Source organism: Bubalus kerabau, chromosome 3, assembly GCF_029407905.1.
Source record: "Bubalus kerabau isolate K-KA32 ecotype Philippines breed swamp buffalo chromosome 3, PCC_UOA_SB_1v2, whole genome shotgun sequence".
NCBI classification, from domain to species: domain Eukaryota; kingdom Metazoa; phylum Chordata; class Mammalia; order Artiodactyla; family Bovidae; genus Bubalus; species Bubalus kerabau.
Genome location: NC_073626.1, coordinates 104,582,371 through 105,541,992, shown reverse-complemented (window position 1 = coordinate 105,541,992; position 959,622 = coordinate 104,582,371). Strand labels below are relative to the sequence as shown.

Here is a 959,622-nt window from a genome sequence, read left to right as displayed (position 1 = left end):
TGAAACAGCTGCTGTGTGACTGTTATTGGCAGTCCAGAAGAGATGAATGGGAGGGTTTCTGAGCAGCAGAGAGTATCCAAGTGAGGTTTCAGAATGGTGTTCAGTTGGTGGAATCAGTTGGTGGTACAATGTCATTGAACTAATCGCATGTTGACCACATAGCTAGGGGATAATATGAAATATGAAGTGTCTCATTTTATACAACCCTGCTTCTAGCAACCTATACTTTGTCACATTTTAAGCACTGGGTATTTCTCTATTTTTTAGCACTAAGACAAATCTCCTGAATATACCTTACATACATACATACAAACAAATGTACATAGATATTTAACCTATATTTTATAACCTACCTTTCATATTTTACCCTTCTCAGGAAAATATAATCTACAATCTTTCTTTATGGTCAGCATGATAGCTGAATCATTAGGTAGTTATCTTTTCTTTTCACTTGGGTGTCAATCATTACTTAACATCTCTTTCAGTTATTTGGTTTAGATTATAGTTCAGTAAACATGAAAAACATGTTGAAATTAAAGAGTAGTATAAAATTTTGCTAGTAATAGTTTACATTTTTATGGCAGTGATAGTATAAAATACCTAATATCTTATCATTAGTATAAATGTATATCTAGCTTCTTATTCAGTCTCTTCACAAACACACATTCATATGATTTTACTTTTTAAAATGTTATTCTGTACCAGAAATAATAATAGCAACCTCAAATTAATAAAGGTCAGGGAAAAATGACTTCATTTTATGGAGCATCCCAACATAGACCACTGAAAGAACAGAAGCTACATGCCCAAAGATACCACATGGCAAGATAAAGAACTAGGGACCAGGCAATATGAACACTGAGAATGTACGTCACATATTTGATAGAGCAGAGCATAGTGAAACTCCGGGAATGTGTTAATTAAATGTTAACCATTTATTCCATCTTCTCATTCCATGTATGCCTAGAAAAGATGGCTTAGAAACTGTCAGCATGATGACTAACCAACAGTCAATGAGTAAACTATCATGAAATTGCAGTTGAGAAATCTACCAATTAACTCTTTCTTGTTTCAGGAGGTAGAAAGTGTCAATCAAGGAATGTGACCAAGGGTTCCTATACATGTGTTTTGCTATTATTTTCAGTCCTTAATTAAGAAAAGATATAATTTGCTTCTTAGTTTTGCTGGAATGTTGCATGTACACTCACTTCTAATACATGTTATACAAAACATGCATATTTTAAGTATTTTTTTAATGTAACTAGTGCTCTGTTTTACAACAGTCTTTCTATAAAACATTCATTAATACTGCCAAAAAAGGCATGTTGAAGATATGATACTTGTATTAGAGGGATTTAATTGATTCCCCAGCTCCTCAGAAAAAAGCCCCAGCTGTTTAACTCAGGCAGAATCAGACCCAGTTTACGAATTATTGCATCGTTTAAACCAAACCATTTTTGGTGCCTTTCGCTTGGTCAAACAAAATATTTTTGTTTTCTTGACTTTTTCTCCTCAGCACTAATTCCTTCAGGCTGTTGTTAGTTCACCAAGAAAGAAAGCAACATGATTTAGCAGAGATTTCAGTGAAGAATTAGCAGATACTTTAATGTCTAATAATGAAAAAGCTCAAGTATTTTATAATATTATACATTATTAAGATCATTTGAAAAAACCCTATATATACCTATATAATGAAGCATTTAAAACTTTTAAATGGGCTGAAGCATTAAGTCTTGGAAACTAATTTGATATTTGTATCACTTATTCTGTAAGATTTACATTTAAATTCATTTTTTTCACAAAACATTATGGCTATATTTTAATAAAATATGGACACCTTGTTATTTTAGTTTCATGCTCAGAAATTATAAACTTTTACTATTTCCTTTGAGACTACATTATACTTCCACTTAGAAACATTATAAATTATCAAATATTTGGAAGTAATAATTTCAAGAATGGCTTTTTTATCACATTACAGTCAGCTAAGTAAAAATGTGTTACCTTTGTTTTGGATAATATTAAATGGACTTGAATTTTTTGTATTTGGTGCTTATTCTAATATGTCAACATTTATATATTGATAACACATTTCATGATGATAATCTTCCCTATCTTTGAAAATGTGTTGTTACATTTTAGTTATATTAGAATTTTATTATGCTGAAATGAGAGAAAAGTAACTCCTTTAATTACTTTTAAGATAATATGGGATTTTGTCAGTTTGGATTATATAAAGCAAAAGAAGAAAAAAAGGGGGAGGAGAATTTCTTTGACCTTGAATTTAAAAATAAATAGGGTAACACCTGACAAAAGATAAACTCTTGGTGTTTCAAAATATATCTCAAATTTTTACTGTGACATGTTTGTGGACTTTAGCATTTGGATATAATGTGTGCTCTGGCTGGCTCTGCAGCCTGTTTTTACTTTTGGCTTTTACATTCCACAGAACTTCTAAAAAGTCAGCAGGGACAGTGCTAATTAATTTATAATGTTGTTTTGTGTTTCTGAACAAGGTACCTCGGTAATTAAGTGAAATATTTATGATGAATATAAAACAATGCAAATTCATTTGTTTGCCTGAAAGCTAACTTGTTATTTATTTAGACTGATCTTTGGAAACAGTCTTTAAATTGAATCATAGTATGAGGAGGAGTGATATTTAGAACAGAGACCAGGAAGATACTATCGAGTGATGTGTTTGAATATATTATGTTACATTATAAGTCAGACAAAGGGTAGTCATAAAAACTTTGACCAAATTGATAAAGAAGTTCTTAGTTTCCCCTGAGGAAGAAAATAAACTACAGTGAGAGCAGATCAATAATAAATTGTGAAAGGAAGATGTATAACTCACCTCTTCTCTATGGTACTTGACTGAGTTCTGATTTAAAATCATGTGTGTGTGTGAGAGAGACAGGGAGCGAGAGAAAGAGAGTGAGAGACATGATAGAAAAATAAAACAGAGTTATGTGTGCTGTTTTTATAATAAGTATTGTAACCATGTTTTTTTATATAATACTTAATCAGAATTTATCTCAGTCTATATTAAATGAAAAATTTGTTTTATTTTCAATGCCAGCAACTAAACTTTACTTATTCCCCCAGAGGAAACTAATAAAGTTCATGGTATTACCTGTGCAAATAAAATACAGTATCTTCATACTTACAGGTAGGGGATTGAAACATTTACTTTTGTTGGAAACAAGGCCATATTTTTCTCATCTTTCAAAGAACAATAACTTCAAATGAACACTTGCAAACTTTACAAATTTAGTTAAGGCCACTTTCCTGGTTTTTCTCATGATGATGATCATCAAAGTTATGACTGATATATTGCAAAAACCGCCACAAAACTTTGATGTCAAACTAAGGAAAGAAAAAGATATTTCGGCTAATGTTTTGTCTATTTTCAAAGAAATAAAACCCTCCTCTGAAGTTGCTATACTTGCTACATTGTTCTTAATAAAGGATTGTGAAGATTCATTTTATGCACTTATTCCCATTAAACTAAGTAATATCTGGCATTGGAGAAATATGCTCAGAAAGAGTTACATGGTATTAGAGACTGTAATCATATTTACCACAATTACTATGTGTCTGGTGGTAATCCATCCCACAATCCTATAGGAGTAAGTACTTTTATTTTGCTGATAGGGGAAACTGAGGCAAAGAGAGTGAAGTACAATTTCCAAGTTCAAATCACTTGTAAATGAAGAATCTAAGTTGGAATCCAGGTACTTTGCCCCTAGAACTTGATAATTTGCTAAGACATCACTGTAAACTCTGTTTCAGGTCTATGTCAAAACCAAGTAAAAGAGTAAACGTTAGTCAAGACCTGCCTGAGCGGTCCAGTGTGATAGCTGTCAGCCACATGTAGCTCTTTATATTTAAATTTGAATTAATTAAATTAAATAAAATATAATAAGTCTAGTTCCTCAGTCACATTGCATGTGCTTGATAGTTCCATGTGTCTAGTGGCTATCTTTTGGATCAAACAAATACAAAACACTTCTTTTCCTTTTCAAATTGAAGTGCAGTTGATTGACAATGTTGTGTTAGTTTCAGGTGTACAACAAAGTGATTCATTTATATATATATATATATATATATATATATATATATATATATATATGCCCTTATATGGGCTTCCCTGGTGGCTCAGTGGTAAAGAATCTGTCTGCCAATGTAGGAGATCAGGTTTGATCCCTGGGCCAGGAAGATCCCCTGGAGAAGGAAATAGCAACTGACTTAAATATTCTTGCCTGGAAAATCCCATGCATGGACAGAGGAGCCTGGTGTGCTACAGTCCCTGGACTTGCAAAAGAGTCAGACATGACTTGTAACTAAACACTAATATATATATGTGTGTGTGTGTGTGTGTGTGTGTGTATAAATATATATAAATCTAAAAAACGACAGAATGATCTCTGTTCATTTCCAAGGCAAACCATTCAATATCATAGTAATCCAAGTCTATGCCCCAACCAGCAATGCTGAAGAAGCTGAAGTTGAACAGTTCTATGAAGACCTACAAGACCTTTTAGAACTAACACCCAAAAAAGATGTCCTTTTCATTATAGGGGACTAGAACGCAAAAGTAGGAAGTCAAGAAACACCTGGAGTAACAGGAAAATTTGGCCTTGGAATATGAAATGAAGCAGGGCAAAGGCTAATAGAATTTTGCCAAGAGAATGCACTGGTCATAGCAAACATTCTCTTCCAAAAACACAAGAGAAGACTCTACACGTGGACATCACCAGATGGTCAACACCAAAATCAGATTGATTATATTCTTTGCATCCAAAGATGGAGACGCTCTATACAGTCAGCAAAAACAAGACCGGGAGCTGACTGTGGCTCAGATCATGAGCTCCTTATTGCCAAATTCAGACTTAAATTGAAGAAAGTAGGGAAAACCACTAGACCATTCAGTATGACCTAAATCAAATCCCTTATGATTATACAGTAGAAGTCAGAAATAGATTTAAGGGCCTAGATCTGATAGATAGAGTGCCTGATGAACTATGGACTGAGGTTTGTGACATTGTACAAGAGACAGGGATCAAGACCATCCCCATGGAAAAGAAATGCAAGAAAGCAAAATGGCTGTGTGGGGAGGCCTTACAAATAGCTGTGAAAAGAAGAGAAGCAAAAAGCAAAGGAGAAAAGGAAAGATATAAACATCTGAATGCAGAGTTCCAAAGAATAGCAAGAAGAGATAAGAAAGCCTTCCTTAGTGATCAATGCAAAGAAATAGAGGAAAACAACAGAATGGGAAAGACTAGAGATCTCTTCAAGAAAATTAGAGATACCAAGGGAACATTTCATGCAAAGATGGGCTCGATAAAGGACAGAAATGGTATGGACCTAACAGAAGCGGAAGATATTAAGAAGAGGTGGCAAGAATACATGGAATAACTATACAAAAAATATCTTCACAACCAAGATAATCATGATGGTGTGATCACTTACCTAGAGCCAGACATCCTGGAATGTGAAGTCAAGTAGGCCTTAGAAAACATCACTATGAACAAAGCTAGTGGAGGTGATGGAATTCCAGTGGAGCTATTTCAAATCCTGAAAGATGATGCTGTCAAAGTGGTGCACTCAATATGCCAGCAAATTTGGAAAACTCAGCCGTGGCCACAGGCCTGGAAAAGGTCAGTTTTTATTCTAATCCCAAAGAAAGGTAATGCCAAAGAATGCTCAAACTACCGCACAACTGCACTCATCTCACATGCTAGTAAAGTAATGCTCAAAATTCTCCAAGCCAGGCTTCAGCAGTACGTGAACCATGAAATTCCAGATGTTCAAGCTGGTTTTAGAAAAGGCAGAGGAACCAGAGATCAAATTGCCAACAACCGCTGGATCATGGAAAAAGCAAGAGAGTTCCAGAAAAGCATCTATTTCTGCTTTATTGACTATGCCAAAGCCTTTGACTGTGTGGATCACAATAAACTGTGGAAAATTCTGAAAGAGATGGGAATACCAGAGCACCTGACCTGCCTCTTGAGAAACCTGTATGCAGGTCAGGAAGCAACAGTTAGAACTGGACATGGAACAACAGACTGGTTCCAAATAGGAAAAGGAGTATGTCAAGGCTGTATATTGTCACCCTGCTGATACAAGCTGGAATCAAGATTGCCAGGAGAAATATCAATAACCTGAGATATGCAGATGACACCACCCTTATGGCAGAAAGTGAAGAGGAACTAAAAAGCCTCTTGATGAGAGTGAAAGAGGAGAGTAAAATATCATGTATGAAATGAGTTGCCAGTCCAGGTTCGATGCACGATACTGGATGCTTGGGGCTGGTGCACTGGGACGACCCAGAGGGATGGTATGGGGAGGGAGGAGGGAGGAGGGTTCAGGATGGGGAACACATGTATACCTGTGGCGGATTCATTTTGATATTTGGCAAAACTAATACAATTATGTAAAGTTTAAAAATAAAATAAAATTTAAAAAAAAAAGTTGACTTAGAGCTCAACATTCAGAAAACGAAGATTATGGCATCTGGTCCCATCACTTCATGGGGAAACAATGGAAACAGTGTCAGACTTTATTTTTTTGGGCTCCAAAATCACTGCAGATGGTGACTGCAGCTATGAAATTAAAAGACGCTTACTCCTTGGAAGGAAAGTTATGACCAACTTAGACAGCATATTGAAAAGGAGAGACATTACTTTGCCAACAAAGGCCTGTTTAGTCAAGGCTATGGTTTTCCTAGTGGTCATGTATGGATGCGAGAGTTGGACTGTGAAGAAAGCTGAGTGCCGAAGAATTGATGCTTTTGAACTGTGGTGTTGGAGAAGACTCTTGAGAGTCCCTTGGACTACAAGGAGATCCAACCAGTCCATTCTAAAGGAGATCAGTCCTGGGTGTTCTTTGGAAGGAATGATGTTAAAGCTGAAACTCCAGTACTTTGGCCACCTCATGCAAAGAGTTGACTCATTTAAAAGACTCTGATGCTGGGAAGGATTGGGGGCAGGAGAAAAAGGGGATGACAGAGGATGAGATGGGTAGATGGCATCACCCACTCAATGGACGTGAGTTTGAGTGAACTCCGGGAGATAGTGATGGACAGGGAGGCCTGGCGTGCTGGGATTCATGGGGTCGCAAAGAGTCGGAGACGACTGAGTGACTGAATTGAACTAAACTGATATAAATATATATATATATTCTTTCCAGATTCTTTTCCCTTGTAGATTGTTACAAAATATTAAGTATAGTCCTCTGTGCTACACAGTAGGTGTTTGCTGGTTATCTATTTCATGTACAGTAGTGTTTTTGTATATGTTAATCATTTCTACTGGTGTAGAAAGTTCTAAAGGACAGAACTAGTCCAGGACTTTGAAATTAACTTAAAAAATGTTTTCTTTGTGCTGTGGTGTGCTTAGATGCTCAGTCATGTCTGACTCTTTGCTACCTTATGGACTGTAGTCTGCCAGGTTCCACTGTCCATGGGGATTCTCCAGGCAAGAATACTAGAGTGGGTTGCCATGCCCTCCTCCAGGGGCTCTTCCCAGCCCAGGGATCAAACCTAGGTCTCCCGCATTGCAGGCGGATTCTTTACTAGCTGAACCACCATGTTTTCTTTGGTGAGATATAAAAAAAAGAAATACACCCCACTCATCAGTGATACTGATAGTTGGACAATTTACCACTCATCTTGAGACTTTCTGCTTATTAAATAATGAGATAATCCAAGTCATTGATTAGTTCCTATTACATTTTAAAAGTTATTGCAAAATATGATCTTGATCAAACATAAAGAATATCAAGCTAATATTAGTCTTCCATTGAGTCAGTGATTGAATAGACCCTTTCTTACTGCATAATTTGGAGGTACCTATGGCACCCCACTCCAGTACTCTTGCCTGGAAAATCCCATGGATGGAGGAGCCTGGTGGGCTGCAGTCCATGGGGTCTCGAAGAGTTGGACACGACTGAGCAACTTCACTTTCACTTTTCACTTTCATGCATTGGAGAAGGAAATGGCAACCCACTCCAGTGTTCTTGCCTGGAGAATCCCAGGGATGGGGGAGCCTGGTGGGCTGCCGTCTATGGGGTCGCACAGAGTCGGACACGACTGAATCGACTTAGCAGCAGCAGCAGCAGCAGCATGGTAGTTTCCAATACGGCCCAATGAGTCTCTCTTCTGGCATACATGCTTTTGTGCAGTCCCTTCTCACAGTATACCAGAATTGGTCTGTGTGACAAATACCATGGAAGTGGTGATATTAAGATTAATTTTTGAGATTAAGTTATAAAAGACATGCCACTTCAGCCTTGATCTTTTTCTCATTCTCTTTTCTTCTCTTGGATTGATCACCCTGGGGGAAGTAATTCTCTATGTCATAAGCAGCCCTAAGAAGAGGCCCATGTGGCAAATAACCAAGGCCTCCAGCCAACATCTAGTGAGAAGCTCAAACGTCTGCCAGCAGCCATCTGAGTGAACTTTGATGCAGATCCTCCTGCTCTCATTATGCCTTCAGATGACTCTAGTCCTACTAACAATCCTCATGAGAGACCCTGCCTCAGAACCACCAGCTCAGTCACTCCCCCAATTCAAATTCTCAGAAATTGTGTGAGATACTAAATGTTTGTGATTTTAAACCTCTAAGTTTTTGGAGTGATTTGTTACATATTAGTAGATATCTAATATAATGTCTGATCAGAAGTTATTGAATTTAATAAATTGTTATTATTTATCAAATAAATCATTGGTAAATTTCCAGAGGATATAGTAATGAGGGAAAAAGGGCCCCTGCCATCAAGTTACTCACTGTGATTATAATACATGTATAGTAAACTAAGTTGAGTGAAGGGCAAAGTTCTCTGAGCAATTTCAATGTGAGTGTAGGGAAGGAGGTTACATCCAGATGGGTGGATAAGCAAGTCATCCACAGGTGGGTGGTAGCTAAGCCTTGAAGGACGGGTAGGGATTTTACTGGCAAAGAAACCGTAGAAGATGCAAGCATTCCTTATTTTGAGGGCAGTGTGTAAGAAAGGTATGAGGCTGAGAAATCTTGAGTGTGTTAGGTTACAGTACATGGTCCAGAGGAATAAATAAAAGGGAAAATGTCCAAAGAAGATAGCTGAGACATTTTGGAGAAGACTTAGATTATTTGCTAAGAAGTTCTTTTTTTCCAAGGTCTATTAGGAATTCCAGATTCCTCTGGTAGGATTCTGGGCTTCTGGCCTTAGCTGTAGGCAGTTTCTTTTTTCCACTTAATATTCTTTGTGGGCAGCACATAATTGGAATGTCTTCCCGAATGTATGTGCTTTTTTTTGTTTGTTTATTTGGATAAGTATGTCAGTCAGTTTGTCATGACTATCAAAAAGTTTCAATCTAAGGACAGGGGAGTCATAGAAGTTTGAACTTTTCCTGGCACCTGAGCAAAGACTGGATTCAAGAAAGAGAGGTGAGAGGTCAAGTGATCTGTTAGAGGGTTGTGTTAGACATCCAGAGATGGTGCAGGCCTGAACTGGTGCCAGTGATAGCAAGAGAAATAAAGACATCCAATATTAAGGACATTGCAGAGGAAAGGTAAGACTTGACACCATGATTAAATGTCAAGGTTTTGGGAGAAAAACCAAAAAGTTAAGTCATAGATATGGGCTTATCAACTTTTTACTTAAACAGTTATTACCTTTAACATTTTTAAAATTCCTTCACATTTCCTGCAGGAACTTTCATCTCTACACCTGTATTTTGGGTCTTATCGCCATTCTCCATCTGCTCTGAGTATACCAGGATATTTAACCATTCTGGAAATTGTCTACATTTCTCCGGTTTTGCCTTTGATTCTTCCACTTTGAATTCTTTTCCCTCTTTGTCTTCTTGGCAAAGTCCTCCTCTGCTTGAACGCTCACCTTGAGTATGACCTCCCTTCAGAGCCAAATTAACTGCATCTTCATGTGTTTCACACTTTATTCATACCTCCCTCGTCAAGTTTTGCATTACTTTGCAGTAATTTTCAGAGAAGGCAATGGCACCCCACTCCAGTACTCTTGCCTGGAAAATCCCATGGGTGGAGGAGCTTGGTAGGCTGCAGTCCATGGGGTCGCTAAGAGTCGGACACGACTGAGCGACTTCACTTTCCCTTTCACTTTCATGCATTGGAGAAGGAAATGGCAACCTACTCCAGTGTTCTTGCCTGGAGAATCCCAGGGATGGGGGAGCCTGGTGGGCTGCCGTCTGTGGGGTCGCACAGAGTCGGACACGACTGAAGCGACTTAGCAGCAGCAGCAGCAGTAATTCTATTAAAACTTACATGACTCCCCAGCAAAGCTCAGAGACCTTAATGCTTAGCACAAAAAGGCACCAGTTATTTTTCTATTGCATAGGAATAGAAAATCGTTAACAGAGACTTTGAACCTGTAGATTGAAGATAAAGGTTGCTGATGAATTCTGTGGCTGATGTTTCCTGGTGCTGGCTACCTCTTTCATTGCCTTTCATTGAAATTACTTGCTCTGGGAGTCTTGTTCTTAATTTCTCTCTGTGTTTTGTTCTCAAGTGCCATACAAGATAACCGAGGGACCGCAGGCTTGTCTGAGTTCAAAGTCAGTGTTTGTAACCACCAACTTCACTGCCCTATCTACAGCTGCCACCACTTGATTGCCTTGGTTGGAACTGACCTATTCTGGGTCTTCTTGCCAACCTATCAGCTATGCACACTGAGGGGTGAATACATGTGATACAAATGAGGTTACGCTGTGGTCCTGTAGCTCCTGCTCGTTTGTCTTCTGCTTTCCCCTCTTAGCTCGTGTGTTGCCAATGCCATTTGCTGTAACTTGACAGTAGTCCATAGTCATCAAAGTGACATCCTGCATCTAAAGTACTGTCTCACGTAGGTGAGACCATGAGATACTAAGAAAAGGAAAATTAGATAAAATATTGAAAAAAATCTACAAATAAATCATCTTTAAAAGACTATAGTTCATTTAGAAGACACCGCAAAGAGGAATTTCTGGAAAGATTTTACAGTGTCAGGAGAGGACAATTAGGAAGGCTTATTTTGGATGAGAGGTATAGATAAATTCAAATACCTCATCTATTCAGTAGTCTGCATTTGGTAGTGGAGTAGAGGTCTTTGATTTTATTTTTTTGTTTGTTTGTTTTCTTATTTTTGTTCTGTCATGTATAGCTAAAAAGAAAATTGAGCATCTTGATGCAAAGTTGAGAGTAACTGCAATGTAGCAGCTTCACTGAGCACAGCTAAGCACCAATCTTTAGTCCAAGTGCAAGTGGGAGGGGGCTACAAAGATGAATAAAATTTGGTTTCTGCTCTGGCTAACTTATAGCCTGTGGGGGGAGCAGTTCTTCCCCGGAATCTTAAATAATAAAAAATCGTGAGAGCACGCATACAACTCAAATAAGAATCAATATTTATTCTTTACTTTAGTCCTTACCATATGCTAAAATTTTAAAGAGAACGCACTGCAGGGGTGTGGCTAAAATAATTAGAAACAGGGCTCACTACTTGTAAGGGCACTTGCCAGAGAAGTGAATGTTGACTTGGAATGCCACAGAATATCCCTGTCTTTTTTTGAGGTTGTTGACTTAGAATTACTTGCCAGTGCCCTACAGGTTTAGATTTAGGAAACAGGTATGAAGATGACTGTGAATCTGGGGATGGCAGTTTTGTATGTGCATTGCTCCAAAAAAGCTTTTATTTACTTGCTCTATACTTATGGATAGGAACGTCTGTCAGTTTTCAATTAGTCAATGTGCAACTCTTGCCAAGTAGACCAAAGTTCAGTGTGCTCTGACGTAGTCTTATTAGGCAGCCTGAATTCTGCCCACTGTAGGCAGAAGTACCTAGCATCACAGGAACCAGAACAGCAGAGCAACACTGTGTGTTCTGGGAGAGGCTTCAGCCTGCTTTGCATTCAGGAAATGAAGATTTCCACTTGAGGTTTAAAGGAAAAAAGGGAAGTGAAGGAAACAAACAGAATGAAATGGAAGGAAAGTGTCTGCAAAACTCAAATTGCATTGGATTTATACTTACTGGATTTTTGAAGTAAGCTGACAAGAAAAATTACCTTCATTGCAAATCACTGAAGGGCTTTTCTATAGAATAAACACACTCACAGAGAAGAGCTAATTCAAAGAAAGCTTCAATATGTTAATATATTTAAGCCATGCAGCACAACAGGCAGCCCATTTTCCAGGAGCTAGGCATGCCTCAGCTGGGGTATGAGGTACAGGGCTGATGGCGGAACAACTTTAGCCACCTGAGATTGGCTATAATCATTTAAAATATGATATGAAGTGAATATTTCCCTCATTGGAAGTTCTGTATTCATGCAAGTAAGGAGAAAGAACCAAATTCTCTGTATTTTGTGGGCAGTCTTTAAGAGTCGAATTATTGAAATCAGCCTCAAAACTTGGAAACTTCAGTACTTCTAATTGGAGCCTGTATTTTCCCATGTTCTTGGTGGTCTTTTTCCTTTTCTAACTGTCTCATCTTCTCATCATTTTATTTGAACTCTCCTTGAGCCAAATTATTTGTTTGGAAAACTCATGTACTTCATTTGGTTTATTAGTAATGTGTGTTTAAGGTGGTTTTGTGAAAGTAGCTAATTAGCCTGGTACCTTCATCTCCCTTGAAGCCGATTAAAATAGTGTTTCTCAAACTCTACCTTACAGAGTCATCTTGGTTCTTATGAAAATATAGATTCTGATTGAATAGGTTTGGGGTAGGGCCTGAGATTCTGTAGATTTCCCTTATGGCTCAGTCAGTGAAGAATCCGCCTGTAATGCAGGAGACTCGGGTCCAATTCCTGGGTCGGGAAGATCCCCTGGAGAAAGAAATGGCAACCTACTCCAGTATTCTTGCCTGGAAAATCCCATGGACAGAGGAGCCTGATGGGCTACAGTCCATGGGGTTGCAAGAGTCAGACACAACTGAGTAACTTTCAGTGAGATTCTGCATTTCTGAAAATCTCCCATTAGATTACAATATAAGCAGCAAAATCTATTAGGTCTTTTAAATATCAGAAAGACATTGTGATGGTAGGAAAATAAAGAAGGTATAAATACCATTGTTTCATGTAGTTGATTCTTTTTTTTTCTGATTGTTAATAATGACCTGATAATGAAGAAATAGCAGACTAAGAACCACGGACTTACTGGGCCTATCAATAAATAGATTTATTTTGAGTCTGGGTGATATAGCTAAAGCCAAGAGAATTCCTTTTGATATAATTGACACAGAAAATCTCAAGTCAATGACTTGAGTAAAAGTTTAGTTTAGGGCTCCTCTAGTGATTCCATGCTAAAGAATCAGCATGCCAAGGCAGGAAATGCGGGTAGGACCCCTGGGTTAGGAAGATCCCCTGGAGAAAGAAATGGCAATTCTTGCCTGGGAAATCCTATGGACAGAGGAGCAGGCTACAGTCCATGGTGTCGCAAACAATTGGAAATGACTTAGCAACTAAACAACAACATCAAAGTTTAGCTTAGGTAAACGGTGTTTAGAAATAGATTAAGACCAGGTGAAGACTCTGGTTTTAACTGAACTGGCAGAATGATTTTTGTGCAAAGTTAGTATTTACAGACACTTGATACTTTCTTCCCCTGTTTTGGCATTCTTGTATAATTGTGGATTTCTTGTGCCCTAAAGGTAATGTGAACATGAATTCCATAAATCTGTAGTAAATGAAACTGGTGAGAAAAATAAGACAAATGCAATTTTCCTGAACTCTCTGTAAATGGAAACAAATGATGTTTTTGTTCATCTGTTTATTTTGTCTTATTTTGTTTTTCCAAACAAGAAGCGCCTGGGCAGGGAAGTGTTCCTAAGTGTTCTGAAAAGTCAGTGCTAAGCACCCTGACTTTCCAGCTTCTCACTTGCTGCAATGTTTCATTCTGAACATTTATCTATCAGTAATGATGGGTTGGTCAACATGGACCCCTAAGAAGAAATGAATCTTTCCCCAAGTGCTGTTAAGGTTGTATTGGCTTGTATTTTCAAGTTTGCCCCAAGTTTCCTTAATGCATCAACAACTGTATGAGAAACCGAAGAGAAGTATGGTGTCCCATACACACTAATTGTCTCTCAGAAGTGTGACTGTTTCTTGGTGCTGTTACCTGGTCTTCATCCTCTTGCATCTGCTTGGTTAAGTTCTTCATGATCCCTCATTGTCCATGTAAAAAGTTCTAAGGAGCGTTGCTCTCACTGTAGTCTATGTGAATGACATGCTCGTGGAGTTGTGCAGTGTGCAGCCTCTGCAGCCTTACATACACAAGGGCACTTTCCCTAACAGTAGCTTTTACCCCTCTAAAAGTGACCCTTGCACAACTTCCCTGAGGCTGTTATTATAAAGCTCATTAAAAAAAAAAAAAAAAAAAAAAGATCAGTGCTGGATTAACTCCCCATTTCCATCAGGCCAAATACTTGACTCTGGCAGACAATTCCATCCCAAACTACTGCTGCAGTTTCATCTCCTGTCGTCCTACTTAACTCCAGAGTACTACCTGCGTGTCTCACTTGGCCCACTCCTGTTCCTACACATCTTCCTTGCATGTCATTGCTCCTATTTAGAATTTTACTCAGCCATCTCTTCCTTTAGAAGTCTTCTCTAATGTTTCCGGAGGCAATTAATGGTCTACTTTTATTTTGTTGTATTACTATAATTGTTTATTTATGTATGTGTTTTGCTGATTATACTGTATTGTAAATATATTTGTGGTTATTACTACAAAATGGTTCTGTCGTTGATTTTTCATTTTTATAACACCAGAAGACAATATAGCTTTGACATCTGACTTTCCCAGGTCCACCCTACTAATCAGGCCAGTAGGGCTGTGGTCCCTTTCTTTACTTGATACTTTTGCATATGAAAACTTTCCCTACTCTGTGCTGGGCTACGATGGCCAGGTTTCTCAGAAAGAGGAGAAAGCAAAGAATGTAAGAAAACTTTGATTCATCACCACAGCCTTCCTCCAAACCTCTTACATCCTCAAGTGTCCTCACTTGGTACCTGCTCGATCATCATGATTATTAACCACTTTGACACTGATAATAATAATGATAACATTTGCAGAAGATAAGTTCTTATTATCAGGCATTAACTATTTCTATGCATAACCTTCTTCAATCCTCATCCAGCCCCAGATGCTACTGAAGTTTACATTTCCAGGGTTATTCACTTAGAATAGCTCCTTCCAAAGTCCTTTTTTAAAATTTCTCGTTAAAAAGACTCTAATTTTCTTCCACATTCTGAACAAACATTTTCTCTGATACCCAGTATTATATTAATGATTTTGTATCAGCTCAATTTAGTTCAGTCACTCAGTCATGTCCAACTCTTTGCAACCCATTGGACTGTACCATGCCAGGCCTCCCTGTCCATCACCAACTCCAGGAGTTTACTCAAGCTCATGTCCATTGATTTGGTGATGTCATCCAATCATCTCATCTCTGTCGTCCCCTTCTCCTCCTGCCTTCAATCTTTTGCAGCATCAGGATCTTTTCAAATGAGTCAATTCTTCGCATCAGGTGGCCAAAGTATTGGAGTTTCAACTTCAACATCAGTCCTTCCAATGAATATTCAGGACTGATTTCCTTTGGGATGGAGTAGTTGGATCACCTTGCAGTCCAAGGGATTCTCAAGAGTCTTCTCCAACACCACAGTTCAAATGCATCAATTCTTTGGTGCTCAGCTTTATTCATAGTCCAACTCTCACAACCATACATGACCACTGGAAAAACCATAGCCTAAACTAGATGGACCTTTGTTGGCAAAGTAATGTCTCTGCTTTTCAATATGCTATCTAGGTTGGTCATAACTTTTATTCCAAGGAGTAAGTGCCTTTTAATTTCATGGCTGCAGTCACCATCTGCAGTGATTTTGGAGCCCAAGAAAATAAAGCCTGCCACTGTTTCCACTGTTTCCCCATTTATTTGCCATGAAGTAATGGGACCGGATGCCATGATCTTAGTTTTCTGAATGTTGAGCTTTAAGCCAACTTTTTCACTCTCCTCTTTCACTTTCAAGAGGCTCTTTAGTTCTTCACTTTCTGCCATAAGGGTGATGTCATCTGCATATCTGAGGTTATTGATATTCCTCCCGGCAATCTTGATTCCAGCTTGTGCTTCATCCAGCCCAGCATTTCTCATGATGTACTCTGCATATAAGTCAAATAAGCAGGGTGACAATATACAGCCTTGACGTACTTCTTTCCTGATTTGGAACCAGTCCATTGTTCCATGTCCAGTTATAACTGTTGCTTCCTGACCTGCATACAGATTTCTCAAGAGGCAGGTCAGATGGTTTGGTATTCCCATCTCTTTCAGAATTTTCCACAATTTATTGTGATCCACACAGTCAAAGGCTTTGGCATAGTCAATAAAGCAGAAATAGATGTTTTTCTGGAACTCTTGCTTTTTTGATGATCCAGTGGATGTTGGCAATTTAATCTCTGGTTCCTCTGCCTTTTCTAAATCTAGCTTGAAGATCTGGAGGTTTACGGTTCACATATCATTGAAGCCTGGCTTGGAGAATTTTGAGCATTACTTTACTAGTCTGTGAGATGAGTGGAATTGTGCGGTAGTTTGAGCATTCTTTGGCATTGCCTTTCTTAGGGATTGGAATGAAAACTGACCTTTTCCAGTCCTGTGGCCACTGCTGAGTTTTCCAAATTTGCTGAGATATTGAGTGCAGCACTTTCACAGCATCATCTTTTAGGATTTGAAATAGCTCAACTGGAATTCCATCACCTCCACTAGCTTATTCGTAGTGATGCTTCCTAAGGCCAACTTGACTTCACATTCCAGGATATCTGACTCTAGGTGAGTGATCACAGCATCATGATTATCTGGGTCATGATGATCTTTTTTGTACAGTTTTTCTGTGTATTCTTGCTACCTCTTCTTAATATCTTCTGCTTAAGTTAGGTCCATACCATTTCTGTCCTTTATTGAGCCCATCTTTGTTTATGATTTTGTACATTTTTTCTTGAAAAAGGCTTACAAAATTGTATTAATGTAAGACCCCACAGGACCTAGACCTGCTTTGTCCTGCCTTATTAAGTAGATACTGTAAAATGTCACCATGACTCCAAAAGGGTATTCAGGAAATTTAATCACAGAAATTACGTATTTGTACTATTGAAAAGTTACTAAGAAACAATACTTTTTAGATGGTGTGTTCTATGACAAAAAGTACAAAACTGAAGAAAATGAGACGTGTTCTGTGCACAAGTGACAACACACTAACTTGAGTTCGTCCCAAAGGACCACAAGTAATCACTGATGAAATTCCAGTCCTGTGTGGCCCGCCTGCATTTGAGAATGGAGACCAAGTGAAGACTGGCAGCCAGTCACCGGTAGTGTGATGGAATGGGAATGTTCATATCATCAGAATGTTACTTAGTCTATATGTTTATTTAATATATGAGAACTAAGGCCCAGAGAAGTTCACTAGTTGCTCACAATTATATAACTAGTAAGTGACTGAGCTGGGTTCCAAACTGAAGTCTATCTCTGTGAATGGTTACTAATTTGTTTTAATGTCTAAAATACAAGTGAACAGAGAACATAGTCATTGACTCCCTTCCAATCCCTTTGACAGCTTTTTCTGGACGCCTCTTATCCCACCCCTCTCCTCCTGGTTCCAGGGAGGCCTGAGGTCCACAGACATCATGATGGAAAGGTTGACACCCATTCTAATTCTTTTCTTACTCCTGTATTCCTATTTCAGACTGCCACTCAAACTTTAGAATTGGGCTTACTCATTTATTTGTTTACTCTAGTGGGTAAGTAAAATTTCTAAAATTTCTCCAAAATAAGACTTTGTTCTATACACACCCATCTGGTCTCTAACTCTTGCCACACTATTTTGCTTGGGGGTAGTGAGCACCTTTGTTTTTTTCTCTGCTGTTCTTCCTCCTACTTTGAATCCTGACTTTGTTTTACAGGCTCTCTTCATATCAAGTTTTGTGATGGTTAATTACTTTGCCAACAAAGGTCTGTCTAGTCAAGGCTATGGTTTTTCCAGTGGTCATGTATGGATGTGAGGGTTGGACTGTGAAGAAAGCTGAGCGCCGAAGAATTGATGCTTTTGAACTGTGGTGTTGGAGAAGACTCTTGAGAGTCCCTTGGACTTCAAGGAGATCCAACCAGTCCATTCTGAAGGAGATCAGCCCTGGGATTTCTTTGGAGGGAATGATGCTAAAGCTGAAACTCCAGTACTTTGGCCACCTCATGCGAAGAGTTGACTCATTGGAAAAGACTCTGATGCTGGGAGGGATTGTGGGCAGGAGGAGAAGGGGACGACAGAGGATGCGATGGCTGGATGGCATCATCGACTCAATGGACGTGAATCTGAGTGAACTCCAGGAGTTGGTGATGGACAGGGAGGCCTGGCGTGCTGCGATTCATGAGGTCGCAAAGTGTCGGACACGACTGAGTGACTGAACTGAACTGAACTGAATGTTATGTTTCAGCCTGACTGGACCACAGGGTTTCTGGTTAAACATTAGTCTGGGTGTGTCTATGAGGAAGTTTCTGGATGAGATTAACATCTGAATTTGTAGACTGAGTAAAGAGGATTACCCTCCCCAACCTGGGTGAGCCTCATCCAAGGTGGCAAAGGCCTGAGGAGGGCAAAAGTCTGAGTAAGAATTCACCCTCAGTCTGTCTGACTGTCTTAGAGCCAGGACATGGGTCCCTCCTGCCTTTACTGGGACTTAGACTGGTGTAGGACTGGAACCTACACCATCAGTTCTCTGTCTGTAGGGCCTTTGACTGCATATCTTCAGATTTCTCAGCTTCCATTATCATGAAGGCAATTCCTTATAGTAAATCTCTTTTCCTGTTTCTGTATATGTATGCATGTGTGTGTGCCCAATTGCTTCAGTCGTGTCTGACTCTTTGTGACCCTATGGACTACAGCCTGCCAGAATCCTCTGTCCATGGGATTCTTTAGGCAAGAATACTGGAGTGGGTTGCCATGCCCTCCTCCAGGTGATCTTCCTGACCCTGGGATTGAACCTGTGTCTCTTATGTCTCCTGCATTGGCAGGCAGGTTCTTAACCACAAGCACCACCTCGGAAGCCCCTTTATATGTATACACACTTATATATGTGTATTCTGTTTCCCTGAAGAACACAGTCTGATAAAGGTTTCGTTGAGCTGGGCTTTGGAAACTGACAGAGTCTTTCTAGTTTAACACACCTCTCTCTAGCATTTACACAGGCATCTCTAACCAGGTGGGAGCTGCAGGATTCATCTTTGATTAGACCTGTGAGCTGAATTAGGCACACATTATAATTGTAAGATTTTATCAAGGGATAAGGTGTCCCCTTTATGGGTGATGTCTCTTTTCTGAATCACCATTAAAGAATGGCTACAAAAAAAAAAAAAAAAAATTCCAAATCAACATTGTTTTGTAAAATCTAAAATACGTATCAACACAAAATTTTTTCCCCCAATTAACATCAAAAGGCCCGAATTTAGGAAAGTTCAGTTTTTTTGATGGAAATCTCCCTCAGATGTGTTATATTTTCTTTTACTTTCTTTGATGGAATACATGGAGGAAACTCTTAACAATTCTTGATTTGGGATCGCTGTAGTGAACATAATTTATATTAATCAGCACCAACTTAGGATGCTGTCACTGTAGGGTATCTCTATATTAATGCAGAATAAAATAATTGCGATTTATATTTATTGTAGTGTTGGTCATACTTACAGGGTTTCCCTGATGGCTCAGAAGGTAAAGATTCCTCCTGCAGTGCAGGAGACACAGGTTTGACCCCAGGGTTGGGAAGATCCCCTGGTGAAGGAAATGGCAGCCCACTCCAGTATTCTTGCCTGGAGAATTCCATGGACAGGGGAGCATGGCAAGCTACAAAGAGTTGGACATGACTGAGCGACTAACACTCTCACTCTCCGGTCATACTTAGTGTATGTAGTAAATGAAGTTCCTTCACAAGTGATCCAAGATTGCTATGCAGAATTGTTATCATTTTGTCTCATTCCTGTCTTTTCCTTCCTTATAAAGCTGTCAGGTATTACTCTCTGCTTTCCGACATGAGCCAGTCTTTAAGAAAGGTTATTCCCCACCCTTTAGAACATCAGGTCCAACAGAAGCAAATTTACTCCCAAGGGACATTTGGCAAAGTATGATGACATTTTTTATTGTTACAATTTGGAAGGGATACTGGTATCTAGTGGGTAGAGGTCATGTTACTAAATCTCTTACAATGTACAGGATGGACTTTCAGAACAAAGAATTGTCTGGATTAAAAAGTCAATAGTGCCCAGGCTTAGAAACACTGTTCTAGAACTGTGGGAAAGTGAGTAGGCTCTAAAGGAGGATCCAGAAGCTTTGTCTAAGATTAAAAAATACGATCTGTGTTTGTTCATGGTTATTGGTAAGGTCAGGGGCCAGTTTTAAGAACGTCAGTTTGCTTTGTTTCTCTCTTGGTTCTTATTTTGTCACAATGAAATTTGAAATGACAGACTAAAGGGTTTAACACAACAGAGAAGTTACAGCTCAGACAAGCAGATCTTTATTTAAACAGACACTCCCAAGACATGGGAGCAAGCTAACCCCAAAAGAGTCATCTCTAGTCTCTTTTGTCTTCCCCCCTTTTTATACTTGCTGCATCTTCCTTTTGATTGTGCCCTGTACAAAATAGGGCTTGTACCTACCACCAATCAAGAAAGGAAATGCAAACGGGCATACGCTCAAGGCCTATTGACAGTTGCAAGTTATATACCAGTGGGTTCTGCTGTGTATGTCTTCCCATAATTCAGTCTATTATAATCAGATGTATATATGTGTAGAATATTTATGAACTATGGTTTTTCCTGTGGTCATGTATGGATGTGAGAGTTGGACTGTGAAGAAGGCTGAACGCTGAAAAATTGATGCTTTTGAACTGTGGTGTTGGAGAAGACTCTTGAGAGTCCCTTGGACTGCAAGGAGATCCAACCAGTCCATTCTGAGGAAGATCAGCCCTGGGATTTCTTTGGAAGGAATGATGCTGAAGCTGAAACTCCAGTACTTTGGCCACCTCATGTGAAGAGTTGACTCATTGGAAAAGACTCTGATGCTGGGAGGGATTGGGGGCAGGAGGAGAAGGGGACGACAAAGGATGAGATGGCTGGATGGTGTCACTGACTCGATGGATGTGAGTCTGAGTGAACTCCGGGAGTTGGTGATGGACAGGGAGGCCTAGCGTGCTGCAATTCATGGGGTCGCAAAGAGTCGGACACGACTGAGGGACTGAACTGAACTGAACTAAACTAAACTGAATGTTCTCCTAGATGCCTAAGGTTCTTTGAGGAAGTCCCTGTGTTCAGTTTGTATCCACTGTGTGCCTAGGGTGCATGTGTAGAAGTTAGAAAGTCTCTGTGGTTATTTTGTAGCATATCTGTGAACTCTCCTCGGTGTCTGGGATGGCATTTAGAGATCAGCTTGCATCCTTTTGGGCTAGGACACCCCTCATTGCTCATGCCTAACTTCCTACCTAATAAGAACTAAAGTATTCTCATGGACTGAGGTTCTTTGACCTCAATTTGAGTAAGCCATTAGTATTTGCCCTTGAATTAAGGTATTTAACACTTCTGTGCACACGCAAACCATTTTCATTTAAGAAATATTCGCTCACAGTTTTTTTCTCTTCCATAGTTATTTGGCTCAAACACTATTGCTATCTAAAAAAATTATCACTGTGGTATCAATATTGTAGTATGTAGTATTTTTAAGACTTTCACGTTTCTATTCCAGATCTATTTTTTGGTAATAGTGACCTTATTGTTTAAATCATCAGACATGATTTTCTGCTGTGATTTGATAGAATTAGAAAAATTGGTGGCCAACTGATCCCCTCCCCCTACTTTTAGAAACAACATTCTTTGGGGATACGTGATTTTGGCCAGAAAGAGGGTAAAATGTCGATAGTGGATTTTGGCCAGAAAAAGGGTAAAATGTCGATAGTGGCATAGTTCTCTTTTAAAAGGAGATTCTGTTGAAAGTCAATTGATTTATTCCGATCTTAGCCTTCTTCAGCCCTTCTCTTAGATTTTCCAGTAGTTAGAGGTCACTGACCCTGAAGAAGATCTCATTGCCTAAGATTTGGGGCTGCAAATCTCAAAAGTTTTGACTTTCTCACTTAATGGTCTCTATGTAGGAAATAATTTCTTTCATTTAGAATAAAGACAAATCCTGTTTTCTGAACTCTAAGCCCAATGAAAGTTTATTCTGTTTTTACTACATTAGGGAGAATATTTACTTAAAATGTAATTTTACATAAATACATAAATCATTTTTCTATAACAGGGTATATCTTTCTATACATTTTCATATATAGCTATGCCTAAGATAGGGAAATGCTTTCTCTTTTACAATGCATATTTAGCTGATTTGACTTAATTCCCATGCATTTTACCAATTATGTACATTTATTTAGTGCATAAAAAGTGTAACAATTAATATTGAAGTGTAAATGAGTATGCATGTTCTACCACTGTTTTATTCAAATGTGATGTGTCAAAATCAATTTGATATGAAATGCAGAGTGATAGATGAGAGTGAGAGATCAAGGTATGTACAGTACAATATGGGATTCTGTCAATCTCCAAGCAGCATTTCAAAAGAAAAATATAATATTATCTTTAGTATAGAGTTTCTTGATGCACATTGAATTGACCAGATACTATTAATTGAGGGAATACATACTTTTAGAGTGGAAAACTGACCTATATAATTTGTGCATATAATTATATCACTTTTCTTATTTGCATGAAAATTATACAAATCCTAAAATAAAAATAATGCTATAAAACTTCAGAAAATTTCAGAAACTTTCAGAAAACTTTCAGCACACTTGCTACTATATTTAATTTGATATTCTCCAATCATGTTTTCTAGTTTATAGTTTTCTTTGGAAAGTTACTATTTAATTTTACTCAAGTTTAAGGTTTTCAAAGGCTGTCCTTGGTGTTTTTATATATTAATTATTGTCATTTTAAAATAAAAAAGTATTCTTTATATGTCTGTGGTGACATTGCAATTTTAGACTAAGAAAAAAATTATTTTTGATTGTCCAGGTCTCAGAAATCATACTGTTTAATGATTTTATTGTTGAGTTCTCTAAGAAATAAGCAAAAGTAAGTGGAGAAAGAGTGAAAGGTTTTTTTGTGCGTTAGATCAGATTATGATTGCATATAAATAGAGTATTTTTTAACTTAGAAACTTTAAATTTTGGAAGAATTTCCAAAAGTGAACATGCAGGAAACCATCAAAGGACAATGGAAATAATTGATGGTCTTTTTGTAAGTCTTATTTTGTAAGGTTTTAGAGAGAAAAACAGAGATATTGCATTATGGAAAAGTTTTTCTTAGAAAATTGCACTTATTATATCTGAAAAAATTATCATCCTAGGAAAGCATTAATCCTACTGAAGTATTCAGCTACATATATATCAGTTATATATATATATATGTATACATATATATACAATTTTCCTGTAGTTGGAGAAATCTACTTTAAATGCATTTTTTTTAACACTCATATCATCTTTATATACATTTCCTGAGAAGTCATAAATGAAGCAGTTTTTTTTTTTCTGGAACAAAGCTCTACCAGAACTAATAGTAAAGCTTTGTTTTGTGAATTAAATCTCTTTCTAAAGCGTCAAAATACAAAGTGCTGATATTCTAATGTGAGAATCAAAACTTTTAGTAATCATTTTGCTTTTGTATTTCATTTCCTAATATGTATCTTTTTAACTACATTTTTTACATAGAAACAAGCAGTCACTTTTATTAACTCTCCACTCTTAGCAAGTAAGATATACTTAACATTTAACATAGCTGGAAAGTATTTAACATAGCTGGAAAGTATTTATATGAAATTAAAATGTTGTGTTTCTATGACTGAATCCCTTCTATTTATTCAAATGATTTAGAACTTTCTTCTTTTCTTGTTCCACTTAGATTTCACATCAGACACATAGTGGGAAAAAGCCAATCTCTTTTAATGTTCCCCCTCAGTACTATGAGACACATTCTCTGTGACAAATCCTGAGCCTGGATTTCCAGGCAGGGCTTATCAAAAGTTTAAGATTCACTCTAAAGAGTACGAATTTAGATGTCCCTATTCACATTAGCTGCAAACTTCAGAAAAATCTGCTCTGAGCTTCTCTAAGACGATGCTGAAATGCTGCATTATGAATTCCAAAATGAATTAATGAAGACCAACACTGGAGAGGAAATGTATATGTGTGTATATCACAGCTAACATGGCAACTGGAATACAAAGACTTTTTTTTTTTCACATTTTGCCAGCCATAGCATAACCTTCCCACAGAGGAGGGGATTAACAGCCTGTCTCCTTTGGGGTAGGGGGGAGTATGAGACAAATAAAATGTAGAATCTGCAAATGGAGCTCTGAAATGATGTAGTTAACGTTACATATGTAGTCTATTACGGTAACTGGGAACATGTGTGTCATAACGTTGGGCAAACTAATTCTAAAAATGGCAGAGAAGAACAAAAACTGACCCCCAAATTCTGCTCAAATTGCGTGATCCAAACAATATGTACTGTGGAGAAAGATCTGATAGAATACTATTCTCTCCTGTCTGCCACACCCACCTCTACCCTTTGCTCTCAGTTCACACTTCCCATCTTCTTATTTTTTTAGATCTATTTTTCATCTTTCCTTTTGGATGACTAATTTTCCCTATCATGCTGAAGTGCCTGTACATCTTTCAGACTTTGCTAGGTTTTTCTGACTCTGTGACCAGCTTTAAGCTTTCATAAACTTTAAATATTTCCTCAGAAAAAATAGTCAAGAAAATCCTCTGACTTTAGAACCTGAAAGAATACAGGAGACTGGAAGATATCAAAACTATTAGTTCTGAGGCGATACTGACCATGCATTTGGCACCTTGATCCCTTACATCACTGGTTAAAGCTGCTGATGCTGTTTGTGCTCAGGTTGTAGCTGTTCAATTGCTCAGTCGTATCTGACTCCTTGTGATGCCATGGACTGCAACATGCCAGGCTTTCCCGTCCTTCACTATTTCCTGGAGTTTGCTCAAACTTGTGTCCATTGAGTCTGTGATGCCATCCAGCCATCTCATCCTCTGTCGCCCCTTTCTCCTCCTGAACTAAATTTTCCCCAGCATCAGGGTCTTTTCCAATGAGTCAGCTGTTTGATTCAGGTAACCAGAGTATTGGAGCTTCAGTTTCAGCATCAGTCCCTCCAATGAATATTCAGGGTTGATTTCCTTTAGAAATGATTGGTTTGATTTCCTTGCACTCCAAGGGACTCTCAAGAATCTTCTCTGTCATCACAGTCTGAAAGCATCAGTTCTTTGGTGCTTTCTTTATGGTCCAACTTTCACATCTGTACATGACTACTGGAAAGCTTTGATTACAAGGGCCTTTGTCAGCCAAGTGATGTGCTCAGGCATTCAGAGCTGTGCCTAGAATGAGTCATTCAAGAGGGAATATAATAGAGAAAGAGGAATAAGTATAAATGTGAAAATGCTAGTTCAATCCCAGGTGAAGGAATTAGTAAGTTCAGAGCGAGAAATAAGTGATAGAAAGTTGGAACACAGAAAAGAATTAGACCAAGTTGCAAGAGAAAGATAGAATCAAGAGTTTTAAAATGCAAATTGGAGAAAACATAGCAGATGGCAAACATTTAGGGCATGGAGGCACTGATGGAATGAAGTTCTTTTGAAATTTATCCAAATTTATTGACTTTTTTGGGTTTCATATTTTTATTTTCATCTTGTTGATTTTTTGTTGTTGTTGTTTAATCTTTCATTTTCTTCAGCTCATTATTCAGCTTAGGATGTGAACGTGTCTCGATACAATACACTTCAAAAAATTATCATTTAAATCATTATTGGTGCCATTGCAACCTACTGCTGTTTTAACCTCAGCTTGTGGGGACTCCACTTCTATTTCCTGGGATTCTAGAGCATCAGCACATAAACGGAGATGTTTTTAAATCAAGGTTAGGGTTGGGGGAGAATATAGGTTGTAGTCTATTTATAGCTGAAAAATTAAATGGATAGTGAGCACTTGGTATTACAGAATTGTTTACCTTATCAAATGTTTCTCAGAAAGATGGAGAAGAATAGGGAAATCACCATCCTTCTTTCTTTCCTCGTTCTACTTCTACCCCAATAGCTTTTGCAGATACGGAAATGTACAGGATAAATGCCAGATAATACTTGCCAAAGAGGGAAAAAATAGAATTTCTAATTCTAAATCCAAATGGTTACTACTGCTTGCCAATCGTCTCTTTAAAACGTCTTTATGACATTCTTTCTCTTGCTCATTCTTGTAGCTAAGTGCAGGCCTCCTTAATTTCCCACTTGCCAGTTACATTGCATCTTGCTGCTACAATAGGTCCCATTACTCTCTTCTTTAGCTTTTCCTCATTTTAATTCCTTTTATGAATGTTTGACAGTTTAATATTCCTATGAAACTTCTAAAATGTAACATGTCAGGTACTATATTGGCATAAAATGTCTCTAAAGTTTAAAAAAATTACCAGATATTAATGAAATATTCTTAACTTGATGCTCAATGCTCTCTTATAATATGGCTCTACCATATTTACAAACTTATCTCCACATATTTACTTATAGGTTCTCTTACTCTAGTAAAGTGGTTTCACTGCTATCTGAATTCAATTGATAGTTTCCCATGCTGTGTCTTTACTTTCATCGTTCTAGGTCTAACAAAACATTATTCCCTATTATTATGTTCAGTGGCACCATGCTCTTCCAAGACCCTATGTTCTAAGATGTTTTCTCCAATCTTTCCACTTAGGTCATCACTCCTGAAATGTTTATATTTATACATATTGTGTGTCACACCAATTTTTATATTGTGGTACAATTCTCATACACAGCTTTATTTGAATCCATATTTTTATCTGCATCTATATCTAATGTGTCTTTCTCAACTCTATTATTTGGTGCATAATCCTTATATACACGATCTCGGTAAGATTTATCACCATAATCCTACTGCTTGTTGTTTGATGCGTCAAACCCCTCAAATATCTGTTGCGTGAGTTAATAATATGCTTAAGAGTTTAACATTTGTGCATCTTATATGCATTCTCAGTATTTTCCCAGATGATTCTAATTGCTTGCTCTTTATCAACACTGTCATTAGTTCTCGATCATCTAAATCTCCTTTTCAGAAAGACATTATCTGGAAGATCACTTCGAAGTTCTATATTTTAATTATTCTCAAGGTTGAGTCAGCTTTGTTGTATCTACAATAAACTTTATTTAAAAAAAAAAAAAGAAACTGATGAGAGCTTTGGAGAGGATTTCACAACTCTGTTTAGTAATCTAGAAGAGTATGCTAGAGGGGAAATTAACTTATTATTCTTAGCTGTGTGTAATAAAAGAAACTGATCATTTTGATATCATATAGATAAAAGAAAATTGAAAAAGGTTAAGAAAATATCCGTACCATTGTGGTCATACAGGATATTTGCACCAGTAGGTACTCATATTTGGACTGATGAATATTGGCTTGAATTAGCTGGATCAAAGCCACTCTACTTATATGAACTGTAACTATAAATATTGTTAATAAGTTTTATAAATTGTAACCATTTTGTCTTATTAAAAATATATTTGGGTTTTTGCTTGCCAAAATGGATGTTTAAAAAATGTTTAAAAAAATTAGGCAGTGTTGTATTTCATGTAAATTGATGACAAACTACTATTTTGGCCAATTTTGTTATTTATTTCACAGTTTACAAAATATTATAACTATTTATTTTCCAAACAACCTTATGAGATGGGTGGAATTAATTTATTTTACATGTGAGAAAACCAAATTATGATAAAGAATTTAGGTTTTCAGTACTCATAGCTAGCTGGGTTGCAGAGATATAAGATTTTGGACATTGGATTCTAAGCCAGTATCTTTCAAAATACCATTCACATTATAGCATGACACCATATATACTCAGTAAATATTCATTAATCAATGAATATTATTAAAAGCTATCTTTTATAATATGATATATCTATCACAAAATTATATTATTGAGTGAATATTAGTGGATTAGTGTTAGTTGCTTAGTCTTGTCTGACTCTTCGTTACCGCATGGGCTGCAGCTCGCCAGGCTTCTCTGCCCATGGAATTCTCCAGGCAAGAATACTGGAGTAGGTAGCCATCCCCTTTTCAGGTGATCTTCCTGACACAGGATCAAACCCAGGTCTCCTGCATTGCAGGTAGATTCTTTACTATTTGAGCCACCTGGGAAGCCCATTCATGGGTTGCTGCTGCTGCTACTGCTAAGTCGCTTCAGTCGTGTCCGACTCTGTGCAACCCCATAGACGGCAGCCCACCAGGCTCCCGCATCCCTGTGATTCTCCAGGCAAAAACACTGGAGTGGGTTGCCATTTCCTTCTCCAATGCATGAAAGTGAAAAGGGAAAGTGAAGTTGCTCAGTCGTGTATGACTCTTAGCGACCCCATGGACTGCAGCCCACCAGGCTCCTCCGTCCACGGGATTTTCCAGGCAAGAGTACTGGAGTGGGGTGCCATTGCCTTCTCCGATTCATGGGTTAGATTTATGCAATAATAATTCTACATTTTGAGAATCACAGTCTATGATTCTCAAAATGTAGAATTACCTCTTTTACCTCTATATACATTTTATATGCTATATGACATACCTTTGAATGAGTCAGATACAGACCCTCTTTGGATTCAGTGATCTCTCTAGAGTTTTCACTGCTAATATTGAAAATACACAGTCTAGACAATGAGTAGCATTTTTACATGTGTATGAGGCATAGATTCATAGATTTTCTAAGATGTGATTTTGAATTTGTTTTTGAATGTTAGGTAACACGACTAATAAGTAATTCCTTATTTACTGTTCATTTTGTAGCAATAATTTATTTAATGGTCATCTCTGAATGCTTTCTTTACTTTTATATGCGTGTTTCATTTTGTAAAAGCAATGAAAACACTCTGGGCCATGCTTTTCAGCATGATTATTACACCTCACAGGTGGCTAAATCCATTTTAACTGCCTTTATCTCTGGATTCTGTAGCTCACCCACAGTTTTGACCATGATAACTTTTAAACTGAGGGGTTTTATTGAATTTTAATTAAAGACAATGCTAAGATTGCTGCTTTAAATTTAGCAACCCTAAACATGGTCTAGGGTAGCACAGAATGAGGGTCACAAATTGCGCATTTAAGACATTGGTTAAATTCCTAGTATGTTATAGGAGCTGGACTCTAAGTGAATAGTTAAGATGTAGTTATTTGTTATGATAATGATTCTTTATTTCTGTTAACACCAAGAAAATTAATCTTTTAGTATTGTAGATTCCATATTTATAAAATGGAAACGAGATTTTCAAGCACATGTATTTTATAGTTTTTTCATAACATTTTTACAGTTAATGGGCATGAAATTAAAAGATGCTTACTCCTTGGAAGCAAAGTTATGACCAACCTAGACAGCATATTCAAAAGCAGAGACATTACTTTGCCAACACAGGTCCATCTAGTCAAGGCTATGGTTTTTCCTGTGGTCATGTATGGATGTGAGAGTTGGACTGTGAAGAAGGCTGAGCACCGAAGAATTGATGCTTTTGAACTGTGGTGTTGGAGAAGACTCTTGAGAGTCCCTTGGACTGCAAGGAGATCCAATCAGTCCATTCTGAAGGAGATCAGCCCTGGGATTTCTTTGGAAGGAATGATGCTAAAGCTGAAACTCCAGTACTTTGGCCACCTCATGTGAAGAGTTGACTCATTGGAAAAGACTCTGATGCTGGGAGGGTTTGGGGCAGGAGGAGAAGGGGACGACAGAGGATGAGATGGCTGGATGGCATCATTGACTCGATGGATGTGAGTCTGAGTGAACTCCGGGAGTTGATGATGGACAGGGAGGCCTGGCGTGCTGCGATTCATGGGGTCGCACAGAGTCAGACACAACTGAGCGACTGAACTGAACTGAACTGATAGTTGCTTTATCTATGCTTAGAAGTACATTTTATTCATTAAGGCTATGAAAACTCTTTAGTTCTTATAGGTGTTATCATTTTCAGATACGAAGTTCCCCCTTCCAAAATAATTTTCCAGATGTTAATATATTGATAGTTGTATTTTCATTATATGTTGATTGAAATATTACATAGTCATAATAAGGCTAGTGTAATTTAGCAGTAATGAACTTGCATTTTATCAAGCATGAGATATTCTACATATTTAAAAAAGTTACTAGGTGTGAGAGACATACTCTTTTGTTAATCCACAGACAGTGTTTGTTTTGTTGTCAGTGACCCACTGAAATAACATGCTTTTCAATGAGGAGTAGAGATGCTGAGAATTGCAGCTGTAGAAAATATATTACAGAACCGTCTCCTTTTTTAGTGCTCAAAACCTTTTTTGTTAGCAGCGTGGCCTAGAGGTTACACAGGAATCAGATAAACCTGGGTTCTAGTTTTGGCCCAGTATTGCTTGCTGCATAACAAAAGATGAGTGAGTAATTTAACTTCCCAAGATCAGTATTCTCATCTCTAAACAGGAGAGAGTAATGGCACCCACTCTAGTGGGTACCTGTGAAGATGAACTTATTGGTAAAACAATTAGCATATTTACTGGCACATACTGTGCATGTACGGATGTTATTGTTATATCATTATTATTATTGCTTTTCTTGTGCCATTAACCCCCTTAACCTCAGTATATGATAGTGTATTTCACTACAGTGAAGGGTGGCATATATCCTCCTTATTCACTGAGATTGTCTGCTGCTGCTGCTAAGCCGCTTCAGTCATGTCTGACTCTTCATGACCCCATGGACTGCAGCCTACCAGGCTCCTTCGTCCATGGGATTTTCCAGGCAAGAGTACTGGAGTGGGTTGCCATTGCCTTCTCCCTGAGATTGTCTATTGTATGCTAAAAACATGAAAAAGTGAACAATTTAATTAATTAAATAAATTGACCTTCATTAGTGTTTACCTTATTATATCCTATTCAAGGTTGTTTTGGAGGATTCCCTTGTGGCACAGACAGTAAAGAATCTGCCTGCAATGCGGGGGATCCAGGTTCAATCCCTGGGTTAGGAGGATCCCCTAGAGAAAGGATGGCAATCTGCTCCAGTGTTCTTGACTAGAGAATTCCATGGACAGAGGAGTCTGGCAGGCTACAATCCTGGGGTTTGCAAAGAGTCAGACTCAACTGAGCAACTACAATTTCAAGGTTGTTTTGGATATAGTGAAACAAGCTGCAACCTTTACATAATCCAGTAAATTATAACTCATTCAAAATTTTAAGGCATGTGCCATATGATAATCTTAGGAAAGAGCAATAGTGTGTTTAAAATTATTCTAGCAGTGAAAGAATGGAGTCTCTTCTGAGAACAAGGAAGGGTACTTATTTAAGAATCTAAACAATCTATAGGATCATCTTCCCTCACTGGACTGATACATTGCCCACATGGCTATTGCTTAAACAGTTTCAAGGTTTGTGTTTGCAAAATATTCTAAGTTGATCTAAAATACCATCTGTGCTTGCTCCTTACGTACCTAGTTTGCTCATGGAGCTGGCGTGTGTGTGTGTGTGTGTGAGTGCTAAATCTCTCAGTTGTGTCTGGCTGTTTACGACCCTATGGCTTGTGGCCTGCCAGGTTCCTCTGCCCACAGTATTCTCCAGGCAAGAATACTGGAGTGGATTGCCATGCCCTGCTCCAGGGAATCTTCCTGACCCAGGAACTGAACCTGCCTTTCTTATGTCTACTGCATTGGCAGGCGGGTTCTTTACCACTAGCACCACCTGGGAAGCCCCATGGAGCTGGAGGTGCCACCAGATGGGTTTAAAACAGAAACAGTTCTACAAACAAGGTAGAAGTGGGCTGGTTCACTCTAGAACAAGCTCCCTCATTTTACAGTTGGTAAAACTCAGTGTAGACAGTGTTCTTAGGGCAGCTTGAAAGGTGTGCTTGAAGGAGGGCTGGTATTTCTGGGTCTACAGTATGCTGTGGCAAGGCATACAAGAGCAGTAATCAGGGCTCACATCCCATCTGTTATGGTTATGCTCACATGCATCCGTCAGAAGGACACAGGAGGGCACATAATCCAGAATCTAGGAAATGCATTGATTTGATGAATTAGGAGGAATGATCATTGACATCAAAGTGAGTGACCCACAGAGAAGTAGGAATCCTCATACACTACTGGTAAGAAGGTAAAATAGGCAGCCACCATGGAAAAACATTGTGGTAGTTTCTCAAAAGCTTAAACATAGAATTACCACATGGCCAGCCATTGGTTATATACCACTCCTAGGTATATACCAAAAGAAATGAAAACTGATGTCCACACAAACTTGTTATTCAGACGTTCATGGCAACACTGCTTATGATAGTCAAAAAGAGGAAACAACCCAAATGTCCTTCAACTGCTGAATAGATAAATAAAATGTGATATATCCATATAGTGGAATATTATTCAGCAATAAAAAGAAATGAAGTGCATGACACCCCATAGATAATCCTTAAAAACAGTATTCCAAGTGAAAGAAGCCTGTCACAAAAGGCCTCAATATTGTTTGTTTGTGTTTATATGAAATGTTCAGAAGAGGAAAATCCATAGAGACACAATATAGATTAGAGGTTGCCTGGGGGAGGTGGTTGGGAGACGATGGGGAATGAGTTCTGATGGGTTCAAGGCTTCTGTGTGGGGTGATGAAAATGTCTTAAAATTAATTGTAGAGCTAGTTGCACAACTCTGTGAATACACTAAAAAATTCAATTGTATGCCTTAGGTAGGTGAATTGTATATATGAATTAGACCTTAATAAAGGTGCTATGTAAAAAAAGGGTGAGAGGCACATCGTGTCTGTGTATCCCACAAATATTCGTGATTAGTTTCATAAACCAGATTATTATGAGAATTTTCAGGTTTCAAGTTTCAAGTAGTTGAAATAGGCATTTTCAAGAACAATATTCATTGAAATGCATCAAAGCATAAGAGTACTCCCTGAAGAAACACTTTACCTCATAAGCTTAAATAATAAGCAAATTTAATTCATTCCAGGTACTTTCGCATTAAAGAAACTTCTAGCCAAAATGTTTAAAAAAAACATTTAGCTACTAAGTGAACAAATTAAACTCCTTTATGATTTAATTGCACCAGTGAGTATTTCTTTCTGGAATGTGTTTCTGCTTTGATATATTTCAATACACATCATGAATTATGTTGAATGATGGCATTTCAGTATGTGTGTGAGTATGTATATACATATGTATTTTCAAACTGCATTTAAAATGTTATTTAAAATATGTATGCATGTGTACATGTGAACATTCCAATTTCTATGTTTATGTGTATGTGTATAATACAGAAATACATATTCCCATAAGTCCCATGCGATGTAGTCATACTGTGGGGTATATATTTGCCAACTAGTTATGAGCATTAACAGAAATATTCCCTCCATCTCTTCTTTCCTTTCCACTCCATATATATACATGTGTGAATGTACAAATATTTGATAATGTGTATTTATCACGTGATAGATCTACAGTTATTTGTGTCTATTTTGATCCTCATGCATATTTTGAACCACTGGAGCTATTTTGAGTGCTTTGAAAATATATAGCATTTCACTTTTTGATGCATATAGATTCATAGGAGTGATTATTGAAAAGGAATGACTATAAAAAATAAAAGGAAACAGAATTCAGCCCAAATCTTTTCATAGTCTTTCAAATCTCAGTGCAGTGCTTTTCAGTTAGCTGTTTTTTTCTCACTGAATTCTTTTGCAGTGTTAATGTAAAAATTAAAATTTATTCCTCTTATCCTATTTATAATTAATGAGAAATGAGAATGCTCTCTCAGAAAGAGAAATTATTTTTAAAATCTCTGAAACTTAAAAATTTATTTTCTTTGTGAACTCACACACACACAAAACACATACCTCTACTTTGTACCTAATTTGTGTTCCAGTTAGCGCTGGTTGTGTGTTTGTTAAAAGTAATATGACTGCTCTCTCTCTTTATTTTTTGACTTCCTTGGTGGCTCAGTTGGTTAAACAAATAACATTGTTTATTATAAACAATGTTTGTAATACTCACAAATCCACTTGTAATGCAGGAGACTGCCTGCAGTGCAGGAGATGTGGGTTTGATCCCTGGGTTGGGAATATCCTCTGGAGAAGGAAATGGCAACCCACTCCAGTATTCTTGCCTGGGAAATCCCATGGCTATCAGAGGGAAATGGTAAATTCTACTACCGAAATGTAGCAGCTAGGTAGGATTTTTAATAGTATTCAATCAGAAATGAGGAGGCAGCCCTTTGTCTGACTAATGGGAGATTTGTTTTCAGTTTAGGAACTCACTGTCACATAAAGTGCAAAGGAACAAAGTGCAGATTGGAAGGAATAGAGTTTGCCTTCACCAGAGGGGTACAGAATACTGGCCTGAGTAAATAGATGTAAAACACAGACTCAGAGCTGAGCAGCCACAGCTGTCCATAAGGGAGGATACCGTCCTTGGGGCCAAATCATTTATGGAATGTCTTCAGTTCAGGTCAGTCTCTCAGTCACGTCCAACTCTTTGTGACCCCATGAACTGCAGCACACCACGCCTCCCTGTCCATCACCAACTCCAGGAGTTTACTCAAACTCATGTCCATTGAGTCAGTGATGCCATCCAACCATCTCATCCTGTCGTCCCCCTTCTCCTGCCCTCAATTTTTCCCAGCATCAGGCTCTTTTCCAATGAGTCAGTTCTTTGCATCAGGTGGCCAAAGTATTGGAGTTTCAGCTTCAACATCAGCCCTTCCAATGAACACCCAGGACTGATCTCTTTTAGGATGGACTGGTTGGATCTCCTTGCAGTCCAAGGGATTCTCAAGAGTCTTCTCCAATACCACAGTTCAAAAGCATCAATTCTTTGGCGCTCAGCTTTCTTTATAGTCCAACTCTTGCATCCATACATGACTACTGGAAAAACCATAGCCTTCACTAGATGGACCTTTGTTGGCAAAGTAATGTCTCTGCTTTTTAATATGCTGTCTAGGTTGGTTATAACTTTCCTTCCAAGGAGTAAGCGCCTTTTAATTTCATGGCTGCAATCACCATCTGCAGTGATTTTGGAGCCCAAGAAAATAAAAGTGTTTTATTAAAAATAAAACCCTGTTTCCACTGTTTCTCCATCTATTTCCCATGAAGTGATGGGACCATAGTTTTCTGAATATTGAGCTTTCAGCCAACTTTTTCCACTGTTTCTCCATCTATTTGGCATGAAGTGATGGGATCTTAGTTTTCTGAATGTTGAGCTTTAAGGCAACTTTTTCACTCTCCTCTTTCACTTTCATCAAGAGGCTTTTTAGTTCTTCTTCACTTTCTGCCATAAGGGTGGTGTCATCTGCATATCTGAGGTTATTGATATTCCTCCCGGCAATCTTGATTCCAGCTTGTGCTTCATCCAGCCCAGCATTTCTCCTGAGGTACTCTGCATTTCAGTTAAATAAGCATGGTGACAATATACAACCTTGGCATACTCTTTTTCCTATTTGGAACCAGCCTGCTGTTCCATGTCTAGTTCTAACTGTTGCTTCCTGACCTGCATACAGATTTCTTAAGAGGCGTGTCAGGTGGTCTGGAATTCCCATCTTTTTCAGAATTTTCCATAGTTTATTATGATCTACACAGTCAAAGGCTTTGGCATAGTCAATAAAGCAGAAATAGATGTTTTTCTGGAACTCTCTTGCTTTTTCGATGATCCATCGGATGTTGGCAATTTGATCTCTGGTTCCTCTGCCTTTTCTAAAACCAGCTTGAACATTTGAAGTTTACATTTCACGTATTGCTAAAGCCTGGCTTGGAGAATTTTGAACATTACTTTGCTAGCATGTGAGATGCTTGTCTTAGAGGAAACCTAATCTTCTTAAATAGACTATGGCAGATGTGGCACTTGGTAAAATGTGGGCATCATGAAGAATAAGATTTTTTTACCAATAACAACAAATGATATACAAGACCGGTGCATATTAGTGAGGGTCAAGGAGAGTGGAAGACTCAGCAGTAGTTGAACAGGTGGAAGCAGAGATGTCCAGTTTGGAATGGGAATAAGTCCCTTAGCATTCATCCCCAAACATTTAGGCTCTCACTTAGATTGCTGCAGAGAATTATGATTTAGACAACTGCATGTATTTTTCTACTTCCAGGAATTTGTTCCAATCATTTTCATCTACACTTTGTAAAGTGGGTTGATATCTGGCCTTAAGTGAGCCAGACTTAATTTTTCCTCATCAAGTACCTGGTTCCCAGAGTGAACAAAACAACAACAACAAAAAACCATGATATAGTCCAATGCTGTTTCTGCTGCCCCTTTGACACAGAATGCCCTCTACTTTCTCTAGTTTGTGAACTCCTACTCATTTTTGAAGACTCAAGTGAAATTCTATTTCCTTCCTGAAGTCTTCCTTGATTGTTCAGCTGATTTATAATATCTTCCATTAGGAACCCATAATTCTGATTATATATATTCTCTTTTAGCTGCTGCTAAATCACTTCAGTCGTGTCCGACTCTGTGCGACCCCATAGACGGCAGCCCATCAGGCTCCCCTGTCCCTGGGATTCTCCAGGCAAGAACACTGGAGTGGGTTGCCATTTCCTTCTCCAACGCATGAGATTGAAAGTGAAAGTGAAGTCGCTCGGTCACGTCCAACCCTCAGTGACCCCATGGACTGCAGCCTACCAGGCTCCTCCGTCCATGGGATTTTCCAGGCAAGAGTACTGGAGTGGGGTGCCACTGCCTTCTCTCTTTTAGCAGTTAACATTATTTCATAGATATGTATTTGGACATGAGATTCTTTAGGGAAGCAGGCCTCATATTAAAATAACACCTGCAGTCATTAGCTCTATGTCTAAACATGCCACATAAAGGTGGGACCGATAAATGAGATCTGTTGATTGTCTAGTTTGAGTTTCGCATAAAATTCTCCTTCAGAATTTCCCCAGATTTACCTAATGCTATTTGTTTAGTCTTTAATAATATTTGTTTCTCCATCCTTTCTGAGCTTCATTTAGAACAGAATAGGAGATGAGGACAACAATGTCTAGTAATTCATCCAGCAACAACTTTTGATATCTTACAGTGAATTTACAATATCAGAACTCTCCTTCACTTTGAATGTGGATTGAAGAGAATTACTCTTCTGTCCCTTGTGATCCTTCCTGTTTCCTTTTCTTGTCTGTTCACAGGAGATTTTGGAGGCATATTTAACTCATCATTTTTACCCTTTTGTAGTACACTCTTCATGAGATTGTAGCCCCTGCCCTGACACATTTTCTGGAAATTTTACTCTACTTACCCACTCTCTTCCACATGGCTACAGCTCAGTCTAGGTATAAGCACTCAGATTAAGAAATATCTTTATGAAAATTTTGGTTTATAACCTCAAGTGGTTGGACCAGGTTCTCTACTGTCATAAAAACAGGCCATATAGCTTAAGAAGCTGAAGAAACCAGAAAAATAGAGAAGAATTAAACACTTGCAGAGAAGAGAGATGAAAGAGAAAGATAAGATAGCCAGTATGTGTGAGTCCTTGAGTGTACCTTTTCTTTGAGGTTGAGCCATATTCCTAGCCTTTGGTTTCACAAAGCAGACTAGTAAACCTTTATAATAAATTTTCTTTTTATATAGGTAGCTAAATTTGGGTGTCTGACAGTTGACTATAAGCATCCTAACTAGTTTGCCTTTGCATAACATAATCATTTGGTTGGCAAATAATAATATTTCCCTTTATAATCTTTCTTGTATTCATATCCCTATACCTCCATCTGTGGAAAATTCTTAAAGAGAGGGGAATACCAGACCACCTTACCTGCTTCCTGAGAAATCTGTATGCATGTCAAGAAGCAACAGTTAGAATTGGACATGGAACAACAGACCAGTTCCAAATTGGGAAAGGACTATGTCAAAGCTGTATATTGTCACCTTGTTTATTTAACTTATATGCAGAGTACATCATGAGAAATGCTGGGCTGGATGAAGCACAAACTGGAATCAAGATTGCCGGGAGAAATAACAATAAGCTCAGATATGCAGATGACACTACCCTTATGGCAGAAAGCAAAGAGGAACTAAAGAGCCTCTTGATGAAAGTGAAAGAGGAGAGTGAGAAAGCTGGCTTAAAACTCAACATTCAAAAAACAAAGATCATGGCATCCGGCCCCATCACTTCATGGCAAATAGGTGGGGAAACAGTGGAAACAGTGGAAACAGTGAGAGACTTTATTTTTGTGTGCTCCAAAATCACTGCAGTTGGTGAGTGCAGCCATGAAATTGAAAGACCCTTGCTCCTTGGAAGAAAAGCTATGACCAACCTAGACAGCATATTAAAAGCAGAGACATTACTTTGCTGATAAAGGTCTGTCTAGTGAAAGCTATGGTTTTTCCAGTAGTCATGTATGGATGTGAGAGTTGGACTGAGTGCCGAGGAATTGATGCTTTTGAACTGTGGTGTTGGGAAAAACTCTTGAGAGTCTCTTGGATAGAAAGGAGATACAACCAGTCCATCCTAAAGGAAATCAGTCCTGAATTAAATTGGAAGGACTGATGCTGAAGCTGAAACTCCAATAATTTGGCCACCTGATGTAAAGAACTGACTCTTTGGAAAAGACCCTGATGCTGGGAAAGATTGAAGGCAGGAGCAGAAAGCAATGACAGTAGATGACATCACCTACTTGATGGACATGAGTTTGAGCAAGCTCCGGGAGTTGGTGATGGACAGGGAAGCCTGGCATGCTGCAGTCCATGAGGTCCAAAGAGTCAGACACGACTGAGTGACTGAACTGAACTGATACCTCTAAGGCTGCTGAGTGTAGGCACTTGTAAGTTCCTTGGAATGTGGTCACCACTTCGCATTATTCCTGATTACAGGAGACTGATACTTCATGACAGGCTTCCCAGGTGGCTTAGTGATGAAGAATCCAGGATGAAGTGATGAAGAATGCAGGAGACACAGGAGATATGGTTCAATCCCTGGGTCAGGAAGATCCCTTGGAGGAGGAATGGCAACCCACTCCAGTATTCTTGCCTGGAGAATCCCATTGACAGAGGATCCTGGTGGGCTATAGTCCATGGAGCCACAGAAGAGTTGAACACGACTTAGTGACTGAGCACGCACGCACACGTTGTATGCTGCTGACAGTGTCCAGAAGCAGATAGACGTAGACATGAACCATGACGTGACAGCATTATTTCAGCATTAAAGCAAGTGATAAAGATAGGTAGATCAATGGAACGATAGATAGATGTAGGTATATAGATATAGATGTCATTCTCTTTATTTACTCTAAGAAGTGGCAGCTAGGAAACTGCTACTGTCCTCACTAATTCCACAAACCATGGATGTGTCATCTCAGAGAGCAGGATTATTTCGGCCTACGAAGGTAATGGAAGTTCCTGAAGACAGAGATGAGAAAAGAAAAAAAGAAAAAGGCAGTGAGTAATATGGTAAGGAAAGTAATAATACTATAGTAAGGAAAGTAAAATATAAGATGGATGAAGCAGAGGGTCAGAATCACATGAAGCTGAAGCTGACACATATTGGATATTATATGAGTGCTGGATATTATAAAAGTAGATCTTGAATTAAAGCAGAGACATGTCATTGTCTGACTTGGCACTGTGGTAAAGTGAACTGGAAATGTCTGCTATTTACTGTTATAAGTAAATAAATAACCATGATTATTTGTCAACTAACTTTTGATCACTTTAATAATTTATTTAATACATTTTAATTGAGTACTGGTTGTATACCAGGCTCTGTTTTACACCATTGTAAAAGCATAGTCCTTACTCCAATGGGGCTCACCACTAGGAGGGTAACAATGAATAAGTACTGCAGCAAATAAGTTTATGGTCACATATTATGATGACTGCTGCAAGCACTCTTGAATCCCCTACTGATTTCCTCTATATCATAATACTCTCCACCATTTCCTTTTGAAGTCAAGTATTTCAGGCCAGAGATCAAATATCATATTTGTAAACAGTCAGATACCAGTTCATAAAGTTCAAAGAACAACTTCTAAAGTAAGGCACATCATTTTTCCTAATTAATAAACCAAGTAACTCTTCATGCATTCTCTTGCTTTGAGTGATTTGCGTTGTAGAGGAGAAGTGATGACATGTGAGCATGTGGGATTATTGGCTGGCTTGTCTAATAGAGAGAAGGCAGGGAGTTGTCTGTATCCTAGAAGTCAGGCATCTTAGTAATGGAAGGAAGTGTATTGTGTCTTTTAAGAAACCTATACTATAAAGTGGTGGAATCCATTAATGTAAAGTCTTACTGCATTATATTCTCAGCAGGGACTCGTGGGACTGACATAAATTGTTCCTCTGAGTTTAGGGATTTCAGGAGGCAGGCAAGGACAAGGTATGCCCACTTCTACCATTGCCTCAGGTCTCATCTTCATCTTTGTCATTTGCCCAGGCCTACAAGCACCATCCTAAATCTGCCTGGATGGTGTATGTCCTGTAAGATGTTTTCCCAAACTAAATACACAAAATGCCAGGGCACAGTAATGCAGTTTGTCTGTGAAAAACTTCAGATTTGCTCCATGAATAAACATTGAGTTTTCAAATCAAGGCAACTGTGGTCAAATAAATAATTAATATGAGCCTTGAAGAGGATCAGAGTGAGAGTGAGATGTGGAAACAGGTGTCCATGGTCCACAGGATGTTGAACAAGAGGTCAGAGAAGCAACTAAAAGTCTTTATCTGTTGATGAGGATGGCCTACTATAGTTTTTTTTGTTGTTGTTGAGTCAGTCTACATGTGACCTGGATTTTTCCAGAAATCTTTAGTTTGATATTAATTATGTGGCCCTGCCTCATTTTGGGCTTCCCTGGTGGCTCACTTCCCAGGTGGCCCACTTGCCAATGTAGGAGACGTAGGTTAGATCTCTGGAATGGGAAAATCCCCTGGAGGAGGAAAGGGCAACCCACTCCAGCTTTCTTGCCTGGAGAATTCCATGGACAGAGGAACCTGGCAGGCTACAGTCCCTGTGGTCATAAATGAGTCAGACATGACTTAGTGACTAAACAACAACAACTGCATCCTTTTGGCCTTGCCTATTAAGTACTATCTTAGGAGTTCTTTTCTTGTCCTTTATTTCTAAAGCAGAAATTGAAAGTCAGAAACTAGGCTTTCCTTTATCATATGCATCATCTCATCATGTGTTCAGCCCAAGCAGAGACTAATTTCTCACAACTACCTTGCCATGCAACCAGTCAACAAATAAGTATTGGTTGCCTAGTGTAGGGGTCAGCAAACTATTGCTCACTAGTCAGATTTGGCCCTCTGACTGTTATTTGTATGGGCTTCTCAGTTTGCTCAGCAGTAAGAATCCGCCTGTCAATGCAGGAGGCACAGGAGACAGGGCTTTAATCCCTGGGTTGGGAAGATCCCCTGGAATAGGAAATGGCAACCCATTCTAGCATTCTTTCCTGGAGATCCCATGGACAGAGGAGCCTGGCAGGCTACAGTCCATGGGGTCACAAAAAGTCGGACACGATTTAGTGACTGAGCATGCATGCAAGCCAAAAATAATTTTTACATTTTAAAATTATTGAAAATCATCCAAACTAGAATAGTACTTTGTATCACATAAAAACTGAAAGCAAAATATCAGTGTCCATGAAGAAAGCTTAATTGGAACACAACCATACCTGTTGACTTATATATTGTGTATCCCCATTTTTGCATTCCAGTAGCAGAGATGAATAGTTGCCACAGATATGATATAATCTTAAAGGCCTAAAATATGTATTATCTTGTCCTTTACATTAAAAAAAAAATTGTTGACCATGTCCAGAATTAGGCCCATAACAATAGAATAACCAATGAGGACCTACTGTATTAGCATGGGGAACCATACTCAATATTTTGTAATGAACTGTAGGGAAAGTAATCTGAAAAAGAATATATCTATAAACTGAGTCACTTTGCTGTAAACCTGAAAGTAATGCAATACTGTGAATCAGCTACACTTCAATAAAAACAATTAAATAAAACAAAGCAAAACCAATACAGCTCCCTCAGGGGATTGAAGGACAAACATTAGAAGCCCTGCACCTCAAGGGTTCACAGGCTAGTGTTCCAGTAGGAGTAAATCCAGAGTACTGGGAGAAACCATGGAGGGACTTATAATCCAAAATGGAAAATCATGGGAAACACTCAGGATCAAAGGTCATCTCTCAACAATGAACAATGGTTTGGTATCCTTTTGGAAATAAATTTGTGGGTCCCAGAAACATAATCTTTTTAACTTTCCTGCCAATATCTTTGCTATATCTTGTTAGTTTCATGCAGTCATGGATTAGTAAATTAGTAGGTGGCAATTATACATGGATTGCACATTTTATATAATTTGTTTCCCATTCAGCTACTATTTAAAACTTTTAATATTGATATTTATAGAAAATGGCACCAAGGGAAAACTTGTGCTGATACAACTCAATCATCTTTGGTAGTTCAATGTGAATCAAAATTGAATCAGATCAATAATGGTAATAATGAGCAAATGTCAATAGTTTGGATCACATCAGTACTAAGTATTAATTGATTCTTAACTTGAGCAGTCAACAGGAAAAGGCTTTCAAAACACTTATGGTCGTGTTTGTTGCTTGAGTCTCCTAGTATAATACAGTGGTTAGGAAATTGACCTTTAGAGTCACACAGAAATGGTTTACACTTTTTACTTGTTTATTACTTGCTTTGTGACTATAGTAAATTGCTCCCTAACAAATAATCCCCTCATCCCTACAGAGGAGAGAATGGTTATCTGTGTTATAGAACTGTTGGGTTACAAGCATACATGGTGGTTAGCACAGGGCCTGGCATATAGTAGTGCTCTGTATATGTTCATCATTGTTTTCAATAAATATGGTCAACTTAAAACAAAAGTGAGTGATGTAAATAAAATATAAAGAATACTTATTTGTCTTAATCTCTATTTAACCCAGAAAGGACTTCCTGCGTAATGTCCACTAATTTGCAGTTTTCCTAAAAAATCTGGCTGATCATAGGAACCATCTAGACATTTTTAAAAAATGTGGATTCTTTATCTTCATTCTGATCTTTTGAATAAGAAATCTTGGCTGTAGCTCTGGAAATTTGCATTTAAAACAACAATAAACAAGTACCTACCTCCTCAGGTGTAGAAGCCACTGAAATCCTTGGAGATGTTCATGTCGTGAAACCTCTCAATAAATATATAGAACTGTTATCCTTCAGCATAGAACATAATTTTGAAAATGTGGGATGTGTGTAACCTGAACAGAAATAAGTCAAAGTATTCATGGTAAACCAACATTTCAAAAAATAGAAGTTTTGTGGTTCATATATGTAATTTATGTAAGACAAGCCTCCCAGTGTATATTTTATATTGTCTTTCTTCTGATTAAAACCAGAATTAGCCTTTTAGTATATTACAGTACTATTTCTTTTCAGTTAAAATTATCATTTCTTTTTACTTTTCTCACGTGTTATGTTTTTCCCTCATCAAAGCATCCACTTTTATTTTACTTTAAACACAAGCCCCAATGTTTCATAGACATGAACTAAGAACAGTCTTATTGAGACGAGAGAAACATTTAGAATAATAGGAGTTGTTACACGCACAGTAACAAATGAAATACATCTTTTGTAAATAACTCCCACCAGAAATCTTATATTTCCAGGCATCTATGCATATACCTTCATATAACAACTTTTGCGTTCGTAAAACATTCATTGAAGGCAGCTCTGCAGTTTTATAGAAAAACAACATGCCAGGGATGCAAGAATCTTGCCAGTTCTGTGAAAAATGACACCAATTAAAGCTTAAATTGCTTGTTTTCTCATAAGGTACATATTTTCATAACTTTGAAATCAAATAATTGCTGCTTTTATATTAAATACAATAAAACAAAAAGGATGCTAGTTTAGAGGAACTGCTACAAGCATTTTAATATAATTTTCCCACCATTTAAAGTCACAAAATATGGAAAACAAGTCAAGTATGCAAAGTTCCAAGGAGATAGAGAAACTCCTTCAGATTATTACATCATTTGTCTTTTGTGTCAGGAAATGTGTATATGATTTCATTGTTTGATTAAATGCCAAAAAAAGGCACATTGCTCTTATCTAACTGATTACAGATTTTATTCATATGAAAAAGTATTTGTTAATGCTTTACCATTAGGAGAATGTTTTCTTTTTTTTTTTTTAAAGTTCTAAACATGCATTTCCAAAAAAAATAATCTTCTAACTTCCCAGGCTTTATTTCTTTATTTTACATTAACAATACATGGTGCTCAAATTTCCCAAAGTAAAACTCAGTCCCTAATGATTTCATATCTGCAAATTGAGCAAACAATTCCTTTCTGACTGGGTAGAGTGAGTGTGTGTGTGTGTGTGTGTGCACATGCATGTGTGTGTAAGTCCTGAAATATGTCATATCAATTTTCAAAGACTTTGGGGAATATAGTTTTCACATGTTGAGATATCTAAAATAAAAGATGTTTGATATGTGCCTCTGGGACCTTTCAAATTAAAGATGAAAATACAATCTAAAATCTGATTCAAATATTGTAAGACAATACATTTTATTAAGATACCTTTATCTGATAATTCTTATACATAAAGCTTCTATATACATATTTGATTAGACTTTATCTGCTTATTCCATTTTTTAGGCAACATAAAATACTGATTAACAAATTTGTGATATTTATAAAAAAAAACACATAAAAGTGCTGTCACACGGATGCTTGTATTTGTATATGGGGGTGCCTCAGTGATAGCTCTGGTTTCAGAGAGAGATACCATGTGCTTTTCATGGTATACACTAGCTGTCTGCATTAATAATAAGCTTGTGCTGAAGCCAATTTGAGGCTACATCGAGGGATTTCAAGGTCATTTGCCAATGGCCTGGCCTCCATTAACTTCTTCGGTAAAAGTCCCAGTGATCCTTATTTTGGCCTTGAGTGTGGGTTATCAAAATCATCCCTCTTAATATTTCCACATAAATAGCTTGTTTCCTTAAATAGTCATTATATTCAGTGGGGACAGTTTCTGAAAGCTTCTCAGTTCAATAGAAAAATGCATTTGGAAAAGTTTGTTATTTTAAAATATATCTATATTTGGAAAAAGAAGACTTTAAGAATGCTTTGAGTATTTAATTAGAAGACATTAAAGACAGCTAAATGTTCCCCTTGTCACGGGGAACATGAAGTGATATAAAACAGTGCAATTTCTAAAATATTGGGACTGTCAGTTTGCAGACAAGAAAGTGGGGCAAGTAAATATGCTACGTTCACATACATATGCTGACTTAAAAAAAGAATCTTTTAACTGCTTAACAATTTAAATAAAAAAAATTTGATATTACCCTCTCGAGGGCTTCCTTCACCATGTTCTTTTGGAAAAGTACCCCCTCCCACCTTGATAATTTGTTATTTACATTAAAATGTGTAAACAATGAAGCACTTTAACAAAGGGGGCTTGGAAGTGATTGGTGAGAAAACTAAAGAGAAATAGATCTTATTTATTGTGTTATTTAAACCTGAGTTACATTACACCATCTTACATTTAAGAGGCAGCCTGCTAATGCAAGCAAGGGTGTCTCCTGCAACGAGACAAAGATTAATGCCATGTGTACTGATGATGCTCCACCACAATTCAGAATTCTGTGGCGCCATGACGCCCCTGTTTTATATGGTGGTTTGCCAAGAGAAAATTACTTAAACCAATTGTGAATGCATTCCTTTTTTACTTTTTATACAACCACATTTATGTAAGTAAATAGTATAATGAATATTTTTGAAATGATCCATCATTTTGAATTCACCTAGTTTGTATAAAATGCAGCGTACAGTTTTTTTCTCTTGTGAAAAAGACTTTCACATGGGAATGTTCAATTTTTTTCCCCATGAAAAAGATTTCTCATAGACAACCAACCACAACTGGAATAGATTCTTTTAAACATATTGTAATGTGAGAATTTTCTTCAGCTGGAGGGTGTTTTCTTCTTTAAATTGAAAGCCGTTGTTCTTCAAAAACTAGTATGATATTGTAATGCATGATGTGCTAGTCATTCTTTATATGCAGAAATTGATATGCTTAAAATGCATATTAAATATTGAAATGTTATGTGATATTTGAAGGACGCTCTTTCAGTGTCTCAAGTTTGTGACTTGATAACTGGGGTTACCTGTTGCAGTTACATGTGGTCATTGCAAAGAATTCAGGGGACTCCATATTGAGAATCATATCTCTTCTAGATGCAGCGTCACTCGTTGGTTAAAGATGACGAATTTAGCAACCAAAATTTTGGGGGCAGTAATACATACCATAAAACCATCACTTCTCACATCCAACAATTAGTCCAATTTATTCATGAACAGCACAAAAAGACAGTGAATGTTGAAACTAAAACTTAGTTCATTTCTCCTTAGAGAGCAGTTTCTTCCAAAACAGAACTGAGGTCATTTATAGGAGTTTTTTTGGTAAAACGGTTTTCTGGATTTGTTCATTATATTTTTCCAAGGGGTACTTTAGCTTTATCATCCAATGGAAATGTGCATGTTTGTGCAAACATACTCATACATTTTAAAGTAAGCATTTTGCCTATTGTTCTTTTTAGTAAAAGTATTAAATTAACATGTCAACATTTTGAAGGATAATTTAATTTCTGATGTTTTATATTTCTGACTTAACAAAACTGTTTCACTTTCCCCTATTTCTCTTGAATTAGTGATAATTACACTTATTATTCAGTTTAAAAAAAATTTATAGAATGAATAATAGTATCTAATTTATAGGAATGTTTAAGAATTAAATAAGACTTATTGTAAAAAGACTTAACACATAATATGTCCTCCATGAATTGTATTCTTTTCTCTCATTTGCTTCCCCTCATCACTCATTTTATTGTAGATATGTGAATAACGGCTAGAATGATTTCATATTATTATTTTGAACCAAATAGATCATGTGATTCTTCTCATGGGACATGGCCAACCTGCTATCTCAGATCCTTTGAGCTCAATTTTTTGTCCCAGAGAGAGAGTAATAATTATTTCATTTATTCATTGAATAAATATTGAAAGAGGGCCACTCTTCAAGGAGCTGGGGGACTCAGTGATATATACATAGGCATAGTTCAGGATCTTGGCTTTTCTGTTTCTTAATTTTTAGTCAATCTTCCCTTCCATGTTCATTAAACTTCTTTTGATTTCAGCACTTTTTCCTGCTTTCATCTTATATAGAGATTGTATTGGTGAACGTAAGTTTCAAAATGAGAGTCCAACACTGTGGAAAAGGATTCTGAGCATCCAGTCTGCTTTATTTTTGGTGCTAAGCACTCTAAACCCATAAGTATAAATCTCAGACTTTTGTCTTCTAAGAAGTTATAATATAGTTGGGGCTATAACTCAAAGGAGAAAGAAATTCTAAATGCCATGTCATAATAGCAGTTGACAAGGTTGCCTAGGTGTGTTATTTGCTATAAAATTTCAATTATATTTTATTTCCCTCAGAAATGGTGTGCTTTATACCTCATAGAGATCCAAGTTGGTCCTTGTTGGAATTTCATTTGGATAAGGATAAAAATTGTGCCCTTACTAAAGGGTCAAGGATATGTGAACAATCAATAAAGAGTTAAAAACTTAATCAAGTTAAAACAACAATCTGTTAAGTTTGTACTATCTTTCATAAGCTTAAGATAGGGGGTTTCAGTATACAAATCCATTGTTTTCACTCAGCTTTAAAACTTGGTAATTCCTTACATGTTAATCCTAATGTTTCCCATTCACTCAGTATTAATTTATATTGCTGTGACTGGGCTAGAGTCTATTGCATGGTGAATTTCTTATTCTACTTGGTATCTCTCCTCTTCTAGGAAAATGTTTTGTACATAGTAGTAAATAAAACTGAACCAGGGAACTGAGGGAAACAGCTGAAGTATCGTGCATTTCAGAGTAAAATAGGGGATGGACTGAGGCTTAGACCTCAAGGCTGTTGGATTCCAGACCGTTGCTGTAGTCATTAACTGTGCATGTATTATTTATCTTCATCAATCTAGTCCTGCAAAATGAGGTTTTTATTGACCAAGTAATAATATTTGAGACTATGCAAGATTATCTCAGAGCTTCCAGAGGAGTCATACTGATAGGATGGTCTCAGCCGTTCCCAACCAGACCTCCTAAACGCAGGACAGTTTATTGGGTGTGAGAGACTTTGGAGTGAGCTCATAATCAGTGTTCACTCTCTCTGTCCTTCACGAACAGTAAACATCCCACAGCAGTCAGAAGTGGCTATGCTAGGTCACTTCAGTCGTGTCCGACTCTGTGCGACCCCATAGACGGCAGCACACCAGGCTCCCCCGTCCCTGGGATTCTCCAGGCAAGAATACTGGAGTGGGGTGCCATTTCCTTCTCCAGTGCATGAAAGTGAAAAGTGAAAGTGAAGTCACTCAGTCGAGTCCGACTCCTAGCGACCCCATGGACTGCAGCCTACCAGGCTCCTCCATCCGTGGGATTTTCCAGGCAAGAGTACTGGAGTGGGGTGCCATTGCCTTCTCCATCAGAAGTGGCATGGACCCTCAAAACACGAGTCAAATCTCTCTTAGCTTTAGTTCTGTGCTTTGTTCTTGGTGTTTGTCTTTATCTTTCAGCTGTCTGGCGGTTTGGCTACATTTGTGCATAGAAAAGGTATGCACAGATGATTCACAACAAGGATTTCTCTATAACTGAAATGTGCATTTATAAGCTTGTTTGCTTTCAAAGTCTTTGAAACATTAACATTTTATTCATTGTTATATACAATGTAGCAATTTGGAATATATGACTGTTTGGAGAATGCCTTTAGAAGTTTCGTGATTGTGCCATGTATTTTGTAAACATGCATTTCCCAAGATTTTCAGGAAGGTCATGGATTTGATCTATGACCTTGATGTCATGATAATTTTGGCAACTTTTCCATGCCCATTCCTTGGATCTTTCCCTCTGCTCATGTATAACCACTTCAGTGTTGGCTCATCAAATGTGCACAGCCTTGCCTCTTTCCTGTGAGAGTAAACATTTCGTCAAATAAAAACAGTTTCATGACTAGGGTTTCTTGGCCAGAGTTAAAATAAAAGCTTTCCCCTTATGTAATTAAGGCAGAGACAACTGTAGACATGTTCTAAATCCTTAAAATGTTCAAACCTTCTACAGTCCCCATGTGCCCCATTGGAGCCAAAGTCATCTTAATTATGTATTCTAGGTGGAAGGCAAAAGACCAAATCCCTCCTCATGTGGACTTCAAAGTCTTTCAAATCTCATCCACATCTCCTTGGTTTTTCTTTCATTTAATATTAAGTGTTCCATCATTATCCTTAAACTTTCTATTGATGTACCACTTTTTATTTAAGGAAATAGAAATTGGCCGAATGAATCAATGATTGAGACTATTTCTCCCCTGGTGTCCAAGTCCCTCCCTGGGAGTAAAAATCTCTCCATCTTATTAATAATTTATTGCCTTCTTGCCTAAGTCAAAGCATATTTCTAGGGAGATTGACAACCTTAGGTTTAGGGCAATCTGATGGTATACCCAGTGGCTCTGTTCCTCAACAATTCTTATCTATGTAATTTAATTAAAATAGCATCTAAAGTAGCTTGTAGGAATTATCTATTTAAAATGTGAATAATCTTAAAGGTATATGTGCATGGTGGAGAGACTATGTGTATGTGAGTGTATTCATGTGGGTGAAGAGAAGGGAGTGGAGCGTGACTGATAAGTGATGTATAGAATTATTGAGAGCCTGCTATTTCTCAGACACAGTTGTGCGCCCTAGAGGTGTAGTAACACAGCCAAGATCCCTAATCTCTTGGAGGCTGTAGAAGTGGGTGATAGAAACTGTATAAAGAGAGATTCAGATGTTGATAAACACTAGAAGGAAATGAAGCAGAGCAATCACAAGGGAAGAGAGGGACCTCTTTTATACAGACAGGGACTCTGAAAAGGAAACTGAAATTATGAGATGGAACCAATCATCGAAAGAAAAATGGAGAGAGTCTTCAAAAGAAAAAACACTAAGCACAAAAACCTTAAGGTGGGAACATATTAGAATGTAGTTATTTGGCTGGGCGTGCAGAGGCATTTGTGTGTGTGTGTGTGTGTGTGTGTCTGATGGCTCAGCTACACTTTGACTCTCACTGGTTCTTGTACCTGTCAGAGCTCTGGCAAAAGAATAAAAAGATGGTTCACTCAAACTGACTAATTCAGGATGGTTTACAAAGCTGTTTGCGCAATGTTTAGGGAAACATGCAAGGACTGGGCAGTACTCAATCACCAGAAAGAAAAGGAAGACTTTAAAATGTAGGCCTAAAAAAAATGTAGAAAGAGAGGTACTGGAACTCAGAGAGTGTATTTAAATGGTGAAGGCTGTTGACTGGGCCTGTGAATGGCAATAGAATAGCACAATCAATCCCCAAGGATCTGGAAGGTGGAGGGGACAGCCAATGGAACGAATGCCATAGCCCCAATCTCCTCTATCTGTGGATATGCTGCTGGTAAATACATACCAGAAGTTGCAAGACAAAGGTACTCTGTTGATGCCATCCATTTTGGTCACTTCCCAAAGTACAGAGCAGGATTAAAAAGGATGGAGGTTAAGCATGGAAAGATAGGCAGTACAGATCTATTTTCACTTTCCTCTGCAGTGCCAGGCACTGAGTCAGTTGGGGGTCTTCCAGAGTGCAGAGCCTGAGGGGCATCGCAGGAACTCATCACGCATTTGGGTGACTCTGACATTGGTAGACCACATGACAACCTAGTGGTCAGGAAGTGTTCATGCTTCCTCCTAAATAACTGTTGCTAGGTGACTTAAGTGAGGAATTATGCCCATGAGTAGAATAGGTAGCCTCTTTTTGGGTCACTGTCTACCAGTAACTAAATATCTCTCTAATTTGCCTCTAATTTTAGGAATGAAGCCTTTAGAAGCCCCAAACCATAGGGTAGTAAAGTAGTGTATGTAACTTTTGTCTTACTTGCTTCTTATTTGAAGTACACTTGAAGTTTGGGGAAAAAGAACTGGCATTATTTCTTCTCAGATTCCATTTTGGATTTAGCCTCACAGGTAATTACATCATTTAATAATGCAGCAGTAAAACTTACAAAGAAAGGTACTGATACAAAGATACCAGGATACTATGATTCTTTCTTTGTTGTTAAAATACTTATTTACTTGGCTGTGCTGGGTATTCATTGCCATGTGCAGGAACTTTGATGTGGCTTGTGGGATCTTTAGTTGCATCACGCAGGATCTTAGTTCCCTGACCAGAGATAGAACTTAGGCCCCCTGCATTGGGAGTGTGGAGTCTTAACCACTGTTATTGGTCTGCTTGGGCTGCCATAACCAAATACCACATACTGGTGGCTTAAATAACAGAAATTTATGTTCTTAAATTTCTGGAGACTGGAAGTCCAAGATCAAGGTGCTGGCAAGATGCTGGTGAGGCCACTCTTCCAAACTTGTGGACAATTCCTCCTTGCTGTGTCCTCATGTAGCTTTTCCTCTGTGTAGGTGTAGAAAGAGGGAAATTTCTGGTGTTTATTTTTTGTCTTATGGTATCAGTTCTTTCAGATTAAGATCTTATCCCTATGGTTTCATTTAAGCTTAGTTATCTCTGTAAAGGTCCTATCTCCAAATATATTCACATTGGGGGTTAAAGTTTCAACATATGAATTTGATTGTCATTGTTCAGTCCCTCATTGTTTCTGACTCTTTTTGGCCCCAGGGACTGCAGCTCGCCAGGCTTCCCTGTCCTTTACTATCTCCCAGAGTTTGCTCAAACTCATGTCCATTGAGTTTGTGATGCCATCCTATCATGAATTTGGAGGAAGTGCAAAATTCAGTTCATAATAATGAGGAATGCTGTATTAGATTACTAGGGTTAATGTAACAAAGTACCACGGACTGGGTGGCTTAAACTAGAAAAGCATATTTTCTCACAGTTCTAGAGGCTATAAGACCAAGATCAAGGTGTCAGCAAGGTTGTTAATTTGGAAGCCGGTCTCCTTGGCTGCCTTCTGTTGTCTTTCACCTGGTGCCTCTGTGTGTTGTCTTTATCTTAATCCACTCTTATAAGGAGACCAGTCATATTGGATTAGGGCTCACATGGACAACATTTTACCATAATTATGTCTTTAAAGGTCCTCTTTTCAAATAGTCACATTCTGAGGAGCTACTGGTGTCTTAAGGTTTCCATGTAAGAATTTTGTGGGGGGGATGCAATTCATCTCACAACAAATGCTATAGGTCATGTTTTGAAGAAGATTTCAAATTATCTGTTATCTGGGAGAAAAGTGTTTTGGACCATCCCACAACCGTATTCGCTGAAAGCAGAGAAAGGAAGCTAGGAATGAGAATCCTCTTTGTATCCATGTTCCCCCTATACTATTGCCCCAAAGCAATTGTTCCTAATCATGAGTTGATGCAGCTCTCCCTCCGCTTTACTTCTCCATTCTGCGCACTCTGTCTTGCGACTTATTTGAATTTTTGGTTTGCTGCAAATAGTGGAGCATGGAAAATAGTCACACTATGATACCTTCTGATAGGTGGTTGTACTCATCCAGACAACTGGCTTCAGCCTCAGTAAATTGCCTCTGAATTCTGGTGATCTTAGTGCACTTAAAGAAATTTTTAAAAAATGAACCACTCACTACAAAATAGTCTGAAATCAATTCCTGCCAGCAAGAAATATGAATGGCTTTCAAGAATAGGTTCCCAATAGTGCCATTAAGTGATTATATACTTAACAGCTTAAGATCCTGCTTCTGGAGGATGTCAAATGGTTTTACACCTGACTCAATATGGTTTCTATGTTTTGGTATGAGTAGGCACTCACCTTCAGTTTGTATTGCAAGTAGGATGCAAATCATCCTTTCAAAATATTTAAGGTGTCTCTTTCATCACACCAGTCAGAGAACAGTGGTCGGCAAGAAAGAACATAGCTGTGGTATGCTGGAAAATGACTAACAACTGACTTTTGAGTGGGGCAAGTTGGTTTTTAGTTTTTGGCAATTTCCATAGTTAAATTTATCTGTGCCATGGCCAATTTCCAGCTACAATCATTATCAACTCTGGCAAGTGATGCATGCTGACTCCAGCATGCCCCTGGGCAGTAGGTGGAACCAACAGGCGGAATCCTCCGGTTAGAGCTACACCTAATCAGTCTGGGTGGAAATAGGCACAAACAATCTACAAAGCACATTTAGGGAAGCTTAGTCCAGTATAGAATTTTGCTGATGATTACTCAAATAATGCAACTGATAGAAGCCATCCTTTGGGCAAATAAATAAACAAACATTGAAGAAGAATTTTTGAAAATTAGTAATGTGAAACTTAAGAACAAATTCTGTGGAATGAAAACTGAGCAACATAATGAAAGGATTTAGACTAGTTTCATGAAAAAGTTTTTCTTGATCACAAAAGATTTTCTTCTTTTTTCACAGGGCAGGGGAGGCAATAGGGGAAGGGAAGTGTTTGCGTTTTAATTTATTTTGTTCTTGAGAACAGACAGGGATCAGAAGATAATATCTGTCATTTAAAGCACAGAAGTATATACAGTAAACTCTATATTAGTATATTTTCCATCTCAGATGGTGGGACTAATGATAGTCAGCAAGTCATTTCTTTTCCAAAAATAAAGAGTCCACCTGGATATAGGGCTTCTTGAATTGAACTGGCCCTACCTGCCTATTTAAAGTTAAGATTCCAGACCCAAACCAAAGCCACTTCCTCTTCCCAGCATCCTTATTTGAAAATTTTTTTTCTTGTCAGGACGCAAAAACACATTGTGTCTGAGAGCTTTATCCTCTGTGTTACAAAAACCCAGATGGGGAAAGAGGCTGTTGTTTTCTGTTTGCCGTTAGTATGACCTTTTGCAAGCTCCTGAAGGAGAGGCTTGCACACAGGGGTGATGGTTCAGAATGAGGAGAGAGATGCCTTCCTTCTTTGCTTCTTCTGTAGCTCAGGTGCTCCTGCCAAGACTCTCTATCGTGTGCCTGTCTATGAAGACTGGCTTCAGTGGATGGCCATTAGGGGTTTGGCTTTGTTTCAATACCTCATGGTACCTGTTGACCTGCTGACGCTTCTATCCACCAGTATGCCATTTGGAATAGTAATTTTTGCACATATCATCTAGTATGATTTTAAATTATGATGTTCAAATCAATAAAGTGGAGTTGCATAGACAGTAATAAACTTATTTTAACTTCTACTCTGTAAACCCCAAGACTGCTAGGATGTTGTATAGAATATCTTTGTATGCAAGTTAAAAAATAAAATAAAATAAATGGAAAAAAATTAATCTGAATTTCTTATTTTGAAATAAATATATATCTGTTTGCTTAAATATATAACATATTAAGTAACAGTGAACATGTATATAGTTTTTACAGATTATGAAGTAGTTTTTATAGACTCTGAAGTGTTTTCAGAATAGATTATTTGATCAAAACAGTGACTTGGTGACTTTGACAAGAATTTTACCATTAATTTCATTTGTTAATTAGAAAACTAAATTTCAGAAAAATTAAGAAATTTCCCTAAAGACAAGGTTGGTAAGAGAAAAGGAACTCAAACCTGTGTCTTCTAGCTATAAATCATTATAATCCATGTTCTTTTAAAAAATATACAAGGGCTTAACATACTTAACTTGAAAGATTGCTCAGAATTTAAAAAAATATATATTTCAATCAGAGGCCTTTTAAAATCCCATTCCCTCTCTGTGTTTATAGTTCTCTGATATTCTCATGCATATCATTTTGCTTTAAAGAGAAGAGATTACTCATTTTTTTCTCAAAAATCTCTGCTTGAGGTTTGACACAGACTGTTATTTGTTATCCAAGAAAAAATTTGCAAGATTTTAAAATTATACAAACATAAAAAATACTAAAAAATATATTTGCCTTATAGTTAGAAGTTTGCCTTATTTCAGGTTTCACCTATAGTGCAATTTAGGGCTTTAGTCCTGCTTCCCTCCTTCTTTCCCTTCCTTTCTCCGTTCCTTCCTTTCTCTCTTTTCTTTCCTTTTTCCTTGCTTCTCTCTCTTTTCTAATATTGATTCATTTTGAATACATGGTGCTTGAAATATATGAAATATGGATCCAGCATTTTGTTTTAGATGATTATCCAGGCATCCCAGAAGCATTAATGGAGTAATTCATCTTTACCTATTGACTTGAGATACCATCATAAACTACATTTCTTTATATATTGAATCAACTTTTGGATTTTTTATAATTTTCTATCAGTCTCTGGTGATACTAACATACTAATTTAATTAGTGAGAATTTATGATATATTTTAATATATTCTAGAACTAATTTACCTTTATTGCTCTTCTGAATCAGGGTTCTCCTGGATATTCTTATGTATTTGTTTTTTTATTTGGATTTTATATTTATTTTGGCTAGTTTTTAAAGCAAAACTAGAAAACAAAACAAACACACAGAAAAACCCAGTCACTTATTTTGGGGAGGATTGTATATAAAATGAACGCGTGCCACCTCATGCAAAGAGTTGACTCTTTGGAAAAGACTCTGATGCTGGGAGGGATTGGGGGCAGGAGGAGAAGAGGACGACAGAGGATGAGATGGCTGGATGGCATCACTGACCCGATGGACGTGAGTCTGAGTGAACTCTGGGAGTTAGTGATGGACAGGGAGGCCTGGCGTGCCGCGATTCATGGGGTCGCAAAGAGTCGGACACGACTGAGCGACTGAACTGAACTGACCTGAACTGGACCTATAGGAAATTGATGTTTTTATGATGTTGGGTCTTCTAGTCCAAGGTAATGTATGTTTTTCATTAGCTTAAGAATTCCCTTTTGTTCTTCAGTAGCATTTATAAGATTTCTTCATATGAGTCCTGCAAAATTTGGGGGTTGTATCTAGGTATGTTTTTGCCTCAAGTTTTATTTTCTTTTTCATTGCTGTGTGTCAGTACCATTCAGAAAAAATTAGACATAATGTTGATATTAAATATTCCTATTTTGCTCCTACATCTGGTATATTCCAAATAATTATGATGCTAGGTTGGGGAAAGAGAGATATATTTTTATCATGTTGAGATACCAGTATGTTTTATATTTTTAATAATATAGAAGCCAAATACAGATGAATAAATTAACACATAAACATTTAAAAATTGTGCACGGCCAAGAACAATATGTGAAAGTCAAATGATAAACACAACACTTGGAAAAGTACTCACAAACTCACATTGTAGGAAAGGGACTAGTGTCATAAAGTTATTCTAGTTATTGATGATTAAAAAATAGCAACAACTTAAAATAAATATACATAAATATTGTGAAAAGGAAACACATCTTTGGCCTTTTAACTATATGACAAGATGCTCAATAACACCCACAATAAGAGAAAAATTAATTAAACTATATTGAGAACCATAGATTTTTATTTAGGTTTTGGCAAAATTTAAAAGTTGTTGAAAGTACCTGCTAGTAAGGCTGTGGGAAAGTGGGTATGACACTGTGGCAGGCTATTTAGTAGTATCCATTAAAATTAATAAAGCAAATATCTCCTAATTGATCAAATTCAATTCTGGCAATTTGTCCTATGGATGTGCTTGCATATATTCAAAATGATATATAAATAGATTATTGTTGTTAAGCTGCCAAGTCATGTCTGGCTCTGCAATCTCATAATCTGCAGCACTTCAGGCTTCCCCGTCCTTCATTATCTCCCTGAGTTTGCTCAAACTCATGTCCATATAGATTATTTATCACTATGTTGTAATAGTAAAGGAATGACCTAAGTGTCTATGTAAACAGTTTTGAACAAAAGACTGGTTAAAGAATCTAAAAGACATCTTATAACAGAATGCTTTACAATTCAGAAATGAGAAATATCTGTACATACTTATATGAAAAAAAGCAAAGTTAAGAGCAATATGGTGCTATGTTTTGCTTAGGAAAGGAAGAAATGGGAACATATATATTTGTACAAAGTTCTGAAGGGATAGCAAAAAAGTTAATGACAACAATCACCTTTGTGGGCAGTGGTGTGCAACCGAAATACAGGAGGGACTGATCTGGGAAAGAAAGCTTCACTGTATACTTTTTAAATGCACTTTTAAAATTATTGATTCATATGATGTATTATCAATTCAAAATTATATTTAAAAAGACAAATATATTTTCTACATTTCTAAGAATACAGGTTTAGTAAAAGTTTAGTTATTTATTTTTCTCTTAACCTGGGTGGATATTAGGGTGTTTTGCTTCCATCAAAATCGAAAAGGAGAAAAGAAAATAATCTAGGGGTTATGACTGAAGTTCCATAAGAGAGGATGAGTGAAGGAGGATCTATCATAGGATGTCATAAGAAAGAATTAAAAATAGAAATTGGAATTTTCTGTTTTTAAGGTTCTTTGATAAAAATTCAATTGAATTTGGAATCATTGCATTTTTTTTCCTCATTGATTTTAATTTAAGGTAAAAAATGAATGTTTACATTCAGGGGGATTAATAGATTTCATAAATAATACTCAAAGTTGATTTTTAAAAAATAACCTCACCTGTCTTAAAAGAAAGTGCAGAATGTGGTTAAGATATGTTATCGAGTAGTGCTGTCCAAAGCAAAGTTCCCATAAAAGCAGGGGAACTCTCAGTTGCCCTTTCCCACCTCTTGCTTTCCTTTGAGAGTGCCAGTGTGTGGAGAGAATGCCTCCAAAGGACACAGGGCCTAAGGGAGGACTATGGGTTCAACAGCAGTTCTGGGGCTTGTTCTAATGTGCTAATCCTGTGACTGCTTCTTGGCTCTGCCCATGGCCTTGGCTCTGACTCTTGGCTTGGATATTGGGCCTTGGCTTGGTTAACTCTGTGACTTCTGGTTCTGAACACTGGCTGTGACCCCAGAATAAATACTTGCAGCAACCTCATTAGAACTCCTGGTCTGTGGTTCTATCCTGGTTTCCTGGCCCTAGGCTGCTTCTCTAATGCCAGCTCACAGACTTGAGACTGTCCAGAGTTGTATGGGGCAGAACTGCAGCAAACTGTGAAGGACCACACAAATGTAAGAGATTAATCAAATATTTTAATTTGATCTTTTGACAAAGACACGAATAAGGAACACAAGTGTACAGTGATAAGACAAAATTGTCCAAAGCCTTTGATGATACGTATCAAGGACTGGATGAGAGGTTCTTTACTTCTTCATCTATATTGCTACTGCTACTGCTAAGTCACTTCAGTCGTGTCTGACTCTGTGCGACCCCACAGACGGCAGCCCACCAGGCTCCCCCGTCCCTGGGATTCTCCAGGCAAGAACACTGGAGTGGGTTGCCATTTCCTTCTCCAATGCAAGAAAGTGAAAAGGGAAACTGAAGTCACTCAGTCATGTCCGACTCTTTGCGACCCCATGGACTGCAGCCCACCAGGCTCCTCTGTCCATGGGATTCTCCAGGCAAGAGTACTGGAGTGGGGTGCCATTGCCTTCTCCTCATCTATATTGGAAGGAATTAATTTAATATATGTATAATTATTCATTCATTAACAAAAAAAGAATCTCACCTCCAAAGTCTAACTATTGTACTTGATTCTTCATTATGTTTCAGACTAATGTAGCCAACTTCTCCCCTGGTCCCTCCATGAGGATGTCTGCTAGGTAACTTATATAGAATGTGGTTTAAATTGAACTTATCCTATTTTTTTTTTAAATCCTGCCCCTCAACCATCTTCTCTACTCTCCAGCTCAAGGAATGGCATCATCGTTTCCTAACTGACCAGGTCAGAGCCATGGCATCAGCCGTAGTTCTCCTATCCTCATCTCTAGCTGACAATAATCTTTCAATTTTTTCTGTCTCTCTTCTACTGCAAGCCAACTTCACCTCTTGAAGAGACATTTGCAATAATCTCCTGACTGGTCTCTTTGCTTACAATCTTGTTTCCACTGTAGTATTGTATGAAAAAGTGAGTGATATTTTAAAAATACACATCTGATCATGTCACTATTTGGCTGCTGTTTCTACCACTTGGAATAGCTAGTGGTAGAAAAAAAAAATTCTTCTTTTACTGCCCAGAAAGGTAATTTAGGTCAATTCCTCTTATTTAAGTCTAGATTTCAAAACCTTTGGCATGTTTTCCTCAAGTCTCAACCCCTTTAAGACTGATTTAGTTGCCTCTTCTACATGTTCTGGTAGAACTCCACTTCTGCTCTCAAGAATTTATCATATGAAATACCATTGCCAGGTTACTTATCTATCTTCTCCAAAGACTCTAAAGTATAGTGAGGGTATGGAAAATCTATTTTTTTTTAATTGTCATATTCCTAATGCCAAAGTAAACCAGGAATACAATAGATATTTAATAATTATATGTTAAATGATTAAGTGGATGAATACATGGACATTTTAAATGAAATGTAAAATAATTCAATTACTAAAATAAGGAAAACATCTGTTTCACTTTTAAAAATGGTCAATTGAGTGAAAGAGACATAGCTATACAACAACAACAAAAAGACTCATGGTAAAATGCAATAAGCGGATTAACAAATATAGAGACAGAGATAAGGAGTTTGCCAATTCTACTGTAGGTAAGGTATAAAAGAAAAAGATATAAGTAGAAGAATATACCTTACATCTCCAAGACATGCACACATGAGCACACACACACAGACACATACACACACACAAAGAAGACAGAGACAGACAGAAATGGACACTAACATACACAGATCAGTAGGTTTCTTAGGAGCTTTCATGTGGGTAATGGGTGTGACGAGTGTATTTAATACTTTTTACTATTCTAATTCTTTGAAGGTCTGATGGGCATAGAGAGTTAACACTTTATTGAAGTTTTGCAATAATAGAAATGAAGGGGCATTGCTTTTTAACAGTTTCACAGTTGGGTTAGATACAATTAGGTCACGCCCAGTTGGTTCCCCAACTCTGGGCCATCCCTCTAATAGTGAAGATTTTACTGTTAAACAAATGAAAATTTGCATTAAGTGATTCAACACAGCTTTTTGAAATTGACCTTTGGAGTACTAGCAAGAAAGTTCGGTTTCAAAATTTAAATGGTTCTGCACTATTATGATTCGTCTTTTTTTTTTTTTAATTTTATTTTATTTTTAAACTTTACATAATTGTATTAGTTTTGCCAAATATCAAAATGAATCCGCCACAGGTCTTAATCTGATTAAAAAATCCTGCTGGGCATACACACCTGCTGGGCATACACACCAAGGAAACCAGAATTCAAAGAGACATGTGTACCCCAATGTTCATCTCAGCACTGTTTATAATACCCAGAACATGGAAGCAACCTAGATGTCCATCAGCAGATGAATGGATAAGAAAGCTGTAGTACATATACACAATGGAGTATTACTCAGCCTTTAAAAAGAATACATTTGAATCCATTCTAATGAGATGGATGAAACTGGAGCCTATTATACAGAGTGAAGTAAGCCAGAAAGAAAAACACCAATACAGTATACTAATGCATATATATGGAATTTAGAAAGATGGTAACGATAACCCTGTATGTGAGACAGCAAAGGAGACACAGATGTATAGAACAGTCTTTTGGACTCTGTGGGAGAGGGAGAGGGTGGGATGATTTGGGGGAATGTCATGGAAACATGTATAATATCATATAAGAAACGAATCACCAGTCCAGGTTCAATACAGGATCCTTGGGGCTGGTGCACTGGGATGACCCGGAGGGATGGTACCGGGAGGGAGGTTGGGGGTGGTTCAGGATGGGGAACATGTGTACGCCCGTGGCGGATTCATGTTGATGTGTGGCAGAACCAATACAATATTGTAAAGTAATTAGCCTCCAATTAAAATAAATAAATTTAAATTAAAAAAAAATCCTTGTATATTAAGTGGAAATTTCTCATTTACTTGAAATTTTATTATTGTATTACATATGTATTATCACATAAGAAATAATTAGACATTATTTTTCTACTCAAAACCCTTGAATAAAAAGAATTTGAGTCTTAGGTAATCTTAACTAGCTAGATCTCAAGCTGTAGAGTAGCCCCTGTAGTTATCAGGGTTTCAGAAATATGGAGCATAAGTATAGATTTTCTAAACTTAACCTTATCTACTATTATCTTCTTTATTTCTGTTAATGAGGAAAATGCTACTTCTACTCTAAGAAAATAAAGGAAGCAACTGTTTATATCTTCATCTACTAAAGTCTTCTTGATAAAAAATATTAGTAATTCCTTTATATAGATTTTGTCATGTGTCAGCATCTAAAGCTAACATCATTATCAATGTTACATTGTTTAATGAGATGCAAATATTGAAATCATCCTCCTTGAGAATAGTGGGGGTAAAAAGACATAATCATTAGCAAGTTTGTATTAAAATTGTTTTTCATTCTCTGAAAAGCATTACACTATACATTACCCATTAAACAATAAGGCAGGATCTCAACTTGGGCAAATTGCCATTTGGGGCTGGATAATTCTTTATTGGGGAGTCTGTCCTTTGCATTATAAAATGTTTAGCAGCATTCTTCACCTCTGCCCTCCACATTATCAGCAACACGCCTGCCTCAATTGTGACAATCGAAACAATATCCAGACATTGCCAACTATCCCCTAGGAGGCAAAATTGACCCTGATTGAGAACTACTGCTATGAGGTTTGTAGTTTGTTTTCAGTTGTTTACCCACATTTTATAAAGTCCAGGCTGTGTGGTAACTGTTCAAAAACAGGTTTTTTTGAGTGAAGTAATGAAGAAATATAAGTCCTCTGTCTTCCCTGCATTTTAAATAGATGTCACCAGGAAAAAGAAGATCCAGGGGACTATGTGCTCAGTACTACATTAGATATGGTGGTTGGTGCAAAGCAAGTGCACAGCTTGGTCTCTGGGCTAAAGAGGTTTTTAATCAAGTTCAAGTGAAAAGATCAATATTCCAAGAATAGTAGACTAATGGAAGGCAGGATATATTGGCAATGAACCAAAAGGCAAAGTGGTCGTACTCCAAAATGCATGGCACAAACTATGGTGATATTACTGATCTTTTGATTTGATGTTCCCTTGAAGGTTCTATGACCTATTTTGACATGTGGGCAGTGGTGAAATGCTGGTTTATTAACTCAAAACTCTCTGCTATGATATATAATAACAGAGAGAACAGTAAGAAAATATTCTGTTTAAACAAACCAGATCACTTTTTCATGGGACAGCCAAGCCATGCTGGGGAGGAGGTGCTGAGCCTGGTTATGTTAGTAACTGAGTGGTAACTGAAGGAGACAAATCTAACCAGGCGTGGCAAGTCCATGGCTGACATGTGAGCTTGTACATTTAGAATGAGGACACGGTAATGGAGATCATACAGCGTTTTTCTGTTAGCATCAGACCTTAGCTATTTAATGACTATAAAACTTTCCTAACATTTGCAAGTTTTTAAACATATTTATTTTCTTTTATTCTGCACAATTCCTATGACCACTAAAATAATTTAGGTCATGTGTTTTTGTGTTATCTAAATAGCATTCAACACCAAAACAAGAAAAATCCTTTCTTCACTTTGAACCATTAAAATCCTGGTTGGATAGTTTATGTCAGGTTTTAATCTCTTGAAATTTTTACTGTGATTAATAATAGATCTTTGAAGGATAAGATATAGTCATTTCTACTATCTATTTCATATTATAAATATTTCCAAATTAAATAAGCTAATTTCAAAAATCTCATATATTATGTGCAAAGAGCTCTTTTTAAAATAACCATACTGGATGCTTGGGGCTGGTGCACTGGGACGACCCAGAGGGATGGAATGGGGAGGGAGGAGGGAGAAGGGTTCAGGACGGGGAACACATGTATACCTGTGGCGGATTTATTTTGATATTTGGCAAAACTAATACAATTATGTAAAGTTTAAAAATAAAAAAAAAATAACCATAGAATTTAATAAAGACAAAGGACTTTGGAGAACATTAAGTTTATAAATGTTACTATGACTTTGCCAAATAATTTAGCATTCTTGCATTCACAGCCCACAGCAGAAGAGTAAATTCCCTTCCAACTTGGAACTAGGGTGTCCATGTGATCTGTTTTCACCAATGAAATGTTAGCGGACAAGTGTTGTTCCTGGGCAAAAACTTTAAGAGGCATGACTTTACTTTGTCATTGTGACCAGCAATGTTCCAGATAGTGGACAGAAATTTGTTGTTTAAGCAACAGCTACATATAGCCAACAAATATCAATACAGGAACTAAGATTTGATTTGGTAATTAAACAGTTAACCAAAATAGATACTATAAAAAGAGGAGCAGATTTTGAAACAGTATACTTACTGGGTGTAGTTTTGAAAGGTGATTCACATATTGGTGGTATTCAATATAACAGTTAATTCTTGTGTAGTCCTCTGCTGATCTGTCCTTAAATAGTCAAAATAACCAATGAAACTCTATAAAAACCTATATTCCATTTAACTTGTAGCCAGCAGAAAAGCAAAAATATTGGGCAGAATTAGTTTTCAAAAGAAATTCAAAATTATAATTTAGTAAGTTTCAATATTATGTAGGATCATAGAAATTTAACATCACCTATTTTATTGGATGAGTGTAGCTGTGGTATAATTTATTAGATGCATATGGGAGCATATCACTTTTTGCGGTCTCAAGTGCCAAACTCCATTTAAAACCACAATGACCTTACATTTTCTTTTTCTTATCCTGCAATTTCTACCCTTTATCCCTTCTATCTAAGCAGTTAAAGACTACATACTTGGAGCAGTATAATATTGTAATGATTCTTCTGTTTTTTTACCAAACAATATTTATTGAATCCTATTATATTAAAAGCAGCAGGAGAAAGAACTACTGGATATGCTATTAAATATCTGATGCTCTTAAGAAGTTTAAAATGTAGATAAAGCAACATTTATTTAGAGTGCAAGAGTCAAAGGCAAACTGTGCTAGCATGGTCCTGTGTTGACTAGACTGAGATTTATGTTGTAGTTTCTTTCATTCTGTTGGAAGATGATAGAAGGATTTCTGCTATAACACTCATTTTGAAAACATGAATTTGTTCCAACGTGATTAATATATTAGAGAACAATTTGTATAATGCAAATTTTGAACTTCCTTATGCACACTTTTGTCTACGAGAAACACAAGGTGAATGAACATTGAAAACTGCACACTGTAGAATTGCGATGCTTGGAGATAAAATACACGCATGCACACATCTCAAATGTTCACCAGCTACCATGTTCCTGTCTCATATGTTATGAGCCACACCCTTCCACACCTCACACTACAACTATCTAATTTCTTGTAGCTCTCCTTTCCCCACTTCATAGTAAGACATGAGCTAAACTCTTCTGAGGTCACCAGCATAAGCAATGTTCAGGTCTTTTTCAAGATAAAGTGACATTTACTGAAATACTTCCGTATTTTTACCCATTTATCATACGTAAAACTATGCTACCATTTTTATCAGATTCCTTTTTTTTAATGAATCACTGACAAAGTTTTTGAGTGTTATACCCCCAAATCATTTCCTGCATAAGTCCTGGTGCTTTTTATTGCATGATTTTTGCATATAACGCTTTACAGCAAAACTGATTATACATATGTCTGCTTACTTTGGTTCAATATCAATGGCAATAATACTTCTAGTGCTGAATCTGCAGGGGGATTTAACACTGGGGGCTGTATGAAAGCTTAAGGATGCAGACTAGTCAGTATTTCACTCCAGTACAGAAATATTTAGAATTTTTGAAACATTGCACTTATCTCTTATAAAAAGAATTCAGACATGTCTGTAACTATGATAGTATATTTTGCAAGGAGCAATTGTTTCCCAGATATTTAGTCAACTATCTCATCTGGGAAGGATAAGGTCTTCTTGGACAATCAGCAAGTTCTCAGTTTAACTGGGTCAATTATTGTCACTTTGTATATTTCCTTTTTAGCAATAGGAATAGAGAATGCGGTCCAGTTTTCCAACTCATTCACTTATTCATGATTTTGGCAAATATTTATTGAGTAACTGCTGTGTATCATGAACAGTTCTAGATTTGTTAGACACTGTGGTAAGAGAGACCAAATTCTTGCCCTTGTAGAGCTTTTTATATTAACCATGAAAATTATTAAAAAAAAATTATAAGTCTGCAATAACATGAGTTATCAAAGAGAATTAGTGGTAGATTCTTCTATGTCTCTAGTTTTGGACTGAGTTTGTGGGTGGCAATCCTTCAGGGATAACTTCTAGTTTCAATTGTCCCTGACAAAACTAGATTGAAGTAGTTATTCTCTTACAAGGGAATGCCAAAGACAAGTGTTCTGCAGAAAAATGTTTTCAAAAAATTGTTTGCTGATGGAATAATCAACAGGTCAACTAGGCGAGGTTGTAGATGTGTGGCCTGGTGCTGTGTACCCTGGGTGTGTGGTAGAAAACTGTAAGAAAGACTTGTTTGCTACTAGTGGTTTCTAAATTGAATTAATTAAACAAACATTTCAACATTCACCAGTAGGAAATGTTAACTATTCACATTAAACTATTAAAAATTTTGATGATGTTTTAGTTCCCAATACAAATTTAGCCAAACTCATTTAGTCTTAGAGAAACAGGGTTAACTTCTTTTATTTCTTCTAAATATAAACTTGCTTTCTTAGCTGAATTATCCAAGATCTTTCCCAGTCCTCCTGGCTCCCTTTTTTTCTTCCTGATTTCCTTTTGTTCTGCAGAGGGCTCCATGCCTTGGGTGAGGTTCTGAACTACAACAGAGGAAGAGGGAGCCTCTGTGGTCTGCTTTGAGCACTACGAAAATGTATTGAACAAGTTTTACTTTCTTAGAGTGCTATATAGCTGGATTTTTTTTTTTAATGTGTCTAAGAAATGGAAACATTTTGTCTCATATAAAAAAGAAATATTTTTATACTGTGCTCCACTCACAGACCACATCAGAGGTATTCTAAGAATAGAATAGATCAAATATATTTTATGGAAATATAATGAGAAAAGGATGTGTTCCCAAAACTCACTCTGAACAAAGGAATGCAGCATAGTCAGAAATACTTTAATGCTCCTAACAATTTTCTCATGTGAAAGGCTGAGGAACAGCCCTGGTTTGAAGAAATCTCCCACTTCTCCCCAGGCTCCCTGAACTTGAGATCAGAACTAGGAAATCTATACATTGTGAAAAAGAAAATGTATGGAAAAAGTGACTTGGGGCATTAACCAAAAAGGCATTTTTTTGAAAGAAGAAAACATCAATATGAAACATTTTGTCATATTTCATTTCATTGATCATATATTTATTTTATGTATTCCAGAATACTGAAGCTTAGAAGTAACTGAATTTCTGGGGATTCATATTAGACTTGTCAGTCTGTGTTTGAGAGAACTTACTGGGAAACCAAATATGTTACAATCATTTGCTTTTATCATCCTGTTCTACCACATATACAAAGAATAGTAAGACTAAATACACTGAACATATACCTTCTCTGAAAAACAAAGTACATCAAGGGCTGAATTTATATTTAAATAATAACATTCTTTTCATAATAATAACCCACAGGTGTTTAAGAAACTAAACTTACTGGTTTTATTAAAGTCACCTGATCAGCAGTTATATTTTCCTAATCATACTACATAATGCATTTTAAGAATATGTTAGTTTGCTTTTTAAATTTTTCTAGCTGTTACACTAATGCATAAGTATGATTTTCTTGCTTTCTCAAGATTCTGTGTTCCAGTTTATATATTCATATTGATTCTTCTGCTGGAGTCAGTGTTACCACCAAATGTCTGTATTGTCTTGCTGAGTTTATTTTGCTTCATAATTTTTCACTTCTGAGATATTCTAAATTGGGCAATAATACTCAGCCCCTTTTCACCCCTACCTTGTGTTTTCTCAAAAAATATATGCATTCTCAATGGATTACTGTTTATTTACCATACATGCTATAGAACAGTCTGAAGGGACTACATAGTCCCGTGAAAGAGAAGTCATCATAATATTTATGCATTAAACACACATATTCATGTACATATATCTATTTTTTTAAAACCAAAATGCATATGCTATCATGGCCCCCAAGGTAGCAATAACATATGCAGAGAAAATTTATGCAGTTCCAGGCTGTGAACAGGATTTCTAAGAGCTACTTCCAGAAAACATTACCCCCCTCCTTGTTCTTCAATCTGTCCACTTACTTCACTCTGAAGACCTCCATTCGCTTCCTAAATTGACTAGTGAGCTGGAGGAGTTAGCCTAATCATTTAGGTTTGCTATTTGGTGACGTCTGAGGAGTAATGGAAATATTTTTAGGAAGGGGTGGTGTGTGTGTATGTTTCTTTGTATATTGTTTCCCTCATAAAGGATTTGCAGGATGGATGCACTTCTTAAATAAACAGAGTCATTTTATTTTTTAAAAGCATCAATAGAATAGTGTACAGAAGTATAATTTTTGTCAACTTAAGTTCCTCTGCTGCTAAGTCGCTTCAGTCCTATCCGACTCTGTGCGACCCCATAGATGGCAGCCCACCAGGCTCCCCCGTCCCTGGGATTCTCCAGGCAAGAACACTGGAGTGGGTTGCCATTTCCTTCTCCAGTGCATGAAAATGAAAAGTGAAAGTGAAGTTGCTCAGTTGTGTCCAACTCTTAGCGACCTCATGGACTGCAGCCTACCAGGCTCCTCCATCCATGGGATTTTCCAGGCAAGAGTACTGGAGTGGGTCGCCAGTGCCTTCAGGTATTTTCAAATTAAAAAAAAAAAAAACAAAAAACAACCCAAGTTCTGTAGCACTTAAAAATAATTTAACACATTTTTTAAAAGGTACGTTTTTTAGATCTCATTTTTTTTAAATCCCCTGAATGAGGAAGGAATATATGCCCTGGAAATCTAACTATTTTCTTATGTAACAGGAAATGCTATAGGATGATAAAAATGAAGAGAAGTAAACTGTGTTGTTTTGAAAGATATACATTCACAATGTTTGTAATAGAATGTTTGAAATATTACATTATATATTAATGATTCTTTACAGTATTGAATATTTATATATTTATATTTTATAGGTACATATATACTTTATATATGCTTATGTGTTATAAGCCTATGATATGTATTTTAATATTATATTTTAAAACATCATTACATATTATTTAAATCATGAGAGATGCACTAAAATTATTTAATCTGGGGGCTTTCCCCTAAGTTCTGGTGAACTATGAGAGACCATCTGCATTAGAATGTGACAAAATGAAAATGGAAATAGGATTTATGAGATCTTGAACTCTCCTATCACTTCTGTATTTTGTCTTCTGCCTCAATTTTTCCATCAATAGAATGGACATGAATTAAAACATATACATTCACAATACATTTTGAGTTATGAACTAAAAAAATAATTTGTCCATGATAAAATAGTCCATTCTATTTTTTTATGATTCTTAGTAATAACATTAAAACAGAGTTAAATTTTGTCAATTTCTACAATTTGGTTCATTTTAACATACAGTTTTCTGTCCAGACTCATTTGGCTCCTTGTGTTAAAGTAAACACCATGTCCTTCAGGTCCTTCCATGATCTGGCTTCCTGCTACTTCTCAGGCAGCCTTTCCTGTACTCTTGACTGACTCCCTCTGTGTTAGCCACACTGATGTTGGGATTGCCCCTCCAACAAGCCAGGTAATCTTCATCTTAAGGGAAGGCATTCACTTGAGTGTTTTCTCTGCCTCAAATATTTTCCCCCAGGTATTCATTTGGTTGGTTCCCTTATTTCCTTCCATTCTTTGGTCAAATATAATTTCTCAACAAGGCTAACTCTCATCAAAGTATTAATGTTCCTATTACTCACTTTCTTTCCACCATAGCAGCCCAGATCGTCTTTAATCATTTAATGTTTTCCCTCAGAGTGCTTATCACCCTCTAATATACTAAGATCATGGTATCCAGTCCCATCACTTCATGGCAAATAGATGGGGAAACAATGGAAACAGTGACAGACTTTATTTTGGGGGGCTCCGAAGTCACTGCAGATGGTGACTGCAGCCAAGAAATTAAAAGACTTTTGCTCCTTGGAAGAAAAGCTATGACCAACCCAGACAGCATATTAAAAAGCAGAGACATTACTTTGCTGACAAAGTCCCTCTAGTCAAAGCTATGGTTTTTCCAGTAGTCATGTATGGATGTGAGAATTGGACTATAAAGAAAGCTGAGTGCTGAAGAATTGATGCTTTTGAATTGTGGTGTTGGATAAGACTCTTGAGAGTCCCTTGGACTGCAAGGAGATCAAACCAGTCAATCTTAAGGGAAATCAGTCCTGAATATTCATTGGAAGGACTGATGCTGAAGCTGAAACGCCAATACTTTGGCCACCTGATGCGAAGAACTGACTCATCTGAAAAGACCCTGATGCTGGGAAAGATTGAGGGTAGGAGGAAAAGGGGATGACAGAGGATGAGATGGTTGGATGGCATCATCTACTTGATGGACATGAGTTTGAGAAAACTATAGGAATTGGTGATTGGACAGGGAAGCCTGGCATGCTGCAGTCCATGGGATCAAAAAGAGTCAGACACAACTGAGAGACTGAACTGAACTGAACTGAATATACTAGATAACTTACTTCTTTATTATATTTATTTATTATCTATCATTCCTTAAAGAATGTAAGATACATGAGGCAGGGATCATTGTCTACTTTGCTTGCTGACGCACTCAACTGCCCGGATATTCATGCGCTGTGTGTGCGTTAGTTGCCCGGTCGTGTCTGACTGTTTGCGACCCCATGGACTGTAGCCTTTTTCCTTCATGGAATTCTCCAGGCAGGAATATTGGAGTGGGTTGCTGTTCCCTTCTCCAGGGGATCTTCCTGATCCAGAGATCGAACCAGGGTCTCCTGCATTAGCAGGCAGATTCTTTACCATCTGAGCCACCAGGGAAGCCCCTATAGATTCATTGAATGAATTAAATGAGTGAATGAATGAATAAACAAATGCAAAACGTCTCTTTTCAGACATTGAAATGGCTTCCCAGCTCTCATCATGGCAATTTCTTTTCTCTGAATATGCTCCAGTTTATTTGCATTCCTATAAAAATAGTATTCTACAGTTTTCTTGATACAGTCTAATCAGTTTGAAGTATAAAAGGAAAATCTCTTCTATCATTTTGGGGACTATCTTCCGAGTGATTCTATTTTGAGGGAAACATGTCATACTGTTGATTCATAGGGAAATTATAATTAAGTAAGATACTGAAATATACTTTTGTATCATCTGCCCTTAAGTTTCATGCACCTCATTCCATACTTTTGTGGTTGATTTTATGGATATAAATGATAGAATTTTCATTTATTCACTTTATATTAGATTTTGTGATAGTAGATTCTATTATTACAGGTTATGAAATGTTCACCTCTTTCATTTACTGTTTGTGTTTTCAGTCACTCAGTATTGTCCAACTCCTAATGATTCCATGGACTACAGCATGCCAAAGTATTGGAGTTTCAGCTTCAGCATCAGTCCTTCCAATGAATATTCAGGATTGATTTCCTTTAGGATCACCTGGTTTGATCTCCTTGCTGTCCAAGGGATTCTCAAGAGTCTTCTTCAACACCAGTTCAAAAGCATCAATTCTTCCGTGCTCAACCTTCTTTATGGTCCAACTCTCACATCCATACATGACTATTGGAAAAACCACAGCTTTGACTAGACAGACCTTTGTTGGCAAAGCAATGTTTCTGCTTTTTAAAATGCTGTCTAGGTTTGTCATAGCTTTTCCTCCAAGGAGCATACGTCTTTTAATTTCATGGCTGAAGTCACCATCTGCAGTGATTTTGGAGCCCCAAAATATAAAGTCTGTCACTTTTTCCATTGTTTCCCCATCTACATATATAGAGTCATCTCTTGTGTTGTTGGAAGAGGATGTTTTCTATGATCAGTGTGTTCTCTTGGCAAAATTCTGTTAGCCTTGAACCTGCTTCATTTTGTCCTTGAAGGCTAAACTTACCTGTTACTCCAGATATCTCTTAACTTCCTACTTTTGTGTTCCAGTCCCCTATGATGAAAAGGACATCTTTTTGGTGTTAGTTCTAAAGGGCTTGTTGGTCTCATAAAGCCATTCAATTTCAGCTTCTTCAGCATTAATGGCTGGGGCATAGACTTGGATTACTGTGATATTGAATGGTTTGCCTTGGAAATGAACAGAGATCATTCTGTCATTTTTTGGTTTGCATCCAAGTACTGCATTTCAGACTCTTTTGTTGACTATGAGGGCCACTCTATTTCTTCTAAGGGATTCTTGCCTGCAATAGTAGATATAATGGTCATCTGAATTAAATTTGCCCATTTTGGCCCATTTTAGTTTACTTATTCCTAAAATGTCAACGTTTACTCTTGCTATCTCCTCTTTGACCACTTCCAATTTATCTTGATTCATGAACCTAACATTCCAGGTTCATATGTGATATTGTTTACAGCATCAGACTTTACTTTCACCACCAGACACATCCACAACTGTGTGTTGTTTCTGCTTTGGGTCAACTTCTTCATTCCTTCTGAAGCTATTTCTCTGCTCTTCTCCAATAGCATATTGGGCACCTACCTACGTGGGCAGTTCATCTTTCAGTGTCATATCTTTTTGCCTTTTCATACTGTTCATGGGGTTCTTGAGGCAAGAAAGCTGAAGTTGTTTGCCATTCCCTTCTCCCGTGAGTTATCATTACATTAAAAAAAGTAAGAAAACTGGGCTATTAGCAGCTCTCTTGGAATTTACAATCTTGGGGGAGGGGCAGGCATTAGAATGGATACATGTATATATCTGACTGAGTCACTTTTCTGGGCACCTGAAGGTATCACAACATTGTTAATCAGCTATACTTCCATGTAAAATAGAAAGTTAAAAAAATTACTACTCATGCAGTAAATCCTTATTACAGCCTGTGATGTCTCAGCTTTTATATACTGTTAAATATTATTGACATTCCATGTTATACTCAGTCTTATATGTTGTTATGTAATATTCTGCTATTATTCTATTCTTTTCTAATATGTGGGACATAAAATCACAACACAAAGTAGAAATTGTAACAGGAGGTTCTTCCACCATGATACATGAAATAGGGGGTTGACTGTAGAAGTGACAGTTGAGTTGAGATCTGAAATGAGTTAAGTATGAAAGGAGAAGGAAGATGTTTTCTTGCAGAGGTGATAAAGTCGAGAATGTTTTTGGAGCATAAAACAGCATGATGTATATAAAGGTCTGAACGAAGTCCAAAGTACTTAAAGTCAGAGCTGTGCAGGGGAGTAGAGTGAGATGGGGTGCAGATGGGACCTGATCCTGCAGGGTCACAAAAACTGGTCTAAAGAGTCTGTTATCTTAGATGGTCTTACCTGTCTGACATTAGGAGATTCTCAGAAGCAACAATTTTGTCCACTCTGTGAAAGTGGTGTGGTTGTGTTTAAACTTCCTTATAGAATGTAGATATTCCTTATAAGATTCATTTCAGTTAAGACACAATCACAGCCTTCAAGTACGTGGATCGAAGGGAATAAGAAGATGGAGGCTGGGAAAAGTCTGATAGTAAACAGGTCTCCTTTATCACCTCTGAGGATAGCATGGTGGGGAGTAACTGTAAAATGTAGCAGAAAGTCAAATAGAGCCTAGAAGAAGCACATACTTTATTTTGTTTTTGCTTGTTTTTATTTTTTGGTCTTGGTTTATATTTACAGGGTCAAAGAGAAGAACTGTTATAAACCTCCTTCCATTTAAAATCAGACATTCCCTTGCAACTTTAGAGTTTAAGTATTTGTTGTTGTTGTTCTTGTTTAAATTTTCTCGTCCTGAATGTTAAGGGCAAATATAATTGACAAATATAATTATATATTAATTTTATTCAACCTGAGTGTACTATTTCAGTATCCTCGAGTATAAGTCTGGTAATTATTTTCCTTTTTCAGTACACCACTCCACACATGCTTATTAGCAGGAAGTCTACTGTATGGAGAGGTCTCCTCCTACCTCCTGAATTGTACAAGAACCTCAGAGTCTTGGCTGATGTAAAAGTGACATGGTTTGGATATCTTGCTTCCCAAGATTTGTTACTGAGAAAACTTCAAAGTCTGAGGCTTCTACCTCGGCTCACAGAGGTGCCACATACTAAGGTTCCAGAGCTATAGTTGTCTTACTTCACATGCCTGTATATACTCAGAGATTGTTTCCCAAGGTAAAGCTTCATACTTTAGGGGCCAGAACATGATGAACTTTTACTCTTCTCCCTACACTATTAGAATCAGTCCTTCCTGAACTCTCTGAGGCTATCGCATAGAGGTAGACCCATCGGCTCACATTTCTACTTTGTTCCTGGAGACATCTCCTTTGTAGTTATTGGCAACAGTTTCTACCCATGGTCTTTGTTCCCAGCCACCTTGTTCTCTGCTGCCAAATTACCTCAACTCTGAGTCTTCAGTAATGGGTCAGCATCCCCGAGTTCTTTTTACCATTCATCGCACTCATACTAGGAGTCTGCTGTCTCTAAGCCAAATAAACCAAATGTTTTCTTAAATCTATCTTTTGTGCTAAGTCACTTCAGTTGTGTCCGACTCTGTGTGACCTTGTGGACTGTAGCCCACTGGGCTCCTCTGTCCATGGGATTTTCCAAGCGAGAATACTAGAGTGGGTTGCCATGCCCTTCTCCAGGGGATCTTCCTGACTCAGGGATTGAACCCACGTCTCTTATGTCTTCTGCATTGGCAGGCATGTTCTTTACTACAAGCACCACCTGGGAAGCCCCATAACCAGTCCTATATATTTTCAAAATGAATAGAAGCCCCTAAAATGACTTTGAGGAGGTTAATATCTTCTTTATTTTGATCCATATGTTTAGGTCCAGCCTGGTAACTGGGAATGAAGATTCAGGTTTGGCTTTCTTATTTCACCAACTAAAAGGGAACAATTGCAATTAGAGATCAAAATTCAAGACAGCCAAGATTTTTATGTTTGATACACTATTCTATCTCCCGAACCTGGAACAAAGTCTGATATAAAGCAGGTATACTTTTATTTGTGGAGTTAATAACAGAAAGGGTGATCATTCTGGATAAATAGAATTTACAACAGAATTGTAGTCAGAAAGTACCTTACTAAGAACACGGTTGTGATTGGCTCAAAGATTACATTTAAAGCTATTTGATGCAGTTTTGGAACAAGAAATAAATAGATAAGGTATGATGATGAGAGGGTTTCCATGGTGGCTCAGACAGTGAAGAATCTGCCTGCGATGCAGGAGCAAACCCAGGGTTGGGAATATCTGCTGGAGAAGGGAATGGCAACTCACTCCAGTATTCTTGCCTGGAGAATTCTATGGACAGAGGAGTCTGGTAGGCTGTAGTCCATGGGGTTTAAGAGTCTGACAAGACTGAGAGACTAACACACACACACACACACACACACACACACAATGAGGAAAGTGGGGATAAGAGCCTGAAATAAAACTAGACTGTTTCTCAGAAGTATATTAAAGTAAAAGTTTAACTTACAAAATATCTAATTCTCTTTCAAATAAATGATGCAAAAAGTTCCCATGTTAACATAAAGTAAGTCCATAAAATATTCTTAAAATATCCTAATCTCCGTATACATATATATGTATATATATATAATGAGTATGTCTTTCACATTAAGGTATGTATTTTTAAAGTAAATTAGATTACAATAAAGGAATAAAAGCATAATTTTATAGAATAACAGATAAACACCACTGAATTGCTATTTCTATAAAAAACAAAGCAATGGAATATTCAGGATAACACTCTATATATTGCATAGATTTCATATATTTGATTTTATTACACAGAGTATAATGCTTAATTAGGTTATACTAATAATGCCTCCAAAGAAGGCATTCTGGCCTAATGGGTACACAAAAAAGGATTTAAAAAATCTCTACCTAATCATGTACTTAATGATATGCCAGACCAACATATTGGGAACCTAACATAAGCCAATAGGCTTTTTATTTAAAAGATTGTATCCTTCAATGTTGAGTTAAGTACTTTTGTTTTCTTCAGATGAAAGCCATATTCACTTATGGAACAAAGTAGAAGGCACAAGAATGTGAATTTTCTTATGTCTGTCACAGAAATTTAAATTTCATCATGCAATTAAAGTTGGTTCAGATTAAACAAGAGGGCATTGTTTGTTTTTAAATTCAAAATACAAAGATATCTCTTTATCTCAGATCATTGGCTTTTCTTTTAATCCTGAAGTAATATTTAATGTTCGCCTTAACTTTGAATTTCTTATTTGTCCTCATAGAAATATGATATATATTTAAATTAATTATCATTTTGCCAACATAGGACTGTATAGTCAAAGCGATGATTTTTCCAGTAGTCATGTACGGATGTGAGAATTGGACTTTAAAGAAGGCTGAGCACTGAAGAGTTGATGCTTTCCAACTGTGGTGCTGGAGAAGACTCTTGCGAGTCTCTTGGGCAGCAAGGAGATCAAACCAGTCAATCCTACAGGAAATTAACCCTTAATATTCATTGGATGGACTGATGCTGAGGCTAAAGCTCCAATACTTTGGCCATGATGCAAAAAGCCAACTCACTGGAAAAGACCCTGGTGGTGGGAAAGATTGAGGGCAGGATGAGACGGAGGCGACAGAAGATGAGATTGTTGGATGGCATAATCAACTCAATGGACATGAATTTGGGTGGACTCAGGGAGATAGTGAAGGACAGGGAAGCCTGGCATCCTGCAGTCCATTGGATCACAAAGAGTCAGGCATGACTGGGTGATTGAACAATAACAATAATTTGTAAGTCTGTCCAGAGAGAAATTCTTGATTTAATTCCCAATTAAACTTTCTAATTTTCCCTTGTTTGACAATATCAACTCTAACGTCACTGCTGCATAATTCTTAGAGATTTCCTCTCAACTAGATAATTCCCAAGAATAAACTGTGATATATTTTAGTAAGAGAAGAAACACAATTGTGATGTTTGTCTTGAGAGCTTCATAATGTAGAAACACTACAATTGACTGGCTCGCAATTTAGGACTACTTCAAAATGAAATTCTGAGCATCATAGTCATTTAGCCCAGAACAGCAGAGGAAATTAAAAATTATGTTACACTATATACAGTACTTCCTTGTGGGCATTTGGGGGAAAAAAAGTATTCTAAATCTAGTGAGATATTTATTAAAAGACCACCATACAGCCAAGAAAATAAGGTAGATTTTATTTAAAGATCTGGAGAGTGTTTTTTAGGAGTAGTCATGAATACTTTTTGGATTGCACGTACATGGTTCACCAAACTAACCAGTCTACTTGGCTTACTTATTGCTACTCAGCACACTGTCAATTTGGAGTTCCTTTTCTCTAAAGATGGTCAGACTCATTACACTTGATTGAAAATACTTGCTGAACTTGGAATGTGAGGCAATCAACATGTTTGTCTCACGTATCTTTCTATTTTTTATTTTGGAAAATGAAATTTGAAACTCAAATCTGAACCATTTTGGATTATCTTTTAAAGAATATTTGCTTAATCTGCCCAAATAATTTGTGAGCATTGTGGTGGTGGTGGGGTTTTATACATTGTACACCTTTGGATCCCTTGATAGCAGTAAATACTTTTGCCGAGAACTAAAAGTAGATTTATTAAAGTAGACGTAAGCAGACTTAACCTCTGATCTTTTTCTTCCTAGCTGTGGGACTATGGACAAGTTACTCAACCTCTCTAAGCCTCTAAGCCTGTACAATGGGAATGCTCATAATATTGGGCTATAGGTAGGATTAAGTGAGATTATAAACTGAAAACAGTGCCTGGAATTTTGTCAGTAGGAGATATTGGTAAAAATCGCAGGTATTGTTATCACTACTATTGTTTCCATTAATACTATACAATATATTTTATTGCTGATTCTCCATAAATGTGCCATTAAATTATAATGCTGCTGCTGCTGCTAAGCCACTTCAGTCATGTCTAAATCTGCGACCTCATGGACTGTCCATGGGATTCTCCAGGCAAGAATACTGGAGTGGGTTGCCATTTCCTTCTCCATGGGATCTTCCCAACCCAGGGATCAAACCCAGGTCTCCCACATTGCAGGCAGACTCTTTACTGTCTGAGCCACCAGGGAAGCTAAATCATATTGATACTTAGGTAAATGCAGGGTTTGGTGCATAAAGTAAGAAAAGGATGAGATCATGGTCATCATTCACTAATTTATTATGTCCCCATATCCTGGAAACACAGGAAATTTACAGAAATATTACATAAATATAATCCAGATATGGTTGACCCATTCAGTTCTTGTCCAGTGTCCATTTTGAAGGAGACCTCAGTCCATTGACTAATTTATCTCAAACTAGTTTGAACTTTACAGAGCTTTAGAGGCAACACAGCATTTTATGGAAAATTTCATATATGGGGGGAGGCATGTTTGTTGAAAATTTATATTGACATCACTAAGCAGGTGAAAAAATGCCCTTCAGGCATCTTTGTTCTTCCCAGAAACAGCTTCCTCATCTCCTCTCAGTTTGCAACCCTCTTTTCCTCAAATCTACTCTCTTGCCATAAGAAATTCAGCTCTTTTTAAAGTGCATACGCCCATCCCAGTGCACCAGCCCCGAGCATCCTGTATCCTGCATCAAACCTGGAATGGCGATTCATTTCATATATGATATTATACATGTTTCGATGCCATTCTTCCAAATCATCCCACCCTCGCCCTCTCCCACAGAGTCTAAAAGACTGTTCTATACATCTGTGTCTCTTTTGCTGTCTCGCATACAGGGTTATCGTTACCATCTTTCTAAATTCCATATATATGCGTTAGTATACTGTATTGGTGAGAGAATTGGGAGGGGGGTTCAGGATGGGGAACACATGTACACCTGTGCCGGATTCATGTTGATGTATGGCAAAACCAATACAATATTGTAAAGTAATTAGCCTCCAATTAAAATAAAAAATTTATATTAAAAAAAGTGCATACGCCCAAATCATTCACAAAGTCTGCAATTAACTGATTTAACTCTCTTTAGAAAATGTTTATAGATCAACTGTGGTTTTCCAAATACAGATGTGTGGGTCTCACACCTCTCTTACAGGTGCTATGTAAGAGAGAGGGCAGCCAAGTATTCCTTCCACAAAGACTAGATTAGATCTTCTTGGGAGGATATTCTGATATTAAGAAAGTTGAAATTCCCTACTTGTCATGACTTACAGAGAGTATTGTCTGACAATATTTATGTAATATGTATCAAGAATTTATTCTTTACAAACCACTGGATAGGTAAAGCGAGACGACTAAACATGTCTGTCCTCTTGTCTGAGGAGAGACAGACACATAATTAAAAAATACCAAAAAGGGCTGATTTCAGCAAATAGTTTTAGGCTGGGATATGGATACAAGAGAAAGAAATTAATCTTAACAGGATGATTCTAGGAAATAATAGTTTTGTTTGAAAGTTTCTCTATCCTAAAGGACTGGTTTGAATTTTGATTTGTGAATGTTGGGGTCAAAATGTATTACATGGAGACAGTTACTTATGCAAAGGCAGAGATAATTATTCAAAGGTCATTTCAGAGAAACTGCAGGGACTTTATGGAATGGAGAAACAGGAGACAGAAAGAAGATCTGGAGAAGGCTTGGGATAAAATCATGGAAGCTTAGGGGAGCTGAGTCATGAAAAGAAACTGTGCTGTTTTTGCATCACTTTATGACAAGTGGGTTAGAGAAAAATCTGCAGTCAACAATTCAGGTTAGTAATTAAATAAAAGCTAATTTTTTCTGAATTGTTATTCTGTTTTTGAGCTATGCCTATGATTTGGTTTAATCCTCACAACACTGTATTATTTCCATCTTACTGAAAGGAAAACTGAGACATAGAAAGGTGATTTTTTTTCACTAGCACACAGTAAATGCCCAAATTGGGGTTCAAATTTAGGATTTCCTGATTCAAAATTTTTGGTTTATATTTTTCCCTTATCAGAAAGGAATTGCAATTCATCATACAGAAGTAATGTGATTCTTCACATGAACAACTAGAAGTGAAAAGAGAGGAGACTGATTTTAAAAATAGCATAAAGGGAGATACTGTAGATTTGTAACATTGACTAAATGAGAAGAATGAGAGAAAGCAAGAGACTTGTGGGCAAGAAGAGAGAAGAAGGGCACCATTGCCACATGTGCCCAAGTCAGGAGGAATGCCTTGGCCAGAAATCTGAATCTCGAATTCATTCTTAGAAGGGGATGATTGAAATGGTTTGAGGGCATAATGTGTTGCAGAGGGTGAGACTATTAATACATATGAAGGATGCACGGAAGAGGAACATAAAAGAAGGAAAATGAAGCAATGTCTTCTAGAGCCAGAAGAGAAATCAGTTAGGACAGGGCAAGAGATGGAAGCACATCAATAAAGAAATGATGGGTTGTTAATAAGCATGGAAAATATAGAAAATGCTGCAAAGTGGCCAAGTGCTTCTGAACTGGTCAACCTAGGGGAAATCAAGTCATTTCTTGAAGCTGAAATTTCCCCAAGTAGCTGTTAAAAAATCTTGTTAAAGAAAAGATGGTTGTGAGGATAAATGTGCCAACAGACACATGCAAAATGCTCAGTGCAGTGCCAGACACAAAGTTCGTGATCGGTGAACTCAGCTATCAGTATCACCGTCATCAACATGTTAATAAAAGTTAAAAGAGGCACTTAGATTTGATGACTCATAGGTTTTTGGTGATAGTTTAAGTAAATGGTTTCCATACTTTGTGGGGCAGAAACAGATTACAAGAGTTTGAGAAGAGTAGAAGTAGAGAAAGAAACCCTAAATTATTTTTTAAAAGCTTGGCGGCAAATGTGAGGGTAGAAGGCAATGACTCAATGGGGGTTTGTGTTGAGGATGTGTTTTTCTAGGATTTGAGTATGTTTTTACTCTGAGAGGAAGGAGGCAGTGGAAAGGGAGGAGATGAGAATAACTGAGAAGAATAAGCTTTCAAATAGAAATGCAGGAAGTGGTCCATTGGAAGGGATGTCAACTTTAGCAACCTCATAACAGAATTATTTGACAATACATGTTTTACATGCACAGGTGGGATGAGTTTCAGAGTATTATGATGGACTGTAGCCTCATTCAGTGATTCATTTGTACAACTCAGTTTCCGATGTGGAAATCACTTGGGAGTAAATTTCATAACTAAAGCAGTGACTGAGGTTTTTTTTTTTTTTTTTTTTTTTTTTTTTTTTAGTTCTTTAAATATCAGTGATGCTGAGAAGAGGTCTCAACATATTAAAGATAGACTCCTGATGGATCTTGCAAGAACATCACTGATTTGACTATTGAGAGAGAGATTAAGAGAGAGAGAGAGAGAGAAATATTTCATTTCTTCCCTTGTGCCAAAGGACATGAGAGTGAGTAAATCTTCACAGGGTATGAGATTGCAATAAAGATATGTGCAAATTTAGATGGAAATTAGGCATGTTCCCAGGGCTCCTGGAAAATTGCCAGCATAGTGCTCAAGACATTGCCTTTATAGACTATGTATATATTTATTTCTTTGTAAATCCAGTCTATAGAGTTTTCTGTTTATGATTGTTCCCAAGGACATTCTTTCTCCAAGCATTTCTCTAAGCATATACTCACTCAAAGCCAGTTTTCAAACCATATCAAATATAATCAGTGTTTTCTGTGAATTTCTCTCTCACTGATATTACTATTTTGTTTATTACAATTTCTGTTGTGCAATAATCATAGTAAAGACTTATCAAAGATGCATAGGCATGTGTATGTGTAGGGGGTTAATTCCAAATATGGGAAATTAACAATATTAATTACTATTTCTCCTGTCTATCAAACATGCTTTAAATTTACTCTCAAAACATTTTCTGCTTTATGTTACAGTTTAATTCCTCAATGTTCTTTACATCCTAAGTATTTAGAGCTTAAGTAGTTTCTGGAAAGCACATTATGATAGTATAAATTGAAATGCAGGCTATTAATTACTGAAAAGATCAATGCTATAACTTTCAAAATACTTAATCATATAAATCTATTTTTCTTATGTTTTCATTTTACAAATTTCAAAATCATATGCTGAAGTTAAGAATCTTATACAGTTCTGAATTAAAGAGGTTACAATGAATTATAGTTTTCCTGAAAGATACAAATATGCTTAAATCAGTGACTTGTGATTTTTTTTGGTGATTTTCTATCTTTATGCATTATTCTAAGTTTCTTTAAAGTAATGCAAGTTCTGAATATAAAGACTTATTATCTGGAAAAAAATAAGTCATTTTGAGACTCAGTAATCATAAAACTTAAGAATAGTTTTGGATATATTTAAACTCTTATGAATTTACTAAATACATGAAGTAAATAATTGGGCCAACTTAATATATGTTTTTTGTCTTTGTAATTCTACCATATTCCTCAGAATGAAATAACTTTGGGTGCAACAGTTATTTTTAATTTATATTTTATGTCAATTTTATTAAATATTTATATTTCATGCTGAGTCATTTCAGTCGTGTCTGACTCTGCAACCCTGTGGAACGTAGTCCCCCAGGCTCGTCTGTGCATGGGATTCTTCAGGTAAAATACTAGAGTGGGTTGCCTTGCCTGTCTCCAGGGGATCTTCCCAACCCAGGTTTCAAACCTGCATCTCTCATGTCTTTATGTTTCCTGCATTGGCAGGGGGTTCTTTACCACTAGTGCCAGCTGGGAAGCTACCCAATTAATATTATAAGTTTTTCATAAAATAAATTGGGTGCTCTCCACATGGATTTTATGTTCCTAATTTCTGAACTGATGGCATATTTTAGAGAATAAAGAAAGCAAGCCAGTTGGAGAATTGGTAAAAAGGTTATTTTTAAACCAGAGTATCAACCCTGGGCTGGAAGTCCACTGGTTCTTTTGGTTCCCATAATCAGCCAAGGACTTCAGGCAAGAGTGGGAACTTATTCCTAAATGGGCAGAGGAACATCTGTCTTGGATCCTCTATCTCAGAGGTTTTCGCTCAGAATCCAGCAAGAGTTTGTAAAAGTATTTTGAGTAACATTAAGAACATGCATTTTTAACTCAAATTAATAAGATTTTATTATATCTTTCTAATTTCTCTATCGAAATAATGTTTTTACTCTCAATTTTCTAGAATGTTTTAAAGGCTAGGTACTCATACTGATTCTATCTTCTGAGACATTGGAGATATTTTGTCCCCTCAAGATTTTGGTTTAATGATTATATAAATTGAAATGGTAATAAACTGTACTTATATTTAGTTTACTGGTGCTATTAGTTTAGCCCAAGCAATTAGTCATCCATCTTATGTAGTTTCAATGCAAGAAATTCAATGAGAAGTTTAAAAACAGACTTTTTGAATGGGTGTGTTAGAACCTATTCTCAGTTCCCATTTTTAGGTCAAGGTGCTTCACTGAGATGATGTCTGGTGGTAAAGTTATGTTGTTTAGTGATTTGGAAGGTGACTTGGCAATAAATTTGGGTCAGGTATAAGCCTAAAACAGAAAAATAAGGATCACTGGGCAACAACAGCATAACAAACCCGAAGACTAGATATCAACAAAGTACTTGGAGTAGCATGTTGGCAGTTGCATTGGTGCACTTCTGCTACTATGGCCTTCTTTCTTCCATTTCTCGGTTCTCATCTCTCCCTTCCTGGAACATGCAAGTGAGCACCATTCTTCCTGAGAGAGGCTTTCCATTTCTAGATCTCTTCCTCTCCAGTTTTTATTTGTATTAGTGGTAGATTGGTGTATATAGTTTAAAGCATCAAATAGTTCCAGTTTGTTAAGGGTGCTCTGATCCACTGTCTCATTTTTGTCTCCTAGAAGCAGTGAATTTCCACTCTATTATAATCTCTGTATTTTAAATAATATACTCATTTATTGCTCAAATGTTCAGCTCTAGACACTTGCTTCTCAATTTTCCTTGAAAATGAGATGTGGCTCTCTTTTTTCCTTACCATTCTCCCCTTTCCACATGAAAATCTTGGTTCTTCCTATCCTATATTCAAATTTTATTTTATTTTAAATATTTTTGGCCTTGCTGTATGGCATGTGAGTTCTTAGGTCCCTGACCAGTATCAAACCAATGCCTCCTGCATTGGAAGAGTAGACTCTTAACTATGTACTGTTTATATTATTTCAGTTACATAAATGCTACTCACATCTGAACAATATATACATAATATTTATATATATATGAATGTTTCCTCCCCCCTTTTTTCCTTGTGTTTAGTTTTCCATGATTAAATAATTATCACTATTTCTATTTCAAACTCATCTCCTGAAATCTCCTCCTAGTATGTTAAGAGTATCAGGAATGTTCTTAGTGCCATCTCCTCTAACCTCTTCCTATCTGGGTAGGTTACCTGGTACTCAGTGCATAGGAGTTACCCTTTACCGATCTGATTGTGTTGCCCATCTCAAGTGTGTTTTCAGTTCCACATTTTTCCCTGCCAATATATTCCTGCATTTTGTTGAAGCATATCCTCTAAGAGTTAAGAAAAAAAAAAATGCATGGGAGAAAATGGTGTCTGAGAGTATTCATGTATGAAAATGTCTTTATGTAAGCAATATTTTGATATAAATTCTAGGTTAGATAAATCATTTTATTTTAGAATTTTGACAGTTTTGTTCTGCTTTCATTTTTCAGCTTTGCAATTTATCCAAAGTTATTTAAATTGCTTCTTTGTTTCTTCTTCTTAGAAGTATGTAAGAGTTCCCTTTTGCTCTCCGTATTCTGATATTTCATGGTGGTTTGCTGCTGCTGCTGCTAACTCGCTTCAGTTGTGTCTGACTCTGTGCAACCCCATAGACGGCAGCCCACCAGGCTCCTCCGTCCGTGGGATTCTCCAGGCAAGGGTACTGGAGGGGGTCACCAGTGCCTTCTCCGTCATGGTGGTTTACACACTGTGTATTTCATGACATCTTTTATCATGAGCTTTTAGTATGTTCCTTCAATCTAGAAACTCATGGATTCCCTAAATTAATATTTTCTTGAATTATTTTTTGGATTCTTTTTCTCCTTTGTTCTCTCTTTCTCTCAACTCCAATTATTTGGTCTATGCAGTGTGGATCATCCATACTGACTTTCTGTTTTTTAAAAATTTTTCTCGATTATTTTTTTGTCCTTTTCTTTATTTTCTGAGAGGTTTCCTTAACTTTGTCTTCTATACCTCTTTAAGTTTTAATTTGGGCTTTCATATTTTTAATTTTATAAACTACTTTTTCTATGAATGCTCCTTTTTAGTTGATACATATTCTTCTTTCAGAAATGTAGCTTATAGCTTTTATAGTTTATAAAGTATTAATTGAAGCTTTTGTAGGGGTATTTTTTTTTCTCTTGCATAAGATATGTTTCTTCAGATGACTCTGTCTCCCTTCTCTGGGTTGTTTCTATCTTTCTCTTGTTTGCATATTTCCTAAGGTGCCAAGATATTCTTACTGCTGCTGCTGCTAAGTCGCATCAGTCGTGTCTGATTCTGTGCGACTCCATAGACGGCAGCCCACCAGGCTCCCCCGTCCCTGATATTCTCCAGGCAAGAACACTGGAGTGGGTTACCATTTCCTTCTCCAATGCATGAAAGTGAAGTCGCTCAGTCATCTATTAATATTTAAGAATAGGTCACTAAAAAGTTTCTAGGAGGCTTTGAGTATGTGAATGGGTCTGTTGACTGTATTTCCCTCTGTAAGGTTATCTAATTAGGGAATTTCATTGGGAAACATTTGATGTCAGAATCTTTGGGTCTTCTCTTGGGTTGGTATATTTCCCAGAGAGAGAACTCCTAGTCTCTTGCCTAGAAAATAGAGGAGTGATTGCCAGCATTTGGGGAAGCAGAGGACCATCCCCTAATGACAATATACTTGTCTCAGTCATCCAGGCTTAAAATTTTAAAACTCTTCGAAATTATTATTCTTCCTTAATTCATCAGATCAGATCAGATCAGATCAGTCGCTCAGTCGTGTCCGACTCTTTGCGATCCCATGAATCGCAGCACGCCAGGCCTCCCTTCCATCACCAACTCCTGGAGTTCACTGAGACTCATGTCCATCGAGTCAGTGATGCCATCCAGCCATCTCTTCCTCTGTCGTCCCCTTCTCCTCCTGCCCCCAATCCCTCCCAGCATCAGAGTCTTTTCCAATGGGTCAACTCTTCGCATGAGGTGGCCAAAGTACTGGAGTTTCAGCTTCAGCCTCATTCCTTCCAAAGAAATCCCAGGGCTGATCTCCTTCAGAATGGACTGGCTGGATCCCCTTGCAGTCCAAGGGACTCTCAAGAGTCTTCTCCAACACCACAGTTCAAAAACATCAATTCTTTGGCGCTCAGCTTTCTTCTCAGTCCAACTCTCACATCCATACATGACCACAGGAAAAACCATAGCCTTGACTAGACGAACCTTTGTTGGCAAAGTAATGTCTCTGCTTTTGAATATGCTATCTAGGTTGGTCATAACTTTGCTTCCAAGGAGTAAATGTCCTTTAATTTCATGGCTGCAGTCACCATCTGCAGTGATTTTGGAGCCCAGAAAAATAAAGTCAGACACTGTTTCCACTGTTTCCCTATCTATTTCCCATGAAGTGGTGGGACCAGATGCCATGATCTTCGTTTTCTGAATGTTGAGCTTTAAGCCAACTTTTTCACTCTCCTCTTTCACTTTCATCAAGAGGCTTTTTAGTTCCTCTTCACTTTCTGCCATAAGGGTGGTGTCATCTGCATATCTGAGGTTATTGATATTTCTCCCAGCAATCTTGATTCCAGCTTGTGTTTCTTCCAGTCCAGCGTTTCTCATGATGTACTCTGCATATAAGTTAAATAAACAGGGTGACAATATACAGCCTTGACGAACTCCTTTTCCTATTTGGAACCAGTCTGTTGTTCCTTAATTCATAATTCCAAAATAAAAGTCATATCTTATCTTCCCACTATATTGCATGATATTTGTTAGCAGGACCCCAAAATTAGAGCAACATTGCAGAGTGGTTAAAAGCACAGAATGCAGAGCTGGGCTTGAATCGTTGTTCTGTCATTTGTTAGCTGTGTGACATCTTTAATACTTTTATCATTTCCAAATCTCAGTTTTCAGCACCTCCTGGGTTTTCTTCAACTTAAAAACTAACATTATACAGCGTTTTTTTCTGAACAAGGAAATTTTCTTCATATAGTTTACAATTTCAAAGTTTTAGATTCCTGTATTTTAAAAATTAAGCACTTTTGGAAATTCGCTGGTGGTCCAGTGGTTAGGACTCAGAGCTTTGAATGCCAAGGCTTAGGTTTAATCCCTAGTCTGGGAACTAAGATTTTGCAAGTCATGTGGCATGGGAAAAAAATTAGACTCAAAATTCATCTTCCGTTTTGATGTAGCACAAATCATTTTTCCCTTAATACTTGTGGTAACCATATTTTAAAAAATTTAGAATGTACAGATTTTCTCACTCTGTGAATAAATCAACTTTTGCTTTTAAATATTCTAATCATTTATGGATATTTCTTTGAATTTCCAAGGTTGTTATGAACTACTTAGAAAATGTTTTTCTTTGGATTACATTTATCTCCTATAACATTGCTTTTAATAATGTTAGTGACCTACATAATGGAGTTTTTCACATGGTCAATAGTTATTCACTTTACTCTTTCTTAACAACTCTGAAAACCTTTCTGATGAATTAAATTATAGGAACTGGTGTCTAGTATGCATATAAACTTCAGCTGTTCCATTCATCAGCACTTAGAAGTAACAGAAATTAGAGTGAAATTGCAGTCTATGGGCAAGTGGTAGGTGTGGCTCATCATTAATGGAAGAAGTATGTATGGAGTAGTGTCAACTGTAAGGGAAGTTTGTGCAGAGAGAATGTTTTGTCTTCAAAAAAGATTCAGAAATTGGTTATCACGCTCTGTTTCTTTTGTAAATAGGCCATATTGAAAGAAGGTATCGTTATGTAAAAGCATTTAAGAGCAGACGGTTCAAGAGTGAATTGTGGCTGAGGGATTGCATTCACAATAGCACCAGTAAAAAGGCCCTTTTCATTTGAGTCAATAGGAGTTTGAAATGTGTGATGAAAGAATTGTTATTATTTTTTTTAATGGCAAGTAGGATACTATATATTATTTGTTTCTTTGTGTTTCACAGCATTGTGAGAATTGGTGGTTTTAAAAGCCTCTCTGCAAAGAGAGCTAAGATGATCTGAATTTGACTGTGGTCAGGGAAAGTTTTCTGAGGTTAGACTGCTATTTAGAAATAGACTTTCACCTTTATTTATTAATTTTTAAAACTCTCACATGCTTTGTAAATAAATTTTTTTGAGATTATACTTTCAGTGCTTCAAAATTCATTTGCTAATTGATACACATGGAAACACAAGACTTTAGCTCTTATTTTATTTGTGGTTAGAATGGGAAGAGCTGTGCTCTGCAGTGAAGATAGTACTGGTTCCTCTTACCTGTGATGTAAAAGCACTTTATTTTTCTGGAGAAGAAGCAGCAATTACATATTTGAAAGACTTTCCTTTTGTATTATCTTTCTTGTTTGCTTAGCAAAGTAGTATATTTTCCAGTTCTAATAATTTTCCTAATATAAAGTGTGATTTATTCTAAAGACCATAAATATATAAAATGACAAAGACTATCAGCTCATAAGCCAAAATACACTGGAGTTGATTTAGCATAAATGAATGTATGAAATTGTAGAGAACAATTGTCTGGCAAAGGGTAATATGCTCAGATCTGTGCAGCAGGTCTTTGACCCGTATTACTTCGAGGTGATTCTCCCACTCAATAAGTACTAGTTTTGATGGCAGGTCTGTGTCCCTGTGTGATTTATACCTTGAACTCTCTTGCTTAAGATGGCTACTCACCTGGGCTTCCTAGGTGGCTCAGTGGTGAAGAATCTGCCTGCTAATATAGGATTTAGGAGATGTGGGTTCAGTCCCTGGGTTGGGAAGAACCTCTGGAGAAGGAAATGGCAACCCACTCCAGTATTCTTGCCTGGAAAGTTCCATGAACAGAGGAGCCTGGTGGACTATAGTTCATGCGGTGGCAAAGAGTCGGACTCCACTGAGTGACTGAGCTCGCAAAAAGGAAAAGCCTCCTTAAAGAGAGTGTGGTAGAAGTAACAACATTTTTGTTTGCTTCTTTTTATGTTTTAAGGCTCTTGTAAGAGTGAAAAATTCTTCATTTACTGGTGGCTCAGTTGGTAAAGACTATGCCTGCAATGTGGGAGAACGGGTCTGATCCCTGGGTTGGGTAGATCCCCTGAAGAAGGAAATGGTAATCCACTCCAATATTCTTGCTTGGAGAATTCCATGGGTAGGGCTTCTCTGTGGTCACAAAGAGTCAGACATGACTGAGCAACTAACACTTTTATTTTCATGCACATTCACACACTCAAATATATGTATAGATAGATGCATAGATGTCTATCTGTTCATGCATTGGTATCTATTTATGTATCTAGGTATGTATCCATCTACTGACATATATATATGTAAACATAAGTTTATATTTAATAACCATTTCTCTATATATCTTTGTGTGGATTTTTTTTTTTTTTTTGGTTTAAAAATAACCTGGTATATACTTCTCAATGTATTTCTTTTTCTCCACATGTCTTTTTTTCTTTCTCATAAAATTATATATATATGATGTATATACAGTATAATTATATAACTGATCAATCAATCAGTTCAGTTCAGTTCAGTCGCTCAGTCGTGTCCAACTCTTTGCGACCCCATGAACTGCAGCACACCAGGCCTCCCTGTCCATCACCAACTCCCGGAGTTCACTCAGACTCACGTCCATCAAGTCAGTGATGCCATCCAGCCATCTCATCCTCTGTCGTCCCCTTCTCCTCCTGCCCCCAATCCCTCCCAACATCAGGGTCTTTTCCAATGAGTCAACTCTTCGCATGAGGTGGCCAAAGTACTGGAGTTTCAGCTTTAGCATCATTCCTTCCAAAGAACACCCAGGACTGATCTCCTTTAGAATGGACTGGTTGGATCTCCTTGCAGTCCAAGGGATTCTCAAGAGTCTTCTCAAACACCACAGTTCAAAAGCGTCAATTCTTCGGCACTCAGCTTTCTTCACAGTCCAACTCTCACATCCATAAATGACTACTGGAAAAACCATAGCCTTGACTAGACAGAACTTTGTTGGCAAAGTAATGTCTCTGCTTTTCAATAGGCTATCTAGGTAACTTTCCTTCCAAGGAGTAAGCGTCTTTTGATTTCATGGCTGCAATCACCATCTGCAGTGATTTTGGAGCCCAATAAATAAACTCTGACACTGTTTCCACTGTTTCCCCATCTATTTCCCATGAAGTGATGGGACCAGATGCCATGATCTTTGTTTTCTGAATGTTGAGCTTTAAGCCAAGTTTTTCACTCTCCTCTTTCACTCTCATCAAGAGGCTTTTTAGTTCCTCTTCACTTTCTGCCGTAAGGGTGGTGTTATCTGCACATCTGAGGTTATTGATATTTCTCCCAGCAATCTTGATTCCAGCTTGTGTTTCTTCCAGCCCAGCGTTTCTCATGATGTACTCTGCATATAAGTTAAATAAGCAGGGTGACAATATACAGCCTTGACGTACTCCTTTTCCTATCTGGAAGCAGTCTGTCAATAGATACTATTTTTATTTTATAACAATGAAATCATGTTTATTTCTTTGCATAACATTTTACCAAAATCCCTGTAAGATAACCAGTATAGCTCTAACTAGTTATTTTAAAAAGTTGCATATTGTTCTATGGTAAAAGTGAACCACAATTTATTTCGCCATCACTCTTAATCATAGTCATTCATCTGACTCCCAAGCAACCCTTGTTTCAGCTGTTACAAATAATGTCTTGTCACACATACTTCAAAATATTGTTGATTTTATTTCTACAGGACAGATTGGAAAGATTGGAATTCCTAGTTGAAGTATATATGTATATTTTAATTTTAAGCATAAAAATTAAAATTTCTAGAGGGATTACACTTACTTTTTTTAGGGTTTGCCATTCTATTGGGTACAAAGTGATATCTCATTACTAAAGACTTTAATATGCATTTCCTTAATTGTCAGTTTGAAAAATAATACATATATACACATATATAGGTCATGAGTCAGGGATTTTGACAATGGAAATGTATTTCCATAGTAGGGGTAGGAGTATCCTCTACGATATCGTCAATAATATCTGACTCACGACATTTATCCCCTTGTGTCAACTTTTCACCTCGTGCATTGGATTTAGTTATCAGTTAGTTATCAGCTTCTAACAGGTATAATACAGAAGAGGTAATGGGACATCACTTCTGAGATAAGGTTAAAAAAAATGCTGGCAGATTTTCTTCTTGAGTACTCTCTCTTGCTCACTCCATGCTGTTCACGATGTGGGAAGTCATCTGCAATGTCATGAGGCAGCACTATAAAGAGGTCCAAGTGTCGAGGGAAGGAAGCCTGCTGAAAACCATGTAAGGACATTTGAAAACAGCTCTTCTGCTGCTGCTGCTGCTAAGTCGCTTCAGTCATGTCCGACTCTGTGCGACCCCAGAGACGGCAGCCCACCAGGCTCCCCCGTCCCTGGGATTCTCCAGGCAAGAACACTGGAGTGGGTTGCCATTTCCTTCTCCAATGCATGAAAGTGAAAAGTGAAAGTGAAGTCGTTCAGTCGTGTCCGACTCCAGCGACCCCATGGAGTGCAGCCCACCAGGCTCCTCCGTCCATGGGATTTTCCAGGCAAGAGTACTGGAGTGGGGTGCCATTGCCTTCTCCTGAAAGCAGCTCTCCTCTGACTAATTCAGACTTCATGAGTCTATAGTGGCCCAGCTTAACTGCAACTTTAGGAGAGATTTAGAGTAAAAGAGCCAAGCTAAGATGCTCCCTAATCACTGACTCATAGAAACTGTGAAGAAATAAATATTTGCTAAATTCCTAACTTTGGGAGACAATTTGTTATGCAACAATAGATAACTACTACACATAAGGTTCTTATACTTTTCTCATCAGTTTATAACTGCTACATTCTGATTGTATACCTACAACCTTTTATAATCTTTGTAGACGTTTCTTCCCTGTTCTAACATGTGCACGTTGCTTTATGCTATCTTTTGCTACAGAACTTAAGTCTGCATAGCAAATGTTTTCTCTTTCCCCCTTTTTGATCTTTTGGCCTAACGCTAGGTAAAATACATGACATTCTAAATTTTTTCTATGATTATTGTTTTATATTTTACTCAAATCTTTAATTCATGTGAAATTTATTTTATAAAACATGACTGACATGTTATATCTCCTGAGGAGTTCCTCTAAGTTGGTTAAGTTTTTTTTTATGATTTCTGGGTTTTTGTATCCCTTTTCTATATTTTGAGATATTTCCTGTACTTGATTTTTCAGGAAACTTAGTCAAGTCTCATCAGTAACATATTCATCTTCAATTTATATATTATATTTTAAAATTTTATAACCATGTTTTCTGTTTGGGTTGGTTTTTCCTAATGTTGTGATTGAATCATTTTATGTATTTGAATCATTTTACAATTTGTTTTGTGTCAATTAAATCTATTGATTTCTATCTGCAGTTCTTTTTTACTAGGGACTGTCTAGTCTGGATCTTCTGCTTCTTCACCCCCTTTAGTTGCTGGTCCCTGAGGAACACTGCAGTTTTTCCTTGCCAGCTTATTGTACTTCATACTCTGTGGTGCCAGCTTAATTTTTGGCAGCCTTGTGCAGTAGCAATCCCCCACATGATGGAAAAATTTGTAGTCCACATCTGCAAGTATGTGGTGTTCTGCTGGTGAATGCTGTTCTCCTTTAGGGTATCAAAGAGAAGCCTCTTCATTCCTAGTATCTCAGAAGTTTGGACTCATAGACTCAGTGGTAGGAAGAACTCAGTTTAGCAACTCTTGATTTCTTTTCATTCGGGGAACCAGCCTGCTATAATCATTTTTTTTCTCCCTGAGATACACAGATCTTTTATACCTGGAGAAGTGACATGCCTGCTGGGCCTGGCAGCTGCTCAGTTCTGGAATACTAGTTGATGTTTTGATTAGAGTAGGGGAGATTACATCAATAATGTATGTCAGATGTCGTCTTCCCAGATTTTCTCACTGCAGTCCTAACTCACCATGATATGATTTTCATGTAGTTCATATTACCAAGAAGTTCAAAATAATAAAATTGAAATTGTTCACATTAAGCATAAGAACAAATCAAGATATGTGATTTGTGACTCCTGAATCTGGAAAATTATAAATGCCAAGTGTGTATTCCACTGAAATGGAGAAGGGAATCCAGAATTAGAACTGAAAAACTTAGGTTTCCTTTTTCAAATTTAAATTATAGTATTTTCTAAAGAAGTGTGCCTTTGGGACGGGGCTGGATTTTATTGTTTTAATCATCTACAAGAGATTTTAAAGAGTATGCTTAAAGAAAAGAAATAATAAAAAATATAAAATGACCTAAGAAGTTTGAGGAAACTGTGATATAATTTCTATGGATCTATTACAAAATGACAAGCAACAATAAAGCGAAGTTCAAACTTTAAGTGAAAGTGAACTTCACTGCAAGTAATTTTATTCAGTTATTCTTTAAACTGACAATTCAATTGAGATGATATATTTCATCAACAACTTAATTATGTCCTCTATTATATATATGTGTGTGTGTGTACACACACACACATATATATATATATATATATGTTTCAGATTAATCCTCTTGTGAGTATTCTACTAATAAATATAAATGACTTACTAGATGAATAATATTAAAACATGTATGTAGGTTAGGACTTCCCAGGTGGTTCAGTGGTAAAGAATCTGCCTGCAAATGCAGGAGACGAAAGAGATCATGGGTTCAATTCCTGGGTTGGGGAGATCCGCTGGAGGAGAGAGCCTGGCAATCCATTCTAGTATTCTTGCCTAGAGAATCCCCATGGACAGAGGAGCCTGGTGGACTATAGTCCGTGGGGTCACAAAGAGTCAGACATGACTAAAGTGAATTAGTACACATGGCACACACAGGTTAGTCCTATGGTTATTAATGCAGTGTAAGTGTACAAAGATCACAATTAGTAATTATGATGAATACCGTGGTATATTTCACCATTAGAGTAATTTCAAAATAATCACAGAATCATGAATAAAGGAAAACCCAGATTGTCAAAATCAGCCTGTTCTTTTAGGTGAATTACCAGCCCAGAAGACAATCCTCTAGGCTAGAGGATTATGTGGGGCCAGGTGATGACTGCTCATGGAGTAAATTGGGACTTGAGAAACAAAACAAAACAAAGAAATGCTGTTTCTATAAGCAGCATTTTTGGAGATAAAAAATAGGAAATATTTTAAAGTGATTTAAGTTGGCAATTTAGGTGCTACAATCAGGGAAATGGTAGCTAATGTATTTTAAATAGAGAAATATGGGTCTCATAAATTTTGCTGTGTCTTAGAAATGTTTACAGTTGTTTTATCTTCTTGATATATTGGCATTTGTATAAATATGTAGTGTGCTTCTTTGTCTCTTATAAAAATCTTTGACTTAAAGTCTTCTTTTTGATGTTAGTATGGATACTCCTGCTCTCTTTTGGGTACTACTTGTATGTACTATCTTTCTCTATCCTTTCATTTTCAACATATTTTTTTGTCTTTGGATTTAAAGTGAGTTACTTGTAAATAGCAGATATTTGGATCAAGCTTTTATTTTTATGAATTCATTACTCCAATTCCTGTATTTTAATTGGTGAATTAATTCCATGTACATTTAAAGTGATGACTTAAAATGAAAGACTTACTTCTGACAATTTTAAATTTATTTTTTTACATGTTTTATATGTTTTTTGTTCCTCAATACCTCTATTCTGAATGGTCTAGTGGTTTTCCCTACTTTGTTCAATTTTAGTCTGATTTGGCAATAAGGAGTTCATGATCTGGGCCACAGTCAGCTCCCAGTCTTATTTTTTCTGACTGTATAGAGCTTCTCCATCTTTGGCTGCAAAGAATATAATCAATCTGATTTCTATATTGATCATTTGGTGATGTCCATGTGTAGAGTCTCTTCTTGTATTGTTGAAAAAGGGTGTTTGCTATGTCCAGTGCATTCTCTTGGCAAAACTCTATAAGCCTTTGCCCTGCTAAATTCTGTACTCCAAGGCCAAATTTGCCTGTTACTCCAGGTATTTCTTGACTTCCTACTTTTGCATTCCAGCCCCCTATAATTAAAAGGACATTTTTTTTGGGTGTTAGTTCTAAAAGGTCTTGTAGGTCTTCATAGAACCGTTCAACTTCAGCTTCTTCAGCATTACTGGTCAGGGCATAGACAAAGACTAAGATCATGGCATCCAGTCCCATCACTTCATGGCAAATAGATGGGGAAATAATGGAAACAGTGACAGACTATATTTTGGGGAGGCTCCAAAAATCACTGCAAATGGTGACTGCAGCCATGAAATTAAAAGATGCTTGCTCCTTGAAAGAAAAGTTATGACCAACTTAGACAGCATATTAAAAGGCAGAGACATTACTTTGCTGACAAAGTCCCTCTAGTCAAAGCTATGGTTTTTCCAGTAGTCATGTATGGATGTGAGAGTTGGACTATAAAGAATACTGAGCACCAAAGAATTGATGCTTTTGAACTGTGGTGTTGGAAAAGACTCTTGAGAGTCCCTTGGACTGCAAGGAGATCCAACTGGTCCATCCTAACAGAAATCAGTCCTGAATATTCATTGGAAGGGCTGATATTGAAGCTGAAACTCCCATACTCTGGCCACCTGATGCAAAGAACTGACTCATTTGAAAAGACCCTGATGCTGGAAAAGATTGAAGGCAGGAGGAGAAGGGGATGACAGAGGGTGAGATGGTTGGATGGCATCACCAACTCAATGGACATGAATTTGAGTAACCTCCAGGAGTTAGTGATGGACAGGGAAGCCTGGCATGCTGCAGTCCATGGGGTCTCAAAGAGTCAGTCATGAATGAGTGACTGAACTGAACTGAACTGAACCTCTATTCTGCCTTCTCTGTTTAGTTGGTTTAATCCTAGTGTTCTAATTCCCTCCTTACTTCCTTTTCTGTGTTTCTTTTTGTTATTTTCTTAGTGGCTACTTCTGATAATAATATTAACCTTCTAAATGTCTAGCAATTTAATTTGAATCAATGCCAATGTAGCTTTGTAGTAAAGAAAAACTTCTCCTTTGCAGTTCTTTCTCCAACCATTTCAGTTTGTTGTTGTCCCAGATGACTTCTTTTTAAATCATGTGCCATTAACTTAGATTTCTAATTACTTTTCTATGCATTTATGTTTTACATCACATTTTTTTTAAAAAAGGAGCTGCAAACCAAAAATAAGATAATGCTGACTTTTATATTTTCCTATGAAGTTACCTTTACTAAAGTTATCTCTTTGTATGGTTTTGAGCTACAGAAGAACTATACAAAAAAGATCTTCATGACCCAGATAATCATGATGGTGTGATCACTAACCTAGAGTCAGACATCCTGGAAAGTGAAGTCAAATGGGCTTTAGGAAGCATCTCTACAAACAAAGCTAGTGGAGGTGATGGAATTCCAGTTGAGCTATTTCAAATCCTAACGATGATGTTGTGAAAGTGCTGCACTCAGTATGTCAGCAAATTTGGGAAACTCAGCAGTGGCCACAGGACTGGAAAAGGTCAGTTTTCATTCCAATCCCAAAGAAAGGCAATTCCAAAGAATGCTCAAACTACTGCACAATTGCACTCATCTCATATACTAGTAAAGTAATACTCAAAATTCTCCAAGTGGAGCTTCAACAGCATGTGAACTGTGAACTTCCAGATGTTCAAGCTAGATTTAGAAAAGGCAGAGGAACCAGAGATCAAATTGTCAACATCTGTTGGATCATCAAAAAAGCAAGAGAGTTCCAGAGAAACATCTATTTCTGTTTTATTGACTATGCCAAAGCCTTTGACTGTGTGGATCACAATAAACTGTGGAAAATTCTGAAAGAGATGGGAACACCAGACCACCTGACCTGCCTCTTGAGAAATCTGTATGCAGGTCAGGAAGCAACAGTTAGAAATGGACATGGAACAACAGACTGGTTCCAAATAGGAAAAGGGGTACATAAAGGCTGTATACTGTCACCCTGCTTATTTAACTTTTATGCAGAGTACATCATGAGAAACGCTAGACTGGATTAAGTACAAGCTGGAATCAAGATTGCTGGAAGAAATATCAATAACCTCAGATATGCAGATGACTCCAGCCTTATGGCAGAAAGTGAAGAAGAACTAAAGAGCCTCTTGATGAGAGTGAAAGAGGAGAGTGAAAAAGTTGACTTGAAGCTCAACATTCAGAAAACTAAGATCATGGAGTCTGGTCCCATCACTTCATGCAAATAGATGGGGAAACAGTGGAAACAGTGCCTGACTTTATTTTTCTGGGCTCCAAAATCACTGCAGATGGTGACTGCAGCCATGAAATTAAAAGGTGCTTACTCCTTGGAAGAAAAGTTATGACCAATTTAGACAGCATATTAAAAAGCAGAGACATTACTTTGCCAACAAAGTTCTGTCTAGTAAGGCTATGGTTTTTCCAAAAGTCATGTATGAATGTGAGAGTTAGACTATAAAGAAAGCTGAGCACTGAAGAATTGATGTTTTTGAACTGTGTTGTTGGAGGACTCTTGAGAGTCCCCTGAACTTCCAGGAGATCCAACCAGTCCATCCTAAAGGAAATCGGTCCTGAATATTCATTGGAAGGACTGATGTTGAAGTGAAATTCCAATATTTTGGCCACTTGATGAGGAGAGCTGACTCATTTGAAAAGACCCTGATGCTGGGAAAGATTGAGGGCAGGAGGAGAAGGGGACAACAGAGAATGAGATGGTTGGATGGCATGAGTTTGAGTTGGTGATGGCCAGGGAGGCCTGGCGTGCTGCAGGCCCTGGGATCGCAAAGAGTTGGACACAACTGAGCGACTGAACTGAACAGATGGCTTTGAGCTGCTGTCTAATGTCTTTTAATTTCAGCCTGAAAAGTTCACTTTGACATTTCTTGTAACTTCTGTGACCCCCAACTTCTGTTTATTTGGAAATGTCTTGATTTCTCCTTCATTTTTAAAGAATAGTTTTGCTAGACACAGAATTATTGGTTGATAGGGTTTTCTTTTTTCCCTTTAATCACTTTAATGTGTCATCCCCCTGCATTCTGGCCTCCATGGTTTCTGATGAGAAATTACTGTTAAACTTACTGAAGATGCATTATATAAGAGGAGTTCTATCTCTGTCTTGATGCTTTCAAGAGTCTTTCTTTGTCTTTCAACATTTTGATTATGTGTGTGTGGATATCTGTGTGTTTCTTCTGGTTAGAGTTGGTAGAGCTTTTCAGATGTGTAGATCCAACACCAAATTGGTTATTTGTTGTTGTTTTGTTTTTAGCCATTGTTTCTTTAAATATTGTCTCTGTCCCTTTCTCCTTTTGTTCTGGACTATCATATTGTTTATATTGATGTACTTGAGGGTACTTCACTGGTATTGTAGGATCTGATCTTGTCCCTTCATTTATTTCTCCTCTGTTCATCAGACTAGATAAATTCAAATGGCATATATTCAAGTTTAGTGAATCTTCTGCCTGCGCAAATGTATGTTGAAGCACTCTAGAGAATTTTACATTTCAGCTATTGTAGTTTGTAGCCTCAGAATTTCTATTTGAATCCTATTGGTGTTCATTTCTGGTTGATATTCTCTATTTGTTGAGCTATCATTTTCTCTTTAATTATTTGATCTTTTTTTTTTTTTTTAAACTCTTTGAGCATATTAAAGACAGCTGATTTAAAGTCCCTGGTTGGATGCTTAGTCTCCGGGGTTCCCAGGTATCAGTTCAGTTCAGTCACTCAGTCATTTCTGACTCTGCAACCCCATGAACCGCAGCATGCCAGGCCTCCCTGTCCATCACTAACTCCCGGAGTCCACCCAAACCCATGTCCATTGTGTTGGTGGTGCCATCCAACCATCTCATCCCCTGTCATCCCCTTCTCCTCCTGCCCTCAATCTTTCCCAGCATCAGGGTCTTTTCAAATGAGTCAGCTCTCTGCATCAAGTGGCCAGAGTATTGGAGTATCAGCTTTGACATCAGTCCCTCCAATGAACACCCAGGACTGACCCTTCGTATGGACTGGTTGGATCTCCTTTCAGTCCAAGGGACTCTCAAGAGTCTTCTCAAACACCACAGTTCAAAAGCATCGATTCTTCGGCACTCAGCTTTCTTTATAGTCCAACTCTCACATTCATACATGACTACTGGAAAAACCATAGCCTTGACTAGACAGACCTTTGTTGGCAAAGTAATGTCTCTGCTTTTAATATGCTGTCTAGGTTGGTCATAACTTTCCTTCCAAGGAGCAAGCATCTTTTAATTTCATGGCTGCAGTCACCATCTGCAGTGATTTTGGAGCCCAGAAAAATAAAGTAAGCCACTGTTGGCACTTTTTCCCCATCTATTTGCATGAAGTGATTGGACCAGATGCCATGATCTTAGTTTTCTGAATGTTGAGCTTTAAGCCAACTTTTTCACTTTCCTCTTTCACTGTCATCAAGAGGCTTTTCAGTTCTTCTTCACTTTCTGCCATAAGGCTGGAGTCATCTGCATATCTGAGGTTATTGATATTTCTCCCTGCAATCTTGATTCCAGTATGTGCTTCCTCCAGCCCAGCATTTCTCATGATGTACTCTGCATATAAGTTAAATAAGCAGGGTGACAATATACAGCCTTGACATACTCCTTTTCCTATTTGGAACCAGTCTGTTGTTCCATGTTCAGTTCTAACTGTTGCTTTCTGACCTGCATGCAGATTTCTCAAGAGGCAGGTCAGGTGGTCTGGTGTTCTCATCTCTTTCAGAATTTTCCACAGTTTATTGTGATCCACACAGTCAAAGGCTTTGGTTTCTACTAAATTCTTTCCATCCTGAAAATAAGTCATACTTTCCTATTTCTTTGCATGTCGCATAATGTTTACTTGAAAACTGGGCATTTTGCATATCATGAGGCAGTAACTGTGGGAATCAGAAATTAATCCCTCCCCAGAGTTTGCTGTTGTGACTTGTGGACCGCAGTTGTCTATTTGTTTTGTAATATTTCCAAACTACTCTTGCAAAGATTCTATCCTTTATTATGTGTGGTCATGTAAGTCTCTGTTACATTATTTCAGCAGTTATTAGTAACCTGATTGGAATATCCTAAATGCCAAAATGTAGTAGCTTCTTTGTTCATTAATCACTCCTCAATTATTGTAAAATTTCCTATTAGTATCCAGAGTTTCAAAGAGTTAATTCTGTAAATTTTTGCCAGCCTAATGATTGCTTCTATATGGGAATGGATCTATGGAACTTCTTTCTTTGCTACTACTAGTGATATTACTCTGTAGCAGCATTATTTTGTTGTCTTTGGGGGAAAATGAATTAGGTGCTACAACTTTATTTACTCATATTCTTCTTTGTTATTACTATGTAAGTTTTTAGAAAATTTTCTCTTATGATTTCAAAGATACATAGGCTCAAGATGAACATGTAGATGTAAAATAAAAGTCACTCTTTGGACTCTGTAAACTATTGTTCTTTCCATAGGTGTAATATTTATGTTAATTAAAAAAAATTTAAAGGAAATTGTCATCTTAAAATTAAGTTTAGTGATTTCCTTTCTTATACTAACAAAAACATGATTTGGAATCATCGTAGGAATAGCCTTTTGCTTAATTTCTTTTCCTGCTTGTTTTGGGAATGGTACTCACTAGTCTTAAAAAAAATTTTAGAATGAAGCTTCAACTCTTCATTCATCTATCAAATGCACTCATTTCTAATAATTGAGTTTAGTAATATGAATTATTGTATTTGTTGCTGATATTCCAATAGTTTTTAATGATTATGGAGTTAAAAACTACTTTCTCTCTATAAACTGTAGTTTTATTATAATATCTATGTAACTAAAGAAATAGACTAGTATATTTGTCAAAACTAAAGAAATAGACTAGTATATTTTTCAAAATTAAAGAAAGGGTTTTGCAAAATACCTCACATAAGTTATGAATCTTATAAAAGTTCTGTTTCTAAAGAAAAATGTTCAAGCTCAATCCATGATATATATAAATATCCTGCTTCACAAAAAATATATAATATTTTTAAAAAGTGAGATAAATCTTTATAAAAAACAATTAAATTTTTGTTTCTCTCTACCCTAAAAATGCCTTAGGGAGAGCCAACTTAATTTTAAATAGTTGACTTATTTTATTTTTATACACATTAATTATATTATATTTATATGTGAAAATATGATAATGATTAATAAACTGCCATGAAATATTCTGTTGGTGCTTTTGAATAGTGTATCTTTAATGTGGCAGCTCTTAACAGTTAAAGGAACTTTGACAGTTAAGTAATCCCTTCACCACTTAAGTAAAACAGGATTTTATTATTAAGTACATTGCCTGGAAATGGTGTGCCTTTTTCATTCACACTATAAACAGTTTTGTTAGATTGGTAATCCTGCTTGTCAGATTTGTTCACTGTTTGATATTAATCAGTAGGTTTATAAAAGGTACAGCACTGGACTGCAATGAACAGAAAATGCATTATAAATAATGTTTCCATAAATCACAGAGAGTCAGACACCTCTAAGTCTGAGGTATACAGAATATTTTGACATTTTGTGGGTGGTTTGATAGTTTGCTACTAAACTAAAAGTTTAATAGCAAAGCTACTGTCCATTTCATTACAAAAAGTTCATGGGATATCATTTTTTGGAATATTTAATATTAACTTTTTCAAGTTTGTATTCTTCTAAAATATGCACAATAAAATGCAGTAATTACATCATAAATTATATACTTTAGATCATAAACAGTTATATCACATATCTGATTCTTCTTTAAATTTCTTTCTATAGTTCAGAAAGCTTTCGACATCACTTACCTAAATAGTCCATTGTGTAGTTTGAAGTTTTATTCACAAAATCAGAGAAATGCAAATCAAAACCCACTATGAGGTACCATTTCACGCCAGTCAGAATGGCTGCGATCCAAAAGTCTACAAGCAATAAATGCTGGAGAGGGTGTGGAGAAAAGGGAACCCTCTTACACTGTTGGTGGGAATGCAAACTAGTACGCCACTATGGAGAACAGTGTGGAGGTTCCTTAAAAAACTGGAAATAGAACTGCCTTATGATCCAGCAATCCCACTGCTGGGCATACACACTGAGGAAACCAGAAGCGAAAGAGACACGTGTACCCCAATGTTCATTGCAGCACTGTTTATAATAGCCAGGACATGGAAGCAACCTAGACGCCCATCAACAGATGAATGGATAAGAAAGCTGTGGTACATATACACAATGGAGTATTACTCAGCCATTAAAAAGAATACATTTGAATCAGCTCTAATGAGGCGGATGAAACTGGAGCCTATTATACAGAGTGAAGTAAGCCAGAAAGAAAAACACCATTACAGTATACTAACGCATATATATGGAATTTAGAAAGGTGGTAACAATAACCCTGTGTATGAGACAGCAAAAGAGACACTGATGTATAGATCAGTCTTATGGACTCTGTGGGAGAGGGAGAGGGTGGGGAGATTTGGGAGAATGGCATTGAAACATGTATAATATCATGTATGAAACGAGTCACCAGTCCAGGTTTGATGCAAGATACTGGATGCTTGGGGCTGGTGCACTGGGACGACTCAGAGGGAGGGTTTGGGGAGGGAGGAGGGAAGAGGGTTCAGGATGGGGAACACAGGTATACCTGTGGTGGATTCATTTCGATATTTGGCAAAACTAATACAATATTGTAAAGTTTAAAGATAAAATAAAATTAAACTAGAAAAAAAATGTAATTTTTTAAACTTTCAAATGTTGGGGCTGATTTGGAAGTGGTTTTACAATTTTTTAGGAACTCAAGTCTTTGAATATATACTATTCAGGGGTTTGTTATGAGGAATCATTAAATTAACAGCTGCTGCTGCTGCTGCTAAGTTGCTTCAGTTGTGTCCGACTCTGTGCAACCCCAGAGATGGCAGCCCACCAGGCTCCCCTGTCCCTGAGATTCTCCAGGCAAGAACACTGGAGTGGGTTGCCATTTCCTTCTCCAATGCATAAAAGTGAAAAGTGAAAGTGAAGTCGCTCAGTCGTGTCTGACTCTTAGCGACCCCATGGACTGCGGCCTACCAGGCTCCTCCGTCCATGGGATTTTCCAGGCAAGAGTACTGGAGTGGGGTGCCATTGCCTTCTCTGAAATTAACAGCTAGTTAGGATAAAATGATGGAAAATGACTCATGATAATCCTGTATAATTCCTGGGTGAACATATAAGTATTTTGCTGGTTTGGCAAATAGATCTTTATTTCCAAAATATGTAGATTACAGAAATTAATATATACATATTGACCAGAAGCAATTTGGCCTAAAATGTTCTTTGACGTCTCAGTGTTTCCTGGCTCCTTCCAAGCCTTCCAGCTTTCCCTGTGGCTATCTGCTCCTCATGCTCACAGTTTTAAGGGGCTGGCAAGTTTGAAATATTCTCCATGCTTAGCTAGTGTTTCCAAGTTGCACAAGACTATTATTTGAATTATTATCTGAATTCTGCTCTCCTTGCCACTCTCTTGTTTCTGTCTTTGAGCCCTGAATCTTAATATTTCCCTCCCAGATCAGAGTTTGCTCTGCTGTGGCATTGGCAGATTTCAGCAAATGTTGGAGGGCAGTGGGGAGCTCAGAGAGACAAAGAGAAGAAATCATGTCCATTTTTAACAGGAGTCAAAACTACTTAGTCCTGAGTCTACAGTAGGAACAGAGTCTCAAATCTGTTATTTAAGGTCTGTTTACAATTGTAGTCATGTATGGATGTGAGAGTTGGACTATAAAGAAAACTGATCACTGAAGAATTGATGCTTTTTAACTGTGGTGTTGGAGAAGACTCCTGAGAGTCCCTTGGACTGAAAGGAGATCCAACCAGTCCATACGAAAGGAGATCAGTCCTGGGTGTTCATTGGAGGGACTGATGTTGAAGCTGAAACTCCAGTACTTTGGCCACTTGATGCAGAGAGCTGACTCATTTGAAAAGACCTTGATGCTGGGAAAGATTGAGGGCAGGAGGAGAAGGGGATGACAGAGGATGAGATGGTTGGATGGCATCACCGACACAATGGACATGGGCTTGGGTGGACTGTGGGAATTGGTGATGGACAGGGAGGCCTGGCGTGCTGCAGTTCATGGGGTCACAAAGAGTCGGACACGACTGAGCAACTGAACTGGACTGAACTGACAATCCTTAAATTACTAGCATATACATATAAATGATAAGTAGGCTTTTAAGGCTTCTATACCATCAACCCTTTCACTATTCAGTGATAGAGAACTGAAGAATTATTCTTAACAGACCTGATTCACAGTGTAATTTCTTTGGTTTTTCTTTTTATGAGTACAGGATTGCCGATAAAAATGCAGCCAAGCAACAGGCATTTTGGAGTCTGTTCAGGTGTGGCAGCTGCGTGAATGTGTGAACTCACAGTCAGGAGTCAGAGACCTGCATTGCAGGATGTGTTTAGACCATGGCAGACAAATATATCTCAGATACATTAGGGAGTTGATCATATATACTATGAGTTGTGAGCCAGAAAATCTGGCTTCTGGTCAAGTATTTACCATTACCTCTACATTCTTCATTAGTCTCTAAAACTTGTGTGCTACAATTTTTATAATTAAAAAAGGGTTGCAGTCTATGGTTTCTCAAGCTCCTTAATTCTTTAATAGCTATATGATGATACTGAATGTTATATGTCTTCACAGTAAATGCTAATAAAAGGAGAAGATAAACTATGAAATAGGGGAGAAGAGGCAAGAAGCAACTACTTTTTTATTGAAAAAAACGTATTACATATTATGCATAATGATAGAAAGGGGAATAAAGGAAATAATAGACCAATTACTTTTCTTAGTGAGCAAATATTTGCAGTTTTTAAGTTTATGTCTAAGTTACAGGTCTTCCTTCATAAGCTTTATGTATGACATGAAACTCCTAAGAAATACAGTTTGCCTTTCTTTTGTTATTATTTTTATAAGATCAAGAATATTTATTATTAATATTAATACATTAGTGGACATTTTTATTCAAAGGTTTAAAAAGTACACTAAAGTATTATCTGGGCTAGATTCATTTTAGGAGAAATCATAAACACAGAGAAACCATAATCCTGGTGTAATGTAGGAATCTAATTAAGACTAATGAGGCAACATTAAATTTAATGTATGATGCATTTTATATGTCTCACCATTAGAGCTGCAGCAAGCTGTTCATCAGAGTCGATCTTTGGTGACTATCCCCCTACAGGCATCCTTCAGAAACCTAGGTTTAGGCTGGCATTGCTGCAAAGAAGTCAACACAAAAGCAACCATGAAGTCAGTGGACACTTTGAATCATCTGCTGGTGGACTCAGCTGGCCAATAAATGCAGATAGGTTTATGCTGTTGAAGAAGTTCTCCTAGGTTTCAAAGCCTGAATGTTGAATTTAGGAACACCAAGACTCACAGTCAATGACCAAAGACATTAGCCCAATAGAGAAGGGAAACAGGACAGAGCAGGCAGCAGAGAAGAAGAGGAGATAGTTTAACTGGTTTCCTAAGATTTAGAGCTATTACTGATGTGGAGGAATTGAGGAGGATCTGAGGAGTGGAATCTTTTGTGGTAAAATTTGTACAGAGATTATCTGATGTGCATTTAGGCAAAAGAGAAGGGAAACTGGTTCCCAGGAATCTGAGTCTCACATAAAATGATAAACATCTACATAATATCTAGCACAAATTATAATAGCTGATTTTTTTATGGTTTGTTTGTGTATTAGGCCGTGTTTTAAGTGCTTAATATGTATTTTCTCATTTAGTTTTTACAATAACCCCATGAGATAGCCATGATTATTGTCCCATTTTACATGAAGGAACACTGAAGTATAGAGAGAGATTTAATGTGGACTTACATAGTTAGTGGCCAAGTAGAATTAGAACACGTGAATCAGTCTAGAAAAATGAGCTTATATTTTTACATTAGCCCATATGTACTTAGATCCAGCCTGTACCCTCTGTTGCAAAATGACAATCCCTTCACTTATGTTAAATTTTAAAATTGAAATATCTATTGTAATTTGTCTTCTTAAATAGAAACCTGAAGTTCTCTGAGCTTGGGTCATGTTGCCCTGAAACTTTTATAAATGGTTTATAAAATTGTAATCTTTCTAGATGTGGGATGATTCTGTTTTTAAGAGCAATGGTTTATCCTTCCTAATTGTTTCTGCTTGTTGACATACAGGCTTTGTACAAAGTTTCTGAAAGTTTGAATTCATAGCCTCCTGGATCCTATTGGTCTCAGGGGATAGTGATTCAGATTTGTTGTTTGATGGTTCAGGCAGAGAACAAACCATGTGTATCCATAGAAGACCAAGCCAAAATTCACTAACTGTCTAACAACATTAAGTTCTGCATTGTGGGGACTATAAGATCGCTGCTCAGAAGGGAAGTAAAAACCACTTGTTTGCTGCTTTCAGTCTTCCTTGTCTATCTTAACTCTCTATGCTCTTTCTTTTTCTGCTGGCCCAGCACTGCTACAGAAGTTACCACGTTAGGATTAGTAAATAGCGGAGCTGAGAGTTAAACCCAGGGATTGTGGCTCCTCACCCACATGCTTTACTGCTCACTACAATGCTTCTTGTTGTTTAGTTGCAAAGTTGTGTCTGACTCACTTGCAACCCCATGAACTATAGCCCACCAGGCTCCTCTGTCAATGGGGTTTTCCAGACAGAGATATTGGAGTGGGTTGCCATTTCCTTCTCCATGGGATCTTTCTGACTCAGGGATTGAACTCACATCTCCTGTATCGGCAGGCAGCTCTTTACCACTGAGTCAACTGAGAGTTAGTTTCCCTTGGTGAACTTGAAGATTTTCCCTCTCAGTTGCTTTGGTAGCTATTGGGTTGGCCAAAAAATTTGTTTGGATCAGCTCAATATTAAGCTAGAACCTTTTACACTTGCACAGGAAACTGAAAAACTTGGTTAGCATGAAGGTGAACAAATCCTTTCTGGACAGAACTACATGTGGATAGAGTTCTAGGTCACAGTTTTCAATGAAATATATTATACAGAATAAGACCAATGCTTGAGTGGCTGTGAATTATAGATTAGCTTAAACATGTACAATTTGATTTAGAACCTGTAAAAAAGGATCTTTTCTTTATGACTAACGCAGCTTATAGACATTTGTGCAGTATGGTGACAAAGTGTAAAACTCTAAATCAGTTGGTTAATTAATTTTCTACATGCTAAGGTGAAACTAGAAAGATGGAAAGCCCAAATACTTTCTAAAATATCTCCTCATAATTAGGGATGAAGAAGGCAATGGCGACCCACTCCAGCACTCTTGTCTGGAAAATCGCATGGATGGAGGAGCCTGGTAGGCTACAGTCCATGGGGTCGCTAAGAGCTGGACATGACTGAGAGACTTCACTTTCACTTTTCACTTTCATGCATTGGAGAAGGAAATGGCAACCCACTCCAGTGTTCTTGCCTGGAGAATCCCAGGGACAGGGGAGCCTGGTGGGCTGCAGTCTATGGGGTTGCACAGAGTCGGACATGACTGAAGCGACTTAGCAGCAGCATAATTAGGAATGGGTTACCTGCCTGTTCTTTAGAACATGCTTAAGTAAGAGACTATCTAGTGGTTCTATAAAGGTTTCTCAAATAACATTGTCCCCCCACCCCCTCCTTTTTTGGATTGATGATTTCGTTAAAAGCTATTCTCCAATTGTCATTTTGCTTTCTCTGCTTTAATGTGGTCTATGGGGTTCATTAGATCCAGCCTGTTAATGGCATCAGCTGGGTTTAGGTTTCATTGCAGCTGAACCTCACCATTGCTAATCACTTAGCTAACATATGCCAATATCATGGTACCTAATGACTCCTTCTGCAGTGACTACTTTATATTCCCATGTCTCCTCCTCTGAAAGGCTAAAGTAACATTGATTATCAGTATGAGCTGAAGATGGTGGGAGCACTGATGACTTCCTCTCTCTTAGACGACAACATATGTACTTGGTTCAGGATCTTTAAGCTTTGTTGAGCATTTTTAGTGATCCATTTGCATCCCCTCCTCATCCCTATCCAGGCCATATGGTTGTCACATGAGGCAAAAATCAGGTGCTTCCATTTCCAAAATAGTGTAGACTTTTTCCATTTGTTACTCAATTTTTGCATCCAACATTGTCTAGGCTTTAAAGTGGCACAGCTAGTCATCTTAATTTACTTTCTGCAATCTCATTGCTCCCTGGAGACATTGAGTGAGTAGGAAAACACTGCAGATGTGTAGGGACAGCATATTGCTCTTCAGAATTTTTGGTATTCTGAGATAATTTTGATCTGTTTATCTTTTTTTGGTTTATTTGATATTTGAGACCAGAATAAAAGGTGCTATCAAATCTTTTTCTCTCTCTCTTTTCTCCTAATGTCATTACAAAGGGAAAGATGAGAATCTATCATTGAGGGGCTTCTGACTTTGCAGGAAGTGGGTGGGCAGCAACACAGTGTGATGGCAGAGAGTAATTCTGCTTCAAGGAAGATACTGCCCAACAATTTTTAAAACTTAATAGGATTAGTCATGGGAACTATTTTTAGCAGAAGTTCAACTTTATCCATGTATTTTAATGTGGGAAAATTGTGTCCTTTTCCCTCTGCTAATGTTTGATGTATTCCAGCCCTCCTGTGAGCATGTTGGAGTATCTTATGGGACCTGGAGTGGAGGAGAACTTCCTCTTGGATTCTCTCTGTTTTCTTTCGTGAAAATGACATTCCAAAGCTGTTTCACTTTCTGACAGGAAATGGAGCCTTGCCAAAAATGATTAAAGTCCGAGAAAGCATAACAGTTCCAAAGCTGCAGCCGTGCTTTAGGAGTCCTGAGTTTGACATGGTGTCAAACAAACGTGAGATATTGTTTAATAAATTTGAATAATACAGAGATAGGAAAAAATCATTCCTGGCTTATTGCAGTAGTGATTTGAATTAAGTATGTAAAAGACTATCTACATCTAATTAAATTGAAACAAATACCTAAATACACTTGTGTAAGGTTAGCCTAGCCTATGACTTTATTCTGTTATACTAGTTTTATGTGTGAGACAAAAGTATTATTTTAAACTCATGTACATTTAAAACGGTATACATTTCTGCAGTTTGTCAGGGAAATGACTTCTGTTTATGTGACCAAACCTGTGCATAGTGGATAATTTTAAAAAATATAATTAATTAAACTAAATTCATCAATAAAATCACTTAGAATGAAATAGTTTTGCTTAAATAGGTTAAATAGTAATTGAAAACTTTAGTCAATATTTGGAATCATAAGCCCAAAGGCTTTTTATATAATAGCAGCCTCAATTATTTCACTGACAATCTTAGTTAAATTATTTTCTCTTTCCACCAGAGAATTATGCATTTGTGTATAATTATATACTACCCCTTCTTCCACATAAAACTGACCAAGAAAAAAAAATGCAGCTCTCTCAAATCAATAAAAAGTAATACTTAAGGGAAAAAATCCTTAAGAAAAACCTTATAAAACATGGTATTTTTTTTTTTAGCTCCTTTGAAAGACTATTATTTAAATAAACTAATTTTATTATTTCTTTCTTTCACTCTTTGGGTGTATACTTAGAATATGTTTTTAGTGCAAAAAGTTGAAAGTTTTCTGTACCTATTGACATTTGACGAGCACTACGATTCATGACCACTTTTTAGACAAGCTAAATTGATTAGAGAAGTCATTCAATGTCATTGAGTACCATTTGTCACTTCATAAACAGCTACAACCTGCTGCCTACAAATGCAGAAGGACTGCCAAATAAATCACATCAAAGGGTGGGAGTAGACAGTATCCCTTCATCTATAATTGGTACAGCCTCTCCTGTCACGTTTGTTCATACTTGTGATTCTGGTGTGGATTGACACTGACATGGAAAGGGCAGCCACTATCAAAGACGTTAGAGAGTCTATGTTTTGGTGATGTATGTGCTAATAGATATCCATCATAATATTACATTAATGTCACCCATGTATCAAATGTACAACTTAACCATCTAGCTATCTGAAGATATGCCCATGTGGTTCTGTTCTAAGAGGAGATAAGCTCTTTGGCTTTGAAGGGAAATTGATAGATGAAAGAGGAAATAACATGGTTAACAGATCTATAAGAGAATATTACAAATGTAGCTTGCATGTGCCATTTCACTATACATAATTGTAAAGCTCTATCTTTTAATTTCAAAATAAATATAAATATACTTTTTTTTTTGCTAATTTCAAAGCAGCTTCATTTTAAGAATTTTGTTTCCTTGTCAAGAAAAAAAAAAAGGCCCCTATTATAATTAATGCTTTGTACTATGTCCCAGGTTTAGGCTTTCTTAGGGTCAAAAGTCTTTTTCCCTGAAGTATCTGTGTGTATGCAATGTGCAATAAGTATATACACACACACACACAGGCTTTTGCATATATTATACCATAATACCACACTAACATTAAAAATTAACATAAATTAATGAAGACAATATACTTCCATAATGTCAAGTCTTTAAACACTGTAGACTCCAGGGAAATGGAAATGGACTTGAGTTGTTGCTAAAACATCTCTAATATATTGTATTCCACTCTGCAGAGATAATGGCCGTGTCCACATGATAAACTGAAAATTCAGTATTACATTAGAACAGCTTTGTTTTATTGGACTTTTACTCTTTGCAAGGAGCTTTGCATATGTTATCTCATTCCATTTCACAGTAAGCAGGAGAGGTGGCTGTTTATATTCCCATTTCCTAGATGAGGAAATGGAGGAACCAAGAAAATAAATGAGGTACACAGTATCATCCATGCAGGATAAAAACTAGGATCCTGGACTGTCTGGATCCTACCCTTTTACACTGTGATATAGCCTCAATCAAGCTTTTAGAGCTCAAAAATAAATCCTTGAGAGATGTGCTTAGTCACTCAGTCATGTCTGACTCTTTGCGGCCCCTTGGACTACAGACTGCCAGGCTCCTCTGTCCATGGGATTCTCCAGGCAAGAATACTGGAGTGGGTTGCCATTCCCTTTCCCAGGGGATCTTCCCAACGTAAGGATAGAACTCAGGTCTCCCGCATTGCAGGCGGATTCTTTACTGTCTGAGCTGTACCAGGGAAGCCTGAATATGTTGAGAGATGAACATATAGTAATAATACCAACAGAGAAAGGAGGCCAATTCAAAATCTCTGAAAAATTTCCCTTTCTGAAGTACCATATTAGTTGATCCTGGGAGCAGAGGTGTCTGCAGAAATGAAACATTCTCTATGAAAACTCAGGCTTGGGCTTGAAATACTCTTAGCCCCCCCTCACCATGGCTCCCAAATAAGAAGCCTGTCCAGAAGAAAGTGGGTCAATGTGGAGCTGTTGGAAGAGGGTCATGAAGATGCTATTTGCTATGCATATTAAAATAAGCCAATCATTCAAACTAAAGATTCTAACTTTACTATTTAATTAGTTAGAATATTCCACAATATTTTATTACCTTCTATGAAGAAAATAGCCCTTGGATAAATGCAGGAACATTCTGCTTACTAATGAATGGAATTTACAAATAACTGTTTGAAGGATCTGCTTCACTTTCCCAGAGGATCTTATTCCCTAGAAAAAGTTGGATTCAACTGGGAACCTGGAGAGGTGTATATCATGAAAAAAAGTTACTGCAACTTTTGTCAAAATATCCATAACTAGAAAACATGATTTTTCTATAGGTTAATTCAGTTAAAGTCTATTAGATGTACTTACTGACATAGAATTTGTTTTAAAAAGGTATAGTGAACCTATTCTTCTTTTCTAATACAGATAGTCAAAAGGAAACAGACATGAATTCATTTGAAAATAGGTTTGGACAAATAAATGGCAAATGTAATTCTGGTTATTTAAGTTATGAAAAATGGAAGGCTCCTATTGATAAACAATGAAGAATTGACCAATATCCAAAGCAGGCAGCTTTCATGGGACTGTGCTCATTGTCAACAAATGTTGGGAAAAGGTCAATGGTTAATTAAATAATCCATCACCTCAGGATAGAGAGTAGTTCTCAACTCTGACAATCAGTGACAGAAATATTAAAAGGTCAAGAAATGAGTTACAATATATTCTGTTTTGTTATTATGTATTATAAAGATGTGACTTTCTTAAAGATGTAAAGGATACAAAAGGCTCTTATCCTACTAGAAGCATGTTTCCTAAACAAATATATTTTGGATTATTTACTGATATGAATACTGAGAATTCTCCTGAAGCTAGAGACTTCTTTGAAATTTTGTACTTTTTGAAAAAGAATCTGTTTTTGATATTGAGTATTTTGTCTCGATACTTGAAAAAGTATGTGATGGAGATGGAGTTAGGGGTGGGGGAGAGGCTTCTTTTTTGAGAATCACTTTCACTGGGGCTTGGTGATTTCAAACCATTATTTGCTTTGTAAATAAACATCACTGCAAACATGGTAGCTTTCAGCTGCTGATTGTACTTTCTTGTGATGGTGGATAACTCAATTGCTCTCAGAGAATAGTAACATCTCCAATTTCCTTATGTCAAGTACAGAATAACCCTTCTGTAAATTAAAAGTATTACACAAACTTGATATATTGATTTGACCTAATTTTCTTTTGCCTGGATTTGTTTCCTTACTACCCTTTCCAAATAAAACGTTATTATTATTTTTCAGTGGGTATTGGTATTTAATTTGGGCTGCCTTATCTGGGCTTCCCAGGTGTCGCTAGTGGTAAAGAACCTGCCTGCCGAGACATAAGAGACACAGGTTCAATCCCTGGTTCAGGAAGATCCCTTGGAGAAGGGAATGGCAACCCACTCCAGTATTCTTGCCTGGAGAATCTTATGGACAGAGGAGCCTGGTGGGTTACAGTTCATGGGATCACAAAGAGTCAGACATGACTGAAGGGATTTAGCAGGCATGCATGCCTTATCTAGCAAAATTTTTCTCCATCATCCTCCCTTATTCCATCTTCCTGCCCCAGAGTGCCATTGATTCATTCCTAGTTTTCAAGTTTCAAGTGTAAGCATTCCTTTTTTTCTGTACTGGATGTTGACTAAATGAAAACCTACTCATTTTTGTCTTTCCACCCACCTTTCTCCTTTACCTCTGTGGCCAAAATATGGAAAACAGACAATGAAAAGAGGTGCCCCAGAATAACTGCTTTCCAGGAAGCCATAAATCATATGTGATTAAAGTAATTGGCAACAAAAGAAGGAAAATATGTTCTTGTGCTTTAGCTCTTTAGTTTTGCATGTGAGAGGAAACTGGTCACTAGTTGAGATCCCACAGGTTAAGGAGAGATTATGCTTTATTTGAATAGAAAAATGAAGCCTCTTACTTGTCCCTTGAGAAAGCAAGGCTTGGAGAGTAATGGTCTATGGCCACGTCACTGCTGAAATGTTCTTTTATATGGCTTCTAAATGAGGGGTGCTTCACCAGGGACTTTGACCCATGACTGTGCATGGCTTTACCCCCTTGCTGTCTGGGTGAATGCTGCTGTTTCGAATATGGGCAAGTGTTATATGATTATTTTATCTCTTACTGTAAAGTGTTTTGAGAGACTTTGTATGAGAAGCAATATAAAAATAAATTGAATTGAACTGTGGCTTCACCTCCCCACTTTTTAGTGCTGAAACCTTTAGAGCAAAAAGTGCAGTGCTGTGACAAAGGACAAGATTAAGATGATGTCAGGAAAATGGTCAGCTCTGGAGAGCCCTGACCCTCCAGGAGGTTGTGTGTGTGTGTGTGTGTGTGTGTGTGTGTGTGTATGTTAGTTGTCACATTTGCCTACGTGTTAGACTAAAGCCTTTCCACAACTGGGATAAATCATATTTGTGTTCTTAAGTTAGTCATTCTGAGGAGTCATAGGATATCCAGAATCTACTTCCAGTTAATGCATTTCTGTGAAGACAAGAAGACTTGTTAATTACACAAATATCTCTTTTACATAACATATCACTGTGCATTAAAAGCCCCTGGTTAGCCTCTAAAAGGCCAGGGTCTGAACCACATCATATTACTTTCAGAATCCACAACTGCAATAATTTTTCTTTTAAAGTAAAATAATCTTGGCTTAGGGTAATAGGTTTTTCCTGCAGAAATGTGATTTTATGTTTTATGACACCGCATCAATACATTATTTTAATAAATGGCTCTTGGTTCACCAGAAGTGCTGTATTTTGACAATATCAGCCAACCTTTTCATTTGTTTAAGCAGGAAAAGTAGGGTGCCAAAATAAAGCTACTCTAGTAGAACATCTCAAGAATGTTTATGAAAACTCAGTTATAGCTACATTTATTAGAGTTAAAGCATAGTACTAATTTGTCATGCAGAATTCCAGAGAAGTGAGTAATTTCTGCATTTCTCTAAATGCCAGGGTTTCATATTTTGAGGTAACCATTTGCTTGTAAATATGAAACTAGCAACATGGACTATAATGTGACAAAAGGTATCAGAGATTTGTCATTATCTGACAATAGTTATTGGATATATTTGCTACCATGCTATGGCATTTCTCATAAAAGTAAATTGGGGAATGAAAAGATTTATCACATCAGGCTCTCTGACAATGGTCCAAAATTTTAAAAAATTTGAATTAGATGATTTACTAGAGGTTAGAAATGGCTCCCCACTCTCTGTCCTCACAACACAGAAATTTTCTTACGTACATCATGCTTATCTTCATCAAGTCTCTCTGAGATCCTCTGATTATGGATAAGCATTTTCAGTCCATAGAAGATCAGTCTTATTACAAAGTTGTGACCACACTAACTATTTAATTATCAAAATACAAAGAGAAAAATCTCTTTCAGGACCCAGAAACTTTCTTGTTTATGAGGTTGCAGAGAGCTCCCCTCACAGATTTGTTGTTTATGACTCCTTTTTATCTAAAGCTCTCAACAATATTTTTACATAATTAGTCAGATTATCCAAGGTATCCTGGGTATAAGTAGGAATATGATTGTTCCTTGGCGGTAAATGGTGACTTTGGGCCTGAAAAAATGAATATCCATTCAAAGGTGCTTATTATCTTAGGATGGCACAGAGACACTCATAGTCATTTATTTTTGTGTTTAATCTTTGTGGGACAGTATGCTCTTGTTCCGAAGTGACACTCTCCTAACCCTAAGATATCTCCTAAGATAACAGAATAATATATATAACATATGCACACATTAATGCATATATTAGGATTTCTCATTCAAATGGTTCATTTCATAGAAAATACAGTTGTACCTAGCAATTTATATGCAGAAGTATGAATAGATCTCAGAAACAGATGGGGGCTGGGGTGGGGGGAGAGATATATTTTGCAATTCATCAAGTTACAGGTCCAAATGCCTCATTTTTACTTCTTCCCTGCAGTAGACTGAATGTTTATATCCCCCTAGAATCATTTGTTGAAATCCCAATCCCCAATGTGATGACACTGGGAGGTGGGGCCTTTGAGAGTTAATTAGGTCATGAGGGTGGAGCCCTAATGACTGGGATTAATGGCCTTATAAGGAGAGACATGAGTGAGATAATGTCTCTCTCCATTGTGTGAAGACATAGTGAGAAGGCAATCATTTACAAATCAGGAAGAGGGCACTCACCATAACCTGATTGTGTTGTCACTCTGGTCTTATACTTCCAGCTTCCATACTGTGAGAAATAAATGCTTGTTGCTTAAACAGCCCAGTTTATGGTATGTCATAGTAGCTGAACTGATTGCTTCCCTCCACCCCACGATTATACTTATTTTCCATTTAGACCATAATTCCATTTATTTTTTAAAAATTAAAAAAAAATTAAAGTCTATTTGATTTATAATGTTGTGTTAGTTTCAGGTGCACAGCAAAGCAATTCAGATACACACATTCACATATATATTTCACATGTATATATTCCTAATATATATACATATTTTTGTTTTTCCTTTTCCATTATGGGTTATTATAAGATATTGATTAAAGTTCCCTGTGCTATATAAAATAGGTCCTCATTTATCTACTTTATATATAGTAACATATATCTGTCAATCCTAAGATCCTAATTTATCCCTCCCTCCCTTTTCCCCTTTGGTAATTGTAAGATTTTTTATTTTTTCTTTAATATGTGTGAGTCTGTGTCTGTTTTATAAATAAGTTCATATTTATCATATGTTTTGATTCTATATATGAGTGAGATTTGTGATGCTTTTGAACTGTGGTGTTGGAGAAGACCCTTGAGAGTCCCTTGGACTGCAAGGAGATCTAACCAGTACATCCTAAAGGAGATCAGTCCTGGGTGTTCATTGGAAGGACTGATGCTGAAGCTGAAACTCCAATACTGTGGCCACCTTATGCGAAGAGTTGACTTACTGGAAAAGACCCTGGTGCTGGGAGGGATTGGGGGCAGGAGGAGAAGGGGACGACAGAAGTTGAGATGGCTGGATGGCATTACCGACTCAATGGAGCATGAGTTTGGGTAAACTCCGGGAGCTGGTAATGGATATGGAGGCCTGGCATGCTGCGATTCATGGGGTCGCCAAGAGTCATATACGACTAAGCAACTGAACTGAACTGAACTTACTTTATTTAGTAAAATATTCTCTAGGTCCATCCATGTTGCTGCAAATGGCATTATTTCATTCTTTCTTATGGTTGTGTAATATTCCACTGTATATATGTACCACATCAACTTAATCCATTGAAGGGCATTTAGATTGCTTGGCTACTGTAATCAAAGCCACTATGAACATTGGAGTGCATGTATCTTTTCAAATTAGAGTTTTGTCTTTTCTGGGCATACACCTAGGAGTGAGTTTGCTGGAAGATGACTCCATTTCTAAATGAGTCAATCAATAGCTAACATTATATATAACCTGGGACTTTACTGCATCATCTTTGTTCTCTTTTCTCCTCTGCTGTACTTATGTGACTTTACAGCTATTGTGCACACATTTGCTGTGTTCCGGGACACAGGATCATTCACTTTTGTTCAAATATGCCAAGTGTTTTCATGACTGTGGGCCTCTATTCATGATGATTTCTAAGACTAAAATCACTTTCATCATCTCTACATATTGAAAACCCATTCATCTTCAGTTCTTTCCTAGTTTAAGTGGCAGAAAAGAGCCTCAGTTTTCCATCTGCAAACTGAGGATATGTAGCATTCTCTTTCAGTGTGATTTTAGCAATCTAGTGAAAATATGAGTTTGATCCTTTAGTAAAATGCCCTGGTGTTCTTCAATTAATCACTTCTCTGCAAACCAGGAACATATTGTACTTAAAATATTCAGCCTCTTATTATGCATGCATATGGAAATATCTTTTTCTATGCCTTGTAAGACCTAAGGAAATGCTAAACATTATTTACGCCTATATAAATACCTAATATTTATAATAAACTGGGGGATCTAGACTTAGTGGGAACTTAATAAATATTTTTTAAAATGGACTGTTCCATATGTTCAGTGTCCCAAATGTTCCAATATACATCTTGAACTATTTTGGACCAGTAACAAATTGAAGTTGGAATTAGTTCAATTCATCAAGTTTATTTTTACTGCAATGTACCCAACACAGTAAGTGCTTCTAGTTGCTACCTTTGGACAGACTGCCAAAGAGATATGATATATGAAATACATCAATGTCACTTTTTAGTTCTGCATGACTTTCTTACAATAACACAATCCAATTGGCAAGTTGATGAAAGCCTAGAAATGGAACTTCGTTTAAAGGCTCTCAGTGGTGCTTATAGATCCTATATTTCCTGCTTCATATTTAGCAGTGTTGGTTCTGGTTTTTCTATATTTCAGATAGCATTGCCATGGCAAAAGGTTCATACTCCATAGTGTGAGGGACACTACTTCAAGTTACTTCTCTTATGCCAGATGTACCAATTATGGCACAGAGGATGAGGGAAGCAACTGAAACAGGTCATTTGGTATTGTCATGTGACACCTGAAGTGGCATAATGTAACACACACACACACAAATTGTAAAATGCAAGACTTCTGAAGGTGTGATGGGCTCCTTTATCAGAATTCAATGACTGGCTAAGATTAACTGTCTTTGCTCGTTAATAGAGAGATTTGACACATTCTAAAAGGTGAACTCTCAAGTCTCACATTCTTCTCCGTATCATTTAATCATCCTCTTTGATAGCAACTGAACAGCTAGTGGACTGGGGAACAACTTTGCCTTTTCAAAACTCTATATAAAAATGTCTCTTAAATTTTTTGGGGGGTATATTTATTTATCCACAATCTATTCTCCCCGTCAGAGGAAGCTGGCCTCTTCAAAATTTGTGTGGAGAGCTAAACTTCTATATTGGCAGCTTAGTGTCCAGTTCAAAACCACATCCCACAAGGCATTGAGTAAGAGACCAGAGAATCTTCACGACGCCATCTTTAGATTGAGATCACATGGCTCTGAATATGCCTACTGTAGAGCTAGTAATTTTAGGTTTAAACGTTTGCCAAATTGACTTTCCTCAAACTGCATGTACCTTTTACCTCTGCCAGTCAAACCCACAAGTTTAAACTATATGGAAGGAAAAGAGCACCGAATCCCTTCAAATATCCATTTTGCTTATATTTTTGAAGCAAGAAATGGAAAAAAAAAAACAAAAAACAAAAAAACTCTCTATTAAACAAAGAGGTAACATTTGCCCTCAGCCAGGGGCTTTCAAGTTCTCATATGTCTCAATGAAAGCCAACCTAATTAGTATAAATCAGAATTTTGTATTATAGACAGTCAAGAATAATGAGTTCTATTATGAAAGATTTCAGTAGGTAAGATATATGCTATTCAACAGAAAAAAAATAAACAAGCTTCATTTCTTCATTAGAGGATGCTTATTTATAGTGCAATATATATCTACCTCGACTTTGACATTAAAGTTGTGACTGCTTTTTAGCTATAAAATTTGATATTGTCGTGGCGGCTGCACTATTCGAATGATAGCTACAGCACAGCTGCTATCAGTGAGGGGGATTTATTGCTTCCCTACATGGATAAGGGTGTGTGCATGTTTACTTTTAGTTTTATTGCTGATGTCCTATATTTTAATGACACAAGGTGAGATAAAAGAACATTATAACATTATAATCAAGAAGCCCTACAAATACAAATGGCTTACATCTTATGAAACTTTGTTTTAACTGTATGCAAATTCCGTGTCTTTTCTTGCAGTGAAACAGTCTAAATTGGTAGAGAAGTTACACTCCTGCACATGCCCTTATGCTTGTTTTTGGCATTTCTTTCACCAAAGGCACTGGATAGGAGAAGGAAGGGAGGAGAGTAAACAAGACTGGAAAAAAGAGAAGAGAGATGAGTGAGGATCACTAAGTAGTTCAGATAATTTTTTTGTGTGTGGTAACTAATTTCTGAGAGAAATTGGTTGATTTGAAACTTGGGATTCAGCTTCAAGCCAATTTGGAAGCATGTAACTTTGCTGTTTGAAAGACAATAAAGAAAAGGGATAGAAAGTTGAAAAGTTTTTTTTTTTTTTTCCCCCACTGATTTTGTCTCCTGTTCTTTTTCTTAATATTGTCTTGAACCAATAACCTAGTGACAGATGGGGAGAATTCAGTGTGCTTGGCAGTTTGGATTAGGTTTGATAAGCATTCAGGTCTATTTGGTATTGAAACAGAGTTGGAAATCACATGAAGACAGCCTTTTCAGAAGAGTCCCATTACTTGGTGGTTTCTGAAAGTTAGTTCATAGTACCGCTGGAAGAGTCTTTGGCGTACTGAGGGATTTCATGATTGATACCAGGCAGCACAGATGTGCCTGATGTGCCTTCAAGGGTCTTAATGACGTTGTTTAATAGAGAAAAAAGTTTTGCTTTACTATGAAACAAATGAAAACTGTTCTTTCATTATCCTAGATCCTTGAACTTTCCCATATTCTCACACCCTCTTCTTGATATATTTTCCTGTTTGTTCGTTTAGACTTGTGGGTTTAGAATGCTATGTTAATCATTTCTGTTTAAATACTAACAAATCTGTGGAATTAACAAGTATATGCCCTGCAGCATATGAGATTTAAGAAGACTGGTTTTGATCTTTCAGTTACCAGAGAAGTATTTTACATCTCTCAAAATTTCCTCACAAACATATTTGAAAATAAATTGGCCATTCAAAAGTTGTTGAGTAAGCAATCAGGTCATTTTACCTGGACTTATAGAAAATGAAAAGACAGATTCCTGCTGTCGTTATCCTTTTTTGCTCAGTAATCTGGTAGCCTTATTGGTATTATAAGTTAATTTGATGTTTTAGGTACTTATGTTTGCCTAAGAGTCTTATGTAGGGAGTTTTCTTTACTTTTTAGCCATATGTAAACCACATTTTTGTTAAGTATTTATCAAACTGCAGCTCCTAAAAAATTCATAGGTGTCTTTTTAACAAAGTCCAAATTGCTGCTTTTCTGAATTGAAGACAGTTTTAGTATATGAATTATTATTCCTGTAATAATTGCTTGCAACTGAACACTTGGAGACCATCTTTGATAAATATAGAAATGACTGAGTTTGCTAAATAGTCTTTTCATTATAATAAAGCTATGCCAGTCAATTAACTCATTTCTCAAGCATGTGAGCACATTGTACACCAAGTACTGAAATGAGAACATTAGATATTACAGCCTTGAATAGATTTGATACCTGTTTTGTTGTGGGGAGAGGGAGAAGTAGGAGGGAGGTATTCATTTACCTTCTTATTTCCTCATGCAGAAATGCCTTGGTTTAAAGTGAAAGTTGCTCAGTCGTGTCCTACTCTTTGTGACCCTATGGACTATATAGTCCATGCAATTCTCCAGGCCAGAATACCGGAGTGGGTAGTCTTTCCCTTCTCCAGGGGAATCTTCCCAACCCAGGGATTGAACCCAGGTCTCCCACATTGCAGGCAGATTCTTTACCAGCTGAGCCACAAAGGAAGCCCAAAGATACTGGAGTAGATAGCCTAACCCTTCTCCAGCGGATCTTCCTGACCCAGGAATCAAACTGGGATCTCCTGCATTGCAGGTGGATTCTTTACCAACTGAGAAATACTTATTAAAAACATGAGTAAAACTTCCAGATAACTATTTTTATTAGCCCTGGTCCCCCTACCCTGCATCATTAGCCTCTACTTCCCACCTGGCAACCAGTGACAAAATTTACTCCTAATGGGTATTTTACCCAGGCCTATTTAAAGATTATGCACATACGGATTCTATTTTTCAAGTGTTCTCTAAATAAACCTTTAGCATGTATATGTGTCCTTTTGGTAATTCAATTTTCTTACTGATGTGAAAAAATCTATAAAAATGAAGAATTTGGATTTTAATATTAAATGCTATAAGTGACAGCACTTATCAAAAGTATGAAATTTTACTTTGAGTAATACACATGAGAAAACTTCTGGTGAAGAGAAAATTTTCACATGGATAAGATTACAAATAAATTCAAATTATTCTAGTCAGGCACTTAACTGTGTTTTGGAGAAGGCAGTGGCACCCCACTCCAGTACTCTTGCCTGGAAAATTCCATGGACAAGGAGCCTGGTGGGCTGCAGTCCATGGGGTCGCTGAGGCTCAGACAGGACTAAGCGACTTCACTTTCACTTTTCACTTTCATGCATTGGAGAAGGAAACGGCAACCCACTCCAGTGTTCTTGCCTGGAAAGTCCCAGGGACGGGGGAGCCTGGTGGGCTGCCGTCTATGGGGTCGCACAGACTTGGACACGACTGAAGTGACTTAGCAGTAACTGTATTTTATCCTAAAATTAGTGCCCTGCTTGATTAATAGTAATAACATCTTTGTTTCAGTAAACGTAACATGAAACACTATACAATGGAGAAAGTTTATTTAGAATTTGAGTTTAATCAATATTGTAAAGTAATTAGCCTCTAATTAAAATAAATAAATTTAAATTAAAAAAATAAAATAAAGCAGAAAAAAATAATTTTAGAGTGATAATTTGCTTTTATTTATTTATTTCAAATCCTATAGCCTAAAGATGCTGCAGATAACTTAATTGACTGATGGGTTGATTTCAGTTTAATATATGCTTCCTCACCACATTTGGTTTGATCATTTTTGACTGGATCAGCTGATGACTGGTTATTTAGTAACTGGAAATTTTAGTAAACTGTCATATATCCAATTTTTAACTTTGAAGAAGTTAGTGAAGAGTCCCTCTGTAGAGTGAGCAAGAAAAATTGAAGGATTAAAATGATGCAAACGCATTTACATTGTGGGTGTCCCTTTTGTCATGGAGAAGAATGGCTGCATCATCCTTTGCAAACTTCCAAGTGGTGTCAGCACTTGGGGTTGATGAGTGAGAATGTGGCGGTTTGAAAAGATCATGGAGAAACCAGCTTCTGAACTGGGAATTTGAAAGCACCCTAGCACGTCATTCCTACAGCAAACCTAGAAAATAGCATGACTGGAAATGTTAAGTAACAGAGGAATAGAGGCATTTAGATGGTTTGTATAAGGTCTCCCAACTATATGAACCACAGTCAAAATGCAGGAACTGCCAGAAGAATCATTGAGACTATAGACAAATGTGCTCCAGGAGATATATGTGAACCACAGGTGAAACTCTCATACGTAATTTTAAGTTTTCTAGTTACAAAGAATAAAAGGAAACTGGTGGAATTAATTTCAATAATATAGTTTACCAAATATATCCATTTTTATTTCAAGATGTGATAAAATTTACCAATAATGTTATATCTTTCTCAAAGATGTAACGTATTAATGTACAAAATTCCATGCACATTTTTGATAACAACATGTTTCATTTTGAGCTAGTCACATGTCAGGGGCTCAATAACTGGGTGGCTGGTGCATACCATATTGAACAACATAGCATTAGAGTACTTGAGAAACCAAAAATGGCCCACACAGTATTGTATCTGATTAGTCAGAGACTCCAGATAAAATGATCCTCCTGACATAGATATTAATTTTAGGTCATACAGGAGTGGTTTTCTTAGGGGAAAAAAATACATGTTCTAAGGGAACATATTACTTAAATTAGAGCACAGAATAGCTCAGAAAGGACATATAAGTCAGCTGGTTGGTGAAGCTCAAGAGACATGGCTTTCTGGCTTCAAAATCTTATTTTTATTATAATTGGATCAACAAAGATTGTTAAGTGCTACTATTACTGAGGAAGGGGTCACTGCTTGAGGTGCATAGAAGCCAATACTATGGCACTGATTTTAGAGAGAGAGAAAAAAAAAAAAGACCTTTATTGCCAGGTCTACTGGCAAGGAGCCCAGGAGCCCAGGGCTCAAATCTGTCTTTCTTACCTGGGATTCAGGGTGAAATTTAAGGGGTTAGGAGAATTTCAAACTCTGAAGCTGACTGGCTGCTCCTGAATCGATCATCAAGCTACTTGGGCTCCTGGAAGCCAGGTTTTTCTTATTGAAGGACTTGCTCTGTAAAGAGCTCTGCTGGCAACATTTCTGTTCTTTGAGTTCTGTAGACTGATAATTCTTGTTCTGGGGTCATCCTCTCTTGCATATGCACAATGATGTCTCTGTAAAATAGCTCCAGGTTTGAGTAATCAACAGCCTGTTTTAAGGAAGCAAAACTGATTTAAAGCGGTGTAGGGAAAAAGCAAATTAGCCAAAATGGTGGAGGTCAGGCTCTCAGCCCATGGCCTCTCGCTCTCACCCCATGTTTTGTAAATATATGGTTATGTAACAACTGAGATCACTTATAGCATTGTGCATGCCTGTCATGATGTACCGCTTGGCCACGGGTCACTTTTGTTCTGTAAGCATATATAAACTCCACCTGAAAAATCCCTTGTGGCCATGTTATGGCTGTGTCTGCTGGTCAGCTATGAGAGAGTACAACATGTCTGTGGCTGCTGCACCAGCCAGGAGAAAATAAACATGTCTGTAGTTCTTCGAGTTTTCTTCCAGCTTCCCTGCTTGCACCTTGCCCACCCTGGGTTCAGCAAACAGTGAGATACAGCAAGACAAGTGGTCAGTGTTTTATGTACAATCTCACTGTCTTTGAACTCTGCACTATATATTGGAAAATAAAAACATACATATGGTGTCTAATCCATTATTCCCAGAGGTCTTCCTCCTAGCCCATGATATGCCAACATATACATTCAAAGAGAGAGAACAAGTTCTTCTGAAATTGGATGTTACCAAATATTCAAAGAGACTGAAAGACCATACCAGCTATAGTGGCTAGCTCAATGCCAGAATCATCATTTGTATGTACAAAAGACAACCCATTTTGTAAACAAAAGCAATACAAAAAATGCGTCTAGAGCAGTAAAAAAAAAAGGTCCAACTCTTAACACTTGGTCTTCATGGCTGAGAAGACTTTAGAATCTCAAAAAAGGAATTGGAGATGAAATAAGTTCACTTTTTTAAAAAAAGGGTACAGGTGTTTAATGGCTAGCTTAGTTAATTAGTACTGGGCTTCCCTGGTGGCTCAGTGGTAAAGAATCCAGCTGCCAATTCAGATGATGCAGATTTGATCCCTGGGTCAGGAAGATCCCTAAAAGAAGGAAATGGCAACTCACTCTAGTACTCTTGTCTGGGAAAGCCCATGGGCAGTGGAGCCTGGTGGGCTACAATCCATGGGGTCTCAAAAGTCAGACATGACTTAACAACTAAACAACAGACAAAATGATAATTAGTAGCTCTGCTTATAATTTATCTATATTGGTTTTCAATTCTTTTTAAATGTTTTCCATATGGATTTCCTCACCCAATAAAATGATAATTATGTGCACCTACCTCATAAGGTTGCTATAAAAAAATAAGAACATGCCTCTGATATACCATGGCCTGGGTTCAAACCATGGATCTGCCTCTTACTGTCTGTGTGATGTAAGATGAGTTACTTATCTTCCCTGTTCCACAGTTTTTTTTCACTATGAAGGCCTTACTGAAAGGTTGGCCTCTCTGCACACTGGTGCTGAATCAAATCCCAGACACAGAGTTTGGGGTGAAGTAGAAAAGGATAGCTTTATTGCTTTTCTAGGCAAAGGGAGACACAGGCTTCTGCCTCAAAAAAACTGTGTCCCAACAGTGATAAGGATTTTTTACAACAGTGGATCAAAGATGGGGTCTCTGACAAGATTAGGGTGTGAGCAGGATTTCCACTTCCTAATCTCCTCTCAAGTCTCCTCCTCTTGATGAGCTTCTCTGGCTCCTTAAATCTTGCCTCAGGTGATTTATTGGCTGCTCCACCCTATGGACTGTAGCCTACCAGGCTCCTCTGTCCATAGGGTTCTCCAGGCAAGAATATTGGAGTGCGTTGCCATGCCCTCCTCCCAGGGAGTGGGTGGGGGGGGGGGGGCGGTCTTCACCACCCAGAAATCAAACCTTTTACATCTCTTGTATTAGCAGGTAGGTTCTTTACCACTAGTGCCAACTGGGAAGTCTTGGAACTTGGGAAAGGTCATGAAAGCTGAAGTCTTGCCTACAAGCAATGGGGGACAGGAAGCCTCCACGCCCAGGATCCCCATAGACATAGCACCATAGCCCCACTCAGTTTCAAAAGGAGACTGATAACCCTTCTACTCATTGGCTTTAATGAAGATTAAATTAATTAATATAGGCAGAAGGATTAGAATACTGCATAGCACAAAATTGCTTAGTGGATACTAATTATTAAAATTACCTGGGGAATTTTTAAATACTTTCCTTGTTTCTATTTCTTAGATGCTGATTTGGCTACTTGGGGATCTAGTTTGTGAAGTTTCTCAGGATCTGAGGACCACAGTGTTTGGAAACCACAGGCGTGGATAGAGGAAAAGTATTCAGAAAAGCCAAAGAATTGATGTTTTTGAACAGTGGTTCTGGAAAAGACTCTGGAGAGTCTCTTGGACTGCAAGAAGATTCTATCAGTCCATCCTAAAGGAAATCAGTCCTAAATATTCATTGGAAGGACTGATGCTGAAGCTGAAACTCCCATACTTTGGCCACCTGATGCAAAGAACTGACTCATTGGAAAAGACCCTGATGCTGGGAAACACTGAAGGCAGGAGGAGAAGGAGACGACAGAGGATGAGATGGTTGGATGGCATCACTGACTCAATGGATATCAGTTTGAGTCAACTCTGGTGGTTGGTGATGGACAGGGAGGCCAGGTGTGCTGGAGTCCATGGGGTTGCAAAGAGTTGGACACAACTGAGTGACCGAACTGATGCAGATGAAGTCAATCATCATCAAGATGAGTAATCTAATCACAACAGTGGTGATTTTGCTTGGGCCACACCCTAGCATTACCAGGACATTTTAAACACCTGGACAGCACCCAAACCAATTAAATCAGAATCTGGAGGTGGTCCCAAGTGTCAGTATTTCAAAAGCTCTGGAAATGGTGCAGTGCGTAAATAAGGCTGAGCACCCATGAACTAAGGTAGGTTTAAATTCCACATTTTAATTTTTTTTTTTTAGAAAAATGCTTCTAAGGTTTTAGATGATGGCAAATTGACATAAAAATAGCACATTAAGAAGAACATTGTGAAAAGTGTGCTTAACTGACCCAGCGTTATCTTTCGCTGCCCTTTTTTATATGGATGAATAAAGACAGATAGGAGTTAATTGCTCTTCAGTTAGATCGAGGTCAGTCTTTTGTTCTGAAGTCTTAGAAGTAGGTTAAACAAGATGGTATTACTTGCACTACTGTACTTAACCTTGACTTAGGTCATTTAATGCAGTGTTTCCTAAACTTTGTTGAGCATCAGAATCACCTAGGAAGCAATTTCAAATTTAGATATCTCAGCCTCACCTCAAAAGATTTTTATTTGATGGTTTTAAGATAGGACCTGGGAATTTGAGTTCTTTGAAAGCTTCCCAGATAATTCTAATATTATTGTCATTAGCTGTATGTAGTGAATCAAGGTACTAATGGTGGTAAAACTGTTGGTAATCAGAAAATTTTGGCTTTATAAAAGAAAACCAGTAGTTGTTTTCTCCCTGGCATACAGTTAGCTAAATAGACCTGCCCTGAACATGACTTATCTAGAAAATGACTGTTTCCTATCCCCTGTTTGGTAACTGGTATCCAATAGTATTAAATATGAACAACTTGTTAATGACAGAGTAATTTCTAGGCATTTTGTTATATAATTCTTACCACAGTCCTTTGGGTAAGAAATATTGGCTCCATTTTATAAATTGGGAAGCCAAAGCCTCAGATGGTTAAATAACATAGTTGCAATCATATAACAGGTAAAAGTAATGGAACCTGAATTAGAAGTCAGGTCTATGTAACTTCAAACCTATTCTGACAAAATTAGTGAGTATCAGTATCTGACAAATGTGGCTCCTAACAAGAATCAGTAGCAGACAAAAATAACCAACCCCAAATGCAAGTATTTTGATATGTATTCATTTTAAGACATAAAGAATCATTTTCCTGTTATATATGAAATCCAAGTGGTAAGAAAATAAAGATTGTTTAAAGAAATTTTTTTCTAAGCCATTGGGTTCAAGAGGCTCTATTTACTCGTGGCCCTAATTTTCATGTGTTTACAATGAATGAGATCACAGTTGATCAAGACAGACCTCTGTGATGAAGAATGACTGACTTCTTTAATTGTTGTTGTTCAGTTGCTGACTTGTGTCCTACTCTTTTCGACCATATGAATTGCAGCATGCCAGGCCTCCCTGTACTCCACTATCTTCTGGAGTTTGCTCAAGTTCATGTCCAATGAGTCAGTGATGCTATCCAACCATCTCATCCTCTGCTGCCCTGTTCTTTTGCTTTTGATCTTTCCCAGCATCAGGGTCTTTTTCTTTTCACAACAAGTGGCCAAAGTATTGGAACTTCCCCATTAGTACTTCCAATGAATATTCAGGTTGATTCTTTAATAAAATGTTTCAAATAACTATTGAGGAGCAGCAATTTAAACCCTCGAGAAACTCTGGAGTCAGATTTAGGAAAAAATAGGAGAAAGTTCTCTAAAAGACCCATAATATTTCCATAACATTAAGGCAATATAGACTGACATTGCTTTAACAACGAAATTCAAAGGGCAAAAGATGCTCCAAGTGCTAATGAGGAGGAGTGATATTACAAGTTTTGTTATCTGAAAATATCTTTTTACTTACCAGTAAATAGTGGACATTTTGAGCCTGTTTAGGTACAGACTTGGAGGTTAATCTTCCTAGAGTGCATCAGATGTCTTTCCTTTGCCCCAACAGGAACTTATGCATTGCTTGATTGTTGCACTTTTTATGTTTTAATATCATTGCCAGCCTAATAGTTCATCTACTATATAGCCTTTGGTCAGTGTTGGCTCTCAGTCTGTTGGAAGAACTAGTTGATGGGATTAGTGGAGTGAAGAGCTTGGGAATTTGGAAATGAGCCATGACTTTTCTAATCAGATTCTTTACTCAGTGTAGAGTTCTTTGAGCCTTGTTTCCAATCATCTAGTAGCTCAGGGAATCCTATCAAAATTTTTTTAATCCTTCCAAGGAGCATTTGGTTGGACTGCTGCTGCTGCTAAGTCGCTTCAGTCGTGTCCGACTCTGTGTGACCCCATAGACAGCAGCCCCGTCCCTGGGATTCTCCAGGCAAGAACACTGGAGTGGGTTGCCATTTCCTTCTCCAATGCATGAAAGTGAAAAGTGAAAGTGAAGTTGTTCAGTATTGCCCAACTCTTAGCAACCCCATGGACTGCAGCCTACTAGGCTCCTCCATCCATGGGATTTTCCAGGCAAGAGTACTGGAGTGGGGTGCCATCGCTGTCTCTAAGGTATCTATAAATTGTGAGTAGGCCTGAAAACACTTTCAATTTAAAAAAGAAAAGTATCTATTATTCTGACTTTTGATAAGAAGTTAAAAAAATTACCTGAAAATGACACTGCAGTTGGAGCAGCTATAAAGAGTTAAATAGGGGTATACATGGCTTCGTATTAGAGCACAGCCCTTCTAATTGATAGGTTAAAAAATGAAGAACAAGTAGCAACAGTGGCATATGCTATATTCAGAAAGATTTAAAAGATATTCTTTTACCAAATGGTGCAAATGAAAGTAAGCTGTCAAACTGACAGCACAATAATGCCATCTTCACAATAGCACATCCTGTACTACAGTGGAAATTATTTCAGTTTTACAGAGAAATTAAAGATAAGTTCTGAGGACAAATAGCTGAAATGTTTTTTTTTGTTGTTGTTGTTGCAATTTTAGAATCATCATTGCTTTCTAGAATCCACTCCAAACATAGCCAGAAGAATAACCATAATAAATCATGATAATTTATATCAGCTTATTTTGGGGAAGTAGCATCAGATACACTTCATACTACTTACTTAAACTATAATTATTTTCATTAAACTATAAAATTGCTTACAGCAGATTTACTCTAAACACATAAAATCATATCCTTAACAATGAGCACTTCTAGACCCTAAGTGTTCAAAATAACTGAAATCAAGTGTAAAATAGCAGTCCTTGATTTATACTTTTTAATTATATATCTTTGTAGACATAATCAATGTACTTTTGTGGGCTTATAATATATTCCTTTTTATTTTGTTGAAACATACGACAGGCTTATTCATTCTCCATCCTGTTAATTAAAAGGTAGTGTAAAAAGAAACTTATGAAAATGATGTCAGGTGCCTATTACCACAAACTCCCAAGTAGTTTGTGTCTGTCAAGAGTACAGATTAATTCAGAAATGAAGGGTCTGGGGAAAAAGCTGATAGGTTTTGTGCTTTGCAAAATGGGGAGGTGATAAGAAAGGTGGTTGAATAACAGAAAATTGAGGAGATCTAAATATTACTCTACTGTGAGTAATATAGTATTTCATACAAAATGAGGGCAAACTAAGATATTGAAAACAATATATCTGAAATTGTATGCCTTCCAATATTCTAGTTACCAAAATATATATTTATCAGCTGTCTCTATGGTTTTATTTTTATTGCTATCTTTGGAAACTTTGTCCCCTGGTATGATATATGGGAATTTCACTTAATACTTGTGGTATGTTTTTTAACTAGAAAAGAATATGACATCTAAAGGAAGGGAAAATGGTATTTTGTAGAGAAAAGCTTATCTGTTGGTTCTTTTTGCTGGGAGCCCTAGTCACTGCTGTGTGTGTGTGTGTGTGTGTGTGTGTGTGTATACACAGTCGCTTGAGTCATGTCCGACTCTGCGATCCCATGGACTGTACCCTGCCAGGCTCCTCTGTCCATGAGATTCTCTAGGCAAGCATATTGAAGTGGGTTGCCATATCCTCCTCCAGGGGACCTTCCCAACCCTGAGATTGAATCTGTGTCTGTTATGTCCCCTGCATTAGCAGGCGCGTTCTTTACCACTAGTGCCACCTGGGAAGCCTATACACACCCACACACATATATACACACACACACATATACATACACACACACATATATACACACATATATATTGCACACAGATACACACACACATACACATATATACATATACACATATACACATATATATTATACACACATATATACACACACACATATACACACACACATGTGTATATATATATATATGTACCTGCAATGTGGGAGATCTGGGTTTGATCCCTGAGTGAGGAAGAAGATCCTGTAAAGAAGGGAATAGTTACCCACTCCAGTACTCTTGCCTGGAGAATCCCTTGAACAGACGAGCCTGAGCTGGCTATAGTCCATGGGGTCACAAAGAGTTGAATACTACTGACTAACACTTTCACTTTCACATATATATACACACACATTTATTTATTCAACACAAAGAGTTGAATACTACTGACTAACACTTTCACTTTCACATATATATACACACACATTTATATATATAAATAATTTGAAGTCGTTCATAATAAATAAATTTGTTCCTTGTTCAAATTGTTTTTTCTATTTGAAAACTACTGTCTTGAACACAGTTGTTTTAAAGGAATAGAAACAAAATTCAAGAAAAAAACTGTTGATGTAACTCAAGAGAATGTGAATAGTAAATTTAATGAAGCTTAAATATCACAGGGCACTGCAATTTTCATCACTAGAGGTGGTGGTTAAGAAATCTACAAAATTTGAATAAGAAGCAACAATATATTTAAATAAATTTGGTGTTTTGGGGGGCAGCAATTGGATGATATACCTAGTATTGAAGAGATATTGGCTATTTTGACATTATATATTATAGTTCGTATAATATAATAATGCTAGCTTATTATATATTATTTTATTTGCCTTATTTGATTTGGATTTGTTTCACTTTAGAATGACTGGTTGTATGTAATTTTGTCTTGCAAGATACAAAGATTCAGCCTCAGTCATGACAGACTTTCAAATCATAGTCATAAAATCAAATTAAAATGTTTAACTTTGTCAGATTCTCCAGATAAACTGACCTTCAAAATCAATGATTTAGTGATATTTGAATATTTTACTTATAACTCTCACTTTTAAATTTAAAAATAATTTACAAAATTCATTGGTCTTGTATCCTTCTATACAAGATTAGTTTATTAAGTGTATAATTTATAAAATGTATATGAATAAGATGTTTTCCTCTCTTTTTCCAGCCCTTCAGTCTCACCCTCTTAGAATAAAGATGATGCTAATTGGGCATGGCTCTGAGATTAAACTTACTCAAGTCAGGTATTTTCAGTCATTCGAATAAAAACAGAATGCTTTGGTCTAAAACTTTTCCAGAAGTCCATTATTAAAGACTTACACTAAATCTATAGTGTGCATGTAGATACTGTGGTCACCAAGTGCCTAGACTAAGGACCCTACTTCTCTGTGTTTTAGTTTCGTATTCAGGTTCCATTTTGTGAGCAAGCTGGCTCTCCAGCCACAATTTTCCTGCCTCACAACTCCAGGTTCGGAGTAGTTGCCAGAGTACTGAAACTGAGTGACTCTGAGTAGACCAAGCTTCATTTGTGTGTTCACCTCTGAAACAAATACATGACCATTGAATAGGTGCTCCCCTCACTTAATGCTGGGTCAAATGCTCATTGTTGGATTCCAGCAAAAAGAATCACTAAGATCACGTAAAGTGTAATGTCTCCAAAGAAACTAGGGAATGTTACTGGAAGAAGAAGCAGAAAATGCTAAGAAAAACGTGCTTATGGTAATGTCTGTTTAGGCATTTATGGGATGCCAACTTTACTCAAGATGTTTCTGGAACTCTTGTCTTTGTATGGAAAGCATATGAACCACTCCTCCAAAAATAGTATTATTATTCTATATTCCTAGTACATCTTCTACTGAGCAAGGATTTATGAAATTTAATTAGCCATCTCACTTGTTAGCCCCACTGTGACTGACTTTTGACTAGTTCCCAAACAGAAATAGTCTATGCAGAAAGAGTTTGCTCTTGTTGAGAGTATTCACAAGAGCATAGCTGATATTCTCATGTCAATTCCAGAAGCTCAAGTCTGAAAATATTCTGGGAAAATATCAGCACCATTGGCAAAAATGTGTAATATTCTATGTTGACTGCCCTGAAAGAGTCTACCCTAATTTGGAGACAGACAGACAGACAGATCAGAGAAGGCAATCGCACCCCACTCCAGTACTCTTGCCTGGAAAATCCCATGGATGGAGGAGCCTGGTAGGCTGCAGTCCATGGGGTTGCTAAGAATCGGACACGACTGAGTGACTTCACTTTCACTTTCATGCATTGGAGAAGGAAATGGCAACCCACTCCAGTGTTCTTGCCTGGAGAATCCCAGGGATGGGGGAGCCTGGTGGGCTGCCATCTATGGGGTCGCACAGAGTCAGACACGATTGAAGCGACTTAGCAGCAGCAGCAGCAGCAGACAGATAGATAGATAGCCTTGTTTATTTGGGTACAAAATATCCCTCTAGAGCAGTATGGTTATAAGTATAGGCTTTGGAGCTTGATTACCTGGGCTTGAATCCCAGCTTAGCTACTGTGTGATACTCTCTACCTCAAAATTTTCATATGTAAAATAATAAAAATAATAATTATAATAACACATATTTCATTGGATAGTTTGGGAGCAAATGTGTTAACATACACTTCCTAATAAATGATATTTCTTAGTATTATTTTTAAAAATTTATCTAAAATTACTACATTCTATGTGAGAAGAAAGACTATACTTTATAAATCAACTTAAGAAAAAGACCAAGCCTACAATCAATCAAGAGTACAAAATTACAGCATAGGTAGTTTGGAAACAAATGGAGAACCAGGGAACCTAGTTTTTAACCCTGACTTTCTCCTAAATAACTCTGGTCTTGGGCAAACCTCTGCACATCTCTTGACTTTAGTTTCTTCACCTCTAACGTGTTTTCTTGTAGCAATGAAACTGATTTATTTTGTAGGTAATGATGCAATCTAGAATAAAACAGTGGCTAGAATTGGCTTAGAGTTAATTTAGCAAGATATCCCAGTAGACACATGTTTGGAACATAGCTTTTAAGTATATTAGGGAGAAAGATTAGTGGAGGAAAAATAAATAAGATGGTTTTCCCAGGTGAGGTGAAGTGAAGGACAGCAGCAGTTGATGTATAGAGGTGGTGGTTGTTTATTCGCTAAATCATGTCTGACTCTTGCAACCCCATGGATTGTAACCCTCCAGGCTTTTCTGTCCATAGGATTTCCCAGGGAAGAACACGAGTGGGTAGCCATTTTCTTGTCCATGAGGTATAGAGGTAGAATCCATTAAATAATTTGCTTGGGATGGCTACATTTGTTTTGGTCAGTGTATCAAAGCATATTGTGAAATTGTGTTGACCCTTCAACATCACAGATCCAGTTATATGCACATCTTTCTTTTCAGTGGTAAGTGCCATGGTAGTATATGATTGGTGATTTGTGGAATCTGAGATGCAGAGTCATGTATACAGAGGAATCTTGGCTACTGAGGGTGGAGTCTAAGCTATCATGGGATTGGGCAGCTCTAAACACCATGTTGTTCATAGATCAACTATAGCAGAATAGAGAGAGGCATGAAAGCTTCTTTTATTATAGGGTATTGAAGGCTAGGTTTAAGATTTTTAGCTATAGAAAGTTTCTCTAAATCTGTGAGTGGGGAAATACATGGTATTTATATGGTAACAAAACTTTTGAAACAACAATTTACACATAGCAGCTTTTCAAGAAATATGTGTTGCTTTGAAGTTCACTGAGCTTAAAAATAGGTACTCCTGGTTGGATTACTAAGACATCTTGGTTCTCACGTCATTCTTTTGATAAAAATATCTTTTAATCATAGAGACTTGCCTTTACTTTCGAAAAATTGTCTGTCTTCCATAGTGAAACAGAATTTTAGGAGGCAAGTGCACTTCTTTTGCAGTATTTATTATATTCTCTTTTAGAAGATTATCCTACCTATCAAAGTAGAACTGACTTAGACATAATTTAATATTCAATAGGCCCTGGTGTGATAATTAAGGATAACTTTTACTATACTTTGCCCCCATCTAGGACTCTTAAGAGATGAAGTTACTTCTAATTCAATTTAGGTTGTTCCCTGAATACTAACTTTCCTACAGTACATGTGTCTTTTTTTTTCAGACTCCTTTTGTTTGTTGTTGTTCATCCTTTCTCAAAAAAGGTGAACATTACCCCTTCTAATATTAATTTCTATTAGGCTTGCTCCCTGTTCCTATCATGTGTGATATCTATGAACTTGCACTCCAACTTTTGCCCTCTTTACCATAACTAGTCTCTTAAAGATATCTCTCTTAAGGTAAACCAAACACTTATATATGGCCTTAATTGATATTAAACATAATGGTAAATACGATTAAGATCATAATATAATTGAAAATGGAGACTACTTGATAGCTAAATTTTAAACAGTTGATAGGATATAAAATAGGAAAGCTATTTCCTTTGAGTCGGGCTGGAGATAATGTGGAGAAGTTTAAGAAATTTGGAGGATTTAGCCACATTATACTACTTGGCAATATAGCATAAAATATTTATGTACTCATTACATCAGTAAGGAGAGGTAGATGTTACTTCAATAACAAATCGACCCCAAATTTCAGTAGCTTAAAACAACAAGTTTTCTTATCCATGCTGAAGATGAATTACAGGGTGGGTGGAGTCTCTAGTTTATGTGGTCCTCACTCTGGTTTTAGTGAGTTTGGTCTGCTGTAACAAAAACACCATAGACTGGGTAGCTTAAACAACAAACGTTTGCTTTTCCCAGTTCTGGAGACTGAGAAGTCCATGATCAAGATTTTGATAGATTCAATGCCCAGTGAGAACCAGAATTCTAGTTCATGGACCAGTGTCTTATTGCTGTATCCTAACATGGTATGGGAGCTCTCTGGGGTCTCTTTTATAAGGCTGCTAATATCATTCATGGGCAGAAATGGTATGGACCTAACAGAAGCAGAAGATATTAAGAAGAGGTGGCAAGAATACACAGAAGAACTGTACAAAAAAGATCTTAACGACCAAGATATCACAATGGTGTGATCACTCACCTAGAGCCAGACATCCTGGAATGCGAAGTCAAGTGGGCCTTAGAAAGCATCACTACGAACAAAGCTAGTGGAGGTGATGGAATTCCAGTGGAGCTATTTCAAGTCCTGAAAGATGATGCTGTGAGAGTGTTGCACTCAATATGCCAGCAAATTTGGAAAACTCAGCAGTGGCCACAGGACTAGAAAAGGTCAGTTTTCATTCCAATCCCAAAGAAAGGCAATGCCAAAGAATGTTCAAACTACTGCACAGTTGCACTCATCTCACATGCTAGTAAAATAATGCTTAAAATTCTCCAAGCCAGGCTTCAGCAATATGTGAACCGTAAACTTCCAGATGTTCAAGCTGGTTTTAGAAAAGGCAGAGGAATCAGAGATCAAATTGCCAACATCTGCTGGATCATGGAAAAAGCAAGAGAGTTCCAGAAAAACATCTATTTCTGCTTTGTTGACTATGCCAAAGCCTTTGACTGTGTGGATCACAAAAAAACTGGAAAATTCTTCAAGAGATGGGACTACCAGACCACCTGACCTGCCTCTTGAGAAATCTGTATGCAGGTCAGGAAGCAACAGTTAGAACTGGACATGGAACAACAGACTGGTTCAAAATAGGAAAAGGAGTACATCAAGGCTGTATATCATCACCCTGCTTATTTAACTTATATGCAGAGTACATCATGAGAAATGCTGGGCTGGAAGAAACATGGGCTGGAATCAAGATTGCCGGGAGAAATATCAATAACCTCAGATGTGCAGATGACACCACCCTTATGGCAGAAAGTGAAGAACTAGAGAGCTTCTTGATGAAAGTGAAAGAGGAGAGTGAAAAAGTTGGCTTAAAGCTCAACATTCAGAAAATGAAGATCATGGTATCTGGTCCCATCACTTCATGGGAAATAGATGGGGAAACAGTGGAAACAGTGTCAGACTTTATTTTTTGGGGCTCCAAAATCACTGCAGATGGTGACTGCAGCCAGGAAATTAAAAGACGCTTACTCCTTGGAAGGAAAGTTATGACCAACCTAGATAGCATATTGAAAAGCAGAGACATTACTTTGCCAACAAAGCTTCATTTAGTCAAGGCTATGATTTTTCCAGTGGTCATGTATGGATGTGCAAGTTGGACTGTGGAGAAAGCTGAGCGCCAAAGTAATTGATGCTTTTGAACTGTGGTGTTGGAGAAGACTCTTGAGAGTCCGTTGGACTGCAAGGAGATCCAACCAGTCCATTCTGAAGGAGATCAGCCCTGGGATATCTTTGGAAGGAATGATGCTTAAGCTGAAACTGCAGTACTTTGGCCACCTCATACAAAGAGTTGACTCATTGGCAAAGACCCTGATGCTGGGAGGGATTGGGGGCAGGAGGAGAAGGGGATGACAGAGGATGAGATGGCTGGATGGAATCACCAACTCAATGGACAGGAGTTTGGGTAAACTCTGGAAGTTGGTGATGGACAGGGAGGCCTGGCATGCTGCGATTCATGGGGTTGCAAAGAGTTGGACACGACTGAGTGACTAAACTGAACTGAACTAATCTCATTCATGAGGGCTATACCTTCATAACCCCATCACCACCCTAGAAACCCACCTCCAAATATCACATTGTGGATTAGGTTTCAAAATATGAATGTTTGAGGTATACAGACATTCAGTCTGCAGCACTAGGATAAGAAGTCTCTGTGGAACACTCCAGTTATTGTAGCAGAGAGAGAGGACATTATACATTATGCACTGGTTCTTAAAGCTTCCACATATCAGTTCCATTTACATTTTTAACTTGATTTTTTTCGTTAAGGCTATTTTTAGAGCAGTTTTAGGTTCCCAGCAAAATTGACAGGAAGGTACAGAGCTTTACCAGAGATAGTTCCTGCCCCACACATGAATAACCTCCTCCATTACCAGCATCCTCCAACAGATTGTAACATATGTTGCAATTGATAAACTTATACTGGTATATCATAATCACCCAAAGTCCATAGTTTACACTACAATTCACCCTTGGCGTTATATATTTTAGGAATTTGAACAAATGTATAATGACATGTATCTATTATTATAGTGCTCAGTTGTTTCTGACTTGTTGCGACCCCATGGATTGTAGCCTACCAGGCTCCGCTTTCCATGGAATTTTCCAGGCAAGAATACTGGAGTGGGTTGCCATTTCCTTCTCTAGGGGATCATTATAGTATCTCACAGAATATTTTCACTTCCCTGAAAATCTTCTGTGTTCCACCTATTTAGCCTTCCTCCTCTAACTCCTGCCAACTACTAGTCTTTTTACTCTTTTTACTGTCTCTCTCTCTCTTTTTTTTTTTTAACAGAATGTCATATACAGTTGGAAGCTTATGGTATGTGTCCTTTTCAGACTGGCTTCTGTCACTTAACCATATGCATTTAAGCTTCCTCCTTGTTTTTTCATGGCTTGATAGCTCTTTTTTGAGCACTGCATAATATTCTGTTGTCTGGATGTACCATAGTTTATAAGTCAATTCACACTGCTGAAGGACATCTTGGTTTCTTCTAAGCTTTGATGGTAATGAATAATACTTCTATAAACACCCATGTGCATGTTTTTTGGTGGGCAAAAATTTTCAACTCCTTTGGGTAAGTACAAAGGAGTTCACTTGCTGGACCTTAAGAGAATGTTTAGCTTTATAAGAAACTGCCAAGTGGTCTTTCAAAGTGGCTGCACAATTTTGCATTCCCAACAGCAAAGAATGAGAGTTCCTCTGACTCCCTGTCTTTGATGGCATTTGATATTCTCAGTATTCTACATTTGCTATGCTATGCTAAGTCGCTTCAGTCGTGTCCGACTCTGTGTGACCCCATAGATGGCAGCCCACCAGGCTCCCCCGTCCCTGGGATTCTCCAGGCAAGAACACTGGAGTGGGTTGCCATTTCCTTCTCCAAATTCTACATTTAGGCCATTCTAATTGGTATGTAGTTGAATCTTATTGATGTTTTAATGTCTATTTCTCTGACATGTGGTATCTCTTAGTAAAGCATGGAAGGCTCAATTTTGTAACACAAGTATTAGCATTACCTTGATCTGAAAATTTTGTTTCTGTCCCCTATCATCTTAAATACAATTCCATCTCTGCAGAAACTGACACCTTCCTGCAGACTTTTTATCACTACCCTCTTATACAAGTATTACTTTTGCTGCTGCTGAGTCACTTCAGTCGTGTCTGACTCTGTGCGACTCCATAGACGGCCTCCTACCAGGCTCCTCTGTCCCTGGGATTCTCCAGGCAAGAACACTGGACTGGGTTGCCATTTCCTTCTCCAATGCATGAAAGTGAAAAGTGAAAGTGAAGTCGCTCAGTCGTGTCCGACCCTCAGCGACCTCATGGACTGCAGCCTACCAGGCTCCTCCATCCATGTAAACAGTGTTAAATGGAATGTGTCCTGCTTAGAATTTTGCACAAGGAGCTAAAGCTGAGAGGAATAGGTGGCAACGAGAGGCCTGCCTCATTATCCAAAACAACAACAACAACAACAACAACAAAACAGAGGCAGCTCTCTATCTTCATCCAGCCCATGTAAACAGATGACTAGATATTGAAATATATTGAATGAGAGGTAAGCTGTAGGCATAGAAGGAGACTGTTCTGATTTTTCCTCTCCCTTTCCTTCTAAACCTACTGAGAAGGACTATAAGAAAATTGCTTATAGGCATTCGAGTATCTATCAAGAAGGGAGACTCACATTTTTCTCCTAATGAAAGCTTGCTGAGTCCTAGAAATTCATGAGGTTCGTGCTCAGAGCACACAAACATTCTTAAGAGAACTTCACATGTATATTATGGAATTTGCTTAACATTATGCAAGCACAGAATCTGATCGAGAAATACTCCAAGAATCCACAACAGCAAGCAAGAGATGGCAGCCGCAAGGCAGCCTGCTCCATCCATGTTTTACATGACAAGGACGTGCAGATATTCCATGGATCAAGCGGAGGTCTCAGAGGCCTCCTGTGTCATGGGAACTGCACCCGTAAGACAGTGTCAGGCAGTCAGCCAGGAGCAAGAGAAGTGAGAGAAAAATGTCAGCCATAGAATGCTTGTCTATCTTAGGAAACCTCTGGGAGATGGGGTTCTGAAGAATGCACAAAAAGTACAGAGATCAGCATTTGGGCAGCTGTCCCTCACACTTTCACCTCACCCCTGTCCCCTTGGAGAGCCCAACAACATTGAGAGGCGAGGGAAACCCAGAAATAGAAAAATAGCAGAGAGAAAGGCAGAGGCGGCTGTGAGAGTGCCAAAAAAGTAAACAGAGCTAACTAGCTGTCTTTCCCTATTTCAGAACCCAAGCCACAAACTAAGATTCCGATAAGAGGAAAGAGATACTTTAATTTGGATATGAAATTAATATTTTGATCTAGACTAAATTCTAAATACTGGAAAGGATCAGAGTTTTCTGGGATTTGTCTCTAAAGTATAGAGAAAGGAAAGATTACAGACTATGGTGAGATGGAGTGGTCAAGGGAAAAAATGTTCTCACTGAGACCATTCTTGAATATATGTATCTATTTCTCATGTCATTCTCTCTCCCACAATATTTGAAGAACATAGTGCTAGGCTGAAGGACTGAAGGATTTGGTCTTGCCATAAATGGGTACTGGCTGGTCTACAGGCAGAGAAACCCAGACTCAAGGTGATCAGACAGACCTTGTCTATGTGTGGAACTAAAATTGAAAGCCTGGCAAGCAGCCCAGTTGTTGTTCAGTTGCTAAGTTGTGTCCACCTGTTTTTGACCCCATTGACAGCAACATGCCAAGGTTCCCTGTCCTTCACCATTTCCCGGAGTTTGCTCAAACTCATGTCTATTGGAGTCAGTGATGTTATCTAACCATCTCATCCTCTGCTGCCCCACTCTCCTCCTGCCCTCAATCTTTCCTAGCATCAGTGTCTTTTCCAATGAGTCAGATCTTTGCATCAGGTATCCAAAGTATTGGAGCTTCAGCTTTAGCATCAGTCCTTCCAGTGAATATTCAGGGTTGATTTCCTTTAGGGTTGACTGGTTTGATCTCCTTGATGTCTAAGGGACTCTCAAGTGTCTTCTTCAGTACCACAGTTGAAAAGCATCAGTTCTTCAGCACTCAGCCTTCTTTATGGTCCGACTCTCACACCCTTACATGACTGCTGAAAAAACCATAGCTTTGTTGGCAACCTTTGTTGGCAAGGGATGTCTCTGCTTTTTAATATACTGTCTAGGTTTATCATAGTTTTCTTTCCAAGGAGCAAGTGTCTTTTAATTTCATGGCTGTGGTCACTGTCCGTGGTGATTTTGGAGCCAAAAAATCTAAAATCTGTCATTGTTTCCACTTTTCCCCTTCTATTTGCCATGAAGTGATGGGACTGGGTGCCATAATCTTAGTTTTCTTGATTCTAGATGAAGTGTCAAACTAAAAGGGAGATCGCCAGACAGAGCCTAAGCAGAGATCAATGGAATGAAAAATGGGAACCACCAGATCTGGCAAAGGTTTCAAATTGAAGATGGGAGATGAGACATCGAGAAGATTTTAGATACTAGCACATTGTTGTAGGGATACTTGACACTGAGCCTAATAGCCTTAGCTGTCAAGCCTGGTCAAACAGCTTGCATACCACCTAGAAAACCCTCTTTCTACTTCTGACATTGAAATTCTACCCATTCCTCTGGGACAGCTATAAAGCTGCCACCTCCACAAATATGCTTGCTTGGTTCTTCCCATATTTCCTGGCTGAAAATTATCTCTTTTCCCTTGAACTTCAATAGCATGTTGATATTTGCACTTACATAATTGTGTCCCTATGTTTCCCATGTTCCATAGACAATCATGATGGTTAGCAGTTATTTATGCACAGGAAGTATTTAGGAAATATATGTTGGATAGATATTATCGTGAAAATAAAATTCACAAGTTAGGGTAATTTTGAGTCTGATTTTTAAGTTGCAAAGGAAGTTGCAGATGAAGTCAACATCAATAAGTGGTATTTATTAAGCAATCACATTTACATATTGATGTGATAAGCAGCATGCCAAATACATTAAATAAATTGTTACTAATTCTCTGACAACAACTTGCAAGCTTATAATTTTGTGAGTCCAGAAATGGATTGACTGGAAATACATGCAGAATGCTGTGAAGTCAAGAAAATAATTTACAAGCAGAGAAAGAACATTTGACACTATCCAACAATTAGAGAAAGATAAGATGATCGGTAGTAATCCAATTTAGTTGTGGGGTTAAACATAATAAGAAATTATCATTTTTTTCTTTGAACTACCACAAAACAGGCATCATTGAAATTGCAGGCAGAAGACGTACCAAATCTTTCTCATGTTCTAAATTTGTTCTTGCTGGTAAGTGTTGAACATGGGCAAATCACTTACATCTTTGAGGGTTTTGTTGTTGTTGTTTCACTGTAAGATAAGAATACCAAATTAAATGAGTTCAAACTTTTTAAGCAGTAAACTTCTTTTTCCCCAATCAAATTTATGGTCAGAATTTCAATGTTAAAAGTAGATAAAAGAGTGAATCTGCTATGACCAAATGAAGTGTTGAGTCTAGGGAACACTGGGTTGCAATTTCTGCTTCCCCGTGGCACCTGTAATGGATTCTAGACCTTTACAGATTCACACAGTACAAGTAGGAGACCTCTGGTGCAGACTCCCTCTTCCATTTGTTTCTGCCATCAGAGTATATATTTTGCAACGAATATTTCCTTATCTACAGGGGGTAAAAAACGTACTTTCCAATCAATTTTCTCAGTTAATATTAAAAAAGCAAGAATGAGATTAAGGAAAGTTTAATTCCTAAGCTGAAGATATAGAACCTGAAGCACAGAAAGGTCGTGGACACAAGTTGGCATACTCACTGTCCAGGATCTGCAATGCATTTGTTCTTTAGGGCTTGTTTTGCTTGCTGGAACTTCCTGAAAATTTTGTGAACTCTTCTTTCCATTTAGTTATGTACTTTATATAAGGGTGAAATCTTGGGACTTTATTAATGTTCTAAATGGAAATGTAAGTACATTTGCATACTCAAGGGGTCATATAAGCTACAAGAACAACAACCAACAACTCTCTGTAGATCTACACTGCAGAGGAGAATATGAGTTCTTGTATCAAATATTCTTTACTATTAATATGCTGAATTTAACACTTGAGAAATTGCACTGACATACTAGCTTGGCAAGAATACACATAAGAACTATACTAAAGACCTTCATGACCTTTAATGAAGGTGTGATCATGATGGTGTGATCACTCACCTAGAGCCAGACATCCTGGAATATGAAGTCAAGTAGGCCTTAGAAAGCATCACTATGAACAAAGTTAGTGGAGGTGATGGAATTCCAGTTGAGCTATTCCAAATCCTAAAAGATGATGCTGTGAAAGTATTGCACTCAATAGGCCAACAAATTTGGAAAACTCAGCAGTGGCCACAGGACTGGAAAAGGTCAGTTTTCATTCCAATCCCAAAGAAAAGCAATGCCAAAGAATGCTCAAACTACTGCAGAATTGCACTCATCTCACATGCTAGTAAAGTAATGCTCAAAATTCTCGAAGTCAGGCTTCAGCAATACGTGAACCATGAACTTCCAGACATTCAAGCTGGATTTAGAAAAGGCAGAGGAACCAGAGATCAAATTGCCAACATATGCTGGATCATCAAAAAAGCAAGAGAGTTCCATAAAAACATCTATTTCTACTTTATTGACTATGCCAAAGCCTTTGACTGTGTGGATCACAAGAAACTGGAAAATTCTGAAAGAGATGGAAATACCAGACCACCTGACCTACCTCTTGAGAAACCTATATGCAGGTCAGGAAGCAACAGTTAGAAATGGACATGGAACAACAGACTGGTTCCAAATAGGAAAAGGAGTACATCAAGATCAAGACTGTATATTGTCACCCTGTTTGTTTAACTTATATGCAGAGTACATCATGAGAAACGCTAGGCTGGAAGAAGCACAAGCTGGAATCAAGATTGCCGGGAGAAATATCAATAACCTCAGATATGCAGATGACACCACCCTTATGGCAGGAAGTGAAGAAGACCTAAAGAGCCTCTTGATGAAAGTGAAAGAGGAGAGTGAGAAAGTTGGCTTAAAGCTCAACATTCAGAAGCTAAGATCATGGCATCCAGTCCCATCACTTCATGGCAAATAGAAGTGGAAACAGTGGCTGACTTTATTTTTCTGGGCTCCAAAATCACTGCAGATGGTGATTGCAGCCATGAAATTAAAAGATGCTTACTCCTTGGAAGGAAAGTTATGACCAACCTAGACAGCATATTAAAAAGCAGAGACATTGCTTTGCTAACAAATGTCTGTCTAGTCAAGGCTATGGTTTCTCCAGTGGTCATGTATGGATGTGAGAGTTGGACCATAAAGAAAGCTAAGCACAGAAGAATTGATGCTTTTGAACTGTGGTGTTGGAAAAGACTCTTGATAATCCCTTGGACTGCAAGGAGATCCAGCCAGTCCATCCTAAAGGAGATCAGTCTTGAGTGTTCATTGGAAGGACTGATGTTTAAATTGAAACTCCAGTACTTTGGCCACCTGATGCAAAGAGCTGACTCATTTGAAAAGACCCTGATGCTGGGAAAGATTGAGGGCAAGAGGAGAAGGGGATGACAGAGGATGAGATGGTTAGATGGCATCACCAACTCAATGGACATGAGTTTGGGTGAATTCCGGGAGATGGTGATGGACAGGGAGGCCTGGCATGCTGCAGTTCTTGGGGTCGCAAAGTCAGACATGCCTGAGCGACTGAACTGAACTGGACTAGCTTTCTGTATGTCAGAAAACTAGTATGTAGTAGTAGAAGGTACTGGACAGTGAAAGATAATAAAATTTGTACCGCTGTAACTTTCATGCCCGTGAATGTTTATTCCACTGCAAAACATGTATGAAAGAAAGGAAGAGATGTTAAGTAGTCTCACTTGAAAATATGGTCTTAGAACTGCATTTGCTCAGGCTCTCAGCCTGAAGAATTTGAGAGTAGGAGAGGGATTATGGGCATTAATGTGCTTCCCCTAAAACAACATTTGAAAAGTTTTACCTTTGATTGACTATCACCAAAAACTGTGCTCCTTCCTGCACATTCTTTTTGAAATGCGACATACCCCAGCTTTGTTAAACTATGCACAGAAGAATAATGCTTGTTCTCAAGCCAGTTGGAGGAGGGCGGTGTTTAAGTCATCACAAATATTGTTATAAACAGAACAACGACACTGGCAACATCACTGATCTTTGTGCCAAGGGTGAAATTAATATCGCATGCTTACTTCGATGGATGACTGGAAATAAGTTTCCATCAAGTTCACTTAAAAGCAGTGGTGTCCTCCCTCACTTCCATTTTCCTTTCTGATAAGTCAAATGATTCTCATACACATTACGGGCTTCTTGAGGACTGGAAATAGCCGAGGAGGTTCAGAAGTTAAATTAGCTAGGAGATACTTTGCTCCTCCTTGAAAAACAAAGAGACAAATACATAAACAAAAGCTTCCAATCAATATCTTCAGTAGGCAAAAACTGCCTTCAATCTCTCCCAATGTCATGCTCCTTCCATGATTGAATAAGTTTTTTCACATGCTGGGAAAATATAATATGTATGGTTCCTTGGAGGTTGGTCAGATCCAGTTCTGGAAGATACTGACCATTCCCAATCTGGGTTAATCAGCATTCAGTATTTTCTTCATGAAACTTCTCTACTTGTGGCTTGTTGCTCTGATAAAGAGGTTAGTACCAAACAAATGTGGATAAGTTCCCAGGTTATATATTTTCACTTTTAACTTGTACCTCTCCAGATAGCCCCACAACAAATAAATGAGATGTGGCAGACTCTCAGGTGGATCGGCAAAGGCACACGTATATCTGTGCATTGTTTGCACATGCCAACTTTTGTTTTTGTGTTTGCTTCTTGTCCAGGCAGAAGCCAGGTTTGGATGAGGAATCACTCAAACTTGTTCTCAAGAAAGGATGAGAAACAGAGACAGTACTTTCATATTTCCACCCTCCTGTCTCAAGGTAGGAACTTTCAAACTGAAAATACACACCTGGGAATTTGTAAGAACAGATGTTGATCAATAAGCAAGGCTTGGCAGTGATTATCACTGAATTGGATAGAAATAGTGTTCTTCCAAGAGGCTTTGGATAGATACCTATTCATTAGAAAATCAATTCAATCTGAATTTGAAAACCCAGGGTCACTTTTATTTTTGGCTGTAGTGGCTGTAGGTGGATAAGTGAAATGACTGAGGTTGCATTTTCTTAAAACGTGCATTAAGATGAGATTTTTCCTTTATCGAGGTAGTTTTTTTAATCTTATTCTAAAATTGGAATAAAATATTGATGTCATAAATTTTGATTTTTTTTGAACGGTTTAATTGGTCACATTATTACACAGGTAGTCTTGGGGGTAAAAAGAAAACACATCTCCTACCACCTTAGCAGTCAGCAACAACCTGAACTGATAACCAAGCTTCTTTAATATGGCTCCTCACAAACACTGGTAGAGATTAAGGAAGTTGTTGGAGTTGGAGAGAGATCACTGGAGGCTCTGGGAGTTTCTTCTGAAGTCATCCTGAGTTAGTAGCTAATGGGGAGCTTTCTTTGATAGCACTATTATAATTAAATGCAGCTGGATGAAAATCAACCACAAAGGAAGCTCGTTTGTTTACCATTACTTCTGACTCTGTGAGCAGATGTTTTCCAAGTTCCATAGTAGCCAGCTTAATTTTTCTCTGCGTAATGTGAAGCAGGTAAACTTTGAATAATAAACTGAGAAGTACATTCCTTAATTTCTTTTCTGAAGTTTTCTTCTGTGACTCTTATATAGCACATATGTCAAATCCGGAAAGCACACGGATAAACATTCAATTTCTTTTTATATATGTCAGGCCAGCTGAAATGGAGGTGTCAGTCGGCGGTGAGCTGGCTTGTCAAATGTTCATCTTGAAAGCTGCTGTAGTATTATCGCATGTAAGTAGGCTAGTGAGAAAGATAAATACATATGGCATATATGTACCAGGCTATAGAACGACAGCTCTCTCAGTTGTAATCACTACTGGCTTTCCATAAGGGACTCAATAATTTTCAGTAAATTGGATCCTTTATGGGTTTAAACATTAATTCATCTATTTAAAAAGGGTAATTTTGACATATCCTTTGCTTATAATAAATGCCTCCCCCACTTCTTAACAGGCAGACTTCCTCACCACCCACTTTGTCTGTTCACAACACACTCTAACTCGAGCATCTTTATTCAGAATGCACTTTCTACCTGACTCCCATACCAATTTTCCACAGTGCCTCTCTCCCACCATTTAAAGAACTCTTAAAAATTATACCCACCCTTTAGATCTTTCCTACATACCTGAAAAGAATGTGTTGTATTTTTTAATTGGCTCAACAAAGCTTAAATATACAGCATCCATGATGTATATTGCATTCATTACTAATACAACAAAATCCATGTGTCCTGTGATTTTACACTTTCTTTAAAATTAATAGTTTCTCAAGACAATGTTCTAATATGTGTCTGCATGTCCTTTGATTTTTGTGGCCATGTCAGTGTTATCAGTCTCACATTCTGCTGTCTACGTCTCTTTTAAATTGCCGATATACCTGGCACACTACCAAGTATTTAATATATACTTGAAAATGACATTTTTTAATGCTAGTGCTATACCACTAGCTATTTATTCAGTTATTTATTGCTTCTAAAGCTTATTTCTAGGGATATGTGTGTGAGTGTGCGTGTTTATATATATGAATGTGTTCTCACCAGTTTGCTACAAAGAATTCATGTGGACTTAAGTTGGCAAAAAAAAAGGGAAAAAAAAACTATGTCTAACTCTAAAGTTCTCTGTAGATAAGCATAGGGAAATGTAATCTTTGGCACCATCCTACTTCCTTTCTCTAAAGCCATTATTGAGTTTTTTAAATGTTCTTTATATAGGCAGAGGAGAGTAGCAGGAGGAGCACAAGATGAGACTTGACAGAGCTGAGACTGAATATGGACAGTGGACTCTACTAGTCTTCTTAGCCTCAACTTCCTCATCTTTAAAACTCAGAACAATAATATCACCTCATAAAGACTAAGAAACGTTTATCTAAAGATCCTGGCACATACTAGGCTCTCGGTTAATATTATCCAACGTTATTAGATATTAGAAATAAGTAATATACTATTTCAATAGAAGAGAAAAAAAGTTAAAAATGATCACTTTTATATGATACAGCCTTAAGAGTGGTCCTCTATACTGGCCTTCACAAATAATGTTCACAATATGTGTTAGCACATCAATCTAGATGTGATTTCATGCAAAACTAACTTAAGCATTAAGTTATAACTAAAATGAAACTGAGATTCATTAATGCTTATGGAGTATTTATTGTAAAAAGATGACATCTCTCCATGACCAGCTGAATGCTGACTGTACATTCAGCTCCCAACCACCAATTGTCATTTGATTAAAACTAATCCGTCGTTAGCAGGTGCTCTTCTAATTGAGGGACTTTTCAAAGAAACTTCATTAAATTCCTATTCTCTACAAACATTTTTGAAATAACTGTCTATATTAGAAATGTCAGGATAATTAGTTAAATCACAATCTTAGGTTGTTATGTAGTGAGGACCAAATGTGTGTTGGTCGGTACCTTTATATCAGTTTGGAACGTTTGAGCATTTTGTCTAGATTTTTTAGCCTTTCAAGCATTTTCTCTAATGGGATTCTGTCTTTACTTTCCTTCTTTTGGGGTGAGGAGAGCAGGGCTAGAGTCACATTGTTTTAATAGAACTGCAGATTAGCTAATTTTGAAGAAAAAATTTCTTGTTAAGATGATTGCCCTTGAGGAAAATCCTTCATGTGTGAGTAACTAGCTTTATTTTTTCATCTACTTTGCTAGAAAGTAGAATTATTTGACAACATTTTGAAGGAGGATCATATGCTATCTGTGAAGAAGTGTGGCTTACAAACAGTATGACATGTGCTTTCTGGAAAAGTCTGCATGATGACAGGTCAGAGAATTAAGTACGGGGATCATTCCACATGATTCTGATTCTTTGCTATGTACTTTGCATTCTCTCTTAAGATGTCCAAATTTATACACTAGATTTAAAAATAAGATGTCTAGCATAATCTTTACATCTGTTAGGATGAGGAAGAGGGGATCTGTTGGGTGCTTCCCTTCACTGGAAAATATCTGAAATTAAATCACATGTGTCTTTCTCAAAACGGGAGTCATGGGTATCTATTGGCCAGGGTGTGGATTTACTCTGAGATCTAGGGAAATTGTAGCCCATCTCGAAAATCATCCCCAGTGGTTGCAATGTTCATTAAGCTGGTGTGAGTGGATGTTAGTATTCGGTTGTCAGATACTTTGAGTAGTTGACAATAAAATAGCATTATTTAAGTAGGATGACTGTATCACTGTTGCTGGATTATGCAACTTGATGAGTTGTGAGAGTCGGAATAGACATTGTAGTTTCAGACCATGTCATTTTTGTGGTATTATTGAGTCCTTTAAAGTAATTGTACTTAGAATGTGGTCAGGGAGGCATTTTTAAGTAAAAAAAAAAAAAAGAAGGATATCTAAAACTCTTGGTATAAGGAGAGCTGAGGCCAGGTATACAATAGATCTCAAGGAACTTGGGGAAAGTTGCACACTTTTTGCAATAAGGAAGGTCTTATACCAGGTGTTACTGAAAATGGATTTATAATGTCCATGATTTTTATTGTGATGTCTGCAATATAAGGGATTTGTTGAGTGTGAAGCAGGGAGAGCCAGGGGAAGATGGGTGTCAAAGCTAGAAGCCAGGAGACTGAAAAGGTGACAGGGATTCTATAAACGGTGTCTGTATAAATCAGGCAAATCTGGCTACAGGAAGCTGCTGGAATGTGCAACTTGTTCCTTGTGTTCAAGAGAAAAAATGTGTCCAGACATAAGGAGACCAATATGAGAACATCAGTGAGCTGTGCTAATGCTGATACTTCTGGTGATATGTGTCTGCTTTTAAGTTTCCAGAAGCCCTGACCCTGACTTTAGTCCTGGCAGCTTATCTCATAAACTGTTTCTGGGCCTTCATTCTTTTGCTCTCAGCCTGTAGTACTCCAGGAGACTGGAATGAACTTGGCAGTGACCTTGTTGATGCCTAGGATTCCCATGTCTCTGCCTCTGAATGATCTGTCAAAGAAGGAACACTTCTAAGAACTGCACCTCTTCTTGAAATTAAAGGGAGAGGGGGAGCTAATTTGAAAAATTGCTTCCTAGACTTTTATCTATTTCTGATTTTCTCCCAGCATCTTTTTTGAAAAGTTCCGTTGCAAAAGTCTGCAAAAGAAAATAGAACAGATGATGGAAACTGATGACTAGAATCAGCTGTTCCCTAAAAGCAGCAATAATGTCAGAGTGGTAACTGGATAATCCATTCTGTTTTGGGCTTTGTCTATTTTTCTTGTATCTGAATTGTCACTTGGTTGTCTCTTATTTATACTTCAGTGAATGGTTTACAGTGTGTGTGTGTGTGTGTGTGTGTGTGTGTGGAGACATATGTGAAAAGTAGCTGTATTGTAATATTTATCATGAAAGAGCTGCCTTGGTTTCATTTTACAAGCATCATATTGATGATTTGAATAATAAAGCTGACTCGCTTACTCACTGAAGGTTGCTTCCATAATGGAGCAAATTTATGTGCAGAGGTTCTTGTTTTCTTTATTAGATAATTGGACAAAATGCTGAGAAACTGCTACTAATTGAGTACTCATTCCAGCTTTTGTCTGTATTGAGACCAGACAGGTTTTCTGATGTTTGCAAAAGGATTAAATATCCACCAACCTCTGCAACAGCTTCTCTCATCCCAATATGTTTTCATTAACTTTAACTGAGTCCCTGGGCTTAAATGTGGTTTATCCTAGAATTTTAACACTCACCTTTTATAAGAATCACATATTGGAGGATGTTTTCATTTTAGAAAAAAAGTGTGATCAAAGACAGGTCATATGTTTCCTTCTTTGAGGCAGCAAGGGCAAATGGGCAAGGTTCAGATCAAATGCTTTTGCTTGCATGACAGTCAATAGGCAACAGTTGCCCTGAAGCAGGGCATGAAAGAGTTAGGGGAAAGAATAATAGAAACTGAAAAACCTTTGAAAATCCATATAATATTAAATATTTTGAGAATCAGAAGTTGAAAAAATTCAACTATAAGGAAATGCACATTAAAGCATAGGTATGCTATTTTATTAGAAGCCCTACTTCCCCTCCTACTGCTGCTTTTAAAAATTTGGGTCCTAAGATTGCTCTTTGTCTTTTAGAGCAGCTTCCTTTAAGCACTCTTTGCCTCCACATAGTGTCTTACACTTCAAGTACGTCTTTCACAAGACATCCAGGTTAATGATCTTGAGGCACTTCTGATCTTGTTACTGTTATGTTAACAAAACAAAACAATTCCTAGAATCTAAAATAATAAAGCTCTAACTTGTTAGCATAATATTAGTTAACCTTGATCTACTTTGAAGACTTATTTTCTAATATTCCTCATGCATCCAGTTTCCCACAAACTGGATTAACTACCTGTTCTTCTCAAAACCTGAAGTGATCTCATCTTGGCATATATGCTCATTCTCTTCCTGCAACCTGCAGTCCTTGACTTTGCATTTCTACCAGTTGAAATTCTATCTGTCCTTCAAGGCTGCATACTCTGGTATGCAACCTCCAAGATGGCCCTGGTGATCTTGCCTTTTAAAATTCATGCCTGTGCGATTCCCTCCCCTCGAGTGTGGACTGGACTTAGTGACTCATTTCTGATAAATATAGTATAGCTAATGGATGAGATGTCACTCCTGGGATTAGATTACACAAATATCATGATTTAGATCATTCTGCACTCTACTATGAGGGAGGCCAGCTGCCACCTTGGGAGCCATCCAATGGAAAGGCCCAGATGACAAGGATCTGAAGGGGGCCTTCAGCCAGTAGCCAATGAGAACGTGAGATTCTCAGTTCAACAGCTCAGAGCAACTGAATCCTGCTATCCACCATGTAAATGACTTAGTGGCAGACCTTTCCTCAGTAGAGCCTTCAGAAGAAAGTGCATCTCAAATGGCACTTCAATGACCATCTGATGTGAGATCTCAAGGCAGAGACATCCAGCCAAGCTGTACCAGGATGTGGGGCAGAAACTGTTGAGATGATGAAGGTTGTTTAAGACATGAAATCCAGGGGCTTTTTGTTATATAGTAATAGATAGGTTTTGGTACCAGCAGTTGGGTTTAAACTCTTGTAACCTTCTATAGTTCTTCCAGTAAGAACGACTATCTCTCTTTCATACTTTCCTAGAATGCATTGTGTGTGCTGGTGTTTTGGGACCTTTCAACTTCTGCTTTCTTTTGTTTTCATATATATATGACTTTTCTCCTACATCAAACTACAGAGGTCCTTGAGGTCAGGGGCTGTGTGCATGTGTGCTCAGTCGCACAGTTGTGTCTGACTCTTTGCGACTCCATGGACAGTAACCCTCCAGGCTCATCTGTCCATGGGATTCTCTGGGCAAGAATATTTGAGTGGGTTGCCATGCCCTCCTCCAGGGAATCTTCCCAAACCAGGGATCAAACCCATGTCTCCTGCATCTTTTATATTGCAGGCAGATTTTTTACCCACTGAGCCACCTGGGAAGCCCTATGCCATATTAATCTTTGAACTCCTTTTGCCCAGGGTTTTGGCAACAGGTCATGTTGCTGCTGCTGCTGCTGCTAAGTCGCTTCAGTAGTGTCCGACTGTAGTAAGTGCTTAATAAGTATGCTGCTGCTGCTGCTAAGTCGCTTCAGTCGTGTCCGACTCTGTGTGACCCCATAGATGGTAGCCCACTAGGCTCTGCCATCCCTGGGATTCTCCAGGAAAGAACACTGGGGTGGGTTGCCATTTCCTTCTCCAATGCATCAAAGTGAAAAGTGAAAGTGAAATCACTCAGTCATGTCTGACTCTTTGGGACCCCATGGACTGCAGCCTACCAGGCTCCATTGTCCATGGGATTTTCCAGGCAAGAGTACTGGAGTTGGTTGCCGTTGCCTTCTCCACTCAATAAGTATAGTTGAGTTGAATTGAGTGAATATATTTAGTTATACTTCAGTGCTAAGGTTAGTGGAAAAGAACAATTGACCAATTCATGTCTAAAGATTTTATGGCCCTTGAATTTTGTCAAGAGTTAGTGGATTAAACTCTAGTGGTTTGTTTAGGTACATCTTCCCAAATATTTCACTTAACAGTATTCTTTATTTTGAATTATATTGTAAGAATTGAATTGTTAGAAAACATGATGAGCTTTCTACACATTTCATTAATATTTTTCTAGATGGAAATATAAGGAATCAGATTGTGTTATATTACAGCTTCTCCTGAACTATCAGGATTGTGAGTATGTTTTGGACTTAAAAATGACCTGCATAACTTCACAGCATCAATTTCTCGTTAGGTATTCTGTATTCTTTACTAAGTGGTTCATTGTAGGTGTTGGTTTGCTACCCTATGTACTAATTGAGAACTCACAAATTACTTTTGAGTTTTGGTACGCTGTACAGTAGAAAGAGTGTTGGTTTTGGAGTAAGATAGTTCTGGTTTGAAGTTTGGCTGAACAACTTATTTGCTGTTTGACTGGGAAAGTTACTAAGTCTCTCTGATGTTCCACATTTGATGGTACGTTAAACTGTAAACCATGGGTTTTGAGAAATGATTGAGACTGTATAGATATAGAGAGAAACTAAAAAATTTATTACACTGTATGAAAAATAGAAATTATCAAGTAAATAGTAGCTGGATACCAGACAATGTAGACTGTCTAGTTCACAACATCAAACCATTCCTTTCGTTTCCAGTTTATGTTATCATATAGTTTGTGGCTTTACTTCTTTTTGTTTAAGCTGACCCGTGGACTTAGGGATATCTCCCTCATCCTATCTATGATTTTACAGTCTACAATTGCTATGTGTGCATTTAAGCCTTCCTTTCATGTAGCAATCCATTCAACAAGTAATCCATTCAAAAAGTAAAATTGGGACCACATCAGAAATAAGGGACTCAGTACTATGGCTTCTTTGACTTCTTGGTGCATTTTATTATTTGAAGTAAACACTTAATGTGTGCCATCCACTAACCTATACTGTTAGATATCACTTAATGTGGAGAAGGATTTGCTTTCAGCAGTCACTTTGTAGTTATTCAGCCTCGATTCAGTTTATTCCTATTTCTCTTGACAGTTATATGAGTTTGGGTGAATCACTTAATTTGATTGTCAGTTTCCTCAACTGCAAAATGGGTGGGACAATGGCACCTCATAGGGCTGCTATGTTGATTGAATGTGACATTCATTGTAACATCCTGGGCATATTACAGCATAAAGTATTCATCAAAATTTAGCTATCCTAGGAGTATCATGTCTACATATCTTATTTCATGTATTCAAAATAATGCAGATGGGCATTAAAAACTGCAAAGCTTCTTACAAGTGTGGGTGGTCATTTTTAATAGTATCTAGATGGGGACTATTTCTAATATCTCATTAAATTCACAGGTCTAGGGGAAAACCTGTGTAGTTGGTAGGTGATCAATAAAGGTTTGCTGTTGCATATGATAATATGTCAATGAGACACCATACAGGCCCCATTTAGTGCTGAACAAACTGAGTCCTTAAGGTGTGGGTCAGCCAGTAAAGTGCTCAATCACACCCTTGGCAAGTGTGCACTAGCATCTCATAGAGTTTGTTTTCCTTTGTTTATTTCTTCACAGTCTTTTATATGCCAATAACATCCTACTCTGCCACTAAAGATCTTTTGATTCCCAGCAAAGAGTTTGATTCTTTTCCAAAGGACAAACAAACACAGGGTTCTTTTCATGGTTTGAACACATGCTGGATATTATAGCAAGTTGCAAGGGTTAGGCCCAGATGGATGGGAGGGTCATGTACTGAGTTGATTCACCTCTGTTAAGTAGAACTGTGGAGTATGCTGGGATACTAAAGACATCATTCTGTAGACTCTTGTTGCATGCTGATTTTAGAGGTGGCAGCCATGGAGATGCACAGCTTAGAGCTTCAAAAGAGCCTATTGCCTGGAGCAGAGCTGACTGGAAGTCCTAGCTGTCCTTCCATGAGAACGCTGAGGCCATGCTCCTCTGGCTGCTTCCTCAAAGGCTGGTATGGCCAGTGTTGACCTATTTCCTAAGACTCAAGACATCTTCCTTTGACCTGGCTGAAAGTTCCTCAGAACTGTCCTGTGGTCTGAGGGCCTTACTACTCAAACCTTCCTTTCCTCTCTTTCACAGGTATTAGACCAGACTTGTGATCTGAAATCTCTTCCCATCTACTCCTGTTCCCTTCCCTTTTATTCACAAGAAAAGTTTAACTCCTCCTCCATCAAATTTTGCATGTCACATCCTGTCCTAGCTTTCTAGAAACAGTGACACAGTTGGTGATATGCTACCATATTGGAAATACAGCCCCATTCTGTATGAGTGCCATACTGGCCCAGTGAGAAGCTTTCCTATTCTGTGTCAGTCTCACAATCTGTGCCCTTGCACTGAACAGAATATGGCCTGTAGTCTCTATCATGAAGGAACCTGTACATTTATTTACATAGGATTCAGATTTACAATTTGTGTCCAGGCAGGCTACAGTCCACGGGGTTGCCAAGAGTAGGACACAACTGAGTGACTAACACTACTACTACTATTTATCTGATAGGACTACATGTTTATACACATTAACTCTCCAATTAGCCTATCATCTCCTTGAAGGCAGTTGTGTATCCAATTTATATCAATCTGTGCTTTCACATCTGACATTAAGTGCTTTTGATACATGATAAGAAATATGCAAATACAAAATGAATAATTCCATAATGGATCCAAGAATAACCTGTGAATATTCTGACCAAGCTTCAAATCTCAACTCTACTTCTTCCCATTTGTGTAGTTTTGGTCATGTTACTTTCGCCCTCTTTGATCCTCAGTTTTCTAATCTATAAAGTGAGTTCTGTGAGGGTGAAATGAGAAAATGTAATGAACATACAGTCTCTGGTACAGTCATTTACATATAGTATTAAGAATTAATAAACTTAAGGGAAAATTAATGGTAAATATTATTGTACACTGCAGATTTCCCCATAAGCATATTTAATAGCAACATACATTTTAACGTATACAAATGAATTTTACATAACTTTTAAGGATCAAAACTTCAAAGAAAATTCAGCTAACCTTTATAGTGGACTCTACCTCTTGGTCAAGTAGCACCTCTTGGTGCTTACTTAATATTTGTTATCTTGACAAAATAATATTATGTATTAATATTAATGTAATTTTAGTTAATTAAGAATTATAAAATTATAGTTTTATTTAAAATTATTATACAATATAGTTGAATAGAATTAGAGTGTTCCTGAATTATTTAAAAATACAAACAGCATATAAGAAAGCCAATTTCTCAGTTAAGTTTCTACCCTACGAAACATGCATCTTCACATAGTCTTGCGTGTCTTAAATTTTTTGTAGGCTTAGAATATCACAAGCAAAGAGCTTGCAATGATTTGCTCAAGGCCTATTCTGGTGACGTTAAGAAATGGGAGAGAGAGATTTTCCTTAGCTTACCTATTCCCCATATCTTATCTTCTCAAGGCTGGGCTCTATGTCTGCCAAGGTTACAACTGGCTGATCAGAATGAGTTACCATGTTGATATAAAGGACAGTCCTCAAGGCCTTTCTTTTCTTTCAGGGTAAAGTACAGTTTAATGGTGACCTCCAAAAGATGAAGATCTTGGTTTTCTTTTTCTAACCTAAATATACTAGGTCTTGAGAATTTTAGAATGTGTAAGAGCAAACCACTGGAGAATGTATTTTGGGTGTGTGACTACTTTTGTTAGCCCTGAGTCATAGCAGAGGCAGTCACATCTACTAATCACATTGGGGTGAGCCTGTGGTTTTCCCTCTGATGATATCAGAGCATTTACTATTGCTTGGAAACACATCCTAATTCCTACAGAAACTGGAGTTTTTGATAACTGGATCAAAAGACATGTGTGATTTCTGCAAAATGTCTAGTCCTCTATTCTGTGGTAGTGAAATATGTTCTTCCTAAGTATCTATAATCTTTTATTTATGGTATATAAGCCTGAATTATCAAAGAATTAATTAAGATGTTCATGAGTAATAAGCTACAGTAAGGAAGATTCTGATTTAGGGAGTATTAACCCACCATGTAAACTTTTTGGCAGCTGAGAAAAATGCTGAACCAGGAAAAGATGTTTTGCTGTGTTCTCTGCATGGACACAGGGAAAATCTTTAAACCAGAGTAAATAGAAGTGAAAACTTTCTGTGTTCAGACATAGCTTTTTTAACAATGACTATTGACAAAGTTCTGTTTGCTAGCCCAGATATTTTGTGCTGCATCTCAGGAATATTTTTCATGTTTCCATATTTTTTCAAGTCTTTTTGATTTATAGGAGAAAGAATTTTCATATAGTCTTTTGGCATCTGCTTTTAATTTGCTACTAGAATACCTTGGCCTTGCACTGATCTACTTCCTCTTTGATGGAGCTGCATTACTATGCCTCACCTAGTAACCTTAAATTCAATTCTGGCTTTGCTGTCTGACTAGCATACAGGAGTGTTCACATGAATATATGTGATAATGTATATATCATTATGTTCAAACAGCTTTAAAACCCTGATGATATTAGCTTCTAAACTTGCAAAATTCTATTTGAATTTCTCCATCAGAAAAATCAACAACTTAAAACACTTTGATGACTCTTATCCAGAATGATGGGGTCTCCAAACTTCTGTTTTCCTGTACCACCACTGATAAACACTTTTGAGCCTCCATCTCCAGTTTTCTTCATTTAAAAATGAACTGTTATACTAATATGTATGTTATAAAATGCATGCTAAAAGTTGAACATTTTTGAATGAGAAAATAAAAATAATTAGATATATAATTTCAATCCCTTGTCTCTCCAAATGACATGCTTTCCTTGAGGGAAATTTATTCTATGCACCTCTTTTTGGACACTCTTGTTCCCAGATGTGGCAGGAACATTTTAACTTGTATTCTTGCCTTTTAATTTAATCCATTAAATTCGTCTCCACTTAGCTACCATGGTGATTCATATGAAGTGTATAGTTGGCCCTGTGACTCCACTGTGGAAAGTGGTTCAGGGGCAACCTCTCTTGGGATGAAGTCTAAGCCCTCTTGAATAATGCTTTTCACACCCTCTTTCCTAGCTGCCTTCCCATCTTAATCTCTCATTCCTTGGTGAAGACTTCCCATCTTAGTAACATGAAATAAGAGGTACTTTAGGTATACACATCTTTTAACATCACTCAGTGCCTTTTGCTCATTTTATTCTTTTCACCTAGAATAAGGTTCATATTCTTCTTGACTCACCATTAAACTCATTCTTCAAAATTCATCCCAAGCACATCCATTTCTAAGCATTTTACCCAGGATTATTTTAACCACTAGATATTAGAAGCATAGAGAAAAGGCCTATTGGGGACTACAGAGGATGAGATGGCTGGATGGCATCACTGACTCGATGGACGTGAGTCTCAGTGAACTCCGGGAGTTGGTGATGGACAGGGAGGCCTGGCATGCTGCGATTCATGGGGTCGCAAAGAGTCGGACATGACTGAGCAACTTACCTGATCTGATCTGAAGGCCCATTATAAATGTAAGCAAACAGAGGGAGAACAAAAAGTCTGCAAAATTGAAATGAATAAATGTTTAATTAAATACTTAATATAACATGTCATTATATCAACCAATCAATTGCTACTACTAAATATTTTATAGTATATAAAAATTATATTCATTTGTGATGTGGGCAGCATTTTAATCGGTTTGTTGACATGGGCTGGAACCTGGAAACTAGTAGTGCATTAAGACTACTGAAATAATAAAACGTCCTTCCTTTTTGGTGTTAGCATATGGTTTGAGCAAACCTCTGTTAGATCACTAAGTCTTTATATTGAAACAGTCTCAAATGTCTGTCTCTTTTACTTTTTCCAGAAAATAGTAATCATCATTTTAGAGTGAAAAGACTGCATATCAGGATTTAATTTGTTCCTTAGCGTTTTATAAAACAAAATGCTGAACATTCAACATTTTAATTTTTGGCTGTGATGTACAGCATGTGGGATCTTAGTTCCAAAACCAGGGATCAAACCCATGCCCCCTGCATTGGAAGTACAGTGTGTTTAACTACTGGACTACCAGGGAAGTCCCTCAAAGTTTTAAATATGAAAATAATATTAAATATTTAATTCATCTCAAGTCAGTTAAGTATAAATATATATAAACATACTATAAAGCACTAAAATTCAAGTTTATGAAACTGTAAGTATTATACATATATCTTTATTCCAATATAGTAAATTAAAGTGATAAAGGATTATTTAAAAATAACAAAACATATGAAAGAAGACATACGTAAGATATAAAATTATGAAAAATATTTGATCTTTTAAAAATAAGCAATCATATAGGATATGTCAATTCTTTTTAAGTATTTTTTTTATTTTATTTTTTAACTTTACAATATTGTATTGGTTTTGCCATATATCAACATGAATCCGCCTCAGGTATACATGTGTTCCCCATCCTGAACCCTCCTCCCTCCTCCCTCCCCATACCATCCCTCTGGGTCATCCCAGTGCACCAGCCCCAAGCATCCAGTATCATGCATCGAACCTGGACTGGCAACTTGTTTCATATATGATATTATACATGTTTCAATGCCATTATCCCAAATCATCCCACACTCTCCCTCTCCCACAGAGTCCAAAAGACTGTTCTATACATCTGTGTCTCTTTTGCTGTTTCATATACAGGGTTATTGTTACCATCTTTCTAAATTCCATATATATGTGTTAGTATACTGTATTGGTGTTTCCTTTCTGGCTTACTTCACTCTGTATAATAGGCTCCAGTTTCATCCACCTCATTAGAACTGATTCAAATGTATTCTTTTTAATGGCTGCATAATATTCCATTGTGTATATGTACCACAGCTTTCTTATCCATTCATCTGCTGATGGACATCTAGGTTGCTTCCATGTCCTGGCTATTATAAACAGTGCTGCGATGAACATTGGGGTACATGTGTCTCTTTCCCTTCTGGTTTCCTCAGTGTGTATGCCCAGCAGTGGGATTGCTGGATCATAAGGCAGTTCTATTTCCAGTTTTTTAAGGAATCTCCACACTGTTCTCCATAGTGGCTGTACTAGTTTGCATTCCCACCAACAGTGTAAGAGGGTTCCCTTTTCTCCACACCCTCTCCAGCATTTATTACTTGTAGACTTTTGGATCGCAGCCATTCTGACTGGCGTGAAATGGTACCTCATAGTGGTTCTGATTTGCATTTCTCTGATAATGAGTGATGTTGAGCATCTTTTCATGTGTTTGTTAGCCATCTGTATGTCTTCTTTGGAGAAATGTCTATTTAGTTCTTTGGCCCATTTTTTGATTGGGTCATTTATTTTTCTGGAGTTGAGCTGTAGGAGTTGCTTGTATATTTTTGAGATTAGTTGTTTGTCAGTCGCTTCATTTGCTATTATTTTCTCCCATTCTGAAGGCTGTCTTTTCACCTTGCTTATAGTTTCCTTTGTTGTGCAGAAGCTTTTAATTTTAATTAGGTCCCATTTGTTTATTTTTGCTTTTATTTCCAATATTCTGGGAGGTGGGTCATAGAGGATCCTGCTGTGATGTATGTCGGAGAGTGTTTTGCCTATGTTCTCCTCTAGGAGTTTTATAGTCAATTCTTGATTTGGAAATGGGTTTTAAAAAATTTTTTCCAGTGGGTTAATTATTTCTAAATCTATACCACTTGAAGAAATATCAAGGAAATAAATATAAAGCCAAATATATTCCTCTAATTACCTTATCTTTAAATAAAATCATTTTTGTTTGTTAATTTTAGAAAAGCATTGTAGGGAATTCCCTGATGGTCCAGTGGTTAGGACTCAGGCTTTCATTGTCATGGCCCAGGTTCAATCCATTGTCTGGGAGATAAGACCCCAGAAATCATGTAACTCAGCCAAAACAAACAAACAACAACAACAACAAAACAGAGCTTTGTAAACTTTTCTGAAACTTCATCTAATCCTTCATTAGTAGCCACATGTATTTTTGTTTCAAAGAAAGCACCCCTAGTTCATCTTTGTTTCCTTTGTTTTCATTGCATGTAGATGGAAAGTTCAATGCAAGATTACTTTATCAATATCAATACTGGCACATTTGAGTTCCATTTGCTCAGGAATTCTTTGTGCTAGAGTAAGAATTATTTTTGCAGCCTCAAATTGGCTTTGTCAACTCTCATTTTCTAAGTCCTATAGAACTTAATGAAATTTTAGAAGAATAATTTTAAGTGAGAGCTACTTTTTAGCATTTGTGATTTTCATGCTGTATGTATCTCCTGGGTAGAGAGACTATTCATTCAACAAGTGATTTTATTTTAAATTGATAAGTTTTCATTGATGCTGATCTCAAGAGATCCTTATATTTATTCATATTTACATTTGACAAAGAACTTGATGTTTTCAAATGGATTTGAATTACGTCTAACATCCTTTCACTGCAATCTGAATGACTCTGTCTAGACACAACTGAGCAACTTCGCTTTCACTTTTCACTTTCATGCATTGGAGAAGGAAATGGCAACCCACTCCAGTATTCTTGCCTGGAGAATCTCAGGGACAGGGGCGCCTGGTGGGCTGCTGTCTATGGGGTCGCACAGAGTCGGACATGACTGAAACGACTTAGCAGCAGCAGCAGCAGTATTTCCTGCAGGGAAATTCTGGTAGTAACAAACTGTTTCAGCAATTGTTTATCTGGCAATGTCTAAATTTATTGGTCATTTTTGAAGGAATGTTTTGCTATATATAGAACTCTTGGTTGACATTTTTTCTTTCAATATTTTAAATATGCAATCCCGCAGCCTCTGGCCTACAGGTTTTGTCCTGAGAACTCTGACAACTTTAGTGAAGATCCCTTGTATGTGATGAGTCACTTTGCTGCTTTTTAATCATTTGTCTTTATGTGCACAGTCTTTATGAATTTATTTTACTTGAAGTTTATTAAAGTCTTTATATTTGTATATCCGTACCTTTTGTCAAATTTGGGAAAGTGGGGTTATTTCTTTAAATCAACTTGCTGTATGTTTTCCTCTCTATTCTCCTTCTGCTGTTACTGCTGCTGCTAAGTCACTTCAGTTGTGTCCGACTCTATGCGACCCCATAGACAGCAGCCCACTAGGCTCTTCTGTCCCTAGGATTCTCCAGACAAGAATACCGGAGTGGGTTGCCATTTCCTTCTTCAATGCATGAAAGTGAAAAGTGAAAGTGAAGTTGCTCAGTCATGCCCGACTCTTAGCAAACCCATGGACTGCAGCCTACCAGGCTCCTCCATCCATGGGATTTTCCAGGCAAGAGTACTGGAGTGGGGTGCTATTGCCTTCTCCAATTCTCCTTCTAGGACTCCCATAATGTGTATATTGCTGTGTTTGATAGGTCCCATAAGTCCTTTAGGCTCCGTTCATTTTTATTCTTATTTTCTCCTCAGATTCAATCATTTCAAATGACTTGTCTTCATGTTCACTGCTGTTCTTGATTAACTTAATATTGAACTTCTCTTGTGCATCTTTCAATTCAGTTATTACAGGCATACCTTGAAGATATGGGTTTGGTTTCAGACTAGAGCAATAAAGCAAATATTGTAATAAAATAAGTCACTTTTTTTGGTTTCCCCGTGCATTTAAATTTTATATTTACACTATACTATAGTCTATTAGGTATGCAATAGCATTATGTTGAAAAGAAACAATGCAATACCTTAATTAGAAAATACTTCCTTACTAAAAATACTAACCATAGTCTGAACCTTCAGCAAGTTATAATCATTTTTTTGGTGTAGAGTCTTGCCTTAATGACTGCTGGTTGATCAGGGCAGTGGTTTCTGAAGGTTGGATTGGCTGTAGCAATTTCTTAAAATAAGAACAATGAAGTTTGCAGTGTAGATTGACTTTTCCTTTTACAAATGATTTCTCTGTAGCATGCAATGCTGTTTGATAGCATTTTACCCATAGCAGAATGTCTTTAACGATTGGAGTAAAAATTATCAAATTTTGTTTCTGATTTATCAATGAAGTTAAAGTAATAGTCTAAATCTTTTTTTGTAATTTCAACAATCTTATAGCATCTTCATGAGAAGTAGACCCTATCTCAAGAAGCTTCAGTCATTCATAAGAAACACCTCCTCATGCATTCAAGATTTATCAGGAGATTGAAGCAATTCAGTCATTTCTTTAGGCTCTACTTCTAATTCTGTCAAAATTATCAATATGTGATACAGAGACACAAAGTGAACAAATGCTGCTGGAAAAAAATATGGCACTTATACACTTGCTTAATATAGGGTTGCTACAAAACTTCAATCTGTAAAAATATGCAATATCTTCTAAGTGCAATATTGTGGAGCACAGTAAAACAAGGGATGCTTGTATGTTTTTCAGACTCAGAATTTTAGTTTCCTTTGCTCTTAATCTCTTGTCCTCAAGTGTCTGTGAGTCTAGAGTCTCCTTATGGTTTTCACAAGACATAACTCTTGCTTCCTTCAGCTTTTACTAGCATTAAATCTGTGCCACTTCTGTCCTTCTGTGCTTCAAACCGGGCAAAACATAGACCCTTAGGCCACTTGGAGACAGGTTATGAAGTTGCAAGTTTGGTCCACTCTGTTCTTTCCAGGTCACTGAATAGGACCAGCGACTTACTAGACTGCTACTTTCCCCAAACTAAGTGGGGCAATGGTAAGTTAAAACATCATGAATCTCCTACCGTTTGTATATGACCTTTTCTTGATTGGATGCTTGCTTGGTTGCTGTACAACTTTAATTTCCAGAGTGTCTCTAGTTATTGTGAAAGTGAAAGTGAATTCGCTCAGTTGTGTCCAACTCTTTGCAACGCCATGGAGTGTAGCCCACCAGGATTTTATGTCCATGGGGTTTTCCAAGCAAGAGTACTGGAGTGGGTTGCCATTTCCTTCTCTGGGGGATCTTCCCGACCCGGGGATGGAACCCGGGTCTCCCGCACTGTAGGCAGACGCTTTTACCATCTGAGCCACCACAGGAGTTCAAAGTTATTTTAGTTAGGTTCAATTTTTTATTTAGTGTTTCTACAAGAGAATGATATTCTGAATCATCCTGGCCTACAATCTTGTTGATGTCACCAATTTCAGAATTTTTAAAATATATAATAGAGATTTCATTTGGAATAGCCCTGGTCTGCATTATTTGGCCTCTACTAGTGTAGTTGCTTCCTTACAACTCAAGTTTTCTCCTCTTTGGCTCATTTTCTGCATGGAATTTGATGTAGTTCATCCAGTGGGGCTTCAATATTGTTCTGTCAGCTTTGATTCCTCTAAAAGAAACTTTCAGAACCATTAACTCTGGGCAGCAGTTCTCCTCTGACCAGAAAGTATTTTAAAGAGGTTTTATGCCAACTGAAGAAAGAAGAACCTTGTGAAGGCAGAGATAAAAACCTATTTCAGAGGATTCTTCTCATTATTTTGCTTTTGGAGGTAGGAGTTGCAAGCCATTTCCTGCTCAGAGGCTGATGGAGTTTCAGGAACACACAAAGAAAAGGGCCTAAGTGGACTTCAGGTGAAAGTTTCAGGGATGGGGATTGGGAAGGTCTGATACCGGAGAACAGTGAGAAAAGTTACTAGCATGTTCAAAATAATGTTGTATTCTCTATTCCCCCTTCCCATTCTTAATATCTCCAAGTAATATGATCTATCAAAAATATTGTATGACAATCTGATTCATCTTTGTATTCCTAGTGTCAGATAGGGTATATCATGCACTCAATTGATGTTCAATACATGTTGAACAGAAATGACAATTATCTAGTCTTAAAAAATGGTTCTTATTGCCAGCCTTTAATATATACCTTTCTTACAAGAAAGTTTTTATTCCCAAATAGTGTTACATGAACCAGCCCTTCCATAAAAATATGACAAATATTTAAGGTTAAAATACATATAAAACATTGAAAAAATGCATATTACTTTTATTTCTGTGAAGTATGAAGGAGATTATGGGGGTGATAAATACTAATTTTATTTGACATAAAATTTTCTAACTCTTAATTTTATCTCTTAACAAACCCATCAATCAATCAGTGAAATAGTTGTATTCAGGATGTTTTTGTACAGGGTTTTACAAGGTGCTATTAGACATATTAAAAATGTTATAATTCTGGACTCAGGAGAACAATATATTATGGCTGTTCTTATTTCATTAGGGAATGCATTTATTTTTTCCAAATGGGACTCTATTATCTTAAACTTATTTTAACTTTTGGTAAGTGAAATATGAAAGAAGGTGGAAGATAATAAAACTTAATTTTATTTTGAAAGCTAGCCTTGTGTGTAGAAATGAGCCTTCCACTTGACAGAAGATCTAAGTTCTACTACAATCCATTAATGTGTCATTGTTCAAGAAAATTTGACTCTCCATTTCCTTTTCTATAAAATAAGGATAGTCACAGTTCCCTTAAATACCTAACTGAGTTTTTACAGGGTCCAAGTGAGAACATGTTGTAAGAAGATACTATAAAATGTGAATTCTTGCAATGGTCTTTTCTTTGGCCATTCCTTTTTGTTCTGGTGTCTCTGTTGTAAGAAACAGACACTTAATAGATTGGGGGACAGAAATTGTCACAATGAATGCCCAAGGTCATATCCCATGGAGAGGATGGATTGCCAACCAATCTTTATGCATTGGAAAAAGGACTGTTTGGAGAGAGAGAGAGAGAGAGAGAGAGAGAGAGAGAGAGTGTGTGTGTGTGTGTGTGTGTGTGTGTGTGTGTGTGTGATATTACATCGTATCTTACTCTGCTCATAATTCTCCAAGGGCTTTTCAACCTCAGTTCAGTTCAGTTCAGTCGCTCAGTCATGTCCAACTCTTTGTGACCCCATGAGCTGCAGCATACTAGGCTTTCCTGTCCAACACCAACACCCAGAGTCTATCCAAACTCATGTCCATTGAGTTAGTGATGCCATCCAACCATCTCATCCTCTGTCGTCTCCTTCTCCTCCTGCCCTCAATCTTTCCCAGCATCAGGGTCTTTTCAAATGAGTCAGCTCTTCGCATCAGGTGCCAAAGTATTGGAATTTCGGCTTCCACATCAGTCCTTCCAATGAACACCCAGGACTGATCTCCTTTAGGATGAACTGGTTGGATCTCCTTGCATTCCAAGGGACTCTCAAGAGTCTTCTCCAAAACCACAATTCAAAAGCATCAATTCTTTGGTGCTCAGCTTTCTTTATAGTCCAACTTCACATCCATACATGACTACTGGAAAAGCCATAGCCTTGACTAAATGGACCTTTGTTGGCAAAGTAATGTCTCTGCTTTTTAATATGCTGTCTAGGTTGGTCATAACTTTCCTTCCAAGAAGGAAGCGTCTTTTAATTTCATGGCTGCAGTCACCATCTGCAGTGATTTTGGAGCCTCCCAAAATAAAGTCTCTTACTGTTTCTACTGTTTCCCCATCTATTTCCCATGAAGTGATGGGACCAGATGCCATGAGCTTAGTTTTCTGAATGTTGAGTTTTATGCCAACTTTTTCACTCTCCTCTTTCACTTTCATCAAGAGGCTCTCTAGTTCTTCTTCACTTTCTGCCATAAGGGTGGTGTCACCTGCATATCTGAGGTTATTGGCATTTCTCCTGGCAATCTTGATTCCAGCTTGTGCTTCATCCAGCCCAGCGTTTCTCATGATGTACTCTGCATAGAAGTTAAATAAGCTGGATGACAATATACAGCCTTGATGTACTCCTTTTCCTATTTGGAACCAGTCTGTTGTTGCATGTCCAGTTCTAACTGTTTTCAACTAGTTAGCATAAAATCCTTTTCAACCTAATTAGCATAAAATCCAATGTCCTTTCTGTGGCCTTCAAGACCATTTCTCTTACTTCAAAAATTATTTTCCCTCACTCCCCTCCACTCCTATATCTTTTCTGTTTCACAAACACCCCAAGCCCATTTTCCTCTCAGGGGTTGTGTATTTCTATTCTTCTTTCTGTAAGGCTCTCAATCTGAGAGTTACTTGACACAGACTTTCTTTATTCAGGTTTCTACTCAAAGATAACTTCTTCCAAAAGGACTTGACTGATCAAATATGTGAAATAGTATCCTCCCCTGTCTCTCAAGTCCCATGATCTCACTTTATTTCTGTTCATAGCACTTAATGCTGCCTCTCTTTGCTTTATATATACATTTTTATTATTTGTATCTCCTACAAGGAAGGAGGGGCTTCCTTCCTTACACTCCAGGAAGGCAGGGGCTTATCTCTTATTTTTCCAGGTCTACATTCAATACCGAGCACATTGTAGATGCACAATGAGTAATTATTTAATGAATAAATGATTGGCTGCCAGGAGATCAAACCAGTCAGCCCTAAGGAAATCAGTCCTGAATATTCATTGTAAGGACTGATGCTGAAGGTGAAACTCCAATACTTTGGCCACCTGATGCAAAGAACTGATTCATTGGAAAAGACCCTGATGCTGAGAAAAACTGAAAGCAGGAGGAGAAGGGAATGACAGAGGATGAGATGGTTGGGTGGCATCACCAACTTGATGGACATGAGTTTGAGTAGGCTCTGGGAGTTGGTGGTAGACAGGGAAGGCTGGCATGCTGCCGTCCATGGGGTTGCAAAGAGTCAGACATGACTGAGCGACTGAACTGAACTGATTTGCTGAATTAATGAACAAATATCAGTGTATATCTCATGAACTCTACATAAGATTTGTAGCAAAGTATATTTTTATAAATGTTATCTCTTGATGTTAATTAAACACCTGATCACAGATAATAGAACTTAGCTTTCCCACTTTTCAAAATAGTCTACTCTTTTGCTCTTACCTCAAAAGCCTGGTTGAATTCTTTTAAGCCATTGCTTTGAAGTCATTTGTATCTTTTTCTAAAGCCATTTAATGAGATGGAAATAACCATGCATGAAGCACTTTTAGCATAGCCTTTACAAAGTTAGCTTTTGCAATTTAGAATTCTTGTTAGATAACTCACTGGAGAAAAATGTATTCATTTATATCAGGTTTTTCTATCACAGGTGATTTTTGAAGATATTTTTCAAGTAAGTTAAAATATTAGGTTATAGCAAAGTAATAAGACACAGATCCCTGAAAGATTGAAATTCAAACTGGGCTCATGTGGAACTCAGTGAACAGTTTTGCTGGCAGCATCACCATGTAGGCAGTTAGAGGCAACTCTATGCATGACAGTGGCTTAACTGCTGGCACAGCTGCCAAGGTTGAGGAAAACAAAATTAATTGTAATTAAAGAAATTCTGCATGTTGGTGCCCTAAACACTTATGAGAGGTTACTGCCCTGTGAGCTGAGGAAAAATTAGAAAAAATGGGAAACTGTAGAGACCTTAGCCCAGTTGTGTTGGCTCTGACTTGACTACCACAGTAATACTGAGTTTTGTATTACTGCAGTAATTTTTTTAGCTACGGAATATGGTGAAGTGGACTGAGATACAGGTGGGAAGCCTATAATTCTCTATTACATAGAGACTTGGAGAATTTTAAGCATTACTTTATTAGTGTGTGAGATGAGTGCAATTGTGCAGTAGTTTGAGCATTCTTTGGCATTGCCTTTCTTTGGGATTGGAATGAAAACTGACCTTTTCCAGTGCTGTGGCCACTGCTGAGTTTTCCAAATTTGCTGGCATATTGAGTGCAACACTTTCACAGCATCATATTTCAGGATTTGAAATAGCTCAACTGGAATAGTTGAGCTCAACTGGAATAGTCCATCACCTCCACTAGCTTTCTGAGCACAGAAGAATTGATGCTTTTGAACTGTGGTGTTGGAGAAGACTCTTGAGAGTCCCTTGGACTGCAAGGAGATCCAACCAGTCCATCCTAAAGGAGTTCAGTCCTGGGTGTTCATTGGAAGGACTGAGGCTGAAGCTGAAACTCCAATACTTTGACCACTTGATGTGAAGAGCTGACTCATTGGAAGAGACCCTGATGCTGGGAGGGACTGGGGGCAGGAGGAGAAGGGGACGACAGAGGATGAGATGGTTGGATGGCATCACTGACTCAATGGGCATGGGTTTGGGTGGACTCTGGGAGTTGTTGATGGACAGGGAGGCCTGGTGTGCTGTGGTTCATGGGATCCCAAAGAGTCGGACACGACTGAGTGACTGAAATGAACTGAACTGAACATAGAGACTGAATGTTCGTAAAATATGTAGCCAAACAGATGCAACTGTGTTTTTTCCTTAGTTAAAAGTAAAACTATAGCAATGGCATCTGCAGATTTTATAAAGGGAAGAAGTCACCTTCAAAACTTATTTTAGAATTGTGTAGAATGAAAGGAGAGATATCATGCAAATATATTTATTTTTAGTCTGTTTTACTATCTTTAAGAACAGTTTAATCCCAGATTTGACTAGGAAAGTATTTACCCTAATTTTCTTTGTTTGATCCCTTCTTTTAAAAAAGGATAAACAACTTTGAAAGAAACATTAACCTGATATGCTAGGAATTTACTTGCTGAGCTCAGATATGACAATGGAGAGCATTGCTGTGAGCCAATCAGGTGCTGCCTGTGGAGATGTTTTTGTTTGCAGCGTTTTCACACATACTTATTCAATAAAGCTTTTGTTTTACTGACATTGGAAAATAGCATACTGCATTATGCTGTGATTTTGAAGTGACAGTGTCAGTGGGACTAGGGTAAAAGATGTGAAGTGAATTGAGGCTGAAAACTAAAGCTTTGTTTTTGCTTATTTAGAAAGGAAAGTTAAATTTTAGATTTTTTTACACTTTGGCTCCAACCACTGGAAAAACAAACAGTAAAAGCAACAACAGAAACACAGCAAAACCAAACTTGTGTCTTCCTTACAATATTTTCAGTTAGAGAATGTCATTCCAAGCATATTTCTGTATTTCTTGGGGAAATAATAAAATTGTCACAACTTCTTTTGCCATAACTTAGGCAATACATATTTAGTACTCAATAAATAAAATAGCTTAATCGAGTTACAACGTGATATTATAAAAAGTGTAGTATCTATTGAAACAGGATAAAGTGATACCTACCACTTAAAACAGTGTCTGTTATAAAAGTTATTGTGATAAATTCAAATAACAAAAAATTTTCTTATTCACAGATAATTTTATACTTAAAGCTTAGAGGGTAAGGCAACAAGGAATGATAATAAATCTGTGTGTGTATGTGTGTGTATGTGTTCAATTACAAAGATCTTGTCTTGACTCTTTTGCTACTCCATAGGCTGTAGCCCAGCAGGTTCCTCTGTAGGGTTTCCCAGACAAGAATACTAGAGCAGGTTGTCATTTCCTTCTCTAGGGGATCATCCTGATCCAGGGATCGAACCCATGTCTCCTTCATGGCAGGCAGATTCTTTACCACTGAGCCACTCGGGAAGTCCCAATAATAAACCTACAGTTATACAAACTGGCACTTATTCTACCCCTGGTGTTATGATTTGGTGTGCCAGGGAACCTGTGCTGGGCTTCATGGATGGTGGTGGTTTAGTCACTAAGTCCTGTCTGACTCTTACGACTCCATGGACTGTAGCCCGCCAGTCTCTTTTGTCCATGGGATTTCCCAGGCAAAATTACTGCAGTGGGTTGCTATTTCCTTCTGCAGGGGATCTTCCCCACCCAGGGACTGAACCTGTGTCTCCTGTGTTGCAGGATGTCTCTTGCATTGAAGGTGGATTCTTTACTGCTCAGCCTCCAGGAAAGGCTGGGCTTCATATTCTTCATCTATAAGAACAGAATGAGGGGATTAATAGCAGAATTTCTGATGTCTTTCTGTTCTACCACTTTGTGAATCACATTGTTTCAGAAAATAGGTAGTTCAAACATCGTGGTTGGTCTTTCAATAATATGTCAATAGAATCTTGTTCTTCATGTTTGTGTCTTTGCTTGTGCATGTGTGCATAGGCAAATGAACTGTAACCTGAAAGTTATTACTCAGTACATTTAGAGTTAAAATGATATTGACTTTTGCATTCATGGAAAGGTAGATAAATGTAGTTCTAACCATGCTCCCACAGTCATTTTTTTCTTCTAGTGTAACATTCATGTTACTTGGTAATTACTTTATATGTCTTTGTTCTTCATTAAATTTTGCTGATTCCTTCCTTTCATGACATGCTACAATTTCTCCTGCTAAAAAACAAAATTCAACTGAGTAAATTTAAAGATCAATTAGCTTTATTCAGTGATTCATGAATCAAACAGGTTCCCATCTTTAGCAAACAGAAGAGAGCTGCAAAGTGCGACAGAAAGAACAGTTTTTAAAGGCAAAAAGTAAGGGGGATAAGGAAAAGGATTACTTTAGGCAAGGTCCCCTTCCTTTGGGGATGAAAAGGAGCTATCTGGCAGATTACGTTAATAGTGCTGACCAGGAAATTTCAGACTGACTGGTTAAGATTACATTCCTAGGGAAGATTGAAATTGCAGTTAAGCCACGTATTAATTCTGACACTGGGATGAGGGGCCAGCACAAGTGGTTCCATTTTGGGCCTATTGTCTCTTTTTTAACACTCTCACATTAAAAATCAATCGACCCATGGTGATTATCATTTAGCATTCTTTCTCTTTAAATCCAAGAGTAATATTTCATACTGTTTCATTACTTACCTTCCTTATTTTTCTAATTACTGATTGACAGTCACTAATCATTCAAAGAGTTGGACACGACTGAGCGAATGAACTGAACTGAACTGAACTGAATCATTCAAAAACAATAACAACAACAACCAAAAACCTTTCTCAATGGAACTTATCCCTGTCAATTACACCCTACCTTGCTGAACTTGGGCTTCCCTGGTGGCTAGCTGGTAAAGAATTTTCCTGCAATGCAGGAGACCTGGGTTCAATCCCTGGGTTGGGAAGATCCCCTGGAGAAGGGAATGCCAACTCACACCAGCATTCTTGCCTGGAGAACTCAATGGACAAAGGGTCTACAGTCCAGAGGGTCTCAAAGAGTTGGATATGACTAAGCAACTAAAGTTTTCTTGTTGTTGTTGAACTTAGTTCCAAGCCATTCTTGATATTCTTTGCAGGCTTCTCAACTTGCAGTGAACACGAGACTGTTGCTTTCTGGGAAATGAGTTCTTGGCCTCTTCTCTAACATTTTCTTTCAGGCTCCTAATTCATACTTGAGTTCCATAATCATTAGTTAACTTCTATGTTCCAGAGTATTCTCTGTAGTAAGGTCATTGATCCCAAACTCTACCTGCCTTCTGGTCAGCTCTACTCAGATACCTCACAGTCACTTGTCTCAACAGGGTAGAATAGAACCAACGGGTTTTCTTCCCCAACATCTCACGTCAGATATCTGTAAGCTTCCCAGATTCTTTTCCCCATGTTACCCTTCTAGCCTAGTCACCAGGGCCTAATCAATTCTAAATCTCAGAGTCTACCCCACCCCTGACCCCAAACCCACTGGCAGTGCTTTAGTTTAGACACTTATCACATCACACTAGAGCTAGTATATTGGCGTTTTGTCAGTTTTGTCCATTCAATTTTTTTTTTCCTTCCCATTCAGCTCCCACAGTACAGTCATATAAATTATTTAAAACTAGAGATATTATCAAGTATTCTACCACATTTTACTTATTCAAAGCCTTTCAATGTTTTTGTTGCCTTATAGACAAGTCCAAATATCAGAACATGAAAGTCGATGTTCTTTTCTGTACATTTTCAAATTCATCTGTTGGACAGTCCCCACCAGTTCTTAGAAACTGCTCAATACATATATATTCTACTTCAGTTCAGTTCAATTCAGTCTCTCAGTCATGTCCGACTCTTTGCGACTCCATGAATCACAGCACGCCAGGCCTCCCTGTCCATCACCAACTCCCGGATTTCACCCAGATTCACGTCCGTCGAATCAGTGGTGCCATCCAGCCATCTCATCCTCTGTTGTCCCCTTCTCCTCCTGCCCCCAATCCCTCCCAGCATCAGAGTCTTTTCCAATGAGTCAACTCTTTGCACGAGGTGGCCAAAGTACTGGAGTTTCAGCTTTAGCATCATTCCTTCCAAAGAAATCCCAGGGCTGATCTCCTTCAGAATGGACTGGTTGGATCTCCTTGCAGTCCAAGGGACTCTGAAAAGTCTTCTCCAACACCACAGTTCAAAAGCATCAATTCTTCGGCGCTCAGCCTTCTTCACAGTCCAACTCTCACATCCATACATGACCACAGGAAAAACCATAGCCTTGACTAGATGAACCTTTGTTGGCAAAGTAATGTCTCTGCTTTTGAATATGCTATCTAGGTTGGACATAACTTTCCTTCCAAGGAGTAAGCATCTTTTAATTTCATGGCTGCAGTCACCATCTGCAGTGACTTTGGAGCCCAGAAAAATAAAGTCTGACACTATTTCCACTGTTTCCCCATCTATTTCCCATGAAGTGATGGGACCAGATGCCATGATCTTCGTTTTCTGAATGTTGAGCTTTAAGCCAACTTTTTCACTCTCCACTTTCACTTTCATCAAGAGGCTTTTGAGTTCCTCTTCACTTTCTGCCATAAGGGTGATGTCATCTGCATATCTGAGGTTATTGGTATTTCTCCCGGCAATCTTGATTCCAGCCTGTGTTTCTTCCAGTCCAGCGTTTCTCATGATGTACTCTGCATAGAAGTTATATAAGAGGGTGACAATATACAGCCTTGACATACTCCTTTTCCTATTTGGAACCAGCCTGTTGTTCCGTGTCCAGTTCTAACTGTTGCTTCCTGACCCGAATACAAATTTCTCAAGAGGCAGATCAGGTGGTCTGGTATTCCCATCTCTTTCAGAATTTTCCACAGTTTATTGTGATCCACACAGTCAAAGGCTTTGGCATAGTCAATAAAGCAGAAATAGATGTTTTCCTGGAATTCTCTTGCTTTTTCCATGATCCAGCGGATGTTGGTAATTTGATCTCTGGTTCCTCTGCCTTTTCTAAAACCAGCTTGAACATCAGGAAGTTCATGGTTCATATATTGCTGAAGCCTGGCTTGGAGAATTTTGAGCATTACTTTACTAGCGTGTGAGATGAGTGCAATTGTGTGGTAGTTTGAGCATTCTTTGGCATTGCCTTTCTTTGGGATTGGAATGAAAACTGACCTTTTCTAGTCCTGTGGCCACTGCTGAGTTTTCCAAATTTGCTGGCATATTGAGTGCAGCACTTTCACAGCATCATCTTTCAGGATTTGAAATAGTTCAACTGGAATTCCATCACCTCCACTAGCTTTGTTCGTAGTGATGCTTCATAAGGCCCACTTGACTTCACGCTTCAGGATGTCTGGCTCTAGGTGAGTGATCACACCATCGTGATTATCTTGGTCATTAAGATCTTTTTTGTACAGTTCTTCTGTGTATTCTTGCCATCTCTTCTTAATATCATCTGCTTCTGTTAGGTCCATACCATTTCTGTCCTTTATGGAGCCCATCTTTGCATGAAATGTTCTACTTAATGTTCTCCACAAGGGGCATGCTATTTTATGTCTATCCTTACACTGTTTTTTGCCTGTAGTGCCTTTTGTGTGTACATGCATGTGCTCAGTCACGTCTGACTCTTTGCCACCCCATGGACTATAGCCCACCAGGCTCCTCTGTCCATGGGATTTCCCAGCAAGAATAATGGAGTAGGTTGCCATTTCCTCCTCCAGAGAATCTTCCTGATCCAGAAATCAAGCCCACATCTCCTGTGCCTCTTACATTGGCAGGCACATTCTTTACCATTGTGCCATTTGGGAAGCCCCAGAGAGCCCTTCACCCATTATCAACTTGGTGAACTCCTGTTTATCCTGCAATACCCAATTACGTGAACCCTCTTGTGATACACCCAATGAACAAAATTGATGGTTATCTCCTTGAGTTTCCTGTGCTTGTTTCCCCACACCTTGTCCAGGCCTCATTTATCTTCTTTCATTAACAATTTTTAATGTGTATCTGAATCCCCTGTACCTAATAGTCTTCATTAAAAATAATAGTTACATACTGGATTAAACACTGCACCAAATAAACATCCCAGCAAATAGTAGAGAGGTATGAGTAATAATGCAGCAATAAATGCTGAGGATTTTGTGGTGTTTTCTTGAGGCCCTTTTCTCACCATAAATTAATCTGTGAATAAAGAATAAAGCAGGGGATAGTTGGTATTAAAATCTTGAGGAATAACGTGGCTGTCGGTGGGAAAAGATCAAGAGGAGGAAGCTGGAGTATTTTGGGCACTTCTGAAGGGGAGATGGAGACCATCTGTTGAGGAGGATGCTGCAGGAATGAGTGCCAGGACAGAGATAAAAGTGAATGGAAAGGAAATGGTGGCTGAACAACATCAAAGAGGCAACTCTGCTGCAGAATTGAACAAGTAACTGCATATTCTCTCTGGCAGGGATACAAGTGGGTGGCATTGGACAATGTATCCTGATGGCTATGACAAGGACTAAGAAATGGGGACATGATTTGGCTTATGACAGCTTACTTCAGTGTGGCTGGGGTTATGTGCTTAGTACAAAATAATAAAACAACAGGTTATGTTCTGACGTTTTCAGTTTCTCTTTACGCAAAAGTGTATCTAAATGTGTGTTTCCTACTTTAAATAACACTAACTTAATCTACTAATTTAAAGTAGCCATTGTAATATGTTTAACTCTTTTTTTCTTTTAAAAGATAATTGTCCAACTATTATAAGTATAATAAGAGTATTAAAGATGATATTTCAACTTTCTGAAAGCAATCATTTGCGTGTTCTGCTATGCATTTTTCTTAGCCGAGCTCAGGTAGACCTGTGTGTGGACAGGAAATTCATTCATGACTAAAACAAGATATTTTATTTGTTTGACATAGGAGAAAAATCATAAATGAAAACATCTTCAACCATTTGTTTACAATTATGTGCTAATGATAGAAAGCTTTGAGATCAACAGGAAGTATAAATAATATAGAAAGAAAAAAGAGAAAAGAATAGTGTTAATAATAACAGTTACAGATGGTTAGCGTTTTCCCTGGAAAGTATTGTTTTAAATTTCTGTTAAATCTTGCCAGATTTTGGGAGATTGTTTGATCTTAAGTAGAACATGTTGCCACTACTTCAGTGATAGTAAATGTTGCTGAAACATTTGCAAAATAAAGATCAATACAATGGAAATGCATGAACTTATATGTTCAGGTGATAAATCCTTAAGTGTCATAAAGCAGTTACTTTTTGTGCCATTACATTTCCAGAAAATCATATTGGAGCCTTCAAAGTATTCACACTACATCCATGATCTGAGTTGTGACTTTTCTTGGATGGAATATGAATGACCAAGAAATACATTCAAAATTCATGTGTACAGGCATATTTTCCTTTATATACTTGCAGCTAATGCCTTCCTTGTTTTTTAAACAATGAAAACATAACCCAATAGTATAAGTCAGAAATTAATATTGGTGGTGATCTAGATACCGAGAGACTTTAATCATATAGTTGAAAAGGAAAAATTTAAATACGTTCTGTAGATGCTTGGCTGACTTGTTTCACACAGTGGTGAAATGGTAGTAGATTTACTGTTGTTACAATCAGATATATTTGGCTTTTTATCTCAAGAATTTTAGGAAAATATGTGATAGCTCTCCATCTCCTACCTGAGCAGTTGTTAATCAATGAGAATATGGTACCAAAAACTAAGTAGTGTTCCTGTGTGAACAGTAAAAAATAGCAAAAAATGGAAAAGGAAAAACACAAAGTCAGCTACAAGAAAACACTGCCCAGTAATGTTTTGGCTACTGGTATAGTGCTTTCTGGACTTCCCTTGTGGCTCAGATGGCAAAGCGTCTGTCTACAATGCGGGAGACCTGGGTTCAATCCCTGGGTCAGGAAGATTCCCTGGAGAAGGAAATGATAACCCGCTCCAGTACTCTTGCCTGGAAAATCCTACGGACAGAGGAGCCTGGTGTCCATGGGGTTGCAAAGAGTCGGACACGACTGAGTGAGTTCACTTCACTTCACTGTGGTGCTTTCTATTGATAGGAGTAGAGGGTGGGTATTTTAAGTCACCTTTCACTTTAAGATCAATTCTATTTTGGTCTATTTGCAAATCCAAATAAAAACAATAAGTAAGTACTCAGTATGGTTTTGGACACTGATTTATTAGAGAGTCTAAGGAAGAATCTAAAGCAACTTTAAAAGCTATTTTAGAGTAAAAGGGGTTATTCTACAGAAATTCTTTGGAAGTTGTCCCTCTTGAATTTACAGTCACAAATTTATATTCCCTTTGTGATCTAAGTGGAAATGATCCATCTTCTGTTCAAATTACTGGTCAATATGTCAGTCAGATCAAATGCCACTTCTAAAATGCTAAAAAGTGCTTCTGAGGAACGGGGGATTTCTTTAACAAGACACAAAGTGCTTTTTAATCCATTTCTTACTTGTTAAAAGCATTATGATTCTTACAGATTGTTCTATCATGATGTGGTTTTAATCCTTTATGAGAAGGGAAAACAGCATGGAATTCTGAAAAAAGTTTAGAACTGAGTCCAAGTAGCCTCCTTAATCGCAGCACTACCCCAAATCTGGGGTAATAACATAGTCCTTATGAAAATACTGTGACCAATGAAATGGGGAAGATTTTTAAGAAAGACTATAAAAATATTTGGGAATTTTTTTTTTTTTTTATGAATTAAGTTCTTAAAACTTGCTTTTGACTTCTAAAGAATTTGGTTTCTCATGTTCTGAATCAAGTCCACCAACTCCAAAATACCAAACCAATGATAGCCTTTGGAACCCCATGAAAAAGCAAAGATAATATTGCCTCATGGAAGAGAATGTTTTGTTTTTCATGTGAAAGTTAGTTACTTCTGGGAGTAAGAGTGAAATTACTATTTTTTCCATGTTTCCAGTTGCCTCTTGTATTCCAATATTTGTTTACCAGTTTTTCTTCCCATTTGTGTATGTAACCATATCTTTGATTAAACTGAATTAAATTCCATTCCTAGCTAAATATTAGTAGTACTACAAAGAGCAAAATCCTAATAGTAATGGGAAGAGATAGAGACTAGGGTTGAAGGTAGTGCCAACATTATATGCATCTGCCTGCTGCCTGGGGCGGAGAAGGCAATGGCACCCCACTCCAGTACTCTTGCCTGGAAAATCCCATGGACGGAGGAGCCTGGTGGGCTGCAGTCCATGGGGTCGCGAAGAGTCAGACACAACTGAGCGACTTCACTTTCACTTTTCACTTTCATGCATTGAGAAAGAAATGGCAACCCACTCCAGTGTTCTTGCCTGGAGAATCCCAGGGACAGGGGAGCCTGGTGCGCTGCCGTCTCTGGGGTCGCACAGAGTCGGACACGACTGAAGCGACTTAGCAGCAGCAGCAGCTGCCTGGGGAATGAAATGAAGAAGGGTAAGTGGATCAGACAGCATACTATTGTAGCATACTAGCATACTATCAGCATACTATTGTAGCATACTAGCATACTATCATACATATGGCTTGATGATAGCTTGGATTAAGGTGGTAGTTTGTTGATGGAATTTGAATTGTAAAATATTTCATGAATAAAGTTGTAAGAGATTGTGTTGAGTTGGATATGGGGGAGAAGGAGAGGGTATGATGCTTTGTATTACTTAGTAGTTGGAAAAGAATATTGAAAGTGGATCAGGCTCAGGGTAGAGAAAATGGGAATGAGAATAGTAATTTACCTTGGGGCATTTGGGACATGTTAAAGAAAACTTGTTTTTTAAAATTTATATTAAGATTCCATTCATATAGTCCCATATCAGTTAAAGATAAATAAATCAGTCAATTAGTGAGGATATGACCCACGTTTACATGACATCATGATGGGGAAAAAAACAAAGCAACATTCTGTATTTCTCAACATGTCATCACTCCTATTTAAAATCATAGAGATATTTCATCATGGAGCTTTTCTCAGTCAGAATTTGTATATGATCCTCTCAACAAAGTGAAGAAACTAAGTTCTCTTTGCTTCTTATCTTTTAAAAAATAGTTTGTTTACTGTCATTTGACTAATGGTCCAAATATATGGATATTGGTGGTTCAGTGGTAAAGAATCCACCTGCCAATGCAGGAGACTTGTGTTTGATCCCTGGGTTGGGAAGATCCCCTGGAGAAGGAAATGGCAACCCACTCCAGTATTCTTGCCTGGAGAATTCCATGGACAGAGGAGCCTGCAGGCTATAGTTCGTGGGGTCACAAAGAGTCAGACAGAACTGAGTATCTGAGCATGCACATACACCATATATGGAGCTTGCTGCTGCTGCTGCTGCTAAGTCGCTTCAGTCGTGTCCGACTCTGTGTGACACCATAGACGGCAGTCCACCGGGCTCCCCTGTCCCTGGGATTCTCCAGGCAAGAACACTGGAGTGGGTTGCCATCTCCTTCTCCAATGCATGAAAGTGAAAAGTGAAAGTGAAGTCGCTCAGTCGTGTCCGACTCCTAGCGACCCCATGGACTGCAGCCTATCAGGCTCCTCCATCCATGGGATTTTCCAGTCAAGAGTACTGGAGTGGGGTGCCATTGCCTTCTCCATATGGAGCTTACTTTTTACAATTACTAATAGTCTAATAGAGCACGATAAGCACATAATTTTGAGAATCTGGGTGCAGGAAGTTCCAAGCATGAGTAGAAAAACTCATATTTTTTTTTAGAATTTCCTTTTTTCTGCCAGGGAATATTTGGTTTTGCTTCATCAACATTAAAAAAGCCTTCTCTGGTTTATCTCCAAGTAACTAATCTAAGGATCAAGAAACTTGACAGGATCCTTCCATTCCATGTCCCCACCCTCATTCATGAATTCTTTTTTTTTTAAATGAATCTTAGAAACTACACCAAATATATTTGACCAAGTTTAGAAAAGAATGTTAATTCTTTGATTCTGCCCATGCTGGCAAAGTGACTGAAAGTAATTATTTGAATACTATATTAAAAAGACCTGATTTGAAGATCCAGGTTGTCATTTCCTACTGAATTATGTACAAGTTCCCTGGCATTGCATTTGAAGCGTTCCACAGCATGCCGCCGAGCAACTTTTCTCTCTTTATCCTTGTCTAATCCTCTCTGTTAAGCCTCTGCTCCAGACAAACTAGACTGCTTGTCATTCCCTACTTTTCCTAATACCGTTCTCTAGACCTAAAATCTTTTGCTCTCTTACCAGATCACTTCCCTTCTTGTTTTTCATTTCCTGCCCATATCCTATTCAAAACTCTCAAAGTGTTGATTATTTTTTCTTTTAAGGCCTATCTCAAATGCTAGCTCAAGCATAGCAATGCTTTTAAATTTTATCTTAAGTCATTTTTAGTAATTGGCAGGCTTATCTTTTATTTCAACCCTATAAAGTGCCTTCTCCTCCTAGTCTTTCTTATTGTGGTTATTGTAGTGACTAGTGTGCATCATGTAACCAATAAATTTTTTTTTTGAATTAAGCAGAATCCTCTCCACTGACAGCCCCATTTTACATTAGTTAGGCACTGGGAAATTATTCAAATCACGGAATCATCTTGTCTGCATAGACAAAGGTACTGTACCAGGCTCTCCCCATTATATTGCCTCATTAGGCCTCATTCACCAAACATGAGTTGAACACCTACTAATTGCAGTATTCTGTGTTACTCTGTCCTGGAAACAGGACCAAATATAATTACATAATCATGTGTCAGGAAAAATATATAATTACTTGCATCTTACATATTCAAAATAAATTTCTAAAATAAAATAATTAGACTAACTTGATATCAATTAAATCTTGTCCAAATAAAGACTGAATATTCAGCTTTGTTCACTCTCATGTAAATGCTGATAAAGAGAGTTAATCTTTCCACTTGAGAAAAACAATTAACACATATCTAACCCAGGAACTCATTTATTCAACAACTTTCTCAACCAAATTTATAAGTGAAGAAAAAATTTTCTACTCAGTTTCTTGTTTTTTTTTTCAAAGACACTTCCAATAATTTGGTTTTAGGGTCCCTGACTTTAGGTATCTTTCTCAGGATTGGTTATAAACAGGGCAGAAGTACAGCTGAAGTCTGGAGGCAGCAAACAATTGTGGAAAATCTGTGAAGTAATGTTGTTCTTGCAACATTTTCCGGCCTATTTTTCAGGACCCACGGGCTGCAGATAAGCATTAGGTATGTGTCCAAAACAAACCAGTGTTTTTAAGACACTGTCCATCCTTGGTGTAACTTTCTCACAAATAACTAACTTAATAAAAATTGACTCCTTTTTCATCATTCAAAAGGTTGGGAGTAGGGGAACAACCTGGGTATGTGTGATGTGATAGTTTACTGTTTTAGGTTAAAATTTCCACCCAGTATTTCATTTATAAAATGACTGCATGATAATATGTAAGCCAAAAAGTATTAGAAATGCATCATGGGTAGAGAGTTTATTTTTGTTATTCTTTTGAAATATTCAGCTGGTATTAAAAACAGATCTTTTGAGCTAGAACAACAGTGGTACAGGTAGACTTCTTACTTTTGGAAAAGATCTGGTCTTTAGCTTATGGGAACCAAGCCGAAGCAGATGTGAAAAGTTCAACTAAAGGAAGAACAGATTAAACTCACTTTTGTGGTTGAAAAACCAAAACAGATGTCATTATTAAGCCACAAAAACCTGAATGCATTTAAGAAACACTAGGTGTCTGAATTTTAAATATATATATTTGAAATAATTAAGGCATTTAAAGCTACACAGACTGTTGTGTGCCATGAAAGTCTTAATCTTCAAATCCAAGAGTTTGCATTTTAGGGAAAAAAACCTTTCAGGAACATTGAGTCTCTGTTATTGTGCTTTTCATCTAAAAGTGAGAAAGCAAGCCTCTGACAATGAAAAACAAAGTCTTTGGGTGATTTTAAAATTATTTTTTTCAAAGGATTTTGAAAATGTTTATTTATAGAATTTTTCAATGCCTTTACAGAACAACTCTGAAATATCTAGTTTACTGTTGTTCCAGTTATTTCTTAGAGCAATGATGTCACAGAGCAAAACTGAGATGATACCAATCTATACATTCACAGACCATTGGTCAACTAACTGAAATACTTCCCTCACACATTATGGTCTCTACCATGGGATACAAAATGGTGTGAGAAGGAAAATTTAGGTCAGAATTGTCCCACAGTGGCATGACTACACTCTGATGGCTAATTTTGGATTTCTTAATAATGTTATGTTCTAATATGCCACCTCATCCTTTTTAGCTCAAAGAGACTAAAAGTCTGAGTCAAAAGGACGCAAAGACTAAGTGTTATCCTGTGTAAAATCCTCTACTAGACAAAAGCCAGCAGTGTGCAGGTATGTGTGTGTGCTCAGTCGTGTCTGACTCTTTGTGACCCCATGGACTGTGGAGCCTGCTAGGCTTTTCTGTCCATGGAATTCTCCAGGCAAGAATACTGGAGTTGGCTGCCGTTTTCTCCTCCAGGGGATCTTCTCAACCCAGGGACTGAACCTGCGTCTTTTGTATCTTCTGCATTGGCAGTCAAATTCTTTACTACTGTGCTACTTGAGAAGCACATTTGATTTGGTTCATAGTTTAATCATTCATAAAATTTCATAGCCTTGATCATTAATTTAGATGTGTTTTACACATTAGGCCAAAAGGGATGTATTTAGCTAACATGAACATTAGGGATGTAATATTTCACCTGTTTGGAAAAATGAGTGTTACATGACGTGGGATGATTTAGGAGAGAGCTACGAGAATTCCAAGCTTCTATATAATGTAATCATCAAGTGTTGGAAGTGGAAATCTCTATTAATTATCCATTCCCTCTGGAAGAATTCTCTTTTCCACTCTGGGTCTCAAGTTGGGAGAAGAAATGAGGTGACTTTTAAATTGTCTGGGGCATCTTTTCACACATATGCTTTTTTCTTTGTTTTCTCTACATGAACATTTCAAAATGTATTTGTTAGGATTCCAGTTCCCACCCCTCATTCCCTCACTCTGCACCAATGGCCTGACCTGTGTCCTCTACCTTGCCTGATTCTCTTCCCCTCTGCCACTCTGGCACCTTGAGAACCATCCATAGTTTTTTTAACATTCTATGTTGGAATGACCACTGCTGTAGTTGAATGCCCTAAAAGTTTCATGATACGTCCATTGCATGGTTTGTGCAAGAATTTGTATCATCATATCGATTGCATGTTGGGCTCATAATGTTTGCATCTATTGGGTTAATTAAAATAAAATATACTATCACAGTCAATTTCCCTGTTTCTTTTCTATTTTTATATGTGACTATAGGAAATTTAAATAATTTATCTGGTTTGCATTTGTGACTTAAATTTCTATTGGACAGTTCTGTTCTATCTGGTAATGAAATAGAGAGAAAAGAGAAAAAAAGAGGAAGAAATGCCTGACTGCTCAGGGAAAATGATATAATACATTTCCTTACTTTCAGCCATACTCTATCCTAGAAGAAATAGTTTTGACTATGTGTGAATTCCACTCAAAAACAGGTTAAGCAGTTAGCAATCAAAAAGGTAAGTGACTGGAAAAGACCCAAGAGCAATCACCTTTTGGGTGGCTGGGCCAGTAAAGATGGAGAGGAGAAATGGCATTTCAGCAGGATTCATATGAGAGGATGTCCCTGTCTGGCCTGAGGACCATATGTAGGGAATAGTCAGCTCTGAAGAGTTTGACAATCTCCACGAAGGTACAGTCCAGGTAATATCCAGATGTACATAATATATGAAGTTCTTCTGAAAAACTGAAAAAAGATAACATGGATAAGGAAATAAGAATACATGTGAAAGTCACTCATTTGTGTCTGACTCTTTGTGACCCCAAGGACTATACAGTCCATGGAATTTTCTAGGCCAGAATACTGGAGTGGGTAGCCTTTCCATTCTCCAGGGGATCTTCCCAACCCAGGGACTGAACCTAGGTCTCCTGCTTTGCAGGCAGATTCTTACCAGCTGAGCCACAAGGGAAGCCTGAGAATACATGCTGCTGCCGTTGCTTTAGTCGTGTCCGACTCTGTGTGACCACATAGACGGCAGCCCACCAGGTTCCCCCGTCCCTGGGATTCTCCAGGCAACAACACTGGAGTGGGTTGCCATTTCCTTCTCCAGTGCATGAAAGTGAAAAGTGAAAGTGAAGTCACTCAGTCGTGTCCGACTCTTAGCGACCCCATGGATTGCAGCCTACCAGGCTCCTCCGCCCATGGGATTTTACAGGTAAGAGTACTGGAGTGGGTTGCCATTGCCTTCTCCGCGAGAATACAAGAGAGGGATGTAATTACCTAACAATTAGAAATCATTTATTAATTTATTATTTAATTCCATAAATATCCACTGAGCTTCTCTTGAGGTCTATTGAAGCCTTTTTCAAGACAGTGAGGAAGGAACCAAAGAGGCAACTTCTCTATGTCCATGGTGTTTGCATATAAAGGGGGATATTCTTCAGTTGCTGAGCCATATCCAACTCTTTGCAACCCATGGACTGCAGCAAACCAGGCTTTCCTGTCCTTTACTATCTCCCAGAGTTTGCATTTCACTAGAGATGAATTCAACTTACATTAATTGAATTGTATTCTACATAATACAAATAAGAATGGGGAGGATTCAGAGAGGTATAGAGAGAGGCCTCTGTACATAATAGAGGTATTATGAAGAAGTTCTTCTCCCCTCCATTCTGCTCAATTCATGTATTCAAAGATTTGGGGGGATATACAATATGTTTTGAAAACATGAGCCAAGTAACTTCATATAATGCTCAATCATAGAAAAATGATTAGTTCCATAGCTGGAGGAAAAACTGGTTGTGTTTTACTAAGACACATTAAAAACTATTTCAATTTTGACTACACCATTATCCTACAGATAAAATATGAAAGCATCAACAAGATACAACTCCCCTTAACTATTCCATGATTTAATTCAAAATCTCCATCTTATCAATGAGGATATCACATATAAATTTTGATGGGAATAAAGAAATATATTTTTGGCTTTCCTCTAATCTCCCAAACTGGAAACATTCATGTAATATGAAATTAAGCTATTGAAATATTATATTTGCTAGCTCCTAGCTTTTCCTTTCTTTTCTTTGTGAATGTGAATTATTTTTTGTGTACATTTAGCTTTCAATATTTTCTAGAATTTCTTTAAAACTTGGTAGTTTTTTATTTTTTTCCATAGATTGAAATATTCTGGCATGAGCATAAAGGGAAGTAGTAGATATTTTTTAACTGAAATTTTAGTTCTTTCATCCCACAAAATGCTTAGCACTAGCCTTTTCCATGTCTGCTCATGCATGTCTTCTCCACAAGTCACAGTTTATTCTGCCATCAAGGCCCTGGCACAGATTCACCATTTTCTTAAAGTTTTCTCTGACCAATAATGCCCTATGCCAAAAATGTCTACTTATAATGTTTTCATCACATAAAATAATCATTCACTTAAAAATTGCCCTTTAATCATTCATTCAATTATTATTACTATTTATAAATATGCATTGAGCTTACTTTAATTCAGGTATAATTTTAGGTACTGTGACTAGAGCAGTAGCAAAATAAACTTTCTTATAGTCTTAAAAAGTTATAAAGATCCTACATTCAAAAATGTATCCACAATCAAGTAGAATGAAGTTTAAGACAGAGAATTCCTAGGTGCCATAAGAACATGCAAGTGGATCTCTTCCCTGGCTGCACATTGAAATCACCCAGGGACTTAATGAAAAAAAAAAAAAAAGGCACTCATGCTCATGGTCTGATATACTTGGTGTGGGGTTGACCTGAAGCATGAGTGAGTGGAGAGTTCCCCAGGTGATTCTAATGGAAATCCAGCGTTGAGAACCATTGGTGCCCTAGCTGAATGCCTTCTGGGAGGGCCTTAGTTTATAGGGTCCTGACACATGTCCCTCTGGTCAACCATCAGTACCTCACTGGACTCTTCAACTTTTCACAAAGGATAGCAATAGTGAGATAAATTTGAAGAAAGAATGGGTACACTTTTAGCATCCATTTTCTTGTGAGATCTTTGGTAGCAGTAAGTGATAAACCTGTGGATTCTCTGCTATGCAGCTGCCAGGAAGAGCAGCCTTGGACTTTTTTTTTTTTAAATTATCTATAATTCATTTAATAAAGTGAAGACCAGGCATCAGTGATCTTCATCCTCATATTCATAAACTGAATAGCATCAGTATTATTTTTTTCACTTGTCCCACATAGAAATGTGATGTCCTTTAGGTTCTATCTCCAGGTTTTCTTCAGTTTTAAAGATGTTTTTCTGGTCCCAGGCCCAGGCACTTTAATTTCTTAAATCAAAAATGAATAGGTTCTGTGTCTACTGTTTTTAAAAAAGACAAATAATTTTACTTGGCAGTCAAGTCTACACTTCCCCCCCCCCAAAAAAAAAAAAGAAAATAGAGAAATTTATTGTTTTAGTTCAGGCTAAAAATATTATTTAAGGTACACAGGTAATTGAAGAAAGCACATTTTCCCTCCACTCACCATTTTTCTGGATAGTTGCCTAATTTTCCCACCCTTCATCATCCTGTCCTGTTAATTTTGCTACATATATAACCAAACCTTACTTTTTGTGGTGTTTGCTTTTTTAAAGTATGGAAGTGAAGTGAAAGTCACTCAGTCATGTCTGACTCTTTGCAACCCCATGGAATTCTTCCATGGACTATATAGTATGTACCCTTCAAATGTTTAAAAAAAAGAGGGAGACTATACAGCTTGCATCACGACTAAAAACTATTAGAAGATAGCAATTCAGTAGTTGGGACAATACACTTCAAAACACCAAAAGACAACAGGTTTAGAGAAATTGGCATATGTTAGTGATTATGCAATCACTCATTTCCCACAGATTTCTTTTTATAGGAAACTTTGGAAAATCCCAGAAGAACTGACCGAGTCATTTAAACCACAACAGGTTTCTTTCAACATCAAAATCATGGGTAGGAGTGGGTGAGAGGGTCTTTTTTTTTTTTTTTTTTCCTAAGGCATGGACAGCCTAGTTCTGAGTGTGCGAAGCTGTGGCTTCCCCTCCTATAGATGCCTTCTGAACAGCCAATCTGACTTCCTCCCCAAACCAAGGCATCCTGAAAACATCCAAGCAGAGGAAGCATTTTTTCACCATGACATGGGAAAGGGCCACAGAGATCCAAATGGAAACGGACATTTCATGCGAGTGACTGTTTCTATCCCACCTTGGCTTCTTGCCTGATTCAACAGACACTTAGGTGGCTGAAGAAGGAAATTTTTGTTAAAGTGAATCCAGCTCTGAGTTGGACACAGAGACTTTTGACTGGCAGCCGAGTTCCTTGTGCTAGCTGGCAAAATTAGCAATTTTTTCTTTTAGTTGTTGTTGTTGGGTTTTGAAAATACACTTCATTTCCTGGCAACAGTTTTCCTTCTCTAGTAGATAAAGGGAAAGATATCTTCCATTTACACTCCTATCATCTTAGAAACTATTTTCTCAACCACACAGGATCCCCTGAAGTCTCACTCTCATTCCATGGCCTCTTGACAGCTGGCTTATAACCAAGTGGTCTCAGAAAAGTCCTCCCTTCCCTGATTGTGTGTGTCAGTGGGAGTCTGTTCGCTGTCATCAGAGGCTCATCTTACATGTATGGCCATGATAGCCGTGTGTGTGTGTGTGTGTGTGTTGTGTGTTTGTAAGAGGTAGGCGCAGTGCCTAGTCTTAAGTTTTTAAGATTACTCAAAGACTATAATTAACAAAATTAGAGATTGAGGTGGCATTTCTTCCCCTGTTGCTCTCCATGAAGCTATTAAAAAAATCTCATGGTTATGGCCACATACCATATTGATGTAATACACACCACTGTGTTCATCAAAAATAGTCTTCCACACTGGCGGAAGAGCGAATTGACACAATCTTTTTGGATGGCGCTTTAGTGCAAGTCAGCAGCTTTAAAAATGGCACATCCATACTTAGGAATTGATCTCACAGAAATGTTCATAAGTGTGCAATAAGATTTATTAGCAATGAATTATATGCTAAATGGTGAGAACAATTTAAATGTTTAACATTTGGGGAAGGTTAATCAACTATAATATGCCTGTCTAACAGATTTTGTAGTTATGTTTTTAAAGAATATCCACTGATATAAAGTAAGGTTTTGACATACTATAGATTAAAAGAAGAATAAGATATTAATACAGTTCAGTGACAACTTTATATAAGTATGTATTTATAATTGCTTAAACAACTAGCAGGAAATACACCAAATTGTAATAGTGATTTATTTTGTAGCTTGGCATTTTAGATAGAATGGTCAAATGGATACATAGATAGATAGATATAGATGTAGATATAGATAGAAGAAAGAAAAAGCATTTTATTAGATATTAAAAATGTTTCTCAATCTGTAAATATTACAACTTATTAACATATCCATATCAAACTACATTTAGGAAAATATCATCTTTGCTTCATAAGTCTAATCACCATAGAATAGAAATAAGTTTAAAAAAGATAAGAAATTCTAGACAGAGAGCTAAGAGGCCACCTACTTCCTCTGTCTACTTTCTCAAGGAGAAAAGATAAGTACAGAGAGGTTTTTAATCAGAGTTTTTTATTCCTTTTATCAAGATTGGAGTTAACTTTGTGATAAAGCCAAAATAAGTCCTAGCCCCAAACTTTTTCTGATATGCAACAGATGACATTTTATTGTTAATGTTGTTCTTTCTTTGTTTATGTGTAGGTAACTGATTTTGAGTAGCATTAGAATTATTTGGTTGGCATATTTGCCTCCCAAATGGTCTTGATTCTTCTATCATGAGTGTTTGACATTCTGAATTCAAAATGGTTGTCATGATATTAACAGCAATCTTGCACATTTCATTGATGATATCTAATAAATGTTGATATTCAGCAAGACCTTCTGTCTTAGAACCTATTGTTATATATGTATTTGACTTTTAACATGGGTGATTTTGAATTAGAGACTATCCAATGAAAAACATAAGGAAAAGAAACCAAAATTAATGATTTCCAATTCAGTAACTTTGAGTAAGATATAATTTTTTTCCTGCACCAGGTACAGAACCCTCTAAGAATTCAATAAATACTCATTGATGGAGTTAGTAAGTGCATGTTTCAGAAACATTTACCTGATAGTATAGAATTATATGTAGTTAGAATTGGCAGCAATATTTAAATAATTCATGCAAGTCCTAACTTAAATGTTATGATCAAATATTTTCTGAAGCACAAGAGTAGATTTATTTTGGTTTAAACTTTTCCTTTTCCCAGTGTATAGCTCTTGTGTTGCAGAAATTAACTGTGAAAATGTCATATAATACTTACCTTCTTAAAATTCAGTCAGTGAATTTTTAGTTGGCATATTTGCCTCCCAAATGGTCTTGATTCTTCTATCATGAGTGTTTGACATTCTGAATTCAAAATGGTTGTCATGATATTAACTTAAAATTCAGTATTCATAATTTCTAAGTACAGAATGTTTAAAGAATTCTGAATAATATTTATTAACTATATTTTAATGACTTATCCTTTTATTGAAACTATTAAAATGTTTTAGAACTCACTTCATAAATGTGATTTTAATTCTTTTTCCATATTCATAGGCCACTGCTTTCTAAAAAAAGAAGATTAAATGATTCAGGTTTTGGGGAAACAAATCACTGTGCCAGTCTTCAGGTATTTCTCTTCCTGATATGGCTGCTAATGTCTAATTGTAGAAGCACAGGCCCCATCAGAGCACTGTTTTCATTAGTGCACCATTGAATTATTTGTCAGGGATTGGAAATCTTGTGTAAGAAACATACCAAGCTTCAGCACTTTCCGAAATGGAGTGGCCTTTTCTAAAATAGTTCTCAGAATTGGCTTCATGGAAAGAGGGAATACCATCTTACAGAAGGAATTCAAGTGTAATGTAGGAGCTTCTGGAAGCATGAATAGTCTTATCTTCAAGATTTTTAGAATGAAAAATTCTGGCTTCTCTTTGACATGGACTATTGAAAACCCCAGAGCAGGATTGGTAGACCTGTCCCAAGTGTGAAAGGTGTATAGTTTGACTATAAGTCTCTTTAACATTTTGGGAAATATTAATTAAAAGCCAGATTTTCAGCTTCCTTTGATAAACAGAATGATCTAAGATTGAGTTCTCTTCCTCTCGAGGCACTAGTCAGCTTGTCCTGGGGAGAGGCTGCCTGTTTCTATGGGAAGGGTGCCCTTTACTGGCTGCATTTCACCTCTAACCTAGTCTGTTTCACTCATATTGTAATATATTTCCTGCTTGATCAGTACAGAAATTTGATTTTTTAACTCCTGTCAAAGAAATAAAGCATTGCTAGTGCTTCCTTCTGTTCCAGGTATGTTTTGTAACTTAATTCAACATTAAAGCCCATATTGTGTTGAAAAGGACACTGAAATTTCAATAGGCAAGTATATTTTATATCCTTTTATATAGACTGTCTTTATTCATTTTATCTCTTCTTTTTATGATGCAAGGCTTCTTAACCAGTTTTTCATGGCTACTGCAGTTTTCGGAGAAGGCAATGGCACCCCACTCCAGTACTCTTGCCTGGAAAATCCCATGGATGGAGGAGCCTGGAAGGCTGCAGTCCATGGGGTCGCTGAGGGTCGGACACAACTGAGCAACTTCACTTTCACTTTTCACTTTCATGCATTGGAGAAGGAAATGGCAACCCACTCCAGTGTTCTTGCCTGGAGAATCCCAGGGATGGGGGAGCCTGGTGGGCTGCCGTCTCTGGGGTCGCACAGAGTCGGACACGACTGAAGTGACTTAGCATACTGCAGTTTTTGCTTTTCTCCCTTTTTTTCTAACTCTTAAAACATTTTTTATCTCTAGGAATTTAGCTCAAAAGGTTGGCACTATTACATTACTCTAGAATTCAGTTCAATACAGTGTTAAACACTTTTTCCATGAAGGGAAAGGATAATGCCTTTTACTAATATTATACATATTAGTAACATTTTTACTATTATTACTGATGGTATATGTACTAATATTAATTCACTATTGTTCTAATATTATAGAACCTACTGTATATGCTAAGTGCATAGCAGATCTGCAAGTGTATCCATTGACCAAATCAGTATTTCCACATCTCTACTATTTAACCTAAAACATTAACTTTCTTCAGCATGAAAGTAATATATTGGACGGTAACATATCACCAATAATACATAGCAAGTCAAATAATATCAATTCCTCTTTCATGTTCTTGGGAAGGAGTGTTTCTAACAAATGCATAGTACAAAAATATAAGTTCCTGCCCTTAATTTCTATTGCCTTATAAGTTTCTTCTTACTACTACTGAGCCAATGTTTTTCTCTTTTAATTTCTCTATTAACTTTAATTAGGCTCATGAGTTTGCTGGCCAGGTGGGTTTTCCCTAAACACTCACAACTCTGTTTTCCAGGCTAGCAGTAGAATTAAGTTAAGCTGCAGATTTGAGGCAGATTCTAACATTATAAGCTATAGAAGTTTCCAATGCCACAACTCATTTCATCCACTGAGGATTTCAGCAGGCAGCACTTTTAATAAGCCAGGCTCGACATTTTTCAAGGAATACTTTGGGATCCATTTTTGAAAGCAATATTGGTTATGATTCCACAGCTGGAAGATTTCCGAGGAAATAATGTTTGTCCTCTTGAAAACATGTTTAGTCCATACGGCATAAAGAACATAACAGTTCTGAGCCACCATTCTAAATTTTGCCGTAACATATTTCTAATATGTAATTTTCCAACAACATTGTCATGGGCCCATGATAGAATAGGAGGCTTAGTTCCAATTCAGGCTTTCATTTTCTTGCATTTTACTTTGTCTTCTAGGAAATATAAACTTGCCTACATTATTTATGTATTTTAGTGAATTAAACTAGATTTCATTTGTAATTTTCTCATGAAAAGTCTTAAGGAAGGAACGGAACAGAGCTGAAAATCTTCCCTCGATCCTACAGGGCATTAGATCGACTCAGGTACTGGCTGCTGGTTTAATAAAAAGATAGGATTTCCATTTACTCCAGGCAGGCTTAATGTATTGTTCTCAGAGTGAGACAGTCAGAATGAGTCAGGAGCCAAAGAATACACTTTATAGACACAAATAATCGTAAATTCAGAATGTCACCTTTAGGCAGAGGCATTTTTATTATTGTTAGTGGAGCTGCTGAGTAGGTTTGATGTTTTATTCTCTTGAGGACTCAATGTTCCCAAGTCCTGGAGCCCTGTCTTTATCAGGCTCACAAGGAGGGAGCCCAGCCAAACTTGCTTCCTATACTTCTCTATGATTGATAGCAGATGGCATGCTTTAAAATAAACCTATCCATTAGCAGTCCTCAGTGTTTTTACTCAAGGCATTTACAACTGTCTCAAGCAGAAAACACATTCACTCCATGAGCTAGTTTCAGTCCGCAACAGCTGTACAGGTGCAAATCTCTCATTAACTCTTAAATAGTGGTGAAATAAACAATGGCTTTTTCTCTGACTTTATTTAAGGGAGGATACTTCAAAGCTGCTGTGGAATTACTCTCCTCCACAACAGACCTTCAAAGAATAGTTATATTAAAACTTAACAATATTATGCAATGATATGCTAGTCCAAGGAATGTACATATCATGTGGTGAATATTATAGTTTAAGTTTGTTTCTATTCACACGGATTTAGTGGTAAATTACCAGGCTTGCAGGAGTGTTTGTGAAGAGGGAGAAGAGAGTGAAGATCTCATCAAGGGTCCCTGGAAGTACTCAGGTTCTTGGTTACAGGTACCTCTACTCAGGCACAAAATATCCATTCCCTCCCAGCCCCTTTTCATTGCAGAGGGAGGGTAGGGCTGAGCACTCATCAGTAAACTGAGTTAACGGTTTGTTTTCAGGCAGCCATTTGAATTTCCTTGCATGTGGGTAGTTAAACAATAGCAACACCATTTTAAAAGTTATCCATATTGAACACCAGTGAGATGATTAGCCTCAGGATTTTGATTTATGCTCAAGAAGATAAATAAAGCTTTCTAGTTTAAAAAGTCTTGTTGTTAACATTGGCAGACACCTAATGGCACTTATCTTATGCCAAGTATGGGTTTTGAATCTTAGAAAAATGAACTTCTTAAATCTTATCAACAACTTGAAAAACTACTATCACTATTCCTAATGTTACAGATAAGGAAGCCACTCTGCTCTGAGACCTTAACCAGAATATCTCCTGAAAGGAGGGCTTAAGAGAATGTGTTCTAAACCAGACTGCCTGGGTTCAACTTTTTGCTCCAGTCTTTACTCTCTGTATGACAGTGGGTGTGTCATTTGATGGGCCTCTGTCTCCCTTTTTTCACTTCTTATCCTATAACCCTTTGTTGTTTTTGAGTCGCTTTGTCGTGTCTGACTCCTTTGCGACCCCATGGACTGTAGCCCGTCAGGCTTCTGTCCATGGGATTTCTCAGGCAAGAATACTGGAATGGGTTGTCATTTCCTTCTCCAGGGGATCTTCACAACCAAGGGATCAAACCTGCATCTTGGCACTGGCAGGCAGATACTTTACCGCTGATCCACCATTCCTACTTTGGGCTAATAATTGTCCTTAACTTTTATGGTTGTTTTGATGATAGAATAATGTATGCGTAATGCTTAGAACAACTCCTGGCACTTAGGAAATGCCAGGTAAGTTTTAGCTATTGTGTTGTCATTACCATCATTACTAAAGTTACTAGAGTGACATTAAGCCATTAATATGAAATAATTATGAGTTTTCTTTGATATCTTCTACATCTGGGACTCTGTTCTGAAAAAATTTAATGTCCAAACAAAACAAGTCATTTGTTTTTATTTCACACTTTATTAATCAAACATATACATGGTTGCCAATCAGAGGCTCTGATCAGCATGAGGTAATAAGAGTTTTCATATGAAATTGATAAGATTTTGCCCCAAAGCAATTTGACACTCTAGTTTTAGCAGCCTTATTATTGGTGCGTATGTTATTCCCTTGCTGCTGCTGCTGCTAAGTTGCTTCAGTCGTGTCCGACTCTGTGTGACCCCATAGACGGCAGCCCACCAGGCTCTCCCGTCCCTGGGATTCTCCAGGCAAGAACACTGGAGTGGGTTGCCATTCCCTTAGGCCTTCTGAAATAATGAAATTGGTTAATGGAGCCCCTCATTACCTTCCATGGGTCCCCATGGGCCCATGCTGCCATTGTAGGTAAACCTGAGCCAAAATTTCTCTTCAATGGGCAGCTGGAGAGGCAAGCAATGAAAGTCATGAGATGAACCCTATCCCTTGCTATTTTAAAAAAAGTATTGTCTTCATTAAAGGATTTTTGGAGAAGGCTCACATAATAAGACACTTGCCACTGATTTTCCAATGCACACATAATACAGAGAGTTCTGAAAAATATGGTGGAAGAATCCAAGTGTGCATGAGGCATATGTTACAACTCATCTTCATGGCATCTGCATGTGTCCTCTTCAGGAGGCTTTTGTAGACATTTGCTCTCTCATCTTTGTGAGTGCACTCAAGTAAGTTTTAAAATAAATATGTCTGTATACAAGGTGAAAAAAAACTAAGTTATGTGGGGAAATTTAAGTGAAGAGCAACACCTATCAGTGCTGTGTTACTTTATGGATACAACTGCAACAACTATTTGCTTACCTGAAATATTTCATTTGGATTTCTAAAAAGTAATTCTATATTGGGTTATAGAAGGTAAATGCTGGGCCAATGGATATGCCATACTGCTTGCTCTAAGTTTGGAGAGAATATGGCTAGTAATTTGAGATTACTCAAGGGCACCTTGGTGTGCATTTTAGAGGAAGTTGGTATATTAATGGTTCCTCTACACTTCATTACTAGTTTTAGTATCACACTGAATGGGATTAAGTCGGTTAGATTTATAAACTCTCTAAACAGAGAGAAAGAAGGCTAAAGAATGAAGCCTAGGACAAAAGGACACTTATTGGATTTAATGTTTTAAAAGAAATTGTTTTAGTAGGAAAATTTTTTTCCCAGAAAAATAGATATTAGGAGCTTAAGAAGATTTAAGAATATATTTAAGCATTATGATTTTTTTTTTTGGTAGAACAAACTAAGACTATATTCTTATAGAAGTATAACTCTGTGTGAGTTATATTTTTGTTGAGTTCCAAACAATTAGAATTTAGAATGCAATGGCAGAAAGAAAGGGCAGGGGACTTGACATCAGGATACCTGCGTTCTGCAAAAATAATACTGACCTACTCTCAGAGCAATCACTGCAGCTCTTTATTCCTAAATATAACACCCCTATGCCTCAGATTTCTCAGCTGTAAGTGAAAAGGGTTGCCCTGAGTCAGCAAATCAAATAAATGGCAAGTGGACTTGGAAGTTCCTCTCCCACAGCCAGGACAGTCAGCAATAATTGATTACAGACTCTTCCCGCTGAGCCAGGTGAAAGTGAAAGTGAAAGTTGCTCAGTCGTGTCCGACTCTTTGACACCCCATGGACTATACAGTCCATGGAATTCTCCAGGCCAGAACACTGGAGTGGGTAGCCATTCCCTTCTCCAGGGGATCTTTCCAACCCAGAGATTGAACCCAGTTCTCCTGCATTGCAGGTGGATTCTTTACCTGAGCCACAAATGAAGCCCAAGAACACTGGAGTAGGCTCAGCCAGGTGAGGCCTCTGAATTCTCAAAAGCAGTGATCCTAGCAGCCTTCCTAAGGTTTTCATCCCTCAAAGTGAACTTGAAATGAGACTTGTTAGCTATGTCTGTTAGTCCCAAAAATGCAAAAATTCTAGATTAATAATGTTTTTTTTACAATGAGGTAGTGTCTGTGTTTAAGGGGCAGATGTATTAGACAGAAAAATAGATATCTTGCTGAATATGGCATAAATGCTGGTGTTTTTATATTGCTTTCAGTGACTGCATTTCTATGCAGAATGCTTACTTTTAGGGAAATTTTGACATGCTTGCACATTGATTCATTCATTTACTGTTAAGGTTTTAAAACTGCTGAGCCTGCTGTATTCTTTTCGTCCTCTTGACCTCATATTCAGTACAACTTTAAGATACTTTCTGTTAGTTTAAACCCAGTCTATGTCCTCCTAAACTGATCCAAAAATTGTGTTCTCAGGGCTCTCTTCAATAGCTGTTTATCTTTTGGAGCCCTTTTTTGTTTTTTTTTTTTGAGAATTTGTTCCAGTTTTGCTAAAAACTTAACATTGAAATCTCTCAGAGGTGTGTATCTGTCTTTATCCTTCTCTGGGTTTTGTTTCACTGAAAATTTTGGAAGTTGAGGTTCATTGCAACTACGGCCTCCAACTGGGTTCCTTTGCATTATTATTCCTGTGTCAGATACACAGCAGTTATCTAGAGTTTTCCAATGGGAATAGCAGCCTTTGTGAAATCAGGAAATTAGTTTACGAAAGTTGATAAAATGGAACTATTATCTTAAATAATAGCAATTTCTTAATAATATGTTGAGTTTAGCACCACTCCTTATAATAATTCTTCTTTTTCATATAGTTTCAGATGGAGAGAATAAACTATCCCAGTTCGGAACATTATGCCTATTATACATTTTAATAGCATTTTACATTTTGTGGAGTACTTTGTAGTTCCTCTTTCTGGTGATTCATTAAGAAAATGTAGTCGTTTGGAAATGAAGATGTGTTAGAACTTAGGAGACAGATTTTGGGGCTTCCCTGATTCTGTCAGTACAACTTGGGTAACAATGACCAGTGGCCTTGTTTCTCTACAATCTAGCTTTCATCTCTTAAAATTGGTGCACTAATGCTAATTTTGTGTGTGGTCATAAATATTATCCTGGGTTAATTTCCTTAAGCTCATCAGGAGAAGAAAGCCCTAAGTAGAGCATGTGAAGTGCTACTTACTATGTCATCTAGGTATGTCTCCCACCTTCATGTTCCTTTTCTAACAGAGAAATAATGAAATTGTCTATGAACCAGAGGGGTGACTGGAGAGTGGCCAAGGATTTGGGTTGAATCCTCAGTGGTGGTTGACATTTGTGTTAATCAGTTGGCTTTCTTGTCACCTGGAGTAATGCTAAGTTGGATTTGTATGTTCAGTGCAATGAAACAAGCAAACATATTTTTAAAATGTTGAATGTTCAGCAAATTAACAATTATAAGACTTCATATCCAAGAGCAATAAAACATTGTTAAATGATTAAAAATAAACAGAATTTACATTGACAATAAACATATACTTTAACTTGAGGAAAACGTGAGCAAATGTATTAGCAGTAATTAACATGTAATACTTTAAATAATACTTTAATTGTTTTCAAAGCTATTTTTTTAGTTGTATATTTGCAACAGGGCAATCAGGACTTTAATCAGCTAGGTTCTTAGTGGCTGGCTATCAGATTTGATAAAAATCAGGTCAAAGGGGCTTGCTGGTACAATTGCTTCTTTGAGAAATCTTCTTGTGACTATTCCCAGGAAGATTAACAGAAACAACAACAACAAACCACTTTATAATAAACAAAATAGCAATATAACTTTATATGGAACCTTTATTTTCAAAGGATCCCAGAGTGCTTATAAACTGCTATTCAAACCATATCCAGGAATCACTAAAGCACAGCCACATTTTGGAGCCAAAAGGAGAGCTGAACTGTTAGTGGGAGAGGATGTTCCTGCTCTAGAAGGGGTGTAGCTTGCATGACCTAATAGGGGTTTTCTGGCTCTAACTTCTGCAGTGCTGCGTGGGTGGAATTCCTGTGCTTTGGAGATGCACAAGGCGAGGCTGTATGGCTGCAGAAAGTGGGAAGTGAAAGAGAATATGGTAGTGGAAAGAGGAGGCATGGGAAGTGGCCTGTTTCTGTTTCTGTGGCCGAGTGGCAGTGACTAGAGCAGTCACCAGTCGTTAGGGCTCCCTGACCCTGGGGCAAAACAACTCTGTCCCAGGTGCCATGTGAACCAAGTTACTTCAGCTGCCAAATGAAAAACTCTTCTATGGGAACTTTTTCAGGAAAAAAAAAGTAAGAAGAGTCAGCTGACTCACATCTAGAATTGTAGAATATTAGACTAGGACAGACCCTAGAGATGATCTAGTCAACGTTTATCTTTGAGAAAACTAGCAGAGAGGAAGTAGTAAGAGCGTAACCCTAGATCAATATCAGCATCTTCCAGTCGGAAGAAATCTTAGTGATTAACTAGCTACATCCCCCACACTATTATTTAATGACTTCCTAAACAAATCTTTCTAGAAGTTCTTTCAGCAATTTTGTTTACTGACAGGGATATATGACTTCTAAGAGCGACAACGCACACTGTTGGAAGTGTCCCTTTAGAAACATTCTTTAGAACATTCATTCTTTCATTTTTTAATACACATTTATTGACTGTCAATCAGGTACCAGGCATTAAGCTAGGCTTTGAAACACAAAGGAAAATAATACTGAAATATAGCTCCTAATAGTTACTGGGAGAACAATGCATGTTAGTTACCATGGGCTTTACATGTTTTCACTCATTTACTCCTTGCAACAAGCCTGTGAAGTGGAAACTGTTATTTTCTCCACTAACAGGTAAAGGAGAAAGTACAAGTAATTTGCCAAAGAGAAGCAGCTAATAAGTGGCAGAGCAGGAATTTAAGCCAGAGGTGATGGTTTTAGAGCCCATGCTCTTAACCCTAACACCACACTACTCTTTAGGGAGCAGGTGAAACCATAAATGAACAATGCAATAGTTGATTCTTGTTAGAGTTAAATAAAGACGGTTCTGTAAGAGGCTTAACAGGGGATCCCTATTAGCCAGAGTGGTCAGAGAGGACACCTCTGAAGGGAAGGAATATTCCTAGGAACCAGTCATGAAAAGGGCCCTTGTCAAGGGAGGAACAAGCTCAAAAGCTTCCCCAGCAAGGTTGGGGAAGAACCTGATGGATTTTGGAGCCCAAACTTTCTTCCTCTAAAATTCTCTAATTTAGTTGTACTCTTTAACCAACACAGAGTAGATCAAACCCCTTTACCATTTACAATTTTGGTGGTGGTTGGGGGGTAAATTAGGATCTCTTCCTTGAAGAACAGTATATAAGCCACTGATCACATATAAGGTAACTGGTAGTACCCTAGCGCCCACAGTTACAAACCTTGTAAAGGGACCATACTCCAGACTCTTGATTAATACATTATCCCATCTCCTAGTAGAACAGTGAAAAATCATTTTTTTTTCTACTACACATATCAAAGATGGGCCAACTTATTAAACAGATTCAAATGAAAATATGTCCTGCATTATACCTAGAAAACACTCTAAAACTTAGAATATGGTATAAGAAAAACCACATGCTATCACTATTGATTATGATTTTAGCACAAAATTGTATCCTTTCAAATAGTAATATTGATTTGGTCTTCTACAAATAGGCTTCAGGGACAGTGGTTAAGATGATAGTCACTTCAGAACACATGATGTGTTCATTTTTCAAGCTAGGTTTCCCTCATATTGTATTCCTTTTCCTGAGGACTGGGACTGGTAGTCTATCAAGTAAGGATACCTAGACAGGCACAGAAAAAGTAAGTCAAAACTCTCCGTTATCTTAGGATATGAACAAAGGAGAAAAAACTACTTGGGGAAGAGTTTAAGAATTTCCCAGTAGAGGAGTATTTTTGAAATTAAATATTTCTCTATGTGAGTTGACATTTAAAATGTGTGACTTAAGAGAGATAAGAAGAAAATTGTGAGAAACATAACCTTAAATATTTTGGATCACATTTTCGTGAATTATGCAGCATTTGGCACAACTTTAAGGAAACAGAAACACTCTGGAGTAATGATGAGTATTTGTATGTACTTTATGTGAACATATATGCACACTCACACAGCTATATTTGTGACATAATGTACTAGTTATATGGAATATGTCTATGCAAAATTATTTTATATGTAATATTTCCATCCCTGGGACTAAATGTTGGCAGTTTAGAATTTGTTTTTGTGAATGCTTTCATGCTGAACTTATGGAACATAGCTGTTGGAAAGCACACATGTTGTTGTAATTCTTATGGGCAGTCAAATGTCCTTTGAAAAGTCACCCTAGATCCATCCGTAGAAATGGCATGTTGTAGACTGGACAGAACAAAGCAGCAAAAGAAATAAAGTGAAACCATGTTATCATTGGCTTCCCTTGAAACATATTAAAAACTCTCAGAAGAGATAATCTACAGTAGGGAATAGCACTGTGCTGGCCCAGGGTGTACAGGATGACCTAATGGGTCTTTTCCATCTCTAATTCCTGTGATACTGCAGATCTAAGAGATGGAGCCAGTAATTGCTTACAACATAGCAGATTCCTCTCTCTCCCTCCTCTTTCCCCCCCTTCCCTGGAGTTCAGCAGAGAATCTCTTAAAATAAACAAAAACTGTGAGAAACTAAGAGAAGTCAGGGACTGGCCCACTTTTGAGATGCAGAATGTGGAAAGTATGAAGCGCTGATTTGACTATGAAGGCTGGAAAGCAGAGGGGCCAGAGCCATTTACACTGCAGGCAGTAGTTAAAAAAGGAAAAAAAAAAAAAAAAAAAAAAAAACTTGAAAAAAATGGGTGTAACCCTGGGCTTTGATACAACTGGCCTTTCAGCCCCCACTTGAGATTTGCACATCCTCAAGGGAAGCTGTGGTTTGGAATACGATCGTGCATTTAATTTCACTCAGAGAACTTATTGGACTTGGCACCAAAAGAAAGAATTTGCAGTATATTTTTTGTCATGATTAGTGGCCCCCTCGCCACAACATTTGATTATTTTGGAAAGGGAAAAGTTAAATCCTTGTAAAGTTGTGATTTACAATTTTCGAGCATCCAGGTAGGGAGCATGACTTCTGCCAGCTTGATCATGGGATCCACATTTTATTCTAGCTCATTGATGTGAGAAAACAAAACAGTTCTGTGGGGGAAAATAGACTTGAAAATATATCCCTTGATTATCCTGGGAGATTTTTCTCTCCAAACTACATCTCCTCTCAGTCACATTGATTTTGGTATCCACTGGAACTTGTAGCAAGAAACTGGCATGTGGCTGGTTTACTTTTCATTTCTAATCTGTAGTATCTGGTATTTTATTTTATCATTTGATTTCCTTGCCCTCGCAGTTATGTAAATCTTGAGGCAAAGGAGTTAAAAAGAGGTTCTTATTTTATACCTGGACATTTCACTGGACATTTTTTCTCAAGCTTTATAATTAAGATTGGAGAACTTGTGGGTATTTTAAATATATACTAAAATTTGTCCAAATAGCCAAAGGCAAAGGGAATGACCAACTGGGTAGCTGATGAATATTTTCCTGGTAGATGTACAACAACGTTCCCCACAACTGGGATGCTTTATCCTTTGACATTAAGAATGCTGTTTGCAGAAGTAACATTCCTTTGAACACTCAGCGTTCTGAAATCGTGTCCCGCCGCAAGGACTCAAGTAGGGTAAGTCTGAGCCTCGACACTGAGTAACGGCCAGGCTTAATTAGATTCTGCCCTGGTGTCCAGCACTTATATACAGTCAGTCGGGTCTTAAAATAAATCTTGAAGGGGAATTAATAATAAATTCCACTTCTTATACTACTTTTGAATTTTTTTGGTCTATTTCTAGTTGGATTTGTACTTGTTTATAATGTTTAGGCAGGGAGTTCTCACCATGCTTACTAAGTGAAAGCGATTTGCTGAATAATGTCAATGTAGCAATGTCAGTGGTATTGTTGGCAGAGAGAAAACACTTTTTCTCTCATTCTAGACTTGGACAGGAGATAAAGATAAATACATGAATTCCACTGGTATTTGGGAAGTACTATACTTGTCCCAAGTTGAGTGTGGTGGTTAAGGGAACAGATGAGTAAGGGCAAAGAGCCTGGGTTCTAATCCAAGCTGGCTGCGCGACCTGGGCAAACTGTTTGTCTTCTGTAAGCCTCAGTTTTTTCATCTGTACAACCGAGTAGAACTACTTACTTTGGTTATTGAGGGGGTGGAAAGAGTTAACATGTCATTAATAGCATAATGATTGGCACATGATAGGAATTCAACAAGAGTTCGCTATAATGGCTGTTTGTTTGATATTGACTTCATTAGCCGGATATTTTCTGGTTGTGTATTGTGGTAATTTAGATTCAGCTTCTCTGTGAAAGCAAGATAGGAGATCTACTTTCTCTCCACTTGCAATGATTTAATGACAGTGAGTCAGTAACAGTTTTCTTATTTGACCCCACCTTTACAAAGCTATTGTGAAATTTGAAACAAGACAATTTATTCTGTGCTAATGAGGCATCTTTCAATTGACAGTAATACCAACTTTTTCTTCCATAATTTCTCATGTTTCTAGGGATTCTGATCTCCTTTTTTCCACTTCTCTCCTTTCCTCTCCCCTCCCTTCTCAAGAGTACGTGTGCGTGTATACACACACACACACAGTTTTTTTTTTTTACTCTCTCACACCCTTCTCCAGGATTTACTTTCTTCTCTGATGGGTTCATTCTAGGTGATCTATCTCCACATGATGGAAGAGCATAGGTGATTTTACAGCTAGCAATCCTGGAGAATATATATCAAAATAATGCAGCACAGAGACAGTTCCCATAGCAAAAGCTAAGTTTTCCCTCAAGTATCAATAATAGGTATAAACGCAAGTTACAACTTGTGGTCCATTTTTCTCTACATAAGATCATTATATATGAACAATTTTTTAATGCCTTTGCCTAAAGTAATGCAACTCTCCTATGTATTATATACACATTTACCCCTTCCAAAATATACATAAACTCTAGGCTCACTCTCTTACTGCATCCCAGGTCCAAGCTGAGTCTTTAGGGGATGTGTATTTGCTTTGAGTATAATACAGCAGTAATAATTTCATGGTTCACTCACTAAATGCTAAATGGTGATTTCAATTACCTTCTCAACAGACAAGAGACAACAGACAAGAAAAAGGGGGATAAATTCATTAAGACTAACATTTTGAAAAGAGGAGGAGAAACAACTTACAGTGGTCAAGAGTTGTTGTATATACTGTATTCTGTCAGACTAGAGTAGCAGGATCTCTTCCTTCTGGTGAGGAACACAGATTCCTCTCCACCAATCTGGCTACTCTTATATCTGCTCTCAGTGGCTCTTGTCCATTGTCTATCATAGCTTCATCTAAGAAGGCAAAAGTTCTCCTGCTGTGACACAGTGACTCTAACCAGCTCATGGCATCCTCACATGGTATCAGCACCCTGAGGAATGACTTGGGGATGGACCATTCCCTCAGACCATTATTTGTTAAACTTTGAATTTCTTTGGTAAACATCTTTACAACCTCGGGCTTCCTGGTAGCTCAGATGGTAAAGAATCTGCCTGCAATGTGAGAGACAGGGGTTTGATCCAGTTGGGAAGATCCCCTGGAGAAGGGAATGGCAACCCACTCCAGTATTCTTGCCTGGAAAATTCCATGGACAGAGGAACCTGGAAGACTGTAGTCCATGGGGTTGCAAAGAGTCAGATATGACTGAGTGACAAATGCACACACTTTACAAACTCAAAACGCTGTCTATTTGTTGTTTTAGTTTTTTTTCTATAAGACTTTCACATATTATGATTCTATGATGCCCATTTTTTCACCTTTTAACAATTCAGAAATCAGGAAGTGTGTTGCAATCAGTAGTAGCTTAGATTTTATAAAATCAGGGAGCTTCTAAAATCAGTGAGTGCCTGTAATCAAAGGCTGGATTCTAGACCCTGTTATGGGTATGTATTTTTTTAGTAAGAGTCTTGGTGTGTGTTGTCCACGGTTGCCCTGCTGTCCTGCTAAGAAACACAATGAAAAATGCAAAAATTTCTACACAATTCACTCGTTAGAGTGGTGGAATATGGAGGGACATGATGGACAAAGTCAAACACATTACCATGCCCATTTGTTATCTTTATGATTTTAAAAATTTGACTATTTATTCTTATAAATGGGCTTTCCTGGTGGCTCAGATGGTAAAGAATCTGCCTTCAATGCAGGAGATCCAGGTTCTATCCCTGGGTTGGGAAGATCCCCTGGAGGAGGAAATGGCAACCTACTCCAGTATTCTTGCCTGGAAAAGTCTATGGACAGAGAACCCTGGCGGGCTATAGTCCATGGGGTTGCAAGAGCTGGACACAGCTGAGCACCTAACACTTACAACGCTCTTACAAATACCTCTGATGTTCATCAGTGCTGTTTACCTTAGCACTGTCATCTAGAATACTACTCCGTTCTCTTCCAAAACATCTCTTGATACCACTTGCAGAGACACAATTGAGGTTGGAATTGACTCACATGGTTGGGATCAAATCTGGCATTTTCACCATGTGCTCATGAATTTTGTCTCCATAGTTTCTGTGAAGTATTGTCGTTTGCATTTAAAAAAAGTAACATCACTATGATCCTCATAGTCTTTTGCAGATTAAGTCTATCCTTAGACAACTATTAGATTTAGTATATTTCCAAGCAACAGAGGTCAGGCGTATTTGTGACATAGATAATTTATCTGTTTTGTCTCCATCTAGCCCTCTCAGTTCTGTGTCCATTTGTTGTACCCAGTTCCTTTTCAAACTGCACTTGAGTAACTCAGACTTTCCTGTTCCTTAAAACACACCTCTTTCAAAACCTCCATCAAGAAACAGGGCTGGTATTAATTAGTTTTACTCTAGTATGACTTAAAGTCAGTCTTAGTTGTGCTTTCCTTTTACACTGAAACAGGAACAGTGAGGGTATTTCTCACTGAGCAGCCTCTCAAGTATGGCTAGTGAAGATACTGCCCACACTGACTAAAAAGAAAGGTCTGCTTGGAGGATGGGTTAGATGAAGGTCTAGAACCATATTTGCCAAACATAATCATAAAAATTTATCTGGAGCATTAAAAAAAAAAATTTCCTGGGCCCTGTTCCAGACTTATCGGGTCAGACTCTCTGGAATAAGGTCTTGAGAATCATGTTTAATGAATTCCCCAGGCAGTTACTGTGTCCAGACAAATTGGCCTAAAATAAGCCAATAATGGGAGAGGATACAAACGTAAATGGGAGAGCACAGTGGACGCCATAAGGCACCACATGGCATGCAAAAGGTTGAAACTGATGAATCTTCAAGTATACTCACAGTTGCCATAATCACTGAAATGATTTTGTTCCTCTTAGAGTTCATTTCTTCCTTTTTATTGCAAACTTTAATACATCCAAAAGGTAGGAGGCTATATGCAGTTTGAAACCAGAGAGAGCAAATAAGACTAAATTTCACATGATGGGATGGTGAAGGTTGTGCGGAAGCAGGACATACTGCTATTTTGTGCACATAAACAGTCCCTTGGTCTCATCTCATTTAGTTTTTGCTGAGTAACTTTACTCCAAATTTATCATTTTGTGGGCTTTCATTTCTTCATTCTTTAGTCTCTTAAACATTTTATTTATAATTTTCTCCAACTTTATTGAGGACTGATTGACACATAAAATGATCTATATTAAAAGTGTATAAAATAATGATTTGATATACATTGTAGAATGATTACCAAAATGAATATAATTAATACATCCATCCCCTTGCTGTAATATTTTTTTGTGTGTATAATGAGAATGCTTAAATTTACTTGCAGCAACTTTTAAGCATACAATACTATATTAATAACTATAGTCACCATGCTGTTTATTAGATCCTCAGGACTTCTTTTAACTGAACATTTGTGCACTTTACATACATCTCCCCCTTTTCCCTGCCCCCAGCCTCTGGTAACCACCACTCTGAGAGCATTATTCTAAGTGAAATAAGCGAGACAGAGAAAGACAAATACTATGTAGTATCACTAACATATAAAATCTTTAAAAAAAATAGTCAAATTTCATAGAAACAGAATAGAATGGTGGGTACTTTAATTTTTTAATATGAGATGATTTTGAAGGTATTTTTATTACTTTAGTAAACGGCAAATTTACAGGTGAAAAAATGATGAATACCATGATATATATTATGTTTTATAACTCTGTACTATTTAATAATATTTTTATAGAAACATAAAGTTTGTGTGTTCTGTACAGTTAAAACTATTCTAACATAAACTTCTGAATTAAGTCACTGTATACATAGGTAATACTGAAATGGTTAAAATATATTCCTTCATGTAATTTGAATACTGCTTTGTTGCAAAGATGTTGGCAGAGGGATAAAGCAACAATAATAAAAGAATTTGACAAGAGATATTCTGAAGTATGATAGTCCATTATTTAACCAGACCCTTCTATAAGAATTATTCAAACTAGTAGTAGTTCATTAAAATTTTCAAATGATATTTATTTAATTCATCCCCTTTAGATGGGCTGTAAATTGGCTTAGATACAAAAATCCTATGTTCCATTTTAGTCTCTGCTTTGTAAATATGTTGTCATTAATAGTGGCATTTCTGTTGGCCTAAAAAAGAGACCAAACTGCTCCAGGTTTGAGATCATCAGTCCTATGTCTTTCCAGATCTCTTCATGTAAGAATTTGTGAATCCAGAAAAGAGAAAGAGTTAAACCTATTCTCCTAGTTGGCAGAAACTTTGTAGTTTAAAATTACATACTGACTCTGGTGTAGAGACACAAGAAATTATAGAGCAGACACTGTCCAGGACAACGTATAATTTAAAATGTACTAAAGAATGTATACCGCATGGCAAAGTAAGTGAAGTGCTTCTTCAAATATAAGTGTTTTGCATAGAAAGGCAGTAATTATCCACTCCTAGGGAAATGTTTGCATTCATTCTAAATCAATATTTACTATTCATTTCTTGTGTTCAACAAAACAGAGATTTAACTTTTTTTTAATTTTAATGAAGCCCTAAGACTATAATAATTCTACAATGTAATTGTCTTGATATGAAATATTGCTAAATGGTGTTGCTATTTCGAGAAGGAGCAGTGTGAAACGGAAGGGTATCCCTATTTGTGAAATGTTTCTTTGGGAACATTCAATTCATACTCAGCCAAGCAGGGAGGCTCTCCAGTTTTCAAAGATAACTTAAGCTATCTCTTTGGTAAGGCCCTTAACTAGGATCATTCAGATGAGTCCTTGCCTATATATTTTTTCTTCTTGTTCCTAAGACACACTTTCTGATAATGATTCTGTTTCAGCTCGACTATTGCCTTTTTGAGGGTGTGTGTGTGTGTGTGTATGAATATATGTAAAAAAAAACTCTTTTATACAACATTTTTTTTTTTTTTTTTCGGGAGAAAAGGATTTCTTTCTCTGTTTTCCCTCCCAATTTCTCCTGATTATTTAGTTCAAAAGAACCTCAGGGAAAATGGTAAAGGGAAAAAGATAAGAAAATAGGACATATGAATACTGTATTCTGAGACAAGACCGAAAGTCTCTGGGATATTTTTATTTATAGAGCCGTGATCTGATCATTCTATGAATTTTCTTTGAAAAATGACTATAATTTTTTATTACAGAGTCTAAAAAAGAACTGGGCAGTATAACAATATGTTATAATTACAATATGAATACCCTTTTTCTTGGCAACAGAAATAATAATGCCTCTGCCCCTGACTTTCAGGTCAAAGTGGAGTCCTTTCATTCCCACCATTATGTTTCCAAATGCTACATAAGCGCCCAAGTTTCCTTATATTTCTGTCTTCCACTTTTGTATATATTGTAAGACCTAAGGCATTTTGTTGTTCTTAATTTGCTTTTTTGTTGTTGTTGTTATTATTTAGTAGCCAAGGGGACATATTTTTGAAGCCTCCACCATTCCCATGAGATTTTTCAGATTATTATATTGATTAGCTTACTTGATATTAAAATTTAATCACTATTTTATTTTCAGATGCACAGCTTCTATAATGTCTCTGTATTATTTAAAACAAGATTTAGAGCTGGAGGGGAGTCAAACGTAAATTATATACCTTTGCAATCTCATCACATAGTTCATGTGGCATCTCTGCCTTTAAAATATCCATGTAACAGCAGCGTGGGGTGGGTCTGTACTGAGTTTCCTCTCTGTGTCTTCCTGCCATTCATAATTCATGCAAGCTCTTTGAGCAAGTTACTATTTGGTATGAACTCTGGGGACAAATAATATCATTTATGCATTGTGATTGCTACTCTACTCTATCTTCCTCTTTATTGACAAGAAACAAGGGTGTTGCTTGTAGTTTTGAAACTAAATGGGGTGCAGAACTTGTCCTTCTCTTTCTGAGAAAGGCACCTTCTTTCTGCAGGAAATGTTATTGTAAACTGTACTGTTATAAATGGTGTGTTAGTTCTCAAGATATCCCTTTCTCAATGACTGAAGTATCAAAGTGTTCCTTTAGCATTCAGTGGAAAGAGCCATTGGAAAAGCAGGCGGTTAAGGACACGTTCCTAAAGTCTGGAAAATCAATGGGACGCTAAAAAGGGAACTGAAGTGGACTGGAAGGAACCTCTTGAGGGTCATTTAAAAAAACCAGAAACTGATTATGAACAGAGCTTTTACCCAAGGAACTGGAGGGGGCCAGCAAACGCATTCTACTGCACTCGAGTTAAATGTCTAATAGTTGAGATGTTTTCTGCACAGCCCATAAAGGATAATGAGGAAGGCTTTGATAGCTCTAAAGAAAGTTGCTCTGTGGCCTCTCACAAAACCATGATCTGAGTGTAGGTGGCAAATACTTGCATACCCCAAAATGAAAAGGGACAATGCCAGTTAGGTAAGGCAGTTACCTTGCTAATGGTGCAGGAAACGGATCCTGATGTGAGTTTGTACTGGAGGGAAAAATAAAAGTAGGTGATGTCAGAGTGTAAAATCTAAGACCTCATTTCCTTAAACTGCAGTTTTCTGGAGACCTTGAAATTATCTATGATTTTACCTCTACATGATAATTATTTAATGTAGGTTAAATTAAGGATTAACCTGCATTCTTAATTTTATTGTATTGTGTTTTTTTTTTTACAGATTATGAATTGTTCCTTATATTAGTTGCAATTAAGAATATTGTGTTCTCTTCTGTTGCAATAATTTCTGTTACTTCTCTTTTGTTGCAATAATTATTCTTTTATATCACCATCCCCCAACTCCAGTAAAGATAGACCCCATTAATAATTTAAAAAACAAAAAATAAGAACATACATGTTGAAGTATTTATATTAAGTTTGGTAATGAAGAAAGCAAGTTTCATTAACTGTTCTTTTTATGGTGCCTTTGCTACTCTCAGGGAAAGTCTATTAAAAAGAGAAACCTTAAAATCCTCTCCCAAGGCACTGAAGACACTTACAATGACCTTGTATTCACTCTTCCAGAGTATGAGATGGTTACATTGAATAAGAGAATAGTTGAATACTTTTGTCGATAGTAGTAATTTGCTACATGGTTGATAGGTTAGTCCACCAAGAATAAAGTGATGCTTTCTTTTGGCTTTAGCCAAGAATTGATCAATTGATTAGTTTACAAACATCGATGGCACATCTTCTTGTCCTAATACCCAAATACCTGTTGAGAATTAGCTGAGACATGGCACGTAATAAACACAAAGAAGAAAGAGAAGTACTCAAAAGATTCTCCTTAATTACCCAGATGTAAATAAAAATTTAATGCCCAGTAAAGATATGTTCAATAAAATGGACTTCCATAAGCATTAAGTAACAATATTCTTTGAATTGATATGAGAGAATGGGCAATGTAGTATTCTACAACGGAGAAGGCAATGGCACCCCACTCCAGTACTCTTGCCTGGAAAATCCCATGGACGGAGGAGCCTGGTGGGCTGCAGCCCATGGGGTAGTGAAGAGTTGGACACTACTGAGCGACTTCACTTTCACTTCTCAGTTTCATGCACTGGAGAAGGAAGTGGCAACCCACTCCAGTGTTCTTGCCTGGAGAATCTCAGGGACCGGGGAGCCTGGTGGGCTGCCGTCTATGGGGTCGCACAGAGTCAGACACGACTGAAATGACTTAGCAGCAGCAGCAGCAGTTTCTACAAAGAATGCCCTCAGCCACTTACTGCTGACATTTACATGGATGTGCTGGTTATGATTTTCTCTTGATCCCAGCACTGCAGCCCTGGAAGACAGACTAGGAGATGGCAAGATGGGGCACTGCATCAAAATAGGTCATCAGTCACACTTGGACTCATTTCAGCTGCAGTGAGGTTCAGTGTGGGAAATCAATAATGGCTAGATGTTTCTTACTTTTATTCTACTGACTATGTCAGCAATTCTTAAACTTTTTGGTCTCAATAACCCTGTTATACTAAAAAAATATTGAGGACATTAAGTAATAGGATATTATATCTGTCAATATTTACCCTAAGATAAATTTAAAGCTGATCTTTAAAAAAGTATTTATTGTTCAACCAACAATAAATTCACTTCATTAGCAAACTGTTTTTCATGAAAAGTAACATTTTCTAAAACAAAAGTATTTACTGAAAAGAGTGGCACTGTTTTAGCATATCTCTTCAATGTCTGAGTTCTCATATCTGCTTATTCATTCCATTTGCTGTCACATCAAATAGTATGTAGCCATTGGAAAACTCCACTGTATACACATGAGAAAATGAGGGTTAAAAAGGCAAAAAATATTATTCTGCACATAGTTTTGATTCTGTAGAATCCCTGGAAGTGTCTCAGGACCCCTCAGGTACCCTCATGTATCACACTGTTCGTCTATACTGTGTTGAAGACATGCCTATCTACCTGTCCTGTGTGCGTTCAGTGTAACACCTGGCACATACAATGTGCTTAATACTATTTATTTTCTAATTATTATTCTTCAGCTTAAAATAAATCTTTCAAACTTATGCTTTAGGGCTCAGATAGCTTCAGATCTTGATGATCATTTATGTAGACCTAAATGACCTAGGGGAACATTCTCTTACCCTAGATCTCTTCTCAGGACCCCTTTTCTTTACCTTTGAAGAAAGTTAATAAAGAAAAGGATAAGAAAATGGGAATGGAAAACAGTAGGTTCTTAGGATCCTTAAGAAGGACATAATTACGTATTTGGGACACTAGATGTCTGTAATCCTTAAGTAGCCAATCCTAGTGGATTCTAAAATATTTTCAGAAACATTACTAATTTCAAAGCAAATAGGGTGTTGATAGTGTGGTATGGCTGAAGTATGATTAGAGGGGACTTCTAGGACTTGTTGCTGTTTTATCATCTGATAACTGATGCAACAGAGCACAGCTTATAAACAAGAGTACCATACTGTTTAGATACATAAAACTCTCTGTTAATGATCAGATCAATCTATCCAGTGTATTTAAAGCCTGGACAAAACAAAGGCATTTTTATGGTTTGATATTGAATTTTTGATAAGGCAAATGTTAAGATTCATTTGTTTTGACTAATTATGGATCACCTGCTATGTGCTATGGGTAAAGCAATGTAAAAAAAAAGTGTGATTTCTGCCTTCAAATGCTTTGCATTATAGTGAAATTTACCCATAAAACATGGAAATTAATGATACAGAGTAATGAATATTAGGATGTAAAGAAAGCAAGGTGTTTTAAGAATTCATAGAAAGGGACATAATTGAGTCTTGTAGGAAGAGTAAACCTTCAGGGGAAAGATAAGTTACCTAAACAATGAATGGAACTGGCCTGGTTGGAATTTCATATGGAACTGAGAAGATATGCCATGCAAGAGAGTTGAGAGAGAGCATAATTCATTTGCTGCTGTGAGAGAATTTCAGTAGCTTTGAAGTACAAACTTCTAAAGAAGTTTGTAGAGTAGTGAGTGAGAAGTTGGACATGTAACAGGGAGAAGGAGGAGATTTGAAAAGGGGTTACATTTAATTTTGAGATAATTATGGAGTCTTTGAAGGCTTTTAACCAAAACATAATTACAAGTAGGCTTGAATTTTGTCAAGTTTACTCTGGTTGCAACCCCAAACCAAGACTAGTGTTGTGTTGATGTAAAAAAAAAAGGGGGGGGGGGGAATGGAGACCTATATAGATAAAACAGCAGCAAAATTGATGGCAGACAGTGGACACATTCTAGAGATTCAGAGAACGTTGAACAGACTGGATTCAATAATGGCGCAGAGGTTGAGATGGAGTGAAGAGGGAAAGTTAGTGTAGTGCTCAGGTTCCTGGCATATGCAGTTGAATGTTTTCATTGAAATAGGAGCCCAATAGCAGAAATACTTCAATACAAATGTCAGGGAAAGCTGATGAATCCACTGTTTTTGAAATATCCAAGTAGGGATGTTAAATATCACATGACATCTATGGAATCCACTAAACTATGACATCCATTAGGTTAAAGTTTATGGAATCATGTATTTCACCAAATCATGAAGTCCACTAGACTAACCATCATTAAATGGATAACTACATTGCTTTATTTCTCCATTGCCTATCATATAGCTACCTAATAGTAGAAATTCACCAAATATTTGTAGAATAAATGAAAAAACAAATAGTGTGATTAAAGAAATATGAGGAGAGATTTGGAATGGCTAGTTAGATTTAGAAGTCATGAGTATATAGGTCAGAGAAGGCAATGGCACCCCACTCCAGTACTCTTGCCTGGAAAATCCCATGGATGGAGGAGCCTGGTAGGCTGCAGTCCATGGGATCGCTAAGAGTCGGACATAACTGAGTGACTTCACTTTCATGCATTGGAGAAGGAAATGGCAACCCACTCCAGTGTGCTTGCCTGGAGAATCCCAGGGACGGGGGAGCCTGGTGTGCTGCCGTCTATGGGGTCGCACAGAGTCAGACACGACTGAAGTGACTTAGCAGCAGTATATAGGTGATGGCTGAAGTCAATGGAGTAAGTAAAATAACCCATGTAGGTAATAGACAGTGAAATGAGAAGGGATGTTTAAAAGTATCCAGAAGAATTGCAACATATAAGAAATAGAGAGTAGAAAATGAAAGCTCTAAAGAAGAAGAGCTGAAGAATTAGAAATTATATCAATTAACATTTTTTTATAAGCAGCAAAGGTTGTTTTTCAGTCACTCTATGTCCGACTCTTTGCAGCCCCATGGTCTGCAGCTCACCAGGCTTCCCTGTCCTTCACCATCTCCCAGAGCTTGCTCAAACTCATGTCCATTGAGTCGGTGATGCCATACAACCATCTTGTCCTCTGTCATCCCCATTCTGCTCCTGCCCTCAACCTTTCCCAGCATCAGGGTCTTTTTCAGTGAGTCAGCTCCTCACATCAGGTGGCCAAAGTATTGGAGCTTCAGCATCAGCAAAGTTTCACTTTCTTTTATTTTTAGCAAAACTTAAATTTACTGAAGAATATCTGGAGATAACAGAAATGAATGTGGAGAACTAGATTTGGAAAATGAGCATAAACAGATGAGCTCTGGAGAAATGCATCACATGAACTATAACAAGTGTGATGCAGCAAGAATTGTAGGGTCTTCTGTCCCTGCCAGTATGTGAATATGATGTCTAACCCTCCCTACACCCTGACTTGATCAGGTGTTAAAGTCCCTGGAGAAAGTGTGCAGTTGCCTAAGTCCTGCCTACAAACACTACATCCTGAACTGGGGAAAAGAGAAGACGGTTCTGTCCCTTCAGCTTCCTTAATGGAATGTAGCCACAATATCCCACCAGAACTTCACAGCAGTGGGGCATCTCTGAGAGGAAAGAGAGGTGCCTATAGCAAAGTGAGGGGAGTAGATGGGTAGAACAAAAAAATGACAAAGATTACTATGAGACAAAAGCTAGAAAACCGTGTCCATCTTCTAAATCAAGATAAATTTAAGTGAAAGAGAAAAGCCAAGTCTTCTTATCTGGCAGCAGCCACAAGGAGGTCATTGGTCATTTGGCAAAAGCAGTATGAACTGTGTAGTGCTGCTGGACACCAGACTGGAATAGCTTGGGAACCGAGAGTTGGGTGACAGAGTGAAAATAGCTGGTGTAGAGGACCTTTTCAAGAAGTTTCACTTGAATTAATGCAAAAGGAAATTTGCTTTTATGATTTGGAAGCATTCAGAATGGCAGAGAAAACAACTTTGCTTTTTGGTAGAGATTTTTGAATTCTCATCGTCAGGGCAAGAGTTCTTAATACTGCATGACCCTAGATGGGTAAATTTCCACATCTGGGCAATTACCATACATTGGAATTTCTTGTTCTTTTTGCAGGGCACCAGTAAGTGGTACAACTCTGTAAATGACTTTGCTTTTACCTCAAATTCTAGGTCACATGATTTTTCACTTAGATACTTCCATGTATGTTTGCTGTTATACTGAATATTGCTGTCTTTGTATTTCTCTTTAGCTAGAATTTCAAACACATTGAGGACAGGGAGGTCTTTCATTTCTTATAGTACCTATCACAACAGGGACATGAAATAGTGCCCATACTCAGGGAGTTTTGATTGATTAGCTTATTGATGTTGAAGAACACTGACTGGAATGACATTCACCCACAAATCTTCACACACCGAAAAAAGATTTTTAAATGGTTTTCCTCCTTGAAGTGTTATTCAGTATCCCCCCTGGCTTCCTTTTACCATCAAAGTTGTTATGAAGATGCAGGAAAGAAAAGCACACATTTTTGCATTTTAAGATAGAATAAACTTTTAGATTGGAAACTTCCAAAACAAACTAGAACCAATGAAAAGTGTGTTTTACTGCTTTATATCTAAAAATGGCTCTACCCAATTTAAGCTATTTTTAAAACCTGTGTATTCATGCAGCTTGCATACCAAAATGAAAATTGGTGAGCTATAAACCCTTGAAAAACAGGGTTTATAATGGAAACAGTAATTGACCCTTAAGTACAACATCAAAAATACAATACTATATAATACAAAGCCCAGGGCTTGGGATCCCATCTCTGCTCTAACCTCAGATTGGCACACTAACCCAACACCACAAAGCCAACTAATAGTTATACTCTGAGATGTTTTCTTCTTACATGGCAGAAAAATAGATACGTGATCCAATAGCCACATGCAGTTAAGCTTTGGAAAACCAGTACTCTGAATATCTTTAATGAACTCACCACTCTAGAGCTATATCACTATTAACTAATTAGACTTGCTTGGATAAACCATTCAATTAAAAAAAGAAAACGGAAAAGAAAAGAAAAAAAAAAAACAAAACAAAAAACCTTCTACTATCCCTGAAGTTGTTCCCTTGTTCATAGACTTTGAGTATGTAATATCATATCACAGGATTCAGTGAGGATGGACTGACCAATTGTCAGGAAAGCTCACAGAATTACTCAAAATATTTTGAAATATTTAGAGTTGTCTTCAACTTTGCTCTAGTTCAGAGATGGCCCAGTTTCCTATTTCCAAGCCACAGCTATCCATTTTTAATCATGAAAATGCAATCTAAAGGGGAAAATAATAGTACTAAACTTGACTAATGAGGTATGAAGGATAAACTCAGATTCCATGTTATATCTGGCTCTAGGCAAAAAGGGGGATACGTATACTAACAATCATAGCCTATAAGGATCATAACCTATTCTGTTTTGTTTTCTTTATAGGAGTGGGGCAAGGGGTTAAGGGAGTTTGTTGCTAAAGAAGGAAAGTTCAGAGATTCCTTTCATTTTAAAGTTGAAATGTGAGAGCATTGCCAGCTTATTCCTTTAAGAAGCTTCCAAAGAATTTGTCAACTAAGAATAGAGAAGATTTTGCCTTTTAAAATGTCATCTATTCACAAAAATTTTCAGTGAGTTATGTTTATCAAGGGATGGTTGGCAGGACTTTCTCATGTTTTCTTGTTGGACCTTCTGTTTCTTTTGCTACCTTAAAAACTAGTGAACTTGGTAAGATGAAAGTGAGTAAAACATTGTTAGCTCTGTTCATTATATCTCTTCATCTGTACCCTGTGACCAAAATACTAAGTGAGCTTTAGAGAGAGGTCCGTGGGAGAAAGTTGGGATTGGGACAGAGGAGATATTTTTCTCTGTGGGAGTTTTTAGAAGATCTTACAAGTGACAGTGCCTGTTTTGGGATTCAGCAATTTTGCTAAATGCAATTAAAACATAGGTTTTTTTATAGTCATGTGCAAAACTGATGTGCATCTTAAAATTTTGGTGCTTAAAAGTTTATTTGCTTATTATAATTGTTTTATTTAATAATCTGATGTCACAACAGAGCACTCCTAAGATTTTTTTCATGTCTTTCTTCAAACACTAAGATTTATCTTAGATAACATCATGGTATATACTTCCAATTCTATTTACTCAGTGTCATACCAAAGCCTGCAAACCTCACCAACACACGTATTTGAACGCAAATACACACTCTCTTTTCTATTTTCTTTTTCTTTTCCTATTTCTTTCCTTACAGTTCTTTCATTTACTGAATTTGCTTCACCCAATTTTATGCTTTCCATTAATTCTGCAATTTTATTCATGGCTTATAACACTGTGCATAAATAATTGAGGAGAGTTAAAGTTTTGAAATATTAACAGATACTCTCTCTTTTCTTTGAACCTCTTGGTCCTTTCCAGAAAATTCAGGGAAGAGATGACACATCAAAATACAAAGTAAAAATGAATAAAGTCTTAGCTTTTGAGTTTCAAGAGCCCACTCTTCAAGGAAGTCAAAGAACTCACGAAATGGGCAAAGTATTTGGAAAACTACCTAATAAGTAAAAAATCAAGGTATCTTCTTGCTCGTTAGATAAAACTTTCTTGGGCTAAAGGCATGAAGAAAGTTCCGAAATAAATATTGAGAGTTTAGAATGGGTGGGTCCCCAAGAAAAGAAAAGGGCTCATGTCCCAGTATCAACAGCTGACTAGGTGGATGGGAGAAGGGTGCAAGGGGGAGGCTATGTGAAGCAACAATAATTTTTAGCAGGATTGCCTCTAAGTCTGAAGGGACTTACAGAGAGCCATGGCTTCAGACAAAGGCCCCGAGGATCAGGGTCACAACCAGGAGGAGAACCTCTGAGTTATCTGGTGTCCTGGGCTACACCACCCAGTTCACATAGACAGTTTGAGTCCTGCCTGCTGAACCCATTCAGGTCTTTCTCTGTTTCCCTTCTTTCCCAAGCTGTTCTTGGATTCCTTTGCATAAGATTCCTACTCCTGTGTCCACTGGCTTCAACCAACGTTTAGTAAGACTTTTCTTTCCTCCCTTTTTTTGCAAAATTGCTACATTTTTCATGCAAAATTATGTGAGATCCAGACATGTACAGTTTTTTTTTTTTTTAAACCGCTTGATCTGAGTGTGATTTGAATATATTTATTGAGAGAAAGTAGTTTCCTAGATTAATGGAGAATTTCTGGCAAACTGGTTGGCCTAGAACCCGCCTACCAATGCAGGAAACATAAGAGATGTGGGTTCAATCCCTGGGTTAGGAAGATCCCCTGGAGGGGAGAGTATGGCAACCCACTCCAGTATTCTTGCCTGGGGAAATCCCATGGACAGAGGATCCTGATGGGCTACAGTCAATGGGGTCACAAAGAGTCCAACACGACTGAAGCAACTTTGCAAGCATGCATAAGTATTTATTAACTTTTTAATTTTTTCTTGAGTGAAACTATACAAAGTTCACTGGGTTGAAATGAGAAACAAGAGGACTCAAGGAAACTTATTTTGTTCTGAGTATTATAAAGTCAGGTTTTTTGAAACAATGCTTTAGGTTTTAGGTTATTCTTGGCTAAAAGCAAAGATTTAAGGTGAATTCTCTTCTGATTCTTCTGTGAAGTGCTCTCTAAACTCTGTTGCAATAACAGTTACCTGCTAAAAATTCCTACTCCCCAGGCCCTTGTACCTGCCTGTAGTTCTCGTTGACCTAAATGGAGGTTAAATGCATGTTGCTGGAGGGAGAATTCCAGGCTCCAGAAGAGTATCTCTCTTGTAAGTGACAGAAGCTTGTGTATGTTTGGTGTGTATGCGTCCAGAAGCCACTAAGCCATGAATTTTTACCCTTGCAAGGAAAATAATTCAATTCTGGGAAATGAAAACTAGAATAGATGTTTAATTCCAACTATATAGGACATGTAGATTCACAGAAGAAAATATTTCCACTCTAGTCATTGCTTCCTTTAAGGTATCTGTAAGTTTCCTAAAACTGTGTGCCTGTGTGATTACTAATTTATGGAAAATGTGTGTAATTAGAATCAAAAGAGGAAAACTATTTCCCATAAATCACATGGCATCAGTGATGCTATTTACTCTCCTTTACTGTGGGTCTAATTTGGGCATTCCTCTTAAGGTAAATATCAGTTTAGTCATCCAGGTATAGCTTCATTAAATAATGTAAAATGCAACTTTGAAAAAACGTTAAATGTTTATTGAACACACATTAAATAAAACTACAGCTAGTCAATCTGTATTAAGTACTTACTAAGTGTCATGGTCTGGGCATAGGTTGGAAAAGAATTTCCAGACAGGAGACAGAATAAGAGGGAAATAAAGTTTATTAGAGTGGGAGATGCTGTTAGAACAGCGGGCCAGCTCAAGGGAGAACTGACGTTGAATGGGGGTCTTTAGTCCACTTTTGGAGAAGGCAATGGCACCCCACTCCAGCACTCTTGCCTGGAAAATCCCATGGACGGAGGAGCCTGGTAGGCTGCAGGCCATGAGGTCGCTAAGAGTCAGACACGACTGAGCGACTTCACTTTCACTTTTCACTTTCATGCATTGGAGGAGGAAATGGCAATCCACTCCAGTATTCTTGCCTGGAGAATCCCAGGGACGGGGGGAGCCTGGTGGGCTGCTGTCTGTGGGGTCGCACAGAGTCGGACACGACTGAAGTGACTTAGCAGCAGCAGCAGTCCACTTTTATACTCAAGGTACAAGGATTGGGATAGAGGTCTTGCGGGTCATTTGCTGATTGGATGAGGCACATATACTGGGTGCGGGGAAGAATAAGGCAAATACTTCCTCCTTATGGGCTAGGAGGGGAGACAGGTTATACTGTTCCATTAATAGTTACAACATGGGAGAGGGAAGGATGATAAGGGTTTGGTTTTTCCATTCCCGCATTCCAAGACCCTCCTCGGTTAGCTGCTCTTTCGCCCTTGAGTCACCTCAGTAAGTACTGCTGTATCTATACCTTTCTTTTTAATAGTTCCTTGATTTTCTAGGCATCAAATCTCATGTCCTAGAAAAAATAGGGTGGGATATTGTTGTTCAGTTGCTAGTGTCCAACTCTTTGCGACACCATGTACTGCAGCACGCCAGGCTTCCCTGTCCTTCACTATCTCCCTGAGTTTGCTCAGACTCATGTCCATTGAGTCAATGGTGCCATCCAACCATCTCATCCTCTGTCATCCTCTACTCCTCTGGCCCTCAACCTTTACCAGTGTCAGGGTCTTTTTTAATGAGTTAGCTCTTTGCATCAGATGGCCAAAGTATTGGAGCTTCTGCTTCATCATCAGTCCTTCCAATGAATATTCAGAGTTGATTTCCTTTAGGATGGACTGGTTTGATCTCCTTGCTGTACAAGGAACTCTCAAGAGTCTTCTCTCGCACCACAGTTTTAAAGGAGTGAAAGTCATTCAGTTGTGTCCGACTCTTTGCGACCCCAGGGACTGTAGCCCACGAGACTTCTCTGTCTATGGAATTCTCTGGGCAAGAATACTACAGTGGGTTGTCATTTCCCCCTCCAGGGGATCTTCCAGATCCAGGGATCAAACCCAGGTCTGCTTCATTGCAGGTGGATTCTTACTGTCTGAACCACCAGGGAAGCCCAGTTCAAAGGAGCAATCAGCTAATAAATTGAATTTGTAGAGGAAGTCAATCAACAAGATTTGGTATTTTTAAAATAATTATATACCAAATATTTTCACTTCAGCTTCAGTAGAAAAAGAGAAGTACCTTTCCTAGATGTTCCTCAGTTCAGTTCAGTCACTCAGTCATGTCCGACTCTTTGCGATCCCATGAATCACAGCAAGCCAGGCCTCCTTGTCCATCACCAACTCCCGGAGTTTACCCAAACTCATGTCTATTGAGTCGGTGATGCCATCTAACCATCTCATCCTCTGTCATCCCCTTCTCCTCCTGCCTTCAATCTTTCCCAACATCAGCATCTTTTGAAAAGAGTCAGCTCTTCACATCAGGCGACCAAAATATTGGAGTTTCAGCTTCAACATCAGTCCTTCCAATGAACACCCAAGACTGATTTCCTTTAGGATGGACTGGTTGGATCTCCTTGCAGTCCAAGGGACTCTCAAGAGTCTTCTCCAACACCACGGTTCAAAAGCATCAATTCTTTTGCACTTAGCTTTCTTTAAACCACTCCAGTGTTCTTCCCTGGAGAATCCCAGGGACGGGGGAGCCTGGTGGGCTGCTGTCTATGTGGTTGCACAGAGTCAGACATGACTGAAGTGACTTAGCAGTAGCAGCTTTCTTTATAGTCCAACTCTCACATCCATACATGACTACTGGAAAAACCATAGCCTTGACTAATCACCTCCACCAGCTTTGTTCATAGTGATACTTCCTAAGGCCCTCTTGACTTCACATTCCAGGATGTCTGGCTCTAGGTGAGTGATCACACCATCGTGATTATCTGGGTCATGAAGATCTTTTTGTATAGTTCTTCTGTGTATTCTTGCCACCTCTTCTTAATATCTTCTGCTTCTGTTAGGTCCATACCATTACTGTCCTTTATTGAGCCCATCTTTGCATGAAATGTTCCCTTGGTATCTCTAATTTTCTTGAAGAGATCTCTAGTCTTTCTTATTCTATTCTTTTCCTCTCTTTCTTTTCATTAATTGCTGAGGAAGGCTTTCTTATCTCTCCTTGCTATTCTTTGGAACTCTGCATTCAGATGCTTATATCTTTCCTTTTCTCCTTTGCTTTTCACTTCTCTTCTTTTCACAGCTATTTGTAAGGCCTCCTCAGACAGCCATTTTGCTTTTTTGCATTTGTTTTTCTTGGTGATGGTCTTGATCCCTGCCTCCTGTACAATAGCATGAACCTCTGTCCATAGTTCATCAGGCACTCTTGTCTATCAGATTTAGTCCCTTAAATCTATTTCTCACTTGCACTGTATAATCATAAGAGATTGGATTTAGATCATACCTGAATGGTCTAGTGGTTTTCCCCACTTTCTTCAATTTAAGTCTGAATTTGGCAATAAGGAGTTCATGATCTGAGCCTTAGTCAGCTTCTGGTCTTGTTTTTGCTGACTGTATAGAGCTTCTCCATCTTTGGCCGCAAGGAATATAATCAATCTGATTTCGGTGTTGACCATCTGGAGATGTCCATGTGTAGAGTCTTCTCTTGTGTTGTTGGAAGAGGTTGTTTGCTATGACCAGTGCGTTCTTGGCAAAACTCGGTTGATATTTATATGTTCAGGATAATTCCAGAGGCTTCTTCTCAGGGTTGGGAAAAGGCCATTTATTTGTTTTAAATTCTTGCATATCTTTTTGCACTGATTACTCAAAAGGGAAAAGTGTACTAAATATTCATTCATATTTGGAATTCTTTAAATTGTAGAGGCAATCAATAATAGTTTATTAAAAGAAATAAAAACAGTTACATAAATGCTACATCAGTCTTGGGGAATAGATCAAATTATGAAAAGTTTGAGTTTGTTGTGGTATTGACATTTCTAAAGCAGTCACCATGAAATATAACTTCAAAAGCAGGTTTTAGCAAAGACCACAAAATACATATTTATATTATAGTTTTTCTTAGTGTTTCCTATTGTTAAGGGCATTTGTCCCGCCTTTGAAATTTTGGAAAAGAAAATCGAGGACAAAAGCTCTATTTTTTGAAGTATATTTTTAGGTGTATGTGGATTTTTCTTTTAAATAAGGCTCGTTTCCCGTCTTCCTCTATTTCTTTTCATTTGATGCTTACAGGAGCATTACCATTCTAGAAGCACCACTTCAGTCATTGTCATAAACTGAAGGGAAGTGTCACTTGTGGTCTGACTCTGTGAAAAAGAAATATTCTCAATTCCTGAGGGTGCTCATATTCCTTCTCTTCCTTGGGAGATAGGTCTTAATCTTTGGAGTGGAGCCTTGTCAAACATTATTATCAAGATGCTGCTAATGGATTAAAATCTATTCTGACTTGTTCATTACCTCCTTTTTTTTTTTCTTTTTCTTTTTCTTTTTTTCATGTTCAATCTGGTACCTTTATTCAATTACTCCTCCATGTATTCAAGCAATAATTTTTTTTAATTTTATTTTATTTTTAAACTTTACATAATTGTATTAGTTTTGCCAAATATCAAAATGAATCCACCACAGGTATACATGTGTTCCCCATCCTGAACCCTCCTCCCTCCTCCCTCCCCATTTAAAAGTTCCTTTCCTCTTCCTCTCTCCTCCCCCACACTTACTCCTCCAGTTCTCTAAGTGTGCAAAAGCCAGAGCTTCAGACTTCAGTAGTCATGGCTCCCAGCATATAGGGACCATTGTACTGTACATTTAAATGGGATTTAAATAATATCGCTAACCCCACTCCAGTACTCTTGCCTGGAAAATCCCATGGATGGAGGAGCCTGGTGGGCTGCAGTCCATGGGGTTACTGAGGGTCGGACATGACTGAGCGACTTCACTTTCACTTTTCACTTTCATGCATTGGAGAAGGAAATGGCAAGCCACTCCAGTGTTCTTCCTGGAGAATCCCAGGGACGGGGGAACCTGGTGGGCTGCTGTCTATGGGGTTGCACAGAGTCGGATACGACTGAAGCGACTTAGCAGTAGTAGCAGCAGCAGCAGCAAGCCTTCCAAACATGTGGCTGCCTTTCTTGCTCTTATGAAGGGGTGAAGACAGTTGAAGCCAGAAGCTGTTAGAGAGATTTGACCTTTTTCCCAAAATATGAAGTTCAGGTATTCATATTGATAATTGTGATGAATTTCTAAGATGCATGTGTTATGTCTTCTATGCTATGAAAGGAGAAAACATTTGTTTTGGCTGGACTATAACCAAATCTCATTAAATAAAGTTAAGTATATTCTTAGTCTCAACATGTGGTACTGGAAATATCTGCATTTGTGATGGAAATTTTAAAATATAACTATAAAGTATTAAGACTAGAAAAGAAAAAATTGGTTTTTGATTTATGTCAGGAAATATTTATTTTTTTGTCTGAATTTAATGTATATACCACCATCTTGGAGAAGGCAATGGCAACCCACTCCAGTACTCTTGCCTGGAAAATCCCATGGATGGAGTCATATGCACTATCTGTATATACTTTGAAGAAAATCTAGTTCATATAATCTTAAGGAAAACAAACTGATATAAATTTCACATTTGAACTCAGTCTGGATACTATTCATTAATTCATTTGAGACTCTATTCTCAGCCTGTCACTGTGCTAGAATCTGAGGCTCTAAAGATAAGAAAAGTGCCTGTGAGCGGTGTGAGTGTATGTGAGTGTGTGTGTATGACAGTGAGAGACAGTCCTGCATATAGAGCCTACATTCCAGAGAGTACAGCATTCTTCAAAGTAGTACAAAGATATCTAGGAAAATGTGAAGAAAAAGGTGCAGTGATAGTATTGCCTACTTAGGAAGGTCAGGAACTACTTCCTGTCTGAAGTCAGGACTGAAGCCGAATGGAGATCTAGAAGAACAGTAGGGGTTCTTACATGAGGGAATCTTTAGCAGAAGAGTAAGGAAAGTGGAGGAGCCCTCCAGGGAGCAAAGACCCCGTGTGGGAATGAGGAGGGTGGGATGCGCTGTATTCAATATCCTGTGATAAACCATAATGGAAAAGAGTATAAAAAAGAAATGTGTGTATGTGTATTACTGAGTCACTTTGCTGTACAGCAGAGTTGGCACGGCATTGTAAATAAACTCTACTTAAAAAAAAATTGCCTAAAAAAAGAAAAGCAGGCCAAGATCAGAGTATGTATTAATATTTTGGCTTTCACACCAAAGGCATTGGGAAGCCATTAATATTTTCCTCAGGAAAGGCAGAAAGGGGCACAATATAATCAGAATTTGCATTTTGAAAGGAATATTCTGGCCGTAGTATGGAAAACCATATGTATCTTTGATGGGAGGTTCTTGCAATAATTCAGAAAGAGTGGATGAGAGCTTGGATTGTGATGATGGTGGGAGAAAAGAAGAGAGTAGAAAGCAGTAAGGTGTTACAAAAAAAATCTGAATGAACTTTTTGGCTGACCCAATATATATTTATTATGTAATGGACATGGAGACTTTGGAGAGAGGGCATTTTACAAACTGCCCCTGGGTTACTGGCTGTGCCATTCATGTTCAATGGGGCCAGTGGAGAGGTGCTGAGGAAGAGAGCCAGAATTCAAGGAAAACCACATGTTTGATTTTGACCTGTTGCCCTTGAAATATCCAAGTGAAAAAATCCAAGGGACAGAGCATTACAGGTCTGAAGCTCAGAGGAAAGGTGTAGATCATTGTACAACAGTACAATTTTCATGTGCTTTTGTGTGTACAACCATAATTGGTATATAAACCTATGCACTATGAATAAAGTTGTCTAAGGAGAGGAAAGAGGGAGAAAATAAGAGGGATATAACAGGCTCAGGAATCTGCACTGTTTAAGTTATGAGAAAAAGTTAACATCAAAAAAAAAAAAAAAAGACTCCCCACAATCCAATGGTAAGGAAGATGGGAAGAAAAGAATAGAGTCCCATGTTATGAAAGCTGAGCAAACAGAATGATTCAAGATGGAGGAAAATAAAAACAAAACTGTTCTCTATGTATCCTGAGGCATGACTGAATTAACATTCCTTTATTGAATCTGTTAATAGGTGTGTAAATAACAACAAGAACAAAATCTAATGACACCATTTTGATTTGAGACAGATAAACAGAAACAGGAATGCGATGTGTGGCATCAGGTGAGGCTTTTTGGGGTCACAAATTAGCAGCACAGGGTTTTATCTTCAGGGCACTTAATGTGGTTTTTAATTATAAGTTTGCCTGCCCTCCTCTCTCTCTCTCCCTGTACATTTCACTTTCATTGTGGGGACCATGTCTAGTTTCTAACCACTGAGCCTCAGCCTCTAGCATAGTGCCTCCATGTACTCAGAAGGCATTCCATATTTGTTGAGGAATAAATGAGTGAATTTCAGTTACACAATAAAGAACAGAAAGCTCTGAATTAGAAAAGAAAAGACTTCGGTCTCCTGCTACTCTGGGTCCTATTTTGTAAAAACATTTACGTGCCTCTCTTTCTTAGTATAGAAAAGCATATGCCTTGACTGGAAGACTTCCAAGATAACGTCTGATCTAAAGTTCAGTGAATTTACTTACCTAACTCCATTGAAAATTTTGGAGCAGATCTCCCTTGAGGGGAAAAAAAAATAGCCTTTTGTAAAAACCTATTGCCATCCAGATTGAGTTTCACCTGCGCCAGTGAAATCTGAAGAAGGCAAACACCTTAAAGATGCTGTGCCCTATTTCACATTCTCTAGAGGCACACCTCAGAGAAGACAATGGCAACCCACTCCAGTGTTCTTGCCTGGAGAATCCCATGGACGGAGGAGCCTGGTGGGCTGCAGTCCATGGGGTCGTGAAGAGTCTGACGTGACGGAGCGACTTCACTTTTACTTTTCGCTTTCATGCATTGGAGAAGGAAATGGCAACCCACTCCAGTGTCCTTGCCTGGAGAATCCCAGGGATGGGGGAGCTTGGTGGGCTGCCGTCTATGGGGTTGCACAGAGTCGGACACGACTGAAGCGACTTAGCAGCAGCAGCAGCAGCAGAGGCACACCCATGAGCCATCGCTGTGGCATCCATCAGAGTTCATGGGGGCCTGTTGGTGTCTGGTCTCAGCTGCATCCTGTTTCTCTTGCTTTCTGCCCTGGGCTTCTTTCTTTGCAGCCTCTGAGTAAAAGGCTGCACATGTGTACATCTGAAGGGTACGGAATTCACAACCTCAAGAAACCTTTGGCCAATGAAGGGTGAGAGCCACGAAGAAATACTTTCCTCCACTCTTGTCTCAGGTGGAAAATTCTGGGGTGCATTCCATATGGTTTTGGCAGGTCCCCCAAAACACTGAGACCCAATTCCCACCATGATAGTTAGTTCAACCACACTTTTCCTTCTCCTCTCCTGTTTTGCTCTCTGCATCCCCAAGAAAATTCTCTTGGAAGGCTGTTTTCCAGGAAGAACCCAAGTTAAGGGAACTTTCTATTGGATCAGTATAGGCACACAAAGTTCACTTTACCCAATTAAGATATTTCTGAAATTTTTTTAGTATAATTTGAATTTTTCTAAAGCAATATTTTGCTCTTGATTTACATTTCAATTTTAGAAGCACTCTATTGCTATTCTGTTATGAAACTTTAATAGGCATGGGCTTGTATGTCTTTTAGTAGTTTGACTAGGATAACTTCCAGCTTTTATAATGAACAAATTATCAAATATTTAAATATACTAGTAATGTAGTTACTTAATAAACTATTATGGATAAATAGAGCTTTGCCGGTAAAAGCACAATTACTTACTTGCTAACATGTGTATTTTCATAAATTTTATCTTGGACTATATTTTGTTATGTCAGGTTTGCAAAGATTTGAGTCCTTATTGCTGGTGCCCTTCACTTGAACTTGGAATTCCCCCCCTCCCATTTTCATTGTAATGATAATGCTTTTCTCTGATCCACAAATATGTTAAAGTCAATGGTATATACACATAGATGTTTCTCTTTTTATTGGAAATAAGGAAAATATTTTTCTTCCGCTGTTCCCTGAGCCCATTAATCACAGTACAATATATGCTATTAATTATGCTTAAATGTAGCTTGCTTATATAATTTGTGAACCTCAAATAACTCAAGACTTTCAAATTATTTGTCTTCCATGTAGACATTTTGATTACTAAAACATTCCTAAAGCTAGTAGAAGGAATAATAGTATAGGATTAAAACTATGAATCAGCTTTTGACTAGACACTCAGCAGTCTTTGTTGCTAAATGTTCACTTAGAAGATAACTCTAAGTCTCATTTGAACTTGTAGATTTTAATTCCATATTGATCACCATAACCTGGTGAGGGCAATACATATTTGCTCTAATCATAGTTTGAATTTAAACCAGGATATTAATGCTTTGTTATAACAACAGTGGCCTCTAATTGTGCAACTCTAATGGAGAAGACTGAAGGAACAAAGTGGGCAGCATAAAGTGGACAGTTGTATTTGGTGACACTCTCCATTCAGTGTTGAATTTGATATGCTTTTAAGTTGACCTGTTCACTCAACACCGTGGAATAACCTAGATTTCTGTTCATAAAGGCTTGATTGTAGTAATAGCAATAACAGATACATATATAAATAGAAGAAGGTAGGGAAAACCACTAGAACATTCAGGTATGACCTAACAAATCCCTTATGCTTATAGACTGGAGATGGCAAATACATTCAAGGGATTAGATCTGATAGACAGAGTGCCTGAAGAACTATGGATGGAGGTTAATGACATTGTACATGAGCCAGTGATCAAGATCATCCCCAGGAAAAAGAAATGCAAAAAGGCAAAATGGTTGTCTGAGGAGGCCTTACAAATAGCTGAGAAAAGAAGAGAAGTGAAAGGCAAAGGAGAAATGGAAAGATATACCCATTTGAATGCAGAATTCCAAAGAATACCAATGACAGAAAAGAAAGCCTTCCTCAGTGATCAATGCAAAGAAATAGAGGAAAACAAAAAATGGGAAAGACTAGAGATCTCTTCAAGAAAATTAGAGATACCAAGGGAATATTTCATGCAAAGATGGGCTCAATAAAGGACAGAAATGGTATGGACCTAACTGAAGCAGAAGATATTAAGAAGAGGTGGCAAGAATACAGAGAAGAACTATACAAAAAGATCTTCATGACCCACATAATCATGATGGTGTGATCATTCACCTAGAGCCGGACATCCTGGAATGCAAAGTTAAGTGGGCCTTAGGAAGCATTGCTATGAACAAAGCTAGTGGAGGTGATGGAATTTCAGTTGAGCTGTTTCCAACCCTAAAAGATGATGCTGTGAAAGTGCACTCAATATGCCAGCAAATTTGGAAAACTCGGCAGTGGCCACAGGACTGGAAAAGGTCAGTTTTCATTCCAATCCCAAAGAAAGACAATGCCAAAGAATGCTCAAACTATGGCACAATCACACTCATTTCACATGCTAGCAAAGTAATGCTCAAAATTCTCCAAGTGAGGCTTCAACAGTTACATGGACCATGTACTTCCAGATGTTCAAGCTGGATTTAGAAAAGGCAGAGGAACCAGAGATCAAATTGCCAACCTTCATTGGATCATAGAAAAAGCAAAAGAATTCCGGAAAAACATGTGCTTCTGCTTTATTGATTACACCAAAGCCTTTGACAGTGTAGTGTAGATCACAGCAAACTGTGGAATATTCTTCAAGAGATGGGAATATCAGACCACCTTACTTGCCTCCTGAGAAGTCTTATGCAGGTCAAGAAACAACAGTAAGATCTGGACATGGAACAACAGTCTGGTTCCAAATTGGGAAAGGAGTACATCAAGGCTGTATAGTGTCACCCTGCTTATTTAACTTATCAGAGTACATCATGAGAAAAGCTGAACTGGAGGAAGCACAAGCTGGAATCAAGATTGCTGGGAGAAATATCAATAACCTCAGATATACAGATGACACTACCCTTATGGCAGAAAGTGAAGAAGAACAAAAGAGCCTCTTGATGAAGGTGAAAGAGGAGAGTAAAAAGGCTGGCTTAAAGCTCAACATTCAAAAAACTAAGATCATGGCATCTGCTCCCATCACTTAATGGCAAATAGATGGGAAAACAATGGAAAGAGTGACAGGCTTTATTTTCTTGGGCTCCAAAATCACTGCAGATGGTGACTGCAGCCTTGAAATTAAAAGATGCTTGCTCCCTGGAAGAAAATCTATGACAAACCTAGACAGCATATTCAAAAGCAGAGACATTACTTTGCCAAAAAAGGTCCATCTAGTCAAAGCTATGGTTTTTCCAGTAGTCATATATGGATGTGAGATTTGGACTATAAAGAAAGCTGAGTGCTGAAAAATTGATGCTTTTGAACTGTGGTGTTGGAGAAGATTCTTGAGAGTCCCCTGGACTGCAAGGAGCTCAAACCAGTCAATCCTAAAGGAAATCAGTCCTGAATATTCATTGGAAGGACTGTTGTAGCTGAAACTCCAGTACTTTGGCCACCTGATGCGAAGTATTGACTCACTGGAAAATCCTGATATTTTGAAAGACTGAAGGCAGGAGGAGAAGGGGACGACAGAGGATTAGATGGTTGGATGGTATCACCGATGGGATGGACATGAGTTGGAGCAAGGTTCAGGAGTTGGTGATAGACGGGGAAGCCTGGCATGCTGCCATCCTTGGGGGTCACAAACAGTCAGACAGGACTGAGCAACTGAACTGAAGTGATAAATGGATACATAAATCTTTCACATACATTATCTCATTTGACTTGAAAAAAATATTTTTTGATGTCAGTGGAACAGGTAAAATTATTTCCACTTAGGCTCAGATAAATGGTGTTACTTATGACCAAACTGGACTTCCCAGGTAGCGCTAGTGGTGAAGAAACCACCTGCCGATCCAGGAGACGTAAAAGACATGGGTTCAATCTCTGGGTCCGGAAGGTCCCCTGAAGGAGGGCATGGCAATCCACTCCAGTGTTCTTGCCTGGAGAATCCCACGGAGAGAGGAGCCTGGCAGGCTGCAGTCCATAGGGTCGCACAGAGTTGGACACGACTGAAGTGACTTAGCACACATGTGCGTGACCAAATTAAAAGGACTAATAAATGGGAACCAGGCCTTCTGGCCCCTGGTCCAGTGATCCCAGCATGTGCCTTTGCCCAGCATTCACTAACACTAGACTACTGTCTTCTCAGCTAGTGCCTTTCCCCATCTGCTGCTCCCATAGTCTTCTCTACCTCCTCTTACCATTTGCTGTATTTTCTCAATAAATGGTAAGATACATACAGGGAGTTACTTAGGACTAGCTGTGTCCTTTGTCTTATTATTCAGTCTGAACACTGTATATATTCTTGCTGTGATGGTTAATTTTATGTTCCTACTTGGTGAGGCTATAATACCCAGTTACTTAATAGAACCTAAATCTCAGTGTTAATAGATTATGGTTCACATCTACAGTCAGTTGACTTCAAGTAAAGCAGATAATCCTTGATAATATGAATGGACCTCATTCAGTCAGTTTAAGAAGCAGCAGCTCCTGTGTGAGTTTCTAGCCTTCCAGTTTGCCCTCTAAATTTCAGACTTGCCAGTTACCACACTCCTGTGAGCTAATTCCTTAAAATAAAGCCCTTTGACATAAGATATATATAAAACTTCACATATATGTGTGTATGTATACCCTATGAGTGTGTTGTTCCTATTGCTTCTGTTTCTCTGGTAAACCACGACTGACATACTTGCCTTATATTTTTTCCTGAGGACATCAATCATCATACAGTTGTGCTCCAGTTATGTTTTCTATTCCTTGGATCTCTTTCTATTGTCCTTCTTCCTCATTAAAATTTAAATTTTCATTTATACTCTTATTCCATAGTTCTCTTCTGATTCATCAGTCTTTTCTCTCTTGTAACTCCAATCTTTTCTCTCTTGTAACTCCAGTCTCAGTTAGTGAACATAATCCTAATTTATAAAACAAAATAATTGCCATTAGCTCACTCCCTTCAATCTTCCTATCAGTAAAATTAGGAGCATTTCACATCATATTCCAAATAACTTACTATTAGCTAGTCAAATGGATGCATACATATTAATATATAGACACGCTGAGTTCTAAAGAATATGTTATATTTATTTTGGGTTTCAAAATATATACCAACCTATTTATAATTTCAAAATAGAAGGTTAAGTAGCAAGGAATCAACTATGAACTCGATCACAATGTTGACTTTCATAATTAGGTGTTGAAGGCTTTGGTCCTTATGCTTTTGCATACGAGGGATTCTTAAGTAGGAAGTCATTTTCGGTAGCCTACTGGAATTCACATGGATGTTCCACATGCGACTCAAACCTACTCAAAATTTAACTCCAACTCTTTCCCCCAAACCCTCTTTCTCTTTTCCTACTTCCCTGTTTGGTTGTTGGCAATCTCATTCACAGTTCTTGACTCTTGACTCCATTTGCAATTTACAAATAGTAACTCATTTAATCCTAACACACATTTCTGAGTAGAGCCTTATTTCTATTTCTCAGAAAAGATGACTGAGACCTACAGACAGAATAACCTAGGATCCAGCCGGAGAATACTCTTGGCTCTTGACTCCATTTTCTCCACTAGTATATTTCCCTTTGGTCCCAAGTTCTGTCAATTCCTTTCCATTACTAAGTGTATCATACTCTGTTCAGTTTTTATGATGCCTTTTCACACTGATTCATTGATTAAAGAAATATTTACTGTCTATGTAATCTATGTCAGGCACAGTTGTAGATGCCCAGGATACATCAGGGAATAAAACAGAGAGGTACACCTTGTGGAACTTACATTCCAGAAGGGTTTGACCAGTAATAAACAATTAATATAACTAATAAATATGTATGTTAGGAGATGATATTTTTCCCTGGGGAAAAAAAAAAAAGAAAAGAGGACGTGCCCCATGGGAATTGGCTAACTCAATACATATTAAATAAACATTTACATGTGGATGGATGATTGAATGACTAGTGCTTCAACCTCTAGTATGTCTTATGTTCGATGTCCTGGAAGAAATTTATGTTTAAATAAGGACTTAGTTCATCTCTTTGTTTGCTTTGGTCGTGTGAAGATTTGTTTTGTTATCTGTTTGTTTGTTTCTTTGTCTTTGGTAGAATAAATGGCAGAATAAATAAATGTCACATCCTGTCAGAGGATGCTGACAGATTAAAATACCAAATGAATTGCTTAAAAAAAAGAGATGTATTTCTAATTTGCCTTCCCTTCCTCTCTCATACCATTTCTTCTTTTCTTCCTTCTTTTCTTTCTTGCATTTAATTTAGCAGTAACTATGTAATTTCTCCTGGAGGAGGGCATGGCAACCCACTCCAGTGTTCTTGCCTGAAGGATCCCATGGACAGAGGAGCCTGGAGGGCTATAGTCCATAGGGTCGCACAGAATCGGACACAACTGAAATGACTTAGCATGCAAGCAAGCATGTAATTTCTACTATGATTCAGGAGCTATGTCTGGCATTGGAGACACAAGGCTTACTAATAAAGAGCCCCTGAACTTAAAGCTCTCACAGTCAGGTGTTGGATATACAGTCATACAGGTCAAGGGAAGGCACTCTAGTGGGTGAAAGCCAGGTTTCTAAAGCTGTATTCTCCGGCTGGATCCTAGGTTATTCTGTCTGTAGGTCTCAGTCATCTTTTCTGAGAAATAGAAATAAGGCTCTACTCAGAAATGTGTGTTAGGATTAAATGAGTTACTATTTGTAAATTGCATAGAAAAGTCCTTGGCACACAATAGTAATTTTTCACTTTTTTTTTTTATTATAAGTATAATATGCTCTAATAAGTTCAAGGTGAGAAGCATGCCTGGAGATTTTGGAAGTGTATATACATGATAGACTGAAAATAGAGGGACAGTTCTTTCTTGCCTGTAAGTTGAAATGAGGGTTCCATAATTGGGATGAGGATCGGGTTAGTTATGGGGTTCAAGGAGACAGTGAGTTTGGGAATAGTTTTCAATGAAGAATGAAAGCAAGATATTATGAAGGACAAGGATTTTCAGACAAAACATAACCATATATAATATGGCTCACTATAGAGTCATAAAAAAAATACTGAAGTTTTACTTTAGTATTTAATCTAGGACATTAACATTGACAGATTATTTATCATAAAAGTTATTGTTATCTCTTTAAATTGTAATAATTAACTTTGAAGTGCTAATTGTTTGGGATTTGAGAAACTTGGAATTTATAATTTAAAAAATTATAGCATTTTTGTTGATTTTAGATTTTTAATCTATTCTACAAAATCTTAGGTTTTTTTACCTGTAAAATGGACTTAGTCTGTGAAATCAGGTATATTATCATTTTAATCTTATTTCTAGTTAAAAGTTAAAGCTATAAAATATCTTGTGTTATAATTTCTGCTGGGCATAATTCCTTAGGGGATATAGTTGAGTTCAGGCACACTTTCATATAATGTGTAATGATAACATTAATTTTAATAAATTAGATAATACATTGCATTGCTGAATTTAATTTGTTGATGTAAAACTAGAAAATAATATATCTTTTCCTAAAAATATAAGAAATAGTGATTTATTCCCTGACACAAAGTAATCCTAACACACACACACAAATCTATGAAAGCGTGTATTTGTTCTCAAAGAGCACACACACACGCACAAAAAGATTTGGAAAAGAGGGCAAACTTGCTAGGATTTTAAATCAATATTTGTGTGACACCTTTTTATCTACTGCCTGAAAGAAATAAAAACACATTAAACTTTTTAATAAAAGTAAGTTAGAGTAACTGAGAGCATTTTCAATCACATCATAAAGATTTGTTTCAGACATAAACAGTGACTTTCTGTGAGCTCTACCCTGACATCTAAAGAATTCAGAATGACATTCGCTATCCAACAGGGATTTTCCTTCTGAAAACATCACCCACTAAGAATCCCCAAACTACTCCGCCTCCTGCGTTGCTATGTAAAAAACACCAGGCAAGCATGAGAAAATGAAACTGGTTGGCTGAGGTTTGGCAAAGGAGCCTTCACAATGGGGAGGCTTAGGAGAATTTTCCTGGATCCCCATAACTGGCAAATCAGGACTTCAGATCCTGGCCTTTTTCTAGCCAGGGATGGGAAGGGGAGAGGAAGGAGAAGGGAGAAGGTAGTGGCAGGGGAAGGGGAAGGGAGAAAAGCCATGGGAAAGTAGACCACATCCCCCAGGTCTGTGCAGCAGCCTATCAACATTCATTTGTTCATTAATTTGATAAATCTTTGCATGCTGGGCATTGTTCTTGGTGTTAAGATAGGTTAGTGAATAAAGCAAAGTTCCTCCTCTCAGTCTAGTTCAGGAGACAGATAAGAAACAAAACTATATGTGATAAATCACATGGCAATATATACTATGGAGAAAACTAAAATAGAAGGAGAAAGAGGGTATTAAGGTGGGTTTAGACTGGTCAGATAAAATACAAGACAGTAAAAAGAGAATTTCAGAGAAACAACAAATAATTTTTAGTCTAAGTATGTCCTATGCAATATTTGGGAATAATTTTTAGTATAAGTATGCCCTCTGTTATATTTAGGTCAATATACTAAAAATTGAACTATTTACTGTTCATTTGAGGTTAAAATATAGCTGAATGCCACCCATCCCCAATCTCCACTGCAAATCTAGTAATTCTGTTTGAATTAGAAAAAGGAGAGTGATTCTATTTTATATTGAGTAGTCAAGGAAGCCTCTGATGTTATAAGAGAACAGAGACCTAAAGGAAGAGAGTGAACCAGGCAGATGTTTAGAGAAGTGTCCATGACAGAGTAGAACATGTGAGTGGCAAGGCCCCAAGTTAGACATGTTCCTGGGAGACTAGTGTAGATGATGAGCAGGGAGAAATCAAGTTGAAGGTTGAAAGGAAATGGACTTGGAGAGTTGGATGTTGAGCCAGATAATGTCAAGTTTTATAGGATATCATAAGAACTTTGGCTTTTACTCCAAATGAGATTAGACATCACCAGAAAATTTAGGTCAGGAAATGCTATGATCTACATTGAATTTTAAAAATATATGCCTGCCAAATGGGGACTAAAAGAAAGAGTAAAAACTGGAAAACCATTTAGGGGTCAATTGCAAAACTTAAAAAAAAATGACTATTTTTTTTGAGAGTGTAGTGGCAATGAGGATAGTGAGAAGTGGACATTTTAAACGCATAGGATTTATGACATACTGGACGTTGTGAGATATGTGAGAGAGGCAAGGATATTGGGAATTTTCTCCCAGTTTTAAGACCTGAACAATTAGAAGAATGAAAGAATGGAGCTGACAGGGGCTGAAGAGAAGGCTGTAGGGGTACCAGTCTGAGAGGGTGGTCTGGAGTGGTTTCTTTAAGGAGTTAGGGTACTGGGGGCTTATTTCTACAAATGGAGATGGCTTGCAGGCAATTATACATCTGGAGCTGAAGAGAAAGATTGGAAATGCAGATATGTTTGTGAGTTGTTAGCGTACAGGTATTAAATAAAGTTATAAAACCAGATGAAGTCCCCTAGAGAAGAGAGATGGATCTTGGGTACTACATGTAGAGGTGTAATAAATAAACAATTGAGGAGTATTGAGAGATGTTAAAGGAAAGCTGAGGGAGAGTGGTGTCAAAGAAAGCAAGGAAATACTACGGTTTTAAGGAGGAAAGATAGTTATGCTAAACAATAATTGATATTTTGAACAATAATAGTAACAGTAACTCCAAGGTCTTTTAAACTGTATTATTTTAATGAACAAAATGCAATAAAGGCTGAGGGACATGACATGTAACATGGGGTTTGTATCTCCATATTTCTTCCTTTACCTTCATCTTTCTGGATTGGAAGCACTTTGGTAAATAATTGACAATACAAGACGACAAGTATGAGCTGACATTTGACAATTCCTGGCTCCTGGTTCACTCACTGTTTCACTTTCACCTCATCTTGGACTCTCTAGTCCCCTGCAATTATGGCCACTCATTATCTGAATCTCCATTTTGGATCTACTGTTATTTTCTTTTTTCTGTGCACACCACAAAGACTTACAGTCTTAAATCAATATATGAATGCAGGGGCAAACTAAAGTTTGACTTTCTTGGCAGTGCCTCCATTTATTATAGTTAATATCCACCTTGGTCGGAAAAACATCTGAGTCTTTATTTTCTTTAAATAAAAACTCATCTGTGATCCCTCAGTGTTCAGCTAACTAATCTGAAAACCAAATTATGTGTTAAACAATTAATAGCATAATAGCTTCCCTTTCAAAACGTCACATTTCAAAAGAAATCTTCATAGCAGCACATGGTACCAGTTGAAAAAATAATGTTGAATAATTTTTCTAGTGAGGTATGGCCCAACATAATTGATAGGGAGAGGGTTTGAGTAGTTCCCTAGTGGCTCAGATAGTAAAGAATCTGCCTGCAATGTGGGATCCCTGGGTGGGGAGATTTCCTGGAGAAGGACATGCCTACCCACTCCAGTATTCTGGCCTGGAGAATTCCATGGACAGAGGAGCCTGTCAGGATAGTCTATGGGATTGCAAAGAATCGGACACAACTGAGCAACTAACATATATACACTGAAAAGTAATCCTCAGCTCAACTGAAAGTGGGCAGTTGTTCACATTCCAACATGATGGTTCACTTGTTATGTATGAGACAATGACCTTATTTTTTCCCTCAGTTCAGGCTAAATTCATAATTTGTAAAATATTTAGAGATTATTTTTAATCAGTGAGTTTCTGCTTTAGAAAAGTCCTGTAAAATATTTCTCTACACATTCCTGTATACTTCCCTCTTACTTTGTTTCTTGGAGTGGTATGCAACAAGAATATACTTCTTTAATAAAAAGAAAAGTTATATTTAGAAGTTGTGTTCACAGTTACATTTACAAACAAAGCTGTTGTAGAGTAGGATTGTCAAACATCCTATGTGGCGTCTAGTTTTGACCAGTGCATCGGTTACTAGACTCATCAAGCCACTAGAAAATCCTGTTCTGGTTCTGTGGTGAGTCTGTCCCCTAATGTGGGGATTCTGCCCCGCCTGCAAGTTCTCCTCGGACTAGTCTATGGAGTTAGGCAATAGGGCTATGTGAGTTGTAAAAATGTCACCTCTGTTGAACCCAAAGACCTTTAGTGTCTAGCTTCTAGTTATAATAATAAAATCTGTTGCTGAGTTGCTTATCTGTTTCTTTTTAAATGCTTAGAATCTCACAAGTTAGTTAGTCTGCAAAATTGGGTTGAAAATTTGGCCAGATTTCTAGAACATCCACCCCTGGCATTTGCCAAAAATATCAAAAGAGCAGCCTTTCTTGTGGTACTCAGCTCCTCTGATTTCAGGCCCAGTTAAATACCAGGCACTTTCTTCTTCCTTTCTGGGTGGGAAAATAGGGTATGAGAAAACTAGGCAGAAGACAGAATATTTAGACATTTAAAAATTAATCTTTTCATATTTTCAAATCTTTGATTGAAAGTAACATAAATTAATGAGTTTGAATGTTTTTTGTTTGAAGTGAAAAGCTCAGCATAGAAAAAAAGAAAAAAAAATTGAGGCATCTCTGTGCCAAGACCAAAGGGTAATTTTGTGTCCTGGCAATTCAAGTTGTGGGTTACTTCTCCACAACTGTGCTTCCACTGCTATTAGTCTGCTTGGAGTTCTACCCTGACTACTGTCACATAATCTAATAATGAGCAGATGCTCCTGCTGTGCCATGGCTCGTAGATGGTGATTTGGGAGGAGGTTTAACTCTTTCATGATACCAAGAGACAATGGAATGAAAAAATGATGAGTAACCTAATAATTAATGCAACTTTCAAATTTACCTAATGTACAAGAAAGACCTAGGTCAACAATAATAGAAAACCAAGAGAGAGCTGTGTCTTAGGAAACTTTCTCTTTTGTTTTCTGTAATGTTTAAGATATGGGTAAGTACATTCAAACTATCCAGTTTTATTAGGGACCATGAATTAAATATAGACACACTGCACAGCTTGTCAGAGGTATGATATTTCCATGTTGTGTATAATTGAGTAATATATGTTCAAAGTTCAGTGTCTAGCAGTAAATGTTAACTGGCTAGATGGTGGCCCCTAGAAGCAAGGTTTGGCATTTATTTTTGAGAAAACAAAAATGCATGTAGACTGGTTACATAGCTAGAGAATTCCCCCTTTAACCAGAGATCCATGGGCACCTCGGGAACAATAGATATTCCAGAAAATCCAGGGAATAAATTATACTTAAGAATTTTGATCCAAACATGTCTCCACAAGGTATAAATTGTAAATTTTAGTTGTGCTGGTTCAACCATCACCTCTCCTAGACTTTACCTCATAACTGTAGAAGAGAGCATAGATAGCTTCCTCTGTGGAAGATGGCAGATCCTTAGTTTGAGGATGTAATTATTTAATAATTTAAATATTTTTTATAATTTTAACATAATGAATGGAAATACAAGAGGGTATCCCCAAGATAATAATAAAATTTTCTTCCTACAACCTCATAGGTGAACAGTATGGAATTTGTTTTTGTCTTTCAGTTTTTCACAAAACTATATATTAAATTTTTTGTTTTCCTATAAAATATCATCATATACTACAGTTTTGTTTTCTGCTCTTTTGCACTAGCATTTCATCTAGAGGGGCTTTTATGCTATTAAATATTCTTAAGAACATGCTTTTCAGTGATTTCATATTAATTTGTTACATGCTAAACCACAAGTTATTAAGTCATATCCCACTTGGAGTAGTAATGATGAATGACTCCAAATTTCTACTATTATAAATGAATCACCTTTACATATAATTTTAGAAACATTTCTCATGATTTATTTTGCAAGATTATTTTTTTCTGTGTAAACAGTTTAAAATATATAGTAAATTTTAAGATTTGTGATGTATATTGACAAATTGCTTCCTAGAAACATACACCCTTTGCAAAATCCCATAGTGTGTATGTCTGTGTGCATTTTAAGTCTTTCACAATGCTGTGTTTTCTTTGCTTTTTCCTCACTGAGGCTTTGATCTTTCATAAGGTTTGTATTTGTTTTCCAGTGGCTAGTTTTATAACGAGACCTCATTCAGTTCAGTTCAGTTCAGTCGCTCAGTCGTGTCCGACTCTTTGCGACCCCATGAATTACAGCACACCAGGCCTCCCTGTCCATCACCAACTCCCGGAGTTCACTCAAACTCACATCCATCGGGTCGGTGATGCCATCCAGCCATCTCATCCTCTGTTGTCCCCTTTTCCTCCTGCCTCCAATCCCTCCCAGCATCAGAGTCTTTTCCAATGAGTCAACTCTTCGCATGAGGTGGCCAAAGTACTGGAGTTTCAGCTTTAGCAGACCTCATTATAAGACCCTTATTCCCGTATTTTCCCAGACAGTGTAACATTTTTTTCTACTAGGAAAGTTCTCCTATTTATTGTTGCCTAACAAACCATCCTAGCATAAAACAACATTTTATTATATATTATAATTTTGTGGATAAAAATTCAGCCAAGGCTCAGCTGGCAATTCTTCTACTCCATATTTCATCAAGTGAAATTACTTGCTGGTGTTCAGCTGATAGCTTGGCTGGTCTGAAGGTTTTAAAATGGTGTAACTTACACATTGATGACTTGGAAGAGATAGAAAGAAGTCTGGGCTCATTCGGGACCCTCTGTCCCTTCCCATGTACTTGTAGGGCCTTTCCAAGTGTTACCTCTATCATGGTAGTCAAACTTATATGGTAGCTCATGGCACAAATAGTATTACATGAAGCCTGGGTAGAAGCTAGAGGGCTTCTTATAACCTAGTGTCAACTTCAGAAGTAGTTGAATGATTCTTCAACTGTCTTCTATTGAGAAAACAAGTCACTAGATTCAGCTCTGATTTACGGGGAAGGGAATTAGAGTCAAACTCTCAGTGAGAAAAGTAGATGATTATTTGTAGTTATCTTTAATCTACACCATTCATCCTCTGGTTACAGATTATTGACTTTCTACCATATCTGAAAGACTTTAATCTCCTCCCAAGATTTGCAAAAATCTTACCCTCTTACTGTATCAATGTGAACTCCAGGATTTCATCATCTAAATTAGGACAATGTGAGAATTTGTATCCTACTGTTGTGTGAAAATTGTATAAATCTTAATTATGTTGAATTGCTTCATGGTGCTTTTCAGGTCTACTATGTCTTTCTACTTCTCTGTATATTCATTCCATTAATTTTTGAGAGTTTGATATTGAAACTCCAATTAAAATCTTAATTTATCTACTTAAAAAATTGTCATATATAGTGGAACTATATGTAACTTTGTTGTGTATTTTCCAAGTTTCCTGTAAATGTGTTATCATATTTTCATAATTTAAAAAATGAAAAAAAAGTGATAACAATTTTTTAAGGTAAATAAATAGTTCTATGTGCTCTCTAATCCCACCCTCATCCATACCCCCACAGACATTGACAAGCTCAAGATAGAATCAGTAGATACTCTAACTGAAAACGAAGAACAGGAGGCACGTAAAAGTCAATGGCTCACAGAAATTCTGAAATTCATCAGTGTTCATGGTCTAATTCAACTCCCTAATAATGATTCTTTGACAGCTTTGGCTATACTCTCTGAGGTCCTGGTTTTTCCCTCTGAATCATTTTTCCTTTTCCATTAGAAATTGCCAATATTTGAATCTACATAGTTTTCCCAGCATGCTTTATATCTGTAGAAATTTTGAGTTTTGAAGCTCAAATATCTTTTTATTTTGTGCGGTTTCTGTCCATTTTGATTCAGCTTAATATAATTAAACTTTTTGATTTCTTATTTATCAATTAATAGTCTACTCCATTAGACAAATGGAGTGTACAAATCTCTTTGACATTAGTCCTTTTTTATCTTAAGTTCCCTGTGAGATTGTAGAGGGATAACATCCTCTAGTTTTACAAATATCATTGTCTATGGATAAAAGCTTTCTTAATAAGTACCCTTTTTGTGGTCCATGTCTTCTCCTCCTCAGAACCTAACCCATTCCCTCAATGTTTCTGGAGTCATTTCTGTGCTTCTTCAGTGTGTTCATGGCCACTATCATCAATAGGCATAGTCAGTGTATAGAAGATGCTTTTATCTGTCACTTTCTGACATCTGCCACCACTAACTTTCTCACACTCTTGTTTTTCATTTTTCACTATCACTCCTATTGCCTCTTTCTGGAAGGATAACTGAAAGGCTTTGTCAATCTCAGCTGTCTAGTTAGCATATACACAATCTGAAACTTATTTTCTAATTTCCCTGGAATGGGATTCATGAATTTTGCAGTTGTTGTTTTCTTTCTAGTATAGTCTTCAAGACAGGTGGGATCTCGGATCTAATCTTTTGCCATGTTTTTACTAGAATTAGAATCGAATTATTTGTTATAGTCTTAAATATTTTTTCAAATGGTCACTATTAGAGATGAATGACAGTCTGGTAAGGGGTAAAATAGAGTATTTTGAAACAGTCAATTTGATTTTACCTTAATTTATGTGGACATAGTTGATTGAGGCTATTTCTGATGTCACAATTTTTATTAACAAGTAATATCTCAAATAATTTACCCCATCCTTCATTTCATGAATGAATTCAGATGGCAGTGAGAGCCAGAGATAAGATGAAGGAAAAAAAAAGGATGAGGAGATAGTTTGAGGAGGAAGGCAATATTTAACATTTCATAAGAAGTGTCAAAATGAAGTCAAAGCAGCTAAATTCAGAAGGCTAAGTCCAAATGGATATTTTAATAAATATGACATTAATATTGGAGAGGGGAGAATCCCACATTACATTTACATTAAAATAAGCATGCACATCGGAGAAGGCAATGGCACCCCACTCCAGTACTCTTGCTTGGAAAATCCCATGGACGGAGGAGCCTGGTGGGTTGCAGTCCATGGGGTTGCTGAGAGTTGGACACGACTGAGGGACTTCACTTTCACTTTTCACTTCTATGCATTGGAGAAGGAAATGGCAACCCACTCCAGTGTTCTTGCCTGGAGAGTCCCAGGGACGGGGGAGCCTGGTGGGCTGCCATCGATGGGGTCTCACAGAATTGGACACGACTGAAGCGACTTAGCAGCAGCAGCAGCAGCAGCAAGCATGCACATATTATAAAATCCAATGTAAAGGTTAAATTAAGTTTTAAGTTAAAATATGAGATCGTTTCTGAAGTTCTTTTCAATCTGATCTTTATGTATCTTGCCTACATCATTCAAATCTCAACTTAAATATCACCTGCTGAGGAAAGTTAGCCCATGAGTCTGCAGCCTGTTGGTCCGTTTTATTCCTTATATCACTTTTACTCTCAGATGTTTCCTTGTGTATTTTTTTAAAATCAAGACTTGCTCCACTCACCACAATAAATGATAAAATTTATAAGAATGGAAACTTGTAGGTCTTTTCCAGTGCTATTTTCTCTGCATCTGGACAGACCCTAATGCCTAGTTGGAATACAATAATACTTTTGCTTATGAATGATAGAAATATTACCAAAATTTCATATTGATAGCAGTATGTTGAAAAGGCTTTAAATTCCAGGAATCTAGTCATTCTTTTCTGCTCTTAGACATACTGAGATGCAAATAGGACACTGTTCCAATAAATTGACTGTTTCTAATATTCAAGAAGCTAAAAACGTTATCATTTTTCTGTTGCATCTGATCACCTTAACAACATTCACTTTTGCTTTAAGGAGTAACTGAATTGACATACAAAACTTTACGGATAGCATCTGCTACAGAGAAGCATACAGTATATCATAGCTGTTTATTGTTATAATTATCATCATGATCATTTCCCTCTTGGTTTTATTTGCAGAAGTTTTTCTGTTTTTTATATTTATTTAATATTTCTATTATCTTTCTCTTTAATAATTTCTGCTTTTATCTTTACGATTATTTTTCTTCTATTTCGCTTAAGAATGTTTCACCAATTTCTTGAATTGAATGCTTGGTTATTTTTTTTTCTCATGTAATTATAAAAATATTCCAAGGCTGTGATTTTGTTTCTGAGCATCGCCTTGGCTGCATTTCATAAGCATTAAACTGTAGTGTACTAATTTCAGTATTTTCTAAACTATTAATTTTTATTTCTTCTTGGCCCAAACAAAATTATTTAGCAAAACTATTGTAAATTTCTCATAGTTAAAATTTTTGTTTGTTTTGTTTCTTTAGTGTTTTATTATTATTTCTTCTTTTATAGCAGTCAGAGAATGTGCCCTGCATAATTTCTGCTTTGCAAAATGTTTTGAATTATTTGTGAAATTATAGATAACATTTTTCTACACGTTTCATGAATAGTATATATATCACATGTTGTAAAATGTATATTTAAATATATTATTTAATCATATTAATTACTTTTTTCAAATGATTTGTATTTTTTTTCTTGATCTATGGGAGGCATCAAAGACAGAGAACAATATTATGTTTCTATTCACAGAGGTTATGTTTCTATTTTTTACATAGTGTTCTTTAGTGCTATTCATTTAGCATATAAAGATTTGTGATATTTTTACAATTTTATTATTATTGTAAAGTGCACTTTTTCTGTATAAATGACCCTTTGTAATCTGATTACTTTTTCAAATACATTTTGGTTTTACACTAATATTTTCATCCATGCAATTTAACTTATGGACAACTTTTCTGTGTAAAAGTCCTTTGATGAGAACTGAAAAGATCAAAGTCTATAATGATCTCTTTAGAGCAAAGTAAGTGTCCTTATTCTTTTCAAGAAGGACCATCTTTGCTTGAAAATTTTTCTCCTGACATGCAGGTGATAACGTGCAACATTAGCATGAAAACATATGAGAAGGAAGGATTTGCTCTTGACTAGTTAAGAAATAGGCTTAACAATTCACAAATTTCTTATGGGATTAGACTTTAATACCTAGTAATCACCTTTGTCAAGGAAAATGTATTCGACACTGTGGGAAGTAATTGCAATTTATGGAAATGTTTTGAACCAAGAAAGAAAAACCCGATGTCACTATCAGGGGTGATAAGATGGAGTTGGCTCCCTGTGTTAAAAGGAAGAAGTTTCTCTAGCAGCTCATTCTTCTGCTCTTCTTCTTAGACAAGACTTCATGTCTGGGAGACCTTCCCAGCTTTGGTTCAATAAACTCATACCTTATCATCACAATTAAAATCCCTTTGCTACAAAACCTTAAAGAGAGATTGCAATTAATTCCTCAGGTGTCCTTTCCCATTAATCCTTTTTTTCACAACTATCAGTTTCATTTTGTTTTGTTTTACATCTAACTACTTATAGAAATGATTGCTTAATGCTTTTTCATTTGTTCATTTGTTCTATTTTTTCCATACAGAGATCATAAGCTTCTAGAGGACATAAATCTTCTTGAGTTTAGTTTGCTCTGTACTAGGCTGAGCACAGATACATGTTTACAAATCTATCAAGTTGTGCCAGCTATCTCTTTTAAACAATTATCAATCTCCACCTTTCCCTACTCTCCCCCTGCCCCCTCCCCCAAAAAAGAACATAATAATTGATGCTAATCCAAGTGATAGTAAAAAGGTGAGGTATAAAGATGAAAGAAGTTTTAATTTTCCTTTTTTACATTGTCAATCCTTGACCACAGTTATTTAAAAACTGCATTTGACCAGTCATACAATATAAATATGGTTTGAAATGTTTTCACAAAAGTTGCAATTGCCTAGTTATTTGGGTGCAAGGGAGTAGCAGACAGTTAGGTTAGATGTAAGCTGATGCATCTTCTCATCAAAGGAATCTAAGTAGCCTCTTGTCTCAAACTATCTATTAATTTTCATCTATATTTTAACCACTTCATAATCTACTGATTACTGAATGAGCTATTATCTATGTAGTCTCATATTTGGGGGCCTTAAAAAGAAAATTGTCTGGAACATGCAGTACCTGTTAGAGGTTAGAATAAAAAAATGCCAAAATACACTGGCTCAATCTCAGGATAGCTAGGATTGCTGAATAGTCTGTAATTGAGGAGCTGAGGAGGAGTGGTACTTGTATTATGTAAAGGAGGGATACATAATTGAATTAAGCAGTGGGGGAAGGGGAAGAAAACAAAGATCAAAGCTCGAATAACATCAGTTCCTGTTCTTGGCGATGACATTAATGACAAAAGATTTCTTTGTTCTTTCCCATATGATACCACCCTACTTAAAGTGAACACACTATTGCAAAATTTGCAGTTTGCACAAAGACCCTGACCATTTTGAATGCTAAGAAAAAGCTTTAACAGATTTAGTATTAGTAGTTTTAGAAATCTCCTCCTAATACTTCCTATGCAGAACTTTAAGGTTGAACATGAAAGTGGCTAACAATGTTAAGGGGGGAAAAAAAAACCCTTAAGAGAGAACACTGTTATTGGTATCTGACATATAAACTGTGCAGTTGGGAATAGCCTCAGGGGGCCATTTCCAGGGAAAGCCTCACCTGGTGAGGTCAGAACCTCTGGAGTTTAAAGCAAGGGGCATACTTTATTACAATGTGGACTGGAGGTGAACATACACATCCCATCAGTCTTTAGAGAAGCTATTTCAAAGCTCACCCAAGAGCTCAGGCATAAATACATAAGCAGGAGGCCCTTTAGAAGGGGTTCAGACAAGTTATAATACTACCTGAACGTGAGCCAGGCCAAACGGCTAGGGCCCGAATTAAAAGGAAACAGTTTATAGGCTGTGGGACCTCTTACCAATACATCTTTTTCACTAGGGAGAAAAAAAATCCCTTTTGCAGAGGTGATGAAAACCTGTATTAAAAGGTGACACAGCAGAAAAAAAAAAAAAGTAGGCTAAGCCAATTGATTGAGTATTTTAAAAAACAAGGGGAAAAGAGCCAGCAAGATTTTAAAATAAGCAAGGAGGGGAGAGAGGGAGGAAAAAATATCATGGTATATTCTATGATTAACCCAGGACAAATGATGTTTACAGCAAAGAACACTTAGAAAATTCAAGAATTATATTCCGTTAAACCTGTGCTTTTTTAATAGTTACATCTATGAAAGTGTTGAAGAACTTTTTTCAATGATGTGAGATGTAAGATTTGTAAAATTCAAACACAATGACATAGGCCCATAAGTAAATGTAGTGTTCTTGATAAGTCTAGAAGGAGAAGTCCAGCCAAAGTATAATTCATAAAATTGATAACTGTTCTTATCTGTTACAGATATTAACCTACAGACAACCATTGCACACTTCAAACTCTCCTTCTTATCTCCTCAAGCCCATGGCCACTTGGAGATATGTGTATGTGCATGCTTAGTTGATCAGTCATGTCCATCTCTTTGTGACCCCATGGACTGTAGCCCACCAGGCTCCTCTGTCCATGGATTTCTCCAAGCAAGAATACTGGAGTGGGTTGCCATTTCCTTCTCCATGTGATCTTTCCAACTCAGGGATCAAACCCCAGTCTCCTGCTCTGTAGGCAGATTCTTTACTGTCTGAGCCTCCATGGAAGCCCAAGATATGGTATCAGTTCAGTTCAGTCACTCAGTCGTGTCCGACTCTTTGTGACCCCCTGAATCGCAGCACACCAGGCCTCCCTGTCCATCTTCAACTCCTGGAGTTCACTCAGACTCACGTCCATCGAGTCAGTGATGCCATCCAGTGATCTCATCCTCTGTCATCCCCTTCTCCTCCTGCCCCCAATCCCTCCCAGCATCAGAATCTTTTCCAATGAGTCAACTCTTCGCATGAGGTGGCCAAAGTACTGGAGTTTCAGCTTTAGCATCAATCCTTCCAAAGAAATCCCAGTGTTGATTTCCTTCAGAATGGACTGGTTGGATCTCCTTGCAGTCCAAGGGACTCTCACGAGTCTTCTCCAACACCACAGTTCAAAAGCATCAATTCTTTGGTGCTCAGCTTTCTTCACAGTCCAACTCTCACATCCATACATGACCACTGGAAAAACCATAGCCTTGACTAGACAGACTTTTGTTGGCAAAGTAATGTCTCTGCTTTTGAATATGCTATCTAGGTTGATCATAACTTTTCTTCCAAGGAGTAAGCGTCTTTTAATTTCCTGGCTGCAGTCACCATCTGCAGAGATTTTTGAGCCCCCCAAAATAAAGTCTGACACTGTTTCCACTGTTTCCCCATCTATTTCCCATGGAGTGATGGGACCCAGATGCCATGATCTTCGTTTTCTGAATGTTGAGTTTTAAGCCAACTTTTTCACTCTCCTCTTTCACTTTCATCAAGAGGCTTTTTAGTTCCCCTTCACTTTCTGCCATAAGGGTGGTGTCATCTGCATATCTGAGGTTATTGATATTTCTCCTGGCAGTCTTGATTCCAGCTTATGCTTCTTCTAGCCCAGCGTTTCTCATGATGTACTCTGCATAGAAGTTAAATAAGCAGGGTGACAATATACAGCATTGACGTACTCCTTTTCCTCTTTGAAACCAGTCTGTTGTTCCATGTCCAGTTCTAACTGTTGCTTCCTGACCTGCATACAAATTTCTCAAGAGGCAGGTCAGGTGGTATGGTATTCCCATCTCTTTCAGAATTTTCCACAGTTTATTGTGATCCACACAGTCAAAGGCTTTGGCATAGTCAATAAAGCAGAAATAGATGTTTTTCTGGAACTCTCTTGCTTTTTTGATGATCCAGCGGATGTTGGCAATTTGGTCTCTGGTTCCTCTGCCTTTTCTAAAACCAGCTTGAACATCTGGAAGTTCACGGTTCACGTACTGCTGAAGCCTGGCTTGGAGAATTTTGAGCATTACTTTACTAGCGTGTGAGATGAGTGCAATTGTGTGGTAGTTTGAGCATTCTTTGGTATTACCTTTATTTGGGATGGGAATAAAAACTGACCTTTTCCAGGCCTGTGGCCACTGCTGAGTTTTCCAAATTTGCTGGCATATTGAGTGCAGCACTTTCACAGCATCATCTTTCAGGATTTGAAATAGCTCCACTGGAATTCCATCACCTCCACTAGCTTTGTTCATAGTGATGCTTTCCAAGGCCTACTTGACTTTACATTCTAGGATGTCTGGCTCTAGGTGAGTGATCACACCATCGTGATTATCTGGGTCATGAAGATCTTTTTTGTACAGTTCTTCTGTGTATTCTTCCCATCTCTTTTTAATATCTTCTGCTTCTGTTAGATCCATACCATTTCTGTCCTTTATCGAGCCTATCTTTGCATGAAATGTTCCCTTGGTATCTCTAATTTTCTTGAAGAGATCTCTAGTCTTTCCCATTCTGTTGTTTTCCTCTATTTCTTTGCATTGATCGCTGAGGAAGGCTTTCTTATCTCTTCTTGCTATTCTTTGGAATTCTGCATTCAGATGCTTATATTTTTCCTGTTCTCCTTTGCTTTTCACGTCTCTTCTTTTCACAGCTATTTGTAAGGCCTCCCTAGACAGCCATTTTGCTTTTTTGCATTTCTTTTCCATGGGGGTGGTCTTGATCCCTGTCTCCTGTAGAATGTCACAAACATCAGTCCATAATTCATCAGGCACTCTATCTATCAGATCTAGTCTCTTAAATCTATTTCTCACTCCCACTGTATAATCATAAGGGATTTGATTTAGGTCATACCTCAATGGTCTAGTGGTTTTCCCTACTTTCTTCAATTTCAGTCTGAACTTGGCAATACGGAGTTCATGATCTGAGCCACAGTCAGCTCCTGGTCTTGTTTTTGCTGACTGTATAGAGCTTCTCCATCTTTGGCTGCAAAGAATATACTCAATCTGATTTCGGTGTTGACCATCTGGTGATGTCCATATGTAGAGTCTTCTCTTGTGTTTTTGGAATAGGGTGTTTGCTATGACCAGTGCATTTTCTTGGCAAAACTCTATTAGTCTTTGCCCTGCCTCATTCCGTATTCCAAGGCCAAATTTGCCTGTTATTCCAGGTGTTTCTTGACTTCCTACTTTTGCATTTCAGTCTTTTATAATGAAACAGACATCTTTTTTGGGTGTCAGTTCTAAAAGGTCTTGTAGGTCTTCATAGAACGGTTCAACTTCAGCTTCTTCAGCGTTTCTGGTTGGGGCATAGACTTGGATTACTGTGATATTGAGTGGTTTGCCTTGGAAACGAACAGAGATCATTCTGTTGTTTTTGAGATTGCATCCAAGTACTGCATTTTGAACTCTTTTGTTGACCATGATGGCTACTCCATTTCTTCTGAGGGATTCCTGTCTGCAGTAGTAGATATAATGGTCATCTGAGTTAAATTCACCCTTTCCAGTCCATTTTAGTTCGCTTATTCCTAGAATGTCGACATTCACTCTTTTTTTTTTTTTTTTTTAATTTTTAAACTTTACAAAATTGTATTAGTTTTGCCAAATATCAAAATGAATCCGCCACAGGTATACATGTGTTCCCCATCCTGAACCCTCCTCCCTCCTCCCTCCCCATACCATCCCTCTGAGTCGTCCCAGTGCACTAGCCCCAAGCATCTGGTATCGTGCACTGAACCTGGACATTCACTCTTGACATCTCTTGTTTGACCACTTCCAATTTGCCTTGATTCATGGACCGGACATTCTAGGTTCCTATGCAATATTGCTGTTTACAGTATCGGACCTTGCTTCTATCACCAGTCACATCCACCACTGGGTATTGTTTTTGCTTTGGCTCCATCCCTTCTTTCTTTCTGGAGTTATTTCTCCACTGATCTCCAGTAGCATATTGGGGACCTACTGACCTGGGGAGTTTCTCTTTCAGTATCCTATCATTTTGCCTTTTAATACTGTTCATGGGGTTCTCAAGGCAAGAATACTGAAGTGGTTTGCCATTCCCTTCTCCAGTGGACCACATTCTGTCACACCTCTCCACCATGACCCGCCCGTCTTGGGTGGCCCCACAGTAATGGCTTAGTTTCATTGAGTTAGACAAGGCTGTGGTCCTAGTGTGATTAGATTGACTAGTTTTCTGTGATTATGGTTTCCGTGTGTCTGCCCTCTGATACCCTCTTGCAATACCTACCGTCTTACTTGGGTTTCTCTTACCTTGGACGTGGGGTATCTCTTCATGGCTGCTCCAGCAAAGCGGAGCTGCTGCTCCTTATCTTGGACGAGGGGTATCTCCTCACCGGTGCCCCTTCTGACGTTGAATGTGGAATAGCTCCTCTAGGCCCTCCTGTGCCCGAGCAGCCACTGCTCCTTGGAGGTGGGGTTGCTCCTCCCGGCCGCTGCCCTTGGCCTCGGATGTGGGTAGCTCCTCTAGGCCGCCGCCCCAACCTCGGACATGGAGTAGCTTCTCTTGGCAGTTCCTGCGCCTTCGCAGTCTGGCACTCTCGGCCACTGCCCCTGTCCTCGGACGTGGGGTAACTCCTCTTGGCCACCTCCTCTCGGGCATGGGGTCCTCCTGGCTTCTGCCCCTGACCTTGGACATGGGGTAGCCCCACGCTAAATGCGCCGGTCTATTACAGATTGAAACTTGAATGTACATTAATACTTATACCTGTTGATCATCTTTGGTAAAGTGCCCATGTAGGATAGATCTTATTCTTTGCTGTTTATGTAAAAGGTATAAGATGATTTGCTAGATGGTTGTATAACTGGAAAAAATGGAAATGTGTCAGATCCCTCTACAAGAAGGGACTTATTGCCCCAAATGCCAGCTGACAGTCTCCATCTATCAGCTCTTTCATGGTTTGCCAAAGTTTCTATGGGTTTTCTCCAAGACATGCTCTTCCTCCTCCCCACCCCAACTCCATCCCTATCTAAAGACTGACTGAGCAGATATTAGCATCCATCCATTTCTTCCCAAGACAGGCCAACTCTGAAGTATATGCCCCAGAGCTCTCCTGAGCTTGTGACCAAAGCATTATTGAACTTCCATGGCCATGCTGTTTCTCCTGCCCAACCTTGCTTCTCTTCTAATATATTCTGCTTGGCAAATTCCCTTTCAGTGCCTGCTTCCAGAAAATCTAATCTATGAATATGACCATATTTGTTAAGAGGCTTTCTAGTAAGTGATCTGTGCATTCACCTTATTTTATAGTTTAGGAAATGAAAATACAAACAAAAAGAACTTACTTGGGATGAACAGTGAATTACATATTAGATATCAGTGCTATAACTTTTAGAATCTTCTGATTGGCCTCTCATTCTTCTCATTGTGAGTTGGCCAACTGATTGTGTTACCAGGGACATTCAATAAGAATGCCAAACCTGGAAAGTTGTAGCTCCATTGGAAAGTGAATATCTAGGCTGTCAAGTGACTTTAATTGCATATTAAAATTATGTGTAGGGAAGCTAATGAAATAAACCTATGGGATACTAGATAATTTAAAATTACCATTAAGTTTTTATCTTTTTCTAAAATATTTTGGTTAAATATCTTAAATGTAAAATTATGTAATTTGAGGGGAACTTGAAAATTAGGGAGTTTACCCTTTCTATTGGTAGATAAGTTGAACCTGAAACTATGATCTTGGAGCTAAACATGAAAAGTAGATAACACGCTCTGACTGAGCCATAAGTAGATAAAACCCCCGAAACAGTCAATGCATATGTAGTATTGAGGGTAGATATGAGCCATGAAAGCTGTGGCAATCAAGGTGTAACTATTTATGCTAATTAGCAAGTTTTGTTAACCATTTACTAATATACATTTACTTATTTTAATATATAAAATGGGTAATGAAACTATATGGCATATCTTACCTCTTATTTTCATATATTATAAAACTTCAAATTGAAAAAAAAATGCTCATTTAGACCATTAATGTGTATTTAGTTTCTGCTATGTGCTAGGCAATGTTTTAGATGCTGGGATGATAGTGATAAGCAAACACATGAAGTCTCTGACCACTGGGAGCTTAGAATTCTGGTGGAGGAGATAACAATAATTAAGAAAGTAATTAGGTAAATAAATAACTAATCTATAAGTTTATATTATAATGTCAAGTAAATTATAAAAATAAAGATTAAGTTATGGTAGAGGATAATGCCATTAGAGGCTGCTCTAGAACTGTAAATATTGTACTCTGGGAAGTTAATTTCTCATAGACAGGTGGAAGAAGTGAGAGAGTGGGCCAGGCAAATATCTGGGATACAAGTATTCCAAGCAGAGTATAATAGACTTTATGGAAAAGGCTTTGGGGTGTAAAAAAAAAATCATCAAAGGAAATGCTGTAGGAATGCAGTGAATAAGCTGAGAGATATGTAGGAAATTAAGTCAGAGAGGTTGATCAGAGGCTACATCTTGTGTGGATGTAGGAGGTATAATAGTAATTTTAAATCTTATTCTAGGCATATCAGAAAGGCATTGGAAGATTGAGGATATGGGCATCATATAATCTGCTTTATCTTTTAAAAGGATTACTGGCTACTGTCTCGAGGTGAAACAGTAGAAGCAAATAGTTTGAGGAGTAGTGAGGAGACTCCAGGAGATGGTGATGGACAGGGAGGCTTGGCGTGCTGCAATTCATGGGGTCGCAGAGAGCTGGACAAGGAGATCCAACCAGTCCATTCTGAAGGAGATCAGCCCTGGGATTTCTCTGGAAGGATTGATGCTAAAGCTGAAACTCCAGTACTTTGGCCACCTCATGAGAAGAGTTGACTCATTGGAAAAGATTCTGATGCTGGGAGGGATTGGGGGCAGGAGGAGAAGGGGACGACAGAGGATGAGATGGTTGGATGGCATCACTGACTCGGTGGATGTGAGTCTGAGTGAACTCTGGGAGTCGGTGATGGACAGGGAGGCCTGGTGTGCTGCGATTCATGGGGTTGCAAAGAGTCGGACACGACTGAGTGACTAAAGTGAACTGAACTGAACTTTGCAACTGAACTGAACTGAACTGAGGAGACTATTGCAATAATATAGATAAATTGTCATAATGGCTTGGCTTATGGTGATAGCCCTCGGGATGATGAAAAGTTGTTGGATTTGCTAATGATTTGGATATTGGATGTGAGAGAAGGAGAGTAGTCAACAGTGACTCTCAGGGTTCGGAGCAACTATGTGGATGATGGTAACATTTACTGAGGCCACTATTTCAAGAAATAAAATGGTGTCATAAGCAGCACTGACCTCTTGCCAGTGTCTCATGCATGACATAATGGAGTTTTCTAGTCTCATCATACCCAATTATAGCTAGCTTTTAGTTCTTAGTCCTTCGTCATTTAGTTGAGATTAAAATAAGTACAAAATAAGAGTGTGACATGCCAGAATGCCAAATGAGGAGAGATGAGAACTGGAAAGCATACAATTGCAGAGAAAGAGAAGCATGTTAGTGGCAGAGCAATTTTTTTCTTGGAATGGTTACAACAAAGCAAAAGATATATTCTGTTCTTCTATCAGGAACATGAAAGACAACACAAGGGCTCTTTAAAATTCTGTAATGTCCCTGTTTTTTTTAAAAGATGACCTTTCTGATTACAGTTTTCATTTTTATTAAAGTACAGCGCTTCACCCACAGCTATGTGTTTAGTTGCAAAATAGACAAGTGACAGTCAATCTTCTAATAATCCTCTTTGCTGTCAGCTCTTCCTTGCTGGCTTGGGTGGAGGACCATTTTAACTGTGACTTCATGTATGATTGTGAAAGGAACATTGGTTGCAGGTATTCAAAGATATATTTTTATTTAGGTTTCCCTTTAAATTCCGTTCAGTGCTTAAATTCAGTTTGTTTCAAGAAAAAGATTGTAAGGTCATAGCTATGGTCCCAGCTAGAATCCCTTGAGAATTTTAAGACACACGGGGCTGCAGTGCCAAGAGAGTAACATTTTAAAGAGTACCTGTTGATTAATTCTACCAGCTACCATACAACTTTCATCCAACCAAAAACACTAGTATTAGTCAGTCAGACATGTCTGACCCTTTGCAACACCAGGCTCCTCTGTCCATGGAATTCTCCAGGCAAGAATACTGGAGTGGGTTGCCATGCCCTTCTTCAGGGGATCTTCCCAATCCAGGAATTGAACCCAGGTCCTGCATTGCAGGTAGATTCTTTACCATATGAGCCACCTGGGAAGCCCAACCAGTAACAGATGCCTACAAAATAAATTCTTTGTTAGTTCTACTGAGACAAATATGCATTTGGCTTGGGAAGGGTTTGTCAAAAGTAGAACATGTTGGTGAGGAGCACTTACCAATATCAACTTCTAATCATTATATCACTGTTATAATCATCATTATTTTGGGGTGGGAGGGAAAGAAAATTTGTGATAAGGTGATACAGTTCTTGGACACTGGGACAATTTTCTAATTTCTTTTATACTTGTCTTATGTCTTGAAATCTTTTAAAATGCAAGTTCAGACACTAGTAATCATTATAATAAAGCTAAACTTAATTGATGTCCTGCAGTAATATGTAGCTTCAACTAACTCTTATAAAGTGGCAACCAACCTATAGAGAAAAATTCCAATTCTTAATTAATATTACTATAGCTACCTATGTGATTTATCTCTAAAGACGTTTCAAAGAGCATTGAATTTTCAATATAGGTCAATTAATGTCTTATTAATTGCTGTTATTATGTTGCCCCAATTGACCTATTTCATATTTGTGAGACTCCAGTGAGAAGGAAGAAGAGGCAGAATAATAAACCTTTCCTTTTTAGCTGCTGTAATGTCCCATCTTTCTGCAATTGCATTCAGAGTAAAGCTTTTGCATGAAAGGGCTTCAGGAAGTTACAAAACTCCTTTACATGGCTTGTTGGATCTGTGTACAATTTCCAGCATTACCCAGAATAAATACCAGGAGACTGGTGTGGTTTATACAAGAGTTTATAGAGAAAAAAAATCCACCCACTAGCTCCCATGCTGAGGATTACAACCAGGTCCCTGCTGCCAAGTTCTGTGTTTAGGTAAAGCATGAGAAAATCTGCCATTTTTTTTTTTTTTTTTTAAAGTCACACAAGGGTTTCTATAGTAAGGAGTGGTAAGAAGCTGACAGCTTTTTATGCATAAAAGGCAGCTGTTCCTTCTCAGGTAATATTATTAATAAACCCTAAGGTAATGTTTGCTCTGAAATATGTCTAATTGAAATAATTTACTCTGACCCTTGGAGAATTATGAAACTGTTTTCATCATGTTCACACACAGCAAAATAATTATGAGATGCCATATGGAAAAGCCATCATGTGGTAGATGTCTTTCTGAATCTATATTTTTGAAATGTTTCCCACAGATAAATCATATACCTAATTTACAAAGTAGAGGTGAACAGCCCCTTTTCCACATGGAGATTTGATGTGAAATGTTTGCAGTTCGAGAATATTAACAGGGGTGTTGACATCAATAATTACTGCAGTTATGAGACATTTTTCATAAAATATTATGAGAGCAATACTTGATCATATAGGGAGGAAAAAGGTAGGGGACTTTATACTTAGCATATAAAATTGCGAGGTACCGTCAGTCTCAGAAAACAGTGTGGGTACGTTGGTGACTGAGGTACTTTTTGCCTTTAGAATAAAATCTGTCTGGAAAGTTCCAGCAGTTTCCACTGAGATAGCACATTTGGCAAGATGAGGCTGAGCGTGGTGGTATGTAAGGACTTTCGGGAAAACTTGTCAGCTTTCACAGGGAAAGGTCCAAGTGTTTATGGGAACTATGAAGTGGGTTGGGTGGCTCTCAAAGGGATCTGTGGGGTCATTTGGGACAAGGATTTGAAAGCTTTTTTGATTGAAGCTCTTCTGAACTTATCAAAATGGTTAAAAGTCTGGCTGTGAGTCTCATGAGAGCTGATTTCTTGTGAAATTTCTGGTATGGTACTTTCCTGCTGGGGTGAGAAAATCTTAGTAGGACAGACTTTCTCACCGTATTTTAATTCTTGGGATCCATGTCCCTGTTAAACCCAGGAAATGGAGAATCACAGGAAACTGAGCTTTACTTTCAACCTCTGGGAAGTTAGATTCAGATTTCTCTAGAGTTTCAATTGTTTAATTATGTCAACTGGCCCAATTTCCTGACCATAACCCCCACTCCCAACCCGACCTAAAAAGGTGGGGTACAAGAAAAAAAGAAAAAAAAAAGACTTTTTAAAAAGCATAATTCACGTTTCCATAAGCTTCCAGTTTTTCCCGACTTGTATTAAATTAAAAAAGAATTAAAATGTAAATAAACTATATAGCCTGTTAATCCTGCATTCCCTACCTCTCCAAGAGTGGTGCCAGAAGCTTCTTTGACCCTTCACATTGTCACAGTCATTTGAGGGACCTCCATTTCCAATGCACATATCTGGATTTCAGAGTTCTTGGTCACATTTGCAAGAAATGAGCATTCTCTTCTTAAAACAGCTCTTTTGAGGCGGACGCTGGGATGTGGATTGTGAGTCTGGCCAGAACCGTGTCATCCTCATAATTAGCTAATAGTCGGCATTTTGAAATCCTAGTTCCAGCCCCCTTGGGTCCTTTGTAGGAGCCTCCCATTTGTTTGCCTCATCTTGCTTCAATTCTCAGCAGTCAGTTATCCTTGGATGTTCAAAGAATGTCAAATTTACATAAAAGCTCATGTATGTATATATAATTTCCAAATATTTACAGAGTTTCTTTGAGAAACACGTGACAGAAAAGTTTTTCACCTTTTTAAAGTTGTAGTCCTACCTTTAACAAAAAAAAAGACATGGAATTTTTAAGAAAAATGATGAAATGTAAAACTGGAACCTTGACAAAATGATGAAACTGCTCTTTTCTGATATATTTCAGGTCAGATCCTTGTATTTCCCATTTTTAAACAACTGCCAAGCATTTGTTTTTATATCTACTAGACATCTGTGCTATTGGTGAGCACTTTTTCTAGCTATTGACTCTCCTAAAATAAAGGTAACATTTTTGTGTGTGATTTATAGCCTATCATTATTATAGTGCAGCCTCTGAGCCCATGAACTAGAGATTTATTGCACACTCGTGTCTTCTCCCTGACTCATGTAATACTGAAAAGGTAAAATGTCTTGGCTTGTTGAAGGCTTCCTTCTTTAAGCAGCTGTCTTTCTTGGTGTGGTGCTTTTGCAGCTTGATTAAACTATATCGAGAAGGTCAGTGACCAAACTTTGCCTTTAACAGTTTCTCATAACATGTATTCCTCATAGGGAGCTTTTCTCAGCTCAGGTTATTTCCAGCAATGTTCTCAAACCAAAAGAATGATCTTCGCAGTAAACCAATACATTCCCACTTTTTATCCTTATCTCCCATGTAAGTGATGACAGTATTTCTATTTCTTCTGCTGACTGGGCCAAGAATAACTAGATTAATGATGAGCCTGTGTCTTTTTCCTAAGTGTATTATATTCTTTCTTTGACCTTTCAAGACATGGGAATCTTCAATTTCATAAGACAGCTTAAAAAGGGAAATTCCCCACCCCCATTCCTTTCTCTACTTCTCATCACTGTTTCCCCCTACTTGGCTGGCTATCAGTGGGAATAATGCACTCAGAACACACACACACACACACTCACACCAGTCCCAACACATTTTCTGGAAATTCCGAGTATATTGCATAATTATAAAGAAAAACTTGGCTGTAAGATTGGATTCCCACCTTAATCCCACCACAAAACTTTTTGGAAGATACTGTCACAAAAAGATTATATAAACTGCAGGAATGTTGAAGGCAAACAAAGTAGCCCACATAAATGAATGAAACTTAGGACAGTTTCATTTTCTAATTTCCTTTTCTGAAATACATGATATTTTATGTTTTGTTCCACATTTTTATTTATTAATAGTTCCTGATTTCTGATTATGTTTTATATGTGAATGACTTATAACTATTTGGAATAGAAACATAAGAGTATGACTAAATTCATAAAGTTAAATCTTAACTACTACTTCTTTTCTATCCTTCAATCAAGCACCAAAGTGCTTATAATTTTTTACTTTAGATTCCAGAATCTCTTTTTAGGTCATGCAGACCTCCTATTTTTCCTCATATTTCCCTCCAGTCTTTAATCTGAAACTTAGCTGAGACTAAGGCAGAAAATTGGTTATGTCCTAAAAGAGAGTGTTGACTGAGGGCAGTTTCTTAAGAGCCTGCTAAATGCAATTGTCTGTTGACTAATTAGGTCTCTCACTGCTCTCAGAACATCCAAACGAGCACCTGAGTATCGCCTCAAGTTTCCCTGTTTAGATCTTCACATATATTTGTTATCCCAGAATCAGATAAAATACTTTTTAGTAAGCTGAAGCAGTCAGTCAAATTATTTTACTCTATAGGAGCACAGTGGTTTAAATGGAATTATTCCTAGAAATTCCATTTCTCCCCCTGTGAGATAAAAGCCACAAAAAGAGTTGGGATCTAACCACTCAGGAGTTAATTATAAGTGAAAAAGAGAGTTTTTCAGGATAAAGATCAGGAGGCTAGGTCTTTCCACAAATCTCTAGATTCCATTAACCATCTGTCAATTAAAGAAATCCACTTTGCTGTCCTTTAGGGATCTCACCATGAACCCATCTCAATAAATGGCACTATTATGATTCAGTTTCCCAAAATAGAAAAGCAAGCATGTTCCTTGATTCCTCCCTTTTCTCAACATCTACAAGTTATTTATCAATAAGTCCTCAACTCTGTCTAAGTCTGTTGATCAATACTGCCAGCACCCTAGTACCCTGAATTAAGCCACCATCATTTCTCACCTGAACTACTGAAATAGCCTCATGATCAGGGTCAAGTCAATGTCTGGTCACTGAACTTTAGGGACATAAAATGTATTACAAAGTTATTAGAAAAGCTGAAAAGCCAAATATGAATGGTATCTCAGCCACAGTATTAAGTATATCAGCAAGGCACATCCTTTCTTAGTTATGAAGAGCCAAAGAATCAGGGCCACCAGGCAGGAAAGGAAATCACAGTGGAAGGGTCTGTTTATACTCTTGATTAGAGTTAGAACCATGGGAAGATGAGGTGGTATCAGACATTCTGCTGAAGCAGTGGGAGGGTTGGAATGGTGGGCTTGATTTCTCCCTTTTTTTAGCCTGAAACTCATATCACAGCTTCCCATTTGCCCTACCTGGCTAGAGGGTGGTGGACAAAAGTAGCCTGGAAATGTTTGCAAAATGCCATTTCCTGGACAGCAGAGTAAGTATAAGGAAAGAATCTGTGAATAAAATTGCGACTGTCACAATCCACCCCTTTTACTATGTAGTATGCATTCTCTCTAACCATACAAAATGTATTCTCATGTAATAAAAGCTTCATGCTTCCACCTAAGAAAATACAAACCAAACACAAATTAAAACCAGCACACCTCCTCACAAAAAGGGCACATGAAGTCTCATCATCACGCACCATTCACTCGCAAAGTTGAATGTCTCTAGGTAATGTTAATACCTCCTTCATTGATCTACATGTGATTTCTCAATGTATGGCAGCCTGTGAATGAAAATGTAAATTTAAGTATCATCAACAGTTTTCATATATAGAGTGAAGAAAGGGTAAAACATGAATAATTTGTTAATATATAAATGACAAAAATATGCAGAGCTGATATAACCCTCATTTTTGACTCTAATCATGAGGGCACTTCTTTGATTCGCCCTTTTATATTCTTGCCCTCAGCCAGAACCTCAGTTGATTTGATCAGGGTTCTATATCTGATGGTGATCCAAGCCTTCTTTCTCAAAGGATCTGAATACTTCATGGTTCTAGCTCTATCAGTTAATTGTTGTAGATTTTACTACTGGGTTTGGAATTATTAAGGGAGGGAGGTCCCAAGTAGCAGAATCAATATTCACATTTCTTTTCTGCCTGATGGTTCAATGGCAAGAGAAACCCAAAAAATCCAAATAGTGGTTTCAATTTATAATTCAATGGGACAATTGTTGTGTCATTAATGAAAGTATTTCTCTTTTGGGAACTAAGACTTCTGAACTTCAGAATGTAAAGGTATAAGAACAGGAAGCAAAAATGATTCAGGCATAGATATTTTGGTATAATAATGAAAACGGTAACTCCTATTTCTATTTCTTTGTTCCTAAACACTTATATATTGCCCATGGGAGAAGTTGAGCTTATACTGGTCCACTTTTCAAAGCAGTCAACACTACCAGGATGTGGTCTTCCACAAGTGAATCATCAGTAAGCACTCCCTACTCTATTAAGTCAGTTCCATTTAAGCAACAGGGTACATTGCAATACAAGTGAATCTCATGGGTGGAAAGCTGCACTTTTTGCTGTGAAATAAGCTTCAATGTCTTACAGGATTCTATGATGAATGATGGTTTTTTTCATAAATTCATGGATGATAGTGCTGGCAGATCAAAGCAAATCTATTTATAGAATAGGTATATATTTAAGTCAGAACTTGATGCCCCTTTAGAATTATAGAGGGTTACAGTCTTCAACCTGCTATCAGGAAGTTACTGATCTCTGAAAATATTGCAGTGTGAGGGGTAAAGCATTGGTCACTGAGGTTACGCATTGGACTCAGTACTGTGGGGGTAAAGTTGAACCCTTGTGAATTTCTATTTCTGGCATGATGGTACCTTTGTACATGGATCCCTTGAATAAGTACTGAAGTATCTGGGGAAGGATGCTTCCTGATATCCATTGTATAAATTATTTGCCCATCTGATTTGAGAGCTTTCTCAAATGTGGATGTCTTTCAGTGAGCGTTTAATTTAGGATGCAAACGCCTTCATGCTTTGTGCCTGTTCTTAGTACATTAATCTAACTTTTTCCCAGAAAATGTCCACCAATCTTCTAATGCTCTTCTTCCAATTTCTGGCCAACTAGCCAGAAAGCTAGTGGTGGTTAATGAATCAGGTTTGCCCTCAGGCCACTTATTATCCTGGGTAAAGTAGATAACCAGATTTATTATCTGAAATTTTGCCCATGAGAGAGGATATTCCTTCATCATGTTCTTTGAGTGGGGGTTCGTATTCTTTAAGTCAACTATAGAGCTGTAGCAGAACAGAAATCCATGGCTGGCTGGTTCCACTACATCATGCCACCTGGTAATGAGGTAACCTTGGTAATGAGGTCTGAGCTTTTCTTTCTCAGTCCAGTAGTCATAGGATCTCCCTAATAGGTCACATGTGTGGATTGAAAAAAAAAAAAAAAAAGGGATAGTGTAGCATACCTAATCTAAATGTTATTTGACTCTAAAATGATCTTTTCACTGTTCTGGTTCTCTGGGGTTATTTAAATATCTATTTTTCTCAGTCATCACATCTTTGGAGGATTAGGAAAACCTGTGTAGAATTAGCTTTATACTTCACATGGGTGCTGGTTTCAAGGCCTGAGAATTGTCTGAGTCAAGTATCCCTGGTGAAACCCTCAGAGGTTCTGTGTTGTTTTGTCTGTGTAGGTTTGTGCCTTGTAGCATCTTATTTCTTGAATCTGGACCCTGACCTTGATATTGAATTGCTCTGAGGAACTCTATGGCAGAAAGTGAAGAAGGACTAAAGAGCCTCTTGATGAAAGTGAAAGAGGAGAGTGAAAGAGTTGGCTTAAGCTCAACATTCAGAAACTAAGACCATGGCATCTTGTCCCATCACTTCATGGCAAATAGATGGGGAAACAGTGGCTGACTTTATTTTGAGGGGCTACAAAATCACTGCAGATGGTGATTGCAGCCATGAAATTAAGAGAGGCTTACTCCTTGGAAGGAAAGTTATGACCAACCTAGATAGCATATTAAAAAGCAGAGACATTACTTTGCCAACAAAGATCCGTCTAGTCAAGGCTATGGTTTTTCCAGTAGTCATGTATGGATGTGAGAATTAGACTATAAAGTAAGCTGAGTGCCAAAGAATTGATGCTTTTGAACTGTGGTATTGGAGAAGACTCTTGAGAGTCCCTTGGACTCCAAGGAGATCCAACCAGTCCATCCTAAAGGAGATCAGTCCTGGGTGTTCATTGGAAGGACTGATGTTGAAGCTGAAACTCCAATACTTTGGCCACCTGATGCAAAGAGCTGACTCATTTGAAAAGACCCAGATGCTGGGAAAGATTGAGGGCAGGAGGAGAAGGAGACGACAGAGGATGAGATGGTTGGATGGCATCACCGAATCAATGGACATGAGTTTGGGTAAACTCCTGGAGTTGGTGATGGACAGGGAGGCCTGGCGTGCTGCAATTCATGGGGTTGCAAAGAGTCGGACACGACTGAGTGACTGAACTGAACTGAACTGAGGAACTCTTTCAGTAGGAATAATTGTTACATTTATTAGTCAAAGTGTATGTGGATAATGTACAAATAGTCTAAGTGTGCATTAGGTGGTGTCTGGGGAATCTAGCTTCTAGCAGTCCCCTTATTTTTTCCTTAGTTTCAGTTTATCTCAGTAATTTTCCAGTGTCTACCATTGCTCAAAATTTTATCTTGGGTCAGACAGTTTGTATTTTATAATTCTATAAATCATAAGAATAATTTATTCTGGTCATTTTTAACAGATGACCTGAACCTCTTCCCCCATATGCTCCCAGAAGTCTGGCATGGAGAAAAACTTTGTCTCCCATAGGACTTTAGTAGAGGTGCCGAAGGACGTATATCTGTCAGGATCCTTGATCCAAGCCACAGAAATGAGATCTGGAAACATCAAGCAGAATATGGAATGTCTAAAGAATATTTTGGAGTTTAATAACGACCAGAGAGCAGGCTCCACCATCTAGAATGTCCACAGTCACACCAGAGTTCTGTTCATGAGGACACTGAGTCGCTGCCATTCCCCCCACACCACTGATGCTTTTGGAGCTGGATGCTGGGCACAGCTGAACATGCCACACGCTACCATTTCAGTGTGTGTGTGTTTTTTAGACTCTTCCCAAAATACATATACATTTTTTATTCTATCCAAACTACAATGTATTTTTTAATGTTAACAATACATTTTAAACATTCTTCCTGTGCTCAGAAGCTTTTTATTTCTATTATATATATTACAGTAGAGCAAATAGATTATCACATAGGTCTATCATAGATTATCACTTAGGTCTATCATAGTTTATTTAACAAATCTCATATTGCTTGTGCTGTTTCCAAATCTTTATCATCTTCTTTAATGTTTCAATGAACATCCTTGCCTTTGTATTTTATACTCATTTCAGAATACTTTTTTAGGATAAAATTTATAGAGTTTGAATTTCTGGTTCTGGCAGGCTTCAAGTCTTTTCACTGATATTGCCAAATTGCAGTTCTGAGTTATCTTGAGAAATGGAGTGCAGAGACAAGGTCATTTTTTGAGAAATGATTTGTTATAGAAAATAGAATAGTCTAAAATGTTCTTTATTCTCTTATTCCCACTATCATTCTCTAACATTTAACTTATCTGGATTGCAATCTAATTCTGACTTTCCTCTTTTTTTAATAAGATTTTGATAAAGATTAAATTATATAAAGAATAAAATTGTTGTTTACAACATATGTTGCATAAACTAAAACTTTGCAGCAGTCAGCTATTATAATAATGTTGTTATTAATTTGTTTTTTTCTCACTTTCCTTATTGATGGTCAACTTTTTATTTTCTGTTTTTTTAAGGACTTTCAATATTCACAATGTATGCATTAGGAATTCTACCCTCTGCAAACACTGAGATACAGGTTCAAAATGATATTGTTAAGGTGAAATAATTATAGTTATAAAACAGCATTTTTTTCTTTATTAAATCTCATATAATCCTTAAAGCCTCTATAGAAAGTAATAAAGTGATCTCTCATAAATAGGAAAATATTATTTTCACATATTTTTAAGAAATATTTAGACTAAAAATATATTTTTAATTCATTTTGACAGAAGCAATTTGTTGCAATTACATCACCGACACATTTAGATATTGTATATATGTCACCTTGACTTCATAGTGACCTGAGGAGGAAATTTGTAGGTTTAGCAAATCTCTTCTGGTAACACCCACAGAACTGAAAATTTATCCCACTTCTTGGTGGTCTTCTGCCCATCCAAAGCTCCTGAGGATCATAAAAAATATCGTTTTCTCTCCTAAATTGCTGTAAAATTATCCTGAGAGACCCACGGGAAAATCTTTCTCAGGTTGGGCTTTCCATGGAGACTTAATATTCTATATTTTGAAATGTGGCTAGAAGTGGAAATGGATTTACTTCTCATGATCTCTTTTTTTTTATAATTGGGGATATAAAAAATAAAGTTTAAAATGTGAATACAATATAATTGAAAAGAAAAGCCTTGATTTTTGCATACAGAATTTCTTTACCAAATGGGTGAGCTGGTGTAACTTAAGATGGCAGTTAAAATTAAATACCCATGAATAAAACTATGAAATACAAAACTTCTGACACCATGAGCTAGTTCCTAAAAAGAAGGTGCATACATTTAACAAATATTGTATTCACTACATATAAGGTATAAGAACTTACACATAATTCAGTGATAAAATTAATTGTAATTTAGTAATCATTAGTTATTACTCAATACTCAGTAATAGAGTTAGCAACCACATTGCAGGTTAGTTTCCCCACCCCACCCACCCCCACCGTTCTCTCCTATTTCTATTGACTTTCTTAATTTAGCTTAATCTCTCATTTAAATATAACCTATCTTGTTCCAAAAAATATTTGTGACAAACATTTTATTATATTCATTAATAACCTGAGTATTATCTTAGCAGCCTTGTCTTTCATTTTTGGCTCCATTAGTTGAGACTAAATGCTGCGATTTCTCTCTTTCTCTTCTTTAAAACCATGATTTAGAGATACATACTCCCTTGTGTGTGAATTGATATGGAATTCACTTTCTTTGATAACCCTTAGTTTGGCTTGAGTCACAGTGATTCAGACTTAGTCAACACATTGAAACTTGGTTAATTAGAACATTCTAGATGATTGGAAACCCTGGCCAGTTGGGTTCTTAGAACTATTTTAGCAGAGACACCACATCCTTTCATTATGAGCTGGAGACATCATGCTCTTTAGTTCTCATAGCAGTTTTCTAATATATTATTTTCTCCATTTTAAAGAGAAGTAAAGAAGGTTTAGCACTAAAGGTAAATCCAGGGTTTAAATTCAAGTTTACCTTTGCTTATTCTAACAATGAGTGTGTATTATGTGCCTCATTATGTTTTACGCATTGGTGTAATTGAAGTTGCTAGAAATTATGAAGGTGTTATGGTGGTGGAAATGATTCCAAAGTTACTTTGTATTCTACTATACTGTTCCTGAAAATATTTAGGTACTTCCTTGGTGTTTCCTGAAGATTAGAATCCTAATATGGGAAGTCAAATTTAATTTACAATTGAATCACACATAAACTAAACACCAGTAGCCGAATGTACTGGTTGTGTCTACTCTGGCTTTGTCATCAACAGTGACAATGTCCTAACATGGTCTGCTTTAGTCTAAGAATCTGTAGGGTCTGGAATATTCAGTGTGGACTTAAGGCAAGCACTCAACCAGTATGCTTCAGTGTGTCCATAGCTAGAGGTGGATTTTTATAAAATTAATCATGATTAAGTTTCAGAGGTCCTAGGAGAGACTTTAGTAATGATAATTTTCTTTTTCTTTTTTTAATTTGTGAAAGGCAATTTGTATTCACTTCCTTCTTGAATATATTCCAAATTATATAAATTTTTAGACAGAAAAAATTCTTTATCCACTTCTAGTTGTATCAGTATTTAAAATATTGATCTACTCACAAAACTGATTAATTACTAGCCCAAACCCAAGTCCTTAGGAATCACCCCTTCCACTCTAGCTCAGTGACTTCTTGGAAATCACCCGGCTCGCATATCTATGAGCTGGCAACTGAAAGGCTGAGCTAGTACAGCAGGAAGGTTGTAGAACTCTACTCTTGGGCCATGGCTAGGATCTGTTTGGATTGGTTGTTTCTTGTACTAGCATCACTGGTTAAATGTTTTGAATATTATCTCTTGCAAACCTGAAGATCCAGCTGAACTTCAAACCTCCCAAAGCTATTGAAGGATAGCTACAAAGCAATGCCAACTATTTTATCAGGATTCCATTACTTTGGCTTAATAAATGGGTAGAACTTGAACCCAGCTCAATTCCTGATTTTCCTAAGTAATTAAGTCAACCTGAGTCAGGGTTAGAATCAAATTATCATTTGATTCATTATATTTGTTACATTGTGATCTTTGACTCTCAGATTTCAGGATCTAGGGAGAGCAGGAGATTGAGCAGGACTGGATAGTGGCTAAATCTTTGCCCTTTCATCTCTTTTCCTGAATGAAGACTTTTTTTTCATCCTTCTCAGCCATACATTCAAAGATTAATTTTAAGGCCTGCACTAGTAAATAACCAATATTTAAAATTTTAAAAAATAAAAATATTTAAAACCAACACATTATTTATGTTTGGACCTCAGATGGTCCCCCAAAAGAATTGATGGTCATAAATCATAAATCAACAGTCATAAATCCTTGGTTCATAATACATTAAAATCATTGGTCATGAATGGACCTCTACTTATGAACACACCAATCTAAGAAATGATTCAGTTCTTATCAGTAACTTGTTGTTAGTCGCTAAGTTGTGTCTGATTCTTTTATCACCCTATGGACCGGCAGGCTCTGCCCATGGGATTTCCCAGGTAAGAATACTGGAATGGGTTGTCATTTCCTTCTCCAGGGGATTATTCTGATCTAAGGATCGAATCCACATCTCCTGCATTGGCAGATGGATTCTTTATCACTGAGCCATGAGGTAAGCCCTCAATAGCTTAATACCCTTATCAATAACTAGGGTGACTCTATGTCCAGTTTTCCTGGGACAGTCCCTGTTTACTGTGACCATCCCTATTTATGAACACTGCCCCCACTTAACTCTCAAAATTGTCCTAGTCTTGATGATATATTATATTGTAACTCACCCCTGGTTTTATTTCTGTCCCATCCCTCTGTCTCATTTCAGAGGAAAACACTATCCTTAATGTTGTGTTTATTGTTTCGTATTTATTTGCTTGGTTTTTTTTCAGTCATATATGTGACTAAATATTATATTGTTCATTTAAAAACTTTATAAAGAGGATGTCATACAATTCTACTCTTTTGGAACTGTTTTTTCCCAGTCAGTATTATGTTTACCAATGTTATTGTGCTTAGAGGTAGTTAGTTCATGTTAATTTTCTCTGCTGTATTATATTCCATTGTGTAATTATGCTATAACTTACTATTTCAGGGTTATTGTTTTATGTTTTTTTTTTGCAAGTTTAAGCTATAACAGCCAGTTTTGTTCTGAACACTCTAGTTTGCATTATGTATACATATATATGATACACATATATGAGTAGAATTGCTGTATATATGTGGGTTTGTGTGTGTGAGTAGAATTAATATAGGGTTAATGAGTATTCATTAACCCTTCAAGTGATAGAATAGGGTTAATGAGTATTCATTAACCTTTCTGGTGATAGAAGCAAGGTGCGATGCTGTAAAGAGCAATAGTGCATAGGAACCTAGAATGTCAGGTCCATGAATCAAGGCAAATTGGAAGTGGTCAAACAGGAGATGGCAAGACTGAACATTGACATTCTAGGAATAAGCGAACTAAAATGGACTGGAATGGGTAAATTTAACTCATATGACCATTATATCTAACTACTGCGGGCAGGAATCCCTCAGAAGAAATGGAGTAGCCATCAATGTCAACAAAAGAGTTCAAAATGCAGTATTTGGATGCAATCTCAAAAATGACAGAATGATCTCTGTTTGTTTCCAAGGCAAACCATTCAATATCACAGTAATCCAAGTCTATGCCCCAACCAGTAATGCTGAAGAAGCTGAAGTTGAACGGTTCTATGAAGACCTACAAGACCGTTTAGAACTAACACCCAAAAAAGATGTCCTTTTCATTATAGGGGACTGGAATGCAAAAGTAGGAAGTCAAGAAACACCTGGAGTAACAGGCAAATTTGGCCTTGGAATACGGAATGAAGCAGGGCAAAGACTAATAGAGTTTTGCCAAGAAAATGCACTGGTCATAGCAAATACCCTCTTCCAACAACACAAGAGAAGACTCTACACATGGACATCACCAGATGGTCAACACCAAAATCAGATTGAGTATATTCTTTGCAGCCAAAGATGGAGAAGCTCTATACAGTCAACAAAAACAAGACCGGGAGCTGACTGTGGCTCAGATCATGAACTCTGTATTGCCAAGTTCAGACTGAAATTGAAGAAAGTAGGGAAAACCACTAGACCATTGAGGTATGACCTAAATCAAATCCCTTATGATTATACAGTGGAAGTGAGAAGTAGATTTAAGGGACTAGATCTGATAGAGTGCCTGATGAACTATGGACAGAGGTTCATGACATTGTACAGGAGACAGGGATCAAGACCATCCCCATGGAAAAGAAATGCAAAAAAGCAAAATGACTGTCTGGGGAGGCCTTACGAATAGCTGTGAAAAGAAGAGAAGTGAAAAGCAAAGGAGAAAAGGAAAGATATAAGCATCTGAATGCAGAGTTCCAAAGAATAGCAAGAAGAGATAAGAAAGCCTTCCTCAACGATCAATGCAAAGAAATAGAGGAAAACAACAGAATGGGAAAGACTAGAGATCTCTTCAAGAAACTTAGAGATACCAAGGGAACATTTCATGCAAAGATGGGCTCGATAAAGGACAGAAATGGTATGGACCTAACACAAGCGGAAGATATTAAGAAGAATTGGCAAGAATACACAGAAGAACTGTACAAAAAAGATCTTCACGACCCAGATAATCACAATGGTGTGATCATTGACATAGAGCCAGACATCCTGGAATGTAAAGTCAAGTGGGCCTTAGAAAGCATCACTATGAACAAAGCTAGTGGAGGTGATGGAATTCCAGTTGAGCTATTTCCAATCCTAAAAGATGATGCTGTGAAAGTGCTGCACTCAATATCCAGCAAATTTGGAAACCTCAGAAGTGGCCACAGGCCTGGAAAAGGTCAGTTTTTATTCCCATCCCAAAGAAAGGCAATGCCAAAGAATGCTCAAACTACCACACAATTGCACTCATCTCACACACTAGTAAAGTAATGCTCAAAATTCTCCAAGCCAGGCTTTAGCAATACGTGAACCGTGAACTTCCAGATGTTCAAGCTGGTTTTAGAAAAGGCAGAGGAACCAGAGACCAAATTGCCAACATCTGCTGGATCATCAAAAAAGCAAGAGACTTCCAGAAAAACATCTATTTCTGCTTTACTGACTATGCCAAAGCCTTTGACTGTGTGGAACACAATAAACTGTGGAAAATTCTGAAAGAGATGGGAATACCAGACCACCTGACCTGCCTCTTGAGAAATCTGTATGCAGGGTAGGAAGCAACAGTTAGAAGCGGACATGGAACAACAGACTGGTTCCAAATAGGAAAAGGAGTACGTCAATGCTGTATATTGTCACCCTGCTTATTTAACTTATATGCAGAGTACATCATGAGAAATGCTGGACTGGAAGAAACACAGGGTGGAATCAAGATTGCCAGGAGAAATATCAATAACCTCAGATATGCAGATGACACAACCCTTATGGCAGAAAGTGAAGAGGAACTAAAAAGCCTCTTGATGAAGGTGAAAGAGGAGAGTGTAAAAGTTGGATTAAAACTCAACATTCAGAAAACGAAGATCATGGCATCTGGTCCCATCACTTCATGGGAAATAGATGGGGAAACAGTGTCAGATTTTATTTTTTGGGGCTCCAAAATCACTGCAGATGGTGACTGCAGCCATGAAATTAAAAGACGCTTACCTCTTGGAAGAAAAGTTAAGACCAACCTAGATAGCATATTGAAAAGCAGAGACATTACTTTGCCAACAAACGTCCGTCTAGTCAAGGCTATGGTTTTTCCAGTGGTCATATATGGATGTTAGAGTTGGACTGTGAAGAAAGCTGAGTGCCGAAGAATTGATGCTTTTGAACTGTGGTGTTGGAGAAGACTCTAGAAAGTCCCTTGGACTGCAAGGAGATCCAACCAGTCCATTCTGAAGGAGATCAGCCCTGGGTGTTCTTAGGAAGGAATGATGCTAAAGCTGAAACCCTAGTACTTTGGCCACCTCATGTGAAGAGTTGACTCACTGGAAAAGACCCTGATGCTGGGAGGGATTGGGGGCAGGAGGAGAAGGGGATGACAGAGGATGAGATGGCTGGATGGCATCACTGACTTGATGGACATTAGTCTGAGTGAACTCCGGGAGTTGGTAATGGACAGGGAGGCCTGGCATCCTGCGATTCATGGGGTCGCAAAGAGTTGGACACGACTAAGCGACTGAACTGAACTGAACTAAACTAATGAGTATTCAACTTAAAAACCATAACATCAAAGCATTTTGGTGGTACTGGTATTTTCTGTTTCCCAAAAGTACTTTGATTTAATATTTGTCTACAAAGAATATTTACTGACTGAATATTTAAATTTTACCTAGTTGCTAATAGTATCATATGAAAGTTGCTAGATACACTTTCACCAAATTTGGAGTCCCTATTTAAAATAGTCTGATCTAACAAAATATAGTTTACCTGAAATACAAGAATTCCTTTTGTAAGTCATGCAGTTTCACAAAGATATAGAAATATTTTTCAGAGTAGCTTATGCAATGCCTTTTGAGAGAAAAATGGTATATAAATACATATATTAGTGACAGAGAAAACAACCTGTATTTTAAGCACAGACTCCAACTGGAATGACCCAAAGAAGACAGTTGAATGGAAGACTTTGATTGACTGAGCATCTTCTCATGACAGGCAGGCAACACTAGGATACCTGGACTCTTCTTGAACTCCTTCATATTCCCCACCCTGCTTTCTTCCTATTTCCTCTTTGGTGGTCTGTTTTTCTGTCTCCTTCTTATCTTGTTTGAAGTTATTCCTGGTTCTGTCCAGGCCTCTCTTCTCTTTCTTCTCCCTACTCTCCCGAAGTGACCTCAACATTCTTGTTTTCCAAATGTTCTCTGCAGATTGGTGACTCCCAACCTGTATTCTTTCAGCAAAATTCTCTCTTCTGGGCTCCAGATTTTCTATCTGTGTGCTTATTCAGCACTCCCACTTTTTTTTACCTCAGGGCAGGTGAAACTTTATATCTGAAGGTCAGGAGCAGTGGCGGTGAGGAGATACCCCAAGTCCAAGGTCAAAGAAACCCCAGTAATTTGGTAGGTGCTGAGAGAGGGCATCAGAGGGCAGACAGACTGAAACCACAATCGCAGAAAAATAACCGATCTAATAACATGGACCACAGCCTTGTCTAACTCGATGAATCTATGAGCCATGCCATGTAGGGGCACCCAAGATGGACGGGTCATGGTGGAGAGTTATGAAAACGTGGTCCACTGGAAAAGGGAATGGCAAACCACTTCAGTATTCTGGCCTAGAGAACCCCATAAACAGTATGAAAAGGCCAAAAGATAGGACGCTGAAAGATGAACTCCCCAGGTAGGTAGGTGCCAAATATGCTACTGGAGATCAGAGGAGAAATAACTCCAGAAAGAATGAAGAGACAGAGCCAAAGCAAAAACAACACTCAATTGTGGATATGACTGGTGATGGAATAAAGTCCATTGCTCTAAAGAGAAATATTGCATAGGAACCTGGATGTTAGATCCATGAATCAAGGCAAATTGGGTGGTCAAACAGGAGATGGCAAGAGTGAACATCAACATTTTAGGAATCAGTGAACTAAAATGGACTGGAATGGGTGAATTTAACTCAGATAACCATTATATCTACTACTGTGGGCAATAATCCCTTAGGAGAAATGGAGTAGCCATCATAATCCACAAAAGAGTCTGAAACACAGTATTTGGATGCAATCTCAAAAATGACAGAATGGTCTCTGTTCATTTCCAAGAAAATCATTCAGTATCAAGGTAATCCAAGTCTGTGCCCCAACCAGTAATGCTGAAGAAGCTGAGCTGAATTGTTCTATGAAGACCTACAAGACCTTCTAGAACTAACACCAAAAAAGATGTCATTTTTATTATAGGGGATTGGAAAGCAAAAGTAGGAAGTCAAGAAACGCCTGGAGTAACAGGCAAATTTGGCCTTGGAGTACAGAATGAAGCAGGGCAAAAACTAATAGAGTTTTGCCAAGAGAATGCATTGGTTATAGCAAACACCCTCTTCCAACAACACAAGTAAAGACTCTACACATGGACATCACCAGATGGTCAACACCAAAATCAGATTGATTACATTCTTTGCAGCCAAAGATGGAGAAGCTCTACACAGTCAGCAAAAACAAGACCGGGAGCTGACTGTGGCTCAGACCATGAACTCCTTATTGCCAAATTCAGACTTAAATTGAAGAAAGTAGGGAAAATCACTAGAATATTCAGGTATGACCTAAATCAAATCCCTTATGATTATTCAGTGAAAGTGAGAAATAGATTTAAGGGACTAGATCTAATAGACAAAGTACCTGATGAACTATGGACAGAGGTTCGTGACATTGTACAAGAGACAGGGGTCAAGACCATTTCCAAGGAAAGAAATGCAAAAAAGCAAAATGGATGTCTGAGGAGGCCATACAAATAGCTGTGAAAAGAAGAGAAGCCAAAAGCAAAGGAGAAAAGGAAAGCGATACCCATTTGAATGCAGAGTTCCAAAGAACAATAAGGAGAGATAAGAAAGCCTTCCTCATTGATCAGTGCAAAGAAATAGAGGAAAATGATAGAATGGGAAAGACTAGAGATCTCTTCAAGAAACTTAGAGATACCAAGGGAACATTTCATGCAAAGATAGGCTTGATAAAGGACAGAAATTTTATAGACCTAACAGAAGCAGAAGATATTAAGAAGAAGTGGCAAGAATACACAGAACTGTACAAAAAAGATCTTCACAACCCAGATAATCACGATGGTGTGATCACTCACCTAGAGCCCGACATCCTGGAATGTGAAGTCAGGTGGGCCTTCAGAAGCATCACTATGAACAAAGCTAGTGGAGGTGATGGAATTCCAGTTGAGCTATTTCAAATCCTAAAAGATGATACTGTGAAAGTGCTGCACTCAATGTGCTAGCAAGTTTGGAAAACTCAGCAGTGGCCATGGAGCTAGAAAAGGTCAGTTTTTATTCCAATCCCAAAGAAAGGCAATTCCAAAGAATGCTCAAACTTGCACAATTGCACACATCTCACATGCTAGTAAAGTAATGCTCAAAATTCTCCAAGCCAGGCTTCAACAATATATGAACCGTGAACTTCCAGATGTTCAAGCTGGTTTTAAAAAAGGCAGAGGGACCAGAGATCAAATTGCCAACATCCAATGGATCATGGAAAAAGCAAGAGAGTTCCAGAAAAACATGTATTTCTGCTTTATTGACTATGCCAAAGCATTTGACTGTGTGGATCACAACAAACTGTAGAAAATTCTTCAAGAGATGGGATTATCAGACCACTTGACCTGCCTCTTGAGAAATCTGTATGCAGGGCAAGAAGCATCAGTTAGAACTGGACATGGAACAACAGACTGGTTCCAAATAGGAAAAGGAGTACATCAAGGCTGTATATTGTCACTCTGCTTATTTAACTTATATCAGAGTACATCATGAGAAACGCTGGGCTGGATGAAGCACAAACTGGAATCAAGAAATGCCAGGAGAAATATCAATAACCTCAGATATACAGATGACATCACCCTTATGGCAGAAGCGAAGAACTAAAGAGCCTCTTGATGAAAGTGAAAGAGGAGAGTGAAAAAGTTGGCTTAAAACTCAACATTCAGAAAACATGGCATCTGGTCCCATCACTTCATGGGAAATAGATGGGGAAAAAGTGGAAACAGTGGCTGACTTTTTTTTTTTTTTTTGGTCTCCAAAGTCCCTGCAGATGGTAATTGCAGCCATGAAATTAAAAGACACTTCCTCCTTGGAAGGAAAGCTATGGCCAACCTAGTCAGCATATTAAAAAGCAGAGACTTCACTTTGACAACAAACATCTGTCTAGTCAAGGGTATGGTTTTTCCAAAAGTCATGCATAGTTGTGAGAGTTGCAGTATAAAGAAAGCTGAGTGCTGAAGAATTGATGCTTTTGAACTGTGGTGTTGGAGAAGACTCTTGAGAGTCCCTTGGACCGCAAGGGGATCCAACCAGTCCATCCTAAAGGAGATCAGTCCTGGGTGTTCATTGGAAGGACTGATGTTAAAGCTGAAACTCCAGTACTTTGGCCACCTAATGCAAAGGGTTGACTCATTGGAAAAGACCCTGCTGCTGGGAAAGATTGATGGCAGGAGGAGAAGGGGACATCAGAGGATGAGATGGTTGAATGGCATCACTGACTCAATGAACATGAGTTTGAGTAAACTCCGGGAATTGGTGATGGACAGGGAGGCCTGGTGTGCTGCGATTCATGGGGTTGCAAAGTCGGACATGACTGAGGGACTGAACTGAACTGAACTATTGATTCTCACTCTTCAATCTATTCCCATGCTTTTTAATTTTCACATCTTGGTTGATAGTGCCTAGTTGTTCAGGCTGGCTGCCTGCATATTATTTTTGATCCCTTTGTCTCTGAACTTTGTCTCCTTGTTTCCATGTCGACTCTCATCATTTGTGCTAGTTGAAACTGCATCATTTTCCACCTGGAATAATGAAATATTTTCCTGCTAGGTCTCCCTATCGGAGATGGCAATGGCACCCCACTCCAGTACTCTTGCCTGGAAAATCCCACGGAGGGAGGAGCCTGGTAGGCTGCAGTCCATGGGGTCGCTGAGGGTCAGAGACGACTGAGTGACTTCACTTTCACTTTTCACTTTCATGCACTGGAGAAGGAAATGGCAACCCACTCCAGTGTTCTTGCCTGGAGAATCCCAGGGACGGCGGAGCCTGGTGGCCTGCCATCTATGGGGTTGCACAGAGTCAGACATGACTGAAATGACTTAGCAGCAGCAGGTCTCCCTATCTTGACACTTTGTTCTTTCTAATCCATTATTCACTGTGCAGGCAGAATCATCTTCTGAAAAAGTGCATCTTATGATACCTCTTGCTGCTCAAAATCTTCAATAGCCTCACAGTAAAAATTAAAATCCTCACCATAGACCATAAGATCTACATAATCCAGCCTCTGATAACCTTTCCAGAATTTTTTTCCATCCCCCCATCTTTATTACTCTCCTATCACACTGGTTTTACTTCAGTTCTTCAGCATAGCCTATACTTTCTTTTTTTCCCAAAACGTTTTTATTCACTCTTCTTTTGGTAATTTGTAATTACCCTTTGGGTTTAAAGAAGGTGTCAGTTCCTCTGAAAACTTTTCCTCATCTCATAGTCTGTGAACATTAGATCTCTTCACTTAGAATATCTGCTGTTCTTCCTCCACAGCACTGATCACCAGTTGTAATTTTCCTTGTGGTTCTGTGATTTTTGGCTTACTGTTTTTTCTATCCTGAAAATATATATGCTACCCAGGGCAAGGAGCTATGCCAGTTTAGTACTTGGTCCATAGAAGGTGCTTAATACATTTTGTTGAATGAATTAATAAATAAAATATTTATTGAGTATCTTCTGTTCAGCACAGTAATTATCTTGAAGGAGGAAGAATACACATTAATTCAAAATAAGTAAAAACTCCTAAACCACTAAACCTTTAATTAGAGGACAAAGGAAGACAGTATGCAATTAAGTGTGAAAATATGTGGTACAGCATGAAACTGCTAGAGGAATGCAAGGAAGGAAGAGAGATCTGGGGCTTCAACAACTGGGGGTGTCTTCTTGGGAGTGGGTAGCATTTCCATGGATATAGGATTTGGTCACTTTAAACAACAGATATAAATTTGTAATCTCCCGTAGTCCAGCCTTAATTATAGTAATTATTAGTATGTTTTCTACAGCAATTTTTTGGCTGTTGTAAAGGAGCTCATAAATATGTTATTATTTAAAATTCCTTTCTTCATGTTGACATAGTCATATGTTTCTCTGCTTTTCATACCACCCGTTTGAGTGACATCAAGCAGTGCTGCGTTTGCTCTAGAGGACTGTCCCAAATCAGAGTCTTCAGAAAGAATGGTGTTCATGGCACCAGAGTGGCACTCCCCTCACCCCTAGCAGCAGATGAAATATTTCAAAGGGGACATCTGCCACCACCACTGAGATTTTATGGAGTACCCACACATGTAGACTCACTAACGTGGGCATGACAGCTGAAAAATATTAAAAGTGTATGTGTTTTTAAAAACAACTTATGGTTAGGAATTAAGAAATGACTTTTAAATAAGAACAGAATTTTTTTTTCTTTTGCAAGCGTGTAGTTTTTTCTTTTTCCTTTTTTTTTGAAGACCCCACACTTGCAAAATCTTTTAGGTCATGTGTTTGCTTTACAAAACATTTGGCAAGTAATAGGTGCCATGGGAATATATCCACTCCATCTGGAGTCAGCAGATCCTCCTGGTTCCACTGTACCTGTGTTACCACCAGTCCCCACGGCTCACAAATGTTTTTGTTTTCTTTCTTTAATAAATTTTGGATGCAATAATTAAACTGAGGAACCTTACTGAAGTGAGTTCCTCCCTCAATTTTGTAAGGCAAATCTAAAGGGAGAAAGGAAATGTATATTTGCCAATTTGATGTTTACAAAAATTAAACCTGCATAGCATGTAATTACTTCTTTTCCTGGTAGAGCATTTCCTTTCACAAAACAAGGCCCAGTGAACACACATTATTTCCGACCTAGTTTTTTTTTTAATCCCTCCAGTGGAAAACTTTTTAGAAGCTTTTAATTTTATTTCGATAAAGCAAGTTATGGGTCATGTTGTCCTAACTTTCATCTTCCTTTTAAAAATTGAGCAGATATTAAAACTGGAAAATGATTGGGTTAATCTCATTCATTTATTGTCAAAATAAGATTGTTTCTTGCTATATCCTGTATTATTTTCAGTTTTCGTCATCAGTTGAGAATAGTTATATTATTTGACAAAGATCCTTCTGGATTTCCCATTTCTCCCATCATTTTATTTTGCTTTATTTATGTTTTATTTTATTTTAAAGGGGAGGTCATGTAGAAAATCAGGCTTATAATCTCACAAATACAGCATCCCTTGTTTGATATTTGGATCTTTCTTCTTTCACTTTGGCAAGAAATACTGTGGGAATAAGTTTTTCTGCCAAGTATCAGTTATTTAAATATTTCATTACCTCACAAAATAAAAAAGAAGATGGAAAAAATTAGCTTCCCAAGACAATTGGACAAAGACAAATTCCTGATTTATCAGAAGACTGTTTTTTAGAACAACACTAGAATTTTTAAATACTTTTTAAAAAATTTCTAGAGGTATTTATACTACTAAATTAATTCAAATGTTGACAACTGAAAACATAGTTTTCTAAGTAGGAAACATTTGGTATCAAAAAAGAACTTTTTCCCACAAAAGCAAAAACAAAACAGAATAACAGCAAAGCATCAGTCTAAATATGTTATTAGAAGAAAGGAAAACATGCATACATACCCACCCACACACACACAGTTTTCTGTGATCTTAGTGCCTCCTGCCATTTTCTTGTTACCCTTATATTTCTAATTAAAAATTTGCAGTGACAGTAGTTACAAGAAGAGCTTGGTGTGTGTGTGTGTGTCTATGAAAGCAAAACCTGAGCAAAACTAGAGATACTATATAAAATTAACTGCTTTTCATGTGCTCAATTTTTTGTTTTAACTTTTATAAAATACAACTTTGTGTTTGGTGGAGAGCCATAAACCTAAAGATTTTGGTCTTTAAACTTAGAATTATAAGTTAACTAAGAAGATCTAAATTTACTCCTCCAAATATATTATCTGATTGATCTGGCAAGAAACAGTCAAACCATTTCAAGTGAAACACACACTGACAGTTTCATGGTGATTTTACCACCACTTTATAAATGGGGCCTCGATGTCTTTATTGACAAGCCTACTAAAAACGTGACTTAAAAAAAAAAAAGAATAAAAGAGAAATAAAAGACTAATGTATTTTGCAAAAGGAATCTTATTAGGACATTTCCCACAATGATGGGGTATTTAAGATTGTTTCTTTTGGACCTAGATCAAGGTTCTTTATTACTGATAGTTTCAGAATATCTTTGCTTTAAATCCATGTCAGCCATCTGACAAACCCATAGCAAGGAAACATATTGTCAAGTTTCAGTATATTATTATTTAATTATATTTTAATTTCCTAATGACAGATGGAATCTCCTTTATGCCAAATTGCTTTATGCCTGATTTTAAATTTCTATGTTGAAATAAATTCCTCCATTTTAATCTAGAATAACCAATTTCTGAATGAAAAGCATGACGCCTCTGAGAAACTGGAGGTAGTGATAACTCTAGCATGCACTTCTCCTTGTGCAACTGAATATAATTTGAACACTTGTAGGTTTAGGTTACACACTGGTTCTTTGTCAGATTTAAATATCTGACTTTAATGGGTAGAAAGATCATACTTTTAGACATTATCGAAAAGAAAAACCTTTTGATATCTTATCAACTACAATGTAAAAAAAATTTTTATTGCAAGATGTTTGCTTTATAATATGTGCTGGTTTCTGCCACACATCAACATCAATCAGCAGCAGATATACATATGTCCCCTCCTTCTTGAATCTCCCTCCCATCTCCCACCCTATCCCACCTCTCTAGGTTGTCACAGAGCACTGGGTTGAGCTCCCTGCATCATACAGCAAATTCCCACTGGCTATCTATTTTACATATGGTAATGTATATGTTGGGGCTTCCATCTTAGCTCAGTCGGTAAAGAATCTGCCTGCAATGCAGGAGACCTGAGTTCGATTCCTGGGTCAGGAAGATCCCCTGAAGAAGTAAATGGCAACCCACTCCAGTATTCTTGCCTGGAGAATCCCATGGACAAGGGAGCCTGGCAGGCTACAGTCCATGGTGTTGCAAGAGTCAGACACTACTTAGCGACTAAACCACCACCACCACCACCAATGTATATGTCTCCGTGCTACTCTCTCAATTCGTCCCACCCTCCCCATTCACACTGTATCCACAAACTGCTCTCTGTTGTTCTTTATGTCTGCATGTCCATTGCTGTCCTGAAAATAGTTCTTCCCATCAGGTGGCCAAAGTATTGGAGCTTCAGCTTCAGCATCATTCCTTCCAATTAATATGCAGGGTTGATTTCTTTTAGGATTGACAGGTTTGATCTCCTTGCAGTCCAAGGGACTCTCAAGAGTCTTCTCCAACACCACAGTTCAAAAGCATCAATTCTTCAGCACTCAGCTTTCGTTATAGTCCAACTCTCACATCCATACATAATTAATAGAAAAACCATAGTTTTGACTAGATGAACCTTTGTTGGCAAAGTAATGTCTCTGTTTTTTAATATGCTGTCTAGGTTGGTCTATGTCCTATCTATTGTAAAAAAGTACTGGAATGAACACTGGGCTACATGCATCTCTTTCAGGTATGGTTTTCTCAGGGTATATGCCTAGTAGTGGGATTGCTGAATCTTATGGTAGTCATAGTCTTAGTTTTTAAAGGAATTCCCACACTGCTCTCCACAGTGGTTGTATCAATTACATTCCCACCAGCAGTGCACATCCTTGCCAGCATTTGTTGTTTGTAGATTTTTAAATGAACGCCATTCTGACTAGCATGACGTGATAGCTCATTGTAGTTTTGATTTGCAGAATGGGAGAAAATAATTGCAAATGAAGCATATGACAAAGAATTAATCTCCAAAATATACAAGCAGCTCATGCAGCTCAGTACCAGAAAAACTAACAACCCAAAATCAAAAAGTGGGCAGGATACCTAAACAGACGTTTCTCCAAAGAAGACAAACATGTGAAAAAATGCTCAATATCACTCATTATTAGAGAAATGCAAATCAAAACTACAGTTTTATGTAAGATGATACTATAAAGATAAAAAGAATAGACAATTATATTCGAGGTTAAAGAACAGACCCTAAGCATAACATAACAGTGACTTTAGCTGAAAGTTATAGGGTTTCTTCTCTAATAATTATTTTTGGGACTATCCTCTGAAGGCTAGTTAATATAAAATTCTAAACATTTTCCTATACTAAAGATCAGGGAAATTGTGAATCAGATTAATTGCTATGCTATGCTAAGTCACTTCAGTCGTGTCCGACTCTGTGCAACCCCATAGACTGCAGCCCACCAGGCTCCCCCATCCCTGCGATTCTCCAGAGAAGAACACTGGAGTGGGTTGCCATTTCCTTCTCCAATGCATGAAAGTGAAAAGTGAAAGTGAAGTCGCTCAGTCATGTCCGACTCTTAGCGACCCCATGGACTGCAGCCTAACAGGCTCCTCCGTCCATGGGATTTTCCAGGCAAGAGTACTGGAGTGGGGTACCGTTGCCTTCTCTGTCAGATTAATTTCTAAAATCGTTCCTTTTATAAAATTTGGTTTTAGTGACTATTGGATTATCTCCTTTTCTTGAACGACTTGGTTTAGTCACAGACACAGACACACATACACACACAAACTTGTCACCTTATCAAATACATATATTTTTAATTTTGTTTCTTTGATAAATTTGGTCAGTGTATTCACAGTCTGGGACATGGGCAGAGGTAGATGCATGTTTTTGAGGCTGAAACATATACAATGGGAGGGGGACCTCCTCCTTGAGAAAAAGAATGCAAAACAACAACAAAAAATAGGCTCAGGATCTTGAAAGGCACTCTTGCTAGTGAGATGCCAGAATCTTATGCTTTATTGGCCTTTCAGAAATATTTCACTTAATATAGGCCATAGATTGGGGCCTGTATGTGAAATTTCAGTTCCCTGTCTAATCTCCCTGTTCTATTCTGCACTTGATTCCCAAAAGGAAAGGTTAATGTTGACAGTCAGACATTTATGAGATTAACATGCTAATGTGCTAATCTCTGTTTTTGTTTTTGTCTCAGTCCTTCTATTCCTCATTTTCTCTCTCTTTCTCTCTCTCTCCTCAAACTCTTCTTTAGTCTTTCTAGAAACTCTCTGCTATCGCTTCTTCTTTGTGTGTTCTTAGATTGAGACAAGTCTTGAGAAAGTCTATAGGGAGCAATCATTTTGTTTTTATTGAGTAAGAAACTCTTACTTTTCCCCTTGTCTCTTGAAGTATTTTTTTCTCTGAACTCCTTCTCCCTTGTCATTGATGTTCTCAGGTAGAGAAGGCCAAGACTTACGTAGAGAGTTTAGGTCAAATGTATCAAATCCATAGCCAATTAGGTGATGAAAATGGGCAAAGAAGACCTTTTGGGTATGGGTATGAGAGCAGTGAGTGAGTGACAGAGATTGGAAGTTTTGCCTCATAGAGCAGCAAAGCTTCAGCTCTGTAAAAATGTTGCAGATTTGCCTATATTTCCTGGGGTCTAAATCTTTTTCTTTCTTCCCCGGAAAAAAATAACAGTATGGTTTTGAAATATAAAGTCTTCTGATTTTTAAATGTCTGCAAATCCACATTTAAGAACACAGGCATGCTAAGTCTTTTCAGTCATGTCCGACTCTTTCAGACCCCATGGACTATATAGCCTGCCAGGATCCTCTGTCCATGGAATTCTCCAGGAAAGAATCCTGGAGTCCGTTTCCATGCCCTCCTCCGGGGGATCTTCCCAACCCAGGGATCAAACCTGTGTCTCTTGTGTCTCCTGCATTGGCAGGCAGGTTCTTTATCTCTAGCGCCACCTGGGAAGCCCTTTAAGAATACATTGAGGGCCAAAATGTATATTAACCATGAGTCTGTTCCAACTCATAGTCACTGAGTTCATAATTTCAGGTCTATAGGATATGGGTTAACAGGGCTGGCATTCCAATTAGGCTGGAGGCTACTTAAGTCTGTATATAGCTTAGGGAAGAGGAGCTTTGTTCTAGTCCAGCCTAGGTTTTCAGGGAATTTCCTACTGCATTGGAGGAATAAAGAACATTTATTTGTTTAGCCATAGCCACTGAATGTATATCTCTCCTCCAAGACTTCATATTGTGTGAATATCCAGTTAGAAACTGATAGATAGTGGTTGATGGCCAATGTTCAGAAATTCATGATCCTGGATTTCTAATAAAATACATTTCAATTTTACCCTTAAGATTATAACATGGCATGTGCTTTTCCTTTCACAAGATTTCTGTAACTTCCTCTTGGACTTTAGTTTTTTAACTCTGTAGCTGTGGCATTTTGTGGTTTCAAATCCATCCAGGAATGCCGTGCTATTGAGGATTTTCCTATTCCCACATTAAACACGAGAGCAGCATGATTATACAGAATGCATTTCCTGTCATTTGGCCTCTTGACATTTCCAGTATGCTCTATAACTGAGCCTGGAAGGGGTTTTTATGTAGTTGAAATCTCTTGCACACACACACACACAAAAGCAGGTCTGGAATCTCATTTCTTTTTTCTCTAGGGAATATCCATGCTCTCAATTGACATCAACACATGATAGAAATTGGTCATTCCCTGATACAGTCATTCAGGAATTTTTGCTATTTTAAGGCCTATTATTATTTCCAGCAGTTGCTACTTCATCATTCAGCAAAATACAGCCATCCAGAACTTCCTGACATATCAGTAGTCCTGTTCAGAGCTTTAACTCCCCAGTAGTCAGGATTGTCACTGAATGCAGACATGCTAGGGGCAAGAGCTCATGGGCTTGGCTCTCACACAAAATGTGGTCCACTGGGCCTCAGCCCTTGCTCTTTACTTTCCAGAGGAGTCTAGGTTTCAGCAGCCTTATCTAAGTAAAATCAAGCAGACTTTGAGACTACCCTGTTTCTGCTACTCCAGCTGCATCTGCAACTTCTTTTTGTGCAAAAAAAAAAAAAAAAAAAAAAAAAAAAAAGAAGGATACAAACAATGTTGAAAACAGAGCCAGAAAAATAAACATGTAGAGTTAGCTGCAAAATACATGGGAGCAGAGAACAGAAAAGATGAGGAAGAGAAAAATAGCAGACTCAGAATGAGTCAAAGGAGGGAAGGAAGACATGCTCAGTTTCTAGCTGCTTTTTCTGCTTTGACTTTTAGAGAGTATTTGAGTGGCTCATAGAACTTCTTCAGTTTTACAGGAAGAAACTCAATGGGATGATTTTTTTAAATTACAGGTTTTTTTTTTTTTTCCCTATTATGCTGTTTTACTATAGATTTTACAACCATCTAGTTGCTAAATTAATGCTTCATAGGATGTAATGCTTGCTGATAGCCTGATCTTCCATTCTTCCTATAAATGCCTTTGATGTTTGAGGTTTTGGAATCTTTATGATTTTAAAGTATGGGTAACTAAAGATTCCTTAACTTAAGCACTATTAAGTTTCTAGACATAGTTTTGTATGGATGTAGCTTTATATACATAAAAGTTTAACCAACTTCAGATAATAAAATGTTTTAAATCAACTGAGCATAGCTGGAAAGAGTATATGAATTCTCTGCAGCTGTGAGTTTTTTTTTTTTTTTTTAAGTAATTGAAAAGAGGTCATTTTCAACATAGTTTGGTGCATTATCAGTTTGTAGTAGGCAATACAGACTGATTCTGAGCTGTTGTTTTCTTTGATGACTAAGTTGTCATTTTTAATTAGCTTTTGTTTTTCTTAAAGGCTAATTGCTTTTTTGAAAAAATTCAAGGTTACTTGATTGCCAGTGACAAGAGTATTATGGTTGCATTAAAAAAAAAAATTCCCAAACCTAATTGTACAGAACTATATTACTGTTGATTTGTTTTACAATAAAGTATATATATATTTAAAACCAGAAAAACACATGTTTACTAATGATATTAGTAAAGTAAAATGCCTTGTTTCTGGCAAGAGGATCACTGCTAATGTGTTTAATGAAACATAAACAAATATTCATGGTTCTCTCAATTTAAAATATGTTTTATACCTCCTTTTCTTATGACTATCATAACTTTCTGGACAAATGCACTCTAGCAATTAAATGCTTTTACTGATACCTGCTGCTGGTGGGTATATGCTATGAGGATTTTCCCCTTTCCAGATCATACCATGAAGGGTGGGCACTGTGTGATCCACATTTTCTTATTGTTGTAAACACTGTATATAGTGTTTAGTGGAGGGATACCAATATGGTGTTGTCACTGGCTATAGAAAAGAAATTATTTTTTCTACAGAGTAAGCTGGGTCAAAGATTAAATAGCTAGTTAGGCTTGTTCCTGTTCTCGGAAGCAGTTAGTGAAATTAAGTACCTCAGAGCCTTAATCAAAATCTCCTGGACTGCTTGCTGGGGGCATGTGTTCTGCGCACCTACTGCATGCCAGGCACTGTTTGCCACCATGAACAAAACAGATTAAAAAGCGTTGTCCCCAGGGGGTGCAGATTCTGGTGGGAGAAGATAGATTATAACTAAGACAAATAAGTAAATTAAGTAGAATATTAGAAAGCTGTTGTGTGCTATGAGGAAAAAGTGAAACTGCAAGGGTAAGGGTGCAGGCAGGTGTAGAAGAAGCACGATTTTAAGTAGATAGGCAGGAGATGGTGTGACTACAAAGATGATATTTAACAAAAACTTGAAGAGAGTGAAGAAATGAGCCCTAAGGATGCTTGGGAAAAGCATGTAGATAAAGACAATTATTGGTGTCTTCCTGGACTATCAAGGCCACTGGAGTGTAAGAAGACTGAGCCAAGGAAGGGACATAGGCAGTTAGGTGAGAGTGATGCAAAGTGCGGTGGACCTTAGAGGGCTTGTAAAGTCAGGGAGAGATCATGCTTTCAACTCCAAAGAAAATGGGAAGAGGGGCTGCTAAGGAGGAGGATGGCAGAAGCTCACTTAGGATCCACTAAGAACACTCCATTTAGCAGTTAATGGATGGAGGAAGAAGGAGCTGGGGGCACGGGGGATCATATAGGAGGGTATACGGCAATGGCCGAGGCACAAAGAGAGAATCTCATCAGTTACCTTTAACCTGTCTTCAGTTATCACAGTTGAGAACTTTAGCTACCTACCCTCACAGAGAACACTGTAGTCAAGCATTGAGAAGTTACTTGAAGCTCTCCACATGGCTCCACTCTTCACATTCTCCCCATCACAGAAATGGCCACAAGGAGAGCCTCCCATCAAACTCTGTGACATTCTGGTAAATATGTACTTATACATGCAACATCTTCATATGTTCTTTCAGCAACCAATTAATATAAAGCAGATGTGCGTGAGCCAGAATCTGCTCTGGAGGCTGTCTGGGGAAAGGAAGGACGTATTGATTTAGATTGCACACCTGCACCTCTTGTTGCCATGTGCTGCTCCTGCTGTAGCTTTGACATCAGCTGCTGAAGGAAAGCCTCAGCTTCCAAAATCCCCTCTTGTTGGTTAAGTAGAGGAACTCTGGGTCAACAAGGTCATCTAATGACCTCACTGCAAAGCACAGAGCATCAGGGTATAGCATCTTCCTATAAGAAGTCCCTAACCCCCCCGTGTTTAACATGATCTGCTCTAGAGTGAGCTTGAAGCAATCACTTCTTGTTATTTGTAAAAATAAAGACTCAGAAAAAAAATGTAAGAACAGGTAGGGAATATTTGAAAGGTTATGAGTAAAAATGTAACCTTGCTCCGTTCTCCCAATAAGTCAAGAAATACGAGTTTTTGGTTTAAGCTAGATCATGTATGAAAGAAAGATGAAGAAAAATGACTTTATTAAGTCAACAAATTGTCAGAAGAAAAGGATGAAAATCTTGGGATTTAAATTATTTATGAGAATAATCCAAAACCATAGCCAAGCAAAGCAATAAACATAGCTTAGATAAAAAGTGTTTATGTTGTTTTTTAAATTTCCCAGTTTAAGTCTGAGTGGAACTTTATAACTGGTGAAATATGCATAGTTAGAACATTCTTCTTAAATATTAAAAGTCCAATACTTATTGAGGATATCAGGGATAATTCCATCTCTCGAGCTTTGATTTTTTTCCAGATGTTATTTATGTTCACCAGAATGATTAATATGAAATCTTTACTTCTAATGTTATTTTATTAATATTTTGTTAACCTATCACTCATATTTTATTATTATTGGCTCTTCCCCTGTATAAAGAAATTCCAATTTTACATAAACCATACAATGTCCAAGGTGGAGTAATTTATACCTGCAGAGTACATCATGAGAAACGCTGGACTGGAAGAAACACAAGCTGGAATCAAGATTGCCAGGATAAATATCAATAACCTTAGATATGCAGATGATACCACCCTTATGGCAGAAAGTGAAGAGGAACTAAAAAGCCTCTTGATGAAAGTGAAAGTGGAGAGTGAAAAAGTTGGCTTAAAGCTCAACATTCAGAAAACGAAGATCATGGCATCTGGTCCCATCACTTCATGAGAAATAGATGGGGAAACAGTGGAAACAGTGTCAGACTTTATTTCTCTGGGCTCTGAAATCACTGCAGATGGTGACTGCAGCCATGAAATTAAAAGACGCTTACTCCTCGGAAGGAAAGTTATGACCAACCTAGATAGCGTATTCAAAAGAAGACTTTACTTTGACAACAAAGGTGCATCTAGTCAAGGCTATGGTTTTTCCAGTCATCATGTATGGATGTGAGAGTTGGACTGTGAAGAAGGCTGAGCGCCGAAGAATTAATGCTTTTGAACTGTGGTGTTGGAGAAGACTCGTGAGAGTCCCTTGGACTGCAAGGAGATCCAACCAGTCCATTCTGAAGGAGATCAGCCCTGGGATTTCTTTGGAAGGAATGATGCTAAAACTGAAACTCCAGTACTTTGGCCACCTCAGGCGAAGGTGAATTTTCCAATTCACCTCATTGGAAAAGACTCTGATGCTGGGAGGGATTGGGGGTGGGAGGAGAAGGGGACAGCAGAGGATGGGATGGCTGGATGGCATCACTGACTCGAAGGACGTGAGTCTCAGTGAAGTCTTGGAGTTGGTGATGGACAGGGAGGCCTGGTGTGCTGCGATTCATGGGGTTGCAAAGAGTCGGACACGACTGAGCGACTGAACTGAACTGAACTGAGTAAGGCAAGCAATTTGAGTTACTTTTCCTCTTGGTCAGGATGAACTGGTCTTCCCTCCTTTTAATCAATAGACCAAGAATATTGGCAATGGAAGTGATAGGCTCAAAAAAGACCTTAGTTTTAGGTGATGGAGGAATCATACTCATAGAGATGAATTGTAAATGGGATTGTGGACTACTCACTTCCTTTGGAAAGTCAGAGTTCTTTTCTGTGCTATCCACTCCTCTTGACATAGCTATGGGTCCTGAAAAGAATGCTCAGCATGCTGAACTTCTCTTCTTCCCTTAGTGGAAATCCCTTGGACCCTGTGTTTTTCCATTTCCTCTTTTAGTAGAATAAAGACATCTTCTTCCACAAATATTAAGGGTGATAAAATGATACTGCTTTATTTTTTAAATCTCTGGACAAGATATATGACTTGAGGGCAAGGATATGCCTGCTTTTTCTTTCTTTCCTTATTCCTTTTTTTTTTTTTTCTTATTAAAGAAAAAGGAATGAACTAATTTCATTTGAAGTAACCCAGATGTCTTCAAGATAGAACCTGTCTGCCAAAAGAGTTCTTTAGAAATTCTCTGATGAGTCAAAATTCCAGGATTCTTTCCCATGTTGGCTTATGCAGTTCCCTAATACTGCTTTGAGTTAGGTCAGAGTGATAAAGTGTCTCTCACTAAACTGTTCCTATAATCCTCTCAGTAGTCACTTGATTCTGTGAATCCAGAATTTCTCCAGAATCTTATCCCAAGAAGTCACTTTTCATTTCCCACTATGTCTGTGCAGATCCATAAACTAGACAATGAAGAAAATAATATTTGTATTTGATCCAACTAATTGGTAATACCTGTGTGCAGTTGTTTCCTTCAATATAATTTATATTATACTTAACTAGTCGCCTGTCTAAGATATCAGCTGTTATGCATTAGGACAATATTTGTTATACTTTGTTTAATTATCTTTTATAGATTATCAATAGAGCATTAAAAAAAAATGAATGAAGTGTTTGCAGAGTGCACTCCATAGCTGAATGGATGTGTTTAATTTTCTCCTTGGTAAAATTACCCAGATACCCTTCTCTGGAGTAGTCATTTAAATGATAGTGATCTTTGGATGATGCTGTTAAGATTAGATAAAAAGAGTATGACTCATAAACATGTCATTTAAACTTGGGAACAAGTAACTAGAATCCACTCTCTCTAGCCAAAAACCTCTCATTTTTATGGCTTTTCCACCCCCACATGAATGGCATACACCTCCAACCTCTAAACTGGCAGGTTTTCTTAGAAAAATGACCCATTCTATGATGAAGAATACCTAAATCCCACAAGAAAAAGAAACAGCCTGTTATTACTCTTCCTGTTCAGCTCATGAAAAGCAGAAAGTACGTGAGAACCAGACCCAACCTGTAATTTGGTAGCCAAACAACTGATCTGTGCTGTAACAGGAAAAATAAAAATACAGCTCCATTTTGGTATTCTTGGCTGGTCTACTCTGGAGGAGTGAAACCTTGATTTCCTCATTTCCAGAACAATGTTCTTGTCTGTCATTAGATTCCAAATAGAGACGCTTGTGCACATGGGAGTTCAGTGTTTGCTTCCATTCAAGGACTGAGATTGAGAGTATATAGTTTGGGTTTCTCTTTTACAACTACAGTCTTCCTCTATTGCACTTTCTTTCCTTCCTTCTTGCTTTTGTCTTTCTTTTTTTTTTTAATTAAAAAAGAATGAACTAATTTCATCTGAAGTAACCCAGATATCCTCAAGATAGGTTCTGTCTGCACTTAGGAGAAAGAAAGTGCATTTTAAGGTTGAACTGTTTTAGGCCTTTTTTTGTTTTGTTTTTCCTTTAAGCAAGTGATAAAAGTTAAACTGAAATATATTACAATTTTCAGGAGTTTACTTGTGCATATATGGATTTGAATTTGGCAGTGCCAAACCAGAGGTGGTTAGGAGTACTCCACCCATAGGAGCAAAGGGGTAGGTTTTTATACAGAAGGAGAAAAGCAAAGGAAGAACATTATTTGACTGGCTATAGTTTAAGCAGTTGCCTTATTTAGGAAAGCTTATTTGGCTGTTTGTGATTGTTTGTTTATAAGTGTCATCTTTGTGGATTTGAGTTCATTGGCTCTGGCTTAGATTTCAGTTTGTTTTCATAGGCTTCCAAGGCATTAGAGACCTCAATTTGATGGCCTTTTGTTTAATTACTTTAACACAAGGAACACAGTTACCTCACTACTGAAGTAATCAGAGTTCCTCACATCCTTGACTTGTGAGAGTGTTTAGTGAGAGAAAGGACAACTCTTCCTAGTTCAGTCTATAATGCAATAAAATGGAGATTGATGAGAGTTCTTGTTTTATCAATACCACTAATACATAATAAATACACACATAAATATATGCACACCATATATACATATATGAATACATACATATGTGTGTATAATTTAACTGGGAATATTCATATTTTTCTTGGCCACTATAACAACAGCAACAAAAGTAATGAAGACAGTGTTATTCTATAACTGTCATTGAAGACAAGATTTTGTCACAGATAAGTGAGGAAAGGGGAATTTGACACTGTTGTAAGAGAAATAGCTTTTAATTGACAGAGTCCCCAAAGCACAAATCATTCCATCAAGATGCTGGGAATCTGAAGCTCAAAAGAGAGGCTTGGTCACTTATCCAGTAAGTGATCTGGAGTCAAACCAGAGATTTGATTCTTAGGCCAGTGAGTTCCTCTTTTTCCAGGTTGCCTTGTAACCTGAGCTATTTAGATCCCAAGTGTTACTGGTTTTATTTCCCTAGCTTTTTACTCCTACTGCCCTTTTTATTGAGTATTGTGTATACTAATAGGACCCTAGCATTCTAAAAAGTATGCAGAATTGTTTTCATCATTAAATAGCACATACCAACATCATTCTAGAAATTTGAGTGTAGTATGTATTCATAAGACAATATTACAACATAGATATAATATTTTCCTGTGAGATGTTTAATTTAAATAATCCTTTTGGTGGATACATTTGTTATGGGAAGAATGTCACTAATTTCATCCAGTCTCTGTATTGAAAATATGTTAGCAGGCTAAGACAAAAACTAGCTTTGTCTATTCTTTCCCTAGCCTTACCCTAATTTGGTGTTGTTGATGTCTGTGTTAATGGCTTAGTTGCTGTTACTTTCCCATTCACCTCTGGGATAAGGAAAGGGGAGTATGAAGAAGTGAAAGACTCGTATTTCAGGACCATTGGAGAGGATTAATGAGAGCACCAGAACTCAGCGTGTGCTTTGAGCTGATGAGGTTGTATGACAAGGAGGCATGGAGAAAAAAGGTGTTTTCAGGATATTGGAAGTCTTCTCAAGGCTGGAAAGTAGACTTCTTATCTCCTCAGCCCTAAGGTGATCTACACCCCCAGCCCTGTGAGATGCCTGTATCCCTCAAGAGGTGGTTTAGGGCTTGTAAAGGTGGGGGCTATTCAGGAATGACTATGTCCATGAGGATCACAGGAAAAAGTGCTTGTGCCCAGCAGAGAAGGCTCCTAATGGTCTCCTATGATGAATGTAACAGCAATGTCCAGTATTCACTGGTGACCAGCATGCCCTGCTCTAAATGATCCCAGAAAACATCATGACTAAATCACAGCTTCCTTCCAGAAAAACAGGAGGAAATTCCAAGCAGAATGTTTGATGAGTAAGAATTTCTTTTTAAAGTTGAGGACCAAATTTCATTCACATGACAGAAAGTCTAACACACTCAGATGGGTTCTCTTCCCCTTTTTTGTCTAGGTGCGTACCCTTCATCCAAACTTCGAGGTGAGAAAGACGAGTTGGGAAAAAAAAAAAACAAAACAAAACATGAAAGTTATTTCCTGGCATCTTACCCAGGAATGAGTGATGAATAGACCCTAGAAACAGCTTTAAAAGCCATTTTCTTTGCTCATGTGAGGTCATGAGGTTTCTCTGTGCAACTCTCTGGGCACTAGAATGAATGAAAATGGCCCAAAACACACTCAAGGTCTATCATTGATTTAAAGTGATTGATGGCTGGTCTTGTCTGATTGTACTATATTGTCAAACCATCCATCATTCCAAAAAACCCTGTACTCCTTAGTCCAATATACGGTTACTTGTGGCCAAAGAGTTAAGGATTTATTTATTTATTTTTCCCGGAGAGCTGTTGGTGGTGGGATGAGGGAAAAGAGGACATATCACTTCCTATTGCAAAACTACAAAGTAGTTGTCTGTTAGGAAGAAAGTACTCTGATGACACATGCTACATTTTTGTTAAGTTTATGTAGGAGTGTGTTCATTTCCATTGAGCAACCCACATTTCCTTCATTTCCCACACTTTCTTCAGGTTGTGTCTTCCCCAAGTTTTTTCACAAGACTTAATATTTGTCCTACTTAGAAAACCAGCCTTTTCTGAATCCTAGCCAATCCTGCTTTGAGACAGGAAATTCACTTTTTAAGATTACCTAAAACGATTGTAAAAATATTTCATCTGTATTATCTAAAACATAGAAGATAGAAATTATGAAGAAAGAAAGAAACTTCAGACATGACTCCCTCTTATCCCACATCCTAGAGGATCTCTGTTCTTTTCTTCCAATGCGTTTCCTAGGTTATGTGTCCTTTTCCCCTATGCAATGTTATATCTTGAGTGTTTCAGCTAAGGTCATTGCAAAACCTTCCCAGGCATGATTCTTGGGGCAGACAGGGAGTGTTAGCCTCTCCTGACTCACTCTGCTGGGTTAACAGGACTGCGTAGGGCTAAGCCCACCCGTTCTGAATCACCATCACTGCTTATCTCACCCATGACATGGCATCTCCTTCTCACCTCTGGGCTTCAGAGTTGAGGCCAGAATCTAGCTTGCCATTCAAATTCTGCAGTACTTCCAGTCTCATGAAATCTCAGGTCCAATCCTGCTAGAGGTGCCGTGGTTCCTAGAACTTGGTTTTTTCTTCAGTCATCACTGAGGCTTCTATCTTTATATAGTAATGAGAAGCTGGCTTTGCTCTTGCCAGATATAACACCTCCCTCCATCTCTTTTCTGTGCACCTATCCTTCTAGAACCTAGAGAAGAGGGTTGTTTTGCCTTGACATCTGAGTACCAGTAGCTTAGACCCCATCCCATCCCTCCTTGCTTCCTTGATGCTATATTATGACTGTCTCTCAGCAAATTCCACTGTGTCTTGGTCGCTTGTCCTAAGAATGCCTTATAAATGTGTGACTGTATTCAGTGGAAGTAATTCCTTTTCCTAGTTGTTAACCTCAGCCAGGCCTTCTACAATCATTAGCTCCTAAGTCCAAAAGAAACAGATTTTCTGTGGCTTCAATAGCCGAAATCTAGCTGGGGAAAGGAATTGCTCTGGGCTTCTCTTTCTCCTATTCTCTTCAACACTTCTTCTCTAATGAGTTTCTTTGATACCTGAATTTTCCTTCTTTGGGAAGCTCCTTTAACGTGACATTTAATCTGGATTTTACATGAATTTTAGGATGCAAATCTTCTGAGTTTCTTGTCTTGGCTCACTGCCTTAAACCAGTTGTTCTTTATTGGGGATAATTTTGCCTTACTGGGGACATTTAGCAATATCTGGAGATATTTTTGATTGTTCTAAGGGAGGAATGCTACTGGGATGTGGTAAGTAGCGGCCAGGGATGCTGTTAAACATCCTACAAAGGATAAGACTGCCCACACGAGAAAGAATGAACTGGCCTAGAATGTAAATAGTGCCACGTTTGAGAAAACCTACCTTAGGCTGTCCACATAAATTCTAACAAACATACACCCAGCTTTGGTGGAAGGCATGCTGGCCTTCCTTTTTCTGTGATCTTGGAGAGACACTCAACACCCATCCACCAACCTAACTTGACTGTAGTGGTCAAATTATACCAGGCTCTAAGTTCTCTATGTTGAAAATAAACTGCCAAAGAATCCTGAACTCTGCACCAGTATAGAAAAGGCATCAAACTAGGTATTGTGGATCGGACACACTCTCCATACTCCAGCACTTTTAGGCCAACATGGAAAATACAATGTGTCCACAGATGACCACATAACATACATCAGTATATTCCAACATGCATCTCTCCAAATAATTAAGTATATGGAATATGATTACTGCTAGTCTCTTCCTACCCTTCTGATTCCAAGAAATATCTTCAATTCTAGATAGGCACTCTGACACAAAATATTCTGAATAAAGCTCAAATAACGTCCAAAAATAATGTATAAAAAATGCTTCAGTTCAGTTCAGTTGCTCAGTCGTATCCAACTCTTGGCGACCTCATGGACTGCAGCATGCCAGGCCTCCCTGTCCATCACCAACTCCTGGAGTTTGCTCAAACACATGTCCATTGAGTTGGTGAGGCCATCCTACCATCTCATCCTCTGTTGTCCCCTTCTCCTCCAACCTTCAATCTGACCCAAATCAGGGTCTTTTCAAATGAGTCAAGTGGCCAAAGTATGGGAATTTCAGCTTCAGTATCAAGCCTTCCAATGAATATTCAGGACTAATTTCCTTTAGGATGCCCTGGTTGGATCACCTTGCAGTCCAAGGGCCTCTCAAGAGTCTTTCCAATACCACAGTTCAAAAGCATCAATTCTTCAGTGGTCAGCTTTCTTTGTAGTCCAACTCTCACATCCATGCATGACTATTGAAAAAACCATAGCTTTAACTAAATGGACCTTGGTCAGCAAAGTAATGTCTCTGCTTTTTAATATGCTGTCTAGGTTGGTCATAACTTTTCTTCCAAGGAGCAAGCATCTTTCAATTTCATGGCTGCTGTTGCCATCTGCAGTGATTTTGGAGCCCCCCAAAATAAAGTCTGTCACTGTTTTCATTGTTTCCCCATCTCTTTGCTATTAAGTGATGGGACCAGATGCCATGATCTTCATTTTTTGAATGTTGAGTTTTAAGCCAACTTTTTCACCCTCCTCTTTCACTTTCATCAAGAGGCTCTTTCGTTCTTCTTTGCTTTCTGCGATAAGGGTGGTTTCATCTGCATATCTAAGGTTATTGATATTTCTCCCGGCAATCTTGATTCCAGCTTGTGCTTCCTCCAGCCCAGCATTTCTCATGATGTACACTGCATAGAAGTTAAATAAGCAGGATAACAATATACAGCCTTGACCTACTCCATTCCTGATTTGGAACCAGTATGCTTTTCCATGTCTAGTTCTAACTGTTGCTTCCTGACCTGAATACAGATTTCTCAGGAGGCAGGTCAGGTGGTCTGATAGTCCTATCTCTTTAAGAATTTTCCACAGTTTATTGTGATCTACACAGTCAAAGGCTTTAGCATTGTCAATAAAGCAGAAATACATGTTTTTCTGGAACTCTCTTGCTTTTTCAATGATCTAATGGATGTTGGCAATTTGATCTCTGGTTCCTCTGCCTTTTCTAAATCCAGCTTGAACATCTGAAAGTTCACCGTTCATGTACTGTTGAAGCCTGGCTTGGAGAATTTTGAGCATTACTTTGCTAGCGTGTGAGATGAGTACAATTGTGCAGTAGTTTGAGCATTTTTTGGCATTGCCTTTCTTTGGGATTGGAATGAAAACTGACCTTTTCCAGTCCTGTGGCCACTGCTGAGTTTTCCAAATTTGCTGACATATTGAGTGCAGCACTTTCACAGCACCATCTTTCAGGATTTGAAATAGCTCAACTGGAATTCAATCATCTCCACTAGCTTTGTCCGTAGTGATGCTTCCTAAGGCCCACTTGACTTCACATTCCAGGATGTCTGGCTCTAGGTGAGTGATCACACCATCGTGTTTATCTGGGTTGTGAAGATCTTTTTTGTATAGTTCTTTTGTGTATGCCTGCTACCTCTTCTTAATATATTCTCCTTCTGTTAGGTCTGTACAATTTTTGTCCTTTATTGAGCCCATCTTTGCATGAAATGTTTCCTTGGTATCTCTAATTTTGTTGAAGAGATCTCTAGTCTTTCCCATTCTATTTTTTTCCTCTATTTTTTTGTATTGGTCACTGAGGAAGTCTTTCTTATCTGTCCTTGCAATTCTTTGGAACTCTGCATTCAAGGGTATATCTTTCCTTTTCTCCTTTGCCTTTTGCTTCTCTTCTTTTCACAGCTGTTTGTATGGCCTCCTCAGAAAATCATTTTGCCTTTTTGCATTTCTTTTTCTTGGGAATGGGCTTGTCACTGCCTCCTGTACAATGTCACAAATCTCCGTCCATAGTTCTTCAGGCACTCTGTCTATCAGATCTAATCCCTTGAATCTATTTCTCACTTCCATTGTATAATTGTAAGGGATTTGGTTTAGGTCAAGCCTGATTGGTCTAGTGGTTTTTCCTACTTTCTTCAATTTAAGTCTGAATTTGGCAATAAGGGGTTCATGATTTGACCCATAGTCACTTCCCAGTCTTGTTTTTGCTGACTGTATAGAGTTTCTCCATCTTTGGCTGCCAAGAATGTAATCAATCTGATTTCGGTGTTGACCATCTGGTGATGTCCATGTGTAGAGTCTTCTCTTGTCTTGTTGGAAGAGGGTGTTTGTGGTGTTTGTGTGTTCTCTTGGCAAAACTCTATTAGCTTTTGTCCTGCTTCATTCCATACTCCAAGGCCAAATTTGACTTTTACTGCAGGTATCTCTTGATTTCCTACTTTTGCATTCCAGTCCCCTATAATGAAAAGGAGTTTTTGGGGTGTTAGTTATAGAAGGTCTTGTAGGTCTTCACTGAACCATTCAACTTCAGCTTCTTCAGTATTACTGGTCAGGGCATAAACTTGGATTACTGTGATATTGAATGGTTTGCCTTGGAAACAAACAGATCATTCTGTCATTTTTGAGACTGTATCCAAATACTGCATTTCAGAGTCTTTTGTTGATTATGATGGTACTCTATTTCTTCTAAGGGATTCTTGCCCACAGTAGTAGATATAATGATCATCTGAGTTAAATTCACCCATTCCAGTGCATTTTAGTTTGCTGGTTCCTAAAATGTTGATGTTCATTCTTGCCATCTCCTGTTTGACCACTTCCAATTTGCCTTGATTCATGGACCTAACATTCCTGGTTCCTATGCAATGTTGCTCTTTGCATCACTGGACTTTACTTCCATCACCAGTCACATCCACAACTGGGTATTGTTTTTGCTTTGTCCCCGTCTCGTCATTCTTTCTGGAGTCATTTCTCCACTCTTCTCCAGTAGCATCTACCAACATTGGGCATCTACCAACCTTTGGAGTTCATCATTCATTGTCCTATCTTTTTGCCTTTTCATACTATTCATGAGGCTCTCAAGGCAACAATAATGAAGTGCTTTGCCATTTCCTTTTTCAGTGGACCACATTTTGTCAGAACTCTCCACCATGACCCATCCATCTTGGGTGGCCCTACATGGCATGGCTCACAGTTTCACTGAGTTAAACAAGGCTGTGGTCCATGTGATCAGATTGGTTAGTTTTCTGTGATTATGGTTTTCAGTCTGTCTTCCCTCTGATGGATAAGAGGCTTATCTTATCTTATCTGAAGGATAAGAGGCTTATGGGAGCTTCCTGATGGGAGAGACTGACTGTGGGGGAAACTGGGTCTTGTTCTGATGGGCATGGCCATGCTCAGTAAATCTTTAACCCAATTTTCAGTTTATGGGCAGGGCTGGCTTCCCTTCCTGTTATTTGATCTGAGGCCAAACTATGGTGGAGGTAATGTAGATAATGCTGACTTCCTTCAAAAGGTCCCATGCATGCACTGCTATACTCAGTGCCCCCAACCCTGCAGCAGGCCACCACTGGCCCAGGACTCTGCCAGAGAGTCCTGGACACTCACGGGCAAGTCTGTGTCAGTCTTGTGGGGTCACTACTCCTTTCTCCTGAGTCCTGGTGCCCAGAAGTTTGTGTTTGTGCCCTCCAAGAGTCTGTTTCCCCAGTCCTGCATAAGTTCTGGTGGCTTTATGGTGGGGTTAGTGGTGACTTCCTCCAAAAGTGTTATACCATACCACCAATCCAGGAATTTTCATATGGAAGCCATACTCCTTATGCTGCCAAAATTCTTATCTGTCAATGTCCTTTACCTTGCCTAGTAATTCGTATGTTCTAATGAATGGGAAAATGAATCAGATTGGTTCCTATCTTGGTGCAATGTATTTTTATTCTCTGTTACCATTGTCCTCCTTGGTTTTTCCTTTACTTGTGTACTTCAGCTGAATCCAGAGAGGCTTATCTGAGTCAAATCTCAGCTTTTCCCTCAAATTCTTTTCCCCTGATATCCTTTCAATCTAACCTCTCCCTGGTATTTACTACTTTTTCTTTATTATTTTTTGTCTCCTCAACAGTTTACTATAAGATTTTTCTAACATAAAGATAAGTTTAAAGGACTATAGAGTGAACAGCTGTGTAATCACCACCTAGACTGTATAATAATGCTTTGTTTTTATAACATAACTATTTATCCATCTATCCTCCTTGAGTTTTGATGCACTTCAAGGAATGTTCCAGTTATCAGTGTACTTTATCTTTAAACTCTTCAGTCTGCATAGCCTTACTAGAATTTATATCTAGTATATTTTTTCACACATATTTTGGTAAAATTTATATACAGTGAAATGCACACACCTTAAGTGTACCATTTGATGAGTTTTGACAAATGCATACACCTGTGTCACCCAAACCAGAAAGACATTTTTTTTTCTTTAAACAACAAAGCTGATCTCATTATTCATTTAGTTGGACCTTAGTTCCATGTTTGAGTAAATTCAGCACAACATAATCTGCTGCAGTGATTCACATATCTGGAACTATCTGAGGAATTGTTTTAAAAACAAAGATTCCTGTCTTTAGACCATGATTCAAGAAGCCCCAGATAGGGCCCAGAAATCTATGAGTCTTAAAGTCTCTCTAGGTTAATTATGATAATTAGTTAAGTTTGAAACTTCTCTGCAAAGGTAGTATGCCCCAAACTTGTGTGATAACACTCATCCAGGGTGTGCTTGTTAAATGTACAGATCACTATTCCCCTCCCTTGAAAATTTTGACTCAGTAGGTGTGGTCAGGACTCAGAATTTGTGTTGTCATTTGCTTTGTTGTTTTCTTACTAGCTATTCATTCACTTTCTCATTTATTAAACACATATGTTCTGAGTGCCTATTATGTGTCAGGCATCTGGACAGTTATGAACTTTGGGCAAGTGTGGAAATCAGTCTATAAAACATCAAAATGATGTCATGGTTAGAGATAAAATATGACTTGGAAGTATTGAGTGGTAACATTAATCACCACCACCCTCGTAGCCCTTCCTCTCCCTCCTGCAAATGCTGCTGCAGTCAAATGAGTGCTGTAGAAAGTGCATCTGAGAAGTGAAGTCTTATCCTGAATTGTCCATCACCCAGCCGCTAGCCAGGAGACTGAGTTAGAAGAAAGACATTCTATTGTCAGGTTACAGAAGCATAATCCTGGAAGTTCTTGGCTTCATCTACAGCCTCAATATCTACCGACTTTTTGAAGGGTCTGGGGTCCAAAATAAATTCATGAGCTGTACAATCTCCTGAAATGTTGAAAAAAGTCTGTAGTATTTTTCTAATTACTTGGCCATTCCATTGGTATTTAATACAGCAGATTCCATATCTATTTAAGGCCCTTGCCTCCCATCATCTTAATGTAAACCTGTGAAATGGGCAGGATGGAACTAGGGCCCCAAAGAACTGAACTGATGGTACCTACAGGCCAGGCACTGTGATTCAGGTTAATTGAAATGATAGATAATTGTGCAGAAAAGTAAGAAGATACTTCTTACTTGATTGGCTTCATGTCAGGGCTGCCTCCTCTGTGGGGAATGCAAAAGGCTGTGCCCAGCCTCCCAGCACCTCTATGCGTTTACCAACTCAGACACTCAGGTATTGTCCCCAGTTAAAGCAGAATGATGGGAATTATAAGGTGGCTATCTCCAAACTACTATGGAGGTACAGATGGGGATGTTATACAATTATCTGAGATTGAAAGCACCTATGGTGGAAGTGATACTGGGTAGAAGAATGATCTAGCAGAAGGGACAGGCATGGGCAAAGGCAGCCTTGCAGGGAAGTATATGACATGTTTAGAAATGAAAAGTTATATGTTTTGATTGGAGTGTAGTGGGTGTGAGAAGGATCAATGAGAGGAGAGGCTGGAAATGTAGATTTGGGCCAGATTATAGTAGGCTTTGAATTTTAAGGCTAAGGGTTTAGGCTTTATTTTATGGGCAATAAGGACCCATTGAGTTGAGTGTTATAATCAAAGCTGCACTATAGCTAAATTACTTTGGCAGCAGCTTGAAGGATAAGAGGCAATATGGACTTAAAACTCAGAAGAAGACTAAAGCTATGTGTGAGACATGCCATGTAACAGCTGAGTGAACTAGAGTAGGTCACCAAGCTTTTCTTCACCAGTTTCCTCATTTCTAAAATGTGTGTAGCAGTAGTTATCTTGCAGGGGCTCTGACATGGGTTTAAGATAATGGCTTTAAAATACCAGTACCAAACTTGACAAATATAGACAACCAGTAAGTGCTCACTGAAAAGGCGATGACACTGAAGAGGGTTTCTCTACAGTTTGACTGAAAAATATAAGAAAAAGGAGAGGGAATGGATAAAAAGAAAGGAATATGAGATGATATAAAAAAATAATCTCTAGATCTTTTAAGAATGTGGAAAAGAATAAAAGATGACTGATATATTGACAACTGGTAACAGCAAGGATGATGTCATGCCAGAAGTCAGAGTAATAAAGGAAGGTATTTAGTAATTCCAGTAAGAATCACAAATGACAATGAATTTAGTTACTCAAGTAGTTATTTTTGGAAATAATATCAATTGTAATAGTAGCTAAGGAATAAATAACAATTGTCACATAACTCTCCATGGCAGGTATTATATTAGATATCATAGATTTTTCCTATTTTAAAAATTAAAAAACTGAGGTACAGAGAGACTAAATAAATTGTATGAGGTTCTACAACTATTAAGTATCTGAACCAAGCATTAATTATAGGCATTCTGACTCCAGAATTAGGGAGCATCTCTCAGTTCAGTTCAGTTCAGTCGCTCAGTCGTGTCCGACTCTTTGCGACCCCATGAACTGCAGCACGCCAGGCCTCCCTGTCCATCACCAACTCCCGGAGTTCACTCAGACTCATGTCCATCGAGTCAGTGATGCCATCCAGCCATCTCATCCTCTGCCGTCCCCTTCTCCTCCTGCCCCCAATCCCTCCCAGCATCAGAGTCTTTTCCAATGAGTCAACTCTTCGTGTGAGGTAGAGCATCTCTATGTTATATCAAAGGATAATCTCTATGTTATACCCAAGGGAATTAACATCCTAGGATAATTTCTAGACAACTCAGCTTTGGTGAAGGACTGGTCAGACCTGGCTGGTCTGTTGTGGAGAACTATGAAGATATAGTGTGCCAATGACTTCCTGTTCAAACAGATACAAATTTTAGTCAGCAAATTGAGATGCTTATTTTTATTTTATTTAAATCAGTTAAAATCCAACAAAGTCCCTTATTCAACCGTGGGTTTTAGGTAAAACCAAAATTTGTGGGGATTTCTCCAACCCTAAGTCATTATATTACATGTTGCTGAGTCTATGTACAATGTATACTGTTGTATACATTGTATAGCAGTGTCCAACTCTTTGTGATCTCATGGACTGTGGCCCACCAGACTCCTCTGTCCATGGGGATTCTCCAGGCAAGAATACTGGAGGGGTTGCCATGCCCTCCCCCAGGGGATCCTCCCAACCCAGGGATCCAGCTCAGGCCTGTCGCATTGCAGGTAGATTCTTTACTGCCTGAGCCGCCAGGGAAGCCCCTATACTGTTGAAGTTCCATGTATACCAGCTTACATAGGCACCCTCGAATCTAGTGTGTCTCCAGCTCCCAAGATCCTTAAAGACAGGGAAAGCTGGAGAGATTCTGGGAGTTCAGACTTCATGTCCAGTGTCTGCTCCTCCATGGGACTATGCTACAGTGCCTGATACTCCTAATCCCTAGTTGAGGAAAGTATCTTCTCTTCCTTGCTTGCTGCTTCATTTGGAAAAATTCTCCTCCTTAGCTTCCCACATAAAGATACCCACATAAAGAAAAAAAGATTATTTTTCAATGAGTTTGGGTTTTACAAATAAAGCAATAATGCCTCCACTTTAGATCTGCTAAAATATAGTTTTTGTCATACAGGGGCTACATATAATAAGTAAAGAGACTGAATCAGTAATTTAGAGCTTTCCTACAAAGAAATCCCCAAACCCAGATGGCTTCACTGATGAATTATACAAATATTTAATAAGAAGTAGTATCAATCTTCATGAACTCTTCAATAAATTAGTATAGAAGAGAAGATTTCCCAATTTATTCTGAGGCCTGTATACTCTGACACCAAAGCTAGACAAAGACATCACAAGTAAACTACAGACTAATAGAGATGAAAAACTCATCAATAAAATGCTAGCAAGCCATATTCAATAACATATAAAAAAGATTATATACCAGGAATACGTGGGATTTATATCAGGAATACAAAGTTGGCTTAATATCTAAAAATCAATAATGGAATACACAATGCCAATAGAACAAAGGGCAAAAATATATGATCATCTCAACAGATGCAGAAAAAAGCATTTGACAAAAAATTCAACAGTTTATCATGATAAAAGCACTTAATAAAGTGGAATCTAAAGGGTCTTCTCTAACTTGATAATGGACATTGATGAAAAACTCATCACTATCTCCATATATAATGGTGAAAGACTAAATGCTTTCTCCATAAGATCAAGAACAAGACAAAGATGTTACTCTTGCCACTTACATTTAGCTTTTTACTGAAAGTTCTAGCAAGGATAATTAAGAAATAAAAATAAATGCACCCTGATTGGAAAAGAAAAAGTATAAAACTATCTGTATTTGCATAAGCAATGATCTTCAATATAGAAAGTCCTAAAGAATATAGTATAATATTAAGACCAAAAAGTCAGACACAACTGAAAATGCACACATAAATAAATGAGACCAAAAATAAATAAATAAATAAATAAATAAATGAGACAAACTAGGGTTCAGGGTACAAGATCAAAATATAGAATTCTACTGTATTTTTATATACTATTAATAAAAAATATGAAACAAAAGTAAGAAAAAACTTCGATGAAAAATACTTAGAAATAAAGTTAGCAAATGCAGTACAAAATCTATACTCTTAAAACTGAATACATTTATTTAAAGAATTTAAGAATGGTTTGGGCTTCCATGGTGGCTCAGATGGTAAAGAATCTGCCTGCAATTCGGGAGACCTTAGTTGGGAAGATCCCCTGGAAGAGGGCATGGCAATCCACTCCAGTATTCTTGCCTAGAGAATTCCATGGACAGAGGAACCTGGCAGGCTACAGTCCATGGGGTTACAAAGAGGCAGACAAGCACACAGCACACACACACAAGAATGGTTTATGTAAATGGGAAAACATCTGACATTCATGGATTAGAAAATTTCCTATTGTAAAGATGGTAATACTCCCAAAATTGATCTACAAATTCAATACAATCTTTATCAAAATTCCAATTGTTTTTTTAACAAACTGGTCCTAAAATTCATTCAAGGGACCTAGAATAGTCAAATCAGTCTTGAAAAAGAGGAACAAAGTTGAAAAATCCACACATCCTATTTTAAAGCTTACTACAAAGCTACATTAATCTAAACAGTTTGTAGTGGCATAAGGACAAACATATAGATAAATGGAATAGAATTGAAATCCCATATATTATTCTGACAGGAAAAGGCAGGGGTGGGGGACACAAAGCAAAACCTAAATTTCTATCCTGAAAGAAATAATTCTATACATTATCTATCATGCCATGATTTTTTTTTTCATGATTCTCTATGGAATCATTTGGAATGAGTATAATCAATGAGAATAAATATTTTCCATTTGGCAATTGAATAATTTTGTTGCTGCAAAGAAAATAATCAGTATTTCTATTCTTCACTACATTATTCCCTACCCACCTCATTCACCCCTGGCCCCATGGTCAGTCACCTGGTGAACTCTCTGGAAAGGATGAACTTTGGCTGATTTAAATACACATTGAGGTATAAACTTTGCCAACAAAGGTCCATCTAGTCAAGGCTATGGTTTTTCCAGTAGTCATGTATAGATGTGAGAGTTGGACTGTGAAGAAAGCTGAGCACCAAAGAATTGATGCTTTTGAACTGTGGTGTTGGAGAAGACTCTTGAGAGGCCCTTGGATTGCAAGGAGATCCAACCAGTCCATTCTAAAGGAGATCAGTGCTGGGTGTTCTTTGGAAGGAATGATGCGAAAGCTGAAACTCCAGGACTTTGGCCACCTCATGCGAAGAGTTGACTCATTGGGAAAGACTCTGCTGCTGGGAGGGACTGGGGGCAGGAGGAGAAGGGGACGACAGAGGATGAGATGGCTGGATGGCATGACCAACTTGATGGACGTGAGTTTGAGTGAACTCTGGGAGTTGGTGATGGACAGGGAGGCCTGGCATGCTGCAATTCATGTGGTCACAAAGAGTCGGACATGACTGAGTGACTCAACTGAACTGAGGTATAAAGTATTCATATCCCAAATTTGCCTGAAGCTCACAAGTCCTTGGAGGTTTAGTGAGCCAGAGTATCCCACAAGAAATTCTGCAGCCTCTGAAGTCTGCAGACAGACCCAGGCGAATCACCATGATATCTAGGACTAGAATTTAGAGCATTTTAGGTGATTTGGTAAGAGAAATTACCTAAACTCCATTAAAGTTAGTATAAAGTAGCAAGTGTTATAAAAATTGTGTCTTGAACCAGAACCAGAGGTTAATATTTTAGGAGAGTTGGGAGGATTTTAGAAAGAAGTGAGGGAAATTCTAAGGTATCAACTTTGAGAAAGTATTAATAAAGGAAAAATGTTCTTTTTAAGAAATTAAGAGTAGGAAAATAAGGTGGATTTCTCTTGTTTCAGAAGGGGCAGTGAGGGGACAAAACAAAACCAATAATTAATCTTACAATATATGAGACTGAAGGAAATTAAAGTAAAATGAATACGAGTGACTTGAGTTTGTTTTGGAATAGAGACCCTATTTAATAATGAGGCAACTGCCCAGACTGAAGTGAAATGTTTTGGGAGGGATGAAGAAAAGTTTATAAAGGCCAAATTTATTGAGCTGTTAAAATATGATCATGTTGGAGTGATTTTCAGAAGTTGTGATTATTAAAACTACTTACTATTTCTCTTCATTTTTACCCTGCCAAATACTAGCAGTTAAATAGCACACAAGTTAAAGCTATTGTAACAGAGTTGACAGAATCTGTAAAACTTCATTTAATTCCCCCCAAAACACACTAAATCTACAAAAATCAATTCTGCCTACCTCTCAAACATTACTTTCATCTTGAAGTGTCTGTAAACAGTGTCTGTAAACACTGACACTCTATATATAATAGAGTTGTAATGAAAAGAAAAACTGTTAAGTTGCAGTTGTTCTGAAGATACTGTGATATTCATCTCCAATAAGAAAATATTTCCCATCAGTGCCCCTCCTTCCACCCAGTATTCTAGCAAATACAGATGATATGTGCTACATGGCTAGAAAATCATAATCTGAATACCTAAACATAATTCTTAAAAAAAACAAACAAACAAACCAGAAATGTTTCTTCCTCTAAATTAAAAATAAAGCAGATGAACTTAAAGAGAAAATACAAACTTGGTGGTAAGAGTTGGGGAAAGAAAGATGGAAAGTCAGGACAGAGGCACAGTACTGCTGTAAATACACTGATGGACTAACAATTAAAAAAATTAAATGGCAGTATATTTAGTGCAATTGCCTGCATACTTTTACAGGAGAAGGTTAATCTAAAATGACACCAGTCCTGAAAATGTTAACTCTCACACTCAATAGCAGGGACATACCAGTGGTCCGTGGCTACCTAAGGGGAGAAGTTGGTAAATCAATTTCTCCAATTCATGTACTTTCCAGAAAGACCAGCTCTTTGGTGTCTTTGGCTGGCCTGCATTAGGAAGGCTTCCTCTCCCATGGAAGGTTTTGTTAACCTAGCTAGCAGCAGGTCCTGATTGGTCATGGGAGAATCTGGGCTAAATGGTATACATTTCCGATGATGTAAAAGTAAATTAGAGAACAGGGCAAGTTATTACACCAGAGAACGTGGGGCAATGGGGAATAATAAAAATCAGGCTACTCTAATTTCCTTTGAACAACTAAATATATACAGGTCATTATTTCCTGTAATCCGCAGGCCTCCCAGTGCAAGTCCTGGCCCTGCCTTAAAGCCTCCGAGACAAAAACAACAAAACGCAGCATGGAGAGAAATGAAAAAGGCTGTAATGCTATTTAAAGAATGGATTAAGTACAGTTTTCAGACGCTGAATTTCTTCTCCTATTGGAATGTTTGATTAGACAACCGAGAAGGAAAACTCACCTTGCTTGAAAAATTCAGATGTTTCCCTAGTAATTTCCATTTATATTCCCTGAGGTCTGTTCCTGTACATCACTGATGTGACTGAGCCACATTTAAACTTTTCTTTGCCAAGGCTAGATCATAAAGGGAATCACAGTTTCTTCTTGATTGGGGTTTAGGCTATACTTAACATTATTTTTCTGGAGACTAAGCTTAGTTCTTAATTTCAAGTCTATGCCAAAACTGGTCTATTTTCTCAGGACACACACCATGCCACTTTTATACGAATGAGGGAGTCTCTTTCTCAGTCTTAGGTAGGTCTACACATCCCTGCCAATATAGGAGGCCTCCAAGGCAACCAGAAGAGGCTACTATAGGCTCTTGGCCTCCTGTGTATTGGTAAGAGAATGACTGAGAAAGATGAAGCCTTCACCAGTTCTTCCGTTTGTAGGAACCATTTATATACAAACTGCCTGCGAGGTTTATTAAGTATGTTGATTTTGGGGCATCTAATTGATGGACGTGAGTTTGAGTGAACTCTGGGAGTTGGTGATGGACAAGGAGGCCTGGCGTGCTGCAATTCATGGGGTCTTAAAGAGTTGGACATGACTGAGCGACTGAACTGAATCAAACCTGCTGAGGGGGTGGAAGCTAGGAACCATTTAAAGTAAGGCTCCCAGGTGGTTCTTAAAATAAATACTAAAGCTCGAAACCCACTCACTGCCAGTGATTCTTTACATTTTCACAAAACTTATATAAAGGAACTGCTATGAACCTTCTCTATCACAGTTGTAACTGGAGACAGCTACAATCAAATTCATCATGGCTATGCCAAGTTTTTACACTGTAATATCGTGGAGAATAGCATTTTTTCCCCATGCTACTAAATTCTTGTTTCTACTAAGTCAGCTTCTAATAGAGTCTTACTGCATTTTCACATGTCCTTATTGTTTTTACCCATGGAACAGAATAATCCATGAAGTTTCCTAATGTGGATATTCTTGGCTCCCAGCCAACTAGACTGGGACAGAGCGGATACTGAATGATGGTAGAGAGTTCTCACTCTGGCCTGCAGACACCAAAGTTTCACTTGGTCCCAGTTAGTCTATCTGGACAGACTGAAGAATATTTGGTGATAGCAAAGGTTGAGTTGAGAACCTAGGAAGCTAGCAGTGTTGATCCAGGAGTTCAGCTTAAATGAATGGGGGCGGTAAATGAAAAAGGCAAATGGAGTAGCCTGGCCAAGAAAAGAAAAGATCCAGTCATCTAATGTCCAGTATAGTCCTTTATGCAAGGTTTTGCTTTCTGTCATGTTAGTTACCCAGTTTGAAAATATTAAATGGGGAATTTCAGAAATAACCCACTTGTAGGTTTTAAATTGTATGATTTTCTGAGTAGCATGATGAAATCCTCAGCCCTCCTGTTCTGTCCACTCAGGAGGTGAATCATCCCTTTTTCTAACATATTCTGCATTAGTCACTTAGTAGACATCTCCGTTATCAGGTCGACCTCTGTGAAATCACAGGGATTGTGTTCAAGTCACCATTGTTTAACTTAATATTGGTCTCAGAGTGCAAAGTCATGGTGCTGGCAACAAGGATATGCCAATGAGAAGCCTTAAAATGTTTCCTGTAAGTGAAAAGGTGAAAGTTATTGACCTAATAAAAAAAGAAAAAAGAATGATATGCTGATGTTGCTAAGATCTGTGGAATGAACAGATTTTCTATTCATGAACTTATGAGGAGGGAAAAATACATTTGTACTAGTGTTACTGTTGCACCTCAAAATGAAAAAGCTATGGCTATACAGTGAGTTAATTGCTTAGTTGAAATGGAAAAGGCACTAAATTTGTACACGAATATATTTTGAGAGACATCATATTCACGTAACTTTTATTACAGTATGTTTTAATAAATTGTTTTATTATTAGTTATGGTTAATCTCTTACTGGGTCTAATTCATAAATTAACTTTATCATAAGGATGTATATATAGGAAAAAACATAGTATAAATAAGATTTGGTGCTATCCGTGAACTCGTGACATAAGAGTTGCAGGTTTGATCCCTAGGTTGGGAAGATTCCCTGGAGAAGGGCATGACTACCCACTCCAGTATTCCTGCCTGGAAAATTCCCTGGAGAAAGGAGTCTGGTGGGCTATAGCTATAGTCCACGGGGTTGCCAAGAGTTGGACTTGACTGAAGTGACTTAGCATGCACTGCATGCATGTGGTTTCAGGAATCCAATGGGGGTGTTGGAATATAAAGGGGTGCTGCTGCTGCTCCTAAGTCACTTCAGTCGTGTCCGACTCTGTGCGACCCCATAGACGGCAGCCCACCAGGCTCCCCCGTCCCTGGGATTCTCCAGGCAAGAACACTGGAGTGGGTTGCCATTTCCTCCTCCAATGCATGAAAGTGAAAAGTGAAAGTGAAGTCGCTCAGTCGAGTCCGACCCTCAGCGACTCCATGGACTGCAGCCTTCCAGGCTCCTCCATCCATGGGATTTTCCAGGCAAGAGTACTGGAGTGGGGTGCCATATATCTAAACATGAATTTCTTTACTATCAAACATTTAGATAAATACATAATGTGTCTCGTTTTACCTGGAATAGTTCTGGCTTAGGCCTCTTGTCCCAGTTCAATCAGTTGTTCCATTTTTACTCTGAAAGGTGTTCAGTTTGCATAAAAATGGTATATATGTGTGGCAATATCTAATCCTCACATTACCTTTGCTGGTCTCAAAAGGAGGACATATATTCATATTAGATTACCATCCCTTTAGAGTTTTAGGTTTTAGCATTACATAGCCTCAGAGCAAGTTTTAGTGAGATAAAAGAAATCATGGGTCCATTGTTACTAGATGTTGAGTGAAGGGTAGAATCTAAGAGACTGGTGTTATGAAGAAGATTGAGCATAAGTTAGTGTCTGATTCTACTGAAGACTCCATTACTTCTGAGAGTAATTATTATTTTTTTTTCTAAAAATGTTGTCTTCATAATTCAGAGCACATAAAATGGAATTCTCCAGGCAAGAATACTGGAGTGGGTTGCCATTCCCTTCTCCAAGGAATCTTCCCAACCCAGGGATCAAAACTGTGTCTCCCACACTGCAGATTCTTTACCATCTGAGCCACATGGCTCACATAAAATTTAGAAATTTTCTTTTTATCAAACCATTAAATATACTTATTTTTCTAACTTTTCTTGATTATTAATAATACTGAATATTAAATAATAACATTTTAAAACCTCACTTTTACTCCGATTTATCTAGTATTAATATTTCTAGTAACATTTTCCAACTTTTCTCTCCTTACCATCTTTGGTAATAGCCTAAATATTATTAAAGACATAGTAGAGAAAAAAGTCCTTTCCAGAAGATGGAATTATTCTAAAAATCACAGAAAATTGGACATTATTGTTTAAAGAAAGATATGGGTTCTATTAGATGTAAGAGGCATAGAAGTTAAGCAAAATAGAGGGCTAATATTTAGTATTTTGAAATCAGGTGGTGGGTGGGAGAACAGAACTCATAGAACTGAGTTCTGCTGTCACTACCAGAAAGTCTCTCTGAGAAAATAAACATATACACCCCCACCAAACAGAAAAGTGAGAGCAGGATATTTTTCCCTCTCTTAATTTGCCATTTGTTTCTAAAAAATAATCCACCCCCAGATAGATCAGTTGGAATTCATTTTGTCTACATCCTGGACAGCACGTAGGGAGACAAAAAAAAAAAAAAAAAAAAAACGCCTGGGATCTGAAAGAGGAATGTGGTAGGGCATGGGAATTGCAATGTCGTGGTGGTCACCAGAGCATATTTTGGCTTGTGTTAAAACAAGCAAGCACCGTTGGGCCTTTGGAATAGAAGCAAATTAGTCCCGCTATCAGGCTACCTATCAGAAGCTGGCTGCCTGAGAAAAGCTGTGTGGGTCTGGAGCTGCAGCCCAAGGCGCTGGCAGGCCCTCTGTCAGCCCTGCCTGCCTTCTGACTTGCAGCACTGTTCAGCGACCTCTGCCCCTATCCGGTGTACTGTTACAGTTCATTTCAATAATTAAACAGTTCGGGGATGGCCAGACTTTTATGTTGTCAAGAGAAAATCAGGGCAGTGGCTTTTTCTTAATACTGAAATCAGGAGTGTTTGGGTTTAATTATATTAGCTAGGGCCTGTTCATTAATTTTCCCAATCATAGGAAGACATGTTCGCAGAAAGATTGGCAATGGGTTAAAGTGGTTATTAAGGCAGGGCATTTCAAAGGAGAGGGATCCGAACTCTGACAAAATCAGATGTCTGAAATTTCAATCAAACTCCCTGGGTTCTGATGGCAGCTTTACTCCTTGAAATAAGACAGCTTCTCTCCCATCTGGAATCCCAAGTCTCTCAGCGCACTGGACTCAGTCATTGGATGCCAGCCCCAAATATGCTGAGTTCTCAACGCCAGAAATATAAATGGCTCCATTCAAACTCCCAAGTCATTGGTTCACGGTACCACTTTGGAAAAGTCTCTTACATCCTCACTATTACTCACTGAAGCTTTCCCACATCCCCATGTCAAGCAAGAGAAAAAAAAAAAAGGCAATATAATGTGCTTTAGTGAAACCAGCAAATTTACCATTTTTGCTACTTTAGCAGAAGTGTTAATACTTCAACTTTTTGTTGGGGATGTCTTGGAAATTTTGCTTATTTTTTTCTCTCTGGAGAGTTTAATGTGTACCTTTATGCCCCCTTTCATTATTGGCCTGGCCTTCTTCCCAGCGCTTCCCTGCTGACTCCAGACCTATCTTGGTTATTTTGCCGCGGTAGCTGGCTCCTGGTCATTCAGACATGTTTGTGGCTTATAAGTGTATCAAATTAGATGCTACAGTTTCCTAGGTCTCCTCCCTATGCTCTGAGAAAATTTGTGTTGCTCACAAATCTTCACTTGCCTCCCTATACTTTTTTTTTTCATCATCTATTTCCTTTATGAGCTTGAGAAATGCCCCAGCTTGCCTCTATTCACAATGAAAATGGGCAAATTATAATAAATTCAAAGGTGTCCTACTAACCCTTTTTAATCCTTGAGGATACAGTTCATCAGTGAATAGCTTTGGTGTTAAAGCTTGCAGCCAGTTGTGTTGATTATACGAAGGCTCTAGAGAATGAATTGATGGCTATAATAACCCTATGTTTCTTTTGTGACTAGCTGAAAATTCCTATAGCGATAACCATTAGGATCTGTGCAATATTTCTCATATTTAGTTCGGCTGGGTTTTATTTTAGTTTGGCTCTAACTCCTATAGGCTCTTGAGAGCTATGCAACAGAGTGTTAAGAATATGGATTTTGGAGCTAGATAACCTAGGCTCAAATCCTAATCTTGTTTTTTTTTTTTTTTTTTAAATTTAATTTTATTTTTTAAACTTTACATAACTGTATTAGTTTTGCCAAATATCAAAATGAATCCGCCACAGGTATACATGTGTTCCCCCTGTAAGACTCTGGGCAAGTTACTTAAGGTCTATCACCATTTTCTCATCTGTTAAATGGCCTTTATAATAGCATCTATTTTAGAGCATTGTTGAAATTATTAAATAATACATTTATAGAACTGAGTCTGTCACAAGGTAATGCATTTCAGTTCTTAGCACCACCAGCCTAAATCTATTAGGGCATCTAAGATTCTGACTTGTAAATTTTATTTATATGCCTTTGTTCCTTTGTAAACTCTAAGAATAAAGACTTGAGTTCTTTTCATGGTTGCGTCCTTAGTGTAGCAACACAGTGCCCTATGCAAAGTTACTGAACACTGTCAGATGAATGGACAGATGGAAATATGGACATCTAGCATTGGGGTTGGTCCTAAGCCATCATTTTAAGGAATGAGAGGTGTCTCTAATGATATCTTCTTTCTATCATTTTCTTTATCTGTTCAGATCGTGCTGCCTTTCCAAGCTTGGACACACTCCAAGCCTTGTTTCTCCTCCACTTTCCTATCAGTTTTCCTCCCTTTAGTCTTTTTAAGTGACTGATTATCTAGTTTGATCAGTAAGTGAAAGGAGCTTTATGTGCCATGACTTAAGATAGCTTGTATATTTTATCAGATAATTTTTTTTTCTCACTGCTTCATTCCAAGGAAGTGACTAATATGGGAATTTCAATAAGGCTGTTAGAAAAAGTATTTTTGTAGGACGTTTTTGCACTTTTAAAAATCATACCCTATAAATATCTGCCTTCTTTACCTGGGGCTAATGCTGACACTGAACAGTGCTTTGTTCCAATATAGGAACGGCTAATAAATTCATATTGGATGAAAAAGTAGGGGGTGGATATTGAAAGACAGAGGCCACCAAGAAGCCCCTGTGGCATAAGCTGAATTATAGTTTAGCAAGAGGTTTAACATGTGTAGTTTAGCTTCCCCCCCAAACCCCAAGGGAAGAGGCTGGAGTGTCAACATGAAATATTCAAGCCTCATATTTTCCAGGTGTACACAAGCCAAATCTTGCAACGATATTGGCGATGTCTCAGAGTTGCAAAATAATGGAGATACTTTCAATCGAATGATTCTCTGGCTTTTTTAAGAATATCTTTTATTTCTACTTGTTCTTTCAAACTTAATATTTCAACACTGGTGAAAGGTCAAAGTGGAACTCAGACAAGTGTCACACATGTTGCTGTGGCAACAAGTATAAAAGCTAAATATATAATGCATGAAACAAGAGTTGAAAAAAACTTTGAAATTTAATATTTACACTATTGAGGCATTTATTAGCCAGGTTGGGAATATGCCATTATCAGTTTTCCAAATGCCTGAATAATGGTTACAAAAATGTTGAAAACACTGTTGGGAGGGGCCTCAAACTACAAGGGGAAGTACAAACTGCTGGTATCACCTTTTCATTATAAGCTATATCCACTCTGTGGATGCCCTGAAAGAAGTTTGTAAAAGAAGATGCAGAGGGGAAAAGGGCAGGGTGTCTTGAGTTCACTCATGATGAAAGGGTAAGGACGGAAGGGGACCAGTATAAGAGGTGAAAAAGGAGCAAAGAGGAGAGGGGAAGACTGATGAATTTAATCCTGCAGATACAAGGGAGAGAAATAATGATCACTGAAAAGTATTACCTGAAGAAAGATCAAACAGTGTGAAAAATGAGGAACAGAGAGAAGATATATTTATTATTTACCTAATACATTCTGAGCAGAGTTGACCGTGTTCTATTACACAATTAATCCTCTAATGTAGATACTTTTGGTCCTCAATTCATAAAATAATAAGTTGGGGCTCATTGAAGTAAAGTCACATGATTCATGTCAGTGCTAAATAAAATCTTAGATTCTAAGACTCCAATTCATATTGTCTGGTCACATCTAAATTTTTTTTTTTTTAATTTGTGCACTTTTCCCTGGACTTTCTGCCTCAGGGAGGGCCTATAATTTGTTCCTTAACTTCCTAGGTAAAGGTGGAAACTCTAGAGTGAGTAGCGTGATATGGTGAAGAGAAAGCTGTTATGGGAGTGATAGTTCCCTTGGTTCTAGTACAAGTTTTGTTGCTAACTAGCCATGTCCTGTTAACCAACTGTCTAGGTTTCTTTCCTCCTCATCTGTGACATGGGGGGCTAGGGACTCTGTGTTGTCTTAAGGTAGCTCTGGTTTCGATAATCTGTGGTTCAATTAAGTTAAATGGAAGTGAACATAACTAGACAAGGGCTGGGCTTCTAAAAATAGTACATTAGGGTACTCCTTAGCAAGTCAATGTTGTTAAGGTCATTTAAAAAATACTGCAAATTTAAATTCCATTTAGAATAACATATTAGTAGATGCAAAATAAATTACATGAGAATACTGAACAAATATGAAATTCAAAAGACAGATATTTCAAAACTTTTTGGAAAGCATTTGAAGGGAAGAAAGAAGGGAAGTCGGTAGGAGAAAGGTTGATTCAAATATTTCCCCCCTTTGGGGAAACAGCTGCACCACCAATGTTCTCTCCTCATTCCAGAATCGTGTATTTATTTCAGAGTATGGAACCACTTGTAGAATTTTTTCCCTATGCTTAATAGTTTAAGCAAGTAGATTATAACCCTCACTAGGTAATCCTGTATTCTTTGTTTATTTTATAATTTTCTCTAAGCGCCTTAAATATTGATTAATCTTTCTATTCCATTCAGAGACAACTAAACTAAATTAATACAAGTTATAATCTTACTCTGGCTAATCATCAGACCTTAAATCTCTAATATATTTAAACATTTCTAAGCTATTTTCTGTATAACAAGACCTCTATAGATCTTTTATGCAGTAAGAGTGGTATGAATAAATAGATTAAATTATAACTACATTATGAAATTTGATTTTCACACAGTCTTATGAAGGGGATAAAGCAGATTTATTATTTGCAGTTATAGATGATAAATCTGAAGCACATAGAGGTTAACACACTTGCCTGAGTTTCTTCAGTTTATTAGTGGAAAGATGAGTCTAGAACCCAGGTACTGTAATTCCTATTCACACTTTACTCCCTTGATGATGGCCTGCGTAATACTCTGTTTTACACTCTAGTCTTGGGGACATCATAAAACAGAAACGTCAGACATGGGAGAAATAGAATAGAAGACAGAAAATAGGATGAAAACAGCTTGCTCTGGTGCCAATGTGAACCACCACTTAGGAGCTGTTTGGCTTTGGGCAAACTTACTCAACTTCTCTGAACTTTTTCTACATTTGTAGCATGTAAATGATTACACATACTTGAAAGGCTGTTGTCAGAAAGAAGTAAAGATTATCTCTTTGAATATAATTTTAATAATACTTTTATTATTAATAAAAATGTCAAATCTAATGTAATAATTTTATACTTAATATACATTACTTATAGTCCTGTAACTGTAAAGCCAAATCTTTACTTATCCTTGTTTCTGTCATATAATAGAACATATATAATTTAAGTAATTCCAAGTTTATTCACTTTTAGTTTTAATATAATTTGTTTTTTGTAATTAGGTGTATAACATGGTCATATTATCAGAAGGAAAACAAACATTTTAAAATAAATATGGTCTTTCTATTCCTAGATCTTTCATTTCTCCTTGTGCCTGCAGAAAACAGCACACTTCTCTGGTCAATGGTTCATTTTTCTGCTTAGAGTATAATTGCTTTACAACGTTGTGTTAGTTGTACAATGAAGTGAGTCAGCAATGAGTGTGCATAAATCTCCTGCCTCTAAAGTCTTCCTCCCAAACCTCATTCCTCCAGGTCATTACAGAACACCAAGGAGCTGAGTTCCCTGTGCTATACAGCAGCTTCCCACTAGCTGCCTATTTTACCCACTGTAGTGTATAATGTCAGTGCTGCTCTCTCAATTTGTCCCACCCTCTCCTTCCCCTGCTGCTGTGCCCACAAGTCCATTCTCTATGTCTGCATCTCTATCCCTGCCCTGCAAATAGGTTCATCAGTAATTTTTCTGAATCCCATACGTGTGTGTGTGTGTGTGTGTGCGCGCGCGCGCGCGCGCATCACTCAGTCATGCCCGACTCTTGTAACCCCATAAACTGTAGCCTGCCAGGCTCCTCTGTCCATGGGATTCTCCAGGCAAGGATACTGGAGTGCATTGCCATTTCCTGCTCTAGGGGATCTTCCCGACCCAGGAATCGAACCCGGGTCTCCTGCATTGCAGTCAGACTCTGTACCAACTGAGATACGAGGGAAGCCCATTCCATATATATACATTAATATATGATATTTGTCTTTCTCTTTCTGACTTACTTCACTCTGTATGACAAACTCTAGATTCATTAAAAATCTGTAAACAATAATTGCTGGAGAGAATGTGGAGAAAATGGAACCCTCTTATATGGTTGGTGGGAATATAAATTGATACAATCAGTATGGAGAACAGTATGGAGGTTGCTTAAAAAATTAAAAATAGGACCACCATTTGACCCAACAATCCCACTACTGGGCATATACCTTGAGAAAATCATCATTCAAAAAGACACATGTACCTCAGTGTTTATTGCAGCACTATTTACAATAGATAGGACACACAAGCAACCTAAATGCTCATCAACAGATGAATGGATAAGAAAGACATAGTACCTATATACAATGGAATATTACTCAGCCATAAAAAGGAATGAAATTGGGTCATTTGTAGTGATGTGGATGAACCTAGATTCTGTGATCAGTGGTTTTTGAAGTGTGGTCCCCAACCAACAGAATCAGCACCACCTGGGAATTTGAAAGAGAAGATGAAGTTTCTAGGATCTCTTACCAGACCTACTAAATCAGAAATTCTGGGGTTGAGGTCTAGTTATCTGTGTTTTAAAAAGGTTTCCAGGTGGTTCTGATTCATGTTAAGATTGGAGAACCAATGCTTTTGATTAGTGTAACTACTATATTTAAGTTCAGTTCAGTCACTCAGTCATGTCTGACACTTGGCAACACCACAGACTGCAGCACGCCAGGCTTCACTTTCCATCACCAACTCCTGGTGCTTGCTCAAACTCATGTCCATCAAATTGGTAATGTCATCCAACCATCTCATCCTCTGTCGTCCCCTTCTCCTCCTGCCTTCAATCTTTCTCAGCATCAGGGTCTTTTCCAGCGAGTCAGTTCTTCACATCAGATGGCCAAATTATTGGAGTTTCAGCTTCAGTATCAGTCCTTCCAATGAACACCCAGGACTGATCTCCTTTAGGATGTACTGGTTAGATCTCCTTGCAGTCCAAGGGACTCTAGAGTCTTCTCCAACATCAATTTTTCTTTTTTTTTTTAATTTAATTTAATTTTTTAAACTTTACATAATTGTATTAGTTTTGCCAAATATCAAAATGAATCCGCCACAGGTATACATGTCAGTTCTTCAGTGCTCAGCCTTATGGTTCAACTCTCACATGCATGCATGACTACTGGGAAAACCATAGCTTTGACTAGACAGACATTTGTTGGCAAAGTAATGTCTCTGCGTTTTAACATGTGGTCTATGTTGTTCATAGCTTTTCTTCCAAGGAGCAAGTGTCTTTTAATTTCATGGCTGCAGTCACCATCAGCAGCAATTTTGGAGCCCAAGAAAATAAAGTCTGTAATATTTAAAATCAGTTCAGTTGCTCAGTTGTGTCCGACTCTTTGTGACCCCATGAATCGCAGCACGCCAGGCCTCCCTGTCCATCACCAACTCCCGGAGTTCACTCAAACTCATGTCCATCGAGTCGGTGATGCCATCCAGCCATCTTATCCTCTGTCATCCCCTTCTTCTCCTGCCCTCAATCCTTACCAGCATCAGGGTCTTTTCCAATGAGTCAACTCTTCTCATGAGGTGGCCAAAGTATTGGAGTTTCAGCCTTAGCATCAGTCCTTCCAATGAAAACCCAGGACTGATCTGCTTTAGGATGGACTGGTTGGACCTCCTTGTAGTCCAAGAGACTCTCAAGAGTCTTCTCCAACACCACAGTTCAAAAGCATCAATTCTTCTGTGCTCAGCTTTCTTCACAGTCCAACTCTCACATCCATACATAACCACTGGAAAAACCATGGCCTTAACTAGATGGACCTTTGTTGGCAAAGTAATGTCTCTGCTTTTTAATATGCTATCTAGGTTGGTCATAACTCCTTCCAAGGAGGAAGCGTCTTTTAATTTCATGGCTGCAGTCACCATCTGCAGTGATTTTGGAGCCCCCTAAAATAAAGTCTGACACTGGTTCCACTGTTTCCCCATCTATTTCCCATGAAGCAATGGGACCAGATACCATGATCTTAGTTTTCTGAATGTTGAGCTTTAAGTCAACGTTTTCCACTCTCCTCTTTCACTTTCATCAAGAGGCTCTTTAGTTCTTCTTCACTTTCTGCCATAAGGGTGGTGTCATCTGCATATCTGAGGTTATTGATATTTCTCCCAGCAATCTTGACTCCATCTTGTGCTTCTTCCAGCCCAGCGTTTCTCATAATGTATTCTGCATATAAGTTAAATAAGCAGGGTGACCATATGCAGCCTTGACATATTCCTTTTCCTATTTGGAACCAGTCTGTTGTTCCATGTCCAGTTCTAACTGTTGCTTCTTGACCTGCATATAGGTTTCTCAAGAGGCAGGTCAGGTGGTATGGTATTCCCATCTCTTTCAGAATTTTCCACAGTTTATTGTGATCCACACAGTCAAAGACTTTGGCATAGTCAATAAAGCAGAAATAGATGTTTTTCTGGAACTTTCTTGCTTTTTCAGTGATCCAGCAGATGTTGGCAATTTGATCTCTGGTTCCTCTGCCTTTTCTAAAACCAGCTTGAACATCTGGAAGTTCATGGTTCACGTATTGCTGAAGCCTGGCTTGGAGAATTTTGAGCATTACTTTACTAGCGAGTGAGATGAGTGCAATTGTGTGGTAGTTTGAGCATTCTCTTTGCCTTTCTTTGGGATTAGAATGAAAAATAAGTCCTGCCAAACCCACAAATATTCAGTGAAGGGCTACTAAAGGTAAGGTACTGGGCACTCAAGTAAAGAATTCAAATATAAAGCAGATCTCGTGACTCCTCATTCTGATTTTTTAGTCTAGAAACAAATAGGGGAGGGGAACAGACTGTGTAAAGTACACAAACATTCAGTTTAAAGCCCACATCATCCACCAAGTCAGAAATGGCAATTCACTTCAGGATCCAAGGATGTCCCTGCTCTGTAACAATGGAGACTTATCCCACATGCCCGAGAACTGGGCCTTGACAGGATGTTTCTCTCCTGCTAGCATCATGGATCAGGAACATACCTCAGAACAGTCAGGAGAGGGAGAGGGAACACAGTATTTGTTCAGTCAAAAGACATGTCTCAGGAGAGAAGGTGATACCTTTTGTGCTTAGCTCCTTGAGCAAACATACACATTAGGGGAGGGATGGTAAAGGAAAGGGACAGGCCAAAAAAAGGATGTGGAAGTGGTGGTTCCACGTAGATAAGGTGAAAAGCTCCATCTGAAGGCACCCCAGCCCATTGGCAATCCTGTGGGGGGGGGGGGTGGGTCTCAGTAAGTGGGGGAGAAGCTGCCACTACCCAGAGGACATTCCCTGAGTATGTGTCATCAGAAAGCGGTTCAGGAACAGAGACTTCCCATTATTTTGAAGTCATAAAAAGTTGGGGTTACACTCTCACAATGTATATTTGTTTGGGTATTTATTTTTGTAACTTTTATAAATATGCACTCAGGAAGACACAGAAAATAGCATTTAAAGGATAAGCGCATGCCAATAAAATGGCTAATATTGTCTTTACACAGCCCATTGCTCTGCCCTGCTCACTTCACTGTGGAAGTTCCTGTTTCTGACTAAAGTGAAAAGAAGTTGGGTTTGCAGTGGGAAAGGAAAGATAGGTTTGCTCACTGTATTCTCAAGCAGCGGTGATCCAAATAGGTGTATAAATATTGCAGTTAATACGTATATGAATATGCTTGGTCCTCTACACACTAATAGTATAAAATAAACTTTCCCCCATCCTGGTGCTTTCTCACCAGGTTCCTTGAGAATCCAGCACAGCTTTGTCTAGTGGCAGGGTGATCACCATGGCATGTGAGGACAGGAATGTCTCTAAAGGGCCTTAAACATATTTGGCTGACACATTACCCCTTACCCCATGACTCACAAACCCACAGTTCCATAAACAAGACAAAACAAAATGATATAAAATTAGCCCTGTGTTTGTGGGTGCTTTGGAAAGGTGGGAGGGTGTTAAGTTACTTGGAGAAACCCAAGGAAGGTTTAAAGGTAGATTTTTAAATAGCAGTTCAGTAAAGAATTCAGGGAACACCAGGAATTGTAGCCAGATATGACTCATAATCATTTGAAGAAATCTTGAGTAGGTTTTGGAATAATTTCTGTTTCTGTTAAGTGTGTGTGTGTGTGTGTGTGTGTCATTTATGTGCAGCAAGGTCAGATACATGAAGAAGGTGGTTTTGTTGGAGGGAAAACAGCAGGAGAAATAAGTCAGTTTGATCTAGAAATAAGAGCCAGGCAGTTCAGAAGGAGCTATGAGGTTCTTTAAGATGGGGATTTAACCTATCACAGAGAGAATATCCATATTATTTATAATCATGAAACCCAAGTCAGAAAATCAAGAGGCTTCCCATGGTATCTATTTTTGGGCTGAATATCCTCTCTGTATAATGAACTGCCTAATACTATCTTACTTTATGGACAGGATCAAGACATTCAAATCCTTCTCCCCATGTCTTTTCACATGTACCTTGTGAGTACTCACCTTAATATGGCAAGCATTGTCATATTTGCTGTGACTACATGGTCAAGATCAGGATGACTAAATCCTTGCACACAGTCATTTATCTCCACTACATGAATTGTAGAAGTTTATGTAGAAAAGAGAATATGCTCAAAATATATATGCTTATTAGTAATTTCAGATGGAAACCAATGATGTATGTAGTCTATTTGTTGTGAACCAAACTTGACTATGTGTGAGCCTCAAGGATTCCTTTGATTTGTTATTAATTAGAAGGAAGAAGACCCCAGACCCCACTAGTACTGTGAGAGGGAAAAGTGAGATGGGAGGTGGACCAGTAGACAAGCTACCCCAAAGAGAGCTTTCTATATAGAAGTAACAGCTTCTAACACTGTTTCTGTCCTCTCACAAGTGAAAATCTCTTGTGAGACACTAATATAGGTCTTGGGGATGAAATGTGAGCGGGGGAAGGGGGACAGGGCCTATATCGCTTTTCACAATTTACAATAGTTTACTTTTTTGTTTGTATGAAAATTATCACTTTCAAAAATCATTGGGAATCCTCAAATACTCAGTTCAGTTCAGTCTCTCAGTCATGTTCAACTCTTTGCGATCTCATGAACTGCAGCACACCAGGCCTCCTTGTCCATCACCAACTCCTGGAGTTCATCCAAACCCTTGTCCATTGAGTTGGTGATGCCATCCAACCATCTAATCTTCTGTCATCCCCTTCTCCTCCTGCCCTCAATCTTTCCCAGCGTCAGGGCCTTTTCAAATGAGTCAGCTCTTTGCATCAGGTGGCCAAAGTATTGGAGTTTCAGCTTCAACAGTCCTTCCAATGAACACCCAGGACTGATCTGCTTTAGGATGGACTGGTTGGATCTCCTTGCAGTCCAAGGGACTCTCAAGAGTCTTCTCCAACACCACACTTCAAACGCATCAATTCTTCTGCACTCAGCTTTCTTGATAGTCAAACTCTCACATCCATACATGACCACTGGAAAAACCATAGCCTTGACTAGATGGACCTTTGTTGGCAAAGTAATGTCTCTGCTCAAATACTAGATCACTATATTTGAGGAGTAAATATGAACCAAACTGAAGATACAATATCATCTTCTAAAATAATCTTGATTTGACAATCAGCTTTACTATCATTATTGGAGCAAGTATATAAATATGTTCTCCACACAATTCAGAGAAGCATTTTGGAAGGCTTCTGGATTCTTAAGTTTTCACATTCCTAAGCAAGGATGCAAAAATCCATTTCATCTCGCTTCTCAATTCTGCTTTTTAGTGGTGACTTCTTGGAATACATGTGGAAAATAATTCCTATACCATAAAATTTCCATAATTAATTTGCAATGTCTTCCACTGGAGTAGAAAATGGGAATGTGAAGGATGTATTCATGTATTTGACATTCAAGAAGAATGGGAGTAGGAAGTGAAAAGAGTAAAGAAGAATAACAAAGGGTAGTGGATATTTATAGTGTAAACAGAAAGTGAAATAGGCAGAAATATCATATGAAGAAAAGGAAATTCTCAAGGAAAGGACAAGGTTTATGCTTCAAGATCACACAGCAAGCAAGTACCAGATAACTGATATAAAACAGTTTCATTATGTTATTATCAAAAAACCTCAAATCTATCCTTAAAATATACTAAAAACAGGCTCTAATGAGAACAACTTTGTGACTCTTTGATGTAAGACAAATTCAGGAAAGAGCCATTGGAGCCCTGCAAGTGAATTTTCCCAAAGCATTATAAAAGACTGCAGTCCTGGGACAGTGCACATTCCTTCTCACGGTCTCTACCTTTTCCCTGCTTCCTTTCTGCTGCTGCTGCTTGTTTATGGCTGATCATTTAAGGCTTCTTCCTTTTAATGAATTCTTTAGCTTTTGACTTGCCTGTCACCACTGAGTTTTATGTCTTTGTTATAAGGCAGTGAGCTTGCTCCACACACAGTCTAAATTGAGCAAAACCCCCTTCAAAAGCCCCCCAAATGATAGTATTGTCCTTTTTAACATACACTTAGAGAATGAAACAATCTGTTTCATCCCTTGTGTTAGAACAGCTGGAATGAAATGAATAGAGGGGATTGAGCAGTTCTGCAAAATCTTTGATAATAGAGAAGTACGAGTGTTCCCCATCAGCAGTTGAATGATAATTTCTCTGGTATGAGTGATGTAACCAAGTGGTTGTATATTACTGCCCCATTCTTTCTTGTCCCAAGACACCCTTGGAAATGTGATGCCACATCTCAATGGGATTTTCCAGTACAAAAATTCTTTTCAAATAACATAATTGTGGATACACACCACTCCTACAGAGGTAAGTATACTGAGGATGTGCCAAAACATTAGGGCAGAAATTCAGTTCCCATGGCACACAAACAGGAATCTAACCATTTGCTGCAATAAATACATTTTTGTGGACTCAGAGATTATAAAGTATACACTCTTTATATGACGCAAATTGCTTGTTCATTTATTTTGGAGTAAAACAACCTGAAGATGAAGCAGGAGAGAAAAATATACAGGAATACAGTTTTTTTTTTGCTTCACAGCTGAAATTAGTATATTTATATTTCTTTCTACCATAGGAAACCTCTAGGTGTGAGTAGTGATGTAAAGAAATAATTTGTTGCTACACATTGAAAGTCAAGTTCTTCCTTGATTTGCAGAGACTATGTAAATTAAACAAAATAAATATCAGCAAAAAAAAAATCTTCCAATATGAGGTTCAACCAAAATGTTGTTCAGGGAAAAACAGTGGTAAAATAGTTGGAGAAAAAATGAACATAAGTAAATAGTTGGATGTAAAATTTCTAGAAAGAATGTTATATACATAGCAGTTGCATAAACCTGCCTTTAGACATGTGAAGATCTATTATGTGCAGCACAAAATAAACATAACCTGGATGGGTTTAGAAGGAAAAATTAGAACCAGTGGGTAACGCATAGAGGGACAGATACCAACTTAAGAAAGTACATTTTAACTACATCTACTCAACAGTAATGATGGTCAGCATCACTGGGAGTTCTTCAGCAGAGATAGTAGTAAGGAAAGCCAAAAGACTTCCTGCCATCATTCCTAAATTTCCTAGATGTGAAAATGAATCTACAATGGTACAATTTATACTTGAGGAAGCTGATTCACTTAGGAACAACATGAAGAATGAAATATAAATATTTCTTCTTTCTTCTGTTAAGAAGTGGGAAGTGGGAGGTAAGGAGGGTTGGACCATGGATTACTCTCCAGAGCTATAGGCGTCACTGAATACTTGTTTTGATCTAGCACTCATTCCTCCCCTCTTTTGGGGGCAAAAGTAAGACTGATTTTTTTTAGGAAAAAATCTCTCATTCCTTCCCTCTCTTGGGTAAAAGTCACCCTGGTTTTTAGAAGGAAAAAAAAGCCCAGTCTCTCTCTTACTCTTACATCATTCAATTGAGGTTCACATCCCTCAGTTCTAGAAGAAATCTTGACATGGTTTCCTCATTAAAATAATGACTTTCATGGCCACAGTGATTGGTTAAGCAATGAATGTGCAATTCATAACCTGGCCAATAGAGTTAAATGAGGAGTCTCTATGCTACAGTTGTTGAGAGGTTACAGCAAAAGCCTAGTACTTCTGGAAGCCATCTTGGTATCATGACTGAAGAGCCTATATTAAAGTCAACTCAGGCTAAAACAGCTGATATGGAGGCAAAGTAAAAAAGGGTTAAATTACATGTAAGCTTTTGAAAGTGGCAATGTTAAAACTAACTCTACCCCTAGAACATTTATTCTTTGAATTCTTCTCCCCCTAAATGACTGTTGTTCTTAAGGTTATGTGAGTGGGTTTTCTGTTGTGTGTGTGCTGTGATTAGTTGCTCAGTCATGTCCGACATTTGTGACCCCATGGACTGTAGTCCACCAGGCTTCTCTGCCCATGGCCATTCTCCAGGCAAGAAAACTAGAGTAGGTTGCCACCCCCTCATCCAGGGGACCTTCCCAACCCAGGGATTAAACCCAGGTCTGGTGCATTACAGGTGGAATCTTTACCATCTGAGCCACCAGGGAAGCCTAAGAGTACTGGGTGGGTAGCCTATCCCTTCTCCGGGGGATCTTCCTGACCCAGGAATTGAACTGGGGTCACCTACATTGCAGGTGGATTTTTTTAAAAGCTGAGCTACCAGGGAATGCTACCAAAGTGTTTTGATTACTACAGCAATGTCCAACGAGAAGCATAGTGTCAAGTCCTTGAACAGCCACCAGTCACCAAGGGCCAGGAAAAAAGCAATAACAAATTTGGTCTCACAGTTTCTTTAGCACCTGGTGCTGAATAATATCAGAGAAGGCAATGGCACCCCACTCCAGTACTCTTGCCTGGAAAATCCCATGGATGGAGGAGCCTGGTAGGCTGCAGTCCATGGGGTCTTTAAGAGTCAGACATGACTGAGTGACTTCACTTTGACTTTTCACTTTCATGCATTGGAGAAGGAAATGGCAACCCACTCCAGTGTTCTTGCCTTGAGAATCCCAGGGACGGGGGAGTCTGGTGGGCTGCCATCTTTGGGTCGCACAGGGTCGGACATGACTGAAGCGAGTTAGCAGCAGCTGAATAACATACACTACTGATCTAACCAGATTCTCTCTTCACATTATTGATTAAATTTTAATTTTTTTCTCTCAACCTCTGCTAAATAATTTAGTTTTCTTATACTTTTCCCAAACTAATCACATCTGATTTCCTTTATTCCAGATTTCAGTCCATCTTACGTTTTTATAGGCCCAGATATGCAGATGTAATTTGGTGCAATGAAAAAAGTTGATAATTAAATTGATTGAAAATATTTACCTGTTATTGTCTTACTGTATTCCACCCTCTCCATTTCCTTATTCTTGTATTATTTATTATTATTATTGAGTTTTGTATTATCTTTGTGTTTCATTTGCATACTCTAGAAAGAGGGAATTGTTATGAATGCTTACAATGATGTAGTATTTATACAAACACTTTATGTGTATTTTGATATTTGTAAATTTTAAATTCTCCTTAAAATACTTTGGTCAAGCCCCTGGTAAATATTGTTTTTATTTGCAGTGGAACTTAATTCAATCTGATTAGACACAATTTCTAATACATAATGAATCCTTAGGCAGATGTATTTTCTTTCTATTTTGTTTCTGATAGAGCGTGCCTTACATTGAAGAAGACAGCATGATGAGGAAGCTCAAGAAGTAGGAAAATGAAAATTTAGGATGTCAGGGTCATGAGGTAGGTAAATGCTATGAGTTTTTTAATTTCTAACCTTTTTAAGATTTATTTTTTACTGAAGCATAGTTGATTTAAAATATTGTGTTAGTTTCGTATATAGCAAATTGATTCAGTTATACATATATATGTATATTCTTTTTATATTCTTTTCCATTATGGTTTGTCCTATACAGTAGGACCTTGTTGTTTATCCATTCTTTCTATAATAGTTTACATCTGTTAATCCCAAACTCACAATCCATCCACCCCTCACCCCCTCCTCTGTCTTGGTAACCACAAGTCTATTCTGTATATCTGTGAGTATATTCCTATTTCATAAGCAAATTTGTTTGTGTCATAATTTAGATTCCATACATAAGTGTTATCATATGGTATTTGTCTTTCTCTTTCTGAATTCTCTTAGTATGATCATCTCTATGTCCATCCTTTTTGCTGCAAATAGCATTATTTCATTCTTTTGTTTAATTGCTGAGTAGTATTCCACTGTGTATATATAACACATCTTTAGCTATTATTCATTTATCCATGGACATTTAGGTTGCTTCCATGTCTTGTCTATTGTAAATAGTGTTGCTGTGAACATAATGGGTGCATGTATATTTTTGAATTATAGTTTTTTATGGATGTATGCCCAGGAGTGGATTTGCTGTTCATATGGAGACTCCATTTTTATTTTTTTTGAGGAACTTCCAAACTTTTCCATAGTAGTTATACCACAACTTTTCACTGTTGACTGTTGGGATAAAAAATCTAAGAACTCATCTCTTATGAAATAGAGAAGAAAGGAAATTAGTACCTTTTTATGATTGCAGTGCTTCTTAATTTTTCAATAGTAATATGTGTATGGAAAACAATAATACTTATTCTGAATACTAAAGTTAAAAGACAAGATTGCTGTCACTGGGGGGACTGGCCCAGGTTCCAGCTCATCTAGTCTTATCCGACTAGTCTTAGGGCAGAAGAAAGCAACAGTTTGTGTTTACTTTTAACTTAAAATAATCACCAAAATTAATTACTCTGAAGTTTTGTTGCTTTTAGTGACCAAATGATTCCAAGAAGAGCAGAACTCCTGTTTATTTTCCTACTCAATTCCATTTCAAACCTTTTCAGTAAAGAGAGAGTGAGAAGATCATTTTAGTATTGCAAATGCTTGCTGAGATAAGAATAATTTGTTCATATGGAATTATCCCACATAGGCATCTTTTTCTTTTAAGAAGAGCTACCCATGTACTTCAATGGTTTAGAACCTTGTTTATAGAAGGCTTTAAACATGTGTCTCTTCTTGCCTTCATTTAATCATTTGTCAAATATAAATATAACAGCTAGGACCTCTGACTTTGTATAAGAATGCACTAAATCTAGAAAGTTATGGTTGAAGGTTATACCTGCAAGAATGTAAAAGTGTTCCTTTAGTCTGAGGAATAGTATAGATAACATATGTAAAAGCTATTAAGTAAAAAGCACACACATTTTTTTTTTCTTTATGGTCTCCCTAAACACTTTATTAATACAAAACCAAAGGGCCAACATAAAGATCAACTTGAGGTTTAGAAAAAAGAAATATTATATTTGCATAGTTGAGAGAAGTCTGATTTAGAATTCAGGGACCATGGGATTTAGCCTGGCTTTGACTCTGTACTCTATCCTCTGCCAGGAGGCAGTTTAGACCAAAAGTTCTCAGCTTAAATGATTGTGGGAATCACTGGTCAGGCTCGTTAGAAATACAGATTCCTGAGTGGACCCTGACCTTAGAGATCCTGACTCAGCCAGTCTGGTAGGAGGGCAGGGTGGGTGAGAGGCATGTATTCACATTCCCAGTGAAGCTAATATGCTGACTCTTGAAAATTCACTGTTCTAGACCTCAGTTGTCCTCGTCTTTATAATGTAGAGATCTCATTAGGCCTATTGATTATAGATCCCAAAATTAAAGGAGGCAACAATTTCTACTTTTGAAAGGGAAAACAATATCTGATTATAAGTTCCATATGTTAAAATAATTATAAAATTTTAATTTATATTAATAATATAACTATATTTCTCACAAATGTCTTGTAAGAAAATACAGGATGAATATTGGTACTGGGGTCCAGAAATGGTGATAAAAGCTTTGAATGTCTAAATTTATCTAGCTGGATGGCAGGAAAGTTAGGACTAATCTTGTCTTACAACTTAAAGGCCTATTTTCTTTCATTTATACCTCACAGCTTTTTATAAGTGAACCATATTGTCTTAAACAGCCTGTTATTATTCATGTATTTAGAAGAAGGATTCTGTTTTGCATGGGTCAACATGACCCTTGAACATAGCTCTGTAGCAGAGACAGGTGATAGTTGAAGAAGAAGGAGGAAAAGAAGAAGGAGCAGAAGGGGAAGCAGAAGCAAAGCAAAGCAAAATTAATAATAATAGCATTTTCTGGAACAAGATACTTGTCATCTTTGAAGGTATCAACAGTGCTAAGAAGAGAGCCCCCATCTGCACTCTTAAACAAGACTCCTCAAATCAATTCCTATGGCTTTGTATGTGGTGGGATATGTATATGTGTGTATATACATATATAAATAATATACATGTATGTATATATACACACACTAATTGAGATGAGACACCAGACACGAACAGTGTTAGCTAAGGTTGCAGTTCTGTACCTTCTGCCTAAACCTTAATTACTGTCCCACACCAACAAGTGTTTGCTCTGACCTCACCTTTAATATTTCAGCTGCTGGAAAATAAATCCCAAAACATTCCTTAAGTTCTTGTTTCATGCTTGTAAGTTAATAATGAGATGCTAAGCCACAAGGTGAGGCCATTGTTAGTGACAACTAAAATGAAAAACAAAGTGGGAACTGATTGTTTCTATAGGTGTCAATGGGGACCTCTCTGAAGGATGTAACTCCAGTTGCTATGTTGTGCTAGGGATTACATCAGCTGCTGTATCTCTAATAAACACCAGACATTTGGTGCATAATGACAATTTAGGCTATCCAATAGGTTGGGTCTCATGAGGCTTTGTTTTATTTCTTTGTTTCAGACATATTTTTATAGACACTTTTCACACAACAGCTTTGCTACTCTTAAATATGAAAACAATTTGCAAATGATATTATTTGACTTCCATTCTTTTAGTTGTTATACCTTTAGCCCATTCTTTTTAATCTTGATTTTGGAAAATTAATTTTGAAATGTATTTCTGAATTGTGTACAAGGTAAAAGGAATGATAATACTTATTTTGTAATGGGACTCCCTGACTTATATTTTATAGACCAGTAAAATTAAATAAAAATAAGTACTTACATTGAATTGGCAATTTTCTACTTAATGAAAAGAGCAATGAAAACATAACACCTCTTATTATTATAATTCTCTAATTTATCAACAAACGTTTTTTAGAATAAGTAGAAAAGTATGGCAAACATTTTAAATTAGCTTTATGAAAAATACAAGATAATGTCCTTATTCTTTTTTGTTCAAGATGCACCCCTGAAAACTTGGTTGAGCACCTATTAATGCCAAGAACCCTGTTTTATTTTTTTATCTTTTTATTTTATATTCAGGTATAGCCAATTATGGAGAAGGCAATGGCAACCCACTCCAGTACTCTTGCCTGGAAAATCCCATGGACAGTGGAGCTTGGTAGGCTGCAGTCCATGGGGTCCCGGAGAGTCGGACATGACTGAGCGACTTCACTTTCACTTTCCACTTTCATGCACTGGAGAAGGAAATGGCAACCCACTCCAGTGTTCTTGCTTGGAGAACCCCAGGAATGGGGGAGCCTGGTGGGCTGCCGTCTATGGGGTCGCATAGAGTAGGACATGATTGAAGCTACTTAGTAGTAGCAGCAGCAGCATAGCCAGTTAACAATACTGTGATAGTTTCAGGTAAATGGTGAAGGGACTCAGTCATACATATACATATACATATACATATACATATACATGTATCCATTCTCCCCCAAACTCCCCTCCCGAACAGGCTACCACATAACATTTAGCAGAGTTCTTGCTTGTTGGAAGATTCACCTGTTTTAGAGAGAGAGTCAATTATCTGCTCAGTTGAGGATGAAGTCATGTGATAGGCATACTTAAATGATGATTTTATATCCAAAGCAGCAGTATTTCAGGGTACTTGGGAAAAAATGATGTGCTTAGTGACTAAGGCTCTTAGAAATCTCAACACTTCCCTCAATATTGACTAACTAGTATGCATGGGTCTGTCCAATAGCTCAATCTTTTTTCATCAAATCTTTAAAGGCTTATTAAGTATTCTATCACATTTTGAGAATTTTATGCTCCATGAATTATCATAATATTAGTAGGAAAATGAGATTTGTCTTTAAAAACTTCACTTTGCTGTAAATAATTTGCTTGCATTCTGTCATATGATATGAGTGCTTTTCATGTCAGAAGAAAAAGTGGCATGTATTCAGACTGTATATAGATTTTGGCCCATGAAGTTGCATAATCTGGTAGAACCCTGTGTGTTCAGTAAAGCACAGGCTGGTAGGCCCCTACTTGGTCAGGACCAGAATAGCTAGACATCATGGCCTATTGCCTGTAGGCTGTATATCTTGGCCTTAAACACCCTGCCAGGCTGGGTCTGATAGTGAAAGCCTGCAGATGGTCAGCAAGAGAGTAAGGACTGGGATCTGCTCCTTTGCTGTGGTTCTCTAGGCTCAGCAGCAAAGGTAGGACACAATCACTTCACGGGCCGGGTGCAGAGCTTACTGTGTCCATCTTGAATAAAGACCTTTTGGAATTTATTTCAGGTTTCCAAGGAAGAAGCTATGTAGCCCCATTTGGAGTAGGAACTCTGCTGGTTGACTGGCAGTGAACTGCAGTCAGAGTTGAGGGGTTGGCATTACATTGTTGTTTTACATGTATTGAATTCATCCATCTTATTGTGGATTAATTGTGCCCTAAAAGGCTAGCATGTTGTTCATGCCAGCTGTATGACAGCTGCACTAATCATACGTATGTTTATAAACTGATGGGAACAATTCTGTTGGATTCAAAATTATTAAAAGAAATTTCAGCATTTATGAATGACCTTTATCAATAAAGGTTACCAATGTCAATAATCTTTCAGATTCACTAATCCTAATTTTTTAACTGTTTTAATTTTTAAATGATTTTAAATGTTGATTTTAAAGTTGTAACATCTGTCAGTGACATATATATATATATATATATATTTTTTTTTACTAGTGATGACTATTAGTGGTTTGAAGATGCTATTCATTGAAGTGTCTAAGGCTGGGATGTGCTTATATCATTTTAGGTATGGATGTGATATAAAGTTTTAGACATGCACCCTAGTACTCCTGGGCAGAGGTGGAAGTTCTGGCTACCTTCTGGTTTTCTACTGATACCACTTAGACACCATGTGATTTCAAAACCCTGTGAGTGTGAATGGAGGCTAAGCCAGGGAACTGGACCTACTTTCTCAAGCTGGTTAGTGATGCAGTGTGCCCCATATTCTCTTGCTGGAGTGGGTATGAGAGGAAGTTGTCAGAAATAAAATATTTAAATAATATCCAGAGTTTCATAACTTGATAACCCAAAATCCAAGTTCAATAAAAACCTAGTCCTATCAAGGTCCAGGTGAATCTTAGAATGAAAAAATACAACCAATAAATGCCAGTTCCAAGAAGACAGAGATGTTAGAATTATTCGATAAAGATTTTAAAGCAGCCATCATAAAATACTTAAATGACCAGTTGATCTTTGACCAATAATACACAGATAAATGAATTTGAAAATCCTAGGAAAGAGAAAGAAAATTTCAGCGTATAAATAGAACACAAAAGAAAAACCAAACGGAAATTTAGAATTGAAAAATTAAAAAAGTGAATGGGTTCAACAGTAGGAAAGAGGGAATAGAAGAAAGAATGTAGACAATAAAATGTTCCCAATTTGAAAAATGAAGAGAAAATAGATTGGGAGGAAAAATCAAAGAGACTTAATCCCTTTAGGACTATATCTAAAGATCTAACAGTCATTTATGGAGTGTTAGAAGGATAAGGAGAATAGGGCAGGGCAGAAAAGTAAATTGTATGCTGGGCTAAAAAACAATCTTGATAACGTTAAAACAATTGAAATTATACAAAATTTGTTCTCTGACCAAATGAAATCAAGCTAGAAGTCAAAACCAGAAAATAACAGGAAATTCTCAAGAGGGAGGTGATATATGTATAATTATGGCTGATTTCGGAGAAGACAATGGCACCCCACTCCAGTACTCTTGCCTGGAGAATCCCATGGACAGAGGAGCCTGGTAGGCTACAGTCCATGGGGTCGCTAGGAGTCGGGCACGACTAAGTGACTTCACTTTCACTTTTCACTTTCATGCATTGGAGAAGGAAATGGTAACCCACTCCAGTGTTCTTGCCTGGACAATCCCAGGGACAGGGGAGCCTGGTGGGCTGCCGTCTATGGGGTCGCACAGAGTCGGACACGACTGAAGAGACTTAGCAGCAGCAGCAGCAGCAGCATGGTTGATTTGCATTGTTGTACAGCAGAAATCAACACAACATTGTAAAGCAATTTTTATCTAGTTAAAAAAAGAAAAACAGGAAGTTCTCAAATAACTAGAAACTAAACAGTAGACCTTTAAATAATTTATGGGTCAGAAAGAAAGCCTCAAAATTAAAAACATATCAAACTGAATAAAAATGAAAATATAATATGCCAAGCATTTACGTGACACGGCTAAACCAGTAATGAGAGGGAAATTTCTAGCACTAAATACTTACATGAGAAAAGAAGTAAAGTTTCAAATCAATAATTTCATCTCCTACTTAAGAAAAAGATCAAACATAATTATAGCAACCAGATAGAAGGAAATAATAAAAATAAGAGCAGAAATAAATGAACAGAAAGGAGAAAAACAATGAAGTAAAAACTTTTTTTTTTTGCAAAGATCAATAAAATTTACCAACTGACAAAGAAAAAAGACAAAATTTACCAATATCTTTAATGAACAAGGGATTTCACTACAGACCCTACAGACATCAAAAGAAAAAATAGTACAATGTTTATAACAAATCTACTCAGATAAATTTGGCAGTTTAGATGAAACAGACCAATTTCTTGAAAGCACAAACTACCACAAATTACCAAATGTGAAATAGATAATTTGGGTAGTCCTACATGGCATCTGGTCCCATCACTTCATGGGAAATAGATGGGGAAACAGTGTCAGACTTTATTTTTGGGGGCTCCAAAATCACTGCAGATGGTGACTGCAGCCATGAAATTAAAAGACGCTTACTCCTTGGAAGAAAAGTTATGACCAACCTAGATAGCATATTCAAAAGCAGAGACATCACTTTGCCAACAAAGGTCCATCTAGTCAAGGCTATGGTTTTTCTAGTGGTCATGTATGGATGTGAGAGTTGGACTGTTGTTAGAGAAGACTCTTGAGAGTGCCTTGGACTGCAAGGAGATCCAACCAGTCCATTCTGAAGGAGATCAGGCCTGGGATTTCTTTGGAAGGAATGATGCTAAAGCTGAAACTCCAGTCCTTTGGCCACCTCATGTGAAGAGTTGACTCATTGGAAAAGACTCTGATGCTGGGAGGGATTGGGTGCAGGAGGAGAAGGGGACAACAGAGGATGAGATGGCTGGATGGCATTGCTGACTCGATGGACGTGAGTCTGAGTGAACTCCAGGAGTTGGTGATGGTCAGGGAGGCCTGGCGTGATGCGATTCATGGGGTTGCAAAGAGTCGGATACGACTGAGTGACTGAACTGAACTGAACTGACAACTATTAAGAAAATTGAGCTCATAATTTTAAAACTCATAAAGGAGAAATTCCCAGGCCTAAATCATTTCACTGGGGAATTCCATTGAATTTTATAAAAGAATTAATATAAATTATATACAGTTTCTTTCAGAAAAGAGAAGACATGGAATATATGCTTCTTTATTTTATTAAGCTAGTATTGCACTAATATTAATACCAAGACTAGATAAAGACAATAAAGAAAAAGAAAACTATGGTCTGATATCCCTCATGGGCCAGACACAAAAATTTTTAATATTATGTTAGCAAATAGAATTAGGTAATATATAAAAATAATCATATGCCATGACTAAGTGGGGTTTATTACAGTGATGTGAGATTGCTTCAATATTAAAAAACTACAAATATAATCCACTGTATTAACCGGCCAAAATAGAGAAAGGATATGATTATATCATTGATACAGAAAAGACATTTGACAGAATTCAATACCCATTCATGAAAAACTCTAAGAAAAATAGGAATTGAAATTTTTTCAATTTGATAAAGAGCTCCTATTAAAAAAATCTTACAGTTGGTATTTAAGGATGAAGAATTAGAATGCTTTCCCCCTGCAGTCAGGAGCAAAGCAAGCATATCTGCTGTCAGTGTTTTATAGCATAGTTCTGGAAGTCCTAGCCAGGGCAATAAGGTTAGCAAAGGAAATAAAATAAATGGCACACAGTTTGAAAAGGAAGAAATAAAACTCTATTTGCAGATAACATGATTGTCTACATAGAAAATTCCTAAGATTCTTCTTAACAATTCCTAGAAAATAAGAGAGTTCAACAAGTTTGCAGGACACAAAACAAGCATCCAAAAGGAATTGTCTTTCTACATGCTGACAGTGAACACATCGGACACCAAAAGTAAAAATATAATGGCACACTTGTTCAAAAAAAGAGAAATACTTAGGTATGAACCTAAAACCGTATGGATAGGACTTATATGCTGAAAAATATAACATACTGCTGTAAGAAACCAAAGATCTAAAAAAATAGATAAACTGTGTTCATGGATTGGAAGACTCAACATAGTAGAGATTTCAAGTATATTCAAATTTATAAGTAGGTTTACTGCAATTGTTATTAAAATGCCAAATTATTTTGTACATACAGAGAAGAGTATTGTGAAATTTGCAACAAAAGCCAAAGGGGTCAGGATAGTTAACACAATTCTTTATAAAAAGAGTGAAAAGGGAGGAATCAGTCTACCCAATTTTAAGAATTATATATAGCTAAATTATATATATATAAAATATAATATATATATAGCTAAAGCATTCAAGACTATGTGGCATTGGTGATCATACACATAGATCAATGGAATACAATAAGGAAGCCATAATTAGATCCATACAAGTATGCTTAACTGAATTTTTAAAAAATACAAAAGCAATTTAATGGAGGAAGGATAGCCTTTTCAACAAAATATGCTGGAGCAATTGAACAATCATTGGCAAAAATATAACCTTGACCAAGACCTATTATCTAAAATAAAAATTACTTCAAAATGAATTATTGACTTAAATGTAAACATAAATTATAAAACTTTTGAAAAAATTATAGGTGAAAAATATTTAGGATCTAACAGCATGATGCTTAGAAGAAAAATTGAATTAATTGTGTTTCATCAAAATTAAAAACTTTTGCTCTGCAAAAGATACTTTTAAGACAATGAGAAAACAAGCTACAGACTTGGAGAAAATATTTACAAATCATATATCCTACCAAACTATACTATCTAGAACATGTAAAGAGCTCTGAAAGTTTAACCATAAAATCTCAAACAATACAATTAGAAAATAGGCAAAAGACTTGATCATACATTTCACTGAAGAGGATATATAGGGGGCAAATAAGTTCATTCAGTAAGCTCAACATAACCGGTCATTAAGGAAATGAAAATTAAAAATGTAAGATATCACCACATATCTACCAGAATGATTGAAGTTAAAAAATAGTCATACAACTAAATGCTCATAAAGATGAGGAGAAATTGGATCACTCATATGTTGCTGGCAAGAATGAAAAATTGTTCAGGCACTTTATAAAAAAGTTTCTCAGTATAAGGAATTTAAACATGCAAACACCATACAACCCAGTAATTGCACTTCAGAGCATTTATCCCTGAGAAATAAAAGCTCATATTCACACAGTAACCTCTATACAAATATCCAAAGCATTTTTATTCATAATAACCAAATACTGGAAACAACCAAGATGGTCTTTAGTGGATGAATGACTAAACAGTCTTAGGTATGTGGAATACTACTCAGAAATTACAAAGGAATGAACCGTTGACACACAGAACAACTTGGGTGAATCTCCAGAGAGTTACACAGTGAAAAATGCCAATCTCCAGAACTTACATACTGAATGATCTCATATACATAACCTTCTTGAAATGACAAAATTATACAAATAGAAAATAGACTAGTGGTTGCCACAGTTTAAGAATGAGGAAGGCACTGAGACTATAGAGAGAAACTTGAGTTGTTTGGGCAGTGACAGAAATGTGCTGGCTGTATCAGTGTCAATATCCTGATTGTGGTATGGTACTATGGTTCTGCAAGATGATACCACTGGGGAAAACAGAGTAAACGAAACACAGAATCTGTGTATTATTACTTACAACTCCATGTGCATCTATAATTTTCTTCAGAAACAGCAACAAAAAGTTTAATTAAAGTATAGAAACAAGCTCAACGTTCTCTTAAATATTTTATAAAATATAATCCAGAAGTTTAAAAATTCATTTTTAATAATCCCTTAATATTTGAGATTTGTTCTTATCACAGGTATTTAACATGAGGGAAAGTATGATTAACTATTTTCTATAAACCCAAATTGAATATCCACCAGGCTTATGCCAATTTACCAGGATATATGTTTCAAAGAAAGTAAGATTTTTAGGATAAAGGGAATTGCACAAAAAAACCAAAAAATATATTTTTTTAAATCACTGTTTTCCAACCTCCAATAAGTACAGTACATTTTCCTGCTGACTTGTCATATAAGACCAAGAAGCTATATTCTTGTTAAATCTCATTAAATTAGAAAAATAAACATGCAAATTAAGTGTGAAACATAAATTATTCTGAAAACAAACAAGAAAAGCAATATTAAAATGACAGGGTCATCAAGGGAAATTCAAATCCAGGAGACAACTGTGTAAAACCTTAGAAAGTGAAAAGCAGAACATTCATGTAAAGAGGGAAAGGATTGCATTAAAAGAGAATGCTCAATGAAAAAAAGACTAAATATATTTTTATTTAGAGGAGTCCATTTCAAGCTATTTTAATTACTGTTTAAACATATCTTTAAGGAGCAATTTTCATTGACATGATAGATGACAAAATGAAATTTTTCTTTATTTTGCATGTCTTTATAACTACAGGATGTATAAAATGAATATGCTGTTACCTAATGTAGTCAAAGTAGAGATTACTCATTCATTCATTCACGAATTCAACAACATTTTATTGTTTCCCTGCTATGTGAGAGACATTAGTTCAAAATTAAGGAGGTATAATCCTCAATTTTCATGTATTTGAAATCCTGCCTGGGATACTAGATATCAAATATAAACAATTATCACAGGGAAATGTATCAAAAGAGTTATACCTAAAGCTCAAGCAAAGCACAAAGAGGCCCCTAGTCATAGGACGCACATGGAAATTAAGTTTTTGAGACTATAAGAGTTAATCTACTGGGGAAAAAAAAGATGATGAAAGCTACAGTGGTGATGGATGGTGAGAAGTTACTGGCATTGCAAGCAGAAGAAACCATATGGAACATCTGTGGTTGTTCAGTCGCTCAGTCATGCCCCTACTCTTTTATGACCCAGTGGACTACAGCCTGCGAGGCTCCTCTGTCCCTGGGATTTCCCAGAGAAGAATACTCGAATGCATTGTCATTTCCTTCTGCAAAGGATCTTCCCAACATTGGGATTGAACCCAAAATGTCTCCTGCATTGGCAGGCGGGTTCTTTACCACCAGTCCACCAGGGAAGCCCCATATAAGACATAGTTGTCTACAAAAGCTTGAAACGTTCTAAACTTTAAATGATTTAGGTTGGGCAAGAGGGTATATTTTGGTGGCCAGAAGGAGGTGCTGGAGGTGAAATGGGCATAAAGCACAAAGAGTCTGTGTGATAAACTATACTATAATATAATATAAACAAACTAAGGTTTATATTATAAAGCATAAGAATGAATTGAAGGATATAAAATTGAGAGAACTGATATGAACTCATAGGCATTTCAGAACGATATCCCCATTCTCAAGCAGAATGGCAATGGTGTTAGAATATCACAGAGTTGGTAAGAAAGGCAGTGAAGAGTCTATTTTAGTAATGTTCTCCTGTATCTAATATTTGTGGTTAATAAGAAATTATTAATTATGAAATTGTGCCAGTCATTCTCATATCCATTTTGTGTCTTTCTCCTCCTCTGCTGTATGAAAATGTGACTGATCTCTGCAAAATATTACCTTTCCCAGCCTCCTCTGTCCACTGGGCTTGCAGTGAAGCTTGGCTAATTAAAGTTACTGGTGGGAGACTGGAGGACAAGAAGTAAAGAGAAGTCAGTCTCCAAACATTTCATTTTAGTATAGTTTAGGACCCAGTGTACTTTTCTTTTTTGTTGTTTTAAACAATGCCCCAAGGCAATGGCACCCCACTCCAGTACTCTTGCCTGGAAAATCCCATGGATGGAGGAGCCTGGTAGGCTGCAGTCCATGGGGTCGCTAAGAGTCGGACACGACTAAGCGACTTCACTTTCACTTTTCACTTCCATGCATTGGAGAAGGAAATGGCAACCCACTCCAGTGTTCTTGCCTGGAGAGTCCCAGGGATGGGGGAGCCTGGTGGGCTGCCATCTATGGGGTCGCATAGAGTTGGACACAACTGAAGCGACTTAGCAGCAGCAGCAGCATGATAAGATACCTCCAAGTTCAGTTCAGATCAGTTGTGTCTGACTCTTTGAGATGCCATGAACCACAGCACGCCAGCCTCCCTGTCCATCACCACTGCCAGAGTCTACCCAAACCCATGTCCATTGAGTTGGTGATGCCATCCAACCATCTCATCCTCTGTCATTCCCTTCTCCTCCTGCCTTCAATCTTTCCCAGCATCAGGGTCTTTTCAAATGAGTCAGCCCTTCGCATCAGGTGGAGTATCAGCTTCAACATCAGTCCTTCCAATGAACATCCAGCACTGATCTGCTTTAAGATGGACTGGTTGGATTTCTTTGCAGTCCAAGGGACTCTCAAGAGTCTTTTCCAACACCTCAGTTCAAAAGCGCCAATTCTTCGGCGCTCAGTTCTCTTTATACTCCAACTCTCACATCCATACATGACCACTGGAAAAACCATAGCCTTGACTAGATGGACCTTTGTGGACAAAGTAATGTCTCTGCTTTTGAATATGCTATCTAGGTTGGTCATAACTTTTCTTCCAAGGAGTAAGCGTCTTTTAATTTCATGGCTGCAGTCACCATCTGCAGTGATTTTGGAGCCCAAAAAAATAAAGTCAGCCACTGTTTTCACTATTTTCCCATCTATTTGCCATGAAGTGATGGGACCGGATGCCATGATCTTAGTTTTCTGAATGTTGAGCTTTAAGCCAACTTTTTCACTCTCCTCTTTCACTTTCATCAAGAGGCTCTTTATTGTTCTTCACTTTCTGCCATAAAGATGCTATCATCTACATATCTGAGGTTGTTGATATTTCTCCCAGCAATCTTGATTCCAGCTTGTGCTTCCTCCAGTTCAGCGTTTCTCATGATGTACTCTGATAAGTTAAATAAGCAGGGTAACATTATACAGCCTTGACATACTCCTTTTCCTATTTGAAACCAGTCTGTTGTCCCATCTCCAATTCTAACTGTTGCTTCCTGACCTGCATATAGGTTTATCAAAAGGCAGGTCAGGTGGTCTGGTATTCCCATCTCCTTCTGAATTTAGTCAGTGATGCCTCTGTTGTCAGAGGATGAGATGGTTGGATGGCATCACTGACTCAATGGAAATGAGTTTGGGTAAAGTCCGGAAGTTGGTGATGGACAGGTAGACCTGGCATGCTACAGTTCATAAGGTCGCAAAGAGTCAGACATGACTGAGTGACTGAACTGAACTGAACCTTCCTGATGCAAGTGAGTGTAATCCAAAGCAAATATTCAACATATGGATGACTTTTTTTATATTAAAATTTAAGGAGGAATTTCTTGTTATTAAACCGCCACACTCTCACCTCCAGAAAACCCTTGCTCATTGGAATTCTGTGTTTTCCAGTTTATATATATTGGTAATACTCTTCTAAGTATTTTTTGCTCTGGATCTATAAATTTGTGACTAGGCTCTGATCCCAAAGCTTTTATGCTGCTCCCAGTCCACATCATTAGTTCTAGAACCCTTGTTAATTATTAGGTTCCCTGGTTGCCTACATCTTTCCTATCAGATACACACTGATACAAGAAATATAGAAATAGGGCCCATAACAGGCATACAGAGAGAAATACCAGGACACTAGGAATCTTATGATGGTCAATGATGCAATGGAGACAAAACTTTGAGATGCTTTCAACTCTAGCCCTGAGAATAAACTGAATCATGGTTTGAGCTAATTAAAACAAAGCCTATGAACCTCCCCCTCCCCACCTTTTTTTTTGATCAGCTGATAGTTTCACTCCGTACCTGAGTCCTAAGAATATTTTATTTTATTACTCAAGAGGCAGGTCAGGTGGCCTGGTATTCCCATCTCTTTCAGAATTTTCCACAGTTTGTTGTGATCCACACAGTAAAAGGCTTTGGCATAGTCAATAAAGCAGAAATAAATGTTTTTCAGGATCTCTCTTGCTTTTTCAATGATCCAGCAGATGTTGGCAATTTCATCTCTGGTTCCTCTGCCTTTTCTAAATCCAGCTTGCACATCTGGAAGTTCACGGTTCACGTACTGTTGAAGCCTGGCTTGAAGAATTTTGAGCATTACTTTACTAGCGTGTGAAATGAGTGCAATTGTGTGGTAGTTTGAGCATTCTTTGGTATTGGCTTTCTTTGGGTTTGGAATGAAAACTGACCTTTTTCCAGTCCTGTGGCCACTGCTGAGTTTTCCAAATTTGCTGGCATATTGAGTGCAGCACTTTCACAGCATCATCTTTTAGGATTGGAAATAGCTCAACTGGAATTCCATCACCTCTACTAGCTTTGTTCGTAGTGATGCTTCCTAAGGCCCACTTGACTTAGCATTCCAGGATGTCTGGCTCTAGATGAGTGATCATACCATCGTGATTATCTGGATCGTGAAGATCTTTTTTGTACAGTTCTTCTGTGTATTCTTGCTACCTCTTCTTGATATCTTCTGCTTCTGTTAGGTCCATACCATTTCTGTCCTTTATTGTGCCCATCTTTGTATGACATGGAGAAGGCAATGGCACCCCACTCCAGTACTCTTGCTTGGAAAATCCCATGGATGGAGGAGCCTGGTGGGCTGCAGTCCATGGGGTCGCTAAGAGTTAGACACGACTAAGCGACTTCACTTTCACCTTTCACTTTCATGCATTGGAGAAGGAAATGGCAACCCACTCCAGTGTTCTTGCCTGGAGAATCCCAGGGATGGGGGAGCCTGGTGGGCTGCCGTCTATGGGGTCGCACAGAGTCGGACACGACTGAAGTGACTTAGCAGCAGTAGCAGTTGCGTGACATGTTCCCTTGGTATCTCTAATTTTGTTGAAGAGATCTATAGTCTCTCCCATTCTATTCTTTTCTTCTATTTCTTTGCACTGATCACTGAGGAAGGCTTTCTTCTCTCTCCTTTCTATTCTTTGGAACTCTGCATTCAAATGGGTATATCTTTCCTTTTCTCCTTTGCTTTTTGCTCCTCTTCTTTTCACAGAAAGGTAAATCATGTATAGTAGAGGAAAAGGACCTGGAGAGAATATCCACATTTCTGCTGTGACATAAAAGAGAAAATCATTATAGTAACACAGCAATAGGGGAAAACCACCTGTAAGAACATACTCCACTTCTTTTTAATGTCGGGAGGCTCATAGTGCTTGGCACACTCAATAAATAATAATGTAGAATAAATTGGTTTAGTGAATGAATGCAACATAAATTACAAAGTATATTTTAGTAGCCCTTGAATAAAGCATAAGTTTTAAGACTTGCAGCTGGAAATAAAGCATTCTTTTAGTTATCCTTAAATCCAAGTCATTTCAAGCATGTACACTGAGATCAAAATTATTTATATTATTTTCTATTTTTTTTTCTTGGGTTGATACAAGAAGTCAAATTTTATAGGTACTTCAAGTGAGTCCAATAAAATTTTTGCCCTTGAAATGGTGAAGACCTAAAGTGTAAACCTCCTGCAAGATGCAATATTGATATCTTCATTCCCTTCTCAAGGTATGAAATTAAGCCTTCTTTTATTTTAGTGATGAAAATATTAGATCTAAGGTTAGGAAGGGTAAACTTGAATTTTCTTAATAATAAAAAATTCAAAATACCATTGGCAAAACTTCAATATCCTTCCAAAAAAAATGAAACACAATAGATAGAATATTCCAGTGGGCAGATGTTAACTTAAAGTGCGCATTGTTTGGAAAAGGAGTTAATTAACAACTTATTAATTGGATAGAAAATCTGAAACTGTTGTACTTCTAGCAAATACATAATTTTCTTCAAGTATTATTAAAGCGTTTTTGTTGTACCTATTAAAGATTCTTGTCTCTAAGTTAATTTCATTATGCTAATAAGCTATCATCGTTACAGAACCTAAGCTTTGATCCATGTTAATTGTCGTGATCTTCAAAGACAAAGTCACCACTTACTTTAAATGAATTTTACATCTTTTTAAAGAATCACACGGAAATTAGGGGAAGTAATTAATTTTTTATTATGTGTCTCAATATTTTTAAGGGAGGAAGTCAATGGTATTGGCTAGAATTCATTTTAACATTTAACTAGGGAAAACAGCATGAGGCAAAAAAAACCGTTCAGATGCAAAAGATTAAAGAAAATTTGAAACTGGGACCTAATTTGTCTTGATAAACTTTGGTATTTAATATGCTTCTTTTGTTCTCAGTGTGAAACTGCAGGGTTTTGATTTGTAAAAACTTTTTGAAGAATTAATTCTTTCTAATTTTTATTCATTCCTTTGCCTTTCTTTTACAGTAAGACAGACAAGTTGACCTTCAAACCATAACACTTTTAAATATCTATGAACTTACAAGGTTAAATCTATTAGTGATCTGATATTAGCTATTGTACACTAACAGAGTATGTTTCTTCTGAAGCAGATTAGACCTAGCTGTTCCTATATAATAACTAGTTATTTGAACCTTAAGGGGTATAAGCAAATAATGTTATTAAATTATTTGCCTTTCTCTTTGTAACAAGAAAAGGTCAAGTATAGAAATATTAATGCCTTCATTTTAGAAAATATTTTTTGTATGAAGATAAAATACCCTTTAAGAACATATCTGAAGTGGAAAATTACTGGTTTTGCCTTTGTTGTAACCAGAGTGATGGGCAGGTTAGAGACATTCTTTAAGTCCCTGTCAAACTAGATACAAAAAAGGATTAAAAAAACCAGGAAGGTAAAGCATAATAGAACACATTTTTTTTTCCTTAAACATTCAGAGAGAAGGAATTAACTGCCATAATTTAGTTTTATAATCATTTGTACTCTATCAGGCCACCTGACATTCTTTTTGGAAAGATATAGGGTATGAAAGTAATATACATACACAGAAAAAATACAGAATTCATTAGCTAATATAAATAGGTACTTCACTGTAAATGGAAATATGTCAAGTAATTTTTTAGAGAAAATCTAGTGGCTCTAATATAATGGTTAACAAAGAGAACCATCTCAATGCAACAAACAAGCTAATGGTGAAATTCTGTCTTGCTGTGAAGAATTTCTGACATCCATTGCAGATGGATGAACTCATTATAATGATTTCTTGATATGGAAACCAGTAGTCCTTAATTCTTTCTGTTCAAGAAAACTACCTAGTGATGGCAAGAATGAAAATCCCATCATGATGCCCAAGACTTCATGTTCTTAACAAGTATTGTCAGGTGATTCATGTAAATATGATTCATAGACCACAAACCTTAAGCCACTGATAAGATTTATAAGTAACTCTGTTTTATCTGACTTTAAACTATATCAGACTTTAAAATACATTTCAATTTGTAAAATTATTTCCTAGCCAAGGTGCTACTAATCTGTCTAGAAAATAGGCATATAATTATTATTCATCAACACTCGGAACCTATCTACCTTTTAGAGTATAATTGCCATTTTATAATATTTTCTTTGCATGTTATAATAATGGCAGTTATGGATGTTTGTAATATGGAGAAATTGGATTTTCATCTTTTATGTTGTAACCCAGTATATGATCCAGTTTGTTTATTCATTTTATTTACTAAACATTGCTAGTTTTTGAAGCAAATCAAAACTACAAACACAGAACAGGCATTGTCTATCCTTGAGATTATTCTAAAAGCTGTGCCAAAGTTTCTGAAGATATTTATGAGTTTTTGTGATACTTTAAGTTCTATACTACCATATGAACATGAGTTCCATGTGCCTTACAATTTTAATAGACAAAACCACACATTTGCATGTGTACAAAGGTATAATTTCTCGCAGACCTGTTGGGATTTTGTGGTGGTTCTACATTATATTTTGGGATTGAATTTTCACATAATTTAGGGTGGAAAGACCTACAAAGAAAACTTATTTACACTTAAAAATATGTAACTCCTAAAACCCTACTAAAGAACTCTATTATCCTTTAACATCTCCCTCAAACAGGTTAAATCACACTTCAGATGCATTCTAGAAGTAAAAATGGTGTATGAAATCATTCACACACTAAAGATGTTGGCTTTGTTATACAAAAGGATTTGCAAAGGACAGAGTAAGTGTGGCTTTCTTGATGGTGCCTCAGCAGTAAAGAATCTGCCTGCAATGTAGGAGATGCAGGAGACACAGGTTTGATCTCTGGGTCAGGAAGATCCTCTAGAGGAGAGTATGGCAACTCACTCCAGTATTCGCATCTAAAAAATCTCATGGACAGAGAAGCCTGGTGGCCTACAGTCTTTTGGGTTGCAAAGAGTCAGGCACGACTGAGCATGGCATGACAGATGTGACAAAGACCTCAAAGCCTATCCCTTGTAGGATCGTGTTAAAGTAGGATTGAGGAGTGAAAAGGTCAATGACTCATATCTAGGTCTATCAGTTTCTTTCCAACTTGTTAGAGGGAACTGATGGAGGGAGAAGTAAAATTTTAGGAAGATTTTCCACCTTTGTGATTAAGGAATGAGTGAGGTGTGCACTTTTTTACTCCCACATATCTTATTAATAGCATGGACATTCATAGCTTCACATAGGTCTTGCTGTCCCAACCAAAGCCACCTGACAGTAACCCAAGAGATCACTGTTGCATATAATGGCTAAGAGCAAAACACACTATGAACAAATGGCATATCAGAGGAGAAATAAAAGAAACATCAAACCCTCTGGATACAGTGCTGCTAAATTAAATATTTTAGATCAGGTTTCCAATTGATAAAAATTATGAATCAGTATATTTAAAGTTAGGAGGTGAAAAGCTTAGGAAACTGAAACTGCTGAATCATTTAGTCAAAGATGGAATTTGTTGCATAAAAAACTTTGTTGTAAGATTTTTTAAAAAAAATGTCAGAACCGCACTTCAATGGCTTCAAAGGTATTTGTGATCAAAGGTGTAACAAATTCTATGATTAAGGACCATAACCCAGACTTTGTCAAATGCTGTAAGCATTGAAGAGCAAACCTCTAAATGACACCTGATTTATTTCTAAATATCGCATGGCTTTCCATACAAAGGAATATAATATGTGCTGAAAGAAACAGTCATTTTTCCAGCTTTTTCTTGAATTAGGAGATCCTTAACATTATTTATTATATTTTATAATACAAATTGCAAACTGATACCAATGATATATTTGGCTTACATAATATATAAAATATTTTAAAGTTAGTTTCTAACATTTAAAAGTTGTGTGATTGAATATAATATCTGGATATCTAGATTTAATTGAAAAACATTCACCACCTGAAAGTATTGAGCATTTCCTCTTACATAGCAAAGGCAGGAGAGGAAAGAGTCTCAAGACCTAAAGACACTTGAGTTTTCCACAAACTGATAAAAAGGCCTACTAGAAATAAATATTAATCTTGTATTCACTGTTGTGGACCCTCTATCTGAAATCACTGGAATACTTTAAAATTCAAAAAGATACAAAGGGCAATATTGTAAGAAGTGAAAAGAAAGTAAAAGAATGAGAAGAGAATAAACTATTAATTAAGAGACACAGTCAGATAGGTTCATCCTCTGATTACTTTTTTTTTTTTTTAGCATTTCAGAAAACCTTGGGTGAGTCTTTGAGTATATGGCAAAACTTAGGTTAAGGGAAATGAAACCTTAAATTTTGGTGCAAATAATCTTAGTTCCTGTATATAATAGGTAGCATTCTAAATGAAAATTGTTAAAATACTTCTGACTGAAGATTGTTGTAAGATGTTTGGGGTTAACTGTGTTAGATGCTTTCCTCTTCTAAAGACCTTTGCTTTTAACTAAATGCTTGCTTATCTTTCTAATTTAACATAGTCCCACATTCTTCTTTGTAGTAATTTTGGGCTATCTGATAACATATAATGGAAAACATGTTTATGTCTTCCACCCGTTCTTGTTGCATATTTCAAATGCTTAGAACAACAATTTTCAGAAGCTTTCATTAAGGTTAATTTAAAAACTACATTAAATACAAACAGATTTTCTCACAAACAAAATGCAATGTGTACTTAGCAGACTTCTGTATGTTATATTTGATAAACTACCTCATATAAATGCAAATTTTGACTTTCTGCCAGAACCAGGTGGTATGGAAAATATTTCTATTAAACAAATAATGCTGGAAGAGAAAACTTCAAGCGCTGGTATGTTGCATAGGAATAGAGGATGTTTTCATTCAGGTTTGATGTATATTTTCAGATTGACCTTTTTGTATACAAAATGAAAGGAATATATTGAAGAATAATATGTGGTGAGCGCTTGTCTCTTGTGTGAAAGAAATTTCAGGAAAATATACTTTGGGAGGGATTTTACATATTCAGAGAAATAGGCTAAAATAATTTCTTCTGTTTTTTGTGGTTATTCACTAGCATCATCTCATCTCCTCTGTTGTTATCAGAATAGCTTTCATCTCAATCACTAAGACTGAACAAGGAGAGCTAAATAAAGCAGGATGAGCCCAAATGTTGCCTCACATGGAAAAGCTTTTTTTGAACTCTCAGCCAGACAAAATACAATCAGCACATAAAAGAAAATAGAAGACCTCCCCCAAACTGATAACTGTAAGTCTCACCATGAGAAAAATATTAGGGAAAAAGCACAATTAAGAGACTTCCTACAAATTATCTAATTAGTATTCCTCAAGATTTTTCAAGGTCATCCAAAATAAGGAAAGTTTGTGATATTCACAGACCAAAGGAGACTAGGAAGATGTGAGGACTGTATGTAATGTAGTATTTTCTGTAGGACCTTGAAACAGAATGACATGGAAAACCTAGTAAAATCCAAATAAAGTGTGGATTTTAGTTAACAGTAATGTACCAATTTTGGCTCATTAATTCTGATGAGTGTACTGCAGAAATGTAAGATATTAACACTACGAGAAACTGGGTATAAGGCACATGGGAATTCTCTGCACAACCTTTGGAATTTTTTGCTAAATCTAAAACTATTCCCTTAAAATTTTTTATATTAAAAAAACAACAAATACAAGATAAGCAGAGGACATATTATGTGGCCCAATTGTCCATTTTGATCCTTACAGGATGCTTCTTGTTCACTCTTAATTCAGAAAGCCCTCAGAATTTCTGTATCAGATGTAATGATGAACGTACACAAACTGTATATACTTTCTTGATTAGTTACACACACAGTGTCTACCAGAGAGCTAAGTGTGCCATCTGAGAGAAGGTTGTTGCCACATGAAGTACAACAGGATAATCCGTGACCTTGACCCCACTAGTACTGGATTGTCCATGATCTTGACCCCACTGGTACGAAGTGCTAAATCAAAATGGTCATGGGTTGTGTTTGTGAAGTGTTGCTATAAAATTGATCTGAAGACCCTTGCAGATCATTTAAACACTATATTGTTGATAATATGTAAAACTAAGAACAACATAATGATACTTTTGGGGTTTTCTATAATATTTTAAGTATCTAAAAACACTAAAATGTTATATATATATATATATATATATATATATATATATATATATACACACACACACACACACACACACACACATATATACATATATGCACAAAATGATGAAGGAGGAGGAAAAGGAGGGGAGGAGGAAAAAGAAAGCTTCTTTTTTGGAGCTCTCTATTTAAGCACTGAGCTTCAAGTATTAACTCTGTCCTATTTGGTATATACATGTTTTATATATATACTCTACCTATTTGGTATTTCTGCCCCTATTTCATATTCAGGCAATAACATTCAGAAAGAACAGGTAAGTTACATTCACAACTTGTAAATAATACAGTAACTTTCCTTTCATCAATCACTCATAACAACACCTATGACCATTCTTGTCAAAGTTTCTCATTTATCAAGTCCCTAGGTTTTAAACTTCTTGGTATTTGTTCCTGACCCTCCCTCTAAACTAGGGAAAGGTTACCTACTGCAGTATTCTGGGCTGGAGAATTCCATGGACTGTATGGTCCATGGGGTCGCAAAGAGTGGGACACGACTGAGCAACTTGCACTTTCACTTCACTTTCACTCCCTTTAAACTAAGGACTCTCTGTCATGGTCTCAGAGATAGTATGTGATAAACCTAGGGCTCTAACTCAAGTCCAGACAACTCTGTCTTAATCAGTCGAGCTAGTGTATTAACATGACTATGATTGAGTGTATTTGCCTTTGAAATATTATTAAATTAGCACATTTAATTCCTGGAAACTTTAAAGAAATTCCTGACTAAAGTGTTGATTACCAAAATTTTTTTTTAAAGAATATAGAATTAAATATTCTTATTGGTGAAATATTAACTTCAAAATGTATATGTTACTGTATATATTAACTTCATATTGTAAAATTTTATAAGAATTATAAAAGTGAGTAGAGAATAGAGGAAAAAAAAATGAGGGTGGCACATTGATGCACTTTGATAGGTCTTAATGAATTAAGTTTCCAGGAAGGGAACAACAGATTTTGTTGATGTTAATATTCTTGTCTGTTTGTCTAATATAAGACTTTTAGATTTTCATTCCTCTAAAAATACCTAATGTTGTCATACAAAAATGTGTTCCTCCTACTAGAGAAGATAGACTAGGCTAGTTGAGACTCTGAAGATTTCATTAGACCTCTGGTATAATATGTTATTTCTGCTAAACTGAGACTAACATTACTGATTCATAAAATAACTTCAAAATTGCCTTTAATGACAACATCTGACTGAGTGTACACATCATATGGGACAATCAGTTTGAATAAAATAATTCCCATTAGTATCATAACATGTTTAATTTTATTTTAAAATCAAAATGGAGCCAAGGTTTAGAGTTCATGAATTTTCAAAAAGAGTTGTTTTCTCTCCTATCGAAATGTAAACAGTTTCCTAAGAAATCCTTGTCCTCAGAGAACTAATAGGTGTACATACAGATAATCAGCATAACCATTATTCTAAGAGGAAGTTAAATTTCAAAATTAGAGATATTTTTATTAATTATTCATATTAAACATTTTTCTGAATCCTGGAGAGAATTTGAAAGTCAGAAAAGGGTTTGATTATATGGCACATGGATTTAGAGGTGGCTTAATAAAATCATGTGTACTCTAGCATGTTTAATGTAAGGAAGACTGACAAATGGCATCGATTTTATTACAAAATCAATATTTGCCTTGCTAAGTTGGGTAAATTCATTTCTGTAAATTTTATTTAATATCAAAAGAATGAAATTCAAAGAATATGCAAACCAAGAGGCTTCCAAAATTAAATATGAAGTGAAACATTATCAAAAGCTGTATTAAGCTGGTTCTGATTAGTTATTATTTAAAGCAGATAGTCATTCAGCTTTTAAAAGGTAAAGTTCTCATATATTTTAATGTGAGTGACTTCAAATTTAATACTATTATTATTTCTTTATATTTTTCCAGGGAAAATTTCAGATTTTGAGCCAAGTATAGAATTATATGGTTGGAGGTTACATAATGCAGACCTACAGAGTGTTTTATATTATGTCTACGAGACAGAGCATTCGATTTCACAGAGAAAGTCACAGAGATGCCACATTGTTGAAATTTCTGATCTGGTTGCAATACTTAGGTTTGAATGAAAAACCCAAGAGCCAAATTCAAAAAACAATTACATTTGCTTCTTGCATGCTTGATGCCCCCAAAATGCTAGAATATGCACTTTTAAACTGGCAAAATAAATTCTCTCTTTCCTACTTACTAAACTTTAAACTTACAAATGTTTCTTATCTAACTTTAAGTATACTCCTTAGGGTATCTGCTGGCCTTAAAAAACTGCAGGGCAGCTAAGAAAGGTGTTCCCTGCTCAGCCATCTTATTTATCTATCTTCTCATCCTCAGTTCAGTCCAAAACACAGGCACATGAAGAATCCTACTGGGGCATCTATAAAATATGTAACATCACTTAAAAAGTAGTTTATGTCATTACTTTTTAACACATTGTATTTATTTCCAAAAGAGAATTCAACATTACCAACCAGACTCAATTTCTCTTTACTATTAAATATCAAGTTGTATCCATTTAAAGTTTACTCCTAACTATCATTTTCAGGAAGTGTATATGTACATATTATATACAATATTATACATATTCAATAGATATCCAAATTCCTTCAAATTCTAGAATTTTTCCTTGATATTGTACCTTTTTAATGTCAGAAATCTATTTGTAATTCATAATACAAGTTTTTAATCAGCTATAAGAAAAACACAATTTTTCTTGCTAATCAAAAATAAATGGAAGGTACATTTAGAATTGATACAAAGATGGCATTTGTCTGTGTGGATGAACACTCTTAAAGTTTTTCTGATTCTTCTGAAAGCTACTAATACATTATAAGTACTACAATAATTTTTCCCTCATCAATTGTTCTAACAGATCCTTTTCAGTTTCTCTCCTATCAATTCTCCTTGGTCTTCATCCTCTTCTATTGTTTTCTGGTTCTTTCTTTAGACTGGGTTCTCAGCTTCATAGTCTCATATTCAGATTTTTAGTTGTGTATGTTCTAAGAGAGTTCTTTAGGCTGTATCCAGTGCTGAACTACACTTTTGCCTGGATAAAGGACTATTCCATCGTTAAAACACCTGTGAAGCAAGGTTGACCCATAAGTATACCAGTGGTGAAATTACCAGTACCTAAGGTGGCCACTTAGGTACTGGTGGCTCAGATGGTAAAGCGTCTGTCTACAATGCGGGAGACCCGGGTTCGATCCCTGGGTTGGGAAGATCCCCTGGAGAAGGAAATGGCAATCCACTCCAGGACTATTGCCTGGAAAATCCCATGGACAGAGGAGCCTGGTAGGCTACAGCCCATGGGGTCACAAAGAGTTGGACATGACTGAGCGACTTCACTTTCACTTTCTAAGGTGGCCACACATCTAGACTTGCTGAGGCAATTCTGTTTATGTTATTACCAGTACCCACTTGTACTCTTAAAAGTCCTTATTTGATTATTATATCAATAGCTAATTTATTAAGATAAGTTGAATGGGAATAAACTCATGAGTCTTCAGGGACAGTTTTTAGGTAGAAACACTCTTTAAATTATGTGTAATGAAGGTCTCTGTATGTGTAATATCACGTATGAAATGAGTTGCCAGTTCGGGTTTGATGCACGATAATGGATGCTTGGGGCTGGTGCACTGGGACGACCCAGAGGGATGGTGTGGGGAGGGAGGAGGGAGGGGTGTTCAGGATGGGGAGCGTATGTATACCTGTGGCGGATTTGTTTTGATGTTTGGCATAACTAATACAGTGTTTCAGGTTTAAAAAAAAAAAAAAAGAATAAATGAATAAAACCCAAACTGTAGTGTAAAGGGTGTTCTATTCTGATTCCAGAACAACAAGTACATAGAATATTTTTTAGTCTAAAAGCTTTAGTGATCATGTGCTAATAATTAGCATTTATAAGTTTAAATATGCCAAATTGGTCTAAATAACAAGACTGTGATAAATAACTAATAATAAAAACACCTAAATTATATTTTTAATGATAAGTTCTGAGATGCCTCCAAGAGCAGTCTGAATTAAAAATAGAAAATATCACATATTAAGGGACAATGATGTGTCCATTTTCATGATATACATTATAATTATGCAAGAGGATTGTAAATATAGATATGTTAACACAGGGTGGGCAGAGGGCCTCATGTAAGGTCAGGGTAATGAGATGATCTCAGGATGAAGAATCGTGGCAGAAGAGAAATAAGACAGGTAGTGACAGGGTATGATGATTTCCCTTTCTACACATACAGTGGAGAAGCTCAGTCACTGCTGCTGTGGAAAGCTCATGCTGTCTTAACAGGTGGGAAGGGAGATGGGTCCAATAACGGATTGGCAGTGGCAGAGAAGTCAGATAACTGTCTCTGAAACATCTGAGACAGAATTTCTGACCAATCTAAGTACTGGGAAACGTAAAGGCTGAACTTAGCCATAAGTGTATGCCAGGTTCACTTATGTACCGTTGAGAACAGACTGAAAGAGGCTGGGGATGAGAAAGATTTTGCCTATTGAGGACACCCAGAAATTCCTGGGATAAAAGGACAGTGTATTTATTTAATGCTCATGTGCATTTTCTGTTACAAGTTTTGTTTCTCGGTAATTTTTGTGACAAAAGTTATTGTTCCCTGGTGGTTCAGAGTGGAAAGAATATGCCTGCAATGCAGGAGACTGGGGTTCGATCCCTGGGTCAGGAAGATCCTCTGGGGAAGGGAATGGCTACCCACTCAGTATTCTTGTTTGGGAAATCCCATGGACAGAAGGGTCTGGCAGGCTACAGTCCATGGGGGTCGTAAAGAGTCAGACATAAAACAGTGACTAACACTTTCACTTTTTCTTCAGGTAGAGGAAATGAGAAATATGTTATTCAGCAGTGTCCTATAACAGCGGTCCCCAAACTTTTGAGCACCACGGACTGGTTTAGTGAAAGATAATTTTTCCACTGACTGGAAAGTACACACAGTTGGGCTGGGAGTACACACAGTAATGCAAGTGATGGGGAGCGATAGGGAGGGGCAGATAACATTTTGAGTCCACCTCTCACCTCCTTCTATGCTGCCCAGTTCCTACCTGACCTTGGCTCCCAGGGGTTAGGGCCCCTGTTATATACAACTTTCATGAACACTTGCACGAATGTAAGAATGAATATGCTTCATAAATGATATATATTCTATCCTCAAAACAACTTCCAAAATAGATATTACACTCACATGAGAGATGAGACTGAGAATAGACATATTGAACAACTTATCCAAGGTTACACAAACAGTTAATGGCAGAGCTACTCTAACCTGAGATAATTTAAGTATATTAAGACCATAGAGCAGTGATTTTTTATTAAATGCTTGCAGCTATCACATGGTTTTTATTTTGTTTATACTGTGAAGCAGGTGGTCTGAGATAGGCTTTGGATGTAATGATGACCAGTGTGTAGGTCCCCACACATTTTGAATAGCAAGGGTGTGTAGGGTAGTGGATAAGACACAGAGTATTGTTAAATTTTCAGGATTATTCATGTATCTTTTGTTACAAGTTATTTACAGATTTGTTTGTAGCAATATCTTTTGAAATTCATTGCTTAATATTTTAAGGAACTCTATCATTTAAGAAATCAACTCCCATCATTTTTATTTTCCAATCAAGCATAATATTTTGTTGGAATGAATAACTGCAGGTGTAACCCTTTGTGAGTTAATGATATATTTTCAAAATTAAACAGGATCATTATGCAGGGTTGGTGTAAGGTAATATTTCTCAATACTCTGTTTTCAGTTAAGTTCAGTTCAGTCACTCAGACGTGTCCGACTCTTTGCGACCCCATGAATCACAGCACGCCAGGCCTCCCTGTCCATCACCAACTCCCAGAGTTCAGTCAAACTCACGTCCATCGAGTCGGTGATGCCATCCAGCCATCTCATCCTCTGTCATCCCCTTCTCCTCCTGCCCCCATCCCTCCCAGCATCAGAGTCTTTTCCAATGAGTCAACTCTTCATATGACGTGGCCAAAGTACTGGAGTTTCAGCTTTAGCATCATTCCTTCCAAAGAAATCCCAGGGCTGATCTCCTTTAGGATGGACTGCTTGGATCTCCTTGCAGTCCAAGGGACTCTCAAGAGTCTTCTCCAACACCACAGTTCAGAAGCATCAATTCTGTGGCACTCAGCTTTCTTCACAGTCCAACTCTCACATCCATACATGACCACTGGAAAAACCATAGCCTTGACTAGATGGACCTTTGTTGGCAAAGTAATGTCTCTGCTTTTCAATATGCTATCTAGGTTGGTCATAACTTTTCTTCCAAGAGTTACTACCAAATTGCCCACTAGCAGTATTTTAGTTGCTGTAAGGTAGCACTCAGTGAAAAAGTTAAAACTCAACATTCAGAAAACTAAGATCGTGGCATCTGGTCCCATCACTTCATGGGAAATAGATGGGGAAACAGTGGAAACAGTGTGAGACTTTGTTTTTTTTGGCTCCAAAATCACTGTAGATGGTGATTGCAGCCATGAAATTAAAAGATGCTTACTCCTTGGAAGGAAAGTTATGACCAACCTAGACAGCATATTAAAAAGCAGATATTACTTTTCCAACAAAGGTCTGTCTAGTCAAGGCTATGATTTTTCCAGTGGTCATGTATGGATGTGAGAGTTGGACTATAAAGAAAGCTGAGCATGAAGAATTGATGCTTCTGAACTGTGGTGTTGGAGAAGACTCTTGAGAGTCCCTTGGACTGTAAGGAGATCCAAGCAGTCCATCCTAAAGGAGATCAGTCCTGGGTGTTCATTGGAAAGAGTGATGCTAAAGCTGAAACTCCAGTACTTTGGCTACCTCATGCAAAGAGTTGACTCATTGGAAAAGACTCTGATGCTGGGAGGGATTAGGGGCAGGAGGAGAAGTGGATGACAGAGGATGAGATGGCTGGTTGGCATCACCGACTCGATGGACATGAGTTTGAGTGAACTCCGGGAGGTGGTGATGGCCAGGGAGGCCTGGCGTGCTGCGATTCATGGGGTCGCAAAGAGTCGGAGACGACTGAGCGACTGAACTGAACTGAACTGAAGGTAGCACTTAAAATATCTCTGGCCTAAATATAAATTTTAGGGCAACTCTTTCATGTTTCTTATAAAACAAATTTTAAAATTCAATATAAATACAAAGCAATAAAGCAAAAACAAACACCCCCAAATTAAAATGCTATAATTAAGCCAGCTATCACCAAGACAGTTTTTAAAAATAATTTTTGTCTTTATTTATTTTTGGCTCTTCCAGGTCTTTATTGTTACATGGGCTTTTACTCTAGTTGCGGTGAGTGGGGGCTACTGTTCATCGTGGTGTGCAGGTCCTCATTGCTATGGTTTCTCTTATTGTGGAGCACAGGCTTTAGGGCATGTGAGCTTTAGTACTTGTGGCTCCCAGGCTCTAGAGCACAGGCTTAATAGTCATGGCACACTGGCTTATTTGCTCCTAGGCATGTGGGATCTTCCAGGGTCAGGGATTAAATCCGGGTCTTTTACATTGGCAGGCATTTTCTTTACCACTGAGTCACCAGGGAATCCCCACCAGTATAGTTTTAATGAGACTATTTTCATAGTACAGGTACTGTATGCTGAAAGAATTCCCTCCTCTATTTATCTCACAGCTTTTAATGTAATTTCAGTTACATTATTTTTTTTCTCATTTGAGACATTTAGAACACCTTTGTTCAGGAGGCAAGGAAGATCTTAACCATCAAATATGTACCTGGAGAGCAAGCTATGAAAAGTGGAATATTTCATCGAACTACTTAAAAAAAATTATCTCAGAAGTTGATTTAAAATAATAGTAATTTTAAATAATTTTATTTTTGTTGAAAAATCCCTTCCTTAGACTATAACCTCTTATAGAAGAAATTCTAAATATTTTATTCCTGAAATGTTCAAATTTTACAAATTACAGTAATCACTAGCATAAGCAATTACTATTAATCAACAGCTAAATTGTATTATGAAAAAAACATAAAAGTTATCCTTGCCAATATATCAGTTTGTGTATTAGTCGCTCAGTCATGTCTGATTCTTTGCAACCCCTGGACTGTAGCCCACAAACTCCTCTTTCCATGGGATTTCCCAGGTAAGAATACTAGAATGGGTTGCCGTTTCCTTCTCCAGGTGATCTTCCTGACCCAGGGATCGAACCTGTTTAAAATCTGCATTGTAGGCAGATTCTTTACCGTCTGAGCCACCAGGGAAGCCCAACTTGAGTAATACTATCTCTCAAAGTAGTTCTTATTTACAGTTATTTTCTATAAAGGAGAGTTCTTTTATTTGCACATATTCCTTTATTTTTTAGCTGACATAAAAAGAGAACATAATATTTTAAAAGTCCTCTTAAAAAAGAAAAAGTAACTTGACAAAGTGATTCAAAAGTTTATATGGAGAGGTAAAAGACCCAGAATAGCCAACACAATATTGAAGGATAAGAATAAAGTTGGAAGACTCATACTATCTGACATAAAGTGTTACTGTATGGCTACAGTAATCAGAAAAGTGTGAGATTGGCCAAAAAAAGAGATAATTTTATCAATGGAACAGGATAGAGGTCCCCAAAGTAAACCCATACAAACATATTCAACTGATATTTGACAAAGGAGCAAGGGCAATTTAGTGGAGAAATGAGGCCTTTTCAGTAAACAGTGCTGGGACAATTCGATATCCATATGCAAAAATAATATCATCATCATCTAGACATCAACCTTACATCCTTAACCAAAATTAACTCAAAGTGGATCACACACCTAAATATAAAATCCAAAACTCTGATATTCTTAGAAGATGATATGGAAAGTCTAGATAAAATCTTGCCTTTCATGTTCATATTTTAGGTTAAATATCAAAGGCACAATTCATGATAGAAAGGATTGATAGATTGGACTTCATTGAAATTTAAAATTTGTGTTATTGGGTGTTCCCTGGTGGTCCAGTGGTTAGGAATCTGCCTACCAATGCAAGGGACACAGGTTCAATCCCTGGTTGGGGAAGATCCCGCATGCTGTGGGGCCACATGAAGCTTGTGTGCCCTAGAAGCCCATGCTTCACAGCAAAAGAGGCTACCACAATGAAAAGCCCATGCTCTGCGACTAGAGAAAGCCTGTGCATAGCAATGAAGGGCCAATGCAGCCAAAAATAAATATACTTAAAAAAATTATTTTCTCTTTTGAGAAACACACTGTCAAGAGAAAAAGACAAGTCACAGACTGGAAGAAAATATTTACAAAAGACTTACAACGTATTGTTACACAAAATATACAAAACACTCTTAAAACTCAGTAATAAGAAAAAAAAAAAACCTCAAAAAATTAAAAGATCTGAACAGACACTTCACACATGATGATAAACAGATAGCAAATATGCATAAGAAAAGATGCTCAAAATCGTTTATATTAACATAGCAATGAGATACCACTACACATCTATTAAAATGGCTAAAATCTAATCTATGGACAACACGAAATGCTGGTAAGGAAGTGAAGCAATATGAACTCTTATTTTTGGTGGGAATGCAAAATGGTACAACCACTTTGAAAGGCAGTTTGGCAGTTTCTTACAGAGCTAAACATACTCCTTCCACATGATCTATCAATTATGATCTTTGGTATTTATCCAAATGATTTGAAAAGTTATGTCTACAAAAAACCTGCATATGGATTTTTATAGCAGTTTTATTCAGAATTGTCAAAATTTGGAAGTAACCAAGAAGTTATTTAGTAGGTTGAATAGATAAACTGTGGTACATCCAGACAATGGAATATTATTTAGTGCTAAAAAGAAATGAGCTGTCAAACCAAGAAAAGAGATGGAGGAACCTTAACTACCTATTGCAAAGTGAGATAAATCAATCTGAAGAGCTTACATGCTGTGTGATTCCCAACTGTATGACATTCTAGAAAAGGAAAAATTATGAAGACAGTAAAAAAGCCAGTGTGTGTTAGGGACTGGGGGGAAGGCATGAGGATGAATACTGAAGCAGAGAAGATTTTTAAGGCAGGATAACTATTCTCTATATGCTATAATGGTGGACACATACCAGTATATATTTATCAATATCCATATAATGTATAACACAAATAATAAACACTAATGTAAACTATGTACTTTGGTTGATAATGATGTATCAATTAATAATGATTAATTGTAACAAATGTACCGCATTGATTATGGATATTTATGGTGGGGGTGTTTGTGTATATAGGAATTCTCTGAACTTTCCATTAAATTTTGCTGTGATCCTAAAAGTGCCCTAAAAATTAAAACTGCTGCTGCTGCTGCTAAGTCGCTTCAGTCGTGTCCGACTCTGTGCGACCCCATAGATGGCAGCCCATCAGGCTCCACCATATTAATTTAAGAATAAAAACAAAACAAAAAGAATGTGATGAATTTAACTTATATAGTCACTCAAGGAATGTATAGTATTCTGGTTTTTGTTTTGTTTTCCTAACACAGGTGAATTCTTCTGACATTTATCCCCCAAATGAACACACACACACTTTTCCTATGCATGTTTAGCACTTATCTGCTTATCTCCCACAAAGATTATCTGTCATTACCTGGGAGATAATGTATTAAGGCAAATGTATTGTAGTGGATTGTGATTAATTTTAGGTCTAAGGCATTGGCTTTCTTTGCGTCAGCCCAGTGGATGTGATGATGTAAAGGAGAATTGGTCTATTTAAATGACTGAATCTATCAAGGGATCAAACATATTTTAGATTATATCATGAATTCTTAATCTAGAAAGGTTTTAGTACTAAAATTTCATATCTAAATGTTAAAATGTAAACTGATATGACAATTGCCCAAGATTATATAGTAAGCACAGGCATTGATGATCACAGGCAAAAGATTTTCTGACTCAAGTAAAGTGATGAGTGGTGAGATGGATGAAGCACCTTGGTCTGTGGCATTCAGATAAAGGACACTTGACAGGACATGAATGAGTTCCTGATCACCAAAATTTCAGATTTCGTTCAGTGGTTTATTAATACATGAAAGTATTATAATTTAATATACAGAAATAGAAGCCTGCAACAATGTGTATGTGTTAGCCTTTTACAAAGAAAATGTAGCAGAAATGATTTTATTTCCTGTATTTTTTCTCCAACTTTAAAATTTGACATTTGTGGTGAATCATAGATATAAGATTTCAAGCATATGGAAAAAAAAACCCAGAAGTATATGCAATATGTACGGAATCATCTCTGGTGCTTTGAACTTTAACCAATTCATTCACCATTTAAAAACAATTAAAAAATTCATTAAGCTGGATTCTGCCCTTGGATACACACAACAAAACCCCCATTGAAGTCAATGGAAATTGTACGTGCATATCCAGGGGCAGAATTTAGCCCGCTGTGTTTAATTCACTCTGATCATTCCTATTAATTCAATATTAATATTTCCGTTCATTTATTCAATTAGTTCTGTGGTATTCAAAATTCATTGTATGTAATACATTGTGATCAGTCAATCATTTCATTTCCAGTCCACTTTCTAACAATCAATATTTGAAGTTAGTCAAGGCAAAATGCACTTAAAAACCAAACAGAAATAGAAATAGTCCCTCTGCAGAGATATCTCCTACTTTGTTTCCTGGTTTCTTGGGCCTGACCTCTCCCTGGAGATTTAGTCAGTGTGAGAGACATTAGCAAATTGCGGGGCAGAGTTGGCCCTTAGATCAAATGCTGCTTTGTGGGGTAGCCAAGTAGGGCTATCTAATAACAGCCAGATGTGAAAGACTAAGCTCATGAAATACCCACCACTTAATTAGGTCACACAATACCACTTGGCTCCCAATCACATTTGGGCTATCTCTCTTCTGAGCAGAAGGATCTCTTCTGTCTTCAAGGAACATAGATCAAAATGAATACAGTATGTTAACATTGTAGTGTAAACATTACATGCATGAATAAGTAGGACAAAACTCAAGAAGTGTAATGATGTCTAAGTTCCAAATTTATCTAAGTATTATTTCTTTAGGTAGGCCAATTTAAACTTCTTGCACAATTTTATATGCATTATAAGTATCCATAATATGTGTGATTATCAGCAAATTGGTAGAAGGGAAGTATATGAAATTTGACAATTCATATTTCAATATTCATTAAATATTCTAAAAAGAATTATGTTCACTATTTTTGTTTTGTGACAGATTTATTGAGTTGTAATTGACATTAAAAATAAACCACATATTAAAAATGCACAGTTTGATAGGTTTTGGCAAATGCATACACCTGTGAAACCATCATTGCAATTAATATATACTAAATATATTCATCATCCCCAAAAGTTTCCTTATGTCTCTAAACAACTCCCGCATCACTGTCCAGGCAACCACTGAAGTGTTCTCAGTTATTAGAAATTAGTTTATGTTTTCTAGAGTTTTAAACAATCAAAAATACATATTCTTTAGTGTCTGGCTTCTTTTATTCAGCAGAAATATATTGAGATCCAACCATATTATTGTTTCTATCAGTAGTCCATTTCTGTTTATCTCTGAATGGTAGTCCACTGTATGGATATAATTTGTGTGCACAGTCCTGTTAGTAGGCATTTGGAGTGTTTGCAGTTTGGTCTATTACAAGTAAAGCTGCTATGAACATTTGTGTACCAGTCTTTATAGGGACATCTTGACCGCTGACCTTGAGAAAATAAGTAGGAGTGGAATGGCAAGTTAGTATTGTGCATATATGTTTAACTTTTTAAGAAACTGCTACATTGTTTTCCAAAGCGATGTGCCATTTTATATTCCTACTAGTAGTGTAGCAGAGTTCCAATTCCTCTAAATCCTTAGTGATGTTTGGTATAGTCAGTCTTTTTAATTTTAACCAGTCATAGTGTGAAAGTGTTGCTCAGTTGTGTTCAACTCTTTGCAACCCCATCAGACTGTAACCCACAAAACTCCTCTGTCCATGGAATTCTCCAGGTAAGAATATTGGAGTGGGTAGGCGTTCCCTTCTCCAGGGGATTTTCCTAATACAGGGATCCAACCCTGCAGGTCTCAACCCAATGGATTCTTTATCTTCTGAGCATAAGTGTACAGTAAAATCTATTGTTCCTTTATTTTGAATTTCCTTAGTGACTAATTATGTTGAGCATCTTTTCCTTTCTATTTTCCATCTACTTACCTTCTTTAAGTAAAGTGCTCAAATATTTTGCCCATTTTTAATTGAGGTTTTTTTTTTTTTTTGGTCAAAAATTGCTTATTTTCTTATTGCTGATGTCAAAGAGTTATTTACATATTCTGAATAAAAGTCCTTTATCAGATATATACAAGGCACATATTTTCTCTGAGTCTGTTCTTTTATTGTCTTAACATTACTATTACAGAGGGAATTTTTTTTTTTTTTTTACTTTTGATGACAGCCAATTGGTCAGTTTTTTCTTTGACCTTTGGGCATCTTACTATTGGTTTGATGTCTAAAAAGTGTTGTCTAATAAAACATCAAAAAGATTGTCTTCTGCAAGTTCATAAATTTATATTTTGTATTTAGGCATATTGTCCATTTGTATTTAGTTTTCATATACTTTATAAGATAAAGATTAAAGTTCAATCTTTGTGCATATTAATATTCAATTATCCCAGAGTCATTTTTTGAATCAACTAACCATTCTCCACTGAATTTTGCACTCATGTCAAAGATAAATTGTCTATATGTTGTGGGTCAGTTTCTGATCTAATTATTCTGTTCCACTGATCAATTTTCTGATCTTTATGTCAATACCATTCTATCTTGATTGTTGCAATCACTTTACAGTGGTTTTGAAATTAGGTAGTGTTTGGCCTCATGTTTTTTCTATGTTGTTTTGGCTATTTAGATCTTTTACATTTTCATGTGATTTTTAGAATCAACCTGTCAATGTCTCCAGAAATACTCCTGGGATTTTGCTTGAGGTTGTGTTAAATCTATAGATAAGTTGAGGAGAATTGGTATCTTAACAATATTGTCTTCCAGTCAATGAACATGGTATGCTGCTGGTGTTCAGGAGCTAAGTCATGCGACTCTGTGTGACCCCATGGACTGCAGCACACCAGCGTCCACTGTCCTTCACTAACTCCCAGAATTTGCTCAAATCCATGTCCATTGAGTCAGTGATGATATCTAACCATCTCATCCTCTGTTACCCCCTTTTCCTTTTGCCTTCAATCTTTCCTGACACTGGGGTCTTTTTCAATGAGTCGGCTCTTTGCATCAGGTAGCCAAAGTATTGGAGCTTTAGCATCAGTCCTTCTAATGAATATTCAGAGTTGATTTCCTTTAGGGTTGACTGGTTTGATATCTTTGCTGTCCATGGGACTCTCAAGAGTTTTCTCCAGCACAATTCAAAAGCATCAGTTATTGGATGCTCAGCCTTCTTTATGATCCAACTCTCACATCCATACATAACTACTGGAAAAACCATAGCTTTGACTATGTTGTCAGCAAATAATGTCTCTGCTTTTTAATATGCTGTCTAGGTTTGTCATATCTTTCCTTTCAAGGAGTCTTTTAATTTCATGGCAGTCACCATCCACAGGGATTTTGGAGCCCAAGAAAATAAAGTCTGTCACTGCTTCACCTTTTCCCCTTCTATTTGCTTAAAGTGATGGGCCAAAATGCCATAATCTTAGTTTTTTGAATGTTGAGTTTTAAGCCAGCTTTTCACTCTCCTCTTTCACCCTCATCAAGAGGCTTTTAAATTCCTCTTCACTTTCTGCCATTAGAGTGGTATCATCTGCATATCTGAGGTCGTTGATATTTCTCCCAGCAATCTTGATTCCAGCTTGTGATTCATCCAGCCTGGCATATTTCATGAGGTACTTTGCATAGAAACTAATAGAAATTAAATAAGCAGGGTCACAACATACAGCCTTGTCCTACTCCTTTCCCAATTTTGATCTAGTCCATTGTTTCATGTCCAACTATAAACTGTTACTCCTTGTCCCACATACAGGTTTCTTAGGAGACAAGTACGGTGGTCTGGTACTCCCATTTCTTTAAGAATTTTCCACAGTTTGTTGTGATCCACACACTCAAAGGCTTTAGTGTAGTCAATGAAGCAGAAGTTTTTCTGGAATTTCCTTGCTTTCTCTGTGATCCAGTGAATGTTGACAATCTGATCTCTGATTCCTCTTCCTTTTAAAAACCCAATTTGTACATTTGGCAGTTCTTGGTTTATGCACTTCTGAAGCCTAGATTGAAATATTTTGAACATAATCTTGCTAGCATGGAAATGAGCACAACTGCATGCCTCTCTGAACATTCTTTAGAATTGCCCTTCTTTGGAATTGGAATGAAAATTGACCTTTTCCAAACCTGTGGCCACTGCTGAACATGGTATATTTCTATATTTATTTAGGTCTTCTTTAATTCATTTCAGTGATATTTCACAGTTTCTAGTATACAAGAGTTAGGAGTCCTTTTTCAGATTTATGTTTATGCATTTTCTATGCTATTGTAAGTGGTATTTTTAAAATTTCAACTTCAGATTGTTGGTTAATAATATATGATTAGTGTTTTTTTTAAATATTAAAATTGTATCCTGCAGTCTTGCTCAACTAACTTATTAGGTTTTTGGAATTTTGTTGTAGATTATATAAAATCTTCTGTATAGTGGATCATGTCATCTAAGAAAAAGGACAGTTTTAGTTCTTTGATTCTAATTTTTTCAAAGCTTATTGTGATATCTAGAACCTCCAGTAATCCGTAGAATAGAAATGGTGAGAGCAAATATTCTTGTCTTGTTCCTGATCTAAGGGAAAAAGCAAAAGTCTTTCACCCCTAATACATTAGCTGTAGGTTTTCCCTAGATGTCCTTTATCAGACTTTGAGCATTCCCTTCTATTTATAGTTTGCTGATTTTTTTAAAAAAATTAGGAATGAATGTTGAATTTTGCCAGATGCTTGTGTGTTTGTGAGTGTTGTCTCTGTATGTGTGTTTATTAAGATGATCATATGGTTTTCCTTGTATAGTTTATTAACATGTAATGGTGAATTACATGGACTGATTTTTGAAAGTCAAATCAACAAGCAAAGCATTATTCAGATAAACTCCACTTCATTATAATATAGTATTATAATGCTTTATATTGCTGCAGTTGACATATTTCAGAGAGAATTTTTGCATGCAAGCCATAAGGCATATGCATCTGTAGATTTCTTTTCCTATAACTATTTTGTGTGGTTCTGCTATCAGATTAATCCTGGATTTAGGATGATTTGGGGAAGCAGTCGCTCTTGAAATTTTAAAATAAATTTATGTAGAAATGATGCTTTTTTTCATTAAATGTTTGAGAAAATATAATAGTGGAGCCATCTTGGATAGAAGAAAATTTGTAATGTTTTTAAACCTGAATTAAATTTATTTAAAAGATATAAGACTGTTTATAGAATCTCTTTCAGTTTAAATGAGTTTTGATGGCATTTGTCTTTCAAAGAATTTCTCCCTTCATCGAACTTGTTGAAATTTTTTGCATAAAGTTTCTCATCTTATCCTTTTTTTTTATTTGTAGACTTTTTAGTGAACTACTTTTCCCATTTCTGATATTAATATTAAGTGTCTTTCTCTTTTAATCTGAGAAGTCTAGTTAAATGTTCATCAATTTTACTGATTTTTCACAAAGGAAAATATTAGGGTTATTATTTTTTCTATTGGGCTTTTCTGAATCTTGTTTAATTAGTGTCTGCTCTGATGTTTACCATTTCCTTTTTCTCATTACTTTGGGTTAAATCTCTTCTCTTACTAGTTTGTTTTTTTTTAGATTAAACATCAAGCCATTGATTTGAGATCATTTTTATTCTTTAATATGGCCATTTAGTGCTATAAAAATTCCCTGCTTATACTTTACTGTACTTCTTTGGCAGCATCTCACATATTTTGATATGTTGTGCTTTTATTCTCATTCAGTTCATACTACTTTTTTTTTTTTTTTTTAGCCAAATACTTACTTAGGAGTGTGTTGTATAGCTTCCAACTATTTGTCGTATTTATGGAAACCTTTACATAATTGATTTCTAATATAATTTTATTATAGACAGTGCTGTGTTCTCAGTCACTTCAGTTGTGTTTGACTTTTTGTGACCCTATAGACTGTAGCCCACCAGAGAACATGGCTGTTTTGATCTTTAATTATACTGAGCCTTGTTTTCTGGACCAAAATTTAGGATATCTTAGTAAATGTTCCTATGTATTTGAAACAAATGTATATTTTAACTGTTACGTGGATTGTTCTATATACGCCAATTACATCAACTTGGTTGGTGGTATTTATCAGTTCCTCTGCATTCTTTCTGAATTATTTTAATCTATCAATTTTTGAAAAAGAAGTATTGGAATCTCTGACTATGACAATGGGTTTATTTATTGTTTCCTTGTGATTCTTTCAGTTTTTGCTTTGCTTAGTTTGAAACATTTTTATTGTTGTTAAGTTGCTAAGTCATGTCTGACTCTTTGTGACCCCATGAACTGCAGCATGCCAGGCTTCCCTGTCCTTCATTATCTCCCAGAGTTTGCTCAAACTCATGTCTATTGAGTTGATGATATCATCCAACCATCTCATCCTCTGTTGCCCCTTTCTCCTTCTGCCCTCAGTCTTTCCCAGCATTGGGATCTCTTCCAATGAGCAGGCTCTTTGCATCAGGTGGCCAAATTATTGGAGATTTTTCAAGTATTGTTATTAGGCATATCTAACTTTAACAGTGTCACGTCCTCTTATTGAATAGATGTGATTATCATTATGAACTTATTTTCTTTGGCTATATTCTTCATTCAGAAATCAATTTTCTCTGAAATTCCCATATAGTGACTTCATATTTCCTTTCATTAATGTTAGTATGGTAAATCTTTCATTCTTTTAATTTTGACCTATTTGTATCTTTATATTTAATGTTCATTTCTTATAGGCATTTACGGTTAGATCTTACTATCTTCTTTAATCTTATTATTTCTGGCTTTAAATTGGAATTTTTAGAGTATGTCTATTTAACATGATTATTAATATAATTAGGCTCAGATCCATTATATTTTGTTTTCTGTTGGTCCTGTATATTATTTGTTCCCATTTTTCTTTTTATCTTCTTTTTGACTGAGTAGCTTTCATGATGTCATTTTATGTCCTTATTTTAGTTTACTAACTGTGACTATTAATTTCATGATTGACTTGTAGTTTAGAGCATGTTTCCTTAGCATCACAGTCTGCCTTTCTGTATAAGAACCTAACTATTGTGTACTTCTATCACTCTTCTCATGTGTAAAAGCTGCTGCTGCTGCTAAGTTGCTTCAGTCGTGTCCGACTCTGTGCGGACCCCATAGATGGCAGCCCATTGGGCTCCACCGTCCCTGGGATTCTCCAGGCAAGAACACTGGAGTGGGTTGCCATTTCCTTCTCCAATGCATCAAAGTGAAAAGTGAAAGTGAAGTCGCTCAGTCGTGTCCGACTCTTAGCGACCCCATGGACTGCAGCCCACCAGGCTCCTTCGTCCATGGGATTTTCCAGGCAAGAGTACTGGAGTGGGGTGCCACTGCCTTCTCCGTATGTAAAAGCTATTATTGTTTAAATTAAAAAACCCCATAATGTATTTTTACTGTTTTTTTTGTGTAAAGAGTCCATTATATCTTGGAGAAATTTAATAGTAAGAAAAACTTTGTTTACCCACATATTTATCTTTCCCAGTGCTCTCCACTTCTTTGTGTGCTTCTATATTTTTATCTGTTAATGTTGACTTGAATGAATTCCTTTACCATTTCCTATAGTACAGGCCTGGTGATAATGAATTCTTTCAGTTTTTATAGGCATGCAAACATGTTTTGTTTAGTTTTGATTTTGAAAGATATTTTTGCTGAATGTAGATTTCTAATTTGGCAGATTTATTCATTTGATTCTTTAAGGATGGCAGTCTGCTGTCTTCCTGATATCACTGGTTTTGTTAAGAAATCTACTACATCCTTGCCTTTATTTCTCTGTATGTTATTTATCATTTTTTCCCCTGGATGTTTTAAAAATTTTTTCCCTTTATCCCTGATTTTAAGTAATGTGATTATAATGTGACCTAATGTGTTTTCTTTGGTTTTTGTGCTTAGCATTTATTGAGCTTCTTGGATCTATAGTTTATAGTTTTTATCAAATCTGGAGAATTTTTAGTCATTATTTCTCCAAATTTTTTTTTTATCTTCTCTCTCAATAGCTCCAATTACACAAATATTAAGATATTTGAAGTGTTTCCACAGCTCTCTAATGTTTTGTTCATTTTTTCAAATTTTTCTTTATATTTTGTTTTGGATTTTTTTATTCTTATGATTTCAAGTTCACTATTTTTTTTCTACAATGTTTTATCTGCTGTTAGTTCATTCTAGCCTAGTTTCATATCTGACATTGTACTTTTTATCTTTAAATGTTTGATTTTGACGTATATGGGCTTCCCTGGTAGCTCAGCTGGTAAAGAATGTGCCTGCAACGCAGGAGACCCTGGTTCAATTTCTGGGTTGGGAAGATCCCCTGGAGAAGGGCACAGCAACCCACTCCAGTATTCCTGCCATGGATAGAGGAGCCTGGCGGGCTGCAGTCCATGGGGTCACAGAGTCAGACACAGCTGAGTGACTAAGCATATATATATATAATATATGTTTTATCTCTTTCCTTAACTTTTAAATATGGTTATAAAATCTATCTGCTAATTCTAATATCTATGAAAGTTCTTGGTTAATGAGTTTGATTTTTTCTCCCAATCATGGGCCATAATTTCCTACTTCTTTGCATGTCTGGAAATAATTGATTTAGATATCAGACATTCTGAATTTTATCTTACTGAGTGTTCAATATTTTTGTGTTCTTATAAACATTCTAGAGCTTAATTCTGAAATACAATTAAATTATATGAAAACATTTTGCTTATTTTGCCTTTTTGTTTTAAGATTCATCACTTGGAACTTAAGCAGAACTCAGACTAGGCCTAATTTCAGGCAAGAATCATTTAAATATTCTATTCAGTGACATATTTATTATGAGGTTTTCCAGTCTGACTGGAAGGGATAGGCACTATTCCAGGCTATTTGTTATCACTAGACACTGTTACTTCTAATCCTTTTTGGTTCTTTTCCCCTCAGGCTTAGGTAATTTCTTCAATAATCAGTACTCAGCTGAATACTAGAGGAGAATTCTATAAGGGTATCTGGGGTTCTTTCTATTTAACTCTCTATCTCTGATACTCTGTTCTGTAGTATCATACCTTGGTCTTTCTCCTACCTGGTCCCCTGGACTTAAATAATTTGCTTGATTGACCTGGATTCCCCTTTCCTAGAAAATACCTGGAAACACTTTCAAGACAGTTCAGTTCAGTTCAGTCACTCAGTCATGTCCGACTCTTTGTGACACCATGAATTGCAGCACGCCAGTTCTCCCTGTCCATCACCAACTTCCGGAGTTCCCTCAAACTCATGTCCATTGAGTCAGTGATGCCATCCAGCCATCTCATCTTCAGTTGTCCCCTTCTCCTCCTGCCCCCAATCCCTCCCAGCATCAGAGTCTTTTCCAATGAGTCAACTCTTCGCATGAGGTGGCCAAAGTACTGGAGTTTCAGCTTTAGCATCAGTCCTTCCAATGAACACCCAGGACTGATCTCCTTTAGAATGGAGTGGTTGGATGTCCTTGCAGTCCAAGGGACTCTCAAGAGTCTTCTCCAACACCACAGTTATAGAACAGTCTTATGGACTCTGTGAGAGAGGGAGAGGGTGGGAAGATTTGAGAGAATGGCATTGAAACTTGTAAAATATCATGTATGAAACGAGTTGCCAGTCCAGGTTCGATGCACGATACTGGATGCTTGGGGCTGGTGCACTGGGACGAACCAGAGGGATGGAATGGGGAGGGAGGAGGGAGGAGGGTTCAGGATGGGGAACACATGTATAACTGTGGTGGATTCATTTTGAGATTTGGCAAAACTAATACAATTATGTAAAGCTTAAAAATAAAATAAAATTTAAAAAAAAGGCAGCAATTCTTTGGCACTCAGCTTTCTTTCAGTCCAACTCTCACATCCATACATGACCACTGGAAAAACCATAGCCTTGACTAGACGGACCTTTGTGGCAAAGTAATATCTCTGCTTTTCAATATGCTATCTAGGTTGGTCATAACTTTCCTTCCAAGGAGTAGCGTCTTTTAATTTCATGGCTGCAATCACCATCTACAGTGATTTTGGAGCCCCCCAAAAATAAAGTCTACCACTGTTTCCACTGTTTCACCATCTATTTCCCATGAAGTGGTGGGACCGGATGCCATGATCTTCGTTTTCTGAATGTTGAGCTTTAAGCCAAACTTTTCACTCTCCTCTTTCACCCTCATCAAGAGGCTCTTTAGGTCTTCTTCACTTTCTGTCATAAGGGTGGTGTCACCTGCATATCTGAGGTTATTGATATTTCTCCCGGCAATCTTGATTCCAGCTTGTGCTTCTTCCAGCCCAGCATTTCTCATGATGTACTCTGCATATAAGTTAAATAAGCAGGGTGACAATATACACCCTTGATGTACTCCATTTCCTATTTGGAACCAGTCTTTTGTTCCATGTCTAGTTCTAACTGTTGCTTCCTGACATGCATACAGGTTTCTCAAGAGGCAGATCAGGTGGTCTGGTATTCCCATCTCTTTCAGAATTTTCCACAGTTTATCGTGATCCACACAGTCAAGGCTTTGGCATAGTCAATAAAGCAGAAATAGATGTTTTTCTGGAACTCTCTTGCTTTTTCCATGATCCAGCGGTTGTTGGCAATTTAATCTCTGGTTCCTCTGCCTTTTCTAAAACCAGCTTGAACATCTGGATGTTAACGGTTCACATATTGCTGAAGCCTGGCTTGGAGAATTTAGAGCATTACTTTACTAGCATGTGAAATGAGTGCAATTGTGCGGTAGTTTGAGCATTGTTTGGCATTGCCTTTCTTTGGGATTGGAATAAAAACTGACCTTTTCCAGTCCTGTGGCCACTGCTGAGTTTTCCAAGTTTGCTGGCATATTGAGTGCAACACTTTCACAGCATCATCTTTCAGGATTTGAAATAGCTCAACTGGAATTCCATCACCTCCACTAGCTTTGTTCATAGTGATGCTTTCTAAGGCCCACTTGACTTCACATTCCAGGATGTCTGGCTCTAGGTGAGTGATCACACCATTGTGATTATCTTGGTCGTGAAGATCCTTTTTGTACAGGTCTTCTATGTATTCTTGCCATCTCTTCTTAATATCTTCTGCTTCTGTTAGGTCCATACCATTTCTGTCCTTTATTGAGCCCATCTTTGCATGAAATGTTCCCTTGGTATCTCTAATTTTCTTGAAGAGATCTCTAGTCTTTCCCATTCTGTTGTTTTCCTCTATTTCTTTGCATTGATCGCTGAGGAAGGCTTTCTTATCTCTCCTTGCTGTTCTTTGGAACTCTGCATTCAGATGCTTATATCTTTCCTTTTCTCCTTTGCTTTCACTTCTCTTCTTTTCACAGTTATTTGTAAGGCCTTCTCAGACAGCCACTTTGCTTTTTTGCATTTCTTTTCCATGGGGATGATCTTGGTTCCTGTCTCCTGTACAATGTCACAAACCTCAGTCTATAGTTCATCAGGCACTCTATCTATCAGATTGAGTCCTTTAAATCTACTTCTCACTTCCACTGTATAATCATAAGGATTTGATTTAGGTCATGCCCGAATTGTCTAGTGGTTTTCCCTACTTTCTTCAATTAAGTCTGAATTTGGCAATACGGAGTTCATGATCTGAGCCACAGTCAGCTCCTGGTCTTGTTTTTGCTGACTGTATAGAGCTTCTCCATCTTTGGTTGCAAAGAATACAATCAATCTGATTTCGGTGTTGACCATCTGGTGATGTCCATGTGTAGAGTCTTTTCTTGTGTTGTTGGAAGAAGGTGTTTGCTATGACCAGTGCGTTCTCTTGGCAAAACTCTATTAGCCTTTGCCCTGCTTCATTCCATATTCCAAGGCCAAATTTGCCTGTTACTCCAGGTGTTTCTTGACTTCCTACTTTTGCATTCCAGTCCCCTATAATGAAAATGACTTTTTTGGGTGTTAGTTCTAAAAGGTCTTGTAGGTCTTCATAGAACCATTCAACTTCCACTTCTTCAGCATTACTGGTTGGGGTATAGACTTGGATTACTGTGGTATTGAATGGTTTGCCTTGGAAATGAACAGAGATCATTCTGTTGTTTTGGAGATTGAATCCAAGTACTGAATTTTGGACTCTTTTGTTGACTATGATGGCTACTCCATTTCTTCTCAGGGATTCCCACCCACAGTAGTAGATATAATGGTCATCTGAATTAAATTCACCCATTCCAGTCCATTTTAGTTCGCTGATTCCTAGAATGTCAACGTTCACTCTTGCCATCTCCTGTTTGACCACTTCCAATTTGCCTTGATTCATGGACCTGACATTCCAGGTTCCTATGCAATATTGCTCTTTACAGCATCAGACCTTGCTTCTATCACTAGTCACATCCATAACTGGTTATTGTTTTTTTTTTTTTTTTTGGCTCCATCCCTTCATTATTTCTTGAGTTAGTTCTCCACTGATCACCAGTAGCATATTGGGCACCTACTGACCTGGGGAGTTCCTCTTTCAGTATCCTATCATTTTGCCTTTCATACTGTTCATGGGGTTCTCAAGGCAAGAATACTGAAGTAGTTTGCCATTCCCTTCTCCAGTGGACCACATTCTGTCAGACCTCTCCACCATGACCCGCCCGTTTTAGGTGGCCCCACATGGCATGGCTTAGTTTTATTGAGTTAGACAATGCTGTGGTCTGTGTGATCAGATCGACTAGTTTTCTGTGATTATGGTTTCAGTGTGTCTGCCCTCTGATGCCCTCTCGCAACACCTACCATCTTACTTGGGTTTCTCTTACCTTGGACATGGGGTATCTCTTCATGGCTGCTCTAGCAAAGTGCATCTGCTGCTTCTTACCTTGGATGAGGGGTGTCTCCTCACAGCTGCCCCTCCTGACCTTGAACGTGGAGTAGCTCCTCTTGACCCTCCTGTGCCTGCACAGCCACTGCTCCTTGGACGTAAGGTTGCTCCTCTCGGCCGCTGCCCCTGCCTTGGACGTAGCTCCTCTCAGCCACTCGTGTGCCATCGCAGCCTGGCACTCAGGGTAAATGTATACTCACCTCATTTTCTTCTTCATCTTCCAAGGATCACTGTCATTAATTATCTGGTGTTCAGTGTCTTAAAAATCATTGTTTCATATATTTATTAATTTTTTTGTTTGCCTCAATTACAAGGTCAAAGTCAGTTCTTGTTACTTCTCTTCAGTCAGAGGTGGAAGACAGGTTCATCTCTGAGTCATTATTTATTGCGCCTTGGCCTTTTGATTGTGCTTCCCTGGTAGCTCAGCTGGTAAAGAATCTGCCTGCAATGCAGGAGATCCTAATTCCAATCCTGGGTCAGGAAGATTCCCCTGGAGAAGGGAGAGGCTACCCACTCCAGTATTCTTGAGCTTCCCTGGTGAGCATGTCAAACAGGGTATTCAAAAGATAAGTTAAGAGTTCTTTTTTACTATGATCCATCTGAATTTTCACAAGATGAAGAGCTGGGAGAACTGGCAATTATTAGGTTGACTAACTAAATAAGATCCATAATTTGTAGCAAAAATGATTTAGGGCTTAGAAAAATTTAGTTTGGCTAAAGTAACTCTAGTCTGAATTCAGTTACAAATTTTCATGCAACTATGCTCTTTTGGGGATCTTCATACGTGATACTAGAGGCAAAGAACCTGCCTGCCAATGCAAGAGACACTGCATTCAATTCTAAGATGCGGGTTCGTTCCCTGGTTTGGGAAGATCACCAGGAGAAGGACATGGCAACCCATGCCAGCATTCTTGCCTAGAGAATCCCAGGAACAGAGGAATCTGATGGGCTATAGTCCACAGGGTCTCCAAGAGTCAGACATGACTGAAATGACTTAAGACTATGCTCTTTTTTTTGTTTGTTTTAATCAATGTATAAGTAGATGTGATTCCAGTCATCCCACAGTAGCTTAGCAGAAGCAAATTCAGTAATTAGCTCAATCATTTCACCCTTCTCTTTGAGGATACTGCAATATACCATCTATCAGTTCAGTTCAGAATAGTCATGTCCAACTCTTTGTGACCCTATGGACTGCAGCATGCCAGGCTTCCCTGTCTATCACCAACACTGGAAGCTTACTCAAACTCATGTCCATCGAGTCGGTGATGCCATCAAACCATCTCATCCTCTGTCTTCCCCTTCTCCCACCTTCAATCTTTCCCAGCAACAGGGTCTTTTCAAATAAGTCAGTTCTTTGCATCAGGTGACCAAAGTATTGGCATTTCAGCTTCAACATCAGTCCCTCCAATGAATACCCAGGACTGATCTCCTTTAGGATGGACTGGTTGGATCTCCTTGCAGCCCAAGGGACTCTCAAGAGTCTTCTCCAACACCACAGTTCAAAAGCTGTGAGTATCATGTACAGAATGAATTAAAGATTCAGATGGTTATAAAGACTACTGAAGGTCTATCTGTACTGGTTATCTTGCCATTTGCTTTAAAAAGCAAAACATAGCTATAGCTTTACTCTCCAATCTCTAGGAACATCTACTTATTTTTCTCTTATTTTATCTTTAAAGATATAGCTAAATAAGATAATTATCTTGCTCACTTAAAATAGTCATTTCCTCTTACCATGTTTCAAAATTACATAAAGGTTTCCATTATTATAATCCAATGATTTAAACAACTGTTGTGATTTCATAAGTGGAAGAATTTGACTACAGGTGGGGATTAATTTGCAAAGGCAGGAAAACTGTTGAAAACAAAGAGCTAGTGTCCAAGTAAGTATCTCCTGAGAAATTAGGAAATACAAGCTACGTTACAGAGAAGAATTATTACTAAGTATTATGATTTAAAGAATTCCAGGTGGTCTGCGTGGGTCATAATGCTAGCATTTCATCTTGGAATAATCTTTGTCCTTTCCAATACATTTTTAAAACTAGTCATTCTCCTGCAAAGTGCTGGGAAGTTTGTTCATATGGGCTCATTAAACCTGTAGCTATATAACAAAAATATGAATAGTGAAGAAATGAACTGATGGAGAATTGTTCCTTTGTACAAACTATAGAGATAAATAAAGTAAGCAAATTGAGGGCAAAGGAAGATTGAATTATCTGGATCAATGCTTAATTCACCATTTAACTTTCTTCATGCAGATATAGCACTTGTCTCCATAGTTTGAAACTTTAACTTAATTCAAGGCTTTTCTAATTTTAGTTTGTGCAAAGAAAAAGAGATTAAAGTTCTTTTTACTTTCAAAGGAGGAAATCGATATTGGTAAATCATGACCAAGAGAAAGTGGGGGTAGGTGTTTAGGAATGATGAATAGGATAAAATATTAATGGCCTCCATGAACGTCTATCTTTTCTTCATCTATCAAGATGGACCTTATAACTCAGTCTACAATAAAATCTAGCAAATCCTGCTACAAATTCAAAACAAGCTGTTCTCTTCAAGACAAATGAGCAAGTTTTATTTACCTATTTAAAGTCAATTATTTCATGCTCTATATAAATCTTCCACTCCTCCCTATTGCCTAGAGAAAAAAACACCTTGGCATAGACTGATCTCTTTTGCAATCTAGTTCCAAGTTGCCTTTCTATTTGCATCTCATGTCATATCACCCCTTGCTCCTTATTCTTCAGTTGCAACAAATGGTAGCATTTCCCCAAAACATCAAGAAGTTTTATGTCTCTTTCCTCTTAGGATCTTTTTTCTACTGAGAATTTTTTTCTTTTTCCTTACCAACTGTACTCTTGTTCCTCCTTCAAGAAACACATCAAATGTCTTATTCTCACTGAAGCCATTCTCAAATATCTTAGGAAGAGTCACTTCTTTACCTATTCATATACATTTATTATTATTTTTGGTTATATTTATTCATTTTACTTTTAGATTCCACATATAAGGGGAAACACATAGTATTTGTCTGTCTCTATATGACTTATTTCACTAGGCAAAATACACTCTGTGCTTACCTATGTTGTTGCAAATGGCAAAATTTCTTTTTTATAGCTGAGTAATATTCCATTGTATATGGAATCTTCCTTATCCATTCATGATGAATATCTTTTTTATCCATTCACAATGGATGCTTTGGGTTGCTTCCATATCTTGGCTATTGTAAATAATGCTGCTATGAACATTAGGGTGCATATATTTTTTCAAATTAGTATTTTTATTTTCTTCAGATGTATATCCAGGAGTGGAATTACTGTATCATATGGTAGTTATATTTTTAATTTTTTGTGGAACCTCCATACTATTTTCCATGGTGTCTGACTTACATTTTTCTATTACATTTTACTATTTTCCATAGTATACTGATTTACATTCCCACCAACACATCATGGTCCCCTTTTCACCATATCCTCAACAGCACTTATTATTGTTTTTTTAATGGTAGCCGTTCTGTTCTGACAGTTATGGGGCAATACCTCCTTGTGGTTTTAATTTGCATTTACTTCATAATTCATGGTGTTGAACATCTTTTTGTGTTGGCCATCTTACTATACCTTTATATTAAGGTTTAACATGTACCATCGACTACCATTTCCAGAAACAACATGTTCTATCTCCATCTTGTTATCTAACATAATTGGCACAAAGTAGGCCTTAAGTAAATGAGCATATGAATGAGTTTATGAGTTTACTTAAATTAATGGATAAATGGTAGTTTATTTCACACATAAAGACACCACTCAGAATTGACCATGTTCAGTCTTAACTTTTCTTTTCAAATGCATAAACAACACACTGGCTTCATCAGTAGAAATTGTTCTAGTTCATTTGGGAAGGATTTTGTTGCATTAGGTAGCTAGTACCAGCAAAGAAGCCTTGGTGTCCTCGTGTCTTTACAGCTTGGATGACAGAGTGAAATAAAAGCTATGGAAGTTGAGATTGTTGTTTAGCTAGCCACCAGAATGATACAATGAGCAGAAAAGTAAAAAGTGGCAAAGCAATGGAAACCTCATATAAGAACAGCATAGTTATGTGCCTGTTTATTGGTTTGACCTTTGTTCAAAGACTTTGTAAAGTTGTTCTAGTAGTAATCTCCCAATTATTAGTGCAGTGACTATGAGTAAAAATAATAACAGTTAGATACTGTAACTGTAGCCACCTGGAATTGTAATCTGTTTAGTATTTTCCTTCAGTATCTCCACTGCCACTTACAACTCAGAAGAAGCAAGAAACATCCCCTTTATAGTGGAATTACTGAAATATTTATCTATCAAGTAATATCCATAAATAAGTGACAAATGAATTTTTAAAAAATTGCTTCTGTTCTTAATGCTTTGTTTAAATAAATAGCATCTACTTTCCTTGTCATGGGTATTATATAAAAATTGTACTTGTTCAGCCCAGTAAATGAATGATATAATTATGTTTCATATTTTGTTTGTTTCTTAGGCTAGGAGAATAGATAAAGCCAGTATGTCTGAAACTGCTGGTAAAAGCTTATAGTTGGGCTGAAAGAATAAATGTCTTCTTTCATTTTTTTTTATATCTCTGAACTCTAGTATAAGTAAGATGAAATTAAGGTAAATCAAATTAGTAAAGTGCATCCAATATTTTAAGAACAGATCTTAGAGTTTAATTTTTCTCACTTCTGGCCTGGACCTTTGGAACTAATGCTACCTCTCACATGCCCCCTTTAAGTACAGTAAAGAGGAAAAAAAGCATGAGACAACTATGAAATATTTTACAAGATTTTAACATTACTAGCAAACTTTCATTCCCTTTGTTTAGTGGCCGGCTGTAGCTGACACAATGTATGGTTGCTGGTTGCTAGCCCGCCCTGAGTGTGAGCTTTTATATAAAGATTTATTTATGGCTAATGTATTTATCTTTATATTGAGTGTAATACTTGCCAGTATCTTTCAGCTTGTAATTATTTTTCTTCACATCAAAGAATAGCCTTAGAAATTAAAGTCCATTCAGTGTCATTTATGATTCACAGCCTCTGTTGTTGATCTTGTGAAAGATGCTTATTTTTTTCTTTTCTGGACCTTCTTCCCTCTTCCTTCTGCTCTCTGCACCTGTGTGCCCCCACTTCCTATTATTAGGTTCTTTGAGTATTAGCAATATGTGCTAATATATAATTATCAATATATAAATGTAAGGGAAAGAAACCTTTTCCTGCCCTTAAACCTGATACATAATCCAAAGAAACCTCTTTCTTGGCCCTTGGCATCTAACTTTTACAGTTAGGTTTTTTGTGCAGACATCCTAAAGAGTTTGCTGATTAAGAATGACTTGGTTGGTACTGAGATGCCTTCACTTTCTTCTCCTTAGTGTGGAATCCTATAGCACTATGAAACTTATAAATAATTGAGCTATTTTTAAACCACTGGATGTTTTCCAGTCACTCTATTTCACACTGGATTAATTATGTAAGAAAACTGAATTGTTCCTTACCAGTGTTACAACTTTTAAAAACAACATGCTGTTTAAATTCAGTTTTGGCAACTCTAGCCCAAACCCCCTCAAATTTATGGCACCACACCCATAGCATAATAAAACCTTTAGTGGTCCTTTGTCTTTTAGCTTGCCTTCTATTTTTTCTCAAGGGTGTTTTAGGCTGGAAGATGCAAACAAAAGTTGTCCAGATGTTATTTGTATCAGAGCAGGATTTCAGTCCAGCTATCTGTGGTTGCAAATGTTTATTTTAATGGGTTATTGTGCAATCTTGCTGTGTAGACCTTCATGGCCTTATATGCATGTTCTCAGCAATGCCAGGACATTGTTTTTTAAAAGATATGATTTTAGTCCAGTTGAATGATTACTAGTCATTAGGGAAGCAAAAAGTGTAACACCTGTAGAAACAGAGGATATTTTTGCCGAAGCCCCCATGGTGACACTGTGAAACTGCCTGATTACAAAACCATGACCAATGGGCTTTAGGTAAGCAGGAGGAAGGTGTGGTCCACACCCTAGCAACAGTCTGGGCCTGAGACAAAGTTGCTCAGTTACATGACTGCAGTAAACATAGCAAGGAGGCAGGGGAGAAAAAAAAGACCAGCTGCTACCCCATACCGGTTGATGGAATGAAAGAGGCACTCAGCTAAATCACCATAGTGTGAGCTGCAAGTTTATTTTAGCTATTATAACAAGCACAGGGCTGGGCTTATTATTCATATTTAGAATTCTAATAAAATCTTGACTGATGTTTCCTTGATACACGAGTAAATTGTTTACCCTGTATCTAAAAACACGTTATGTCCAATGCACCAAATAGAAGTGGGGAATTTCTAGTCCTTAAACTAAATGTGGAAACTAAATTACATCATATGAAAATGGATTTAGTTTTTCAGAATGTGCTAAATTTTAGAGCTACTAGTTTTCACTGAGAGTTTATTTAAAAATCAAAAGATACTTCTAGCACATTTGTAAAGGACACATTCTCAACTATTGGGAAAAAACACATTTTAAATCTATTTATTTTTAAGAGGAGTTGAATAGACATTTTTGTATTTATTTCTATTTAATGAAGTGTAGTTGATTTACAATGTTGTATTAGTTACAGGTATACAGCAAAGTGATTCAGTTATACGTACTGATATACATCTAGTTTTTAAAAATAGTTTCTAAATCTGTGGGTCCCTTTTTTTTAATATAAGTTCATTTGTATCATTTAGATTGTACATGTAAGCAATATCATATGTTATTTGTCTTTATCTGGTTTACTTCACTTAATATGATAACCTCTAGGTCCATCTGTGTTACTGCAAAAGGCATTATTTCATTCTTTTTTCAATGGTTGGATAATATTCCATTGTCTGTGTGTGTGTGTGTACCACATCTTCTTTATCCACTCATCTGTCAGTGGACATTCGGGTTGCTTCCATGTCTCAGCTGTTGCAAATACTGCTGCAATGAATATTGGGGTGCCTATATCTTTTGCAATTATGGTTTTCTCTGAAAACATACACAAGAGTGGGATTGCTGGTTCATATGGTAGCTCTATTTTTAGTTTCTTAAGGAACCTCCATACCATTCTCCATAGTGGCTGTACCAATTTACATTCCCACCAACAGTGTAGGAAGGTTCCTACTTTTCCACACCCTCTCCAGCATTTATTATTTGTAGACTTTTTGATGATGGACATTTCACTGGTGTGAGTTTTGATTGTAGTTTTGTTTTGCATTTCTCCAGTAATTAGCTATGTTTGAACATCTTTTCATTTGCCTTCTGGCCACTTGTATGTCTTCTTTAGAGAAATGTCTGCCCATTTTTTGATTGGCTTGTCATTTTTTTTTTTTATATTGAGCTGTATGAATTGTTTGTATACTCTGAAGATTAATCCCTTGTTGGTCATACTGTTTGAAACTATTTTTTCCCATATTGTAGGTTGTCTTTTAATTTTATTTATGAAAAGACCCCTAAGAGGAATATTATTTTAAGATGTTTAATACCAGCAAGTGATATAACCTCACACTAAAGATGTCACTTGGCAGTTCTGATTGACTTTCTAAAAGAAAGCTAAATATTTAGTTGAAAATAAAAGTTGATGATAATCTTTTATAGATCTACTCTGAGGTAAATTAAATATTGGTGTAGTTTCATAGATATAAGAAGCCCTGATGGTCTATAAATTAGAGTGCATGATAAGAAAAAGTTTTTAAAAGTTGGGAAAGATAGATTTTTTTGTTATTTCATATAATAGTATGTGTATGTCAGTCAACATTGTAATAAAACTACTTTACCTTTGTAATAGTTTAGAAAGTACATTAGACATTAACTTACACCTTTATAGCTTTGGATATTTTATAATGTCATACTGTTGTCCCTACCTGGATTCAGAAACGTCCTCATGTGCTGACTTGTTTTCCATAGGTGTGTGTGCACAGTGTTATTGATAATTTTCTCTAAAAGTTTGAGATCATGTGACCCTGTGGTCTTAATCATAGTTTTGCAAGGAAGAGTAACACTCAAGTTGTCCAAGATGTGAGGAACAAAGGTGATTTTGCATCAATCTCAAAAAAATATTTCAGCACTTTATTCTGATTATAAATTTAAAATGTGTTGAGATTTGCTACATTCTATTAAAAATGGACTATAAATTTTTTAAAAATCCCAATTAATCAAAGTTGTACAAAATTAATTTTTGTTAGTCAAGTTTTGATTATGGCTGCCAAAAGAAAGCAGAATCATTAATTCTAGAATTCATTTTATAAAATATTTACCAAGTACCAGGAGAAGGCAATGGCACCCCACTCCGGTACTCTTGCCTGGAAAATCCCATGGACGGAGGAGCCTGGTAGGCTGCAGTCCATGGGGTCACTAAGAGTCGGACACGACTGAGCGACTTCAGTTTCACTTTTCACTTTCATGCATTGGAGAAGGAAATGGCAACCCGCTCCAGTGTTCTTGCCTGGAGAATCCCAGGGACGGGGGAGCCTGGTGGGCTGCCATCTATGGGATCGCACAGAGTTGGACACGACAGAAGTCACTTAGCAGTAGCAGTAGCAGGGAATTATAAAAATTAATAACATTAAACTGGACCAGGCAGTGGTCAAGGTTTTCAGAGTAGTTAAGATTTGATACTGAAATTCAACTCTCTGGCTTTCTGGCTAGGAGACTCCAAGCAATTTACCTTCATTCTCTGAGTCTGAATTTCCTCATCTGTAAAATAAGATAGAGAAGTTAAGGGATTTAATGAGCTTGAAAAGTGTTTAAGGGTATACCTGGCACATACTAAACACTCATTACATGTCAGTTTCATAATGGTATTGATGGACGTGCTAGGATTGCTGCCATCAAAGTCCTAACAGTCTGCTAAAGGGGACAGATGTAATGCAGGGCAAACTACAAGTGTTCAGTGATCACAAAGAATGAGCACAATTAGAGAAATACCTTTCAAGAAGGTGGAATAAATAAATGGTTCTTAGAACACAAAGTTTCCTGTAGGTAAGGTTAAGAGTCAGATTGAGGGGCCAAACATAAATCAAAGCATAAAGATCCAAATGCACAGGTCTGCCTGGAACATTTAAGGGTTCCAAGTTCCAAGTGAGACACAGAGCTCTCTCATATCGTTGGAGAGTTCCAGGCCTCAGACCTTGCACTCGTCTCTTCCTGTCTACCTTAAGTAGAAGGTAGACAAGTAGAAAGACTTCCCTTACAGTCCTTAAGGTGATCGTATCTATTCTTCATAGCTTTAACACTGGCAGTCCACTGAGAAACTCCAACTTTGGGTTGAAGAATCCTAAATTTAGGTTTCCAGATAAGCTCTCTTTCATGAGCTTCATTGTACATTTACACAAATTCATTTGGATATCTAATGAGTATCCCGCAAATAACATGTACAAACTCAATTCTTTATATTTTCTCCAGAAATTATTTATTCTCCCCATAGTATTTCCCAACTCAGTAAATGGAAACTCCATCCTACTAACCATTCAGGCCCCAAACATTGTGTCTTCATTTTCCTCTCTCTCTCAAACAACACATATATTTCATCATCAAATCTATTTTCTCAGCTTTGAAAAAATATTCGGCATACAACCTCTTTTTACTTTCTCTACTAGCATCATGTTGATATCCCTCCTACATTATTGCAATGGTCTCTAAACATGGCTGTTTCCTTTTGAGAACCCTGGATGTCTCTTCTCCAAAGAGTAGCAAATTTAATCTTGTTTGAGGTAGTTATTACTTCTTTTCAGGGTACTGCATGCCTCTAGCCCCATTTCATCCATATTAAAAGCCCAAGTTCCCACATGTTCTAGAAATCTTCTCTAATATCACCTTTGATCTCACTGCTTTATTTATTTCTCTCTTGATTATGTCATGCCAGTCATACCGAGTTCCTTTTCAACAGATGTGGCTTCAGCTTCCCAACTTGGGCCTTTGTTTTGCCTATTACATTTGCCAGCACCCCCTAGACATTTTCCTGGATAATATCCTCACCTTCTTTAAATCTGTGCTTAAAATTCATCTTCCTCTGTTAATCTATACTGACCATTTTATTTAATTCTGTTAATAACTTGCACTCCTCTTTCAGTGCTTACTTCTTTTTCAAAATAATTCTGCTGTACTTATTTTTCCATACCCTTACTATCTTATAACTGGTATATTATTTACTAATTTTAGGTAATGTTAATATCTTACTACTTCCACTAGGATATAGCTTCATGAGGGCAGCTGTCATTGTGTGTTCTGTTTACTAAAAAAGTGTTCAGCACATGTAGATGTTCAATAGAGAAAGAATGAGAGAATTAATGCTCTTTCTTCTGACATGTATTATTAGTACATTAACACAAACATTCCCAAGCAAAATAAGTACATGATACTTACTATTTAAAGGATCTTGGGTATGATTTCTATACCCTTTAAGCATTTTCTCCATTGGAAAGTGAAATATGAAATAAAGATTATTATTTTTACTTTGAAAGATTCTTTTCTTGAAAAAATAATACTGTTAGAACCATATTAGGAAAAATTAATAAATAACATATTGAGTAACTCCATTATGTTAATCATTATATGTATTATTTCATTTAAAAATAACACTATTAGTGGGTGTTTTCTCTACTTAATGATTTGAAAACTGGAGATCAGAGAGGCGAAGTAATTTCTCAATATTCACACAGTAATCGGGATTATCTGGAGTTGGAACATAGATTTTTCTGACTTCATGACTCTTATTATTGACTGGCCATCTTGATTTAATAAGCTAATAGCTATTTTGTAGATATAAGAAACATTAAAAATGCATAAATATCCCTGAACCTAACAAGGGAAAGATCAGTTCAGTTCAGTCGCTCAGTCATGTCTGACTCTTTGAGACCCCATGGACTGCAGAAAGATAAGTTCTTTTAAATAAACATTTATCTTCATGAAGGGAATTTATCATATACTTATCTTGCTTTCAGGCCATTCCTCAGAGAACAGCTCCATAGATGTAGAAAATAACTTCATTATAGATAAATAGGCTTATGAAACTTAAGCATCTGTATAGAAAAAGCCGATTAGTAAGTTATACTTACTAATTATTGCAAAGATATATAAACTATGACAGTAGGATGCAATCATACTAAAGTTTTCAAAAATCTATTTTTATTAGCACCTCATGGTTTTTAATGTCAGAAAATGGTATTTGAAATATTTTACTTTTGGTTTCAATACTTTTTTAAAGTTTGTTCAAAACTTTGGTCTGAGTTTTCACAAGATTTTATTCTTGTATCCTGAATTTAAGCAAAATACTCCCTTTTATTACTGATACCTTTCCTATTATGTTGAAGCTAACATATGTTTTTAAAAGTTTTTCATGCCTTTCTTTATATATTGTTATTTTTCAGTCGCTCAGTTGCATTCAACTCTTTGTGACCCCATGGACTATAGCCTGCCAGTCTCCCCAGTCCATGGGGTTTCCAAAGTAAAAGGGTTGCCATTCCCTTCTCCAGGGGATCTTCCTGACCCAGTGATTGAACCTGTGGAATCTCTACCACTGAGCTACCTGGAAAGCCAATATATGTCAACTGTATTAGGAGGCAGAAGCATTCTGTGTACATTTCTCTCCACTCATTTTATGTTCCATCTCCTAAACTCAGATTACTCATATGTGTCATTTCCTTTATGCTTTCCTAGAGATGTCTTATTTTCTTTCTAATGTAATAAGTGCTACTCGAGGAAGAAAAATTTTCAAATTTACTTAAGAAAAAAAGATATTTTGTGTGTGTGTGTGTGTTTTTTTTTTAACTTCATTTCCAATCTCCCATCAGCCAAAAGTAAGGAGATCCAGGCCCACAATTACTTTATGCATAAATTTAGATGCATAGAGTCTTGTAAAGGAAGGACCTTTTGTCCACAGAAGAAGCCATGTTGCCCATTTTACTCCAAGTGAATCTCAGAGAACTTAAATGATTTCCCCAAATAAGCATGTTAGCATATTTCAGTTTGGGACAATGAAAATAATTGCCCATGAAACTTCAGACTCATTTGCTGCTGCTGCTGCTGCTGCTAAGTCACTTCAGTCGTGTCCGACTCTGTGCGGACCCCATAGACGGCAGCCCACCAGGCTCCCCGTCCCTGGGACTCTCCAGGCAAGAACACTGGAGTGGGTTGCCATTTCCTTCTCCAATGCATGAAAGTGAAAAGTGAAAGTGAAGCCGCTCAGTCGTGTCCGACTCCTAGCTACCCCATGGACTGCAGCCCACCAGGACCCTCCGTCCACGGGATTTTCCAGGCAAGAGTACTGGAGTGGGGTGCCATTGCCTTCTCTGCAGACTCATTTAAGGAAGTTAAAATCTGAAGAGAAATTCATTTGTTAATTTTCAAATAAGATTCAGTATAACAATCTATGTATATTTTCTTCTTTTTTATCTATGTATGCAGTAAACAAAAACCATAGTTAACTTCATATGCTTTCCCTTTTAAGCCATACTCCAGAAAAGAAGTTAAAAAAATCAAATTAGATAGCAAGATTTCCAGTGAGATACGTTTGCACATCCTTAGTTTATCTTCTGCAAATGAGCATGTGTAAAATAGTCCACCTACTGTTCTAGTTGCCACGGTTTAATGCAGTTCCACTGAATGATCCTGTTAACCTAACCTTCAATTTGCTGGGGTCTGAACTCTGAATTACAGCTTACAAACATAGTTTAACAACTGGTACAAGGGCTTCCTTTGAATTTTTAATCATATGAATTAAAGATTACTGGAGATGCTTTTTTATACTTCTCCTCGGAATGATCTAATGTATAGAAAGTCAAAGTTAAGTATAGATAAACTCAAGGGAACTGAATAACAGAGGTACCAGGCCTGGAGACATGAGGCCACACACTCTGCCCATCAGATTGAGATAACTGCAAAGCATTCATTAAAAATTGCATTTTTATTTTATTTATTTTAAATATAAATTTATTTATTTTAATTGGAGGCTAATTACAACAATGACATTATCAAATATTATACTGTCCTCAAATGTATAACATATATTTTGTAGTTAGTTTCAGAGAGGCATTAGTCAAGTAGAAGTGAGCATATCATCAAAATTCTCATTACATCAAAGTCTTAAATTGGTCCAGAGATAAATCAGAAGGTAGTTCATCCACATTCTAAAGGATTACTTGATTGTGACTATAGAATTTCTTAAAAACAGCAGTGTTTTTCAAAGATTTTTTCAAAATCTACTGAATACTGAAATTAATTTAGTGGGACTTAAACCAATTTTTTAAAGAACAAAACAGAATAGAATAGAAAATGTCTGAATGTATCTCATTTAGCACAGTTCAAGTGTGTGAAATTTTGTGTTAGCTATGTGTGTTTGTGTGTCTCTGTGTGTATGTGCTTGGAAAATGTATTTTTCTCCTCTGTTTAAGAACAGTTTGAAAAACTATTCAGGCAGAATGTTTTAATTTGATTTGAATTTCCAGTATTCTTACTATTTCAATGCATTGTCTTAAGAGTATATGTAGAACCGACACAAAAAAGAATATATGTAGCACGTATAATCAAATATATGCAGAATCGTAATAGTAATAGGCACATAGCAAAGTTCAGGTGTTTAGTAACATCTAGAAAAATGCCCAGAATATGTTAAAAAGTATAATTTGAAGGCAGAAATATTTAGCATTAGCTTTTGTCATTTTTAAAACTATATACATGTGTATATGCATTTAATAAATTCTTTTTTTTTACTGTTTATTTCAGCATAACTGTCCTTACATACTGAAAGTTGCAGGGCTTCAGTTTAGTACAATTGGCTATGCTCATACATATCAGCAGACTGGTGGTTTGAAGTAAGAGACAATTCTTTGTTATTTCATATTTCAAGTTTGTGCACTTACCAAGTATGAGGACAGTTGTACACCTGATCAAATAATTTTCCAAAATACTTAGAAAAGAATACCAGGGTTTTTGCTGGTGGCTTGGTTGGTAAGGAGTCCACCTGGAATGCAGGAGACCTAGGTTCAATCCCTGGGAGGAGAAGATTCCCGAGAAGAAAATGCAACCCACTCCAGTATTCTTGCCTGGGAAACCCCATGGACAGAGGAGCCTGGTGGGCTATAATCCATGGGATTGCAAAGAGTCTGACACAATTAGTGACTAAACCACCACCACATCTGATAGAATACTGATAGAATACCAAAATACTTAGAAAAGAGAAGTTAAAATAAAAACAGACCAAAATATTAGAGCATTAACCAAAATGATTCTCGGGTTTGGTTTTCCTCATTCAAAGTTCTATGAATTCTCTAAAAGGTTCCTCTCCTAATGGTTGCCATTTGATGTTGTCTTATTGTCCAGACACATGTAGCTTAACTCTGTCTTCATAGACATGAAGATATGTATGTTTCTTTCGTACACCACCATATCTTTTTAATAACAAATATATTTTCGAGAAGCTTGGATCAATACGGAGGTTGAGAAAAGTGATGTATTTCATTCTTCGGAATTGTACAACTCTTCTTTCCATCTGGAGAGTCTGTACATGACTCTCTTATTCCCTTTAAGTCTCGACAAGGCTGCTGTGAGAGGAACTTACCATTCTTTGTGACCGTTTATAAGTTTTGTTTCTTATAATTTGATATGAACAGATCAAAGTTAGATAAATGCAAAGGAATAAATTAAGACAGTTTAGTTAATTGAAAGGGCTCAGGACTGGCCACAGAATAAGGGATTGCACTGAGACAATGGTTTCAATAACTGATATGGCTCCTTGTGGTGAGGCAATAAGGCAAGAGTAACAGAGGAGAACCAATTTTGGAGAGCTTTTGAATACTTTTCTTACCATGTGATGAAATGGATGCTTAAAGCAGCTGGCTGCACTTAATTATTTTTATTTCAATTTTATTTTTTTTTAAATGTGGTTACTTCATAGACACATTTATTTTCCAACATCAGCTTCTTAGTAGTATAATATAGAATGCCTCATTAGCAATGGAAAATGGGCTTAAGTTCGTAGCAGGAATGTTCTGAATAATGTTTTTAGATGTGGAAGAAGTTAGCAAGGGAGATTATAGAACCTTAGTCTTCCCCCCAGAGGACTTTAAAACAAGTAAGAACTTTTTATTTAATCCACAAATCTCCCATACAGTCCATCCTCATTTACTGGTACTGGTTTTAGTTCAGTTAAGTGTCCCTAACCCTTGCTCTGTATTCTGCCTTTGCTTGGAGAGGCCGCAGGAGAAAACAGAAACATTCCTCCTCCATGGGGAGGAGGGCATGGGTCCCGCTCCAGCAATGTAGTGATACATTGCTCTATCCACACACTCATTCTCATGTTCTAAATTGTCAGTCAGAGGATGGATTAGTGCCATGGTTTTCAAAGTGAAGTATCCAGACCAACAGTATCAGCACCACCTGGGAAACTAAAAAATGCGAACTTCTGGGTCTCATATCAAATTAACTGCATGAGAACTCTCGGTGTTCCAGGAGGCTGAGCTTCTGTAGACTCAGGTATGCAATGTTCTATCATGATCGAAATAACTGAGCAATTCAAGGAAATGTCTGGAAAACATGGTGAAATAGCACCCACAAAATGACTGCAAAGGCAGATAAAATTTTTTACCTGGCAATATCCTCTGCCCAATATGACACGAATATTTGCATGTTGAATGTCTGCTCGCACTTCTTTAGACCAAAAGAACCAATTCATCCTAGGTGGTTCCAAAAAATTTCCTGTCGAGTCAACAAATATTCATTGAACACTTGGTATGGGCCAAACATTGTTCTATGCACAGAGGACGTACTTTAAAGATGATGGTTGTAGGTTCATTGCATCAGGTCCTCTGCTGAGATGAGAAAATTATTTGTAGAGCTGAATCGGGCCCTCCTTTTTTTTTTTTTTTTTTTTTCTTGGCTGCTGATGCTACCACAGAAACTTTTAAAATTTCCAATAGTTTATGCCCTGCAGGTGGAAAAGCCTTTCCTATCAGAGAGGATGGTTACATTCCCCTGATGAAATTTCCTCTGCCTGACAGTGTGTTTACTGAGAATGCTATCTTTAGGGCATTCTAAAGAAAGGAAACAACAGTACCAGAAAGTGCAGCAGCTGAGAGGCTCACATGTGCCTCTAACTCAGATCTGAAGGGTGAAGCTGAAGCATCGGCCGCAGCTGGGAGAATAGGGAGCAGAGCACTGGCGATGGGCAAAATGGTTATTCATTTCCTCTCTTGTGATCTTTCAGATTTCATTTTTTGTGAATCTCAATACATAGTTGAGACTTTTCCCAGATTCACAATCAACCCTGATTATCTTCCTCCTCTTTCTACTTTTCCCTTTTTAGTTTCTTGGAAGCTGTTAGAGGAAGATTAAAAACTATCTGGCATGGAACATTCTTGCCTTTTTTTTTTTTTTTTTTAGGTCGCTGAATATTTGTCTAAGAGTTGAGAAAAAGAGACAAAGGAGAAAATAAGGTCAAAGGATAAAGAGAGACAGAAAGTTTTGTTTCTCTTCAAATATGTTTTTCATCTCTGACCTCACATAAAACTTTGCAGTGCATCTAGTCATAATGTTTACATAATTTTAAACAGGTAGTGATTCTTTTGGTGACAAAATTATTTTACAATGTTAATCCCCTCTTATACTCTCGTGGTTTGGTAGCTTTTTATTTTCCTTGGGATTTAGTGCATGTGGACAATTTAGTTTCTGTGGACAACCTAGCAACAGCTTGATTGCTTTAAGCTGTTTATAGTGTGTGTGTGTTTTTTTTTTTTTATTTTGCTTACCTGAGCTCACCTAAGCATCGACTCTTTAATTCTCTACAACTATTCTAAAGCCATATATGAACATAAAAAGGTCCACATAGTGGTTGAGGACATACTGAATGGTTGAAGGTGACATTGAGAGGCACAGCTCAGGCTACAAGCCTAGAAGCTCCATCTGCCTTGGGGCCTGTGTCTTTATCTTGAACAGGAGTTTCCAGTGGTCTGCAGGAAGACTTGCCCAGTTAAAAGATTTACCAGTAAATTCTATATATGTTAAAAGTCATGGAGCTAGTTTTCCAGAAACAAAAGGTTTAAGTCATGAGGGCAAGTGAATATATCAAATGGGAGAGCCACAATCTCTCCCCTACTCTACCCTGCCAACAGATGCTGAAAGATGTGGGAAAATGCTAAAAATCTAAAACTCTAGACAGACTCTAATATGATTAAATTTTATAGGAATAGTTGTAAGGCCCTATTCTGGGATTCAGAAACAAAATGCACAAAGGTAAGACTGGAGGAGATATGACTTAACAACAGCATGTGTGAAAGAGGCTTAGGCATTTAGTTGACAATAAGCTCAGTAGGAGTCGACAGTAATGTGGCTGCCAAAACAGCTGATGGGCCCAGAGGCTGTATTAATAGGAGTATTGCATTGTGCTAGAATTAGTGAAATAGCTCTCTTCCAGTAGAGCTGCACACACATTTCCTGGAGAGTGCAGGCAGCCCTGTGGGCTCCTTGTGGACCCATTTGCAAGGACCAGTGATAAGGCAAGTAAAAGTAGTGGGAATTACTACCTGTGAGGAACAGTTGTGCTAAGTGAGACTTAAGTTTAGAAAAGTCTTTAGAAGTATTTGATGCCATGAATAATGGAGTTGTCAAAAAAGATTAGACTTATTCCACATGATTAAGAAGAAAGAGAACCACTTGTAGAAATCTTGGAGAGAGAATCTAGAAAATAATATGGTCATTGCGTTCACACAAATCTGACATAGGCTTCCAGCTTATAGGTCTACTCTGAGCTTGAACAAAGTTTTTTTTTTCCCCTGTCTTCTTTATCTCTTCTCATAGTCACAATATGAGGATAATACCTGTCTTGTAGATTTGATATAAGGCTTAGAAATAATGCATTCAAAATACCTAGCACCCCATGCTTGTCATCACATGTACTCAGAATCTAAAACAGCAGTGAAGAAATGCTGTTCTTCAGAAGAAACAAGAAATGAATGAATTATGTTCATTAGAAATGGTAGTGAGAGTGATGTACCGAAGAAGATACAGTGTTGGGAGTGGACAGGTGAGTAATCAAATGAGGTATAGGGTTTTATTGTATCCTGAGTGCTATGATAAACATAACATAGTGGTATATACAGAAAAATACCACATTGAAAACAGAACTAAAATAAACATGAATCAATCAAAGATATCTTTTCAACTTTTGGTCTTAGGTATTTTATTTGAGAATATATTTCCCTTTAAAAATCAGAAACTTCTTAAAGGACTTCAGGAGATTGTAAAAGCATCATTTAGTAGGGAGCAGAGATGAGATGGGTTAAATTATTGTGACTGATATAAAACATTTTTTCTAATTTCTTTGAATAGGTAATTTATTTCATAGAGCAAAATAAACCCTTCTCACCCAGTTGACATCCTGCTTTTTTCAATATTCTGAGGACAGAATTCTTCACATCCTACTAACATTGGGTGCATTATTTTCTTTCATGCAGCCTTAAGTCAGTTGACTGGTAATAGGACTTGCCCCTTTGGTGTTTATTTCCTTTCTTTATAATTAAGAAGAGCCTGATACATATCTGAGATAAACTGTGTTCAAGTAGAGTCTTTTAAATTATGTTCAAAAGCTACTTGTGTTTAAAATTCTCAATGAGCTTGTTGCAATTCTGATGTTACTTCAAGACAAAGTCATCCACTAAAACCCACAGCTGCTCAGGGAGAAAATCCAGAATCCGCAAATGACCTTCCACAGTGGGGAAGTCAAGTCATACAGGAGGCACTCAAAACCTCAGACCCATCCCAGTAAAGGGCTATCCATTTTTATAGTTCCTTAAAATACTAAAGAACTATGCATATACTTGTGAGGATATATTCCGCATGTTTCCTTCGTGAGTGTGTATATTCTAACACTTGCTTATAGTAGGTTACAATAGAAATTTCTTAACAAATGAACGGATGACTCTCTATTAGTGGTTCTCAATCAGTTACACATTAGAATCACTTGGGAAGCCTTTGAAACCACGGATGCCTGAGCCCATCCAGAATGAAGGAAAACACAACTCTGGGAGGTGGAGGGTAGCCAGGCTTGGTATTTTTCAGAAGCTTCTTGTTAACCCTTACTTGAAAATAGCTGTATTATATAATCCTGTTTGTACTCCTGGCATCTGTTATCTCCCTCAAGGTCTTATAAACCACTTTTCTGTACATTTGATAAAGGGTGCTAAGATTTGGTATTCCCCAAATAGTGTTTACATTTATACCTTAGAATTTTCAGACAAGCTATTCTTTTTTTCTGGCAATTAAATGAACTAAACAATATAAGTAATCTCTTTAAAAATTATGAGACTTAGTTTATTTTTGGATAGCTATTCAGTGGTTGCTTTCTTGGAAGTTTTAACTATTAAGTAAATCAGAATTCAAGATTATTTGTATTTTAGCTTTAAACTAAATACATTGAAGCACATTGGTTCTGTTCAAAATTGTTCATGAGGGGACTTTTTTCCTATTTTGTTTACTGATATATCCCATCTGCCAAAAATACTACCTGACAAAAAGCAGTTAATAAGTATTTGTTGAGTAAATGAATGAATAAAATCTCCATGATTCACAGAAATCCATGCTTAATCTGAAATCACAGAGCTATAAGTCACACATATAAGAGCACAGAGAAAATTTTCCTTTAGAGAATTTTAAAACTGGTCAGTTAAGTATTTTAAAATGAACTGTATTATACATATATTTAGGTTGAATATGCTCTCTAATTCATACAGACTCCTCATTTCTTATTGATGTTGCTGTTTAGTCACTAAGTTGTATCTGACTCTTTTGTGACTCCATGAACTGTAGCCCACCAGGCTCTGTCCATGGAATTTCCCAGGCAAAAATGCTGGATTGGGTTGCCATTTCCTTCGCCGGGGGATCTTCCTGACCCAGGGATCGAAGCTGCATCTCCTGTATTAGCAGGCAGATTGTTTTATCCTGATTGATGAAAACAATTTTGGGGGGGGAAGCTTTACAGTTTTTTGAATATGTAACCACTCTACACAAGTGTTTTTCCACTTCTTGATCCCTGGACCAAAAACATTGGTATGGTTCCAAGTTACCTTGGAACTTGCCAAAATGTAAATACTTGGGTAATATATGGGTTACCAAGTTACTACAGGTGATTATAATACACTCTAAAGTTTAAGAACAACTATCAATTTTAGGAAAGCATTACCTGGTAACATCTCTCAGTTAAGGCATACCTTAGAACGACAACAACAAAACAACCAAACAAACACAACAAAAATAAAGCAGATTCCTATGCCTCATCCCAGACATACTTACAGAGCCAGAATCGATGGGATCAGGTACCAGAAAACTGGGTTTTAAGTTAATCTTTCCTCTACAACCTCACAGAACAACTATTTTGATGTTAGACTAACAAGTCCAAAGACCCGTGTTGAAGGACCCGTGGGCTAGGTACCTTGCCTTTGCAAAGCTGGTCAGTCACCTTTCATGCTGCATCAATGAAAGAAGCTTTAAACATAAGGATTCAAACCAGAAGAATGAACACTGTAGTGCTTTTGTCACTATGAATATTGACTCTTGTCTTTTTTCCTTCACTTTATGAAGCACCAGGTTCTCTGTCTGCCTTTTGCTAACTTTCAATTTAGTGACAAGCCTTATGCTTATGAAAGTGTTCCTGGATCTATCCTAATAGAAACCAATCAACATGTCACTCACATAATCCCTCAGTTCAGTTCAGTTCAGTCGCTCAGTCGTGTCCGACTCTTTGCGACCCCGTGAATCACAGCACGCCAGGCCTCCCTGTCCATCACTAGCTCCTGGAGTTCACTCAAACTCACATCCATCGAGTCAGTGATGCCATCCAGCCATCTCATCCTCTGTCGTCCCTTTCTCCTCCTGCCCCCAATCCCTCCCAGCATCAGAGTCTTTTCCAATGAGTCAACTCTTCACATGAGGTGGCCAAAGTACTGGAGTTTCAGCTTTAGCATCATTCCTTCCAAAGAAATCCCAGGGCTGATCTCCTTCAGAATGGACTGGTTGGATCTCCTTGCAGTCCAAGGGACTCTCAAGAGTCTTCTCCAACATCACAGGATATGGCAGTAGAGGATCCCTTGGGAGTATAGTTTTATGGAAATGTGCACACCTCTTTTATTCTGGTTTCCATTTCCATTCTATACTTGTGCAATGAATCTGCTTGGCATTATGTTTATTACTTTTACTTTTCCACTAAAAAAATGCTGATTAATTTAATTAATCATTTTGCCAATGGATTTCTTCTATAATCCAATCCCAAGATAGCTTTCCACTCGTGGCTCTTGTTGATGTTGTTCAGTTTCTAAGTTGTGTCCAACTCTTTGAGACCCCATGAAGTGTAGCATGCCAGGCTTCCCTGTCCTTCACTTTGCCCAAACTCATGTCCATTGAGTCAGAGATGCCATCCAACCATCTCATCCTCTGGCACCCTCTTCTCCTCCTGCCCTCAATCTTTCCCAGCATCATGGTCTTTTCCAGTAAGTTGGCTTTTCCTATCAGGTGGTCAAAATATTTGAGTTTCAGCTTTAGCATCAGTCCTTCTAATGAATATTCAGAGTTGATATCCTTTAGGATTGACTGGTTTGATCTCTTTGCTGTCCAAGAGGCTCTCAAGAATCTTCTCCAGCACCACAATGTGAAAGCATCAGTTCTTAGTACCCAAATATGTAAGTCTTCTGTGTCACACAGCAATTTAAGTAAGCTCTTCTACCTCCTTCACATATAGCTGCTCATTGCTCATCTAAAGTGGACCAAATTGAACTACATGTCTTGCGGAGAGTCTATACACTGTCCAGAGAAGGCTGTGACATTATTCTCAATCCCACAGGAGTCATTCCTGAAAGAGCTTGAGTGGTATTTGTATTAGGAATAAAATGCAAAGAATGATGGTATAAGAAACACTTCAAAGATGATCATAAAGCCATTTATAAAGGCATCATGGATGTATATTTTCCTTCAAAGAAGATTCAAATAAAGCTATTACTTGCCTTAATAACAATGCCTAATTAGCAAAATTAAAGGAACCAAACCTCTACATCACATTTTTAATATTAAAAATGTCATGTTTGACTTAATACTACAAACAGCAGTAATAGAATCACTATATAGACTTATTACAAGAAGGAGATCCTCTGTCCTGTTCTTCCATCTTTCATTTCTTTTAGAAATTTCTATGGTGCAATGAATGTAACATAAATCAAAACACTTGGTGGTGAAAGCCAAATGCAGAACTTAATTCAAACAAGATAATTCAAATATTTGCTTCACTGAAGTAATATAAAGTATCATTTTATTATGTCATGTTTTCACTTATATAAAATGAATATGGTAAAGATATGCATAGTATATATATGTGTGTGTGTGTATATATATATATATATAAAAATTACTCAGAATGGTATATATGTATGTGTACTTATATAACAAGCCATAGGAGTTAGAGAAATTTTTGCAACATTGTTAGAATAAAATAACAAAGTGAGATAAAAACTTTATCTTTGTGATTTGTAATAAACGTATGGGTCCTTAAACCTAAATTTTTAATGTTAAAATGATTAATATGTCAAAAATTATGTCTTTTTAAAATGTCCATAGAGACCTCCAAAATACTACATCTTCATAACATAGAAGTACACCAGTGAGAATTAAGTATTAAGTGAAAAAAACCGAGAATTTTATTTCCCTTTCCATGCATGTTTTATGCAGGTATTAGATGATGCTTGGAGAAGGCAATGGCACCCCACTCCAGTACTCTTGCCTGGAAAATACCATGGATGGAGGAGCCTGGTAGGCTGCAGTCCATGGGGTCGCTAAGAGTTGGACACGACTGAGTGACCTCACTTTCACTTTTCACTTTCATGCATTGGAGAAGGAAATGGCAACCCACTCCAGTGTTCTTGCCAGGAGAATCCCAGGGATGGGGGAGCCTGGTGGGCTACCGTCTATGGGGTCGCACAGAGTTGGACACAACTGAAGCGACTTAGCAGCAGCAGCAGCAGCAGCAGATGTTGCTATTTTATTGTTTAATAAAATAGAACTGCTGAGTGGCAATGATGCCTAAGACATTTTAACCTGATTTATCCTGATTTCTTTTAAAGCGGTATACAAATACATGGGTACTCTTCTTATGTCCTGAGTCTCACTCTTAGAACAGAATTTATCTACTATCTTTTTAAAGTCACTTGTCAATAGACAGAAGAAAGAAGATATTATATATTGATGAGAGTTTTTCCTAAACTTGATTCTGAGAAAGAAGGAAGAGAGGAGAAAGAAGGTGAAGACTATGATTCTGCTTCTTAGCACTTCTCATGCACTTGTCAATGTGTTGTTGCTGTTTCATGTGCTTTCCTCTCAACCCTTCAAATGGCCATAAATGTGATCTTAACTTAAAGGAAATTTAAGAAGCACTGAAGTACTGAATTAATCAGGTTAGGTATGGAGTAGATGGTTGCAACATGTCTGATACTTTGACTTGCCATGCAGAAATCTAATCTGGGTCGTTGCCGTTATCACATCAATGCATTGGACAATGGCTACTATGTCTTCAAGGAACAGAAGTGTTAACAGCTAAGTTCCGGTGTAATTGCAGGAGATAAAGATAGATGTTAGGCCAGGTGGAATTTAAGACTCATGAACTTATAATGTGATTTGGAATGTAAGAAGAACCTATTCTGTGTTCTATATGGCAAATAGCTGGAGATAAAGTATATCATAATACTAGCCACTTTTGTTAACAAATGAATGACTTAAATCAAAAGAAACAAACCTTTTAATCTAGTGAATAAAAGTCTATCAACCAAATAAAAAGCATAGTTGGAAAGGCAGATATATCTAACAGCATTCCTTTTCACAAAATTTATAGTTTACTGGGGAGAAAAGAATAAATATATGGAATTAAAAACAGCGTATATATATAGATATGTATGTATCTACATATGAGTAGTTTATACATGTAAATTCAATGCTATATTGTATAACATAGGCAATAAGTGTTATTAGTATTAGTAGAACTAAATTATAATGCATTGATAGTTCCACTGAGGAGGTAGGCATGTACCAGATCTTTGAAGAGGAGCAAGAGGTATAGCAGGAAGAAGACTGGACATTCCTATCAGAAGAAAATACAGTACAAAATACAATCCTTGGTCTTTTTGATAAAGGATGGCACATATACCTGGCTGAAATTACCTTTGGGACAATGTTGGGTAAGGATTGGTGGAGGGGAGATTTATGCTGATGAACTTAGAAGAGGTAAAGATGGATGCTGAAATTCACTGTGCTGCCTCCCCTCTATTCCTTGAGCCTGAACTGAAGAATTGATGCTTTTGAGCTGTGGTGCTGGAGAAGACTCTTGAGAGTCCCTTGGACTTCAGGGAGATCCAACCAGTCCATTCTAAAGGAGATCAGTCCTGAATATTCAATGGACAGACTGATGCTGAAGCTGAAACTCTAACACCTTGGCCACCTGCTGCAAAGAACTGATTCAACTGAAAAGACACTGATGCTGGGAATGGTTGAAGGCAGGAGGGAAGGGGAAGACAGAGAATGATATGATTGGATGGCATCACCCACTCAATGGACATGAGTTTGAGTAAACCATGGGAGCTGGTGATGGACATGGAGGCCTGGCGTGCTGCAGCCCATGGGATCACAAAGAGTTGGATACGACTGAGCGACTGAACTAAACTGGACTAACAGGAATAAAGTGAAAATGAAGTCGCTCAGTCGTGTCCGACTCTTTGCAATCCATGGGGTCGCCCCATGGACACCAGGCTCCTCCATCCATGGGATTTTCTAGTCAAGAGTACTGGAGTGGGTTGCCATTTCCTTCTCCAACAGGAATAACCCTACTCTATTTTCCTGTCTACTTAGCATAGGAAGGCAAAGTAACATTTTCCTGACTGAGAAGAACTGTATGCACATTTAAAAGCACTTCCGGTTTAGATATCATCTTACCTTTATGTCATTACCCATCATTTAGATAGATGTGGAGTAATGAAGTTATGATGAGATGTAATTTTAAAGTGGAGATGTTTAAGTCAGAACACAGATCTCAGTAGCAACTGAAATAGTACAGGTTGCTGTTCCTACAAATACTTAACTTCATTTCACTAGTGCTTAACTTTGTCCAAATGTTTATATGGAAGCAGGGAGCAGGGACAGAAGAGTAATGTGACTGTAACTGTGAGTCTTTCTGGGGCACAATAAACCAAAACAGCAATGCAGAAATAATTTGAATACAAATCCCTGAGAGCAAAACTGTCCACCAGAAGAGAAAGGCAGGAGCTGGTGATCTGAGTACAGAAATATAGGTCACAGACATGGCCTGTGGATTAAGGAACTCAAGAGAATGTTTGTTCAGTGGTTACCAACGTAAGTCACAGCTTCAGAGGCAAACTTCCTGGGCATGTCATCAGTTGTTACCTATGCAACCTGGGACTGTGACTTCACTTTTCTAGGGCTCTGTTTTCCCATCATAACTTGCTTCCTAAGGTTGTGATGAGAGTTAAAAGAATTATACTTTGTGAAAATTGGAGCACTAAGCAAACCATGTCAGAGCAGGTACTGTATCACTGTAATTACGACAGCTTTAAGAGTTAAAAGGGGTGCTAAAAGCATCAAAGTTTATAGATTATTTTGAAATGTTTGTTTATTGGTCAAAAACCACAGTTCCATCATAAACACCAGTAGTTTATTCAAGAATAATTTTAAAAATAAGCCTTTTTCTTAAAGATGAAATAACAGATTTATACCAATTAAAACAAAAGTACTTATTTATTGAATATTATGAAGGAACATAAGTAGAACAATATTTTTGTCACATTTTCATGAACACAATCAGTTTTGTTAGTGTATTTTCATTATTGTGTTACTGGTTTTGTTCCCTAGAATGTGTTTTGTTTCTTAATGTGGTTTTTAAAAATGTTTTAAACAGCTTTATTGAGGTATAATTTACATGTTGTAAAAATTCATTTAAGTGTATAATTTGGTATTTTTAAATAGATTTCAGAGTTGTGTGAATATCATCACAAAGGTTTTCTATTTTTAAGTTCTTCATAAAATTACCTCTAACATTTTTCCAAGTTTCTTTTTTTCTAATTAATCAATTCGAAATTGTTAATGCATTTAATTTACTCTTCTCTGTGGACCATAATGGCTTCCCAAGTGGCTCAGTGGTAAAGAATCTGCCTGCCAATACAAGAGACACAGGAGACACAGATTGGTCCCTGTGTTGGGAAGACCAATGGAGTAGGAAATGGCAACCCACTCCAGTATTCTTGCCTGGAAAATTTCATGGACAGAGGAGCCTGGTGGGCTTTGGTCCATGGGGTCACAAAGGGTCAGACACAACTGAGTGAATAAGCATGCATACATGGACCATAATAATTTTAAATGAGAAAACGACGTATTAGCAGATACTCAAGTACTTAATAAGCTCATGGTAAATTCTAGAAAGGAAATATATTCGATTCTAATTTTTGTTATTATAGAAATATATACATAGTACTATCTACTTTTACAGGTACTTGCATTTGTTTCTTTCACCTTATCTTTAACCAATATCTGAAATTTCTTTTTGTAAGACTACACTTTTCAAACACATTAGCTATTTGTGACTGTTTACCATATTTAAACCCTGTAAAACTGTCGGCTTTCTAGTTTGTTTTCCATTTCAATACACCATATACAGTATTTCAATTTAAACAAGGAATTCCATATTTTTTTTTCCCAAGTTATTTTGCAGCCCAGTCTCTGGATTTAAAAATTAAATAGTGCAGGCTGTTTGGGTATTCACTATTTAAATTTCTCTGTTTTCCCATTGTTATCACAAGGATAAATTTTAATTTCTTTCTTCCTATTTTTTTTAAAAGGTGGATGCACCCATTTACATTTCCACCAACAGGGCACAATGTTTTCTTTTCTCCATTTGCCCAATACTCGTCTTTTGTCTTTCTGATGCTGTCCCTTTTAACAGGTGTGAGTTGATAGCTCACTGGAGGTTTGATCTGCATTTCTGTGATTAGTGATGATGACCTTCTCATTTGTTGACCATTTTATGTCTTCTTTGGAAAACTATTTATTTAGATTTTCACATTTTTAAGGGACTTGTTTGTTTTATTGCTATTGAGTGCATGAGTTCTTTATATATTTTGGGTATTAACCTCTTATCATAAATATGATTTGCAGATGTTTTATCCCATTGGATAAGTAAGTAGCCTTTACATTTTGCTAATGGTTACCTTTGCTGTGCAGAGCTATTTAGTTTGATGTAATCCTAATTGTTTGTTTTTGCCTTTATTGCCTTTACTTTGGTATCAGTTATAAAAATTAAGCCAAGACCAATGTCAAGGAGCTTACTTGACATTGTCTTCTGGTAGTTTTATGGTTTCAGGTCTTTTGTTCAAGTTGTTCTTTCATTTTGAGTTGATTTTTGTGTATGGCAAAAAAATGGGGTCCAATTTCTGTCTTGCATGTGACTGTCCAGTTTTCCCAACATCATTTTGAAGAGACTATCCTTTCCACATTGTATATTTTCGTTGTATTTTATATCCTTGACTCCTTTGTCCTAAATTAGTTGACGATATATGTGTGAGTTTATTTTGAGTTTCTCTGTTCTGTTACATTGATCTATATGTATGTCTTTTATGCCAATACCAAAGTGCTTTGATTACTGAAGCTTGATAGTTTTAAATCAGAAATTGTGACACCTTCACCTTTATTCTTCTTTCTTAAGATTGCTATAGCTATTAGAGATCTTTTGTGGTTCTATACAAATTTTAGAATTTTTTTCTGTATCTATTCTTATTTTTAACACAGTGATACAAAAAATATGAGTTTTAATACCATTTTTAGAGTACTTAGGTTGACTTATGAAGCAGTTCTTCAATGGGTAAACCATTTCTAAAATCTGTTTGTTGATGGAAAACAAAAAGAGAAAGCATGTACTACCAAGTTACTTTTTAAATTATTCATTATTAACTTCATCACAAAAATTCTGTATTTCAGCTAATCCTACTTTACAGATTTTTTTTTAACTCTAAATCTTGACCACACCTACTTCTATTTTAATTAGAGATTTTCTGTTTGTTTGGAAACAAAAGGATAAAATATTTGTTCACCACAACTAACTCCAAGTATATTTCTGTTCCATAAGCTTCCTAATTTAGCAAGAATATTTTTAACATAACTTTTTTCACCAATATATATATACTTATGCTATCTTTACAAAATAAAATAATTTTTTATTTATTTTTAACCTTTTTAAACTAAATTTACAATGTCAGATGTTTCATTTCAGCAAAATAAACTACCCTATTCTTTACTTTGATTTTATAAATAGCATTAAAATATAGAACCATTATTGGAATTAACATGTTGATTTAAAACACCTGATAACAAGGATATAAAATTAATATAATTTACCATCTGTAAAGTTCTGGTAAAAGAGTTAATACATAAACAGCTATCACTTTACCTTTTTTATGTGCACTAGAAATTTTGGACTTAAGCAGGAGCAAAATTAATAATATTTACTTGATCTAAATGAAACATGTTCTTTTAAGAGTGATATAAAAACCTACCTTCTTTAATTACATCTTTTAAAGTATCATCTTTGGCAAGTTATCTATACATTACTACCTTTTGAAGTACATGCTGAAGCTTTTCCAAAAGAGTTGCATCTTATTTTCTCATGTTTTCAGTGATTTCATTAAAATCCCTATAGTGAATAATAACTAAGTATTTTGTGCAAGTTAAAATTTCATCCTCATTCTTGGCATATAAAAATCAATAGCTTTCCATTAAGAATATTTTAAAAAATAATTTTTATTTATAGAAAAAGGCAAAAAAGCCAAAAGAAATTTAAGAAACACATATGATATATAGTAATTATTACATATCAAAGTTATATATATGTGTATGTATGTGTGTGTGTATGTGTGTGTGTGTGTATATATATATATATATATATATATATATATATATATATATATATCTGCAGTGGCTGAATGACTGAAAGGTAGAGTTGTAACAAACCATCTCGATGTATTTGAATGCAACAATGAGTAATAATGCATTGCTTGTGAATTAAAAATCTAGGACAATGCTAACAGGAAGCAGGGACAACAAATGTGAGTTTAGACTCTCTGAGCAAACTAGGTATATGATTCCAACCTCCCCCCCCAACAAAAGATTCAACACTCTTACTGTCTGTGCATGGAGTACAGACATGAACTACACATGGAGTAAAGCACAATCACAAATCCCATTAGTCATGTATGCATTTTCATATGATTTACATTTTGATATTGGATTGCCTATGTGTGTGAAAACACCAAATTTCAAACTGATTTAGGGCTGGCATGATTTTGCATATGCTAACCTAGCTCCCTCCCCATTCACTCATCATTCATCATTCCGTTAGCTGAAGATGCAATTAAGTCTGCTTTTTTGTGACTTTTAAGCATGCCTATTGAGTGGAGACTTAATACCTTTACTTTATTTGCTTTTTGATGCTGCATGTAGGATAAGGACAAGCATATATGCTGACAGCATCTTGAAGGGGTTAGCAAGCAAGGAAAGTCTGTGATTTGCTTGAACATCAGAGGGTCATATTAAGTAGTATTTGTTGACCATTTCTATAAACAAGGTATTAGAAAGATTTTCTGATACCCATATGTTGCTGGGTCAGTCCTATTATCTCTTCAAATAAATACTCTCATCTCTTAAGTAGATGTGTATGATTGTCTACAAAGTCTAGATAGAACTGAGTCTATTAGGAATATCAATTACTTTAGGGAAAATATGTTTATTGTAAAAACATGATTTGATCCCAATAAATTGTTAGTATGCTTGATCACTGATATCTTTAACAATTTAAAAAAGTATTTTTATTCCCAGTTGCACTGATGAGGAAACAAATACAGAAAATTAAGAGTAAATTCTATCAGGCCACACAGTGAGGTCTGATAGAGCCAGGAGAGACTTTATGCAATCCAGACTCCCAAACTAATGTTCTATCAGCTAGATCTCCATGTGAGCCTCACAATTTGTAGGTAGGAATAGCTTTCCCTAAAATGCTCATGAAGCAAAACAGAGCAGTGCCTCATTTCATGTGATTTCTAATTTGAAATGCAAACAATTGCCAATTTGTTGGACTTATATTTATAATTATTTCCTTGTGAATTACTCATCATTAAATGCTTTATAAATATTTTCTCTCTCCCAATGTCTATGGAATGATCATAGCATAGAAAAAGTTGGCTTTCAAAGATTTATTAATATCTCTTTTTGAAATAACATACATTTGTAAGAGAGTAAAAGCACTTTTAAAGAAACAAATCTTGAATTTGAATTCTCTCTCAGATAATGACTCATTTGATGTGTTTATTAAGAACTGCATAGTGACTCTGATTAAAGGTGCATATGAAGTCGCTTCAGTTGTGTCTGACTCTTTGTAACCCTATGGATTGCAGCTTACCAAGCTCCTCTGTCCATGGGATTCTCCAGGAAGATTACTGGAGTGGGTTGCCATGCCCTGCTCCAGAGGATCTTCCCAACTGAGGAACCAAACCCCTGTCTCTTATGTATCCTGTATTAGCAGGCAGATTCTTTACCACTAGTACCACCTGGAAAGCCTTGATACAAAGGTAGCCATTGTATAGCAGTGCAGTTCAGTCACTCAGTCGTTTCCGACGCTTTGTGACCCATGAACCGCAGCACGCGAGGCCTCGCTGTCCATCACCAACTCCCGGAGTCCACCCAAAACCACGTCCATTGAGTCGGTGATGCCATCTAACCATCTCATCCTTTGTCGTACCGTTCTCCTCCTGCCCTCAATCTTTCCCAGCATAAGGGTCTTTTAAAATGAGTCAGCTCTTCGCATGAGGTGGCCAAAGTATTGGAGTTTCAGCCTCAACATCAGTCCCTCCAATGAACACCCAGGACTGATCTCCTTTAGGATGGACTGCTTAGATCTCCTTGCAGTCCAAGGGACTCTCAAGAGTCTTCAACACCACAGTTCAAAAGCATCAATTCTTCAGTGCTCAGCTTTCTTCACAGTCCAATTCTCACATCCATACATGACGACTGGAAAAACCATAGCCTTGACTAGATGGACCTTTGTTGGCAAAGTAATGTCTCTGCTTTTCAATATGCTGTCTAGGTTGGTCATAACTTTCCTTCCAAGGAGGAAGTGTCTTTTAATTTCATGGCTGCAGTCACCATCTGCAGTGATTTTTGAGCCCCCCAAAATAAAGTCAGCCTCTGATTCCGCTGTTTCCCTATCTATTTGCCATGAAGTGATGGGACTGGATGCTGTGATCTTAGTTTTCTGAATGTTGAGCTTTAAGCCAACTTTTTCACTCTGCTCTTTCACTTTCATCAAGAGGCTCTTTAGTTCTTCTTCACTTTTTGCCATAAGGGTGGTGTCATCTGCATATCTGAGGTTATTGATATTTCTCCCAGCAACCTTGATTCCAGCTTGTGCTTCCTCCAGCCCAGCGTTCCTCATGATGTATTCTGCGTATAAGTTAAATAAGCAGGGTGACAATATACAGCCTTGACCTACTCCTTTTCCTATTTGGAACCAGTCTGTTGTTCCATGTCCAGTTCTGACTGTTGCTTCTTGACCTGCATACAGATTTCTCAAGAAGCAAGTGAGGTGGTCTGGTATTCCCATCTCTTTCAGGATTTCCCACAGTTGATTGTGATTCACACAGTCAAAGGCTTTAGCATAGTCAATAAAGCAGAAATAGATGTTTTTCTGGAACTCTCTTGCTTTTTTGATGATCCAGCGGATGTTGGCAATTTGATTTCTGGTTCCTCTGCCTTTTCTAAAACCAGCTTGAACATCAGGAAGTTCACGGTCACGTATTGCTGAACCCTGGCTTGGAGAATTTTAAGCATTACTTTACTAGAATGTGAGATGAGTGCAATGTGTGGTTGTTTGAACATTCTTTGGAATTGCTTTTCTTTGGGATTGGAATGAAAACTGACCTTTTCCAGTCCTGTGGCCACTGCTGAGTTTTCCAAATTTGCTGGCATATTGAGTGCAGAATTTTCACAGCATCATCTTTCAGGATTTGAAATTAGAAAGCAAATATATGTAGTTGAATTTAGTTGAGCAAAGCCTCACTATCAGCTCCTTTTGATAGATTCACTACCTTGTGTAAGGCTAAGGTATTGCATTGAATGCATTAGTGAATCTGGTTTTACTTTTGCCTGTAATGAAAAGAACAAGCTGCCATAATATGGCAGCGTGCACCATATCCTTACTATAGTCTAAAATGTTAACTCTACCTGAAGAACTGAGCCTTTTATTTCTCAGTCTTTTTGAATATGAGACATAATTTAAAGGATTTCTAGATAGTAACATAATTACCCCTAACTTACAAACTTAAATTCAGATTAGAATACAGAGCTCAATAATATGACTCAGAATATTGTTCTTACTCTGTGTGTATAATCATTTCAATATTAAATACTTTTTAAAGAAAAAAGGAAACAGCAGTTCTCTCCCTTTTTGGTCCTGGTTACTATCATATGGTGATTATAAATGTATTTTTCAATATTTCCCATGAAAAACTTGTTATGAATTTAAATCATCCTAAATACTAAAAAATCTAATATCCCCTTTTAAAAGCAGAATTAAAAAATGTTAAACATTAACAGCAATTCCCTTAAGCAAGAGAGAAAGGAAAAACATTAGGGGAAATGAAGAGAAAAATAACATACTTATTAAAGAGCCACAGGATTGACTTATAAGGAAAGATTAAAGAAAAAAAATTAAAAAATAAAGCTAGATTTGTTGCAGGAAAAGACCATGATGACCAGAGCTGCAGTGGTAATATAAACAATCTGGGTGGAGACACTTCACATTTTAGTGTGAGGGAGGAAAATGATCCAGCTCCTTTGCTCATGGTGAGTGTTATTAGCTGCCAAATGCAGTAATCAAAAAGTAAGTCCACAACTTTAAATATTATTTAAAATATCCAGAAGAAAGACAGTCTAAAGTGATAAAGTATGATAATAATCAAATGAATATAAAGTTTTAAAAATATTTATTCAACTCAATCTGTACTTTCCCACCCAGATCCTCAAATAGTAAAAGAGAGAAAGCAACATAGACATAAAAGTCTCAACTCCATAGAGGTTCCCTTTAGATGACTGACAGAGAAATGCTTGCAAAGGAGTAAGATAATATGAGGGACAAGGTAAAAAGGAGAGGAAAATGCTCATTTTTAAAAAGAAAAGAAAAGATTGTGTGAAACATGAAAAGCCACCCCATGTCTGAGAGAGGTTATAAAGAGAAGACAAGAATATTGTGCAGTTTCCCATTCCCCTTACCTGATTCTTCTTGCCACTTCAGTGGTTAAGTTTTATAGGTTGAAGTAACTGGCATGGAAGAGGTATGCCTGTCAGCTGTTCACAATGCAGAATTTTGAAAAGGTCAGCATAGTAACAATATGACAGGCCATGTAAGTCATTATGTGACTTATAACTCATTTGTAAGTAGAATGAGATCTAGAGCAAATTAATGTAAACTCGCCATAAGAGCTCTGAAAACATGTTAGCTATATTGAAAGCTAGGTTGTGCTTTTTATCTAGAAAGACAAATAGATATTTCCTCACAAATGCATTTCCTTCCTTAGGAGCAGCAGAAATGGAAAATAAGTTCAATATTCTGTGAAGAGGTTTAAAGAAAAGATATTAGCAGAAGGAAGGCAGTTTTAGGGATCTTATACATAATAAAATATATACACAGATATTATATGTGTTTAGGTTCTGTTTGGTGCCATTGGAAATCATTTCCTAATTTAAATAAAAAGAATCTTAAGTCTTCAAGTCACACATTTTCAAGAATGTTAAAATAACATTGTTAGTCAAGAGAAAATATTTATGACATTCCCTAGTTTTATTGTGATGGATTTATTAATTGTGAAACTTGATTTTATTACCATATGCCTAATTTTATACCATTAACCAAATATTGTTTTTTGAATGAAAACTAGTAATATACACACATATCATAGCGCATTCTTTAGTCCTGAACATGCTGCAGGTGATTGATATTGAGTAGTGAAAGAGTTAATTATCCATAAGACCATCTTTCCCACCAGACATTCCACTGTGCCTCTGTTATACACTTAGGCACAGTTCCTAATGGCAAAATCTATTAGAATGCACAGTATTTTCCCAAGGGAGGTGGTGGACGTCCTGTCACTTGAGACATTTAAAACTACACTTGATAAAGCACTAGAGAGCCATGAGTGCATGTTCCCCAACCTCAGGATAGAACATGACCTAATGGGTGCTTTTCTGTCCTTTAATGTCTCTGATTCACTGGGTGTTTTAATAGCTACTTCATATTTAAGTAGATCTAGAACAACAGTCTATTTTTTCAATGGGAATTCAGTTTGGTCTATAAAGTGTCAAGACGGAGGTGACAAGGCAAACCACAAGGGAATGAAGGAAGCCTCGTGGAAATTTAATTGATTTAGAGGAGGTTTGAGCAAACACAACAGTGTATTAGGGTTTAGCAAATGCCTCAGCTTTTTTCAAATGTTTTCAGTTCAAGGAAACCCAAAACACATTTGGCTAAACACTTTTTCCTTGATTTTCAAACCCATGTGTATTTCAAGGGAAATTTAATCCATGTGTTTCTGATTCATTTACACTTAGCTCATCAAAATGTGGTTTCGTAAGACCCATTTGATGTCTAAGAAGCCTTGTGAGTTTTTTGTAAGCCTTTTTTCTTTGAACCAGGAAGTTGCTTTTTGCCAAGAGTCAATGGAACTTCAGCCCGAAAAGAGTCAGTTGTGTTTGGGATTTTGGAATCCTCGAAGTTGGTGGGAGCTAATGAGAGAGGATGAGGACACTGATTCAGTTATAATGAATGTCCCCATTTCTAATATATTACCTATTCATTCAAATAACTTAAATATATCTGTTTTTTTCTCACTTTATAGGGAAAAAACCCATCTCAAATTCTTGAAAATCTTGTGGAAAACATAAGGATGAATTTTATTATTGGATGTGCTAGTGCCATGTGTTCTGATAATTACCCACTAATGTGCCTCTTGGTGATGAGTAATCAGGGCAGTAATTCATATTTATCTCAGAACAATTATAAAGAAGTGACTCCAAAAGGTGTTTAGATTGGCCATCTTTCTGTACTGAAAGAAAAAATCCTCTGCCTAGTTTTTGTTGCTCTGTGCACAACACTACTTGTTCTTAAAACAAGAAGGGAGACAAATAAGACTCAGTGAATGTGCTGATTCAGGTGCACACAATCCTCTATCTCATTGCCGTTGTTCTTAAAGAGCATCTGGGGTAAGGAAACGTACATCCGGTCCATCCGTCAAGAGTCCATGAGAAAGCTAACAATGTTTGCACCTGCAGGATGAATTACATCTTTGGTGAGTGTGGGAAGCTACATAATGAGACAGCTGAATAGCTGATACATTTCTTTCCTCTTGCCTTTACCATACCTTCTTTTTCACTAGCTTTATTTTTCCTACTTCTTCCTCTTCAATTTCCCCACTTTTACACTTACCAGTAGATAACAGAGCAAATGTGATGCGTTCATCCAAGGATGGGTTGACATGGTTTACACATTGCTTTCATTTGGTTGTTCTTTGGATGAATTCTTCGTCGAGAACAAGATAATGAAAACCATACGGTCATTGAACACAAAATGTGCAGTCACTTTGGCTGTTCCCTTACAGCCCGTTTCATTTCATGTAGGCTGGTCCCTGAGTTTACTCCCATATAGGAGCCCAGCCAGGTGGAACCCTGCCCCCTATGGGTTTTGATCATTCAGCAAATACTGCCAATTTAGTTCTTGCCTGTCACCCATATATCAGAGAGCTTATTTGAATGTAGCACCTCTTGCTAGCCTGGTGTAGCTTTAGAAACTTGGCCTTTTAAGTATTCATAGAGTTCTGTTCAGGGACCTTCATTGTGAAACCTGAAGACAGAAGAACCAGGATAGGTGACAACAGAGAATTAAAAGAACATTAAAAATTGTTTCACTCATGCTGACCTCAAATTTTGAAACACTGCCTAAAGGAAATGAATATTTTGAATGCTATGGTGAATGAAGGCAAATGTGTCTTTAGTTTCTGGACTGAGTTTTGACAGTATACAGGAAAATTATAAATTTTTAACTATGGCAGCAAGTTCAGACTACAGGTGTGAGGATAAAGAATTATTTATTGACTCAGACTCCCATATCAGTGAGCAAAAAAGCTTAAAGGAACAAAAATACAGATGAGGTCCCTGGCATTTGAAGAAAAGACGTTTATTTTCATTTCTAATTTGTTACTTGCTTTACACAGACACCAAAGACATCTCAACTATATAAATTCATCTCTGAAAACACAAAAGTAAAATTGTTATTTGTGTTTAAGATGCAAAAATATTTTCTCTTAAATTTGGCTACAGAGACTCTTTTTGCACTGACAGAATTTATGACAATACGCAACTTATTATATCCAATTTAATTTCCTTTCTCACAGACATATAATTGAGAATAAAAACTACAGTCAATATTAAAAATGTAACCCATACATAATGCAGAAGAAATGTTGTCAATTTCTTTCTCAGTACAAATATATATTTTGCTTTTAATTATCAGAAATCTTTGTCATTATTGATCAAGCAAAACAAACTTTGTACAGTATAGAATTATCTTGTTGTCTCTCCTCATAATTGGAAAAATGGAAACAAAGTGATTAATAACAAAATATACAAACTTCTATAATTTATGTTCCTAAGAGATGGAAAGGAATCTGGAATAATTTTGTCCAAACTCTGAATTTTATATGTTAACATACAAAAAATGTAGAGACTTTAGGAAACTTGTTCAAAGTTCACCGACTAACTTGTATTAGGCTGCACATTAGAGTTTCATTTTCTTAAATACTAGTCCAGTGCTGTTTTATAATCAATAATTTCTGTAGGAAGGATATATTCCTGGGATAGGGCCCACCAGATAAGATGACAGGGAGTCATTTAAAAAGTTCTCACTAGGTAGAATTTTCATATTCAGAACAGCTTTAGGTTGAATTCATTCCCTAAGGTGGAATTGGGAGCCCTAGATCCTCATATGTTTTCTCTCTCTTACCCCCATCTCCTGGGAAGACTCTAAGGCATCTTAGAAGAATATCATGGTTTTCCTTAGGACCATGTCTCGAAAACTCCATAACTTCTCCAATTATAGAATAAACCCTAAGGTAACCCCCAATACTGACTGCGTTAGTTTGCAATTTAAAAAAATATATACTACAGAGTGAGTGGCTTAACAACAGAAATTTATTTTCTGGGGGTTAGAAGTCCGAGATGGAGTTGTCAGCAAGGTTGATTTCTTCTGAGATGACTCTCCTTTACTTGTAGATGGCCATTTTTTCCTTGTGTGTTTTACTTGGACTTTCCTCTGTACTTGTCTATCCCCCACCCACCTTTTCTGATAAGGAGAACACCAGTCATGTTAGACTAGAGCCCACCTTAAAACCTAATTTTAATTTAATTACCTCTTTACAGACCCTATCCTGAATTTTTTTTTAATCTTTTATTTTTATTGAAATATTTTATTTCCAATGTTGTGTTAATTTCTGCTTTATAGTAAAGTGATTCAGTTATATACACATTCTTTTTTATATTATTTTCCATTATGCTTTATCATAGAATATTAAACATAGTTTCCTGTGCTATATAGTAAGACTTTGTTGTTTATCCATTATATATACAACAGTTTGTATCTGCTAACCCCAAATTTCTACTCCATCCCTCTCCCATGGCACTTCACCCTTGGAAACCATAAGTCTTCTCTATGTCTATGAGTCTTTTTCTGTTTCATAGAAGTTCATTTGTGTCATATGTTAGATTCTACACATAAGTGATATCATATGGTATTTGTCTTTCTCTTTTGGACTTACTTCACTTAGTATGATCATCTTTGTGTGTGTGTTAGTCGCTCAGTCGCTCAGTGTGACTGTATAGACTATAGCCCACCAGGCTCCTATGTCCATAGGATTCTCCAGGCAAGAATACTGGAGTGGCTTACCATCCCCTTCTCCAGGAGATCGTCCTGACCCAGGGATCAAACCTGGGTCTCTTGCATTGCAGGCAGGTTCTTTATCATTTGAGCCACTAGGAAAGCCTGTGATCACCTTTAGTTGCATCCATATTGCTGCAAATGGCATTATTTCATTCTGTTTTATGGTTAAGTAGTATTCCATTCGGAGAAGGCAGTGGCACCCCACTCCAGCACTCTTGCCTGGAAAATCCCATGGATGGAAGAGCCTGGTGGGCTGCAGTCCATGGGGTCGCTAAGAGTCGGACAAGACTGAGTGACTTCACTTTCACTTTTCACTTTCATGCATTGGAGAAGGAAATGGCAACCCACCCCAGTGTTCTTGCCTGGAGAATCCCAGGGATGGGGGAGCCTGGTGGGCTGCGTCTATGGGGTCGCACAGAGTCAGACACGACTGAAGCGACTTAGCAGCAGCAGCAGCAGTAGTCCATGTATTTATGTACCACATCTTTATTCATTCACCTATAAAAACCCTATCGTTAAATGCTGTCACATTCTGAGGTACTGGGAGATGCACTTCAACAAATGAATTTGGGGGATCACAATTCAGCTTCTAACACTTTCCTCTGCTTACACTTTTGTCATATATAATCTCCTCCTTTGAGAGTGGGTGAGGATTTTTCCTTGAGTCCAGCTAGTGGAATATGGCAAAGGTGATAGGAGTCACCCCATGATTACACAGCATTTTATAATAACCTGTTTATTTTGCTAGCAGACTTGCTTTAGAGACTTTCTCTCTTTGTCTTCAAACTAGTAAGTGGCTGTGTTATGAGGTCTGCATGACAAAGAGCTGAGAAAGGCCTCCAGCCCATAACCAGCAAGAAGCTACTTCCCTCGGTCTTATAGTCCCAAAAAGAAAAATTCTGCTATCAACCTGAGTGAACTTGGAATTGAATTCTTCCCCAGTCAAGCCTTCAAATGAAAATAACAGCCTTTGCCAACACCTTGACTGCGGCCTTGCTGAAGACTCAGCCAGGACATGCCCTGACTCCAGTCCCACAGAAAGTGTGAGATAGTAAATATTTGTTGTTTTAAGCCACTAAGGTTGTGGTAATTTGTTACATGGAATAGAAAACTGACACCTAAAATTCATGAGTGGCTTTGGAACCAGGCTGTGGGTGGAGACTAGAGGGGAATTATGATGAGTATGATAGGAAATGCCTCAATAGTTTAAAACAGATAATTGGCAGATGTCTGGCCAGCATTATTAAAGACAGTGTCAAGGCAAGCTTATGATGAAGAGGGGGGGCATGTTATTGAAAGTTAGAGGAAAATGGATCCTTGTTATTTAGTCAAAGAAAGCATAGCAACATCGTCTCATATAGATACATGGAAAGTAGAACCTGCAAATGATGAATTTGTTCATATAGCTGATTTCCAAGCCAAGTGGTGAAGGTGCTGATTGTGGTAAAATGTGAGAAGAGAGAGGCAAATTGAAGGAAGAACTACTAAAAGAACGTTGAACATTAAGAGATTTACTTCTAGGAAAGCTTGTTCTGGAGAAAAAGTCAAGGATTTGATTCTATAACTTTTCAGTTAAGCCTCAGAAAATGAAAAGGTTAAGGTATTCTGTCACCAAAAAAGGGCCTTTCGAGAGAGTGACAATAGGCCTAACAGATCCTCCCAATCAAACCATAAAGATTCTACTAAGGGTGGTGTCCTTCAGCCATTTTAGCAGGACACCAAGGTAGGGAAGGATTATCTCAAAAAGCTCTGTGAACCTGGTCTTTATCTTATGACATGAACCCATTAAAACTCACGGGAGACCCAGAAAATACTTGAGTTAGTGGTTTCAATGAGGAAGTTACTACCAGATGGATTAAAAAGGACTGTGAGTATAATATGAAAGGAGACAGTCCAAACCCCCAGATTCTACTGGCTGGAAGTCCTGTTACAGTTTCTCAGCTGTAAACCTATGCTACCTTTCATGAAAGAGGAAGAGTGATCAAAAAACTGAAGCAACAACAAGGGGATGGAGCCTAGAGCCACAAAGAATTATTCTCAGTCCTTGAAATCTAATCAAGAAACCCAACATTTGCCTGGCTGAACAGTGACTCCTTTTTATCTTGCCCCCCCTCCCCCTTTTGAACTTGACTGTCTATAAATGTCATTTTGTCTGCCTCACTATTTTATAATGAGTTTGTTAAAGGCAGACAGCTTGCATTTTTAGTTTTACATGGTTACAGATGGAGAGAATGCCTCAAGAGTTAGCTGTTCTTAGCAGATTCCACCTGGAATACTTATACTTACCTAGACCTGGTTTACATGATAAGATTTTGATCTTGTGCTATAATGGAATGAGACTGTTGAGGACTTTAGGAGGGGTGACTTTATTCTGCATGTTGGAAGGACATGAATCATTGCTGGCTGAATGGTGGCTTTTGGTAGACAGAAGCTAAGATGATCCTAAAGAGCCCTACTTTCAAGCCCCTGTATAATGGTTTCCTCTAAATTGTGGAAGGAACCTCTCTCTACCTTACCTCTAACCGTAGCATGTGTACAAGGTGAGGATGGGGTTCAATCCCTGATTCAGGAAGATCCCCTGAAGAAGGAAATAGCAACCAACTCCAGTATTCTTGCCTGGGAAATCCCATGGACAGAGTAACCTGGTGGGGTACGATCCATGGGGTCACAAAGAGCAGACACAAGTAAGCGACTCAGCATGTACTACTACACATGAGGAGGGGGTGTCCCTCCCAAATCTGTATTACATTATATAAGAATCATGTTGCTGAAAAATCTGTTAACAGCCTGAATCATCTTGTAAGTGAACCTGTCCCCAGGCAAGCTTGCAGATAAGAAACACTTGTTGTTAATTTCTTTTGTGTCCTCTCACTCCTATGAGGACAAAAGTGAAAGAAAGAAAGTGAAGTCGCTGAGTCGCGTCTGACTCTTTGCAACCCCATGGACTATAGCCTACCAGGCTCCTCAGTCCATGGAATTTTCCAGACAAGAGTACTGGAGTGGGTTGCCATTTGTTTCTCCAGGGGATCTTCCTGACCCAGGGATCAAACCTGGGTCTCCCACATTGCAGGCAGACGCTTTACCGTCTGAGCCACCAGAGGGGGTCCCTATGAGGACATGGTATCTTCAAAACAAAGAGATTGCAAAATTTTGTAATTAAGGATTATGGCTGCCATTTCTATTGGGCCCTGGCATTTAGTCGGGTGGTAGTGGAACACAGTGGAATGGTTTTAAAAAGTCAGGATTCACTTTTTCAATGACCTGAATCTATCTCCTCTAGCAAGGTCAGCAAGTTGGATTTTTTTTTTTTTAAGCTTATAAGATGGGTACCCTAGTTCCAGGTATAAAATGAGATAAAATGATGTAAAGCAGAAGATAAGGAACTACTTCTTCTCTAAGTTTATTTTCTCAACAAAGAAACATTTTCTGGAATCCCATAGAACCATCTCTCTGCATACCTCCTTGGCCAATCCTGGGTCACATGCCCAGTCTAGGGTCACATGCCCACCACATAACAGCTCCCTGGCAAGCAGAGTGATAGGACAAGCACAACCTATGTTAAGAATCATCACGATTCTCCTGAATTGCGGGGGAAGAGCTGGTTGGCAAATTTAAACAAAATTGACATCTGCCAATCTGGGATAAAAGGTGAATTGTTGATCTTTTAGACAAACAATAGTATTTTCTTCAAGAAAATAACATACTTTTAAAAATACCAATATTACAAAAATGCCTATAAAATCCATAAGTATTAACCGAATACCTGCCATAGGCAGTACTCTAGGAGCTATGATTACTACAGTGAAAAAACATATATATATATATATATATATATTTCTCTAATTCAAGTGAATAAAGTCACATGTTAGTGGTGTAAAAAGATCAAATTTATAAAAATCACATTTATAGATGCCTTGATCAGGTGCTTGAGGGCTGGTTTGTGTAGTCTGGTAGTGCGTATATCCATGGCAGAATTCCAAGTGATAAATATAAGCTGACCTGAATTCTCATTTGTCTAAATAAAAAGCCATATACCACTGTGGCCCATTCCCCCATTGCGTTTGGTTTTTGTTTGTTTGTTTTGGCTGCACTGGGTCTTAGTTGAGGCATGTGGAATCTTTGGTTGTGGCGTTGGAACTCTTGGTTGCGGCATGTAGTTCCCCAACCAGGGATCAAGCCCGAGCTCCCCGAATTAGTAGTGGAGTCTTAGCCACTGGACCACTGGGGAAGTTTCCTATTGCACTTGTTTTGAATCTCCCTCGCTTTCCCTAGTGTCTCTAACCTGTTCTTTACTATTAGTCACTTTTCATGAACAACTCAGCAGGCCCCCAACTCTCTCACTTTAAAAACGAAGACCAAATAAATAACCCCAGTGCCGCTGTATAGGCTGCAGTGTTTGTGTAGTGCACAACTCCAGGGGGATCCATACACAGACCATTGTACACATAGTTCCAGTGTGGAGTCCCTGAAATCATCCCAGCTCTAGCTATGGTCTTATCCCTCTGCCCTCTCCCTCACTTAAAAACTCTTTAAAATATCTTCTGTACTAGTTGTTCCTTCCTGAAATTCTGTTTGTTTCTAAAGCCACTATAATCTGACTTTGATTCCACCACCCCTGCAAGATCAACAATGACATCTTCTTACTAAACCCTTTTCTGTCCTTATGTTGTTTGGTATTTTGATAGCATTGGATTCTCTTTCTTGAAATACTCTCTTCCCATTTCACATTTTCCCTAGCTCCTTCAATCCTCCTGACTCTACCTTCTCAGCCTTTCAGAGAATTTCTTGGAATTCTGTGATGCTCTACTTTTGCCTGGACTCCCTTTTCTTCCCATCCATGTGATACAGATAGAGCACTATAGACTTGACTAATCAAAATCTTGTTGGTCATTTTTTTTAATTGGTACATAAAAAGTTATTGATGGATTTTGGTTACTTTAATTCATGTAAACCATGTACAGTTTAATTTTGGAATTTAAAATTGATATTTTTGAAATGAGATGAATAGATACACAAATAGATAAGTACATATAGATTGATCAGTCTAAATTAAATCTATGTAACAATTAAGGGCTATTTTACCTAAGACACTGTGATCTGGCATCTGACACATGTTAGATGCTTAATTAGTAATTGATGAATAGATTAATGAATATCATTTTTAGGGGAGATTATAAAAAATATAAAGCTATGGTCACAATCTTTAAGGTATAGATGTGTAATGGCAAAATATGAAATGTAATTTGGATGGTTTATTTTCCACCCAAAAATATTCACTTAAGTGAATATGAATATATAAATTTATATATAAATAATCTGGCACTTTGGGGGACTAGAATTTTATATCCAATATGAGATGGATTATTTATTATTTCACATCTGAGGTTAAAGGTCAAATCCTTCTTATGTTCTGTGGCAGGTCCTTGGCCATAGTTATAAGAAGACAAACATAAAAGTTAATAGAGCAGGGAGATTTGTTTGGGCATTTGAATATAAGATGCAAAGTCAAAAGACACCAAAGTATTTTAGGGTACACTTCGATTATTTAGGTCATGATTTATGAACAAGAAAGAAATCTCAAACTTACTGAAATATCAAAGAAAATATGAAGCTGGAGAAATTACATTCTCGTATTTTTGAGCATAAAGAGGAAGAAAAATGAATCAGTCTTCTAAACTTCTAGCCAAGCTTCCCAAGGGTCAGTTAGACATTTTTATTAAAAGGAAAAAACACACAATATAATACATCCATTATTCTTTCATTTTGCAAAATGTCAAACTCCATGTGATCCTTTTAATTTCTATGGGTGTTCTAAACAGATTCTATCTAGAGATGGAGCTAATACACAGCTTGGCAAGTATAGATCAGAATGTGCATAAAAAGCCATCATGACTTACACATATACATACACACAGCACAGTGTCAAAAACCCTTGAATCAGATACAATAAAGTGAAAGTTTTCTTTCTTTTGAATTTGCCATATCTAACATATCTATTTTTTGACCAATTTTTCTAATGAAAATGAATTTTCTGTCTAAAGGATATGAACTCTACAATGCAGCTATGCTCCTCTTTCACTTCTTTTGCTGAGAAAAGGTCACTACTTATTCCTTGAGTAGCCAAATTGATATTATTTTCTGAAGTTGTTCATGGGAGTGAGACAACACAATGGTGAGACTGGATAATTTCATCTAAAATGTGTAGCTTCCTTTCATCTCTTCTTTGCCTGCCCAAGGCTAGAAGTCACTTATTTGTGCTCATCTTAATGTTTGAGATTTTAAACAATTCCTTGATGCAGTGAATAGACTGATCAAACATATATGTTTAAAAGTGAATAAACTTTATGCCATGTCCACAGAAGTCAAAGTAATAACTTAAATGTGGAAAAACAGAATTTTTTCTTCCTCACTTATCAAAAACCATGAGGACTTCCTGTTTCATCATTCTTTAAGTCTAAGTATAGTGGTCTGGAGGTGAAATGCCTGAATATTAAGCCATAATCAATCATTGTACACATACTAATTACTTTCTGTCCTCCCCTTTCCTTGTCATCATGGTCCAAAGCAGGTTTTTGAGACTGAGTACATTCATCTGAGCTGTTAGCTGCTATGCTCCACTGCATCCTCCTATGATCTGCCTGGTCCAGACCCCTGGAGAAAATTTGTGCATGCATACAGTATGTGAACTTTAGATAAATAAATAAACACGCGAACCAGCTTCCAGATAATTGAAAGCGAATGAAGGAGGGAGCAAAAAGAAAACAATTTCTCTGGGGATAAGCGGCTAAGGTGGCAGGTATGATTAAAATCCATATGATTTATGGGCAGGTGGATTACTAACATGACAACCCTGTTAGTGTGTGTTTGTTTTGGTGCATTTGACAATAAAGTTTTGTTGTTGTTGTTGTGCTTGCTGTGGATTTTGCTCAGGAGTTAGCCACTCAGGAATTCCTAGTGCCTGACTGAGCAGTAATTTAGCAAGCTCTCTTGTGCTCTTTTCCTGTCAGCATTAACATGTCAATTCATTTTAATAGTCTGGGCATGCTCAGTGGGCAGGCATTTTCTCAGTAGGCATCCCAGGAGCCCACCCCGCAGTGAAGAAATGTGTTATAGCTTGTCTCAGACCTCAGAGACTTCAGCAGGTTTATTTTCATTATGGCCAAGTGTATTTGTTAAGACAAAGCCAAAATAATATAGAAAATCAAGACCTTAACAAATGAAATGGGTTATGTATATTTGATTAGTAATGTAAGTTCCATCAAAGATCAGGTTGGACAATCTTTATTTACACAAATTTATTACATAAAGCTTTGTAAAATTTTGTGCTGTCACTGCTTCTAGCTTATGGAAGTTAAATGATAATCTGTAACAATGGGGATTTTCTCTAATCATGATTAATAGTTGAAGTGGCTTTTACGTTAAACAAGCATTTGCCTATGTTTCTCATTAAAGTGGATTTTTGTCTAATGTTCTGTCCATAAAGAAGTGGATGGATGAATGTAGAAATAGTACATAAGTACATAAACAAACACAGGCACAAACAAACACTCAAATCAAACTACCAATTAGAAATCTTGATGCTTCATAAATCTGTCCCTGCCTTGTCAAAGTAGGGGGCTTCCCTAGTGACTTAGCCTCCAATGCAGGAGACCTGGGTTTGATTCCTGGGTCAGGTAGATGCCATGGAGAAGGGAATGGCAACCTACTCCAGTATTGCCTGGAAAATTCCATGGACAGAGGACCCTGGCAGGCTATAGTCCATGGGATTGCAGAGTCAGACATGACTGAGCAAATTTCATTTTCATTGTCAAAGTAGATCTCAAATTAAATCCAAATTTCAGATATGTTAGCAAATACCTTGTCAGAAAAGGAAGCAAAAAAAGAAAAGAAAGAAGAGACTTAATTCCACAACCTCAATAAAATTTGATTCACCATTGCAGAAGAGTTGGCAATTTATGCCATTTATACAAGCGACCGCTTTAAAAAGCAAGCTTTTGAGGGCATACTTTATTTTTTTTTAACTTTACAATATTGTATTGGCTTTGCCATAAAACAACTAAAAAATTCAAAGTGTTGTAATGTTGACACAGTTTGAATCTCAGAATTTTTTGAACTGCTGAACAATTTCATAATATCAAAGTAAAAAAATTTGGGAGAAAGATATCAGCATAGAGAATATATCAGCTTTTTCTTTGAATTGTTGTTGTTGTTTAGACATTAAGTCATTTCCGACTCTTTTGTGACCCCATGGACTATAGCCCTTCCAGCTCCTCTGTCCATGGGATTTCCCAGGCAAAAATACTCAAGTGGGCTGCCATTTCCTTCTCTAGGGGATCTTCCTGACCCAGAGATTGCACGCCCATCTCCTACATTGGCAGAATTCTTTACCACTGAGCCACCAGGAATACCCACCTCAAATTTTTCTATTCCATCCCTGGTTTCTTGATCTTGAGTTGCAAGCTTTGTCTATTCAGTTATATTGCGAAAGTGAATTAATGGTGTGTAGGCCCATAAGATTTTTCTATAGTACGGTTGGTGGGAATGGTCTGGCCTTGGTGTATCATTACACAATAGGACAAAATTCTGGTTAGAATTTAAAGTTCAATAGAGGGTGTTTTGGGAGAAGGCAATGGCACCCCACTCCAGTACTGTTGCCTGGAAAATCCCATGGATGGAGGAGTCTGGTAGGCTGCAATCCATGGGGTCGTTAAGAGTCAGATATGACTGAACGACTTCAGTTTCACTTTTCACTTTCATGCACTGAAGGAAATGGCAACCCACTCCAGTGTTCTTGCCTGGAGAATCCCAGGGATGGGGGAGCCTGGTGCGACCTGCCGTCGCACAGAGTCAGATATGACTGAAGTGACTTAGCAGCAGCAGCAGCAGCAGGTGTTTTACCTCAGCTCTACCCTTGTCTCCCACTAAGCATTCTTTAATATCAAGGGATAATTTTATACATTATTTTACTATAGGTCATTTTAGAAATTGACACAAACTTCTAGAATTCTCCATAGTGTCATTGTTTCCGTTTTTACCTCCTTTAAGTTTTAACCATGGATATTGACTAGTTATACATTAGCAAGGATTCTCTTAAGGCTTCAAATATTCAGTGGCTGGAAATATAAACCTGTGATATTTAAGCAGTGATAAGTTATTCCAAAATAATTGTAATAATATTTTAACTAATACCATCATTCATAGGACATACAATGCTTTTTGCAGTCTAAAAATATTCACTGAACTCAGGAAGTAGAAACTCATAAATACTTACTCAGGTTGGGGAAAATGTTTCCCACACTCTGTATCCCAAAGGGCAAAGTGGAAAGATAGTGGATCATAGGAAGTGGATACAGAGGAGATTAGATGGATGTGAAGGCAGAGGTCAGAATAGATGGAGTGGCTCTCCTTCCTGGGGCTTTGCTTTCCTTCCTGTGCTTTTCCATCACTCTGCCTGATGCAGACACCTTTAGAATCTTCTAGCAGCCCTTCTAGGTATGCCCTCCTGCACACCTCCCTGTGCACGAGTATGTCTTTGGGTGTATATCTATCCATGTATTACAATAAATACATGTTCACCTTATATGATTAGAGAAAAGAAAAATGAAGGAGCAAAAGATATTTCTTGTCTTCTGAATCTTAAACCACACCTGTCCTTTATGGCGCTTCTAAAGTTTGCACACTGGGAAAATCTTGACTAGCATTTAGTCTTTTTGTCAAGATGAAAAATGGTAACTTTTGCCCCAAAGTAGTGAATATTCCTTAACTCAAAAAAAACTTTGTTCACATAAAATAGAGTCAAAAAAGCCCTTTGTTTATAAAGTGCTTTCAGATTCTCAGTGAGAGACATTCTATTTTTGTGATTCAGTTTCCTCATGCATTCATTAATATTATTATGGGAAAACAATTATAATTTTAATAAAACAAACTAGAGAATATATTCTGCCTGTCACCTTCTCTCTGTGTTCAGTATACAATGGATTACCTGGTAGCAATAAATTCCCTGCCTTGTATTTTAACTCAGAATATAATGTTTCCAATTTTTAAATAAAATTTTTGCAGATATATAATTTGCATAATCTATGATTGATGGTGCTTATTAACAAAACTCCAAATTTCCGTCTCATTCTCTCTTATGTACAAATAATGCTACCCCCCACACCCCCTCCACACATACACTGAACACGCACAGACACAAACACGCTCTCTCTTTAGGGTTCATTCCAATCTAATAAGGATTGTTTTCACAGCATTCCAGACATAATGCTCCAAATTATTATTCTATATTCCTTGTTCTGCTACAGATAAAAAGAGAACACATTTAAAGGATCATTGCTTAGAAGTCTCTTTTATTTAAATGTTAAAACAAAAAAAGAATTAGCTGTGAAATATACTGGAAGGTTCCATGGGATTTTGAAAGACTTCTTCTAACAAAGTGTTTACATATGTTATCTGTGACTGGAATAATGGAAGTGGTAGAGAATACCATATTTTAATAAATTTTCAGAATTATTTTGTATAGGACTTTAGAACTAATAAAAATGTAGCACATAAATGTCCAATAGCCAAAATATACTATCTCATCATTTGCTTTTTATGGAAGTAGGGGTGAGGATAGTAAAATTATTATTTCCTTTAAATATCTTTGTCAATTTCTTTTAATCTTACAGTTTACAGCTTCCTTTTCACAGTGAATCTACCTTTCAAAGAATTACTTATTCTTTGAAAACTTTACAAAGGCATCCTACATGATTCATTTTCATGTTATTTACAGCAAATACGTAAATCATATACTAATGACAGTAGCATCTTTGTAGTTCATTCTAAAATATGGATGAAATATGAGTTTTCTTCCAAGGTACAAAACGTCATTAAGGGCTCAGGTGGTTAAAATCAACATGAAAAATACATGCAGCATTTTCTCCCCTTAAATGCAATAATGTAATCAGATTTCAAGTCATCTTACCTACCTCACTTACAGCTTTATGGAGATTAATTAGTTTTTAGACCCCAGTCACATGATCTTTCCTGACTGTCATTTAGCTGGCTGACTAGAACCTGTAAGCTGTCTCCTGCCCCAAAGGACAGATTAAATTTTAGTATTGTTTGTCTTCTTTCTTTGATTTAAAGTTGTATTTTTAAAGTTATGGTTTATTTTATTTTGTTGTTAATTGGAAATGTACTGTAACCTTGTTTGGGGGAAGTTAAATATTTGAAATTATAAATATTAGGTAAAACAAAATGTTCTCCCTCTTTTGCTATAGAGATGGTTATTATACAGATACCTAAAACATAGGTTTTTATTATTTATGATCCAGATGTTACAAGTATTCAAATAAGTTTTCTGCCACAGAATGGCACTTCGCAGGGGAAGTTACTCAGGAGCTCCAGGTTAAGAACACTAGTAGTTGGTGGTCCCAAAACAAATTTCTAAGATCAAAATGATGATTAAAAATGTTTATAATTACTTGGAAATTTAAAAACTGAAAAAGAGTCTAAGTTGCCTCAGTGACAAAATTTCTGTTTAAAAAATAACACCCACAAACATAGAAAACAAAATTCAACACAACAAAAATTTAATAGTTATGCATTTGTTATTCATTAACAATGTATTTTCTATGATTACTGCTATCATTTGTTAACTCTGTTGCTGACTGAGCTGAGAATTAAAATGGAAAGATCACAGCCTTAGTTTTTATGTTAGTACACTTAGCCGTGGATTCTCAATAGGACAAAAAAAAAAAACAAAAGAAGAAAACATTGATAAAGTACTTCAATCTGCTTTACAATATATGATTAAGCAAAAAAAAAGAAACCTTGTCTGCTACAGTTGTTAAAACATTGATATTTCTAGCTGGGGTCCTAATTAAGGTGTAATGAGAGATTTGAAGTGCAGTGAATTCCCTTCATTCACGTCACTAAACCAGTGAACCACAGCTACATGTCGAGTTTCAGGGAGAAATAGGACCAAGTGAGTTAGTTATCCTGTAACTCATGAGCAGTTGGTTCAGCACTGGAGCCACTGGGGCGTAGATGCACAAGGAATGTGTGATGTCTGTCTGCTATTTGACTGTAGATTTCCTTTCATGGATACTAAACAATAAATAGTCACTCCATTTAGAAGAGAACTTCATTCCATAAACACATGGAATTTCCTGGCTCTTGAATGAAGACACCACAGGATTGTCACTGCTCAGGTGTTAGTGGACTCAATACTGATTCGGGAACTGAAATTATCTATTTCCCTTGTCTGTGGAGTTGTCTTTGCCTTTGGCGTAACCCCAGACTCCTGTGAATGATGAAGACATCCCTCCATGCCTACCTAGAAAATAGCGCCAACATGGATACCATTAGAAAAGATTCAACTGAGTGTATGCTAGAAAATTGCCTCTTCCATACCTTGAATGAAGAGGGTGGATTGAGAACACAAGAACAGGCTGAAGCTTGTTCCCTTGAATGGAATCGTTGGGTTAATCAAAGTCTCTTTAAGGACACCGATATAGGATGTTCTGGCTTTTTTTTTTTTTTCTTCCAACACACAGTTCGTCTACTTGTGTTTCCTGTGTGACTTTGGTTATAAGAACTTAATCACATCACTCTATGTTCTTTAAATAATTAGAACAGAGATCAATGATATGAAAGAAATCTTAATACTCATCTCATCCTGGAGTATTTGTATAAGTAATAAATTTGATAAGGTTTGTATTCATTTTCTTCATAATGAACTTTGGAGAGTAAATTCCATTTCAAATTACCAATTTGTAAATAACAAAAAGCCAAAAGCAAGAGATAGGTAACAGAATAATCCAACTCCTCTCTAGATTCATTGGTTTCATTGACCTCTCTATTATTCCTAGGAAATGTATTATTATGTTTGAGTTCTTTACCAGGAAGCATTGGTTCTCTACTCCATGACATTCTTTTGGTCCTATACATAGCTCTTGTGCATTCCATTATCCTTGTTTTTGTTGTTTAGTCACCAAGTCATGTCTGACTCCTTGCAATACCATGAAATGCAGCATGCTAGGCTTCCCTGTCATTCACTGTCTCCCAAAGTTTGCTCAAACTCATGCCATTGAGTCAGTGATGTCATCCAACTGTCTTATCCTCTGTTACCACCTTCTCCTCTTGCCCTCAATCTTTCCCAGCATAAGGGTCTTTTCCAGTGAATCAGCTCTTTGCATCAGGTGGCTATTTTCTGGTATTTTTTTTTTCTTCCAACACACAGTATTAGAGCTTCAGTATCAGTCCTTCCAATGAATATTCAGGGTTGTTAGCCTTTAAGATTGACTGGCTCAATCTCCTTGCAGTCCAAGGGACTCTCAAGTGTCTTCTCCAGCACCACAGTTCGAAAGCATCAATTCCTTGGTACTCAGCCTTCTTAATGGTCTAACTCTTACATCCATACATGACTACTGGAAAAATCATAGCCTTGACTATATTGACTTATGTTGGTAAAATGATGTCTCTGCTTTTTAATATGCTGTCTAAGTTTGCCCATGGTTTTTCTACCAAGGAGCAAATGTCTTTAATTTCATAGCTGCAGTCCTTAGTGATTTTGGAACCCAAGAAAATGAAATCTGTTACTGTTTTCACCTTTTCCCTATTTATTACCTACGAAGAGATGGGACCAGATGCTGAAAGGTTGTTGTTGAATCACGCGAAGACACCGGGATTCTTGGCCCCCGGAGGAGAAGAATTCAATCCGGGGCCAGAGACGAGGCTTGATCGCTCAGAGCTTTTGTGTAATAAAGTTTTATTAAAGTATAAAGGAGATAGAGAAAGCTTCTGACATAGGCATCAGAAGGGGGCAGAAAGAGTACCCGCTTGCTAGTGTTAACAATGAGGTTATATAATCCAAAGAATGTCTGGAGGTTGTAAAGACCTCATCAGACCTACTCCCATAATTTACATTTAAGATAAAAGAAGGTTGAATCCAAAGACTGTCCTTAGGCAGGATACATTATTATTATATAATCCTAAGGAATGTGGAGAAAGAAAAAAAGTTTGTCCTTTCTTCCTCCTTGAGAATTCCAGACCCCTCTCTCCTTGGGGACCCCTAGACTCCCTATCAACCTGCCTAGGAACTGACTCTCTCAGATCTCTAATTTTCTTGAGAGATCTCTAGTCTTTTCCATTCTATTTTTTAATCTATTTCATTGCATTGTTCACTTAAGAAGGCTTTCTTATTTTTCCATTATCCTGTTTAGCTAAAACAATAGAAAAAATATTCTCCCAATATCCTCCCATTGCCAGGTAAATATTACACACCCAATCGGTTGTCTCCAGCAGTCTTATAACTTTGGAGTTAAAAGTGCATAGTTACATTTTTCATTGGCACCTGTGAGCTACCCCTTTCTCTTTCCCCACAAAAGAGACCTATTTCAGCAGCAGTAGAAAGGAAATGGCAACACCGTCCAGTTTCCTTGCCTGGAGAATCCCATGGACAGAGGAGCCTGGCAGGCTACAGTCCATGGGGTCACAAAGAGTCAGACACGACTGAAGCAACTGGGAAGACAGTAAGCACCTCTCCAATCCCTCCAATCCATGGAAATGGTCATAAATAAACAAATGCCTGAATATATCCATTTCTATCACTAGTAGGCAGAATTCCAAGCTAGGCATGTTGATCCTAGGTTTCTGTTCCATTGATAAAAGGGGATATGCCATTTTTATTCCAGACCAGAGCTATCCAATGTGTTCTTGTGAGGCAAGTTTCCATGTTGAGTGAATAAGGATCATTGTTTCCTACATAATGAGCCTCCCTCTCCTTTGGCTCTCAGTGAAAGGCTGCCACCACACTGGCTAGGAAATAGTCCTGTTTAACCGCCAAGTGTCTGCTGAACACAGTGTGGTAATGGGAATGATTTTCTTATCCATCATTACATGACTGGCATGTGAATAATTTTGCCCACCAGGTCATCATGTCACATCCTCCATGGTAACTAGCTCAATCAAATGTAAAAGCTGTATTACTCCACCAAAATGATCATTTTTATAAGAAAAATAAGGAAATGTCTTCTTGTCTACTCCCTTCCACCTCCATACATTGAAGATGTTGGTTTCAGAGATGAATAGTTAAGAAAAGCCAATAAAGTACATTGATGAATTCATCACCAACTGAGCTATCAGGGAAGCTAATGAATTCATATTGTAATTTAAAATATGTTCTCAAGTAGTGCATATGTTTTGTACCTGTTTCTGGCTGGCATAGCCAAAGTAAGGATCTAGATATTAATACTAGATCCAGTTCACTAATATTTATTGCTCTAAATCCAATCTATATTAGCATGTCAGCCTTGAATCAAAGCAGAAGACAGCAGTATTTATGATTATTAGTACAATATTGAATCATCCTGAACCAATTACTGATCCAATTACTGTGTCATTATTATCTTCTGAATAGGGCTTGATTTGTCTGTGATAAATAAGATGCAATTAAACCACCTTTTTACATAATAAAACACTGCAGGTGTTTATTCTTAAGAGTTCACAGATACCAACAACCAATAGATTTAATTTAAAAAAATCCTTGATATAATTGTGAATTTCATTACTTTTTTCTATCTTTAGTGTACATTTAAAGTGTATCTTATTGAAAGATACAATTGTGTAAATCTTTAGTCTGGCTATTGTTTAATAACTATACTGTCAGACCAAATAAAAATAACATGGTTGATTAATATTCTGATTAAAAATGTCATTTATTCAAGTCATATAAACATTGACTAAATTACTAAAGAAAGTTTTTAGTAACAGTTATGTTACAAAAAGAGACTGATAACAAAAGTATATATGCAATTTTGAAACAGTTTTAGCTGTATGTTTAAATATACTCTATTTGAATGACCCACTTTTCAACCCATCTAAATATTCATAATTCTAAGAACCTTCATCTTAAAGACACAAATCATAAAATGGAAAATAATAATTATTTTAAATGTTGAAAATATCCTAAGAAATTGTCTTAGTTCTTGATGTGTTTCCTCTCCTCACCCTTTCTATCCCCAAATTTAAAATCAACATTTATAAGAGGAGAAGAAAAAGATTATCAATATCAGGGTTACAATTTAGGGGGATTTTACAAAGATATCTTGATTATCATAATAATCAATATATTTGATCATTATTATAGATTTTAAAGCACTAAAATTCAAGTTAAATTGGAGATTTCTTTTTGTAAAGATGAACATCATTGATCATCAATTTTCAAAGGCATAAACAAACCAAATGAGGAATTATGACCTTATAAAAAAATTGATTACAAATAATGGATTCAGAAACAAAACCACCTTGACAGGTTCAATTTATTGCTAACTGGGTCTATTATACTATTTCTATCCTGCGTTTTTCTTGATACATTTTGGGGAAGGAAAATTTGATAAAAATCTTCATCTCTCTATTAGGCTAGTAGCTCTTTAACTAATGTCATTTATCAATGAAACAGTGGTTGCCACCAACACCTTTTATGATGTTGTTCTTCTGAATGTGGTCATGGAACAGAACATGTGTCAGTGTTTACTGCCTGCATTATGCAATCAGTCAAGGATTTCACAGTGGTTGATAACATATAGCTTTTATCGTACACCTTGTTATTGGCTTGTCCGAGTAATTATCAAAAGTTTGTTTTTGTTTTGAGACTATCATTATATAAATTATAGTTTTGTCCTCTTTCATCTGCTCTGCTCTGTCTTTCCCTTCCTTCTCCTCCTCTCTTGTCATGAGTAGTCCTAAATAGGAGGGAGTTCCCATTTTTATTGCCAGCATTTCAATAATTTAGATGTGTTCTTGTAGAAATCAATTGATAATTCTGAACACCTACCATCAATATCCAATTTTCTTCATATCTTGAAAAGGCAAGAATAAATTCAAATCCATTCCAAGTAGATTAACAAAAGTGCACTTAAAAAAAATCTACATTGTATATAGGGGAGCGGGGAAGAGTCTGTAGTGCCTCACATAAAGGAGTATTAAAAATTAAAATGAACATTTTCATTGGTGCAAACTAAAATTTACTCCTGTAACTACAGAAATTCAATGTGAATTAACAGTTTGTAAAAAATTGAAAATAGGTACTAGATTCCAGACAATATTTAATTTAACCTAAGTATGAAAATAAAAGCAATAACACTGTGAATAAATTAATGAACTACAATTAATTATATTTACAATAAGTGGTTTGGGTTTGAAACACCTACTCTCTGCACTGATAAAATAAAACCTACATCCTGCAGAAGCTAAAGTAAGTTAAATGAAGATGCTTTTAACAAGGTTATTACTTAAGCAATGACAGGTTTACAGATTTTAGCACCACTGGGTTTTCACAGGAGCTACAGTAAGTGCTAAAATAACACACACCTTCAGGTTCATTAAATTCACTAGTGTGATGAAATAACTGATATTTTGCTATATTACTATAGTTCCTCAAAGAACCATCTATAAATAAGATACACTAATAACTGATTGTGCTGGAAAAAATAATGAAATAATTCTTCCAAGGCTTATCTGCAAGAGAGAAAGTGTTTAAGCAATACTGTGAGCTTAGCTATATCTAGTAATTTTTATTTCTTTGGAGTCACATATTTATTTATTTACCTAAAATAGGTATGTTCTATAAAAGGTTTTGCCATGGTGCTGTACTCAGAAGGAAACTTGTAAAAAGATGGTGTGTATTAAGAGGAAATAAACTGAATCTAACCCCCAAATATTTACTTTATTGTCTGATGTTTACTAGGATATTTATGGAGACTGTTTTATTTAAAGAACTTATAAAATCCCAACAACTGCCAGAAACAGCAGCATCTCTGATAAATCCTTTACTGTAGTCTGTTGTGAAATGAGCCAAAAGCATAAATAGTAGGTTTCTTATAAATCAATGGAGCCTGGCCTTTGGAGACCTAGAAGACATATGGGCAGTAATAGACTATCTCAGGTTGTCTCATGAGTGATTCCATCTGGATGAAGTCTTGGTGTTATTCACAGCCTACTTCTCCCCTAAAACACCTTCAATCTTATCCACAGCCTCCATCTCAAATGTCAGACCACCTGGGATATGCAGCTGTCAGGCTGAAAGGGGAGCTGCCTGGGACTGGCCCTGGCCTGCTCATCAAGGAGATGCTGCCACCAGCCAGCAGGCAGTGTTAGGTGCACAGGGTGAGTGCACTACAGAAAACAGGGGCTCCGCCCAGCTCAGGACTTGGCATTGTAAGGAAAAACAGAGAGAACTTAGCTGAAACTATCCCTGTCTCTACAACAGAGCTGCCTCAGATGTGACGATGTGATGTGATATTCTCTCCTTTAAAATCTTTTCTTCTTTTTTGTCAGTGTTCATGTAGAGATCCATATATTTTGCTTATAAATCAATCAAAATGTATAATAATCACAAGTCTATTTCTTCGCACTTCACATCATTCTTGAGTTTTTGCCATATGTTCACTTATACTGGTATTTATATTTGTCATTATTAACCACATTTACCTTGACCAGTACACGCCTTCTGAGGTGATCTTTTCTTTATTATAACTGTATTTGTTGGCCTCCTTTCTCCTGTGCTTCCTTACCCTCTCAGTCTCTGCTGGTTTGTGGCTCTGACAGCCTGGAAGAGAGCAGCACCCTAATCCAGGTGGAAATTTTAGTTAAGAAGTGACTAGTAATCCAATCAATTTAATATTTTCATGCTTCCTTCTTCACTCCCCTGAACTCTCCCTTTAAGCAATTAGAAAACACAAAATTCCTATTTCAACTTCAATAATTACTCTCCTCTTTAGGGGCTGAATTATGCTTCCCTCATTCTGATTCTTTTCCTTTACAAGGATATTAAAGGTCTCTTAATCCCACTAAAAATAGGCCCCTTTAATCACAAATGATGGTTTCTACAAGAGGACAGATGCCATATCTAGCTTCTTTACTTGTACTTTTAAGTTTCAGCAATGATTCTTGGCACTCCAACATATTTATCCAATGAATGACTGAATTTGTGTCTTCTTTTTTCCCAATGAAAGACAAATTGTCTCCATGGATAATCAAGACCCAATGTGATATGAAGTTCTCTTTGCCTTAATATATTCCTTTCCTAAATTTCTTTCCTGTGCACACTCATTACAATAATTTTATTCCTTGTTTAGATCTTTTCCCCAGTATTAGGATGTGCTCATTGTTTTTTGTTTTCTTTTTCTAACACCTGATCTGTTGTACTTGGTTTTAAGATAGGCTCTGACAGTTATTTGTTGGTTGGTTTCCAGTTTTATGAGAAATGAATTATAACTTTTCCAGGGAAGTAAGGCAGCATAATCATTAACAGCATGGATTCTGGAGTCAGGTGGAACGAGTGTGAAGGTCAGCCCTACAGTGAACAGCCTGCATGATACTGGGCAGGACTGGAGTGTGTGCTTAGGTTCTCCACAATGAGGACATGACATGACCTGCCATGTTAGGTGGTTGAATTCATTGTGACGAGTGTTATGAGGTTCACGTCATAGAGTGCAGTGCTACCACTGAATACCTGATAGTTGCTCTACGATGTTGCCTTACTCTGTGAGATAAATATCATCATCCCCATTTCACTCTTAGGAATCTAAGCATGGAAGTGTTAAGTTTGTTCGATGTCGCTTTGACAGTGAGATGGGGTTTGAATTAAGGTTAATCTGGTTCTAATGTCTTTATTTTTTCTGCAAGTTGTTCTGGAGGCAACTTGTGTGCCTTCATGTAATTTTACACTCTGTATACATAAATAGCAGGAAGACTACTGGATCCCCCTTTAAAACAGTTCTGGAATCTGACCACTTCCTTCTGTCTCCAATACTCCTTGGTCTCAGCCTCCACATCTTTTGCCTGGAATTCTCTATTGACCTCTGAACAGGTCTCTCTTATTCTAATACTCTTGCCCTGTATCTTTTCTCCTCAACACAGCCATTCCTGTGATCTTTAGAAAGTAGAAGACCTATCTTGCTGTTGTTCTGCTGAAAACCCCACACTGAAACCCCACTGAATAGAGCCCAAGAGCCCAAAATCCTTGTAATGGCAAACTATGTCACATAAAGGGTTGGCAGTTATGACATGCATACCAAATCTGCCCACTACATATTTTAATAACCCATGAGCTAGGGATGGTATTATATTTTTCAATGGTTAAAAAATTTGTAACTGTAGAATATATGAAATTTAACTTTCAATGACAATGTGCATACAAGCTCAGTCTCCAACTCTTTGCAACCCTATGGACTGTAACCCACCAGACTCCTCTGTCCATGAGATTTTCCTAGCAAGAATACTGGAGTGGCCTGCCATGCCCTCCTCCAGGGGATCCTCCTGACCCAGGGATCAAACCCATGTGTCCCATGTCTCCTGCATTGCAGGCAAAATTTTTTACCATCTGAGCCATCAGGGAAGCTCTTCAATGTCCATAAATAACATTAATTGGAACATAGTTATATTTACTTATATCTTGTCTATGGTTGCTTGGGCACTACATAGGTAGAAATGTGGAGAAGGCAATGGCACCCAACTCCAGTACTCTTGCCTGGAAAATCCCATGGGTGGAGGAGCCTGATAGGCTGCAGTCCATGGGGTTGCTGAGTTGGACACGACTGAGTGACTTCACTTTCACTTTCCACTTTCACGCACTGGAGAAGGAAATGGCAACCCACTCCAGTGTTCTTGCCTGGAGAATCCCAGGGACGGGGGAGCCTGGTGGGCTGCCATCTATGGGGTCGCACAGAGTTGGACATGACTGAAGTGACTTAGCAGTAGCAGGTAGAAATGAGTTGTTGGCAATAAAGATGATGTGTTGCAAAGCCCAAAATTTTTACTATTGGGCTTTTTAAAGAAATGTCTGCTGACCTAAAAAAATCTGGCCCCAGTCATTTCCATGACCTCACACACTACTATCCTCTACTCAATGCACTTTAGTGGCACCGGCATTCCTGTTTCCACCCTGGGGCCTTTGCACTAGGCTGTCTCTTCCTGGAATACCCATCCCCTAGATCTCTACTTGGATAATTTAGTTTGTCTTTTTCAGTTGTCACCTGCTGCATGGGGTGGCCTGCACTGAGCATCCGACTTGTCACCACAATGCATACCCTACATTTTAGAGTCTAATTCTCCTCCCCCCACCTAACTTGCTCCATTTTTTCTTCTGTCATAGTACTTACCACTTTATAACAGGCCATATCATTTGCTTACTTATTATGATTGTTTTATTCTTTTATTCTGTCTCTCCTTGCTAGACTAGAAGCCCCAAGAAGACAAATGTCTGTTTTGTTCACTAATATACCCTAAGAGAATATTGCCGCAAAAACGGTTGCGCTCTGTAAGCATATCTGTTGACTGTTGCAGGTGATGCTATAGTGCCTCTTACTAAGAAAAGGATTTTAACATTTGACCTCTGGTACCTCACTAGAGCTGCTATTTAGATTCAATATTTTCCCTCAGGTTCATTACACACAAAGGAAAACATACTGAACTATATAGTTAACTAATTTGATTATAATAGCATTTGATACTATTCTCACTTTTCCAAAAGGAGCCCATCCTTCTACTGCCTTACTTCAAAAACAATGGAATAACTTTTAATTCTTAAATATCTGAAATGTCTGATAATTAATGCTTGTACAGTCTTGAGTTATGTATACAGTTATTTTAATGTCTTTTATGCAGGGAAAAGTCTAGAATATTTAAATAGTATAATTCTTTATATGAAATAACATTAAGAATAAATTATTCATATATATTTTTGAATAATGTTATAGATACTCATATTAACAAAATTTTTTTAAATGATACATAATGTATGATTTTTTTTTATTTTATGTTTTTGACTTACCATGTGGCTTGCGTAGTTTCCCTACTAGGGACAGAATCCATGCTTTTGCCAGTGAAAATGCAGAGTCCTAACCACTGGACCATCACTGAACTGCCAGGCAATTTCCAATATATGGTTGATTTTAAATGAAATTTTATAAGGTACTTTGAAGAAAAGTATTTTTACAAGATACTTAGTTCCAAAATAATGATTCCTTCATTGCCTGTATAAAGTCTTAAAATTTAAAATTTAATTTGGCCTTTGTTGTTGTTCAGTCATGTATGACTCTTTGCAATGCCATGGACTGCAGCACACCAGGCTTCCCTGTCCTTCACCATCTCCTGGAGTTTGCTGGCCTTATTCATTTCAATAAAATTAATTAAATGTAACATGAAGTAAGTTTTTAGGTGAAAAGCTTAGCCTTTATCCTATAAATTTAATTCCCTTGACCAATTTTCATTGACAGTTGCCACATATGTCCAAAATGAGCAGAAAATTCACATTCACTTATAGCAAAACTTACTGAATATGTATAGAGAAACATGTTTTATGCAGAATTTGAACATTTATTTCAACAAAGAGTCTGATGATAGAAATACAAAATATATTAATTAAATGACTTGCTAAAATGTAATCAGTAGAAAATTATAGCTATGGCATTCTACAAAATGAAAAATCACTTTACCCTCTTGTTTACCCATATATAATAGAATTTGATCTGATATTCAAAATGATACTTCTAGGAAATTTTTAAATCCTACAAGCCCATTTGTTCATCTCATTACCCTCTACTATCTTAGTAAATTTTATATCACTTTTTTCATTTCAAAGTTAGCCATCTACTCTAGAATAAATACAAATGTTTTAGACAGAATCCCCACTAATGTGAGTGAAATAGAGGATATACACTGATCTTATCACACATGCATCACTTGTTTTGGGACTGGTAATAATCCATTATTCAGGTCACTTCAGTCACTCAGTCATGTGCGACTCTTTGCAACCCCATGAATCACAGCACGCCAGGCCGCTCCATCACCAACTCTGGGAGTTCACTCAAACTCATGTCCATCAAGTCAGTGATGCCATCCAGCCATCTCATCCTCTATCATCCCCTTCTCCTATTGCCCCCAATCCCTACCACCATCAGGGTCTTTTCCAATGAGTCAACTCTTCATATGAGGAAGCCAAAGTATTGGAGTTTCAGCTTCAGCATCAGTCCTTCCAATGAACACGCAGGACTGATCTCCTTTAGGATGGATTCCTTGCAGTCCAAGGGACTCTCAAGAGTCTTCTCCAATACCACAGTTCAAATGCATCAATTCTTCACGCTCAGCTTTCTTCACAGTCCAACCCTCACATCCATACATGACTATTGGAAAAACCATAACCTTGACTAGATGGACCTTTGTTGGCAAAGTAATGTCTCTGCTTTTTAACATGCTGTCTAGATTGGTCATAACTTTCCTTCCAAGGAGTAAGCGTCTTTTAATTTCATGGCTACAATCACCATCTACAGTGATTTTGGAGCCCCCAAAAATAAAGTCTGACACTGTTTCCACTGTTTCCCCATCCATTTCCCATGAAGTGATGGGACCAAATGCCATGATCTTAGTTTTCTGAATGTTGAGCTTGAAGCCAACTTTTTCACTCTCCACTTTCATCAAGAGGCTTTTTAGTTCCTCTTTACTTTCTGCCATAAGGGTGGTGTCATCTGCATATCTGAGCTTATTGATATTTCTCCCGGCAATCTTGATTCCAACTTGTGCTTCTTCCAGCCCAGCGTTTCTCATGATGTACTCTGCATATAAGTTAAATAAGCAGGGTGACAATATACAGCCTTGACATACTCCTTTTCCTATTTGGAACCAGTCTGTTGTTCCATGTCCAGTTCTAACTGTTGCTTCCTGACCTGCTTCCTGACCTTGAGATTTCTCAAGAGGCAGATCAGGTGGTCTGGTATTCCCATCTCTTTCAGAATTTTCCAGTTTATTGTGATCCACACAGTCAAAGGCTTTGGCATAGTCAATAAAGCAAAAATAGATGTTTTTCTGGAACTCTCATGCTGTTTCCATGATCCAGTGATTGTTGGCAATTTGATTTGTCATTCCTCTGCCTTTTCTAAAACCAGCTTGGACATCTGGAAGTTCATGGTTCACGTATTGCTGAAGCCTGGCTTGGAGAATTTTGAGCATTACTTTACTAGTGTGTGAGATGAGTGCAATTGTGTGGTAGTTTGAGCATTCTTTGGCATTGCCTTTCTTTGGGATTGGAATGAAAACTGACCTTTTCCAGTCCTGTGGCCACTGAGTTTTCCAAATTTGTTGGCATATTGAGTGCAGCACTTTCACAGCATCATCTTTAAGGATTTGGAACAGCTCCACTGGAATTCCATCACCTCCACTAGCTTTGTTCATAGTGATGCTTCCTAAGACCCACTTGACTTCACATTCCAGGATGTCTGGCTCTAGGTGAGTGATCACACCATTGTGATTATCTGGGTCATGAAGCTCTTTTTTGTACAGTACTTCTGTGTATTCTTGCCACCTCTTCTTAATATCTTCTGCTTCTGTTAGGTCCATACAATTTCTGTCCTTTATTGAGCCCATCTTTGCATGAAATGTTCCCTTGGCATCTCTCATTTTCTTGAAGAGATCTCTAGTCTTTCCCATTCTGTTGTTTTCCTCTATTTCTTTGCATTGATCACTGAGGAAGGCTTACTTATCTCTCCTTGCTATTTTTTGTAACTCTGCATTCAGATGCTTATATCTTTCCTTTTCTCCTTTGCTTTTCGCTTCTCTTCTTTTCACAGGTATTTGTAAGGCCTCCTCAGACAGCCACTTTGCTTTTTTGCATTTATTTTCCATGGGGATAGTCTTGAAACCTGTCTCCTGTACAATGTAATGAACCTCTGTCCATAGTTCAACCTTGTCTAACTCAATGAAACAAAGCCATGCCATGTGGAGACACCCAAGATGGGAGGGTCATGGTGGAGAGGTCTTACAGAATGTGGTCCACTGGAGAAGGGAATGGCAAACCACTTCAGTATTCTTGCCTTGAGAACCCCATGAACAGTATGAAAAGGCAAAATGATAGGATACTGACAGGAGAACTCCCTAGGTTGGTACATGCCCAATATGCTACTGGAGATCAGTGGAGAAATAACTCCAGAAAGAATGAAGGGATGGAGCCAAAGCAAAAACAATACTCAGTTGTGGATGTGACTGGTGATGGAAGCAAAGTCTGATGCTGTAACGAGCAATATTGCATAGGAACCAGAAATGTCAGATCCATGAATCAAGGCAAATTAGAAGTGGTCAAACAGGAGATGGCAAGAATGAACATCGACATTCTAGGAATCAGCAAACTAAAATGGACTGGAATGGGTGAATTTAACTCAGATGACCATTATATCTACTACTATGGGCAGGAATCCCTTAGAAAAAATGGAGTAGCCATCATGGTCAATAAAAGAGTCCGAAATGCAGTACTTGGATGCAATCTCAAAAATTACAGAATGATCTCTCTTTGTTTCCAAGGCAAACCATTCAATATCACAGTAATCCAAGTCTATGCCCTAACCAGTAATGCTGAAGAAGGTGAAGTTGAACGGTTCTATGGAGGCCTACAAGACCTTTTAGAACTAAAACCCAAAAAAGATGTCCTTTTCATTATAGGCGACTGGAATGCAAAAGTAGGAAGTCAAGAAATACCTGGAGTAACAGGCAAATTTGGCCTTGGAGTACAGAATGAAGCAGGGCAAAGGCTAATAGAGTTTTGCCAAGAGAATGCACTGGTCATAAAAACACTCTCTTCCAACAATACAAGAGAAGACTCTACACATGGACATCACCAGATGGTCAACACCGAAATCAGATTGATTATATTCCTTGCAGCCAAAGATGGAGAAGCTCTATACAGTCAACAAAAACAAGACCAGGAGCTGACTGTAGCTCAGATCATAAGCTCCTTATTGCCAAATTCAGACTTAAGTTGAAGAAAGTGGGGAAAACCACTAGTCCATTCAGATATGACCCAAATCAAATCCATTATTACTGGCATTCAAACTGTCCACTGTGAATGACCACACTACCTGCAAACAATTAACTGGCATCCTCCTTCCAGCTTCCCCTGTGAAGCTCCCCGCAGCACTTAAAATGAGGGAAGAGAGGCATACTTCAAAGCTGAGAACTGACTACTTCTGAAGTGGCAACCATTTTAGGAAGGGATTATTATTTGTCAGTGACTCTTATACTATGTTTTGTATGGTATGAAACAGTCAATGAATGCAAATTAGTAACAGCAATGTGTCAATGACTATAATTCCATCCAGGTATAATAGAAATTGAAGAAAGTGGGGAAAACCACTAAACCATTAAGGTATGACCTAAATCAAATCCCTTATGATTATACAGTGGAAGTGAGAAATAGATTTAAGGGACTAGATCTGATAGAGTGCCTGAGGAACTATGGATGGAGGTTTGTGACAATGTACAGGAGACAAGGATCAAGACCATCCCCAAGAAAAAGAAATGCAAAAAAGCAAAATGACTGTCTGAGGAGGCCTTACAAATACCTGTGAAAAGACAAGTGAAAAGCAAAGGAGAAAAGGAAAGATATAAGCATCTGAATGCAGAGTTACAAAGAATAGCAAGGAGAGATAAGAAAGCCTTCCTCAGTGATCAATAAAGAAATAGAGGAAAACAACAGAATGGGAAAGACTAGAGATCTCTTCAAGAAAATTAGAGATTCAAAGGGAATATTTCATGCAAAGATGGGCTCAATAAAGGACAGAAATTGTATGGACCTAACTGAAGCAGAAGATATTAAGAAGAGGTGGCAAGAATACATAGAACTGTACCAAAAAATCTTCATGACCCAGATAATCACAATGGTGTGATCACTCACCTAGAGCCAGACATCCTGGAATGTGAAGTCAAGTGGGCCTTAGGAAGCATCACTACGAACAAAGCTAGTGGAGGTGATGGAATTCCAGTGGAGCTATTTCAAATCCTGAAAGATGATGCTGTGAAAGTGCTGCACTCAATATCCCAGCAAATTTGGAAAGCTCAGCAGTGGCCACAGGACTGGAAAAGGTCAGTTTTCATTCCAATCCCAAAGAAAGGCAATGCCAAAGAATGCTCAAACTACCACACAATTGCACTCATCTCACACACTAGTAAAGTAATGCTCAAAATTCTCCAAGCCAGGCTTCAGCAATACGTGAACCATGAACTTCCAGATGTCCAAGCTGGTTTTAGAAAAGGCAGAGGAACCAGAGATCAAATTACCAACATCTGCTGGATCATGGAAACAGCATGAGAGTTCCAGAAAAACATCTATTTTTGCTTTATTGACTATGCCAAAGCCTTTGACTGTGTGAATCACAATCAACTGTGGGAAATTCTGAAAGAGATATTCTGAAAGGGAATACCAGACCACCTGATCTGCCTCTTGAGAAATCTCAAGGTCAGGAAGCAGGTCAGGAAGCAACAGTTAGAACTGGACATGGAACAACAGACTGGTTCCAAATAGGAAAAGGAGTATGTCAAGGCTGTATATTGTCACCCTGCTTATTTAACTTATATGCAGAGTACATCATGACAAACACTGGGCTGGAGGAAGCACAAGCTGGAATCAAAATTGCCAGGAGAAATATCAATAAGCTCAGATATGCAGATGACACCACCCTTATGGCAGAAAGTGAAGGGGAATTAAAAGCCTCTTGATGAAAGTGAAAGAGGAAAGTGAAATATTGGCTTCAAGCTCAATATTCAGAAAACTAAGATCATGGCATCCGGTCCCATCACTTCATGGCAAATAGATAGGGAAACAGTGTCAGACTTTATTTTTGGGGGCTCCAAAATCGCTGTAGATGGTGATTGCAGCCATGAAATTAAAAAATGCTTCCTCTTGGAAGGAAAGTTATGACCAACCTAGACAGCATATTGAAAAGCAGAGATATTACTTTGCCAACAAAGGTCCATCTAGTCAAGACTGTGGCTTTTCCAGTAATCATGTATGGATGTGTGGAGAAGGCAATGACACCCCACTCCAGTTACTCTTGCCTGGAAAATCCTATGGATGGAGGAGCCTGGTAGGCTGCAGTCCATGGTGTTGCTAAGAGTCAGACACAACTGAGTGACTTCACTTTCACTTTCCACTTTCATGCATTGGAGAAGGAAATGGCAACCCACTCCAGTGTTCTTGCCTGGAGAATTTCAGAGATGGGGGAGCCTGGTGGGCTGCCATCTATGGGGTCGCACAGAGTTGGACACAAGCAACATAGCAGCAGCAGCATGTATGGATGTGAGAGTTGGAGTATAAAGAAAGCTGAGTGCTGAAGAATTGATGCTTTTGAACTGTGGTGTTGGAGAAGACTCTTGAGAGTCCCTTGGACTATGAGGAGATCCAACCAGTCCATCCTAAAGGAGATCAGTCCTGGGTGTTCATTGGAAGGACTGATGTTGAAGCTGACACTCCAATACTTTGGCCACCTGTTGCGAAGAGCTGACTCATTTGAAAAGACCATGATGCTGGGAAAGATTGAAGGCAGGAGGAGAAGGGGATGACAGAAGATGAGCTGGTTGGATGGCATCACCCACTCAATGGATATGAGTTTTTGTGAACTCCGGGAGTTGGTGATGGACAGGGAGGCCTGGCGTGCTGTGGTTCATGGGGTCGCAAAAGTCAGACATGACTGAGCCACTGAACTGAACTGATAAGAGGAATAGGAGATGGGGAAGACAATGACCCATTTAATGAACTGTACAGGAATTAGAATCTTGAAGGAATGGGCCTAGATAGCTAAATACTATAGTTAGTATGCATTTAACTTCATACATTAGTTATAATTTCGGTTGACTTGACATGCTGTCGTTGACCATCAATTTTCTAGAAGATGCTGAAAATCTGTTACCTGGAGTGTTTTTTTTCCAGTTTATGGACAAGGTTTTGCAGGTCCCCTAGCTTTGTTTTTTGAGGAAAACAAAGTTCCCTCAAAAGTTGAAATGACTCTCTTGGGACTTAAAGATTCTAAAAGTAGGTTTTAGGAAAATGAATGTTGAGAAATAATGCTTATGAAAATAAATTAAAATTGCAGAAAAATATTGACCTTGGTTAGCTTCTAGATATTTTTATATGAGTGATGTAGAAAAGGCCATGAGCATGTATCTGTAACAGATACTGAAAAACTGTAGTACTGTACACGTACAATTACTCAGTTCCAGCACTACAAGTTTGTAGATATTCATTGTTTGCCAAGAAAGATAAAACACCTAAAGCTGGCACTGCTTTGGGGAAAGTTGAGTCCTGGGAAAGACAGTTAGAAGGGGAAAATGTGGAGGTGAAATAATTAATGAAGCTAGAGGTCCGGCAGAAATTTATCCTCAGAGCCTTGAACAGAGAGGGGAGTGTCAACTTTGGAGAACTCATGGAGCCTCCATGGAGTTACAAGTGAGATGTGGGGCCAACCCAGTGTTGCAGTTGTCATAAGGACAGAAGATTCCCTGTGGCTTCTGGTGCTTGAAGAAAGGTAGCCAGGTTACATATCATGAATCCAGTGTGTGTGTGTGTGATGTGTGTGCTATGCTTAGTCATGTCCAATTCTTGGCAACCCCATGGACTGTAGCCCTACCAGGATCCCCTGTCCATAGAATTTTCCAGGCAAGAATCCTGGAGTGGGTTGTTACTTCCTACTCCAGAGGATCGTCCCAACCCAAGTATCTATGTTTCTTGTGTCTCCTGCATTAGCAGGCAGATTCTTTACCACTAGCACCACCTGGGAATCTCATCAGTCTCATGGTTACCATCAATTTTTACTTCCTCCAAAATGTACTCAACTATGAAATACATTTTAATATCATTTTAAAACAACTTCCATATTTAATAAATTTTGTTTTTAAATGTTGTAGGCCTTTTATTGTCAATTTTAAAGGGAATTTTACTTGGTGTATGCTTAGTCACTGCGTCATGTCCGACTCTTTGCGACCCCATGGACTGTAGCTTGCCAGGATCCTCTGTCCTTGGGGATTCTCTAGGCAAGAATACTGGAGTAGGTTGCCATGCCCTCCTTCAGAAGTGTCAATTTTAAAGGATATTTTACTTGGTAGCAGAGTTCTAATAAAATTAAGATTGTGAGGTTAACAAAGGTCTTCTTTGAGACTGGACTTCTTGGTGCTTGGATCCCAGGAAATACTATTTTTTACATAATATGTTGAGATATTTTGGCTTTGGAGTGTCAAATTAAGCTAGAGATTAAAATTTTTTTTTCAAATAGTTCTGCACCTATTTGCTGCATCCTCCTCAATGCTCTGTGTATATTAGTTTCTAGAAAAAAGAAATTTGTCTAGTTTTCTGAGCTAAGACTTGCTTGGACATTGGTTGCCTTCTAAGCAAGTGAGATTTATATCAGTTTTCCATAACTTCTTACTATACATTTGAATATTTCTTTCTCCTGTCCTTCTCCACCACAGTGGAGGGTGTCCTGAGACTCCTGAAAGCAGACCAGTAAGAAAGGAATTATATCAAACAGGCAGTTACTGCACAAGATAATTTGTCAAGTTCTGCTGAAAACAGTGATTAGTGGAGAATGGAAATTGCTTTCTAATCCTTGAAGTCTAGAAATTTTGTGGGAGCTACTCTGACTACAACCCTTACTATCTTTGAATAGATTCCAGGGCAGTACTTTCTTTAGAAATGAAACAATTCATTAGTAATGCATTAAATGTTTTATTTGCTTGTTCATATGTTTCCAGTCAATACAATGTAATTATCAATTTAAAATATTTCATCCCTTAAAGAGCATGTGATATATCTGTGTGTGTTTGTGTGTGTAATGGAATATTATCCAGCCATTAAAAAAAAAGAATGAAATAATGCCATTTGCAGAAACATGGATGGACTTAGAGATTACCATTGCTAAGGTAAATAAGTTAGAGAAACACAAATAGCATAGGATATCACTCATGTGGAATCTTAAAAAAAAAAAGATACAAATTAACTTATTTACAAAACACAAATAGACTCACAGACATAGAAAACAAAGTTATGGTTACTAAAGGGGAAGAGGATGGGAAAATAGGAATTTGGGATTAATATAGACACACTACTATATATCAGATTGATAACCAGTAAGGACCTACTGTATAGCACAGTGTGCCATATATATATATGGTAAGTTTTCAGTAACGCTTAGGTGAAAAGACAACACCTGTGAGTTAACTTTGTGATCTGGCTTCAAAAATCCATTACCTTAGTTTAAATATGTTAACACCTTAAGTGGGCTTCCCAGGTGGCTCAGCGGTAAAGAATCTGCGTGCAATGCAGAAGAGGTGAGTTGAATCCTTGGGTCAGGAAGATCCCCTGGAGAAGGAAATGGTAACCTGCTCCAGTATTCTTGCCTGGGAAATCCCAGGGACAGAGGATACTGGTGAGCTACAGAGTCAAACACAACTTAGAAACTAAACAAGAACAGCACTTTAAGCAGTAACAGCTACAATATGATTATTTCTTCATTCATTTTAGGATATTTTCATTTGAAAGAACTCTGTTCATGTTAGTTGCGCAGTCATGTCTGACTCTTTGCAACCCCATGGACGATAGCTTGCCAGGCTCCTCTGTCCATGGAATTCTCCAGGCAAGAATACTGCAACAGGTAGTCATTCCCTTCTCCAGGAAAGAGCACTATATGGGTAATATCATGGCCATATCTGCACAGAGACAAACATCTTGGAAAGGGGGAGAGAAAGGAGAGAGACCCAGATCTCTGGGTATTTGGTCCACATGGATGATTCCACATACCTGGATTCTTAGAAATATCTACATACTTGAATGGGGTTAACACAATATTTGGGTGACTGAAACCATTGTTCTCTTTACATAGAAATATTTGAACATTTTTGCCTAGGTTATCCCCAAAATAGATTATATATTATAACATGTCAAAGATTTATACTTTTTTGTGTGTTTGTGAGAAATATATGGGTGACCAACCTTCAACTCTGTCAGCAGAATGGACTTGTAATTCTACTCTGTTAGCCTAACTCACTGTAAACCGGTGGCTGAAACAGGCACAGAGATTTACAGAGAATGACAGCATTGATGGGACACCATAGAAATTCATGCTGCACCTGTTCTCAAAAAATAAAGTTTTCTGTCTCTGCAGCTTTCAATATAGCACCTTCCACTGATGCTAAATTTGTTGATTATTAAAAAAAGAAAGAAAGAAAGAAAGATACAGACAGACAGGGAAATAAGGTGCCTGCGACAACCCCTGTTGAAGGCTGCATTACTTATTCTGCTTGGATGAATTTGTATTGGATAAATCTAGTACGAAGTGAAAACCCTATTTCCAGCTGAGACTTAAAGATGTTTTAGTAAAACATGCTTAAGCAAATGCATTTTGATGCCTCGCAAGGAAGATACACACAGAGCTCTTTTTGCAGAAGTTCAATAAATTGTGTATCAGCAGCTGAAAAAAGATGTTCTCTTTCTGATTTGCACTCATAGTTTGCATTGACTTCATTTAAAATTCATGGTATGCAAGGAAGAAATGGTTAAATATGACTTTTGGATTATACCTAACAAGGGAAAGTAACTTTTTCTTTCCTATTCAGTTGTTAGGCACGCTGCTGAAACTCCACAAGCTCATCAGAAGCTACTTTGCACGGACAGTCCCTTCATTATAAAAGCCTAGGACAGTAGAATTGCACCTTCAACTGGCATCTCTCCACCTTACAGGGTCCTAAAAGCTTTCAAATCCACCTCAGGCCCAGGCAGTAGCAAAGTGGGAGAGGAATTGAAGAAGCAAAAATAAATATTAAAGTACATAAGAATTAAATATTACCTATTTAAATGGCAATTATGCAGTTGAAAACAAGATCATCACACCTGTACAAGAAAAGGCATGCAAGCCCAAAACATCTGCTTGGATCCACCTGCCAGGCACCTGTTTTGCTGTTTCAATGCCATTTGATTGCTGGAGATGTAGAGGCTCTTGTGAGGTAATGAGTGATTTTACATTATGCATGATTGAAAACAGGTGTTCTAATGCTGTACAATTCTATGCATGAATAATTCAGTTTGTTTAGAGCAAGATCTTTAAAAGAAGTACTGCATGGGCTTTATTATTTCTATAAACATGAAGGTTTTTTTTTTTTTAATTTACAATGATTGTTCCTTTTCAGTCAGCTTGTTTATGGCAATTTTTGTGTAATTTTATGGATGAGGAGTAATATCTTGAAAGGTAAAATTGATCACACTTAAAACATGTAAGAAGTAAAATTGAAAGGTCTGTTAGCAAGAGGAAAGATGGTATTAACGTTCAATGTTCTAAGTGAAAATGCCTGATTATTTCCTTCCTGCTTTGCCTGCTTTCTGATGGTAACAAAACATTTGTCTAAGGGCTATAATTAGGGAGGGGTGAACTATTTGGGAAAATAGAGAAATTGTTTTGTATCTCAGCCCAAACATCACGCAGAGCCCAGACTTCCTTAAAGACAGAACTGATGTTAGTCAGCAGCCCTCTGTTCTTAGATATCACGAGTTCACACCCTCCTGTAAGCCACTGTAGGATACCACTGAGAAAGACAATCTCTTTCACTCCAATTCCCACGTTGTTTTGTCTACCCTGGTGTTCTAGAGTCAGAAATATTAGTATCAGATTATGGTATTTCAAATAGCAAGTAAAATCCCCACACTCCCAATGTTAAGATTTAGAACCTCACCACAATGCACGAGACTTTATCTCTTAGAGACTTGGTCTCTTGGACACCAGAGACCAAAGACACTGTGGTGTCTTGAACCACATGTTATTAAATATTTTACACTTCTAAGGTATGAGAGAAAGCATATTTGCTTCAATTAATGCTATTTAAGTAATAGAAATACAAGGCCAAAGAATTATAGTCATTATCACATTGCTATTACTAATTTACATCTGTTGAATGTTTCATACCACACAAACCATAGTGTAAGAGTTATTGACACATAATAATCCCTTCCCAAAATATACTACATCAGCAAGTAGTCAGCTTCAAGCTTTGAGGTTTGGCTCTCTTCCCTCATTTTAAGAGCTGTGGGGAGCTTCACAGGGGAATCTATTATTGAAAAGCTTTTCAGTTAGAAGTAAATTGTAAGACTGGTCCTTCAAGTGGGGAGCAACACTAGGAAAGTCACAAAGAAAAGTAAAAGATTTGGTATAAAAGAGAACACTTTCACTGCTATTGACACAGGGAATTGACCTTATTCCCTCCCTTGGGGATAAGGTTGGCAAGCAGGCCTTTACAAGTATTCACCAAATATAAGTGTTGGCCTCATAAACTCAGAGAATCAATGCCAGAAAGGGCTTCAGGAATCTAAACTAAAGGATATAAGTACCCAGAAGATAAAAATGTTGGTCTGGCAATCCTGACCTAGCATTAAATGACCTCTGTCTCTAAAAGTTAAGATAGCCCAATTTTCTTTTTAAATCTACTAGTTATTTATATAAAGTCTCTTTTTTTACTACACAGTTCAATGCAGAAGGACACGTAAAATATTAAGTTGAATCATATGAAATTGCAGTTTTCATTAGTCAGAGTTGGTTGAAAATTAGCCATTTCATGTGATCTGACATATCTCTGCTAAGGATCCCCTCAGTTGGAGACATCACTCATTCTGGAATGCAATCAACCATACCTTCCATTGCATGCAATCCACAGCTAGTAATGAAAGCCATGCTGTCTGATAGGAAGAAACACAGACAAAGTGTAATAAACCACTTTATGAGTAGACCTTGCAACCATGATAGAAATTGGGAAATGTTCCACCTCATATTAAGAGGTGAACTTGTTTCCCCATGACTCAGCTGTTCTTAATGAATAGTTTGACAAATAGATTGAGGTAGAGCTGTGCAGTTCTGTCCCTGTATCTCAGAATGAGAGTTGGTAGGACTCTTTCTCTAACATAGTGAGATTCTGCTTGGGGTCGCACAGGTCAAAAGACTCAGCTGAGCTTTCAGCCCATTCTCAACATCCATTCACGTGCACATGAGGCAGCCAACTTCGCTTTCTATCTTAAAGGAGGCTTCAAATGTCCCCAGCCCCAGTGCCCCTTGCAAATGCTTACTTGATTAAATATGGCTGCCAATATATCAACACTCCTACAACCAACAGGCGTGGCCTATCTTTCTTCTGACTTTGGATGGCTTTGATCTTTAGAAAGTGGTAGAAGCAGTGTTCAGACCTACTTGTAAAAGGTAGTTGTAGACTTATAAAGGGATTGCCAGATTTTGCTCCTTCTCTCTAGGAATATTGGCTCTTAAAAGGCAGTGTCCATTAAGAAATAAGACTGTTTAGCCTGCAGCCCAGTGAGAAACCTGAACCGTATCGAGACGCTATGGATGATGTGATGCAATGTTGGCCAGAGACAAGAAGTATGGAGGCCACGGGTTTGAGTGAAGAAATCACTAAGGAAGAGGTTTCTCTGTCCTGTGCTGCTCCAGAGGAGGCCTCAGGGATCAAAGAGGAACCCTCCAAGCCCTTTGCACACTCCTGACCCACCAACATGTGAGTAAACAAAATGGTCATTTTAAGGCACTGTGTTTTGTGGAGGTTTGTTATGAAGCAATAGATAACTAGAACTCGCTTAAGGAAATAACACAGATTCAGCCACTGAATGTGACTAATATGGGAACTTAAGAAAACTACTCTCTCAGCCTCTATTGCCACATCTCAAAAATGGAGCACTGGGGAAAAAGTGGGGTACTGGTAGGTTCTGCCTGCTAGGACCCTTTTGAGAAAGAAAATACATGATGTTGTCAGAATACTAACACTTACAAATTCTCAAAAATTGTGAGTTTTTACGATTAGAATTTAAAATATCAAAATTCTTAAACCAGTGTGTCCGAGCCACTTTACATCGAGATGCAAAGCTTCTTGAAGTAGTCCTAGCTTATTACCTTCTGCTTTTTTATGTGACAATTGTAGGTTTCCTCTTAGGTGAGGTGGAGAATTTCCCAGCTTCTGTCATTTTTGCAAGGCCTCCCCATAAAGTGGTTGCTGATTGTGTGTTAGCACATTGTCTGCCTCTACATTCCTTCTTTCAGAGATACTCAACTTTGGAAGTCTGAAACACTGAAGTCAGGTGCTGTGTGAATGCAAATTTTTAATTTAAGTGGCAAATTTCACTCATAGCACAGTGAGCATAAGACAGTTCTTTGTGCTTATCGGAGGTGTCCAAAAGCGTAGCTGCTGCTGGAAGTGAAGTCGCTCAGTCGTGTCTGACTCTTTGCGACCCCATGGACTGTAGCCTACCAGGCTCCTCTGTCCATGGGATTTTCCAGGCAATAGTACTGGAGTGGATTGCCACTTCCTTCTCCAGGGGATCTTCCCAAACCAGGGATTGAACCTGGGGCTCCCACATTGTAGACAGACACTTTACCGTCTGAGCCAGCAGGGGTGGTGTTAAAAGATGGGAAGCTGGCAAATAAAAACTATTATCTTTTAGTTTTATCCAGACCCTTTTGGGACCCCTGGCGTGTGCCCATGGGCTGATGTGACAAGTGATAAGTTTTCTGTGGACCAACAAATGGTTAGCAAGCTTTTTAGAGTGTCTTTAGTGTATAGTTATAATAATCCCACATATAAGGTTCAATTTCTGCTAAATGTATTGTAAGTGTTTTGAAAAATTTTCATAAGTGGTGAGTTGAAACAGGTGAATATTACTGATCATTTGATTATAATATTTATACTAAATTGTCAGTACCTTTAAGTGTTAGTTTTTTAAGTACTGATTTAAATTGTCAGCACCTTACAAGTAGAAATCATGTCTGTTGAACTTGTGCATGGATTTAAAGTCTAAGCATTTAAATTCATTATTTAATTGAAGGATAATTGCTTTACAGAATTTTGTTGTTTTCTGTCCAAGCATTTTTAACTGGACCGGCAGCATTGTGTAATGGCTAAGAGCATGGGCTCAGCTCTGGTTTATGACTTACTAGCTGTGTGGCCTTGAACAAGTTACTTTATGTTTGTGCCCTTTCTTTGCTTCTTTATAAAGTGTAGATCCTAAATTAATATTTTTAAAGTGCTTGGAACAAAACTAGGGACAGTGCAGAGTGCCATGTTAGTATTAGTTAATAATTAGTCTTAATATTTATACTTTAGAAATGAGGAAATTGATCCTAGACAAGATAAATAGCTTGGATACCCTTCATTGCAATGTCATCATAGGGTACCAATTAGAACATACATCAAAGAAATAGAAAATAATTATTCAAATACTGATAAAAATATATGAATATAGTAAAATGAAGTGAGGATTAATATAAAAGTCTTAAGGTCCTCAGTGTTGGCAAACGTGGTACTGATTTTGCAATTCAGAACCAAATCAAAGTATCTGCTTAATGTTCCTAAATTTGGAAAAACGTAAATGAAGTAAACACAATTGAAAACTTCAGAGAAGCATGTTATAAATTGAATTATCACAATAGAGTACATTACTGGGTGAGGCAATTGTGCAGAGTTCAGAAGAAATTGAAAAGCAGAATGCCTGCTCCTGAATTGCTTGGAATCTGTTGAGCAATGACGATCTGAATATTTAAACCACCCTGAGGACAGTGTACTCAGGACCAGTCCAAGAAAGGACTAGAATCATTGTCTGTAGCAAATTCACATGTGGAATGAGCAGGCCACAAATGGAAAGAAAATGGAAAATGCCCTTCAGTCATCATTCACAGAAGTTGTGACAAAAAATAAGCACTTATATTTGGAAAGTGAGTAAATAAGTGTGTATAAATATTTGTAATATTATTCAGTTCAGTTCAGCCGATTATTATATAGTCCATTTATGAGAAAAAATCTGCTTATTACATAGAAGTTGGTTCTCCCCTTCCCAGTGTTACTGCTTCCTCCCTTTTCTAGTTCCTCCTTTTTTTTTTTTTTAATTTTATTTTTAAACTTTACATAATTGTATTAGTTTTGCCAGATATCAAAATGAATCCGCCACAGGTATACATGTGTTGCCCATCCTGAACCCTCCTCCCTCCTCCCTCCCCATACCATCCCTCTGGGTCATCCCAGTGCACCAGCCCCAAGCATCCAGTATTGTGCATTGAACCTGGACTGGCAACTCGTTTCATACATGATATCATACATGTTTCAATGCCATTCTCCCAAATCTTCCCACCCTCTCCCTCTCCCACAGAGTCCATAAGACTATTCTATACATCAGTGTCTCTTTTGCTGTCTCATACACAGGGTTATTGTTACCATCTTTCTAGTTCCTCCTAATCTCCCCTAGTTGATTGTTCCTTTTTAATTCCACTCAGAGTGCACACTTTCAGTTTGCTTATATATTGCAGATAAATACACACATGTACATATATACAATAAAACTTTGGTATGCAGTAGGCATGAGCCAAGTTACAAATTAAGGTGATAAGGAATTTAATTTTTCTATAACTGAAATTCTTCTCCATTTAAGCTTCGTTTCACTCTGTATTGAAAATTAAATCCACATCAAATAGTCTCCCATCCCTAAATTCAATCCTTGAGAAAGGAATACCTAGTATTAAGAATGTATGGTGTGAGGTGAATGGGGCAAGAGGAGTCTGGTTCAGGTTGTTAGCATCCATCCAAAGAGTTAGACATGACTGAGCGACTTCACTTTCACTTTTCACAGTGACATCTACTGACACTTCAGTCACTCATGGAACCTCTGCTCCAAAATAAATGCATTTTATTGCTGCTTTCTCCTTATTGCAAACCCAAGACCTTTCCAGGCCAGCTCTTGGCCTCATGGATGGCCTTTACCTGGTTCCATTCTGGGATTCCTGGAAATGTGCTCAGCCAAGCTCTATCTAGATGTTCCATGAAGCTGTATCCGTGCTACTGCCCTTTTTCATTGCTGGGTAGTTGGCAACTGTGGATCTTGCTGGTGCTCTAGACTTGATGTGATTTGCAGGTATATTCACCTATTTCTCAGAAAACACCCACCCCAACCACAGTTTATATCATCCCTACTTTCCTCCCTGTCCCTTTCCTCAACCTGTGGAATAGTTTGTATTTCCAGAGGAGACCTTTTCTTAACTAGGATTAGTCCAAGTTTGTTTGTTTTTTTTCCTGGTAAGAATCTTATGCCATAAGTATTTTCTATGTTGAGAAATGGCAATAATCCAGAGGTTCTCAGGACGACTGATGCCTCATGGTCCGGCAGATAAGGAGAAATAACTGGATGAGCAGTCATTAGATGGGGAGAGGGCATGGAAAGTAAATCAGTTAATATGAAAAGTTATCCAGTTATTTGTAAGTCAGCAAATCACAGCATTTCTGAACCTGGCTCTAGGTTACTTTTCAATAGCTTCTCCTGTATACTTCCCCCAAATTTAAGCTCTCTGAACACAAATCATCTTTTATGCCTTCACACCTTTACTCACATGACTCCTATGGTTCAAACTACCTCTCTGTCATTGTCATTCAGTTGCTCAGTCATGCCCAACTCTTTGCAGCCGGATAGACTGCAGCACACCAGGCTTCCCTGTCCTTCACTATCTCCTATAGCTTGCTTAAACTCTTGTACATTGAGTTGATGATGCCATCAAGCCAACTCATCTTTGGTCACCATTTTCTTCTCCTTCCCCAGCATCAGGATCTTTTCCAATGAGTTGGCTGTTTGCATCAGATAGCCAAAGTATTGAAGTTTCAGCTTCAGCATCAGTCGTTCCAATGAATATTCAGGGTGATTTCCTTTAGGATTGATGTTTTGATTTCTTTGCTGTCCAAGGGACTCGCACAAGTCTTTTCCAGCACCACAGTTCAAAAGCATAAATTCTTCAGTGATCAGCTTCTTTATGGTCCAACTTTCTCATCTGTATATGACTACTGGGAAAGCTATAGCTTTGACCATATGGACTTTTGTCAGCAAATTATTTTCTCTTTAATATGTTGTCTATGTTTGTCATAGCTTTTCTTCAAAGGAGCAAGTGGTCTTTTAATTTCATGGCTGCAGTCACCATCACAGTGATTTTGGAGCCCAAGAGAATAAAATCTGTTACTGTTTCTACTTTTTCCCCATCTATTTGCCAATGAAGTGATGGTACCAGGTGCCATGATCTTAGTTTTTTGAATGTTATGTTTTAAGCCAGCGTTTTTACTCTCCTCTTTCACCTTCATTAGGAGGCTCTTTAGTTCCTCTTCACTTTCTGCCATAAGGGTGGTGTCATCTGCATATCTGAGGTTATTGATATTTCTCCTGGTAATCTTGATTCCAGCTTGTGCTTCATCCAAACTTCTGGCATTTCACATGATGTACTCTGCATAGACATTAAGTAAACAGATGGTAGTATAACCTTGATGTACTCCTTTCCCAATTTTGAACCAGTCCATTGTTCCATGCTTATTTAACTTATATGCAGAGTACATCATAAGAAATGCTGGATGAAGCATAAGCTGGAATCAAAATTGCCAGGAGAAATATCAATAAGCCTCAGATATGCAGATGACACCACCCTTATGGCAGAAAGTGAAGAAGAACTAAAAAGTCTCTTGATGAAAGTGAAAGAGGAGAGTGAAACAGTTGGCTTAAAACTCAACACTCAGAAAACTAAGATCAGGCATCCAGTCCCATCACTTCATGGAAAATCGATGAGGAAACAATGGAAACAGTGACAGACTTTTATGAGGGGCTCCAAAATCACTGCAGATGATGATTGCAGCCATGAAATTAAAAGACGCTTCCTCCTTGGAAAGAAAGTTATGACCAACCTAGACAGCATATTGAAAAGCAGAGACATTACTTTGCCAACAAAGTTCTGTCTAGTCAAAGCTTTGGTTTTTCCAGTGGTCATGTATGGATGTGAGAGTTGGACTATAAAGAAGGCGGAGCACTGAAGAATTGATGGTTTTGAACTGTAGTGTTGGAGAAGACTCTTGAGAATCCCTTGGACAACAAGGAGATCCAACCCCAGTCCATCCTAAAGGAGATCAGTCCTGGGTGTTCATTGGAAGGACTGATGTTGAAACTGAAACTCCAATACTTTGGCCACCTGTTGTGAAGAACTGACTCATTTGAAAAGACCCTGATGCTGAGAAAGATTGAAGGTGGGAGGAGAAGGGGACGACAGAGGATGAGATGATTGGATGGCATCATCTACTCATTAGACATGAGTTTGAGTGAACTCTGGGAGTTGGCGATGGACAAGGAGGCCTGGCATGCTGCAGACCATGGGTTCGCAAAGAGTCAGACACGACTGAGCAACAGAATTGAACTGAACTGATTGTTCCATGTCTGGTTCTAAGTGTTGCTTATTGATCTGCATTACCTGGGCAATTCTACACTTAAGAGTAAATCATCTTGGGAGAGTGGTCTCTGGATTCAGGCCTCAAACCCACTTACAACTTACTCCATGTGAGGAGGTGTTAGACTCAGAGGAGTCTAAATTAACTTCTCTTGCCCAGTTTCTTCATCTGCAAAATGTGAATTACAAATGTGCCATCCTAAAGAGTTTGCCAGGGAGATTAAGTGAAATAATATATATAAATTACTTAAAATGGTATTTGGTGAATAATAGGCACTGGCTATTTCAGCTTATCTTTCAAGACTTGCTCAATACCATTGCTTCTGGATAGCCTTCATGAATAACTCAACTTGGACTCAATATCTGTCTTTGGAGATATGACAGCTCCTTGTGCTCACCCCTTGTACCCCCATTCTTCTGCCTCCGGTAGTCAATTAAATACAGCGGCCAAACTTCAGTGCTGGAGGGTGGAGAAAGAAGGGGTCAGAAGCATTGATTGGGAAGGGCACAGGTGCGTTTTCTCAGGTGAGAACAGTCTTTCACTTTCTGCAGAGGAGCCTCTTGTGAATATATTTATGGCAGCTTTTGATGTTAAAAGTCTGTTTCCTTCCTTAATGCAACATAATATTATAAACTCCACTTGGCTGGATTAGCACACCAGGTGGATTGGGGTGGGTGGGGGATGGGGCTGGTGGAAGGAAGGAAAAAAAAACATTTGTATCAAAATATTAGTAGAACTAGTATTTAGCAGAAAAATATCCCTACTTTTTCAAATAAAGGAAAAAAAGGTTAATAGAGACAGAATGACATATTCAAATTTATTGGTCACATGGCAATCAGTTAAGTCAAGACTCGGTTTAACTCTTAAGACTTCTATCATCTTGGTGTTAGGTAACTGTAATTCTACTTCTCTGGGAGTGTGCCTTCCCTGAAGAGTGTATTATAAGTGATACACTCTTCTGTGTGTGTATCACTGGGAAATGAAGACAGAAAAGATTTTGGTTCTAGGAATTGAACTCTGGTTTCTCTCACTGTTCTGCAGGCCTGCCTGGCTTGATTGGGGTGTAATCCCAGTTTCTTAAAGCTTTACTATTAAACTTATTGACTTGAATTTTGTCCCAATGTCTCAAGTTTCTTGTCACAGATACAGTTTTTATCTTAAAGCAAATCCTTCATTTTCTTTGTACAAAGTTCCAGGGCCTGGATATCATCTTGTCTTTGGGTAACATCTTCCAGATTTGTTTTAAGCTGATTACATGTTGCTGAACAATCAGATTTTCTGCTCTAAGCCACACGAAACCAAGTGATGACAGCTCTGGCCCCTGGCCACCAGCAATGTGATGATGCAGCGGGGCTTTGACAGCCATGATTTGATCTTGGGTGTTCTGAAATGGCGAAATACCCCTAAAGAGTGCAAAATGGACTCTCGCGCGGTATGACACTATGACTGTGTCATGGCTCTTTGAGGCATCTGCACTCCCCCTTCTTGTTCTCTGTTCTACCTTTCACAATCTCTTTGCATGACCTCTTACATTTTTATACATGCTTATATTTCTAATGGATGCCTGTTAAATGTTTTTAAAAAGCTACTTTAGGAAATGTAGTCCAGTGGAGGCTGTATTCTGTTTGGAAACACAGGAAGCACTAGACATGTATTTTTAGGAACTACTGAACCAAAATGTAGAAAATCTTGAGCTAGGACTCCATTTTTCTGGTCTAAATGTCCCATTCAAGTTGCCCTTTCTTGTTTTGCTAGTCTGTCATGTCCTGAGCTGCAGGCGCTGATGCCATGTGCCAATGCATGGTGGTGATTCCTGTACTTTCCAACCCACCACTATAGGGAAGCAGAAATGTGTATCTGGAACATGCAGTCAGCTTTATTCTGCCTCTCTATACCTGAATGCTTAATTCTAGGAAGTCACAGAGACGTTTGCCATTACAGAATGGACCGCTAAGAACTTGAAGAAAATGCAGGGAATGAGCAAATGACAATCGAGGAAATATTCATTGAGCTTTATTAAATATTTACTAGGTGTAGTGTCCTGGCGTAGGAAATGTAAAGTATACCAAGAGAATGCCCCCATCTTTCAAAGTCTCATTTTGGGGAATCCCAGCACATTGAAAGTAACTGAAAATACTGAACATGACATACAGAGTTTTAATTTAGTTCTTAAGGAATTAGTTCTTTAGAACATTGGAAAGTAAAATGGAGATCATTATGATCTGTAGTGATCAGAGGATCCTTTAAAATCTGGAACATAAACTATGCTGTGAAGAGCAAGTAGAAATCAGAAATTTCAGAAGTAAAAGGAGTAACATTTCAGGACGAAATGAGATGTGAGCAAAATTTTCACCGGGGTGGGGGAGGGGAGGTTTGAAAGCGTGTGGGAAAGCTGAGGGACTGAATTTGGCTGAAGCACTCATGTACATTTCAAGCCGAATGACTGTGCTTGCCACCTGTGAAATACATGATCAAATGTTTAGAAGATGGGTTGATGTCATGTTATGATACCTGGCTATTTTCTGTACTTTTTTAGTTGAAGGTGACTCTTGTTGGACTTGAGCCTAAAAAGCTCACAGGTGATGAATTTCCTGAGCACTTTTATGTTTGAGAATATGTGTTCTCTCATGTTGTATTTAAACAGCATTTGTTCAACATTCTATACTTTCTGACCTTCTACCCATTGCTTCCCTGTCTTCTAGCTTTGAATTAGAGAGAAGGTAAACTCTATGACGAAAGATAGTTTTGTCTGTTTTCTCTTGTTGTGGCCTGAAACCATTGTACCGATTGGAAATGCTCCCAAAGCATTCATGTAACGAATGAAGGAATATTGTGTAAAGAATCCTGATACTAGCCTGGATTTTATTCCTGTTTGGGTACCTGAAAAATTCTTTCATAATTTTTATATTTTAATAGCTTAACTGGGATGTATTCTGGCATTGGCTTTCTTTATATGCTTCTTATTGCAACAAAAATGGACATTTCTGTATTTCAAGTAAATATTTCTCCTTTTTTTATGAAAACTATCACATTTAGACATATTGTTCCCTGAAAAAACAATGGGGATAATAATGGTACCTACCATGGATATTTAAATGAGTTAATACAAGTAAAATGTTCCAGGGACATAATTTTTATTTTATCTGACACATCCTCCTAACATTATTCTATTACAAAAGATCCACATAGGAGACTATGATTACATTTCTCATCTTGAACAATTTATGATTTTTCCCTAGTTAATAATTACCTTGCTTTTTGTTTGCTTTAGTTTACCTTGTATTAATCATTAAATCTCCCCAGAAACCTTACCTAGAGTAAACTTCATTTCAGTGTGTCTAAACATATCAATGGTCTATCAACTGTATGTTGCTCAGGACATCTCTCTCTGAGCCTGCTCACCTGGTCTAATATAGACTAGAGGCTTGTGCTTCGCCCCTGCCTTACAGCTATCACACCAGTCTTGCCCTTGCCAACTACCTCTGTTCTTAGATAATGTATCTGTATCTTTTTGAATTACTATTTTGTTTGCCCATCTTCTAGGAATTTCCTAGTTCCTAGTACTGTAGTTCAATAATTTGAGAGCATACATGTGGGGAGAGAAATCACATTTATTTTCATATTCTACTGAATTTTCTGCTGTAATATACTTAATTTACAAAAGCTCTGGAATTTCTTTGCTGTTGTTCCTTTAACATTTGTTTTTAAAGAGCATGCTATTGTTTAATGGTTATAGCATTTGTTCTGTAATCTAGCTCTAGTCATTGCATGCTTTTAATTTGTCTCAGTTTATCTTTTTATTGACTTGATAAACTTAAATCCACATTGTTGTTGTTCAGTCACTAAGTCGTGTCTGACTCTCTGTGAGCTCATGGACTGCAGCACGCCAGACTCCTCTATCCTTCACCATCTCCTAGAGTTTGCTCAAACTCATTAAGTCAGTGATGCCATCCAACCATCTCATCCTCTGTCACCCTCTTCTCCTTTTGCTTTCAGTCTTTCCCAGAATCAGGCTATTTTTCAAGGAGTTGGTTCTTTGCATCAGGTGACCAATGTATTGGAGCTTCATTAACAGTCCTTCAAATGAATATTCAGGGTTGATTTCCTTTAGGATTGACTGATGTGATCTTGCAGTCCAAGGGACTCATGTCTTCTCCAGCACCACAATGCAAAAGCACCAGAATTCAAAACCATGAATTCTTAGACATTCAGCCTTCTATATGAACCACATCTCACATCTGTACCTGACTACTGGGAAAAACATAGCTTTTACTATACAGACCTTTGTCAGCAAAGTGATATCTCTGGTTTTTAATATGCTACCTAAATATTGTCATAGCTTTCTTTCCAAGGAGCAACCATCTTTTAATTTCATGGCTGCAGAAATTGTCCGCAGTGATTTTGATAAAATTTGTCACTGCTTCCACAATTTCTCCTTCTGTTTGCCATGAGGTGATGGGACTGATACCTTGATCTTAGTCTTTTTAATGTTGAGTAAATCCATATGTATAATTAAACATCATTAACTGCATCTGTTAATTGGGAGGTTCTTTTCCATGTGTTCAGATCTCTTATTTGGTAATATCAAATACTTTTGTATTATCCATATGCCCCCAATGTTACTAACATTACTATTTATTAAAAATCTCTATCACTTTCTCTGCAATCAGAAAAATTTTATGACACCTCCCTCACTGTTGGTGGTATAGTTCTCATGCACATTCTTTTATTTTTTCACATTTATTGGTAGGTGTTTTCTTAGGTAGATCAAATCCATTTTCAGCTAATTCTCCTTTTTTCCTAAATCATTCATCTTTGAGCCCTAATGCTGTTCCAGTTTAAAGTCTTCAATAGTGTGAATCAGTCATAGGAAATGTTATTTTGATCCTTTTGTTTGTTCTTCTGGATTGTGGCCTTTATCTTTTTCTTTTCTTTTTTTTTTTTTTTTTTGCATGCTATATCCTTTATGTTTTCTTTTTCTAAAATATGTCTTCATACTTTTCTTTGTACTTTTAATTTTAATTGTTTTAACTTAACGGAGTCTTTAGTCAAGCTTTTATGCTCTAATATTAAACTGGTCAAAATATCTGTTTGAGTTTTTCCATGGAAAACCCAAACAAATGTTTTGCCATCCCAATATAATAGGGACAAATTCTCCTGTATCATTTTTCATCTTAAGAACAAGTTTTTCTCACTTCAGAAGTGCAACATGCTTTCTCTATAGTCTGTGATATCGGGAGGCGTGTGTGTGTGTGTGTGTAGCAGATTAAGTAGAGGAGTAAGGTCGGGAAGATCCCCTGGAGAAGGAAATGGCAATCCACTCCAGTATTCTTGCCTGGAGAATCTCATGGGCGGAGGAACCTGGTGGGCTACAGTCCACGGGGTCTCAAAAAGTCAGACACGTCTGAGCGACTTCACTTTCACTTTCAAGGGGGAGAGGGCAGAGCTCAGTTGGAGTATGTACATGCTGTCTTGTCAGAGGTAGATTCTGCTCCCTTTTCTAAAATTTTGGCATATTAATAATTAGTAACATGAGAGCAGAGTCGGACACGACTGAGTGACTGAACTGAACTGAACTGAACTGAGCAGTGGTCTAGGAATTAAACAGTTTTCTCTCTGTTCTCTGCTCTTTCCTCCTCTCCCCCACCATCTCCCTCTCTCCCCTTCCTGCTTTCCCTTTCTGGTTAAACCTAAGACCTATTCTTCTATCATGGAGCCCGATTCACTTGTTAATTTCTTCTAATTCCTTGCTGCTTGAAATATTCTTGGACCAGCAGCACAAGCATCACAAGGGAGCCTGTTAGAAATGCAGAATCTCAGTCCTTGCCCCAGATTGCTTGAGTCAAAATCAGCAGTGACTAGGAAACATTAGGATGCCCATAGCACCAATGCTGACAGTTGGAGGTGAGGATATCACCTGGCACCTGGGGCTTTTTATGTGCCTTCCTACCTTTTCTGTTTCCAAAGATACTGTCATCTTTATTTTTCCTTTGTATTCAATTCTAATTAAGTTCTGTATTATTGCCTAAGATAGTCAGCTTCATTTGATTTTGATAATGGGCAGCTACCTCTCCGGCCACTCTCCTAAACTAAGAGTATAAATAATAGGGGAAGCCAAGTGGTCCTTTCTAAGCTGTCCCCTGAGATCCTGCCACTGTAGATAGGTAGAACTTCCCCCGTAAGATTTTTTGTAATTGACCCCTGTCATCCCAGGTAGTTGATCTGTTTCTCTATGAACTGAGTAGTTTGTTTTAAAGTTTGCTCCTATACATTGTCTCTCCAGTGCTATATTTAGATATGGAGAGGGAAAGCATAGCAGACTAGCAAAAATACAAGCCACATTAGACTCTTCCCTTTTCTCTCTTTGGCTGTCATATTGAACTTATCCCTTTTACGTTACACTTGAGGCAGTCATGGCAATAATGGGTTTTCCTTTTTTTCCTGAAGCAGAGAGGAGGTATTGTGGGAAAGAGATACTGAGTTTTAGTTTTACTCTCCCTCCTTTACTCTTAGGTACCATCTATAGTTACTTTAGGATTAATGATGTTTTTACAGAAGCACAATCTTATTAAGACAAATATATTTGTATATTTTTTCCTCTTCCCAAGGAACATAGGAATAAAAGCAACAACAACAAAAAATGCACTCTGAATTTTAAATCTGTTTTATTTTACAATGCATTTGCAATTGGATAATCCTGGTGTTTTTAAGGTTTATGTATTGATGGTACTCTATCACTATGGGTTTTGCTGGCAGGTACTTTTTGCTGATATCTCCTCACTACACTCCTTTCAACCTACTCAAAAATGTTCATGGAGTTGCCCTTACTAAAGCTGTGTTTTATTCAGAGCCTGGTAAGCTGTGAGCAATATTAGTGTGAGCATCCATACATTTCTTACAACTTTTACCAGGAAAGGTCAACCTCCCAGAGTGAGAGAAAATTCTGTTTTTATGATCGCTCCTGCTGGATCATGCTGTATTATGTGTGATCTGACTGGAATGGTGTCAGTCAGTAGCGTGCTACTCTATCTCTAACACAGAGTAACAGAACACGAAAGAACAAACAAATTATTGTTATTTATAGAAAAAAAAAAAAGACCCATGGACTGTATGCTGTAGATCTAGCATATATCATACTTGGATTTGCAGCAATTCAGGATAACATCAAGTACCTAATGGGTTCATATTGTTAGTCAAGTGGTTAGAAAGGCAGTGTATTTCAAAATATAAAAGAAGTTGTGGTAGTAAAAGAGATAAGGGGAAAAGTATAAGGGAAGGGGAGAGATAAAGAAGATTGCATTTTCAAAGCTTATTTGATTAGATGATTATAGTCTATTTGAGAGTGCAAACAAACTTAGGCAAAATTCATATCCTGGAATCATAATTTTTTCTTACCCTGTTACTTCTCTGAATGAAGCACAATTCATCATTAAAGTTTTAATTTTATAATTAGAATGGACGTTGGTACTATTTGATCCCTCTCAAGAAAATTCAAATTCAAAGTTTTTCTCCATTTTGTCTGAATGGTTCTTTACACATTAAATGGTTTGAATCTCTTTTTATGGGGTAAATTTCCTAATAAAATTGTGTGTTTCTAGTAGAAGAATCATAAATTTCTGTATGCATCTAATAGCAGGCAAAGCGTGGGAGTAAGCAGAAGAGGTTTTTAGTAGATTTTATGTAAAATCAGAAAGTGTGTTTAGAATTAACCTTGACTTTCCTTCTCTGCTCATCTTCCAAATTGTGTTCTTCCCTAAATGGAAGGGTAGCTATCTATTTATGACCATCTACTTAATTTAACCAAGCTACTGTTATGAAGTAGATAGTTTCGCTCAGGATTATTAAATGAGAATAACCATTGATTTCACTGACAAATGTCCCCTTATTACTAATATTTGAGAGCGGAACTTATTAGGCAAATAATTCTGCTAGTTTAGGAATATGTCCAAAATGAAGGGAGGGAACTTCCCACATTGCCCAATTAAAAAAAAAAACAAAAGCAACTTGCATCATTTTGAAAGAATCACAAAAATTGATTCCCTAATAACAATGGGAAATATTTTATCCTTTCATATTACAAACTTTTACTGAACACCTTTTGGCTTCTAGGTACCATATCAGGCACCAATAAGCTCACTCCTTGCATCAAAATTAAATGAGAATATAGAATAAAATAAAGAACTGTCTTATAGCTTCTATATCACTAAATCATTAAATACATGAAAAATGTATTGGGATAAAAGTCCCACACTAATTAACTTTTATCAATTGTTTATCAAGTTATTCATGTACATTATTTATATTTATTTTCTATTTACCTTTCATTACTTCTTTCCTATTGTTTTGAATTCTTTTTGTCAAAAAAATTGATAAATATATGAATCTCTCAATGTCAGAGGTAGAAGCCACTCAAATGATTATTTGTCCAAGCTTGTTTATTTTACAAATTGGTTGACACTAACTAGGGACACATAAATAGGAAATATATCATTGAGCCCTGCCTGAGGCACTCCAAGAATGGATCCATCAGAGAAGGAATTTCTAGGACATGGAACTGACAAGAAGTAGCCAGTGATAAGTGGAGACTGTGTGTGTGTGTGTTAGTTGCTCAGTTGTGTCTGACTCTTGCGACCCTATGGACCGTAGCCCACCAGGCTCCTTTGTCCGTGGGATTCTCTAGGCAAGAGTACTGGAGTGGGTTGCCATTTCTTTCTCCAAGTGGACATTAGGCTTTCTTATCTTTCCTTGCTATTGTTTGGAACTCTGCATTCAAATGGGTATAACTTTTCTTTTCTCCTTTGCCTTTAGCTTCTCTTCTCAGCTATTTGTAAGGCCTCCTCAAACAACCATTTTGCCTTTTTGCATTTCTTTTTCTTGGGGATGGTCTTGATCACTGCCTCCTGTACAATGTCAGGAATCTCCAACCATAGTTCTTCCGGCACTCTGTTTATCAGATCTGATCCCTTTCCAGAATACCAGACCACCTGACCTGCCTCTTGAGAAATCTGTATGCAAGTCAGGAAGCAACAGTTAGAACTGGACGTGGAACAACAGACAGGTTCCAAATTGGGAAAGGAGTATGTCAAGGCTTCATATTGTCTCCCTGCTTATTTAACTTATATGCAGAGTATATAAGATAAATATATATATAAATATATATATTTAATATATAAATAAATATATATATTATATATTTTTATATATTAAAATATATAAATACATATAAGTCCAGAGAAACGCTGGACTGGATGCAGCACAAGCTGGAATCAAGATTGCTGGGAGAAATATCAATAACCTCAGATATGCAGATGATACCACCCTTATGGCAGAAAGTGAAGAAGACCTAAAGAGCCTCTTGATGAAAGTGAAAGAGGAGAGTGAAAAAGTTGGCTTAAAGCTCAACATTCAGAAAACGAAGATCATGGCATCCTGTCCCATCAATTCATGGCAAATAGATGAGGAAACAATGGAAACAGTGACAGACTTTATTTCTGGAGGCTCCAAAATCACTGCAGATGGTGACTGCAGCCATGAAATTAAAAGACACTTGCTCCTTGGAAGGAAAGCTATAATCAACCTAAACAGCATATTAAAAAGTAGAGATATTACTTTGCCACAAAGGTCCATCTAGTCAAAGCTATGGTTTTTCCAGTAGTTATATATGGATGTAAGAGTTGGACTATAAAGAAAGCTGAGTGCTGAAGAATTGGTGCTTTTGAAATATGGTGTTAGAGAAGACTTGAGAATCCCTTGGGCTGCAAGGAGATCAAACCAGCCAACCCTAAAGGAAATCAGTCCTGAATATTCATTGAAAGGACTGATGCTGAAGCTGAAACTCCAATACTTTGGGCCACTTGATGCAAAGAACTGGCTCACTAGAAAAGACCCAGATGCTGGGTAAGATAAATCAAAGGAGAAGGGGATGACAGAGGATGAGATGGTTGGATGGCATCACTGATTCGATAGACATGAGTTTGAGTAAGCTCCGGGAGTTGGTGATGGACAGGGAAGCCTGGGGTCGCAAAGAGTCAGACACGACTGAGCAACTGAACTGAACTGAGCCAGTGATAATGTGGGACACTTTGTATGGTGTCTTTTTTCAGCTTTCCTATTTCACTTAACTAGGTACTTAATTAGGCTTTTAAATCATGAAATTATTGAGATTTGGGGCAGATAATTCTTTTTTTGTGGGGGCTGTCCTGTGCACTGCAGGATGTTTAACAGCATCCCTGGTTTCTGCCCATTAGATTCCAGCAGCAACGCCTACTTGTGCGAACCAAAAATGTTACCAGACGTCATCAGATATCCCCTGAGGAGAAAATCACCCCGATTGATAATGACTGTTCCAAGAAAATCCCTATTTGCTAAAGGGATAGACAAACCTGAAAATTGGTGCTAGGCTCTTAGCAAAATGTATTGAATTATTTGGAAGTATTTTATGGCTAGTTAAAACTATAATATCAATAAATATAATATCAATAACTTTGTATTTGCATTAGTGAACAGTTTTTTAAGCTCATGTAGGATTTTTGGAAGATAAGCAAAATAAAAATATAATTTTATTTTTGGCTGCCACTATCCCATTAAAGTTTATTTAGAGAAAGTCTTTCCTAGTCACTAGAGAAGTACAGTAGCAGGTCCATTTTTTTCTCTGGGCACTCACTGGTAGTAAAGTTCCTCTGGTTACTTTAAGTCACAAACCCATTCTTAATTCAAAAACTAAAACACCCATCTTATGGAATAATCCTGATTTTCACTTGATGTGGCATTAAATCTTCTCTCCCCCAAGCCAGGGTCCTCTTTGGGCAAAGGAGAGGGCAGGATGGTCTGGGCTTCTCTTTGGTTCTCCCCTGCCATCCATTTCTCCTTCTCATCCAGCATTTTGTTACTTCTGACTTCTTAAATATCAGGCTAAGGGGGTTGAGAGGTCATGGGGAAAAAGTATAGCTAACCCCATGTGGAGGGTGCCATTGTCACCTGGCACGGAGACCCTCTGGTGGGCAGATGTTTAATACTGACTTTCACTTCATGGGCACTCTTATGAGTTCTTCCTGCCCTTTATTGGTCCCTCTGACAATACTTTGTGTCATAGATGTTGTATTCTTTATACTTATTGCCCCTGCTCCTCACCTCCTGGCCTTCCAATGTTCATTCTTCCCAAACTCTCTAATGCCCTGTAGATCTTCTATAGCAGGTACCCAAGAAACCATGAGTGAGCCCTCTTTCCCCCGTGGCCTGTGTCTGGCGAATGGGAATACTCACATCTTCTGCTATTGGGAACTTTGGGAATGCAGGTCTAAGCCCTACCCCTCTTTACTGCTGGAGGTGAGTGTAGTTAATTATTAAACAGACATAGACACCAGTGTTCTGGGTCTTCCAGAGTAAGCTCCCTACTTAAGTAATTTTCTGTTAGCTCTGGGGTAGCTGATCGAACCAAGATCCCTGAATAAATATAGCAGCATTTCAGTAGCTCTTTTAAAAAGTAACCATAAAATAATCTCTTAATTTTGAACTCTTGATTCTGTTTTGAATCCCGAATAGGAGGTGAGTCTCTGAGTATCTAGTAACCTGGTCCTAGACTGCCACTTTAGTGTTTTTTAGACTGGTCTGCCTCTCCTTCAATTTGGTGCTTGATATTGGTAAATCTATATATATATATATATGTCAGACTGTTGTTTAGATCCTCTGTCTATATAAGTAAAGATTTTATTGTTATACTAATTTTAAACTAAAACATAGATTGTTAGCTCCAAAAGAATGGTGTACTAATATACTAATTCCCTATTGTTTTCAAAATTCTGAGAAAATCTGTCTGGACCTCTATATAGTCATCTGTAAAATGATTGCATTGCACTAGATGATACTCAGGTTCATATAATACTTAAAATTCTGAGTCGCCATATACTACAATTCCCAGGGCAAGCCTGTATGAATAAAAAAACTGATTCTATATTTCTTAACTTTTATTCATTTATTTTCTTATTAAGAAGAATAGTTTATTAATATTTAGAACTATTTAGGTATTTTAAATCATGGAAAATAGTTTAATAAATATTTATTGAGTGCTTACCATGGACTAAGAACTGTGCTGTTAGAGCATCTGAATGTTGTTATACAACTTAATTTACTTTGCCATTTAAAGAAAATCAATTTCTACTCTAAAATACTACTCTAGTATTTTCCCATGGGTATTTGGGTAAATTAACCTGCCATTAAACCACCTTATGATTGTAAGAGACATCATCTCATATGAAAGTACAGTGATCATCTTGCCAAAAGGTTTGGTAAATCTTCAGGACCTACATAGAGTAGTGGTATTAGAGATAGCACTAGAAGTGGCTAGTTCTTTATGTTTTAGATTTATAGCTGCTTTCTATGAACTTATGGAGAAGGCAATGGCACCCAACTCCAGTACTCTTGCCTGGAAAATCCCATGGACGGAGGAGCCTTGTAGGCTTCAGTCCATGGGGTCGCTAAGAGTCGGACACGACTGAGCAACTTCACTTTCACTTTTCACTTTCATGCATTGGAGAAGGAAATGGCAACCCACTCTAGTGTTCTTGCCTGGAGAATCCCAGGGATGGGGGACCCTGGTGGGCTGCCGTCTATGGGGTCGCACAGAGTCGGACATGACTGAAGCGACTTAGCTATGAACTTATAACAGTTATTCCCCAATGGAAACAGTATCTCTAGTAATTATCTTTCCAATTTCCCCAATTTTATTTTCATGCACCGTAGTATGTATTGCCAAGATACATGGAGAACCAAATAATGAAAGTAATCCTTTGAATGAAAGTACTCAGTGTTCACTGAAAATGAATTCCATCTCCAGCTCCATCCCAGGATTATGACTGATTCAGACACCTTAGCTTTCAAAACAATTAAATTCACCTCTATTTGCTCTAGATGAAAAAGCAAGCTAAATAACTGTTTTCCCATTTTACGAAATTTGAAAGTTCTTGACTTGCCATTCATATATACTTTTGAAAGACTATAGACAAAGATGAGCTGTCTTTGACAGAGAAACTGAAGAGAAGTTTTTCACGCCTAAAATTTCTACTTTAACATGCTGGACTACATGAAATCTTTTTATCATATATCTATTTACATATTTCATAAATAATAAAAACTGTTGTGGTTGTTCCCTTGCTGAGTAGTTTCCAGCTCTTTGCAACCCTGTGGACTGCAGCACACCAGTCTTCCCTGTCCTTCATTATCTCCCAGAATTTGCTCAAACTCATGCCCATTGAGTTGATGATGCCATCCAATCATCTTATCTTCTGTCGTGTCCTTCTCCTCCTGCCCTCAATCTTTCCCAGCCTTAGGGTCTTTTCCAATGAGTTGGTTCCTTGTATCAGGTAGCCAAAGTATTGGAGCTTCAGCATTAATCATTCCAATGAATATTCAGGGTTGATTTCCTTTAGGATTGACTGATTTGATCCTTGCGATCCAAGGAACTCTCAAGAATCTTCTCCAGGACCATGGTTCAAAACCATCAATTCTTTGGTGCTCACCCTCCTTTATGAACCACATCTCACATCAGTACCTGACTACTGGAATAATCATAGCTTTGAATATAGGTACCTTTGTTGGCAAAGTAATGTCTCTGTCTTTTAATATAATAAGTTTGTCATAGCTATCCTTCCAAGGAGCAAGCATTTTTTAATTTCATGACTGCAGTCACCATCTGGAGTTATTTTGGAACCCAAGAAAATAAAATCAGCCACTGTTTCCACTTTTTCCCCATCTATTTGCTATGAAGTGATGGGACTGGATGCCATGATCTTAGTTTTTTGAATGTTGAGTTTAAGCCAGCCTTTTCACTATCCTCTTTCACCTTCAATGAAAGGTTCTTTAGTTCCTCTTCACTTTGTCATCAAAGAGGTATTGTCTGTGTATCTGAGGGTGTTGATATTTCTCCCAGCAATCTTGAATCCAATTTGTTCTTCATCCAGTCCAGCACTTCACATCCAGCCCAGATGTATTCTTCATATAAGTTAAATAAGCAGGGTGGCAATATACAGCCTTCATATACTCATTTCCCAATTTTGAGCCAGTTCATAGTTCCATGTAAGGTTCTAACTGTTGCTTCTTGTCCTGCATACAGGTTTCTCAGGAGGCAGGTAAAATGGTCTGCTATTCCCATCTCTTTAAGAATTTTCTACAGTTTGTTGTGAGCCTCACAAAGCTTTAGCATAGTCAATGAAGCAGAAGTTGATTTTTATTTTATTTTTTTAAATTCCTTTGCTTTTCTATAATCCAGTGCATGTTGGCAATTTGATCTCCAGTTCCTCTGCCTTCTCTAAATGCAGCTTGTATATGTGGATGTTCATGGTTTACTTACTGTTGAATCCTAGCTGGAAGGATTTTGAGCATAATCTTGCTAGTATGTGAAATGAGTGCAATTGTATAGTAATTTGAAGATTCTTTGGCATTGTCTTTCTTGGGGATTGGGATGAAAATTGACATTTTCCTGTCCTGTGGGCACTGCTGAGTTTTCCAAATTTGCTGGCATATCGAGTGCAGCACTTTAACAGCATCATCTTTTAGGATTTTTACATAGCTCAGCTGGAATTCCATTACCTCTACAAGGTTTGTTTGTGGTAATGCTTCCTAAGGCCCACTTGACTTCACACTGCAGGATTTCTAGCTCTAGGTGAATGGCTACACCATCATAGTTATCTGAGTCATTAAGACCTTTTTTGTACAGTTCTTCTGTGTATTCTTGCCACCTCTTCTTAGTATCTTCTACTTTTGTTAGGTCCATACCATTTCTGTCCTTTATTGAGCCCATCTTTGCATGAAATGTTCCCTTGGTATCTCTAATTTTCTTGACGAGATCTCTAGTATTTTCCATCCTATTTTTCCATCTATTTCTTTGCATTATTCACTTAAGAAGGAAGGCTTTCTTATATCTCCTTGATAGTCTCTGGAACTCTGCATTTGGTTGGGTATATCTTTTCCTTTCTCCTTTGCCGTTCATTTCTCTTCTTTACTCAGGTATTTGTGGGCTTCCTCAGACAACCACTTTGCCTTATTGCATTTCTTTTTCTGAGGGATGTTTTGGTCTCCACCACCTATACAATGTTATGAACCTCCAGCCATAGTTCTTCAGGCACTCTGTCTGCCAGATCTAATCCCTTGAATCTATTTGTCACCTCTACTGTGTAATCATAAGGGATTTGATTTAGGTCCTACCTGACTGGCCTAGTAGTTTTTCCTGTGTTCTTTAATTTGAGTGTGAATTTTGCAATTAGTTCATGATCTGAGCCATAGTCAGCTCCAGGTCTTGTTTTTGCTGTCTGTGTAGAGCTCTCCATCTTTGGCTTCAAATAATATAATCAATCTGATTTTAGTATTGACCACCTGGGGATGTCCATGTGTAGTGTCGTCTCTTGTGTTGTTGGAAGAGGGTGTTTGTTATGACTAGAGCATTCTCTTGGCAAAACTGTTAGCCTTTACCCTTCTTCATTTTGTACTGCAAAGTGAAACTTACCTGTTACTCCAGATATCTCCTGTCTGCCTACTTTTGGATTCTAGTCCCCTATGATGAAAAGGACATCTTTTTTGGGTGTTAGTTCTAGAAGATCTTCTAGGTTTTCATAGAACCATTCACCTTAAGTTTCTTAAGCATTATTGGTTGGTGCATAGACTTGGATTACTGTGATGCTGAATGGTTTGCCTAGGAAATGAACCGAAATCATTCTGTTGTTTTTGGCATTGCAGCCAAGTACTGTACTTCAGACTCTTTTGTTGACTATGAGGGCTACTCTATTTCTAAGGGATTCTTGCCAAAGTAGTAGATATAATGCTCATCCGAATTAGATTTACCTATTCCTGTCCATTTTAGTTCACTGATTCCAAAGATGTCGATATTCTATCTTACCATCTCCTGCTTGACCATATCTAATTTACTTGAATCCACAGACTTAGCATTCCACATTTCTATACAATATTGTTCTTTATAGCATCAGACTTTACTTTCACCACCAGACAGACACATCCACAAGTGAGAATTGTTTCTACTTTGTCCCAGCCACTTCATTCTTCATAGAGCTCTCTCTCCCCCATTAGCTTATTGGACACCTACCACCCTGGGATGCTCATCTTCTAGTGTCACATATTTTTGCCTTTTCATGGGCCTTTGCTCTGGCCCCCAGGCAACATGTTGACTGACTCCCAGCAGCTGATGAACGTTTACCTGCTCAACAAGGACCAGCAGGGGGACAACCAGGGTGCTGGCCGTGTTGTCTGGCAACGTAGAGCAGCTGAAGAGGGCATATCCTTGCTAGTTAGGGCCTGACAAAATGTGATTCACTGAAGAAGGGAATGGCAAACCACTTCGGTATTCTTGCCTTGAGTACCCTGTGAACATAGTGAAAAAGGCAGCAAGGAAAAGAACAGCTGAAGCTTTGGTTGGTCCCATGGGATATATGGGGAACTTAATATAGTTAAGAACAGAAGACTTTAAAATATATGCATAAAGGAAAAAAATCACATTTCTTAGTGCTTCCTTCTGTCTACAGTATTTTTTTGACCTTGAGGGAATTATACTTACAAAAGATGAGGTGATCTAAGTAACAAATTATCAAGACGTTTGTTAACTTTGTTGAGAATTGAAATGATTCCTGATTTTACCAGCACCTCCTTGACATATCTCTAACCTAGTCTGCTTATAGGGATTATTGCCATTTTTTTTCCTTTTCCCTTGTTATTATTGGACAGTGGCACTGATGCGATGACCATGCTTTTATGTCTTATCTGCCAAGGTTGGTCTATGGGCTGGGAGAGAAAATGAGAACTCTGTCAGGGAAGGAGTACCCATAGTGTAGTCCATATGTTTCCATGAGAAAATAGGGAAAGCAGGTGGGATCTTAGTTGGAGTAAAAGAACAAATGACAACTCAATTCATGACAGTTTATATTTTTGGTATCTGGATCATCATGCGCTTTCCCATCATCTCACAACCTGTCCCCTACTCTACTCCTTGGTTTGAATTTTTTTTGCCATCGTGATTTCTCTTTTTCCCTTCCTTTTCTTTCTTCTCACTCCCTTTCCCCCTCCCATTTCTTCATCCTTCCATCTTGGTTTCTTCCTCCTCCTCCCCATCCCCTCTTTGTTCTTCCTCTTTCTTCTCCATTAAGCTCCTTCCCCTGTCCCCATTTATCTCATATGGAGAGTATAATTTGTTCTTTGTTCTATAATTTCTTAGCTCTATAATTTGTTCATCCCTCCCTCCTCCACAAACTTTGCCTTTGTAGTCGACAGAATCCCTCCCATTAAGAGCAGGTAAGCCCTAAGCAAGGCATTGAGAATAGTGGCTCTGCTCTGGATAAGAAATGGAACAAAATTTCTCCAGGACAGATATTGGAGTGGGTAACCATTCCCTTCTCCAGTGGATCTTTGCATCTTAGGGATTGAACTTGGGTCTCCTGCTTTGCAAGCAGATTCTTCACTGTCTGAGTCACCAGGAATGCTCCTAATAAGACTTAAGCAAAGCATTGAGAATGGTGGCTCTGCTCTGGATAAGAACTGAAACAAAATTTCTCCAGGGCAGGTAGGCAGATTAATGTGGTTGCTCAGGGCTCTCTTTTCTTTAAACATAGACTTGACTTTCCTCCAGGAATTTGGAGTAGGGAACTCATCCCCACCATGCTATGGAAACAGTTTGTTCAGATAAGTGAATGCTAAACATAATGAACTCCTTAATTTATTGGTTGTGGGTGAGGAAACAAAGGCTCTGCAGTGGAGACTTTATTCCTCTTTTGTACGGATTTTAATGCTGTGGCACAGGCATTCATTCCCCATCCTGGACACAGTTGTGAATTGAGATTAGTACTTAAATCTACATTACCGCAAAAATAGACCACGTGTGAGAAACAAGTTACACAAAACTTTGCAAAGCAACGCGTCAACAAGTCTAACTCAATTTGGCACAGTACAAATTGAAAACAGAACTGCCCGCTACCTGTATTATTTGCCACAAAATGGCTTTTTAGAGTAAGTATAGTTAAGGTTGCAATGATTTCATTGATTAAAGTTAACATCTATTTAAAGGATGATAACTGAATTTGGCATCAGAAATGCCAGGTTCCAATCCTGTTTAGCTATGAAAATTTTGGTAAGTTAAAAATTTCAATTTCATAATCATGAAATAAAATTAGAAACAGGATGTTACTGAAAAATAAAGTAATTTAAATCTTGGTATCATGTGCAAGGTAATACATAATTTTAAAATGTTGACTTAAGAAATGATAAGTGCAGATCAAACTAAAGGTAATGCCAAGCCTTCATTCGTTTACAAATATTTAATATATATTTGAAGTGTATTTTAATTTTGATGGCCTTTTAAGAATAATATAACATTGTGAAATTGATTTATACTATTTATTTACCCAGCTTGATGTCATGTAAGGAAGTTTATCTAAAATGTGGGTAAATATTTGCTTTATTCTGTAAATAAATTATAGCTATCACTGTGTTTGATTTTTCTTTGCGACTGTATAGTCCATGGAATCCTGTTGGCCAGAATACTGGAGTGGGTAGCCTTTTCCTTCGCCAGGAGATCTTCCCAACACAGGTCTTCTACATTGTAGGCAGGTTCTTTACCAGCTGAGCCACTAGGGAAGGCCAAGAATACTGGAGTGGGTAGCCTATCCCTTCTGCAGCAGATCTTCCTGACCTGGGAATCAAACCAGGGTTTCCTGCATTGCAGGCAGATTCTTTATCAACTGAGCTATCAGGGAAGCCCAAGCAAGGCTTCTCCAAGGGCAAAGCAGAAGCCCCCAACAAGATGGTAGGAGGGGTGAACTCGCATTTAGAATTAAACCCCATACCTGCCAGAGATTCTCAGAGGGCTCAAATAAAACCTTGTGTGTAGCCAGACCTGTGTTTGAGTCTCCTGTAGAGGTACTGGTCAGCAGTGGCCTGCAGCAGGGACAGGGTCACTGGGTGCAGCTACCTGGGTCACACAGCCTGGGGTATAAGCCCTCTTGGAGGAGGTCGCCATTAACCCCACCATAAAGCTGCCAAGCAGACGACCCACAAACTGCAGAACAATTATACCAAAGAAATTCTCACACTGTTGAGAAAGTTCTAGGACCCACAGCAAATTTACCACCCTGGGGATCTGGCAAAGGGACTGAGAATGCCCAGATAATTTGACTTTGGAGGCCAGTGGGATTTGATTACAGAACTTACACAGGGCTGGGGAAACAGACTCTTGGGGCACAAACAAAACTTTGAGTGCACCAGGATCCAGAAGAAAGGAGCACTGACCCCACAAGAGACTGACCCAGACTTGCCTGTGAGTGTCCAAGAGTCTGCAGCAGAGGCATGGGTCAGCAGTGGCCTGCTGCAGGGTTGGGAGCACTGAGTGTGGCAGTGCATGCACAGGACCTTTTGGAGGAGGTCGCCATTATCTTCATTACCTCCACCATAGTTTGGCCTCAGGTCAAACAACAGGGAGGGAACAGAGCCCTGCCCATCAACAGAAAATTGGATTAAAGATTTACTGAGCATGGCCAGGGCCATCAGAATGAGACCCAGTTTCCCCCACAGTCAGTCTCTCCCATCAGGAAGCTTCCATAAGCTTCTTATTCTTATCCATCAGAGGGCAGAAAGACTGAAAACCACAGTCACAGAAAACTAATTAAACTGATCACATGGACTACAGCCTTATCTAACTCAATGAAACTATGAGTCATGCATGTAGGGCCACCCAAGACAGATGGGTCATGGTGGAGAGCTCTGATGAAACATGGTCCACTGGAGAAGGGAATGGGAAACCACTTCAGTATTCTTGCCTTGAGAACCCCATGCACAGTATGAAAAGGCAAAAATAGGACACTGAAAGATGAAATCCCCAAGTTGGTAGGTACCCAATATGCTACTGGAGAAGAATGGAGAAATAACTCCAGAAAGAATGAAGAGATGGAGCCACAGCAAAAACAATGCCCAGTTATGGATGTGGCTGGGGAAGGAAGTAAAGTCCGATGCTGTAAAGAGCAATATTGTATAGCAACCTGAAATTTAGGTCCATGAATCAAGGTAAATTAGAAGTGGTCAAATAGGAGATAGAAAGAATGAACATCGATGTTTTAGGAATCAGTGAACTAAAATTAACTGGAATGGGCGAATTTAAATCAGATGACCATTATATCTACTACTGTGGGCAGGAATCTCTTAGAAGAAATGGAGTAGCCCTCATAGTTAACAAAAGAGTCTGAAATGCAGTACTTGGGTGCAATCTCAAAAATGACAGAATGATCTCTGTTCATTTCCAAGGTAAACCATTCAATATCACAGTAATCCAAGTCTATGCCCCAACCAGTAATGCTGAAGAAGCTGAAGCTGAATGATTCTATGAAGACCTACAAGACCTTCTAGAACTAACACCCCCAAAAGATGTCCTTTTTATGATAGGGGACTGCAACGAAAACTAGGAGGTTAAGAGATACCTGGATTAACAGGCAAATTTGGCCTTGGAGTACAAGATGAAGCGAGGCAAAAGCTAACAGAGTTTAGCCAAGAGAATACACTGGTCATGGCGAACACACTCTTCCAACAACACACGAGAAGTCACAACACATGGACATCACCAGATGGTCAATACCGAAATCAGATTGATATTTTTGCAGCCATAGATAGAGAAGCTCTATACAATAAGAAAATCAAGACCAGGAGCTGACTATGGCTCAGATCATGAAGTCCTTATTGCAAATTTCATACTTAAATTGAAGAAAGTAGGGAAAACCACTAGGCAATTGATGTATGACCTAAATCAAATCCCTTACAATTATACAGTGGAAGTGACAAATAGATTCAAGGTATTAGATCTCATAGAGTGCCTGAAGAACTATGGAGGGAGGTTCGTGGACATTGTACAGTAGGCGGTGATCAAGACCATCCCCACCGGCCCCCCAAAAATGCAAAAAGGCAAAATGGTTGTCTGAGGAGGCCATACAAATAGCTGAGAAAAGAAGAGACATGAAAGACAAAGGAGAAAAGGAAGAATATACCCATTTGAATGCAGAATTCCAAATAGCAAGGAGAGATAAGAAAGCCTTCCTTAGTGATCAATGCAAAGAAATAGAGGAAGACAATAGAATGGGAAAGACTAGAGATCTCTTCAAGAAAATTAGAGATACCAAGGTAAAGCGTCTGTCTACAATGCAGAAGACCTGGGTTCGATCCCTGGGTTGGGAAGATCCCTTGGAGAAGGAAATGGCAATCCACTCCAGTACTATTGCCTGGAAAATCCCATGGACAGAGGAGCCTGGTAGGCTACAGTCCATGGGATCGCAAAGAGTTGGACACGACTGAGCGACTTCATGTTTATGTTTCACATTCATGTTCAAGGGAACACTTCATGCAATGATGGGCACAATAAAAGACAGAAATGGTATGGACCTAACAGAAGCAGAAGATATTAAGAAGAGGTGGCAAGAATACACAGAAGAACTGTACAAAAAAGATCTTAATGACACAGATAGCCAAGAAGGTGTAATCACTCATCTAGAGCCAGACATCCTGGAATGTGAAGTCAACTGAACCTTAGGAAGCATCACTAGTGGAGGTGATGGAATTCTAACTCTGTCAGCCTTTGCTCTGCTTCATTTTGTACTCCAAGACTGAATTTGCCTGTTACTCAAGGTATCTCTTGACTTCCTACTTTTGCATTCCAGTCTCCTTTAATGAAAAGGACATCTTTTTTGGGTGTTGGCAATATTTCATTCTCTTTTATGGCTGAGTAACATTCCATTGTACCTATATATCACACCTTCTTAAGCCAATCGTCTGTTGATGATTACTTGGGTTGCTTCCATATCTTGGTTATTGTAAATAGTGCTGCTATGAACATTGAGGGGGTGCATGTATCTTTGAAATTATATATATATATATATATATATATATATACATACACATATAACCAGGATTGAAATGACTGGATCTAGTGAATTCTAGTTTTAGTGTTTTAAAACTAAAACTTCATACTTTTTTCCATAGTACTTACCCCAATTTACATTCCCACCAGTAGTATAAAAGTGCTAACCTTTCTTCCCATCCCCTCCAGCACTTGTAATTTGTAGACTTTTCAATGATCACCATTTAGACAGGTGTAAGGAAAAATCTCATTGTGATCTTGTCTTGTAATTTTCTGATTAGCCATGTTGAACATTTTTTCACATTCCTGTTAGCCATCTGTATGTCATCTTTGGAAAAATATTCAAATCTGCCTATTTTTTGATTGGATTATTATTTTGATACTGAGATGTATAAGCTACTTATAAATTTTGGATATTAGTCCCATTATTTACAGATATTTTCTCCCATTCCCTTAGGTTATCTTTTTATTTTGCCAATGACTTCCTTGCTATGTATAAACTTCTAAGTTTGATTAGATCCCATTTGTTTATTCTTTTATTTCTTTTGCCTTGTGGAAAAGATCTAAGAAGATATTGCTATGATTTATATCAAAGAGCATTTCACCAATATTCTCCTGTAGGAGTTTTATGGTGTCATGTCTTACGCTTCGGTCTTTAAACTTTTGAATTTCTGCATACGGTATGAGGAAATGTTCTAACTTCATTGCTTTACATGTAGCTGTTCAGCTTTCCCAGCACCAATTATTCAACAGACTCTTTTCTCCATTGTATATTCTAGCCTCCTTTGTCATAGATTAATTGACTATAGATGGGTGGGCTTAGTTCAGAGCTCTGTTTTCTGTTCTCTTGATCTGTGTGTCTGTATGTATGCCTGTACCATGCTGTTTTGATTAATATTGCTTTGTAGTATAGCCTGAAATCTTTTTTTCCCCTCAGGATTGTCTATTTATGGTTTTTGTGTGTGTGTGTTTACATATAATTTTTTTTTGTTTATTTGTTATAGTTCTATGAAAAAATATCCTGGATATTTTGATAGGGATTGCATTAAATCTGTAGGTTGCTTTGGGTAGTATGAGCCATTTTAATAATAATGATTCTTCTAGTCAAGTGTACAGGCTACCTTTTCATTTCTTTGACTCATCTTCATAACCTTTATCAATGTCTTATAGTTTTCAGTGCATTGGTCTTTCACCTTCTTGGTTAAGTTTATTTCTAGGTAATTTTTGATGAAATTTAAATGAGATTGTGTGTTTACTTTCTCTGATATGTTGTATTTCTTTACACAAAAAATGAAATATTTCTGTATATTTAATTTTGTATGCTACAACATTGGGCTCATAGATTGAACTTGGAACTATTCCCTCCTCTTCAAAGTTTTGGAATAATCTGAGAAGGCTAGGTATAATTTTTTATATGTTTGGTAGAATTTCCCAGTGAAGTCCAGTGTCTTTCTTGATAGTCCAGTGCTTTGAGGAAACTGGCATGGATTTTTTTTTTTTTTTTTAAGAGGACAAAATAGATGAAGTTGTGGTTAAAAGGAATGTATGTGTACCAAGGCCTTTGTAATTTTATAATAAGTTTGTATAATATACTGCATGAAAAGTACCTTGTAGCATTTCTTCTCAATACTATAATTTCCTTAGAAATTAGTTTGAAAGCCATAAACAGGGCCTGTAATAGAGGAACTATAGAGGTGTCATTTGTAATTAAGACACAAATAACATATGTACTTCTACAAGTTGCCAGGTGTTGGTGTTATACATTATAGACTGTAATTTTTAGATGTTTTGGAAAAGAACATAAATGTTTTCAAAAAGTTTAATGAAATGAATAGTTGCCAGAAAAGTCAAACTGCTTAAAGCCTTATTGTGCTAATACTAAAAATGGGGTTATGGTTTTTTTTTTAGGAAATTAGTATTATCACACTGAAAGTATGGGTTGTCCAAGACTATTGGTGTTATTTAAAAATTTTTTTAAGGTGTTCTGCATATTTCGAATAAAATCTTGATGTAGTTCAGGAGCTGGAAACATTGTAACAAACAATGTTCTGGCCTTTAAATTAGTTGCTAGGAAACTTAAGACCAAAGTCAACTTGAAGAGCACTGCTGCTGCTCTGCTTTACTGCAACATGTTAATACAACAGGGTCGTTTGCTTCCTGCCTTTGAAGACCTCTGTCCAGAAGGGTCTTTTGCTAAGTCACTGAGATTCATTCCAAAGGGTCAGATGCTGAACACTCAGACTGATGGCATGGACCATGTGATAAAAATGGAGGCAGTATGTGTAGTCGAGATCTTGAATGCAAGGGCTTTTTCTGTCAGCTGCCATGATTGACAATGCTACTTGTTTAAGTTGTTCTTTCCCAGAAGGCTCCTTGAGAATTACTTTGTGGTCCTTACTGACACCTTTAAACTTTCAATAACCATTATTCTTACACTTATTTTTTAATCCTGTCATAACATTTTCCATCAGAATTATATTGATTTTTGTGAAAAATATAAAAATCCTCATAATGACTGGATGTCTTCTATTTCTACCAGAAATAAAAGCTATTAAAATGCTTGCACATCTTCCTCAAACTGGTAGTATGCATTTAAAATACTTTCGTAATAATAAATACCACATGGACATATGTAGCCAGTAAAGGGTTTCCGTTTTTATGACACTTTCTTCTCAAAAACAGACATATTCTTTAAAGGAAAAAAAAAAAAAAATTGCCAGCTCTGAATTGATTGACATTTGTTTACTTAACTCTCTCCTTTTGAAAGCCTGCACACCTATTTCAACCTTGAACAGTTTCCAACTGTGGTATACTGGAACATTTTTTCATTTATTAAGTTCAGTGTTGCCAACCCAAACAAAGTATAATCAGCGATGATCCGAGCAGACCAAGCTGTCTAGCACCATACAATGTATCTGCATACTAATTTCCAAATTCCCTCACATTTCCAGAGAACTAATGGGATCATTTTCATTCTGTTACAGCAACTCAACAGTTACTGAATCACCATCTGTGTTTTCGTTAACCTGAATCAGATATGAATTCTGTTATTGCAAGGTAGAGCAGCTTGTTTAATGATTCTTAATCTTTTCTTTAATTAAATCATGCAGCCAACCTGAAAAATCTATCTTAATGCAAATTAGGAGCTTTTTTGGCATTCGCTTACAGTAATGCACTAATAAGGTTAATTTATGAAGGTTCTCTTCCAGTCTGTACAGATGATATTTGTTCACTGCATATTTTTAGCATATTGTCCCTTTTTGTAATATTTTAAGTAATAAAAACATAGCTATTTTTCACTTACACAAATGAGAGATACTGTAAGCAGCACTCTGTTAACCAAAACTAAGTACAAAAAATATAAAGAATTCTAGATAAGAAGAGAATTCATTTTGTTGAGTTTCAAATGCCAATTCTCTGGAAATAACTGTCTCTCTCTAATCATTTTCTAATCATTTTCTTTTTTCTTAGATATATGAAAAGGCAGAGAACTGAATAATTAGAGGAGTACTTACCTTGAACATGTTTTTCCTTTTGGACATTAGTTAGTAATATAAAAAGTAAATAAAATAGTATAAAATTATCCTATCAAAACTTTGCAGTTACATACTTATTACAAGTTATATTTTTAAAATTTAAAAATACCTCATCTACATGATATTTTCAATTAGGTATTATAATAAATATTTCTTGTAATGCTAAATTCAGTATAAATACACAATCATGGAGCTGGAATAGATTATAAGAACTAGTTCAGGATAAAAACAAATAGCAGCTTGTAAGAACAGTGGGATTAAAAGTTAATGAATGAAAGAATAATACTAACTTTACTATTCTAATATTTACAAATGGGGCTTTTCTTTATGATAGAGTTAGCCACTGTATGAATTAGTCTTCTCTTAATCTAGATTTAGCATTTGAATAACACCAAAGATGGTTAATTAAAGAAAGAAAGAAAGAAATTGAAGTCCCTCAGTCATGTCCGACTCTGTGACCCCATGGACTGTTGCCTACCAGGCTCCTCTGTCCATGGGATATTCTAGGTAAGACTACTGGAGTGGGTTGCCATTTCCTTCTCCAGGGCATCTTCCTGACCCAGAATGAACCTGGATCTCATTCACTGTAGGCAGATGCTTTACCGTCTGAGCCACTAGGGAAGATTAATTAAGGCAGAATACAAATAATCTGCCTAAATTTGTTATGATAAGCATACGAATTTGAGAGCAACATATATGCTAAGCATATTACACACATATACATGTAGTGATGTGAATAGAAACAGGACATAGTTGTCCTTAAAATCTTTAATTTATTGGAAGGATTACTAACTTTGCACTCACAAGGTTTTCGAATGTGACTTCAAGTAGGTGGCAGTATTTTCTGAAGTAGTTATCTTCCTTGCCTGCCTGCGTGTATGCTAAGTCACTTCAGTCATGTCTGACTCTTTGCAACCCTGTGGACTGTAGCCCACCAGATGAGATTCTCCAGGCAAGAATAATGGAGTGGTTTGCCATTCCCTCCTCCAGGGGATCTTCCCGACCCAAGGATCAAACCCACATCTCCTCCATCTCCTGCACTGGCAGGCAAGGTTTGGCTAACTGGCATAACTGTATACTAGTTAGATTGTATACTAGTTATTCACTAAGAATGAACTCATCTTTTAAAAGATTACTAATAACTTCTACCCCGTGTTACATTTCAAAATATCCTACAGTAGAATGCATTTAACCTATGAAATAAACTGTATAACTTGTTTTTTGTTTTGACCTCACCTCTCTCCATGATATATAGACTCAATTCCTAAATAGTTGTGTGATGAAATATATTTTAATAGCACAACTTGTTTCTTTAGAAAATAATTGGGTATAGGTTATATCCAAAAGGAAATTTCCTTATCTGTTATTTAGGTGGAAAATTAAAAATTTTTTTAAATATCTTTTAGGTGATTTCATTATGGAATTCTGTAATATGAGTATGTCATTCATCCCCCAAAGCACTGGAATAAGGTATAAGTAAAAGAGTGTAGTGGCCTTAAACAAAGTAATAAATTGTAATGCAAATCTTGACCTGTGGGTTTATATCTACTAGACTTTGAAAAGATAAAAACAAACTGATTAATGAGGTTACAAATATATTATTGCCTTTAACTTCCAAACTCCAGGATGGCTGTTGACTATATTATACCTCTAGGTTAAATTCATTCCAGAGGGAACTGGGCCCAACAGAAAGCATGAGTCATTTAGAGAATAATGATATAGCTTAATTATAATTAGAAGCAAAGCAAGACACTGGTGTTCAATTGCCATTAGCAAGCAGGATAAGGTATTTCAAATACTTTGGGTCAGAGATTAGAAGATATATTAAAGATGTTCTTGATACGAGTGAGATCCTCTTATTTGAAACCAGATGACACAGAAATAGTTTTATCTAGGAAATTTGTAAGTTACATTGCCTTTTTATTTCTTTGAGGCAGAATCTATAAAATGCTGAATTATTACCTTACAGTAAAGCTGCTATTTTGAGAATTTTAAACTAATATTGACTGCTGTCAGATCAGTTTCTAGATTTATTGACTTCAGAAGTAAATATAAACTGAGGTGAAGGTGAGGTCAGATCAATATTTATCTTGTGAATCAATAGATTCTGATATTAACAAAACTGAAGTTCAATAAATGTATGAGGTTGATAGAGAAAAAACTTATCAAAAAGTTTAGTTTTGAAATTTCCTTAGCAAAATTGACTTGCCAGTTTTAAATATGCGATTTTATCATGTCATCAGGGTATACAGAAGAAAGTAATTCTGCATAGTAGTCCTGAGAACTTAAACTATATAATAGACATTGGCAACGTTCCTGTGTAGAGTCTTCTCTTGTGTTGCTGAAAGAGGGTGTTTGCTATGACCAGTGTGATCTCTTGGCAAAACTCTGTTAGCCTTTTCCCTGCTTCATTTTGTACTCCAAGGCCAAATGTGCCTGTTACTCCAGGTATCTCTTGACTTCCTACTTTTGCATTCCAGTCCCCTATAATGAAATCTTTTTTGGGTGTTAATTCTAGGTCTTGTAGGTCTTCATAGAACCATTCAGTTTCAGCTTCTTCAGTATTACTGGTTGGGGCATAGACTTGTATTACTGTGATATTGAATGTGGTGACTTGGAAACAAAAAGAGATCATTCTGTCATTTTTGAGATTGCACCCAAGTACTGCATTAGGTGGCTTAAAACTCAACATTTGGAAAACTAACATCACGGCATCAGGTCCCATCACTTCATGGCAAATAAATGGGGAAACAATGGAAACAGTGACAGACTTTATTTTGGGGGGGCTCCAAAATCACTGCAGATGGTGATTGCAGCCATGAAATTAAAAGACACTTACTCCTTAGAAGAAAAGTTATGACCAACCTAGATAGCATATTAAAAAGCAGAGACATTACTTTGCTAACAAAGGTCCATCCAGTCAAAGCTATGGTTTTTTCCAGTAGTCATGTATGAATGTGAGAGTTGGACTATAAACAAAGCTGAGCACTGAAGAATTGATGCTTTTGAACTGTGATGTTTGAGAAAATTCTTGAGAGTCCCTTGGACTGCAAGGAGATCCAACCAGTCAACCCTAAAGGAAATCAGTCCTGAACATTGGAAAGACTGATGCTGAAGCTGAAACTCCAATACTTTGGCCACCTGATGTGAAGAACTGACTCATTGGAAAAGACCCTGATGCTGGGAAAGATTGAAGGCAGGAGAGGTGGATGGCAGAGGATGAGATGGTTGGATGGCATCACTGACTCAAAGGACATGAGTTTGAGCAAGCTCTGGGAGTTGGTGATGGACAGGGAAGCTTGGTGTGCTGCAGTCCATGGGGTCTCAAAGAGTCGGATATGACTGAGTGACTGAACTGATAGACTGATACGGAATGTTTCTGTCTCCATGAGACACATGTTTTTTCAGTCATATGTTATCAAAGTTCTTTCCTCATTTTACCTCTTATTTACCTGCCTCAGAAAGAAAAAAATTGGAAAATGTTTGCTGAAGAGAAATTTTGTTCAACTTTTGATGCAACATCATTTAAATGTGGTTCCTGAGATGAACTATAATTTCTTGTTTACTTGTATCTTCATCTTTATAGCTCCTGTGTGCTCCAAGGTACTAATATGTCCTAGTCCACTCAGGCTGCTATAACAAAATATCATAGACTGGGTAGCCATAAGGAATAGAAACTTATTTTTCATGGTTCTGTAGGCTAGCAGTCTGAGGTCAGGGTGCCAGTATAGTTGAGTGAGGGCCCTTTTCCAGGTTGTAGACTTTTCATTGTGTCCTCACAGGATGGAAGTGGGCAAGGGAGCTCTGTTTTCTCTTTTATAAGGATATCAATCTCATGACCTAATCACCCCCAAAGCTTTTTAATGACTAATATCATTGCATTGGGCATTAGGATTTCAACATATGAATTTAGGGGAAAAATAAACATTCAGACTGTAGCACTTGCATACTGTAACACAAAATTTTAATTTTTTATTTTTATACAACTTTAAAGGTTACTTTCCAGTTAGTTATTACAAAATACTGGCTCTATTCCCTGTGTTGTACAGTACACTGTGCCTTATACCCGAGAGTTTTGTATCTCCCCCTTCCCATCCTTATATTGCCCTGCTGCTAGTAACTACTAGTTTGTTCTTATATCTGTGCATCTGCTTTTTTGTTATATCCAGTAGTTATATTTTTTAGGTTCCACATATGACTTATACCATACAGTTTTTTCTAACAAATTTCACTTAGCCGAATGCCCTCCATCCAAATCTATCCATGCTGCTACAAATAGCAAAATTCAGTTCTTTTATGACTGAGTAGTATTCCACTGTGTGTGTGTGTGTGTATCTCACACTTTCATTCGTTCATCTGTTGATGGACGCTTAGGTTGTTTCCACATCTTGGCAATTGTAAGTAATGCTTCTATGACCACTGGAATGCATGTGTCTTTTCAAATTTATATTGTTTATTATTTTTTCAAATATATACCCAGGAGTGGAATTTCTAGGTCTTCTGGTACACAGAGCCCTGGTGGCTCACATGGTAAAGAATCTGCCTACCTATGCAGGAGACTCAGCTTCTATCTCTGGGTTGGAAAGATCCCTTGGAGAAGACAATGGCAAACCACTCCATATTCTTGCCTGGAGAATTCCAAGGACAGAAGAGCCTGGCAGGCTATAGTCCATGGAGTCGCAAAGAGTCTGACATGACTGAGCAACTGAACATGTATGCATGTTAGTGCTATCTGTATTTTTTGAGAAAATTCCATCCTGTTTTTCCCACAGTGACTGCACCGATTTACACTTCTACCAGCAGTGTACAAGGGTTCTCTTTTTTCCAAATAATTGTCAACATTTGTAATTTGTGTTCTTTTTTATGATAGTCATTCTGACAGGTGTGAGTTGACATCTACTGTGGTTTTCATTTGCATTTCCCTGATGATTAGTGATGAGCATCTTTTCATGTCCCTGAAAGCATGAGCATCTTTTTATCTTCATTTCCACTTTAGAAAAAAATGTCTGTTCAATTCTATTTTCAACTGAATTGTTTATTTTTTGATATTAAGTTATATAAGCTGTTTATGTATTTTGAATATTAATACCTTATTTGCATCATTTGGAATTATTTTCTCTCATTTGCTCTGTTGTATTTTTCATTTTCTCAGTGGTTTCCTTTTCTATAAAAAGCTTTTACAATTTTCCATTATTTTAATATTTTAATTTTATTGAAGTATACTTGATTCACAGTGTTGTTAGCTTCAGGTGTACAGTGAAGTAATTGTTATATATGTACATATATTCAATATTTTATAAATTATTTTTTCATATAGGGTATCTCAGCATATAGTTCCCTGTGCTATACAGTAGGTCCTTGCTGGTTATCTGTCTTACAAATAGTAGTGTGTGTGTATGTGTGTGTGTTCATCTGAAGCTCCTGATTTATTCCTCCCCTGCCACATTTCCACTTTAACTGGGAATTTGGTGACTTTAAGTTTGCTTTCAATATCTCTAAGTCTGTTTATGTTTTGTAAGTAAGTTCATTTGTGTCTTTTTTTAAAATTTAGATTCCACGTATAAGTGATATTTGTCTTCCTGTCTGACTTCAGTTAGTATGATAATATCTTGGTCTATCCATATTGCTGCAAATGGGATTATTTCATGTTTATGACTGAATAATATTCCATTGTATGTATGTGTATATATATATAATGTAAATCACCGGGCTTCCAGGTGGTGCAATGCTAAAGAATCCACCTGCCAATGCAGGAGACAGAGACATGGGTTTGATTCTTGGGTCAGGAAGATCCTCTGGAGGAGGAGGAAATGGCAACCTACTCCAGTATTCTTGCCTGGAAAATTCCATGGACAAAGCAACCTGGCAGGCTACAGTCCATGGAGTCACAAAGAATTGGACATGACTGAGCAACTGAGTGCTCACACACACACACAAATATTAATATACCACATCTTTTTTATCCATTCCTCTGTTGATATTTAGGTTATGGCTTGTCTGTTTTGATGCAATGAACATTGGAGTGTGTGTATCTTTTCAGATTATGGTTTTCTCCAGATATATGACCAAGAGTGAGACTACTGAATCATAGGAATAGCTCTGAATTTAGTTTAAGCAAGCTTCATCCTGTTCTCCATAATGGCTGTACCAATTTACATTCTTCCCAACAGTGTGTGTGTGTGTGTGGTGGGGCTGGGGGGGGGGTTCCCTTTTATTCACACCCCTTCCAGCCATTTATTGTTGGTAGACTTTTGGTGAAGGCCATTCTAACTGGTGTGAGGTGATACCTCATTGTAGTTTTGATTTGTATTTCTGATAATTAGTGATGTTGACATCATCTCATGTGCCTCTTGGCCATCTGGATTTCTTCTATGGAGAAATGTCAATTTAACTATTCTGCCCATTTTTGATTAGGTTATTTGTTTTTTGGATATTGAGTTACATTAATTGTTTATTCTGGAGATTAATCCCTTCTCAGCCCCTTAATTTTCAGATATTTATTCCCATTCTGTTGGTTTCCTTTTGTTTGTGGTTTCCTTTGCTGCACAGAAGCTTGAAATTTAATTATGTCCCATTTGGTTTTTGTTTGTTTGTTTGTTTTGTTTTCATTTTGATTATTCTAGGAGATAGATCTAAAAGATCTAAAAGATGTTGCTGCAATTTATGTTAACAAGTGTTCTTGTGTTTTCCTTTAAGAGTCTTACAGTGTCCCAGCTTGCATTTAATTCTTTGATCCTTTTTGAGTTTATTCTTATGTAGAATGTTAGAGAATGTCCTTTTTTTTTTTTTTTAATGTGTCACTGTTCAGTTTCCCAGCACTTACTGAAGATACTTTTATCCATTGTATATTCTTGCAACTTTTGTTGTAGACTATTAACCAGAAACATGAGTTTATTTGGGGGCATTCTGTCCTGTTCCATTGATCTATATTCCTTTTTTTTTGTGCCAGTACCATACTTTTATGATTACCATAGCTTTGAAGTGTAGTCTGAAGTCAGAGAGGCTGATTCCTCCTGCTCAGTTTTTCTTTCTCAGGACTGTTTTGGATCTTTGGGGTCTTTTCTGTTTCCTTGTAAATTTAAAATTTTTTTTTCTACTTCTGTGAAAATGCCATTGGTAATTTGCTAGAGACTGCATTGAATCTGTAGATTGCCATGGATAATGTAGTCATTTTAACAATATTGATTTTTCTAAATCAAGAACCTGGTATATCCTTCCATCTGTGTCATCTTTTGATTTCTTTCATCAACATCTTACAGTTTTCAAAGTACAGGCATTTTGTCTCCTTAGGTAGGTTTATTCCTACTTATTTTATGCTTTTTAATGTGATGGCAAATGAGATTATTTCCCTAGTTTCTCTTTATGATCTTTTGTTGTTAGTGTATAGGTATATAAGTGATTTCTGTGCATTAATTTTGTATTGTGCAACTTTACTGAATTCACTGGTGAAGTCTAGTAGTGTTCCAGTAGCATCTTAAATGTATATGTATAGTATTGTGTCATCTGTAAACTGACAGTTTTATTTCTTTTCCAATTTGGTTTTCTTTCTCTTCTGATTGCCATGGCTAGGATTTCCAAAACTATATTGAATACAAGTGGCAAGCGTGAACATCCCTGTCTTGTTCCCTTTGAGGGAATGGTTTCAGCTTTTAGCCATTGAGAATAATGTTAGCTGTAGGTTTGTCATATATGGCTTTTATTATGTTGAGGTATGATTCCTCTATTTTCATTTTTTGGAAAGCTGAATTTAGCCAAAAGCTATTTCTGCCTCTGTTGAGATAATCATGTGATTTTTATTCTTCACTTTGTTAATGTGGCATATCACACTGATTTGTGGCTTTTGCAGAATCCTTGCATCCCTGGGGTTGATCCCACTTGATTATGGTATATGATCCTTTTAATATATTGTTGGATTTGGTTTGCTAGTATTTTGTTGAAGATATTTGCATCTATGTTTACCTATGATATTGGCCTGCAATTTTAACTTTAATTAGGTCCCATTTGTTTATTTTTCATTTACTTTAGGAGACAGGTCCAAAAAATATTGCTACAATTTATGGTAAAGACTGTTCTGCCTGTTTTCCTCTAGTTTTGTAATATCTTCACTGCTGTTTAATTAGCAAGTCTATTATTTCCTGATAATTCCTGATTTCAGATTCTTGAATCTTCTCAATCCCTCATGTAAGTTCCAGGTAATAAAAAGTTGGCCCAATGTCTATTGAAGGCCACATATGGGTAGGAAAATATAAGTGAAAAATTCACAGAACATATGATCTGTGCCCTTCACACTCTTTGTTCATCAAATATGGAATGGCAGAGCATCCTAGACACTGAAAAATATTTAGAAAGCATTGTGTAGTTAATTAAGGATTATTAAATTGCAAAACATGTGGATGAGGCCCAGAGATATGAAGTGTGGTCACATCAGGGAAGACTGTTGAGGTCCTAAATAAAATGAACAAAGAAAAACCAAGAGAACAGAGAAGAGAAGAGATGAATCTTTGTCAGAACATTTTATGAAATGAATATTTTGATTTAGAAAGTTATTACAGAAAAATTCTTGCAGGCAAATTTACAAAATCTTACATACAAATTCTAAGCCGGAATATGACCTTCATTATTACAGATTGTCACATTTTTCTCAGTCAATAGAAAATTTGTCCTTGTCTCAAATTCTGTATCCTAATGAGTAAGCTCTTCTCTTTAGTCATACGTCTTTCAGCTTTTGGAGAACAGAGAATATGATTTATGTATTCATTACACCACCTTCAGTGCCAAGGAAAATACTTTGTACATAGTAGGTCCTCCTTCAACAATGTTATTGGTCAAATAAAGCTTCAGTGAAAATTTCCATTTCTGTGGTACATCAGTACTGCCTTCAACTAGAATCGGCTGTTAATGTATTCCCTAAAAAGCTTCATACCTAGATGTCTAGGAAAAAAGATACTTCTGCATTTCTTAATTAAACTTGTTTTATTTTTACTCTTTCTTTTGTGTTCCTAAGACATTTTGGATATGACTCGAATATAACGTACATCACAGTGTAAAGAAATATTTATCTGTCTTCTTGCTATACTAGATTATGTTTTTCTGAAGAGAACGGACTGTATCTTCTTTTCTTGGCATCTATGGAAGGAAATGTTAGATCTTAAGTATCGGTGACTCAATCTTTGTTGAAATAGAATCCTTAAATATAGAAAATTGTGATAAATGAGTTATTATAATGAAACAAATTCTACCAAATGAGGAGGGAAAACTTTTAGGACTGCTTCTTTTTGCTGTGAAGACACCTCCTTAATTTGTGAAAAGTAGGAGGAAGATAGAAGACTGTAAATTCTTTGGTTTTTAACATGTCCTCTAATTTTGGCAGATTTTATCAGGTCTTTTGCACATAGCTGATTTACTTTCAAGTACGAAAACAAATTCTCATAGGTTTACAGGCTAAGTGAAAAAAACTTTATATTTTAGTGTGAATGCTAGTAACTTTGAAGTACATGCTTATCTGAATAATCCAAACATAAACTAACAGGAATTACGTTTTTTTTAAAAAATGCAGCAAAGAAAAGACTGGTAAGTGTTAGCAGGTAGAGAGGGGGGACCAAAAAGAAGACAACCATTTCAAGGTATAGAAGTTCATTGTTAACTTGACAGACAGTTCTAATTGACAACATCAAAATGCTTCTTTGAAACTTAGGAGCTATGCTTTACTCAGAGGTGAGGATTATGTGTTTGTCAAAGTGTGGTCTGTGAGTAGGGTGACCATATTATCATCCAAACCTAACACTCTCAAGAGTCCAAGGGGGCATTCTTAATATGCTTATCACTAACATTAAGAACGGGCCTCCCTGGTGGCTCAAATGGTAAAGAATCTCTGCCTGCAATGCAAGAGACCTGGGTTCCATCCCCAGGTTGGTAAGATTTCCTGGAGGAGGGCATGGCAACCCTCTCCAATATTCTTGCCTGGAGAATCCCCATGGACAAAGGAGCCTGTCCTGGTGGGCTACAGTCCATGGGGTAGCAAAAAGTCAGACACGACTGAACAACTAAGCACAGTACAGCATTAAGAAGAATGCTGGGGTAATCTAGTTCAGTTGGGCTAGATCATCACCCTGAATAGACCACTTGTAATGGTATTATCTAGGGTATTTTAAAATGTGAATTCCAAGCTCTAGTCTAATCTCACTGCATAAGACAGAATCCCTAAATCTGGACTGGGATTCCACTTTCTAAGAAGTACCCTAGATGGTACAAATGTACATTTTTATGTTGTGGAAGTTGGAGTTGAAATGATTGGTCAAAAAGATGAAATTCTACAACCTACCCCTTCATGCTGAGTTCACACTTGCCAGAGACAATTTTACTCCTAACAACACCTAATATGTCAGACTCATGGTTCAGTAAGATTTGAAAGATTTATGATATAAAATTTTATAATAGGGACATGTATTGACCTACAGATCCCCTATTTTATAATTATGGTCCATAAAATCAGGCTAAGATGAAGCCTAGCCTTCATACAAATTTAGATGCTTTTGCTATATATACCACCAATGCCTCCTGGTGACAGCCCCTTCTCCCACAAAGAATATCACTCCCAATCCCTAGGATCCCCAAACCAGTAACTATACAATAGAAAGAGACAAAGTTTCTGCCCTTAAAAAATAAGGATTAAAAACAGAATCTTGAAAGCAAGTATTTTAAAATCACAACTTTTAACTGAAAATACTTCAAGATCACATTAACTTAACATACATTCCAATAGATTCAACTAAAATATCTTTCTCAGAAAATATATATTCTCAGAAAAAGTTTTTCAAAGTCTGTCACTTGCACATATCACTCACTACAGTGATTTCTATCATGTAAAAGGCAGAGCACAACATCAACCAGAACTCAAGAAGAAATAAATTTATATTCAACTTTTCCAAAGCATGACTCTTATTGTGCTTTTTTTCTAAAGAATGCTTATCTGCCAAGAAATAAGCAAGGGCAGGAACAACCAACTATAACAAGAGGAAGGTTGTTATTTTAGCATCACTTGTGATAATATGCAGATTTCTATATTTAAAATGAAAACATTAAAATTACAGCTTAAATGTTTAAGTATGATTTGACCTAAAATAAAGGAAATAAATTTACCAGTTGTAGTTTCTCAATGCTGAAAAGACTGTCTCATCTAGAACAAAAAAGGAACCATTTGTTTGATATCATTTTTGATGAATTATTAATTTTATCACAGCTAAGATGACAGCTAATATTAGAACATTGAATTATTAATTTTCAAATGTGCAATAAAAAAGCAGAATAAACATAAACTGAGAAGTGTTTTACGTATGGGTTACATTGCTCACATAGTCTATTTAAGAAACATACCAAAGGAAACAGAAGGAATTAAAAATCTTGTCAACACTTCTGATGAATTCGTTTACTCAGTACTTTCTATGCCACTTTAAAATATAAAGCACAAATAACATTGCATACTGATAATAAATGTTATTATTGAACACTAAAGATATACATTATCCATATTGCAAATCATCTTTGTGTAGTTCCAAGCAGGATAGTTAAATTACAAAGTGCTAATAAGAGTGAGAAACATCTGTGGTCTTAAAGAATTCACCTCTAATCTTTCCAGGATTATTTTATGGAGAGATGAAAATTGTTTCTTCAGAATAGCTTCCAGTTGGTTTTTTAGCCATTATGTTTTGTCATGACAATTATTCCTGTTATTTCATAGAATAAAACTCAGAGAGCCTCCAGTCTTCCTCAACTGTTTAAAGTGGTGAAGTTTCAGTCCAAAAGTAAGGATAGAATCTAAGCAGCTCTGTCGCAGTAGGGACCAGTGCTGGGTGCTGTCGAATACCTTTCCAGGAACCTCGCCTGAACTCTTGAGCCTTCCAAGCCTTAACACTCGACTTCTGAATAAGAAAGTGTTTTCTTGGTGTCATAAGCACTCCAGCAGTGTATAACAGAATCACTGCTCAGAGCAAAGGGAAAATTATGGAAGATGCAGAGGGGAATGCAGACTGATGGATATTTTTAGGACATGATTCCCTGTCAGAAGGAAGAAACCAGTTGTTCATCCCAGAGTTCACAGGATTTAATCTGGATAAAGGGTAATTTTTTTTATATCCATTAAAATATTTGTTTGAAATGATGCCATTTGTTATTTAGGCACATGGAACAGGGAGTACAAAAAGAAAGATAGTTTCACAAGAGTAATTTTTTTTTTTTCTTTTCAGTGAGGTAGGACTGTAGGTAATAAATAATGACTTACAGCTTTTCTAATTTAGATAAAAATGATTTTAGCTAGATATGCTTCTGTGATAATATTCAAATCAATAATTTTAATCACTATTTTTACACTTCACTATTGCTATACATGCCCCTACTGAAGGTTCTATGTAACCTGTTAGATTATTTTATCATTTATTCTATCTTGTAATTAAAACATATGCTTTATATATTATAATACATATCAAGTGACAAGCTAATCAGATCAGATCAGATCAGATCAGTCGCTCAGTCGTGTCCGACTCTTTGCGACCCCATGAATCGCAGCACGCCAGGCCTCCCTGTCCATCACCAACTCCCGGAGTTCACTCAGACTCACATTCATCGAGTCAGTGATGCCATCCAGTCATCTCATCCTCTGTCGTCCCCTTCTCCTCTTGCCCCCAATCTCTCCCAGCATCAGAGTCTTTTCCAGTGAGTCAACTCTTCACATGAGGTGGCCAAAATACTGGAGTTTCAGCTTTAGCATCATTCCTTCCAAAGAAATCCCAGGGCTGATCTCCTTCAGAATGGACTGGTTGGATCTCCTTGCAGTCCAAGGGACTCTCAAGAGTCTTCTCCAACACCACAGTTCAAAAGCATCAATTCTTTGGCGCTCAGCCTTCTTCACAGTCCAACTCTCACATCCATACATGACCACAGGAAAAACCATAGCCTTGACTAGATGGACCTGTGTTGGCAAAGTAATGTCTCTGCTTTTGAATATGCTATCTAGGTTGGTCATAACTTTCCTTCCAAGGAGTAAGCATCTTTTAATTTCATGGCTGCAGTCACCATCTGCAGTGATTTTGGAGCCCCCAAAAATAAAGTCTGACACTGTTTCCACTGTTTCCCCATCTATTATTTCCCATGAAGTGATGGGACCGGATGCCATGATCTTAGTTTTCTGAATGTTGAGCTTTAAGCCAACTTTTTCACTCTCCACTTTCACTTTCATCAAGAGGCTTTTGAGTTCCTCTTCACTTTCTGCCATAAGGGTGGTGTCATCTGCATATAATCCAGTTCATATATTAAAGGAGAATTAGCTTCTGCTAATTCTAAGCCTTCTTACTCTCATCAACTCTGTAAAATATTATATATGCATTTTTTTGAAGATTAAATAACTTGCCCAATATGGCATAACTGGTAAGAAGCTGAGGTAAAATTCAAATGTGTATCTGTGTGGATTTAAATATTTTTTCAGGTAAGATATCTCCCTTTTGAAAATTCACAATATATGTTAAATTATTAAATTGTCTGAAAACTCAATACTGTGTAAGTTAACCTAGCACATGCTACATTGTCTTTACATAATTCACTGAGTCCTTTGTCAAAACCCCTGAGCTCTGTACTATTACTACACTTTTACTCCAAAGGGGAATGAGACTTGAGAAGTGAAGTAAATTTCTGGTCACTAACAGAACTGGGCTTTGAACTCAGAATGGTGACTCTCAGCTGTGGTTGGGTATTATGCTCATGTGATAGACTATATTGATATAGGCATGTATAACACAACATTCTAAACTGAAAATATTGAAAAGTATAGGCAAGAGACTAACGGGTACTGTGGCTCCTGGATTCATCAGGAAGAAGAGATTTCAGCTGTATCCTTAAACAGAGAGGAGAATTGAATCAACTCCCTTCTAGAATATGGTGGGTGCTCCCTTCTCCCTGAAAATACTCATCTTTGAGTCTCAGATCATCCAATTGTCTCATCCAATATCCCTCCATGTTACAGGTTTGTTTGTTGTTTGTTTTTTTAACAGATGACATAGGTTCCTCTATCTCTTTGCTTAAAGGTTTAATTTGTAAGGTTGTTGTCATTTTATCCAATAACACTCCTGACATAATTTCTGAGGATTTCAGTATCCACATAGTCATAGATGATCTTACTCATACCCTGGCCTCTCTATTCCTTGACCATCTCCCTACCACTAACTTTGGCCTGTCTTTTTTCAGTTACCCACTCCTAATGTCCTATGTTATATTTTGTTCTTACCTATGACTCAGCTGTTTCTATAATCAGTTCAAACCCTCTCATTCTTGCAGAACCATGGCATAGTCTTACAGCTAGTTTCTCAGCTCTAACAGTTCTTCAGACACAACCATCACACCATGTTTTCATTTTTCCTCACTCCCCTAAATCCTAACATATTATCATATGAAACTTAATTCCATAACCATTATCATGAAAATTCCCTTACATATACCCTCATTTTGCTTGCCCTCTTTTCTCCTCCTGGCACTTACTTGACAACTCCTAGATCTTAATTTAAACTCAGTTCAGTTCAGTCGCTCAGTCGTGTCCGACTCCTTGTGACCCCATGAATTGCAGCACGCCAGGCCTCCCTGTCCATCACCAACTCCCAGAGTTCACTCAGACTCACATCCATTGAGTCAGTGATGCCATCCAGTCATCTCATCCTCTGTCGTCCCCTTCTCCTCCTGCCCCCAATCCCTCCCAGCATCAGAGTCTTTTCCGATGAGTCAACTCTTCGCATGAGGTGGCCAAACTACTGGAGTTTCAGCTTTAGCATCAGTCCTTCCAATGAACACCCAGGACTGATCTCCTTTAGGATGGACTGGTTGGATCTCCTCATAGTCCAAGGGACTCTCAAGAGTCTTCTCCAACACCACAGTTCAAAAGCATCAATTCTTCGGCACTCAGCTTTCTTCACAGTCCAACTCTCACATCCATACACGACCACTGGAAAAACCATAGCCTTGATTAGACGGACCTTTGTTGGCAAAGTAATGTCTCTGCTTTTGAATATGCTATCTAGGTTGGTCCTAACTTTCCTTCCAAGGAGTAAGCGTCTTTTAATTTCATGGCTGCGGTCACCATCTGCAGTGATTTTGGAGCCCCCAAAAATAAAGTCTGACACTGTTTCCATTGTTTCTCCATCTATTTCCCATGAAGTGATGGGACCAGATGTCATGATCTTCATTTTCTGAATGTTGAGTTTTAAGCCAACATTTGAGCCCTTAATGTTGTCAGGCAGTCACACTGCTTTCCTCTAGCACTTCCATTCTCTCACATTCCTAAATGACTATTTATGACCTTTGCCTCTTTGCTCCATTTCCAACAACTCATCCCTCATCATCACTCACATAAATAACAGCCTTGCTTCCCTATTTTAGTGTGAAATCTGAGCAATCAGAAAAGTACTTACTGGGACTCCCACTGCCATATTTATTCACCCACTACCTACTGAGTCTTTCCTCTTCTTTCTATGCTCTTGGCTAAGGCCAAACCATTAGATCTCATACCTTTTTGTATAATGAAGGATTACGTTATATATATTCCATTTGGTCTAATGTGTCATTTAAGGCCAGTGTTTCCTTATTGACTTTTCTGACTGGATGATTTGTTTATTGATGTAATTGGTGTATTAAAGTCCCTTACTATTATTGTGATACTGTCAAATTCTCCCTGTATATCTGAGACATGTATATCTGAGATAAGGAGGATACCATAAAATGATCAAGGCATCAATCCAACAAGATATAAAAGAAAATGTAACTATATAACATTATATATTATTATAACATTATTATATATATAACAATGTAACATACCAAACATAGAAATCTCTGAATATGTAAAACAAATACTAATGGATATATAGGAAGAAATTGACGGCATCTCTCCTCTTTTTAATCATGAACTTTTTTCTCGACTCTGGATCATTTCTAACAACACACAAACATGCATTTAATTGCCCCACATTTTATCTAAAAAATAAATGCTTCTTTTTATTTTGCCCTCCAACAACTAGTCCGTTTCTCTATTTTCCTTTACAGCAAAATTCACCAAAGAGATGTCTATATTCACTTTCTCAAGTGTTTCTGTTTCTCTTTTTCTTTGAACCCACTGCAATGAGGCTTTTACACTCACCTTTCTAACAGAATTGAACAGCAATGACCTTCAAACCTAAATCTGACAGCTAATTTTTAGACTCCATTTTATTGAACCTATCTCTGGCAGTAGACATAATATTTTCCTTGAAAGACTTTCTTCATTTGACTTCCAGAACATCACATCTACTAGTTTTTTTTCCCCCCCTAACTTAGTAGTTGCTTTTCTTCTATTTACTGTTGATTTTTCATCTTCAAGACTTCTTTTTTAACCTCTATTTGTTTCCATCTAAACTTCAGTGACTTTCTGAAGACTTATGGCTTCTAATACTATGCTGCTGCTAAGTCGCTTCAGTCGTGTCTGACTCTGTGCGACCCCATAGACGGCAGCCCACCAGGCTCCACCGTCCCTGGGATTCTCCAGGCAAGAACACTGGAGAGGGTTGCCATTTCCTTCTCTAATACTATAAATAGGCTATATATCACCAAATGTTTATGTCCATCCAAGACCTTTCCCATGTATTACAACTCAATAAATCCAACTGCATAGTAGATACCTGTCCTTAAATATCTAATAAGCAAATCAATTTTAACACATCCAAATACATTTCTTCATCATCTCCCAGAAGTCTTGTTCTGCACCTTTTTTAATCTCTAAGTATTTAGTTCTTCCTATTGCCTAGGACAGATATCTTAAAATTGATCTTGATTTCTCCTTTTCTTCTCAGTCCACATTAAATCAGAAAGCATATCTCATTAGCACTATATTTAAAATAGATCCAGGTCACAGTCACCCCTATTCTTAAGATTCTAGTCTCATCCCTATCTGTTCTCACACATATTATCTCAGTCACCTTCAAATTGTTTTTCCTTCCTTTCTGCTTGTTTCCTATGGTAGAAATGGCTATATTTATGTGTATGTTTTACTTGAAAGTAAATGCCCAACCAAGGTCTAAATTTCCCAGCTCCATAGCATATAGGTGGAGTCATGTGGATAATTCTAGCCAATACAATGCAAGGTTGTTAATTGCGCAGAACTCATTTTTTTATGTTCTCTTTTCCTTCTCCAGAAACCATGAAGATGTTTGTAGAAGACCACCAGATGACAAGATGGAAAGAATACTGATCCCTGTGTCACTAATTAGAAGAGAGAGATCAAGAAATCTACCCATTCAGAAACATCCACATTGGGTTTTGTTATGATCAATGCATATTTTATTAAGTCCCTGGGATTTTGGGATTCTTTGTTATAACAGTTATACTATCTTAGACATTAGATAGTACATCCTATTCTCCACCAAAGCTGTCAGAATGAGCCTAATAAAACATAGGTCAAATGAAATCACTCTTTTCCTCACTTACTTTATGCAGTCACACAGGCCTCCTAACTATTCCTGGAATGCACCAACCACTGCTTCATTGAAAGCCTTTTACTCCCTCTTTCCTATGCCTGGAGTGCTCTGTTGATAATTCTATGTCTATTCCCTTATCTCTTTAGTCAATCTCTTAGTGAAATTTTCCTTGACCTACTTATTTAAAATGGAATCTGACTTTCACTCTGACATCTTATGTTGCTCTTACTCTTAGAATTTTCTCCAGAGGAATTGTTACTATGCCACATACTCAATTCTTTGTTGGGTCTATTTGACTCCTAGTACTTATAAATGTGTCTAGAACATATCAGGAACTCAGAGGTGGGAGGGGGGTTCAGGATGGGGAACACGTGTATACCCATGGCGGATTCATGTTGATGAATCCAATCTAATACAAAACCAATACAATATTGTAAAGTAATTAGCATCCAATTAAAATAAATTTATAATAAAATAATTAAAAAAAGAATGAATTGGCTCAACTCATTACATTTTTCATATTTTCAAGCATTCAACATATATTAGTTGAAAACATGTGGGGTTCTCTGGCCTAGATAACCTTAACCCACTCACATATATACATCTTATCTTTTAAACACACTTGTAGTACAGGTATCAATTTAGGTATCATTTCCAAAAGCCAGAACCCCAGTTTCTTTCTGTTGATGCCTCTCTTCCATTACTTATTATGCTCTGCTCATCTGTTATCACACAAGTTTTCCTATGGTATTAAAAAGTCACTCACCTAGAGCCAGACATCCTGGAGTCTAAAGTCTAGTGGGCCTTAAAAAGCATCACTATGAAAAAACCTAGTGGAGGTGATGGAATTCCAGCTGAGCTATTTCAAGTCATAGAAAACAATGCTGTTAAAGTGGTGTACTCCATATGCCAGCAAATTTAGAAAACTCAGCAGTGGCTGCAGGACTGGAAAAGGTCAGTTTTCATTCCAATCCCAAAGAAAGGCAATGCCAAACAATGATCAAACTACTGCACAATTGCACTCATCATACATGCTAGCAAAATAATGCTCAAAATTCTTTAAGCAAGGCTTCAAAAGTATGTGAACCAAGAACTTCCAGATGTTCAAACTGGATTGAGAAAAGGCAGAGGAATGAGAGATCAAATTGCCAACATCCATTGGATCATTGAAAAAGCAAGAGTTCCAGAAAGACATATTCTGCTTTATTGACTATGCCAAAGCCTTTGACTGTGTAGATCACAGCAAACTGTGAAAAATTCTTGAAAAGATAGGAATACCAGACCACCTTACCTGTCTCCTGAGAAATCTGTATACAGTTCAAGAAGCAACAATTAGAACTGGACAGGGAACATGGACTGCTTCCATATTGCGAATGGAGTATGTCAAGGCTGTATAGTGTCACCCTGCTTATTTAACCTGATGGCAGAGTACATCATGCAAAATGCCAGGCTGGATGAAGCACAAGCTGGAATCAAGATTTCCAGGAGAAATATCAATAACCTCAGATATGCAGATGACACCACCCTTATGGCAGAAAGCAAAGAGGAACTAAGGAGCCTCTTGATGAAATTGTAAGTGGAGAGTGAAAAAGCTGGGTTAAAATTCAACACTCAGAAAACTAAGGATCATGGCATCCAGTCCCATCACTTCATGGCAAATATTTAGGGAAACACTGGAAACAGTGACAGACTATTTTTTTGGAACCCCAAATCCCTGAAGATGGTGACTGCAGCCATGAAACTAAAAGACACTTGTTCCTTAGAAGAAAAGCTATGACCAACCTAGACAGCACATTAAAAAGCAGAGACATTACTTTGCTGACAAAGGTCCATCTAGTCAAAGCTATGGTTTTTCCAGTAATCATGTATGGATGTGAGAGTTGGACTTTAAAGAAAGCTGAGTGCCAAAGAATTGATGCATTTGAACTGTGGTGTTGGAGAAGACTCGAGAATCCCTTGGACTGCAAGGATATCCAACCAGTCCATCCTAAAGGAGATCAGTCCTGGATGTTCATTGGAAGGACTGATGTTGAAGCTGAAACTCCAATACTTTGGCCACCTGATTGGAAGAACTGACTCATTTGAAAAGACCCTGATGCTGTGAAAGATTGAAGGTGGGAGGAGAAGGGAATGACAGAGGATGATATGGTTGGGTGGCATCACCGACTCGATGGACATGAGTTTTAGCAAGCTCTGGGATTTGGTGATGGACAGGAAAGCCTGGCGTGCTGCAGTCCATGGGGTCGCAAAGAGTTGTACATGAGTGAGCAACTGAACTGAACTGATTATAAAATATTTTTTTTGTATTCTCTATCATTTTATATGTGCTTCCCTTGTGGCTCAGCTAGTAAAGACTCCACCTACAATGCAGGAGACCTGGGTTCAATCCCTGGACTGGGAAGATTGCTGGAGAAGGGATAGGCTACCAACTCCAGTATTCTGGTCTAGAGAATTCCATGGACTGGATAGTCCATGGGATTGCAAAGAGTCAGACATGACTGAATGATGTTCATTTCACTTTACTTTCATCTTTTTGTATTCCCAACTATATTTACTTTCCATGAGAGCAGAGTTTATAACAGTGTTGTTCAGTTTTGCATCTCCTGTATATATTACAGTTCTGGGATTCATAAATTAAGAACTCATTAAACTTTCTAGAGTTCAAAGATAACATTATTGCTTTGGATTTGGCAATTTAGAGATTTCTGATAATTATGGTATCATGGTATGAGGAGTAGTAGAAAAAAGCCAGAAGATTGAAGGGTAAGTTTTTAGAGTAGAAGCTATCTCCTTTAAGTTTTTATGACCCAAGGCATGACTCAAGGATAATTTTCTGGTACCAAGTAATTATAGTGAGGCAAGGAAGGTATGGGCCAACATCCTTCAAGAGAGATAGTATTTTAATTTTCCATCTGAATTCATGAAAGGACCCAAAGTATGTACGTCTGTACTTCTAAAGGACAAGTTGAACCAGTATCAAGCCCTGGAAGTAATCATTCTGGTACCTCTTACTTTGAAAACTGAGTTGGTTATCCAGATTTGCTTGTGTAGTTGTTCAAAATTATTTTTCAGCAAATATTCACTCTGTCCTTATACTCATTCAACTTTATTTTGTGGTGGGCAGTATGTACTTTCCTACTCTTTGACTTAAATTGGATATTAGAGAGCAGTATGGTGTGACCCTGGAAATATGCTTACACTGTTGGACTTGTGTTCTTACACTTCTGTATTTCAGCATGAAGAGAAAATTTCTTCAATAGGTATTACTACTGGTCCAAAGAAGATGAGAGGTATGTGAAGTAGATCTGAATCCAACCTATATTGGAGCCAAGTTCAACTGAGCTTAGCCAATATCAGCCCAACTTTACCGACCTGCAGACTATGACTTAAAACCACCCCAAAACTTGGTGACTTCTAATACATAATTGTTATTAAAAAAAAAAGAACTAAGTGATAGAGAACGATCCTTTCCCCTTGACTCTTTCTCAAACATTTTGAAAATGATTGGAGCCAGGACAGAGAAGTTCTACTTTCATAAACCTAATAAAAATACTAGAAATTTTACTGTCCTTTGTGCTAGTCACTCAGGAATAGGAAAAAGTTGGAATAAATCACCTATTGATTCTTTAACTTTTATAAAACCTTCTTGGATATTCCTTCAGTAAAATTCTTACAATTTTCAATATATTAAAACGGCCAATGAGCTTTCCACTTAAAATACAAATTCAAATATTTCCAGTTGTGACCAAAACCCACATGTATCCTTTGTAAGTAGGGATCAACAGAGTGAAACCACTTACTTGGAGCTTATAAATGTTGTCAGTTCCTGAAGCTGCTGGTTGCACTTTGGGAGTTAAGGAATGTTTCAGAATAATAGCTAACTGCATGGAAAATTGAAAACTAAAGACTAAACTTTTTGCAAACATTATGCAGCCTTTGTGAGAGCAGCCTATCATTTATTTCCTCAAATGTATTCAGCACAACATTTTTGCAGCCGAGGTATCTTTGGCCACAAAAGCAGGATGTTATTCTCTTATATCTGCTGCCAGAGGAACTGGAAGAGCAACAGCCTTAAAGGAAGTGTAAACATCTTTCATTTAGCTAAATGGAGTGTGAACTAGAGTTGCTATATTAGAGAAGGAGCCAAATAGACAAACATACACTCATGCGCATGTACGCGCGCGCGTGCGCGCGCACACACACACACACACACACACACACACACACACACACAATCATTTTCTGGCTGTCTCTTTTGAGCTATGAGAACTCAAACACATAATTCTATCAGTTAGCCTTTCTATACTGTATAAAGCATACCTTATTGGAATTTACTCTTGGTATTCAATTGTATTTTAAAATAGTAAACATTTACATAGCTCTTTCTATATGTGAGGCACTAAGCATTTTCTTAATTCACAGTATTTTTTAAAAGTAACCCTGTAAGGAAAATAATTTTATTTTCTTCATATGACTCATGGTATACCTCCATCACAGAGAACTTAAGTGATTTGCCCAACATCACATAGTACAGAGTGTAAGTGAAATTTGATTCTAGAAACCATGTTCAAAAGTCTGAGAGAAGACTGGGTCAAAATAGTGGAGCAGGAAGACATGGAACTCACCATCACCTATAGACACATCAAAAATACATCTACATGTGGAATAATTTTCACAGAAAACTGGAAACTGGCATAAGAACACCCATAAAACCAAAGCTGCAAAAAAAGATTTCCATGAAACAAGGTAGAATGGAAAAAAGGTATAGGGTTGAGACCTGCATCCTGAGAAGCATCTGTAAGGAAGAGTAAGTCCACTCAGGCAGACACTCACCTTGAGTGGGTCGGGGCTAAGGTCCTACACAGAGGAGATGAACTCCCCGGGCTAGAGAGGCCTAGACTCCACTCATGAACAGTGTCTGAGTGCTGGCTTGTCAACAAACAGAGAGTAGAGAACTCTTTACTGGTGGCTGGCTGCCGCCTTGAGGTACACCCCAATCTGAGTGGGGTTGGGATCTGAGCCACCAGGTCCTGGGAACCTGGAAAAAGACTTGACCTAGCTATGCAGAGACAGTTCAGGGGCCTGGGGTGTGGTCCAAATGGAGCAGCTGTGGCATCACAGGGACCACTGTGAGCAGCAAACCAAGGTTTTCTGCTCCCAGCTGAGTGAATACTCTGGCCCTACCAACTCCTACTTGGCACTGGATCTGGGGCAGACAGGCCCTAGAAAAACAATCTAGGGATGCAGAGATGGCCCATGGTGTAGAACAGTGACAACCACTATTGGTGCTTACGCAGACAGCATCTTGGGAACCACCATGTCAGCAAGTCAAAGTCCCACTTCCCAGCTGAGCAAATGCTCTGGCTCTGCACACTCCATTGCCACAGCTTGGTGCTGGATCTGGTACCGACAGGTTTTGGGAGAAGGCACAATCTAAGGATGCAAAAGAGGCTTGGGGGCCTAGGGCATGGTTCAGGCAGGGCAGTGGCAAAAATGTTGCTGGTAGCTCTATCAGTGCCAACATGATTGGCACAGACCTCTGACAGCAGAACAGACATATCAGTTTCTTCAGCTACAACATATGACCCCCAGGCTAGGGAATGCTCCTGCCATGCCCACTTCACACTGCAAACATATGGGGTAACCATTAACAGGAGAATAGACCCAATCTTGGGCTGGACTGCATCTGAGATGAGCTGCAGACACCTATATAGGCAACAGATATGATCTCTGAGTCTATAAATGTTACTTCGGCATTCCCATCTTTTGGGGCAAACTATGCAATCAATGGGAATAGATCTTGCTCAATCCTAACATTTAGGGTTTCTGCTCAAGCAACTGGGAAGGAAACCCTGCCTCTGATAGAGTAGTGACAGCCACAGAGCAGAGAGGAAATCCCACCTGACACCCTGTGCAGGCTTTAGATCCTCCAACAACAGCCTCCCCGTCTGTCAAGTTGATAGTGGCCAGTACATGCTGAGGAAAGAAATGGTTAGAACCCATATCAAAACCAACCCTTGCACCAGACACTGGACACACAGTCTACATAGGGATGATCCCACATAAAAATACACCTTCAAGACCACAATAGACAACTGTTTAAAAAGACAGAGAAATTTATAAAGACAAGAGAAACTTATAAAGACAGAGAAAGTCAAATGAAAAGGCAGAGGAACTAGTCCCAATTAAGAGTAAGATAATCTGTTTTATTATTTAGTCTTTCGGGGATTACCAGACATCAAGTTCAAAAAGAAGGTAATAAAAATACTAACTGAATTAAGAAAGGTTATTGTTATAAATGCAGACCATTATAACAAGGAACTAGAAAACATGAAAATGACCCAATCAATAATTTAACTTATAATTAATTTATAATTAAATAATAATTTAATTAATACTTTAATTTCTGAGATAAAAAAAACAATGTAGAGCAATGAACATCCAACTGAATGACACAGAAAAATAAATGAATAATCTGGAAGATGGAATAACATAAATCACCAATCAAAACAGCACACCAAAAAATGAAAAAAAAAATGAAAGCAACATATTTGCTCTGTTAGATGATATAAAATATGTCAACTTATGCATAATTGGGGTTTCAGAAGGAGAGGAAAAGTGATCAAAAATGTATTTGAAGAAATTATGGCTAAAAATATCCCTACCAAAGAAGGAAACATATATCCAGGACGAGATGGTCAGAGGGTTCCAAACAAGATGAAACCAGACAGATCCATGCCAAGACATATCATAATTAAAATTACAAAAGTTAAAGGTAGAGAATTGTAAAGCAGCAAGAGAAAGAGTCATTTAAAAGGAAATACCCATAAGGCTATCAACTGATTTCTTTGTAGAAACTTTGCAGGCCAGAAGGGAGTGATGTATTTAACAGGCTAAAAGGGAAGGGTGGGAATGCAAAGGATAATCTACCTAGCAAGATCATCATTTAGAACAGAATGAGAAAGGATTTCTCAGATAAGCAGAAAGAATTAAGCATTACTAAACCTATCATAAAAGAAATGTTGAAAGGTCTTCTCTAAATGGAGAGCAACAGGGAACTATAGGAAAGGGAAAATTCCAGTAAGAAAGGCAAATATATAGTAAGGATTGAAGATCACTTAAACAAACCAGTACATAGATTAAAAAAAAAAAACAACAAAAAGAATTGTAAAAGTGATTATAGCTAAACAGTAAAAGGATAAACTTGAAGATGATGTAAAATAGACCATCAAAATCACAAAATGTGGCTGAGGGAGATAAAAACTGTGGATCTCTTTGAGTGTTTAAATTTAAAAATTAGTTTAAAGGGCTTCCCTAGTGGCTCAGAGGGTAAAGCATTTGCCTGCAATGCAGGAGACCTGGGTTTAATCCCTGGGTTTGGGAAGATCTCCTGGAGAAGGAAATGGCAACTCACTCCAGTACTCTTGTCTGGAAAATTCCACAGATGGAGAAGCCTGGTAGGCTATAGTCCATCGGATCACAGAGTTGCACATGACTGAGCAACTTCACTTCTCATCAGTTTAAAGCAAGTAAGTATAATTATGAGAAAAAATATATAACCCATGGTAATCATAATCAAAAACATACAATAGATTCAAAAAAACCTAAAAGGAAAGAACTTAAGACTATTACTAATCAAAAGAAACTAATCAAACCATAAAAGAAGAAAAAAAACTACAAAGACAAATGGAAATCAAAGAATAAAATGACAAAAAAGGCAGACCTATCAATAATTACTTTGAATGTTAATAAACTAACTACTCTAATCAAAAGACCGAGTGGGTGAATGGATTAAAAAAATCCTAAGAATCTGCAAAATGCAGCTTTCTTAGGAGGAAAGGGTGGGCAGGAATAAAGTAGTAGTTTTGGATTAACAGATACACACTACTATATATAAAATAGATGATCAATGAGGACATACTATATCACACAGAGAACTATATTCAATATGTTGCAATAACCTATAATGGAAAATAATCTGAATGTATGTGCATCTGTATGTATGTATATATATATATATGAATCACTTTGCTGTACACTTATAATTAACACATTTTAAATCAATAATACTTCAATAAAAATAAAGAGAAAAATTATACAAAGCATCTTTTCTGACTACAGTATTATAAAACTAAAGATCAACTGCAGAAAGAAAAATAGGAAAAGAACAAAAATGTGGAGACTAAACACCATGATACTAAAATATCAATGGGTCAGTGATGAAATCAAAGAAATCAGAAAATGTTTTGAGACAAATAATATTGACAAAACTTAAATTCACAAAATCTATGGGATGTAGAGAAAGCAATTCTGAGAGAAGTATACAGGCCTTCCTGAAGAAACTATAAAAATCTCAAATAAGCAACCTAACCTAGGACCTAAATAATCAGAAAAAGAACAAACAAAGCCTAAGATGAAAAAGAACAAACAAAGCCTAAGATGAGCAGAAGGAAGGAAATAATAAAAATCAGAGAGGAAATAGAGACCAAAGCACAACAGAAAAGGTGAAATCAATACCTGGTTTGCTGAAAAGATGAAAAACAAAATTGACAAGTCTTTTGCAAAACTCATCAAGAGGAAAAAGAGAGATGATTCCAATAAAATAAGAAATTAAAGAGGAGAAATAACAATCATTATCACAGTGATACAAAAAAAAATACTATGAACAGTTATATACCAACAAATTAGACAACCTAAATGAAATGGACAAATTTCTAGAAACATAGAGCCTGCCAAAACTGAGTCAAAAAAAACCACAACAGTTTCAGAGGGAGATGAAGTAAGAAGCAGAGTTCAACTCTCTCCACAGAAACATTGAAAATATGTCTACAAGTGGAATGATTCACACAGAATAGCTACTGGATGCCTCTAGAAGACCTTAGACCTCTGAAAAGACAAGAAAACCTCCACATAACTGAGTAGGACAGAAAGCAAAAAAAAGAAAAAAAAGGAGTCAGGATGGGGCCCGTCTGGGGAGGGGACTGTAAAAGAGGAAGTGTTTCCACACCTTAGAAGTCTCCTCACCAGTGGAGAAATTAGACTGGAGGGGGCAGTTTTAGAGCCTAAAAGGGGGAAAGCAGCAACTTGTTTGTGGAAGGCAAAATGGAGTAAGTAACCTACACAGTGGATTGGCCTGTGTTCTCCAACCTGAGACACTCCTCTGGAGAAAGGGTGGGGGGTGGGTGCTGAAGCTCAGATTCCAAAGCTCAGTTGCAGGGAAAGGACCACGTTAGGTATGGAAACAGCCTGCAAAGTTCAAGCTGTGGCAACTGAGGGTGTACTAGGAAGAAGCCATGCCCCACCAGAGAGTCAAGGTGCCATTACTGGGAGAAGAACAAGGAAAGGGCTGGGCCCACCATTCAAGTTTCTTTCCTTATGAGAACTCCTAGGCAACAGGATTCTGCCTATAGTATATCCAGGGACTGGCGTGAATTGCCTCTACCATCTTGGGCTCCCGAGGTGGGCACTGGCCACCTCTTCTAGCCTGCAGGCAGATGCCAGGCCTCACCCCTACTGACCTGGAAGGGCACAGACAGATCCCAAAACTAGAAGTTCTTCCCACCCCTACTGATGCAGAAGGGTTTAGACAGATCTAGCCACTGGCAATTCTACTAGTAGACTATTCACTGCTGAATTGGAGGGGAGTGGATGGTGCAGCCACTGGGATTCCCATGAATGGCCCAGGACCTACCCATGCTGTCACAAAAGGGTGTGGACAGCTTCCAAAACTGGAGATTCCTTCAGCGGGTCAGAGACCCACCACTGATGACCTGGAAGAGCATGGACAGCTCCAGCCACCAGCAATTTCACCAGTGGGTCCCAGAAACTGCTCCCACTGATCTGGAAAGGCATGGTCATATCCTGACATCAGAAATTTCACAAGCAGTTCACAGGACCTGCCCTGCATGACCCAGAGGGGCATGGATGGATCCAACCACTGGTAATTCTGCCAGTGGGCTCAAGGACCTGCCCATGCTATCCCAAAAGGATGTTGATAGCTCCCCAAACTAAAATTATGCCAGTGGATCAGAGAGCCCTACCTCCACTGATCCAGCAGGGCATAGACAGTTTCAGCCACTAGCAATTCCACCATCGGGTCACTGAGGGGCATGACTCATCTGGCTGACTCAGAGGGGCATGGATGGACCAAGCCACCGGGAATTCTGCCAATGGGCCCCAGGACCTGACAGTGGGCCTCATGCTGTCCTGAAAGAAAGCAAGTGAAAGTGAAAGTCACTCAGTCTTGTCTGACTTTTTGCAATCCCATGGACTATACAGTCCATGGAATTCTCCACTCCAGAATACTGGAGTGGGTAGCCTTTCCCTTCTCCAGGGGGTTCTTCCCAATCCAGGGATCAAACTCAGGTTTCCCCCATTGCAGGTGGATTCTTTTACCAGCTGAGCTACAAGGGAAGCCCATGCTGTCCTGGGAGGACACTTATAGCTTCGGCAACCAGCAACTCCACCAGTGGGTGGCGGAACCCACTCAGCTGTCTCAGGAGCACATGGCTAGCTCTCCCTAATATGAAAGCTGTCAGTAGGTGGTGATAACCAATAAATAAAAGTCAAGGAACAGATGGTTTCACAGGTGAATTCTGTCAAACTTTCAGAGAAGATAACTCCTATCATTCTCAAACTCTTCCAACAATATTGCGGAGGATGGAACACTCCCAAGCTCATGGTAAGAGACCAACAACACCCTGATACCAAAACCAAAGACAGCACAAGACAAAGAAAATTACAGATCAGTATCACTGATGAACATAGACACAAAAATCCTCAACAAAATACTAGCAACCAGAATCCAACAACACATAAAAAGGATCACACACAATGATCAAGTGGAATTTATGCAAGGGATATAAGATTCGATATATGCAAATGATTACTGTGAAACAACATATTAACAAATTGAAGAATAAAAACCAAATGATCATCTCAACAGATGCAGAAAAAGCTTTTGACAAAATTCAACACCATTTATGACCAAAAAATCTCCAGAAAGTAGGAATAGTGAGAACCTACCTCAATGTGATACAGGTCACATATGACAAACCTACAAAAATTATTCTTAATAGTGAAAAATGAAAGAATTTCTTCTAAAATAAAAAACAAGACCAGGATGCTTATTCTCACCACTATTATTCCACATAATTGCATGTCATAGACCTGGCAATTAGAGAAGAAAAAAATAAAAGACGTTCAAATTGGAAAAGAAGTTAAATTGTCATTGTTGGTAGATGACATGAAATGATACATAGAAAATCCTAAAAATGCCACCAGAAAACTATTAGAACTTTTCGAAAAATTTGATGAAGTTCAGAATACAGAATTCATACACAGACATTACATTAATTTCTATACACTAACAGTGAAATATCTTAGAGATTAAGGAAACAATCTCATTTACCATCACACATAAATAAAATAAAATACCTATGAATAAACCTACCTAAGGAAGCAAAAGACCTGTTCACAGAAAACTGTAAGATACTGATTAATGAAGATGAAGGCAGCACAAACAGATGTAGAGATGTACCATATTTTTGTATTGAAAGAATCAATATTGTGAAAATGACTCTACTACCCAAAGCAACCTAGAGATGTAATTCGATCTCTATGAAATTACCAGTGGCATTTTTCAGAATTGGAACAAAAAATTTTTACAATTTGTATGGCAACACAAAAGACCCTGACTATCAAAGCAATCATGACAAAGAAAAATGGAAATGAAGGAACTGGATTCCCTGACTTCACACTATGCTACAAAGCTCCAGGAAACAAGGCAGTGTGATACTGGTCCAACATATGAAATATAAAAATATATAGAAAGTACAAAATACAGAAATACATCAATGGAACAGGTTAGAAAGCCTAGAGATAAACTTTTGCTTCTATAGTTAATAAATCTTTGAAAAAGACACAAGAACATACAATTGGAAAAAAGACAATCTCTTCAGTAAAAGATACTGGGAAAACTCCATGTAAAAGAATGAAATTAGAACATTCCCTGACACCATACACAAAAATAAATTCAATGGGTCAAAGACTTAAATGTGTATAAAGGCGGACACTATAAAGTTCTGAGAGGAAAACATAGGCAGAACATTCTTTGACATCAGATCAGATCAGATCAGTTGCTCAGTCGTGTCCGACTCTTTGCGACCCCATGAATCACAGCACGCCAGGCCTCCCTGTCCATCACCAACTCCCGGAGTTCACTCAGACTCACGTCCATCGAGTCAGTGATGCCATCCAGCCATCTCATCCTCTGTCGTCCCCTTCTCCTCCTGCCCACAATCCCTCCCAGCATCAGAGTCTTTTCCAATGAGTCAACTCTTCGCATGAGGTGGCCAAAGTACTGGAGTTTCAGCTTTAGCATCATTCCTTCCAAAGAAATCCCAGGGCTGATCTCCTTCAGAATGGACTGGTTGGATCTCCTTGCAGCCCAAGGGACTCTCTAGAGTCTTCTCCAACACCGCAGTTCAAAAGCATCAATTCTTCGGCACTCAGCCTTCTTCACAGTCCAACTCTCACATCCATACATGACCACAGGAAAAACCATAGCCTTGATTAGATGAACCTTTGTTGGCAAAGTAATCTCTCTGCTTTTGAATATGCTCTCTAGGTTGGTCATAACTTTCCTTCCAAGGAGTAAGCGTCTTTTAATTTCATGGCTGCAATCACCATCTGCAGTGATTTTGGAGCCCCCAAAAATAAAGTCTGACACTGTTTCCACTGTTTCCCCATCTATTTCCCATGAAGTGATGGGACCGGATGCCATGATCTTCGTTTTCTGAATGTTGAGCTTTAAGCCAACTTTTTCACTCTCCACTTTCACTTTCATCAAGAGGCTTTTGAGTTCCTCTTCACTTTCTTCCATAAGGGTGGTGTCATCTGCATATCTGAGGTTATTGATATTTCTCCCGGCAATCTTGATTCCAGCTTGTGCTTCCTCCAGTCCAGCGTTTCTCATGATGTATTCTGCATATAAGTTAAATAAGCAGGGTGACAATGTACAGCCTTGGTGAACTCCTTTTCCTATTTGGAACCAGTCTGTTGTTCCATGTACAGTTCTAATTGTTGCTTCCTGACCTGCATACAAATTTCTCAAGAGGCAGATCAGGTGGTCTGGTATTCCCATCTCTTCCAGAATTTTCCACAGTTTATTGTGATCCACACAGTCAAAGGCTTTGGCATAGTCAATAAAGCAGAAATAGAAGCTTTTCTGGAACTCTCTTGCTTTTTCCAAGATCCAGCGGATGTTGACAATTTGATCTCTGGTTCCTCTGCCTTTTCTAAAACCAGCTTGAACATCTGGAAGTTCACGGTTCACATATTGCTGAAGCCTGGCTTGGAGAATTTTGAGCATTACTTTACTAGTGTGAGAGATGAGTGCAATTGTGCGGCAGTTTGAGCATTCTTTTGCATTGCCTTTCTTTGGGATTGGAATGAAAACTGACCTTTTCCAGTCCTGTGGCCACTGCTGAGCTTTCCAAATTTGCTGGCATATTGAGTGCAGCACTTTCACAGCATCATCTTTCAGGATTTGGAATAGCTCAACTGGAATTCCATCACCTCCACTAGCTTTGTTCGTAGTGATGCTTTCTAAGGCCCACTTGACTTCACATTCCAGGATGTCTGGCTCTAGGTTAGTGATCACACCATCGTGATTATCCGGGTTGTGAAGATCTTTTTTGTACAGTTTTCTGTGTATTCTTGCCATCTCTTCTTAATATCTTCTGCTTCTGTTAGGTCCATACCATTTCTGTCCTTTATCGAGCCCATCTTTACAAGAAATGTTCCTTTGGTATCTCTAATTTTCTTGAAGTGATCTCTAGTCTTTCCCATTCTGTTGTTTTCTTCTATTTCTTTGCATTGATTGCTGAAGAAGGCTTTCTTATCTCTTCTTGCTATTCTTTGGAACTCTGCATTCAGATGCTTATATCTTTCCTTTTCTCCTTTGCTTTTCACTTCTCTTCTTTTCACAGCTATTTGTAAGGCCTCCCCAGACAGCCATTTTGCTTTTTTGCATTTCTTTTCCATGGGAATGGTCTTGATCCCTGTCTCCTGTACAATGTCATGTACCTCATTCCATAGTTTGTCAGGCACTCTATCTATCAGATCTAGGCCCTTAAATCTATTTCTCACTTCCACTGTATAATCATAAGGGATTTGATTTAGGTCATACCTGAATTGTCTAGTGGCTTTCCCCACTTTCTTCAATTTAAGTCTGAATTTGGCAATAAGGAGTTCATGGTCTGAGCCACAGTCAGCTCCTGGTCTTGTTTTTGCTGACTGTATGCTGCTAAGTCACTTCAGTCGTGTCCGACTCTGTGCGACCCCATAGACGGTAGCCCACCAGGCTCCCACGTCCCTGGGATTCTCCAGGCAAGAATACTGGAGTGGGTTGCCATTGCCTTCTCCAATGCATGAAAGTGAAAAGTGAAAGTGAAGTTGCTCAGTTGTGTCCGACTCTTAGCCACCCCATGGACTACAGCCCACCAGGCTCCTGTGTCCATGGGATTTTCCAGGCAAGAGTACTGGAGTGGGGTGCCATCACCTTCTCCGACCTGACTGTATAGAGCTCTCCATCTTTGGCTGCAAAGAATATAATCAATCTGATTTCGGAGCAAAAATTTTTTTTTGACCCACCTCCTATAGTAATAAAAATAAAAAAGAAAAATAAATGGGACCTAATGAAAATTAAAAGCTTTGCACAGGAAAGAAAAACATAAAAACAGCCATTAGATTGGGAGAAAATATTTGCAAATGAAGCAACTAACAAGGGATTAATCTTCAAAATATGCAAACAACTCATTCAGCTCAATATCCAAAAATCAAACAACCTAATCAAAGATTAGGGGAAAGATTTAAATAGACATGTCTCCAAAGAAGATATATAGATGGACCAAAAAAAAAAAAAAAAGATATTAAACATCCCTAATAAGCAAGAGAAATACAAATCAAAATTTCAGTGAAATATCACCTCACACCAGTGACAATGGACATAATAATAATAAAAAAAAAATCTACAAACAATAAATGCTTCAGAGGGTGTTGAGAAAAGGGACGCCTCATATACTGTTGGTAGGAATGTAAATTTATATAGCCACTGTGGAAAATAGTGTGAGGGTTCCTCAGAAAACTAAAAATAGAACTACCATATGACCCAGCAATCCCAATGCCTGGGCATATACCCGAAGAAAACCATAACCCCAAAATATACATGTACCCCAATATATATTGCAGCACTATTTACAATAGCCAGGACATGGAAGCAACCTAAATGTCCATCAACAGAGGAATGGATAAATAAAATGTGGTACATATATAATGGAATATTACCCCTTCATAAAAAGGAATGAAATAGTGCTATTTTCAAAGACATAGATAAACCTAGAGACTGTCGTACAGAGTGAAGTAAGTCAGAAAGAGGAAAACAAACATTGTATAATATCACATATATATGGAATCTAGAAAAATCTAGTACAGGTGAACTTATTTGTAAAGCAGGAATAGAGACATGGATGCAGAGAACAAACATAAGGATACCAAGGTGTGAAGAAGGGGCAAGAATGAATTAAGTTGTCGGGACTGACATATATACACTATTATGTATAAAATAGATAACTAATGAGAACCTGTTGTATATCACAGGGAACTGTAGTCAATGATCTGTGGTGACCTAAAAGGGAAGGAAATCTAAAAAAGAGGGGATATATGTATGCATATAACTGCAACACATCATTGTAAAGAAACTAGACTCTAATAAAAATTAAAAATAAGTGGGAAAAAAATAAAAACAGTTGGAACAGACAGATGACTAAAGTTGAAATTAATTGGTAGTTAAAATCCATTCAAACAAAAATCCAGGACCAGACAGATTTACCGGGGAATTCTACCAAACATATAAATCAAAACATACATCTATCTTTCTTAAACTATTCCAAAGCAATGACAAGGAGAGAACACTTCAATAGTAATTCTACAAGGCCAAAATTCAGTTCAGGTCAGTCACTTAGTTGTGTCTGACTCTTTGTGGCCCCGTGAACTGCAGCACGCCAGGCCTCCCTGTCTATCAACATCTCCTGGAGTTTACCAAGACTCATGTCCTTTAAGTTGGTGATGCCATCCAACCATCTTATACTCTGTCATCCCCTTCTCCTCCTGCCTTCAATCCTTCCAGCATCAGAGTCTTTTCCAATGAGTCAGCTCTTCGCATGAGGTGGCCAAAGTACTGCAGTTTCAGCTTCAACATCAGTCCTTCCAATGAACACCCAGGACTGATCTCCTTTAGGATGGACTGGTTGGATCTCCTTGCAGTCCAAGGGACTCTCAAGAGTCTTTTCCAGCACCACAGTTCAAAAGCATCAATCCTTCAGTGCTCAGCTTTCTTTATAGTCCAACTCTCATATCCATACATGACCACTAGAAAAACCATAGCCTTGACTAGACAGACCTTTGTTGACAAAGTAATGTCTCTGCTTTTTAATATGTTGTCTAGGTTGGTCATAACCTTCCTCCCAAGGAGTAAGTGTCTTTTAATTTCATGGCTGCAATCACCATCTGCATTAATTTTGGAGCCCCCGAAAATAAAGTCAGCCACTGTTTCCACTGTCTCCCCATCTAATTGCCATGAAGTGATGGGACTGGATGCCATGATCTTCGTTTTCTGAATGTTGAGCTTTAAGCCAAGTTTTTCACTCTCCACTTTCACTTTCATCAAGAGGCTCTTTAGTTCTTCTTCCCTTTCTGCCATAAGGGTGGGGTCATCTGCATATCTGAGGTTATTGATTTTTCTCCTGGCAATCTTGATTCCAACTTGTGCTTCATTCAGCCCAGTGTTTTTCATGATGTACTCTGCATATAAGTTAAATAAGCAGGGTGACAATATATAGCTTTGACATACTCGTTTTCCTATTTGGAACCAGTCTGTTGTTCCATGTCCAGTTCTAACTGTTGCTTCCTGACCTGCATACAGGTTTCTCAAGAGGCAGGTCAGGTGGCCAAATACTAAAATCAGAGAAAGGCATTGCAAAAAATAAAGTTTTACTTTCTTTTTTAAATTATTTACCTTTGATAGAGATGTAAATATTCTCAAGAAAATATTTGTAAACAGAACTCAATAATACACAAAAAGGAGTACACAACATGATTAAGTTACATTTATTCCAACATGGTGTTGGAGAAGATTCTTGAGAGTCCTAACCACAGAAATGCAAAAACAACAACAACAACAACAACAAAAATGAGAATACTATGAAGAATTAAGCCCAAAAAATTGACAACTGAGAAGAAATGGACAACTTTTTAGAAACACACAGCCCACAAAAATTTAGTCAAGAACTAGATAATTTGAAAAGATGAATCACTAGAAGTGAAATAGAATCTTTAATAATAATAATAATCTCCCTAGAAATAAAAGTCCAGGACCAGGTGGCTTCACAGGTGAATTCTACCAAATATAAAAAAATAATTTCTACTAATCCTTCCAAAAGATCATAAAGGAAAGAAAACTCCCAAATACATTATATGAATTTATCATCACCTGATACCAAAACCAGATAAAGATACCACCAAAAAAGCAAAGTACAGGACAATTTACTTGAATATAAATGTAAAAATTCTCAACAAAATATTATCAAACAGAATTCAACAACACATAAAAAAATCATGCACCATGACCACATGGGATTCATTCCAAGTTCACAAGGATAGTTTAACATATACAAATCAATGCAATATACCACATTAACAAAGAAAAGTCAAAAATCACATGATGATCTCAATAGATGCAGAAAAAGCATTTCAAAAAATTCAACATCCACTCATGATAAAAACTTACCAAAGTGGGTACAGAGGGAACATATATCAATATAGTAAAAGTCATTTACTACAAGGTCAGTCAGTAAAATACTCAACAGTGAATAGCTGAAAGCCTTCCTGTTAAAATATGGGACAAGACAAGGATCCTTACTCTCACAACTCCTACTTAACATAGTATTAGAAGTCCTAGCCACAACAATCCAATAAGAAAAATAAATAAAGGTAAACAAATTGGAAGGGAAGAGGTAAAATTGTTACTATATGCAGATGACATACTATATATAGAAAAAAACTAGGACCCCACAGAAAAACTAATAGATTTAATATATGAATTCAGCAAAGGAGTAGGACACAAGATTAGCCTTTGGAAATCAATTGAATTTATTTACACTAATGATAACCTATCCTAAAGGGAATGTAAAAGAAAAAGAGTGCTTTTCAAAAGCACACACACACACACAAAACAAAACACAAACAAACTTAGAAATAAATCTGACAAAGGAGGTGAACGATCTGTATGCTGAGACCTATAAAAAATACTAACAAAGAAAATTAAAGAGAATTCAGAGAAATAGAAAGATACCTCATGCTCTTGGATTAGAAGAACTAACACTGTTAAAATGGCAAAATTATGCAAAGCAGTCTACAGTTTTAATATGATCCCTATCAAATCTGTTGTTGTCCAGTGGCTAACTCATGTCTGACTCTTTGCAACCCCATCAACTGGAGCATACCAGGCTTCCCTGTCCTTCACTATCTCCCAGAGTTTGCTCAAACTCATGTCCATTAATTCAGTCATGTTATTTAACTGTCTTATCCTCTGTTGTCCCCTTCTCCTCCCACCTTCAATCTTTCCCAGCATCAGGGTCTTTTCCAATGAGTCAGTTCTTCACATCAGGTGGCCAAAGTATTGGAGCTTCAGCTTCAGGATCACTCTTTCCAGTGAATATTTAGGGTTGATTTCCTTTAGGATTGACCTGTTTGATCTCCTTGCTGTTCAAGGGACTCTCAAGAGTCTTCTCCAGCACCACAGCTTGAAAGCCATCAATTTTTCGGCACTCAGCCTTCTTTATGGTCCAACTCTCACACCTGTACATGACTGCTGGAAAAACCATAGCTTTCACTTTACAGACCTGTGTTGGCAAAGTGATGTCTCTGCTTTTTAATACACTATATAGGTTTATCACAGTTTAGCCTATCAAATTACCCACAACATATTTCACAGAAATAGAACAAATAAGACTAAGATTTATATGGGACCATAAAAGACACAGAATTGCCCAAACAATTCTGGTGGGGGGAAACAGAAAGCATATGTCCTTCAGACTTCAGACAACACTACAAAGTTTCAGTAATAAAAGCAGTGTGGCCTTGGTGCAAAAGCAGCCGTATGTTTCAATGGAATAGAATGGAGAGCCCAGAAATAAACCCACACACTTAAAGTTAATAAATCTTCCACAAAGAAGGGAAGACTATAAAGTGGAAATAAAACAGTGTCTTCAGCAGGTGATACTGGGACTGTTGGATAACTGCATGGAAATCAATGATATTAGAACACACCCTCACACCATGCAAAAAAATAAACTCAAAATGGCTTAAAGACATGACACCATGGAACATCTAGAAGAGAAAATATGCAAAATATTCTCTGACATAAATTGTTTCAATGTTTTCTTAATCTCCCAAGGCAATGGAAATAAAACTAGAAATAAACAAATGTGACCCAATCAAACTTACAAGCTTTTGCACAAGAAAGGAAACCATAAAACAAACAAACAAAGACAACCTACAGAATGGAAGAGAGCATTTGCAATTGATGTTACTGAAAATGACTTAATCTCCAAATTATATAAAGCATGCATCCTCAGTCACTAAGTCATGCCCAGCTCTTTTGTGACTCTATGGACTGCAGCCCACCATGCTCCTCTGTTCATGGGATTTTCCAGGCAAAAGTACTGGAGTGGATTGCTATTTCCTTCTCCAGGGGATCTTCTTGACCCAGGGATTGAACCTGTGTCTCTCTCTTCTCCTGCAGTCCAGGCATATTCTTTACCACTGAGACACTGGGGAAGCCCCCCAAATGTACAAAGAGCTCATACAATTCAGCAACAAAAACAAATACAAACAATCCAATCAAAAAATAGGTAGAAGACCTATAGATATGTCTCCAAAGAAGTCATAGACATACAGATGGCCAAGAGGCACAGGAAAACATGCTCAACATCACTAATGTTAGAGAAACACAAATCAAAACTACAATGAAGTACCACCTCACAGCAGTCAGAATGGCCATCATTAAAATGTATACAAACAACAAATGCTGGCAAGGGTTTGGAGAAAAGCAAACCCTTGTACACCACTGGTGGGAATGTAAGTTTGTGTAGCTGCTATGGAAAACAGTATGGAGGTTCTCAGAAACTAAAAATAGAATTGCCATATATATAATCCAACAATTCCACTCCTGGGCATATACCTTGACAAAAATACAATTCAAAAAGATACATGCACCCTCTATGTTCATAGCAGCACTATTCACAATAGCTGAGACGTGGAAGCAAAATAAATGTCCATCAACAGAGGAATGAATAAAGAAGATGTGGTACATATAGATGATGGAATATTACTCAACATAAAAAGGAACACAGTTGAGTCATTTGTAAACACATGAATGGACTTAGAAACTCTTATATAGAGTGAAATAAGTTAGAAACAGAAAAACAAAAATATATTAATGCATATATGTGGAATCAGTGATCTTATTTGCAAAGCACAAATAGCGACATAGATTCAGAGAACAAACAAGTGGATACCATGGGGGAAAGCAAGGGTTGGATGAACTGAGAGATTGGGATGAATAGATACACATTAATGATACTATGTATAAAGTAGATAAGTAATGAGAACCTACTGTGTAGCACAGAGAACTCTACTCAATGCTCTGTGCTAAGTGAGAAGGAAATTAAAAAAAAGAGAATATATATATATGTGTGTGTGTGTATAGCTGATTCATTTTGCTGTTCAACATTGCAGAGAAACAACATTGCAGAGCAAATATACTCCAGTAAAAATTAATTAAAAAGTAGGTCTAACCATATAGCACAGGGAAATATATCTAATATCTTATAATAACATATAGTGGATAAGTATCTGAAAAAGAATATATATATAACTGAATAACCTTGCCATATACCTGAAGCTAACACAACATTGCAAATTAATTATACTTTAATTTAAAATGGTTAAAAAAAAATAAAATTAGCATTTAATTAGCATAAGCGACCTCAACAGTTGAGTGGTTCGAGATGGATGATGTGTGGGAAAAGCCTTGGCAGATGTAAGAAGCAGGTGGCAAGTTGGCCTCATGTCCCACAGCTGAGATTCCTATGATGCATGTGAGCCCTGGAAGGAATAGAACCCTAAAATTGAACTTTACAACTGGTGAGGAAGTTACTTTCTAAGATAGGATGGGAAAGTGGCAATGATTACATTAAAGTGCATGATTAAGTCAAGGTTGAACAATTGTCATTTTTATTTTTCTTTTAAAATTTTTATTTTGTATTGAGGTGTATCTGATTAACAGAATTGTGATAGTTTTGGGTGATAAGAGACACAGGAGAGATGGGTTCGATCCCTAGATTGGGAAGATCTCAGAGAGAAGGAAACAGCAGCCTACTGAGTCAATTCCTAGGTAGGCTGATAAGTCCCAAGGAGGAGAGAGGGGTCTGGAATTCTCAAGCAGGAGGAAAGGACAAACTTTTTTTTTCTACATTCCTTAGTCTTAGTAATGATTAAATAAGTGAAAATGAAGTTGTTCAGTCATGTCTGACCCTTTGCGACCCCATGGACTATAGCCTAACAGGCTCCTCCATCCATGGGATTCTCCAGGCAACAATACTGGAGTGGGGTGCCATTTCCTTCTCCAGGGGATCTTCCCGACCCAGTGATTAAACCCACCCAGTGATTAAACCTGCATTGTATGGTCTCCTGCATTGTAGGCAGATGCTTTACTGTCTGAGCCACCAGGGAAGTATTCTCCTTCTTGAGAACCTTCTGACTAATCCTGTTATTTTAAAATGTATATTATGGGAGTGGGTCTGGTAAAATCTTTCTATTGTTAGTTCTAATCCTGTCATCTTAAAATATAAATTGTGGGAGTGGATCTAGTAAGATCTTTACAGCCTTGAAACAATCTTTTGATTTATTATAATGACTACTTAAAAAGTATATAGCTCCCTTGCTAAGACTAGCAAGGGGGGCACTCTTCATCCCCTTTCTGATGTCTATGTCAGAAGCTTTCTCTGTCCCTTTTTCACTTTTGTAAAACTCTGCTACACAAAAGCTCTTGAGGGATCAAGCCTGGTCCCTGGTCCTAAAGCTAAATCTGCTTCAGAGACCATGAATTTGACACCATTCACCATAAGCTATCACTGCTCTAGTGTTCTTGCCTGAAAAATCCCACAGACAGAGGAGCCTTGTGTGCAAGGGTCACAAAGAGTTGAACACAACCGAGTGACTAAGGTCTCTCTCTCTCTCTCTCTCTCTCTCTCACACACACACACACACATATAGGTTTCCCAGGTGGTGCTAATAACTAGTGGTAAAGAATCCACCTGCCAATACAAGAGATGTGGGTTTAAGCCCTGGGTTGGGAAGATCCCCTGGAGGAGGGCATGGCAACCCACTCCAGTACTCTTGTCAGGAAAACCCAATGGATGGTACAGCTTGGCAGGGTACAGTCCATAGGGTCACAAAAAGCCAGGACACAACTGAAGTGATTTGAACATGTGCCACACACACACACACCCACACCCACAAAATGGGATATAACTTAGCCATAAAAGAGAGTGAAATATTACCAAGATAGAGACAAATACTATATGATATAATTCATATGTGGAATCTAAAAAGTAATACAATTGAATGTATATATAAAACAGGAATGGGCTTCCCTGGCGGCTCAGACTGTAAAGAATCTGCCTGCAATGTGGGAGACTTCAGTTTGATCCCTGGGTTGGGAAGACTCCCTGAAGAAGAGAATGACTGTCCACTCCAATATTCTTGCATGGAGAATGCCATGGAAAGAGGAGCCTGGCGGGCTACAGTCCATGGGATTGCAAAGAGTAGGACACAATTGAGTGACTAACATCATTTCATTGCATTTCACAAAACAGGAACAGACTCTCAGACATGGAAAACAAACTTATGATTACCCAAAGTGAAAGGGGAGGGAAGGCTATAGGATTAACAAATACAAATTGCTAGACCTGAAATAGATAAGCAACAATAATTTATGGTCTAGCACAGGGAATTATACCCAATAACATGTAATCACCTATATCAAACATAATCTTAAAAAAGAATCTCTATGTTATACACCAGAGACTAACACACCTTTTTATTAATAAATCAACTATATTTCAAATAATTTTTTTAAATAATTGAAAAAATACTCTGCATATCAATGCAAAAATAAGGCAGGTAGTATAAAATATGATTTAAGAATTATGATCTCAGTTTTCACTGTGTGTACAACTTTATACAAACAAAACAACTAAAAAGCTAATATTTTTTTAACCATCCACTCATTGATTATTGTTTTATCTAAGTCTAATTATGAAAGCAATTTACCTTTTACTAATATAATGAGCATTTGCAACACACATAGAAAAAGCCTCATTTAAAGTATCAAGAAGAGAGGGTAAAATGCTACCCAAGTTAATGAAAGCAAATTATACAACATTTTTTTAAATGGATGAACTTTCTTCCCCCACGTACTATCAAGTTAAAGGAAAGATGAGACACAACAAGTTAAATTCAGCTGCTGCTGCTAAGTCGCTTCAGTCATGTCCGACTCTGTGCGACCCCATAGATGGCAGCCCACCAGGATCCCCCGTCCCTGGGATTCTCTAGGCAAGAATACTGGAGTGGGTTGCCATTTCCTTCTCCAATGCATGAAAGTGAAAAGTCAAAGCGAAGTCGCGCAGTCGTGTCTGACTCTTAGCAACCCCATGGACTGCAGCCTACCAGGCTCCTCTTAAATTCAGCTAGGCTTCAGCAATAAATGATGCTGTCTTCAGGTCATTTCTGGAGGCTTAGCTCTACCTAAAGAGTGAAAGTGCTTCCTTTAAGACATATTTATAGGTAGTTGAGCTACAGTATTATCAATTGTTTTAACTACTCATCCCATGATGTAGAGTTTAAAGATAAATTTACAGATATGGGTGTTCTAGATGTGTTTCCATCTTTTAGGTTTGATCTTTTAGGCCTAATCTTACATCCCCTACTGATGAGTAGCACATGCCCATGTAAATAACTTAAGCCACGTCTGACTCTATGTGGCCCCCTGGACCGTAGCACCGCAGGCTCCTGTGTCCATGGGATTCTCCATGCAAAAATACCCACTGGAGTGGGTTACCATGCCCTCCTCCAGGGGATCTTCCCAACCCAGGGATCAAATCCACGTCTCATGTCTCCTGTGTTGGCAGGTGGGTTCTTTACCACTAGCAACACCTGGATGAGTAGAGGGCCACTATAATGCCGTGATTTATTTCAGTTCAGTTCAGTTCAGTAGCTCAGTCGCTCCAACTCTTTGCAACCCCATGAATCGCAGCACGCCAGGCCTCCCTGTCCATCACCATCTCCCAGAGTTCACTCAAATTCACGTCCATTGAGTTGGTGATGCCATCCAGCCATCTCATCCTCTGTCATCCCCTTTTCCTCCTGCCCCCAATGCCTCCCAGCATCAGAATCTTTTCCAATGAGTCAACTCTCCACATGAGGTGGCCAAAGTACTAGAGTTTCAGCTTTAGCAGCATTCCTTCCAAAGAACACCCAGGGCTGATCTCCTTCAGAATGGACTGGTTGGATCTCTGTGCAGTCCAGATGATTTATTTAGGTAATTCCAAAAAGCAGTAATCACTGAGATTCCTTGAAAATTTTGTATTCAGCACTCTTCCCTGCATGTTACCTATAGTTTCTCATTTAATTTTGACAATGGCCCAACACAGTAAATACTGCCATTATTGTTTCCATTTTACAGATAAGGAAGTTGAGGCCACATAGAGGTTAACATGATCATACCCTTAGTAAGGATACACACCCAGGCAGTCTTGTTCCAGAAGCTATGCTAACATCATGCTACCTCTTTCCCCAAACTTCTCTATTCCTTGCCAGAGGACTGCATTATTCAGTGTCATTACTTTAAAATTATGGCAAAGAGACATCTGTTGAATGTTAATATTTCAGTAAAAGGATGCATGAGAAGGATGAAATGCCACAGCTGAGACCTGACTTGGGAGAAGTCAAACTAGGCTGCTCAAGTGATGCATCAAGGCACCAAAATCAAACAAAAAAAAAACTGGTAAAGGCAAGGTTCTCTATCTCATACTTACTTCCATGATTGTCCTTAACAACTATTGAAAATCCTTCCAGGCCACAGGCTTTGGTCTCCTTGGGTCCTGTACCACAAATCCTCATTTAGCATGGTGTGTGATTGCAGCTTCATCTCTGTTACGAGCCTGAGTAGGTTGAACTTTCAGCCCTAAGAATATTAGCTGAATCGGTGGGAAACCTATGTACCTGTCAGTCAATGGAGCTTGCTCCTCACCTGATGCCTCTCCTCCTGGAGAGGATCACAATTCTTTTTTATTTCATTTGCCTCATTTCCAAACTATATCCCAGCAATTTCATCCCTGTGGAAATGAAGCATTGCTTTGAACACCTCATTGCTTAAGTGGTCCAGATGTCTTTCAAAGAATCTCTGCTATCTCATGTTTTCCAACAGCTTAGTGATTATCAAGAATCCAATCTTCCTCCAAACTAATCACCTCAAACATGCTCTACCTCACACCTAAAGCTTTGAACATTTCTGCTACTTAACAAATATTATTGTCTTGCCTCGCCTCTGTCCCATTGGGAAAGAGACGATATAGGATATTATCCAGGTTCTCCAAGGGTAACTGAATCTGCATCATGGGGGACATATATTGTCCTATTTTCTGACTCTTGATATTTTCTCTTTTATTCTCATCTTCCAGGCCTCCCATGCTCCTTTATCTGAGTCCCCATTTGGGATAGGAAAGAAAGGGGCAGGTCACAACCTTTAAGAGAATGGTGCAAGTGTTAAGAAGAACAGGATATGACAAAAATTGATTAAAATCTACTAGGTCCAAGGTGGCAGAAGATTCAAATTTCAGTGTACCTTGAGCCTCATTGTATGCTCACTGTCATACACTGGCATGCTAAATGACACAGGTTTCCCTAGTGGCCCAGATGGTAAAGAATCTGCCTCCAGTGTGGGAGACCCCTTCATGTTCAATTCCTGAATCTGGAAGATCCCCTGGAGGAGGAAATGGCAACCCTCTCCAGTATTCTTACCTGAAGAATCCTATGGACAGAGGAGCTGGGTGGGCTACAGCTCATGGGTCACTAAGAATTGGACACGACTGAGCAACTAGTACTTTCCTTTCTACTAAATAACACACCCATGGTGCCATGCGAGTTCCAAGGCAAACCATAAAAGGCCAAAAAGTGGGTGGTGTCCCAATTCCTAGAAATCCCCACCCCTTCTCCAAGATAGCTAGACTATTCCTCCCACTTCATAGCCTATGAAATTACCCAGCCGCCCAAATTAACCACCCTACATTTGGGGCCTACCTCTTGTCTTCTGATATATCCCACATACTGTCTATGGAGTGTGTCTCTCTCTAACTAACACTTTCACTTTACCGTCTCACTCTTGAATTCTTCCCTGCAGAAAACTATGGACCCTTACTTGGTGGCCTATCCCAGGCACTCACCAGAGACCTGGGCATGGCCATCCAATCACACCTTCATTTTCTTGCATTAAAGACTGAGTGCCAAGCCCACACAGACTATGACAGCATTTACTTCTATCACTAGCTGGAAACATTATGAAAATCTACACTGAAGGAAACTTTTTCAAGCTGAGTTTCTGTCAAGCAATTGGAGGAGCATGTGGTTTTGTGGTAATATTTGTCAGAGTGAGTTGTGGAAGTGGCTAAGAGTTGTGAGTGGTAGATGATTAATTCTGTGCTCACAGGGCTGTGTGAAGGGTGCTCTACCCATTACCCATCAGTTTGTGGTCTCTTCCAAAGCTGATAAAAATCCCTCATTATTAGACACAATAATATCACAGGCTATTTTTTCATAAAAATATTTTCACATGTGGAATAAAAATTACCATCTGATAGGTTTCCAATGGAAATTATTTAAAGAAAAACTAATTTGTATGAGTAGGGTAGAACTTTTTTAGTAGAGTGCATCTCAGTGCAATTATTCTTTCTCTTATAGGTTAATTCAACACATATGGACCAGGTTGTATGCTAGGAGCTTAGGATACCTTTGGGTTTATAGTCTAACTGGGGGGGAAAAAAAATTATACATTTGAGTTCTCAGATGACCAGGTTAAATCACACATGACAAGCAGGAAAAGGATAAAACCTGTTTGAGAGAGTCTGGCAAATTGGAACAACTAAAATAAATTCAATATGGCTAGAGCAAGGTGAGAGAGTGATAAGCCATGACATGATCTCAGAGAGAAAGAGAGCATGCAAAAGGGAGTACATGAGCATATACTGGGACATCTTCCTGGTTGATGAGAAATTATTGTAAGATTTTAAGTAGTAGCATGATATGATCAGAATTTTACTTTTAAAGGATTATGCTGGTTTCAATAAGGGGATAAGTAGGAGTAACAAGAAGAAAGATGTAGTGGCTTTGACTAGGCTGGTGATGGGATACAGAGAAAGCCGAAAGAAAAGAATAGAAAAATTGGACAAAATTGACATTGTTCAGAAGAGTGAAACTTTTAAATATGGCAAATCCCCATTCTCATGATCTGAGCAAATGCACCTATCTCACTAGTTTCAGCTAAAATTAGCCTGCCCCTTCAAGAATTAGGTTTCATTCACAATAATCTTCTTTCAGTTCCTTGACTTCAAAAACTCTTTGCCACTCTTGGTCCTTTTCATATATATTCCCTCTTCCTAGAATGCTCTCTCTACTCATGTTCATGCAAAGCCTTCCCTCCTGGAATCTTGTCTTGAATCCCTGATCTAGATTAAATATCCCCGTTGCACACTGATTTTTGTGTATGCCAGTTACACTTGAGTATTTCTGTATGGAGAAGGATAGTTTCTCTTCCATCACAGTACGGACCTTGTCTACCTTGCTCTTAAACTTATTCACGTGGGGAGGACCCTGCCTACACAAAGTAGGCACTCAGTATGTGTTTTTAAATAGATAAGCAAACTCAGATGGTGAATCTTTATTAAGTCTATCCCAATTAATTTGGCTACCATGGTAAAATTAGTGTGGCCAAAATATTTGGTATACTTGGGTTATTTCTGGGAAAAGATGCTTGATGATGACTACTGTATACAGGGAATGATCATGGACTTTCAGTTGGTAGCATAGGCTACCTGGTCTAAACTCCCATGGTTCCTAATCTTCATTTCATAGTTTCATAACCTTCAGAGATTTTAAGAGTACTGATGCTTAGGTCTCATCTCAGAGCAACTGAATCAGAATCTCATAATATTGAAGATGGGCACTGGTATTTTTAGATTATCATGATAATTCAATATATATAATAGATTACTACTATGTAACATTTACTGACTATATCTGACAAGAATCACAAATGTATAGATCTAGTGACCAGTGTATTTCTTTAAACTACTAAACTCACAAAACCAGCAACTATATCATTACCAACATGGCAATTCACTTGTTCAGACTCTCTCAAACATGTACTAGGTACCTTTTATGCATCATTACTACAGTAGGTAATAGAAATGCAGACATTATTAGGACTGAGGGTACCTAGAAATACTATTTCCTACACAGATGACACTATCTTTATAGCAGAAAGTGAAGAACTAAAGAGCCTTTTGATGAAAATGAAAGAGGAGAGTGAAAAAGTTGGGTTACAACTCAACATTCAGAAAACTAAGATCATGGCATCTGGTCCCATCACTTCATGGCAAATAGATGGGGAAACAGTGGAAACAGTGACAGACTTTATTTTGGGGGGGGGGGTCCCCAAAATCACTGCAGATGCTGAATGCAGCCATGAAATTAAAAGATGCTTGCTCCTTGGAAGAGAAGTTTTGACCAACCTAGACAGTATATTAAAAAGCAGAGATATTACTTTGCCAACAAAGGTCCACCTAGTCAAAGCTATGGTTTTTCCAGTAGTCATTTATGGATGTGAGAATTGGACTATAAAGAAAGCTGAGCACTGAAGAATTGATACTTTTGAACTGTGGTTTGGAGAAGACTCTTGAGAGTCCCTTGGGCTTCAAGGAGATTCAACCAGTCCATTTGAAAGGAAATCAGTCCTGAATATTCATCGGAAGGACTGATGCTGAAGCTGAAACTCCAATACTTTGGCCACCTGATGCAAAGCACAGACTCATTTGAAAAGACCCTGATCTTGGGAAATATTGAAGGCAGGAGGAGAAGGGGATGACAGAAGATGAGATGGTTGGATGGCATCACCGACTCAATGGACATGAGTTTGAGTAAACCCCGGGAGTTGGCAATGGATAGGGATGCCTGGCCTGCTGCAGTCCCTGGGGTCACAAAGATTCAGACATGACTGAGCAAATGAACTGAACTGAACCTGAGATAACAATACATAGAAGTTGCCAATTCCATAATATGCCTGAATTGTGTATTGGGAATCACTTATTAATATTTTCATTGATTTAACTCTGAAAACCCTTATCTCCATATTTTATTTTCTAATCTAGTTATGCTCATGTTTATTTTTTCTTCTTATATATGCTTTTGTAATTTTTCTATGAACTATACTTCTTAATGTTATACATTAGACATAGTCATAAAATAAAAGTGTCTATTAAGATTCATCAGTCTGTGCCTGTGACTGTCTCTCATCTTCAAACTACAGAGGAGGTTTCTAATGAATTACTCAGAACAATTCTTATTTTGTAGGAGAAAAAGTATCTTGACTTCTGCCCAGAAATTGTGTTTAAAAGCATACCTTGAAGACATTGTGAGTTCAATTTCAGACCACCACAATAAAGTGAATAATTCAGTAAAGTGAGTTACAGGAAACTTTGATTTCCCAGTGAATATAAAAGTTATTTTTACACTATGGTGTAGTCTATTAAGTGTGTAATAACATTATGTCTGAAAAAATTATGTAAAAATACTGTATTGCTAAAAATTCTAACCATTATCTGATATTGAAGCAAATCATATACATATTTTTTTTTCTTTGCTGGTAGAGGGTCTTGTCTTAATGTTGACAGTTGCTGATTAATTAGGATGATTTTTGCTAAAGTTGGTATGGCAATTTAAGACAACAATGAAGTTTGTGACATAGATTGACTTTTCTTTTTACAAATGATATCTCTGCAGCATGTAATGTTATTTGATAGCATTTTACTCACAGTAAAATATATTTTAAAATTGGAGCTAATCCTCTCAATTCTTGCCTCTGCTATATCAACCAAATTTATGTAATATTCTTATTCCCTTCTTATAATTCCAATAATCTTCACAGAATTATCACTAGGAGTAGATTCCATTTCAAGAAACCATTTCTTTCATTATCCTTAAAAAACACCTCTTCATCCATTCAAGTTTATCATGAGATTACTATTCAGTTACATCTTTAGGCTCCACTTCTAGTTCTCTTGTTATATCCAGCACATCTGCAGTTACTTTCTTCACTGAAGTCTTGAACCCTTCAAAGTCACCCGTGAAGACTGGAATCAACCTCTTCCAAACCCTTGTTATTAATGTGATGTTTTTTGCTCCTCCCATTAATCATAAATATTCTTCAACGGATCTGGCATGGTGAGTCTTTTCCAGAGTTTTTTATTTTCCCTAGATCCATCAGAAGAATAGCTAGTTAAAACAGCTGTAGCCTTACAGAACGTATCACATTAAAAATACTTATCAGAGCTCTTAAATGACCAGGTACATTGTCAACAAGCATTAATATTTTGAGAGGAATCATTTTTTTCTGAGCAGCAGGTCTTAACAGTGTACTTAAAAATATTTAGTAAGCAACATTGTAAACAGGTGTGCTTTTAACCCCCCCTTTTTTTTCTGTTCCTTTCATAGAGCACAGAGTAGAATCATCATAATTCTTAAGCGATCTAGGATTTTTGAAATGGGAAATGAGCATTGGCTTCAACCTAAAGCTCCCAGATGCATTAGCCTGTAACAAAGAAATCGGCCTCCCCTTTGAAGCCAGACATTGACTTCTCCTCTCTAGCTATGAAAGTCCTAGATGGCATCTCCTTCTAATATAAGGTTGTTTCATCTACATAGAAAATCTGTTATTTAGTGTGGCCACCTTCATTAGTTATTGTAACTAGATCTTCTGGATAATTTGCTGAAGCTTCTACATCAGCACATGTCACTTCACCTTGCACTTTTATGTTATGGAGGCAACTTCTTAAACCTCATAAACCACCCTCTTCAAGCCTCAAATTTCTGCAGTTTCCTCACCTCTTTCAGCCTTCTCAGAAATGAAGAATTAGAATCTTGATCTGGATTAGACTCTTTCTTAAGGGAATGTTGTGGCTGGTTGGATCTTTGTTCCAGATTATTAAAACTTTTCTTGTATAAAAAATAGGCTGTTTCTTTTTTGTCATTCATATGTCCATTGGAGTAACACTATTAATTTCCTTCAGGAGCTTTTCCTGTGCATTCACAACTTGGCTAACTTTGGAGTAAAGAGGCCTAGCTTTCAGCCTACTTTGGCTTTCAACATGCCTTCCTCACTAAACTTAGTCATACCTGGCTTTTGATTTAAAGTGAGAGATATAATAGAATTCTTTCAAGTAATTATAGAAGAGTTAACTCCTATCCTTCTCAAACTTTTCCAAAAAGTTGCAAGAGAAGAATTCTTAAGCTCATTCTACAAGGCCACAATCACTTTGATACCAAAAACAAAGATATCACACTCAAAAAAGAAAATTACAGATCAATATCACTGATGAACAAAGATGTAAAAATCCTCAACAAAATAGTAGCACACAGAATCCCACACCAAATTAAAAGGATCACATACCATGATCAAGTGGGATTTATCCCACAGATGCAGGGACTCTCCAATATATGTAAATCAATCAATGTAATACATGTTAACAAACTGAAAAATTAAAACCATATGATCTCTTTGAATTATGATTTTCTCAGGGTATATGCCAAGTGAGATGGGGGCCTGGAAGGAAGGTCCAAGAGAGAGAGAATACATGTACACATATAGCTGATTCATTTCATTGCCCAGTGGAAACAAACATAACATTGTAAAGCAACTATATCTAAATTTATGCATATGTATATATATATGATCATCTCAATAGATGCAGAAAATACTTTTGACAAAATTCAACACTATTTATGATAAAAATTCTTCAGAAAGTGGTCACAGCGGGAACAAACCTCAACATGATAATGGTCATATACAATAAACCCACAACAACCATCATTTTCAATGGTGAAAAACTGAAAGCATTTCCTCTAGAATCAAGAATAAGACAACGATGTCCCCACTCGCCACTATTATTTAGCATAGTTTTGAAAATCCTAGCCACAGTAACCAGAGAAAAAAAGAAAGAAATTCAAATTTTAAAAGAAGTAAAACTGTCATTGTTTGCAAATGATGTGATACTATACATCATGCTGGTACTCAGCCATTAAGCTGTGTCCAGATCTTTGCAATCCTATGGACCGTAGCCTCTGTCCATAAGATTTTCCAGGCAAGAAAAGATTTTTTCCAGGCAAGATTTTCAGGGCAAATCTTTTCCAAAAGATTTCTTTCCAGGCAAGATTTTCCAACCCTCTGGCATGGGTTGACATTTCCTTCTCCAGGGGATCTTCCCGACCCAGAGATCTAACCTGCATCTCCTTCATCAGCAGAATTCTTTACCACTGGGCCATCGGGAATTTTAACTGAGCTATTTTAAATCCTAAAAGATGATGCTGTTAAAGTGCTGCACTCAATATGCCAGCAAATTTGGAAAACCCAGCAGTGGGCACAGCACTGGAAAAGGTCAGTTTTTATTCCAATTCCAAAGAAAGGCAATATCAAAGAATGTTCAAACTACCACACAATTGCACTCATCTCATATGCTAGGAAATTAATGCTCAAAATTCTCCAAGTGAGGCTTCAACAGTATGTGAACTAAGAAACTCCAGATGTTCAAGCTGGATTTAGAAAAGGCAGAGGAATGAAAGATCCAATTGCCAACATCAGTTGGATCATCAAAAAAGCAAGAGAGTTCCAGAAAAACATCTACTTCTGCTTTATTGAGTACACCAAAGCCTTTGACTGTGTGGATCACAACTGTGGAAAAATTTTCAAGAGATGGGAATATCAGACCACCTTAACTGCCTCCGGGCTTCCCTTGTGGCTCAGCTGGTAAAGAATCTGCTTGCAATGCAGGAGACCTGGGTTTGATCCCTGGGTTGGGAATTTCCCCTGGGGAAGGAAAACGCTACCCACTCCAGTATTCTGGCCTGGAGAATTCCATTGAGAAGTCCATGAAGTTGCAAAGAGTGACTGAGTGACTTTCACGTTCATGTTCACATTACCTGCCTCCTGAGAAATCTATATGCAGGTCAAGAAGCAACAATTAGAACTGGACATGGAACAACAGAATGGTTCAAAATTGGGAAAGGAGTATGTCAAGGTTGTACTCACCCTGCTTATTTAAATTATGCAGAGTACATCATGTGCAATGCCAGGCTGGACAAAGCACAAGCTGGAATCAAGATTGCTGGGAGAAATATCAATAACCTTAGATATGTAGATGACACCACCCTTCTGGCAGAAAGCAAAGAGGAACTGAAGAGCCTCTTGATTAAGGTGAAAAAGGAGAGTGAAAAAACTGGCTTAAAACAGCATTAGATCATGGCATCTGGTCCCATCACTTCATGGCAAATAGATAGGGAAACAATGGAAACAGTGACAGACTTTGTTTTCTTGGGCACCAAAATCACTGCCAACGATGACCGCTACTGCTGCTGCTAAGTTGCTTCAGTCGTGTCCAACTCTGTTCGACCCCATAGATGGCAGGCCACCAGGCTCCCTTGTCCCTGGGATTCTCCAGGCAAGAACACTGGAGTGGGTTACCATTTCCTTCTCCAGTGCATGAAAGTGAAAAGTGAAAGTGAAGTCGCTCAGTTGAGTCTGACTTTTCGTGACCCCATGGACTGCAGCCTACTAGGCTCCTCTGTCCAAGGGATTTTCCAGGCAAGAGTACTGGAATGGGGTGCCATTGCCTTCTCTGGCCAATGGTGACTACAGCCATGAAATAAAAAGATGCTTACTCCTTGGTAGAAAAGCTATGACAAAGGTCCATATAGGTCAAAGCTATGTTTTTTCCAGTAGTCATGTATGGATGTGAGAGGTGGACCATAAAGAAAGTTGAGTGCCGAAGACTTGCTGCTTTTGAACTGTGGTGTTGGAGAAGACTCTTCAGAGTCCTTTGAACTGCAAGGCGATCAAACCAGTCAATTCTTAAGGAAATCAGTGCTGAATACTCATTGGAAGGACCGATGGTGAAGCTGGAACTCCAATTCTTTGGCCACCTGATGCAAAGAGCTGACTCATTAGAGAAGACCCTGATTTTTGGAAAGACAAAAGGCAGGAGGAGAAGGGGACAACAGAGGATGAGATATCCACCAACTCGATGGACATCACTTCGAGCAAGCTCCAGGTGTTGGTGATGGACAGGGAAGTCTGGCGTGTTGCAGTCCATGGGGTGACAAAGAGTCAAACACCACTGAACAACTGAACTAGAACTAGAGCCACCAGAGGAGCCCTTAGACTATATATAAAAATCCTAAAGATAACACCAGAAAACTATTAAAGCTCATCAATGAATTTGTAAAAGTTGCAGGATCCAAAATTAATTCTCAAAAATCTCTTACATTCCTATACACTAACAAAAAAAGTCCTAAACAAAGATTAAGGAAACAATCCCATTTACCACAGTAACAGAAGAATAAAATAGAATAAAGCTATCTAAAGAGAGAAAATATCTATACTCAGAAAACTATAAGGTACTGATGAAAGAAACCAAACACATTCATGAAAAAATAAGAGATTACACAAACAGATGGAGAGATATGCCATGTTCTTTGATTCAAAAAACCAATGTTGTGAAAATGGCTATACCACCCAAAGCCATCTACAGATTCAATACAATCTCCATAAAATTACCAATACAATCTCCACCAAATGGCCTTTTTTCACAGAATTAGAACAAAAAGCTGTGCAATTTGTATGGAAACACACACACACACCCCCCCCCCCAAATAATCAAAACAATCTTGAGAAAGGAAAACAGAGCTGCAGGAATCAAGCTCTCTGATTTCAGACTGTAATGCAAAGCTACAGTCATCAAGACACTATTGTCATGGCACAAAATCAGAAATATAGACAGGTGTGACAGGATAGAACCCCAGAGATAAACACTATCTCCTATGGTCCCCTAATCTTTGGTAAAGGAGGCAAAAATATAAAATGGAGAAAAAACTGTCTCTTCAATAAGAGGCTGAAAACTGGACAGCTACATGTAAAATAATGAAATTAGAATACTCTCTAACACCATACACAAAAATAAACTCAAAATGGATTGAACACATAATTGTAGGGCCAGACATTACAAAGCTCTGAGGGGGAAAGATAGGCAGAACATTCTTTGACATAAATTGAAGCAAGATTTTTTTATTATTTTTAATGGGAGGATAATTGCTTTACAATATTGTGTTGGTTTCTACCATACAAGAGTGTGAATCAACCATACATATACATATATACCTTCCTCTTGAACCTCCCTCCCACCCCTCACCTAATCCCACCCTCAGGTTGTCACAGAGCACAGGGTTGAACTCCCTGTGTTGTACAGCAATTTCCCACTAGCTATTTTACATATGGTTTTAGGAAAGGCAGAGGAACCAGAGATCAAATTGCCAATATCCACTGCATCATCGGAAAAGCAAGAGAGTTCCAGAAAAACATCTATTTCTGCTTTGTTTACCATGCCAAAGCCTTTGACTGTGTGGATCACAATAGACTGTGGAAAATTCTGAAAGAGATGGGAATACCAGACCATCTTGACCTGCCTCTTGAGAAACCTGTATGCCGGTCAGGAAGCAATAGTTAGAACTGGACATGAAACAACAGACTGGTTCCAAATAGGAAAAGGAGTATGTCAAGGCTATATATTGTCACCCTGCTTATTTAACTTAAATGCAGAGTACATCATGAGAAACGCTGGGCTGGAAGAAGCACAAGCTGGAATCAAGATTGCAGGGAGAAATATTAATGACCTCAGACATGCAGACGACACCACCCTTATGGCAGAAAGTGAAGAGGAACTAAAAAGCCTCTTGATGAAAGTGAAAGTGGAGAGTGAAAAAGTTGGTGTAAAGCTCAACATTCAGAAAACTAAGATTATGGCATCTGGTCCCATCACTTCATGGGAAATAGATGGGGAAACAGTGGAAACAGTGTCAGACTTTATTTTTTTGGGCTCCAAAATCACTGCAGATGGTAATTGCAGCCATGAAATTAATAGATGCTTACTCCTTAGAAGGAAAGTTACGACCAACCTAGATAGCATATTGAAAAGCAGAGACATTACTTTGCCAACAAAGGTCTGTCTAGTCAAGGCTATGGTTTTTCCAGTAGTCATGTATGGATGTGAGATTTGGACTGTGAAGAAAGCCGAGCGCCGAAGAATTGATGCTTTTGAACTGTGGTGCTGAAGAAGACTCTTGCGAATCCCTTGGACTGCAAGGAGATCCAACCAGTCCATCCGAAAGGAGATCAGTCCTGGGTGTTCATTGGAAGGACTGATGCTGAGGCTGAAATTCCCAATACTTTGGCCACCTCATGTGAAGAACTGACTCATTGGAAAAGACCCTGATGCTGGGAGGGATTGGGGGCAGGAGGAGAAGGGGGTGACAGGATGAGATGGCTGGATGGCATCACTGACTCAATGCACATGAGTTTGGGTGAACTCCGGGAGTTGGTGATAGACAGGGAGGCCTGGCATGCTGTGATTCATGGGGTTGCAAAGAGTCGGACACGACTCAGTGACTGAACTGACTAATGTATATATTTCAATGCTACTCTCTTAATTCATCCTGCCCTCTTCTTCCCCCACTGTGTCTACAAGTTTTCTATGTCTGTATCTCTACTTCTGACTTGTAAATAGGTTCATCAGTACCAATTTTTCCTAGATTCTATATACATATGCATTAATATAAGATATTTATTTTTCTCTTCCTGACTTACTTCACTCTATATAACAGGTTCATACACCATCAGTTCCTTTTTATGGTTGAGTGCTCTTATATTGTATATATGTATCACAATTCCTTTATCCATTCATCTGTTGATGGACATCTAGGTTGGTTCCATGTCCTGGCTATTGTAAATGGTGCTGCAATGATCATTGGGATGTATGAATCTTTTTGAATTATGGTTTTATTGGGGTATATGTCCAGTAGTGGGATTGCTGAGTCATATGGCAGTTTCATTCCTAGTCTTTTAGGAAATCTCTATTCTGTTCTCCATTGTGCCTGTATCAATTTATATCCCACCAACAGTTAAAAGACGCTTACTCCTTGGAAGAAAAGTTATGACCAACCTAGATAGCATATTCAAAAGCAGAGAAATTACTTTGTCAACAAAGGTCCATTTAGTCAAGGCTATGGTTTTTCTAGTGGTCATGTATGGATGTAAGAGTTGGACTCTGAAGAAAGCTGAGTGCCAAAGAATTGATGCTTTTGAACTGTGGTATTGGAGAAGACTCTTGAGAGTCCCTTGGACTGCAAGGAGATCCAACCAGTCCATTCTAAAGGAGATCAGCCCTGGGTGTTCTTTGGAAGAAATGATGCTAAAGCTGAAACTCCAGTACTTTGGCCACCTCATGAGAAGAGTTGACTGATTGGAAAAGACTCTGATGCTGGGAGGGATTGGGGGCAGGAGGAAAAGGGGATGACAGAGGATGAGATGGCTGGATGGCATCACCGACTCGATGGACGTGAGTTTCAGTGAACTCCGGGAGTTGGTGATGGACAGGGAGGCCTGGCGTGCTGTGATTCATGGGGTCGCAAAGAGTTGGACAGGACTGAGCGACTGAACTGAACTGAACTGAACAGTGCAAGAGGTTTTCCTTTTCTCCACATACTCTCCAGCATTCTTCATTATTTGTAGATTTTTTGATGACAGCCTTTCTGACTGGTTTGAGGTGATGCCTCATTGTAGCTTTGATTTGGATTTCTCTAATAATGAGTGATGTTGAGCATGTTTTCATGTTTTTATTGGCCATCTGTATGTCTTTGGATAAATACCTGTTTAGGTCTTCCACTTATGTTTTGATTGGGTGGTTTGTTTTTCTGATATTGAGCTGCATAAGCTGATATATACTTTGGAAATTAATCCTTTGTCTTGGAGAAGGAAATGGCAACCCACTCTAGTGTTCTTGCCTGGAGAATCCCAGGGACAGGGGAACCTGGTGGGCTGCCATCTATGGGGTCACATAGAGTCAGACACGACTGAAGTGACTTAGCAGCAGCAGCAACAATCGTTTGTCAGTTGCTTCTTTTGCAATTATTTTCTCCTATTGTGAGGGTTGTCTTTTCAACTTGTTTATGAATGCTTTTGCTGTGCAAAAGTGTTTAAGTTTAATTAGGTCCCATTTGTTTATTTTTGTTTTTATTGTCCATTACTCTAGGAGGTGGGTCATAAAGGATTTTGCTGCAATTTATGTTAGAGTATTCTACCTGTGGAGAAGGCAATGGCACCCCACTCCAGTACTCTTGCCTGGAAAATCCCATGGACGGAGGAGCCTGGTAGGCTGCAGTCCATGAAGTCGCTAAGAGTCAGACATGACTGAGTGACTTCACTTTGAATTTTCACTTTCATGCATTGGAGAAGGAAATGGCAACCCACTCCAATGTTCTTGCCTGGAGAATCCCAGGGATGGGGCAGCCTGGTGGGCTGCTGTCTATGTGGTCGCACAGAGTTGGACACGACTGAAGCGACTTAGCATGGTTCCTCTAAGAGTTTTCTACTTTCTGATCTTACATTTATGTCTTTAATCCATTTTGAATTTATTTTTATGTATGGTGTTAGGAAGTGTTATAATTTCATTCTCTTATGCATAGATCCAGTTTTCCCATCACAACTTATTGAAGAGAATGTCTTTTCTACATTGTATATTCTTTCCTCCTTTGTCAGGATAAGGTTCCATAGGTGTATGTATTGTATGGGTTTATCTCTGGGCTATCTTTTCTTATTGGTCTATATTTCTGTTTCTGTGTCTTTACAATAGTGTCTTGGTGATTGTAGCTTTGAGTATAGTCTAAAATCAGGAAGGTTGATTCTTCCAGCTCTATCTTTCTTTCTCAAGGTTGCTTTGGCTATTCAGGATCTTTTGTGTTTCCATACAAATTGTGAAATTTTTTGTTCTAGTTCTGTGAAAAATGTCATCAGCAATTTGATAGGGATTGTATTGAATCTGTAGATTACTTTGGGTAGTAACTCATTTTCACAATAATGATTCTACCAGTTCAAGAACATGATGTTTCCATCTGTTTGTGTCATCTTTGATTTATTTCATGAGTGTCTTATAATTTTCTGTATACAGGTCTTTTGTATCCTTTTGTAGGTTTATTCCCAGGTATTTTATTATTTTTGTTGAAATGGTGAATAGGATTGATTACTTAACTTCTTTTTCTGATTTTTCATTGTTAGTGTATAGGAATGCAAGGGATTACTGTGCATTGATTTTGCATCCTATGACTTTTCTTCTAAATTCACTGATTAGCTCTAGTAATTTTCTGATAGTAGGAACAAGATCTTTTTTGACCCATCTCCTAGAGTAATGAAAATTAAAACAAAAGCAAACAAATAGGACCTGGTAAAATTTAAAAGCTTTTGCACAGCAAAGGAAACCATAAAATAGACAAAAAGACAATGCTCAGATTAGGAGAAAATATATTCAAAGAAGCAATTGACAAAGGATTAATCTCCAATATATACAAACAGTTCATGTAACTCAATAACAGAAAACATACAACCCAATAAAAAACAGAGCAGAAGACCTAAACAGACATTTCTCCAAAGAAGACATACAGGCACAGGCACATGAAAAGATGCCGAACATCAATCATTGTTAAAGAAATGCAAACCAAAACTATAATATAATTTCACCTGACACTGCTCGGAGTAGCCACCATCAAAAAATATACAACAATAAATGCTGGAGAGAGTGTGGAGAAAAGAGAACCTTCTTACACTATTGGTGGGAATGTAAATTGATAAATCTCCTATGGAGAACAGTATAGAGATTTTCCTTAAAAAACTAAAAACAGAACTACCATTTGACCCAACAATCCCACCCTGGGCACATACCAGAAGAAAACCATAATTCAAAAAGATACACACATGCCAACGTTCATTGCAACACTACTTACAATAGGCAGAACATGGAAGCAACCTAAATGCCCAACAACAGAGGAATGGATAAAGAAATTGTGGTACATATATAGAATAGAATATTACTCAGCCATAAAGTGTAACAAAATTGGGTCATTTGTAGAGACATGGATGGACCTAGAGACTGTCATACAGAGTGCAGTAAGTCAGAAAGAGAAAAACAAAAATTGTATATTAATGCACATATGTGGAATCTAGAAAAATAGCAAAAATGAACTTATTTCCAAAGTAGCCATAGAGACACAGATGTAGAGAACATACCTATGGATACCAAGCTGGGGAGAGGGACTGGGATGGATTGGGAGATTGGTAATCACACACACACACACACACACACACACACACACACACACACTATGTATAAAATAGACAACTCAAGAGAACCTACTGCTGTATAGCACAGGGAACTCTACTGAATGCTCTGTGGTGACTTAAATGGGAAGGAAATCCAAGGAAGAGGATATTTATGTGTACATGTGGCTGATTCATTTTGCCATATAGCAGAAACTATACAGTCCATGAAATTCTCCAGGCCAGAATATTGGAGTGGGTTAGCCTTTCCCTTCCAGGGAATCTTCCCAATCCAGGGATCGAACCCAGGTCTCCCACATTGCAGACAGATTCTTTACCAGCTGAGCCACAAAGGAAGCCCAAGAATACTGGAGTGGGTAGCCTATCCCTTCTCCAGCAGATCATCCCAAACCAGGAATCAAACCAGGGTCTCCTGCATTGCAGGTGGATTCTTTACCAACTGAGCTATGAAGGAAATCGACTATGTATAAAATAGACAACTAAAGAGAACCTACTGCTGCATAGCACAGGGAACTCTACTCAATGCTCTGTGATGACCTAAATGGGAATGAAATCCAAGGAAGAGGGCATATATATGTACATGTGGCTGATTCACTTTGCTATACAGCAGAAACTTATACAACATTGTAAAGCAACTGTACTCCAATTAAAAAAATTATAAAATAAAAAAGTGAGAGATATGCAACTCATCATTTCATTGAAGATTTGGCAGCCACTGTAGGGTTATTAGCTGGTGTAATTTCAATATCTCTGTCTCTCAGGGAACAGGGAGGTCTGAGCATGAGGAGATAGTTGGGGGACCCAATATCAGTGGAGCAGTCAGAACACACATATTATTAAGCTCACCATCTTATATATGTGCAGCTCATGGTGCCCCCAAACAATTACAATAGTCACTTCAATGACAACTGATCATCAAAATAAATATAATAATGAAAAAATTTAAATATTATGAGAATTGCTAAAATGTGACACAGAAACATGAAATAAACAAATATTTTTGGTCAACTGGTGATAATGTACTTGCTCAACTCAGTGTTACCACAAAATTCATTTTTTTTTAAATGCATTATCTGTGATGCACAATAGGGTAAAGCACAATAAAATAAGGTATGGCTGTATTAGAATTTAGGAAAAAGAAACATTTAGTCCACTTTTGTTTGCTGATTAAGTAGAACCCTTCTCCTCTCTAGTGCTAATTTTTGTTCAAATACAAGGACTCCAGGACTGAATTCATATATTTTGTCTATAACTCTTTGTTACTTTGTATATAGATCAGATAATGCATGGTGAAAAAAACTAGCAGAACCTTGTAAGATTTCTCTCTCTGTAAATTTAACCAAACTACATGTCAGTGAGAGGTATATGCAACCATGGCTCTCTGCTTCAATCTCCAGGCCTACCCTTGACTTTCTTGAATGTTCCAAGTTGTAACTGATTTGCAAACATCATTAACCACTGGAAATATTTTTCATCATTCTAGGTACCCTTCCAGCACTGTTATGCAGAAAAAAGAGGCACTTCGTCTACTTTCCATGTCATTTCCTGATGATTTCACCCAACTGGAGAAAGTCTCAAACCTGTTTCTATTCAGAGCCCTTGTCTCATTCTGTCATACCATTTTTTTTTTGTCATGTTAATTCTCTGCATTGGATGGGATTTGAAATATGACTGTAATTATGAAATATATAGGCATCCTCTTTCCATTTCTTAGGACTTTATGCAAATTTCTGCCAAGTTCCAGAGAATTGTCTTGACCAATGAGACCAGTGAGCTTTTTCTGTTTTAAGTTTTCAGGTTCCCATCAATTATTAAAAGGAGTTGTAATGTAAGAAGTGCAGAAGTTATGGCAATTCAACTGAATGAAAAAAAAAATGTATTCACTCAAGTACATTTGATTTTAAAACATATTCTAAAAGAAGGAAAAAAATCACAATAATAAAATGGGAATGCAGTATACTACAGAGAAAAGAAACAGGATTTAGAAGCTGTACTGATGAAGAGCTGAAATCAGTCTCTGCCAGTGCTATAATCTGAAGCTTTGGGCAATTTAACCCAATAATTTCCCCAAAGCCTTGACTTAACCTGATTTGTGAAAAAGAATTAGTGACTCATGTTAAATAATAGCATCATTTATATGTTTTCAAAAATATTAAGTTTAGTAAAAACTTCTCTACCATTGTTTAGTTACATCTATTTTCCTGTGACAGTGGTTAAATACTCCAACAAGAGAATATTTATCTCACAGAAGGATGAAAATTAGTATACTGACATTCTTGTATATAAGGAACTCATCTTAAAAACTAGGATCATAAACATGATCCTGAATTCTTGGATCTTATAGCTCATGGATTTTATGTTAACATTTGAAAGAAATCTATTATACTCTTTATTATATCAGCTTTAATTTAAGCTACTAGCTTAAAGTTCAGGAATCTTTTTACTGTCATTAAAGTCAAAATAAAATGGAGAAACAGAGTCAGCTGAATAGCACTTTCCTCTTTGCAGTTCTATCACTGTTTAACTTAATAATCTCTATACATATTTAATCTCTTTGAACATTAAGACAATGTTTGTGAGATGAGCTCTTCTGAGAAAGCAGAATATAAATGCAAGAAATTAAACTTATTGATTCTCAAATGTTGTATAGGGTATTCTACAAGATGTGTGCTATTAACAAAAACCAAAGCTTTATAAGAAGAAACCCCAGAAGAACAACTAAGTGAAGAAGAGATAGGTAATATACCTAAAAATAATTCAGCATAATGATAGTAAAGATGGGCCAAGATCCTGGTAAAAGAATGAAAGCACAGTATGGCAAGAAACAAGATATGTTTACCAAAGACCTGGAAGATGTAAATAACAAATAAACAGAGATGAAAAATAAAATAACTGAAATGAAAAAATACATGGGAAAGAATCAATAGCAGAATAACCAAGGCAGAAGAAAAAATTAAGTGAGTTATATGACAGAACAGTAAAAATCACAGACATGGGACAAAATTAAAAACAAAAAAGAAATTAAGACAGATTAAGAGACCACTGTTCAGTTCTTCTGTGTATTCTTGCCACCTCTTCTTAATATCTTCTGTTTCTGTTAGGTCCATACAATTTCTGTCATTTATTGAGCCCATCTTTGCATGAAATGTTCCCTTGGTCTCTCTAGTTTTCTTGAAGAGATCTCTAGTCTTTCTCATTCTATTGTTTTCCTCTATTTCTTTGCACTGATCACTGAGGAAGGCTTTCTTATCTCTCCTTGCTTCTTTGGACTCTGCATTCAAATAGATATATCTTTCCTTTTCTCCTTTGCTTTTGGCTTCTCTTTTCACAGCTATTCATAAGGCCTCCTCAGACAGCCATTTTGTTTTTTTGCATTTCTTTCTCTTGGGGATGATCTTGATCCCTGTCTCTTGCACAATGTCCTGAACCTTGGTCCATAGTTCATCAGAAACTCTGCCTATCAGATCTAATCCTTTGAATCTATTTGTCACTTCCACTGTATAATCCTAAGGGATTTCATTTAGGTTAAACATGAACAGTCTAGTGGTTTCTCCTGCTTTCTTCAATTTAAGTCTGAATTTGTCAATAAGGAGTTCGTGATCTGAGCCACAGACAGCTCCCAGTCTTGTTTTTGCTGACAGTATACAGCTTCTCCATCTTTGGCTGCAAAAATATAATCAATCTGATTTCAGTGTTGACCATCTGGTGATGTACATGTGTAGAGTCTTCTCTTTTGTTGGAAGATGGTGTTTGCTATGACCAGTGCATTCTCTTGGCAGAACTCTATTAGCCTTTGTCCTGCTTCATTCTGTACTCCAAGACCAAATTTGCCTGTTACTCCAGGTGTTTCTTGACTTCTTATTTTTGCATTCTAGTCCCCTATAACAAAAAGGACATCTTTTTTGGTGTTAATTCTAGAAGGTCTTGTAGGTCTTCATAGAACCATTCAACTTCAGCTTCTTCAGCATTACTGGTCAGGGCATAGACTTGGATTACCGTGATATTGAATGGTTTGCCTTAGAGACGAACAGAGATCATTCTGTTGTTTTGAGACTGCATCCAAGTACTGCATTTCAGACTCTTTTGTTGACTATGATGGCTACTCCATTTCTTTTAAGGTATTCTTGCCCACAGTAGTAGATATAATGGTCATCTGAGTTAAATTCACCCATTCCAGTACATCTTAGTTTATTGATTCCTAAAATGTCAACACTCACTCTTGCCATCTCCTGTTTGATTAGTTCCAATTTGCCTTGATTCATGGACCTAACATTCCAGGTTCCTATGCAATATTGCTCTTTAGAGCACTGGACCTTGCTTCCCTCACCAGTCACATCCACAACTGGGTGTTGTTTTTGCTTTGGCTCCATCTCTTCATTCTTTTTGGAGTTAGTTTTCTACTGATCTCCAGTAGCATATTGGGTACCTACTGACCTGGGGATTTCATCTTTCAGTGTCCTGTCTTTTTGCCTTTTCATACTGTTCATGGGGTTCTCATGGCAGGAATACTGAAGTGGTTTGCCATTCCCTTCTCCAGTGGACCACATTTTGTCAGAACTCTCCACCAAGACCCATCCATCTTGGGTGGCCCTACATGGCATGGCTCATAGTTTCTTTGAGTTAGACAAGGCTGTGGTACATGTGACTAGATTGGTTAGTTTCCTGTAATGATGTTTTTCAGTCTGTATCCCCTCTGATGTAGAAGAATAAGAGGCTTATGAAAGCTTCCTGATGGGATAGACTGACTGAGGGGGATACTGGGTCTTATTCTGATGGGTGGGGCCATGCTCAGTAAATCATGCTCAGTAAAGAGATCACTGGGACAATATTATATGCAATGGCATTCTTATGATAGGTGTCCTAGAAGGAGAAGAGAGAGAAAAAGGACCTGAGAAAATATTTGAAGAAATAATAGCTGAAAACTTCTCTAACATGGGAAAAGAAAGAGTAACCCAAGTCTAGGAAGCACAGGGAGTCCCAGGCAGGGTAAACCCAAAGAAGATCATGTCAAAGCCCATAGTAATCAAATTGACAAAAATTAAAGACAAAGAAAACATATTGAATGCAACAAGGGGAAAGCAACAAAAAACATATATGGAAATATGGTTATATGCTGATTTCTCAACAAACTCTTTGGACAAGAAGGAGTGACAGAATGTTTTTAAAGTGATGAAAGAGAAGAAACTACAACCAGGAATACTCTACCCAGCAAGTTTCTCATTCAGACTCAATAGAGAACTTAAAAGCTCATAGACAAGCAAAAGCTTAGAGAATTCAGCAATACCAGACCAACTTTGCAACAAATGCTAAAGTGAGGTTAGTAGGCACATATGAGAAGTTCACACCTAGAAACAAGAAAATTATGAATGGAAAAGCTGCCCAGTAAGCAAGCATACAGCACGGGTAGAAAATCATCTGCACACAAATATATCCAGCCAGAAATAATGAGAAGAGTACAAATGCAAGATATTGGAAATACATTTGAATTTAACAGACCAGCAACTTAAAATCAATCTTGTTTTTATATAGACTGCTATGTCAAAACCACATGGTAACCACAAACCAAAAATCTACAATAGATACACATACAAAAAAAGGAAAAGGAATCCAAACACAATTAAAATTAGTCATTAAATTACAAGAGAAGAGAATAAAAGAGGAAGGGTAGAAAAAAAAATACCTGCAAAAACAAGTCCAAAACAATTAAGAAAATGGCAATGAGAACAAACATATTGATAATTACCTTAAACATAAACAATTTCATTGCTCCAATCAAAAGACTTTGAATGAATGAATGAATACAAAAACAAGACTCATATATATATGCTATCTACAAGAGACTCACTTCAGACTGAAAGTGAGGGGATGGAAAAAGTAATCCCATGCAAATGGAAGTCAAAAGAAAATTGGAGTGGCAATACACATATTAGACAAAGTAAAGTAAAGGTGTTACAAGAGACAAAGAAGGACATTACATATTGATCAAGGGAATGATCTAAGAAGATAAGTTGCAAATATGTATGTGCCCATCATAGGAGCACCTCAGTACATAATTCAGATACTAATAACAGTCATAAAAGGAGAAACAGACAGTAGCACAATAATAGTGGGGGCTTTAACACCCTACATTTATCAATAGATTATCCAGAGAGAAAATCAAAGAGGAAACACAGACCTAAATGACACTGTAGCCTAGAGTGACTTAGTTGATATTTATAGAGGATTCCAAAAGCATTCAAGAGCAGCAAAATACACATTCTTCTCAAGTGCACATGTAATATTCTCCAGAACTGATCACAGATTGAGCCACAAAGTGGGCCTCAGTAAATTTAAGAAAATTAAAATCATACCAAGCATCCTTTCCAAGCACAAAGCTATGAAATTAGAAATCAACTACAAGAAAAAGACTTGTAAAACACACAAATACACTACTAAATAACCAGTAGATCATAGAAGAAATCAAAGAGGAAATCAAGAAATGCATAGTAACTAAAGAAAATAGAGCTAATGATCCAAAATTTATGGAACACAGCAAAAGCAGTTCTAAGAGGGAAGTTCACAGCAACACAATCTTGCCTTAGGAAACAAGAAAAATCTCTAAACAACCTAACCTTATACCTAAAGTAACCAGAGAAAGAACAAACAAAACTCAAAGCAGAAGGAAAGAAATCATAAAGATCAGAGCAGAAATAAATGGCATAGAGACCAAGAAAATAGAAAAGATCCATGAAACTAAAAGCTGATTCTTTGAAAAGTTAAACAAAATTTATAAACTTTTAGTGAGATTCATCCAAAAATAAGAAAAGAAAAGAGAGAGAGGGTCCAAATCAATAAAAGTAGAAATGAAAAAGGAGAAGTCACCATGAACCCCATAAAAGTACAAAGACTGACAGGAGACTATACTGCAAGCAACTATGCCAATAAAATGGATGATCTAGAAGAAATGGACAAATTCTTAGGTATACTCTCCCAAAACTGAAGCAGTAATAGCAACTATGAATAGAACAATCACAAGTACTGAAATTGAAACTATGATTAAAACTTTCAGCAAATAAAAGTCCAGGGCCAGATAACGTCACAGGCAAATGCAGTATTTAGAGAGATGCATGCATGCATGCATATTAAGTCGCTTCAGTCATGTCCGACTCTGTGCGACCCCATAGACGGCAGCCCACCAGGCTCCCCTGTCCCTGGGATTCTCCAGGCAAGAGTCCTGGAGTGGGTTACCATTTCCTTCTCCAATGCATGAAAGTGAAAAGTGAAAGTGAAGTCGCTCAGTCGTGTCCGACTCTTAGCGACCCCCTGGACTGTAGCCTACCAGGCTCCTCCATCCATGGGATTTTCCAGGCAAGAGTACTGGAGTGGGGTGCCATTGCCTTCTCCCATTTAGAGAGATAACATGCTTCTAAAACTATTCCAAAAAAAATTGCAGAGGGAGGAACATCTCCAAATTCATTCTATGAAGCTATCATCACCTTGATGTCAAAACTAAACAAAGACATCATAAAAACAGAAAATCATAGGTCAATATCATTGATGAACATAGATACAAAATCCTCAACAAAATAGTAGCAATCTGCATCCAACAATACATTAAAAGGTTCACACCATGATCAAGTGGGATTTACCCCAGGGAAGCAAGGTTTTTTCAATATTCACAAATCAGCATCATACATCACATCAACAAACTAAAGAATAAAAACCATATGATCATCTTAATAGATGAAAGAAAAGCTTTAGACAAATTCAACATCCATTTATGGTAAAAAAAAAAAAAAAAAAACCCCACAACACTCCAGAAAATAGACATAGAGGGAACATAAACAAACATAGTAAAGGCCATATATGACAGACCTACAGCTAACATCATGCTCAATGGTGAAAAGCTGAAAGCATTTCTTTGAAGGTAAAGAATAGGACAAGAATGCCCACTCTTGCCACTTTTATTCAAAACAGTTTTGAAAGTCCTAGCCATGGCAATCAGTGATGAGAAAGAAATAAAAGGAATTCAAATTACAGAAGAAGTAAAACTGTCACTGTCTGTAGATGACATAATAACTATACATGTGAAGTCACTCAGTCATGTCCGACTCTTTGCGACCCCATGTACTGTAGTCTACCAGGCTCTCCGTCCATGGGATTTTCCAGGCAAGAATACCGGAGTGGGTTGCCATTTCCTTCTCCAAATACTGTACATAGAAAGTCCTAAGGATGTTACCAGAAGACAACCAGAGCTCATCAATTAATTCAGTGAAGTTTCAGGGTACAGAATTAATACACAGAAATCTGTTTAATTTATATATACTAACAACAAAAGAGCAGAAAGACAAATGAAAGAAACAATCCCATTTATCATCACATAAAAAAAAATTACCTATCTAAGGAGACAAAAGACCTGTACTCTAAAAAATGTAAGATGCTGATGAAAGACATCAAAGATGACACAAGCAGATGTAAAGATGTACAGTGTTCTTGGATTGGAAGAGTCAATATTGTTATTATGACTACAGGCAATGGCAAGCCACTCCAGTACTCTTGCCTAGAAAATCCCATGGATGGAGGAGCCTGGTGGGCTACAGTCCATGGGGTCGCCATGAGTCGGTCGCGACTGAGCGACTTCACTTTCACTTTTCACTTTCATGCGATGGAGAAGGAAATGGCAACCCACTCCAGTGTTCTTGCCTGGAGAATCCCAGGGATGGCAGAGCCTGGTGGGCTGCCGTCTATGGGGTTGCACAGAGTCAGACACGACTGAAGCGACTTAGCAGCAGCAGCGGCACATAAGGCATCTAGAGATTCAATTTATTCTTGATATAAGCAGTACCCAAAGATCTATCAATTATCACTCATTTTCCAGTTTATTCTCTTTACAATGACTTAACCATGTTTGTAGAGATTGAGTCATTTCCATTCTTTATTTCCTAGTTACAAACATTTCACAGGTATAACCATTTTAGCAATGGTTCTAAACTAAGACATGCAAATTGATAAGCCTATAAAGGTCAACCATTTAACTGAAAGAGTTCTCCTGGAAGACAGAGAATGGTGAGATCTTTGGAAAATCCGAAAAGGCATGCTCCTAAGAAGGCCAGTCAGCAGCAGTCTGTTATTTAATGTAACTGTTCTCATGCAAATATGGTGGATTGGTGTTGCCTGAGCTTCAACTTTTCAAAAGAAGCTGAAATACAGAATTTTATTATGAAAGTGAAAAGTGAAAGTGAAGTCAGTCCATCGTATCCGACTCTTTGCAATCCTATGGGCTGTAGCCTGACAGGCTCCTCAGTCCATGGGATTTTATTATAAACTTCCATAATTAATATGTTGGCAACTTATTAAACAATTCACACATGTGCATGCGCGCACACACACACACACACACTGCTGATCAAACTCTATAACCATATGAGAAGACATCATTGTACCATAGTTTTTCTTCGAGGGAGAATTCATTTTGAAGGAAAATATGTACTTTTAATACAGATAATAACCTGAAAGTAATAGTTTGTGAGAAGAAAAAGATGGGTATTTATTACTTTGCAGTAGAAAAGAGGAATTTGGAGGATAGCAGGAATTTGGAGGAAGCAGGAAAATGGACATAATATAATCTATGTATAGCTTATAAAGAGACATAGTCACTGGTGTTGGGGTGAGATCAAAAGACTTCTAAGAATATCTTATTTTTTTGCTCTCTTTGTCATTGAATTCTCTATCATCTTCCCAAACCTTTAATAAAGACCCCTACCCCCACCCCACCCCCCATACAAATAATCTCTGTAAACTGTACAAAGGGAAACAAAACAAAAGAAGTTGCAGTCCATGTCTTGATTTCAGCATCAAGTAGAGAGTGGAAATTAGCATGGGAGTTGACATACATAGAAACAAAAGTTTACAGTTTCAACAACTGGAATCAATCCAAAAGGGATCATGAGAACCAAAGGCCCTGGGAGTTTGTAGAACTTGGGGAAGATGCCATTGAACTCCTCACAATTTGGCATAAGACACCAATACTAAGTCATCCTCCAATGCTAAATCACCCTAGGTGTTCTATGGGCTACAATAATACATTTTACATGACATTGTTCTTGCCTCTCTAAACAGCTTATAAAACTTATTCCAGACACAGTATGTTTATCCTTATCCTCTTCTCTTTAAAATCCACTGCTGCTGCTGCTGCTAAGTCGCTTCAGTCGTGTCTGACTCTGTGCGACCCCATATACGGAAGCCCACCAGGATCCCCCCGTCCCTGGGATTCTCCAGGCAAGAACACTGGAGTGGGCTGCCATTTCCTTTTCCATAAAATCCACTACCAAGAACCAAATGTGAGCAATATTAAATTTGATGGATATTGTTTAAAGAGTGAAGGCCATCCCTTTACCATAAAATGTTCTAAAACAGCAAAAACAACAGAGGGGACAGAGTATAACAGAAGACTTTTATTGTGACAACTCAAACCAGGTCTTTAAGCTATAATCTTAAACTAATAATCACTTTCTGGGAAAAGTAATGGGAGATAGTGATCTTACTATGAAGTGGCAGATTAAGAAAGATGCAACAATTTTTATTTTGTTCTTTATAATGGAATATTTTTAATAGAGATTGAATCAGAAAAAAATGGATGATTGAATAAAAAAAAGTGGATGTCCAACCACTTAAAATAGCAAAAACTACTGAAATAAGAAAATGAAATATGAAAGACAGGAAGAAGCACCACAATTGAGTTGAAGTCCGAGGACATGAATATTTGACTTTACTATTTGCAATTTGTCACCTTGGTGGAAATTATTTGTTTGTAGACTTCCCTAGGAATCGGTAGTAGTTGTTCCTATTCTCTTTGATGGTTATGAAGAGAGATTGAAACAATTTCTTTAAATTTTGATAACTATCAGTTAACAGTTGAATGAATAAATAAGGACCAATTGTGATGACTCTAACTTAAAAGGAATATAAAGAAATGTTGTTGCAACTTGCTTCATCATGAAAGAAATTACCCCAACTCCTGATACTATCTTTTAGCTTTAGAGTTGAAGCATTGTTCCTTTATAAAATATAGGCCAAAGATATGAATCTCTTTATGACTCTTCCTTTTTTTTAGTTCAGCAATTAATACACACTCTATTATTATGATATACTTGAAATCACTACATAATTCATTTTTATAGGAACATATTGACACTATTGTATTTACATGATGAAGTGGAGCAATTTTCTCTTTTTTTTCCCTATGAAACTTTACCCCTTAATCTATAATCTCTATTATATATCCAAAAAGAATCAAAGATTACATCCCTATCCTTGGTAATCTCTCATTAGAACAGCACAAGCACTTGCTAATGATCTGAATAATCTAGACTACTCATTATATGCTTCTGGTATATTATTATTTGAAAATTTATGTGTGAGTGGAATATAAGTATGCTGCTTCAAAATCTGACATATCTGACATATTTGGACTCTGCCTCTGATGTGGAAAATGTCTTCAAATTAGGTTGCCTACTGTTTTGGGTTTAGACAGAGGAAGAATTTCAACTATGGACTTTTCTGAGCAATTAAACTTGGTTTCAGAGGTATTTTAAAGGGATTTTCACTTCTGTTATTGATTTCAGAGGGTGATTGGTAAGTATTTTCCCAAACAAACCAGCTCCCTTTGCTTTGGACTTCCCAAATATTATACTTCAAGCTAAACTTAGGATGAAATCCGTGTACAATGTCAACTGAAGATCTAGGCAATAGATAACATCTTTCAAAATTTATAAATTATACCAATTAATGAAAGTAACTGTAAGTTATTTCTTATGACTAATACAAATTCTTCATGCAGTTTCAGGATGAGCTCAGTTATATATCTAATGAAATATCAGGTTACCTCAGTATTTTTCTCAATGAATAAAAAAGTAAATTAAGAGAATTTTTCAAGGACAAACCACCGCAAATCACATAGATTTGCCAGTTTAGTAGGACAAAAATGATTGCTTCAGTAATCACATATGGTTCAACCTAATAAACTCAAATATCAAAATACTTTTCTTTATTCTTTTGCCTCCTAAGAGCCTCAACAGGCATCTCAATTTCAACCTCTTTTTCCAGAAGCTTTATCTAATTAAAATGATAGAGTACCTCATAGAGCTAGAATGACTTCTAAAAATTAGACAGACTATCTATGTTAAGTAATGAAAAATTCCAAACATTTCCCCATTCTGACTTCCAATTTACTGTAAAGCTTTTTCTTCCCCCACTGCTTGTTTACATTTTTGATGTCACAGTTTTCCAAGTTTACAGTTGATCCTAGAACAATGCAGGGGCTAGGGGCTACAATGCTGTTCAAAGTAAAAAATTTGCATATAATTTTTAGTCAGTCCTCCTTAATGGATTCCTCTGTATCTCAGATTCCCCAGTGTCTATAGTTTTGCATTGATGGACTAAACCAATTGCAAATTGGATAATAATAATTTAGTATTTCAGTGGTAAAAAATCCACCTGCCAATGCAGGAAACAGAGGTGATGTAAGTTCAGTCCCTGGGTGGGGAAGATCCCCTGGAGGAGGAAATGGCAACTCACTCCAGTATTCTTGCTGGGAAAAGCCTATGGACAGAGGAGCTTTGTGGGCTGCAGTCTGTAGGGTCTCGAAGAGTCAGACACAACTCAGCGACTGAGCACACAAGCACTGTCCATGAAATTCTCCAGGAAAGAATACTGGAGTGGGTAGCCATACTCTTCTCCAGGGGATCTTCCCAACCCAGGGATCAAACCAAGGTCTCCTGCATTGCAGGTGGATTCTTTACTGTCTGAGCTATCAGGGAAGCCCACTGTAGGAAAAAAAAAAAAAAGTCTGTATAAGTGAATCTGCACAGTTCAAACCTATATTGTTCAAGGGTCAACTGTATATCTTTTTATATTGTATTTTCATTAACAAGTTATTTTATTTATTTTTGAAGGGATTTTATTTTATGCATATTTTTATTATATTGCAGTATAGTTGATTAACAATATTGTGTTAACTTCAGGTGTACAGCAAAGTGGTTCACTTATACATATACATGTATCTATTCTTTTTCATGATAACATGGCTTCAGTGGCCTGAGGCAGCAGTGGCACAGGAAGCAGATTCGCAGAGATCATGGAGGAGGCGGTCACAGGGTAGCGATCAGTGTCCCGAGTAACTGGCACAGTGGGGCAGGAGACTGCAAAGCACTGCTGGCCCCTCTCTGAGCAACCAGACTTGTTGGGGCTGGACAGTAAACACCAAGGAGCCCGAGGTGGGGAAAGGCAGGGGCCAGAGCTTGACCAGGTGGCAAGCCATATGGGTGGCAAATTGGCCCCAGGGCAGCCAGAGGGTCCACGCTCTTAGGTGTCCTCCAACCTTGGCTCCAGCCTTCCCCAGATGTCCTTCCTGGTGACTCCAGCAAGGACTTTGCCCTGCCCCTGGATGGCACCTTGACAAACATGCTGTGGCAGCTGAAGGTAACCGGGGTGCCCAGCATGTCATCCAGCCACGTGGAGAAAGCTGAAGGGTGCGTCCCTGCTAGTCAGGGCTGAGAGTGATGTTCACAGGTAGGGAGAAGTTGGCAAACACCTTTAGAATCCTCTGAATCTGCCCCTGTGGTGAATAAGCTACACAGATCTTGAAACAGCCCTCAAGGTTCAATGAACAAATTGTTTGAAGGTATGCTTTTCACATTTTCAAAGACTCATTCTCTAAGAATTGCCACTTTCCAATATTGTCATACCAGGAACTTCTCTTAAAGAAAAAGTTTATATCAGTTATTCCAAACTGGAGAACAATAATACCAAAGAAGTTCTTGCTCTGTTGCAAATGTTCTAGGCCCCACATCAGATTTCCCAACCTGGCAATCTGGCAAAGAGACTAGAAATTCTCAGGGATTCTGACTGAATGTTAGTGGGATTTGATTACAGAACTTCCACAGGACTGAGGGAAACAGAGACTCTTGGTAGGCACAAACAAAATCTTATGTGCAAAAGGACCCAGAGCAAAAGAGCAGGGACTCTGCAAGAAATTTGAGCCAGACCTGCCTGTGAGAGTTTGAGGATCTTCTGTGGAGGCTTGGATCAGCAGTGGCCTACTGTGGGGACAGGAGGCCTGGCAGCAGCAGTCCTGGAAGGCACGTCCTGGCGTAAGTATGTTTTGGAGGTCACAGGTAGCCCTACTATAGAGCCTGCAGATTCCAGGATTGAGTCGCCTCAGGTCAGTCAATTAACAGGGAGGCAGCATAGCCCCACCTATCAGCAGACAATTGGATTACAGATTTAAAGAGCATGACTCTGCCCACCAGAGCAAGACCCAATTTTCCCCACAGCCAGTCCCTCCCATCAGGAAGCAAGAACTATAATCCCACAGCCTCCAGAATGAAACCACAATTACAGGAAGCTAACCAAAATGATCACATGGATCACAGCCTGGCATAACTCAGGGAATCTATGAGCCGTACCATAAAGGGCCACCCAAGATGAAGGGTCATGGTGGAGAGCAGGAGATGGCAAGAGTGAATACGGACATTTTAGGAATGAGTGAACTAAAATGGGTGCGAATGCTTAAATTTAATTCAGATAATCATTATATCTACTACTGTAGGCAAGAATCCCTTAGAAGAAATGAAGTAGCCCTCATTGTCTTAATAAGAGTCCAAAATGCAGTACATGGGTGCAGTCTCAAAAATGGCAGAATGATCTCTGTTTGTTTCTAAGGCACACCATTCAATATCACAGAAATACAAGTCTATGCCCAACCACTAATGCCAATGAAGCTGAAGTCAAAGAGTTCTGTGAAGACCTATAAGACCTTCTAGAACTAAAACCGAAAAAGAAAAAAAAAAAAAAAAAGATGTCATTTTCATCATAAGGGACTGAATGCAAAAATAGGAAGTCAAGAGATACTTTGAGTAACAGGCACATTTGGCCTTGGAGTATAAAATGAAGCAGGGCAAAGGCTAACAGAGTTTGCCAAGAGAATGCACTGGTCACATCAAACACCCTCTTGCAACAACACGAGACAACTTTACACATGAACATCATCAGATGGTCAATACCAAAATCAGATTGATTATATTCTTTGCGATCAAAGCTGGAGAAGCTCTATACAGTCAGCAAAAACAAGACCAGGGGCTGACTGTCACTCAGATAAGGAGGTCCTTATTGAAAATTCAGGTTTAAATTGAAGAAAGTAGGGAAAAACACTGGTCCATTCAATTATGACTTAAATAAAATCCCTTAGGTTTATACAATAGAAGTGACAAATAGATTTAAGGGATTAGATATGATAGAGTGCCTGAAGAATTATGGACAGAGGTTCATAATGGAGGTGGTGACCAAAGGCATCCCTAAGAGAAAGAAATGAAACAAGGCAAAATGGTTATCTGAGGAGGCCTTACAAATAGCTGAGAAAAGAAGAGAAGCAAAAGATAGAGAAGAAAAGGAAAGATACATCTATCTGAATGCAGGGTCCCAAAGAATAACAAGGAGACATAATAAAGTCTTCTTAAGTGATCAGTGCAAAGAAATAGAGGAAAACAATAGAATCATTCTGTATTGTTAGTTTTTGCAATGATCTCTGAAAACAGAGATTATTCTGTCATTTTTGAGACTGCACCCATGTACTGCATTTTGGACTCTTATTGACTATGAGAAAGTCATAGAGAAAGATTAGAGATCTCTTCAAGAAAATTAGAGATACCAAGGGAACATTTCATGCAAAGATGGCCACAATAAAGGACAGAAATTGTATGGACCTAACAGAAGCAGAAGATACTAAGAACTGGCAAGAATACAGAGAAGAACTGTACAAAAAAGTCTTAATGACCCAGATAACCATGCTGGTGTGTTTATTCACCTAGAGGCAGACATCCTTGAGTGTGAAGTCAAATGGGCCTTAAGAAGTATTACTAGGAACAAAGCTAATGGAGGTGATGGAATTCCAGTTGAGCTATCTAAATCCCGAAAGATGATGCTGTGAAAGTGATGCACTTTATATGCTAGTGAATTTGGAAAGCTCAGCGATGGCCACAGGACTGGAAAAGGTCAATTTTCATTCCAATCCCAAAGAAGGAAACTGACAAAGAATGTTTAAACTACCATATAAATGTGCTCATTTCGCCGGCTAGCAAGGTAATGCCCAAAATCCTTCAAGCTAGACTTCAACAGTAAGTAAACTGAGAACTTCCAAATGTACAAACTGGATTTAGAAAAGGCAGAGGAACCAAACATCAAATTGCAAACATACGTTTAATCATAGAAAAAGCAAGAGAATTCCAGAAAAACATACACTTCTGCTTCATTGAATATGTGAAAGCCTTTGACTATGTGGATCACAACAAATGTGGTCTGATATTCCCATCTCTTTAAGAGTTTAGATGGGAATATCAGACCACCTTACCTGCCTCCAGAGAAACCTGCATGCAGGGAAGAAGCAACAGTTAGAACTGGATATGGAACAATGGATTGATTCAAAACTGGGAAAGGAGTATATCAAGGTTGTATTGTCACCCTGCTTATTTAACTTATATGCAGAGTATACCTCATGTGAAATGCAGGGCTGGATGACTCACAATTTGGAATCAAGATTGCTGGGAGAAATATCAACAACCTCAGATATGCAGATGCTACCACTCTAATAGCTGAAAGTGAAGAGGAACTAGAGAGCCTCTCGATGATGAAAGAGGAGAGTGAAAAAGCTGGCTTAAAACTTAACATTCAAATAATTAAAATCTTGATCTATGGTTCCATCACTTCAAGGAAAATAGATGGGAAAAAAAATGGAAACAGTAATAGACTTTATTTCTTGGGCTCCAAAATCACTGCAGATAGAGACTGAAGCCATGAAATAAAAGATGTTTGCTCCTTGGAAGAAAAGCTATGACAAACCTAGATAGCATATCAAAAAGTGGAGACAACACTTTGCTGACAGGGGTCCTTTATAATCAAAGCTATCGTTTCCCAGTAGTCATATATGGATGTTGAGAGTTGGACCACAGAGAAGGCTGAGCACTGAAGAATTGATGCTTGCAGACTGTGGGGCTAGAGAAGACTCATGAGAGTCCCTTGGACAGCAAGGAAATCAAGCCAGTCAATCCTAAAGGAAATCAATCCTGAGTATTCATTGAAAGGACTGATGTTGAAGCTGAAGTTCCAATACTTTGCCCACTTGATGCAAAGAGTTGACTCATTGGTCAAGACTTTGATGCTGGGAAAGACTGTGGGCATGAGGAGATGGGGACGACAGAGGATGAAATGGTTGGATGGCATCACCAAATCTATGGATATGAATTTGAGCAAACCCTGGAAGATAGTGAAGGACAGGGAAACCTGGTGTGCTGCAAACCATAGGGTCACAAAGAGTAAGACACAACTGAGCTACTGAACAACAACAAATATTTATTGAATCTATTAATAAATTTAGAACACATTTAGTCTACTGCGGTTTCAGAATTAGTGTTCCTAAAATGTCTTCCAAGTAAATCAGTTATATAGCCAGTGAGTATGCACCATTGGTTTATATCACCTAATGTATCAAAGAGTCTTTTTGTACCTGTAAATATTAACTAAATTATCTCTGCCAAGAACACAGAGTCTTCTCAAGAAGTTTCCATAGCCAACTGCCCTGATGAAAAACGATTTTTCCATATGAGCCATGGGGAACTGAACAATAGAATGGCAGAAATTTTACATTGTGGTTTGTCTCAAAACAATAAACTCAACCAATTAGATTCCAGACCACACTGCTATCTGAATAGCAAATGTGCAAAGAAGGATGGGGATATCCATTTGCACTAAAAGTTAAAGTGTCATAATAGCGACACTGTTATGGACTCTTATTGGGTCACAGGCAGTCAGAATTTATGAGAAAGCAGAAACTACAGCTAAATTCAAAGAACTATGAAGTAGAACAGAAACACACACACACACACACTAAACACTGGGTAAGAAGATAACTAAAATAAGAGTGAATGGGGCAGCAGACACACAAACACACAAATAGTAACTAAGGAACTGGGAATAACTGGGAGCCTAGAGAGAAGATCTAGGAACTCCAATGGCTGAAGCCTCATAATCCAGACCCACATTCATATTTCTTATATGTTTAACTCCTCCTGCTATCCTACACATGTGTATACTTGGACTAAATTATATTATTTGACATAATTTAAATGTATCCTTGTTCTTTATAATCAATTATCAGTAATGTGTATCCTTTTATAGACAAAAATAAAGGAAATGGAAATTTTTAGATAACTGGCCTAGACCCTCAGCAATGTTATTAATTCCTAATAGATATACCACCCCATATCTGAGAATACTTTCCAGGTGATGTGCAAAAACTAACAATACATTTGTTTTTTGCCTCTGTATTTATGAAATTTGAGTGCTTTTTAAGTCATTACATTAAGCATTTATAATAATAGTGGCACTTTCTTCCAGAGTACCATCCTGAGCTAACGAATGAAATGGCTTAAGCAATGCCCTGAGAACTCAGTAAGGGAGGGGGAAGATTTGAAAGTGGAGCAAGACCCAGGGATAACTCAGTTTCAAGGATGGGGTGAAAGGAGCCATTGGGTTAGTCTCCCTGCTGGGTGCACTACTTGCAAAGAAAACATCTGGAAACATTCTAACAGCCACTTTCAACAAGTTTAATCAAAATGGCTGTATTATAACATCATATACTCAGAGGACTTAGAGAGTTGACATCAAAGTAAAATTCAACTGGAGGAGAGAAAGGTCCTCTTTCCTCTAGTCACAATACAACACATCTTTACTGTACAGGAAAATGTAACAAGTAGAAAGAAAGCTCAGTATTTATCCATTCCTACTTGCACCTCTTGGCCTCTGTCATCCCTTCCAACTTAGTCTCTGCCCTTTTTATTACATGAAACAGCAATGTCAATATCATATAATTCAGTGCATATATTTTAAGTACCTTTCTTCCTTGAGAACCCTGTTTCTGAGAACACCTTAATTTGACTTCATGATTCAACTGCTCTCCAAGAGATTCACTCAGGATGCTGTTTTTCTGGCTCTCCTTACCTCTCTAAGCATGAAATTGAGGAATTATTCCTATTTTAGTACAAGGTATTCATATCCATTCATTTTTATTTTATCCCTTAGAAATTTTATCTCTGCCATGGGCTCATGACTATATATACTGATACTTCTCAGTCTCTATCTCCACCAGACATCTTCTATGAGAGGTCTAATCAGCTGCTGGCTCAAAATGTATAAGTGTTTCAAATTCAACATATCTAATTGCTAACTTATGAGTATTTCTCCACCTATTCCTTTACCACACATTTCTTCCAAAGCTGGCAAACTTCAGAATATCTCAGTGAGCATTACCGCCCTCAGTTTAGATGCTCATCTATAAATCTCTGAATCCTCTACAGTCCCAATCTTGCTTGTATTTTTATATGCAAATCATCATGAAGTCATTTTTCTCCTAAACATTTCTCCATTTCCTTTACCAAAACGCAGGGCCCAAGTCAAAACTAATACCATTGCTTGACTGAGAGTACAATTACCAACTAATTTGTCCACCACAACCATTCTGATTCTACACCAATCCTGTCTCAAATAGCAGGCAGAATAATCTGTTCAAAATGCTAAAGTGATTATATGATTCAAAGTCATTGCTTATAATTCCTTCTTCTGTATTCCATTATTCTTAGATAAAATCCAAATTCTTAAGCACCTTTCAATGTGCTATCTAAACCTGGATATCTTTCTAACAACATCTTTCTCATCTCTTGCTTATGATTTTGCTCCAGCCCTATTTGTCTGACCTTAGTTCCTGCATCATTTGGGTTTCTTTATAACTTAAGGAGTTGTATATGTGCTTTGTTTCCTTTTTCCTAAAATATTTCTAAGCTCCTCTCCCTCTGCCTACATCTGATCTACTGTTCAGATATCAGGTGAATTATTTCCCCACAGAAGCTTTTCTTGATCCTGAGCTACTACCAGTTTTCTTTGTACAAACACAGAAAGATGATATTTTACTTTGTTGTCCTTATCTCCATTCATTATTACAAAATTATTAAATAGAATTAATATACAGTACTCTCCTCGCTAAATCCCCAATTCAGGAGATAGGAACTATATTTTTGTTCAACATTATTACCCTAGGTTTAGATTAGTGTTTTTGTTTGTAGCGGGGAATCAAGGCCTTACACTGTGAGGCCTTCACAAACTTGCTCAATCACCAAGGTTGGTGGGAATTTAACACAAGGGTACAACAGCATGCTTTTCACTCCAAATCAGGAAGCATATCTGGACTTCAGTGAGGACTGAAACCAGGGATTGTAAAATTAGGAATTAAGATGTATTCTCTATTCTTTTGGGACTGCATAATTTCACACTTTTCTCCATTTCTGTTTTGCTACAATTTCCTCAATAATTTTTTCCATAGTGCATGTGTGCATGCTCAGTTGCATCAGACTCTTTTTGACCCCATGGATTGTAGGCCGCCAGGCTCCTCTCTCCATGGAATTTTCTCAGCAAGAAAACTGGAGTGGATTGCCATCTTGTTTATTTTTGCTTTTGCTATCTTTTCCCAAAGCAACAGGTCCAAAAGAATATTTCCAAGATCAATGTCAAAAAGTGTGTTTCCTATGTTTTCTTCTAGAAGTTTTATGATTTTGAGTCTTCCATTTAAGTCTTCAATACATTTTGAGCTTATTTTTTGTATATGGTGTTAGAAAATGGTCCATTTTCATTCTTTTACATGTATCCATCCAGGTTTCCTTATACTGCTTATGAGAAAAGCTTTTCTTTTTCTCATTTATATCCTTTGCTGTAGTTTAATTGGCCATATAAGTAGGCATCAATTCTGGGTTTTGTCTTCTATTCTTCTATATGTCTACTTATATTAGTGCCATATTGTTTAAATTATTATAGCTTCATAATATAGTTTGAAATCAGGAGCATGATAACTCCAGATTTGTTTGTCTTTCTCATAAATTCTTTACTTGTTCAAAATCATTTGTGTTTCCACACAAGTTTTAGGATTATTTTGTTTCTATGAAAAATTTCACATGGATTTTGACAGGGATTGCACTGACTCTACAGATTTCTTTAAGTAGGGTTGACATTTTCATAATATTCTTTCAATCAATGAATATGCTATATATTTCCATTTATTTATATCATCTCTAATTTCTGTCACTAATGTCTTTTTTTCAGAGCACAGGTTATTTACTTCCTTGGCTAAATTTATTCCTATTTTATTCTTGTTGATGTAATTATAAAGTTACTGTTTTTATTAATCTTCATATCTGACAAATTATTGTTAGTGTATAGAAATGCAACAGATTTATATATAAAGTTTGTATCCTGCAAGTTATTCATTAATTTATTAGCACTATTTTTTTTTAAAAATTAAATCACCTACCCAATTTATTTGACAATAATATTCCATTCCCCTTTGAAACATATGTTAAAATCTCGCTAAGCAGTAGTATTCAGTGAAGAACAATATAGAAAATTTTAGAGGAAATCTTTACTAGCCACCTAAGAAGTCAAAAGGTACAACACCAATATAGAATTCTGAAAAGAATTGCCTAAGAGTTAAATTTAACCAAAGAAGAAATAAATCATAATAATGAATCAAAGGGAGAAGGGAAAATATTTTGCAGAAACAGAGTGAACTCTGAACTTATATTTAAGTCTCAGTAATAAAATTATATAGATTTAGGGTTAAATGCATTTAATTACTGATTAAACTTTTGAAGTTTAGTGATGTCTAAGGATTTTGAAATAGAATACAGAAATAAAATTGATATTACATAAGTGAGAGTTTAGAAAATGATGAAAATTACAAATAGTGGATAGATTCATTAAATTTTGGGGCAAATGACCCTGCATTTGGCATAGAGGAATGCCCACTGTGCATACAAAAATTATTTGCTGATTAATTATGGGTTAAAATGAACATCAAAAAATCATGGTAAGATAAACAAAAAAGAGACTCTTTCAGTAATTTTGGGCTAAAGACTTTGGATATACATATAATGCCACTTCCTTCTGTCTGTAAAATTTCTGCTAAAAAATCAACTGATATCATTATGGGGATTCCCTTGTATGTGACTAATTGTTTTTCTTTTTCAACCTTTAAAATTCTCTTTGCCTTTAAATTTCGTTATTTTAATTATGATATATCTTGCTGTTGATCTCTTTGAATTTATCTTGTTTGGAATTCTCTGAGTTTCCTAGACTGGATATCTGTTTCCCTTCTCAGGTTAGTAAAAATATTCAGCCATTTTTTAAAAATTGAAATATAGTTGATTTACAATGTTATGTTAGTTTCAGGTGTACGGAAAATGATTCAGTTGATTATATTTATATGTGCGGGTGTATGTGTATACATAATCTTTTTGTCTTTCTCACCATTGCTTATTACAGTATCTTATCTATAACAATGCATATGTTTTAATATCAAACTCCTAATTTATCCCTTCCCTTTCCCCTTTGGTAACTATAAGTTTATTTTCTATGACTATGAGTCTGTCTCTCTCTTGTAAATAAGTTTATTTGTATGACTTATTTTTATATTCCATATAACTTACTTCACATAGTATGATAATCTTTAGATCCCTCATGTTTCTGCAACTGCTGTTATTTCATTCTTTTTGTGGTTGACTGAATAATATTCCATTGTGTATATATATATCACATCTTTATCCACTCATTTATCAATGGGCATTTAGGCTGTTTCCATGTCTTGGCTATTGTAAATAGTGATGCTATAAACATTGGAGAAGTAATGCCTTTTTAATTATAGCTTTCTCCAGATATATTCCTAGGAGTGGGATTGCTAAATCATATGGTAACGAATTTTAATGTTTTAAGGAAACTCCATAGTATACTCCATTGTGACTAGACCGATTTACAGTCCCACTAACAATCTAGGAGGGTTCCCTTCTTCCACACCCTCTCCAGCATTTATTTATTGATTGCAGATTTTTTTGATGGGCATTGTGATCAATGTGAGGTAATACCTCATTGTGATTCTGATTTGGATTTCTCTAATAATTAGTACTGATTTGCATCTTTTTATGAGCCTGTTGATCATCTTTATGCCTTCTTTAGAGAAATGTCTCTTTCAGTTCAGTTCAGTTGCTCAGTCATGTATGACTCTTTGCGACCCCATGAATTGCAGCATGCCAGGCCTCCCTGTCCATCACCAACTCCTGGAGTTCACTTAGACTCATGTCCATCGAGTCCGTGATGCCATCCAGCCATCTCATCCTCTGTCATCTCTTCTCCTCCCGTCCCCAATCCCTCCCAGCATCAGAGTCCTTTCCAATGAGTCAACTCTTCGCATGAGGTGGCCAAAGGACTGGAGTTTCAGCTTTAGCATCATTCCTTCCAAAGAACACCCAGGGCTGATCTCCTTTAGAATGGACTGGTTGGATCTCCTTGCAGTCCAAGGGACTCTCAAGAGTCTTCTCCAACACCACAGTTCAAAAGCATCAATTCTTTGGTGCTCAGCTTTCTTTACAGTCCAACTCTCACATCCATATATGACCACAGGAAAAACCATAGCCTTGACTAGACGGACCTTTGTCGGCAAAGTAACGTCTCTGCTTTTGAATATGCTATCTAAGTTGGTCATAACTTTCCTTCCAAGGAGTAAGCGTCTTTTAATTTCATGGCTGCAATCACCATCTGCAGTGATTTTGGAGTCCCAAAAAATAAAGTCTGACACTGTTTCCACTGTTACCCCATCTATTTCACATGAAGTGATGGGACCAGATGCCATAATCTTCGTTTTCTGAATGTTGAGCTTTAAGCCAACTTTTTCACTCTCCTCTTTCAATTTCATCAAGAGGCTTTTTAGTTCCTCTTCACTTTTTGCCATAAGGGTGGTGTCATCTGCATATCTGAGGTTATTGATATTTCTCCCAGCAATCTTGATTCCAGCTTGTGCTTCTTCCAGCCCAGCGTTTCTCATGATGTACTCTGCATATAAGTTAAATAAGCAGGGTGACAATATACAGCCTTGATGTACTCCTTTTCCTATTTGGAATCAGTCTGTTGTTCCATGTCCAGTTCTAACTGTTGCTTCCTGACCTTCATATAGGTTTCTCAAGAGGCAGGTCAGGTGGTCTGGTATTCCCATCTCTTTCAGAATGCAGAGTTCCAAAGAATAGCAAGAAGAGATAAGAAAGCCTTCCTCAGCAATCAATGCAAAGAAATAGAGGAAAACAAAAGAATAAGAAAAACTAGAGATCTCTTGAAGAAAATTAGAGATACCAAGGGAACATTTCATGCAAAGATGGGCTCGATAAAGGACAGAAATGGTATGGACCTAACAGAAGCAGAAGATATTAAGAAGAGGTGGCAAGAATACATAGGAGAACTGTACAAAAAAGATCTTCATGACCAAGATAATCATGATGGTATGATCACTCATCTAGAGCCAGATATCCTGGAATGTGAAGTCAAGTGGGCCTTAGAAAGCATCACTGTGAACAAAGCTAGTGGAGGTGATGAAATTCCAGCTGAGCTACTTCAAATCCTGAAAGATGATGCTGTGAAAGTTCTGCACTCAATATGCCAGCAAATTTGGAAAACTCAGCAGTGGCCACAGGACTGGAAAAGGTCAGCTTTCATTCCAATCCCAAAGAAAGGCAATGCCAAAGAATGCTCAAACTATCACACAATTGCACTCATCTCACACACTAGTAAAGTAATGCTCAAAATTTTCCAAGCCAGGCTTCAGCAGTACATGAACCGTGAACTTCCAGATGTTCAAGCTGGTTTTGGACAAGGTAGAGGAACCAGAGATCAAATTGCCAACATCCGCTGGATCATCAAAAAAGCAAGAAAGCTCCAGAAAAACATCTATTTCTGCTTTATTGACTATGCCAAAGCCTTTGACTGTGTGGATCACAATAAACTGTGGAAAAATGTATCTTTAGAGTTGCTAATTTTTGTATTCAATTTTTTATTGTGCTTTATGTATAATTTTAAAAGTAACCCCTTTTTGGGATCATTTGCAATTTACTTGAATACATTTCTGCCCTTTCCTCTCTTCTCCTTCTAGGACCCCTTTAGTTCAAATGTTGGTTTCCCTGAAATTGTCCTAAGTGAAAGTCAGTCATGTCTGACTCTTTGTGACCCCATGGACTATACAGTCCATGAAATCTCTAGGCCGTGAAATTCTCTATACTAGAGTGGGTAGCCTTTCCCTTCTCCAGGGGATCTTCCCAACCCAGGGATCGAATGCAGATTGAATCCAGGTCTCCCACATTGCAGGTGGATTCTTTACCAGCTAAGCCACCAGAGAAACCCAAAAGGTTCCTTAAAATGTCCTCAGATTTTTAGTTTTTTTTTTTCTTCTAGCAAAGAAAAATGTTTTTGACTCAGTGATTTTCACTACTCTGTCTTCCAGATTACTTATGTACTCGTTTGTATCATCTAATCTACCCTTCTCTCCCTCTAGTGTATTTTTCATTTGAATTATTATATTCTGTATCTTTGATTAGCTATTTTTTTAAACTCTTTTGTTGAAGCTCTGTGTTCCTCCATTTTTCCCCAAGTTTGGTTAGCATTTGTATGATTACTACTTTGAATCTTGATCCGGTAAATTATTTATCTCTGCTCATTAGACTTAACAGAGGTTAAAACTGCCCCCACCCTCCTGGAATTTTTATCTCCTTTCTATATTTGAAACTGCTCTTCAGTCTCATTTCATTTGACTTCCTGTTTGTTTTTATGATGCAGAGTACACAGTTACCTTCCTGGTCTTGAAGATTTGGCCTTCTTAGGAATACCCACTATGTTGGTGTGGGTGCCAAATGGAGTAGGCTTTCTGTGGCTAGAGTAGGCATGTACTAGGGGTGTCCCAGTGTGCATAAGGCCAAGGCTACTTTGGCAGGACTTCTGGAGCTGGAGCAGGAGGGTGTAAGGTTTTTCCTAGGATGTGCTGGGCCACACTGGAGTTGCCCCACCAGGATTTCTGGAGCTAGACTATACATGAGCCAAGGACATGCTGAGGTGACCTTGGGAGACCAGCTAGAGTGCCAGGTGCTTTATAAACTGCTGCCTCTGCACTGAGAGCAAATGAGTCTGTATATCAGACCTTTAAGTGTGGAGTTCTGGGTTTCCTACAGTCCTCTGACTCTCCTGGATGTAAGCCCTGCTATTTTTCAATACTAGATATTATGGTGGCTTGTCTTCCTTGTGCAAGTCCAATGGGTTTGGGTGCCTGAAGTAAGGCTGGAACCCTCATTTTTTAGGGAAGACCTCCATGTTTATATCTATGCTTTTGTTCCATTCTCATTTTTAGCAAGGCTGGATTTCTCTACCTTGAGTTCCCATTGAACACTTGGAAAAATGTAAAATCTTGTTTCCATGAACCACAGTGGTTGAGAAAACTTCTATATCTATTACTTTACATTCTCAAGGAAAGATTATGGATTATACAGTTTAATTAGCCAATACATGATCCAATAAGCTATAGTCAGAGAGATAAAATTGCAACATGGCTGCCTATCTTTGCTTCTTTTTAGGTAGATTATGGCATGTGTACATGGTGAGTTGCTCAGTCATGTCAAACTTTTTGAAAACCCATGAAATGCAGCTTGCCAAGCTCCTCTGTCCATGGAATTTTCCAGGCAAGGATACTGGAGTGGGTTGCCACTTCCTCCTCCAGTGGATCTTCCCAACCCAAGGATTACACCCACATCTCCTGCATTGGTAGGCAGATTCTTTACCACCTTTGTCACCTGGAAAGTCTGCATGTATTCTCAAAAATAGAGTTGGGTTGTACACTAAGAATCTGTTACACTATATTTGGCAATGCAGTGTATATAGCATATACGATAGAGTTAGTAGGGGTAAGATGTCAAATCTAATATTTCCAAGTTGAAGAGTTAGAAAAATTATAGTACTGATGTCAGAACTAGGCAATTAAAAGAAAAAAAAATAGTTTGGAGAGGAAGGTTGGTAATAGGAGATTATGGAACTGTAAGAGAGACATTGTGGATTCAGTTTGGAGAAAACTGAGCTATTTATCATTGGATCATAACAGTTTTTCCCTTAATATGTGAGAAACTGACCCTGACAAAGATTTGTCTGAATAAAATAGCTCTCATATCTTGATTCTTCAATCTATACCAACTCCTTTCCGCATCTGAAAGATTTATGTAGATAAACCAGATTAACATTTTCCTCTGGCTGTCTTCTTAGGTATAATTAACACAGCTCACTGACCGACACTTAAAACTGAATAACAGATAAAGTTGCACAAATTCAAGAAAAGTATGAGTCATGTTAAAATCAGTTCAGTTGAGCCACTCAGTCGTGTCTGACTCTTTGTGACCCCATGAACCACAGCACTCCAGGCCTCCCTGTCCATCACCAACTCCCAGAGTTTACCCAAACTCATGTCCATTGAGTTGGTGCCATCCAACCATCTCATCCTCTGTCATCCCCTTCTCTTCTTGTCCTCAATCTTTCCCAGCATCAGGGTCTTTTCAAATGAGTCAGCTCTTTGCATCAGGTGGCCAAAATATTGGAATTTCAGCTTCAACATCAGTACTTCCAATCAACACCCAGGACTGATCTCCTTTAGGATGGACTGGTTGGATCTCGTTGCAGTCCAAGGGACCCTCAAGAGTCTTCTCCAGCACCACAGTTCAAAAGCATTAGTTCTTCTGTGCTCATCTTTCTTTATAGTCCAACTCTCACATCCATACATGACTACTGGAAAAACCATAGCCTTGACTAGATGGACCTTTGTTGGCAAAGTAATGTCTCTGCTTTTTAATATTCTGTCTAGGTTGGTCATAACTTTTCTTCCAAGGAGTAAGCGTCTTTTACTTTCATGGCTGCAATCACCATCTGCAGTGATTTTGGAGCCCCCCAAAATAAAGCATGTTAAGATAGTTATCTGAAATAAAAAGTATAGTTTGGGGAAATTCAGTATTTATACTGATGGCAAGATTATATATACCATATAAGTTTATAATGGGCTCAAAAATTTACTCTGAATCTAGAAAAACTGAACCACAGTACAGAAAGAGTGAGAATGCAAGTCTCTCAGTCATGTTCAACTCTTTGTGACCCCATGAACTTTAGCCTGGCAGGTCCTCTGTCCATGAAATTCTCCAGGCAAGAATACTGGAGTGGGTTGTCATTTCCTTCTCCAGGGGATCTTCCTGACCCAGGCAATCAAACCCAGGTCTCCCACATTGCAGGCAGATTCTTTACTCTCTAAGCCTTCAGAGGAAGCTGCCCACTCCAGTATTCTTGCCTGGACAGAGGAGCCTGGCAGGCTACAGTCCATGGAGTTGCAAAGAGTTGGACATGACTGAGCAACTAACATTTTCACTTTCACATAGTACAAAGCATGCATATTTTTCTTGAAGTTTTGTTTTTTCAATTTTATTGATAATAGATAGGTACCAGAAAAGTTTGATCTGGCACTTAATCTGTATATATTGTGGAGAGCTGGGTTATATGGCTTCTACCTTACAGTTATATGGAATTTAAAGGATATGATTCATAAATATAATTATAATCAATTTTGTTAGAAATTCAAACAATATATGATAGAGAAGTACCAAATATTATTGTTACAATTTTCACCTTTATGTATCTTTTTAATAAGATATTTATATTCAAAGTGAAAATGCTCTGGTTATGTCCATTTTCTAAAACTAAAAACACACAAAAAAGCCATTGCAGAATTAAACAACATGACAGTGTTTATCAGAAACTGAGATGTGAGAATTTACACATAACATGTTTTGTGTGTAATAATAGCCCATCAAAATCTAATTTAATCAAATATTTAAAGAGGTAATAATTAATTTTTAAAGAATGAAATAAAACATAACTAGAAAAAATGTGTTGTTGTTTACTTTTAATGCCAGAACAGAATTCCTGATGCAATTTTAATATTTCATTAAGGCATTAACTTTCATATTATGAGTTTTATCCAAGGTTTTTATGTTTGATGATGTATTTTTTTTCTTCCTAAGAAAATGTTAGAATTTTATGACATAGCAGTGGTGGATGATGACGGTGCTCTTTTCCCATCCATTTGAGTATGCTTGATTATCACTACATTACTAGGACTTAAACAAATTAAGAAAAATGCTTTCCTTATTGGCCTTTGTTAGAAATATAACTTTATGTACAGTGCTTCCTATTTATGGGAATTATGCAAAAACATTTTGCTAGATGCTTTTCTTCAAAATTTTTCTTACTCTAGATCACTCTTAAATGTTCAAGTTATAATGAGAATGCTCCTTTAAATTTGTCTTGCCTTTTTTCATTAGTTTCAGGATACAGTATGTTTCTCACACTGAACATTTGCCTTTGAATTTTGGAAAACTTGTTCCCTCTTTCTTGTTTCAGCCATAGTTAAAACCATAAATTACTAAAAGTGAAAGAGTATACACACATTAACATGGCTGTGGAAATAGTATTTGGAATAAGAACGCATGCTAGATGAATGTTTGAAAAAAAAATTAAGATTAAAAGGAGAAAAAAAGCAAAGAAAATGACTCCTAAATCTGACAGATGAAGACACCATATACTTGCCGTTTTCATTTGTGAGATGCAAAAAGCCATGCATGGAGAATTGTACTCATTTTAAGACTTTAGGTTTTTTTTTTTTTTTGCACACTTTACCCTGATTCTGATTTGTGACTTTTCTGTTTTATCACTGATATATTTATATTCTGACAGACTTGAAAACTTAGTCATCTGTGACTCCACTGGCTGCTTTCAGCTCTGTAACCAATAAGTCATGAAATGTTTTATTTTATTCAAAGAGAGGCTATAGTTTCACAGTGTGTAGATAGATTTCTGAGAACAATCTTTTCTCAGACGTGGGAAATAATTAGTCTTCTACTGGGCACTACTTTGGTCCTGCTTAATAAGCCTTCAAAGTAAGAACCGAAAGTATAAAATTGTCTCTAAAAAATTTGACTGTTTCAGAATATAGCTTGAAAGTGTTTATGAGAATATAAAAAAATCTAGTATTCATCAAATTAAGATTCACAATGTAAAGTATCTGATAAAAAATGACCAGGCATGCAAAAAAACAGGAATTAAACAACTTATAAGATGATAAACCAATCAGCTGAAACTGCCCCAAAACTGACACAGATGGTAAATTAACAGAGATGGACATTAAACTGTTGTTATAACAACTATTCCAAATGTTTAAAAGAATGATAAGAGAATAACAAATGTAGAGAAGACCCAAACTGGGCCTCTAGAGAAAAAGTAGAATGTGTGAGGTATAAAATACAATGGATGGGATTAACAATGTTAGAAATTGCAAAACTAAATTAAGAAGTTGTATACATGGAGATATAACTAAAGAAACAATAAAAAATAAATCACAAAGAGAATAATTTTTTAACATGCACAGATTATCAAGTATCTGTGGTTATCAAGATCACTAATGCATATTAGAGTTTTTCAAAGAGGATTTGGATGAAAACATATTTGAACAAAAATAGGCCAAAATTTTCCAAATATAATAAGACAGTAACGAAGATCATGGCATCTGGTCCCATCACTTCATGGGAAATAGATGGGGAAACAGTGGAAACAGTGGCAGACTTTATTTTTTGGGGGCTCCAAAATCACTGCAGATGTTGACTGCAGCCATGAAATTAAAAGACACTTACTCCTTGGAAGGAAAGTTATGACCAACCTAGATAGCATATTCAAAAGCAGAGACATTACTTTGCCAACAAAGGTTCATCTAGTCAAGGCTATGGTTTTTCCAGTGGTCATGTATGGATGTGAGAGTTGGACTGTGAAGAAAGCTGAGCGCTGAAGAATTGATGCTTTTGAACTGTGGTGTTGGAGAAGACTCTTGAGAGTCCCTTGGACTGCAAGGAGATCCAACCAGTCCATTCTGAAGGAGATCAGCCCTGGGATTTCTTTGGAAGGAATGATGCTAAAGCTGAAACTCCAGTCCTTTGACCACCTCATGAGAAGAGTTGACTCATTGGAAAAGACTCTGATGCTGGGAGGGATTGGGGGCAGGAGGAAAAGGGGACGACAGAGACTGAGATGGCTGTATGGCATCACCGACTCGATGGATGTGAGTTTGAGTGAACTCCAGCAGAAGGTGATGGACAAGGAGGCCTGGCGTGCTGTGATTCATAGGGTCGCAAAAAGTCGGACATGACTGAGCAGCTGAACTGAACTGAACTGAACCTGTAGCACCAAGAAGCTCAATGGACACCAATAGATACCTACATAAATACATACAGTAAGAAAGAAAATAAAACTATAAGAGGCACATCACAACAGAAATGCTGATAAGTAAAAAAAAACAAAAAAACAACAACAAAAAAACTTAGTGGAAGCAATTTTCTTATCACAAACAGGGCAAATGGAAGTACAGTGGAGTGACATATTTATAGTATTTAAAGAAAAAAACTGTCAACCTAGTATTCTATATCTAGCAATAATATATATAAAAACAAAGACAAATAAAGACATTTTAAGACAGTAAAAAAATCAACATACTTACACTTTTAAAAAATATTAAAGCACGTTTATTTGAAGGAAAATGCAGATAGCAAGATGAAATCTGAATCTATAAAAAGGATTAAAAAGCACCAAAAAGGGTATCTTTGAGAAGATATATATTATAAACCCTAAACAAACATTAAAACAGTTACAGCTAATAATTCAACTATGGAGTTAAAAATGGAATCATAAAAAATATTCTATTTTAAAAAGCAATTTTTTGTAAACCAACCTATATGTTTAATAATATATATATTATATAACATATATATATTTAAAAAAATAGATAAAAAGTAAAATGATAAAAGATTAGTTATGCTAACATTAGTAATAAGACAGATGGAGTAGCTCTTAAACGTCAAAGTAGATTTTAAAACTGAGATAATGTATCATTTAGTAATAAATGGTTCAATTCATTAAGATTATACAAATTGAGTCATTTATGCATCTAATAACAAAACTTCAAAATACATGAAGCAAAAACTGATAAAACTACAGATAAGTAGATAAATCTGTAATTATAGTCAGATTTTTTAATAGCCCTCACTCAGTAAATCAATAGATCATATAGACAAAAAGACTCATATGAATATGAGAAGATTTATGAATAGAAGAAGACTTATGAATAGAGAAGATTTGAGCAACAGTATAAACCAGCTTGACCTGATTGCCATTTAGAGAACTCCACCCAACAACAGCAAAATTTGCATTTTTTTCCAAGTATGCAAAACACATTTACAAAATATACAAAGTATATTTCTATATACTAGTATTGAACAACAAGAAAGTAGGAAAATAAACCTGTATAGTAGCACTGAGATATGAAAATACTTAGGGATAAATCTGACAAATAATGTGAAAGACAAATAATTCTCTAAGATACTGCTCAATAAAAGGAGAGATTCATCATGGATAAGCAAAGGTCCCAATATTGAGATGCCAATTCTCTTAAAATTGATGTGCAGTTTGGCTCAGATGGTAAAGCATCTGCCTGCAATTTGGGAAACCTGGGTTTAATCCCTGGGTCAGGAAGATCCTCTGGAGAAGGAAATGGCAACCCACTCCAGTACTCTTGCCTGGAGAATTCCATGGATGGAGGAGCCTGGTAGGTTACAGTCCATGGGGTCGTAAAGAGTTGGACATGACTGAGCGACTTCACTTTCACTTTTCACTTTCACCTTTAGTGAAGTTGAAAACAATCTGGTAGGATATGTAGGATTTTTTTGTTAACAAAACTTGATAAATTGATTCTAAATTTATATAAATAATCAAAATAACTTTTAAAAGGTAGAATAAATTTGGAGGACTAAGATTTCAAGTCCAGATTTCAAGACATTATAAAACTTCCCTGAGAGAGTTGTGGTACTGGTATAGCTTAGAAGAGTAGATCTATGGAACAGAATAGAGACTTCAGAAATAGACACACATAAAATTTTTGAAAAAGGTAACATAGTGGAGAAAATATTTTATGAAAAATGGTACCTAAAATATTGCATATTCATATGGTGAAATTGCTATTCAATATATATCTTTCCATATATGGAACGTAAAAAATTAACTCAGAGTAAAGCAGAGATCTTAATGTAAAATTGAAATTATACAGCCATTTTGGAAAATAGTTTGGCTGTTTCTTAAACAGTTAAGCACACATCTACCATATAATCTAGCCATTCCACCCAGTATTTACCCGAGAGAAAGAAAGCATATGTTCACATACAAATTTTTATAGGAATGTTCATATGTGCTTTATTTCTTATAACCAAAACCTGAAAATAACCCAAAAATCCATCAACAGGTAAGTGGATAAGCAATAGAAAACTATTCAGAAACAAAAAAGTAAACTGCTGAAATATGCTATAACATGGATAAATCTCAAAATAATTTTGGGGAGTAAAAGAATCCAGACCATGAAAAAGAGCCCCTAACTTATGATACCACATATTAAAAAGTTTAAGAAATGCATTGCTATGTATACTAACTAGAAGTAGACCAGTTTTTGTTAGATTTGATGGGGGATAAGAGGATTGAGGGATAAGAGGGAGGGCTTGCTAAGTCACTTCAGTTGTGTCTAACTCTGTATGACCCCATAGACGGCAGCCCACCAGGCTCCCCCATCCCTGGGATTCTCCAGGCAAGAACACTGGAGTGGGTTGCCATTTCCTTCTCCAATGCATGAAAGTGAAAAGTGAAAGTGAAGTCGCTCAGTCGTGTCCGACCCTCAGCGACCCCATGGACTGCATGCAGCCTTCTAGGCTCCTCCATCCATGGGATTCTCCAGGCAAGAGTACTGGAGTGGGGTGCCATTGCCTTCTCTGAAGAGGGAGGGATTAGGAAGAGTTAAAATAAAAATATTGTGATTGATTGTGGTGATGGTTTCATGGGGATATATACATATTTAGGTATATGTGCAGTTTATTATATATTATATCTCAATATTTCTGTTTAAAAATATATAACTAATCAGGACCATGAAATAACAGAAAGCAGAATACTTATTTGAAGCAGATATACTTGGAAGTCTCTAGACTAGAGAATGGTTCTTTCTCTTGGTCTCTAGACCAAATCACTAGAATGGGTGAACTCCAACCATTCCTACCCCATCTTTGTCTCTTTTTCCAGACTCAAATCCTGAGACACACAGAGAAACATATGGACACAGAGACAGAAGGATAAACATTCATTTTCCTGACTGGAGTTACGGATATACCATTTGCTTAGGAGAAGACAGATTATTTTGGTTTGAAGTCTCCATGCCTATTTTAGAATTTGAAAGCCCCAAAAGAAGGCTGGAATATTATGAAAAAGAGGAACAAATGGCTAACTTAACATCTTCACCTAAGTAAGCATATTTATTCCAATTCACTCAAGATTCAACAAATTGTATTGATTGTCCACTCCATCCATGAAAAGCAGCATAAACTGATGAAAGACAGAGAGCCATCCTCCTTGGGAAGTGGTACAGTGGGGGAAATGTATTGATCATTTTTATGGTGGCACAGACAGTAAAGAATCTCATGCAATGTGGTACACCTGGGTTTGATCCCTGGGTTGGGAAGATCCTCTGGAGGAGGGCATGGCTAACCACTCCAGTGTGTATATATGTGTGTGTGTATATATATACACACACATACTTAGCACGCATATATAAGAGTGCTAAGTCACTTCAGTGGTGTTCAGTCGTGTGAGACCCCAAGGACAGTAGCCTGCCAGGTGCCTCTGTCTATGGGATTCTCCAGGCAAGTATACTGGAGTGGGTAGCCATGCCCTCCTCCAGGGGATCTTCTTGACCCAGGGATTGAACCTGCATCTCCTGCATTGGCAGGCAGATTCTTTACCACTAGAGCACCACCTGGGGATACACACACACACACACACACACACACACAGATATATGAAGAGGGAATTTGAAAACTCATTTGGGTTCTCCTCTGTTTTATGTTCTGCCCAAATCCATGAAAATACCTCACAGCTTGAGCCAGCACAGATGCAAGAAGTGAAGGGAAAGTTGCAGGCCCATAAAAATAAAAAGAGGAACCATTGTATGGGTAATAAATACCTGGAATACTTGGCAATAGGCATTTAGTAAAAAGAGTGGGAGTGAAACAAGCTCCTTTAAATATAGCTAAACACTGAAAAGTGCTCAATTGCAAACCAAAAGTTTAAGCACTTTCTGGAAATAAGAAAATAAAACCTTCCTGCAAGTAAAGCAGAATAGCATGAGCCAAAGTCAGTTCAGGATCAGAATTTGTGGAGAAGAAAAGTAGTGTCTAAAACAGACCAGAATGGACTTCTGGAGACCTTACAGTTCCCTAGACAGGGAGAATTATGTAAGAGGTCAGTGCATAATACTTATAGGTGCGAAAACCTATGCTTAAAAATCTGTCTGTCACTTATGAATGACAGAAATGAAGTTCTCCCTTCATGTTTTGAACTATTCAATGTTGATAATATTAGTAATTTCCTTACATGTGTATTGAGAGGTAGTTACTAATATTATACAAGGAAGAACTGTACAAAGAAGGTCTCAATGATCCATATAACCATGATGGTGTGAATACTCACATAGAGACAGACATCCTGGAAAGTGAAGTCAAGTGGGTGTTAGGAAGCATCACTATAAACAAAGCTAGTGGAGGTGATGGAATTCCAGCTGAATCATTTAAAATTCTAAAAGATGATGCTTTTAAAGTGCTGTACTCACTATGCCAGCAAATTTGTAAAACTCAGCAATGGCCAAGGGCTGGAAAAAGTCAGTTTTCATTCCAATACAAGGAAGGGCAATGCCAAAGAATGTTCACATTACTGTACAATTGCACTCATTTCACATGTTAGCAAGATTATGATCAAAATCCTTCAAGCTACGCCCTCAGCAGTACATGAACCGAGAACTTCAGATCTACAAGCTGGATATAGAAAGGGCAGAGGAAACAGAGATCAAATTGCCAACATCCATTGGATCATAGAAAAAGCAAGGGAATTCCAGAAAAATATCTACTTCTGCTTCATTTACTATGCTAAAGCCTTTGACTGTGTGGATCACAACAAACTGGAAAATTCTTAAAGAAACAGGAATACCACACCACCACACCTACCTCCTGAGAAACCTATATGCAGGTCAAGAAGCAACAGTTATAACCAGATATGAAACAACAGACTTTCAACAGGTTTCAAATTGGGAAAGGAGTACATCAAGGCTATATATTGTCACACTGCTTATTATTTAACTTATATGCGAGTTCATCATGTGAAATGCTGGGCTGGATAACTCCGAAGCTGGAATCAAGATTGCTGGGAGAAATATCAACAACTTCAGATATGTAGATGAAACCACCCTAAAGGTAGAAAATGAAGAATAACTAAAGAGCTGCTTGATGCAAGTGAAAAAATGGTATGAAAAAGCTGGCTTAAAACTCAACATTCAATAAACTAAGATAATGGCATCCAGTACCAACACTTGATGGCAAATAGATGGGGAAACAATGGAAACAGCAAGACACTATTTTTTGCTGCTCCAAAATCACTGCAGATGGTGACTGCAGCCATGAAATTAAAAGACACTCACTCCTTGGAAAAAAAGCTATGACCAACCTAAACAGCATATTAAAAAGCAGAGACATTACCTTGATGACAAAGGTCCATCTAGTCAAAGCTATGGTTTTCCAGTAGCCATGTATGGATGTAAGAGTTGGACCACAAAGAAGGCTGAGAACACTGAAGAACTGATACTACTTTTGAACTGTGGTGTTGGAGAAGACTCTTGAGAGTCCCTTGGAACCTTACTCTGTTACCTACAGTTTATTAATTCTCATTTACATTAGCTATATAGTAATGGTTTTTCCAGTGGTCATGTATGGATGTGAGAGTTGGACTGTGAAGAAAGCTGAGTGCCGAAGAATTGATGCTTTTAAACTGTGGTGTTGGAGAAGACTCTTGAGAGTCCCTTGGACTGCAAGGAGATCCAACCAGTCCATTCTGAAGGAGATCAGCCCTGGGATTTCTTTGGAAGGAATGATGCTAAAGCTGAAACTCCAGTACTTTGGCTACCTCATGTGAAGAGTTGACTCATTGGAAAAGACTCTGATGCTGGGAGGGATTGGGGGCAGGAGGAGAAGGGGACGACAGAGGATGAGATGGCTGGATGGCATCACTGACTCAATGGACGTGAGTCTGAGTGAACTCCAGGAGTTGGTGATGGACAGGGAGGCCTGGCATGCTGTGATTCATGGGGTGGCAAAGAGTCAGACACGACTGAGCGACTGAACTGAACTGACTGAACTGAAACATCTTAGTATATTCATGAAGTCTCTACTAATGAAACTCTTCGGTTATGATCATTGCTAAATATCTATGTTAGAAGAAGTATGAGATAGACACAATACCTCACTTATTAGTCCTCGCTTTCTCCACATTGCCCAAGCCATGTGTGAGGCACATATTTGTTGAATAATAAAAATCATTTAGGTGAATTCCATCTAAATACAGTAATCAGGATTCAGGTAGTCAGTCAGCTTTTAAGGCAGTGGGGAGATATTACCTAGTTACATGAGCAACTTATTCCTAATTAAATTTAGCAAAGAGATAGACCTCTTGAATCTCTAATATATAGAGTTCTATAAGCTTGAAGCTGTTCTTCCTGGCCTTCAATGTGAAGTTGTCCCATGTATTTTTGAAGAATAATTCTTACTATACCTTGTAATTATAGATAGAATTATATCATTGCATGTGTATGTTTATAAACATATTCATTCAAGATAGAAGTATATCATTGTATGTGTATATATATTTATATACACATACAATGATATCAAAGCTATGGTTTTCCAATAGTTGTGTATAGATGTGAGAGTTGGACCATAAACAGCTGAGTGCCAAAGAATTGATGCTTTTGAATTGTGGTGTTGCAGAAGACTCTTGAGAGTCCCTTGGACTACAAGGAGTCAATCTTAAAAGAAATTAGTCCTGAATATTCATTGGAAGGACTGATGCTGAAGCTGAAGCTCTAATACTTTGACCACCTGATGCAAAGAACTGACTCATTGGAAAAGTCCCTGATGCTGGGAAAGATTGAAGGCAGGAGAACAGGGGGATGACAGAAGATGAGATGGGTGGATGGGATCACTGACTCGATGGACATGAGTTTGAGCAAGCTCCAGGAGTGGGCGATGGACAGGGAAACCTGGTATACTGCAGTCTGTGAGGTCATAAAGAGTTGGACACGACTGAACTGAACTGATATACATATTTATTATTTTCATATTTAACTTATAAAGGGTCAGTAAAACAAGCCAACGAGTCACAATTTTGCTTTTAGTAAACCCTGGGAGTTTTTTTTTTCTGATACATGCAATAAATAATGTGTCTTTGCATGAACAAATGCACATGCAGTATAGGATATGCTCATTCAGAATGAGGTACAACCTTTTGTTTATTCAACATTTCTTCAGTTGTATATTTTTGGAAAGATTATTGATCTTTTTGTAGTGTGCATATACCAAGTTAATATAGCCTAATTATCACACATTATTTAAAGTTTAAAATAATGCAAACAATGAAGCAAAGTCCTTGCTGGCTAACTTTTCCCCCATAGTTCTTATGGAGGCCTCTCTAATCAGGAATTTGAGCCCTTCAATTGCTGAACTAGCAAACTGTAAGTTACATATGGTACTGGCCGAAACTGCAGACTTTGCAAGACTTTCCAAGAATTTCAGAAATTGCACAAAAGGAAATATTAAGTGTATCCAGTAGTAAAGGTATGATGAGGAGGACACATTCAATGGCAGAGTAAATTCGTTCAGAAAAAGAGCAGCACAGGCAATCAAGATAACCAGTGTTACTACATAACGGCGAAAGGTATTGAAAAATCCTGGCCTCCATCTTTACTAGAGATAAATTCATCACTTCACAGCTCAAGCCATCCAAAATAGAAAATGCTTGATTCTTACTCTCTCACAAATGGGTGGAATAACAAACCAAGTAAAGGAAATATTTTTCAATGGTCAGAAAAGCCACTTTCCACAGTCCCCTCACCCCCTCTTCTCAGAAATCCTTCAAACCAATCATGATCTCCATAATAGCTTTGGACCAGCAACTTAGCAAACTAATAATCGCAACTTCTGACTCAGAGGCATTTCTTTCCATTTGGAAATACTGCAGGCAAGGACTTCTTTTTGGAAAAAAAAAATATAGAAGGTAAATAATGTCATAAGTAAGCGATGCAAATTGTGAATACAATAGCATCCTGATGACGAAGAGGAAAAATGCCTGCCTGGCTTTGCCAGGCCCTATGCAGCAACGGCCTTTATAGAAGTTGGGAATGATTGGGTTGGCCAGAGTCCGTTTTGTTGTGCATGGAGCTTCCTGTTGGCTGGCCTGACATAGGATGTTATTAAGCAATTCAGGCTGGAACATTATTATTCTCCATGAAGAATTTAAAGAAGATCTTGACTTGAGCCTATTGCAAGAGGAGTCATGCTGTGCCATGCAGTATAAAAATATCATCAGTCTTATGCCACTGGCACATTCAAGCACCTAGTGGGATAAGCCAGGCACCAATGTTCAAGGTTTTATATAAGGTAACAGCTGCTTTGGTCAGACAGTTAATTAAATATGTTAATTTCCCATACAACCAACAGTAGCGACAACAGATCAAAGAGGGATTTTATGACATTTCTGGGTTCCCTCCTATACCCAAGAGGATGGCTTGTGCCCACATCATCTCCTGGTCTCCTTTGTGCAGTAATGCTGCTTTTCCCCTTTAGAAACAGCCCTGTTCTATGACACTGCAAATATTGTACATGCTTTGGTACCGTACTAACTATTGCCAATTGTCACCACTCCAGTCCTGAAAGGCTATTTGGGTCTGATCCCAAGCTAGTGTTTGGTTAGTCAGTAAATATCACAAATCACGCTGAAGGCAGGGAATGGGCTTTTTCTCCATTTGTGTCATTCTGGCTTGGCATTTATGTTTTATCTTTGTGGAACTGATAGAGCACAGATTGTAAATCCATGTAAGAGCAATGACTAGATTCCATCCTAGGCATGAAGTTTCACCAAAAGATTGTTCTAGATAATGTTATGAGCTAATCATATGGAGTGAACACATCTGAGAATACATTATTTAAACATAATAATAAGCAAAAGTGCTTTCTGGCAATATGTGATACTGTGAAAGGAAGAAAATGTTCTCAATTCATGAAGCAATGGCAATATCCAGGTGTTATAATACAACAGTGACATGGAACCATTTATAATATTTTTTTATCATAAAGGAATCTTTGAAGATTGTAATAGAGATGGAAATCTGATAATGCAATTGCTTTTATGCACCTCAACAAAAGTTTCAGAGAACCTACACTCTGGAAGAAGAGTTGGATCAGGTTAAGTGTTAGTGATTGCAATTTTGGTGGAAATATTTATCAGCCTACAAGTTTGTCAAGGAATTTAAAAAAGCCCATGCTTGTTGATTAGATAACCATCAGTAAAATACTTGTATTCTTGTGTCTAATGCCACTTTTTTAGGAGACAGGGTTTTTGTATAGCACATGTATTTTCATATTGCTTAAAAATATCTACAATCTATATCATTAAATCTGAATGCAGAGTGAGATGGTAGGAAAGGCTGATGAAGCAGAATTTTGTTATAGTTGCTAGCTTGTATCTAATGCCTCATTTGTAAAACGAGGAGTCTTTGGAAATGAACTTTAAGATAATATCCTGGTCTGATTTTCTACCTGAGGAAGTATGGAAAAAACAAAATCTCCTGAACTATCACAAATCAGCTGGTGATTTTGAATAACTACTCTGAGTCTCAAAATTCTATGTCTAAAGACATAATATATGTGAATATAGGTAGTGAATTACAAAATGCTCTCAAATGTTATTAATGAAATTCTTTATATTTTTAAGTTTCATAGCTCATTCCTTCAGTGAAGATACAAATTTGTTTAATTAAAAATCACAGAATAGTGTTATTGGTATAGTTCACTCTAAGTCCAAAGGCTGAAGGTTCTGATGTCCAAGGTTAGAAAAAGATTTAAGAAGTCAGAATTTACTCTTCATCTTCATGTTTGTTTCAGCCCCAGCACACTGGATGATGCCTGCCCACATGGATTGGGGAAGATTGGTTTATTCAGTTTACTGAATCAAATGCTAATCTTTTCCAGAAGTACCCACACAAACACACCCATGAATGGGATTTTACTATCTAGGCATCTTTTGTTAACACAAAATTAACCATTACACATAACTATTAACTTATCTTCCTTCTAATATCATCAAGGGGATCAGTGAGAAATCCAATAGAGGAGATCAGAGTCAACATCACAGAGTTGAGGGGGATTTTCAGGGCCAGTGAGGAGAAAAATCTAACATCCAGTTGTTTGATTTTGAAATTTTATGTCCATTGTAGTTTCCTCCTGAGGGAACAAGTATAGATTCAAAATGTGACTACAGAATACATAAAATATCTTACTGGTTGGGGGAAGAAAAGGGGCTAATTCTGAAAATTGTAGAATTATAATTTTCAAATCAACGGTCAGTGACATTAAACATATGGTTTATAGGCCATTAGGAAAAGAATAGTGACAGTTGATATGAAACTGTCTACTCTTTGCTGAACAGGCAGCTAGAGAATGAGAGGTACACGCAGACAGCAATTTCCCAGGGTCAGTGTTAGTGTATTGTATATTAGGGCTCTCCAGAGAAGTAGAGAGTCCCTTGGACTGCAAGGAGATCCAACCAGTCCATCCTAAGGAGATCAGTCCTGAGTGTTCATTGGTAGGACTGATTTTGAAACTGAAACTCCAATACTTTGGCCACCTGATGCAAAGAGCTGACTCATTTGAAAAGACCCTGATGCTGGGAAAGATTGAGGGCAGGAGTGAGAAGGGGACGACAGAGGATGAGATGGTTGGATGGTATCACTGACTCAATGGACATAGGTTTGGGTGGACTCCGGGAGTTGGTGATGGACAGGGAGGCCTGGCATGCTGCAGTTCATGGGGTCACAAAGAGTCGGACATGACTGAGTGACTGAACTGAACTAAGAGAAGTAGAAACAACAAAAGAGATATAGATATCCTATATATCTATATTAAGAGATTCTACAATGTTGGAAGATATTGGGATGCTCAGGTTCCATAATTATGTTAGCCACCTGCAAGCTGGCAACCAGGAAATGTGATGGTATGGTTCAAAGGCCTAAAAGCCAGAGAATAAATGGTATAGATTCCATTCCAGGTCTGAAGACCTGAGACCAGGAACATTAAGAGCAGAAGATCGATGTTCCAACTCAGGCAGACAGGGGCAATTCAAGCATTTTCCACTGTTTTGTTCTCGCAGGCTCTTAACAGATTGGATGATGCCCATCTGCACTGGGTAGGGCCATCTGTTATACTCAGTCACCAATTCAAATGCTAATCTCTTCTAGAAACACTCTCAGAGACATAGGAATATTTAACCAATATCTAGGCATCCTTTGGCCAATCAAGTTGACACATAAAATTAACCATCATACCTGAGCATGTAGATCCAAGGTCTGGTGACAAAATGATGCTATGTTTGGGATTTCCTTGACAGTACCAAGGTAAACAAGGTTGAGCTGATTTTCCAAAGGAACTGAAGATTAAAACAGTAAAGATTCCACAGCTGCCAAACCATGTGATTTCAGTTTTTGAGTAAGAATTTACCCAAACTTGAAATGTTTCCTAGGCACTTTAGTGCCCAGTGACTGCTATCTCAGGTGTAGGTCTCTAGGTCTCTAAGAACCGATTTGTTCTTGCAAATTCACTAACAAAGCTTCATGATCCATTCACTTCATTTACATTTGAGATATTGTTACGAAAATGCCACACAAATCTTTCCTTGACTTCAGTCTGACATTGCACACTATCTGACAGATTTGAAATTAACATAACACTTACATGGAAAAAGTTTGGAGTAAATAAGGTAGTAATTAAATTTCAGTCATTTTCCTATCCTTCTTTCATCTACTTTCACCTTATTTTTTTTTTTTTAATATGTAAGGAAAATGTGTGTGTGTGTGTATAGGTGGTAGTGGTATAGTTGCTAAATCATGTCCAACACTTGCAATCCCATGGACTGCAGCCCACCAGCCTCCTCTGTCCATTGGAATTCCTAAGCAAGAATAGAGGAGTGGATTGCCATTTCCTTCTCCTATATATATATATATATATATATATATATATATTATGTAATACACACACACACACACACATATATATGCGCATATATATCAGATCAGATCAGATCGGTTCAGTTGCTCAGTCGTGTCCTACTCTTTGCGACCCCATGAATCACAGCACACCAGGCCTCCGTGTTCATCACCAGCTCCCGGAGTTCACTGAGACTCACGCCCATCGAGTCAGTGATGCCATCCAGCCATCTCATCCTCTGTCGTCCCCTTCTCCTCCTGCCCCCAATCCCTCCCAGCATCAGAGTCTTTTCCAATGAGTCAACTCTTCACATGAGGTGGCCAAAGTACTAGAGTTTCAGCTTTAGCATCATTCCTTCCAAAGAAATCCCAGGGCTGATCTCCTTCAGAATGGACTGGTTGGATCTCCGACAAACTTTACATCAGTTTTATAAGGAAAGTTACTTTCCTTACCGGGAAAGAACATTTTAACAGATCAACCCTAGACTTCAAGCTATAAAGTGACTTTTCTAAAATCACCCAGCCAAAGGATGACTGAGGATTCCAACTCAAGATTATTTGATTTCTCAAGTTGAGTTCTTATTCCACCTCTCAATTTTCAAAAGCTGAAGGTGGAAAGCTCAGCAAAGGGCACTTGGCAGGAAGTGGGTCAAATAAAATTATGGCTATATCAGAATGGAGTCTTAGACATAATTAACCCAATAGCCTTGTACTACTCTGTGGAATCAGGGAAGTATATATCAGTTTGTTCTCTTGGGAGAACAAACAAAGAAAAGAGAAAAGGGTAAGGAACTTGGAGATATGTCTCCAGTGAGGTGCTCAAGAACTGTCTTTCATCCTAATTTGTTCATTAAAAAAACTGATTAGTAGTAGTTCCCCATTATATTTGAATAGTGTTTATTAGTTTATACAGAATTTTAAAATAGACTTCCTTATTTGATTTGATACTTATAGAAACTCTATTATAGTGAAGAGGATGTTATAATCTCAATATTATAGATGAAAACAATCTAAGATTTTAATTACAAAACTATCTTGAAGTGGTATAAGTAGTACATCTATATCTAAACAGAAGTGCTTTGTTTTTTGGTGTGTTTTTAACTGCAAAAGTAGTGTTCTTTCTAACCACATCTTTTTTGAGATAACACATGGTTACTGAATGCATATGTAATAAATGCTAAAAAAAAAGTTTGATAAATTTAGAACTATTTTAGAAGCGTTGAACTCAAATCAGAAACAAAAGGAAATGCAATGCAATGCAATACAAGTAAATACAGTATTTATATTTAAAAACATTTTTCCTGAATTGAGGAAATTTCCTTGTTACAAGCTTGTATCAACAGTACAATAGAATTGTTCACAAACTGTTAATGAAAGCCAAGGTAGGATTAGGAAAATATTGCTCTGAGGAATGGGAACAGCAACTTTTGTGTTCTAACCAATTCAGAGATGATAAAGACTTGAGCTCAGTAATTGGTAGGACATTCAAGAGGGATACTGGCAAGCAGAAGTTCAGAGAAGGTGATAAAGTAGTGAGTCGGAGTCAGGAAATACATTTGTCTCTTAGGTGAGGCAACTAAGGGCATGGTCCAACACCATAATCAGAACTCTAAGCATCTGAAAACTGTACTTTTATCCTCACAATGACCTTAAAACACTAGGAAGTAGTAGTATTCCCATTTCAGAGATGAGGAAAATAAAAAGTGGTCACTCCAATGCTCAAAGTAATAAGCTAGAAAGCAGTTTATTTGCCCTGAAAGAATTAAAGGATGCACTTGTAAAGGTAAGTAATTATGCTAGAGAAATTCTAACGTCATATTAAGTTCGTAGAGTTATTTGTTTTCTATGCTATTACTCTCTATACATCTTGGGTCTCAAAATTCAATTGAAATTGAAGTTTATTTACCTTAGCGTAAATATGAATAATAATAGATAAACATACAATATATAGCATATAATATGTGTGTGTGTGAGTGCTAAGTCATGTTCTACTCTGTGCAACTGTATGGACTGCAGTCCACCAGGCTCCTCTGTTCATGAAATTTCCCAGGCAAAAATACTGGAGTGGGTTGCCATTTCTTTCTCTGGAAGATCTTCCTGACCCAGGGACAGAACCTTCATGTACTGTGTCTTCTGCACTGCAGGTGAATTCTTTACCACTGAGTCACCAAGGAATCCCAGTATATAGTATGCTGCTGCTGCTGCTGCTGCTGCTGCTAAGTCGCTTCAGTTACGTCCGACTCTGTGCAACCCCAGAGACGGCACCCCACCAGGCTCCCTCGTCCCTGGGATTCTCCAGGCAAGAACACTGGAGTGGGTTGCCATTTCCTTCTCCAATGCATGAAAGTGAAAAGTGAAAGTGAAGTCATGTCGGACTCCTAGCGACCCCATGGACTGCAGCCCACCAGGCTCCTCCATCTATGGGACCCTCTAGGCAAGAGTACTGGAGTGGGTTGCCATTGTATCAGATCAGATCAGTCGCTCAGTCGTGTCCGACTCTTTGCGACCCCATGAATCACAGCACGCCAGGCCTCCCTGTCCATCACCAACTTCTGGAGTTCACTCAGACTCAAGTCCATTGAGTCGGTGATGCCATCCAGCCACCTCATCCTCTGTCGTCCCCTTCTCCTCTTGCCCCTAATCCCTCCCAGCATCAGAGGCTTTTCCAATGAGTCAACTCTTTGCATGAGGTGGCCAAAGTACTGGAGTTTCAGCTTTAGCATCATTCCTTCCAAAGAAATCCCAGGGCTGATCTCCTTCAGAATGGACTGGTTGGATCTCCTTGCAGTTCAAGGGACTCTCAAGAGTCTTCTCCAACACCACAGTTCAAAAGCATCAATTCTTCGGCGCTCAGCCTTCTTCACAGTCCAACTCTCACATCCGTACATGACCACAGGAAAAACCATAGCCTTGACTAGACGAACCTTTGTTGGCAAAGTGATGTCCCTGCTTTTGAATATGCTATCTAGGTTGGTCATAACTTTCCTTCCAAGGAGTAAGCGTCTTTTAATTTCATGGCTGCAGTCACCATCTGCAGTGATTTTGGAGCCCCCCAAAATAAAGTCTGACACTGTTTCCACTGTTTCCCTGTCTATTTCCCATGAAGTGATGGGACCAGATGCCATGATCTTCGTTTTCTGAATGTTGAGCTTTAAGCCAACTTTTTCACTCTCCTCTTTCACTTTCATCAAGAAGCTTTTTAGTTCCTCTTCACTTAAAATATAGATAAATTTAATTGGCTCTCAAACATATTGCATACATCACAATATTTTTTAAAAACCTTTATTTCAGCTACTTTAGTGTCTTTTTCTATTACTTGAAACAACTGAACACCTTCTTAGCCATTCCTGTTTTGCTATTTTCTCCCAATTTGATTAAGTTTAAAGCTTGATCTATTAGGTAAATAAAAATAAGAAACTAATAATAGAGAAAATGCTCCATCTATTGCTGCTCTGAAACCAATTCTCTGACACTAACGAGGTGTTATTCAGGTTAATTCAGTTCTCATGCTACTTGAGTCTGATTCCACAAGTTAAAGACAGTTCTCCACAAGACTACCTTTGGTTCAGATGCCAGCTACAAGTTTTTGGGGTCATCTGTACTTCTGATTCACCAGCTATAATTGTGGTGTTACTACAATCTCCTCAATGTTTAATACTTTGCTAGAATAACTCAGAACTCACTGAAATCACAACACCTATGACAATAGTTTTATTATAAAGGACACATATCAGGAACAACTAAATGCAGAAACACATAGGGCAAGTCTAGGTGGACGAGCTCTTGATGCGTTCCTTTGTCCTTTCCTTGTGGAATCCAGACACATCACCCGCCCGCCACCCCCCACCCCCCATCAGTGTGTATACCAACCAAGAAGCTCCACTGAGTTCTTGGTTCAGAATTTTTATTCGGGTTTTACTACCTAGGCTTGATTAAATCATCAGTAAGTGATTAAAACTCATTTTCCTTTCCCTCTTCATCTGGAAGCTGGGCTTATCTCAATTTTAACCCTCTGTTACCAAGGTTGGTTGTTTTGATACTGTGTCCCCATCCTGAAACTATCTTAAGGGCCCCCCATGAGTCACCACTTTAGCACAGCAAAAAGTTTTATCACTCAGGCAATTTCAAGGATTTTTAAATCTGTGTTAGGAACTAGGGACAAAGAACATATATATTCTATTTGGTATTATTTATCTATCCATCAATCTGTCCATCCAGTTTTCTGTAATTTAAACAGCTTACTGTGGTTTACTATAAAAAAGGCAGATCCTTTTCATACACTCACATTCAAACTTTGAGAAAAATATTTAGTAGATTGAGATTAGTTATGGTTAAATAAAGGAAAATTCAGACATAAAACTATTTTCTCCTTTAGAGATGATTAATGAGAGAACTAAGAGCTTTTATTGATTAGGCATGCCCACATAATTCTGATGACTCCTCATGTCTGTGCCCCTTAGAATTAGCTATGAAACCATACAAGACACTGTGGGGCTCCTGGGCATGAAGTCTTTTCATATTTCCCTTTTCTTATTTGTGGGAACTAGATTCCAGCCTCCAAGACCTTTCCTGAGTTTGAAAGGGCAGACTTGAACATTTGCTAGTCAGGGAAGGGAGGGGATGCAGAGACAGCGGAGGAGCAGCTGAGAAACAATAGTGCAGCCTTGGGGCAGAAGTCCTGATTCAGCCTCAAGTGATATATATAACAATGTTTCCGAGTTCTTTGCAGAACCAAAATCCCCAACAATGGAAGATGTTAGCATTCTTCTTTCCAAAGAGGACCACCAGAGGTCAGATTAAAGGAATCAGAGAAGTTTATTAAGAGGAGACTACCTGAGACCAGATTAGAGGAGTACAGGCCCTGAACACACTCTAATCCTTATCAGCAACCCTACTCTTGAACCATTGCTATTAAACTCCTCACCAAATCACAATAAACTGTGGCAAATTCTGAAAGAGATGGGAATACCAGACCACCTGACCTGCCTCTTGAGGAACCTGTATGGTCAGGAAGCAACAGTTAGAGCTGGACATGGAACAACAGACTGGTTCCAAATAGGAAAAGGAGTACATCAAGGCTGTATATTGTCACCCTGTTTATTTAACTTATATGCAGATTACATCATGAGAAATGCTGGACTGGAGGAAACACAAGCTGGAATCAAGATTTCAGGGAGAAATATCAATAACCTCAGATATGCAGATACCACCACCCTTATGGCAGAAAGTGAAGAGGAACTAAAAAGCCTCTTAATGAAGGTGAAAGTGGAGAGTGAAAAAGTTGGCTTAAAGCTCAACATTCAGAAAACGAAGATCATGGCATCTGGTCCCATCACTTCATGGGAAATAGATGGGGAAATAGTGGAAACAGTGTCAGACTTTATTTTGGGGGGGCTCCAAAATCACTGCAGATGGTGACTGCAGCCATGAAATTAAAAGACGCTTACTCCTTGGAAGGAAAGTTATGACCAACCTAGATAGCATATTCAAAAGCAGGGACATCACTTTGCCAACAAAGGTTCGTCTAGTCAAGGCTATGGTTTTTCCTGTAGTCATGTATGGATGTGAGAGTTGGACTGTGAAGAAGGCTGAGCGCTGAAGAATTGGTGCTTTTGAACTGTGGTGTTGGAGAAGACTTTTGAGAGTCCCTTGGACTGCAAGGAGATCCAACGAGTCCATTCTGAAGGAGATGAGCCCTGGGATTTCTTTGGAGGGAATGATGCTAAAGCTGAAACTCCAGTACTTTTGGCCACCTCATGTGAAGAGTTGACTCATTGGAAAAGCCTCTGATGCTGGGAGGGACTGGGGACAAGAGGAGAAGGGGACGACAGAGGATGAGATGGCTGGATGGCATCACTGACTCGATGGGCATGAGTCTGAGTGAACTCCAGGAGTTGGTGATGGACAGGGAGGCCTGGCATGCTGTGATTCATGGGGTCACAAAGAGTTGTACACGACTGAGCTACTGATCTGATCTGAAATCCTCCCCAGTTGGAACACAAAGTTTCTGAGGCATGAGCCTGATATTTTCGTTTTTGCCTAGGAAAGTACAGAAGTTATTCTTTCCTACCTCACCCAAATCTTTGTCTCTGAGTTTGGCTTCCCCAGTGGCTCAGAGGTAAAGAATCCGTCTGCAGTCCAGGAGCTGCAGGAGATGTGCATTCAGTCTCTGGGTGGGGAAGATCCCCTGGAGGAGGGCATAGCAACCCACTCTAGTATTCCTGCCTGGAGAATCCCCATGGACAAAGGAGCCTGGTGGACCACAGTCCATGTGTTCGCAAGGAGCTGGACATGACTGACTCAACTTGGCATGAGATTGGATTTGGCACCAGTGCACAGAGGCCAAGTTTTCACTATCAGTTACATTAAGGCTAACTGGTCACATTGGAGTGAATCTATTAAAAAGTTGCAGGGCTGGAAGGGGTTTGTGATCTCTTTCCCTCATCTTTTGCAAGTGAGGCACTGCCTTTAAGCTTTCGCATCACCAGAAAACATTTCACTGTGATATTTTAATTAAGAAGCTCTGTTTAGCCAACAACTCAATCTGAGGCTTTTCGGGGGTTGGGGGGTTGGGGGGTGGTATTTATTTTTTGTCTAAACATATCTCTAGGAGCAAAGGTATATTATTATTTATGTCAGGAAATGACATGATCTTCGTACTTGTTAATCCATAAAGATATGTCTATCACAGGCGGAGAAAATGAAGGGGTGGGGAAAGACAATGCATAGCAGCAGGGTTTCTGTGTGTGCCTAGCAGAGCATGAGAAAATGAGGATGATGCTGGTTTAGTTTTCATTCTATTCATTACTGATGTTGTGGAGATAATAATTGGATGTTGTCATTTCTTTCAGTCAGTATAATGCACATGAACTTCTTAATGTTTATAGTTTTCTTTAGATTTTGTGACAACATTTATAGACACTTTAGAACAATTCTGCAGTCTAAAGGGAATGAAGTCCCTGAAAATTGGAGTGCTCTGTTGGAATATATCCTGCTTGTGCACACCCGAGTTTCAAAGTTTTGATGCAAATGCTGAAATGACAGGTAGAGAGAGGAGTTATTGTGTCTGCTCATAGTCCTTGAAATGATGTCCCTTGGATAAATCTCCCTTCCAGTGAAGAAACAGACTATCTGGTATTTTGACAAGGAAGAGTTTATAAACACTAGAGAAAACTTGGACCTTCGACAAAGAAGAGCTTACAAGAGGGGGCAGGGACAAGTCAGACCAAGAATGTCTGGAGGAAAAGAAGCCAATACTGAACAACACTGCTGAAAAATCTAATGATGTGAGTTTTAGTTGCAGAGAAGGCTGAGTAGCACTTTGAGGGCATCTTTTACTTATTTTTCTTATCATGTCATTAAAAAAAAATGGAGTTTCTAACAAAAAATCATTCTGAATAATTTCTAATTAAGTTGAAACAGAGAAAGAAAATGATATGAAAATCTACTTTTAAAGTCTCTCAGGAATAAAAGACATTCATACCCACAAAATGAACCTGAGTGATTTAAGCTAGTCACCCAGCTGTAGAATTTCTATAATTGTTGCTTATTAGTTAAGGAAGGAAGAAGAGGGTAGAGGTCTGACTGGGGATCCTACCTGAGCCTCAAGACTCCAAAATAAAAAAAAAAAAAAGATATTGCGAGGCACTCGCAATATCTTATATTGACAAGTTCTCTTTGAATTTGTTGTATATTCTTCTGTGTGGCCTTGCTACTGTAAAGGATCCATTATTCATTAAGTAAGTGATGAATATACTCAAAAATTGCAGCCACATGAGCTGCACAAATGCATTTTCATATTATTAACATGTTGCCAACTTGCAACTCTTCGAAGAATAAGTAAATGTTTTGACAAGAGGAGACAGCAAGGACAAATAAGAAGTAGCGGTCTTGAAGAAATTCAGCCCCACTTCTAACAGCTTTAAAGTCTTAAGAGTGTTTTCACTGGGGCAGTACCAGATAAATTGCTCTTATATGTGCATGCAAGAGGCTAAAATTCCTTTGAAAGTTTATAATTTCTCATGGGAAAACACAACATAAAAGTTACTTTTACTCATAGAAAAACAAAACCATATTTTCCTGTCAACCTTTGCTGTTGGGAATTTCAAACTTTTTGCATTTTTTTCCTGTGATTCTTAGCTGGCCCAAGGGACAGGCGTTTACAACATAATTTACTTTCAACGTGTCTCTGTAAATCATTGTAATACTCTGTATTGCTTGTGGAGAGGGGAAAAAAAGTTCCCAATGGGGCTTCTTGTCCCACTTTCCCAAGGCTCCACCAGCCCAAACACGAACAGAAACTTTGCCTTTTAATGTCCAACCTCAAAGACAAAAGGCACACAAAGGAAACATCGCGCAGTGAATACAGGTTAAGTTAGAGCATTGTGCAGGCTTCCAGGGAAAGACTGTATTTTAAGAGTAACTGGGAGAGGAGAGAATTGCCCTAGCTGATGGGGAAATTTTAGAAATGCTCAAGTATTCTAGTATTCTAGAATAGGTGGGCTTCCCTCAGTCAAATGACTTGAAATTTTTTTCATAAAAATCCTAAGGATCTGTAGCATACTTTTGCCAAGCTATAATACGAAGGATCAGTCAGTTTTACATGAGAATTTGATGACTTATACACTGATTGAACCTTCACCTTTTAGAACCTTAATGGGAATTTATTAGCTATTTCACAGTGTGTAAATTTGAATCTAGGTCAGATGAGGAAGAAAAATAGGGCATATCCAGGCCCAAAGAATAACCTGAAAAATAATATATCAGAGCAAAGAAAGATAAGGTGTGAAATTAAACATGATTAAAACTGTCTTAAGCAATCTGGGATTTGAAGACAGAACCTGATAAATTAGCACTACTCTATATAGACCATTTGAGCTCAAATTTAGGCTACTAGTGAGCCTAGTTCCTCCACAAGCTGCAGATTAAGGAGTTAACGTATTAACCTGCTTCTGCTAACTGTCCATAACAGGAAATGTAACCCAGGTGGGTTTGATATTCACAAGATTAAAGCGTATGTGTACCATCAAATGGTCACCACATTAAAGCTGTTTTAATGAGGACTTGGGAGATAATGAATGAATATCGCTAATTCGCTACAGAGAAGACAGCCTGACCTCCTTCTGACCTCTTTGCCGCCAGGTATCTTAAACAACATATTAGTTCTGCTTAAAGCCAAAATGGGACGGTCTGTAAAGATAAGAACAAGCCAAATGCTTAGGAGAATGACTTTTGCTAGAGTTGAAGCCAGAAGAAAAAAAAAAATTCTTCTCCCTAGAGTCCTTATAAAAAGAACACTGTGTAACAGGATGAAAATCATCCTCACCGACACCTTTATCTCCGACACAGCCCTCAGCTACATCAGGCTGTTTCCTATAGTGCCCCTCGAATACCGTCCAGTGACATCATGCCAGGAAAACACCACTAGGTAAAGGCAGGAGTGGAGGACTATTATTTAAGGCTATAACTCTCTGCTGGTTTACCTTAATCTTGAGTAAAATTTAGAGGATTTAGAGGGACTGCTTATCTTTCAGGTAAGCCTTCATAAATATCAAGCTTTTGATAGATTTAAGACAGCAGTATATTAGAGATTGTACTTGCTTGAAAACACTCAGGGCATAGCCAGTTTATTGTGATCCCACTTGTTTTTCCAGGGAACATGAAAAGGGTAGGTTTTTGTAGGAACTGAGGACTCAGTGATGTTCCCCCCCTCCCCAATAAAAGACCGTTTGTCTTTTAAGACAAGAGGTGAACCAAAGGAGTAGCTATGATTAGGGAAGGGACAGACTGGAAATACTCTAGTGCCTATTCTAGTCACTGAGTACAAATATTGTCAAATAAAGTAAAATTAATACAAGTAAGAATTCATTTTAAGGCCTTTACCAACATAGATACAGTGAGCAAGTACATTCAGCCACAATGGCTTCGGATTCTTTTTTTTCTGGAAGAGAAAAAACATGTTGAATGGAATGGATGGGATTTATATGAGCCTTGTATTAGAGTATTTTCTCTGAAATAAGCTTATCAAGAAAGTTCCCAAATGCAATAAGTGGTTTGTCTATATGTGCAAAGTCTCAGCTTTTAAAGGCTATCTTTAGCTTAAAATACTGAAAAAAATTTGAGAGGGGAAAGTCCTCAAAATTATTTTCCAGGCCAGATTTATTTTGGCAGTCACATTCAGGAAACTACACAGTGTACCAAGTTTTGAGAATTGTATTTGGACACTAATCCATAACTGTAGTCATCAGTTTACTGACAACCATCTGCTTGGACACTACTCCCATGTTCTAATAAGTAATGTAAAATGAAAATGGCAACAATTTCAGCAGCGGAAGTAAAAATGGTAATTGCACCCTTGAATCTATACAGAGAGTTAGGAATGAAACAGTGATGCTGTTTCATCATCATTCAAACACTTAGGTAAAGCGTGCTCATTCTTCCCATTAAAACCAAGATTCGTGAAAGAATAATCTATGTTCAGCTTTGCTTCTTTATCTGTTTCAATTCACCACAAACAGCTGCTTTGCTTTGTCAGTGCTCTCCATTCCACTGATGAGGCCTAGTTTTCAAGTTGAGCCTGGTAGGTTGCACATGACTGAGCGACTTCACTTTCACTTTTAACTTTCATGCATTGGAGAAGGAAATGGCAACCTTCTCCAGTGTTCTTGCCTGGAGAATCCCAGGGACGGGGGAGCCTGGTGGGCTGCCGTCTATGGGGTCGCACAGAGTCGGACACGACTGAAGTGACTTAGCAGCAGCAGCAGCAGCAGTTTTCAAGTTGAGATTTTCTGTCGTTATCTTACTTTAACCTGAGGCACTTGATGTTATGGATGCAAAATAAAAATGGCTTAATAAATGTTGGGAACCTTTTACACTCTTGGGTGTTTTCTTACACCAGCTTCCATCTATATCTCTATGAGTCCCAATCCCCATATCTAGACTTTTAGGAGATATAGACCTGCATAATCAGTGACCTACAAGATATTTTCTTTTAAAAGTTTCTTAGACAGCTAAAGAAAAATATGCAAAACCATACTTTTCCTCATATCATCCAGTTCTATTCAACATTCATCAAACCAGTTCTCGTGTTTATCAAAATCTCAGAGAAAAACACCATCTACCCAGTTGCCCATTTCAACCGTTTATAGATTCATTGCTGATTCTCCTGCCTTGTTGTTCATAAACCAATTAGCCACAATGTCCTGCACATTAGGTTAAAGTGAATGAAAACACAATATAAATTTCCTTAAGAAAAAAAATAAAAAGGGAAAAAACATTGGTTGATTTACCTGAAAATTTCCACTCTGTGGTTTAAAATCTGTTTTGGAGCCTTCTCAGGAGTCTCTCCATCTCTTAGCCCTGCTTCTCTCTGTGTTGTTTCTGCTTATGGTAGGTTCTCCAGTTAGGTGGACAGAAGGCTGCTGACAGCGCTAGACTCATGTTCCATCCTCTTAGCAATTGCACCTGAAAAAACGTACCCCTTCCTCAAAAGTTTAAGCAAAGAATATGAGATTCTAACTTTACTGTCTCCTTGTCTCTGTTTGGTCTGAAGTAAGTCAAGCGCTAACCCCTGATCCAAGTGGCATGGATGGGAGGAGGCAGTGATCTGATTGGCCAGTCTGAATTACTATCCACACCTGGAGCGGGCTGTACTTAATCCCATTAAAGGCACAAGGAGAACTGTGAAATGTTAGCGCAGAAATTGGGGTGCTTTACCAACAAAGTGGATGTCAGCAGGATATTCCAAGAATGTGCATTTTAAAAATTTTTTCCTAAACATGAGCAAAATATATATAAAAAAATAAAAGGGCGAGTATATTAAACTATAATCTTTATGTAATGTTAATGATACAGTGGGGATTGATGAAAAGTAGGCATGTGTTGGAAGTCATCTGAGTTCCCGTGGAGAGATTCTGTCTATGCTTATCTCTTGAGTATGTAGCAGTTTTTAAGTATAGCAAGACTAGATGGTTTTATTCTTTCAAAATCTGAAGTTTAAAAGTAATTAATTTAGATTTGCCTAACAAGTACTAGGATGATAGTTCAAGAGAGAGTTTGAAAGTAAGAGAAGAAAGTGTTTTTTACTTTGAGGAAAGAAGTCAGGAAGGACTTAAATCATGGACCTTAAGTATATAGACATTTTTCATACTAATTTTACCCACCAGCTGTTCTTTTCCACTGCAAATTAAACAAAGAGAAAAGCTTAATTTGCAGCAAGAGGATTTGGATTAGGTGTAAGGAGTCCGATGGTTCCATGCATATTGATTGCACCTGTGAGAGCAGACCCTCAGGTGGTTGTGCGCTGGAATCCTGCTGGGCTTCCTGCAATAGACTAGTGGTGGTTTCTCACTTCATGCTCCTCTCTGATCCTTCCCGAGTTGGGGGTGCTAAAATGCATTCACCATGGGAAGGAAGTTATGCCTTTTTCTTCTGCTTCATTTCTTTTAAGTTGGGAAAAATGCTATCTGCCCTAAATGACTTATACCAGAGTTTATCAAAATTCAGGAATGGGAAACACCCAGAGATCTCATCAAAAAACAAGTGGCTGGGCCCCACCCACACAAATTCTGATTCAGTAGGTTTAGAGTGGGCTTGGTAATTTTCATCTCAAAAAAATTCCCAGGTGACACGGAAGTTGCAGCGTCAGCAAGAGAGTCACTAACTTTGCCTATTATTGCCCTATTGTGGCAAAAAACATTTGAGGTTTCTTTTAGAATTAGATGAGTCAGAAATACAAGTGCCCAGATAGTCTCATATAATTAAGGAATTATTGAAAGCATCTATAAGCAGCATTTTCTTAGAATTTTTTGATCAAACTGGGCTCATGTAGGTAAGTTTCTGCACTTTTTCATAAAGTTTTAGGGGACTGGAAATCTTACTTTTAGAGACACTGGCTTCTGACCTTTTCCCCAGTGATCATTTTCCTATTGACCAAATTTCACTCTCCTGTCCTTTCTCCAGCCAACATATATCCCATCTTCAACTGAAAAATGTAGGCTTAATCAGAATTTTAGAGAATAAGGCCTGCTGCTGCTGCTAAGTCACTTCAGTCGTGTCCGACTCTGTGCGACCCTATAGACGGCAGCCCACCAGGCTCCCCCGCCCCTGGGATTCTCCAGGCAAGAACACTGGAGTGGGTTGCCATTTCCTTCTCCAATGCATGAAAGTGAAAAGTGAAAGGGAAGTCGCTCAGTTGTGCCTGACTCTTAGCGACCCCATGGACTGCAGCCTACCAGACTCCTCCATCCACGGGATTCTCCAGGCAAGAGTACTGGAGTGGGGTGCCATTGCCTTTTATTCTTATTTGACCTCATACTCTGGAAAGTAAAGTGCCCAAATGGTTGAATGTTTTTCCAGTGGGTCCTTGTAGTTAGTGAAACACATCAAGCGACAGTATTACACAGATTCAAAACTGCTGTGTCTTAAGCAACTCAGAAGGACATGGAGATGGGTTGCTTTGGAAAACTAAGTTTTTCTGAAAGTGGTTCTAGTTGTGAAGAAGATACTGCAATAAAAGAATCACACAGGGAATCTGAATACAATTGTTCCGTGACTTATGAGCCTGAGATCAAAGCAATGTTTCTAAATGGATATTTTATAGAAAAGATGATTAGTGTGCATGAATAATAAAATTATAAGTAAATTAGATATATCCATGAAGAAAACAAATTCTCTAAGTGAACTCTCTTTTTCTCTTGAATGAACTGGCTCCTTGGCTACCTTGAGCTGTTCATGCCCCAAATTCCAAGGCACGCAACTGTAGTATGAATTCAAGTTGGGTTTGAGAAAAAGTGGGCACCTTTCTGTTTTAAGTTGATAAAATTCTCCCTTTACACCTTATCTGATATGCAGTGGTTAGACTTTTCTCAAGGGCATAGAGGACAGGAGAGCCTTGAGTGATTTATCCCACTGTTTTCTTATTCTCATATCCCCCAACCTTAGAGGTTGTAGGGCCTTAGTTTGTGGATAACACTTAATTTATGGCAGAAAAGTCTCCTGTCAGTGTGGATCTTGCTTGCTTATATTGGCAAAAGATATTTCACTCTGCACATTTTATGTATGAGGAAATTAAGGTTCTGAAAAAATATCATTGAGATAATGCATGTAAAGCACTCATTTTAGGACCCATGACATAATAAGCTGCTATTGTAATTAAAGTAGAGGACCTCTCTTCAAGAATTTATACAGATTGGTTGCATAAATAATCCATGGTGGTATGTTCTGTAAGACAGCTACCAACTGGGACAGAGAGAAGAGACCAACCAACTCAGTGTGGAGAGGCCACAGAGGGATCCTCAAAAGAGAACTCCTGAAGCCAATGGAGGTTCAGGACATGGTACAAACTCCATATTAAGTGGATGCATAAGAACGTAGATTATTTCACCTTGAAATTTAGGTCAAATGATATGCTATTCTGATGCAATATAAATAGATTTGATCAGAACTACTTTTTTGGTTGAATTATAATTTTTATTTAATGATTTCCAAAGGTGGTGATTCATCAGAAAAATAGAGGAGATGCTAATAAAAACAAATCAATATACTCTGAGAATTCCAATTCAATTTCATAGATAAGAACAAAGGTGAGCATGGAGCAGCACAAGGAGCCATAATTTTACAAAGTTCTTAGGTGTTTCTGGTTATCAGCAAGGTCTAGAAACCATTGGTTTAATATACCTGTTCTCCTCCCTGACTGAACACTGGAATTAGCTGAGACCCTTTAAAAGCTACCCAGACCTAAGACCCATTCAAAAAGTAGTCATGGCATCCAGTCCAAATACTTCATGGGAAATAGATGAGGAAAAAATGGAAACAGTGACATACTTTATTTTCTTTGCAGAAAATCACTGCAGATGGTGACTGCAGCCATGAAATTAAAAGATGCTTGTTCCTTGAAAAAAAAAAAAAATAAACAAACCTAGACAGCATATTAAAAATTAGAGACATCACTTTGCTGACCATATAGTCCATATAGTCAAAGATAACAGTTTTTCCAGTAGTCATGTACTGATGTAAGAGTTGTACCATAAAGAAGGCCGAGTGCTGAAGAATTAATGCTTTTGAACTGTGGTACTGGAGGAGACTTGAGAGTCCCTTGGACAGCAAGGAGATCAAACCGGTCAATCCTAAAGGAAATCAGTCCTGAATATACATTAGAAGGACTGATGCTGAAGCTGAAGCTCCAATACTTTGGCCACCTAATGCAAAGAGCCTACTCATTGGAAGTGTCCCTGATGCTGGGAAAGATTGAAGGCAGGATGAGAAGGGGATGACAGAGGATGAGATGGGTGGGTGGCATCACTGATTCGATGGACATGAGTTTGAGCAAGCTCTGGGTGTTGGTGATGGACAGGGAAGCCTGGCATGTTGCAGTCCATGGGATTGCAAAGAGTTGGACATGGCTTAGCAACTCAACAACAACTATTAACAGACCTAAGCCCCACCTTACTTATCATTAGTTTATTAATTCTAAAGGTAATTGTAATATGTAGGTAAGGTTGAGAGCCACTAGTTGAAGCCTGAGTATACAGCACTTAGCAAAAGGAGGGAGAAAAGGGAATAAAGTAATTGTTGGAAATAAGATACTCTTGCTGCTGCTGCTGCTAAGTCGCTTCAGTCGTGTCCGACTCTGTGCGACCCCATAGATGGCAGCCCACCAGGCTCCCCCGTCCCTGGCATTCTCCAGGCAAGAACACTGGAGTGGGCTGCCATTTTCTTCTCCAATGCGTGAAAGTGAAGTCGCTCAGTTGTGTCCGACTCTTCGCGATCCCATGGACTGCAGCCTACCAGGCTCCTCCATCCATGGGATTTTCCAGGCAAGAGTACTGGAGTGGGGTGCCATTGCCTTCTCCGAAGATACTCTTATGGAGGCTTTATTATAAATTATTAGTACTTTGAATCTACTTTTGCTACTACTGTTTTACCCCTCTCCCAATCTCAAATCTCATAAGGACAGAGATGAAGGCAGATATTTGGTTTGAAGCTATTTTCCACTAAGCCATCCAAACACATTTTTTCCCCCCCCAGTGAGTGCTTGTAGCTTGCAGTGAGGAAAAATGAAGATGCATTCTCCATATCCTCCCAGTCTAAGATAAAGCACAGTCCATGTCCTTTTGATAAAAAGTGGTAGAGTTTACCAAACATTTTACACTACAAATTACAGTGTATGGGCAGTTGTCCAGCGTGTGGACAATCCTGATTTTCACTGATGTCAAATGTATGTTTTGGGGAAAATATCTTAAATTTCAGAATTTCTTTTTAAGTGTACCTTGTCAAATTTATTTTTTTTAAAAAGAAAGTCAAGGTGAGAGATAAATGAACTAATTATCATTCTTTCAGATTGCAAGTTTTGAAACTCAAGTGGATGACATACTTCAGAAGTTTTCTTAATTCACTTATGGAAGACATTTCTATTTTAATTAAGTATAAATAACAATTGAGGACAGATCTTTAGGTGAGGTGGGTCCTTGATGAGTCCTCCTTTGGGTTGATCTCATGTAGGATGAATGAACTAATGCTTTCCTTCAGTTTGAATGTCCATGGTCCTATTTCTGTGTTTTGGCACATAGAAACATGTAAAGAGTTTGCATAAGGAAAATAAAATAGGTATTCTATTTATGGTTGTTAAGATCAATTGAATTAAGTTGGTTCAAATGCTACCATGAAACAAAAAAGCAAAAAGTTGTTTTCAGAAAGGTTTATCTTCTGTAATTCTAGAGAGCTGGAAAAATACTCGTAAGTAGATGTTAAGTGATAGAATGACAAAGCTTTAATATTTATGGTGTATTGATATTGCTGACACTATTCCCAAAGTGAATAATATATTTAAGGTTAAAGTTAAGAAATATTCCATTAATCTTTTATCATTTGTATAATTCTTTTTTTCCTTTTTTTTGAGCAAATTTGCCACCGGTTTATCCTGGGAGTTAACTGAGAGAGCTTCAAAGTTAGAGAATCACTGAATGTGTGTGTGTGTATGGGGGGTGTATGAATTAACTATATATGTACTTATGCAAGGTATTTTTGTCATTCTTGCAAGCATTCTCTTCTCCCTTTCTCTGTTTTAGAGAACTCCAGTGTCTATCTTTATAGGTACAGCTGCACTATTTTAATCCAAGTAAAATCTGAGGTAGAATGACATTCTTCTGGCTTTTGTCTGAACTTTATTTTGATGTTTCTGCTTTAATGAGCATACACTTAAGTTTTAAAGCAAGGGAATACTCTTGTGTGTGTTTTGCATTAAATGCCAGAAATCTTTTACATAGGCCATAGACTAAGCCTGAATGTAAGCCATTAGTTACTAAGGAATCATATTTATATCATGTATCATTTATTTATAATATATGAATGTTTTATGTTGTATGGAGGTACTATAGCTGCTTCCTGGTTTATCTCTATGATTAAATTTCCTGCATGATCTTGTAGAGGATGGAATGTAGCACACTCAAATGAGTGGAAACATTTATCTAAGTCATGAATCCTATCCCACCTCAAACCACTTATTATAATACTTCTCTTCAAGGAGCTTCTTATATCCCCTTATATAATTAAAGAGAGGGGTTGATTTATTTTGCTTTGCTTTATCTATAATGACCTTAAAGGAGGAAGGCAAAAAGGGAAACAGAATGTTGATCCTGTTAATAACTATATGTAGTCTTTTACCATGGTTTAGTGGAGTAAGATGGAGAAGGCAATGGCACCTCACTCTAGTACTCTTGCCTGGAAAATCCCATTGAAGGAGGAGTCTGGTAGGCTGCAGTCATTGGGGTCGCTAAGAGTCGGATACGACTGAACGACTTCACTTTCACTTTTCACTTTCATTCATTGGAGAAGAAAATGTCAGCCCACTCCAGTGTTCTTGCCTGGAGGATCCCAGGGACGGGGGAGCCTGGTGGGCTGCCGTCTCTGGGGTCACACAGAGTCAGACACGACTGAAGTGACTTAGCAGCAGCAGCAGTGGAGTAAGAAGAGGAAGAATTCAATTTTATTCTTTCTTAGAAGGCTGCTTGGGGTGAGAACACTCTAGATTGGTCCTCAACAACATCTTTTTATTCTCAGCCAGTGTCAGACTATTCAGACATATTGCCTGTGTCCATATAGATGGATACCTAATTATGTGTGTGCATGTGAGTGTATCATATATAAACAAATTACCTTATAAAGAAATCAAAGACAGGTAAGACTTGGAAGGAAAATCAGTTATTACTACTCATCTGGTGTGATCAATATTCTTCCTTCCAGAGAACACATGCATTTTAAAAATCCTGCTGCTGCTGCTGCTAAGTCGCTTCAGTCGTGTCCGACTCTGTGCAACCCCACAGACGGCAGCCCACCAGGCTCCCCTGTTCCTGGGATTCTCCAGGCAAGAACACTGGAGTGGGTTGCCATTTCCTTCTCCAATGCATGAAAGTGAAAAGTGAAAGTGAAGTCGCTCAGTCATGTCCGACCCTTAGCGACCCATGGACTGTAGCCCACCAGGCTCCTCCGTCCATGGGATCCTCCAGGCAAGAGTATTGGAGTGGGTTGCCATTGCCTTATCCTTTTTTTTTTTTTTTTTTTTTTGGATGTAGGCTTTTTTTTTTTTTTAATTTTATTTTATTTTTAAACTTTACATAATTGTATTAGTTTTGCCAAAATGCCTCATATTATACTAGTCCTGAGAATCTTTCCAAGATTCAAAATCATTCAGTATTCTAAATTTTGATTCATGATTATAATGTTTTATGAAACTTTAAAATAATTAACAATATGTATTTAGGCCACAGTATACTGTGAACTTTGACAACACATTTTACCCTTTGTATAATATTAGAAAACTACTTGGATCCAAAGGTTGTGAAATTCTCCTACATCTTTCTTGTTTTTCTTACTCAGAAATTTACCACAATCACCATGTTTGGAGAAAATGTTATTTTTACTTTGATTTGCCTTTGTGTAAAATGATTTCTTACCCATTCATGACAAATGATACCTAAAGTTTTACCTCCTTGCTGAAGCTTTGATGGATATTGTTTGTTCATTCACTCATTCATTTAACAAGTGTTTATTAAATACTCAAGCATGAGTTCTGTCCTTCCCAGGTGAAAAACTTGGATTTATACTTCTGATGTGTGTAGTTACTCTTGCTCCTTGTATCAACAAAAGCCCTAAGAAAAGTAAACAAACAGATAAACAAGCAAATGATATTCCCAACATTTCACTTACTGATCTTTGTCCTATCATCATAGGGGCTTCCCCTGCTGCTGCTGCTGCTAAGTCGCTTCAGTCGTGTCCGACTCTGTGCGACCCCATAGACGGCAGCCCACCAGGCTCCCCCGTCCCTGGGATTCTCCAGGCAAGAACACTGGAGTGGGTTGCTATTTCCTTCTCCAATGCATGAAAGTGAAAAGTGAAAGTGAAGTCACTCAGTCATGTCTGACTCTTCGCGACCCCATGGACTTCAGCCTACCAGGCTCCTCTATCCATGGGATTTTCCAGGCAAGAGTACTGGAGTGGGGTGCCATTGCCTTCTCCAGGGACTTCCCCTAGCTCTAGTTAATTTTCTTTAATTGCTCCTTTGGATGTCTACCACATTGTTTACATTGACCTCTCGTACACTGATGGGGTAAGAAGACCCTCTGTGAAGCCCCAGTTTGCCATTATGCTCTATTATTATATTTATGAGTCTTTGGAAAGTGGACCCAGAAACCCATAATGATGGAACCTCCTGTATTAGTTTCCTACAGCCACTGTGACAAAGTACCACACACTGGGTGGCTTAAACATCAGAAATGTATTGCATCACAGTCTTGGGCCCTAGAAGTCTGAAATCAAGGAGTTTCTGGATTGGTTCATTTCAGGGCTGTGAGGGAAAATCTGTTCTATGCCCCTCCTCTGGTGGCTTGATGGAAATCTTTGACATTCCTTGGCTTGTAGACATATCATCCCTATCTCTGCCTTAATGTTCACATGATATTCTGTGTGTACATGTGTGTATGTGTGTGCCCTAATTTCCCTATTTATAGGGACATTCTTTATATTGGATTAGGGACATACCCAACTCCAGTATGACCTAATCATAAGTGAAGACATCTACAATGATCCTATTTCCAATCCAGGTCACATTCCAAGCCCCAAACACCTTTCTATCAATTTTGAATCACAGAAAAATGGTGGAGGTAGAGATCTCTGTGTGTTCTTTATCACCTCTTTCTGCTGCTGCTGTTGCTAAGTCGCTTCACTTGTGTCCGACTCTGTGCAATCCCATAGACAGCAGCCCACCAGGCTCCCCCGTCCCTGGGATTCTCCAGGCAAGAACACTGGAGTGGGTTGCCATTTCCTTCTCCAATGCATGAAAATGAAAAGTGAAAGTGAAGTCGCTCAGTCGTGTCCAACTCTTAGTGACCTCATGGACTGCAGCCTACCAGGCTCCTCTGTCTATGAGATTTTCCAGGCAAGAGTACTGGAGTGGGTTGCTATTGCCTTCTCCGCACCTCTTCCCAATCATCTTTTATAACAAACTGTGTCTTATCTAAATTTCTTCACAGTTTTGGAGATACACAAGAACACACTTCATTGGGAAGGAAGGTATAGAGTACAACTTAGGACATATTGTCACATCTGTATGGGTGTGTCACTGTTAATCTTATAATTGTTTTGATCACAAAATTTCTATTGAATACTTTTTATTATATTTTACATAATAAAAATATATGTCCATGGTAACATATACAAGCTTCCAAAAATGTGGTAGCAGTAGGTATGTATCATGCTTAGAATGTGATTATTTTTGTCTAATTCTCATGATCCTAGAAGCTGCAGAGCGGGGAGGAGAATTAGGATCACATGTCTGCTTTGCTAACTTCATAGCTATTTGGACTTACTTTAGTGAGACATCAAAAACAATTCTAAACAATTTCTCTTTGTTTTTATGAACTTTATGTGAAAACTGGGTTATTCTGGATGTTGGCATCAAATTAGGCTTTAAATATTTGATTTAATTGACTTCCTTCTATATTCTATACCTTAAAATAAAAAATAATTCAATAAAAATTTACCTTTATTTTAACCATGTAGACACTTGTCTCTGTTGCTTCCAGTAGCAGCTGAGAATTTTAGTATTGCGGATTATTAAAAGATATCCTCCAGAAAAAAATTTATATGACTTTTCTGTTTTGGACTTCATGGATTACTGTTGACTGTGTGTGTATGTGAAAGAGAGACAGAAAGTGAGAGAGAAAGAAACAGAATGAGAGAATCAGTAATTTCACATGACTGCTTTTGAGAATTACTAAAACCACAGAAGAGGATGTTTTTCTATAGATTCTTTTGCTTGCATTTGCACATATCTAAGTTTGTTACACTTGGGGATCTTTCACTGTTCTGTTTTTACCCAGAACTATAAACAGTCTTTACCCTGGTCATACCCTTCCCATAAAAAGGAAAAAAATAAATAAATAAAAGAAGGATACTGTATTCACATGAATATAGTTACAGCATAGGAGATTGTGTCTGGCTTTGCTGTAAACCAATGGTTGAAATCTAACTGGAAACATTTCAATGCAAAATAAGGCTGCAGGTTTTAGGAAACAAATCCACAGTACCTGATGCTTGGTGTGTAACATAATGACTGTGCTGGTGAGGATGTTAGAAGACACGTGTGTGTCAGCAGGCAGTTGGACAGTTCTTTCCAATTTGTTCACAGATTGGCTTCACTACAGTTTGAATAATTTTTTTTCAAGATAGGAGACCACTGCAGACTAATGTATTTTTTTATTTTTGGATTCTTTGGCAGTCAGCAATGCATCTCTTCTCAATAGCTTTGGAGTCTTTCTTATTGTTGTCATTTTTGTAAGTTACAATGCAAAAATTAGGATAGAACTAAGAAATACATTTTGCAGTGTTTCATGAGGTCTTCTGGAAGCCTTAGAAAGCTGAGAAAATACTCTTGGTAAAACTTGTCCCCAGACCCAAAACTTTCTATCCCCATCTCAGCAAATCAAACCATAGATTCTGAACTAAGCCTGAGGTTTCTCATTTTACTTTCAGCTTTTCAGATTTGCATAGTAAAATATCTGATTCAAACAATGAAAGAATAGGATGCAAGCTTCTTTAAGGAAAATGTGTTCTGGGCTTATTTCTTTGTTTGTTTACTAGATTTATATAGCACCTTTGACCCAAGGTCTAGGGCACTTTCTTAAGGTCAGCTCTATCCCCACCTTTTTAAAATTGATCACTTGAGATGTAATCTGTGAGTCACCTCCATGACTCCCCACATGCTCACACTGGCATCATGCACTTGCCGCTAGTGTCAGAACTACAGAAAACTACAGCATGTCAGTTTTAAACAACATTGGCTCTCTGTGGAGAAAGACATTCTTCATTGTCTTATTGCAACTGATGCCCTCCATGGGAATTTTTTTGTTGTAGAATTGTGGTCATGAGACTAAAAAAAAAAAAATCTCCACATACAAAGAGGGGCAATAGGTTGTTATTCACCCTTTTCTATTTCCATCAGAGAATAAACATCTTTGCAGAAAATGTACATTGTATTACATCTCTAAAGCTAGTGCTAAAAAGCACACACATCTTCAAGGAGACAACTGATCCAGTTGAAACCAAGTGAGAAAAAGCAAATCATGAATTTGGGACGAGAAGAGTGGTGGACAAAGCTGGTTCAGGTTTACTTCTCAGGGCAAAACTACTTTTCTGATGAGTAAGCTTTTTCTCCAAAACCCCTCTGCTTAAAAAAGGGAAGGATGATGGAAACTGCCTTGTTTAATTGTCAGCTCACACCTTTATTTAATGAGTTTCCTAGAAGTTTATGGTTAAGTTACCCTGGTGACTCAGGTAGGGTTTCCGTCAACTCCAGCTGAGGCTGTCAGAATAGGAAAATGGGGGTCCATTTTCTGATTAATGAAAATAATAATTATGTACAGATGAAAGCAAAGAGAGAAAGCAAAGAGCTTCCATGTTACTTTAAACAAAGAAGAGTTAAGGCCTTATCTTAACTATGCATTGGCACTGCAATGCGAAATGGTCATGCAAAATTAATTTTTAATGTGTTCAATTTATATTAAAAATTTCTGCAAGTGTGTGAATTTTTTTTCCAAGGCTGGAGTGCTACTTCATTTACAATATTCCCTGAAGGTGTTTTTTTTTAAAGAGACTCTTAAACTGAAGCCATTTTAAGGGTTTTATGAGACATTATGTGAGCTTTCATATGCAAGTTAGTCGTTAAGTACCAGATATTATATTCTGTAATATGCTTAAGTGATATTAGAGGCTGTATATAGCCTGCAGTAATGGCTATTGCTGCTTTTTTAATTTATCAAGAAAATGTTGCTTAAATAAGGAGCAAATCAATGCTGGGTTGTACAAAGTATAAATGTAAGGAAGTAACAGTATTTTTTATATACTTGCTTCTTCCAGCTTGACTAAAAGGGGAAAAAACATACAACCTACTTTCAGGGCTTATATTGATAGAAATTGTCAAAAATAAAATAGCATATTTAGAATTAGAGAGCTGCTAAGAATATACAGAATGACATTGAACCCATTGCTACTCAGTGCCTCATGATGGATATAAAGATGAATTTTATACCCTTGATAATTGTTTTTTGTATGCTTTCTAGCATTCAGACAGAGTAAAATCTCTTACTTGGATTTAAACCAGTTAAGACTTTGACTATTCTTCCTACAAAGGGAAATATTTGTATTAAGCTGGATTCATTGGTCAAGCTTTGAACAGCATGGATAAAGCCCCTACCTGATGAGTGACATTGACTTAAAAAAAATTAAAGAGAGATTCTTGTACAAGGCTCCTCCAACTCTGCAACCTTGTCACTACCACTGCCACTACCTATTTCTAAACGTTGATAATTCTGTGAATGTCTAAAGAGTTTTTAAATATTGTCTTGAATTAAAATTTTCTTTTGACAAGAAATAAGACATGACCACTTATTGACAAGCTATGTTCTATATCCAGGGGATTATCATTATGGAAGTAGGACTAAGAAATAAAATTTCTTATTTAAAAAAAAAAATCTCAAAAGAGTGAAAAGCCCTAAGCAAAATGAAGATTCCCTCAATTTGTCATTATGAAATTTATTTTATACTTACATTTTCATATCAAAATAAAATGATTCCTTAGCTGTGATTATTCTCTTGAACATTTTCTCCCATTATGGGCATTTATCACCATACACTTACATATATATTTTGGATTTCTTAAATACTATCTTAAATACCATCAATGTGCCAAGGAAGATTCACACTTTGAATTCACATTACTCAGAATACAAAAAATTTAGTTGTGTTTCCTTGACACTATATTTTGTAAGACAAATAACAAAATATGGTATCAATAAACAAAATAACTTTCAGAGATTACAACAGGCTTGATTTAGCCCTTCCACATCTCAAATATGGGTAAATGATTGGTTATTAATTAATTTTTATTTTTATTCCACAAGTATTAACCAAGCTCTAACTATACTCCTGACATAATTCTCTGAGGTTCTGAGAGCACCTAAATTGCCTTCAAAATCACTAACCAAAAAAGTGCATTCTATTCACTTTAATTTCAATGGTCAGTGTATTTTTGGTTTCCTAATTCTTAAAGAATGAAAATACAAATCTTTTATACATGAGATAACCATCTGATAGTCAGAATGTTTGTTTTCCTTTGAGCGCCCTATGGCCAGCCAATACTTTCCTGTGTTTTCTGCTGCTTTTTCGATCTTGGAAGGAACCTTAGTTACTAACTATCCTTATTGTCATTTTAAAAAAATGTCAACATGGGCAGGCAAAGTTTTCTATTTACCACCCCTTGAAGCTGTAGAATCTGTGTATTCACGAGTTTCCTGGTCCCCCTGGGTCCCAGTAAACCCAAAGCTGCATGTTTAAAAGGAAAACAGTATTCCAGCTTAGCCCTCCGCCTTCATTGGCCCAGCTGCACATATCTCTCCTTCGTGCTCTACTTTACATTATGATTAAATACATTTAAAATCAAAATCATCTTTTCCACTCACTTTTCCTCTCCCAGCTGCTGATTCCCACCCAATCTTCTTTTGGAGTCAGAATTAATACGAATATTTAAAATCCTTGCCCTAGCCCAGCAGCTGCAGACTCCTACTCCCTGTACTATTCTGTGTCTGCAGCTCACCAAAATGTTGCTCAGAAAAATAATCTGAAGATGGTTTTTCCTTCCCAAACTGCTAGTGCTTTCATGGCCCTCATTTTAACCTGATTCTTTTATAAGGACCATGAACATGATCTTGTCAGAAGTTAAGTGTGTCCGATTGTAGCTGTGTGTCAGGGGTAAACTTGCTTTACATGAATTAACATTAGATATCGACATGTGGGGCTATCTGTGCCATTCATTCTTACAGAACATATTCAAACACATATGTACATGCTGTGTATTTTAGATCAATACAGAAAAATAAAACTGAATAGAGCTTAGCTCTACCAGATCTTAAAATAAATATTCAGAAGAAGTAAGGAGAAATAAGCAAATAAAGTTTTTTGGCAGAGAGTTTATTTATTTAGCAACAGCAATGCAGTTGCTTACACTTTCTACAAATGTTTTATCTCTTTTTCCGTAGCACCTGTCCCTGAGTGAATAGAACCACATCTGTCTCATCTTGGCATAACAAGTACACATCTACATCTGTGAATGATGATTCCATTTTTGAAGGAAAGAGTGTATACTTTTGCACTCCTGCAGTCTGGTTAAAAAACAAAAATGCACAATGGATATTGTGTCTTGCAGGAAGTCTTCTAAAGTGAATAAAAAATTTGGAACTGGTACAAATATATTGAATTTGCAATTCTGGAAAGCAATGAATGTTACCTGTATCTGTATGTCCATATTGTACATGTGAATGTACATATTATTTAACATAAAACATCAGATAAAGGAATCACTTAGTAAAAGCCATAATTTAAAAAGAAAATGCTTTAATAAACATTGTAATATTTTACAAGCTTATAAGATTGCAATGGCTTGTGTACTGCTTCAGAAATACTTTCTGAAAGATAAAGATCAATTTTGAGGAAAGAAGAATCCAGGGTCTTAACTGATATCAATTACAGTTACTGGTTAGGATAATTTAGAGCATTTTGTGTTTTGCACACTTCAACTTTAGTACAAATAACAAATCTCTTTGCAGAACCCTCTAAAAATTAACAAAAGTGTTAAGGGGAGGTAAAAGATCCTGGTAGCCATAACTTCAGACAGGCGCAAAGCAGAAACTACAGTTCACAAGATACACAATTTTTCTTTTCCCCAAACTTACACTAATTCTGTGGTCTCTATCTGAAACCACATGTAGCCATTGCCCTTTCTGTATTTCTCTCTTCCTTACATCCACTCCAGTCGTAGGCCCAGTTCATTTTACCCCATTCTTCTACTATGATGTTGTCATTTACCATCATTTCTTTACTATGTTCTACAAAGTCCTCAGAACTGACCTCTGGACCTCAAGATTATCTTCACTCCAACCTCTATTTCCACTTCACCCAAAAATTGCTTGTTGTCATCATTTAGTTGCTCAGTCACGTCCGACTCTTTGCGACCCCATGGACTGTAGCACGCCAGGCTTGCCTCTTCTTAACTATCTCCCAGAGCTCGCTCAAACTCATGTCCATTGATTTGGTGATGCCATCGAACCATCTTATCCTTTGTCATCCCTTGCTCTTCCTGTCTTCAGTCTTTCCAAGAATCAGGGTCTTTTCTGGTGAGTCAGTTCTTCGCATCAGGAGGTCAAAGTATTGGAGATTTAGCTTAAGCATCAGTCCTTCCAATGAATATTCAGGGTTGATTTCCTTTAGGATTGACTGGTTTTATCTTGCTGTACAAGGAACTCTCAAGAGTCTTCTCCAACACTGGAGTTTGAAAGCATCAATCCTCCGGCGTTCAGCCTTCTCTATGGTCCAACTCTCACATCCATGGGTGACTACTGGAAAAACCAAAGCTTTGATTATATAGAACTTTGTGAGCAAAATGATGTCTCTGATTTTTAATATTTTGTCTAGGTTTGCCATAGCTTTTCTTCCATGGAGCAAGCATCTTTTAATTTCATGGCTGCAGTCACCATCTGCAGTGATTTTGGAGCCCAAGAAAATAAAGTCTGTCACTGTTTCCATTGTTTCCCCATCTATTTGCCATGAAGTGATGAGACAGGATGCCATGATCTTCAGTTTTGAATTACTGAGTTTTAAGACAGCTTTTTCATTCTCCTCTTTTACTTTCATCAAGAGGCTCTTTAGTTCCTCTTTGCTTTCTGCCATAAGGGTGGTATCATCTATACATCTGAGGTTATTGATATTTCTCCTGGCAATCTTGATTCCAGCTTGTGATTCATCAAGTCTGGCATTTTGCATGATGTATTCTGCATATAAGTTAAATAACCAAGGTGACAATATACAGCCTTGACGTACTCTTTTCCCAATTTTGAACGAGTTTGTTGTTCCATGTTTGGTTCTAACTGTTGCTTCTTGACCTGTATACAGGTTTTGTAGGAGGCAGGTAAGATGGTCTGGTATTCTCATCTCTTTAAGAATTTTCCACAGTTTGTTGGGATCCACACAGTCAAAGGCTTTGGTGTAGTCAATAAAGCAGAAATAGATGTTTTTCTGGAATTCACTGGCTTTTTCTGTGATCTAGCAAATATTGGCAGTTGATCTCTGGTTCCTGTGTCTTTTCTAAATCCAGCTTAAATACCTGGGAGTTCTCGGCTCGTGTATGAATACTGAGCACAGCACTCCAACAGCATCATGTTTTAGGATTTGAAATAGCTCAGCTGGAATCCCATCACCACCACTAGCTTTGTTTGCGGTGATGCTTCCTAAGGCCCACTTGACTTCGCACTCCAAGATGTCTGGCTCTAGGTAAGTGATCAAATCATTATCATTATCTGGTCATTGAGATCTTTTTTGTATAGTTCTTCTGGGTATTCTTGCCACTTTTTCTTAATATCTTCTGCTTCTGTTAGGTCCATACTGTTTCTGTTCTTTTTGTGCCCATCTTTGCATGAAATGTTCCCTTGGTATCTCTAATTTTCTTGAAGAGATCTCTAATCTTTCCCTATTTGTTGTTTTCATCTATTTCTTTGCATTGATCACTGAGGAAGGCTTTTTTATCTCTCCTTGCTATTCTTTGGAACTCTGCATTTAGATAGGTATATCTTCCTTTTCTCCTTTGCCTTTTGCTTCTCTTCTTTTCTCAACTATTTGTAAGGCCTCAGACAATCATTTTGCCTTTTTGCATTTCTTCTTCTTGGGGATGTTTTGATAATCACTTCCTGTACAGTGTTATGAACCTCCATCCATAGTTCTTCAGGCGCTCTATCAAATCTAAGCCCTTGAACCTATTTGCCACTTCCACTGTTTAATTGTAAGGGATGTGATTTAGGTCATACCTGAATGGTCTAGTGGTTTTCCCTACTTTCTTCAATTTAAGTCTGAATTTTGTAATAAGGAGATCACAATCTGAGTCACAGTCAGCTCCTGATCTTGTTTATGCTGACTGTATAGAGCTTCTCCATCTACTGTTGCAAAGAATAAAAATCAATCTGAATTCAGTACTGACCATCTGATGATGTCCATGTGTAGAGTCATCTCTTGTCTTGTTGGAAAAGGGTGTTTGCTATGACCAGTGCACTCTCTTGGCAAAACTCTGTTAGTATTTTCCCTGCTTCATTTTGAACTCCAAAGCCAAACTTGCCTGTTACTCCAGGTATCTCTTGACTTCCTTCTTTTGCATTCCAGGCCCCTGTGATGAAATGGGCATCTTTTTTTGGTGTTAGTTTTAGAAGGTTTTTAGACTTCAATGGCTCTGCATTGCCCTCAGGAGAAGCTGTAACCCAACTCTTCTCATGATTTAGAGGATCCTCCAGGATAGGCTTGGGAAGTCTCATATTTTTCTTCTTCCTCTTCCCCTTCCCTTCTCCCCTGCTTTCAGCCATTGGCAAATTATTTTTACTTCCTGAAACTCTTTCCATTGTCTTCCCTTGCTCTCCCTCCCACATTTGAGTTTCTTCTTATGTTACTTCTTGCACTTGCAACACTTTTTGCTTCATCCTTTCTCTCCATGCTACTTTACTGCTTAATATCCAGTGGGGATGGATGGGTAGAGTTATATGCTGCTGCTGCTAAGTCACTTCAGTCGTGTCCGACTCTGTGCGACCCCATAGACAGCAGCCCACCAGGCTCCCCCGTCCCTGGGATTCTCCAGGCAAGAACACTGGAGTGGGTTGCCATTTCCTTCTCCAATGCATGAAAATGAAAAGTGAAAGTGAAGTCGCTCAGTCGTGTCCAACTCTTAGCAACCCCATGGACTGCAGCCCACCAGGCTCCTCCCTCCATGGGATTTTCCAGGCAAGAGGACCAGAGTGGAATGCCATTGCCTTCTCCGGTAGAGCTATATAACAGGTGCTATATCCGTGAAGAGAAGGACCTATGAACTCAAACTTCATGACCTCCGCATTGTTGTGTGTGGATGCTGTTTACTGTTTGCAGAACACTGACTTAGGCACTATGAAAGTACTTTTTAAATGCTGTTTGAACTTTTGGTCAATACACTTAGGTAACTTGAACTGATACAAGCAGAGTGCACTCATACACAAGATAGGAATGACACAAGCAAGGTGTACAGGAAATAGAAATTATTTTCCTGTTTGGGGCAAAGAGTGAAGGTAATTCTTTTGGAATATTACTATTCTTGATCTTACATTTCCTCACATTCACTTTTTCCCATGAATGAAATAGCTAGGTTTTGATAATGCTGATATAACAAATGAACGCTTTCAAAAATAGTTCTGTAGTTGATTCCATAATCTCCCTTGGAACCATTTCCCAGAGTTTCACAGGTCTTGCTTTCATGAGTTTCAGCTCTGTTTCCTGGAAGTCTATTTATTTTTTCTTGATCACTCGACAGTGATAAGCAAGAACAGCTGCTGTCCATGGCTATGTCTGTTCATACCATTGAAGAGTCCTGTATCTCACCTATCCTTCAAATAGCACTAGGTTCTTGAAGGAAACACTGCATCTGCGACTTAACTGGGTTTTGTTTTGATTTCAAGGACACTGTTTGTTGCAGGGTGGTTGCTGCACTGCTGCATGACCACCTCCTCGTGTCCCCTGAGACATGCCTTTTCTGTGCTCCTGGCTTTCTGTATTTTGCATCATATACCATGAGGGGAACTGTCTGAAGTGCTGGCCATTGGCACGAACCTTTCTCAGTACTTTTTTTTTTTTATCTAAAGGTGAGAAGAGCAAGCTTCATAATTTACCAGCACTTCCTGGGTGGCCACACCTTCTTTTCTCTCCTGTCTGGCCTAACGCAGCTGCCATCTGTTCTCCTAAGCACCCGGGGCCCTCCTGTACTTGACAATACATTGCACTGTTACATGAAGAAAAATGAACTGTGTTGGGAGTCTGAAATTCTTTCTCCTTCTACAGTGTGTCCAGTTTCCTGTGTTTTGTTGATTGCAGCCAGTTTGTATATACATGCTTATAAGTTACCTTTGCTTAGTTTTATTCCAAAGAAAAAACTTAACGTAAGTAATGTGTATTATTTATTGATATCACCCTGGATATTAGATAAACATATAGGCAGGGAGTTTTTAGAAAGCATGTATTATACATTCAAGAGAATAAAAGGAGTTGTTTCAGTCTAGTGGGGAAGTTATATATTTAGGGAATTTTTCAAAATATGTTACTCCATCAGTTTCACTGGTCAATTGACTCTGCTTTCAAAGCACATTTAAAAGAATATAGATAAGAAGGATATCTATCTGTTGGATATATTCTAATTTGCCATCTAATGTTATATATGTCTATCATTTACAAATTCCTTGATTTCTCAGCTCATCACTGCTATTTTTTTTGGAGTTCACATTATTATCTAGAAAAAAATCTGCAATAAAATACTCGATAATGAACAATGAGTATTTATTTTAAAAGTTGCAGTAGACTTGGGGTTAATTCTTTAATAGTCAATGTAATTTTAATCCTGATAGAGAAAGATGCTCTTGTGCCAATAAGCACCACATATACATATACTCTATTAGTAACTTTTAACCACAAATACATTGATTTTTATTGCTTTAATTCAAAATGACTATATATATTAAAATAAGAAAATTGATTTATCAAATTTTCTTGGAAAAAACCTTATATTTAGTAGATCAAACTTTCAATTTTTTCATTAAAATTTTTAATTTAATAGTTTCATTAGATATTTCTTTTTTCACAATTTGGGTAATAAGTAAAAAAATTTAGAATGATCGGCACTCGGTTTTGTATTCAGGAATATAATAAATAAATAATCTTAAGTCCACATTTTTTCCTTTTCAGCAAGGGAAATTTGAATATTTTGAAATTTTGAATATCTATTTATTTCAGTTGTCTCTAAAGTAAGGAAGGGAGAGGGTGAGAAATAAGAAAAATTAAAATCAGAACTATGTTAGGTAAGGCTCAAAGATGTCATATTGTCCTAAAAAGAAAATGACTTTTTATTAGCTTGTGACCATGAAATAGTTTCCATTTTATATTATATATGCTGGTATTACAGGTAGAAATAGAATATATCTATGGGTTTATCCACAAGATATTCCTAAACCAGCGAACACTACCGACATTTCTATTATCGTTAACTATTTAGGGTCTATCAGAAATGCTCTGTATTTATATCATGTTTACATGGGGTCTACAGGGTTAACTGTAGAAACTAGTTAGAGTCTATGCTTACTTGGTATATAACTTTGGCAGATTTACTTAATTTCTCCAAGTCTCAATTTCCTTCTCTGTAAATGGAACTGATACAAGTTTTACTTTGATAAAATCAGGGGTCAGCAAACTATAGCCCACAGGCCAAATCTGATTTGCAGCCTATTTGGGAGCAGACAAGGAGGCCAATATAGTGTTTATATTTGTGGTGAGTTGTGAAAACAAAACAACAACAAAAGCAATGAAGACTATAAAAGACCTGCTGCTACAGCTAATTCGCCTTAAATCATGTCCAACTCTTTGTGATCCTATGGACTGTAGCCCACAGTGTTCTCTGTCCATGGGATTTTCTGGGTAAGAATACTGGATTGGGTTGCCACGCCCCCTTCCAGGGGATCTTCCCAACCCAGGGTTCAAACCAGACTCCTGCTTGAATTACCTGCATTGGTAGATGGATTCTTTACCACTAGAGCTACCTGGGAAGCGACCCTATGTGACTGTAAAGCCTAAAATATTCACTATCTGGCCCTTTATAAGTAACTTTTCTAACCCTTAAATTATATCAAATAGTTATTTTAAGATTAAATGAGATTATTCATGTAAAGAATTTGATAGGTGATCAGGCATATGGAAAAGCCTCAATAAATGTCACTTGTTACAGTTTTTGGTAATAATAATTAGCAAATGATATTAATATTCTTCTTAATGGGTCCACCCATTGGTTAAGGCCCATTTTATCTGTATTATCTCACTAGGTCCTATTGTAATAGCATATGTGATAGATAAAACAGAAAGCCATTCTTATTTAGAAGGATGTAAAAGGTTCTGTATCCCTGGTGGCTCAGACGGTAAAGCATTTGCCTACAGTGTGGGAGACCTGGGTTCGATCCCTGGGTCAGGAAGATCCTCTGGAGAAGGAAATGGCAACCCACTCCAGTACTCTTGCCTGGAAAATCCCATGGACAGAGGAACGTAGTAGGCTACAGTCAATGGGGTCGCAAAGAGTCAGACACGACTGAGTGACTTCACTCACTTCACTAACAATGTATAATTTCCGATTCATTTTTATTCACTAATGAATTAAGTTTATTATACTTAATGCAACTCTGATGTGAGAAGCTGTGTCTTGGGAGAAGGGAAATCTGGAGGTAGGTTCATAAAAACATGTCAAAGATCACTGGAAAGGAAATCACTTAATGTTCTTTCTTTGTGGGTTATTTTTATTTCTCTTGTAAAAGAAAGAATGTTAGTCACTTGATTTCTTCTTTTCTGAAGAGAGGTTTCAATTTGGAAAGTGATGTTTTCCCAAAGGGTGAAGGGTCAGGGGTAGCTGGAAGGGAAGATATAAAAGGGAAATAAGTCTATTGTTTTGTTTTGTTTTACCTTCAGAGAATGTAGAGCATTAAATCCCTTGCTTTCTGAATGCCTGGGAATCTTATGTAAGCCCACCACCATAAACTAAGGTTCATACAAGTAAACATCTCTCCCTTCCTTAAGCATTAGATTGAAATGCATTAAATAAATAAATAAATAAACTCTTTTCAGCTGTCCCGATATTAGACCCACTGTCTCAGCCAGTGGGCCTTTGGGAATGCCATCATAATGGAACCCAGCCAGCTGAGGGACAGAGTAGTAGAATCTGCTCAGAGTAGTCTGGTTTGGACTCAAGCTTCAGTCCAGTTAAATGTATAGGAAAAAAAAAATTAAGGTTCCCCTCCACAGAAAGAAAGAAATAAATAAAGCAAGAAAACCAGTAGGGGTTCAAGTTAAAAGGGAAGACCTTATAAACAGATGTGTCTTGGTCAGCAGTAGCAAGATTCATGACGCCATGGCTGGGTAGAAATGAAATAGGCCATGAATTCCTCACCAAATTCCTATGAAAAGAGGATTCTGGTGTTCCTACTAGGGATTTCTTTGTTCTTCATCATCATGATAGCCAAGTCACAGGATTCTAAAGCCCTTGGTTAAGAGAATTATCATAAACCTATGAATGTTCTGGCCCCACACAATAGTAAAAGGCATCCTTTGCGTTCTCTATTAAAGCTCTAGTGCATGGACACTTTTGTTACAAAGTTTCCCACAGCAAAAAAGTGATGCATCGTCTAAGTTTTTTAATAAGATGGCAAAGAAAACATCCCATATATCCATAATTTGGAACCAGTTCTGAAAATGCACTACATCTTGTTTAATTCAAAGTGAGGTAGGGGAGAAGCAAGATGGCTTTGAAAGTTCCTGGTAGGTAGAGATGAAGTGAAGCAGACAAAAGGAGAGTGTCTTGGTATGTCATACAGGGTGCCCACCAGTCAGAGGAACTACAGGAAGAACCAGTGCTAAAAGGCCTGCTGGATAAGGTGAGTCCCCATGTGTGAAACTAAACTCTGAAGAGACAAACTCAAACTCTTAAATTGCTGATGAATCTATTCCATTCAGCTGTACTCCAGATCAATGATTCCTAAACTTAAGAACAGATGCACATTTCTGAAGATTCAGGACTTTTCTGCAATGCTCCTCACCAAATCTGACTTGAACTCATAGGATGCTTGTTAAAAACTCTTTTAGTTCAAAACTATCCCTTTTAGAGATATTTTAAGATAGCACTGCTAAGCAACTTGGTAACAATTTTTACTTACTTCGCAAATGATTATATAAGTAGGGAAGCTAAAAGTCATTAAAAAGCAAGATATTATTGATGTCATTTGCATCATGAATCCTTATTTTTACTATCATCTATCCTGGACTCTTGAGACTCCCTTGGACTGCAAGGAGTTCCAACAAGTCCATTCTGAAGGAGATCAGCCCTGGGATTTCTTTGGAAGGAATGATGCTAAGGCTGAAACTCCAGTACTTTGGCCACCTCATGCGAAAAGTTGACTCATTGGAAAAGACTGTGATGCTGGGACAGATTGGGGGCAGGAGGAGAAGGGGACGACAGAGGATGAGATGGCTGGATAGCATCACTGACTCGATGGACATGAGTTTGGGTGAACTCCGGGAGTTGGTGATGGACAGGGAGGTCTGGCGTGCTGAAGTTAATGGGGTCGCAAAGAGTTGGATACGACTGAGTGACTGAACTGAACTGAACTGATCCTGGATCTGCCCCATGACCTGGCAATTATTACCCAAGGGTCTCATCCTTTAGGACACACAAGGCTATTTCTCCTGTTACAAACATATCAATGGGGACAGAGTAGGGACAGTGAGGAGAAATAAAATGGCTGATATGCCCACCTAAGACTAGAAGCACTATCCCTTTGAAGTGGGAACATTTAAGATTTATTTCAGACCTACTTGTAACCTCTGAAGATATCTGTGTATCCAGGGGATCTTCTCGACCCAAGGATAACAGACCTGTGTCTCTTATGTCTTCTTCATTGGCAGGCAGGTCCTTTACCACTAGCACCACCTGGGGAAGCCCCATATGTGTATGTTGTCTCTATATAAAGAGAATTCCAGGACTCATATCTGGACGCATGTCAAACATTGTAGCAAAAACTATTTTCTACTGAGTCCTCCTTGAGATTCTGAAATATACCTCTAGAAATATCACAGAGGCTTTGTCTATAGGAAAAATCTTCCTGCCAATAAATACCAATAGATTGTTTTAATAAGTAGACAAATGCTAGAATATAACCAAGTTGTAAAGTGGGTTATAAGTGTTGGGTTGTTTTGCCTTTAATAATCCATGATTACTGTAAACTCAAAGGAAAAAAAAAAAAGGTAAGGGACTGGATACTCCTTCAACACATAGCATCTATGAAATGACTGTATGAGCCAAAAACGCTCCAAAAAAGTGTTGAGGTACAAAGGGCCTGGCAGGAAGTATTGTGTCAAAAGACTCAATGAGAGCCCCGTGAAAAGCTTTGCTGAGCTGCCTCTGTGTTGTATGTGTCTTCAGTGGATACCAGGCCAAGACTAGAATAGCCTCTTAAGGGGAAATCCTTTAATTTTTTTCTTATATTTTTCTTCTTTTCTTTCTGTGCTTCCAGCTTCTCCTCTTCTTCCTCTGTATAATCCTTCCCCTTTTCCATTAATTCTCTGGGATTTAAAAGACATGGTTAAATGTAGCTTAGATATTTGAAACTTGGAAAAGATAGCTTTTGTTGACTTTTATTTTCTCATATATTTGGGTGATCCATGAACTTAGAAATGAGTGTCAGTGTGGGTGGCAAGAATGAAGAGAGGACAAGCAGGTATTACCTGTAGGCTAAGTGCCAGGAAAAGAGCTAGCCATTTTATTATTACACTGAAAAATCACACCAACTTCATGAGGTAAATATTATTTATTTTTCCTTATCAAGTGAGAGAAAAGTTTCAAAATATTAAAGATGCCCAAGATCATGCAGTTTGTAAGTAACCAAGGTAGATATGAAACCACTTCTATCAAACAAAGTGAGATGCTAGACAGTAATTGGGAGCAGAGGGCAACTTACTTACATATAGTGGCCAAGAAAGGCTTCTTCATAGAAATAACATTTGAGCTACAACCTGAAGGATAAAAAGGAGCTGGCTTTGCCTATAATGGGAAGCTGAGTGTCCCAGGCAGAGAGAACAGAAGGCCAGGGTGGAAGGAACATCATAAACAAGGGAGAGAGGTGAACACAAAGAGATGGGAGAAATCTCTAGGCATCTGCTGATGTTGAAATGTATATTCATATTAATATATTTAATATTTATTCTAAGTGTAGTGGAAAGCCATTTAAGGGTAAGAGACAGAGGAGTGAAATGATATCATCACCCTGTTTATTTAATTTCTATGTAGAGTATATCTTGCAGAATGCTGGGCTGGATGACTCACAAGCTGGAATCAAGATTGCTGGGAGAAATATCAACAACCTCAGCTATGCAGATGATACCACTTTAATGGCAGAAAATGAAGAGGAAATAAAGAGCCTCTTGATGAGGGTGAAAGAGGAGAGTGAAAAAGCTGGCTTAAAACTCAACATTCAGAAACGAAGATCATGGCATCCTTCATGATGCCATGGCAAATAGATGAGGAAGAAATGTGACAGATTTTATTTTCTTGGGCTCCAAAATCACTGCAGATGGTGACTGCAGCCATGGAATTAAGAGACCCTTGCTCCTTGGAAGAAAAGCTATGACAAACCTAAACAACATATTAAAAAGCACAGATATCACCTTGCCAACAAAGGTCCATATAGTCAAAGCTATAGTAGTCATGTATGGATGTGAGAGTTGGACAGTAAAGAAGACGGATGGCTGAGAATTGATGCTTTCAAACTGTGGTGTTGGAGAAGACTGTTAAGAGTATCTTGGACAGCAAGGAGATCAAACCTGTCAATCCTAATGGAAATCAACCCTGAATATTTATTGGAAGGACTGATGCTAAAGCTGAAGCTCCAATATTTTAGCCACCAGATGCAAAGAGCCAACTCATTGGAAAAGACCCTGACGCTGGGAAAGATTGAGGGCAAGAGGATAAAGGGGCAACAGAGGATGAGATAGTTGGATGGCATCATTGACTCAGTGGACATGAGTTTGAGCAAACTCCAGGGGATGGTGAAGGACAGGGAGGCTTGATGTGCTGCAGCCCATGGTGTTGCAAAGAGTCAGACATGACTTAGGACTGAACAGCAACAAAAACAAAATCTATCTGGTTCTTGAATGCATCTTTCCATCTAGTACTCTAGGAAGTGAAAATGTATTTTATAGCTCCATATTATGACATCTGAGATGATACAGCAGATTATGAGTTTTACTTTCTTTCCTTATTCCAAACCCATTAATTAATTAAAATGTCATTGTTTCTCTCTTATCTGAATGACAGTGGATAAACAACAGTTTGTGACATTTGAGATCATAAGATTTATTTCAGAATGCCATTGTCCCTGTTTTATCTGTGTTAGAGCGGATAAACAAGAGTGGCCACCTTTCTGTTCATCAGAGACTGTGCAGAATCCACGAGAAAGAGCCCCTGGAGTTGTTTAGTGATATGGTCCTGCCAATAACATTTAACATTGGTTTAAACATTATGAGCCCTGCTTGGTAAGATAATGGTTCTGGAACCACACTTTTTTATTTTGAATCCTCACTTTGCTACTTAATATCTGGGAATATTTGGGCAAATTGTTTAACTTCTCTGTCTCAGATTTCTCATCCTTCATGTGGGGATAATAATAGGGTCTACCTCATGTGATTACTGTGAGGAAGAAATGAATTAAAATCTATATAGCACTCAGAACAGTGCCTGGAACATAGAAATGAACTAATAAGGGCTAAGTGTATCTAAAACTGTCAGATTCAGTTCAGTTCAGTTCAGTCGCTCAGTCGTGTCTGACTCTTTGCGACCCCATGCATCACAGACCGCCAGGCCTCCCTGTCCATCACCATCTTCCGAAGTTCACTCAGACTCACGTCCATCGAGTCGGTGATGCCATCCAGCCATCTCATCCTCTGTCATCCCCTTTTCCTCCTGCCCCCAATCCCTCCCAGCATCTCAGAGTCTTTGCCAATGAGTCAATTCTTCGCATGAGGTGGCCAAATTTGACAGGCCAAAACTGTCAAATCAGAGCAGGAATTAAATCTGCTCTTAGAGATAGTCTACCAAAATTTGTTTCATCCAGTTTTTTTGCAAGTGTGCAAGATGGTAAACACTCCTTTTCCAATATGTGTATATTAATGAAGCATTTGACTTAAAAAAATTGCATAATATGAAAGTTGGAAGTTAAGTTTTATTGGGGGCAAGTGAGGACTATAGCTCAGGAGAGTGCATTTCAGATAGTTCTGAGAAACTGTTTCAAAGAGGCAGTGAGGAAGATCAGTACATATGCAATTTTGGTGAAGGGAGAGTACATGTAATCAAGCACATTAATTTTGTGGAAAGTTTCTACTAGCCAAGAGAAGCAGTTGTCCTTCTGAAGGTTTTTATTGCTTTTCTAGATATGAGAAGATATAAGAACTGAGCTCATAAAATTGACTCTTGAAAATATTTGACTATCCAAAGACCTGTTTGGGCAGTTTTTTCCAGAGCACAGAGTGCCTCATTTCAGCAGCTGCAGTAGCATGTGATTTAGTCCTTGTAGAGGTAGATGCAAGTGCCAATGGCAAGTTAACATGGGTAATGAAATTGTAGATATCGGGAGAGCTACTTAAAAGAAAGAAAAAACAGGACACTTGAGAACATCAATATTTTAAGAAAAGAAAGAGGGGGCACAAAAAATAGACCATCAGGAGGAATATTCTAAAAAGGTAGAATAGGTCAAAGAGGGCTAGAGTAACAAGTGATAGCAGGCTGACAGTGGTAAAGAGATCAGCAGAATGAAGAGTAAAAATGGATCCCCATTGATTGTACCATTAGGACAGTTTTGATCTTTATTCAACTGGTCTTGGGGTAGACTTGGAAAAAGGAAGTTGGTTTATAGCCAGGGGTTAAAACCTAAATATGAAGTGAAGAATTATAAACAACTCTTCTAATAGGAAAAAGGAAGAGAGGGGAAATTATAGCTTTGAAAGGAGGCTGAAATTAAAGACATATTGAATGAGTTTTCTAAAGGAAGATGTGATAGACTCATTGAAAGAGAGGTGATTAAGAGCATCCTGACTGAGTCTGAATTTTATCTCTAGCATTTCCTAGCTGGAGTCATGGGCATGTTGCTAAAAATCTCTCTGTGCCTCAGTTTTCACATCTGTAAAATTGAGATTATAATAGGACATACCTCGGGTGGCTATGGTAATGTATTGTGTCCACATGCGTACTAAGCATATAGTAAGCATATACCAAGTATATAAGCATATATCAAGCATATTAATCTTATGCAATAGAATTAATAGCTATTTTCATAAAGGAAGGGAGAGAACATTTTCTTTGAGATTGAGGAGGAAGTCAGGCAAAGAAGTAACTAAATTGTGAAAGATAAGGGAAGGGATTTGAGAAATGTCTTAATGGAAACCCTCTACTGCTGCTGCTAAGTCATGTCAGCCATGTCTGACTCTTTGCGATGCCATGGACTGTAGCCTACCAGGCTTCTCCGTCCATGGGATTTCCCAGGCAAGAGTACTGGAGTGGGTTGCCATTGCCTTCTCCTGGAAACCCTCACTTTCCTCAATAAATGGGAAGAAAACTTCAGACAAGAAGTTAGGAACAGGGTCTGAAATGTAGATAAAGTGGTAAAATTTGAGCATAGGATCTGGAAAATGGCAAAGAAGGATGAAATAAAAAAGATGATCAAGAAGGACTTAGGGTATAGGTGATACAAATACACTTGTTAAAGAATCAATGTGCCTGCATATGAGATTTTCTCCAGCAGGTTTTACCAGCTGGTAGATGCTGTAGTTCCCACCCTACATGGACTGTGCAGGTCAGAAGTGAGCAGAGATGGAGAAAGGGATCTGCTATCACAGTCATTCAATAAGTCATTCCATTAGGAATGCTAATATCTTTTAAAAGCGTTCATTATTGTGTCATTTTAAAACATTTTATTATTTTTAGTATTTCTTTACTTTTTTTCCTTATACAAAAATATACATAATATAAAATTTAACCATTTCTAAGTGTGCAACTTGGGGCTTCCCAGGTGGCACTGGTAAAATAACCTGTCTGCCAATGCAGCTAGGTCTAAGAGACCTGGGTTCTATCCTTAGGTTGGGAAGATTCCCTGGAGGAGGAAATGGCAACCCACTCCAGTAGTTTTGCCTGGAGAATTCTATGGACAGAGGAGACTGGCGGGGTAGAGTCCATAGGGTCGCAAAGAGTCAAAGATGACTGAAGTAACTTAGCACTCACATATGCATGCACGCAAGTATACAACTTAATGACATTTAGTACTTTTACACTGGCGTGCAACAATTACTACAGCACATTTCCAGAAATTGTTTTATCATCCAAAGTGAAACTCCGCACCATTAGATAATAACTCTTCATTACCCTCTTCTTCTAGTCCCTGGCAATAGCTATTCTGTTCTCTATCTTTATCAGTTTGACTATTCTGCTGCTGCTGCTGCTAAGTCACTTCAGTCATGTCCGACTCTGTGCCACCCCATAGATGGCAGCCCACCAGGCTCCCCTGTCCCTGAGATTCTCCAGGCAAGAACGCTGGAGTGGGTTGCCATTTCCTTCTCCAATGCATGAAAGTGAAAAGTGAAAGTGAAGTCGCTCAGTCGTATTCGACTCAGCGACCCCATGGACTGCAGCCTACCAGGCTCCTCCGTCCATGGGATTTTCCAGGCAAGAGTACTGGAGTGGGGAGCCATTTCCTTCTCTGTTGACTATTCTAGGTACCTCATATAAGTGGAATTATATAATCTTTTTCCTTTTTGTGTCTGAGTTATCTAACTTAGCATAATATTTTCAAGTTTCACCCATGTTGTACCATGTATCAGGATTTCATTCCTTTTTGAGGCTGAATAGTATTCCATTATGTGTATGTAACATATTTTGTTCATGTATCATATCTGTCCATGAACATACATGTTGTTTCCATTTAGTTATTGTGAATAATACTGCTATAGATCTATATCTATCAATACCAAGTGCAAGTGGACTCTATCTCAGAAATGCAAGATTGGTTTCATAAACAAAAATCAATCAAACCATTTCACCATATTAACAGCAAAAACAAAAATAAAAACATATGGCCCTCTAAATAGAGGCAGAAAAGGTTTTTGATCTAATTCTATATTCTTTTTTTTTTTAATTTTATTTTATTTTTAAACTTTACAATATTGTATTGGTTTTGCCAAACATCGAAATGAATCCGCCACAGGTATACATGTGTTCCCCATCCTGAACACCCCTCCCTCCTCCCTCCCCATATCATCCCTCTGGGTCGTCCCAGTACACCAGCCCCAAGCATCCAGCATTGTGCATCGAACCTGGACTGGCGACTCATTTCATACATGATAGTATACATGTTTCAATGCCATTCTCCCAAATCTTCCCACTCTCTCCCTCTCCCACAGAGTCCATAAGACTGTTCTATACATCAGTGTCTCTTTTGCTGCCTCGTACACAGGGTTATTGTTACCATCTTTCTAAATTCCATATATATGTGTTAGTATTGAAAGAAAAATAAAAACATAGAAAGCTAGGAATAGAAAGAAACATCTTCAATCTGATAAACAGCATGTACATAAGAATCAACATCATTTTTGTTGGTAAAATATTGAATGTTTTCTACTAAGATTAGGAAAAAGACAACAATCTTACTCTATTTTTGTCTGTGTTTTATCAGAGATCTTAAGAAGTGTAATAATGTAAGAAAATAATAGAGTGATGGTTAGAAGGAAGAGTAAAACTGTGTTTCTTTGCAGGTTATATGTGTGTGTTGTAGAAAATCCTAAGGAGTCTATGAAATTCTACTAAAAAATAATACATGATTTTAGCATGGATACAGGTTCACTAAAATAAATTTTATTTTTTAACAAATATAATTGAAAGCATGTAGCAAATAATTGAAAAATAAAATATAATTTGTATTAATAATTATTTAAAACTTTGGAATAAAATTAAGCAAAAGCATATAAAATCTCTACATCAAAAGCTCCAAAATGTAGATGAGTTACTTGAAAAGGATCTAAAAAACTGAGAGCTATATTGGGCCACTGGTTTGGAAAACTTATTGTTGTTAAGATGTCACTTTTCCTCCAGTGATTTGTAGATTCACTGCAATCCAAATTAAAATCATAGTAGGCTATTTTATCAAAATTAATATAATGATTCTCATTTTGTATAGGGATACAAATGATGTATCTAGATTAGTTGAAACAATCTTGAAAATGAACATAATAGCAATCTTTTTTATATTATCTAATTTTAAGAATTATTTTAAAGTTTTAAAGCCAACCCAGTTAAGGTTAGTCAGGGTTTGCATAAAAGACTCACAAACCAATTGAACAGACTGGAGAGTCCAGGAATGAATCTACAGATAAATGTCAATTAATTTTAGATAGAGATGCAAAGGCAATTCAATGGTGAAAGGAAATCTCCCCGCCGCCCCCCACCATGATTGGGCAGCCATCACAGCCGACATTTTAGCCTATTTCTATCATACCCAAAAGTTCGCTGTCAATCCTTGCTCATACCTCTACCATCAGCAATCACTAACCTGATTTTATAAAGGAACTTCTTTTCCCACAAATGGTCAATAATAACTGCATAAACACATTAGAATGAAATTAAACATAATGTCTATTTCACAATATATACAAACATTAGAAATGGATCATTAAAAAAAGAAATGGATCATAGACCTGAAAGCAAAAATCTAAAGTAATAATCTTTAAAAAAATATTTAAGAATATCTTTATGACCTTGAGTTATATGAATATTTCTTGGCAAGGAAACAAAAAGTAACACAGAAAATTAAAATTTTAAATGAATTTTAAAATTTAAAATGAATGAGTTTTTTAAAGTGTCCATCAAAATAAACCATTATGAAAATAAAAAACAAGTCACAGGCTAGAGAAAATACTCATGGCACATACATCCGACAGAGTATTTACATCCAGAATACTAAAATGCATTTTACACATCATTAATAAATACTTTGGCCACCTGATGAGAAGAACTGATTCATTGGAAGAGACCCTGATGCTGAGAAAGATTGAAGGCAGGAGGAGGAGAGGGTGACAGAGGATGAGGTGGTTGGATGGCATCACCGACTCACTAGACATGAATCTAGGCAAACTCCAAAAGATAATGAAGGACAGGGAAGCCTCGCATGCTGCAGTTCATGGGGTTTCAAAGAGTCATACATGACTTAGTGAATGAACAACAACAATAAAAAGTTTGATTACTCTAGCCAATATAAACAAGCAAGATTATTGAACAGTCACATATCAAAAGATATGGCAAGCCAAAAGTCCACTGAACCATTCTCCACTTGATTTAAATAAAAACCATTTCATGCTCATTTGAAGAACTAAAGACTGATAATATGAAAATGTGATGATATGGAGGAACTAGAACTTTAATATTACTGGTAAGGGTACGAAGCAGCATACCCCTTTTGAAAACAATTTGGCTGTTTCTTACAAAGTTAAATGCACTCCATCAACCCATTGCCCAGAAATTCTACCCTTAGGTATTTACTAGAGAAATGAAGCATATATCCACAAAAAGCAGTGTACCAAAATGTTTATAGCAAATTATTTGTAGTAGCCACAAACTACAAAACCCCAAATATCCTTAAGAGGAAAAAATATAAACTCTGATATATTCATATGATGGAATCCTACTCAGCATTATAATAGAATAAAACACTATATGGGCTTTCCTGGTGGCTCAGTCAGTAAAGAATCCTCCTGCAGTGCAGGAAACCTGAGTTTGATCCCTGGGTTGGGAAGATCCCTTGGAGGAGGGCATGGCAACCCACTCCAGTATTCTTGCCTGGAGAATCCCCATGGACAGAGGAACCTGGTGAGCTACACAACTGAGCACCTAAGCATAGCACATGCAAGATGCTGTATGATGGATGACACTGAAGGATTAATCAACAACAACGAAGAATATCTGGTTGAATGAAAGAATCCAGACGCTAAAAGTACAAGCCATATTATACAAATTACAAACATTTCAAATACAGAAAGAAATAATCTATATTGACTGAAATCAGAACAGTAGCTGCCTGTGAGTCTTGAGAATGATCATAGGGCAGCATGAAGGAACTTTCTGGTGTGACAGAAAAGTTCTCTGCTTTAGGTACGTGACTGTATATATTAGCTAAAAACCATGGGATTATACATTTAATATGTGGACATTTCATGGTATATAAACTTTGCTTAAAGTTAAAACAAGTCTTACCAAAGTTGGTTAATAAACAAGAAAAACATTAACAGGAAGAGGAGGCACCTGCTTCATTAGCATTGACTTCTTTGTGACTTCCTGAATGCTATGCCCTTAAATGGTTCCTTACTGTCCTTTCTTCTCTAACTGACCCTTCACAAACTCTACCCTTCTCTCCTCTGTTTCTACCTTCCTTACTTGGCAGTCTCTGTTCTTTTTGATAACTCTCTTCAGTTCTCCTCTTTCTCAGTCGTAAGACCTATTCTGATACCTCTTATTCTTATCAAGGTGTAAATGAGAAATATTATATTAAACTGTTCACTTTCTGCAAAATATTTATTTTTGATAAGCAAAATGCTATAATTCAGAATCAAAGAAGTAGGTTGAAAAATGTTCACTATCAAGACAATAAAATTAAAATATTATCTTTTATATTTTTAATCAGCTGCTCCACTAATACCAAATTGTCAGAGTTTGATGAACCTGGAGATAAACTGAAGACCTTTAATCTTGGAAGAAGTGGGCAGATATTAACCAAATATGTACTTAATGAATGTAGATAAACAAAATGACAAATGTTTCTGAAGAAAAGGAACATTTTCTAGGTCTCTTTCCTCTTTCACTTATCTTCCATATTTTTTACCTTCTATTCTACCACTGAATATTTGAAAAATCATTCTAGTGAGTCTCTTCAATTCTGTGACCCTTCCTATACACCTTGCTCAAGTCCTGTTGTCTCTCACTTTTCCCAAGGTATCCCCTTAGTCATCTCTGTGATTTCAGTTGGGTCTCCCTCCTCTCTTACCAATTTTTGTTCTCCTTTTACTTTTCATACTCTCATGGATTTTCTTCCAACCTCCAGCTACACTAAGTGTGGGTGTTTTGGAAATAGACTATACTCTTTCCTTTCTCTGTACCTTAGCATAGACTATTTCCTTTTCCTGAAAAGTCTGCACCTAGGCACAGACTTCATGAAGATCCCAGTAGTTAGCTAACATTTTATAGGAAGGCTTAACATGGTCTCTCCTGTGCATGCTTCCCTTTGATGATGGTTGTTTATTATTATACATACCATTTTGTCCTCTTCCCTGCTAGATGGTAAACTCCTTGAGAAAGGGATTATGATAATCTGTGTATTCTAATTTCTGGCCCAGTGTCTGACCCATTGTAAGCATTCAATAAATATTTGTTGACAATGTTTTATGAGAAATATTTTAGAAGATTTAACTAAACTTTTCTGTTTGTTTGAAATGTTTGTGTATATTTGTTTTTTTTTTTTTTTTTGCTTTTATTTTTGGTCTTATTTCTTTACTTACATACATATACACACATGAAAAACCATTAATAAATGTTACTGGAGGAAGGTGCCAAAAGAAGTAGTAACATATATGGGTATATTCTCTGGTGTTTAACATTCTTGCCTTTTTTTTTTTTTTTTTTTCATGAGATAGCTTCTGAAACAACAATCCTTACTGTAAGAAATTAATGAACCAAAGCTGGATTTATTTTAGGAACCCTGTTTGTAAAAGGAAAGTAAAAAGACTAGTTAATATTCTTTTAAGAAGATGATTTTCCTTTACCCTGTTTACTTATGTGCAAATCACTGACCCACTTTTAACATGATGAGGATAATAGGTAGGTTTGGGCTGGTATCAAAATTAAAGTCTAAAGTCTGCATCTAAATTATGAGTTGTTTGCTTGTGAGAAATTTCCTAACTGGGACGGCTTCCAAAAGCACTTTACTATAGCTTCATGGAATTTTCTCAACTGTTCTATTTGTTCCTTCTCCACACCTCTTCCCTCATGCATAGAGGCACATCTGTCTGTTTTCTGCCTTATCAAGCATGCATCTACATATGCGAGGAAAACTCCACTTCCTCGGCTAAAAACCTGTATCTGATTGTGGTAATAAAGCTCTACTTCCTCAGTTCAAAACATGCCATCAGACAAGACCAATTACTTCAAATGACTCATAGTAACAGGCAAAGCAAGAGTCGTCTTTTCAAAGCCTTTGAACTTCTCCTGCTTCAAAGGTGTACTAAAATGTGGTTATGAGGCGATTGTCTAAAATTGCCAAATTACCAGTTTCCAAGCTCTGATCTTCATTATTTTGCATAACTAGACAAAGGAAATCAGTGAGATTACCTACCAGAAGGAAAAGAGACCAAATTAAAAAAAAAAAAAAAGGAGACAAAAAAGTAACTATGACATAGGTGAGGCTGGAGGCAGTGATGCCTCTCAGGCAAAGGGCAGGAAAGGGCTTTAATTAACTGTTGATAGAATCAGGTTACTAAGTTAAGCAAGTAAATATTTTTTCATTATCATTCTTCTTCAGAAAAACATATAAAAATATTACTCTGAGAATAATTAGCGGATATCTTTCTTAAAGAATCCATTGTCCAGAAGTTTTGCCTGATACTTTGAATTCTGGTGAAATATTTCCTGATATTCACATTTGTATGTCTGAAATGTCAATAGTGGTAAAAGTAGTCAAAACTCATAATTCACTGCCAGCCATCTAGGGATTTGTGTGAACTGAATTTGTGTCCATACCTGCTCCTGTTTTTTCTCCAGGTAGGAATTTAGACTGACTTTCTCAAGGGAAATATTTTCTATAGGTTTACAGCTTTCACTACCATTCCTTTCAGTAGTATAAATGACTTTATTTTACTTCTTGTAAACATCTTTAAAAATGTCTACCTTCTTTATAAAACTTCTTCCTAAGCACAGTAGGGGCAGCTGAGCCTAATAGCTATGGGCAAGTTCTGTAGAGCAAGATGCCTCTGTTCAAATGTTGGTTCCATCTGTACATTCAGCTAGATGACTTTAGATGAGTTACTGACTTCCTGACTTAGTTTCTGCATCTGCAACATGGGGATAATGCAATAGTACCTAACCTAAGGGTTGTAATGAGCATGAACTATTTAAGAAGCATTTCAAACAGTACCTGGCACATGATAAGCCTTATATGTGTTTTGTAAAATATAAAGTATATATGTTTAATTTACTTTTTAAAATTTGTATAAATTGAGAGCATAATGATTGTGCTTTTTAAAAGTGAGATAATCTGATGAGAAAAAAATGCTGACGTGCTTAACCACTGCCTGATTAAGGAAACTAGTTGGTAGTTGGAGCTAGTTAGCTTCTCCTGTAATCTGTACCACACCTAGCCACAAATGGTTTCCCCCAACAGAAAGTCCAAAGACACTACCAAATCCAGTGAACTAAGCCTTGTCTTCAAGTATTTTTGCTTATTTTCTTAGTGTGTCATCCCCATTAAAATAAGAAGGAAAAAATTTCCAACCCTTGAAAACATGCTTTTTCTTAGCAAAAAATGAGCAATTTTGATGAGGTGATATTATTCACACTTTATAAATGCCTAGCAGTCAGACATGGTACAACCACCAACTCTTAGACATTTAGATCACGAGAGACACTTTAGATTATTTAGTTCAAGCCTCTCACTTTACAGTAGAAGGAGGAAACTACAGTGAAACAGACAGATAGGCTTTCCAAGATCATAGTCAATTAGGATTGGATTTGAATCATACTGTTGGAGAGCTTACCTTTTGAAGTCAGGCAATGCTGAGTTCAATTTCCAACTCTCCTACTTCTGTACCACTGAATGCATCTTAATCTTAGCTTCTTCAACCCTGAAAATATAGTGAGATGTTATTTATAGATGAGCTAATAATTGTAAAGCAATTAGCACATTGGCTGACAGATAGCAAGCTCTCAATAAATCATACCTATTTTTATTGTTACTCTTTTTACTTCCTTGTCTCCTGTGTATCTTCCATCATAAAGCCAAATACCATATGTTAAAATAAATACTGGTCTCCTCCATGTGATTGTTGTCAAATCATACTCTCTGATTGGCTCCCTTTCACAGTTTATTCAGCACAAGATGGTTTGTAGATGCCTATAGTTGGCACCTTAGTTTGTGGGGCAAATGGTGACTGAGTCAAACTTTCATACTCTCTCTCTCTATATATAGCACAGATCCTGTAAACAAAACTACAGACTCAAGTTTTGTCTCATCCACTTTGTGTCATCAAGCTCTTGCACAGGAAATGGAGTGTATTTAATATTGGTGACTCTGTAGGTGTCAATTAATCGTCTCTATTGATTGGATTTCATGAGTGTGGGGCTTGAACAGAGCTTTGATTAGACTGTAAGGATTCTTGGCCATTTTCTTTTACTTGACGCCATATCAATGTACCTTCTGGTGTGATATCACTTTCACAATCAATATCTGAAAAAAAAGCCCTGTACATAGGCCTTCAGGAAGAGATGGTACTGCCTCTAAGTATCCTTAAACACAGATTAAACCCTCTCCAATTGAAAAAGGTTTATTGCATGTTTTAGAGCAGGATAGTGGAGAAAATAAGAACTGAAAGGGGTCTCCATAGACTTCTTGTATAATTTATGCATCATTTTTTATTTAAAAGTGTCAAATTCTCCCTTTTAATCTCGGCTAACATTTGAGAATGGATCATTTCTATCAGTGAAATTTTACAGTTTCAATCTAGTACTTTTTTTCCCTAGATGTAATAATAGTCTATAAATATATTATTTGGGCAAATTGATATCTTAGATAGACTATTCTTGCCCAAATTCATTTTGCATGGATTTTACCGCTGTGAAATGTCCACTGGGTCTCCTGGACTAATCTTCCACTGAAGCAAAGTTTATTTTTCTATTTGCCAAAGTTGTTCCATCACGAATTCACAGAGCTCAGGCTCCAGATTTAAATAACACAAACTAAGCAGCATTAAGCAGCAAATGTGTCTCTTTATACTAGGTTCATGGAGTTTGTGGTGGTGTCATAATGCTGACTGGCAAAGGGGCTAGGGTAAAATGCTTATTTATCTCTCCTCTAAAACATAGAATTTTCTCAGAGGTCAGCTCCTGTGATCTTCGTGGTCAGTGTTGAGTTGAGACTCCTGGGAGTAGATGAGGTGATCTGAATAATTTCAGACTATTTTAAGTAACAAAACCCAGCGGCTTGGAAATAACATATTCTATCATGAAAATGTAAATTTCCACTAAAGTGAGTTACCTGGCATCAATTTACCCAGCATTATACCCTGAGATGGAAGTTTTCTGCCACAGAGTGATAGGGACAGATGGATAAAGAGGATGAACTCCTGTACTACCACTGTCTTTTTTTTTTTTTTTTTTAATAATACTTCTCTGTCTGTAACTTTATCATCACCTCCTGCAGTTTCCTGTCTTATGTTCTTCCTTTTGTCATATGTTTCTTTAAAGCAGCGCTCGGCATACTAAAGATCCTGAGCCAAATCTGGCAGCTTGTTGTGTAAATAAAGTTTTATTGAAACTCAACCACACTCACTTGTTTAAGTCTTATCTATGGCTGCTCTCCCATTGCACTGGCAGAGATGAATAGTCTCAGCAGAGACCATCTGGCCAGCAGAGTCTAAAACATTTGGTATCTGGTCCTTTGCAGAAAAAGTCTGTAAACCCCTGCATTAGAGCAACAAGTTTTCATTGTGAAAGGACAAGTATTATGTGGAACAAGTTGGAGGGAAATGCAATTCTTCCCCAAAATAACATCCTGTTCTCTGATAAAAATTGTGTTATCTGTTTTTGTTAATTTTAATGGGGTGGCGGCTGCATGGCACTGGAGCAACTGTGAGGAGATATCCCAAGTCCAAGGGTAGAGAAGCCCACCAAGATGGTAGGGGCTGGAGTGGTAGCTGCACAGCGCTGGAACAGCTGGGAGGAGATACCCCACATCCAAGGACAAAGGAGAAGCCCCAGTAAGTTGGTAGGAGGGGCGAAATTGTGTTTAGAATCAAACCCCATACCCATCAGAGATGCTTAGAGGGCTCAAATAAACCTTGTGAGCACCAGGACCCAGGACCCGACAGAGACTGAGCCAGAACTGTGTTTCAGTGTCTCCTGCAGAGGTACAGATGAGCAGTGGCCTGCTGCAGGGGCAGGGGCTCTGGGTGCAGCAGACCTGGGTATGGAATAAACCCTCTTGGAGGAGGTTGCCATTAACCCCACCATAGAGCTGCCAGAATTTACACAGGACTGGGGAAACAGATTCTTGGAGGGCACAAACAGTACTTTGTGCACATCAGAACCCAGGAGAAAGGAGCAGTGAACCCGAAAGAGACTGAGCCAGACTTGCTTGTGAGTGTCCAGGAGTCTCCAGCAGAGTTGTGGGTTGGTGGTGGCCTGCTGCAGGGTTGGAGGTACTGAGTGTAGCAGTACATGCATGGGACCTTTTGAAGGAGGTCGCTATTATCTTCATTACCTCCACCATTGTTTAGATAAGTTCAGTTCAGTCCCTCAGTTGTGTCTGACTCTTTGTGACCCCATGAACTGCAGCATGACAACTTCCTTATCTATCACCAACTTCCGGAGTTTATTCAAACCCATGTCCATTGAGTTGGTGATGCCATCCAACCATCTGATCCTCTGTTATCCCCTTCTCTTCCCACATTCAATCTTTCCCAGCATCAGGGTCTTTTCCAATGAGTCAGTTCTTCGAATCAGGTGACCAAAGTATTGGAGCTTCAGCTTCAACATCAGTCCTTCCAATGAATATTCAGGACTGATTTCCACCAGGATGGACTGGCTGGATCTCCTTGTAGTCCAAGGGACTCTCAAGAGTCTTCTCCAACACCACAGTTCAAAAGCATCAATTCATCAGTGCTCAGCCTTCTTTATAGTCCAACTCTCGCATCCATACAAGACTATTGGAAAAACCATAGCCTTGACTAGACTGAAGTTTGTTGGCAAAGTAATGTCTCTGCTTTTTAATATGCTGTCTAGGTTAGTCATCAGAGAAGGCAATGGCACCCCACTCCAGTACTCCTGCCTGGAAAATCCCATGAATGGAGTAGCCTGGAAGGCTGCAGTCCATGGGGTCCCTGAGGGTTGGACACGACTGAACGACTTCACTTTCACTTTTCACTTTGATGCATTGGAGAAGGAAATGGCAACCCACTCCAGTGTTCTTGCCTGGAGAATCCCAGGGACGGGGGAGCCTGGTGGGCTGCCGTCAATGGGGTCACACAGAGTCGGACACGACTAAAGTGACTTAGCAGCAGCAGCAGGTTAGTCATAATTTTTCTTCCAAGAAGCAAGCGTCTTTTAATTTCATGGCTGCAGTCACCATCTGCAGTGATTTTGGAGTCCCCAAAAATAAAGTCTGTGACTGTTTTCACTGTTTCCGCATCTATTTGCGATGAAGTGATGGGACCAAATGCCGTAATCTTAGTTTTCTGAATGTTGAGTTTCAAGCTAACTTTTTCACTCTCTTTCACTTTCATCAAGAGGCTCTTTAGTTCTTCAGTTTCTGCCATAAGGGTGGTGTCATCTGCATATCTGAAGTTATTGATATTTCTTCTAGCAATCTTGATTCCAGATTGTGCTTCATCCAGCCCAGCATTTCTCATAATGTACTCTGCACATACAGGGTGACAATATACAGCCTTGACTTCTCCTTTCCCACCATAGTTTGGCTGCAGGTAAATAAGAGGGAGGGAACACAGCCCCACCCATCAATAGAAAATTGGATTAAAGATTTACTGAGCATGTCCCTGCCCATCAGAAGAAGACCCAGTTTCCCCTTCAGTCAGTCTCTCCCATCAGGAAGCTTCCATAAGCCTCTTATCCTTCTCCATCAGAGGGCAGACAGACTGAAAACCACAATCACAGAAAACTAACCAATCTGATCACATGGACCACAGCATTGTCTAACTCAGGAGCTATGCATTATAGGGCCACCCAAGACAGGCGGGTCATGGTGGAGAGTTCTACAAAACCTGGTCCACTGGGGAAGGGAATGGCAAACCACTTCAGCATTCTTGCCTTGAGAACCTCATGAGCAGTATGAAAAGGCAAAAAGATAGGCCACTGAAAGATGAAATCTCCAGGTCAGTAGGTACTCAATATGCTACTGGAGATCAGTGAAGAACTAACTCCAAAAAGAATGAAGAGATGGAGCCAAAGCAAAAACAACACCCAGTTGTGGATGTGACTGGTGATGGCAGTAAAGTCCAATGCTGTAAAGAGAAATATTGCATAGGAACCTGGAATGTTAGGTCCATGAATTAAGGCAAATTGGAAGTGGTTCAAACAGGAGGTGGCAAGAGTGAACATCGACATTTTAGGAATCAGTGAACTAAAATGGACTGGAATGGGTGAATTTAACTCAGATGACCATTATCTCCATTACTGTGGGCAAGAATCCCTTAGAAGAAATGGAGCAGCCATCATAGTCAACAAAAGAGTCCAAAATGCAGTACTTGGATGTAATGTCAAAAATGACATAATAATCTCTGTTTGTTTCCAAGGCAAACCATTCAGTATCACAGTAATCCAAGTCTATGCCCCAACCAGTAATGCTGAAGAAGCTGAAGTTGAACGGTTCTATGAATACCTACAAGATCTTCTAGAACTAACACCCCCAAAGAGATGTTCTTTTCATTATAGGGGGCTGGAATGCAAAAGTATGAAGTCAAGAAATACCTGGAGTAACAGGCAAATTTGGCCTTGGAGTATAGAATGAAGCAGGACAAAAGCTAATAGAGTTCTGCCAAGAGAATTCACTGGTCATAGCAAACACTCTCTTCCAACAACACAAGAAGACACATGGATATCACCAGATGGTCAACACCGAAATCAGATTGATTATATTCTTTACAGCCAAAGATGGAGAAGCTCTATACAGTCAGCAAAAACAAGACCAAGAGCTGACTGTGGCTCAGATTATGAACTTCTTATTGCTGAATTCAGGCTTAAATTGAAGAAAGTAGGGAAAACCACTAGACCATTGAGGTATGACCTAATTCAAATCCCTTACGATTATACAGTGGAAGTGAGAAATATACTCATGGTATTAGATCTGATAGAGTGCCTGAAGAACTATGGATGGAGGTTCATGACATTGTACAGGAGGCATGGATCAAGACTATCCCCAAGAAAAAGAAATGCAAAAAGGCAAAATGGTTGTCTGAGGAGTCCTTACAAATAGCTGAGAAAAGAAGAGAAGTGAAAGGCAAAGGAGAAAAGGAAAGATATATCCATCTGAATGCAGAGTTCTGAAGAACAACAGGGAGAGAGAAGAAAGTCTTTCTAAGTGATCAATGCAAATAAATAGAGGAAATGCCCTAATGGGAAAGACTAGAGATATCTTCAAAAAAAAATTAGGGATCCCAAGGGAACATTTCATGCAAAGATGGGCACAAAAAGAACAGAAATGGTATGGACCTAACAGAAGCAGACGATATTAAGAAGAGGTAGTAAGAATACACAGAACTATACAAAAAAGATCTTAACCACCCAGATAACCAAGATGGTGTGATCACTCGCCTTAGAGCCAGACATCCTGGAATGTGAAGTCAAGTGGGCCTTAGGAAGCATCACAATGAACAAAGATAGTGTAGGTGATGGAATTCCAGTTGAGCTATTTCCAATCCTAAAAGATGATGCTATGAAAGTGATGAACTCAATATGCCAGTAAACTTGAAAAATTCATCAGTGGCCACAGGACTGGAAAAGGTCAGTTTTCATTCCAACCTCAAAGAATAGCAATGTCAAAGAATGTTCAACCTACCCCACAATTGCTCTCATCTCTCACACAAGAAAGTAATGCTCAAAATTCTCCAAGCTAGGCTTCAACAATACATGAACCAAGAATTTCTAGATGTTCAAACTAGATTTCGAAAAGGCAGAGGAACCAGAGACCAAATTGCCAACATCTGTTGGATATTAGAAAAAGCAAGAGAATTCCAGAAAAACATCTACTTCTGCTTCATTGTCTACACTAAGGTCTTTGATTATGTGGATCACAACAAATGGGATAATTCTTAAAGAGATGGGAATACCACACCACTTCATCTGCCTCCTGAGAAATCTATATGCAGGTCAAGAAGCAGCAGTTAGAATTGGAAATGGAACAACAGACTGGTTCCAAATTGGGAAAGGAGTACATCAAGGCTGTATATTGTCACCCTCTTATTTAACTTATATGCAAAGTACATCATGCAAAATGCCAGGCTGGGATGAAACACAAGCTGTAATCAAAATTGCCGGGTGAAATATCAATAACCTCAGATATGCAAATGACACCAACCTTATGGCAGAAAGCAAAGAGCAGCTAAAGAGCCTCTTGATGAAAGTGAAAGAGGGTGGAAAAAAAAAAAACAAAAAAACTGGCTTAAAACTATACATTCCAAAAACGAAGTTCATGGCATCCCGTCCCATCACTTCATGGCAAATATTGGGGAAACAGTGGAAACAGTGACAGATTTTATTTTCTTGGGCTCCAAAATCACTGCAGATGGTGACTGCAGCCAAGAAATTAAGACGCTTACTCCTTGGAAGAAAAGCCATGACAAACCTAGACAGCATATTAAAAAGCAGAGACATTAACTTTACTGACAAAACCCATGTAATCAAAGCTATGGTTTTTCCATAGCTTTGTATGTTGTCATGTATGGATGTGAGCGTTGGACCGTAAAGAAGGCTGAACACCAAAGAATTGTTGCTTTGGAACTGTGGTGTTGGAGAAGACTCTTGAGAGTCCTTTGGACTGAAAGGAGATCAAACCAGTCAGTCCTAAATGAAATCAGTCCCGAATATTCATTGAAAGGACTGATACTGAAGTTGCAATATTTGGCCACCTGATGAGAAGAACTGACCCATTGGCAATGTCCCTGTGCTGGCAAAGTTTGAAGGCAGGAGGAGAAGGGGACGACAGAGGTTGAGATGTTTGGATGGCATCACCAGCTTGATGGATGAGTTTGAGCAAGCCCCAGGAATTGGTGATAGACAGGAAAGCACGGCATGCTGCAGTTCATGGGGTTGCAAAGAATCAGACATGACTGAGCAGAGCAACTGATCTGATAGGATGGAGGGGGGACATGGTAAAGAGTTGGGCTGGAGTTGGGAGCTTGCTGTAGACTGGAATGCTGGTGTTTTAATGGGTGATATAATTTCAGATGAAAAACTCTAAAACTCTAGTATTGGAAGGAGAGTCAGATCTACGTTTTGTGGTGCCTGAAACATACAATTTGTGGGGGTGGGGAGGATCTTACAAATATACAAAGCCACAAGCATGCAATCAGGTAGGGAGTCTTGAAAAACACCTTAAAATTTCGGTTTCCTTAGCTCATAGTAAAAATGTTTCAGGTTGGACATTGAAACTACAACCTGATTTTCTTGATGGGAGCAAACGCCCCCTATCAGCACATAAAGGTTATCTCTAGGAGCCTGTCAGTCATCTTGGGATGAGGTCAAACAGGTTTTGTCATAGACTGTTTGAGAGAGGCAATTTGTCTTCTCTCAGGTCTCTGAAAGCTGATCATGATGCCAAGATTAAGATACACTAGAACTCTCCTGATTGAGGTACTGGGCTGTTTAGTGACCTTGAGAAAGACTGGGATTCAAGCATGTAAAGCCTCCCAAGGATGGATCTAAAGTGCAGCTTAGAGAGAAGCCACAAAGGAAGTGGTGACATCCCACTGCTCCTCTCTATCATTATCTTCAAACCAGGAGAAAAGCTAAGAAGACTGGCAGATTAACTGTTGCTGATCTGTGATGATCCAGGGAAGAGACTGCATTGCACTTAAGTTCTGTGGTGAGGAGAGATGCTGTGCACCCACCATGTCCCAGTAGGGGTCTCGAGGGGAGCAGCACCCTCATAGGTCCATGGGTGGTTCTCAGACTCTCATATACCAATCTCTATCTCACTCTTTGTGAGTCCCTGAGAGCAAGACCTTTGGCACATAGTAGGCTGTCAATAAGTTCTGAATGAAGAGGTGTCTAGAAACCAACTGTAATATCTCTCTGCATACACCTCACATATAAGCTATCCAGCTGGGGACTTTTTCTCATTTAGTCTGTTGTTGTTCAGTCACTCAGTTGTCTCCAACTATTTGTGACCCCATGGATTGCAGCACACCAGGCTTTCCTGTCCTCCACCATCTCCCAGAGCTTGCTCAAACTCATGTCTATTGAATCAGTGATTTCATCCAACCATCTTGTTCTCTGTTATCCCCTTCTCCTCCTGCCTTCGGTCTTTCCCAGCATCAGGGTCTTTTCCAATGAGTCAGCTCTTTGCATCAGATGGACAAAGTATTGGCTTTTCAGCTTCAGCATCAGTCCTTCCAATGGATATTCAGAAATGATTTCCTTTAGGATTGATTGGTTTTGATCTCCTTGCAGTCCAAGGGACTCTTAAGAGTCTTCTCCAACACCACAGTTCAAAAGCAGGAATTCTTCAGTGTTCAGCTTTCTTTATGGTCCAACTCTCACATTCATACATATCTACTGGAAAAATCATAGCTTTGACTAGATGGACCTTTGTTGGCAAATTAATGTCTCTGCTATTTAAAATGCTGTCTAGGTTTGTCATTTAGTCTGTATTTTCACAAGAAGGAGGGGAGTCATTATTCTTTGATACATGAAGTACCTCATTTTTATGTAGGTAAATTGCCCATTCAGAGAAAACAGTACATTGTGGTACTGACAATGCAACTCTATGGCTTATTATCTGACTCCACTGATTTATTTATAAAAAAAAAAACTAAAGAATAGAAAATATGCATGCAAATATTAAATTTCTTAAATGGAATCAAATTCTTGGAGAAGATACAAAAGCTCTCCATCTGGGGTCAGGATGGGAAGGGGGAAGGCTTGAATCTTTAGCTGATTTGCTGAAGAAAACTTAGCAGAATGTAGTATGTTGTAAAGAATAATCCTGAATTGGCATGAATTAGAAAGGTAGGATTTTCCTGCTTCTTTGAACATTAGTCCATATCCTTCATGTTCATTATACTGTAGACTATTAAGCTATTTTATGGGCATGAGAGAAGTTCAAGTACAGCACAAGTTGCCAAAAGGATTATGAAGTTCATTTTGATTGATCAATAATTAACTGTACCTTGTGAAATTACAGGCTTGACTAATTGTGGAACGTATTGCAGTGAACAGTCCAAGCTGCCAGAAAAAACAGAGAAGACAGAAGAAAAAAACAATAGAAACCGAAACATCTGTCCCTTTTATGCTGCAAGAGCTGGTAACCAAGATCTCCCTATTTCCTTCTCTATCTCAAGCACAAACAGCGTAAAGCAGGAGTTGGATTGATACAGGACACTACAGAAGATGTTTGCTTATAATTATTTCTAGCACTTTTTTGAAGCTCAGGGATAAAACATTTCCAATTATTCATCAAGCTCTTAGAACCTATAGGCCTCTATAATAGGGATTTAGCAGAACAACAAATAGCACACAAGGATATAGATGAAAGGAAGGAATGTGAAGGGATTATTACCATAAAAAAGCAAATGACTATTTGATGGAATTACAACAATACAGGGAGTCAGAGAGAAATGGGAAAATAATGCTAATTGATAAATACATAGCTGTTTAGCATTAATTTGAATTACATCATGCTTGTGAAACAAATAATACCTGTCATTTGCTTTTCACGCCTATATATATATATATATATATATATATACACACATATATATATTTATGTATGTATATATAACTTTTGAAAGATAACTATTCTAGACTTCTGTTGTCTCAGTGGCTGCCTTGAAAAACCTATCCACTTTCTTTCAACCAATGAGTTTTAACTATTAAAATACTGGTGGAAATTTCGTTTACTAATATCTGACAGCCTTTGTTTACCCAAAATACACAACAATTTGTACTACTCATTTATGGCTTACACCTTCCTACTTCAAAACAGGTTTAGAGTACTCCTTCCTGTGAACAAATATTAAGATCTAAACCAAATCTAAACCAAAGTATAGGATTGACTGGCCCTGTTTCTGTTCTATAATTACTCTACATATTTTTCTTCCTTTGTTAGTGCAGAGAAAAAAATTATCTAGAGATAACAGCAATTTTAGCACAATCATGCTTTTAAAATTGCATTGGGCAGATTTATGGATGATCAGGAATCTCAAAGTAGAAGGTGAAATCATTTTCTAACCACAAATAACTGAGCCATCCTAGTAACAGTAGAGTTCAGACAGGAAACAGATTATCTTTCATAAAGATAATGAATTCTTTCTTTCTTTCTAGTTACTGCTGATCAGATAATGTGATTTTTATTTTTTAATAAATAAATTTTTTTTTTTTTCAGAAAGTACCAAAGGAATTCAAAGTAAATGGCAAGATGGGATCTCTAAAACTCTTCTATTGTCCCAAATTATAAGAACCCACCCCTTGGTTTTTCCACTCAGGAATGCTGAAATTCTCACAGGCCCATTCCATCATGACCTATACTTGCCCCTGGACTGTTCTCCAGGGAGCACCGAGGCATTAGACAGATAGGTCTTTGAGGTTTTGTGGACCTTGGATATTATTTTTGTTTTCTAAACTTTGTTTTACCTATAAGTCAAATTTTTAGTTTCAGACGGAAAGACTATACTTGCTGGTATAGTCAAGATGTAAGATTCATGACTGCTAGTATAATAAAAGAAGTCGGTTTTGCTACCTAATAATGTGCTTGAAAGAAAAGAGAGAGTTAAATTTGCAGTTTAGGCACACATTTATAAATTAAGATTTACCTTTCATCAATGCACTTTTAATTGATAATGACTCTAAAAATATGTATAATTGTAGTTCTAAACACAAGAACGTTTTCTGGTCAGTGAGTGGAGGAAAAGAGTAAAAAGATGAGATACTACAGGATCCTGAAAGAACTGAGACCTTCAGAATACAAAATAGGTCAAGAAATAAATGTGAATGAAATAGGATTCCAACTTTTCTTTTTTAAACAGAGAAAGCTTTGACAGATGAGGGGAAAAGAAAGATGAAAAGGTATCTAGTCATTTTCTATGTGTATCTCTTCTGAACCTGGGGATAGGAAGAATATTTCAGTTTTATACTGATTTTCTTATGGCTTTTGGAAACTATTTATTTGCATTACATAAAAATAAATACCACAATAAAAGTTTTTGTTTACTATGATTTAAAGTAAAGTAAATGTTTCATGGCCAGGATTTAAAGTTACATTTGTGACTGCAAATAATTCTAAGAAATGAATATTTCCCTGTTTTTCTTTTGTACTAAACAAATCTGCAGCATGTTACTTTAAAAATGAAATAAAGCTTGTGTTCATAGTGACAGTCAATAACACTACAACATAATAATCAATTGCTATTTGTAGCAGCAGGACTAGCAGTGGGGGCAGATCAGTGCAAATTACTGTCCCCGTGTGCTGTCATGTATGCAGTCAGCCTGTAGAACTCAAGACAAATGACGCTCGATTCAGTGGAACGAGACAGTACTTAGTCATACCTGCACCACAGCAGAGGAATGCATGTTGGCATCAAATAGAACAGGAAAGTGGAAATAAATCTAAAACATTGATGGATAAGAAAAATAAATTTATCCAGCTAAGAGTTCTCCTCCCAGGATTCGAAGTTAAACGTTCATACTTTTTTTTTTTTCTTCTCTAAGCTGGAAATTGGTGGATTACAGGTATCTAGGGATCTATAAAAAGGTTAGATGGCTTTTTAGTGAACACCGGAGAAGTCTGTGCTGTACTTGATTCCGTTTCAGAGAGATGTGTGTGTGTGTGTGTGTGTGTGTGTTAGTCACCCAGTCGTGTCTGACTCTTTGCGACCCAATGGACTGTAGCCCACCAGCTTTCTCTGTCCATGGAATTCTCCAGGCAAGAATACTGGACTAGATTGCCATTCACTTCTCTTCCCAACCCAGGGATCGAACCCTGGTCTCCTGCATCTCAGGCAGATACTTTACCATTTGGGCTACAGGGAAGTCCTTCAGAGGGATGACTGACTCTGAAATCAGATATTAGGTGTAAGTCACTAGCAATGGCCAATTTTAATGACAAATTTAAGTGGTGATGCAATCCACATACAAATAAGAAAAAACTAAGGAGGGGGAACCATGTTTGCAATATCATTTGGCGTTAAACTATTTTTTAATCTTCAAAGATAGAAAGAAAGTTGCTTTGGGAAGTTCTTTAATCTTTTTGCCAATCAAGCAAGTAATTTAAAAGCTAGAACCACTGATTTTCTACCTTGGTCTCTTTCTTTGATAGTCAGATCACTTGCCTTCTTTTTGCGGGTAGGCAATACAGGGAGTAATAGAGCAGAAGGAAACTGGTATCTTCAAATCCACAAAAGAAACAAGTTGAGCAGATTGACACCAACATACTAATCTCTCCATTTCTCACACTCCCCAGTAGTTAATGAAGTTTGCAGAGGGGTATATTAATTAATTCAGGAGAAAAAAAATGCTTTAAATATTACATTGAATAGGGTCAGTCACATAATTGACCGCACCCTGTATTAAATGAATCTGAGGTGACCGAGGTTCAAAAACATTTAAGAACTTCAAGACCGCATGGGAGACCATTAAACCAAGTGCTGCTGCTGCTGCTGCTAAGTCGCTTCAGTCGTGTCCAACTCTGTGCGACCCCATAGACGGCAGCCCACCAGGCTCCCCCGTCCCTGGGATTCTCCAGGCAAGAACACTGGAGTGGGTTGCCATTTCCTTCTCCAATACATGAAAGTGAAAAGTGAAAGTGACGTCACTCAGTCGTGTCCAACTGTTAGTGACCCCGTGGACTGCAGCCTACCAGGCTCCTCCGTCCATGGGATTCTCTAGGCAAGAGTACTGGAGTGGGGTGCCATTGCCTTCTCCGTAAACCAAGTGTGGGCCCTTCTAAATGTGGCGTTTCTTTCAGTGACACAGATTGTGCATCCTTGAAGCCAGCCCTTCCATGGGAGAGTTTACCTTCCTGTGCTTCGGCTTCCCCACAAACACTAGCCTAGTTTGGCTTATGTTACTTAATCAACCGCCAACAAATGGATCTCTAAAGCAGTGGTTGTAGATTGATAGCCTATATCCTGAAGTTGGCCCAGAGCCAAATTCTGGTCGACCTGATGCATGACTATTACAGTCAAGACTGAGTGACAGCATTGGATGAGACTTCTTCTCTCAGTCCCTACTATTCCTCTTTCTTTGACAATGAACTGTGTTCACCCCTTACATACCTGCCTAGCTAACCCCTATTAACACTTGAGTTTGCCACCCATAAAATGGCAATGAAAATCTTTGGCTAGCTTTCCCTTCTCCTAATAGTTCAAATAATAGTAGTAAAAGCATCGTGCTGATAAAGCTACATGGAGCTTAAGAAAATATTAGTTAAAGCATAAATAAATTAATAGCATCGATGAAATGCATATTCTGTATAACTGTGCTCTCAGGAAAATTTTGCATTAACTCAGTACCCCCTTTAATGAAAACTTGTTAGAAGAAATGCCAGTCCACCTTCACCCTATTTACTTCACTGATCTAGATGCTGGGGAAAAAAAAAAAAAAACACCTCAAAAATTCACTTACCAATATGCTGAGCCATTTACAATTCTGAAATCACATTAAAAGCAACAAACAAACACCAAGGGGAAAGGGGCAGAAACACTTAAGTACAATTAAAAGAAATTGAAATGACCCTTGGAAGCAAACTGTGATGAATGAAAAACAGCAACTCTTTTCCAAGTAAAATAACTATCAAAATGACTGCACGATGCCTAAAATATGTACATCATTTAGAAGGGTGACAATTCACTTGATTGTTAAACCCAGTAGTGATAAATTGTAGTTTTCTAAAAGGGACCAAATGACCTGAAAAATAATGCACCTAAAATTTAAGAAAGCATTTCTTTCAAATATGTATGATAATACTTTGAGTTCAATATTGTGATTTTGAACACAATAAGTGATTTTCTTATTGATAGCTCAGTGTTGCTAATGGTTTACATATATAACTCTGTCTCATAACTCTACCATGGGCAGAATCCAACTGCAAGCCCAGCATACATTTTTATTGCTTTCACCTTGCTAGATTATTTTCAATATAGAAAATCTATGCCAATTTAGTTGTGATTAGCCTTAACTAATCCTAGAATATATTTTTATAAGTCACCATATTTGAGTACTCCTTCAACTTCCCAATGAATGGAATGAAGAACTTAAACTTTTGGTCTTGGCTATATTTTACTGAGGAAAGCTGTTTGCCTTATATGGAGCCTTTGGAAAAAAATAATGCAGACAGCAATACTCTTGAGTCAAATTTGTGCCACAGTCAGTCACTCTTCCTGAGATGTCAGGACTATATAATTTTATAACAGAGTAGAAGTTTTCTTAGTCTGCCTCTATTCCCCAAACTGTAATTCCATTCAAAGAAATATTTGCCATGTAAGTCAGTATGGACTAGAACTATCATTAGGAGACTGCTTTTAGAATATTATTGGTGTTTACCTGGCAGAAAACACATAACGCTGCTTGCTGTTCCAATTTTTATAATTTTCCTGAAGATGTTCCTTTTTAATGATGAAACCTATGGAAGGATTTTGGCTTTTTCTGTTTAAAATATCTGCTGCAGAGCTTAACCTTAAATTAGGTATGCTAGATATGGGATTTGTTTTTTTTTAACAGAATAAATGTAAGATGGAGCATGATGTGTCACCAGAAATTTTTCCCAGGAGAAATCTCTCTCATGAGGGTGTGATTCATTTGGCCCAGGGAGACTATAAAACGAGTACCAGTAGCCCATATTTCTGGGATTTTGCTCTTCATGAAGTATTGTAGGTATTATCTACTAGCCTTTCTTCATGTCATTTTTCTATAGAGATCTCCTTTTACAATTGGTGAATTCCATCTCATTTTTTCTATAGTAACCACACATCCCTTGAGTAAGAAATATAGCTATGGAAACATGAATAAGACTTGGACTTGACAGCAATGAGCTTAGCATTAAATGGAGACATGTTTGTACACATTCTATCATTCTGTGTAACCATCCAAACAAAATGGGCCCTGGATGAGGCTGAACTTGAAACTTTATGAGCAACTAATGGCACCCCACTCCAGTACTCTTGCCTGGAAAATCCCATGGATGGAAGAGCCTGGTAGGCTGCAGTCCATGGGGTCGCACAGAGTCGGACATGACTGAGCGACTTCACTTTCACTTTTCACTTTCATGCATTGGAGAAGGAAATGGCAACCCACGCCAGTGTTCTTGCCTGGAGAATCCCAGGGACGGAGGAGCCTGTTGGGCTGCCGTCTATGGGGTCACACAGTCGGACACGACTGAAGTGACTTAGCAGCAGCAGCAACACATGTATAAGTGTCAGAGGAACGATTTGCACTTATGCTTATAGGCTCCAGTTCTTTTCATTGTGTTTCTTCAGGATCTATGGGTTATAGGCTTGTGTACCTTAAAAGCTTTATCAATAAGTGAACCAGATAGCATCTTTGAATATATATATATATTTTTGGCTTGTGTTGGAGGCAAAGTTTATAGAATTGGGAATCCAAAATAAAAATGACTGTCCTTTCTCCAATGACTCCTAGACAAAATTAAACTGGAATCATTCTTGAGTTCTAGATCCTCAAGAAAGAATCAAATATCATGTAAACAAGTTGATAACAAGAATTTTTTGAAATGTCTTTCTCATATCAAAGAATCAATTCAGATCGCATGTACTTGCCTAAAGTTGAAATTTAGAAGAAACTTCTAAATCATAAGATAAATAACAGCCTTTACTTTTTGAATTTTGTTTAATATTTAATATTTAGTTTAATATTAATATTTAATATTTAGTTCAATTCTTTGAAAACCAACTATTTATTTACAAACAAGTGTGAAGGGATAGTATACATACAATAGTGAATGACAAATGTCCTATCTTCAGTTTGCTTAAAATGATTAATAAAGTACTTGTGTAATATTTCTCAGTACACTAGAGTACTAATTATATAGTTCTGTACCTGAAGCCTTCTGAATGTATACTAGTAAAGAGCATTAAAAATGACACGTGTAGGGAAAAAAGACACTCAGGTATATTAAATAATGAGTACAAATACCAATTTCATGACTATCTCATATATGTAGTTTCATCTTTGTGTTTGTATTTAAAAAGTACAAAATGCAAACTCAGTGTTATAACAACTTTGTCAATTAACAAATTTTACAATCTGTAATTTCATCACAAACTTTCCAAGTACTATAAACACTAGTTATTTTTGACGCCCTTTCTATGTTTTCTGCAAACTCCCATGTGAAATAAATAGCAGTGTATTCAACTCTATTATTCATTGGTAGACATGTTTATTATAAATAGAGAGAAAAAAGGAACCCTAGAAAAGCCCATTTATTTTATGCAGCATGTATATGATAAAGAGCATATCCAGATTTCTATTAAAATAAAAACTCACATTGAATGTTTGCTTGTAGTACTGGGCTTCCCTTGTGGCTCAGCTGGTAAAGAATCCGCCTGCAATGCGGGAGACCTGGGTTCAATCCCTGGGTTGGGAAGATCCCCTGGAGAGGGAAAGGCTACCCACTCCAGTATTCTGACCTGGGGAATTCCATGGACTGTATAGTCCATGGGGTTGCAAAGAGTAGGACACGACTGAATGACTTTCACTTCCACTTTGCAGTACTGACAGTATGCTCACAATTGTTGGTTCCAAAGACATTGTGAAGAATTTTAATGATTTGATTTGTAAGGAATACATTAGCATTAACCAGAGGTGGTGAAACATCTCTGGCTTTAGCTTTTAGACTCTCCCACACTCTTTTGGTTTTGCAGTTTCCTTTCCTTACATTGGATTTTGTCATAAGGATAGGTGTAGTCATATGGGGAAATGTGAGATTGATTGGATAGCAGCAACATAATATAGAGCAAATGGACCTAAGAGTCAAGATTTCACTTAATGAAATACTTTTGACATTGTACTAAGAAAATGAAAACCTGAAGGAAACCATTTTATCAATATTACTATTTAAAATTCTAATTATTTAGAATTGTAAGAAGAAAAAAGACTCTAAAAAATTGTATTGTGCTCTCCTGTCTTGAAAGACAGTGGTAAAATAAAACTGAAAACTCAAACACTAAGAGAGGGAAACCCATTACAGCTGAAATCCTATCTTACTCAGGGACTTCCCTGGTGGCTCAGACAGTAAAGAAGCTACCTGCAATGCAGGAGACCTGGGTTCAATCCTTGGGAAGAGAAGATCCCCTGGAGAAGGGAATGGCTACCCAATCCAGTATTCTTGTTAGAGAATTCCATGGACAGAGGAGCCTGGCGGGCTACAGTCCATGGGGTTGCAAAGAGTCAGACATGACTAAATGACTAACACTTACACAGAGGAATCTGTAAATATTCCCCATTCAAAGAAAGTCATGCGCAAGAAGAAGAGTTCAGCAGTTAAATCCAGGATTGGAAAGTAAAAGGAGATAGTTCTTGTTACTGTCACAAGCCAGTTGGTGGTAACAAGAATGGTGGCACGCTATAGTTCAAACTTGGCAATATGTCTAATTACTGCCTGACCTGAGGGTATGACTCAACATCTGCTGAGCAACTAAAAAAACAAAAAACAAAAAACAAAAAAAACTTTTGTCACCATGAGAGAAAACTTAAGAGACAGTGTTATTTCCAGATCAGCTCTACTCATCACCACAGAGGCAAAGATACGGCTTTCCTGAAGCAACTTACTACTTGTAACTGGATCTCTGGTCCTCCATTTAGTTTCTCTAGTTGGGCTATAAAGAAAGCTGAGCACTGAAGAATTGATGCTTTTGAACTGTGGTGTTGGAGAAGACTTTGAGAGTCCCTTGGACTACAAGGATATCCAACCAGTCCATCCTAAGGGAGATCAGTCCTGAATATTCGTTGGAAGGACTGATGCTGAAGCTGAAACTCCAATACTTTGGCCACCTGATGCAAAGAACTGACTCATTAGAAAAGACCTTGATGCTGGGAAAGATTGAAGTCAGTCAGGAGGAGAAGGGGATGACAGAGGATGAGATGGTTGGATGACATCACCAACCCAATGGACATGAGTTTGAGTAAACTCTGGGAGTTGGTGAAGGACAGGGAGGCCTGCAGCGTGCTGCAGTCCATGGGTTGCAAAAAGTCGGACATGACTGAGCGACTGAACTGAACTGATGTTGAACACAAGAAATTTGTAATTGCCATCTCCACCAAAGTTGGTGTGAAAATCCCCAAACATTGCACTGGTGCCTTCAAGATGAAGCTGCAGAAGCCCATGGTGAGATTCTTGACACAGAGAAACAAATACCAGATTAGAGGGCAGTGCAGTATCCATCAGAAAGCTATGGGCTCTCCAAGTATGCCAATAATCATAGTGATTCTCAGGTCCCTGATTATCTGCGGTCAGTGTTCTCACAAATGGAGATTATTCTTACAAATTGGTGCTCTGAATTTCCAGTAAGGAATGCTAATTAAAATAACTGAAACGTTAAAAATGTAGCATTGCTTGAAAAGTCATTCATACCAGCATATGTTTTCAGCTCAGTTCTTTTTTTCCTGAGACATCGGTACATGGAGAGAGCTAATATTTTTTGACCAAAGATAGAATTTTCATGATAGCCAATTCTTCAAAATATTTTATTTTAAAATTAGACATTTTTGTCCTTGACAAATTGATTCCATATGCAAATTGAAATTACTAAAAAGTGAAGTAATTGAATAATAGTACTTTGAATAATAGTAAGTTATACAAATAATAACAATATCATTTTTCCCTAAAAATTATAGTAAGTTATTATTTATTATTTAGTGAATTACTTCACTAAAAAGTGAAGTAATTATTCAATTACTTCACTTTTTATATAGTAAGTTATACAAATAATAACTTACTATCATTTTTCCCAGGAGTAAAAATGAGGTTTTTTTTTTTAAAGTAAAATACCACCTCATTAAAGTCATAATGCTATTGGTATACATGAATTTTTCAGTGAGCCTGGATTTATTTTTTGTTTATCATGTATCAGATAATCTGAATGTAATGGTTCACAGTTTCAAAAGACATTGATTTTATATGTAGAAATAAGAGTAGACAATAGTAGATAAAATATATATGCTCCATATATAAGAAAATTTATGTTATTTAATAAATAGCAACACATATTAAGTTTTTCCCTTATTTGGGGGAAACATCTAGATTCCATAGAACATAATTACAATGCTTGACAAAGGGAGTAATGCCCAGCTAATGGAGGACTCTGAGAGAGAAGGACCTGCCTGGTGTTTTGGAAAGTATTGGAGCTAGCATAGATTTAGTTTATTAGTGTTGCAGTTTTGAAAATCAACAACCTAGTATGAAACTTCCAGGAAAATTGATAACCAACTGTCCTCAAAGACATCCATTGAGATATTTTACAGCACTTAGGATTCATCCAAGTATAGCATTTTTAATATGGGAAAATAGCCTTTCATAATAACCCTTCCTTTAAAATGGTGGCAATTGCCAAGGGCCTAATATAATTTGGCAAAAAGTGTCTGTGTTCTTCAATCAAGAGCTGATTTAATCTTATTATAAAAACTATAATGGTTTTATTGAACTCCTATCTAGTCTCTATTGGTCTGGTCATGTAGATAGAAATTCATTTCCCCTTTTGGTTTTTTCACTTAAGATGTTTTGGAAAAGGAAATGAAAATTACCAAGATAATGTAGTTGATTGTAAGAACAAGAAAGCTTTGAAGCTGAAGTAGTTTAGTTGGGGAGCGTCAGTGAGGCTTCCATGGAGTGCTTAGGTGTTTCCTGCCAGTTGGAATGGGGCACTCTTCTTGCAAAGATAGGAAAACAGTATTTGTTTCACATTATCTTTAAAATGTCCAGCAAGCAATCCTCTGTACTCTATTGCATAATTCATCTAGTACCACTGTCTCACATAACAGTTGTACACACCTATTGAGAGATTGACAAGTAAATCAATTTAAAAAGTAAAAATAAGTAACTTTGATGAACATTTACAGTCTCAAATGAAAGAGAAAGCATTAAAGGTTATGCATGATGCACATATCACTGAAAAATTTTGGAGATATAGAGAAAAGTGAATTGTAGATATTGAATCCTAAGGGAGGGTGAGTTTTTGATTCTCCATGAGAGTATTCCTTAGTTATCTCTTTGTGCAGTAAGAGGGACATGAAGAATGATTAATTAATAGGAAAGATTGTGGTGAGCTTAGATGACTTTGCACACAACATTTTAATCTCCAGTGTTGCCTCACTAACCTCCCAGCTTCAGTCACAAAACTGGCTTGGTGGAACAAATCTAGCTCTTGGGTAGAAAAAAAAAACAATGATGTCTTAGCATTAAATAAATATTATTTTTGTTTAAAACATGCAGTCCTTGTAGCTAGGCTCAAGACTTCCTGAAATTAAGTCCATGTCTGACATTCCATTTTTTAGGAACACATCTCAAAAGAGTACCCAGTGCCATTGCCCCTCTGTCACTGATCTTTCTCTCCCTGGTACAATTTTTCTTAGTGTTTCAAGACTTCTTTTTGAATCTTGGTGCTTGTGATTGGATTCCTGCTACTTATTCTTGACTCTAATGATCCTGACAAGGTCCTTGCTTGGAATTTTGTCTATTTTATGAGAAATTCATTACTGTTTATCACTGAGTAACCCAGATACAATTAACCACCTAAAGTTTATCTATTGAATACTCAATTTATTTTAATAACTGTGTTAAAGGTAGAGATACAGTAGTAAATAGAACAACATTTTATCTATCTCCCTGAGGTTTACAAGCTAGTGAAAAAGCTGGCACTACACAAGTATTCAGAATGGTGATGGATGCTGCAAAGGGCCATGAGAAAAACCTATGGAGATGTGCATCCAGGTATCTAATTTGGTCTGGATGATCCAGGAATGGCTTCTCAGGAAAGGATGTTTGAACAGTGACCAGAAAAGAATTAGCAAAGTGAACATGAACAGGAGAATATTTATGCAGAAGGAAAGATGCATATAAAGACCGAGCAGCATAAACAGATGGCAGTTGAAGAGAACTTACCCATAGTGATGTTAAGCAAACAGGAAAATTGACAGAAATAACTATTTCCAGTCGTATCTTCATTTGGAATAAAATGTTCACATTTAGGGTTAATATTTGTTTCTAAATTTATTCTTAATGTACCACTTTTAGAAAGTTAAGAATATTATTAAGATGTTGGGCTCAATTGCATAATATTGTTTGGACATTTTTTATTGTGATATTTAGACTAATATGTATATTATACACATTATGGGGGACAACAATTTGACTCAATTTTTATTAGTCTTGGCACCCCGGTTCTATTCCTGGGTTAGGAGGATCAGCTAGAGAAGGGATAGGCTATCCACTTCCAGTATTCTTGGGCTACCCTTGTGGCTCAGCTGGTAAAGAATCCGCCTGCAATGTGGGAGACCTGGGTTTGATCCCTGGGTTGGGAAGATCCCCTGGAGAAGGGAAAGATATTCTGGCCTGGAGAATTCCATGGACTACAGTCCATGGGGTCGCAAAGAGTTGGACATGACCGAGCAACTTTCACTCACTTGTTCAGAATCAAGCTTAAACAAGTGCATACTGTCACTCCATGCTTATGCATTTAAGTTTGCCAAATCATCAGAAAAATTGGTGTGGGAGACAATTGTGGAATTGCTGTTTCAAGTCTTCTCCATAAAGACTCAGGAAGGGACAGAGAATGCTGTCTGATGCAAATAAGAGCTGCAGAGCAATGTTGTAATTTAAATTGCTAACATGGACAGAAAGAGTTGGTGTAGACTGGAAGAGGAGTCAGGTTAAGGAGGGGGAGTTAAGTTTGTCTCTGCCCAAAGCCCTGCTCTCATCTTGAAGATTTCAAGGCATTTTAATAGTGTGATCTTTTTACTGAGGCACGGACTTAGCCCATATTTGAATAGACTCAACTTAAGTCTTTTGCTAATCAAAACACTGAAGAGTGAGCTCAAGTATAAAATTTAGGAATATTTGAGAATGCACCAGAGCTTTTTCACAAACCTGAATTGATCTGGGCCTGCTTGGTTTCACCTTAGGCTATTTTTATAAAAAGGTTTCATATCTGAGAGAAACAGAGATACAACTTCAAACACCTTGAAGGGGTAGTAAGGATAGGTATTAGGCAACTTCCAAAATGCTGCCCCCACCCCCCACCGATCCCAGTGTCCTATTGGTAATGAACTCCCTCTAAGTGTGGGTGTGTATGGTTATACCTAGCAAATAATTTCTAACAAAAAGAATATTGTAAGAATGTTGAGATGTTCTTATAAGACTAAATATGCAAATATCCTGAAGTTGTAGCACTAGGCATTTATCCAAGTGAAATGAGAACTATGATCATGCAAAAATCTGTACACAGATGTTTGTAACAGCTTTAGTCATAATAGTAAAAAAACTGACATTAGCCTAGATGTCTTCAACAGGTTGATGGTTAAACAGTGTCACATACCTACACTGGAATAAAAGTCAGGAATAAACGGGAACAAACTATTGATACATACTACTTAACAAATCTCCAGAGAATTTTGTTGAGTGAAAAAAGTAAACCCCAAAAGGCTACATATTGAATGATTCCATTTATATAACAATTTTGAAATGACACAATTACAGAAATGGAGAACAGAATAGTGGGTTTCAGAGGTTAAGGGCAGAATAGAATGGGAAGAAAAGAGCAAGATAAGAAATAATTGTGTAGATTAAACTGTTCAATATCTTGCTATGGTGGTGGTTACACAAACATAAACACGATAAAATTGTGTTGAATTAACTATATATGCTCCTTTCATGGATCACTGCCTTGTCGTGTAGGGCCACCCAGGACAGATGAGTCATAGTGGAGAGTTCTGACAAAACATGATCCACTGGAGGAGGGAATGGCAAACCACTCCAGTATATTAGCTGTGAGAACACAATGAACTGTATAAAAAGGCAAAAATATATGACATCAAAATATGAGCTTCTCAGGTGGGAAGGTGTCCAGTAGCTGGGGGGGATGTGTGGAGGAAACTACTAATAGCTTCAGAAAGAATAAAGCAGCTGGGTCAAAGCAGAAATGACCTTTAATTGTGGATGTATGCCAGCAAATTTGGAAACTCAGCAGTGGCCACAGGACTGGAAATGGTCAGTTTTCATTACAATCCCAAAGAAAGGCAATGCCAAAGAATGCTCAAACTACTGCTCAATTGCACTCATCTCACACGCTAGTAAAGTAATGCTTAAAATTCTCCAAGCCAGACTTCAGCAATATGTGAACCGTGAACTTCCAGATGTTCAAGCTGGTTTTAGAAAAGGCAGAGGAACCAGAGATCAAATTGCCAACATCTTCTGGATCATCAAAAAAGCAAGAGAGTTCCAGAAAAACATCTATTTCTGCTTTATTGACTATGCCAAAGCCTTTGAATGTGTGGATCACAATAAACTGTGGAAAATTCTGAAAGAGATGGGAATACCAGACCACCTGACCTGCCTCTTGAGAAACCTGTATGTAGGTAGGGAAGCAACAGTTAGAACTGGACATGGAACAACAGACAGGTTCCAAATAGAAAAAGGAGTATGTCAAGGCTGTATATTGTCACCCTGCTTATTTAAATTATATGCAGAATACATTATGAGAAATGCTGGGCTGGAGGAAGCACAAGCTGGAATCAAGATTGCCGGGAGAAATATCAATAACCTCAGATATGCAGATGAAACCACCCTTTTGGCAGAAAGTGAAGAACTAAAAAGCCTCTTGATGGAAGTGAAAGAAGAGAGTGAAAAAGTTGGCTTAAAGCTCAACATTCAGAAAACTAAGATCATGGCATCTGGTCCCATCACTTAATGGCAAATAGATGGGGAAACAGTGGAAATAGTGGCTGACTTTATTTTTGGGGGCTCCAAAATCACTGCAGATGGTGATTGTAGCCATGAAATTAAAAGATGCTTACTCCTTGGAAGGAAAGTTATGATCAACCTGCTGCTGCTAAGTCCCTTCATTCGTGGCCGACTCTGTGAGACCCCATAGACGGCAGCCCACCAGGTTCCGCTGTACCTGGGATTATCCAGGCAAGAACACTGGAGTGGGTTGCCATTTCCTTCTCCAATGCATGAAAGGGAAAAGTGAAAGTGAAGTCTCTCAGTCGTCTCCAACTCTTCTCGACCCCATGGACTGCAGCCTACCAGGCTTCTCTGTTCATGGGATTTTCCAGGCAAGAGTAATGGAGTGGGTTGCCATTGCCTTCTCCATGATCAACCTAGACAGCATATTAAAAAGCAGAGACATTACTTTGTCAACAAATGTCTGTCTAGTCAAGGCTATGGTTTTTCCAGTGGTCATGTATGGATGTGAGAGTTGGACTATAAAGAAAGTTGAGCACCGAAGAATTGATGCTTTTAAACTGTGGTGTTGGAGAAGACTCTTGAGAGTTCCTTGGACTGCAAGGAGATACAACCAGTCCATCCTAAAGAAATTCAGTTCTGGGTGTTCATTGGAAGGACTGATGTTGAAGCTGAAACTCCAATACTTTGGCCACCTGATGTTAAGAGCTGACTCATTCGAGAAGACCCTGATGCTGGGAAAAATTGAGGGCAGGAGGAGAAGGGGATGACAGAGGATGAGTTGGTTGGATGGCTTCACTGACTCAATGGACATGGGTTTGGGTGGACTCCGGCAGTTGGTGATGGACAGGGAGGCCTGGCGTGCTGTGGTTCATGGGGTCGCAGAGTCGGACATGACTAAGAGACTGAACTGAACTAAACTGTGGATGTATCTGGTGATGAAAATAAACTCTGATGCTGTAAAGAACAGTATTGCCTAGAAACCTAGAATGTTAGGTCCATGAATCAAAGTAAATTGGTTGTAGTCAAACAGGAGATGGCAAGATGAGTAAACATTGACATCTTAGGAATCAGTGAACTAATATGGACAGGAATTGGTGAATCAAATTCAGATGACCATTACACCTATTACTGTGGGCAAGAATCCCATGAAAGAAATGGAATAGCCCTCATAATAAAAAATAGAGTCTGAAATGCAATACTTAGGTGCAATCTTAAAATCGACAGAATAATCTCAATTGTTTCCAAGGAAAACTATTTAAGATCACAGTAATCTTAGTTTATGACCCAAACACTAGTGCCAAAGAAGTTGATCAATTCTATGAAGACCTATAAGACCTCTTAGCTGCTGCTGCTACTAAATCACTTCAGTCGTGTCCGACTCTTAGTGATCCCATGGACTGTAGCCTACCAGGCTCCTCTGTCCATGGGATTTTCCAGGCAAGAGTACTGGATTGGGTTGCCATTTCCTTCTCTGAAGACCTCTTAGAACTAACACCAAAAAAAGATGTCTTATTCATCATAGGGGATTGGGATGCAAAAGTAGGAAGTCAAGAGATACCTAGTGTAACAGGCAAGTTTGGCCTTAGAGTACAAAATGAAGCAGGGCAAAGGCTAACAGAATTCTGCCAAAAGAATGCACTGGTCACAGCAAATACCTTTTTCAACAACATGAGAGATGACTTTACACATGGACATCACCAAATTGTCAATACTGAAATCAGATTGATTACATTCTTTGTAGTTGCAGATGGAAAAGCTGTATATAGTCAGCAAAAACAAGACCCAGAGCTGACTGTGACTCAGATCATCAGCTCCTCATAGTTAAATTCAGGCTTAAGCTAAAGAAAGCAGGGGAAACCACTATGTCAGCCAGTTAATACTTAAATCAAATGCCCTATGAACATACAGTTTAGGTGATGAATAGATTCAAAGGCTTAGATCTAGTAAACAGAATGCCTGAAGAACTATGGAGAGAGTTCAATAATATTGTACAGGAGGCAGTGAATAAAACTATCCCAAAGAAAAAGAAATGCAAGAAGGCAAAGTGGTTGTTTGAGGAGGCTTCACAAATAACTGAGGAAAGAAGAGATGCCCAAGATGAAGCTCCACTAATTTGGCCACCTGATGTGAACAGCTGACTGACTGGAAAAGACCCTGATGCTGGGAAAGATTGAAGGCAGAAGAGAAGAGGGCCACAGAGGATGAGATGGTTGGATAGCATCACTGATTCAACGGATATGGAAATGGACAAACTCTGGGAGATGGTAAGGGACTGGGAAGCCTGGAGTGCTGCAGTCACGGGGTCGCGAAGAGTCCTCAGACATGACTTGGCGACTGAACAACAACTACAAATGCACCAAAGTACAAGCGCAACTGGAGACATCTGAATAAAATGTATGGATTATGTCAATGTCAATATCCAGAAGGTGATATTTTGCTGTAGTTTTGAAAGATGTTACCACTGGATGAATCTGGACAAAGGGCACATAGACTCTCTTTGTATACTTTCTTAACAACTTCACAAAATTCTACAATTATTTCAATGAACAAATTCCATAAAAGACTAATGAGATGTCATTTGTGAAATGAGCTTACAAGAAGACCTGATCTCTCTCTCTGTTTCATGCTCTCTCTCCCTCTCTCTGTTTCTTTTAACCCTTGCTCTGAGGGACACTGGCTGCTGCTGTGTTGTGAGTAGCCTTACAGAAAGTCTCATACATCAAAAATTGATGTCTCCAGGCAATAGCAAGCAAGAGCCTGATTCTCACAAAATGTTGTGAGTCCCTTAGAAATGGATCTTAGAGATCTTCTCACAGCTACCTGAGTGGCTGGACAGCAGATGTCCCCTACTCTCATCAAGGCTTGGGGTAACTATAGCACATGTTTATGCCTCAGTGCAGACCCTGAGCAGAGGCACCCAGATAAGCCAAGCAGGATTCATGACCATAGAAACTGTGAGATGACAAACATCTCCTGTTGCATTGCTTACAATAGCCAAGATATGGAAGCAACCTAAATGTCCATCAACAGATGCATGGATAAAGAATAGGTCTCACACACACACACACACACACACTGGAGTACTATTCAGTCATATGGACTTGGAGGGCATATTCTAGAAATAAGTTAGCAAGAGACAGATAAAGATAAATACTGTATGATATCACCTATATATGGATTCTAAAACATACAACAAACTATTGGATAACAAAAAGATAGCAGACTTACAAATATTGAGAAAAAATTTGTGGTGCCAGTGGGAAGATGGTAAGGGAGTTGGGCAGTATAAGGGTAGGAGATTAAAAGGCACAAACTATTAGGTATAAAATAAGCTACAAGGATATACTGTATAACACAAGGAATATAGTATTTTATAATTATTTGTAAATGGAGTATAACTTTTAAAAACTGTGTATCACTATATTGTATACCTGTTAACATGTTGTATAGCAACTATACTTCAATTTGAAAAGAGCAAAGCAGGAAAAAACATCTGTTGCTTTAAGCTGGTGAATTTTGGGATAATTTCTTAGGCAGCAGTAGATAAATAAGGGAAGAATCATATATCTGACAATGATAGATCCTAAAAATTCTCCTCATTAGTTTCTCACAGTGTCTGATGGGATGGCAGGGCCCTATTCTCCCTCCTCCTTTCATCCCTTTTACAAAAACAAATAAACAAACAAGCTTTAGCCACATAGAATGTGTCAGTCCTCTCCAGCCCTACTGCAGCCTCCTCTTAGCTTGCAAGGGTAACAGGAGTGTATCCCTTGTTCTCTGGCTTTTGTTGGGTTGAACCAATGAGAAGGCATCTCAGGAGACCAGAGGGCAGGAGAGGAGTGAAGTTATGTCTGTCTTTTCTGGCTGCCTCCCTGTAAGGTCACCCTGAATAAGTCTTATCCATTGAAGAAAGTTTCTCCCAGTCTTAAAGCAGCCTGAGGTCCTGATCTCTGGACGCTTCCTTTCAGGTCCAGGGATGAATATCACCCCCGAGGCTGTTAGCACAGCTTCCTTGTATCTATTCTTTGTGGTTCCCCTACACTCCAACCATATCTTGGCACATAGTTCTTTGTAAATTATCCCTAATAGGAAGCTAAAAAGGACATTTGTCGTTTGCCTAGGTACACATTTTAAAAAAGCTAAAAAGGACATTTGTACTCTGTTTAGGTAAAGATAACTACTGTGTTTCCCTTTAGTTGGCAAGTTTTCTTTCATTTGTAATATTCTTATTTTCATCATCTTTCAGATTTCTGTAGCTTATTGAATGGCTACCAACACAATTGGCCTTCAGTGAAAACTTGAAATTAAGCCATAATGTAAGATATTTTTAAAGTTACTTTGACACCTCAGTTTCACCAAAGCCCAATGTGTTTAGAGATCCTCTCAGATGAATTTATCAGCCCACAATTTATCAGCTGAACAAAATTTAAATGCAAATGACAAATACACACACAAGCTAGAATGTCATGTCATGGAATGGAATGTCATCTTTGAAAAGTGTCAGGGAGTCTAGATAAAAGCTGATCTGTGAAGTATCCAAAAACATCTCTCACTCACTCACCCATTCATTCACAGCACAATCTCTTTAACTATCTTAGGGGACCCTTTGTTTTGAGGTTCTCAAGTCTGCATGTTTTACTAGTTTTTTCCTGCACTGGGTCTGCAGTACAGGGAATGATAGCCATTCTCTGGGAAACTTGTTTCAAAGGTGCCTCTAAATTTGCCCTGTGACATGGTTTTCTTGGTGGAGCCTAACCAAAAAGTACTGTAGAGGTTCTGGGCAATGATTTAATTTGGTGTGACTGTGATGTTTAAAATGGGTCTGTATCAGCTTCCTTTGAGTTTAAAAATATGACAGACTTTTATTTCTACTAAATATTCTGTCTAAACATTTAATTTCTTGAAACTTTAAATGTTGGATGTATTCTTATTAAAACTGCACTTTCATATCAGCTCTGTTATATTGATAAATATATTATAAAAATAATGAGAGGTTGGGAAAGATCATTTTAATCTATGATGTGTATTATTTAAAATGTTTGACTTGTAAAGTAGGTAATGAGAAGATATCATTTTATATTTTAAAATAAAGCATTACTTGAATTTAAATGATACTTTTTACCAAAAATAGATAAATATAAATTGGAAATGGGGCAATCATTAAGACAAAGATGTTTCTCAAACCTAGAATAAAGCTCCTTCAAAATATGTGATTTTATTTTTCTAAAAAAACATATCTCCAATAAACATCTAGCTTTTCTAAATAAAATAATTTAGTAGACAGAAAAACATTTTGTGCACATAGAGCTTTCAAGATTTTTATGAACATTTATTTATAAATATATGCAAGGATTCTTTTTTCTATACTTTATCCTTGTTGGCCAATTGCAAACTGATCACTTACAATTGTACTTGAGTGCTTAGTGACCAGAAAATTTACAAATGCTGCTGCTGCCAGAGAAACTGAAAGTGCACAAGCAGATTGAAGGAAATACTACAGGCAAAAATTAAGCATCATTAGTTACCCCTGCTAATATTGCAGAAAATTGGAATGCTTGCCTCACTGAGAATTGGAAAACATTCTGAAGTTTATTTAGAACAACTGAAGAGATTTTTATGTATCCCATAGATATCATGATTTTGTGACATTTTGTTGTTATAGTTTATAACTACATTTTAAAATTATTTGCACTAAATATATCTGAGATAGATACTTTTTAAAAATTCTAAATATTTTATTTGCACTTTATGAGCATACATTTAAAATTTTACATACAGACAAAAGTTTTAGGACAAAATGCTGGAATTTATTTACTTCTATTTCCACTAGATTTTACTAATACAATGGTCATATTGATATTCTAGGCTGTTAAAAACTTATGTCACATTTAAGATCTTTCTCCTGAAATTTTCCTTACTAAGTCATCAATAAATCATTAGGCAGTTAAGTTTTTCTTAGTAGATTGACTAAATTTACTATTATATTTTAAGATTCAGGGGGAAAACATTTATTGACCAAATACTATGTTTAATAGCATAATTTTAGGTGTTATAAAGCATTCAAAAATAAAATATATTATCCAGTGAGGGAAACATACATATTGATAACCAAAATACCTATCAGAACATTTTAAATATTCTGATGGAGGTAAACACATGCTGGCAACATTAAGAGAATTATTATTTTGTGTTGCTTCATATAAATTCTTTGTAAGCTTTTTTTTTTTTTGCTATGTGATGACTTCTGTCTGTCTTACACCTCCCTTATTTTCTCCATATTTGAGAATGAACAAAAGAGAGAGAGAGTATGAGTATTGTGAGACAAAATAAAGTTCTGTAGAAGAATGTTTGCGTGTGTTTGTGTGTGTGTGTGTGTGCGCGCACACGCATGTGCACTGTTGTATATTTTGGGGAGACCATAGCCAATTCCTCATAAACACTTTTTTTCCCTCTGATATTTTCAGTGTTTATGCTTACAGATGACCTTACTGTCAATATCTCTGTCAAGTACATTTCCTCAACACCTGTTATAAAACGCTACAGGCTTCCATGCACATGTGACACCATATTGGAATGATCCAGTTCATTTGACATAATGCAAATAGGTAGAGTACATGTTGCCTAACATATTTAAGCACCATTATATTTTGATCAAGGGAGACTTTGGGAAGATTTTGGATGGCATAACAGATAAAGATTCTTTCAGCATGCTTCTTATTGAAACCAATCAACCGAAGAGATGCTATTGAGAAACATGCCCTTTTTGGTTAAAGATAATGCTGAGACATATGATAAAGATGTGTAATTAAATTAGGGGTTTCACAAAACCATCACCCCTTTATCCATAAATATAAGCGGGTAGGCCTATTATTTTGTAATGTATATGGATTTTGAGTTTACTTTAAATCCTTTCTGAAGCGTTTCTGATGTTTCTTTAAAGAAATAAAAATGGGCACACAGTTGACATTCATTTGTAATTTTCATCTTTGAAGCATGTCCTATACATAGAGGAACCATGAAGCATTTAGCACTATCAGTATGGAACTGATAAAACGTTTTATCAGCCATTGATTTCTCATGCTCTTAGTATCGAACAGAGTCAGCAAAATATAAAATAGAAAGAAAAATGTAAATTAATTACTTCATTCATTCAATAAAAATCTTGTAGCACCTACTATGTATGCTGCGTTTGTGTTTGGCCTTGCTGATTTATAACTGAGTAGGATCCAATTCCTATCAACAAAGAATTTTTATCTCTCTCTCACATACACACACACACACACACACACACACACACTCTAGCAAAGATTTTTATCCCAGTTTGGGCATAAGGTGGTAACCAGAATCAAGACATGATCATTTGGGAATTAAAAGTTAAAAACAATGCATTTTTTTTCTTTCACTTTCATATTGTAATTGCATATCTTTTTATTTTTTGACAGCAAGGGGAGTCTAGGAGACAGGTAAGATGTTGGGTGCATAGAAATAGCCACAGAATGACAGGTATATGAATGTCGATTTTGTTGTAAGCCACTAAGTTAGGTACAGATAGACACTGATGATAATGGTTACTATCCTTAATAAAGACCATATGACAAACACATGCTTCACTGTACATGCTGTCTGGAAAGTTTAGGGCCATGATTCTTTTACTTCTGTATAAAACAAAAATATAAGTATTCCATTATGGATAGTAAGTGCTCCTATTGTATGATTAAATTTATTTAATTCTTCTTCCAGAAATAGCCTGAGTTTTACTTTGTATTGCTAAAACTTAAGCTTAAGTGTGTAATAAGTTACTTTCCATTGTTTTTCAAAAATAATATCTCAAAGCCTACTGAAAATAGTTTTATAAGGACCTTCACCTGTAAAAGTTATTGCCTAAAGTACAGTTTCTGATGTAAAGAACTTATTATTTTTAATTTGTAGAAGTCAACCCAAGTGAATGGTTAATACATATCATTTAAATATTTCTAGTAAATGTATCTTTCCATTGAATGATTATCAGAAAAATAAAAGCCAGCATCTACTGGAAATGCACAGTTTCACTGTAACATGACATGCTCCCTGAGCATGGCTAGTCTTAGTTCTTTATTTAGTATTTGGGACTTAACAAAAATGCAGCCACGACTATGATGCACATCAAATAACAAATTGAGTAGGAAGGAACTTAAGTAACGTTAGATTCATAAGCTGCACTGCTATCGTCATTTATACATAGGGCTTCGACTTGATTAGGTGGCATGGGATGATGCAAATGACATAGCAAATCTCTATTAATTGCAAAAGATTTCTCAAAGGATATAGATTTTAAATTACCCTCTAAAGGAGTTGAGTAAGAACGTTGGAGAAGAAACTCGTCCAGATATGATAGCTTGTTTTCATACAGGAGTTAAAAGAAAATTAGGTGTGTTGGAGAGGAATTGCACTTTGGGGGTTTAGAGGGAGGCCCTGAAGCCAGCAAAGAAGATTACTGAGTACATGCTGTGACCAGATATGATTAAATTAGAGTCTGGGAAGCCAAGTGGCTGCTGTGATCGCAGCATTATTTAAGGGAAACAATTTGAGACAAAAGTCCAATGAGATGATAATCAGATGATCACGGTGATGATAGTGATAATAGACACATATATAACCTATTTATATACATATATAATATATATATTTACATATATGGATCTCAGCTTATAAAATATCCTATTTTTTGCTTTTAATTTTCACAAAACCCTGTATTTAAAGCAATTATTGAGATATATTAAAAGAAAAGTAAATATGAAATGACATGTTAAAGATTCAGAAATATGTTATGGCAAAGGGAACTGAATCCAGATTTTCTAATATCAGGTCCAAGGCTCTTTTGAAGAGAAAATAGCAGTGCTCCCTAATAAAGCAGCTGGGTAAGATGACTTTTTTAAGGTTGGCAATTCATTTATTACTCTATAATGTGATCATCAGACAAAGATGCCTTGCTATCTTCTTGTTAATTCAAAATTGTCTATTTAGAAATCTAACTAGAAGAAAACTGCTGCTGCTGCTGAGTCGCTTCAGTCATGTCCGACTCTGTGCGACCCCATAGACAGCAGCCCACCAGGCTCCCCCATCCCTGGGATTCTCCAGGCAAGAACACTGGAGTGGGTTGCCACTTCCTTCTCCAATGCATGAAAGTGAAAAGTGAAAGTGAAGTCGCTCAGTTGTGTCCGACTCCTAGCGACCCCATGAACTGCAGCCCACCAGGCTCCTCCGTCCATGGGATTTTCCAGGCAAGAGTACTGTGGGTATACTAATTATTCTCTGGAAGAAATACTGGGATCAATTATCAAATGTTTCACTTTATAAAGTTATTTTTGACTATTAATATAAGGAATACTGCAAATGTGCACATTGTATGAATTTTCACAATGCTTTCAAAGGAAAACATCCTAAACTATGTAACAATGACTTGATTGTAGTAAACATTGATGGCCATGGAAAGTTTGCCTAAGTGAAGACTGGAGAATCAGAGTCAAACTCTTACATACAGAGACTATAACTGGTTAAGAGACCCTAGCTCATGAAAGGCAGGAAAATTAGATTGTTTCAGAGTTTTAAATAAATATATCACCATTTCAATTTAATTAATAATGTATGGCTTGAATAGCAGCTGAATATACAGTCACATAAGACTGTCTTGCTATCTCCTGTTTTATCACTTCCAAGTTGCCTTGATTCATGGACCTAACATTCCAGATTTCTGTGTAATATTGCTCTTTACGGCATGGGGCTTTACTTCCATCACCAGTCATATCCGGAACTGGGTACTGTTTTTCCTTTGGCTTCATCTCTTCATTCTTTCTGGAGTTATTTCTCCACTGATCTCTAGTAGCATATTGGGCACCTACCGACCTGGAAAGTTCATCTTTCAGTGTCCTATCTTTTTGCTTTTTCATACTGTTCATGGGGTTCTCAAGCCAAGAATACGGAAGTGGTTTGCCATTCCCTTCTCCAGTGGAGCACGTTTTGCCAGAACTCTCCATCATGATCCACCCATCTTGGGTGGCCCTATATGACATGGCTCATAGTTTCATTGAGTTAGACAAGGCTGTGGTCCATGTGATCAGTTTGGATAGTTTTCTGTGATTGTGGTTTTCATTCTGTCTGCCCTCTGATGGAGAAGGATAAGAGGCTGATGGAAGCTTCCTGATGGGAGAGACTGACTGAGGGGGAAATTGGGTTTTGTTCTGATGGGCCATGCTCAATATATCTTTACCCAATTTTCTATTGATGAGTGGGTTGTTGACATGACCTGTTGTTTGACATGAGTCCAAACTATGGTGGAGGTAATGAAGATAATGGCAAAAGGTCCCATGCATTCACTGCTGCATTCAGTGCCCTTGACCCTGCAGGAGGCCACTGCCAACCCATGTCTCTAAAGAGATTCCTGGACACTCATGGTCTAGTCTGAGTCAGTCTCTTATGGGGTCACTTCTCCTTTCTCCTGGGTCCTGGTGCACACAAGGTTCTGTTTGTGCCCTCCAAGAGTCTGCATTCCCAGTCCTGTATAACCTCATGGCTGCTGTCACCATCTGCAGTGGTTTGGGAGCCCCCCCCAAAATAAAGTATGTCACTATTTCCATTGTTTCCTCATCTATTTGCCATGAAGTGATGGGACCAGGTGCCATGATCTTAGTTTTTAGAATGCTGAGCTTTAAGCCAATGTTTTAACTCTCCTCTTTCACTTTCTTCAAGTGAAATTTTAAGAATCATTGAACTAGAATGGACTGGAATCAGTGAATTTAACTCAGATGACCATTGTATCTACTACAGTGGACAAGAATCCCTTAGAAGGAATGGACTAGCCATCATAGTCAACAAAAGAGTTTGAAATACAGTACTTGGATGTATGTCAAAAACAATGTGAAAAACAACAGTATAATCTCTGTTCGTTTCCAAGGCAAACTGTTCAATAACAGAGTAATCAAAGTCTCTGTCCCAACCAATAATGCCAAAGAAGCTGAAGTTGAATTGTTCCATGAAAACCTACAAGACCTTCTAGAACTAACACCCCAAAAAGCTGTCCTTTTCATTATAGGGGACTGGAATGCAAAAGTAGGAGGTCAAGAAATATCTGGAGTACTGGGCAAATTTGGCCTTGGAGTACAGAATGAAGCAGGGCAAAGGCTAACAGAGTTTTGCCAAGAAGATGCATTGGCCATAGCAAACACCCTCTTCCAAAAACACAAGAGAAGACTCTACACATGGACATCACCAGATGGTCAATACTCAAATCAGATTGATTATATTCTTTGCAGCCAAAGATGGAGAAGCTCTATACAGTCAGCAAAAACAAGATTGGGAGCTGACTGTGGCTCAGATCATGAACTCCTTATTGCCAAATTCAGACTTAAATTGAAGAAAGCAGGAGAAACCACTAGACTGTTAACGTTTGACCTAAATGAAATCCCTTAGGATTATACAGTGGAAGTGACAAATAGATTCAAGGGATTAGATCTGATAGGCAGAGTTCCTGAAGAACTATGGATGGAGGTTAGAGACATTGTACAGGAGGCAGTGATCAAGGTCATCCCCAAGAAATAGAAGTGGAAAAAGGCAAAATGGTTGTCTTAGGAGGCCTTACAAATAGCTATGAAAGGAGAGAAGTGAAAGGCAAAGGAGAAAAGGAAATATACCCATTTGAATGCAGAGTTCCAAAGAAAAACAAGGAGAGATAAGAAAACCTTCCTCAGTGATCAATGCAAAGAAATAGAGGAAAACAATAGAATGGGAAACACTAGAGATCTCTTCAAGAAAATTGGAGATACCAAGGGAAATTTTCATGCAAACAAGGGTGTAATAAAGGACAGATATGGTATGGACCTAAGAGAAGCAGAAGGTACTAGGAAGAGGTGGCAAGAATACACAGAAGAACTATACAAAAAAGATCTTCATGGCCCAGATAATCACGATGGTGTGATCACTCACCTAGAGCCAGACATCCTGGAATGTGAAGTCAAGAGGGCCTTAGGAAGCATCACTATGAACAAAGCTAGTGGAATTGATGGAATTCCAGTTGAGCTACTTCCAATCCTAAAAGATGTTGCTGTGAAAGTTCTGCCCTCTATATGCCAGCAAATTTGGAAAGCTCAGCAGTGGCCACAGGATTGGAAAGGTCAGTTTTTATTTCAATCCCAAACGAAAGGCAATGCCAAAGAATGTTCAAACTACAGCACAATTGTACTCATCTCACATGCTAGCAAAGTAACGCTCAAAATTCTCCAAGGCAGGCTTCAACTGTACATGAACTGTGAACTTCCAGACATTTAAGCTGGATTTAGAAATGGCAGAGGAACCAGAGATCAAATTGTCAACATCTGTTGGATCATCAAAAGGGCAAAAGCATTCCAGAAAAACATCTACTTCTGCTTTATTGACTATGCCAAAGCCATTGACTGTGTGGATCACAACAAACTGGAAAACTTTTCAAGAGATGGGAATACCAGACCACCAGATCTGCCTCCAGAGAAATCTTTATGCAGGTCAGGAAGCAACAGTTAGAACTGGACATGGAACAACAGACTGGTTCCAAGTCGGGAATGGAGTAGGTCAAGGCTGTATATTGTCACCCTGCTTATTTAACTTACATGCAGAGTGTATCATGAGAAATGCTGGGTTGAATGAAGCACAAGCTGGAATCAAGATTGCCTCTTGTTTTAATATCAATAATATCAATAACCTCAGATATGTGGATGAAATTTCAATAACTTCAGATATGTTGATGATACCACACTTATGGCAGAAAGCAAAGAAGAACTAAAGAACCTCTTGGTGAAAGTGAATGAGGAGAGTGAAAAAGTTGGCTTAAAACTCAACATTCAGAAAACTCAGATCATAGCATCTGGTCCCCTTACTTTGTGGCAAGTAGATGGGGAAACATTGACAGACTTTACTTTTTTGGGCTCCAAAACCACTGCAGATGGTGACTGCAGCCATGAAATTAAAAGACACTTGCTCCTTGGAAGGATAGCTATGATCAATCTAGACAGCGTATTAAAAAGCATAGACATTACTTTGCCAACAAATATCCATCTAGTCTAAGCTGTGGTTTTTCCAGTAGTCATGTTTGGATGTAAGAGTTGGACTGTAAAGAAAACTAAGTGCCAAAGAATTGATGTTTTTGAACTGTGGTGTTGGAGAAGACTCTTAAGAGTTCCTTGGACTGCAAGGAGATTCAACCAATCAATCCTAAAGGAAATAAGTCCTGAATATTCATTGGAAGGACTGATGTTGAAGATGAAACACCAGTACTTTGGCTACCTATTGCAAAGAACTGACTAATTTGAAAAGATCCTGATGCTGAGAAAGATTGAAGGCAGGAGGAGAAGGGGATGGCAGAGGATGAGATGGTTGGATGGCATCACCAACTCAATGGACATGAGTTTGAGCAAACTCCAGGAGTTGGTGATGGACAGGGAAGCCTGTTTTGCTTCTTCCATTGGGTCCTAAAGAGTCAAACACAAATGTCGACTGAACTGAACTGATATGGGACTGTGTGTAACTTCCTTGAATGTAATAGAGGAGATATTGTCATTGAAAATATGCTAACCTACAAGGCAACTTTTGTTGCTACCCAAGGCAATTTTACTGTTATTTTTATTTCATCATCAGAAAACTTTATAACTACTCTTTTAGACCCAACCATTCAAGACAGTGATGTTCTTACTGATAGAATGCTTGCATAGAAAAGATTTGTTGTCTGTTCTGAGGGTGAACTATTTCAGCCTTGAAATATTTGGTATAGCGAGAACAGCACTGGACTGGATTATTGGCTCATTCTAATGGTATGTGGCTCCATCTCTCTTTTTCCACTGATAGTTGAACCATTAAAGAAACAATTCACAGGTACCAAATTGAAAGAAGTTGACTTGAATCCAAAGGGCATATAAACCGTTTTGGTTTCCTACTACAATTTGTTCAAATGGCTAAGAATCAAGTTTAATTTGATAATTGGTAGAGGAAGTGCATATTTAGGACTATCTTCCACTACTTAGACCTTTAGCTCACTAAATATCATCTGCATAATCTGGCAGATGCTATCTGCAGTGATGCCCAAAGGAGAAAAATCCCCCTCATCAGTCACACATTTACGAAAAGATATTATGGCAATGAAGGGTTCTGAGTATGAATTTACCTCAAGAAGTCCAAAATAAGGCTGACATTTTGTGCCAAGAAATAGAAAATGAACTAATTATTTAGCATGGAATGACCAAAAATATTGCAAAGCATTTCTTGCAAATCCAGAGTTTAATAGGGTGTATTGTTCATTATAAAAGATCATTGTTCTGACTAACTTTTCTAAAGTTGTTAAGCTTGAGGATACTTGTGTTCACAATCACAGCCCTTCTGTTGTTCACCATGAGTTTAATAGTATGCTACTCTTGGAAGTTATTTTTTTTTATCGTGAACTAATCAGTTAATAATTTATATTTCAGTTCATTAGATCCAAAAACCCATTTTTTGCTGATTATAGAAGCAATGTTCAAGAGGGATAGAAGATAGGGAAATAGAATCCATGTTGAACAAAATAAAATTAAAAATAAGATGATATAAGTGATAAGATTTTTTAAACTTCTGGAATATCCATCTCATTTATATTGTTTAAAGATATTTCTGTAATGACTCAGAGATGCTTGCCTGTCCGTATGCACAATCAAAGCTGTTTATTTCATATCCAAGTATGAGTTACAGATGATTTTTCAAGTTGTTTCTTTTCTGCTAGATATTTAACAAAACCTGGTCACAAATAAGCTTTGGAGGAAGAGTATTTTTCTTATTGGTGATTTAGATTGGATCTGAGGAAACAAAGGGTAAGTTATAACTTTAATTTACTAAAAGCAAGTGAATTGAATATGCTAGGATTCAATAATGGTACTGTGAGGCTTAACTCCAGCTGTATCTATCTTTGTGAATGGTGATTAAAAAAAGCAAATTTGCTTACATCTTTCCTTGCTGACACTGAGGTCATTGCTTTATGGGTTTGCTTTCATTTGCTCATCCATAGTAATTTCTATTTTTGGCAACTCTTGCAAAAAAAATTAGATACCCTGGATCAAAATAGATATTCTCATAGTATAATTATAGTGCCAGGCAAAAGCTACTGTATATGAACAAATAAAGAAGAAAAGAAATATGGATGGTTTTATCATAAAATATAACCAATAACTTTATGATATTTAGCGTGGAAAAGCATTCCCCACGCTGCCCTTTGTTACCACACAAAAATGCCTTCATAATGGTCATTCCTTGACATGAGGTCTTTATAAAAGAAATAATTTATTGCCTTACCTGTAACTGAAATAATGGCTAAATCATTTTTTTTTAAAGTCTAGTAGCTCCTTCAGAGTAAATCTTCCACAACTTGCTACAGTGCTAATCATAAGCATGTTATACAGTAAGTTAGCCTGAAGCTAAGTTAAGCAGGCAGATTAGGACTGTAATATAGTATCAGGACTCATAAATCAAGTGTACTTGCAGATTTCCTTTCACTTACTGCTCCTTCTTACAGTTCAGACAAGTCATAATTACACATCAGTAGGCATTGTGAACAGAGGAATGAGCTACAACATAATGCACAATAAACCCTGTCATATAAAAGCAAACTGGATAAAATAACAGAAGCAATACTCCATTTTACAACATCACACTAAAGAATTACACTGTGCCATTGTGTATTATTCTGATCAATCATGAATCCATCCACAATTGACAGTTCAGTGAACAAAAATTTACCATTGAAGAATAGTTTCCAGTTTTATAATTTTCTTGTTTGATTATAGACATTAAACACCAGACTGTGTGTGATTCTGAAAAGCCACAGGTACATAATATAACACTGCCCTGAACACACTGCAATTAAATAAATTCTGCTAATGCTCTTTTAAAGCTTTCTTTTATTAGACATGCTTAAAATAATTTATACCGGATGAACCGTAAGTGGTTCTTTATTCAAGTTTTATTACTATTATAATTTTGAGCAATTATTCAGGTATTCTTGTTACCTTAGACCAAAGAGATGTTGACTCTGAAGTCATTTCTGTTATTTTCAGGCTTAGATGATATTACCACTATGCTCAAAGGACTCTCCTTTATCACTAGGTTTGAGCTGAACATTGAAAATGGGATTTAATGAAACATGAGCAAATATTGGTTGTTTCAATTCTAATAAAACATTTAAAAGAACTAATAAATGCAAGGTAATTGTTGAATGCTAATCTAAAATTGTTACTACCAGTTTTATTTTATAGTTGGAGCTCAGCAGGTGTTGGGGGATATATTTTTCACATCATCAAGTGCAGTTTTGAGAGGCACCAAGGTGTTTTACCTACTGAACATCATAAGAATTTAATTATGATTAATATATTAATGATATCAGAAATATAGAGAAAATAATTTAGAGCCACAGAATAAATTATATGCCACACTGGAATTTCCAGATGTTACTGGGGCCACATTTTAACCATAATTCATGTATACATGAAGGAGATTCTTTGATGAGATATGGAGTTCATATAACTACTTTTATTTAAATTTCTGATTTTGAAAAAATTTTTTTCTCCATAGGACACTGTTTTATGATTTTAGGATTTAGAGAAAACCAAGGAAATCGATGATTGGAAGGAGAATAGAAGAACTGATGGGGTTTAGATTTAGGCTATTTTATGTAAACACCAGTGACCTTGAAACCACAAAGCCTGAATGGAAACTTTCATTGACCTAAACTCCATTATGTCCTCATGTGGCAGAGCCATATTTTTGATGTCTCTTCACAGAATCTAATACTGTATTGGGGGCATCATTTTCATCTTTTATCCAGAAAAAATGCCCCTGTATCCTTTCTGCTCCCAGAAGATTTTGTGCTAACATCTAGCATACCGATTAGTTTGTTGCATAATATCTGTGTTTACTTGTTTTCTTTTGAGGTCAAACTCCCTCTGTTTGCAGATGACATGGTATTATACATATAAAATCTTTAAGATTCTACCAGAAAATTATTAGTGCTAATTGATGAGTATAGTAAAGTCACAGGATATAAAAACAATACACAAAAATCACTTGCATTTCTATATACTGACAAAGAAAAACCAGAAAGAGACATTAAAGAGACAATCCCATTCACCACTGCAACAAAAAGAATAAAATACCTAGGAATAAACCTACCTAAAGAAACAAAAGACCTATTAGGCAGAAAACTATAAGACACTGATGAAAGAAATCAAAGATGACACAAACAGATGGAGAGATATATAATGTTCTTGGGTTGGAAGAATCAAAAACTGAGTCTTAATAACTTCTATACCCATGATCGGAGAAGGCAATGGCACCCCACTCCAGTACTCTTGCCTGGAAAATCCCATGGATGGAGGAGCCTGGTAGGCTGCAGTCCATGGGGTCACTAAGAGTCGGACACGACTGAGCGACTTCACTTTCACTTTTCACTTTCATGCATTGGAGAAGTAAATGGCAACCCACTCCAGTGTTCTTGCCTGGAGAATCCCAGGGATGGGGGAGCCTGGTGGGCTTCCGTCTGTGGGGTCGCACAGAGTCGGACACGACTGAAGCAACTTAGCAGCAGCATACCCATGATTACGGAGATGGAAATGGCAACCCACTCCAGTATTCTTGCCTGGAGAATTCCATGGACAGAGGAGCCTGGCAGGGTACAGTCCATGGAGTTGCAAAGAGTCAGACACGACTGAGCAACTAACACACATATGCACCCATGATTAAAGGATCAAGTTGATTTGTTATAGAATTAAAGCTCAGATATTTGTTTAGTCTTGGCTCAATAATAATATTTATCGATGGTGTTGTATATGTCAGGCACTGCAATATATGCTTTATAGATTAGACCTCATTTAATCTTCAGAAGAATTGGATATGTATTTTACTCTTATCATCCCAATTTTATGTATTTGAAAATTGCCCAAGGTCACCCAGCCAGCAAATGAGGAACCAGGTCTTAAATCAGTGGTCCAACTCCAGAGGCTCTGCTGGAAACCATGCTTCACTCCTTTTAATTCTAGGTCAGCATCTTTATATTTCCTAGTTTTAGTAAATTTAATTCCGCCCCCTCCCCCCCCCACAGAGAGAAGTTTCTATCAAAATGTTTAAGGTCAAAGTTTAATTCTGGCCAAAGTCCCACACTGGTCAGTGTGGAATTCCATAGGAACCTGTACTAAGAAAGTCTGAACAGAGGGCTTTGACATGGCCAGATCCACTGGAATACCTCTTCTTGGATTTGTTTGTACCTTTCCTTCCTAACTCTGCAGACACTGCTTTAGTGTTTGTTTGTATTTTTCTTTGTCTTGTTTTTGTTCAAAACTTCTGAAAAAATCCTAGACAGCCTTCCAAGTAGCTAATTATTTCTGCAGTACAGAGGGCTAGGTGCTCTTTGAGTTCCATGGTTGAAAACTGCAGGATTAGGTCAGAATACTTTCTTACATTAATGGCTTGCTATATTGAAAACATGGACATTACTTTCTTATCCAAAATAATGTTTAACTGAGATTGGATTCACTAGTCCGTTCAGGTTCTGTCAGTCAATTAAATGGGGATGCTTGTGCTCAGTTTCTTCAGCCATGTCTGACTCTTTTTGACCCCATGGACTTTAGCCCACCAGTCTCCTCTGTCCATGGAATTTTCCAAGGAACACTGGCGTGTCCTGGAGACACTGGAGAATACTGGAGTGGGTTGCCATTTCCTTCTCCAGGCGATCTTCCTGACCCAGGGATCGAACCCACGTGTCTTATGTCTCTTGCATTGGCAGACAGGTTCTTTATCACTAGTGCTGCCTGGGGAACCCTAAATGGGGATAAGAGTGAGAAATTGGTAAATTGGCACCAGGCCCAAATTAAAACGTCATTGCTCAAGTACTTAACGGCTTATCTCTTACTTTATTATTGTTGAAACTTGACTTTAAGGGAATGAACGAATCCTATGAAAGCAGATTCAAGAGAGGCAGAAGCCTTCAGATAATTTTGAGTAGGAATTCTTAAATGTGTATAATTAAAATGTTTTCCAGCCCTAATGGGGGCTTCCCTTGTGGGTCAGATGGTAAAGAATCTGTCTGCAATGTGGGATCCCTGGGTTGGGAAGATCCCCTGGAGAAGGGGATGACAACCCACGCCGGTGTTCTTGCCTGGAAATCCCATGGAGAGAGAAGCCTGGTGGGCTACAGTCCATGGGGTCACAAACAGTTGGACACAACTGAGTGACTAACACTTTCACTTTCATAGTCCTAATGTTTCACATCAGCAAACAGTTTTCACTTCTTTCCTATTGCAAGGCTTTGGTGTCAGTAAATACCCCTGCAAAAAATGGTACCTTTGTTATATACATTTTTTATTAGTTATATTAGTAAAATTAATAAAAGGGGAGGAGAAATGGGAATAAAAGGGAGGCAAAAAGATCTTATTAGGTCTTATTCTCTACAAACTGGGAAAACAACACCTAAATCATCAAGAAGCCTCCATCTCTCTTCGTACACATGCCTACATTTAATTTATTAGAAATTACACTTAATACCAAGGTCAGCAGCTTGTTTCAAACTGTTGTACTCTTCTCCATTAAAGTGTGAATCAAGTAAAAATTTATGAGTTAGTTATTTAAAATTGACAACAAATCAGGCATTTCCCAATAAAAAAACAGAGTAGGTTATGAAGATCTAAAAAACCCCTAATGCAGATATTGAATAAAAAGTGATTATTATTAACTCTGTCAAACTGAGAGGTGGCAGAGGGGTAATTTTATCTTTATCATGAAGTGTTGCTAACATCAGGAAGAATTAATATAAAAAGTCTTTTATGAAACATCTGTTAACTTGGTCAGCCAAATTAGGAAAAAAATCTTTAAAATTTATAAATAGTCATCACTTTTCAATGGGTATCAATGTGGACAGCAAAACCACATGAAATACAAATACAGTTGAACTTGAACTGGAAGAAAAAGACATTTTGGCAATAGTAAGTATCTGTTGGAATATATAGATACTGAAATAATGAGTATTTCATAGTTGATTTGCAGTTTGGAGATTATATAAGTATATTCAGCAGTATGGTTAAAAAGGCTTTTTCTTCCCCCATTTATTTTCTTGGAAAGTGTTATTATCTACCCTGTTTAAATAGCAACTATGCAAATTTCTCATACTTTATAAATGTTTTACCAAAGATTCTCAACCAATCAATTAAGTCATTTTTTTTTTCAGATTGTCAGCAGATGAGTATCTTGTGAGAATGTTTCTTTTTTTTCTAAGTTGGTTTCTGTAGAACTCTAACCCCATTTCCTGTAGAAGTCTTGGGAAGGGAGAAAAGAGTGGATCATATGAAAGAAATTGTTTTCTGTTCATGAAAGTTTAACTCCTTATTTTTCCTACCCTCTCTTGCTCTGACTTGAATCTAGAGGAGAGAAAGATCAGGATAACAGCTTTGATGTGAACATTTGGTTTAATAAGGATTACTTAGTACATATTTAGATCATTAATAGGCATTTGAGTTTATATTCAAGTCAAACTGCTTCCAACTTTTGTTTATATAAATGTCTGTAGGTGCAGAAAACTAGAATTAAATCTTTGAAATGTGGAATCTCAATTTTAGAAGGAATATTTTAGAAGGCACTTACAGGTGATATTTAAAGCCATGAGCCTGAATGAGGTATCCAAGGGAGAAAAGGCCTAAAATACAAACAATTCTATGAGCAAATCCTTTGGCACCCAGCAATATGAAGGTAAAAAGAGAAATAAAAGCTAGTAGGAGACTCTGGGAAGAAGGAAACAGTGAGTTGGAGGAAAACCAAGGGAGTGAGTGTCTGGAGCCAAGTGGGGAAATGCTTCCAGATCAAGCATGCTAGAAACTGAGAACTAGGCAATGAACATGGCAATGTGGAGATGACTGACGACCTTGACAAAGCAGTGTTTAGGGCATTTCAAATAGGCTTCAGGAGAATGGGCATAGGGACATCAGTAAGAGAGTTTGAACATTTGTAGGAAATTTCATATAAAGAGGACCAAAGGCTAAAATCATAACTGAAAAGGGAAGATTAGAGAGATTAAGAAGGAAAAAATAACAGCATGTTTACAAAATAACAGAAGTATATGGAGAGGGAAATACTGATGTTAGTAGGAGAAAATTGACAGTGTATGTGGGAGTGGGAAAGAACTGGGTCTAGTTAATGGAGTTTACTTTAGTTCATATACCAGTTATATCTATAAATATACACTATGTCTAGGTCCATCCTCATCCATATTACTCTGTCTTTCTACCTATGAATGTATATCACATCAGTTCAGTTCAGTCGCTCAGTCATGTCTGACTCTTTGCAACCCCATGAATCACAGCACACCAGGCCTCCCTGTCCATCACCAACTCCCAGAGTCCACCCAAACCCATGTCCATTGAGTCGGTGATGCCATCCAACCACCTCATCCTCTGTCATCCCCTTCTCCTCCTGCTTTCAATCTTTCCAGCATCAGGGTCTTTTCAAATGAGTCAGCTCTTCGCATCAGGTGGCCAAAGTATTGGAGTTTCAACTTCAGCATCAGTCCTTCCAATGAATATTCAGGACTGATCTCCTTTAGGATGGACTGGTTGGATCTCCTTGCAGTCCAAAGGACTCTCAAGAGTCTTCTCCAACACCACAGTTAAAAAGCATCAATTCTTCGGTGCTCAGCTTTCTTTATAGTCCAACTCTCACATGCATACATGACTAGTGGAAAAACCATAGCCTTGACTAGACGGACCTTTGTTGGCAAAGTAATGTCTATGCTTTTGAATATGCTGTCCAGGTTGGTCATAACTTTCCTTCCAAGGAGTAAGCGTCTTTTAATTTCATGGCTGCAATCACCATCTGCAGTGATTTTGGAGCCCCCCAAAATAAAGTCTGACACTGTTTCCACTGTTTCCCAATCTATTTGCCATGAGGTGATGGGACTGGGTGCCATGATCTTAGTTTTCTGAATGTTGAGCTTTATGCCAATTTTTTCACTCTCCTCTTTCACTTTCATCAAGAGGCCCTTTAGTTCTTCTTCACTTTCTGCCAAAAGAATGGTGTCATCTGTATATCTGAGGTTATTGATATTTCTCCCGGCAATCTTGATTCCAGTCTGTGCTTCCCCCAGCCTAGCGTTTCTCATGATGTACTCTGCATATAAGTTAAATAAGCAGGGTGACAATATACAGCCTTTATGTACTCCTTTTCCTATTTGGAACCAGTCTGTTGTTCCATGTCCAGTGCTACCTGTTGCTTCTTGACCTGCATACAGATTTCTCAAGAGGCAGGTCAGGTGGTCTGGTATTCCCATGTCTTTCAGAATTTTTCACAGTTTATTGTGATCCACACAGTCAAAGGCTTTGGCATATTCAATAAAGCAGAAATAGATTTTTTCTGGTACTCTCTTGCCTTTTCAATGATCCAGCGGATGTTGGCAATTTGATCTCTGGTTCCTCTGCCTTCTCTATAACCAGCTTGAACATCTGGAAGTTCACAGTTCACATACTGCTGAAGCCTGGCTTGGAGAATTTTGAGCATTACTTTACTAGCATGTGAGATGAGTGCAATTGTGCACTAGTTTGAGTATTCTTTGGCATTGCCTTTCTTTGGGATTGTAATGAAAACTGACCATTTCCAGTACTGGGGCCACTGATGAGTTTTCCAAATTTGCTGATATATTGAGTGCAGCACTTTCACAGCATCATCTTTCAGGATTTGAAATAGCTCAACTGGAATTCTATCACCTCCACTAGCTTTGTTCATTGTAATGCTTCCTAAGGCCCACTTGACTTCACATTCTAGGTCCATCCACATCCATATTACTCTGTCTTTCTACCTATGAATGTATATCACATACATATATTATTAGTAGCAGAGGTACATGTTTTCAGTTGCTGGCAGGTGAGTAGGTATGATATTTGGAATTTGCAAAAATTCTCTTCGCATTACTTCAGCTTTCTCAGTGAAGTGGGAATTCTGGTAATCCACGGATATAGGATTTGTAAGAAGTGTTGGCTTAATGGATAAAAGCAAGGATGCAATAAACTAGGAATGTGGGATAAGAAATGCATAGCATGTTTGTCTGATAACATTAAGGATCTTGTTTATAATTAAAGGCAAGAACAATTTCCAGGTTGCATGTTTTCCTCTAGCCAGAGGCAGGAATAGATCAGGGAGAGAGTTGTATTGACCTGCTTTTTGTGATTTGTCAGAGAGTACATTAAAGCAGCAAGAGAGACAGACAAAGGAGTTGGGATGATAAGCAAGGAAATTATTATGCTGATTAAACTTGGAATTCAAGCTGTAAGGACTGGTATGACCTCTTAAAACATCTTCCTTAGTGGCATCCTTGGATGCTTTCTCCTATCCTTTATGCTGCCACAAGTTACCTGTACTCAATAGAACAAAACTGTTCATTCCTCTCTTTTTCTTCAGTTCAGTTCAGTTCAGTCACTCAGTCATGTCCAACTCTTTGGGACCCCATGAATCACAGCACGCCAGGCCTCCCTGTCCATCAAAAACACCTGGAGTTCACTCAGACTCATGTCCCTTGAGTCAGTGATGCCATCCAGACATCTCATCCTATGTCATCCCCTTCTCCTCCTGCCCCCAATCCCTCCCAGCATCAGAGTCTTTTCCAGTGAGTCAACTCTTCGCATGAGGTGGCCAAAGTAGTGGAGTTTCAGCTTTAGCATCATTCCTTCCAAAGAAATCCCAGGGCTGATCTCCTTCAGAATGGACTGGTTGGATCCCCTTGCAGTCCAAGGGACTCTCAAGAGTCTTCTCCAACACCACAGTTCAAAAGCATCAATTCTTCGGCACTCAGCTTTCTTCACAGTCCAACTCTCACATCCATACATGACCACTGGAAAAACCATAGCCTTCACTAGACGGACCTTTGTTGGCAATGTAATGTCTCTGCACTACCCATCACCATTAGGAGAAAGTACAAATGTCTTAGCATGACGTTAGATTCCAGCCTTAGCTTGTACCGCACTTCCATAGGCCCTGGTCCTTTGTCATCATTCCCAGGTAAGGCATACGTTTGTTCTTTCAAACGTATTCTTTTGTCATGTTATTCTCTTTGCTAGATAGGTCTTTCTCTCAGGCTTCTAGCCCCTATTCATCTTATAAAACCCAAAGTGAATCCACTGCTTTGTAAAACTTTTGCCATTTTTTTTCAAAGCACAGATAATTCTACTTCCTTTATTTCCATTACACCTGGTTAATATGTTTTAGGATCTTGACTTTGTATTGCGACTAACTATTGGCTAACTTTGTACTGTAATTAACTACAGACATGTCTGAATTCATAGAATTGGTAACTTTTAAAGCTATGAAATGGGTATTATTCATATTTTCTTCCTGTGACTCAATTCCTTCCTGGCTTATAATTATCTATAGGAGTTTTCATGAATGGGTACAGAAGCATTCAAACAAACTGAAATGAGAGCATATGGTGGTGCCAAATGTTTTTACACATCTAATAGAAAATGGGGGAGTTTTAAATTAATATGGCAGATAAAGATATTAATCCTAAAAAGAAAATGAGAAATATAAAGTCAAAGTATGGCAGTTCTGTTTTGGGAAGAATGTGCCATAGTATCTAAGAGGGAACAGGGAAAGTGAAAGTGTTAGTCACTCAGTCGTGTAAGACTCTTTGTGACCCATGGACTGTAGCCCACCAGGCTCCTCTCTCTGTCTCTGGAATTCTACAGGCAAGAGAAATGGAGTGGGCTGCCATTTCCTTCTCCAGGGGATCTTCCCAACCCAGGTATCAAACCCAGGTCTCCTGCGTTGCAGGCAGTGTCTTTACCATCAGAGCCACCAGGGTAGACCAAGAGGGAATCAGATCAGATCAGTCGCTCAGTCGTGTCCGACTCTTTGCGACCTCATGAATCGCAGCACGCCAGGCCTCCCTGTCCATCACCAACTCCCAGAGTTCACTCAGACTCACGTCCATTGAGTCAGTGATGCCATCCAACCATCTCATCCTCTGTTGTCCCCTTCTCCTCCTGCCCCCAATCCCTCCCAGCATCAGAGTCTTTTCCAATGAGTCAACTCTCCACATGAGGTGGCCAAAGTACTGGAGTTTCAGCTTTAGCATCATTCCTTCCAAAGAAATCCCAGGGCTGACCTCCTTCAGAATGGACTAGGGGGAGCAATTGATTCTAAAGGAAATTGAAACAGACCTGAGAAGTCATCTCTGTGGTCTACTAACAAAAAGCAATCCCAGTATCCTTGAAGCTATTACCATCAAAAGTTACTATTGCTACCCCATTCACTGAGATTTGTAAATTTTCCCAGGTTGCTCACCTTGGCCATGAGAATTTACGTGGCTGGCTGGCTGTTCATCTGGCAGCGCTCACCATTTCTTCTAGTACAGTTCCTCAGTTTCCTTTCAGAAGTGTGGTGGTGATATTTCTTGTACTGCTTATAATAGTTGGAGAATATAAGGTGATGGAGATGATTATCTTTGAAAGTCCTAAATACAAGACATTATTAACTGTCTAAAATAAAAGAGAAAAGTGAAATATTAGTTGCATTGTGAGAAATGGAAAGTTAGGCAAGAACTGACTTTATTTCCTTTATAGATGATTGCTAAGTTAATTAGCAAAGTAAATATTTATATAAAATCTTGTTACTTCAGTCCAAAAAAAATGTACACTGAGGGAAAATGAATAACTCAAGCTTAAGATATTGAATAGCTATGGAAAATCTGGTAACAGCAATCATGATTGGAATGTTCCCACAGTATCAGTCATTTTTTTATGGTATACAAAACAGTGAGCTAACAACATACTGAAAGCTTTTCTCAAATAAGGGAGAGTTTAGGCTTTGAAAGAAATTAGATTGCTACATAGAGATGGAATAACCTAAGCAAAACTCAGAACAGAAAGAAAGTCAGGAAGGGGAGGTACAGAGAGGGTAAAAGGATGTTTTCAAAAGCTTGAGAACTGATAGCAAAAGAGTGGGAGACAAATGAACCAAATTACCTAAGCAAATTCATTCAGGACTCTAGGCTTGTAAGGTCTAAAAGAAATTATAGTAATCTAAAAGGTACCCAGGCTGCCCTGTGACTTTATCATTAGACTCATGTTAGGTTTGGTAATGCAAGGTAAACTTTTGTGTTCTAGTTGAAAAAGTTGTAACCAACTCTAGTTTTGAATTTGTAGTCTAGTTGTTTGAGGACTTCTCACTACAGCTGACAAATATCTGAGTGAAGTTCTTGATTATGTGTCTGGTGTGTTTCATTTTCAACCTAAAGTCTTTTGTCTTTGATACGGGTATATGTCTGGAAATAGTAAGAGGTAAAGCCCAGGGCAAAAAAAAAAAAGGATTGATGCTATATTTTCTGAACTAAGAAAAATGTTTATTATGGATAAGAAGAGATACTCATAGCAAGAAAAATCTTTAAGGGGGTTGGTTCTCATTAAAAATTGTATTTATAGGGAGTCATAAAAGAAAATATTTAAGTTTTAAATCATAGACATATACAGTTTTAAAAATACTTTTACTTTCTTGCATGAAATTTTCAGAGAATTTGATGTTATTTGATGTAAGGGGACTAAGGCACAATTTTACTCCATAAATGAGATTGCCTTCAAACAAAATTTACTTACTAAATAAGTGCCTGTGTGCCAGATATGAGCACAGCAATGACACATTTGTTAATTACAGTATCTGAAAAAAAGGTGGACTACAAACATTTAAAAATTGAGAGACTTTACATTAAAAAAAAATCTAAATTTCTAGGAAAAAAAAATCTAAAGAGCTGATAACAGTGAACACACATTGCTACCTAGTAGCAAGTAAATGAGTTTCATAGCATCTGTCCTTTCAATGACTTCCCAAGTGGCTCAGTGATAAAGAACCCACCTGCCAATGCAGGAGACACAGAAGACTCGGGTTTGATCTCTAGGTTGGAAAGATCCCCTGAAGTAGGAAATGGCAACCAGTTCCAGTATCCTTGTGGCTCAGACCGTAAATAATCTACCTGGGTTCAATCCCTGGGTAGGGACGATCCTCTGGAGAAGGGAACAGCTACCCACTTCAGTATTCTTGCCTGAAGAATTCCATGAACAGAGGAGCCTGGCAGGCTACAGTCCACGGGGTCACAAAGGGTAGGGCACAAACAAGCACACAGCACCCGTTTCTTTTCAATGAAGTATTCATTCTCCTGATCCCTGAGATCGTCCTCACCCTCTGTTGGTCTTGTAATAAACTGACTTCATTCAAATTTAAGTTTTCTGGCTGGCAACTGTTAGCATCTGAATCTGAAACTCCAAGCTGAGTGAGGTCCAAATCACTTCAGATGGTGATTGCAGCCATGAAATTAAAAGATGCTTACTTCTTGGAAGGAAAGTTACGACCAACCTAGATAGCATATTCAAAAGCAGAGACATTACTTTGCCAACAAAGGTCCATCTAGTCAAGGCTATGGTTTTTCCAGTGGTCATGTATGGATGTGAGAGTTGGACTGTGAAGATAGCTGAGCACCGAAGAATTGATGCTTTTGAACTGTGGTGTTGGAAAAGACTTTTGAGAGTCCCTTGGACTGCAAGGGGATCCAACCAGTCCATCCTAAAGGAGATCAGTCCTGGGTGTTCATTGGAAGGACTGATGTAAAGCTGAAACTCCAATACTTTGGCCACCTCGTGCGAAGAGTTGACTCACTGGAAATGACTCTGATGCTGGGAGGGATTGGGGGCAGGAGGAGAAGGTGACGACAGAGGATGGATGGCATCACTGACTCAATGGACATGAGTTTGAGTGAACGCCGGGAGTTGGTGATGGACAGGGAGGCCTGGCGTGCTGCAATTCATGGGGTCGCAAAGAGTCGGACACGACTGAGGGACTGAACTGACTAAAGTGACTGACCACCTTTGACAAAACTGAATCTCATGTTGTTATGTTAAAACTCCTAACATTTAATGAGGTCTCAGTGAAGTTACAGAAATGAGAACAAAATTTTATGTGTCAATTATAATTAGCACCTCACTGAAAGAGTGGCTTATTATTTTAATCATATTTAGAGTTATTCCTTAAGCAGAAATGAGAAGTTTAATCCAGATTATTTAATGTAAGATTATCTGCATCAACTAAAACAAAATTTAAACTGGATCAGCACTTTATAGTAAGAAAAAGGATCGTTTAGACACAAGAAATGGGAAGCTATTAGAAATGGTGAAATGTAAACAAAGAAAGCATCTTAGTAAAATAAATTTTTAAAAGTACCTATATCAAAATCTAGAAATGGAAGAATCAATATAGTGAAAATGAGTATACTACCCAAAGCAATTTATAGTTTCAATGCAATCCCTATCAAGCTACCAACAGTATTCTTCACAGAGCTAGAATAAATAATTTCACAATTTGTATGGAAATACAATAAACCTCGAATAGCCAAAGCTATCTTGAGAAAGAAGAATGGAACTGGAGGAATCAACCTACCTGACTTCAGGCTCTACTACAAAGCCACAGTTATCAAGACAGTATGGTACTGGCACAAAGACAGAAATATTGATCAATGGAACAAAATAGAAAGCCCAGAGATAAATCCACGCACATATGGACACCTTATCTTTGACAAAGGAGGTAAGAATATACAATGGATAAAAGACAATCTCTTTAACAAGTGGTGCTGGGAAAACTGGTCAAACACTTGTAAAAGAATGAAACCAGAGCACTTTCTAACACCATACACAAAAATAAACTCAAAATGGATTAAAGATCTCAATATAAGACCAGAAACTATAAAACTCCTAGAGGAGAACATAGGCAAAACACTCTCCGAAATACATCACAGCAGGATCCTCTATGACCCACCTCCCAGAATATTGGAAATAAAAGCAAAAATAAACAAATGGGACCTAATTAAACTTAAAAGCTTCTGCAAAACAAAGGAAACTATTAGCAAGGTGAAAAGGCAGCCTTCAGAATGGGAGAAAATAATAGCAAATGAAGCAACTGACAAACAACTAATCTCGAGAATATATAAGCAACTCCTACAGCTCAACTCCAGAAAAATAAATGACCCAATCAAAAAATGGGCCAAAGAACTAAATAGACATTTCTCCAAAGAAGACATACAGATGGCTAACAAACACATGAAAAGATGCTCAACATCACTCATTATCAGAGAAATGCAAATCAAAACCACTATGAGGTACCATTTCACGCCAGTCAGAATGGCTGCGATCCAAAAGTCTACAAGCAATAAATGCTGGAGAGGGTGTGGAGAAAAGGGAACCCTCTTCCACTGTTGGTGGGAATGCAAACTAGTACAGCCACTATGGAGAACAGTGTGGAGATTCCTTAAAAAACTGGAAATAGACCTGCCTTATGATCCAGCAATCCCACTGCTGGGCATACACACTGAGGAAACCAGAAGGAAAGAGACACGTGTACCCCAATGTTCATCGCAGCACTGTTTATAATAGCCAGGACATGGAAGCAACCTAGATGTCCATCAGCAGATGAATGGATAAGAAATCTGTGGTACATATACACAATGGATTTTTACTCAGCCATTAAAAAGAATACATTTGAATCAGTTCTAATGAGGTGGATGAAACTGGAGCCTATTATCCAGAGTGAAGTAAGCCAGAAAGAAAAACACCAATACAGTATACTAATGCATATATATGGAATTTAGAAAGATGGTAACAATAACCCTGTGTACGAGACAGCAAAAGAGACACTGATGTATAGATCAGTCTTATGGACTCTGTGGGAGAGGGAGAGGGTGGGGAGATTTGGGAGAATGGCATTGAAACATGTATAATATCATGTATGAAATGAGTTGCCAGTCCAGGTTCGATGCAAGATACTGGATGTTTGGGGCTGGTGCACTGGGACGACCCAGAGGGAGGGTATGGGGAGGGAGGAGGGAGGAGGGTTCAGGATGGGGAGCACAGGTATACCTGTGGCGGATTCATTTTGATATTTGGCAAAACTAATACAATATTGTAAAGTTTAAAAATAAAATAAAATTAAAAAAAAAGAAGTGTCTCAAAGAAGTAGCATAGATTTAAAAATTGCCACAATACCATTTCTAAATAAAATAAAGCAGATTTTTAGAAATATAAAAAGATCACATGCCATTTTTTCCCCATTTGAACCAGATTTCTTGGCTTAAATTGGTATTTAAGCTGAATTTGATAAAGATAAAAATCCATAAATGCATGCAAAATGTATTCATAATAATATTGCACCTTGCAGAAAAAGTAGATGAAGTAGATAATATGATATTTTTTATTGGACCAATAAATAAAAGGCAATTCTCAAGCCCCAAAGTCTCAAGCACGTTTTCACTTTAAATGAACACATTCATGAAGCATTTACTGCAACATTTTCTTGTGGGAATATATCAGTAAATGGCTGCAATGATGTGAAGTGCATTGTAAACTGTAAAACTATTTAAAAATTCTTCATGATCCTAGCATACAGCTGGACCTTGTTGTGACTTCTGTGTATACCATGATTAACATCTATTTTACAGATTAAAATGAATCATAAGAAAATGTATTCATAAATATTTCATCGTATGGGGAAAGTGATTGAAATTAATGACAAAATTGTTGCATTAGCAGCAATGTCAATAACTATAGTTATATGCTAATAATAGTAATTTGTGTAATTATTATGTTGCTATACTTTCAGTTATATAATTTGATTTCTAATAGTTAATATTTGCTGAGTGCTAACTACACACCAGTAAGTACTTCATATGTATTAACTAACTTAATCTTCAATCAAACTGGGTATTTGAAACTATTACATGAATTTTAAAGAAGGTAAAACTGAGGCAGAGAGGGGTTAAGTAACTACTTTGAAATCATACAGTTAGGAAGTGGCAGAGTTTGAATCTGAACCTAACCATATCAATTTCAGAGCCTGTGCTTAATTAGATAAAAAAATCTCAGGACAGGTACAATGACTTATGATGATGATAAATCCATATTCTGTTTCTCTCCAAGTGTGTGCCTTTGGCAAATTCCTGAACTTTTCTATGTCAGAGTTCATTCTCTATCAATAAAACAAGCAAATCCATAGGTTTGAGATAAATATTAACTATAGAAAGCATGCAGCAATGTATATCCATTCAAGTGCTCAAGAATGGGGGGGGTCAGCTATTTTTACTATTATGGTTTATTTATAGCATTCTTATGATTATTAATACCCATAGTAATTGATTAGCACCTCACATGGTGGTTTACAAGTGAAAAAATAACTCACTTTTGCAAAAAAAGTTGATGGATATTAATGTCCTTCTTACCTAGAAGATCTTGTGTTTACTGCCAAAAGTAAAATACATGTTTATTGTTACAGAATCTCAATAAAATACCAGCAAGTACATTGTTGAGTATTTGAACAAAAAATTACTGCCATTCTTTCAGAACAAAGTCCTTTAAAAGCTAGCTCTCCAGAGTAAGAAACTTTCTTTAAATTGCATTGTATTTGAATAACTATTTTATAGTCTTTGTCATGATAATAAATCATTTAATGCAATTAAAATAATATTCTCTAAACACAGATTTATAGACATTGATTATGAAATAAAACTTGCCCAATTGCACATGATGGCACTGGCCTTACAGATTATTCCCACGAGACAAACTTATCAGGGCATCAGTGTGATGGCAGGGTGGGATACTGGAGATGAAAGTGTCTGATGATAGACAACCACAGAGAATAGGGCAACCTTTTCCACGTTCCTGTGCAGATACAGAAATTGAGGGTAGGGTAGGGTGAGGTTAAGTGGAATGAACAGGATAGAATAAGAGAGATAAAGAGGAGAGACAGAGAGCCCAAAGGCATCCCAAATTTATCATGATGGAATATATGTACATACTTGCAGGATGCACCATATGATTAAGGACAAAGGGAACAGGGGACATGTAAGCAGTAACCAGAGCACCTGGGAATGGGGAATGGGTGTTTCATAAGGTGTCATAAGAGAACAGATACCTCAGAATAGGGGTTGCCCCTCTACTTGATGCCCTATGGGACTCTCAACATTACAGTGAAGGAAGGGGCAAAACATGAGTTGGGTGAGTTTAAACGTAGAGAAGAGAAAGCACTGACATGACTGAATGTACCAGCAACTAATCAGGTCAAATAATTTTTCATCAGATGGCATGGGATCTTAAAAATTTTGTGTAATTATAAATCTCTTGAAAATTATAGTGCCACTAGAAAACTAGTTAAATCAAGCATGAAACAATAATACCTAAAAATGAGTTTTATAATTGACATATTTTAAAATTTATTTCCAAAAAAGTGTGCCTGTATATCAAGTAAAAGAAACCAATTAATATTAGGTAATATAAGTGCATAATATACCTGGAGTTAAAAGTTAATCAAGGGTACATGCCCCATATTATGAAAACTGTATTTTTTTTTTTTATTGAGAGATTGAAAATTAAATAGATGGAGGAGAAGTGTATGGTTTGGCATAGGAAGACCATATTATCAAGTCATCCTAATTTTATGTGATTCAATTCAAATTAGAAACACTTTAGTGTCCATTTGGGAAAATGTTCTAAATATTATTTGAAAATAGTTGGGTAATAAAAGCTATTAAATTCTGAAAATGAAAGAAAATAAGTGGGGGAATCTTATACAAACTGTTGGACCCCACTCCAGTATTCTGGCCTAGGAAATCCCATGGACAGAAAAACCCGATGGACTACAATCCAAGCGGTTGCAAAGAGTCAGACATGACTGAGTCACTAAACAACACAGTATAATAATAGTTATCATAGTGATGAACTATTAATAGATCCAGAATAAAAAAGGGATGTACAACTTAATAGGCTGATGTAAAATTTTGACTATATAAAATTTAGTTTTTTTCAGACTTGCAAAACTCAACACTAAGCACAAATTCTACCACAAAGTGAAAGGCAATGACAAAATGAAGAAATATTTATTACATGTGTAATGTATATTGAATAATTTCTTTAAAGTAGAAAGAAGACTTATAACAAAGTAATGACAAAATAAATATAATAATAAGAGTAGAAGTAAGCATATGAAAATAGTTCAACTTTTTAAGTTAAGAATATATTGGTTTGGGTTTATCAAATTAACAATTTTTAATGATAACATCTACTTTGGTTTGGGATAAAAACATTTATTCTAATACATTGCCAGGAGCAAGGTAAATTAATTCAAACTTTTAGGAGGATAATGTACTAATATATTTCATAAGGCAGAAAAACAACATATTCATTGACCCAATAACTCCATTATTTTTAAGGAAGTAATCAGATAGTTATATAAATGATTTTCATTACAATGTTGTCTTTGATAATAAAAAATTTAGAAACAACCTAAATTTTGTTCACTATTGTTCTACAATAGTGAAACCAATGATAGTAAAATTCACAGATGAGATATTGATCTTTTGACAGGGAAATATGTGTGTGTGTGTATTTGTGGCATATCACTTTAAAAAACAACTTACAAAAATTAAATATACATGGTAATACAGAAAATATATACACATACATACACATAAATGCACTTGTATACATACAAACATATATGTACACATAAGACATATTTAAACCTCATATGGACAGATAACATATACATGTATGTATACATGTATACACATACTGTATACATGTATATACAGTGTATATACATACATACTGTAACTGTATATAGTCTTTTACTTATATATATTCATGTTGCATATATTTATCTGCATATATGTGTGTCAGATCAGATCAGATCAGTCGCTCAGTCGTGTCCGACTCTTTGCGACCCCATGAATCGCAGCATGCCAGGCCTCCCTGTCCATCACCAACTCCCAGAGTACACTCAGACTCATGTCCATTGAGTCAGTGATGTCATCCAGCCATCTCATCCTCTGTTGTCCTCTTCTCCTCCTGCCCCCAATCCCTCCCAGCACCAGAGTCTTTTCCAGTGAGTCAACTCTTCACATGAGGTGGCCAAAGTACTGGAGTTTCAGCTTCAGCATCATTCCTTCCAAAGAAATCCCAGGGCTGATCTCCTTCAGAATGGACTGGTTGGATCTCCTTGCAGTCCAAGGGACTCTCAAGAGTCTTCTTCAACACCACAGTTCAAAAGCATCAATTCTTCGGTGCTCAGCCTTCTTCACAGTCCAACTCTCACATCCATACATGACCACAGGAAAAACCATAGCCTTGACTAGATGGACCTTTGTTGGCAAAGTAATGTCTCTGCTTTTGAATATGCTCTCTAGGTTGGTCATAACTTTCCTTCCAAGGAGTAAGTGTCTTTTAATTTCATGGCTGCAGTCACCATATGCAGTGATTTTGGAGCCCAGCAAAATGAAGTCTGACACTGTTTCCACTGTTTCCCCATCTATTTCCCATGAAGTGATGGAATTAATCATGTTTATCTCTGTGTGGTAGGAATAATGATTTTTATATCTTCCCTATGCTTATCTATATCTCTAAACTTTTCTATAATAGTTATATTGCTTCATAATTAAACAAATAATGTGAATAATTTGTTTATCATGAGTTGGTAACTAACATCTTGCTTCTTTGACTTATATGATCAGTGCAATTCTGATTCGATTTTGTGCTTGGGTGAAAATAAAAGTTCATTCCTCATTTTAATCAAACCTTGCATTAATCTCTGGCAGTAGTTGGGCATGTTGAAGTTTTCTGTCCATGATGATTCTGTGGAAGGTAACTATTTCTCACAACAGTCATGTCCCTAAACAATCACCTCTGGTTGTGATTCATTAGCTTTCTTCAATAAGGTACGATTTGCAAACCAGAAAAAAGAGAGTTTCAGATTAAGTCTCAGTAATGAAGTGCAGTCAGTTTTTTCCCCCAAGTTACACTGAAGAGAGATCTCTGGGTTTATCTTAAATTCATGGTGAATATTCTCCCTTAACAACATACCATCTTTCTTTGACTGCAGAGCATGTCATCCTTGCCTGTGGGAACCCTAGTTTGCTTTAAATTGCCAAAGTGCTCATTATGGAATGCTTAGTAGTTAGAGTTTGTACATAATATTTGAAAATCAACCATAATCTTTCTGCCTAAGATGAACACTTGGATTCCATAGTAAACATAATCAGAGATTTACAGAAACCTAGTGAACTCTGTTTATTATACTTGCCTGGAATAGCTACAGAAAAGGTCAGAGGTCCAGCATCTTCATGCAGAGACAGATCATGTTCTAGCTGGTTCTGAGAAGGAAAAAAACAGTAGGTGATGCTTTAATGAATGGCTTATCATGTGAAACACACTATGTGATAATAGCGGTGTTGGTAAGACAAAAAGGGAGTCTTCCTTTCTTTTTTGTTAAGGTTTAGTTAGTTTTATATTGCTTTAATGCTTACATTTCAATAGTAGCAGACAAAATGCTTCACTGAGAAACTATTAAATTCTGCAGGGTCCTAAGCCAGTTTGAGTTCATAAACTAGATTGAAATTTCCATTTTATTTTATCAAAGCTGAGATGTTATAAACTTAAGTATGTGGGTTGGAAAACTTTTGGTTTTTTTAATTGTTATTTTCTTTTATTCTTTCCTATTTGAGTTAAGTGAAGAAAACAGGACAGAAGCCTTGTAGACGTTAAAGTTTTATTGTAAAAGTCATCTTACAGTACAAGAGAATTTGCTGGCATGACATCAGGGATGCACAAGGCATTTTTTTGAAAAAATTTTATTTTATTTTATTTTTTAACTTTACAATATTGTATTGATTTTGCCAAATATCAACATGAATCCGCCACAGGTATACCATGTTCCCCATCCTGAACCCTCCTCCCTCCTCCCTCCCTGTACCATCCCTCTGGGTCGTCCCAGTGCACCAGCCCCAAGCATCCAGTATCATGCATCGAACCTGGACTACAGTCTTTGGGAGAAAGGCATTTTTTTTAAGTGCCTTTTTCAAACTGCAGTGAACTGATGATTCAATTTAGCTAAGCAGATCCTCCTGACTTCAGCACTCTTTCCTCTCATTCAGCCAGCAAAACGAATCTAAATGGCTAAAAGTGACTGTCATGCAGTAGCTTCCCTCAAACTCAAATGTGCATATGACTGACACAGATATCCACGAAAGTTTGTGAATCTGTATTTGTAACAAGCTCCCATGATGGTGATGGGGCTGGTCATCAGATCACTCTGTGTAGCAAGGTGGGTACAAGTGAATAATTGAAAAGATAATTTCGTAGTCCTATAGATCAATAGAAGAGAATGTGATGAGAAGAAAGAGGTTCTAATATAATAAGAATTTAGCAAACAATAAAGGTGAATGCTTAAATTAATGAGGAAAGAAGAATCACATATAACAGTGGTGTTGGGGAAATTGATTAGGTGTTTGATGCAAAAAAATTTACATTACTGTCTTCCACCAATATCAAAGTCATTGCCAGGTGTATCAAGAAATTTTGTGGAAAATTTAATCCTTAAAACAAGTCAAATTATAAAACTATGAAACAAGTATAAACTCAGAATAGGGGGGATTACTGTAAATATAGTACAGAAACAGAACTCTAAAGGGAAAAATGGATATATTTGACAACATACATGTAAAGCTGCATATATTAAAGCTGTGTATATTAAATTAATTAAAAGGTAAACAATAAGCTGTGATATATTTGCAAAATGTCATATCTCTAGCATCAAAATGATTCTTAAAGTATCCTCTTAATTATACCCAGTAATTATGCCTATTTTAGAGAGATGCATAGAGAAGTTTTCATATAGATATTAATCACAGCATACATTATAGTTTAAAAAGTAGAAAACAGCCAAATTAAACAATCAGAAATGAGAGAGAAAATAATAGACTATGAAATGCTATAAACATATTAAGTGATAGGTTAAAGATGCATTTAGTATCATGTATAGGGAATTCTCATGGTGTATTTTTAAGTGTAAAATTATCAATTATTTTAAATGTATATATATACATACATATAATTTGTAATATAATTATGTAATTATAATGTAACATAATATAATATAATTATGCACATGTGTGGACAGAAAAATAACAGATAGCATATTGATGCAAATATATAGAGATCCACAATAAAGTGGGAAAACATTATAAAAGACAGATTTTAATAGTTATTTTTCTCTGGTTGGGATTAAAGGTGTTTATTTTATTCTTCATATGCTCTATATGTTCAAATTTTCTGCAACAAATGCATTATTTTTATAACCATCAAAAGGACTATAGTAATTTTTTATAAAAAATAAAAGGACCGTGAGTCTAGAAAGGACGTACTTTTCATGCCACAACAATTTTAGTTCTGACAAAACTCAGATCAGAGAAGGCCCAGAGCATCCTGTGTCCTGGTAGCCTCTCTTCTGACCCTTAAATAATGCAAAAGGGACTCCAAGGCGAAATGCAGAGATCAGATTCTTCTTCCACTGTATGTATGTTGGTCATAAGCCATTCTGAAGCATATGTGATATATCTAGCACTCTATTAATACATTTTAGTAAGAATACCTTAATCACTGTGACAAACTATACACACTGAGGTAATAAAAGTTCTCTCCTACAGTTAAGTACATATTTTCACTTTGAGATTTTTCTACATTATTTAAAAACACAGTTTCAGTTCAGTACGTTCGCTCAGTCATGTCCAGCTCTTTGCAACCCCATGGAATGCAGTACGCCAGGCCTCCCTGTCCATCACCAATTCCCAGAGTTTACCCAAACTCATGTCCATTGAGTTGGTGATGCCATCCAACCATCTCATCCTCTGTCATCCCATTCTCCTCGCGCCTTCAATCTTTCCCAACATCAGGGTGTTTTCCAATGACTCAGTTCTTCTCATCAGGTGGCCAAAGTACTGTGGAGTTTCAGCTTCAGCATCAGTACTTCTGATGAACATTCAGGACTGATTTCCTTTAGGATGGACTGGTTGGATTTCCTTGCAGTCCAAGGGACTCTCAAGAGTCTTCTCCAACACCACAGTTCAAAAGCATCAATTCTTCAGTGCTTAGCTTTATTTATAGTCCAACTCTCACATCCGTACATGACCACTGGAAAAACCATAGCCTTGACTAGAGGGACCTTTGTTGACAAAGTAATGTCTTTGCTTTTTAATATGCTATCGAGGTTGGTCATAACTTTCCTCCCAAGGAGTAAGTGTCTTTTAATTTCATGGCTGCAATCACCATCTGCAGTGATTTTGGAGCCCAGGAAAATAAAGTCAGCCACTATTTCCACTGTTTCCCCATATATTTTCCATGAAGTGATGGGACTAGATCCATGATCTCATTTTTCTGAATGTTGAGCTTTAAGCCAACCACTTCACCCTCCTCTTTCAGTTTCATCAAAAGGCCCTTTAGTTCTTCACTTTCTGCCATAGGAGTGGTGTCATCTGTATATCTGTAGTTATTGATATTCCTCATGGCAATCTTGATTCCAGCTTGTGCTTCCTCCAGCCCAGTGTTTCTCATGATGTACTCTGCATATAAATTAAATAAGCAGGGTGACAATATACAGCCTTAATGTACTCCTTTTCCTATTTGGAACCAGTCTGTTGTTCCATGTCCAGTTCTAACTGTTGCTTCCTGGCCTGCATACAGATTTCTCAAGAGGCAAGTCAGGTGGTCTGGTATTCCCATCTCTTTCAGAATTTTTCAGTTTATGGTGATCCACACAATCATGTATGGATATGAGAGTTGTCATGTATGAATGTGAGAGTTGGACTGTAAAGAAAGCTGAGCACTGATGAATTGATGCTTTTGAACTGTGGTGTTGGAGAAGACCCTTGAGAGTCCCTTGGACTGCAAGGATATCCAACCAGTCCATCCTAAAGGAGATCAGTTCTGGGTACTCATTGGAAGGACTGATGTTGAAGCTTATACTCCAATACTTTGGCCACCTGATGCAAAGATCTGACTCATTTGAAAAGACCCTGATGCTGGGAAAGTTTGAGGGCAGGAGGAGAAGGGGACAACAGAAGATGAGATGGTTGGATGGCATCACCAACTCAATAGACGTGAGTTTGGATAAACTCTGGGAGTTGGTGATGGACAGGGAGGCCTGATGTGTTGCAGTCCATGGGGTCACAAAGAGTCAGACACAACTGAGCGACTGAACTGTCTGACACAGTCAAAGGCTTTGACATAATCAATAAAACAGAAATAGATATTTTTCTGGAACTCTCTTGCTTTTTCCATGATCCATTAGATGTTGACAATTTGATCTCTGGTTCCTCTGCCTTTTCTAAAACCAGCTTGAACATCTGGGAATTCACGGTTCACATATCGCTGAAGCCTGGTTTGGAGAATTTTGAGCATTAGTTTACTAGTGTGTGAGATGAGTGCAATCGTGTGATAGTGAGCATTCTTTGACATTGCCTTTCTTTGGGATTGGAATGAAAACTGACTTTTTCCAGTCCTGTGGCCACTGCTGAGTTTTCCAAATTTGCCGGATGTTGAGTGCAGCACTTGCATAGTTTTGGACAGTGTCCCCACCATTTTGGACATGTTAATTTAGTTCAACTTCTGTAATATCCAATTAAACATATCTTGTTCACAGTTCAAAACATCAGAATTCAGTATTGGAACAGTAAATTGAAAAGGCTGCAGAATATAAATAGTAATTGAAACCACAAGAGCAGATGAGATTTCCCAGGTAAAAGAAGTGGATGAAAGAAAATGCTGGCCACCAAAAAGGAGTTTTAGACATCAGAGCAGAGCTTCTCAACCTTAGCACTACTGACTTCTTGCACTGAATAATGTGTTTATTGTGAAAGGCTATCCTGTGTAATGCAGAGTGTTTGGCAGTATCCCTAGCCTCTGCCACTAACTTTAGTAGCATTCCCTCTCTCTCTGGTTGTGACCAAAATATCTCCAGACCTTAGCAGATGTCTCCTGGAGGACAAATTCCTTTCAATTTAGAACCACTGAACTAAAAGAAAAACTGTGAAATATTCTTTACTGTCTGAGCCATCAGGGACAGAGGAGACTGGCAGGCTACAGACCATAGGGTTGCAAAGAGTTGGACACGACTGCAGTGTCTTAGCATGCACATACATGTGAAATAGACTCGGGAAGGACTTTCAGTATAGTAGAAAGAGAACCAGTATTTAAATGCTTCCTGAAAACTGAAGGGTTCAGTAGTTTCAAAATACAATATTTATTCACTCAATAGGTTTTAAAGGGAAAAAAGTTAAAATCTGGATACTGAAAATCATTCATTACACATGATAATAAGGATGTCTGAGATGGGATTTGCCAATGTAGATTCAGATGGGAATGGAAGTCACTTTATAATGGTTAATGGAATACTTAAGAGAAAAACTAGACCCAGCAAAAGTAGAATAATTTTTTATGAAGTTTAGCTGAGATGAAAATGTAGAAAAGTGAGGCATTTGTCAGTGAGAACACAAAAACAGAGCACAATTCATTTAAGTAAGAGAGAGGATAGAGAAATATGGGGTAAAGACAGAAAAAAAGAAAACTGATAGACCAATGTCTAGAAGACATGAGACCAAGAGATTAGGGAGAATGGTTGACCTTGAGCACTTGATCCTTTCAGCCTAGAGAAAGCGATTTGTGTGTTAGTTGCTCAGTTGTGTCTTACTATTTGGGACCCCATAAATATAGCCTGCCAAGCTCCTCTGTCCACAGGATTTCCCAGGTAAGAATAATGGAGTGAGTTGCCATTTCCTTCTCCAGGAGATCTTCTTAGCCCAGAGAGCAAATCCAGGTCACCTGCCTTGCAGGCAGAGTCTTTATCATCTGAGCCACCAGGGAAGCCCTAATTAGTTATCATTTGCTCCATAACAAGCTGTCCCCAAACTTAATACCTTAAAATAACAATATTCATTATCTCTCAGTTTTTATATATTGAAATCCAGGTGTGCCTCAGCTGGGTCCTCTGCTTCAGGTCCTCTTCCTGACTATAGTCAAGATGTGGGCTGGGGCTGTACCCACCAAGTCTCCACTGGAGAAGTGGGAGCTTTCAAGCTCAGCCACATGATTGTAGGCAGAATTTAGTTCTTTGTGAGCTCTTGAACTGAAGACTTCAATTTCATGCTGACTGGCCAGATGTTCCCCTTTACTCCTTGCCCCAAGGGCCTCTCTTTATGACAGGTTACAACACAGCAATTTTCTTCATCTCAGAGTGAACAAGCCATATAAAGAAAGAGAGAGAGAATTCTCAGCTTTCTCTAATCTATGAAGTGATCTTTCACCACGTTACCATATTCTATTCCTTAGAGGTAAATCATTAAGTTCATCCCACACCCTAGGGGAGAGAGTATCATAAGAACATGAGTCAGGTATTATTAGGGTCAATTTCTGGAATGGCCTCCTACAATGCAGAAATATGAATATGTTTATTAATGGGGGTGCATAAATTTCACGTAGTTCACATCTGATGGCTTCAAATATATCAAAAGTGTCACTCTGAGAGTTATGGAAAGACTTGGACTAAAGGGCTGAGGAAAGGTAGGAAGGTTGGAATATGTGCTCAGGAAAACAGAAGTTGATCAAGATTAAGAACAACTAAAGAGTCTTGAAATTTCTGAGAGATCAGTTAAGATCAAGATCAATGAATGTAGTGGGGATCAATTTACAGAGTTGGGGGTTTCCTCCAGAAGACTTATCACTTAAGTATAGGGAGAGAATAATACTGATTTTAGAACCACATCTGCTATGCTTATTTTGACTACCAAATACACATCTTTGAAAATTGGTCTAGTGCTGGTTTTTCAGACACAGGGAGGTTGATTCTATTACCTCATTATTCCTACACTTAACATTCTCTAAGAAACCCAGATTCGTGGTACCAAGTTTATGAAAGTTTATGTCCCTTCGCTGTCTTCTCCTGCTCAGTCATGGCTCCCATAGATGGCTTCTGGCTTCAGCCACATATGAGCAAAAACAGTGCTCTCCACTATATGTCCCTGACTAACTTATGGTTCAGATCCACAGATCTGCTTGGTTCGTTGGCTGTTAACCCACACAGCAGACATTTAAAGATAGGGGTATTTCTTATGAAATTCCAGTTTTCTGGTTTAACTTAAAAAACAGACCAGACATTTGTTGAATGATCCACATTCCTACAGGGCAACTGAGGCTTAGTTACCTTCTCATTGGTGTTCTTGCACACTCGCCTCCTTTAGTGGTTGTTATTATCCACGTACTTGTGATTGCCACCAATCTGATCTCCAATATAAAGGGTGGGTCTCTAAGTCATACTGTAATTTCCTTCATGGCAGTGATTCTAAAAGCCTGGTATGGAAAATCTGGGTAAAATGAAATCCTTTCAGGGGTGTCTGTGAATCCAAAACTACTTTTTGTAATAACTGAGACATTTTCACTTTCTAACTTTCATTCTCTCACAAAATTACAGCAGAATTTTCCACTGTACATTTGGGAGATCTACATGACTCAATGAATCAATATTTTATAAATGATCAATGCAGGATGTTATAAAATCATAGGTAACAATGTTCATTCAAAATGCATAATAGAACAATTGGTATTAATGTAAGTGTACAATAAATTTATTGATATAGTTTTAGATTCGATATTTCAATTTGTTTTTAAGAAAGTACCACTTCTTCAGTTTGGGTATATTGAAATATATGAAAAATTATCTTTACAAACTTTTAAATTACTCCTGTTTTCCATCCAACTACCTATCTCTAAAAGAACTAGTTTCCTCCATACACTTCAACTGAAATAGCACATCGTAACAAACTGAATGCAGAAGCAGAGGTGAGAATTTGTCTTTTGTCAGATATTAAAGATATTTGCAAAATAAAAGGATGCCACTCACCTCAATTTACTTTATTGAAAAATATAGTTTTAAATAAAACATGCAATTTAGTCTAAAGAGTATAACATATTAGCTTAAAATTGATTAAACTGTCTCCAGTTTTATAATAAATATGATAAATGTTGAGAGATATCATTCATCTAATCAAAAGCTCTTTAGGTGGCATTGATAATCTTAAGACTGTAAATGGATCCTGAGGCCAAATATTTGAGTACCACTGCCTCTTGGTAGTGTTCATTCAGAACTCAGTCATTGAAAACAGGAAGATAGGGTCAAAGCTCCATGAAACACTTTCTCCCAAGGTTTTTGCTTCTACATAATTGTGGCCACTTCTCCTGAAGGACCAGCTCTGTGAGAGGTATGAGGATGCACTCACAAGCCCTTGAAAGTCCCTTGGGCAGCAAGGAGATCAAACCAGTCAATCTTTAAGGAAATAAAGCCTGACAATGTTCATTGGAAGGACTGATACTGAAGCTGATGCGCCAATACTTTGGCCACCTGATTCGAAGAGTCAATTCATTGGAAAAGACCCTGATGCTGGGTAAGATTGAAAGCAGGAGGAAAAGGGAGCAACAGGGGGTGAGATGGTTGGATGGCATCTTTGACTCAATGGACATGAGTTTGAGCAAACTCCGGGAGGTAGTGAAGGACAGAGAAGCCTGGCGTGCTGCGGTCCATGGAGTCGCAAAGAGTCAGACATGACTGAGCAGCTGAACAACAACAACAGGCTCTTTTGTAACATATCTTTCCCACCTTGGATTGGCTGTATAATGTTGCTTTGTATTCATACAAGCATGATGTCACAGTGAGTATTTCTTCAGAGACTATATATATATATATATCCTAGATAGAGAAAACTTTTCACTCTGCCCCTGCTACTCATCAAATGTGTTGATGGAAAGACAAGTTATTGAGATAAACTTAACCAAAATCAAGATGACAGATCAGATCAGAAAAAAATTCTTACTTAAGATTAATAATGTTAATGTCTTATTTATGTAGGCAAATAGTAATTTCCCAAATACCTATTGAACAATTGTTAACTTTTAACCAAAGTAAACCAAGTAATTTCAATTTGCTATATGTCTATCAATCAAAATATGTGAATATCACTCATAATTTGTAGAAATCTTCACTTGTTAAGAAATTAAAGATTTTTGTGTATCTGGTTGTATATTTCTGATTATTTGGTTGTATGCTGCTAAGTCGCTTCAGTCGTGTCCGACTCTGTGCGACCCCATATGGCAGCCCACCAGGCTCCCCGTCCCTGGGATTCTCCAGGCAAGAACACTGGAGTGGGTTGCCATTTCCTTCTCCAATTTGGTTGTATAGTTATATGTGTTTAATGTTTTACATGTTCATATGTTTTATGTTTCATAATAACTTTGAATATAACAAACATCTTTTTGTTCATTTGACTTACAATACAGCATTAAAAATACTTTGCAAAATAAAATATTATTTTATTGACATATCACAATGATGTATCCTGAGTTCTCTATGTGAGTGGAAATCTTAAAACTTATTTTTACAAAGTAAAGATTAAGTAAAGAAAATATGAACTGTTGTCCATAGTTATACTTTCCCCTAAGCACTAGCTATTTTTTCTTTCATATGTAAAACTTAAGGTTAGGTTGGAAGTTTAGGTGGTTAAATACACTGTTCAATCACTGTTTCTAGCTTGTTTATTACTTTACATATCTGCTCATTTAGATAATTATCTGACACCTGCTCACAGCAGATTGTTTTGACAGATTATATTGGCTGAGATAAGTTTGTCACCTGCCATCTGTCCAGTAAAGGTGAGTTCAACAAGCTGGTGATTTCTAGACAATCATAAAAGATCCTTTTAAAGTTAGAATTTTTCTTAAGAATGCATTGACCAGAAGAAAAAAACTACTACTGGAAAATATTAAGAGATACAGTACTTTTTATCTTTATCAGGCATATTTCTTTTACTAACATGCTGATTTGAACGTTACTTGGATTTAATGAGAAGGAGCATACTATATTAAAAGAGAATGTGTTAGTTTTAAATTAAGTATTTAATTTGGCTGGCATCTAAAACAGCTTTGACTAGCATTATTTTCTTTCTTTTTTGGTGGATTTTTGACATTTTAGCAAACTCTAAATATCTTAAAATATTTTAAAATGCATATACAATATTGTTCATATCATCATGAAATTAGAGAAGCTCCATTATCATAGATTTTTTTTTTTAATTTATGAAAAGTAAACAACCTTCAGTGAGGGGGAGATTAGTTAATCATTCAGTATCTTACTCTGTAAAAAACAAAACCTTTTCTTAGGAGTAATGATAATTATATAAGATCATTTTTGAAATACAATCTGAATTTTTAAAAAACCTTGAAAATCAATTATAAAACATATCTAAAAGTGAAAAATCAAAGGCTTTTATTTTTTTAAAGTAGGCCAATATTCCTATATTTTAATAAAAGGAGTAGTTAATTCTAGTGGAAGAAATAGTAAATTTCTCTCATTTTCCCTTTCAATTTTATAATTACTAAATCTATATTACCTGAATACTTCCCATGTGTCAGGTGTTATGGTAGAGTATTCAGCAAAATATTTGGTACCAGCCCTTCTGCCACTTAAGATTTAGCTTTAATTGTTGTCCTAAAGTAATCAAGCCATGAGTTCCCAATCACGCCTCTATTACTATTCAAACAAGCACGTTTTTTGTAACTAGATGAACTGGCTAATAATAATTGTGAAATGTACTGAAAGCAAAATGAGAACATCTTGAGACATTTAAAAACATGTCTAGTGGCTTGTGAAGTGACCTATACTTTGAATATATATTTACTGGAGAGGAGGGGACCAGGGATTTTGCTACCTTTGTAAATTCTTCCTAGTTACCTGGCACAATAGAATTTTTCACAGACTGCTCTAAGTAGTCTGACACTATTTTAGAAATACTCTATTGGACTGTGGGGAGTTCAAAAAAACAAAACAAAGAAACAGGGCAAATCCTTAAAAAACTTTCTGATACAATGAGATGACAACACCAACATAAATATATGGATATAAACACAAGTGACTCCAAGAAATAAATAAATATATACAATCAACTGCTGAACAAAGTCTTTCTCAAGGGCCTCTCTGTGCTATGTGATCTCATGATTTGTTGAACCATAGCTTTCTAGAGGAATATACAAAAACCTTAGAGTTCCATGGGGCACGAAGTTTGAATACCTGAAAGTCCTCAGAGCTCTGCGGTAAGTCTTCATCAAAGAATTACACCTTAGGTCTTACATATCACATACACACACACCATCATTTCATCAGAAACACAGCCAAATTACCATCATGTGAATATGCTGCCAAAGTATCTAGTAAAAGATTGAAAAATACAACCAACTGGGCCATTGTCTACATGGCATGGGAGAATTGCTCAACTTTTTTTTTTTTTTTTTTTGATTGATGTGACCACTTGTTTTGGCACCACATCAAGACTGAATCATACACATGTGTCCTGCATGAGTCATTGCAGATTCCAAAGATGCTCAGATTCCAATCTGGCTACATTTTGAAATCTAGGATTAGAGATATTTTCCAATAAATCTGTTGACTTTTTTCTGATCTAACCAATCATAGATTTCTATTTTTTAAGAAACTGTTTCTCTTTAAAACTTAAGCCACAACCTTATGGTTTGTTCACAACTTTATTAAGTATTCTATGTTATGAGAGAAAAAAGTTGCACAAAGTTTTGTGCTATATGCAATACATATAATAGTTTTATCAGAACAAAGTTTTATTTTTTTCTAAAGAACAATCTAGAATAAGTTAGATAATGGGAAATTCTCTTTGAATATAGCACTTGGAGATAGGGACATGGACTAATTGTGGGAATAGTTGCCTATGGAACAAGGGGAATAAGTAGAAGCACATACCAGAGGGGCCATCAGTTCATATTAAGTGGCATACATTTGAAGTAGACTCAGGAAACTAAGGGACTCTAATCTCCCAGTCTAAAATGTACAAATGAAAAGAAAGAGCTAAATAGAAAAAATGAGAATCATGCTTGTTCTTAAGTCAGGCAAGTTAGAATAAGAGGATTCACATGCAAGAGCAGAAGATAATTGGCAGAGGAAGGCAGCCTCAGCTGGTCATGTCTGTATTGTCCTTACATGGGGATAGAACTGTTTAGGGCACCACGCAAATTTAGCACGGTAGTATTGGGTATCATGTGTACTAAACATAATCTCTAATTTGCAGGGGGCATATTTTTCCTATGTCAAATAATTTCATAAACATTTCACTAAAGTGTATCAGTGATAAACACACTGATAAGCATTACACATGCAACAATAAAATGTAACATACTAGACTCCATGAAGATGAAATCAGGATATCTTAGAAACCATTGTTATGATATCTGAGAAACCTAAGTAGATCATTCAATGCAACTCTTGTTTATTCGAGGACAATGAGTTTCCCAGGTGTCACTAGTGGTAAAGAACCCACCTGCCAATACAGGAGATGTGGGTTCGATTTCTAGGTTGAGAAGATCCCCTGGAGAAGGGCATGAGGAGGGCATGAGAACCTACTCCAGTATTCTTACTTGGAGAATCCCATGGACAGAGGAGCCTGGCAGGCTACAGTCCATAGGGTTACAAAGAGTCAGACTGAAGCAAGTTAACACACATGCATGCATCTGGCAAAACCCACAAAAGGAGGAAAATTTGGGAAAAGAGAAAAAATGTGGGTGAAACCGGTAAGTTTCTAGGAAACAGAGAGCAACAGTTCAGTTCAGTTCAGTTGCTCAGTCATGTCTGACTCTTTGCGACCCCATGGACTGCAGCACGCCAGGTATCCCTGTCCATTGCCAACTCCCGGAGTTTACTCAAACTTGTGTCCATTATGTTGGTGATGCCATCCAACCATCTCATCATCTGTTGTCCCCTTCTCCTCCTGACTTCAATCTTTCCCAGCATCAAGGTCTTTTCTAATGAGTTATTTGCATCAGGTTGCTGAACTACTGGAGTTTCAGCTTCAGCATCAGTCCTTCCAATGAATATTCAGGACTGATTTCCTTTAGGATTGACTGGTTGGATCTCCTTGTAGTCCAAGGGATTCTCAAGAGTCTTCTGCAACACCACAGTTCAAAAGCATTAATTCTTTGGCACTCAGCTTTCTTTATAGTCCTTTATATAGTCTTTATAGCTTTACATGACTACTGGAAAAACCATAGCTTTGACTAGATGGACCTGTTGTCAAAGTAATATCTCTGCTTTTTAATATGCTGTCTAGTTTGGTCATAACTTTTCTTCCAAGGAGCAAGTATCTTTTAATTTCATGGCTGCAGTCACAATCTGCAGCAATTAGGGAGCAACAGCTACCCTCTACAAATGCACTTGTTGTTTGTTGCTTAGTCGCTCAGTCCTGTCCAACTCTTGTGACCCCATGGACTGTAGTCCGCCAGGCTCCTCTGTCTGTTGAATTCTTCAGGCCAGAAAAGTAGTAGGTTGCCACTTCCTTTTCTAGGGAATCCTCTGGATCCAAGGATCGAACCCATGTCTTCTGCATTGCAGGCATATTTTTACCTGCTTAAGCCCATGAAAATTCACGGGGAGAAAATAATTACACAGAGTGATTCTACACAAACCATAGGGAAAAATTAATACCTTTAGAACTTAAAAGAAGAAGGAAATCGATCAAAAAAATTTCTGAAGGCAGCAAAACACTAACAGCAGAGAATCTAGGATGACCAAAATTATTTTTTTATATGAATAAGAAACTTGAAAAACTTATTCTGCCTGATTTCAAGATTTAGCATAAAGCTCCAATGATGGAGAGAGTGTAGTATCCACAAAGATAAACATACAAATCCATGGAATATAATAGAATGCACAGTTAGTTCCACAAATACATGGACAATTGATTTTCAACAAAGTTTTCAGGGTAATTCAAAAGGAAAGAAGAATCTTTTCAACAAGTGGTGTCTTTACTGGCAAAGCCTACTGGGGTGGGGGTGGGCAAGGGGGTATAAGGAGGAATCTACTAAGGTCTCACCTCTTCTTTTGTCCTTAGTCTAGTTTTACTTGCTCATAGGAGGCTGCATGCAGAAGCTTCACACCCAATACTTTAGACCAGAGTTCCTGGAAGGAAATGACTGCATCAACACCTCAGCTCAGGGATGCTCTGCAGGAGCTGCTCACAACATTCAAGTCAAAATGGCAGCAAAGGACTGTGTGCAGAGACACTGCTCCAGGCACTGCGGTCTGGAGCCTGAGCAGCACAGCTGTGCCAGTTCCATGAGAACGCCGACCCCCTCCTCTCCTGGTGCCCTGCCCAGAGCCTGACAGGGAAAGTCTGTGCTTTTGAGCAGGAACTCGTGCCTCTCCATTCTTTGATTAAAGGATAAAGCTAGTGGGAAGCAGGTGTATAACACAAGGAGCTCAACCCAGAGCTCTGTGATGACCCAGAGGGGTGGGATGGGGAAGATGGTGGGAGAGAGGCTTCAAAGGGAGGGGTTATATGTATACTTATGGCTGATTCACATTGTTGTAAGGTAAAAACCAACACAACATGGTAAAGCAGTTATCCTACAATTAAAAATAAATTCCAAAAAAAAAAAAAAAAAGCTTTTATTTTCTTCTGAACCAGATTCGGTCTCCTTACAACCCTGAGCAGAAGGAACTTTGTCGGGGACCAACTCAAAAGGGTTGGTAACCTAATACAGCTGGCATAACTGGCTGGATGTAAAAGTGATGGTGAAAGTCACTCAGTTGTGTCCCACTCTTTGCCACCCCGTGGACTATAGCCTGCCAGGCTCCTCTGTCCTTGGAATTCTCCAGTCCAGAATACTGGAGGATACGTGTGGAGGGAAAAAAAAAAAAAAACCTCCATTGTTATGTTAAAAACAGCAACTAATTCAAAAAGTTTCATAAACCTATATATGATCTAAAACTATAAAACTTCTAGATTCTACAAGAAAACAGAGGGGAAAATCTTTGTGACCATAAATAGGCAAAGATCTCTTAGGTATATTGTCACCAAAATATTAACAATAAGAAAATTTTGATAAAGATAAACTAGACTTCATCAAAACCTTAAACTTTAATTTTCCAAAAGACACAATTAAGAATGTAAAGATAAACCACTGGCTGGGAGAAATTATTTGCAAAACATAATATCTAGAGAGGATTTATATATATAGATTATAAAAAGGCTTTATAACTCAATATGCCAAACTACCCAATTTTAAAAGTGGGCAAAATATTTTAGCAGATGCTTTATGAAAGAAGAGAACATGAATGGTAAATAAACAGAGAAACAGCTTCATCCTAGCACCCTGGCAATCACAGCCTATCTGAGTCTTGGCATAATGCCACAGCATCCTCCCAGAAGAGGAAAGGATGGGAGGCTTCTGAGAAGTTCAAGACAATCTCCCCTGAGAGGCACCACCTCATGAGAACAGAATCGTAGACTATAAAAGCTCTTAGCTGTAGTCTAGAATTGGCTTTTGAGCAATGCGGTTTTCCATATTTTAATCACAGTCATCTAGCCCCTTTTGTCTCCATATCACTCTGTGCAGTATGGGGAAAGAGCCATGGGGAGCTGGCACTTTTGGCTTACTCTTCTACTTACAACCTACATGAATAATTGTCTAAACTGAAAAATGGTTCATTCTGTATAAATGTATATGAGTTTTATTTGTAATAGCTAGAAACTAGAAATAATCCAAATGTCCATCAAAAAATAATTGAAAAAAAAAAACAAAAAACAAATATCAGTACTTTAATATAAAGGAATACCATACAGCAATAAAAATGAACGAACTACTATTAACAGAATGAAATCATTAAACCATACCAATGACAGGGCAATTTATTTAATTCCATTTATAAAAAATTCTAGCCGATGCAAGGTAGTCTTCAGTGATGTATAGCAGATTGTTGGTTACTTGGGGATGGGAAGTGAAAGAGGGAAGTTTGGATTGAAAAGGATCGTAAAGAAAATTCTAGAGTAATTGATTCATTATCTCTATTGTAGTGATAGCTTAATGAGTGCATATGTTCGTGCGTACTCAGTCATTCAGTTGTGTCTGACTCTTTGCGACCCCATGGACTGTAGCCTGCCAGGATCCTCTGTCCATGGGATTTTCCAAGCAAGAGTACTGGAGCAGATTGCCATTTCCTCCTCTAGGGGATCTTCCTGACCCAGGAATCAAACACATGTCTCCAGATTCTACTGTGCAGATTCTTTACCACTGCACCACCTGAGAAGTTTAATGAATGCATATATCAAAACTCATCAAATTATATACTTAAAATATGCAGTTTACTGTATGTCAAGTATAAATAGAGCCATACAAAAATCCAAAACAAAGATTGCGTAGTGACTAATCTAGAGATAGAAGATGTATGACCAATAATATCTCTTCATTCACATCTAAAATGTCAAAGGCATAATTTATTTCTTCAGTTCAAAGGCAAATGTCTGATAAAGATGGTTGGAAATGCAATAATGATTTTAAAATAACATTACATAAATATCTTGTAACTTTAAAAATGAATGAAATATACCTGATGATTTTTGTTTAGTATGAAATTTATAATTAGCAAAGTCATATGTATGATAAATAGGCAATTGATGTTTAAGATTTCATGTTAAAATGTAAACACCTAATAGTAAATCAGGGGCTAGAATTGTTTATATTTGAAGTTATAAAATTTGGATTTCAAGTACTTTCATGATCTTATTATCATTACTTTTATTCCATTTATTTTTGAAGATATCAAGAGATACATTCAAACCTCATGTACACAAGGTATTATCCTGGTAGGTATGAAGATATGCAATTTAAACATATGCATATTCTCTTCAAGACTAGAGTGAGACAGACAGGACAAGTATCTTATGTGTGGAGGGTAGATATTAATCTTTCAATAGAATAAAAATTTGGCTTCTTGACTTACTCCTCTTACCTTAGGCTGAATGTTTATGTCCCATCAAAATTCACGTAATGAAACCTAATTCCCAGCATGTTGGTATTTGGTAGTGGGCCCTTTAGGAAGTTACTAGGTTTTTGAGAGTTGAACCCTCATAAACAAGGTTAATGCCTTTAAAAAGAAGATCCCAGAGAGCTCCCTTTCCTCTTCTGCCATATGAGGACACAGAGAAAAGATAGCCATCTGTGAATCAGGAAATGCACTTTCATCAGACATCAAATCTGCTAGCACCTTGACCTTGAACTTTGTAGCCTTCAGAACTGTGAGAAATAAATGTTTATTGTTTAAGCTATCCAGTCTATGTTTTTTGCTACACTACCTAAACCGACTAAGATTCCTCCCTATATGAGTAAAGCTTATTATCTAAATCCTGAATTAGAAATTGGAAAGAAGCTACAAACATACCTTGGATCCAACTGTCTATTTACTTTGAAATTCAGAGATTTCACAGGGGAAGGTACCTACTATGAGAAGGTGTGTGTATTACAGGGGAGTACACTGTGAATGTGACAGGGTAAATTTAATACAGAGGTGAGATAATATTCTCACTGGAATAGTTCTTAAAAAAATCAGCTTTAATTGCCAATATAGAAGACAATTTTATTTTTATTTATTTTTATATATTACTTTTAAAAATGTTATTTATTTTTTTTAATTGAAAGATAATTGCATTACAGAATTTTGCTGTTTTCTAACTAAACTCCAAAATTGTGCTAAAAGGCCAGGCTGGATAAATCACAGGCTGGAATCAAGATTCCTGGGAGAAATATCAACAACCTCAGATGTGCAGATGACACCACTAAAATGACAGAAAGTGAAGAGGAACTAAAGACCTCTTGGTGACGGTGAAAGAGGAGAGTGAAGAAGCTGGCTTGAAACTCAACACTCAAAAACCTAAGATCATGGCATCTGGTCCCAACACTTTGTGGCAAATAGATGAGGGAAAAGTTAAAACAGTGACAGATTTTATTTTCTTGGGCTCCCAAATCATTGCACATGGTGACTGCAGCCCTGAAATTAAAAGGCACTTGCTCCTTGGAAGGAAAGCTCTGACAAACCTAGAGAGTGTATTATTAAAAAGCAGAGACACTTTGCAGACAAAGGTCCTTATAGTCTAAGTTATGGTTTTTCCAACAGTCATGTATGGATGTGAGAGTTGGACTATTAAACAAGGCTGAGCACCAAAGAATTGATGCTTTTAAACTGTGGTGCTAGAGTAGACTTTTGAGAGCCCCTCAGACTGCAAGGAGATCAAACCAGTCAATCCTAAAGGAAATCAATTATTCATTGGATTATTGATTATTCATTGGAAGGACTTGTTGCTTAAGCTGAAGCTCCAATACTTTGGCCACCTGATGCAAAGAGCTGACTCATTGGAAAAGACCCTGATGCTGGGAAAAATTGAAGGCAGGAGGAGAAGGGTATGACAGAGGATGAGATGGTTAGATAGCATCACTGACTCAATGGACATGAATTTGATCAAACTCTGGGAAATAGTGTTGGACAGAGGAGCTTGGTGTGCTGCAGTCCATGGGGATGCAAAGAGTTGGACACAACTTAGTGACTGAACAACAACAACAAAAGGAAGATAGTTATTAAAATGGTTAAAGATCCTTCAGTTATGGTGATAGAAAAAGATGTTCATAGTAAACTTCATGGCATATGCAATATCTGAGTTGGACTTGGAAAAGTAGGCAGAATTTAGACATAATGGATATTGGTGAATAGTAAGAAAAAATACAGAAGTATGAAGTTCAGAAAGTACGTCAGAAATAAAGGCAAAACAAGCCAAGAAATGTGACAGGGTCACTGGGCTTGTAACATTCTCTTCAACAGTATTGGTCTCTCAGGAAATGGCCAGTCTTTCCTTCTAGTTGCTCAGGTCAAAAAAAAAAAAAAAAAAAAAAGAGAGAGTCAAATGATCCTTTCTCATATAACCCACATCTAATCTGTCAACAAATACATCCATTCCAACTTCAAAACATCCAGAATCAACTATTACTCAGCCTCTCTACTGGCTTCCAGCTTCAACATCTTACCTTCTCAGAGAAAAATGCTAAAGACTTTTTAATAACTGATAAATCTCTGTGCGATCTTGAGTCTGTTCTCGCTCCAGCTCATCATTGTCAAATCTCTACTTTTCTTGGAATTATAGCAATGCAGCACTCTTCATGTCAACCAGGCCTGTGGCCTCTGGACCTTTACACTTCAGTCTCCCTGTTCAGGACATTCTTCATCAAGGCTTCTCCATGGCTTGCCCTTTTACCTAATTTAGGACTCTGCCCAAATCTTATGCTGCTGGTTAGATCATCCCTGACACGTGTGCCTGCTAAGTCATTGCAGTTGAGTCTGACTCTTTGCAACCCTTTGGACTGCACTGTAGCCTGCCAGGCTCCTCTGTCAATGGGATTCTCCAGGCAAGAATACTGGAATGGGTTGCCACACCCTCCTCCAGGGGGTCTTCCTAATCCAGGGATTGAACTTGCATCTCTTATGTCTCCTGCATTGACAACTGGGTTCTTTACCACTAGCACTACCTGGGGAGTCCCCATCCCTGACACCCCTGTTTAATTCAGAGGCTCTGGCCCCCACCCCAGCTCCATTTTCCCTTATTCCTCTTCCTAGTTTTTACTTGACATAATACACCTATCACCAACTGTTTCAAATATGTTAGACTAACCCTGCTGTGGCAACCAGAGTCTTGCTTCAGTCTCTTACAAGTCCATATAGATTCACTGTGGTTCAGCTCTATGTAATCTTCTCCCTAGGACTCAGGATAATGAGTACCATATATATGCAACACTCCTGGTTGTTTTGGCAGAAAAATTGGAAAACCACAAATTGACTCTTAAAGTTTTTCCCTCAAAGTGACATATCTTTGTTTCATATACCTTTCATAGTGTTCAAAGCAAGAAATCCAAATGAGCCTGTTATTAAACCTGGGAATGAAATATAAACCTCATGCATCACAGGGATGGGCATTGGAATATTTGGCAACTAGTAACATCATCCACCACATTATGTATGTTATTTGCTTGGTTATCATCTGCCTCACTTCATATCTTAGACAAGGTTCCCTGGAAACAGGGATGGAGACTGTATGCAGAAAGGAAGTGCTCTTTGGAAATACCTTTTAAAATGATGTGGGATCTCATCCAAGAGATATCCATGCAGTAGAACAGAATCACCAGTTGGAGAACAGATAGGAAAAGTCAGTGGGCTAAGAAACTCAGTGACTGAAGTCGGGGTGAGTGTGTTTCCTATGACCAGGACATCTTGACAAGGCACCACAGTACAACTGTCTCCACCAGAATGAGATGCCTGTGAAGGTGGGGGCTTTTACTTGTTGTGTATAATGCTATAGCCACCCATGCCTTAAAATGTTCCTCGCATAAGACTTGCTCAATATTTGTTGAATGAAGACATGAGCAAATTAATACTTTGTGTAAAATTTTAGATTAGAAAAGTAGAGAGGAATAAAGCATAGAGGGTCTTCACTGACTGTCTAAGGCTTTTAAACTTCCAGGGAAGTTAAAGGCACAGAAATAGCTTCAGGAATAGTGTTCAAATAGCAGTGTGTACAATGAATGGAATATAAGGGAAGAAATATTAGGAATGGCTGACAGGAGGCTGATGCAATATTTCTGGTCAAGGTAACATGATGCTAATAGAGTGGGCTGAGTATGGGATTGGAGTAGGCAGGTTTTGGACATGAGGGCTACAAAATGTCTAACAAGAATACAAACTTGGCTACATGGCAAAAGGATAGAAAAGGAGAACAAAAAATCAAAGATGACTTGGAAGCATTATGTTCTCAGTAATAACATTAAAAAAACAAACAAATGATAACTGCTTTGAGAGGAAAACTGAAGATCTCTTGGGAAAGTATTATGAGACTTGGGAACAGAAACATTGGCAATGGTTCATTATTGCACCCAGAACTACGACCTGTGATTTATGTATTTAAGATAATTTCATACTTTTCTCTTTTAAAGTATAATATGTAAATCATTTCCACCATGTGGTTTATCTTCAGAAAATGAATCATCTTAATTATTTCCAATCTTTGGTGTCAGATACAACATACTGCAGAATGTCACGCTTGCAAGAGAAATACATGAACATCCCAATTACTTAAACGTTATTGAGAGTTTGAACAGGAAGCGTCACCTGTTAGACATCAATTGAGACAGTTTGTACTGATGGATGGGTGTGTGGGTGAGGGTGGGGTCTGATCAGGGCTTCCTTATGTATGAACCAATTCTGAATATTAAAACAGTGCAGGTTTTTATGATAAGTACAAAGTCCAGCTGTGATGTAGTATCATTTCCATCAATTTGGATGATTGAGACCACCTTACTTTAAGGTGGTCAAGAGACAGGTGTTCTCTTGAGTCAATGAATGATACAACCTACAGGCTACACAATAAATAGACTTGAATGAAACAACAAAAACAACTAGGAATGCTTAGGATTTAAGCATGATTTCTCTGCTGGCTTAAAGGGACTAATATGAAATATTGTACAAATATACATTAAATACATTACATTTTTGACACATAGTATAAGTATTCCACAAATTACAGCAATTGTATCAGTTTTAATTCATAATAATTTGGAAAATAATACTCTGACAATATTCCTGCTGCTCTATATAACTTATATGAGTTACCAAAGTCCCAGGACTAGAATACAGTAAAAAATGCTTGGCACTATAAATAACAGTTTGATTAATTTATGCAATTTAAAGTAAATGTTGCTTGCTTATTACTTTAAATATTAAGTAAAATAATCTCATCCTCACTTCTCAGGTATTGTATCTCGTTAAGCCTATCAAAAAAAGTTATGAAAGTGAAAGTGAAGAGAACCATAAAATATTAAGAATATTTGGCCTCTATCTAAAATGAAAGACATGTAGTTCTGGTACTTAGTTCAGAGGCTGATGTAACATACATTCAAAATATGATTGAATGAGTTAATAAGTAAAGGAATGAATACAGATAGGGATATCAGTAAATTTGTAGGTGGGCAGGATTTCAGTTATTATGCATGTGCTGTTTTTTAATTTAAAATATTAAGTTCTAATTTGCAGCATAAAATAGTACTTGTTTATTGCTTCCTCCATGCGTGACTTTTTTTTTTTGCATTGATCTATAGTACTAAACAAATGATTTTAAGTTCTATCTAGCCATAGGCTAGATTAGAATAAGATGCATTTCAAAAGTGTCCACATACCTTTAAAGTGATGGTTGAAGACTCTCTCAAGGCATTTAAAAAAATAAAGTATTTTTAAAGTATTTTGTTCACCTTTTTTTTCTAATGCAAGGGTTAGGAAATTTGGGGTTATTGAATCAAGCGAAGCCTCAATCCCACAGTAACCTATTCAGGGGTGATATTGATCAGTAGAGTCAAAGACGTCAGAATCTAACTAAGATAAACAGTGACTTTCTTATCCTCAATGGGTTCCTCCTGAGCCTCTGTAGGTGAGAAAACAAATATGATTTTCCTTTAGCATTATTTTGTTTATACCTATTAAACATGCCTCAGGAATTCTCTAACATAAATGAAGTCTACAGTGCATTCGACTTTTTTTTTAATGAATTGTTGGAGGGTTTGCTAGTTCATAAAAACTATTGGTTAAAAACCTGAATAATTAGTTATAATTTTTCATAGGAAAATTCATATTTTATGTGCATTTCTTTTTACTGAGAATTTAACAAATACTTTTAAAATGTAATTTTGTAAGTAAAGTTTCAATTATAGGAGTATTCATGATCATATGACTTCTGTCTGAATGAGAAATTATTTGATGTCAACAATTAAATATAAATTTCTGTGATTTTCACTTCATGATCATTTGTAAATCTATTAATAATATTTTTAAATTTCTTTGAATTTAATCTCCCTTGGAACCACATGCCTATCATCTACTTGTCTTGCTTTCTTTGGATCTTGGTACATTTTCTTTTTCCTTTCATCCTCTCTCATGTCCTCAGTTTCCTTGTGTTCTGTTTTATATTTTCAAATTTTTCATGCTTATATCTTCCTGTGCAGGATATGAAATTCTTTGGTGGCAAAGAGACAGATGCATCAGAAAAGAGATATGTTTGGGCATCAACAGACCCATATATAACTGAAATCCTTGTCAGAGGTGTCTGTATCCTAGAGTCAACATGCATATGAAAATGAGAAAACAGAAGAGTCAAAATAACTTGGCTCCATATAATTAAAGTAAAACAAAGCACAGCAGACCAACTTTCCAGAACTGGGAGTTTGTTGGGGTTTAGGTGCTAACCTCATGGAGTTTCCTGACCTCTCAGCTAGTTTTAAGGCTTGAGCAAACAAGGAAGTCCAAATTAAAGCAGCCCCCAGTCTCCCTTTGGATGCATGGTTAATGTTTCCCTCTCCCACTTCAATGATGCCATCTTCATTATGTTCCCGTCCTCACTCTCTCACAGCTGTTAAAATGAAAAGCCTCTCTCTGCGCGCCAGCTCCGCTGTGCAGGCCTATACCTGCGCTGGCGGCATGCTCGTCTTCTCACCTCAGATTGCCTTTTGCTTGCGGAGGAGATCCCTGCCGTGCGTCTCAAACTGAAAACTGAAAGAAAATTAAGTTGCTGTTTGGAGTTTGAGTGAATTATGGAAAACAGGTCCTTTTTTTTTTTTTTTTTTTTTGTCTACAAGGCATGTTAGTGGAAGCTATTGCCCACCATCTCTCTCATTGCCTACAGTGGTAGCTGTCAGTACAGAAATCTCATCCAAACTTTCGTTTTAATTGTTTGTACCTAAGGCAAGGACACACACATGCACACACCCCCAAAGTTGGCATTTCCTTCAGCCTGTGGCTATGTGAGGAACGCAGTGGGCCACATGGTGGTTGACTTGGTACTTTTGGCCATCTCGATAGCTGACAAGAGGCACTGAACAGCAAAACCTGATAACTCAATAATGACTACATTCTAATTCAGATAAACAAAAAGCCAGATCAATTATCTGGTAGCAAATTTTGAGCAAAAACAGACTATGAATTAAATATGAATGCACTGCCTTCAACTAATGTGAGTTCATTGTAGAAAAGCACATTATTGATGGTTTCACAGTTTGATATTTTATTTGGATATTTTATATTTATTTGGATGTTGTTTTTTCAGCTTCAGTTTCTGTAAGAACTATATTCTTACAGTTGTACATAAGAATATCTAAATGCACACACATGCAGATTCAGTTTAAGCTTCAGGACTTACACACAAAGGATCTAAGTCAATTGGGAAGCCGAGATGCCCTCACTTGAATTGGCAACAATAAACAAAGCAAGCAGGAACCTGGGTAGGTGATTGCTGTGCTTTGAAAAGATTATCTTTCTGGTGACAACTACCAGGGACACTGGGAGAATCATAGGAAAATCTGATGGCTGATGTTTATTTAAAGAAATAGGTGGTATTTCTATATTGCAGAGTAGGTTCAGTTCAGTTCAGTCACTCAGTCATGTTCAACTCTGTGCGACCCCATGGACTGCAGCACTCCAGGCCTCCCTGTCCATCACCAACATCCGGAGTTTACTCAAACTCATATCCATGCAGTCAGTGATGCCATCCAACCATATCATCCTCTGTCATCCCCTTCTCCTGCTGTCTTCAATCTTCCTCAGCATCAGGGCCTTTTTAAATGAGTCAGCTCTTTGCATGAGGTGGCCAAAGTATTGGAGTTTCAGCTTCAATATAAGTCTTTCCAATGAATATTCAGTACTGTTTTCCTTTAGGATGGACTGATTGGATCTCCTTGCAAAATAGGTAGAAGACAGCTATATTTGTCTTATATTTTAAAATTTTCTACCAAAGAAAACACCATCGAAAACTTTGCAAAAATTTTCATGCCTGGGGTCAAGGCAATGATAGTCTCTGTCAAGGTGAAAATATTATTGGGGGTGACACATGAAGCCATTCTTCACCATGAATTTCCTCTGGTCGGAAACTCTGCCTCAGAGTCATGAGTTCAGGACAATCAAATTTCAATACTTTAAATGAGGAATTCTGAGTCTGAAATGTTAGACAACTAATGCTGAGTTTCTTCTGACATAGTTGTAGAAGACTACAATTATTGTTCACTAAATCACCAAGGTCCATCAGGAAATGAAAATCCAAGATCTTGGGGATTGAGCAAAGAAAACAAACAAACTCAAAAAAGAAACTGATCGTATCTATTAAACCACACACCAAATTGTTTGGTGTCATAGGATCACATATCAAAATTGTTAAAATCATGGGTTCAACATGGGATAGGATATAGTAACTAATTTTGCATTTATATATTTTTACTTTAGGTCAGTTTGATTTAAGATATGTTTTAAATATAATTTAAAGACCAATTTACGCTTCAGTTCAGCTCAGTTCAGTTCAGTCTCTCAGTCGTGTTCGACTCGTTGCGACCCCATGAATCGCAGCACGCCAGGCCTCCCTGTCCATCACCATCTCCCGGAGTTCACTCAAACTCACGTCCATCGAGTCAGTGATGCCATCCAGCCATCTCATCCTCTGTCGTCCCCTTTTCCTCCTGCCCCCAAATCCCTCCCAGCATCAGAGTCTTTTCCAATGAGTCAACTCTTCGCACGAGGTGGCCAAAGTACTGGAGTTTCAGCTTTAACATCATTCATTCCAAAGAAATCCCAGGGCTGATCTCCTTTAGAATGGACTGGTTGGATCTCCCTGCAGTCCAAGGGACTCTCAAGAAGCTTCTCCAACACCACAGTTCAAAAGCATCAATTCTTCGGTGCTCAGCTTTCTTCACAGTCCAACTCTCACATCCATACATGACCACTGGAAAAACCATAACCTTGACTAGACGGACCTTTGTTGGCAAAGTAATATCTCTGCTTTTCAATATGCTATCTAGGTTGGACATAACTTTCCTTCCAAGGAGTAAGCCTCTTTTAATTTCATGGCTGAAGTCACCATCTACAGTGATTTTGGAGCCCAGAAAAATAAAGTCTGACACTGTTTCCACTGTTTCCCCATCGGTTTCCCATGAAGTAATGGGACCAGATGCCATGATCTTCGTTTTCTGAATGTTGAGTTTTAAGCCAACTTTTTCAGTCTCCTCTTTCACTTTCATCAAGAGGCTTTTTAGTTCGTCTTCACTTTCTGCCATAAGGGTGGTGTCATCTGCATATCTGAGGTTATTGATATTTCTCCCGGCAATCTTGATTCCAGCTTGTGCTTTTTCCGGTCCACCATTTCTCATGATGTACTCTGCATATAAGTTAAATAAGCAGGGTGACAATATACAGCCTTGACATATTCCTTTTCCTATTTGGACCAGTCTGTTGTTCCATGTCCAGTTCTAACTGTTGCTTCCTGACCTGCATACAGGTTACTAAGAGGCAAGTCGGGTGCTCTGCTTTTCCCATCTCTTTCAGAATTTCCCACAGTTTACTGTGATCCACACAAAGGCTTTGGTATAGTCAATAAAGCAGAAATAGATGTTTTTCTGGTACTCTCTTGCTTTTTCCATCATCCAGAGGATGTTTGCAATTTGATCTCTGGTTCCTCTGCCTTTTCTAAAACCAGCTTGAACATCTGGAAGTTCACGGTTCACATATTGCTGAAGCCTGGCTGGGGGATTTTGAGCCTTACTTTACTAGCATGTGAGATGAGTGCAATTGTGTGGTAGTTTGAGCATTCTTTGGCATTGCCTTTCTTTGGGATTGGAATGAAAACTGACCTTTTCCAGTCCTGTGGCCACTGCTGAGCTTTCCAAATTTGCTGGCATATTGAGTGCAGCACTTTCACAGCATCATCTTTTAGGATTTGAAATAGCTCAACTGGAATTCCATCACCTCCACTGCTTTGTTCGTAGTGATGCTTTCTAAGGCCCACTTGACTTCACATTCCAAGATGTCTGGCTCTAGGTGAGTGATCACATCATCGTGATTATCTTGGTCGTGAAGCTCTTTTTTGTACAGTTGTTCTGTGTATTCTTGCCACCTCTTCTTAATATCTTCTGCTTCTGTTAGGTCCATACCATTTCTGTCCTTTACCGAGCCCATCTTTGCATGGAATGTTCCCTTGGTATCTCTAATTTTATTGAAGAGATCTCTAGTCATCCCCATTCTGTTGTTTTCCTCTATTTCTTTGCATTATTGCTGAGGAAGGCTTTCTTATCTCTTCTTGCTATTCTTTGGAACTCTGCATTCAGATGTTTATATCTTTCCTTTTCTCCTTTGCTTTTCACTTCTCTTCTTTTCACAGCTATTTGTAAGGCCTCCCCAGACAGCCATTTTGCTTTTGTGCATTTCTTTTCCATGGGGATGGTCTTGATCCCTGTCTCCTGTACAATGTCACGAACCTCATTCCATAGTTCATCAGGCACTCTATCTATCAGATCTAGGCCCTTAAATCTATTTCTCACTTCCACTGTATAATCATAAGGGATTTGATTTAGGTCATGCCTGAATGGTCTAGTGGTTTTCCCTACTTTCTTCAATTTCAGTCTGAATTTGGCAATAAGGAGTTCATGGTCTGAGCCACAGTCAGCTCCTGGTCTTGTTTTTGCTGACTGTATAGAGCTTCTGCATCTTTGGCTGCAAAGAATATAATCAGTCTGATTTCAGTGTTGACCATCTGGTGATGTCCATGTGTAGAGTCTTCTCTTGTGTTGTTGGAAGAGGGTGTTTGCTATGACCAATGGATTGTCTTGGCAAATCTCTATTAGCCTTTGCCCTGTTTCATTCCATACTCCAAGGCCAAATTTGCCTGTTACTCCAGGTGTTTCTTGACTTCCTACTTTTGCATTCCAGTCCCCTATAATGAAAAGGACATCTTTTTTGGGTGTTAGTTTTAAAAGGTCTTGTAGGTCTTCATAGAACCATTCAACTTCAGCTTCTTCAGTGTTACTGGTTGGGGCATAGGCTTGGATTACTGTGATATTGAATGCTTTGCCTTGGAAATGAACAGAGATCATTCTGTCATTTTTGAGATTGCATCCAAGTACTGCATTTCGGACTCGTTTGTTGCCCATGATGGCTACTCCATTTATTCTAAGGGATTCCTGCCCGCAGTAGTAGATATGATGGTCGTCTGATTTAAATTCACTCATTCCGGTCCATTTTAGTTCGCTGATTCCTAGAATGTCGATATTCACTCTTGCCATCTCCTGTTTGACCACTTCCAATTTTCCTTGATTCATGGACCTGACATTCCAGGTTCCTATGCAATATTGCTCTTTACAGCATCGGACCTTGCTTCTATCACCAGTCACATCCACAACTGGGTGTTGTTTTTGCTTTGGCTCCATCCCTTCATTCTTTCTGGAGTTATTTCTCCACTGATCTCCAGTAGCATAATGGGCCCCTACTGACCTGGGGAGTTCCTCTTTCAGTATCCTATCATTTTGCTTTTCCATAGTGTTCATGGTGTTCTCAAGGCAAGAATACTGAAGTGGTTTGCCATTCCCTTCTCCAGTGGCCATCCTGTACCTGCACAGCCACCGCTCCTTGGACATGGGGTAGCTACTCCCGGCCACCACCCCTGGCCTCGGGTAGGGGGTAGCTACTCCTGCCGCTGCCCCTGACTTCAGATGCAGGGTAATGTACACTTACACTGTGCTATATAAAGACATTTTAAATCAATTCACAAATTAATGCCATGGATAATTAACTGAACTTTAAATTAATCAAATAACAAGATGCATGATTGCTAAAACTCATGATATGAATTTTACTACTTAGGACTAAGTAGTTTAGAATAACATATAACTCTGTATTGTAGCATCATTTTTAAAAAGCTTCTATGTACTGATGTTTAGAATTCTTACATATTTCTCCTTTAAAACTGCTTATTATACATATTTTAATTTATTAGTAAACAATAAGAGTACATTTTTGAGATTGCTTTTAAGTAGCATATCTTAACAGTGAATGGGAGACTTTTTTTCATTTGTAATACATGAGAAGCTAAATTGGATATCAGTTCAATTCAATTCAGTCCCTTGTCATGTCTGACTCTTTGTGACCCCATGGACTGCAGCATGCCAGGCTTCCCTGTCCATCACCAACTCCTGAAGCTTGCTCAAACTCATGACCATCGTGTTGGTGATGTCATACAACTATCTCATCCTCTGTTGTCTCCTTCTCCTCCTGCCTTCAATCTTTCCCACATCAAGATCTTTTCCAATGAGTTGGTTCTTTGCATCAGGTGGCCAAAGTATTGGAGCTTCAGCTTCAGCATCAGTCCTTCCAATGAATATTCATGACTGATTTCCTTTACAATTGACTGGTTTGATCTCCTTGCTGTCGAAGGGGCTCTCAAGAGTCTTCTTCAACACCGCAGTTCAAAAGCATCAATTCTCCAGCACTTGGCTTTCTTTATGGTCCAACTCTCACATCCATACATGACTACTGGAAAAACCATAGCTTTGACTAGACAGATCTCTGTTGGTAAAGTGATTTCTCTGCTTTTTAATATGCTGTCTAGGTTGGTCATAGCTTTTCTTCCAAGAAGCAAGTGTCTTTTGATTTCATGACTTTGGACACCATCTTCAGTGATTTTGGAGCCCAAGAAAATAAAATCTGTCACTGTTTCCATTGTTTCTCCATCTGTTTGCCATGAAGTGATGGGACCAGATGCCATGAACCTTGTTTTTTTAATGTTGAGTTTTAAGCTTTTCCACTCTCCTCTTTCACTTTTATCATATAAAGAAGCTCTTTAGTTACTCTTCATTTTCTGCCATTAGGGTGGTTTCATCTGCATATCTGAAGTTGTTTATACTTCTCCTGTCAGTCTTGATTCCAGCTTGTGCTTCATCTAGTGCAGCATTTCACATGATGTACTCTGTGTATAAGTTAAATAAGCAAGATGAAAATATACAGCCTCGACATACTCCTTTCCCAATTTGGAACCAGTCCATTGTTCCATGTCTGGTTCTAACTGTTGCTTTTTGACCTGCATACAGATTTCTCAGGAGGCAGGTAAGGTGGTCTGGTGTTCCCATCTCTTGAAGAATTTTCCAATTTGTTGTGATCCACCCAAAGGCTTTAGCATAGTCAATGAAGCAGAAGTAGATATTTCTCTGGAATTCTCTTGCTTTTTCTATGATCCAATGGATGTTGGAAATTTGATCTCTCATTCCTCTGCCTTTTCTAAATCCAAGTTGAACATCTGGAAGTTCTCGGTTCATGTACTGTTGAAACTTCACTTGGGGAATTTTGAGCATTACTTTGCTGCACCTGAAATGAGTGCAATTGTGCAATAGTTTGAACAGTCTTTAGCATTTCCTTTCTTTGGAATTGGAATGAAAACTGACCTTTTCCAGTCCTGTGGCCACTGCTGAGCTTTCTAAATGTGCTGGGATACTGAGTGCAGCACTTTCACAGCATCATCTTTTTAGATTTGAAAAGCTCAACTGGAACTCCATCACCTCCATTAATTTTGTTCATTGAAATAGCTCAACTGGAATTCCATCACCTCCACTAGCTTTGTTTGAAGTGATGCTTCCTAAGGCCCACTTGACTTTGCATTCCAGGATGTCTGGCTCTAGGTAAGTGATCACACCATCATGGTTATCTGTGTCATTAAGATCTGTTTTTGTACAGTTCTTCTGTGTATTGTTGCCATCTCTTTTTAATATCTTTTTATTTTGTTAGGTCCATACTGTTTCTGTCCTTTATTGTGCCCATCTTTGCATGAAATGTTCCCTTGGTATCTCTAATTTTCTTGAAGAGATCTCTAGTCTTTCCCATTCTATATATTGTTTTCCTCTATTTCTTTGTATTGATCACTTAGGAAGGCTTTCTTATCTCTCCTTGCTATTCTTTGGAAGTCTGCATTCATATGCTTATATCTTTCCTTTTCTCCTTTGCCTTTCACTTCTCTTCTTTTCTCAGCTATTTGTAAAACCTTCTCAGACAACCATTTCGCCTTTTTGCATTTCTTCTTCTTGGGGGTGGTTTTGATCACCACCCTCTGTTCAATGTTATGAACTTCCATCCATAGTTTTTCAGGCACCCTTGTCTATCAAATCTAATCCCTTGATTCTATCTGTCACGTCCACTGTGTAATTGTAAGGGATTTGATTTAGGTCATACCTGAATGGTCTAGTGGTTTTCCCTAGATTAGATATATGAAAACTTAATTTTTTAAATATTTAAACATTGGATAAAATGTACATTTTAATAATTTTACATATCATAAGTATATTCAGTTCAGTGAGATAGTGGACGAATGTGTATACCCACTAGCCACCACCCCAAATAAGAAAGAACATTTCCAACTACACAGGATATTTCCTCTTGCCCGTTTTAGTCAACTCTCAGTTTGCAAAGCAACAATGATTCTGATTTTATCACCATGACTTAGTTGTGTTTGTTCTTAAACTTCTTAAAAATGGAGTCATATAGAATATAATATTATCTTTTACTGTTTTCACTTAATCCTTGAAATACATTCATGTTACTGTTCATATAACACACTCATTATTGTTTTATTGCCAAATAGTATTGAGCTGCATGAAATCACCCCAATTCGTGTGTCTGTTCACCTCTTGATCAAAATTATGGTTGTGTTCAATTTGTACCTGTTATGAATAAAGGTCCTATAAACCACTTTTTTATAAATTTATTTGACTTTGGCTTTCATTTCTCTTAGTAAATACCTAGAGATGAAACTACTGGCTCATAGAGCAGATATATATATGAGAAACTACGTATACTTTTCCTAAGTGGTTGTACCATTTGACACTCCTGTCAATAACATATGAAAGCTTTATTTGTTCCACATTGTTTCCCACCTTTGGTGTTATCAGTGTTTTATGTTTTAGTCATCCTACACAGTATGAAATGGAATCAAGTCTAGTTTTATTAGTATCATTTTGCTGAAATGCTAAAGACAGCTTTGTATGTGCTAGATAAATTTTGATCAGATTAATATAAATTGCAGAAATGGAAGCATAATATTTTAGGTGTATTTTAAGAATTATTAGAGTATTTATTCCCTTAATTATTTTTTATTTTAACTTGGTACTTTATGTTTTTACTCAGAATCTCATAATACTAAATTTTGATAATAAAGTATCAAGAATGAAAACAATTGTAATTGTATATCTAGGCAAATCCATTATGTGACTAGTGATATGATAAAGCAATATGAGGTCAGCCATGACTTTTTGTCTGTTAAAACACTCCATCAACATGTTGATGTTGATAATAGTCAAAAGATCTAAGAGCAGTGGGTATGAAAACAGTAATTATCAGTATACCTTCTGGTCTTTAAATCTTATTCTTCTAAGTCATACTCTGTTTTATTCTTTATTATACCATTTTTAATAGTATAAGGGATAAAGAGAAGCATAAAACAAGAAGATCCAGGAAACAACAATAATTCTGATAGCTAATATTAATATTACCTTCAAGTAGTCAATGTTGTGATAGACCAGGAAGTATGTCCTAGTGTGGATTAATCCATCAACAGTTTCTTTAATGTTAGGCTTTCTGGTACCTTTATGAACTGAGACTAAGACAAATCTTTTGCAACTATTTAAAAAATAAAATATTCAGTCAGAAGGTGGTACGAATATGAACACAGTAACATACAGTAAGTCCTCTATATACACACCTTCAAGTTACAAACTTCCAAAGATGAGAACCTGTGTTCTCATGTCCAACCATGTTCACATGTCTGACATACATTGTCATGTGTGTGCATCCTCTACAAGTGGTTGTGCTCTTGTTTACTTTGCAGTACTGTAGCGTATGTTACCTTTACTTCTTACCTGTTCACTCAATACCAGCCCCTGTGTGGCAGCTGTTGTGCTGTACTACTAGACTTTTCAAGGTACTGTACTGTGAGATTAAAAATGTTACTTTATTTTTTGTTTGTGTTTTTTGGTGTATTATTTATGTGAAAAGTATTATAGCTGCATTACAGTACAGTACTATATAGTTAACTGTGCTAATTGGGTACCTAGGCCAACTTTGTTGGAACAAATTGGACTTACGAACTCACTCTCAGAATGGAATTCACTTGTATGTGGGGGACTTACTGTAACATAAAAAAAAAATTAACTCTTTTTATTTTATTCCTGTTGAATGTTTGGAAAGATCATTCAGTTGTTTATTTGGGTATCGCCCAAGCCTCCAGGACTTTACCTATTCAATTATTTCTGTGTTGACATCTGACTCTGGAGATTTCAAAGCTTATAAGTTATTTCCCCACTGGTACCAAAGGAATTAAGTCCTATTTAGGAAGACTTTGACTTTGCATGGAGGAGTTAAGAGATTTCAGTGAAAATTATAAAACTGTGTAAAAATAATAAAGCAGTAACCACAGGACATAAAAATCTATCTGAATTCTTTAAAGGGTTATGAGTAATTTCCCTTGCATAAACAAGTTACTCTGAAATGGTTCTAAAGTAATTTAGAGGGAAAGCCAGGAGAGCATATGAAAACCCACATGGCAGGCAGGATCACTTTTTTAAAAAGTTTGTCAATCTAATGAGCACTTAATTAAAGTCAACAGAGTCTCTAAGTCTCCAAGTAATTTTCAAAAAGAGCGTTTGGGAAAGGGAACATTTTTCTCCATGCTTGTCCCCCTTTTCTCTTGTTCTCCATTTGTCTGATAACTGTGGAAAGCCTTTTTAATATTATCTTTGGGGTTTTATTCTTATTAACTCTTTCTTATCATATTACTCAGTTCATAACTGATTAAACATAAACCTTTTGTTTTTTTGATAACAGTTGTGTGGTCTTAGAAAAAAATTGCTTACCAGTTGTTTTGTTAAAAAACATATTTTTGCCAAAACTAAGCTTTACCAGGCTCTAAGTTTGGAGCCTTTTGATAGCCTAATCAGATTGATTATATACATATGTTTGGTCATCTAAGATACAGTTTTGATCTGCTCAAATCTTGTCAGAAATATGTAGTTATGTATGGATGTGAGAGATGGACCACAAAGAAAGCTGAATGCTGAAGAACTGTTAATGCTTTTGAACTGTGGTGTTGGAGAAGACTTTTGAGAGTCCCTTAGACAGCAAGGAGATCAAACCTTGTAATTCAATTGTAAAGGAAATCTGTCATGAATATTCATTGGAAGGACTGATGCTGAAGCTGAAGCTCCAATACTTTGGCCACCGGATGCAAAGAACTGACTAATTGGAAAAGACCCTGATGCTGGGAAAGGCTGAAGGTAGGAGGAGAAGGGGAAGACAGAGAATGAGGTAGTTGGATGGCATCACTGACTCCATGGACATGAGTTTAAGCAAGGTCTGGAAGTTGGTGATGAACAGAGAAGCTTGGCCTGCTGAAGTCCATGAGGTCACAAAGAGTCAGACACGACTGAGTGACTGAACTGAACTGACGGTCAGAAATAATCAAGAGGAGAAAAATGTAGAGGGACCCTGAAGGCAGCCATAAGTTAGAGGATGGAGTTAGAAATACTAATTATTTAATTACTTGTTAATAAAAAAATAATTATTATAAAATATATAGCCACTTTAGAAAGCTTGGGAAATATAAAATGCTTCATCTCAATAATAGGGTTTCCTAGGTGGCACTAGTGGTAAAGAACCCGCCTCCCAATGCAGGAGATATAAGAGATACAACTTCGATCCCTGGGTCTGGAAGATCTCCTGGAGGAGGGTGTGGCAACCCACTCCAGAATTCTTGCCTGGAGAATCCCATGGACAAAGTAGACTGGTGAGCTACAGTCCATAGGGTTGCAGAGTTGGACACGACTAAAGCGACTTATCATGTATGCACATTTCAAGAATACAAAACAAATACCTATTTTTCTTCAGAATATTTGTTCAGTTTCTTTTCTGTGTATAGTCTAGGATTACATCTGTGAGCCTAGAAAATATTTCTTCTACTCCCCCTGTCTTTCAACTCTTTCTCTTCCCAGTCTATTGACATTGGATAGTTTAAAGGGGGAGCTGTGAAGTCTCCTGGGAAAATAATGAAAACATTTTCAATTTTTGAGACTCTGATGTATACCTGAGTCTCTGATGAAATCGTGGAAACCAAGGTAAATATATGAAAGAACAGTGACATCGCTAGGAGAAAGCTCCATTCTTAAATTGGGGGCCTGAGGAATGGATAAGAATGTTTCCAGGTAAATGTGGTTGTGAAACATCACAAAAGGAGGCATGCTAGAGATTCTTGTGTGCTCAAAGGAGAGACAGACTTCCTGAGTATATGAACGAAAGTAGGTGTATTTTGCAGTATATATCAATATGTTTTTTTCTAACATTTATCTCTATTTTATATATATTTTATCTGATAAGTGGAAGGACCAGGATTTGCACTTAAGAAGTCTTATTTTTCAAGCCCTTGTTTTGAATCATTATAGGATTTTACCTCTCATAAAAGCAATTAGCAAGCTATTAAATATTGTTGGTTGCAAGTGTCTTCACTCATTAATATTTCAACTTTATCTTACATGTAAGTAGAAGGAAGTTATAAAAATTTTAATTTTAGAATACTTAATATTTTGTCTGTTCATTTTATTTTAGTTCTGTTAGGAACTAGGGCCACAAGGCCATCGACAATTACATTCAGCGCATACAATAAAATCTAAATGCTTACTAAGGCAGGCTCTCCAGGGCCTTTAAAAAAACATATAGGAACAAACCATCTCTTATTACTGCCATATGCGCGTGAAAATCCACACAAGAAATGTTCTTAAATGGGTTCTAATGCAATCTCATATTTGCTTTTACACAAACTTCTAAAAAGTTAAGCTTCAGTCTGGCCATGTCTACTTATAATTAATTCTGCATTAGTTCATACCCAAATTTGGTGATGTCTTACTGTACAAAAATTAGTATTCAAAAATTCTTCCTGGATGATCTTGAGAGAAGAGCTAGTACAAATGAATGTTTTGTATTTGTGACAAAGACTTAGTGAGTCAAAGTCTTCTCCCAGAGAGTAACTATATGGTATCACAAACTTTGTCTCTTGGAGTATAGACATATGAGCAGAATTGAGGGCACAGTTCTGAAGGTTAATTGCCCCTCTCCTTTAGTGCATGGCATTTAAGGGAGATTGAGAATGGTCAGATTGAGCCAGTGTGGTCTGCTGGCCTGACCCATCTTCTTTTCATTGCCATTGGAAACAAAAAAGGGCTGGAGGATGATACTCCATACAGAGTCCCTTCCCCAGGGTAAACTTAAAGGACATAGAAAAAGACCCAGTAAAGTAATGCCCTCTAGATACCACTACAGCAAGGAATAGTAGAAAACTAATTAACACTGCTGAGAGAAACACACCAATGCCAAACACAGAATGTAACAAGGCTACCATCTGCCTTTCCTGTATTCAACAGAACACAGATATTTAGATGGAAAACAAACAAAAAGACCATTGGGAATCTTCCAGGAGTTCCTGAGTCTAAACCTCCAAGGAATAATGTTGTGACAAATAAAACTGTTATCTTCAAACGTTTGTACTTAGGAGGTAGGGTATAAAATACATTTTAAATTGTTATACTCCTCTTTGCATATTCATAAGCTGACATGCCAAAGCCTTTGACTGTGTGGATCACAATAAACTGTGGAAAAGTCTGAAAGAGATGGGAATACCAGAGCACCTGACCTGCCTCTTGAGAAACCTGTATGCAGGTCAGAAAGCAACAGTTAGACCTGGACATGGAACAACAGACTGGTTCCAAATAGGAAAAGGAGTATGTCAAGGCTGTATATTGTCACCCTGCTTATTTAACTTATATGCAGAGTACATCATGAGAAAAGCTGGGCTGGAAGAAGCACAAGCTGGAATCAAGATTGCCAGGAGAAATATCAATAACCTCAGATATGCAGAGGACACCACCCTTATGGCAGAAAGTGAAGATGAACTAAAAAGCCTCTTGATGAAAGTGAAAGAGGAGAGTGAAAAAGTTGGCTTAAAGCTCAACATTCAGAAAACGAAGATCATGGCATCCGGTCCCATCACTTCATGGGAAATAGATGGGGAAACAGTGGAAACAGTGTCAGACTTTATTTTGTGGGGCTCCAAAACCACTGCAGATGGTGATTGCAGCCACAAAATTAAAAGACACTTACTCCTTGGAAGGAAAGTTATGACCAACCTAGATATCATATTGAAAAGCAGAGACATTACTTTGCCAACAAAGTCCGTCTAGTCAAGGCCATGGTTTTTCCAGTGGTCATATATGGATGTGAAAGTTGGACTGTGAAGAGAGCTGAGCACAGAAGAATTGATGCTTTTGAACTGTGGTGTTGGAGAAGACTCTTGAGAGTCCCTTGGACTGCAAGGAGATCCAACCAGTCCATTCTAAAGGAGATCAATCCTGGGTGTTCTTTGGAAGGAATGATGCTAAAGCTGAAACTTCAATACTTTGGTCACCTCATGCGAAGAGTTGACTCATTGGAAAAGACTCTGATGCTGGGAGGGATTGGGGGCAGGAGGAAAAGGGGATGACAGAGGATGAGATGGCTGGATAGCATCACTGACTTGATGGACATGAGTTTGGGTGAACTCCGGGAGTTGGTGATGGACAGACAGGGAGGCCTGGCGTGCTGCGATTCATGGGGTCTCAAAGAGTCAGACATGACTGAGCTATTGAACTGAACTGAATTGAAGCTGATATGTAAAAGCCTTGCTACTGCTAAGTCACCTCAGTCGTGTCCGACTCTGTGTAACCCCATAGACGGCAGCCCACCAGGCTCCCCTGTCCCTGGGATTATTCTCCAGGCAAGAACACGAGTGGGTTGCCATTTCCTTCTCCAATGCATGAAAGTGAAAAGTGAAAGTGAAGTCGCTCAGTTGTGTCCGACTCTTAGTGGCCCCATGGACTGTAGCCTACCAGGCTCCTCCGTCCATGGGATTTTCTAGGCAAGAGTACTGGAGTGGGGTGCCATTGCCTTCTCCGTGTAAAAGCCTTACTTATAGCTTTAAATAAGATTAGTTTTTAATAATAGGAAGATAAAACATTGTAGACGAGAAAATAAAATATGATGAGATTTGACTATGGAATAAAAATTCTTTATCTTGATAAAATAGGCTTTAACTACCTTATTAAATATAGTACATTACATCTGAAAGAAATCACATAAAACTTTTATATCTTTGGCTTTATTCAGTGCTATTTAGAATTTTTTAATTGTTTTAGAAAACAGTGCACTTATATTTAAAATAATCAGTGTCAATAACTTATATTACTTTGAATTTGAGGCATTCCAACACAGGCCAAATGAGTTTTTTTTTTTTTTTTTTTTAATTTTAATTTTATTTTATTTTTAAAGTTTACATAACTGTATTAGAGTTGTTTTTAATCCTAGCCATTCTTCATTTTTAAAAGAAATATAAATAAGACTGTGAAAGAAGGCAAGCTTTGATTAATCTGTAAAAGAATCTGCCTATACCTATTGTTGTGATTTTCCTTTTGACTAGCACAAGAAGATTTTTATACCTCAGGTCAATATATCAACTTCAGATTTCAGAAAGCAGAGAGTTGTGTATTTCTTCTGTAAAGTGGCTAAAAGGACTATTTTGAAGGTAGGGTCATTCTCAGCCAAATCTATTTTCTGGAAGAAATCTTATTTGGTATTTGAATATCTAGAAATCAGTCCCCTAAAATATACAGGACCTGTGTACCAGTCAAATGTCTTCTCATAACTTAAAGAGTACTCTTACTTCCTTGTGAATTGCTGGGTTAGGGAAGAACTCCCTTCCTAGAAGTCATCAACCATCTTATAACAGGAATAACCTAAAGCATCTATTGGTGGGAGTGATGACAGAACAGGTGGCAAAGGGAGAAGGGGTAAAAGGGATGCGAGTTTCTTGCTTGGGACAATTCAGAACCCTGGGGAGGTCGAGGGTTTACCTGGAGTATAAAATAAACAAGTATTCTATGTGAGTTACAAATGAGAGTTGAACATTCTCCTAGCTCAGTTTTCAATAAGAGATGAACTCATTCACAGTCCTTTGGAGCTGAAGTGGGTGTTAGAATCATGTGGTTTATGTCTTTGTTCTTGAAGCCTACATCCCTGCACCACCCATTTTCTGGTTACCTCTGTCCAGAGTAAAGAGCTACTCATGGTTAGTGATAACTGTGCTCAGCTGGACAGGAGATTGCCAATTCCTTCCAGAGCAAAAGCCACCACCACAATCTGGGCCTTGCAGTCAGTCCCTGAATAGAGTGCACATGTACAAATACACACACACACACACATGGCATTGAACATCAACATTGGATGTCAACAAATGTCCCCTAGAAATCGAGACAACCATCCACACTCCACTGACTCCTTGCAAGCTCAATGGACTAAAAAATTCCGAGTGTCTCTCCTTTACTCACATCTGCCAGGAACCAGGCATTGCTCAACGTTGATGAGAGTGTGCTATCAGGGCCCCTCTCCTTAGTCTGTCTCTCAGATTCCTAACACTTTGAATATAACTTAAGGCCAGAAGTAAAACAAGATTCTTAGTTTTTAAAAATCATTAAATACATTGTCTTTTTTGTTATTCAATTAAATGTGGGTTTAAACATTTATATTTTGGGTGAATATTTTGATATCTAAATGAACTGTTCATCTGTTCTTTGAAACAAATTTCTCTAAGGTTATAGTTCTGCAGTAGCTGCTTCTTGACAACCCAAATAAATGGAAAATGGAACATTTGTTCAATTCTTTTGATTTTCCTAATCACTGAACCTCAACACAATTTGTTCACTAGAATTTGAACCCCTGGTGGACCAGGACTTCGTTTTATTTTTATTTTATTTTTTTGTAGTTCTGGCACTTATAATATCTAGCAAAAAAGAGGGTAGTTAATATATATTAGTGATGTGCACAGTGTGAACACTGCTCAATTCATTGTGAAAACAGTGAGTTAAAAAGAAAAAAAATATATACCCATTATTTTACAATCTTCTTATATAATTTGGATCTACTTTCTGGATATACTATGGATGGAAGGCCAATCAACTTTATCTCCTGAAAAACAAAGGAAGAAAGATACCATTAGGAATTAAAGATGGATGCTTCCTTGTTAGCAAATATATTTTATACATAAAACTTATTATTTTTTTCCCGTAGAAGAAACATCATCAGAATCATAAACTCAGAGGTTACCAGACTGCATTTTATTACTGCGGAGATGTCTATTTACACAACTACCAATTGCTTTATTTTTGATAAAGCATCTGTAATTACTTTTAATTTGAATATAAATTTCCTTTGTTAAAAGAAAACACTTAACCTTGGTTATGTTAGAAAGGGAAATAGCATAAAAACTGGCTATATACATATTTAAAATCATAAGCATAAAAATACTAATTAAGATAAAACATTATACCATAGCCTCTATAATAAACACAAATTAATAATCCAATCAGGAAAGTGAGCACCTTCAGAAAATTATGACATAAATCATACAAAAAATTAAGTTAAGGAAAATGATGTGAACTTTGGTTAATAGCCTAATTTCTGACACCTTTGAGGGCATTTTTTAGACTCTATAAAACAAAACCTTCACCTGTTAACAAAGTAGGCTTTTTCAAAAAGAAGTTCTATACTTTGCAGTTCCTCAAACAATCAATATGTGGAAGAATTTATTTAAAAGGTGTCAAGCAGCAGGAGAAAGTAGAGAATACAAATGGAATTGCTCTGACTATACTTTGAGTAAGACTCTGAGATAAAGACAGCCATAAGGCATTTATGATAGCCTCTTGAAGATTTAAAAATGGAAAATTTAGTTACCATTGTAGTGACTTCCACTGTATCACATGCTGTGAGGTACAGCCTGGATTCCCCTTCAGGACTGAGGCATTTATTCCTCCAACTGCAAAGTGTGCGTGGCTGGCAGCTCTCAGCTGAGTCCCTTTCTGGCATGACTTTTGCTGTGACTGCATTAGATTCACCTTCCCTGTGCCTATTCCTAGGTGAAACAGAGTGTATCCCCAGTGAACATCCTGCATAAATTCAGATTCAAAATCTGTTTCTTAGAGAGCCCGACCTGATACAGACATTCAGACTAAAACACAAACAAACAAAAATCTTAGGTTGTGTGTTTATTAGGGCAGTACAGTTGACTGATATTAAGAAATCTGTCTTAATCTTTGATATCTGAAACACCTTTGGAGGTACCCAGCCATCTGGAGAGGGATTTGGTTCACTGATTTGAACAGGTGTCTTTATGAAAGCAAGTCGTTAAGGATGGACCCAAACACACGCACATGGCCAGTGTTATGCTTCTCATTGTTCATCTCACCAATGCTGCCACCTCCTTATTTCTCCTTATTCCCTCCATTTGGCATTTATTTATTTTGTTACCACCAAATATACCTAAAATTTACATAAATAAAAAGTATCTATATTGTATGTCAACTGGGTTTTTATAGGATACAAATGTGGAATTAGCCCTTTCACAACTGCCTAAAATAACTATTTCCCAAATGTTGTTGTTGTTTAGTTACTAAGTTGTGTCCAACTCTTTTGAACCCCATGGACTGTACCCCACCAGGCTCTTCTATCCATAGGATTTCTCAGGCAAGAATATTGAAGTAGGTTGCCATTTCTTTCTCTGGGGATCTTCCTAACTGTGGGATTGAGCCCACATCTCCTGCTTTGGCAGGAGGATTCTTTAATGCTGAGCTACCAGCAAAGCCTTCCCAACCATACTTTGGGCAAAAGAAACTGGGACACTTTAAAAAATATGGAGATTCTGATTCAGTCTTTCAGTGGAGCTTGAGAGTTTTTACATGTTCCCAGGTAAATATAATAATCAGGTAAACATGAGAAAATAATAACTAGAGAAAAAGCAGTGGGCTTATAGTCCTACAGCCTAATATATCTCAAATTTTCATATGTAAAAATCAATGAGTATCTTGTTAAAAATGCAGATTTTGACTCATTAGTTTTGAGTTTGGGCCTGATATTCTGCCATTAGAGCAAGCTCCCAGGTGATAATGATTGTTGGTGGAATGCACTTAAAAAAACAACGTGGTAAAAGTATAGCCCAATCAGAGCACTTAGAAGTGGGAGCATCTCACATGAGTATCTTAGGTCTTTGGAAAAATGGGCCTTTTGAAGATTAAGTGCTTTACATAAGAGCAAGTGCATTTCCCCCATTCTCTCTGCTGCTGCTGATGTTGTTGCTTTTTTTCTCCCCCGCAATTGATATCTACAGAAGGCGGAGAGAGGAAATCCTTTTTAGTCCACATGAATATCAAACTACCCTTTGGTTTGATGACTATCTCTACTTTCAGCTGTTGGAGATGCTGGGAGACCCTCACTCCTTAACAAAGCTTCCTGAGCAAACCCCCAGTGTTGATTTCAAGTATTCTCAAATTGATCATCTGCTATTCATGCTCTCAGTTAGCTTGATGGATGGATTTTTAAGAGACTGAGAAAGTGTTCTCTAGGAAAAGGTTTATGTGATGTGTTCTTGGATGGAAAACTAGTCAATAGACTGGGTTATGTTTCAGTTTAAAGGTAAAGTGACTTTTATAATCATTATATGAATTGGAAGGTAAACCTTTATGATGAGCATTACACATGGTTTTTGAAAGTGATTTTTCACACTCATTCTCTTCTAGTTCTGCTCTTTTGGTTGGGCTTTCCATTTAGGGTGCCCTCAATGATATAACAGCTGTGTTCCATACAGCTATGACTCTTATGTGGAAGAATGATTCTTATAGATATCTGTATATAATATTATATTATATATGCATATATATTTCTTTTCGTATTTCCTGATCAAACACTATACTGTCACTACTTCAATGTCTTTATACTTGAGACTCTCTAGAGAAAAAGTAACCTCAATACAATTAAATTAAATAACAACTAAGGTCTGAGATAACTTAAGTCAAGGTCTCCTTAGAGTAGAGAAGTCTTTGTCACAGAAGCTTAAGTCCTCCTGGAACTCTTTGCACTTGGTTTTGATTCTGATTTGAACTGTTATTTTCTTTCAAACTCCCATGAAGATCGCTGATATTTTACTCTAATTTCAAACCACAATGAATATTCTTGCAAAGTTTTTCCTTTATGATTAATTCTTTTTATTTTGACACCAATTTGGAAAATGAATTTCCTACAAAGACATTAGTAAATTATTTCTTGAAAATCTTACCTTATAGGATTTCTTTTTTATTTGTATTAACTTATAGGAAATATACTTTCGAAGTCTAGATGATGAGCTGGTTTGCTCATTTTCACAGTTTGGAGTTTTCCTTCATGTGTGAGGACTAGGTGAGCACCCTTTATTAGATGCTACTGTCAACTACTACCAACCAGCCGCCCACATGTCTTGTATGACTGGATTCTGGAAGGATAATTCAGAGTCTAAACTGGAACTGGTTACTGACCTACTTGAGGCAAAGGTATGGATTAACACTAAAGGTGATTTTCAAAGGTTATGTCCATAAACCCTCCACCTCCACCCCCACTCCCCATTCTCAGAATCTCAGGAGTTCAAGGTAAAACATGCAAGCAAAGCAAACATTTATTTTGCTTTCCATGGTTCCCAAATCCTTCTAAGTCATTTTAGTCCCTGTTCATGCCTTCTCCTACACATTGTTTCCTAAACTTTAATATACTTCAGAATATCCCGGAGGGCTTGTTAAAAAACAGACTACTGGAACTAATCCACAGAGTTTATAATTCAATAGGTCTGTGGTGGGACCAATGAATTTCGAACAAATTTCCTTGGATGCTGATCCTGATACTACTGATCCACTGAGGCACCACTGTGCCTCAGTGTTTTCACTTTAATGTTAGTCTTTCTGGGGTGTGTGTGTGTGTGTGTGTGTGTATTACTTAGTCATGTCCAACTCTTTGAACCCCATGGACTCTACGCTGCCAGTCTCCTCTGTTCAGGGGATTTCCTAGGCAGGAATACTGGGGTGGGTTCCCATTCCCTTCTCCAAGGCTTTCTGATACCTTGGTAATAATCAATTCAGGCCATCTCCAAGATTCTAGAGATGCTCATTGAAGGTAGCATGTATCCTAGAATAACACACATCTTCTGAATGGCTTCATGTCATATCCAGGAGTATCTATCTACCCTAAGGGATCATAGAACAGCACCGAAACCTTCTTATGGAGTATAATACTGAAAAAATGGAAAATACTTTCATCCTAATGTAGTTCTTTATCCAGCTGCTTGATTCTGGAGAGCACAACATGGTACTATGGGTGGCAGCAAGGAAGAACAGAGTGGGAGTTGAGGAATGACAACACAGAAAATATGTCTTAGTGTTGTCTTTTGTCGTTTTTTGGAACTCTAATTTATACTAAAATTTAATAATTCATCACTTGCTTTTCAGTTTCTAAATGGATAGAAAGTAAGAGGCATATCTGTGTTAAAAGAAGTTTTACCCTCCCCCAGGAAATTTCCAATGGCTACATATACGTCTGTTCACCCTGAAACTTGGAAAAACCCACTCACAATTCATGAAGAATGCAAAAGATGGCACCAAGAGTCTTCATGGCCAGCTCTTAACAATGGCAGGAAGTGGACCACTCAAGATGATGGCTCCTTAAATTTCCTTAGCTAGACCTATTATCTGAAAGATACATTTCTCTACAAATTACATAGAAAATTAGGTCTCAGAATTTAAAAACTTTGGTTCTAGGTTTTGCTGCTAACATCTTGTATGTCCTTGAACACAAGTGACCATTAAAAAGAAATAATTATTCCTAACTTATTGACCATAGAAAGCTATTCTGTACAATAATACATGCAAAATACTTTTAAGCAATCAAAATATATTATTTGAATGTAAAGTATTATTTCTATTTTTAATAATGGTAAATAAAATATTCCTATATGATAATGGTAGTTATAGTATTATAAGCATACAAGAAATACAAGGAGTATTACAAGCATAATTTACAAGTAAAGCACTTTATTTTAAACTCTAGACATATATTTTTCAATGTGTACACTAGGATTATTTTTTAATAATGTAATCATAAGTTTGTAAAAAACTTTAAGTACTATTTTATAACCTCTTGATTATATGAATAAGGAAAATTAAGTCCAAAAAATTTAAATGACTTCTCCAGGTGCCACAGCAGTTTATTTACAAGATTAAGACTAGAACCCAGAGATTGCTTTACTTCAAATTCAAGGAGTGAAATAATCCAGATAGTGAATGATTTTCTGCTTATTTTGTATCTTTAAGGTCTAATCTTATAAATGTTAAGTGCCAGGCCATGGTTACCCCAGCATGCTATTACTCTTCTAGATTAATTTGCCATGAGCTAGAGATTTAAAAGATTAGTGAAAATATGAAGATACATAGTAGAAAGTGGATTGTTCATTCATTCTAAAATAAGTGAAAATGATTTGTTTATAACTTGATCCTTGAGTTCTTGGGAATATTTTTTTTTTTAACTTGGCAACAAACATTTGTACTATCAGTTAAGCTTTAAAAACACTGCTGTTTTCAGAAAGAGAAAATGTATTTGGGGAATCCATTTAGTGAGGTTGAGTCTTTTGAAAGATGTTGCTGTCATCACTATGGGCCATTTGGTTCACCTGCTAATTCCCAGGAACGTGTATATAGCAGAAGGTCTCTGCCCCAGGCAGTCCCTTCTAATGCTGGCGCCAGATCAGTAGAATGGATTGGATACATATATATGTTTTGTCACCTCCGCAGTACCAGGGAGCTCAAATTGCTGCACATTTCATTCCCTTTTGTGGCTGAGAAACCTGTGTTCCTTATTATAAAAGGTTTAGGGATGGCATACTGTGTAATAGCTCAGATGAGTGAAAACAAATTTAAATATAAGCAATGCACTGCCTTATACTTTGCATGTTGTAAATACTCTTAGAAACAGTATGGGGCCTTATTACGTTTGAACCTCAGGTCTTTCAACTTCCCTGAGAAAAGAGAACAAATGGTAAATGCATGAGAAAATAAGTAACTAACCTCTGTGATTTCCCACTTCAGCTCAAGCCCAGATATTTTTGTCAGTTGCTAATTACAGTCATATTTCTCTAAAGCATTTTCTTTTTTAAGGGAAAAAAAGGGAAGAGAAGCTTTTCAAGGAAAAAAGCTAAACCATGCAGTCTAGGTTCATGTTTTTCTATGTGGAGAGGAACTTACTGGGATGAAGGCTTTGGAGGACTGCCTACCAGAAAAGAGGGAGCTGGGCATTAGCTGGAGTAGCTGAAAGTGGAAATCAGAAACTCAGAATGCTACAAGTCAAGAGGCAATGCTAATCCAGATTCAAAAGAAGCTATGTCAAGAACGGTTTGAAGAGAGGGAATTCTCAGGGGAAAGCTGAGAAGAAACTATAGTGAAATGTAAATATGTTCATTCAGCCAAGAAAATCTGCACGATATTGTATTCAGTGTTCGCTTTTTTCCAGACACGTACTTGTATATGATGACATGTTGATTCCAACGACTCTAACATTGCAGATCATTTTGCTGTACCTCATACATCTATCAGAGTTCTGGTTTAAGGGCAAAAAGGGAAAGTAGCATTTTTACATAAGGAGGAATTAAGACATAGAGAAGTAAATGAACTGATTTAAGGTCACATAATTAAATTACTAATGGGATTTGCATTAGGGTCAATGTCTAACCCCACATCCTGTATCATTTCTAGAATTGTTGCATTGGATGTGACCACTGAGGTCATTTAGGCTAGTTTTCCAGCATCTGGCCCACCTTCCCGTGGAGGTTAAAATCCACTCACCTCACCTTTATCCTGATAATTCTTTTCAGGGTGAATGGTAGTTTCTATCAAGAATATTAAACAGATGGTTTTTGTTGAGCATGAAATGCTGAGCTTCTCTGAAATGCCCTGAAATGTCAGTTACTGCTTTGATTGCTTTCTTATTTTTCTATACAGACACTTGTTGACAGGAAACTCTGTGGCCACCATTCATTGCCTTGAAGTAATCAAACAACCACAAACTGTCACTGTCACTTTCATTTCCTGTCATCATTCATCATTAGCTGCTCCCAGTTTATCACTGGAGTCGAATGCCCTCTGCATCTGTGTATCAGGAAGGGAAGGCTATAGGTGTGTGCAGGTGCTGGAAAGAGAAATGAAAGGGAGGCAGTGAATGCTTGCCACCTAGCTCCTGGTTTTCAGCTTATGTCATTCACCTCTGGATTTAGAAACATTTTTGTTTGTTTCTAAGATCAAATGGAAATCCTTGCCTTATTGTGACGGGATTTTCTTAATCCTCCCACAGTAGTTAAAGACTGTCTCTAGCTTCACTTTGTTGTAGTTTGTGCAGGAGTATTGCAAGGTAGACTTAACTGCTTCCATCAGCAGCTATAGGAGAAAGCTTTGTGATGGTAAGAACTGGAGTTAGTTGTCCTTCACAAGGACCTTTCTCTAGCTGTTTCTATATAAATGAATGTCTCTATAGCTGCGAAGACTATCAGGAAACAGGTGTTTTTCTGTTAATAGCTAGGATGTATCAAAGGAAGGAGAAGGTACAGAAGTGAGTGAAAATCAGGTGGTCTACGGTTGAATTATTTGTACACAATAACTAATCACTCAAAGCTTACATCTATTTATAATAAAGTCTATAATTATAAGCCAGGTGGCTGTGGTTAGGAGATTGTAGTGTTTTAAGCAGGTTACTTCACTCACCATTATAGCTTTAGAGGAGATGTGGCCACCTGGGCAGTGTTGGCGTGGCATGAGCCTGCCTATCAGTGGCACATGTGTGTTCTGCCCTAGCACCATTCCGTGCTGTCTTCTAAATCTGCACTCATGAAAGCTGTGCTCTACAAATCTTTTCAGTTTGAAAATATAGCACCTAGAAAATTTTACAGGAGATAGTGTGGGTTTTGGGTTCAGAAGTTTTGCTGTGTTTTTTTTCCTGCTGAATTGATACAGATTGGGTTTTCTGATGCACTATTTTGAAGTCCAATCAATCCTACCAGTTGATTCTGTGTCTATAGAGTCTTCATTTGTTCCTTATTTAATTCAGAATCCATAGGAATAATTTGAATAGTGCTATAGCAGCAATGGTATACAACAGAAGTGACACTATTATTAATTTACCAAAATATTTATTAAGTATCTCTAATAGCTGGTGACTGTGTTACAGTCCAGACAGGGGGATATAAAGACATATAGGAGATGGTCCCTGTACTGAAGTCACTTCCTTCTTAACTGAGGGTATAACCTACGATAACAATATTGAAAACCTGTTTATATCAAATGCTCTGTCCCTGGCACAGACATATTTGCTAGACATACTTGCTGTAAAACATGAGAAATTACTGTACAAAGAGATTGGTTAGATGTACAGCTTCATGAGGAAGGTGGGACTTAGATGGATAGGAATTAAGTAAAATAAAGAACAGTCAAGAGCATTGGGTATAGTGGTTGTTTTAGTTTTCTTCTCTGTATAACAAATCACCACAAAATTAATCACTTAAAACATCATCTATTTATTTATTTTCTCCTGTAGGAGTTCTGTAGGTCAAGTGGCTAGCAAATCTTCACTAGGTTCTGTCTTCTACAACTACAAATAAGGTATTATCCAGGAGGCTTTGATATTTGTACCTCAAGGTCCCTTTCAAACTCCTGTGGGTGTTGAGAGAATTCATTGTCCTGCAGCGATAAGATTACGATTCCCATTGTCTTGCCAGCTGTTGTCCAAGGACCATGCTCATCTCCTGGAGACCAGGCTCAATTCCCTGCCACGTGGCCCCTCCGGAAACCTTCTCACAACATGGCAGCTTCCCTTTCAAAGGCCATTAGGAGAATGTTTACTGCTTCAAATTGACCTCTTCAGGAAGAGCCTAGTCTCTCGTTAAAGGCTCACACAACTAAACCAGGCCCATCCAAGTGACTCTCCCTTTTAAAATTAATTAAAATTTAGCAAATTAGTCAACCTGATTAGTATGAGAAGTGAAATCTGATCATATTCACAAGTCTTACTCACATGCACTGGAACAAGATTGCCCAAGGTGGATACACAAGTGAGCAGAACTCTCCTAACCATCTTAAAATTCTACCTACCACAGTAATAGCATGGAGAAGGAGGCGGTAACCCAATCCAGTATTCTTGCCTGGAGAATCTCATGGACAGAGGAGCCTGGGGGGCTTAAGTCCATGGGGTCGCAAAGAGTCGGACACGACTGAAGAGACTTAGCACAGTAATAGCAACAACATGGCCTGAGGTGGTTTTACATGACATGCTTGAAACAGCAGATTAGCCTGACTGCAGAAATCAATGGTTAAATAGTTTAAGAGCTATAAATTTGGGGGAAAAAACCAAAAAACCAAAAACAGAAACAATAAATGCCTAGGATCTCTAAGCCATTTGATGGGTGTTATGTACTTAGTGCAGAATTTTAAATGAGGGCGTGAAAGGACCTACCATCCAATGAGCTTAACAATCTTGAACTTTGTCAACTCTAACATCACCAAAAATGACTTAGAGCAGGATTGGCAAATCATTCCCTTTGTTTGGAAGTTTTGCTGATGTCATAAATAGAATGCATAAAATAATAATTATAATAGCAGCACAAGTTGTGATTTTAGTAAATATTTAATGGGCCAGCTGGATTGAACACTCTTTGTCCTTGGTAAATGCAAAATCAATTTCTTGGAAGCTTCTGATTTGTTCTCTCAGGTATGTATATGGAAAATTTATACCTTTAAATTGTTTACTCTTTGCCTTGTGAAGTTTGCTTTTATGCCTTTATGCTGTTAAATCTCTCAAGTTACAGTTCCCCCATGAGAGCTGACACAACATGGCAAAAGATCTAGATGGATTGGTAGGAAATTTGTGGGTATTTTTCTTTTTAATAAAATCTTTGTAGGGCTTGTAAATGCCTTAGGCAATTTTTTCTTCTTCCTCACCCTTGTCTTAAGACCAGGTTATGAACAAAAAAGAACAAATATTCCTTCTAAGATTAGTTCATGTATGAACCAAGCAGTGTATTTCAAGTAGCTTTTTTCTTGGGGAAAAAAATAAAACTCCTCTTTTTTGTTGCTAGGTATCTTATATTAAAGAAAAATCAAGACCCTTAATATATTCTCTTGAGGTTTATAAACTTCAGAATGGTATGAAACTTGAGAAATTCACCACAGAATCTGGATTAAAGTTCATTGATGATGCCCTGGGATTTGATTATTTGTTGTTCTTTCATGATTGTCTGAGAGGGCAGTGCACCAATGAAAAAATAAAAGTGTTTGCTAATATTGGCATTATGGCATTTCTTTCAAAAGCATCACTTTACAGAGTCAACAATGTCTTAATATTTTCTCTCTTTGGAAGAAGTCATATGATTCTTTTCTATAATCACAGCTACTTTCTCCCCTTACTCCAGATATTAACTTATAGAAATGGGTGTATTTCTGATAAATTTAAAGATAGAACTGTCAAAGTTTCTTGATCATGTTCATATCTGCAATATAGGTGTTATACTTACAATCTTTATTCAAGAATCCTTCTCTAAGTTCCAATCTAGCACAGTCTGGGGCTTTTCATTGACATTGTAAGACATAAAAATTACACATTCCTGTTGGCTTTCCATATATTCTGACCTTCCTGATTGTGGATCTTAAGACTGATGTTTTACCGAGAAATGAGGAATTAAATATCATAGCAGGTATATACAGTGACCCAATCATACAAAACATGCTTAACTGCCTAGATTCTATGCAACTGTCCATGATGGCCATAACAACTCAAGTTCAGTGGTAATTTCCCTGGAAGGAACAAGTAACTATTAGGAGAAGTCAGGATTTACCACATTTACAGTTTGCTTAATATTTTCTGTCTCACTAACCCTGAGGTAGCAAACTCACATGTTTATAGAGGCCAGGAAGTTCACATAAATGAGAAAGGCTGGCTATGGGGACTCTAGGAGAAAGAAGGATGCTTGTCCTGCCTAGTGAGGTGGCTGTTCTTCATCTTAAACTGACCTGCCCATGCTGGCAAGTGAGCTCAGACATATCTGAGTTTCTGGTTTTGCAACAAAAGCCAGAAGTCTGTGTGTGTGTGTGTGTGTATGTGTGTGTATATATATATATTTTTTTAATCAGATATCATCCTGTATATAAATGTAAGAAGTTAATAATTGCTGATAGTTTATTATCAGAAAAATCATACCACCAGGGCCAGACTCATTCTCAGTTACCAGTCTGTAAACATCTCACACTCTATGAAAGCAGACTCTTTGTGACCCCATGGACTGTAGCCCACCAGGCTCCTCTGTCCATGAATTCTCCAGGAAAGAATACTGAAGTAGGTAGCCATTCCCTTCTCCAGGGGATCTTTCTGACTCAGGGATTGAATCCAGGTCTCCCACACTACAAGCAGATTCTTTACCATCTAAGCCACTAGAAAAGCCCATGAGAGTAGAGGACCTGAGGCTTTACCTCCAGTTCACTGTGTATCCATAGTGCAAATCAAATGACCCATGGAAGGCCCATTCTAGTTATTGAATGAATAGTTTCAGTAGCCAATTAAGTACATTCCATCAAGTAACATGAATTCAAAAATAAAACAGACATGATGGAAAAAGTAGTAATACATATGTAAATTCAGTGAGGTCATGAGCTCCAAGAGGTTAAATGAGAGTTCTGTGCTTTTGTGATTTAAAAAATAAAATAAAAGTGGCCTATGGTTAAAAAGGAGAAGGCAATGGCACCCCACTCCAGCACTGTTGCCTGGAAAATCCCATGGATGGAAGGGCCTGGTAGGCTGCAGTCCATGGGGTCGCTAAGAGTCGGACACAACTGAGCGACTTCACTTTCACTTTCCACTTTCATGCATTGGAGAAGGAAATGGCAACCCACTCCAGTGTTCTTGCCTGGAGAATCCCTTGGATGGAGAAGCCTTGTAGGCTGCAGTCCATGGGATCACACAGAGTCAGACACGACTAAAGCAACTTAGCAATGGCTAAAAAATCCAGTCTGCAGTCATATTTCGTTTGGTTGTCACACTATTTCAAAACATGAAGCCCCATATATAAAATATGTAAACCAAAATGTTTTATATACATTACTATATTTTAAGATTTTGTTCAAAATATACAGATTTGACATTATGGGACACACATTACCACTTGACATTGTTTACTGGATCTAGGAAGTGACTTCTCCCCAGGACAAGATTTATGTTTTGTTTTGTTTTAATTATTTATCTATTTGGTTGCACTGGGTCTTAGTCATGGTACACAGGATCTTTGATCTTTGTTGTGGCATGTGGGACCTAGTTCCCCAAACAGGGATCGAACCCAGGCCCCCTGCACTGGGATCACAGAGTTATCTTAGTTACAGGCCACCAGGGAAGTCCCCAGGACAATCTTTTCAGCTGAGCATAGTACCCAACAGTACCTACAACTACCTATTGTTCCAACATACTGAAGCAGAGTGCCACTTGCCAATTTTGGTGGTATGTGTGTAGTCATTTTTCTTATAGTAGGGGAATCTCTGTGTCTATGTCTCTGCCATAAGTGAGCAAGAAATGAAAACTTAGGTTCATACAAAAGCCTGTACACAAATGTTTATAGCAGCCTACTTTGTAATAGCCTAAACTGAAAACATCCAGATATCCTTCAAAGGATGAGTGGTCAAACTGTCGTATGTCCATGCTATAGAATACTTCTCAGCAATGAAAGGGAATGAACTTTTTATACATGCAATTTGTATGAATTTCAAAGGATATATACAAAGTGAAAAAATGTCAATGCAGATAACCACAAGTTTGTATACTACACAATTCCATTTGTAGAACAGTATTGAAATCACAAAATTCCAGAGATAGGAAGCAGATTAATGGGCGCCTGGAGTTAGGGATGAGAATGGGAAGGTGGGTGCAAGACTGAAGTGGATGTGGGTATAAAAAGACAACATTAAGGGTTCTATGGTGATTTGATAGTTTTGGTTCTTGATTTGGCTATAGCAGTGATACACAAACACAAGTGATAAAACTTCATAGAAATAAATGCACCAATACACACACACACACATACAGGTAATCTGGGGAAATGTGAATAAGAATAACAGATTGTTTCTATATCAGTTTCCTGTGATATTATACTATATTGTTTTAAGATATTACCATTGGGAGAAAATGGATAATGTATGTATGATCTCTCAGGATTATTTCATGTATCTGCATGTGGATCAACAAGTATCTCAAAAAATTTTTTAAAAAGTGGAAAAAGAAACAGTCTGTAGAGGGTTATACAATTAGCCCATTATAAGCCCTCTTTACCTACCCAAGTCACCTGCCTGGTCCTTGCAGGATTTTGAGGGTGTAGCTCCTGAAAATGGCACCCCACTCCAGTACACTGGCCTGGAAACTCCCATGGATGAAGGAGCCTGGTGGGCTGCAGTCCATGGGGTCTCTAAGAGTTGGACATGAATGAGTGACTTCACTTTCAGTTTTCATTTTCATGCATTGAAGAAGGAAATGGCAACCCACTCCAGTGTTCTTGCCTGGAGAATCCCAGGGACAGGGGAGCCTGGTGGGCTGACATCTATTGGGTCACACAGAGTCGGATACGACTGAAGCAACTTAGCAGCAGCAGCTCCTGAAAACTAAATGGCCTGACATGACCACTTTCATGGCCACTCCTGAAGCCCAGAATGGATCCCTTCAAAGGACTTGCTGTGGGTTTGAAGCTGGAGACAGAACAAAATCAAAGGAGGCAGAAAACAGTGGGCAAAATCAGCATGATAAAGAGAACCTTGACATTTCTCCAGAGAGAAACTTCTTCGATGATTTCTAGTGACAAAAGTTTAGCAAAGCCAGAGCACATAGTAATATTGCTAACTGTTCTTGTTATCATTGCAAGTGCATTTCTGCCCCTACAGTACAGTGTGCTCTCACATCCTCTGCTATTTCTTGTCTCCCGTATGAGCTGAGAATATAACTTTCAGGGTAAAATCGCATTTGACTTCACATAAGTGCATCATGATAGAACATACATCTTAGGTATCCTACCACTGGTTCAAATATAATTCCTCTGTAATGAACAAATATAATAAGCCGGGAGATTTCCAAACAATGAAGGATAGTTATAGAAGAAGAGGTAAATATTGTCAAAGAATCTGCTTTGATTCATAGTCTTAATATTCTATGATACTATGAGTAAGCTTGAATGGTCTAGTGGTTTTCCCTACTTTCTTCAATTTGAGTCTGAATTTGGCAATAAGGAGTTCATGATCTTAGCCACAGTCAGTCACATTTTATTGACTGTATAGAGCTTCTCCATTTTGGCTGCAAAGAATATAATCAAACTGACTTCAGTGTTGATCATCTGGTGATGTCCATGTGTAGAGTCTTCTCTTGTGTTGTTGGAAGAGGGTGTTTACTATGACCAGTGTATTCTCTTGGCAGAACTCTATCAGCCTTTTCCCTGCTTCATTCTGTATCCAAGGCCAAATTTGCCTGTTATTCCAGGTGTTTCTTGACTTCCTACTTTTGCTTTCAAGTCCCCTATAATGAAAAGGACATCTTTTTTTGGGTGTTAATTCTGGAAGGTCTTATGGGCTTCATAGAACCATTCAACTTCAGCTTCTTTAGCGTTACTGGTTGGGGCATAGACTTGGATTGCTGTGATATTGAATGCTTTGCCTTGGAAAGGAACAGAGATCATTCTGTCGTTTTTGAGATTGCATCCAAGTACTGCATTTCGAACTCTTTTGTTGACTATGATGGTTACTCCATTTCTTCTAAGGGATTCTTGCCCACAGTAGTAGATACAATAGTCATCTGAGTTAAATTCATCCATTCCTAAAATCTCGACATTCAATCTTGCCATCTCCTGTTTGATCACTTCCAATTTGCCTTGATTCATGGACCTAACATTCCAGGTTCCTATGCAATATTGCTCTTTAGAGAATCGGACCTGCTTTTATCACTAGTCACATCCACAACTGGGTGTTGTTTTTGCTTTGGCTCCATCTATTCTATACATGGACATCACCAGATGGTCAACACCAAAATCAGATTGATTATATTCTTTGCAGCCAAAGATGCAGAAGCTCTATACAGTCAGCAAAAACAACACCAAGAGCTGACTGTGGCTCAGACCATGAACTCCTTATTGCCAAAATTCAGACTTAAATTGAAGAAGGTAGGGAAAACCACTAAACCATTCAGGTATGACCTAAATCAAATCCCTTATGATTATACAGTGGAAGTGAGAAATAGATTTAAGGGCCTAGATCTGATAGATAGAGTGCCTGATGAACTATGGAATGAGGTTTGGAACATTGTACAGGAGACAGGGATCAAGACTATCCCCATGGAAAAGAAATGCACAAAAGCAAAATGGCTGTCTGGGGAGGCCTTACAAAGAGCTGTGAGAAGAAGAGAAGCGAAAAGCAAAGGAGAAAAGGAAAGATATAAACATCTGAATGCAGAGTTCCAAAGAATAGCAAGAAGAGATAAGAAAGCCTTCTTCAGCAATAATGCAAAAAAATAGAGGAAAACAACAGAATGGGAAAGACTAGAGATCTCTTTAAGAAAATCAGAGATACCAAAGGAATATTTCATGCAAAGATGGGCTCGATAAAGGACAGAAATGGTATGGACCTAACAGAAGCAGAAGATATTAAGAAGAGATGGCAAGAATACACAGAAGAACTGTACAAAAAAGATCTTCATGACCAAGATAATCACGATGGTGTGATCACTCACCTAAAGCCAGACATCCTGGAATGTGAAGTCAAGTGGGTCTTAGAAAGCATCACTACGAACAAAGCTAGTGGAGATGATGGAATTCCAGTTGAGCTATTTCAAATCCTGAAACATGATGCTGTGAAAGTGCTGCACTCAATATGCCAGCAAATTTGGAAAACTCAGCAGTGGCCACAGGACTGGAAAAGGTCAGTTTTCATTCCAATCCCAAAGAAAGGCAATGCCAAAGAATGCTCAAACTGCCAATTGAGCATTGGTAGTTTGAGTAGATGATTGCAACTACCAATTGCACTCATCTCACAGGCTAGTAAAGTAATGCTCAAAATTCTCCAAGCCAGGCTTCAGCAATATGTGAACCATGAACTTCCTGATGTTCAAGCTGGTTTTAGAAAAGGCAGAGGAACCAGAGATCAAATTGCCAACATCCGCTGGATGATGGAAAAAGCAAGAGAGTTCCAGAAAAACATCTATTTCTGTTTTATTGACTATGCCAAAGCCTTTGACTGTGTGGATCCCATAAACGGTGGGAAATTCCTCAAGAGATGGGAATACCAGACCACCTGACCTGCCTCTTGAGAAATTTGTATGCAGGTCAGGAAGCAACAGTTAGAACTGGACATGGAACAACAGACTGGTTCCAAATAGGAAAAGGAGTATGTCAAACTGTATATTGTCACCCTGCTTATTTAACTTATATGCAGAGTACATCATGAGAAACGCTGGACTGGAAGAAACACAAGCTGGAATCAAGATTGCTGGGAGAAATATCAATAACCTCAGATATGCAGATGACACCACTGTTATGGCAGAAGTGAAGAGGAACTAAAAAGCCTCTTGATAAAGTGAAAGTGGAGAGTGAAAAAGTTGGCTTAAAGCTCAACATTCAGAAAATGAAGATCATGGCATCTGGTCCCATCACTTCATGGGAAATAGATGGGGAAACAGTGGAAACAGTGTCAGACTTTATTTTTCTGGGCTCCAAAACCACTGCAGATGGTGACTGCAGCCACAAAATTAAAAGAGGCTTACTCCTTGGAAGGAAAGTTATGACCAACCTAGATAGCATATTCAAAAGCAGAGACATTACTTTGCCAACAAAGGTTCTTCTAGTCAAGGCTATGGTTTTTCCAGTGGTCATGTATGGATGTGAGATTTGGACTGTGAAGAAGGCTGAGCGCCGAAGAATTGATGCTTTTGAACTGTGGTGTTGCAGAAGACTCTTGCGAGTCTCTTGGACTGCAAGGAGATCCAACAAGTCCATCCTAAAGGAGATCAGTCCTGAATGTTTATTGGAAGGACTGATGTTGAAGCCGAAACTCCAATACTTTGGCCATCTGATGTGAAGAGGTGACTCATTTTAAAAGACCCTGATGCTGGAAGGATTGAAGGCAAGAAGAGAAGGGAACGACAGAGGATGAGATGTTTGAATGGCATCACCGACTCAATGGACATGAGTTTTGGTGAACTCCAGGAGTTGGTGATGAACAGGGAGGCCTGGCGTGCTGCAGTCCATGGGGTCGCAAAGAGTCAGACACGACTGAGTGATTGAATGAATTGAACTGATGAATATGCCATAAAGTGAAACAAAATGCAAATTTAAAGGGAAAAAGCACTGATTATTATTCTAAAATGAACAAATGCAACAGGAAAGTCTGCACTCCGCTTCTATTTGAGCTCCCTTTGTGCATCAAGTCCAGGAGGAAGATCAGGTGAGTCAGGACTGCGACAGGCTTTCAATGCCTCAGGTCTGCCTCCCTGTGTTTGCCAGGCACAAGCTGCCCTACAGAGGCTCAGTATCCCAAAGGCTTGACAGCAGAGCTGGGGGAGGGGACAATCTCTATTTGTTTATAGTCATTAGCTCTAATTACATAATTACATTGGAAGGGGGCAGACTTCTGGGGAAAAGCAATAAAGCAAAGATGGTAAAACTGTAACAGGTCAGTCTGCCTTATCTCTTTAGCTCTGGGGTGTGTGTGTGTGTGTGTGTGTGTGTGTGGTGACCTTGTGTGTGCCCACAAGCTGGCGCATGGCAGTTAGGAGTGCATTCAAGGCTATCATTTTACCTTTAGTGCACCATGCATCCTGATTATCTTTTTGAGATTATAAGGTAAACAGGATGTTGTAGAAACAGAGGCCTTCCCTGGCAGGTAATAGAACAGACTAATTAGCCTCAAGTACCTGTAATCCTAGGAGTTGTACCTCGGGATAAAAGCTAGGGAAAGTCCCTCAGGTATGACTAATAGGTCCCCAGTCAGGTTGGCTCTGGATCAGGTGTAGTATGTCAGCTGTGCTGAATGCACCCTATTGATCCAGAAGAATCTGCATGTTCTGTCACAAATTGAATTCAAATGGCTTACAAGGGGAAGGCATCTGACTCTACTTGATTCATATTTCAAAATAATTTTCTTTAACATGCATTTGTTAATAGATTGTTCTGTTGTTTTTTAACTCTTTCTTTTCAAATCTATCTTCTTAAATCTTGTCTATGATCTTCAAAATTATTTTGTAAATGCTATAGACAAGTGTAGTATAGACACATTTAACATTTTAGAAAAATAGGGAAAAGTTAAAAGGTTATGGCCCCTGCCTGTTAGATGATATTTTATACAAGGGTGTTTTGTTATTTACTTTAAGGGAAAGATGGATTTTTTTCTGTTTATTAAATAATTAGAAATATAGAAGAAAATATAGAATTTTAAGCTTTAAGCAACCTGAAGTGAAAATGAAAGTGTTAGTCATTCAGGCATGTCTGACTCTTTGTGTTCCCCAGGGACTGTAGCCCCTGTCCGTGGAATTCTCCAGGCAAGAATGGAATAGGTAGCCTTTCCCTTCTCCAGGGATCTTCCTTACCCAGGGATTGAACCCAGGTCTCCTGCATTGCAGGCAGATTATATATTTACCGTCTGAGCCATCAGGGACGTTCCAAACTTTAGCAGTAGGTATCTTTTATTCAAATAAAATGTTATGACACAGCTTCCCTGCCCCAAACACACACTTGTCCAATCTCAATCAGAGCTGATAAGATCACAGTCCTTGAACAGAGTCAGAGTGGAAACATAAACTCCATCCATTTGGCCCCTTTATATCACCTCTTTGTGAAGTCTTTGAGAGTTCTCTAAAGAACCCAAGAAATCACTAGACTGAGTAATGTTCTATCTTTAAATGGGACCATATCTAAATAATTTCAGAAGAATGAGAATCTAGGCTATTTTATAAACCTATTGCTGAGTGAGATATCATAGTTTCTTGTCACTCAATTAAGTAACCAACACTGCCAGAAAATCCTTCCCGTGCATTATAGATTTTAATTCTGATTAGACTTTGGGATCATCTCATTCATTCTACACATTTTCATTGAGCATCTACTTTATACCAGGCACTGTTCTGGGAATGGGAGAGGTATAAGTGAAGAAAACAGGCAAAACATACTTTCAGAGACAGATAATATTCAATTAGCAAAATAAGTAAAATTGTCAATAATATTAGAAGACAAAAAAAAAAATAGTAGAAGTATAAGAGGAGTTAGTGGCAATTTTAAATGAGGTAGTTAGGGTAAGCCTATTCCAGAAAGTAATATATGAACAGAGAGGTCAATGAGAGGAAGATGGTAGTCATGTGGATTTCTGGGGAATAATATATACATAACAATATATAATAACACAAACATGCTTCATTTACAGCAAACATTCAATTGTATAAATTATGCTTACACTTAAATTTTAGCCTAATGCTTTTGATCATGATTAAGTAAGAGAAGCCAAGGTCCCCAGCCTCTAATATAAAGAAAATCAATTTAAATACATGTAAAAATTTTGGAAAGTTTGCACAAAAAATGAAATGTTGTTGCTGTTGTTTCATTAGGTAGTATAGGTTAAAGATAAAGCAAGATAGCACTTCATGACATTTTTAATTAATGGCTTCCCAGGCAGACACTTGATCCTTGGAAGAAAAGCTATGACAAACCTTGACAGCATATTCAAAAGTAGAGACATCACTTTGCCAATAAAGGTCCATATAGTCAAAGCTATGGTTTTTCCAGGAGTCATGTATGGTTATGAAAGCTGAACCATAAAGAAGGCTGAGCACCAAAGAACTGATGCTCTCAAACTGTGATTCTGGAGAAGACTCCTGAAACTCCCTTAGACAGCAAGGAGATCAAATTAGTCAATCCTAAAAGAAATTAAGCCAGAATATTCATTGGAAGGGCTGATGCTGAAGCTGAAGCTCCAATACTTTGGCCACCTGATGAGAAAAGCCAACTCATTGGAAAAGACCCTGACTCTGGAAAAGATTGAGAGGACGAGGAGAAGGGGGTTGACAGAGGATGAGATGGTTGGATGGCAGCACCGACTCAATGGACATGAGTGTGAGCAAGAAAGTGAAGTCGCTCAGTCGTGTCTGACTCTTTGCTACCCCGTGGAGTATAGCCCACTAAGCTCCTCTGTCCATGGGGTTTTCAGGCAAGAATACTGGAGTGTGTTGCTATTTCCTTCTCCAGGGGATCTTCCCAACCCAGGGATCGAACCCAGCTCTCCTGCATTGAGGGCAGATGCTTTAACCTCTGAACTACCTGGGAAGCCTGAGTTTGAGCATATGCCAGGAGATAGTTAAGGACAGGGAAGTTTGGCGTGCTGCGGTCCATGGGGTTGCAAAGAGTCAGACATAGTGACTGAACAACAAAGCATTTCATAGCGTTCTTTCCACTTTCTCAGTTATAAAGCTGGGGTTGAGAAGTTAAATTGGCAAAAGAACTAGTACTGTGCTAGAGCTGGTGTGGACCAGCTCATGACAGACTTTTGTGGGCATCTCTTCCTGATTCTCCATTAGTGACATCACTTTGGCAGATTGAAATCAGCTGTGAGTGGATGCCCTTATATGATAGAAATTGAAAACACTGCAAATCTGCCTCTCCATACCCCAAGAACTGCTTGTTAAACATTTGTAGAATACCACTGAAAATAATCTACTGAGTCAATTTTCAATAGGTTCAACTTGTTTTGGTCTTAAACATGTGCCAATATTCTCAAGCTGCTGCTGCTGCTGCTGCTAAGTCGCTTCAGTCATGTCTGACTCTGTGTGACCCCATAGACGGTAGTCCACAAGGCTCCCCTGTCCCTGGGATTCTCCAGGCAAGAACACTGGAGTGGGTTGCCATTTCCTTCTCCAATGCATGAAAGGGAAAAGTGAAAGTGAAGTCGCTCAGTTGTGTCTGACTTGTCCAGACCCCATGGACTGCAGCCTACCAGGCTCCTCTGTCCATGGAATTTTCCAGGCAAGAGTACTGGAGTGGGTTGCCATTGCCTTCTCTGAATATTCTCAAAAACTCTTCATAAACAGTCCCTTTAGATTATTTGAATACATTTTTTTCCCACTCTAAGAAATTTGGCCCATTTACTTATTTCTTGTATAGCTAGTCAGATGACCAGAAACAGAAACTGCCTCTGATTATGTAAAGTTAGGGCAAAAAAATTCTTTTTTAAAACTTTTATTGGAATAGAGTTGATTTATACTGTTGTATTGGTTTCAAGTGTACAGCAAAAGGAATCAGCTATACATACACATATCCACTATTTTTTTTACAAAAGTCTTCTTGTGATGTTCATTTTAAATGGAAGCTTGATCTATAGTTAGAAATTCTTCTGTCTTCCGTGGAAAATAATTTTAATGCTGAAAGGAAGTAAAAGTAATACTTTGAAACATAAAGTATTCTGATCAAGAATCACAAAGTGTAAAATTGGGACAAATTGAAAGGTAATGTAGTCTGTAGACAGGACTAAATATTTCCCAGATTATGTGTGAATCCTACAAAGAACCAAAATAATTGAAGAAATATTCATTTGAAGGGGCTGAATTGACCGCTTCACCTAAATTTACCTTTGACTCAGCAACTCAGTTAACAACTAACATGATAGTACTTCTGTCTTCAGAAATTTACATCTGTTTCCAAGTTCACTTGAAGGATTTAGAAGACATATTTAACTAGAGTATTTAGGAAAGACTAATAACAGTTAAGAGAATTTCCCTAATTTCACAATTTTATGTCATAATGTTTTATCTTCCTTAGTGAAGTTTGCCATGAAATCGACAGTGTTTCTAAGCTGAAATGTTGCAAGACTGTTAAGCTAATTACTGCAATACACCTACAGGGGCTAAAAATTGGACCAGGTTTATTTGGAGGAATGCAACATGCAAACTAGACAGCTGCTTTTTTCTCACTCATTTCACTCTATTACTGGTTAACTTAGTGGAAAAATGTAAATTTTCCAGGGATTTTAGGTTGAAGGTATCTCAGCCAACATAGATGTGTGCTTGACTTGAGGTCTAATTTAACTCCCATGTAGTATTGATCGACACAGACCACCAGGGACACTTACAATCTTCCTTTGCCAAAGGTAGACAATGGTATAAGAGGAAAGTGTAACAAATGCCCCTGTCCAGTCCCATGTCGATATCCAGCTGCCTTTCGTGTGTGTGTATGTGTGCCATTTTGAGTGCATCAGTATTTCACGTTTATTATAGTGTGATGAAACACCTTTCAAAATGGCCAGAGGGACACTCAGCAGTAAGCATTTAGGCAGTACAAATTGAAGTGAACAGGGGGACAGTTAGCAGGGAAAATTCTGAGGTCAAAGTAGTCTGGGTAGGAGCTGAATCAGCTAAATGCAGAGTTAAGAGCTATAGTACCTGCCACAAAGTAAATATAGATTATCTTCTTGATGACAAGTTGATCCACTGGACAAGGGATCAATCAGGGAAAAAAAAAAGACAAGTGCAAAAAATTAAGTAATTCACACTAACCAATTTTTTTAATCTTTATCTCATAACCACCCTCCCTGTTACTTTCTACTTCATGTCATTTCAGTATAAAAGAATTTACTGAACAAGTAAATACCTATACAGAACTCAAAATTCCAACTTTAGCATGAGAAATTTTGAAAGACAAGTAATTGCTCCTCATTTAATTTATGATTCTATACAATCATCACATTAATTATCATTTCTAGGCCTGAAGAGCATAGCAAGCACTATTAAGTAATTGTTGTGATTATCACATCTGGGAAACCTATACATGGTAGAAAATCAGCTTAATATACAAGCACCATTTTGAATTAATTCTACAAACATTTCAGAGCTCATACCATAAGCCTGCCTGCTTTTATATGTTTATTTAGAAAATTGCTGTCTTCACAAGATCTCTTTCAATCTGATTAGTTCACTTTATTAAAACTGACTAGATTTCAGTGGGGAAAGAGTATGGGTGGGTGGGTAATGCCTTCATTTATTTCATTAGCAAACATTTATTGAACAAATACTCCAAGCAAGGTTCATGGGCAGATGATGGCTTATCAGCCTCAATAACTTAGTTCCATTCCTCAAGGACCTCACAGTTTATTTAGGGGAGATAAGTGATTAAAAAGTACAAAGACAGAATGGCAGATGATACAAAAAAAAATCTCAGAAAGGAGGTGAATTGCCAATGTATCCAAGATAATAGGTGGGAAAAGATCATGGCCGGTTTTCTGGAAAAGGTTATAAAAGGCAAGAGTAGGACTTCACAGGGTTAGGAAGGGAAAAGAGAGGATAGAGAATGGGATAAGGAGAAACAGCATTCAGAGAGGGAGTAACACATATAATGGATGGCCAGGGCTCATTCAGGGACATAGTAAAGGTTTGGTATGGCTTCATACATCAAAAGTAGATACCAGTTAGTGAAGGTAGTTTGGGGGAGCTCATGGGGAAGTAGTATAACAAACTGAAAATGCTATTGACTGCTGCCAGGATAAACGTTATAGAAATTAACAATAGCAAGTTAATTAAGTGATTTTTTTTGTCCTAAGGAAGATTAAAATCTAGCATCAAATCATGATAATTTGATTGTAGAAGAAGAAATAAACTTGAGATAGACAGCTTTCAGGTAGTTTTCATTAAACTGTTAGCAATATAAAAGTTCCATTGCATCTCAAAAGAACAAAAAATTATCAGTAAAGTTTAAATAGATTTGTTCTGAGAAATACAGTTTTTCAGAACATTCTAAATTATAATTGTGCACTTTACTTATGAAACACTATTCCCCATTTTATCTTTTTGTTTTTCTTTGTTTTCCATTTTAGATGGCTTCATCCCAAGTGATGTTTTTTTTCAGGTACCAATTATCATTGGGGATGGAGGTTTTCCTGTATATAATTATAGCTGTCAAAGGAATTGGGAGAAAATATCAAAGAATCTTCTAAGTTTTGCAAACTCAGATTCTGAGGAGATCCGAAGAACATCCAGGAAGGTGCAATATTTTTTTCTTTAGTCAGTACAGTCAGTTAAAGATATTTTATTGGCTGAGTATGATGACAAACCTCTAATATATAATAGGCTACACTTACAAGAGAATAACTACCTTGGTGAAGTCGACTAAAATAGCAAGAATTTGCTCAGCTGTCTAAAACTGGTTTCTCTTCTCAATTTGAAGAATTACCCTTGTTTCTTGACCAATAGGGTGCAAGTCTGACCTGCCATTCATAGAGGGTGAACTCACTCCTGAAATTGGCCGCCCCCTCTCAACTCCACAACTGAAAAACATTCTCATGTCTTCTTATGGGTCTCTGTCCTAGGTGCTGCTCAGCAGTACTCACATGGAGAACAAAATAAAGAGAATGATTCAGGTTAGAACATAATCTGGGATTCATTTCTGACCTGAAGGACAGAACATGTACTTTGCAATTAACCAAAGCCAAAAAACAATTTGGAATCGTTTCCTTGGGAGAAAGGTCATGTTCAGTATTTCAACCAATCAAATGATTAAGCAGCTTAAACATTTTGTATATCAGAAGCTAATATCATCAAATGCACAGAAGTGTGTAAGTAAATAAATAGTGTAAATAATTATATCAATAAAAAGTGTACGACAGAAGGGGCTTAACTATCAGCAAATATCACTTCTTAAAGTAGAATTTTCAAATTTATAAACTTATAGATATGAGTTTATAGTTTTATAGTCACTGAAATACTGCTTCAAATTCTAACATTCAAATTCTACTGATTTGTTGAGAAATGTGGGCGTAATAAAATTTGCTTCTGTCTCTTAAGAAGAAGAAAGAGAGGAAACAGAAGAGAGACAGAGAAAGCAAGACAGAGAGACAGAAATGTTATTGATAAAAAAAGATAGCAATTCATTTATGTCAATCAAAGGCATATCAGAAGGCATCTAGCTCTAATTTCCACTACCAAGCAAAATACCAAAAGAGTTTGTTATACTTTATGCTTTTTTAAAAAATCATGTTTTCATGTATGTAATCACATCTGTGAACACATTCTGGAGGATAGAGTTACTAGTATATGTTTCCAAGTGTGTTCCATTATATTCTAACTGCAATTTTCTGAACACTAATTTACAGCTGTACTTCAAGCTTCCTCCTGCTACACTGAAGTAAATACGGTATATATTTCAGGAATTCCGTACCAAATTGCATATTTAATAACAGAGTGACTGCTGATTCAGTAAACATTGCATAGCTGTATTGTATTCACTGTGGTGCCACATGATTTCTGCACAGCAGGCACACGAAGGAGGGGAAGTTGTATACATTCATATTTCTAAGTCAAGTCCTTGAATTTTCTGCCAGTCATTTCACATACTGGTTGGAGAAGCTCAAAATCCCATCCCATCTTGGGTAGGAGGAGAAAGGTCCATTTTAGAGATGAATTGACTGAGGCAATGATGAATAAAAAGCATTTTTCAGATAATACCAAACAAGATCAAGAGAGGGAAGAGAAAATAGACAATGGGCTGTTGATTTAACTAGATTCAACGCTGGCCTCCCAGTAGGTGGCAAAGGTAGAGAGCCTTCTAGAGCAAATGCCTGCTAACTGAAAAGCATTGACTGAGATTTACAAGAGGCAATGCCGCTGTCTCACCTTTGAGTGTAAATTCCTTCACCTTTGGTGTCAGGGGTGCTCCTTGCTTCCCATTCTGTGTGTGTGTTTTTTTTTTTTTTTGCTCCAGGCAATGGCTAAGGAAAGAAGAGCTGATACATGTAAGACAATCAGTTCACAGTTCTCTAACATGTCCAGGCATCTGTAGACACTGATGGAAAATATTTTCAGGTCAATCACTTTGAAGCCTAGATAACAGGAGCAGAAGGACTTACAGCATGGATAACAAAGTTGCTTTTTTTCTTTTTATCATCATAAAGCTCAGTTAGAAATTGCACCAAACATTGATTTTGCTAGCCTGTTTGTAGGCTCTACAGGGGTCTTTTTAAAGCTGTGCAACACAGACATATGCTGAACAGCCTTTGATTTCCTCTTTACAAGTTTGTTTTACAGGATAGGCCGTTACCAGCATGTGTTGCTTCAGTCATTATACAAGATATGGATCATCACTTTGTACTGAATCACCTGTTCCTCCCCTTTGCCTTTCTTATTTTCTACCAATCCTTGGACATTCCATGGGTTGTTTTCTGCCCTGGTCTGAGAAGTTCTGGGTTTCTTATTTAGAGCTTATATGAAAACATCATCACAGTAAATTCTTTTCCTGGACATTCTCCCCTCCCTAAGACTTCCCGGCTGCTCGGGAGTAAAGCATCCACCTGCAATTGAAGGAGCCACAGGAGATGTGAGTTGGATCCCTGGGTCAGGGAGATCCCCTGGAGGAGGAAATGCAACCCACTCTAGTATTCTTGCCTGGAAAATCTCATAGAGAAGCCTGGTGGACTATAGTTCATAGGGTCAAAAAAGAGTCGAACACGACTGAGTGACTGAGCATGCATGCACTCTCCCCATGGCTTCTTGGGCATGCTATGACTCTCAGCACTCGCCTCATGGCTTCTTGGGCATGCTGAGACTCTCATTCCTGTTATGGGAGTTATGCATGCTTCAAGCAGCGAACAGACCTCTTTGTGTAAACTTTTCCACAGAAGTCTCGGCAACAACTTTTCAAAACCTGCATCTCATTTATTTTCTTCTTTTTTCCTCCTTGTTTGATGTCAGTCATCAATCGAGCAGGAGACAACTCATTTCATTTCTGTGACACACCATGATGGACTTGTGTTGCAACCCTGACTTATTTTGAGAACTTCAATTTCTCAAGCTGAAAGCTTGCATGTCCCATGGTTGGAAGAGCTATTGATCCGATGTAGATGGACGGCTCAAGAGGAACTGATACATTCCTTACAGCACTTTATTTTTCTCTTGCTTTCCTGGCCACTATATAATGTCGTCTTTCTCAGGGAATTTATTGTCATCTACAAACTTTGATTCTGGCCTCTGGAATATACTTTATTTTTATGCCATTTTTTTTCTCTGTAAGCCTTGTCCTCATGTAGTGTTGCTCCATTTCATTTCAGATAAATTGTATATTAACTTAGGAGTTGGTTATCCTTGTTCCTTTTCACAACTTGCTGGAAAATCTAGACACTGAGGTTTACTGATATTTCCAATGTGCATTCCTAGTGATTTTAGAAGAAAGATGTACAATATGCCTCTCAAATAAAGATGCTATTAGGGCAGTAAAAATTAAGTTAAACTATTTAAACTAGTAATTTAAAATATACCAATAACTCAATATGCCAAAATAACTCAATACAGGTATTAAATAATCTTACTTTTAAACACCTGATTTACAAAAGCCCTGGTAGAAATAATGACTTCTGTATACCCTTCTGTGATAGTAAGAGCTGTCTACACCTTGTCTGGAGTTCTAGAGACTTAAACTACCCTGGTCTAACATTCATTTCTCCAATTAAGAAATGCATGAGTTTAGAGGTAGAAAATAGTATGACCACTGGATCGCTACCTTCTCAAGACATCCCAAAGAGTATGTATGAATTTTCCTTGGCAGCCTTCATGGAAGTGTACCTTATTCTTATTTTAATTTTCTTCCCAGAATTTACTGTAATGTTTAATAAATGCTAAGTTCTGTGAAAAGCACTTTATATACATTTGCTTATCTAGTCTTTATAAGGTCTCAGGTAAGTACATCTTATTTTTATGTACACTTTATAGGTGGACACTTGAATTCATGTCTTGCTTTAGCCCCACAGTAACGAGAGTAAATCACCTATTGGAACCAAGTCTCTCTGACTTTGGAACATGCTGATCCCATTAGGAAGCAGAATTCATCTCAGAAAGAGACTTTAATAAAGGGAAAAAACCTATGTATGTATATGGCCATGTTTAAAGGAACCACAAATATAGGGAGACACCCAGAGATTTGCAAGAATATGAGCACTTGGCATTCATGGGGCTGACTGAGCAAGGGGATCAAAAATATAGTTATTGGAGCATATTTAGAGCTAAGGGGAGAGACACCAAAAGATACACACCAGAGACAGAAGAATGGTACCAAGACCTCTATCTTCTGCCTGTTCTCCATGTTGTGTTCAGCTTACCAGAAGCCAGCCAACAAGCAAGCCTGAATGATACAGTCTTTAGTGGTCAGCACTTCAGATTTCAAAGAATGGCAAGGAGGGACAGAAAACAATGGATGGGAGAAGGTGGCAGGGGAGACAAATAAGCATGCACACCAACCAATTGGTTATCTGCAAGGACATGCCAAGTTTCAAGTGATAACTCAGCCTATGTCTGCCAGTGTCCATTTCTTGGAAGTGATCCACCCTGTAAAGAAATGGGAATGTTCACAGAGAACATCTGACAAACCAAATTTTAAAAAAATGAAATTTTCATTGCATTCTTCCAAGTTTACAGAGTATTTTAAAATTTCTTCCTATAAATGAACTTTGTGTAGCAAATTTTCTTTGGTGTTTAACTTAAAATGTTTCTAGAGATTTATACTCTTATTTCTAAAAGTATGTTTTAAATGTACAAATAATATTGAAATATAATCCTAAAACTAATTCTTAAACCTTATTCTCCTATTAAATCCTAATTCTTCCATTAAAATGGAAACCTTTTGTTATTTCTGTATTTTTTTGACAACTGAGAGCTTGCAACTTCCATTTCATTATCTTTAAAAATAATTCCATACATTGAATTTTGTCACTGGCTTCGCCAATGCTGCTAATAAACAATAATCAGATTAGACAGGGATTAAAAAACAATCACTGAATTTCTTAACTTGCTATTTCCAGTCCTTTGTAATCACACCCTAGCCTTCATTTGACCCTCATCCTTTGGACCTTCACTCATCCCACGTGTAATCTGACATGTCAGCCTGAATGTCCCCCTGTATAAAACCCATATACTTTATATTCTGGACTTTTGCTTCCCTCCATCACTCTGGGTTGAATGCCAGTTCTGCATAACTGGAGCTGCCTTGTAACTAGTCTCCCTATATTTAGTACTGTCTCCCTTTCACCTCCTGCCAGGGTTATCTTAATAAAAAATCAAATATAATTATAGTTTGTCCTCCCAATAGCCTCTTCTGACTGTCAAATGCCCATAGGATGAAAAATGAAAGCTTCTTAACTTGGCAAACAAGAATTTTGCAGTCTGGCTTCAACTTGCTCCCCCAAACTCATCTTTTCACATCCCGTGCACTCTATGCTCACTCAAAGCAAAGGCACAAGCTGCTATTTTCTCCTGTTTTTGTTCATGCAGTGCCTGGATGTCTCTTCTTTTCCTTTATCTATCTGCTAACTTATCTGTGCATTTAGTCATTCAACCACCTGTCTATCTATTAATTCATCTAATCTATTAGTTTACTTATTGTTTTGGCATATATTTGGGATCAGGTAATCTACTAGCGGCTGGAGATTCAAGAGGGAGTAAAAATGCTCTTGTGAGATGAGATTTGATATCCTGATGGAGAAAGATATTTATTAAACAACCTCACAAGTATAATAACACAAAAATAAATGTTTTGAAGAAAAGGAATATAATTCTTTGAGAATGGTTGGTAAAACAATCTAGCTTTCACTGGTGGTGGTAGTAAGGCGGTGTCTATAAGGCGAATTTCTCCTGAGAAAATTGTTAGTCACTCTGTAACCCTCCAGGCTCCTCTGTCCATGAAATTCTCCAGGCAAGAATACTGTAGTGGATTGCCATTCCCTTCTTCAAGAGATCCTCCCAACCAACTTATCTAGCTGGGTCTCTCATTCTGCAGACAGATTCTTTACCATCTGAGGTGGTAGTAAGGAGGCCTTCTCAGAAAGTGATGCTTAAACTGAGATATGAAAAAAAAAAAAACCGGACTACTTGACTAAAATGGGAAGAGTAAAGGAAATCATACCAAGCAGAGAAGATGATATTACTAAGACTTTGTAGTGGGAGAGAACTTGACATATTTGAGAAGAATAGAAACAAAGAGGGGTACTTTTATTTTCCAGAACAGATCTAGCTGTTAGAAGAGTGCAATGTTTAAATGAAGAGTACACATCGATGAGCACTGAAGCATCCTAGGTATTGTGGATTCTAGTGAGGACATTTTGCCTTATCTGAATATACAGGAAAAAACATTGTGGAAGGCAGGAGGAGGAGGTGATGGTATTTATACTTGTTCATTTTGGTTGCGGATAGAAAACTAGAGAATGGGCAGAGTGAAAGCAGGTCAGCTCATTAAGAGGCTATTTCTCTAGTCCAGTGAGAGAAGATAGTAGGTTGAACTTGGACAGGGATAACTTAACTAGAGAAAAGTACACAGAATTATTATATATTGAAGGAAAAATTAGACAAGAGGAAGACAATGGGTCAAGGATGATGACTTCTGACTTGTACAGCTAGTGGATCCATTCACTGAAGCAATATTTATTACTCAAGTACGACTTAAATTCTATTTCTTACATAAATTTTTCATTGACTTTCATAGAGCAAATTTAAGCATTCCTTCTCTGTGCTACCATAAAGATTTATCTGTATGCTATTACTGAACTTACCACACTTACAAATTTTATTACCTTTCTATTTCATTCTCCTTTGTTTTACTGACACCTCACATATAGTAGCTGTTCAATAAGAATTTACTTAATGAATGAACAGATGAATGAACCTCTTTTATACTTCATAGAAAGAAAAGGTTCTTATAAAATAAGGATACAGACATTCAAAATAAAGGATAAGGATAAAATTTGAGATTGCACTGGTTCTATTTTTTCAAAGTGAAATAATGGTTGCCCTGGGTTCTTAAGTAATTTTCTCACTTTTAAATTTAAGAAAATGTGGACTTTAGACTAGGGCCTTTCTGCCACTCCTCCTTTATGAATTACCACTCCCCATCTGTCCTTTGTCTTCTCTGGTGTTTCTTCCTGATAGTAAAGCCAAGAGCATTTTCTACCTGGTTCCCATGGCTGCTCCCCATTAAGGTGAGTCACTTTTCTATACTCAGGTATTATGAAGGAAAACTCTGATATCACTGAGCAAGGGTAGTTACCCCTTATTGATAATTGTTTACAGGTCAGTTTAACAGCTAGAGAAGAAGAAGAAGAATGAAATAGATACGTTTTAAAGAGGATAATGAAGAATGAATTGAATTAATGACTATTACCAGGACATTTTATTAATTATGGTTTAATATAATATGGCATCACAATTAGATTGTGAAGTATGTTTGCAGTGGCTTTACAAATTACATTTTGAAGATATACTATGAGTACAATCTGGAAAATTTATTGCAATATAAATTGAATGTTTTCTACTCTCCTTCCTTCTCCTCATTCCCTTCCCATTTAGCAGGTCTGGAATAAGATATCTGAAGCAGAGTGTCATATAAAAAGAAAGGAGTAGAAAGGTTACATACATTCTCATATTTGAAATAACCTACAAATTTCTTCATTTGTCTCCATATGTGTTTGTAGATATAAAAGTGTTAAAATATGCATTGCTCAATAGCGTTTCAAAGTATTCTATATGCTTTATATATATATATATATATATATATATATATATCACATGAAGTGAATTGTTAGTCGCTCACTCATGTCCAACTCTTTGCGACCCCGTGGACTGTAGCCCGCCAGGCTCCTCTGTCCATGGAATTTTCCAGGCAAGAATATGGGAATGGGTAGCCATTCCCTTCTTCAGGGGATCTTCCTGACCCAGGGATCAGACCCAGGTTTTCCTGCATTGCTGGCAGATTCTTTACAGTCTGAACCACCAGGGAAGATATATATATTCTTAAGTTGGTCAAAAACACAGAAAATTGTAATCAATCCTCTTTATAATTTTCTCATTATGATCTAATGTAGTCAGAGGAAGTATTTGAGTACATAAGTCAGGCCTTGCTATAAGAGAGTAACTGATAAAGGAGTGAGAACATGTGAAATGCGTTTTGTTGCCCTTTCATCAGATGTTACATTGATGATAATAAGGACCATGATTATTATAGTTACTATGTACGTCAAGGCTGTATATTGTCACCCTGCTTATTTAACTTATATGCAGAGTACATCATGAGAAAAGCTGGGCTGGAGGAAGCACAAGCTGGAATCAAGATTGCCGGGAGAAATATCAATAACCTCAGATGTGCAGATGACACCACCCTTATGGCAGAAAGTGAAGAGGAACTAAAAAGCCTCTTGATGAAAGTGAAAGAGGAGAGTGAAAAAGTTGGCTTAAAGCTCAACATTCAGAAAACGAAGATCATGGCATCCAGTCCCATTACTTCATGGGAAATAGATGGGGAAACAGTGGCAGACTTTATTTTTTAGGGGTCCAAAATTACTGCAGATGGTGATTGCAGCCATGAAATTAAAAGATGCTTACTCCTTGGAAGGAAAGTTATGACCAACCTAGATAGCATATTCAAAAGCAGAGACGTTACTTTGTCAACAAAGGTCCGTCTAGTCAAGGTTATGGTTTTTCCAGTGGTCATGTCTGGATGTGAATTGGACTGTGAAGAAAGCTGAGCACAGAAGAATTGATGCTTTTGAACTGTGGTGTTGGAGAAGACTCTTGAGAGTCCCTTGGACTGCAAGGAGATCCAACCAGTCCATTCTAAAGGAGATTAGCCCTGAGTGTTCTTTGGAAGGAATGATGCTAAAGTTGAAACACCAGTACTTTGGCTACCTCATGTGAAGAGTTGACTCATTGGAAGAGGCTCTGATGCTGGGAGGTATTGGGGGCAGGAGGAGAAGGGGACGACAGAGGATGAGATGGCTGGATGGCATCACTGACTCGATGGACGTGAGTTTGAGTGAACTCCGGTAGTTGGTGATGGACAGGGAGGCCTGGAGTGCTGCAATTCATGGGGTCACAAAGAGTCGGACACGACTGAGTGGCTGAACTGAACTGAACTGATAAAATGTTTATCACATGCCTGGCACATAAATCTCATCTAAAAGATGTGAGATGATATCTTACTGTGATTTTAATTTGCAATTTCCTGATGATAAGTGATGTTGAGCACCTTTCCATGTACCTATTGGGTATCTGGAAGTCTTCTTGGGAAAAATGTCTATTTCAGTCCTTTCTCCTTTTTACATCTAGATTATTTGGGGGTTTTGTTTGTTTTTTTGCTATTGAGTTGGGTGAATTCTTAATATATCTTAACTCCTATTCTTAATATATATTAGTATATGACTTCCAAATTATTTTCTCCCACTCATGGGTTACATTTTCATTTTGTTGATGACTTCTTTGCTATGCAGAAACTTTTTAGTACACTGTGATGCTGCTGGTGTTAAGTCGCTTCAGTCATGTCCACCTCTGTGCGACCCCATAGATGGCAGCCTACGAGTCTCCCCCGTCCCTGGGATTCTCCAGGCAAGAACACTGGAGTGGGTTGCCATTTCCTTCTCCAATGCATGAAAGTGAAAAGTGAAAGTGAAGTTGCTGAGTCTTGTCCAACTCTTAGCGACCCCATGGACTGTGGCCCACCAGGCTCCTCCGTCCATAGAATTTTCCAGGCAAGAGTGCTGGAGTGGGGTGTCATTGCCTTCTCTGAGTACAGTGTAGTCCCACTTAGTCCCACTTATTTATTTTTGATTTCATTGTTTTTACTTTTGGTATTAGATTTAGAAGATCATAGTCAAGTCCTATGTCACACAGCTTACCACTTACGTACTCTTCTAGGATTTTGATAGTTTCAGGTTTTATATTCAAATCTTTAATCCATTTTGAATCAATTTTCGTGTATAATATAAGATAGGGGCTGAGTTTCATTCTTTTCCATACGGCTGTTCAATTTTTTCAACAATTATTGGAGACTGTCCTTTCCCATTGAATATAATTGTCTCCATTGTTGTAAATGAACTGACCATATATGAACTCTGTATTATTCTTTTCCATTTTCTATATGTCTGTTTTTATACCACTACCATGTTATTTTAATTACTATAACTTTGTGACATAATTTGAAGTCAAAGAGAGTGTTGTCTCCAGCTTTGTTCTTTCTCAAGAACAGAGAGAGTATTCAGAGTGTTTTGTGACTCCATACAAATTTTAATATTATTTATTTGATTTTTTTCAAATAAGCTATTGGAACTTTGATAGGGATATTATTGAATCTTTGGATTTATTTGGATAGTATGTTCATTTTAACAATATTGATTCTTGCAACCCATGAGCATGGAATATCTTTCCATTTATTTCTGTCTTCACTAATTGTTTTCATTAATGTCTAGTATTTTTCAGTATACAGATACTTCAGCTCCTTGGTTAAATTTGCTTTTAGTTGTTAATATTGTATGAATAAATTCCTGATCTTATAAAATTTGTATTTTCAGCCTTGTTAACAATTGGATCTCTTTAGAGACTGGGACTTCTGAAAATCTCTAGGATTAACTTTTGTTCAAATATGAATTAACAACACAGTTAAGTAGTTTTAAAGAAACTTTTTTTTTTTTTAAGATGGAAGCTTTAATATTAAAATGTTTCTGATATTATTAGCTGCAAAATATATCTAGAAGAAAAAGAAAATACTACCTCCAAATTCCACTTAATGAAAAGTAGAAAGCTGCAAATAGATGTTCCAAATGACAAGTGTTTATTTTCAAAAGTATGGCTTTATTAGAAACATAAGAAGTGAAAAGTGAAAAGAGAGCAATAGTAATTTATGTGGACATAAAAGAGCAGAGATAAAAAGTTGCACATCTAAAATTACTTTCAGGTCACTTGACTAAGAGCCTTGACAAGATATGGTTGAATATCCAAAATGTAGTCTTCAGAGTTTTATTTGAAAACAAAAGTTTATGAAGTTCTCAAGAAACCATAGTTAAATTTGTCAAAGTTCTATTTTTTTCCTTCTTTATTCCCAAAGTCTATCCATAATGCATTGACTCCAATCTGTCTGTCCAATAAAAGGAAGGATTTTGACCCTCTTTCTATGTAACAAATAATCTATAATAACTCCAAATTTGCATTTTAAAACTGACCTCTCTAAAGATGACTACTTTGAGTACTACTTTTCAATTGCTGTATGATACTACTTTTCAATTGCCTTATGATAATTCATGTATGAAATGACATTCAATTGTTAAATATAATTCTAAGTCAACCATAATTGTTGACTAATTTGCATGTAGCTCACCCAATGTGCAAGATGATGATATTTGTTATTATGCTGTACTTCTTCTGAGAAACATTTTTTAAAATATGTTACAGTTTTCAACCAGGACACTCAAGCCCTGTCACCTTGATCATTAGTTTGAGGATTAAATGAATAAGAACCTATTGATATTTTACCTCCTCCGTGATAGGCTTATTGTCTTATTTAATTTTTTTACAGGGTAGTATTTTAATTTTCAAATGGGCTTGCATTTGTCATTTCATTTGCATTTTAATTTATATTCATTTTTTTAAAGTGGGAAGCAAATCAACAACTTCGAGTTCCATTGATGTGATTGACAATATAGCAATATCCTGTTTTTATTTGGTGCCCATCTGTTTTCAGATTGTTAAGAATCAGATTAATTAAATCTTCCTATGATTCTTTAAATGTACATAAGGGGCAAGTTGCCTTTGAGTTTTATTTAGAGAACTGCTTGATTTCATTTTCTTGCTCAAGGTTAAAGAGAAGTAGAGTGAGATGTGAACATAGAGAAACAGAGAGTCTGGTGTCTCTTACCAACACAGATCAGCTATGGGGCACTCACCACTGAGTTAAAAAGTCAGAGGAAAAGCATTCAGGAGAGAATGATTACAATAGCTATTTTTCATATGAAATTAGAGAAAAAGTGGTAAATATGCATTTTGATTTACTTACTAGCATAATGTCCTACTTTCTGGGTTTCTATAACTATCTGAAAAGGCCAGACCACTGCATACTTACCAATTCTGATACTCAGATACATAATCCTATTTCCTCTGTAATAAAACTGTTTTCAATAATACATATAGAGCAATCATATCATTTTCTTTATTGAGCTTTAGTTTAGAAATAATTGACATTTCAAGGAAGATGCATGTATTACTTGGACCAATATCCTTTTCCTGGTTGTGATAATGTACAATTTTGTAAGACGTTATCCTTGGGGGAACTTGGTGAAGGATACATGGGATCTCTCTGTATTATTTTTTATGGCATGTGAATTTACAATTATCTCTAAATAAATTGCTTAATTAAAAAAATCAATTAGTCACTACAAATATATCACATGACATTAACACTAATTTAATTTCTTTTTATTTCCCTCTAGTTCATATAATATGTCCATATTATATCTTCACATAGTTGCCATCACTGTGTACAATTTTATACTGTTTACTGTGTTTAACAATCAATAACCTTTTTCCTTATAACATCTTTTTTATAATTATTGCTCTTATGACCACACAGTCAAGTTGATAGACTATATCTATGTTTTTGGAAATCAAATGTCCACTTTTCATGTCACTAAGATAATCTTTAGTTAATAATGAGGCATCAATGTTAATTAATTATGACAAATCTACTATACTAATGTAAGACATTAATAATAAGATGGATTGTGTTTAAGGTATTCAGGAAGTCTACATTATCTTTGCAATCTTTCTGTAAACCTAAAACCACTCTAAAATAAAGTTTATTTAACAAAGAAGATGAAATTTCATGTTAATGATGTTATCAAAATCCAATAATATGTTTCATGAATAATCAAAATTTTCACTTATCAAACAAAGATAATACATATCAAAGTTCACACTGTTTCACTGCCTTATACTTTAAACACAAAAAAATTTTAAGTGGTCACATATAACAATACAATTAAAGTAACTCACATCCTATTTCATTGCCTTTTGTAGCCATTGCTCAAAGACAAGAATATGTAGTACCACTGGATGCAGGGACAAAATCTGAAGGAGGCTTAACTAATTTAAAATCTCTACTAGTTTACAATCTTAAGGAAACTCATGTAATTATTCCTCTTTTTTGAGTCATGGACCAGCTATAACTTGGAGATCTCAGAATCACCTTATAGGTAGAATACTATATTTATTAAAGGAGAAATATTTAAAATAATAAATATATATATGTACAACACTTAATGGCAACCACAGTGATTGTTTAGAACTTATACTAAAATATTTTTTAGAGAGAGATGCATTTTATTACCGAAATTGTTTCATATTCCTGGTGTGTGAGTATCATGGAAAGCAAATGAACTTGCACTTGTGTGTATTTTTGTTTTGATTTCTCAGCACGCCTCCTTACCTGCACCTGGGGAATGCTGCTCCTACCACCCATTGAACCAGACATAATTTTAGATACTGGAATTAAAGGAGTTTCCTTCCCTCATAGTGCTTACAGTTAAGTGGAAATTCAGATGATAAATAAGTAACTAATTAAACAAAGGAGGTAATTTCACATGATGATAAGTGGTGGATGTAATTTACTATCCATCAGAATATCAACAGGTGTACCAGGCACTGTGCCTCCTTCTTTGTAGTAGAAGATGCAAGATGCAGGGGGTTTTCTCTTACTCTACAGAGGATAGCCCAGGATACCTCTGGCCATCAGAACCTTAAAAACTTTACTGAACTCATAGTTCTGTGTACCTTCCAAGCATTTATCTCTCACTCTCTGGAGTGACTGTATCTTCCCAGGTCTGCCAGTGTTATCAGTGTAATAGCCAGCTCTTGTTTGCTGTGTCCAAATCAGCATGGTACATTAAGGTAATGGATCACTGTGATATTTGAAGGAATGACCAGGATGTCCAAATTAGACTGTATTATGAGAAAGGGAAGACAGTTAATGTTTCCTTGAAGTAAAACTGTAAATGAATATTTTTGTCATATGAATGTCAACTGTTTCTGATCCTCCTATTAGACTGGATTAGAAGTTCAAAAGCTTCCTTGGTGGCTCAGATGGTAAAGAATCTGCCTGCAAAGTGGGGGACCTGGGTTTGGTCCCTGAGTTGGGAAGATTCCCTGGAGGAGAGCATGGCAACCCACTACAGTATTCTTGCCTGAAGAATTCCCAGGGACAGAGGAACCTGCAGTCACAAACAGTTGGACATGACTAATCGACTAAGCACACATAGGTAAGAAAGAGAGGCATTACAAAGATAGCTACGGTCAGTATCAGTATCAGTTCAGTCACTCAGTCGTGTCCAACTCTGCAGCCCCATGGACTGCAGAACACCAGGCATCCCTGTCCATCACCAGCTCCCAGAGTCTACTCTCAACTCATGTCCATTGAGTTGGTGATGCCATCTAACCATCTCATCCTCTGTCGTCCCCTTCTCCTCCTGCCTTCAATCTTTCCCAGCCTCAGGGTCTTTTCAAATGAGTCAGCTCTTCGCATCAGGTGGCCAAAGTATTGGAGTTTCAGCATCAGCATCAGTCCTTCCAATGAACACTCAGGACTGGTCTCCTTTAGAATGGACTGATTGGATCTCCTTGCAGTCCAAGGGACTCTCAAGAGTCTTCTCCAACACCACAGTTCAAAAGCATCAATTCTTTGGCACTCAGCTCTCTTTATAGTCCAACTCTCACATCCATACATGACTACTGGAAAAGACATAGACTTGACCTGAGGACCATTGTTGGCAAAGTAATGCCTCTGCTTTTTAATATGCTGTCTAGGTTGGTCATAACTTTTCAAGTTTGAAATACCCACTAAAACAACTCAAAATGATTAAGGAGAAATCAATTAAAACTAAAGTAAAGGTAAAAAATGCTCTGAACTTATTACTAATTGCATTATTAAAAGTCATAAAGATAATTTGAAAAATTACATGGATATGTATATGTTCTGAATGGAGACTTTCAGTATTACAACTATAGGCATTTTTCTCAAGCTGTACATTCTAATTCAAATTTGTATTCCAATATGGCATCTTTATAATTTGAAAAATTGTTTTGAAATATATCTGAAAAATAAATCAACAAAAATAGCATATTGAAAACATGAGATGGACCCTTCTATTTCTATGTATCATTAAATGCCATAAAGTCACAATTACTTAAAAAGTATGGTCTTATTACTTACATAGACATATAGATTAATTCATGAGAATGCATAGTCAAAACCAATGTCAATCATTTCTCATTTTAACTTTTAGTAATGACAGTGTTCCAAATCAGTGGGGAATATATAATATCAATAAGTTGTGCCGTGAAGCACAAAATTGTGGACTTAAGAACAAATATTATTCAATGGTTGATGTATCTAAAATGACCAACATGCTAATATTATAATTAATACCCTTATTCTAGGAATATCTTATTTGCCAAAAACTGAGTAAGTTCCTGGAATGTGAGCTTGTCAGATTTAAAATGAGGGCAATCCAAGGAAAATAGAGATAATTTGGTCATCTTAAATGATGCCAAACTAGAATATTGGAGGTCATGATATAAAGAACTGATGGTCTAGTTTCTGGGACTATCAATAGATACCCACACAACTCCCTTTAAGAGAGCTGAGGTCAGAGGGCGAGTACTCAGTTAAATCATGCAGGGCCCTGAGGGATGAGCAAAGAATGTTGGAGTTTGTTTCAAGTGTGAATGGCCCCAGCAGGGTTTTTCTGACTGGAGGGGGTGGGGATGACTCACATGCTTCCATATGGTATAAAGAATTTTTCCAGCTGTCACAGAGGGAATAGAGATGCCTCCTTTTTCCTAGACAACAGATTGAGAGGAACTGCACCAAAACATTTCTGTGGCTATTTTTGAGTGGTAAGAGGTGTTTTGTTTTGTTTTTTAATATTACTTTTTCAGTTAAATGTACTAATATTCATTACTACTTTAACAAAATGATTATTTATATTAAAAAAATAAGCTTTGTAATATGATCCAAAGAAAGAAAAATATGATGAAAGAATGCATTCCATTTAATTAAATCTAAAATTAATACACTGTGACTTTTTAATCAAAGTTTATCATTCACTTACACCAACTGAAGAAAGTAAACATCCTTCTTTATATACTACTCTTCTTTCTCATAGAAGCCAAACTCCAGTTTTTGACCTGGAATTCAAAGTCTATTCACCTGAACATAATGAAAAAGGACAATTTAGACTTAAGAACAACAAAAAATCAATTTGCCTATATCAGCAAGGAAATGGTTGCTGTATAGTTTTACTTCGAAGATTTTGAAATGTATTAGTAATGCAGAGCTTAAATTGATATAGACCTGGACAGATAACAAATTCAACTCTTCTCTTCCTTGGAATTCACAAAGCTTTAATATAATAAAAGTAAAAATAACACAGAATATTTTCCCTAAGCATAAGCATGATAGTGCATGAATGTATGCTCAGTAGAGTCTGACTCTGCAAACCCATTGGCTGTAGCCCGCCAGGCTCCTGTGTCCATGGAATTTTCCAGGCAAGAATACTGGAGTGGTTGCCATTTCCCACTCAAGATCTTCCGGATGCAGGGATCTAATCAGTCTTTTGCATCTCCTGCATTGGCGGGTGAATTTTTACCACCACGGTGCCACCTGAGAATCCCTAAGCGAAATAGTACAACCCTTTTATTCAATTATTGCTGGTATTTTGCTGCTGCTGCTAAGTCGCTTCAGTCGTGTCCGACTCTGTGGGACCCCCATAGGCAGCAGCCCACCAGGCTTCCCCGTCCCTGGGATTCTCCAAGCAAGAACACTGGAGTGGGTTGCCATTTCCTTCTCCAGTGCATGTAAGTAAAAAGTGAAAGTGAAGTCGCTCAGTCGTGTCCGACTCTTCGCGACCCCATGGACTGCAGCCTACCAGGCTTCTCCGTCCATGGGATTTTCCAGGCAAGAGTACTGGAGTGGGTTGTCATTGCCTTCTCCGGCTGGTATCTTAGGCAGACTTATAAACAGACAAAATATTTGGAGACAATATCATCAAACATCTAATCAAATGTTAAATAATACTTTCTAGGGTTTAGCATTGGAATGTCAATAGACATAATTTTATACACATACCCACACATACATAACACCCCTAATTTATAAAAGTTACTACATTGAAAAACCTCAGTAAAAATGAACCGTAAGTGTTTTCAATGTTAATGACCATTAAATCTTTCTCTTATTCTTATTCATGGATAATGATAGTTTCAGGGATATCCTTGAAATTATGAAAGATAATGAGTAGGTAATTATTTGTTTTTCTGCACACCTATGTCATTACAAATTAGTGAAGACTTCCTCAAATTGTCACCATCCGGTCCCATTGATCTCTAAGTTTTTTCTAAATGCAGGAAGTTACAATGTGCAGTTAATGCTGGCGACTGCAAATAGACTGCCTACAGGTCTGTCTTTATAAATAAAATTTTCAATTAGTGAAAGCCATAGGCATCAGCTTTCAAAAAGAGGAAAAGAAATTCCTTATAAATCTTTTATCTTTTCTGCTGCATCATGTTTTTCATGAAACAGAGTTACACTGCTTCTGTTCAAAAAGCTTCTAGAAAATAATTTAGTTTTCAAGCCAGCAATATTAAAGACTTGTAATCTTTATCCAAATAATGAAGTAGCAATAAAATGTTAAATTTAGATCATGTTTTTAAGAGATTCACTAGATTTAAAATTAGCCAAGGATTAATAAAAATAAGTGAAATAACTTACTTCATTCACTGTTTTTGAATAGGTAATATTTTATAGATTGGTTTGACATGATCATTCCTTATTGATCTTTCTCTTTCTCTGTCTTGTCATCACTTTATGAAACTATTGATGTTTTTAGGAGATTTCCTTGACTCATGAAATCTCCTTTCAAAATCACTTTCAACTTTTGTTCTCTTCCTGATGGGGAACAACTTTGTAACAGAAGAGAAGGGAGACTGGATCTCTTTACTGTTTCCATTAGTCATATATTTCCATGTACTCTGATGTTTTCCTTCTCACTTCATTAAAGGAAACAAAGTTGGTTCATGTCATGCACAGAATGTGAACATTTAGAAGTTCCACACATAGATCTTAAGGACGCTCATGACAGAAAAATAATCTACTATGAAATATATCCCTGCCAAGGTATCAACAAAACATGATATCAGTAAAACATGGGCAAAATCTGGAAATAAGAATGAAATTTCTTGGAGCACTTTGACCAGAGTTGTAAATTTTTAGCATAGAACAATTGCACAAAATAGGCACTCTGTATGGGTTGATGAGCTAAATTGTTAGAGGGCTTTACTATCTATTAGATAATAGATCTATTAAACCATTTCTTTACTAAATAAATATCTCCTTACTAAAAGAAAAAAAGGAGTATTGCCATTATAGGGCTGAATAATAAACTTCATCCCACTGGCCTCCAAACAGTAGCTTTGTTCCTCAGTCTTAAATCTTTCATATGGAGGAAACTATGGTAAGGTAGATCTAGAACATTCATTAAGTACAGGGATTCCTAGGGAAATAAGAAATGAATGCTTACTAAAGTCTGATTGCTGATTAGATAGTTTTACTTTTTTACCTCAAATATGAGAGACTTTGTAAGTGCAAATAATTAACTTTCAATAATGGAAGAAAGTATTCCCTTAGTAATATGTTGTGTGTTTGTGTGTGTAAGTGGCTTAAGTAATATTAAAGACTTCAAAAAAAGAAACTTCAAAAGTTGATTATGTAACAAAACAGTCCTTTTAATTCCAGTGATTCACTTTGACTACTTATAACTTATGCTGAACTCTGTAGGATAATAGCAATTATGCATTACTTAAATTTAAGATTTGCTTTGTTGTAAGTTTTACTTTACTTAAATAGTATATCACTGGTATAGGCTCAATATTCTTGCTTTGTCTTTCTGTAATATATTCATACATTGTGAAAAATTATAAAATATTGGTTTGGATAATTTCTATGAAAAGAAATTTATATGAAAGAAAAAGCCTATTTAATTTCTAGGGAAAAAATAAACTATAACTTAAGGCTCTGAAATTTCAATCCCTTTTTTCACCTGTTCAAACAAACACATCCTAGATAACTATTGTTATATGGCACACACAAGAGACAGAAAAGAAAGTTTTCTTGAAATTAAAATTAGCAACAAATTACTAACTGAAAGATGGACCTTTAGGCCTAGCCAACATTTCCCAATATGTATTCTTCAGAAGACAGTCTGGTAAAATGCTACCAAAAGCATTCTGTGCTAAAATATGTGAGGGGAATTTCACTCCCAACACAGCTAAATATGTTCATATTAATATGCTAATCTGCATGTCAAGACAGAGACATTACATGCAGCATTTCCCAAACTGACTTAAATGTGGTAGTTTTTTCCTACTGTAAAACACTCTTGCATGTGCTTGGAACAAAATCTGGGGAACGTTTTTTTTATGTAATAATAGATAATGCAGGAGTTAAAACGTAAGATCATAATTTGCTTTATTTTATTTTTTAATGCCTTTTCAATAGTATAACTGAATTAAATGTTTTTTTGTCTAATGGTGTTGTTTACCTCAGTAACTTTTCAAGGCCTTTGGTTCAAGTTAATGTTTCAAGGGGAAAAAAGAGATTAAATATGATTTATTAATTGTGTAAGCCCCAAAATGATGGTCAGGACTCTGCTTTGCCACATCAAACATATTATTGTATTTAATAATAAATCACTTCAAATCAAAATTATTTTAATGTTCACATTTCTGAGAGGTCACCATATTAATACTTAATTTAGTGCAGATACAGCTTAGAACTTGTGGGTTCAACGCATCCTCCTGCTTTCCATAGGTGACCCATAAGTGGGAGCCATCTCCCCTGGCTTATTTTTATATTTTTAATCTGTGTTTACTAATTTTCAGTCATTCTCTATTCTACATTTAGTAATATTCAGCAATTCCCTATTCTAGAGAGCTTCTGCTAATTTTTTCTGTAGTTTGTTGAGCCTTTAGCATGTGGAAAACGTTTACCTGGTGGTATTAAAAAAAAAAAAGCAATAAGGTATTTTCCCTCTGCATAGGAAAACCGAATAAATGCCAAGCCTTTCCAGTATTTTATGGATTGATCAAATCTTATAATATATAAAATGTTTTCTGATAATGTTAGCTATTTATTCACCTCAAGTATAAAAACATACAATTATTATTCTTCTGATTTTAGAATCTAGCCTCTAGACCTCATATTTGCTCTGTTCATCTTTAGAATAGAATAAATACTTACTCTATTCACCTTTAAAATCTATGGCTCTAGGGGAAGCCATAAAAAAGTAATTATTTTGTTGATAAAATAAAAATCTTTTTGTAAACAACTGCACAAATTCTCATAAAGTGCTTGCATTTTGAAAGCATTTTTGACAGAGTTCCACATCAGCAGTCAATGGCAGAGTGATAGGTGTGGGAGTCTTGGAAAAGTGGAAAATTGGCTTAATAAATTAGAGATTGAAAGCAAGAAACCAAAAAACCCAGAGTTCTAGATGGATGACACTGCATTGGCAGGAAAGGTGGATATGTGGAGACTGACAGCCAGAAGTAAACAGATTTAGATCATTCTAAGTCTAACAGACAAAAAAGGAGAGAGAGAGAAAGGGAAACTAGTCAAGACTAGTTTTAAATTAGAATTGTGTCCCAAAAACTGTCTGTTGGCATACCTGTTGCCCATCATTCCTTTGTTTTCTGGGTATACCAATGACTGACGAAATGAACTCCAAGCCAATATTTGGTGGGCAAGGTCCCAAGCCAGTAGCAATGTTTCTTTTTAAACCATAAAATGCACTTGGATTTCTTTAGTTAGCAAGTAAAGAAGAATAGAGAAGAAACAGTTGGCACAGAGTGGCTTCATTTAGAAAACACAAATGAATCTTCTGCCAAAAACTTGTCCTGTTTGAGTTGGGGTCTTTTGATAAGGAGGAAAGTCAAAAAGAGCCATTTTCTTTTTTGGTAACAATATTAGTTTGTGTGCTTTTGCAAAACTATTTTCTCAGCAATCTGGCACATACTATAGTTTTATGAAATTAGATGATGCGGTACATTGGTTTTTCAACACAGATAATGTCTGCTATAATTCACTTTTTATGCAGTGTCTGAAAGTTGGGTTCTAAACTTTTGGAAATGTAATACGCCTCTATCAAGAAATATATGAAATACAGATTTACTAAGTATACCAGGACAGTGGCAAAGACTAACTGCATTTAGAATATATAAAATTTTAAGTATTTAACTATATATACACAAAAATTCATCTGTTTTGAAGCTATTCTCAAACTGTTGCTAAATATTCATCATCTTTGCTCTCAGTACATACTTTAAAAATGGGCAGTGCAAAAAAAAATATGACACCTATGCTTCAGTCATTTTATAAAGCTAATGAAGATATCAGGCTTCCCAGGTGATGCTAGTGGTAAAGAACCTGCCTGCCAATGCAGGAGACATAGGAGACCTGGGTTTGATCCCTGTGTTGGGAAGATCCCCTGGAGAAAGGCATGGCAACCCACTCCAGTATTCTTGCCTGGAGAATCCCATGGACAGAGGAGCCTGGCAGCTACAGTCCATGGGGTTGCAAAGAGTCGGACATGAGTGGGCGACTTAGCATGCATGCACACACTGGATTTCCCTGATGGCTAAGACGGTAAAGCATCTTCCTACCATGTGGGAGACCAGGCTTCAATCCTTAGCTTGGGAAGATTCCCTGGAGAAGGAAATGGCAACCCACTGCAGTGTTCTTGCCTGGAAAATCCCATGGATGGAGGAGCCTGGTAGACTTACAGTTCATGGCAAAAAGTCGGACACGATTGAGCAACTTGACTTTCACTTTCACACACTGTAATGAAGATATCATAGAACAAAATTTTTGCTTTGTCTCTAGCCTTTCCCAAATACTTATAAGCCATGATTTCATGCTTTGAAAAAGTAAACTGAGTCCAGAAATATTTTGATTAAAATTGGAAAATATTCCTCAATCTTACAATTGTCCTAATTGTCATTTGTATTTGATATATCTTTGCTACTAAATCATTTCTTCATAATTTCAAACACCCAGATGACAACTAGAATAAAATCAACTTTAAAGAAGCATATTTTTGGTCTGTTTATTTAGAAATATCCAGATATTGACAGAATTTGTTGAATGTGAGGGGGCTGATGAATATGGTACATTTCCTCTGATTCTAAAGTATTTTTTAAATATGTTAGCTAACTTTATTCAGGAGTCATGTGATCATAAACCATGCTCATTTTATCTATTAATTTTCCAATAAAAAACACTTCTCTCTCTTAGACATAAGACTTTTATTTAGTGGGTGCCAATTATGAACCAACAATGTGATAGGTGCTTTTATGTGAAACACCTTACTTAAGTCTTAACAATTACCCTGTAAAATGAGTAGCCTTATTTTATAGACAGGAACAGTGAGAATATTTGGGTCATTTATCGAGTTAGCTGCAGAATGAAAGTTTAAAGCTGATGTTGGATGATTTAGAAGTTCATATTCTTAACTATACTGCCTTACCCATGTCTCTTGTGTCTCCTGCTTTGGCGGGCAGATTGTTTAGCACTGTACCATCTGGGAAGCCCTAAACAGCCTTAGAAGTTCATGTAAAATGTTAGCAAAGAAACAAGCTTCTTATGGTACCATATTGTTACATGGTAATTAGCTGAATGGTAGTAAAGTTTTACTCATTGATTCACCCTTCTCTTTCTTTCCCTGATCTTTGCTTGATCTAGTCAATATTTAGTATATTTAATATTTAAGAGTTATCTAATTTTACTTTGTTATCAGTGTTGGTTCATTTGGACTTTACAAACCTCATTGGGGTGAATGTTATAACACTATAGAATAACATCTATATAGGAAAATTATACATTTATTCTATGGATAATTATAAACAATGATCCACAAGTGTCAGATAGCTTGCTTTTGATATTAACTTTCAATCCTTTTAACCAAGGATATATTAAAAAAAAGACACGAAAACCCAAACCCAAACCATTTTTGTTTAGACTCTGATTTCAAAAGTTTTATGATTTGTATACTGCTCATCTTATACTTTGTAAGCACTCTGATCTTATCTATACTATGATGATAAATTTAAGAGTCAGTGTTAATCCAAAAGAATTATATATTTCTTGAATTCTGATTGTCCAATGTTCTTCATTTTCTTACGAGTGTTTTTTTTTTTTTTCTCTCCCAATAGACTATGCAAAAATACCTATCAAGAGTTGTTAATTCAGTATGTCTTTTCTCTATTTGAGTGGCCCTGTGGTTCCCTAAGTCTCTTTGGTTCATCTATTGCTTTGCCTATGGAGATCATGGAAGGCTAATTTTAGGATAATTTAGGACCTGCTGGAAATAAATACCTCTTACTTACACCTGATCCAAAAATAGCTTCCATATTATGTAGAAGTAGCAAATACATCCAAGATTCCTTTCTGAAACTTTACACTCTCTGATGGTACTAATATGTAGAATTTATTCACTAAATTTAGTCTTTTCTTTAATTGGCATCTTATACACTCTAATTGTTTAGATTTTTGTGGCATCCCAGGGAATTTCTGAGGTTCATTCAGAATGTTTACCATGGCTCTAACATCAATCCATCGAAAGTGCCAGACTGTGTTTAGCCTTAGGTGGTAGATCAGATATAAACCCTTCAGAGCCTTCTTGACAGTTCAATTTATTTCAAAGCGGTCAGAGATCTGGATCCCACATTCATACAAAAAAAAAAAAAAGTTTCTTTTCAGCCTTTTAAAAGTCTTCAATGTTTTCGTGGAAACTTCTAGATTTGGTGATGAAAGTAGAAGTAAAAATCAAAGAGAAATAAGAGTTCCAGGTGGAACCACCCTCAAGTCTCTCCTTAAGAGGCCACAGACTGAAAGGAATCCTAACTCAAGGTTATAAACAGGGAGACTTAAGCAGAGCTTCACTGGCCTTGTTTCTAATTACTCCTGCAACCTGCCAGCTTTACCAGGGCATGGTTGATTTACAGATATGGATGAAAGCCAATTGGCCCACAGTCAATCTACACAATAAAAAGGTGATATTGCAGTTTAGAGAGAAGCAGTTGTGATTTAGGAAGCTCTGAGGAGAATTGTTTGCCCTTAAATGACAGAGGTTCTTAATCCTGAGATGTTACTAAATCATTATTGCCCAGAGTCAGATTTAAGAAAATTTTAACTGTGTGCTATTGGACAACACTGCATTGAAGATAGGACCATCAATGACAGTTATATTAAATCATTAAATCATGATGACATAACCATAGGAGCAAATTCATTAATCTTTTAGGAAGTGAACAAATCTAACAAGAAGAATGTTAATTAAGTCATTTCAAAAGAGAGAATAAGAAACTTGAAATGAAGCCTGGAGAAGACTTTTTCCCCTTTAATAATAAGCAACCAGTATTTATTGGGCATCTATTAGGAACCAGATTTTAATGTTGAGCAAATAGGTATTGACTGCATTCTCAGAGAGCTTATGGTCTAAGTCTCTGCTACCAAATAGCAATTGCTGCAGTAATGGAAATGTTTATTAACTACACTGTCCAATACAGTAGCAACGAGTCATATGTGCTTACTGACAAAACTTCTCTTCTTGACCAAACTGTACTCATCCTCCCCTAAACTTTCCAAAGTCCTCAGCTTATGAACCTCCGTGTTCATCTGTGAATTGTCTGTGTGTGTGCTCAGTTGCTCAGTCATGTCTGACTCTTTGAGACCAATGGACTGTAGCTTGCCAGGCTCCTCTATCCATGGAGTTTTCCATACAAGAATACTGGAATGAGTTACCATTTCTTACTCCAGAGCATCTTCCCAACACAGGGATTGAACCTGCATTTCTTGCATCTCCTGCATTGGCAGGAGGATTATTTACCATTGCACCACTTAGGGAGCCCTCATCATTGTCGAATTTTAGCAAAACCCTACTAAATTGGTAAGCTATCATTCCCCACTTTCTATATCACCCTCAATATCTAGTTGGGTTTCTAATCCTTTGGGTTACATTTGATCACCTTGAGTTGCCATTGTGAAATAGTTGTCTGAAGAGGCCTTACAAAAAGCTGAGAAGTGAAAGGAAAAGGAGAAAAGCAAAGATCTGAATAAGGGTAACAAGAATATTAAGGAGAGATGAGAAAGCCTTCCTAAGTGATCATTGTAAAGAAAAAGAGGAAAACAATGTATTGAGGAAGACTAGAGTGACTTCACTTTCACTTTTCACTTTCCTGTCTTGGAGAAGGAAATGGCAGCCCACTCCAGTGTTCTTCCAGAGAATCCCAGGGAGGGGGGAGTCTGGTGGGCTGCCGTCTATGGGGTCTTACAGAGCTGGACACGACTGAAGCGAATTAGCAGCTGCAGCAGCAGCAGCAGAAATTGCTTAAAAAAAAATTAGAGATACCAAGGGAACATTTCATGCAAAGATGGGCACAATAAAGGACAGAAACAGTATGGATCTAACAGAAGCAGAAGATATTAAGAAGAAGTGGCAAAAATACACAGAACTATTCAAAAAAGATCTCAATGACCCAGATAACCAAAATAGTGTGATCACTCACCTAGACCCAGACATCCTGAAATATGAAGTCAAGCAGGCCTTCAGTTCAGTTCAGTTGATCAGTCGTGTCCAACTCTTTGCAACCCCATGGACTGCAGCACACCAGGCCTCCCTGTCCATCACCAACTCCCAGAGTTTACCCAAACTCATGTCCATTGAGTTGGTGATGCCATCCAACCATCTCATCCTCTCCTGTCCCCTTCTCCTCCCACCTCCAATCTTTCCTAACATCAAGGATCTTTTCAAATGAGTCAGTTCTTTGCATGAGGTAAGCAAAGCATTGGAGTTTCAACTTCAACATCAGTCCTTCTAATGAACATTCAGGACTGACTTCCTTTAGGATGGACTGGTTGGATCTGCTTGCATTCCAGGGGACTCTTGAGAGTCTTCTCCAACACCACAGTTCAAAAGCATCATTTCTTCGGCACTCAGCTTTGTAGTCCAACTCTCACATCCATACATGACTACTGGAAAAACCAAAGCCTTGACTAGATGAACCTTTGTTGGCAAAGTAATGTCTCTGCTTTTTAATATGCTGTCTAGGTTGGTCATAACTTTCCTTTCAAGGAGTAAGCATCTTTAATTTCATGGCTGCAGTCACCATCTACAGTGATTTTGGAGCCCCCCAAAATAAAGTCTGCCACTGTTTCCCCATCTATTTGCCATGAAGTGATAGGACCAGATGCCATGATCTTCGTTTTCTGAATGTTGAGCTTTAAGCCAACTTTTTCACTCTCCACTTTCACTTTCATCAAGAGGCTCTTTAGTTCTTCACTTTCTGCCATAAAGGTGGTGTCATCTGCATATCTGAGCTTATTGATATTTTCCCTAGCAATCTTGATTCCAGCTTGTGCTTCTTCTAGCCCAGTGTTTCTTATGATGTACCCTGCATATAAGTTAAATAAGCAGGGTGACAATATACAGCCTTGACATACATCCTTTCCTATTTGGAACCAGCCTGTGGTTCCATGTCCAGTTCTAAGTGTTGCTTCCTGACATGCATACAGATTTCTCAAGAGGCAGGTCAGGTATTCTCATTGTTTTCAAAATTTTCCACAGTTTGTTGTGATCCACACAGTTAAAGGCTTTGACATAGTCAATAAGGCACATAGATATTTTTCTGGAGCTCTCTTGCTTTTTCTTTTTCTTTTTTTAAAATTTTATTTTATTTTTAAACCTGAAACACTGTATTAGTTTTGCTTTTTCGATGATCCAATGGATGCTGGCAATTTGATCTTTGGTTCCTCTGCCTTTCATAAATCCAGCTTGAACATCTAGAAGTTCACAGTTCACATATTACTGAAGCCTGGCTTTGAGAATTTTGAGCATTCCTCTGTAGCATGTGAGATGAGTACAGTTGTGCAGTAGTTTGAACATTCTTTGGCACAGCCTTTCTTTGGGATTGGAATGAAAACTGACTTTTTCTAGTCCCGTGGCCAGTGCTGAGTTTTCCAAATTTGCTGGCATATTAAGTGCAGCACTTTCACAGCATCATCTTTTAGGATTTGAAATAACTCAACTGGAATTCCATCACCTCCACTAGCTTTGTTCATACTGATGCTTCCTGAGGCTCACTTGAGTTCACATTTCAGGATGTCTGGCTCTAGGTGATTGATCTGCTGCTGCTGCTAGTCGCTTCAGTTGTGTCCTACTCTGTGCGACCCCATAGACGGCCTCCTATCAGGCTCCCCCGTCCCTGGGATTCTCCAGGCAAGAACACTGGAGTGGGTTGTCATTTCCTTCTCCAATGCATGAAAGTGAAATTGAAAGTGAAGTCACTCAGTCGTGTCCGACTCTTCGCGACCCTATGGACTGCAGCCTACCAGGCTCCTCCGTCCATGGGATTTTCCAGGCAAGAGTACTGGACTGGGGTGCCATTGCCTTCTCCGAGGTGACTGATCACAACATCTCAATTATCTGGGTCATGAAGATCTTTTTTGTACAGTTCTTTTGTGTATTCTTGCCACCTCTTCTTAATATCTTCCACTTCTGTTAGGTCCATACCATTTCTGTCCTTTACTGAGCCTATCTTTGCATAAAATATTCCCTTGATATCTCTAATTTTCTTGAAGAAATCTCTAGTCTTTCCCATTCTATTGTTTTTCTCTATTTCTTTGCACTAATCACTGAGGAAGGCTTTCTTATCTCTCCCTGCTATTCTTTGGAACTCTGCATTCAAATGGGTATATCTTTCCTTTTTGCCTTTGTTTTTCACTTCTCTTTCTTTCACAGCTAAGAAAGAAAGGCCTCCTCAGACAGCCATTTTGCTTTTTTGCATTTCTTTTTATTGGGGATGGTCTTGATCCCTGTCTCCTGTACAATGTCATAAACCTTCATCTGTAGTTCATAAGGCAATCTGTCTATCAGATCTAGTCCCTTAAATCTATTCATCATTTCCATTGTATAATCAATCATAAGGGATTTGTTTTAGGTCATACCTGAATGGTCTAGTGGTTTTCCGTACTTTCTTCAATTTAAGTCTGAATTTGGCAATAAGGAGTTCATGATCTGAGCCACAGTTGGCTCCCCATCTTGTTTTTGCTGACTGTATAGAGCTTCTCCATTTTGGCTGCAAAGAATATAATTAATCTGATTTCGATATTGACCATCTGGTGATGTCCATGTGTAGAGTCCTCTCTTGTGTTGTTTGAAGAGGGTGTTTGCTATTATCAGTGCATTCTCTTTGCAAAACTCTATGAACCTTTGCCCTGTTTCATTCTGTACTCCAAGACCAAATTTGCCTGTTACTCCAGGTGTTTCTTGACTTCCTACTTTTGCATCCCGTCCACTATAAAGAAAAGGATATCTTTTTTGGATGTTAGTTCCAAGAGGTCTTGTAGGTCTCATAGAACTGCTCAACTTCAGCTTCTTCAGCATTACTGATCAGGGCATGATATTGAATGGTTTGCCTTGGAAACAGAGATCATTCTGTCATTTTTGAGTACATCCAAGTACTGCATTTCAGACTGTTTTGTTGACTTTGATGGCTACTCCGTTTCTTCTAAGGTTTTCTTGCCCACAGTAGTAGATATAATAGTCATCTGAGTTAAATTCACCCATTCCAGTCCATTTTAGTTTACTGATTCCTAAAATGTTGATGTTCACCCTTGCCATCTCCTGTTTGACCACTTCCAATTTGCCTTGATTCATGGACCTAACATTCCAGATTTCTATGCTCTTTGCAGCACCAGACCTTGCTTCCATCACCAGTCACATCCACAACTGGGTGTTGTTTGTGCTTTGGCTCCGTCTCTTCATTCTTTCTGGAATTATTTCTCCACTAATCTCCAGTAGCATATTGGGCACCTACCGACCTAAGGAGTTCATCTTTCAGTGTCCTATCTCTTTGCCTTTTCATACTGTTCATGGGGTTCTCAAAGCAAGAATACTTAGGAAGCATCACTACAAACAAAACTAGTGGAGGTGATGGAATTCCAGTTATTTAAAATCCTAAAAGGTGATGCTGTTAAAGTGATGCACTCAATATGCCAGAAAATTTGTAACAAACAGCAGTGTCCGTAGGACTACAAAAGGTCAGTTTTCATTCCAATCCCAAAGAAAGGCAAATGCCAAAGAATGCTCAAACAACTGCACATTTGCACTCATCTCACACACTAGTAAAGTAATGCTCAAAATTCCCAAAGCATGGCTTAAACAGTGCACAGAGAACTTCCAGATGTTCAGCTGGATTTAGAAAGGCAAAGGAACCAGAGATCAAATTGCCAACATCCGTTGGATCATCGAAAAAGCAAGAGAGTTTCAGAAAAACATCTACTTCTACTATATTGACTATGCCAAAGCCTTTGACTGTGTGGATCACAACAAACTGTGGAAAATTCTCAAAGAGATGGGAATACCAGACCATCTTACCTGCCTCCGGAGAAATCCGTATGCAGGTCAGGAAACAACAGTTAGGACTGGACATGAAACAACAGACTGGTTCCAAATTGGGAAAGGAGTACATCAAGGCTTATATTGTCACCCTGTCTATTCAACTTATATAAACAGTACATCAGGCAAAATGCCACACTGGATGAAGCACATACTGGAATCAAGATTATGGGGAGAAATATCAATAACCTCAGATATGCAGATGACACCATCCTTATGTAAGAAAATGAAGAGGAAATAAGAACCTCTTGATTAAAGTGAAAGAGGACAGTGAAAAAGCTGGCTTAAAACTCAACAATCAAAAAATGAAGATCATGGCATCTGGTCCCATCACTTTATGGCAAATAGATTGGGAAATAATGGAAACAGTGACAGACTTTATTTTGTGTGCTCCAAAATCACTGCAGATGGTGACTGCAGCCATGAAATTAAAAGAAGCTTCTCCTTAGAAGTAAAGCTTAGAACAACCTCAACAGTATGTGTATATGTATATATATATATATATATATATTTTTTTTTAACTTTACAATATTGTATTGGTTTTGCCATATATCAACATGAATCTGCAACAGTATATTAAAAAGCAGAGACATTTTTTTTTAACAAAGGTCCATCTAGTCAAAGCTATGGTTTTTCCAGTAATCTTGTATGGATGCGAGAGCCGGACCATAAAGAAACCAAGAAACCTGACGATTTCTTTAAGCATCAAAAGAACTGATGCTTTTGAACTGTGATGTTGGAGAAGACTCTAGTGAGTCCCTTGGACTGCAAGGAGATCAAATCAGTCAATCGTAAAGGACATCTGTCTTAAATACCCATTGGAAGGACTGATGCTGAAGCTGAAGCTCCAGTACTTTTGCCACCTGATGCAAAGAATGGACTCATTGGAAAAGACTCTAATGCTGGGAAAGATTGAAGGCAGGAGAGAAGTGGACAACAGAGGATGAGATGGTTGGATGGCATCTCCAACTCGACAGACATGAGTTTGACCAAGCTCTGGAAATTGATGAAGGACGCAGAAGCCTGGCATCCTGCAGTCCATGGGGTCACAAAGAATCAAACATGACTGAGCTGAACTGAACTGCATGATTTTTATTTAACAGTATGATGCTCTTGAAACCTGGATAACATGATTGAGGAAATGATTTTTTTTTTTTTTAATTTCAGTTCAGTTCAGTTCAGTTCAGTCGCTCAGTCGTGTCTGACTCTTTGAGACCCCATGAATCGCAGCACACCAGGCCTCCCTGTCCATCACCAACTCCTGGAGTTCACTCAGACTCACGTCCATCGAGTCAGTGATGCCATCCAGCCATCTCATCCTCTGTCGTCCCCTTCTCCTCCTGCCCCCAATCCCTCCCAGCGTCAGAGTCTTTTCCAATGAGTCAACTCTCCACATGAGGTGGCCAAAGTACTGGAGTTTCAGCTTTAGCATCATCATTCCTTCCAAAGAAATCCCAGGGCTGATCTCCTTCAGAATGGACTGGTTCGATCTCCTTGAGTCAGTGATGCCATCCAGCCATCTCATCCTCTGTCGTCCCCTTCTCCTCCTGCCCCCAATCCCTCCCAGCGTCAGAGTCTTTTCCAATGAGTCAACTCTCCACATGAGGTGGCCAAAGTACTGGAGTTTCAGCTTTAGCATCATCATTCCTTCCAAAGAAATCCCAGGGCTGATCTCCTTCAGAATGGACTGGTTCGATCTCCTTGCAGTCCAAGGGACTCTTAAGAGTCTTCTCCAACATCACAGTTCAAAAGCATCAATTCTTCTGCGCTCAGTCTTCTTCACAGTCCAACTCTCACATCCATACATGACCACAGGAAAAACCATAGCCTTGACTAGATGGACCTTTGTTGGCAAAGTAATGTCTCTGCTTTTGAATATGCTATCTAGGTTGGTCATAACTTTCCTTCCAAGGAGTAAGCATCTTTTAATTTCATGGCTTCAGTCACCATCTGCAGTGATTTTGGAGCCCAGAAAAATAAAGTCTGACACTGTTTCCACTGTTTCCCCATCTATTTCCCATGAAGTGATGGGACCAGATGCCATGATCTTCATTTTCTGAATGTTGAGCTTTAAGCCAACTTTTTCACTCTCCACTTTCACTTTCATCAAGAGGCTTTTGAGTTCCTCTTCACTTTCTGCCATAAGGGTGGTGTCATCTGTATATCTGAGGTTATTGATATTTCTCCCGGAAAGCTTGATTCCAGCTTGTGTTTCTTCCAGTCCAGTGTTTCTCATGATGTACTCTGCATGTAAGCTAAATAAGCAGGGTGACAATATACAGCCTTGACGTACTCCTTTTCCTATTTGGAACCAATCTGTTGTTCCATGTCCAGTTCTAACTGTTGCTTCCTGACCTGCATACAAATTTCTCAAGAGGCATATCAGGTGGTCTGGTATTCCCATCTCTTTCAGAATTTTCCATGGTTTATTGTGATCCACACAGTCAAAGGCTTTGGCATAGTCAATAAAACAGAAATAGATGTTTTTCTGGAACTCTCTTGCTTTTTCGATGATCCAGTGGGTGTTGGCAATTTGATGTCTGTTAGATTACATTTATATAGTCATTTGTGAGTGGTGACTAGCATGTTGGTCAGCATTAATCTAGAGAGATTGATCTAACAAATTTAAAAAGTATATAATTGCAAATTATGACAACAGTTTAAAGGAAGAGTGTTCTTGCCTGGAGAATCCCAGGGACAGAGGAGCCTGGTGGGCTGCCATCTATGGGGTCGCAGAGTCAAGCATGACTGAAGCGACTTAGCAACAGTAGCAGCAGCAATAAGAATAATAAAGTTAAACAGGATGACCATACTAACCTGGAATGTGGTCAAGAAAGGGGTTCCAGAGGAAATCACATTTCCATAAAGTCTTAAAAATGCCTAGGAGTTAACAGGGGGAGGATAATGAGAGATGGGTAGAGCAAGGTGAGCAAGATATGCAGAGCAACAAGAGGAAAGAGGAGTGTGTCATACCTAGAATCAAAGATATCAATGAACAGACTGCAGGCTTATTTCACTCTCCACCTTGCCTCTATCACCTCAACATCTGAATTCAGTGGTGATAAAGAGGTGAGAGAAGTCAGCAAGGTTCACTTCATGTGAAATCTTCTAGAACATAATAAACAGTTTTGTCTTGGTGATAAAATTGAAAAATTATTGAAGATTTTAAACAAGAAGATTACCATATTTGTGTTTGTACAAGGTCACTCTAGCTGCAGTGGAGAAGCTGGGTAAGGAATAAGAGTGAATTTGGAAAGAAAAACTGGAGCCCATCGAAGTAACTCAGATGTGATATGATAGAAGCTGGACTTGGCAGATGGCAATGGAAATGGAGAGAAGTGAATGTGTTTCAGAAGTTTTAGGGAGTGAATCTGATATGACCTAATAAAATGTTGGATCTGGAGTAAGGAAAAGCCAAGTATCACAAATAATGCCTGGATCTCTGACTCACAGGAATGGATAGATGCCAGGGTCACTCACCAATAAAAGCAAAAATTCCAATCTAGATGTGAAGATGACAATTTCAATTAATGACTTAGTGAGTTTGCAATGTCGTAACATTTAAAGGTGACACATTCAATGGATATACAAGCATGGAGGTCAGAAGAGATTTCTGGTTAAAAAATAAACACTCAAGGATCATTGACACACCAGCTAACAAATTTATGGGCAAAAAAGTAAATTTGTGGAGTGAGAGGACAGACTAAGAAGGGAAGTGGGTTTCAGACTTATTCATAATTCCAATATTTCACTTTTTATTTATTGATTTATGTTTTAGTGTTTCTTTTTTGTCTCTAGGTCAGTCTCAGAAATACCCAATTTTATGGTATTGATTTACCCTGATTCATTTATTCTCAAGTTAGAACATATGTGAAGTGCCTAATCTAGGGTAAATTCATATATGTGTGATAGTTCTATATATTTTTCTCTCCTCTCTTCTCCTTAGACTTCCAGTCAAATTTAAAATTCCTTCAAATGATATAGTTTAGATATGTTAATCAAAGAAATTTACAGATAAGTAAAACAATTTTTAAAGAAATACGTGTTAACCTAAATATATCTTAGGTTATTTAAATATATAAAAGCAAATTCTTCCCATTAAATTTCTAGAAGAGAAAATAAACAAACCAAGCTATCCACAGGACCCTCCTGCCAATATTCCCATTTTCTCCCCACTTTTCGCTTTCCTCTCCTTTAATAGCAAGGGTAGCACTATTTTGCATCAGCTGGGGCAACAGTACCCAGTGCCTATTCCTCATGTACCAACAGTCCAACAGCAGGAACACATAGCCAACATAAGAAATACTTCTGTCACCTCTCTAATCTATTTTGCAAGATGCAAATGTTTGGTGAAAGCTCTTCTCAGTGAGTTGCAATAAGAAAGTCAATGTAAGACTTGGGGGTCATGTTAAAACTCACATTCCTTGAGATTCAGTTGGTTTTATCAGAACCAATCAGATCCTTGGAAAAAGAAGTCTGAAAGAGCTTGGGAATCACATGGTCAAACAGTAAATTAACCATTTGTTACATAATTTATAATTACAAAAGGATTATACAAAATTACAAAAGAATTACAAAAAATCTTATAATTTGTCATTTTATAAGTGTAATTTTGGGTAAAGATTTAAAAAAAATACTATAGTAGTTTGTATATGTGTGTATTTCTATATGTGTGTGTGTTATGTGGGGCTTCCCTGCTGGCTCAGACAGTAAAGAATCTTCCTGCAATGAATGCAGGAGACCAGGGTTTGATTCCTGGGTTGGGAAGATCTCCTGAAGAAGGGAATGACTACCCACTCAGGTATTCTTGCCTGGAGAATTCCATGGAGAGAGCAGCATGGCTGATTACAGTCCACGGGTTGCAAAGAGTCAGACACAATTGAGAGACTAACACCGGGGGCTTCCCAGGTGGCGCTAGTGGTAAAGAACATGCTTGCCAAAGCAGGAGACTTAAAGACCCTGGTTCAGTTCCTGGGTTGGGAAGATCCCCTGGCGGCTCAGCCATGTCTAACTCTTTGAGACCCTGTGGACTGTAGTCCACCAGGCTTCTCTGTCCATGGAATTTTTCAAGCAAGAATACTGGAGTGAGTTGCCATTTTCTTCTGCAGGGGATCTTCCTGACCCAGGGATCAAACTCACATCTCCTGTGTCTCCTGCATTGGGAGGCAGATTTTTTTTTTACCACTGAGCCACCTGGGAAGCCCATTTTCTATATACATATGGTATATGTACATATGTCTGTATACATATACAAAGCCATATATCTATATGCATTCGTATACACATACCTGTCTACTTAAATATATGTATATGTAATATATATGCACATATAAACCTACAATATATACACATGACCATAATCATGTATTATTTTTTAAAAATTATTCATGTAGCAGCATCAAGTCTTAGTTCCATCATGCAGGATCTTTCGTGTGGCATGCATACTCTCTAGTTGTGGCACAAATGCTCCAGGGAATATGGGCTCTGGAGTAGTTGGTGTGCTTAGGTTTAGTTGATCCATGTTACGTGGGATCTTAGTTCCCTGACCAGGGACTGAACTCACATCCCCTGCCTAGCTAGGCAAATTCTTAATCACTGGACCACCAGGAAAATCTCCATACTGTATTATTTATATAAACACATATACCTATAGGTATATGCATAAGATTATACACACATACACACATGACAGTGTGTGTGTATTTATACATAAAATAAGTTAGTTTTTACTGAGTGACAAAGTACTCAGGAAACTAAGTGGCTTAAAACAATTACCTATTTATATAATTTATGACTGCAGTTTAGCAATTTGTGCTGGGTTCACGTGGACATTTTTTGGTCTCTGCTGGGCTTGCTCCTAATTCTGCAGTCAGTGCTGGTCAGCAGAGAGATAGCTTGTTGTTGCCTAGGGCGCACACATTCTTTTCATGTAGGCTCTCATCCTATGAGAGGGCTATTTAGAGCAAGAGGAAGTATGCACGGTCTCTTCAATCCCCGAAATAAAATTTGAACAACCTTGCTTCTCCCATCACTTTTGTCTGGGAAGTTAATAAGCTAGTTCAAATTCAAGGAGTTGTGAAATACATTGGAAAGCAAAGAATCTGTGTCCATTAAAAAAAAAAAATCTGTTTTATATACTTTAAAGAGAAAATCTTCTCTGCTGGTAACTCCTTAAAATTTTCATGTGTTCAATCCCAGTTTATAGCTGTTTCTGTCCTCTCTCTCCACTCCTCATGTAAGTCAGATTCTGGTCATCAGTTCTGTGGGGAAAGACCATGTCTATGTGGGTCTCTCAGTATCACACATTACAGAATGCAAATGTATCAGCCAGCCACTGCCTCCTTCAGGAAACTTCCATAATATTCTGTGTCAGTTTTTAACCATTAACAGTACTTAACACACTGTTTGCAATTGTCTTTCCTGCTCTTATCTTGAGGACAGCACTTTATCTTACTTGTATTGTTAGTTCTTGCTCTTGTCACAGTGCCTGGACATAAGAAAATATTAGTAATTCTCAATAATTGTAAGGACTGCATGAATGAACATTCTAGAACTTAACAAATGTTTCTCAATAGGGAATTAAGATTTATTTTGAGCAAAGAAAAAATGAAACCGCAATATTTCTAGGAATTATAAGATTTTGTTACATTTAATGCGAAGGAAAAATTTTTAAAGAGAAAATCATAAATTTAACACAGCCTCTTCTCATCTCAGCTTCTCCCGTCAGGCCTAGTGAATTTATGTTTACCCAACTAGACTTTCCCCTGAACTGTGCATTTTTAAAGCAACTAAACTAGTTTTTAGTTAAAATAGAATTTTCTTTGGTGGTATCATGAGATAATTAAGTAACTATATATCCAGGTAACTATATATACCTGTTTTCTTGGTATATTATCAAAGCCCTCTTTTCCTCCTCAAACTGTTGTGACCTGTACATAAATTCTGTGATTACATATGCTTTGAATATGACGCCCATAGAAGCCTGAGGTTGAAAAGAATCCCTGCCGTATCGTGATCACACATAGCTATTTCAAATGGAAAGAGACAGTGACTCCCTTTGCCATTATTTTAGGGCTAGTCAAGAATGTTGTATTACCAACTTTGGAAAGAACTAGAAAATACATGAAGCTCCTTGCTTAAAGGTCATCAGCAAATGGCTTGTGTATAAATGAATTCTTTCATATTGTAGATACCATAACTGATAAAGAATTGATTAAGAAAATGGGAAACTTCCCCAGAGATTATGACAAAATCACTGGGTTAAAACGTTATGATAAAAATGGCATTAGACCTTTTACCTAGGGAGAGGGACCTCTTTGGCCTTTCTGCACTTGTGCCTTCTTCACTTTCACAGCTGTCCTAGAGTGACAAGTCTATGTGTTCCTAATGGAGTTGGGATCTGGGAATATGGTACTTAATCCTGGCATGTGATAGCAACGGCAAGTCCCAGTGGTGTAGACTAACGGCAAAATAGTAAGTGCAGTCACATAGTGGTGTTGATTTTATATTTGAATATATATTTTCATGGATAGCTTACGTCCTAAATAATATAAAGATTGCTTACCTAAGTGAGTATAGGTTATAGGATAAATTTTATAAAATTAAAAAGAAAATAAAATTTCTTTATAATAAGAAAAGACAACCAGAGTATACAATATGTAGATGATACATGTGTCATGATGTTCTGCTTTCCAGAATAATGTAAGTCTTGCACATACAGGGCTTTGAAAGAGCTACCAGGTCAAAGTTTTATGAGATTTTTCAAATATTTATATAGTAAATTTCTATATAGAATTAAACTCCCTGGATAAATATGTATCAAGCGACTTCATCAAACTGACTAGAAAAGCTTGCCAAAAATCTTGTTTGACTAGTTTCCCTCATAAACCAAATTTTTTTCAATTGCTAACTTTTTAATCTTCCTTCCTTCCTCCATCCCATCCTCCATCCCTTCCTTCCTTTCTTTTTATCTCTTTATTTCCTCCCTTTTGTAGATTTTAAGTAAATCTATCCAGGAAGCAAAACAACAGAGCCTGAGTGAGGTACAGGTAGAGATTCTGTGTGAAGAATAATATCTTCTGACAATTAAATAAGGCACTGAAACAAATTACACACTTTCTTACAAAACCATTACAATTATAGTTATAATAGGTATGGCTTTAACATTCAGAAATAAATACAGATATTCATAACTTATAGGTTAGATAACTTCATCACTATACATAATCAATATTTTAGCTTCTATAATATTTTGACTACTGACTTCATCTCTGCTATTTTCATTCCAAGCCCTCTCTCTTTATTACTGATTTTCCCAGGAGAGGCACCATGAAGGTGCCTGGTGGTCTCATGTTTCTGGACTGGATATCATTTGTACCTACAGCTAAGAAAAAATACGAACTTAAAATATCAAAGAAAAATATCACATTGCTTTTTGTTCAGTAAAGCAATAATAATAATGTATCTATTATTATTTTTACTCTTAATTATTTTTTTGTTTCTTTGTTTGAGCTGGTATTCTTTGCCACAATGCTTTAAAAAGTAGCAGTCATAATTAATGTTTGGGTATTTCAAATATAGGAAATATTTGAGAACTGAAAAGAATATTTGATTCTGTTCCTGAGCCGTGTGTGTGTGTGTGTGTGTGTGTGTGTGTGTTCAGTTGCTCAGTTGTATCCAGCTCTTTGCAACCCCATGGACTGCAGCCCTCCAGGCTCCTCTGTTCATGGAATTTTCCAGGCAAGAATACTGGAACAGGTTGCTAGCTCCTATTCCAGGGGATCTTTCTGACTCAGGGATGGAACCCACATCTTTTGTGTCTCCTGTGTTGACAGGTGGATTCTTTACCACGGCACCACCCGGAAAGCCCTCCTGATCCTTAGTCATACATTTCTATCTATACCTGGCCAGTGCCAGCTTCCCTTTCTCACTTAATGTCTATATCACCACAAGAAATAGTAAAATTCACTCACACAAGGAAACATAAAAATGTGTCTTTCTATTTGCCATTCTATAAACATGAAACTTTTGCCTCCCTTGTATTTGGTAACTATCACTTTTCCCCAAATACTGCTTTGAGTCAAAGAAAATTCAAGCCTCTGAAAATTAGAAGGAAAAATGTAACATAACTTTGAGAACAGCCAAAAAGGTCCACTTAGGGAAATACCCACCAGTTGTTTTACTCTGAAACATCTTTGACATTCCCTGGCTTCTTTTGTGTGTTTGCATGTAGCAAAGCAGCAGGTATCAGTAAGTGTGAAACTGCACAGACATGGGGTCCATGGTTTTTATTCCTCTGGCTCATTTTTAATATCAGCTAACTAACCTTATGAGAATGTTTAGTTGGAAAATGAAGATTGAAAATCATGTCAGTTAGGTAACATAATACTGAACACTAGGAGATTTAGTTCATTCCAATTTTTAAACTAATTTTGCTTAGTCATCCTCTCAATGCTAATAAAACCAAGAGAAGAAGAAGGGAAGAATATGGAAGCTACTGTTCCCTGGTGAAAGAAAGTGAAAGTCTCTCAGCCATGTCTGACTCTTTGTGACTCCATGGACTATACAGTCCATAGAATTCTCTAGGCCAGAATACTGGAGTGGGTAGCCTTTCCCTTCTCCAGGGGATCTTCCCAAACCAGGGATTGAACCTAGGTCTCCTGCATTGCAGGCAGATTCTTTACCAACTGAGATAGTAGGGAAGCTCAGTGTTCCCTGATAATCATAAGGAAAGAGGAAAGCTGAGTGAGATGAATCAAATTACACTACCTTCCTTCATTCATTTACTTATTCTGTCATGAACTAATTCACTGATTCTCACATTGATTTGATAAATGTGTTCTAGGCACTGCAGATAGAGCAATGAACAAGATAGACATGGAGCTTACAATATAGAATAGGTGTAGACAGACACTAAACACTATCAAATATACTCCTGGTAGGTATTATGAAAACAATAAAATTGGGTAAAGAGTTACAGGATTCTGTGAATCAGGATGGCAGAGGTGGGTAGATTTTGCATTACTTTAGCTAGTGACTAGGAAAGGGCTCTCTGTGAAGGTGAGTTTAGGTAATGTTTGATAAAGAACAGGAAGGAGGCTGTGTGGCTGGAACTGAGTCCTCGAGGGGGTGATGACTAGCACCAGACAGGGCCTCAAGTAATACCTTGAAGCTGTGACTCTTCTCTGAAAATCCTCAGAGTTTTAATCAGGACCACAACTGAAATCACGTATGTTGTCGGAGACCACCTCCAGCTGCTGGCTGAAGAGACATGGGTAACCTGAAGGAAGGATCCACTCTTGATGATTTGTTTAGTACATATGATGTGTGACTACAATCTAATAAATTTTAAAATACTTGTGAAATCTATATATCCAAAGAGGTGAGGTGCTCTGAATCACAACCTCAAGACACTATGTCACCTCCAAGAGTGTCACTATTTGAAATAACACATTTGGAAAAAATTTTGGAAGAGATTGAGCCTGTACTGTACCTTTTAATACCTTAAGTGACAGCCTCCTTAATTACTGTGATTAATGAATTTGATTTTTACGGACAGAATAAAGTCATTTGGAGTCTCATCTAGCAAAAAAAAAAAAAGGAAAATAAAAGAACTATATACTTTGGTAAGATCATTATTAAATTATTTTGCTTTTAATGTAAAAACGTTTTCAAAGTTTGAATTACAAACTTGTTTTAAGCAATTACACCATGTTTGGAATAGGTGATGTCTTCTATTGCCAGATGGTAATAGTTTCTCCCACCTCTGAACTCACAGGAGAATTTAATCTCTATCATCCATAGGTAAAGAACCAGAGTGGTGTCCTAGTTGGAGTGGTGTCTTAGTTGTATCAGTATTTCATTTTGCTGATAAGACTGGAAACTGTTGAGGGTAAAATCTTGCTTTTTTTAACAGCTTATGTCACTTTAGTTCAGTTGAGTTCAGTCGGTCAGTCATGTCCAACTCTTTGCAACCCCATGAACTGCAGCAGGCCAGGCCTCCCTGTCCATCACCAGCTCCAGGAGTTTACTCAAACTCACGTCCACTAAGTCAGTGATATCATCCAACAGTTTCATCCTCTGTCATCCCATTCTCCTCCCACCTTCAATCTTTCCCAGCATCAAGGTGTTTTCCAGTGAGTCAGTTCTTTGCATCAGATGGCCAAAGTATTCTGTAGTTTCAGCTTCAGCATCAGTCCTTCCAATGAATATTCAGGACTGATTTCCTTTAGGATGGACTGGTTGGATTTTCTTGCAGTCCAAGGGACTCTCGAGAGGCTTCTCCAACACCACAGTTGAAAAGCATCAGTTCTTCAGTGCTCAGCTTTCTTTATAGTCCAAATCTCACATCCATACATGGCTACTGGAAAAACCATAGCTTTGACTAGATGGATCTTTGTGGGCAAAGTAATACCTCTGCTTTTTAATATGTGTCCAGGTTGGTCATAACTTTCCTTCCAAGGAGCAAGCGTCTTAATTTCATGGCTGCCGTCACCATCTGCAGTGATTTTGGAGCCCCCAAAAATAAAGTCTGACACTGTTTCCACTGTTTCCCCATCTATTTGCCATAAAGAGATGGGATCAGATGCCATGATCTTAGTTTTCTGAATGTTGAGCTTTAAGCCAACATTTTCACTCTCCTCTTTCACTTTCATCAAGAGGCTCTTTAGTTCTACACTTTCTGCCATAAGGGTGGTGTCATCTGCATATCTGAAGTTATTGATATTTCTCCTGGCAATCTTGATTCCAGTGTGTGCTTCATCCAGCCCAGCATTTCTCGTGATGTACTCTGCATATAAGTTAAATAAGCAGGGTGACAATATACAGCTTTGACTTACTCCTTTTCCTATTTGGACCAGTCTGTTCCATGTCCAGTTCTAACTGTTGCTTCCTGACCTGCATACAGATTTCTTAAGAGGAGGCCAGGTGCTGTGGTATTCCCATCTTTTCTTCTTATGTCACTTGGTTCAGTGCAATTGGTGCTTGGATAAATAACTACTTGTCCTAAACCCAACTCTTAATCTTAATAATCTTAATAATGGTGTTAATCTTAATAATGGTGTCATTTTCAATCGTAGCCTGACCTAGCCTTGGGATTCAGGAAAGTTGCATCTGGTGACACTAAAATTTCTGCTTACCAGCTAGTGGGACTAGAAAAAAAGTTTCCACTGGAATGTGCAAGTTGATGGGACAAGACAAGAAATGTAACAAATCATTTATTTGCCTTCCCTCTATATCTATAACTTTCTTTAAGGCATTTTCATTATGTTGGTTGCTTTCTTTCTCCAATGTCTCTTACTATATTTTTAGTCAAATCTGCTTTTCCATGAGCACTTTGTAATTTAACCTTCATTTATAATGCTGTCTTTTTCTTAAAGTTTATTTTGTGATTTTAGTCAACCCTAGTCACTGTAGGTGGTGATTGCAGCCATGAAATTGAAAGACCCTTACTCCTTGGAAGGAAAGTTATGACCAACCTAGATAGCATATTCAAAAGCAGAGACATTACTTTGCCAACAAACGTCCATCTAGTCAAGGCTGTGGTTTTTCCAGTGGTCATGTATGGATGTGAGAGTTGGGCTGTGAAGAAAGCTGAGCACCGAAGAATTGATGCTTTTGAACTGTGGTGTTGGAGAAGACTCTTTTTTTTTTTTTAATTTTATTTTATTTTTAAACTTTACATAATTGTATTAGTTTTGCCAAATATCAAAATGAATCCACCACCACAGGTATACATGTGTTCCCCATCCTGAACCCTCCTCCCTCCTCCCTCCCCATTTCATCCCTCTGGGTCGTCCCAGTGCACCAGCCCCAAGCATCCAGTATCGTGCATCAAACCTGGACTGGCAACTTGTTTCATGCATGATATTTTACATGTTTCAATGCCATTCTCCCAAATCTTCCCACCCTTTCCCTCTCTCACAGACTCCATAAGACTCTTGAGAGTCCTTTGGACTGCAAGGAGATCCAACCAGTCCATCCTAAAGGAGATCAGTCCTGAGTGTTCATTGGAAGGACTGATGCTGAAGCTGAAACTCCAATACTTTGGCCACCTCCTGCAAAGAGCTGACTAATTGGAAAAGACCCTGATGCTGGGAGGGATTGGGGGCAGGAGGAGAACGGGATGACAGAAGATGAGATAGCTGGATGGCATCACTGACTTGATGGACATGAATTTGAGTGAACTCCAGGAGTTGGTGATGGACAGGGAGGCCTGGTGTCCTGTGATTCATGGGGTCGCAAAGAGTTGGACACGATTGAGCGACTGAACTGAACTGAACTGAGTCTTATATCTTTAGTTTTATAATCATTTCTATTCTATTCCTAGTTTAAAATTTTTAATTTGGTGTGTACTTCATATCAGCCAAACCATGTTTGTTTAATTTATGTTAATATATTGAGTTGCAGCTTTATTCTGTATCATAATGGAGGTTTTCATTAATATTTTGATCAGAATAGTTTTGATGCTAACTTTTTTTCATCAATTTGTATGAGTGTTTTCTGCCACTTCGTTGTTATTGTTTAAGTTTCAGAAAGTTTCCTGGATCAGCAATAATAGGTGAAATATGGAAAAATGGTAAGGAGTAGTTTGTTAGGTTCCTTATTTTAGCTGAACTCTTTTATCGATATAGATAAATTTGATTTCTTTGTTAGACCTTGTCTATTTGAAGTAGGTTGATTCAGTTTCTGATTCTATGATCTAGTTTTTGTTTATATTGGACAATCAATAACTATTATTTGCTTTTTTCTTTTGTTTCCCCACCAAATCTCTGATATATGCCATCCTCTTCCAAAATGCTTCCATCTGATCTAGAAACTTACCTTCTGAAAGTTACCAGCTCTGGGCCCATGTACTTTCAAGCTCTTTCTTTTGAAGCAGAATCCTAATCCCTAAGGGATCAGACCTGTTCCTGCTTTTAGTATTTCTCGCTAAGGATGCGTGAGGGCTCAGTTGCTCAGTCATGTCTGACTCTTTGAGACCCCATGGACTGCAGCCCATGAGGCTCCTCTGTCCATGGAATTTCGCCAGGCAAGAATACTGAAGTAAGTTGCCATTTCCTACTCCAGGGAATCGACCCAATCCAGGGGTAGAAACTTCTCTATTGGCAGGCAGATTCTTTACCTCTGAGCAACCTGTAAAGCCCCCTCACTAAGAATAGGACCAACTAATTCTTGAGGTTAGACTTATCTGAGTTGTGTGACCACTATCACTAGTAATCTTCTCTGTTTTGTCTGATGTAAACCTAACTGAACACTGCCAGGTTGTCAGGAATTATTGTTGGTTTCCAGTGTATATTCTTGCACTTGCATATAAATACAAGTATTTGCATTCTTTTCTCTGCTTATACTGTATGTATGGGCTATGGGTGGCTTTACTTACTCTCCTTCTAAAACTATATGGTTAGTGGAAATTTTACAGATATACATTGAGATACCTGGATTACATCAGTTATGCAGACCAGCAGTAGAGTAACTTCTAGAGTCATACAACTATCTTCCCCTTTATTTTATATTCACTTCAGGATTCCAAACTTACCTATTTCCCATGCTTAGAAACCCAAGAGATTTCCTTTATTGCTCTCATCACTTGTAAAATATCTGATTCTATGATTATACATAGGTATTAATTTAACATTCACCTTCAAGAGACCACTAATCATTTCAACTAATTCTTTTATGACTCAATGTATGTGTTAGTTCCCAGGATGTAATGGGCTCTGTAAAACTCAGGCTTTTGAACCAATTATCCATGTTTGAAAACGCTTTGAAGTGGGTTAAGTCAATGACACCTACCTACCTATAAATAACTACATAGTTTTATGTGCCATCATCATTACTAAGCAATTAAATGAATCAAATGGTATAATATTATAATGCAGGGAGTCAACGTCTCCCAAAGTCAAAGAAGACAACAATTGTGTAGTGTACAGAATATAGTCTTTGGTGTCAAACTGATTTTTTCAGATTAGTTTTGGCACTTTTGAGGCTGTAAATTATATTGTCTCAGTTTAATTTTTAAGTGTAAGACAGATGTAATAATACTTACCTCATAAAAATTTGTCATATAAACAAGATAATGTATTAAAAACACAATATTAGGTAGAAAATATTCACTCAAATTTTGTTTGTACCTTCTTCCCTTGGGATAAATTAAAATTCCACATAAAGGGCTAGGGTGCCACCATTGCTTTTCTGGTTCTAACTACGTTTTAATTTAGCCAAAGTGTTACTTTCTCTTACCCAAGAATTAGGGATTGCTGTGATTTAAGTGAAATATTTATTAAGAATTCAAGAACATGGATATTGTGGCAATTGACTATTTGCTGTTAAGAATGGCTATTTTCATCTTTAAGCCAGGGAAATGTGGTAAAGAAAGAATTTACTCCCAACTCCGGTCACTGGGGGAATTCCAATTCTGTGTTCTCTGTGAATTAAGTTTTGATTCACTGAAAATATATTTTCTAAAAGCTCATCATTACATGCACAAAGGTATAATACTTTAAATGCAGAAATTCTGAATTAAACAAACGTAATAGAACTGCTAGTGAGATTTATAGTACCCAATAACCATCTCAGAATATACTTCACAGATTGCTTCTTTATATTGCAAAATGAATAGGATTTTATATCTGAAGAAACAAATCTGCACATTAAAAAATCAATGTTCCTCATGATACACACTTAGTATTATATCAGGGAATACTACAGCTGGTGTAACCTAGTTAAAATAGTATAATTTACTTGACTACATACATAGTCTTTTTGGAGTCAAAAAGACTTTCACCATGTAAAGAGGAACAATGACCTTCCCGCTTTGGCAATCATCTAAAGTCCTTTTTGCTCTACTCTCCGTCAAAACCCTGATGCATAATCCTCTCCCTTGCTACTTAAATACCTCTTAGATTTGAAAAACAAAAGGGTTTGGAGAGAGTGAAGGAAAAGAGAGGTATAAAGCACATTCTGTCACAGACCCTTTACTAAAAAATCCTCAACAAGCAGAATGGATTGAAAAATTCAAGCATGACTAAAAAGTACATTCCCCACTAGTCAGTAGATTTTGCTTCCTATTTGTCATTGCCACCTTGGAGAGCGGTGAGCATTAATAATGCATGGGTGCTAGGAATGTATTAGCAACTAACCTTGCGAAGAAAATCAGCTGGGGACCCAGAAGAGCTGTAAAATGAAAGAGAGAGAGAAAGGAGAGAGAGACAAAAGGGCAGCGTGAATATACACACATGCTCTGACGTATTCTTATTTATTAAAGAGATTTGGGGAGCAGGGTCAGTTGTGTAGGCAGCTATGTATCATTGTAAAAGAAGGGTAGAAATCCTTGGAATGGGGCCATAATTGAGTTCATTGATCAAATTCACAAATTTCCCCACTTGAATCAGGATTATAACTGACTTTTATGTAACATAAAGAAATACCCCTGGGATATTAGTGTATTTATACATTTAGGCAAATATGAAGTTTTAGTAAACAATAGCTTAGACACCTTTTTTAAAGAAACATGAGCAAGTATGTTTCTTAAAGTGTTATGTGTAATTTGAAATCTACTTTAGGATGTGGTATTTATTACAGACAGATTTATTTTGATATGTGAATGCCAATTCTGACTTCAGAATCCCTACAGAACAAACAAGTGAATGAACATGCAGAGGCATATTAGATCAGAAGAGCAGGGTTGCTCATGTTTCAAAAGCAAGTTTTAATTTTATAAAAATTGCATTTATTTTCAAATTATTATTTTTCAATGATTTTAGATAGAAACCAGCTCAATTCCTTTATGAAATTATGACTGGTATGTGAGGATGCCATTATGTGACTGCTTTGCCTTGAGAGTTCTGGGTTCAGATCTTGGAGACTTCACCCCAGAGAGTGCTCCATATTTTGTCTTTTGCACTTCACTTAAACCCCACTGCCCCATTTATATCTTCTAATACCATGCCCAGCCCACAATAACTTATAAATGTATAGAATACGTTATAAAGGATGTTAGATTATGTTTTGTAAATCATTTATATTTTAAGTCTACCTCCTTGAATCAAAATTAAGTTATGGCACTGGGACTTGTATTTCTGTATTTAAAGATTTTGTACTTTAAAAACTGGAAAGGTTTTGTTACACATGAATATAGGTGAACATGAAATATTTTTAATTTGTTTGCTAAAAGATGTTTAGTATCCTTTTCTACCCATGTCTTAATTTCATTGTAAAAAATGTCAAACATACTGATAAGTGGGAATAATTTTCTGCATATTTCAGTATATTTTATGTATTCAGCACATAGATTGTTACTATACTTGCTTCGTCACATGCCTAATCATCCCTTTCCCATTCATATTTCAATCCATCTTAATACATATATTATATATATATATATATATGCATTTAAATTGGGGTATAGTTGCTTTATAATGTTGTGTTAGTTTCTGCTGTACAATGAAGTGAATCAGCTATATGTATACATATATCCCCAACCTCTTGGACCTCCCTCCCACCCTTACCCCTATCCTACCCATCTAGGTCACTACAGAGCAGCGAGCTGATCTCCATGTGCTTTATGGCAGCTTCCCACTATCTATCTATTTAATACATGGTAGTGTATATAAGTCATTCCCAATCTCACAATTCATCCCATCAGGCCTTCCCTTCTCATGTCAATATGTCTGTTCTCTACATCTGCATATCTCTTCCTGCCCTGAAAATAGGTTCATCAGTACCATTTTTCTAGATTCTACTTACATGTGTTAATATATGATATATCTTTTGCTCTTCCTGATTTATATCACTATATTTTTATATTTCAAAGTAAGTTGTAGATATTGCTACATGCATGTATATGTGCTCAGTCGCATCTGACTCTGAGACCCCATGGATTATGGCCTGCCAGGCTTCCTGTCCATGGAATTCTCTAGGCAAGGATATGGGAGTGGGTTGCCATTTCCTACTCCAAGGGATCTTCATGACCCAGGGATCAAATGCAGGTCTCTTGTGTCTCCTGAATTAGCAGGCAGATTCTTTACCATTGCACCACCTGGGAAGCCCAGATATTACTATATTTCCTCCTAAATACTTTGGCACTCATATCATTAGCTACATTTCAATATTAGTTTACATTTCTTTCATGTAAAATTTATGTACAATGAAATATTGAATCAGTTCCGTTCAGTGAAATCGCTCAGTCGTGTCCAACTCTTTGAGACCCCATGGACTGCAGCATGCCAGGCTTCCCTGTCCATCAGAAACTCCTGAAGCATGCTCAAACTCATGTCTATCAAGTCGGTGACGTCATCCAACCATCACAACCTCCGTCATCCCCTTCTCATTCCACCTTCAATCTTTCCCAGCATCAAGGTCTTTTCCAAGGAGTCATTTTTTTGCATCAGATCACCAAAGTATTGGAATTTCAGCTTCAGCATGAACCTTTTGCTGTTGTTCAGTTGATCAGTTGTGTTCAACTCTTTGTGAACCCATCAACTGCAGCACTCCAGGCTTCCCTGTCCTATACCATTTCCCAGAGCTTGTTCAAACTCATGTATATTGACTCGGTGATGCCACCCAACAATCTCATCCTCTGTCATCCCCTTCTCCTCCTGACTTCAATCTTTCCTAGCATCATGGTCTTTTCTGATGAGTCAGATCTTTACATCAGGTGACCAAATTACTGGAGTTTCAACTTCAGCATCAGTCCTTCCAATGAATATTCAGAAGTGATTTCCCACAGGATAGAGAGATTGGATCTCCTTGCTGTCCAAGAACTCTCAAGAGTCTTCTCCAACACCACAGTTCAAAAGCATCAGTTCTTTGGCACTCAGCTTTCTTTATAGTCTAATTCTCACATCCATACATGACTATTGGAAAAACCATAGCTTTGACTAGATGGACCTTTGTTGGCAAAGTAATGGCTCTGCTTTTTAATATGCTGTCTAGGTTGGTCATAGTTTTTCTTCCAAGGAGTAAGAGTCTTTAATTTCATGGCTGCAGTCACCATCTGCAGTGAATTTGGAGCCCACCAAAATAAGGCCTCTCACTGTTTCCATTGTTGCCCCATCTATTTGCCATGAAGTGATAAGCTGGTCCTATCACTTTATGATAAATAGATGGGGAAACAGAGGAAACAGTGGCTGACTTTATTTTTTGGGCTCCCAAATCACTGCAGATGGTGACTGCAGCCATGAAATTAAAAGACTCTTGCTCCTTGGAAGGAATGTTATGATCAACCTGGACAGCATATTAAAAAGCAGAGACATTACTTTATCAATAATGGTCTGTCTAGTCAAGGCTATGGTTTTTCCAGTAGTCATGTATGGATGTGAGAGTTGGACTATAAAGAAAGTTAAGCACTGAAGAACTGATGCTTTTGAACCGTGGTGTTGGAGAAGACTCTTGAGAGTTCCTTGGACTGCAAGGAGACCCAACCAGTCCATTCTAAAGGAGATCAGTCCTGGGTGTTCATTGGAAAGACTGATGTTAAAGCTGAAACTCCAATACTTTGGTTGCCTAATGTGAAGACCTGACTCATTTGAAAAGACCCTGATTCTGGGAAAGATTGAGGACAGGAGGAGAAGGGGAAAACAGAGGATGAGACGGTTGGATGGCATCACCGACTCAATGGACATGGGTTTTGGTAGACTCCAGCAGTTTGTGATGGACGGGGAGGCCTGGCGTGCTGTGGTTTTGGGGTCGCAAAGAGTCGGACATGACTCAGTGAATGAACTGAACTGAAGTGAACTGATAGGATCAGATGCCATGATCTTAGTTTTCTGAATGTTGAGTTTTAAGCCAAGTTTTTCACTCTCCCCTTTCACTTTCATCAAGAGGCTCTTTAATTCTTCTTCTCTTTCTGTGATAAGGGTGGTGTCATCTGTGTATTTGAGGTTATTGATATTTCTCCTCCTAATCTTGATTGCAGCTTGTGCTTCATCCAGCCTGGCATTTCACATGATGTATCTGGGTCTTGGAGTGAACACAGAGATGTAAAACAATGAGTTCTGTCAAGTGCATACAACTGTTTAAACCAAATTTCTTTCAAGATATAGAATATTGTTATCATTAACTTATTCACCATTTTTTTAGCTCCCTGACACTTATATAGTTGAAGAAAAAGTAAGTCTGAAGACTACAGCTTGTATTTTCCCACATAAGTGTTTTTTCAAGATTTAGAAGGCTAGATTTTGGCATAATTTGATGATCACATGTTTCAGATACAGAAATTCTAAGAGAATTGCTTCACACATTCGCATATTCATTACAACTGTTCTCTTGATAATGTCCTATTATTTTCCTAAGAGTTTTTGTTGAATTTAAGTAAATTTTTACACATATTTCTTTAATCATTATTATTATTCCTTCACTTAATTTCTCATTTGTAAAGCATCCTAGAATAATTTTATTTTATTGTGGCATTCTTCCTCTCTGAAGCTCTTTTCTTCTCCCTCCCCTTACTCCAGTGTGCATGTATACATTTAAAGCAAATCTAATGAAATAATTACTAACTTTTTCATGCTGTTTAAAACTCACATTATATATATAAGTTTTTTTACACAAAAGAAATAAATGATAGGGGAATGACTTCAGTCACATGTCCTTACAAATTAGTTGATAAATAGTCATTGAAACAAATCACAAATTTACTGTACAGAGTTTTGTTTTTAGATCATTTAAAGAATTAGGAGTATGTCAAGGCTGTATATTGTCATCCTGCTTATTTAACTTATATGCACAATACATCAAATGAAATGCTGGGCTGGATGAAGCACAAGCTGGAATCAAGATTACAGGGAGAAATATCAATAACCTCAGATATGCAGATGACACCACCCTTATAGTAGAAAGCAAAGAGGAAGTAAAGAGCCTCTTGAAGAAAGTGAAAGAGGACAGTAAAAAAGCTGGCTTAAAACTCAACATTCAGAAAACAAAGATCATGGCATCCAGTCCCATCACTTCGTGGCAAATAGATGTGGAAACAATGGAAACAGTGACAGCCTTTATTTTCTTGGGCTCCAAAATCACTGCAGATGCTGACTACAGCCATGAAATTAAAAACAAACAAACAAATACTTGTTCCTTGGAAGAAAAGATATGACAAACCTAGGCAGTGTATTGAAAAGCAGAGACATTATTTTGCCAAGAAAGATCTCTATAGTCAAAGCTATGGTTTTTCCAGTAGTCGTGTACAGAATGTGAGAGTTGGACCATAAAGAAGGGTGAGTGCCAAAGGACTGATGCTCTTGAACTGTGGTGTTGGAGAAGACTTTTGAGAGACCTTGGACTGCAAAGAGATCAAATAGTCCATCCTGAGGGAAATCAGTCCTGAATATTCATTGGAAGGACTGATGCTGAAGCTGAAACTCCAATACTTTGGTCACCTGATGCAAAGAACTGACTCATTGAAAAAGATCCTGATGCTGAGAAACACTGAAGTCCAGAGGAGAAGAGGATGACAGAGAATAAGATGGTTGGATGACATCACTAACTGAGTGGACATGAGTTCGAGCAAGCTCTGGGAGATAGTGTAGGACAAGGAAGCCTGGCATAGTGCAGTCCATGGAGTCACAATGAGTTGGGCACCACTGAGCCACTGAACAATAACAGCTATCAACTTGTACTGGCCATACATAGCAAAGACATCTCAAAAATAAACATTGAAATGAAAAAATGGAACACTTTTACATTTTAAATCACTTTGTTAATTGAAACCTTGCCCTGCCCAATTAATATTTTTCTCATCAGAAGTCAGACCTACCTTGAATTTTGAAGAATGTTTCTTCATTGTTTCTTATCTATACTCTTATTGCTAGATTTGTTATTTATTGTGAGTACCCCACTTTCTTTTCTACCATGAAAAGACCTTACCAGTTTGGCAATCTTCATTCACGTTAGATTTGATAACTTGAAGTATCCATGACAAGAGTTTTCTGAAACCAGCCCTGTTCAATGACCCCTCTTTCATTCCACAATCCTATAGGAGGGGAAACACTAAAGAGTAACCATAGGAGGTATGTGGTAGCAGCAACATCTACTGTTGTTTTCTGAAGGCACATTCAATTCATTCAGGTCACAAATTCATTCACTCATGTTACCTTGAGCAGGGGCTCAAGGTAGGGAGGAAAAATGGAATAATAGAAACCAGGGGAAAGATGACAGGACTTAACCCATTCCAAGAATATAATATTCTTTTTTTTTAATTTTATTTTATTTTTAAATTTTACATAATTGTATTAGTTTTGCCAAATATCAGAATGAATCCACCACAGGTAGACATGTGTTCCCTATCCCGAACCCTCCTCCCTCCTCCCTCCCCACACCATCCCTCTGGGTCATCCCAGTGCACCAGCCCCAAGCATCCAGTATCGTGCATCAAACCTGGACTGGCAACTCGTTTCATACATGATATTCTTTCATTTGTTTTATTTTTAAAAATAATATGCAATGTAATAGCTAAAGTCATTTGCTTAAAAATGTTTATTGGTTTAAGCCCTCAAATTCTTCAAAAATATTCAAAGAGCAAGTGCAATGCCCTTCATTTATTGGATGCTCACTTAATTATGTCAACTGGTAAGGAAAGGAGGTTATCTATTTCTACGTCTGTCTATCAGAAGACTACCATAATGGTTCTTCCTTCTCTTATTACTAACACCTTTTACTTGTTTCTAAAGACAAAAAAGAAGAGCAGAACTAGAATTTTTTATAATTAGAAATGAAAGGAAGGGCAATGAAGCATTTGGCTGCTTTTGTTGATGAAATTTTGCTTAATAAAGTAGGAAAATACATGTAGGAGAAAGTACACATTTTCCTTTGTTAATAAGGCTGTTTTTCAACCAAAAATTATTGACCTTTCCTGAAAGCCTTGGACACTCACACACACACAAAGACACTCACACACACACAAAGTATTGAGATATCTAATTCCTCATAACAAAACTTTTCAAAGACCTAAATACTTTCTAACATGCACCCACAGAAACAAATGATCTTGATTAAAAATCATCAAAATGCACCCATTTATAGTAACTTTTACATTACAAAACACAATTGCACTCATTTCACATGCTAGCAAAGTAATGCTCAAAATTCTCCAAGCTAGGCTTCAATGGTACATGATCTGAGAACTTCCAGATGTTTAAGCTGGATTTAGAAAAGGCAGAGGAAACCGAGGTCAAATTGCCAATATCTGTTGGATCATAGAAAAAGCAAGAGAATTCCAGAAGAAAACATCTAATTCTGTTTTATTAACTACACCAAAGCCTCTGACTGTGTGGATCATAACAAACTGTGGAAAATTCTTAAAGAGATGGGAATACCAGACCACCTTACCTGCCTCCTGCAAAACCTGTATGCAGGTCAAGAAGCAACAGCTAGAACCAGACATGGAACAATGTACTGGTTCAAAATTGGGAAGGGCGTATATCAAGGATGTATACTGTCACCCTGGTTATTTAACTTATATGCAGAGTACATCATGAAAAATGCCTACCTGGGTGAAACACAAGCTGGAATCAAGATTATGAGGAGAAATAGCAACAACTTCAGATATGCAAATTACACCACCCTTATGGCCAAAAAGTGAAGAAGAACTAAAGAGCCTCTTGGTGAAGGTAAAAGGTGAAAGAGGAGAGTGAAAAAGCTGACTTAAAATTCAACATCTGGGAAACACAGATCATGGCATCTAGTCCCATCACTTCAGGGCAAATAGATGCAGAAACAATGGAAACAGTGACAGACTTTATTTGCTTGGGCTCCAAAATCACTGCAGATGGTGACTGCAGCCATGGAATTAAAAGATACTTGCTCCTTGGAAGAAAAGCTATGAAAAACCTAGACCGCACATTTAAAAGGAGAGACGTTAATTACATTACCAATAAATGCCCATTTACTCCACTCAATGAAAATGAAAGAATTTATGATCATAGACTTTATTGTAAAAGTTCAGAACACGAAATATAACCGGATCTTCAAAACTTATGCTGCTACTGCTGCTTAGTGGCTTAGTCATGTCCGACTCTCTGCGAACCCATGGTCTGTAGCCCACCAGTCCCCTCTGTCCATGGGGATTCTCCAGGTAAGAATACTGAAGTGGGCTGCCATTTCCTTCTCCAGGAGATCTTCAAAACTTATAGACAAGAAAAATGCTATTCATTAAAAAAAAAATCATACTGGAATTGTAACTGACATCAGTGCCACTGAATACTAGAAGGAAAAGGTATGATGCTTTCAAATTTTATACCCAGACAAACTGTCTTTCAAGTTAAATAAAACTAGTAAGATTTTCAAACATTCAATTCTACAGAAAACTTACCTCATTTTTTCATAGGGATAGATCTGAAGATAAATGGTAAAATAAAGGAATAACTTCCAAAGGAAGCACTTATATATTCCGGGAAACAATGACTTCAATTCTGCACATCTGTGAAGGGAAGCATCACAGTGAAAGTTGAAAGTTATGTGACAAGTTAAAAAGTATATCTTCCAGGTGGAAGAAGGAGGATTATAGTTTTCAGGGAAAAAATTTATTTTAAAAAAAGTTTCTTAAAGCATGAAAAATTCTGATTGAAATTTTATAAAAAAAAATGGAGATCTGATAAAGTCAGATGTTAGACAAAAATAAAATTACAAATGCATTGAAAAATAAACATCCAAGGACAACATATAAGAAAATCATGATCTAAATTAAAAGCAAATTAAATTATGTCCATAATAAATGTGAGTCCTCAATAAATATTTGAAAAATTAATAAATGCATGTATTTTGACAATGTAAAAGTACAGCAAATCCAAGAGAAGAAAAAAAGAAGAAATGTAGCAATGTGAATACCCTAATTTGCAAAATGTAGAGTTGCAAAATATTATTGTAAAAGGAAAAAAATGTGAGTTTAAATATATCACTTAAATTACAATAATAACCAATAGAAAAATTTAAAACAGCAAAGTAATTCAAACACTGGAATAAGAAGGGAGAATTGTGAATGTAGGATGAAGGCTCTTATTTCATATCAAGAAGTCAATAGATATTGCCTGACAGACAGCTATGAATATACTTTCGAATATTATGAAGATACTTTACTGAAGAATTAAAATCAAAATTATTACACTATGGTAAATGAAAGAAACCAGACACAAATTGTCAAATATTGTGTATTTCCATGTAATGAAATAACCAGAATAGATAAAGCTATAGAGACAAAGCTTTGATTGGCTCTTGCCAGCATTGGAGGGAAGGGCCAGTGAAGAGTGACTGTTTAGAGGGTATGAGCTTTCCTTTTGGCTCATGATGAAAATTTTCTGAAACTAAATAAAGATAGTGGAGGCACAACATTGTAAAAGAGCTAAATGCCAGTGAATTGCTTACTTTAAATGGATTAATTTTGTTATGTAAATTTCATCTCAATAAAGTTGTCAACTTCTTAAAAAAAGCAAACCCAAAACCATAGGACTGAGATAATAAGGAAAGAAGCCAAACCTGTTTACTTTCATCATAAACTTGTATATACTATAGGCTATATTACCTTAAGCATGTATTATTTTGATAAATATACTTTAAAATTATTTTTAAATAACACAAATTCAGCCAGTATCAGACAAAATCTCGGCCTCTCTACAGAGAGCAGAGAAAATGGAACAGTAAAGTGTTGTACAGTTTATTAGATTATAAATGGATGCAAATGTGCTTGAAACATAATCTTTTCTTTTTTTTTTACTTTCAGATGGTATAAATGGATTTCAGCTATTTGTTTCAATTATATACTTATGGAATTAAAGGAATGCATATATATTTCAGAATAGGATGATAAGCAATAAGAAATCTTCAAAAGGAGCATCAAATGTACTTCTTTAATTCACCATAATCCTACTGTAATCTGCACTCAAAGCTTTGTGTGTTAATTATGAAGGGATATGAATCTTTCCATTTCCTTTATTCTTGCCTTTTAGTAGTGGCTTGGTAATATCTGCTAATGGGCTTTGTTGTCTATTGAACTGAATTACTGCATTCCCTGCACAGGACTCTGCTAAATCATCTAAGATATTTCAGAAATTAACCTCCTTTATACATTAGAACTGGGGACAAAAGCATGAAAATATTATCTCTGATGGAAAAGAAAAATCAATGTTTTCTAGCTTTTCAGGAAGACAAAGCAATATTGTTTCCCACTCATAATTATATTTATATTTAAAAGAAAAATTAAAAAGACAATTTTTATGATTTTAAAAAGAAAAAGAATATTCCCTTCTCCCTCAGTCTTTACTACAGTTATTTTCTTGAAAAATATAATTTTGCCTTAAAAAATGTCATTATTTAAACCTTTGAAAGTTCTAGTTAAGTTACTTAGAGGTACATAGGGGAATATCATTTTTTTGAGAACTAAATTTTGTCTGCATTTATGATGGTGAAATCTTCTAAATATGCACATTTCAAAATTCTTAAGATTTGTAAGTGGAACTTAATGAAATGGAAACCTGGTTGTTAATTACACCCAGCTCAGCCAGAGGGTTCGTGGTGCTGTCAACCTATTTGGTCATGGGTAGCTAAGCAACACAGCCAACTAGCACCTTGGTGGAGGATATTTTTAGCTTCATTGCACATTTTTCATTATCTGTTGGAGATTGATTTGTTTTCATTTTGAGATTCCACTACTTACAATGAAAGGTATACCATTATACAAAAGGAAATATACAAATGGGATTTTGTAAATACCATGATAATCTCCATGATTTGATACAAACACAATATAAATATTGTTGGAAAGTAAATTGTACTTTTTTTTTTCCAAAAAGGTGGAAATAATTTTAAGGCTTCAAAAACAATTTCTTATCAATAAATAAGTTGAGTTATCTGTTCATAAGTGAAGACACCACTGACATATTCAAGTTAAATAATTTATTTCTAAACTCAAACTAATATCCTAGTGAGAAGTCCATGATTGGTTAATAAGTAGAATATGAATTAAACACAAGGATTATGTTCCTTTGGTTAAAAGCATTTGGGGGGAGACGAGAAATGTAGCAGTTGTCAAAAACCTTAAATAGAGTAGCAATGGGCAGGACACTTTTGGAGTTGCTGCATTAATCGCATTTTCAGTCCCTTGTGTTCCAGTGCTGAACCTGGGAGAGAGCTGATGGTCACAAAGCACATTGACTATATCATGTCATGCCCGTCCATTTCCACCCAGTAGTCATGATGGAGAGTTTCTCTCCTTAAGGTAACCTGCCATTTACATGTCATTGATAGGAAACTGCATGGCTTAGAGAGAAAATCATAATCAACTAAATAAACAAACATGATATCTAGAATCAACAACACTGGAAAGTCCAAAAACCAGTGAAACAACTATTATCTATGTTCCTGAATCAGATACTTACTTTCTCTCTACTTTGTATCCTCACTAATCTAATAGGACAATACTTTCTACCACTTAGAGTGTTGTGAAAAATGAATGAAGTACATAAAATATCTAACACTCATTAGGTCATTTGAACATGGTCCAATTTTGTTCCTACCCTTTGTGACTAGACACAACGATTAAGTACTGATAATGATTTAGATATGTGTCTTATTTTACCTGCCATTATTAATACAAACTAGGAAGCTACCAACTCTTAAGCATCACACTTTTTGTCTTAAGAGGAATAATCCTTTCAGTGGATGAATAGATGGCATCCCTATTTTTTTTTTAAAAGTAGACATTGACCTGGGCTAGCTGATTGCAAAGAAGAGTTTTGTAGATATATATCTATCATAATTAAAAACCTAAAAATATAAATTTTGAAATACTTCTAAAGTATATTCCCTGCTTCCTTTAAATATGATTATAGCTTGTTTAATAGAGTACAATCCTCTTTTAAAGGATTCTTTTTCTAAGGATTTCCTGTGTGGTTGATTTAAAAGTCCAAAATCATGATCCAATTTCCCAGGTTGTGTTCTTGGTAGTGTTGAATGTGTTTCTTGAATAATATCTTAAAGGAAGGGTGATGCTTTTTTAATAATTCTTTTTTAAACAAGTTTTATTTACTCATATACTTGTTTGTTTATTTTAATTTGGGGGCATAGGCACACCCTGTGGCATGTGGGATCTTACTTTCTTGGCCAGTGATCAAACCCTGTACCCTTTGTATTGGAAAGCAAAGTCTTAACCACTGGACTGCCAGAAAATCTCAGGAGTTGTCTTTAGAAACTGAACAACTTCATGTTTCCTACATAACTTGATAGTGGAGACTGAGTGACATCTTTGAGAAAGTTTCCCATGTTGTTCCATTGTTCATTTTTAGATATGAACTAAACTGAATTTCAAGCACTAGCATTTGCTGCTGCGGAAAGTGATCATGTCAAGAATTCTAGGATGGAGATGGGGCCTCTTAGAGGTGCTCAGACCTCAGTCTTAGTACTTGAGTGAGGGGACATGAGAGAAGTCTGATTGGACTCAAAACAGTGATGTGAGGAGGCAATGACTATTTTTAGCTTGACTTACTCATTTGTGTTCCTTTCCAGTCTATGTTGAATAAGGTAGAACCCGACCCTTGCTACTGGGGACAACAAAGGAAGGAAGTCACACAATACACTCCCTTTAAGTTCTGGAGTGGAGATAAGATTAAACAATAGCAATGCTTCTCACTAGTGACATAAAAATAAATGGGAAAATGCTACCAGGAATGCCACTAATTCAGAGCTTCCCAATCACACTCCCAGTGGAGACACCCATTTCCTGGTACTCTGGAGACTTGCGAATAAAAGGATTAAAATACAGTGATGTAACTATTACCCCTATAGAAAGAATTGTAGGTAAAGTAAAAGCCCACAGAACATCAATTTACATGTGAAAGTTGCTAATGACAGCAGGCAGTTTGAAGCTATGAACTTCTTTAAGTTTTATATTAGTTAATAATGGAGATGAGCCACTAGATGTTGCCACTCAACATATATACTCTTAAAAACTCATCTATTTGAATACCAATACATGACTGAACACAACAGGAGAAAGGACATATGTCTTAGGGGATTGTACTCAAAATACATTGCACATTAGTGAATAAAATAAGTATTAGTATATAATATCTATAAGGGTTGGGAACACCTTGCTATTTTGGCACACTGCTTACTTTTATTATTGAGTTAAATGCTCTCCTTCAGATAGTGTCTTTATTTGTGGTTCATTTTTCAGTCTATTTAGTTTTATTTATATTTGTTATTTAATTATTTTCCCTTGACACATTATTGGTCATCATATAATTTCAAACCTACTTTTTTCATCTTCTATTACTCTAAATATTTGTTCTCAAAACATAATCTTTTAAGTATCACTTTATTTTTAAAGTTCAAATATTGACCTAAAAATGAAAGTGCAAATAATCTTCTCATCATTTTAAATGCAGCTGTTGTTTATCTTGAAATGATATGATGCTTTTAAAGTTTTAGGTCATTTTCTTTCACTTTGGACTGGCATAAATGTTTAAATAGCTAATCTTATACAAATAAGATAAAAAAGCTGCCTGACAGGAACCTCCTTTATTACATTTCCTCCTTCTTTCTTTTTCTTTTTTTACTTAGCAAAATATACATTATTAAAAATATTATGCAGTTTTCCCTGGTACCTTTATGCTTAACAAATTATTTTCTTGGTTCTCTCCTTTTGGCAACTTTTAATTACCCAATTTAGTACTCATGATATTATATCAATAATGCTGAACTATTACAGATAGAATGTATATTATTTATAAAACTAAATATAATGTATATGATATATTATTTCTGAAGAATGTGTGATTAATTTTGAATATAACTTTGTTTTTGTTTCATAATTAATTATACTGAACTGTTTTTACCCCTAGATTTTGTTTCATGTCTTTAAAAACAGATAAATAATCCAATATTTAGTGTAGTTAGGTATTTATTAATTGTTGTTCAGTTGCTCAGTCATGTTTGACTCATTGCGACCCTATGGACTGCAGCATGCCAGGCTTCCCTGTCCTTCACTATCTCCCTGAGTTTGCTTAAACTCATGTCCATTGAGTTGATGATGCCATCCAACCATCTCATCCTCTATCACCCCCTTATCTTCCTGTCTTCAATCTTTCCCGGCAATAGGGAATCTTCCAATGCATCGGCTCTTCCCATCAGGTGGCCAAAGTATTGGAGCTTCAGATTCAGCTTCAGTCCTTCCAATGAATATTCATGGATGATTTTCTTTAGCATTGACTGGTTTGACCTCCTTGCTGTCCAAGGGACTCTCCAGACTTTTCTACAGCACCACAGTTTGAAAGCATCAATTCTTCCATGGTCAGCCTTCTTTATGGTCCAACTATCACATCCATACATAACTACTGAAGTTGAATGGTTCTATGAAGACCTACAAGACCTTCTAAACTAACACCAAAAAAAAAAAAGTACTTTTAATCATAGGGGACTTGAATGCAAAGGTAGGAAGTTAAGAGATACCTGGAATAACAGGCAAGTTTGGTCTTAGGGTACAAAATGAAGCAGGGCAAAGTCTAACAAAGTTTTGCCAAGAGAACACATTGGTCATAGCAAGCACCTTCTTCCACAAGAGAGAAATCTACACGTGGACATAACCAGTGGTCAATACTGAATTCAAACTTATTATAGTCTTAGCAGCTGAAGATGGAAAAGCTCTGTACAATCAGCAAAATCAAGACCTGAAGTTGACTGTGGCTCAGATCATCAGCTCCTTATTGCAAAATTCAGACTTAAATTGAAGAAAGTAAGGAAAACCACTAGGCCAATATTCAGCTATGACTTAAATAAAATCTCTTATAATTATACAATGGAAGTGACAAATATTCATGGGATTAGATCTGATAGACAGAGTGCCTGAAGAACTATGGACTGAGGTTCATAACATTGTACAGCAGGTGGTGATCAAAATCATCCCCAAGAAAAAGAAATGGAAAATCGCAAAATGGTTGTCTGAGGAGGCCTTACAAATAGCTGAGAAAAGAAGAGAAGTAAAAGGCAAAGGAAAAAAGGAAAGACATATCTATACAAATGCAGAGTTCCAAAGAATAGCATGGAGAGATAAGAAAGACTTCTTAAGTGAACAAAGCAAAAAAATAGAGGAAGGCAATAGAATGGGAAAGACTAGAGATCTGTTCAATAAAATTAGAAATGCCAAGGGAACATTTCATGCAAAGATGGGCACAATAAAGGACAGAAATGGTATGGACCTAACAGAAGCAGAAGATATTAAGAAGAGGTGGCAAGATTTCACAGAAAACACAAAAAAAGAATTTATTGATAGCCAAAGTAATGCATAAAATTATCCAAGCTAGGCATCAATAGTATGTGAACCGTGAACTTCCAGACTTTCAAGCTGTATTTAGAAAAGGCAGAGGAACAAGAGACCAAAAGGCCAATATCCGTTGGATCATCGAAAAAGCAAGAGAGTTCTGGAAAAACATCTACTTCTGCTTTATTGACTACACCAAAGCCTTTGACTGTGTGGATCAAAACAAACTGTGGAAAATTCTTATAGAAATGGGAATACCTGACCACCTGACTTGCCTCCTGAGAAATTTGTATGCAGGTCAAGAAGCAACAGTTAGAACTGGACATGGAACAACAGATTGGTTCCAAATGGGGAAAGCAGGAAGTCAAAGGGGTATATTGTCACCCTGCTTATTTAACTTATATGCAGAGTACATCATGTGAAATGCCAGGCTAGAAGAAGCACAAGCAGGAATCAAGATTGCTGGGAGAAATATCAATAACTTCAGATATGCAGATGACACCGCCCTATGGCAGAAAAGGAAGAAGAACTAAAGAGCCTCTTGATGAAAGTGAAAAAGGAGAGTGAAAAGGTTGGCTTAAAACTTAACATTCAGAAAACTGAGATCATGACATCTGGGCCTATCACTTCATGGCAAATAGATGGGGAAACGATGGAAACAGTGGCAGACTTTATTTTTTGGAGCTCCATAGTTACTGCAGATGGTGACTGCAGCCATGAAATTAAAACAAGCTAGCTACTTGCAAGAAAAGCTATGATGGACCTAGATAGCATATTAAAAAGCAGAGACATTACTTTGCCAACAAAGGTCCGTCTAGTCAAAGCTATGGTTTTTCCAGTAGTCATGTATAGATGTGAGAGTTGGACTATAAAGAAATCTGAGCACCGAAGAACTGATGCTTTTGAACCGTGCTGTTGGAGAAGACTCTTGACAGTCCCTTGGACAGAAGGGAGATCCAATAGTCCATCCTAAAGGAAATAGGTCCTGAGTATTCATTGAAAGGACCGAGGCTGAGGCTGAAACTTCAATACTTTGGCCACCTGATGCACAGGTGTGACTCATTTGAAAAGACCCTGGTGCTGGTAAAGATTGAAGGCAGGAAGAAAAGGGGACAATAGATGATGAGATGGCTGGATGGCAGTACCGATTTGATGTACATGAGTTTGAGTAAGCTCTGGATATTGGAGACGGATGGAGAGGCCTGGACTGCTGTAGTCCATGGGGTCACAAAGAGTCAGAAACGACTGAGCAACTGATCTGAAGTGACTGATTCTTAAATAATATAGTTCAGTTGAGTTCAGTCGCTCAGTCGTGTCTGACTCTTTGCAACCCTATCAACCACAGCATGCCAGGCCTCCCGTCCATCACCAACTCCCGGAGTTCATCCAATCTTATGTTCATTGAATTGGTGATGCCATCCAACTGTCTCATCCTCTGTCATCCCCTCTTCCTCCTGCCCTCAATCTTTCCCAGCATCAGGGTCTTTCAAATTAGTCAGTTCTTCACATCAGGTGGCCAAAGTATTGGAGTCTCAGCTTCAGCATCAGTCCTTCAGATGAACACTCAGGACTGATCTCCTTTAGGATGGACTGGTTGGATCTCCTTGCAGCCCAAGGGACTCTCAAGAGTCTTCTCCAACAACACAGTTCAAAAGCATCAATTGTTCAGCACTCAGCTTTGTTTATAGTTCAACTCTCACATCCATACATGACTACTGGAAAAACCATAGCCTTGACTAGATGGACACTCCAAGGAGCAAGTGTCTTTTAATTTCATGGCTGCAATCACCATCTGCAGTGATTTGGGAGCCCCAAAAAAATAATTTCTGACACTGTTTCCACTGTTTCCCCATCTATTTCCCATGAAGTGATGGGACCAGATGCCATGATCTTCGTTTTCTGAATGTTGAGCTTTAAGCCAACTTTCTCACTCTCACTTTCATCAAGAGGCTTTTTAGTTCCTCTTCACTTTCTGCCATAAGTGTGGTGTCATCTGCATATCTGAGGTTATTGATATTTCTCGGCAGTCTTGATTCCAGCTTGTGCTTCTTCTAGCCCAGCATTTCTCATAATATACTCTGCATATAAGTTAAATAAGCAGGGTGACAATATACAGCCTTGACATACTCCTTTTCCTATTTGGAACCAGTCTGTTGTTCCGTGTCCAGTTCTAACTGTTGCTTCCTGACCTGCATATATTCTCAAGAGGCCAGTCCGGTGGTCTGGTATTCCCATCTCTTTCAGAATTTTCCACAGTTTATTGTGATCCACACAGTTAAAGGCTTTGGCATAGTCAATAAAGCAGAAATAGATGTTTTCCTGGAACTCTCTTGCTTTTTCGATGATCCAGTGGATGTTTGCAATTTGATCTCTGGTTCCTTTGCCTTTTCTAAAACCAGCTTGAACATCTGGAATTTCATGGTTCACATATTGCTGAAGCCTAGCTTGCAGAATTTTGAGCATTACTTTACTAGCGTGTGAGAAGAGTGCAATTGTGCAGTAGTTTGAGCATTCTTTGGCATTGCCTTTCTTTGGGATTGGAATGAAAACTGACCTTTTCCAGTCCTGTGAATGGGTGTAATTATATAAACTTTTGATAATGCTGGGGCTTCCCAGGTGTCTCAGTCAGTGAAGAGTCTGCCTGCAATGTGGGACACCCGGGTTTGATATCTGGGTCAGGAAGATCCTCTGGAGTTGGAAATGACAACCCATTCTAGTATTGCCTGGAGAATTCCATGGACAGAGGAGCCTGGTGGGCTACAGTAAATGGGTCACAAAGGGTTGGACATCATTGAGTGACTAATACACTTTGATAATGCTAAAATAGAAATACAGTTTGCATATGAAATGCCTAACATTCAGTTTATGCCATTGATGTTCAAAAAATAGTAGCTATCATCATTAAATATATGCCAGATGACTCTAAATTTTTCATTTTATGGTAATGGAAATGCTTTCAGAAAAAAAAAAGAGATATTTAGAGTGTGTTACCAAGCCACAGCATTTTTTTTTTTTTTCTTCCAGGACATTTTTCAACCTAATAAAATTATAAAGCTTAAACAGATATGAATCTTTTTTTCTAAAGTTGATTAATTAAATTTTGTTATTTCAAACTTTGTCATTATCTTCAGAAAAATCTTGATTTTGGAAAATTATGCATGTGGTTTTAAAAAATTTTACTATTTCCTTCAGTAAATGTGGGTGGCCTCAGCTTAAAGATTTATATGAGGAAGCAGGAGACATGATCCAGAATATATTTAAAGGAATTTAAATAAGGATATCCAATTAATTAACATCTGTATTCATTTATGCCTAGCTTTACATTGGATAGATTCTATAGTCTATATCCTGCCATGGTTCAGAGCATGGAACTCTTTCTAACTGGAAAGATGTATGTAAAATAATCAGTACAAGAAAGATTGCTCACTTCACCTCCAAGAAAAACTTTTGCTTCTCTACTTTAAACAATAGACATTTCTTTGATTGGCATTTGTGAACTCTATGAACAACTTGTGTGGAGGAGGACAAATCTATAAATATTAAAAAAAAGATCTAAGCTAGGAAAGTACCTTTAGTACTTCAGTATTATTTTATGATATGCATGATTTTATGAAAGTAGATAAGGGCAAGCAATTGAAATGAATATCTTCACTACCTTTTTCCCCTATCTGAATGGTAGTGCAATGTGGCAACTGAATGAATTCAGTCACACTGAAGGAAACTGGGGCTCAAGGAAGTGTTTTTTAATATATGGAAAAGTTGTAATTTAATAATTCCCTAATACTAATTACCTCTCTTGATATTTTTTCTGAAGTCTCTTTAGACAGACCTAAGTTGAACTAGATTATCTTTACTTCTCTCTCTTCTTATCTGGAAGCCTCATTTAAACCTGAACACCAGGTATGAGATAAATGTACCTCATTTTCTCATTGGTGCTCTATAATGAATATATTATCCCAAGAACCTTCTTGGCTTACCTTTTGCTGCTGAATAACACCACATTTTATTAAATGTCTGTGAAATGTTCCCCGAGATGTTACATAGCCTGTTCTCTTTAAAGAGTAAGTTTTGCAAAATCTTCTTGGCTTTGTATAGGTGATAACAGGAAACAAGAATAATGAGATAAAACCTCTTCTTTCAGGTTTTTTAATTGAGGAACAAATTATTTCATAGTTTCTCATTAGTTATTCCCATGGATTCTAATGACAAGGTGCCAACTTTCACACTTTAAACAGGTTAATTAATCAGGTAATAATGAAGTTGGGTGATACCTGAGTGTTGGTGTGCTGAATAATCACAGTTCCTATTAATGTGCTTAAATGTCTGTAAACCTGAGAGGATAAGTTGAAATTCAGATCTTCTGAGTTCTGCATAAATAAACATGTGCTAGGCAATGGGAAAACTAACTTTAATTTAGTATGCTATGTATAATTTTATTTGTGTTTTATATATGTGTATACATAGACATGCTGCATATAAAATGTTAGTCACTCAGTTGTGTCAAACTCTTTGTGACCCCCTGGACTGTAGCCCACCAGGCTCCTCTATCCATCGGATTTCTAAGGCAAGAATACTGGAGTGGGTTGGCATTTACTTCTCCAGGGGATCTTCCCAACCCAGGGATTGAACTCACATCTCCTGCTTGGCAGGCAGATTTGTTACCACTGAGCCACCTGGGGGGAAAAAAAAAAAATAATATATATATATGTATATAAAATATACATGTATGTAGGTGTATATATATAATATATATTGTTTTTTTATATGTTTTTGGATGCACAATCATATGTCAATCCTCACATTTAACAATTTGTACTTTGTTTAGCCAATACATAAAATTTTTTATTTTAAATCTCATGGTTCAATTGTGATTTCACTTATGAAACTAGGTAAGAGTGAAATTTTAAGTGAAATCTCACAAGATGACACTGTATGTAAATGTGTCAAGTTAAGTATCATTATCAGGAAGACATCACTAAGGTGTCAATAGCCTGGAGGAACTGTGTCCACTGCTCAGCATGATACACTAAAGAGGTCTTAAGTCTTTGTCACCTAGATCTCCTTCTTTGACTACCTCAGGAAAGATCAGCATTTAAAAAAAATATATGTTGTTGGATTCTGATTGCTAGAATTTTGTTAAGGATTTTTGCATCTATGTTCATCAGTGATATTGGCCTGTAGTTTTCTTTTTTTGTGGGGTCTTTGTCAGGTTTTGGTATTGGGGTGATGGTGGCCTCATAGAATGAGTTTGGAAGTTTACCATCCTCTGCAATTTTCTGGAAGAGTTTGAGCAGGATAGGTGTTAGCTCTTCTCTAAATTTTTGGTAGAATTCAGCTGTGAAGCCGTCTGGACCTGGGCTTTTGTTTGCTGGAAGATTTTTTATTACAGTTTCAATTTCCGTGCTTGTGATGGGTCTGTTAAGATTTTCTATTTCTTCCTGATCGAGTTTTGGAAAGTTGTACTTTTCTAAGAATTTGTCCATTTCTTCCTCATTGTCCATTTTATTGGCATATAATTGTTGATAGTAGTCTCTTATGATCCTTTGTATTTCTGAGTTGTCTGTTGTGATCTCTCCATTTTCATTTCTAATTTTATTGATTTGATTTTTCTCCCTTTGTTTCTTGATGAGTCTGGCTAATGGTTTGTCAATTTTATTTATCCTTTCAAAGAACCAGCTTTTGGTTTTGTTGATTTTTGCTATGGTCTCTTTTGTTTCTTTTGCATTTATTTCTGCTCTAATTTTTAAGATTTCTTTCCTTCTACTAACCCTGGGGTTCTTCATTTCTTCCTTTTCTAGTTGCTTTAGGTGTAGAGTTAGGTTATTTATTTGACTTTTTTCTTGTTTCTTGAGGTGTGCCTGTATTGCTATGAACTTTCCCCTTAGGACTGCTTTTACCGTGTCCCACAGGTTTTGGGTTGTTGTGTTTTCATTTTCATTCGTTTCTATGCAAATTTTGATTTCTTTTTTGATTTCTTCTGTGATTTGTTGGTTATTCAGCAGCGTGTTGTTCAGCCTCCATATGTTGGATTTTTTAATAGTTTTTCTCCTGTAATTGAGATCTAATCTTACTGCATGGTGGTCAGAAAAGATGCTTGGAATGATTTCTATTTTTTTGAATTTACCAAGGCTAGCTTTATGGCCCAGGATGTGATCTATCCTGGAGAAGGTTCCATGTGCGCTTGAGAAGAAGGTGAAATTCATTGTTTTGGGATGAACAACATATTAAAAAGATCATACACCATGACCAAGTGGGCTTTATCCCAGGGATGCAAGGATTCTTCAATATCCGCAAATCAATCAATGTAATACACCACATTAACAAATTGAAAAATAAAAACCATATGATTATCTCAATAGATGCAGAGAAAGCCTTTGACAAAATTCAACATCCATTTATGATCAAAACTCTCCAGAAAGCAGGAATAGAAGGAACATACCTCAACATAATCAAAGCTATATATGACAAACCCACAGCAAACATTATCCTCAATGGTGAAAAATTGAAAGCATTTCCTCTAAAGTCAGGAACAAGACAAGGGTGCCCACTTTCACCATTACTATTCAACATAGTTTTGGAAGTTTTGGCCACAGCAATCAGAACAGAAAAAGAAATAAAAGGAATCCAAATTGGAAAAGAAGAAGTAAAGCTCTCACTGTTTGCAGATGACATGATGCTCTACATAGAAAACCCTAAAGACTCCACCAGAAAATTACTAGAACTAATCAATGACTATAGTAAAGTTGCAGGATATAAAATCAACACACAGAAATCCCTTGCATTCCTATACACTAATAATGAGAAAACAGAAAGAGAAATTAAGGAAACAATTCCATTCACCATTGCAACGGAAAGAATAAAATACTTAGGAATATATCTACCTAAAGAATCTAAAGACCTATATATAGAAAACTATAAAACACTGGTGAAAGAAATCAAAGAGGACACTAACAGATGGAGAAATATACCATGTTCATGGATTGGAAGAATCAATGTAGTGAAAATGAATATACTACCCAAAGCAATCTATAGATTCAATGCAATCCCTATCAAGCTACCAACAGCATTCTTCACAGAGCTAGAACAAATAATTTCACAATTTGTATGGAAAAACAAAAAACCTCGAATAGCCAAAGCGATCTTGAGAAAGAAGAATGGAACTGGAGGAATCAACCTACCTGACTTCAGGCTCTACTACAAAGCCACAGTTATCAAGACAGTATGGTACTGGCACAAAGACAGAAATATAGATCAATGGAACAAAATAGAAAGCCCAGAGATAAATCCACGCACATATGGACACCTTATCTTCGACAAAGGAGGCAAGAATATACAATGGATTAAAGACAATCTCTTTAACAAGTGGTGCTGGGAACTCTGGTCAACCACTTGTAAAAGAATGAAACTAGAACACTTTCTAACACCATACACAAAAATAAACTCAAAATGGATTAAAGATCTAAACGTAAGACCAGAAACTATAAAACTCCTAGAGGAGAACATAGGCAAAACACTCTCTGACATACATCACAGCAGGATCCTCTATGACCCACCTCCCAGAATATTGGAAATCAAAGCAAAAATAAACAAATGGGACCTAATTAACCTTAAAAGCTTCTGCACATCAAAGGAAACTATTAGCAAGGTGAAAAGACAGCCTTCAGAATGGGAGAAGATAATAGCAAATGAAGCAACTGACAAACAACTAATCTCGAGAATATACAAGCAACTCCTACAGCTCAACTCCAGAAAAATAAATGACCCAATCAAAAAATGGGCCAAAGAACTAAATAGACATTTCTCCAAAGAAGACATACAGATGGCTAACAAACACATGAAAAGATGCTCAACATCACTCATTATCAGAGAAATGCAAATCAAAACCACTATGAGGTACCATTTCACACCAGTCAGAATGGCTGCAATCCAAAAGTCTACAAGTAATAAATGCTGGAGAGGGTGTGGAGAAAAGGGAACCCTCTTACACTGTTGGTGGGAATGCAAACTAGTACAGCCACTATGGAGAACAGTGTGGAGATTCCTTAAAAAACTGGAAATAGACATGCCTTATGATCCAGCAATCCCACTGCTGGGCATACACACTGAGAAAACCAGAAGGGAAAGAGACACGAGTACCCCAATGTTCATCGCAGCACTGTTTATAATAGCCAGGACATGGAAGCAACCTAGATGTCCATCAGCAGATGAATGGATAAGAAAGCTGTGGTACATATACACAATGGAGTATTATTCAGCCATTAAAAAGAATACATTTGAATCAGTTCTAATGAGGTGGATGAAACTGGAGCCTATTATACAGAGTGAAGTAAGCCAGAAAGAAAAACACCAATACAGTATACTAACGCATATATATGGAATTTAGAAAGATGGTAACAATAACCCTGTGTACAAGACAGCAAAAGAGACACTGATGTATAGAACAGTCTTATGGACTCTGTGGGAGAGGGAGAGGGTGGGAAGATTTGGGAGAATGGCATTGAAACATGTAAAATATCATGTATGAAATGAGTTGCCAGTCCAGGTTCGATGCACGATACTGGATGCTTGGGGCTGGTACACTGGGACGACCCAGAGGGATGGAATGGGGAGGGAGGAGGGAGGAGGGTTCAGGATGGGGAACACATGTATACCTGTGGCGGATTCATTTTGATATTTGGCAAATCTAATACAGTTATGTAAAGTTTAAAAATAAAATAAAATTTCAAAAAAAAAAAAAAAAATATATGTATCTAGTATGGTGAATGTCACCTCGTTTATAATCACAGAAGAACATAGTAATGAAATTGTGAAGTAGACAGATTATTTCTTTTTTCTCTATTGATATTGTAGACACATTTATCTCCAGGGAAACAAAAGGCTTGGGGTACAAGGTGCACTGCCTTCTCTTACCAAAAAGCGTTTCATCCTTGTGAAATCAGTAATAAAAAAAAAAAATCTGCTTCCTAAGTGTAGTATGAGGGTGTCTACATTTCCTTGGTAACAATTAAAATATTGATAAGGGGATAGCATATATAATTAACTCTCAACAAATTAGGTTTAAAAATTAGAGGGCATGTCAGGGAATAAAGGGTATATTCAAATCAATATTACAATAATTCTACTATCAATCTTCAATTGTCAAAGTAAGTTAACTGTAGTTAGGAAGCAGTAAGGAACTTGAAATATCTCAAACTTCTAGAATGGGGCCATCCAATAGGCAGTTAACAATCAGATCATGATTGCAGCTCCCTCAGCATGGAATCTAAGCAGTCAAGCCATGAGACTGGGTCACTAAGGACAGGTGGAAGTTAGCAGTAAGGGGCATGGAGACAGGAGGGAGAGAGCTCCCACTCACATTTTCATCAAATCATTAGGTGGTTTGAAACCTGGAACCACAACTCTGCCCCATGGTGACCTAACAGGTCCCTCCACTGTCTTGCAGAGAGGGGACACTTGGTTTGCTTCCACCACAACTTATACTCAATCTATAAGGCGGTAAGATCTCTTCCTTTTGAATAAATCAAAATTCTCTCATTTGACTTACTTATCTGTCTAGCTACATATATTTCTGTATGTATAATATTTATTCTTATGTAAATATATTTATACACAGGCTGAAAGATGTGTATATATAAAGCATATACATCTGCATGTTTACCTGTGCTTGGCTTGCTTGAGGTTTTTTATTACTTTTTTATTTTTACTTGTTTTTTGTTTGTGGATTTGTTTCACAGAAAAAGCAGTTTTTATATTAGCTTTGTTTGGGCTTGAGCTAAATGGGATTCAGCACCTCAACTATCCAAATGGCTGCATCCTTCAACCACTCACTGGCTCATCCAGCAATACAATCTTGGGACCATAGTCTAGTTACCCACCTCCTAAGAGTACAACATAAACTGATTAATTAGGTTTTAAGTAATGCAGCGGGTGAAATTCAGCAAATTAGAACAATTAACTGATTGCATTAAGAATATCAGAATTAAATAATAAATAATCATGGACTCAGGGATTTCAAAACACTCATATTAAACAAGAAGGAGAATGATAAATTTTCTTATTATGCTTGAGTTTAAACCAAAGTTTCCAAGACCATATGTGGCCTAACAATTAATTTTTTTCTCTGCTGGGACATAAAAAATGGGGCTTCAGCTACTGAAGTACCTACATATTTTTCTTCTTATTTACACATTGCAATTACAAGCCATGATCTTTATTCATAGTTTATTATGAGTGACTGTCAATAGTACTCATTGATGGAAAAATAAAATGAAGGAAACAGAACACAATCTTTCATAATATTCCAATGGTACATATTTTGCAGTTTTCTCCTTCTCTAAAAAGCCATGTATGGACAAACCAAAAGCCCCAAAAGCCCTTAAAGCTTTTGTTTCAAAATGACATGGTTTTGATAAGTTGTTGTTGAAAAGCAAAAAATACAGAAATACATATATCATTAGCACAACTGCATTCCATTATTGTCTTTTGCAAAATAAATTACATAAATGGGGTTTGCATTGTTTACTATACTTCACCCAGAGATTGGAATAATTAAGTTACAAGAACTGAGATGCTTTAAAACACATTTAATTTAGCAAAATTGGTAAGGAAGCTACTGCAATTAAAAAAATAAATAAACAGAAAAGGACAAAAGTTTCCCATGTCTTACTGGGTAATTTGGAGTGAATTTAGACCATGGCATTAGAAATACAAAAGGTAACTAAAAATGCCATTAAATGAAATGTTCCAAGTCCAAGCAATTTCCTTCTTAACGGAAAGTAAAATTCAAACAGAGATTGCTAAAACCCTGCTGTGTTTAATTTACGTGTATGTAAGCCTTTTACTCACAGTCATTTTGTCTGGAGATAATCATGGCCATCCACAGTGGTCAGGACTGTGAAGCATGGGTTGTCAAAAGTTGCCCAGTCTTTGATTTTACCTTGCTTGTGTCAGCCAGGGTTTGCGTCTGGCAAGTTCAGCTCGTTCATCTTATGACAGGGTGGGATTCTCCTATTTCTGCCTCCATCAGTTTGTTTTTGTTGCCTTTAGACTACTTGAAACAACATGGAACCGTGTGTGTTAACTGCATGCCCACCATTATAAGGTGCTAGGATTGGCCACATAAAGGCAAAAGACCTCTGTAGCTGTGTGAATATAAATCAATTACATATATCTTCATCTGTAGATTATGTATGTATATATACATGGTCTATTCAGTATAAAATTCCCAATGACAAAGCTTGCAAACATGAAATCAACATTTTTATGCTATTTAAACTGTCAGGAATATTTGTTACATACAGAATCCATTTTGAAAAGTAAGCAAAATCTGGATAGTGGAGAAAGAATAAAGAGGTTAAGAATTAGGTAGACATACTGGGTCTGTTTAATAAGACTATTTTTCATTGGAGTGAATATTTTTTTGATATTAAAAAATATATTTCACAATCCTTGATAAGACTACTTTGAAGACTAGAGAATGCCATTAACAGAAGACACGTCCAATACTGTTTTGACATTTCATATTCAACTTCTGCTAGCAATCCCAACAATGAAGAGACACTTTGCCATAATATAATGGCTGGGCCATTCTTTTAATTTTAAAAATATTTCATTAGGCATTTATTTAGCAATTAAGTGTGCATGAGTCTCTTCTAATAAGTTGTACAGACATAAAGTGACAATGAATCAAATAACAGAGTTTCTATCTTCAAGCTAGAAGATGAGGAATTGTAAATTTTACAGAAGGGTGTATGTATGTATCTTCTGCCAATTTTCAATAGAAAAAGGAAAGATGCTTAAACATCTGGATAAGTCATTTTTAACATGTGAAAAACTCATGAATTACCACAAGAAGCCAGCTTTCTTTTTTAGCATAATATAACTAAATGGCCCTGAAAACATTTATTAATATGAAACAGCTAGAACTGGCATACAGGGTTTCCATGGAAGTTATTAAACAATGTAATCCAGCAGGCACTAAAAACTGGTAGTGTCACCTGAACATGTGATACAAAACTGTGGGAGTGGCCTCTGCCATGTAACAGACAACCAAATAGCAACTGAAATACTTACAGTCTTTGATCACACAGGGACATTGGATGTCATCAATAAATCTGGGTTGTGGCCATTAATAAGCAGTTTAGGGTGTCCAGGGAAATTGAAAAGTATCTTAATGGCCTCTGTGATGTAAATAGATCTTGAAAAATTTTTATTTAAAATGTACAGTTTTACTTCATTGATTTTATGTAGCTTTTTGAAACTGATGCTATTTCAGGATATGGTAATGAGGTGTGTCTATATGGAACTGTCCTCTACAGGTTTTCCACCTCTAAACAGCATTAAAAGAGCTTTCTAGAAATCAGAAATGGCAGAGTCCTAAGGCTTTTGAGATAATCCAGTCTAAACAACTGATATTATTTACTAGAAAGCTAATGTTCAAAGAAGGTAGGGTACTTCATCATCAAGGATATATATAGTTGGCAGGAGTAACATCTGAGGACATGTAGATAGAATATTGCATAGATCCAAGCAGCAGCCTCTCCACAGAATACAACTTGTAAAGCACCCTGTGGAGATGTGAAAATTGCAGAGTTAACCTTTCCAGTTGGCTCATGGTAAAGAATCTGCTTGCCAGTTCAGGCAACACGTGAGACACAAGTTTGATCCCTGGGTCAGGAAGATCACTTGGAAGAGGAAATGGCAGCACACTCCAGTATTTTAGCTTGGAAATCCCTTGGACAGAGAAGCCTGGAGGGCTACAGTTCATGGGGTCAAAAACAGTTGAACACAACTGAGCACAGCACAACAACAGTATAAACTTAAATATGAAATAATGTAAAAAAAAAAATAAACCTCTTATGACCTCATTGAGCTATAGAGGAATAATTATTATATATAATAAGATTATTAAGGTTATTAGTCACTGGCAGTTCAGTGATTGAGACTGCATGGTACCAAGGAGCCTGGATTTGATATGGTCAAGGAACTAAGATCTTGAATGCCACATAGCATGGCCTAAAAAAAAAAGTAATCTTAAGAACATTTTACAATGATAAAATAATTAAAGCACTAAGATATTAGGAAGATATCTCAAACAAATAAAGCAAACACTGACAATAAGTAGAGAAAAATAAATAATACAAAATAAAATTTGGAAATTTCAAAGTAAAGTTTAGAAATTTTGTAAGGTTAATATGCTGATCTTACAGAAAAAAATTAAAAATAAAATAAAATAAAAATGGTATTCAAACTCAGAAGTAAAGAGTAGAGTGGTAGTTTCTGGGGGCTGCTTAGGAGGGAGAAATAAGGAGCTCAATGGATGTAAAGTTCCAATTAAGCAAGATAAGTAAGTTCTACTGATCTGTTTTTCTTTTTCTTTTTTTTTTTTCCCCTTGCATTTCTTTTTCTTGGGGATGGTCTTGATTTCTGTCAACTTTACATCCATTGAACAACTCCTTATTTCTCCCTCCTAGCAGCCCTTGGAAACTACCATTCTACTCTTTACTTCTGAGTGTGAATACCATTTTTATTTTTATTTTTTTAAGAAGAGAAGTGAAAAGCAAAGGAGAAAAAGAAAGATATACCCATTTGAATGCAGAGTTCCAAAGAATAGCAAGCAGAGATAAGAAAGCCTTCCTCAGTGATCAATGCAAAGAAATAGAGGAAAACAATAGAATGGGAAAGACTAGAGATCTCTTCAAGAAAATTAGATACCAAGGGAACATTTCATGCAAAGATGGACTCAAAAACGGACAGAAATGGTATGGACCTAACAGGAGCAGAAGATATTAAGAAGAGATGGCAAGAATACACAGAAGAACTGTACAAAAAAGATCTTCATGACCCAGATAATCATGATGGTGTGATCACTCACCTAGAGTCGGACATCCTGGAATGTGAAGTCAAGTGGGCCTTAGGAAGCATCACAATGAACAAAGCTAGTGGAGGTGATGGAATTCCAGTTGAACTATTTCAAATCCTAAAAGATGATGCTGTGAAAGTACTGCACTTAATATGTCAGCAAATTTTGAAAACTCAGCAGTGGCCATAGGACTGGAAAAGATCAGTTTTCATTCCAATCCCAAAGAAAGACAATGCCAAAGAATGCTCAAACTACCGCACAATTGCACTCATCTCACACGCTAGTAAAGTAATGCTCAAAATACTCCAAGCCAGGCAACAGCAATATGTGAACTGTGAACTTCCAGATATTCATGCTGGTTTTAGAAAAGGTAGAGGATCCAGAGATCAAATTGCCAACATCTGCTGGATCATCGAAAAAGCAAGAGTTCCAGAACAACATCTATTTCTGCTTTATCGATTATGCCAAAGCCTTTGACTGTATGGCTCACAATAAACTGTGGGAAATTCTGAAAGAGATGGGAATACCAGACCATCTGAAATGCTTCTTGAGAAACCTGTATGCAGGTCAGGAAGCAACTGTTAGAAGTGGACATGGAACAACAGACTGGTTCCAAATAAGAAAAGGAATACATCAAGGCTGTATATTGTCACCTTGCTATTTAACTTATATGCAGAGTACATCATGAAAAATGCTGGGCTAGAGGAAGCACAAGCTGGAATCAAGATTGCTGGGAGAAATATCAATAACCTCAGATATTCAGATGACAGCACCCTTATGGCAGAAAGTGAAGAGGAACTAAAAAGCCTCTTAATGAAAGTGAAAGAGGAGAGTGAAAAAGTTGGCATAAAGCTCAACATCCAGAAAACTAAGATCATGGCATCTGGTCCCATCACTGCATGGGAAATAGATGGGGAAACAGTGGAAACAGTGTCAGACTTTATTTTTCTGGGCTCCAAAATCACTGCAGATGGTGATTTCAGCTATGAAATTAAGACACTCCTTGGAAGGAAAGTTATGACCAACCTTGGCAGCATATTAAAAAGCAAAGACATGACTTTGTCAACAAAGGTCCATCTAGTCAAGGCTATGGTTTTTCCAGTAGTCATGTATGCATGTGAGAGTTGGACTATAAAGAAAGCTAAACATTGAAGAATTGATGCTTTTGAACTGTGGTGTTGGAGAAGACTCTTGAGAGTCCCTTGGACTGCAAGGAGATCTAACCAGTCCATCCTAAAGGAGATCAGTCCTGAGTGTTCATTGGAAGGACTGATGTTGAAGCTGAAACTCCAATATTTTGGCCACCTCATGAGAACACATTTGAAAAGACTCTCATTCTGGGAAAGATTGAGGACAGGAGGAGAAGGGGACGACAGAAGATGAGATGGATGGTATCACTGACTAAATGGACATGGGTTTGGGTAGACTCTGGCAGTTGGTGATGGACAGGGAGGCCTGGCGTGCTGTGGTTCATGGGGTCACAAAGACTTGGACATGACTGAGCGACTGAACTGAACTGAACTGATCTGCTACATAACGTAGTGTCACTATTTAAAGACTACATGACATATTGCCAGTAATTAACAGTGCTATATTGTGCAGCTTTCTTGGCTGTATGCATATGTGAAACATTAAACTTTGTATATTATATATGTGCAACTTTTTATATTTTAATTATATTTTAGAAAGTCTACGGGGTCAAAAAATACACATACAGGTCAATGTAATAGAACTATAAGACCAGAAATAAATCTAGTCAATTTATTTTGATGAAGGGATTATTCAGTGCGTAAAGAATAGTGTTTTGAATAAACGGAGATGGGACCCAAATGGATGTCTACATTCAAAAGAAAAATATTTGAACTATTAGCTCACATAATATACAAAAACGTAATTTGAAATGCATTGTAGACATAAATGTAATAGTCCAAACTGTAAATTCTTAGAATAAATCATATGAGTAAATTTTCATGACTTTATATTATTTAATGGTTTCTTAGTGATGATTTCAAAACCATAAGTAGCAAAAGAAAAAAAAAATAGGGACCTACTGTAGAGCACAGGGAACTCTGCTCAATATGTTATAACAAGCTGATTGGGGTATAATATCTTTGTCTGGTTTTGGAATCAGGGTGATGGTGGCCTCACAGAATGAGCTTGGAAGTTTTCTTTCCTCTGCAGGTTTTTTGAAGAGTTTGATAAGGAGGGTTTGCTTGATAAGGGTTGTTTGCTCTTCTCTAAATGCTTGATAAATTTTGCCTGTGAAGCTATCTGGTCCTGGACTTTTGTTTGTTGGAAGACTTTTAATCACAGTTTCAATTTCATTACTTATGATTGGTCTGTTTATATTCTGTTTCTTCTTAGTTCAGTCTTAGGAGGCTGTACATTTTCAAGAATTTGGCCATTTCTTTCAGATTGTCCATTTTATTGGCATATATAATACTTGTGTGTATTAGTCTAGTATAATCCTTTGTATTTATGTGGAGTCTGTTGTAATTTCTCCTTATTCATTTCTAATTTTATTGATTTGAATCATCTCTGTATTTTTCTTAATGAATCTGGCTAAAGGTTTATGAATTTTGTTTATCTTCTCAAAGAACCAGCTTTTAGTTTCACTGATTTTTGCTCTTGTTTTCTTCATTTATATTTTATTTATTTCTGCTCTGATTTTTATGATGTGTTTCCTTCTCCTAACTTTGGGTTTTGTTTGTTCCTCTTTTTCTAGTCACTTTAGGTGCAAGATTAGATTGTTTATTTGAGATTTTTCTTGTTTCTGGAGGTAGGATTGTATTGCTATAAATTTCCTTCATCGGACTGCTTTTGCTGCATCCCATAGGATTTGAGTCTTTGTGATCTTGCTGTCATTAGTTTCTATGTAGTTTTTATTTCTTTTTTAATTTCTTCCGTGATCTCTTGGCTATTTAGTAGCATACTGTTTAGTCTCCCTGTGTTTGTGCTTTTTTAGAATTTTTTTATGTCTAATCTCAAAGTATTGTGGTCAGAGAGATACCTGGTATAATTTCAATTTTCTTAAATTTACTGAGACTTTATTTGTGAACCAAGATGTGATCTTATCCTGGAGAATGTTTCATGTGCTTTTTCGAAGAAAATTTATTCTGCTGTTTTTGTATACAATGTCCTATAAAATATCCATTAAATCTATCTGGTCTATTGAGTCATTTAAAGCTTGAATTTTCTTATTAATTTTCTGTCTGGATGTTCTGTCCATTTGTGTAAGTGGGGTGTTAAACTCCTTCATTATTATTATATTACTATCAATTACCACTTTTATGGCCATTAGCTCTTGCATTATGTATTGAGGTGCTCCTATGTCAGGTGCATAAATATTTAAAAGTGTTATGCCTTCTTGGATTGATCTTTCAATCATTATATAGTGTACTTCCTGTCTCCTGTAACAGTCTTTATTTTAAAGTCTACTATATCTGATGTGAGTATTGTTACTCCGGTTTTCTTTTGATTTCCATTTGCATGAAATATATTTTCCATCACCTTGTATTTAGTATGTATGTGACCCTAGGTCTCTTTTATTATAGACAGCATATATATTTGCTGTTGTTCAGTCGCTAAACATGTCTGACTTGCAACCTCAAGGACTGCAGCATGTCAGCCTCCCCTATCCTTCACTATCTCCCACACTTTGCTCAAATTCATGTCCATTGTGTCAGTCATGCTATCTAACCACCTCATCCTCTGCCACACCCTCCTCTTTTTGCCTTCAGTCTCTGCAAGACCAGAGTCTTTTCCAATGAGTCAGCTATTCCCATTAGGTGGTCTAATTATTGGAACTTTGGCATTAGTTCATCCAATGAATATTCGGGGTTGATTTCCTTTATGACTGACTACTTTGATCTCCTTGCAGTCCAAAGGAATCTCAGGGGTCTTCTCCAGCACCACAATTTGAAAGCATTGATTCTTTGGCACTCAGCTACTTAATGTCCAATTCTCACATCCGTACAGGACTACTGGAAAAACCATAGCTTGGGGTATATGGACTTGTCAGCCAAGTGATGTATCTGCTTTTTATTATGCTGTCTAGGTTTGTCATAGCTTTTCTTCCAAGGAGCAAGTGTCTTTGAATTTCATGGCTGCAGTCACTGTCTGCAATGATTTTGGAGACCAAGAAAGTAAAATCTGTCACTGCTTCCACTTTTCCCCCTTTTATTTGCCATGAAGTGATGAGACTAAATGCCATATCTTAGTTTTTTGAATGTTGAGTTTTAAGCCAGGTTTTTCATTCTTGTCCTTCATCTTCATGAAAAGGCTCTTTAGTTACTCTTCACTTTCTGCCATTACAGTGGTATCATCTGCATATCTGAAGTTATTGTTATTTCTCCTGGCAATCTTGATTCCAGCTTGTAATTCATTCATTATGGCATTTTGCATGATGTGCTCTGCATATAAGTTAAATAAGCAGGGTGACAATATATCACCTTGTCATACTCCTCTCCCAATTTTGAACCAGTCTGTCATTCCATGTCTGGTTCTAACTGTTGCTTCTTGAGCTGTATACAGAATTCTCAGGAGGCATGTAATGTTGTCTGGTATTCCCATCTCTTGAATACTTTTCCACAGTTTGCTGTGATCCACACAGTCAAAGGCCTTACCATAGCCAATGAAACAGAACTAGAAGTTTTTTCTGGAATTCCCTTGCTTTTTCTATGATCCAACAGAGGTTGGCGATTTGACCTCTGGTTCCTCTGCATTTTCTAAACAAAGCTTGTACATCAGGAAGTTCTCGGTTAATGTACTGCTGAAACCTAGCTTGAAGGATTCTGAGCATTACCTTGCTGGTATATGAAATGAAAACAATTGTTCCATAGTTTGAACATTCTTTGGCATTGCCATTTTTGGGGATTGAATGAAAACGGATGTTTTCCAGGCCTGTGGCTATTGTTCAGTTTTCCAAATTTGCTGGCAAATTAAGTGCAGTACTTTAACAATATCATCTTTTAGGTTTTTAAATAGCTTGAATTCCATCCCCTCCACTAGCTTTGATGGTAGTAATGCTTCCTAAGGCCCACTTGACCTCACACTCCAAGATGTCCATCTCTAGGGGACTGACCACACCATCATGATTATCCAGGTCATTAAGACCTTTTTGGTATAGTTCTTGTGTGTATTCTTCCACCTCTTCTGAATATCTTCAGCCTCTGTTAGGTCTTTAATGTTTCTGTCCTTTATTCTGCCCATCTTTGCATGAAATATTCCCTTTTTATCTCCAATTTTCTTGAAGAGATCTCTAGTCTTTCCCATTTTGTTGTTTTCCTCTATTGCATTCCACTGTTTATTGAAGAAGGCCTTCTTATCTTTCCTTGCTATTCTCTGGAACTCTGCACTCATTTGAGTATATCTTTCCCATTCTCTCTTGCCTTCTGCTTCTGGGTTTTGTTTTGTATTCATTCAGCTAGTCTGTGTCTATTGTTTGGAGCATTTAATCCATTTACATTTAAGGTAATTATTGATATGTATGTTCCAGACTTAAATGTAAGACTGGACACTATAAAACTCTTAGATCAAAACATAGGGAGAACACTCTGCCATAAATCACTGCAAAAATTTTTTAACCCAACTCCCAGACTAACATAAACAAAACAAAAATAAAAAAATGGGGCATAATTTAAAAGCTTTTGCACAGAAAAAGTAACCATAAACAACACAAAAATACAGCTCTGAAATGTGAGAAAATATTTGTCATTGAAGAAAGTTACAAAGGATTAATCTCCAAAATATAAAATAGTACATGCAGCTCAATATCCAAAAAACAAACAAGGCAATCAACAAATGTTTGGAAGACCTAAAAAGCCATTTCTCCAAGGAAGACATAAAGATGGCCAAGAGGTACATGAAAAGATGTTCAATATCACTAATTATTAGAGAAATGCAAGTGAAACCTACAAAGAGGTATCACCTCACACTAGTCAGAATGGCCATCATCAAAAACTATACAAACAGTAAATGCTGGAGAGTGTGTCAAGAAAAGAGAACCTCTTGCACTGTTGATGGGAATGTAAATTGATAGAGTCACTGTGGAGAACAGTATGGAGGTTCCTCAAAAAATTAAAAATAAAATTACCATATGATCCAGAAATCCCACTACTGAGCATATATCCTTAGAAAACCATATTCAAAAAGACACATGCACCCCAATGTTCACGCTAGGTCTATTTACAATAGCCAGGACATGGAAGCAACTTAAATGTCCATTGACAAATGAACAGATAAAGAAGATATGGTATGTATCCACAATGGAATATTACTCATCCACTTAAAAGGAATGAAATTGGGTCATTTGTAGAGTAGATATGCCTAGAGACTGTCATATAGAATAAATAAATCAGAAAGAGAAAAACAAATATTGTATATTAATCCATATATGTGGAGTCTAGAAAATTGTACAGATGACCTTTTTGTAAGGCAGGTCTAGAGACACAGATGTACAGACCAGACATCTGGACACAGGTTGGGGGGAATAAGGAATGAGATTAATTCAGAAATTGTGGTTGACATATATACACTAACGTGTTAAATAGATAGCTAGTGAGAACCTGCTATACAGCACAAGGAGCTCAGCTCAGTGCCTTTTAGTGACCTTGATGGGTGGGATGGGAGTGGTGTGAGAAGGAGGTCTAAAACGAGGGGAGGATATATATATATATATATATGTGTGTGTGTGTGTGTGTGTGTGTGTGTCTGTCTGTGTGCTATATATATATATATATGTATATATATATATAGCTAATTCATTTCATTGTATAGTAGTAACCAACACAAAATTATAAAACAAATATACTCCAGTAAAAAAATAAGAATATATACATATAAATGTATAACTGAATCACTTTGTTGAATATGTGAAACCAACATAATATTGTTAATCAACTATAGTCCAATATAAAATAAAATATTAAGAACATAAATACATTGATTAAATCAAAATTTAAAACTTTACTTCAAATAAAAAATATAAAAAGAATCCACAATAGAGGAAAATATTTATAAATCATTTAAAGAAATTTCACACAGAATATACAAAATATTCCTAAAACTCAATGATAAAAGATCAAATAATCAATCTAAAACTGGATTTTTTTTTTAAAGATCTTTCCCTCAAAAAGATATGTATCTGACCAACAAACAAAAGAAAATACAATCAGAATCACAAATTATTTGGAAAATGTGTAAGAAATCCATGAGAAGCTGATTTATACCTGCTAGAATGAGTAAAAGGGGAAGGCAATGGCAACCCACTCCAGTACTCTTGCCTGGAAAATCCCATGGACAGAGGAGCCTGGTAGGCTGCAGTCCATGGGGTCGCCTAGAATTGGACATGACTGAGGCAACTTAGCAGTAGCAGCAGCAGAATGAGTAAAATAGAACAACAACAATAACAAATATTGATGCGGATGACTAGAAATTGGAATCCTCATTCCTTGTTGATATTGTAAAATGGTACAGTGCTTAGAAAACAGAATGGTAACACCTCAAAATGTTAAATGTAAGCCATTTGACACAATTATAATCCTAGTTATACACAAGAGAAATTAACTATACATACCTACAAAATAAAATTGTATACAAAAGTAAGCAAACCATAATGTTTATCAACTAATGAATAGATAAAAATGTTCTATATTCATATGAAACATTATTTGACCATGAAAAGAATGAAGTAGTAGCACATTCTATGGATGAACCTTAGAAACAGTATGTTAAGTCATATAAGTCAGTCCAAACAGTGATGTACTATATGATGGCATCAATATAAAATGTCCGAAATAAGCAATCCCATAGGCTGAGAAAGCAGATTAGTGATTCTTGGGGCCTAGAAAAAGGAGGGAGCTGAGAGTGATTGATTTCCTTTGGGGGTGATGAAAATGCTCTAAAATTAGATAGCAGTGATAATTACACAACTCTGTGAATAAACTAAATGCCATAGAATTGTATACTTTAAAAGAGTTAATATTATGATACATAAATCACATATTATTAATAATAAAGCTCCAAGAAAAACAAAATGTTGATATGTTAAAAAATGGTTTAAAAATACATCCATCTTATTTATCCCAAACTTCTTTAATTTAAAAAATATAACAGGACATCAGAGATTTAGAAATATCAACATTATTTTTATAATGAATGATTATCTTTCCATCACAACACTTACCAGTGGAATGTATTTTATAACCACATGTCTCTAGTTTAGGATTTCTGGAAAGCAGAAACTAGGGCAAGGATTATCATAGTGATGTTACTTGGGTAGTATAAATTAAATTAAGAAAAAAAATGTGGGTCAAAGAAAGATGCAAATTGCAATAATGGAATAGTCATCTACAGTGGTTTTTGGAATTGTCATGTAATCACAGATGAGGTTTTCCCTCACAATGGAGAAGACATAGCTCATCAATTGTGGATGTGGGGGTTTGGAAAAAAAAATAGATGGAAAAAAAGATAAAATTTAGGGCTGCCAGGAATACAAATGTGTATATTGCAGATGGAGAGATGAAAGTAAATATACATATTTTTAAAATACTCTTAAAAATTTTCACTTTGTCAGCCACACTTTGAAGAAAACAGATCTTAAATATTGTTTCATCACTCCTCATTCTGAAAGTGAATATCTGTAGTGTGCTAATAAATATTTATCAACCAGCTTCCCTGGTGGCTCAGACACTAAAGGACCTACCTGCAATGTGGGAAATCTGGGTTCGATCCCTGGTTTGGGAAGATCCCCTGGAGAAGGGAATGGCTACCCACTCCAGTATTCTGGCCTGGAGAATTCCACAGAGGAGCCTGGCAGGCTCCAGTACATTGGGTCGCAAAGAGTCAGGCATGACTGAGTGACTTTCACTTTCACTTTTCATTATATAACTAAAGATGTTATATATATATATAACATATATATATATATATGTGTGTATATGTATATATATATATATATATATATTTGTGTGTGTGTGTATGCAAAAGACCAGCTAGTGGTGCACAGAACAGGCTTGTACTATCTCAAGGACTGATTGTTACATTTTGAAGTAGTTTTCAAGGCATATGTTAAATTATTGGTAGTTTGAATTTAGTAATGTTGGTAGTATTTACACCATGAAAATTGGCAAATGCTGTACATCAAAGCTCTTTCTTTTCCTCTAAAGCTGGTTGATAAATATTTATTAGCACACTGCAGATACTCACTTTCAGAATGAGTAATGAAACAACATTCAAGATCTGTTTTCTTCAAAGTGTGGCTGACAAAGTGAAAATGTAATGGCCAATTTATAGGTTAAGACTGATGACAAGATTAAGGCCAAATAATAAACAGAACTTAAAACAAGTTTTTGATTGTAGGGTATTTTCATTTTATGTATGTATGCATGCATGATAAGTCACTTCAGTTGTGTCCGACTCTATGCAACCCCATAGATGGCAGCCTGCCAGGGTCCTCCGTCCACAGGATTCTCCAGGTAAGAATACTGGAGTGGTTTGCCATTTCCTTCTCCAGATTATGTATGTGTGTGTGTGTATATATATATATATATATATATGTATGTGTGTGTGTGTGTGTGTGTGTGTGTTTGTGGTCTTCACAGGTGGCTCAATAGGTAAAGATTCTGCCTACAATTCAAGAGACACAGGAGATGCAGGTTTGATCCCTGGGTTGGGAAATTCCCTGGAGGAGGAAGTGGCAAGCCACTCCAATATTCTCACCTAGGAAAATACCACGGACAGAGGAGCCTGGATGGCTACAGTCTATAGGGTCACAAAGAGCCAGATACTACTGAAGTGACTGAACATGCACACACATATATAGGGCTTCCCAAGTGATGCGTGCCAATGCAGGAGACATAAGAGATGTGGGTTTGATCCCTGGTCCAAAAGATTCCCCTGGAGAAGGGCATGGTAAACCACTCCAGTATTCTTGCCTTGAGAATCCCATGAACAGAGGAGTCTGGCAGGCTACAGTCCATGGGGTTGCAAAAAGCCAGACATGACTGACACAACTTAGCACACACACATGAAGTATTAATATTTTTCAATATATATATTTTCAAAAAATAACAGGTATAAATAAAACAATTGATTGCATCTGTATATTGTTATTTATGCCTTCCTCTTTATCCTCTATCTCCAGTATTAAAGAAGTTGTAGTATAGAAATTTTAATGTTAGTCATATTATGTTATTATTACTTGACTTGCTATGAAGAATGACTAATTCATTTTGTCCCCCAAACACTAATTATTTAAATCTTGACTGCTGACCCTGCCAACAATCATTTCATTCGTTACATGGTGCAAAATGTTCCAGTCCTTTTCCAACTCAAAATGAAGTGGCACCAGAGTTATCACAGAAATCTTATTCATCCATTGATTTCTCGTCAGCTAAAGGATTGACTTCAAGGCATCTTTGAGTCTTCAGGGTTTTATTTGGATTATGAGATTGAAGGCTTTGTTTCTTTGTATTTGATGAAAGCAATTACCACCAATTCTTCATTCTTGGGACACAGTATTATTAGAGTTGCCAAAATTCACCTGATGATCATGTGGAATAAAAGTGCCTTTACTTTATGGCTCTAACCTCAGAAATCCATTTATCAATCTGTTTCTGTTTTTTTAATATTTTATTCAAAATCTGTTTTAAAATTATTTTAATCTCAGTTTATAGTATATTGACTTTTTAGGTGTTTGGTGTATTTCACTTTCATCAAGATGAATGTTAAAGATATTGGAAAATGTCTACATACAAGAGTTCTGTAAAACAAATGTTTTCATTGCACTCTAACAACTTTCAGCTACTAGTCAGGAACAGATGATTTTAAAAGATAATTTTAGCTATCAGTAGTGGAGAAAAATAAATGTTTTCATCATAATGCAGCTTCAAGAAGTGGAAATTTGAAAATAGTTCATGTTTGAAAAAATAAAGGTAACAGAGCAGCTGCTTTAGTCTTATATATCAGTATCACTTTGGATCTATTAAAATCCAATTGATTTTTTATTACCACATTTAAAACCCAGTTGAAGGTGAGTACTTGTGACATTACCAAATTACTACATTTTTGCATATAGTGCTCTTTTTCTGGTTAAGCTGGAGGTTTTCTTAATTTTTGTTTGTTTTCCTGGAAATATATTTGAGTAATAATAGATCAACAGAATAAAATGTGTTCTGCCACTTTATCTTCTGTGTGTATATAAGATCTATATAACTATAAAGGAGATCCTAAATCTGCCTAGGCTAGTATTTCCAGACTTAATGTGATTTTATTTTTAGAGACAGTTGTTGTGGATACCTTTAATCCTGGAGGGAAAAAAAAAAAAAAAACCAACAAGCTAAAAGTGATAAAATAATGATCAAACTTATTCAGAAGAGTACCATGTCCATCTGAGCCTCAGTATTATACAAATGGATAAAAGTTCCTCTCAGAGTGGAGACCAAACATTGCTATCAGTTTTAGAGAGATAGAAACATTTCTCAGGGCTAAGAGACAGCAGGAATAGTAGTAATATCAGCTGGAACCTTGATACACATCAAAGGAAATGAAGCCCCATAGCTGAAGAAATTACATGGATACTATAGACCAATAATTTTAAATATTAAAAGGCTCTTTTCAAGCTAAGGACAACTTGTAGTTATAAGCAGACAGCCCAAGGTTAGCAAGTACTGAGAAAAATTAGTCCCTTGAATAAAAAAAAAATTTTTTTTTACCTTCAAGCTTCCTAGGGATTAAAGTGGCTCATCTAATTCTCACTGATTAATGAAATATTTTTCTACCATTGTCTTGTGTGTGTATATATGTGCAGTCATGTGTATGCTTTTTTATCAACTTACGTCCATATTTAAAAATAAATTTTCCTCAATCCATTTTATATATCATATATTGAAGAACAGTGTCAATTTTTAATTTCAATAGAAATGTATTGTCAATTGGGGTGTCTCTAGCCTATTTCAAACCTGATATTTAAGCTGATATTCAAATTTGAAGCCTCATTTTCTTTCTTAATAAAAGCTATCTCATCTCGCTATCAGTTTATGCTTTTGTTGTGTCAACCTGATAATATAAGCATACAGTTAGAGGTTCTGATTTATGATGGTTTCTTTAAAAGATAGCTTGCATGTAACTCTTCAATCGTAGAGTATTTGCTTGCTTGGTTTCTAACAAAGGCTCATTAAATTGAGTGAAACTAATATAAAACTTACCTTGAAACAGTTCCTTTGCTGAACTCTATCCTCAAAGGATTTTCTAATTTGCAATTTATATCTTAGACTTTGACCAGGAAATTAAAAATAAATAACATGTATTACTCTCTGAAAATACTTGATACTATTTCAAAAGCTGAATAGAGTCAAGGATCTTGGGTTACTAAGACACTTGTGTCCTCACCATACATTTATAAAGAAAGATAATTCAACATGATTTGTCACTAATTCAATGGCATTTTGAAAATTGTTATACAGTAAATGTATGTTATTTTCCAATACTTAGGCGATCTTTCCATATAGATTTGTATTAGGAGGTTTAGATTTTGAAACCAGGTGATGTTGGACATATGCATGCAACTTTAAAAATTTCAATTAGAAAATATAATCACTTGGGGCTTCCCTAGTGGCTCAGTGGTAAAGAATCTGCCTGCCAATGTGGGAGACACAGGTTTGATTCCTGATCCAGAAAGATCCCACATGCCATGGAGCAACTAAGCCCATGTGCCACAACTATTGAACTTGTGCTCGAGAGCCTGGAAGCCCCAACTACTGAAGCCTGCATGCCCTAAATCCCCTGGCTGGCAACAGCAGAAGCCACCACAATAAGAAGCTCATGCATGGCAACTGGAAGAAAGCCTGCACAGCAACAAAAACCCGGCAGAGCCAAAAATAAATAAATAAAATTATATTAAAAAAGATCATTTTGATATGAGAAAATAAACTCTTTTGGCTATGGTTTTGGCTTCTATTTTCTCTCATTTTTCATGAAGAGAACAATTAAATTGAAATGTACATATATTTCCTTTTTCAGTACAAGATTTAAAACATATTAAATCTCAATAAAAAGAATTCTCAGTTTCTGGGTTGTGTTCTGGTTAACTGAATTTCTGATTAAACTAGGATGAGGACACAATTGAATCTTGGTCATAAAATTTTAAAAAAACATATTTCTTTTTCTAACTTAATATATTGAATTTAATTCAATCCAATGTCTGTAGTTCATTCTTTTTATCGTACCTCAAGATCAGCACCCTGAACAGGAGCTACAATTGCTAAGAACTAGATGAAAAAGATTAAGCTGTAAAAGCAGTAACTCAAGGACATTGAGAAGCTACTTTTGGACCAACTGCTCAATCAGCTTCCTTTCCCTGATTATTGGTTTCCTCCTCACAAAAAGTTTAGAAAAAAAATTTTTAATCTTATTATCTGAGGGTTCTGATTGTTTGAAATTTCTTTACTCAATATTTAATGGAAAAAATGGATATATTATGATTAAATATAGTAATGTTCTAGATTCTCAGTTTTTTACAAAGCCAAGCAATGTGGTTAATTTCACTGCTACTTCAGAAAATAGATTGAACACTAAGATTTTTCACTGACTTCTTCCTGGCTGATTCCATTTGATGATGGATCTGTTAACAGTCTGATGCTCCAAGGAAGGCATCTATATCATGTCTTCATAAAGAGCCTGTGTACAGTGAATTGTTCCCCATTTTTGGTTTTGTTTGCTGTTGATTTGGTATCATGTGAATAAACCAAGAATGCAAATTTCTTACAGCTACTTATTTCCAATGTGCTTAATGGCTGGAGCTATACTGAGTACAGGTCACCAAGGCTTTGAATACAAAAATTAATATGACTGGTCCATGTCTGCACTAATAGAAGTTTTTATCCCATGGGTAGCTTGGACCACATGCGTAGCACAGCAAAAGTGCCATCTGGAAGTTATTCACAATTATTGCTTCTTGTCAGGATTGTTGAGGATTTCTTTTTTTTTATTAAGTAAAAATGAATCATAGAACAGACTGATGTATGTCCATTAAACTATAAAAACTTGTTAGGCTATCATCTTACTGTGCAAAATAGAAGTCTAATAGAGGTAAGCTAGATCGTGTCAGTCCATGGTATGAATGTGACATGTGAAGGGAGAAATAGACTGAAATCTGTCTGCATTATACCAGGAAATTACATATTCTTCTTAAAGTAAAATAAACACTTGACAAAGCTGTTAATCATCCCTAGTGGAAAGGATTTACAGATTCAATATTAAGATGATGAGCTTCCTACTGGTCTTAGAAGCACTGTAGTCAAATGAATCCATTTTCCTCTGAAATCATTTAGATAAAAATTATATTCACATTGAGAAATATGAATGGCTTGAATGCTAAAATGTCACTTTAAAAATGCATTGTCCCTTCTGTGGGCTCCTAATAGCTTTCAGTTAATATTTGGTTAGCAGAGAAAGACATCCCAATCCAAGCCAGTTTCTTGAATGGAGAAATTACTAACCTATCTTTTCTGTGCAAAAAAGAATGAGACTGGGGATGACAAGAGAGGCAAGTATATATGTCTTTCAAACTCACTTCAGAGTTATGCATGTAACTCAGCCATAAAAGAATGTGCATTTTTATTTTAAGCTTACTTCATTGAACTTCTCTCTCATATTTTAGGATAAATTGAAATAATCTTTAACTGATAATGTATTTGTAGATTTACCCTCAGTGATATTGTAGCTGGTAACTCCTATAAAGACAAACAATTTTTTAGCAGTTATACACTCACAAAGAAGTGACAGAATTTAGTGATTAAAGATGTGTGCACTGCAGTATAAGTGCATTTGTTTCCTAGGAGACAAACTAGGACTGTTCCTCTGAAGAAATTTGTAAGCATTAGATATTCTGTAATCAGGCCCCAAGAGAACATATTAAACCTTTTAAAAGGAATAAATATTTGACGTCCTCACCCTTTTCTAAATATATTTGTAGATTAAGCTTGTTGTCAACGGGGCTGTGTTTCAGGGGTGAGGACCGATGATACAACCCGTGAGTTGAGAACATAGTTTAACATGGCTAATCTAGGTGGCAGGATTAATGCAGGTCTTAGCCTGAGCAACTGCGTTCCTTTAAAACCATGACGTAAGAATGACAGCCACAATAAGACAAAGGGAACTAATTTTAGAATAATGATTGAGAGGCAGGAGCAAAAGGACATAGATTCAAAACACAAGTCTCTTAAAACAAAAATGGTACGATTACAGAAGAAAAAAATGACTCTTTTCTCAGGAGGCACTGTTACAGGTGGCAGGCTAAGTAGTCATGTAAATGATACTATTTGTTGGATGATTAATGACACCCCAGTCTAAAAATATGTTTTCTGTGTGCCTATCATGGCGCCTAAATCACTACCACAGAATTGCATACAGGCCTCCTTTATCTCCATGAGTATGAAAAAAGGTAAAACAATTTTTTAAGGTCTTATATTGCACAGAAATAAAGGAGATATAAGGTTTGCATCTGGTCTCAATTCCTCCTCTATAAAATAGAGATTATACTATCTGCTCATAGCATTGTCAAAGCAATATACATTTTCAAATTCCAGTATATGACATAATAAAGTATCTTGTTCAAATAAGCATTTGATACATGGCAGTACTTATTATCTTCATTATGGGAAATGAGTCATACATTACTAGAAAGCACATTTTCAAACAACTCCTATGCATGGTGCCTCCATTATAGTGAGCTTTTGGGAAACAGACAGCAAAATATAGACAAATGCATATGTAGTATACAATACATCTGATAATGATATTTCCTCTGAAGAAAAAGCAGAGGTGGAAGAGATAGGAAATCTCACTGCAGCTATGGTGAACAGAGGACATCTGAACAGACATCTAAGAGCAGGGAGAGGTAAACATGATAATGGCTGCTGCAAGTTCAGTTCAGTCGCTCAGTCGTGTCTGAATCTTTGTGACCCATGGACTACAGCATGCCAGGCCTCCCTGTCCATCGCCAACTCCCAGAGTTTACTCAAACTCATGTCCATTGAGTCAGTGATGCCATCCAACCATCTCATCCTCTGTCATCCTCTTCTCCTCCCGCCTTCAGTCTTTCCCAGAATCAGGGTCTTTTCAAATGAGTCAGCTCTTCGCATCAGGTGGCCAAAGTATTGGAGTCTCAGCCTCAGCATCAGTCCTTCTAATGAATATTCAAGACTGTTTTCCTTTTGGATGGACTGATTGGATCTCCTTGCAGTCCAAGGGACTCTCAAGAGTCTTCAACACTGCAGTTCAAAAGCATCAATTCTTCAGCGCTCAGATTTCTTTATAGTCCAATTCTCACATCCATACATGACTAATGAAAAAACATAGCTTTGACTAGACAGACCTTTGTTGGCAAAGTAATCTCTCTGCTTTTTAATATGCTGCCTCGGTTGGTCATAACTTTTCTTCCAAGGACCAAGTGTCTTTTAATTTCATGGCTGCAGTCACCATCTGCAGTGATTTTGGAGCCCCAAATAATAAAGTCTGTCACTGTTTCCACTGTTTCTCCATCTATTTGCCATGAAATAATGGGACCAGATGCCATGATTTTAGTTTTCTGAATGTTGAGTTTTAAGCCAACTTTTCCACTCTCCTCTTTCACTTTCATCAAGAGATTCTTTAGTTATTCTTCGCTTTCTTCCATAAGGGTGGTGTAATCTGCATGATATTGATATTTCTCCCAGCAATCTTGATTCCAGCTTGTGCTTCATCCAGCCCAGTGTTTCTCATGATGTACTCTGCATATAAGTTAAATAAGCAAGGTGACAATATACAGCCTTGACATACTCCTTTCCCTATTTGGAACCAGTCTGATGTTCCATGTCCAATTCTAACTGTTGCTTCTTGATCTGCATACAGATTTATCAGGAGACAGGTAAGTTGGTCTGGTATTCCCATCACTTTCAGAATTTTCCACAGTTTGTTGTGATCCACACAGTCAAAGGCTTTGGCGTAGTCAATAAAGCAGAAGTAGATGATTTTCTGGAACTCTTGCTTTTTCCATGATCCAATGGATGTTGGCAATTTGGTCTCTGGTTCCTCTGCCTTTTCTAAAAACTACTTGAACATCAGGAATTTCACAGTTCACATACTGTTGAAGGCTGGCTTGGAGAATTTTGAACATCACTTCACTAGCATGTGAGATGAGTGTAATTGTGTGGTAGTTTTAGCATTTTTTTGGCATTGCCTTTCTTTGGGATTGGAATGAAAACTGACCTTTTCCAGTCCTGTGGCCACTGCTGAGTTTTCTGAATTTACTAGCATATTGAATGCAGCACTTTCACAGCATCATCTTTTAGGATTTGAAATAGCTCAACTGGAATTCCATCACCTCCACTATCTTTGTTCATTGTGATGCTTCCTAAGGCCCCCTTGACTTTGCATTCCAGAATGTCTGGCTCTAGGTTGGTGATTACATCATCATTATTATCTGGGTTGGGAAGATCTTTTTGTATAATTCTTCTGTGTATTCTTAGGTATTACAAAAGAATGAAAGAGTTTAAGCCCCAGCCCTTGCCTTTTGTGGACACTGTAGTATTTTCAGGACCCAGGATTTAGACAGGACAATTCCATTAGGTGGAAGAGTGGATTTATGAATCTATTTCATATAGAGTCTGCACCATTGCCAGAAATTCCATTTTCCTTTTGGTCCAATAATCATGTGTGGCCACACACAATGGTAGTTACACATGGTCCTCATTAAAGAAGAAATATTCGGAGGTCAACTTTTGTCATTATTGTCTCTGCAACATATAGATAGAGAATAGCATGGTGTAGGTGGGGAAACAAAACATTTACTATCTGAATTTAGTCAAAGAATTGGAGTTTATTTTCATTTGGAAAATAGAAAAATCTCTGTTTTACAGTATTGTGAAGTTCCCAGGTGGTGTAGTGGTAAAGAACCTGCCTGCCAATTCAGGAGATGAGACTGAGTTTGATCCCTTAGTCTGGAAGATTCCCTCTAGTAAGAAATACTACTTGCCTTCAATATTTCCCAGCATCAGAGTCAGGAATCAGCCCCACGAAAGAGTCAGAGTCAACATCAGGAAAATACTTTCCGGGCAAGAAAACTTGCCTAGAAAATTCCAAGGACAGAGGAGCCTGGTGGGCTACAGTCCATGGGGTCACAAAGAGTCAGATGTGACTGAGCACACATCACACAGTTCAGAGACCCTCCCAGGCATGAGGGAAAATTATTGAAATAGATCTAAGCAAATACTTAGCAAAGCTCAATGAAGGTGAAGACACAAGCATGTACTTATTTAATAACCATGCTATTTAAATATATGACGACAACTAGGCAGGAGACTATATACATAGGGAAGCAAGTTGAGTAGGAAGATTCAAAAAAGATTTTAAAACTTATTTAATTTACATGGAGAATACATCATGCAAAATGCTGGCTGGATGAAGTACAAGCTGGAATCAAGATTTCCTGGAGAAATATCAATAACCTGAGATACGCAGATGATACTACTTTAATGGCAGAAAGTGAGGAGGAACTAAAGAGACTCGATGAAGGTGAAAAAAACTGGCTTAAAACTCATATTCAAAAAACTATGATCGTGGCATCTGGTCCTATCACTTCATGTCAAATATTTGAGGAAAATGTGGAAACAGTGTCAGATTTCATTTTCTTGAACTTCAAAATCAATGTGGAGGTAACTGCAGCCATGAAATTAAAAGATGCTTGCTCCTAGGGAGAACAGCTGTGACAAAACTTGACAGTATATTAAAAAGCAGAGACATCATTTTGCCAACAAAGGTCTGTATAGTCAAAGCTATGGTTTTTCAAGTATTCATGTATGGGTGTGAGAGTTGGACCAGAAAGCTGAGTGCTGAAGATTGATGCTTTTGAACTGTGGTGCTGGAGAAGACTTTTGAAAGTCCCTTGGACAGCAGGGAGATCAAACTTGTCAACCCTAAGGGAAATCAACCCTGAATATTTGTTGTAAGGGCTGGTGCTGAAGCTGAAACTCTGATACTTCGGCAACCTGATGTGAAGAACTGACACACTGGAAAAGACTCTGAGGCCGGAAGATATTGAGAGCAGGAGTAGAAGGGGCGACAGAGGATGAGATGGTTAGATGGACTCACTGACTCAACAGACATGAGTTTGAGCAAACTCAGAAGAAAGTGAAGGGGAGGGAAACCTGATGTACTGCAGTTCATGGGGTCACAAGGGTCAGACACGACTTAGTGACTGAACAACAATAGATATAGCATACATATTATGAGTATGAAAAAAATAACAGAAAATGATAAGCTTTGCTATTTCATCATAAAATGACATATAAATAACTACTTTAGGTAAATTAGAACTACATATCATGGAGAGAAGTTTTGAATAATGTTTGAAAACTCCAGCTTATATACTGGTTCTCTCCCCTACCATAGAAAGGCTACTATTTCTGAAACATCTTTATCGGATTTCTGGTTTTCAGATGTGGCAATAATCATATTTTTATTTTAGTGGACCTCTTAGGTGAGGACAGGAATGGGATTAAGGATGGTGGCCCACTAAATTCTAACTACTTCAGCAGAACTGCATAATGAAACTGGCACAGCACCTGCCTACTCTGATCCTCTGGCCCCGTCCAGTAAGATGTATTAAATGTATACATAAAGGCAGAAGCCCTAACGAATAATAAAAAGGAAAAGCATAGTTTTAAATTGAAAGCAAACATTTCCATATGTATTAAAATTGCATTGTCCAAAACAGTATCCACTAGTCACAGATTTATTTTTTTTAACCTAACTATTGCAACTCTTGAAATGTGGCTAGTCTGAATGGAGGCATTCTGTAAGTGTAAAATACACACCTCATTTAGAAGATTACATACAAAACCAAGAGTATAAAATAGCTCTTTAACAATTTTACATCAATACATGTAAAATTACATTTTAAATAAAATATAATTTAAAAATTAAGTTGAACTGTTTGTGTTTGCTTTTTAAATATGACTACTAGAATCTTAAAGTTACATATTCGCTAGTATTTTTCATTTTATCATATTTCTATTGGACAGTTGTATTAGAACATTATTGGTCTGGGCTTTAGTTTGGCCAATGCAATATGCTTAGTCATGTCTGACTCTTTGTGACACCATGGACTGTACAGTTCGTGGAATTCTCCAGGCCAGAATACTGGAGTGGGTAGCTGTTCCCTTCTTCAGGTATAACTTAATAACTATGTGATCATAACTTTTTATTTTAACTTCTCTGAGGTTCAAAGATTTTTACTCCGTAAATAAAGAATAATAATATTAAAGGCTTAAGGTTATGGAAAATGTACTTAGCACAGTCCCTGGATCACAGAAAGTGCTAGGCAAATTTATATTTTTCTTCCAACACTAGGAAAGAAAGAACTGTATTCTGCCCACCTTGCCTCTAACAACTAGCTTTATGTTGGCAGCCATATCTGTTAGTTTCTTTCAGCTATGTTTAATTTGGATGTGAAATGGGTATAATAATATTACAATTGTTTTGAACATAGCTATATGTACAAATTGCTTTTCTGAGTTCTTTTAACTTCAAATATTCAAATATTAATTATTGAATACTGAGAGATTCAAAATATTAAAAATAGAAAAAAGATTGTCTACCAGGAATCCTAAATTTCTCCTCAGGATTTAGGATAAAATAAATTCAAGTTAATTCTGACAAAAAATGATGTACTCAGTAAGGCTGTTATATTTGACATCATCAAAATGGTGGCCAATATATTTTATCTTCAATTATGTTTATTAAAATTAAAATACCTGCTCCCTAATTTTACAAGCTTTTTTAAAGTGGCAAGTTTTATCCAAATTTGGGAAAAATGTTGTCTCTCTTAAAACCAGATAGATATCTTTGAGCAGCTGTTTCTGTCCTTTCTAAAAGTAAAGCTATTTTACCCTATGAATGTAAACCATACTTCCACAGCAACACTGTCTCCATTAAGGAAGGCAAAATCTGCCTGATATCCAGGAAATTTGTTTGATCAGCAGGCAACTTATGGTGACAATCCAATGGGTAACTCTATCCTTTACTTTTTAATGGGATTACAAATTTCCTTTTAATAAGCATAGCGTGTTCTCCCTTTTCTCTTTTGTAAAGCACTATTGTCTAAATATGTGGAGAGATAAATTAAAGCAATTAATCTTTGTGTGATTAATTTATCCTCAATTATTGGGGGGAGGAGGAAGCCTCACTGGCTCAGAGGTAAAGAATACCCCTAACAATACAGGAGATGCAAGTTCGACCCCTGGGAAGGGAAGATCCCCCGACAGAGGAAATAGCAACCCACTACAATATTCTTGCCTGGGAAACCCCATGGACAGAGGAGCTTGGCTGGCTACAGTCCATGGGGTCACAAAGAGTCAGAAGAGGCTCAGCAACTAAACAACAACAGCAATATTGTGAGGAGGTGCTTCCAGAAGTGAAAAATGAAGGCAGGTGACATGGACTCTAGGCACTTCTTAAGAATAGAATCCTTACCTATGGAATACTTTGAGCAGGATATCCCTGGTTGAGAGCTGCTTATTGCAACAGCAGTAATAACAACAACCTTACACATCTATGTACTTATAAGACATGGCTTTCTGGAGAATGTGATAAAGCTGTACAGAACTAAGATTATATAATAGAGTTAAAATGGATATGTTTCATAACTTCAGTGCTCTTTGTTGAGTGAGATAACAAACACAATTTACAGAGGCTTCATCTATTATACAATAAAAATGTTGTAGGTTTTATATACAGAGTGCATGTACAATGTAGAAAGAAATATTTTTGAGGAGCCACAGGAGCTGTTCCAGACCTCACTTTACTTTGTTTTTGCTTCTTAATTACTTGAATCCTAAGAATCATTAGTAACATATGATCCTGGCTTAGATTAAAGTAAATTTAAGAATTTGATTCTTTATTTTTGACTCAGAATACATTATGCAGAAACTATACTTTCACTCTGACTTTATCTTTTGTATGTAAGTTAGAAAATTAAAAGTGAACCTTTCCACAAATCTAAGTACTGGGTTTCAATGATACCTTATATCTGCATTTCTATAAAAATGGACACTAACCTTGTTCTCTGAAGGAAATAAGGTTCAAAAAATAGGACTCCACAGTTCTAAACTGAGCTTTTTGTCATGATTGTATATAATAATTTGCATTATTCTTTATATAATCTGCTGTGAAACACCATTTCCACAACATGTAATGTATTTTTCATTTCATGTCCTCATCCAATGTATATAATATATGGGCACAGTTAATATGAAAGCTTTGCAACTGAATATACTTACTCCAAAAATTTTCCAGGTTTTCAATTAAAAAATTATAACTTAGATATAAAACATAAATAAAGTTGACATGGTAAAACAATGCATATCAAGGGAACATTCTAGTCAAGGGAACAAAGATGCATAGCTCTACTAATCTTTTTTTCATACAAAAAATGGTAGGGCAGTGATCTGTGTCTCCTTAAAACACCTGCCTGTCTCTGAATGGCTGTGATTGCATATCTGGAGCATATGTCCCTTTATAAAGCAGATTTCTGTGCTTTATTGTGCCTATCTTTGCATGAAGTTTTCCCTTGGTACCTCTAATTTTCTTGAAGAGATCTCTAGTCTTTCCCATTCAAGTGTTTTCCTCTATTTCTTTGCACTGATCACTGAGGAAGGCTTTCTTATCTCTCCTTGCTATTCTTTGGAACTCTGCATTCAAATAGGTATATCTTTCCTTTTCTCCTTTGCCTTTAGCTTCTCTTCTTTTCACAGCTATCTGTAAGGCCTCCTCAGACAACCATTTTGCCTTTTTGCATTTCTTTTTTTTGGGGGATGGTCTTGATCCCTGCCTCCTGTACAATGTCACAAACCTCTGTCCATAGTTCTTCAGGCACTCTGTCTCTCAGATCTAATCCCTTGAATCTATTTTTCACTTCCACTGTAAAATCATAAGGGATTTGATTTAGGTCATACTTGAATGGTCTGTGGTTTTCCCTACTTTCTTCAATTTAAGTCTGAATTTGGCAATAAAGAGTTCATGATCTGAGCCACAATCAGCTCCCGGTCTTGTTTTTGCTGACTGTATACAGCTTCTCCATCTTTGGCTGCAAAGAATATAATCTGATTTTGGTGTTGACCATCTGGTGATGTCCATGTGTAGAGTCTTCTCTTGTATTGTTGGAAGAGGGTGTTTGCTATGATCAGTGTGTTCTCTTGGCAAATCTCTATTAGCCTTTGCCCTGCTTCATTCGTACTGCAAGGCCAAATTTGCCTGTTATTCCAAGTATTTCTTGACTTCCTACTTTTGCATTCCAGCCCAGTATGAGAAAAAAGCATGTTTTGGGGGTGTTACTTCTAGAAGGTTTTGTAGATCTTCATAGAACCATTCAACTTCAGCTTCTTCAGCATTACTGGTTGGGGCATAGACTTGGATTACCGTGATATTAAATAGTTTGTCTTGGAAATGAACAGAGATCATTCTGTTGTTTTTGAGATTGCATCCAAGTACTGCATTTCAGATTATTTTGTTGACTACTATGGCTATTCCATTTCTTCTAAGGGATCCTTGCCCAAGTAGTAGATATAATGGTCATCTGAGTTAAAGTCACCAATTCCATCCATTTTATTTTGCTGATTCCTAAAATGTCGATGTTCACTCTTGCCATCTCCTGTTTGATCACTTCCAAATTGCCTTGATTCATGGACCTAACATTTCAGGTTTCTATGCACTATCGCTCTTTATAGCATCAGAATTTACTTCCATCACCCGTCATATCCACAACTGGTTGTTTTTGCTTTGGCTCCATCTCTTCATTCTTTCTGGAGTTAGTTCTCCACTGGTCTCCAGTAGCATATTGGGCACCTACCGACCTAGGCAGTTCATCTTTCACTGTCCTATCTTTTTGCCTTATCACACTGTTCATGGGGTTCTCAAGGCAAGAATAATGAAGTGGTTTCCCATTTCCTTCTCCAGTGGACCACATTTTGTCAGAACTCGCCAACATGAGGCATCCATCTTGGGTGGCCTTACAAAGCATGGCTCATAGTTTCATTGAGTTAGAGAAGGCTGTGATCTATGTGATAAGATTAGTTAGTTTTCTGGGATTGTGGTTTTCAGTCTGCCCTCTAATGGAGAAAAATAAGATGTTTATGGAAGCTTCCTGATGAGAGAGACTACCTGAGGGGGAAACTGTCTTGTTCCGATAGGTGGAGCCATGCTCAGTTCAGTTCAGTCGCTCAGTTGTGCCCAACTATCTGCGACCCCATGAATTGCAGCACACCAGGCCTTCCTGTCCATCACCAACTTCCGAAGTTCACTCAAACTCACATCCATCGAGTCAGTGATGCCATCCAGCCATTTCATCCTCTGTCGTCCCTTCTCCTCTTGCCCCCAATCCCTCCCAGCATCAGAGTCTTTTCAGTGAGGCAGCTCTTCGCATGAGGTGGCCAAAGTACTGGAGGTTCAGCTTTAGCATCATTCCTTCCAAAGAACACCCAGGACTGATCTCCTTTAGAATGGACTGGTTGGATCTCCTTGCAGTCCAAGGGACTCTCAAGAGTCTTCTCCAACACCACAGTTCAAAGCATCAGTTCTTCGGTGCTCACTTTCTTCACAGTTCAACTCTCACATCTGTACATGACCACTGGAAAAACAATAACCTTGACTAGACGGACCTTTGTTGGCAAAGTAATGTCTCTGCTTTTGAATATGCTATCTAGGTTGGTCATAACTTTCCTTCCAAGGAGTAAGCATCTCTTAATTTCATGGCTGCAGTCACCAACTGCAGTGATTTTGGAGCCCAAAAAAATAAAGCCTGACACTGTTTCCACTGTTTCCCCATCTATTTCCCATGAAGTGATGGAACCGGATGCCATGATCTTCGTTTTCTGAATGTTGAGCTTTAAGCCAACTTTTTCACTCTCCTCTTTCACTTTTATCAAGAGGCTTTTTAGTTCGTCTTCACTTTCTGCCATAAGGGTGGTGTCATCTGCATATCTGAGATTATTGATATTTCTCCCAGCAATCTTGATTCCAGCTTGTGCTTCTTCCAGCCCAGCGTTTCTCATGATGTACTCTGCATATAAGTTAAATAAACAGGGTGACAATATACAGCCTTGATGTACTCCTTTTCCTATTTGGAACCAGTCTGTTGTTCCATGTCCAGTTCTAACTGTTGCTTCCTGACCTGCATATAGGTTTCTCAAGAGGCAGGTCAGGTGGTGTGGTATTCCCATCTCTTTCAGAATTTTCCACAGTTTACTGTGAGCCACACAGTCAAAGGCTTTGGCATAGTCAATAAAGCAGAAATAGATGTTGTTCTGAAATTCTCTTGCTTTTTTGATGATCCAGTGGATGTTGGCAAATTGATCTCTGGTTCCTCTGCCTTTTCTAAAACCAGCTTAAACATCTGGAAGTTCATGGTTCACGTATTGCTGAAGCCTGGCTTGGAGAATTTTGAGCATTACTTTATTAGCGTGTGAGATGAGTGCAATTGTGCAGTAGTTTGAGCATTCTTTGGCATTGCCTTTCTTTGGGATTGGAATTAAAACTGACATTTTCCAGTCCTGTGGCCACTGCTGAGTTTTCCAAATTTGCTGGCACATTGAGAGCAGCACTTTCACAGCATCATCTTTTAGGATTTGAAATAGCTCAACTGGAATTCCATCACCTCCACTAGCTTTGTTCATAGTGATGCTTTCTAAGGCCCACTTGACTTCACAATCCAGGATGTCTGGCTCTAGGTGAGTGATCACACTATCGTGATTATCTTGGTCATGAGATCTTTTTTGTACAGTTCTTCTGTGTGTTCTTGCCATCTCTTCTTAATACCTTCTGCTTCTGTAAAGTCCCTACTATTTCTGTCCTTTATCGAGCCCATCTTTGCATGAAATGTTCCCTTGGTATCTCTAATTTTCTTGAAGAGATCTCTAGTCTTTCCCATTCAACTGTTTTCCTCAATTTCTTTTCATTGGTCACTGAGGAAGGCTTTCTTATCTCTCCTTGTTATTCTTTGGATCTCTGCCTTCAGATGCTTGTATCTTTCCTTTTCTCCTTTGCTTTTCGCTTCTCTTCTTTTCACAGCTATTTGTAAGGCCTCCCCAGACAGCCATTTTGCTTTTGTGCATTTCTTTTCCATGGGGATGGTCTTGATCCCTGTCTCCTGTACAATGTCACGAACCTCAGTCCATAATTCATCAGGCACTCTATCAGATCTAGTACCTTAAGTCTATTTTTCACTTCAACTGTGTAATCATAAGGGATTTGATTTAGGTCATACCTGAATGGTCTAGTGATTTTCCCTACTTTCTACACTTTAAGTCTGAATTTGGCAATAAAAAGTTCATGATCTGAGCCACAGTCAGCTCCTGGTCTTGTTTTTGCTGACTGTATACAGCTTCTCCATCTTTGGCTGCAAAGAATATAATCAATCTGAATTCAGTGTTGACCATCTGGTGATGTCCATGTGTAGAGTCTTCTCTTGTGTTGTTGGAAGAGGGTGTTTTCTATGACCAGTGTGTTCTCTTGGCAAAACTCTATTAGCCTTTGCCCTGCCTCATTCCGTATTCCAAGGCCAAATTTGCCTGTTACTCCAGGTGTGTCTTGACTTCCTACTTTTGCATTCCAGTCCCCTATAATGAAAAGGACATCTTTTTTTTGGTGTTATTTCTAAAAGGTCTTGTAGGTCTTCATAAAACCATTCAACTTCGGCTTCTTCAGCATTACTGGTTGGGGCGTAGACTTGAATTACTGTGATATTGAATGGTTTGCCTTGGAAATGAACAGAGATCATTCTGTCATTTTTGAGATTGCATCCAAGTACTGCATTTCAGACTCTTTTGTTGACCATGATAGCTACTCCATTTCTTCTAAGGGATTCCTGCCCACAGTAGTAGATATAATGGTCATCTGAGTTAAATTCACCCATTCCAGTCCATTTTAGCTCGCTGATTCCTAGAATGTCAACGTTCACACTTGCCATCTCCTGTTTGACCACTTCCAATTTGTCTTGATTCATGGACCTAACATTCCAGTTTCCTATGCAATATTGCTATTTATAGTATCGGACCTTGCTTCTATCACCAGTCACATCCACAACTGGGTATTGTTTTGGCTTTGGTTCCAACCCTTCATTCTTTCTGGAGTTATTTCTCCACTGATCTCCAGTAGCATATTGAGCACCTACCGACCTGGGGAGTTGGAGTTCCTCTTTCAGTATCCTATCATTTTGCTTTTTCATACTGTTCATGGCGTTCTCCAGGCAAGAATACTGAAGTGGTTTGCCATTCCCTTCTCCAGTAGACCACATTCTGTCAGACCTCTCCACCATGACCCGCCCATCTTGGGTGGCCCCACAGGGCATGGCTTAGTTTCATTGAGTTAGACCAGGTTGTGGTCTGTGTGATTAGATTGACTAGTTTTCTGTGATTATGGTTTCAGTGTGTCTGCACTCTGATGCCCTCTCGCAACACTTACCATCTTACTTGGGTTTCCCTTACCTTGGATGTGGGGTATCTCTTCACGGCGGTTCCAGCAAAGTGCAGCCACTGCTCCTTATCTTGGATGAGGGGTATCTCCTCACTGCCACCCCTCCTGACCTTGAACATGAGCCATGCTCAGTAAATCTGTAATCCAACTTTCTGTCCATGGGCAGGGTTGTGTTCCCTCCCTGTTATTTGACCTGAGGCCAAACTGTGGTGCAGGTAATGAAGATAGCCTCCTTCAAAAGGACTCATGCATGCATTGCTACACTCTATACCCCCAACCCTGCAGCAGGCCACTGCTGACCCACGCCTCCACTGTATACTCCTGGAACTTCCAGACGTTCAAGCTGAATTTAGAAAAGGCAGAGGAATGAGAGATCAAATTGCCAACATCCGTTGGATCATTGAAAAAGCAAGAGAGTTCCAGAAAAAAAAAAAAATCTTCTTCTGCTTTACTGACTATGCCAAAGCCTTTGTGTGGATCACAACAAACCGTGAAAAATTCTTCAAGACATGGGAATACCAGACCACCTGACCTGCCTCTTGAGAAATCTGTTATGCAGGTCAGGAAGCAACAGTTAGAATTAGACATGGAACAACAGACTGGTTCCAAATAGGAAAAGGAGTACATCAAGGCTGTATATTATCACCCTGCTTATTTAACTTACATGCAGAGTACACCATGAGTAACGCTGGGCTGGAGGAAGCACAAGCTAGAATCAAGATTGCCGGGAGAAATATCAATAACCTCAGATATACAAATGACACGACCCTTATGGCAGAAACTGAAGAACTAAAGAGCCTCTTGATAAAAGTGAAAGAGGAGAGTGAAAAAGTTGGCTTAAAACTCAGTATTCAGAAAACTAAGATCATGGCATCTGGTCCCATTACTTCATGGCAAATAGATGGGAAAACAATGGAAACAGTGACAGACCTTATTTTCTTGTGCTCCAAAATCACAGCAGATGGTGACTCCAGCCAAGTAATTAAAAGATGCTTGCTCCTTGGAATAAAAGTTTTTACCAACCTAGACAGCATATTAAAAAGCAGAGACATTACTTTGCCAACAAAGGTCCATCCAGTCAAAGCTATGGTTTTTCCAGTAGTCATGTATGGTTGTGAGAGTTGGAGTATAAAGAAAACTGAACATTGAAGAACTAATGCTTTTGAACTGTGGTCTTGGAGCAGACTCTTGAGAGCCTCTTGGACAGCAAGGCAATCCAACCAGTCCACCCTAAAGGAAATCAGTTCTGAATATTCATGTGAAGGACTGATGCTGAAGCTGAAACTCCAAGACTTTGGCCACCTGATGCCAAGAACTGACTCATTTGAAAAGACCCTGATTCTGGGAAAGATTGAAGGTGGGAGTAAAAGGGGATGACAGAGGATGAAATGGTTGGATGGCATCACTGACTCAATGGACATGTGTTTGAGTAAACACTGGGAGTTGGTGCTGGACAGAGAAGCCTGGCGTACTGCAGTCCATGGGGTCACAAAGATTCAGATACGACTAAGCGACTGAACTGAACTGCACTGAAAGCTGATTAATCTGCTTGCCAATTCAAGAGATGTGGATTCAATCCTTGGGTTGGGTAAATGTCCTAGAGTAGGAAATGGCAACCCATTCCAGTTTCCTTGCCTGGGAAATCCCATGGACAGAGAAACCTGGCGAGCTACAGCCCATGGGATCGTAAAAAGCTGGACACATCTTAGCAACTAAACAACAGCATAGTGTTTATAAGTAAAAATAAGATCTGTAATCTAATTTGACAATAAGTAACAAAGTATTTGGGAATATTGGGAAAAGCATATGGGACAGGTCACAGGTCTCATCAACTTGGACCAACTTGGATCAAGGCACAATTCTTTTGTGCCTAAGAATAGAAAGTCAATAGGATATAAGTTTCTTTCCTTCTTTCCAACTTCCCTTCCTTTCTCTCTTCCTTCCCTCCACACTCTCTCTCTCTCTCTCTCTTATTTTTTCCTTCTCTCATTCTTCCTTTTATCATTCCTTCCCTTATTACCTTCTTTTATTCTTAAACTAACAAAATATGTAAACAGGCTTTGGAATCTAGTGAATTCTCATCCCAACTATGATATATATATTTTTTATTAATGTCAAACTCATTGCCATCAAATATTTCATTTGAGTCTGTATAACTTTTGTATCTCTTCTATAACAACATATTTTGGATAGCCATTAAACTTTAAAAGATTCATTTTGCTTATAAACACTAGCTATGATTCCATCTCTGAGTTTCATCTCTCCCACTACCTGCTTTCCTCATCCCAACTTACAACACCTCCATAAATCCATCTCTGATATGTATCCATATAATTTATTGAGAATGACATATTACAATTTGTTATGATAACTCCATTTAGTTTGCAATAAGTAACACATACAAAACCATAAAGTTCATGAATGTAGGCCTTTCTACAATCTTTTTCACCTGTATATTTCCTGTACCCACAGCAGTCCTGGCATATAAAAGAAGTTTTATAAATATTTTTGTGGGTAAAAATGAATAAAACTTATTATAAAGAGTTTGTTCTCTTGATGAGTTTTGTCCTGTATAGAGATGATTCATATGTTAGTCGGCCAGTTTCACCTGGAACGTTGGAGAAATGGTTGTGATAACCTGTAATCAACACGGTCGTAAGGGAGCAATCACTATGTTCTGAATCCTTTTCTGTGGTCCTGTTTTCTCCTTTTGCTATTTGTGATACTATGTTGTGACATCTGCTCTTTACTTCGGAGTTTCTCATTACTAGGATTAGATTTTATTTAAACAATTGCTTCAGATGTACCTTATTATGGCCTTTCAGGAAAAGCTTTGCTTCATTCTAATATGATGTCTAAATTGATCATGTGATGCTATAAATATAACTTTTCAAAATAAGAATTCTCTATAGCAATATTTGTATCATTATCAGATTCATAATTCTTTTGTACCTTGGGAGAGATTACACTTAGAAACAAGTTTCACTCCCTTCTTGGAGTGAGTCTCGAAAATAGATCTTCCATTTGAGTAGCACCATTAAAGCTCTGGTTTAACAATATTAAATTTTGATTCCAAGTCAGTAACTCTAGGTTATTAGAAAGCCACCTGCCATAGCATGCACATCATATTGGAACATGGAAAGCACAGAAAATGTATTGATGGACTGGCTGGCTTTAAATATTAAAATGAAAATCTGACTATATCACCCATTGCTTAAATTCTCCATGATTCACCCCCTCAACCATCCCCTTCCTCCCACCAAAACAAAAACAAACCCCACAACTCATGAAAGTGCACTTGAGAACCCTCCCTGGTCCCCCAGAGCTTGCTCTTGCCCAGCTCACTAACCTCAGCTCTTACAGGTGTCTCCACTTGCTCAGTCTACAACAGCCAAACTGACCTACACACTCGTCTTTAAACATGCCTTCCAATTGCCACATCAGGGTTTCAGCCTTTACGCTGATTATTCATTTTTTGGAAATATTTTTACAAAGCTGACTTTTCCCCTCATTTACATCATACGTTGTCTTTTTGAGGAGGCCTTTCAGAATCAATGTACGTAACATTCCTTCTGTGATTTATACTATTGCCATTTTATTTGCTTCATACCATTTATCTCTGATATTATCTTTGCTTATTTTTTATTTTAATTTTAGTTGCTTGTGCCTGCTTGCTAAGTCACTTCAGTCATGTCCAACTCTTTGAGACCTTATGGACTGTAGCCCTCCAGGCTCCTCTGTCCATGGGATTCTTCAGGCAAGAATACTGGAGTGGGTTTCTATGTTCTCTTCCAGGGGAATCTCCCTGACAAAGGGATTGAATCTATATCTCTTATGTCTCCTGTATTGGCAGGTGGGTTCTTTAACTGAATTCAGCTGCTGATATGGGAAACAATTGGAACTATTTCAGTGTTGCTACAGGCTCATGAAAACAGAAATAAGAGAATTGAGTCATTTTTCTTCTGCGTTTTAAAAAGTACATATATCAGAAACAAAATAGTATTAAAAGCTTGTAGGAAAACACACTTTTTTTTTCTCCTGTAAAGTGTTTTAATTTCTTTGTCATCATGGCTCTTATGTAAAAGGGTCTACCTTAGTTTGTTAGTTGGTACTATGGTACTATAACAAGTACCATAGACTGGTTGGCTTATAAACAAAATAAATTTTCTCCTTATGGGTTCAGAGCCTGGGAAGTCCAAGATCAAGGTGCTAGAAGATTTGACATCTGGTGAGTCCTGCTTTTTGGTTCACAGCCCTCTCTCCCTGTGTCCTCAAATGGCCAAAGGGGCAAGGGCTCTATCTGGAGCTTCTTTGGTAAGAGCACTAATTCAATTCATGAGGATTCTACCCTCAGAACCAAATCACCTCTCGAAGGCCACATCTCCAGATACCATAATATTGGGGATGAGGTTTCAACATATGAATTTTAGGGGGACACAAACTTTCAAACTATACCAGAGTTTTAGCTGCTTCCTATAGTTGTTACCATGCTGTTACCTTCATGTACTGTTTTTGGCTTTTTGGCTATCTGGTTAACACATTTATAGTTATTTAACAATACTTCCCTGGTGTCTCAGATGGTAAAGTGTCTGCCTACAATGCAGGAGACCCAGGTTCTATCCCTGGGTCGGGAAGATCTTCTGGAGAAGGAAGTGGCAACCCAATCCAGGACTCTTGTCTGGAAAATCCCATGGATGGCCGAGTGTGGTAGGCTACAGTCCATGGGGTCGCAAAGAGTTGGACACAACTGAGCGACTTCACTTTCACTTTCAACAGCGCTTTATCTGTGAAAACCTCTATTAAAAAAGTAGATATGATTCCTGTCTCTCTACTAGACTGATGGGTTATCTATTGACATCTATATTTATATCTAGAGATAGAAACAGAGAGAGAGATACAGAGATTTATGTGGATATTTACATATATTTCCTAGTTGGATTAGTTGACATTTCCTTGTGGCTTAGTGGTAAATAAACTGCCTGCAATGCGAGAGACCTGAGTTTGATCCCTGTTCAATCCCTGGGTCAGGAAGATTACCTGGAGAAAGAAATGGCTACCCATTCCAGTACTCTTGCCTGGAGAATTCAATGGACAAAGGAGCCTGGCAGGCTACAGTCCATGGGGTTACAAAGAGTCGGTCATGACTGAGTGACTAACATGTTCAGCCTATTTCCTATAATGTTTAATTTTTTACAGCTTCTTCTGTTTTGGGTTATTGATAGTTGGTATTCTACTGAAAGTTAGCTTTCTTATAGATAGGAAATTGTACTTGTGTAATTTTCCAAGATCTGTTAACCTCAGAATTCTTAAATGTGACTACTGACTTAAAATTTGAAAAGGGATCAGTGTTATATTTTATACAGTCAGAATCATGCCCCAGAAAAGTCCCTGTCTCTGTACCAACAGCCTGGAGGTAGTTGGGGAGTTGATCTCACAGAGAAAGCTTTTATACTTTTGACAGCTAAAAAGTTGATGTTGAAGTATATTATTCAACATTGAAGTATATTATAAACTGCTTCTTTGAGATTGGATAGTTTAATACATGAATATTAAATTCCCATCCCAGGTAAAGCTACCTAGACACAAAAATGCATGTTTGCAAGGACGTAGTAAATAGACTTCCACATTCTAAAGGGATTTTCTAGTAGTTATATCTCAATTTCATTTTAACAGAAAACTCTCTACAGAAAGGAATTATGGTAAGTTTAAGGGTAGAAAGTGGCTATCTTGTCTCAGAGGGTGTTGAATAAGAACAGCATAGGGAAATACTTAAATTCCAAATGGAGAGAAGTGAATAGTGATAAAAAAGAGAGCATCATTTTGAGCTAAATAAATCAGAAGAAAATGAGAAAAGAGAGAAGAAAGAAAATGGTGAGAACGAGCTGTTAGTTGTTTTCCAAATTTATAGGACACAAAAAAAGGAGAATTCTGGTGAAAGTGCAACTCATGTGTGTACACTTTAGTTCTTTTTTATTGTTTAATTTGCTTTCTTTTTGCTAAATGAGATTAACTCTCTAAGTCTATAAAGTACTTTCTTGTGCCTTTGGCTATTTTCCTAATTCAGAGTTATTTTAAGTGAGTGTACTGAGGTTTTAGAACAGTTATTTAAGGTAAAATTTCAACCCAGCTCTCTCCAGGGAAAACATTTTAGATATATCAACTTGGTAAATCAGTGGGAAAAGATCACTTTTCTTGCTAATTTTTCAGATTTGTTTCCTATGCAGGTTTAACAATTTATTAAACAAATGCAATTCAACATTACTCTCAAAAACAACCTGTAACATGCTGAAACTGATGAAAAAGAAATTAAAAGGCTTTTCAATGGTAAAAGTATTCATGAAAAAAATGTATTTTTCTACAAGCTTTTTAAATACTATTTTGTTTTTGATTTATAAACTTTGAAAAAAGTATTATAGAAAATAGACAAAATTCATTTTTTTCTCAAAATAGAAACTCATTTTCTCAAAATGAGTGTATCACCTACTTGGATGCCCAGTGCATGGCTGAGAATCACATTTTTTCATTCTCATTAGAATTAAAAAAAAAAATTATCTGCTATAAATTTAGTTGCTAAATTTCTGATTTAAGGACATTGACTTGTGTTTTTAAATGCCTTTAATGATACATCATTTAACTTTTCAAAAATTAACTTAATCTAGATCTTCTAAAAACATCATCAGTGTTCAAATTCCAGAGTTTAGTGTATCTGCCCTAAAGTATAACTATTTCACCAAAGGATTTAAGCCAGTAATCAAAGTTGTATCTTACGTAGAGAAGGAAAAGCAATATTCCTACTATTAGGGGAAAAGTAGATGTTGAGAAATCACCCTCTGGGTAAAATGTAAGTGAGGAAATGGCATGATTTATTGCTGTGTGTGGTATTAGCATGTATATGGGTATAACAAATTAAACTCATGTTTCTGCTAATAAGTAAACCAGCAAATGACAGTATCCAGAGAAAAGTCTCTAAGAAAATCTACCTGATAGTTTTGTGGTTTCTAAATTAGCCTTTTAAATTTTAATGATGGTGTCATAGAAGGAACATCATATTTCATAGCTTTGGAAATACAATGCAACTTCAGAAATAACACAGGCTTTCTAAGAAATCCTTTGCTCTCTGTAAATAAGTATTTCAAAAGTTTTGTTAGGAAAGCATTTTTGAGATTTCTACTGGTTGGCAGAATATATATCACTGTATTTCCCCAAAGGACTCATCTATTCTAAAACACATTTAAATAAAAACTACTGTATTTAAATTAAAATTTGTTTGATGTTTTGGTTGTGAGATACTCCCAACCTATTTTAAATTTATTTTTCTCTTTTAATTTAAAATATCACATTTTGGAGTAAAAAGTGCTTTCTACCTTTTAAATCAAAACCTTGGATTGCATTACAGGAAAAACAACTCTTGTAACAGGAAAAGTAAGGTTGAATAGCAAATAAATTAGATTCAGCCTTGAGATAACAGAAATAGCTGTAATCAGAAGATATGTTTTATTATTACAGATGGAGATAATGGTGAGAAAAGTGTGGGAGAATGCCGAAGGCTTCTTTTCAAATAAATGTAACAATATATTATCTACATGGCTTATTTTCACATATATATCTTTCACAAATGTCTTTTTCTGGAGTATGTTTTTTAATAAGAAGAAACAATTTTCGCCATCAAATTAATTGCTTGTCATTAAAATTGACAAGCATTACTGAGTGCTTTTTTTATATTGAATTTTTTTGATATAATGTCCTCAAGACTATATGTTATGTACAGTAGTGTAACCAAACCAAATGCAATTTAACTCCTGTCTTCAAGAAGCTTATTATCTCTTTTGAAAATATTATATGCTCAAGAAAAAAAAATTGAGATATATTTTGTATTAAATAATTCAGTGACAGATTTTTAAATTTAAGACAGAGAAATAAATATAAATGTGTGCTTATTGGACTCTGAGGAATCAGGCAGGCCTGTGAAGTATTTCAGGGAAAGGAATACTTGGTTTTAACAGAAAATATGTTGCTGTATGTTACAGAATAGAGGAAAGGAGAAAAGAAACGCAACTGGAAATATTTGCTTTAGGGTCAGAGTATTTAACCTTGCAAAATGATCTCGACTTATGGCCTAATTTGGAAAAGTTTCTTAACACTTCCAGACATCATTTTCCTCATATATAAATGAAACAGTTAGGTGAGACTTTTTTACACATTTTTTTCAGTACTGAAACTTCAATGGCTCAGAGTGGCTTATGGGGAGCTATTGGAAGCAATCAAATGGATACTAGTATAAGATTTGGCTAACTGTTGACATTTGAATGTAATTGTTATATTTCTTAGGCATAGAATATTTTAAAGAAGCCTATAGAAAATAAATGTACTTTTCAAAAATGATTTTAAATGTTATTACAAGATTTATAATACAATAAGATAAGAAATTAATATATATGTAGTATTACTATATAACACAAATTTTATGTTATGTATAAAATGATATACTAATATACATTATGTATGGGGGCTGATGGCTCATCAGTAAAGAATCTGCCTGCAGTGCAGGAGATACCAGTTCAATTCCAGTGTCCAGAAGATACCCTGGAGAAGGAAATGGCAACCCACTCTAGTAATCTTGACTGGAAAATCCTATGGACAGAGGAGCCTGGTGGGCTACAGGTCATCGGATTACAAAGAGTCAGGCACAGCCTAGTGACTAAACAACAATACATCATATATAGTATTATATACTAATTATATATGTGTAGTTTTATTATTATGAAATAACATTCATATTTCATGTCAACACAAGAAAAATTTAAATATAAAATTTTTCTCTGCCCTTTGGTCTCCTCTCTACCCCCACTGTGAATCCTGTACCTGCATTATGATTTGACCAAACCTCCCCATCAGCAGGAACACCTGCTCAACCAGAAAGAGCAATACAACACACTCCTAGCATTGACAACTCCTTAAAAGACAATGTTCCTTCTTAATCTTGTAAAGAGCCACAATGATGCTTAGATTTGGATTGTGTAAACCGTCAGTGGGCTTCCTGGTGGCTCAGCAGTAAAGAATCTGCCTGCAGTGCAGGAGATACTAGTTCAATTCCAGGGTAGGAAGAGCCCCTGGAGGAGGAAACGCCAACCCATTCCAGTATTCTTGCCTGGAAATCCCATGGACAGAGGAGGCTGGTGGGCTAAGGTCCACGGGGTCACAAAGAGTCTGACAGGACTAAAGCAATTTAGCATGCAGGCCTGCAAACTGCCAATAATACATCATTTAATGTACAGCTCTCTGTCTCATGAAACTTATTATCACTGTACCTTCACTTCTAATGGGAAGAATAGCTCTGGAAGCTTTCTGAGGTGCTCTTCCCAGATTATAATCCTCAAATTTAGCCTGAATAAAAGCTTCCATTTCTTTCTTAGATCGATTGATTAATTTTCCAATGACATTTACTTGGCACAACTGGTATGATATCAGAGACACCGGTCAGAAGTCACCAGGAGTCCACCTGGGATGATGCTTGGTGCCAGTGTGGGCCCTCTGAGCTTCAACAGCTTCTCAGGTCTCCTCAGGTGTTCCCATGAGTTTTCCTGGTATTCAGATCTCAGGATCTCACTGTTTGGGTGATAATCATAAAAATTTTATCTGAGGTGGTTTTCTTTTCAGACTTGGAGTCTTCAAGTGCCACCACTGCGTATCCTAGGTGGGCCTAAGGGGTCAGGACAAGAGGCCCAGGGAAACATGGGTGACTGATCTTTTGTTAAATTTGGCTTACATTAAAAAAAAAAAAGAAAGTTGATATATTGTTCAAACAAACTATTGCTGGTGACATAAGAGACTGAGTTACTCAGAATAAACGGAAAAATAAAGGCGACAAAGGACCTCGCGGAGCGTCTGAGGAGCTTGCAGAGCATCGGAGAATTAGTCCTTGCAAGATGATGCACTCCCACACGTCTTCTAGTCTGCGCCGAGACAGGCAGATAAACTGATGTTCTGAGCACCCAGGGTGGTTATAGGCTTTCGCAGGGGGAAACCAAGCCACACAGAAGTCGAAGGGAACTGGACCAAGGGTAACTCCTTGATGTACTAGACTCAGAAGCGTCACTTTGTGCGATCCATTGCACTATCCTCAGAAAGTTGTTCAGAACGTATCTCATGCTGCATTAGGCTATGGTATTAATAGTGTCTCAAAAGCCAAACAGCTCACTTGCAAAGAGCTACCTATGGGACTACCAGATGGGTTTTTGTACTGTTTGCTAGTATTTAATTGGGAGGGAAAGGAACTCTGGCCCTGAGATGGCCAAATTGGGGTTCTTTAGACATTCCAAAATAATTTCGAGTCTTGGGTTAAACCACAGTCTTCTGGACCTCTGCCTGTCAGGTCTGCTGGAAAAGAACTGTGGTAAATATTTTTCTATTTCCTAAAACTATGGACGGAGGTTCATGACATTGTACAGGGGACAGGGATCAAGAAGATCCCCATGGAAAAGAAATGCAAAAAAGCAAAATGGCTGTCTGGGGAGGCCTTACAAATAGCTGTGAAAAGAAGAGAAGTGAAAAGCAAAGCAGAAAAGGAAAGATACAAGCATCTGAAGGCAGAGTTCCAAAGAATAGCAAGGAGAGATAAGAAAGCCTTCCTCAGCAATCAAGGCAAAGAAATAGAGGAAAACAACAGAATGGGAAAGACCAGAGATCTCTTCAAGAAAATTAGAGCTACCAAGGGAACATTTCATGCAAAGATGGGCTCGATAAAGGACAAAAACAGTATGGACCTAACAAAAGAAAAAAGATATTAAGAAGATATGGCAAGAATACCCAGAACGTGAACGTGAAGTCTCTCAGTCCTGTCCAACTCTTTGCGACCCCATGGACTGTAGCCTACCAGGTGCCTCTGTCCATGGGATTTTCTAGGCAATAGTACTGGAGTGGATTGCCATTTTCTTCTCCAAGGGATCTTCCCAACCCAGGGATCGAACCCGGGTCTCCCGCATCGTAGACAGACGCTTTACTGTCTGAGCCACCAGGGAAGTCAGAATACACAGAAGAACTGTACAAAAAAGAGCTTCATGACCCAGATAATCACGATTGTGTGATCACTCACCTAGAGCCAGACATCCTGGAATGTGAAGTCAAGTGAGCCTTAGAAAGCATCACTGTGAACATAACTAGTGGAGGTGATGGAATTCCAGTTGAGCTATTTCAAATCCTGAAAGATGATGCTGTGAAAGTGCTGCACTCAGTATGCCAGCAAATTTGGAAAACTCAGCAGTGGCCACACTGGAAAAGGTCAGTTTTCATTCCAATCCCTAAGAAAGGCAATGCCAAAGAATGCTCAAAGTACTGCACAATTGCACTCATCTCACACACTAGTAAAGTAATGCTCAAAATTCTGCAAGACAGGCTTTAGCAGTACGTGAACCATGAACTTCCAGATGTTCAAGCTGGTTTTAGAAAAGGCAGAGGAACCAGAGATCAAATTGCCAACATCTGCTGGATCATCAAAAAAGCAAGAGAGTTCCAGAAAAACATCTATTTCTGCTTTACTGACTATGCCAAAGCCTTTGACTGTGTGGATCACAATAAACTGTGGAAAATTCTGAAAGAGATGGGAATACCAGACCACCTGACCTGCCTCTTGAGAAACCTATATGCTGGTGAGGAAGCAACAGTTAGAACTGGACATGGAACAACAGACTGGTTCCACACAGAAAAAGAAGTACGTCAAGGCTGTATATTGTCACCATGCGTATTTAACTGATATGCAGAGTACATTATGAGAAACGTTGGGCTGGATGAAGCACAAGCTGGAATCAAGATTGCCGGGAGAAATATCAATAACCTTAGATATGCAGATGACACCACCCTTATGGCAGAAAGTGAAGAGGAACTAAAAAGCCTCTTGATGAAAGTGAAAGAGAAGAGTGAAAAATTTGGCTTAAAGCTCAACATTCAGAAAACTAAGATCATGGCATCTGGTCCCATGACTTCATGGTAGATAGATGGGGAAACAGTGGAAACAGTGGCAGACTTTATTTTTTTGGGCTCCAAAATCACTGCAGATGGTGATTGCAGCCATGAAATTAAAAGACACTTACTCCTTGGAAGGAAAGTTATGACCAACCTAGAGAGTATATTCAAAAGCAGAGACATTACTATGCCAACAAAGGTGTGTCTAGTCAAAGCTATGGTTTTTCCAGTGGTCATGTATGTATGTGAGAATTGGACTGTGAAGAAATCTGAGTGCTGAAGAATTGATGCTTTTGAACTGTGGTGTTGGAGAAGACTCTTGAGAGTCCCTTGGACTGCAAGGAGATCCAACCAGTCCATTCTAAAGGAGATCAGTCCTGGGTGTTCATTGGAGGGACTGATGTTGAAGCTGAAACTCCAATACTTTGGCCACCTGATGCGAAGAGTTGACTCATTGGAAAAGACTGATGCTGGGAGGGATTGGGAGCAGGAGGAGAAGGGGACGACAGAGGATGAGATGGCTGGATGGCATCACTGAGTCGATGGACATGAGTTTGAGTGAACTCCAAGTGTTGGTGATGGACAGGGAGGTCTGGCGTGCTGTGATTCATGGGGTCGCAAAGAGTCAGACACGACTGAGCAACTGAACTGAACTGAAAATTAGATTAGCAGGGAAAAATACATATAGGGCTAGCTCCATGGATCATTTAAATTGCAGAAGCATCTGAATTTTTATAATTTTAAAGAGCATTTATCTTAAACAACTTTACCTATTTTAATTGGTATTTAGAAACTCCAAAAGGCTTCCGAATTCCGTAATCGCCTCAATTGAAAGGTTTGTTGCAGAAGGCTAGTGAAAGATTAATGATATGGAAGGTACCTAAAATTTTAACTACTTGTTCCCTCTTTCTTTATTTGAGTACTCATCATAGTAATCTGAATTCTTTTCCACTCTGAAGACACTATTACATGGTTACCTTCATAAATGACACCACATGAAGCTGCAGGAAACCTTTCCGATCAAAGTTCCAACTGATTGTCCTAATTAGAGAATTTCTTAAACCCTAGCATAATCCACAAAAGTGTTTGTAAATGGATTACCGAAATGGGTCTAACTAAACCCACCATAGCTGATATTTACATGATAGGAATTTGGGATGGGGGGCTTCTCCCCTAAGCTTAAATGAGAGAAAGTAAAACATTCCAACATAGGTAAATGGTTGTGTCAGTCCTTTGATATCATTGAGATGGCCCCCTAATTCTTTGAGGAAAAAAGAACAAAACTGTCTTTGTTTTACAGGTCTAGTCTTTATATGACCAGAGGTATATCCATTTATTTTGTTACCTTGATAAATGGATATTAATATTTGGGGGTATTGATCACTTGATCTGGGTTTTCGATTGTACATTGCTTCCTGTATAAAAATTGAATTTTTCTTTGTTGGCCTTGCATCCTGCAAACTTGCTAGATCACTTACTAGTTCTAGGAATGTTTTTTGTAGTTTTCTTAGAATTTTACATGTAGATGATAATGTTGTCTTTGAATAAAAATGGATTTGTTTTTTTCCTTTTGATCTTGAGACTGGTTTTCTTTCTGTGCTAGCTTGGATTTCCAGTATCATGTTGAATAGGAACAGTGAAATTGGAGAACATCTTTGCAAGAAAGCATGCGTTTTTCAGCATGTTGTTTTGTGTAGATATTCTTTACCTAATTGAGGATCCTCTCCTACTCCTTATTTACTGAGAGTTTTTAACATAAAAGAATCATAAATTTAAAATATTTTTATATCCATTGATCTGATCATGTGGGCATTCTAATTTAGACTATTAATATGGGGGTATTAGATTGATTAATATCTGAACATTCAAATTTTCAACACCTTGCATTTCCAGGATAAACATGACTTGGTCATGTCCTGAAGTTCATGAGGGATTGATGAGTACTTTATTTTAAAGACTGATTTATTTTATTTTTTGGCTGTGATAGATCTTTGTTGCTACACACGGGCTTTCTCTAGTTGCAGAAACCCCTTCATTGTGGTGTGTGGGCTTGTCATTGCAGTCGCTTCTCTTGTAGAGAACAGGCTCTAGGGAGAGTTGGCTTCAGTAGTTGAGGCTTGCAAGGGTTAGTTAGTTGCCACCGGCCTAGTTGCTCTGCTGCATTTGGGTTTAAAAAGTACTAATCAGGCTTCCCTGGTGGGATCTTCCCAGACCAGGGATCAAATCAATGTCCCCAGAATTGCAAGGGCAGTTAACCACTGGACCACCAGAACTGCCTGATTAGTACTTTTTAAAAAATGTTTCCTTCTAATTTGAATATCAGGGTAATGGAATTTTGTAAAACAATTTGGAAAATGTTCTGTCTTCTATATTCTGGAAGAGATTGTGTAGAATTTGTGTTATCTCTCTTTTGAAAATCTGGTAGAATTCACCAGAAAAATTGTTTAGGTTTTGTGATAGCTTTTATGGAAAGCTTTAAGTTATAAACACAATTTCTTTCAGTTCAGTTCAGTTCAGTCACTCAGTCGTGTCCAACTCTTTGCGACCCCATGAATTGCAGCACGCCAGGCCTCCCTATCCATCACCTTTGTTGGCAAAGTAATGTCTCTGCTTTTGAATATGCTATCTAGGTTGGTCATAACTTTCCTTCCAAGGAGTAAGCATATTTTAATTTCATGGCTACAATCACCATCTGCAGTGACTTTGGAGCCCCCCCAAAATAAAGTCGATTATTTAATAGTTTAAATTATTAAATAGTTAATAATTAACTATTATTAATAGTGCTGTCGCAGCTTGGCACTCTCAGCTGCCGCCCATGACCTCGGACATGGGGTAGCTCCTCTTGGCTGCCGCCCCTGACCTCGGACGTGGGCAGAACTATTAAATGAATAGTTAGTTAAGAGTTTAATTATTTATTAATTTCTTTAATAGTTCTCAAAGTCTTAAGATTAGCAATTTAGTAGCATGTGAGTTTTGGAGGATTTAGTTGCCTTGTTCTGCTGTGTCCTTTTAGGACGGTGCTGACATCTGGACCAAAGAGGTAGGAAGACAGAGGGAGACAGGAAAAGAGGGAGCAGCGAGAGAGATATTGAGAGCATCATACACTTGCTACCTCCTTGGACCACATCTCTCTTAAGCAGAGAGGAAGATTCCCCTCGTCTCAGCTGTGGTTCCACTGTGCCTCCACTGCTCATACTGTTACTACCACTGTTGGATTGCTTGGGGGCTCATGTACAATAAAATGGTGCATTTTTTTTAATGGAAAAAAAAAGATACATCAAAATGAACGTGAGGGGTATCTACACTGTGCCCAGCATTAGCATTCCCTTTCCTACCTTCCACACCAGAACTAGAAGACTTTCCTTGGTGCTCTCTTTGACTACGGCCCAGTGTCTACTTCCAGTTTTGGGTGCATTAAAATCAGGTTGGGAGACCCAGAGAAAAAATAAAATGGCAGACTCACTGCCAGCTCATTTGATACTTCCACTAACCTTCCCTAGTACTCTATACATTTTTAGAGTTACTATAAAAGGAGAAGGAAATGGCCACTCACTCCAGTATTCTTGCCTGGAGAATCCCATGGACAGAGGAGCGTGGAGGGCTGTAGTCCATGGGGTCGCAAGAGTCGGACACGACTTAGCGACTAAACCACTACCACCACCATAGCTTCTGTGCAGGGTTTATATTTCTGTTCTGTCTTAGACAGTGTGCTTACACCACCTTAACCTGGAACAGAAACCCAAATAGATTCTTCCTTAGTGCAATTGTATCACTGTACAATCCTTGAATACTTCTAAGAAACAGCAGAGTGATTTTTATGGACATTAGTTTCTGACCCAGACTGCCTTAGTTCAAACGCTCACTCTACTCCTTACTAACTGTAGACCATGTCCAGATTCTTTAAACTCTTTCTGTCTGTTTTCTCATATTTTTAAAGGAAACAGTGATAATAATAGTATCTTCCTTACAGTAATTTACTTAGTTATTATAAGTAGGTGCCTAGAATAGTTCTTGGCAAATCAGGCATACTATATATACTTTGCCATTAATAAAGCTTTGAATAAAAATGTTTTCTAACTTACCATCTGTATTGTACAATCAGAAGAATATCTAATAATCAGTAGTAAAAATATTAGGATATATGTGTAATCACTTTTTTCATTTCAGACTTTGTTAAAATGCAGATTATCTCTTTCTGGTTTAGGCCACCACGTTCCCTCTTATCCTATGTCCTTCAGTACGTTAGATCAGATTGTCCTGTGAAGATGCAGTGCAAGTGACCTGGTCTTACTACTGTAGCAATTAAATCACATAATCAGAAAGCTAATTTCATTGCACTTTGAAAAGGTTATTAATTGTCATTGTATATATTTCAGAGAAAGTCAAATATGGGCAAAGGGCATGTTGCTAATAGTCATGCATCAGACAAGATTCAAAGGGAAACTTAAAACCAAGCTTCCTCAGGATGAAGATAACTATCAGAAGACTGATGCTATAAGGGGGGTTAGGCGGAACAGACCATCTTTTACTCTTCCTTCTCTATTCAGGGTAGGTCATTAAAAGTACACTTTGGAGGTTGAAGGGAATTATTACAGATTTTCTCCCAATATCTACACAAATTTAAGCTAAAAATAAAAATGGAACTCATGTTTATATTTTCTGCCTAAATAAAACAAGAACATATAATTCTGTTTGAAGGATATTTGTAGTGATTAAGCCTAAATGCAAGTATGTATGGTTTTAAAAAAGTTTATGGAGGAGGCTGATGAAAAGTCTGGACCAACCAAATCTGCGTGTGTGTGTGTGTGTGTGTGTGTGTATACAATGTATATATATATATATATATATATATATATATATATATATATATGCATGTGTATATATTTATACTCTTCAGTTCAGTTGCTCAGTCATGTCTAACTCTTCGGAACCCCATGGACTGCAGCATGCCAGACCATCTTCCTCCATCATCAACTCCTGGAGTTTACCCAAACTCATGTCAATTGAGTCAGAGATGCCATCCAACCATCTCATCCTCTGTCATCCCCTTCTCCCGCCTTCAATCTTTCCCAGCATGAGGATCTTTTCAAATGAGTCAGCTCTTCGCATCAGGTGGCCAAGGTATTGGAGTCTCAGCTTCAACATCAGTCCTTCCAATGAACACCCAGGACTGATCTCCTTTAGGATGGACTGGTTGGATCTCCTTGCAGTCCAACAGGCTCTCAAGAGTCTCCTCCAACATCACAGTTCACAAGCATCAATTCTTTGGCACTCAGCTTTCTTTATAGTCCAACTCTCACATCCATACATGACCACTGGAGAAACCATAGCCTTGACTAGACGGAACTTTGTTGGCAAAGTAATGTCTCTGTTTTTTAATATGCTGTCTAGGTTGGTCATATTCATACTGTACCTGTGTGTATAACATTATTGTGTTGTACAGTGAGATAAAGAGGATTAAAATAGCTATTTTATTTATTTACTTTTTTAAGACTAAAAAACCACAATATATGAAATAAAGTCTTCTGGACATAGATAATTCTAACATTTCTAATGAAAGGCATCACAGTGAGTTTTAGCACTGAACTTCCATGTTTCCAGTAATTGCTGTGTATGTATGTGCATGTGCGCTCAGTGACTCAGTTGTGTCCGATTGTTTGCCACCCCATGGACTGTATCCAGGTTCCTCTGTCCATGGGATTTCTCATGCAGGAAAATGGGGTGGGTTGCCATTTCCTTCTCCAGAGGATCTTCTCAACCACAAAGATCAAACCCACATTTACTGCAGGGCAGGTGGATTCTTTACTGCTGAGCCCCCTGGGAAGCCCTATAAGTGGTTACCAGTCATGAAAGTATAAAAGTACTGATGAGTTTGATACCTGAAATTTTTGATTTATAATAAGAAACAAAAACTTTATAATAAGAAACACAAACTTTAAGATTCGGGTGTTTGAAGAAAAAAAATCTTGGTTCTCTTCCAACAGAATGTTGAGAAGCTTGTCTTTGGCAAAGGTTTGTCTTTGGCATGACCAAATCTAGAACTCTGTGATATCACCTAGATCAGATTTATTTTATTCTCAGCCTTTATCTGAAAGTTTCTTGCTTTGTGTGAAGGCAGTGGGTACCAAAGAGGTAATGGTGGGGCCCTCTCTGGGGTGGTCTACCCTCAATGGAGAGGATATTTTATTATTGAGGATTTTCAGAATTACAGTGAATTATGATAATAAAAGGCATTCACTTGGTAGGTTTTAATATTGTCTACAAAGTCTCTATACCCACTCCAGTACTCTTGCCTGGAAAATCCCATGGGCGGAGGAGCCTGGTAGGCTGCAGTTCATGGGGTTGCAAAGAGTCGGACACGACAGAGCGACTTCACTTTCACTTTTCACTTTCATGCATTGGAGAATGAAATGGCAACCCACTCCAGTGTTCTAGCCTGGAGAATCCCAGGGACGAGGGAACCTGGTGGGCTGCTGTCTATGGGGTCGCACAGAGTCGGACACAACTGAAGCAACTTAGCAGCAGCACAAAGTCTCTATATCATTCATGCCCTATTGCCTGGCCCTAGGGTGTCAGGCACTGTCCCTACCATTCACATTATCTGAAAAGAAGAAGATGGCAGCTATCCCATTTGCTATATTTTTTTCAAGGAAAAGGACACCTCTTTCTTTCCCAGGCATTTCAGGAAACCTTATCTTAATGCCTCTGGCTGGAAATTTATACATTTTTGAACCAATGCCCATGGCTAGGAGAGCGCTCCTCACCAATTGACTTAACCCACTCATCATACAGAATTATTATATTCTTTGCAGCTGAGGATGGAGATGCTCTATACAGTTAGCAAAAGCAAGACCTAAAGCTGACTGTGGCTCAGATCATGAGCTCTTTATTGTAAACTTCAGGCTTAAATTAAAGAAAGTAGCAACAACCATTAGGTATGACCTGAATCATACCTAATTCAGGTATGACCTGAATCAAATCCCTTATTATTATACAGAGAAGGAGACAGATAGATTCAAGGGATTAGATCTGGTAGACAGAGTGCCTGAAGAACTATGGATGGAGGTTTGTAACACTGTAGAGGAAGTGGTGACCAAAGTCACCCTAAAGAAAAAGACATGCAAGATGGCAAAATGCTTGTCTGAGGAGGGCTTACAAATAGCTGAGATAAGAAGAGAATCAGAAAGCAAAAGAAAGAGAAAAATATGCCCAACTGAATACAGAGTTCCAGAGAATAGCTTGGAAAGATAAAAAAGGCTTGTTAAGTGAAAAATGCAAAGATATAGAAGAAAACAATAGAATGGGAAAGACTAGAGATCTCAAGAAAATTAAAGATACTAATTAGGGGAATATTTCATCCAAAGATGGGCACAAAAAGGACAGAAACATCAGGACCTAACAGAAGCAGAAGACGTTAAGAAGAGGTGGCAAGAATACACAAAATAAACTATACCAGAGAGGTCTTAATGTCCCAGATAACCACAATAGTGTGGTCCCTTATCTAGAGCCAGACATTCTGGCGTGTTAATCAAGTGTGCCTTAGGAAGTGTTACTATGAATAAAGCTAGTGGAGGTGTGGAATTCCAGCTGAGCTTTTTAAAATTCTTAAAAATGATGCTGTTAAAGTGCTGCACTCACTATGCTAGCAATTTGGAAAAGCTCAACAACAGCCATAGGACTGGAAAAGATCATTCCAATCCCAAGGAAAGGCAATGCCAAAAAATGTTCAAACTACCAAACAATTGTGCTCATTTCACATGCTAGAAGTTAACGCTCAAACTCCTTCAAGCTAGTTTACAACAGTATGTGAACTGAGGACTTCCAGATGTACACGCTGGATTTAGAAAAGGCAGAGGAACCAGAGTTCAAATTGCCAATATCCTTTGGATCATAGAGAAAGTAAGGGAATTCCAGAAAAGGTCTACCTCTGCTTCATTGACTATGTTAAAACTTTTAACTGTGTGAATCACAATAAATTCTGGAAAATTCTTAAAGAGATAGAAATACCAGACCACCTTACCTGTCTCCTGAGAAACCTGTATGCAGGTCAAGAAGCAGCAGTTAGAACCAGACATGGAACAATGGATTGGTTCCAGATTGGGAAAGAAGTATGCAAAGGGTGTGTATATTCTCACCTGCTTATTTAACTGATATGAAGAGTACATCATGCAAAATGCCAGGCTGGATGAATCATAAGCTGGAATCAATAATGCTAGGAGTAATATCAACAACCTCAGATATGCAGATGATACCACTCTGATGGCAGAAAGCAAAGTGGAACTAAAGAGCCTCTTGATGAAGGTGAAAGAGGAAAGTGAAAGCTGGTTTAAAACTCAACATTCCAAAAATTAAGATCATGGCATCTACTTCATGCCACGTAGATGGGCAGAATGTAGAAACAATGGCAGGTTTTATTTTTTGGGGTTCCAAAATCACTGCAGATTGTAACTGGAGCCATGAAATCAAAAGGCATTTCCTCCTTGAAAGAATACCTATGATAAACCTAGATAGCATATTAAAAAGCAGAGACATCACTTTGCTGACAAAGATCCATATGGTCAAAGTTGTAGTTTTTCCAGTAATCATGTATGGATATATGAGAATTGGACCATAAAGAAGGCTAAACACTGAAGAATTGATGCTTTCAAACTATGGTGCTGGAGAAGACTTTTGAGAGTTCTTTGGATAGCAAGCTCAAACCAGTCAATCCTAAAGGAAATCGACCCTGAATATTCATTAGCAGAACTGATGCTGAAGCTGAAACTCCAAAACTTTGGCCACCTCAGGTGAAGAGCAGACTCACGGTCGAAGACCCTGATGCTAGGAAAGATTGAGAGCAGGAGGAGAAGGGGATGACAGAGGATGAGATGGTTGGATGGCATCACCGACTCAATGGACACAAATCTGAGCACGGAGATAGTGAAGGACAGGGAATCCTGGAATGCTGCAGTCCACGGGGTCACAAAGCGTCAAACATGACTTAACAACTGAGCAATCATAGTACAAGCTAACCTCCTATCATAGGGAGTGAGAGTTGCTTACGTTAGAGTAAAGGGTGGCTTCTCTTCAATAAATGGTGCTTGGAAAACTGGACAGATGTATTTAAAAGAATGAAAATGAAAGGATGAAATTAGAACATTTCCTAACAGCATATGCAAAAATAAACCCCATATGAATTAAAGGCATAAATAAAAGACCAGAATCCAGAGGTGTCTTTTCCAACAAGAAGATGGATGAGTTGTAGACAGTTTAGTAAATTTTCTTTAGAATTCCTTATGTACTTTATCTAAGTGATTTTCTATGAAGATGCAAGTGGCATAGATTTGCAAGGTAAAATCTTTGACTCTCTTTCAAGTCCTCCTTCATATCATAACATACATTAGGGGTTCACATGTTTGAACTTCCCTTTGTCAACAGAAACAGAACAACCCAGTCCTCAGAACATGTGTCACTTATTACATTTATCTGTTAAGTCTGTAACCAGCAAGCAACATGCATGGAGTTTTCAATGAGGTCCATGTTTGCATCTTTATTTGGTTAGATATATGAACTTCTGTTCATTGTTTATTTATCTTGACAGGTTGAATAAGCAACCATAAAACACAATTAAATGCATCCTTGAGAGTAATGACATAAGTGATTTGAGACCTTTGTACTTTGGCCACCTCATGCGAAGAGTTGACTCACTGGAAAAGACTCTGATGCTGGGAGGGATTGGGGGCAAGAGGAGAAGGGGACGACAGAGGATGAGATGGCTGGATGGCATCACTGACTTGATGGACCTGAGTCTCAGTGAACTCCGGGAGTTGGTGATGGACAGGGAAGCCTGGCGTGCTGCGATTCATGGGGTCGCAAAGAGTTGGACACGACTGAGCGACTGATCTGATCTGATCTGATGTGTATACTGTTGATAGCTTACAATGAACGGTGTTGGATTCACGATCTCTGAAGAAGATTTAGCTTTGGGACCAGGGACCAGGCTTGATCACTCAAGAGCTTTTGTGCAGCAGAGTTTTATTAAAGTATAGAAAGGGAGAGAGAAATTTTCTGACATAGACATCAGAAGGGGAATGGAGAGTGCCCCACTCACTAGCCTTTAGCAAAGGAATTATATATATATATATATATATATAATTATATATATAATTATATATATATAATTAGTTATTACAATAAATCAAAAGAATGTCTCAAGGTTGTAAAAATTTTACCAGACCCACTCCCACAATATACATTTTAGGATAACAGGATAGAACTAAACAGTAGAAAGATCCTACTATAATATACATTCTAAAATATCAGGATTAGTCAGAAGGTTTTCAGGAAGGAGAAACTGTCCTCAAGCAGGATACGTTGTTGTTATATAATCTCTAGTACAGAATTTAAACTTAGTTGTTTTTTGTGTAATCACAGTTCAGGGTTTAAAGAAAAAAACATTTTATGTGACTAAGACTAAGAAATATATATAAAAAAAAAAAATTGGCTTTTCCTCCTCCTTGAGAATTCCAGATCCCTATCTCCTCAGGGATCCCCAGACTTCTTATCAACCTGCCTAGGAATTTACTGTCTCACTGTCAAGGTATACATCTTTTTCCACATGGGTTTCCATGGCGGGGGGGGGGGGGGGGCGTGAAAAAACAAGGAAGAATTGTAATTCTCGGCAGCCTGATTTGACAGTTGTGGATCATGTGTGTGTGTGTGTGTGCGTGTGTGAAGTTGCTTGTCGTGTCTGACTCTTTGCAACCCTATGGACTGTAGCCTGCCAGGCTCCTCTGTCTGTGGGGATTCTCCAAGCGAGAATACTGGAGTGGGTTGCCATGATCTTCTCCTGGGGATCTTCCCCACCCAGGAATAGAACCTGTATTTCCTATGCCTCCTGCATTGGTAGATGGGTCTTTACCACTAGCCCCACCTCTGGATCATACAAGACATCAACAAACTGTAGTCCATGGACCAAATCTAACCAGTTACTTGTTTTTAAAAAGATTTTATTGAAACACAGCCCATTTTTTACATAATGCTATGTCTGTTTTCACCCTACAACACCTCAAAAAAACTTAAAATATCTACAGTTTATCCTTTTATAGAAAAAAGTTTCCAACACTTGGGCTGTACTAATGGCTTACATTCATTGAGCACTTGTTGTTTGCCAGGTACTGTGGTAAATGGTCTAAATGCAAAATATGATTTTATTCTTAAAATGAGCCTGTAAAGCCTTAATGTAATTTTTCTAGAGATGGAAAATACAGAAATAGATAAACAAGTAGCCCCAAATCACACATTCAACATGTATAGAAAGCCAATTGAAAACCATATTTTTTTATTAATAAAGAAATTAGTCCTTTCATTTAACCACTACTCCTCACATTCTGTAAGTTTTATAATTTCTACTAAGTGCAAAAAATTTTTGAAAGATGGTTAGGAAGTATGGAGTAATATAATGAACTTTTGAGTTGGGAGACAGAAACCTAGGTTCTAGTCTTGGTCTTGTCATTAATCAGCTGTAGGGATAAAGAAATCACTTTAAATCTTCTGTAATGAGCTTCTCCATCAATGAAAAGAGGCAGCACTATCACATGATCACTGACATTTAGTTCTAAATATCTAAGATGCTATAATTTCTTAAAAAAACCTCCTACATCTAAAGAATAAAGTATATTTAATGTAATACTAATAAAATTAGGTCAAACAAATATATCTGACAGGACAGGGAAGGATATTGACTAAAATTGAACTGGTTCTGATATGGATGTTGGTTATTTGGTAAGTTGACATAAAAATTATTTTTTGTATAGTTGATTTGGAGGCAAATCTAGGATTGATGTTCAAATGATATAGTGAAAATATTTATTAAATTATTTGATCCTTCTACTCTTTGTTTTCACTGGATTCTAAATGCTATCATAGATATTTGTTGAAATTTGAAAATCATACAATATGAAAAATTCAGTTAATTGTCCACAGGGTTAAATTAGAGAATGATGTTCCTTCTTATAAAATAATGACATTTCCATAGACATTATTCAGAATGGAAAATTGTCTGTTTTAGCTCCCTAAATATCAGGGAATTCTGTGCAGCTGCAGATGACCCCCTATATTATCTCAGCCTGTCCATTCTTTTCAAGAATGTGAGGTTGCCATCACAACAGTCACAACACCTCCTTTCAATGTTTCTCATACTCTACATGCTGGGAACTCCCACATGTTCAAGCTGGATTTAGAAAAGGCAGAGGAACCAGAGATCAAATTGCCAACATCCAATGGATGATCGAAAAAGGAAGAGTTCCAGAAAAACATCTACTTCTGCTTTATTGACTATGCTAAAGCCTTTGACTTTGTGGATCACAACAAACTGTGGAAAATTCTGAAAGTTATGGGGATACCAGACCAACTTACCTGCATCTTGAGAAATCAATATGCAGGTCAAGAAGCAACAGTTAGAACTGGACATGGAACATCAGACTGGTTCCAATAGGGAAAGGAGTATGTCAGGTTGTATATTGTCACCCTGCTTATTTAACTTATATGCAGAGTACATCATGAGAAACATTGGGCTGGATGAAGCACAAGCTGGAATCAAGATTGCCAGGAGAAATATCAATAACCTCAGATATGCAGATGACACCACCCTTATGGCAGAAAGTGAAGAAGAACTAAAAAGCCTTTTGATGAAAGTGAAAGAGGAGAGTGAAAAAGTTGGCTTAAAGCTCAATATTCAGAAAACTAAGATCTTGGCATCCAATCCCATCTCTTCATGGCAAATAGATGGGGAAACAGTGGAAACAGCGACAGACTTTATTTTTTAGGGCTCCAAAATCACTGCAGATGGTGACTGCAGCCGTGAAATTAAAAGATGCTTACTCCTTGGAAGGAAAGTTATACCAACTAGCATATTAAAAAGCAGAGATATTACTTTACCAACAAAGTTCTGTCTAGTCAAAGCTATGGTTTTCCCAGTAGTCATGTATGGATGTGAGACTTGGAGTATAAAGAAAGCTGAGTGCTGAAGAATTGATGCTTTTGAACTGTGGTTTTGGAGAAGATTCTTGCAAGTCTTTTGGACTGCAAGGAGATCCAACCAGTACATCCTAAAGAAAATGGGTCCTGAATATTCATTGGAAAGACTGATGCTGAAGCTGAAACTTCAATACTTTGGCCACCTGATGTGAAAACCTGACTCCTTGGAAATGACCCTGATGCTGGGAAAGGTTAAAGGTGCGAGGAGAAGGGGACAACAGAGGATGAGATGGCTAGACAGCATCACTTACTCAATGGACATGAGTTTGAGTGGACTCTGAGAGTTGGTAATGGACAGGGAAGCCTGGCATGCTGCAGTCTATGGCGTCGCAAAGAGTCAGACATGACTGAATGACTGAACTGAATTGAATTTCAATAAATGTTAACTGGAACTCTCGTGTTTGAGGGGTTTGATTAAAGCTGAGGGCCACAGACAAAATGGAACCGGTGATATATACACTTGATTTGTCAAGGCTGTGTATACAGATGAGGGAAACAATAAAAATATACAGAGATGTGAGTCTCTCTGTGGTATAAGGAAATCTATCCGCTAATCATACTGGAAGAAACATCCCTGTGTCAGTTATTTCATGCAGAGATATCAAGCGACAACTCAAAAAACAGTGACAGTATTAGGAAACCAGCCCTGCTGCTGCTTCCACATCAGATTAGCACTCTGTGAAACATACAGAGATCCTTTAGTAGAGTTTTGGTGGAGGTTCATATGTCCAGGGAACTAACCAATTTGGTTGCAAAGACACATCTGTGTATGTACCCACATGTGTGCATCTATTCATATGTGTAGATGAATGTACCATCCAGTTTTCTAACATATGACTCAAGTGACACACATTTAGAAACCTAGAAAGGTAAAACTGAAACGTGTCTTGATAAGTTAGTCATTCTCCTGAACCCTGCCTAACTTCACCACACACGGAAAATATCATAGAAACTCCTTGTGAATAATGACCCTCAGGCCATATTCTTTGGTCAAAGCTGGTTTCTTATTTCTAATCAGTGTGTATAATTATAAAACAGACATTTAATTTTTTTTTTTAATTCCAAAGTTGCTGTCATTATGGTGGTGGTTGTGTATATGTGTGTATGTGATGTGTGTGTGTATGTGTGTGTGTGTGTGTGTGTGTGTGTATGTCTTTCTGAGGAACCAGTGAAACCATAATGCAGTGGCTATCAGGTCTGTTGTTCAATACAGACTGAATGACATGACTGGAAATATGTAAAAGTATCTGTCATAACGCCTTATTCTCTGAATCAATGTGTGTATGTGTGTATCAATTTTCTTTAGTTTATGCTATTTTATCAATCTACTATTAATTTTCTTAACAATAATATTAGCTCATAAGGACTATTCTTCAAAAGAAGGATTTTCTGTGACTTCTAATGAACATTTAGTTTTAGAAAAGATTTTATTTCAAACGTATGAAACATTTATATAATAAATCATCAAAAGATGTAAAATTACATCATCTGGTTATATTTATGTTCATGAATATAATGTGACTTTTTTCCTTTCACATAGGTCTGTGCTGCTGTCAACCTCAGCGTTTCCAAGTGACATTTTCATTTAGAATCTTATCATTTTATAATTATTACCTTTCAGAACTCCCAGGGAGTGAACAAAGGCTTCCTCTTTGTATGTCCATTGTTATGTTTCTTTGAAGAACAAATTAAATTTTGACTCTAGCCAAAATAAACTTTCAAATGGCAAAATAAATCTAGAATTATGTGAAAAACAAATCCTTTTAGGGGAAGCTTGACTCTGGACATCGTAAGTTCAGGTGTATTTAAGATAATTTACTACCATGTTTCCTTTTCTGTGTGCAAAGCTGTGGTGCCATATGCTCTCTTTGTAGTAGAAAAGGGAGGAAAGAGCTAAGGTCTGAAAAACATGACTACAGAATGAGCTGAGGAAACTAGTTAGTATATCATTCTCTCCTGTCCTGAGAACACAGACAGACAGCTGAATTTTCTTTCCCAGCTTAACTCTCATCTGTCTCTCTTACAGACCCTTTACCTATTAACATCAGTGAATGAGGATACATTGAGGGGGTCTGGAGTCTGAATTTGTAGAATTAGCTACGTTGGCTCAATGTACCAATAAAAAAATTAACAACGCCTTTGGTATATGCAGCCATTTACTTGATCTTCTCCCAAGTATCTTGACCTTAGGGAAGCAAAGCAATTTCATTTAACATACACAATATGCCAAATGGATTTCAGTGCTTTAACTTATTAGTTACGATTTGACTTACACATAAGATGACCCAATAAACTCACTTGGATCTGTCTTTGCAAGTTGCCATATTAGACTGTCCATTTTTTTCTTCTCAGTTCACCATATTGCTAAAATAAATTGCCTTCTCCTCATTGTTTTGGCTTCCTCTATGTTTTTTTTCCTTTGATGTTTTTGACCATTTCTCCTATGGTCATTCTTGCTTCTGGATTCTTACCTTTCCTCCTGCTGAGTATAAACACACCTTACGTCTGTTGCTGCTGCTCATTTAAAGAAAAATACTTTGAACTATTTAAGTAAAGAAACTATTACATCTTTAAGAATAATGAAAATGCAGTATCGTGAACATTGACTTTCACATGAACTTGAAATATTCTGAATAAAGAAAGTACATCATGAAAGATTTTTTAAAACAACATTTGGCAAATTTCTTCTTTAAGGAGGCTTTTTTTTCTGATTTTGTTATGATTTCTCATTTCTCGGCTATGTTAAAATGTCTGACATAGTGTTCTTTTTGATTTTTAATTGGCATTTTGTTTCATCAAACACTAACATTTTATCAACCTTTTAATATTTATTGCTTTTTCAGGTTTTTTTTTTCACTTTAATTGCTTTACTTATTCTGTACTATTTTTACTTATTTCCTTTTTATAAATGTTCAAATCCTCAATGTTTACCTTTTTAAAATGTTAACTGGATATGTACTTGCACACATGCATACTGATTTAAAGGGTTAAGAAAAGAATCAGTGCTGCGTCAAAAGCTCTATGCTGATAAAATGTTCTGGTGTTCTTTGTCTTAATGTCAATGAATTAAAATGGATTGTGTGGACACTGGGTGCTGTGTTCTAGGACTTCTGATGCAAGAGTTATTTTAATGTTCAATATCCTAGGCCATTTGTGGTCAGTGGGAGAAAGAGTCCAGGATACAATGCTTACCTAGAAAATAAAATTTAAACAATGCTTAAAGTTTTATGTATTGACATATTGTTATCTTTATATCAAAGTTATTGGCATCTTTTTTTACTGTATTATAGATAGAAATTTTGGAATATAAAGAGGGAATTCAAGAGCATTTTGTTGGTAGATTTTAAAACTTGACTTAAAGTTTAGGAGCCCTGACTTCAAGTTATGACTTTTCTCACCCTGTTTTGTTGACTTTTGGGGGTTGGTTGCAGATAATTTAGTGACTAAGCATGGCAGTAGTCATGTATGGATGTGAGAGTTGGACTATAAAGAAAGCTGAGCACTGAAGAATTGATGCTTTTGAACTGTGGTGTTGGAGAAGACTCTTAGAGTCCCTTGGACTGCAAGGAGATCCAACCAGTCCATCCTAAAGGAAATCAGTCCTGAATATTCATTGGAAGGACTGATGCTGAAGCTGAAATTCCAATACTTTGGCCACCTCATGCGAAGAACTGACTCACTGTAAAAGACCCTGATTCTGGGAAAGATTGAAGGTAGTAGGAGAAGGGGGATGACAGAGGATGAGATGGTTGGATGGCATCACCAACGTGATGGACATGAGTCTGAGTAGGCTCTGGGAGTTGGTAATGGACAGGGAAGCCTGAAATCCTGCAGTCCATGGGGTTGCAAAGAGTCAGACATGACTGAGTGAACTGAACTGATGACATCTCTGAGTTCAGATAGGTTTGGGTAAACATTACACTTTATCACTGTGTAACTATGCAACATTGACTAAGTTACTCAGTATCTTTAACATCTCCATTTTCTCACCTGTAAAGTGGGAAAAAGAGTAGTATTGCTCCTGAAGTGAAAAAGAAAGAGATATTTTCAAGAGATATTGGTTTACACAGTTGTGGAGGCCAGCACATCCAAAGGCTGTAGGGCAGATGCACTGGCTAGAAACTCGGGCAAGAACTGAAGTCACAGTCTTCACCAAGTCTATAGGGCAGTCCAGAAAAATGGAGACTCAGGCAGCATGTCTGTGGTATGATCCTGAGGCCAAATTCCTTCTTATCTGGGAAATCTCAGGTTTTGCTCTTAAGGTCTTCAAAGGATTGAACAAGGCCTACCCTTATTCAGTGTAAGGAACTACTTAGGGACTGTAATCTCCTTCACTGAAAGTCAACTGATTTTAAATGTTAATCACATCTACAAAATACCTTCAGAGCAACGTGTAGTGTGTAACCCAATAACTGGGCACCATAGCCTGGCCAGGTTGACACATAAACTCCACCATCAAATGTTTGTTGTAGAACAGTAGCAAATGTATGGGGAAACTGAAGCCTTTGGAGGGGCAGAAATTGGAGAGATCATCTTTATGCAGACCTAGGAGATTTCCATCCCCTGTCCTTCTTAATGTAGTTTGTCATAACACCAAAGGCCTTAAAAATAATAATAATAATAATAAAGAAATGATTAGTGGTTAAAAAAAAACACACATGGGCTTTGATGAGTTGCTAATTTTCATGTGACTCAGGCATCTTAACAAAGAGAGTGCTAATGATACTTTCCTCATGGTGGAGGGCTTTGCTAAGACTAAGGAATATGCTAAATTTCATAGGACAATGCCTATAATATACTAGGACTCAATACATGTTAGTTACTTTTATTATTTCACCTGATTTTCACTCTCCATGTGATTGGCTTGATACTAGGGTAAAAGATAATTTTTGTCAAAACTGTGATATATTTGAGAATGAAAGAGAAGTTTGTAAATGTTTTCTCTGGTAAATCAAGTATAGACTTGGGTGTCCAGAGAAAACCAGGCCATATTTACTGTCTGAGCCACCAGGGAAGCGGATATGGCTAACCTGCCACTGCTGCCGCTAAGTCGCTTCAGTCGTGTCTGACTCTGTGCGACCCCATAGTCAGAAGCCCACCAGGCTCCCCCATCCTTGGGATTCTCCAGGCAAGAACACTGGAGTGGGTTGCCATTTCCTTCTCCAATGCATGAAAGTGAAAAGTGAAAGGGAAGTTGTTAAGTCATGTCTGACTCTTAGCCACCCCATGGACTGCAGCCTTCCAGGCTCCTCCGTCCATGGGATTTTCCAGGCAAGAGTACTGGAGTGGGATGCCATTGCCTTCTCCGATGGTTAACCTAGATGTACTTAAATTTGCTGTGGATTTCCTTTTACCTTTCAGAGTTGAATGTGCTTAATTCATTAAGTTTCTTAACTCTTTGAAGTTTTTTTTCTTCCCAACTAGTATTAGTCATTACATGTAGTTTGATTCTGGCAGCTAGTATGGACACAAATGCCCTAGGCTGTCTTTGTTCATTTTTTGTGGGTAGGTGGTGTTTAGGTGGTGTTAGAGAAAATTTAATTTTTATTAAGGGTCTCTTCAGATGGAATTTAGCTAGTTTGATGACATCAAATTCAATTTATTGCTGCCATTATTCATTATGTAGTTATACTCAGGTGGAGGCCAGGTCTGCAGTGAAGTAAAAATCACTGAATAAATGCTATACTGAGTTATCTATGTAGTCGAGCGGGATGGTGGGGGGTTGGGGGGTGTTTGCAGGGGGGAGACCAGGAGCTGACTGTGGCTCAGATCATGAACTCCTTATCGCAAAATTCAGACTTAAATGAAGAAAGTAGGGAAAACCATTGGGCCATTCACGTATGACCCTTATGATTATACAGTAGAAGTGACAAATAGATTCATGGGATTAGATCTGATACACAGAGTGCCTGAAAAACTATGGACAGAGGTTCGAAACATTGTACAGGAGGCAGTGATCAAAACTACCCCCGAGAAAAAGAAATGCAAAAAGGCAAAATGGTTGTCTGAGGAGGTCTTACAAACAGCTGAGAAAAAAGAGAAATAAAAGGCAAAGGAGAAAAGGAAAGATATACCCATCTAAGTGCAGAGTTCCAAGAATAGCAAGGAGAGATAAGAAAGCCTTCCTAAGTGAACAATGCAAAGAAATAGAGGAAAACAATAGAATGGGAAAGACTAGAGATCTCTTCAAGAAAATTAGAGATACCAGGGGAAAATTTCATGCAAAGATGGACACAGTAAAGGACAGAAATGGTATGGACCTAACAGAAGCAGAAGATATTAAGAAGAGGTGGCAAGAATACACAGAAGAACTATACAAAAAATATCTTCATGTCCCAGATAACCACGATGGTGTGATCACTCACCTGGAGCCAGAAAACCTGGAATGTGAAGTCAAGTGGGCCTTAGGAAGCATCACCATGAATAAAGCTAGTGGAGATAATGGAATCCCAGCTAAGATATTTAAAATCCTAAAAGATGATGCTGTTAAAGTACTACACTCAGTATGCCAGCAAATTTGGAAAGATCAGCAGTGGCTACAGGACTAGAAAAGATTACTTTTCAGTCCATTCCCAAAGAAAGGCAGTACCAAAGAATGTTCAAACTACTGTACAATTGCACTCATTTAACACACTAGAAAAGTAATGCTCAAAATTCTCCTAGCTAGCCTTCAGCATTGGTCCTATTACATGAACTGAGAACTTCTAAATGTACAAGCTGGATTTAGAAAGGCAGGGGACCTAGAGATCAAATTCCCAACATCTGCTGGATCATAGAAAAAGCAAGAGAATTCCAGAGAAACATCTACTTCTGCTTCATTGACTATACTAAAGCCTTTGAATGTGTTGATCAGAACAAACTGTGGAAAATTCTTAAAAAGATTGGACTACCTGACCACCTTATGTACCTCCTGAGAAACCTGTATGCAAGTCAAGAAGCAACAGTTAAAACTGGATATGGAACAACAGACTGGTTCCAAATTGGGACAGGAGTATGTCAAGGCTGTATATTGTTGCCCTGCCTATTTAACTTATATACAGAGTGCATCATGAAAAATGCTGGGCTGGATGAAACACAATCTGGAATCAAGATTGCTGGGAGAAATATGAATAAACTCAGATATGCACATGACATACCCTTATGGCAGAAAGTGAAGAGGAACTAAAGAGCCTCTTGATAAAAGTAAAGAAGAGCGTGAAAAAGCTGGCTTAAAGCTTAACATTCAAAAAATGAAGATCATGACATCTAGCTCCATCACTTCATGGCAAATAGATCAGGAAACAGTGACAGACTTTATTTTCTTGGGCTCTGAAATCACTGCAGATGGTAACTGTAGCCATGAAATAAAAGACACTTGCTCCTTGGAAGAAAAGCTATGACCAACCTAGCCAGCATATTAAAAAGCAGAGCCATTACTTTGCCAACAAAGGTCTGTATAGTCAAACCTATGGTTTTCTCATAGTCACTTATGGATGTGAGATTTGGACCATAAAGAGGGCTGAACCAAAGAATTGATACTTTTGAACTGTGGTGTTGAAGATGCTTGAGAGTCCCTTGGACTGCAAGGTGATCAAAGCAGTCAATCGTAAAGGAAATCAATCCTGAATATTCACTGGTAGGACTGATGCTGAAACTCCAGTACTTCAGCCACTTGACGAGAAGAGCTGACTCATTAGAAAAGACCCTGGTGCTGGGACAAATTTAAGATAAAAGGAGAAGGGGATAACACAGGACGAGATGGTTGGATGGCATCATTGACTCTATGGACATGAGTTTGAGCAAGCTTCGGGAGATGGTGATGGATAAGGAAGCCTGTTGTGCTGCAGTCCATGGGGTTTCAGAGTCAGACACAACTGAGTGACTCAACAATATCAGAGTTACCTCCATGTTTCTATGAGCAAGACAGCTCCTACTTCAGAAGTTCCATGTTGCTGTGTTGCCATGAAGCATGATGACATGCTTACATTATCTGACATATGACTAGATACAGGATGGGAGGAGTAAAATTCACTTGATAAATATTATATGCTATATTTTATTTAATTGTTTGTATATTGCATGTTCTTTGCCCCAAATGTACTTTTTCCCCCACTCCAGTTTTAAGGAAATATTACATTTTTCTGATCTTTGACTTTTTTCCCCATAATAGGCTATCACTGATGGCATCTGCAACCCCAAATTCTAAAAGTTGGCTAAGACCAATCCACAGGGAACAACTGGTATACTGCTCAGGGTTCAATAAAAGAAGATCCATCAGGAGTGACACAGAATCAGAAATTTTGTAAAGTGATTGTTATCCAAGTCTGGAAGAGCAGTCTATATCAGCTTGCCACACCCGCATCTGCTGATGGGTCTAGTATCAGCAAAGGCATCAGCTGCAAAGGGCAGAAAGAAATCAAGTAGGACAGACCAAGGAATAATAGGAACCTGTGAGGGCACCCCAGCACCACATCGGTCTCTCTCTGCTTCCAGCATCAATGATGCAGGTGATTTGTAGGGTGTGCTGGAACCCTTTCTGCACATGTGCTTTGCCCATGTTTTTGGGATATTGAAGGAAGGAATCCTTCCTGGCTGCTATCTCTACCAACAAGATGGGTGAGTGCAAAAACAGTTACTTAAGTGAATGCTAATAGGGTCTTCCCTGTTCATGTCTTAAATCATAAATATGCCTGCTTCTTTGCTTCTGCCTTGCAAATCTCACACAGATTTCTCTTGTGGCCAACTCAGTCACTTTTAGGGAAATAAATTCTGGAAATGTAGTTCAAACTAAGTTGACACAGGATATAGGCAACTATAGTTTCAGTAAGTTTCTCATGTCTTAATGTAAATTGGGAAATGCTTAGGTAGTCTCATTTCCCTATTCCCTTGACTTCAGAGGGTCTGCTATTTTTTGTGATAAGTTGGTGAGCTACTCGTAGAAACCTAAATGATACCAAAATTTAGTTAGTGTCAAAGCAAGACCAGCACCTAATTTCAGGATCTAATTTTATTTAATTTAAATATCTCATTCTCCTCTACTGTAGTAGTAATATAAAAAGCACACTTTCAAGAAATAATTAGAGTTGAGTGTGGTCACTGGTTAAGAATGCGGACCTGGATCAGCCTGGGTGTATCTATGGCTCCTCTTCCTACCAGTTATATGCTGTGGGGAAAGTTACTTAAGTTCTCTGCTCCAGGTTTCTCATCTGTGAAGTGCAGATAATAATAGGACTGCTTCATCAGGTGTGGGCATTAATATTTCAAACATATAAAGTGCTTAGGCCATTGCCATGCTTAATAAATCTTGACTAATAACATTTTACCACAAATCTACTTGAATTAATAATCAGTTGTACAATATTTTATCAGTCCTCATGATTAGTAAAATTAATCTGCCTTGTCTTTTTAAATCTGATCTTTGAAAGAAAATATTATGTTGGATATGGATCTCTGTTTCCATTCCATACCTTATCATTTCTTTTCTCGTGGGAGAAGTCTTTCTAGAATGACTTTTATTAAAGAACATGGCCTTTCCCATCTGCTTTAACCTGCAAACCCATGGCTGAAATTAAGATGCTTATGATCCTCTTCTCTTCCCATAGCTCATGGATCTGGACAAGTAGGTTTGGCCCTGAGAAATGAGAGGGGCCAATGCTTTTATCACTGGTTGCCTATGGCTTTTAAAAACTATATTTTCTATTCTATTTCTTTTTCTCTGTTATGTTGAACTCATACATATTCACAAATAAAATATTTCCATTGAGTCTGGGAGCCACCAATAATCCCAGTGTTGACTTCCTGATGTGTGAGTAGAGCCCGTTTATCCCAGAAACCCATTCTGGGAAGTAGTATTCTACCCATGCTTTATTGCTGTATGTTAACAGGAGGTGGCTAGAATACTCGGCAGCTGTCTTTCCAAACTTTCAAAGGAGCAGATTGAAACTTGGAGCCAAGTTTGTCCATATTTGACTATTTTCACCTTGTGAAGTTGTGATGGAATTTACCACCATGCATTAGGTGGAAAATGTGAGTAATTGCATTTGCTTCAGTGAGTAAAATATATATTTTATTATCATTCTTAGAGTTGAGGAAATTATATTTTCTAGCTTTGTTGTGCATAGATCAAAGAAGAGACTCTCATTTATGCCAGATTTCTCTACATATTAAACTAGCTATTTTTGGTGAGATTATGAGGTAACCAAAACTCTTTCTAGTTTAATTTTACCTTTAACTGGATTCAGATTGCTTTAACTGAAGAGTCAAAGGGCCTGACCTCTAATTCATTAACATAATCAGAAGCACATGTAAGCTACTGGCTGCCAGTCTGTTTTCGAAGCTGTGACTACAGGATACTCACAGCAGTCTTGAAGATTTACTCACTGGTATACTCAGGGCATTCTTAGGTACACAGGCAGAGGAAAATGTACATAGAGAGAATGAAACAAAGAAAAGAAATGCCATAAAATAAAAGTAGGCATGCAGATTTGAGTACAAATTTTCATATGGTTTAAGCAGTTGTTTTTAGGTGGAGGAGTCATGTAAACACACCCTCCATCCCCTCAGAAATATCCTTTCCCAATTTTATTTATTCTATAATTCCTGAAATTTTCAATGGCAGGTAATTGTAACAGCTTCTCTTGAGACTTACTCTCTTGTGGAATATAAATTCTACAAGCAAATTAACTTTTGGTAAGAATTTAAGTAGGAGAGGAGAAGAATATATGGCTTCAAATTTGCCTCCTGACACACATATAAAGGTTAGGAAAGCAGAAAGAAAATCCTGTGTTGAACTGAAACAAGGGTAAAAAGAATGAGCTACCAAATGATCCTACAGTCCCATTCCTGGGGATATTTCTAGAGAAAACCAAATTCAAAAAGATAGATGTGCCCCAATGTTTACAGCAGCACTATTTACAATATCCAATGCATGGAAGCCACTTAAATGTCCTTTGATAGATGAATGGATAAATGTGGTAAATGTATATACACATTGAAATACTACTCAACCTTAACAAGGAATGAAATTAGGCAATTTGCAGCAACATGGATGGACCTAGAGATTATCATACTAAGTAACTCAGAAAGAGAAATACCATGATATTGCTTACATGTGGAATCTAAAAAATGATACAAATGAACCTATATACAAAACAAAAATAGATTCACAGACACAGGAAACAAATTTTTGGCTACCAAAGGAGAAAGTAGGGGAGTAAATTCGGAGACTAGAATCGACATATGCGTACTTCTATATATAATATAGATAACCAAAATGGACCTATTATATAGCCTGGGGAACTAGACTCAATATTTTCTAGTAACCTATAATGGAAAAGAATTGGGGAAAAAAAAAATATATATATATATTTATTTATCTAACTGAATCACTTTGCTCTACACCTGAAATTAACACAACATTGTAAATCAACTATACTTAAGTATATATATATATATGTATACATATTTCAAATGTACACTAAAGTGGATGATGGCTGAATACCCTCTGATCCTCACGGACTCTCCTCAGGAGGATTTTTGTGAATATCCTCATTTTAAGGTTATTTTTTAACTTTGTAAAACAAGTCTCATTTTTATACAGGAGAAACCCATACCTTAAAGAAGTAAATTAGTATTTATTGTTCAGTTGCTCAGTTGTGTCCAACTCTTTGCAACCCAATGGACAGCAGCACGCCAGGCTTCCCTGTCCTTCACCATCTCCCAGAGCTTGCTCAACCTCATGTCCATTGAGTTAAGGTGATGGAATTCCAGCTGAGCTATTTAAAAGAAATTAGATATAGTACAATTCAGATTTTTATTTTATTTTTCTGCCATCTGGCAAAGAGAACCAAAGTATATGGGCTACTGTGTATGTTACAAATACAGAAATGCAGAGGCCATCTCAGGCAGGTGGCCCCACTGGCCTCACACGATAGTAGCAGCAAGCACCCCGTCTACTAGCATTCTCTATTCAGCAGTGTTACCATTTCCCGAGATGGCTTAATGAGGAGTAGTTTGATTGTCTGTCTGGTTTTGGTGTCCTGTGCTACCCCCACCTTTATATGGTGAAATCATCAAAGCTGATTAACTCTGATTATTGTGGTGCTTTATTGCCTTACTCATATCTGTAACTGGGCAGAAAGAGATATGTCCCTGGAGACAAATTTCATGTAGGGTGTCTAGGTCATTCTTAAATATACATGGCTTTCTTTTTACAATTTAATCCTACAAATCCTATTTCTGTATTGTACATAAAACACTTATGTCTTTGTCTCACAAGACAGGGGCAAGAGAAATATGGTATTTTTGTAATTCAGAAACACTCTTATCTTTAAACTGATCTGTAAGAATGATTCAATTAATTTAAGCATTCATTGTGAAGCTGTTTTAATATCATCAAGAATCTCTTTGCCAACCATTTTTTTCTTGCAAATATATTTTGATGAACCATATAAAGTTTCATTAACTCAGTCTCTGATACAGTAACTGGTGGATAATAAGTACTCAATAATTTGAATGGACTGGTCTGATATTTTATATAAAGCAGCTGAGATTAAATGGGAACATACCTAATGGCCCAGATCTGAAAAGCCAGAACCATACCTTATATAATTAATTTTCAGTAACCAGTGTGTGTTATCCATTTTGCAGAACATTTACCATTCAGCACCCATTTCCTACTTCTCATCACTTATTCCCTGATCACCTTTCCTACTACACTTCTCAAATTGACTTTCTGTTACCCTGCTCAAAATCCAAATATTACTTGATTTCTCAGGTTTTCTTAGTGCAGTGTTAGTATCAACTACTTCTTTAACACCTACATTGTCCTTTATCAGATTTTTAAGAGACAGGTCAATGGTAGATAGACAGACAGACAGATTTTAAAGTTAGCTGGTACTGGATTTAAATCTCTGATAGTTATTACCTATATTTACATAAATAATTCATTAATCCTATGGGGACTCATGTCTTCATCTATAAAATGGATGCAATGGCTGCCTCAAAGTATTCTATTTGTAGATTGGTAGATTTTCAGTAAATGTTCCCATTTTATGCTTTCCCTACTTTCTTTTGCTCTGTAGTTCTTGACTTTGTTGTTTGTTTGCTCAAATTCATGTCTATAGAATTGGTGATGCTATCTAACCATCTCATCCTCTGCTGCCCCCTTCTCCTCCTGCCCTCAATCTTTCCCAGTATCAGAATATTTTCCAGTGAGTCAGCTCCTTGCATCAGGTGGCCAAAGGATTGGAGCTTCAGCTTTAGCATCAGTCCTTCCAGGGAATGTTCAGGGCTGATTTCCTTTAGGATTGACTGGTTTGATCTCCTTGCTGTCCAAGGGACTCTAAAGAATCTTCTCCAACACCACAGTTTGAAAGCATCAGTTCTTTGGTGCTCAGCCTTCTTTATGGTCCAATTCTCACATCCATACATGACTACTGGAAAAACCATAGCTTTGACTATACAGACCTTTGTTGGCAAAGTGATGTCTCTGCTTTTTAATATGCTGTCTAGGTTTGTTATAATTTTTCTTCCAATGAGCAAGCATCTTCTAATTTCACGGCTGCAGTCACCATCCACAGTGATTTTGGAGCCGAAGAAAATGAAATCTGTCTCAGTTTTCACTTTTCCCCCTTCTATTTGCCATGAAGTGATGGGACTAGATGCCATGATCTTTATTTTTTGAATAAGTTTTAAGCCATCTTTTTCACTCTAGCCTTTCACTCTCATCAAGAGGCTTTTTAGTTCTCTTCACTTTCTGCCATTATGGTGGTATCATCTGCATGTCTAAGGTTGTTGATGTTTCTTAAGTATTCAGGGTGTGGTCCTTGCTTGTGTATTCACAGGAGAGCTTATAAAAATTCAGAATCTCAGGCCCTCCCTAGATGTGGTGAATCAGAATCTGCCTTTCCTCAGATCCTTTCTATGTACAGTAAAGCTAAAGAAATGCTTTAAAGCACATTGATTAAAAAAATTGAAAGTCATTTTTGAACTAAAAATCAGAAAAATAGAGACAATATTTAAATATCACTTTTAAACTAGTGAATGGGGGACTGAAAAAGAGGTCTAACTTTTGCAACCTGCCATAGTATAAATGACAGACTAATTGCCAGTAGAAGAGAGAGTCAACAACATTGGTCATGACAAAAGAGAGCCTAGGCTAGAATTTCCAGCTTAGTGCCAAATGGAGCCATGGTAGATGTTGTTTGTAACCACCTGATGTTATAAAGAATTACCAAGTGACGTATTTCTAGATTAAAAGGAAATATTAAAACTTGCTTTCAATATTTAAAGCTTACTTAACTAGTAACACTTTGCCTGACACCAACTCATGTCATTTTATTTCATTCTTCTTTTGATCCATGCAAATAGTTACATGGCTTAAAATATATCATCATGTCACCTTTTTGACTAGATCGGATGAAAGAATATTTTAATACTGGGTGATGAACCCTATGGCCAAGTTTTCATAAGACAATGTATGTGATAAAGCAGTGAACATAGGCAAGAAGAAAGCCATATTTTCCCTTTTAAAAATAATGAAAATGCATTATTTCTACCTACTCTTTCAATATGGTGCTCACTGGTAATTAATGAGAAGTTTTGTGGCCATATATTTAAGGTGTTTCCCAGTGTGTAGGACTGTCCTCCTCAGTTTTATTTGCAGAATCAAGATGTGGAAAACCATTGGTTTTATTTCCCCTTTGATTGTAAAGATGCAAAGGATATCACAAGGAGTATTAATATAAAATAAAATAATTCCTGTTCTGCTTGGTTTTAAATTACTCAAGTTATTATTTTTTTTCTTTGCTTCAGATTTAAAGAACTGAGGTTCCTTTCCCATACTTGGTATGTAGTACATCTTTTTTCTCTGAGTTAATTCTCCAAGTCTGGTCTGTCAGCCAGTATAAACAACACTTGATGAATGAGACTCAAGGTGTTTAGTCACCTGAAGCAGCTGTTTGAAGTAACTCTACACACAGCCTGAGGCCTGTGTTTTCACAGCTGTGAGAACTCTTCAAAAGCTTTCCCTCTTGGCCTAGCTCTTTGCTGTGGCTTTAAACTCTTAGCACAAAATCTGGAGTATTTCAAAAGAGCAGAATGAAACTAGAGACAGTAATTTTGCATAATTTTGAGCCAAAAATGGCCTAAAATAAATAAATGAAGTACATTTGAAAGTGCTTTACCTAGGTGGGCTATATATCTGAGAATTGTTCTCCTCTCTACATCCCATATACTCTCCTAAAAGGGAGATGTGTGGCTGAAACACTAGCTCTGTTTATATGGCAGTATTTTCATTTTCTGTTCTGATTCTATGACACCAAGTCTAAAACCTTATGAGCTTGGAACTATATGTACCTGAATTAAGCTTAGGGAATTGCCTGATGCTTGAGAGCATTCCAGGCTCATAAAACAACCTAAGGTGATTAAAAATGACATTCTTTGCCAACCTGCTTAGGTGATTCAGGCTTTTGAAGTTCCTCTGATGTGTTCTATTGCCCTGGCATGCTTAACAGGGAGCAAACTCAACTGTGACCTCTACATTTGTTATAAGGCTTCACACTTCCTTCAGGTGAGTTCATTAACAGCTGTTTTTCTTTCTCTTATTTATAATGAAAAGGGCATAGTTATTTTTTGAGCTTCCTCGATGGCTCAGCTGGTAAAGAACTCACCTGCCAATGTAGGAGACACAAGAGACATGAGTTTGATCCCTGGGTCAGAAAGATCCCCTGGAGAAGGAAATGACAATGCACTCCAGTATCCTTGCCTGGAAAACTCCATGGACAGAGGAGCCTGGCGGGCTATAGTCCATGGGGTTGCAAAGAGTCAGACACAATTGAGTGTGTGTGCACATACACGCACACACACACACACACACACACACAGTTGCTTCTCACAAATTCCATTTCTTTACTAGAAAGATGTAAGGACCATTTTGTTCATAATGACAATTTTTTATTTTTAATTTAGGGATTTTATTTCTGAATTGGAAGATATCTATTTTCTTTTTGGAGTTCCTGGCACTATGCCAAGTAAAGTACACTCATAATAAATAGTCTTCCAACTATTGTCTTTTATTTAATTAAATGGAATCATATGTGTGGTTTATCCATTCACCTCACAAATATGTACTTAATGTCTCATAGGTGCCAAGAACTGGGTTAATTGATGAGAACACAGAAGTAAAATAGACAAGGTCTTGCCACCAAATAGCTTAAAATCTAATTGGGAAAGAATGCATTAAATAAGTAACAAAACAAATAATGAGTGTTTTACAATGAAGATAAGTGCTGCAAAGGAGCCAAGATGAAATGAGAGCAAATAATCCTAACTAAATCTTACTTTCTCTCAAGCTTTTGATTCTAAGATAATGTTAAAATCAACACTGACAATGAATTTTTATTGTAATATATCTTAGTGCATTAGTTATTATGGGAAAATCTAGTTTTTATCATTAGCATTTTCATATTGACTCATGCAGTACTTTGGCCTTTATATGTATCTAAATCTCATTTTTCATAAATACGTTGAAGTTTAAATACATTTTTGTTATTCTCAAATACTTATGTAAAACTTTGAGAGTACTTGACACAGCATAATGTTGAGAAACTGTGGGACTCATGCCAATTTGTATAGTTGTATGTTCTGCCCTAAATGATTTCCAAAGACAAAAGTGGAGTCAGGTTAGACTCACCCATTCATTTATTAATTCACTGATTATACAATTTACTGATTACCTACTATGTGCCATATTTTTTCCTGGGAATACACAAATGAATTAATTACCACTCTTATATTTGTAACTTAACTATTTTTGTAAATAGTAAGCTCTGAAGTTTCAGTGTCCTAACAGGAATGGGCCCATTACAGTCCAAGGGTTCCTACCTGGGTTTTAAGCCCCTTGAGCTAAGAATGGTTATTTCTTTTTTAAATAATTGAAAAACATCAAAGCAAGAATACTATTTCATAATAGGTGGAAGTAATTAAAATTCAAATTTCAGTGCCATAAATAAAGGTTTAATGGAACACAGTCATTCATTTATGAATTGTCTTTAGCTGCTTTTGCTCTACAATGACAAAGTAGTTGCAACAAAGACCATAAGGCGCACAAAACTGAAAATATTTATAACCTGGAGTCCTTAATAGATTGTCCCTGGTTTGTAAGTATCTCGCCTCCAAGTAGTGATGCAGGGACCCTGAATCCCTCCATTCCTGATCCCTGGGAGCCATATTTAACATGATGTTCTAGAGTTCTGCTTATTTGCAACATGCTGGAATGACAAGAGTATGTATGTAATACATAAATCATTTCTTTGAACCAGGCCTGAATGCATTGATCCAGCTCAAAGTGGGTTACTACTACTACTGCTAAGTCGCTTCAGTCGTGTCCAACTCTGTGCGACCCTATAGACGACAGCCCACCAGGCTTCCCTGTCCCTGGTATTCTCCAGGCAAGAACACTGGAGTGGGTTGCCATTTCCTTCTCCAATGCATGAACGTGAAAGTGAAGTCCGCTCAGTCGTGTCCGCTCAGTCATTTCACAACCCCATGGAATGCAGCCCACCAGGCTCGTCCATCCATGGGATTTTCCAGGCAAGAGTACTGGAGTGGGATGCCATCGCCTTATCCGCTCAAAGTGGGTTAACTGGGTTAACTGGAACCTATTCCTGGAGCCACACTTAATTGTAGGTGAGACTGGAAAACACAGTTTAGCTTTATGACAAGGAATAAGAGGAAGAGGGTTAGGCTACCAATCACCAACCTCTGCCATAAATTTTCCTTCAAAGTCCTTAATTTGAGGCAAACAAATGTACAAGATAATTATGACTATTAAGTAATGATTTAACTAATAGAGTTATAGCAAAGGTAGAATGGAAGGAGGGGAAAATAATTTAAATATTTCTACAGATCTAGAAACTTGCTGCAAAGTAAAAAGAGAAGAGCATGCAAAAGTTACAATAAATTCCAATTCCATAGTAATAATTTCTATAACTTGCTAATGGAACACTGATAGGCTATTGGGAGTATCTAATTTTGCATGGGTGAATCAGGGAAATATTTACAGAGGGGTTTTCATTTTTATGATTAAAATAATAATAGCTAGTATTTATTGAGCATATACTAAGTTTAAGATGCAGGCAGCAAAAACAAGACCGAGAACTGACTGTGGCTCAAACCATGAACTTCTTATTGCCAAATTCAGACTGAAATTGAAGGAAGTAGGGAAAACCATTAGACCATTCAAGTATGACCTAAATCAAATCCCTTACGATTATACAGTGGTAGTGAGAAATAGATTCAAGGATTAGATCTGATAGAGTGCCTGAAGAACTATGGATGGAGATTTGTGACATTGCACAGGAGGCAGATGTTCAAGACCACTCCAAAGAAAAAGAAATACAAAAAGGTAAAAAGGTTGTCTGAAGAGGCTTTACAAATAGCTGTGAAAAGAAGAGAAGCAAAAGGCAAAGGAGAAAAAGAAAGATATATCCATTTGAATGCAGAGTTCCAAAGAATAGCAAGGAGAGATAAGAAAGACTTCCTCAGTGATCAATGTAAAGAAATAGAGGAAAACAATAGAATGGGAAAGACTAGAGATCTCTTCAAGAAAATTAGAGATACCAAGGGAACATTTCATGCAAAGATGGGCACAATAAAGGACAGAAACAGTATGGACCTAACAAAAGACAAAAGATATTAAGAAGAGATGGCAAGAATACACAGAAGAACTGTACAAAAAAGATCTTAATGACACAGATAACCATGGTGATGTGATCACTCACCTAGAGCCAATCCTGGAATGTGAAGTCAAGTGGGCCTTAGGAAGCATCACTATGAACAAAGCTAGTGGAGGTGATGGAATTCCACTTGAGTTATTTCAAATCCTAAAAGATGATGCTGTGAAAGTGCTGTTCTCTATATCCCAGCAAATCTGGGAAACTCAGCAGTGGCCACAGGACAGTTTTCATTCCAATCACAAAGAAAAGCAATGCCAAAGAATGCTCAAACTACCACACAATTGCACTCATCCCACACGTTAGCAAAGTAATGCTCAAAATTTTCCAAGCCAGGCTTCAACAGTACGCAAACCATCAACTTCCAGATGTTCAAGCTGGATCCAGAAAAGGCAGAGGAACCAGAGATCAAATTGCCAACATCCGATGGATCATGAAAAAAAGCAGGAGAGTTCCAGAAAAACATCTATTTCTGCTTTATTGACTATGCCAAAGCCTTTGACTGTGTAGATCACAATGAACTGGAAAATTCTTATAGAGATGGAAACACCAGACCACCTGACCTCCCTCCTGAGAAATCTGTATGCAGGTCAAGAAGCAACAGTTACAACTGGACATGGAACAACAGATTGGTTCCAAATAGGTAAAGGAGTATGTCAAGGCTGTATATTGTCAAACTGCTTATTTCATCTATATGCAGATTACATCATGTGACATGCAGGGCTGAATGAAGCACAAGCTGGAATCAAGATTGCTGGGAAAAATATCAATAACCTCAGATATGCAGAGAGTCTCTTGATGAAAGTGAGAGAGGAGAGTGAAAAAGTTGGCTTAAGGCTCAACATTCAGAAAATTAAGATCATGGCATCCAGTCCCATCATTTCATGGCAAATAGATAGGGAAACAATGAAAATGGTGACAGACTTTATTTTTGGGGACTCCAAAACCACTGCAGATGGTGACTTCAGCTATGAAATTAAAAGAAGCTTGCTCCTTTGAAGAACAGCCATGACCAACCTAGATAGCATATTAAAATGCAGAGACATTACTTTGCCAACCAAGGTCCATCTAATCAAAGCTATGGTTTTTCCAGTAGTCATGTATGGATGTGAGAGTTGGAGTACAAAGAAAGCTGAGCGCAGAAAAATTGATGCTTTTGAACTGTGTTGTTGAAGACTCTTGAGAGTCCCTTGGACTGCAAGGAGATCTAACCAGTCCATCCTAAAGGAAATCAGTCCTAAATATTCATTGGAAGGACTGATGCTGAAGGTGAAACCAATACTTTGGGCACCTGATGTGAAGAATCAAAGTATCATTGGAAAAGATCCTAATGCTGGGAAAGATTGAAGGCAGGAGGAGAAGGGGGTGACAGAGGATGAGACGGTTGGATGTCATCACTGACGTGATGGACATGAGTTTGAGTAGACTCTGGGAGTTGGTGATGGACAGGGAAGGCTGGTTGGACACAACTCAATGACTGAACTGAACTGAAATGAGGATACCTTGATGCATTAAATACATTAACCATCAATCTCCACAATCTTATAAGGTAATATCAGCATTTTATCAATGAAAATAGTAAGACTAAGATATATTAAATTTTTCCTCAAGGTCACTTCTAGAAAATTGGGACTTTAATTCTTAATTCCAAAACTTTTGCTCTTCACTTTATTTCACAGTTTATAAACAGAAGAATACCAATGGACAACAGGAGCCCATTGCACTTTGTAGAGAGTTATTTATATACAAATAACAGGCTGAGTGAACAAGAACAAGTGGAGAACTGTAAATAATTCTAGGTGATGATAACATCGAGAAGAGGTAGGCAAGTAAGACTTTGGCCTAGAGTTATAAGGATCCAGAAAACATTTTTATGTGAGAGAGCAACATGACAAATTTGTGTTTCAGAGAAATAACTCAGATGTCTAGTGAAGGACCTATTTGGCTGAAGAGATGGAAGAAAGGGACAGACAAAACAAGCAAATTTCTTAGAGTGTCTCATTCATGAAAGAGAATGTTGATTAGAATATCCCTAATCAACTGAAGTTTTAATGTGGCTCATTTCAAGGAAAAAGTAACTAGATAGTACGATTTTTTAAAGTTACCTACTTTTCTTTTTTTGCTATATAATAGACAGTTTACCAAAGTTACCGTGGACAGAATTGTGAAGTAGCTTTGATTCACAAAAACATTTAAGGAAGACTAAGATATTCATTATTTTTTTAGGTGGAATTTTATAGAGCTGAAAACAGCAAAAACGAAACCCCTCATGGACACTAAGGCAAACATTACCTGGCATTTGTACAAAAATTTTATGAGTTCTTTCTCACCATAAAGGGCAGTGCTTTTTTATTACTCAATTTAATTAAAACTTGCTAGAGACCACCTATACAACCCAACCACTTCTTACTTCCACACTTCTATCAGAGAAAGGCTCCTCAGACGTTTTTTGGGGAATCTTTAGCATTTTTCTTCACCATCTTTTCTAAGCTGGTGGAGTAGACTATTGGTCTTCTTGAGAATGTTGTATCTTTACATCAAAATCTTTTTCATCTGGTCAATTAATATTTTGTGTTTTAGATTTCATATCTGAGACTTGGCATTTCTTTGTGTGATTGATTAGCTTACAAGTAAATGACTTTATATAGAGCTTGAATTTTATATTTGCCACATTTTTCAAGTATGAACACACTTTGGATATTAAATCAATAATATCAAATTTGAATTTATTTTACTCTAAAGCTATTTATTGCAATAGGACCCCAGGGTGTGTGTACATTTTCTGAGTATACGTAGCTGTATTTTGCTGATCAGAGTCATGTTTTCTCTTAAAATGTTCTCTTAGGAGCAGGGATTTGCTTCAGTTCTCTCCTTTTTTACTGCCATTGCCATTCGTCAGTGTACTTCATGATATATAGCAATTGGTAAAGGTTAACTAATATTATTCTAAGTAATAATAATGTCATATTTTTTTAAAAATATGACTCATCCTGACTATGTAACAAGAGAGTTTGGATGGGGATACTTATTGGAGAAAATAAAGTTGACTGCCCTCTTTTTTTTGAAAGTGATAAAGTATGCCACTCAGTTGTGTCCAACTGTTTGTGACCCCATGGACTGTAGCCCATTAGGCTCCTCTGTCCATGGGATTCTCCAGGCAAGAATACTGAATGGGTAGTCATTCCCTTCTCCCAGGGATCTTCCCAGCCCAAGGATTGAGCCTGGGTCTCCCACATTGCAGGCAGATTCTTTAATGTCTGAGCCACCAGGGAAGCCCCAACACTATAAAAACCATTGCCAATATTAGCAAAATTTTTGTGCACATTTATGTAAATGTATGTATATGTGTGTGAATATATAAACACATATATATGTCTATTAGAATAAATGAATGTGTTATACATAAATTTGTATTTTTATGATATAAATATTTTAATATATATTGTGGGTTTTCTAATATACATTAACATTAGTATTTATAATAAGAATTGATAATAGATCAATACCATATTCCTTAGATGGCCTTGCAGTATTATCTCAAATTGAAGCAAAAAGACCAGACTTTTCTATACCATTACTTCTTGGTCATCAAATGTGGCCTTGTCCCCAAGGAGGCGTGCTGACCTAATGTGAACAGTTCCCTTAAACCTACTATAATCCTGAAGGAAGGGACTTCTGTGCGACCCCAGAAACCAATGCTTCTGAGGGAATAAGTACTTTGGTTTTTAAGGATTTATCTGGCCAGTGTACTACAGTATCCACCACAGTTCAGTTTTTGTACCAGTCAGACCTCTTGCTGCTTTTAAGTTCATCTCAACAGGCCAGGTCTGTTAAGATTTTAGTTGGTCACTTTTCTTGTGGACATTTACAAAAAAAGAAGGTTACTGTCATGAAATACAGCCCTAGCTAATGCAACTGGACTCAGATCTACAATAATATTTGACATTACTCTGCTATTCTAGATGTTACTCACCCTGGCTGGTAGCTCTGCTGATCTAGAAGGCTTACATAATGGGATGATTTAGATTCTCATCTTCAGAGGTCCAAATGCCTGATCATCACAAACTTATTAGACCAATACTGCTATACTTGTTTGTCAAAATAAATTACCCAGTGAATCACTAAACACAAAATATATACTCCCGAGACTCCAGTGAGAAATACCAGCTCTACTTTTTCCTGATGATCAGAGTCCATAAGTTACCCCTGCCAGCTTGGTGAATCCTTTCCTTAACTCATGGTCTGTTGGCATGAGAAGCCAAAAGTAACTCTACAATAGTCATGCTACTGCTGCTACTGCTGCTAAGTCACTTCAGTCGTGTCCGACTCTGTGCGACCCCATAGACGGCAGCCCACCAGGCTCCCCCATCCCTGGGATTCTCCAGACAAGAACACTGGAGTGGGTTGCCATTTCCTTCTCCAATGCATGAAAGTGAAAAATGAAAGTGAAGTCACTTAGTCGTGTCTGACTCTTAGCCACCCCATGGACTACAGCCCACCAGGCTCCTCCGTCCATGGGATTTTCCAGGCAAGAGTACTGGAGTGGGGTGCCATTGCCTTCTCCAACAATAGTCATAGATGAAGTTTAATGTACTCTTGCTGTGTTCCTTAGTGAAAACATTTCTCTTCTGAGCAATAACATCTGTAAACCTACAAATCCCAGAATTACAGGGACAGAAAGCACAGAGTCTCCAAATAGGTTTCTAGCAATGATGACAAGCGAAGTCAGTCTTCTGTCTGGTTCCTGGACCCATGTATGTATCTACTGGGAACAGTTCTGTCACGTGCTTTGTTAGTCACTCGTACCCGACTCTTTGTGACCCCATGGATTGTAGCCAGTCAGGCTCCTCTGTCCTTAGGGATTCTCCAGGCAACAATACTGCAGTGGGTTACCATGCCCTCCTCCAGAGGATCTTCCCAACCCAGGGATCGAACCCAGGTCTTCCACATTGCAGGTGGATTCTATACTGACTGAGCCACCAGGGAAGCCCATTGGGAACAAAGCACCATATAATGGTAACTGACTTGGAATTTATAATACATCCTGAAGTATGGTGCCTCATCACATCAGATTATTATCTCAAATCTGCTTGTACCTTCTGAAGACTTTCACTTTTGTTACAGACAGGTAGTTTCTGGGTTATACAATATGTTACTGGTTTGGTTAATCCCATGACCACAAGTCCACTGCTATACCTTCTTTGCAGTAAAGTGGTTTCCTTGGCCTGATGTAATGTTATGTGGAATCCTTTGTCTGTGAATCCTTCAATCTGAAAGCCCTCAATAGCAGTGCTGGTTAAAGCCCCACAAGCATTAAAGGCAAACCACACACACAATAGTTATTGATGTTAATTGAGATGAATTTTTGCCCCTGCCAAGAAAACAATGGTAAGGTTATGCTAGCTAGGTACATTTCAACTATGTTTCCAGTCTGTTGATAATGACTACCAGGTTTGTCTGTTTGCTCAGAGGACCCACAGTGAGCTGGAACTAGACTAGGATTCCATTTACCTGCCTTCCATACATCCTCATTTAAGCAGATCTCTGGGTTTCAGTGTCAACTCAGACACGTTGTCATGCAATTCTTGGTAAGTTTGGGTAGTTCCTTTCACCAATGTACAATTTTCAAATAAATAATCAAGAATTTCTTTTAGGAAAGACTGAAGGAATGACTATCATTCTTACTTGGGCTGTTGTAGCATTCTTTATGGGGACCTCTCTCTTAGGTAGTTAGAGGTTTCCATGTCTGAAAACTGACTCAAGTATGAAAACAAGGTGCAAAATCATCTTATTGGGATGGTTACCCTTAATCTTATCTTCCATCCATGATGACAGGTTATTGAAAAAATAAAGCAAAATTCATGTTAACTGCCCATTTGTCTTTTGTCTAGGGGTACTGTGTGCTATTAAACATGTCCACAGTTCCTTGTGTGTAGGGATGGCCTAGTAATCATTCTGACATGATTGCTCATTATGAAAATCCACATATTTTCTTCTGACAGTATCCAATTATTATTATTATTATTATTATTAATAATATTATCCAATTATTATAATAGCCTAAGTTATTTCAGGATTCCATTATTCCAGTTACTAAAAGGAAGCCCAGTATTAGAAATGCATCTTTTATTATCATCCCTGGTTTAGAGAGGACGTCCACTACTGAGTTCCATAGAGATTCTGTGTCTCTTTCACCCATGTGTTCTTTATTGTGTTTGTAGCTGGAGTGTCCTATAGTCCCTTCCCTCCCATGCAACATCATTCAGTGGTGTGTTTTTCCAGTCTCATGCAATATATTTAGTGTATATTACACTTGCTTCTCTAAGTTTATTGATCTTTTCTTACACTCTTCTAGAACTGTTTTGGCATTTTTTTTCATTTACAGTGGGCTATGATTTCAAGTTTCTAGTGCTCATTTTAGTAGTATAGCACCTCCTGTAGAGAAGCCCATCAAGGTGTCAGTTCTGTATTATGATCATGAAAGTGCCCCCATACTGATGCTCTCCTTTATCAAACTATGTTCTGCTTTCCTTGATTCAGGTCTTCAGGATCCAGTCCCATGCATACTCTCCTATCTCTTACTCATATGTTTTGAATAGGTCCTGCAATTTCCCCTGGGTGAGTGTCATTCATCCCTTAGTATCCTACCATACTGCTGGCTGGTTTATTTCATGACTTAACTCTAGTTCTTGGTCCTCTTATTAGAAAGAGAAGTAAGGATACACCATAAGTGATCATAGATTGTCTTGCAAGACAGAAGTGTCTATACCATCTTCAAATAAAGGGGTTATCACTAGTTTTAGCAGAGAAGAGGGATCCACTTCTGCATACTCCAAGGGTTTCAGGGAATCTGAGATTTCAAGATTATTGACTGCATCCATTCAGATATCTGGTATCAAATTTCAGGCCCCTCACTGACCCAATTAGAGCTCTGATTTTGATATGAAAGCCTTGTCAGCATGGAGAATTCACCTTCTCTAGAGCTCTACCATTCTAATCATCGCATCCTACATGTAATCTTTGGCATTTTCTTCATTCTGGCTGTGGGAGATCAGAGCCTCTTTTTAAGCAACTAAAGGCCTTCTTGTTTCTACAATTACTCTTAAATCTGTGCTTAGTCATCTCATCCTTTATTGTCTTTCTCCAATGCATTGATAGTCTCCAGTGATAATTTTATGCATCTATAGTCTTTAAAATTGCTACATTTTCTATACTTTACAGTCACCTAAAATACAGACCCTATCAATCTATTCCCTTCCCCTGACGTTTTCTTTCAGTGTAGCTTCAGTAAAAGTTTTAACATTTGCACATACCATAAGCCAGGGACTATCAGTACTGCATCTCCTACCACTGATGCCTGTCTGATACCAGTCTCCCAATGCCAGTCTGGTGGCTGGTATTCCAAATCCAAATTCCTTTTTAGAGTCTGGTTTCTTGGACCACCTCTTTCACCAACAGTCTTAGGTCATGTTCCCAGGAACAGACTGTAAGGCAGAAAGTTGTGTTCAGTAAGAGAATTGTGTCCAAGTGTCTTCTGAAGCAACAGATTCAGGGAATAAAGAAAGAAGCTTTGAGCACAGTGAGACATGGAACTATAGTCCACTTATAATAGGGCTTCTCTGGTGGTTCAGATGGTAGAGAATTTGCCTGCAATATCAGAGACCTGGGTTCTCTCCCTGGGTTGGGAAGATCCCCTAGAGAAGGGAATGATCATCCATTCTAGTGTTCTTGCCTAGAGAATTTCATGGACAGAGGAGCCTGGAAGGCAACAGTTCATGGGGTTGCAAAGAGTCGGACATGACTGAGTGACTAATACCTTTTCACTTCCACTTGTAATAAAAGCCTTGGTCAATCTTTAGAGCAGTCTTAGAGCTAGGATATCTAGAGCTAAAGTTGCTCCAAATAGAGGGGAAAGTTGCAAGCCTCTATAGTCTCACAACCAGAGAAGGCAATAGCACCCCATTCCAGTACTCTTGCTTGGAAAATCCCATGGACGGAGGAGCCTGTTAGGCTGCAATCCATGGGGTCGCTGAGTCGGACACGACTGAGCAACTTCACTTTCACTTTTCACTTTCATGCATTGGAGAAGGAAATGGCAAGCCACTCCAGTGTTCTTGCCTGGAGACTCCCAGGGACGGGGGAGCCTGGTGGGTTGCCGTCTATGGGGTCGCACAGAGTCGGACATGACTGAAGTGACTTAGCATAGCATAGCATAGCATGGTCTCACAACATTACTGCCCAGTCATTAAATGTGAGGAGCTCTTGAGGATAAAGCATGTACTTGGATGGGCAGTTTCTGGGGTGGGACTCAGCTTTCATCCATCATCAGGCAAAACTCCAGGCAGCTTGGGAAATTAATGAAAAGAATGCTGAGTCTTAAAGTGAGGAGGAAGATATTTGTTGTGAGGTACCAAATTCACTAGCCTAAAATAATGTATTTACTAAAAATAGCATAAAGTAAAACTGAAAGTCTCTCAGTCATGTCCGACTCTTTGTGGACATGGAATTCTCCAGCCTAGAATACTGGAATGTGTAGCCTTTCCCTTCTTCAGGGGATCTTCCCAACCCAGGAATCAAACCCAGATCTCCCGAAATGCAGGTGAATTCTTTACCAGCTGAGCCACAAGGGAAGCCCAAAAATAGCTTATATAAGTTAATTTGAGAATTTCATTAAACCACTATAAAATGGTTTGAATAATTGTTCTTTAAGAAATGTTGGCTATGAGACTGATGGAAGAATTATAAGAATAATTTATGTTGTTTGCTCCACCAAAGGCATAGTCAAGAAAGTAATGCACATAGAAAAGTGAGATAAATATGACAAAGAAAGAAGTAATTATCCCCATACAGCTCCATAAACTTCCATCCATATCCAAGAAACCATATATAAGTACAAGATTATCAGATGCATGTGCTTGAAAGCCTTGTAGTCCTCCTTTCTCTTAATCATTTTTTAAAAGTAGTAACAAAGGAAGAATGTTCACTCTTTTAACTGTTAAAAAAAAGCACACACATATGATAAGCCACCTTGAATCTTTTCTTTCTTTCTTTATTTTTAATTGATGGATAATTGCTTTACAGTATTGCATTGGTTTCAACCAAACATCAACATGAATCAGCCATAGGTTGACTCATGTTCCCTCCCACCTGAACCTCTCTCCCACCTCCCTCCCCACCCCACCACTGTAGGCTGTTACCAGCCCTGGTTTGAGTACCCTGAGTCATAAAGCAAATCCTATTGGCTATCTATTTTACATATGGTAATGTATGTTTCCATATTACTCTCTCCATACCTCCCACCTTCTCCTTCCCCCCACAGCTGTGTCCATAAGTCTGTTCTGAATGTCTGTGTCTCCATCGATGCTCTGCAAATAGGTTCATCAGTACCATCTTTCTAGATTCCATACATATGTGTTAGTATATGATCATTGTTTTTCTCTTTCTGACTTACTTCAGTATGTATAATAGGCTCTAGGTATATCTACCTCATTAGAACTGACTCGAATGCATTTCTTTTTATGGCTGAGTAATATTGCATGGTATATATGTACCACATGGTTTCTTTATACAAATTTTTTAGGTCTTTGCCAGTCATGTAGCTATAAAAGAAGACAGATCAGATCAGATCAGTCGCTCAGTCGTGTCCGACTCTTTTTGACCCCATGAATCACAGCACGCCAGGCCTCCCTGTCCATCACCAACTCCCTGAGTTCACTGAGACTCACGTTCATCGAGTCAGTGATGCCATCCAGCCATCTCATCCTCTGTTGTCCCCTTCTCCTCCTGCCCCCAATCCCTCCCAGCATCAGAGTCTTTTCCAATGAGTCAACTCTTTGCATGAAGTGGCCAAAGTACTGGAGTTTCAAGTTATAGCCAAATGAAGAGAAACAGAGAGTAAATAAAGTAAATAAATATAAGGCATGATTGCATGTAGTGGTTGCTGATGATGAGTCCTACAATAAAAAAATTAAGCAAAGAAAAAATAGGGATTTTTTTTTCATGGTGGAATTTTCAATGGTGAACATGACAACCTTAAGAATGTATCATTTTGATGCAAACCTGCAAGAGATGACAAAGTAGTCTTTGCAGATATCAAAAGGAAGAGAGTCTCAGGAAGATAGAATAGCAATACAAAAGAACATGTAGTGAAAGCATATTCCTGTATCCAAGGAATAGTATAGAATGGAGTGAGGAGAGACAGTATGAGTGTGGGGAAGAATTGTAAGTCATTAGAACTTTGGCTTTTACTCAGTGAAATGAAAAGTCATTTGGAGCAGTGGAGTAACAAGATCTGATTTTGTTTTAAAGGGATCACACATTGCAGCAATATACACATTGCTGCGCTGGGAATAGACAGGAAGGCAAGGGCAGAAGTAGGAAGATCAGTTTGGAGGCTAGTGTAATAATTGAATTAAGAGGTCATAGGGCAGAATATGATGACAGCTGTGGAATTTTTGAAAAGTAGTCAGATTTTGGATATATTTCTGAAGATAGAGCCAGCAGAATATTCTGTAACAATGGGTGAAATAGAATCAGAAATTACTCAAAATTTGGGGATTGAGTAATTGGAAAGGTGATGATGCCACTTTTGAGAGTGAATCTGTAAAAGGAAAAAGTTTGGTTTTGTGAAAAAACTGAACAGGAACTCAGTTTTGGCATTAAATTTGAGTGGAGATGACACATTAGCAGCAGAGTACATATGTATGAAGTTTGAGGGATAGGTCTAAAGTAAGAAATGCACATTTGAGACATTATTACATTGAAGAGTAATAAGGATGAAGATGAATAAGAAATACACTTTTTAAAAAAGCATGCTAAGAGATAGGAGAAAAACCAGGAAAGGGGTATGTCTTAAAAGACAATGAAGAAAGTGTTTTGAAAAGATGAGTTTTTTTTTAAAATGCAACCTACAGAATATTCTTAAAAATGTAAATATTGACAACCAATTTTGACTAAGTACTTAATTGTAAAGCAGTAATCCAATAAACTAATAAATATTTTCTCAATACTTTACATGTAGGTAATTTGAGGCTACCAACTTGTTAGTTCCAAATTTTAGACAAGCTATGTACTTGGGGTTGTTGAAAGTTCAGGCTCCTGGAGGACTGTGACTATATCATTCTATCAGTGATATTCATTTGGAAAAGGATTGTTGCTTGCATTGCTTTTTTAAAAAATTACATTTAATTGTTCATATTGATATTGCTCTTACTACTGAAGCAGTAGTGTAAAAAGATATAAAATACTCAACTTTTTAACACTGATATGGAATACATAATGGTCTTTAGAATCTAAGCTCTTCTTATATAAGCATATATAGTACCTCATTTTGCATTAAACAATTTATTGTCTCTCTAGCCCCTTGATTAATTTGGGCACTGTCTTACAGATCTCATTCCTCTCATTTTTGACTTTCGTGTTATTGAACTATAATGCCGTTAACATCTATTTCAAGTAATTTCCCCTCCCTGGTGATTAATGGTAGATATAACAATTATGATGCCAACACTGGGGATAATTCTTCACAGATGTTGTCAAATTACAGGTTAAATGGGGAAAAGACTTTCTTTCTTCTGGCCACCCACTCTTCATTCCCTTGAAATAGGTGCATGGTACTGTGTATCCTGTGCTGTAGGTATGCCGACACTCCATCCTGTTGCTCATCTGGTTTAAATGACTTCCATTTGCTCTTTCAAACAATGATGGAAAGTTACGTTCAGAGTGCTTTGCAGGTACCAAAATGCAGTAATTCGGCCTTGAATTTTAACTAGCAAAGGGAAGTCCATTGGGTCTGGCATAGTCACATTGATTTTCCCCTTATTATAAATAAAATTTATCACTACTAATTAAAAGAAAGAAAGAAAGAAAGAATATGGTGACTGTGACTTGCTTCAGCCCATTACAGGAGAAGGAAAGCAGTCTTGAGTTGATAACTGTTAAGGCTGGGTCATAGGTATATTGTGTCTACTTGACCTGTTTGATTTTACATTAGAAAAATAAAAATAAAAGCAGCCTTTATATTTTAACCCTACATAAACTTTATGTTTTCATATGAAGGAAATACAGAAATTCTACAGGTAATTTTCCTCTTGGTTATTTAAAATAATGAATTCATTTTTTTCTTGCTAGTTCAGTTTGGACCAGTGGATTATGGTGTGGCATTCCTTTAGTTTTCACATTTATTTTTATAAGTGAGTTCATTGCACTTCTCAGCAGGGAAAGAGGGAAGGATATGAGATGAGGGACAGAGGAACAAAAGGGAAAATTGGGTTCCCAAGTAAACACGTTAAGGTTAGGAAAAAAGTTTGAGGATTCAGGTTTTAGCCTTACCGAACAGCTGACGTATTTTAAGTTGGAAAAATCTGATCTACCTTTTAGCTGAAATTACCCCCACCTGGATAAACTTGATGGTGGTTATTTGAGGTATTTCCATAAACATGTCTGGAGAAGGCAATGGCACCCCACTCCAGTACCCTTGCCTGGAAAATCCCATGGATGGAGGAGCCTGGTAGGCTGCAGTCCATGGGGTCGCTAAGAGCCGGACATGACTGAGCGACTTCACTTTCACTTTTCACTTTCATGCTTTGGAGAAGGAAGTGGCAACTCACTCCAGTGTTCTTGCTTTGAGGATCCCAGGGACGGGGGAGCCTGGTGGGCTGCTGTCTATGGGGTCGCACAGAGTCGGACACGACTGAAGCAACTTAGCAGCAGCAGCATAAATGTGTCAGAAGACCATATTAACAAATGTCCTTCCAGAATGTAAACTTACAGATGCTCCATTTCTACCACTAGATTAGGAATGATGACAGGTATTTTTTGTATTATCGTATAATTTGTTTATAAGTACAGTCTTTCTACTTAAGGTAGAATATTATATGTGGCAAATTTCTTTTCTCTCTTTGAACTACATGTTATCAAATATTCACCTGATGTAACCCAATATAACTTGGCAGTATTTCATTAAAGGCATTTCACCAATAAAGTGGTCTGCTCTTTTTTTGTAAATCTCTAGAGAGAACATTGTTTTCCTTTAAATCACTTGGCAATATCTCAAATTATAATAATCAAGAAGTATTTCCAAGTATCTAATTGAAATTCTTACCACTGCAATTTAGTATCATTAGCTGAGAATTTTCAAGGTATTTTCATCAATCTTATTTTATCATTATTATTATTTTCTTAATGACTTGGATATAATTTTATTTCTAGTAACTTGAGGGAGTTCAACTGCCAAGCTTTCCAGGCAAGAGTTTGAAAAGGAAAGGGAAGAAGATGATGGAAGTATAAGAATGCGGGAATATGAGAACTTGCCTATTGCTTGACTATCTTCTGATGGAGATCACACAACCCAGGTATCTTAAAAAGAAGGATCAATCCATGCGTGGTCACTGCCTGTATTCAAGGTAATAAAATATTGAGATAAGGTATGGCAATTGAAGTCTCCAACCAGTTGTTAAGCTGAATATTGAGTCTTCTCAGTTTGCATTTGTGAGTAGGAGTATAAGCAAAGGAGGACAAGAGTGTGTGTGTGCGTGTGTGTGTGTTTATGTGTGTGTTGTTATTGGATTCAAAAGAGCTACACAAAAATGTGGTAGATAACTCACAAACATTATTTACCTTACCTTGTATCCACACCTTTTGTAATGTGACTTTGTGACTTTTCTCATTGAACAGTAGAGTCTGTGGTTCCATTGTTTGTATCTGAGTTGGCCTGGTGACGTACTTTGGCTGATACAGTGCAAATTTCCATGCTGTCTCCCAGAACTCTGCCAACATGATGTGCTGCAGCCTGGGCTACTCTACTTGAGGGTGAGAAATAAATGGAAAACAACAGGTACCCAACCAACCCTGGAAACAAAGCTCTAGCTAAACATAACAGAGGAAGTCAGTGGAGATTGGAACAACTGAGCAACAAAGCCTAGCCTCAACTATAGGCTTTTGCAATTGTAAATTAAATAAATAGATGTTATTTTCACTTACTAAATGTTTAAATTATTTGTAACACAGCAACAAAGATCAGATACAAAGATGCTAAGATCACTAGCAAGTAAGCTTGAATTTAAGGAGAAATTTATTTTCCAACAGGGATACTATAATGCAAGTCTGAAGGAACAGACAATCACATAACATTAGGAAACAACAGACAATGAGAAGCAAATCATTGTAACTCCATAGCTGCAATAGTTAGGGTTGACCTTAACTTTTAAATTTTTTAGCCATCATGGTTAATTCAATGTCTCTGACAAATGGAACACTCTTTCACAGAGAAGTATTTCTCAAAGAGAAGTGGGTTGCTATTTTAATGTTGTACTAGACCGTTCTTTGTTAACAGAACTGAAGATTAGGATCTCTAGCACCTCTGGCCCCTAAAATTACATGCCAATAGTACTTCCCTGACATCTGTGTTAACTTAGATTTGGAAGTTCATGAAGGTACTTCACATAATGTCCCAATGAAGAAATTAAATGTTAATTCATTATTCTTAAGAAAAGCGGTGTGCTTCTTTATCTATTTCACTGTGAAAGGTGAACACCTGTTCTTTAGATTATGTATGTGCACTCAGGCATACTCAGTCATGTCTGACCCTTTGTGACCTCATGGACTGTAACCTGTAGGCTCCTCTGTCCATGGGGTTTTCCAGGCAAGAATACTGAAGTGGATTACCATTTCCTGTTCTAGGGGTCTTCCCGACCCAGGGATCAAACCCATGTCTCTTGTGCTCCTGCATTGGCAGGCAGATTCTTTGCCAATTGCACTATATAATACAGATTCAAATAGGAAAAGTGGTCCAGATATAGAGTGTTACATGATGGATTTGGGACCTTTTTAAATGAGATTTTTAGGGAAGGTCTCTATGAGACTGATATTTGAGCACAGAGAGATATGTTTCTCTTGGAATCAAGAAGGGCGGTTCATATCGAATTAAGGTTGGCAGTGGCTTTCCATCAAATGTCAAGGCTGAGTTGACCAGATTAATTTATTTTCCTAATTGAAGTAAAATTTATTTTAGTATATGTGTTGCCGAAGCAAGCACTAATTGAAGTAAAATTCATATATCATAAAATTAACCATTTAAAGTGTATAACCCAGTGGTATTTAGAATGTTCAAGATGTGGTGCAAAAGTCACAGCTGTGCTGTGCTGTGCTTAGTTGCTTAGTCATGTCTGACTCTCTATGACTCCATGGACTGTAGCCCACCAGGCTTCTCTGTCCATGGGGATTCTCCAGGCAAGAATAAAGGAGTGGGTTGTCATGCCCTCCTCTAGGGGATATTCCCAAATCAGGGATCAAACCCAGGTTTTCAATACTGCAGGTGGATTCTTTACTGTCTGAGCCAGTACAGGGAAACCCAAGAATACTGGAGTGGGTAGCCTATCCTTTCTCCAGGGGATATTAGCAACCCAGCAGTTAAGCTGGGATCTCCTGCATTGCAGGCAGATTCTTTACCAGCTGAGCTACCAGGGAAGCCTAAAGTCACAGTTACCTAGTTTGAAAATATTTTATCACTTCCACAGGAAGCATGGTAGTTATTAAGCAGACCCCCTTCCTGCCCCTGCCATCCCTTTCACCTCTCCTAGCCCCTGGTCATCACTAATCTACTCTTTGTCTCTACAGGTTTAACTATTTTGGATATTTTATATAAATGCAATAATATAATATGTGACCTTTTGTGTTTGGCTTCTTTTTACTTATTTTTGAGATTCTTCATGGTATAACGTGCATCAATACTTCATTTATTTCTTATAGCTGAGTGGGATTCTATTTTTTAGATATACCACATTTTTTAATCCATTCATCCATTGATGGGCATTTGGGGATTTTTCCATACTTTGGCTGTAGTGAATAGCACTGCTTCAAACTTTAACTTACTGTACCAGAATTTGTTTCAATGCATGCTTTCAATTCTTTGGGGTAGGGTAGATTCCTAGGAATTGCATTTCTGGATGATATGATAATTCTGCATTCTACATGAATTCTTGATGTAGCTATTTATAAGCTAAAGAAGATATAAAAATGACATGAATGAATATGAGAAAGCATCACAAAATGGTACTCTTGGGGACTATCTGATGCAGTGACAGCAAAGGACATGTATATGTCAAAAGTGAAAGTGTTAGTCACTCAGTTGTGTCCGACTCTTTGCAACCCCATAGACTGTAGCCTACCAGGCTCCTCTGTCCATGAAATTTTCCAGGCAAGAATACTGGAGTGGGTTGCCATTGCCTTCTCCAAGGGATCTCCCAACCCAGGGATTGAACCCTGGTATCCTGCATTGCTTCCCTGGTGGCTCAGAGGTTAAAGCATCTGCCCACAATGCGGGAGACCCAGGTTCGATCCCTGGGTTGGGAAGATCCCCTGGAGAAGGAAATGGCAACCCACTCAAGTACTCTTGCCTGGAGAATCCCATGGAGGGAAGAGCTTGGTAAGCTACAGCCCACAGGGTAGCAAAGAGTCAGACACGACTGAGCTACTATGCTTCACTTCACTTCATCCTGCATTGCAGGTAGATTCTATACCTTCTGAGCCACAAGGGAAGCCCCATATATGGGGGATCTGAGAATACTAAAGAATTACATAGGAAATGGGTCACAATGGACTCTATGGGCTAAAGAGCGTGAGCTTTACCCAGTGGAGAAATTTCATGCTGTAAATTCAAACTTTCAGACTCAGATCAATTTAGTCCATGAGTCAATCCCAATAAAAGTAGGTAGCATACATAAGAACACAGGTGTCTAGATATAGTTAGATTTCTAATCCTTAATATAAAAATTATTCAATGATGACCATTCAGTTCAGTTCAATTCAGTCACTCAGTCATTTCCGACTCTTTGTAACCCCATGGACTACAGCATGCCAGGCCTCCCTGTCCATCACCAATTCCCGGAGTTTACTCACTCATGTCCATTGAGTTGGTGATGTCATCCAACCATCTTATTCTCTGTTGTCCCCTTCTCCTCCTGCCCTCAATCTTTACCAGCATAAGGGTCTTTTCAAATGAGTCAGTTCTTCACATCAAGTGGCCAAAGTATTGGACCTTCAGCTTCAACATCAATCCTTCCAATGAACATTTAGGACTGATTTCCTTTAGGATGGACTGGTTGGATCTCTTTGCAGTCCAAGGGATTCTCAAGAGTATTCTCCAACACCACAGTTCAAAAGCATCCATTCTTTGGCACTTAGCTTTTTTTTATAGTCCAACTCTCACATCTATACATGACTACTGGAAAAACCATAGCCTTGACTAGACAGACATTTGTCGGCAAAGTAATCTCTCTGCTTTTTAATATGCTGTCTAGGTTGGTCATAACTTTTCTTCCAAGGAATAAGCATCTTTTTATTTCATGGCTGCAGTCACCATCTCCAGTGATTTTGGAGCCCAGGAAAATAAAGTCAGCCACTGTTATCTATCTACCATGAAGTGATGGGATCAGATGCCATGATCTTTGTTTTCTGAATGTTGAGCTTTAAGCCAAATTTTTCACTCTCCTCTTTCACTTTCATCAAGAGACTCTTTAGTTCTTTGTCACTTTCTACCATAAGGGTGGTGTCATCTGCATATCTGAGGTTATTGATATTTCTCCCAGCAATCTTGATTCTAGCTTGTGCTTCATCCAGCCCAGCATTTCTCGTGATATACTCTGCATATAAGTTAAATAAGCATGGGGGCAATATAAAGCCTTGACATACTCCTTTTCCTATTTGGAACCAGTCTATTGTTCTATGTCCAGTTCTAATTGTTGCTTCCTGACCTGCATACAGATTTCTTAAGAGGCAAGTCAGGTGGTCTGGTATTTCCATCTCTTTCAGAACTTTCTATGGTTTATTGTGATCCACACAGTCAAAGGCTTTGGCATAGTCAGTAAAGCAGAAATAGATGTTTTTTCTGGAATTCTCTTGTTTTTCCTATGATCCAACAGATGTTGGCAGTTTGATCTCTGGTTCCTCTACCTTTTCCACAACCAGATTGAACATCTGGAAGTTCATGGTTCATGTATTTCTAAAGCCTGGTTGGAGTATTTTGAGCATTACTTTGCTAGCATGTGAGATGAGTGCAATTGTGCGATAATTTGAGCATTCCTTGGCACTGCCTTTCTTAGGGATTGGAATGAAAACTGACCTTTTCCAGTCCTGTGGCTACTGCTGAGTTTCCCAGATTTGCTGGCATATAGAGTACAGCACTTTCACAGCATCATCTTTTAGGATCTGAAATAGCTCAACTGGAATTCCATCATCTCTACTAGTTTTTTCATAGTGATGCTTCCTAAGGCCCTCTTGACCTCACATTCCAGGATGCCTGGCTCTTGGTGAGTGATCACACAATTGTGATTTTCTGGGTCATGAAGATCTTTTTTGTACAGTTCTTCTATGTATTCTTGCCACCTCTAATATCTTCTGTTTCTGTTAGGTCCATATACAATATCTGTCCTTTATTGAGCCCATCTTTGCATGAAATGTTCCCTTGGTATCTCTAATTTTCTTGAAGAGATCTCTAGGCTTTCCCATTCTATTGTTTTTCCTCTATTTCTTTGCACTGATCACTGAGGAAGGCTTTCTTATCTCTTCTTGCTATTCTTTGGAACTCTGCATTCAAATGGGTATATCTTTCTTTTTCTCCTTTGTTTTTGGCTTCTCTTCTTTTCACAGCTATTTATAATGATGACCATTAGTGGAGATCAAATGACAACCAGTACAGAGAGGTACATAAAGATTTTTGAAGATTAGAAAAATCACTATGGCAATAATACAGCTGATGGGTTACAAGAAAGTGATAGGCATGAGATTGCATCTGGAAACAAAAAGAGAATAATTTGGTCAGGCAAAATATGCTGAGAGCTTAAACACAAAGGCAGTGCTAGCAGGATTTACATGGAAGAAGCTTACTGTAAAGATTTTAAAGGATAGAATTCTTAGTACTTGTTTCCTGGTTGGATTTGGTGTTTGAGCATGTGAGAGGTATCAAAAATAACCTCTTGAGTTAGACACAGCAAATGCAACAGGGAATACTTATGAACATCTTTTAGTAAGCTTTGCATGAACCAGCATAAATATTTTGGACCATGAAAAACACTCTTGTTTTGTTTATTTTATTTCATGAAAAGCAAACAAACCAATGGCATCTTTTTTCCTAGCAGAGAACTCAAATGGCTAAAGATGAGTTGGGGAATGCTTACATTATTTCCATTTGACAAGCTGCACGTGAAATGTTTTCAGCCCGTGCATGTAAATATGATGTTAAAAAGTAATTTTTATATATATATAAAATTCTGTGCTCATCAAAAAACTTAAAGTTTTAAAGTTTATTGTTTAAGTGAGTGAAACAAGGTAAATATTAAGACAAACATTCAATCCCAGAGAAATATTGAGGAATTTTTTTTTAAGTGATGTTGTTCAAATTAAGTGTCCGTTTATGGCTGTATTAGGGTTTCTCAACTTTGGCACTATTAACATTTTGGAACAGATAATTCTGTTGTAAGGGACTTACCTGCTGTGCATTGTAGGATGTTTAGAGTATTTCTGTCTCCTATCCACCTCCTACCTACAAGCCCCCTCACTTGTTGTGATATTAAAAATGTTGTCAGTTCAGTTCAGTTCAGTCTCTCAGTCATGTCCAACTCTTTGTGACCCCATAAATCGCAGCATGCCAGGCCTCCCTGTCCATCACCAACTCCCGGAGTCCACCCAAACCCATGTCCATTGAGTCGGTGATGCCATCCAACCATCTCATCCTCTGTTGTCCCCTTTTCCTCCTGCCCCCAATCCCTCCCAGCATCAGAGTCTTTCCAATGAGTCAACTCTTCACATGAGGTGGCCAAAGTACTGGAGTTTCAGCTTTAGCATCATTCCTTCCAAAGAACACCCAGGGCTGATCTCCTTTAGAATGGACTGGTTGGATCTCTTTGCAGTCCAAGTGACTCTCAGGAGTCTTCTCCAACACCACAGTTCAAAAGCATCAATTCTTGGGCGCTCAGCTTTCTTCACGGTCCAACTCTCACATCCATACATGACCACTGAAAAAACCATAGCCTTGACTAGATGGACCTTTGTTGGCAAAGTAATGTCTCTGCTTTTGAATATGCTATCTAGGTTGGTCATAACTTTTCTTCCAAGGAGTAAGCGTCTTTTAATTTCATGGCTGCAGTCACCATCTGCAGTGATTTTGGAGCCCCCCAAAAATAAAGTCTGACACTGTTTTCACAAATGTCTTAGATACTGCCAACTGTCCCATAGAGTGGAAAGTTATTCTGAATTGAGAATCTCTAACAAATCAAAAGTGGTTAAAATGTGAAGTGTTCACTTAAACAAAACTTTCTCTTTATGATACATGCTGCTAAGTCGCTTCAGTCATGTCCGACTCTGTGCGACCCCATAGACGGAAGCCCACTAGGCTTCCCCGTCCCTGGGATTCTCCAGGCGAGAACGCTGGAGTGGGTTGCCATTTCCTTCTCCAATGCATGAAAGTGAAAATTGAAAGTGAAATCATTCAGTCATGTCCGACTCTTAGCGACCCCATGGACTGCAGCCTACCAGGCTCCTCTATCCATGGATTTTCCAGGCAAGAGTACTGGAGTGGGGTGCTATTGCCTTCTCCATTATGATACATAATATCAGTCAATTAATTGGCAAAATTTGTTTCTGTTTTCCCTCTGATTGAATGCTTCAGATTCACAAACTGGTATTGTAACCTTAGTACAAAGTATGATAATATCTAATATCTAGATACATGCTATAGTAATTGAAAAATCATTTAATAAGTTATTATTATTATTGATTTCCCTGTGCTTACATTTGTACTAAGCTCTTTGAAGGGTACAAAATAAGTTCCACTCTTTTAAATAGTTAATAAATAATGTCTTTGAACTTGTCATTGTTGGCTCCAAATGTCTATATAGGAATTATTCAAATGGAAATTTGGTGGTAAGTGGGAATCAAATTTACTATAAAGTTACTCATAGAGCAAGCAAAATACTGTGTTTGTTTCTTAATTAGATTTTATATTTATTTGTGGTCTTTGTGAGGTAAAACTGAGGATATCTTTAGTGGGGAGGGTTAAGGTCCTCTATTCATGATCATGTCTATATGACTCCACTGAAATAGAAATAATATGGAGGAAACACTAAAGCATAATTTTAGTGAATATCAAAATGAAAATACAAAGTAAGGGCAGATATAGAGAATGCCCCTTAGAAATGTTGAGTCTGAAAAATTGTCAGGGCTGGCTATTGATTAGAGAAAAGTTTGTGGCAAAAGGCCCTTGTAAGTGACAGTATGTTATTGAAAATAATAGGGATTATCTTTAAAATAACTTGAGATTAGTTTTACAAGGCAGACAGAACTGTTTTGACCAAATAGCTCAAATCCTGAACTATGAAGTTTTTATTTGTATTCCCACAGTATAATACACTTATATTCATATGAAAGCCTACCTTCGTGTACTTTTGACTGTCATTCATTCAAAATAATTTAGCCAACTCTAGGTAAAGACTGGATTCTGTTCAGTTTTTAGCCTGGTATATGCCAGACTCTATATGGTAGCTTTAAATCAAAGAAGAATATCTTATAGTCCATAAATTTGAGAATCTCCCAATCCTGGGGAAGGGATAAAGAATAAATAGTCAGGGTTTACATAAGTGCTATGAATCATGGAATGTTTAGATTATATATAAAAGAGAAAACACCAAGTCTTCTGGGAAAAAAGTTTTGTGAAGAGTTGAATATTAAAGAATAAGCAGAATTTCCCCGTATGGAACAAGAAGGAGAGGCTTTAGATGGAATAAATGAATATGCATACATATGAATGCAAGTAAGTATGCAGCTTGTTTCAAGAGGTTTGAGTAGATTGGTGTTACTAAAATGAAATACAGGGACTGGCAGAAGATGAATATGGAAAATTTAAAAGACTTGTATCATTATGGGCATCAAAGGCCAAGGTAAGGATTCAAGGCTTTATACTGTGGGCAATTGAGAGCTGTTGAAACTGGGATTCATGATATTGGTGTTTTTAAATGTTAGCCTTTGTGTGAAGCATAAATTAGAAATAGAGGAAGACCAGATGCAGCTTGCTTAGCTAAGAGGCTATTGTGAAGAGAGCAAAAACAAAAGCAACGGGCAGTTGGGATGGAAACATCATCATCAATGGATTTGATGGTCAAAATGATCATCTAGAAAGGACTATGAGAAGTTGGATGTTATAAAATGCAAGGGCACGCTAAATAGTTCTGGAGCAGAGACTTTCTATCTGGTCACAAAATCTATTTCTTCCCTTTCCAATCATAAGACCATTGAGATCTAATTTATACTGAATTCTAGCCAATGGGCTGAGGAAGAGTGATTTTAGTTCCTTCCAGGCCAAGCCCATGTGATCTTCCATGTTGTTTTTCCTCCTGCAGAGGCAACGAAGACTATCTAAGTGACACTGAAACCACTGAAGAGGCACAAGAGTACAAGATGGACGGAGTGTCTATGCCCCAGAAGTAGCAGTTGAGAAAGAACTACCCCAAATCAGGAACATTCATTTTCTACAATGGCACCCCGCTCCAGTACTCTTGCCTGGAAAATCCCATGGACGGAGGAGCCTGGTGGGCTGCAGTCCATGGGGTCGCAAAGAGTCGGACATGACTGAGCAACTTCACTTTCACTTTTCACTTTCATGCATTGGAGAAGGAAATGGCAACCCACTCCAATGTTCTTGCCTGGAGAATCCCAGGGACAGGGGAGCATGGCGGGCTGCCATTTATGAGGTCACACAGAGTCGGACACGACTGAAGCGACTTAGCAGCAGCAGCAGCAGCAGTGAAAAGTAAACTTTTGGGTTTGTTAGTTTAGGCAGCTAACCATACCTTAATTCACATAAGTTCATATCTGAAGAAGGTCCACCATGATATGGTGATTGTTTTTTTTAATTTTTATTGTATTATTTCTATAGCTATATGTGCCTATACCTAAAGTACATAAACACAGCATGCAGCAGATACTTTTATATTACAATTAACCCAATTTTTGTTAAAAAAAAACCACCTGATATTGACTTCCTATGGCAATCATTTAAAAGCAGTAATCAAAAAAAATTTTTTTAAGCTTGCTGGTATACAATATAACAAGAAAGGTAGGCATCTGTAACAGTAGAGTGATGCTCCAAATCTGTGTTTAGATAAAGTCATTTACTTGTTCGAGTTTATGGCAGGATTTATATTGCTATCTACAAATAGATATCAATAGTTAAAGAGATTTTATAGCTTTTTGACATTCAATATATTATGCAGGTTTAAAAGCCTCTGGAAAATGGATGAACTATCTAAGCTGAATAACTTTCCACTTGTAAAAACATTTCTTAAAGTACAGAGCCCTCAGATTTAATACTTAGTCTTGCTTGTTTAAGAACATGGTAAAATGTAGACAGGTTTTTCATTTGACAGAACAATTCTGATGGAACAATGCAGCTTCCACAGGGCTAACGCCAGAAGAAAAAAATGACAGACACATCTTATTAGGAGAGATAATTTAAGGAATGCCTAGTTTTAATGTTTCTCTTAAGCAATACTATTTTATTTCTCTTCTAACATGAAGCTCCCTTCTTTACCTATGGTGAATTTAATTTTTACCTGCTTTGATTAAATTCTTAATCCTGAAGATGTTTTTGAGTCAGTTCAAGTACCTGAAATATTGCAGAAGCTCTCTGGTATTACTTTGCTTGTTTACTGGCTTGCTTTTTTCTGCATTAGAATCTTGCAAGAACAATTTCAACTTATCAGTTGGCAGTTTAGATAGAAGTCTTAAATTCTGTGGCCAACCATGCCTCCAAGGCAGGCATTAGCCATTTGATAAAGCCATTGAATCTAGATAGCATATTCAAAAGCAGAGACATTACTTTGCCAACAAAAGTTCATCTAGTCAAGGGTATGGTTTTTCCTGTGGTCATGTATGGGTGTGAGAGTTGGACTGTGAAGAAGACTGAGCACCCAAGAATTGATGCTTTTGAACTGTGGTGTTGGAGAAGACTCTTGAGAGTCCCTTGGACTGCAAGGAGATCTAACCAGTCCATTCTGAAGGAGATCAGCCCTGGGATTTCTTTGGAAGGAATGATGCTAAAGCTGAAACTTTAGTACTTTGGCCACCTCATGTGAAGAGTTGACTCATTGGAAAGACTCTGATGCTGGGAGGGATTGGGGGCAAGAGGAGAAGGGGATGACAGAGGATGAGATGGCTGGATGGCATCACTGACTTGCTGGATGTGAGTCTCAGTGAACTCCGGGAGTTGGTGTTGGACAGGGAGGCCTGGCATGTTGTGATTCATGGGGTTGCAAAGAGTCGGACACGACTGAGCGACTCATCTGATCTGATCTGATCTGAAAACCATTGAAAACACAGAGGATGTATATCTTTGATTAATACAAATAATAGAAAATTTCCTAAATAAAGTTTGGTCCTGGGCTGCTTCCAAAGTAGTAATTCACAAAATATGACTTTTTTCATTGGGAAGGTTGTAAAAATTTGTTTGTTGGAGGTAGAGAAGGAAATGTAATTAAAGGCTAAATTCAGACTCACATTTCATTTTAACCAAAAGAATATGTGTGATTTGGACACCAGTCACCTAGGCCCTTCCTATTTTAAGGCAGTGGATATTGTCAGCAAATCAAATTATCCAATAGCAAAACTACATCTGGCAGAGCTAACTATGCCAGGTAACCTTAAATAGAAGCTTGGGGGTAGTTAACTTTGTTGCAACACCAGGCTTTGCTGGTAAGATTTATCTAAAAGTCCTCTCTGTAGCATTGCTATTAAAAGAATAAAATGGGAAGAGGTGAAGTGAAAACATTAAATGTGGATGTACATGTGTATTTTAATATCCCTTTTGCATTTAGAAGTGCTTACACCAGCACATTTACAATAAAGCAACTCTGGGTTTTATTTCATGTATTTTTTGTTCTTTTTTGCTTTTGCAAAAATAGGGATATATTATATCGCTATAATATAAAACTTTAGATCATAGATGCTTTAAGAAACTCCTGTTACACATCATCTACATTTGGAAAATCAAGGAGCTTTTAATTTGGATTGACTTCAGGTAACAATTTAATCTAAAAATGCCCAATGGAATGATTCTTCTTGTCATTAACAATCTGAAGGGAAGCTTTAATTTGTAATCTTGTCAAAATAATGAGTGGAGGTCTGTTTATATAAAATGTTTAAAAAGTGTGTTATACTTTTAGAAAGCTGATTCAAACTCACATATGTGGAGTGAACAACAACAACACACACATTCATACAGAGATACACACCCCTTCCTGAAGCCAGGTCAATTCAAATCTGATAATACCATTTTTCCCCTCTTATGGGCAGTAATATCACTTCTGTGTGAGATACAAAGTAGGTCTGGCATTTCCATTAAGATTGTATCTACTGATTGTCTCTCAAGTTTGTTTTACTATAAACATTAAATGAAAAACACATCTTTCTTATACACAGTACTCAGAGCAAATTTGTTCATTTGTATGACAGCCAAATCATCTCATTGGCTCTGTAAAACCATGATGTTTTAAGAGGAGGTATGACATATCTTTCAATTTTCAGAAGAAAAGAAATAAAAACCCTTCTGGTTGCATCTCTGAGATACAAGAGTTCAAAATTTTAAAATTTCTTGTGAAGTCCATGTCAGCAAGAACAAATCAAGCCCTCCTTCTATTAAGAAGTCAGTTTTGCCCCAAGAATGAGTCAGCATGAAGTATTTGAGATCATTAAATTTTATCCCAAATATTCTGAGATCAAGCTTAATTTATTCAACATTTGTTTGTTTCCTGAGAGACAACAATCGTTTTCAGTTTTGGCCAAAAACTAGGAACAAGGATGGAAACAGGGAAATGCAGAGAATGGGATTAAGAATTTCATAAAGTTGTAAATCAACTTCTAAATAGCCTATGTATGATACCCAAACATATTAGTTTATTCACCCTAAGACTGTCTATCCTGTAACTCAAAACCTTTTGTCAGGTCTGAGAAATGGTTTGTTTTCTTAACCTGATGTTGTTTTAAAGGGCAATACCCAGATGTTCTGGGTTTGTGATAAAGAGAGAATTAATGAGTCTGTCTGTCCAACTGGAGCCCACTTATGAATCTGTACGGATGCCAATTTCAGGGTGAACTGAGATGTTCCTGGTGCACAGAGGACTCGCAAACATTTCAAGAAAATGAAAGGTTTTAATTAATCTTTATTTTACATAGTTTTCTCTTTTATAGTCTACCAACAAATAGATTCAGGCATGTTCTGGGATCACTTTAAAACCTAGCTCTATTATTTCTTCTTCTTCATTTATGAAACCTTAAAGCAATTGCCTCTGTTGATGCAAGTTGGGTTTTGCTATGTTTTGTTGCTTTAACCTTAAGCTTTACTGTAAGCTGTGTAAACTAAAATTATAGATCTCTCTTTATTTTCCAAGTTGTTTCCCTCTAAGAAATCCCTTCTGTCTTTTTCCTAAGTAAAAAGACTAAAAATGTGTTTGAATAGAAACTATAACAATAATGACCTTGGCTGAAGTTTTGGCTGAGCATGTCCCACATGAACCAAGAGGAAAACTCTACCTAAGGTAAGCTGAAGGTCACCAGAGCCTTTAGAAAGTATTTTCAATAAAGCTATTTCATTGCATTGCTTTCTTTCCTTTTTTCCCCCTAAGAATTAAACATAAGAAATCCTGATACAAACACATTCTATAACCATTGTCTCTTGACAAGTGAAATATTGACATTCTGTAGCTTAAGGTAGTCTAATCTTTGATTTCTGTCTAAAAGTTTGAAATAATCTTGTTGAGTTAGGTTCTCCTTTTGCTACTAACAGGAATTTGCATGTAAATCCTACTTGTAATAATGGAGCTGTGTGTGTAAATGACTGACTGTACATGGAGGTGAGGCTGTGCCCCATAGAACTAATGCATTGGATTAGAAATTCCAATGTATAATGTGTTTCTTACCCATATGTCATGATAATTTTATAGTTCAATTAACTAATCCCAATATATTGACTGTATTCAGATGAAGATATCTTCTATTTTTATTCACTATCTACTCTAGGAAATCATGAATCCGCATATATTTAAAAATTTGAAGTCTGGTCTTGTTTAAGCCTACGGCTTTCCCTAAAACACTCATGATCTTCCTGAGTGACTAACACTACACTATTGTTACTAAAGCACTCATGACGGTGCTCAGCAAAACTTGTCTAGCTCTTTGACATGAAATATCTTTAGAAATGAAACTTGAAACTATTCTGGGTCAAAGAGAGAGAATCCAAAAGTTTCAGTATTTTTCTCGAGTTTTTTAAAGAAGTTGTTTGAAATCATTTCCTTTTCTAAAAGAGAGCAAATTTCTGTAATTTACCACAGTACAAATTCAACAGAATAGGAAATCACAGATGTCTGGAGTGGTCAAGACTTAAAGGAGTTGACAAGACTTGAGCTTTGACTGGAAAATTACAGATTGAATACAGATAAAGCCAGAGAGGCTAAATCGATTTTGTGAAGGGGGAGGAGGTAGATTCATTCAGTCATTCAACAAATATTTTTTAATACTCAGAATATTTTAGAAGCTGGAGTTAGAGCAGCAAAAAAACAAAACAAACAAACAAACAAAAACAATATTGTAAAGTTAAAAAATAAAATAAAATAAAACAACAACAACAACAAAAAAGTTACTTAAGTGATTTAAATAAAAACAAAAACAAAAACAAGTCCGTGCCTTCAGGGAAAAACACTTATTGACTGGCCTTTAAATAATTATTTACTCTTTCTAAGTTTCAGTTGTCTCATTTATACTACTAGGGTGAAAATAATCTTTTGTAGAGATTTCTGTGTCCTACCTAGGCCTTCTTGGTTTTCTTTTATGAGCCATTCACCCAAGTTCTGCATACTTTGCTGTGAAATGCTCTTGACTTCTTCAAGTTTCATGGACTATTATATCTGTCCTGATTGTCTAACTCAGGTATTGTATTGAAAAATATTCTTCAGCTGTGTTTTGAATTTGTAGCCCTGAAAGCCATGTTTAATTTGTGATATTGCACATGCATGCAAAAGGGAAATGTTCCAGTAAAAGGTTGTATATCTCCACATATGCCAACTGGAGGCAAGGAGCCTGCTGTGAAACTTTAATAATGATGCAGGTTCGGATGTGAGTTCTGGTTGAAGACTTTTTACAAGGGGAGTGGAGAATGGATATTAATAATTTTATTAAAGAATGATCATTATACTTTGTTAGAGATCCGAATGAGGGTACATGGTAAATATAGGGGAGGGAAGGGCAATAGGACAAAGAAAGCAAGTTAACATGGAGACCTGAAGCCCTTTGGACAGGAAATATACTATGATCGACAGAAATATCTAGGGAAGTATATTAAGAATGGAAGCCAGTTTGAGAAAAGAGATAGTACATTTAATATAAGAAGGTCTGATGAGATGAACCTGAAGAGTGTACTGGTAGATATATCCTCTAGAGAATTGAACAGAGAATGTAAATATTATTGAGGTTGTTGGTGGGAATTGGGTGCTAATATAATCAGGCCAAAGACTTGTAGTGTCTTCACCCTAGCTCCACTCCTCTTCCATATAAGAGAAGACATATATGGGGATTACTGGTAAAGAAAGTGAAATGCTACCCAAAGCAATCTATAGATTCAATGCAATCCCTATCAAGCTACCAACAGCATTCTTCACAGAGCTGGAACAAATAATTTCACAATTTGTATGGAAATACAAAAAACCTCGAATAGCCAAAGCGATCTTGAGAAAGAAGAATGGAACTGGAGGAATCAACCTACCTGACTTCAGGCTCTACTACAAAGCCACAGTGATCAAGACAGTATGGTACTGGCACAAAGACAGAAATATAGATCAATGGAACAAAATAGAAAGCCCAGAGATAAATCCACGCACATATGGACACCTTATCTTTGACAAAGGAGGCAAGAATATACAATGGATTAAAGACAATCTCTTTAACAAGTGGTGCTGGGAAATCTGGTCAACCACTTGTAAAAGAATGAAACTAGAACACTTTCTAACACCATACACAAAAATAAACTCAAAATGGATTAAAGATCTAAACATAAGACCAGAAACTATAAAACTCCTAGAGGAGAACATAGGCAAAACACTCTCTGACATACATCACAGCAGGATCCTCTATGACCCCCCTCCCAGAATATTGGAAATAAAAGCAAAAATAAACAAATGGGACCTAATTAACCTTAAAAGCTTCTGCACATCAAAGGAAACTATTAGCAAGGTGAAAAGACAGCCTTCAGAATGGGAGAAGATAATAGCAAATGAAGCAACTGACAAACAACTAATCTCGAGAATATACAAGCAACTCCTACAGCTCAACTCCAGAAAAATAAATGACCCAATCAAAAAATGGGCCAAAGAACTAAATAGACATTTCTCCAAAGAAGACATACAGATGGCTAACAAACACATGAAAAGATGCTCAACATCACTCAGTATCAGAGAAATGCAAATCAAAACCACTATGAGGTACCATTTCACACCAGTCAGAATGGCTGCGATCCAAAAGTCTACAAGCAATAAATGCTGGAGAGGGTGTGGAGAAAAGGGAACCCTCTTACACTGTTGGTGGGAATGCAAACTAGTACAGCCACTATGGAGAACAGTGTGGAGATTCCTTAAACAACTGGAAATAGACCTGCCTTATGATCCAGCAATCCCACTGCTGGGCATACACACTGAGGAAACCAGAAGGGAAAGAGACACGTGTACCCCAATGTTCATGGCAGCACTGTTTATAATAGCCAGGACATGGAAGCAACCTAGATGTCCATCAGCAGATGAATGGATAAGAAAGCTGTGGTACATATACACAATGGAGTATTATTCAGCCATTAAAAAGAATACATTTGAATCAGTTCTAATGAGGTGGATGAAACTGGAGCCTATTATACAGAGTGAAGTAAGCCAGAAAGAAAAACACCAATACAGTATACTAACGCATATATATGGAATTTAGAAAGATGGTAACAATAACCCTGTGTACGAGACAGCAAAAGAGACACTGATGTATAGAACAGTCTTATGGACTCTGTGGGAGAGGGAGAGGGTGGGATGATTTGGGAGAATGGCATTGAAACATGTGAAATATCATGTATGAAACGAGTTGCCAGTCCAGGTTCAATGCACGATACTGGATGCTTGGGGCTGGTGCACTGCGACGACCCAGAGGGATGGAATGGGGAGGGAGGAGGGAGGAGGGTTCAGGATGGGGAACACATGTATACCTGTGGCGGATTCATTTTGATATTTGGCAAAACTAATACAATTATGTAAAGTTTAAAAATAAAATAAAATTAAAAAAAATTATAAAATATTAATTAAAAAAAAAAAAAGAAAGTGAAATGACATTTTCTTAGTAACAGAAACTTACAATCCAAACCCTAATGCAGAAGCTAGAATGGAATCCATAATATACAACTGTACTTAAACAAACCTTTATCTAACCTTTACTTTACCTAAACTAACCTTTGCTTAGACTTTTATCTGTTCCTTCCTATTCCCCTACACTCACCAATACACACATTCATTAGTTAACAGAGTTAATCAGATTCAGAGAGTCTTAAGTAATCCATTTGTTAAGCTTCCAAACTGGAACTTCTTGTCTTACTATTGTACCAAAGGAAAGTTATGACCAACCTAGACAGCATATTAAAAAGCAGAGACATTACTTTGTCAACAAAGGTCCATCTAGTCAAGGCTATGGTTTTTCCAGTAGTCATGTATGGGAGTTAGACTATAAAGAAAGCTGAGCACCAAAGAATTGATGCTTTTGAACTGTGGTGTTGGAAAAGACTCTTGAGAGTCCCTTGGACTGCAAGGAGATCCAACCAGTCCATCCTAAAGGAGATCAGTTCTGGGTGTTCATTGGAAGGACTGATGGTGAAGCTGAAACTCCAGTACTTTGGCCACCTGATGTGAAGAGCTGACTCATTGGAAAAGACCCTGATGCTGGGAAAGATTGAGGGCAGGAGGACAAGGGGATGACAGGATGAGATGACAGAGGATGACAGAGGTTGGGTGGATCACCGACTCAATGGACATGGGTTTGGGTGGACTCTGGGAGTTGGTGATGGACAGGGAGGCCTGGCGTGCTGCAGTTCATGGGTTTGCAAAGAGTTGGACACAACTGAGTGACTGAACTGAACTGAACTACAGGGAAGGGAAGCAAAGACACAAAATACGAGAGTTTAGCCACATTGCCAAAGGCAGAGCTGACGTCCACATTTGGGGTGGGATAGAGATCAAGCCCTAAGACTTTGCCATTTCAAATGCTTTGAAAATAATTCCTTATTATTCTGACCTTTTGGAAATTTTACCCCTAGAAAAGGCAGTAGATTCTCTCAACTTTAGCCTCTGTCCCCTTCATTGGGGAATAGAAGAAGAGGGAGAGTGAGGAGGGGCTTGAATTCCCCTAAAGACAACTCATATAGAGAAAGCCCAAGAGAGCTTACCCTTCATGAGTTTCTCAAACTGGTAAGTGCAAATCAGAGATATTTCAACAACGAAATCAGTGATTGGGCAGAAGCATAGTGTTGTTCCCAGAAGTCAGGGAAGGATAACACTGCAAGAGGCTTATGCCACAGTGACATGAGGTGCAGACGTGAAGGAGAAAGGAGTCTAAGAAGCGACATTTGGACCTTTGAATATGACAGTTCAGAGGTAATGGCAACTTTTGACTGGCAGTTTTCCTGGAGTAGCATTTTCTAAAAAGTACTAAAAGTATTATAACTGGATAATATTTATTAAGTCAATCAAGTGTTACCTATACTAAATATAACTGTATAATTGATGTTGCTTAAATGTATAAAACAAAGTGATCAAACACTTTAGAGAAACTAAAAATATCCTCTCTGAACTCTTTCTTAGAGCTTTTGCTATGCCAATATAGATTGTGGAGTTCACAATCCAGAAAGCAGAATGGATACATAATTCTGTCTCTAACTTATTTGCCACTGAACTCTTTTTTTTATATTGAGTGTCCTGTGGGACCAGAATGTTAAAGAACACACTTTAGGAAATGTTTACTTAGCATAATTAATGCAGAAATCAGATTATGGAGAGTTAAAAGTAGAAAACTAGAAGGAAAGGTGAAGTAGAGTTCATTGTGTGAACTATTTATTTATGAGAGACTTGAATATACAAACAGCCTATGGTCCACTTGCCCAGGAAATTAGCTCTTTACCTATAATAAGCAACCTAGGAAGCTAGCTTGCTATAAGTCAGGCTTGCAGTAAGCCTGATTACTATCTCTGGTGACAATCCAGTAAGCTAAACAATAACTTCTATAGCAATTGCCCCCAAATGGTCAGGACTTGATCTCTAGCTGACAGCTTTCCTAATTTTTGTCCCTACTTCCAACTTAGAACCAACCAGAGAAAACCCGTATATACCTCTACACAATCATATAGGATGCCCTGCTTCTCGTTATCCTGCCTATAGCTTCCCCATGACATTAGCCTCTTATCATGGCATACATGAAGCCTTCCCCTTTTTTCCCACTAAGTAATAAGCTTTGCCACTCCTCTGCCTGCCTTTGAGTCAAAATGCAAATAATGGTACCTCTCTTGCTATACTGAGCTCCGCCTTTGCCTTTTTCATTTGGTGGGTTATTACTATTCCTTTCCGTGTTTGTACATACCGGCTTTTATTGAAAGAGATGCATTAATGAGGATGCAAACCCAAGGAAAGAACATGTCTGAGTAAAGGGTTAAATTTTAGGACTCTGTTTGAAAGAAAAAATGCAGGAGTCAATGGAAAGAAAAGATTGTAGATACTGCATGCAGGGAGAGAGGACGAGAGAGAGAGAAATTGAGAAAGCAAGATATAGAAATACAGAGAACACTTGAGAGGGCTAGGTCCCAAAAGAAGAAGACGCAAGAAATGGGGATAAACAGAACACAAAGGGAATGGAGAAAATTCATTTTACTTCCTCCCCCTCATTTCTTGACTTCCAGACACAGATTAAAGCCTCTGAAGCAAAGTTCTTACTCGACCACAAAATAATTTTTGTTTCCTCAATAATAAAAATAACAATAATGTCTTAGGATTCAGAAAAAATGATTCACATGGAACACTTTCAGCCTCTCAGATTACTTTAAGGTCAGCATGAATCAGTGGAACCTGTTCTTAATGTAATGCTAACTAGAACTCTCCACCCTGCTTTTTTCTTCTACTTTCTTCTCCTCCCAGGTTTCTTTTGCCAAGAAATTGTCCACATCTCCACCTCTGCTGCCGCTAAGTCTAAACCAATCTCTCAGCAACCTCTGAACAAGAGTGTTCACTTTAAACTTCACTTTTTATTTGGGTTATCCTTATTCTTTACAAATATGAGACTTAATATATAAAATAAAATATTCTCATGCTAGCAGAATGAGGGCATGTGTGAAACTACCACTTGGAGTGGATTAAGTCCACCTTGGAGTTTCTTTGCCATGCAAAACATCATCCCAGGTTTTCAGTATCAGAAATTCTGTAGGTCAGCCTAGTAATCTGTGTTTAAACCTTCCAGGGTATTTTAAATTCTGAGAAATGCTTTAGGGCAGAGGTTGGAAAACTAAAAGCCTGCCCTCTATTTACTTTGGTACAGCTCAAGAAGCTAAGAATACATTTTACTTTTTTGAATAATTTTTTAGATTAAAAGAAAAATATTTCACAGCACATACATATTTTATGGAATTTGAATTCTGTCAATAAACAAAGTTTTATTAGAATACAGCTAAACCTACATGTTCACATATTGTCCATAGCTTCTCTTGTAGAACTGAAACATTGTGGCCATAACTGAATGGCCCATAAAGCCTAAAATATTACTATCTGGTCCTTTACAGGAAAAAAAATGTGTCCGCAGGTTCTAGGGCATAAGCTCCTAGGATCAACAGTACGTGTTGGTGATAAACCCTAAAAATTTACTTTTCCTCCTGGCCTCTTCTCCCTCAGAGGGTTTATTCTGTGGGTCTGGAAATCCAATGGCATTTCCTCTCCCAGACTTCTTTTATTCCCCAAAGCCAGGCGCATCAGGGTTGCTTCACAGCAGGGAAAATGTCGTAACAGAGGGATTTCTCTACCTTAGATGTAATCATTACAGTCACTTGGCTAAGAAAGGAAACACAGTTGGAGACATTCTCTGCAAATATCCTATTGCTGGCTTAACAGAGATTCTCAGACGTTGCCTTACATAAAGTTGCCTTATGGAGTTTGACAAAATTGTAGATTCTTGAGGCAAATTCCAGAAGGTCTGAATCAAACAGTATGGATTAGTCTCTGGGAATCTGCATTTTCACAAGCAGCCAGGTGATTCTGATTCTGATAGTCTGAAGGACATACTTTGGGGAAACATTGGACATAAATGGATTCTGTAAGAGTTCTCCATTTCTGCTTAATAGAGGTAAACTGGCTTTCCAGCTGAGGCATGGGGTTTGGGGTTAGAAAGCAAAAAGTAGAAAACATTCCTAAAGTGTGCTTATGTAAGAACGTAATTTGATTACAAGGTGATCCAAGTCAGGCTAAGAATATGAAGCTACTCTAACTGAGGGTGTCTTCCTGAAGTCAGAGGGATGCCTAGTTTATCTTTTTATTCTGTTTAGTTATCTAAGAGTTCTTTGTAATTCAGCTATTTTCAATAGTCAGCTTCTTAATGTTTCTAAGGTTCCTCTATAAAAGCAAAGTTAGTCATCTTAATTTGTAGCCTTACCTACAATTTGACCCAAAGTCAGTTGAGTGGACCATACGTCGCTCTCTTCTCTATCAACTCTCTTCTTTATATTTTGTATCTCATTTCTCTAAATTTGGTCGAACAGGGACTTTTTGTGTACTTTCTGCCTGAGGCTTTTCATGTGAAGAGTGAAAATTGCAAATTAAAGAAATATGGACCTTAAAAAAGAAATATAGTCTTTAAAATACATGTCTTTTCTCACTTCTCTATATTTCTATGTATCTTTCTACACATATTAGTAATATGACTCAAACTTTTCAAGATATCTTTTAATAGAAAGCCTGCTATTAAATGTCTGTAAAATACATCTGATTGTACAACATTTAATTGTAGGTAAGAAATATCAATCTTAAAAGTTTTCCCTTTCTTTCTGAAGACTGATAATTTCAGATGGTATTCTGAGTTTTTTATTTTCATTGAGTGAGCTCTTAATAACCATCACAGTAAACACACACACCCAAACTTTTTTTTTTTTTTTTTTTTTTTTTAACCCAAATCACACAAGCAATTGCACAGGGCAATTGAGTAAATAGTTTCAGGTCTAGATAACAATCTCCAGCCAGAATATGAGGGTTATTTGGTTGACCAAAATCCTAAGTAAATGAAAAGGCAACCCCAAACTGTTTAATCTTGGGGCCAATGAGCCTGGGGTAAGGTGAGGAAGACTCTGTTTGCCTCTCTTCAGCTGGAGGAGCTTTCAGCGTATCACAAGCCTTACCAGAAGAGTGAAACGTTCTTTTCATTCCTTCCCTTACACTCTCCTGCGAGCCCTTTTGCCAGCAAGTCTGAGGGAGATGGTGAATCAGGCAAGAATGCTGGGGCATACCCACAGTCTGGGTGATTCTGCCTTGCATTGACTCATTTCTGAGGAAGCAGCACACATCTATGGCAGAGGACAGCTATTTATTTATTTATTTGTTTCGTGCATGTGCTTTTCCAGACTTATAACGTACACCATCCGCCTCCTGAGTTGGTTCCAGAAGTAAAAAAAATCATAAATTGAATACACATGGAGAAACCAAGTCTCCATCCAAGACCGCACAGGCTCCCCACCCCAGTGCTCCAAGTCCACACCCTCCTGGTTTTCACAGCACCTTTCTTCCAAGGATCCCAGAGAGCTGCTCCAGCACAAAGGAAAGCACATGGGAAGGGTGTGCTTGGTTTTCTTCTAGACAGTAAAAGGAACTACTAGGCCCTCTAGAGTTTAAAGCCACACAGGCAGGCTTTGGATGTAGCAAGCAACTAAACAAAATCTTAAGTCTCTAGGTGTCCATTATTACGTTTTAGAAAAGCCAAATCACTCCTGGTTATTTTTACACTTAAGGGGAAAGTATGAAGTGAGATTTTTGCCTTTAGAAATATATTCCCTGGCACCCCATTTCTGTTCCATTTCTCACATTCTTTCCCCCAAAATATCAAGTGCTCTGTGTTCTCAGGCTGTCTTTCTCACAGAACAGTCTAATGAAATCATTTATACTAAGGTGTTCTTGATGGATACTGCTCATCTCATGTGTAGTTAGGTTTCTTAAAAAGTGACGTGAAGTGAAAGTCACTCAGTCGTGTCTGACTCTTTGCAACCCCATAGACTATACATTCCATGGAATTCCCCAGGCTAGAATACTGGAGTGGATAGCTTTTCCCTTCTCCAGGGGATCTTCCTAAACCAGGGATTGAACCCAGGTCTCCAACATTGCAGTTGATTCTTTACCAGCTGAGCCACAAGGGAAGCCCACGAATGCTGGAGTAGGTACTCCTGAGATCCAGCAGATCTTCTCAACCCAGAAATTGAACCAGGGGTCTCCTGCATCTCAGGCAGATTCTTTACCAGCTGAGTTATCAAAAGGTTGTACCTTAAAGAATGATTGCACATCCAAAAGAAATTATTCCAAATGAAGGAATTTGATTTATTTTTTAGGATTAAATTATTGGTTTCTGTGGAGTCTTTTCAACTACCTGTATGTATATAATCTACTACTTTCTCTCCCAAAGTTTAGGGCTGTGTGTGTGTGTGTGTGTGCGCTCAGTTGTATCCATCTCTGTGATCCCATAGACTGCAGCCTGCCAGGCTCCTCTGTCCATGGAATTCCCAGTCAATAATCCTGGAATGGGGTGCCATTTCCTTCTCTGGGGATCATCCCGACCCAGGGGTTGAACCTGCATCCCCTGTGTCTCCTGCATTGCAAGCGGATTCTTTTACTTGCTGCGCCATTGGGGAAGCCCTAAGTTTAAGGCTGGGTTTGTTCAAAACTAGGCTGGGCCCACCTAGTAAAACTCAACCACTTGTCAGAGTCAGCCTGGTAAATAAAGGTGGTACTTCTCTCTGTACACACTATCTTCAGCCTCACCTACTTATTTAAATTGCTGGCCTAAGACCCTAGGTCAAGCCTTGAATGTTAAGAGAAAATATATAAAAATCATGGATGTGAGACAAGTTTAATTTAGTATCTAGTCAAGGCTAAATTCCTGGAGGTCCGTCTTATCTCTTTCTCGTTTTCTTTATCGTGACTCAAACTGCTGGCTCCTTTCTGCTTTAAGTCAATACCTTTAATCCACCAGGCTATGGCCACCCTGACTGTTATCTGCCCTCATTCTGATGCCTGGTTTTATTGCTTTGAGTCTTACCACTGTAAGAACTGTAGGGCCTGGTCTCTGCTTTCTCAACCTCATATCTTTAGCCTTCATTCACAGTTTGCTTCTTCTCACCATCAAGAATGACTTAACATCATGTATAGAGCATCCAGTGTGAGCCCAAGATAGCACAGAACATTAAATCCCCAATACCTGGAAATCACTGTGCCAGAGTCCTTGAACCAACAATCAAAGCATTTCCCTGCTGCTGCTAAGTCGTGTCATCCATGTCCCACTCCGTGCGACCCCATAGATGGCAGCCCACCAGTCTCCCCATCCCTGGGATTCTCCAGGCAAGAACACTGGAGTGGGTTGCCATTTCCTTCTCCAATGCATGAAAGTGAAAAGTGAAAGTGAAGTTGCTCAGTTGTGTCCGGCTCCTAGAGACCCCATGGACTGCAGCCCACCAGGCTCCTCCGTCCATGGGATTCTCCAGGCAAGAGTACTGGAGTGGGGTGCCATAGCATTCCCCTACCCTACTCCTATCTGCTTGGTGGAAAAGACAGATGCAAAGAGGAGACAGATGCAAAGCTAATATCATTATGGGTTTATAATAATCATTTAATGAATTAGCTTTAGACATATAGACATACTGGCTATTGAAATAGGATCTTAGATATTATGAATTCTTTCTAGTCAATGTTATTGAAACTCTAAAAGACGAAATTAAATTGTCCAGGTGATAAAGAAACTTACAAGCCGAATTAACATTAGACTTTGATCTCTTGATTCTTATAGTAGTGCTCTATCATACTATATTTCCTGCTCATTTTTTACAATACTAATTTTTTTTAATTGTTCAATATGGAATCTGTTTTGATGTAAGCTTCTAGCTCCTTGGCACCATTCTTAGCAGACCTTACAGATGCCTTACTAAACAACTGTAAATGCACCTCTGGATACATACTTGAGATTTTTACTTATATAAACAGAACTAAACTCACCAAATGGAGAAGGCAATGGCAACCCACTCTAGTACTCTTGCCTGGAAATCCCATGGATGGAGGAGTCTGGTAGGCTGCAGTCCATCGGGTCGCACAGAGTCGGACACGACTGAGCGACTTAGTAGCAGCAACAGCAAACTCATCAAAATTAAGATTTTCTTACCCCCACCTGCTTCTACTCATTTATTTGTCATATTTGACATTTTCACTTTATACTATAAAAATATTTTCATGCCATAATTTCAGTTTTCTAAAATTATGATGGGTGTTTCCATACCTATATTAGTTCTATTTTGGATAATTGTGCTTGTAGAAGCAAAGTGCCCTCTCATTTACTATAGACATATCTCTATCTGAAAAGGTGCCAGGGTCAATACACAGTCCCCGTAATCCCTCCTACTCTCTACCATCACACCAGTTAATTTCACAAGGAAATAGACGATCATGATAAAGGCATGTGCAATGGTCAAGGTGCACACTTGCCAGCAAAGGATTCCTTTTTCTTCTAAAGATTTTCCATACTGAAGTATATTTATAGTTTGTTCTAAAAGTTGATCAAACTATTAAAGCTCCAGTAATCATCACCCTTCATTTTACAGAAGAAGCAGTTTTAGTTGATTTATATTACTATGCTGGATAAAAACAGGCATAGACTGGAACACAGACCCCTATCTAACTGGGAAATGAAAGATACTTGGGAAAAAATTTTTTTGAAAAAACTGCAAGAATAGGGATTTGAGGGCTAACATCAGAAATTAAAATAGCTCAGACTCTCTTTATTTTCAGAGCATTTCAAGTAATCATTATTTTAGCATAATTCTCATTTGGGGAGTAGAAACTTTTAGATAAAAATAGGTATAAAAATACACCTTGCCCTGAAGAATTGCTAAGCCCTATTTGTCATTGTAGAACATGTGAGTGGGAATAAAAATTGCAGAACAGGATAAATAAATTTTGTATTATTGTTGAGGTATCTACTTTAGAAGGTCAAGTATGATTTGGGGGTTATAATATTAAAACATTTATAAAATTTAAAATGTTGTTTTCCTTTGAGGGGACTTAATTGTTTCTGTTGCTTAGAGAAATTTTTTTTTTTTTTTACAAATGATATGCATTATTTTATCATGGTCAACAATAATCAGTAATTTGTCCATCCTTTTCTCAATTGCCTCCTTAAATCTGAATGCTAGCCATTTTCTTCCAACTGTTAATACCACAGATTTACTGTTCACCACCCACTCAAATGCTGGTATGCAGGCCACATGTGCATACACACTTCTTTTTTTTAACTTTTTTTTTCTTTCATTTTTAAAAAATGTTTTAGGGCTGAATAACAAAGTTTTTACCATGGAATGAAAACAAGGATATCTGCTTTCATATAAATATCACTTGTCTCCTACCTGTTAATAAAAGGAGATATAAAACATTTCTTTTTCTTTCTTCACACACTGTTGTTTCCTACTGTAGAGAGTTTGGAATAAACCTATATTGATATTGTGTTCCTTCACAACCCTCTTGCCCTCTGACAATGTTTGATGTAGGAGCTATTCCAAGTACCAAACAAGCAGAGTTGAACTTTTGTTTCTTTTTATGAGAGCACCCTGGGAAGCAAAAAGTTTTAATCATCCTAAATAAAGATAAATTAAGAAAATATTATTTAAAGTCCCTTTATGATGTATTTTCAGTTGTAAAATTAGAATAAAAAAATAGCATATTGGGTGCTGTTCTATCTCTCAAGTGAGTTCATATTCTAAGAACTCATTCCTTTTACAGGAAGAGTTAATCTATTCATGCTAGTCTTAGAGGTATATAAAATAAAACAAAAACAACAGTAAAAAATAACAAAAAACACTCCAAACTACCAATAAGCATTCCTGTTCTTTGAGGTAATAAAGACCTTTTACTTAGAAGAGATTATGTATCAAACTGTGTACATGTCTTTGCTTGCTCAGCAAACCTTTGTTCTGAATGCTTTGTGACCATCAGTGCCTTTGATTATGTATTACACCACCATTTGATTTATTTATTTTTTTTCTCATGGGCAGCATGTTTCTTTCATTGAGCAACATTCTGAAACTTGGAAATCTAACCTGTGTTTTAGTCTTAGGAAAGTAACATTCATATGTTAAATCCTCCCCAGTTGGACTTGGTGTTTATTCAACTTGTATGTGGTTGATTTCAGGCCAGGTTTAATTATGCAATTCTCCCCAACTCAAAGAGGATAGCAGAATACAAAAGCTCTTGTATTTAATATAGTGCCAGCTTTCTGAAAGAAAAAAAAATAGGAAATTAATATTTAACAATAAACTAGTAATTTCTAAATGCAAGTCGAGAGGACTATGATATAAACTTATTGTGTAAATTAGAGATTATTAGGTTTCAAATCCAGGCAGACTTCCTTGTGTGTTCTCTGCTACTAAACAGAAAAAAATATATTTTTTTAACTTCTTCTTTTTATCAGAAAGAAAAAGGAAATCAGACACCTTACCTGACTGTTTTATAATTAGAAGCAATATAAACACAGCAATCACCTCTGAATTCAGCTTTTTTCTTTCAGAAAATTGTGGTCACTTTAAACACAGTTTCCAGGGAAGTTTTTTTTTTTTTTTTTGCTTGTCCAGTCATTTTCTTATATTACATTACCCACATCCCTTGCTGAAGGAAATTCCCTCTTACAAATGCTGTATCACTGGAATATATGTATATTTATGTAACCCTGGTGTTTCTGTTTCTTCTTAGACAATTTCAGTGGCACTATTTTCTGAACTGCACTCCGTTGTCTCCATTAATATTAAATTCACACTCACAAAAGGCAAGATGCACTCAAATCTGACAGGCCTTTTCTTCAGGATGTTTATAGCTAACAAGTTCTGCTCTGATTTGGGGGTTTGCTAAAGAGTCCCAAAACTTCCAGAAAAACGGTATCATAATGTGTTGGTACAATGCTTGCAGGACAAATGTTTCCTTATGTGTTGGTTATGCATCTTCTCTCTACTAATGATCCAGAACAAGGATAAATCAGAGATTCTTAGCCCTAGTTAAAGAAGCATATTCTCCAAATAAACAGGCAGGAGAGTGGAGTGCTCCAGAGAGCTGAGACCCCCATGGTTGTCCAGTGAATTGGAATGACCCAGAAATGTTGTTCAGACTTCTTGTCTTACATGCACCTAGGAGGTACCCTGGGACTGCTACAGGCTTGCTTGCCATGTAGAGCAGTATAACCAGTTTTGCCCTCTAGATGATAATACATTGGTGCCTCACATCTTACAGGGCCAATAACCAGAATTCTAGAAGCCTGGATTGCAGTGTATGGACCTTATGGTAACATAAGCCCTTTCTCCATTTCTTATTAAATGTGGAGGGTATTGAGGGGAGATTGGAGGGTTAACTGTGACCCGTTAGTTGTGTCCATTCACTGTGTCCTTTGGCCCTCAGATGGAGAGTGAGTGTATGTTTACGTATATATACAAGTGTTGCTTTAACTTTGGCCTGTAGATAAATAGAAAGGGTAGTGTACACTTAAATAACACCAGTGATCTGATTTTGTATATAGATTCCTGTCCTTACCATCTATTTTGAGATTTTTCTGAATGGTTCACTTAATTCAAATATGAGCTAAACAGGACATTTGCTAAGAAAAAAAAAGAAAAAAGAAAAGAGAGAGATTCAAATGTCCCTGTCCTAGTTACTGTCTAAATATTACATCGCTTTTGCTTTTACGTAAGTTTCTGTGGACATAAATGTACATTTCCCTAAATATTTAAGTTAGAAGGATCCATGCTGTTGCTCTTTGCCAATTTTCTTAGAAATGTTTTCTTAAAAGGTATCAGACTGATTTCTTAGTTTCCTTTAAATCTGTGAACTCAATACTGAAAGAATCCTCCTGAATCCCTCTTCATTACTCACATGTAGTGGATCACGTTAAGAGGCTTAGAATTATTTGGCAAACATTCTGTGTCTCATGATTTCATGCAAGGCAGTAGAAAAGCAATTATTGTGGTATTTCTTTTTTACAAAAAAATGGAAAGTTCTCATCTGATGTGAGGGCTGGGTGGAGCTCAGGGTGTGTCTCTTCTGTCTCTTCTGGTTTTTGGTGGAGTCGATTTTTTTTTCAGAGGAAGTTTGTTTATTAGACATAGACAAGGAAAAAAGTACCCAAGAGATTATTTGCGTATTGTGAACTTTTTTCCTGAGCAAGCATACATTCTTTTTTTAATCTTTTCTAGAGTCAGACTCAGGAGGCAGACTGGATTTTGAGAACCTTTTGCACAATTAACACTAATAAAGGTATTAGTTGGTAGGATTTAATGGGAGGTTTGAAGGGAGGGGATGATAATGTGGAACCAGTCTGGTTGCCTCTGCATTAACACTAGATATCTACATGTAGAGCCACAACTTCAGGGGACCCCCATGCTACTCCATTAACCTTTCAACTCATTTCTTGCATAGACTACCTGGGTGGCCAGAATAAGCAAGAACCAAAATAGTTTGGGCTTGTAAAACAAAACAATGTGGTAGTACTGGTGTTGGGGTCAAGTCATTGACAGAGGAAATGTGGCTTAGAAATCAAGACAGAAGCCAGTACATTTTGCTTTTAGTCCTCCTTAACCAGCAATATACCTTATAGAAACAATACATCATTTCTCATACTTACTTTTGCAGAAGTACATTTAGAGATATTTAGTGCCATTTGCATGTGTATGAAGCAAAATCGCCACATTATCAAAAGTTGTGAAATTGAAAACATTTCTGTGCCAGAGATCAAAACTTTATTTGGAAAGTCATATCTTTATAAGTCCAAAAGGCGTTACTGACCTTATTTAATTACTGCCATTATGATCTTTTCCTCTTTCTGTTCTTTTTCTTTTCTTCTTAAAAGGTAGTATGATTGCAGTCTCTATCCCACTGGAAGGTCTGGCCTTAAAAAAGGCTTCTGTAATGGCCCCTCAACCTGAACCTACTTCCTTTTCCATGCATCGTAGTAAATAGACTCTCCTCAAATGAAAACTAGTCATTCATCCCAGAGGAAGCAGGCACTTCTTGGCCGTCCACTCTGACACACTGCAAACCCTCCCTTTCTCTGGTGCTGTTCTTTAGGCATGGCCTGAAATCTTCTTGTACCACTTCTAGTACAAGGGACACCCTTTGTGATTCATCTCTCTCTCAGTTACTTATAATAATCAGAGTTTAAAATCTCAGATCATTTAGATAGTTCAACTCTTAATACTAGGCACACTCTTCAATACCCTACCTCAAATTTTATAAGGGTCAGGAAAAAAATCCTGTCATTTGGGAGATTTAAATTTCATGTTTTTGTTTCCCCTGTACCTTTGGCACAAACCCTAGAGAATCTTAGAATGGCCCCAAATCCATACACTAGGAATTGAAGAAAAAGAACACAATCCTGAGTATTCTACCAATGGAGTAACCTGTTTGTGAACTTTTTTTTTTTTAAATCACATATGTATAGCCTTACTGTGAGATTTTTCCCTATATTTTGACTACTTTCTTATGCATTTAAACAAAGTCAGTCATCTCATTTAGTTAAAAATAAGGACATTCCAAACAAAAAGAAATGTTTTTAAGATACATGCAAACATAGACACCACACACACATTCATATACATACACACACCTTCATATACATACTTCCCCAGTATTTCTATGCATCATATCCATTAGCACAGTTCAGCATTTACAGCTACCACTATGTCTGACCCCTCATTCATGAAAACTCCTGCTGCTTAGCCTTAAGCTATTGGGCTCCTGTCATTTGCCACTGAGCACACTGGGGTGGATTTGGGTGTCTTGCCCTCATTTACAATCTGAACAAAAGAAACCCAAGCCAAGAAAGCAGCTGGCACCATAAAAACAGTAAAAACTCTAGCTGGCATCACTGGTTGCCACTGACTAGCCAAATATCCACAGGGAACAGTGCCAATATAGATTTCTGGGACAAAACAACAAAATAGATTTTTGTCAATAAACATTGATTTGACAAGAAGTCACACAAATTCATCCATACTGAGGGACACGTACATCCACAGAGTTCCAAACCAATGAGCGCATTATGGACCAATTGAAAGCCTGCCTAAGCTGGATTCAGACATGGCACAAGCTCTCCAAGGTCTTCATCTGCCAAATATGGTTATATGTTAGGTGTCAATGTCGCTCTCTGATTCTGCTACCAGCTGACAACATAAACCATGAACAGTGACAAAGTAAACACATACCATCACTCTGAGGGCAGTGTTTTTCACTGTTTTTGCTGTGATGCAATGGAAGAAATGCATTTTACAGTACAGCCTAGCACATGCACAGACACACAAACAACAAATGAAATAAAATCTCAAGGAATAATTCTTATCCATGTTGTGATGGATGTGCTCAGCTTTATTCTTTCCTTTCTATTTTATTCTGTTATAGTCCATTGATTTTTTTTAAAAAATATTTTAATAACTGCCATTTTGACCAGTGAAATTAATTGTAATCTGTTACTGAGTCATGGCAATGGATTTTTTAAATTTATTTTTTAATTGAAGGGTCATTGCTTTACAGAATTGTGTTGGTTTCTGCCAAACATCAACATGAATCAGCAATACATATATACTGCTTCAGTTCAGTTCAGTTCAGTTCAGTTGCTCAGTCGTGTCCGACTCTTTGCGACCCCATGAATCGCAGCACGCCAGGCCTCCCTGTCCACCACCAACTCCCGGAGTTCACTCAGACTCACGTCCATCGAGTCAGTGATGCCATCCAGCCATCTCATCCTCTGGTGTCCCCTTCTCCTCCTGCCCCCAATCCCTCCCAGCATCAGAGTCTTTTCCAATGAGTCAACTCTTCACATGAGGTGGCCAAAGTACTGGAGTTTCAGCTTTAGCATCATTCCTTCCAAAGAAATCCCAGGGCTGATCTCCTTCAGAATGGACTGGTTGAATCTCCTTGCAGTCCAAGGGACTCTCAAGAGTCTTCTCCAACACCACAGTTCCAAAGCATCAATTCTTCTGCACTCAGCTTTCTTCACAGTCCAACTCTCACATCCATACATGACCACTGGAAAAACCATAGCCTTGACTAGACGGACCTTTGTTGGCAAAGTAATGCCTCTGCTTTTCAATATGATATCTAGGTTGGTCAGAACTTTTCTTCCAAGGAGTAAGCATCTTTTAATTTCATGGCTTAGGATGATATAAACTTTCTCACCCTTTGGAATGAGCTTTCATTTCTAAATAGGATTTTGGGGGGAAAGAGCTGTCTTTTCTTAATTTATTTTCTACATATAGACATATAGCTATTGCTCTAACAATCCCCAGCAGATATATGGCTCAAGAAAATATTCTCATCAAATTTAACATGCCCTGATTGAATATCTACTATGTGTATGACCCTAGGATGAATGTTCTAAGGGTTGTTAAAGACCACGTTGGAAACTGTATCTAATAACATCCATTACATCTAAATTATTTTGACTTATATTTAAAGAATTATAATCAATTGCACAGCTTTTAGGGAGTTTCATTATTCATATAGAGTAGACTTCATTAGAGAATATTAAAAAGGTATTGTTGAGCAAGGTAGAAAAATGCCAAGGTCAAATTAAATATTACTTTCTTCTTTTCAGGATGAAAATTCCACTGAAGTGTCCCTGGAAGTTAAAGATGCTTGTGGTAGAAAGGGCTGGGGAGTCATCAGTCTGGCAGTTAACAAGGGATAAACAGATTGCTAGGAAAGACCAGTCTCCCTTTCTCAGTTTCTGTGTTTAATGTGGGATACCTTTACTATCTAGGCCTAGAAATAGGCATTTAAATCTGGCTCAGCCAATCAGGATATGCCATTACCTGACCACCATGATTAGTCCAAGACTGAGCACATAACCTAATCCAATCAATTGGAGTCATTACTGGGAATCCAGACTAAACTATCTAGGGAAACCAAATTCTAAAACTTCTTGTAGGTTTTGTTGCCTATAAGACAATATAAACCTTGAACAAAAAGTGACCTAGATAAAATCACCTTAAGGACCACCCAGTTAGAAGGGCCAAACTCCTCCCCCTCAAAAAAATTAAGTCAGTTTTAATTGCACTTCCAATAAGGGCAACAGCAAAAAAAATAGCCTAACATTCATGGCTTTTCAAACATTATTGAAGTTTCTAGTCACTTCACTCCCTTGAGTATTCCGTAGCAATAATGTCATTTAGTCGCCCAGTCATGTCTGACTTTTTGTGACCCCATGGACTGTAGCACTCCAGGACTCTCTGTCCTTCACCATCTCCCAAAGTTTGCCCAAGTTGATATCCATTGGTGATACCATCCAACCATCTTATCCTCTGATGCCCTCTCCTCTTTCTGCCCTCAATCTTTCCCAGCACCAGGGACTTTTCCAATGAGCCAGCAGTTCACATCAGATAACCAAAATACTGGAGCTTTTAGCTTCAGCATCAGTCCAATGGGTATTCATGGTTGATTTCCCTTAAGATTCACTGGTTTGATCTCCTTGCTCTCCAAGGGACTTTCAGGAGTCTTCTCCAGCACCACAGTTTGAAGGCATCAATTTTTTGGCGCTCTGCCTTCTTTACAATCCAGCTCTCACAACCTTTCGTGATAGCCTTGACTACATGAACCTTTGTCAGGAGAGTAATGTCTCTGCTTTTCAACACACTGTCTGGATTTGTCATAGCTTTCCTGCCAAGAATCAATTGTCTTCTGATTTCATGGCTGCAGTCATCATCCACAGTGATTTTAGAGCCCAAGAAGAGGAAATCTGCCACAACTTTCACCTTTTCCCTTTTTATTTTCCATGAAGTAATGGGGCCGGATGCCATGATTTTAGTTTTTTTCATATTTAGTTTTAAGCCAGTTCTTTCGCTCTCCTCCTTCATGCTCAAGAGGCTCTTTAATTCCTCTTCCCTTTCTCCCATTAGAGTGGTAACATCCATATATCTGAGGTTGTTGATGTTTCTCCTGCCTGTCTTGATTCCAGGTTGTAACCAATCTAGCCTGGCATTTCTCATGATGTGCTCAGAGTATAGGTTAAACAAACAGGGTGACAGCAGACAGCCCTGTTGTACTCCTTTCTCAACCTTGAACCAATTAGTTGCTTCTTGACCTGCATACAGGTTTCTCAGGAGACCAAAGAATATCAGGTATTCCTATCTCTTTTAGAGCTTTCCAAGGTTTGTTATGGAGAAGGAAATGGTGCCCCATCCAGTATTCTTGCCTGGAGAATCCCATGGACAGAGGAGCCTGGCCGTTTACAGTCCATGGTTTTGCAGAGAGTCGGACACGACTGAATATGCAAACATAGTTTGTTATGATACACACAGTGAAATGCTTTAACAATAATGGTTCTTTCATAAACAATTGTGTAATTTTGAGCAAGTCACCATACTTCTCTACTCTTGGTACATTATATATAAAATACAGGTGTTGATGATGCTTTTATTGTATTACCAACTTACTTATTTGACTAGAGCTTCCCTGGTGGCTCAGAGGTTAAAGTGTCTGCCTAAAACGTGGGAGACCTGGGTTTGATCCCTGGGTCGGGAAGATCCCCTGGAGAAGGAAATGGTAACTCACTCCAGTATTCTTGCCTGGAGAATCCCATGGACGGAGAAGCCTGGTAGGCTACAGTCCAGGGGATTGCAAAGAGTCGGACATGACTGAGCGACTTCACTTCAGTCAGTACGTACAAACTCTAGATACATAGTGCAATCTTATTACATTTCCTCTCCTCCAGCAACTTCTTGCACTTCTGATTCTTCATTTCACACAGAGCAAAATTTCACTTTAATAAGCCTGAAAATATCTGCTATGGTGATTCAGTATAATCTTTTTCTATTACTACATAACCAACTAGGTGAACAAGTATTTTTTATAATATAATACTGTATTCTTCTATAGGAATTCCCAGACCCCCAGGATATTTCACATTTGGTTATTTAAGACAGTATCTTGTCTTTTTGATAATAGACATTCTTACAAGTGTGAAATATCACATAGTTTTTATTTTCATTTCCCTGATGACTGAAAGTGAAAGTGTTAGTCTCTCAGACATGTCTGACTCTTTGCGACCCCATGGACTATAGCCCACCAGACTCCTCTGTCCATAGAATTCTCCAGACAAAAATATTGGAGTGAGTACCCTTCCCTTCTCCAGGGAATCTTCCCAGCCCAGAAATTGAACCCAGGTCTCCCGCATTGCAAGCAGATTCTTTACCATCTGAGCCACCAGGGAAGCCCTGATGATTAATGATGTTGGGTATCTTTTCATGTGACTGTTGACAGTTTAGGTATTTTCTTTGGAAAAATAAATGTCCTTTCAGGTCCTTTGTTCAATTTTTCTTTTTTGGTTTTAACTTTGTGTGTGTGTGCTGTTGAGTTGTGTGCGTCCCTGGTATGTTTGGATGTTAACCCCTTACCAGATATGTGGCTTGCAAATATTTCTCCCTATTCCATAGGTTGTTCTTTCATTTTGTTGATTATTTCCTTTGCTGTGGAAAAGTTTTTTAGTTTTATGTAGTTCTACTTGTTTATTTTTGTTGCCTGTGCTTTTTTAATAAAATGCAATAACTCATTGCTAAGACCTATTTGTCAAGGAGTTTACTGCCTATGTTTTCTTCTAGTACTTTTATGATTTCAGGTTTTATGCTCAATTTTTTGATCCAGTTTGAGTTAATTTTTGTGCATGATGTAAGATAGTGGTCCAGTTTCATTTTTTTTTAATATGTCCAGTTTTCCCAGTACCATTTATTGAGGAAACTATCCTTTCTCCATTGCTGATACTTTGCTCCTTTGTAGTAAATTAAGCATATAAGTATTATAATAAATTAACTGAATATCTATTTATTTCTGGACTCCCTAGTCTGTTCTATTGATTTATATGTCTGTTTTTATGCCAATATCATACTGTTTTAATTACTATAGCTTTGTAATATAGTTTGAAATCAGGATGTATAATGTCTCCAGCTTCATTCTTTTTTTTCAAGATTGCTTTGACTATTTGGGATCTTTTGTGATTCCATACAAATTTTACCATTGTTTGTTCTATTTCTGTGAAAAGCTCCATTGGAATTTTAATAGAGCTTGCATTAACATATAGGTTACTTTGGGTAATAGGGACATTTTTAGCAATATTAATTCTTCCAATCCATGAACACAGAATACTTTCTCTTTATTTATGTCTTCTTCAGTTTCTTTGATAAGTTTCAGTGTACAGATTTTGTATCTATGTTGTTAAATTTACTCCTAAATATTTTGTTATTTTGATGCAATTGTAAATGGGATTATTTTCTTAATTTCTCTTTCTGATATTTAATTGGTGCATACAAATGCAAGTGTTAGAATATCTGTTATAAAAGAGACAAGATATAGCAAATGCTAGCAGGCAATGGAGGAAAGAGATTACAAACTGGTAGAGCTACTATAGAAAACATTATTGAAGTTCCTCAAGGAATTAAAAAGAGAACTAAAATATGATCCAGAAATCCCACTTCTGGATATATATCCAAAGGCAATGGAGATATTGTCCCAAACAGATAGCTGTACTTCTGTGTTCATAGCACCATTATTCACAATAGCCAAGATATGGAAACAGCCTAGGTTTCTGGGGGGAGATGAATGGATCAATAAAAAGTGGCATATGTATGTGTATATAGATATAAACACACAAAAATAGAATATTATTCAGCCTTATTCAGCCTCAATAATGAATTGAAGAAGCAGAACTTGGAGCAAAAGGGTATGGGGATGGGGAAAGCTACAGAGTGTGTGGGAAGTGGCTGTAGCCAAAGTTACAGAGAGAGGAAAGGTCAGAATAATCTCATGGGCTTGAGATATCATCATGACCCTTCAGCCAAGTTTACTACCAGATAACATGTTTTATGTGAGAACAAGCAGACAGAAACTTAGTTAAGTATTCTCCAAAGAAGGATCATGCGAATAGAACTATATATGTGTGCATTAGAAGAGGAAATGGCAACCCGCTCCAGTATTCTTGCCTGGAGAATCCCATGGAAAGAGGAGCCTGGCAGGCTACAGTCCATGGGGTCTCAGAGAGTCAGACATGACTGAGAGACTTTCACACACACACATGCATGCATTTATTCACATATAATATCATTTATCTTATCAAAACCAGCCTCTAGCCTAGATTTTACTTTCTTGAACAGTTTGTCTATGTTTTTTTCTTGATCAATCTACACATTGGCTGTTTTTCAGCTTTTTCCTTTCAGCAGTCAGAGGAGTGAGGACCTCCCACGTCTGTGATGGACAGACCTTTAGCTCATCTGTCAAAACAACCTGCTTGTTCACTGAATGTCTAGTCACTAAAGAAAAATGCCCTTCTGTTATTTCCCATCTATTTTCCTATCAAAATTAGGAAGAAAGCTTTTCCTTTTCTATCCAAAATCAAACTTATAAGCAACAGGGTAAAACTAAAGAGAAGAAAGCACAAAACAGTACAAATTAGCTTGACATACTTTTTAGGGTTAGAGAAGGAAATGGCAACCCATTCCAGTATTCTTGCTTAGAAAATCCCATGGACAGAGGAGCCTGGAGGGCTACAGTCCATGGGGTCTCAAAGAGTCCAATATGACTGAAGTGATGCAGCATGCATATACATATATATAGTTTTAGAAAGCTGAAAACTACTTTACCTTTTTATCTTGTAACATTCTGTCATTTGCCAGTGGACATTATATTTGCTTTTTCTCCCCATTTTAGCCTAAACACACAATAAAAAAGGTTAAACTCACACTCTTTTCATAATTTAGACCACGAAAACATATTGCATGTGCAAAACAGATTGTATACAATGAGGAGAATGCAAGTCCTGTTGCCCAATATTGTTAGCCATTAAAATACATTTTATGCAGCTCAATGTTTAAAATAACAATTATTTGATCTGGTGTTTGGAAAAATGGCTTTCCTTTCCCAAGTTTATTCAGTTTATTTATGCATTCATTTATTCAGCACAGATATTTCTAGAGCTCATAGAATACAGAAAATATTTTGTAAGATATTAATTATTCTTTAGTGATTGTACCAAAGCACTATGATACAGGGACAATATACTGTCTGTATAAATGCATTTTAAAAGCTGACAATAAATAAGATAATCCACTATTCATCATCATGTATTTTTCTTTCTGGTCTACCTGAGTATTAGGAAGAGTTCTTTCAACTCTTTGGCTTCTTGAAGAAATCATTTAACTTTCTAAGTCTTAGTTTCCATGTGTGTAAATAAATAAAATTGAATTAAATGTAGTTAAGGTTATGCTCATTATATGATCCAGATTGCTCTTTTTTGAAATGCTTATTCCCATTCAAGAGGTAAGATTCCTTAAAGATTGGGACTGTCTGATTTTGCTGTATCCTCAAAACAGTCATAATAAAAAGCCCTCAATTTGTTGAGATGATTGAATTGGATTATTTTAAATCATTCTCAATCTTGAAAACAGAATTGAAATTTAAAGGAGTGAGTTGACTATAAGGTTTCCTCTCTTCTTATGGCAGGTTATTCAAAGTGATTTCAACAAGATCCAGTGGGGGTTCAAGGCTGCAATAACAGTTGAGTTAAAGAAAATTGTAAAACACCATACATACTGTGACATGCCCATTATGAAGAATCCACATGTTGGCTTTCCCTCTCCCCCATGGGGATATTTTCCTAGGACATGCTTAATGTATCTTTTGTAGAGTAAAATGGTTTTAGGTCATTAGTCTTTCCCAGTTACATTTTTATTTTAAGCCTCATCTTTAATCACTGAAAGTGTCACCTTGTTAAATAGCTCTAGGTATGAAAGGATAGCCAAAGAGAGAGATGGAGGAGAAAGAATGTTTGAGAAGTCTTTCTGACTCCTTGATATCATACCAAGTTCAAGATCAATTTTCTAGGCAGCTTGTAAATCCAAATTCAAGAACTTTGAGCAAGAAAAAGACCTAACATCTACTCCAACTTCCTATAGACTTTTGATTGCAGCTCTGCAGGTGTAGATCTTACTTGGAAACAAAACAAAACAAGACTCTGCTTTATTCCATTTGTGCCAGTATATCAGAGGTCTCAGTATGTTCTAAATCAGACCCTAGTCTTCTGGATGTCCTAGGAGAACTCTGATTTATGCGGCTACCCTAGAGTCAATTAGGTCCCAATCACAATTTTCAAGAATGTTTGTGGCATACTGTGTAAACTGGGGACAGGTTGTAAAACACAAAACTTAGCTCTTGTTCTCAGAAAGCTGACAGTTTAATTCTCAGGGCTAGTTTTGACCTGGGGGAGGTCAGACTTTCCAGGACTTTCAGTGTCTTGGTGAGTGCATTTTTAGGACTAAATTCACACTCTATGTAGGAGATATTGTCTGTAAAGGAGACACAGCTGTTGGAAAACATGTAAAAAATTGTACTTACAGTAGAAAGGGGCTTAAAATGCTGTAAGGAGCACAGCTGACTTTATATTTAATACATTTCAGTAGCTGAGAGACTCATCAAGGCCCCTGACACTGTAGATCAGTTTGATGATGAGCAGCATGTTCAAAATAAATAATTTTAACTAATACCTGTTGGGGGGGGGGGAATCTTCCCACGTGGTGCTAGTGGTAAAGAACCCCTATGCCAATGCTGGAGACATAAGAAACATGGGTTTGATCCCTGGGTCAGGAAGATCCCTTGGAGAAGGGAATGGTAATCCATTCTAGTATTCTTTCCTGGAGAATCCCATGGACATTGGAACCTGGCAGGCCACAGTCCATAGGATCACAAAGAGTCAGACATGACTGAAGCAATTTAACACACACACACACACACAATATGTATTTATTTTACTCAGTTCTAAAGTATGGGCTTCCCTGGTAGCTCAGATGGTAAAGGGTCTGCCTTCAATACAGGAGACCTGGGTTCAATCCCTGGGTCAGGAAGATCCCCTGGAGAAGGAAATGGCAACCCACTTCAGTATTTTTGCCTGGAGAATTCCATGGACCGACTAGCCTGGTAGGCTACAGTCCATGGGGTCACAAAGAGTCAGACACGACTGAGTGACTTCACTCACTCTCTCACTCACTCAAAGTATAGGTATTTAGAAATGGATGACATAGGTAACATTTTCTTATCGCTTTCAGACTCCTTATATACAATAGATATTTGCCTTTCTATTGCTTGATACTGTTACATCTCTCAAAGATGGAGGGGCTTTATTCAATTCTAAAATGGAAAGGAGGAGAGGTCATCTCTACTTGGGGAAGTCTGTGTATCTTTTGATAATTCAGTTGTCAAATCACATAAAGGCAAGTTGGTCATGGTCTTTGGACTCTCAGTGGTTTAAACCTTTTGCTTTATTGGTCTCACTATGTCAATAAATCTTTCTGCCCCTTTTCCCAGCTTTCCCTATGTACCTCACTGGGACCCTATCAAGGAATATGATTATGATGAGATCCTTCATATCTTCATGTAAAATAATCTTTCAGCCAGATAGATCTCCTACAATTTGTTCATATTACATTGAAATTGATCATTCTTTTTTGCCTATAGATGTATGAGTTCAAGATATATTTTTGGAAAGAGTTGAAAGCAGTAGAGAGAAAACTTTTTAAAATGTCTGAACTTGGTATCCAGAATAAATTAATTGTTGGAATCTCCTCTTTATCTGTCTATGTATCTAGTTATCAGTGTGATTGCAGTTGCGTTAGAGAACATAATTTAGAACATTTCAGAGAGCACGTTGTAATCACACAGCACCAGCACACTGGGCTCCAGTCATAAAGGGAAGTTGTAGGATTGCACTAACAATTGTTTTTCCCTTGTCACATTTGTTCTGCTAATTGGGAGTGTTACAAAGGTGATCAATAAACAATGAGAAAAATGTGGAGGGAGTTTAAAAGTAAAACAAAACCAAAGAAATTTACAAAAATGCAAACAATTTACAAAAATGGACAAAGGTTTGGACTCATATTTTCACAGTTCTGTGTAGGTTGAATTGTTTGAAGAGAAGCACATTCGAGGATTAAAAAAAAAGGGGGGGTCATCTGTAATTCCTCATATACAGTTCTTCTGTCCCTTTGCTTAAGTTTCTGTGTGAAAGATGGAACTGCCGGTATCTGTCCATATTTTAAATAGAATAACTACAGACATAAAGGACTTTCACTTCATTTCATTCAATGCAATTTCATTTCCCAAATGTTAAAAAAGACATCTCTTTACCAAAACATGCAAATTGGCAGTTTTGAAGATATCGCTTTATCTGAGTTTTTCATTTTTTTTTGAACTAAGAAATGGAAAAGAAGCAGGTAATAGTTCAGTTTGTTATTAAGAGTAATTATTTTCTGGTCTTTGTGGGTTACTTCTCTGTAAGTTTTAAATAGAAAACTATTTAACATATATTTATCTTTGTAAGCAGTTCTAAATGATCAGCAAATACCTTCTCATCATTTAAAAGGACCCATTTAAAACATTCTTGTTGTGATAAAAGAAAATTATAACCTGTGAGACCATTGAAACTAAAGTAGTATTTAAGCTGTGATAGACACTCTGAGGAGGAAAGACATATTTAGTCAGCACATGTTTTCTTGTCCTCTTTCAATTGTTAATAGATACAGATTCTATTTTTGTATGTTGTTGTGAACCTGAGTTCTAGTGAATTAATTAAAGAGAAAGGTAGTCTGCTTTATGAAGAATTTTAATTCAAAGATTTTTAAATATCTTTTGATTCAAATTATTTATGGGCAAAAATCACATACTCATTAACTTAGAAGACTGTTTGTTAAAGAATGCAATAATGTTATCCATATATTTTGTTTTTACTTATTCATCTATTCTTGCTAAACAAAATGTTTTTACTGAGTTTCTACTATATGCCGAGCACTGTTTCAGATACTGAGGATGTAGCAATCATCCTCAAAACAGACACAGTTACTGTCATTGTGAAATTTACATTTAGCTACAACAGCAATCATAAATATATGTTGGTTTGGTTGGTTGGGTTTTAATACATGCAATGAAGAAGAATAAGCCAAAATAAGAATAGGGAGTGCCAGCTTCGGCATGGTGTGGTCACTGAGCATTTTATAAGATTTTTCAGAGAGGATCTCACTGAGAAGGTGACGTTTGAGCGGAGAACTGTAAAAAGAATGAAGGAGGGAGCCAGGTAGAGAGCTAATATTCCAGGAGAAGGACCAAAATGTGAAAGGGCCTTGAAGTGAGGACTCTTGGACTTCCAAGGGCCAGGAAACAAGAAAAGGACCAGTGTCCCTGGAGTCATCCTAGCAAGTGAAGTTAGACTTAGCAGGATTAAACAATGTAGGACATTATAAGGACCATGGCTTATTCTATGAGTGACAAGTAAATTATTGAAATGTTTTAAAATATTGAGTAATAGGATTATTATTACTGTGTTGTTGAGATGAGGCTATTATGAGCAAAGTTTGCATAAGCTAGACCAATTGGAAAACCTCTACACATAGGAAGGTGAATGATGTTGATGACTTAACCAGGATGGTAGTAATAGGCATAATAAAAATGATTGGAATTTGAAGTATCTAAATTTAAAGCCAGTAGGATTCTCTGGTAGATGAAAATTATCAATAGTATGAAAAAAATAAAGGATTAAGGAAGAGTATATGCATTTAGGTTAAAACAGCTGGAAAAGAATTAAATTATCATTCATTGACATGAAAGCCACAAGGGAAACAGCAGGTTTGGGATAGAATTTTAATAGTATGTACACTAGATTTGAAAAATCTACCTAGAGAAATGCTAGATAGCAAGTTCAATATATAAGACTGAAGTTGAAAGTAAATATAACTTGTTGAATTGTTAGCATATAGAGAGTAAAGCCATAAAATTAGAGGAATCTACTTATCTGAATGATGGACTCACCTGAAAAAATGAATAAATGAAGCAAAAGCAACATTAAAAAAAAAAGGAAAAAACCTTTTACTCAACCTCTTACTCTTAAGACTTGCAGGCCTCAAATAGGTACCTTGAGGGGAGACAAGAAAAAAATAGCAAAGGAGACTGAGAAAATACAGACAGTGAGGTAGATGACTTTAAGAGTAAATAGTGTCCAGGAAGCTACAGGCAGAGGGTGTTTTAAAATGAAGGTAGTGCTTGACCATTGTGTCAAGATATTCCTGACAGTTCAAATAAGATAAGGACAGAATTGTTGAATTAAGTAATAGGGAATGTCACAGTGAACCAGACAAGAGTTTGTTGAAATGAAGTTTATCCAAAATACAGCTTTATCTTATATATTTTATTCATAAATATCTTAATGCATTCCAATTAGAATAATATCTGTCACATAATAGATACTCAATAAAACACTTTTGAAAAATATATTTTGAAATAAATGAAATTTGGAGAGTTACAAGAGAAAATGGATCTGGGGTACAGAGTAAATGAACTTCACCTGTATTCTTTGGCCTAACCCCATATTGGCTTTAACTAAATGGATGTGTTAAAGTATATCTATAGTTTCTCATTTTATTTTGATAAAAATAAGTGATATTAAACAAAAAAGAAAAATATGTTGCATAATATGGCTTAGAATACTATAAATTAATGTTATTACCCAACATTCTTCAGTGTTTTTTATGCATATGACAGTGTCACTGGTGTTTGATTAAGTGATAATAATGAATCCTGTCAATGAGAAGCTTAAGTTTAATATATTTAATGGCTTTCACTCTGCAAAGGTTAAGGAGAAGGCAACAAAGAGAAAAATGCCTTTTATATCACTCAAATTCTATAAAAAGGAAAAAACAAAAGCCAAAAACTATTATGTCAACACTACGGACACTTAGTAGGAAGCAGAAATATGAGTTAAGAGAATATTGTTAGAAATACGTAGTTTTATTGACACGATGTTGATCATTTTGACATTCTTTTATCTAACATGAATTCCTGAACACCTATTATAAAGTGTTGAAGAGAGTCTCTATAACAAACCCTGCTAGATGCTCACATCATCTGCCTTTCTTCTTTGCTACCAACACTTGTATCTTTTTAAGGGGGAAATATGTTCAGTCCCAAATACCAAATTCTCTTATAAAAAGTGAACAAATATGTAATGCAATCCTGGCAATGAGATGTAAGTGGAAATGTCCTAGGTATTTTAAGAAAATTTGCAGCCAAACACAGCTCCTTCTTTTGTTTCACTTTCCTTCTTCTTGCCACATCTGTGGATGTGACACTGGAGGTGAGAAGCCGTATTATGACCTCTAGGTGATCAGGATGTGGGTGGAGGCCAGCAGGCTCAGGGAATAAGCATGTTCCAGTTGGTATCATCGAACTTCAGTATGTGCTCTGGACTACCTATCCCTGGATTTTTTTATGTTTATGAAAAAAATAAACTCTTTACCTATATCAGTTATCATTTATTGAATTTATGACTTAGCATACCATATCTCCAATGCCATCACAGTGCGAAAAAGAAACATGCGGGTGAAAATACAAGTACACTTCAAGGTTATAGGATCAACATAAGAAGTCAGCACAGACATGGGACAACATAGGAAGAGTGATCAACTATGCCTGATGGACACAAAAAACATCTAATTTAATTGTAATTTAAGCCAAGTCTTACAGCATGAGTAGGCATTAACCTGAAGAAGGCAGGAAAGGACATTGCAGGCAAAGAAAACAGCCTAAACAAAAGGATAGCTTTACAAACAGCATGGCATATTACACAAATTACTCTGGTGGGATTGAAGTAGAAGTAGATTAGTGTTAAGAATATCAGGCAGAAACAAGAAAGTGAAGGGTCTTGTGGCCTATGTTATGGGGGTTATGTTTAACTTTGGAGGCAGTGGAGAATCACTAGAGGATTTTCAGCAGGGACTGACATTATCAATTTGTGTTTTAGATAGAGCTGGCAGCAATGTGGAATATGAAACATAAGTGCCATCTCCCTTCCTCCACATTAACCAAAAAGATATTGAATAAAATCCAAACATGCGGAAACCAAGGGATAAATACTGTCGTCAAGTATATGAAACATTTATGAGAAGGATGCTCAGCAGTTGTTCTGAGTGTCTGTGACAGACCAAACACAAAGGAATACACTCAAAGAGAAGCAGCAGAGTTGGGTTGGACCTTTAGCAAAAACATCTCAATCAAGGGCTGCCCTGAATTCACCAGAACAGGCTGAAATGGGCAACTGGAAATTTAGTCTCTTTAAATAGCTAAGAGGAATTAAAAGAACTATTAGTTCTGGAAGATTTTTAGGTATTCACTTCTTGACAGCAAGAAGTGTTATAAAATGTACTTTGAATGCATTTTGGTTTCACTGTTTTGTGATCTCTAAAGTCCAGAGGTGAATTAGATCATCTATCCCATCCCCCAACCAAGACTAAACTACTTAGAATGTAGACAAATAAAATGCTAATGACATTCATGACACCTACTAATTTATCCAATTAAATGTTTATTTACATTAATAGAAATCAACACTGAAGTAAGATCCCCAATAGTTTCCTAGTTTCCACAATAATTTGGGATGTCTACATGATATTTTCTTATATTACTTGGAAAAAAGGGATGTCCTATGCTCCAATAGATTTGGTAAATAAGGTTACAAAAGATTAAATAAATGTGTTTCCTGAGGAATATCTCAAAGCCTTTAATAGAGTACTATTCATTCTAATAAGTTTATCCAAGACTTTATCCAAAAGTGTCTTAGTCAGCTCTACCTGCTATAACAAAATACCATTGACTGTGCTCAGTGGTTTTAAGCAGCAGACATTTATTTCCCACAGTTTTCATGGCTTGGAAATCCAAGGTCAAAGTGACAGCAGATTCCTGACTTATAGACAGCCAACTACCTTCTCACTATTTGCTCACATGCTTTTCCTCTGGGTATGTCTCCCCTCTCTGCCTATGTGAGGACAGAGTCCATCATGAGGATCCCATCCTGAAGAACCCCATCTAGTCCTAGTTACCTCTCAAAGACCCTCCCTCCAAGTACCATTGTGCTAGGGGTTAAAGTTCCAATATATGAATTTGGGGTGTATGTGTGTGTGTGTCTGTGTGTGTTAGTTACTTAGTTGTGTCCAACTCTTTGCAGCTCCATGGACGGTAGCTTGCCAAGCTCCTCTGTCCATGGAATTCTCCAGGCAAGAATACTGGAGTGGGCTGCCATTCCCTTCTCCAGGGGATCTTCCCAACCCAGGGATTAAACCTGGGTCTCTCACATTGCAGGCAGATTCTTTACCATCTGAGCCACCAAGGAAGCCCATGAATTTGGTAGGAACGCTATATTCAGTCTATAACAAAGAAGGTTATAGAATGAGTTTTTATCCAAATTTATTTGACCATGGAATTCCAACTTTATTAATACAAGTATATGTTATTTAGAAAAATAAGGTATATATTAAATGATTATATTTTTGAATTTGAAATAATTATATTGGATAATAGAAATTTAGGTTACTTCAATTATGGAAAGAAATCAGAAAACTACCCTTTGTTGGGTATGCTGCTGCTGCTAAGTCGCTTCAGTCGTGTCCAACTCTGTGCGACTCCATAGACGGCAGCCCACCAGGCTGCCCCATCCCTGGGATTCTCCAGGCAAGAACACTGGAGTGGGATGCCATTTCCTTCTCCAATGCATGAAAGTGAAAAGTGAAAGTGAAGTTGCTCAGTCGTGTCCGACTCTTAGCGACCCCATGGACTGCAGCCTTCCAGGCTCCTCTGTCCATGAGGTTTTCCAAGCAAGAGTACCGGAGTGGGTTGCCATTGCCTTCTCCTTGTTGGGTATAGCTATGTTCTATACATTTTACATTTAATTTCCAACGTTGTAGAATATGTTTTAGAATATTATTCATGATGGAAATGAGGCTTAGAGAGGTTATTTTCTCAGTGTCTCACTTCTAATATGTAACTATAGGAACACCTTTGCTTTTGGGGGTTTTATATAATTTATCATCCAACCTGAGATATGTTTATGAGCAAAATGGGATATCAAAGCTTTAAAATTAAATACATTTTAAAGTATTAACTTATAGACTAATAAATTGGTTCTAACATTTGGTAGACATATAAAGTGGTTGTATTTATAGCTATTTAGGAAATGCTGTTTTCAAATACGAACTAGATAGGAGGCTGCTACAGAAAACATCTCATGGGCAAGATGGAATGTTTAGTCACCTTCATTCAAGATTTTTGACAAACGAGCTTATTCTTCCTCTCCAGCTTTACCTTCTTCTGTTCTTCTTATCTAACTGGATTCCTTGTGTTCCCTCCTGAGACCTCTGACTTCCTCATTTTCATTAATGTCATTCTCTCTGCCTGAATTTTTTCTTTTAATCAAACAAAATTCTTCCAGTTCCTTTTAAGGCACAGTGCTACCACTTGACATCTCTCCTTTCCCCACAGCCCCTACAAAAAAATGAACCCTTTTTCTGAAATTCCCTTATGCTTAGTTTAAGCAACTGGGATGACTTATCATATTGGCCTTTGTTGCAGCTATTTATGCAATTATCTTAACTTCTAAATTAAATCAAGGACAGCTGGAGAAAAGGAACTTTTTATGCATTTGGTATATCAAGACATTCTTGTTGCCCATATGGTATCTTGTATTCTAGGTGTTAAATATTTGATTTTTGAATGTTTTGTGGATGAATAAATGATTGAATTAAGGACTTTAACTGAATATTAGAAGTGAATTATGCCTTATTATTGATTTCTGCAATTTCCAATCCTAGGTGTTAGCATAACTAAAGGAAAGAATGGGCCAAATTTAGAAAAAAAAAGTTTTTTTAAAAAAGATAACCTGAATAATGGGCGTATGAAATAATCATCACCATATGTGTATACTATGAAGCATTCATGATTAAATTAAAATACAGTCCACTGTCAGATTATTAATATAATTTGAAGTGTCTATCATAAAAGATCTATTTGTTCTCAGTTTTTGTTCTGCTTGCCTTTGAATTGTTTCTATTAAATAAACTAAATCTATAATTTAAAAACCAGTAGCATTCAAAAGATTTATAATCAGGAGATATAACCTGTTGGGTTTGCATTTACACATTCTTTTAACATATTTTTCAGTACTCTTAATATCCACATGGAGCTTTCAGACTAGTGGTGAAGAAAGACATTAATCAAATTATCACAGAAATAAATATAAGAGAGCTTTTGTGTTTAGAATAAGAATTTGTGTGGAGAAGTAAGAGCACTTTAGAACATTTTTGATCTGAAAGGGAGAACATGTAATTTTGTCCTCAAGAATTTATGAGTATTAGTGTTAGTCGCTCAGTCATGTCCAACTCTTATGACCCCATAGACTGTGTCCATGGAATTCTCCAGGCAAGAATACTGGAGTGGGTAGCCATCCCTTCTCCAGGGTATTTATGAGTATTTAGTATCTGAATAAAGAGCAAGAATTAACTAGCAGAAATTAAAAGAAAGAATATTCTTTCTGGGAGACTAGCTCTATGGTGATTAGAAGCATTTGGAGTTTAAGAAACTGACAAGAGTGAAATGGGGTGAAAGAGATGGATGGAACCTAAGGAATATCTTTAGCAGTTTAGTCACGAAGTTGTGCCTGACTCTTGTGACCCAATGGACTGTAGCCTTCCAGGCTCCTCCGTCCGTGGGCTTCTCCAGGCAAGAATACTGGAGTGAGTTGCCATTTCCCTCTCTAAAGAATATCTTTAGTACCATATTAATTATTGGGCCTCTTCAAACAGAAGTCAACTGTTCATGTATATAAAGAAGGTAAGCATATATGAGTGTTTCCAAAAGATCATACTTTTTGAAGGATGAGGTTATGTGTCATCTCTCAGTCTAACATGGTACTTTACACATAATGAGAACTACTGTTGGGTATCTAAGAATGAAGAAAATATTTTTTACAAAGATTTTGCAGAAAATATACAAGTCAAGATTTTCTTTTTTTTACTTTTATCTCTATGGCATATCTGGTGGCTTTTAGGAATAGGAAAGAAACATTTGCCACTTACAAAGTTTCTTAAATCCTGAAATCTTGTCTATCAGGAAATATATAATTAGCATCTTGGGTCTTGACTTCTGTTGAATGAAAAATGTCTTCCTGATGAACTTTCAAAACTCTCATAAGTTGTTCTTAATTCACTCATTTCTATTCACTTTATTCACTCCTGAAGACCTAAAAAGGATGATATCAAATCTCCATCCAATTCAGTTTTCTGATAGAAGATATCAGATTGGGTATTGGAGGAGTCCCCTAACTTGTCTGTCTCTACCACAGGCCAGGTCCTGTGCTAGGTGCCAGGGATACAGGAGAAAATGTGAGAGCATCTCTGCTTTCAGAGAGCTTCCTTTGAAGATGAAGGAGGTAGACATTGAAGAAGTTAAAACAACATAAGATGTTTTCTGAGAGTGAAGAATATGATTAAAAATGAGGGCCTACTGCTTTGTGGAATGGTTCTCTTAAGTATGGGGCCTCTGATGGCGCAGATGGTAAAGAACATGCCTGCAATGTGGGAGACCCAGGTTCGATTCCTGAGTTGGGAAGATCCCCTAGAGCTGAGAATGGCTACCTACTCCAGTATTCTTGCATGGAGAATTCCGTGGACAGAGAAGCCTGGCGGGCTGCAGTCCATGAAGTTGCAAAGAGTTGAACATGACTGAGAATCTAACACTTTCACTTTATGTCACTTTTCTCTTAATTATAATGGTCAGGGTAAAAAAAAAAATGCAGCTCGGAAATAGCTTCTTCAAATGCTTCTGTTGAAAGATCATAGGCATAGACTGCATTTCTTCCATTCAGTGTGGACTTTTTAATTCTTTTCACTTGGTTTGGGTTTTCATTCTCCCTCGGCAGAATATGTAAGGAGCATTAAATCTTCCGACATACAACCAATAGCATTAAAACTTGCTAGATATGTTTTCCAGATGAGGAACACATATTTTTAAAATGTTCAAGTTAAGTTAGGTTATCACCTTGGCTCATCAGCGCCTGACAGTACAGCTTTCATGTTCACTTGATCCTCTCATTATCCTGCAATATTTTTAAGGAGTATTACTACTGCTGTATGAACCTCACAGCCAGCATGAGTAAACCAGACCTGAGCCACTAAGATTCATTCTGAATGTTAACTGAAAGTGAAACTCTTCTCAGAAAGAGAGAGAAAAAGAGAAGAGGAAAGGAAAGAGGGAGAAAGAAAAAAAAAAGTGCAAGGAGAAGAGAGAGGAAATGAAGAAAGTTAAATGAGAGAAGAAAATATAAATGACAAGAGACTGAGCAAATGGAAGCCAACGGGTTGTGCAGAGCCTAGAAGGTAGGCAGACACCTGCTGTGCCGGGCTGCTGCCCACAGCGGGCAGGTGCTTCCTTTCCACTTGGTCACCCAAAGGTTTCAGGACCTTATTCTCTTGACTTCTATCTCCATACTCCATGCAAAGTGGAAAAAACTTTCATGTTTGTTTAGAACTCATGCTGGGGATTTTTAACACAGAAACAGTACTTAAGGGCAGGTTAAAGTCACAATATCCTGCACAAGATGTGCAGATTTGATATAGGATGAATAAATAAACACAAATGTTAAAAGGATCATACATATTTAAAGAGATTAATACAAGATGAAAATACCAAAAGAAATTTTGGATATTAAACCTATTCTGTGTATTAAACATGTAGAAAGTATTTATTATCCACAAGATAGTCATTTTCAGCAATTGGAAATACATGTTTAACTGTCTTTTTTCCATAATTTTGATCAATCAAAGATCATTAATTGGGTTCTCTCATTAATTGCCCAATACTTTGGCTCTTGATTTGGCTTGTGAAATTATGAGTTCACCAAGTTACTTACTTTTCAAAGAAAATGTACCATTCCTCTGAACATTAACTTGGCATTCTCATAACTTAATATGTTATAATTTATTTTTTATATTTTAGTCCTTAGTATTTCTATGATTCACCTAGAAGGTGCAGGTTTTTTGAAACATCTTACTGGGTTCACTGTCATTTCTTACCTTCTCAGCATTTTAATGAAAGTTTATTTTTTATTTATTTATTTATTTTTTTTACAGTACATCAAGCACTCTTTTAGCGCCTTTTATGTATTAACTTATTCAGACCTCACAATCCTATGAATCAGGTACTATTATTAGCCCCAATTTACATATAAGAAAACTGAAGCACGAAAGCAAAGAGAGGTAATCCAGAGCCAGGAGCCAAGTCTCCATACCCTGGCTCTGGAGTTCAACATCATTGAAAGTTTATTTCCACTTCAGTGGTAGCATTTAAAGAGGAAATATCACAACAGATCACATTCTGCCTAGAAAATGCTAACTAACAAGGAATGGAATAATAGCAACTACTGTTTTCCTATTATGCTAGGCAGGTTTTAAGGACTGATTTTGAAGATTTTTAATGTGAATCATGTCATTTTTACCAGCAATATAGAGCCTCTTTTTGCCTTATTGGTGAGTCTTGGACTATTTCCCTGGCCTAGATTTTAAGTGCCCACACCATAAGACTTATGGAGATTGTGCTCATATTCTACACCACGTATATAAATGTAGATCTTTCTATATGGGCAGAGGCAAAAACAATGACAGACTATAAGCAGGTCTATGCTAAGATGTTCCTTTCCTCGTTTCTTAAACTAATTTAAGCAGTTACTGATTTACTTGTCTTATGCACCACAAGATTGTATTTTGAAAGTAAGGATAGCTTTATATTCATTGCTGTATACTTTAAAAATAAAAACACCAACTAAGATTATTAAAAGCAATAGCTATTAATATATCTCTTCTTTCAAAGCCTGAGAAATGAATGCCAAGAAATCCAATAACTTTTCAAGTCTTGTGACTAGTTACTAGCAAAGCAGGGCATAGAACCCAGTTCTCTTGACTTTCAGACCCATTTGTCTATTGCCTTTCCACTACTTTCTTGGAACTTCTCTATGAATTTCCTACATCCTACCTCTTATCTTGAACTAACTTCAATGAATGAGTATCTTTTTTCATCCTTCCTTCCTTTAACTTCAGTGGCAATCTTGGAAATCTCAAGAAAGTTTCTCTGATTTTGTTGTCAGCAGATTACATTCATGTTACGCCTTTTTATGTTCTTGTTCAATCCTTGTCTGAGGATGAAATATTGGACTCGTAATGCTGCACATATGTTATGTAAATTATAGCAGCATATTGTATTGCTTTGACCTTTACAACACTCTATAATTTGATTGGCTGACTAGTCAAGTTCATAGTGTTTACAGTCTTGCCCTTACTTGGATGGACATGATGAGATATTCCAATATAGCCAATCAAAATATAGAATACCGAAAAGGTCAGAGTAGTATAATGTTTTCTTAAACTACAGTCTTCCCTTTACCTTTCAAATAATGGATTCTCTTAAAAAGAGAGAATCCTATGAAATAAAACATATCCGAGAATAATGTATGTAATGAGTATTTTTATTTGATTAAGTTGATGTTAACTTTCTTGTTTTCAAACTTGATTCTTCTTTTTTTAATTTTATTTTATTTTTAAACTTTACATAATTGTATTAGTTTTGCCAAATATCAAAATGAATCTGCCACAGGTATACATGTGTTCAGGATGGCAAACTTGATTCTCTTAAGAGAGCGGCTTAGGTTTTTTTAAAGCTGTGTTGTCACAGTCTGTATTTCACTGTTCTTTGACTCTCCAGCACCTACAGATATTATATGGTGGTAAAGTGCTTTATATGTACATATTTGTTGAGTAGCTGAACAAGATTGCAAACTATACCAAAAATGACTCATTCTTCTTAGTTATGTGGTAACACACTTGTCTATTTTTGAAGGCGTATTTTGTTCTTTCTAGGTTCTCAAATCTCAGTACCCAATCTTCTCACTATATTCTTTCTTCCTGGGAAATATTCAATTGAACATATTTAAATCATTATCCATAAGCCAATATCTTTCATATATGTATCTCTAGAACTCACTTCTGAGTTATATATCCTTGTATCTAAATGTCTACTTGAATTTCCCAATTTGCTTTCAGGGGGAACTCAATTTCATGATAACAAGTACCAAACCTTGACCCTCCTCATCCAGCTAGTTTTTCTCCTAGAGCCCTGTCACGGTGAATGGCACCACTGACATTCTGTTACAGAACTTTGGAGGTGGAAGGAAACTTAAAGACAATGGACCCACCTCTTTTGTCTTAGAGAGGTTAAATGATGGCTCAGCAAAATGCCTTATAGTTAATTAGCAAAGAGATTGCCCTTGAATTCTGACTTCCTGTCATATCATCAGTTCAACTTCTCATGAGCCCCACGTTGCTTTGTCTCTACTTGTTACTGACTTGCTAGTCAACAGAATCTCATATGTCCATGTACACAGTATCAAAACATATTATTAGATAAACTTCATGATAGATTTCCAGAGATGGAAATTTATATTAAATAATCTGAACATCTTTCAAGTCTATCTAGGAAGATGCTAGACAATATAGGGATTATACTAAGAGGTTATAGGATCGAAGTTACAAAAGTGATGGGCTGAAGAAAGTAAACAAAAATAGTAAAAGTCTCTATACTCTTGGAAATTTTAAACATTAGATTCATATCCTTGTTGGAAAACCATGGTAACTTTCTGCATTTTTACTGTCTATTCTAAGAAACTCGAGAGTCCACATTATCAAGGATGTGCTTGTGGAAACGCTGTTGTTGAAGGAAAAAAAAAAAAAAATGCTTCCTGACTTGCCCAGTTTTACATGCCTGCTTGCTTGTGATGTATTAAGTAAACTATTATTACATTTGAATTTAAACAAAGAATTTGACCATTTAAAAGTATTTCATCTTTATTTTAACAAAAACAACAAAAATAGTATGTTTATATAGTCCAAAATGAGGCAATCGACTACATAAATAGAAATGATGGCTGGTTTTATTGGAAGAGGGATTGAAACCTAGGAAATTCCTTCATTAATGATTTATCTAAATTCTACATTGGTCAAATATTACGTATTCAATAGTTTAACAAGAAGGGGATTTTTTTCCCCTCACTCACATTTGCAAATACCAGGTCCTTGCTTTATAGCTCAGGGAAACCTGCCCAAAGACAGGTTTATGAGGTTAAAATCTGGTCCATACATTTTCTAAACAGATTATGTTGGGTCTTTTTAGAAATTGATTGGTTGAAACACTCCTTGCAAGATGGAGAGAGGATTTTGATTAACAGAAGTATCTCTATCAAGAAATCCTAAACAATAGTTTCCTCAGATTTTAAAACCACTCCCCCAACACGTGATTATTCTCTAATTCCCTGGCTGAGCAAGTAACCATTTTAATTAGACTCTGAGGCAAGCAGCATTGTGTCCATGGTAACAGGTATAAAAAGAACTTTAAAAAAAAAAGGAAAAAAAAAGAAAAGTGTGATAACTGAAAATGTGTTTAAATCATGATAAAAGGATTTAAACAGATGTTATTTTTTTCAAAGTGTTATTTTAAAAAAGAATTTTAAAGGGCTCTTGATAGAGGAAAAAAATCATTTTTGGATGTGTCTGTAGGGAAGGTTTCTCACTCCTAAATGCTGTAGTTCATGATTGTCATGGATGAATTGAGTGCCTAGTAAATGAAAGGATGCAAGGGGGGAAAAGTCAAAAAGGAAACCCAGGGTACCTTCAGTTAGATACTTAAATCCAAGTGAATTAAAGTTGCATTAGTATTATTTAATAGATTGTATGTGTAACAGAACCTTTTATTAAAATTTGCATTCAGAGAGAGCGCTGAACTTGAGTTTTGAAGACAGGACTGAGTGTGGATGAACCTAGATGTATTGCTCAGAGAGTGGAAGGGAAAGCAAGAACACAGAGCAGGGCTTCTGTGTAAGGCAGATGCAATTCCTACAGCTTTAGACGGTAACTTCCACACCAAAAGATTCTCTTTGACTATGCATTTGAGCTTCTCTGTATTATGCATGTTTCATACTGTAAAAGTTAAACTCACACACATTTATTTTTATATTAAAACGGAGATGGACAAGGGGTTGTCCCTTTCCTAGCAATTCATATTTTCAGAATCAGGAAAAAGTCAATAAACACAAGAAGAAAGTAAGAAGAAGTCTTGTCTCTTCTTTTTGTACTCACTTTTTTCTTTTCTGCCAACAATCGCCTTCTCTAGAAACAGTGATTCTGCCACTTTGTTTAAAATGAGTAATAACTCCCTAAAGTTAAATGTCTCTTAGAGGACCCAGGCACATTCCATGGAACTAAGTGAAAGGTAAAATTATAAGAGGAAACCCAGAGAGAGCAAGAGGAAAGGAAACTTTGGACCTGGCAGAAGGATGGCTTATTTTGGCTGGACTCCTCCTGTAGTTTAAATACCTACTGCCTGAAAGCAAATTGGATGTTAAGGAG

The 959,622-nt window shown here is 37.5% G+C and overlaps 8 long non-coding RNA genes across 31 annotated transcripts; 3 read left to right on the top strand and 5 right to left on the bottom strand.

Moving 5' to 3' along the window:
- Positions 1-121,787: 121,787 nt before the first annotated feature.
- Positions 121,788-127,523, bottom strand: LOC129646467 (uncharacterized). Its single transcript, XR_008711962.1, has 2 exons — positions 127,215-127,523; positions 121,788-122,694 (listed from the first exon to the last, which is right to left on the bottom strand). It is a non-coding gene; the product is annotated as an uncharacterized LOC129646467 (long non-coding RNA).
- On the bottom strand, positions 122,754-124,007 carry LOC129646468 (uncharacterized). The gene is made up of 2 exons (XR_008711963.1): positions 123,888-124,007; positions 122,754-123,645 (listed from the first exon to the last, which is right to left on the bottom strand). It is a non-coding gene; the product is annotated as an uncharacterized LOC129646468 (long non-coding RNA).
- Positions 123,635-491,141, top strand: LOC129646466 (uncharacterized). Of its 21 annotated transcripts, none has more exons than XR_008711945.1 (8): positions 123,635-123,980; positions 124,818-125,517; positions 144,468-144,566; positions 322,525-322,608; positions 338,671-338,791; positions 439,188-439,574; positions 441,859-442,118; positions 458,096-461,846. It is a non-coding gene; the product is annotated as an uncharacterized LOC129646466 (long non-coding RNA). The 21 variants fall into 21 exon arrangements; XR_008711951.1 differs by lacking the exons at positions 123,635-123,980; positions 458,096-461,846 and adding exons at positions 124,363-124,502; positions 490,472-491,141; XR_008711950.1 differs by lacking the exon at positions 123,635-123,980 and adding an exon at positions 124,363-124,502 and having other exon boundaries at positions 338,674-338,791; positions 458,096-461,848.
- Positions 486,707-587,518, bottom strand: LOC129646465 (uncharacterized). Of its 2 annotated transcripts, XR_008711940.1 has the most exons (3): positions 585,885-586,205; positions 520,611-521,461; positions 486,707-486,721 (listed from the first exon to the last, which is right to left on the bottom strand). It is a non-coding gene; the product is annotated as an uncharacterized LOC129646465 (long non-coding RNA). The 2 variants fall into 2 exon arrangements; XR_008711939.1 differs by lacking the exon at positions 486,707-486,721 and having other exon boundaries at positions 520,944-521,461; positions 585,885-587,518.
- A 20,022-nt stretch (positions 587,519-607,540) lies between these two features.
- Positions 607,541-695,822, bottom strand: LOC129647741 (uncharacterized). 2 transcript variants are annotated; one of them, XR_008712475.1, is made up of 4 exons: positions 695,548-695,822; positions 672,048-672,241; positions 622,615-622,701; positions 607,541-607,639 (listed from the first exon to the last, which is right to left on the bottom strand). It is a non-coding gene; the product is annotated as an uncharacterized LOC129647741 (long non-coding RNA). The 2 variants fall into 2 exon arrangements; XR_008712474.1 differs by lacking the exon at positions 607,541-607,639 and adding an exon at positions 620,407-620,564.
- A 25,440-nt stretch (positions 695,823-721,262) lies between these two features.
- On the bottom strand, positions 721,263-722,931 carry LOC129646464 (uncharacterized). The gene is made up of 2 exons (XR_008711938.1): positions 722,193-722,931; positions 721,263-721,427 (listed from the first exon to the last, which is right to left on the bottom strand). It is a non-coding gene; the product is annotated as an uncharacterized LOC129646464 (long non-coding RNA).
- Positions 722,932-723,470: 539 nt separating this feature from the next.
- Positions 723,471-726,358, top strand: LOC129646463 (uncharacterized). The gene is made up of 3 exons (XR_008711937.1): positions 723,471-723,926; positions 724,604-724,816; positions 725,824-726,358. It is a non-coding gene; the product is annotated as an uncharacterized LOC129646463 (long non-coding RNA).
- Positions 726,359-881,199: 154,841 nt separating this feature from the next.
- On the top strand, positions 881,200-915,865 carry LOC129647740 (uncharacterized). Of its 2 annotated transcripts, none has more exons than XR_008712473.1 (3): positions 881,200-882,261; positions 904,179-904,372; positions 904,644-904,894. It is a non-coding gene; the product is annotated as an uncharacterized LOC129647740 (long non-coding RNA). The 2 variants fall into 2 exon arrangements; XR_008712472.1 differs by lacking the exon at positions 904,644-904,894 and adding an exon at positions 913,358-915,865 and having other exon boundaries at positions 881,201-882,261.
- The last annotated feature ends 43,757 nt before the right edge of the window (positions 915,866-959,622 follow it).